The sequence below is a fragment of the Ambystoma mexicanum genome, chromosome 12 (genome assembly GCF_040938575.1).
Source record: "Ambystoma mexicanum isolate Mex_15411 chromosome 12, UKY_AmexF1_1, whole genome shotgun sequence".
NCBI lineage: Eukaryota > Metazoa > Chordata > Amphibia > Caudata > Ambystomatidae > Ambystoma > Ambystoma mexicanum.
This window is the reverse complement of record NC_090936.1, coordinates 872,906,214-873,845,116: the sequence shown is the minus strand read 5'-3', so window position 1 is coordinate 873,845,116 and position 938,903 is coordinate 872,906,214. Positions and strand designations below refer to the sequence as shown.

Here is a 938,903-nt window from a genome sequence, read left to right as displayed (position 1 = left end):
ATGTGCCACCATGGCTTGCATCCAACTGTTACTTCGGCTCACTTCTACATGCACTAATTGATTCACACAATGCAACCAGTATATGCTCATGGCTCTCATGGCCTGTTTTGCATGCCATCACCCAATGTATGCAGAGGGGTTGAGTGCATTGTGAGTGCCCATCCTCTGTCTCCATTCTCTGTGTTGCTCACAGCCAGGTGGAGTATGCATCATTCCCCCCCCCTTCAGCCAGGTGGAGTATGCATCATCCCCCCCCCCTTTCAGCCAGGTGGAGTATGCATCATTCCCCTGCCCCTTTCAGCCAGGTGGAGTATGCATCATCCCCCCCCCCTTTCAGCCAGGTGGAGTATGCATCATTTCCCCCCCCCTTTCAGCCAGGTGGAGTATGCATCATTCGCCTCCCCCCTTTCAGCCAGGTGGAGTATGCATCATTCCCCCCCCCTTTCAGCCAGGTGGAGTATGCATCATTCCCCCCCCTTTTCAGCCAGGTGGAGTATGCATCGGTACGTCATTCACCTGCCCACTTCCATGACATTGGACTCACCGAGTAGCCAGGATCTTGGGCCTGCATGTCGCTCCATGTAGCGTGGTATTGTGGAGTTCCTCAGGACCATAGAATCATGGGTTGATCCGGGGAATCGGGCACAACAATGTGTTATGATCTTGTTGGAGTCACAGACCATTTGCACGTTGATTGAGTGGAACTGTTTCCGATTGCGGTACGGTACCTCCATGGCACGTGGAACCACCAATTCCACATGGGTGCAGTCGATGGCACCAATGCAACCGGATATGCCGGCTAGTGCATGGAAACCCACTTTGGTGTTTGCAATGTCCTGGGCAGTCCGTGGTAATGAGATGTGGTCGTCTGTGTGCTTGAGGAGGGCATCGAGCACTTGGATGAGTTTTCGTGAGAATAATGGTTGTGAAATGCCATGCAAGTGCCCCACTGTGTGCTGGTAGGTGCCTGTGGCCAGGAAGTGGAGTACAGACACTACCTTCAGTAGGGGGGTGGCGGTTGGAGTTTCTATCATGCTGACGATGTCATTGTGTATCATGTCTACGATGGCGGTGATGGTGTCCTGGTCCAAACGGTACAGGGTGTGGATCTGCTCAGCAGTGAGGTTGAATGGATAGGCTCTGATGCGTGGGATTGGGGGCTGCCTGCGTGGTGGCACTGGCTGTGCTGGTGGGGCTTGCTGGGCCTGCCTTGCCCTCCTTCTCCTCCTGCGTCTCCTCTGTGCTGCCTGTTGTTGTTGTTGCTGTTGTAGCACATGCATTGCAAGAGGGTCCTCCGGCCGCAACATTGCTAGTCGTATTGGTATCATTGTGGAGTGTGACTGGGTGTGGGAAGGGGTGGGGGGTGCTCTTTTTGTACTTCCTGAGTCTGTATTGCCTTCACCTGTGCTGTTTCTGTGCACCTGTGGCAGCTGCATTCACTTTACATGGCCCTTTATGGTTGGTTCGCGATGGCGTAATTAGCACCATGGCGGTAAGGTACTTAACGGGCTGGGTGATGGCGTTAGGTGCATGTCCGCTTGGGTCGGCATTTGCGTACCTTTCCGCCATGGCGCTAAGTACGGTGTGGCCGGTCGCGTTTGCGCACCCTTAGCGCAGTTAGCTTTAGCGTTAACTACGATGCCGCTAATGGCATCGTAGTTAACGGTCACGGGTCATGATCGGACCTGGCGGAAAACGATGGCGGTAACCATTTACCTCCATCGTTTTTCACTTAGCGCCAGGGTCGTAATGAGGCCCAATGTGTGTTTTCTCAATCACATGCACTCATTGTGTGGGTGTGACTGAAATATGTTGATGTGCATACTTGCCATTTGGAATGTATCATGTGCTGGGGATGTCATTGTGGGGTGGATGAAATACCTGGTTGCGTGTTTGGACTGGGGTGGCGTGGAGTGTGATTTGGGTGGCCATGAGGGCCATGATTGTGGATCGTCATGAGGTGTTGGGGGGACATGAGTGGGGGCCTGCTGGCAGGTGCCTGTCACTGCTGGGTGGGTGAGGGTGCAGGGGGAAATGTGTCGGTGCTCACTTGTGCATGGTGAAATGTTGGCTGGCTGGGGGGCATGGCCAGGGGTGCAAGGTAGTCCCCTGTGCTGTGGACTGCCTGCAGGGCCTGGGGAGGAGGGAGAGGGCACACCAGGGTGGACACACACACTGCCAATTTGCGTTGGGGCACCCCAGGAATACACGTTCCCCTCCCCCACTAGCGAAAACGCGTGTGAGACTCCCCGCGCACCCCAGTAATATACATACCCCGCTCGCGCTAGGCCAATCACGTATAAAACTCCATGCGCACCCCCGAAATACAAGTACCCAGGCCAATCGAGTGTAAAACTCCACGCGCACCCCCGAAATACACGTAACCCACTCGCGCTAGGCCAATCGCGTGTAAAACACCATGCGCACCCCCGAAATACACGTACTCAGGCCAATCGCATGTAAAACTCCACGTGCACCCCCGAAATATACGTACCCAGTCCAATTGCATGTAAAACTCCACGCGCACCCCTGAAATACACGTACCCAGGCCAATCGCATGTAAAACTCCATGCGCACCCCCGAAATACACGCACCCAGCCCAATCGCGTGTAAAACTCCATGCGCACCCCCGAAATGCACGTAGCCAGGCCAATCGCGTGTAAAACTCCATGCGCACCCCCGAAATACACGTACCCAGGCAAATCGCGTATAAAACTCCATGCGCACCCCTGGAATTGCACATACCCAGGCCAATCGCGTGTAAAACTTCCCGCGCACCACACAAATTCGCGCAGCCTGCCCATCCACCCTCCCTATGCCCCACAGGCAGCCCATCCACCCTGGGCATGCCCCACAGGCAGCCCATCCATCCTGGGCATGCCCCGCAGGCAGCCCACTCTACATGGGGGACTTTTCCCACGTTTTACACGCGATTGGCCTGGGAACGTGTAATTCGGGGGTGCGCATGGAATTTTACACGCGATTGGCCTAGCGCGAGCGGGGTACGTGAATTTCGGGGGTGCGCAGGGAATTTTACACGCGATTGGCCTGGGTACGTGTTTTTCGGGGGTGTGCGTGGAGTTTTACACACGATTGGCCTAGCACGAGCGGGGTACGTGTATTCTGGGGCGTGCGCGGGGAGTTTGACACTCGATTGGCCTGGGTACGTGTATTCCGAGGTGTGCGCGGGGAGTTTTACACGCAATTTTGTGGTTGGGGGGCTGTATGCTGGACCACTGCCCTTTGCGCCATGTACTGGATTTGTACGATGTTTTTGGCACACAAGGTGGGGTTGGGGGCATAACTGGCACTGCTGCAGGGTCGCTGCGCCAGTCTGCGCCACGGCTGTTTTTGGATGCATGAATTCATGAATACGCTGTGCGCCTAAATGTGTTTTGGCGCAGGCGGCTGCCGCAGACTGCCGCACGCACCTATTGTGCGCCAGCCGCATGCGCCACTTGTGCACTGAATTCTATGAATTACCCCCCTTGTGTTTACAAGAGAGACAAGTGTGTGGGTAGGTTCGGCCGAAAGGTTCTGCATGAGAGATTTCTAAAGACTCGAGTCTTGGACAGCGACTTGTTGGCAAAGTCCTTGTTTTTGCTATTCAGCTACAGAGAGGAACTTCCTAAAACATACCTGATTTCCCTCACTGAAAGACACATTCCTCCTTCTACATCTTGCATCCCCTCACCACAATATCTTTGTGTCTATCAGCTGTTTCAATACCACTCTGAGAATTGTGCCTTATTTCATGCTTGTTAGCAATCTTCAGTCTGTAAACACAGATCACATACACACATAATACACAAGTAAATACTAATAATACCTTGTACACAGATTTGGCTTTAAACATAAATGTTATTTATGCAAATAGAATTTGGCATTTTCATTTTCCGCTATATTATTGCCAGTATTTTAGTGATTTTCAAAATATGTTAAATGTTTACAAATCAATACATTGGTTCAGTGCCGGTGTACCCTCTGATGCCTCTAGTGACGGGACCTTGCCCCACAACTGTTTATCTAGGTGGGAAATAAAACATCATCTCTCACTTTACAACAACCAATTTCTTCTCAATAATTGTGTTATTCATGCACCCTTGTCAGATGGGTCAAAGACTATCATTAAGCTGTAAGAATTAATGTTTACATTGTGAACTCTTGGGAGTTGGCACTTCAACTATTATATCACAAATATGGCTAACATTTCTAGTTACAACAAGGCAAAAACAAGACATATATATAAAGTAATTGACATGCCTACATGCCAGAATATCTATCTACACAGTGTTCACTGATCCAGCAAATACATATTTAACTAGGCAGCGTGTAAAGTTGTTCATGTAGGGATATTGCAATCAGCCCCACTTAAGGGGACATTCAGTGCCACTAAGTGCCCTGTGTGCCCGTTTAAGCGGTGGTGATTGCTATTCGCATGCTGGGGTTTATCGGGGTGAATAGGTGTGTCACCTTTTGAAAGGAGATGGACTCCGCGCATATTGTGCAAGCCCAATCTCCCATAAAAAAAGATGTCCAGGGCCATAGTAAATAGAAAAGTGGACGAGTCCCTTCCCTATTTCTAAGGTAGCCATGGACAGGAAGAGGCACTGTTACCAGAGCATAAAGCTCCAGCCCAGCAGATAGGGAAGTGGTTTGACTCAACACCCTTCGCGAATGCGAATGTCACAAATCCCTACATCAAGATGATCTATCCAATGAAGTTTCACAGAAGTGAGGGAGGACATTGTCATGTACATGTACATTGCTATCCGTACTGGATTTTTTCTCATTTTCTGTGGAGTTTATTTCAGAATCTTCTTGAAATGCTGGATTGACCTCCCCCCTCTTGTCCTTTACATCTGGATATGGTGTCATATATACATTTTCAAGTTTGTATTTCTGAAAAAAAATTCAAAAAGCAGTCAACACGTGAACGGTCAGAAAGCATTTGAATTACTACAATCAGACACTCAGAAGAGATACAACACATTTACATCTTATTATGTTTTTCATGATACTACATTCTAGACATTCTGTTGGCAAAGGTTTACAAACATGCCTTTCCTGTATATTTTGTTTTGATCTCGATGTCATAGGTGTTGAATGAGTTCACAGAGAACATATAAAAAATGAAGCCCCTAGGCAAACTGAGGACATCAAAACTGACATCATTGATGGCATCAAATATATCATCACTTGGGACATGTCAGATGCTATCACTGACAAATCATTTAGGACACCACCTATGACGTCCTCCATGACCTTTCTCGTAAGCGCCAGCCATGATGAGACCTTTTAGACTGCATTTGAAGAAAAAGTGTGCATTTTTGCACAGATGCTAAAAGATATCTTTCGTCAAGTTCCAATAACATTTTTAAGCAAGGTAAGTAATGATAGGATAACTACAGAACATTGGTATCGCACATAGAAATGCACAATCTCAGATGTATTATAGCAGGTTCAAGTTTTCCTACAAGGTGGAAAATGAATCTAAATCTGAATCTCGATTTGCATAATGGCAGGTTTTCAGAAATGAAAGGTCTTGGGTGCAGCAATGCATCATGGGAGATCTAACTAACATTTTGGGCACCGGGTGCACCCTGCTCTCTGCCAAATTTAAAATAACCTACTGGACAGATTTATGCCAAACCATCAAAGGATTTCCTTCAAGTGCTATGAGCCCAACTTATTTCTTATTTGGAAAGAATCCATCCAACAATTTGGGCTGTGCCTGTGAGCAAATTTGGACATGTTCCCTATACGAAAATCAATTCAAAAAGTGAAAAGCACATCCTATTTTTGACCCTTCATATCTTTTGGACCCTAACATAGATGTGAACAAAATGTTCCAGTTTTGGGGGCACTGGCCAGACATCTCTTTTAGAAAGTTCAAGAATTCTGTAAGGCTTTCACTGTGGAGTAACAAACACCAAGTCACTTTATCCTCACATCCATTTACTCAAATGAGTATGTATGGTTCATGGTTACAAACCTTTTAATGTTGTGTGTGGTTTGCAAAATGTTCAATAGGCATCATACCCACTGTATGTTATGTGTGTCAAGCACATAACCCTTTTATCACAGACATAATAGTCACATGTAAAGATTTGTGTTCATTCTTATGTTGCCAAAATGCTCTTTGATTGTATGCATTAACACAAAGGAACCCTCATAAATGCTACTTTCCCTCTCTTACTTTCTAATTGAGGTATTTCAAAAGAGTACAACAGGAATTTACTAGAATATCCATATTGGAATAATAACTGTGTAGCTGAAAATATTTCATATGACTATCCTAGATTTTGAAAATGTAGTTGGCTCAGAAAGACAAGTGTGATGTTTATATCATAAATGCAATCTAAAGTGGAAGTAATCATTAGAAATGAACATTGTTAAAATTTAAATGAGACAGTTTACAAAGTTAGAACAATTAAATAGTTTCTTATTTCTTGAATAGTTTATTACGCTGAGAATGCACACCATTTTGACTCACAAAATATCCTTTCTTCTTGGAAAGGGTCAGGCTCAGATTACATTCAATGCCCTGTTTCGTAAGTGAGCACCAATCAAATGCTTAATTTGGGGTGCTGACCATTGATTGGCTGGTAGGGCTCAAGAACTTGCACATTTGTCATAGTATGCCCAGATACTGATAGTAGTATAGAAAATAACAAATGCAGTTGTTGATCTTGCATCTTGGTCCTCTCATCCCTTACAAGGGCTGTCAGGACCCCAGGACACTTGCAGAGCCTATCCTTGTTCTCCTCAGGTCATCCGATTTGTACAATGTCCTCCAGGACACACATAATAATAATGCATGTATCTAAACACCAGGTGAGGCCCCACCTTGGGTGATGCCACTTTTCCTCTCATTCTACTTTTAACCATTTATTTTATTTATTTATTTATTCAGATTTATTTAAAGCGCACGTCAGCCCGGGGGCATCGTGGCGCTGTTACATGAGGACATACATAATCTGGTTACCGTGGAAGGAAGATGGTTACAAAGCAGTTTTCATTACAAGGCACATTTCGTAACAGACGTATGCGAGCTGGTGTGGGTGAAGGAAGGATGGAGTTAGTTGAATAGAGTGGTTTTGAGAGATTTGCGAAAGGAGTACAGAGAAGGTTCTGCTCTGAGTGAGTTAGGGAGGGCATTCCAGAGCTTAGGAGTTATGTGTGGGAAGCCTATGCCGCCGGCTTTGGCTCTTTTTACAGTGGGTACTCGGAGTTGGTTGGCGTGATGGCTTCTTCTGGGACGGATGGAAGAGTTCTTAGTTATAGTTTCAGATAGGTAGGGGGGTGCTGTGTGATTGATGCACTTGTGTGTGAGAGTGAGGATTTTAAAGTTGATTCTTTCCTCGACTGAAGCCAGTGGACAAGTCTTCTGGCCTGTGAAATATGGTCAGTTTTGGGGATGTGTAGTGCAGCGCGGAGGGCATTGTTTTGCACTATTTGGAGCCTGCTTAGGTTTTTAGACGATGTGCCTGCCAGGAGGGCGTTGCAGTAGTCCAATCTGGCTCCTATAGTAGCTCTAGCTATGGAGAGGCAGTTAGGCGTGGTGAGGTAAGGTTTGATGGCGTAAATGAGTTTGGTGGTCAGAGCAGACGCTGAGGCGATGGCGCTGGTTTGTCTAGTCATTGAGAGTGTGGCGTCAATGTAGACTCCTAAGGTCTTGACGGCAGAGGAGACAGGTATGCTAATACTGTCGATGATCATGTGAGAATAGTTGGGGCTGAGTTTGGTTAGTGTTTCGTTGGGGGCTAGGATGATGATTTCGGTTTTGTCTCCGTTTAGGCAGAGACCATTGATAGCCATCCAAGTTTGGATAGTCGAGTAGATTTTGAAGAGGGCTTCTGAGTCTAGGTCGTAGTCTCCGGAGAGGGGGAGGAGAACTTGCGTGTCATCTGCGTAGTTTGTGTACGCTATGTTGAGGGAGTCCAGTAAGTCAAAGAGGGGTTTGGTGAATAGGTTGTAAAGGGTTGGTGCAGTGCAGGACCCTTGTGGGACTCCACAATTTATAGTGGTGGGGGGGGCGCTGTCCTGGTCGGAGTACACTTTCATGGCCCTACCTTCAAGGAAGGATGTGATCCAGGTGGTAGCCTTGTGAGAGAAGTGTGCAGCATTGAAGAGGTGAGATGTGAGAATGCTGTGGTCGACCAGGTCAAATGCTGCAGAGAGGTCGAGCAGGAGGAGGAGAGCAGGTTTGCCTGTGTCCATTATTTTGGTAATTTGATTTTTTAAATCTAGAAGGGCAGTTTCAGTCCCATGGCCTTTGCGGAAGCCTGATTGTCTTTTGCCTAGGATGGTGTTGGTTTCCAGGTAGTGTTGGATTTGATTGTGTGCGGCTTTGTCTAGGATTTTTAGGAGAAAGGGGACGGTGGTGATGGGGCGATAGTTGTTAGGGGAGGAAGGATCGAGAGAGGGTTTTTTTAGGAGCGGGCGGACCCAGGCTTCTTTTAGGCATTGTGGTACAGTTCCAGATGCGAAGGAGGCATTGATGAAAGCTGTAATGATGGGGTTGAGGGATTCTGAGCACTCTTTGATTAATGAGGGTGGGCAGATATCCCCTTTGCAGGTGGAAGGTTTGATTTTTTTGAGGAGGTCCTTGACTTCCGTCTCTGAGACTTCTCTAAAAGCAAAAAGGGGTGTTTGTGAGAGAGAGTTGTTGGTGGAAGGTGTGGGCGAGCAAGTAGGGGTGTTGAGAGCTTTGCGTTGTGAGGCTATTTTGTCTTGGAGAGTTTTAACTTTGTTGAGGAGGGCAGCCTGGATGCCTGTGCACCAGGCTTCATCCTTGATGATTTCAACTGGGCCGGGGGCAGGTGTGGTGAGTTCTTTGAATATGGAGAATATTTCTCTTGATTTGGAGCTGGCATTTGTAATTCTCTGATTGTAGGATTCGGATTTGGCGTGGAAAATGGCTTTTTTGTAGGTCAAAGAGATCTCTTTAAAATCTTTAAGCGAGGATTGATTAGGCGCTGCTTGCCATCTGGATAGGGCTTTGCGTTTCTTGGTGCGAAGGTCAGATAGTTCTTCAGTGAACCAGGAGTTGCAGTGCATTGATTTTTTCCCATTTTTTTCTTCTAGAGGGGCAATGAGATCGATGGCTTGAGTGAGCGTGCTGGAGTAGATGTTGGCTAGAGAGGTAGGGTCATGGATGAAAGGAGGCTTGAGTTCAGGGATATCGAGGAGAGGGGCGAGGTTGGAAGCAGTGAGTTTTTTGGAGCTTCTTACTTTAGCGGGTGGGGCATGAGTTAAGGTTTTATGAGTGGGCGTGGTAGGAATGGAGAATTGAATGAGGTAATGGTCTGTCCATGGGAGGGCCGAGATGGAGGTAATTGCAGATGAGCAGTTGTGATCAGCTAGCCAGTCAATGGATCTGCCTTTGTTATGAGTGGGGGCAGTAATTTTGTGTTCGAACCCCATGTTTGATAGTTCTTTGGCTAAATTTGCGGCTGCTTTGTCCTTTGGGTCAGTTAAACCAAGGTTAATGTCCCCTAGAAGGATGCTTTTGGTGGTGCTTTTGAGGTTGTTGCCTATGTTTTGGATGAGTTGCTTTTGGTAGTCGAAGGGTGATCCTGGTGGTCTGTAGGTGATAAAGAAGTTTATGGTGCAGTTAGGTGAGAGGGCTAGTTTAGCAGTGAGGAGATCAGCGTTGTTGTCCCATTGTTGATTACACATTCTTATGGAGAGGGTGTCTTTAAAGATGAGGGCGACGCCGCCACCACCTTTGGAGTTTTTACGGTCCTGTCTGAGAATGGTATAGTTTTGAGGGAGAGCGAGGTGGATGGATGGACTGGAAGCTTCATGGAGCCAGGTTTCGGATATGGCAAGTAGGTCAAGATTGTGGGTGGTGATAAGGTCATTGATTTCAATGGCATGGGCATGGACAGAGCGTGCATTGATGAGAGCGCATCTTAAGTCTGGTCGTAGAGTGTGTGTGTTGGCGTTGGTGGTGTTGGGGGTGGGCGATGCGTATTTGGGTGAGTGAGGCTGGGGCGTGATAGATGCAGCATGATGGGTGCTAGGGTAGTGAGTGTGGTCAGAGAGGTAAGTCTGGGCGGCTGATGTATGGGTGCGAGAGCTGAGTCTGTTGTTCCTAAGGAGTGTGGAGTGAGGAGTGCTGCGGAGAGTTAGGAGGTGTTTGGTGCGTGTTCTTAGTCTACGGAGCCTGAGGTGGAGTGGGTGATGTCCGATCGGGTTGGTGTGGTGGTTGAGTGTAGAATGGAGTGCAGACGACGCTGTGCTGTGTATGAGGTCAGATGGTGGGGTAAGGCATGGGTGGGCATGCAGGTCTGGGTGCGCAAGCGGCATGCTGCAGATGGCCAGAAGGGAGAGGGATGTGAAGAAGATGGATAAAGAGGAAGGGAGGTTTGTAGGCGCTTTGGGGTGTGTGCCAAGGGGCTGCATTTGTAGATACAGTAGGTCAGGGCCGCTAGGGGCAGGCTCGAATCGAATGGCAGGGTATCACATCAAAATGGCTAGATTCGAATGGCAGAGTATCACATCAAAATGGCTAGATTCGAATGGCAGAGTATCACATCAAAATGGCTAGATTCGAATGGCAGAGTATCACATCAAAATGGCTAAATTCGAATGGCAGAGTATCACATCAAAATGGCTAGATTCGAATGGCAGAGTATCACATCAAAATGGCTAGATTCGAATGGCAGAGTATCACATCAAAATGGCTAAATTCGAATTTGTATGGGCACACTATGGAATGAAGGCTGATTTTTTTGAGATGGGGTAGGCATACACTTTTTTAGTGGCATAGACTGGGCAGAACAAAGAGTGGCTAGCAAAGGTACATATGCATTGAGTGCGTAGCTAATAGTAGGACTATGGCATTTTGGGCGGCACATATGAAAGTAACATGCATGTCTGGGGATAGTGCAAGGGGTAGATAAAGCCCGCAGGCTTACCTTATATGACAAAGGTCAAAGGACAGGGTGTCTCTGTGTTGCTCCTGCAGTGCGGGTTGCTGTGGGGGAGCTCCTGCTCTGACCCTGGTGCGTAACGGTGTGGGGTAGCAGTGCAGAGCATTAAGGGTGGGAGTAGTCAGTGTCCATAAAAATCAGCACCTCTTCACTCCTTCTTCAACCTATCTAAGCCTTTCATGTGGTTGTTCTGCTGTCAGCAAAAGCTAGGGTGCCTCCGTCAAACTTGCTCATGACAGCACAACTCTCACCCAGATAGAGAGAGAGATAAGAGATAGAGAGTGGGAGAGGGTGAGAGTAATAGAGGGAGAAAGATACATAAATGTGCGTGTGTGTATATGATAGAGCGGCGGTCACTGCACTATAGTTAAGTTGCATGTTGAGAACTGTAGGAAATCCCAACAATTATTTGCTAATAACTTTTGACACATGCAACGGTTTTGGTGGAAATTGTGCAGACACAATTGTATGCATGCCCCTCTTCCCAGACTAATACCTTTGGGAACGATCTGTTAAAAAATAAACAAGTTATTAAGAAAACACACTTTCAGCCTAGTCCCCATTCATTTCCCCGTAGACAAAAAAGGCACTTTTTTGATCCAGTGCATAGCCCAAACCGTTGAATGGAATTGGACCAGGTATGAAACAACTTGCGCGCAAAGAGTTGACTTGAGAAACTTGGGTTATGGTGTCCAGTACTATGGTGTCCAGTACTTTTTAAAATATTTGACATAGAAGGGGGTGCCTCTTTCTCCCAAAAAAATGGTTATGTCTGCCATAGTGCATTGCAGTAGACAGACCTTTCAGGACTGAAAATCTGCCATTTTCTGTCTGTTTAATGCGAGAGATAACTACGGAAGGCTATAGCTACTGGCTTGGTAATTTTGTAAAATATACATGGCTAGCGGCCTGGTAGTATTCTAAAATATACATGGCCAAAAGTTATGGCTAATGGCCTTGGTAATGTTGTAAAATATACAGTGGGCATGGCCAAAGGCCATGGCTAGTGGTCTGGTAATGTTGCAAAATATACAATGGGCATGGCTTGGTAGTGTTGTAAAATATACAGTTGGCATAGTCGAAGACCATGGCCACTGGCCATGGGTGAAGCCATGGCCAGTGGTGCGGAAAAATAACTATGGTATAACAAAACCCTTGAAATTCACGGAAAAAAAAAATTAGTTAAGTTTAGTTGTTGCCCAAATGTATCACAACAGACCCCTGAAATTCAGCTCACAAACTCTACCCCTCTCTTCTCTCTCTCTCTCCCCCTCTCTGTACTCCTTTGTCTTTCTAATGCTCTCCTGCACTCTCTCTTTGTACTATGTGTGTATATATATATATATTCAGTGCATTTGGGAAGTGAACGGCTTAACTCAGCGCATTCCCATTGATGTCCTCCATAATGCGTTATCCCCATAATGCCATTTTGTATGTCATTGTGAATCCCTTCTCGTATAATATGTATGTGCTCATGGGCTTTGCAACAGGAACACGCTGAATTAAGCTGGTCATGACTTCCCAAATGCACTGAATATATGTACACACATAGTACAAACAGAGAGTGCAGGAGAGCATCAGAAAGACAAAAGAGTGATTAAGCGATTTGAGCATCTCCCTTTTGATATAGAAACCCAATATCTGATTGGTTTAGATATATAGTCTCCCTATATTCCAACATCCCCCAACATGAAACTATTGAAACCATAGAAGAAATTCTGCTTACCCGTATCGACCAAGATCCTATACCTACTTCATTCATATTATGATGCATAGAGGTTTCCCTTAGTCTGAATTTTTCTGAATTTCAAGGCTGTTTTAATCAGCAAATAGAAGTAACAGCGATGAGGGCTACTATGGCCCCCGGTGTAGCCAATCTTTATGTAGAATTCTTCGAAAAAAAACACATTGATACCCAGCATCCATTTGACAACACCTTCTGTGTTGGGCACGTTATATCGATGATATAATTGTAGTTTGGAAGGGAACCCAAGAGCAAGCAGAGGAATTACTAACATGGCTAAACCAATGAAATCAGCACTTGTAATTTACCATGACAATAAAGAAAAAGGCTATTGATTTTCTTGACCTCACTAATTTCCACTAAGCGGGACATCTGTTGGTAAAACTGTACTACAAAAGCACAGATAAAAATGGCCTTCTCCATTACCATAGTCATCATGTGAGACATCTTAAAGATAACTTACCATACAGACAGTTTTTATGGCTGAAAAGAAACAGCAGTAGTAAAGAAGCCTATGAAACAGAAGCCACAATTCTTAAGAAGAAACTAATAGAGCGAGAAGATCCCAGACAACTTATAAAGAAAGCTGCTAAACGAGTATATAATAATAATCGAGAGGCACTCCTGGAAGACAAAATCAAGAAACCTCCAGAAGAAAGGATTGTATTGGTAAATAGCTTTACTAATCTTAGCCTGATGATTAATAATATTGTCAAAAAGCAATGGAAAATCTTTGACAAATCATCTACTAGGCTCCAATGTCCGCTGTTTGCCTATCAAAAACCCACCACTATAGGCAACAAAGTAAGTAGCAGCAAATTTAAAAGCTCAAAACCAGTAACAGAAAGTTTAACGAGATCATGGGGCCTGGGAGAAATAACAGGCCACTACCCCTGTGGACAATGTTTCGTGTGAAAGCTGACATCTCAATTACAACAGATTGACATAGGTTTGGATAAACCATGGAGAGAGAAACATTTTACTAATTACAATACAGATCATGTAATTTACATGATAATGTGTCCCTGCAAGCTCAAATATATAGGGAAGACCATCTGGAAAATCAAGACTCGGATTACTGAACATATAAATAGTATAAAAAACAAGACAATGCTTTCCCCAATGGTAAAATATTTCATAGAGAAAAATCATGGGCTTGAAGTATTCCAATGGACAGTTTTAATGGCTATTAAAGGCAATGACAGTGGATTTAAGCAGAAACTTATTTTGGAAAAGGAACAAAAACTCATTTTCCAAACACAGAGTGACAGGGAAGGCCTGAACGAGGTGATAGAGTGGTATAAGATGTAATATTTACAATAAAGTCATATTAATCATCTTTGGATATAGCTACAGTTTAGGCCTAAACACTCAGGAGTTCTCCTACATAGGGTATATATATAGTCATCATGGGGGTAAAGCTGCCCCCCAAGGATAGAATAACTTGACATACCGTACCCAGAGATACAGCTACTCCACCTGAAGCCTTGAGCCAATCCCAAAATTATCGCTGACCTAAATCAGCGTATTTCCTTCTTATATTAGATATATCACAATTAGTTTATAATATCTTACTAAATAATATATCGAGATAGTGATATAGTTTGCATTATTCAGATTTAAATAAATGTTCCTATAAAAGCCACAAAATACCAGAATCCTGTACAAGGCTAAACATAGGGTGCCGAAAGAGCACTACTAAAAATAAAGAAAGGACTTACCTAGGGAAGCCTTTTCAACCGCTCAAGATGGCAGACCACGCTGTTTACTTAAGAGAACGCCAGCGCGAGTGAAGATCAACTCAATCTGCTAATACAAGTAGCTTTTGCATACCAGACACGCGCAGGGTTGTCCATCGGTCAGACAGAGCAAGGTAAGATTTACATAAACACGGTGTTCCAAGCTTTGCGTTAAGCGCGTATTTGTCTCTAGATGCCGCATAAATAGATGAATACAGGTGGACTGGCTAGAAAACGAATTAAGCATTATTTTTTAATTAATAGGTACACGACACTGGAGTAATCAGAGTCTTGTGAAGACTGAAGAAATTAATATCGAAAATGGAGATGTATCCCAAACAGCAGAGACACTAAAGGAAGATTAAAACTACAGCATACTGAGTTTGATTCTATAAATAGAGGAAATATTTAAGAGGTTTCATAAAATATTGTTTGTTTAGTTTTAGAAATCTGAAAATATTACCATTAGATTTGATTCAGGTATTGGCACATCTCCACAGAGAGCCAGCAAATTACCAGTCACTGTATTAATCTTGGCTCCACTACAGATCGAATAGAGAAAGGTATGTTGTAAATGGTTTACATACTAGAGGTTCTAAACGGGAATCAAAGGAGGAGGGCCAGCTTTTTGGACATTTAAAGGTTGAGTTCTTTTTCACTTAAATGTTTAAGTCTGCATTATGGCATTATGCTAAATCTGACCTCAGATGAAAACTCCTACTTTTTTTAGGATACAATCTGCTAAAGACTCACTTCACACTCAAGTAGGTAAGTAATATGCTCATTTGAGTTTTACTACAATGAAAAGAAGTTGAAGGAATCAAGCAATTACAGCTTTCCCTTCTTTTTGTGTTTCTCTCAACAGTTACACCACACAGAGCGAAAAGGGAAACTTTCTTTTCTAAGAAAAATGCTTGTTTTAGTGTTACTACAACCAACGTGACTAACCTCCTGTTGAACAAGCAAAAGAGAACAGAAACATGTTTAGTTCTAAGTTCTAGTATATTGTTTGACTAGAAATAAGCAATAGACTCCATTACAGAGTGTGACAACTGAAAAATCACACATGCTTTGAAAGTTGTCATGAATTAACTGTGTTTATTAATTCAACACCATCCTCCTTTCCTGAGGACATTTTGTCACAAATAGGTTTGTGTTTTATTGTGTTTTACATTTATATCGACAACAGAATTTCTTTATGTTTGTCTTTTAGACTAATGAATTTTTGATAAATATGTTCTCCTGTGATTATCTAGAGACTAATTGTATTATTTGGTCTAACTGTTGATAGATTTGCTAACTACCTTTTGTAATATTTAAAGCTCTATTGTCCCAAAATAAGGTAGAGTGTCCACCATAAGTGGGCTGACTTTGGGTTTCCCCCTTTATATATGGAGCTGAGCTAAAATATTACTTGTTGGGCACTAAGGAAGAATTGGGATGAATGGGAAGGTATTGGGTAAAGAATTAATAAGCTGTAGGAACAAATATCAATATATGTATTATGTAGCTGGATAATTAGGCATGATTATGAGATTTGAACTTCTGGATAACTTAACGGTGCTACCCAATACCAAAGAGTATTGTTGGTTATGTCTTTTGTAGTTCTTTGTACCTTTTACTCCCCTGATTAAGCTTTTAGGTATCCATATTGTATACAACCTGTTTGTAGTCTGTATGCTCTCTGTTCTGTTGGGTTATTCAAGTATTTGTTAACATTTTACATTTCAATAAAAAAAGTCATAAAAAGTTTATGAGTTTAAATCCTAAAATGAAATGAGTCCCTCAAAGGAATGGAGCTCATTGGAAAGTTTTGCATCTCTTGAATAGTATGATTAGATTTGAGAAAAAAAGGGAGGTTTTCCCTGCATCCACTAATACACCTGCTAAAGTCAAATTGATAAATACAATTGATATAATCGGGTAAAGACATGGTTACAAACATTTGATCTAAAACCTATGCAAGACTTTTACCCATGTTGTGTTTATGCCTATCGATCTGGGGTTAACTTCTTGGTTAACTTCTTGGCAATATATGGTGGAAACTGCTCCTCTTGATTTGGTGCTCAAGATTACTGCTACAGATCCCCAAATTAATTCAGTTTCCTTCAAAGAGAATCATACACTGTGACATCTCCAATTCACATAGCCTGTCAATGACTCAAAAATGATTCATGTGCACTGGCCCAAAATATAAATGCTGGGGAACATTAATCTCTATAGATTAGGTGAGAGTTGAAAGAGGCCATGAAAGCTGGGAATGGCAAAATATGCTTACAAAACTAAAAATGAAACCAGGTATCGAGGAATATGTTAAAACAAGTTTGGAATCTATCCAACCCGTCTCTTTTTATAGTGTGTTACCATGTCATCTGAAACTGTATAGTTTCCTCTCAGGCAAGTCCAATCAACTTGGCTATAGGGAAGACTTTGTTTGCTGGAGATGCATACCGCGGGAACTATGGAACTGCAGGCACTCTATTGATTTAAAGTAGAAACCCTATGATACCTTTACATTGACATTGCAAAGTTGGGTAATTTAGAAATTCAGTTGTGGGGAGATTTTCTCAATGAAATGATTTTGTTTCAATTTTAGTGACACTGCGAAACGGGGATCTTAATATATTCAAAAGTGGAAAAGTGTTACTCTTTCCATTTTATTTTTAATGTGCAATAAGGTTTTTGTTTCACATATGGTCTTTTTGTGTTTTATTCATGAAGTATTAAAAGTTTCTATAAACTGTATAACACTATAATAAAAGAAATGAAATTAAAGCCCGAGTCAATACTGATCATTGCCCAAGGGTCTAAGGGGTCCCAAACTGAGGAAATTACAGATGAAAGAGGTCTGGTAGCATTAACAGGTGGTGGTTATCAGCAGCTCAGGCCGATAAGTAAGTTATTAAGGTGACTTAATTTAGAACCAATCCAGGCTATAGGTCAGTCTGCAGTTGGGCTAGAAATCAATGCCAGTCACAGATGCAGGGCAACACATAAGGCAGTCGCGGTCAGACATGAGGTAACAAAAAGACAGAGGCAACCTAATGATAGGGCTTGGCAGAAGCAGGTTGGGAGTCAAAGAGCCACAGTCAGAAGCAGGAGTTCAAGCCACAACAAGAAGTATTGCACAACGCTAGACTCAAACTGTATCACCCATCAGTGTCGTTGAGGAACCCTATACGTCTTCAGCATTAAATTCAGTTCCCAGTGCGGTGCAGTGTTCCTTGGGCTTTGAAGATGTTTGTTTGCCCATTCCTCAAAATCCAATTCTGTAACTCTGAAAAGGCCTTTAATGAGAGGCCAGTATGTTGAAAGTGCTTAATAAAAATCCTAATGTGATAGCACAGACAGAAATTATTATTTCATAAGCAATGCATAAGCAATGCATTGAGTAAGCTGAGGTTGCAAGTTAATTTAAATACACTGAAATTAGGGGATAGAGCATGGAAAAGGTTGTGGATTTCTCCTAGTGTATTCAAAGGGACTTCTTTAAGATGCTTAGCAAGGTGAACATTATTTAAATGAAGGAAAGACTTTATAAAACAAGCTGGCCTAAAAGGTGGGCTGGAATGGAGTGTGACTGTTAGTAGTTCCCTTCCTGGCATCCATGTTGGGCCCTGCTTCTGGAGGATAACTCAGAGGGGTAACAGGCCGAAAGAAGTTGTCAGGTCATTATGAAGAGGATGATGTTGGTCTCTACTGGGAGCTGCCAATGGGCATACCCAGTTATTGGAGCTCAGATGAAAGATGCACATGGTGGCCAAACAGGATTGTGTTGCAGGAGTAGGAGTTGGGCAAAGTGGGGAGGGGTTAAACACAGAGATGTATGTTAATCTCAGGGAGATCATCTTGGATTGGTGGTTGAACTGAGCTCAGAGACATATCGACATATATAATAGAAAACTAATGAGCGCCAAAACTAACAGTGCCTCAGTCTGAGGCTCTCTATGGGCTCTTCAGCCTGGCATAACTCCAGCCTACATGCTTGAAGGTTTCTTCTAGTTGGTGAGTCAGCCAAGTTGGTGCTATGTGAAATGCAGCAGCCATCTCTGCAAGGGGAGCTGAGAGTGTCAATTGAGTGGTACAGCAGCTTTTGGATGATTCATCTTGGGGGAATGATCAAGGAATGAGACTAAATAAAATAGTTCTTCTAATTACTGAGGAGAGCAGTAACATTTTATGGGGCACTAGTTTGAATGTCTTATTTACTATTCAGATCATTTATTCCTGCTATGTGAGTTTGATGGAGGTGGCCTTGAAGGGAGATCCGGAAATTCTTCCAGTTGTCACCCTCCTGAGGCATAGATGAAATGCTTGGACTAGGTACATGCTTGAACACGGACATAGAGTATTCGTGTTAGATGAAATGTGTCTTTGAAGGTTGTTGTTTGGACAGATTTGTTAGGTCATTCATATTAAGAAGTATGTGAATTCAGAAAAGTCGATGAGAGCAGCTTCACATTTATGAGATCATGGTTAGGATTATCTCAATTCATTTGTGAGGTGAAATGCTCCTTAGAAAGACGTTAGACTTTCATTTATCTTAAAAACGATTTTGCCGCAAATATAAGCATGCAAGACCACCATAACGACCCCACATTAGTCATTACCTTAAACTCAACCCCCACATAAATTTGGGGCAAAATTAATTGAAATAAATTCGATAAAATACAATTCAATGTATTCTCTCACTGCAAAACCTCCTTATCCCGAAACATAACCTGGGCTGGGTCCCTAATTACTGCTATTGGAAACTGACCTCCTGCAGCATGTGTCCGGGTGAAGGACCTGTGCCCAACCGGCCCTAAAAAAACGACATAAAATAAACAGTTACCCAAGACAACAATGTGCCTGGAACACTGTTATTAGGTCAGTGTAATTTAATGTGTCATCCAAACTGGATAGTTATTGAAAAGCATACTACAGGTTAAGCCTCCTGAAATACAATAATATAAAACAAGAACAGCCTGATTGAATGTGCCATTCAAACTGAATAGTTGTTAAGGAGCACTAGTACAGGTTAAACCTGTAAAAGTACACAGCCGACACGTGTTTCAACACAATTTGAGAGCGTGTCAAATAAAAAATTAGACCTTTCGGTGTTCACAAATATTGATCATCGGTACAAACCCAGGTGGGTCAGTGCATGCCTGCGTAAAGCATATGCATATTCTACCTTGTATTTCAGCAAGCTTAACCTGTGCTTATGCTTTTCAATAACTATATATATATATATATATATATATATATATATCAGTAAAATAACTTTGTTAAAGGGACATTATGGTTCAGTTGCACTAGTAAAATGGGATGTTATGTTTACAAGTGAAAACAAAAAAGCCCAGAAATGTTCCAGTTATGGTAAACTAAGGAACCATAACTTGCGCCACCACTGTGCACTATTAAGACTAACACCCAGGACATCAAAGATGACATCACAAATGCCATTGATGACATCACTGATGACACCACATATGTGGGCCACTTGTTTTTGTTCACTGGCATGTAACCATAACGTCCCTTTAACAAAGTTTTTCCCCTGAATTTGACAGGTTTTTATTAGTGCAACTTACCCATAACGTCCCTTTAACAAAGTTTTTTCCCTGAATTTCATAGGTTTTTACCAGTGCACCCTAGTTTGCTCCAACTTTCTTATATCATACTCACCCCCAATTTAGCAGCATTGCCAGTCGATCAGGAAAGTTTCAATTGAAAACTATCACATTCCCCACCCACTAGCAATATTTTTAACACTTCTATCAACTTTCTGCAACTGTTTACACCTTTTTTGAGGTTGAGGAAGAGACTACTGCAGTAGTCCAGTGTAGACAGGACCAGGGCTCTAGAGACGTTGAGCTTCTGGGGGAAGGTGAGGAAAGGCAGAATTGAATGTAAGGAGGTGAAGCTGAAAGTGTACTTTCTTGACAAGGTCCACGATGTAAGGAGTGAAGGTGAGGAAGGAGTCAAAGATGACCCCAAGGTATTTGGCTTCACAGGATGGTGAGGTTAGAGGGCCCAAGGAGGGCGGCCAGAGAGTGGGAGGGAAACAGGGCACAGGTGTCCGAATAAGAAGGATCTCCATTTTACTGGCACTGAGAAAGAGTTGATAGCCACACACAATGTCTTGATGGCAGTCAGACAATCAGGTACGAACGACAGGGAGGAGAAAGTAGTAGAGGGAAGCTTCAAGGAAAGCTGTGTGTCATCGGCATAACACTGGAAATGAGGAGAGAAGGAGGAGATCAGATGAGCCACAGGGATGAGATAAATATTGAAGAGCCACTACAATAGGCTAGAACCCTGGGGACTTTGATGATAGAGAGTGAGGTGGTGGAGGAGAAATGGGCCAGTTGCAGCTGGGAAGGGTGGTTAGTGAGGAAACAAGTCAGCCAGTCCAGTGCCCGGTCCATGATGCCGAAGTTATCATGTAGCCGTTTAATGAGGATAAAATGGTTGACCATGTAAAAGGCAGAGGAGAGATTGAGAAGCACTATCCTCAATTGTACTATGATCATAAATACCATGTACACTTCAATTATATCATTTCACCATATTACAAATACGATATACTCCCCCTACAGTACTTATAATAACTATACACATAGTACTATAGTGTATGTGGTCAATGACCAGATTCTTGGGGGCATGGCCACAACCAACACAATAGAATTCAACCATATAAGAAAGACTTCACAACATATTTCATGAGTTCACAAAAATATTTTCAGTGCATTTTGGATATACATAAGAAAAATCAGATTCCCGACATCAGTCAAATGCACTCCCTCTACTCAAAAAATAGTTACCCCATCCAACTTGATATATTAGTTGTCAAAAGATGCCATTCTGAAAGCATGTAAAAAAGCACATAATCCTTTATTGACATGCTGTCTAGTTTCTTCCATTTGAGGGCAACACAAGTTTGTGAGTCTCCATTTAAGAAAAAATAATTGTCACAGCTGGAAATAGTTGCATTATTTTTCTGAACATATCCTTCATGGCAAACTGCAAAGATCCTGCAGTCCCATAGCCCGACTGTTGCCTCCACAATGTACAAATAATAATATCTTGACGTTTAAAGTGAGCCATACTCTCACAGAATGGTAATAAAGTTGCCCAGTTTAAGCCACAATCTGCATACCACTAAGCTTCCACTTCAGCCAATCCAATAGTAGCAGAGATTCCACAAGATTCAGTATAACCCTGTAATGAATGGATCCAAGAATCTCCCACCATCCACACACTCTGCTTCTTCATAGCCATATCCATTGACATCGTCATTACACACAACAAAGAAAACACTTCCTAGCCTGTACTCCAGTGCACTTCAACTCCACCTCCATATCCACAAATCATGATTGGCAAGCCTCCCAATGTCCTCTTTCCATGCCAGACATTTTTAAAAGACCTGGAGTGGCACGTGCAAGTCCATGGACAACCACAATGTCCAAGGACACCGTCGTACAGGGAAGCCCTTCTACCAAGATTGGCCACAACCACCATTATACAATTAAACCATATAACAAACACGTAAAATACACCTTCAAATATCAAGACTCACCCTGAACTGCCCCACTTCCAAATCTTTTATTCACCTACACAAACAGCTCCGTATCAACTTTTTTCCACTCCCCCACGCTTTCCAGAACCTCTTTCGACCACAAAATGACCCCAAATATGTTCTAGACATTTTTGTCACTGCGTTGTCCATGGACAAAAGCCGTGGTCCGCAGATCCAATATGGTGACCGTTTATAAAAATATGACGCAGATCACGTTTTTGTACATCCAATCAGTGTGCGTCTTTGATGTCTCCGGACATCAACCCACCCAATGATTTGTCCAGAGATGTTTGCGGACTGCGAATCAGGAAGTGAGTCCGCGGACCGGATGCAGATATCACACTTTTTTTGTACCTACAATTTGGCAATTTTTTAAAAAACTACTGACGGATTTACACCAAATTTGCTAAAGCATAATTTCAGGACCAAACCATCGCTCCTCGCACACGTTTGGTGAAAATCCATCCAGCGCTTTGGGCTGTAGGCACGAGCAAAATTTATTTTCCATTGGGTCTATGAGGATTTCAAAAATGTATTTATTTTATTTTATTGTGCATTTGTAAGGCATTTGTACATCACAAAATTGTGTTTCAAGGTGCCCACAGGGCAAAGGCGAGGGAACAAGGGAGTAAAAGGCAAATAAATAACAATGATGCACAAAGACAGAGGTGGTCCTACTAGGCCTTGTGAACATTCAGAATGTGCAAGTGCAGCGAGAAGGAAGGGACAAGGAAAGGGGGGTGAGTGCTAGAGCTTCCACAGAGGGGGAAGTGCCAGAGAGCCAGTTGGAAGGCAACAGGTAAGTGCCTGGTAGATACCACTTGGTAAAGAGCCAATTGGTATGCCAATACAAAAAGTGCAGCCCTGTGAGACAGCACAGAACAATGTGAGCTCAAAAACAAGTGCAGGGGGAGGGCGGAGGCTGATGCATTGGACGAAAGGCTAGGACCCAGAAGGACACATAAGGGCCTAGGACACCAATATCAGCAACTGTGGGGTTTAGGATAGGAGGGAGAGGGGGAAGGAGGAGGAGAAGAGTAAAGTATTGAGGTGCTTGCGAAATTTGAAAAGATCCGGCTCAAGACAGAGAGGAAGGGGATGGCTGTTCCAGAGGAGGGAGCCAGCCGATGAAAGAGATTGGCCACCCACTCACTGCTTAGAGAAGCACTTGACACACAGAGAGTTGGAGCCAGAAGATTCTGAGAGATCTGGAGGGACAGTAGTTGGTGAGAGCAAGTTGTAGATAGCGTGGTCCCTGGCCACAGACAGCCTTATGGATGATGCAAAGGGATTTGAATTTGATCCTTGCAGCAACTGGGAGCCAGTGGAGAGATTTTAGGGCTGGTGAGATACAGGGCTTGAGGCCAAGGATAAATCTTGCAGCCCTATTCTGGATTAGCTGGAGGGGGCGTAGAGAGGAATAGGGTAGATTAAGGAAGAGGCAGTTGCAGTAGTCCAGCCTAGAGCGTACCAGAGCTCTAGAAACATTGAGCTTCTGGGGAAAAGTGAGGAAAGGCAGGGTACCTCTGAGGAGGTGGAGTTGGAAATGGGCTTTCTTGGCAAGGTCCAGGATGTGAGGAAGGAAAGGGAGAGACGAGTCGAAGATGATTCCAAGGTTTCTGGCTTCAAATGAAGGAGACGAAGGAGAGCACAAAGAGGGTGGCCAGAGTAAAGGGGGGAAAGAATAATATGGTGTCCCAATAGGAAGGATCTCAGTCTTGCTGGCATTGAGACAGAGGTCATTAGAGGCACACCAGGACTGGATTGCAGATAGGCAGTCATGAATGGAAGAGGAAGTAGGAAGAGCTCCAGAGGGAAGTTTGAAGAAGAGTTGGGTGCCGTTGCATAACAATGGAAGTGCAGGGAGAAAGTGGAGATAAGGTGAGCCTTCCGTGCAAGATAGATCTTAAAGAACCAGAGTGAAAGGTTAGAGCCCTGGGGAACACCACTAGAGGAGCTAGATGTGGGAAAGGAGAAAGAACCCAGGATAACCTGGGAGGGACGGTCAGTGAAAACAGAGTTCAGCTAGTCCTTTGCCCACTCCGAGATACCAAGGGCATCATGGAGCCATTTTATGAGGCTGGAGTGGTTGACCGCATCAAAAGTAGACGGGAAATCAAGTAGAATGAGAACAGCAGGTGAGTTAGAGTCAAGAGATGCAAGCAGTTCTTCACAGGTGCTCAGGAGAGCAGTTTCCATGCGTCTGGATGCTCAAAATCTAGATTGATGGTCATGTAGGCAACCAATCAGCTCACTGTGCTGGTTTAGTTGGGGTAAATGTTGGGAAACCCCAATAACGTTGACCGCCGGATGAAACCACATAAAACTACACAAAATCATTACAAGGGGGCCATATTCTTTTTTTTGCAAAGATTGGTGAGGATTCGTCTGGGGGGGGGCAAAGTTAGGTGCCACCCAAAAAGTGCTCTTTCTATGAGTTGAGCAGCTTAAACCATAACTACACACCCACTACTGCATGCAGGCCGTGTAATCAAGTTTTTATATAGCTTGTATGTCCTCTTCGCTGGCACCTCCTCAAAAAACCTATTGAAACTACAGATCATCCAGAATAATGCACTCTGAGCCGCCCCCAGCATTCCCAAAAGGGACCATACAAGTGCAGCGAGGCATAATGCCCACTGGCTCCCCATCAGTATGCATCCTTTTTAAAACGCTAGCCATAACTCACAAGTGCATCGCCAGCACAGCCCCCCCTTACCTCACCAACAAGGTAACTAAGACAAGCTTATCCAGACCCACCAGAACACCCTACTCCCATCATCTCATGCTGCCCAAAGTCAAACATGCCAAAGCAGGTGGGGCCAGCTTCCCATTTATTGCAGCCAGACATTGGAACTCCCGGCCACCTTTTCTCAGAGCAGAACCATCTCACTGTACATTCTGGAAATCTCTCAAAACGTGGTTGTTCACCTAAAACCATGAATATACATTCCCCTGTCCCACCCCTCCCCCCCTCTCCTGTTCCCATGTAACTATGTATAACCCATACCCAAACTTTTGCAAGCATTCTACTGTACTCTGTAAGCATTCAACTGTACTGTGTAACAGTGCCTTGATGCCCACGGGCTGTGGCGCGCCTTATAAATGAAAAAGAAAAATACAAATAAATCTACCGCTACAAACCCACATGAATCTAAGCACTGAAATAACAGTTTATATCATTGTCCCACTGTCGGGAACTCAATTTATCGTCCTCATAAGGATGAAAGGCTGAGTTGGCCCTCCTGTGATTCGACCCTGCATCAGCAAGCCGCACACATATGTCAGCACTCAGCTTGTTGTGCTATCTGACCGGCTACTATCCAGTTTGGATGACACATTAAATCACACTCATCTAATAACCTGGTTCCATGTGCATTGTTTTCCTGGTTAATTCTCACTTCTCCTCCCCAGGTAATCGCCACACTCACCAGAAATTGATGAAAGATCACAGCCAACAGCATCCTCCCGCTGCTCAGTCCCATCACAACCTTCCACGACTCTCACTCCTATGACACCTTGGCACTAGTCAACCTTTACAACCAAACCCTGCTAGCAGCCCTCGACAAGGTAGCGCCCATGACTCTTTGTAAAGCCAAACCTTGTGCACACCTCAATGCGTGGTACACACCTAACCCCAAGCCCTCTACAATTTGAAGAGAACAGCAGAATCAAATTGGAATACATTTCCAACATCATGGAATAAATGTGCCTTTGCTACAGCTTCGAATAACTACAAGCAGGCAATCCTGCACTCTAAAAGCACCACCTACAATGAGAGAATCTCAAATGCTAAATCAAAATCCAAAGAACTCTTCTCCATCCTGAGAGAACTTGAGTCCCCAGTTACACCTCAAGAAAGCTGCACTAAAGATGAGAGTTGGTGCACCTGCACCCAAAAAGCCCTGACTGACAAAAATCACCCTCCTGCAAACCAAAATTGAAGATACAAGAATGGGCCTTAAGCTAACCCAATTGGCTCCCAGCCCTATCTTCCACAAACTGGACAGACCCTTTGAAATGTTCTTCCGATCTCCAACCTGGATACCGGAAAAAAATCATCTCTAGTCATAAACCGTCATGATGCGATACATGCATTAAAGAATAATTAAAGAATTAAATTATTAATCTCTAATTAAAGAATGCGCACCTGAACTGACCCCATTCATCACTAGTCTAATTAAAAGATCTTTTGAAAGTGCCTTGGTCCCTACTAATCTCAAAGATGCCTGGGTCCTCCCATTATTAAAAAAAACAACGCTAGACCCCAACATGCCGACAAACTACAGACCGATCACGACAGTACCCTTTCTACTAAAAATACTGGACAGAGCGACCTACCTCTAGATTCAGGAATACCTTGAAAATAATCTCCTGGGTACCCGTCAATCCGGCTTCCGCCCTAGACACGGGACTGAAACTGTTCTACTCAACCTCAAAATAAAAATGGATGAGCTAAAAGATAACGGCAACCTAACGCTCCTTCTCCTCCTAGACTTCTCTGCAGGGTTAGACTTAGTCAATCACGATATACTTTGTGACCACCTTGCTGCAGCAGCACACTTCTCACCCAAAGGAATCCTCTGGATTAAATTCTTCCTCACAGACAGAACCATGAGAGTGTTCACACCGCTCTCAGCGGCAGCACCTGTCCCCGTCACATGTACCCCAAGGCTCCTGCGTCTCTCCGACTTTATATAACATATTTACAAAACTCGTATTCGACAGACTGGATGAGCTGGGTGTCACCTACATGAACAATGCAGATGACACCCAGATCCTCATACCTATCATGGGCGCCCATGACATAGATTCCGAATCTCTAAATAGAATTTACCAGACCATACAAGCTTGGACGACATCACATGGACTATGCCTCAATGATGACAAGACGGAACTCCTGCTCATAGGCACCAAACACCATCTCCACAAACTATGTAACTCCTTCAAATCATTCAAAATAGATGGTAACATCATTAAAGTTTCAAACGAAGTGAAAACCTTAGGCTTCTATCTCGACGCATACTTAACTCTGACACGACAAGTGAACGCCACTGCTTCTGAGGCTGCCTATATATCTAAGCTCATCACCGCCTGCATACCATTCTTATCTCCTGACAGCTGCATCACCCTAGCTAGAGCACTAATACTGTCTAGACTAGACTATAGCAATGCCCTCTAGTCACGCGCCATGAACCAAAATATTAACAAGCTCCAAGTGCTACAAAATAACGCTCCGAGAGCGGCATTAAACATTCCTAAGAAATCACATATTTCAGCAACTAGAAGAAACCATCACTGGCTCCCATCTCAGAGCGTATTAAATTCACAACACTTGCAATGACTCACAAAGGCATACACAAGGGAGCACCAAAATACTTCACAGACAAATTCACTCCTAACCAATCCTCAAGACTTACAAGCGCTGCATACACACATTGCCTTGCCATACCCAGGGTCAAGCGCCAGAAGACAGGCGGCTGCAGCTTCCCGGTGATAGCAGCCAACCAGTGGAATAACCTACCGGCATCACTCAGAGCTGTAAGCGCCTATTGGGCATTCCGCAAATGCCTCAAAACCTGGCTGTTCACCCTGGAACCTGATAGATAATACCCCCACCCTGTCCCACTCAGCTAACAGACCGATTGTTATAGTTTGACCTGTCTCTCTCACCTTGTATAGCTGTTTTTCTTGGCAACTATGTAACCCCTGCCACATGAATACATGTTATTACCCTGAGCTTTTCTGTATGATATTGACAATGCAATATCTGCCACTGGCAACGATGTAACCACGTGATGTACTGCATAGCATTGTACTGTACCGCAATACCACAACTATGTCAATTGCAACTCGCTCGGCGGGTTATTTCTCAAGAAATGCACCTACATGCCTTTGAGCTTTGAGCGATACATAAATAACAAAATAAATAAATACATAAATACATAATTGGTTATTTCAGTACGTTTTTACATTTGCATATGACCCATCTCTTACAGGGTGGGGGATTGACTTTCTATAGGTAATGCAATATGCGTAAGGGCTAAACCATAGATACATCCTCCTTATATTTCAGAGTTTCAGATGAGGATTCTGTAGAGTTTTTGGCAATCTAGACAATCTTCATGCATGTGAACACCTCAGCCAGGAGAAGAATATCACTTGTTTTGCAAATGTAAAACAAACTCTACCTTAGCTTCACCTACATTTCCAAATACAGGAATAAGAAATTAAACACTAAAAACACAGGGTCATCAAAGTGTTGCACTAGAATTTCTGTGGTTGGGAGCTGTGATGAATCTGATGGTGTCAACTTTCCTTTCCTGAGGTAGCCTCTCCTCAAGTGGCCAGGGGACACCAGCCACTACCTGATCCTGACCCAGGAATTTGCTATTTCAGGGAGGACCACATGTGTGGGAAGCGACCCTGTGGGGGGTTGAGCGATATTATTGGGTGAGGCATGCTATCCCCATTCCCTTTTAGGGACACACTTTCTGTACTTCAGGCCCTCATGGAATATTGTGGCAGTAACCCTCAATCTTCTCCAACACTCAGTCATCGATCTTTTAAACATCACATAGTTACATAAGTAACAAAGACTGACACAAGGAAGAGAGCAACCTGAATGAAGATTGCTTAGCTAGACCGAAGTTAGTGGTCTAGGTGATGGGGAAATACAATTGGCTCCAAATGGCTCCCTTCAGTAACACAGGTTTTCAAAGATAGGGCCGTGGAGAACTGCAGAGAGATCTGACTGGCTAGTGACTGTCGGGGAAGCCAAGCTGTTAGGTAGTCATGCGAGTGAAGAAGCAGCACAGAGAAAGAGGTAGGCAGTGTCTGGAACAAAGACACATTCTCGCAGGCAGGAGAGACGCTGAAGCGGGGCATGTGTCATATCCCACAGAAGGAGATGGTCATTGTGGCGCTGTTGGTCCCAATCACGGGTGGCGGCCATTGTTTCTCCCAAGATGGCGGCATCATCCAATTGCAGTATTCCAGCCTTGCAAGGGATGCTTGCAACTATGGCTCCACCCCCTCAGCAAGGATCCGGTTATCTTGCGGCAGGCACAACGCTCGAGTGCGTTGCTACTCTCCCCAGTCAGCGCTTCGTAAGTTCGCCCCTAGGCTTATACTCTTACTAAATTTCTCATTGCACCTTGCTAATACCTTCCACTGTTTCTGTCTTTTAGAAGCTTTCTTGTCGTACTCCAAGGGCAGAGATTCCGCCTCCTAACCTCGGTTTTCGAGTGTCAGAACGCCTCGAAACAGATCCTTTTCATTTCACCTGTAACCGCTTCCAATCGCACCGGTCTGAACACTTCACATACATTGATTCGATTCAGCCTTTACATCACAATCCGAATCTGCTGTCAGGTACCCTTCTCTCCTTCTCATTTGTTCCCATGGCATTTCAGAAAGGTCAGTCTGTTCTAAATTCAGGTCTTTCATGTTTCCCTTACATATCATATTAGATTCCCGAAGTTACATCACGATATCCACGAGTTCTCACTCTCTGTGTCTCACAGAAGGAATTCGTACACATGCAATCCTGAGACATTATAGGGCACAATCTCCTTTATAAAGGATAACTATTTGGCAACTGATATTCTGCTTCCACTCTGTCCTTCAGTGCAAACTTACCATTCTCTAATTTTTACTTTCGTTATTTTCTTTGTGGTATTTGCATTCAGTCACCTGGAACTGTGCCAGAGACTCGACCCAACCTGCTTAACAGAGAAGATGTCCAACAGCTGAGGCGGTCAGGGTTTTCTTCCCCAGAGGGTTTCCCTGGGGAGTTCATTCCTTCCTGGTGCAATCTATCACGGGATAGGAAGAGATTCCCCCGGGGGGGCTTCTCATATTCAACACATTCGAGCTACTGGATCAGGTCAGTGGGTGCATGTTTACAGGGAACCATTATTATTCCTGGAAATTTTAAATGCAAGAACAATATATTACAGTTAGCAACGCCCAAAGAATTATAATAAGGGATTTACCTTAGTTTCTTTTCTATATTTACATTCTGTTTCCAGGAATAATTATTTTTCCCCTTGCGCGCTCACTGAAATGGATCCGGCTCAACAACAGCAATTATTGGCGGCAGTTCAGTCGCTAACGGCCGAAGTCCAAGCACTTAAACAAGAGAATGCTGTATTACGGCAACACATGGGGAGGTCCCCTAGTTGTTCCGAACTTCCTCCTGGACCTTTACCAGGGGGACGTTTTGATGGAGACCCGTATAAGTTCAGAGAGTTTTTAGAATCTTGCACAGTGCAGTTTACGTTTAAGACTGCATTTTTTCACACTGATAGGGATAAGGTGGGACACATGATTGCTCACCTTACCGGTCCCGCTCTAGCCTGGGCTACCCCTTTAGTTACTTCAAACAATCCAATTCTGGATTCATATCCTGCCTTTGTTAATAGTCTTAAGACCATGTTCGGGAGGCAGGAGGTCACAGTGTCAGCTCAAGAACAACTATTGGATTTTCGTCAGGGTTCTTTGGATCTCTTGGTCTATATTACTCGCTTCAAACAATTGGCAGCAGGAACGTCCTGGGCTGATGACGCCTTGATTACGCTTTTTAGGCGGGGTTTAAATGAAGAACTAAAGGATGAGGTCTCTAGAGTTCCTCGGCCGCCTAATTTGGCTGAATTAATATCGATGGTTATGCAGATGGACTACAGAATTTTGGAAAGACGTCAGGAAAAGAGACGGCAAAAGAATTTTTGGTCTCAGCCTGACAATTCAATTGTCTCCCCCAAGGGAAACTTCTCTGACGAACCAATGCAGATAGGTGCAGCTCGTGGTCCTTTATCCGCTGAGGAGCGACTTCGACGTCGCACCTTAGGGTTATGCATGTACTGTGGTTCCAAGGAGCATTCTTTACAAAATTGTCCGATCATTCTCTCTCGGAAGCAGGGAAACGCTCGAACCCGACCATCAGGGGAGCCGCGGTTAGGGAATCAGTGAGCGGTTCCCCTTCTTCCTCCATTTCATCCCACATTACAGATGTCCCTGATACCCCTATGTTGGTTCTAAAGGTTACCTTTTCTTGTGATTCCTTGGGTTTAATTGAGGTTCCAGCATTGGTGGATAGTGGGGCAGCAGGTAATTTCATTGACGATATTTGGGCGGCCAAATTTAGAATTCCTCGTTGTTCCAAATCTATTGCCATTCCCGTTGAGTCAGTAGATGGGAGTCAGTTGGTCTCGGGTCCCATCAAGGAACAGACCGTTCCCTTACAGATGTCCGTTTCTACTCATAGGGAAGTCATCACATTAGACATTATCCGGACTGCCCATTATCCTGTGATATTGGGATTACCTTGGCTTAGGGTGCACAACCCCTACATTAATTGGTCAGCTGGAACATTTTTTCTGGGTTCTGTTCATTGTCAAGCCCATTGTTTTCATCGCGGTACTGGTGAACTACTTTCTGCCTCGTCTCACGGGGGTGAGGGATTGAGAACTACTGTGCTAAATCAGATTCAGGGGATTCCTGAGCCTTCTCACTCTTTCCATAAGGTATTTTCCAATACTGAATATGCTGAACTGCCACCTCATCGTAGGGATGATTGTGCCATCGAATTACTTCCGGTCCACCCTATCCCATTTGGTCGTTTGTATTTGCTATCCGCAAGAGAAAAGGAGGTTCTTAAGGAGTATCTTGACAAAAATGTGCACAATGGTCTCATTGCCGAATCCACCTCCCCTGCAGGGGCTTCCTTATTTTTCATTCCCAAAAAAGACTCTGCTGAACTTCGTCCTTGTGTTGACTTTCGCGGATTGAACAGGATTACGGTCCCTGATCGTTATCCCATGCCCCTAATCGCGGACATCCTTGAAGCCATTAAGGGTGCCAGGATTTTCACCAAGTTGGACTTGCGGGGAGCCTACCATCTCATCCGCATCAAATCGGGGGATGAATGGAAGACGGCTTTTAGGATGCCATTTGGACATTATGAGTATCGCGTAATGCCATTTGGATTGTCTAATGCACCTGCAGTCTTCCAGCGCTTTATGGACCATCTTTTCTCTGACATTCTGCTACATTCAGTTATTGTATATCTTGATGATATTTTGGTTTTTTCTACTACACCCGCTGAACACATTGGTCATGTTACAGCTGTGCTACAGCGCCTTCTAGACAATCATTTATTCTGTAAGCTGAACAAGTGTGAATTTCATCAAGACAGTGTGGCATATTTGGGATTCATTCTATCCACTCAGGGGGTCTCTATGGATCCCCGGAAGGTTTCTGCTATCCGAGACTGGACTTCTCCAAATTCTGTTAAGGATATCCAGCGATTCCTGGGGTTTGCCAACTTTTATCGGCGATTTATTCCTAGATTTTCTGAGATCATTTTGCCATTAACGGCTCTCCTCAAGAAAGGGGTTCCGTTTCATTGGTCCGTGCAAGCAGAAGAAGCTTTCACCTCCCTAAAGGACTGTTTCATGACAGGGCCTATTCTGCTCTCTCCTGATCAAGGAAAGAGATTTATTGTAGAGTCGGATGCCTCCCACTTCGCCCTTGGAGCTATCCTTCTTCAGGAAAATGAACAGGGAGTGGAGTGTCCCGTTGCGTATATGTCTAAAACCCTTTCTCCTTCGGAACTGAACTATACAGTCCTTGAGAAAGAATTGCTTGCCATCAAACGGGCTTTTGAGGAATGGCGACATTTGCTGCTAGGAGCCCAATTTGCGGTTGAGGTTCGGACAGACCATCACAATCTTCGAGCTCTTCACAATGCACAAACTCGGAATAGCAGACAAGCCCGTTGGGCTAATTTTTTTTCTCCGTATGAGATTGTGTTTACCTTCATTCCTGGCAAGAGTAATTTAAAGGCTGATGCTTTATCTAGGAAGGAATCTACTGAGTGGGCTCATTTCCGGGCCGAACCTTTATTTCCCAATGCTCGTTTTGTACATGTGATTTCTAGTTTTCTTCAGTCCGTAGCCAACGCTACGTTGGTTTTTCAACAGGAGAACCCTGACGTTTTTCGGGCACTGGGGCTCACTATCTCTCAGGGTTGTGGTTACCGGCATCGGAAACTGTTTTTGCCCTCGGCGGAACTCCAAAAGACTATTCTTACAATGTGTCACGACTCGCTTATGGCTGGTCATCGAGGAGTCAACAATACTACGGAGCTGGTCCGCCGTAACTTCTGGTGGCCTAATCTTGTGGAGGATGTGAAGCAATATGTGGCTGCCTGTACCGTCTGTTTACAATCTAATGCACCACGATGTTCCCCCTTGGGTCTGCTCACGAGAATGCCCGTTCCGGTTCGTCCATGGCAGATCATTTCCACGGACTTTGTAGTGGATCTTCCTAAGTCAGCGGGATGTACAACCATTATGGTCACTATTGACTACTTCACGAAGATGGCCCACTTCGTGGCTTTGCCTAAGGTACCTACCTCAGCGCAGATGGCGAGGATCTTTATTACGCATATTTTTTCTGTTCATGGCTTACCGGATACGATTGTTTCTGATAGGGGTCCCCAGTACACTTCTAGATATTGGCAGCAACTGTGCAGGATGCTTGGTGTTACCCGTGCTTTGAGCTCGGGATTTCATCCGCAAACGAATGGACAGACGGAATGATTGAATCAGACCCTTGAGGGTTATCTCAGGTGCTATGTTTCAGCGTCTCAGGACAATTGGACGGAGTTGTTGTCTTTGGCAGAATTTGCCTATAATAATGCACATCACGCATCATTGGGATCCAGTCCGTTTCACTGTTCCTATGGGTTCCATCCTACCTGCTTCCCTGTAGGGGTGTCGTCTGCATCTTCTTTTCCGGATGTCGTCTGTCTGCTGCAGGATATTCAACAGGGTCATCAGAAGGCTCTGACTTCTCTTCAGAACGCTCAGGAACGGATTAAGCGTTTTGCTGAACGCCGACGCTCTCCAGCTCCTGTTTTTGCATCCGGGGACAGGGTATGGTTGGCCTCTCGATTTCTTCCTCGGCACCTGGTGCCTTCCAAACTTTCTCCTAAGTACTTTGGTCCATTCCCTGTGCTTCAACGTTTGGGTGAGGCGGCCTATCGTCTACAACTTCCTCCTTCTTGGTCCAGTATTCACCCGGTTTTTCATGTTTCTCAACTTAAGCAGGATGTGGCGGATCGCTTTTCTCTTCATCTGGTTGCTCGTCCTCCTCCTGTTTTGACTCCTTTGGGGCCGGAGTTTGAGGTAGCCGGGATTTGCGATTCCCATTACCACCGGGGCCGTCTTCAGTACTTGGTGGATTGGCGTGGATATTCGCCGGCTGAACGGTCCTGGGAACCGGCTTCTGCCGTTCATGCTCCGCAGCTGGTTCGCCGGTTTCATCGCCGGTTTCATCGTTCTCATCCCGGCAAACCGGGTACGTCTGCTCTTTGGAGGGGGCATACTGTCATATCCCACAGAAGGAGATGGTCATTGTGGCGCCGTTGGTCCCAATCACGGGTGGCGGCCATTGTTTCTCCCAAGATGGCGGCGTCATCCGATTGCAGTATTCCAGCCTTGCAAGGGATGCTTGCAACTATGGCTCCACCCCCTCAGCAAGGATCCGGTTATCTTGCGGCAGGCACAACGCTCGAGTGCGTTGCTACTCTCCCCAGTCAGCGCTTCGTAAGTTCGCCCCTAGGCTTATACTCTTACTAAATTTCTCATTGCACCTTGCTAATACCTTCCACTGTTTCTGTCTTTTAGAAGCTTTCTTGTCGTACTCCAAGGGCAGAGATTCCGCCTCCTAACCTTGGTTTTCGAGTGTCAGAACGCCTCGAAACAGATCCTTTTCATTTCACCTGTAACCGCTTCCAATCGCACCGGTCTGAACACTTCACATACATTGATTCGATTCAGCCTTTACATCACAATCCGAATCTGCTGTCAGGTACCCTTCTCTCCTTCTCATTTGTTCCCATGGCATTTCAGAAAGGTCAGTCTGTTCTAAATTCAGGTCTTTCATGTTTCCCTTACATATCATATTAGATTCCCGAAGTTACATCACGATATCCACGAGTTCTCACTCTCTGTGTCTCACAGAAGGAATTCGTACACATGCAATCCTGAGACATTATAGGGCACAATCTCCTTTATAAAGGGTAACTATTTGGCAACTGATATTCTGCTTCCACTCTGTCCTTCAGTGCAAACTTACCATTCTCTAATTTTTACTTTCGTTATTTTCTTTGTGGTATTTGCATTCAGTCACCTGGAACTGTGCCAGAGACTCGACCCAACCTGCTTAACAGAGAAGACGTCCAACAGCTGAGGCGGTCAGGGTTTTCTTCCCCAGAGGGTTTCCCTGGGGAGTTCATTCCTTCCTGGTGCAATCTATCACGGGATAGGAAGAGATTCCCCCGGGGGGGCTTCTCATATTCAACACATTCGAGCTTTTGGATCAGGTCAGTGGGTGCATGTTTACAGGGAACCATTATTATTCCTGGAAATTTTAAATGCAAGAACAATATATTACAGCATGAGGCAAAGGAGCTTTAGATCGGCATGCAAAGTCAAAGCGGTGCACAGACCACCACCACTGCAAAAACACACTGCCCGAAGTGGGGAGAGAGAATGGAAGCTGAGAGGGACCCGGGCGGGGTTGGAGAAGCCAAGGAAGCTGTCCTAAAGCTGGTGAGACTACAATGTAAGGTCGGGCCCCGGGTGGGGCCTGGAGAAGGCATAATTCCCTCTATTTGGGGAGACACAAATGCACCAATAATAAGAGGAACTTGGGTAAAGCATATTTCCATCAAGGAACTATATGAGAGAACTTATGGGGAACTATATGAGAGAATGTGGCAGGAGAGTATACCAGGTGTTTTCTGAGTCAGAGAATCCCAAGGAAGAATCATGCCCTTAGGAATTTGAATTACATTGAATGTGGAAAAGACCCGGGGAAGGAAGACATTTCCCCTGGAGTGAATTGCAACACCAAGAGGAGGGGGTTATCCTCTTGGGATACAAAGAACTTTGTTAATTTTATTAGCTTTTGTTTTGGTGGAGAGAAATCTGGGGTGGGAGACATTCCTTGGAACTGTGAACATTATCCATTTGGAACTTTTGTTGGATTTATACCCTTTTGTTGAACTTGAACATTTGTGCATTTTCCAACCCAAATACAATACCCTTTACACCTCAAAGTGAGTTTTAGAAAGAGTGGGCTAGGATAGGATTTCAGACACAGGACATTTTGCTTTGTAAATCACAAACCAGGGCCTTAGTTTTTTGTTAAGGTAGGAAAATACCTCCTAGATTTGGGACAATTAGGCATTTTCCAACCCCTTTATTAAAAATAAATTGCTGAGCACTCCCTTCTAACTGTGAAACAAATGTATAATAAGAAAGGTACCGCAGACACATTCTCACAGGCAGGAAAGACGCTGAAGTGGGATGCAAAGAAAAGGAGCTTTGCGTTGGCAAGAGAAGCTGGAGCAGCGGGCAGACAGACACCAACTGCAAAAACACGCCGCCTGAAGTAGAGAGAGAGGGTGGAAGCTGAGAGAGACTTGAGCAGGGTTGGAGAAGCCAAGGAACCCATCCTAAAGCCAGTGAGACCACAGTGGAAGGTTGGGCCCCGGGAGGGAGCTGGAGAAAGCATTCCCAGTCCCTAATTGGAAAAGGAGGCAAATTCCCTACAGCTTACATCACAAACTACAAACTAAGTTTCATAAATCACTGGATCTGGGGAGACAAAAATACACCAATGATAAGAAGAAAAGCATATACCCTCAGATTTTGAAAGTGAATGAACATATGAGAAAACCTGGCAGGAGAGTATACCAGGTGTTTTGCAAGTCTGGGACCCGCACCCAAATTGCATCAAGTAACTATATGAGAGAACCTCGCAGGACAGTATACCAGATGTTTAGTAAGACAGAATCCCAAGGAAAATTCATGCACTTAGAATTTTGAATTACATTGAATGTGGAAAAGACCTGGCTAAGGGGGACAGTTCCCCTGCAGTGAATTGCAACACCACCATGGTTATTCTTTTAACTTTGTTTTGGTGGACAGGCATCATTCCCTGGAACTGTGAACATCATCCATCCATTTGGAACTTTTGCTAGATTTATAACTTTATGTTGAACTTGAACATTTGCACACTTTTCAAGCCAAAGACAATACCTTTAACACCTCACAGATACTTTTAGAATGAGAGGGCTATTATAGGATTTTTAGACACAAGACATTTTGCTTTGGAAACCTTGATCTAGGAGCGGCCCTTAGCTTTTGGTTGAGGTAGGGAAATACCTCTGAGATTTGGGACAGTGAGGCATTTTCCAACCTCTTTATTATTTAATACAAGTGTCTGCCAGCCACCATGAGTTCTCTGGATCCATGTCTCATTCCTGGTTCCTTGCAGAGCCAAATACATGCCATATTGAATAAACCTGCTGAGCACTCCCTTCAAAATGTGAAACAAATGTATTATAAGAAAGGGCACAAACCTGATCGTCTTTTGGCCTTACAATTGAAGGCCAATGGGAATCATAGTTTGTTCTAGGCATTATGTGCACCAAAGGTTCCTTGCTCATTAGAGAGAGGGATAAACATGGCAAATTCAGAGATTTGTTATCAATCCCTATGTAAGAAGTAAAGTTTAGCGAAGGGGAAGTTGATGGACTATCTAGAGATGGCAGGGCTCTGATATGTCACCAGGGAATACAATATAGAGGATTCCAATACTGGTTAAGAGATTGCTGAAAAATGTTTAAGGCCCAATACATTTGAAATCAATTCCATAATAATTCACTTTAGCCTCAATTGATAAAACATTATAATAACTTTAATTCCTTTCTGCATTCTGTTTCGTTTGCCAAATCAATGTCAAAGCCAACAATACCAGTCATTCTGAAATGAAATAAAGACGCCTAGGAAAATGACATTATAGACCCATTATTAACAATGACAAAAATAATTTCCAAAAAAATCAGACTTTCCAGGATAGAATGCATCCTCTCTACTTTAATTGGCACTGATGAAATCAGCATTGTGCAGGGACAACAAACCTCAGATAAGATTGGAAAGACTTTACACCATATCGCCAAAATGATTTTTAAAATATACTAGCGCAATAATGCTGGAGCTACCTAGATGACAAAAAGACATTTGACCAGGTCCTCAGTGGTACTTGAAGGGATTTCTGTATGCAGTTGGTTTAGATCACAATTGTACACCTTCGGTATTCACAGTCTATCAGATGATTTTATCATTATCTTCCCACTTTCAGAGAGGTAGGTGTCAGTGTAGTCCACTCTAATGGTTGTTCTTTGCATAAGCCACCAAGTTCCGTACAGTCATTGACTGGAACCAGAATTGCTCAGATACAATCAGGTGCTACCAAGAGAGAGCCCTGCCAAGAAGGTGGTTGGGATATGTAATTGATGTGCTCAAAACTGGTAAGCCAGAACCGATGACTCAAGGTCTAATTGCCAGTGCAACCCTGATCAACTGAGACAAGGGATTGGTGAAAAGAGCACTCACATTCAATCCTTTATTGAAGATCTGATACGGTACATCCCTTGATATTTCCCCAGCCAGGAATGTGTATAGGGTTTGTAGAAGGGAAGAGGGACCATGCACACAGATTAAAGATATGTTCATATATGATGAATCTAATTCTTTTATATTTTGGAACTCTCATTCTGGGATTATGAATGGGGGGCAGGATATACTATTTCCATGTATGATGCAAGGTGCTACCTAAAGAGATTAAGGTGTGGCAACGCTCCAGACGTTCCTGTCGTGCTATGATCAAGTCACAGGATTCTCCGACTTAACGCTAGGTCTTTGGTGAAGCACTCCCTTAAAGTGGCTAACCATATTGTTGACTGTGACGTAGACATCTGTGCCTTGACTGAATGGTGGCTTCATGATGCTGCTGGTCCCTCGATTCCGTAGTCTACCCCAACCAACTATACCATCCACTATGTGAATATGAATGTTAGAGGAGGTGGAGGGGTTTCATTCATTTTTAAAAATTGTTTAGACATCTGGGCATCAGATACAATTGGACTCAAGGGGTGTGAAACTCTGTGGCTCAAAGTAAAGACAGACCCTTCTTCGACAATTGACATTTTACTCCTCTCTCGTCACTCCATAGCCATGCCAGATTTTGTGCATGATTTTCAAAGCTTTATGCATTCCCAACTTAAAGACACTTCCAAATGTATAATTCTCTGCAATTTTAATCTTTGGAAAGGTGATAAATCAGACTCTGCTGCTTTAGAACTTGAAGGATACCTGTCTAAGGTGGGTTTTAAACAATTTAACAATTTAGTGATGAATCTACCCATGATCAAGGACACGCTCTTGATTGGGTGGTCTCCTGTAACGTCTCTATGACAAAACCAAACATTTCCCTGTTTCCCTGGTCAGACCACTTTTTTATCGAATTCACTACGATTTCAAATCCCCAATTACAAATAAGGTCATTAATCAAAGCGGCACAATCTCCAGGAATCTTAAGAGATTGAAACCTGATGAAATCAAGCAGATAATTACACCAACAAACGATCAAATATGACGGTTGTATTCAACTGAGGAGATGACTTACATTCTCCTGGGCTCATTGGATAAGGTAACCAATCTTCTGGCACCCGAAAAAATCAGGAAGGCTACTAACAAACCAACCAATGTAAGGTTTACTGAAGAACTCAAAATCCTTAGGGTACAAAAAAGGAACTATTTCTACCAGTGGAAATCTTCCCACAATGTGCATGACAAACATTGATATACAAAATCAGCTAAGATCTATAAAATAGCAACAATTACTGCCAAAAAATCATCTACAATGCTAGGATCGATAAAGCCCAACATGAATCTAAGAAGATTTTTAGAATTCTCAAAGAACTTGAAAAACCGAACATCATGCAGGAGGATAGTACCATTAGAGTTGTGAATTGGTATGTTGGAATCCAAAATGCCATGATAGAGAAGCTGGAAAAAATAAAATACACTATTGATAGAGAAAAATAGTTAGAAAAGAAAACGTTACCTCTTTCTGAATTAGGTCCTACAAAAAATGTCCAGACGGATGTATCCCGAAAGACCCCTATATTTAATTTCAGATGCATCTCAGAACCTGAGTACAGACTAATTCTGACCAAACTCAAACCTTCCCCATGCAAAAGTAGCACTTTTCCTGCCACAGCTATCAAAGCTTGCTCGGAATCCCTCATACGTTCATTAACAAGAACTATCAATGTATCTCTGAATGAAGGCTGTGTTCCTACTCGCTTGAAACAAGTATGGGTAACACTGCTACTAAAAAAACAAGGTCTTAATCCAGCAATTCCCACTAATTATAGACTTTTACTTTACTTTATTTCATTTATATTGCGCAACCATAAACCCATAGGTGTGAGGGTGCAGACAGGAGAAATAGTTCAAGCATATAGTTAGATCCGGAAGCATAAGGGAAGACTGAAGATCAAGTGCTGCTACTTGAAAAGGAAGGTTTTTAGGGCTTTCTTGAAGTTGGTTAGATCGACAGAATATCTCAACCGAACTGGTAGGGTGTTCCAGATAGCTGGTGCCGCAAAGGCGAAGGCAACCCATTGTGCTTTTTTGGTTTTGACTTTAGGCTGGTGAAGCAAGTTCTGATTGTTGGAGCGAACATTTATGCCATTGGATTTTATTCTTATGTATCTTTGAAGGTAAGTGGGCATAATACCCTTGAGACATTTAAAGGTAATGACCATGAGTCTAAAGGTAATACGCTCATATCCACGGGCAACCAGTGCAACGCGCAACGTGCCTCAGACACATGTGCTCTGTAGGCTAGACCCGAGATAACTCTGACTGCTCCATTCTGCACCACCTGCAGGCAACTAATGGTCTTTTTGCTTGCACCTGCTAGGGGGCTGCAGCAATAGTCCAGTTTAGATCCTATGATAGCTCGAGCAATAGACTCTGCATTAGGTTGAGAGATAAGTGGTCACATGTGGGATAGCAGTTTGATATAGTAGGTGGCCGAGGACACAGTACTAGCCACATAGGAATTCATGGTAAGCGATTGGTCCAGCACCACCCCTAGGAACTTTACTTTAGGAAGAGAGGGAATGAGAGCATCTCCCAGCTGAAAATGTTTATACGCTGGGTCTAGTTTAGACAAAATACTGTCAGAACCCACAACCATGAGTTCCGTCTTTCCTCGGTTTAAGGCAAGATTGTTCATCATCATCCAGTGTTCGATGATTGTGAATATACGATTTAGTTCTCTTTCATTCTGATTGTGTTGACCAGGGAGGGGGATGACACATTGCGTGTCATCTGCGTAATTAGAGAATAGAATGCCTTCCTGGGCAAGGTGGGCGAAAAAAGGGGTCATAAAAATATTATATATGCAAGGTGATAAACTGGCTCCTTGTGGCACGCCAAAATGTATCTTAATTGCAGGAGCCTTGGCATCATGAGCACATACTCTGCTAGATCTATTAGACAGAAAGGAGAGTAGCCAGTTAGTGGCGGACTGCGAGCAGTTGGCTACAGGCATAAGCCTTTCTGCCATTATGGCATGATCGACAAGGTCAAACGCTGCCGATTGGTCCACAGAGATGAGGCGGGAGACCTTCTGATTATCCATTCTTTGGAGCAGTTGTGACTTGAGATCCAGTAATGAGGTCTCGGTGCCGAAACCTTGTCTGAACCCTGACTGGAAAGGGCTGAGAATAGGGTGTGAGCTAAGGTGTTGTGCCAGCTGAGTATAGGCAACCCGATCTAGTATCTTTAGCAAGAACGGGGTATTAGTTATTGGCCTATAATTAGTGGGTACTCCTTGATCCAAATTGGTTTTTTTCAATAATGGAGTAACAAAGGCTTGTTTCAGGTCATCTGGAACTGTACAACTTCGAAGAGAAGCAGTAACAAACTTACATATCGCTTGTACCAAAGTAGGGGGGGCATGTTTTAATAATAGTAGAGGCACATGGATCACCTGTGCAATTAGTTGCTTTGAGTTTGTCGATAATGGAGGCAAGTTCCACCTCTGATATGGGAACAAAATCAAAGATTGGGATGTCTGGAACCCTAGTAAAGATGTTATTGGCCGAGTAGGTACCCTGAGTATCAAGTGCACTTTTTTTGGTAGCTATAGATTCTCGGATGCCATTAAGTTTATTGGTCATGGCATTCTGAATATTCAAGCACCAGTCATCATTTTTTATAATCGTCGATACTACAGGTTCTGGGACAGTCTCTTGTTCTTTCAGAATTTTAAATAATTCTTTACAGTTCGAGGTAGCCTGTAGAATTCTGGAGTCCAGATAAGATTTCTTAGCTTCAGTAATGGCTCTTTTGTAATTATGAGCGGATACTTTGTAGTTGGATAGTGTTGTAGGGGATTGATTAGTTTTCCAGATGTGGAATAACTTAAGGGAGGCAGCTTTCAAAGATTGAAGTTCAGGGGAAAACCAAGGATTGGTAGGTTTCCTTTCAGATGATATTTTTTTGACTTTCAAAGGTGCGAGAGAGTCCGCTACCATTTTGAGGTTAGAGCTAATTTTCTTAGAGAGCACAACGCTATCGTCTTTCCCAAGGATATGTAAAGTCTGAGAGATAAGAGTTTCTATTTTGTCCAGGGTAAGAGGTTTCGTGTTGCTATATGAAATCGCTTCCGAATGAGAAGGCTGGACTTTGGTGACGAAGGGTACATGGATCGAGAAATTCACAGCATTGTGATCCGAACATGGGCAAGGAGATACCAATACGTCGTAATGCGGGATGTTGATAGCAGCTACCCAGTCCAGGGTATGTCCTAGGTTGTGAGTAGGTGCTTGAACTATTTGAGAGAAGCCCAAATCTGTAAGAGATTGTGCAAGATCAAGTGCATTCTGGTCTTCGGGGTGACCCAGCCAATAATTAAAGTCTCCAAGTACTATAAACTGGGAATTGGGTTTCAGTAGTGACAGAAGGTAATTTGCAAGATCCGTACCAAATTTGCCTGTGCAAGACGGAGTCCGATAGACAAGAACAAGGTTCATTGTGGTTTTTGAGTTCATCCCTATTTTTAAGTGAAGGAAATCAGTTCCTTCCATAGAATAACCCTTAACTTTCCAGGCTGATAACGATTTCCTTCAAATGCAGGCTACCCCCCCCCTCCCCGTCTCTCTATCCTGTCTGATCATACAGTACCCCTCCAGGATGGCAAGCTGTAGTGCGGGTCCCGATGATGCGGTGCCCCAAGTTTCAGTTATAGCACAGACATCAAGGTTGTTATCCTCGATATATGTTGAAACTTCAAGGGCATGCTTAACCAGCGATCTTGTGTTAAGTAGCATACACTTCAGGGAGCCCAGGGGTGAGTGATGGTGTGAAACCCTCCTTTGTTGATATTAGTCTGAAAATCAGACTGTAAAGATGCAGTGAGAGCATCTGGATGCTGCTTAGCGGGGGATGCTGTAAGCGGGTTTCGTAACGGGGCATCATGGACACTATTGTGCTGACAGTTACCATTGAGGCATGATGAATCAAAGGTAATGGCATTTGGAGTGTGGGGGTGGGTTTCCATAGTTGGTATGGCAAAGACTTACCCCAAACGAGAACACCAACACGCCCGGCCACGGACCGGCACAGAGCGGCTTGTCTCTTTCGCGCCGGCGTGTTCGCGCTGAGTTTAGAAAGATAAAGGAGCAGAGAACTACAAGGACTGCTGGGAAGTGTAGTTGACTTCCCCAGTCAGTTTGTGCTCAATAGAGGCAAACTGCAAGGTGATGAGACAAACAGTAGGTAAACAAACACGGGCTAAATGAATTATGCTAGGCTGACGAAAATTGCAGAGCGGGTCTCTGGAGAAATTAAATGATTTAAATAAATTCAAATTTAGCATCTACTAAAATATACTTTTTGAACAAAGCAAGTAAATACAGGTTAAAAACAAATACGGCGAAGTGCAGGCAAATAAACAATCATGAATGCCCCATTTCTCCTAAAAATCCTGGATAAAATTGCATATGAACAAGTTTTTGCCCATCTTGAGAATAATATTATTCTTATTTATTTATTTATTTATTCATTCACATTTGTTGAGCGCACAGCCGACCGAATAAATATCAATCAAGCTTTCGTCTGGGCTATAGCACCGAATCTGCACTCCTGGATTTAAAATTTAATATGCTGAGAAGGATCAACGACGGACAGACTATGCTGCTAATGTCGCTGGATCTGTCCCCTGCTTTGGATTTAGTGGATCCCTCTCTTCTTCTCCAGAGACTTCAAGAAGTTGCTAATTTCAGTGATCAAGCGCGGACCTGGATGGAATCTTTTTTGGGAAAATGAAGCAGCACCAGTCCCTCTGAACTATGGGGTCCCGCAGGGGGCTTGTTTATCGCCTATCCTGTATAACATCTTTATGACCCCACTCTGCACACTACTAGAAAATAATCAGATCTGCTTCTCTAACTATGCAGACGACACTCAGTGCCTCATTACCCTGACAGGAGATTATCTACAATATGATTCATGACTGGATGTGAATGAATGTATTGGCACTTAACTGCAATAAAACAGAACTAATGATTATAGGTTCTAGCCATAGACTTAAAAAACGTAGCACAGCCTACCTACATTTCCCAATTGGAGATTGCATAATCAAGACCAAAGACAAAGGACCTCATTACACTAAAATACTGGCACCGCCTTGGAGGAAAGGGGAATTATCGCCCTATTCCAAGGTTGGTGGGGCGGTAATTACCCCTTCCCCCTTTGCCCTTCCCCATTCCCATTTTTGCCCCATAGGGCATAACGGGAATGGGGAAGGTGCTAATTACGGCACCGCAAATTGCGGTACTGTAATTAGCTCCCTGGTCCCTTTGCAGGTTGGTTTTTAACGCCTGCAAAAAGCAGGCGTTAAAGTCTCCAACCCGCAAAGGGACCTCGTAGTAAGGCGGTAAGGGTTAACGGTCACCGGTACCATTAACGGTCACCGTTAACCCTTACCGCCGTCCGTGTAATGAGGCCCAAAATAAAAACTTTGGTGGTCACTTTTGATCAATCACTCTCCATGAATGCCCAGGTAAGTAGTCTTGTATCCTCTTAGGCCTACTACATTAGACTACTGTACCACATTCGCGCCTACCTTTCCCCAAAAAGTTGTGAAACAGTGCCAAGAGCCATTATTGGATCCAAGATTGACTATAGTGGAAGTCTCTTGGTAGGCATTGGGAGGAAAGAATTATCTGGATTTCAAATGATACAGAATAGTACAGATAGGGCTATTCTTGGCCTCAAGAAATGTGATCATGTGTCTGATGCCAGGAGAAGTTTGCATTGGTTACCAATAGAAGCAATAATTGAATTTTGCCTACTTGCAATCACTTTTAAATGTTTTAGCTGGACAATTTCCTGCCTATTATGGCAGATAACTTTGAAAAAAAAAGCGAATAACCAGGAACTTGAGATCCAATGACTTAAAACTATTGGAAGTTCCAACTGCCAATTCAGTCATCGTCAATAGATGTGCCTTTTGGGTTGCTGCACCAAAGAGTTGGAATGCTAAGACCTTGGGCCTTAGAAGTTGCGGGTCACTTGAAATATTTAAAAAAACAACTTAAAACTCACCTATTTGGGTAGGATGCCCCAACTCTAATTGATACCCTAGGGCTGTTTTGCTTTTGTCTTGGTCATCTGTGTTTGGGACTCTAGTCCTTGGTGCCCGTATGCCTCCAGTCCCCCCCTGGTTGCACCAAAAATAAATAAATTAAAAAGTAAAACAAACAAGCTGTGAAATTCTGATTCTTTTTTTAAAGATCTAGCATCTCTTCAAAAAATTCCAGTAGTGTGCCATTTGTGTCAAGCTTCAGCAGGAACAATACGGCAGCACTCGATACAGTAAGAGAGTGAGAAAACGTGCCAAACAACGAGATCCACATAAAAATGTGGAGCTGTATTTGTGAGAGACTGATTATGGCCTCACTGAGAGAACAAAAACGGAGGTTAGACATAAAATATATACATTTTGTCCAATCCAAGATTGTATTGTTTAAACACAACATGGCTTAACAAATTCTATTGAGCAAAATTCAAGATCAGTACCTTCAAAAATAGACTTGCACAACGGCAGGTTATTAGTTGACATTCCTTTAACCTTGTTGCATTCCTGCAGACATCATCGTTTATCGGATTCCACTTGTGCGTCCAATATGGTGACACATGAACATGGTTGAGTAGCTTCATGTTGTAGGGCCTCAAGCTCCAGTCATTATATGTCAGCCGAATGGTGTTGCAGCGCCTCATCCTGCCACCAGACTCCGTCCCATCCCCCATATCATGGGCCTATGTCTGAAGCATGTTGGGTGCTCTTTTGGTTGCTGCTGTCAGGAGTCTTTACATTGCGAACGCTGGGTGGCCATAGGGGGGCCATAGGAAGAAGCAGGTTCCGTTTGGGTTCCACTTTCTAGTTGGGGGAGTGGCAGTGATGCTCCCCCACAAGCCCCCCACTTAGACCCCTCTCAAAATATCAACATAAAATAATAGGTATGCGGTATCTGGCGCCCTAATGACTACACTGTATGTTTCTGGTGACCTTGAATTTATGATGGTAATGTGAGGAATACCTGGTACCGAAAATGACATTTGATGGGCAAGTTCCAGTAGGAGAGCATTTTGGATAATATTGCTGATGAGAATCAAGGATGTCACACCAAAAGGCATGCAATGGAGCCCTTATCAGTTTTGCTGGATCACCAAACTATTTTGGTACCGCCCTTGCCAGGTCACCTATTAGAAAACGAATGACTCACATGATTAGAAGAGACAAGATGCTTATAGCCACACAGTGGTTACAATTCCTTCAAAGACTCCTGTTTTTTTTAGATTGTATACATTAGTTTGAATAGTAAGTTTATGCTCATTCGAATGTGCTTCATCTCCAAAGAACTGTGTACTTTAAGAAAACACATACTTGTGAAGTAACTTTACTGTATATATTGGCTATGGAGCAAATTACCTGCTCACCCCATCAAACCAATCGTTTACTCCTTATAGTTTGGAACACTACAATCTATCTGAGCCCATGTGCCCAGTGCACCTTCGAGTACTAAACACACTAGATAGGGGTTCTGGAGACCAAATAACTTAATTAGATGCAGACACTTGCATGGCCTGATGACACTAGATTAAATACCACTGTCCAGGCGTTTGGCTGTCTACAGGCGTGGATTTTGAAGTGTGGGCAGGGGAGAGGTGAGAAAAGGGTGCTGATAAGGTCTACATATTTTTTAGCTTTTTTGCGAGCATGCTTCCTGTGCTAAAAGGGATATTTACAAATGTAAGTGTAAATGTATTATTAGTCAAAGAAATGCGATTTTTCAGGCGAGGTTGGACTTTGTGTTAAATGTTATAAAAGATGAGGAGGGTTTAGGCAATGTGTGTTAGACATGGCTTTATTAACTACCGAGTAGTTGTATCTTAAATTTGGATTTTAACAAATCGTGAATACAAAAATCAAATGCACAGGGACGTCATTTCACCAAAATGCCAGGAGTAGCGGAAGTGACATCACACGACCCTTGACCACCTGATGACATCACAGGAAGTGATGTAATTTGACCCCACCCGAAGTGATATCACAGGAAGCGATGGGACACAACCTTTCACCCGTTGACAAAACAGGAAGTGGCATCACATGGCATTGTACACTACGAAAAAGATGGTTACGCTATCACTATAATGTGATTTACATTTCATACAAGAATGGATCGCCATATGTATCGTTAAGATCAGTGTGTATAAGCCCATATTACCAAAGTACTGTGAATGCAAGCAGACGTCCATGACCAAATGATAATGATGTGTTATTATATAGCACTTACGCTTAAGCGCTTTATATGGAAAAAATAAACACCCAATATCACCCAACCTGTGTTGGTACTCATTTATCGACCTCAGAAGGATGAAAGAGTTGAGGCATTTAAGAATAGTCTAAATCAGTGACTCATCCCCTGAAGTGTGCCTGAAATAAACCTTTTATGAGTCTAGCAATGAATGTGTCTTTCTGGAATTCTATATAGTACTTGGTATTCCTATTCTTTCTTATTTAGGGTCAGTGCTGAAAGTGTTAGACTTGTGGCACTCCTGTTCTTATTTTTCTTTTTTTTAACGGGCCTGAACAAGAAAGCCAGCCACTCCAGAACTAAAAGAGCCACATGGTGCTGGCCACAGCCCAGGAGCTTGCATTACAAAAAAAAAATAATAATAATAATAATTCTTTTTTTTTTTAGAGGTCGCAAGGGAGACCACAGAGGTCACAAGGGAGACCACAGAGGTCGCAATCGCGACCTCTGGCTACCCCTAAATGACGTCCCTGCAAATGCGTGCACTCAGCCATACCTGTGTGTTATCATTAGCATAAGATTGGTTTCAATCTGTCTAAAGAGAATTCCCTGTTTTAGGAGAGATTTGCAAGGCTTTCCGTTGCCAGCACTAAGAATCTAATAACCGGCCATGCAGCAAATATCGTTGCCAACAATGCATTTTGAATATTCCATTCTCTTATTTACTGCTGTGACTCAAGAGAGGGAATGAGAAACAATGCCTCGGCTTTGTTATCACAAAGTGTGGACGTTGTCCCGGTGGATACTTCCAAGAAACTGCAAGGAGAAAGCAATGCAGAATTGTGTTTTGCATACACAGAGGACAGGTCCAGTGACTCGGCTTCTTATTAATTTTTATTTATGTACTTACAAAGCGCCGAAAGCCTGCAGGCATCGGGCGCATCACATAAAACTGGGTTACTACAAACAAGACATGTACAACCTAAACTAAAAAGTGGTCTCTCTACTCATGGGGAGCCTCGTTTACTTGAAGATATGTGCTTTTAGGCTCCTTCTAAAGGCCATGTGATTGGGCCTGAGTCTCAGAGCGAGAGGTAGATTGTTCCATTCCCTAGCTGCCAGAACAGGGAAAGCCCTGCCCAGCCCTTTTGCTCGTCTATGTGGTAACATTGTGATCCTGCCCAGGGCCTCTGATCTCGAGGCTCGAGTAGGGTGATATTGGGGGTCCTTACGACCCTGGAGGTAGCCATGCCACTATTTGCGGCATGGCTACCCCCATTCCGGGAACCGGGTCCGGGTTCCTGGAATGGGGAAATACCAGGCCATTCTGACCTTGGGGGGCCTGGTGTTTCCCCATTCCAGGAACCCATCCCGATTCCCATTCGAGCCCCCATGGGGAGCATGCTAACAACGGGCCTGTTAATGACGGGCCTGTTGTTAGCATGCTGGTCTGGTGGCGGGACCCGCTAAGGACGCCTGGTAAAGCCAAGCGTCCTTAGCGGGTCCCATGAGGAGACCTCGCAATCCAGCGGTATGGGGTTAACGGGGCCGGCAGCTCTACCGGCCTCGTTAGCCCTCTACCACCGGATTCGTAATGACCCCCATTGTGTGATCTTTTTCTTTAAATATTCTGGTGCCGTACCAAAGACACACTTGTGTACCAAAGTCAAGGATTTAAAATGAATCCGGTCTTCAGTCTTTAGCCAGTGCAGTGCTATCCTATCCTTTTAGTTGTGTTCACTCTTGGACTTTCCTTTTATTATTCTAATGGCATTGTTCTCTATGACCTGGCATTCTTAGGAAGGCCAACCAAGGATGATACTTATGCCTTGAAGAGCACAACCATCCAGAGACTACCTTGAAAGCAGGGGTGAAGAACTTATAGAATGGGCCAAAGAAAAGAGGCACTGTTTCAACAAAAACATATTCTGCATTCACAACTGACAAGAGAGGTATAAAGAGCATGAATCGTGGCGCTACTAGCATGTCTCTATTACTCATGTGGGGTTGTTCTCATTCTTTGAAGAGGCCATACTTCCAATTACTTCTATACTACACATGTACATGTATACCAGGTATGCATCATTTCTGCATTCCGAAACATCATTCTTAATATTCTTCCACTTCTATTGGCTACGTTGCAGCACCTGATGTGTATATGCTGCATTATTCACCAGGTTAAAGTTGTATCATAACATATTCAATTATATAATCACGTGGTGGTGATAGTAGTGAGTGAAATTGCTCAATTTTGGAAAATTGGCAGATTGCAGGCAAAATTAGTCCGATCTGCCAATTTCGTCTGTGCAGTGGAATTACCGGTTTGTGGCCTTTTTCCATCCAAAATGTAGTTTTTCAAAATTTCATTTTTTTAGAAAAACAAAATGTCAGGCGTTTTAACCGCTTAAATTCAGTTTTTTCTTGAGATTTTAATTTTGTGGGAGTTTTGGAAATACAAAATAAATGCGCCCCAAAAAATGACAAAAACTGGTTGCCGAAAAGGTCGAAAACCGTTGAGCTGGCAGAACGGATTTGTTGGAGAATTTTGCCAATTCCATTTCACTTTGACAATTTCATCTACCCTTAATTACAAGTTCTTATTTAAAACCACAGAAGCATGCTTTCTTATCTTATAACAGTCAAAAGGTTTGCACCACCATTGTGAGTATCTATGCTTTTGTGTTGCAATGCACACGTCATGCAACATGTACAATCAAATACACTATGTGCACTGTTGATGGATCATGATTGACTCTAAAGGGGGCAGTTTCCTTTCAACAAAGAGCCTCATTAAAATAAAAGTGCATGTTGCACAGGCAGGACCGTCTATGCTTTTTATTAATGTTGTTTTAGGTTTAACCATGCTTGGGGTATATTGTCTCTGCGCAATTCCCATCCATGGAGTCATTAAAAAGGGCACCTAATGTAATGCATTTGATAAATTCAGTCGAAGAGTAGGATTCACAATTAAATGCAGGGAATAACATTGGGCTTGAATTTCTGGGCTTAATGAGAGACCTTATCTTTATTATGTTATTTGCGGGTACATTTCGTGAACCAAGTCAATGACTGTATTCCCGACTTTCTGGGAAGTGTTCTAAATGCCTCGGTAATAGTCAATAAAACTGAAAATACATATAATTAAAAGAACTACAGAAACAACAGTACTTCCTGCGAAGCTTGTAGTTGCTGAGCGGCTTTTATAATTAGGTGACTGCATAAGAATCACAGCCTTGCTTTTAATGGAAGCAAGCTTTTTGCTTCTGTAAAGGTGTCAAAGAAGGATGCTGGCACAAAGTTGCCCTGGTGGTTGGCAAAGACTTTTATTTGTAAGAAAAGACACCCTCACTATCCACTATCCCTATCTTCTAAGAGAGGTTTCCCTACCTCAAACTAATACTAACAATGGGCTGTCAGAATGTCCATTGAAATTAAGGTTCACCAGCCTGTGTCACAACCTACTTCTATCCCTTAAACTGCAACTAAAGAATAAGGCAAAATAAAAGTTCCTTCTCCAGGAGAATGACTCCCTTCTCCGGGTAGGTGGGTGGTATTTCCAGAAATGTTCCTTGGCAAAAATTACTCCCTTCCCCTGGCTTGCGGTTCCAATAGCCCTTTACAACAGTCAACTTTAGGAACCAGGAGAATGACTACCTTCTCCTCGTTGGCTCCCACACTTCAATATCTTTCACACAAAAAACAGGGGGAATGACTCCCTTCCCCTGCCGACTCTGGATCAAAAGTACTTTCAGTTTCTTCAGTTTTCAGAACCAGGAGAATTACTCCCTTCTACTCATTTCAATACAGTTCACACCAAAGCCAGGGGGATTGACTCCATTCTCCTGGCGTCTCTGGATCAAAAAGGGCTTTCAACTTGCTTATCTTTCAGAAACAAGAGAATGACTCCCTTCTCTTGGTATTTGCAAAGTACCAAGTCCATCTCTGTTCCTCAGTGGACTCTTCCCTGCCACTGTGATGAGGATGCTCTCCTTGGATGCTCAATATACTTATGTCGGGGTCCCAGACCATTTTCTGATGGCCAGTGGTCAGGAACCCAGACCCTTCTTTGGTGGTCAAGGGGTGTGTGGCTGCCCCTGCAACAAGGAAGTTCTCCTCTGGCACTTGTGCTTTCGTTCGGGTCTCTGGTGGTCAGTGAACCTACTGCTGCCACAGCATCCAGGAATTTCTCCTCTGATGCTTAATGTGCTTATGTTCGGGTCCTAGACCGTTATATGGTAGTCAGTGGACTGGTTGCTGCCACTGAGACGAGGAAGTTCTCCGATGCTCAATATGCATGTGTTCGGGTTCCCGCCCCTTCTCTGGTGGTCAGTGGGCTTGTTGCTGCCACTGTGATGAGGAAGTTCTCAGATGCTCAATGTGCCTTTCCCAGTAGTTTGACTGTTACTAATGGGTCAGCAGAGAGCCCCTCACACCTACCTCTCTCTCACCCCCATGCCTCCTCTGGATCTGTTGTACCTCTGTTACCTTTGTCAGGGTTGCAGTATGCCACTGGGGCTTCCTAAGACTGGGGTACATCTCTCCAACTCTCAGGCTTCTTCTTCCTGACTCGGGAGGAGCGCAGCAGCTCTGCGCTTTTCTGGACTGCTCAGCTTCCTCTTCCTTTCCTGCATTGCATTCAGGTCTGCTGCAGCTGAACCCATGGAGGACTCCCTCAGCACCTTGTCAGCATTCACCGCTAGTTATTCATTCCGGTCAGCCGACATGATTATAAACTCCGGTTCACACCTGCTGCCTCTCCCGGCTGTGCTTGACCAAGTCTTCAGTACTTCTTCCCTTCTTATAAAATGCTGCCATTCCCACCCGTTCAGATCGTAGAAGTCCTTTGTTGTTCTTGATGTATTGATCTTCATGCATCCTCTGGGCCACCTCGTGCTAGTACTAGTACAGTAAGTAATCTTCATGTCTTCTGTGCTCTTCTTCGTCCTGATACTTTCTGTTGTGCTTGTGTCTCCTACACTACATAAATACATGAACCTACTCTCCAGGAAGTTATTTGGCATGGGGGTGAGAGGGTTAGGTGAGGTTGGGTTGTGACATTGGCCAAAGGGGTATACCCAAGGGGATCGTTCTTATCCCCAGAGGGGGAGTCCCTCCCCATGAGGTCCTCCCAGATTATACTGCCCCATAAGGGGACTATTGGGTAGCAGCCACACCTCCCTAGCCTCATGGTAAAGGGCTCCACCCTGGGGAGGAGTGGTGATACCTTGCAAACTGTCACACTTCTCTGAAAAGATTGAACAATGATATTGAGCCGATAAGATGAACAGGTATTTTGGGCCAAAAGTCTAAACAGAATTTTGCTTCTACTAGATATTATGCTAATAAAGGGAGTGCACAGAAAAGTATACAAGGCTGGCTTCAGATGGCAGAGCAGGAGATTAGTTGTGAGTGGACCAGACAGGAGTTGGCAGATGAGGCAGACGGAAGGCTAGAAAGGGGAAGCACTGGCACCATTATCCTCTATGCAGAAGGGAGGGATCAAAGTCCCCCCTTTTTTCCTTGCTTGATTTTAAAGCCACTAAGTTGGATTTTTGGTTCTTTGGCCTCCAGTCTTCTCCAGTTCTCATCTCCCTAACCTCTATACATAGTGAGTATGAGAGGTTTTTTGCCAATCATTGATATCTCATTGAGAAAGGTATTGAGGTATTGAAACGGCAGGTGTTTCTAGGAAGACTGCATAGCAAGATTTGTGAGGCTGCCTAGCAAGACCTGGTGAGGCAGGTAGTTGTTTCTAAGGTGGCTCTATCTAGGAGAAGGTTGATAAGTCTTAGTCTTGAGCAGATATAGGGGCAATGGCAATGATTGCTGCATATTCATTACTGATGTTTTGCATTTTAAGTGTGTTTTGTGTCATGACAATAATGGTAGCAATGTTTCTTTATGGCCTATTTCTCATCAATAATAGATTTACATTATACATGAGGGTGTAAGAAGCATTAATTGAGTGTTCATTACTGAGAATTTTGTCAGAAGCATTTTAACATGCACCTTAAGAGTGGGGCATCTATTTGAAGTACTGTGTATTAATATGTTATACATGGTACATGTCTTTACCACACACACAAAAGGTACATGGACTGTTTGAGCAGTGGACTATCAATAACAATATATGTGACATTAGTGAACCAATCTTGTGCAGACGAATGAGAAGCAGCCACTAATTGCAGGGGGTTGATTGCCTGCTCTGTCTATTGATGCAGAGCGACCGGTGTATGCTTTTCGCTATCTCCATTCCTACCACAGCCCTGCTCGGGGAGGTCTCCCATTGGGACAGAGAAAATGCTCTTGAGATAGAGGTGATAAGAGTCATGTAACTTTTACTTCTGGTCACTTTAGTCCATTCCTTGCAATTTTAGCCATTTGCACTTCAAAGTGCAACAAAAAGTGTAAGCCTGTTTTCACCAGGCTTCACATTTTGTTTTGCACCTTTTCATGAAAAATGTGTAAATGCGTTCTGTAATTTTACTTGCAGGAGGCACATACAATTGATTCTTTTGGAATCATCCTGCTTTTAGCAGTTGCTAAACCAGATAGTTTCCATAGAAATCTACCACCAATATGAAATGTTATTCTGATGGAGAAACATTCATTTTTTGACAGGTATAGCAGGAAAGTCAGTAAAAACATTAATTCTGTAACCTGCCTCCACTCTGCCAAGACTTTGAAAATCCACCAGAATATTAAAACAGGCCTTAAACCTGGTATAAAACAATTATGAAAGTTTTTAGCAATTGTTTTAATCTTTGGGGAATTCAAAACTGATCTGATGCATACCAAAAGAACAATTAATAACGTTACTCAAATTGTTACTTAGTGTTAAGCTTTTGGACCAGCTTTTTTTTACAATGCACAAAAGCAAAATAATGCATTGTATTTACTGCTTACAGTGAATTGTGAAATGCTTACTTTGTCTTTTTTGAAGCATGAAAAGTCAAAAGAGAAGTCGTCCCTTTGAAGAAGGAATTTTCGATCTATATTTTGCTTGAGTCCTCCTGGAAATACAAAATAGTAAACAACAATTACTCAGAATACATTTCTAACGTGGTACACACTTACACAGATATACAATCCCACACCTGGATAGATGATTGTGAGGTGCAGCCAGTGACAATGTTTTAGATGTATAATGCCTTTCTAATGGACACCGTAATAAGAGTCTCTATAGCCAAAGATCTGGCATATCAATCAGCTTAAGCCCTGAAGTGGCACCAAAACCTATTTTTCATCAGTACCTTTAAAGGTATCACATTTCTATCAATTTATAATTTCTTCTCAGGTAACAAATTCTTCAGTTTGGGGCGAAAACCTACAGCTGCATTCAATTTTAACTTTCAGAAAGTAGATTGTTCTTTACAAAATGCATAAGAGACCGAGACAGTCATAATTAATAATGAGCAAACTAACTATCACAATATATTCAATTATAAATTTAAAAATACTCTTCAAAATATAATGTGTTCCAGATAGTCCTTTGTGGTTTACACACCGATCAAGAGTGCACCGAGCACGCAGCATCATAATGATCATGTTTTTCCGAGATTTGGTTAGAATAATTAAATCAAATAATCAGGCCAAAGATTATCTGGATGGCAATACAACCTGAGCAGCATTTGGTTTGTAAATAGATGAAAATGAGACTTCTAACACGAGGGTGGAGATTTGAATTTTGCAGTCCAAGATCAGAACACACAATGAGACGGAGTATTTGATCCACACAGATTAACCCCGCTGAGAAATAATGGGACAAGTTTATCCATGTGGAATCAAGTGAATTGTGCTGAGTTTAAGATTATTGTCACATTTAGAAATACTTCAGGCTCATCCTATGAGCCATTCTAGTGAGACTGAATTTATTGATATACAATTCAACAGTCCTTTGTGATCAAATGATGGGGCAGAGCAACAGTCTGTAGCTGTAACAGCCGAAACATGTGAACATGTTTTGAATATTTCGATACTAGTACACAGCAAGGGGGGTGGCCGCCTTCCAGCCAATGTGGAGGATCAGAACAGGGTATTTATCACATGGTAAAGACCCCATTCCGAGTCTCCTCAGAGTGGGAGGTCGTCATCTTTCCTCCCCATGAATCAGGTAAGTTTGCTCACTTGCACTGCCAAATTCCTGGAGGCATAGTGTGATGGTCCCAATATTTCAAAAGGGAGACTTGGAGGACCCGCACTGCTATAGGCCCATTTCCTTACTGGATAATTCCAGCAACATTTTCTCCAAATGAATAATGGTAAGAGTGGAGGAGTGGGAACAGTAGAATAATATTTGGAAAGTTTCTCAGGTAGGCTTTAGACGACTACAGTACGGTTGATCATTGTTGTATTCTGCATACACTATTTGAGAAATGTTGTAGGATTAGAGGAGGTAGAATCTTCACAGCATTTTTAGATCTTGAAAAGCCTCTTGACTCCATTATTAGAAATATCCTATGGTGCAAACCCCATGAAATAGGCATGCCAGGTGGCCTGCTGAAGCTAGTTTAAGGAGGTTATGTAGATACAGAGGCCTCTGTAACATATCTTAGGTCGGGGTCCATAACACATGTGTTTTCTACCAACAAGGGGGTTAAACAGGGCTGCCCGATAGCCCCCCTGTTGTTTAGTTTATTTATCTCTGATTTTGATGCCTCTGGGGCCACAGGAGATATGTATCCACCAATTTTAAACAAAATGCAATGCAGTGTACTCCTCTATGCAGCCGACGAGGCTATTATCTACCTAACACTAAAGGGGCACTAATGAGGTCTCAAATATGCTAATAATTATCTAGAGAAACATAGTCTGAAATTAAATAAGTCAAAGACTTCTTTTGGCAAGCCAGGTAAACCTTTTAGGTGGTCCCTAAATGGAAAAGCAGTTAAAGAGGTTAATTCCTATTTTTACTTCAAACTTCTTTTTTGTAGTAACGGATCTTGGGCTCGTCATATAAAACAGCTAACAGAGAGAGCCACACTTAGACTCAAGGGATTCTAGGCTTCTATTGTTTGTATTGAGGCTACAGACTGGATAAGTGCATAGAAGTGTATAAAGCCAACGTTTCCTCTATGATGTTCTTTGGCAGTGAAGTTTGGTGTATCAGAACTGGAAACAGTTGGAGACGGTCCAGAATATATTCTTACGCAAGATAAGAGGCCTTCTGCCAGGAATGCCAGGGAGCACCCTTGGGACCAAGTTGGGGTTGTTGAGTATGGAATCGACAGTGTATGTACATTATGTAGAGAATCAGATGCACATCTCATTTATAGAACCCACCCCCTCAACTATGTCATACTGCAAAAACAGCAAGAAAATACTGTGTTTGACACCTGGTATCATCTGAATACCACATCAAAGGTATGAGAGACATCATGCATTTAGACAACCTTACCAAATGTGACTCTGAACTGATGCAGTAGACGTGCACCTGCAGACACCACTGGACATAGAAGACCTAGAAGTAAAATCTGACAGATGAAATGTAATGCCACTGAGGAGAGAGGATACGTGATCGCAATTAACCTCATGAATGAATATCTAGAGAATAAAGATATGACTAAAGTTAAGAAGTAAAGATATATACGAATATGAAGAAGACCATATACACTTAGAAGATAAGTAACAAGAGATGTAGTATATGTATATACGCAGAATGCAAGGTAGATAAGATATTGTAGAAGCTTGCTAAAGTAGGAAATATAAGGCGAGTAAGGCAGTCATTTTGAGAAAATGGACATCGGCATCGTATAATGTTAAGCGAGAAGCCTTGAGAAAGGAAACCAAGGTTGAAGAGCTGACAGGCCGTGGAATATAGATTTGTGCAGAACAAAGGATATTTGCTTGGCTTAGAATCAAGGATGCCGTAGCAAGAAGCGACTGCAAGGCACGGAAGGAGTCAAAGAGGATAAGCTACATACAGAGGACATATTTCTCTTAGATTAAGTAAAGGAGTGAATAACTGTGAGTGCCAAGTATTGAACAATCCAAGATGCAGAATGCATATGCAAGACAGAGCAACCAAGTCTCCAGAGACTGAGGAGAGTAATAGCACCCAATATGATTGAATCAAATAGCACTAAATAGAAGGACACAATGGACAAAATCATGGTCTCCTCACATTTGGTACAAGACCAGAAGACAAGACCCATTCATGAAGCTCCAGATGGAGATAGCAGTGTACCTTCACTCCCTTTAAAGTTTTGTAGAATAGAACAGTCAGCAAGATCAACTACAGAGAAGAAGTCTTGTCTTAGGGCCTAACTGATGAGAGATGGTAGGCTAATTAGCTAACAAGCACAGTTGTCTCACATTATTCCTTTGCACCTGTGTTTCGGTGCTTACGTGCTGCTAACAAGCCGAATGTCCAAGGTCAGAAGAGAGTGCCAACCAATCATGAGGGCCTATGTGTAACGCTCACCTGATTCTCGCAGAGGCGCCGGTTTTGACTGGGCGACTACCGTATCTTCAAAGGTGATGTGTAGCACCCGGTTGGCTCTTTGGGCTGGACCTCTGTGCACTGTATGCCTGACGTGTAGCGTAAGATGTCTGCAGATAGAAAATATGGGGTTAATGAACTGGGGTTATTGGGGTGTCCCTATCTCTTTCCTCTTCTCCTCTCCTGTAGACCCCCAAAGGTTAACGCTCTCACCTTAGGTAAGTGAATGCCGAGCTCTCCATCTGCCTCGGGGCAGGGTGCTGTAACCAGTTTCGTCACTGGATAGGTAGCGCAGGCCTCTTGACTTCAGAGGACTGCCGTCCGTCGTTTACTGCACGAACGGTAAGTTTCGAGTCATTCAAATGTCTTTAAAGTCTTTAGTAATGATGTCTCTTGTTTTGCAGGGTTCCGGCGATGGCGGATGACGGGCTGAAGTGAGTTGAAGATGGAGCCCGTGTGATGAATAGAAGCGCCTGGAAGCACGTAAGTAAGCGCTTGTTGCCTGCTTCACTATGCGCTCTAACTGTCTTTTTATTTTGCAGGTACGAGTTCGGAGCGGCTGCAGGGTGCCGGGTGCCGGAATACCCACTGGATTAGATGTGGAAAGGAGTAATGGCACGTGAGTATTAAAGTTCCCCAATGTCTTTAAACGCACCTTGTTTTGTCTTTCAGATGCGGGATGCAGCGCCAAAGGCTTCCGGAGCGTGCGAAGAGTTGGTAAACTTGCCTTTCAGATGCCGGAATGCTAACCTGTTCTTTCTTGTCTTTATAGGTGTTGCTGAAGACTGGATTCAGGATGGTAAGCCTTTGCCTTTCAGATGCCGGAATGCTAACCTGTTCTTTCTTGTCTTTATAGGTGTTGCTGAAGACTGGATTCAGGATGGTAAGCCTTTTTCCTTAGGCCCAGGACCGGATGCAGAAGACACGATGAGCGTTCTGCTGCAGAGGTTGCAGAATAACGCAAAGCAAGATTCATCCACCGGGTGTGGTTTAAATAGCCTCCTGTAGTGCTTAGGTGTCGCCTTCCACAGCCACGCCTAAGTAAGAAAAGAGTTCCTGGTAAGAAAAGAGTTCCTGCCTTCCAGAAGAGTTCCAGTGTTCTGAATCTAGGGAGTGGCTCCAGCCCCACCCAACAGGAAAAGTAGTTCCAAACAGAAGAGGATCAGAGGCTCACCTGGCAGGCAAGTAAGCAGCATGGTCTGCTGAAGGTAAGTCCACCCAAGCATTATGAGCCCGGCGCTTCCAGCGCTGGGACTGGGCATATTTATGAGCCTGGTGCCACTGGCGCCAGGACTGGGTCCAAAAGGTCCCAATTGGGACTGGTTGGCACTCGGAACCTGGGTTATGGATCTGCTTCCAAGGGAGTTGGGAAAACCCTGACCTTTTGGAAGCAGAGATCATGACAGTACCCCCCCTCAAGGCCCCTCCCAAACCGGGCTTCTCCGGGGGTTTTGGCTTGTCAGGAAATGTTCGGTGAAATCTTTTGATTAGGCGAGGAGCGTGGACATATTCAGCAGGTTCCCAGGATCTCTCTTGGGGGCCGTAGCCTTTCCAGTCAATTAGGTAGAATAGTTTAGATTTGGAGATCTTGGAGTCCAGAATGCTTTTGACTTCAAACTCGAGTTCTCCATCCACTAGGATAGGTTTTGGAGATTTGGTTAGGCGGGTTTGAGGTTGCACGGGTTTTAATAGAGAGACGTGGAAGACCGGATGTATCTTCATGTGCGGGGGCAAGTCCAACTTGACCGCTACTGGGTTTACTATGGTAGTGATGGAATAGGGACCAAGGTATCTTGGGTTGAATGTGCGTGGCCCTTTTAGAGATAGATATTTGGTGGATAACCAGACTTGATCCCCTACTTGATAGTGAGGGGCTTCCTTCCGATGTTGATCTGCTCCTTTCTTGTATTGTTCTTTAGCCCTTTGAAGGTGAGAAACAGCTTCCTTAAGGGCTTGGGTGATTGTAGAATGCAGGTAGTCTACTGCTGGTGTTTCAAGATCTTGGAGGGGATCCAACTCCGAGGTTCAAGGGTGACTGCCGTACAAAAGAAAAAACGGGGTTTTCCCAGTTCCCGAATGGACAGAGTTATTGTAGGCATACTCGGCTATCCAAAGGATATCTTTCCAAGTTTTTTCAGTTTGTTGCAGCATGCAGCATAAATACTGTTCCAGAGTTTGATTGGTCCTCTCGGTTTGTCCGTCGGTCTGAGGGTGGTCGATAGTCTCACATCAATTTGAGCCGACCGACAGCAACTTCGCCAAAAATGAGAAATAAATTGACTACCTCGATCCGAAATTAGAACCGAAGGAAAACCGTGCAGTCGGACGATGTTTTCGAGAAATTCTCGGGCCAGAGTTGCTGCTGTTGGCAAGCCTTTGAGCGGAATGAAATGCGCCATCTTGGAGAATAAGTCCACGATTACTAGAATCGTATTGTATCCGGAGCATGGAGGTAGATCGGTGATGAAGTCCATAGAAAGCGTATGCCAAGGGCGAGGTGGGATGTCAATAGGGCGTAAGAGGCCTGCTGGTCTTTCCTTTTGACTCTTGTTTTGGGCGCATACTCCACAGGACATTATAAAGTCTCTGATATCTTTTTTCCAAGACGGCCACCAGAAGTAGCGTTTGATCTTTTCTGAGGTCTTGGCTATACCGGGATGACCTTCCATTAAAGAGTCGTGATAACAAGAGATTACTTTTTTCTGTAAATCTGTGCTGGGTAGGTATAATCGTTCTTGGAAATACAATAAGTTGTCCTTTACTGCAAAGTCCTTTCCCTGCAGATGCCAATTCTGTATGTCTGCTGGAGTTACAAGTTGCCTGGCTTTATCCTTAACTTCCTCTATGGATTCTGTGGCGATTACACCCAGAATTCTTTGTTCGGGAATGATTGGTACAGGTTTAGGGTTGACCAAGTGTTCTTCCACTCCCATCCGAGAAAGGGCATCGGCTTTACCGTTCTTTGTACCAGGTCGATAGGTAATTATGAAGTCAAACTCGGCAAAGAATAATGCCCAACGGAGTTGTCTAGAGGATTGGGCTTTTGCGATCTTCAAATATTGCAGGTTTCGGTGATCCGTAATCACAGTAACGGTGTGTCGGGCCCCCAGCAGATAATGCCGCCAAGCCTTAAAGGCAGACTTGATAGCCAGAAGTTCCTTGTCAGTAATCGTGTAATTGATTTCAGGAGGCGAGAATTTGCGGGACCAAAATGCCACGGGATGCAACTGATTGGTTACCGGGTCCTTTTGTGATAGAACTGCCCCCATGGCAAGGCTTGAAGCATCAGTTTCCACGATGTAGGGGAGTTCGGGGCGAGGGTGTTTTAAGATTGGTGCAGAGATAAATTTAGTCTTCAAATCCTGGAAAGCTTGTTCCGCCTCGGTAGACCATTCAAAACGTTTGTTTTTCTTTAACAAGGCAGTGATGGGCTGGACTATTCGAGAGAATTCGGGGATAAACCTGCGGTAAAAGTTAGCGAAGCCTAACATGCTTTGCACACCTTTTACGGAGGATGGTGATGGCCATTTGAGAACTGCATCGACCTTCTTTGAATCCATACGCACTCCGCCAGGTGATAATATGAATCCCAAGAATTCAACTTCAGTCACGTTGAAAACACATTTTTCCAACTTAGCGAAAAGTTTGTGTTGACGCAATCTTTCGAGGACCATTTTCACGTGTTTCCGATGTTCAGATTCCGATGAAGAATAAATGAGGATGTCGTCAATGTAAACAACAACACATACATCTATGAGCTCTCTGAGGACATCGTTCATAAAATATTGAAAGGCGGCCGGGGCATTGCAAAGTCCGAAGGGCATGACCTGATATTCAAATAGCCCATACTTGGTGCGGAAGGCCGTCTTCCATTCATCGCCCTCTTTTACTCGTACCAAGTGGTAAGCTCCTCTAAGATCCAGCTTTGTATATATGCATGCTTTTCTGACTTGGTCCAGGAGTTCAGGGATCAAAGGTAACGGATATCTATTCTTAACGGTGATCTGGTTCAGGGAGCGATAATCGATACAAGTTCTAAGGTCTCCTTCCTTTTTTGGAACGAAGAACAAAGCTGAAGAAGCAGGGGACTTGGAAGGACGAATAAACCCATTTGCCAGGTATTGATCCAGGTATTGTCGAAGGTGAAGGTTCTCAGGCTCGGTGAGGGCATAAATTCTACTACAAGGAGGAGTAGATCCAGCTATCAGGTCTATCTGGCAGTCATAAGACCTATGAGGAGGTAGAGAGTTAGCCTGATCCTTCCGGAAAACATCTTGGTATTCTAGGTATTCGGGAGGTAACTGGGGAGTCTCTGAAGAAATTGCGGCCAGTGCAACACCAGGTGGAGGGTGACAAGTAGAGACACATTCTGGAAACTGGACCGTTCTTGCTCGCCAATCGATCAGAGGATTGTGTTTCTCTAACCAAGGTATTCCTAGAATAATCTGAAACTGAGGGGCCTTGATCACATCGAACACGATCTTCTCATGGTGTCCATCTTGACTTACTAGCGTCACCTCTTGAGTGGTATGCGTTACTGGCCCGGAGGCTATCTCCGTACCATCCACCGTAGTAATGACGTCCTTTACAGCCTTGGGACAAAGAGTTAGATTCATCCTCAAAACCATTTCATGATCCACATAATTGCCGATGGCACCGCTGTCGACGTAAGCTTCAATTGCATGTAATCGATCGGGATTATCAGGGCTAATGAGGACCATAGGTATCACGAAATGCGAGGTCACGGAACTGGTTTTCACGCTCGGCAAGAGGACCTCTATTCTTGTCGAGCGAGGTCGTTTCCCTGCTCAGAGTTTGTAACTTTGGTAACTGCAGCTCCTACTGCCTTCTTGGCAGGTTTCACCGGACAGTCTCGAAGAAAGTGCCCTGAGTTTCCGCAATATAGGCATAATTGCAACTGTTTCCTCCTTTCCCGCTCCCTTTGTGTTAGAGGACCTTTCAGACCCCCTATTTGCATGGGTTCCCCGGAGTCTACTCCTTTGGAAGGAGTTGGCGGTTTGGAAAATACTCGAGCATCAAACTTGGAACGATCGGCCTTCCTGTTCTGCAGCCTGTGATCTATTTGAACGACCAAGTCTATATAATCCGAACAGTCTTGTGGGGGATTCACTACTTGGGCTAAAACGTCTTTGAGCTCTCCACGTAGACCTCTATAAAACAGCGTAATCCTTTTGTCCTCAGGCCATTGAGTTTCCACTATTAGTCTATTGAAAGATGCAATATAAGCCAAAAGGTCTTGATTACCCTGTTGCAACGAAAGAAGCTCATTGTCCAAGGCCTGCCCCTGTGAATGTCTTGCGAACAGTTTTTCCATACTAAGCTGAAAGGCTTGAAAATCATGGAGAACCGGATCATCTTGATTAACTAGAGGGATCGACCAGTCTGCTGCATTGCCACTAAGGTACGAAAGTACAAAAGCTACTTTTGCTTGATCAGTTGGAAAGGCTGCTGGCCGGCATAAGAAGTGCAACCGGCACTGATTGATAAATACTGCAAACCTCTTTGGGTCACCAGAAAATCGTTCGGGCGGAGCCAGAGGTACATTCCCAGGTAGGTTGATCTGCACTGGATTCATAGAGGATGTTGAAGGAAGATTTGCCCCTGATGCGGGTAACGGGGTCTGTCCGGCTTGTGACTGTAGCACTTGTCTAGCAAGATTGTCTGTTCTCTCCTTGGAAATAATTAGTTCCCTTCTTAGAGCATTCATTTCCTGACGAGCTGCATGCACTTCTGCCCTTAGTTCCCCAAGTAACCGGGCTAGGGGGTCAGTATCCGAGGTTTCCATAGCGCCTGGGCGAGAGTTTTGCGGTAGGCTTTGCGTTCTGTAACGCTCACCTGATTCTCGCAGAGGCGCCGGTCTTGACTGGGCGACTACCGTATCTTCAAAGGTGATGTGTAGCACCCGGTTGGCTCTTTGGGCTGGACCTCTGTGCACTGTATGCCTGACGTGTAGAGTAAGATGTCTGCAGATAGAAAATATGGGGTTAATGAACTGGGGTTATTGGGGTGTCCCTATCTCTTTCCTCCTCTCCTGTAGACCCCCAAAGGTTAACGCTCTCACCTTAGGTAAGTGAATGCCGAGCTCTCCATCTGCCTCGGGGCAGGGTGCTGTAACCAGTTTCTTCACTGGATAGGTAGCGCAGGCCTCTTGACTTCAGAGGACTGCTGTCCGTCGTTTACTGCACGAACGGTAAGTTTCGAGTCATTCAAATGTCTTTAAAGTCTTTAGTAATGATGTCTCTTGTTTTGCAGGGTTCCGGCGATGGCGGATGACGGGCTGAAGTGAGTTGAAGATGGAGCCCGTGTGATGAATAGAAGCGCCTGGAAGCACGTAAGTAAGCGCTTGTTGCCTGCTTCACTATGCGCTCTAACTGTCTTTTTATTTTGCAGGTACGAGTTCGGAGCGGCTGCAGGGTGCCGGAATACCCACTGGATTAGATGTGGAAAGGAGTAATGGCACGTGAGTATTAAAGTTCCCCAATGTCTTTAAACGCACCTTGTTTTGTCTTTCAGATGCGGGATGCAGCGCCGAAGGCCTCCGGAGCGTGCGAAGAGTTGGTAAACTTGCCTTTCAGATGCCGGAATGCTAACCTTTTCTTTCTTGTCTTTATGGGTGTTGCTGAAGACTGGATTCAGGATGGTAAGCCTTTGCCTTTCAGATGCCGGAATGCTAACCTGTTCTTTCTTGTCTTTATAGGTGTTGCTGAAGACTGGATTCAGGATGGTAAGCCTTTTTCCTTAGGCCCAGGACCGGATGCAGAAGACACGATGAGCGTTCTGCTGCAGAGGTTGCAGAATAACGCAAAGCAAGATTCATCCACCGGGTGTGGTTTAAATAGCCTCCTGTAGTGCTTAGGTGTCTCCTTTCACAGCCACGCCTAAGTAAGAAAAGAGTTCCTGGTAAGAAAAGAGTTCCTGCCTTCCAGAAGAGTTCCAGTGTTCTGAATCTAGGGAGTGGCTCCAGCCCCACCCAACAGGAAAAGTAGTTCCAAACAGAAGAGGATCAGAGGCTCAACTGGCAGGCAAGTAAGCAGCATGGTCTGCTGAAGGTAAGTCCACCCAAGCATTATGAGCCCGGTGCTTCCAGCGCTGGGACTGGGCATATTTATGAGCCTGGTGCCACTGGCGCCAGGACTGGGTCCAAAAGGTCCCAATTGGGACTGGTTGGCACTCGGAACCTGGGTTATGGATCTGCTTCCAAGGGAGTTGGGAAAACCCTGACCTTTTGGAAGCAGAGATCATGACACTATGTGATGGTGGCTATACATTGTTACAGAAGCCTATCCACTGCTGGTATTATATTATCATCTGTATTTTTTGTAGTGACAAGTTGCCTACTAGATAAGGGGCAGCCAATGATGATACTGTTAGAATTCGTCTATATTTGATCATATAGTGTAGCCGACACATTCGTCTATAAAATGTTCTCCTTTGGGTGATATAAAACACAACCAAAGGAGTCTATTATTGGGAAAAAGGAGACCAAACAAACACTGCAGCGGGTTGGAATGCCAGACGAGGACCCTCAATGAGAGGACCATCAGGAGCAGACCGTAACTGTGAAAGAACAGAACAGTTGTCAGAGGCGTGGGGTATGCAGACAAGATATGTGAGCAATTTGTAAAGAACTGACCTGTATGAGCATGGGAGAGGCCTCTGACCATACACTTCAGAACCTTCTGGTCTCCGAGAGTAGGGTTTTAGCTCTATAACAGAACATATAGATGGAATTAAGAATATGTTACCAACAAAGAACAATAGGAAGCCCGAATTCCCCAGAGAAAGTCTTACCGGCACCTGAGGATGCAATGCTGTGATGTCGATCAGGAGCTCCGATGTTGAATGAGTGTCCGGCAGTCTATTAGGATTCCCCACAATTCTGACGGGAAGACTGGTGACCTAAACCGACAAAATGAGGACACCTAATCCTAAAGTAGCACTAGTCTCTATTTCCAGTTGGCCGATAGGACGTGGATGCCTAGATGGTCCCAAGCAGGCAGTCTCTAAACCGTGTGGAGAAGCAAGAGGGAGTCCAGTAAAACGAGGTCGGTAACTTGCACGCAATCCTTAGACCAAACGTAGGCATAAATCCTGACAATGAGCAAATCCGAGTCAGCAACAAGGCGGACAGAGGTGGGTTGAAATAGGCAAACAAGCGGAGTCCGTGAAGTGAAAAGAGAGGTCAAAAATAGGAATGGCCACAGTACAATAGCTATCAGGCAAGGCAATTCCAAAAGGCAATCCAGGGACGAGGCAGAGGTCAGAAAATAGTAGAATTAAAACAAGACACAAGCGTAGCTATTGTGAAACTAATTCGAAGTGCAGCGGTCAAGTTGAAAGAGGCTTAAATGTCCAGAGTCACGTGATCCGGTCAGCGTGCCCCACATGACAGTGTGCGTGGAGGGGACGCCTGCGTTTCCAGTGTAACCACCAGTGTTCTAGCATTCGGGTTCTTCCTGTGACAAAAACTTGATGCGGAAAAGTTAAAGAACTGTGTCAGGATATTTCAAGGAGCTGTGATGGCTCAATACAGTATGTAGAGGTTGATTCTTGGTTCTTTCAGTTTCATTAGTTATTTTATTGCTATAGACTGACCCCTGATTCTTGACAGATACTAACATTCATATAGACTATAGGTATATAGGTTCCTTTAACTAATCCCTGCACCCGGTGGGTTTTCACTGTTTGCCATGTAGGATGATGTCATAGCTGGCATACATCGAGGTATAAACCCTTTTGTGTAATTGAAATGCGTTGAGAGTGTGTGAGCTACAATCTGTTTGTTCGCCATGTTTCCCTACTTTATTGAACGGATAATAAAGTAGTGTTTTGCAATATTCTTTGAGTTTGTCTGGCTATTTGGGCCTGAGATCATGTATTTAGTAATCCCATTCAGCACTTGGAATGCTCCAGGTGCTAGTGCACATTTTGGCAGCAGTGCGGATGGTTCAGATTCAGACTCTCTGATATTTTATCATCTTCCACCATTTGCCAGAAGATTGCGGAGTTTCCTGGGGAGAGCAGAGAAAACACATGTTTAAGACGATAACGTTGGCAGGTGCCTCTTTGAAGAAATTCCTGTCCGGTCCCCACTGGTGCCCTGCGGACTGAAGGCAAAGTGGTTGATTGGGGAAGAGTCGATATCGAAGGGCTCAAACTGAGCAATAGATGTAAGTAGAACATTGAAAGTGGTAAATAAGAAGGGAGGGATTGTATTGCATGTGTAAATATATATAGGGCGAAAAGTAACAAGATTTATTTAAGGAGAGATTGCCCCGATAGCTATTCTCAAGGAGATAGATCACACTCCAAGTGGGGTATTTTTAGGGATTCCTGAGGCAAGGCCGATATGAAGGATGCATTTCACACGCCAAAATGGGGCAAAAATGTAGGTGAGATACTTTTACTACAGACAGTAAGGAAGACGATCGTAGAATTTCTTGTGTACATTTTTGTTAGTGCAGTTGTAATAAAATAAATTGTAAACTGAAAATATAGAATAGGAATAATTTGACTGCTCATCAGACCGTAAAAACAAGTGATTGGCACCAATCATAGGAGGATAAAAGTTGAGAAATATATAGCAAAATAAGATGTCAATAATAAAACAGCAGGACAGTGAGAATCGATAGAACTATAATGAAGCAAAACACATTTTATTGTGTAGGCTTCAAAATTGTTTTTGGGAAATGGGACGCGATTGATGGTGTTTGCCCGAATCGATTATTATGATACAATTAATTAGAGTAATACCAGAATAAAAAGTCTGGTAAGTATCGACAATTAAAAACAACTTGTCATTATGGAGATCACCGCTCTTCTACACTTGTGCAAAACATTACAGAGGTACACACCTAAGTTTAGGAAATACTTGCTGAATGGGTAAGAGGCACGGCTGACAAAATGTTCATGCCTTGGTCTTGAGAGGGTTTCCTATCAAGAACAGTATTGCAACACATGACAACATGCTTACATGCTATGTACACAGGAAAGAAGTTAAACCTCTATTTGACATACTTGACCACTGGGCATTTCTTACACAAACTATGCGGACGGCACGCAAATCCTTATGCATTTAACAGGCAACCATGACACAGACACTCAATGACTCAATGACATTTATCTTATCATCCACGCTTGGATGGCCCAACACGGACTTTGCCTCAACAATGATAAGACTGAGCTCCTCCTTGTGGGTACCCAAGCCAGACTCAACAAACTTGACAACAAATTCAACACATTCACCATCGACAGCAACATCATCAAAATGTCTAAAAAGTCAAAACTCTTGGCATGTACATAGACTCCTCTATCTCGCTCGACAAACAAATCAGTGCTACCGCCTCTAATACTGCTTACACATGTAAGCTCATCAATGCATGCAGACCATTCCTGACAACAGCAAATTGCATCACCTTGGCGAGAGCACTAGTACTAACCAAACTTGACTATTCCAATGCCCTCTACCTAGGCACCTGTCAACTCAACTTAAAGAAATTATAAATCTTTCAAAACAATGCACTAAGAGCAGCCACCAACTTCCCCAGAAAACTACACATTTCAGAGCTGAGACGTAGTGTACACTGGCTCTCCATCAACCAAAGAATCAAACTCAAAACTCTCTCCCTTTCACACAAATTCACACACGATCAAGCACCAATCTACCTCTGTGACAAATTCAAACTCCAATCATCACTAAGACAAACAAGATCCTCCAACTCCAACCTCCTTAGCATACCAAAGTTTAAATTACAAAAGGCAGGGGGCAAAAGTTTCCCTGTCCTAGCTGCCAAAACCTGGAATGCACTACCCTCCAACTTCAGAACTGAGCACTCATTTCATAAATTCCGACATATGGCCAAATCCTGGCTCTGTCTGAACGAAAGCTAAGCTGTCTCTTAGCCTAACTTACAAACACTACAAGATATCTACCTGCACTGTATATACTTACTGCCTATTCTAGTTCTAGCCATGCCTGTGAATGATGTGATTTATTTCTTTTTTTTCACTGACTGTAATTTGCAAATTTGTATATGATGTGACATGTCATGCCTGTACGTGTAAATATAATTATGCTTGCTGTACCCAAGAAAGTGCCCAGTTGCCCCAGGGCTTGGTGCGCTATATAAATAAAATACAATACAATACAAAAAAGGTTAGCTATTTTAGAGCTGTATCAGAGCGAGAGAAGACCCACCTGAGAAGGAGTGGATGCTTAATCAGCATGAAGGGGAGGGGACAGCACCTTCGGCTCCTCTTTCTCCTTCTGAAGACAATAATACAAGCACTGAGAAACAGGGATTCTATCCTATAAAGGAGTTAAAAGCAGCAGCAGGATATATTAGTCCGATATATGCACCCCTCACTTATAGTAGTGAAGATAGTACAGAAGAAAGTTTAAAGGACTCAAATATATGTCCAGATGTAGTAAAAGTGAGGAGCGTAACAAGAGAAGGGATAGACTGATAGAGATAGAAGAGACCAAGATACAAAAAGGAGGGAAAGATAAAGCCAGTGAAGTGAAAATTGTACAGAATGATTTGATGGGAGGACAAATGTTACTTAAATTAGACAGAAAAGGTATCAACAAAGTTAAAGAAAGAGGGCTAAAGAGAGGAAATGGAAAGAAATGAAAATGAACCTGAAAGGGCATACAAAGATGATAAGGAAAAAGAGAGGAAATGAAAGGAAGAACAAGAAGGTATGAAGAGCAGGTAAAAGAGAAGGAGAGAAAGGATGGCGAAAAGAAGAAATATGAGGAAATAGAAACACAGAGATTGAAAGAAAGAAGGTTGCAGAGAAGGCGAGAGAAAGAAGATAAGAGGGCGACAAGAAGACAGGAGACAATAGAATCGTGGGATAAAACAGTAGCTTTATTTTAACATATTCTATGTCAGGGACTGCCCGAGCCAGTGCAAAGGCAGATGAAAAAACAGGCAGGGATGGAACCGAAGCCATGGACAGAAATTCTATTGACTATTGTACATCATTCATGATTGTTACAAGAGAAGAATAAGAAAAAAGATGAGAATAGGAAGCTTGAGGAAGCAAAGTTAGTCAAAATTTGCTGTACAAAGAGCAGTACTGACTAGCAGTGAAGGAGTGATTACACAAGAGTTACAGCCTACACAGCCAATCAATATAGGGTACTCAGTACATCAGGGTGGGTAAAATGTTTGGCAACGTGGTAGAGGTAATTGACCTAAAGGACAAGTAGGCAGATTTCAAAACCCTTAAGGGGGAGGAGGATTTAATGGAGGACAGGCGCAACAATGCTGGTATTGTGGGAAAATGGGACATATTGCCCGCACATGCAGAAGTAGAAGGGGAATGCAGCAGAACTGGCAAACTCCAAGAGGGGAGGTGGGCTATTTTCCACAGTATAGTACAGAACCACTTGAGTGTTATGCCCAAGGTCACAGGCAATATCAGACATGTGCGCTGCAAATGCAGCGAATGCAGCAGATTCTGCTGCAATCACAGCCGCCCAAAGGCAACCACAGCAAGCACCTGTGCAAACAGAAGAAGTACAGACACAGTAGATGACAATATCACAATGGAATACGAATACAGGAGCCCCACAAACACCTACACCCAGGATAGGGAATCTGACTGTGGTAGGAGGAAATCCTTTTACGGGTACAGGAATGAATATATATCCACAATAGGAAAGCTCACAGAGTGACCTGATGTGTTCAGTACTCTCAGTGACACTAGACCCCCAAGAGGAACCGAGGGTTAGGGTAATGATAGGAGGCAAGACATTTCTGTTTCTTGTAGACACAGGACTGACTTGTTCCTGTGTTCGCGAGAGAAAGTATCCAATGTCGGGCATCGCCATGAATGTGCAGGGATTCTCTGGGGCTATGAGGTTGGTTCCCTTTACTGATGAATTACCAATTTCAATAGGAGAACACAACTTATCTTTGCAACTCTTGTATTCCCGACAGACACCAGTTAACATATTGGGATGTGACTTGATGACAAAGCTTAACATGGCAATATCATTTACTGACAAGGGGATAATATGTTGCACTCTGGGGATACATCACATGAATGCCAGAGAATGCATATTAGCATTTACAGGCCAAAAAGCAATGCAAGGATTTCCTTTAGACTCAGAAGTATTTTTGTTTGGAGTAAATATTTTGTTGGCATTGCTTTCTGAAATACCTATAGAGGACACGGAAGGACAGGTTATTTCGATAGAATTGGAAGCAGCAGTAGTAAGAGAGGAAAGGGTGGTTGTTTATTGGACGGAAAATGAAGGAAGAGCGTGGAGAACAGCAATAGCTCTTGATGAAGGATATAGACTGACAGACTTGACAGACGAGGAGTTGCTCAGAGATGAGAATTCAGATGATGAATTAGTATTTTCTACAAGCCTTACATATTGGATTAAAGTTGAAAATAGGGAAATACCACAGAGAATGACATTGGTAAGAAAGAAACCACCATTTTTTCAGGAAGATTTAGAAAGAGTGGCAACCATTTTATAGACCAACAGCCCATATGATGTGGGTCTGTTGAGCGGAGCAGTTGCAGCCAAAATTAAGCTTAAGCCAGGAGCAATTTTACCATGAGAAAAACAGTACCCCATGTCCAGAGAAGCAGATGAAGGTATATTTGAAACCATTTCCACTTTAGTACTGCAGGGAATACTGGTAACATCAGACTCCACATGGAAGATGGCTGTGTACCCAGTACTTAAATTAATGTTTGTTTAAAATGTATATAGCGTGCCAGGTACCCAAAGGCTTAAGGGCACTGAGCACAAACTCAAGACAGACAGACAAAAAACAGGAACGTGATAAGATGAGAGAGCAGTATCATGGAAGGGCCAAGTCCAACAGATGAAATACAGAAATCTATGAGAAGAGAAGCGTTTTCAGCCCTGGGGGGGGGGTTGTGGAGATGTATTCAGGATCTATGCCCCCTAAACACTATTGTCAAAGCAGAGTTTCCTCTGGTTCCGATCCCAGCTATTAAAGAACGGCTTCTTTTCAATTCCCCTTCATGAAGACTCCCAAGATTTGACCTCCTTTTCGTATAGAAATCAGCAGTGGAAACATATAAGATTACCACAGGGGTACTGTGAGTCCCCATCGAACTTTAATTATCTTTAATTGGGTCCTTCAGATGGACATAGGCAACATACAACTTTAGAGTATGATAATTCATTACATAGATGACATACTAGTGTGTATTGAGACAGAAGAAAAATGCAGAAAAGATTCAGTCCAGTTAATGACAGTATTGGCAGAAAAAGGGTACAGCGTGGATAAAGAGAACTACAGCATTTCCAGGAAGCGATCCTGTACATAGGACAGCTAATCTCTCAAGAGGGGAGAAAGGTGACACCTGAGGGAGCAGAAGCGATCATGAAAACTCTAAGACCTATTACAGTGAGGGAAATGCAGCAATGTTTAAGCCTATGTAATTATTGTAGGGCCTGGGTTTTTGATTACAGTACATAAATTAGACCACGTTTAAAAGGACTTAAGGAAGCACAGATAGGTAAAGACGACATAACATGGACAAATGAAATGACAGAAGGATTTGAAGAGTTAAAAAGGATGATTTCTACAGCCCCTGTGTTAGGAATTCCAGACTATAAAGAGGAATTTTACTTATTCTAGCATTCAAATGGAGTGGTAATGACAACAGTCCTTACGCAGAAAGCAATATCAGGACATGGACACAAACCATTGGCTTATTACAGTGGTATTTTGGACCCAGTAATGAGAGGGCATTACCCCTGAGAACAAGTATTAGCTACTGCTGCTTTCGCAATTGAAAAAGCTGCAAGTATTACAATGGAGTGCTCAATGACGTTATACTTCGCGCATTACTTATTCGCCATTTACACAGAGTGTTCCGTTATGAGGTGATCATTTCAAACCCAGCAATCAAAATTGTTAAATGTAGAGTAGTGAATACAGCGACATCCATAGCAGAACCAGTAGAGAAGGAGGATTATGTACATGAATGTACAATGTATACTGAGTTCTATGACGATATTCCCCACATTAAAGAAAACGCTCTAGGAGGGGGCAAATTCTATTCATTGATGGTTCTTCGAAAACTGATCAAACAACAGGAGAAAGGCATAGGGTATCAGCAGTAGTTAAGTTAAAAAGGAATGATGAATTTGAAGTGATGACAAGTGCAAGATTGCCTTCACATTGTTCAGCACAGGCTGCAGAATCAGTGGTGCTTATCGCCTCACTTCAGAGATATGAGGAGGTGACAGTATACTCTGACTCCACCTATATGACATCAACCGTACATGCAGGGTTGTCACACTGGAAAAGGAGGGGCTTCCTCCATGCAGACAGCACACCAGTGTAACATTCGCCACTATTGGACAAGTTTACTGAGGTACTGAAGCTCCCATTGGCTATCACTGTGGTGAACTGCGCTGCTCATACTAAGAGGGCAGACATGATTTATCATGGTAACGAAGCTGCAGACATTGAAGCGAAAAAAGCAGCATATTTGACAAATATTTCAAATTCTGAAGTAGAAAGTGTTAAGCAAATGTCAGAACAATGTATGATGATGAAGGAAGGCTTTGGCTTTGATATGTTATCCATTGTACAGTTAATTGAGCTGCAAGGTCAAGCTCGGCAAGAAGAACAGGATTTATGGAAAAGACAGGGGTGTTCTTTATCCCCCACAGAGGCTATATGGAGGCAAGATAATGCTGGAAAGCCAGTTGCACCTCTAGCATTATTGAGACTTGCGCTGGATCAGCTTCACTTGCTTGTGCATATATCCAAAGAGAATCTTGCTGTCATGATTGCAGAAGACTGGTGTTCGCCAAATTTGTTAGAACACATTCCACGTTTATTGTGAACTGCATTGACTGTCAGAAATTCACAACAGGGCATACCTTGTGAACAGTAAAAGGCGCAATCCACCGCCCCAATGGTCCTTTTTAACATCTGTATATAAATTATGTGGATATGTTGCAAACATGCAATGGGTACAAATATATGTTACTAGTAGTGTGTCCTTTTTCCGATGGATTGAGGCAGGCCCATGCATGCACCCCGGTGCCACATGTGCTGCCAAATTTCTTGTATGTGAAGTATTTACTAGATGGGGCGATGGCAAAGTCCAGCGGTCTGATAATGGGCTGCATTTGTAAATGAGATGTTCAAACAGATAACTCTTCTATTAAGCATAAAGCATACATTTTAATCCACAGGCAAATGGTATTTGTGAGCTTTTAAATGGACTCCTTAAAGAGAGGATAGTCAAGATGAAGATGACTTTGAAGAAGGTATAGCTATATTGCCTACCCCCTTGACCTATTCACATTGAGAAATCAGCCTGGCTCAGCCTGACTCCTCATGAGTTGGTGACTGTACACTGCATGAGACTTCCCCTTGCTTCTCCCACTAGAATAGAAACTGATGCCCATAGTGTAGCAAACACATTAGGGAATGAGATGCATTTTTTGACAAATATGACTGCTAGTGTTTCTTTTATTTTCCAGAAAATCAAAAATTGAAGGGAAGGGTCAAGAAAGATTGAAGAAGACAGCAGCGAAACGATCAACTCTATAGAATTGTTAAGCCCACCTAGTTTGTATCTAGGGGACCAAGTGCGTGTGAAGAGTTTTGTTTGTACTTGGAATACACCCCATGTTCAGGGACTGTACATAGTAGAGGGGGTCACACCCACTGCCGTCAAGATCCAAGGAAGATGAGCTTGGCTGCATCTGAATGACATAAAGCCTTACAAATGAGAGACCCTTACCCCTCTGGCATCCGTTGACAGTGAAGCAAGAGAAGAAGTTCCGTGAATGCAGACTCGATCGGCTACCAAGAGACAGCCAGAACAGATAAAATAAAAACAATTCGAAGTTTCGATCATTCCCAAGTTTAAAGGGAAACAAATAACTTTGCAGTCTTCACAGAACTATTCCTGTTCGGTTAAAGAGACAATGGGCCTCATTACATGGAAGGCGGTAAGGGTTAACGGTCACCGATAATGGTACCGGTGACCGTTAACCCTTACCGCCTTACTATGAGGTCCCTTTGCGGGTTGGTACTTTAACCCCTGCTTTTTAGCAGGCGTTAAAAACCAACCCGCAAAGGGACCAGGGTGCTAATTACGGTACCGCAATTTGCGGTACTGTAATTAGCACCTTCCCCATTCCCATTATGCCCTATGGGGCAATAATGGGAATGGGGAAGGGCAATGGGGGAAGGGGGAATTACCGCCCCGCCAACCTTGGAATACCGGCACCGCCTTGGAGGAAAGGAGAATTACCGCCTACCGTGTAATGAGGCCCAATGTTTTGAAGACAGAAAAAGAAGAATGCACATAACACTTTATGCTGCATATAACGTTGCACATATTCTTGTATGCCGTTTTCACTTATATACTTTGTTCCTATCCAGCTCTAGTGAGACAAATTGTTGATATTGTCACCTTTTTTGTAAATCCTAAGACAGGCCCCATTATTCACAGGATCATCATTGAGATAATATTACAATTTCCATTATAAAAAGTGTGGTTGTTATAATGAATAAGAATTATATGTTGATTAAAAGAGAACGGGATCTTCCAATCCAAGAGATACACATTGCTAGCAAGAAGACCGATTAATGCACCAAATGCCGTATAGCGCAGTCATTCTTTTGCAATGTTTCTTGCAGCTACGTTTTGTATGATGTGTTCTCTTTACTTCCTTATTCTTATTTTTTTGTCAAATGATGTTTTACGATATAGATGGCGTATCAATGAAACATCTATTTCTATCCCTAATAAAAGTACTAGAGATATTTTCCCTGATATTTCCAAACAAATTAACCAATTTAAGAGGGATGCTGGAGAAGATTATCAGGATATAAATACATACCTTGATAATTTAGCCCATTTAAAAAATAACATCTGGTATCAGTACACGAGTAAGATGGGGAGAAGAATGTTAGATGAGAGCTGCTATGTATGTTCTCTCATCCCTTATGCCATGAGCACAGCCAGAACATTTTTAGCAAGAGTAATACCTATACATGATGCAAAGTGCCTCAGCCATCTAGCAGCATGCATGACAAGAGGACAATTTGAAGGGAAACGGGCAACCCTACAATGGATGTCAAAGAGAAGGTTCCCATATGAAGATGCTCACATAAAAACTCAGAAGATGATAAAAGGCCTCAATTGGAAGAGCAGAACACTCCTGTACTCATTTAGTGGTCTGACTGGACGAGAGATGAGGATTGTTGAACAAAATAGACTGGATTGTGCAGACACATGAGAAACACCAGGATTGGCAGGATTCTGGGTGAGGCTTCAGCTGTTGGCGTATGGACAAGTAGGCACCTGTACAGGATGGGAAGAATGAATGTTGGGATGCAGTCCACACTTATTGATGACTGCACCAGTAAAGATAGTACACATAGTAAATGATGGATGTCTTCAGGAATGGGCCAAGTATTTAAAGTTACTAACATGGGTTTGAAGATGAAGCTGGACCTGTATCTATACTACCAATGAAGAATACAACAAACTCTTTCAGAAAAAGTGGTCTAACCAAAGTTGGAGAAAATAAAGGCTGCAAGCAAATAATTAATGTGCCAGAAATGAGGAACTGCCAAGCTAATGGACCACTATTGGGCTTGGGGATCCAAAGCTTATATGAAGGTACTAAACATTGGGGAGGAATATGTTCTATAGTGATAATACATGTTCCTGCTTTGGTGATGCCCCAAAGTGATCTTCACATTGCTAACTTTCCAAAAATAGATGCACAACAAAGGAAGAAGAGGTCGCTCAACCTCACCCGACAGAAGAGAGAGAATATTTTACAGCAAAATCAATAGAAGCTTATCATGACCTTCCAGATGAGCACACATTGTTCAACAGGATAGCACTTATCAGTAATATTTACAGCTAAATTCATACCAGGGATTCAGATGGCAGTAAATGCCAAGTGGTTACAAATCATCAGATAGGAGCTGCTACTAAGAATTAATTCAATTATAAAAGGATTCAATGTGAATAAAGAAGAATTGAGGGCCATCCGGCTCATGACATCCAGAACAGGTATGTCCTGGACTTAATTACAGCAATGGAAGGAGGCATTTGTGCCAAGATCTGGCCTTCCTGCTGTACATACATACCTGCCCAGATTGGAGAAAATGGAAAACCCTGACAGTAGGAATAACTATGTTGTCAACCCTGCAAACGAAAATGATGGAAGAAGTAGATGAGACCAAAGATGAAGATTGGTTTTCATCTCTATTCAACCTGAATGGCAAATGCCTTCAAAATGTTTGGAGCAATACTAGTGTTAGTGTTGCTGGGATTCTGTCCTTTAAGAATAACCATAGGACAATGCAAGAAGGCAGCGAAGAAAGCCATTGGGATGAAGTTAATGATTGCTGTGAATGCTGTGGCTGACGAGCACACACAGACAGAAAACACCACCCATGAGCAACGGAAAGGAAGCACCATGGCACCCCCAGGAACAAAGTTTCAGTATCCTAAGGACCATAAGAACTCTGTGGGACACTGGGTGTTCTGTTCGCTGACTGGGGAATGCAGCTATATGACCTGGAGTGTGGATGAACACATAAAGAATGCAGATAACCTGAGGGGGTTGACAAAGACCTGAATTCAAAAGAAACCACTGAATTAAGAAAAGGTGAAGAAAATTGAGGAGGTGGTCGAGGACTCGACCAGAGGGGAGAAGGTAGGGAAGCAGGTGTACATGTCATTTATATTACCCAGCACCTCACCTCTGTCATACTGGAAAAACAACAAGAAAGCACTGTGTTTGACACCTAGTATCATCCCAATACCACATTGAAGGTATGAGAGACGTTTTGCATTTAAAACAAGCTTACTAAATGTACCCCTGAACTGATGCTGTAGACGTGCACCTGCTGACACCATTGGACATAGAAGAACTAAAAGTAAAATCCGACAGATGAAAAGTAATGTCACTGAGGAGAGAATATACACGAATGCACTAAACCTGATATATATGAATATCTAGACAATGAAGCTGTGACTAAGGTTCTGGAGTAAACATGTATGCGAGTATGAGGAAAACCATATACACTTAGAAGATAAGTAACAAGAGATGCAGTAGATGTCTATACACAGAAACTCAAGGTAGATATACAATGTAGAAGCTTCCTAATAAAGTATGAACTATAACATGAGTAAAGCAGCCATGTTGAGAAAATGGACGTCAGCATCGTATAATAGTAAGTGAGAAGCCTTGAGAAGGGAAACCAAGGCTGCAGAGCTGACAGGAGCTGTAATACATATTTGTGCAGAACAAAGGATATTTGCTTGGCTCAGAATCAAGAATGCAGCAGCAAGAAGCAACTGCAAGGCACAAAAGGAGTCAAAGAAGATAAGTCACATATGCAGGACATATTTCTCTTAGATTAAGTAAAGGAGTGAATAACTGTGAGTGCCAAGTATTGAACAATCAGAGATGCAGAAAGCATATGCAAGACAGAGCAACCAATTCTCCAGATGCAGAGGAGATGAATAGCACCCAATATAATTAAATCAAATAGCACTAAATAGAAAGACAGAATTGACAAAATCATAGTCTCCTTACACGTGGTACAAGACAAGAAGACAAGGCCTATTCATAAAGCTCCAGGTAAAGATAGCAGTGTAACTTCACTCCCTTTAAAGTTCTGGGGAAGAGAACAGTCAGCAAGGTCAACTACAGAGAAGAAGCCTTGGTTTAGGGCCTTACTGATGAGAAATAGTAGGCTAATTAGCTAAGGAGGGCAGTTGTCTGTTCTTCCCTTGCACCTAAGTTTCATTGCTTACGAACTGCTAACAAGCCGAATGTCCTAGGTTGGAAGAGAGTGCCAACCAATCAAGAGGGTCTATGTGATGGTGGACTATACATTGTTGCAGAAGTCTATCTGCTGCTGGTATTATGTTATTATCTATATGTTATGTTATTAGAGGTTGCTCAAGGCGTGCCTACCAGATAAGGGGCAGCCAATGATGATACTAATACTCAGATAGACCATTGGTATGTATGTTCCCTTAAACAATCCCTCCACCAGGTAGGTTTTTACTGTTTGCCACGTAGGATGATGTCATAGCCGACGTACATCGAGGTATAAAACCTTTTGTGTAAATTAAATTTGTTGAGAGTGTTTGAACTACAATCTGTTTGTTCACCAGGTTTCCCTACTTTATTGAACTGTAAATAAAGTAGTATGGTGCCATATTCTTTAAGTCTGTGGAGTTATTTGGGCCTGAGATCATGTATTTGGTAATCCCATTCGTCACATGGAATGCTCCAGGTGATACTACACAGTTATTTAATCTATTTCTCAAAAATACTCCTAAGTGGCCCAGTTAACCGCAGCATGAAAGTTGGGTTTATAGACATTTAATCCTCACCATGCAGTGAAAAATATAAGTGGTATAATACAGCGAATACATTCTGGAGCAGGCATTGTGAGGCCTTTTAAAATCTTGGCTCACTGACCCTTCTTAAATCAGCTATTACATATATTATGTGTGGTAACGCCAAGGAGCTAGATATGCACAATATACACTCTTTGCCCTCCTTGGCTACTTACGCTGAACTCTGTGATTTCCCTTTGCTAGTTGGGAACTTTTATCAAATCAGATCACCATCTAGTTGTAGGATTGTGCTGAGATACTTTTAAATTTACTTCCGCTTAACAAACACTTGACGTGGATAGCAGATTCATCTAAATGTACATGAGGACTCGGCCAAAATGAAGACCATAGGCACCTCTTGTTGCTCTGCCCACTCTATCAAGCACCTTCAAAGCTTTTGCTCCTACCTTTTTTTTGGTTTAATAAGCTGAAGACTTGTAAAGAAGCAATATGCTTTATGCTGAACCATGGGGATCTGACATTTATTAATAATCTTATTGAGTATGTAACTGTCGCACAATGCCGATAGTACATTAGGACTCTTGTATGAAGGTTTTAGCCTAGTTTTATTGTTTGGCCTATGTTTCATATGCTGTCTTGTAATGGTTCAAGAAAATGCACTTTTAAAAAAAAAACGTTTTTTCACTGTGGCATATTTGGTTGGTTTTTAACCATTGTGATTGGGGTGTGCTTTGGATTTTTAGACTGTGAGGGAGGTGTTTGGTTATTCATTGTATATTATGTATTTTATTTGTAAATGGAGAAATCCAAATAAAATGTATGATAATGAACGGGTGTTGAACTTTATAGGGGTTGGGGGAGATGTTTTGTGATTATTCCAAAGAGTTCTATTTCTATGCATCTACGTACTTGCATGTGTTTAACTGGTAATTGAATCAAATGCTGTTCTTTCTCTCCTAAGGGTGAATGTATATATCTGTTTTATAAGTGTTGGTGTGAAAATATTCGACTAGATGTTTAATCTGCTTTGTGTGTATTATAATGGCCTACCAAATAATTGTATGTTTATACTTACCTGTCTAACTGAAATTACTGGCATTGCTCTGTGTGGACTCATTGTAGCCCTAGATCACTCCCACACCTTTATTGTGACTAAGCCTTGATGCTCTGCTACCTCACCTTGATTAGGTGTTGCTAACCTACCAATGGTTTCCCTGTTCACCTTAATAGGGTGGCCTCCCAAAATCCTCCCCCAGGGCTAATTTTGGAAATCCATTTGAACACTCATATATCATCTCTACTGGATAATACATATACATTAATGCTAAAGAAAAACGTAAGGGCATTCCTATGTGTTTCTCTATATGAGTACAAAAATACACTATAGTGCAAATGTAAAAACGTTTTGGTTTAGTGATAACACTTTGTAGGTAAAATATTGATAACATCTAATGTTGAACACACACACAAGGTTAATAAGAATTGGATCTTAGATACTTTATTGGTAGACCCATGGCAATATTACTGTCCAATAGTAAGCCTGAGAAAAGCTCAATGTAGCGGATTCTCATGCATTAAGAATCAAAATCGAACTCTTTCGAGGGCCTTACACCAGGTACACCACTATTTTCTGCTGCAAACCCTGACAGAGCCCCAGGTGGGCATTTAGACTGCATTGGCTGGAGGTGAGACTATGCCATGCAGGGTATGATGAGAATCATCATAGTAGTAGGGAATACATGATATGGTGTACTCAGAAGTAGCATTATACGTCTAGCCTATCAGAATTCTGAGTGATTAGAGCATTGATGCATATAAAACTGAAGCACAGTCAAGTAACATCTGGAAAGGGGCAAATTAAAATGACGACCACGACATGAGCCATTGTGTGGGCTGAATTTATTGTTTAATTTTTTTACATAGTTTTTGCTTCTGTAACCATGCACCTGTGATGCATTTGGTGATGCCAATTGTGATGTTATCATCGATTAAGCCATTTGTGATATGTGCTTTCATGTGTGTGGGTATGCGCAGTGCATGGTGGGTGCACAAATTATGGGTGTGTCGCTTAGCAAAACAGGCACATTTCTATGTTTTTGGGGATTTTTTGCCGCAACTATAATGCCCCCTTTAGCAACGTTTTGTCAGAGATTTTCACAGGTTTTTATTAGGGCACCTTAAGCTTAATTTCCCTTTAAGGAAATGATGGCAATGAATTCCAACTGAAGGCACAGCACTGTCTGCAGGTTATTAAAGAGTCCTCTTTTAACATATATAAAATAACTCTAAAGTTCCATTGACAACCATATTTGTGCCATGCACATTTCCGTGTGTCACATTGAGCATTACATGCTGGGGTTGGATTTCCTGACAGAATTGAGGCATGAATTTCTGCAACTCCCCAAACCTCAGCGAGCCATCCACAATAGCCAGAGGTCATTATGCTCCTATACTGGTACTGTGGGTGGCCATTGACTGCGGCCATGACCAGCATCCTTATTCCCCGGGGGGTGGTCTTCAGCTATTTTGAAGGCACTTGCAAGCAAACAACAGACGATAGTGGTAGCTTTAACACCATAGCAACTCCCTGGTGGCCTCCAGCCATGTCCCAGACCATTTGAGTACTCGGCATGGCTGCAGGCCATGGCTCCGATGCCCACGTTATATCACTATTTTCTGCCTACTTTTGGCAAGAAACCACTACACAAATAAACACCAAATTTGCATAAGCACACTTTCATTACCAGGCCGTTGACCCTGTAATACATGTATTTGTTTATATATGTCCTTGAACTTTTGAGAAGTTCACAAACACCAAAGTCCTTGGATATTTGTCAAGTTTGCGAACACTAAACACTGTTTTTGGCCCTTTTCTAGATATATTCCACCCAATTCGCACCACCATGCACCTCCATAGAGGTAATGGTGTGTTTTGAACATAATTTGACATTCCTCACTTTCCCTAATTGACAAATCAGGTCCCTTCCTGGAAGTCTGCGAAATTCAATCAGGTTTCGGCCCTCCCCCCTCATAACTTTACTTATCCTTGCTGGAAACGCATGCAACTTTCCAAAATAACTAAAAGTCAGGTCCTTATTTATTGGGGGTATTTCTTATGTGCAGTTGCCAAATGGTGCCAAAATTGTAAGCTGGCCAAAAAGTGGTTTTCCTTTGGGGAGATCACCTTAACCATAAAAACAGGATCAGTATCGCCCATCAGTAATATATATGGATATATATATATATATCCAGTAAAAAAAACTTTGTTAAAGGGACATTATGGTTAAGTTGCGCTACTAAAAACCTATGAAATTCAATAAAAACAACTTTGCTAAAGGGATGTTAGGGTTCCAAGTAAAACCGAAAAACCCCTGAAATTCGCCAGTTATGGTAAATTAAACAACCATAACTCGTGCTACCACTGTGCACTGCTAAGACTAACACCCAATCGTTTTTCGATTATGGCAATGTTTTGTAATAGAGCACACGCCAGTGTGTGGAGTTCCACCCTTAATGATGATGTTCTTGTGTCTTTTGAACATTCTTCCATTGATTTAAGAGCTCCAGTGATTATTTCATGTATGGTTGTCTTCTGTCGAGGTGTGAGTGAGTGTGGGTGCCAGTGCGTGTGTTGGTTCTGCCCATGTTGTGGTACGTGTGTGTGGTAACCACTGTGGTAGCCTAGTGAGCTAGGGGTCCCATTTTAAGGTGGGTTGTGCCATTTTGGACGTTTTGGTGGTGTGACCACTGTGGTAGCCCGGCCAGTGCAGGGGGTACCACATTAGGAGGTTGTGTACCATGTTTGGCTGGGACTAGGGGTCCCGGGGTGTGTAGAGGTGTTGTGTATTTGGCAGGGACAAGGGGTCCCGGGGTGTGTAGAGTTGTGGTGTTTGGTAGGAACTAAGGGTCTTGTGTTGTTAGGTGTGGTGTCTAGGTTGCACCTTTATTGAGGGGTATTCTTTTTAGACCCTTTGGTAAGCGTGTGCGTTGTTTCACAGGGACTAGATTTGCATAGTAGTTTCAGATTTGTTTGTGGTCAGAGTTAAGTGTTGCCTGATTTAGGAGTTTTGGAACTGATGTTGTTAGTCATGCTTGTTGTTGCTCATTTGAGTTGGGTTAGTGCCCGGTGGTTGCTCTTTTGAGTTGGCTAGTGCCTGGGGGTAGCAGCCCTGGTGCCCTGGGGTGCAGACCAGGGCGGAAGGATGTAGGTGCACTGAAGGGCCGTGGTTGTTAGGGTGATATCTGCATTTGGGGATGCTGGGGTGTGGCAGGCCCTAGGCTTCAAGGGGCAGGTTGAAGCAGGTGGAGTGCTTGTTTTATTGTTTTGTTCCTCGAGTTGTAATTCCCGTTCAGTTGAAGGGAGGTGCAGCCCTTATTTCATGTCGGTGGGTTCCTCTTTTGTATGTTTATGGGTGGATAGCGGGTAGTTAAAGTGTTGTAGGTTGGGTCTGTGTTCCTTTTGAGTAGGAGGCATTGTGCAGGGTTACATTTCCACCTGTTTTCTTCTTCGGGTTTTATTAGTGGAAAGCTAGTTTTCTATGATGTCAGTGCGCTTCTGTACCTTTATGGTAGTGAAGAGTGTTTGTGCTCTGTTGTTGGCCTTGGTGTGTGAATGGGATTCATGTGGACATTTCCTGGGGTTGGGTCTCGTTTCATATGACCTTGGGTGTTGCTGGGGCAAGTACGTGGTGGCCACGCATATTTGCATCGGTTTTGTGTAGGATGGTATTTTGTGTGTAAGAATGACTAAGACTCTACCAATGTTGGTTCTTTCCTATTATTAAATGAAGGGAGGGAGAAGTGTTATCATAAGTGTCTTCCTTCCTGTGTCTTCCCTCTGTTCCATTTCCTTCCCTGAGTGGTGATGTCAGTCGAATGATGTGATGTCACTGTGCTTAGAGTGTTGTCATCTGAATGTGTGTTCCATGGGGGACAGTTGGAGATAGAGAGCTAACTGGCAAGGATGTGCCAGTGTTTCCTGCTGTACTACATAACTAATAAACCCATATAACTTACCTGCTGGCTCCGGTGTGTTGATGACAATACGACATTGTTACACACAGCTTAACAATAATATCCCTGACTTTATGTACATGTAACATAGAACATACTTAAACCCCGCTACTGAATTTGATGTCCTCGAACTCTTCCTATGTTCGTGGACAACAGCAGCACTACCCAAAAAGTCTGGGGGGTATCTTAAATTGTTATATCATAACATATGAACACTGCGCAAGTTCACAAACCAGCACACATACACATTATATGTAGTAATAAATAAGAAGTGTAACCCATATATGTCACACATCAACCATTCATTTAAATACAATATGTTCTAAAATGGAATATACCAAAAGAAGAAAGATAGGCTTCCAACATGATTACCTCACAGAAACTCCACAACTAGGAACAACAGCAGAGCTACAAACCAGTAAGAACACACCTTACCAGAAGCTAGTACGTGTACTTCATTTTACTCATATATTTCTAAAATTTCGGTATTAGATACAAAGGGATATCATTTTTTTTTCTCACAGAAATTTCTAGTACTCTGGAGTGGCTAGAGGAGAATTTCCCACGTGAGGAAATGTCTGAAGATAGTGAACCTAATGGTAGACACATTTCTATATAAACCAATTAATAAGTATTATTTTATATACATTTAACATATAACATTTTTTTTGTACAGACCATACAAACATTGAAAATAGTACACGAAAAGAATATTGGATAAGACTCTCCAGCGCATGGAATTAAAAATGAACATACTCATGGCAAATTTCAACAATTTGAAAAACATTGCGGAGGATCACTTGAAAGAAAAAACTAGATACCATTGTCCCACATGTACCTGTCCCCCCTCACCATATCCCAGTCAATTATCCCCAAACCCTCTCATGAACAAAAACGTTTTGATGAGACTTCCATCCCTTCTTCACCTCATATGAATCCTCTTGAAACCCCCAATTCTCCTGTGTTTGTCTCAGTTTCTGCTTCACCTTCTCTGTCATAAATTTAATATCCATATATAATAAAGTCAAATTATTATATTGTGTCCTAATTAATTTCTTTTTTTAAATCAGTTGAGGTGTCCACAGACAGCGCGGGTGTCCGGAATGTCCGTAAACAAACGAAGACGGGGGCATCCTAAGGACACTATACCTGTCCGTATTGTTCGCAGGCAAGTTGAAACTGTTCTAAGAACACACCTGGTGTTCGGGATGTCCGTAATTAATCAAAACGGAGGTGTCCTAAGGACACTATACCTGTCTGCATTGTTTGCAGGCAAGTTGAAACTATTCTAAGAACACAAGAGGTGTCCATGATGTCCGAAATTAATCAAAATGGAGGTGTCCTAAGGCCAATATAGCTGTCCGCATTGTTTGCAGGCAAGTTGAAACTGTTCTAAGAACACAAGAGGTGTCCGTGATGTCCGTAATTAATCAAAATGGAGGTGTCCTAAGGACACTATAGTTGTCCGCATTGTTCGCAGGCAAGTTGAAACTGTTCTAAGAACACACGAAATGTCCGGGATATCCACAATTAACCAAAATGGAGATGTTCTAAGAACATTATACCTGTCTGTAATATTCGCAAGCAAGTCCAAACTGTTCTAAGAACACGTTCGGTGTCCGGGATGTCTGAAATCAAACTAAAATGGCAGAGTCCTAAGGACACTATAACTGTCCATACTGTTCGTAGGCAAGTTGAAACTGTTCTAAGAACACAAGAGGTGTCTGGGATGTCCGCAATTAACCAAAATGGAGGTGTTCTGAGGAAACTATACCTGTCCGTGATGTTCGTTGGCAAGTTGAAACTGTTCTAAGAACACAAGAGGTGTCCGGGATGTCCGCAATTAATGAAAAGGGAGGTGTCCTAAGAACACTACACCTGTCTGTACTGTTCGCAGGCAAGTTGAAACTGAACACACTCGGTGTCCAGGATGTCCAATTAACCAAAATGTAGGTGTTCTAAGAACACTATACCTGTCCATACTGCCTAAACAACATCTACGCACATGCGCACCACACCCGTACGTTTTCCGAACATTGCGCCTGTCCGTAACTGTTCGCGTCGCTTGTGTTGCACTTTTAATTAATTTCAGGACCCGAACACTGTCCGTAGAACACCCACGCGCATGCGCAAAACAGTTCCCGTGCAGCTGATGTCCTGCGAACACCTCTTCTGTTCGCTGACATGTTCGCGGCACCAACATGTGACCGCACCCATGCTGAGCATGTGTCCTGAATTGCGGACACTGTCCGGGTCCCCGAACATTTTAAAAGTACTTTTTCGGGCAATCCACAGTATTTTATACTGAAAATGCACCATAGCACATGTCCCAGACAATAACCCTGACTTTCCACATATTTTTTAGAACTTTTTTGAGCCCTTTTGGGGTGTTCGTTCTGTCCGCGGACAGCGCGGCTGTCCTATAAAAGGCCACACCCCAGAGCTCATCCTCATCGTGTTTCTGGATACCTTACAGAACACAGTGCGTTTTGCTGCCAATTTTTGAAGATTTTCTTCTGAATCCTGATCGCATCCATGGCTCCTCTACTGCCACTTGGTGCTACATCTGCCTCAGCACCAGCCCCACCCCCTCCACCACCACCTCCCCAAGGGCCTGAAGAGGGGAACAGGCGTGAGGATGCAGAGGAGGATGAAGAGGATGAAGAGGATGATGCGGATGAGGTAGTGGAAGTGCCTACTACCAGCACTCGCCGTGATTCTTGGGCGTGGCGGTTATTTACCATTCATGGTAACGTATCCAAGGCGCGTGCGAACAAAGTCACCTGGAGGCCTGGTTCGTACAGCTTTGGTACGACTACTATGATGCGTCACCTAAAGTCATTCCACGGTAGGGCCGTTCGTAAGGTTGTACCTTGCAACAAGCGTAGTAGGTTGATTCCCTCTACTTCATCCTCTGTTTTCTGCTCCTCTCACCACAAGAGACACTCCTGTGGCAGAGCGCATCCCTCCAGCTGCCTCACAGGCCATTCACAATGCTGATGACCCTTACCTTTCGAGGGTCACAGTTTTGTGTATGTACTGCGATGCACTACTCTGCAGGGGAGAGAGACTTCAAAGTGCTTTTGAGACTCTGGTCTCAGAGCACGAGAAGACCTGATCACTACCTAAATAAGGCGCACCCTACATCTTCCTCTCCCCACTCGCCCTTTCTTATCCCTGTGGTTGGTGTCCCTCCCTTACCCTCCTTTCCCCTCCTCTCCTAGTGTGTCGTGTGTAAAAAAACAAAAAAAAAAGACAAAACAACAAAAAATAAAATAAAATGCTCTTTTCAGAGCCGCCTTTCACAGTCAAAAAATAGAAGTGGGAAATAAATTGAGCAGGCTACTGTTTCTTTTTAGAAATCCGCGGACAGTTCGCGAACATGAAAAGAAATTGGAGTGTTGTCCTATCAAAATTATTGCACTTTTATCTGGGAGGAAGTGGTGGCTCTGAAAAGAGCCTTTTGTGGTATTTTTTTGTATTTAAAAAACTTAAAAAAATCAACACCTACTGCAAAAAAGCTGGCTGTAATTTCACAAAAGGACACAATGCATCTTGTACATTTCTCAGAAAAATCTGATTACCAGCATAAGTAAGATGGACTCCATCTCTACCAAAAATGTTTGTGCTACGAAACATAATATTTTCATTGTGAAAAGAGGACATGCCAACATCTCTTAGAAAGGCACAAACAGCCTTATTGACATTACGCCTCGCTTTCTCCATTTGTGGACCAAATGAAGAAGAATGCAGCCACATTTGTCTTTGCGCAACACGAGAAAAAATTACTTGGGAATTTGGAAACCTATCCATGACCTTCCCAAGTCCTTCTTTCATCGCAATTGCAAAGAAATTCCTGACACATGTCCCAAGCTGGTCCCTCCACAATGAATTATAATTATGTCTGGATGATGCTCTGTCTGCAAACTAGCACAGAGAGGTAGCAAGTCTAGCCACTTCATTCCACGTACTCCATGCCAGTGCACTTCCACATGAGGGAATCCAAGAGCTACAGCTACTCCACAGCGTTGTGCATGCACCTCCAACCAATGTATCCATGAGTCTCCGAAAAATCCAGACAATCTGTTTTCTGAAACACACAGCCATAGCTAACTGTTCTTCTCTCAGGAAAAATACCTTCTGACAAACTGTCTTCTTACACAACACACCCATCAAACTTTACTGACAAATCAATTCCTCTGCTCATTCTCATTTGCATGCCTCTCCACCCCAAAATCCCCGTATGTAATTTGCGGTGTCCGCAGACTTCTGTTATGTCCGCGGACATATTGTAACCTAGACAGTCCTTCTACCATTTCCACTTCACTCTCTGTGCCATTCCCTCATTGGATACAGGTAAACAGTCACACAACCATCCACCAATCACATTCAAGACCGCTACATCTAACTGCATCATCAGAGTTCAGCACTTCAAATGTACTGTAGATTACTCTGAGTACAAGTTTCATATCATTGGAAAGCACCTACTACAAAAACTACTGCACAAGCCTCCAAGATTTCTACTTGCAGCTGCATGCATAGCCACATGCATGAATACAAACAACGGGTATGCATTTTTTCTGCCCAGTACAAATACAAATTGTATGAATGCATATAAACAGAGTAACTGTCACTTAATCTGTATAACCTATCCTAATAAACTTACCGTCATTTTTCCCATTTACAATAATCAACTGTCACTTCCAAACCTGTCTGCTATCTAAAACATGTTTACACACAGTCAGTATAAGGTGAAGCACCTTCAAACACTCACACAGATAAACACTAACATTGAAAAACTCCCAACTGCAATAAAACCACTACATGTACATCATATCCTTCTGATTTATTACCACACCTTCACAAATGCATACATTCTATGCTTTTCTATTAACTATCTGCCATTTACCTTATAAAAATTGCAAAAGAAGTATATCATTATTTCTTCTATCTCCTAACATCCAATAACACAGCCTTAAGAAACCTAGCATGTTTCATACCCCTTCTATTCAACTAACATAATGTAAATAAAATATGAAGGCTGCACATAGTCAAAGGAAACTACATACTATATATACACAAAATTACTAACTTCTTTCCTTTACAATTACAGTGAAGAGCACACTCCTGAAAAGCAGCAGAATCCGAAGTACAAACAACAACAAACAAACAAGAAACCTAATCTTTCCACACAAAATAGTAAGTACAATACTGCCATAATATGCTTACTGTTACTCAAACACACTGTGTGGTTGATTCATGGTATTTGTGCACCAAAAAAAAAAAAGATAAGAGCACCATTCTGTCCACAAATACCCATTTGTTAAACAGGAATTTGCAGGCAGAATGCTGCACAAATCCCTGTTTTTTCGGTGCACAAATGACATAACTCAGCTTCTAAAATGTTATTATTGCAGAACAAAGAACTGTTTTAATCCTGTACCATTAGATTTAGTATTTGTGCTTCTCCTCACCACTAGCTCACTTTCAACTGTCATCTGAACCCCAGTATAGTAACACACAAATAGAAGAATAGCCTCCACACACCATCACATACATCCCTACCATCATACTCAGACACTCACGCACACAGCACACAAGCATTTCAGAACTACCCAACCCATACCTTCTTTATTTTTTCAACAGACCCCAAAGAATGCCTACCAAAAAGCAAGTCTGTAGAAAACAACTTAGAAGTAGAGCAAATGAAAAAAGAAGTATCCAAAATAAGCATCCACCTATAGCAGAATGTGTACAAAAAGTTCAAACAAAACAGCTAATACAGTCATTTAGCAAAACTAAACATGTGTCAAGTACAGAAACTTTGCCTCCTCTATCAAAATCTAAAACAAACAGAAAACGATTATCAAGAATTCAGCTATCACAACTGCTAAAACTACTCCTATAATTCTTGATGTAATGGCAAGTAAAAATACCCCAAAAAATATTTTAGCAAAAATGTTCCGCCACAGAGTCCTTCAAAATCTTATGAAAACAGGAGAGAAATCATACACAATCCTTAAAACCTACCGTAGAAAATTAATATTAGAAGCCTTGATAGACAGTGTAATCCTACTCAAAAGAAAATTATTTATTTTAGTGTTAAAAAGAATGAAACCACTAACAAAACTAATTAGTAAATTACAGAAAAGACTTCTCAATAAACGGAATGTCAACAAAAATAATTTCTTAAATATCTGTGGAGGTGAATGGAGTCACACCACAAACACAGAACCATATTTTAATGAAGAAGCATACAAACAAAAGCAAACAAATATGATTGCTATACATAGCAGTGTATGAGTTTATGGAAAAATTAATAATACTATAATGGAACAAGAAATACTGCTTACAAAAATATCCCCTGAAAACTCAGAATACCTCTCCATTCGACTGGACGAAAATATCCAGTATACAAATGGTCATGCACATCAATGTGTAACATTCCCAAAAATCTTTCAAATCTTTACGCCAATTTCTCAATCAATATGTGAAAGGCAAAGACAAAATCAAAATGAAACTGCTGCAAAATATGGATACCTTTCCAGTACGTGAATACACAGGGCTACAAGGACATTAATTAGACTGCATTTCAGGACCAATTTGCAAACGCACCTTCCATCATATCAAAATGATATCAACTCATCAGCCAACTATAAGAAATCTAGTCTATAAACTGTACTATGCTAAAAGTCCTGCATTAGCACTAGCCAATTTAAATAACAATCTTCTACATGGTACAGCCAAAGAACTACTTGAAGAAATTGACCATATCCAGGAAAAATATTTTGGAAGTGAAAACCACTTACAAAACGCAATACCTTTACGACAAACTAGCAACAATTGTACACATGGCAACCTTCTACTACACACATACAAAATAAAAATACTAAAATTTAAAAGTACATCCGCTGAAATACCAAACCATGTGTGTGTGTGTTGCCGCAGAATTTTTTATAAAACTAACACAAAAACTATAGACATAACATACAAAATAGACGACAATGAAGATTCTAAATGGTTTGAATTAGCTCTCTACCTTATAGCAGAAAACAAATATGAAATAACTGACCATTTAATACTTTGCAGTTACTGCACTACAAAACGTGACAAGAACCAAACTCCTTCACGTGCTATCACAAATAATTTGGAATTATTTCTGCTACGAAAACCGCTGCAACAACTCAATTTATATGAGAGCATCATAATTCAAACAGAACACCCATTTCAAGCAATAATAAGTCTTCAAACAAAAACAGCAAAATTAACTCCCTCAGAATTGGTGAAAGGTATTTGTGGCAAAGTAGTTTATTTACCATTAAATCTGACAGAAAATGTACACACTCTAGGAGTGCAACGTCCAATCGAACAATCTTTAATTATCTTAGTAAATGGTGCACCAACAAAAGACAAAAAACTTTGGCAACAACTTGTCGACTTACATAAAGTTAGACAAGCCTTGCAATATTTAAAAGACAATAATGAGTACTACAAAGAAATAAATATTGAAGAAAACGTAAGTGGAACAACTGAAATAATTCAAGAGTCACGAGAAACTGGTCAATTTGAACTTCTGGATACCGATGCAGTATTAGACCATTCTACAATTCCTCTATTGCACTCTAAAGGCAGCATAGATGATGCACTAGAAATGTACCAAATGCAACAAACCAAAGGATCACCAATGAGCATATGGGAAAAAAGTATAGAAGCACGTGCTTTTCGTCTACTATTTCCTACTGGCAAAGGAGGAAGATGCGATGACAGACCCACTCAAATAACAGCATCAGAATACCGCTCATTACGAATGTATTCTGAAGATGCCAGATTTAGACAAAATGTGGAATACATATTCCACCTACTCTTTGATAGTGAACAAGCAACTCTATGTTACGGAGTTGCACACATATTGAAATCAGGAACACAGTTTCAAAATATGTCGTTTGCACAATTAATTCAAAAAGTGCAAGAAAAAGATGATGTTTTACAATCAAGTATTACAAATCTGTTTGCAAACATGCGTGGTACGAAAGAATACTGGTTCCGACATCACGGAGATATACGTTGTATGATCAAAAACCTTGGACCACCTATTTCGTTTATTACATTAAGTTGTGCAGAATATGCATGGGAAGATTCACATGATTTCCTACGCATATCAAACAAAAACAAAACAAACATAGATATACTAACACCTGGAGAACTTTGCTCTCTAGATCCTGTTAATGTTTCAAGATATTTCCATCATCGTTTCGTTGCTATGCTACACTTTGTTTGTAATAAAACTGCTCCTCCACTCGGAGAAAAGAATATCAAGCCAGAGGAGCACCACATATCTACATGCTTTTATGGATTAAAGAGGCTCCTAAATTTGGTCAGGACAGTGATGCCACTGTTTTGCAGTTCATCCAAAAATATGTCACTTGCGAAATCCCTTCACAAACGACAAATAGTGACCTTCATGTACAAATTGTACAATTTCAAAGACACAAATCTGGGCAATATTGTCTTCGCAAATACAAAAAGAAAGGGAAATACTACACCAAATGCTGGTTTGGTTTCCCTAGACCAGTTACAGAAACAGGTGAAGTAAACAACTTCATGTCTTCTGTTAGACATAACGTTAAAGGTAAATCGCCTAAGAACACATATTACATAAAAAGAACAGAAGAATCAAAATATATCAATGATTACAATGCAATCATTTCCCACTTATGGAATGCAAACATAGATGTGCAGTACATTGCAGACAATTCTACTGCAATTGCACGATATGTTACAGCATACTTAACAAAAGCAGAACAAACAGAGCTTCAAGACCTCTGGAATGACCTATCATCAGAGAAAACACTATCTCAGAAATTGTACAGCTTAGGCATAAAAATGCTCTCTCATAGAGAATGTGGCGCCTACGAAGCTGCAGATTGTTTAACCCATACTGCTTTGTATGGAAAATCTGAAAATATAGTATGCCTAAGTCGTGGACCTGCTAAATCTAGAAAAAGAGTTCACAAATCATATGACGACATAGAAACAATAGCCAAAAATGATCCAAACAGCCAAGACATTTTGAAAATACAATTTACTGGACACATACTACCCGAACAGGAGTACCACTTTGGAAAACATGTGTCTATACTACATAGCCCAAAACTTTGCATACAAAAATAATATAAAACCCGATGAAAGCAAAGGTAGATATACAGTGACAGATTGTGAAGGCAGCTTAGTAAAACTTACCAAACCAAGTTTAATTAATCATACCAAATTTTCATTAAAAACTCTTCAACAGAAATAACTATATCACATGTGCCTCCTACAACTTTTTAAACCATGGAGAAAAGAAGAAGAGTTACTAGAAAACTATGACTTCTACGAAGATGCTTTCAAAGCAAATGAAAGCACTATCACCGATGTGAACTTTATGCAGTACAAAACAATGTTGCAAAATGAACAGCAACATGAAGAAGAACTCTGACAGTAGTCAACCTTCTACAACAGGAAGCCAAGAACCACTGGGACAGCGACTAATAGCAAATGAGACAGAATTAGCTATGACAGAAGTAGAAAACACCATGTTTCAGTTTGAAGAAGATACAGAAGACTTAACTGCACTACAATCAAAACTAAACAAAGAGCAGCGCACCATTTTTGAAGAAGTAACAAAACAAATTGCACATGGTGTACAACATGAAAATAAAGAATGTACCTGCCAAAATTATAAACCTATACTGCTATACGTCAGTGGTGAAGCTGGTTCAGGTAAAACATTCTTAATCAAAACCATCAGCAATTTCCTTCAACAATTGACAAACAACAAACTGTCAACTGTTGTAACTGCCCCCACAGGTTTAGCTGCCCAAAACATAGGTGGTATCACTTTACACCGATTACTACTCCTTCCAGTAGACCACCAAAAAAATGTGATTATTACAAACTTTCTACAGAAGCTGCAATGGAACTATGCAGAGTTTTGAAACAAATGAAAATGCTACTAATAGATGAAGTGAGCATGGTCTCCAATCTAATGTTGGCTTTGATTCATCTCAGATTGCAAGAAGTACTTAAAACAAACTACAAAGAAGTCTTTGGACGAAAACACATTATTGTTTTTGGAGATCTTTTTCAATTGACACCAGTGAAAGGTGAACCTATTTTTAAAACCTCAGGACACAAACTCTGCCGTAAAACTATTGGCAGCATAGGAAATGTCAACCTTTGGCAACATTTCCAATACACAGAATTAACAGAGAACATGCGCTAATCTACAGACCTCACCTACGCCAACATTTTAAAAAGTATTAGAGTTGGTGTACTATCTCAAGAAGCACAAACAATATTAAAAACACGGCACATCCATGCACTTTATGGCGATAACTCATGTGCTACTGATGTTATGGAACAATTAGCACAAAGAAATCTATTATATGGTCTTAATGCCAACTCTTGCAAGTTGTTCCAAATTCAATGAAACAATGTTAAAAAAAGAAATGCAACCAATAATTGAAATTTGCTCCACAGACAAACTGGACGTACATTTTATTACACTACCTAAGTGTCAACAAGCCACAACAAGACTAAATACCTTAGAAAATCAATCTCAAACACAGCTGGCTTGGAAAAAATATCAAAATTATCCTTAAACTGTAGAGTAATGCTTAAACATAACCTGGACGTGGAGCAAGGACTAGTTAATGGAGCACTGGGTACAGTTGTTGGCTTTCAAACATACCCACGTGACAACAACATTCAGTTTGTCAATATACTCTTTGACAAACTTTCAGAAGTAAAAAGGATAGGGCGCTCAACAGCTCGATTCCTTCTCTTCCAAGACATGTATGTACGTAGAGAACAATTTTCTCTAACTCTTGCATATGCAGTCACCATTCATAAATCCCAAGGTCTTACCCTAGACAAAGCATTGATAGATATTGGTAACACAGTATTTAAAGAAGGCATGAGCTACATAGCACTATCACGCTTACGTACACTTGAAGGTTTATTTCTAATCAACTTTGATGCAAGTAAAGTCAACGCTGACATTCATTGCATTCTAGAATACAGTAGACTATGTTCACTATACAGCCCCAATCTAAAAGCATATCCTGTTCCACAAAAAATAAAACGTAAAAGAAAACTGATTCAAACAGACATGCAACAGAATCTGACTGCAAATCCTCCAAAGAGAGTAAAAGAAGCTAATACTTCATTATTCACAATAAGTAAAGAAGAACCTATTAGTCAAAGTAACTTAGGTACTTCTTCAGAAAGGCAACATACACTCCGAAAAAACGACTTGGACACAGAACTACCTGGTCCATTCAAATTTTCAAATGTAACTGGTGTAAGTTGTTACGTAAATGTAGTAATTAATATTCTATTTCAATTGCCACCAATTGTTGACAACATTTACTTACACAGTACAGACCAACTTTGTTTGCAAATGTTAGTCCTTCATAGAAAATGCAAAAAACAATCCTGACAACACATATAGTATTCATGGAATAAGACAAGAATTGGACTACTGTGCTGGAATGGTAAAATTCACTATAAACTCACAAGAAGATCCACAAGAATTTCTAATGTACTTACTACAAGTATTGGAAAACAAAAACATACCTCTAAATGAAATCTTCCAGATTTCATACATGTGGAACCATACCTGCACTCTCTGCAACAATGATACACAAGAAGAAATCCCTAACGAGCGCTTCGTGTATTTATCCATACCAAATTATGAATCCATTCCATTTCACCAACTTGTACAACATGCAAACCATGGCAGATTATGTACTAACTGCAATTCAGATAATCGCTTTACATAGTAAATACTTAATACTAATGCTTCTACGTTACAATGCAGATGGTGCCAAAAAGAACTGCAAGCTGACTGGATTCACACATGGGCAAGTATCACCTGGTAGAAAAACCTTCACAACAATAGGTATAATCTACCACGCAGGAGCCACAACCAATGCAGGTCACTACACTGCATATATAAAAAAGAAATGTGGATGGTTCGAATGTAATGATAGTACCATTATTCTAAAGCAGAGATTACCAGCAAAACTTCAATTAGAAAACTATAAACTGTTACAATATACCAACAGGTATCTTAATACCCCAAGATTCTATAACAACCAAACAGATAAATCAATACCACTAAATAAAAAAAAAAAAAATTCAGTTAGAATACGCCATCAGGTATCTACCTGCTTCAGAAATCTGCAACAAAAATGTGGATGGTTACTCTAAAGCAGAAATTACCAGCAAATCTTACAAACGCTTTTTAATTTTCTTAAAACCAAAATGTAATAACGAATCCGTACATCAACATTAAAAAAAAGTTCAATGAAAAAACTATAAACTGTTAGAATACACCAATAGGTATCTAACTAGCCCAAGATTGTATAACAACTAAAAATAGACAGTTGCAATACGCCATCAGGTATGTAATTGCTTCACAAATCTGCAACAATCCAACAGATAGAACATTAACCAGAAACAAGAAGTAAACACTGAAAGGAAACAAACAAATAGACTGTAGCAAAACAAAAAAGGGTTTTTTAATCCGACAAGGATTTTTTTTTCCACAGCCCAATGATTTAAAAAACAAACACAGAAACTGAGCAAAATGCACAGTACACTGGTTTGTAAACCAAATATGAGGGTAAAAAAAAAACTGAAATATCTATTATGAAATGTAATAGTTCTTTATAGAATACATACACTAACATGCTCTTTTCTTTTATCACAGAACTTGAAAAAGAATACTTCCTCCAGGTACCAAACTCATATGAAAAATGTATTGAATGTCAACAAATCATGCAGTAAGTATAATTGAAACCATTTGAAAGATAATCAAATCTATAGGTATGATCTATGCTGTGAGATGGTGCAGTGGTTGTGGCCAGGAGTATTGAGTATACAGCCTTCACCCATGCACCCTGCCACAACCACCACAACATATCTCACCCATAGTAGCTTATAACTTCAGTACTTATAACTTCAGTCTTCGGTACAGTCTGGCCACAACTCCAAAACATATCACACCCATACATCACACCCATGTTTGATTCTATGGGTGTGATCTATGGGTGTGATATGCTGCGGTGGTTGCCACCAGGGCCTAGAGTCTTGGGTGCATGGCCTTCGACCATGCACCCAAGACTCTAGGCCCTGGCAGAAACCATCGCAGCATATCACACCCATAGATCACACCCATAGAATCAAACATTTTTAAGTATGATCACACTCATAGAATCAAACATTTTTAACTAGGCCTCATGGCATTTTTAATGTCCGCGGACACCTTGGATGTCCTTAGAACAGTTTCTACTTGCCTGCGAACAATACGGACAAGTATAGTGTCCTCAGGACACCTCCATTTTCATTTATTTGAGGACATCCCGAACACCACGTGTGTTCTTAGAACAGTTTCAACTTGCCTACGAACAGTACAACATCCCGAACACCATGTGTGCTCTTAGAACAATTTCAACTTGCCTGCGAACAGTACGGACAGGTATTGTGTCCTTAGGACACCTCCATTTTGATTAATGGCAGACATCCCGAACACCAGGTGTGTTCTTAGAACAATTTCAACTTGCCTGCGAACAGGTATTTTGTCCTTAGAACACCTCAATTTTGATTAATAGTGGACATCCCGAACACCAGGTGTGTTCTTAGAACAGTTTCAACTCGCCTGCGATCAGTACGGACAGGTATAGTGTCCTCAGAACACCTCCATTTTCATTTATTTGCAGACATCCCGGACACCGCATGTGTTCTTAGAACAGTTTCAACTTGTCTACGAACAGTATGGACAGGTATAGTGTCCTCAGAACACCTCAATTTTCATTTATTTGCGGACATACCGGACACCGTGTGTGTTCTTAGAAAACTTTCAATTTGCCTGCGAACAATACAGACAAGTTAACTGTCCTTAGGAAACCCCTATTTTCATTTATTTGCAGACATCCCGGACATGATGCATGTTCTTAGAACACTTTCAACTTGCCTGCAAACAGTATGGACAGGTATAGTGTCCTTAGGAAATTCCCATATGGAACGACTACGGACATCAAGGACAGCGCTACTGTCCGCGGATACAACAAACACAACAGCGGTGCCTACCACCTAAATAGATACAATATTCGAACCATCTCTTACCCCCCCACCATCCCCAAACAGTCTTACAAAACAACACACTTGCCAAAATTGTATTTCCCCACTGTTTCACACCGCGCTGTCCGTTGACGTCCACAGACACAAAATGGCGGGCATTTCCAAAAATCTGACGCACTTCATGCTCTTCACCATCCAATTAGCAAACACGTTGCATGTCCGTGGACATGACGCAAGCCGATTAGCCAATCAGGACACTGTCTGCGGACCGAACAGGGAAGTGTGTCCATGGATCGGACATAGATATCACAAATTTTTGGTGACCTACTTTTTGGTCATTTTTTAAAAAAACTACTGGACGGATTTTCACCAAATTTACAAAAGCAGGCTTTCGAGATCGAGCTGCTGCTCCTGGTCCAAATTTAGTGAAAATCCATCCAGCGGTTTGGGCTGTAGGCATGAGCAAAGTTTTTTCCCCATTCAATCTATGGGAAAAAAGGCATTTTGGGACTCCCCCTATAACCTTGCTCCCCCCACCCGGACCAAACCTCACCAAACTTTCAGAGTGGGCTATATACTTTTTTTGCAAAGTTTGGTGAGGATTCGTCCAGGGGGAGCGAAGTTATAAGCCCCCCAAAAAGTGCTCTTCCAATGGAAACATATATATATACATATTCTGTAAAAAAAAACTTCAGTTAAGAGAGAGTTAAGATAAACCAACTTATAGCAGACAAAATCTATACAATTCAGCACATAATATGCATATTATATTAAATGAGCTCAAATCTAATACACTACATTATAGTACATAACATTAAGATATACCACAAATTATTAAAGCTTCTACTCTACAATAACATATAGCCCTACTACCATCATACCACTTTTCACATCAAACGACAAGTAACATTCCCAGTCTAAGGAAAAACAAGCACACATAGCATAGCAATATAAAAGCAAAACACAATACTCTGTTTACTCATGAGCACATTCATAGATCACTATCAATCAAAACATAGAGGGTGAGTTAAAGTTCCACCAGTGTTGGGTTTAATGTACTTCTAGTGCTAGTTTTGCTGTTTTCTTTCTTTCATGTTTAATGTGTTAAAAACGCCCCTTAAAACTTGTTTTCCACTGATTTCCTCTATTTTTAATTTGTGTGTTTCTTTGCTCATTCCAAATGTACTGTATGTCCGTGTTAATGGAAAGTGTTGCCTTTGGCTGTTGTGCTCCCGCATTGTGTTTTCATATGTTCATTCCACACGTGTTCATTCGGCGTTTCTCCTTATTGCATATTTCTCCATAGTATTTTGTGACTAGGGTGGGTGCATCTGTCTGTTGTGTGCTGTTTTTTGGGCAATTGTGTCTGTTTGCGTGGGTTCATCTCACCCGCATCTGTGAAAACGGACATATATGATTCAGGAGTGTATGTGGTCTTTTCATCCGTTCATTACGCTGTTTGGTGTTTAGCTCATTAACATCCAGCGAACTCTTTCGTGCATTTTTTTTACTCCGCATTTTGGTATTTTGTTCTATTGCTCATTGGTATCATTCCGAACTTACCGTGATACAGCCCTGTGGGTGAGTGAACAGTCTGGTGAACCCAGATATTAGTAACTGGATTTGCCCGTTCAGAAGTTGCACAGGAAGTGCACGTTTTGGGAGCCTCTCGATAACTTTGCAGCTACCCACCTTAACTGAAATTCATATAACTTTGCAAAAATATGCGGCGAGAGATTTTTTTTTTTTTAAGTTAGCGAAGATTTAGTGAATGGTGTTAAAGTTACAAGAGATTGTGACCCTGCAAAGTATTTATATATTATAAGGCATGAGATAGAACATCTGTATGGTACATTTAAACTTTCCCCAAAATGGTCTGGGCACACGGTTTAGTCTGGAGGGGGCACATTTATAGTCTGTCCCAAACAATAAGGAATTCTGACTCTGACTTGATGTGAACACTGGTTGAATCGATGTTCATCAAACTCAATTAGTAGTTTGCATCTCCCTCAATTGCAAAATACTCATTAGATTTGTAAATATACTTTAAAGACACCAGTCACTTTAAAGTATGTGTATATGATAGGGCCTTTGATAGAACATCTATATGGTAAATTGAAACTTACCTAAAATGTTCTGGCCACACGGTTTAGTCTAGAGGGACCAACTGTACAGTGTGCCCCAAAAACTAAGGAATTCTGACTGTGACTTGGAATGAACACAGTTGAATGGATGTTCACCAAACTCAATTAGTAGTTTGCATCTCCCCCAACTGTAAAACCTCACTAGATTTGTAAATAAAATCATTAACGTTTCGCACTATGAACATATTGGAAATTGTGATTGTTGGATGCCAGGCTAACGATTTTAAATGTGGCAGTAATCTTGGGTTTGGGAACTTGGGTCAGAGTTTGAGAGCATTGCACTGCACACACGTTTTAAAGGCGCAAGTCCTGAACTTGTGGAAGTCAAGAGCATGCCCCTTAGGGGTGAAATGTTCTCTTAACAGAAAGGAAAGGGTCATTTTGGGAGGCCCATTACATTGGCCCATATAGGCAGGTCAAAAAATAATAAGTAGAAGGCTTTGTGTCATTCCATCTAGGAGTGGCTGATATATATGAAGGAAGGTGGGGTTGGGTTCCCAAGTAATAATTCCCCTTTCAAATGACCATAGGGAATATTTGATGAAATGTTACCAGAGAAATTCTCAGAGATTTCTTTGCAACAGATCTTCGAATTAGCTGGGAGGTTCACTTCATTTAAATGGAATCCCACCAGACCACGACCACATGTCTATGATGAACTACTTTCAGGAAAACAAAGAGACCATAGGAGAAAAATGAGACTCTGTCCAAAATGTTATTGTGGCAATGATATGTCACATATTATCACAAAACTTAAACGAAAATATAAAAATTGGGTCATGGGTCACAAAACGTTCCTTTTTCAATAGGATTCTGAAAATATGCTCCAAGTCTTACATACACTAAGACCGCAACCTCTGGGACCTAATTCATTTTCAACAATTTCTGTAGCAATGTACACTGGCCAATCCTATTCCGGAACGTTTGTGGAAGCAACACTATGCACAAGTGTATTCATACCCAAAGTATGTATCACACCCTCATTTAAATTATACTGATATGCCCTGGCAACTGTCCTTTGTTCAAGAACATATCTGTATCTTAATTACTAAACCAAATAAATCATGAGCACCTAGACTGGAAGGTCTATCAAATATGGCCCAGAAGGGTGACCCGGAAATGTGGGTGTACATCTTATACAAACTATTCAGATTTATAGTTACCAACAGCTTGTTTTATCCACCTGGAAGAAGGCCATCATCTTCCCTAGCTTCAAGAAAGGGGACCACATTAATTTAACTAACTATCGCCCCATAGCATTGCTTGGCACATTGAGTAATATATTTGCATCACTTATTCTAGGGAAACTAGAAGTCTGGGTTAACATCTCTGGTAATTTTGACAAGAATCAATCAGGTTTTTGAAAAAGGTTGGGCACCTCTTTGAACAGCTTTATTGTTCATCTACTCCAGACTCAGGCTATAATGATGAAGAAGCCACTATACATGAGGCCAATAGATTTTTCCATAGTGTTTGAGAAGGTGAATTGAAAAGAAAATGGGAAAAACGGTCTACCTGGGATGTCCAACTTAGTTACTCAGCATTCTAATATCTATATATGAAAACACACAAATTCAAATTAGATTTCACAGGGAAGGCTCCATTATGGAACCTATTGCTACTCACTTAGGACTGGGCACCAGCCCTGTTTAACCTATATATGGGAAATGGCCCACATCCCTTAAAGCAGCTAATGCCTTTTCTCCTCACTTAGGAACAGTCTCGTTCTCTAGCTCATGCAGATTATTTTATTCTCTTAGATCAGACTTCAATAGGGTTACAGCGCTCAATTGATTTCCCTTACACCGTTTGCCTGGGAACTGGATTTAGAAATCAACTCCCTTAAAAACAAAAATCTTAATTACTTCTGGTAAAAGAACAGCTAATATAAGCAAGTTAAGTGGTAAGGATAAGTATGCTTGTCCTTTCAGCATATACTTGATTAAAGCTCAGCAGTTAAGGGGTTAAATGGTACCTCAACAGATTGATATTGGGGGTCATTAATAGTTGGACATATTTAAAACAAAATTATGCAACAAGATGGAACTGAAAGACATCGCCGGTCCGATAGCAGAGCGAGTAGAGTGCTCGCTTTGACATCTGTGCAGAGCCTGCTGATGCAGGTTTGAATCCCGGGAGGGCCAAACTCAGCCTTTCATCCTTCCAAGGTCGATAAATGAGCACCACACATAAGCAGTACTCAGATAACTGAGGGTTCGTAGCGCTATATAAATGCTAAATTGTTATGATGAGTTCATATGTAGCACAAATGAGAAGATTGAACCAGAAGTATGGGACATTTTCATTAATCCCATTTATCAAATTCTACAAGGCCATGGTCATCACTGCCTTGCTACACGGAGCAGAGATTAGCGATCCAGAATTTCAATGGTCGATGGTGGAGGGGAAACTATGGCGTTGTTTCTTTTATCTTTCAGCGAAACTTCCTATTGCTATATAAGATATTAACTCGGTCTTGCATCTATGCAGGCCATAGTGAAATGTAGGATTCTTTCCCTCTACATTAAAATTGTATTGGCAATTCCAAATTCCCTAATGTCAGATCTGTCTGAACACGTAAAACAGGGCATGTGTCCTGTTTTGAAACAGTGGACCCATTATTGTAAAGAACTGTTGGGCACTATAAATGCTGCTAAAGAGATTTTACTACAATACCCCCTTAAACTAAAAAATAAGTCAAAGCTCCGTGGGTGGGCAACTACTAGTGAAACACAACGTAAACAGTTCTTTGGGAGAACAAAACGTGAGTGAAGTCAAAACAAATGACTGTCAAGACATAACACATGGGGCAAGACAGTGATCTATCTGGCCCTCAGGAAGAACACCCAAGCCCTAACGGGGGTGCCTGTCCCTAGATGGCGGATGTTGCAATGCCTATCTAAGAGGGATAGGTAAAAGAAACTGTCTCTGACTATATACAATGTGTGAAAAGAGGTGAGTGCAATCATAAACTCAGCAGAGACAGCAGCCTGGCAGCAACCACCTGAAAGGTTTCACTGCGAGTTAAGTGATTAGATCTCGTAGAGAAAAGGCTAGAAGGCTAACATGTGGGGAGTAGTGCCATGGGACTTTCATCTGCTGTTTTATTCACCCTAATGGCTACTGCTTGGCACATGTCGGTGGTTGCTGAGAGTATAAGTAAGAAACAATTACAATGCCCAAAAACATGGGACAAGCTAAAAGGGTCACAGCATGTGAGTATAGTTGGCTGGAGTGTACCCCCTAGAGATATCGAGTGTATCTCGTAGGTTCTGGTGAAGCCACAACTAGTTAGGTCGACCGGTTTCGATGGTGCACTTTCAATTGGACCATCTTCTTCAGAACAAATAATTTTTCCAGCTGTAATCTAATACATCTTTTGGCATACCTCAGAGAGGGGAAGCATCGGTGGGCTGCTTTTTCACTGTAGGGAGACATAAACAAGATGGCAGGAAAGGCATCAGTAACTTAATGCTGCAACACCATGTTGGTTGACTAAAGACCAGCTGATAGTTGGTCATAGTCTTGTTTCAGAGCTTTGAATTCAATGGTCAAGGTGTGCATAAAAATATATGCAGGGGGAGACCGCTAGGGGGCGTGGAGCATGAAGGACCTGTGAGCTCGCGCTCCGTCAGCACCGCAGGGCCTACTGCACTTTTAGGATCCACGGCCGGGATTTCTAAGTGGCCCCTGAGGAGACCCAAGTCCTGGGACCAAGCCCCACCCGCTGAGCAGCCCAAGAAGCCAGCCTACCTCGGCGCAACCCCGGAGAGAGTCACTGTGAGGAGGAGAGACATAGCCCGCCTAGCTTGACCGTCGTTCAAGGCTGGGGAGACACTTTTGTGCCCTTTTCTGGCGGGCGCTCTGGAGGTCCACAGGAGCCGCCGGCGAGGCAAGAATCACCACCCCCGGCATATACCAAAATAGTGAGGTAGCCGGGCATTGGGGAAGGCACCCCCACTACCGTTGCCTGGAGGGGGACACCAGGCGCCAGCATCTAGCACCCAGGACCCCGCGACGTGGAGAGAAAAGTCGAGGCTGTCCCGGACCTACAGCGGCCCCCCTGGCCAGAGAAGATGGGCCCACCCTGCGCCGTTTCAGGCGCTCTTCGTCTGTCCCCTGCATGAGCGCCCGGGGCCCAGACCACAGAGAACCCAGAGAAAGCTGTCCTGGAGGGCCGCGTACGTTGGGAGACCCGCTCCAGCTGACCCCGGCCTTGCGGAGGGTCCCAACTCGACGCCAATACAAGGTGAGGAGCCGGAGGGGGGAAAGCGAGTTGTTGTCGTAGTGGTGGCTCGAGTCCCCCCCTCCCGCCCTCAACCCAACCGCTCAGCTTCACACGGTGCACGGACGGTGGGGCCCAATGGGGAGACGGCGAGGCGAGGGAGCGCGGAAGTGGAGGCGGCTGGGGAGAAGTACAATACCGGACGCCCAGGCTTTGGTGCCTCACCAGGGCCCTTGAAAAGAAAGCCACAGAATTCCCTTGGTGTCCCGGAGTTAACATAGCCTAAAGCCTCGACTTGAGCCTTTGGATCTATACCGGGGGAACCGACACAGAGACACCGCCTCCTGGGTGCCAATACAAGGTGAGGAGCCGGAGGGGGAAAAGCGAGTTGTTGTCGTAGTGGTGGCTCGAGTCCCCCCCTCCCGCCCTCAACCCAACCACTCAGCTTCACATGGTGCACGGACGGTGGCCCCCAATGGGGAGACGGCGAGGCGAGGGAGCGCGGAAGTGGAGGCGGCAGGGGAGAAGTACAATACCGGACGCCCAGGCTTTGGTGCCTCACCAGGGCCCTTGAAAAGAAAGCCCCGGCCCTGACCACAGAATTCCCTTGGTGTCCCAGAGTTAACACTGCCTAAAGCCTCGACCTGAGCCTTTGGATCTATACCGGGGGAACCGACACAGAGACACCGCCTCCTGGGTGCCAGGCCTGGCCTCGATCCTGGAGCAGACCCCACTCCCCGGAGCGATCAGCTCCCTGCAGCAGTTTTGCCGTCATCCCCCACCCCAGTCCAAGGTCCCCGGAGCCACTATGCCTGCCGTAGGGGACCCACCCCCAACCCCACTCACTAAGGACGACCTCAAAGATATCCTCCAAGAGATTAAGGCAATCCGCACAGATATACAAGCCTCCATTGTAGACCTCAAGGGCAGAGTGGAAACCCTGGAAGCCAAAATGGAGGGGATGGAAAACAATCATCTCCAGGCAGACCTCCTAGACATGAAGCATGAGGCCAGGCTGACAGACCTGGAAATGAGAGAGGAGGACATTATTCTCAAGATGGACGATTTAGAGAACAGGGAACGTCGAAACAACCTGCGCATTATGGGGGTGTCCCAGGAGAGAGGGGAAATACCTGCGGATGTGGGGAGAAAAGTCCAGGGCCTGGTTAATCAACTATTCGCACTGGAGGGGGCAAGGAGGTCTAGCTAGAAAGGGCGCACCGAGGTGGAGGAGGCGCCGGAGGTGGCCCAAGTTCCATCGTTGTGAGGTTTCTCCGCTACAGGGAGAAAATGGAAGTCTTGGAGAAGCCAAAAAGGCTGGGGAGTTTCGTCTTTGAAGGTGACACCATTAAGGTATACCAGGATCTATCTGCTCTAACGCTCACACGCAGGAGAGAATGCCGCCCACTCAAACAGTGGCTAACAAGCCAGGACATGAGATACAGATGGTCCTTCCTGTTCGCCCTATCCTTCGAACGAGCGGGGGTGGATTACAGAGTTATTAGTGGCAAGGAGGCTACACACGTCCTACAGGTGCTCAAGGGAGACCTTCCGTAGGAGCGAGTAGGAGCAGGAACACAGCCTACAACAGAAGCTGATAGGGGACCGGTGGGCCCTTGGTCGACGAAGAATAAAACAAAGGGCAGGAGAAAATTTAAAAAACCCAACACCCCTCCGCCGGAAGCGGGAGGTGACTGACGGAATGAGAACGAGTGGCTGGGATGTATCAGGACTCTAGCGACACAACTCTGGCCGGGGATATGAACTTCAACTAGGAGAACTGCAGTGCACAATCATGCTTTTGCCATGGTGGCTTGCCTGTTGGCAGGCGTCACAAATAGGTGGGGGCAGGGGGGAGGATGGGTTGGGGGAAGAAGGAATTCTCAGGCTCTCCTCAGATCCAGCGTTAATGGGGGACGGGGCAGCCCCCGCCGAATCAGGAAACTAATGAACACCATGCATAGGGGTAATGGCAGTCAGTGAAAGAAAGGGCCGGGTCGAGACGATCAGACTTGGTTCACTCAACATCAAAGGACTTAACTCCCCAACCAAGCACTCCCTCCTGGGGCGAGAAATGAAGAACGCAGGGGCAGATGTCCTCTTCATGCAGGAGACCAGATGGGTGAGGGGTGAGGAGAGGGCCATCCCTGGGTCACACGTGGGCCAAGTGTTCTGAGCGTCCAACACCACCAAGAAAGCCGGGGTCGGGATCCTGCTCCACAGGTACAAAAAACTAACTGAGGTTTCTCACTGGGAGAGGGAGGATGGGAGGGTTCTGGTAGTGTCCGGTAATCTCCACAATTCCAGGGTCTCCCTAGTATCCATATACTGCCCCAACGTAGGTCAGAAGGAATTTATGCAAGAGGTTATGGGAGAGGTGATGTCCAGGGTGGAAGGTCTCCTGATATTGGGTGGAGACCTCAACACGTGGGCTGACCAGGATTTAGACCATAGCTGGGCGGTTACTCGACCAGGTAGTACGTGCGGGGGGAGGTCAGGGATGGGGCCTCAGTGACCTGATGTGGGAAAAGGGGCTGGTGGACATCTGGAGGGAACGCCACCCGAGGGCAAAGGGGTTCACATTTTATTCAGCAGCCCACAGAACTAGGACAAGAATAGATTATCTCTTCACAGGCCACCAATTCATGAGTAGAATAGACGCGTGTGATATTCGTCCCGTCAGTTGGTCAGACCACGATATGGTCTGGTCAGACCTAAGCATCTCCGGTTTAAGGGCCAGGGAATCCCTGTGGAAGTGCAACGATTTTTTATTGAGGGATACTGTCTTTAGAGAAGAAATGTCATCAGCAATTAGAGAATTCTTCGAGCTAAATGGCACAGGCGAAGTGGCACAGGAAACTGTATGGGAGGCGGCAAAGGTAACCTGGAGGGGTAGGCTGATAAGTGAAGGCGCCTCCAAAAAAAGGGTACGGACCCTCTTAGCTCACAGGTTGAGGTCAGACATACTCGCTCTAGAAAGATCTCAGGGGAAGGGGGAAGGAGAGAAAGAGAGAGACCTAGCCTTGGCGAGAGTGAAGAGACAGGAACTCAGGGACCTAGAATTGGGCAAAATAGTAGCCAGACTCCAACACCTGCGTCAGAGGTACTACGAAAAAGGGGATAAGGCCGACGCCATGCTGGCGGCCAAACTCCGAGGCCAGAGAGCGGACAGGTGGGTCCAACGAATTGGTAATGATGCAGAGGAGGAGAGTACAGACCTGGAAGGCATAGCAGAGAAATTTGCTGGTTTCTATGAGACCCTATATGGGAGGGAGGAAGAAGTGGAGAGGGAGGCGCAGGAGGTATACCTTGAGGGGGTCTCTCTCCCGACTCTGGGAACGCTGGAGTCCGCAGCCCTCGATGCCCCCATAACAGAGAAGGAGGTGCTGAAAGCCATTTCGGGCCTGAAGGTGGGAAGGGCCCCGGGGGAGGATGGATTCACCGCAGGCTTCTATAAGACCTTCTCGGGCCTACTTGCAGGCTTCCTAGCGGGCCTATATTCGAACATAATGAAGATAGGGAAGGCACCCCCATCATTTGGTAAAGCACTGATCACTGTCATCCCGAAGGAAGGGGAGGACCCAGCGGACTGCCGCTCTTATAGACCCATCTCCCTCCTCAATGTGGATGCAAAGCTATTCACAAGGATTATAGCAACAAGGCTGGACGGCCATATGCCGAACCTGATCCATTCGGATCAGGTGGGGTTTATACAGGGGAGACAGGGGGCCGACACCCTGCGTAAAACTCTACACCTCATGCGGATTGCGGCTCCTATGCGTGAGAACCCAGTCTTAGTGTCCATCGACACCGAAAAGGCGTTTGACCGGGTCGACTGGGAGTTCCTACATGGGGTCTTAGAAAAGTTTGGCTTTGGTATAGGGATCAGACAGGCCATTAAGGCCCTATATGTGTCACCATCTGCCAGAGTCACAGTCAATGGTCGCCTATCACATACTTTTGGCCTCCAGAGAGGGACGAGGCAGGGTTGGCCCCTCTCTCCCCTTCTCTTCGCTATGACCATGGAGATCCTCGCAGAGTACCTCAGGGGTTCCCCCATGGTGAGGGGCATAGTGGTGGGAGACTGCACCTTTAAACTCGGCCTGTACGCAGACGACATCCTGCTACACCTGAGGGAACCCACGCGCTCAGTCCCGGCGGCCCTTCAGATAATCGACCAGTTTGGTCGTTTCTCGGGCTTCAAGGTTAATGTAGGCAAGTCGATGATCTTCCCATTTGCTTCAGACACCGATAGGTGCGTAGCGGAATTGCCCCCTCTGGGCCTCCAGGTCTGCGAGTGTGGGATGAAATACCTGGGGATTAACATTGTAAGACCCGATGAAGACCTGAGCCAGGCAAAGTATCCACCCCTCTTTGAGAAATTGTTCAGGGAAATGGAGGGTTGGGGGATGGAGCAAATCTCATGGATGGGCAGAATAAATGTGATAAAGATGAACCTGCTCCCTGGAGTGCTCTACCTCTTCCAGATGCTTCCACTGGAGGCCCCTGAGGCATACCTCGGGGAAGCCAGGAGGCGCATAGTGAAATTTATATGGCAAGGCCAGAAACCCAGAATAGGTTATGAGACCCTCACCCTTCCCAAAGAAAGAGGAGGTGTTGCACTCCCAGACCTCGATACATAGCCCAACTCAGAGTTCTTGCCCCCCACCTTAGAGAAGATCCTAACAAGCAGTGAGTCTACATTGAGGACTCCCTCGTAAGCCCAGTTACCGTAGGTGAATGGTTGTGGGTCCCTCTAAAAAAGCTCCCAAGAAGGATTAGGGACCACCCGATTATGGGAACGATGTGGAAGGCACTGGCAGGGAAGGGACACAAGGAAAGAGTCACAACATGGCCCTCCCCACTTAGTCACATATGGTCCACACCAGTTCTGGAAGAGATCCCAGGACACAAGCATTACCAGTCCTGGTTCGAAGCGGGGCTCTGTAGGGTTGGCCAACTGGTGAGGGTGGACTCCTTCATCAATATCCAGGAACTTGAGGAGGCTTTGGGTATCGGCAGACTTTCGCCACTCCTATACCTCAGACTTAAGGGAATCCTGATGAACCCAAAACTCAAGGAATGCATACAGAGGAAACTCACCCCGGTGGAAAAAATATTAGACTCCCACACGGAAATGAAGGGCCTCATCTCCCTCCTGTACACTGCACTTTTGATCCCCTGTGAGGGAACCACCAGGAACCTCAGGAGAAGATGGGAAAGGGACCTAGGCTGCACCATCGGGGATGGTCTATGGGGGAAAATCTGCACTAGGGCCTTCAAGATGTCGATTTCATGCCAATACAAGTCCCATGCTGTCAAGCTCCTCCACAGGTGGCAGTACGACCCGATCTCTCTTTCAAGGATGTTCCCAGATGTAGTCCCAATGTGTTGGCATGGATGTGGAGAGAAAGCTGACTACTGGCACATGTGGTGGACATGCCACAAGGTCCAGACCTACTGGTCAGAAGTGCTTAGTTGGGTTAGGGAGGTGGGGGGCGGGGACTACTGTTTGGATCCCATACTGGTGATTTTCGGCCTGCAACACAGAGATGAGCACTGGGAAAATCGACGTGACACACTCGCTATTGCTAGCAGCTAGAGCGGCTCGAGCCAGGACCTGGAAAAGACCTGCCCTTCCAACAAAGAGGGAGTGGGTGGCAGTGGCCAAGGACATCTACCTTATGAATAAACTAACGGCCGCAATACAGGCTCAAGTGCGCAGATCGAAACCGACTGGCTGCAATTCATGGAGGCGTTTGCCAACACGGAGGTCCAGCCCTGAGGGCAGCCGAGCTTCTCCACCCGGCCCGAAACTAATTCTTTTGTGTGGACCCCTTTGCATGGGAATCAGGGGAGGCGATTGTATATAGTTGGCCACGGGCCCGGCTGGTGCTGCCCGAAGAAAGGACTCTTAAAATGTGTTCACTGAGACCCGAGAATGGGGGGTGGGGGCGGGGTTGAAAGCATTAAGCCTTATGATTCTGTTATACTTTGAAGTTGTTACGGGCGTGCGTCCAATGAATACTATATGCATAAGCTTGCTTTTCTTTTTCTTAAAAACTAATAAAAACTGCATTTAAAAAAAATATATATATATGCAGGGCCATCAAGTATGTGGCGAGCGTGTACACTGTAACCCGTGGGGCGTGCAGGGGGGGTTAGGAAAAAGCAAATGAATGAGGCTAGTGTGAAAATTAAAATTGAAAGTGCCCAGTACCTAGTCACACAATGGGCCGCTGGAGGGCCAAATAACAAAATTGCTGCCCACTTGCAATACTAACTTCTGCGTACACAGTCCAGGCCAGATGCAACCTGCAACACATGACTAACATCAGCCCTAAGCAAAAACATTGGTGCCTGCCGATGCCCAGTCAGATGAGACCTAGGTTTATTTAAATTAGATTACAAGATTGCAGCCAGCATCAACTGATCAGCGCGACCGCTCATCTTGAAATAGAGGCATGCTAGCCTAACAGGTAAGTGCCTCAGCCAGATGACCAAGGATTAGCGATGCATCCCCCCTCTCCAGTGTCACTCCTCTGCTTCCATGTAGATCCGGCACAGGCCACTCTCGTATCGACATGGGTATTTTCCCTAGACTTTGTTCTGCATCTTCCAGATATCTGGACTCACTACTCAGCCTCATGATTTAACCCTGCGCTCGGCACCCACAACTATCCCTCATTAGTCACGCACTCGGGGTGATCAGCACACACCCAAGCTTCACTCATCCGCATACTGTAATGACACTACTGGCAGCAGTAGACCTTTACAAGAGCTTCCACTCTTAGCATAAACCCCCAACCCCACCAATCACCATCCACCCACCTTACCTTAAATCCCCGACCTGGGATCCACGGGAGCCACCAGGCCTTTTCACTCCTGTTTCTAAGCAGAGCATGACTACCCTAACAGCACAGCTCATTCCTGCCAATCCCGGCATGCTCATTCCGACTTCAGTGCGCTCACTCCTGCATTGACACACCGACACCATAAACACTGGTATCTACAATTCACAACCCCAGCCGGACCCCCAACTCAACATGTCACTGGCTCACAACTTATCCTGCCACTCTGCACCCGCTCGTCATGCTCTCCACATACCCACCTCACCCTCATTGTTTCTCGCTCATCACATTTTACCCTTGCCCAGCAGCGCAGCACACCATGACCTCTCGGACATCGACACTCACCACCTGCTACTCCACCCTGATTTCACACACATCTTCTATCCAGACAAAGGCCACCCACACACTATTGGGTATCCAATCCCTCTTAAATATACCCTTTAATATGCAGACTAGCCACACTGGGCCATGACAGAAATCATTTTCTGCTTCTCAAGATGCCCACTGCCATATGTAACAACCCACAACATATGCTTACTCTCCAGGTTCCTACACTAATAAACGCCCTATACACGAGTGCCCTATCTACTCTGATACTTTTCTCCTGCAATTACCACACAGTAAGGTCCACATTACAATTCTGACGACACCACTAGGGTCCCATTTACCTACTATTTGTGCCTAACCAATACTCTTCTCCACGCCTTTTTTCACCCCCCGGTTTCTCCCCCGTTTACTTCCTTGGTGCACACTTTCAATTGTTGTGAATGAAACATGCTCTGACAAACCCTGTATACAACTGTCTCAACACAAACTGTATACACCATACCGACCTAAGTGCATAACTTGTCACCGATATCTCCTGTCACCAACTAAAACTAAAAGGATATTGATTTGAAATAATCAACTTATATGTCATGCTTGCAAACGGTTTCTTCTCAAACACTACCATGATTTTTTTTCTTTTTGATTGTGTTATTTTGGTTAAGTAAACTTTTAACACACTTTTACAATTAATAAACATGGGATATACTACATAATAGTGAAAGACAAATAAAACCACGATTTAACATGATACATAGCTAAAAATCATTTTAGTGATAAACGAGCTATAATACAATTCATGGCTTAAAATGTCAACACAACCTAAAAAGCTATTATCAACAGCTATCATAATAAATCCTATTGTCATACCACTGCAGACACAAAGCCTATTTTTCTTAAAATCCTCCTCTGTTATATAAAACAATATTGGGCAATTCACAAGATTGTAAACAGCCCTATGTGCAATTATATCAATTCTTGGATTTTGGTCCATATTTGATAAGCTGCAACATTTAAAGTTGTTGACCGCCCTGGATATATAAAAGCCCATACATTATCAAAAGTAAGGTTCTCGAATTTAAACCTCAATCCACCATAAGCCTTTTTGTATATTTCCTCTAATTTCGGGCACAAAGTGAACAAATATATGGGGGTTTCAACCGCTAAATTACATATTCTACAAAATCTAAGCGCATACAGTGTCCTGTCCAGGCATCTGTGTGAGAAAGGGTAGGGAACAATTCCAATCATAAGTTAATTACAGGCCGTAATGACCCAATAATTGCCCATTCCTGTGCCCCAGAAATAAAATTATACCGGCGGCAGCCGTGCCTGTTATACCGGCACGGCTAACGTCGGTATTGTAATGAGGCCCATTTGCATTTCTATCCCATATCGCAGCTAACTTTTTTTTCCATCACCCCGATTGGGTCTTCGGGAGAAACCTGAAAACCAATCTCCTCAATGAATTGGTATGCACCTCCCACACACTCCCCTAAGGGGTTATTGACCAGATACTTTGATAACAGGCTATTGAAGTTGGCAAACAAGAGTCCTTATCATCCTTCTTGTCCAGCATTCGTAGGAAGAAAATTCCCATTCTTATTTTCAATTGGGTTTCAAAAGATATTAGTCCTAATTCACAATTCATCACCTCTGTTGGGGTATTTCCCGGCAACCCCAACGCTATTCTCTTAAGTTTCCCCTCCAATTTCTTAATGCCCATTCTTTCTTTATTCATAAAAATATCTCAAGGCCATAGGTCAAACAAGGTACAATTCAGGTTTTAGGTCATTTAACAAGAGCTTCAATTGAATATCCTGTCGTCTTTCTGATCAAATTAAGCATAGCTACAAATCTTAGCTTGACCTTTTGTCGAACAAAGTTTTTGAGGGCTTTTTTACTCATGGAGTTAGATATGTAGACCCCCCCCGATATATAGGAATACACAACTTCAATGATTTCATTGTCCATAGTCCATTTAAATTGCTTTCTTCCCTTTTTATTTGGAGAAATAGCCATACTTTTTGTTTTATTATAGTTAATGCTCAAATTGTTTATCTGGGAATACTCACATAGGCAATGCATCCTGCGTTGTAAACCAATTGCAGTGCGGTCAATCAGAAAAGCATCATCAGCATAGGCAAGCCAACTTACAAATTCATTTCTTATTTTCGGTGGAAAGGTATACTTCATATGCTGCTCCATGTCTGCAACATATAAATTGTATAATATCGGTGCCAATGGGCATCCCTGTTTTAACCCAAAATTAGTATTTATTTTACCGTTGAGTGTACCGTCCTGGTTTAATCGCACTTAAGTGACTGGGCCTCATAACAAGTGTTCATAACAAGGGTTGCCGCTGGACTTGCAATATTTACCGGTGCCTGGCTTGACGGAAACACCAGGGGATTACGACCCCGGCGTTCCAGGAAGTCAGGCGCCAGTAAATGTTAATCCCGTTCCCATTTGAGTGCTACAGGACGCAATGGGAATGGGGACCACGGAAGCACCAGCACTGTTAATAACAGTGCCGGTGCTTCTATGAAACTCTGTGGGTGGGTGCCGTTCCGCCCGCCAGGTCTGACCCCACAGAGTTGTACTGTGCTGTTCCGGTAACAACAGTGCCGGTGGGTTTACCGCTACCGTTGTTACCGGACCGGCACAGTTGTAATGAGGCCCACTGTGTCTGAATAAAGCTCTTGAATAAAATATAAGACAATCAGACTCAAGTTCCACTCCTGAAGTTTAGCCCACAATCTCTCCCTGTCTACAGTGTCAAAGGCACTCTTGTAATCTATAAAGCATATCTAAAGAACGTCATGTTCTCTCTTCTTGCTTTGATGCACAAGAAAAGCCAAAGACTAAAGGTTTGACAAGGAGCCAATCCCCTGTCCAAGCCTTGTTTGGAACACAGGTAATAGATTGTATTTTTTAATCCACATTTTCATTTCCAATAGTAGAATCTGGAAAAATATCTTCGAGCATGCATCTGCCATAACTAGAAGGCAATCATTTCTGGGATTATCTCTAGACCCTTTTTTAAACACCAGTATTACAATGGATGTTTTCCAGCTAATGGGCATGAGGACTGTGTTAATGACATTCTCGAAGAGATGAGATAGGATGGTGCCCCAATATTCAGGTTTATGTTTATATATTAAATTGGGTATTCCATCAGGGCCAGGGGCCCTGGGGGGCTTCAACTTTCTGATAATCACTTTGATTGTCTCTGTCTCAATGTCTAACATACCCCACCTCTCCTCTATTGCAGACTGTTTTAATAGCTTTAACGTCACTAGCTTTATAATATTGACCAATTATATATCTCACCCACTCTTTTTTCAGATATAGGGTTGACTTTAATTCCCACTCTTGAATCCATGATTATATGAGATTTATAAAAGTTCCAAAATGTATGACTGTCAGCATAGCACAGAGCCTCATACATAGTAAACTATTGTGTGGTGCTTGTCAACGATTTATGTCTTTTTAAGTACATGTTTATATTTGGTCTTCAATTGGGCTATTATTTTTTTTCCTCCTTCGTTTTAGCATCCACATCAGTTAATCTTTTCATTTTTCTCAGTGGTTGAACATGTTTTTCACCCTCTACAATTGGATCAAAACACTTTTTTTAAATGATCATTTTAAACAGTCAGGTTTTTGGATGACATTTTTTGCATTCTCAGATAACCATAGAACAGACAACACTTTTTCTTCAGCTATCTAAATGGGACAAAACAAATCAAAGAAAGCTATATAGCACCTGTATATTCTATTACCAGTCAGGTTCACCCTTACCTCACCCGCTGTCCTTTATTTCAGTGACAGCCGAGAAGCAATGTTGAATTTCTTTACCACATGATCGCTCACAGGAGTGGGAATGATCTGCAGTTTTCCAATAATTTGGCACAACGCAAACGGAAATAGAATATAATCAATCGATGACCTGTAATTCCTAGCACACCAAGTATAAGGTTAACCACCAAACTCCCAGCTACCAGGATACAACTGCAGTAAGCTGTTGGAGTTAATAAAGACATCCCATAGATTTGCCTTGCTTAGCAAGTTCTCATCAGCTAAAACAGGAGAAGCTTTCAGATCATTGAGGGCAAGTTCAAAGTTTTTGGAGACCTCCCATCCGTGAAATCTAGAGTAATTGAGGTCACCAAAAATTAAGAACAGTGCACCAGCATCACGTTTTAGACCAATCCTCCCAAATCTTATCTAGATTCGAAATAATTTGTAAAGAATTTACATTATTGGGAGGATTGTAGACATTGATGATAAGCACTTTTTGTATACGATCACCAATTAAACATCCTAGGATTCCCCCCAGCATGTGAGTGGAGGATGTGATAAATATATATTCTGAAAAGGACAGTTCTGATCTCCCCCCCTGGATATGACCCCCTGAGGGTCTGCCGGCTATACTGTGTCTAGCCTGTCGCTGGATAATTTGGTTGCCTTCCAACTTAAACTCAACCAACATGTCTCTTGTACGGCAAAAATATTGGCCTCTAACAGCAAGGCCATTCCCGCACTGTTAGATACAAAAGAATGAAATCATCTGGTATTCCAGGTAATACAGCTCAAAAAGCCCCCCCACCCCAGCAATACTTCAGTCAACAGTCTCACAAATGTCCCCTAGGTTACCATGAGGGTCCTGTCTATCCATACCAGGAATACTCTCTCTTAGGCCCTTGACAATAAACTATCTTATCAAGGTCCATATCTGTACCAGGCTTAGGGGTTTCCATATTCTTCATCTGTTCAGGTGCTTTGTGAGGCAGTTTCTGTTCAATTCTAGATGCCTCATATCCAAGCTCAGAAAAAATGTGGGGCATAGGATAGAATACATTATGTAACAATTGGGGAAACTAGATGGACAATTACGGGCTTTGTATAGAAGCAAAGGGATCCCTGATTTAAATCTTCTTAGACAACAATTTCGGGTTGTAAACTATACCCTTTATACTGATTATAGCTGCTTTGGTAGAGTGCTGCATCAGATTAGTATGAACAGAATCCTGGGTGGGCGACAAAGCCCATCTGTTGGCTGATGTCCCATTCTACAAGGTCCTACGGGTTGCCCTGTTCTTCAAACTGGGAAAAAGTAACCCCATTTATGGGAGGATTAATGTTATTATTCTTTTCATCATTTTATTCATTCAGGATTCAAGTCTACCTTGTTTAATCTCCTTGTTAGATACCACTGATGTAAGTTTTCATGACTTTCCGGTCTAATACCAGGATGGACCCAAATCAAAGCCTCACTCTCTTCCTCCATAGTTAGGTGGAAGCGAGAAGGTGTTTCAATACAGTTAAACTTCTCTGAGGACACAATTTCCAATGCTTGTTTCATATTTATTTTTTTATTTGTAACCATTTTTTTGGTGGGGATGTTTAGGTTTGGACTTTTATTGTACCTGTTCCTTTTTTTTACCATTAGCTATTGGTTCTACTTTTTTTTGTGTCAGATCTCTGTTTATGGGGCTCTGGGGATAAGGGCTGGTTAGGATAACTTCAATGTCATCATGAACCATCAATATGGAAACAACCGCATTAACTTCTCCAGACTGCAACAATATACAGGCTGTCGTGTGGTCGGAGAAGTTGGTCTGGGTCCCAATAGATTTGGGTTCGTAGTTGTTTAAGACCACCACTACCAATTTAGTCAGACCCACTTTCAAGAATTGCTGTTCTTTATATGTGGAATTACACATAGTAAATAATGCTTTTAGAATCTTCATGCTCTCTGGTTCTATCCTCAACTCCTCCGCCGATAACTCGGAGGAATACGAATCCTCCGGTCAAGATGAAGAGGCCAGACCCTCACTGCTAATCTCTCAAGATCAGGGGACTTTTCAAGATTTATAGCTTGCAGAGATTCCAAAGAAAATGGTAAATTCGCCACATCTAAGCAAGTTGTTTGTATCTCCCCAGCTCTAGGATTTTGTAAATTTCTCACCATATTCAGGAGAGAGTTGTTGTCAATCGGATCTACCTCTGATAAATCAATATCATTTACACCCCTGTTATCTGGGTAGACATCTACTTCCACACATGTGGTTAAGGCACCCTGTTTATTAATTGGCTTAAAGTATGCAGTAATCCTTTCTTGGGCCATAGCCGGCTCACCTCTTCCCATACCACTTCAATCATCCCTTGTGTCAAACCCTCAGAGGACATGCAAACCACATTTTACACCCTAGCAATAGGTTTTATTTTGCTATTCACAACACCATTCAATCGTTTACAAGCCAGTTTAGCAATTCTCCTCAATTGGTACCGCTCTTCAACTGCGACATGACAACACACTCCCTGCCCAAACCACATGGATTATATTCCAGGAAGTAATTAACAGCCTCCACACCCCCATGCACACCACGAACAGCAGAACAGCACTCACCGGTGCATTCATATGGTCACGCACCTAGGGGCTTATAATGAAGCACTTTAACTTGAGGGTGTGGCCAAAGTTCTGTGATTAAAAGACGACTTGTCCAATAACGAAGGCTACGTGGTTGGGTCCCAGCAGAACAGCAACAGTAGAACAGCACTCACTGGTGCACTCGATCCCAACAGGAGACAGCTCAGCTGCCCAAGCATCCCTCTGTGGCACAAACCCTGGTTGGAATCCCGTCACGGGGCCCAGAGACCGTTTTCCTTCGACAACGGCATCAAAGCTTCTGAAAGGACTACCATGTTTTGCGATTTATCACATATCACCAAATATTTTAACTTCTTATTTGTGACATATCTGACTGTTTTCATTATATACTTTTGGAAAATGCAGTAAATGTATACCCACCACAGCCTTGAAGAAGACCCCATGTTAGGTCAAAACATGTGTTGGCTGACCTGTACTAATAGAAGTTTGAACTATACCAATGAAATAATCATGTTTTAAAACCTAAAGGAGCCTCTAAGAATCTCTATATACATATTAAAGATTACCAAGAGAAATTCCACAATCGACCTAGCGCCACTGTAACACACTCAAACCCTACCCTTTCCATTTCCAAATGAGCATGGTCAGGCAGACAATATTCCTTATCATTGTTGCAATGGCTGATTTAGTGATTCCCACATCTGTTAAACTCAGGTTTATTCATGAAGCTGACTGATGTGTGGCAGAGTATAGTCTCTATTCTTCGGATTAAGATGTCTCCATATGTCTGAGAGACCCAACAAGTTTGCAAATTCTTCAAGGTTTTTCCTTTTTCTCTCATTGCTGTCTCTGGTATAACCAGTCTGCACTCAAAGTGAGTCAGGGCTCACATTAAAGTCCCTGGCCATTATGACATTTTTACAGTCATTGGAGATCAAGGCTTCCATGTGGTTCCGCACTGTGACCTCAGGCTTCAATCCAGGCTGCAGACATGTATCAGCTGTAGATCCTAGAACTATCAAACAATACAGAAACTACCGTGCGATTTGTAAGGTTCATTCTGAAAGAGCTGGAGAGCAACGCGTCAACATCTTACGTTTCTGAAGTGATCACAAATTCTTGCATCAAATGCCTCTAAAAACAAACATTGGCAATGCCAACAGTTTGGGACTTTGTGTGCCTAATACTTTTATACAAGCCCAAACGGTTGGCTTTGCCAATGCTTGTTTTTAGCAGGACTTCAGTGAAGGACATGGAGAGTGTTTATAAATCGAGTGGCTGAAGGCAGAACTAATTTAGGCATTTTTATTGCACCAGTAGCAGGTTTACAACTCCAATTATGCGATTAACTTACAAAAGGCTGCATGACAAAGCACTGGCAGGCACTTCGAGTGCAAAGTTTGGTGGTAAGGCTTGATTAAAGTGAGCTCAAAAAGTTCCCATGAGGAGGTTTTTTGGACAGGGCGGGGAAGGAACTGGTTCAGAATGGCCATAGTGATTAGCATGGCCATAGGCAGTTAACGGGTGGGCAAATAACAACACCTACAGGCTGTGGGTCTGATTCATGGAAAAGTGTGCAGAAATCCTGCATCGCTTGCGCGCCAAGAACATCACTGTGCGAGCCTGCACACAGAGGTTTTTCTGCACACTCTGCATATTTATTGAATTGTTCACAAAAAAGTAACTTTTTATGCAAATCATGGCCGGTAGGCCCCCCACATGCGCCCACGCAAATCAAAAACAGCCAGAAACAGCCACCTTTGCATGCTCCATGGGCACAAATACATGCACCCTCAAAACAGTGCGTGGGGTCCCCCACAAGGACCCCCGTAACTGTTACCGGCACCCCAAAAACATGCGTTCAATTTATCTTAACTCGGGTAAAACTCTGAAAATCTGCATGAAAACCGCCTTAAACACCTGCACCCGCTACACAGTATATGAGCCCGGCTGCGTGCACGCACCCCTAAATCCGACACCCGATCTTACCTCTGCTCAGTGATTCCTATGCGCCCATGTCTGTACGCCTGCCTTCGGGTGGCGGATAGCATAAGGGTTTTGCATGGCCATTTTCAAGTGGGGACTTTGCACAATAAGATCCCTGAATACTTATTGTTCTGCACAATAGTGGGAATGTGATGGACTGCCTGCGGACGTCCCTGGTAAAGCCCACCTTTTCGCATGTTCTTCCCCATTTTCGGGTTCCGCCCCCTTCCATGCATGGTCTTTCGCGCAAGTCACTTGGCCGCCTGCAGGGGCATGCTGAACCGATCTGAAATCCATACAAGTCCAAGGTAAATCCCACGCATCCGATTCCATAGATTGATGAATGGGCATAGATTGATTTAAAGGTAGCGTTTTTCAGTGCCACCTAATTGCCCCAAACAAAACAATTAAAATGGGTAAGGGCTACGGGTTAGCCTGATGTAAAATATATGCATGAGTCATCTGGAGGGGGGAGGAGGAGTGACGACGCAGTCTTGATTTAAGACATGGTGCATACCCAACAGAGAATTGTTCTAAGACTATACTGCCTCCTACATGTCTGTACAGGAGGAGGGAGGCTGCTGGAGGAGCAGATAACTGCTGGATGTGTCAGGAGGGAAATGTACTCTGTCTCAAATGATTATGGACTGCCCCATAATAAAGCCCTGGTGGGGAGAGCTGGGACAGAAAATGGCAGTGGTGATAAGTCAAGGGATAGAAGTCTTATAGAAGTCTTAAGAGCAATGGTGATATGTGTATGATGTTCCTACAGAATCTTTCTGGGAAATACCAGTTATTGGTTTCATGATCTTTGATGGTGGCTAAAAATTAATTCGGATATTTATATGTTGCCCTAGTATAGAACCATGGCTAGGCAACTTGAGGCATCTTTTGACATTTTTGAAAAAGTTGTTTATAAAATTAAGGAGCAAGAAGAACAATTTTCAGAAATCTGGGGTAGAGTTTTGGAGTTTTTAAGATGAATATATTGGTATGAGAAAGGCTCAGTGAGCTTTGGTTATCTGTTGTCATCCCCGAGTATATCTCTTAGCTATTTGTCTTGACCCACCCCCACTAGCGATTATAAGGCAGTAAGATTAGATGCCTCTTGGCAAACTCAGTGACTTTGAAATTAAAACATATCTACTTAGTTGATAGTGTATAGTGAGGAAACACAAACATATAAAACAAATACAAAAACCCTAGTCTCCCTGCCTTGTAGCAGCCTAGGCCAGTGACTGAATGAAAAAGACGGCGGTACGGGAAAATATGCCTCGGGTAATTTTGCACCCATAAACTGGATCTATTTAGCTCAGAGCTGCACAGGATCTTTTCACACAATATACTGGTCTGTGTGTTGTGAATCATACCTGGACTATGTCAAACCAAGAGCATCATTTCCACTTTTCTTTACACTGAGGCGTGATACCCTACCTCAGGGCATCCACACACTGAAATGGGGTCTTAGGCCTGCACATTCCTGCCCGTATTGTATTGGCACCAGTGACACCGAAACTCACTGTTTACTGCTTTACACTATCTATAAAAGGCTGTGCCTCTGAGCACAATATTTAAAAGCAAGGTGAGATGCAGCTAGAATCCACAATGCTAACTCGGCAGAAGCCACATATAAAAGAACGGAAAACGCAGCATTTGTCCACGCAGTGGCAACCTATCTATTCCGGGAATGGATCCTAAGAAATAAAACCAGTAATCCGGGTCACTAATGATTTTTTTTCCTTCAACATACATTTTAATAGAATTGTTTTTTTTAACAAATGATAGTTTATCATATTTGTTTTTAATCAAACTTGGAAACTTGTATTGCATTATCTTGTATGGTGAAATATCTTCTACACAATGCTGTTCTAACATTTCTGATCGATAATGTCCTATTCGCTTTTAACATGATTTTTACAATTGTTTATCTGATTGAATTTATTGTGAGACTACCACTTCTGCTCACTGGTATGGCTTATTGCCGAATAAAGTATAGTATGATGATGAAACAATACGGCGAGAAGAAGGGGAAATATAGGCAGCACAGGGCATCTCCAATACCACAAGGTGTCTGCTTCCCTGGATGCAGGCACAGAGGCCAGATGGGTGGGCTTAGGGCGTGGGTACCTGCAAGGACTGGGGCAGGAAAGTTCTAAGGATAGAATTTCGTACTTAGAAAAACAACATGGACGTTTCTTAGCTCTGTAAAGCAAGTGTGATTACCACATTGAGACATACACCTACCTGTTATGAGGCTGACGAGGACACCTACAATGATAACAATTAATGTTCCAAGTGTGCTTAAGTAAAGATATGACAAGGAATACCAATAGTCAGCAACAGCAGGCCTGAAAAAAAAAATGCATACATTACCAAGTGTTGAATAACATGCATGTGTGCAATATAGCATAACATATAGTAACCACCACACTGACCTCTTCTTTCAATTCAGATTCATTGTATTGTATTGCGCGGCTATTACAAAATACAACAAAAATATATACGAACTACATTGAAAACAACAATAAGTATTAGTGAATTACACACATGAATACTATTCCTAATAACAGGTCCTGAAGAGAGAGAGATGGGGATTACAGAAACATGCGAGAAGTCAGCATTTTACATTATCCTTGCTGCCCCACCTCCCAGGACACCTCCAATACATATCTAGGTGTTAACTGGATCAGCAATTAAAAGTGCTTTGGACTTGATTGACCATGGCCCACAGATAGATTTTGCAACTCTAAAACAACTTCCAGAAGCATTATCTTCTTTGCCCACATCAAAGCTTCCAGCACTTTCTTGAGGCCTGCCCCTTTAAGGGTATTGAAGCCAATGAGTCTGTAATATGGAGTAGGTAGGACAAACAAACAAAAACAGGATGATCTCCGGGGTTAGCTACTCATATATACAAAGTCACTCATCTGCCTCCAGTCCTATCCATCTTCCCACTAGGGTCCAAAGGGGCAAAAACTCCTGGTGGAACCCACAGAAGTTCTGCATGGTGTAAGGGGTCGTATGATCAATGTAGACTTGTCTACTACAAGGCCCAATAGTGGCAAAATGGGAGCACAGTTATGGATTAATAATGGCTCACTCCAGCACTCTATTTGCTCCACCTCCTGATCGTGCAAAAATAGTCTAGTCATTGCTTTTGCCCATTCCTCAGAAGCCATCAGTAGCCATGACAGGTTTGTGACCATGACTAGCCCCTTGACCTGGTTACCTACCCAAAGAGGCCACGGGGCATAGCTTGCGCCATGCCCCAGGAAGCTCCATCAAATGTGGCAGGTGGGCTGCTTTCTCTGAGAATGGACTTCGGCCACGTCCCAGGGATCTTCAGTAGATGTAGTAGGCCTAAATCTACCACATTAACACTGTGGTATCGTTCACCTACTCAAAGTAGTCACTAGGTATGCATTGGCCATGCTCAGTGGCAACACTACCCTGAGCACATCATTTGGTCTTGCTTAGGTGCCTTCAGTAGCCATGTAAGGTCTTCAGGCTACCCCACAGACCCTGTCACCCAAGCAAAGTGACCACAGGGCATAGGACAGCTCTGCAGGCAAGCATACATCTACCAAGTTCTTATTTGAACTTTTCCTTTTAGTTGTATTCTTTTTTTCTGTACATACAGAGCGATCCTGGTCGCCATCTACAAACCATTCTAAGTAGGTCTACTATTTATTTGACTGAATGCCTTTGAGGCCTGAGTCTGACCAGGCATAACTTCACAAATTGTAAATCTAATCTCCATTTTCACACTCATTTGTCACACAATGTGAGTCATGATCAAATAGAGGTCTGGTAAGGGAGGCATGTGATACAAGCACCAAGTGGACACAAGTGGCTTGGCTGTTTGGCTGGGCGGTATGCTTTGTTGCCTTTCTGCCCTTCTGCTGAGGTTTATAGACCGTCATCTGTAAGAGGAAGCCTGTGTGCTACATTTTCTGCTGAAACACAGACTTTCACGGACTTTCAATTGCTCTTGGACCACAACTCCCTTGCACCTTTGCGAGTATTGCCCGCCCCCTTTGAGCCCTGCAGCCTCTCCAAATAGCCGCCACTAGAGCACTTACGCGCGCACAAAGTGGATACAAGTGGCTTGGCTGTTTGGCTGGGCGGGTGTTTGGGGTGAGGGGGAACACCTGTTATAATTTCTTTTTTCATGTTTTGATTTTGAGTGGTTTATGAGCATTTTTACTATCAGGGGGATCTATATTGTGATATGAGGGGAAACAAAATGCCAGAAATTAGGAAGGAACATGGGGCGGACTTCTTCCATGTGGTCAGCACGCAAAGAGCTAGCCTGGCGTGGGCGGCGGCGCTTCCTCTCCCCGTGCCAAGCGCGGAGGAGGAGGAAATGCTGCAGTGTGCCCAGGACTGCTCTGTGGATTTGAAAAACATGGACACCAATATGGATCCCTCTCAACCTTTGTTTGGGGAAGAGTTGAGCAGTGGAGCCCCAAAAGAGGATCCAATAGTGGGGAACGGTAGGGTTCTTGAAGACCTGTGTACTGATACTCTGGCTATCTTCATCTCTGATGATATTTTTGAAGATCGGTCTATGACATTCAGTTGGGGTGTAGAAATAGAAATGAGTCTCCATTGGGAGTGGAGGCGACAACAATGCTGGGTATATTCAATAGAGCTAGTCCCTTTTGGGTTGGGTTGTGGGGTGGAAAGAATGGCCTATAACTGAAGGGAGGGCACCCGAGAAAGAGCTACCTCAGCTTCCAGGTCACCCAATTGAAGCTGTATGTAATGGGAGGACTCTCGTCCCTACATTTTCGGAGGTGGTTGTAAGGAAGGTGTCAAATGGTTTGGAGGTGTCAGCAAAGAGTAGGGGGAACCCCATGTCAAGTGCTGAATGTAACGGTGAAGTATTGCCCTGTCCTGCTGTCCCCCGAGCAATTCCAACATTAAAACAGCAAAAAACAGGCAGAGAAAAATAATAATAAATAAAAAAAAATGAGCTGAAAAATAAAACGTCCAGAAACTTTTTGAGGGATTTTGATTTTAAACATCAGATTGAAAATGATTTGGCTGATGCAAAAGCACACGTAGGTAAACATAAAGTGCCTTCTAATGGAAAAGTGGACCTAATGAATATTCCCAAAGACAAAGGGCCTCATTACACGGACAGCGGTAGGGGTTAACGGTCACTGTTAATGGTAACGGTGACCGTTAACCCTTACCGCCTTACTACGAGGTCCCTTTGCGGGTTGGAGAATTTAACTCCTGCTTTTTGCAGGCGTTGAAAACCAACCCGCAAAGGGACCAGGGAGCTAATTACGGTACCGCAATTTGCGGTGCCGTAATTAGCACCTTCCCCATTCCCATTATGCCCAATGGGGCAAAAATGGGAATGGGGAAGGGCAATGGGGGAAGGGGGAATTACCGCCCCACCAACCTTGGAATAGGGCGGTAATTCCCCTTTCCACCAAGGCGGTGCCGGTATTTTACCGGCTAACAGCACCTTGATCCACCGCCGTCTGTGTAATGAGGCCCAAACACTCTAATGAACAATCTACTCAGTGTGAATACCAAGAAGGGCTAGAAGGGATTTATGAAACGATGAAGAAAAAAAAGGACCCCCCCTTACAACCAATTGAACAGCCTTGAAAGTGGTTTAAGTGATATTTTTGATATTTTCGAAAATACTGCAAAAAACTCAGACAAGGGGCCTCATTATACGGCTGGCGCACCTGTAATGAAGGGGCCGGTATGGGACTGGCCCCCTTCATTACAGAGCACTGATTACCAGCTTCCCTTTGCGGGACCCAGATCAGATGCCTCGTAAAACCAGGTGTCCTTTCCGGGTCCCGCGAGGGGAAGAGGGAGGTAATAACGGGCCAGATGTACTCTGCCCGTTATTACCTCCTCCCCATTCCCATAGAGTCCTATGGGGGCTCAAATGGGGATGTAGATGGGTTCCTGCAAGGAGGAATTACCGGGTCCTCCTATGTCGATGTAACCCGGTAAGTCCCCATTGCAGGAACCCGTTAATGGAGCCCGGTACGGAGGCAGCCATGGAGCTAGTAGCTCCATGGCTACCTCCATACTCGTAATGAGGTCCAAGGAGTTTGAAGATACAGGTCGAATCAAACATGTTTCAGTCACTAGTAAGGCTAGAGATAAGGAGGACGGGGAAAACAATTACATGCCTCTGGAAGCTGGATCCTTTGGAAACCAAGGCAAAAGACTGGTTGTGCAGACAGTGAATATGAAATATTACTAATGTAATAGAGACAAATAATGGCAGAGGGTTGATGGGGATTAGGATGGCATCCAGTAAAGAATTGGAGGACAAAATTGACTTGGCTCTTGACGACCCTCAGAAAAGAGTGGAAGATCTGTTGAAGGTTGTCCAAAATACTATGACTGAAAACCAATTATTGAAAGAGAAGGAGAGGCCTGAGGGGTTAACAAATTATAAAAAGTAACAAAGAGGTGAGGTAGCAAATGATCCTAACCACAATTCTAACATCAGGGATTTTGAGAAGGGTGTGGATCTAAGGGAAAGAGGAGAAATAAGCTATGACCATGATCTCAGACCGGCCACCTTTCCGGATCAACCAGGTTTGATACTGTGCATCTCTTCAAAGTTGGGGGGTATCAACCTTTGAATAGACCTTACATTCTCTCCCTATTGGCAAAGATTCCTGAACTGTATCTAATCTCCTCTGCCAATATCCAATTGGTGGATTTTTTGCATAAAAACCTACTCGATTTTGTTAGGTTGGTGATCCCGTCCCCCTTGGTGAAATCAATGCTTTTGAAAGAGGCGGAAGCCCTTCAACGCATGGGATTTGACCTTTTTTCAATTTAAAGCTCAGACAGTTCCGTCACAAGCCTTTGATGGGGGGGGGCTTAGAGCGAATGGTTTTGTTTATGAAAAAAAGGAGGTTGAGGCACACACTAGATTGGATGATGGGTCAGATAAGCAGGATTGGAAATGGCTGGCCCTATCTCTACGGGATGCGATCAGCAATTTAAAACAGCTTGGGAAATCACTTTAGGAAGGAATCATAATTTGAAATTGCTTAGCTGGTATTCCAGAGGTTGTTACCATCTTTTTAGTAACGAGAAACTCATGAATTATCTGTCAACTTTTGATCTAATTCTCCTTCATGAAACGTGGTTGACTTCAAAGGTGAGCTGGGAGGGATTTGCAGTGGATGAATTATGTGCAGTAAGAGGTCTGAGGGGCAGACCCAAAGGGGGCCTGATTACGGCATCTAAAGACTCTCCTTTTGTAAAAAGAGGGGGTGGGAACAACGGGCAATCCTTTTTATTAACCACCTTTGGGGGGGTGCATTCCCTTTGTTGTTAATAAATGTTTACTGGAACGCGAATGAATTGTCCGATTTGCAGTTGGAAAATGAGTTAACAGGCTTGGGAAAAAAATTGATTCCTGGTACATTGAAAACAAAGGAGGTCAGATAATAATTGCAGGAGATTTAAATGCAGATTGTTCAGTGGACAGGTTGGTTGGTGATGATCTCTACCTCAATAGGGCCAACGCTTCCTCCAGGTGTTGTAACCAGAAGCTAAGGGGGGCATTATGGTTTATATTAGGGGACCTAAGGGGTCTTGAACTGATTCAAAATGAGCATTTTACCTGGAAGGCGAGGGGCTGCGCTTCCATAATTGATTATATCTTTTTGTCAGCCAGATTGTGCAATGCCCTTGTAAAATTTGAGGTAAAGGAGGTGTCAGAAAGTGATCATTGTATGCTAATGGTGGAGTTTCAGTCCAAGGTCCTGTAGAGGGACCATAAGGTGTACAATAAGGGACTCCTACTAAACACCTCAAAGAATCGGATAAAGTGGTCTCATAATTTAACTCATAAATTCACTGCTACCATGATACGTGAATATGATGAAACCCTGTTAAACCAGCGTTTGCATATGTTCTCAGTGAAACATTTTAATTCTACTATTGGTAATAGAATTCAGAAGCTGGAAGATCAGTCCTCTCGCAGGGGATGCTCAAGGTTAAGCCACAAACACTGTATGGACTATGAGGTCCATGAGAAAAAAGTGGTCTTACAAAGGGAGGTGAGAAGAATTCGATAATTGGGTGCCCTGGATCCCAATGCTATGGGTTTAATAAAAAAACTGAAACAGTCGTATAAGTATTAGCTGATTAACCATCACTGCATTACTGCACAACGGGACGGAGAAAAAATGCTAGGAGCAATGAAGGGTGTATCCACATCAAACTTTTGGCAATTGATAAACAACGTAGACTGTTTCCAGGTGGATTCAATCATAAACCCAATTCCCGAAGAGTTATAGTTCGGGCCACTTTTCTAACATATACAGTGCAAGTAAGCAGACATATCAGCAGTCTGGAGTGACAGATTCATCTTGGCTTATGTTATGCTCAGTTGAAGCAGTAAAAGGTTTGATAATCAAATCAAAGAACTCAGGTGCGCCAGGCTTAAACAATCTTACTAATAAAGTTCTGAAATCTAACCCCCTGTGCTGGGCAAGAATTTTATGCTTTTTCTTTAAAGACATGTGCTTAATGAAAACTATTCCTCAGTCATGGAGGGGTTCAATAGTTATTCCAGTTTTCAAAAAAGTTTCACGAATGTCACTGGCAAGTTATCGTCCTATAGCCATCGCTGATTCAGAATCCAAAATCTTTGCCTCTCTGGTGCTGGTAGATATACATAATTGGATTGATAACAATCAAATATTGAGTCCGAATCAAATTGGATTCAAAAGAAATTGTGGCACTGACTGTGGCGGTCTGGTCCTTAGATGTTTACAAAGCAAAGCCTTGGAAAAGGGAGCAAGTTCGACTTTTGTTGCATCGATAGACCTCAGTATGGCCTTTGATTTAGTTGATAGGCCCACCTTATGGAATAAATTAAAATCTTTAGGTATCCCGAAACATCTGTTGGAAATTGTGATCGCCCTATATACGGACACCAGGTTGGTGATAAGATTGGATTCTGAAGGTGGGCTATCCTCGCAGATGGAAACCAAACATGGTCTGCGTCAAGGCTGCATGCTGGCACCCACTTTTTAAATTCATATGTCAGTGGAGAGCAAGCAGTGTTCACCAATAAGGGTCTGGTTTCTCCCAAACTGAATGGTGCATGTATATCGTGGCTTGCATATGCAGACGACTTTCTTTTGTTAGACAATACTAAAGTGGGTCTGCAACGCCTCATAAAAGAGTTTGAACTATATATAAGTCAACTTCACCTAAAAATAAATGCTACAAAAACTATCATTATCTGTATGGGGAAATCTAACAGGAAGCAGGAGTCCTATACCTGGTTTTGCGAAGGGAAACGTATTAAGTCGCAAAAAGCCTTTAAGTATTTGGGGTACTGTTTTTCAGGTACCGGCTCGGCTCCTTTGATTAAAAACCAACTTAAGGCAAAAGCTGAAGTTGCTTTAAGGCAGATCAGACTGTTAGAGAGAAAATTTGGGAAATTTTCTATGAAACCGATTTTGGAGTATTACATGAAAAAAGTGGTACTGAGGCTAATTTATTGTTTGGAACTGTTTGCAACTGAATTTTCGGAATTTATGAAGGTCCTGGAAGGAATCATATGGAGGGGTATTTTGGTTTTTTTTACCCAAATGTATTCCAATCGAGATCATACGTTATGAATTCGGTTTGCAGTCTTTATCCTCTTTGGTAATTGGAAAGAGGCTCCTATTATGGGGAAAGTGTATGATGTCTGGGAACATCAATTTTTACACTCAAGCAGGAAGTGATTTAACCTGCCCAGCCATGATCAAATTAAATATGGAGGTTGGAAATATGTTGGAGGAGCTGAGTATCACAAGGAGTACTCTGCTGAACAAGCCTAACAAATGCAAACTAATCATACGTCGGATCGATTGGTCACTTACCATGAGTAAAGTGGTAGATTCTAAACTTTACAAGCAAGCACACTCCTTTTGGAAATTCTTTCCTAATATGGAAAAACTATTTGATGAAATACCCTTCCAGGTCAATGCATACCAACCAAATTTTTAATGTTAGAAATTTAACAGTGGACAGAAAATGGTGTAGATTCGGTAATCAGGTGAGGGTGGAAGAGACTTTATTCCACATCCTGCTAACTTGCCCGATGCTGGTAAATCAGAGAACCGAATACTTTGCAGAAAGGTTCTCCATCAGTGCATGTGTTGATCGTGAATATATTTGGTACAGAATGAGGCACGGATATTCTCCTATCCTGATTATATGTTTGGTTACATTCTTGAAATCTGTTTGTGAACTAAGTTAACATTGACGCTCTGGTGAACGGGTCTTGTGTTTCGGGAATGGGTTTTCCCACATGTATTTGTATTGGGATTTTAAGAAATGAAAATGTTATGATGTATTTCCTAGATTAAATATAAATGATTTTAGGTTTGCCTTTTTGTATTTATGAGTCCTTAGTTCTGATTTTATTGGTTATGTTTTGCTACGTTTGGTTTTGAGACAAATATGTTGTAAAACATTTGTTCTTTTGCTCTGTTTTGTAAAGGTTTATAACAAACCATAAACAAACAAAAAAAACAAGCAATTCTGAACTGCCCTGCAGGCACGCATACAGCTGCTCAGTTCTTATTGTATCCTTTTATTCTAGTTTTATTCTTTCTTTTCTTGGCATGATGCCTGGACTCCATTTGAAACCCACTGTTGTTTTCTCTTATGCTTTGGTTTATTTAAAGTCATAGAGGCTCCAGTTTGCCTGAGTTCAGCTTCCAACCCTGAGAAGTCTTTTCTCCATGTTCACTGTCAGGCACGTCATGTGATGTACGTCTCACCAGTCTGGAGTATTTCACTAGCCATTGCTTCCGTTTGTGCAGCAGACAGGTGCAGCATTTATGCCTCAGGTGCGCCAAAGCCAAGCCAAAGGCTAGCCAGTCAGTGAACCTCCACACCAGACAACTGTCCTTTGCCTTAAATCAGCAAAAAAGGTATATTTACACATTTGATTCCCCGGACACATGGACACATTATGGAAATTTGGCAGCCACCTTTCAGAGAGCACTCTCAAAACTCTATGGAGTTATGAGCTGCTTTCAGAAAGGTCTTCCTATTTTGTAACATATGTTCAGCCCATGCAGTAATTCATTACAGCATGCAAAAGGCTTCTACAAATAATATGTAATAATAGTATGATATGATATGATATTTTATTTATATCGTGCCCATACACCGGTGTCTCAGAGTGAGATGTATTTCTATTTGGATAACAGGGACAGGTGCTCCTACCCTAGTATTTCTCAGTACTCAACCAAAACAATCCGAATTAAAAGGTTGTGTATCCTAAAAGAAGCAATCATTGTGAATTAAGTAATATAGTTTTCAGTCTCTTTCTGAACGCCAGTATAGTAGGGATTTTCAAGATATGCAGAGGAAGATTATTCCATAGCTTAGTATCAGTAAATGTACTGGAGCTTCCAAAGACCTGGATCTTTGACACCTAGGCACCAGGAGCATGGGACTAAGTGGTCTGCTGAAGCAAAACCAATCAAACTGCAGGTTTATATGGGTGAGGGGCAGAAGTATTGCATTTGACTAGAAGATTAAATTCAGTTATCACGTGAATGAGGAGCCAATGGAGCGTTTTCATTGTCGGGGACGTATGAGCTTCTTTACTCCTATTTGTCACAACGCAAGCAGCAGAAATTTGAAGAATCTGAATATGCTATGTAGACTATTAAATGAATCCTGCATAAATACAGTTGCAGTCATCTAATTTCACCCCCAACGATAACCAGAGCCAAATTGGCACAATCAGCTTTAGAAATAATGAATGGAACTTGTTAGAGTATTAATTTGTGGGACCAAAATCAAAAAAGAATCAAGAATTATACCCAATGATTTCACCAGGTCCAAAACTGACAGTTGATAGTGGCTATGGCGGTGGTGGGCGGTGCCAGAAACGTCTAGGGTTGCATTGTGGTTAAAGACCCGAGCCCCTTGCTCATCAGAACAGGGCTGGAAGCGGGCTGTTTCTGTTGTTTGAGCTGAGAGTCTGTGAGTCCTTTTTCTGGACTCTCGATACTGGGTACTGCGCACCATGCCTCGTCGATGGTATTAACTGCTTGCGAGGCAAGGAGGGAGGACAGCTGGTAACAGAAATCTCAGAACTGGCAAATAGAGGTAGAGCTGGGAGAGAGTTATGCCAGCGAGCTGTGTGGAGAGCATGAGAGCGAGACCATGAGCCTCTTGAAGTCTCCTGACAGCAAGGTAACGGGTTGAGCCAGCTTTAGGACTCGCTTTTCTTTCTGCCTCTCTGCTTGTTCATCTAGATGAAGCCAGTGATTTGGGAACTTTAGCAGCCTGGGAATTCATAGAGAGTGGCTTTCCCATGCTGGCTGACCTGCTGGTCTTTTGTCGTTGATTCGTCTGGCACGTTTCTTTTGGCCACGTCTTGCCTTGTTATACCTTGTTATAACAGTAACTGCCTAACTGATGCCCCCCTAGTGCCACCTCTGGCCAAGTTGCTATTGTTTTGCCACTTTGAACCTGACCCTGAATATTTGAGGGTTGTAGGCTCATAGGCGCATACTCCATCACATTGTTTTTCCTGAGGATCCATTTCTGAGGTACGTTCTGGAATACTTAAGAACCCCTTATGGAGGAAGACATCTAGGCTCATATTGACACCTAAGGAACTTTCTGGGAAATCAGCCTGGAACAGTACGTGCTCCAACAGGCATTGAATGCCCACTAGAGAGGGGGGGGGCGAGACTGACTCTCGCTGCTCCCCAAGCTGTCGTGTGTCCCTCCATCTGGGCTTGGAACCTGCTACAAATAAATACTATACAACTTGTGCATATGGTCGCTAATAGATTCATTAAGGTTCTTAAAGGAGCTGTAAGGCGTCTATCATATGCTAATTGTAACTCCAATGTAATATCAATGGAATACTAATGTTTTATTGAGCATAGCTGCCTAAACTGATATTTGCATTTGGCTGTATTTAGATTCGTACCAAAGTTTTATTGTTTCAGTATATGCAAATAAATGGTATTTATTTTATTCTCGATGATTTGGAACTGCGAGTCATTGTATAAATGAAATGGTATTGAATCTAAGAATATATTGTTCTCTTCTAGTAGCATAATTGACTAGATACATTTTACATACCTGTTGGTACTGTTCCATTTCCCACTCAGGTTGACCATTTTAATACCAATATTTTTTATAGTATTTTTATTATCATTAATGTTAGCAAAATTGTTATTAGCATATGATATGATAGATTATTTATAACATGCTTAATACCCGGAGGTTTCGAAGCACGGACCCGGGGATCGAACCTGTGTTGCTCCGTTTGGTCTTGCTTCCAAGGCGAGCATGTTGCAGCTGAGCTATCCTCCCGAGACAAATAAATATATAAATAAGATGCTTGGTCTATATGGGAACAATTCAGCCTGAAGATGAACTACACATTAAGCGTTTAGCCAAAGGTAGATCGAACCTCGGGAAACAAAGTTGTTCCCGAGATGTACTTCTGATAAGTGACAATCATGAAGATGAGCTACACATTAAGCGTTTAGCCCAAGTGAATCGACTATACAGCAAGGATTAAATGACCCTGCCCTCCTCTAATGTCACCTATTTCTAGTTTTCTTTGGCTTACATTATTGCCAATTTCTGTTCTTCTCATCTGTCTGTCCCTCCTTCTTTTTCCCTTTTTCCTTTGTGTTTTTTGGCCAATATTTTATGATGAATTTTTTGAATAATATGTATTTAGGTTTGTTTTCCAATCATGTTTTAATCAAATTATGATTATGTAGCAACACACACTATTTGTATGTATGTTTATTAATGTTTTTTTTCTATTTGTTTACTAGACTGAATACAGAATGATTTAGAATTCTCGGTCCTTTGGTGTTTCCTTTCTCTTGTCAATAGGTTTGAATGCAATTTGTTTCAATAAAATATAAGAAATTTAATTGAACTTTGGGTAGATAGAGGTTTGACATAGAGAGGTTATCAAAATAAATTAACCCAGTCTAAATCCTCTGGCACAGCACAGCAAAAATCCTTACCTTGGGTCAGAACAATTCAGCCTGTGTCACAAATTGACAACTTAGTACACACCTAATCTAGTATCATAGTTTTTAGAAGGGCAAAGCAGTGGAGCAATGGTTAAACGTAAGGCAAAAGAAAGTCACGAGAGGGCCCTTGAGGAAAAAAAAGAAAAAAAGTAGACTGAAAGTGAAAGATAACAACCAATCACTTCTGGATACATATCTGAGAGAAATGACAGGGAAAACTGAAGAGGGACTATTGGTGGCTGCACGTGATCTAGAAGCTACAAAAACAGATACCATTATACTAGACCAACGCCTAACAAAAACAGATGCCAATACCATTGCCTCCCCCCTGCTTCTGGACGGGTGGTCCCTACAGTCTTGGAACTGTCTCTCCATTCTGCCAGTGTCTGGGCCCTCCCTCCATTGGCCCACTTCAGAGTGTCTCTCCCACTAAGCCATCTCAGTAGCAGCTGCCCCGTACAGCTCCTACAAACCCGACTGCTGCTTCCAGTAACACTGCCTCCATTTTATGAGCTCCTGAAGGCGGAACCTGATCCACCCAACCTTCTGTGTCCTCTCCAGCTTCTTGCAACAGCCCTCTGGACCTCTTGCCTCTGAGTTTCCCGGACTACTGCTTTGCGCCACAGCCCTCTGGTCTTCCTTTCCCTTAATACCCAAGACTGCTGTCCCTGTCCTACCCTACCTCCTAGTCTGCCACAACTCCTCTCACCATTCCCCTCCCTCCTTAGGGAGCCCTCCTACTCACAGACCACCGTCTCACCAATTTTGTTATGCGCTGTTCCTCCTCTCAAACCCGCTCCTCTCCTCCTCCCTCCCCTCTCTCCCCTGTCCTCTCCCCCCTCAAAACTCTCTGTTTTATCATCATGGCCATATCCTCTTTTAACCCCCACTCCTCCCAGCCTCCACACACCTCACTCCGACATCGCAACCTTATCTACCCACAAACCTCCTATAGTCCTAACACCTTTGAAGTTGCCCTCTGGAACACCAGATCGATCTGATGCAGATCAATCTGCAAACAAAATCACTGCTGTTCTCGACCTACGCCTTAATCTCCAATTTCTCTGTATTACTGAAACTTGGATCCCTCCCCACAACACTGCTGTTTCAGCATCCCTCACATTGTCTTCCTCTTCCTTCGCACATGCTCCTTGTCCCTCAGGCTGTGGAGGCGGCTTAGGCCTTCTTTTTCGTCCTCACTTTACTTCCTCTTCCTCTCCTACTTTTCTATCCACTCTTCCTTCCTTTGAATTCATGTATAAAAAATGTAATTCTCCCCATGCTATATAATTCCTCATCATTTATCGCCCCCTCGCCCTGTTGGCTCTTTATACGAGGACATTGACCATCTTCTCAGCCTCATTGCCCCAAGCCCCACCCCACTATTCATACTTGGCGACTTCAATCTCCATCTCTCCTCTACCTCTTCCTCCTCTCCTGTCTATCCTTGATTCTACCTTCTCACTCCTCTCCCTTCTCCTCCTACTCACAAATCTGTTTCTACCATTGACCTCATCTTTACCTCCTTCTTTGCTGCTTCTCCAATATCTTCTCTACCTACATATCTTTCTGACCACTCCTTACTCTCCTTTTCCCTCACCCCACTCCCCTCCCTCCACCTCCCCTCCTCCCTCCACCCACTGCTTCTGAAATGACCTATGTAACTTCAATCCTTCTCTCTTCCTCACTTCGTGCTCCTCTTCCCTCCCCCTTTCCCACTTCTCTTCTCTCTCTGCCACTGAAGCCTCTTCCACCTTAACTTCCTCCCTCTCCTCCACTCTTGATCTTCTCTACCTTCTCTTTTCCTTCCGCCCTTCTCGCTGACCTACTCAACCCTGGCTCTCATCTCACCTTTCCTCTATGCGCCACCTTCTTAGGTGCCTTGAATGATCCTGGCTTAAGCACCCTACCCCTTCCAACCAAGGGCATACTTCTACTATCACTCCCTCTACAACTTGTCTGAACTCTGCTAAGCGCATTTACTTCTCTGACCTTCAAACGTTAACTCGACTTCTCTCTCCACCTACCCTCGACCACTCCATCGCCTCTCCTCTCTCTGAACTTGCCACCTTCTTCTCTAACAAAGTTCTTATTCTCTGCCAAACTATCCTCGCTTCCCCTTCTTATTCTCCTCCTCCACCTCCCCCCCTCCCTTTTTCATATCCTCATTCACCCCATCTCTCAATCTGAAGTTGCCCTCCTCCTTTCTAAAACTCATCCTACTGCTTCTCCCTCTGACCCCATTCCTACCTCCTTCATTCCTAAAATTGACCCCTCCTCATACCCTATCTCACCTCCTTTTTTAACACCTGTTTATCCGCATCCTCCTTCCCCACTCCTTTCAAGCATGCTACCCTTATACCTAGTCTCAAAAAACTTTAAGCTAATCCCCATCTTGCATCCAACTATCGCCCCATATCTCTTCTTCCTTTCTAAACTTCTTGAGCGCATTGTCTATTCTCAACTCTCTACCTTCATCTCCAACCATTCTTTCCTCCCCTCCACCCATTCCAGCTTCCGCCCTCAGCACCCCACGGAAACCGCTCTCATCTCTGTCCACAACCCTCTCCTTTCTGCCTGCTACTCTAAGCATTCCTCTTTACTTATCCCCCTTGATCTCTCGGCTGCCTTTGATACTGTCAACCACCCTCTACACCTTAGCTCTCTCTGTTCTTTTGGCCTTAAAGACTCTGTACTTATTTGGTTCTCCTCCTATCTTTCTAACCGCTCCTTTTCAGTCTCCAGGGGTGGCCGCACCACCCCAACCTTTCCTCTCAACCATGGTGTTCCCCAAGGTACTGTCCTTGGCCCCTTTCTCTTCTCTCGCAACACTTCCTTCTTAGCTCCCATTATCTCCTCCTTTGGTGTCTCATGCCATTTCTATGCTGACGATACCCAACTCTTCCTCTCTTTCTCCTCCTTCTCTCCTGACATCCACCATAAGCTTTCCTCTTGCCTCTCTGCTATTAAATCTTGGATGTCATCTCACTTCCTTACTCTTAATGCTGACAAAACCGAAATCCTGTTCTTCCCTGCCAACACTCTTCCTCCTCCCTCCCCTCCTCCTTGTATTCTCTTCCCCCCTTCCCAACTCCCCTTCTCTCCCCACGCCCGCAACCTGGGTCTCCACATTGACCCCCACCAATCCCTCTCTCACCACATTTCTCTCACTGCCAGATCTTGCTGCTTCCACCTCCATAACATCCATAAAATTCACCCCTTCCTAACCTTTCACGCTACTAAACTCTTAGTCACCTCCCTTATATTCTCCAGACTCTTCTACTGCTCCACTCTTTTCTTTGAACTCCCCAACTCTCACCTCTCCCCCTCAAATCTATCTACCACTGTGCCATCCGCTCCCTCTGCCTTCTCTCACCTCACAACTCCATCTCCTCTTATCTCAACTCACTAGGTTGGCTCTCATTTCATTCACAGCTTAAATTTAATTTCCTCTGTCTAGTTTTCAAATCCCTCTATGGCCTGGCCCTCCATAGCTATCCTCCCTCCTCACTTTTTATGCTGCTTCTCGTTCACTCCGTTCTGCGGATCTCTTTCTTCTCTCTCCTCCTCCTCCACCCTGTGCCCCTTCCCGCTTCCGATCCTTCCAAGTTTTCACTCCTTTCTATTGGAACTGACTACCCCTTCCCGTCTGCTCTATTACCTCCTACTCCTTATTTTGCACTTCTCCAAAAACCTATCTCTTCCACTCACCCCCCTAGCATCCTTTTTCCTCTCTCACTATTGACTCTACCTCTTCCTACTCCTCCTACCTCCTCCACTCATCAATAAAGTAAATTGTTCCTTGTAGTGTTCTCTGGTTTAGATTAATTTGTCATGTATTGCTTGTTGTATTATGCTGGTTCCTCTTGCAAAGTGCTTTGGATTAAAGCGCTATATAAATAAATACAAATACAAATACTAAGTTGTGCCCCGTTAGGGAGTCTTCTATTACCTAATTAAAGGGTGAAACGCACACTGGAACCAAGATGCTGATCCTGTGAATTTTAATTCCTTCAAGTGCAATAATGAACTGACAGCAAACATAGCTAGTAATTTGAATCCCCAACCAATGACGATTGATGCCTTATATGCTAACCTTTCTCCACTATTAACCGCCCTTACTTGAAGTCTGGATAAAACACAAAACTCCAACACCCCAGCACTAACAGGGGAATAGAAAATCTAGCACTAGTTGCTCACCCTAATCCATTTCAAGAGTCAACCAGTTAGCAGAGATGTTAGAATAAATGATTTCACCAGCTATGGATTTTGTAACTTTTAAATAATCAAGTTTTAATTTCCTGCAGATAATGGGCAATATGATTAGGGATATAAAAAAAGACTTTTAGACATTAGTAACAAACATTTACTGACTGCCCAGCAAGATAAGGCACAACATTCTTCCACTGCATCGTTTAGGGATAACAACATACTAACTAACCCTAGCAAAGTAAAGGAGGGTGAGCTGCTAACTGTAAGGGCTGATATATGCACACAAGTGTCTCATACTGAAACCCTGAAAGATGATATGTGTATATATATATATATATATATATATATATATATATATATATATATATATATATATATATATATATATATATATATTCAATGAAAACATTTTGTTAAAGGGACGTTATGTTTAAGTTGCGCTACTAAAAACCTATGAAATTCAGTGAAAAACGTTATGGTTCCAAGTAAAACCGAAAAACCCTGAAATTCGCCAGTTATGGTAAGCTAAGCAACCATAACTCGCGCCACCACCGTGCACTGCTAAGACTAACACCCAGGACATCAACAATGACATCACAAATGGGGGGCGCTGTTGCGCACGAGAGAAAATGGCGTCTCTCGTGTGAGCTCCAGCTAGACCCAGGGCCGCAAAGCCAGAAAAGATTATTTGCAGGCACCGTTATCCACGATTTTTGCAGAGAACGGGTAACAATATCTTCAGACTCCCTACACGAAATTTCAGGCTGATCAGTGCAGAGATTCCAGAGACAGAAGCCCGGATGGTCCAGGGGTGGCCCGGGAGTCGGCGACTGGCGGGAGGAGAGAGGCAGCGGGTGCGGCGGCATCGGGCCGCTCGTGCCATCCATCCAGCGGGAGAGATCAGCGGCTGCCCCGGACATCATGGACCGCCTGCTGGCCCCCCTGCCGCCTTCTTCGCCTCGGAAGCCCGGACGGTTGATGGCCTGCTCTGAGATCGGACCACATTTGAAGAGGTAGGCCCTTCCTGCTCCCAACGTGTAAATCTGCTCACGCCGCACAACCAGCGAGCCACCCCACTATCCCCTGCGAGCTCGGGGATTGCGGGACAGGTGGTTAAAAACTCAGTTTATTAAGAGCTTGATGCGTCATTTATTTGCGGGACGCTTGAGGGCCTCCCTGTACCGCCTGCGCAGGCCTCGATCCCTGGAACTGTTGACCCTCTGAGCGCCGAAACTAGCGCTCCACTCGTCCATATATGACAGATCTGGAAGAAACGTCAGACCCTACTAATAAAGCTATGGCTGGGCACTGAATCCACTGCCGCGGACCCCGGCGAGAAGATATAGCGCAGAGCGAATTGTGGTGGAACTGCCACGGCCTTCCCATTGAGCACCTGGATAACCCACACCTCCCATTCCGGAGAAGATGCCCAAGAACTTTGGCTCGAAGAAAGGCAGAGGAACCATCGATAAATACACGACCGCGATGCAGAGGGAAACGGAGCCCGAGAAGGACCCGGAAACGCTGGTGCACGAGAAGCAGGCACCCCCAGCTACAATGATGGACCCCGAGGCCGTTTTTAGGCGATGCAACAGGGCTTCGCTATACTCATGGACAAGTTGGATGGGATCACGGCAAGTGTCGCCAATATTAAAACACAACTTGACAAGACAACCACTCGCATGACAGAGGCAGAATCTAGGATATCTGGCACTGAGGACACTTTAGAAGCCCTGAAAAGCACGGTATCCACAATGGCTATTGAACTTGGAACAGAGAAGTCCAAATGTGAAGATTTGGAGGCAAGATCCCGGAGAAACAACATCCGCATTATTGGCGTTCCGGAAGGGGCCATGAAAGGACCAATCGAGAAGGCAGTAGAAGACCTCCTCCGTACACTATTGGGTGATCCTGGATGGTCACCGATGTTCATAGTCGAGAGGGCGCACAGATCACTGTCCCCGAAGCCAAAACCCGGGGCATACCACAGACCCATCATAGCGCGCATGATAAATTAAAGGGATAGAGACTTGATCCTTAAAACCGCCAGAGAAAAACAGGAGCTCAAATGGGAGGCAAATGTTATCCGCATCTTTCCAGACTTTACCCTGGCAGTCCAACAGGAAAGGAAGCTATTTACAGGAGTCAAAAAAATGCTACATGAACGGCAAGTGCAATACGCAATGCTCTACCCCGCCAGGCTCAAAATCCAACACCAAAACAAGTCAAATTTTTTCACATTTCCCGAAGAAGCGGCTAACTTTATAGAAATGCATATTCCTCCAAAAATGGGACAGACCTAAAGTGTGGGCGATTTGAACAAGACTGAGGCCTAAATACTATCACCTCGTTCTTGAAGTGAAAAGGAACAGCAACGCCAGAGGCTTTAACCCTGGAGGCCCGCATCAGGGATGTAAAAGTAGAATGTACATGTTTAATTGCAATGGAAACACCGTCCCAAAAGTCGTTAGGATGTGCGAGAGCAACGTGCGTAAACCGGACACGATACCTATAAGTAAAGCTGGCTTGGGCACTGGAGACGCCGCAGCCCCCCCCCCTGTAGCACGTGCTTGAGATGTTGTTGGGTGGAGAGGGATGGATATAGAATGGCCGAGTTAAAGTTAGGGGAACTGTGAGGGTGGGGGAGGGCCTTACACGGGAGTTACGGGTTTGGTTATAAAAGAAAAAGCACACAGATATCAGACATGTCGACATCCCAACTCACAATGGCAGATTATAAGAGGTCACATGGCTGTGAACACCCCATTGACAATGGCTAACTTAGACAAAGGCAACATTAATATGCTTAGCTGGAATGTAAGGGGTCTGGGATCTAGGATTAAGAGGAGGAAGATCCTGGCCTACCTCAATAGGCATGCTGCCAGGGTAGTCTTCTTACAGGAAACGCACTCTGGACCGCGACAAGGAGGACAACTGATGCCAAGTTGGGGCTCACATCAGTATTTCACGACATACTCCAGCCGGGCGAGAGGGGTAGCAATTCGGATTCATAAAACGTTGTCTTTTGAATGTATTGATGTTGAGTGTGACCCGGGGGGGGAGATATGTCATGCTTCATGGCAATCTATATGATAAAGAATTTGTCTTTTTGAACTTGTATGGTCCGAATATTGACCAACCAGACTTCTATGCCTCAGTGTTTGAAAAATTGGCAAGATACCCAACAGCCCGGGTGATATGTGGTGGGGACTTCAACACAATATTGGATGTACATCTTGATCGCACATCTACGCAAATTAGAACACTGACTAAAGCAGCGCAAGCTATACACCTACATATGGCAAATCTGCAACTAAAAGACACCTGGAGAACATTGAATCCTATCAGTAGGGAATACACCTATTACTCCACAGTCCATGACATGCACTCCAGGATAGATTTATGGCTAATAGACGGAGACAGCATGGCATGGGTCACAGTCTCCCATATACACCCAAGAACGTACTCAGACCACTCACCGATACAACTGACACTAAGAATCCCTGGTCTGGTCAACACCAGACCACCTTGGAGATTCAAGCCTGCGGCCTTGAAAGACCTGGTTTATAACAACTCGATGAAACAATATATACAGGACTACTTCGATAACAATGAACACTCTGTCTCGACCCAGTCTATACTGTGGCAGGCGTTCAAAGTCTGCATCAGAGGTCACTCAATATCCGTGGAGGGTGGAATCCTCAAAGAAGACATTAGGAATAGGTTAATTAGACTAGAAACTCAAATATCGTCCCTGCAATCACAGTACGCATCCACCCCGTCACCCCTGCTCAGCTCTGAATTAAAGACCAAATTACCAAAAATACGAATACACCAAGACCGCAGATCAAGAGGTCAGATACTTTGATCGACCAGCTGAAGCCCGTAGATATGGGGAAGGAGAACGCCCAGGAAAATTATTAGCAAGTATAGTATGTATAGAGAATGGCCCCACAACCATACCCTGCATACAGATGCCTGATGGCACGATATCCACTGACCAGGACAAACTGAAGGAGACCTTCTATTCGTATTATAAAGACATACTCCCCGCAAAGTGCTGTAACAGATGCCGAGATAGAGAGCTACCTAGCCCAGATACCCACAACCCTTTTAGCGGATACCACTAGGGAATCACTGGAGGCACCCATCACCGTGCCCGAAATACTTGAAGCAATAAAAGTTCTCCCCAACGGGAAAGCGCCGGGCTCAGACGGGCTAGGTGCTGAGTTCTATAAAGAGTTCAGTAGTGAACTAGCTCCCAGGCTCCACGCTGTATGGATGGAGGCACTGGACACAGGAGAACTCCCCGAAACCACCAGGGAAGCTATAATTACACTCCTGCTGAAATCAGGGAAGCCCCCTGGGGACTGTGGGTCATACCGACCCCTATCCCTAATAAACACAGATGCCAAGATCCTGGCCAAAATAATAGCAACAAGGCTTACCCCACTGATGCCACATATGATACATGAGGATCAGGCTGGGTTTATATTGGGCAGATCTACGGCAACAAATATAAGGCGATGCCACCAAATCATTGCTACAATACCCCCAGAAAACCAAGGAATAGCGGTCTCCCTAGACATACGGAAAGCATTCGACACTGCCTCATGGCCATTCCTGTTCGGGGTGCTACGAAACTATGGATTTGGCCCAAACTTCATAAAGTGGATCCAAATTCTTTACACACGGCCATACGCTAAGATTAGAATGAATGCGTCTTTCACTGACATACTTGAACTACTGGGGGGGGCACCAGCAGGGCTGCCCACTCTCCCCGCTACTCTTCGCCCTAGTTATAGAACCCCTTGTGGACATACTCAGATCCCGTTATAACACATTCGGGATATGGCTTGAAGGTAAACTACATATTATAACGCTTTATGCGGATGATATTTTGTTATACCTGAAGAACCCAGACCGCACATTGGGCAAGGTGCTGGCTGCAGTGAAAGAGTTCGGCGAATATTCAGGTCTTCACCTAAATCCCAATAAGTCAGAGATATTCCCGCTCACAGATGCCACCACGCAGCCCCAAAACCTCCACGGTCTCATATGGAGCCCAGTTCACATTGTTTACCTAAGCGCTGCTGTCGCCAGATCCGCCTAACTGTCCCGAACACTGAACTACAGTTCACTGGCAGATGCACTTTGCACCAAAATAAAGCGCTGGAATGCCCTTCCTATATCAATGATGGGGAGGATAGCATTAATTAAAATGATCATTTTGCCTAAACTTTTCTATCTGTTCAGTACAGTACCAGTGTGGCCGGGTTGCGCACTATTCTCCAGAATCAATAGTGCATGCATGGCGTTTGTATGGGGAGGCCACTCGAGGCTGAGCTGGAGGGTGCTAACAGATACGTACCCCAGAGGCGGCCTAATGGCCCCCGACGTGGAATTGTAACTTGGCTGCGCAGGCGCAATATGCTGCCGACTGGGCTACATGCTTCCTCAACCCTGGCCCCCCACCCCCACCTGCGAGAAAACAGGAGGCGATACTGGCTCTACAGAAAATCACTAGGCCCACACCTAAACGATATAACACTATACACCCATCCAATGTCACAATCACTGCATGGGCCAAAATAACTGATATGTTTGGAGCCAGCAAGCTATACCACCTGAGCATGCCAATATGGGGCGACCCCCACACACCCTTCCCAGTAGATAGTGCAGTGGCAGTGCACTGGAGTGCCAGAGGCATCACACAATGGGGACAGTTGTTCCGGGATAAACACTTTTTGAAGTGGGATGAGATTAAAGACACGGTAGGAAACACAAACACACACAGACAGCAGTTCGATAAGGTTGCAGCAACCACACAACGGATTTACCCATCATTCCCGAATGAACCCGAAATAAACATGGGACTTGGTTACATATTCACGAGGGAGACTCAGAGGGTCACGGCCTCCACTCTCTTCAAAACTATAATGCAAACACGCCTGAAACCATCCCACGCTGCAAAGGCCGGTTGGGAGCGGGATCTGGACCAGCCGATAGAAGAACAAGATTGGTCCCAGATCTGTGCACTGACTAAGCTGATATCATGCAACTCTAGATTCAAATCGATTCACTATAAAATTATCCATAGAACCCACTACACGCCTATGAAACTCAAGCGTCTATACCCTGCTCTCTCTGGCAACTGCCCAAGATGTAACTCTGAAAAAGCTAACATATACCATATGCTGTGGGACTGTGTAGAACTGAGACAATATTGGGCTGGGGTCTGCGGAGCTCTAGATAAGATGGCGGACCAACCGGTCGAATGGACACTGCAGTTGTGTATATTAGGTGCGATTGGGAAAATGAACCCAACTTGGCGAAAAACTGCTCAATTTAAGTCTGCTGTTAGCAAAAAGGGTCATACTGATGAGGTGGAAAAATGCTCGGCCTCCAACAGTAGAGGACTGGAACAGTGACATGCTGTGGGCTAACAACACCGAAGAACTGAACATAGACTCAGTGATGGGCCCCTCTAAACCTAGGAATATATGGGCACGGTACAAGCAATACCTGGCGGATTCATCTGCCCTTGCTGACTTAAATGTAACGTAAAACCAGCCAATATATGTTATGTGCTCACCGAAATTGAATGTCGCAAATGTAACTGCTTAATCTGTGTGCAATGTTAAATAAAGTCGTTAAAAAAAAGATGACATCATAAATGTCATTGATGACATCACTGATGACATCACATGTCTGGCTCACTCTTTTTTCCTTTATTGATATATCTAGGCCAGTAACAGTCAGGAACTAAAAAATCACTACAGTATTTAACAGTATTTAATATTTTATTATTTAACATGGCAAGATTATTAATATTGCATCTCCATCATGTCTGCTGCACACTATGCCTATGTAACTACATATGTACCTTAGTATATTGATAATACAATGCTATTTGGTTTAGTGCATTACATAATGCACTACGTACCTCATATTTATAGGTTTTTATTGGTGCAACTTAACCATAACATCCCCTTAACAACGTTTTTACATTGAATGTCATAGGTTTTTATTAGTGCAACTTAACCATAATGTCTGCGAACATCTGACTTCATTGCAGACTTTCCGGAGAGTTCCACATGACCATATGCTGGTGCACGGCATGATGATGTGTCCGACTTATACTTCAAATATGTTCTTACAGTAATTCACCTAGGGTTCACTCAAATCATATGAAACATATACAAAGGGGAAAACACAGACTTGGAAGACAGCAATTCTTTCTATGTATGAAGATGATTAGTAAGTTTATCAACACTGTCTTATAGTTCTGCTGTTTTTTTTATTACTGTACTTTCCCTGGATATGCTCATATTTGTACACATTGCAATTACAGTACTTTCCTTAGGGTCTAGTCACAATATGTGATAGTTATGCATAGGGAAGTAGTAGCTTTGAAGCAGAGCAATCACTTCTGTGCATGAAGATAATCAGTTAGGTTATGAAGATTGTCGGGTAATACTGCTGTTTTTTTGTTTACTTCACTTTCCCTGTATATACTCTATTTGTATGTGTTGTTGTCTGTTCGTGTCTTGTGTGCAGTAATGCAATAATGTAGTAAGTGGCTTTCATTAGGTACTTATTAAATGTTTCACAGTATGTAAGACTCTAATAAGAAAGCATTTATAATTTTAGTATTTAACATGGCAAGATTATTAATATTGCATCTCCATCATGTCTGCTGCACACTATCCCTACTTTATTACATATGTACCTTAGTATATTGGAAAAAACTTCATAATACAATGCTATTTGGTTTAATGCATTACTTAATGCACTACGTACTTCATGATATTTATAGGTTTTTATTAGTGCAACTTAACCATAACGTCCCCTTAACAATGTTTTTACATTGAATTTCAGAGGTTTTTATTAGTGCAATTTAACCATAATGTCTATGAGCATCTGACTTCATTGCAAACTTTCCGGAGAGTTCCACATGACCATATGCTGGCGCACGGCATGATGATGTGTCCGAGAACCCGCACACATTTCACAAGAAGATCTGTGCTTCACGGTTCACGGACAGTTCGGAACTGCATTTTCTACTGATCTAGGAACTTTCAACTTCAAAATTTCCCTTGTACAGCTCCAACACCTATTCCTAGTCATCTATTAACAATCTAGTACACAGTACATACTTTTAGCAAAACTGCTATTTATCTTAAAATAGAATCAGCTAATTCCATCCCTCCTCCCCAAGAGACACCACCACTGCTGTAATCAAGAAGCATGAGAAACACTGCCCCCTACCTTAGAAATAACATATGCGCAACATTTTCCCCTGGCCACCTGCTCCTCCATATTAGTGTTTGGTGCCTCTTCCCTCATTTCCCTCCCCACCTTTCGTTCCAAGCTCTCCTGCCAAATAAAAATGCATCCAAAAACAAAATAAATGTTCCTTTAGGAACCACCTTTCACATTTAAAAAATAGAACTAAAAAAAAGGAATAGACTCATTCTACTTCATATGTCTCAGTAAAGTACATAGACTCAATAAGATTTTCCAACATTTCCATTTGCATTTTGTGTTATGCGAATGGGAATATTGTAGCGTTCATCCTCCGTTCCAGTGACTGGAACGGTGGATACCGGCCCAGCAGCTCAAGTTATCAACCCAAGCGAAGCGAGGTTGGATAACGAGGTCTCTGGACCGTTATCCCCCCCATTCCAGCCCCTGAAATGGGGGATGAAAGCCATTAGCAGGCTAGGTTCCCAAAGCAGGAACCCGGGGTACTAAAAAAGAGGATTTTTCTTCCTACACAGGCATCCCGGTGTAGGAAGGAAAATCCTTTTCCAAGATGGCCACCATGGAAAGGGAAGGCGGGGGTTCCATACAGGGCCCCTCTTCGCTTTCCATGACAGCATGCAGAAGGCAAAAAGAGAACCCTATGACCATATTACCACAAGCACATTTTTCTTCCCTTTCAAATCTATCCTAATTTCAAATAACTTTACCACAAAGCCAGTCCTAAGGGGGACAAGGCCACTTTAATCCTATATGTTGTCCCTTATGGTCATGGCCACAGGCTACCCCTCAGTCACTAAAGGTATACCGCTATTTTTTGTAGCTACATTATGACACTTGTCAAAAAATAAAACCCTGGCACATTTCCAAAACCATGCTTGTAGGTCCTTGCCAATGCTCCTTACGCAAGTTTGCTGGAAATGCACCCATGTTTTATTATTTTAAAAGTGTCAAATATATGCACATATAAGCGTCATATACCTAGCCCCCACTTGACAAAATCCATTCAGACTTTACAAAAACATTGATATCTAGATTTATAATCTTTTTGCAAACTTTTGTGCAGATTTGTCAAATGGCACCACATTTATAAGCCTTTGCAATATTTTGGGATCCCCCCTTTAATTTTGCTCCCTCTTGACAGAATCCCACCAAACTTTGCAAAAACATTTATATCTAGATCTATTATCAGTTTGCCAAATGAAGTGTAGATTTGTCAAATGGCACCTTATATATATATATATATATATATATATATATATATATATATATATATATATATATATATATATATATATATATATCACTGAAAAAACGGTGTCAAAGGGACATTATGGTTACAAGTAAAACAGAAAAACCCTTGAAATTCACCAATTACGGTAGTCTAAGCAACCAGAACTCTCGCTATCCGCTGTGCACTGCTAAGACTAACACCCAGGACATCAAAGATGAAATCACATATATGGGCCACTTCTTTTTGCTCACTGACTTATCTAGGCCATGTGGTTTTGTTCACTGATTGAGACAATTTACAGAATCAAAAGGTGGTACATATGTACACATTAACCTTGTTGTATTTTGTTAAGGCACTTTCCTTAGAATCTGGCCTCAGTTCATGTTACACATAAATGGGGAAATAACCAAGCCTCAAACACACAATTCATTTGTGTACTTGACGATAAAGTCTAATGTTGCTGACACTTTTTGGTGGTGTTGTTTCTTTCCTCCTTATTGAAGTTTCCCTGTATGTGCCTCAGATTTGCATTCATTGTAGGTCTTGATATGTAATGTTTGTACTAACACAAGTATGTAGTAAGTCTTCAATTATTAGCTATTAACTATATATTCAATTTTTATCATCACTCAAAACTCTGATAAGATACCATTCATTATTTTACTATCCAAAATTACCAGATAAAAAATATTGTACTTGTATAGTGCATGTTGCACCCATTGCCTATGTGTATGTATGACTGGGTTCCTCTATTAACAACAACACTCCAATATAATGTTTTGTTGAGATGAGTACATTGTCTAATACGTTAAGGTGTTCATGATAGGTCTCCTGATCACCCCTGACATCTTGTCACTAACAATATCAACACAACCCCTTTTAGAGACTTTTTATCAAAATGAATGTCAAATGTGATGTTATCTTTGATGTCCTGGGTGTTAGTCTTAGCAGTATTAGAGGTGGTGCGAGTTATGGAAGCTTAGCGTACCATTACTGGCGAACTCCAAGGGTTTTTCAGTTTTACTTGTAACCATAACGTCCCTTTAACAAAGTTTTTTCAGTTAATTTCATAGGTTTTTACTAGTGCATATTTAATCTGCTACAAGTTCCTCATATTATAATTCCCCCCTGCCCTATCTGGCCGATATGGAGTCAGTGGACAGTGCGGTAGTCTGCGGACATCGAACAGCATTCACAAGGCTCAGAATCATAGAGGAGATCAAAAACAAATTCTACCCATTAGCCAAAAAACAGATGTACATAAAATTATAACTAATGTTTACGACCCGCAAATATGCCTTTTTGTACAAACACTTACTTTAAAAAATACTAATTCTGTTTTTATTTAACACACAATGCAATGGAATGCACCAATCACAAACCATAACCATAACAAGCCAGGATTCATTCCAAGAGAGACAAATTAGAAAAAACTGCCAGGATTTCTTCAACACAACAAAAAAGTCACTGGTTTTGGGAGCTGACCTCAGCAGCAATTCAAACCCCAGTGCAGACTCCCTCCATGACTGCACATCCCACACTGGCTCCTGACATTATCCCTGAGCAATTAACCCCCAGGGATTTCTTGGGCCACTTTGAAAATATTTCCTTGCACAGATTCACCTTGATGGACAATATGGCTCATTTCTTAACTAAAAAGAAACTCTCTGGGTCCAGACATCCCTCAGCTAGCCCTAACCTTGAAGCACTAGTATCTGCTTCTGAGTGTTCCTTTGAAGACTGTGGCGAAGAGGCAGCTTTGTCTTCTGTTGAACCTTTTGATACTTTTGATACAGAGAATGCCCCATTGTCTGTTAATACCATCCTTGTAAAAATTAAGGCTCTGCTTATGCTGTGTGCCAATATTGTGGCTGAGCAGCGTGAGCAAAATGCCATTCTTCCCATGATTGTGGATGTCATTTTGGACAGCAGCCAATATTGTAAGTCACTGAATTATGCAATGGGGCAAGCCACCACCCAAACTACCAAACCCAAAGACCCACCTCAGACTGATAAATCCAGATTCATTACTGATGATGATATCTCAGTTAATAGCAACCTATCGGAAGGATCTTTGAACATTGCTGCGGCCACGGAAGAGGATGCCATCTGGGAATTATGCAAGGAACTGTCCATGATTGATAGTCCTCCGATTGTGCAAAGTAAAAGAAAAAGCAAGCGTCTAATCACCCGTAGGGTCAGTCTGGGTGTAAAGCGTGTGGCTTTTTCCAACAGTTTAGCCACCGATTTTGCTTCAAAACATACTACAAAAAAGGTGTCCTCATCCTCTTTTCGCCCCAAACATCTGGCAAAAAATCAGGGTGATGGCTGTCAAGACAAGTACTACTGCAGGGCCCGATTGATAAATGGGCTCACCCACTTCAGGAAACGCCAACTATTCTACAACCTTCTCAGCCTGTATCCATACGTTCCTCTAACACCATGGGCACTTCTCAAACAACTACTGTTGTTTTTTCTGGTGCATTAAACACTACTTCAGCTCATGCTGCCACCTGTCCCCACTTCCCCACACGCCAACTCAATGTTTCCTGTTGTGTGTGGAAAGTGCCAAATTTAAATTTCCTTGCAGGCAAACTTGAAAAATTTGAGGAAATTTCTCCTAGGAACGAAGGTCCCTTTCTCAATTTCTCTACTCTTCTGCCTATGTGGAAGGCTGTACCGCGTTACTCCGCTATATGCATTAGCGATTTAAGTTGAATAGAACTTCCCAAATAGGACTCAGTTGACGATTGGGAATTAATAGAATTTGTCTCTCCAGCGGTACTAGAACTATTTTGCACATGTACAGGCCTTTTGAAGTCTTTGGGCCTCCACCTCTTCACTTCCAACTGCAGAGCAGAGTATTGGCCGTTGTGCCCTGACCCTACTATCGATGGAATCAGCGGGCGGGCCACACACAATTATGGACAAGAGAGATGGGAAGTTGATCTCAACCCAAACCTTTCAAGAGCTGGTATTCGGGTCAGACTTGGTAATGGCCTCAAATTGATTAATCGGCAGAAATTGCTCAGTGGAAAATCCACTGAGCTTGGAGACGCCTATTTTATAGTGAATACTACTTCAGAGTTGGTGTTATAAATAGATCAAATTCGTGGTAGTAGTTATTCAGTCAATCAACAAGGAAAACGGATTGACATAAACACTGTACTTAAAGTTCAATCACTTTGTAATTTATTTTCCAGATTGTAGTGTTCAATCATTTAACCAGCAGAGGCCCTTGCCGATGCATTTCGACTATGTCCTTCTTCAGGGTGGGCTCTGCTCCGGTCTGGAGTGAGGCTCGCTTAGGTCTTGGAAAATCAAATTGATTAATCGCAACTGACCATCTTGCAACTTTGACTCCCTTAGTTGGATGTGCTGGAATACTCTATGGTTTAAATTGTTTCTATACGCTTTGGAACTTCAACACTTTAATTTGAGCAATGTGTTCTTGCTACAAGAGACTTGGTCAACGGAAGCCTTTAAAATTGATGGTTATAACATCTGATATTCCTAGGCAATTAGAGGAGACAAGGGTCGCTCGTGTGGTGGGTTGACCATTGGAGCACATGTTAAATACTCCCTATCGCCATTTAGTGCAAAAAACACTTCACCATTTGTTATGGCAGCAATTCTTCAGGAAAGCACTACAAAGACCTTAATTATTAATATCGATAATCCGCCTAGTGGAACAGACATAGTGGAGATTATATTTAACATCAAACAACTTCTTGTGAAATGGTATGAGCTTTATCCCAATAGTAAAATTGTCGCGGCAGGGGGCCTCAGCGCTCCCAAATTGGTATCAACCATGCCTGAATCATTGGACGAAATTGAGAGCCAGTGCAGCAAGGGAAATTATTATTTCACATCCATTATTGGTTCTGATTGCCTCAAGCTGTTTGAAGTTCACAATCTGCTTTATCTAAACAGCAAATCTGTTGATAGGTTTCCCCTAGGCATCCTTGGACCAACAGTACCAGCTTTTCATGCATTGATTATATCTTTGTGGATAGGGCTACCTGTGAAAGCAGTAGTTTGCTATCTGCAACATTCACACTTACACCCTCTGTATATATGAATACTTGTGTTTTTGTTAATTTGCAAAGAACCCGTGTTGTGTGGAGCAAGATACATCTGTCTAGATATAGTGATTTTGTACAACTTAATTATAATCCTTATTGGAATTGTTGTCTAGATAAAGATGGGATGTTTCCCATGTAATGCATATGCTGACTAATTTTCTGATCTTGAATAATCGAAGACCCGTTTCTTCACTCAACCATGCTAAGAAAGCTCATCATGAGCATTCCACTACAAAGAGAGCCAACACATGTACTTTGCTTGAGAAAAAAGGCCCTGCTTGCCCATCTCTCCACTAAGTGTAAGAATTGGCTGCGTGATCATAAATTCTCTATCACTAGTGCCGACTGGAAGTTTATTCTTCGACTACTAAGGAGTAACGGCAATAGAAGGTTTTGAGCTATGGCTAGAACATTTGTTAACAACAAGCACCAATTGGAACTCAATCCCATCAACAACTTGACATGGATAACAACCATTAAGAAACATATTTTGGAGAAAGCACTGCCATATATCGTCACTGCTGAATTTGATTCTGGTTTTAGTGTGCATGACATGGAAATGATTAATAAATCGCTTAATAGTTCCCATGCACCAGGTCGGGATATGCTGGCAAATGTTGTGTTCAAGGACAATATTCCTTTCTGGTCCTTTATACTGGAAGACTTGTTTGCTAAGATCCTGGAATCAGGAGGAAATCCACACTCATACCTGTTTTCAAGAAGGGTGATTGTGCTAATCCTTACAACTATAGGTTATTAGCTATGCTGGATATTAGCTAGAAGATGTTGTCTACCATTCTCTTAAAAATACTATCCAATTGGACTTTGTCACACAACCTGTTATCTCCATTCCAAACAGGATTTCGTGAAGGCCACAGTACACTACATTTAAGTGCACTCCATTCCATCATCTCGTCTTATCGGGGTACCACAGCTGGCAATCTTTATATTTGTTTTGTGGACTTCACAAAAACATTCAACTCTACATCCTGCCCTCTTCTGTGGTCGAAACTGGAAAAATGGGTTATAGATCAATCACTTTTATATTTACTGACCTCATTATAAACAACCACCTCCGTTGTGGTGCTTGTTAACCAGCTAGGTGAGCTTACTGAGGAAATTGTTACCAAATAGTGGGGTGAAACAAGGATGTGCCTTAGCCCCATTGCTTTGTAATCTGTACGTCTCTGATATGTGCTCCGTTATTGAATATACCCACAACTTTCCCCCTCGAATTGACAAAGTTCCTGTGGCCTGGATAGGGTACGCTAATGAAACGATATTGCTTGACAGAACCCCAATAGGCCTGCAGCGGTCACTGGATGCACCAGCCACTTATTCAGAGGCTAACTTCCTAAGAATTAACTGCTCAAAAACTAAAATTATGTTTTTTGGACAGAAATCCAGAAAGCAGAAATGTGGCTAATTCCTAGACGGATCCCTGTTTCAAATTGTTGATAACTGTGTATATCTGGACGTCTCGATTTGTAATACTCCAGCGCAGAGGTTTTATAGTGATTTTGTACAAGCTAAAATATGGAAAAAATGGTTTGTACTCATAAGAGAGGAAGCCACAACATTGATGGGTTATGATATGATATGATATTTTATTTGTATTGTGCTCATACACAAGTGTTTCAGAGCGCGACAAGGCAAGGGAGGGGAACACTGGAGAACACATCAACGATCTTACTAGGCCCAGTGACATTGACAACACGCAAGTGCCTGGGAAAAGGGAAAGGGGAGAAAGTGCATGGACGGGGGAAAGAGGTGAGTGCGGAGCAGAGGAGAAAAGATAAATAATAAATACAAATAAATAGATAATAGAGGCCATAAACAGTGGTAATGCAGCCAGCAAGTGACAAGTGCAGTGTTTACGGCATCAGACTGGGTAAGTCTAAATAAGTGCAGAAAAGGGCGGTGGTGGAGGACTGTATGGGTACAGATACAGCCTCCATTTCAAGGCATGGCCAGGTGGCAGTGCAGGAGGGTAGCAGGGTGATCAGATACCTGGGCCCAGGGGCAGAGGGTGGCCAGGTGCACATGCCAAGAGAGAGCAGATCAGCAGGGGAGAGGGGGAGCGTAGGCAGAAGCAAAGAGGAAGGTCTTGTGGTGCTTCCGGAACCGGAGATGGTTCTCCTCATGTTTTAGAGTGGCAGGGAGGCTATTCCAGAGGGAGGCCCCAGCCGAAGACAGAGATCTACATCCAGCTTGTTTCTTTGAAAAACGACTGACCTTGAGGGAGTTAGAGGTGGAGGAACGAAGAGCTTAGTGTTAGTATATCGGACAAGCATTCTACTCAGGATTTTATATGGCCACCTGAAATGTGGTGAGTGGACACATTTGAGGGCAAATTATTGAGCTCTATTCTTGGAGTTCCCCCCTCTGTTCCAGTAGAGGGTGTCCGCTGTGAGCTTGGGGTTCCCTCCATCCGCTCCCTATGGCTTGATCACCGTTGTAAGCTTTTCCTTGCTACTAGTATGTCTCCCAAAGCAGAGAACAACTGACTTAGCTATTTAGCCAGAACTTATTCACAGGCCTGCCCTAATCCCTTTTTAATTCAGCTTACAGCCACTGCCATAAGCCACCTTTTTAATATTGATTTAGTTCTAGAAGAACTAGTTTTAATGCCTAATTTATCAACTATTTTAAAGAAGAAAACTAGTGATTTTGATTTTATATCCAATATTTCTCATTTAAGTCATAAGGCAAATTATGCAATATTTAACACGCAAGGATTCCGTTGTGATCATCTTCCTACTTACTCAACGAAGATGTGCTCTCACTTTATTAGCAGATTTGTCATATATCTGCATTTTAATATTCTCCCATCCAGAGAACATACTGGCTGTTGGATTACACTAGCTCGCAAAGATAGGACTTGCCAACTTTGGGGTTCAGAGCTTGAATCGGCTCGCCATTTGCTCACATCATACCCCTTCTTAAGACCCTGCTACAGGAGGGCTTGTCACTGATACCAGCTCCATTGAAGGTGATCAATTTTGGAGCTTGATATACAGGGCTGAATCGATTGTCTTTACAGCAGCCACCTGCCATGTATGGAATGAAGTGCTACATTTTATCTCCTTTAATAAGGACGCCTAATGTTTACAAGTAGATATTCACACATTGTCACTTTTGACCATTTCCTTTTGTTATTCTCTGTAACTTATGTATTGATCACTTTTATGAAGTTAGGTTTTAGCATGAGTTTTTGTTTATTCGTACGTTTTTTGTATGAATAACTGTATATTTTGTAATGTCAATTCTCTTTTGTAAATCTTACTGTGCAAAAGGTTTGTATTAACTATATGCACGCAATACAAAATAAAAGAAATGTAACTGTACATTTCATATAATCTCCTCAGTGCAATTCTGCATACAGATTGAGAAACAGCAGGTACTTACAGAATGGGCCTTAGACAATGAACGAATAAACAGATCTCAAAGTTTTTGTACTTATTGGACAACAAATTATCACTATATTCTAAGTGTATTGTATCTATTTCTCTATTATTAGCTTTAATTACATAAACATGTGTTATACGACTCAAGCACTTTTATCCTCATAGAAATGGCAAGCGCACTTGAGTGGTTAGAGGAGAACTTCCCAAATGAAGAAATTAGCAACAATAACATCTCCAATGGTATACAATACATATTTTAATTAAACAAATAATCTATTTTGTACACACCTTACCAAAGTAATAATTTTAATTTGTATTACAGTACCTAGTTTTCATAAAGAAACCACACCCCCGTTTAATTATACAGAATCCCCAGAATCACAAACAGAAGCCCTATCCCCAACTGTAAATTAACAAATCATGAAAATTAGATGAACTAAGTTATGATTTTAAAGAACTTTTAGTGTATGTGAAAAATCATGTCATTAAACATATTCCCTATCACTGTCCTTCTTGCACCTGTCCCTCTTGACCCCAGCAAGCAACCCCATCAAATTCTGAACATTTTAATCAGTTACTTTGATGAAACCTCACTCCCTTCCTCCCCTCAGGATTATTGTACAAAAGTTCAAAATTCTCTCCCTTCCAATAAATGTTTTGTATACTTTTGTGGATATATATATTTTTTAAACTCCAATGAGTCTGCGGACACTACGACTGTCTGCGGCTTCCATACTCAAAATGGAGGTGCCCCCAGACAGGCTTGATGTCTGGTTTTGCATGACACACTTTTAATTAGTGCGCGGATACCGCACCTGTTCTACGGATGGCCATCAGGGCCTCGAGTGACTGCGGATGTCATAATGTGACCGCAGCCCTGCAGCATGACGGGGTGTCTGCGAAAGGCATTGTGACCGCAGACAGTTTTAAAGTGTTTTTTCAGCCAATCAAGGGACTTTCAAGCAGAAACTTTACCCTTGCACAGCTTCAAACCTATTTTTGATTGATCCGGCAACTTTTTACAACTTTTCAAGGCCTATTTTCGACTCAGTAATCCGCAGACAACACGACTGTCTGCGGACGGTTCCTCTTAAGGGACACACCCATTACTTATCCTCATTCTCAATCTGGCTATCGAGGAGAGAACACCTTTTTTGCTGCATTGCTGCTTTGCAAATCTGTGTAGACATCATGGCATCTGCTATGGCCACTTCTGCTCCCCATCCAGCCCCACCACCACCTCAACAACCTGGAGGGCCTGGACAGGAGAAGAGGTGCAGAGATACAGATGAGGATCAAGAGGAAGAAGAGAATGAGGTGGAGGAAATCCCTATCACCAGTACTCAGAGTGAGTCCTGGTGTGGCAACTTTTTACTACTGTTGGTAATGTCCCAAGAGCTTGTGCAAGCACGGTTTGAAGCACTGTACTCAGTCATGGGAAACCTGGCTTGTATTCCTACGGGGCAACATCAATGAGGCACCACACCAAATCTAATCACTGACTGCTCTGAGAAAGGCGATGCCCTCATCCGCTCCTGTTTCCACCAAGGATACTCCTTTGGGGCAGAGGATCCCAACGGCATCCTCACAGGCCATACAAAATGCTGTTGACCCTTACCTTTTGAGGGTCACAGTGTTGTACTGTAGGGGGAAGCAGTTTCGGATTCATTTAGAGGCTGTGGACACGGAACACGAGAAACACTGCCCACCACCTTAGATTTAAGGCCTGTCCAACATCTTCCTCTGTTCACCTGCCCCTTTGTCCCTGTGGTTGGTGCCCCTTCCTTCGCCTTTCATCCTGTACCGTGCCTCTACTGGAAATCAATCCATAAAAATTACAAAACCAAAAAAACACAAAAAAAGGCTCCTTTAGGAGCCACCTTTCACCATTAAAAAATAGAAGTCAGAAAAAAAGTCACAGGCCCCCGCGCAGCCTGCATAGTCCACCGACACTGCAGTGAATGCTTTCCACAAATATCTGATTACCCACATCAGTTAGATGGACTCCATCTCTTCGAGAAATGTTGGCAATGTCCAATGTAATGTTGTCATCATGAAAAAATGTCATGCCAGAATCTCGCAGAAAACCACACACAGCTTTATTGACATTGCACCTCACTTTTTCCATTCGCGGGCCAAATAAACCCGAGTGCATCCACATTTGTCTCTGAGCAACGCGCACACATTTGTTTTTCGAATTAGGGAACATTTCCTTCAACTTTCCCAATGTCTCCTTCATTTCAAATTGCAATGAAATTCCAGTCATGCACCACAAGCTGTTCCCTCCACAATGAACAATAATAATGTCCAGATGTTTCAATTCAACCATATTTTCACAAAATGGGAGCAACTCCATCCACTTCATGCATTGCACTCCATAGCAGAACACTTCCAATTCTGGGAATCCAAGATTTTTGGCTATTCCACAGTGCTCAGCATACAACTTCAAACAATGGACAAAAGAGTCCCCCAAAATCCACACACTCTGCCTTCTGTAATACATAGCCATGGACATTTTCATTCCTCCGACAACTCCTGCTATCAAAACTCCTGCTACCCTCTCTTCCTCTACTACACACCCACCCAGGAAACCTGATTGGCTGATTCTCCACGGGCACCAATTACTGTCCACGGTCTCTGCAGTCCCCTTTACATGCCGGGCAACCTTAAAAGAACCGGATGTGGCACGTGCCATCCGTGGACTACCGCGGTGTCCGCGAATGTTGCAGCCACTTAAAGGGGCCCTGGGGGTGGTAAATTAAATACAATTTATGTTATTTAATCTTCAGTGGTGGCTCTGAAATGAAACATTTGTTAAACAACACCTGTTTTTCCTTTGATTGCTTTTATGTACAGTAGCACTGTACGCTCTACAATTTTGTTACACAAACTTTTTCAATGCATTCCTAACATTGCAAAGGAAAATTGCATTTCTGACATCTGTGAAATGAACTTCATTTTGATGAAAAAAATTCACACCATCACACCTTATATTGTCACTCTCAAAAGATGACATTCCTGCAGCATATAAAAAAGTAAACACAGCTTTATTGACAAGCTGCCTTGATTCTTCCATGTGTGGACTGATAAGGTTTGTTGGACATCTCCATGTTTGCCTCTGATTTATTTCAGAAATATTTATCTTGGTAGCAGGAAACAGTTCCATTAGGCTTTTAAAGAAATCCTTCAGGGCAACCTGCAAATACACTGGAGTAACAAACCCCAAACTGTCCCCTACACAATGCACAATTACAATATCTGGACATTTAAAGTGAGCCATACTCTCACAGAATGAAAACAAGTTAACCCAGTTAAAGCCACAAATTACATGCCACACAACTTCCACTTCTGTTAATCAAATACTTCTAAAGATGTCGTGATTTTCAGCATACACCTTTAATGACTGAATTGAAGAGTAACCTAACATCGACACAATCTGCCTTCTCAAACACATAGCAATTTCCTGTTCTCTCCCAACTCCTGCAAACAAAACTCCTGCAACCCTCTCTTTCTGTACACCACACCCAGAAAACCTGATTGGCTAATCCCCACAGTCTCCTTTCCATGCCAGGCATTCTCAAAAGACCGGGATGTGGCATATACCATCTGCGGATTACAGAGGTGTCCACGAACCCCGTAACACAGGGGCAGCCCTTCTACCCTTTCCACTTTCATGTTCTCAACACTCCTTCATTGGCTGCTTTCAGAGAGTCACACATCGATCCACCAATCACATCCAAAACATCAACATCTAACCCTGTGATCTCAGTTTAACACTTCAGATGTACACTTGAACTCTCAGAGTATATATCTGTTGTTAATGAAAGGCATCTACATCAAAAATTACTGTTCAACTGCCCAAGATTTCTATTTCCAGATTCAACAAGACCTGCACGTAACAAAACATAGTACAGGTATGCCTATATTTAAACAAATATTTTCTTCAACTCTTTCACAAATACATATATATATGTATATATATGTAGAGGGTTCCTGCTACGTACCCTGTAATAAGCTTCTCAATAAGCATATTCTCTTTTTTAACCACTCTAGCAAATGCCATGCATTGCAGCATTTATCACCTGCTCACATGAAGCAGCAAACAATGAGAATGATCTGCATTTCAAAATGTTTCTATTTACACGCATTTTGATGAAAGTTAAAAAATGCATATGTGCATGTACAGTCACACTGTGTCATTTTTTTCATAAAGAAAGGAAAAGCAGATAAAATAGATCTGTAGACCATTTTAAAGTGGCACTTAGTGTCTGCTACTTTAATATGTCGGCAGAACATTCATACATCCCAACATCAACCATTCCAATCTATAGGTGCTTATTAATGGGGTAATTCATAGAATCCAGTGCACAAGTGGCGCACGCGGCTGGCGCACAGTGTGTGCGTGCGACAATCTGCGCCAGCCGCGTGCGCTAAAATTAATTTCCGCACACAGCATATTCATGGATTTCAACATCCAAAACCAGCCGTGGTGCAGAGTGGCACAGCGACCCTGCAGCAGCGCTAGTTATGCCCCCAACCCCTCCCCGTCCACCATGCACAGCGCAAAAATCCCGTACATGGCGCACAGGCCATTGGACCAGCATACAGCCCCCCAACGACGTAAACGTCTGCAAAACTCCCCGCGCAACCCTCCGAATACATGTACACCCCGGCGCAGGGAGTTTCACATGCGATTGGCCCTGTGCGAGTGGTGTAGGTGTATTACTGGGGTGCGCGGGGAGTTTCACACACGATTGGCCCTGTGCGAGCGGTGTACGTGTATTACTGGGGTTCGTGGGAAGTTTAACACGCGATTGGCCCTGTGCGAGCGGGGTACGTGTATATCGGGGGTGTGCGGGAAGTTTCACACGCGATTGGCCGTGTGCGAGCAGGGTATGTGTATTTCGGGGGTGCGCGGGAAGTTTCACACGCGATTGGCCCTGTGCGAGCGGGGTACGTGTATTACTGGGTTGCGCGGGGAGTTTCACATGTGATTGGCCCTGTGTGAGCGGTGTACGTGTATTACTGGGGTTCACAGGAAGTTTAACACACGATTTTGCTGTCGGAGCGGGGTACGTGTATTTCGGGGGTTCGCAGGGAAGTTTCACACGCTTTTGGCCCTGTGCGAGCGGGGTCCGTGTATTTCGGGGGTGCGTGGGAAGTTTCACATGCGATTGGCCCTGTGCGAGTGGGGTACATGTATTTCGGGGGTGCGTGGGAAGTTTCACACGCGATTGGCCCTGTGCGAGCGGGGTACGTGTATTACTTGGGTGCGCGGGAAGTTTCACACGCGATTGGCCCTGTGCGAGCGGTGTACGTGTATTACTGGGGTTTGCGGGAAGTTTAACACGTGATTTTGCTGTCATAGCGGGGTACATGTATTTTGGGGGTTCACAGGGGAGTTTCACATGTGATTGGCCCTGTGTGAGCGGTGTAGGTGTATTACTGGGGTTCGCAGGAAGTTTAACACACGATTTTGCTGTCGGAGCGGGGTACGTGTATTTCGGGGGTTCGCAGGGAAGTTTCACACGTGTTTGGCCCTGCGCGAGCGGGGTCCGTGTATTTCGGGGGTGCGCGGGAAGTTTAACATGCGATTAGCCCTGTGCGAGTGGGGTACATGTATTTCGGGGGTGCGTGGGAAGTTTCACACGCGATTGGCCCTGTGCTAGCGGGGTACGTGTATTACTGGGGTGCGCGGGAATTTTCACACGCGATTGGCCCTGTGCGAGCGGTGTACGTGTATTACTGGGGTTTGCGGGAAGTTTAACACGTGATTTTGCTGTCATAGCGGGGTACATGTATTTCGGGGGATCACAGGGAAGTTTCACACGCGATTGGCCCTGTGTGAGCGGGGTACATGTATTTCAGGGGTGCAAGGGAAGTTTCACACGCGATTGGCCCTGTGCGAGCGGGGTACGTGTATTACTGAGGGGCGCAGGGAGTTTCACACGTGAATTGGCAGTGTGGGTCCTCCCAGGTGTCCCCTCTACCTCCTCCACAGCCCCTGCAGGCCGCCCACACCACAGGGGACTACCCTGTACCCCTGGTCATGTCCCTCAGGCAGCCCATCCACCATGGGCATGCCCCCCAGCCAAGCCACATGTCACCTTGCAATATGATCACTAACTCATGCCCCCAAGCACCCCCATCCCCCAGCAGTGAGGGGCACCTTCCAGCAGGCCCCCACTCATGTCCCCCTGCACCCCCACCCCCCAGCAGTGAGGGTCACCTGCCAGTAGGCCCCCACTCATGTCCCACTCATGTCCCCCAGCACCCCGACCCCCCAGCAGTGAGGGGCACCTGCCAGCAGGCCCCCACTCATGTCCCCCAGCACCCCCACCCCCCAGCAGTGAGGGTCACCTGCCTCCACTCATGTCCACCTGCACCCCCAACCCCCAGCAGTTAGGGTCACCTGCCAGCAGGCCCCCACTCATGTCCCACTCATGTCCCCCTGCGCCCCCACCCCCCAGAAGTGAAGGTCACCTGCCAGCAGGCCCCCACTCATGTTCCACTGATGTCCCCCAGCACCCCCACTCCCCAGCAGTGAGGGGCACCTGCCAGCAGGCCCCCACTCATGTCCCACTCATGTTCCCCTGCACCCCCACCCCCCAGCAGTGAGGGTCACCTGCCAGCAGGCCCCCACTCATGTCCCACTCATGTCCCCCAGAACCCCACACCCAGCAGTGAGGGGCACCTGCCAGCTGGCCCCCACTCATGTCCCACTCATGTCCCCCAGCACCCCCACCCCCCAGCAGTGAGGGTCACCTACCAGCAGGCCCCCACACATGTGCCACTCATGTGCCCCAGCACCCCCACCCCCAGCAGTGAGGGGCACCTGCCAGCAGGCCCCCACTCATGTCCCCCTGCACCCCCAGCCCGCAGCAGTAAGGGTCACCTGCCAGCAGGCCCCCACTCATGCCCAACTCATGTCCCCCTGCACCCCCACCCCCCAGCAGTGAGGGTCACCTGCCAGCAGGCCCCCACTCATGTCCCACTCATGTTCCCCTGCACCCCCAACCCCCAGCAGTGAGGGGCACCTGCCAGCAGGCCCCCACTCATGTCCCCCTGCACCCCCAACCCCCAGCAGTGAGGGTCACCTGCCAGCAGGCCCCCACTCAAGTCCCACTCATGTCCCCCAGCACCCCCACCCCCCAGCAGTGAGGGGCACCTGCCAGCAGGCCCCCACTCATGTCCCCCTGCACCCCCAACCCCCAGCAGTGAGGGTCACCTGCCAGCAGGCCCCCACTCAAGTCCCACTCATGTCCCCCAGCACCCCCACCCCCCAGCAGTGAGGGGCACCTGCCAGCAGGCCCCCACTCATGTCCCCCTGCACCCCCAACCCCCAGCAGTGAGGGTCACCTGCCAGCAGGCCCCCACTCAAGTCCCACTCATGTCCCCCTGCACCCCCACCCCCAGCAGTGAGGGTCACCTGCCAGCGGGCGCACACTCAGGTCCCACTCATGTCCCCCAGCACCCCCACCCCCCAGCAGTGAGGAGCACCTGCCAGCAGGCCCCCACTCATGTCCCACTCATGACCCCCTGCACCCCCACCCCAACAGTGAGGGTCACCTGCCAGCAGGCCCCCACTCATGTCCCACTCATATCCCCCAGCACCCCCACCCCCCAGCAGTGAGGGGCACCTGCCAACAGGCCCCCACTCATGTGCCACTCATGTCCCCCAGCACCCCCACCCCACAGCAGTGAGGGGCACCTGCCAGCAGGCCCCCACTCATGTCCCCCCACCCACTCACCCACCCAGCAGTGACATGCCTATCTCATGACACAACCCAAAAGTCAACTATGTACATCAACACATGTCCGTCACACACACACACACACACACACACACACACACACACACACACACACACTGGTTGCCATTGATTGAGTAAACCCGCATGTTGACATGCATGAACCCAATGAGTGAATCCCACACATTGAAGTAAAACATCCAAATGTATTAATATAAAAATCAATGTAAAGAAATTAAAGCATAAAATAATGGCAAACATGAAATGAAATGCATGTCCAATTGAAAAATAATGAAATCCCGAATAAATCGCAAGTAATCCAAAAGAAAAATGGCCAAAACTCTCTGCCCAACAAACCAAATCCAAATGAAACGCAAAAAGGTAAATCCATTGAGCCATGGTGAAATGAAACTAAAAAGTCCAAATAAATCCAACGTCCAACTATGTACAATCCAATTTTCAAGGGTCCATGAGCCCAACGAAAAAAATGAAACCTATCTAATAACCTACTTAACAAAACAACTACATACAGAAGTGTGGGGCATAGTCCAAAAACCCCAAAAGAAAAAAAAGAAAAGGAAACCTAACACTATAAACTATTTACAATGGCGGCAGGCAAGTCCTGCGGCTCATTCAGTGATGTTTTTGGCCAGGGCATCATCGAACTCCATGTCTATTTGCTGGAGGCGGGCCTCTGTCCTGGCCCCCGAGGTCTCGCAGGGAGGCACTCATGGCCTGTTCGAACTCTGCCGGCCACAACGCCCGACGCATGGAGAACTCCGCCCTGACCATCGTGAGCCGCGCCTCTTCCACCCGCCGCCGCTCCGCACCTATACGCTGGCCCAACCGCAGCCACATGGAAGACACACCCATTCCAGGGTCCTCCTGCCTGCCCCCCTGATATCGATGTCCCCGAGCCATCATTGCTCCCACCTAGAGCCTGCTCCTGCTGCTGCTGCTGCTGTCCATGTGCCCTGTCCAATGATGCCTACACATCCTCCATCAGCTGGTCTTCAGTTGTGGTGTCCATCCCTGCTGGACCGCCGACTCCCGACTGTGGCAGGGATGGGATCTCCACTAAGCTGGCTGTGTTTGTCAGGCCAGGTGCACAGGGGGCCCTGGTGGAATCTGGGCCGGAAGACAGCAGGGAGAATGACTGGCACATAGTCTCCACAGAGGAGGAGAGGTCCGCCAGAGTGCGTGTCACATGTAGGAAGCCATCGACCAGGGCCCCTCCCAACAGTGCCACGTCACGATGCTGCTGTTCGTGATGGCGTGCGTTCTCCCCCCAGGAAGAACGCACACCATCACGAATGTCACGCATGCGCAACGCGACACCAATCAGGACGGAGCCATACGGTCATGGGACCCCTCGTCCGCAGGTAGTGGAGAGGCAGATGACATGGCACTCTCCCCTACCTGGGAACGGGCCTGGGATGGGGCATTCCTGCTGGTGCATGGTGGTGCAGTCACAGGGTCAAGGACAATGACATGCACAGGCCCCGCCGCGGTGACCTGTGCTGCCTCCTGACCCTGTCCCTGGACTGCACCACTTGCACCAGTGGTACTACCCCCACCAGGCCCCATGCGCGGCTCAGTAGCGGGCTCCTCCTCCTCTGTGGAGACCACCAACCTGGATGTCTCCACACCGTCTTCCGCCCGGTGGAGGCATCCCCGCCGCTTGGCTCCACAGCGCTGTCTCCGACCCTCTTCTTCACTCAACGCTGCGTAGAGGAAGACATAGAACACAAGCATCAGGGTAAAGTACAATATTCCCCTAGACAGGAAGCAATAACACATGAGTGGCACTGTCAAACGTCACTTCCATCCTGTCCCTCCACAACACATGGGTAGATGCACGCAACACACATGCAGAAACAGGCATGGCGCCTGCAGTCAACATCAGCATCCATGTACAAAGGCCTCTATTAACCAAAATGTTGCCTTCAAACTCACATGCATCATGGCTCACACTGATCCCATGCACACACATCACCGGAGGGTCATGCATCATGGCTTGTACACCACAGACACAGTGGATAGACACAGTGGATACAACGGTGACCGCACTGCATGAGTGAATCTACACATCATCACGGACATGTGTCATGCATCCATGGCATTTCAAAGTCACACACACACTTCTCAGACACGCACACATGTGCACCATACATGTACATGACAGCAGCACCCATCCCTCACACCCCCTCCATGTCCAAGAACAGAAACTGGCATGCTTTCATGTGTGCATTCCACATACAGCTTCCCATTTTGCATTGTAACACATGCACCAACCATGTGGTTCACACATTTCTGGTCTCACATGCATGAATATGATGTCCCTGCACACACACATCCATACATGGCCTATGTCACACATACAGGCAAGTATCAGACTACCAGCACACTGCAACATGCCCTGTCTCACACAGAAATGCTTGGCCACTTACCGCTCAACTCTAGACGGGTCTTCTTACGAAGGATCTGGGCGTGGAGCACTGGGCATACGCGTTCCAGGACCCTCATTTGAATGTCACTCATGCTGAACCGGCCCCCCTCCGCGAGGCGCCGGGCCTTGTAGAGGGTCCTGGACCTGAAGTCCTCCCAGCGCTTCTTGACGTGCTTGATGTTGCGGTTTGCCACCCCCTCCTCGTTGATGGCAACCACTGCGTTGTCCCATATCCTATCCCGTCCTTCCTTGTTGGTGCGTGATGTTCCGAAGAGGGCATCAAAATGCCCCAGGACATGCTCCACCAGGACAACAACTTCTTTCTCATTGAAGTTGGTGGCCCTTTGCCTCTCTGGCTGGGGGTCGCCAGTGGTCTCAGATGGTGTTTGCCATGACATGGCGGCCCCCAAGGCAGGCGTGGGTGGGCAACTGGGTCCTGGGGCTGGGCTGTGCAGCGATGGTATCCCAGTCGGGAGTCTTCTGTTCCAGCAGGGGTGGACACAGCAACTGGAACCCTGGCTGACGTGCAGGCACCAAATAGCAGGGCACTTGGGCAGCAGGCAGGCAGGCAGCAGCAGATGGCAGGTGGGAGCATGCTCGAGGCTCTGGGGGGCAGTAATTCGGCCTTCTGGACAGGAGCGTGGTCTTCCGTGTGTTGTTGCATGGCCAGCTTGATACAGAGTGATTTGGCATGTGAAAAAATTGCACGTCAGCGTGTAATTCGAGGAAAGGCCCTTAGCGCGTAAGTGCGTCTGTGATGTTACGCGCGCGGGTGTTTTCCTCGTAACGGGTGCATAGTGAATCAGCACGTGAAGACACAGCACTGCTAGGCAGAAACCTGTGCAGTTCCCTTAGGGACCACTGCAAAAGGCTTAAAACTACAGGTGTTGGCAGTAAACCCAATTGGTAGCAGTCTGTACCACCCAGATTTACCTGGTAGCAGTGGCTGAGCAGCCAGACTTTTCTCAAGAAGAGTTAGACAGTATGTAGAGTGTACACGATAGGTACCAAAATACAGTAGCACAAGCAAACACTGACCAGAGCTTTGGTAACAAAGTATATCATTATTTATTTAAAGAAACACTCTAGCAGTATTATTGTAAGCAAGTTCAAAACACAGTCACTATTAATATATATACATCCCTTATTCCTTATTAGACAAGTCTTAGTTAACACCACTTGTTTCCAGACAGAGGTGAGCGCTTAACTAAAGATGGCGCTCCAATAAGTTAAGAAAAAGGGAGGGAAAAGGCAGAAATTAGGAACAGCACACAACACAATACTTTAGAAGCACTCAGCAGGACAGGAAAGTCAAAGTCTACATGTGAGCAAAAAGTTCAGAGGCCAGGCTCCCTCTTGGAGAGAGTAGAACACTAATGCGCCCAAGATCACACAGTTTAAAAGGCTTGGAAAGTCTTGCAGAGAGTTTAAAAAGGAATCAGTTCAGCTCAGAAAAGTTCAGTTAGTCAGCCTAGGGCCAACCCAAGTGGTAAGATGAAGATTTACGAGACACCCCACACAGACCGTTGCGAGGGAGGCCAGGCGGACACAGTACCTTGCAAGTGGAGAGAATCCTCCAGCGGGGGCAGTTGTTCCTGGCAGTGGGTGCAAGTCACAGCGTCGTCCAAAGGAAGAGAAGATCTCGACGTGGAGGAAAGCTGAAGGTCGTTGCACTGCCAGGGAAGAAACCAGCCGCGGAGTTCTCCGGTTAAAAGGTACTACCCTTTTATTTGCGGTAGTGGTAAAACGTGGTATCCCGGTTGCCGGGGTGCTTGGCACAGTCAAGGCAGCCACGAGATGATCCGGGAAGGCAAAAAGGCGGGCAGACAGGGGCAGACTGGTTATCCCTACCAGTCAAAGGAAGAAGACTCTTCGGGATGAAGATCTCCTCTGTCGTTGGAAGAAGTGGTGAGTCGGTTCAGCAGGGCTCCAACGGTGGTGTCATCGTTCCAGGTTGGCTCAGCTTCTCCCTCTTCAGATTCTTTGATCCTGTGGCGACGTCTGAAGTCCCAGTCCCCAAAGCCCTGCTTTTATGCAGAAAACCCCCATTCTGCTCACCACTGGGCCAATCACACAAGAGTGCGACTTGAGTTGCCGAGGCAACTCAGTCCAGGGTGCCTAAACCCCCTCCCACACCCCCTGTGGTACCCCGACAGAGTGGCACCACTTTGGAGGGCTTCTGTGCAGAAGCCCACCAAAAGTGGAACAAAGGGCTCAACTTCTGTTTGGAGTCACAGAAGCGAACACAAACGCCATTTTGGAACTGAGTTCTGGCAAAAAATACCAACCAGTGAATTAATATTAATTAAATAAACCGGCGGTATGTTTGAGGCTATGTTAAAAAGTATTAGCCTCGAACAATGGGAAAATCTCATAGGAATATATTTGCGGTTGAATATAAAAAGTAGTATCCACTGCCACCAGCCAAAATTCGCTCAGGGGGAACTGGACAGTGCCCCCTCGAACAACAGACCCAGGGGCAATCGAATTGCCCCTACCAGTACACCCACAATATGATGGTGTGTACTGGTTCTGTTCACAATTTAGGACTAGTAAAGCCAATGGTGACTTTACCTGCCCTGGGAGACAGTAGTCAGTCCCAGGGTACGGAGTCTATGGTTGGGGGTCACTATGACACCCCTGTGTTACGGCACGGAGGGTGCTGTGTAACACACACACCAAAAACACAAGAAGCCCTATGGAGTAAAAGACCCCATAGCCCATAGAACACACTACAAAGTCAAATGATATCTCAAATCATGTCTAAGAGTGGGAGAAAAAGAGTCTCACTCTTAGCAGCAGAAAAAAATAAACCCCAAAAATCCAGCAAAGCTGCTGGGGGACTCAGTAGGTTTGGGAAATTAGCCTTAACAGAGAATTCTCCCTAACAAGCACATACGCAAATTCATTGGACCAAAGGCCCTTAGCGCGTAAGGGCGTCTGTGACATGACACGCAAGAGCGTTTCCCTCAACACAGGTGCATGTTAATTATACACGTGCAAAAACTGCACGTCCGAGGCGCGTACATGCGTAAGTGACGTTGTACGTGTGGGCCGGTTTAAAAGGTACGTGTAGGACGCCATTTTCTTGTACGTGCTTTTCGTGGAGAGCGAGTGGGTGAATTTTGTACTTCTTGTCAGTTCACACGCGATTACTTCACAGCGTTTCAAGTTCGTACTCCCTGTTACCTCTGACAGCGTTCTATTTTTTTGTTGGGCCTGTTTCCTCAAACAGCGTTCACTTCTTCTTTTTTCCTGTTTCCTCAGACAGCATACAATTCATCTTTTGGCGGGGGTGTGCGTGTCTTTTTCATGTTCTTTTTCCAGGCATACGGTGAGTCGTGCACGTATTTACCAACTGTGCATGCCCGTGTTCGCGTACCCCTTCAGAAGTCATTGTAGGCTGCGTGTATTACGCGTATGCTTATTTTTGTGTTTCTGGGTGCCACAGCGTAGTGCGGGTTCATTTTTCCACGCACGTGGTCTACGAGGGGTTGCGTGCACGTTCATTTTTGTTTTCGGGGTGCCTGTGCGTTGCGTGACCCGTCATCTTCCCCCAGGGGTCACAGACAGCCTTGCTAGAGCACTAGGGTACGAATTCCATCAAGTACCCTACCCCTTTCACCGCTAATTGCCCAGGACAATAGTTTACTGCTACTCCCATACGCACAACAACATCAGTGCCATGGTTGGGAGGCGACCAAGCCGTAAGGGAGGCAAAGGTGGCCGACCTTCAAAAGGTGGGCATGGTGGGCGCGGTAGGGGACGTGGCCAGGATTTGCAGGGTGCCCCTAGACCCCCATGTCTGGAGGACCAATCAGGGACACCCATGCCCCACCCCCCATGGTCGTGGGAAAAGTAGCTGACACCATCCCAGCTCAGCCCTTGTTGGACCGGCCCATTGTGGCACCTGAACCGGCACAGGATGACTCCCAGGCTGACTTCCAGGTCAGCAAGTCTAAGCCATGTGTGGCGGTGCAAGTTGTTGTCACCAGGCCACGAGGATCTGGGGCAGCAATGTCATATGCTGCCCCAAGTAGGCAGGGTGGGGAGGATGCAGGGGCAGCTGTAGCTCTATCCACCCCAGCTCTGAGTCTCCCAGCCGGGACAGTGTCGGTCTAGGTCCATCAAACCGACGTTGCCCCTGCCAACATCACCCTGCAGCCAATGCCTGCACCAAGACCTATGGTCATTGTGCCTTCGCACACTCCTAGTACACAGTCCACCGGCGCTTCTGCCCCTACTGACCAGAGCGGCATAAGCCAAACAGGATCCGCACCACATTTGAAAAAGAGGAAGAAGGGTGCTCTGGCACTACAGGCTGAGACCCCAGACACGGCTACACACTCCGGCACATCAAGGAAGCCTAGCTTTAATGACGCCAAACTTGATGCATTTGTGGCCTATGTGTCGGCACATAGCCGCGAAATGGTGGTGACTGCATGGTCACACCTGGTCAACGTAGGGCACACTGGCCGACCATCGCGGACCACATAAGTGCCCTTGGATTTGTGAGGCGCACAGCTGAGATTGCTACAAGCGGTGGAATGACCTGAAACGCAGAGCAAAGAACAAGATGGCCTCAAATCATGCCTCTGCTCTGGTAACTGGCGGTGGGTCTCCACCAGAGGACAACCAACTCACTGAACATGAGTCTGTTGCTGGAACCTTCATCACAGAGGAACAGATCCAAGGCGTGGGAGACCTACCTGATTACGACGCATTGTCCGGTGAGTGCCCATGCATGTGTGTGTAATCCATGTGTATGTTGTTTGGGTGACGGGTTCTGATTGCGTGCCAAGTGAGGGTGTGTACTCCTGAGTGGCATGGGTCACCCATGTGCTTCCTCCAATACATTCACGTGCCTTGGATTTGGGTATGACAGTATTCCTTTTGCCCACCGTAGCCAATTAGCCCCACATTACTGCAGTTGCCCTTGAACTGTAATCTTGCAACAACATTGTTCTGATTTTTTCAGTGTTCATTCAGGCTGATTGTTTCAATTCTCTCATTTTTGCAACACATTTTTCAGCACCAATGCCACATATGTGACATGCTTCTGTCATTGTTTCCACCCCACATTGGGCCACAATTGTTACCTGGTTATGTGAATGATTAGACAATTCAGGGTGATAGAGTATTGGCCTAATCACATTTATTTTTAGGGCCTGTTTGCATGTGGAACATGATAGTTGTTTCCTGTCATGTTAAAGTGACCAACCATTGATGTGTACATCTGCTTACAATCACTGTATTATTGTACACTGGATGCGTTGCAGTGTGTGGCACATGCATATTTTGCCACATTGTTTAGCATTTTTCATCTCATCATGTCCATCTCACATGGATGGGTGACAGTACTCATTCACTGACATATCACTGTAGTTGTCTAATTTACCATGGCTATGCTACATGCCATCTGTGTGCTGGCATGTGTCATGTATGTGTATTGGACATGCCACTCACAGGCTAATGTGTGATGCCAGTGCTACCCACCATGCAGCAAATGTGTTGCTTTTCCATCTTGTTATCCTCTGTGTCTGCCTTTTTGACTCCCCTTCCAACTCATGGACAGTGCATGCATGCCAGGGTTATAGTCATGTGGGACATGTGTAAACCATGTATAGGATCTCTGTCTTGTCAGGCCTATGTGTGTGCTATGGTGCTCATGCCTGTTACCATTTGTTGTATTTCATGTTTTTGCAGGTGATGACACACTTGATGCTGTTGAGGTTGAGGAGATGGTGCAGACCCAGGAGGAATCTCAGCCACGACCAGGCACCAGTGGAGGATGTGGTGTGGTGTTGGTTGAAAACCCTTTGTTACTGCAGACCATATTATCCAGGGGTGTCTCTGGGTGCACCAGGGGTGTCTCTGGGTGCACCTCCCCCGACCTCTATTCAGGTGCTGAGTCGGATGATGAGACTAATGTGCTGTCGCAGGTGAATGCTTCTGGCAGGGATTCTGTTCTTTCCAACCCACCTGCACCAGCGGTAGAACCCTCTATGGGGATGTCAGTGTTGGTAGGCCTGCCTTTGGCGGTTACGGATGCAGGGTCACACTCCACACCATCTGATCCTGTTCCTGGGCCAGCAAATCAGAGGGGGAATGTAGTCCTGCAGCCTCAGGCAGTGCCAGCACAGCAAGGTGCAGATCGCCTTGCCTAAAACAGGTATGGTGCCCGCCGACGCGGTGGCCGTGTGCCACCAGGCAATACTGTGTGGGAAAACTCCATGTACGGTATGGCAACCCAACAGGCAGCATCAGTTGAAATGATGGCTCAGGCAATGGATAGGCTGGCCACTTCCATTATCCCCCCTGAAAGGCAGATGGAGCAACAACAGCATGCAACAGACTCCATTTGCCAATCACACAGGGAAGACATGACGGGCGGCACTGGAGACTCTGTGCGAAACCATATCAATAGAGTCACGGGGCCACAGGGAAGCCTTCAGGGTAGAACTCCATAAACTCAGGGAGAGTCTGCTTGAACTTGAGGCTTCCCGAAATTTTAGGGCAGAACAGCAGCTGGAGCAGCTCACACGTTCGCTCTCAGCTGAGCTGCAGGCAACCCGTGAGGAAATCCGGGCATCATGCGGGGCCATGCGTGCAGAAATGCAGGCAACCCGTGAGGTGTTGCATGGGGATCTCCACACTATAATCCTCCAGAATCAGACCTTCCAGACCCGCATGCTTGCTGCCATGGAAGACCATACCAGGGCTTTGCGTGGGCTGCTTCCCATAGTGCCACCACCTCCTGATGCAGTATCAGAGGGTGAAGAGACCGACAGCAGTTCTCCCACAATGGCATAGCCGTGCAGTCCATGAGCCCATGGAGGTATTTTCTTTTTCGCAACATCCACGCAGGTGGGTGTTGGTGTGCATCCCGTCCTCGAACCTCCTGGGTGGCCTCCCCCCTGCCCCCCACATGGCCATTTTTGATATATTTTTTTTACAGTTTGTTGGCTTGTGTGGCTCCCGTGGGCATCCACTGTGTATTCCGGCTGGGCACATGCAGGCTTGTCCTGCTTGGGTTCCTGACACACACACCCCTCCTGCTTCCCGTTTCCATGGGCTTGCAAAAGCTATAACCAAGTGACAGTGACTTACACAGTGACATTGGGCTCCCATGAGCTGTGTGGGCAGTCTGTAGTCAATACTGTGTGTGCATCCCTAGTGGGTATTGTTGTTGTATTGAACACTGCATGGTGTATTGATATGTGCTTGTGCATCCATGTCTTCCTCCTTATTCGCAGGTACCTTCTTCATGTTTTCACAAGGCCGTCTCCTTTGCAGATGCAGTTTATGTTGTATGCAGTACACTGACACATTTGAGTGGCAGCAACACTATGCAGTTTGAAGGAGTCGAGGTGCTGGCTTATTCAGGTTGTATGACTACCACTACTTTGACTTTGTACTGTCATGTTTTTGCAATGTTTCATGCTGTGTTGCTGTATTGTGTCGCTGGTGAGTATTTGTTCATGTGTGCTGTTTGTTATTGATTACTGGGAGCATATTGTCTGTGGCCAGTTTCCATTTGGGACAGTGCACTTTGTGACACTTGTGTCAGGTGTTGTGTATTCCTATGTTTGCTTTCACATTGCATGACATGCCATCGTGTGTTGGGTGGCGGAGATGGGGAGGGGTTGGGTGACATGGCACTATTTTAATGTTGTATTTTGCTAGGGGGTGATCATTCATGCAGCATTGATGTATTGTCATGATGCTCGCTCCCAGGGAGCCGGTTCAAGACCTGCGTCCCCGAAAGCGGACATCCAGTCCCCAAGGAAGGACCCAGCAACCCCATATAGGGGCCCTTTGGACAGTGTCCTGGTGCCTATGGCACCAGGCTCATAAAAGACATCAGTCCTGGCGCCATAGGCGCCAGGCTCATTATGGAAGTGCTTGAGTGCACTTACCTGATGCAGACCATGCTGCGGATCCCGGCCTCCTTGTGGCCTGAAAGGAACTACTTTACCTGTGGGACTAATTTACCATCCGGGCTTGGTCGGGGAAGGATACATACCTGATTGGAGGAAGGATACATACCTGGAACTTTTTCCAAGGCTATTTAAACCCCACCCGAACAGCCACACGTGCTTCACGTTGTTCTGCATCTAGCAGCTGGACGCTTACCGTGTCTGCTCCTGCATCCTGACTTCTGCCACGCCTGCCAGCATCCTGGATCACCTGCAAAGGAAGAGAAGAAGAGAACAGAAGAAGGAAAAGTCCTTACCTGCTAAATCCGCATCCCAGAGACATCTCGCCGACAATCCTGAAAAGGAAGACTTTTATTTACAAGCTCATCGCATCGATCGCTGCAGCGCCGCATTCCACTCACCTTTACAGGGCGCCTCCATGTTCAGCAGCGATCATCCAGATTCGCAGTCACGCCCCAGCGCCTAGGGAGAAAAAGACCAGAACAAAAGGTGAGAGAGAGAAGGGAATAAGGAAAGCTAAACCTCCATGTTGAGAATTACCTGTTGATTCATTCCCTCTTCATTTCGGGTCCGCGCCGCATCCTGGCATTTCCGGACCCCGGCCCCTATGGGGAAAAAGAGACATCAGCGTTAATGAGCGTATGAAAAGACATTACCAAAAAACGCTCATTAAAGACTTACCTGATTTCTACAAGGATTTCACCTCTCATCTCGGGTTGGTGCCTGTTCCCCGGCATTCCGTACCCCGGCCCCTATGGGGAAAAAGACACTAGCATTAGTACATTAATGCATGGACACAAGGGGAATCTCTTATCAAAAAAACTTACCTGGAAGCCAAGCAAGTTTGGTTCTCACCAATCCGAAAATCCAGTGAAGTAACTGTATACCAACGCGCCCCTGCATCAGAAGCAGGATGGAGAGCTCGTCCTTCCAGACCCTAAGGTGATACGCTACGAGGAATCACAGAAGTGTTTCAACGAGGGTGAGAGGGGAAAGTGGGAGGCTGATTGCATTACCCCGCAGACAGTTAATCCCCTATTTTCGCCTACAGAAGGATACTTCTGTGAGCCAGACAAGCCAGATTTGGGGGCCCAGTCCAGTCCGTCTTCCGAACCCTGTGCATCACCTTAGAAGAGGTCACAGCAGCGCGAACCAGGCCAGCGCCTCCGTGGGAGTCAGGTGAGCGTTACATGTATGTCTTTTAGTGACACAGCATTGGTTGTCTTTCGGTAGGTAGGGATGCACACAATGTTACACTTCCAGATGACCAATCTCAGGCTGGTATGGTTGTGACAGTAGACTGTCATTTATGTCATCATCATTGATTGTCAGCTGGTATGTGTCAGGGCTGTGTGCACTCCACAGGGGTGTGATATTAGGTGAAGTAATTAGCCACCAGCTGCGTACGGGCTGCCTCACCACATGCCCTTTAACCGCCCATGCACAGCGGCCGTGCATGTGGTTGGGGATGTGGGGGCACCACCATGTCCACCAGCAGGCCCCGACGTGTTGCAACGTTGTGCAGGACACTTGCTGCCGCTATGATCCTGCACACTACTGGGGGAGAATATAGCAGCTGCCCATCAGAGCGGTCTAGGGAGCGAAAGCGTGACTTGAGCACTCTGAATGCACGTTTCACTATGCCCCGGGTTGCAATTTGGACTGTGTATTATCTTACCTCGGGTGGTGTGGTCGGGTTCTGAATTGGCGTCATCATGTGGGTGCTCAGAGGGTAGGCACTGTCCCCTGGGGAGGTGATGACGGGTATCATTAGTGGGTTTGTGACATTAATCAGTATCTGACATGCATGCATGTGCAGTGGCATTTATACTCACCAAGCAGCCATGTATCACCATGCCGCCCAGCTTCTATGTCCCGGTTTAGGGTTGACATTCTGTAATTGAAACTGTCATGGGTGGACCCTGGATAGTTGGCATATACTGAGGTGATGATTCCCTTAGCATCACATACTACCTGCACGCTGATGGAATGCCAGTGCTTGCGGTTTCTATAGATGTGCTCAGATGCCCTGGGGGGACGTAGAGCCGTATGGGTGCAATCAATGGCACCTAGCACTTTGGGGAAGTGTGCCACCATGTATAAATCCTGGACAGCAGCCTGCCTTTCTGGAGGTGTTCTGGGCAGGTATATGTGCCTGCGGACTGATGGGCGTGCAGTCATGATGGCCAACACCTGGTGTAGGCAGCGTGACTGCGTGGCCTGTGACCCCCCCCACTATGGCACTTGTCCGCTGAAATGATCCAGTGGCCAAGAAGTGCAGTACATTAAGCACCTTTTCCAGGGGGCTCAGTGCTTGGGAGCACAGGGTGAGTGATGTGAAGTCATCCTCCCACTCACTCACCAGGTCGAGTATTATGTGAGGTGGAAACCTGTACCTCCCATACACCTGGTCATCAGGCATCCCAAAAAGGCTGGTTCTGGGTGTAAAAATTCTGGCCCTGACTATCCTCCTCCTCCTTCTGCGGTATCCCATGACCACTGCTGTGAGGAACGGTATATTCATCGTAGCGTCTGAGCTTGTTTGTTGTTTGAGTGCACTTTTATGCTGCGCAGGTCCGTGTATGCCTGCTTCATGCTGGCGTACGTGTTCCGGATTAGCGCGTCTTTTTTGACGCACGTGTTAGCCCTGTTCAATTCCATGAATACGTGTTGTAGGTGCGCTTGTGGGTGTTCCGCGCATTTGCCTCCTGTACTTCCCCCGTTACGGCCACATTTTCATGTGTTGTTCCCCATTCCGCAAGTTGCGCCCCATGTTTCCGCCTACTTTTGTTGTGTGCACCGCGCTTTGTGCGCTTTCGCTGTGCGCTTAGCACACGCTGTTTGGTGAAGTGTGTGCCCGCGTGCGCCACTCAGGATTTCAGCGCAGGGTTTCTCTGCGATTTTCGCACTTGTGCTGCGATTCGCACGCTTTCGCACGCTTGCGTGGACATTTTCAGCGCACATTAATTCCATGAATCTGCCTGTAGGTCTTTATTTTTTTCTTTGCATTCTGAAACTTCCAATTTCACTTCTCCCATTATAAAACTCAAAATACAAGAGTGCAAGAAAAAAACACGACTGAACTTCATGATCCTAAACTGTGACATGTATATCAAATAAACATATAAAATGTTGTGCTCTTCAAATTATTTTTTAGAAGCCTTTTCAAGAAAGTAAAAAAATGCATATCTGCATTTATAGTGGCATTGAGTCACTCTTTCATAAAAGAAAGTATATGCAGATAAAATAGATTTGTACACCATTTTTAATTGGCACTCAGTGTGTGCTCTTTGATTGTACTAGTTAATGGTGTGCCAACAAAAGACAAAAAAACGAGTTTACTTAAACAAAGTTAGACAAGCTCTACAATATCTGAAAGAAAACAATAAATACTACAAAGATGTAAACATAGAGGAAAACTTAAGAGAAACCACGTACATAATTCAAGACTCACCAGAAACTGGCCAATTTTAATGTGTAGATCCTACGAGTGTAGCCAACATTTTAGACCAGTATACAATCCCCCCACTATACTCTAAAGACACAATTGACAATGCATTAGAAACATATCAAATACATCAATCCAAAGGATTCCCATTGAGCATGTGGAAAAAAGTAGAAGCCATTCTATTCCTCTACTCTTTCCTACAGGAAAAGGTGGAAGATATGATGAAAGGTCCACACACATTAGTGCATCAGAATATTGCTCTTTAAGAATGTATTCTGAAGGCCCCAGATTCAGACAAAATGTTGAATACAGTATCCAACTCCTCTTCAAAAGTCAACTAGCAACTCTATGTTATAGAGTTTCAAAAACATTAAAAAACAGGCTCTAAATTTTCAAACATTTCCGCTACCCAACTGCTTTAAAAGATAAAAGACGATTACGTTTTGCAGTCAAGTATCACAAATCTCTTAGCAAACATGCGTGATACAAAAGAATACTGGTTCCGAAATTACACAGATGTATGTTGAATGTTAAGGAACCTAGGCCCACCCACATGATATATTACTTTAAGTTGTGCTGAGTGCTCATGGGATGATGTGCATGATTTCTTACACACTGCAAACCAAATTAAAGTCGCAATAGATATAAAAACATAAAAACACTACGAGAACTCTGTTCTCTTGACCCTGTCAATGTATCAAGGTACTTTAACCATTGCTATGCTACTACACTTTATCTGCAATAAACTACCCCTCCCCTCAGAGAAGGGCAACACTTCTTTTGGAGTAAAGAATATCAATCCAGATGAGCACCACACATCCACATGCTTTTGTGGATAAAGGATGCCCCTAAATTTGACCATGATAGTGACGCCACTGTTTTACAGTTTATTGAATAATACTTTACCTGCAAAATACCTTGAGAAACCACAGATAGTGACCAATATACACAAATCTTATGCTTCCAAAAACATAGGTGTTGCAAATACTGGAGACGTAGATACAAAAACAAAGGCAAATACTATACCAAATGTAACTTTGGCTTCTCTAGACCAGTTTGCAAAAAAGGACAAGTAAATAACTTGATGTCTTCTGTTAGACACAGCATAAAAAGGCGAATTCCCTAAAAATACATACAACATTAAAAGGGACCAAGCATCCAAGTACATCAATGATTAGAGTGCAATCATTGCCCTCATGTGGAATGCAAACATAGAGATACAGTATACTGCAGACAATTCCACTGCAGTTGCAAGATATGCCACAGACTATCTCACCAAAGCTGAGAAAACAGAACTAAAAGACCTCTGACATGATGTATCATCTGACAAACCACTATCACAAAAATTGTACAGCTTCAGTATAAAAATACTCTCACATAAAGAATGCGCTTTCTACGAAGCTGCAGACCGTTTAATAGGTAGAACCTTATATGGCAAATCTGAACACATTGTCTGGCTGCACCTTGGTCCAGCTTCATGCCGAAAAAGAGTACTAAAATCCTACCAAGAGATAGAAACCATAGCCACAAATGATCCCACCAGCCAGGATATTTAAAAAACAATGTAATTGTCACATATCACCCAAACACAAGTACTGCTTTGGAAAACATGTGTCTGTGCGACATTGCCCAAAACTAAAACTTCAAAAACTATGTAACACCAAATGAGACAACTTGGAAATATTCATTCTCAAATTGTGAAGGTAGCCTAGTAAAACTCACCAAACCCAGTCTAATTAATAATATAGAGTTATCCTAAAACCTGTAGCTGTAGCTGTACAAACTATACACCTCTGCTCCTGTTTGTAAGTGGAGAAGCTGGTTCAGATAAGACATTCTTAATTAAAATAATTAACACATTTCTACAAAAAGTAACAAACAACAACCTGTGGCTGTAGTAAGAGCCCCTGCAGGTTTAGCTGCCTACAAAGTAGGAGGTGTAACCTTACACCAACTACTTCTCCTCCCTGTAGAACTCCAAAACAAATTAGAATACCACAAATTATCAGCAGAAGCTACTACTAAAGTATGCAGGATTCTAAAACAAATGAAAGGCTCCTGATAGATGACGTAGGCATGGTTTCCAACCTCATGTTGGCTTTAATTCACCTCAGAATGCAACAAGTCCTAAAAACTAACTACGAAAAACAGTTTGGAGGAAGACATGTTATTGTTTTCAGAGACCTCCTACAATTAACACCAGTGAACAGTCAACCTATTTTGAAAACATTAGGACACAAACAATGCTACAGACCTCATCTATGCTAACATTTTGAAAAGCATTAGAACTGGTCTGCTTACTAAAGATGCAAAATCAATCATAAATAGTAGACTAATCCATGAGCTATATGGATGAAACACATCTGCTCCTGATGTCATAGAACAATTAACTCACCAAAATATAAAACAAAAAAATGTCCTTAATGCCAACCTTTGCAAGCTATAGTCAATTCAATGAGACAATGGTAAAAAAAACAAATGCAACCCATACTACATATCAACTCCACAGACAAATTAGAAGTGCAGGGCATGACATTCCCTATGTGTCAACAAGCAACAGCACGACTAAATAGCTTAGAAAAATGTATCTCCAACACAGCTGGATTGGAAAGAATATTGACTTTGTGTGTAAACTCCAGAGTAATTCTAAAATGTAACCTTGACATAGAACAAGGTTTAGTCAATGGAGCCATTGGTACAGTTGTTGGCTTCCAAACATATCCACATCACAGCAACATTCAGTTTGTCAACATCCACTTTGATAAAACTTGCAGAAGTTAAAAGTATTGCCCGGACAATAGCATGTTTCCTTCTTTTCAAAGACATGTACGTACTGTGAGAAACCTGAGGGTATTCTCCAAAGTAGAGCTTGGGAGCCCTTTATTCTGGTGGCCAGGGACCGGCTGGCACTCTTAGATCCCAACAATGGGGGTGGACGAGTGAGTTTGAATCACCTTGATAGGAGCGCCCATGGTTGTGCTTGGGAAATATCCAAGGTGAGGCACAGTGTTTATGCCGAAGAAAGGGACCAACTCAACCTCCCTTCACTCAAAAAATCTCCCTTATTCCAATACTATGAACCCTCTGTATCTGAGAGATACTCTAGGAGCCCAGACCATGTTGCATTCAAAACCCACAACTCCCAGAATCCTTGTTTTCCTGCTTTCCGCTCAAATACTCCCCATCCTTTGTCTCCACGTCCTTCGGATTATTGTTTTCTGAACACCCAGTCTATTAGGACAAAACACTAGTGTTCCCACAATCCCCCTTGTTTATTTCAAGATGGTAAACCCAGTCATTCCCATCTGTCTCACGAATCCTATCAGTTTCACCCTTCTAGGTTTATCAAACCCCCTGGTACAAACACTAGAAATCCCTAAAATCCCTATAACACCTCTTCCCCTTCCTGTCACGCAGAATACTTGGAAACACTGCCCTCCCCCTTTCCCGACACAAACACTTTCGCACAACACAGAAGATAATGGACTAATACCAGAGCTGTTTACCCGCCATGTCCCAATACAAGGGTCGGGCAAAGTCAGGCAATTGACCAGAATCACACACACACACCTGACAGCCCTTTCCCGTCCCCACAGGGATAAAAGGTGGAGCATGAAAGCACAGCAAGAGCAAGGCAGATGGTACGATGTGAAAGCTAACTCAGCATGGCAGTTCAAGAGCCAGCATGTGTTGCAGAAGATGTGTATGGTACGCAAGACCCTGCTCTGCTGATAACCAAGCCATGGAAGGACACTGGTCCCGTTGGTACCAACCTTGACTCTAAGGATAAAGAAAGGCAAGCGGTTCATCACAACCGGTGAGTAGAGGGAGGACCTCGATAAGAAACCAAACTGTGTTGAATGAACGTAGCCAACGGCTAAATTGAACTTTAAAAGGCTTAAAGATACGATTGAGGTACAAGGGGGAAAACCAGCAACCACATGGTTGCTCAGCCAGGAAACTCTGGGAGATTACCCAATGGTAGAAACTACCGGAACCAGATGCCCTTGGAAAGAGGTGAAAAGAGGTCAAAGTGGTCACACAGGGGACTTGTAAAATACTTTGTGCCATTGAAAGTCTTTGACCTACAGATGATTGCAAAGCTAAGGGAAATGAATCCAGCTTGGTGAAATGAGCACTTGAACAGAGTGTTGCAGAAGAGTGAACATGGCCGAGGGATGCTAACAAGACAGGGAAAAGTCTAAAGTCCCATAGTGAACTGTTTTGCTAAAAGGTTGTCAAGAGTGAACCCGGCCGAGGGATGCTAACAAAAAGGGGCGAAGTCCAAAAGTCCCAAAATACAGTGAACTGTCTGTAAATGTTAGCAAGAGTGAACCCGGAAGAGGGAAGCCGACAATCAGGGACAAAGCCATTGGAAGACCAGGGGAAATTAATTGTCCGCCTTGTTAAGTGGATCTGAGCCGGTCGACAGAGATCCAGGGATGAAAGGTCATCACTCAAAGGTCATTGAGAAAGGAACTGTTCAATTGATTGGGTGAAAATGATACGTGAGGGGTTGGTGCCTGGAAAAGGGGGACATAGGCGTGAAGCCATCCCCTAACGTGAAATGCGGAAAATAACTTTTTGTTTGTTTATTGTGGAATACATCAGGCCCTCGAGGGCAAAAGGCATTTTAATGAAAAGACACTGTACCATCGAAGAACCTGATAGCTGGAACAGAACTGTAGGCTTGTGCTGAGAAAGCTTGAGCATGTACTGTAGTAGCTGGAACAGAAATATCAGCTCGTGCTGAGAAAGCTTGAGGATTTGCTGTGCTCCAATGTCCCACCTTGTCCTATACTGAAAACATGGGGAAGGGAGACCCCTAGCAATCACATCAGGACTTATCATTTGGAACACTTCTTTTCTTTATTGAAATCCTATCCCACACTCTTTCTATAATTAGTTGTAAGGGATTAGCAATAGGCTTTTCTTTAGTATAGGCCCTTTTATTTTGACACAATGCCACTAGGACTGCCTTATTTTTCATTTGATGGTCAACGCTTGCTCCCATCTTAGAGTTAGGTTTAGGTTAGGCGTTTTTCCACCCTGCATATGTTGTTCAATAAAAACCCTTAAAGTGTGATCACTTGTGTCTGTCTTTAATGTTGCCACCATGAGTTCCTTACAGTATGCAGAGAGCAATTTTCTCTATCGCTTGCATATGCTGTTACTATTTACAAATCAAAAGGTCTAACCCTAGGTCAAGCATTGATTGACATTGGCAGCACAGTCTTTGAAGAAGGAATGAGTTATGTAGCATGTTCACGTCTGCGTACACTCAATGGTTTCTTCCTAGTTAACTTTGATGCAAACAAGGTTAACGCTGACATTCCTTGCATCCTAGAACTCAACAGGCTATGGGCACTATACACCCACCACCTAGATATGTACCCTGTACTTTAAAAAAAGAAACCTTTAAAAATACAAGTAAAACAAACATAATCTATAACAGATCTCCCAATAATACCGCTAAAGAAACAATGACCAACTCCTTCTGCATCAAACAATACAACCACAAAACTGTCTAGTACAAAGACAACTGCACATCCATCAGAAAACAAAGACCCAAGTGTCTCTTCTCCAGAAAAATCTGCAGGCCCCTCAAACGGTCCACAAACCAAACTCTCTGGGCCATTTAAATTCAGCAACACAACTGGTGAAAATTGTTATGCTAATGTAACAATGAATCTTCACTTTCAATTGACACCAATTGTTTACAACATTTACTTAAACGGTTCGAACTAGTTGTGTTTGCAAATGCTTGTCCTTCATAGAAATGCAACAAATAATCCTGACAACACTTACAGTGTCTCAGGTATACTACTGTGCAGAAATGGTGAAATTTACCATAAACACACAGGGAGATCCACAAGAATTCCTAATGTACTTACTACAAGTACTGGAAACCAAAAACATCCCTATAAATTACATTTTCCTGATTTCATACAGGTGGAACCATACATGCACTCTCTGCAACCATGTTTCACAAGACCACATCCCTAATGAATGATTTGTATATCTATCCATACCAAATTCTGAATCCATTGCATTTCACAAGCTTCTGCAGAATGAAAATCATGGCATATTATGGCCTTTTTGCAATTCAGACAATCGTTCCAGCATACAAATAAACTCACATAGCCAATGTGTCATACTTATGCTTCTAAGGTACAATGCAGATGGTACCAAAAATAACTGTAAGCTTACAGGCTTCACACACAGCCATGTATCACTTGGAAGGAAAACCTTCGCAACAGTGGGTATAGTATACCACACTGGTGCCACAACTGCTTCAGAGCACTACACTGCATATGTCAAATAAAGAAGTGATTGGTTTGAATGTAACAGTATCTCCATTTCTCCAAAACGTTGGTTACCAGCAAATTTAACAAATGCCCACTTAATCTTCCTTCAAGCCAAATTTGGTCACTAAACACTCGCACAATTAACAGTGAGAATACACCAACAGGTATTTAACTACATCCACAATACTAAATAGTACGTTTCAAAGTCAATCTCGTTAGAATACGCCAACAGGTATCTAACTACTTGAAAAATACCCTTCATTCCAAAACACTTCAAATATGCCATCTAAATTCTTATACGACAAAACATCTTCTAACCTCTAATGTAGTTAGAATGCGCCAACATGTATCTTACTACTTCAAGCATTCCCTTAATCATAACATACTTCAAGCAAACATAATATCACACTTACAATCACATACTTGCAATCAGGTTTTTTTAATCCAATATGTAGTTTTTTTCCCAATGACCCAATGATTATTTCATGTCTATGCAACAGAAGTGTGTCCTACACTAATGTTGTACCAAATATAGTACTTAGAATGTCCGATTTATGAGAGTCTAATAAAAGTATATGTAAAATTGTATACAACTAGAGCTTTTAAACTATCCTGCTTAACATATTGTACTGTTCTTTGCAAAGAAAATAAACCAGCGATTCCAGCTTAATAACTCTATGAAACTACGTAACCATACCAAGTATAATCAAATGCATTTTCTATGATCACTATCCTCAATTGTACTACAATCATATGTGCTTTATATAGTTCAATTAGATAATTCCTGCATATTACAAACATTTTGTACTCCCACTACATTACCTACAATTATTATACACATATTGCTACTGTGGTCATTCTGGCCATATCACTACTACATTACCTATAATTACCACACACATATTAGTACTGTGGTGGTTGTGACCAGTGGCCAGATTCTGTGGGCAAAACATACAATAGACCATCAAATAATAAAACTCACCCTAAATCCTCCGCAATCAAAAAAAGATGTTTGTGGACACCAAAATAGACAGCGGACTCAGCAGGATTTCCAAACCTCTTTTTTTCACCCGTAAAAACAACTCCGTATTACATTCATTCCATTTCCCTATCATTTCTATGCCCTCTATTAGCCATCAAATAACCCCAAATATCTTTTTCAAGCTGTCCATTCATGGCGCTCTCCCTGACCTGCCGCAGTGACAGTGGACCGCTATGACAACTGTCCAACATTTTTCCACATAAAAAATAGCCCCTTTTCATCTTCTTTCCACTCTCCAACCCTTCCCAGCCCCTCTCTCCACCACCAAATAACCCAAAATGTGTTTTCCGGCACACTTTTCCCCCATCGCGCTGTCTGTGGACACTGGCAGATGTCTGTGAATCCAACATGGCGGGAGTTTCCAAAAATATGACGCACCTCACGCTTTTCACCATACAATCTGCAGGCATGTTCAAATGTCCATGGACATCATGCCACCCCCTGGGCCAATCGGAGGATGGCCTGTGGACCAAACAAGGAAGTGAGTCCACGGACCGAACCCAGATATCACAAATACATGTTGACCTACTTTTTGATCATTATTTAAAAAACTACTGGAGGGATTTAGACCGAAATTACAAAAGCATGCTTTCAGGACCAAGCCGCTGCGGCTGCCACAAATTTGGTGAAAACCCATCCAGCGGTTTAGGCTGTAGGTGTGAGCAAAACATTTTTTCCAATTTTTCCATTGCATCTATGGGAAAAACCACAACTTTTGGGACTGTAACTTTGCCCGCCCTTGCATGAAACCATAACAAACTTTGCACAATCAAGCTGACTGCGCCATATACATTGTTCTGCAAAGTTTTGTGAAGATTCCTACAGGAGGAGGGGCACAGTTATAAACAGCCCAAAAAGTGCTCTTCCTATGGGCTGAGCAACTTAACCATAACTACACAGCTGCTACCGCAGGCCGTGTAATATATGCTAGAACATTGAATGATATGGGAAGTTGTTGTGCTCTGCAGACATACATTTTATCCCCGGCAACAGCATTATTTTTGCTACAATAATTGATGTTCCTGTTGTTCCACAAGGCACAAAAGAATATACTTGTTCCCTGATTAATTATGCAGGTAATTGGATAAATAGCAGGGTGTGTGGGCCAGCAATAGACCCGTTCAAGATTTTAATGGCCAGAAGGATTGACCAAGTGGTTACCAGTAACAGATGTGAAATCTTGTCCACCCTAGATGAGGTCGAATGACTAACAGATAATACTCCTGTAGCCCCCTTAAATCTCTCAAAGACTATACAAAACGTCCAACTGATTATGTTACTATTCTCAATTGCTTTGCATGCATGGAATATTGCAGGTGCATGTTCCAGATTCTTGGATAGGGATGTGTTAGCCTTTTTAAAAAAAACAATGATTTGATTTTACTTCAGGACACATGGGTTTTTTCGAATATCGGGTACTATATGGCTTTACCTCTTTTTCTACTAATGCATCAAACAAAACTAGGGGGCATTGTTTTGTGAGCCTAATTATTCTTGTTTGGGTTTCTCTGAATTTTGTGATTAAGAATGTGGACACCATCCTGAATTTTGTCCAGATGTTACTTCTTACTACTTGCTCAGGTGAAAACCTGACGATTTTGGATTTCTATAACAGTCCCCAAAAATATTCACAGTCCACTTGTTTAGTAGCCTTCAAGTTATTCATGACTGAAACAGCACTAAAGGCGATGAAACCTAATAGTTTATTGATACCAGATTGTGATTTCAATGCCAAAATAAGGAATGACCGACCCTGCGATTAATTTGATGTAAATGAAGATATATCTTTGGGGATAATGGACCCTGTAATGCAGGACCCACAAACTTGAGCTAACGGTCAACAATTGTATACTTGGCTTATGCAGTGGGGATTATGCTCCATTAATGGGCATGTTCCCACTGATAATCCCAGCCAGCATACTTTTGTAAACCCTCAGCGTGCGACCACCATATATTACTTTTGCATCTCTGCGAATAAATGGAATATTATTGAGGAATTCAGGGTAGTAAAAGATTTTTGTAGTGATCGTTATCCTGTGTCCCTTAGTCTTAAAGGGCAATCAAAATGCGAAGCACACCTAGAGGAAGTAGAAATGAACACCAACTGTAAAAGAAGACAGAAATGGGGGAAAATTGATAAGACTCTGGGGCACCGAGATGTAATTGCATCAAATCTTATCCACTTTGGGGGAATTCTCAATGTAGAGTTAAACTTGAAGGCTATTATGTCTTCTAATACCAACACATAATGAATCGGAAGCAGCTGTTCTTACTGCTCAGTGCGGCTTGATTTTCTCTGTTCCTGTAACTTGGTGCGTCTAGTGAGTGTGCGTCTAGAGTGGCTGGTGAGCGACTGGTGAGGTCCTTTACTCCAGCCTCTATTGCCGGTGCCGACGCGTGCTTGGAGCTGCCGCGGTTCTTGGTGTCTGGGATCCGGCTTGTTGGCGTGCCGTGCCAGACCCTGTGCCCGTGACTCTGGCCCGTGGGCTATGGGAGGTGGTGAGCCAGGAAGAGGGCGGTGAGGGGGGACACTATCTGCGTGGTTGTGTGGTGTTGTGCCCCGGGAGTTTGACTCGCATGAACGAGTTGGGCTGGGGCTAGCGGTCCTCCTTCTTGGGTAGCACTTGGAAGAGAGGAGCTTCCTTGCATGGGTGAGGTGGGCTGTGGACGCCCCCCCCCCCATATAGTGAATTAGATCTGGGCGTATCATTATTTTTGACTCACTCGACCCCCCGACTGCTATGTTATAGTGGTGATTGTCTTGTGACCTAACGGAGTACAAGGGAAAGCGGGCTCCAATTGCAGGTATACACTCTGGCCAGCAGAGAAAAGGGTTTGATAGCTGTGTCTGGAGTTATTGGTGCCTGGAGATTTGCTGGGACGGAGTGGACCTAAGCGGGAGACTGCAGAGCTGCGACTCTTTGATCCCGCATTCCCAGCCTTTTCTCCCTTTTTTACCCCCCCTTTCAGAAATATATTGTACAGTGCCTCGGGAATTTAAAGTATATCCTGGTAGTAAAAGAGACTGCTTATCTTTCATTCGTGAGTCCCTCCAATCTTAAGAATTGATGAAGATCTGTGGAAAAATTGACGGGTAATAAACTGATGAGTAATAACCATCAGTAGAGAAAAATGCCGGAGGTGGTCAGTAGTGAATTTCAGTGTGTGCTCCACTGTAACTCACAGTGTAGGTGTGGTTGGATAGTTTCTCTCTGAACAAGCACGTTGCTTGGAAGATAATAAACGGAATACCAGCAATCCGCATAGAAGCTGAATGTCACCCCAATGAAAACCTGCGCAAAATAAATACAACTTGCGCAATAGGCAGACCAAGGGAGCTATTGAGAAGATGAGAAAGGGCGATGCCAACAATAAACATAAACAGCAATTACCTACGAGCAAAGGCGCTATTACAAATCTTTTTCCACGCAATGCTTCTCCTGAGCATATTCCGGATACTCTTGAAAAAGACAGAGGGTCCAATAAGAGTGTAAGTGTGGTACAAGACAATTCTTCAGTGTTAATGATTGATAATAACTCACTACTGGAGCTTTGCCGCTCGGTCCAAAGATCACTGATTCCGGTCTTAAACAGTTCGACTGTAGACAAGGAATTCAACACGTCATTGAAAACACCTCCTCCCCAGTGATTATTCCGGAGAGGCTGTCTATGTCTCCTGACTTGGTAAGACACTCAGAAACCATAGAAGGGGAATCCAATATGGGCTCCTTCTCAGATATGAATACCTTAGCTGAGATGCAATCCACTTTGGCTTCAGTGCAGTTTGCACTGAAAATCTTACTCAAACTTTGTGGCCGTATTTTGGAAAATACAATCAACTTGGTAGTACCAAACACAGTAGAGAAAGTAAGAAGCGAGGGCACTGAGAATAACTTGTCTGAAATCATTTGGATGATTAAAGATCCCTCTCCACCATTGGAAGTAGAGCCGAATATGACCACCAATACTGAGTTTTTTTTCTCATGTAAACAGTGGCGTTTGGCCAAAAGGGCGGTAAAAAAGAAAAAAACTAGCTGTAGCATCCAGTTTACCGGTGGAGGGTGATCCTGTGCTTAAAAACACGAAAAAAACACCAGGAAAAAAGCAGCACGGGCTATTAAGAGAAACTCTAAAAGAGAAGGACGCCTTACGAGCTGGCTTATTGCGGAGAAAGATAAAGATCTACCGGAGACAGAAGAAATTCCACCTGAATCTCCAATTATGCTAAATGATGAATCAGTAGAAAACATTTCATCCACCCCGAACAATTTAAGATTGATACCCTACGTTGAGACCACATTAAAGACAGGGCAGATGAATGAAGGGCAGAAGCCAGTCATGAGCAACAACCACATTTGTGTAATTAAGAATCTTTACCAAAAGAACGATCATGACTGGTTAACACGAACTGAATTTTTGATAAGGCTCCATTCTATTCCTCAATTAAGAGTCTTAACATCAGATGACTATGAATTTATTGAACCAGTAAATACCTTAAATACAAATGTTTTGGCAATTAATTGTAAATTCCTAGCTACTGCCAATTTGTTACGTACATACAAGGACAACCTATTGGAGGTTGACGTGGAAATTGATGTGGGCCCTGGAAAGGAAGACCTGAACAGCCCAAGGATCAAGCCTGAGATAACTCAGCTCCCTGCAAGTAATGAGGTTCAACTGGTAGATATTCAAAATATCTTAAAATGGTTGGTGGAATCTCTACCGGTGCTATAAAAAAAAGACTGATGGATCTCATTCCTTTCATGGAATACCAGGGGTTTCAGCCATTTGATTTCCCAGGAGGGATCATTACCTTTTATTAGTAGCTATACAATTTTTTTGTCTACAGGAGGTATGGCTGATTGACCCTATTGTGTTCAATGGTTACACAGTGTTCCAATCCCTTTCTAAAAAAGGGGGAAAAGAGTAGACTTTATGGGGGGCTTTTGGTGGGGATTCGGCATAATGTTGAATCACATTGCATTGAAACTAACACAGACGATTTTACGATTGTGGGTGAATTGGTCATACGTATTGAGCAGAAGGATGAAAAAATGTTACTGATAAGTGTGTATAAACCCCCAGGGGACGCTTTGTTCAAGCATCTCTTCATTATATTTTGCTTAATTGGACATACAAACAGGAAAATAAACTCATACTGATTGTTGGAGACTTTAATTGCTATATGTCTGGAGACGTGGATACCTTGAATAATCCTAATTTAAGACCTAAGAGTGTAATGTCCCTTAAGAAAATTGACCCCAAAGGACAGCATTGGTTGAGTTTTTTTGAACTGTGGGACATGGAGATGTTAAATGGCAGAACAATCAATGATTTCCCTGGTCAACCTACTTGGGAAAGGGACGGTGTAAAGAGTATATTGGATTACATGTTTGTATCACCTGATGTTGCTTGTAGGGTGAAGGATATGAAAATAGATTAAAACAACTGGAGCGATCATGCATCACTTGGGCTGACTCTGAATATTGATAACTTAAATCATATAGTTAAATCTATGGGGGACCTAAGGGCTAATCATGCAGCAACTAGGATCTCCTGGTCAGAAAAGAATATAGCCAAAGTGGTAGCCACTCAAGATCAGTATAGGGATACCAGCCGTTATCAGACTATGGGCCTCATTACGACCCAGGCGGACTTCGCGGTGCTAAATGCACCGCGAAGCATGGCGGAAAGCCGCCGATAGCGCCATGGGGGTTGGCGGATCTACCGCCCCATTCCGACCTCGGCGGAGCGGTAAATCCCCAATCCCCATTCTGCCCTTCCCCATTCCCATTTTCGCCCCATAGGGTATAATGGGAGTGGGGAAGGAGTTAATTACGCCACCGTAAAATACGGTGGCGTAATTAACAACGAGGTCCCGTAGCGCCATGGTTTTCTCCGGCTGGTAAAACCAGGCGGAGAAAACCTCCATGGCGCTACGGGAACTCGTAGTATGGCGGAGAGGTACGCCATGCACTACGCTGGCGTAACACCCTCTCCGCCAGGGTCCTAATGAGGCCCTATGTCTATTGATCATATCGAACACTGGATTTCTACACTTGCTCAAGAGCACACCAGAGTCGGTAAGGGTGGTGTGGTTGTTGGTCTTTGTAGGAAAAATCCATTTGACTATGAAGTCGGAGATGCTAAAAGGCTCCTTAGAGAAAATATTAGGAAGATAAGGAAAACATTGATGTCAATTAAATCCTTCCTTTCTGCTAGGAGAATACTAAAGGGTAGATTCCAGTCGTGGCTAAGACAAAGAAAGCATCTCAAGAAATTAAAGCAATGGCAAGATACGCTATGGTTACTATGCACCAAGAATTCTCAAAACATCTGGGCACTCTTGGGAGAAGTTAGAGGAAATAGGGTGAATTCAATCCTTAATCCTATTGGTGCACATATATGGGAACGTTTTTTGAAAGAGCAAAACTTACCTAATAACATCCAGATACTAGAGCCCATAAACAAGTTTCCATCTAGGCCCCCATTTATAGTAACAATCTCCACATTGATTGGGAAAATTAAGAATGTAAAGAATGTAAAATATCCCTGAAATTGGACCATCAAGGGAATATGACAGCACAAATCTAACAAAATAGAGGAGTCAAACAGGGGTGTGTTACGGCCCTGACTTTATATAATTTATTTACTTATGATTTACCGGTTGCAATTGAAAAGGCCTATAATTGCCCACCTAAAATTGATGACAAACATTGTGCAGTCCTTGCCTACGCAGATGACCTACTGATATTAGATCACACTCTGAGCAGTCTGCATAGATCAGCGGAAGCTTTAAGGCTATATGCTAGAATCAATAATACATTTAGAGAAAACTCAAGTGATGCTGTTTACGGCAAAAAAAGTAGCACGCACCAGCCTTACAGTTCAGGAATTAGAGATTCTATACACCCCTAACTATAAATATCTGGGAATCGAATTTGAAACCAAAAGGGATTACTCACAATGCAAGCAGATGAGGATGATTAGGGCAGCCCAAATTTCTGCTATGGCATATCATTTCACCATCTCGCATGGAGGTTTTACTGTTTGGGCTGCGCGACTATTGTATCAACAGGTTTTCTCACCAATAATGACCTATGGTGTTGAAGCCTTACAAACTATGAATCTTGATTGGTTACAGGTTGCGGAAGGCAAATATTGGAAGAAAATCTTTGGCCACCCGAACTGTATACCAATGGCCATCATTAGGCTTCAATTGGGCTTAATCTCCCTAAAATCTCATGTTCTCAGGAAAAGGGCTGAATGATATCGTATAATGTTGAGTAAAACTGGTAACCAATTAATGAAAACCTTTAGAAAAGAGATTATTAGACACCCTGGGCAAATACCCATAAAAGCTAAAACCGAGTCCTATCTGAAAGAAATTGGTTAAAACTTGAGATGGAGATTTTACTTCTAGATCAAAAAGGGCCTTACAAAAAAAAGCTGACATGGGAGATTGGTTTGAGAATTACGCTTATTTAGAAAAACTTAAGAAATACCACTTTATTACCTATATGTTATATACATATAAAAAGCCGCAATTTTACTTCAACGTATGCCTGGCTGTCAGAGTAAGACACTTCATCTTACTACTCAGGTTGAACCACCTCCCGGTGTTAGCCAATGTAGGCACAATAAAACAGATCCCCTAATCGGAACGCTATTGCCGGCTGTGCAAGAACCACGCAATAATTGAAAAAGGCAAACACGTTCTAATGAACTGTCCTAAACTACAAACAACCTATTTGACCCATTATAGTAAATATGTCCATAACTGCGAGTACATAGCTACTACAGCCTTTTGGCGTAGCACTATTAACTCAACAAACATCAAACTTTTTCTGGCAATGTACAATGTGTGGTTATCTATTGAGAGCCTATTGGAAATATCCATTTGAATTGATTTCCTTGAATGGGTAAAATTAATCCTTGGGTAGTAGGTTTTATATCTTTATTCTCACTGGAAAGTAATGAATAACAGCTATCTATCATCTGTCATTGGAAAATAAGATCATGCCTCTGCTTTGCTTTTCTTGAATATGAGTAAGTGATTAAGAGAAACTTGTATATGTTTTAAGTGTGATCTAATTTGGGTGAATAATTGTATAACTGCCTACCATATTGATAGGTGTTGTAAAATGTTGTACCTGTTAAAATTTTGTCTAATTATGATTTGGTTTCTTTTTTCACTTTTCACTTATTGTAAATAGTATGCTCTTATGTTTTCTGAAAATTGTTATTTATCGACTATAACACATTTATAATAAAAATAAATGATGTCTTCTAATAATGTAATCTTGGCATCAATTACTGGAATATTCCGAAAAGACACGAAATTGTGCAGAAACGAGGAGCAATGTGGCTGGTATAATGATGAATGTAGATTTGCCAAAGAGAATCTCCTCTCTGTTTTAAAAGATTTGGATTCTTCTAGACCTGTGTTTGTTAATGCAAGGGCAACATATAAGAAAGCTTCGAAAAGTCAGAAGGTAGAGTTAAATGGCTTGGGATGAATTGTTGGAAGCCTCAGCCAATAACAACTCGAGCACATTTTGTGATATGGTGGCAAATGGAGCAATCTATAAGCGCAAGTTAAAAAGCACTGAAACAAATGTAGAAGACAAGGAATGGATAGACCACTTCTCGGCACTTTACAGAGGTTCTGGGGAGGCAGAGCCCCCTGTACAACTACATAGTTGTTTAGATATTTCTTCAAAGGAAGTGAGGGAAGCCATTCTTAGTCAGGCCCATTACCACTCTCCTAGTCCCAATGGGATCCCTGCAGACCTTTTTCAAGGTTTGATTGAAGTCTGGGCACCTTTGCTCACTATTACATTTAACACTGTCTTGAAGGCAGGTTTAATTCCTGCCTCTTGGAATTTGCCAATTATCTACCCAATCTTCAAAAAGGGTAATAGAGCGAGCCTGTCAGCTTATAGGCCTATATCATTGCTTGATAATAACTTTAAGATATTCGAGAGATCATTGCAAACAAGAATTGAACTCTTCAGGTAATATTCTGGCTGACATACAGTCTCTTTATGTTAAAAAGGTGCCAATTTATGTGGCCTTCATTGACCTGAGCACAGCTTTTGACAAAGTTAACAGGGTTAAACTTTGGATGGTGCTCAGGTTCCCGGATTGCCCTCCTGATCTCACTAGTGCACTGATGGTGATACATTTCAACAATCAGGCCTGTGTCAGGTCAGGGCCACTGTACTCAGTATTTCCCTATAAATTCTGGAATTCGCCTGGGTTGTGTGTTAGCCCTATTATTATTTTCGGTTCCATGTGATTTCATCACCTGCTTTTACATCGCCAGGCTTCTAAGCGTGCACATTCCATCGAATGTGCTCATCGTTTTTTTGTTGTTGTTGGGGGGGTCCCACTCCAAACCCCCCACCCACACTTATTTTTTACTATTGCCCACAGGCCCAAACCCTTATTTGCCCTTTTTCCACCCCCCCCTAAAAAATTCGATGAGCAAATTCGATGTAATGTGCATGTTTAAAAGCCCAGCGATGTAAAAGCAGGCGATGAAAGGACGTAGTACCATTATTTTCACATTAGATGAATGGCTTACATAGTTCACTGGTGAAATTGAATACTGATTTTCTTAGGCTTGGGTCAATGGCCTTGCCCGTCTTGGCCTACACAGATTACATGGTCCTCATTGCACGTGCACCTAGGACCTTACAAACATTTATTAGACAAATGTATGTGCTTTATGAACACCCTGGATCTGAATGTTAACACACAAATCTGCTGAAACGGCTGGTTGCAGGGGCAAGAAAATAATCAAAATGTCTAGGATGATAAGGAAGGGGTTTATTATTCCTAGGGTTTGGGAATTTGATTACTTGGGGTTTCTCTTCCGGTGTTATGGGGGATAGCCAAATCAAGAAACAGACATCAAGAATGAAACAAAAGTTGGGGGGAGTCTGTCATTTTATGGCTATGTGTAAATGGCAACCCCTCAATACAATACTTAAAGTGTACTATATACAAGCAAAAGCAACAGTCAAATACAGGGCCTTGTTATGGGGTTTCGGTAACATCACCAAGCAACAAATAATGGACAATTACTTTTTTGAGAGGTTCCTGTGTCTCCCAAGAGGGGGTCAAACTATGCGAACTGCAATTAGAACCAGTCATGCACTGGTTACGGATCTGGACCAATCATAGGGCAGTACTGACACAGAATATCATCAAAGAACTATTAAAAAAGAATGGTGCACTTAGAATATCAGGGCTACAATACATAAAACATAGCCTAACGGAAACTAATGGCCAAGTACTTTTGCCCCACCTTCTATAATAGGCAAAAGAAATTGCAGAATCAGTATAAAACACGTTTAATCAAAAGTATGGATGCACGTGATTCAAGAGAGTTTTTAATCAATTGGAATTGTAGATATGCTGTCATTTGTACTTCAGATACTGTCCAGGATTATCTGCCATAGAGGCACAAAGGTTATGATAGATGACTAATTACGAGAGCATGATTTAATAGCTTGCCACTGAAAGCCATCACTGCAAAATGGAAAGACCAGCCAGATGATACTAGTTGTCCATTATGTAATCAGCCAATGAAAGACCTGCTACATATTGTATTATTTTGTCCTGCATACTTGCACACTAGAAAGAGAACAAATGTATTGATTTTAAGACAAATGAATTTTAACCAGTGTCATCCTGCCATATGGTACCTCCTTATGGCGAATTCACAGAGCGTAACTTGGGCCCTTTCGTTATATCTAAAACAGATGTTTAATTTAGGGAAGAACTACATTGCTGCAGAACGTATCTTTGAATTCTGGTGTATTGTTGTAAAGTTGATGTGTTTTATGCTGTATACTGTTTCATGGAAACAGTCATTCTGAAATTAACATATTTGGTGACGTGATGACTAGGAACAGTGCAGTTCAGCACAGAGAAAACTACAGACCTGGGTAATGCTAAGTACAAAGGAAGGAAGAATAAACATAATTCCAGTGTTTGCCTGATTGAGGCCTAGCCAGTTGGATGATATCCAACTTGAAATGATCTGAAAAGTGGATTGAATAAAAGCAGCTTTGTCCATATAGGATCCCGACAGTTGAAAAACAATCTGTGTGTCATACACATAATCTGAAAATGACACCCAGGTCAGCCAACAGACCATGTAGAGGCTTCACATATATGCTAAACACAAGGGTGAGATACATGAGCCATGTGGCACACCACATGTCAGGACCTCAGCTCCAGACATGTAGCTTTACTCTTGAAGATCTGTTAGAAAGAAATGAATGAAACGCTGGGAAGGCTTATCCCTTATATTTAAAAAATGCATGGCCTGGAGCAGTGTTATTTCATCTATTGCAGCCTATGCATCTACATTGGTATTACTCAATATCACTGTGCAGTAAACTACTGCTTGCTGATCTACCACCCCAAGCGTGTGAACCTGATTTGTTGAGCACTTGCCGGTTGTAGTAGCAGTCCGCTTAACGTGTAGAGGACCCAAACCAATTGGCATTCAAAAATCGTTTATAAAACTTCGAAACATAAGCACAAATGACAAGTATTAGGCCTAACTCATATTGGTGGCTATATGCTTGATTTGATTGTTTTCAAGAACAGCAGTGCTCTCAGAAGAGGGCAAAAGGGTCTCTGTTGAGACCCCTTTGCCAACAGAATGGACTGACTATTTGGCTGATCCAATCTAGTATTCCTATTATTCATCTACAAAAACAAACAGGCCCGATAAGGAATAAACAATGGAAAATATGTTTAAAAAACGTTGGTCCAGACCGACTAGGCAATTAACTTTCGTTGGAGCTACAGACAAACTATTCAGATTCTATTGAGGCCTGTTATAAACTTTACGCCAAATATACTGGCCACCTGGTATTGTACACACATTTCGAACTTCATTCTGAATAAATGGATGTTAAAAATAATCCGCAAATTTAACTCATGGAAAACCGAAATGTTGATCACTGACCGCTTTAAGGTACAGATTGGCTCACTCTGGATATCTGTTATTGGTGGCTGCATAGTTCCAGACAAACTGTGAAACATCTCAGAGTAATTGTGGACCAAACACTTTCCATGGCCCCTTTGATTGCTCAAGTGGTGAAGACTGGCATTTACCATATTGACATGCTCAGGATGATATTTGTATATTCAGATTATCCATCGAGAGTCCAGTTGGTGATTTCGCTGTATTGTCACACCTGGACTGTGCAATTCCAGATGCTAGAAGGTCAGAGGCTACAGAATGCTGTGCCCATAATGCTTACTGGCACTCCTTTTAGTGAATATATAACCTCAGTTATTAGAGCTCTCCATACAAAATGCTTCCTTTATAAGGTGCAATAAATGGGCAATCTTGCCTACCTCTGGCAGGGGCATCATTCTGTTCTGATGGCTTGATTAGATATCAGCCAACTAGACAGTTGCAATCATTTACTTATTCTAGAGACACTCAAAATTATAAACAATAAATCTGGTGGTCACTACTTTTAATTCCTACTTTATGGAGGAGCCAGCAACCAAGAACTTTGTTAACAATGTTACTTTTATCACAAATCTTGGTTGTTCTTATAAAGACTAGTGCTACTCTCACACAGTTCCTACTGCAGGAGACGCACTTGTCACTTGTGGCAAATGAGCACTCGAAAGAAATTGGCAACATAAGATAACATGTTCAATGGCTGTATTGCCCAGGAGAGAGCCTGTACCCATTCCCTAAGCCCTCATTGACACTGGTGAGTCTGTGGGCTAATAGTTACATCTGGAATCAGCCTGTGGGTCCCATTTGGATTTGTTTACCCGTACAGGTCTCAGGCGAGTCATAGGCATGGCCTGAGCCAACTGACTTGGCTCTGGCTGACCCACAGACACGGCAGTCCATGGGCTGGGTCCGTAACTGTGTAGAAAAAACAGCATTTTCCTTTATTGTTTTCGAGACATATTGCACCACTCTGTGATTCCTCCTGAACTTGCCTACGATTGTGGGGCAGCTTGGATGAATGCCACGTTTAATGATCATTGTAGCATGGGTTTAGCATGACTCCAGTAAATGTCTGCAAATAACAATGCAGCCATTCGGAACATGTTTCTGAACCCCAAACAATCAGATTGGTGGTTTGTCAACTAGCAAATCTGGCTGCTTCATAATAAAATGTGTGCACCCACTTCGGTTTAGCAAATGGCCCTGAAAATGAACCTGCTGGGACTCAGATAGTTCTGGGCAAACTCAGATATCAATAAAGGGTTTTTGGACAGTATTAGGCATATTTAAAACAAACCGCAAACAGGAATTTTGCTAGACTAGCAAATATATGCTTTTGACACAGGCCACCCAACTCCTTGAGAAATGTTGGCACAAACCAGTCAACCTGGGGATGCCACTGAGAGCAAATCTTGCCCTACTAGCTGTTCCGTTCTAGCATATTTTAAAGGTCATTAAAGGTCAATATTGGTTAGTAATTCTTAGGATCACTTCTGTCCCCCTTCTTAAATATCAGAATTACCACTGATCGCTTTCACAAAGTGTGCATAGGTCCCTGTGACTTTTTAATGGTAACAGGTGGATCAGGTGGAGTGAGAGGTATGCACGGTATAAGAACAGTATCCAAGTTCCATCGATTACAAGGGCCTCTTTGATTTGTCTTTGTAGACGTGTAATTGTCAACCGTGTTCCATTGTACAGTTCCTGTGATGGCATAAGATTGGATAGTAGCATAATTACAGCACCTACTTTCCTTTTTAGCTTGTGAGGAGGCATTCATCCTACAGCGTTTTGCCGCTGATTAACTGTTAATTGACACTGGAACCGCCTTGCCCTGTATGAAGAGAAGTGGAGATGGAAGGAAGTAACTTTCAAATGTTTGGGATAGTAGAAGGTGAAGGTGACCGTGTAAAACCGTGCTCATTCTGTTTGTTGAAATGGTAGCTCTTGTTGAAATGTGTGCACTTTGACATTTGGACAGCAGAGGGCAACCTAACACTAATAAATTGCTTCTGTATGTTGAAATGATAGATTTTGTTGAAGTGGGTGCCATTTGTCATTTGGACACCAGAGGGCAACATAACACTGAGACATTGCATCAGCTGAGTACGGAAACACACCTAAGCATTTTATATATATAGATGAGAAATTGAAGAGGAAATACACATTTTTGGAGGCCGCTTTAATGTTGCCCCTCCACCCCTTGTTACGCTCACCTGGTATTCACAGGGATGCCACCCAGCTGGGTTACTCGCTGGTATGCTTCTCAGCTTAGCCCTGATATGGTCTGCAGGGAAGGTTCTGCCTGAAAATACAGGAGGACTGTGTTCTAGACTGACCGACTGGGGTAAGTATCCTCCCTCCACCCCTGTATGCTTTCAGTCCCTCCCTAATTCTACCTTGTGGTAGAATTAGGCGTGCTCTCCGTCCTGCCTTCTTTGCAGGGGCGTGTTGTCTTTCATGGACGAGTGCGGTCCACTTACTTCACTGACGCCGGCACATTTGATATTGTTCAGGTAGGTCTTATTGCTGTTCTTTAGTTTTGTTGCTATCCTGCATACCTTTCTTTGTTTAAAATGTCTCTTTTTTCTCCCTTAGATATGCAGAGCTTCAGCATGGCGAACTGGCTTGGTTGAGTCCCGCTGGTAAATGATGGTGCATTAAGAGCGGTATGATGCGGTAAGTAAGCGCTATGCGCAGCGCTGCAAAGTCTTGCCTTTGCTAACCTGTGTTTTCCTTCCCTGTAGGTCGTGGTGTTCTTCAGCGCGAGTGGAATATCCGGAGTGGTGCCAGCCGAGAGGTGACCAGCCAGATAAGCATTTTGAGCAGTTCGTAATTTGTAAATGTCTCTACAGCTTTCTTTAATGTTGCCTCTATCTTCCTCTTTCAGGTCGTTCTGTCCGGGAGGCGTGCAGATTCGAGATAGCTGTTCTCAGTAGCTACAAGTGTTTAAAGATGAAGACTGCAGGTAAAATGCTACTGCTAATGATGTTCCTTTTGTCTCCTTGCAGGTTCTGCTTCTCCGAGGCTCGAGGGAATAGCTGGACACGGTGAGCGTCACGTTGCAAGCTGCAAAGTAACACGAAGCATGTTCTGCAGTCAGGGTGTGGTTTATATAGCCCAGGTAAAGTAGTATCAGGGAAAGTAGTTCCAGGCCTGCCACACCCAAAACACTAGACTGCATAGCTTGGTTCTTAGGGAACCAAGCTATGTGGATGCCTCCATGTTGGCTGACAATACAATAAAGTAGTTCCCAAGCACATTGTTGTTCATGGTGTATGAGCCTGGCGCCATATGCGCCAGGACTGGCCCCATGAGGGCTTTTGAAGAGGATGCCAGGCTCTAGAGGCCCGAGTCCTGACACCACCTAGCCAATGGGTTTGACAGAGGGGGTTTTGGGCGAGGGTCGTGACACCCCTTTGATGGAACTTCATGAAACCTTTAAAACATATTTAGAATTTGATGCATGTTTTATTTGGAAAAGCTGGTGTAGATTTGTCAAATGGGGTTAAAATGGTAAGCATTTGAATAAATGCTCTTCCTATGGTGAGTCCAATTTAACTCAACTTAACCATAATCAGAGAGACACTACTACTGGCTCTGCCATTGCCTTCCAGTTGGGGGGACCGGGTGATTTTCAAAGGACATCTCTTGAGGAAAGTGACCACTGGCAGAGCCCACTATGGGTAGGCTGAAGGATCTGCTGTATAGATGAAGATCATGGCTCTGGAAATATCCAATTGCCAGGCTTGGGGCAAATTCACCACTGGCCATGGTCAGGGAATATGGCCTTTGCCATATATTGATTCCCAGTGGATGAATCTCCTAAGTACCAGGGCAACTGGCCATGGCTGATGGCCAAAACCAAAGAACACTTTATGTGGCTTGGGGGTGTGTAGGGCAAAGGTCTAGCCTCCACATCAGGGGGCAAGGTGGTGACTGGTCCTGGCCATAGGCCATGGACTCTGGGCACTAAGGGTCAGTTTGGGGAGCCGTGAACACAGCCCAAGGTTATGCGTTGGTCAAAATGATCACTGGCTATACTCAAAGGCCATGGCCAGTGTACAATATGGGTGGGTTTGGCAGGCAGGGGTCATGGGGAACAGTAACTTCATGCATCAGGCAAAGCAATCAAAGTCAGTGTCCACTAAATGTGGCTTGCAGTGGGACAAGTCCACCACCAAGGAAATATCACCACTGGCAAAACCACAGACCATACTCAGAACACAATACAGATGGGCTCAAGGGGTCTGCAGCAGGGCCAAAGGCAAGTTTACAACTGGACCATTTTCAGTGCCTTTATGTCTTCACTTTACAACCGTCAATTTCTGGGATTTACAGTCAAAAGGAAGGAAGGGTTGCAATCATACATACTGTGCACTAGACTTTGACCAGAAGTGCAGCAGAGGCTTTGTATCAAAGGATCACATGACAATGTCATCACATAACTGAATTAGCAGAGTCCCACATTCGTGAAAATTGATCCCTACACTTGCTGTAGCCCAGGTAGAGATTGCTATCGTCTACTACTGATAGGGCTTTTGCTGAGCCCTGCCTGCTACGGGGTCGTGGTCCACGTTCCTCTTTTCTCCAATTCTGATATACTGCGAGCTATCAGTGCTTGAAATCGGCCTCCCCTGCGGATGCTATAACTCTGGCCCTCTTATTGCAAGTGTTGGGTGATATGACTGCTCACATTACCTCGGCTGTTACCCTCTCATCTGCTAAGGGTGTGATCCCGCCCTCACTTAAGCATACCCTTGTCATCCCTCTGCTTAGAGAACCATCCCTGGATCCCGAAGTGTTGGCCAATTACTGGCCCATTTCGCTCCTGCCATTTATGATGAAAGTTCTGGAATCTCTGGTCTCCCCCCTTTTGTCCAACTTTCTAGAGTCCTCCTGGTACTTTTTTGTGTTTCAATCTGGATTTTGGCCTGGGGAGAGGCACTGAATCTGTCCTGAACTCAGTGCTTGACGATCTGGTGCACCTGGTGGATCAGGCTGGTGTTGGAGCAGTCCTGCTATTAGATCTGTTGGCTACTTTCGACACAGTCGATTATTCCACCCTGGTCTCTCGTCTGTCCGTGGCCAGATTGTCTGACCAAGTTCTCGATTGGTTTTCAGCCTTTCTGCCAGACCGCACACAGTCAGTCTCTCTTCCTCACTTTCGCTCTGTGCCTGTCTCACTCGTATGTGGGGTTCCTTAAGGATCAGTGTTCTCCCCCATTTTGTTTAATATTTATATTAGATTTCTCCTTGTCCATCTTTAGTCACATGGGTTCTGCTATTAGTCATATGCGGATGATACCCAGATTCTGGTCCGACTGGACGTTACTCAATCTGAGACAGTTGCTCGGCTGAGGAAATGTCTTGAGAGTTAGGAGTATGGATGACATCCAATTGGCTAAAGCTTAATGGTAGTAAAACCGTGGTCCTGGTTGTAGAACCACTTCTCCCCATTTGTTTTGGGCCGCTGACATCTGGCCCTCTTCTCTTTGCCCTCTCCTCATGCCTGTCCTGTCGGTCAGAAATTTGAGGGTTAAAATCACTGCCTCCCTGGCCATGGATGAGCAGGCGGCAGCGGTCTGTAAGATTGGCCATTTTATGCTCAGTGTCCTGCGGAAGGTCCTTCCTTTCATTCCTACAGCCTGCCAAGCCCCGGTGGTCACTGCTCTGGTACTGAGTGTTCGGATTATTGTAACTCGCTCTACATGGCGCAGCCTCGCTACTTGATCAAGCAGCTACAACTACTTCAGAATGCAACTGCTCGATCCATCCTTCATCCTCCATTCGGAGCACACAGGTCTCCGCTGCTGAGGCAACTGCACTGGCTTCCTGTTGCAGCTCGGATCATGTTTAAGTCGTTGTGCATTGTACATGAGGCCTTTTATGGTATCAGAGCAGAGTATTTACAAGCTAAACTTGTGCAATATGTGCCCACTCACTCTCTCTGCTCCCAGTCGGCTTTTCTGGTAGTCATCCCTTGGTTTAGGCTGTCCCATTCAGGGAGGCGTGCCTTTTCTGTGGTGGCCGCCAATGCCTGGAACGATCTTCCTCTTGCTCTGTGGGGAACCGCTGACCACCTTGCTTTTCGGCGGCTACTAAAAACAATAGTATTCAAAAAGCGCACATTTATTAAAAACTCCTTTATGCTACAAGTGTTACGATGCCTTCGGGCGTACGTGCGCTCAATAATTTCTGTTAACATAACATAACATAGACCAAAGAGCATCAACACCTCCAGATGTGTTGCATCAATTTGAGTTCTAGACACCCAACTGCTGTCACTCAGGCAGTAATTCCAGACTGAGGGAGTCCCTGATAATTCTCCAAAAACAAGAATCCACTTTTAAAAATTAAGTAAGATAAACCCCAAACATAATTCCACATTATCCACATAGACTGTCCAGTGTAAAAACACAGGGAATAGAGGGTGGAGCCAAATAGAATATGAAAGACACAGTCCAGTCTTAAACATGGTGCCCTGTGTCTCCCATTTATATTGAGAATCAAGTGACATGTGAATTCCATAAAGCCCAATGCATTTTTTATTGAGAGGTGAGATTGAAAACAGAATGTAACTTTGGTGTGCTTAAAAGCAGACTGTTTTTGTAAATTTAAGCAGCACAAAACAGAATCCTTGGCTTATGCTGGCACAGAATAATGCAAGTCATAGTGCAGTTGACCCACTGTCGCCTGGTGTGATATCACACACATTTGCACCCACTGTGTGTCCAGTCATAATTGATATGTTTGAGAATAATCTAAATCATCCCATTCTCTGAAAATAGTGCAATGTGTTTAAGCCCTTGCAGCCCCTTATCTTTAAATGCATAAATAGGCTCATGTGTAATGTGACAGGGAAAGGATGTTCTATTATTGTACATTTTCCTGCGGGAGATTGCTTCTCCAGCCCAAACTTGTTAAACTGAAGGAAAACTCAATAGGAATAGATTGGAAGCAGTGCAACAGTGCATGTGCACTTACAATTTGCGCACACAGCTGCATTCAAAGTCACACACATAAATAGATTGAAAGTCGCACACACCTGTTCTTTGAAAACTGCACATACACACTCTGAGAAGATCCCACACTGATGTGTTCAGAGCGGTTTATAGTCATAATCTCGAATACAAATATGTCGAAAGTCATAATGTCGAAAAAATAAATTCGAAAACAAAAATGACGAATTTCTTTTTTTTGTTGATTTTTATTCGAAATGGGGGGGTTCCCCCCCAACCCCCCTTTTTTAATTTTTTTTTTATGTTTTACCCCTTTTTTTTACCACCGGAACCCCAAAAAAACATGTAAATTAAAAAAAAAACAATTCGACATTTTTGTTTTCGACATTATTGTTTCGACATTATTGTAATTCGACATTTTGTTTTCGAGATAATGACTGGACACCGTTCAGAGCTGTGTGCAAGAATATTTGAAAGTGTTATTCTTCAAATTCAAACCTGTGGGAGTCTAATGTATGCTGACCACTGTGTGCATTTTAATGAAATGCACATAATATATACATTCACTGCCTCACACTTGACAGGGGAGCCAAGTTGAATTTACATGTGTTGATAGATGTTATATGTTCAAGTATCTTTTCCCAGATACTGGAGAAAAACATACGTTTTGAAGAGGTTACAATATGTGGATACACTGCCAAACAGTGTCAATGTTATCATTGTGTTGCATATACAGAAGCAATATACATGTTTAGAATGTCTAGTATCTTTTAAAATATATATGTATATGTGAGTTGCTTCGAATGCCTGCATAAATACCAGTAGAGAGGTCCATACAGGCAGGGAAAATTGGAACTGCTAGTTGATTATTGATGTGTCCACAATTTTGTAATGATATTCTTGGTGCAAAGCCTGAGACAACTTTACTTGAAGTTTACTTTATACATTTCACAGATTTCGAGATGCGCACTATATGTTCTTCTTGACCAGAATTGTGGCGTAGTATTGTATATCAAGGGGCATTACATCTCTTATGTTGCCCTAACAAATTTATAAATAAACCTATCAATATGACACAAAATATTGACTTGCAATATCCTTTTTACGTATGGTAGGGGATGTTCTATTCCTTATAATACATGCTTACACCTTCATTCACCATCATCATATCTTCCATTTGCTGAAACATTCAATCAATTTAGAATCTGATAGAATCTTACCTCTTGTGTTAAACTCCAGCAATGGACAAAATAAATATACTACCATGAATTGGTCCTTATAAGCTATTTTAGAAGAAAGCAATAAGAAAAGTTAGTGGACTTTAATTGCTCCCTTGGCAGCTGGAATTCTCCCCTGTGCTGGCTGAATAACCAAGCATTGTGATGTCAAATGTCAACTGCGCAGGATATTACAGGCACCGCCCTGATATCATTTTCATATTACAGGTGAGTAGTGATGTTACTAATAGATTGTAGTAGAAAAACTGTGTGGGATCAAGTATCACCTACCGTGCATTACTCGGATATTGCAAGTCACCTTCTAAAAATACACTGACATAGATTCTGGCTCTGCTGTGCTGAATCTCAGCAGCACATTAAAGAAACATACTAACATAAATGTCTCCTATTTCATCAACTAATGCCTGCAACTTGACAAAGAGAATTAGTTGAACAGTAAAGAATCTGAAAAGTTAGTCATTATTTAAATTTTTTTTAAATTACAGTATTACAGTAGCAATTGAAAGTCTGGCAGCAAGTACTGTGACATCGTGCATCAACTGCAAAGTGTGATGAGCAGTGATGCAATTTTCCTATAACATATCTCTAGTACAATTATTGACATGGATTGTGTACGGCTATTGAAGTCTACCATTATAAATCTATTATAAAAGTAACTTTTCACTACAAAGAGGGGCGTCAATCTCCTCAAGTTTGCAAACACACTAAAGCGGTCCCTTCTTGTGATGTTCTAAGGGGTACAACTACTAACACTGTCAAATCAGATGTGTCCATTTAAGCAATCTTCGCAAGGTGTCCCCTGAGTATTGTTCACATGTTCACAAGAATGCAATAACATCATTTAACAGTGTGCTTGTAGAAATACCTTTCAGTGACTTCAGTTTGTATCAGAAGTGTAAATCCTGGCATTGCTGTAGTTGACGTCCAATTGTTATTTATTTCATAAATGCTCATGTTACATCCGGCGGTTGTGAGATTCAATGGCAAACGTCGTTCAGGCAGAGGGGGATACAACTGACCTCCGATTCCAGCCCACAGTGAAATGGAAAATCCAACAACAAGACCCACAATTGCACCCTGGAAAACAAACGGTAGTTAGACCTGAATTAAGGTGATGCTCGCATCACATGCTGCTTCCAAGGAATAGATTGCAGCGATCAGAAGAGAACTAAAGGAGGTAATTTATGACACAGAAGGCAGTGAGATGTGCAATACATTTCCAGTGAATGTTTAAAGAAGGGTGGTCTGCATGCAGGCATGGTCTGAGTTGATTGGCTATGCTTCCACTTTATCCTGGAGGCTGTCTGCCCCAAGCAGGCCCGGCTCCAGGAATTTTTATCTGGGTGGGCCGGGTTTATGACCAGGGGGGCCCACATTCCAATGGGTGTGGGTCTAGGAGTACCCTAAATAAAGTGCTGGCGTTGAAACAGATTTCCAACATCCGTGACCCAGCAAATAATGTATTTCCAAGTCTGGAAAAATGCATTTGCACCCCTCTATAAAAAACAGTACAGAGCAAAAAGAGCAGCAAGGAACATAGTGTTGCAACATCAAGCTACCTATCTCCCCTTCACATCTGCTCTTCCCTTGCTATTATATGCAATCCTCCTTCACCTTTCACCCCAAGTCACCTTCCTTCAGCTCCTCTAACCACCATTCCCATTTACCTCCACTCCCACCAGCCCCCAGCATGCCTTTCTCGGCCTGGCTGGGGAAAATCGAGGGTAATGCTCCTCCTCCCCCTCTGAAAGGGCAGAGCAGTGAGACCCCCAGTCTTTGTACCATCTCAGATGGTGTTCGCCCAACAATGCCTTTCTGAACATTGTGGCTACTCCCAGCAGGCCCAGGAGGAGGTGCTTGTGCTACCTCCATCTTGTTGTGAAAGATTGACCCTCCCCCCTCCAGAATACTGAAGCACGGAATAGGAGATATTGTTTCTTACAAAATTAAATTTTAAACATAACATCTTATATGTTGTTGCATTTTTGCAGCACATTTTAATTAAGTTGAGGGTGCGAGGGAGTGATGGCATGTAGGATAGAATGCTAGGGCTTGGAGAGCTGCATCAGGAGGCAGACGATGCAGGTTGAGGTGTTTACAGCCTCTTGGTATTGCTCCTGGTGGGGTGTGGCAGGGAGGAGACTGCCTTGCTCACCTGACATGCCCCTGTACATCATTGTCTGGCGCATACTATATAAATACTGTTTATAATATGCAATTTTCCATGATGACTTTTTGTTTGATGTGTTTACTTTGATTTGTTATTGAATTACACACTTTTGTTCAATAAATGTCGCCTGATATTTTCAAAGAAAGATGTGGAAGTGTGTTGTTGGTGGGTCCTAATGCCTGTGCTGCCCATCTATTAAACCTTTAGCAAGACTTTTTGGAATAGCTTATAATGCGAACTGAATCACTTCTAGGGCCACCTATTTTTAGCAGGCAAGGCATAGTAAAATTAAATAATTTGTCCAGGATCACACACTTTGGTTAAATGGTAAAGCCAGAATTTGAGCCTAGCATGAAATTTAGATTCTTAACCACACATCTTCCAAGCTCAGATTGGTACATATATGTGTTGAAGTTTGGTTTTGAATGCCTAAAATAATACTCCATTTGATACAGATTACTTAAAACATGCACAAGTCACTTGATAAATCTACCTGACAATGTATTCATCATTGTAGAAACGTGTTGATGAAAAGAGTAAGGGGGCATTTTATTTTGAATCTTAAATTGTACAGGAAGGGACCACTCCTGTTTCCAATTTTTTTCAAAAGGGACCATTCATTAATGTTCATGTTTCCACCAAGTACTGGAAAAGTAAAGAGTAAAACACAGGTGAAAATCGCCTTTGCTCTTCACCTTTCCACCATGTGTCTGGAAAAGTGTAAATCACTTCCACAATTAACGATTGTGGGAATCATCCACAATGAATTCCTTTGGAATCTGCCTGCTTTTGCCAGTTGTAAAAGTCAGGCAGATCCCATAGGAATCCATTGGTTTTCCGCCAACTTAAAAATACATGCTGGTGGAAAGCCAATCAGGTTTGGTAGGGGGGGCCTTGTTAACTCCCATCTTCTCTCCAACTTCGCCTGCCAAATCATACAAAATCCTGCAGCTCATAACAAGTGGTGATAAATACACCCACTCCGCTTGACTTGGAAAATGACCCCCTAAAATTGTAGCTTTATTTTCCCTATCCTGAATGGAAGCCTACACGCTGCAGCATAGAAATCAATGAGAACATACAAAACATCTCATACAGACACAATGAAATGCATGACAAGGTTGTTGTTTCACACAGCTTGTTCTTTGTCCCCTTAGTTTCTAATCACCCAACAATCACACTTAAATAGCTTGTTAAAACACTATATAATTTAAATAAAAAACGGCCACAGCAATGGCCAGTGCCTTTTACCTTTTGTCATCTCCAATCACTTCCTGTTGTAAATAATCTGCCTCTGATACAAGTTAAAAAGATAACACCTCACTGGGTGGGCCTGTGCACCCTTGGCTGTTTGTATTTGAGGGGAGAAGGGCAAAGCAGGGGGGCATGGGCATTGTCCAAATGTTAAATCCATAAATGTATTCTGTTTGAATGCAAACTCGTAAATTACTAAAACAGTATGAGGTTATGAAGTCAGTTTGAATCATGAAACATTTCTGCAGAGTAGACTAGGCTTCCACACAGACCAAGATACATTCTATTTAGGTCAGACCCCCACTGAAAAGTAATCATGTGAAGATCTGAAACTGGTCCATACTTGCCATGCTAGCCTTATCATTTTCAGGCAGGGTCTTGTTGGACCAACTCAGTGAGGCGCAGCTTGATTTCCTAGGTGTAGCAAGCAAGGCACCCGCATCTGGGCATATACACGTTCACTTAGGGAGACAAACTGAAGACAACATGTATTGGTGAAGCGAACAGCTTTGGGGTTTGATTAGGCATGGATAGGCATTTGCCAGGCACTGCCATAAGGGTATGTGGTGTGATGGAGTACGGAGATGGACAAGGTGGTATCATTTTGGCTATAGACTTGTATTCAAATAAGAAAAAGAACCTGTCTCTGCCTATTTGAAGAGGGGTTTTCCCTTCCTCAAACACAAAATAACTTGAATGCTTGTCAGGATGTAAGTCAAAAGAAACCATAATACTGTTCTTGTCTAAACCACCTACTCTATCCCCGTCACTAACAAATAAACCAAGAAGAAAAGGGTTCAGTGAACACACAGTCCACGTCCAGGCCAAATCACTGCTGAATTTTTCCTGCTTCAGCAGCAAGTCGGGTTTGCTCCGGCTCATGTAATTCCTTTCAGCTTCTTCTTCGGAGACCAACTGTATCTCAGCGCTTCGGGCAGAGTGGGTTTGAATTTCCCAGACCCTGCACTATGGACACCAGGGTCCCTTACTACTCTTCCTGCTCCTGAACACACTTAGTCCTTCCTTGGTCTTTACTTTATATTGCTGGGCCTGCCCCAGCGTAGCAGCAATGTTTGTCGTAAATGCCTTTGACGTTACCTTCAAGCCTAACAGTGGCCACCTCTTCTCGGTTCTTTGGTAATTTCTTCTACTGTTGTTCTGGATGTTTCTTTGGCTCTTCCTCGTCTCAGTCCCATCTGGCCTTACAGATGCAATAGTAGAGACTTAACAATAACAGTAGCTTCAGGTTGGGAGGAAGAAGGAGGTAATAGGGCCATGGCTGCAGGGAAAAAGGGTGGAGGGCGGCCTTTTACGGACGGGAGTCCTCATCCCCATGAGCGGAGTCTCCCCATATGAGGTCCTCCCACTTTGTGAGGCAATAGACTAGATGGGAAACCTAGTCACACAACCGCTCTCCGTTTGTACCCAGTCTGGGTAATTATATTCGAAAAAACAATTCCAAATAGTTTTAGTTTGGTTCTTCTTAATTTGAGAATTGTTCATAGAAAAATGAGTTCCAAGACTTTGTTTATGTAATATATATTCTTTTATCAAAAAAATCAAAAGAATGATCACTAATCAAATCTTAGTGAGGACGCAGCTGACATGTTGCATTATGCAAGTAGACTTAAAATGCCAATGCATTTCGGAGTATAAAGCTCCTTCATCAGGGCAAGTCTGTACTTTTAGGAAACAATAACATCAACAAAAATGCATACAATGTTTATAAAGCAAGAGATACATAATGATATGTAATGGTAGCATAATGATCATAAAGCGCATGGAAGAATAATGGTTACATACCCCAATGGAAGAATTCGAGTCAAGGTGTAATATGTAAAAACAGAAAAAATAAAGTAAATAGAAATCAGTGCAGATTCCCGTTTACAATCATTCAATTAATGTCATGAGCTCATAGGTGGAAGAAAATTACCTCGCTTAAAGAATGGAGTCTTTCCTGTTTTAACGCGCCTGACTCCATTCTTTAAGCGAGGTAATTTTCTTCCACCTATGAGCTCATGACATTAATTGAATGATTGTAAACGCGAATCTGCACTGATTTCTATTTACTTTATTTTTTCTGTTTTTACATATTACACCTTGACTCGAATTCTTCCATTGGGGTATGTAACCATTATTCTTCTATGCGCTTTATGATCATTATGCTACCATTACATATCATTATGTATCTCTTGCTTTATAAACATTGTATGCATTTTTGTTGATGTTATTGTTTCCTAAAAGTACAGACTTGCCCTGATGAAGGAGCTTTATACTCCGAAATGCATTGGCATTTTAAGTCTACTTGCATAATGCAACATGTCAGCTGCGTCCTCACTAAGATTTGATTAGTGATCATTCTTTTGATTTTTTTGATAACAGAATATATATTACATAAACAAAGTCTTGGAACTCATTTTTCTATGAACAATTCTCAAATTAAGAAGAACCAAACTAAAACTATTTGGAATTGTTTTTTCGAATATAATTACCCAGACTGGGTACAAACGGAGAGCGGTTGTGTGACTTGGTTTCCCATCTAGTCTATTGCCTCACTTGTTTTCTTGGGTCAGGGTGACTCCAGACCCTTCTCAGCCTGCTCCCGCAAGTGTTTAGATATTTCTTTGCTAAAATTTAAAATACAAATACGGACTGAAGACGACAAATAATAATATTTACCCTGTGGTGCCCACTTATTTCTCTTTTTCTCGTCCTCCCACTTTGTACCACCCCTAGAGGGACCAGTGGGTTCGGGCCTCACCTCCCTACCCTCATAGGGGAGGGCTACCCTCTGGGGAGATGTGATGAGAACCTGTGAATCATCACAAGTACTGCCTGGCCATAGGATGGGAAAAGCTGGAAAACGGCTAGTACCAGGGCATATAATGGCATTGCTTGGCAAATGCCGGTCTAATACCTATCTGCAAGCCAAAACTGTTGCCTTTGTGGTTGCCTGCTTTAGACAGGACTTCAGTGCAAGGAATAGAGGCATTGACAAAGATATTGCTTATAAAATCAACTGGCTGAAGACACACATTAATCGATTTTTATTACACCAGGAGCTCATTTACAGAGGCAATTAAGTAAATAAAACACTCAAAAGAATGCTTTGCCATAACAGTGCACGCCACTATACAGCAACATGTGTTGTGTTACTTTGTTATGGATCTTGCTCAACGAGTTCCAGAAAGGGTACGTTTTGGTGGCGAGGGGCAGGAAGTTGGTGGTAATGCCATAGGCATTAACATAGACCTGGCTAGTCATTGGGTGGGTAAGTGACCAAACTCACTCATAGGATGTGTGTTTCTCCAGACATTTTATCTCCATCCTATATGTGTTCCACTGCATGAGTTCTGGCTTGTACCTAGTAGGCAAATATCTCTGAATCAATTATAACCACTGGCATTGTTCTGGCCAGCCACCCATACCATTGTTTTCAAATCATCCTTGGCCATGTCACTAAGCCCAAACTGCTAGACCACAAGGCCTACACATGCATGTGGCTTGTGTTCCAGTGCAGAGGGGACATGGCCTAGCAATTGAGATTGGACTGCACCTTTTGTGGCAGCACCAAGAGTCATTTGCTAATGGCGTGTCCCCTTCTGTAATGGCACAGAAATACTACAGAATAATGGCATGGAATGTTGCGCAACGGTAGTGGTAATTTTGAATTCAAAGCCTTGCATCTATCACTATTTGATTTTACTACACTCTCCCCTCCTGAATTACATTTTTAATACTACCAACTTTATCTTTTCACTTATACTCAAGTAGTTAATGCAGCAGAATATATACTTTGAATGTAATTTGTAAGGGCCTCCAGTTAGATGATGCACCTTCCGCTAAAAGCAAGTGTCGGCAACTGACATGTCAAGCTTCCATGATAATTAAACAATATGAAAAATGTTCTCTAAGGCCAACCATTGCCTTTTATCAACAAAAGGCAGTGCCGGCCCTAATCTATGGTATGGAAAACGCATTTGGGTGTTCACACGACTTATGGAACACACTGGAAAACATCTTCTTGGTCAGGATCCTACAATTACCTAAAGGAACTTCGACTGTTTGCATACATTACGGATTGGGTCTCATCTCAATCCATGCAAGAGTATGCTGTAACTTACTAAACTTGTTCAGGAAAACGATAGTAACAACACCAGTATCTCAAGTAAAAATACTGCATAACCCTGGTAATGATAAAATGTACACCGTGTTATCAATGTGGAATGAGCAAATTCTTGAAGTCCTGAAAGAACATGACATTGCCTAAAAACCCCTTATTGACAACCGGGACTCGGCCAAGAAGAAGCCATGGAGATCTGACTGGCGCCAAACATGTTACTCAGGGCGAACATCAAGACTGAATAAGGTCTGCAGTGAAGCAAGAGCATATCGGGAGCTGCAAGCCTACTTTATCTCGATTTCCTGAGCAAAATCGAGATCTCTGTATATGCAGTTCAGGCTTAACATGTTGACAACCAAAGAACGCCTAAGCACATGGGCGCTTTATGCCGAACTGGACCCGACATGTCGCTTCTGCAATCTACACAAGGAGACACTGAAGCATCTAACGCTGTTTTGTCCAAAGTTTCGGAACCTGAGAACACAAATCTTGGGTCCAGTGATCAGTAGCCACCATACATTGAATGCTGACGACTGGTGGCAAGCCATGTTTGACGGGGCAGACAGAAATCTGATGTTTGCACTGGTTGTCTTCTTGCAGGCCTTTTAGGAATGTCTTGACGACCATTGAACAAGACTCTGAACTTAGTCACCAATGTGAGCGCCTGGTCGGAAACTGAACTGGAAGTTAATATGGTGTTAATTCTAACTGATGACACGAAGTGTCTGAGTGTAACAAGACTGATCTTGTTAGTTTTCTTTCACTTTTTAAAGTTTTGAATAATCCAAATAAAAAAAATAAAAAAATAATTTAAAAAAAGATGATGCACCTTCTGCAGAAATCTGTGTTCAGGCAACATCACCTGTCATTGATTGTTTGATATGGTTAACCATATTATTAAGCATGATGTGAAAAGATGCTATATACCCTCAAAAGAGAAACTTACTTTAAATTACAGAAACTGAAATTGTGATTTTAGTTTTGAGAAAATAGTAGGCAGCATGCTTGAATAAATGTGCTACCCCTCTTAAAGATGTGAATGGCCCTCCATCTCCCTGGTCATTTGTGCTTTCATGTTGTGGAGCATAAATCATTGTCTAGGGCAAACAAAATCCTGGCCGGGCCTCCTGCAGTTCAGCCTCTCAGAATGATGTCTCTGAAATTGGTGCAAGGCTCGGACTGGCCTATAGGGCAATAGGCCCATGGCTACACCAAAAACGCAAAATGCTTGCGTGGGGCAGTTTTTTTGGGTCAAAGTGGGCCCGTTTTTGGCCCAATGTGGGCCAGTTTGATGAGTTACTTCACTATGCGGTTAGTAGTTTTGACCAGTGTTGCTGAATAAATATTCTTTTAAATGCACAATTTGCATTACATTTTATCAACAAAAAAAAACCTTGGGTACTATTCAAAATAGTGTCACAAAAGGAATGAATTCCCATTTCCCACTGTGGGCCACTTTTTCATTGGTGCCCGAGACAATGTTATGCCCCAGTTCGACCCTGGTTGCTGCTGCATGTGTAGAGTGAAATCCACCCCTCAGGCCCATACTCCCTTGGGATTCCAGTGCTGTTTACCACCACTGGCATTGCCCCCTTTCTAGGGGGGGGCAAGGGGTGGCCTTGGGGGGGCCTGGCCCCCCTGCTAGAGCCGGGCCTGAGGTGCAAGGGGTAGTATTTGCTGCACAGTTGGTGTGGAGTGTTTCAAGTCTTCATTGTACCATTCGAGGCATGTCTGAAATCAGGAGTGCACCAGCCAGCAGTGACAGTGTCTGCTTTTGTACTACAGGGTGGTTAAAGTTATACTTAGGGGGCATCCCAGTGCAGTATACTGATTTCCTATTCTTCTAAGAATGCTCTCAGTTACATCAATGTGCCCTTTCCATTTACAAAATCATTTAAAGACGGGAGCAAAATAAATAGGTTGCTGCCAGAAGGTGTATTCCACTTTAACTGTTCAATTCTTTTGGTGTGTACTTTGGTGTTATTCTTCTGATACTCCTTGGGAACCGCAGGTGACAGTTGCTTATCCCACTTTTTGACATGAGACCCCAAAATGATTCACCCTTGCTCCTGTCTATTTTGTGAGGCGTGCATATTTTTAAATCAATGTTCTCCACCCTTGCGAGTTGTAGACGCCAGTATTTGTAAGAAGGGTACTCCCTTAATTTCCACACTTTTATACATTGAAATTGTGAGGTCATCATTAGGAGCATGATCAGCGGTTGAGTGATTTCCTGATTCTGTGGATAGACCTAAATAATGAACAGCTAAATGCTGGAATATTTTTGAAATGTGCTTGTTGAGTTTGATGCAATTGACATGAATCCACTTGCAAGTCTTCATTATTTGAACGAGTTTCCTCCCAAAGCACGGATCTTCATGCTACATCCATATTCATTGGCTCCTTGCAGGTGTATAATACAGATGGAGAACTATATGTATTATTTTTTTGGCATAGCAAGGGAACAGATATTTTTGTATGCATTCTGATGGTGTATATCAGATTGTAGTTTCAAAATGTGGAACTGATCTCTTAATCCCAATTTAAGATTAGTTTGTCCTTTGGACCTACTCTATTCTCAAGGGATATTTTGAGTGTAAATTAGGTTTGTTTCATTGTCACATGTTAGAATTCATATTTTTTTTCTGATCATCAATGACTCTTTGATCTTTTAATTTTACTCTGAAGAAAATGCGTCTCTGATGCTTAATGGAGGTAAATTGTGAAGAAATGAGGCAGTATAGTTTGAAATTCTTCCCAAATTATCCTCCAATAAATAGATCTCCTACTTCTGTTACCATGCAGTTCTCCTTGTGCTACTTTTACTTCGCCTCATTGTGGTGGGAAGACTCAGGTTTTGCCAAAGTACTGAGTGACTACCTAATGCTAGATATGAAACGATTTGAAGAGCCCAGCACGGATGTTTAATAAGTACTTCATTGGCTTGTGGTTTATTTTTCCTTACGTTTTTGTACTGCATATGAATCTAAAGTTAGATGTATCTGTGTAGTGATAATAACATTTCTGTACAGATGACTTTTTACAGTGATGGATTGCGACCTTGAGCAGATTAACATTTTTCATTGAACTCTCCAGGTGATACAACTTCCCTCCTGGTAGTGCCCACCCCCTTCAAGTTTGCAACACACCACTCTGTGCCAGGAGATCCTTAGGGTTTGCTGCTTCCAAATACTTCTATTGAATATAGATTGCATTTTCCCTGTGCATTTGTTGAGTGGTTATGCATATAGGACATGCTTGCGATAAAAATGAGTCCTTTTAGCCAACCACTCATTTTAATAAGGGCTATTAATCGCAGCACTGAATCTGGAAGGTTATTCCAAAAGATGCTTATTCCACCATTAATATTATGAGGGTGTTCCAAGATAAGTCTACCTGTGATGAATCGACTTTTGCTCTGCAGGAGTAAAAGGATGACTAGAGGCAAAAGTGCCCACTCAGACCTCAGTTCTACAAACTACGAGCCAACACAATCATAAAGATAAAACAGGGACAAGAGGTATGCCTCCTTTGCCTTCGGTGATAAAGTGGGCTGAGGAAAGGCTATGCTATCAAGAAAGGTGTGAAAGTGGTTCAGTAGCAATCCAAACTGGAAAGTATAACAGTCCTAAATAATGGAATTTCCAATGATGCAGAGGGTCTTGAACCCTGATCCTCGGAACAACCCGGGATCCAGTGGAGAGATTTTAGGACTGGAGAGATGCGGTCCCCGGGCTTGAGGTCAAAGGTCAGTCTTGCAGTGCTATTCTGGATTAGTTGAAGGGGGCAAAGGTAGGATGTAGGCAGATTGAGGAAGAGCCTGTTGCAGTAGTCCAGCCTAGAGAGGACCAGAACTCTGGAGACATTGAGTTTCTGGGGGAATGTGAGGAAAGGGAGAATGCCTCTAAGGAGGTGCAGTGGAAAGTGGGCCTTCTTGGCATGTGAGGAAAAAAGGAGAGAGAGGAGTCAAAGGTGAAACCAAGGTTTTTTGCCTCACAGGAGGGTGAGGGGAGTTGCACATGGAGGGTGCCCGGAGAGTAGGAGGTACGGAGGGAGCTGGGGTCCCAATGAGAAGGATATCAGTTTTACTGGCATTAAGGCATAGATCGTTAGCAGCACACAATGCCTGAATAGCAGTCGGACAGTCAGGAATGAGAGAGGAAGAATAGGAGGCAGTGGAGAGAAGCTTGAAGGAGAGATGCGTATCATCCGCATAACACTGGAAGTGAGAAGAGAAGGCAGAGATCAATTGGGCCAGATGTTGAAGAGCCACAGCGGCGGATATAGCCCTGAGAGACGCCCCAGGTGGAAAGTGTGATAGGGAGAGAAAATGGCCCCGTTCAACCTGGGATGGTCGGTCAGAGAGGAAGGAGGTCAACCAGTCCAGTGCCAGGTCCGTGATGCCAAGGGTAACATGGAGACGATATATAAGAGTATGAAAGGCAGAGGAAAGGTCAAGAAGAATGAGAACGGATGGGGAGTGGGAATCAAGATTGGAGAGCAAGTCTTCACAGGTGTTCAGGAGTGCAGTTTCCATGCCTCTGCATGTTCTGAAGCCAGACTGGTGACCGTGGGGACAACCAACAGATTCAGGGTGGTGGATCAGCTGGGAGAGGACCAGCTTCTCGAAGAGTTTACCCAGGAAGGGGATAATGGAGATAGGGCAATAGTTAGCCGGGCAGGAGGGGGTGGCAAAAGGCTTTTTGAGGAGAGGGTGTACAAAGGAGTGCTTGAGGTGTAGCAGGAAGGTGCCAGTGGCAAAGGACTGATTACAGAAATCAGTCAAGGCTGGAGCAAGGGATGCAGAGTTGTCCTTGATCGTTCCGGACGAACAAAAGAGCACCTGTTTGGAGGAGACTTTCGTAGAGAGGACTTGTCTAGAGATCTCATCCTGTGGTATCGCTGAGAAGAGTAGGAGAGAAGGGGACCAAGGGGGGCCTGAGAGCAGATGATGGCGCATGGGAGGAGTGTAGAGGAGAGTGAGGACAGGATTTCCTGAGGTTTAGGTATGAAGTGAGAGGCCTGTGCAGTGCAGAGGGCCAGGGATGGCAGACGAGAAGTAGAGACTGCAGTAGGATTGACGAGTTCCTTGCAGATTTTGAACAGTTCAGCTATGTTGTTAGTGGCCCCAGAGATGCAGGCTTGGATATAGACCTTCTTCTTTCAACGGATGGAGAGTCTGTATTGCCTTTGGAGCAGGCAGCAGGCCAGTCTCTCAGAGGATGTGCTCAAAGCCTGCCACTTCTGTTCAGCAACTCTGCACTTGCGTTTCAGAGAGGCTAGGTCGGAATCATACCAAGTGTTGTGCTTGGAGGCAGGCTTCAAGCGGATCCTCCTGACAGAGGGCCATGGGAGTTGCTAGGTCTGGAAAAGACCCAGGGCTACGCTGATGTCGGAACTGTTGGGACTGGGGGCTAGCTAGCCTTTTGGCTGTAGCTCCTGAGATTCTATCCGGGGCTACAACCAAAATATCAGGGGCTATAGCCCCCTTACCCCCCCCAGCAAAGCCCCTGCAGGGGGCAAGGATGTCCAGAGTTTTGGAGATAGAGAGGTGAAGGTTAGCAAGAGCTGTGCAAGTGTGAGAGTCAGTGACCGGAGTAGGAGGGGGAATGAAAGTGCCAGCAAAAGCAGCAACTGACACTCGCTTCATCGGTCAAATGACAGAAAAGAAGACTGGCAGTGCTGGCAGAGGCTTAGTTGGGGGACCCGAGAGTGCCAGGTGAAAGGACAGGAGAGCATGGTCAGACCAGGAGAGAGGTGTGGTGAGAGAGTTGTAGATGGGGATGTCTGCTGAGATGAGAGCATCCAAGGTGTGTCCGGATTAGTGCATTGGCCAGGAGGGAAGAATGGTGAGGGAAAGAGAGTCACAGAGGCTGCAGAAGAGTGCAGAGACCACAGCAGGAGAGGTAAGATGAATATGTCATGATCACTGCTTCCAAGGAGTCAGGACCAGCCCAACGTCCTTGGAAGCATGCCCCTAACCCTGATCCTAGGCACCAGCCGGTCCCCACAGGGACCTTTTGGACCCTGTCCTGGCGCCAGTGGCACCAGGCTCATCAGAAGCATCGGTCCCGGCACTGGAAGCGCCGGGCTCATCATTGGTGTGAAGGTGCTTGGGTGGACTTACCTGTGGCAGACCATGCTGCTTACTTACCAGACTCTTAGAAGTCCTCGGTGAACTGGGACTACTTTCTTACCTGGGTGGGGCAGCTCCACTCCCTGGATACAGCACTGGAACTCTTCTGGAAGCAGGAACTCTTTTCTTACCTAGGCGGGCCGTGGAAGGAGACGCCTCATCACTCCTAGGCTATTTAAACCACACCCGATTGATGAAATGTGCTTCGCGTTATTCTGCATCTGCAGCAGAACGCTCACCGAGTCTGTTCCAGCCTTTCTTCTTTGGATCCTGAACCTGCAAGAATTATACTTACCATTCCTGTACCCGATCAACATCAGCACCTGCAAAAGACCAGAAACAACAGGTTAGCAGAACGAACTTTAACACGCAGTGTTTACTTACCTGATCCATCGGCAGCGGCCGTGTCTCACGCTGCACCTTCGCCTGCAAAGATAAACAGCATTATCATACTTACTGGCACGCTGTGCATTCCGGCTTCTTCACGCTGCATCTTCACCTGCAAAGATAAACAGCATTATCATACTTACTGGCACGCTGTGCATTCCGGCTTCTTCACGCTGCATCTTCATCTGCAAAAATAAACAGCATTATTCTACTTACCGGCATGCTGTGCATTCCGGATTCTTCACGCTGCATCTTCACCTGCAAAGATAAACAGCAGTGTTACACTTACAGGCACGCGGCAAATTCCGGATTTCTTCATTCTGCATCGTCGCCTGCAAAGACAAGGAAAGAGACAGTAAGAGCGCTTGCCATACTTACGCAATTCCAGGCACTTCTCCGCCACGCATAAAAAGACTATAAAGAGTAAAGGTGTCCAGAAACTTACCGGTCGTGCAGACAACGACGGTACCCATCCTCTGAAGTCAAGAGGCCAACGTTTCACCAGTGAAGGAACTGGCAACGGCACCCTGCACTAGACGCAGATGGAGAGCCCAGCATTCACCTATCTAAGGTGAGCACGTTGACCTGGGAGGGGGGCTCAACAGTCAGGCTGAGAGGAGAGAGATAGGGACATTCACAACCCAGACCTTTAACCCCCATATTATTTCACCTGCAGAAACCTCACCCTTCGAGTCCGACACACAGTGCGGAGAGGTTCGACCCCAGAAGCCAACCGAATCCTGCACATCACGTTTCGTGTTACAGACACCTTCCTGCCAAGACCCGCGCCTCTGTGGGAATCAGGTGAGCGTTACAGAACGCGAAGCCCACCACAAACTCCTACCCAGGCGCAATCGAAACCTCAGATACTGATCAACTAGCCCAGTTGCTTGGGGAATTAAGAGCAGAAGTACATGCAGCTCGCCAGGAAACGAGCTCTCTAAGAAGAGAACTGATAATTTCTAAGGAGCGAACAGAGGACCTTGCTAGGCAGTTGTTACAAATGCAGGCAGGACAGACACCTTTGCCCGTTCCAGGAGGGAGTTATCCTTCTGCATCAGCTTCAAATCCAGTGCAAATCAATCTGCCTGGTAATGTGCCCTTGGCTCCGCCCGAACGCTTTGCTGGTGATCCAAAGAAATTCGCAGTGTTCATCAACCAGTGCCGCCTGCACTTCTTATGTCGACCAGCTGCATTCCCAACAGACCAGGCCAAGGTGGCTTTCGTGCTTTCTTATCTCAGTGGCAGCGCTGCAGATTGGTCGATCCCTTTAGGCACCCAGGATGATCCGGTTTTACACGATTTTCAAGCCTTCCAGTCCAGCATGGAGAAACTGTTCGCAAGACATGCACAAGGGCAGGCCTTGGACAATGAACTTCTCTCATTACGACAGGGTAACCAAGACCTCTTGACTTATATAGCCTCTTTCAATAGACTCATAGTGGAAACACAATGGCCCGAGGACAAGAGAATAACGCTTTTCTACAGAGGCCTGCGTGGAGAGCTCAAGGATGTGCTAGCGCAAGTTGTGAATCCTCCACAAGAATGTTCGGACTATATTGACTTAGTTGTCCAACTGGACCATAGACTACAGAACAGGAAGGCAGATCGTTCCAGATTTGATACCCGAGTGTTTTCTAAACCACAGACCTCGAATAAGGGAGCTGACACTGTGGAACCCATGCAAATAGGGGGCATGAGAGGACCTTTAACCCAGAAAGAGCGGGAAAGAAGAAGGCAGCTGCAATTATGCCTCTATTGCGGTAATTCAGGACACTTTCTTCGGGACTGTCCCGTGAAACCAGCTAAGAAGACTGTAGGAGCCGCGGATACCTGTACCACAAATTCTGAGCAGGGAAACGACCTCGCCCGACAAGAGTAGAGGTCCTCTTGCCGAGCGTTAAGATCTGTCCCGTGACCTCGCATTTCGTGATACCCATGGTCCTCATTAGTCCTGAACGTCCGGATCGTTTGCATGCAATTGAAGCTTACATTGACAGCGGAGCAATCGGTAACTATGTGGACCGTGAAATGGTATCAAGGATGAATCTACCCCTTGTCCCTAAGGCAGTAAAAGACGTCATCACTACTGTGGATGGCACGGAGATAGCCTCCGGACCAGTAACGCATGCCACCCGAGAAGTGACGTTGTTGAGTCACAATGGACACCGGGAGAGAATAGTGTTCGATGTAATCAAGGCCCCTCAGTTCCAGATCATTCTGGGAATCCCTTGGTTAGAGAAGCACAATCCTCAGATTGATTGGCGAGCAAAGACGGTTCAGTTTCCAGAGTGTTCTACCACTTGTTATCCTCGACCTGATGTTTCATTAGCGGCGATCTCTTCTGAGGAGATTCTCAAATTACCTCCCGAATACCAGGAGTTCCAAGACGTCTTCCAGAAGGATCAAGCTAACACTCTACCTCCTCATAGGTCTTACAACTGTCAAATAGATCTGATACCTGGAACAACTCCTCCTTGCAGCAGGATCTATGCCCTCACCGAGCCAGAGAACCTTCACCTCAGACAGTACCTGGACCAATACCTAGCTAACGGGTTTATCCGTCCTTCAAAATCTCCAGCTTCATCGGCTTTGTTCTTCGTTCCGAAAAAGGAAGGAGACCTTAGGACTTGCATAGATTACCGCGCCCTGAATCAGATCACTGTTAAAAACAGATACCCGTTACCTTTGATCCCTGAACTCCTGGACCAAGTCAAAGATGCATGTATATACACAAAGCTGGATCTCAGAGGAGCCTACCACTTGGTACGGATCAAAGAGGGCGATGAATGGAAAACGGCCTTTCGCACCAAGTACGGGTTATTCGAATATCAAGTGATGCCCTTTGGACTGTGTAATGCTCCTGCTGCTTTCCAATATTTTATGAACGATGTCCTTAGAGAGCTCATTGACGTGTGTGTAGTTGTCTACATTGACGACATCCTCGTATATTCATCATCTGAAGAAGAACATCAGAGACACGTTAAAAAGGTTCTCGAGAGATTGCGTCAACATAGTCTTTTTGCTAAGCTTGAGAAATGCGTTTTCAACGCAACGGAAGTCGAGTTCCTGGGATTCATATTGTCACCTAACGGAGTCCATATGGATTCAAAGAAAGTTGATGCAATTATCAAGTGGCCATCACCAACCTCTGTAAAAGGAGTTCAAAGCATGTTAGGATTCGCTAACTTTTACCGCAGATTCATTCCTGAATTTTCCCGGATAGTCCAGCCCATCACCGCTCTGTTGAAAAAGAACAAACGTTTTGAGTGGTCTTCTGAAGCGGAACAAGCTTTTCAAGACTTAAAAGCTAAATTCATTTCTGCACCTGTTTTAAAACATCCTCGCCCAGAACTTCCTTACATCATGGAAACGGATGCTTCTAGTCTTGCTATGGGAGCAGTGTTATCACAAAGAGATTCGGTCACCAACCAACTACATCCGGTTGCCTTTTGGTCCCGCAAGTTTTCGCCTCCTGAGATCAACTATTCAATTACTGACAAGGAACTTTTGGTCATCAGATCGGCCTTTAAAGCCTGGCGGCATTATCTTCTTGGAGCCAGACACACAGTCACCGTAATGACTGACCACCGCAATTTACAATATCTAAAGACAGCCAAAGCTCAGTCTTCCAGACAGCTTTGCTGGGCTCTGTTCCTAGCAGAATTTGACTTTATAATTACTTATCGACCAGGTAGTAAGAACGGAAAGGCGGATGCCCTCTCCCGGATGGGAGTAGATGAACATTTGATCAATCCAGATCCAATACCCATAATCCCAGAACAAAGGATTTTGGGTTTGGTCAGCACTCAATCTTTTGAAGACATCAAGACCACGGTGAAATCGCTCCTAAATCCGACCGATTTGCAGGACTGGCAATTAAAGGGAAAAGAATTCTCAGTAGATCAAGACCTACCATATTTCCGAGGACGATTGCACTTGCCCTGTGAGAAACTACAAAAACAAGTAATCTCCGGTTATCATGATTCTCTAATGGAGGGGCACCCTGGCATTACCAAAACCATGGAAAAGATTAAAAGACATTTCTGGTGGCCATCGTGGAAAAGGGATATTAGAGACTTTGTAATCTCCTGCGGTGTGTGTGCCCAGAATAAAAGTCAAAAGCAAAAACCAGCCGGCCTATTACAGCCACTTGACATTCCTCCCTGTCCATGGCATACCCTGTCCATGGATTTTATCACGGACTTACCTCCATGCTTGGGATATACTACCATCTTAGTAGTCGTGGATCTATTCTCGAAAATGGCTCACTTCATACCCTTGAAGGGTCTGCCTTCATCCTCAGTATTGGCCCGGGAATTCTTGGCAAACATCGTTCGCTTACACGGTTTTCCTTCGGTTTTAGTCTCCGATAGGGGAAGTCAATTCATCTCCCACTTCTGGCGCAGTTGCTGTCGTCTAGCCCAAGTTGATGTAAGACTTTCGACTAGTCACCATCCCCAAACTGACGGACAAACCGAAAGGACAAACCAGACATTAGAACAATATCTACGCTGCATGCTCCAACAAACAGAAAAACCCTGGAAGGACATTCTTTGGATCGCTGAATACGCTTACAACAATTCGACTCATTCTGGAACCGGGAAGACTCCTTTTTTCCTATTATATGGACACCATCCTAGAACCTCCAACCTGGATCCTCCCCAAGAAATTTAAGCACCTGCTGTGCATCACTTGCATTCGGAGATCACCTGTGCCTTTAAGGAAGCCACTGCCCATCTGCAAAGAGCTAAAGCTCAATTCAAAAAGGCAGCCGATCGGCACCGTAAAGAGGCCCCTCACTACGCTGTAGGAGATCAAGTCTGGTTATCCACTAAGCACCTGCCTTTAAAAGGACCCCGCACTTTCATCCCGAGATACCTTGGGCCCTACCTCATATCTGCCATAATTAATCCGGTGACTGCCAAATTGGAATTACCTACGCATATGAAAATACATCCAGTATTCCATGTCTCCTTATTAAAACCAGTACAACCAGAAACCCGACTGACTAAACTCCCAGAACCCGTTTTGGTAGACGGAGAACTCGAATTCGAAGTGAAGAACATCCTAGACTCCAAAATTTCCAGGTCTAAATTATACTATCTGGTTGATTGGAAAGGATATGGTCCCCAGGAAAGGTCTTGGGAACCCTCAGAACATGTCCACGCACCTCGTCTGGTCAAGAGATTCCATCTGAATCACCCCGACAAGCCAAAGCCCCCGGGAAAGACACACTTAGGAGGGGCCTTGAGGGGGGATACTGTCATGATCACTGCTTCCAAGGAGTCAGGACCAGCCCAACGTCCTTGGAAGCAGGCCCCTAACCCTGATCCTAGGCACCAGCCGGTCCCCACAGGGACCTTTTGGACCCTGTCCTGGCGCCGGTGGCACCAGGCTAATCAGAAGCATCGGTCCCGGCACTGGAAGCGCCGGGCTCATCATTGGTGTGAAGGTGCTTGGGTGGACTTACCTGTGGCAGACCATGCTGCTTACTTACCAGACTCTTAGAAGTCCTCGGTGAACTGGGACTACTTTCTTACCTGGGTGGGGCAGCTCCACTCCCTGGATACAGCACTGGAACTCTTCTGGAAGCAGGAACTCTTTTCTTACCTAGGCGGGGCCGTGGAAGGAGACGCCTCATCACTCCTAGGCTATTTAAACCACACCCGATTGATGAAATGTGCTTCGCGTTATTCTGCATCTGCAGCAGAACGCTCACCGAGTCTGTTCCAGCCTTTCTTCTTTGGATCCTGAACCTGCAAGAATTATACTCACCATTCCTGTACTCGATCAACATCAGCACCTGCAAAAGACCAGAAACAACAGGTTAGCAGAACGGACTTTAACACGCAGTGTTTACTTACCTGATCCATCGGCAGCGGCCGTGTCTCACGCTGCACCTTCGCCTGCAAAGATAAACAGCATTATCATACTTACTGGCACGCTGTGCATTCCGGCTTCTTCACGCTGCATCTTCACCTGCAAAGATAAACAGCATTATCATACTTACTGGCACGCTGTGCATTCCGGCTTCTTCACGCTGCATCTTCATCTGCAAAGATAAACAGCATTATTCTACTTACCGGCACGCTGTGCATTCCGGATTCTTCACGCTGCATCTTCACCTGCAAAGATAAACAGCAGTGTTACACTTACCGGCACGCGGCGAATTCCGGATTTCTTCATTCTGCATCGTCGCCTGCAAAGACAAGGAAAGAGACAGTAAGAGCGCTTGCCATACTTACGCAATTCCAGGCACTTCTCCGCCACGCATAAAAAGACTATAAAGAGTAAAGGTGTCCAGAAACTTACCGGTCGTGCAGACAACGACGGTACCCATCCTCTGAAGTCAAGAGGCTAACGTTTCACCAGTGAAGGAACTGGCAACGGCACCCTGCACTAGACGCAGATGGAGAGCCCAGCATTCACCTATCTAAGGTGAGCACGTTGACCTGGGAGGGGGGCTCAACAGTCAGGCTGAGAGGAGAGAGATAGGGACATTCACAACCCAGACCTTTAACCCCCATATTATTTCACCTGCAGAAACCTCACCCTTCGAGTCCGACACACAGTGCGGAGAGGTTTGACCCCAGAAGCCAACCGAATCCTGCACATCACGTTTCGTGTTACAGACACCTTCCTGCCAAGACCCGCGCCTCCGTGGGAATCAGGTGAGCGTTACAGAATATTCAAGTTTGCAAGGAAGAGAAGCTGGGAGGTGGAAGCCAGGAGAGAAGAGGAGAGGTCACACCACTCTGAAAGGTAGAAGGGGACCGGACCATGAGTCCTGTAGATGGTGGCAAGAGTCAGCGAGAGGATTGGAGAGGCACCAAGCCTGCATACGAGGCATTCGAAGGAAGAGAAAGTCTGAATGGGTATGATAGTAGCAGGAACCCATTCAGAGAAGTTTAGGGTCACTCCACCCTCAGACCAGTTAGACCTGGGCTTCGAGAGGATCTTGTAGCCGTCAGGGAGGAGTGTGTCAAAAAAAGTGACAGAGCTGGAAGTGAACCACGTCTCGGTGAGAGCGAGGACGTCAAGGTCAAGGTCTTCAAGGAGGTGGCAGATGTCAGAGGCGTGTTTTTTTTAATAACTTTATTTTTAACTGGCAATATACAAATAATGAATATACAAAGCAAGTATCACTTACATCTTTGGGTGTTTACGGCATGCATAAGTCAAATCAGGTTTAACTAGATCTCATTGCAGTACTTAAGCATTTCAGGAGAGAAGGGGGCGAGAGAAAGGGATAGTCATAATTAGCACTTCGGATATTCTAGGCAGTTCATTGTTCGTTTGCATCCTCTACATTTCGTAGGTATTCCCTGAGGGGGCCCAAATGTTTTTCGGTCTCGAGGTGGTTTGAATGCCTCGGATGTATGCTTCTTCGCTGTCCTGAACATTTATGAGGTCTTTGAGCCAGTTTCCGTGGGTGGGAGGGGTATTGGATTTCCAATTCCTTAGGATGTTCCGTTTGGCCACTGATCCTCCTATTGTGAATAGTCTGCGGGTCTTCGTGGAGTCCTTGCCTATGTCTCCCAATAAGTATTTCAGTGGCGTTGCTGGGATATGCATGTTCAGTATTTCGCTCATGGTTTCTGCTATCTCCTCCCAGTACCATCTGATAGGATGGCAATCCCAGTACATGTGGATTGAATTGGCAGCGACTGTGCCGAACTTGGGGCATGTGGCTTGTTTAGCGGGGTCGAAGTTGGCAACCTTGTGTGGAGTGATATGTAGGTGATTTTGGATGTATCAGTCTAAAATTGGCACATAGTGAAATGGATTTGGTGTATCTGTAGTAGTTTACCCACTGCTGGTCTCTGATTGTTGTGTTTAGTTCTTTCCCACTTGCTTTTCATCCCATTTTTGGATGGGGCATTGTATTGTACTACTCACTACAATGTGGATATGTTGCTGGTGAAGCCTTCTTCAGTTAGGATATCCGATAGGAATTTATGTGCTGGGGTGCGTTCGGGAGGAACGTACATTTTTTCATACATGCTGCTTTCATATGTTGATTATGTAGGATTGCGAATAGGCCTGGGCCCATTCTATTCTGGATTTCCGCAGCTGTAATGAATCGACCCTTGGGAAAAGATCTCCTATTTTGGCCTCGTTACTCGGGTCCCATCTTCTTTGTATGGTACTGACCATAGTGGGTTCAATTGTGGGGTAGTTCCATAGCGGTAGGTGTGGCCAATACGGAGTGTCACATCCTACTCTCTGAAGTATCCATGACCATGCTCGCGCTGTTGAAGATAGTGGATCCGCCAGCACTTTCTCCTCTGCGATCCTTGTGAATATCATGCACTTCACGTTAAGGGGAGATGCCGCAAACTCTTCTGCGCGTATATGTACGAACTCTTCTGCGGTATTATTCCAGTATTTGGCAAACTATACCTGTGCGGAGTAATAATATAGGAGGAAGTCAGGGGCAGCCAGTCTTCCGGTGTCGTAGCTTTCACATAGCTTCGCCCAACTCATTCGGGGGCTACCTCCACCCCAGACGAAACTGGACACTTTCTTGCGTAGTGTATCAAAAAATGTAGCCCCTGGCCATATTGGGATTCCACTGAACAGGTATAGTAGCTTCAGTATAATCACCATTTTGAGCAGGGAAATACGACCGTACAGGAAAAGCGGCAACTTTGCCCAAGCGTTGAGCTTGTATTCCACTTGTATCAGGAAAGGCACATAGTTGTTGGTGTATAGGGTTTGTTTATCTGTTGACATTATGGTGCCCAAATATCTTGCGCTGGTGGTAGACTAACGAAAGCCATCCATGAATGCGGATCTGTTTGTGGAGCTGGACAAGGGTATTATTTCCGATTTGGCCCGGTTTATCTTGTACCCTGAGTGTTTAGTGAAGACTTCAAAATCTTGCATGACTGGTGGAAGATTAGTGTCAGGATTTCTGAGGTACAGCATGGTGTCGTAAGCATAGAGTGAAATGAAATGGGGTGTCCCCATGATCCAAATGACCCTCCAGGAATGCCTGTATAGTAGGTATGTCGCCATTCCTTTAATTGTTAATGCAAAAATTAGAGGGGAAAGGGGACAGCCCTGTCTTGTGCCCCTTTGCAGCTCGAAGCTTGATGACAGCATTTTATTGGTCCTTACACTAGCAGTTGGCTTGCAATACAGCAGCTTTATAGAGCGGAGAAATTCTGGGCCAAACCCCATTTGTTGTAATAAGGCGTGCATGAACTTCCAGGAAATAGAATCAAACGCTTTTTTCGCATCTAGCGTTACCGCCACTGTCTTTGCTTGGGGGTTCATTTGGGAGACTATGGGGAAGAATCTCTGCAGATTTAGAACTGTAGATCGGCCAGGTATGAAGCCTGATTGGTCCAGGTGTACTAATTTGGACATATATGGGTTTAGTTTATTAGCTAAGGCTTTGGCATAGATTTTGGTGTCCAGGTTAATTAGGTCTAATGGTCTATAGGAACAGGGATCCTGTGGGAGTTTAAGAGGTTTCAGTAGGACCATAATGATGGCTTCTCTCATTGAGGCCGGCAGGATTCCTCTTTCCATGGATTCCTCCCACACCTCTACTAGTTTTGGGGCCAGTTCCTCTGTGAAGGCTTTGTAGAGGTCTGCAGGCATGCCATCCGACCCGGGTGCTCTACCTGCCCTGAGATCCTTGATTGTCTGTTTTACTTCCTCCAGACTCAGGGGGAGGTCGATGTTGGCTCGTTCATCTGGGTCTAGTGTAGGAAGAGGGAAGGAGTCAAGATATTGTTGCACCTCATCCATTGAGACTTGGTCCGCGTTTGTGTATAGTTTCATGTAGAACCTCTGGAATTCCTCGTTCACCCTCTGATGGTCCACATGTGTGGCACCGTCCTTGTCTGTTATGCTGGTGATTTGTCGGTCTCCGTATTCCGTTTTTATAAAATTGGCTAGCTTCCTTCCAGACTTATTTCTGGCTTTGGTAGGTTGTGTCATGTACCAAACCTCATGCTCTGCGAGGGTCGCAAAGTCAGCCAGGGCCTTGTGTAATGGAGCTAGTGTTCTAGGGCCTGGCAATTCTATGTATGCCGTCTCTGTTCTCTTAATGCATTCCTCCATGCGGTATAGCTGTTGTCATATTTCTTTCAGGGTGCCGTGAACTTTGGAGATCAGATGTCCCCTCAGTCATATCTTGAAGGCCCCCCAGACCGCGGAGCGTGAACTGACTGATTCTTGATTGCGTTCAAAGAAGTTTGTCACATCCAACCGTAGTTGTTCTAGTAACATGTCATCTTGCAGGATATCTGGGGGTATTCTCCACGTGTGCTGGGACTGTATTGGTGTTCCTATCTGGATCTCCAGAACGATCGGGGAATGGTCTGACAATGTCCGGGGCAGTATTGTGCATTCCCTCATGTCCGGAATGCAGACCGTGGAGCATAGCCAATAATCGATTCGGGAGCTCAATCCATGTACATGAAAATGGAATGTGTAGTCCCTAGTAAGGGGATGTACTTCTCTCCATACATCTGAGAATGGCAGCATGGTCATGGCCTGTTTGATAGTGCTGCTTTGGAGTCCGCACGCTGAGTTGTGGAGGTCCTATCTTGTGCGGGGCTGAGAATGGTATTGAGATTGCCTCCCCAAATCACCCTCGCTTCATCTGTCGGCATTATCAATGTAAATATTTGCAGGTAGAACTCCGGAGAGTCTATGTTAGGCCCATAAGTGTTAATGATAATTACAGTTTGCCCTTGTAACGTTCCCCATATTATTATGTATCGCCCTTCAGGGTCTACTTTGAACTTAGAGACCTGGAATACGGGTCCATGATGGATCATTGTCATCACCCCCCTTGACTGAGATGAGTAGTCCATGGCGAATATTTGAGAGCCCCAAGCGTGGCCAAACGATTCTGTTATCCGCTTAGTGGCATGCGTTTCCTGTATCAGTAGGATGTCGATTCTGTGCCTATTAGCGTAGGCCAGCACTTTTCTGGTTTTTATTGGATTGACCAAACCCCTTGCATTCCAAGAAAGAAGTCTGGTGCTTTTAGTTATTTTTTGTGATGCCATACAGTGCGTTCATCATGAGGAGACCTGTGCCTTTTATGGTGCGTTGTTTTCCCTTCCCAATACGATAATGCCAGATTGAATGCAGAATAACCACAACATTTAACTTTAAAACAACAAAAACTCTCCCAACTTGCCTCATACCCCTAATAGCTATGTACAAACACACAGATCCAGGTGGACCCAGTTTCATAAAGGCAGATGATCTGTGACCCTTCCCACGCTCCACCCTCACCATCCTCCCAATCGGGCGGTGTATCCCAATAAACTAGTTGCAACTTTGCCAAATGGGGCGGGGTGGCCCGTCACCCCCTCCGGAGTCGTAGCTTCAGTTAGTGATTAAGAATGGTGTACTGTTATTGCTTTTCAAACCTGTTTTGCGAGCCATTGTGCTTTCATTGGGGTTAATTCTGTGGGTCTTCAAGCTCAAGTTTCAATAGGTACCGGTGGGATATGCTGTTCAATGTATGACAAAGCCTCTTCAGGAGTTAGAAAGAATTGCGTTCTGCCCGCATGTTCAATCCGCTGTCTGGAGGGGAACAACATTGCATATACTATCTTTCTTTCTTGCAGTTTCTCCTTCACATGTTCAAAAGATCGGCGCGCTGCTTGGACCCCCGTTGAGAAATAGGGGTATATATGAATGTGATTAGAGTCATAGGACAGAGGGCCCGGCTCACGCGCCAGCCGTAGGATATGGTCGCGGTCTCAGTAGTTGAGAAGCCTTGCTATGATTGTTCGAGGCAGGGCACCAGGTTTGGGGGGGGAAAAGTGCCCTGTGTGCTCCCTCAATCAGAAATTGCTTTGAGAACTGTGCGTCCAGGAAGAGGAATTGTTCCATGGGAGTGTCGGTTTTACGTTCCACCACCCCAACCACCCTTATATAGTTCCATCTTGAACGGCATTCAAAGTCCTCGCATTTGTTTTGATTTAGTTTAACATCCTTTTGGATCTTTTCTATAGCTGTATTCTGTGAGACAACTGAGTCTTCCAGGGTGGATACTCTTTTCTCTGCGTCCGAGACCCTGGCATTAACTTTCCTAATATCCACCCATATGGAGGTTATATTGTCCCCAATATTATCCAACTTTGTGTTGATTGCCGCAAACCCTCTTTCCATGGCAGCAATATAGGGGGTCATACATTGATCTGAGGGCTCTGGTGTAGGGGTCCTGGATGGCAGCGTTGGAGCAGCCTCAGGGTCTTGTGTAGCGGCATTAGCGAATGCGTCCATAGGCCCTTTTTTCTTGTCTTTGTTCTTTGCACCTCCTGCCATGGCAGCTATAAAGGCACTGAGTCGCATCGCTGCGGGGCCGCGACCTATGACCGAAGACTTTGACTGTCAGCAGGCCCTGTCTTCAGATTGGGTGTGAGTTATGGGGATGGTGATTAGGGCGCGGACCGCCCTGTCTTGTGGCCACAGTATTCAGTAGAAGTACCCACTTTGGGCTAAATGTTAATGGAGTGTCTCAGTCAGCCTCTAGTGCCCCTCCCTCACAATTCAGGGAGTGTGCCTGGTGTGTAGTACACCACCTCTTAGGGTGTTAATTTTGGCCCCCGGGGGGAAAGTCAATGGGCCTGCCAGGAGAGGTTTCCAGTAATTGGCGTGTAGGCTGTTGCCCGCAAGGTCACGGGATGATGTCCAGTTGCGCGGGATCTTTTATTTTTTATTTTTATTACTGGGTAGATGGGGGCTGGAGCCCGCCGGTCCCGAGCCCCCACGGGATAAGGTAAGGTGAAAGGAGGGAAGGAGGGGGGTGGGGGGACGGCGGGGCTGAGACTCCCGGTGGCCAGCTAGCGTGCCCCGCACGTACCCCACAGAAGTCGGGCGGGCCGGTCTGCCGGCGCCTCACTCTGCTACGGAGGAGTGGGGCAGCCCATGCACTTCCGCAGCGCTCCTCTTGCCCCCGCTTCCACCCAGAGCGGTCCTCCACCACTCAGCCCCGAGATCCACTAGGAGCTGCAGCATCAGGTTGCTCGTCTCCCAGCGTGGCTCAGATCAAGGAGAGCCGATGAGCGCCAGCAGTGCGGGGGGCAGTCCTTAGGATCCCAGCCCTCTCCACCACAGACAGCACCAGCAGGGAGCCGGTCGCTTGGCCCCCATCCGCCGCAGGTTCATTATTGTATTCACAGCCGCCCAGCACAGCACCACCGCCTCCAGGCTGGTTTAGGCGCAAAGGATCTGGAAGTTGTCAGGGCCTCAGCGAGACAGACTCCGTTCTCCCATTGTGGTGCTCAGTTTTTGGTTGGGGAACCCCTATATGTGTTCCTGAGGGATTCCACCGTGCCTCGTTGTATTTGTTTGATGTGTCAGTTACACCGTTCAGCAGGATTTGCGAGATCAGGATATTTCTGCTACGGAGCCCTCGGGTCAGGCGGCCATCTTCTCTAGCGCACCACAGCGCCCCCTTGTCAGAGGCGTGTTTAACGTTAGAGCACGAGTTGATGGGACCCTTGTAGAAAGAACACAGAATATGCAAGATATCAAGAGGCAGCACTCTGGGTAATGAGACAGGGGTAGAAAAGGCTATACAAAACATAATGTTCAACAAGCAGTGGCAATGGAAACTGTTTGGGCTTTTGTGTAGGCATGGGGAAGACACTTTCATTGCACTGCCGTAGTGGTATTAAGTGGCTGTTGATGGTAGCATGATTATTATGGTGTGAATACCTGGACATCTAATGGCAGTGCCTGACAAATGTCTAATACTTATACAGAAGCCAGAACTGTTGGTTTTGCCCGTGCTTATTTTTAACAGGGCTTCAGTGATGTACATTCATAGTGCTTATAAATCAAGTGGCAGATGGTAGACCTGGTTAACATATGTAATACAGCAAAACAAAAGAGGTGACGGCTGGAAGGTTTAGAATTATTCTTAACCTCTGGTATTGCTTTAGGCAACCCTCAAGATGATTGTCCTTCGCCTGCTAAAACATTACAAAAGGGGAAAGACCATAAGCAAATCAGGCTTGGTCCCACCCCAAAAGGGGCAGGTCACCTGGAACTGCTAGTTCACATCCCTTCTGCACGAAACCAGAAGCATCCCCAAACATGGTTTGGCCATGTTTATTACACCAGTGGTGGGCTTACATCTCCAATTCAGTCATTAAGTCTCACAAGACTGCTTTGTAAAAACACTGGCAGGCACTTTGAGTGCAACGTTGGATGTTAAGGCTTTTTAAAATTCACAGGGAAAGTAATGACATTTTGGCACAGAAACGCGTACAAAATGTACCATTGATAACAGAGCAGAGGACCTTTATAATGGGGTGAGAGAATGTGACCTGAGGACCAGATGTTGCAGGGGAAGGTGAAACCGTAAACTTGGGAGGAGGAGAGCACAGAATGACAAAGAAACAGGATGGTGGAGTAAGTGCTAAATAATTAAGAATGGAGGGGTGACAGAAACGTGCAGTAGGGTTGTCCTTAGAGGCCGGCAAGAGATGAAAACTGGGTAATGCAGTAGCATAGAGTGCTGGGAAACAGGTTTTTTTAGAAAGAAGGAGTGCTTCGAGGTTGGACATAAATAGTGGGAGAGTTGGAGTAGTACGGAGAGGAAGATGAAAAGCATTGCAGACTAGGGGAGCGAGGAGAGAGTGGAAATGAGAGGAAGTACACAGGGTTCGAGTGGTTGCAAGGAGGTGAGCTGAGGATGATCGTAACGAGCGAGTAGAACAGTAGGCAGTGAGATGAAGGAAAGCATAGTTGGGAAGGCCATAAAGGAGACTGGCACAGTACTCAGATTTAGAAATGACTAAGGTGGAGATTAGCTGTTTCACAGAATTGAAAGAAAGAAGATGATTTATTTTGGATATTGAGGTGTTTGATTCTGGCTGCAATTGCAGTTTTGGAGATGAAGGACAAGAAGTTGTGTGATGGGTCGAAGATGACACCAAGGTTATGTGCAGAAGCAGAGTAAGGGAGGTAGTCGGGAGAGAAGAGAAGAAGAGGAAGAGAGGAAGAGATAGTTTGTTTGGTTGGAAAGTAGAGAACATCAGTGTTAGTAGAGATGAGCAAGAGCAAGTGAGACTCCATCCAATGTTTGATGTTGACAAAGAGACAGTTTGAAATTTTTGACAACAGGTCATCAGATACGGACTGGTAGGAGTAGAATATCTGAGTGTCATCAGTGAAAAGCTGATAGGAGAATCCATAAGAAGAGATCAGTGAGCCAGGACCTGAAGCATACAGAGTGAAGAGAAGTGGTACAAGGACCGACCATTGTGGAACTCTAACAGTAAAGGGGTGAGTTGGGAGGTAAGGCTGTATCAGGACACCTGAACGTGTCTGGGGGCAAGAAAACCAAAAAAGGTCCTTAACTCTGATGGCAAGGAGAGATAATGTAGAGAAAATGTCAGAATGGTGGACTGTATCAAAGCCAGCAGGGAGGCCAAGAAGAATAAGAATAGATGAAAAGTGTGCATGATGAGCAGAAGAGATGAAGTTGCTGACATTGAGGAGAGCTGTCTCGGTAGAATGCAGAGGTTGGAAGCCAGATTGAAGAATGTCCCAGAGGTTCTGAGTGTCAAGGAACTCAATGAGTCAATTGAATACTACACGCTCTAGGATTTTTGAATAGTGTTTGTTTGTTTATTTGTTTGTTTATTTATTTATAAAGCGCTCCAAGCCCGAAGGTATCTTTTGTGGTAGAAGAGAGACAGGGTGGAAGTTGGACTGATAATTAGGATCTAGATTAGGTTTCTCAAGGAGAGAGATGACAGTAGCTGTTTTACAGGATGAGAGAAAGATGGCAATGTCCAGAGAGGAGTTGAAGAGGAAAGCAAGATGTGTAGCAACACTAGGAGCTATGTGTTTCACAATGTGCAGTGACAGAGGGTTGGTGGGTTAGAAGTAGGGAAAAGGAAGACATAGTAGCGGGAGAGAATGGTAGAAAGGTGAGCAGGAGGAGGGATTAGCCAATAAGTAGCAACGGCATTGTGAATGGTAGGCATTTTAAAAGCAAAGTATAGAGCAAGATAATTTGCAGAAAAAGTAGAGGACATTGAGGTGGGTTTAGGAGGTGAGAAAATTGAGTTGAGAGACTTTTGGAGGAGCATAGGTTGGAGGATTGTGATGAAAGCAGAGATAAAAGTCATGTTTGGCAGAGTCAAGAGTAGATGAATAGTTGTGAAGAGCAGTAAGTTGGAGAGAGTTGGAGATCAGACAAGTGTCTTGACTTTTGCCCAGTGCAAAGCTTTTTCTGCATTGTTGTTTTCAGGGTGTGGATGAGAGGTGTAACCCAGAGCCGTGGCTGGGAGGATTGAAGGGTGACTGTAGTGAGAGGAGAATGGAGCATAAAGATCAGTGTTAAAGTTAAAAATGGAAAGGTGAGTTCAGCATAGCGGGAGAGAGAATCGTGTAGGTGAGAGAGGGAAACTTGCGCTTAGTAATAGTTGTAATATATGGAGAGAGTGAGGAAGAAGGGAAGTACATTACTATTTCGAAGACGAAAATGTTGAATTCTAAATGTTCGTATTCAAAATAATAACCCCACCGCTAAATTGCCTTTGTATACCCTGCTCCCCCAACCTTTTGGCAGCACACTTCGTTGTGTGCGTCCAAGTCCCTGCAGCACCAGTTCCCTTCACTTCCGTGGATGGGAACCAGCGCTGCAGGGTCCTTTTCTTTGTTTTTCTTTTCTTTCCCCAAAATATTTTTTTAGATGCAGGGGACACCCCCACCACCCCCGGTTCTATTACGGCAAACAAGGGTGCAGGGGACACCCCCACATCCCCCGCTTCCCTTGTTCGCTATAATGAAAACCGAATGGTTGAAATGTACAGCATGGTCGGCTGTACGTACTTTTGGTACAGCCGAAATCCGATCATTTCCACCATTTGTTTTTTGTTTAAAAGTATTTTCAAGCAATACCAGGAAGCAACCGAAGTGGAGATGGAGGCAAAGACAATAGAGTGAGAAGGAGCGGAGGAGATATTAGAGGCAGAGTTGAGAGGACATGAGAATAAGGTCAAGGGAGTTTCCATTTGAATGGGTGGGCAGAGAGGGGACAGAGGAGAGTGAGTGGTTAGGGTAGAAGAGAGTTAAAAGTCAGTGGATGGAGCAGCAGAGAGAGAGGTGAGATTGAAGTCACCAATGATAATGAGGTGGTGAGGTGGTGATCGCGAGGGAGAGAGACAATTAGTTGGAAGATGTGGTTGAAGAATGTAACTACTGCACCAGGTAGCCGGTAGAGAGAGACAATATGTATGCCATAGGGGGCAGTGATTGTAAAGATAGTGTATTCAAATGAGGGACAATTAGCAGGAGGTTTGGAGGTAGGAACAGAGGCAAACAGTCCTACACCATCGCCCCTGCAAGTGATGTGGGCAGAGTGAGTGAAGGTGTAGGCAGGTTCATGAACGTTGCAGAGTCAGGGGAGAGAATGAGGGTGGGAAATCCCAGTTTCAGTAAGGGTAATGAGGACAGGAGGTTTTACTGCAGATTCTGCATTCCAAAGAGCAATAGAAAGATTGTGAGATGTAGAGGCATAGCTAAATTGAGTCTGAGAAATAGAGAGGCACTGCGGGTAGATGCGAGAAGAGGAAGTATAATGGAAGTTGGGGTTGGAGTAGGTTTTGGGAATAGAGAGAGTAGTGGTGCAAGAAGAAAGGAGGCATTGAGGAGAACAGAGTATATGGATGGGAAAAGAGTTGCGGTGGTTCTGATCAGAGGAGAGTGAATTGAGACGTAGGAGGGAAAGGAAGAGGCAGCATGAGAAGTGCATGGTAAGGGTGAGGCTGAGAAGAAACAATAATGGGTACTTACAAACAAATAGCAGGACACAGCAAAGCAAAAACTTGCAGGCAAACAAGAAAAGAGGCTGGCCAATGGCTGTTTTCCACCCTTCACTGTTCCACCCTTAACTGGGACTCCCCTGGCTGCATGCCCCCAGTGAGTTCAGAAGGGATGACACACACTCTTGTCACCGGATTGCCTAGTATATCAGCGGTTGGTCTCTCTGTTTTTGTTCCTGATGTTGCTGGGATTAAGTGACTTCTTCATTGGCGTTCCCAGAGGAGCCTCTTGTGGCCTCCGGATGGAGATTGGGCTGATCCAAGATGGCTGCAGAAAGTGATGTCACTGATTCAAGATGGCTCCAGGAAGTGATGTTATCAATCCAAGACGGACAATATTTGAGCTTGAGCTTGCTTGATTAACGCAAGCTCAAACAGTTCCCATGAGGGGGTGTTTTGGGTGGGGAGGGGCTGGAACTGGGTCGGAATGGGCAAAGAGATTAGCATGGCCATGGGCAATCAATGGGTGGGCAAATAACCAAACAACACCTACAGGCTGTGTGTCACTCCTCTTATGCCATTTCTCTCTATCTGTACTGTAATGCAATAGTTTCAGCTTATAGGTGGCGCAATCACCACCTAATAGCCCATACTAAAAAGGATATGTTCTTGAGCTGCAGTCCGATTTTTTTGCTTCTTATTAGGACTACCAGGAACAGAATGAATGGCCTTATTTTATGAGGTCAGCAGGTTTCAGATTTACACCAGCAACTTCCCTGCAGACGCCAACAACCTGGCCCCTGTAGGGAGACAAGCAGTACTCACTGAAGCCTGAAACTAGAACATCAACCGAGTGCTATCACAAAGACTGTTAAAGTTGCTGCAGATCACAAAGCGGTGGGGCTCACAAGAGCTTTTGTACCTTTGCAATTCAGCGACGCATCCCGGGGGAAAATGCAGCTGCAGATTGGGCCCCAGAGTCAGGTGGAGCACATAGCAAATGGGGAAGATGGAGAGAAAAACTGTGAAGACTTGGGGACTGCAGAGTGTGTGGGCTGTTTGGGAAGGTCAAGAGGTATGAAGGTGAACTGAGAGACCAGAAGGAGTTAGAAAGGTTGAGCAGAGCGTAAAAGCGTTTGGGCAGCAGCTGGATAGGAGTGCATGTGTGTGAGAGAGTGGTAGCTAGTGGTAAGAATGCAGCTGCATTTGTTAGAGTGCATGTGGGAGAATGGCAGTGCAGGGAGGGGAGTGTAAGAAGTAGTAGAAGGCTACTGGGAGAGTGTAGAGGGTGAAGGAAGAGAGATGGGGGAGTGAGTGAAGGAGTGAAGGGTATAGTGGGGAAGATTAATAGTAGGAAGGCATTTTAGTAGGAGTATAAAGGTACTAAAGGTAAGTGGAAGAGGAGTGAGAGAAGGATGGAGGGAAGGAGGAAGAAAGATGTGAAAGGAGAAAGAGATAAAGGAAGGGTGGAGAAGGGAGTGAGTTAGTAGGAGCGGTGTGAAGAAGGTGGGAGAGCAGGAGGGGGAAAGACCAGAGGGGGTAGAAGGTGAGAGGAGAAGGGAGAGAAGGAGGGGGAAGAATGGAGGGAGTAGAAGCTGAGAGGAGAATGAGGAAGTGCAGGAGGGGAGGAAGCCTGGTGAGGGGATAGATGGAGAAAAGGAGAGTAGAGAATAGGGAGATGTAAAATCAGGGGGAAGTGAAAACAAAAGTGAAAGTGAGAGAATGAACGGGAGAATGTCTGAGGAAATACAGTCTCTGGTCATCTTTAAAGACCATTGTTTGGAGAACACTACAGTATGGTACCTCTTAGAAAGTCAGAGAGGGAGTAATATAGATAAGGCATTGGCCTTTAGGCCCTCTTATGGTGGAGTGGCTGCACTAGACAGCATGGGTTACCAATTTCTAGGGTTCAAACTGACCTTGGGTATCTGGGACGCCTGGGCAAGGGTGGATTGGCCAGGCAGAAGAACTCTTTCATCACCTTACCCGGCAGCCAAAACCACCACACAACACCAAACCAAGAGACTTGTTAATAAAGACCCATGAACCATCTATCGGATTTGTTATGTTATGTTATGTTATTTATTTGTAAGGCGCCAAAGCCCGAGGGCATCCAGGCACCATGAAGAAGGAAGGTGAGGCCCTATCTAGTTCAACCAGGTAGCTGGATCAGAACTTTATTAAAATAAAAAGGTCTTCAACTTTTTCCGGAAGATCAGAAGATTGGTTGTATTGCGTAGAAGCGCTGGAAGGTCATTCCAGGCCTGTGATTGTCTTAAGGCTATCTGCAACAGAGGATTACTGATCTTATTGAATCCTGCCAAAATACAGCTCCCTTATCCCCCAGTGGATTCTGGTTCTTAATTCTTCTCTGAATCTTTTATGAATGTCGAAGGGAAAGACATCTTGGTCGGATGCTTTGTGATTTTGATAAATTGCAATTACTTTATACAGTTCTAATCTGAGACCTAGTAGCTCAATAAGTGTTTCAGAGTTTCAACATTGCCCTTTTTAAAGCTGATCGCTATTTCTATAACTCCACCATCTCTGTTGTCTTCCTTGATGTTTGTCATTCCTTGCAGTTTTTTGAAGCAGGTATAGAGCCATTTGTAATCCTGATATAGAGAGCCAGTAGTTAGCTGCTTAATCTCTTTAATCCATTGATTTCTGCGAATGTAAATGATACATTCTTGACACTACATTCCCTGTGCTAATGAATTAAGATACACATTCTTAATGCACTTAGAATTACTTAAGCATTATGTACCAAGGGATGGGTGCCTTTCCTGAGAGGTAATGGTCCTGTGCCTAAGTTACAGGTGTGAATAAAGTGAGGGGCATATTGCAGACCCCAGCACCATTAACGGGTGATAAAGCCCTCATTTTAGGTGCATATAGCTATTCATACTATGGGACGACCGCTGTAGAGCAGTGTGGTCCCAGAGTACTACGACCTTACTATCTGGCTGGAGAGCAGGCGAGTGTTGAAAGGAGGTGACCAGTAAGGTAGAAACAGATGAGTGGAAGGTGGAGCCTGGAAAAAGGCAGCATTCTGAGAAACCACAGCGACATCAGGAAGAACATTCACAGAAGGAAGAATGATGCAAAAGGCAGAGAGGAGTTACAGCGGTGAAGAGCAGAAGAATGTGAAGCCACAAGGTGACGGGTGAGGTGTAGTGGAAGAAGACAGCAATCGGGGGAAAAGGCACATCGGACCACTAGTGACATTAGAAGAAGATGCAAGCCTTACCATCAAGTAAGGCCTTCATCATAATGAGGGGTCATCCTTTCCACCACCTGTAATAGGTGTGCTTAGCACTCTACAAAAATGCCTGCATCACTTAATGAGTTAGTTACTCTTGTCACCTGCTCTCTCCTTGCCTGCAGAGTTATTTAGCCTCATTGTATTGCTTAAACCCTTTTGCCTGCCACTTCAAATAATTTGAATTTGCTATATTTTCAAAGTGGGCCTTTATTTTCCTTACACTCTTCTTGATGAGTGGATTCATCATCACTTTCATCTCTTTATCTATGCTGATGTGTTCTGTCGCAAAATCCAACTATTTCCTTGCCAGGGTCCTGCTTATTTCAGTAATATTCTTCTAATTTTTTGATTGGGCACAACACAATATTTACAATAATTAAGACTTAGCACCTGAGAGAGCGGGAATTACTGGGCATTATGTACCTGGAAGTCTAACCTAACATTCCGAGCGAAGCAAAGACATTAAGGAGCCATTTGGGCACCTAATACCTAGAAATTCCCATCCCGCCAGGTGCAAAAGCGTTTATCACCGGTGGAGGTATGTGCATGTCAAAAAATTAAAAAAACAAAAAAGGCTCCTGCGCATTCCCACCGCAGTGGCAGCTATGGTAGTAAACGGGAGGACAGGTGTGTTATGCGATTACAAGCAGGAAGGAGACCATTGGAGGAGGACTTAACAGCCAACCCTCCTTGGCTGTGTCGAAACGTGGCAAGTGGAAACATGGAGCGGGAAAGAGCCGCTGATACACAGAGAAGGTGAGAGAGAATAGGGGGCCCACACACCAAGGCCCTCCTGATCAGCCGCGCTGGTTAGGGAGGAGGAATTCCAAGCAAATACAGGCTAATAGTGCCTGGGATTTCTGAGAAACATTCCTTTCAAATTGGCTGAGCCAAACAGAAGGTTTAATCCAGGGTGATATGCATTGAAAAGAGACAGTGCCACAAGATAACAAGGCTTTCCCATGAGTTGCTGAATACTTCGAACTCCTTGATGTTTCCTCTGATTTGTTCTTCAAATATAGGGTAATGTAGCAGGTTTCATTCTTGTATCCTTTTTATGACTTTTGTTTTAATCTGTGTGTGGAAAGTGGTGAGCTCTAGTCCATGATGTGTTAATTGATTAATTGTAGAGAGTCTAAATCCTTAGTAGATGCCAGTATTACATCAATTTTTTTAACTTAATCAGTGTCTGGGTCAGTAGTGTATTACAGATTTCCTGCACAGAAAGAGATACCACAATTTTGTCCAGGCATATCCTACAATCAGCCATGGACTGTCATTTAGGTGGTTGCCTTCAAGGTTATTGTTCACCCGTTTTATTGCCTATATGTATAGTGTAGTCTTTGTTTATATTAATCAGGTCTTGATTTGATGGCAACTGTATGCTGATCATGGTAAGTGCTTCCAAGTCATCTACTTTAGGTCTCTGCAATGATCTCAGTGTTATTGAGTCCTTATTAATGTTTTGGAGCTGTACTTTAAATTACAATCCTTTAGTGTTGGGTGAGTGTCTGATTTAAGAAATCCACTGAATATGGAGATAATTACTAACCCTCATGTTTGTGCCAAAATATAACTATCTCCCTGATCCAACCTTGCTTTTTTCTACCCTCTTGTCTTTACATTTTGTGAATTCCTTTGAGCAACTAGTACACATATGTAAATACCGTTTCTCTCCTTTATGACTTTAGTCAGTCGTTTACATTTCATATAGGTAGGATTGTTTTATTCCTATTCATCTAACCTTTAAAAGTGGTCTGTCTGTTTGCATCTCTTTTTCACCCTCTCCATTGGCCTTTTGTATGCTTTGGTCAATGAAATTATCCTTTAAGTTCTGACTTTATCTAAAATTAATGCTGTCTGCAGTTCCCTTTGAGGTACTAGACCACTTGCACTCTCTTGAAATCCTTAATAATGTACCTTTTAATTCTGAGCCTTGCATTAGACAACTTGGTGACTTACTGATCAGTCACAGGAAGTACTTAAAAAGATAAGACTTGAAAATGAGCAAGGGAGGTTTTACAGGCTTGTCATAACAGACATTGCTACATAGTAGCCTTAAAGCAGAAATACAACTGAGGGGGCACTGATTGCCATCGTTGTCCAATGCTCCACATATTGTCTATCACTTCAATTCAATCTGTAATAAAGGCATAACAAAAGGGCCCTTACCTGACCCTCGGAATCTGTGAGTAAATGCTTATTTTGATGGCGGTGTTGATGCAAGGAGATTAAAATGGATTAGTGACATGTCATTTTGTGTTTACCGATGCCAAACCATTTTTAAAGCAGCATGTTGTGTGAGCCGGAGGCCCAGCCTTGATGCTAAAAGCACAGTGCGATACAAACATGTTGATATCAAGTAAACATGAGTCGTAAGCATTAACTTATTGTATCATCTGGACTGAGTGCCAGAGATCGTGAGCCTGGTACATTACGATTAATTTTTATACGCAAAGCTGTTCATTGCTCTGTAGGCTTTTTCCATAGGACTCTGTGGAGGGATTGCCGATATTACTAGCACAGGTAATACCGGTGCAGGTAATACCAGTGGTTTTTTGCCATTAGGCTGCCTGAATTACTTCCAGATCTTGGCTAGAGGTCAATCAGGCCGCCCCATTGGCAAACGTGTACTCTGCCGGTCCGGAAACATGCCGATAAAGGAAATTACTGCCATGTTAATTTCAGACTGGCAGAGTTATAAAGAGGCCCAATGTTCCGATAAATACAAAACAAGAGATAACAATGCAAGCACAAGAACTACAAAATGCTGCCTGCTCTAGTTCAGACAGTAGTGATGATGTCTGCTGATATTTTTGTTGGAAAGATTCCAAGTGCTGGATGACTTGACCATCCTTGCTATTGCCTACACAAGACAGAGTCAGTTCAATGATATTTTTGTTTAGTAAGACTTCAAGTGCTGGACGAATATTGGCGGTTTTAGGTGTGCAACAGTGAATGCCCGAACAGAAAAAATAAGACTGGCTTCAATCCCCAGACACAGCACTTCGGGTGGCAGAGCTGGCAAGAATACGAGGGGCAGACATAGACAGCTGGAGCACTGTAGAGAGAACACAGCAGTGACTTTCCAGAATGGAGGGGCAACTCTCTCATTTTTCTTGAGCTGGATTTTAAAACCACTTAGCTGGTTTCTGGCTGTTTTGAGGCATTTTGAGTCCATAGAGGCCTCTGCCTGTTGAATTTTGAGCAGAACTTTGAAACTGATTGAGCTGCATGGGGAACACTTTTGTGTTTCTTCCCCAAGGCACATCAGCTCACCACCTAAAAAGCAGCCCCTGTTCCGGAGGGGCTACACGCTGACAGCATATGTCCCAATTGACAATTTAATGATTTTAAAAACATTTTCCCTTATCTTTTTTATTCCTTTCTGATGGTGACCTGATAAGGTGGTTTTTTGATAATTTGCGAATTTTTTGGTCATTATTTCCTGGATTGTGAAAACTGATTTAGGCATTTAATCGCATTCTGCTCCCATCTCTCTACATTCTACAGTTAATGAGTATGAGAGAACTGTTACCCTTTATAATTATCTCATTGAGAAAGGTATTAAGGTATTTGGGCAGGTGCTTCTATGAGATTGCCTATTATGGGTTGGTCAGGCAGATGCTTCTATGAAGATTGCCTAGCATTATTTGTGAGGTCGCCTTGCATGACCTGGTGAGGTAGATAGTTGATTTCTAAGATGACTATGGTTTCTTGGAGAAGGTTTATCAGTCTGAGTCTTGATTAGAGGTAGAGATGATGACAATGATTTCAGCTTTTTCATTAATGACTATTTTCATTGTTTATGTGTTGTGCATATTGACTATAACAATAGCAATGTTTCTTTATTTCATATTTCTCATAATTAAACAATGTATTTTTTACATGAAAGTGTAAGAAGCATTCATTGAGTGTTCATTATTGAGTGGGAAGTTCTTGAGCATGAAGTTAAAGAATGGGGCATTCATCTAAATGCATTGTATATTGATGTGTAATATAGGGTACATGTATTTTACTGGATGGTGTGAGCAGTGGACTATCAATACAAATATAATGTGACATTGCTAACGCTCTCCTTTGTTGGCAATTTAGAGCAGCCACCTACTGCAGGGTTGTTGCCTGCTCTCTTTACTCTTGCAGAGTGACAGGAACATGCTTTTCCCTACTCTGACCTCTACCACTACCCCTGCTTGGAGGGGAGGGTGGACTTGGACACTTCGCTGGGGTTCGAGGGAACACGCTGAAGGTAGGAGTGATACAAATGACGTCACTTTGGCACCCCTGGGTTGGCCAATGCTCAACCTCTCCTACACCCTAAAATATTCTGCCAAGGTAGCTACTCAAGATGGGCTACAGAGGTTTCTACAGGCATGGCGTTACAAATAATAATACAGAGAAGGGAGTAAAGCAAAGCTTAAAGCACTCTAGTGAAGAGCAGGGTGGCTTTTCAAGCAAGTTCTCTCAACAGCTCTCTAGGTAAGAGGCACTAACATACTCTAGTGAATAGCAGGGTGTCTAACTAATAGCTAAGAACACACTCATGTGAAGAGCAGGGTCTATTTTCAAATGAAATGGCTGACCCACATGTTGATGTCCCTATACCTGTGAACTGCCGCCGTGCAGTAACCGGGTGGTTACAGGAAGAAGGTGTTACTTCATTCTTTAACTCCAGCGTGTCGTTTCCTTTATAAACAGCTTGGAAGCATAACCAAGAGTGGCTATTTGGCAGAATCTCAAATCGAATAATTAAATAAAGAAAAAAGAAAAAGAAATATGGAAAGAAGTGTATTGGAAGAATACCATACACATTTCAGTTTGAAATTGGGTAAGTGAACAATTGGTGCTTAGAGTGACAATGCCTTCTAATTGTTTGAGAAATTACTCTCTTAGGCAAAATATTTTGCTATTTAATTCATTTAGTCATAAGCTATCAAATGGGTAATTAATATCCCGAAAATCAAGTGAGAGATGGAAGTCAGCAAAAGGGCTGATTTGACAAAGATATGACGATGCCTAAAGACAGGACACACAAAAAGGCTGTTTGTTATAGCAAAATGATGACCTGTTGTGCATAATTTTTGGCTAAAGAAAGTGGAAATAAACAATAGTGTACCCCTGATGAAAGTCCAGGCACATTGTTCTTAATTTGAGAGAGTGAAGGAGTGAAACATGTTGGGAGCGAATGCAGAAAGAGTGGTTGGTGACATTTAAAGTAGTATATGAATTTATAAGTTCTAAAGAACAGAAGCAGTGATAGCATAACATTGTAGCTAACATCTGCTTTAACACTATTGTTGCTGTTTTTCCAAAAATATATTTATGACAATATTTGTTTTTAGATTGTATTAATTGTGTATTATATAACAATGTATGAACACTTTATTTATGTTTATAAAAATAGTGTATGGAGATTTAATGACAACAACATTCACGTGGTCAGATGCAGTAAGAGCCTGAATCCAGATATTCACTTAACTACCTATTGGATCCGTGATACCTAACCTATGGAATACTAGTGTTTCTGTTCATATAAAACATAGGGGGATTATTCCCATAGGTTGTAAAACGTCCCTCTGGTCTCTTTTGCATACTAGCGGTGTTAGCAATGTCAACATCAGCTTCACAGGGGCAGTGCCTGCAGAATTGTCAGGGTAAACCATGTTCACATATATGAGGACCCCTGGCAACAAGCCAGGAGGTATGTTTAAGACCCTACACATTAGGAGGGATCTAGATCTAATACAGTACACACCCAAAGGGTATCCTGAAGTAGCCTTACAGAAGGTAGAAAACCAGAACTGGTTTCAAGGGGGCTTGACATACCCCACCACAAGGGCTAGATATGGTATTGTTGCTATGGAATGGTTAACCTTAGAACTCATCCTTAGTTTGCACCCAAATAAGGAGGCTAATGACCCATATACCAGGAGCACTATGACATTCTGGTAGACCTTTGACACTGTCCACGGTCAAGTTGTAGAATATAGAGCTTTGGGAGCTGCTCCAGCAGCACCCCGACCTGTACTAGCAGGGGAGGAAGGAGCCCCTCCATTCAAGACCCTCAAAGGCTTATTGGGCAGCTGCCCACAAGGCAAGAGCAAATCCGTAGATGGTATTCCACTAAACTGAGCCAGCTAGAGGCAGCCTATCCACAGGACACTCTCAGCAGAGGCAGAGGGTACTAGCAATTATAATTCCAACAGGTTGTAATCCACCTATGGAACACTGAGATAGTTGGGTTTCAGTGTATATTTGGTTGTACCTTCATTTAATTGGGACTTCTTCAATTACAGCACATACCTCCATTCTGAGAGAGATATTGAACTCCCCTGGAGCAGAAGCAGCAATGAGTTCAGGGCTGGCAATAGCTGGGGGCAAATATTCCATTATAAAAGGGGTACTCGTGCCCCTAATATAAGGTGAGACAGTAAGACTAGAAGTCTTTAGATGCCTAGCAGTATTGCCCTGTGACCAGGAAAGGAAACACCAGTTCGGTCACATTGCATAACAGTGACTTATAGGTCCCTCAGCAGAGACCACCTGGGTAGACCCCCTGGGGTAGGGCATAGGAAGGAGCTAGTTCAGAGTAAGCACTCTAAAAGATCACCACCTACTAACACCACTGGTACCAGGCAGGAACCAGACAAATAACTTCTCAGCTAGAGGCAGACAGGGAAGGATAAGGGCTTCCAATATGCCTCTTGCCAAATAAGAAAGGGAGACCTTTCATAGCAGAACACTATCTATAGAACGAGGTAGAACCAGTCCTTAGCATGAAGCTGGTTGGGATAGAAGACCCTATAAGGGCAAAAGTGGAGAAAAAGTACCAATAAGTTAAGGGACAGGGCACAGCATTGGCAGGGACAAACATACAGAAATGAAGACTATCCTTCTTCTCCTTCACAGAAGGAGAGGAAACAGGACTTGACACCCAAGGTAGAGCAGAAGCCCACCAAGAGGGAGGAGAAGAAAGGAGAAAGGAAGCAAACTGCAGTTTAGAGAATGGGAAGAGGCAAACACTGTAAACCAGATGAACAGGCTAATATCAGTGACTAAAGATCCAAATAAGCGGTTAGTGGTACAGTTGAACTCTGGTATGCAGGTTTCCATATTTAAAGAAGGACACAAGAAACGTTTCCCTCACCTTTCTATTGATCACACAGTAGAGGTTATCACTCCAACAGGAGAAGTGGTTGAGGACAATAATGTGTATATTGTTACAACTCACCTTGAAGGGGAACATCCAAAGGAAATAGAGGTACTATTCCGGTCTAATTTGCATATAACAGAAGACAGCCTTTTAGCAGAACATGATTCGCCCAGGCTATATGTTAGGGAAAGCCCTGGGGGGAGGAAGTGATTAAACCTGCATTTTCAGATGAAGTTGAGGAACATGTAGTCAACTCCTGTGCAGCCTCATGGGCTGTTTTAGGTTCAGCACAGTTGTAAAAGAACCATGTAGGACATGACATGGATTGCCCTCCTCATACAATGCCCATGGTTACAACATCAACGCCTCAGAGAAAATATCAAATCAAAGCACAGGCTATATCACATTTGAACATGATTGTGGATCATGTATTAGATCAATGGGTTCTGATACAACAGGCAAAGCCCTACAATACATCATTACTTTCAATATCCAAACAAGATGGCACATATAGACTAGGAATTGACTTTAGGATTTGAAATGCTACTACATGCACAGAGGTTGTAGAGAACATGCATAGTTCAGGCCTTCTGAGTACCATAAAAGATACAAATTTAAGACTGTATTGGATATGGGGAATGGATTATTTGCACAACTTTTGGATTCAGAGAGCTGTACATCCACAGCTATAACTTTTAGGGGAAATCAACTTTACTTCAATAGGCTCTCACAGGGGTACACTATCAGAAATATTGGGCTATTTAATTATAATCCCTCTTAGAAGTCATACAGACATGCTGAAAATATGTATATGACATATACTGTACAGATGATGACTTAGATGAACACTTAGAGAAGATGGACGTAATCATAAGAACACTAGCAGCTAAAGGCTACATGTTCAACTTTAAGAAGTCTAAGATAGCCCATAGAGACATTATATTTCTGTTGTTTTCATTATCTGAATAGGAAAGAGGACTTGCTCCACAATTTCTAGAGAAATGTGCACAGTTGCAGAGCCCAAATACACTTAATCAGTTGTAGGCCATACTTGGCCTTTTAAACTTTCGGTGATCATAGGTGGCAGACTATACAGCATTAGTGAAACTACTGTATGACTTGTTGAAGCATCCTGCAACAAGTCTACCAACAGATGACTCTCGCGGACAGGAACACATACAAGGATTTAGAGTTGATGCTATTTCCTGGTCCAAAATCTTTTACATATGTAGTATGTAATCATGGAGCGACAAAACCCATAGCATACCATTCACATTCCTACGCAATTCCTGAGCTAAAATGTGCTTCAGAAGAAAAGATTCTGGCTGCTGTACAAATGATAGTGCAGAACGAACGCACATTAGCGGCAAACACAATCATGCACATAAACACAGTTAGAGCAGTTAGAAGCAGCTGCACACTCTAGCATTATAAATGCAAAGGCACTAAATTCCAGATGGGTTCAGTGGGCTGCAACGCAGAACGCACTAGACATAAAATATCAATATAAACCAGAATTGCTACAAATGTATGGATTGGTTGCTACAACCAGAAGCAGAAGCAGCAGTACCAGACATCCCACTTTGGATGTTTGCAAATGTACAGTACTGTGATGGATGTGCTGTTCTAGCAGTTGGGACACACTGTAAGTATTCAGCTGCCTGCGCTGCTGTAAAGGAGTGATTCAACCATAACAATGGGCCTCATTACGACCCTGGCGGTAGAATGATAACAACGCTGGTAGTGCTGTTGGCCCCGTTATCACTCTACCGCCAGATTACGAGTTCTGCTTGTGGGGCCGCTCTTCACGCCTTGTCAGACCTGTCGTGCAGAGTGGCACCCACTAGCAGAACAGGATGGTGGCAATGGTCCCTTTACAAACGGGCCCGTTGTTACCATCCTCCCCATTCCCATTGAGCCCTATAGGGGCTTAAATGGGAATGGGGACATACCTGATGGGTCCCGCGAATGGGAATTACTGGGCCCTCAAAGGTTGGAATGGCCCTGTTATTCCCATTTTGCGGGACCCAGACCCAAGTTTGAGGGTAGCCGTGCCGGTAAAAACAGCATGGCTACCTCCAAACTCGTAATGAGGCCCAATGTGTTTGAACACCAGGATACCCAAACTAACCATTTGGGCAATACATCAGCACATACATCAGCTCATGTTGGTGAGTTAAAAGGCCTCCACCTTGCACTAAAACAAATTGACCCACATAAGCCTAGTCTAATTGTGTCTCATTCCGTCTCTGTTGTAAGAGGTTATAACTTTTCCCTTCAATTGTGGCAAGCCAACTCATTCAGAGATTCTAAAGGCAAGCCACTATTGTCAAAACAAATTTGGCAGAAATATGAGCACCAAGAAGGCTAGAGCTCTAATCTGGGTTATGCATACAAAAGAACATAGACATTATTCTTTGCACTTGCTGATCAGTCTGCACTAGAGAGGACTGTACACAAAGTGGTAGTACCATTAACACACTCAGCCACATACATAGATGAGGACATACAAGCATGTCTGGATGCAAACAGTCCTAACCCTCAAGGGTTCCCCTCTACTTTGCTGTAAAGGAGAATACAGTGATGGTCACTATACCTAGGTCAAAAGAGTAGGTCACAGTGTACTATTAAACAGGCAAGATATATTCAAATTAATCTCTGCAGCACATGCAAGTGTAGCCTCAACCCACTTTGGCATCTCAGCTACTATACACCTCTTGCAGGATAAATACTTACGAGTGGCCAAGGCTTAGTAAAGAGGTACGACAGTACATAGAAAATTGCCCCATATGTTTACAGACAACAGTGGACAATTCCCACAAAACACCAGTAAGCACACTAACAAGGGCAACAATCCCTTTTGAAGGCATTTTTACGGACCACATCAGTCCACTGACACCTTTCAACAAGCACACACATTTGTTAGTCGTGGTGGACTCGTGCACATGGTTCACTTGGCTAATTCTTCAAAAGAAAGCTTATTGTAAGGAGGCCAAACTGTTTGCGGTCCTTGGTAGTCATGGCAGCACCAAAATAACTCCAAGCTGAATATGGGCCAGTCTTTTTAGCCATGGTTTTAAGAGAGGCCTTGTCAAGCTAGGGCTGTACTCTGCATTTTTCTAACCCATTGTGCCATAGAGAGGGCTAATGGGATAATAAAGCATGCCTTGACTAAAAGCATCCTTCCTTCTGGCGGTAATTGGGTGAATCATGTACCTATAGTACAGTGCAGCATAAATAATCTACCTCGCCTTTCTCAATGTGAGGGTAAAACACCTTATGATTTGCTGTTTGTGCATGCTTGACTTACACAATTCTTGTAGTTCTCTCACCAGGCCAGATCAGCTGCTTCTCCTATATCTTCAAGTAGACTCCATCAATGATGAAAAAGCACCACTGCATCAAGACAAAGACAAATCACAGACTACCTTGAAATCTGGGGACGATGTCCTGGAGAGGATCAATGATATAGAAGCACTAGGACCACACTACCGACTTTCTGTGAAGGTATTGCAATTTATTGGCTCAAGACCCGTAGCCCTACCACCCCTGCACCCAAAGAAAGGTACTCAACAAGTGTCCGTCAAACACCTTAAGCCAGCTCCAAATGTTTATGCCCCTTTTCCCGAGGGAGGAGACTCTCTATGTTGAATAACCTGACAAGCAGGCAAGGATGGATGATAATGTAAAGTTAACAATAGCTCCAGAAACCTCAGAAGCCTCTGAAAATATGTCTATTTTTCCAGGAACGCATGAGCCAGAAACAAGGCTAGAAACAAAGCCAAGCACAAGGCCCATCTGAAGGATTTTTGACCATCCAAAGTGCACAGAAACCTGCAAACTGTTTGTTGGACCAGTGATCCTGTTTCACACTTTTCTGTGGATAAGCCCTATTGGCTTTTCTTGTCTTATTTACTTTGGGACAATTTTTTATCTCAATGGATATCCCAATGATCAGTCGACAGTTGAACATTTCAACTTTAAATGTAGCACATACAGGATTTCAAGATGGCGGCTGGTACAGTGTAGTCGCACCAGCCGTGCGCTCCGGTCCCTCGAGGAGAAATTTGTGCGCTCCACCACCCCGCCATGAATCGATTCTGCCGCAGGCCGGAGGAGAGCCCCTTGGCACGCCGGCGGGAGGAGACATTTGGAAGATTGCCGGGAAGAGGGCTAATTTGTGTGTGACGGGAGCCCTGGGCAGGCTCGGCCTGCGGGGTCGCCGAGGGACCCGCCTCTTGAGGAGAGGAGCCAGAGGAGAGGTGTCCGATGGGCGCTGCCGGCTGGGTGTTTCCTGGCTGGGGGTGCTCGAGCCGCGAGGCAGAGGGGAGCAGAAGCCAACAGTTAAAGCGCCGGTGAGCGGGAGGTGCTGTGGCTTCGGGCGGGCACCAACTGCTCCGGCTGGAGGAGGAGCGAGAGGAGGGACAGGCCGAGTCCCCGCTTGCAGGACGGGCTTGGCTGCCGGCTCCGGGACGAGGACGCACCCCCGATGCATCGCGGTGAGGCGGGTGCCCCCTGAGGGAAGCCTGAGGCCGGGCAAGCGGGTCCCCTGCCACCTGAGAGTGGTCTGCGCCGGAGAGAGCTGGGGGGGGCGACCTAGCCAACCCCCGGAGTATTGGAGGCCTAGGCGAGAGCAGCGACATAGGTGGCGGTGTGGCCCGGGTTCCCCCTTCTCGTTTTTTTTTTCTTTTTGTCGGAGGAGACGGCTGTATATGGGAGGACTGGTGTACCCCTCAAGGCTTTAACTATGGGGGCAGATTGAAGCTTTCCTCCAGCGCTAGGATTGGCAGCTGAGGATCACTCCTGACTGAGGGGCCCCTCACATTGTTGGTGTGGCTGGAGCTGGTGACTACCCCTTGCCTTACCCCCCTCAACTGTAGCTCCCCGGCGGCGCCACGCGGGTTGCGAACGTACGAAAAGGCCCAGGTGGGACAGGACTTGCGGGGGAGGCTGTCGGAGTCCCATTGGTTTCACTGAGAGGCAAGTGGACATCAAGAGGAGAAGAACTGAAGGGGAAAAAAGCGCTGGATCCCACTCCGTGAAGGACTGAGGGGGAAACAAGTGCCCGATCCCACTTGGGTGCCAAAAAGTGAAGAGATGGTGGCACGGAACAGAGGGAAAGGTGGCAGGTCATACAAGGACCTTCGGGACCCGCAGAGTACCCTCCGCGCCTTGTGGTCTGTGCAAGAGAGAAGTGAGGGCTCTGAGGGTAGCATCAAAGGGATTGAGGGGGCGGGAACCGCAGGTGAGGCGCAGGCTTTATCCCCGGTCAACAGGCAGGATTTGGTGGGTGAGATCCAGGCCCTCCACTCCAGCCTGGATAAAACATTCCCGGAGCAGTTCCAGCTCATGCGGGCAGACTTAAACGAAGCGCTGGGGGAAATCAAGCGAGACTTGAGGCAGCTAGGGGAAAGAATGGATCTTCTGGAAAGGGGGCTCCAGAAAGTGGAAAAGGACTCAATTGCTAATAGCGAAGCTATAGAGCGCTTGGACGTGGCTACCCGCAACCTAGAGGCACATATGGAGGACTTGGAGAACAGGTCCCGAAGGATTAACATACGGGTGAGGCTACTCCCGGAGTCGGTATTGGACAAGGACCTCAAACTAGAGATTCAGAGCCTCTTCCCAGAAGTACTGGGGGAGGCTGCCCCGAAGAAGCATTGAGCTGGACCGGGTCCACAGAGTGGGTGGGCTGTCCAGGGGGCCCTCCTCGAGACCGAGGGACGTCCTCGCGGCCTTCACCAGATATGCTCAGAAGGAGGCGGTCCTCCAGGCCGCGAGGAAAAAGGAGCCAATAGTGTTTAAAGGCCAACATGTAGCCTTGTATCAAGACCTGGCAAGTGTCACCTTGATAAAGAGGAGGCAGATGGCGCCAGTACTGAAGAAACTGAAAGAGCGCAGAGTGCACTACAAGTGGACTTTTCCATTTGGCCTTGCCTTTGACTGGGAGGGCCATCAGAAACGGATAACGTCTGTTCAGGAGGGGGCTGAGGTGTTGCAGATCGACCTGGAGGAGGGGTCCTCTGGCGGTGAGGGTTCGGGGGCAAGTAGAAGGTCAAGGCAGAGGGTGTGGGAATGGTCAATGGTGGGGGATAATAGGCGGAGGGGGACGCGAGGGAATGGTAGATCATCTAGGGAGGGAGAGAAGGTTCCCGGGTAGAGTGAGCAAGTACTGGCAAGGGGAGTGTCATATGTAATAACAAGATGGGCAAGGGGTGGTGGACCCGTAAAGGTGGCAGTTGAGCTCGGGGGCTGGGGGTGCAACAGATTGGGATCAGGAAGGGCAATGAGGCCCGACAGGGGAGAGGTGGAGGAGCAGGGGAAGCAGCTGCTCTGGGGAGTTGGTGAGTGGGATGGGAGGGGGGCGGGAGGGGGATATCACCCTAAGTTGGGGATTCAGGGTGGGAAAAGGGAGGGGGGAACCGGGTGCAGGTCGTAGCGCTCAGCGGGTAGGCTCGAATCTTAGGGGAGTAAGAAGCAGAGACAGGGAGCAAAGGGGTACTGGAGGCTCTCAAGTTACCGATGAGGGAAAGGACGGATGGGGCACAGGGTGGGACCCGGTGCGACTGGCAGGGCTTGAGCAGGCTGTGCGCTTGAGTCATTAACTCAGTATTCAAGTGGTTAACGCATAATGTTAGGGGCTTGAATTCCCCTCTCAAGCGTACGAAACTGGAACAGTTCACCAGGACTCAGAAACCAGATGTTTTGGCCATTCAGGAGACCCGCCTGCTGCAGAAATATCAGTATTGCCTGAGGTTGAGAGGCTACTCGCAAATACTATTTGCATCGGGTCCCACGAAGAAAGGGGGGGTGGCCTTAGCATTTGGAAGGGGAATGGACTTTTGTGTGCACGATACCCTCTGGGATAAGAATGGCAGGTTTATCATGGTGAGGGGCGAGTATATGGGCATGCCGTACACGATAGCTTCGGTGTACGGCCCAAATGTGGGCCAGGATCAATTTCTCTGGGAGACCTTAGGTACTTTACAGGGATTTGCTAGAGGGCAGGTGGTCCTGATGGGTGATCTCAACCTGGCTTGTGTTGGGTGTCCTGACCCACGTTTGAGCTATCATACTGCAACATTTGGTGCTGTGGGCTTAGAAAATCCAAGATGGCCAAAAAGCCCACAAGTGCGCCAGAATCCAGGAGAACCACGCAGTTTGTGCGCACACCAAAATGGTTACCTCACTTGCCACCCACCAGTGTAAAGAAAGATCTTTGTTAACAAAATCCATTGTCACTGATGTCAAAAAGTTGCTGAAATCGTGGCTCATTGGACCACTTTAAAGATTCAACCCTTTTGTGGGGTTCCACATAACCATCTTACTGTAAGAAGCCCCATCAAAACAATGTTAAGCAAGGATTTACTACCATGTAAGAACCATTCCTGTTTGGAATGCATTAATCCAAGAAAAATCCCCAAAATGGTTGCATTACCAGTACTCACCACTATCAGAAAGCCGGCGGTTTAAAACAACACCAGACTTTTTTTTTGTGTAAAACTGAATAAATGAACCCAAAACAGGCCAAAGAAAGACTTACAAGAGGTGGATCCAATGTAAAGTTATATTCTGAAGTGACTTGAAGGTTTATAACAAGACTGGCTGAGCTGTGGATTTCAGCAGTTTAAGTAAATTTGGACTGAAAGACACTAAAAATCTAAATGTTTAAAAGAAATGAGTGACCTACTTTTGAGTGTCACATAGGTTTCAATTGTTTAAATGTCATAGTTTTAAACTTAGAATCAGCATTCTAGCTGCATATGTAAAAATTGTCTTGACTTAAACTGGGTAACTAAAAGTGACATTAGCTGGGGCCTGGCTTAAGGAACTGAATTCTGCCCACCAGCTACCCCCGACAGGAGTTGAGACTTGCACAACAGCTGTGTTCCCAGGCCTAGCTGCCTTTTGCTGCTCCCACCAAAAGGGATCTGACACTTCTCTGATTGAATTACCTGGGCTCTGCAGGAAATTGAACAAAGCCCTGTCCTGACTCAGGCAAATGTTTTATTGGTGGGAGTCGTAAACGTGGCTTCTTCCTGGAAGGAAAGGGGAGGAGCACTGCATGTGAGAGCAAGCTGGCTTGGCAGAAACTGGGAGGGGGAGAAACTGGAGACAGAGGCTGAGCTTGAAGAAACTGGACAAACTGGTTTCTACACCATGTGACTTGGGAAACCACACCCCTGTAGCCAGAATATGGTTTTAGAAAAAGATGAATAACTCATAGTACGGACTTGTCATAATTATTTAAATGATACCATAATTCTTGTGATTTTTCTGCCCACATTTTAAGAGGTTTTTAGAACCGGTGGCATGATCTGGGGGCAAGCTAGAAGTTAAGAGGGTATTACTTAAAATGTATGCATGTTAAAAATCTGACACTTCATCAAGTAATGTCCATACTCCTTGCGCACATGTGTATAAATTTGGGGAAATGTCCGATATTACGAAACCAGTTAAAAAGTGCAAATGTTGCCATTTCTGAATGCAAGCTCCCAGGAAGAGCAGATTTGGACAGGGTATACCTCCTGTGATATGTGATGGGCGCATGTAATTTTAAACAAATGTGTACCTGTGCAAATATGTCTTTTAGGTCAAAATATAGATTGTGTGTAATTTGACAGGGGTGGGTTCTCTGTACCATAAACAGACCTCATCATGATGACACTTCATTTCATTCCCCCAATCAAGGGGAAGAGGATGAAGTGGCCAATGACAAGTGGAGAGGGGTAGGGCCTAGGAAGCTGGCCTTTCCACCCATTTTCAAAACACATAAAAGCAGACAGTCAGGACAGATAGGGACCTTCAATTCCATCTGCTGCGGGACGCTCTGCCGGGAAAATCCATACTTTACCTCCATCAACCTCCAGAGAGCCAACATAGAGACTTCAATCTATCCACCTTCAGAGACCAAGACTTTACTTCAGAATTTGTAGCAGAGAGGTCAACTACAAGCTAAATCCCTCTTTAGCAGGCCTCAAATCATTGCCATTATCACAGCCAGGCGAGCTGTTTGAATCCTTTGCAAGAACTCTTGCCATTTGCCAGAGAGCAGTGTTGTATCCAGAGAGAGACCAGCTGAACCGGAGACCGCTGTATCCAGACCCACAGACCTGATCAGAACCAGAGACCCAGACCAGACCAGCAGAGTAGAGCTGACCCAGACGCTGTGCGCAGAGACCGTCCGTGGCGAGTGAAGAAAACTTGACCAGATCCGTGGCAAGGCCCATTCTATTTCTAAATATATTGTGAGTACCTAGCAGAACTGTGCAGAACCAATCTCTTAGTTAAAATAATATAATTCAATCTATTTTAATATATCAATAAGGGTTTTCATTCAGTATTCTAGACTAGGCGATGACTTAGCTGTAGTGTTGCATTGAATACTCTTACACTTGGGATAGGAGGGGAGATAGTATGCAGCGGGGGAGGGGTTGCGGAGGAGCAGTGGCTTCCCCATTTAATGAAACGGTGGGAGGAAGCGGGCTTGCGGGATGTTTGGAGGGTGCTGAGGGGAGAAGAAGAGGGATTTACCTTTCTCTCAGAAGTTCATAGAACCCAGTCACGAATTGATTACGTTTGGGTGTCGGCAAGCCTGGTCGGAGGGGTGGAGTCAGTAAAGGTAGGCCCCATGGGGATCGCCGATTATAAGGTTGTCCAAATGAAACTCCAATTGGGGGGGCGTAGGCAGGGGGTGTGGAGTTGGAAATTCCCGGAGACGCTCCTGAGGGATCAGGTGATGAGGGAGGAGATCGATGGCAAGATTCAGGATTTCTTTAGGCGGAACAATAGCGTGGATACGAGCCTAGCGACTAGGTGGGATTCTTTCAAGGCGACATTGAGGGGGGAACTGATCGCCCTACAGGCGGAAAGAAACAGATTTTTTAGGGGATTAGAGGCACAGTTGGAAGGCGAACTTGGTGCCGCAAGAGCGCGCATGGAGGGGATCCCCACTAGAAAAGAATTCTAAGGACTAAAAAGGACGAGGCGGCTATGCTAAGTGTTAGACAAAAGTTTTATGCAAAGGCCAATAAGGCAGACTCACTCCTGGCACGTTTACTTAGGGGGAATAGGGAGCGGAATGGTTTTGTGGCCATGAAGGATAGGAGGGGGGGTAAGACTCACTCGGACGGAAGAGATTAAGGGGAGGCTGGCGTAGTTCTATGACGAACTGTACTCTTCACAAAATACTGCGCGGAGTCCGCAGAGGGGCTTTCTCGGGGCTCTTCCCCTTCCGCGACTATCCACGGAGGAGAGGAGCGAGTTAGGCAAAGCCATTACTGAAGACGAGGTCAGAGCTACTATAGCGGCCCTCCCTCGGGGGAAAGCTCCGGGCCCAGATGGCTACCCTGCATCGTTTTATAAAACCTACTCCCACTTTTTGGTTTCACACTTAACACAATTGTTCAACTCATTTGGGTCTAGCGGTGGGATAACCCTGTCAATGGAGGAGGCCAAAATAACACTCATACATAAGACAGGGAAAGACCCTGAGGAGTGTACATCATATCGGCCTATTGCCCTCATAAATACGGAGGCAAAAATATATACTAAAATATTGGCCAGCCGGCTGGAAAAGTACCTGCCTGTGCTGATACATCAAGATCAGGCTACTCTGGACAACCCATTCCAGTATGGACATGTCTTGGTGAAACCGGTGTGGCGCCTCGGCAACACACGGAACCCGGGTGGACATGTCTGAATATATGTGTAAACACTGCCACGATGTTTCTGACTCTGGTCAGTGTTGGAAATTTGTCATTTTTAAGGATTTTTTTGTGAGAGCCCGATAGATAACACTGCCCCTTTAAGCCAAGTCATGTGCATCAGACGCACCGAAACAACCTATTCGAATATAGACGCGACCTAGCGAAGCCACCGCTGCATTTCGAGCAACACACGCAACGCAGGTGGGCGGGGTCTCCCTGGGATATGCGTTTTAAACACTGCCAGTACGACCGGACTCTGACTTCCGGGATTGGCGGTAGTAGGAGGTGAATGCGGATCGCCTCGTGAAGGTGCAGTAATTCATGTCCCGACTAGGAGGTAAGGTAATCCCCAGCTGGCTGGGCCGTGGGAGGGCACTGAGGTGGACTGTCCCGTACCCCTCCCCCGACTGTGTGCCATGACCGCCGCATGGGCAGGCGGTTCCCGGAGGGCAGCAATCGGTTTGCTGCCCCCCTGGGAATTGCCTACCCAGCGGCGGCACCCACGGCCGGCGGGGGCTACGGGTGAGCAACTGGCTCTGCAGGCTAGCATGAGCCTATCCATTCAAGGAAGGGAGGAACACGGGACAGACTCAAACCAACCAATCGGTTTGTTGCCTGTCTCCTCCCTAGCTCTCCCCAGGCGTTGCTGACTGCCTCTCGCCCCTCTCTCTCTCTCCCCCCGTATTTCCTCTCTCTCTCTCCCCCCCAAATTTTTTTCCCCGCCACTCTCTGTTGCTCCACCGTTTCGCCATGTTCAATCGTTCCCCAACTCCTGTTGTTCTGTCCTTTCAGTTACTGTGGACGAACACAATAGAGACCCGGAGACGGGATGATGGGATTCGACTCCTAAGACAGGGGATACGCTCTTCACCACATGAAGATTGGTTCTTCATAGTAAATGAAGAGAGTAAGCGAAACACCCTCCAAACAAAAACAAGGAATATTCTTTTAAAGGTAAAGAGAACTGATTAGTGCATAGGTGTGCACAAGGAGAAATATTGGCATGTAGGGATACAATGGGGTTAACCCACTTTTGGGGAAACACAGTGAAGACTCATGGGGTGATGTGGGGGGTTGGAGGTCACAGGGGCGCCTCTTTAACATGGTGTCCTTATCTTGATTCTTACTTTTAAACTGCAGATGAAACTGGTCTTTGCCAAAAAACTTGGATGAGCATTGGCAGCTATAACACAATCTTACTGTGGAAATACACCACACGGAAGATAATAAGATTAATACATGGAACCCAAATGCCGCTTGGCTAACTTTAGCCATACCTTTAGCCGCGGGTAAGAGGATATTTTTGAAATAAGACACATGTACCTCTTTTTTAGCTGATGGGAAATTGAGACAATATGGGGGTCTTGGTGTAATCTTTTTGGAGAAATTTGTGAGTACACCATCTGGGTGTATGCAGACTGCCCAGTGGGGTGGGAGAGAGGTGTTAGCACGTTTAGTTAGCCATATCACCCTTCCAAACTATAGGAGACATTTATTTCTCTTAGGTTAAAATACAGGGCTTTATGACCTTGAACTGACCATGCCTTAAAGGATGGAGGGCATGGGTAAGACGTTTTTGGGTGTTGTGTGTTTTTTTTTTTTTTTTTTAAACATGAAGCATAGTTAGCCAGAAAAAATGCTGATAACATGAGAAATCTGTCTAGAGAGCTATTTTAACCAATGATGTTTGTGTGTTTTGTTTCTTTTTTATCTTATTGCTCTCTCGCTGTCTACCTTTTCATCTCTGGCCGAAACAACTTCCACAGAAACACAGACTGACCCATAGAAATGTGAATTTGTCTTTAATGGAAAGAAGTTATATATGGAACACTCTGGATGACACGCACTACATATCGAGCCGAACTTTGCTAATATGAATTGGTCTTTGACTGTTAAACAAGTATATGTATGTCCTGATGAGGTGCACCAGATAGGAAGATTTGTCTGTGCATTGTGGTGCCCGAAACTCGAGTAGACAACACCATAGCTCCCACTGCTCAGCATCTGGGTAGCCTTGAGTTTTCAAAAATATGGTCATTAATACAGGTTAAAAAAAAAAGGTTTTCTTTGAACTTTGGCCTTAAGAATTCAGTTGAAGAAATGATTTATCCGTTCAAATAGGTCTCTGTGAAATACAAAAAATTATTTTTGCCCTAGTAGATGGGTGTTCTATCTTTAGAATAGAGTTACTAGCATTGCGGTTTTTTGCACAGTACGTATGGTGGGTTGTATGAATGTGAATGGCAGTTGGTACGCAAGTAAGCATGGGTGAGATGTGATCACTGGTTTCGGTATGATATGTGTTTTTTCTAAATGTGAGATGTATATGGTCAATATTGACTGTTTTAAAATGTATGAATTGTTAATGTGTTATATGTGTTTTATTCTAACAAATGTGTTGGCTTTTAAACAAAATTGAATAAACGTAATAAATGAACTTTAAACACACACACCGTGAATCGTCTATAACACTTGCCCTCAAGTAGGGTTTCTCTCTTGGAAGGGATGTTTTTGGTAGCGCCTTTGAGGTGCACGGATCTTAGTTAACGGGGAGGTATCGCATTCAATTAGGCTTCGACGGGGAACAAAACAGGGGTGTCCACTGTCCCCTCTGCTTTTTGCTATATATTTAGAACCCCTGTTAATAGCTGCAAGGGAGACAGATAGGATTCAGGGCGTGCCTTTCGGGGGATACCAGCACAAGGTAGTGGCTTTTGCGGACGATATGCTTCTGATGTTGACGCACCCGAAGGAATCTGTTAGGACGTGCATAGAAATGTTGACCGAATTTGGGGGGGTGTCGGGGTTGCGGATTAATTGGCAGAAATCCAAACTGATGAACCTATCCCTTGGAGAGGATGATGCTAAAGCACTGAAGGCACTCTCCCCGTTCAAGTGGAGCCCGGGGGGTTACGATATTTGGGGGTCCCCTTCCCTTGGCGGCTGGTATAGCGCAAACTAACCCCCCACCCCGAATTAAAGGCTATCAAAAAGGATCTGAATAGGTGGAGCAATCTTAGGATTTCGTGGCTCGGGAGGGGGACGGTATTGAAAATGGTGATCCTTCCCCGCCTACTTTATCTGTTTCAGGCAATCCCTCTATCTGTCCCCGTGGGCTTCTTTAAGGAACTGGATCGGGTGGTCAAGCAGTTCGTTTGGGAGGGGAAGAGGCCACGTCTTTCTTGGCGTCTTCTCACGGCGTCCAGGGGACGCGGGGGTATAGGCCTGCCAGATTTTAGGAGATATCATGAGGCTGCGCTTCTCCGAATGATCAGGGAATGGTTTGCAGCGAGCCATGAAAAGCATTGGGTGAAGTATTATGGCTCCCCCGAAGGCTGAGGCCGCCTCATATATATCTGAGCGATATTACGAAGGGGATGGTAGACACACGGGACAGGGCAGTGGAGAGGCGAGGGATCTCATCTTTCCCGTCTCTGTTTACGCCGATCTTTAATAATGGGGACTTCACACCATGGCTGGAGAGAGGAGAGTTCCGGAGATGGGAGGAGGGAGGATGTAGGACCCTTAGAGATATGTTTGCTGCCCAGGGAGTGATGACATTTGAGGAATGTAAATTGCAATTTGGGGTAGGGGAGGGGGGAAAGGCTCAGATACTTCCAAATTAGACACTGAGTCATGTCAACGGAAGTCAGGAAGGCAGCAACACGCGACCTGACGCAGTTTGAGTGTTTTCTCCTAACCCATGATGGTTCCAGAGGTCTTATATCGGATGTATATAAACTGCTAGAGAGCACGACCCCGAAGGTTACTTGGCCGTATATGAAGAGGTGGGAGCATCAGGGGGGAGCGGAGATAAAATGGGGGGACTGGGAGGCACTGTGGAGGTTAATCCAAAAAGTTGCTAGGGCTTCTCAGCTACAGGAAGCTTGGTATAAGTACATCTTTGGCTGGCATTATACCCCTGCCCGGTTGAGTGCAATGTATCCAATGACCTCAAATGAGTGCTGGAGGGGATGTGGGGAGGTGGGCTCTGCTGCACATATATGGTGGGACTGCCCTCGTATTAGGCCTTTCTGGGATGATATGGCTCGTGCCCAATCTACAGCCTTGGGGTCGGGGGATGGTCAAGACCCTTGGGAGATTTTGTTGGGGAAGACTGTAAAAGAAGGGGAGGGTCGGAGTCGGAGAAACCGCAAGGCGAGAGTGGTTTTTACCCTCGCGGCGATGGGTCTTATCGCTCAAAACTGGAAGAGCCCAGTGATCCCCGTGGAGCAGGACTGGCTTAGGAAAATATGGGATATTGTCTCATTGGAATGGGCCGCGTACGCGGCTGAGGGGAAATTGGCAAGTTTTGCAGCCGATTGGGGTGAGACACTGGACTATTTGAAGGGGGACTTTAGGGAACAATGGTGCCCCCAAAGACTTAAGCTGCTGGACATACATTATTGAAGAGGGTGATAGGGGTCTTCGAACTATAGAGTCTAGTACGCTACAACAGGTGTTGGGGGGGAGGAGGGGGGAAAATGTTGCTGGTTCTTTTTTTTCTGTATTGAATTTGTTATGTTTTATATGCTGAAATTAATAAAGAGAAGTTAAAAAAAAAATGTAGCACATACACCAAACCCAGTACAGAAGAGGGAGGTGCGGGCATCTGTGGTGGGAGGAGTCTCAACACAAATAAGCAAATACCCTCTAGAGTTAGGGTATAACACCTACAGTGGGCCTAGTATGCAACTCCAGGTACATACACTATCGGTGATAGATGAATCTAGGCTAGTGACCCCTAAGATGCACATCACAGACACCTATAGTGACCTGTTGAGATCCAAGATAGAAGGTTTTGCTCAAGGAGCACTGTTAGATCTTGAAGATGATCTAGAAAATCTAGATGCAGTGACAGACCATGTATGTTTTATGAAATGACACCTTTCTTTTCTATAAGAGAAAGCCAGTGCAGTGGTTAGACATTACCCTCTGGGAACATTGTCCTGTTCCTTTCCTTTACTGAACTTGCCACCAAAGTTTAAGGTACAATATCCTTATGTTACAAAGTCCCAGGTAAAGGAGGAGTGGATAGTGCAAAATGGATATATATTCCCGCTCCACCTACAGGTGGGCAGTTTATGTGGTCTACACTCTCTGTGGTCTATGATCAAATATTCTATGCCACAATGACAGAGGAATCATGGCAAGACACAGTCCCTTTTAACACGCTGTGGAGGTGAATCTTGGCAAGTAAATAGAATGGGCACGCTAGATGTGGCATGTAGAAATCCACATTTGATGTTTTTCCTCAATCATACTAATTTTGCGGTAATGTATAGTTCAGACCGTTTATTCACGTATGCAAATTGGGAGGCCAAGGAGGGTGGCTTTTGGTGGACAACTAAACAGCTTAACAAAGCAATAAAGGAAAGTAAACTCTAGGTGATTTTAGCCCTTCACAAATAAACATAAAATGAACAAGCGTCTCCTACTCTGTGCCACATAACAAGCAACTGGCTCTGGGCAAGATTTTCCAGCAACTAGTGTGTTCTTGTACTTTTAGACGCCCAAAACTAAATTCTAAGTACAAAGCCTGTGCAATTATAGAGCCAATGATATCTAAATAGTCCTTGAAGCTGAATGTCATTTTACAGAGTAGATATTCTGACCCATGGAGAAGAGAGAGGCAAGAGTTTCCATTTCCCTCAGTCTGTTCCTGCCTGCGTCCTCCTTCACCCCTGCTTTAGATTCCCCAGTGATGCCGTTAGGCTCGCCCCATAGGCTATATAGCCCCATTATAACTTGGCAATTCTGGACATGAGATAACCATGGGATCTGACATCCCCCACCCGGAGAAATGATATGGATCAGGGCCTCCCGATACTTTATCAGTAATGGATTAACCCAGATCTGTAACCAATTAAAGACAGGTCTTAGACTAGCTTCATCTTCAATAGGGCTCAGATCACTTTCCACATGAAAAAGCACAGTTGGTACACTTTGTGATAAATGGAGAATGCTTTTCATAAATGTATTTTCTATTTTGGTTAAGGATCGTGTATTGGCGTAACCCCAGATGGCAGACACATACAAAGCAGGGGACTTGGCTTGCATCTTATAAAGCTCCAAAGCAGGTTTTGCATGACTATGGTAGAACTAGTTTTCTCCAGGGCAGTAGAAGCTATGAGTAACTGCATAGACCAGTTTGAGTTTCTTGCAAAATTAATGCCTAAGTAATTGTACCATGTTACTTGCTCAAGTACAGCATCACCCACTGTTAGCCACACAGGTTTGATTTTTGAATTCTTGGGACTGAAGACCATACATTTGGTCTTTGTCTCATTGATTTCAGGTCCTAACTCAGTGCACTTTTTAGCAAATCAGCACAAAGCTAATCTTAACCCAGAGGGGGTTGTTGACAAAAGAACAGCATTGTGCCTGAAGAAAAGAGCTGGATTTTTTTCAGCCCCAATCGAGGAGGGTCAGAACTACAAGTTGTTAACCCACCTCTAATAGAGTTGCTACAAACTCAAAACAAGAGGGTGTCTAACTCACAGTCTTGTTTTATGCCTCTGGCCACACCCAATGGTTTTTGACATCCCCAGCCAGACTCCAACACACTACTGCAGTGTTATTATAGTAAAGAAGTAGCATCAGAATCAACAGCTGATCGGGTGGGTACGTACTTGGCCCTCATCATCAACCACAGTTGCCCTCTAGGAACACTGTTGAAGGCAGTTTTTAAATAAAAAAAGACTGCATATAATTTGGTCTTAGATATTACTATATGCTTTTGAATAAACAGGTGCCGTCGAAACCATTGATCTAACATACTCATCCCTGATTGAAAGCCTGCTTGGAGATAACTGAGCCGTTCCCCTGAGTCAACTCAATCTCGCAAGTGTCTTAACGTTGCCTTTGCAAATGTTTTTCCAGAGGCATCGGGTAATGATATGCGATGGTAATTAGCTGTGTTCACCCCCCCTTTTGTAGATTGGAATCATCTCAGCTGTCTGACATGTCTGGGAATGGTGCTGGTAGCAAGGAATGTGTTAAATACTTTTACAAGAATTAGGGCCCAGATTGTAATTTCTTCTTTGAACAGGTCCACTAGGATCCTATCGGGCCAGTAGCCTTGCACTGTGCCTGTGTTCTAATGGCATCTTCCACCTCCTTCATTAAGAGCGTGAGACCATAATTCTGATCAAAACTCCCTGGCTGAGGGCCATCCTCTGTGATGTAGAGGGTCCCCTCACCAAGTCTCTCGCATCCGTGAGATATCCTGTAGAGGTCTTCGTAATGGTCGTGACACATGTCTGGCGTAATGCATGCCTGTGAATACTTGTCCCCATCAAGATCTTTTTCAGTAACCTGTTTCCAAAAACGAGCAGAGTCACTCTTCTCAAATGCCTCAAGCATGTGGTCCCATTTCGCCCTCATGTACTCATTCTTCTTAGCTTTGATTATGTGTCTATAATTGTTCCTCACAGTATGAGGTTGGGCCTATTTACCACTGCACTGACCTTTAAAAAGTCAAGGAGCACTGACTTAGCTGCCCTACAGTGAGTACAGTACCAATCATCCTTTTGACTGGCGTCCACCCTAATATTAGTTTTGGAGCTTGTAACCAAAGGCTCAAGATGCTTAAACAATTTGTCAAATCATATATTGTCAAATCATATAACATCATTGTCTGAACAATTGGTGCTACATATTAATTCAATAGAGCCTATTATGGAGTCATAAATAGATGGAATCTGATGATTTGGTACCATTGTAGTTCATTTGATAGAATGACAAGCGTGGTTGTTTATTATTATTATTATTATTATTATTATTATTATTATTATTATTATTATTATTATTATTATTATTATTATTATTATTATTATTTGTATTATTATTATTATTCGTAATAATAATAATAATATTATTATTGTATCTATTGAGCACAGACCTAGCTTCAAGAGGCAAATGAATGCTTTACAGACGTATACAACAATACAGGTACATAACATAGCGTTTTACAGAGTTATACAACAGTACAGATGCATAACGTAGCGTTTTTCAGAGGCCATTGACTGTGATATATGTGGCAAGATCATCATTTTCCTCTTCGATCATTTAAAGTTAGCAATATGGGTCTGTAGTCACTGTCATGTCAATCTAGGATCTGAAATCGAGCAACTTGATGCTTGTCACGGGCCATAATCAAGACACACAGGTCTCATGAAAGTCGGACGGGATGAAATAAGGGTGCCAGTAGCAACCTACCGGCACCCTTTCCGGACCACCAGACTACAAGAATGCCTGCAGGGGCTGGTGATCACAGCAGGCATGACCTTCCGGGAGGGGAATGGGGAATGGGGACTTACAGTTCCTGCCGCCTGACCCAGAGGGGGTTGTTGACAAAAGAACAGCATTGTGCCTGAAGAAAAGAGCTGGATTTTTTTCAGCCCCATTCGAGGAGGGTCAGAACTGCAAGTTGCTAACCCACCTCTAATAGAGTTGATACAAACTCCAAACTCAAAACAAGAGGGTGCCTAACTCACAGTCTTGTTTTATGCCTCTGGCCACATCCAATTGTTTTTTATACCCCCAGCCAGACTCCAACACACTACTGCAGTGTTATTATAGTAGAGTAGTAGCATCGGATTCAACAGCTGATCGGGTATGTGCTTGGCCCTCATCATCAACCACAGTTGCCCTCTAGGAACACTGTTGAAGGCAGTTTTCAAATGAACAAATACTGCATATAATTTGGTCTTAGATATTGCTATATGCTTTTGAATGATCAGGTGCCGTCAAAACCATTGATCTAACATACTCATCCCTGATTGAAAGCCTGCTTGGAGATAACTGAGCAGTTCCTCTGAGTCAACTCAATCTGGCAAGTGTCTTAACAGTGCCTTTGCAAATGTTTTTCCAGAGGCATTGGGTAATGATGTGGGATGGTAATTAGCCGTGTTCACCCCCCCCCTTTTGTAGATTGGAATAATCTCAGCTGTCTGACATGACCATGTCAATAATAATAATAATAATATTGTATATATTGAGCACGGACCTGGCTTCAAGAGGCAAAGGAATGCTTTACAAACATATTCAACAATACAGATACATAACAGAGCGTTTTAAAGAGTTATACAACAGTACAGATGCATAACAGAGCGTTTTTCCATTGACTGTGATATCTGTGGCAAGACCATCATTTTCCTCTTCGATCATTTAAAGTTAGCAATATGGGTCTGTGGTTACTGCCATGTCAATCTAGGATCTGAAATCGAGCAACTTGATGCTTGTCACGGGCCATAATCAAGACATATAGGCCTCATTACAAGTCAGGCGGGATCGAAATAAGGGTGCCAGTAGCAACCTTTCCGGACCACCAGACTACAAGAATGCCTGCAGGGGCTGATGATCTTAGCAGGCATGACCTGCCTGGAGCACCATCCCCTGGAGGCATGGTTTCCACTGTGCTGGTGATGGTGGTTTCCATGAAGCTGGTGCTTCCATGTTCCCATTCCCGTGGAGTCCTATGGGAATGGGGACTTACATTTCCTGCCGCCTGCCATCCCAGGCTGCTAGAACTTGTAATATCCTGGTGGCACCGGGATATTAGGTGGTGGAAACGGTGTTACAAGATCAGCGGCAACCTGCCGGTAGCACCAGCGGCTTACCGACGACCTTGTAATGAGGCCTGTAGTCAATTCTAGAGCTTCCATTAAGTCCTTGGAATGTGGCCTTGGCTGGCTGATCTGTTGGGAACCAACTGTTGCAAGCTCATAGCTCAGGATTATGCGGGGATCAACTATGTCAACTGCTTTACCGTGTGCTCTTAAAGGAAAACTACCTTCCATGTGTGGTATACCCCAAACCTCATCCTCATCGTCCCAGAGCTGGTCCAATTTCCTTAAAGGTTCCAATTGGACGGTAAATATGAACATATTACACATGGCTCAGGCATTCCAATAAATTGGAATCTTGGAGCCAATGAATGTCATGAAAGGCACAAGGGTTTAAGCATAGGGCCTTACACAGCTTGGGCTTCACAACACATTTAGCAAACCTATGCTATTTTCATAGGCAAAGCATGCAAACTAGTGGCAAAGCAAGGACCTTTGCATGAAGATGTTAGTGAATTAGACACATAGGCAAGTTCAGGTAATTAGTCAGCTATCCTAGATAGGATAGGTCACCTAGAAAAGGCATGGGCCAAAAGGGAGGCGAAAGAAGCTGAATTTAGCTGGACGAAAGCTGTCCTGTACATCCAAGTACAGGCTGTACTTCCTATCAAGATGAGCCATCTTGTAACAGGTAAAAACTTTATTGCATTGAAGCATGGAGTCAAGAAGCTGAGAGATGTGATAATGGTTATGTTGCATATCATCCAAGAGGACACACATATTACAGGTATTCCAGACTGCTCTACCATCATATGACTGGAGCAGCTGACAGAACTAAATCTATCAAGAAAAGCTAAGAGACAGGTCATTTCAGAGTCCACCTACACTTTTCTGAGTGTACTGAAGAAAAACTTCTATGGGATATCGGCGTGGGACAAAACCTCATAGTGACGGACTCTGCATGAGATCCTGAACATTCTCGTGCCAGCAGAAACACCTCTGTTGTGTGAAGAACTGCAGGCTTGGGGCAACATGCATCGAGTAGAGAAGCAATGTATACAAACACTCTATGAGGTACCCTGTACTCATGCCTGTGTGACTGATGAGGACTGTGAGGTACAACTGTATTCCCAGAGGAACGGTGTGGAAACACCCCATACAAGATGCCGGATATTCTCAAGATCAGCCTATGTGAGCAGAATTCAATTAACCAAGTGCATGCTGAGTGTAGTTCGAATGGAAACCTTCGGTAGAAAGCTCTACTACTACCTAATGGATCTTACATTGTGCACTTTAATGCTTCATGCTGTGGTGTGCCTGTGGGGATTGTCAGCTTTATCACAGTCTCAAAGGTGACAATGTGCTGCAACATCATTTTTCATGCCCCTGTGCAGACTGAGCTAGTGCTATTGAATTGGCCTGAAGTGAAGCTATCACCTCTGAAGTTCCCGCAACTATCATTGAGACTGGCACACCTCCTGGTTATGAAGATACACATCACTAGCACCCCAGAGACTTTCGTAGAAGCATCAAATAGAGCTATGCAGTTGGCCAAACACCTGCTTGAAAGAACACGATTGGCCAGAAGAGATTCAAGCCCTATTGGAAAGCTCTGATCCAGCAAATGGGAGCTCCATTCTAGTACCAAGGACAGCCCGGCTGACAAATTGCAATTGTAATGTTAATGGTTATTTATAACGCGCTTAATACCCAGAGGTTTCTAAGCACGGACCCGGAGATCGAACCTGTGTTGCGCCATGTCGTCTTGCTTCCAAGACAAGCGCATTGCCCCTGAGCAATCCTCCTGAGACAAAGACTTTCTTCTTTTGCAATCCAGTGAAGAGTGTTTTGGACCTTTTGGGAAAATTAGGCTCGGGGATCACCCCTGTGTTTTACATCCTCGCAGCTGGGTTCATACCGATCCTGATCATCTTTTTATTTCGTAGTGACAAGTAACAGAAAACTTATTCAATGCACCAAGGCAAGTTGTTTCCTGCCTGACAGAAGAGAACTGCATGGAGCTTTTCGTGAGACCCACCTCTGATTCATCAGCAACAGCCAGCAATTGAATATTGTCTGCTGACCAGTACCTGTTGCAGCTGGCTCTTCTATGTTTCAGTATTTAGTATATAGTGAAGATTCTGAGTGAACACATTTTGACCAAAGTGATGTGATTTTTACCACCCCTACTTCCAGATCCTTTGCTTCACACAGCGGGCAGTGTCCAAGACCCCCCCCATCAGGGGCGGTGGTAGGAGTAGTGGGTAGAGAAAATCATGTACTTGTCACTGTACAACGGTAATGAGAACAGACACCAACCCCTGCAGTAGTCGGCTGCTCTCAATTGCCAACACAGGAGAGGTTTACCAATGTCACTTTATATTGTTATTGAAAGTCCATTGCTATCACCATCCAGTAACCCTTGGCGTGTTTTAAAATAAATGTACCCTATATGACACATCGAAACACAATGCATTTAGATAGATTCCCCATTCTTTAAGTTCATACTGACATACTTCCCACTCAATAATGAACACTCCATGAAGGCTTCTTACACCCTCATTTAAAAAATACATCTTTTAATTATGAGAAATATGTGATAAAGAAACATTGCTATTGTTATAGTCAATATGCACAACACACTAAAAATGCAAGAAGTAATTGATGATAAAGCTGAAATCATTGTCATCGCCTGAACCTCTGATCAAGACTGGGGCTGATCAACCTTCTACAAGAAACCATAGTTACCTTACAAACCAACTACCTGCCACACCAGGTCATGCTAGGTGGCCTCATAGATCATGCTAGGCAATAGAAACATCTGCCTCAACAACCCATGATAGGCAATGTTATAGAAGCACCTGCCCAAATACCTCAATACCTTTCTCAATGTGATATTAATAAAGGGTAGAAGTTCTCTCATATTCACTAACTGTAGAAGGTAGAGAGATGAGAGCTGGATATGATTGCATGTCTGAATCAGTTTACAGAATACATGAAATAATGCCCCCAAAATTGACAAAGAAACCAAAAACCACCTTATCGGAGCACCATCAGAAAAACATCTAAAAGTAGGGAAAAATTCTTCAAAAATAATTAAATTGCCCATTGGGATATATGGTGCCAGTGTGTTGCTCATCCAGAACAGAGGCTGCTGCTTAGGTGGTGAGCTGATGTGCCTTGGGGAAGGACAACAACATTGTTCCCTTGTGGCTCAATCAATATCAAAGTTCTGCTGAAAAGTCAACAGGCGGAGTCCTCTAGGGACTCAAAATGCCTCAAACGAGCCATAATCCAGCTCAATGGCTTTAGAATCCAGCTCAGGAAAAATGAGGGAGTTTCCCCTCCCATCTGGAAAGTCCCTGTGCTCTCTCTTCAGTCTTCTAGCCATCTACGTCCGCCCCTCATCTTCTTGCCAGCTCTGCCGCCCAAACTGCTGTGTCTGGGGCTTGAAACTGGTCTTATTTATTCTAGTCGGGCTTTCACTGTTCTACACCTACATCTGCCAAAGTTTGTCCATCACTAGTTTAGTAAACAACAGTGAACTGAATCTGTCTTAGGTAAGAAATAGCAAAGACGGTCATGTCATCCAGCCCTAGGAATCGTAACAACAAAAATATCAGCAGACAGCATTGTTTCGGACTGAACTACAACAGGACAGTATTTTGTAGTTCTTCCACTTGCATTGTTAGCACTTGTTTACAATTTATTGGACAATTGGCTTTTGTACCAGAGAATGCCTATAGAGCAATGAAAAGCTTTGTGTATACAAATGAATTGCAATGTACCAGGCTCACCAGGCTCAAGGGTCTGGCACTTGGCCCAGACTATTGAAAAAAAGAAACTACAAAGAGCAGTGAACGGCTATGTTTATAGAAGAGGATTGTAATGTAACGGACTCAAGGACACTGGTGCTCAGCACGGATTACTGGAAAAAAACTCTAATGTACTGTACTTCAAATATAATAAGTTAATGCTCACAGTTCATGTTTGCTCAATATAAAAGTGTTTGTATCATACTGTGGGCCTCATTACGACCTTGGCGGAGAACCATGGTGCTATTAGCACCATGGTCCATGGCGCTAAGTTGCCAACTCCGCCATGGTGGTTGGCGGACTTACCGCCCCATTCCGACCTTGGCGGGGCCGTAAGTCCCCAATCCCCATTTACCCTTCCCCATTCCCATTTTTGCCCCATAGGGCATAATGGGAGTGGGGAAGGCGTTAATTACGCCACCGTAAATTACGGTGGCGTAATTAACAACAAGGTCCCTTAGCGCCATGGATTTTAACGCCTGCAAAAAGCAGGCGGTAAAATCACCATGGCGCTACGGGAACTCGTACTCAGGCGGTAAGGGTCGGCGAAGTTTACGCCGGCGTAAACCCCTTACCGCCTGGGTCGTAATGAGGGCCAGTGTGTTTAGCATCTAGGCTCGCACAATATGCAGCTTTAAACATGGCTTGAGATGTTTAGACACAAAGTTACATGCGCCCCCCCCCCCATGAGCCATAGAACAAGCCGTGGAGGAATAATAGGTATCATGGGAATATGAGTGAAGAGACAAAAGAGCATGTAAAACATGACATTAGTATGACTAGCCAAGAATTTAACAAGACATATATGTGGAGATAGGGTTAAAATAATAAAGTCATATTATGTATTTCAATATACTTTAAACAACTTCATAAATGTAACCATTTTCCACATAGGCAAGATTACTTACAGTTGGGTTTGTAAAAGGGAAAAGCATCCCTAAACAAAAGAGTCCAAGTAGTGGGCCACCCACCATGCCGAAAATCGATAGAGCAGCCTAGAGAGAAAATGCACATATTACATTTTAAATAAATATCATTTTGTTTGATAAAAGCTCTTAGGTACCCACAATGTTAATATTTGTGGCACAACAAATGCACCTTTTGTATCTTTTAAATACCAGTACTATTGACAAAGTACCAAGATTCCGACCTGAATACAATTCAAACTGGTTAGACCCTATTAACAGATGACATTCTGGATTTAAATAGTAAGAGATGACAAAAGCTCCCAAAAACCACCTCTTCTCCCAACCCCACTATATGCCTCCTCCGTGGCCATCCCATCCGAACCGCTAAGGCTCACAACCTGAACGTGAACATGATCATCAACAACTCATTATCCCCACTGCCACAGATGCAAGAGTTATGCTACTCAACATAGGCAAAAATGGTCCCACCTTCAGTTTCTACTCTACTAAAACCTTGATCGCCACACTTATCCTCAGCCAACTTGACTACTGTCTTCATGGGTCTTCCCCTCTAAAAAAGAAACTTGCAATTCTCACACTCTACAATTCGCAAATGTTCCTCTACCCATTCGCTTCATGGGGTATGTCTCCTCATGAAACACTGATCCATTTTCAAAGACCTCCTCCTTATAATAAAATCACTTAATACCCCTCGATCTGGAAAACTCTAGCACCATGTCCTCCCCACTTCACACCCTGCACTGCTAAATTATCCTCAATCTGTCAGTCCCATGTGAGAGAATGTCACTTTCCTGAGCTTTCTCATTATTGTGTTGCAAATGTAAGGTGGTTTATCTGCTGGAAAGTGTGCTCCGATAATCAGACACACTTTCCAAATATGCTCTGTTACTAAAAATGTATGAGTGAGCTGATTTAGGCCCCAGTGAGTGCCTAGTATTATCACTTTTTTTTTCGTATAGTGGTACATGTTTACTTCATCTACACAGTCTAAAGAACCAACAGCAGCCAAAATGTTAATTGATCGCTTTCAGATGTCTATTAGCACCTCAATCTATATTACTGCTAGAATACAGAGTTGGGTTAAGTATGCTATTAATAAAGTCTGTTAAGGCCTAATGTTTGACTAACTTCTTTTGTCTTTTGCAGGGCTCTCACTCATCTGGTGGCATTGTCCAAGTATCGTACCAATTGAATTAAGCAATATTCTGCCAAAGGAGCATATTGTGGTGTGCAGAGTAGGAACGCTACATAGACTTTTCCAATATAACTGTTTGAAAGTACCAAAACCTTGCCTACCATTAATTGGTTGAGCAGGTGAAAGGGATATCTGTTGAAGAAAATGATCTCTTCCTAGCTGATAAATTCATCTCGACCCATTAAACATTTTGGCAAGCCACAGTGAGCCTTTAACACCTCAAGGACATGTTGAGGGCTGGTTTCTAAAGTCAGGGCTGAGCCATAAGCATTTCAATAGGAACCTGCTAGAAGGGGATGAGTGGGCAAAAGAAAGCTAATTACTGACAGAGAGACTTTGTTCTATGGTAGACAGGACATGTACTGAGCTAAAGCAGTCAGATAGCGATGTTGAAGAAAACCTTCTTTTCACCTGGTTTAATTTCTCCCTTTATGCTTTGCGCTGGCCCAAATTCAAAGAGGGTGGACACTTTCTTTAAGAAGTCATCCCCATTGGATACTAGTAGAGGACTTGAACATGCACTCATCCTCTGTTAGATTCTACTATAGTGTAGTCGCCATCCATTCTTTAGATTTCTTTTTGGAGTTGTTGGCCTCTCAAAGTTCCCTTCCATAGGTTTTAAGCCATCGATCAGAGAAGGGAGAGAGCACCTGGCCTCAACGTCCCTAAGGCCAATTTCAAGCAACAGATGAAAAAACATTGAATCTTGCTTACATTATGGACCTTTGGGCCAGGACACATAAGTACCCAGAATGTAAACCGTGTTACTGTAGATGTCTTTTTATACGCCTATAGTGTAAGAAGGGGAGAAGAGGGCCACAGCCCTTTAAGGTTCTTGTTATATACACTCAAAAACCTTTTAAACTCAGAGGAATTTCCTCTGATGCCGCTATTGGTCACTATTTCATAACGAAGCATTCAAGACAGTTTTGAAACTCCAATTCACATCTGGATCACAGATTGAAGCATGATGCCTCACACACCTGACTGCTATGCACCTCTAACTCAGATACACCTACAGAGCCTGCTTGCCTAGAGAGTCAGTCGAGACATATTGTTAGTAGTCCTTGCCAATGCAACCTTTTACGACCTGCTTACCACACCAAGATGCCTGGCATGGATCTTCTAGTTCTGCTACACTGTCAAGCCTTCAAAGAATATTAAGTAGGAGAACTGAGTGGATTGAGTGAAGTGGAGTGGGTGGCCTTTCCCACCAGGCATTGCAAGTCACATGAGCCCTCTTGCAATTAGCTTGGACCCTAGAGACTGGTTAAGAACCCCTTCCCTCCCTTGCCAATTACATTTAAAAAGTAACCCTTTGTGTTTTTGCTTTTTATTATTTTCTTCTTCCATTTTTCTCTCCTGCAGTATAATTCCCAGAGTTACAGTCTATATAGGTGTAACATGCATTATCAAGTGTTTTCCTTACACAGATGGGTTATTGTTTTTGATTGTTATCTGTGCTTTGGTAAATTATACATGTTTGTATAATCATCCTTGGCCATTCCAGTCGGTTTCAAGAGCTATATAAGGAAAGGAGAAGGTGGGTACCACCTACTTTTTAAATGTTATTCTATTTTGGAATTAAGTCAAGGTGCAAGTCAGTTGCCACTATACACAAGTTGTGAAAATAACAATTGGGAGAACACAGAGGAGAACCTCCTCAGACCTGACTGCAAACTTCATAGCAATTCAAAATTGTGTATTTCTTTTATCCAGCAAGATCCAGACAGTAATTATTCAGAGACAGAAAAAAATGAGCCAATGCATTTCTGATCACCAGTACTTCTTCATGGCGAACTGCAAATAATGCACATAAATACGTTTCCAAGAGGGAGTAGATTTAGAAGTAGCTACGGTAACCAATGTGAGAAACACCTTCATAGTGGGTACAACAAGCACTTTTTTAGACAAAGAAGCAAGAAGAAAATAATCGGGAGCGGGAGCAGTCAGCGCATGACAACCGGGAGCACAAACAAGACAACAGAACAGACAAATATTGTAGTGAACTTGTCTTATAAGGAGTGATCTAACTTGCAGAACTGGCTTAAATTTGTGTCCACATATAGTACAAATCTGTTCCAAAATAAAATTGACTTGCATAGATGTGGACGTAATCTCAAGCTGAAGTTTCAGTAGCCTTGATGAGGATCAGGATAATAGTGATATCAGTAGAAATAGTTCCTTTGACATGTGTGAGGAGGAATATGTTGAATCTAAGCCCTATAGTACAACCGTACCATAAGTAACTATTACGACTATTGATATCTTTCACAAATTGGTCTAGAATGATTTGTCTAAATTATCAACTAGCCTTTATTCACTCATTATATTTGGGTGAGAGTAATACTATTTGCTGTGAGGACAAATGGGGTGCACTACTGATTTTGCAATCTATGCACTATGAACAAGATTGGATACACTACGCACTACGAACAAGAATGGATACATAGCGACATGGATACATACTCACATACTCTAAACCTGAGTGTGATCCTACATTAAGTATACAAAATAGTTTGAAAAACATGTTAGACATTGCACAGGATAACGGATGGATTAGTGAGAGGACAAGACAATTTTTGTATGTACAACATACCATGGCACCATCATTTTATCTTCTACTTAAAATACATAAGGATCAACTACATTCACCAGGCAGGCCTATCGTGGCTACCACAGAAGGCATTTGTTCTTGAAACCTTTGCTACAAAACACAGTGGCTTATATAAAAGACACTATGCATTTCCTGTTTTCTAGAATGCGAGAGGCAGCTTCTGGATGCTGGATATCAAGTGTATGAAGTAGACAATACATTAATGGACAAAGATTGCGAAAAAACAAAAGATCCAAAAGAATCAAAAACAAAGGAGAAAGAGCCACTGTCAAATAAAATAATTGATAAAAGCTCAAAACAGGAGCGCAAGACTAATGTCAAGTCAAAAGGCGATGAGAGTGATGCAGAAACACCATGCTCACCTGATGAGATAAGAAAGAAGAAAATCAAAATAACAGTGGAAAACCGTGGAAAGGCAGGTGCTGCGAGACCCAAAGACATAGAATTGAATGCAGGAGAAGTAGAGATGAAAAAGTGGACCTGGTTAGCAAAGTCACTAAACACTTCAAGGAAGAGCTAATGTCATAACGAGAGAGCAAATTTGGTGATAGCCTCGTGGGACACTAGAGGATTCTCACATCTTCTGAGCATTAAAAAAGGCCGACTTGATATGTTTACAAGAGACATGGGTTACTAATATGCCATGTGTGGACGGATTTGAAGTAGCAATAAATCCAGCCAAATAAACAAAAAAAAGGGCGGCCATTGTCGGGCCAACTGATTCTAATCATAAGAACATGCGGTCTAAGAATCAAATCAGCCCAAAATGTGTCACCCTTTCTTCAGGAGGTCTATTTAGAACAAGTGGAGCAATCAGAGAAGTATCCCCACCTATTGTACATATTAAATATATACTGGAACACAACACCAAAATCCAACCAGAAGCTTGAGGATGACATTATTGAAGCCATAGACTCCATTCTAGTAGACGACCCAAAGGCTTTATTATGTTGTGTGGAGACTTTAATATGAAATTAATCGAACTGGAGCAACGGAATACAATGAAGACCAGTAGTGAGAGATACAAAAACGAATGTTCGCTAGAAGAAATGTCACTCAGAAAGTTCTCAATGCTTAATGGAGCAATGAGAGGAGACATTCCGGCTAAGCCGACATGGGGAAGAGGAAATCAGCGGTCTGTATTAGACTACATTTTTGTTTCCGATAATCTACTGCAAGAAATAGTCTCCTTTAGAGTCATTAAAGATAACCAAAGTGAGCACAATATTATATTGATGGAATGGAAATGGAACAAAGTTGTGAAAAGGCAGCAACGGAGTTGTGATATCTCAGTGGAACCAGGGCGAAATAGATTAAGGCTAAAGAAAACTGATATCAAGGTGGTATCAGACCAACTGCAATGAGCCCAGGAAAAAGGCCTAACTGATGCTAGAAATTTATAAAACCAAAAAGAAGATCTCTTCAAGGAACCAAAATTATCTAAAACACAAGTACGACCCGGAGGTTGCGCAAAAGAAGAGAGAACTAAGGAAAACCTTAAGAGAAATTCTTGCGACTAAAGGTGCAATGATTCAAGGCTTGTCAAAAAAAGCAAAAAACCAACATAATAATTGGTGTAAACAACACAGATCAAAGATGGAACAAAGAGATGGCGAAACAATTTTGAAGGCGCTGAATCAAAGGAACTCCAGAGGCTTCTGGGCCATAATAAATGAAACAACTAACTCAGAAAAGGCCATAATAACCAACATGGTAACAGAAAACGACTGGGAATGCCACTACAAAAATCTATTCAAAAGAAGGAAAAGCACATGTACAATTGAGTTCCAACCAAAAGTACCATGGGAAATTGAAATAGATAGAGTGGACATTCGATCTTCAATTTTAAAGAGTAGTGTGTCTAGAGCCGCAGGACCCGACGGCCTGTCCAATGCTGATTTAAAAGAAAATATCGAAGAATGGTCAGAATTCTGTGATATTCTATTCCAGGCAATAATAAAAGAAGGAAGGATCCCCGCAACCTGGAAATCAGGGATCATTGTTCCGATATTCAAGAAAGGAATGTGATCTGACCCGGCTAATTATCGACCCATAGCCCTCCTCGACATAGTAGGAAAAGTGTTTGCAACCAAGCTCCTTAAACAACTAACAACATGGATCAACCAAGAAAAGATCTATGATGAGCGCCAGTCCGGGTTTGTTAAAGGAGTGGGTTGTAGCACGAATCTCCTAATACTAAATCTATTGAAAATCGATGCCATCCGAGCAGGTCAGAAAATCTACCTGGCATTCATTGATATGGCAAACGTGTTTGATGGAGTAAACAGAGAAATTCTGTGGTGCAAACTAAAGGAGAGGGGCTGCCACGAAAGTCTAATTGCTGCCATCAAAGAACTCTATTCCGACACCTATATTCAGGTACTGTTAGATAGCGAAGGAAATCTGTCAAAACCAATACCCACAGAGAGAGGTGTAAAACAGGGGTGCCCACTAGTGGCTACCCTGTTTAACTTCTACATCTCAGAAGTGGGAAACGCCCTGACAAACGTGACTTCATTCCCGCCGTGCATTAATGGATTCCAGTTGCACCACATTCTATACGCTGATGATATGGTGACCTTAGATCGTACACCAATCGGTTTACAGCGAAAACTGACAGCATTAAAGATCTATTCAGAAGATCTCGGGCTAGAGATAAATGCTGCTAAATCAGAAATCCTAGTCCTGGAGAATAAAACAGGAAGGAAATCACTTAAGTACAGAACAAGTTGGTTCGTGGGGAAGAAGAAACTGGAAAAAGTGCAATATACAGGATATCTGGGCACAATGATCAACTCCAGCTTAAACGACGAACCGATGGTGAAAAAAATCTTAAACAGCTGCAGACAACTAACCTCACAAGGAATCATAATGAAAAAGAAATTTGGGAAATTCACGTGTGTGCCAGTGAGAAAATGTTATCAAAATAAAATCACACCAATTCTAACCTACGGAGCGGAGAACATGTTTGGGTGCGACCACAAGATATGGTCCAGGTGCGAAGGATTTTTTTTGGAAGAAAATCCTTCAGATACCCCAAAGTACGCCGACTGCTTGTGTCCTTTACGAAGTAGGGATCTCCACCCTGAATGCAAGGATCACATGGAATAAATTACTGCTATTCAGAAAATCCCATGAAGAATTGAATTTGCCAACGTTTAAAATCTTGTTGGGAAACGAGATAGGAAAAAAATCAGCCTTAAGAGACTGGAAACACCGATGCAGAGATATTCTTAATCAACTGGGGATGGATGAGACAACACTATGGTACAATCCAGAGTTCGTGAAAAAGAAATTGTTAGATCTCGACTGGATTGAAATTGGTGAGAAAAGAGCAGCACAAAAATCCATGATAAACCAACCAAAAGAAGCAAAAAACGGAACACAATCCAGAAATATCTGGCTCTATCGTCGTGCAAATGCCTAAGAAGACACTACCTGAGGTTCCGCTTGAATATTATAGAAACAAAAGAAACTCAGAGGAACAGGCGTGTGATCCCAACGGGAAATGTACTGTGCAGATTCTGTGCAAAGGAAGAAGAAAATCTGAACCATCTCGTCCTAAACTGCACCGAATTAAATGTCCAACGTGAAAATTGCCTAGGGAAGGTGATGACAAGCTACCAGACGCTGAATGGGGAGGAATGGTGGAAGCAACTACACCTGACTGAAAGTAATTCAGTGTTGATTGTGCTGATGAGATTCTTGGAGTTATTACAGAATCAACTAGAAATGAGACCAGCAGGTGCCAAAGGAGAGTCAGACTCAGCCGCAAGTCAGGAGAGCAAACGCTTAGAAAAGGATGACAAGCAATAGCAAATGTAGAGACTAAGCAATACAGAACTCAATGCAATGACAATGTGTAAGGAATTAGATCAAATCAAAGTTATAGAGACGCAATAAGTAAAGATGATAAGTTTCTTTTTGTTTTTTCTAATGTATGATTTTTCAAAAGTTTGTATAAACTAAATGAAACAAAAAAAAGAATAGGTACATTACAACAAAGATGACATACTGTTTACGGTTGATTTTGGGATCTATACACCTCCATCCCACATGATTTTGGGATGAAGGATGAAGGCTGTAGAATGGCTATTACTACATAAAGATGAAATTGGTGCCTTTAAGGATTTTCTGTTATTGCTTTTGGAATTCATTTCCCACATAAAGATAGTTTCTTTTTACAAACATCAGAGACCTCCATTGGGGTTACTATGGTCCCTGTGTATGCAAATACATTCATGTTCAAATGCCAGTATGAACACATAATACATCATCCATTGTCGAGTAGATATGTGTGATTTAGGTTAAATATATTGATGATGCATTTGGAATGGCTCATGTAATACTCTTGATTACTTTTTAAGATACTTGATCATGATCAATGATCGTATGCAATTCACTGCAAGTATTGGCAATCCTAGTGTGACATTTCTGGAGGTGGAAATCATTCCTTCGGGAGATAATTTGACCACTGCTATATTTCATAAACCAATAGATAGGAATAGCCTTTTACACAGATTAAGTTTTCATCCACCAAGTACTCTACACAGTTTACTTTATAGCCAGGTGTTAAGAGTAAAAAGAATTGTAAGTGATGAAAATGTATGCACACTGGAGTTGGAGGAAACACTGAACAAATTCAAGGAAAGAGGTTATCCTGAGAATGTGTTAGTTAAGGCTAAAGAGCAGGTGACCAACATAACTATAGATCATCGAACATAACTAGAGATCATCTGTTACACCCAAAGACTGAATGACCAAAACCATATTTGGTGTATATGTCAAGGTATTAAGTGCAAAGTGCCAAAGTTAAACGTATTGTGAATAAGCATTGGAATATTTTGACCAGTAATGGAAGGAATGAAGGAGTATTTAGTGCTTTACCAACATTTGCTTATAAAAGAATTAGCAATATCAAGGACCTTATCATGAGCACTAGACAAAGAATAACACAGGGTCAGCAAATAATGAGGCGTGGCACTTTTCCAAGCCTGAGTTGTACCAACTGTAATTACCTTGTAAAATATGATAAAGTGTTCCATCCCAGGTCTGTGGATCACATTCAAGAAAGAGATTATGCTACATGTGATACACAAAATTTGGTATATTACATCAGATGTCCCTCTGGCATCTATTATAGTGGGCAAACCACCAGGAAGGCGAGGACCAAGTGTGATGAGCATATATCAAGTGCGAGAACTAATAACATGAATTCTGCTGTGGCTAGGCACTTCTGTGAATGCAGACACAACATAAGTAAAATGTTCAGAAATTACTTCTGCAGAGGAAGGCCTTCTGGACTGACAGGCTCTGTAGCACCAGGGTGGTGAATGAAGAGTGTGATATCAATTGCATTTTGGTTGTACTTGATACATAACAGGTGTGTTCCCTCTTATATCACTTTGGGATTAGACAGAAGGAATTAACTATTTTGCTAGGTTGAGTGAGGTCTAGTGCATTTTCACATGCATGGTTTGTTCAGATAACCTATATATAGATTATACATTCCTGTGATTTGGTGATTTACAAACAATGACCCCATTGTGTTTGGGGTGTTCGTTACCCTATACATCTGTTTTACTGCTTGGGCAATAATGAACTCTTTTTTCGCTGACAATTCGTAGAAGAACATCCATGTCTTCAAGTTTCAAGAACATTTGCTTACATGGTAGCTACATCTTATGGAATGTAATAGATAGTGATCTACCTGTATTAGGAATGTTCATTTAATATGTGCAAAATATTGCTATTCCAGTAATGAGACTTGGCAATTAGGTTGTAAAACATAATATATTTTGGTTGGCAAATTTTGTGAACCGCTTTCTAGATTTCATCGGTGATGTTTATATATCTACAAGTCTGGTTGTTTAATTATATATGAACAAATAGACACCATATGTACTTATATACAAGCTGTGACAAACAACACGTTTGCTTAATATATCAGAAAATGTAGCTCTAACTTCTATGAGTGATGCTCACATATTTGTAAGTGCGCGTGTATTACTTTGCTTTTTATGTACAGTCTTTTGAGAAATTATATGTGCTGCTCATACAGGCTGCTATTAGCTAGACTCCTTGGTATAGGAATCAATCAGAGAACTCCTTTTAGGAGTGTCACTGTTTACATTACACATCAGATGACGCTGTCATGCTTGGCGTGATTAGGTCTACATGTCTAGATATGAGAGCACAGAGTTCCATTTGTTATATATTTCTGTATGTAACCTTGACGAAAGATTGTTTGATCACCAATGGAATAGTACCTCACGGAAATTGAATTGTGCACATTAAAATACAGGGACGCCACGTTGTCAGACGCAATGATTTACCACGTGATTCTAGAAGATTTCAGGAATATATAGCTGAGAGATGCAATGCTGCGGTGTGTATTCCACAATTCATTCTCCTCGACTGCGCTATATGCTATTAAGGTATGGTGTAAGTTATTTTGATGTGATACTTGTCACGTTGACAGTTGTGTTCTGGGGCAGGTGGACGGGGCAGGAGGCAGGGAGGGAAGTGATGGTGGGAGGGAAGGGCCAGAGTAGTACGTGCTACAACAGGGAGTAATAAAGACGTATTTGCAAGAGCTCCCCAGCTCAGCTAATTATTGCTGCGAGGCACAGCGCCTAAACCCAATCTGGGTGTCCCTCATTGGAGACACCTTCTACACTGGTGATGAGGTAATGCACGGAGCATGAACGGACCCGGGCAGCAGCGGTGAGCTGTATCACGGCAGGGAGCGGCGGCCAAATATTTCGGCGAGGCCGCGGCAGTGTCTGCAGTGCCCCACCCAGCAGAGACAAAATTTTAAAAAAAGCACAACGAAGGTCAGGAGGGACCGGACCATGGCGGTGTGGAAACCTTGCAGGGCGGTGAGTTCAAGGAGGGGTGGGAGAGTTATGGGTTGGTGCTCGTGCCTCCTGGCAGCCATCCCCAGCCACACCTCTTCCCCTGAAGCCCTCAGGCAGCCACTGGGAATAGTCATGGTGCTTGTGCCTTATTAGGCAGCCGTGTGAAAGATTTGGCTACACTACAGTGAACTTAAAGAGCCAGCACGTATCATGGGACCATATCTGATCAAGAGGCTCCCAAGGCAGTAAACTAGAGAATGCAGACACAGGATGCCCCACAGGCCGCAGCTCCTTATAGACTCCCCGACTCGCTGGCTGTACAATTGTCAGGAGCTTTTGATGTGACTGACACGAGTAACATGGGGCCAAGATGGGCCAAATGGATTAGAGACTTTGACCTATGCATGGGGGCCACTGGGCCTGTTGATGAGGGAAGGAAAAAGTGTTTACTCAAACTGGTGGTGGACCCGCAACACAAGACATCATTGATGAAATGTCAGCGATGTCCATTGCATTGCCTGCTTATTTCACCCTGCACACCAATGTGGACTATGAACGCCACCTTTTTCATAGCACGAAGCAGGCAAAGGGTGAGACAATGGATGCCTATGTTATGCGCTTGTGGATCAAAATGAAGCACTGTGACTTCGCAAATTACTCAAATACAGAAGCAATGCATTCCAAAATCATCACAGGCTGTGAAATCCAGGCATTCAGATGCAAATTACTCCATAAGGCCTGCACCCTCAATGAAATTTTAACACTTGCAAGGGCAAAATTGGCAGTGGTCATGCAGGTCGAGAGTTTCAACACCACCATGCCTGCAGAGTCCATACGTAGACTACTTTATGACTGAAGGCAGGAAGAACCCTCATCCTATCAGTGTTGATATGAGTATCCCCACGAGGGAACCTGCCCAGCGATGGGACAGAGGTGGTCCGCATGAGGTGAGGAAGGACACTTCAAGTCTGTGTGTTGGTTAGTGAGAGACAGAGGGCGAAACTGAGGGAGGGAGTCCACACCTCGATATAGAGCAAGACCCCTGCTCACAGCATCACAAGCATTCGGTGCGACTGCTCAATCTCAGCAAAGACCCAAAGACCATGAACCAAAGCAGACAGAATCAGGAGATGACAAGTATAGGAGGGACAGGAAGGAGAGAAGAAGATATGCCACACACCCATGACCAGGGCGCAGATCAAGACGCCATGTGTGTTATCTAGTCGAACAGTCCCCCTCAGACACTGACATCAGTTCATCGGAAGGTGAACAGTGGAAGAAGGGCTACGTGTACGCATTGGGCAACTCAGCTGCGACGGAGCACAGCCCAACACTGTCAATGGGGCTAAGTGAAAGGCCAACAGAATTCTTAATAGAAACGGGTGCTACAGTAAATGTAATAAGTGAGCAGATTTACAAGGAACTACCGCAAGCCTTGAACCTTAGACAAGCAACAGTCGACATATACCCATATGGAGCAACATCTCCCCTAAAGTGTCTTGTACAATTTGAAGTCACATGCTGCTACAAGACGCAATTGAAGAGAATACTCATACACGTGCTCGCTACAGAGAGTGAAAGCAGCTGCATAATCAGCATCAGGACAGCCGTCGACATGGGACTAATACATGTGCTGTACATACTGATTGGGCACAAGTACATTGACCCTGTGCACATGATAAAGAACTACACCCGACCCTATTCAAAGGTATAGGAAAATTGCACATCCAACAGATTAAACTGCACATTGACAAAGACGTCCCACCTGTAGCGCAACACTATTGCGGCATATCAGTGAATATCCAACAGAAAGTGGAGGTAGAACTGCACAAGTTAATAGAACAGGACATAACAGAACCGGCAACGGGACCCATAACATGGGTTTTGCCCATTGTTTCTGTTCCCAAAAAGGGTTCAGATGCCATCCGCCTGTGTATAGATATGAGGAGACCCAACCAGACCCTTAGGAGGGAGAGACACGTGGCACTGCGTATCACGGACATGATACATCTGTTGAATGGGGCCAAAGTCTTCTCCAAACTGGATTTGCAAAAAGGATACCACCAACTAGTGTTGAGCCCAGAAAGTCGGAACATCACCACCTTTGTCACGCACCTTGGGCTCTACAGATATAAAAGGTTGAGCTTCAGCGTGTCCTCCACCGCTGAAATATTTCAGGAGGAGATTCATAATGTCATTAAACACATACCCAACTGTTTAGACTACAGTGATGACATTCTAGTGTTCGAGACTAATGTTGGGAAGCATGACGAGACTGTCCAGGGTGTGCATGGCCTTGGAGGCGGCCAATCTTACCCTCAACCAAGAAAAGTATGAATTCAGGAAGGGCCAGTTGAAATTCTTCAGCCACATATTCTCCAAAAATGGCATGACTCCAGATCCGGACAAGGTCACCGCACTCAATGAGACACCACCACCTACCAATTTCTCTGAACTGAGCTCGTTCCTGGGGCTCGCCAGTTACTGTACACAGTACATCAAAGACTTTGCCATGGTCAGTGAACCACTTTGGGCGCTGACTAAACAAAACGCTGTGTTCAACTGGTTAGAAGAATGTCAACAAGCCTTTGAAACTATTCAAGATAGAGTTGCTTGCGCTGAAAACATGTCGTACTTTGACGCCCATCGCAAAGCGGAATTGACAGTGGACACAAGCCCAGTCGGGCTGGGTATAATCCTTGCTCAAATTGACCCAGATGATCCCATTCGCACCCACATCATTGCCTACGCCAGCCGAAGCCTCTTGACTATGGAGGAGGCCTACTCACAGGCAGAGAGGGAAAGTCTCGCAGTGGTGTGGACGTGCAAACACTTCCATCTTTTGCTTCATGGCAAGCCTTTTAAAGTAGTGACCGACCATCAGGCTCTACTGTTCCTTTATGGCAACCCCCAGTCCAAAATGCTACCCCACATTGCCTGGCGGGGGCTCAGACTACATGACTATTCCTTTGAGAGAGTACACCGGCCGGGCAAGTAAGAGAACCCCACTGACTTCCTGTCCTGGCATCTAAGGAGTGGCAGGGCCCCTGATCCATCGGTAGTGGACCGCTATCTCCGGTATCTCATCCAGCAGGCGATACCAAAGGGCATTGAGCCAGCTCACCTCACCCAAGAAATGGAGGCAGACACGGCATGCTCGATAGTATGCGAGGGGCTCAGATCAGGACAATGGAGGACAGCCAAAGAGAGGTATCGCCTCGAGTCAGAGCACATACTGAAGGAGGTGGACAGGCTCCTGCAAGTGAAGGAGGAATTGGCTCTCTCTGATGACAACATATTGTTGAAAGGTCACAAAATGGTGATTCCGACATTTCTAAAAAGGAGAGTGGTGGAGCTTGCCCATGAAGGGCACTGAGGAGCCGTCTCCACAAAGCGCATGCTGCGCCAAAAAGTATGGTTTCCCCAACTGGATTCCTTGGTGGAGGAGTTCCTGAGAAAGTGTCTCTCATCACAACCATCCGGCATCCAGAACCACTACGTATGTCAGAGCTACCAGAAGGAGTATGGGATGCATTAGCTGCTGACTTTTTTGGAACGATCAAAAGGGGTAAATACGTGTTGGCCATCATGGACGAATACTCCAGATACCCGGAAGCTCAACTTGTGTCCTTGATCACGGCCCATCATATCATCCCTCTAATAGACTGCATCTTCACTGCATATGGCATTCCCAGAAAAGTGAAAACAGAAAATGGACCTCCTTTCACTGGCCAACCTTTGCATTGTTCAGTGAATATATGGGATTCCATCACCAGAAGGTCACGCCACTCTGGCCACAGTCGAATGGCATGATCGAATGCTTCATGGCCAACTTAAAAGGGCACTGCAAGTGGTCCAGCTCACGCGTCAGCCATATGAACAAGTGCTTCACCAATTGTTGAGAGACTACATGAGAACATCTCACAGCTCCACAGGGAAAAGTCAAGCAGACATAATGTTTGGGAGAGACGTGCGTACCAGACTACCGCAGCATGGCCCTCAAGAGGGTGAGCGGCTGGCTGATGCAGAGTTGAGAGAACAAGAGTGAGTGGCTAAACACCAAATGAACGAGTATGCAGATGTCCGAAGGAAAGCCAGAGATTCCCAGCTGGAGGTAGGAAAAGTGGTAACAGTGAAGCAACCACAGACAAATACACCTCTGTATTCAAAGATGAACCATTAATCATCACGGAAAAGAAGGGCTTGATGATAACGCCCAAGCGGACCATTGAGCTACCAACCGAAACTCCAGGCACTTCCAAAGGTTTCCCCTAACCAGCCCCAGGAGGTTAAGTGGAAGAGTAGAAATATCGGATTAATGTTTCTCAGACGGACCTCATCAAGGAGATTGAGAAGACACAGACGCTTCTGGTCTGGAAGATAGATGCGGATTAGAAGTTCTTGTTGGACCCCTGTTGGAAAACTGTTTAATTTGGGGGGGATGTCACATTGACAGTTGTGTTCTGGGGTAGGGGGGCAGGGTGGGAAGCGGGGAGGGCAGTGAAGGTGGGAGGGACGTGCCAGAGTAGTACGTGCTGGAACAGGGAGTAATAAAGACGTGTTTGCAAGAGCTCTCCAGCTCCATCTAATTATTGCTGCATGGCGCGCCAGCCCAACCTGGCTGTCCCTCATTGGGGACAACTTCTACAATACTGACCATGTTTTTTTTCACTTTGCGGGGTAACATTGGTGTTATCTTTCATTAATTGCAAGATTGAACAGAGGTTACTTTGCAGTTAGTGATGCTCCCTAGTAGAATTGCTTTTAGGTATGATTGATTAATCCATAAGCAAGGTACGTAGATAATTAGAATATCCACCACAAAATGTATTTACTAAGATGATTTTGGACATAATGTGAACATCCTTTATAACTTTGGCTTCAGTGACGTTTTTTCTTCTTTTCTTTAGATGCTATTCTAGACTACAGAGACAGGGTGAGAGTCTGTGTGTACTATTTATGCAGCAGACAGATAGGAAGTGTCTTGTGTGATAAGAATCTTGCCTGGAAATTGCTTTATTGTTGCCCTATTTCTTTTTGAAAACAGAATGCAGTCATTACTGGTAGTTATTGACTGCACTCTGAACATTCTAATGGGCTGAGAGGAGGTCAATAATGATCTCTATGTGCTAATAATTGGGATCTTCTTCCAAGCTGCGGCTTTCCCCTTTCCTATATCTCTCTTAAAGCGTTTGAATGGCAAGTCCCGTTTTGGAAATCCAACCTGTGCTAAAATACATTAACGGTGCCTACCTTTGCTTGGGCCCTTCCTGTGGAATGCTTTCTTGTCTGCATTTCATAGAACCATTGGTAGATGAAATGCATCCCTAAATCAAAATACCTAATTCATATAAACATTATTGATTTAATAATCAAACATAGTGTCATCACTACCAGAGAAAAAACATCATATTCATGTAACTCCTTCTTTCAGAACAGATCCACACAATGCATGCGTGGTGGTATGGCAGCTCTGCCTACGGCACAGGAAAACTAAACAACAAGACGTCACCACGCAATTACGATAAAGAGTTTGCCATTGGGGGTGTTCCGGCTGACATGGGGAAGAGCAGCACACAAAAGAGGGCCATGGTGATACAGTGATACAAAAGTGGACCATTCTTCCTCCTGGGAGGTCACCAGAGTGTCAACATTGGTAAGTGACTCCTAGACTGTCAACATTGGTAAGTGATGGCACATGAGGAACAGGGCGGTGGGAACCTGGGATAGAGGTCGGAAAGAGGAGGGACCCAAGCAAATGGCAAAGGGAAGGTGGGAGAGTAGCAGAGCTTACTTCCGGGTGGAGCATTCCGCAATGTCGCTCTTAACAATGCAACATTTGGACATAGCACCTAGATGCCTTTTCAAGGTGAGAGAGCGTTTTATAAGCACCTGTTGCCATCCTATACCATCCCATACCGCATAGATCAGAGTTTGCTTGCAGGCTCCAACACATGGTTTGGTTTAGCCCACCCTCATATACCCTATTTTCCTCCTTGGCTCTGCATTCCTAGATGACCCAGAATAAATCGTCAATGTGCACATTTTTACTATTTCTTTCCTGCTTTGAATTTGGGGTCTAATGGTGGAACTGCAAATAACAGAAACGTTAGCATCTGTATAGCTGTGACTAGCATTTCCTGTGCTTCCTGCACTCCTGCGTTCTTTCTTCTAACGTTCTAACACGTATCGGTTCTGTTGGTTCTGACGGCAGCTCCATGACAGCGACTTGGCTCGGAGGCCCCGGGATGATCTGTGAGATGCGCTTGTTCCCTCTGCAGCTGGCTGCTCGCTGCGGGCAGGTCTGCAAAACCCAGCAGAGAGAAGTTCCCGCTTTGGAGGAAGGGAGCATTGCTTGCTTGGAGAGTCCCCTTGGCCACGCGTTGTGCTGCAACACACGAGGAAAGCTGTCCTGGGCTGTGGGTGGTGAGTGCACACTGCACCACGCCATGGAGGACAGGACCTCCCAGGGCTTTCGTCAGTACTTAGGAGACTGTTTCAGATTGGTACAGTATTTGAGGTCTCTGTATATACACTGCATGGAGAGAGTGTGGCTGGGAATGTGCGTAACTGCCTCACTATTTGAGCCAAATTCAGTTTAATTAGAGGGGAGAGGAGACTGCAGGCTTAGTGCCTTTGACTGCTAGGAGTCTCTGGTTTTGTGATACGGGTGCTGATGCCCAACATTGATAATCTGAGAATTGTGGAGCCTAAAGGACGATTTTAGGGCCCCCGAGATGGATGACAGACTGCAAAATGAGAGTATGAGTGCCCCAAGCTCTCTTCATCCCACATCTAGGGCCTTCTTAAACAGGCAGCATTCCCCATCGGAAGATTATATTTTAACTGTGACTCTCAGCTCCTCTCCTGTGGGAGGACCCCTGGGTCTTACATACATGAACAATTTGGAGTATACCTTGTCGATCATCTCAATGAAAAGGACCATAACTGACTTTAAAAAAAAAAAAAATCCTGCAGTTTAGGGGAGGTGGACGCACCAATGTTTACTATCCCAGGATCCCCTCATCTTTAGGAGGTGGAGTTCTCTAGGGCTGAGAAACAAGTAGACGAAGGGGATGGAGGTGCCGTTTTAGAGGCCCCCTTAAGAAGTGCATCCCCACAGATAACCACATCATTCGTTATGGGTCCTCCCACACTGATTGAAGGCTCTTGCGAGAGAAATCAAAGAAACCCTCAAAATGGAAGTTCGGGTGGTGGCAACACAAGGAACACCTCTTAATCAACTCTAAAGGCGCTCAATTCTGTGATGAATTCCTTGTTAAATGTATTCAAATTACTAAAAAGTGAAGTGCAAACTCACTTGAGCATCCTGTTAGAACTGACCAAAGAAGTGGGCTGCTGCGGATCATCTTTGGTGGGTGTGAGAGGTGCATTTAACTCACTAATGTTGTATACTCTCAAGTGACCTCATCTAATAACGATCAATCTGCCTCTTTGAAAGCTCTAAATGAGAAATCTAGTAGGTTTCATTGCCAATTTGCCCAAATGTGGGGAGAAATCCAAGACATAAAGGAACTTATAATAAGGAAGGAGGAGGTCATAGAAGTAAATATTGTACATCCAGAAGAGGGTGTACCATCCTTGATTCTGAACGACACTCCACTCCCACAGTCTGTGTTGGAGGAATTTATAGGGTTGGCCCAGATAGTAGACAATCTAATTCCGGAAAGAAACATTGTGGAGCAGATAGGAGAAGGATCAAATAGCTCCACAATAGAGAGGGGTCCAACAGCCTCTACTAGCACTCCTACTGTATGCCCTCAACAAGAACGCTTAGACCAAAGGGAGCAAGAGCGCGAACAAAGACTTAAAAGGAAGAAAAGTAGAGGCAAGAAAAATAAAAATAAAAAATCAGTGTTAATGGCCGAAACGACATCTCAGATGCCTATGCCTCTTCTTAAAAATCAAAGACAAGGACAGATGAAAAAAGCTGGCAGAAAGAACTTTTCCAAAACACTGAATAGAATTTGTGACGAGACACAGACAGGAAAATCAAATTCTAGCCCGGGAATCAAGACCTTTAGCCAGCAAGTAGACATGACCAAGGAACGATTAACCGAACATGACTCAGGAAAGAAAACATGAAACCTCAATGATAAACCTCAGGTTGAGGTGGCAAAACCACAAGAAATTAGTGTGGGCTTGCAAACGACGATTCCTGCGAATTCTGGAGTTCAGCCTTTGTGCTTGGCCCCCATTTTATGTAGAGGTAGAAAGAGCAAGACAAACCTCCCTAATTACACATCCAAATAGAGAGGAGTACCCTGATGAACATAAACACGAGGCCAACTGTAATGAAAATGTCAGTAACGCCAGCTTTGGTCTCCCTGAATGAAATATCTACAGCAACTGCATCACAACGTCAGACTCTGAGATGGAGCAAATGGGTAGTTTGGAAATAAACCAGTCGGAAACATCAGTGATGGCCCCGCCAATAATAAAAGGGGCTGTGGTAGAGATGTACATGCTCAAGTCATTCGCATCGGCAAATGTTTGGCTGAAACAAACGAATGTAAACAAAGGAATTAGAGTTCTGAATCGTAGAGCAATTTTGTCACTTGTGAGGAAAATCGCAGATTTATTTTTGATATCGTCCAATGATATGGATTATATATGTTTCCCCCATAATGAAGTCACTCATATAGTAGAAATAGGTCCCAAGGCGAGGATGGGGGCCAATGCAATGTTTAATTGTGCATCCGTTGGGAATTGAGGTCACATCCTGTCTTTCTGAGCCTAGCTCAATGAGTGGTAGAGTGATTGACATAGAGAGACGTGATCACACTCAAAGGGAAGTCTGTAACAATAAGAGAGCAATGTGCGATAGCAATGGGAATCAAGGGAGGTATGAAACAAATCTCAAAGAAGAGGGTAAAGCGAGGATCTGGGCATTGCTACCTGATATTCTGACACAGGTTTTTAAAAAAATGAAATGTCACAGAAGATCTGCTTTAGTGAAGGACCAGATGAAGTTTATAAGTTTGAATACGAGGGGTTAGAGTTCCTTTAGGAGTAAAGGTATGAGCAAGATCATTTTTAACCATCATGAGTTGGTCCTTTTTCAGAAGATGTGGCTCCAGGGTAGCATGAAGTTGGATGGCTTCACGATTTTAGAACAATATACAAATAGTGGTCGACCATCAGGTGGGCTTCTAATAGCTATGCAAAATTCTCTAGTACTAGAATCAGGGTGTATTAGCTCCCATATACAAGGAACTTTGACAGTGAAAGTCTTTCTTAATCTGGGAAATAGGATCAAACCTCTTGTGGTAGTCAATTTATACTGGAATCCATGGCACTTCAGTTTGCCTTCTTAGAAGAACTCTGCTTGCTGCTTGCATGGGTGAATTATAGGTATGGTCAGGATAGTCTTTTATTGGCAGAAGACCAGAATTTGCACTGCTTTCAAACTATGAATATGATTAACAAGAACTCCACTGGAAGACACAATGGTGAAAGATGGATACAATTATTCTTAGAATGGAACCTGCAAATGGTTAATGGGAACGTAAAAGGAGATTTGATCCCGTCATCCACTTGGAAGAATGGGAATATAATGTCAGTCATTGACTATTTGATTGTTTCTTTGGATCTTTACAAGTCCTGTGAGACATTGGTAATTAAAGAGATAGGAACGAGTCACCATAATACTTTGCAGGCCTGTTTTTCATTCAAATCACAGAGGAGTTTGAAGAATCTATCTACAGCGCTTTCTGTAAACTTAAGAAAGAATCGAGTGCTATGATTCACTAGAGAAGGAGCGGATCTAAACATAAAGCTGGTGGGTAGGTTAAGCCCAGATTCGTGGAGCAGGGCAATAATAATTCCTATCTATAAGGAGGGCAATCAGGCTGATCCTGCCAACTATTGCCCGATTGCCCTTCTTGACGTAGAGAGTAAAACATTTTCGGGCATGGTTTTGAGGGAACTTGAAGAGTGGGCAGAGACGAATGGTATCCTCCCCAAGCACCAAACTGGGTTTCGAAAAGGACAGTGAAAGACATAGAGGGCAGGGGAGATATCTTCTCTGCGACCAACGGCTAGGAAGAGCCTTGGGTCAGTGTTTAGTACTCATTGGAGTTTTCCCAGCTGTGATGCGGGGGACCCTAGGTATAGGGGTTTGTATTGCCTATGTGTGAAAGGATCATAGCAACGACTGTGGAGATTGGGTGGGAAGGTCAGGTAAAGAGAAAGGTGGCATAGGATCTGTATTTGTAGGTAACAGCATTTGACCGCAGAGTTGAGGTGATGTGATAGGGTCAAGTCCACATCCGTAATGCATCTGAGATTGATTTACTGTGTTGGAGGTGGGCATAGGGAGACAAGGCAGGAGGTGGGTTGAGGGAAGAGTAATCCCACACAGCAAGAGTTTAGTTTTTCCTGGATTGAGTAGGAGGTGGTTGGCCATCATCCAGTGTTCAATCTCTGAGAGACAGGTTGTGATATTGGTGGGGAGGGCAGACACGGCTGTTTTGGATTTTGGAGATGAATTGAATGTTGTCTGCGAAATAGCTCAGGGGCAATTTGTTTGTCTTGGAAGCAAGACAACGCAGTGCAACACAGGTTTGAATCCTGATCCCACACTTAAAAACCACTCCTGGTATTAAGCATGCTATTAATGAACATTGTAATTGTTGCACGATAGACCGTGGGATCAAATGAGTGCAGTTAGCGGGCTCAGGTAGAGGTTAAAGAGGAGTGGAGATAGAACGGCACCCTGTGGCATTCCATGGGTAACTGGGTGGGGAGCCGAGGACAACAGGGGAATGTGTACTATTTGCGATCTGTTGGAGAGGAAGGAGGATATCAAATTTAGAGCAGTATCACTGATGCCGAGGGTGTGTAGTCTCCTGGTGAGGATGGTGTGGTTGATGGTGTCGAATGCTGCTGAGAGGTCGAGGAGAATAAGGGCGACACAATCTTCTGTGTCTGATTGTATTTTATGATCTCCAGGATGGAGACTCGGCAGGATTCAGTTCCTCGTAAAGGTCTGAAGCCAGATTGGGCGGAGTTGAAGATCTTGTTAGATTCTGAAAAGAGGAATAGTTGTGAGTATGCTGGTCAGTCAGCTAATTTAGCTACTGTGATGAATCTGATGATGTTATCACTCCTTTCCCAGAGGTAGCCTCTCCTCATGTGGACAGGGGATGGAAGCCGCTACCTGATCCTGACCCTCGGGTGGATATGTGAGGGAGGATCACATTAGGGGAGGCAACCCTCAGGGGATGGGGCCAGCATCATCAGATGAGACAAGGTATATCCCTTTCCCCTTTACAGATATCCCTTCTATTTCTCATGCCTTTATTGCATATTGTGATCATGCCTTCAACACCCCGTAAAGCCTGCTGACAGTGGCCCGCAATATTCTGTAACAAAAAGAACAATAAACACTGAGATGAGGAAGAGGAGACGAGTAATGCTGAATACTCAGCAGAAACAGAAGGATCAGTCTAGTGCTTGGAGGAAGCTGATTGGCTCCAAGCAATTCCCTTCCTTGAAGCGCTAGTTTAAAGATTGAACAGGTGAAAGTGACTGGAATATTCAACTGGCTAGTCACTGCCGGGGAAGCCAAGAAGTCAGGTCCATTGGCGAGTGGGGCGACGGCGAGAGAAGAAAGACTGCAGGAGCTGGTTCACCATGCTGGGATCACAGCAGGAAGAGAAGAGGACCCTTTCTGATGACTGTGGGAATTGTGAGCAGTACCAACACCGCCTAAACACAGAGAAGGGCTTGGCAGTGAAGCAGGAGCCGCGAAGGACATGGAAGCCGCTAGATGAAGCCGGTAAGACTGTGAAGTGGAGGCGGGACGCTTGTGTATGTTTGCCGCGCAAGGTCCGGAGAACGGCAAAGAAATCTGGTCAAACTTGAGAAAGGAAGCTGGGTCACCGGGCACTTCAGCAGCTCCATCAAGTACTGAAAAGTGCGAGTTACATGAGTCGGGTGAGACCGAGCAAGGAAGTTGTGTCACTGGATAGTTGGTAAAGAAAATGAATGAAAGTGGGTTTGAGGACCGGTAGTTTGATACAAGCAATACAGAATACTGGAACTGTGTGAATACAAAAAATACAAGAATAAAGAGAGAACCTGGAAGGGGAGTATACCAGGTGTCTGGCCATTTGGCAAAGGAAGTCAATGAAAGTTGGTCTGAAACCTGGAGTTTTGATAAAAAAGATTCAGAATATTGGAAGTGTTTGAATATAAGAAATACAGGAATAAAAAGAGACCCTGGTATACCTGGTGTCTTGCGAGTCTGGGACCTGCAGCCAAATTGTGTAAAGGAACTATATGAGAGAACCTGGCAAGAGAGTATACCAGGTGTTTTGCGTGTTTGGGACCCACAGTCTAGTTGTGGTACTTTGAAAAGAGAATCCAAAGGAAGAGCCATGCCCTTAGGATTTTGAATTACATTGATTGTGGAAAATACTTGGGGAAGGGAGTTATTTCCCCTGGAGTGGATTGCAAAACCAAAAGGAGGGGGTCATCTCTTGGGCTTTAAAGAACTTGGCCGTTCATTTAAACTTTTGTTTTGGTAGAGAGAAACCTGGGGAACTGAGCCATTTCCAGGAACTGTGAACATTATCCATTTGGAACTTCTGTAGGATTACACCTTTTTGTTGAACTAGAAAATGTGTGCACTTTTCAAGCCAAAGACAACACCCTTAACACCTTAGAGTTATTTTTAGAGAGGGCTAGGATAGGATTTTGGACACAAGATATTTTTACTCTGGATATCTTGACACAGGAGGTCCTTAGTTTTGGGTCGAGGTAGGCAAATACCTCCTAGATTAGGGACAGTGAGGCATTTTCCAACTCCTTTATTATTTGATAAAAGTCTATGACCAATACCATGAGTCCTATGTGTCTACGTCTCATTCGTGGGTCCCCACACTACAAACCGATTGTTTGAGATGGGTCTGTAGTTGGTCGGGACAAGAGGGTAGAGGAAAGTCTTTTTGAGGAGAGGCTTGATGTAGGAAGTCTTAAATTCTGCTTGGAAAGTACCAGAAGTGAGTGATGAGTTGACAATGGATCTTGCTAGTACCCCGTCACAGGTGGCTGTCAAGATTTCCTTTAGCTGTGAAGGGAGGCAGGGGTCCCCAAGTGGATCCTGAGGACTGGCTGAGTGATAGTAGCTTAAGGAATTCTGGGGGGAGAGTGGAGAAAATGTAGAGAAGAGTGGGAGGATGGAAGCCAGTTCTGATGTTGTCGGCAAGGTGGGAGAGGGGGAGTGATGACATTTTTGGGAGGACGGAATTGTGTCTCTCTTGGGCTGTGCTGTAGAATTGGTCTGACAGGCAGTCACAGAGAGAATGGGTGTGGCTGGGAGTGTCGGTGGTGCAGGCAGGGGCATTGAATTCATAGATGAGCTTGAAGAGTTCTCTCGATGGGTGCTGGGCTTTGAAGATTCTGTTCTAATAGTAGGATCTTGCCTTTGCATAGTTTCTGTGTGAGCTGGGAGGCATAGGCCATTCTTCTGGATGACAATCAGTTTGCATGCCATCTAAGCTCCATGATATGGTTCAAGGTTTTCAGTTTTTTGAGGGCTGGGGTGAACTATCTAGGTGAATGACCTTGTCTGTTGGAGAAAGATCTGATGGGGGGGTAAGAGCTGTGTGCTTCTGAAAGCCTGTGATCAAAGGTAGAGATGGTGATCTGACCGGAATGGAAGGGGATCGAGGACAAGGAGGCTAGTAGGGTCTCTGCCAGGTCAGGGGTCACTTTGATTTCCTTCCAGAGGCAGGATTGGGTTAGTGTCCTCAGAGCTGTCTGTGGGGTGGGTGGGTCCAAAGAGGAGAAGGTGAAGAGGATGGCAGAGCCATCAGTACAGACAAGCGGGCATGCTGGTAGTGTGGTGAGGAGGTCTGGTGAAGTGGATATTGCATCTAGGGTGTGACCAGCAGAGTGGGTTGGGCCTGAGACTAGCTGTGTTAGATGCAAGGTTTCGAGTAGAGATCGGGCCATTGGGATATGTGGCATGTCAAACCAGATGCTGAAATACCCTAATACTGTGAGGTGTAGTTGGGAAACCATGTTGACTGCTATGGAGTCGCTTAGGGATTCCACAAATCTTTTATTGTATCCCGGGGGTTGATAAATGAGTACGAAGCTGTGAGTATAAGAGGGTGAGAGCAGGAATTTTACCCAGAGAGATTTGCAGTCTTTGTTGCGAGGTGGGTAGTGAGGCATTGTGAAGGATGGCAATGTTGCCTGTCCTGCTGGCCCTGTTTTGCACAAAATGACCCAATGGTAAGGCTTCATGTGCCACTGGCCATAAGACTTGGGAGAAGCATGTCTCAGTGATGAAGAGGATGTCGGGGCGTTCTGACGAGTTTAGACCATATCTGTTGTGATGATTTTTTGTGACCGATTTGGAATTGATATGATATAATATGATATGGCATTAATTGATGAGAATGCAATTCAGATGGCAGTTTAGTTGTTTGATGGGGGCTTAGATTCAGGGTGGGTTCAGGGAGAGGAGGAGGTGGGCACAACGAAGGATGGGGTTGGCTCGGTGCAGAGATTTGATAGGGTGTTGGTTTATGCTGTGATGCCGGTTGTGACTGAGAGGTATGGCTAGAAAAACTGTCGGGCGGCTGGCTTGTCGTGTGTTGAGGGGAGCGTTAGAAGTGTTGCGTGGTCCAAGATGTGTGTGGGGAGGTGTCCATAAAGGGAGGCAGTTTGTTTCTGGTGGAGGGTGAGGAGACAGAGGCCATACATGTTATTGGTCGATGTATGATGATGGCTGGAATGGTGGAGGAGTTCTGGATTTTGCATGGTAGTGTGATTTCAAGGGATGAAAGTGTATGCAGGGGAGGGTGTAGATTAGTGTGCCAGGTGCTGGGGCCACGTGGGTTAATGGAGGTAGATTATGTAGTGTTGGAGTGGGAGATCGGAACAGAAGGTATCTGAGATGGGATTGGATTTCCAGTCGGGCCGGGGGAGTCATGTGACTGCCTCAAATTGGTGTGTGGGGAAGAATGCTTGGCGTGTGGGACTTGGTGGCTATTTGGCAGGTTAAGGAGTGATTTCACTGGGTTAGGGGGTGTAGGAAAGAAGGATAGGGTGTAGGTGTGAGAGTTGTTTGTATGTCTGGGTGGCAGGATGGGGGAGTTTTGCTCTCTAGGAATGGTGAAGGAGTCCATGTGTCTTTCCTTTAGGTATTTTGAGGGAGCTAAGGGGCATGTTGATAAGGGTTGGAGAGTCAGCCCAGCGCGGTGGATGCAAGGTTTGCACACATGATGCTTAGAGATGCAAAGCAGGGATCTAAATGGGGTGGTTGCTGAGCTGGTGGCCAAGTGACACTAGTGGGAGTGGAGATGGAGTTGTCAAATGTGAGATCGGCCAGGTGGAAGGGGCTTAGCTGGAAAGACAATGGGCCTCATTACGAGGTTGGAGGTTACTACCCCCAAACTCGGGTCAGGCACCGGGTCCAGCGAAAGGGGAATAACCGGGCCATTCTGACCTTTGCGCGCCCAGTAATTCCCCTTGCGCGGGACCCGGAGCCGGTACGTTCCCATTCCCATTTGAGCCCCCATAGGGCTCAATGGGAATGGGGAGGATGGTAGCAGCGGTACCGTTCAAAGCGGTACCAGTGCTACCATCCTGTTCTGCTTGAGGGTGCCGCTCTGCACATCTGGTCTGACCAGGCGTGCAGAGTGGCACCTGTGAGCTGAACTCGTAATGTGGTGGCATGTTAACAACGGCGCCGGTAGCACTACCGGCGCCGTTGTTGCCTTACCGCCACAGATGTAATGAGGCCCAATGTATGTGAGGGAGGGTGGATGGTTGAGGAGGTGGAAAGGGGAGGTATGGCTTGGAGGGAAGGGGGTGTAGGTTGTTGCTTGTCATGAGTGCTTGTCATGAGTGCTATGCTGGGAGGGGGGTGGCAACATGTAAGGATGGAAAACCTATAATTGGAGCACACTGGGAAGCAAAATGCAAGTGTGGCAAAATATAACTGTGGCTGGAATCAAAGTAGCAAACCTAAACTGGGAACACTCAGGAGGCAGAACGCAGGTGTAAAGAACGCAACAGTGGCGAGACATGGTAGCAAACCTACATTAGGAACATTCTAGGAAGTGAAATGGAAGTATGGCAAAATACAACAGTGGCGAGATTCTCAGTGGCAAACCTACGTTAAGGAACACTCTGGGAGGTGAAATTCAAGTGTGGGAAAATACTGCAGTGGCGAGACCCAGGTAACCTTACCTACAATTAGGAACACACGGGGAAATGAAATGAAAGCGTGACAAGTACAACAGTGACATGATTCATGGTAACACACCACATATTTGGAACACTCTGGGAAGCAAAATGTGAGTGTGGCAGAATGCAGCAGTGATGAGACCCAGGTAGCTAACCTACAATTTGGAACACTCTGGGAAGTGAAATGCAAGTCTGGCAATATATAACTGTGGCGAGATTCAAAGTAACAAACCTCAATTAGGAACATTTTGGAAAGCAAATTGCAAATGTTGCAAAATACAACAGTGGTGAGATTCAATGTCACATGGCCAAATTCTGAACACTTTGGGATGCAAAAATGCAAGTGTGGCAAGATATGTTATATTATGTTAATGCGATTCTTACTGCATCCTGCTGCCATTGGGGGTCATTCCGAGTTTGGAGGTAGCCATTAGCACCATGGCTGCCTCCAAACTCGGAGTGGTGTCGGAATGGGTAAGTCCCATTTCGAAAACCATTCCCCATTCCCATTTGAGCCCCCATAGGGCTCAATGGGAATGGGGAAGGAGCTAATCACGGGCCCGCAAAAAGCGGGCCCGTTATTAGCTCCATGGTCCCTTAACAGGTCCCGCTAAGAACGGCTGGTAAAACCAGCCAGACCTGGTGGGACCCGCTATGGGACCTCGTAATAGGGAGGAAGGGGGTTAACGGCACCGGCATCCTCACCGGTGCCGTTAACTCCCTACCGCCAGGGTCGTAATGACCCCCATTGTCATGGTTTCCATGCCCTCTGGTGGATCTGAAAAAGAAAGGGAGTTGGGAGGGTTTAGTTAGTGGGGCTGAGAGGGAAAAGCGCACGAGAGCTTTGATGTGCAGTTGGTAGCTTCAGTTCAGAAAAACCGGTCACTGTGTGCTAATTTGTTTTTAGTTGGTAGACATTGGGCCTCATTACGAGGCTGGCGGTAGCCGTGCCTGTAACAAAGGCACGGCTGCCACCGGACCTGTGATTTTACCAGCACCCGCAAATGGGCAATTACCGAGTGATGCCAAGTTTGGCGGACCCGGTAATTGCCCATTCGCGGGTGCCCGCAATAAAGGACTCCCCATCCCCATTTGGCCCCATAGGGCTGAATTGGAATGGGGAAGGTGGTAGCACCGGTACCGTTAATAACGGTACCAGTGCTACAGTCCTGTTCTGCTCGCAGGTGCCGGTACAGCCACCAGGTCAGACCTGGTGGCTTAAGGGCACCCGCAAGCAGAACTTGTAGTATGGTAGTATGGTAGCAACGGTGCCGGTAGCAATACTGGTGCCATTTTTGCCTTACCGTCATACTAGTAATGAGGCCCATTATGTGGTATTTGGTGCATGAGGGTGCATGGGGTTATTTGTGTGAGATTGGTTTAGTTTCCGGTTGGGTGTTGTGTGGTGTCTGTATTTTGCAGTGGTTTTTGTTTTCTCCGGTGCTGATTTGTTCAGTGTTTGAGGACGAGTATGCAGAGTATTAACAGGTTTTTTAGTACGGAACATTCTGGGAGGTAAAATGCAAATATTGGCAAAACACAAACAATGGCGACATAGCAGGCAGCAAACCCTACATTTGGGACACTGGGGAGCAAAATGCAAGTAGTGGCAAAGCACAAACAATGGCAAGATAACAGGCAGCAAAACTTACATTTGGGTTACTCAGGGGCAGCCACAAGTACAAATTAGGCGTCCCTTACCTGAGGGTAGCTGTGCTCCAGTGCTCCCACGTTTGTCTCCGAGAATAAAAGTGTCTAATGCACAGATGACGCTCCTCCAGTTTCATTTCATTGGCAACGAATAGGGATCTCCAGCAATTGAGCTGACAGGAAAATGCATGCTGGCGCAAATGCTGCAGCATATGTATGGCAAAGAGGAAGGAATGTGGAGGTTGTGTGCTGTCCCTACTCTCTTTTGTTATACAGATTCATTGTGGTTATTTATTTTGTTTTTATTTCAGATATTAGACTGTTGACTATCAGGTACAGCTCACATGTTTTATTTACTTTGGTAATTCGATGTTTTGGGCATATTGAGTAATGTTCCAACTTAAATAGGCAGTTGACCTTACACTATGTTTTTCCTTATTTTTTTGTTCCCTTTCTTCGCAATACATCTGCATGTTATATAAGGTATGGATCCTTTTGACGTTTGCTACTATTTAACATTTCAAACTAACTTACTATTCCCAATATTGATTACAATTGTAGTTTGATACCTAAGGTTACTGAGTCGAAAGTGGTTTAGGCTCTGAGGAATGAGCTAGACTCCGAAATGCATAGACATAAATAACCACAACCATATAGAGTGGACTAAGATGGGTTTATACGGATGGGTTCACCCACAACGCAGATGAATATATGAATGGAACGATTTTGCATATGCACACTTAAAAACAAAATAAATTGTGAATAAACAATTTATAAAAAGTTTGGATGAATCATTATTGAAATTGAAAAAGAAATTATAAACAAAGAAGCTCAGGCTACTGAGCAACAATGAGAGCATCGGTCTTTGCTGGATTGTTCATCCAGCTTTTTTCTCTTGACTGTCCCTACTCTCCGCCATGCAAATGATTGAAAATGGGGCATATGAAATTGGGGAACTGTTGCTCCTTTCCCCTCTTGAGCTGTCCCTTCTCCACCTTGTGCTGTCTCTCCTCCCTCACTGGCCCTGTCTCTCCTCCCTCTTGCACTGTTGCTCCTTCTCCCTTGCTCTGTCGCTCCCAGCCCCCTGCTCTGTAGCGCCATCCAACCATTGCACGGTCCCTCCCCCCTTGCTCCTTCCCAATTGCACCATCGCTCCTTGTCCCTTGATTTGTTGTTCCTTCCCCTTGCACTGTCATTACTTCCCTGTTGCGCTTATGCTCCTTCCCCAGGCATGGTTGCTCCTTCCCCCATTGCGTGGTCGCTCCTTCATGCCTTCCGCTGTCGCTCCTTCCTCCTTGCATTATCGCGCCTTCTCCCCTTGCTCTGTCACTCTCTCCTCCCTTGCTCTCTTCATCCTTCCGCCAGTGCTGTCGCTCCTTCCTCCCTTGTGCAGTCCCTCCTTCCCCCCTTGCACAACCCCACCTTCCCCTTGCAGTGTTGAACCTACCCCTTGTGCTGTAGCTCCTTTCCCCTTGCACCGTCGCTCCATATCCCTTACACTGTAGCTCCTTCCCCATGTGCTGTTGCTCCTCCCCCCTTGTGCTGTCGCTCCCTCCGCACTTGCTATGTCTCTCCTTACCCCTTCTTCTGTCCCTCCTTACCCCCGTGTGCTGTCGCTAATGCTGCAACATTTGTATGGTCGAGAGGAAGGAAGGTGGCGGAAAGGCTAGTTGCATTCCACCCCATCTCTCTGCCATATAAATGATTGAAAGTACCACTGACAACAAACTGCTGTCCTTGAAAGAAATCTTATTCTGGCTAATTTTGTAGATCCCTGTAAATTGGAAGCAGGGAGCCATTACATGTAAACATACAGGTAGGTGGCTTCCCACTGCCAAATTGTGCTCATTTGCACGGTGTAGAGGAAATGTGCAGGGCAAAAGGCTTCAGATATGTGTGTACACAGCCTTTTGCCCTGCTTTTGCACTCCACCGTGCAAAGTGAGTAAACGCTGCCTGCAATGGTTCTATGGCAGGCACAGTTTGCATTTACAATTAAACGCTGCCTGCCATGCGAGCATGACAGGCAACATTTAATTGTAATTGTAAACGCTGCCTGCCATGAGAGCATGGCAGGCAACGTTTATAATGAATCCCTATGGGGCCATCCTGCTTTATGCTGGTGCATAAAGCCTGCAGACATCAATGGGTTCTCCAGCATTTGCACTAGCATGAAAATGTATGCCAGTACAAATACCGTAGCATTTGTATGGCAGAGAGAAAGGGAGGTGATGGAAACGCAGATTGCGCATCATTCCTCCTCTTCGCCATGCAGACGATTGAAAAGGGGGCATAGCTTAAGCAAAATGCATTAAAGCTTTTACCCATGGCTTTAAGTCATGTTGCTTACTCTACGCATTGAAAACAATGAGCCCCATTGAGTTCAATGAAATTATACACACAATCAACAGATGTACACCAGACTTGCACCTTTCCCTCCGTGTGCTGTCACTTACAACCCCCTCATGTTATCCCTCCTCCCCCTTGTGCTGTTCCCCCTTCCCACTTGCACTGCCCCTCCTCCCCTTGTGCTGTTGCTACTTCACCCTTGAACTGTCACTCCTTACCCATGTGCTGTCACTACTTCCCCTTGCTCTGTCACTCTTTCCACCCTTGCTATGTCACTCCTTCCCCCTTGCCCTGTACCTCCTTTCCACCATTGTGCTGTCACTCCCATCCCCTTGCTATGTCACTCCCTCCCCTTTGCTCTGTCACTCCTTCCCCCCTGCACTGTCACTCCTCACCCCTTGTGCTGTTTCTCCTTCTCCCTTGTGCTGATGCTCATTCCTGCCACTGGTGTGGTCGCTCCTACTCCCTTGCTCTATTGCTCCCTGCCCTTTGCTCTGTCACTCCTTCCCCCTGGACTGTACCTCCTTCCCCATTGTGCAGTTGCTGCTTCCTCCCTTGCACTGTCACATCTGCCCCCTTGTGCTGTCACTCCTTCCCAGCCTTGCGCTGTCACTCCTACCCCTTTACTCAGTCACTGCCTCTCCCTTTCTCTGTCGCTTCCACCCCCATTTCTCTGTCACCCCAACTCCCCTTGCGTTGTCACTCCTTCTTCCTTGTGCAGTCACTCCTTCCTCCCTTGCACTGTCGCTCCTCCCCCTGCACTGTCACTCCTTCCCCCTTGTGCTGTCGCTCTTTCCCCCTTGTGCTGTTGCTCCTTTCCACTTGTGCTGTTGCTTGTTCCTGTCCCTTGTGCTGTTACTCCTTCCCCTTGTTGTGTCGCTTCTGCCCCCTGCTCTGTCACTCCTTCCCCCTGCACTGTCACTCCTTCCCCCTTGTGCAGTTGCTGCTTCCTCCCTTGCATTGTCAACTCTTCCCCCTTTTGCTGCCACTCCTTTCCACCCTTTCTCTGTCATCCCCACCCCCATTGCTCTGTCACTCCAACTCCCCTTGTTTTGTCACTCCTTCCCCCTTCACTGACACTCCTTCCCCTTGTGCTGTTGCTTCACCCTGCCTCTTGTTCTGTTACTCCTTCCCCCTTGCTCTGTCATTCCTACCCCTCTTGCACTGTCACTCCTTTCCCCTTGTGCTGTGACTTGCTCTTGCCCTTTGTGCTGTCACTCCTTCCCCCTTGCTCTGTCGCCTCCTCCCCCCTACTGTCACTCCTTCCCACTGCAGTGTTGCTCCTTCCCCTTGTGCAGTTGCTCCTTCCTCCCTTGCATTGTCACTCCTTCCCCTTTGTGCTGTCACTCCTTCCCACCCTCCACTGTTGTTCCTAACCCTTTTCTCAGTTGCTGCCTCCCCCTTCCTCTGTTGCTTCTCCCCCTGCACTGTCACTCCTTCCCCCTTGTGCTGTCACTTCTTCCCCCTTGTGCTATTACTCCTCCCCTTGTGCTGTCACTCCTTCCCCCTTGATCTGTCACTCCTACCCCTCTTGTTCTGTCACTCCTTCCCCCTTGTGCTTTTACTCCTTCCCCCTTGCACTATCTCTCCTTCCCCCTTGTGCTGTTGCTCCTTCCCCTTGACTGCCGCTCCTTCCCACTTCTGCTGTCACTCCTTCCCCCTTGCTCTGTTTCTCCTTCCCCCTTGCACTGTCCCTCCTTCCCACCATTGCATTGTCCCTCCTTCCACGATTGCACTGTCCCTCCTCCCCCTTACTCTGTTGCTCCCTCCCCCTCTTTCTTTCTCGCTCCTTCCACCTCTTGTGCTGTTGCTCCTTCCCCCTTGTTCTGTTGCTCCTTCCCACCGTTGGACTGTCAATTCTAGACACTTTGCATTGTCCACAAGGCTTTCTGGGGCCTGGGTCCAAAATACCTTCAGCTGACCCTCCGTAAATACCTTCCCTCCCAAGCTCTTCACTCCTCCAACTCTAACTCCCTCAGGGTTAGTCGTTTTTCAAAGAAACGAGCTGGGGTTAGCTATATGTCTTCGGCTGATCGTCCCTCTGGAACAGCCTCCCTGCCACTCTGAAACTTGAGGAGAACCATCTCCAGTCCAGGAAGCACCTAAAGATCTATCCCTTTGCTTCTGTCTTTGCTCCCCCTCTCCCCTGCTGATCTGTTCTGTCTCAGCATTGTGCACCTGGTTACCCTCAGACGTTCGGGCCCAGGTACCTGCTGAACCTGCCACCCACCCGCACTGCCTCCTGGCAATCCCTTGCACTGGGATCTGTATCTGTAACCCTACAGCCCTCCCCCTTTTCTGCACTTATCAGACACACCCTGTCTGTTGCCTTAAACCTACCACTTGCCACTTGCTGGCTGCACTACCACTGTTTGCTGCTTTTATTATTTATTTAATTTATTATTTATTTATTTGTATTCCTTTTGCTCAGCACTTTCCACTTCCCCCACCGCCCATGCACTTTCCCCTTTTCCCTCTCCCGTGCACTTGCACGTTCTGAGTGTCACTGGGCCTAGTAAGATCATTGTTTTGTTCTCCCCTGTTCCCCTCCCTTGCCTCGTCGCTTTCTGAAACACCTGGTTACCGGCGAATACAAATAAAATAACAATATCAATATCAATTCCCCCTTGTGCTGTCGCTCATTCCCACCCTTGCGCTGTCACTCCTTCCCCCTTGTGCTGTTGCTCTTTTTCACCACTGTGTTGTCGCTCCCACCCCTATTGCTCTGTCACTCCTACTCCCCTTGCGCCGTCGCTCCTTAACCCTTGTGAGGTCACTCCTTCCTTCCTTGCTCTTCTGCTCCTCCCCCTGCACTGTTACTCCTTCCCCTTGTTCCCCCTTGTGCTGTAGCTCCTCCCTGCCGCTTGTGCTGTCACTACTTCCCCCCTGCTCTGTCGCTCCTACCCCTCATGCACTGTTGCTCCTCCCCCTTGCACTGTCTCTCCTTCCCCATTGTGCTGCCATTCCTTCCCCTGTGCGCTGTCACTCCTTCCCTCTTGCTCTGATACTCCTTCTCCGATGCTCTGCTGCTCTTTTCCCATTGCACTGTCCCTCCTTCCCACCATTTCGCTGTCCCTACTTCCACCATTGCGCTATCCCTCCTCCTCCCTTGCTCTGCCACTCCTTCCCCCTTGCTCTGTCGCTCCCACCCTCTCTTTCTTTCTCGCTCCTTCCACCTTTTGCAATGTTGGTACTTCCCCCTTTCCATGTTGATCCTTCCCCCTTGTTATGTCACTCCTTCCCCCTTGCGCTGTTCCTCCTTTCCACCATTGGGCTGTTGCTCCTACCCCCTTGCTTGGTTTTTCCCTCCCCCTTACTGACTGCTCTTTCCCCCTTACTCTGTTGCTCCTTCCTCCCTTGCACAGTCACTCCTTCCCCCGTGCTGTCACTTCTTCCACTTGAGCTGTCACTCCTTCCCACCCTTTGCAATGTCACTCCTTCCCCCATGCTCTGTCGTTCCTATCCCTTTTGCACTGTTGCTCCTTACCCCTTGTGATGACCCCCTTTCTCTCTTGCCCTGTCTCTCCTTCCCCTTGTGCTCTCGCTTCTCTCCCTTGTGATCTCGCACTCCCCCTTGCACTGTCGCTCCAGCCCCCTTGCTCTGTCACTCCCTCCCCCTTACTCTGTGGCTCCCCCTTGTTCCATCACTCCTGCCTCCCTGTACTGTCACTCCTTCTTCCTTGTGCTGTTGCTTCTTCCACCTTACTCTGTTGCTCCTGCCCCATTGGGCTGTCCCTCCTTCCCACCATTGCGCAGCCCCTCCTTCCACCATTGTGATATCCCTCCTTCCACCTCTTGTGCTGTTACTCCTTCCTGCTTGCCATGTTGCTCCTTCCCCTTTGTTATGTCACTCTTTCCCCCTTGTGCTGTTCCTCCTTGCCACCATTGGGCTGTTGCTACTACCCCCTTGCTCTGTCTATACCCCCTTACTCAGTTGCTCTATCCCCCTTGCTCTGTCGCCCCTTCGTCCCCTGCACAGTCACTCCTTCCCCTGTGCGCTGTCACTTCTTCCTCTTGAGCTGTCGCTCCTCCCTGCCTTTCATGCTGTCACACCTTCCCCCTTGCTCTGTCGCTCCAACCCCTTGTGCTGTCACCCCTTTCTCCCTTTCCCTGTCACTCCTTCCCCCTTGTGCTCTCGTTCCTTCCCCCTTCTGCTGTTGCTCCAGCCCCCTTGCTCTGCCGCTTCAGCCCCCTGCACTGTCACTCCTTGTCCCTTGCGCTGTTGCTCCTTCCCCATTGCGCTGTTGCTCCTTTTCTGCCATTCCTTCCCTTGCTCTGTCGCTCCTACCCCCTTGCCCTTTCATTCATTCCCCATGCGCTGTCGTTCCTTCCCCTTGCGCTGTCGCTCCTTCCCCTTGTGCAGTCACTCCTTCACCCTTGCGCTGTCGATCCTTCTCCCCTTGTGTTGTTGATCCTTTCCTTTTGTGCTGTCGCTCATTCCCCCCTTGCGCTGTTGAACAGGGGTCTTTTTCTATGTCTAGTTTTTTTCCTATGTGACCAAACAATAACCTGCAGATATTTTGGGATTTCTGAAGTATTTAGTAGGTATCAATGGCCTATGCTTAATAATGTTTATTGACAATGTGTTTTGAGACAATCTCAAAATGTGCTGTCAAATCATCACAATTACTATAACTGACCCAACATAGCTACTACATAATTTTGAATAGCAGAAATATGGGCAAACTATTGTTTGCACAGATATTATAACATTAATGGGCTTGATAAAATGTCTTCCATCCATAAGAACGAACGCCTTTTTACTATGTCTATTGTTTTTTTCTAACTGTCCAAACACACAAATCAACCTAAGACCACAATGTTTCCAAGAATAGAAACACATATCGTGCAGTGTAAAAGAAGACACATCAATGTACCACAGAGCAGGAAAACAGCACATGCTCCTTTGCTGTCGTTCCTCCCCCTTGCTCTGTCGCTCCTACCCCCTTGCCCTTTCGTTCATTCCCCATGTGCTGTCGCTCCTGCCCCTTGTGCTGTCGATCCTTCTCCACTTGTGTTGTTGCTCTTTTCCTTTTGTGCTGTCGCTCATTCCTCCCTTGCGCTGTTGAACAGGGGTCTTTTTCTATGACTATTTTTTTTCCTATGTGACCAAACAATAACCTGCAGATATTTTGGGATTTCTGAAGTATTTAGTAGGTATCAATGGCCTATGCTTAATAAGGTGTATTGACAATGAGTTTTGAGACAATATCAAAATGTGCTGTCAAATCATCACAATTACTATAACTGACCCAACATAGCTACTACATAATTTTGAATAGCAGAAATATGGGCAAGCTATTGTTTGCACAGATATTATAACATTAATTGGCATGATAAAATCTCTTCAATCCATAAGTACGAACGTCTGTTTACTATGTCTATTGTTTTTTTTTCTAACTGTCCAAACACACAAATCAACCTAAGATCACAATGATTACAAGAATAGAAACACATATGCAGTGTAAAAGAAGACACATCAATGTACCACACAGCAGGAAAACAGCACATGCTTTAAAACTTATCATTGACTAATCCATTCCCAACGTAGGCAGATGCACTGTCCCTTACAAAAGGCCATCAGCTGTAACAGAGCTCTCGCAAGGAGGCACTAGTTTTGCATGAAAGAGTAGTACGAGGGCCCCTCTGTAATGTGTACTTTCATGATCTCCTGCAGCGAGCTAAGCTCACCTTAGCCAGGCATAAAAATGACTCATTGTATTCTCAAATGTCAGATGTATTTGCCATAAAATAATGTACTAAAAGGTTTTAAAACACCAACCTGAATCACACTCCCCATGTATGCTGCCACTGCAGACATTGCAATGCACACTGCACCATAAACCAGACCTGTACAGAAAACATTTTTTTAAATCACATGTTATTATAACATAAAGATGTAGGTTTGTTTTTGATACAATACATGTGCAATTATATTTTTTCAAAATCTGAAATGCGTAACTCATTTTTCCTTTTATATTCCAGGCATTGGCCTCATATCCCCCCATCATCCACTGAATGCAATGATTGATTACATAATGTCACAGACAAATTGTTCGCTTTTGTGATCAAAAAGGATACTAGGGCCTGAATTGGTCACAGTGTGTCAACTTTGACACACATGGCATCATTGTGACGATTCTCAAGTTTCTATTCAAATACTCAATGACAAAGCGACCTTTGGTAAGTCAGAAGCTCATTGGATGTCAACAAAGCAAAGTTCAATCCAAAGCATAAACAAGTGACATTGATATTTGAATAATTTCATAAAATAACCTGTGTCCTTAGCGTATGTGGCTTAACCTGAACATGTGATGTCTTTTATCGACTTCGATAAGGTGACTGATCACTATTGAAAAATCTCGTTTTAGGATAAGTTGCTGTGCCATTATAGGGGTAATTTGCGTTTAGCCTGCAGCTGTCCATTGAAACTACATACACTCCAAGTAAATGCAGCCTGCCATAGCTTCCTACCTGGTTATGAAACAGTCTGTTCTGGCATCCACCTGTGGTGTGAGCAAGCGACATGGCCTAATATGCACTACCACAAACCCATACATTGCAGTATTCTGCACTACCACGCCGTCGGATAATTGGTCGTGGTTAAATTTCTATGTTGATGCAACAGTTTGCAACGTCTCCATACAATATTATCTTAAAGCAGAAGTTATTAAAGAATACAGAGTTCAAATGTATATCAGGAGGTTTGATAACCTTGATATACACTCCGACGTGTGGGTCTCCACAAGTTATGATTTTTGAAACTTCTATCGATTTCCCCACAATGGTCTTCCACTTTTTTTTTAATGTATTGTCTCTATATCAAACAGCAATATTTTCTTTTGCACATTAATAACGTATTGATGTATTGATGTTTATCTCATATGTTGCTAGACATATGGATGATCATGTCTTTGAGTATTAAGACCTCTTCATTTCGAGCTCTCTTCATGCACGCCTTGAAAGTTATGTGGTTTACTTCAATGCATTGAATTCTTCTATGTGTAATATGTAATAAGCTGACAAGAGTTTCGCAGTTGAGCGCGCTTTATCAAGGCCTTTGCAAATTGTGACTAGAATGGTCATTCTGATTCTGCAATAGCAAAATCTACTGGCAATAGCATCATCGTTTAGTGATCAAATTAACATGGTGCCATGGTTACGCAACTGTATTTGTATTTCAAAGTCATAATAAATCTCAACATTAAGATTGTGATGAGTCGTTTGCACAAATGTCAAATGTTCAATTTGGCTTATTCATGTGATCACTGCCTGTTCTGCAGGCTAGTGACGCAGGGATGACAGCTGCCGATTTTGCATGGTACACTTTGCAACATTAAGTGGTGTAATAATCTAATCACATTGATCCTCATTACGAGTCCGGCGGTAATCCGCCAGTGCTACCGGTGGGTTGCCGCCGGACCGGTAACAACATTTCCACCGCCTGCGATCCCTGTGCCACCGGGACAAGTCCCGGGGACCCAGAATATCAGGCGTCAGAAAGAATATGGGACTCTAAGGGAATGGGGAGATGGAAGCACTGGTCAGACCCAGGAAGGCAGAGTTGTAGTGTGGCGATTCAGAATGGGTGCTGGTACGCTGCGACCCACACCCTTATTTCCAGACTGCCACACTTGTAATGAGGAACATTTTCAGCAAATGCTTTGCTTCTTTCGGATGCTGCATGACTGAGTTTGTTCAGGAGAGTGAGGCACAAAGGGAACAGGTCCTCACACCCTAGCGCTGTGAGTGCCATCTGGCTCTGTCCAAAGTACCATGACAATCCCTGCTCCCCTCAACCCAAGAGAGCCACATGCCAAATGGCAGGTTTGGAAAGATGGATTTTAAAAATACATTCTAGCAGCCTATGGTTCTACATTCACATTGGCAGGGGGACGCCTTGCTGTGTCTTTCTTTAAGCCATGTGGATTGGAGAGTGTACAAGCAAGCGTTTGTCTGAATCCCCCCTTAGAAATGGGAGAAAGGGAGGATGAATGCATTTGACAAAGGTTTAAGAAAATTGGATAGGGAGTACCTGCCCAAAGTGAACCCATTATAGAAAAGTACAGGGTTGGGGCTAAAGAGCAAAAGGTAGAATCAGCAAAAGATTATAGCTCACCTCATAGAGGCCTGCCATCAACTGCAATTTTGGAACCCAACATGATGAGCATAGTTTCTCTTGTGGTGCATCAGTCAAATTATCATAGAAAGACTTTGTTTCAAGAGTGATTTAACACTCAATAAGGCGATTGACCTTGCCAAGGAGATTGAGCACATCAGGAGATGCTTAAAACAGCTGTTGATGGAAAATGCAAAGGGTAAGGTGGAGGCGAAAGTCATAAAGGTGGCCTCTCACAGAGATAACATCTGGAATTACATTCTGTGTGACAACGTGAGGATGAGCAAAGCACCAGCTCAAGGGGAACGGAAGAGTGGGAAGGTAGCAGCAACAGAAGCAGGGAGGAGGGTAGAAGTCGGAAGTGCTTTTTAGGTGCACCAGTTTAATTCAGGCAATCTTTTGCCTTTAATGTCATATGTAGAGAACATGGGAGAAATTACCCATTGAGAAATTATGCAGAATTCTTCCTGGAAGGAAGGTACATAATGTAACTGATTCCACCCGGGATATGGTTCTATTTGTAAGTCAGGTTTGGCGTGAGCAACACGAAAATAAGCCTTTTACTGTAGTATGGGTCCGTGGTTTGGAGACATAAGTATTGATATGTAGTGGAGCTGAATTAACTCATCAATAAAGAGTGCTCTAGAAGGGATTTCAAGGAATGCATGCCAAGGGAGACATGCATAGTCACACATGAATATAGAGAAAAATCATATTGAAATGTTGCAGGATTTCTATACAACGTTTACATTTAAAAGAAGACTGGCAGGGAGAGGCTGATTGTTGTGCGCAAGTTATGAACAAGGGATACGACTATTCGGATGGCGTGAGCAGGGCAAGTTGGCATCGTATTAGATCCCAATATCATTTAACAAATCTTTGTGGTTTTGGATGGAAAGGAGAATCAGTGCTGGGCCCCACGAGACAGTGGTATCAAAGAACAATAATCTCTGGATGTTTTCTGGGAATATCACAACGATCTTTAGAATTAAAAAAAATAACTAGTCATGGGGCACCGGGTATATTAAACGACTTTAAGCAATCAATAACAAGGATAACAATGAATTTGTTAAGCTTTCTGAAGCCAAGGCAAGAAGCATTTTGGACTGGAATTCAGACTTCTTTGACCATACAGAACCTTCAAACAATATATCACATATACAATAACTCTGCATGTCTGAAATGCTCAGGAGTGGCAATATATCCTCCTCACAGGAACAGTGCTGCAATAGGGCAGTTTTAGGCATCTGCCTACACCAACAGCTGCTGAGGGCTATGTTTGAGTAGGTGTCATTTAGGCCCTGGAACCATCAATTCTGGATCTAATGTAAGGGCACGAGGGCCTCACACTGGCACAATGCTTTGGGAGGCATACACCCGTTCACTGGCCTTGCCTCATTAGTCTTCCACAAATCCTGAAAATGATGCCCATGTCACAAAAAGATATTACATTTGCAAACGTTCAAGATATTCCTACACATGTCAACCCTTTTCCACCCAAGAATTTCTCACAAACGCAGATAAATGTTTGTCATCTGACTCATCAACTATGGCGATGTAATTCTCACAGATCTACCTTCATTGGCCTTTAACCAGTGCTAAAGGAATTGCTGACTAACACTGACTCACCATGAAAGCGAGGGAAAAAAATTTGAAAAGCTTTCCTAAACTTTACATGTCATTGGGAGGGCATTTTGGCTGGTATAGGTATTGATTTCTGGATCAGTGTTTTAGGCAGGAAAAGACACAGGATACTGCTGGGCTAGATGTGGGAGAGGTAGAAAATTAAAACAGGCTTTAGTCGAAGGAGAAATTGAAAACCTAAAGTCGGCTTCAGTTGAGGGAGAGGCAGAACACTGAATTTGGATAGGAGACCTTTTCATGACTACTACTGACTACTAGTAGGGGAGGAGAGAGTCCTAGTGTGCACCTTGTATGACTTGCAAGCCCATGATATTTTTAATCAGTGATGAGGGAAGAGTACAAAATCAGTGAATTGTTTATCAGCAGGCAGGAAATTACATTAGGTAGGTGTAACTGAGTGTGCCATCTTTTTTGCATGCCAGAAAATGAGTTTAGATGCAGTTTCTTACTGTAAAAGTTGAGCTATTGTAGAAGGAAAGAGGATACGGTCTTTTGAATTTGATTGGTGCAGAGTGTCTGTAGTGATTACACGTAAGCATAGGGGGATGCAACAGAGTTCTGCTGGACAAGTTCTGACAGAACTAAATTCAGATCGCTTTGGCTGAGCTGCTGTGAGGTAGGCCAGTCTCACTTGGCACTTGCTTGAGAACTGCAGATTACTGCATGTTCTTGCTCTGCACTTCAAACTTCAAGATTACAAGGACGACCCTGGGCCCATTCCTCGGAGGAGGCGAGCGCGGGGAGGTCACGCGTGGGAGAGCTACAGATAGCTGGTAATTATCCAAGTGAATTGAGATTGTGTGGTATGGATGTCCTTATATAAATACCAGGCAGGGAGAATAGCAATAGGGAATCCCTGTGTTTAATTGCCACGTTATAATTAAGCAATAGAACCCGAGCGGCGAGGGCATTACCGACTCAGGTAATGCCCCAGGGCCCATAGGTGAGGACCCTAGTGAAGCGAGGGCCTTACCGAAGGCCCCGGAGCATTACCAGAGTCGCTAATGCCCCCACCGCGAGGGTTCTATTGCTATTACTATCCCGGCCCGCAAAATTTGCGTGACCGGGGTACTAAAATCAATTTTTTTCTGTCTTCGAAATGCTGCGGCGTTTCAACACTGCAGCGTTTTGGGACAGAAAAAAAATGACCAAGAAAATGGCCGCCGCCATGGAAAGGGAAAACGGAGTCCATTTTCCCTTTCCATGGTGGTCATCGGGAGCGGACGCGCTGGGAACACAAGTGTTCCCAGTGGGTCCGCTCCCGAAAAAGGATTAAAAAAAAGGTAAGTGGGGTTGGGAGGGCGGGAGTGGGATGGGGGAAAAAGAGGCGCAGAGCGGGGATGGCCCCGCTCCGAGTCTCCACACGGCTGGAGGCTTCCCTCGTCCCCCGCCGGGGATGCAGGATCAAGAAGGTAAGTTGGGGAGGGTGGGTGGGGGGGAGGGAAGGGAAGGGAAAAATACAAAAAAATAAAAAAGACTTACCCGAGTCCCCGGCGGGGAGCGAAGGCAGCCTCTCAGCCGCGGGAGGCGCGGGGAGGGCCCCGCTTCGAGCCTCTTCATTGGCTGAGAGGCTGCCACGCCCCCCGCTGGGGACAAAGGCTGTGGAATCCCGACGGATGGATTCCCGGCCGGGTAGGGACCTGGCGAGAGCCAATCAGAATGCTTGTTGCATTCTGATTGTCTCTCGCCGGGGTACTAATGTTGCAAAGTGAATGCCATGCTGTCGCTGTATTTTTCTTTTCTTCTTGTTACAGATGATGCAAAGTGAATTTCGTTCTGTTGCCGCATATTTTTTCTTCTGTTTATTTCAGAGAATAATGTAAAAAAAAAAGGGTAAGATGTTGTTTGGAGATGCAACTGTTTACAATACAAGTATAATATACACAAACCATGTTTTTGCTTTTGTCTTTTTATTTGGTGCATCTAGAATAATATTCCAGGAGAAGGGGAAGATTTTTAGGTAATACATCAGTGATGTTTCCATACAGGTGGAATAATATCACTAGCAATGAAAAATAGCTGTGTGCGTGTTTCCCCTCAGTGTGTGATTTCTGAGTGGAATATAATACAATAGATTTTGCTGGGCGTACATGAATCAGCAAAGAGGCCTATGGAACATAGATCACTAATGTATATAAATTAATGATAGTACCACAGGTTATTGAGAATGCTATATGTGAAATTGTGGTATTTCTGAATGTAGGTCCGAGGCCTCTATAGATCACACGAACAGCCTGAGAAAAAGAAGGATTCTGTATATTGGGGCCACAAATAAAATAAAAAAATTATGCTCACCAAAATACCACCAACGGTGTCCGGTCATTTGGTCGAAAATAAATGGTCGAATGACCATTTGATCGAATCAAAATGGTCGAAAAAAAAGGTCATATTTATTTATTTATATATATTTTTTAGTTTGGTTGCTTAAAAAATGTTTTTTAATAAAGAAAAAGAGGGGTTGGGGGGAACCCCCCCCCCATAAAATAAAAAATAAAAATAAAAAATTCGACCTTTTTTTTCGATCATTTTACATCGATCAAATGGTCATTCGACCATTTGGTTTTCGACCAAATGACTGATAGCCACCACCAACAATAATGTATACCATTAAATGATCCTGTATACTGTAATAAGGAATGGTCCCTGAAAGGAGATAAGGCCAAACCCAATCTAAATGCAAGGATTAGTCATTGCCAAATTACCATTATTTTTGGCGGTAAGAAAATACTGCCAGGCCCCAAATCTACACAAAATATCCTACAGTGCCAATTTGTTGTGATGGATGAGAAACCCATACTAGTTGACTAGATGTTTGAAGGGGCAAAACAGTAGTGGCATCTTATTGAAAACAAATACAGATATTCTAGTTGCCAACAAAACATCTAAGCATTGTTTGGAGACAGGAGACTACATTCAGTGGCTGTAAAAGGGTATATCATCTTATTTGTGGTGAGGCGACAGAATAGTAGTTGCAAATAATGATTCTTAGAATTGTTTAGAGCAGGTGAGTGCAGTAAGTGGTTGTACTGGGTATGCCAACTTGTTACTTACAAAGGAAAACATAAGATGCTAAGTTATGTGACAAGACAAAATAGTTGTGAAGAAAACATCTTAGAATTGTTTGGAGATTGGCGAGATGTTAGGGAGAATTCTCACTTATGGCTAATTTCCCTTACCGATAGAGTCCCCCAGCGGCTTTGCTGGATTTGAAGGGTTTATTCCTTTTTACCTGCTTAGAGTAAGACTCTTTTTCCCACTCTTAGGCATTGTTGCTATGTGTGTTCTAGGCTATTTGTGTGTTTAATGCCTATGGGATCTTTTCTCTCACACATAGGAACCATCTTTATGCACATGTGTTACACAGCACCCTCTGTGCAGTGACACAGGGGTGTCATAGCGACCCCCAAACATAGACTCCATACCATGAGACTGACTACTGTCTCCCAGGGCATGTAAAGTCCCCATTGACTTTACTAGTCAATTGTTATGAACTTAACCAGTACACCCCATCTTAATATGGAAGTACTGGAAAGGGTTAATAGTTTTTCCCCTATGTTCATTTTCGAGAGGGTACCTTAAAGTCCCCCTCTACAAAGTTTCTGGCTGGTGGCAGTGGTTACTACCTTTTACATTCGACCGCAAATATTTTCTTATGGGATTTTCCCATTGTTCGAGGCTAATACTTTTACTAACAGCCTCTAACATGCTGCCATTTATTTTATTATTAACTTTACTCCGGTAGGTTTTATTTGCCAGAACTTTGATAAAACTTCTTTCTCAAGTCTTACTCCATTTTCCCAACCCAGGTCGGGGATCCTTTGTTCACTCTTTTGGCAGGCTTCTGCTCAGAAGCCCTCCTTTCGGCGTCTCTGAGTCTGGGGTGGGCCTGTTGTTTTGGGAGGGGGAGTAGAACCCCTGGACAGAGTTGCCACAGCAACTCAGGTCGCACTCTAACCTGATAGGCTGGAGGGTCTCCCGCCAAGATGACCACTCCACTGTGTGAGTGACAGCTAGGCTGTATGAATGGGTCTCTTTCTGCAATAAAAGCAGGGTCCTGAGGACTGGAAGAGTAAGACGTCGCCACTGGAACTACGGAACCAAAGGGGAGAGAAGCCAGAGACATCTTCAGCATCTACACCACCGGTGAAGCCCTGCCGGATCGTCTCACCACTTTTCTTCCACACGACGAGAGGAGATCTTTAGCGAAAGAGCCTCCTTCCCTTGAGCTGGTGGGGTCAACCAGTTCACCAATCGCTTCCTCTGACCTGCCTTGGTCTAATAGACAGTGCCCAGCACTTGGAGACCGGATAGCAAGGCAGCTTTGAACCCGGACTGCGATTAAAAGGAGTGTACCTTTTAAACTTCGTTTGGCAGCACCGTGGCTGGTTTCATCCCTGGGTAGTGCAGCGACTCGAACCCTCCTCCACGACGAGAGCCTCTCTTCCTCTGTTGGACCCCTCAACCTGCAGGAACTACCAGGAACAACCGCCACCGCAGGAGCCATGTTTAAGGTACATTGTTCCGCCAGGCCGCCGTTTTCTCTGTGGTAGCCCTAAAGGTGTTTTAAATCCTTTAACTACTTGTGGGGTCGGCCGCCCACTCCCTTAACATTGTCTTTTGCCTCACATCGACCTCTTCAACTATTTTGTACTAAATACTTGACTGCAGCTAAAAGAACATTTTTGCTCCTAAACTCCTGGTCCTGTACCACTGACTCTGGCTCAGGCCTATTGACTCTGGCTGATTTGTTCGATCTGCTCTCACTAGATTAGTTTTCAATAAGAAATGTGTGGATGCACCTAAATCTTCTAAACCCCTCTTCCTTCCTACTGTTTCAACTTTGGAGTGCCATTTTGCTCAGTTTTCCTTCACTTATCTTTTGGCTTAAGTGTTACTGTGCATTACTTGTTCACAAAACTTCAGGGAAGTGTTGCTAGGGGGTGTCTGAAGGTATTTCGGTTTAACTTGTGCTTTCCCTCCCTTTCATTACATTGTTAGAGTGTCATTTGTAGTTGGTTTTCACTGTGCCATTTTGCTCAGTTTTCACTCTATCGCAAACGTGTCTATCATTGAATAAGGAGTTGTATATACTTTGCTTTTGACTAAACTTAACTTACTTTATTAACTGTGATCTATGTGTTGACTTAGAAGTGTATAAAATAAATATATATTCTCTTTTTAATACAAAACTTTGGTCAGTGTTTCCTTGCTCCATAGTACTGTACTACCTATTGTGTCAACCCCGAATACTGCTCCTCTCCCTCTTGAGATAAGTCTGACTGCTCAGCCACAGCTACCAACTAAATCTTTGTGGTACAGACTGATACCAAAGGGGATTTATTGCTCTCACCTGTAGTCCTAATCTGGGGTAGTGCTCTCTAAGGGAACTGCCCTGGATTCTGCCTAACACAAGACAAAGTAGTAGTGGTGAAGAAACATTAACAATGAATACTAATATGCTTTTGATTTACAACAAATGATGTAAGGAGCAGAAACACCGGTGTCCTTACCGGTGCCGGTAATCCCTTTGCGCCCAACTCAGAATGAGGCCCTAAGTGTAACATCTTTTTGTGGTGATGACCTAAAATAGCTGTTGGGAAGAACAAATCTTAGAATTATTTGATGTCCGCTAAGTACTTTCAGTGGTTGTAGTAAAGAAAATCAGAGTCAGCCAGAGTGGTTATGAGGCATAACTGCAGTTGAGAAGCAAACGATCATATAATTGTTTGAATAATTGTTTGATTGTAGAGGGGTACCTTCTGTTGGTATATTTGGTGTGCTAACTTGTGACTAATGAGATAGAAACTTAATGCAAAAATGTTTGACAAGGCAAAAATAGCGGTTGTAAAGAAAACATCTTAGAATTGTTGGGCAGCAAAAAAGAACATTGAGTGTCTCTGAGTTTATCATCGTTTTGTGGCAACCATACACAATAGTAGTTATGAAGAACAATTCTTAGAATTGTTTGATGGCAGGCAGTGGTTGTACTTGGTGTACTACTTTGTGATTTGTGAAAGAAATCTCTAGTTGCAAAACACGTATGAACAGACTAAAAAATAGTTGTCAAGAAACAATCTTAGAAATGTGTGAAGGCAGAAAAGCACATTCAATGGCTGTAACTAAGTATGCCATATTTTTGTGGAGACAATATAAAATAGCTTTTGTGAAGAAAAACTATTAAAATGGTCTGATGGGAGGTGGGCACATTCTGTGGTTGTACTAGTTGTATCAACTAGAAAATACGTTTTACCAAGATTTGTAATGAGACAAATAGTAGTTGCAAGATAATTGCCTTCTTCATCATCAGCAAGTACATTGTTCTTGTAACCTGCACTATCTAACCCACCTTCAGTGAACAATAACACTACTGATGACAGTGATAGGCTGAAGAAAAAGATCCTGTGGGATACACTACTCACTTCATTGGGAATTATCAATGTGGCTGGGTCTTCAAGAGCATACAGTTGAACTTCAGCAGCTCAGCTAGTGGATGCTTATTTACATGACATAGTTCACATGGGTAGTGATGACGACCCACTACAGGACTGGTTCCCTAAGCAGTCCATCTGACCAACAGCACTTGTGAGAGTTGCTTTAGAATTCCCAAGCAGCCCTCCTGATGGTCTTCAGTTGAAGCAGATCTTAAGCAATGCTGGGGCTATTGTATCTCTCCACAGCAAAATCCTTGTGGTGGTCTATGTTGACCAATTAACATTAATATAATAAGAAGTAGCACTGCATTGAAAAAGACTATAGTAAGACACCTAGCAGTAGCAGCACACCAGTTCCAAAGATATAGGGCCTCATTACACGGAATGCGGTAAACCATGGTGCTATTAGCACCATGGTTGCCGCCGGTACCATACCGGTACCACCATGGAGAAAAGGGGAATTACCACCCTATTCCAAGGTTGGCGGGGCAGTAATTCCCCCTTTCTCCATGGCCCTTTCCCATTCCCATTTTTGCCCCACAGGGCTCAATGGGAATGGGGAAGGGGCTAATTATGGTACCGCAAATTGCGGTACCGTAATTAGCACTAAGGTCCCTTTGCAGGTCCCAACTTTAATGGCTGGTCTACACCAGCCGTTAAGGTCGGGCCCCGCAAAGGGACCTCGTAGTAAGGTGGTAAGGGTTTACGGGTACCGGTGCCCTTACCGGTACCAGTAAACCCTTACCGCCTACCGTGTAATAAGGCACATAGGGCCTCATTAGGACCCAGGCGGTAAGGGGTTTATGGCGGCGTAAACAGCGCCGACCCTTACCGCCTGATTCCGAGGTCCCTTAGCGCCATGGAGGTTTTAACACCTGCTTTTAGCAGGTGTTAAAATCCATGGCGCTAAGGGACCTTCTTGTTAATTACGCCACCGTAATTTACGGTGGCGTAATTAACGCCTTCCCCACTCCCATTATGCCCTATGGGGCAAAAATGGGAATGGGGAAGGGTAAATGGGTTAATGGGGACTTACCGCCCCACTCACCTCGGAATGGGGCGGTAAGTCCGCCAACCACCATGGCGTAAACGTAGTTTATGCCTTGGTGGTAAAGGTACGTCCCAGGCGGTAACTTACCGCCTGGGTCGTAATGAGGCCCATAGACTTGTTGTTCGCTTCAAGTCACAAACCAGGAAGTGAGGCAGACTTGTTTAATGGGGCGTGTATGTGTGAAATGGATAGCGGTAGTGACTGACTGCTGGTGGTGAGGTGGCTGTTATATTATGATGAGATGATATTAGCTGGGTGCAACAACTGTTCTGTTCTTAAGTGCTTTTCTCACAACTTTAGAACCACAGTCGTTTAAGGGGAAGCCACATATCAATTCGGCAGATACAACCTTTAAGAGTATTCTGGGTCCTCCCTGCTATACTAGACAGGACGATATAACATTTTCCTCGAGATCTGTGTGTTTTGACAAGAAAAACATACAGAGTTAACTACAATTACCAGCGAAGTCCTGCAAACAAAAGCCTTTCAGTCGAAATGGGACATGAACTGGGTGGTGGTAGGTGAAAGATTGGATATGAACTGTGAGCAGACAACTGGATAAAATGTGAACAAAGGGAAGTATTTTCAGTGGGATGTCAGCATGTCCTCAGCGTCAGTGGGGGAGACAATCAAAGCAGACAAGAATGAGCTGCAAAACAGTTGGAGCTCCTTCCAAGATTAGGAGATTTATAGCTGATATGAATGAAAAGATGTTGTCTGTGTTTTTGAGGTAATTAGATAGTGAGTATCAGTGGGAGGGCTCGGGCAAAGAGGGAGAAGACATGTGCATGAGGGCACGCACAGGGTGGGTGAGTAAACGAAAGATTGAGACATAGGGGGCTGCTAGATAATAGGGTGCAAGGAGAGTGGTGAGTGGAAAAAATGTGAAACTCTTCACAAATTTGCATGTGTTTGAGTGCTGCTTCCTGCCAATTTCTTCATAGAGACGCTGTCTTCTTATCCCTTCCTTGCTCAATGAATGTAAGGATGTTCAGATGATGGTTATGCATGTGATCCTCCCGAGCATCAAGGACTGCACCGTCCTCTGCCGCCTCTTTGCTGGCCATCAGCTAGAATCGCAGGCAAAATGTGTCTGGATTTCAGAGCAGTGGCTCCCACCAGCTGCTCCCTTGTGGGCGAACAGCCAAAATTTCCACCATAGGTGCAAGAGAGCTAATCAAGCCAACACAGGCCTGACAGCTGTGGTTGGGTTTCTTTCCCACGTTCTTGTGCCCAATGTCATGCTGTGAAATGACCTAGCAGATGCTTCCTCTACACCACTGGTAGAGGCTAGCAAAGCGGTGGGAGTGGTGGGTACCACATGATTATTACATCTTTATATATGTCACCACAAAGGGCATCATTAGGACTCTGGCGGTATGGGTTAACAGCGGCGGTAGATCTGCTGGCGCCGTTAACCCCATACCGCCTCATTACAAGGTCCCCTCGTGGGGCCCGCTCTGGATGTCTGGTTTTACCGGACGTCCTTTGCAGGTCCCGCAAGCTGCCCAGCATGCTAACAACGGGCCTGTCCTTAACAGGCCCGTTGTTAGCATGCTCCCCATTCCCATTGAGCCCTATGGGGGCTCGAATGGGAAAGGGGATGTTCCGGGTACAGTTCCCTAGGTGGGGAAATACTGGGCCCTCCAAGGTCGGAATGGCCCGGTATTTCCCCATTCAGGGAACCCGGACCCGGACCCTAGTTTGGAGGCAGCCATAACTCGTAATGAGGCCCTAATGTGCATAAGCATTGAAGTTATACCCAATATATAACATTCAGTGTCCTTGCTGTGCAGCACTCCCTTATTGCAGCTCTCCCATACTCCTTCAAAATTATCTTACTGTGCCTTCCTCAAACTCAGGAGGGGCCCACGGTAGAAAATGCTGAGGCTTGATTGTCCCATCCTCTGGCCCCACTTGCTGCCTTTACAGCATGTGAGCCACCTGCAAATGCTTATTTAACCTCCTCCTTTCCCTTGTCTTGCTGTCACTCCTCATTCTTCTGACCCTCTTCCTCCAGCCCATATTTGCATCCTTGCTGTTCTCTGCCTCCCTGCATCTGCCTCATATACTACTTCCTGCACTTCCTTCTGCCAATCATTCACCTCCCTGTGTTCCGCTGCCCTGCATCCACCTTCTCCCCATGTTCCACCTGTTGTCCTGAATCCCTCTTCTGCTGTACCTCTTCCTCCTGCCCAACATCTACCTCCTCATATTTCCACTACAGTCAGCCATCGATTTTTGCCTCCTCCTGTTCCCTCTTCTGTCCTTCCATCTCCACCTTTTATTGCTGCCATCCACTGACTCTCTTGCCACCTTTTCCCACATCAATTGGGGGACCTCCCCCAACGACTGATCACTACTGTTTTGACCCTTCAACCTTTTCGCCTCCTCCTCTTGTACTCCTATCCATCACTTTGCCTCTATCCACCTTTATCATTATCCAAGGATTCCATCTATGTCCCATGGTGTGGTGTCAGCCTCAGTCTCAAATATCTGTGCATTTTTGACCACATTTACCCAACATCTGCCACCTCCTTCTCATCCTAAAATGATATGCTCCCAAAACTACACTCATGTCCCATTGCTTAATTCATTGTGAAAATTTTGGGTGAAACTAAGGGAAAACTTTTCACAAGATTTTGTACGAGGGGGTTCACAGTAGTTTTCTTATTTTTTCGGGGGTGGAGGAGTACAATTTAGGGAAAGGGATTAAAACCAAATGATCACAAAGGGTTGCATGTAGTGTTTTTACAAATGGATTCTTTTTTCTTATTCATTTTTTGGATGGGAGGAGCTAACTTAAAGGAAAGTGTTTCTGTGTTTCTTTGCTTTCTTTTTGGGGTTGGAGGATGGAAGAGAAAAGAAAGGGATTATAAAAACAAAAGTGTTTTTCTTTTTTCTCCTTGTGCTGGAAAGATGAAAGGGAAGTGAGAGGAACTAAATGCTTATTACATTTCAGCAGGACTAGTTTGAGATATATTTTCTTGAGTTCCGTGTAATACGGACAGATGAACACGAAGTGCACAATTTCTTCCCTGCCAGAGGTACAAACAAGACAAATCTCAGATTCAGCCACGCTCCATTTGGATAATAACGCATTTAAGTCAACAGTCCCAGGCAGTGTTTCATATACAGTGATCACACCAAAGGTGTAGTTATACTATCCAAATAATCTTCCTTGTCTAAGGCTGATATGCAAATTCTTACATCAAGATAGAAAACATTAAAATAAACAGGCATGAATATTATCACAATAAATAAGCCAAAACGTTAATAATGTATATCCAAAATTTAGTAATGTGATTATTTAGACCAAAGTTATTTCCATGATAAAAGGCCTCCCAAGTAGATTCTTTAAAATTGATAAGATCGGGTTTACCAAATGCTAAGGCAGTGAGACTTCAAGGGGAAGTCAAGCTCTTGCAATCTAATATCCGGTGTTTAAATGTTTCTATCACAAATGAGCCACAGAGCCTGCAATGACAATAATTTCTTGGTATATTGTAATGGCCCCCAATAGCTTCATGAGTGTCCACTAAATTAAACTTCACCCAAATGTAGATTCTAAGCGGCCAATTGCTAAGGAAAACATTAATAAACTGGGGTTGCCTTTTGCGTAAGGTTAATGCAAATAAATATTGACCACTGGCAGATTTAGTTCCAAGGTTCACCACTTTGTTTACATAGAAGAGGGATTTAGCGCTTATTTGTGATGTTATTATATACGCTTCCAGTTGCACAGTACAGTGGGAGTCACGGTTAGGCGCTTGCACCATTTGTTTATGTCCTGAATAAAGCGCGCCAATCAAAAGGATCGCCCACCCACTATTGGTGGATTCATTCCACGTGAAATCACATGTTGTAAAATGTTAAAGGTGGAATTATGTAGACACCTGTCTAGCTTGGAGGTACGTCATGTCAATCCCAAACTGAAGTGAAAGATACACTGAGGAGGTATGCCAAGGTAGTCTTAGCACATTTTTAAGGCAAGGACTATCCAGCTCTATGAGTTTCTTCAGGTGGGTCTGTGCCCAAACTTCGAAACCATACAATATTTTGGGAATTATTTTCATGGTGTAAATCATAATGTCAGATTGTAAACGATAGCCACCATTTTGTTAGATGAATAAATTAGCTCCACCAAGCTATTGTGTCACCACAGTGGACACGTTTTCAAGGTGTGGAGACCAATTAAGCTTATCATCAGTGGTAACGCCCAGGTAGTCATATGTTTGACGACCTCGAGGTTAGTATTGTCTTCTGGTTAATTGAAAATAACTTCTTTAAAACAATTTATAAGAACAGTGAACCGATAACATGAAAACAAATAGAACAAACAGAACAATTCACAATAAAAAATAAAAGTTGTGGAACTTGGTTAGCTCCCACTGACTTTGACCTGTGGTTTTAGCTGCGTTTAGAATGTGTACCTTTAATAGCGGTAAAACCTGCAGCGGTTGGCTACATAGCTTGAATTTCATTTCCATCGTCTGAATAATACACTTTTCAATGATAGCACAATCCAGCAGTTTACTAAAGCAAATATTGCTAACACTCATTAACTTGTTTCATTAAAAAAAGTAAGATAAGTATTTTTTCAGACTTACTAGTGCCTTTGGCAATCCACGATAGCTTTCTTTCGGTGAGGGAAGGGAGGCAAGGTTTGATGAGGTCTTCAACTGTTACAGCAGCTAAAGCATTGATGGTTGAAGACACAGTGCTAGAAGGAACAGAATCATATCAGTGGTATTTTATTTGCAAATATATTGCTGGTATGGGAATTTTAGTAATTTATTAAATATAATATGTCCTCCACAAAGATGTTTTAAATGTGCTTGACTGTACCAAAAATGCAGAAGACTCTTTTCAAAGTTGCTATAACTTTTCTTCAGCAGAGTTAGGGCATACATACAGGTTAAACTGTTTTTTAAATTAAAAAAGCAAACCCCTGTCAGTCCCTATAGTTAGTCTAATGCCTCTGATTGCAAACATTGCCATCTTCTCCTTATATTCATAAACGAATCACAACTCGCATAGAGCAGCAACCGGACAGCTAGATGCGTCCATACTGCATCTCATCGAAGAATAACAAAGAATATGTCTTACATAAAGTTGCTCATTGTTGTAGCTAATAATATAGTGGCCTCATGAACAACATCAGTGATATGGTTGGAAGCTGTACATCAGATGCAATGTGTGACGTATTACAGGGCTTGTGGTAGCGGCCCTTTAGTTATGGTTAAGTTGCTGAAGTCATAGAAAGAGCACTTTTTGTGTGACTCATAACTTTGCGCCCCGGACGAATCCTCACCAAACTTTGCAGAGAAAGTAAATGCCCCCCTCAAAATGATTTTGGAAGGTTTGGTACGGTTTCGTTTAGGGGGGCAACGTTATTGCTGAGGTCCCAGAATTTGTGGAAATCCTATCCTCATAGATGCAATGGAAGCATTTTTTTGCTCGCGCCTACAGCCCAAACCACTGGATGGATTTCACCTAATTTGGAAAAGGGTGGCAGCTTGCTCCCAAAAGCGTGATTGTATACATTTAGTGAAAATCTGTCCAGTAGTTTTAAAAAAATTGGCAAAAACTAGGTCCAAAAAAATGTGTGTTATCTGGTCCAGTCCATAGACTCACTTCCCGATTTGGGATCCACGCACACAGCTGGACCAATCAGGGGGCACCACGTGTCCACTGATTGGATGGTGAAAAAAGTGAGGTACATCATATTTTCAGAAACGGTCACCATGTTGGCTCCATGGACAGCTGCCGGGGTCCGCGGATAGTGCAGTGAGGAAAAAGTCTACAAAATTCATTTGGGGTTATTTGGTGGCCGAAAGAGGGACTGGAAAGGGTGGGGGAGTGGAATAAAGTTGACATGGAGCTTTTTTGGTGGTTGTGCCCACAGTAACATATGTATAGTAATGTATAGTAATTATAGGTACTATAGGGGGAGTATACAGCATTTGTAATATGGTGGAATGATACAATTGAAGTGGATATGGTATTAATGATTGTTGTACAATTGAGGATAGTGCTTATGGAATATGGATTTGTTTCTTTGTGACGATAACAAATAGGATTATACTTGGTAGTGTTACTTAGTTGCATAGAGTAATGAAGCTGGATTCTCTGGTTCCTTTGCTGTGAAAAAAACAGAGTATAATATGTTAAGCAGGATAGTGTAAAAGCTTTAATTGCATACAATTTTACATATGGATGTACTCATAAACAGTACATTCTATGTACTATGTTTGGTACAACATTAGTGTGTGCTACACTGTTGTTGTATTGCCATGAAATAATCATTGGGTAATTGGGAAAAAAAATCTATAGAGGATAAAAACAATATATTCTAATTGTGTGAGTGTAAGTGTGATATCATGTTTGTTTGAAGAGTGTTGTAATTAAGGGAATGGTTAAAGTAGTTAGATACTTGTTGGCATATTCTAACTATACTGGACTTAAGTTTTGCAGCAAGAATAACAGTGATGGATGGCATATATGAAGTGCATTGTAATGAAGGGTAATTTAGATGTAGTTAGATACCAGTTGGTGTATTCTAACTGTTTATTATTCTATATTTTAGTGAGTTAATTTGGGGTGATGGAATATTAAGTACGCATTTGTTATATTTGGTGGCAATGTTGGCGTATTCTAATTATATTGCATTTTATATAAAGTATTGTAGTAACAAGACCTGTGATTTGAAGTGTATTGCAAGGAAGCATATATTTGAAGTAGTTAGATACTTGTTGGTGTATGCTAGATATCTTTGCTTTTAAAAGTATTATTCTAGTATTATGGATGTAGTTCTATACCCGTTGTTGTATTCTAACTGTTTATTGTGCTACAGTTTAGTGACCAAATTTGGGTTGAAGGAATATTAAGTAGGCATTTGTTAGATTTTCTGGTAACCTATGTTTTAGAGTAACAGAAATATTGTTACATTCAAACCAATCACTTCATTCTTTTGACATATGCAGTACAGTGACCTGAAGTGGTTGTGGTGCCAGTGTGGTAGATTATGCCCACTGTTGTGAAGGTTTTATTGCCAACAGACACTTGGCCATGTGTAAAGATAGTAAGCTTACAGTTGTTTTTCATTCTATCTGCATTGTACCTTAGAAGCATTAGTATCACATATTGGCCATGTGTATTTATTTACATGCTCAAACAATTGTCTGAATTACAAAAAGGGCATAACATGCTATGATTTGCATTCTGCAGAAGCTGGTGAAATGGAATGGATTCAGAATTTGGTATCAATACATACACAAATCGTTCATTAGGGTGTGCTCTTGTGAAACATGGTTGCAGAGAGTGCATGTATTTTTCCATGTGTATGAAATCTAAAAGATTTCATTTATAGGGATGTTTCTGGTTTCCAATACTTGTAGTAAGTATATTATGAATTCCTGTGGATCTTCCTGTGTGTTTATGGTGAATCTGATCATTCCTGCAAAGTAGCCCAATTATTGCCTTATACCTTAGACACTAAGTACTGTCAGGATTATTTGCAGCATTTCTATGAAGGACAAGCATTTGCAAACACAACTTTTCTGAGCTGTTTAAGTAAATGTTGTGAACAATTGGTGGCAATTGGAAGAAAAGACTGATAGTCGCATTTGCATAACAATTTAATCAAGTTGTGCCTCTGCACCCTTTGATGAGCCTGAAGTTCCTTTTTGAGAAGAGACATTTCATTATTTGTCTTCTGATGGACGCGCAGTTGATTTTGTAATAGACAGTTTTGTGGTTGTATTATTTGATGGAGCAGCAGTTGTTGTTTGTTTCTTTAGCGGTATTGTTGGGAGATCTGTTATAGGTTCTGTTTGTATTAGTTTTCTTTTTCAAGGTTTTCTTTTTTGAGGTACAGGGTACATATCTAGATGGGGTGTACAGTGCACATAGCCTGTTGTATTCTAGGATGCAAGGAATGTTAGTGTTGACTTTGCATCAAAGTTAACTAGGAATAGACCATTGAGTGTATGCAGATGTGAAAATGCTACGTAACTCATACCTTCTTTAATGACTGTGCTGCCAATGTCAATCAATGCGTGATCTAGGTTAGACTTTGCGATTTTTGAATAGTGACAGCATATCCAAGTGATAGAGAGAATTGTTCTCTGCATACATACGTATCTTTGAAAAGAAGGACACATGCTATTATGCAGCCTATTTCTTTAACTTCTGCATTTTTGTCAAAGTGGATGTTGACAAACTCATTGTTGTTGTCATGTGGATATGTTTGGAAGCCAACAACTGTAGCAATTGCTCCATTGACTAAACCTTATTCTACGTCAAGGTTATGTTTTAGAACTACTCTGTAGTTTAGACACAGAGCTATTACTTTTTCTAATTGAGCTGTGTTGGAGATAGATTTTTCTAAGCTATTTAGTTGTGCTGTTGCTTGTTAACACATAGGGAGTGTCATGCTGTGCACTTCTAGTTTGTCTGTGGAGCTCATATGCAGTATGGGTACCATTTCAATTTTCAACACTGTATTGTTGAATTGACTACAGCTTGCACAGGTTGAAATTAAGGACATGCATTTTATATTTTGTTGAGTTAATTGTTCCATGACATCAGGAGCAGATGTTTTTTTCCCAAATAGCTCATGGATTACTCAAGTATTTAAGATGGATTTTGCATCTTTAGCAAGCAGGACAGTTGGAATGCTTTTTAAAATGTTAGCATAGGTGAGATCTGCAGACTGACGCATGTTTTGAGTTAGTTCTATGTATCGAAAATGTAGCCAGTGATTTACATTTCCAATGCTGCTGAGTATGTTACGGCATTGTTTTTGTCCTAATGGTTTAAAAACAGGTTGACATTTTTCTGGTGTTAACTGTAGTAGTTCTCTTTAAACAATAGCATGTATTCCTCCAAACAGTTCTCAACAGTTGGTTTTTAGGACTTCTTGCATTCTGAGATGTATTAAAGCCAACATGAAGTTGGAAACCATGCTTACTACATCTATCAGGAGAACTTTCATTTGTTTCAGAATTCTGCATCCTTCAGTAGCAGCTTCTGCTGATAATTTGTAGTATTCTAATTTGTTTTGATCTTCAACTGGGAGGAGCAGTAGTCGGTATAAAGTTACACCTCCTATGTTGTAGTCAGCTAAATATGTGAGAGCTGTTACAACAGATAAAAGGTTGTTGTTTGTTAAGTCTTGTAGAAATGTGCTAATTATTTGAATTAAGAATGTTTTACCAGAACCAGCTTCACCACTTACATAAAGGAGGAAACATTTATAATTTGTACAGATGCAAGTTTTAGTTTCATGTTTAAAACCATGTTCAGTTTCTTCAGTGACTTCTAGATAAATGGTGAGATGTTCATCATTTAGCTGTGATTTCAGCACTGAAACGTTGTCTTCAGATTGTTCAGATTGATACAATGGTGTTGTCTAGCTCAGTCATGGCTATTTCGGCTTCATTTAGAATGAGTGGTTTGCCAAGTGGTTCTTGGCTTCCTGTAAGAGAAGGTTGACTGCCCTTGAGAGTGTCTTTATCTAGTAGACGTTCAATGCATTCCTCTTGTTGGCGCTCATTGTCCAACATTTGTTTGTATTGTTTAAAATTGTAATTTGTTAATCTGCTTTCATAAGCATTGAATGCAGCTTCAAATGAGTTATGGTCACCTAATAATTCTTCTTCTTTTCTCCAAGGTTTGAAAAGTTGTAGTAGGGCATTGTAATGACGTTTTCTATTTTGCAGAGATTGAATTTATAACTTTATTTGATTCATTTGGCTGTGTTTGTAAGTTTTACTAGGCTTCCTTCACAAGTTGAGACTGAATATTTGCCAGTTGTCTCATCTGGTGTGACATTGTTTTTGCAGGAGTAGTTTTGGGCTATGTCGTACAAGCATGTGTTTTCCAAAGCAGCACTTCTGTTTGGGTAGATTTGCAATTCCAATGCTGCTGAGTGTGATGCAATTGTTTGTGTCATAATGTTTTGAAAATAGGTTGACAATTTACTGGTGTTAACTGTAGGACGTCTCCGAAAATAATAACCTGCTTTACTCTAAACAGTTATTTGTAGTAGGTTTTAGGACTTCTTGTATTCTGAGATGAATTAAAGCCAACATGAGGTTGGAAACCATTCTTACGTCATCTATCGGGAGAACTTTCATTTGTTTAAGAATTCTGCGTACTTCAGTAGCAGCTTCTGCTGATAATTTGTAGTATTCTAATTTGCTTTGGTCTTCTACTGGGAGGAGTAGTAGTCAGTGTAAAGTTACACCTCCTATGTTGTAGGCAGCGAAACCTGTGGGAGCTGTTACAACAGATGAAAGGTTGTTGTTTGTTAAGTCTTGTCGAAATGTGCTGATTATTTTAACTAAGAATGTTTTCAAAGAACCAGCTTCACCACTTACATACAGGAGTGGACATTTATAATTTTTACTGCTACAAGTTTTAGTTTCATTTTAAACCCATGTTCATTTTCTTCAGCGACTTCTAGATAATTGGTGAGTTGTTCATCATTTAGCTGTGATTTCAGCACTGACAAGTCTTCTTCAGATTGTTTAGATTGATACATGGTATTTTCTACCTCAGTCATGGCTATTTCTGCTTCATATAGAATGAGTGGCTCGTCAAGTGGTTCTTGGCTTCCTGTAAGAGAAGGTTGACTGCCCTCAAGAGTGTGCTTATCTAGTAGCCTCCAACGATCTCTGCCAGTGTCTCCAAAGATCTCTGCCTTAATGCCAGTGGAAATACTGTCCTCTATCTCCTCTTCCTCTCCCTCTTCCTCTCTCGGCCAATTTTGGCCATTGCTCTGTCTCCTTCTCCTTTCTCCTTTTTCTCTCTGACAACACCCGATGAGGTTTCTTGACAAGTCTGACCCATGAAAGTGTCATCCAAATAGGTGCTCCCTGCTCTTCCAGAACCATCCAGGACCATATTGACACCCTCGCTCCAGCCTTGGCCTATTTGTGTAATCACTCTTTCACCACTGGAACTTACTTTCCCCTCTTCCCTCCTTTGTTCACCCTCTCCTCAAGAAGCCATCTGCAGATCCTACTTGCCCGGCAAAGTATTGCCCAATCTCCATCACCCCCTTCCTGGGCAATCCCTTGGAAACGCTGGCCATCTCCCAGTTTACTCTCCACACTGAATCTGTTGGTTGTCTCTGTGACCATCAGCCTGGCTTCAGGGCTGCCAGAGGTGCAGAAAATGCTCTCCTGAACACCTGTGAAGATCTTCTCTCTAACCTTGATTTTAGCATTCCTTCTGTCCTCATTCTCCTTGAACTTTCCTCTGCTTTCAACATGGTGAACCACTCCATCCTGATCCATCGACTCTGTGAGAACCTGGGCATCACCAATTATGCAGAGGATAGGCTGACCTCCTTCCTTTTGGACTGCCCCATCCAGGTCCAACTTTGTCCCCTTCTCTCTGCTACCTCTCTCATTACCTGTGGCATTCCCAGGGCTCTATCCTATCGCCCTGGTTTTTCAACATCTACTTGTCCCCTTTGGCCCACCTGATTTCTACCTTCTCCTCTAACTTTTAGTGTTATGTGGATGACACTCAGCTTTCCTTCAGGCTCCCTTCAGCCTCCTCTCCTCCCTCGCTCATTCCTCACTGTCTATCCGTGATTCAGGATTGGTGCACCTCCAACGACCCCTGCCTTAATGCCAGTAAAACTGAGATAATTCTCATTGGGACCCCTGCTTTCCCTCTCTCACTCTGGCTGCCCGCCTTGGGCCCTCTTCCTTTGCCTTCCAGCGAGGCAAAAAACCTTGGTGTCATCTTTGACTCCACTTTCTCTTTCTCTCCTCACATCTCGGACATCACCAAGAAGTCCCACTACCAACTGCACTTCCTCAAAGGGACTCTTCCCTTTATCACTTTCCCGAAAAGCTCACTGTCTCCAGAGCCCTGATTCTCTCTTGGCTGGACTACTGCAACAGCCTCTTTCTCAATCTGCCTTCCTCTACTCTCTACCCTCTGCAACTAATCCAGACCAGGACTGTGAGACGTATCCTTGGCCTCAAGCCGAGGGACCATATCTCTCCAGCCTTGAAATTTCTCCACTGGCTCCCAATGCTGCAAGGATCAAGTTCAAGGCCCTGTACATTGTCCACAAGGCTTTCTGGGGCTGGGGCCTGCACTACATTCCGCACTCTCTTTCAAATACCTTCCTTCTCGAGCCCTTCTTTCAACTACCTCCAACTCTCTAAGGGTTAGATGCTTTTCCAGGTAGAGTGTGGGGGTAGATCTCTTTCCTCTGCAGGTGCCTAACTTTGTAATGCCCTCCCTCCCCCTCTCAAACTTGAGCCGGACCACATGAAGTTCTGGAAGCAGCTCAAGACTTTCCTCTTCTCCTCTGCTTCTCTCTTTTCCTCCCCTGCTGATTTACCCGATCTACCTGTATGCTGTACCAACTGGTTGCTTGGCTACCCTCAGAGTCTGACTGAGTACCATGCTCTTTCTTGATCAATCACCCTTGCAGTGCCGCTGGGCCTCCCATGCACTTAGGGCTGTAACCCTACAGTCCCTTGTTCTCCTTTCAGTACCCAAAGCCGTGCTGCCCTCGCTGCACTTACTCAGAGCATTGCTGGCCCATTTACTCCTCCCCTCTCCCTTGTACTTATCCCCGCCCTTTTCCCTTGCACTTCTCGTTCTTGTACTTGCATGATCTGAATGACACAAGCCTTAGTAAGCTTGTTTGTCTTGTCCTCCCTCTGTCTTCCCTCCTTTGTCTTGTCGTGCCTAGAAACACTTGTGTACAGGCGCGTTATATATGACTTATCATATCATATGTGTCAATCAAATTGTTTTTTAAAATGACCTGGCTGTTGGGATCATTTGTGGCTAATATTTCTATCTCTTGGTAGGATTTTAGTACTCTTTTTCGGGATGAAAGTTGACCAAGGTTTAGCCAGACAATCAGGCCGATTCATGGAATTAATGTGCGCCGATAAATCCGGCGCAGAGGTGCCAAAACGTGCGATTCGCAGTAAAAGTGCGAAAATCTCAGTGCAACTGCGAAAATCGCAGGGAAACCAGCGCACATCGATTCATGGAAGTCCGTGCGCGAGAAAAATATTGGATGTGCGCTGAAAAAGTGCGCGGCGCACGCCGGCGCACAGGTCATCCAACGGCGTGCGCCACGGCCGCTGCGAAATCACACATAGCGCGGCGCACATTACAAAAGTAGGCAGAACACGGGGGGTAACACTCGGAATGGGGAACAACGCGTGAAAATATGGGCATCACGGGGGAAGTACAGGAGTCAAGTGCACGGAACGCCCACACACTCGCCTACAACTCGCATTCATGGAATCGAATAGGGCAAACCAGCGCACGGTGAAAGATGCGCACAGGGCCAAACAAGTACGCCACAAGAAAGCAGGCGGTAGCGTCCCTGCGCCTGAAATAAATGTGCGCCAAAATGTGCGCTAACAAAAAGCACCCATATACAGGTATGATGAATGATCCATACTGTGGCCCTCTAGGACAAATGAGGTGCAAAGGGGTACCGACAAACACGGACACCCGCTGTGTGAAAAATAGCGTGTGCGTGTATTACGGGGTGCGCGGGAAGTTCCACACGCGATTGGCCTGGACACGTGTATTCCAGGGTGCGCGGGAAGTTCCACACGCGATTTCAGCAGGGTAGGTGTATTTCAGGGTGCGTGGGAAGTTTCACACGCGAATTTGCAGGGTACGTGTATTTCGGTGTGCGTGTGAAGTTCCACACGCAATTTCAGCAGGGTACGTGTACTCCGGGTGCGCGGGAAATTCCACACACGAATCCAGCAGCCTACGTGTATTTCGGGGGTGCTGGGGAGTCCCACTCGTGAATTGGCCATGTGGGTCCTTCCAGCTGTTCCCTCTACACCCTCCATGGCCCCTGCAGGCAGCCCACACCACAGGGGACTACCCTGCACCCCTGCACATGTCCCACAGGCAGCCCAACCACCATGGGCATGCCCCCCAGCCAACCCACATGTCACCTTGCACTACTGCCCACCAACGCATGTCTCCCAGCACCTCCACCCCCCAGCATCCAGGGGCACCCTCCACCAGGCCCCCACTCATGTCCCCCTGCACCCCCACACCCCGGCATCCAGGGGCACCCTCCACCAGACCCCCACTCCTGCCTCCCTGCACCCCCACCCCCAGCACTGTGGGGCACCCTCCACCAGGCCCCCACTCATGTCCAACTCATGTCCCCCTGCACCCTACCCCCCTGCATCCAGGGGCACACCCACCAGGCCACCACTCCTGTCTCCCTGCACCCCCAACCCCCTGCATCCAGGGCACCCTCCACCAGGCCCCCACTCCTGTCTCCCTGTACCCCCACCCCCCAGCATCCAGGGGCACCCTCCACCAGACCCCCACTCCTGTCGCCCTGCACCCCCACCCCCCAGCATCCAGGGGCACCCTCCACCAGGCCCCCACTCCTGCCTCCCTGCACCCCCACCCCCCAGCACTGTAGGGCACCCTCCACCAGGCCCCCACTCATGTCCAACTCATGTCCCCCTGCACCCCCACCCTCCTGCATCCAGGGGTACCCTCCACCAGGCCCCCACTCCTGTCTCCCTGCACCCCCATCCCCCAACACTGTAGGGCACCCTCCACCAGGCCCCCACTCCTGTCTCCCTGCACCCCCACCCCCTGCATCCAGGGGCACCCTCCATCAGGCCCCCACTCCTGTCTCCCTGCACCCTCACCCCCCTGCATCCAGGGGCACCCGCCACCAGGCCCCCACTCCTGTCTCCCTGCACCCCCACCCCCCTGCATCCAGGGGCACCCTCCACCAGGCCCCCACTCCTGCCTCCCTGCACCCCCACCCCCCAGCACTGTAGGGCACCCTCCACCAGGCCCCCACTCCTGTCTCCCTGCACCCCCACGCCCCTGCATCCAGGGGCACCCTCCACCAGGCCCCCACTCCTGTCTCCCTGCACCCCCACCCCCCAGCACTGTAGGGCACCCTCCACCAGGCACCCACTCCTGTCTCCCTGCACCCCCACCCCCCTGCATCCAGGGGCACCCTCCACCAGGTCCCCACTCATGTCCAACTCATGTCCCCTGCACCCCCACCCCCCAGCACTGTAGGGCACCCTCCACCAGGCCCTCACTCCTGTCTCCCTGCACCCCCACCCCAGCACTGTGGGGCACCCTCCACCAGGCCCTCACTCATGTCTACCACCCCCCCCACCCCCCAGCAGTGCGATTTGCCTGGGTATGTGTATTTCAGGGGTGCGCGGATAGTCTTACACGCGTTTTCATCAGGGTACGTGTATTATGGGTCCGCGTGAACTCCCACACGTGATATCAGCAGGGTACGTGTATTACGGGGTTCGCGGGAAGTTCCACACGCGATTGCCCTGGGTACATGTATTTCGGGGTGCGTGGGAAGTTTCACATGCAAATTTGCAGGGTACGTGTATTTCGGTGTGCGCATGAAGTTCCACACGCAATTTCAGCAGGGTACGTGTACTCCGGGTGCGCAGGAAATTCCACATGCGAATCCAGCAGCCTACGTGTATTTCGGGGGTGCCGGGGAGTCCCACACATGAATTGGCCGTGTGGGTCTTCCCAGCTGTTCCCTCTACACCCTCCACGGCCCCTGCAGGTGGCCCACACCACAGGGGACTACCCTGCACCCCTGCACATGTCCCGCAGGCAGCCCATCCACCATGGCCATGACCCCAGACAACCCACATGTCACCTTGCACTACTGCCCACCAACGCATGTGTCCCGGCACCCCCACCCCCCAGCATCCAGGGGCACCCTCCACCAGGCCCCCACTCATGTCCCCCTGCACCCCCACCCCCAGCATTCAGGGGCATCCTCCACCAGACCCCCACTCCTGTCTCCCTGCACCCCCACCCCCCAGCACTGTGGGGCACCCTCCACCAGGCCCCCACTCATGTACAACTCATGTCCCCCTGCACCCCCACCCCCCTGCATCCAGGGGCACCGTCCACCAGGCCCCCACTCCCGTCTCCCTGCACCCCCACCCCCCAGCATTGTAGAGCACCCTCCACCAGGCCCCCACTCCTGTCTACCTGCACCCCCACCCCCCTGCATCCAGGGGCACCCTCCACCAGACCCCCACTCCTGTCTCCCTGCACCCCCACCCTCCAGCATCCAGGGGCACCCTCCACCAGGCCCCCACTCATGTACAACTCATGTCCCCCTGCACCCCCACCCCCTGCATCCAGGGGCACCGTCCACCAGGCCCCCACTCCTGTCTCCCTGCAGCCCCACCCCCCAGCATTGTAGGGCACCCTCCACCAGGCCCCCACTCCTGTCTACCTGCACCCCCACCCCCCAGCATCCAGGGGAACCCTCCACCAGACCCCCACTCCTGTCTCCCTGCACCCCCACCCTCCAGCATCCAGGGGCACCCTCCACCAGGCCCCCACTCCTATCTCCCTGCACCCCACCCCCCAGAACTGTAGGGCACCCTCCACCAGGCCCCCACTCATGTCCAAGTCATGTCCCCCTGCACCCCCACCCCCCTGCATCCAGGGGCACCCTCCACCAGGCCCCCACTCCTGTCTCCCTGCACCCCCACCCCCCAGCACTGTAGGGCACCCTCCACCAGGCCCCCACTGCTGTCTCCCTGCACCCCCACCCCCCTGCATCCAGGAACACCCTCCACCAGGCCCCCACTCCTGTCTCCCTGCACCCCCACTCCCCTGCATCCAGGGGCATCCTCCACCAGGCCTCCACTCCTGTCTCCCTGCACCCCCCACCCCCCTGCATCCAGGGGCACCTTCCACCATGCCCCCACTCCTGTCTCCATGCACCCCCACCCCCCAGCACTGTAGGGCACCCTCCACCAGGCCCCCACTCCTGTCTCCCTGCACCCCCACCCCCCTGCATCCAGGGGCACCCTCCACCAGGCCCCCACTCCTGTCCCCCTGCACCCCCACCCCCCAGCACTTTAGGGCACCCTCCACCAGGCCCCCACTCCTGTCTCCCTGCACCCCCACCCCCCTGCATCCAGGGGCACCCTCCACCAGGCCCCCACTCATGTCCAACTCATGTCCCCCTGCACCCCCACCCCCTGCATCCAGGGGCACCCTCCACCAGGCCCCCACTCCTGTCTCCCTGCACCCCCACCCCCCAGCACTGTAGGGCACCCTCCACCAGGCCCCCACTCATGTCCCCCTGCACCCCCACCCCCCAGCATCCAGGGGCACCCTCCACCAAACCCCCACTCCTGTCTCCCACCCCCCCACCCCCCAGCAGTGCGATTTGCCTGGGTACGTGTATTTCAGGGGTGCGCGGGTAGTCTTACACGCGATTTCATCAGGGTACGTGTATTATGGGTCCGCGTGAACTTCCACACGCAATATCAGCCGGGTACGTGTATTACGGGGTTCGCGGGAAGTTCCACACGCGATTGCCCTGGGTACGTGTATATCGGGGTATGCGAGAAGTTTCACACGCAAATTTGTAGGGTACGTGTATTTCGGTGTGCGCGTGAAGTTCCACACGCGACTGGGCCTGTGAGAGTGGGGTACTTGTATTCCAGGGGTGGGCAGGAATATTTACTCGCGACTGGGCCTGGGAGAGCGTGTTACGGGTATTTCTGGGGTGGGCGGGAAGATATACACGGTCGCCTACAACGCGCCAAAAAAAAAGGTCCAATCCGGAAACACGTACGCCAGCATGAAGCAGGCGCATGTCCCGCGCAGCATAAAAGAGTGCGCAAACAACATACAAGCTCAGACGCCAGGATGAATATACCGTTCCTAGCAGCAGTGGCCGTGGGATACCGCAGGAGGAGGAGAAGGATAGTCAGGGCCAGAATCTTCACACCCAGAACCAGCCTATTTGGTATGCCTGATGACCAGGTGTATGGGAGGTACAGGTTCCCACCACACATAATACTCGACCTGGTCAGTGAGTGGGAGGATGACCTCACATCACCCACCCTGTGCTCCCAAGCACTCAGCCCCCTGGAGAAGGTCCTCAATGTACTGCACTTCTTGGCTACCAGATCATTTCAGCAGACAAGTGCCACAGTGGGGGGGGTGTCACAGGCCACGCAGTCACGGTGCCTACACCAGGTGTTGGCCATCATCACTGCACGCCCATCAGTCGGCAGGCACATATACCTGCCCAGAACACCTGCAGAAAGGCAGGCTGTCAGTCAGGATTTCTACAGGGTGGCACAATTCCCCAAAGTGCTAGGTGCCATTGCTTGCACCCATGTGGCTCTACGTCCCCCCAGGGCATCTGAGCACATCTATAGAAACCGCAAAGCACTGGCATTCCATCAACGTCCAGGTAGTATGTGATGCCAAGGGAATCATCACCTCAGTATATGCCAACTATCCAGGGTCCACCCACGACAGCTTTATTTACAGGATGTCAACCCTAAACCGGGACATGTAAGCTGGGCGGCATGGCGATGCATAGCTGCTTGGTGAGTATAAATGCCACAGCACACGCAAGCATGATAGATACAGAGTAATGTCACTACCCCACTAATGATCCCCATCACCACCTCCCCAGGGGACAGTGCCTACCCTCTGAGCATCCACATGATGACGCCAATTCGGAACCCCATCACGCCTCCCGAGGTAAGATACAACACAGCCCATATTGCAACACAGGGCATAGTGGAGCGCACATTCGGAGTGCTCAAGTCACGCTTTTGCTCCCTTGACCGTTCTGGCAGGCAGCTGTTATACCGTCCCCCAGTAGTGTGCAGGATCATAGTGGCAGCATGTGTCCTGCACAATGTTGCAACACGCCGGGGCCTGGCTGTGGACATGGTGGTGCCCCCACATCCCCAACCACATGCACGCCTGCTGCGCATGGGAGGGGAAAGGGCACGGGGTGAGGCAGCCCGTATGCAGCTGGAGGCTAATTACTTCACATAGAAATCACACCCCTGTGGAGTGCACACAGCCCTGGCACATACCATCTGACAATCAATGATGACTCAATCTGTCAATTATGATGAATTAAGGGGCGGTCAACTGTCAGAACCATAGCAGCCTGAGATTGTTCATCTGGAAGTGTCACAATGTGTGCATCCCTACTTACACAAACACCATCAATGCAGTGTCATCAAAAGACACACTTCTATGCAGCAAAAATGAATACCCACTTGCAAAATACAACATGAGAACAGTGCCATGTCACCCAACCCCTCCCCGGCACCGCCAAACAACACACTATGGCATGTCATGCTATGTGAGAGCAAACAAATTAATCCCCACAACATGACACAAGTGTCACAAACTGCAGTGTCCCTAATGGAAACTGGCCACACATGAAATGCTCACAGTAATGCAGGACCAACAGCACACATTACCAAATACTTACCAATAATACTAATCACCTACACAACCTCCAACCTATCATAAACATGACAGTAGGGACTTAAAAAATTGGTAGCCTCACTACCTGATAATGCCAGCACTTCGAACACTTCCAACTGTACAATGTTAGCGCCACGCAAAAGTGTAGGTGCAATGCTTACAACATGGACTCCATTTCCAAAGTAGACCGCCTTGTGAAGACATGACAAATGGACCTGCAAATTAGGAGGATGAGATGGATGCAGAGGCACAGATCAATACACCATGAAGTGTACAATACAACAACAATATGCACTAGGAATGTATACACAGTATTGACTACAGACTGCCCACACATCAAATGGGAGTCCAACGTCACCGTGTAAATCAATGTCACTTGGGCACACCCTTTGCAAGCCCATGGAAACGGGAAGCAGGAGGGGTGTGTGTCACACAAACCCAAGCATCTGACCCAAATTCAGGACAAGCCTGCATGTGCCCAGCCACAATACAGCGCATGCCCACGGGAGCCACACAAGGCAACACACTGTCCAAAAAATCAAAAATCAAAAATCAAAAATCAAAATTCAAAAATCAAAATTCAAAAATCAAAAATCAGAAATCAAAAATGGCCATGAATGGGCCAAGGGGGCGTGGGGGAGGCCACCCAGGAGGTCCGAGGACAGGGTGCACACCAAAACCCACCTGTGTGGATCTTGCGGCAAAAAAACACCTCCATGGGCTCATGGCCTGCACGGCTACCCGATTGTGAGAAATTCGCTGCTGTCGCTCTCCTCACCCTCTGCAGCTGCATCAGGAGGTGGTGGCACTATGGGAGGCAGCCCATGCAAAGCCCTAGTCTGGTCCTCCATGGCAGCAAGCATGCAGGTGTGAAAGGTCTGGTTCTGGAGGATAATCATGCGGAGGTCCCCATGCAACAACTCACGGGATGCCCGGACCTCCTCCCTAGTTGCCTGCATCTCAGCTGAGAGCGTACGTGTGAGCCGCTCCAGCTGCTGTTCTGTCTTTGTGTTAGTTGAAGCCTCAAGCTCAACAAGAGTTACCCTGAGCTGACGGAGTTCCACCCTCAGGGCTTCTCTGTGGCCATGGGACTCAATAGAAATGGCTTCCCGCAGAGTCTCCAGTGCCGCCCGCCTGTCCCTGTTGGACGCCAACATGTCCTCCCTATGTGACTGGCAAATGGAGTCTGTTGCCTGCTGTAGTTGTTCAATCAGCCTTTCTTGGGGGACAATGGAAGTGGCCACCCTATCCATGGCCTGAGCCATCATCTCAGATGGTGCTGCCTGTTGGTTTGCCATACCGTATATGGATTGCTCCCATGCGGTATTGCCAGGTGGCGTACGGCCACTGCGTCGGCGGGCACCACACCTGTCTGGGGCAAGGCGAACTGCGCCTTGCTGTGCCGGCACTGCCTGAGGCTGCAGGACTGCATTCCCCCTCTGATCTTCTGGCCCAGGAACAGGATCAGATGTTGCGGAGTGTGACCCTGCATCCGTAACCACCAAAGGCTGACCTACCAACACTGACATCCCCATTGAGGGTTCTACCCCTGGTGCAGGTGGGTTGGACAGTACAGAATCCCTCCCAGAAACACTTACCTGCGACGGCACATAGGTCTCATCATCCAAATCGACACCTGAATAGAGCTCGGGGGAGGTGCACCCAGAGACACCCCTTGAGATGATGGTCTGCAGCAAGTGTGGGTTCTCACCCACCACCACACCACGTCCCTCACTGGTGCCCGGTCGGGCCTGAGACCCCTCCTGGGTCTGCACCATCTCCACAACCCCAGCAGTATCAAGTGCGTCATCCCCTGCAAAGACATGAAAGAAAAGAAATGGGAACAGGCATTAGCACCATGGCACACAATTAGGGCTGAGAAGCAACAGAAACAGTACTTCATTGACACATGTCCCACATGACTATAACCCTCCCATGCATGCACCATCACTGCGTATGAAGGGGAGGCAAATGGCACACATTGATGACACCAAGATGGAAGACCAACACATTTGCTGCATGCTGGCTAGCAGTGCCATCACACATTGGCCTGTGATTGGCATGTCCAATACACATAAATGACACATGCCATCATACAGATGGCATGTACCATAGCCATGTCACACATGTGACAAAAGGACTGAGAAATGCCTAGTGAAAGTGGTGGAATGCAGACAATCAGCGTGAATGAACACAGAATAATATGCAACTATGTTGTGGCAAGATGACACTTCAAGGGCAACTGGCGTGAGGTTGGGCTGAATGTCTACTGTTGCCAGAAGGGATACTGCAATACCCAAATCCTGGTGCGCAGAATGTATTGGATGAAGCACATGGGTGACCCAAACCACTCAGGCACACACACCTTCACCTGGCACTCAATCAGAAGCCCTCACACACACACCATGCACATAGATGACACACACATGCATGTGCACTCACCGGACAATGCCTCGTAATCTGGCAGGTCTCCCACGCCTTGGATCTGTTCCTCCGTGACGTAGGTCCCAGCAACATACTCATGTGGAGTGAGTTCTATGTCCTCTGCTGGAGACCCTCCTCCAGTCACTAGAGTTGCGGCATGACTTGAGGCCAGCTTTTTCTTTGCCTTGCGCTTCAGGTCATTCCAGCGCTTGTAGCAATCATTAGCTGTGCGCCTCACAAATCCAAGGGCACTTATGAGGTCTGCAATGGTCTGCCAGTGTGCCTGATGTTGTGCAGGTGTGGTCTTGCATCCTGCAGTAATCACCATTTCGATGTCATGTGCGGACACATACTCAACAAGTGCATCAAGTTCAGCCTGATTGAAGCTAGGCTTCCTTGGTGGGCCGGACTGTGTAGCCGTGTCTGGGGCACCAGCCTGTACTGGACGAGCACTCTTCCTCTTCCGCTTGTAAAATGGTGGGGATCCTGAGTGTCCTACGCCGCTCTGGACACTAGGGGCAGGAGCCCCGGTGGACTGTGGACTAGGAGTGTGGGAATGAACACTTACCATGGGACTTGGTTCAGGCATTAGCTGAAGTGTGATGTAGTCAGGAGGAACGTCAGCAGGATGGACTGGGACCGACACTGTCCTGGCTGGGAGACTCAGAGCTGGGGTGGATGGAGCAGCAGCTGCCCCTGCAGCCTCCCCACCCTGCCTACTCGGGGCAGCAGATGACATAGCTGCCCCTGATCCACGTGGCCTGGTGACACCAACGTGCACCGCCACACATGGCCTAGACCTGCTGACCTGGAAGTCAGCCATGGAATCACCCTGTGCCAGGTCTGGTGCCACAATGGGCTGGTCCAACAAGGGCTGAGCAGGGATGGTGTCAGCCACGTTACCCTCAACCAGGGGGGGCATGGGTGTCCCTGACTGGTCACCCACACATGGGGGGCTAGGGGCACCCTGCAAGTCCCGGCCATGTCCCCTACCGTATCCACCACAGCCACCTCTTGTGGCTCGGCCACCTTTGCCACCCTTGCTGCGTGCTCGCCTCCCAACCATGGCACTGATGTTGTTGTGCGTATGGGAGTTTCAGTAAACTATTGTCCTGGGCAATTGGGGGTCAAAGGGGTAGGGTACTAGATGGAATTTGTACCCTAGTGTTCTAGCAAGGCTGTATGTGACCCTGGGGGAAGATGACGGGTCACGCAACGCACAGGCACCACAAAAAAGGGAGATAATGTGCACGCAACCCCTCCTAGACCACGTGCGTGGAAAAATAAACCTGCACTACGCTGTGGCACCCAGAAACACAAAAATGAACGTATGCGTGTCACACGCAGCCTAGACTGACCTCTGAAGGGGTAGGCAACACACGGGGCAGGCACAGATGTTAAATATGTGCGCCACTCACCGTCTGCCAGGAAAAATCGCGTGAAAAATACGCGCGTGTGCGCGTTGGCAACACCCCCGCCAAAAGAAGAATTGTACGCTGTCTGAGGAGACAGGACAACAGGAAAAGTGAACGCTGCTTGAGGAAACAGGCCCAGGAAAAAGACAAAAAGAGAAAAAGCTGTCAGAGGTAACAGGGAGTACGAACTTGGAACGCCGTGAAGTAAATCGCGTGTGAACCGACAAGAAGCACAGATTTCACCCACTCGCTCTCCACGAAAAGCACATACAAGAAAATGGCGTTCTACACGTACCTTTTAAACATGCCCACATGTCCAGCGTCACTTCCGCGTGTACGCACTAAGACCCTATCCTCCAATTACACGAGCTGAAACTCTGACGTGCAGTCATAGGGAAACGCCCGCGCACGCACGTCACAGATGCGCTTACGCGCTGAGGCCCTTTCCACCAATTGCATGCTATGACACTCTGACGTGCTTATTTTTTGTACACGCCATGGAAAATGCACGTGCGCGTAACGTCATAGACGCGCCTACACGCTGGGGGCCTTTGGGCCAATGAATTTGCGTACGTGTGCTGACGCGCTTACGCGCTAAGGCCCTTTCCTCGATTTACACACAGACGTGCTTGATTTTCACTTGCCAAATCACTCCTTATCAAGCTGGCCACGCGTACGCACACGGAAGACCACGCTCCTGCCCAGTAGGCCGAATTACTGCCCCCCAGAGCCCCGAGCACGCTCCCACCTGCCATCTGCTGCTGCCTGATTGCCTACTGCCCACGTGCCCTGCCATTTGCTGCCTGCACATCAGCCAGGGGTGCTGTTGCTGTGACCACCCCTGCTGGAACCGAAAGACTCCTGACTGGGATTCCATCGCTCCACAGACCAGCCCCAGGACCCAGTTGCCCACCCACTCCTGCCTCTGGGGTTGTCATGTCAGGGACTGCAACATCTGAGACCACTGGCAACCCCCAGCCAGAGAGGCAGAGGGCCACCAGCTTCACTGCCACCGAAGTTGGTGTCCTGGTGGAGCAAGTCGTGGGGCAGTATGATGCCCTCTTCAGAAGTTTGCGCGCCGACAAGGAAGGACGGACTCGGATCTGGACGGACATCGTGACTGCCATCAACGCGGAGGGGGTGGCAGTCCGACTATTCCATCATGTCAAGAAGCGCTGGGAGGACTTCAGGTCCAGGACCCTCAACAAGGCCCGGCGCCTCTTGAAGGCAGCGGATGCTAAGGGGCGCCGGGGACACTTGTCGGACGATCAGATGAGGGTTCTGGAACGCATATCCCCAGCGCTCCACGTCCAGGTCCTTGAGAGGCAGACCCGTCTGGAGTCGAGCGGTAAGTGTACATGCATCATGATTGTAAGCTGTGCGTGTGGTGGTGTGCCAGTAGTGTGCAGGTTGCACATGTGTTTTTATGGGGCCAAGTATGGGGGGATGTACAGGGCCGTGAGGCTAACACATGCGAGGGCTCTCATGTGTGAGACATGGATGGTGCTTGTATGTGTAGGCTTGCATGCCAAATGCAGATGTGTGTGCACACATGTTTGGATGAATGTGTATATAAGTAGGCATGTTCGTGATGTCACACCTGGATGTTGGTTTCAGCTGCATGTATCTGTACTGTGTACATGTGCATGTGTGTGTATTTGACAAGCGGGCAACAGTGATGCAACATGGATGCATGTGACAGCGGGATGTGGAAGCCTGATTGGCAGATGTGACATGGATGCCAATCTGAACACTGCAACAATTGGCAGAGGCGTACACATGCATGCAAGTGTGGTGGTGTGTGTGCATGTGTAGTGCACTCCCTGTGTTGCATGTGATGTCTGCCTCACCTTTGCCTGCTCATGCTGTTGTATGTGTATGGATGGTGCTGGCTGTTGCAATATGTGCATGGCTCATGTGTGCGAGTTTAAATGACATGTGTGTTGGCGAATGTGATGCCATGTCTGAGGTTTCCAAATGCCACTCATGTACAACTGTCATGTGTGTATGTGTCCATTGTACAGTGCCCTGATGCCTGTGTTTTATTTCTCCCTGTCTGCAGCGTCAATTGATGAAGAGGGCGGAGAAGGTGCTGTGGAGCACAGCGGCAGGGATTGCACCGCCAGCCGGAGACGCAAGGCCCGGCTCCCCTCCCAGGTTGTCATCTCGTCGGGGAGTGAGGAGTCCGGTGCCGCGTCCCAGGCCGCAGCTGCCTGGGGGAGGTCCAAGAGGCAGAGGTCGGAGTTGGACTCCTCAGCAGCAGAAGGGTCAGCTGGGACCCCACAGGGCACAACGGGGGAAGATGGCACGGAGTCATCCAGGTTGGTGGGGGGTTTGGTGGAGGAGGAGGCCATGCAAGCGACAGAGACGGGGTCTGGAGGTGGGGATTCCACTGGTGCTAGTGGTGCAGTGCAGGACCAGGGACAGGAGGCAGAACAGGCTGCCATAGAGGTGCCTGTGTCCAATCCTGTCCCTGATCCTGTCACTGCATCATCTTGCACCAGCAGGGATGCCTACGTCCAGACCCGTTTTCAGAAGCGGATGAGCTTACAACAACTGGCCTTCCTCTGCCTGTGGACGTGGCTATCCAGGTACGGGTTGAGCCTGTCCTGACTGGTGTGGCGTTGCGTCAAAGGGCCATGCGAGGTGACCTGCAGTCTTTTCATGAGGAGACTGCACGTCATCTCGAATGGCTTGTTGACCACGTCGGCCCACTGGGTCAGGTCACCCAGGCCGGATTCCTCCGTTTGGTGGAGCTTGTTCCGACCACCTCCTCAACTGAACACCCTATGCGCCAGTCGTCCTCCGTGCCATCTTTCCACCCATTTGTCACCTGGGTGACCTGTGGAGCTGCCTCTGACGGTGCGGCCAGGCTGGTGGAGGACACATCCCTGCCACAGTCGGGAGGCGGACGTCCAGCAGGGGTGGCCACATCAACAACTGCACCCCAGCCGGTGGAGGATGTGCAGGCAGCAGGAGCCAGGGCACAGGCACAGCAGCAGCAGCAACGAGGTGGGAGTCGGGGCCTTCGACATCGGAGGGGCAGGCATCGGCCGGAGGGCAGGAGGACCCAGGACGGGAAGTGTCTTCCGTGTGGCAGTGGTTGGGCCACGCCATAGATGCGGAGCAGCAGTGGCCGGAAGAGGCACGGCTCACGATGGTCAGGGTGGAGAACTCCATGCGGAGGGCCCTGAGGCGGGTCGAGTGCCTCGAGACAATCTGCAGGGAGTTGGAGGAGAACATGTCGTCGGCCCCGGGGCCCCTTGGGGCCATGGAGGAGGACCGCCTCCGGGACATTGAGCAGGAGTTTGATGATGCCCTAGCCCGGAACATCCAGAAGTTCTTTAGTGTTAAGTTTCCTTTCGATTTTGTTTTGTTTTGGGGCGCTTGGACAATGCCCCAACTTCTTGTATATAGTTCTTCATTAGGTAGTATTTTATTTTATAGGTTTCATTTAAAGGATTGGGCACATGGACCCTGGAGGTTCACCTTGTACATAGTTTGACAATGGATTTGGATTTTTGATTACTTTTTCACATGGATCAATAGTTTTTTTTATTTTGCAACATTGGATTTATTTTCTCAGACTGACACTTTGGAGACTTGCTTTTGAATTGCTTTCATTTGGATTTCATGCATCTTTTCATTTATTGGACATGCTGGATTTCATTTATTATTTCCATTTTCTTCTGTTCCATTTCATTGCCTTGCTTTTCTGTTTAATACATTATAATTTTGTACTTCAATGTGTGGTATTCTCTCTTTGCTTTCATGCATGTCACAATGTGTGTTCTATCATTCACATGCAGTCATTGTGTGGGTTTGACAGATATGTGTTGATGTGCAGACTAGCCATTTGGGATGCATCATGTGCTGGTGATTTCTTTGTCGTGTGGATGTCATACCTGGTGGTGTGTTCGGACTGGGGTGGCGTAGGCAATGTATTGAGTGGGCATGGGGGCCATGATTATGGATCGTCATGAGGTGTTGGGGGGACATGTATGGGTGCCTGCTGGCAGGTGCCCTGCACTGCTGGGGGGTGGGGGTGCAGGGGGACATGAGTGGGGGCCTGGTGGAGGGTGCCCCTGGATGCTGGGGGGTGGGGGTGCAGGGGGACATGAGTGGGGGCCTGGTGGAGGGTGCCCCTGGATGCTGGGGGGTGGGGGTGCTGGGAGACATGAGTGGGGGCCTGGTGGGCGGTGCCCCTGACTGCTGGGGTGTGGGGGTGCAGGGGGACATGAGTTGGACATGAGTGGGGGCCTGGTGGAGGGTGCCCCTGGATGCTGGGGGGTGGAGGGGGACATGAGTTGGACATGAGTGGGGGCCTGGTGGAGGGTGCCCCTGGATGCTGGGGGTTGGGGGTGCTGGGAGACATGAGTGGGGGCCTGGTGGAGGGTGCCCCTGACTGCTCTGGGTTGGGGGTGCTGGGAGACATGAGTGGGGGCCTGGTGGAGGGTGCCCCTGACTGCTGGGGTGTGGGGGTGCAGGGGGACATGAGTTGGACATGAGTGGGGGCCTGGTGGAGGGTGCCCCTGACTGCTGGGTGGTGGGGGTGCAGGGGGACATGAGTGGGGGCCTGGTGGACGGTGCCCCTGGATGCTGGGAGACATGTGTGGGGGCCTGGTGGAGGGTGCCCCTGGATGATGGGGGGTGGGGGTGCTGTGAAACATGTGTGGGGGCATGGTGGAGGGTGCCCTGCACTGCTGGGGTGTGGGTGTGCTGGGAGACATGAGTTGGACATGAGTGGGGGCCTGGTGGAGGGTGCCCCTGACTGCTGGGGGGTGGGAGACATGAGTGGGGGCCTGGTGGGGGGTGCCCCTGGATGCTGGGGGGTGGGGGTGCAGGGAGACATGAGTGGGGGCCTGGTGGAGGGTGCCCTGGATGCGGGGGGGGTGGGGGTGCTGGAGACATGAGTGGGGGCCTGGTGGAGGGTGCCCCTGGATGCTGGGGGGTGGGGATACAGGGGGACATGATTTGGACATGAGTGGGGCCTGGTGGATGGTGCCCCTGACTGCTGGGAGTTGGGGGTGCAGGGGGACATGAGTTGAACATGAGTGGGGGCCTGCTGGCAGGTGCCCCACAGTGCTGGGGGGTGGGGGTGCTGGGAGACATGCGTTGTTGATCAGTAGTGCAAGGTGACATGTGGCTTGGCTGGGGGGCATGCCCATGGTGGATGGGCTGACTGCGGGACATGAGCAGGGGTGCAGGGTAGTCCCCTGTGGTGTGGGCTGCCTGCAGGGGCCGTGGAGGGTGTAGAGGGAACACCAGGGAGGACCCACACAGCCAAATCACATATAGTACTCCCTGCGCACCCCTGAAAGACACGTACCCTGTTGAATTTGCGTGTGAAACTTCCCGTGCACCCCAGTAATACACATACCCCGCTCGCACAGGGCCAATCGCGTGTCAGACTTCCCGTGCACCCCAGTAATACACGTGTCCCGCTCACACAGGGCCAATCGCGTGTGAAACTTCCCGCGCACCCCAGTAATACACGTACCCCGCTCGCACAAGAGCCAATCGCATGTGAAACTTCCTGCGCACCCCAGTAATACACGTGCCCCGCTCGTACAGGGCCAATCGCTTGTGAAACTTCCCGCGCACCCGAGTAATACATGTACACAGCTGAAATCGCGTGTGAAACTTCCCGCGCACCCCAGTAATACACGTACCCCGCTCGCACAAGGGCCAATCGCATGTGAAACTTCCCGCGCACCCCAGTAATACACGTACCCCGCTCGCACAGGGCCAATCGCGTGTGAAACTTCCCGCACAGCCCAGTAATACACAGACCCCGCTTGGCGTTTGCTGTTTGGCAGCCCTGTAAACTGGTCCAGGGTTAGCGCAGACATTTGCAATGAATTGGGGATTTTGATGGATTTTCCTTGCGCGAGGGCGTAACTGGCGCTGCTGCAGGGTCGCTGCGCCACTCTGCGCCACGGCTGGTTTTGGGGGCTAAAATCCATGAATACGCTGTGCGATGAAATGGATTTTATCGCACGCGGCTGGCGCAGTGTATCGCACGGGGACACTGTGCGCCAGCCGCGTGCGCCACTTTTGTGTGAAATTCTATGAATTACCCTGAATGTGTTCAGATTTGTCATATAATGCTGTACCTGTTAAACTGTCTGCAGCTTTGTAGCACCTGCATTCTATATGGGAGAGCATTTTTATACCATAGCTGTACAATTTTTGTGACAGTGTTTTGTCAAATGATATGTCATGCCAGAGGTCTTTTAGCTCTTTTTTACCAGTTTTGGTGTGACATATCCTGCTACTACGGTGGAATTGTCTGCAATGTATTGAATGTCTATATTTCCAATAGAGGGCAATGGTTGCTTTGTAATCATTGATGTACTTGGATGCTTAGTCCTTTTTAATGTTGTATGCATTTTTAGGGGATTTGCTTTTTCATTGCATCTAACAGATAATATCAAGCTATTGTAACGCTCACCTGATTCCCGCAGAGGCGCCGGTCTTGACTGGGTGAATGCCCTATCTTCAAGGGTGATGTGTAACACACGGTTGGCTCTTTGGGCTGGACCTCTGTGCACTGTATGTCTGACTCGAAGAGTAAGATGTCTGCAGATAGAAAATATGGGATTAATGAACTGGGGTTATTGGGTGCCTCTCTCCTCTTCCCTTTCTCTTCTCCTGTAGAACCCCAAAGGTTAACACCCTCACCTTAGGTAAGTGAACGCCGAGCTCTCCATCTGCCTCGGGGCAGGGTACCGTAACCAGTTTCTTCACTGGATAAGGGTGCAGGCCTCTTGACCTCAGAGGACTGCTGTCCGTCGTTAACTGCACGAACGGTAAGTTCTGGGCACTTCAGATGTCTTAAAAGTCTTTTGTAATGATATCTCTTGTTTTGCAGGGTTCCGGCGATGGCGGATGGCGGGCTGATGAGAGTTGAGGATCGAACCCGCGTGAGGAATAGAAGCGCCTGGAAGCACGTAAGTAAGCGCTTGTAGCCTGCTTCATGATGCGCACTAACTGTCCCTTTTATCTTGCAGGTACAAGTTCGGAGCTTTAGAGAAGCTGAAGGGTGGAATACCCACTGGATTCGGCGTGGGAAGGAGTAATGGCACGTGAGTAATAAAGTTGCCCAATGTCTTTAAACACACCTTCTTTTGTCTTTCAGATGCGGGATGCAGCGCCGAAGGCCTCCGGAGCGTGCAAAGAGCTGGTAAGCTTTTGTCTTTCAGATGCCGGAATGCAGTGCGAAGACCTCCGGAGAATGCGAAGAGTAGGTAAGCCTTTGTCTTTCAGATGCCGGAATGCAGCGCGAGGCGTTGGTGACAGCCGATGGACCAGGTAAGAGATGCGCTGCCACTGAAGACCGTATTGCTAACCTGTTCTTTCTTTGTCTTTACAGGTGCTGCTGAAGACTGGATTCCAGGATGGTAAGCCTTTGTTCCCTTAGGTCCAGGATCAGAAGCAGAAGACACGATGAGCGTTCTGCTGCAGAGAATGCAGAATAACGCAAAGCAAGATTCATCCATCGGGTGTGGTTTAAATAGCCTCCTGTAGTGCTTAGGTGTCTCCTTCCACAGCCACGCCTAGGTAAGAAAAGAGTTCCTGCTTTCCAGAAGAGTTCCAGTGTTCTGAACCTAGGGAGTGGCTCCTGCCCCACCCAACAGGAAAAGTAGTCCCAAACAGAAGAGGATCAGGGGTTCAACTGGCAGGTAAGTAAGCAGCATGGTCTGCTGCAGGTAAGTACACCCAAGCATTATGAGCCCGGCGCTTCCAGCGCTGGGACTGGGCATCTTTATGAGCCTGGTGCCACTGGCGCCAGGACAGGGTCCAAAAGGTCCCAATTGGGACTGGCTGGCACTCGGAACCGGGGTTATGGGTCTGCTTCCAAGGGAGTCCTGATCTGTTGGAAGCAGAGACCATGACAGCTATTTACTTGTCCTTTTTTGCAAACTGGTCTAGGGAAGCCAAAGCAACATTTGGTATAGTGGTTACCTTTGTTTTTATATGTACGTCGGCAATATTTGCCACACATATGTTTTTGGAAGTGTAAGATTTGTGTACGTTGGTCACTGTGTGGTTTCTGAAGGGATGTCACAGGTATTTTTCATTGAACTGTAAAAAAGTGGCATCACTGTCATGGCCAAATTTGGGAGCAAATGTTATCCACAAAAGCATGTGGATGCATGGTGCTCCTCTAGATTGATGTTCTTTTCTCCAAAAGAAGTCTTGCACTTCTCTGAGCCGAGGGGTAGTTTTATTGCAGATGAAGTGCAGCATGTCAATGAAGCAATGGTGAAAATACCTTGTTACATTGACAGGGTCAGGAGAACAGAGATCTCCTGGTGTTTTTATATCTATTCCCTCTTTATTTTGGTATGTATTTGTATATCTATTCTCTCTTTATTTTGGTTTGCAGTGCATGAGAAGTCGTACAAGTCATCCCATGCATACTCTGCACTACTTAAAGTAACAAACCATGTGGGTGGGCCGAAGTTCCTTACCATACAATGTACATCAGCGTGACGTCGGAACCAGTATTATTTTGTACCACACATGTTTGCCAAGAGATTTGTGATACTTGACTGCAAAACATCATCTTTGTTTCTATCTTTTGGAGCAGTTGTGTAGTGGACATGTTTAAACAATTAGAGCCGGCTTTAAATGTGTGTACAACTCCATAACATAGAGCTGCTAGTTCACTTTCGAACAGCAGGTGGAAAATGCATTCTACATTTTGTCTGAATCTGGGGTCTTCAGAATACATTCAGAAATAGCGATTTTCTGATGCACTAATTTGTGTGAATCTTTAATCATATCTTCCTCCTTTTGCTGTAGGACAAAGTAGAGGAAAATAATGTGCTTCTACATTTTTTTTCTGAAATGCTCATTGGGTAACCTTTGACTTGACTATTTTTATATGTTTCTAATGCATCTTCAATGTTGTCTTTAAAGTGTACTGGGTGAATTGTATACTGGTCTAAAATGTTGGCTTCAGTAACAGGATCTACACATTCAAATTGGCCAGTTGCTGGTGAATCTTGAATTATTTGGGTGGTTTCCCTTAAGTTTTCCTCTATGTATCTTTTTATTATTCATTGTTTTCTTTCAGATATTGTAGGGCTTGTCTAACTTTGTTTAAGTCGACTAGTTGTTGGCAAATGTTTGCCTTTTGTTGATACACCATTAGCTAGTACAATCAAAGATTGATCTATTGGCCGTTGTACTCCTAGAGTTTCTACATTTTCTTTAAGATCTCATGGCAAATATACTACTTTGCCATGGATGCCTTTTAGTAGCTCAGATGGAGGCAATTTGTCTGTTTTCGGTTGAAGGCATATTAGAGCTTGAAATTGGTGTATTGTTTGGATCATTTGGAAGTGGGAATATTTCTAAGATATTAGAGACAGCACATGATGGTATTTGGTTATTGTCAAGCTTTGTATTGCACTAGGTGCAAACTAGTGAGAGGTCAGTTATGCTTTATTTATTTTCTGCTGTTAGATAAAAAGCTAATTGTTCATTGTCCTCTATTTTGTAGGCCATATCTAGTATTTGTGTGCTCTTTTTATAAAAAGTTCTGCGACAACAGACACATACTTGGTCTGGTATTTCAGCAGATGTGTTTTGCAACTTAGCTATTTCTTTTTTGTATGTGTTTGTTCAGAGGTTGATGTTTGTGAGGTTTTCACACATTGTTTCGGAGGTTACTGAATTTTTAAGTGGCACTTGGTGTGTGGAAGTCTAATATGTTGGAGGTACATGTATATTTGCCAACATGATCCATTCCAATATGTAGGTGCTTATCACATGTTGGTTTTTTACTTTGCATTCTAGGAGTGGTAGTTGCACTTTTTCCATAAGGAAACTGGGACTAGACGTTCCAGAATGCAGAGAAGAAACTAGGACTGGATAAGCACCTACAGATTGGAACGGGTCATGTTAGCAGGTATGCATGCACTGCCAAGATATTAAACTTCCACACACTAAGTGGCACTTAAACTGTTGTATAAATGTTTTGCATCAGATTCTTGTTTCTCTTACAAAAATGTTACACACAGTGCTGCTTTAAATGCATGTATGCATTTCGTAATGTTAATGAAAATGCTCCTAAAAAGAAATATTTTTAAACGCACAACATTTTCATCACACGTTCAAATCTTTCAGTCCAGTCCTGTTTTATATATTTGTTTGCATTCTGGGACTTCTAGTCCGAGTTGTTTAATGGGAGAAGTGGTATTATAGGTCACAGAATGCAGAGGAAAAAAAAACAAGATTTGATACGCACCTATAGATTGCAATTGGTCATGTTGGCCAGTATGCATGTACTGCCAACATATTAAAAGTAAACACACCAAGTGCCATATTAAAATGTTGTACTAAACTTTTCAACCTGCTTGTCCTTTCTTTTACAAAAAAGTTACACACAGTGCTGCTGTAAATGTGAATTTTCATTTTTTTACTTTCATGAAAATGCTCCTAAAAAGAAATATTTTTAAACGCACACCATTGTAAATGCAACTTGATATGAGAAGGTGCTGAATGCTACAATACATGACATTTGCTAAAGTGGTTACAAATATGCTTATTGAGAAGCTTATTACAGGGTAAGTGACAGTAACCCTGTATATATACATCTGTAAAAGAGCTGAAAAAATACTTTATATAAAATATAATCGTACCTATAGTATGTATTCTTACATGCAAATGTTGTTGAATCTGCAAGAAGAAATCTGTCAAGGTTTAACAGTAGTTTTTGATGCAGATGGCTGTGATTAACAGGAGATATCTACTCTCAGAGTTCAAGTGTACATATGAAGTGTTGAACAGAGATGATAGGGTTAGGTGTAGAGTTTTTGGATGTGATTGGTGGATGGATGTGTGACTGTTTCCACATTCAAAAATATTTTTTCTCAGACAGCTCAGAGACAAATGTGAATCCTTTCAAATGTATTGGGTCCACAAATTGAGAAAGCAAGACAATGAGGGAGTGTTATAAACATAAAAGTAAAAAGTGTAAAAGGGCTGCCCTGTGCTATGGGGTACACGGTTAATGCGGTAGTTCGCAGACACCGCACATGCCATCCAGGTCTTTTAAGGATGTCTGGCATGGAAAGGGGATGGCAGAGACCACAGACAGTCGTGGATGTCCACAGATACCTGGGGATCAGCCAATCAGGTTTCCTGGGTGTGGTGTACAGGAAGAAAGGGTAGCAGGAGTTTTGGTTGGTGAGTGCACTGAAGATGGCTTTGGCTATTCCTTTGAGGAAGCAGAGTATATGGATTCTGGGAAACTCTTGGATCCATTGGCTGAAGGTGTAGTCTAAGCATTGTGGATTGCCTGAGAATCTTGGATTAGATGAATTTCAAGTTTCATGGTATGGAGTTTGAGGAATGAAGTGGGCAGAATTTCTCCAGTTGTGTGAGAATATGGTTCACTTGAAGCATCCGGACATCATTGTAGTTCATTGTGGAGGCAACGGTTTCGGATATGTTACCAGAATTTCATTACCGTTTCAAAGCAGGATACATTTTGAAAGTTGATGGGACTGTTTCCACATTCAAAAATATTTTTTTCTCAGATAACTCAGAGGCAAATGTGGATCCTTTCAAATGTATTGTGTCCACAAATTGAGAAAGCAAGCGCAATGTGAACAAAGTTTTATGTGCTTTTTTGCGGGATATTTGGCATGACATCTTTTCATAATAAAAATATTACATTTAATATTGTGAACATTTTTCAAGGAAATGGAGTGCATCTGAATGATGTGGACAATCAGGTTTTTCTTGAAAATGTAAAAAATTAATTTAAGCAGTTTCTGTGAACACATAAAATATGGATTCAAGTATTTATTAGTAGTTGAAATAAACACAAAGGAAAACCAGAAAAAAATGCAAAAGTAAGAACAAATTATTAAGTTCAGTAGAACATTTGGTAGTTCAGTACATAAAACCACATAATTCCCAAAAATATATACAAGCCATAAATTGAAAAGAAAGGTTCTTTTAAGAGCCAGCATTTTTGAAAGAAAAACAAATAAAATGATTTTAACTCTCCCATCCTTCCACCCCATGCCTGGAATTTTCCAGATGTCCGCGGACTACCGCTTTGTCCGTTGACTATGCAGGCTGCAAGGGGTCCTGTGATTTCTTTTAGTTCTATTTTTTTACTGTAAAAGGTGGATCCTTTTTTGTGTTTTGTGATTTTGTATTTTTTTAGGGCTTTTTTTGTTTTTTTCTGGAGAAGCAAGGTAAGGTGGCTGCAGGGAAGGGGCACTAACCACAGAGATGGAGGGGTAGGTGGACAGGGGTATATGCTGGGTGGGCCCTATATTTAAGGTAGGTGGCAGTGTTTCTTGTGCTCCTTTACCATGCCCTCCAAAACACTTTGAAATTGCTCTCCCCTGCAGATCGGTGCTTCGCAGTAAAAACCTATTACTGTGACTGTTGAAAGGTAAGGGTCAACAGCATCCTGAATGCCTGTGTGGTGGCCCAGGGATCCTCTGCCCCAGAGGAGGATATTGTGTGGTGGCAGGAGTGGCTGAGGAAGATGGGGTAAAGGCTGTCAACCTGATTCTCCCTGAGAAAGGAACAGCTTTTCTCAGAGCACCCGAGTGGTTGGATCTGGTGTGGCGGTGCATGGAGGTGGTCTTGTAGGTCTTGGAACATAGGGTTCTTAAACATTTAGAAAGAATTGAACAGTCTGCACCTAAGAACATTTTTCACAACACCAGTACGGCTGAACACTTGGCAGTAAAGAATCTCTTGAATAACAAAGACATTATTATTCGCAAAGCAGACAAGGGCGGTGCAATAGTTTTATTGAACCGGGAAGATTATGTATGGGAGTGTAATCGACAACTGTTGGACACCACCTGCTACCAGCCTCTGGGAGAAGATCCTACATCTAGACTAATGAAGCACATTTCCAACAAAGTTGCGAAGGCCAGAGAGAGGAAGTGCATAACAGATAAAGAGGCAGACTTTGTGGTTAAAGAAAAACCCTTGATTCCACAGTTCTATGTGCTCCCTAAAATCCACAATTCATTAGTGAAGCCACCAGGGAGACCCATTGTATCCAGGGTTAATTCTGTGTTGGAACCTTTGTCTCACTTTGCAGATAGATTTCTCCAACCGTTGGTCAAGAAGATGGCCTCATACGTACAGGATACTACACAAATCATTCTTGAAGTAGAAGGGATGCCTTTCAATCCACAGACAGAGATACTCCTGAGCCTGGATGTGGTGGCCCTATATACGAACATACCACAACAGGCTTCAGTTGAGATGCTTGAAGAAAAACTTTTAAAGGATCACGTTGTTAAGAAGACTCCCATCTCTTTCATCCTATGGTGTGCCGAAATGTCCTTGACGGAAAATTACTTTCATTTCAATGGTACATTCTTTAAACAGATTCAGGGTATGGCCATGGGAGCCACGCTGGCACCGAGCGTGGCCAACCTGTACATGGAACTATTCGAAACCAACACAATATTGATTAACAGCAACCCTTTTTGTGACAGTTTAAGGGTTTGGCGTCGCTATATTGACAATATCTTCGTCATTTGGAATGGCACCACTGAACGACTGGAAGAGTTTCTGGCATGGATAAACAGACAAAACATGTTCCTGAAATTTACTTCTTCTCACAACAAGTGGTCTATTGATTTTCTAGACATCACAATCATGGTAGATGATACTACTAAAGAACTCTTTGTGAAACCCTTTAATAAACCAACAGACAAGAATTTGTTGCTTCACTACGACAGTTTCCATCCAAAGCACGTACGGGATAATTTACCCTTGGGACAATTCCTTAGGTTGAAGAGAAATAGCACCAAAAGGGATGACTTTAAGAAAGAGGCTGAAGCGATGCACATACGCTTCCTGAAGCGAGGCTACCCTAGTAAAATAGTCAACACCGCCCGAACAAGAGCTGATAACAACCACAGAGAAGCGCTCTTACAATATAAACAACATAGAGCGAAGAAAACAGGAATGAACCACCTAGTTTTTGTGAATACCTTTAGCCAGATGTCAAACACAATCAAAAAAATGATTGGGAAACACTGGCACATCTTGGAAAAAGGCCCAAATCCAATCACAAGACCAATCATAGCCTTCAAAAGGAGTAGAAATATGAAAGAACAAATAACCAGGAATGATGTGTCATTAAGACCGAAAACTACCCCAACATTAACACAACTGTGGGGCATGCAGGCGGTGACAGGACATTTTCCATGCGGTTCTTGCCAATGCTGTATATTCACACAAAAAAGTTCTTCTATAGACATTGGTCTTAAAACTCCCTGGGTGCAAAACACATTGACCAACTGTAATACCAATTGGGTAATTTACATCATATGGTGCCCTTGTAAGAAACTCTACATAGACAAAATGGAAAGAAAAGTGAAGACACGTATAGGAGAGCATCGGAGTTGTTTGAAGAATCGCACCAAAAACGCGCCTTTGGTAGACCACTGGATAGAGAATATCCATCAGGTACATGATCTATCATGGTCCGTCACTTACAAACTTAAACCCAGTAATGACATTAATCGGGAAAGAATTTCCCTCTCTAGAAAAGAGCAAGATTTTATTTTCTTAACCAAAAGCATGATAACTGGCCTGAATGAAAGACTAGATTGGGTAATATGAACTGCCGCTATACACTCTCTCTCTCTCTTTAATCAGGTCTGGAACAGGATATATGGGGAGTTGTGGAGTTGGCCTACTCCAGCTATACACACTATACTATGCCTGCTAATACGTTCAGTTCAGAATATATGTCTGGTAATGGAGCCCGCACTTACCTACGCATGCATCTATCCTTGCTCTCGAGACACGGGGTTGAACTGTGGAAGCCTGCTAGTGCCTCTTGAGGCACACACAATGGCCAGTTCACCATGACAACGTATACGAAGCGTTGGGTGGGTGTAATTCAATGCTCACGTGACAAAGAACAAGCACGGATTGCGCACCAGCTGATTGGCCTATAATGAGCCACCTGACCTGGTAAATAGGGAACTCCCGTCAGTCCCGCTCGATGTTGGAGGATGAATGAATGCAACTCGCTAGCGGCACGGCACAGGAAGCGTCACCCGACTCAAGTTTAACACAGAGCCAATCATTGGAGGTAAGCACACTTACTTTCTCCACGGGAGCAGTAACGGACTCACCCGCTAGTGTCGTTTTATTGCAACACATGGAAGTTAGGCTAATGAGGCATGCAGGAATGGGCTAATGACACTTTGCACTTCCTCCCTCCCTCGCTTCGGCTTGGAGACACGGCAGATTAGTCTACAGTGTTTCGGATGATTCGCTTAAGTTACAGGGAGTGCGCATAGAATCGGTGTAGGATAATCCTTGCTTAAATAGAACAGCGTATGAGGGCTCACACTTTGTCCTTGTAAGATGTGGAAACCGCATTGGGTAGATTCGGGGACATAACGTATGGTAGAAGAATTGAGGCAATTTATTTAAAGTGGGCAAAACGCAACCGCCCGATATTTATGTTCTCTTCCTCCCCCCTTTTTTTTTGTCACCTTGACCAGACCTTGCGACTGACGCAGGGCAAACAAGATTGACCGTCGGCTAAGCTTATTGTCGTGGATGTGCACCATTTAAAGGGACGCCGTGACGTGGAGATATATAACGACTTATCCGTGAAGTCCTTCATGTTTGTGGGGTAAGAGTTGTTAAAGGGGACATTGGTACCCTTACATAATAATAAAAAAAATAAATGTTCGGTATATCGAGCTCTTGAGGTTCGTGGTGAAATTATTGAATACAGCCTCTTACCCCTCCTCCTTTCCCTTTAGAGCCGTGACACGCTACCCACTAGCTGCTTGACACACCAGTGAGGACCCCTATTTTGGGGTACAAGTAGGACACAGCTACTGAACCTCATTGATTAACGTTCTCCATATGGATCAACTGTGGAGTCTTCAAACAGGACGTAAGTCCCTTCTGATAAGTAAATCCTTATGGTCCATCTTGACCTTTTTAATGTATAGATCTTCTGATTAGTGTGTTTAAGATGTTTCTGCTTCTAGATGGCACACTATACGATGGTATGACTGAGTCCATCATATTGGGCAGTACCCATGTCCCCTACCCCAATAGAAAGGGACAGGGGGAGTCAATTCTGTAGCGATGTGACTGACACACATTTCCGTAGACCTAGAGCCACCACAGTCTTGCTTGACATCCTGAATCCCGGATGTCCCCTATGCTTGAGTAGGTATGAGCAGCCCCCCAGAGATTCAATTTAGATTAACAACTGTCCCTCTTGTTATCGAATAGTATATTTTTTCCTCTCACGATAAAAGGGATTGACGAACGAGCTGTTGTGAATCAGCACTGCCTTTGTAACTTAGGTGAACAGAACATTGTCTGTTGAATTAAGCAAGCAAGTTATAAGCTTAATGTGTTTTCTGGAACCTTATTAACTGTGGTTTCAGTCTTTTCCAGTACTGTCTATACTTTAATTGACAATGCCTAGAAATTCGTATTCTAAGCTATATACCGCTCTTTTACAGGGGGAACCACGTGTTGATGCTTTTGTATGATGAATCAAACATAATCAGACTTTGGGAACCAAGTGAAACTGACACAGTGACAGTGTCCATCTGAATTTCTCTTTCTCAGAACATTTTATGAATTTCTGCGTTGATTATATTTTCCCACTTTTGATATTGCCCCTGAAGAATTTCCATGTAGTAAACCCGTAATAGGAAAGAAACATGTTGGGCTGGTTTTTATGCAATGTTGAAATTTAATTGTTGTATGAATGAATGAACAATGTTTTACAAATGAGGATGATTGGTATGAATGTCAGGAGTGGGTGGGTATTCTAATGAAGAACTAATTCTGGTTGTTTTTCATTATATAGATTTTGATTTGTTTTGAATCTTCTGTGTACTGGTCCAAGCTATGTAATCACACTGTCTTGGCCTTACACGATGTGGTTGTTCTCGAATGTTTTGTCGATAGCCTTTTAACTATATAACTTTTTTCCCTCTATTGATTAAATCCATGAGAGATGAATTAACTTTGTTATTGTAACAAACCAATATAATGCAAATGAGTTTGAAATAAAAATCCTTTTAAGAAAATATACAATACACAAAAAAAAAGTATTTGTTTGGGATTCTTTTCCATATGCTGTCCTTAAGTTGGATATGGGTTCATCACTTGAGATCAAGGGTTGGTTCAGGTACACCCTGTTGAAATAACGGTATACTTTTGGAGTCACTAGCTCTGTTGTTTGCTTGACAAGGGTTCCGCCCTTAATGTGAGGTTCTGCTGGTGACTTATCTTTTGCCTCAACCTCTTTGTGTTAGGATCTTGTAGGAGTACAAGCCAGATTTTCCACCACAGAGTATTACCCACCACTCAATGCATCACACCCTGCCTGCCTGAACCTTTGGTGCACCCCCAAAAGTGGGAAAAAAACATCACATCCAGGACTCACTTCAGGCACTGGTGGTAGGGACTTCCTCTACCTCATCTTGCTCTTCCTCTTTATCCTCTTCTGCATCCCAGTACCTGTTCCTCTGTCCAAGCCCTCCAGGTTGTTGTGGTGGTGGCCCCTGGGAAGGAGGAGGGATGGCCATAACAGATGCCATTGCTGAAAATGTAGCTGTTCTGCAAAGCAGGTGCTGTGAGCTGCTCTCTCCTGGATAGCCATATTGGGAATGACTGGAAGTAATGGGTGGATCCCTTCAGAGAAACCGTGGGCAGATTGTGCGACTGTCCATGGACTACTGAATCTAAAATAAAAGGCCTCTGAAAGTTGAAAAACTTGCAAGATCAATTAAGATTGGGTCTAGGAGCTCTGGAAGAGTAAAAACCTTAAACTTGAAACAACCTAGATTGCCATAAATGCAGTTTCTAACTGTCCGCAGTGACAGACACTGTTTGCGAACACATCATCATGCTGCACAGGTCACATGATGATGTTCGGCATCATCCGCGTCACTGACGGCCATCCACGGAATCCATTGGGCGGGAGACCAATGGGCACATGCTCATGAATGCCTGCAAAAAGGCATGCTGTCGGTGGACTAATTAAAAGTGTGGCATGTGATCGTGTACATGTCCAGACATGGCATGCTGTCCGCCGACACCCTCATTTTGTGCACAGACACGTATGGTCAGCAGATTATTAATTGGTGTTTAAAATAAATAAATCATTATGACAGAATAATATACAACATATTTATTGTATAAAAAAGATATGTATTTATGAAAGGGATGGGGTATCGGAATGGTAAACATAAATAGAATAATTCCGAATTTCTATAGGATGATCATGAGGGGAGGTAAGGAATGCAGTTTCATCAAAGCATTTTTCATTTAGACTTTTGGAATTTGATGGGGGTGATTGGTGAGTGTAAGCCAGAAAGGTACAAGAAGGACAGTGATAATGAATATTTCTAATAACATGATTTTTACATAACTTAAAAGATCCTTAAAGTCCTTATTAAGTTCATCCTATTTTGCAGACAAGATCATGATTTCATTATGTCCAGTTGGGGATAGAGATTGGGCCTCATTACGACTATGGAGGTAGCCATGCCGCTATGTGCGGCATGGCTACCCCCATACCGGGTACCGGGTCCGGGTTCCTGGAGTGTGGAAATACAGGGCCATTCCGAACTTGGAGGGCCCGGTAGTTCCCCATTCCAGGAACCCAGACCCGGTGCATCCCCATTCCCATTTGAGCCCCCATAGGGCTCAATGGGAAAGGGGAGGATGCTAACAATGGACCCGTTAATGACGGTCTTGTTAGCATCCTGGTCTGCTTGCGGCTTTACCAGGCGGGTCCCGCAAGCAGACCTCGTAATGAGGCAGTAGAGGGTTACCGGCGCCGGCAGCTCTACTGGCGCCGTTAACCCTCTTCAGCCTACCTCATAATGAGGCCCATTGTCTTTGTGATTCTTGGGATTCTCCATAATTAAATTGGGGTGTACTTTCTTCATGTAAAGTATGTGCTATAAGAAAATAAAAGAAGATATTATTATTTCAATGAGCTCGTATAAATTACATTATTTGTTTATATTTAAAGATGTATTGTTTACCATTAGAGATGTTTTCATCACTCATTTCTTCTTTTGGGAAGATTTCTTCACTCAAGTCTGTTTGCCATTTCTGGTCAAATAAAAAAAATAGTGCTTTCTGCTTATAAGAAATGTTTACATAATAAATGTTTTGGAATGAGTGCCTGGTGTATGTGAGTCGGTGTGAAGAGTTGCACTGAAGTGGTAATATGAGGTGTTTATGTTTATGGTTTATGTTTGGTGCATTCCATTATATTGTCTGCTACATGAACAAATTATTCGTATATTTTCGAATAATGATTTGTACAAACAGGGATATTTGGGCATAGTAAATATAAGTGATGTTGTTTTATGTATATGTGTTTGTTGGTTGAAGGGTACAAAATGTTCTGTTGTCCCGTGTGTTTTGGGGCTTTGTGAATGTGACATGCTGTCCACAGACTTTCGTACTGTCTGCGGACTCTAGAGCTTCTACGTTGGGGGTGAGTATAATATAAGGAACCTGTAGCAAATTAAAGGTGCACTGGTAAAAACCTATGAAATTAAGTGAAAAAACATTGTTAAAGGGACTTTATGGTTAAGTTGCACTAATAAGAACCTATGAAATTCAGTTAAAAAACGTTTTTAAAGAGACGTTATGGCCTAGTTGCACTAATAAAAACCTATGACATTCAGTGAAAATACTTTGTTAAAGGGATGGTATGGTTACAAGTAAAATTGAAATCCCCCAAAAATTAGCCAGTTAGGGTAAGCTAGTCAACCATAACACGCACCACCACAGTGCACTGCTAAGACTAACACCCAGGGCATCAAAGATAACATCACAAATATCATGGATGATCCAAAAAGATGTAGGAGTTGCACTGTACTGGTACTTGTTCACACTAAGGGCCTGATCACGACTTTGGTGGTAACCCTGGCGGTATTACCGCTGGCGGTATTAGCCCTACCGCCGAACTCCCCGGCGCTAATAGCGCCGGATCATGAGTTCGGCGGTAATGTTAATCCCCATTCCCCATTGAGCCCATTCGGTAATGCCCCATTCCCCATTGGGCTCAATGGGGAATTTTCGTGCTCTTACCGCCGGCGGATTTCCCGCCGACGGTAATAGCTTGAATTTTCGGTGGATTTCCCCCCAGCTCAGAGCTGGGGTAAAATACGCCGAAGTGCTGATTTGGCAGACCCTTAAATCCGGCGGTAATAGCGCTAACGCCAGATTTAAGGGTTACCGCCAAAGTCGTGATCAGGCCCTAAGATACAATATATATTATATTGCAGCAGTTAGTTAAGGTAAGACGGATTTACACAGGAAACCCAAAATAATTAAATGCTAATAACTTTTGACCCGTGTGACAGATTTGGCCAAAATTCTCAAGGCAATTAGATACGTCCAGGCACCCTAGACTGCACATATTGGGAAAGATTTGTTAAAAAAGAAAACAGTTACTAGGAAAACAAAAAAGTTAAACAGCCCTTTTCGGCCTACATTTTCACATAGACAAAAAAGGTCAATTTTTGCCAGACTGCACAGCCCAAACCACTGGACAGATCTGAACCAGGTTTAAGAGAACTTCGGGCATGAATTGTTGGCTCGCAATCCTTTTGTGGTTTGGAGTTATTCCATCCAGTACTTTTTTAAATATTTGATGGAGAAGGGGGTACCCTCTGCTCCAAAATAAATAGCTATATCTCAGGTAAATATGTCCCATGTTATAGCCTTTGGTATCGGAAAATGAAACACAGAAAGAAGGCTTTTGCAGGTCAAAAACATGCAAATGCTATCAGACCGCAGGTGGTGGGAGGTAAGAAGACACAAAGTGAAATTTGGGAGTTCTAGGGGGATAGGGACCAAGTTTGCAACACAGGGCTCAACAATATTTCCCATAACATCGGCTATAGCCACAAATAGCCAACATCGCAAAGCAAACTGTGTCACAGAAACACTGAGTGTTGTTGGGGAAATGGGAGGGAGCAGGGGAGGTGAGAAGGCCTTCAGGGGAGTGGGGGGAGCTGGCAGAGATGTGGGTGCATTTTATGAGAGCCTGAGGGGGCAAAAAAGCATTTGTTTCTGCCGTTTTTCCGAGACTCGTGGCTATAAAACCACACATACCAGTAGCTATCTGTAGTGCATACTAAAATAGGCATCCGGGACTCCCATCCAGGATTCCCATCAATGCAGTAACCAGGACCAACCCTGCTTGGCTTCAAAGCAAGGAAGGGGCCAGCCACCTCAGGCCACATTGCCTAATGAATTAGCACAAGTGACAAGACCACTTAGAGCAACATGGCTGAGGGGGCTAGCCCCTTCCTCGCTGTGAAGCTAAGCAAGGGTCAGTCCCGGGTTGAGAGAAAGTCCACAGTGTTTTTTCTTAGTTTTAAATATCTCATTAACACACTAAGAAAACACATGGCATCCGCATTATGTTTCTTTAAACCGTGCTGCTGTCAGTCCTTGAAAATATTGCACTCTAAAGGTCAAGCAGGCAAGAGGCCCACATGAAAAGAGCAGTTATCTCTAGGTAAGGAGCTGCTAAAGCATGGAGAATTTCAAATCCAGCTTGCAAGTGCGTGGCAAACTAGAATAACCTTTTGTTTAATATATTATAGGGTGGCATTGTTAGGGTGAGTTGAAAACACATAGGAACCGCTCAAAACTCGAACTTTTGATTCTAGTAACGGATTTGGCTGAAATTTCGAAAATGTGATTAAAAGTATGCTGGGCCCACAGACTGCAAAGTTATGTAAAGTTATTAAGTGTCAAAAAATACTTTGTTTTACAAAAGTGCATCCTACTTCCCATTAATTTTCCCATAGACAAAAAAGGAACATTTTTGCCAAAGCGCACAGCCCAAAATGCTGCACAAATTTGGACCTGGTCCGAAACAACTTGGGCACGAAGCATTGACTTGCGATCCATGCATGGTTTGAGGTTATTCCATGCCGTAGTTATTTTTCTCCAAAAGTTATAGTTATGTCTCCCATGGTGCATTGCAGGATCATGGATTTCAGAAATGAAACGACAGCCATCTTGTTTTTCTCTTGCGTCTATAGCTGAGGTTATGGGAAAATGAAACTCAGTAAAAAGCTATTTGCAGGTCGCAAAACATACAAATGCCATCAGGGTAGAGGTGGCGGGGTGGCTAGAGGGCACTGAGTGAAATTTGGCAGTTGGAGGGGGTACAGGGACTGAGTTTGCAACACAACGCTTTCCGTAGCCTCAGCAATAGCCGCAAACAGCCAACACCTCATAGCAAACTGCATCATAGAAGCAGCTTGTGTTGTGGGGGGAAGGGCAGGGGAGGTGAGGAGGTCATCTGGCGAGTGGGGGGAGCTGGCACAGATGAGGGGGCACTTGGTGAGGTGCAGGGGGGCAGGAAAGCCGAGGGTATGTGTAGTTTGGTGCCCGTGGCTATATAGTTTGGGGTGTCAGTGTTTTATATTTTTTTGAAAGTACTTTGTTTGGTTATAGTGACATAGGGGGTGAAAAATCCCTGAATGACCTGGTAAGTATTAGAGAGTCTTTTTTATTTTGGATGTGTGTTTTCAGACTTTTGAGCATGTGAGAGTTTGGAGAAAGGTAGAAGAAAACAGTGAAACTAAATTAATATAAAAAGAAGCAATTGTAGTCTAGTTTTAGATGTGCCATACAATGTATTTTAGGTTGTGTATTCTCACTTATGTTATTATGTTGTGTGGGTGTGCAATGTTTGCCAATCTAGTTTACTGTTATGCTATGGTTTCTTATTTTTCAGTTACTTTACATAAGCACATGAGTAGTGTTGTTCTGTATTGATCACTTAAGTTGGATTGTAGTATAAAACTTGAAGTCAGTCCCTTGTTAACTGACCTTTCATTACTGCGATTATGATAAAAGACAATGAACTGTAGTCGTGGTTATAATAAAAACTGTTTTTTGTTATTTTTTATTGTATTTGTCTATTTTTATATGATAAGTAGTCCCTAAAAGGACTGTTTTAGGTACACTAGGTGTAGAACATTAGCACATTAGTATTACTGTTTTGATGTTATGAAGGAACACAGCATTATCCTAGCTACGTAGAACTGCATGATATGATGTGGCATTTATAATGCGCCTGTACCCAAGTGATTCTAAGTGTGACAAGACAAGGAGGGGGAAACAAGGGAGGACAAAATAACAATCTTACTAGGCCTTGCATCATTCAGATCATGCAAGTGTGGGGAAGAGGGAAGGGGATAAGTGCCAGTGCGCAGGGGAATGGGGAAGTACAGTTAACTCACAAGTGCAGCCAGCGGGTAGCTCATAAGTGCAGAAAGAAGGGACTGTAGGGTTTCAGATACAGTAAAACACAACAAGAGGTTGAGGGAAATGAAATGCCCACTTCTAACTAACCCTTGTATATGTGCGTAACCTTTAGACACAAACAAAAAAGTGTTAGAGGGGCAACAAGATCTATTGTTACCAAGTGATTGCCAGGGAGAAACCAGTGAAGCACGAGTGAATATGCTTCTGGTACATTCAATTGTGAAGCAAGGCAAATTGTAGCAAAAAATAAACCATTTTATTAATTTACAAATAGCAGCAATCAATAGTCACAATGATAAAACGATTTAAGTAGATTTTGAAGTAAAAATACAAATGAGATAAAACCAACACAATGTAGTCATCAAAATGGAATAATTACTCAAAACTGGTGCAACAGTGAAAATGGATGACAGACAGCAATTTGGTTAAATTATGGGCTTCTAATCAACTGCCCTATAAAGTCAGCAGTGTCAAAAAGTGTCTTGTGCTGTGCAAATACGCAATTTAACTACATCCAACACTCCATTCATTCTCACCACCACTCATTCATCCACATGTTATCAACAAATACATCCAACATGTTTCTTTCCATATCATAAAGTCCAAAATTACAAGGAAATTCGCCAGGGACTATCTGGGGTAAATACTGTGGACTGTAGTAAGCATATGCAAAACAACAATACCATCGAGAGTTTATCCCATCTATTAGAGAAACAATCTAAATTACATATGGCAATACAGTAGTGCTTTGAAAACACCTCATACACCTAAAGAAGAATAGAAGATTGAGGGTGCGTCCAGAATGCGACAACTGGTAACACAGCGTATCACCTGCAATAGAAAAGACAATGGGGTCAGTGTCCATTTGTCTTTTAAAAATATGTCTAGAAATCAACAATATGTGCTCCCGGTCTGGTAAATCAGGCGGGACAATGCTAAAAGGGCAACCCAGTTGCCTATCGGGCATGCATTATTAGAGAGCAATGCAGAAGGAAAGGCAAAGCTGAACAAGAATTCTACACTTTGTATCGTCATTATTCACAACATCTCGTCTAATGGTTGTGGATTAAACTAGAATTCTGTGATGGGGTTGAAGGCGACATATGCTATTCAACTGTATGATTTAACTAGTGATTCCTACATATGCGCCCTAATGACTAGAGGAAAAAGTTTACCATAAGCCTTTTGACTGAAGATTCATGAGGGTATACTGGAGGATATTGGAAGGACAAATTACGGCCTTCATTCATACAGCAGGCCATCAAAAATGGAAGCAGTGTGCATGGGAAGGACCCACAAGTTGTGGAAAGAAGTATCTGTTGAAGAGCACATAGGGAAATCGGTTATAGAGCTACACAGGGCTTCCTTGTGAGGTTGATCCGTTTAAGGTGAAGTGGAAAAATACAAATCACGGCCGTCTTAAACAGCACATTCTGTTGACCTTGTTTCCGATATGAAAATCCTCTGTTCAAGGCTTCTATGGGCAGATTTTATGCACGGCTGCCTGGTGTGCTCATTGGGCGGCGACGGTGCTGTACACTGTCAATAGACGAATTACATTGTGCAGTGACTGTCAGCTCGATGTGCTGTACAGCTCAGCGTTACGGCGGGCTGTGAAGAAGAGGGAAAGAAATTCAGAAATATTGGCGGGCAAAGACCACGCCACAGGTCTTGTTCCTGTTAGCCGTTGCTGTTTCCTCAAGATTCACGAGCATGACAAGCATGCCGTCAAACAGACGAGGAGCTTACCCAAAGTGTATTCTCTGCCGTGCACAGACTGGATCCTGACATGTCTGGACCCGGAAGTGTGAGGTCATGTGCCCCGCATGCCGTCTGAAATACTAGCTTGTACGTCAACCGGTGTTGTTCTCCATTGGTTGGGGTGGTGCCAAGTTAAACTACTTAGACACACTCTCACCCTGACAGAACACTAGCCACTTCCACTCTGGATGAGGCAGGGGGCGATGTGTCCGCCATTGTTCCATTAGGGTTAAGGATCTCTTTGTATTACAACAAGAGGAAAGACCACCTATTACTAGGTGTGGCGGTGAGCATATGAGATCCAAATTATTTGTGATGCCACCCGCACAAGAAACACGCGGCAAGACAAACTTGCTCTGCATATTTAGTTATCAGTGTGGAGGGCTCAATTCGGTTACTGGGTGGTGGAGGGTGTGCACAAGTAGTTAACCCCTGTTCCATTTGCAAAACAACGGACATTGGTTGACCCAATGTGCGGTTGCCATGGAGGTTGACAGTTGTGTTGGGCAAACAGGTACATTCCTGTGCATTTACACGTGAAGCCAATTAATTTTTTGATTGAGGCCAGATACTGTGTTTTTGGTCAAGAAAATAATGTGTTCTTCTTTGTGCAATAATGTGTTTTTGTCTATATTTACATCCATACTTGGCAACAGCTTGTACAGAACTGTCCGCTTAAAATCGTCAGGTGTATGCATGTTTTCTACGCAATGGTCTACCATAGGGGCATTGCTGGTTCTATTTTTAAGACAGATCTTGTGTTCCCCAATTTTTAATTTGACTTTTCTGTCGGTTTTGCCGATGTAGACTTTTGGACACGTGCACCAGATTGCATAGATCACCATTGCTGAATTATAGTTGGTGTGCTTCTTAATTTGACTTTCAGATACAGACCCTTAAGTGCTGGGGAGCCCAGGGGCAGTGCAAGGGCAATTGGATGTGCAGGAGCATGGGCCCAAGTTCAGAGGGTGACCAGGTGACCAGTGCGCGGATCAGTCAGGTGCATCAGCAGGGGCGATGAAGAGAGAAAGCGGAAGCAAAAAGAAGGTCTTGAGTTGCTTCCGGAACCGGAGATGCTTCTGCTCAAGTTTGAGAGAGGCAGGGAGGCTGTTCCAGAGGGAGGCCGCAGCCGAGGAGATGGATCTGCACCCAACTCTCTGCTTGGAGAAGCATCTGACCCCCGGAGAGTTGGAGGTGGGTGAGCAGAGAGCTCGAGAAGGATGATGTTTTGGAAGAGAAAGTTGGAGGTGCCATGCCCCAGAAAGCCTTGTGGACAATGCAGAGGGTCTGGAAGTTGATCCGTGCAGCCACAGGGAGCCAGTGAAGAGATTGCAGAGCTGGAGAGGTACAATCCCTTGGCTTGAGGCCAAGGACAGGTCTTGCAGTCCTGTTCTGGATAAGTTGTAAAGGTCAAAAAGTAGAGGCAGGAAGCTTTAGAAAGAGGCTGTTGCAATAGTCCAGCCTAGTATATTGTTGTTCCCAATTCATAATTGGTTGAGGCCTGTCATGAATGCTGAAACTGCTTTATTAACATTTCTCTGGGATTTCTCAATGTTACCAATCTGGTGGTCCATCTCCATTGTTGCCTCTGAGTGAGATTGGGAAAGATAAAGATGGTGTGAGGAAATAGTTCCATTAGTTTTTCATGTCTTGTTTCATCATTAAAGTAAGGGACACGTCTTGTACATTCCCCAAATCATTGGGCCTCATTCCGAGTACGGCGCTAACCAATGGCGCTATTAACGCCTTGGTTGACGCCGTACCCGGAACGGCAGCGCCTTGGTGGATGGCGGAATCACCGCCCCATTCCAAGGTTGGCGGGGCGGTAATTCCCCATTCACCAAGGCTCTTCCCCATTCCCAAATGAGCCCCCATAGGGCTCAATGGGAATGGGGAAGATGCAAATAACGGTGACCGTTCATTACGGTCACCGTTATTGGCTTGGAGGCCCCTTTGCGCCCTCGACTTTAACACCTGCTCAAAGCAGGCGTTAAGGGCGAGGGCGCAGAGGGAACTCGGAGTATGGCGGTAAGGGATTACCGCCACCGGTCTCGTTACCGGTGGCCGCTATCCCTTACCGCCATACTCGGAATGAGGCCCATTGTCTCCACAATGAATTAGTATGATGTCTGGGTGCCCTGTACTTCTCAGACTTAACCTAGAACCAACACATTTCCCGCAATCCAAACTATTTAATTGTAAAATCTCTTAAACCTAGGTGCATGTTAATATTTAGTTTCCCACAAAAAGCCAGCAACCAAAACTGCCAACTGTCTCCAATCAGCCACACAGTTTTCAAACCAGCCATGATATCTGTAGTATTTCTCTGTTTCCAGGAAAATGATTGCTAGTTTGAATTTCTAGTTTGTATGAGAAGGGTATGTATGATGTGGCTGCGTTGTACTTTTTTAATTGGTCGATGGTGCTGTTGTTATAATATGCGGCTATCCAACAGCCGCCCAGCGTGCGGCATTGCTATTTGCGGGTAGATCCTCATATAGCCCCTCACACCCTCTGTTGTTGCTGCATCTAAATTCAGGCAAGTGACACCTCGTGTGTTTGTGGACATGTGGTAGCTGCAGCTATCCGAAATATAAGAGACTAAGGGAGTGGAGGAGGACTGTAAGGAGTGTAGGGGGTGCTGGTAGACATGTGGGAACAGTTTTTGGAGTTTGGTGGATTGGAAATGCATTTCTGAATTCACCGTTTTTGCGAACAGCCACGTTCATCGGCTAACATCTAGGAGGGGCTCTTGTATAGCCACGTCCATAAAAAAGTACATGCGTAGGTGCATCAAAACTATTCTGTGTTTCATTAATTGTGGCTGGAACCGTGGGTATATTTAAAGTTGCTGTAAATATACATTTTCAGTGTAATAATCATACTTTATGTGGATGATACAGTACAGAATGTTATTTGTGTGTGTTATTTCATGTACTTAGTTGTTCACTTATTTGATTTGAAGTTTCAAGGTCAACTTAGTTTGATTTGGGGCTTGTAGAAAAATGTACGTGTACCTGTGGCTACAAGTAAGCTTTGTAGCCGCGTTGAATATCTGCGGCTACGTTTTATGCTGAACAGTGTATGTGTTTTGGTGTTTCTAATTAGGTATTGTTAAAGTTGTTAATGTGTACTTCATTGTGATAGGTTGCAGTGAATATGTTGGCCGTTTCATTTGTTTTCTTTCAACATAGTCCTCTTTTAGTGGTTTTAATTTTGGAAAGTATGAAACTCCCCATTTTGTCTACCTTTCTCATTTTGACTGCAGAACTCACACTGTGCTGTTCATGCTACCTGTGATAAAAAAATAATTGGCATTAATCAGTTGTTGGTTACTGTTGTGTTGAAAGTTTGATTTGATAATATGTTGATAATGGGGCTCTGTGTTTTTTGTGTGTTTTTTTACTGTATCTGTTAACAATGAAGTGATGCTGTTGTATAAGTAGAAAACAGTTGGGAATAATTATTGAAAGTTGTTTGTTAGGAAAGAAATACAATTTTAGTGAGGTTTATGATATAAAATCATGAAGTATGCTTCTTATTTTCAAAATAAAAGATTTATCACAGAGCAGTAGAAATGTGATTTTATTTACAATGCTTTTTTAATCACTTATGGTGTGTGTTAAAGTGATTTTTGGGGTGATATAAAAATGTGTTTGTTTTAAAAAGATGTTTATTTTGTTGCTGGTGTGGATTGATATTTAGTGTTCCCATAGGTGTAGGTTTTGACTACTGTGAGGGCTTTAATAAAGACTTTGGGGCAGTTTCTGATGCAGGGATGCCCCCTTGGCTTTGGGCTTATTGCTATACAAACTCCTGTTATGTAAAACACTGTGGCCCTCATTACAACACTGGCAGTAACCCATGGCGCTATTAGCACCATGGTTGCTGCCGGTGTTGTAACAAGTCCGCCAATGTTCAATGGGGAATTACCACCCCATTCCAAGGTTGGCGGGGCGGTAATTCCCCATTGAACATTGGTCCTTCCGCATTCCCATTTTTGCCCCATAGGGCTCAATGGGACTGGGGAAGGCGGTAATGACGGTACCGCAAATTGCGGTACCGTAATTACCTCGAAGGTCCCTTTGCGGGTCCCTACTTTAAGGGCTGGTCCACACCGTTAATCCCTTAGCGCCAAGGTCGTAACGGCCCCCAATATGTGTTAAGGAATGCTATTTTAGTACACAAATTAGAGGTAGTAAAATGTTGGGGTGGTTTATTTGAAGTTTACAAGTGCAACTGTTTTGAATAGGAAATACTGTTTTTGTTTTAATGTTCTTGTTGCTGTACTGTTATTTGCTACAGAAATACTGGCAGCCGTCAATGGCAGTTTACTGGGCACACAGTCCCGGACAGTCCTGTGATGTCCACAAACATCTTAGATGTTCGGGGGCATCTATGCTTATTTGTGTATTACAGGGCTGGTGAAAAGCAGTTTTTGACTGGCTTACTACTTTGGCGCCACTCAATGAAACTGCATGAAATTCTGGAATTCCATTCGAGACCTGATTCTGAATGGTTATGCAAAGTGCGGTGCTGTTTTGTCAGGAGGAAACATAATTAGAGGGGGGGCCCCAAAATATTGTAAAGGCTTAGAAATGTGGTGCCAAATCTGCAGAAAAGTTTGGAAAAAGATTTTAGATCTCGATATAAACATTTTCGCAAAGTATGGTAGGATTTTGTCAAGGGGGCAAAATAAGAGGGTAGGTCTCAACATTTTTAGATGCTTATAGCTTTGTTGCCGTTTGATGAATGTCGACAAAGGTTTTCAGAAAGATTATAGACCCAACTTTGAATATTTGTGCAAAGTCTGAATTGATTTTGTCAAGTGGGGGCTAAGTTACATGATTATTGTATGAACATACATTGTGACACTTTTGAAAAAATAAAACATGGGTGGATTTCCAGCAAAGTCATGTAAGGAGCATGGGCAAGGACCTGAAAGCTTGGTTTTGCCAATGTGTCCGTGTTTTATTTCTTGACAAGTGTCATAATGTACGTACAAAAAATAGTGATATACCTTTGGTGACTCAGGGCAGTGGCCTGATTGTCCGGGTCATGGCATAAGGTCATGACCCGGACAATCTGGCTAATGGCCATGACCACAAGGGACAACCAATGGGGTTAAAGTGGTCATGTGCACCAGGGACCGGCTAGGTCATAAGTTTTTTGGAAATTGGGATAGCTTTGAATGGGAACAAAAAATGCGCTTGTGGGTACAGGTTGAAGTGCTGGATTGGATTGCAGCAAATATGCATGAGGAGGGTCAGCAAGAACTGAAAAGCATGGTTTTGCAACTATGTCCTGTGTTTCTTTTAAAAAGTATGAATGGTAAGTACACAACACCATGATGTAACTTTTTTCCCCAAACACTGATAGCACTGGAGCACTCTATTTGTAGAGTTATTAGAAATGGTAGAGAGGTTCAGAGAGGCAGCTTCATTTTTTGTGGCATTGTCTAGCTTTGTCTATGAACAGTGCGATTGCACGTTCGAATCTATTGACGCAGCCTTATCACGACATCTGTGCATACGACACAGTCCAATCAGCGGGCACCGAAGTTTGTAGGTGCGAATAACTACCACACACACAAAAATGAAGTTTACATTCATCATTGCTTTCTGTACTTGCTAATGAAAGGGTTTTCAGTAACTGCAAGCACTTTTGGCAATATAGCCCTTACATTTTTTTATTTTTTTTACTCCCTTTCCCCTAATACTACTTTTCTTTATTTTGTGATTTATTTAGTTTTCCTATTTTTAATTTTTTAATTTTTTGAGGCAGTGGCCCTCATTACAACACCGGCGCTAAACCATGGCGCTATTAGCACCATGGTTGGTGCCGGTGTTGTAACAGGTCCGCCATGGTTCAATGGGGAATTACCACCCCATTCCAAGGTTGGCGGGGCGGTAATTCCCCATTGAACCATGGCCCTTCCCCATTCCCATTTTCGCCACATAGGGCTCTATGGGAATGGGGAAGGCGCTAAGTACGTTACTGCAAATTGCGGTACCGTACTTAGCACCAAGGTCCCTTTGCGGGTCCCTACTTTAACGGCTGGTCTAGACCAGCCGTTCAGGTCTGGTCCCGCAAAGGGACCTCGTGGTAAGGTGCTAAGTGTTTAAAGGCGCTGCAGCCTTTTACGGCGCTGTTAAACACTTAGCGCCAGTGTCCTAATGAGGCCCATTGTCTTTTTTGTGTTGCTATTTAAATTGATTTACATATTCCTTCCCAATTGGACATTCCAAAATGTCTGACCATGAGAGTGCCAGCAGTGATGATGTTATCATTTGGGTTCCTAATTCATCGCCACCAAAGAAGGAGGCAACTGGGATGGAAACCACTGCTGACAGTCGGTGCTTCTTTAAAGTTAAATAACACTGTTCTAGAAAAGAGGCAGACAAAGGGCCTCATTACACGGAAGGCGGTGAGCCATGGCTCTATTAGCGCCATGGCTCATGCCGGTAAAATACCGCACAGCCTTGGCGGAAAGGGGATTTACCGCCCCATTCCAAGGTTGGAGGGGCGGTAAATCCCCCTTCCGCCATTGCCCTTCCCCATTCCCATTTCTGCCCCATAGGGCTCTATGGGAATGGGGAAGGCGCTAATTACGGCACCGCAATTTTGCGGTACCATAATTAGCTCAGAGGTCCCTTAGCGGGTTGGCGTTAAAGCACCAACACGCTAAGGGACCTCGTAGTAAGGCGGTAATGGTTAACGGTCACCGTTACCATTAACGGTGGCCGTTAACCATTACCGCCTTCCGTGTAATGAGGCCCAAAGTACTTTGCACATTCTGCAACAAAACACTACGCTTTGGGCCTTCCAATGTTCCATCTCAAAGCCTGGGAACATCTATTAAGATTAACGTTAATAATGACTATCATAAAGTGCACAGACATTATAGAAGAAAAATGCATGGGTTCCAATCTTTGCGTAGACGGAAATCAGCACCTCCTGCAGCACCTCCATTCACCAGTGCAACAATATTACAAACTGCAAATGAAGCTTCTACTTCAGCGGTGGCATCAACTGCACAGACTACTGTTTTACCAACTCCCAATCTTTCTGTGATGGCAGTTATCTGTAGATTTTGTCTTGAATTGGTAGTCAAAGGAGGTTCTACATTTGAGGAATGATAGAAGTTAATCGCTGTACCTGTAATTCTTAGTTTTTGTTTTAAGTGGCAGTTTTCCACACCTTTTTCTAAAATTAAAATAAAAAATATTTATATGTTGCTTTTAATTTTAGTTCCCTTTGTTAAATGTTTAATTCTTATGTGTTTTCCTCCCAACTTCCATTGCCCTCTTTCCGTCCCCCGAAAATCGCCCTTTTAAAGGGTCGCCTTTTAAGTTACAAAAACAGATAACATTGAACACAGACTGCACAAATATATTACAATATCTATTGTCATTTATTTTATGCAGTTTCAGTAATTGAAATCTCCCAATTGTTTGTTTGTTTCCACGGTTACACTCTTAACAGGGCGGTAGTTTAGCTGAGAATAAAAGCACTCCAGTCGTTGCTTGTGTTAGCTTTGCACGTAAAATCCTGCAATTCATTGGCTGATGCTGTAGCTGCACCTACCTTAACTCGGCACATTCCCATTGCAAAGCCAAGAGTACACATATATTAGAAGAGAAGGCATTCACAATGCCATAGAAAATTGCATTATGGGGATATAGTATTATAGGGTAGATCAACGGGAACACTCTGAGTTAAGCCAGTCCTGAGTTCCCCAATGCGTTGAATATCATGGGTTTTGTTGCTATACATTTCTTACCTTAACTGATCATTAATTTAAGTTTTTCCTTGAATATATATAGATATCCCTATAGTTAAGTTGATAGCTTTGATTCATAGGAAATCTGAAAACACTATTGCTAATAACTGTTGATTTACAGGACGGATATGGCTGATATTTTGCAAACAGACAGTTTGTCATGGCTTCCCCTAGACTGGAATTTTTGGGAAAGATTTGTTAAATAATGAAAATCTTATTAAGAAAGCAAAATAATACTGTTTTTGGCTTACTCCCATTCATTTTCCCATACAGAAAATGTCACAATTGCGTAAAGTCGGAGCACAAAAACTACTCGGTGGATTTGGACCAAAAAAGAAACAACTTGGGCATGAAGCATTGACTTAATTTCTGGGACAGGCTTGGAGTTATTTTGTCCACAAGTTTTTAAAATATTTGATGGGGAATGGGGTGCTCCCTGCACCCGAAAATATAGCTATATCTCCCGTGGTGCTTTAAAGCAGAGAGGCTTTTCAGAAATTAAATGTCATTTTTTAACGAGCATTTACGGTGGTAATACTGGGGTGTTGCAAAAACAAAAAGTGCTCAAAAGCTATTTTGAGGAGGAAAAATTATTAAATTGCATCAGGCTAGAGGTGGGGAGGGGAAAAGAGGATAACGTGCAATAGGAGAGTTGGGGCTGGTCTAGGGAGCCAGCTAGAGTTTGAAAGTTTTCAGATTATCACAGGAATACTGGGGGAATCTCGCAAGATTACTGTGGCTACAACGGAAGATGCACTCAGAAAAGGAAATGTGTCACACGAACCAAAGAGTGAAAGGGGGTGATGAGAGAGGGCCAGGGAGGGGAAAAGCAGCTGCGGGGTTTGGGGGGACCATGGAAAGAGGAGGAGAGCACCTGGTGAGTGCCTGTGAGGGCAGGGAAGAGTTTTTGATTTTTTAGCTTTTTCTCATTATCAGGGAAGTTCATTGCCGCTGTATGTTTAGTTAATTTCCAATCAAACTTTCAACACAACAGGGGACTAGTGGGGGAATCCTGCGGGAATCGGAAGAGAGTGGAAAAAAATAACATTTACACCTAATTCTCACAAAGGAACCTATTGATGCAACATGTACAATGGTCACGCCCGTAGGCTATGGCTAGTGGGCCCAAAGGAACGTATTGGTGCAAAACATACAGTGGCCACAGCCAAAGGCCATGGCTAAGGGGGTCCCAAAGAAACCTGTCGGTGCAACATGTACAGTGGGCACGGCATGGCTAGTGGGCCCCAAAGAAACCTATTAGTGCAATATGTATAGTGGCCTAGCATTGTTAATTGGTAAGTTCCCACAAAGCCCAACAGAATCCTGCATATTCCTAATTAAATACTACGTCATATATGGTATAAAGTTTCAAAATCACGTTATAGTCAAACTGATCATATGGATTTTGGAGGTATGTCTAATAGGTATATCACAATCAAATGCTAAATGCAGTGTTACACAATAGATGTTTCAAAGGCATTAATAATACTCCTAAAAATAGTGCTGCTCTACATACAAGAAGATTCTTCCCAAATTCTGACTGAAATTGAAGATTAGATATTGCTCATTCAAGCACCTCATATGGATTGGCAGCTGATGTAGCCTTTGAGCTTCTTTATCAAGCACCGCAATCGCCACACTATTGGAGCTCATCACCACATCAACTATCCACCAAAATAGTTTGTCATGTGTATTATTCTGCTCAATATAATGTTGGACCAATGGAGCCTCACTCTTTACACATGTAATTCTGGAATTATGCTCAGACATTCTTGTACGAACTTCTCAAGTGGTTTGGCCCACGTATATCAAATTGCAAGGGAATTTTACACATTTGATAGCTTTCCTAGTCGTGCAATTTGTTATAGTTCTTAGTTGCCAATCTTTAGTGTGAATTTTGAAATATAGTACTTTTCCAGTGAATCTGCATGCATTACATGTCCCACAAGTGTAGTGACCCACCACTGGACCTATGTTTCACATTCTACAACTACTTGATGTTGTAAAGTGTTTAGAGTATACTAGTTCATCTTTCAGATTTCTAGCTCTTTTGAGGGTGGACCTACGGACTTCCACTTATGGCATGTGTAACTGAACAAGAGGCTGTTGGGAAGAACTCCCAGGTATGCCAGAGAGATGCTGGAAGTCCGTGGACTGGAGAGCCCAACACCCTCCCCAGGATACACGGAGGACTCAGTCAACGGCAAGTTCAAACTGTGGTTTGTTGTTACAGACAAATCCTAAAGGGATCAGCACAGGAACAAGGACAATCCATGCACATCTCGCTCTTGCTCGGCTTGCAGGCCAGTTTTACCATCTGGTGGCATTAGTGCCACATCACAACTTGGGCCCTTCTCCAGAAAACCTATCAGGCCAAAGGATTGGGCATTGAGTATTTTACCACCTATAGTGGACATTTTAGATGTTATTCCACTGGCCCTCGCATGTCAGGTGGATGGCTAGGACCATCCCCAAGTCACTATGATATGATATGATATGATATGATATGACACAGGATTTATAACGCGCCTATACACAAGTGTTTCAAGGTGCGACGAGGCAAGGGAGAGGAAACAGAGGGAAGACTGAGACAACGATCTTACTAGGCCAGGTGCCATTGAGATCAGGCAAGGGCAGGGGAGGGTGGAGGGGAAAAGTGCAGGGGGAAAGGGGAGGGGGCAGTGCAGTATATAGGATAACAGTAAAATAAATAAAGAAAACTATAACAATATTGCAGTGTTGTGGATTTACCGTTGCTACCTACCCCAGGATACTAAGCTGTGGTTGGCTAGAGCTGATGTCCCCAGGCCTGGGATCTGCAAAGATTCTCAGCTCACTGTGTACCTTTTCATGGTAATGAGAACAAATATGTGTCTGCATTGTAACTTGTGTGTACCACCTTAGCTTATGAGAGTGCTCTCCTGATCGATGCAACACTTGTAACATATTGTTGCATACTTGTCATTGTCTGCATCTGGAAGCCTGGGGCCAGCTCTCCTTTTCCACCACTGATCGATGTCCATTGTCTGCTTCAGCCGTGTTACGTGTTCAGCTGCCACGAATTTGAGCTGTGCAGCTCTGAATTATGAGGATTTTATCACATTTACTACAGCTGGTTCCTTTGTTGTCTGGGGATTGGAATGACATCTGTATCTCTTGGCCTTGGCTGCGGGTCCTGTCCCACACGTCTTGCTCTCTGTCCAGCCTGAATCAGCTCAGCTCGTCTCTTGCTGAGAGGCCTGTGGCCTGCTGGAATTTCCCCAAACCATTGTAATGCGGTTTCTACAGTGTCCATGCAATACTACATTCTACATAGATTAGTCAAACTTGGTTCTGTCCGGTCCCATAGGAGCTCCTGCAGTTCCATAGGGCTATTTGCATGTAAGCATCTGCAAGCTCTGCTCAGGATCTCTTGCTCCTTGCGGTTTCTGCTTTGCTGCATTTGGCTGGTGACAAAAATAATAAAAGCATTGACACTCTGTATGTGTCTGTCCTCTAACTATAGAACTGTAAGCTTGTGTTATTCATGTATTCGAGTACATATTTGTGTCCCGAAGTGCGGATAGCAAATGTGCTTCATGTCTGACGCTGCTATGTTGTGGTGTCTCTAACAACGCCAACAACATGGCATCGTGGTGCTTAGTCCAGACTGTCAATAGAGGTGTCCTTGATCACGGCCGGTGGCTCTTCATCCACACAGGCATAGATCTGTATGTCCCTGGGCCCTGGGTCGGTATGGCTGGCTGAGAGGATACCTCTCGACAAACTTATCAATCATGGGTCCATTGGGAATCTGTCCAAAATAGAATGGGCGACTGTGCTGTTTTCTGGCCTTCTTCCGTGTCATGAATTTGGTAGGAGGCGAGGGGGTAGTAGCATTCCCCATCCCTCTTTAAGGCCAATATTTTTTCACCACTCATTTAATTACTGTAGTATGGGGTCAAAAGATGGAAACACACGTAAGTGCCTCCTTTTCTTGCAGCTTATCTTGGCCAGTCAGTAGCACTTCACAAGGAGTTTCGGGCTCTTTTTCTGGACTGAGAGATGAGCTTTGTAGAATAACACCTCTCTAGCAGGCAGTTCTAGCTGAGTTGCTTGATACTTAAAGTCTGTAATTAATGTGCAGCTTTTTCACAACCTTAAGAATTGTCCGTACGGAAGATTAGCATATAGATGTTGGGTGTGGAAACTCTTATAGGGTAAGAGTGTATTACGATCAGATGGTTTTCGATATATAGATCACCATATCAAACTCCTACCTTATACTCTAATCTCCAAAGCCAGAAAATATATTTTAGACTTGGAATATTCACTGGTGAAGTGGATATTACAATTACATGTTTTAATCCAATAACAGAAGTCTTTCAAAGAACTTTCATCGCTGTACCAAATCATTATGATGTCATCAATATACCTTTGCCACTCTTTAATCTGTTCTCTAAACCCATTAGTTTCAGCAAAGATGAATCTTTCTTCAAATGTGGCCAATTATAGGGTTGACAGGCTGGGGCAAATGATGTACTCATAGCGGTGCCTCTCGCATGGAGATAAAATGTATCCTTAAATTTAAAGTAATTTTTCTCCAAGCTCAAAGTGAAACCAAATTTCAAGGCCCTAGTGTGCATGATTTCCGAGATATTTGCACCACAATGCACTGCACCACGCCACGGTAAGGCGGAACAGCAAGAGTGTTATGATGTCTATCTATAGAACCTGTTCGGAGATTGGGTACTTTTGCTAGTACATAATAAAAACACACTATACCTGCCTGGTTCAATTATATGCCCCATTGTCCTTCCAAAACAGATAGCAACCACTACAGTCTCTAAATGATATAATTTGTTAAATGAACACTTTCCTAACTATTGCCAAAGGTACACACATTGGAAGTAAATGGATACAATCATTGCAAACTGTTGGATATAGCTGTATATTGAGATTTTAAAATACATTTCTGTGACCACGACAATACCAACAATGTCTGCAAATATTTATATTCATTTTCTAGCTTCCATATTTTTGCAGCACAGCTTTTATTATGATTTGGTGTGCAGCATATGATATTGAATTCAGGTGATATTTTTGCAAAGGCTCAACGGTTTGCTTCAGGATGAATTATCTGATAAAGGGAATCAGCTCTTGGCCTATGTTAGCGTGACCGACCGAAAATATTTATTTTCAAACTTAGTTGAAGGATTAGCAGCAAAACCTGGGAAATCATCCCCTTTGTGTACTTCTACAGCAATTTGGGATATTACAGAAGGGGCAACAATATGCACTAGTCCACCTGCAGTCATGGGCTGTGCCCGTTGTTGGGTAAGGAAGCCTGGGACATCTCGATCATGGCTGTTGAGCCAGGGACACATATTCATTCAGAATCATTTGAAATATTACACTTTTTATATTAATAACATTAAACAAACGTATGAATTCTTTTTGCACGTTACCTAACCATACCCATATCATGTTTTGAATTAAAATATTGGTAAATTACCTTAATGTCCCACTGTAAGCACAGGCAACAAACAGCCCAGGAACTCCTGGATATGTGTGCAAAATATCCATTACCAAATATGGCAGAAGCTGAAAAAGTAATTGTTTAGATTCAATTTACAAGCTATTTATAAAATTGACTCTTTTGTGAAACATAACATATTTGGATATATATATTTTTTTCCACACACTGTTCTTATGAAACAAAATTACCTGTCCAATTGTGTCCTACTGAATATTTAATGCTATTAGAGGGAGGTGGGCACAACTTCAATAGTTCAAATCTCTACAATGTATTTCCTTTATGTAATCACTGCCAGTCTTTGGACATATTTTGAGGAGCAAACTGGTTGGTAAGATGGCAGGACATCTGGAGAAAAAAATCTAAAATGTGCAAAAGAAACTGTGTGGAAACCACACAGTTAGCCAGTCGCTCTCACTTTGTTCCCCTAACGGGGTTACCAGTATCTCAGAAAAAGTTCAGACAACAGTAAGTCTCTCTTTAATGATTCATGGTCAACTCTGTTGTAAATGATAAGTAACTTCAGAAGAAACACTTCCAAAAACCTCCTTTTTAAAAAAAACAGAGAACTTTAATATAAGAATAGTAGTTGAGGCCAGCTGTTGTCTCAGAAATGGCTCATGTGCCAATGCATTTAGGAGAAAATCTCCTTCATCGGGGCGGATCCCTAGCATATACAGTCATGAATTCAATATACAAGGTATTAATATTATCAACAATTAATCAGAAGTAAACATGATCAAAGTGAATAGTTGAATGTTATCAAACACATAAAATACATACCCAAATGAATGCCCAGAAGAGTACATGTGGAGACAATATAGATAAGTGCAGATGTTGCAGGGTGTCAAACATACAGTAAAGTCACTACATTAGGAAGAAAGAAAGGTAGATCGAGGTACATAAATGCAAGAACTAAGGGTCAATCTCTGTTACAAAATTAGGTAGAGGTTACTGCCTGAGCCATGCAGACTCTCAACTGCTCGTAAGGTTTTGCAAGAGCTAGCCTTGGGGACAAATTCTTCATGATTCATTCCTTCATTAAAGGGGGCACTAAAATGTCCATAGGGCCTAGAGCAGTGGTGGACAAGCTGTGGCCCTCCAGATGATGTGGCCTCCACCTACCATCATTCACTGCCAGCATAGTCAGTGTAGAGGTTGAGAATCAGTCACTGGGAATCCAGCAGTTACTGCTCATGCAACAGGCTGTAGTAGTTAGGCTATGAGAGAAGCAGAGACTCACAAGTCAGAGGCCAGCATGGTTAGGAAGGTTCCATGTAATAACGACCCTGCAAAAATGTCGCCTGGCAAAAAAGCTGCAAAGAAATTGCTGTTTTTTCCAGGGACGTTATTACATTGAGAATACGGGGCACACCCCTGCAACCCAAAACCTTATTTTTTCAAGGGGATCGGGGGACACTCCTGTAACCCCTGCTCCCCCACTCCCCTTGACCCTATATATATGGTCAGCATATATAATGTCACCACAACCTTTTCCCGGTGACATTATGTATGGCGATCATATATATGAGGATAATATTACGTGATACCGTTAGGAGGCTTTGCCCAGCATTAGATGAGGTTTGGCATTAGGATGTTTTAGGCTTTGGTGTGTTTAGCATTCGGTTTTCGCGGCATCTTCTTTCCACAGGACTTTCAACAGCATGGATCGTGGGACATTGCTTTGTAAAACAAGAAGAAATTAGGGTAATGGAAGGTTGTTATAACAAAGGATTTGGCCTGAGCAACACCAGAGTAGTGTGGCACACTGACAGTAATAGGTGTTGGGCCAATCTAGACAGGTTCTTGCAGAAGGAGTTCACTTGACATCAGAAACTGCGTTCTAATAATCCACCTGGCGGACAATGACCTGATAACAGTGGGCAGAGGCACATTGCTCCAACCTTGCCAGTTTGCTATCATTAAGATCCTTCAGGCACATAATATGGTCCAAGATAATAAGCAGACCCGTTTTGATATTGATATTTTCTTTGTATTGCGCTCGTACACAAGTGTTTCAGAGAGCGACGAGGAAAGGGAGGGGATAAGGGAGAACAAAACAACGATCTTACTAGGCCCAGTGACATTGAGAACGCGCAAGTGCGTGGGAGAGGGAAAGGGGAAAGTGCATGTGAGGGGGAGAAGTGGAAAGTGCTTAGCAAAGGAATTCAAATAAATAAATACAAAGATAAATAATAAATAAATAATAAAAAGCAACAAACAGTGGTGGTGCAGCCAGCAAGTGGCAAGTGATAGGTTTAAGGCAACAGACAGGGTGTGTCTGATAAGTGGAGAAAAAAGGGGAGGCAGTGTGGTTGGGTCGCAGGGTGAACAGGTACCTTGGCCCGAAAGTCAGAGGGTAACCAGGTGCATGATGCCGAGACAGAACAGATCAGCAGAGGAGAGGAGGAGCGAAGGCAGAAGCAAAGAGGAAAGTCTTGAGGTGCTTCTGGAACCGGAGATGGATCTCCTCAAGTTTCAGAGTGGTGGGGTGGCTGTTCCAGAGCGAGGCCCAAGTCAGAAACAGAGATCTACTCCTAGCTCGTTTCTTTGAAAAATGACTGACCCAGACGGAGTTAGAGATGAAGGAGTGAAGAGCTCTGGAGGGAAGGTATTTACAGAGGGACAGCTGATGGTATTTTGGACTCAGGCCCTAGAAAGCCTTACGGACAATGCAAAGGGTCTTAAATGTAATCCCTGCAGCCACTGGGAGCCAGTGGAGAGATTTCAGGGCTGGAGAGATACGATCCCAGGGCTTACGGCAAAGGACAAGTCTTGCAGTCCTGTTCTGGATAAGTTGCAAAGGGCGGAGAGTAGAAGCAAGTAGATTTAAAAAGCGGCCGTTGAAATAATCCAACCAAGAGAGAACCACGGCTCGAGGGACGAGTGAGCTTTTGGGGGAAGGAGAGCAAAGGCAGAATACCTCCGAGGAGGTGCAGTAGGAAGTTTGACTTTTTAGAGACATCAGAAATGTGGGCATAGAAGGAAAGCATGGAGTCAAAATTTTACCCAGATGTTCTTAGCCTCACAGGTGGGGGTAGGAGGCGGGCCAAGGGAGGCCGGCCAGAGAGTGACAGCGAAGGAGTGTGAAGGTGTGCCAATGTGGAGGATCGCCGTCTTGCTGGCGTTCAGGCAGAGATTGTTGGTGACACACGAATTCTGAATGGCAAAAAGGCAATCAGAGATGAGAGAAGGAGAAGAGGTGGTCAAGGGAAGCCTGAAAATGAGCTGAGTGTCATCAGAACAAGACTGAAAATTGGAGCAGAAGATGGCAATACAGTGGGCGAGAGTTGCCAGGTATTGGTTGAAAAGCCAGGGTGAGAGATTAGATCCCTTTGGAAAACCGCAGATAGAAAGGGAGATAGATGAAAGGAAGTACCCAAGTTGGACCTGGGAGGGTCGATCAGAGATGAAAGAAGTCAGCCAGGCCAGAGCCTGATCAGTGATACCCATGTTGTCACGGACACGGTTGAGCAGGATGCTATGGTTGACTGTGTCGAAGGCAGAAGAGAGATCGAGTAGGATGAGGACAGAGGAGATGTTAGAGTCAAGGTTGGAGAGCAGATCTTCACAGATGTTCAGGAGAGCAGTTTCCATGCTTCTAGTAGCTCAAAAGTCAGACTGATGGTCGTGGAGACAACCAAAAGAATCAGAGTGAAGGTTGAGCTGCGAGATGGCCAGCTTTTCTAGGAGTTTGCCAAGAAAAGGAGTGATTGCGATTGGGCGATAGTTAGCCAGACAAGAAGGGTCAGCTGTGGGTTTCTTGAGAAGAGGATTCACAAGAGAGTGTTTCAGAGGGCAGGGGAAGGCTCCTGAGGTAAAGGAGAGGTTGCAGAAATCAGCTAAAGCAGGAGCAAGGGTGTCAATGTCGTCCTTGATGGTTTTGGAAGAACAGGAAAGAACCTGTTTTGACGAGACTTTCATAGATCAGATTTGTCTAGGGAAAAGAGAGAAGGACAAGAAAGAGGGTGGGTGGATGGCTGTAGGAGGGCCAGAGATCACCAAAGGAGAGGGTAGAAGGGGGGACGAGAGGGTGCATAGGATATCCTGGGTTTTTTAGATGAAGTGAGAGGCAAGGGACGTGCAAAGGTCCTGGGAGGCGACAGGAGAGGTAGAGATCAGCAGGGTTGGCCAGCTCTTTGCAGATTTGAAAGAGTTTGGCTGAGTTATTAGATGCTGCAGAGACACAGGCTTGGATGTGGGCTCTCTTCTTAGTGTGGACAGAGAGTCAGTTTTGCCTTTGGAGCAGGCGATAGGCCAGTTTGTCAGAGGATGAACAAGAAGCCCTCCATTTCCTCCCAGCCACCTTACACTTACGTGCAGGGTGGCAAGTGACTCTATTGATACAGCCAATGAATAAGTCAAGGAGGGAAAAAATAGCATTTTTGCATTAGTACAATGTTTGTCCTAGTCCAAGTCTTTTGCCCTGATGAAAAAGCCCTGATGAAAAAATGCATTGAAAAAAAGTTTTTTTGCACTAGGTCGGTTGTTGCACTAGTGCTAGCGTAAACTTTCTGTAAAACCAAAACATGTTACAATGCAGTGACATACAGCCAAAAATAGTTATTAGTATGAAATTTGCGGTCACACTTTTGAATACTTCTGATTTTTGGGAAATGTGAAGGAGACACTTATTTCGTGCATTAAAAACAGTACAGCCATATATATCCCTAGCAGCAGAGGTGTCGCTAGGTATCGGCTTGGGGGCCTTTAGCCCCAGGTCTTTTGGTTGTAGCCCCGGATGGAAGCACAGGGACTACAACCAAAAGGTTTGCTTGCTCTGGAGTCCTGACATTAGCATAGCCCTGGATCTTTCCAGACCTACCAGTGGTCGAAATGGGTGGGAGCGGTTGGGAGCGGTGCTCCTCTACTTCTTTTAAATATGTTTTACCGTATCTATACTTTTATTTTAAAAAGAAACCGTTCTGGAACGGTTTCCTTTTAAAATAAAAGTGCAGGAAGAAGTTGAAACTTGCACTTTCAGTGCACTGCACTGGACGTGCCTTTAAACAGCAGGTGCATGTGTTTTGGGGTTTGTATTGTGCATGGGAGGGGGCGCGGCGATGGGGTTTGTGGGGAGCGGTTCAGGCCAGTAGGGAACATAGTTCCACTACTTCTTTTCGTACACTCGACCACTGAGCAACACCCTTGGTAGCATGCAGTTGATTGCTGCGAGTGGAGCGGTTGGGGGCAGAGCTCCTCTACTTTTTTGAATGAAGTTTTACTGTTCCTAAAATTTTATTTTAAAAACAAACAATTCCCGAATGGTTTCGTTTTAAATAAAAATGTAGGAAGAACTTGAAGCTTGCACTTTAATGCACTGCCCGGAGCGCATTTGTTTAGGGGTTTGTATGGCATGTGGGAGGGGGTGTGGGGATGGGTTTGTACAGAGTGGGGGCAGGACAGTAGGGAACAACATTTCGACTATTTCTTTTCCTACACTACGACCACTGGTTATGGATAATCAGCACATTGCGTACATATGTGCATTACACGTTAAACGTCAGGATAGCGCAACTGTCACCCACCAGCCAAAGCGACGGCCCCCATAATCCTGGTTACTATATTACCAGGCATCTGTGTGAGTGAAAGCGACCCACAGCTCGCTAGCTCACACGCAACGCCTGAACAGTAATTCAATTCTACTGTGCCTATACAAGTACATTTCAAGTGCACACTTGCTGTCGAATACAGCCCAGGAGCCAGATTACAGAAACGCTGCATCAGTGCAAGAGCAAAGTTTGAACTGTATTAGCACTAGGTCAAAATTTGGCCTATTTTTATTAACACTGGGGCACATTAAAAAACCATGGCACCTCAACAAGTACAGTTTGGCATATTAAAAGCACCAGGGCAAAAAATGCCCTAGTGCAAAAAAGTTGCATTTTCACTACATTTTTGCACCAGCGCAAAGTTTGCCCTAGTGCTAATAAGGAATGGTATAAGCACTAGGGCAAACATTGCCTGATGCAAAAATGCATCAAAAATGGATCGTTTTAGCACTAGGGCAATTCTAAACCTGGTGCTTTTAATAAGCCAAACTGCACTTGTCGAGGTGCAATGGTTTTTTAATGTATGCCAATGTCTTAAAAATAGGGCAAACTTTGCCCTAGTGCTAATACTGTGCACACTTTGTACTTGCACCGGTGCAACGTTTCTGTAATCATGCCTGAGTAAGGATGGTAAACTATGGGCCTCAATACGAGCGTGCCGGTCCGGTAACAACGGTGCTGGTAAGCTTCCAGCACTGTTGTTACTGGGCCGGCAACCTCTGAGGTCTGCGAGCGGGTGCCTTTCCGCCCACCAGATCTGAGCTGGCGGGCGGTACGGCACCCAGTCGCAGACCTTGACAGATGCACCGGCACCATTCATGAACAGCGCCGGTGCATCCGTCGTCCCCATTCCCATTGTGTCCAATGGGACTCGAATGGGAATAGGGAGTACTATTTTCCGGGGCACGGCAATAGGGAATTACTGGGACCGCTGGGGGTGTATTGCCCCAGTAGGTCCCCATTGCTTGGCGCCGGAAAAAAAGGACTCCAGCGGGAGCTGTGCCAGTATTTACATGGGGGACATAGCAAATATGTGTTCTCAAATTTGCATACTCTGAGTTTAAGCAAAAATCTGAGTCTATGTTATGATTTTCTGAGCATATCTTGTATCATCTATACTATACCTGATCCGGAGCTGTCAATATCCCGGCTGTCCACGGGTCACATTCGCGATACACAGAGTATATGCACAATCCGCACAACACGGAGCAGACAAGAATTGCCCACAATCCCAAAAGATTTATGTAAAGAGCCCTAAGGACAAAGAACAATGTTTCATTGGAGCGCTTACAGTGCAGTGAATATCGCATTCAATCAATTAAAAAGATATTTAAGGCAGTAAATCATGATTAGTATCAGACATTAGCTCAGTGGTAGCTCTAACTTCAAGAGTGTGGGACTTTTGGTAAAAACCATGGGAAGAGTGGAAACTGCCCAATCTTTAATGACTGATACTCTGCTTTATTTTACCATATTCCCAACGCTGGGGCCTGATTTACAAAAACCTTTTGAATGGGACTTGCCCGTGTTAAAACATGCCTGTAAATCAGGCCCTAAATGTAGCATTCGACCCATGCATTTTACAAAATAAGCAAATGTCAGGGTTTCCACTTGTCATGCACCATAGTGATCACCCCTGATTTCAGGGGCATACAGAACCAGTAACAGCACTGTATGCCCCTGATCGTGGGGTGATTGCTTTTCTTATCCTCGTGCTACCTCTGGGGTGAAAATAGCTTAAAATAACAAAGATGGCCGCTGCCATGGGAAATCGGTGGCCAATTAAGGCAAGGAGGCACGTTGGACGGGCAGAAGAAGACCTCTGTGAGCAGGGAAGTTGATGGGGTGTGGTGGGCAGGGGAGGGCAAGCCTTGAGTAATGCAGTGGGCATCAGGGTGGGTTAAGGCAGAATGTGGGGAGGGAGGCACCAAGGAAAGAAACTGGTGGCACCCAGGTTCCCAGAAACCTGATTGGCTAAGTGCTGTTCGCCGGGTGTGAATTAAAAGTAATAATGTTTGTGTCTTATATATGAAAACAGGCACAGCACACTGTATTGCCCCTTTTTTCCTTTGCATTGAAGGCTGTAACAGAACCATTAAACAGCGCTTCTACATAACCATTCGTGCACAGTTGAAGTTCACTCTCTGGCAGCCTCACTCCACTCCTACATGCAGTCCCCGAAACCCCATCTAAATCAGGTCCTAGGGTGTGAAGTGTGTTTTTTAGTGCATTGCGCCATTTAAAATTGAGGAGTACTCAAAATCAGTGTGCCAGAGTCACAACGCACATACCAGTGAGCATGTGCAGTGCTGACTACTTCCATCTGGAAGCAGTCCTGTACCCTTGCTCTGAAGGTCACTGACTGACTGAGGTGTGCTGATTCGGCACACCTTCTGTAACAAGTGCTTAGGTCAGTCGCTTCTCTAAGCAACAAGTTGGTGGGAGATCTCTTTCCTCATTCGGGGCCTCACTCTGGAACAGCCTCCCTGCCTCCCTGAAACTTGAGGACAATCATCTCCGGTTCCGGAAGCACCTCAAACCTTTCTCTTTGCTTCTGCTTTTTCTCCTCCTCTCCCTTGCTGACTTCCTGGGTTAAACTGCACTGGTTACCTGCCCACCCTCTGAACTCGGTGCCCAGGACCCCTCCCCCGCCAGTCGCGCACCTGCACTGCCTTCCTGGCAACCTCCGCACCTGGGGACTGTTTTCTGTATCCCTACAGTCCCACTACCAGCACTTGACACCTGATGCCTGCATTTACCCCTGCACTTGCCACCTGCTGGCCTTACGTTTACTTATTGTTATTTCTTCTATATTCCAATGTATTACACTGTCCCCTCCCCAGGCACTTGCCCGATCTGAATGACACCTGGCCTAGTAGGATCATTGCCTGTCTTCCCTCTGTTCCCCCTCCCTTGCCTCGTTGCGCCTTGAAACAATAAATGCCATATCAAATCATATCATATCATAATGCCACACTTGGGTGCAACCTGGAAACACGGCCCCAAGAAAGACGTGTGTAGAGTGTGTTATGGGTTCCAAGGCCTGCAATAACATAGCTTAGTAACACCACATGCTCAGTGTAGTCCAATCCTATGACTGGAGAAGTGCAAGAAGTGCTTAAGGCCCAGGCCCTCATTTAGTGACACTGGGGCACAGCAAAAGTAGCACAGCCATTTGGAGCATCACTTCTACACCGCTCATCTATTGTGTCGGAGTGCAAAAGGGACACAGTGAGGGGTGTGTGTCTATTTTGCTGAGGTTTTATTTATTTATTGGACATTTGTATGGCGTCTATACACAAGTGTTTCTAGGCACCAGTTGCGCTTCCTTTCAACTCATGGTCCTATTCAGTTACTGCTGGGAGGACCACATTCCCTGTTCACCTGCACTGGTGCAGTCTTTGCTGATGCGATTGTGTTCTCTTCTCTGCCCTACTTTAATTGCCATGTCTTTCCATTGCTGCTCTCCCATCAGTACTGAACCACAATGAATACCTTAGAAGAGCAGTAATCGTGGTACAGTGATAATTCCCACCGGTGCGCATGCCCATAATACACAAGCATTTGTCAATAATGCTGTATGTATGTTGAACTATGAAAACCTGCATCACGAATCTAGCTGTCTCCATAGACACATTATACCCCTTGAATCTTTTCTTTTACTGCACACAGATTCTCTCAATAGATGTTAATCATTAATTGCAACATGTTTTTAATGTAATTGTTTAATTGTTAAATTCAAGCAACAAATTATTATATTTTCTTATCTATGAATGTTTCCCTTGATTTGCGATAAATAAATGTTAAAACGACATCACTTTCAATAGAAAGAAACCCTACGGACCTGTTCCTAAACCATTTCAGTGCATCTGGTGTGCAATGTGCGCACGAAGAAGCACAGGCAAGAAATATTTACACCCCTTTAACTAACAAATTCACGACCACCACTGCTTTTTGAGCGAACATGTGGTTGGCCATGTGCTATGTGTCAGCATCACATGCATAGCTCTCCAATTTGAAACTAGTTCAAAATGAAAGGGTGTACATGACAATGTTGAAAGTTACCATTTTGCTTGGCATCTGGTTTTGCAGGCAATGTATCTCTGGACCTGAGACTGGTTGACTCCATAGATGCTGGTCCAGGTGAAGGTCCCTCCAATAACAATTGACCAAAATGTGTGTCTTTGCAAAGGGTTAGGGTTGAAGCTGAATAAAAGATAAAAAGGCACAGTTTAATCTTGTGATTTGGTTAGTTATGTTTTGTGCAGTAATAAACACTTTCTGAAATCGTGAAATTCTTTTTCTGTGTACATTTTTGCAAATATGTTTTTGTAAGCGATTGTTCTAATTCCATAGCAGGCCAATGTTCTGCATAACGTGCAACCCTCAGATACTGGTACTATTCGATACATACCATAATAGAAGTTATTAATTTTGGATATTGTTTTACAATCCATACACCACTCCAGAGTATTTAAAATCTTCAATTATGCTACCAGCAAGTAAGGAAAGAATATTATACCAAATGTATTTTCGAGGCCAATTGCCCACTAAATTGGCAACGTTAAATCCTGTAGGACTTTGGATCTTCAAAGACCCTTAAGCATTCAAGTGTTTTTAGAAAGTATTTTATATATGATCAGGAAGCAGTTAATGAGCGCAGGATAAGTACCACTTCCACTGTTACAGGGAAGTCTATACTATAGTTTCAATTTCCGGCCACTTAATAGTTCGCCCTCAGTGGGCAAAAGGCTATCCAGCAGTGTGGCACTCTCCCTCTGGAGTATAGATAGCCCTGGTGCTGGCCCTCTGGAGCCAGGAGCTCCAGAGTAACAGTCTTCCATGAAAGGTGAAGGGCAGGGGAGTTGCTAGGTCTGGAAAAGACCCGGGGCTAAGCTGATGTCGGAACTGTTGGGACTGGGGGCTAGCTAGTCTTTTGGCTGTAGCTCCTGAGATTCTATCCGGGGCTACAACCAAAAGATCAGGGGCTATAGCCCCCCCTAGCAACGCCCCTGGCGAAGGGACAACGTCAGTTCTCAGCTATATTGACCTTTCAGGCAGGTATTCTTCCACTTCAAGCTTCTTAGAGCCTGTTGGGAAGGGGTCAGCCCCGCCCTACCCCCATAGGTACTTTAGAGTGAGGCGAGATGCATTCAAAGCACTATGATGGGCCAAGGGGGTAGGGGGGATGGTGAGAGGACCACCTCCCAATTTAAGAGGACCCTACTTCGATATAACCAAATACAGTCTATCCACATGGTATAGCATAAGGCATGCAAAGTATTGCTATTTTGCGTAGATATTAATAACCAGAGGGAAGGCCTGCTCTGTAAATGTGACATTACATGCATTAGGCCCAAATTGCGAGACAGGGGATATCTCCAGCCATTCCCAAGATCCCATGAGGATAGCCCACACCCCCAACCGCCACAACGCCTATTCATTGTTCTAACAGCATTGCAAAGATGTGTTTTTAATCAAGAGGAATGTGCCCTACAAGGCCGTGATCACAGACCAGCGCCTGGTGTGCATGTTATCTCACACTGGCCAAAGCATGACCTGGCCCATCCCCAGGCGACCAGGAGTTATAGCCCATGTAACTGACTATAACTTAAGACCTCTGAATTACATGGCACCAGGTGCCCTTTGACCACCAACCCCAAAGTAAAAAGTCCTGATATGTTCAAAGAGGACAGACAGAGCAAATCGTGAAGCAACAAACGTGTGATTTGTATTGCAAGGTGCTGGTAGGCATAAATTATATTTCAAAACAAGGGTGGAGACCTTGGAGAGGGATGGCACGGAGGGGAGCAAGTCAAACATGTGTGTGAAGGTTAGCGTGCCCCAGAACCTCCTTTGTGCCCCCCTAAGGCCTGCCAAGTGAACAGTATGAGTGATAAAAGGTTGTATGGTAGGAGTACAATTAATTTGTTTTCTGACCTTTGACATGAGAAGAATATGATCACTGCAGAACCCACGTTATGGAAGATGGACGATCAGGCTGGATCGGGCTGGAACCAATGGCCTGGCATCCCTTATGGGGCCAGATCCTGTATAGGCGCAGACCAACCAGCCGCACAGGATTTGACCCGATGTATTTTGTCATGTATGATGATGTTGTGCTATATAAGATTCTGCTTGTACTACTTTTCGGCAGAACGTTCTTTGCTGTTGCTGTCATCTGCATATGAGATTAAAATTTGTTATCCTTAAAAGATCGACTTGGGCCTTTCTCCCCTAGCGGGTTTTATTCTCTCTGGTGTGAGCGTTCAGGGACTTGCATTCAATTGGTGACCCCGATGTGATCCCAGCATCCCTGTATCTGCAGAGGCTTCCGGGTCGTCTCTCCAGAAAGAGCTGCGCCTGCTTACAGCGACTGGTCCCGAAACAACAGGTGTTCCGAGTGGTTTAGCAGGAGCTATTTTAGGAGAAATCCTCTCTGCTCTTTAAAGCAGGGCCTGGCTCAGAGGAGAGTGCAGGCCAGTGTTGCAACCCCCTGACCTAGGAGTTCGGGTGAGTATGCACATGTGAGTAGACTCTTGTAAGCGATAACATGTAGGGGACAGATCTACGGGGAAGTGTGAGCACGTGGAGTGCGAGGTTGTTGGCATGACATGGGCGAGGTTTGTGTTATTTTTCATTAGGGTTTGTACTGTAGAGAGATTATTTCGATAAGGCATTATAAGGTAAGGCAAAGATAAGGCAGGAGTCCCCCTCGGAAGGGGAAGGAAGATGGTACCACAATACAACATATTTTTTAAAGGAGGAATATAGGTATGGAACTAATGGTCTCATAATAGGCCTGGAATAAGTAGTATATCAGCTTGTTATTTTATTACATTATATTTATGTTTTATTGAATGAAGAACAGGCCTTAGAAGGGGCAGTAATTGTGTGTGTGAGGTGTGGTATTGGATGATTTCATGGAGTGGTGTATGTGTATAAGGTAGGGGGATAGAAAATGGTGGGGATTGATTTTCTATTTTGTTATAAGCAAACGGCAACGTGTGTGGTGCGTTAACAGGACTTTGCAGGGTTAATACGAGATAGATATCACTAGCATGGGGGTGGAACACCAATAGAACATATGTATAAGGCCCTGCCACTGTATTATGACAGGGTGGAGAAATATCATATGCAGTGGGTTGCGGAGACAGGGGGAGAGGAGATGCCCTGCTCATGGCCAGGGCAGGGCTCACACAACAAGAGCATCTTAGAACACATGTTCATATTTTTAGTAGCAAAATATAAGGGGAAGCAGCTACAGAAGAAAAAAAAATTCTAGATATCTGGCGTGTATTTGAAGACACAGACGATCAAGGGAGTGGAGTAGAGGTACAGAGACAGAAAGATGGGAAGCGCAGGAAGGGAGAAGAAGAGGGTGGGGTGCCAGTGGAGTGTGGGGAATTATATCCCTTGACAGTAAATCCCACAGAAGGTTACACCAATCCAAGCTATGTGCCTGTTGTGATAGGGACCCCTTCTGCTGTGGTAGGGTCCCTTTCAGCACCAGTAACACCAAATGTTACTGCTCCCCCACCTCTGTATACACACATGCCTGAAGTACTGGCATCAGTGGGTTGCAGGTCAAGGGAGCTTGAGGATAGGCTGACAGGATTGTTAACATAATTGAGAAGGATACAGGCATCCCCAAAGGCAGTAAGGGATATAGGAGCATTGAGAGAAGGGTTGGGAGACTGGAAATCAGCGGAAGTGCTGATTAGGATTCATACTGAAGGGATAAGACTTGCAAGTGTTTAGAAAGAAAGAAGCCCAGGTGGGTGGATAATCCTAGCAGAGGAGAATACAGTGATGGGAGAGAATGTGGAGGAAGAGGGCGATGATATGTTTAATGAGGGTCATAGTGAAGGAAAAGGAAGGGGTGAAGAGACAGTTGAGAATAACTCCCAAGTAGGAGGCTTGTGGGTGGGGGGAAGGTTGAGGAACAGGGCCGGCCGGATGGCATTGTTGAAGAGAAGAGGAATCACGAAGAAGGGTGTGGGAAGTAGGGCAAAGATGCAGATGCCCCTCATACATAAGAGGGCAGGGAAGACACAGTATGTGCCCTAGCCCCAGATGGATAAGAATAATTTAATTAAGGACCTCCCACAGCTCACAGCAAGGGCAAGCAACTGGACATATGAATTCGAAAAGCAAACAGCAGGGGTGCCCCTGGCAATAAGGGATTTTAAGAGCTCGATGGTTGCTATAATTGGGGACCAGGCTGGGGATTGATGCGTTAAAGCTGGAAGAAGTTAGAGCACAGGTATGGGGTGCACTACGGAGGGCCTATCCAGATACCCCTGATTTACAGTCCTTGATGCAGTATACTATGGATGATGATGAGGACCCAGCTATTTATTTTATTCTCAAAATGCAAGAGATGTGGAGAGCTGAAATTGGAGGACTGTGTGATCATTCAATGCCATTTTTCTATTTTATTGTAAAAAGGGGTTTGCCGAAGGAAGGGCAGAAGGCGTTGGATAAGATTGTGAATATTGAAGTGAACGGGTGGCCAGAAATACAGAGTATAATAGGGCATCATTGTAAAAGGATCAAGGAGCAGGAAAGGGAAGCAGTCCAAAGACGTCAGGGAGAAGAAGTGAAATTGGTGGAGAAAAAATTGGCAAAGGTTGCTGTCCAAGTGCCCGTATCGACGTCATTACAGGTGGAAGGGACAGAGAGCACCCAACAAAATGTGAGTGACACTATCGCAGCACTCTGGGCTGAAGGAGGAGAAGGACAGCGGTGCGGGAGCAACAGTATCCTGGCCCACAGTGGCAACAAGGAGGGCTGCAGCGAGGAAGAGGGGTATTTTGAGGGGCAAGAGGAGGAGATTGTGGACACGGGGGGGTTGGTTAGGACAATTCCAATGCTGGATTTGTTTGAGGTAGGGGCATTTTGCAAGGGAATGCAGGAGCAGGTCTGCAGTGGGGTTTAATTATGGGCTGCAGCAACAGGGCCAGGGGCCCCCAGGGCCTCAAGGATTAGAGTATTTGCAGCAGGGTCAAGGACATCAGAGTCAAGGGTATTCCCAGGGGCAATATCAAGCATATAACCAACAGCTTCAAGCATCTGACATGCAAGTGTGGCATCCGCCACAGTAGCAGAAGGGTGGTGCTGTCCCGGTGAACAGGGTACCAAGTGAGGCTACCACCCCCTTTGGAGGAGCAGCAGTAATAGGAGGCAAACCCTTCTTGTTTCCTGGAACAAACACATACCCTGACTAGTACAGCCCACAGAGAGCACTCACCTGTATGGTCTTGTCCACAACCGTCCACCCTGAAGAGGAAGCTTTGGTGGGGACGGAGATAGGAAATAAGCAGTTCATATTCATGGTGGACTCTGGCGCAACTAAATCATGTATCATGAAAGGACATTTTCCATTATCGTGAAAATATCTTGAAGCGCAGGGATTCTCTGGAGTATAGTATGGGAACCCTTACTATATTTAGAAAGTTCCCCTGTCAATCTACTGGGGAGGGACCTGCTCAGCAATTTAAACATGACTATATCCTTTACAGATCATGGTATAGTCTCCTCCACACCTGGCATGTGTGTTGTAAGGGTGATGTTAATAACACATACAATAACAAGGGAGGTGGTGGTCCACAGGATTCCCGTAGACCCGGACTAGTTTATTTATGGTGTTACCATGCTAGTGGAGGCAGTGCCCCAGATTGCCAAACAATGTTGGTGAGTGCCCACTGATTTTAGCTTTCATCCAGCAGTGTGACCTGAGGTAGTGGTAGGACCAATATTGTTGCTGGAACTGCAGGGTTTGTTGGTTTCAGACAAGAGGGTTGTCCTGGATGTGAGTGCCGCACAGTGCTCTGTGTAGATCCTACAGTACAGCTAAAGGAAGTGACAGATGATGAATTGTTTGAAAATAATGACAAAAATGGGGAAATAATCCTAGAGATCTGTATCCCCTGTGACATAATGCTACAGTATTGAAGAGTGCAGTGCCCCCTGATGGCAGTGGTAACTCTTCCCTTATTTGTTGACCAAGACTTATAACACGTGCCCTCATAGTTGTGGACTACAAATCCACATGGAGTAGGGTTACTGAAAGATGTGACCCACGTGTGTATAACAGTAAATCCAGGTTCAGTGCTGCCCAGGGTTAAGACAATATTGGAGGGCGTGTCTTTTTGGTTGCAGCTGCTAAGCTGTGGATAGCTTTGCCTTTATCTTTAAGGGCTACTGAGAACCACTTGATGAATCACTTGACATTTAGACTTCTAGTAAAAACCTTTCTATTCTAATTAACTTAGTTTGTCTTCAGCTTCTGTTAGTTTCTTAGCACCAAGATGCCATTGGTGAACGTGCGCTTTATATATTTGTTAACATAGGGTCTTCTAAAATCAGGTAGAGGAGCAGGGCTTCACCGGTCCCATCACTGGAGTCGAAGCTGGTCAGATGCAGGGGTCATCTTTGGGTTATCAGCAGGCTGCTCTTCTTCGTAGAAGTCTTGGTTCCAATGATGATCGGTCAAATAGCTGCAGGAGCCCTCCTTTCATCCAAGGGTCATGCTGGGAGTTACCTCAAGCCCACCAATGGTAAGGATCCAAAGCCCAGGGTTGTACAATCATTGACAACCACTGGTCATCACATCCGTCCAGCAACAGACTTTTCAGCTTTAGAGGATGTGGAGTGGGGCCAGACAGTCCCAACCCACTTCTCTGTCTCACACACAGAAGGCTCACCTGCCCACAAAAGCAGCAGCTTTCACCAGGAAAGGGGTTACTATCGATGGCCTTTCCTGACCTGAGAAGGCAGGAAGAAGGCAAAAGGACAAGATGGCCAAAGGGCAGATGAAAATCTCATGGCACAGCTATTTCAGGGTGCTAACCACCTTTAGTAGCTATTCGCGGTAAATGCAAAAGTGGACAATAAAAATAGCATAAAAATGGTAAAAGTCGCACAGCTGCCACAAGCTTGTCTTAGGCAAAGTAACCAAAAAGCCATAAGATAAAATGTTATAAGGATGCAAAGTATCCTCACTGCACTTCAGTGTAAGGTGATGTGTACAATGGTAAAACAACAAGAATTACAAACGAGAGAACTAGAAGCCTCATTACGATTTTTGGCAGTGTCGCTAAACACGGTGGTAATGCAGCATTTCCGCCACATTGCTGCACTGCCAAACTACGGGCTGGGAGGTAAGGTGGAGAACAAACCTCCAGCAGAATGCTGCATGCAATTCCCCTGCTTCACTGCCATAAAACGGCCAAATTGGCAGAATTACGGCCCATGGTAATTCTGCCAAACTCACCATGGAGTCCTATGAACTCTAATAAATGGGTATTAACACTGCCTATCACCACTTTTAATCCGGCGATAATTCCACCAGCCAAGTGGCAGTAGCGGTAAATCTGTTTTGTGGTATACTTGTAATAAGGCCCAAAGTCTCTCCAAAATGACAGTGTAAGGGACTAGTCAGTTTGCCCAAAAAGCATTAGCAAAATGGGCAAAGGAAGTAAAGCAGAAGGCTTTACTGAAGTCCAAAAATCAATATAGGGTTAAAAAAATAAGTCATACAACTGCAAGCCTCACATGAATATATGTGGGGAAAGGTGCAATAAGAACATCTTTCCTAACTTAAGAAATGGTCAGGTCCCTGGTAATGGAAACATATACCCATAATAAGACGCTCTAGTGAGGAAACCTCTGCATACTGTGAGAATATTTCTACTAGCTATTAGTGGTCAGAATGTCGGTGGGACGATTGTATCATCACATGCATGATACCAAGACCAACAGTGGGGTCGCTGATGAGCCAATTGTTAGACGCAGGACTTGAAACCTGTCAATCGGGTACTGCAGAGGCTGACTTTTGCAGTAGGAGGTCTTCATAATTCCCACCCATGGGGAAGTTTCTGTTTGAAGGCACTCTGCTTCGCATTCACCAGTCCAGGAGGTCAGACAGATATTGGTTGCCCTGAAATACACTCTGCTTAACAATCAGTAATCATTCATTTTCTCTCATGGATTAACTATTTCACAATTATGTCGTAGTTGCTGAAACCCATCATCATCATTCTCTGTTCTCAGTTATTGCACCTTTGGGCAGAGTTTACATGAGACCTGACCTTTCTGAGATCATTTTGTGGGTTAGAATCAGGGTTAGAAGACACTTAGAATCTGCCTTCCACTCCCATTAATATGCAACACCTGTGAATGCTCTTTCTCCATACCCTAATGCTCATAAATACCCTTAGGTGCCCTCTCCAACTTGCCCCTGCCCTCTCTTCTATGTTAGCTCTTTGCAGCACCCTGTGGGTAGTCTTAAGTGCTACTTCACCAATTAAAGGGATGGTCTAGTAAAAAAATGTATTTAAAAAATAGATAGGCAACATAAAAAAAAAAGAAAATACTAGCATTCTCCGTTTTAAAACTTCCTATGTAAAATTTTGAGCTATTCAAGCTCACAATTTGCAAAAGCAAGCACATGGGCGTATCCATTTTGTGAAATGGAGGCCCTCCTGTGCTGGCTTTTGCTTTTGCGGCACTAATGAAGGAAAAGCCAGCCAGCTGTGGTAAACAAAGGCTACCGCTGGGTGGCTTTCCCATCATTAGTGCTGTAGGCGGAGGACGGGGACCGGAGACCAGAGCAGGAAAGCTGCAGCTGAATCTCGGTAAGTGCTATTTTTTTTTTTTTTTTAAATAAGCACTAGCTGCAGTTTTTTTTTAAAGTTTTCCGGGCTGGAGGAGCCCGGAAAACTTAGAAATAAAACCGCAGCTTTAAGAACGTTGTATTTATGTTTGCGGTCGCTTTTGAAGCGACCGCAAACATAAATACAATGTTATTGTGTTGGAAAACGCTGCGGTTTTTCTTTCCAAGTTTCTCAGGCTCCTTCGGCTCTGAGGAGCCTGAGAAACTCGGAAAGAAAACCGCAGCGTTTTCCAACACAACCGCGTTGTTTCTGCCCGAATCTGCTTTACCATTTGGGGTTCTCGGGCTCCCCGGGGAGCCCGAGAGCCCCAAATGGGAAAGCAGATTCAGGCAGAAACAACGCGGCATTGCGGAAAACAACCGCGTTGTTTCTGCCTGAATCTGCTTTCCCATTTGGGGATCTCGGGCTCCCCACGGGGAGCCCGAGAGCCCCAAATGGGAAAGCAGATTCAGGCAGAAACAACGCGGCATTGCGGAAAACAACCGCATTGTTTCTGCCTGAATCTGCTTTCCCATTTGGGGCTCTCGGGCTCCCCACGGGGAGCCCGAGAGCCCCAAATGGGAAAGCAAATTTAGGCAGACAACGCAGCATTTAGCATGGAGCCGGAGGAGCCTGAGAAACTTGGAAAGAAAAACCGCAGCGTTTTCCAACACAATAACGTTGTATTTATGTTTGCGGTTGCTTCAAAAGCGACCGCAAACATAAATACGTTTTTAAAGCTGCGGTTTTATTTCTAAGTTTTCCGGGCTTCTCCAGCCCGGAAAACTTAGAAAAAAAAACGCAGCTAGTGCTTATTTAAAAAAAAAAAAAAAATAGCACTTACCGAGATTCAGCTGCAGCTTTCCAGCTCTGGTCTCCGGTTCCCGTCCTCCGCGTACAGCACTAATGAAGGGAAAGCCACCCAGCGGTAGCCTTTGTTTACTACAGCTGGCTGGCTTTTCCTTCATTAGTGCAGCAAAAGCAAAAGCCAGCACAGGAGGGCCTCCATTTCACAAAATGGATGCGCCCATGTGCTTGCTTTTGCGAATTTTGAGCTTGAATAGCTCAAAATTTTACATAGGAAGTTTTAAAACGGAGAATGCTAGTATTTTTTTTTCATGTTGCCTATCTATTTTTTAAATAAAAGCTTTTACTAGACCATCCCTTCAAGGTTGGTAATGCCTGCTTTTATACCCCTCTCTGCCAATCATGCCATTAAGCATCCTTCCTTCCATAGACCCTCAACCCACACAGCCTTGGGGAGTACAAAGATTTTAAAAAGTCCATGGAATAGTTTTCCTCATTCTTAACAGATATATATTATATGTCCGTTTTTTGTTATGTTAAACTATGTTTAATTCCTATATATGTCCAAATGTAATGTGCAGTTCACATTTTGCATTCACCGCTTTTTCCCAAATGTCCTGCTTTAGGCCTTTTCCCCGGCGATAAGGACAAAGCAGTTGCCTAGCTGTGGCGCTGTTGCCACTTCCTCTTCATCATCCCCACAACCAGAAGGAAACATCTCCACTCTGGGAGGGTGTCCAGCTCAGCGCAGGTGATCTGGGTTTATAGGTATGGTATGGTCCAACACTCATTAAGTGCAGACAGCCACCTCACATGGAGGCATCAAGGCGATAAAGAAATGGGCACAGAGTGACCCCACAAAATAGTAACAGAGACCCATTCCCCTACACCCTCACAGCCCTCATACTCATGGTGGAAACAGGAAGGTCTTTACTTTATGGCGAAAATCCAACAAGTTCTCAATCCCCCGTAATTCAATCTGGAGTGAGTTCCACAGGAGGGCAGCTTGAACGACAAACAAGCATACTCCCCATTTAACCCATCTAAATATGGGCACAACAAGAAGATTGGTGGAGTCTGAACTAAGACATCTCCCAGAGACATAGTGACAAAGTTATTACTGATAAAAGTAGCATTTTGATCAGGTAAAGCTCGATGCACCATGCACAGTGTCTTAAACTTTATTTGTTTCTCCACCAGGAGCTAATGAAGTGCTTGCAAGACCAGAGATATATGCGCTCTCTGTCCTGCTTTCACCAACATCCTTGATGCTGCATTTTGTATTCTCTGAAGTCTACATACAGCATTCTTAGATAGTCCAAGATATAATGTGTTACAAAAGTCAAGCCTACTAGATATAAAAGCTTTCATAACTTGGATTGTATGTGCAAAAGAAAAATAATCCAGCAGATGTTTCAAAGTCTGCAGATGAAAGAAGCAACTGCTGGAAACATTATAAATCTGAGTCTCCAATGAAAGAGAAAGAGGAGTCGACCACAATCCTAGATTCTTAATTTTCTGAAGAGGGGAGGGGGCCAGAACTGAGATATCCACATTGATGCTTCGCCAGCCCCAGAGCTACCCTGCCTGGGTCTAGTTAGGTGTGCCAAGTATATCAGGATTCCTGTCTTCTGGATGTAAACTTAAGCTTATTTTGATGCATCCAAGCGCTGACCTGTTCCAGACACAGTTTCACCCTATTTCCCAGAAGGTCATCATCCTTGCCAATTTGAAAAATCATCTGCTCATCATCGGCATAGATGTAGAAGCAGACCTGCAAACCTCATTATATGAGTCAAAGACCTCATATACAAATTGAAAAGCAGGGTGCTCAAGGACGATCCCTGTGGGACACCACGAGAAACTCATTTTATACCTGATTCAAAGGGGGGACATACCACCAGTTGTGATCTATCAGACAAAAACTAAGACAGCCAGAGAAGGCCTCTATCTCTCACCCTATAGCTGATTAGCCTGGGCAGGAGATTGTCATAGCCGACCGTATCAAAGGCTGCTGAGAGATCCAAAATAATTAGTATCCCAGTACCTCCATGGTCTACTGCCCATCTTAGATCAACCACTGCTGCAACCACTACAGTCTCTGTGCTGTAACCTGTTCTAAATCCTGCTTGTGTGTCATGCAACCATCTGCTCTGCAGCTAAGCATTCCATCATCTTGTTGACATATGGAAGTAATGAGATAGGCCTATAATTTGAGCAACAGGAACCTTCTTTAATGTAGATGGGACTACACCTGACCCTAAAGAACTATTGATATTCTGGCAAATCTCAAATACAATCATCTCCCTAAGAGCCTTTACAATTATTGCTAGGCAAAGATCATATGTTGATCCTGAAAGCTAACGTCTTGCCATCACCTCCAATCAGTGTTCATGACTGAGAGACAGATGTAAAAGGCTGACCAGCCACCGGTAACTCCAAGACCACAGACATGTGGTCCTGAAGCAGATCTTTCAAATCTAATTACTGAAATTCTTCTTGGATTTTGACAATTTTATCCAGGAATAAATCACTCAATTCCTCACAAAACTGCTGAGAGGGAGTCATGGCCTTTTTAATGGCCACTGGTTAACGCAGTTGACCCTGAACCTTGAAAATGCCCTTGGCTATGTTAGGGTTTGTAAATGTTCACTCTGAGTAGTAATTCCTCTTGGCCTTTCTAATTAGTTCTTTAAATGTAAGAAGAGCATGTTTATATTCTCCTTTTACCCTCTCATCCCGATTTTTCCAACAGGCCTTTCTGATGATTTAACTTTCTGTCTTCCATCATTTAGAGAGCTAATGAAGCACTCCTTCTTCTTGCCCTTGTCTATCTTCTTCTTCCAGGAACTCGGTTCCAGAGATTCTACTGCCTTAGTGAGTCTATCACAAAACTTCTCCAGCAAGGCACAAGGTCCACTGAGGTGACTACAGGATTTGAATGCTCAAACAAAGGCTTAAGATTGTCTACATCAATATTTTCCTATTTATGGAATTCATAGACCTTCGTCCTCTCTTGTTTGGGCACTGTGAAACATATTCTTGCATGATCGGACCATAAAATTGGCAAATAATATTGGCCCAAATTACGGGGTCCAGCGGTAAGCGTGTCAGTGATACCGGCGGGTTGCCGTCAGAGCCGGAATAAATTACTGGCGCCTGACTTCCAGGTCACAAGAGTGGATTAGAAACCTTGCAGTCCGGGAAGTCAGGCGCTGGTAATTTGCAAGTCCCCATTCCTAGAGAGTCCTATGGGACTCTCTGGGAATGGGGACCACGGAAGCAGCGGCACTGTTGTTAACAGTACCGGTTCTTCCGTGACTGAGTGCCTACCGTGGCCGATGTGCCTGGCAGGGTCATCCCTGTTGTTCTCAAATGAATGGGGCGATGCTTTCGGTAAATCTGTGTTCAGTGGGTCGTTTGGACAATGTATTTGTTTTTGGATGGATATGCAGATATTGGTTGCAGTTTCTGTTCTGAATTTTATGCTGTCCCAAAGGATTGTGTGCCTTCAATGGATGGTAGTGGTACAGGGCTGCCTGGTCTGGAAAGGTAAGCCTTTTGATTTGACTTCTATACATGGTTGGGTTCTCTGTCTATGACAAAGGTTGTGGACACAGGGGACCTCTGTAGAGAAGGGAGGAAGAAAAGTGAGCATACTCAACAGCACATTTATATACCAGTGGCCCTTAGAGAGATGTAGGCCGGTAATCCTGCCTAGTTATTGTAGTAATATCGAATGGGATTGTCAGTCTGTTTTAACTGGTGGGTTTGGAGTGCTGGAGGGGGAGTGGGAGAGGGATGGTGATAGTGTGCAAAAGAATGTGAGCGGGGGATAGCAAGCTCATGTGTATAACAATGAATGAAGGTGAGGTAGGCTCCTGATTTCCAGATAATGATCGAGAAATTCCAATAGGTAAATGAGTTAAACACTGGCTTATGAGATTTCCATTTAACCTCCAGGTCACAGATTTGTAGATCAGCAAGGCTAAATCAGTGCCATTTAATTAAATTAATTAATAATGGAATATTTTATTTGCAGTGCTTTGAAATAATAAAACCTGTGAGAGCAAAAGGCACAGCATTACTATGGCCTCTGTGGCATCAACATACCTTTAGAACAACAATTGAATGGATATTATGAACCTCTTTACAAATGGGATAATTCTTTCCATGTTGGAGGTCTTATCAGGGAGTTTTGCTATTCACTTCATGTGCCCTATATTGCCATTGCTTATCCCTGCTTGTGGTGTAGACCTGCTCTATGGATGATGGTATCTATTATATCAAACATTACCTGAGAAATGACACTGCATCCATTCCCTACCATGCATATAACAACCAACGAGTTGACAGGTTAAATCAATTTCCCTTAGCCGATTCACCAATGTGATTGCTTGTTCAAGTAACTTTAAAATATAATGTGGGTTGGAAAATAGACAGAGGATTCACCTATATATGGTGCACAATGAGGGCTTCTTTGCTATTAGAGCAATGCAGTATTGTATAGTCAGGCCAGATTAATAAGATGATTTTACTATAAATAGTGTAGGCAGGCTAATGATAGTGGCTGTCTAGAGGCCATGAGTACAGAGTAGATCCTAAGGATTGTTTTCCCAAAGCATTTCCATTAGATTTTTCTTCGGACATTGGACAGAAACCATAAGTATTAATATTGTATTCAATCATTCAACCAAAATGCAGTTCATTGGATCATTATAGGCTGACAGTATGCTTAAAAATGCTGAAGGTATTGTCATATTGAATTATTAGAATACAGAACTTACTCCCAAAAGTTTAATCTTCCGCCTTCATGTGCGTCTTCTATAATACGGTTGATTCCTCCTTGAACCACTACAGACCTTATGACAACAGCAGCAAATCCAGCTATTATGATTACTATCTGGAAAGCATCTGTCCACACTACAGCCTTTAAACCACCCTAAAAAACAGAATTTTTAAAATGAACATGTGTATCGATAAAGTATGCATTTGTGCCAGAAAAATAATTTTACAACCTTCTACACAGCACTGTGTACCTAGGATGTACATCGTATTACCTAAATACAAAGAAGCATATCTTATAAGAAAGCAGAAAAGAATAAAAAGTATTCAGAAGTCTCGAGAGGATAGCTCAGCGGCAACTTGCTCGCCTGGGAAGCAAGACAACACGGAGCAAAACAGGCCCGATCCCCGGGTCCGTGCTTAGAAACCTCTGGGTATTGATGCGTTATAAATAACCTATCATATCATATCATGATATAGCTGAAAAATATCTTCATTTTGGTGGCCGCACTATAACCCCTAAATGAGTCAAGTCCTGATGAAGGCCTGCAATCAAAGATGCATACTGGCTGAAAAACATGTCAACACCTATTCTTTATGATAGACACAGCTATGAATTGCAGTCCAGAATGGAGGCACAGTCCTAGATGCCAACATGATGCACATTTTAGAGAGCAATGAATTAAGTTAATTATGACGAAATCTTCATATATATATATACTACATGTTTTATCCACAAATCATAGATTTCATACATCAAAGTACGATTGCTTTCCCATCCACTGCACTGCATAAGAGCACAAACAAAGGCAATTATGTTTTCTCAGTGATGACTGTATAAAAAAACAAATGTTTTGTGTTATCTGAAACAAATGGAAGATGGTCACTGTTTGATTGTGGGATAAACTGAGTCCTTCATCAATTTAAAATATATGTCACATTTGAGACAGTTCATTTACTATTAATCACTGTTAATATGGTATTTATTTGTTATTTTTCACCCACACATCATTGCTATAATAACAAAAAAAGAACACCACACTTTGGATGTTAAATAGACTTTCATAACATACCACTGAACAATAAAAAGTGCAAACCGATCCAGTTATGACCACTGCACCCCAAAGATTAAGTCCGGTGACTGTAAAAAAGAGAACACATGAAGAGGGTAATTTGGTTTTTGCCTATTACATTTGGAAAATTGATCGTATTATTCATACAGAAATCTCAAATGTCAGGTAATTTAGGAGTTATTCAGAAAAACACACATAAAATTGAAGAAAATAAATCTTAACATCACACTAACATCGGTTTGCACAACACAAACTGACAAAATAATCCCAAACACTTTTGATACACGTATCTTCTAATCAGCAGGCCATGAAATTATATAGAAAAAAGTTAGCAGGCGCCCCTCTCTCGAAAGAACACGGCATGTTAAGCTGTTCAGTGGTTTTTAACTACTTTCAGAGTTCGCAGCCATCTGCTTTTTGCTCACTGTACCTTTCTCAGATGGGAAATATTCATTTGCATATCAGTTTTTGTCCCGCCCAAATGGGCAGTCCAGTACCGAACTGCTATGACAATTCCCCTCTGAACGAGAGTACCAACAGCAACACCATACACGTGTTTCAGCCTTGTTGGGCCTCAACAGTGCAACGTTTCCCACCATTTTTGCATCCATCACCATCCGCAAACGTCTGATGTCATCACAGACGTTCCGGACAATGCCACATGTCCATGCGCTCGCACGCAGCATGATGACGTATCTGTGAAGGTGTCTGCACTTTGCGATCAGGTCCACGCTTCAAGGACTGTTGGAACTACATTTTTTGACTGATCTAGGAACTTTCAAGCTCAAAATGTACCCTTGCACAGATCGTACACCTATACTTACTCATTATCCATTAACAATCTAGTACAAAGCACATAGTTGGAAGAATATTAGCAAAACTGCTATTTCTCTTAAAAATGGCATCAGCTATTGCCATCCCTCCTCCCCAAGAGCCACCACCACCAGCTGGAGGACCTACACAACACACAAAGCACAGTACTTCCAAAGACAATGAAGAGGACCAAGAAGTTGCGGTAGAGGAAGTGCCTACCTCTAGCACCCAGAGAGAATCATGGGTGTGGCAGTTCTTTACCACTTGTGGGAGTGTAGTGTACCAAAGACTAAAGCTACCAAAGTGAAATGCATTGAGTGCAACTTTGTACTCAGTAGCGGACTACCTGAACAGTACTCCTACGGGACCACCTCCATGCGCCGCCACACCAAATCCAACCACTGCAATGCTCCCAGAAAGGTTTTTCTTTTCTCAGCAAGTAGTAGCCTGTCTTCCTCCACATCTTCTTTCTCAACCAATACTGTAACCACACAGCCTACTTCTATGGGACACAAAATCCCAGCAGCTACCTTGCAAGCAATAAAAGAGGCTGTTGATCCATATCTTTAGAAGACAACAGTCCTCTGCATGTACTGCAACACACAACTCTGCAGGGGAAAGCAATTTCGATGTGCGTTCAAAGCTGTAATCAAGGAGCATAAGGAACACTGGCCACTACCTTAGAAGTAACACATTCGCAACATCTTCCCCTGTCCACCTGCCCCTCCATATTAGTGCTTGGTGCCTCTCCCCTCATGTCCCTCCACACCTTATGTTCTAACCTCTCCTGCAAATATATATTTTTTTTAAACAACAAAAGAAAGGTTCCTTTAGGAACCACCTTTTACAGTAAAAAAAATAGAACTTAAAAAAAATCTAATAGACTCCATCTACTTTAAATTTCTCAGTAAAGTACATAGGCGTAATTTGATTTTCTAACATTTCCATTAGCCTTTTGTGTTAATGCTAATGGGAATAATGTGACTTTCATGCCCCATTCCAGGGAACGGAACAGGGGATAAAAGCCTGGCAGCCCAAGTTATCGGTTCAAGCAAATTGTGTCTGTGTGCGCCCTGATGACTGCGGGCTTCGGCATGTTATAAATAAATAAATAAATAATGAGGGCTCTGGACCAATATCCTACATTGCAGCTCCTGTAATGGGGGATAAAGGTCATTAGCACCCCTTGTTCCCAAAGCGGGAACCCAGTGTGCTAAAAAATAGATTTTTCTTCCTACAGTGGGACAGAAAATCCCTTTCGAAGATGGCTACCATGGAAAGAGAAGGCGGGGCTCCGTACAGAGCCCCTCTTCCTTTTCCACAGCAGCCCGCATAACCCTATGACCATATTGCCACGAGCAAATTTTTTCCCTTTCAAACCTATCCTACCTTCGAATAACTTTACCACATAGCCGGTCCCAGTGGACATGGACACTTTAACGCCATTTTCTGTCCCTCACGGTCATGGCCAGTAGCCAGATTGTCCGTGTCATGACCTTATACCATGACCCGGACAATCTGGCCACTGCCCATGGCCACAGCTATGCCTCAGTCACCAAAGATATATCACTATTTCTTGTGCCTACATTATGACACTTGTCAAAAAATAAAACACAGGCACATTTGTAAAAATATGCTTTAATGTCCTTGCCAATGCTCCTTACACGAGTTTGCCTGAAATCCGTCCATGTTTTGTCAAAATGAATGTACATTCAATAGTCATATAAATTAGCCCCTGCCTGACAAAATCCATTCAGTCTTTACACAAACATTGAAGGTTGGGTCTGTAATCTTTCTCAAAACATTTGTCCACATTCCTCAAACAGCAACAAAGTGATAAACAATCTAAAAATGTTGAGACCCCCCCTCTAATTTTGCCCCCTCTAAAATCTTTTTGCAAACTTTTGTGTAGATTTGTCAAATAGCACAATATTTATAAGCCTTTACATTATTTTGGGACCCCCCCCTCTAATTTTGCCCCCTCTTGACAGAATCCCACCAAACATTGCAAAACCATTTATATCTAGATCCAAAATCGTTATAAGCCGGCCAAAAAGTGCTCTTTCTATGGGATAAGCAACTTAACCATAACTACTGCAGGCCCAGTAATATATAGTTATTACATGGAAGAGCACTTTTTGGGTGGCTTTTAACTTTGCTCTCCGTGGACGAATCCTCACCAACTTTGCAAAATAAGTATAAGGCCCCCTCTGAATTTCTTTTTGAAAGTTTGGTGAGGTTTCGTCAAAGGGGGGCAAAGTTGTATGGGGGTCCCAATTTCTTTTTTTATTTCCATAGACGTAATGGACATTTTTTTTGCTCATGTCTACAGCCCAAACCGCTGGACGGATTTTCCCCAAATTTGCAGCAGGAGCAGCGGCTTGGTCCCGAAAGCGTGCTTTTGTAAATTTGGTGATAATCTCTTTTTTTTTAAAACAGGAAAAATGTAGGTAAACAAAAAATAGTGATATCTGACTCTGTTGCGCAGTCCCATTTCACCATTCGCTCTGCGCACAGGACTCCGATTGGTCCGGCAGACCGCGTCATGTCCACGGACATACAACACGCCCTTTAATTGGCTAGATGGAAGCATGATGTGCGTCATATTTTTCTGAAACGCATGCCGTTTTCTATCCGTGGATATTTGCGGATACTGCGACACACACAGGCTGGAAAACATGTTTTGGGGCATCTGGTGTTGGGTAGAGGACTGGAAATTGATGGGGAGTGAAAGATGGTTCATATGATGTATTTGTTTAGGTGGAAGAAGACTGTGTTGTGTCCGTGGTGTCCGCGGACATCGCAGCAGTTCACTGGGTAGGTCCTCAGGTGAGCAGCTTATGTGGACACTGCAGGCAGGCTTTATTAGGGTAGGGGAGTGGAATGTAGATGATATGAGGGTGTTTGTAAAGGCTGTATTATGCTGTGGTGGTTGTGGCCAGGTACTAGACTCTTGGGTGCATGCCCAGAGGCCATGCCCTCAAGAGTCTGCCCACTGGTTGAAGTAGTGTAATAGTATGTGTAGAGAAGTGAACAGGGCTTCAGGCGGCTGTCGTACTGCACCCAAGAGTCTGCTGAATGGTTGCAAGTACTGCAATAGTATGTATACAGAAGTTGACAGGGCCTCAGGCAGCTACTTATGTGTGTCGGTTGTGGCCAGTGTGCAGATTGTTGGGTGCATGGCTGTATTATGCTGTGGTAATTGTGTCTAGCTACTAGATTCCATGCATCCAAGAGTCTGCCCACTAACTGCAAGTAGTGTAATTGTATGTGTACAGCAGTGGACAGGGTGTGTGGCAGCTGACTTTTTGGACTGTCTCGAGGGTTGTGGGCACTGAGCAGATTCTTGGGTGCATGGCTGTATTATGCTGTGTTAATGTGTGAGTCTTGGGTTCATGGTTGGAGGTCATGCACCCAAGAGTCTGCCCACTGGCTGCAAGAGTCTGCCCACTGGCTGCAAATAGTGTAATAGTATGTGTACAGAAGTGGATAGGGTGTTTGGCAGGTGGGTTACTGGACTGCCCCAAGATTCCTGGGTGTATGAGAGTCTGTGCAGTGGGTGCAAGTAGTTTAATAGTATATGAATGGGTAGGTCCTCAGGAGAGCAGGTTATCTGTTGACTGCAGGCAGGCTCATTAGGGTAAGGGAGTGGGATGTATATGATATCAGGATGTTTGCATAGGTTATATTATGCTGTGGTGGTTGTGGCAAGCTGCTGGACTCTTGGGTGCATAGAGGCCATGCACCCAAGAGTGTTCCCACTGGTTAAAGTACTGTAATAGTATGTGTAGAGAAGTGCACAGGGACTCAGGCGGCTTAGGGTAGGGGTGTGGAATGTAGATGATATGAGGATGTTTGAATAGGCTGTATTATGCTGTGGTGGTTGTGGCAAGCTCCTGGACTGTCAGAGTCTGCCCACTGGTTGATGTTCTGAGCTTTGTGGCCACTGGGCAGATTTTTGGGTGCATGGCGTATTATGCTACAGTGGTTGTGGCCAGGCCCTAGACTCTTGGGTGCATGGCAGGAGGCTGTAAACCGTAGGCCATACACTCAAGAGTCTAGGGCCTGGTCACAACCACCGCAGCATAATACGCCCATGCACTCAAGAATGTGACACTGGCATATGGATTGCAGAAATATGTGTATAGAAATGCATTTGCTGATTACAAAGGAGCATGACACCAATAATCATATACTCACTTTATATATTGTTGAGGCACTGTACACCTTTTTTTAACTCAGTGATAGAATGCTGTTGAAGTGAAGGGTTTCATTTTTGCTTATGGATTTTTAATTGTGTAGTAATGGGAAGTAATATTGCAATATTATGGTTGCAATTAGATACCAGTTGGTGTATTGTAACTGTTCACAGTTTCATAGTTTTGCAGGGTATGTCTTCAAGCACCTTCATTCTTGTTGGCATTTCGATTTTCTACTATTGTGAAGTGCCCTTGCAGTATTACGGGTGTAGTTACATGCAGTTGCGTATTTATTGCAGTGGTATGGGCATTGTGAGACAGCTGTTGCCTTATTCTAGTAGTTGGTCATTTCACAGGTCATTGAGGACAGTTTGTAGACCCTCATATTAAGTACTTTTCTTTTTAAGTACTATGGGTGAAACAATATTAGTGTGTCCTTTCCACAGTTGTTGTTTCTGTGACTATAATCACTGAGTCATTGGGGAAAAACGCTATAGCAGCGCAATTTATGTCCTCATGGGCCAGTTGCTGTATGCTAAATTGTTCCAGTTTCACAAGGCAGAAAGTTGTTTTTCGTTTGCGGTTACATATTTGTTGGTGGTTATTGGGCAGTAGGTTATGCTACTTTTGTAGATCAGTGAGTACGTAGGCATTTGCAAGATTTGCTGGTAACCTCTGCTTCACAGTAATGGAAGTATCATTGCATTCAAACCACCCACATTTCTTTTAAATGTATGCAGTATAGTGACCTGCAGTGGTTGTGGTGCTCGTGTGGTAGATTTTGCCTACTGTTGTGAAGGTTTTCTTGCCAAGTGATACTTGCTCGTGTGTAAAGCTAGTAAGCTTGCAGTTGTTTTTGGTACCATCGGCATTGTATAGTAAAAGCATTACTATTACGTATTGGCTGTGTGACTGTATCTGTAAGGTGGAACAATTTTCTGAATTGCAAGTAGTACATAATATGCCATTATTTGCATTTTGTACCAGCTGCTGAAATGGAATGGATTCACAGTTAGGTATAGATACGTAGACAAAGTGCTTGTTAGGGACTTGTTCTTGCGCCACATGGCTGCAGAGAGTGCATGTATGTTTCCACATGTATGAAATCTGGAAGATTTAATTTATAAGTATGGTTTAACGTTCCAGTACTTGCAGTAAGTACATTAGCAATTCTTGCAGATCTTCTTGTGTGTTTATAGTGAATCTCACCATTCCTGCACAGTAGTCAAATTCTTGTCTTATTCCTGAGACACTGTAAGTGTTGTCAGGATTGTATGTTGCATTTCTATGAAGGAGTAGCATTTGCAAACACAACTGGTCTGCGCCGTTTAAGTAAATGTTTTCAACAATTGGTGCTACATTTGCATAGCAATTTTCACCAGTTGTGTTGGAAAATTTGAATGGACCAGACAGTTCTGTGTCTGAGTCAATTGATGGAAGTCCATGTGCTTTCTTTGAAGAGGTACTTCTCTTTGTTTGTGCTGTTGGGTATGCATTTGTCTTTGCAGTACATCCTTCTGTGCTTGTGGTAATTGATGGAGTAGCAGCTGCTTTCAATTTCTTCGGTGATACTGTTGGGAGATCATATATAAGTTGTGTTTGCACTAGTTTTCTTTTGCAAAGTTTGCCTTTTTGATGAACATGGTACATTTTGAGAGGGTGTGTAGAGTGCACATAGTCTGTTGTACTCTATAATGCAAGGAATGTCAGCCTTGACTTTGCTTGCAATCGAAATTGACTAGAAATAGTTCTTCAAGTGTATGTAGGCGTGACAGTGCTATGTAATTCATGCTTTCTTTAAAGACTGTGCTGCCAATGTCAATCACTGCTTGATCTAGGGTTAGACCTTGCGATTTATGAATAGTAACTGCGTATGCAAGAGACAGAGAAAACTGTTCTTTGCGTACATACATGTCTTTGAAAAGAAGGAATATGGCTGTTGAGCAGCCTATCCTTTTAACTTCTCAAAGTTTGTCAAAGTGGATGTTGACAATCTGAATGCTGTTGTCACGTGGGTATGTCTGGAAGCCAACAACTGTACCAAGTGCTCCATTAGCTAAACCTTGCTCTACGCCAAGGTTACACTTTAGCATTACTCTACAGTTTAAACACAAGGTTAATGTTTTCTCCAAACCAGCTGTGTTGAAGATAGAGTTTGCAAAACTATTTAGTCATGATGTGGCTTGTTGACACATAGGTACTGTCATACCGTGCACGTCCCATTTGTCTGTGGAGTTAATTTGCATTTCTTTTTTCAACATTGTTGAATTGTGCACAGCTTGCAAGGGATGGCATTAAGGACATACATTTTACATTTTTGTGTGCTAATTGTTCCATGACATCAGTAGTCGATGTGCTATGCCTGCATAGCTCATGGTTGCATGTGCTATTTAAGATAGACGGTGCTTTCTTAGAAAGCACACCGACCCGAATGCTTTTCAAAATGTTAGCATAGGTGAGGTCTGCAGATTGACGCATGTTTTCAGTTAGTTCTCTGTATTGGAAATGTTGCTAGAGATTTACATTTCCTATGCTGCCAAGTGTGTTATGGCACAGTTTGTGTCCTAAGGTTTTCAAAATAGGCTCACCTTTCACTGTTGTTAATTGAAGATCTCCGAAAACAATAACCTGCTTTCCTCCAAAGAGTTATTCAAAGTCTGTTTTAAGGACTTCTTGTAATTTGAGGGGAATCAAAGCCAACATTAGGCTGGAGACCATGCTCATCTCATCAATTAGAAGCATTTTATTTGTTTTAAAACTCTGCGTAGCTCCACCGCAGATTCTGCTGAAAGTTTGTAGTAGTCTAATTTGTTTTGGTGTTCGACTGGAAGGAGTAGCAATCGGTGTAAAGTCACACCACCTATGTTGTTGGCAGCTAAACCTCTGGGGGTTGTTACAACAGCTGAACGCTTGTTGTTTGTCAATTGATGGAAGAACCTGCTGATGATTTTTATTAAGAATGTTTTGCCTGAACCAGCTTGACCCCTTACATACAGGAGTACAGGTTTATAGTTTTGACAGGTACAAGTTTTAGTTTCATGCTGCATGCCATGTTCAATTTCTTTAGTACTTCTCGGAGAATGCTTTGCTGTTCATCATGCAGTTATGATTTCAGTGGAGCAACAAAGTTTTCTTCAGATTCCTCATATTGACACATGGTGTTTTCTACTTCAGTCATGGCTAATTCTGCCTCATTAACTATGAGTGGCTATCCAGTTGGTTCTTTGCTTCCTGTAAGAGAAGGTTGACTGCTCTAAGGACAGTCTCCATTTAGTTGTGCTTGAAGTTCTTCTTCTTGTTGGTGTTCATTGTCCAAAATGTTTTTGCACGGTTTGAAGTTTATATCTGTTATAGTGCTTTCAGTTGCATTGGAAGCATCTTCATAGGAGGCATGGGTGTCCAATAAATCTTCTTCTTTTCTACATGGTTTAAAAAGTTGCAGTAGGGACATGTACTAAAGTTCTCCATGTTGAGGAGTTTTTAATGATTGCTTCATATGATTGATCAATTTATGTTTTGTAAGTTTAACCAGGCTGCCCTCACAACTTTTGACTATGTATTTACCTTTTTTCTCATATGGTTTAATACTATTTTTGTAAGAGTTCTGTGGTATAGACACATGGTTTCCAAAGCAGTACTCCTGTTTGGGTGGTATGTGTCTAATACATTGTTTTTTAAAATGTCCTGGCTGTTGGGATCATTTTTTTGGCTATTGTTTCTATGCCTTGGTACGATTTGAGAACTCTTTTTCTGGATGCCGCAGGACCAAGGCTAAAATTTCCCATACAAGGCTGGGCCGGTTAAATGGTCTGCGGTTTCGTAGCAGCCACATTCTCTATGCCAAAGCTGTTGAATTTTTTCTGGCCTTGTTTTGTCAGATATGTCATCCCAGAGGTCTTTTAGCTCTGTTTTGTCAGCTTTGGTTATGTAGGCTGTGACATATCGTGCAACTGCAGTGGAATTGTCTGCAATGTACTGCACATCTATGTTTGCATTCCACAGGAGGTCAATGATTGCATTGTAATCATTGATGTACTTTGATGTTTCAGTTCTTTTAATGCAGTATGTGTTCTGAGGCAATTTGCCTTTCACACGGTATCGAACAGAAGATATTAAGCTGTTTACTTGTTCTTTTGCTGAAACTGGCCTAGGGAAACCAAAGCAGCATTTGGTGTAGTATTTGCCTTTGTTTTTATATCTGCGCCGACAATACTTGCCACATTTCTGCCTTTGAAACCGCAAAATGTGTACATGTGGATCACTATGTACGCTTTCTGAAGGGATTTCGCAAGTGACATATTTGTGAATAATCTTCAAAACAGTGGCATCACTGTCCTGACCAAATTTAGGAGCATCTTTAATCCACAAAAGCATGTGGATGTGTGGTGCTCGGGAGGAATTGTTTCATTACAAATGAAGTGCAGAATGGCAATAAAGCGGTGATGGAAGTACCTTGACACATTTACAGGGTCAAGAGAGCAGAGTTCTCCTGGTGTTTTCATGTCTATCCCTGCTTTGTTTTCATTTGCTATACATAGGAAATTGTACAAGTCTTCCCATGCATACTCTACACAACTTAAAGTGACAAACCATGTGGGTGGGCCACGGTTGCGTAGCATACACCATACAACTGCATGACGTGGGAACCAGTATTCTTTCGTACCACGCATGTTTGCCACGATATTTGTAATACTTGACTGTAAACTTCATCTTTCTCTTGCACCTTTTGAAGTAGCTGCGTAGCAGACATGTTTAAAAAATTGTAACCTGTTTTCAATGTGTGTGCAACTCTGTAACATAGAGTTGCTAGTTCACTTTCAAAGAGGAGGTGGAATATATTCAACATTTTGTCTGAATCTGGGGTCTTCAGAATACATTCGTACAGAGCAGTATCCTGATGCTGTTATTTGTGTGCATCTTTTATCATATTGTACACCTTTTCCAGTAGGAAAAAGTAGAGGAAAGGCTTGTGCGTCTACATTTTTTTCCCATATGCTGATTGGAGATCCTTGGGCTTGCCACATTTGATATGTTTCTAGTGCCTCATCTATGGTGGCTTTGGAGTGCAGTGGTGAAGTGTATACTGGTCTAAAATATTGGAGGCTGTAATAGGATCTAGAAGTGCAAATTGGCCAGTTGATGAGGAATCCTGCATTATTTTGGTGGTTTCTCTCAGGTTTTCTTCAAAGTTTATTTCTTTGTAGTATTCATAGTTCTGTTTCAGATATTGTAGGGATTCTCTAATTTTGTCTAAGTCTACTAGTTGTTGCCAATTGTTTTGTCTTTTGTAGGTACACCTTTCACTAGGATAATCAAAGATTGATCTATTGGTCATTGCACTCCCAGAATGTCTCAGTTTTCCTTAAGATCTAATAGCAAATAAACTACTTTGCCATGAATGCCTTTCAGTAATTCAGAAGGAGGCAACTTGGCTGTTTTCGTTTGAAGGCGTATTATCACTTGAAATGGGGGGCACTGTTTGGATTACAATGCTCTCATACACATTAAGCTATTGGAGTGGTTTTGGTAGTGGGAATATTTGCAAGTTATTAGTGATAGCACGTGAAGGCATTCGGTTATTGTCAAGTTTTCCAGTGCAGTATGTGCAAAGTATTGAGGGGTTAGGAATTTCGTATTTGTTTTCTGCTATATGAAAGAGAGCTAATTGGAACCATTGGAATTCCTCATTGTCTTCTATTTTGTACATCATATCTACAGTTTTGATGCTCTTTGTATACAAATTTATGTGACAACACACACATACTTGGTTTGGTACTTCAGCAGATGTGCTTTTAAATGTTGCTATTTCTTTTTTGTACGTGTGTAATAGAAGGTTGGCATCTGCAAGGTTGTCGCTACTCTCTTCTAAAGTTACTGGATTTTGTAAGTGCTCTTCACTTCCAAAATGTTTGCTTTGTATGTGGTCTATTTATTCCAGCAGTTCTTTGGCTGTACCATGTAGGAGAATGTGATTGAAATGCTCCCTTGCTAAAGCAGGACTTTTTGCATAGACTCTGAACGAGATTTCATATAGTAGAAAGGTGTGTTGCTAACATTTTGATGTGGTTTAAGGTGCTTTTGCAAGCAGGCCCGGAAATGTAGGCTAATGAATGTCCTCCTAGTCCTGTGTATTTGCGCACTGGACAGGAGTCCATGGTTTGTAATATTGAATTTTTTTATTTGTCTTTGGCTTTCACATACTGATTGAGGAACTACCGAAAATATTTGAAGGATTGTTTTCGTACATTACATATTGAGTTACACAGCTATTTGTAGATAGGACGGATTGGTTTGGTGAAATGGAGTTGATTGTAAGTTTGTTGGGGATATTCTTGTAATCAACGTTTCTTCTGCCATAATGGTACTGTCTACCTTTTCATACCCTCGGCCACTGCTATGTATGGCAATAGGGTTTGTTTTCTCTTGTTTGTATGCCTCTTCATTGAAATATGGCTCTATGCTGGTTGTGTGAATCGACTCATCTGCACAGATGTTTGGAAATGTATCTATGTTGATATTGTGTATGTTGCGAAGTACATTTTGTAGTTTACCAATTCATTTTGTTAGTGGTTTCATTCTGTTTAAAATTAATATAAATAATTTCATTTTGAGGAGCATTGCAATGTCTGAGAGCTTCCAGGATCAGTTGTCTGCAGTACATTTTAAGTACAGTAAGTTTTAAGGGTTGAGCGTGATGTCTCCCCTGTTTTTATACGGTTCTGAAGGATTCTATGGTGGAACATTTTTTGTAAAATTAATTTTTTGGAATGCTTATTTGTGGTTATATTAACATTGGTAGATGTAGTATTAGCACTACTTGTAGTTGCATTCTTCTTAATACATTCAGTTTTAGTTTTTACATTTTGGAAGAGAAGTCACACTTTTTCCTGCTACCTGGTTCCGTTTTGCTCAGTGACTGTATTAGCTGTTTTGTTTGAAATGTTTGTACAATGTCTGCTAGAGGTGGATGGCCATTTTGCATGGTTTGTGTTTTATCTGCTCTATTTCTGCATTGTTTTCTATGGAGTTTCCTTTTGATAGGCATTGTCTTGTGTCTGTTGGAGAAAAAAGGAAAGTGTAGGTTTGGCAGTTGTGCAATGTATTTGTGTGTACTGTGCATGAGTGTCTGAATATGAGTGTAGGTATAAATAAAGTAGTGTGATTGTGCAAAGGGATATTACTTTTGGTTGGGAAGGTTGTACTGGTATGTGTGTGTGTTCCTGTGGGAAAGGTTTGCTTCAGTGTATATGAAGAAGTAAGGACATTACAATGTTTTATAAAACTAGTGGGTATTAACATACTGGTGTTCTGATGACAATAGAAACAGTGGACCTGGCAAGGTGCAATGAGTAAGGGTGAAGCGAGTGCTGTGGGGTTGGATAACATTGGGCCTCATTACGACCCAGGCGCTAATGGGTTAACGGCGCCGTTAACCTATTAGCGCCTAATTACGAGGTCCCTTTGCGGGACCTGACCTTAACGGCTGGTGTAGACCAGCCGTTAAAGTAGGGTGCCGCAAAGGGACCTTGGTGCTAAGTACGGTGCCGCAATTTGTGGCACCGTACTTAGCGCCTTCCCCATTCCCATTGAGCCCTATGGGGCAAAAATGGGAATGGGGAAGGGCCCATGGTGAATGGGGAATTACCGCCCCGCCAACCTTGGAATGGGGCGGTAATTCCGCTATTCACCATGGCGGACCCCGGCATGGACCATCGTGCAAATAGCACCATGGTTTAGCGCCGGGGTTGTAATGAGGCCCATTGTCTAGGCTACACTACAACAACACTGCACTGTCTGAGTAACAGGCAGAACACTACAACAGTACTGCAGTTACTTTGTTGGATGTGAAGAGTAGGTTTCTTGTGGGTTTTATCTTCCAGGAGAGACGTCACTGGCTTTAAGGAGGCGAATCTTCACTGCAATTGCAAAAGAAGGAAGTTAGTGGGCGTGTGTTTTAATGGTACAGAAATAGCAGTAGGAGAACACATTAATTTAGATTGTAGGAGGATTGCTGGCAGGAGGAGTTAGTGTGGGTGTGCAATTGTAGAGCACTGCATACGAGTGGGGACTTGGGAATATTAGCATTGGTGGTATGGGGGCCAGAGCTGCATTGATAACTGTGCCCTATGGGCTGCACTTTTGAAGTGTGTCAGCTGTTGTGACACTACTTGCTTTGGAAATGGATTAGTGTACGCCATAGTAGAGTCAGAAAAGGAGCAGAAAGATGTAGAGATTGGAAAGGAGAATGGTACTGTGTGTGGAATTTTGTTAACTTTCTCACACACAGATGCTTGCTACATGAGTGAAGAAATCCTTTTCAGTTGTTTCATTTATTTATCCAAATTTACAGATTGCACTGTTTCCAATCTAGACAGGCATTTCTTTGCTTTCCTCCCAATGGTGCATTTTGTCAATTGTGCAATGTATGTACTTGCCATGCTTTCCTAACATACATGCAGTTTCGCTTTTTTGCGTGCATCCTGGGCAATTCGCAAAGGATCTGTCACTTGAATGTGCTGCGAAAATGTTCCCCATGTGTTTTTCATAAAATAAAATCGCGGGTAGTGGTGCTGAAATTGAAATATGTGGTTTGCAGCTGTTATGCTAGTGGGCAGTACAAGAAAACTGTGAAAGATGAAAGTAAACAGTATTGCAAATAACTGTCAGTTGATGTGAGGAGATGGTACAAATGAGAGTATGATTATAGAGTAGGTTATGCAGGGCAAGTGGCAGGCACCCTGTTCACATGCAGGCAATCTATGTACTTGCTATGCTTTGGTAACAACATGCAGTTTTCATTTTCTGTGTGCATTACAAAAACAAATGCATACCAGTAGTTTGTGTAACGCTCACCTGGTTCCCACGGAGGCGCGGCGTCGAAGGCGCAGAACTCTGAAGATGGACAGGAAGGGCCCCTCTATTCTGGCTTCCCTGGCTCGTTGGATACCCTCCTGTGCGTGAAAAGGGAGTATTACCAACTGTGGAACAATGCTCAAGCCTCCCACTCCCTTCCAACCCTCCACGATACCTCCTCCACGATTCCCCGTGAAGCCTCACCTTAGGGTTTGGAAGGATGAGCTCTCCATCCTGCTTCTGATGCAGGGGCGCGTTGAAACCCAGTTACTTCACTGGATTGAGGATTGATGGGAGTTCAGGTAAGCTTGACTGTTCAGGTAAGGCGCTGTAAAAGTTCTGTTCAAAAGTTCAAGCTTAATAATAATGTTCGTTGTCTAATTGCAGCAAGCGCTAATGCTTATGTCTTTTTCCCCTTAGGGGCCGGGGTTCGGAGTGCCGGAGATATGGCGCCGACCCGAAGTGAAACAGTTCTGGATGAGCGCTCAGGTAATGTCTTTGTATTCGCTCATTCAATGTCTTTGTCTTTTTTCCCCAAAGGGGCCGGGGTCCGGAGATGCCAGGAAGCGGCAGGACCCGAAATGCAGTGGGAATAATCCAACAGGTAAGACTTAAAAGGAAACTGAGCTTTCCTTATTCCTTTTCTCCCTCTCACCTTTGTTCTTGTCTTTTTTCCTCTAGGCGCCGGGGCGTAGCTGAATCTGGAAGATCGCTGCTGAAGATGGAAGCGCCTTGCAAAGGTGAGTAAAATGCAGCGCTGCAGCGATCGAAACGAAATGCCTTTAAAATGATGTCTTCCTTTTCAGGGCCGTTGGAGAAATGACTCCGGGATGCAGATTTAGCAGGTAAGGGCTTTTCTTCTCCTATTATCTTCCTTTCTCCCCTTGCAGGTGTTCCAGGGTGCTGGCAGGCGTGGCTGAAGTCAGGATGCAGGAGCTGACACGGTGAGCGTCCAGCAGCTAGGTGCAGAACAACGAGAAGCATGTGTGGCTGTTCGGGTGGGGTTTAAATAGCCTTGGAAGAAGTTCCTGGTATGTATCCTTCCACCAATCAGGTATGTATCCTTCCCCGACCACACCCGGGTGGTGAAGTAGTCCTACAGGTTAAGTAGTCCCATTCAGTCCTCAAGAGGGCCTGGATGAAGCAGCAAGGTCTGCATCAGGTAAGTGTGCACCCAAGCACTTAAACACATATCCTCTTCTATGAGCCTGGCGCCTAAGGCGCCAGGACTGGGGTCCGCTATGAGCCTGGCGTCTAAGGCGCCAGGACTGAGTCCAAAGGGCCCCGACTTGGGCCCGCTGAGACTTCCCTGGGGAAAATGATGTCTGCCTCTGGGGTTGCTGGGCCCGGCCTGGCTCCTTAGAGGTAGGCATAATGACAGTACCCCCCCTCAAGGCCCCTCCCAAGGTCTTTTCCTCCGGGGGTTTTGGTTTGTGCGGGAATCTTCGATGGAATCTTTGAATTAATCGTGGTGCGTGAACATAGTTACTGGGTTCCCAAGATCTTTCCTGAGGTCCATATCCTTTCCAATCAACAAGATAGAAGAGTTTCGACTTAACTATCTTGGAATCTAAAATGTCTTTCACTTCGAATTCTAATTCTCCATCAATTTGGACAGGCCCTGGGGGCTCAGACAGTCTGGTTCCAGGTTGTACTGGTTTTAGAAGAGATGCGTGAAAAACGGGATGAATCCGCATGTTGGATGGTAAATTGAGTTTAAAGGCCACTGGGTTGATAATAGCTTTGATGGGGTAAGGCCCAATGAATCTGGGATTAAAAGTTCGCTGACCCTTGAGGGGTAGATGTTTAGTTGCTAGCCATACCTGATCTCCTACTTGGTAAGGAGGAGTTTTACTTCGGTGCAAATCAGCGTTTTCTTTATACTTTTTCTTGGCTTGCTGTAAGTGGGTTGTAGCTTCTTTGAAGGCTTGGGTTATTGTGGAATGTAGGTGATTTACTGCAGGCATCTCCAGGGTCAGAGGTGGATCTAGGTCAGAGGTCCGAGGATGGTGACCATACAGGGTATAAAAAGGAGTCTGTCCGGTTCCAGAATGCACTGAATTGTTGTATGCATATTCTGCAATCCAAAGGATGTCCTTCCAATTCAACTCGGATTGGTGTAACATGCACCGCAGATATTGCTCGAGAGTCTGATTGGTTCTCTCGGTTTGTCCGTCGGTCTGGGGGTGGTGGCTGGTGGATAACCGCACGTCTATTTGTGCTAGTTGGCAACATTTCTTCCAAAAGTGGGAGATAAATTGACTTCCACGGTCTGAGACTAATATGGAAGGGAAACCATGTAACCGCACTATATTTTCCATAAATTCCTTGGCCAGGGTGGAAGCTGACGGCAATCCTTTTAAAGGGATAAAATGGGCCATTTTGGAGAATAGATCCACTATTACGAGAATCATGTTGTTATAAAGTCCATTGACAAGGTGTCAATAACTCGTTATCAGTGGCTCCAACCACCTTCTTGGGTGGTTTAACTGGACAACTTTGAAGAAAGTGACCGGAAGTTCCGCAATACAGACAAAGTTGCATTTGTCGCCTTCTCACTCGTTCCTTCTGCGTTAATGGTCCTTTAACACTGCCAATTTGCATAGGTTCGGAAACGTCAGTACTCGGAGTTAACGTGGGTCTTGATAGGTACTCTGGTTTCATACTTGAGCCGATCTGCTTTTCTATTTTGAAGTCTGTGATCAAGTTGAACCACTAAGTCTATGTAGTCTGCGCAGGCCTGGGGTGGATCTACTATCTGAGCTATAACATCTTTAAGCTCTCCGCGCAGGCCTCGATGAAACAATGTGATCCTTTTATTTTCAGGCCATCCGGTTTCCACAACTAGTCTATTAAAGGTGGCGATATAGGACAAAAGATCCTGATTACCTTGTCGTAAGGATAGCAGTTCGTTGTCAAGGGCCTGTCCCTGCGAGTGTCGAGCGAACAATCTTTCCATGCTGGCCTGGAAGCCCTGGAAATCCCGGAGAATGGGATCATCCTGATTTACCAATGGAATAGACCAATCAGCAGCACAGCCACTGAGGTAAGATAGTAAAAAGGCTACTTTGGTCTGGTCGTTGGGGAAGGCCCCGGGCCTGCATAAAAAGTGTAAACGGCATTGGTTCATAAAAACGGCATATTTCTTGGGATCCCCCGCAAAACGTTCCGGCGGGGCCAAAGGCATGTGTCCAGGTAGATTGATTTGTACCGGGTTATTCGAACCCATTGTTGTAGAAATATCTCCGGAAACAGGTAAAGGAGTGTGCTCTGCCTGGCCCTGCAATAACCTTTTGGCCAGATCATCAGTTCTTTCCTTGGATAGGATTAGTTCCCTTCTGAGAGCATTAGTCTCCTGGCGGGCTGAGTGCACTTCTGCCCGTAATTCCCCTAAAAGATGGGCCAGCTGATCTGTCTCGGAAGTCTCCATAGCGCCCAGGTGGGAAATTGTGGTAAGGCTTTGCGTTCTGTAACGCTCACCTGGTTCCCACGGAGCGCGGCGTCGAAGGCGCAGAACTCTGAAGATGGACAGGAAGGGCCCCTCTATTCTGGCTTCCCTGGCTCGTTGGTTACCCTCCTGTGCGTGAAAGGGAGTATTACCAACTGTGGAACAATGCTCAAGCCTCCCACTCCCTTCCAACCCTCCACGATACCTCCTCCACGATTCCCCGTGAAGCCTCACCTTAGGGTTTGGAAGGATGAGCTCTCCATCCTGCTTCTGATGCAGGGGCGCGTTGAAACCCAGTTACTTCACTGGATTGAGGATTGATGGGAGTTCAGGTAAGCTTGACTGTTCAGGTAAGGCGCTGTAAAAGTTCTGTTCAAAAGTTCAAGCTTAATAATAATGTTCGTTGTCTAATTGCAGCAAGCGCTAATGCTTATGTCTTTTTCCCCTTAGGGGCCGGGGTTCGGAGTGCCGGAGATATGGCGCCGACCCGAAGTGAAACAGTTCTGGATGAGCGCTCAGGTAATGTCTTTGCATTCGCTCATTCAATGTCTTTGTCTTTTTTCCCCAAAGGGGCCGGGGTCCGGAGATGCCAGGAAGTGGCAGGACCCGAAATGCAGTGGGAATAATCCAACAGGTAAGACTTAAAAGGAAACTGAGCTTTCCTTATTCCTTTTCTCCCTCTCACCTTTGTTCTTGTCTTTTTTCCTCTAGGCGCCGGGGCGTAGCTGAATCCGGAAGATCGCTGCTGAAGATGGAAGCGCCTTGCAAAGGTGAGTAAAATGCAGCGCTGCAGCGATCGAAACGAAATGCCTTTAAAATGATGTCTTCCTTTTCAGGGCCGTTGGAGAAATGACTCCGGGATGCAGATTTAGCAGGTAAGGGCTTTTCTTCTCCTATTCTCTTCCTTTCTCCCCTTGCAGGTGTTCCAGGGTGCTGGCAGGCGTGGCTGAAGTCAGGATGCAGGAGCTGACACGGTGAGCGTCCAGCAGCTAGGTGCAGAACAACGAGAAGCATGTGTGGCTGTTCGGGTGGGGTTTAAATAGCCTTGGAAGAAGTTCCTGGTATGTATCCTTCCACCAATCAGGTATGTATCCTTCCCCGACCACACCCGGGTGGTGAAGTAGTCCTACAGGTTAAGTAGTCCCATTCAGGCCTCAAGAGGGCCTGGATGAAGCAGCAAGGTCTGCATCAGGTAAGTGTGCACCCAAGCACTTAAACACATATCCTCTTCTATGAGCCTGGCGCCTAAGGTGCCAGGACTGGGGTCCGCTATGAGCCTGGCGTCTAAGGCGCCAGGACTGAGTCCAAAAGGCCCCGACTTGGGCCCGCTGAGACTTCCCTGGGGAAAATGATGTCTGCCTCTGGGGTTGCTGGGCCCGGCCTGGCTCCTTAGAGGTAGGCATAATGACAGTACCCCCCCTCAAGGCCCCTCCCAAGGTCTTTTCCTCCGGGGGTTTTGGTTTGTGCGGGAATTTTCGATGGAATCTTTGAATTAATCGTGGTGCGTGAACATAGTTACTGGGTTCCCAAGATCTTTCCTGAGGTCCATATCCTTTCCAATCAACAAGATAGAAGAGTTTCGACTTAACTATCTTGGAATCTAAAATGTCTTTCACTTCGAATTCTAATTGTCCATCAATTTGGACAGGCCCTGGGGGCTCAGACAGTCTGGTTCCAGGTTGTACTGGTTTTAGAAGAGATGCGTGAAAAACGGGATGAATCCGCATGTTGGATGGTAAATTGAGTTTAAAGGCCACTGGGTTGATAATAGCTTTGATGGGGTAAGGCCCAATGAATCTGGGATTAAAAGTTCGCTGACCCTTGAGGGGTAGATGTTTAGTTGCTAGCCATACCTGATCTCCTACTTGGTAAGGAGGAGTTGTACTTGGGTGCAAATCAGCGTTTTCTTTATACTTTTTCTTGGCTTGCTGTAAGTGGGTTGTAGCTTCTTTGAAGGCTTGGGTTATTGTGGAATGTAGGTGATTTACTGCAGGCATCTCCAGGGTCAGAGGTGGATCTAGGTCAGAGGTCCGAGGATGGTGACCATACAGGGTATAAAAAGGAGTCTGTCCGGTTCCAGAATGCACTGAATTGTTGTATGCATATTCTGCAATCCAAAGGATGTCCTTCCAATTCAACTTGGATTGGTGTAACATGCACCGCAGATATTGCTCGAGAGTCTGATTGGTTCTCTCGGTTTGTCCGTCGGTCTGGGGGTGGTGGCTGGTGGATAACCGCACGTCTATTTGTGCTAGTTGGCAACATTTCTTCCAAAAGTGGGAGATAAATTGACTTCCACGGTCTGAGACTAATATGGAAGGGAAACCATGTAACCGCACTATATTTTCCATAAATTCCTTGGCCAAGGTGGAAGCTGACGGCAATCCTTTTAAAGGGATAAAATGGGCCATTTTGGAGAATAGATCCACTATTACGAGAATCATGTTGTAACCACCACAAGGAGGCAGGTCAGTTATAAAGTCCATTGACAAGGTGTCAATAACTCGTTATCAGTGGCTCCAACCACCTTCTTGGGTGGTTTAACTGGACAACTTTGAAGAAAGTGACCGGAAGTTCCGCAATACAGACAAAGTTGCATTTGTCGCCTTCTCACTCGTTCCTTCTGCGTTAATGGTCCTTTAACACTGCCAATTTGCATAGGTTCGGAAACGTCAGTACTCGGAGTTAACGTGGGTCTTGATAGGTACTCTGGTTTCATACTTGAGCCGATCTGCTTTTCTATTTTGAAGTCTGTGATCAAGTTAAACCACTAAGTCTATGTAGTCTGCGCAGGCCTGGGGTGGATCTACTATCTGAGCTATAACATCTTTAAGCTCTCCGTGCAGGCCTCGATGAAACAATGTGATCCTTTTATTTTCAGGCCATCCGGTTTCCACAACTAGTCTATTAAAGGTGGCGATATAGGACAAAAGATCCTGATTACCTTGTCGTAAGGATAGCAGTTCGTTGTCAAGGGCCTGTCCCTGCGAGTGTCGAGCGAACAATCTTTCCATGCTGGCCTGGAAGCCCTGGAAATCCCGGAGAATGGGATCATCCTGATTTACCAATGGAATAGACCAATCAGCAGCACAGCCACTGAGGTAAGATAGTACAAAGGCTACTTTGGTCTGGTCGTTGGGGAAGGCCCCGGGCCTGCATAAAAAGTGTAAACGGCATTGGTTTATAAAAACGGCATATTTCTTGGGATCCCCCGCAAAACGTTCCGGCGGGGCCAAAGGCATGTGTCCAGGTAGATTGATTTGTACCGGGTTATTCGAACCCATTGTTGTAGAAATATCTCCGGAAACAGGTAAAGGAGTGTGCTCTGCCTGGCCCTGCAATAACCTTTTGGCCAGATCATCAGTTCTTTCCTTGGATAGGATTAGTTCCCTTCTGAGAGCATTAGTCTCCTGGCGGGCTGAGTGCACTTCTGCCCGTAATTCCCCTAAAAGATGGGCCAGCTGATCTGTCTCGGAAGTCTCCATAGCGCCCAGGTGGGAAATTGTGGTAAGGCTTTGCGTTCTGTAACGCTCACCTGGTTCCCACGGAGCGCGGCGTCGAAGGCGCAGAACTCTGAAGATGGACAGGAAGGGCCCCTCTATTCTGGCTTCCCTGGCTCGTTGGTTACCCTCCTGTGCGTGAAAGGGAGTATTACCAACTGTGGAACAATGCTCAAGCCTCCCACTCCCTTCCAACCCTCCACGATACCTCCTCCACGATTCCCCGTGAAGCCTCACCTTAGGGTTTGGAAGGATGAGCTCTCCATCCTGCTTCTGATGCAGGGGCGCGTTGAAACCCAGTTACTTCACTGGATTGAGGATTGATGGGAGTTCAGGTAAGCTTGACTGTTCAGGTAAGGCGCTGTAAAAGTTCTGTTCAAAAGTTCAAGCTTAATAATAATGTTCGTTGTCTAATTGCAGCAAGCGCTAATGCTTATGTCTTTTTCCCCTTAGGGGCCGGGGTTCGGAGTGCCGGAGATATGGCGCCGACCCGAAGTGAAACAGTTCTGGATGAGCGCTCAGGTAATGTCTTTGCATTCGCTCATTCAATGTCTTTGTCTTTTTTCCCCAAAGGGGCCGGGGTCCGGAGATGCCAGGAAGCGGCAGGACCCGAAATGCAGTGGGAATAATCCAACAGGTAAGACTTAAAAGGAAACTGAGCTTTCCTTATTCCTTTTCTCCCTCTCACCTTTGTTCTTGTCTTTTTTCCTCTAGGCGCCGGGGCGTAGCTGAATCCGGAAGATCGCTGCTGAAGATGGAAGCGCCTTGCAAAGGTGAGTAAAATGCAGCGCTGCAGCGATCGAAACGAAATGCCTTTAAAATGATGTCTTCCTTTTCAGGGCCGTTGGAGAAATGACTCCGGGATGATGATTTAGCAGGTAAGGGCTTTTCTTCTCCTAAAAGATGTTATAGCTCAGATAGTAGATCCACCCCAGGCCTGCGCAGACTACATAGACTTAGTGGTTCAACTTGATCACAGACTTCAAAATAGAAAAGCAGATCGGCTCAAGTATGAAACCAGAGTACCTATCAAGACCCACGTTAACTCCAAGAGTACTGACGTTTCCGAACCTATGCAAATTGGCAGTGTTAAAGGACCATTAACGCAGAAGGAATGAGAGAGAAGGCGACAAATGCAACTTTGTCTGTATTGCGGAACTTCCGGTCACTTTCTTCAAAGTTGTCCAGTTAAACCACCCAAGAAGGTGGTTGGAGCCACTGATAACGAGTTATTGACACCTGGTTCGGGAAACGACCTAGCCCGACAAGCGTAGGGGTCCGCTTGCCGAGCTTGAAAACAAACTCTTTGACCTCGCATTTTGTCATGCCAATGGTGCTTGTGACCCAAAACAGCCTCAGCAGTTGCATGCTATAAAAGCATACATAGACAGTGGAGCTATTGGAAATTACATAGACCGTGAATTGGCTTCCAGGATTAAGCTTCCTCTCCGCCCGAAAGTAACCCAAGATGTAATTACTACAGTTGATGGAACCGAAATAGCCTCAGGGCCTGTAACGCATTCCACAGTTGAAATCACTCTGGTGGGTCAGGACGGACATCGGGAAGCAATCGTGTTTGATGTGATCAAGGCCCCACAATTTCAAGTACTTCTTGGAATCCCTTGGTTAGAAACACATAATCCGAGAATAGACTGTCGAGCAAAGAAGATAACTTTTCCGGATTGTGAACCAACCTGTTACCCAAGGAATCCAGCTATGGGTCTAGCCTCTGTAACTTCCACCCCTGTACAGCTACCATCTGAATACCAAGAATTCCAAGACGTTTTTCAGAAAGAGCAGGCTAACACCTTACCTCCCCATCGATCTTACGATTGCCAAATCGACTTGGTACCCAATGCACAACTACCTTGTAGTAGGATTTATGCTCTTACTGAACCTGAGAACCTGCATTTGCGCCAGTATTTGGATCAATACCTGGCCAATGGTTTCATTCGCCCATCAAAGTCACCAGTCTCTTCCGCTTTGTTCTTTGTACCTAAAAAGGAAGGAGACCTTAGGGCCTGTATTGACTACCGCGCCCTAAATCAGATAACGATTAAGAATCGTTACCCTTTGCCCCTGATACCTGAGCTTATCGACCAAGTAAAAGATGCTCGTGTGTACACCAAGCTAGATCTCCGAGGAGCTTACCACCTGGTACGTATAAAAGAGGGCGACGAGTGGAAGACTGCATTCCGCACCAAATTTGGGCTCTTCGAATATCAAGTAATGCCCTTCGGTTTGTGCAACGCACCTGCCGCCTTTCAGTACTTCATGAATGATGTTCTTCGGGAACTTATCGATGTTTGTGTCATCGTTTATATTGACGACATCCTGGTGTATTCCTCCTCAGAATCTGATCACAGAAACCATGTTAGAGCAGTTCTTGAGAAATTGCGCCAGCACAAATTATTTGCCAAGCTCGAAAAATGCGTTTTTCATACCACAGAAGTGGAGTTTCTCGGATTCATCCTGACACCTCAAGGAATCCGAATGGACTCGCGGAAAGTGGATGCCATTCTCAAATGGCCATCTCCTAGCTCTGTGAAGGGAGTGCAAAGCATGCTTGGCTTTGCCAATTTCTATCGAAGGTTCATCCCGGAATTTTCTCGAACTGTTCAACCCATCACAGCTCTCCTAAAGAAAAATAAATGCTTTGAATGGACTCTTGAGGCTGAACAAGCCTTTCAGGACCTGAAAACCAAATTCACCTCTGCACCTGTATTGAAGCACCCGCGCCCAGATCTCCCTTACAGCGTGGAAACCGATGCATCCAGTTCGGCCATGGGAGCTGTCCTGTCGCAAAGAGACCCAGAAACTAATCAACTACACCCTGTAGCCTTTTGGTACAGAAAATTCTCTCCACCTGAACTCAATTACGCAATTACCGACAAAGAACTACTAGCTATTAAATCAGCTTTCAAGGCTTGGCGTCACTATCTTCTCGGTGCAAGACACACCATCACCGTAATTACGGACCACAGAAATTTGCAGTATTTAAAGACGGCCAAAGCTCAATCTTCGCGACAACTCCGATGGGCTTTATTCTTTGCGGGATTTGATTTTGTAATTACCTATCACCCTGGCTGCAAGAATGGTAAGGCAGATGCCTTATCCCGGATAGGCATGGAAGAACCCAATTCGAGTTTAGAACCTGTGCCAATCATACCGGAACAAAGAATTCTGGGCTTGACTTCATTGCAAACCATTGAGGACATCCAAGCTCAAGTAAAACAGCTTTTTGACTCTTCTGCCTTACTGGAATGGAGTCAAAAGGGTCCTCACTACACCGTTAAGGATGATTTACCCTACTTCCAAGAGCGGCTATTTCTGCCAAGTAAAGAATTGCAGGAACTTGTCATTACCCGTCATCATGAATCATTAATGGAAGGACACCCCGGTATCGCGAAAACAGAAGAAAAGATCAAACGCCACTTCTGGTGGCCTTCTTGGAGAAAAGACATGAAGTCATTTGTGTTGTCTTGCGGAATCTGTGCCCAAAATAAGAGTCAAAAGAAAAGGCCAGCCGGCCTACTTCAACCTTTGGACATTCCACCAGCACCATGGCACACCTTGTCAATGGACTTTATAACTGACCTGCCTCCTTGTGGTGGTTACAACACGATTCTCGTAATAGTGGATCTATTCTCCAAAATGGCCCATTTTATCCCTTTAAAAGGATTGCCGTCAGCTTCCACCTTGGCCAAGGAATTTATGGAAAATATAGTGCGGTTACATGGTTTCCCTTCCATATTAGTCTCAGACCGTGGAAGTCAATTTATCTCCCACTTTTGGAAGAAATGTTGCCAACTAGCACAAATAGACGTGCGGTTATCCACCAGCCACCACCCCCAGACCGACGGACAAACCGAGAGAACCAATCAGACTCTCGAGCAATATCTGCGGTGCATGTTACACCAATCCGAGTTGAATTGGAAGGACATCCTTTGGATTGCAGAATATGCATACAACAATTCAGTGCATTCTGGAACCGGACAGACTCCTTTTTATACCCTGTATGGTCACCATCCTCGGACCTCTGACCTAGATCCACCTCTGACCCTGGAGATGCCTGCAGTAAATCACCTACATTCCAGAATAACCCAAGCCTTCAAAGAAGCTATAACCCACTTACAGCAAGCCAAGAAAAAGTATAAAGAAAACGCTGATTTGCACCGAAGTAAAACTCCTCCTTACCAAGTAGGAGATCAGGTATGGCTAGCAACTAAACATCTACCCCTCAAGGGTCAGCGAACTTTTAATCCCAGATTCATTGGGCCTTACCCCATCAAAGCTATTATCAACCCAGTGGCCTTTAAACTCGATTTACCATCCAACATGCGGATTCATCCCGTTTTTCACGCATCTCTTCTAAAACCAGTACAACCTGGAACCAGACTGTCTGAGCCCCCAGGCCCTGTCCAAATTGATGGAGAATTAGAATTCGAAGTGAAAGACATTTTAGATTCCAAGATAGTTAAGTCGAAACTCTTCTATCTTGTTGATTGGAAAGGATATGGACCTCAGGAAAGATCTTGGGAACCCAGTAACTATGTTCACGCACTAGTCTATTAAAGGTGGCAATATAGGACAAAAGATCCTGATTACCTTGTCGTAAGGATAGCAGTTCGTTGTCAAGGGCCTGTCCCTGCGAGTGTCGAGCAAACAATCTTTCCATGCTGGCCTGGAAGCCCTGGAAATCCCGGAGAATGGGATCATCCTGATTTACCAATAGAATAGACCAATCGGCAGCACAGCCACTGAGGTAAGATAGTACAAAGGCTACTTTGGTCTGGTCGTTGGGGAAGGCCCCGGGCCTGCATAAAAAGTGTAAACGGCATTGGTTCATAAAAACGGCATATTTCTTGGGATCCCCCGCAAAACGTTCCGGCGGGGCCAAAGGCATGTGTCCAGGTAGATTGATTTGTACCGGGTTATTCGAACCCATTGTTGTAGAAATATCTCCGGAAACAGGTAAAGGAGTGTGCTCTGCCTGGCCCTGCAATAACCTTTTGGCCAGATCATCAGTTCTTTCCTTGGATAGGATTAGTTCCCTTCTGAGAGCATTAGTCTCCTGGCGGGCTGAGTGCACTTCTGCCCGTAATTCCCCTAAAAGATGGGCCCGCTGATCTGTCTCGGAAGTCTCCATAGCGCCCAGGTGGGAAATTGTGGTAAGGCTTCGCGTTCTGTAACGCTCACCTGGTTCCCACGGAGGCGCGGCGTCGAAGGCGCAGAACTCTGAAGATGGACAGGAAGGGCCCCTCTATTCTGGCTTCCCTGGCTCGTTGGATACCCTTCTGTGCGTGAAAAGGGAGTATTACCAACTGTGGAACAATGCTCAAGCCTCCCATTCCCTTCCAACCCTCCACGATACCTCCTCCACAATTCCCCGTGAAGCCTCACCTTAGGGTTTGGAAGGATGAGCTCTCCATCCTGCTTCTGATGCAGGGGCGCGTTGAAACCCAGTTACTTCACTGGATTGAGGATTGATGGGAGTTCAGGTAAGCTTGACTGTTCAGGTAAGGCGCTGTAAAAGTTCTGTTCAAAAGTTCAAGCTTAATAATAATGTTCGTTGTCTAATTGCAGCAAGCGCTAATGCTTATGTCTTTTTCCCCTTAGGGGCCGGGGTTCGGAGTGCCGGAGATATGGCGCCGACCCGAAGTGAAACAGTTCTGGATGAGCGCTCAGGTAATGTCTTTGCATTCGCTCATTCAATGTCTTTGTCTTTTTTCCCCAAAGGGGCCGGGGTCCGGAGATGCCAGGAAGCGGCAGGACCCGAAATGCAGTGGGAATAATCCAACAGGTAAGACTTAAAAGGAAACTGAGCTTTCCTTATTCCTTTTCTCCCTCTCACCTTTGTTCTTGTCTTTTTTCCTCTAGGCGCCGGGGCGTAGCTGAATCCGGAAGATCGCTGCTGAAGATGGAAGCGCCTTGCAAAGGTGAGTAAAATGCAGCGCTGCAGCGATCGAAACGAAATGCCTTTAAAATGATGTCTTCCTTTTCAGGGCCGTTGGAGAAATGACTCCGGGATGCAGATTTAGCAGGTAAGGGCTTTTCTTCTCCTATTCTCTTCCTTTCTCCCCTTGCAGGTGTTCCAGGGTGCTGGCAGGCGTGGCTGAAGTCAGGATGCAGGAGCTGACACGGTGAGCGTCCAGCTGCTAGGTGCAGAACAACGCGAAGCATAGCCTTGGAAGAAGTTCCTGGTATGTATCCTTCCACCAATCAGGTATGTATCCTTCCCCGACCACACCCGGGTGGTGAAGTAGTCCTACAGGTTAAGTAGTCCCATTCAGGCCTCAAGAGGGCCTGGATGAAGCAGCAAGGTCTGCATCAGGTAAGTGTGCACCCAAGCACTTAAACACATATCCTCTTCTATGAGCCTGGCGCCTAAGGCGCCAGGACTGGGGTCCGCTATGAGCCTGGCACCTAAGGCGCCAGGACTGAGTCCAAAGGGCCCCGACTTGGGCCCGCTGAGACTTCCCTGGGGAAAATGATGTCTGCCTCTGGGGTTGCTGGGCCCGGCCTGGCTCCTTAGAGGTAGGCATCATGACAGTTTGTGTTGATGGATGTAGATGTGGATGAATCTGGAAGTAGAAATCTTAGAGAGTTTCACAGTACTTTTGGATGCAGGTGCTTGGGAATCATCGGAGACTTGTGCTGTCAGTGTTAAACAGTACATCTGCAGTGTTGTACTGAGTTGATAGAGTTAGATGTAGAGATCTTGGATGTGATTGGTGGATGGTTGTGGGACTGCTTACCAGTAGCCAATGAGAGAGGGCTGCAAAGTGTGAAGTGGAAATGGAAGAAGGGCTGCCCTTGTGTTACGGGATCCGCGAACACTGTGGTAGTTCGCAGATCACCCGTGCCGCATCCGGGGCTTCTCAGCATTGCTGCCATGGAAATGGGACTATGGGGATTAGCCAATCAGGTGTTAAGGGTGTGCTTTACAGGAAGGGAGGGTAACACTTTTTTTCATTGCTGTGCTGGTTGTGTAGTGAAGATGGTTGGAGTTAATGTATGGATAGCGGGAGATTCCTTTGTATGTGATCTGGAGAGATATGCAACGGCAAGAGGTGTTTCTGCAGATCTTGGTTTTCCAGGCCTGGAGGCTTTATGGTGCAGTGTGCCCGGTCACAATTTGCAGGCACTGCTTGCTCTTTGCAGAAACATGGCTAATTTTGGTAGCCTGATGTTTTGGTGGTGCAATGTGGAGGAGAGCATTTGGGCTACATCAGTGCTTCAAGTTTGCTTCCTGTATTGAAGTTGTTGGTGGAAGAACTAATGCTGCTTTTCTCTACTGCAAAGGTGTTTTTTTCTGAAATACTACCAAGAGCACAATGGAACAATCCCTGTGTCTTCAATCCCCTGCAAAATGTTAGAAGGCGCCTTGTTAATAGAGGCATGGGTATGGTTTTGCAACGTGCTTAGATGTCTGTTTTCTCCAATGACAACATTGACTCCCTTAGTGTGCACTATTTTACTGCAGACAGTGTTTTCATTGTCCATTCTTGGAAATGCTTGTTTTGTTCCGTAATCTAAGGGATGCTTTGCAGAGGTTGATGTAAGGCAGTAAGGAGGAAAAGAAGAGAACATAATCCCTCAAAAAATCAAAAACAAAAGGTGTTTGTTCAGTAGCACCTTAAAAAAAGAATCTCTACCCTGGGTTAAATGTCTCTCCCCACACCCTTGAATTGGCCGATGTATCAGCAAACCCTGCGGTAGATTGCAGATCGCACGTGGACTGTGGAGGCCAGGGGATTATCAATAAAGTTCACCTGGGTGTAGAGTGCAAGGAGAGAGTGTGGGAATGGCTCTGTTTGCTGAGAGGAGTGCAGATGGATCTGGCTATGACTCTGTGTTTCAGTAGGCAGAGTGTCTGGATTTTGGGGGACTCATGGATACATTGGTTGTAGGTGTATGCAGAGCACTGTGGAGTGGCTACACATCTTGGATTCCCTCATGTGGATGTGCACTGGTAGTGAGTGCATGGCATGAAGTGGCTGGATTTGCTTCCCCTTTGTGCCACTTAGGTGATGCAGCATCATCCAGACATTATTATAGTTCTTCATTGTGAATGTAACTGTTTAGGCCATGTTACTGGAATCTCTCTGGAGTTTGCGATGAAGGAGGCACTTGGGAAAGTCATGGACATGTTTCCAAACTCTCGAGTAATTTAATTTGCACATTGCCCAGAGACAGATGTGGCTGCTCTCTTCATCATTTTGTCTGCAAATGGAGAAAGCCAGGTGCAATGTCAAGAAGGCTATTTGAGCATTTTTGCGAGATGTTAGTATGTCTTCCTTCCACAATGAAAACATCACATTTCGTAGCAGATACATTTTCCGCAGAGATGGCATCCATCTTACTGATGCTGGCAATCATCTTTTTTTTGCAAAATCCAAAATGCTTTGCAGCCGTTCTTGCAAGCATAGCAAGCATGTGTGCAGTAGGTGTTTGGCCACTTCAAAACTTCCAAGAACAAAACAAAAATCAAAAAGGCTCTTTTCAGAGTCACCACTTTCTCCGGAAAAGAATGCAATGGTTTACATGCTGCCACACCCTGCATCCTTTGGAAGTCTGCAGACTACCACGCTGTCCGCAGACTTTGCAGATTGCACTGGTGCCTGCACCATTTCATTGGCATTTTTGTGAATTCTTTGGAATTTTTTAAACATGACACACAAGGGAAGGAAGAGTAGGGAGGGTAGGGAAGGGGTACCAACCACAGGGATAAGAAAGGACAGATGAGCAAGGAAGATGTTGGGTGCGCCTCATTGAGGTAGGGGGCACTTTCCTTCATGGTCCCAGACCGCAGCCTCGAAACCTCTCCGGAACTGCTCACCCCTGCAGATTACCACGTCTCAGTACACACACAAAACAGTGACCTTTGAAAGGTAAGGATCTACTGCGAAGCGTATGGCCTGTGAGGCTGTTTGAGGGATCCGCTGCCCCACAGGAGTGTCCCTTGTGGTGACATGAGTAGATTTTGAGGATGCTGCAGTGGAACTCAACCTACTACCTTGTTCGAAGGGGATGACCCGTCAAACTGCTGCTTTGTGGTTGGATCTCAGGTGGTCCCATAACTGTATAGCCCAGGTTTGATGTGACTAAATACCATGTGGCACTCATTGAAGCGAACCTTGGTTGTTCCAGCCTTAGTTTTACCACCAATGGTGGTAAAAAGCCTCCACACCCAAGACTCACATTGGCAGCTGGTAGTGGAGACTTCCACTACCTCATTCTCTTCTTCCTCTTGTTCCTCCTCTGCATAATCATGCCTGTTCCCCTCTCCAGGCCCTTGGGAAGGTGGCGGTGTGGGTGGGGGTGGTGCTGAAGCAGAGGCAGCAGATGCAACAGCAGTGGATGCCATTATGCAGGTAATGCAGGAATGCAGGAACAAGCAGCAATCTGGTGCAAGCAGAAATCTGGTGCAAACAACAATCTGGTGCAAGCAGCATCTGGTGAAACAGCTATCTGGCAATCTGGCATAGTGCTCTGTTCAGGAAATCCCAAAACAGAATGAGGAGCAGCACTGGTGTGTGGCCTTTTATAGGGGTGCTGGGAAGCGCTTTGAGGACAGTCCCGCACTCTGCCGACACTTTGGACTCAAAAAGTTCCAAAAAGTGTCCAGATCACCAGGGGCATGGTCTGGGACCTCTGCAAGGGTGAAGTTTCAGAGTAAAATCCCTTAGACTGCTCGAAAAAGCACTTTTTAGCTGTTCGGGGTTGAGGACCCTGTTCGTAAATAAGGGCCAACTCTCAGCATGGGTGCGGTCACATAGTGACATCGCAAACTTTCGCGAATGGGACGGCTGTCCGTAGGACACCTATTGCATGAGATCGGTTGTGTGCATGCATCTAGGTATTTTACAGACAGGGTTGGGGTCCCCGAACTAATTAAAAGTGTGACACACATGCAGCGGACAGTTCCAAACAGGCGCAGTGTTCGTAGGACCCAAGGGTTGCGATGCGCATGTGCCCAGGTGTCCGCCAGACATAGGTGGGCTCCCTGAACTAATTAAAGTACGTCACGACTTTGTGGACATGCCGGACAGGCCCGTTGTTAGTAGGACTAGGGGCGAGAGATGCACATGCCCCCAAGTTTCTGCCAGATAGGGCCGGGCTCCCCACACTAATTAAAAGTATGCCACAACTTTGAGGACATGCCGGACAGGCTCTTTGTCCGTAGGACACAGGGAATGTGATGCGCAAGCGCCCAGGAGTGGGGTTCCCAAACTAATTAAAGGTACATCACAGCTTTGCGGGCATGCAGACAGGCGTGGAGCCCTATGAACACCTCCATTTGAATTAATTGTGAACATTCCGGACAGTCCCGCGCTCATCAGACTCCTAACGGGGCTTTTAAAAAAGAAAACACACACAAACATACACAGCAACAGTATACACATAGAACTTTATTTACACACATAAATACATACAATTACGAAAGGGAAGGGGGCTAGCAGAAATGAAAACGTATGCAGGGGAATTGGGGTTTTCCACAGGTTGGTCATCAGGAGAGGAAGGGATTGAGGTCTCATCGTAATGTCTTTGCCGACAGGGAATTTGTGGGGATGGTTGGCTAGGACAGGGGGAAGGGTGCAGGCAGGACAGTGGTATTTAATATTGTCCACTATATGTCTCTGTACAAATTCTTTTAAGTCACCAAAACTGTTGATCAATTAATATTTTTTGCCTCCAGGCTCACTAGTTTATTTTGCACACTGTTAGTTTGGTTTTGTATGTGCCCATGCACTTGTGAAGGAGCTGCTGCTTCTGGGCCATTCCCTTCATTTCCTGTGTGTACTGTTAAACAAAAAAATATGTTTCAGGTACATGTGAAGCAATGTGTATTAATTCTCTTACTTTTCAAACTGCACTGTGTACCATTGGAGTTACTATCTTCACTCATTTCATCACAAGGGAAATTCTCCTGAGGCTACTCCAGGGTGCTTGCCGTTTCTGTTTTAGAAAAGAGAAATAATTTTTACTAGAATTGTACACAGACCAAACTGCACAGTTATAGGAAAAAATATAGTGCACTTACCACTTTGTAGTACGGTTCTGCTGTCACTACTTTGCAGTTGTCCCGCTGACAGTTGATTCTCAGGTAGATTGTGCATGTTAAAGATCAGAAAAATAGGAATGTTTAGCTAGAAGAAGACAATTATCGTAAAGAGCATGATAAGAAGAATAAGAATTGTAGTTACCCCAGTCTTGGATTTGATTTCAGCCAGTGCTGTTGAAGGCACCGGAGAATACGTTGCATGTCATGGAGATGAGAAGAAAGCCATGGCTGAGGAGGTTTGCGGGAAGGGTGAAAAGGAGAGGCAAGATAGAGAATGTGAAGTGAGGAAGAGAATGAAGAGGAAAGGAGACATTCAGCTTTGTCGGTCGACAGGGCGGCGAAGGAAGAGTGAGCAGAAAGAATAGAAATACAGAAAGAGATAAAGTGAGGGGTGTTTAAGTTACGCAATTCACGCCGTGAATAAGATGGAGAGGTAGAAGAAGGAGGAACAGTAGCTGGGGAGTTTGGAGAAATGTAACAGAAAGAAGAAAGTGATCAGAGAGATAGATCAGGAGTGACGTCAGGGAAGAGGTAGAGCGAGAACATGTGAGGATAAGCCAGAAATGTGTGAAGGGGGAGTGGAGAGGAGGGAAATGACTATGAGTCAAGAATTGCAAGAAAAGGAAGAGACACATGAGTAGAAGAAAGATGGAGATTAAAGTCTCCCAAAAGTATAAGGGGAATAGCTGAGGTAAATATAGAAGAAAGAAGAGTATTAATATCTTTGCAGAATGAGCCAATAAAGCCCAGAGGACAATAGATAAGCAGAAACGAAATTGGGAATGGCTTCAAGAAAACAATGTATGAGAATTTAAAGGAACAAAAAGAAGGAAGCTCAAAGGCCTCGCAGCCACTCTGCTGCAAGGCACCAAGGCTGATATATACAAAGGTTTTAAGGAATAGGGTGGGCATGCCCATGTCTCTGTCAAAGATTGTAAAATCTACTGGATGGATATACCCCAAACCAGTCAAGGGAATTAAGTCAATGCTTTGAACTCAAATCGTTTCTTATTTGGCCCAAAACGGTCAAGCATTTTTCCCGCAATGGCAGATCAAAAACTGCACTTTTTCTCTATGGGAAAATGAATGCAAGTAGGTTGAAAACAGTGCTTTTATGTTTTCCTAATAACTTTTTCTTTTTCTAACAAATTGTTCCCAAAGTGTCCAGTTTAGTGGGGCTCTTGACAAAGGTTTCCTTTGTAAAGTGTCATCCAATTCCATCCAACACCTCAAAGGTTATTAGCCTCGCTCAGCCTCTCTGCTGTAAAAAGCATCAAGGCTGATATAAAGGTTTTAAGGAGCAGGGGGGCACCTCCTCCTTCTCTGTTGAATATGTTAAAAACTACTGGCAGGAGGTTAAAACATGCACTTATTCTCTATGGGAAAATGAATGGGCTGAAAACTGTGAAATTGTGGTATTTTGTTTTCTTAATAACTTTTTCATTTTATAACATTTTGTTCATAAATTTGCAGTTTGGGTGTTGGTGTGGGGTCCTTAACAAACTTTATTTTTTTAATAGAATTTTGAGAGAAAATGGCTGCTTTTTCATTCATGAAATGCCTCTAAGCCTCTATGCTGCAAAGCACCATGGGAGATATATCAATTATTTGGGGAGTAGGGGTCACCCCATTCTCCGTCAAATATTTTTAAAAGTACTGGACGCAATACCTTCACACCACAAAAGGATTGTTAGTCAATGCTTCGTGCCCAAGTTGTTTTGGACCTGGTCCAATTCCGTCCAGTGATTTTCGCTGTGCGGTCAAGCAAACACTGACCTTTTATGTCTAGGGAAAAATTGATGGGGACTAGGCTGAACGTCCTTTTGTTGTTTTCTTAATAACTTTTTTATTTTTCAAAGAATCTTTCCCAGACGTTTCACTCTGGGCTGGGGGGGGGGGGTGTACATAATTGTCAATGTTTTAGCCAAATACATTGCATGAGTCAAAAGTTATTAGCAATTAATGTTTTTCATTTCCCACCTTAATATATATACGTCTCACCTTAATATATATACATATATTATATATATATATATATATATATATATATATATATATATATATATATATATATATATATATATTATAGGGTGGCCGTTGCCACGCTATATTTAAAGTAAAATGGAGTTACATAGGAAATCCAAAAAATAAATTGCTAAAAACTTTTGACTCGTGAGATGGATTTGGCTTAATTTTTTCAATTTTCCCATCAGACTGGAAAGGTTTGGAAAGATTTTTTGAAAAACAATAAAACCCAGTTTCAGGCTAGTCGCCATTCATTTTCTTATAGACAAAAAAGGTCAATTATGGCTGGACCGAACAGCCAAAACCACTCGACAGATTTGGGGCAGGTCCAAAACAATCTGGACACAGAGCGTTGACTTGCGATCCTTTTGTTATTTGGGGTTATTCCGTCCAGTACTTTTTAAAATATTTGACAGAGGAGGGGGTGCTCCTTTCTCCAAAATAAATAGCTATATCTCAAGTAAAGTGAGAATAATCCTTGTGTTTATAACAGCTAATATATTATTTTTTTCTCAACTGGAAGAGATAGCTGCGGTTATACCCCAGGTCACGGCCATGGGTATTGGAAAATGAAACACAGAAAAATGGCTTTTGCAGGACAAACAACGTGCAAATGATATAAGGCTAGATGGGGGGGGCATGCAAGAGGATACCAAGTGAAATTTGGGAGTTTTAGGGGGGTTAGGGACCAAGCTTGCAGCACGAGGCTCAAACGTTTTGTCATAACTTCAGCTATAACCTCGGGTATAGCCGCAAATCGCCGACATCTCAAAGCAAACTATGTCACAGAAACACTGTATGTTGTGGGGATAACGGGAGAGGGCAGGGGAGATGAGGAGGGCTTCAGGGGATTGGGGGGCACTTTGTGAGGGCATGGGGGAAAAACCCTTTTTTCAGGCAATTATTTCATAGATAAACTGGGTCGGTCCCGCTTGCTGCATGGATGGGAGACAGTCCACAGTCCCGGATGCTATGTGTTTTCTTAGTTTTAAATATCTCATAACACACTAAGAAAACACACAGCCTCTGCATTATGTTTTTTTGAAACCGTGCTACTGTCAGTCCTTGAAAGTCTTGCACTCTAAAGGTCAAGCTGTCATGAGGCCCACATGAAAAGAGCTGCTTTCTCTGGGTAAGTAGCTGCTAATATATGGATAATTGCAAATCTAGCTTGCACATGTGAGGCAAACTAGAATAACATTTTGTAATATATATTCAATGAAAAAACGTTGTTAAAGGGGTGTTATGGTTACTAGGAAAACTGAAAAACCTCAGAAATTCACCAGTTATGGTAAGCTAAGCAAACCATTAAATCGCACCACGAGGGTGCACTGCTAAGACTTACACAGAGGACATCAAAGATGACATCATAAATGGGCGGATAAAGAGGGCTCCTCCCCTGTTAGCCCTGGTAATGGGGGATGAAGGCCATTAGCACCCCAGGGTTGCCAAAGCGGTAACCCGGGGGGCTAACAAAAAGGATTTTTCTTCCTACAGAAGGATGCGTGTGGCGTCCAGCTGTAGGAAGGAAAATACTTTTCCAAAACGGCCACCATGGAAAAGGAAGGTGGGGCTCCGTACAGCGCACCTCTTCCCTATGACTATATTAAGCTTCCACACACCAACTGCCACGTAACAATATTTTAGAAATCTTTTCCATCTACATTTCCATTACTTATCCAAAGAAATTGTACATAATGCTCCTATAAATGCACATGTGCATTGCGCCGCGAAAGAAGTGCATAAATAGAAGGGGCAGTACGGATGGGAAAGTGCTCATGAGAACCCAGCAGAGAGATGCCAAGGTATGCCAAGGTGGGACGCCACTGGATAACTACTGGAGCAGACGAGTCCCAAGTGTGAGAAGCATCTTAATCATAACATCACTTTAACAAACTTTGTTCTGCCAATTTAATAGATTTGTATAAGTGAAAATGTCTCATGGTGCTACATCACTGTATAAAAGTTATTAATAATTCCTTTTTCACATATATGAAAGAACTATAAAGCTCCTTTAAGAAACATATTTTTTGCAACAAGGGGCTGTACGGATGGGCAAGTGATCATGAGAACCCAGGAGGGAAAGGCCAAGGTATGCCAAAGTGGGATGCCACTGGGTAACTATTGGAGCAGGCCCTGTACTATATATATATATATATATAAAAAATAGGGTTGCCAAAAGGTGAGTCGGACTCCCATAGGAACCCCTTAAAATTCTATTGTTAATAACTTTTGATTTCAGTAATGGATTTCACTGAAATTTCGAAAGTGATAAGGGACTCGTGCCCCCCTCCCCAGACTGAAGAGTTTCATAAAGATATATTAAAAAATAAGAAAGTTATTAAGAAGATACAAAAGAAGTTTTTTCCAGTTGTGGCCTACTTCCCATTCACTTTATCATAGAAAAATAAGGTAACTTTTTGTCAACGGACACAGCCCAGACCAATGGACGGATTTGGACCAGGTCCAAAACAACTTGGGCATGAAGTGCTAACTTGAGATCCATGTTTGGTTTGGGGTTATTCCGTGCAGTAGATATTTAAATATTTTACAGAGAGGAGGGTGCTCCCTTCTCAAAAATAGATAGCTATATCTTTGGGGTTTACCTGGGTGATTTTAGACATGAAACAGCCACCATCTTGTTTTTCTCTCGATGTGAGACATATTGGAGGTTATAGTCGAGGATATGGGAAAATGAAACACAGGAAAAAAGCCATTTGCAGGCTAGAGGTGGGGGGGTGGCTAGAGGGCACCAACTGAAACTTGGGATTTGGAGGAGGTCTAGGGACTGAGTTTGCAGCACAAAGCTTTCTGTAGCTTTGGGCATAGCCACAAATAGCCCACATCTCAAAGCAAACGGTCACAGAAACACCGTGTGTTGTGAGGGAAAAGCTAGGGGAGGCCATATGGGGAGTGGGAGGAGCTGGCATAGATGAAGGGGGCACTTGGTGAGGGGCAGGAAAGCATTTTTTGTTTCCAGCCGTTTTTCTGATATTTAGGACTTGCATTACCGAGGGTATGTGTAGCTCAGTACCCACGGCTACAGCTTTTTAAAAATATATTCTTACAGCTATAGTGATGTCAGGGGTAAAATAAATCACTGGTCTGACATGATTGCCATCCAGGAGTCCCATCCTCGCAGCAACCAGAACAGAGCCTGCTTAGCTTCAAAGTGAAGAAGAAGACATCCTTCTCAGGCTATGTTACCTGATAAATGAGCCCAACTTACAAGACCACTTAGAGAAATGGGCCAGCCCTGTCCTTGCTTAGAAGGTAAGAAGGGTCATTCCCGGTTACTGCATGGATGGTTGACTAATAGGGTGCCCAAATAAAAAGAAAAATGTAAACTGTGCTACTGTCAGTCCTTGAAACGTTTGCACTCAGAGACCATTCTTTGATGTGGAACTGTCGGCTTGTGCTGGGAAAGCTCGAGCGTGTGCTGTGGTCCGAGGTCCCACCTTGTCCCATTGTAAAAACCTGGGGAAGGGAGACCCCCTGGCCATCACATCCTGAATTATTATTTGAGAAAACTTCTTTCTTTATTGAAACTCTATCCCACACTCTCTGTAATTAGTTGTAAGTATTTTGGCAATAGTTTTCTTTTAGTATCAGCCCTTTTATTGGACACAAGGCCACTAGGACTGCCTTATTTTTCATTTGATGGTCGACGCTTGCTCCCATCTTAGATTTAGGTTTAGGTTAGGTTCTGTTCCACCCTGCATTCATTGTTCAATAAACACTCTTTTCCTGTGATCACTTGTGTCTGTCTTTACTGTTGCCACCATGAGTTTGTTACACTTCTAATATGCCAAACAGCATTACCCATACTTCAATTGTTTGAACAACATAGTTAACACACTTTTGTACACCACCCATAACACAACTTTATTAACTCTTTTTTGCCACAACTCCTCCTACCTTCATAAATAACAACCTCACTTATTGAAAGTACTTCACCATTACCACATATGCCCACTAACTTTCTTTTATAATTGCAGGAAAGAAGAAGAATGCCAAAGACAGCTACCAAAAAAGAACACTCTTCACATCCCACAAAGTAAGTACATCAATATAGCATTTATATTTTTCTAATTGTAAGAATGTACTTGCACTATATATAGCCTACAGTATTATTTTTGAATCAATACCATTTAATTCACTCTTACTCATTATATTGCAACATTCACACTCTTTCTATTCCCATCTAAATGCCACCATTACAACAGCAACTGTTTTCCTTAAAACATCATATTGTCCCGACTTATTCAATCACACCACCACTCCTTTACTCACTAACCCACACCCATCACACCTACACACTCTTACTCTTACAACCTTCCCATCTACACCTTTCATCCCACAGCACTCTCGTCATCTCTACAATCACACCCACACAGCCATCCACAATACATGCACATACATTACACAACTTTCAAAACCAAACTTTCTTTTTTCCCAACAGACAGAAAAGAATGACTACTAAAAAGCAACTCTGTAGAAAACAAAGAATAAATAGAGCAGATAAGAATAAAAGCAAGCCATATAGTCATCCACCTCTAACACAATGTATAGAAAACATTAAAACAAAACAGCTAGTAACCTCACTCAACAAAACTAAAACAGTGACAACTAAAAAAGTATGGCCCCTCTTCCAAAAACTAAAAGTAAAAAAAGATGTACAAACAAAAGCAGACCTATCAATGAAACTAACACTATATCTAGCAATGTTAACACAGCCACAGCAAAGCATTTCAAAAATTAATTTGACAAAAAAGTTCCGCCGTAGAGTTCTTCACAATCTTATGAAGACAGCTGAAAAGTCTTGGTCTACCCATAAAAACGACCTCAGATAAGTAATCCTCGAAGCTCTAATTGACAGCGCATTTCCACTAAAGAGAAAGTTGTTTATATAGATTTTAAACAGAATTAAACCACAAACTAAATCAATCAATACATTACAAAAAGTACTTCTAAACATGTGCAGTGCCAATTTAGATACCTTTTCAAACTTCTGTGAAGGTGAATGGGTTCAGACATACAGCACATAATCATATTTTAATGAAGAGGCTTATAAACAAGAACAAAACAACCCAATTGCCATAGACAGTAATGGCAGATGGTATGAAATGGTAGGAGACAGCATTGTGGCAAAAGAAACCCTTAAAGAAGAAACGTCCCCAACAAATATTCCTTTCACCCAAACAAACCGTCCAGTGTATAAATGGACATGCAGCTCAATGTGTAATACTGCCAACAATCCTTTATATCTTTACAACAATTACTAAATCACTATGTGAAACTAAAATACAAAACTAAAATGAAAACTTTTCAAACCATGGAATCTTGTCAAGTGTGCAGCCACACTGGACTTCAAGGGCATTCATTAACCTGCATTTCAGCAACTGCAAAAGCTCCTTCCACCACTTAAAAATGTTAGCAACACACTATTACGCTATACAAAATCTTGTGCATAGACTATACTATGCAACAAGTCCTGCTCTAGAACTGCAAAATTTAAATAACATTCTCCTACATGGAACAGCCAAGAACTCCTTAAAGAAATAGAGCACATCCAAAGTAAATCGTTTCTAACTGAAGTTGACTTAGAAAATTCAGTAACTTCAGAAAACATTAGCAGAAACCTCACAAACACAAACTTCCTAACTTTCGAAACACATCTGCTGAAATACCAGACCAAGTATCTGTCTGATTTTGCAGAACCTTTTATGAAAAAGAGCACAAAAATAGTAGATATGTCCTACAAAATAGAGGACAATGAGGAATCCCTATGGTTTCAATTAGCTTTATATCTAACAGCAGAAAATAAATACAAAATAACTAACCAGGTAAAAGTTTGCACATGCTGAAATACAAAGCTTAACAATAACCCAATGCCATCACGTGCTATCACTAATAACATTTAAATATTCCCCCTTCCAAAAGCTCTTCAACAACTTAACTTGCATGAGAGCATTACAATCCAATCACTACACCCAGTTCAAGCTATAATACACCTTTAACCTGAAAACAGCCAAATTGCTTCCATCTCAGTTACTAAAAGGCATCTGTGGCAAAGTTGTATATTTGCCATTGCATCTTAAAGAAAATGTAGAAACTCTAGGAGTAAAAACAGCCAAAAGATCAATCTTTGATTGTACTATTTAATGTACCAACAAATGACAAACAGAATTTGGCAACAACTAGTCGAAATAAACAAAGTCCTACAATATCTGAAAGAAAACAATGAATACTACAGAGATATAAACATGGAGGAACCACCCAAATAATTTAAAATTTACCAGCAGCTGGCCAATTTGAATGTGTGGATCCTGTTACTGCAGCCAGCATTTTAGAGCAGTATAGAATTCACCCACTATACTCCAAAGACACCATTGAAGATGCATTAGAAACATATCAAATGTGTCAAGCCAAACAAGCCCCAATGAGCATATGGGAAAAGTGTAGAAGCATTTTCGTTTCCTCTGTAGGAAAATGAGGAAGATATAATGAAAGATCCACACAAATTGGTGCATCAGAATATCACTCTTTATGAATGTATTCTGAAGAAACCAGAGTAAGACAAAATATATAATACATGTTCCATCTGCTGTTCGAAAGTGAACTAGGAACTCTATGTTATTGAGTTGCACACTATGAGAAACCTGAATGGGTCTCACTCGCTAGTCCCTAGGGATCTGCCATCCAGGTGGCCAGGACACGCCATAGCTATTGAATCCAGTTCCTGGGGGTGGACCAGTGAGGGAGGATCAGCTGGATGAAGGGTCTTCGGGGAGTGGATGTGGGACACCGAAGGGTGAGATGCAGTATCCTCTTCCTTTTGACACCTTTTCTCCATCCTGCCAAATAATATATGTAGAAACTCTACCCCCCTTTTCCTACACGAACACTTTCTCACACCGTGAGCGACATTGAACTAAGACCAAAGCCATTTACCTGACATGTCCCAACACAAGGGTCCGGCAGAGTCAGGCAATTGCCGACAACTACACACACCAGACTGCCCTTTCCCTTCCCATAGGGATAAAAGGCGGAGCATAAGAGCACACTCTGAGCAAGGCTGAACACATGAGGAAACAGATTTACCAGGACAGCAGTTCAAATGGGGGAGAAAGGTGGTCAGACCTGACAGGATGTCAAGGAGAGTGTTGCCTTTGCCCTTTTGAACACAGACCCACAAAGCCTCTGATGAAAGAAACATAAGACCGGGAATCACAGCTGACGAATGGTGTGACAGTGGTACATGGAAACCTCCTGCACTGATAACCAGGGTGGGGAGATGCAGTTGCCATTGTGGTACCGTCCTTGACTCCAGCGGCAAAAGAACACCAATGAGTTCAGCACAGCCAGTGAGTCGGAAGAACCTGATAGGGGACCTCACTGTGTGCAGCTCAAGGTTGCAGTGGCAACATTAAGAAGATAAATATACAGAGGGGTTTGTTGTGGACAGACTTGTTACCAGAGATAGAGGGGACCAGTGACATGTGGACACTCATCGGAAAGGCCTCTAGCTGGTACCCATCTCCTGACTAAAGAGAATGTGATAATACAAAATTATTGAAAAACAACAAGTACCAAGAAGCCATAGGGAAGGCCGATGTGAGGTGGCAAGGTCATACAAGGGTAAAGCTAACCCCCTTGTACAATCAAAAGTCCTTGATACATTGCTGAAGGTTGGATGATTGCGAAATGGTGACTCCGACTGAGAGAATTGTGAAATAGGCATTTGTGCCCGCCTGAGGGTAACACTATGCAAACTGTGTTTTTTGTAAAGCCCCCATTTGCCATAGGCAAACAGAGTGACCCGGCATGGTCAACGGGAATGGGGACTTACAAAATCTGCCACCTGACTTCCCGCTCCGCTGGGACTTGTAATCTCCTGGTAGCACTAGGAAGTCAGTTATCAGATTTGGTGGTATGTTATGGGGTTGGCGGCAACCCGCTGGTAGCACTGGCGGGTTACTGCCAACCTCATAATGATTCCCATAGTGACCTACATACACAAATCTTATGCTTCGAAAAACTGTAAGTGTGGCAAATATTGTTGACATATAAAAGCAAAGGTAAATACTATACTAAATGTTTTTTTGGCTTCCCTCGACCAGTTTGCAAAAAAGGACAAGTAAATAGCTTGATGTCTTCTGTTTGACACAGTGTAAAATGCAAATCCCCTAAAAACACATACAACATTAAAAGGGATGAAGCATCCAAGTACATCAATGATTACAATGCAATCATTGCCCTCTTGTCGAATGCAAACATAGATATACCATAGATTGCAGACAATTCCACTGCAGTTGCAAGATATGTCACAGCGTATCTCACCAAAGCGGGGAAAACAGAGCTAAAAGTGATCTGACAAAACACTGTCACAAAAATTGTACAGATCTGGTATAAAAATGCTCTCCCATAGAGAATGCAGGTGCTACAAAACTGCAGACAGTTTATCAGGTACAGCCTTATATGGAAAATCTGAACACATTATCTGGCTAAACATTGGTCCAGCTTATCCCGAAAAAGAGTACTAAATCCTACCAAGAGATAGAAACAATAGTCATATCTGATCCCAAAAGTCAGGACATTTAAAAAAAAACAATTGAATGGAAACATACTACCCAACGGAAGTACTCCATGGAAAACATGTGCCTGTACAACATAGCCCAAAACTACTCCTACAAAAACAATGTCACACCAACTTGTGAAGGAAACCTAGTGAAACTTACCAAACCCAGCCTAACTAATCATTTAAAGTTATCATTTAAATCACTAAAATCTCTGCTCCTTAATGTAAGTGGCAAAGCTGGCTCTGGTAAAATTTTCTTAATTAAAATAATCAGCACATTTCTACAAAAAGTATTGAACAACAACTTTTCTGCTGTTGTAACAGCCCCCACAGGTTTAGCTGCCTACAACATAGAAGGTGCAACTTTACACTGACTACTGCTCCTCCCAGTAGAACACCAAAACAAATTTGAATACTACAAATGATCAGCAGAGGCTGCAAGTGAAGTATGCAGAATTGTGAAATAAATGAAAGTGCTCCTGATAGATGAAGTAAGCATGGTTTCCAACCTCATGTTCAGTTTAATTCATCTCAGAATGCCAGAAGTCCTAAAAACTGACTATAAAGAACTGTTTAGAGGAAAACACATTATTGTTTTGGAGATCTCCTACAGTTAACAACAGTAAAAGCTCAACCTATTTTCAAAACATTAGGACACAAACAATGCTGTAACACACTCAGCAGCATTGGAAATGTAAATCTCTAGCAACATTTTCACTACAGAGAACTAATTCAAAACACGCATCAGTCTGCAGACCTGACCTATGCTAACATTTTAAAATGTATTAGAACTGGTCTGCTTACTAATTCTGCAAAATTGACATTAAATAGTAGACTAAACCATGAGCTATATGGACAAAACACATCTGCTCCTGATGTCATGGAACAATTAACTGAACAAAATATAAAATGCATGTCCTTAATGCCAACCCTTGCAAGCTGTAGTCAATTCAATGAGACAATGTTAAAAAAAGAAATGCAACACATACTGCATTTCAGCTCCACAGACAAACTAGAAGTGCACGGCATGACACTGCCTGTGTGTCAACAAGCAACAGCATGACTAAATAGCTTAGGAAAATGTATCGCCAACACAGCTGTATTAGAAAAAGTATTAACTCTGTGTCTAAACTGCAGAGTAATTCTAAAACGTAACCTAGACGTACAACAAGGTTTCTTCAATGGAGAAATTGGTAGAGAGTTTTGCTTCCAAACATAGCCACATGACAACAACATTCAGTTTGTCAACATCCACTCTGACAAACTTGCAGAAGTTAAAGAAATTGGCTGCACAGTAGCATGTTTCCTTCTTTTTGAAGACATGTACCTAGACAGAGAACAATTCTCTCTATCGCTTGCATATGCTGTCACTATACACAAATCGCAAGGTCTAACCGTAGATCATGCTTTGATTGACATTGGCAGCACAGCCTTCCAAGAAGGTATGAGTTACGAAGCACTTACACATCTGTGTTCACTAAATCATCTATTCCTAGTTAACTTTGATGTAAACAAGGTGAACCCTGACATTTCTTGCATCCTAGAACACAACAGGCTAAGTGCACTGTACACCCCAATCTAAATATGTACCCTGTCTAATAAATTTAGAATATGCCACAAGTATCTAACTACTTTAAAATTTCCTTTAATTTTAACACATTTCAAACAAACATACTATCACACTTACATTCACATAATTGTAATAGTTTTATGGATTATTTTTATTCCAATGACCCAATGATTACTTTATGTAAATACAACAACAGTGTAGCACACACTAATGTTATACCAAACACAGTACATTGAATGTACAGATTATGAGGGTCAAAAAAAGTAAATGTATATGTAAAATTGTATGATATGATATGTTATGATATGATAAAAGTCATTTATAACGTGCCTGTACACAAGTGTTTCTGCGTGCAACAAGACAAGGGAGGGAAGATAGAGGGAGGACAAGACACATGATCTTAATAGGCCTTGTGTAATGAAAGTGCAACAGCGCAAAGTGCAGGTGGAAGGGAAGGGGGAAGTGCCAGGGAGAGGGAAGGCAGAAGTGCAATCAGGGCAGAATAGCACTGTGTAAGTGCAGCCAGGGCAGCGCAGCTCTGGGTAAGTGCAAGGGGGTAGGGGACTGTAGAGGTTACAGTTACAGCCCTGTAATGCATTGAAGGCCTGGAGGCAGTGCAAGGGGGACTAATCATGGAGGATCCAGGTACCCAGTGAGACTCTGAGGGTATCCAGGCAACCAGTCGGTGCAGCTTACAGGTAGGTCAGTACGGTAGGGAGAGAGAGAAAGCAGAGGAGAAAAGGAAGGTCTTGAGCAGCTTCCGGAACTTCAGGTGGTCCGGCTCAAGTTTGAGAGGTCCAGGGAGGCCATTCCAGAGGGAGGCACCTGCAGTGAAGAGAGATATACCCCACACTTTCTACCAGGAGAAGCATCTGACCCTCAGATAGTTGGAGGTAGCTGAGCGAAGGGCTCAAGAAGGAAGGTATTTGGGAAGAGAGAGTTGGATGTAGTGGGTCTTGAACTTGATCCTTGCACCCACAGGGAGCCAGTTGAGAGATTTCATGGCTGGAGCGATATGGTCAATGGACTTGAGGCCAAGGATAAGGCTTGCAGTCCTGTTCTGGATTAGTTGCAGAGGGCGGAAGGTAGAGGAAGAAAGATTGAGAAAGAGACTGTTGCAGTAGTCCAGCTGAGAGAGAACCAGGGCTCTGGAGACAGTGACCTTCTGGGGGAAAGTGAGAAAATGAAGAATACCTCTGAGGAGGTGCGGTTGGAAGTGGGACTTCTTGGCAAGGTCCGTGATGTGAGGAGAGAAGGAGAGAGTGGAGTTGAAGATGACTCACAGGAAGACAAGGGAAACTGGCCAAAGGAGGGAAAGCAGGAGCAGGGGTCCCAATGATTAGGATCTCCATCTTACTGGCTTTGACGTAGGGATTGGTGGAGGTGCACCAATCCTGAATTGCGGATAGACAGTCAGGATTGAGCGAGAGTTGAGAGGAGGCTGAGGGGAGCTTGAAAGAGAGTGTCATCTGCATAACACTGAAGACTAAAGGAGAAGGTAGAGATCAGGTGGGCCAAAGGGGCCAAGTAGACATTTAAGAGCCAGGGTGAGATGGTAGAGCCCTGAGGAAGACCACATGTGGAGAGAGAGGTTGTGGAGAGAAAGGAGTCAAGTTGGACATGGGATGGTCGGTCCCACAGGAAGGAGGTCAACCACTTCAAGGCATGATCCATGATGCCCAGGCTCTTACAGAGTCGATTGATGAGGATGTCATGATTGACTGTGTCAAAGGCAGAGGAAAGGTCAAGGAGGGATGGGAGCAGAAGGAAGGCTGGAGTCAAGATTAGAGAGCAGATCTTCATGGGTGTTCAGGAGAGCAGTTTCCGTGCCTCTGGCTGCTCTGAAGCCATGCTGATGGTCATGGAGACACCCAACAGATTCAGTGTGGAGAGTAAGCTGGGAGATGGCCAGATTCTCAAGGAGTTTGCCCAGAAAAGCAGAGATAGTTTGCTGGGCAGATAGGATCAACAGAAGGCTTTTTGAGGAGGGGGTGCACAAGGGAGTGCTTGAGGAGAGAGTGGAAAGTTCCAGTGGCGAATGAGTGATTGCAGAAATTGGCCATGGCTGGAGTCAGGGTGTCGATGTGGTCCTTGATGGTTCTGGAGGAGCAGGGGAGCACCGGTTTGGATGACACTTGCATTGATCAGACTTGGCTAGAAACATTGTCAGGTGTTGTCAGTGGGAAGGAGGAGAAAGGAGGAGGAGAGGGAGAGGTGGCCAGAGGGGGGCTGAGAGGGGTGGAGGCAGAAGAGGAGGAGAGTGAGGACAGGTTGTCCTGAGTTTTAGTGGTGAAGTGAGAGGCTGGAGTCATAGAGAGCGGTTGGGAGGGAACTGGAGAGGTGGAAACTGCAGAGGATTGGCCAGCTCGTTGCAGATTTTAAAGAGTTCAGCTGTGTTGTTAGATGCCACAGAGACACAGGCTTGGATATGGACTCTCTTCTTGGACAGGACAGAGAGTCTGCATTGCCTTTGGATCAGGCAGCAGGCCAATTTGTCAGAGGATACGCCCAAAGCCCCCCACTTCCTCTCAGCCACTCTGCACTTGCGTTTCAGGGCAGTGAGGTTGGTGTCATACCAATAGTTGCACTTGGAGGTAGGCTTCAGATGGATTCTCATGACAGGGGCAAGGATAACCAGAGTGTTGGAGATAGAACGATATAGGTTAGATTGGGCTGTGCCAGAGTGTGAGTCAGCCACAGGAGTAGGAGGAGCAGAGAAAGTAGAGGCAAAGGCATCCACTGACACACGCTTTATGGGTCGAATGACCCAGAAGGTAGGTGGCAATGCTGGGATGGGCTTTGTCTACGGGACAGAGAGTTTCATGTGAGAGGAAAGCAGAAAGTGTTCAGTCCAAGAGAGAGGAGTGGTGAGTGTGTTAGGGAGGTGGAGGTCTGAGGAAATGAGAACTTCCAAGGTGTGTCCAGCAGAGTGTGTCGGACCAGAGGCTAGAATGGAGACCATGCCTCCAAGATTCTGGCCACTGACCACAATAGAATTAAACCATATAACAAGTATGTATAACACACCTACAAATAACAAAACTCACCCTAAACCCCCCTCGACGGAACTTGCACCCCATCATTTCACCTATAAAAATAGCTCCATATCATCTTTATTGCACTCCGCACCCTTTCCAGGCCTTCTTTCGGCCATTAAATAACCCCAAATGTGTTTGCCAAACTGTTTGTTGGCGACGTTAAAGAAAATATGACGCACCACACGCTTTTGAGAAGCCAATCAGTGGGCACTGGTGCAGTTATTTCCCCCTGATTGTGGCTGCTTTTTAGTGCACACGTAAAGGACAAATGTGGGTGGTCAGGTAATTTTTTTCAGAAGGTGGATGCAACCCCTTTGGATTTTTTGAAGTTGGCAAGCTTGCTTTAGTATTTGGCTGCCAGGATTTTACTCAGGTTGTCATGTTGCCAGTGCAGACGCTTACCCACAAGACCACAACCACTTGTTTCATATTGGGATTTCATTTTCCAGGGAATATTTCACTACAGATTGCTGGGTTTAAAATGTGAGCACCTTTTATGCTTTGCCTGCATACTTATTGGAACAGTTTTCAGGTGTTCATTACTTTTTTTTTTTAAGTACAATGCTATTTTGTCTTGTGCACTTTCTTCTAAGGGGAAGGTCAATTGAACTATATTTGTATATTTCACTTTAAGATATATGTTCACATAGTGTGTATTTTGTAATGGATGCAGCTTTTGATTTTCACTATGGGGGCAAAATATATTGGCATATGTTATTCTTACAGGTGGTCATTTTTCCCCTTTTCCGTGATGCTTAAATGGAGTTGGGGTTGTGCGATGTATCACAACAGTTACCAAGAGCCTGGCCATAAAACAAGGGGCTTGTAGCATGCTGCTCTGCCATAATGTGTGATTCTTGCCAAATAATGTAATCTCACTGCGCATTGCCTAAAAGATTGTGAGTTCTCAAAGCCTGCCATCTTTTATACATAACAAAACCGCAGTCAATACAGGTCAAAATCAGTCAGTGATTGATGAATGTCTTCGAGCAATGGTTGCATTAGGTTGGATTTCAAGGTTAACTGTTCAAACCTGGGTATATGTAATTCTTGCAGTCAGTCAGAAACAATAAAAGAATATTTGACCAGTGGTGCTGAAAAAAACCTATGGAATAACAAAGCACTTGAAATTCAATGAAATAACTTTAGTTAAGGATCAATTAAGGTAAGAAACTTATTGTATCAAAACCCATTAAATTCAACGTATTGGAAAACTTGGGACCAGCTTAACTCATCGCAATCTCGCTGCAAAGCCCAAGGAGACATATTTATTAAAAGGCCATGTCTAGTGGTCTGATAGTGTTCTAAAATATAGAGTGGGCACCGTGGAAGGCCATGGCTAGTGACCGTGTAGTGATTTAAAAAGTACAGTGAGGCCATGCCCATGGTCTGGTAGTGTTTTAAAATGGAAAGTGGGCACGGCCGAAGGCCATGGCCAGTAGTGTTGAAAAATCTATGTAATAACAAAACCCTTGAAATTTAATGAAGGAACTTAGGTTAATGATGAGTTAAGGTAAGAAATGTATTGCAACAAAACCCCTGAAATTCAATGGATTGGGGAACTCAGGACCACTTTAATTGGGTGCATTCCTGTCGCAAAGCCTAAGAGGACATCTCTTTTAGAAGAGAAGGGATTCACAATGAAATAGAAAATAGCATTATGGGGGATATACTATAGGAGGGGAGATCAAAGCAAACGCGTTGAGATAAGCCGGTCCTGGGTTCCCTAATGCGTGGAATTTCATGGGATTTTGTTTTGATGAGTTTCTTACCTTAACTGATCATTAACTCCAGTTTGTTCATTGAATATATATTACATGGACTGCAATAGTAGTCTTGTAGTTATCGTTAAGTTGATCAACCCACTGTGCTGCTTATAACTTTTCCCCCACTGGACGAATCCACACTAAACCACCTTGCAAAAGAAGTATATGGCTCCCTCAGATTGATTCTGCTAAATTCAGTGAGGTTTCGTGCAGGGGGGTGCTAAGCTGTAGGTGGGTCCCAAAATGTGTGGGTTTCCCATAGAGGCAATGAGAAAAAAATGTGCTCACGCATGCAGCCCAAACCGCTGGACGGATTTGCACCAAATTTGCGCACGGTTTGGTGGCTCGGTCCCAAAAGCATGCTTTTGTAGATTTGGTGTAAATCCAACCAGTATATTTTTTTAAATGGTCAAAAAGTAGGTACAAAAAAGAAATGTGTGATATATGGGTTCAGTCCACGGACTCACTTCCCTGTTGCTCCGTGGAGAGTCCTCTGATTGGTTCAGATGATGGCGTGATGTCCATGAACATCAGACGTGCCCGCTGATTGGGTGGTGAAGAACATGAGCTGCGTCATATTTTCAGAAATGTCCTCTATGTTGGATACGCACACAATGGTCGGTGTCCACGAATAGCTCAGCTGGGAAAAAGTCTGGAAAACACATTTTGGGTTCTTTGGTGGTAGAACGAGGGACTGGGAAGGATAGGGAAATGAAAAAAAGATGATATGGGGCTGTTTTTGTAGGTGGAAAAAGGTTGGGCAGGTTTCGTAGCAGTCCGCAGAAACTGCAGTAATTGGCAGACAGTGCCATGAATGGACGGCTTGGGAAACACGTTGATAGTTATTTTGTGGTTGAAAGAGGGTTTGGAAAAAGTAAGGGAGTGGAATAAAGATGGTATGGAGCTGTTTCTATCGCTTGAAAAAAGGGTTTGCAGATGCCACTTAGTCTGCAGTCAATTCCGGTGTCCGCAGACATCATTTTGATTGCAGGGGGTTTATGGTGATTTTTATTAGTTGAGTGTGTATGGTGCATATTTGTTATATGGTTAATTGTATGGTGGTGGTTGTGGCCAGTTGCCAGATTCTGAAGCGCATGTCCATAGGCCATGCCCCCAAGAACCTGTCCACTGGCCACATCCACCACAGTAGTGATATGTGTATAGTCATTATAGGTAATGTAGTAGAAGTATGGTCAGAAGCACCACCGTAGTAATATGTGTATAGTAATTCTAGGTAATGTAGTGAGAGCATAAAGTGTTTGTAATATGGTGGAATGATAAAATGTAACTGTATTTGGTACTTATGATTATGGTACTTATGAGTGTAGTACAATTGAGGACAGTGCTTATAGAATATGTATTTGATTATACTTGAAATGGTTACTTAGTTGCATAGTGTTATGAAGCTGGAATGTCTGGTTCATTTTATGTGGAAGAAAAACAGTATCATTTGTTAAGCAGGATAGTTTAAAATCTTTAATTGTATACAATTTTACATATACATTTACTTTTTTAGACCCTCATAAAATGTACATTCTAGGTTTGGTACAAAATTAGTGTATGACACACTGCTGTTGTATTGCCATTAAATTATCATTGGGTCATTGGGAAAATAAATCCATACTGGATTAAAAAACCTGATTACAATTATGTGAGTGTAAGTGTGATAGTATGTTTGTTTGAAGTATGTTGTTATTAAAGGAATGCTTAAAATAGTTAGATACCTGTTGGCATATTCTAACTACATTAGAGTTTAAAAGATGTTTTGTTGTATAAGAATTGTCATGGCGTATTTGAAGTGTTTTGCAATGGAGGGTATTCTTTAAGTAGCTAGAAACCGGTTGGCGTATTCTAACTAAATTGACTTTTAAAAGTACTATTGTAGTATTATGGATGTAGTTAGATACCTGTAGGCATTTTCTAACTATTATTTGTGGTACAGTTTAGTGACAAAATGTGGGTTCAAGGAATAATAATTAGGCATTAGTTTGATTTTCTGGTAACCTATGATTTGGAGTAACAGAGGTGTTGTTACATTCAAGCCAACCACTTATTTTTTTTGACATATGCAGTATAGTCTCCTGAAGTGGTTGTGGCACCAGTGTGGGATATTATACCTACTGTTGTGAAGGTTTTTTTTCCAAGAGATACTTGACTGTGTGTGAAGCCTATAAGTTTACAGTTATTTTTAGTACCATCTGCATTGTACCTTAGAAGCATTAGTATGACATATTGACTATGTGAGTTCATTTGTATGGTGGAACGATTGTCTGAATTGCAAAAAGGGCATACCATACCATGATTTGCATTCTGTAGAAGTTGGTGCGATGCAATGGATTCAGAATTTGGTATGGATACATATACAAATCGTTCAATAGGGATGTACTCTTGAGTGCATGTATGTTTTCACGTGTATGAAATCTGGAAGATTTCATTTATAGGGATGTTTTTGGTTTCCAGTACTTGTAGTGAGTATATTAGGAAATCTTGTGGCTCTTCCTGTGTGCTTATGGTACATTTTACTGTTCCTGCACATTAGTCCAATTCTTGCCTTATACCTGAGACACTGGTAGTGTTGTTAGGGTTATATGTGACATGTCTATGAAGGACGAGTTTTTGAAAACACAACTGGTCTGAGCTGTTTAAGTAAATGTTGTGAACAATTGGTGGAAATTGGTGAACAATAGGTGTTTTGATTGTTGTGTGTAGAGAAGATGGATGTGGCTATTGTTAAGAAACAGCTGACTGCATGGATATTGGGAGATTGTTTGATGAATAATTTGATAAAGGTACACTGTGTTGTGTGGCATCACTGGTTCTACTGGTTTGGAGGGAGTGGAGGTTTGGTGGTATACAGTGTTTGGGCTAAACTGGTTGAGCTTACTCTCATTTTGTAAGACTATGGCTCACTTGTTCATTGTGTAGGAAATAGTGTAGGCTACGTTACTCCACTATATTTGCAAGTTGCATTAAAAGATATGTTCCGAGGGTTAATGGAAGTATTTCCACATTATTTTTTCAGAAATGCATCCAAGGGAGGTATGGAGATTTCCTAATGTGTTTTGTACACAACTAGAAGAAGGTAGGCACCTTAAAAATAAAGGTGTATGTGCTTTTCTGATTGATGTAGGTATGGCATCTTTTGAAAATGAAAACATCAAGTTGGATGGTGCAAACAATTTTCAGAGTATTGGCGTTCATTTTAATGATTTTTTGCGAATCAGAGGTTTCTTGTAAATATTCAAAATGCACTGAGAAAGTTTATGTGAAAAGATGCACAGTACATATGAAAATGTTTGTAAGTAATAGTACGAAATAAAAATCAGAAAAACAAAAAAGAATTAAAAACTGAAACAAAATGGCTCTTTTAAGAGACACCATTGCACAAAAAATTGTTTAAATTAAGTGTAAACCTCCCCACCCCCTTCAATTGGACAATCTGTCTGTAGACACTGTGGTAGTACGTGGCAGCACGTGCCACATCCTTTGTGTCTGCATGTGTCTTTTGAGGATGCCTGGCATGGAAAGGGGACTGCAGAGACCGTGGACAGTCATGATGTCCGTGGACATCAGAGATGAGCCAATCAGGTTTCCTGGGTGTGGTGTACAGGAAGAGAGGGTAGCAGGAGTTTTGTTAGGAGGAGTTGTCAGAGCACTGCCAATGCTATGGTTATGGCTATGTGTTTGAGAAGACAGAGTGTGTGGTTTTGGGGGACTCTTGGGTCCATTGGTTGAAGGTCGATGCAGAGCAGTGTTGGTTGGTGGATACACTTGGATTCTAAAAATGTGAAGTTTTATGCTATGGAGTGCGAGGGATGAAGTGGGTGGACTTGCTCCCATTTTGTACAAATATGGTTAAATTGAAACATCCGGACATTATTATTCTTCACTGTGCAGGGAACAGTTTGGGTTTTGTGACTGGAATGTTATTGCAGTTTGCAATGAAGAAGACATTGGGAAAGTTGAAGGAAATGTTCCCACATCAAAAAAAAAAAAATTCTCTCATTGCTCAGAGACAGATGTGGATGCTTTTAACTTTATTTGTTCCCCAAATGGAAAAAGCGAGGTGCAATGTAAATAAAGGTATATGTGGTTTTCTGTGAGATGTTGGCATGACATCTTTGATAATGAGAACATTACATTTGATATTGCCAACAATTTCCAGAGAGTTGCAGTCCATCTAACTGATGTGGGTAATCAGAATTTTCTGGAAAACATTAAAACTGCTATGAAGCAGTTTTTGTGAAAGTTTGAAGAAATCATTAAGTTCAGTAAAATGTTTAGTTCAGTTTATAAAACCAAACATTTTTAAAAAAATACAAAAGCCAAAAACACAAAAAGGTTCTTTAAAAAGCACCTTTCTGAACACAAAACAATTAAAATAATTGTAATTCTCCGGCCCCACACCTGCAATTTTTTCTGATGTCCATGGACTACCACTTTTTTCTCACTTCTATTTTTTAACTGTGAAATGTGTCTCCTAAAGGAACCCTTTTTTATATTTTTTGGTTTGATATATTTTGGGGGCTTTTTTCATTTTGTTTTGCAGGAGAGGCAAGGTCAGGTGGGGAAGGGAAGGGAGGGAAGGGGCTCCAACCACAGAGATGGAGTGGCAGGTGGGCAGGGGAAGATGTTGGGCATGACTTAAATTGAAGGTAAAGGGCAGTATTTCTTGTGCTCCTTGACAATGGCCTCAAAAGCACTTCAAAACTGCTCCCCCCTGCAGAGCGGTGTGTTGCAGTACATGCAGAACAGCATGACCCTCTAAACGTAAGGATCTACTGCATCCCGTATGGCCTGTGAGGTGGCTGGTGGGATCCGATGCCCCAAAGGAGTACGCTGTGTGCTGGCAGGAGCAGTTGAGGAAGAATGGCACAGTAGACGATTGCCTGCTCCACTCTTAGAAAGGAACAGGCTTTCTCAGTGCAACCCAGTGGTTAGAATGGACATGGCGGCGCATTGATGTGGTCCTGAAGGAGTACTGGCAATGAGTGAAGCCATTGCTGCAAATAAATGTGGTCTGCAAAGCAGGTGTCACTCCAGATGATCTCTCCTGGATAGCCATAGTGAGAATGAAGAAACATAATGGGTGGGTCCCTTCAGAGGAACCGTCCGCGGAGAGCACATGCTAAAGTCTGTGGACACCCATAGAGTGGGAATTGCATGGCGCATGCGCTGGATCTCCATAGAACAGGCAGGTTGTCTGCAGACTAATTAAAAGAGTGTCATGCAAAACCAGACATGTGCAGACATCGTGCTACGTACTCATAATTGGTGTTTAAAAAAACAACAAAAATACATAACACACACCAATGTACAACATATATATATTTTAAAAATATATTTATTCATGAAAGGGATGGGGTATCAGAATGTGAAACTTAAATAGGAGAATTAGGAATTTCTGTACAATAATAATGAGGGGAGGAAGGGAGTGAGGTTTCACCAAAGTGTCTTTGATTCAAATTTTCAGAATTTGATGAGGATGATTGCTGGGGATAAGAAGTTCACTGATAGGGGACATTTGTAATGACATTATTTTTCACATATTGTAAACGTTATTTAAAATCATTACTTAATTAATCCATTTTTTTAATCAAGTTCATGATTTGATTATTTACAGCTAGGGATAGGGCTTCTCTTTGGGATTCTTGGGATTATTAAACTGGGATGTGGTTTCTCCATGAAAACTATGAACTGTAAGAAAAACAGATTATTATTTTGCTAAGGCCTGTAGAAATTAAAAAAAAAGTAACATTAAAATGTGTATTGTGTACCGTTAGATATGTTATCGTTACTCATTTCTTCTTTAGGGAAGTTCCCCTCTATCAACTCAGAAGTGCGTCTTATAACACATGTTTATATAATGAAAGCTAATAATAGAGAAATAAATACAATGCACTTACTATTTAGTGAAAATGTGTTCTCCAATAAGCATCTGGTGTTTGTCAATCTGTATGCAGAGTTCTATTGAGGAGATTATATGAAGTGTACAGTTATGGTTTCTGATTGGTGCATCCCATTGTAATATGTGCTAAATGAAAAAATAATCAGTATTTTTTGAAGTGTTTGTACAAAAAGGAATATTTCCGTGTCGTAAACATTAGTAATTGTTTTATGTACATGTTTTTGTTTATTGTTGGGTACACATTTTTTGGATCTCCCCTATGATTATGTGCTTTGTGAATGCCATCCGACATCCGCAGACTACCGCACTGTCCGCAGACTCCATATCTGCCACATTGGGGGTGAGTTTAATATAAGGAACTTGTAGCAGATTAAGGATGCACTAGTAAAAACCTATGAAATTCATGAAAAAACAGTGTTAAAGGGACATTATGGTGAAGTTGCACTGATAAAAACCTATGAAATTCAGTGAAGAAGTTTTGTTAGAGGGATGTTATGGTTACAAGTAAAACTGAAAAACCCCAGAAATTTGCTGGTTATGGTAATCTAAGCAACCTTAGCTCGTGCCACCACTGTGCACTGCTAAGATTAACACCCAGAACATCAAAGATGACATAACAAATGTCATTGATGACATCACTGATGACATCACATATTAAATTAATACAAGGGGTTGTGTTTATAAAGTAAGTAACAAGATGTCAAGGGTGATCGGGAGACCTATCATGAACTACTTAATGTATTAAAGAATGTACTCATCTAAACAAAACATGCTATTGAAGTGTTGTTGCTTATACAGTTTCCTAATCATACATACAATGACTGCAGCATGCACCATAGAAGTAGAATATTTTTAATCTGGTAATTTCGGATAGTAAAATACTGAATGCTACCGTACCAGAGTTTTGATTAATGTTAAAGATGGAATAAATAGCTAATAATTGAAGACTTAATACATACTTGTGTTAGTACAAACAATGCATATGAAGACTCACAATGCATGCAAATCAGAGGCACATACAGGGAAACTAAAGTAAGGAAGAAAGAAACAACATCACCAGAAAATGTCAATAACATTAAAGTTCATCATCATGTATATTATTATTATTATTATTATTATTATTATTATTATTATTATTATTAGTATTATTATTATTATTATTATTATTTTAATTATTATTAGGCATTACATTTCCATGGGTCTCAGAGTGCACAAAGTAACAAAAACAGAGAAAGAGATACCAAGGGAAGCTATCATGAAAACAAATGGAGGCAGTCAGAATTAATCTGCAGAATTAAAGATTTTTTTTATTTTTATTTTTTTTATTTGTAACATCTAGTTTTTTTACAAACTTTTATTACAATTCATACCAGTTCATAAGTCCCAATTTATCTTTACAATTACATTCTATGCTTTTCAGTTTAGGACCTTATCTAGAAAATGTATCACTGAGCAGGTTAAATGTACCGAGCTTCCACTCAGTATCCGGATCCACAGGTCTTCCATCGAGTCATTTGCAGGCTTGAATTCACTCAAGTGGATGGATCGCAGCTCATTTAAGGCCACACATTCAATTGTTAGGTGTTTTATTGTCTCTACGTGGATTTCACAATGCCGACAAGCTTCATCGATAGCTAGCTTTATTTTTCTCAGCACCAACATTTGGTTTGTTTTCAGTAGGTTCAGTCTAAGTCTGAGAAATCGATCTCTATGATATCGTGAGGGAAATTGGCATAGATATTTCAGCATATTGTCCACTTTATTCTTTTTCGGACCCAGGTCTAAAGTTGTCAGCATCTTTGCGTACCTATCCAAATTGTCTATCAATAGCCACTCTTTCAATTTAATTCTCGCAATTTGCGGGCGATTCAACAATGTATCCATTGAGATATTTGCATCTAACATGATGGCTTTCACTTTATCTGACCATCTCAAAAGCAAGCCTGTATGTTGATGTTTTCCCTCTGATCTTAATGTTTTAAAGGCTGGTTCACAATGCATTATCTCCATCTTGCGTAGCAATGATAAGGATTTCCAGAGTACTGTTCCATAGAGACTTTCCAGTGCCAGTTCGTGGCGTATGATCGTCATTGAGAGATATTTAGGCAGTCTCAGAACTTGCCGCCAGAATAAGCTTTCCAATTTGGTCCAGATCTTATGGTCCAAATTCCAGCCGGCTTCTGCTCCAAAAGTTATTGTAGGCACTACTTTTTGAAGGTAGAACATGCGGAGCGGTATTGCCGAAAACTTTCCATAAAAGGTGTGTAGTCTCGCTCCTTGTTGGGAGAGCATTCTGGTCCGATTGAACAGGTCTCAGACCCAGCTCCACTCCCGTATTGAGATGTTCGCCAATATTCCAAGATAGCGAATTTCTTTGACTTCTTCAATGACTTTATTGTCGATTCGCCATTTAAAGTTCTTATTTTTGGCGTTCCGATCACTGCCAAACTTCATGATTTTGGTTTTGTTCACATTGATTGATAGATCGTTTTCAATCATATAAGTTTCCAGTTTCGACAGCAGCCGTTGTAGGCCTATCTGAATTTTATCAAACAGTACTATGTCGTCAGCATAGATCACGTAATTTATATGATGTCCGTTGATTTTCGGGGGGAAACAATTCACATTTACTAGGGCCATGGGAATGTCAGCAATATAAAGCTTAAACAGAGTGGCAGCAAGTGGACAGCCCTGTTTCACCCCTCTGGTAGTAATGATTGATTTAGACAGGTCTCCACTTGCATTTAATCTTACTTTGATTGAAGTGTTGGAATGCAATGCCTTAATTGGTGACAGCAAAGAGTTTGGACAGTTTCTTTTTTCTAACTTCTCCCATAGTTTATTTCGACTTATTGAATCGAAAGCCTGTTGCAAATCGATAAAGGCCATGAATAACTGGGCCTTATTATTCAGTGCTTCTAGCTTCAATAGGTTCACCAAGGTTAATTTGTTCTCTATGCCCACGCCCTTTGTAAATCCTGTTTGTCTGATATCTGGTAGATCTATTTCCTTTTCCCATGAAGTTATCTTTATTTGAAAAAATGTCGCCAGCACTTTGCCGATAGTATCTAGGAGGGCAATCGGGCGGTAGTTGGCAGGATCGTCCCGACTGCCCTTCTTGTATATTGGTACTATTATTGCTTCAGTCCATGATCTCGGCATCTGCTTTCTGTCTGCTATCGCCACAAATAGCGTTCTGATGAAAGTTGACCACGCATATCTGTGTTCTTTTAACTGTGTATTGCTGATCCCATCCGGTCCAGCAGCTCTCGATGTCTTTAGTTTGTCTATAGCCATAAGAATATCTTCTTTGGACTCAATTATGTTCCAGGCTATACCAGTGGTGCCACTTTCAGCACGCTGTATCTTCTCCATTCCTGTAAAGACCTTTTGATAGTGCGTCACCCAGTCGTTTTCCGTCACTCCATTTATCATTAGGGCGTCCTGGTTTGCTGTTCCTTTATTCAGGATTCCCCAGATTTCTCTTGAGTTGTTATTTTTGATCAGTGCCAACATTTCTTCACCACGTTCTTGGTCTCTCAAATAGGAAAAGGATTTCAACCAATTCCGATATTGTTGTTTTCTCTGTTTTAAGACGCTCGTAGCATTCATTCCATACTCTTTTTTCAGTTTGATCAGGTCTTTCCTTAGCTGCTTTTTTTGGTTTTTCACGATGAAACTCCATTTATGCTTGTGCTCATTAAGACTTTGACAATTTCTCTTTGAAAAACCTGGTTTCAAACAAGGGAGCAGCGGTATATAGTCAAATGACTCAACATTGTCATGGTATGTTTCCTGGATTTCATTTGATATTTTAATGATTTGACGGTCATTTATACGTAGACGTTTCTCCCATGATTTACTTCTAGTACTTGACTATTGTTGCCAGATTGCTTTTTGCACATTAGCTTGCAGGACATTACTAATATTTAGTGGTCACTGTTTGTGGTTGATGAAATTTGTAAATTATTGATTGTTACAAAGACATTTCTCGATGTCCAGAAATAATCTAAGGTTTTTTTGTAGCCCATGTTTTCCCAGGTGAAATTTGGTGGTATATCGCCTTTCACATGGCCGTTTACCATCATACAATCGAGGGCTTCCAGATTTCCACGCCATTGCGATCTTCTTGCATTACCTTGGCATCCGACAATCGATTTGTCTTCTACAAGCTTCTTGTGTTAATCAAACCATGAGATGTTCAAATCTCCACACAAAATAGTTGCAATGTCCAAGCAAGTCCTCTGGTAGTTATCAATTATTTTCATTACAGCAGCTATGAATGCATCAGCAGAGATTTTTAGTGGGTTCCAGTACACGTTCAACAATAAAACATGTTTTTTATTATTGTGAGCGTTCGTGGTCTGAAGTAATGTTCCTTGGACATAACTGTTGGGGTTGATTTTTTCCATTATTTCCCAGTAAGTGCCTGATTTTATCATGGTGAGTAGACCCGAAAATGGCCGTCCCTTGTTGTTTTTTACGGCTGGGTTTAGCAGTGTCACATAGCCATCTTTAACCGGGGGCTCATGCATCCAGGTTTCTTGGAGACAAATTGCAAAATTGTCGGTTAGCTCGACCGGAAAGTCATCATATAAATGACTAAAGCCCTTCGTATTCCACGAAATCACAGTCACAGGCGCATCATTTTCATCTTTCGTGAGCTACTTCTTCGTTGACTTGACTCCAGCGCTCCCGTTCTTTAAGTTTAACAATGGTGCAGAATTAAACTGTCTCCGTAGGTCCTCACGTCGCTGATCCATGGATACTTTTACGCTTTTGGACTCCGGTGTCTCGAATGTGCTTTGTGTACTTGTTGGATCATAAGACGAGATCTCAAACCCCAAACATAGAAGATCTTGCTTCGCGGTTAATAGCATATTACGTACCGCTTGGGAATTAATGTGCAGTAATACAACATTCACTCGATCTTCCGATAAGTATTCGACAATGCGGATGTCATCTGACGTTATGGTCCGCAGCACTGGTACTGCATGCAGTAGGCACATAGTGTTAGCATGATTCAGATTGACATCTAGTTCATTTCTAAATATATTTTCAATCATTATTTTTTGAGACGCAACCTTAAAGGCACTGCGACGGGCTTCATGTGATTTAGAAGGAGAATGTCGACTCTGCGCTGTTGTGTGTTTTGGATTCAATACAGATCGGCAGTTATTTGATGGCTTGGAACTAGAATCTATATGTCTTTTTTTCCATTCGAATTGAGTTTTATAGGAGGCTCTTTCTTTCACCCATAACTCTCCATTTTTATCTTTATGGCAACTTGTCTTAATTAAGTGATGTTTCTCTTGTTGTATTCGGCTTAAAGAGTTAGAGCTACTTGTCGACGTATTCCCACCGTCCACCACAGATCCTCCAGAACAATCTTCAGCTTCACCATCAGAATATGTGGACATGTTACATAACTCTTCCATTAGAACCGCAGAGGAAGATGAACTCACGTCGGATTCAATTCTCCTCCGCTTTTTTGGATTTACAATCACTTTATTTGCAGGTGCTGCATTTTTCTCTTCGTGTCTATCTTTGTTATTTGTGTCCGGTTTGCCAAGTATTTTATTTTCATGTAGCTTAGCTTTTACAGGTGTGGTCAGGTTTCTTATAAATTGCTTTATATTACTTCTATGTTTTGTAGAAGTCTGTATGTTCTTTTGTTTCCAGCTTTTTCTTGGCGTTGCCATTTTTCTGTGAGATTAGTTTTTCTTTACTTGCCGTGATCTCAAGATTTTTAGCCGGACCACTGAATATGCCATATGATGCCTTTGCAGAAGAACACGAAGGAATCTCCAAACGCACCTCCGTGTCGTATTTGCCTCGCAGGCCTGGTTGCTGGAATCAGCCATCACGTCTTTGGTACCTATTGCAGATAGATGTTTTACGCTGGCCGTGATTTTGTTTGGTTCGTTATTAGTTCCATTTGTCTTTGACGTAGCTGTTGTTATTCCACTTTTTCCTGTTAGGTCAATAAGAACGTGTAAGTTAGGCTCATTGGCTGCTGTATTTTCGTCATTTGAGTTTCCTGCTACTGCTGTGTCCACTTCTATTTTGCATTGAATCCCTACATCTGTGCCACCGTGGGTGATGTTTGCAATAGAAGCTTGTTTCACCAGTAGTTGAGATTGCATTTGTTTTGTGTTGCCAGATATTCCATCTAGAAGCAGTTTGATTCCTTTATGTTCTAACAACATCTGCTCAAAGTGTCTGCTTGTATGTTCGGCAGATTGAATATTTTCAGCTTCTTGTCTTATTTGAAAAGCCACAAATTGCGTTTCAATTTTATTGATTTTGTCATCTAGTTGCCTCATTATAGCTCCATTATTTTGTGGAGATTCATTTAAGCTTTCATACAGCTTTATAAATGGTATCGAGGCTAGTGAAGTGGCAGCCAAAACATTGTTGTGAATCTGTATGGCAGCAGCAACTGACAAGTTCGATTTTAAGGCAGGGTCTTTACTTTGCGGGCTGCTGCTATTCTCCTTACTTGGTGAACTCAGGTCGCTCCTGTTATTCGCTGGGATGGTTTTCGTCCGTTGCTGCATGTGCTTATCTGACACTTGATCGCTCTGACTTTTCGATTTGGAGCTGGGATCATCCTTAGAGCAAAGGTTCTTTCCTTTACTTTTAAAGCACTCTGTTGTTACATTCGCCAGGTTTAAGCCCAGATTAGCAGTGTCGTTTTCCAGCTCGATAGATTTTTGGTTCGAGCCTGTCGCTTTACCACTGGTAGAGCGCTCGTGTTCGCCTTCTTTATTATGTCCCATGGCTGTTTCCATAGTAGTGATATCACTTGAGGTGCCTAAAGAAAAGCTTGCTGTTAATCTCTCCTTCATTTCCTCAAAGTCGGCTAGGAGTCTGTTGGTGAGACGTGCTTCTCTCGCTGCTAAATCGATCTCCTTCAAGGGTAAGTCATTGCAGGAACCCTGTTGTATTCCATTAATTAAGTTCCCTATTTCAGCTCGTGAAGAATTGTCACCACTGTTTAATCCGGATGAGGCATTGTTTTTACTGCTATTGCTATTACATGCAAGTGTTGACTTCATGTTTTGGTTGATGTTCTTAGGACCAATTGCAATTTTCTGTATAGGGGTGCTTTCCTTACATAAGTTCACATGCTGTTTAGCAGACACTGGGAAAGTAAATTTCAGCAAGCTTTGATCTAATGCTATATTCGGCACCTCAAGCGCAAGTAATTCATTATCGGTCACATCAAAAGGAGATTGGAATGCTTCCGCATTTATTTCGATCACTTCTGCAGCATCGTGCTCACAGTCGTTTACCCCATTATTCAGCCTAGCACTTGGTAAAATGCTGCCCCATGTATTCATAATATTTATACTATGCAGGTTCGTGGGATCCATACGATGTTCAACAACAACATTGTTCTTGCTAACCATTCCATTTTGCAAGGCTACAGTACGCGTGCTGACTGCCTGTGCAATTTCGTGGTTCGCTAGGTCACCTAGATATAGTTGTTGTGGTATGGAAAGTACTTCGTCATCAAGGTTCTCCATGGGTTTTACCTCAGTGTCTGCCACCGAAGCCTGAGCAGGCGCTGGGGCCTTTAGTGAGTTATCCGAGGTCGTCTCGAACACCGCAGACACCGGCTTGAGCTCTGCTTGAGTCCGAGTTTCTAGAGTGCTCGGTGCTGCTTTTGTTCGACTCTGAGACATCCCCTCTCGCACATCCAAAACTGTGTCCATAGTGCAATGGACCTTATGAGGAGCGGAAGTAACAGCGGGTGCCAGTCCACTCCCACTCCCACTTCTTTCTTCGCCCCCTTCATTTGTATCGTCGGGATGACGCGGCCTTAGAACACTCCCATTCTCGTTTCCACTTTCAACATCACTCCCCGCGACACTATCTACATATAAGTCCATATCTGCAGTGGTACCGGGGAGGGGTACTATTGAATTCTGGGCTTGTTTTAGCTTAAGCCGTGTCAATGGCCCATTGTCACCCATGAGTGCCTCTTACCTCTTGATTTCAGGCAAGCTCCGCTGCCCTCCGCCGCCTGCTGCGGACTGCTGCAGACTGGACTCTGCGCACGGACTCCGCGCGCACTCCGCGCTTTGCTGGTCTTTTAAGGTCAGTTGTGCATTTTTTTTTCCTTAAAGGCACATAGAATGCTCAAAATCACTGGAAACAAAGTTTGTGCACCGTAGCTGCAGCTCCTCTCTCCTTCTCACACTACTGCAGACTGGACTCTGCGCACGGACTCCGAAAATAGAGAAAGAGTTTTCCCTCAGCAATTTGAAGGTGTAGATAAGCTATTTTTAAAGATTAAGGTTTTAATAATCCTCTTAAACACTGTCAGTGATGATCTGATGGAAGATGACAAGGCGGTCCACTCCTGTGGTGCATGGAATTCAAAACTTGTGTCACTGAATGTTCTCAGGCAGAACCGAGGTTGATTCAAAAGAAGATTTTCAGTGGAGCACAACACCTTTCCTGGTTGTCTTAGCAAGAGCCTTTTAATGAGGTATTGAGGGGCCACCAATTTCGGGAATGTATAGGTGAGAGACAAAATATTGTGCTTGATTCTTTGTACAACTGGCAGTCAATGTAATTCTTTCCTAAATACTGATGTGGCCACGCCCGGAAAGTCCAAAAATTGCCCTAACAGCTCCATTCTGAGTAGACTTTAGGCCGTGGAGATTTGCTCGGGATGTACCAGTAAGTAAACTGTTGCAATGGTCTAATCGTGAGTTGACCAATGCAGTGGCCAGCAACAATCCATTCCTTATGGAGAGCTAAGGTCTAATCTGATGGAGTAGTTTACTCACATAGCCACATAATGATCGAATTTGTGAAACATGTTGTTTAGTCGTGGACCAAAGGCCATAATGAGGAGCTTGGTCTTCTCATTATTAAGTGCCAATGAATTGTGTGACATCCAAGACAGAATTTCAGTATAGACTCCATTCACTGCAGTAGCGTCATCCGAGTAGATTCCAGTCAGCTCAAATAAGAGTGTCATCTGCATAATTTGCATATAAGACACCCAGTCCATCTAGAAGATCAAATCAAATAATGGCTTGCTATAGATATTGAACAACACAGGGGACAGACAACAACCCTGTGATACTCCACATGTAAGGAAAATAGGGGGTACCTGAGCATTTTCAGCGGCCACTCTAGAGGTTCTAGGGCCCAGAAATTATGCAATCCATTGAGAGACTTTTTCTGAGCAAGTGGCAATCATTTTTAACCTCTCACGTAGCAAGTTATGATTAATAAGATCAAACGCTGCAGAGAGATCTAACATCATAAGTAATGCTGCATGGCCCTTCTTGTGTACTAATGAATTGTGTGTTTGAGGCCTGTTTATTGCCCCATATATGTGCACCATGAGCTGACACCAAACGAAAGGAAAGTACTTTATAACATAAAAGAAGGTTAATGTTTAGATATATAGCACCTTTTACATTTTCATAGTCTGACTGTCAGTGAAAAAAACTGCCTGACTCAGATATGTCAGTGAACAAAAACAAGTGGCCCTGATATGTGATGTCATCAGTGATGTCATCAATGACATGTGTGATGTCATCTTTAATGTCCTGGGTGTTAGTCTTAGCAGTGCACGGCGGTGGCGCAAGTAATTGTCGCTTAGCTCATCATAACTGGTGATACCTGCGGTAGCGGCCATTTAGTTATGGTTAAGTTGCTCAACTCATAGGAAAGGCACTTTTTGGGCGGTTTATAACTTCTCTCCCCCTTGACGAATCCTAACCAAACTTAGCAAAAAAAGTATATGGGCGGCTCTGAATCTCTTTATCAAGTTTGGTGAGGTTTCGTCAAGAGGGGGCAAAGTAATAGGGGGTGTCTCCAAACATTTTTTTTTTCTATTGACATAATGGAAAGAAAGTTTGCTCACGCCTACAACCCAAACCGCTGGACGGACTTTCACCAAATTTGTGCCAGGAGCGGCGGCTTAATCCTGAAAGTGTGCTTTTGTAGATTTGGTGTCAATCCGCCAGTAGTTTTTTTTAAAAATGACCAAAAGGTAGGTCCAAAAAGATTAGTGATATCTGGCTCCGCTTTGCGGACCCATTTCCCTGTTCGGTCTGCGGACAGGCATTCGATTGGCCCAGAGGGTACCGTGATGTCTGTGGACATCGGAGGCGCCCACTGATTGGATAGTGAAAAGCGCAAAGTGCGTCAGATTTTTGGAATCGCCCGCCATGTTGGATTCACAGACATGCACTGGTGTCCGCGGACATCGCAGTAGAAACATATAAAAAAACACAACATTGCACTTGTCAAACTTATCAAACAATCTCTGGGGAGGTGAGGGGTGATGAGGATAGGATGGGATATGGCCAGGATGAGGCCAAAAAATTGGTGTTTTTCATACACGAAGTCCACGAATAGTCCAGATGTTCGGGTACAGTCATTTGATATTCGCGAACACTTCAGATGTTCGGGGACATCTGTGCATATTTCCGAACTGCAGGGTTGGTGCAAATCAGTTCTTGGATGGCTTATAACTTTGGCACCACACAATAAAACTGCATGACATTTTGGAATTTTATTCTAGACTTGATTGTGAATGGTTTTGGAAAGTGTGGAGCTGTTTTGTCAAGAGCGAACACATTTAGAGGGGTCTCCCAAAATATTACAAAGGGTTATAAATGTGGTGCCATTTGACGAATCTGCAAAAATGTTTGCAAAACAATTTTAAATCTAGATATAAATGTTTTTGTAAAGTTTGGTGGGATTTTCTCAGGAGGGGGCTAATTAGAGGGGGGTCTCAACATTTTTAGATGGCTTTGTAACTTTGTTGCCATAGACGAATGTGGACAAACGTTTTCAGAAAGATTACAGACCCAACCTTCAACGTTTGTGTAAAGACTGAATGGATTTTGTCAAGTGGGGGCTAAGTTATATGACTATTGTATGTAAATGAATTTTGACCCTGCCATGGAAATGGAAGATGGGCTCTGTACAGAGCCCCGCCTTCTCTTTCCATAGTGGCAATCTTGAAAAAAGGATTTTCCTTACAACAGCGGGACACCACAGGTGTCCCTTTGTAGTAAGAAACATCTATTTTTTAGCAACACAGGTTCACGCTTTGGGAACCAGGGGTGCTAATGACCTTTATCTCTCATTGCAGGGGCAGCAATGGAGGATAATGGTCCGGAGCACTCGTTATTTATTTATTTATTTATAACGTGCCGAAGCCTGCAGGCATAAGGGTGCACACAGACACACTTTGCTTGGGCCAATAACTTGGGCTGCCAGGCTGTTATCCCCCATTCCGGTCCCTCCAATGGGGGATGAATATCACATTATTCCCATTAGCATAACACAAAATGCTAATGGAAATGTTGGAAAAATGTATTGAATCTATGTACTTTACTGAGAAATGTAAAGTAGATGGAGTCTATAAGATTTTTTTGTTCTATTTTTTAACTGTAAAAGGTGGATCCTAAAGGAACCTTTCTTTTGTTGTTTTAAAAAAAAATGCTTGCAGGAGAGGTTAGAACATAAGGTGAGGATGGAAATGAGGGAAGAGGCACCAAGCACTAATATGGAGGGTGGACAAGGGAAGATGTTGCACATGTGCTACTTCTAAGGTAGAGGGCAGTGTTTCTCATGCTCCTTGATTACAGCTTCAAACGCATGTCAAAATTGCTTCCCCCTGCAGAGTGGTGTGTTGCAGTAAATACAGGGGATTGTTGTCTTCCAAAGATATGGATCAACAGCCTCTTTTATTGCTTGCATGGTAGCTGGTGGGATGTTGTGTCCCACAGAAGTAGGCTATGTGGTTACAGTATTGGTTGAGGAAGATGATGTGGAGGAAGACAGCTTACTACTTACTGAGAAAGGAACAACCTTTCTGAGAGCATTGCGGTCATTGGATTTGGTGTGGCGGCGCATCGAGGTGGTCCCGTAGGGATACTGTCCAATTAGTCTGCGACTGAGTACAAAATTGCACTAAGTGCATTTTACTTTGGTAGCTTTAGCCTTTGGTACACTCCCAACAGTAGCAAAGAACTGGCACACCCATGATTCTTGTTGCTAGAAGTAGGCACTTCCTCTACCTCATCTTCTTGGTCCTCTTCATTGTCTTTGAAAGTACCATGCTTTTTTGTTGCAAAGGTCCTCCAGCTGCTGGTGGTGGTGGTGGCTCTTGGGGAGGAGGGATGGCAATAACTGATGGCATTTTTAAGATAAATAGCAGTTTTGATCAAATTCTTCCAAGTATGCACTGTGTACTAGATTGGTAATGGATAATGAGTACGAAATAGTGTAGGAGATGTGCAAGGGAAATTTTGAAGTTCAAAGTTCCTAGATCAGTAGAAAATGCAGTTCTGAACTGTCTTCGAAGCACGGATCCGATCACAAAGTGCAGATCCCTTCATGAACACATCACCATGCCACGTGCAAGCGTATGGTCACGTGGCACTGTCCAGAAGGTCTACAATGAAGTCAGACATTCCTGGACGTCTACGTATGCAAGATTATTTCAAAAAAGTTGCAAAAAGTGTATAGATGTGTTAAAAATGATGCTACAGGTGGGGAAATGGGTTTTAAGGTGAAACTTTGTAAATTGTACAAAAATTTTGCTTATTGGCTAGTATGATATTAGTAAGTTGTAGCGTAGGAAAATAGCATGCACTGGTAAAAATCCATGAAATTCACAGAAAACACGTTGTTAAAAGGACGTTATGGTTAAGTTGCACTAATAAAAACCTAATGAAATTCAGTGCACAGTGGTGGTGCGAGTAATGGTTGCTTAGCTTACCATAACTGCCGAATTTCTGAGGTTTTTCGATTTTACCTGTAACCATAACGTCCCTGTAGCAATGTTTTTCTATTGAATTTCATAGGTTTTTATTAGTGCAACTTAACCATAACGTCCCTTTAACAAAGTGTTTTCATTAAATATATATATGTATATTTATATTACAGGGTCAGTGATAGTGAACCTGTAGTTATGGTTAAGTTGGCTTTCCGATAGGAAGAGCAGTTTTTGGGCTGCTTATAACTTTGACACGTATAACGAATCTGCACAAATCTTTGTAAAAAGAAATATAGACTCTGATTCCTTCTTGGAAAGTTTGGTGCAATTTCATGAAAGGGGGCAAAGTTATAGGGGTGAGTCCCAAAACATTTGAAATCCGGATAGACATGAGTGTAAAAAATATTGCTTGTGGCTACAGCCCAAACCACTTGGTGGATTTGCATGAAACTTGCACGAGAAGCAGCGGCTTGGTCGCAAAAGCGTTGGTCCTAATGCCTGATGGCAGTGAACAATGAGGTAACATCAACTGTAACTAAATTATAATCAGAGTCCCATGGAATATTATGTAATCTCTGTAGGAGCTCACCAGCATCTTTAACATGAGAAGGGAGACTTGACAGAAAAGATAGTAGAAAGTGATCAATGAAACAATGAAACAAGAGGTCGGTTCTCTAAAATATTCAATAGTATTCACTATAGATTTTCCTGGAGGGCACTCTCTATTCGTGTGCACGTTAGGTAATAGATACAAACAAGGGATGGTGGGATGTTTAACATATAACTAAACAAATCTGTCTTTGTTACACGGTTGTGAGAGTTTAGTTTTCAATTTTTTATTATATGCCGCAGTTGGATCTTTCGTAAGCAAAGTATAACACTCGCGCTCTTTCAATTGCTTATTTGCTTCTAATAAATAATTATCCTTGCCCCAGAGAACAACGCTACCACCTTTGTCTGCTGGTTTAATCACCCAATCGTTATTTGTTTGCAGAGATCTAATAAAGGAGGTAATCTATATTATAGTGCAGCAGTTGCCGCTCTATAGTTAAGGTGAATGTTGAACACCATAGTAAATCCGACAAATGATTTGCTAATAACTTTTGACTCGTACAGCGGTTTTGGCTGATGATTTGCAGACAAAATTGTACACATGGGCCCAGACTCCAGATTGGACATTTTGGGAAAGATCTGTTAAAGAATAAAAAATGTATTAAGGTAACAAAAAAAAAACACTTTCGGCCTAGTCGCCTTTCATTTTCCCATAGACAAAACATGGCAAGGGAAAAGAGGACACCATATGAAATGGGGGAGTTGGGGGGATTGGGGGCTGGGGATTAAGTTAAGAGCTTGACCATTTTTGCATATTTAAGGCCATTTTCGATATGAAGGTTATTTTTGAAAGTGCAGCACGTGTAAAATAACTCCCAAATATTTCCAGAATATTCAGGGTTCTTTGTAGTTCATTTAAAAGCCTTTATTAAAAAGAGACAGTTAAAGGCCATGGCTAGTGGCTCGGTAGTGTTTTAAAATATACAGTGCGCACTGCTGAAGGTCGTGCTCACTGGGCAGTACGGAAGGCCCTGGCAAGTGGGCCCGAAAGACATGTATATGGCCACGGCCGAAGGCCATGGTTACCTAATGGGTACAAAAGAAACATATTGGGGAACATATACAGTGGCCATGGCTGAAGACCACGGCATATGGCCTGGTAGTGGTTTAAAATGTACAGTGGACACGGCCGCAGGCCCTGGCTAGTGGGCTCAAAAGACATATATAGTGGCCACGGCCGAAGGACGTGTCCTCCTAGTGCATCCAAAAGAAGTATATTGGGGTTACATGAATAGTGGAAACGGCCTTTTGGCTGTGACTGTGGGCCAAGGCTAAGGGCCCAGTAATATTCTAAAATGTACGGTGGCCAGGCCTAGTGGCCCGTACAAAAACTATGGTATAACAAAAGCCTTGAAATTCACTGAAATAACCTTAGTTAAGGTGCAGTTAGGTTGCACAGATTTAATGCAAAAAAAAAACCTTGAGATTCAGTGGATCTGGGAAGTCACGACCAGTTTAACTTGGCACCTTCCTGTTGCAAAGCCCATGAGCACATACATATTGTAAGAGAAGGTATTCGCAATGACAAGTTAAGTGGGTCATGACCTCACACATCCGCTGAATTTCAAGGGTTTGTTGTGTTAAATCTGACCAACTTAACTGCACCTTAACTAAGGGTTTTTCAGTGAAAATATATATATATTAAATATATATATATTAGTGCAGCAGATGCCGCACTATAGTTAACGTGTTTACCTAGTTTGATGGGGAACATGAACATTAAATTGCTGGTAACATTGGACTTGCAGGACGGATTTGGCTGATATTTTGCCAACAAAACATGTGTCTCAGGCCTCTCCTCCCACAGACTGGAGGTTTTGGGAAAGATTAGTTAAACAATTAAAAAGTTATTAAGAAGGCAAAACACGCAGCCTACTCCCATTCATTTTGCCATAGAGTGAAATGCAAACTGTATGCATAGTGCAGGACAAAATACACTGCTCGGAATTGGATCAAATGAGAAACAGCAAGGACACAAAGCATTGACTTGATTTCCGGGAAGATGTCTGCGGTTATTCCATCCAGTAGCTTTTAAAATATTTGATGGGAAAGAGGGTTCCACGTTCTCCCAAAAATATAGCTATTTTTTCCATGCAGCAGAGAGGCTGAGAAACTGAGAGGCTTTTCAGAAATGAAAGGGCTGCCATTTTTCCCCAAAATTCTATTGCTAATAACTTTTGACTTGCTGGATGGATTTGGATGACATTTTGCAAACAAAATGTTTGTGAAGGCCCTCCTCCCCCACACCCTGTTCAAACTGCTAATTTTGGAAACAATGGGCCTCATCACGAATTGGGCGTTAGCCCTTAAATGTTTAGATAATGCCGCTACCGTCGTATTTAAGGGTCAGCCCAATCTCGGCCTGGCAGCATTTACCTCCAGCTCTAAATTGGGGTTAAATTCACAGCAAAAATGCAGCTATTTGGCGTAATTACCACATGGTAATAGTGCCAGTGGTAATTGCACCAAAAATTCCCCATTGGGTCCAATAATGGGGACTGGGGAATTACAGTTACCGCCCAACCTGAGATCTGGCAGTAATACCGCCAGATGGTTGGGTGATAACGCAAATACAGTTGGGCGGTATCCCACTTGGGATACTGCCCAACTCGTGATGAGGCTAAATATGTTAGCATATGAAAATGTTATTGAGAAGGCATTGACTTAATTTGGGAAGGTAAATAATCAATCAAGTAGTCGGTTGATGTTTCATATTTGTCATACGCCACAAAAAATAAAGATTTCACACTGCTGTTTATTGGAGATCCAACTTAAAAAAAAACTTTTATTGAGTGGTAATTAGTATTTCAAAAGAGTGCCTTTTGTGAAAACAGGTGTTTCAGCAAAAACGCCTTTCTCAAATCAGGGCTAATGTCCAGAAAGTAAATAGATCAATTCTGATTAATTGTCAAAATAATTGATACAACACAACAACACAACAACACAACAATAGATCAGTGTGACCAACAGAACCCAACACATCAAAAGTGGTCAAAAAGAAAAAAAACAAATATGAACATAAAACACATACAGTGAATTGCATCATCATAATTTTGCCATTGAATATATAATTGGTATAGTCAAATTATGCATTCATATTGTCAAATCAAGGTTATGATTTGCGAAGGTTATGTAGTTTCATGTATTGTCTAATTCAATAAACCACAGATAAGAAGGAAGGGGCAAGGGGAGGGATGGTTATGGAGTGATTTGTCAGAGAATGCATACAAAATAGAGGGGGGGAAACAAAATAGAAAAATAAAAGAAAGACTGGTAAGCATAGGTAATGGATATTTGTATGCTCCAAAAATATGTAGATACACATATTCCTAGGCGGAAAACCCTCCTCTTACCTATAATCTGTATCAATTTTCATATTGCTTGAGTAGGAAGTGTGTCATGGGTTAAATCCCTCCTGATGAAAAGAATTATATTTAGAATTATCTGAAGTTACTGAGGGTGCGCAGTGACACAATTAGTTTACCTATCCCATTCTTGAAAAGCACCTAGTGCTCGTCTTTTTTCCCACAGGGCGAGTGCTCTTTTAAAAGCGCACATGCTTTACCTTATTCCCTTTTATTTCTAAATGATTAACCATCAATTCATAACGTGAGATTTCCACATTAACACTCACCATTCAAAAGTTACCTTCTAGAACATTGCCTAGTGCTCATCTGATTAAACATAAGGCGATCGCTTTATCAAAGCGTACGTGTTTTTCTTTTTTTGCTTTCATTTCTTAATGGTCATCGATTGATTAATAACGTGAAATTAATTCAATGTGTCGTTTCTTGGGTCTCTGAATTAGTATGCTCATCCTATGCCTAATCATTCTTTTTCTCCGTCTGTTTAAGGGCTTATCTGCAAAATCCATATTCTTAGCGTATGTTCGTTCGTGCTCGTGTTCGAACGCGGGCTGCAATCTAATACATTGGTTTGTTGTGTGTTGCCATGCAAACAGAAGTAGTCTTACTTCTGTTTCCATTTTGGTCGCCATATTTTGGGTTGCAAACACGACCTTAACAAATAGGAGAGCATGAAGCTTACTTAAGCATTGTTTGCAATCTACACAAGAGGTCTCATCTGCAATGTTAAGCCGTGCCCATATTAAAAAGCAAGTTTAATATCCGAACACTGATTTGTGATCTGATTATTGAAATGGAAGTACATTTTACACAATTTTACACAATCTGTGTGGTGCTTAACTTAGGTGACATATATACATTTATTTGTTAGCAAATTCAAGATGCCACAAATGACACAATGGCATAGGAAACAATACAAGTGTTTGATCTCCCTTGGCTCCAGGAGTTAACAGTTGTTACTAGGGTATTTTTTAGTGTGTATCTCCTCTAACACCGGGTACATTTGATGTCTACATTTACCTTCTATTTCACAGACAATTGGCCTATTCATTGGGACTGTAATTCTGAACAATGTTGTCAACATGGTGTGTTTCAGCCTCTCTTGAGCCATTGACTATGTGCTCCTTTTCTTAGTTTATAGGCCTTCATCAGGGCAATGTCTATTGACCATCTCTCACCAGTATATGCCTATGTTGTTGCACCTATAAACAAATGTGGAGATTTCCCAGTTATTTGAATTGCCTATACCGAGGAACTTTTAAGGGCTTTTTATTAGCCACTAAAAATGTTAATCCTAAAATCAAAATAATTGATGATTATATATCGACAGTTCCTTTACATGTGCAGCCCATTACGAGATGTGTAGGAATGGGGTTGGGACAGCTTGCAAGTCCTGTGCCATCATGCAGGACGGTGGATAGTTTGGCCTTAAAACGACCCTTTAAGAGCATTGAACAGCTTCAGGTAAGAACTGAGCTTAACAAAGAGATCGGGTGTGTAGATACAAAAACGGTTTTAACTGTTCACTCACACAAAAGACAAAAGCATCACGCCCTGGTACAGAACGATGTTACAAATGAACATGTTTTTTAAGTATGGGCAAGGTTTAAAGGGACATGCTTGAGCTACAAAATAAGAAAGTATGCACCTAGCGGTGGGATAAGGGGTGTTATGCTTTGAAACAGCATTGGTAAGGACTGTGCCGATGCAGCTGGTCTTCAAGATATATAAAACAACAGACGACTGCTATAGGTGAGTGACACACATGCGAGTTCAACAGAGCAATGACATAGGCCCAGCTGTCGCAATCATTGACGATGATGATGCCGTTACAAGTAACATCTTGATTGATAAAACACAGTCTACATTTTTAACTAATCAGCAAAGTGTAACATGTATTAGTTGTGAATTAGAAAATGATATAGGTGACTATAAAGATCAAATTATAGCAAATACTGTTGTCAATGCCCCGATGAACCCATCCAATAACACCACCAGACCCCAGGCCGATCATTAGCTGGCACATATAGGATCTATTTACCAGTATAAGCCTGATCTCCCTCTGTACGAACACATCAACCCATGGGAGGAGGAGGATATATTTGTGGGGGCTTGTGATAGGCCAACTAATGAGGGTGTGCAGTTTGATTATATAGATGCAGCGCTGGGTGCTCTGGGGCTAATGAGTTAGAATCCATTATTAATGTGTCCACTCAGGAGGTTTGTGAAATGGCTTACAATCTCTTCCAAATGACCCCTGAAACATTTGTCAATGACACAAATGCATGCACTAAAGACACAAGCACACATAATGATAACAATGTTAAAACTCAAAAGAATTGTGTCAGTGATTCAGATTATGTGTGTGATAACATCCATGCGTCCCCCACTGGCATTGAAGATAATGGTGCCTTCAATATCACAATGCTAACACTCAGAAAAATAGTGTTAATGTATCGGCGGCAATGTGTGATAATCACCAGGTAGGCCCAGCTAACATTCAAAATGGCATTAACACTAGTATCATCACTATAGATGGCAAAACCGATGTATGCGGGTATACAACCGTCACATGTGCAGGCTCCTGTATGGTGCGAAACCCCACACTTCGGAACAAAATAACAGAAAAAAACCTGTAGACACCCAATCTTAAAACAGAGCTATAAAACATGCTGGCTGTCATGAAAACTCTGAAGCCTTATTGTAAAAGTAAATTGGGGGTACAGGATATCAGGGGTTCTTTACAATATGCAGGCCAGGTAGTTTCTACATTAATAAAATGGCTGGATGATAGCACAACAGCCTTAACAGCGGGGTGTTGTGGAACATGTAAGCTTTGATTGAGAGATTGGTTATCCTAATAGCGCAACATGAAATGCTCAAAATGTGCAACACAGCATATCAGGAACTGCGGGGCCTGCTCAGTTTGAATACCTTAACACATCTTCTGCACCACTGATACCCACTGAAAATGATGGTATAGTGATATTTAGCCCTATTAGAGTTGCTACTCCACCAATACCCACTGAAGGGGTATCACAATCATCAGATATAACAGGGTCTAACGACAGCAAACAGTTTTGACTAGTAAATAGCTCACACTTGAAAGCTAATTGGGCCATTGCAAAACAGGCGCCTCTTTTAAACAGCCAGCGAACCGCTAGAGCATGCTCGCATTTAACCAGCGCCCGATGTAACAGGAGTGATACCACAGTTAAAGTTGACAACATAAACACTGCTACAGTTGGTACGTCTTTACACAATGGGGGTTGATACCCAGTTCAGAGGGCCTGTAAAGACACTGAATGATCCTTAAAATGGCGTATATCCAGAGCCCAGCAATGATTATTATTAAAAATCTTCAAAAATCCAGATTGGTTATATCCAGATGTGATTGTCCTAACATGCCACAACACCAAATACCAGAGTCTGATGCTCCTGTGTACTAGGAAAAGGTGCAGACATATCAATGGGTATATTAAACATTTGCAGTTGTAGAGTAATATCAGGATTTCCGATTTGTAAATTTGGATCAGCTACGATCCTTGGGACACGGGCTAGCTGTTATAACAGAAGCCGTAGAAACCTTGGCCAGGTGTATATTAGAAAATGGTGCACCCAAAATTTTTCCTACAGATACACATGGATGCTGATGGTTTAACCAGGCCCTCATTTACAAGGCTAGCCACACGCAATGTCTTCTGTGTCTTACAATTTCTAGAAAATCTGAGGCGGCTCATGCAGAGTAAGACCGTAATTATGTATTTTCCACCATTAAGAATCATTGCAGTAGTTGACAGTCCCAGCTCCTGTATTTACAAACCTTTGAACACACTAATTCACAGTTATATTATCAAATCTAAAAGCAGATGACTGTTAAATTTCAATCACGGGCCATTCAATCTGTTTCTGGCTTCTACTCTCATAGGTTTAATCAAACCATGGATTTGTACAGTTGCAGGTAGACATGACAAAGCATTGAAAGCCCATAGAGAGCTGGGTATTCTGTCAGACACACCTGCATGTTTTGGACAGTTGGCTCTCTTTGAGCGGAATTTTGCTAGAGCTACTGAACTTCAACAGAGGTGTATGGCAATACTTCCTGCTAATGTCTAAGACAGCAAAAAACATGCTGTATGTTTTACATTATGACAACCATTTCTATGGTGTAACAAATATACAAAACTTCCTACGAGCTAAAAACCTCTGTAAGCATTATAAACATATTTTCAACAACACAAATAAACACAGCTGTCATTATCATTGCGCCTGTGTTTTAGAGACAAGTGCAAAACGCTTAACAAGACACCTTCAAAATATCTGCAATGTCATAACTTTGCTAGGTCATGTGTTTGTCTAAACATTCACATTGTGAAATAGGCTGTGGGAGCTGTTGTGTGTGAGCCAAGTTTTGACTGTCCCATATGTGGGAAATTTACGCCCTAGAGTCATAAATGTGATGGGTTAATTTGCCGGGTATGCAAAGTGCCTGTTGTGAACATGACTGAGCACCTGTGTTGTATGACATCTGATAGACTTCAAAAGAAAAGCAAGGACTATATTGTATATGACATGGAAACTAGACAGGAAAATATAATGCACCAGACAAAGTCCATTTATGCCAGACCTCTAACAGGTGATAGTTGTTTGGAGTTCAAGGGTGATTCGGGTGATTTTGCTAGCACCTTTGTAAAAAACGAAATTCACAGGCTACATGTTTTAGCACATAACATACGACGGCTACTTTATACTCGAACAATTGGTGATGGAGCAACTTAGAGTGAAACTTTTCACAAAGGGTGCTAAATTCATGTAAATGCTTGTGCTAATGTAGAAAATATGTTTTATCGACTCTTCGACCTTCCGACCCATGGAAGTCAGTAAGTTACCAAAAGCTTTGAGTTTTCCCAGTTCAAAGGGATTCTTTTCACATCTTTTAAAAATGGCTGCTCATCAAAACTATGTAGGCCCAATCCCGGCCACCAACCAATATGGCCTACTGTACATAATGCCTAGCGAGAAAGACCAATTTATGACGTGGTATAAAGCAAATGAGCATTGTATATTTTACTTTTTCAAGGAGTTAAGGGCTTACTGTAAAGAGGATGTCAACATTTTAAGACAGGCTTGTAATTTGTTCAGGGACGTGATCATCCAAACAACCCATTGGGAAACCCCTCTACAGGGTGGCTTACACCTGTGATACGTTGATATTTTCAAAAGTGTCATGCTGGCTAGTTGCTCTATGCAGATCTAAAGACAATTGTACCTAAAGCCTAAAATTATCGTGCTGCTGCCCCAGGAATTATACCACAGGCATCAAAAACATTATTTAACAGCGGCTATTCAATGGCTCTTATGCATAGCAGAGATTGAAAACATCACTATGCAACACACCCTAAAAGATAAAAAGTGAGAAACAGTACAGTAAATACTGGCTGGACCGATGTGCTTTTAGTTCAGGGTGTGGTAATGGCCTATGAATTCAATGGTTGTTTTTTATCACAGGTGTCCTGAATGCTGCACAGCAGGGAGTTTCAACACTCTGACAAGTACTACTGATTAGCAGTTGTATAGGCGCACTCTATTGAATGAAATGTTCCTATGTAGTCAGGGAGTTTGCAGTTGTCAGTCTTTGGGAACATGAGTGGCACACAATGGTACAAAACAACCCAAAAGTGGGTACTGTTGTTAAAGAGAAGAAACTACCAGACCCCAGACAACCCTGAGATGCATTGTATGGAGGTCGTCTGAATGCTTTAAAGTTGCACAATTGCATCTCAGAGGGTGAGCAAATGCACTATTTAGATTTCACCAGTTTATACCCGGCTGTGAACAATGAAAAACCATATCCTTTAGGGCACACAGATATCATCTGTGACAATTTTGGAGATATAGACCTGTATTTTGTTTTTGATCAAGTTTGAGGTCTATGTGAGGTCTATCCATCCAGAGGCCTTTACTTACCTGTGTTGCCCTACAGATGTGGTGGCAAGCTAATGTTCCTGCTTTGTCGTACATGCGCCAAGACAAAACAGGCTGGGTATAAACACATGGATGAAGAGTGGGTGCTGAAAGACACTTCATGTACGATCGAGTTATAGACCACTTTAAAACATGGCTATCGATTTGGGCACATACACAAGATATGTCATTTTAAAACAATAACCCTATCCCTCGTTTGTGAGTACATTCAAATGTCCCACCAACAGAAACAGGAGGCCTGTGGGATTCCTTCGTAGAGTGCGGATAATGCCACTAAACAGGCTTACATTGATGATTATTACAAACATCAGGTCATGCGTCTGCATATGGAACACATCAAGGACAAGCCTGCTCACTATGTCTTAATTTGCTACGGGGTACGTTTTCACAAAGAGTTAATTTATCAAACATAGTCATTATCATCGAACCAGATGAGCTACATGCTTATTTATTCAATAATTCTCATGACTTGAGCTGCTGTGTGTTCATAGGTGATGAAAGAGCTTGTTTGTGCTGGCAATACACTGAGGAATATCCAGCAACTTCTGACAATACCAATATATTCATAGATGCCTTCACAACAGCTCAAGAGAGGGTTCTGTATAATGATACAGATAATGTACACCAATCGGGCTTCAGACCTAGACACTGTTAGGCCACCTACCTGGGGGGGGAGACGCTCCCGGTCCTGGAGGATCTATCCGAGGTTTCGGTTAGCAGGGAGAGGAGTCTCCCGGCACCCGATTCCTCGGATAGTATCCGTTGTGCGCATGCGCCACGGCCCGCGGAGTCCAACGGCTTGCGCTTCAAGCCTCGTTGTCACTCCGGGGTTTACGGGCTGCGCATGCGCAAGGCGGCCTGCGTTCCACGCCTCGGCTTCATGCCGAGGGATGTAAATAGCGGCTGTATCAGGTAACGAATCGCGTCTTAACGCGGTTTGTTCCTGACCAGCCGTAGCAGCGCCTACCTTCTGTTTTGCCTCCAGCCTGAGTTCCTGTTCTTGGTCCTTTTGCCTGCTCTCCTTCCTAGGTCCGGTCCACGTTGGCTCTCCCGAACCCTGCCCTCCTGGGGTTATCTGGGAGCCTTTTCTTGCTGCCTACCAGGAATCAGTCTCTCTTGCCTTTTGGACTCACCCTGCATTCTCACCCTGCATTCATTCTCTCCTTGGTTACTAAGACTTTCCTGTTACCATTGGCAAGCCAATCCTTATACCCTGGTCTCCTGCCTACTGGGATTCCGCTGGCTCTCTGTGGTACCTTGCCCCTTGAAGTTATCCCACCTATTGGTGGTCACCGCTCCAGAAGAATCGATGCACTTACCTGGTACCTTAGCCAGTGATTAGTCCCTCAGCCTGGCCTCTCCAGTACAGACGTCATCCAAGAGTCCCGCCTCGACAGGTGCTGTCCGCCCTAGGGACACACACCTTAACAGATTAAGACGCCTACCAATCTGTACTGTTCCAGGGATGGATGACATTGAGGAATTAAGAACTGAGATCCGAGCCTTACGAGCCGAGATGACGGTACTCCACCAAGAGAACGTGGCCTTACGGCAGATGGTTGCTCAAGGATCCGGAGCAAATATAACGCCAGAGTCTGTGATGGCACAGACCAGCCCGGTGAAATTTGATGGAGATCCCAGACGAGTAGCAGAGTTCTGCAACCATTGCCGGATTCATTTCTTGTGTCGCCCAACCCATTTCAGTCTGGACAAAGCCAAGATTGGATATATATTGGGTAACCTGGTTGGGAATGCGTTGGCTTGGGCTACGCCCCTGGTTGTAGCCAAGAGCCCGATTCTGGAGGATTTTTTAGCCTTCGAGAAGGCCTTTTTGGACGTCTTCCAGTCGCCAAACCTAGCAGCAACAGCACAGAACCAGTTAATGGACTTAAAACAAGGCACCAGTGATATCATTGCCTACATCAGTCGTTTCCGTCAGTTAGCCACAGACTCCCAGTGGCCAGAAGTCACCCAGAAAACCCTCTTTCGTAGAGGATTAAGGGAAGAGTTCAAAGACGAATTATTACATATCCCAGAACCTGAGACCTTACAGGCACTACAAGAACAAGTCCTGCGTATTGATCATAGATTGACGGAGAGGCGAAATGAGCGACGCAGATCTGACAAACCACTTCCTAGAATCCTGCCAGACATTCCCAAAGTCCAAGGCTCACAAGAACCAGCATCCGAACCCATGCAATTGGGAGCTCTGAGAGGACCCCTGTCAGAAGCTGAAAAGAAAAGAAGAAGAGATCTCCGGTTGTGCCTGTACTGTGGGGCCTCAGGGCATTACCTTTCCACGTGCCCACAACGTCCTCTCCGTAGGTCGGAAAACTAAACGGCCTGTCGTATGTAAGGAAGGCGACGACAGGCCCCTCTTCTTTGTTATCAGTCCTTCCAGAGAACGACCGGGAGAAACAACCCATGCAGCCAGTAGTCCTCATGGCCTTGAGGATCAATGTTACCTGGGCGAGAAATGACCCTGTAGAAGTCCTCGGGCTGCTGGATTGTGGGGCTTCCGGGAATTATATCGATGCTGACTTCGCTGCCAAGACCGGGATTGCCTTGTTACAGAAACGTTGCGCCTCCATGGTGGAGGTCATTGATGGCACTCCTCTGTCTTCTGGACCGGTCCATCAGCATACTGGGACACTACAACTTCAAATCGAGGAGCACCGGGAAACGATTTCTCTTGACGTCATCAAAACTCCTTTGTATCCAATCATCCTGGGTTTGCCTTGGTTGTTACATCACAACCCCAGTATTAACTGGGAGACCAGGACACTGGAATTCTGTTCAGTCCGTTGCAAGCAGGAATGCTTTGACCACTATCATCCGGCTCTGAAGGCCTCGTCTTCTACTCAGACCGAAGTAGGTAACAGGACTGGTCTCTACTCGGTCACTACGATACCAACTGAATACAGGGAATTCCACGAGGTATTCTCTGAACCCAAAGAGATTCCATTGCCTCCGCATAGGAGCTTCGATTGTTCGATAGAGCTCCTTCCTAACACAACGATACCACATGGCAAGGTCTACTCCTTAACTGTGCAAGAAAAGGAAGCTCTCCAGGAATATCTACAAGAATGCCTTCAAAAGGGATACATTATACCCTCCACATCTCCTGCGGGATTTCCTTTGTTCTTTGTTAAGAAGAAGGAGGGCACTCTTCGGCCATGCATTGACTATCGTCAATTAAACGACATCACTAAGAAAGACCGGTACCCGCTCCCTTTGATACGTACCATGATGGAGTCGTTACATGAAGCCCGGGTGTTCACGAAGCTGGACCTCAGAGGGGCCTATCATCTTGTGCGGATTCGAACCGGTGATGAGTGGAAAACCGCATTTAAGACCCCGATGGGTCATTACGAGTATCGCGTGATGCCATTTGGGTTGTGCAATGCCCCCTCCATATTTCAACGCTTTATGGATAACGTCTTTGCTGATTTGATCGGAGTATCAGTCTGGGTATATCTGGATGATATCCTTGTGTATTCCAAAGACCGCAAGGAACACTTAGTCCAAGTCCAAGAGGTTCTCAAGAGGCTACAGCTGAACCATCTGTACGTCAAGCCTGAAAAGTGTCTTTTTCATCAAGCTCAAGTGGAGTTCCTGGGCTATGTTATCAGTGCTACGGGAATACATATGGACCCTGCGAAAGTCCGTGCCATCCTAGAATGGAAACCTCCCAGAGACCGACGATCCTTGCAACGCTTCCTTGGGTTTATAAACTTTTATCGGCGATTCATCCCTTCATTTTCCAAATGGGCAGCCCCGCTCTGTAACTTGACCAGCAGTAACAGATCCTTTTTGTGGGAACCGGAGGCCGCTGCTTCCTTTCTGCGGTTAAAAGAAGCCTTTAGCACCTCCCCCATTCTTCAACATCCACGGGAGGATAGACCCTACATTGTTGAAGCAGATGCATCGGATTATGCTGTGGGAGCAGTTTTATTGCAATTGGATCCAGACGAAGAGATGGAGCTTCCCTTAGCTTACTATTCCAGAAAACTCACCGCCAGTGAGCGTAATTATCCCATCATCGAGAAGGAGCTCCTTGCCCTCAAGACTGCTTTCGAAGAGTGGCGCCACCATCTATTGGGAGGACGTTTCCCTGTAGAAGTGCGTACCGACCACCGCAACCTACAGTTCCTACGTTCATTACAATGTAGAACATCACGTCAGGCTCGATGAGCCTTCTTCTTTTCGCAATTTGATTTCCACATCACATACATACCCCACAACAAGAACGTCAGGGCTGACGCATTATCCCGCTCACTGGAGGATGACGTAGCACAAGAAAACAAGGGAGAGCTTGTGCTAGCCCCGAAACACTTTCTTCTGGCTCTTACACCCTATCTACAGAAAGTCGCTCAGGAGACTGCTGCGGACCCAAGATGTACAACTTTATTGAAGAACCCGGAAGTGTGCGAAAAGGACGGCTTCCTGCTCTTCCGAAATAGATTGTACGTACCCTCTGAAGAACTCCGTAGGGCCATATTACAAGGACTACATGATTCAAAAGTTGCAGGACATTGTGGGGTCCGCGCTACACAGGAGAAGATAGCTCGTCAATTCTGGTGGCCTGGCTGGGCTAAACAAATCAAGCAATATGTGGAGACCTGTCCAGTGTGTGCCCAGGTCAAGACACCTAGACAGAAACCTGTAGGCCTATTGCAACCCACTGAAATTCCTCCTCACCCCTGGCACACACTTGCCACAGACTTCATCGTGGACCTGCCAAGCTCCGAGGGTCAGACTTGCATCATGGTAGTGGTGGATTGCTTCACCAAGATGGCACATTTCGTTCCCTTTCTGAAAATACCCACAGCTACTCAGATGGCCCAGTCTTTCTTACAGAACATTTATCGTCTACATGGCTTGTCAGAGAAGATTATATCTGACCGGGGCTCTCAATTTGTATCCGCCTTTTGGGGTCAACTCTGTCACCATTTGAGTATACACAGGGCTCTCAGCTCTGGCCACCACCCACAGACCAACGGGCAGACGGAAAGAACCAATCAGACTCTGGAACAATACCTACGTTGTTTCACCAATGCTTCCCAATCCAATTGGGTGTCAAATCTAGCTTTGGCAGAGGTCGCCTATAACAACTCCATGCACTCAGCTACTGGGTTTAGCCCTTTTTATTGTTCTTCCGGCCTACACCCCAAACTCCTTCCACTCTCACCCGTACAACCCAGTTCAGTTCCCTCAGCTGATCAGCTGATAGCCAATATACAAGGTTGTCATAGCCAGGTTTTGAGTGCCTTGCATGTGGCTAAGGCGAGTATGAAAAAGGCCGCTGACAAGCATCGCAAACTTGGTCCGGTTTTTCATGTAGGAGACCTAGTATGGCTATCATCCAGAAATCTCCCGGCCCGAAACCTTCCGTTGAAATTAGCCCCTAGGTTCCATGGTCCTTTTCGTATCACTAAGCAAGTGTCACCGGTAGCTTTTAGACTGGCTTTACCAGCTTCATGGCGTGTTCACCCGGTCTTTCATGTGTCCCTGTTAAAACCCTATCATCCCGATTCCTTTGGTCGTTCCCACTCTCGGCCAGCAGCCGTCGATGTTCAGGGTACGCCAGAGTTTGAGGTCCAGGAGATTTGTGACTCCCGTTTCTATAGGGGTAAATTGCAATTTCTGGTGGACTGGAAGGGCTATCCCCCCTGTGACCGCACCTGGGAACCGATCATCAATGTTCATGCCCCTCGTCTTGTTCGGGAATTCTATCTCTCTCATCCTTGGAAACCCGGTTCTCCTGCCCTTTCTGTGGGGGGTTATGGTGTTAGGCCACCTACCTGGGGGGGGAGACGCTCCCGGTCCTGGAGGATCTATCCGAGGTTTCGGTTAGCAGGGAGAGGAGTCTCCCGGCACCCGATTCCTCGGATAGTATCCGTTGTGCGCATGCGCCACGGCCCGTGGAGTCCAACGGCTTGCGCTTCAAGCCTCGTTGTCACTCCGGGGTTTACGGGCTGCGCATGCGCAAGGCGGCCTGCGTTCCACGCCTCGGCTTCATGCCGAGGGATGTAAATAGCGGCTGTGTCAGGTAACGAATCGCGTCTTAACGCGGTTTGTTCCTGACCAGCCGTAGCAGCGCCTACCTTCTGTTTTGCCTCCAGCCTGAGTTCCTGTTCTTGGTCCTTTTGCCTGCTCTCCTTCCTGGGTCCGGTCCACGTTGGCTCTCCCGAACCCTGCCCTCCTGGGGTTATCTGGGAGCCTTTTCTTGCTGCCTACCAGGAATCAGTCTCTCTTGCCTTTTGGACTCACCCTGCATTCTCACCCTGCATTCATTCTCTCCTTGGTTACTAAGACTTTCCTGTTACCATTGGCAAGCCAATCCTTATACCCTGGTCTCCTGCCTACTGGGTTTCCGCTGGCTCTCTGTGGTACCTTGCCCCTTGAAGTTATCCCACCTATTGGTGGTCACCGCTCCAGAAGAATCGATGCACTTACCTGGTACCTTAGCCAGTGATTAGTCCCTCAGCCTGGCCTCTCCAGTACAGACGTCATCCAAGAGTCCCGCCTCGACAGGTGCTGTCCGCCCTAGGGACACACACCTTAACAGACACAGCATGGAAACAACAGTCCTAGACCTTAAAAACCAATTAGACACCATAATTGACAATGGAAACTTAGTCATACTACTTCTCCTAGACCTCTCTGCAGCATTTGATATAGTGAATCACAAAATACTGTGCCATCTCCTGGATAGCCTGGCCCAATGCTCACCTAAAGACATCGTCTGGATAAAATCCTTTCTCTCAGAGCACACTAAAAGAGTTTTTTCCAACCTCGCTAATGCCACCCCAGCCCCCGTTCTCTGCAGTGTACTCCAAGGATCATGCGTGTCACCAACGCTCTACAATATTTTTACCACGCCTCTATTTGCCCGCCTAGATGAACGCAGATTGTCCTATACAAACTATGCGGACGATACACAGATACTTCTCCATTTCTCTGGAGATTATGATACAGGTGCTTCCACTCTCAACAACATATACCAGATGATCCATGGGTCAACATGAAATTTGTCTAAATGATGAAAAAACAGAGCTTCTGGTCGGTACTCAAAAACTTGACCCCAAATTCAAACACTTCATAATAGACGGGAATACCATCACTGTCTCCAAAGAAGTCAAAATGCTAGGCGTGTATCTGGACTCCTCTTTAACCTTCTCCAGACAAGTCAACTCAACGATCTCATCAGCAGCCTACACTGCCAAGCTCATTTACACTAGCAGACCCTACTTAACAACCGACAGCTGCCTAAACTTAGCAAGAGCCCTCCTTCTGTCTAAACCTGACTACTGTAATATACTCTTGGCTGGCACAGCGACTAGCAGTATCATAAAACTTCAGATCACTCAAAATAACGCCTTATGGATGGCCCTAAGCATATCAAAAAGAGAGCATATCTCTGAAACTAGACATAAAATGCACTGACTACCGGTTCAGGACTGAAGCAAATTCAAAACAATGGCAATCACCCACAAATGCCTTTCTAATATAGCTCCCAAATATCTCACAAACTTGCTCATTCCAACCCATACCACCAAGCCCACACGCTCTGCCTCAGCCTTCCTTCATACAGTTCCAAAAATTCAAAAGAATCAAGGCCGGGGGACGCAGCTTCCCAGTTGTGTCAGCCAAAGGCTGGAACGCCCTACCTCTAGCCATTAGAACTGGCCCCTCCCACGCCTCATTCCGGAGAAAACTTAAGACCTGGCTCCTCACATCCAACCTGTAGTCCCCCTTCAGAGATAGTATACGCCAGACCCTGCCTTTATTTCTTTAGTATCATCACTATTTATTTATTTATTTATTTACATTTATAAAGCACGCAGCAGCCCTGAGGCATCATGGCGTTGTTACAGACAAAATCATTGCTGGTTACAGAGAAAAAACTTAGTTACATGACAGTGAGGCGAGATATACATACATGGTTAAATGGAAGTGGAGATGCATGCAGAGTAACAATAGGGGAGGTGGCAAGGGGGAAGGGAGGGGGGGTGTATGTTAGTTAAAGAGTTTGTTTTTGAGGCCTTTGGAAGAGTTACATTATTTGTTAATTAAGTAATGAAAGGGGGAATGTAAGGGAGGAAGGTTCTCCCAGGCCCCCTTCATTCCTGATGACGCACACGATATGCTGATTCCACGGTTGACAACGCACCTGTCATGATGCCTGCCCCCGGATATCAGGATCAAGTCCATCTGCGCAGGAAACAGGCATCCAACCACCCACTGGGATTCCCACCATCCCAGTTAGGAGCTATATGGGTGCGGTCCTGGGGCCGTAGGCGCCAGGCTCATATTGTCAAACTTACCTCATGCAGACAATGCTGCAAGGAACTTAAGCATAGGCTATAGTGAGGCCTGGAAGGGATTACTTTTCTTTAGGGACAATTTTTTGCTTGGGTGTGGTTTTGAGACTTCTTACCTGGGACTACTTTGAAGGCTATTTAAACCACGCCCGATGAACAGCACATGCTTCGCGTTATTCTGCCTTCTGCAGCGTAACGCTCACCGTGCCTGCAAGCCGAGCATCCTGTCTTCAGCAACGCCCGCCTCGACTCCGGACCACATACTAGAAAGAAGGGAAAGAAGAAGGAAAAGTTAGAACAAGGACATTACCTGTTGATCATCAGCAGTTCTCAGAGCTTGCCGCACCATCGAATAGAGAAAGAGACTTTAAATTCAAACACGTCGCTTCGCCAGCTGCAGCGCCGCGCCATACTCACCAGTCTTCACAGCATCTCCGTGACCCGGCGCAGCCTCCATTGCCTCGTCGCTGAAATCCTGGCATCTGAAAAGACAAGACAAATAACAAGGTGAGCCAATAGCCAACAAGGACAATCTTCTTTCACCGCAAGATGCTTACTTGAGTTCATCGCCCAAGGCATTCTTCTTCTGCACACCATTTCTTCTTATGCCGCACTTGTAGTGAGACAGAAGGAAGTCAGTTAAATACATTTGGGCCATTATTTTTCGCCGGACAGTTTGAGAAATACAGACTCATACCTAAGCACTTCTGCTTCCAATGAGGTGATCATCCCTCTGCTCAAGCTGCAAGAAAAAAGGGAGAAAAGAGGGGCAAGAGTGAATAACAGACACTTTGAACTCTAAAGAACTATATGCTACTTACCTCGGAGTCACCAGTTGTCTGGAACTCAACCAACGCCTTCAGACCAGTGAAGTAAATGGTTTTCTACGCGCCCTGCCCCCCCCACGCAGGATGGAGAGCTCATCTTTTCAAACAATAAGGTGAGACCAGTGAAAGGGAATACAGGAGGTGTTCAGTGGGGAACAATTGAGTGCATGTATCCTCTCGACCACGGGTGGCTAATTCCCTTTTTCCTACCTTTAGGAGATTATTCTTACTGGTCAAGCAGACGAAACTAGGAGGGCCAGTCCAGTCAGCCATCACCGCACTACGAGTCACGCTGGTGGAGTCCTTGGCAGTCCAGTTCCGTTCGACGCCCCTGTGGGGTCCAGGTGAGCGTAACAGAACGCAAAGCCTCTCTACAAACATCCACCCGGGCATCATGGAGACCTCTGAGACTGACCAATTAGCCCAACTACTAAGCAAACTTAGGGCAGTAGTGCATTCCGCCCGTCAAGAGACTAATGCTCTTAGGAGAGAACTGATTGTGTCCAAGGAACGTACAGATGACCTTGCCAGGCAAATACTTCAAGCCCAAGCTGGGCACACGCCTTTACCTGGACTCGGGGAGCTGCTGCTCCAGTTCCATCAAGCAACCCAGTACAGATAAACCTACCAGGAACATTTCCTTTAGCACCACCAGAACGCTTTTCAGGGGACCCAAAAAGGTTTGCTGTGTTTATGAACCAATCCCGCCTGCATTTTTTGTGTAGACCAGGAGACTTTCCGAATGACCAAGCAAAGGTGGCCTTTGTATTATCATATCTCAGCGGCAGTGCTGCCGATTGGTCTATCCCATTAGTCAATCAGGATGACCCCATTCTTCGGGATTTCCAAGGTTTTCAACTAAGCATGGAAAAACTATTTGCTCGACATTCCCAAGGCCAGGCCTTGGATAACGAGCTTTTGTCTTTACGGCAGGGTAACCAGGATTTGTTAACTTACATCGCAACTTTCAACAGATTGATAGTAGAAACCGGGTGGCCAGAGGTCTAACGAATTACATTATTTCATCGTGGTCTACGGGGTGAACTAAAAGAAGTTCTGGCACAAGTAGTGAACCCACCCCAAGATTGTGCAGAATACATAGATCTGGTGGTCCAGTTGGATCACAGACTTCAGAATCGTAAGGCGGATCGAGCCAGGTTCCAGAATCGTGTATTGGTAAGACCTAAAGACAATGTTATCCCCAAAGGAACTGATGAATCTGAACCTATGCAAATTGGAGGGGTTAAAGGACCTTTAACTCAAAAAGAAAGGGAAAGGAGGCAGCAGTTACAATTGTGTTTGTATTGTGGAACCTCGGGACACTTTTTACGGGCTTGCCCAGTGAAACCACCCAAAAAGATGGTCAGAGCTGCTGACAAAAGCAATATAGAGTCTGAGTCGGGAAACGACCATGCCTGACAAGCGTAGAGGTCCGCTTGCCAAGCATAAAGAAGGACACTCAGGCATCGCACCTAATTATGCCAATGGTCCTTATTGATTCCAGGCAACCATCTCGTTTGCACGGAGTGAAAGCATACATTGATAGCGGGGCTATAGGAAATTGCATGGACCACGAATTGGCTACAAGGATGAACCTACCTCTTTGCAAAAAGACCACAACTGATATCATTAGCACTGTCGATAGGACTGAAATTGCCTCCGGACCAGTGACTCATTCAACTTCAGAGATGACACTGTTGGGTCAAGATGGGCATCGAGAGAGCATTGTGTTTGACTTAATCAAGGCCCCCCAGTTCCAAATAATGCTGGGAATACCATGGTTGGAAAAACATAACCCTTGTATTGAATGGCGAGAAAAGAGAGTGACTTTCCCGGATTGTGCACACACTTGTTATCCAGTAAAAACCTTGGACAAACGCCTGGCCACAGTCGTGACCCGATGACTCAGTTACCTCAGGAATATCTAGAATTTCAGGATGTTTTTCAAAAAGACCAAGCAAACACGTTACCACCTCACAGATCATATGATTGTCAGATCGATCTCTCACCCGGTGCCCAAGTTCCATGCAGTAGGATCTACGCCCTCACAGAACCTGAAAACCTCCACCTACGGCAATATCTGGATCAATACCTTGCTAATGGGTTCATTTGTCCATCCAAGTCTCCATCAGCATCAGCGTTATTCTTCGTGCCAAAAAAGGAAGGTGACCTTAGGACTTGCATAGATTATCGCGCGTTAAACAAAATTACGGTAAAAAACTGATACCCGCTGCCCCTGATCCCAGAATTACTGGACCAAGTAAAAGAAGCCTGTATCTACACAAAGTTAGACCTTAGAGGGGCATATCATCTGGTATGAGTTAAGAAAGTCGATGAATGGAAGACTGCCTTTTGCACCAAGTACGGATTGTTCGAATACCAGGTGATGGCTTTCGGGCTGTGCTATGCACCGGCAGCCTTCCAGTATTTTATGAACGATGTCCTTTGTGAACTCATTGACGTCTGTGTTGTTGTATACATAGACGACATTTTAGTGTACTCCTCAGAATCAGACCATGTGAACCATGTGAAACATGTTCATGCTGTCCGTGAAAAACTACGTAAGCATCGGCTATATGCGAAATTGGAAAAGTGCGTCTTCCACTCTACTAAAGTAGAATTCCTTGTATTTATCCTGACCCCAAATGGAGTTCAAATGGATTCACGAAAGGTGGACGCTATCCTCAAGTGGCCTTCACCCACCTCAGTTAAAGGAGTACAAAGCATGCTCGGATTTGCTAATTTCTACCACAGATTTATTCCAGAATTCTCACATATTGTACACCCTATCTCAGCCCTTTTGCGAAAGAATAAACGCTTCCTATGGACCGAAGAAGCAGAAAGGGCCTTCCAGAATCTAAAACAAAATTCACTTCTGCTCCCATTTTAAGACATCCACGTCCTGAACTTCCATACGTGGTGGAAACTGACGCATCCAGCTCAGCCATGGGGGCCGTTCTTTCTCAGAAGGATCCTGAGACTGGCCAACTTCAACCAGTGGCATTCTGGTCAAGAAAATTATCAGCACCTGAACTAAACTATGCTGTTACCGACAAGGAGCTACTGGCCATCAAGTCAGTGTTTAAGGCTTGGCGGCATTATCTTCTCGGTGCTAGGCATACCATCACTGTAATCACCGATCACCGGAATTTGCGATACTTGAAGACAGCCAAGGCCTAATCATCACGTCAGTTTAGGCGGGCCTTATTCCTTGCGGAATTTGATTTCGTGATTACTTATCAACCAGGTTGTCAAAATGGCAAAGCTGATGCCCTGTCCTGTATCGGAATGGGAGAAGCATGTTCAAGCCCTGACCCAGTACTTATAATTTCGGAGAAAAGAATACTTGGTATATACACTCTGCAAACTCTAGTTGACGTCCATTTTAAAATCAAACAACTGTTTGACCCAGCAGAATTACGAGACAGGTTAAACAAGGGCCACCTTATACCTAGACTTTATTACTGACCTTCCCCCATGTAATGGATTTAACACCATTCTAGTTATAGTGGACCTATTTTCCAAGATGGCTCATTTCATCCCCTTGAAGGGGCTACCTTCAGCTTCAACCTTGGCTAAGGAATTTCTTGAAAATATTGTTCGAATACACAGATTCCCCTCAGTATTGGTTTCTGATCGAGGTAGCCAGTTTATTTCACAGTTTTGGAAAAAATGCTGTCAATTGGCCCAAATCGACGTGAGATTATCAACCAGCCACCATCCCCAGACCGATGGTCAGACGGAGAGAACCAATCAAACTCTTGGGCAATACCTACGTTGCATGTTACACCAAACTGAAGGCAATTGGAAGGAATTCTTGTGGATATCCGAATATGCATACAATAACTCTTTACATTCAGGAACTGGACAAAGCCCTTTTTATACCATATATGGGCGACATCCTCGGACCTCAGAACTCGACTCACCCCAACACTTAGAAATGCCCGCTGTAAACCATCTACACACCACTATTACATAAGCTTTTAAAAGAGCAGCTGAACATTTGAAACAAGCTAAGGAAAGATACAAGAAGACTGCAGATCAACACAGAAGCAAGTCTCCGCCATACCAGATAGGAGACCAAGTTTGGCTGGCTACAAAACACATACCTCTGAAAGGAACTCAGACCCCAGATATTTGGGACCTTACACTATTAAGGCCATTATCAATCCCGTGGCCTTTAAATTGGAGTTACCTTCAACTATGTGAATACACCCCGTCTTTCAAGTTTCATTTCTGAAACCAGTACAACCTGGAACAAGACTCACCAAGCCACCTGATCCCATCCTAATAGATGGGGAACCCGAAATTGAAGTAAAAAATATTTTGGATTCAAAAATAGTCAAATCAAAGCTCTTTTATCTAGTTGACTGGAAGGGTTATGGGCCACAGGAAAGGTCATGGGAATCGAGTGACTACATCCATGCACCAAGGTTGATAAGAAAATTCCATCAGAATTCCCCAGATAAACCCGGACCAACGAGAAGAACTACCTTAGGAGGGGCCTTGGGGGGGGAGTGCTGTCATGATGCCTGCCCCCGGATATCAGGACCAAGTCCATCTGCCCAGGAAACAGTCATCCAAGCACCCACTGGGATTCCCACCATCCCAGTTGGCGCCAGGCTCATTTTGTCAAACTTACCTCATGCAGACCATGCTGCAAGAAACTTAAGCATAGGCCATTGTGAGGCCTGGAAGGGATTACTTTTCTTTAAGGACTATTTTTTGCTTGGGTGTGGTATTGGGACTTCTTACCTAGGACTACTTTGAAGGCTATTTAAACCTCGCCCGATGAACAGCACACGCTTTGCGTTATTCTGCCTTCCGCAGCGTAACGCTCACCGTGCCTGCAAGCCAAGCATCCTGTCTTCAGCCACGCCCTCCTTGACTCCGGACCAGATCCTAGAAAGAAGGGAAAGAAGAAGGAAAAGTTAGAACAAGGACATTACCTGTTGATCACCAGCAGTTCTCAGAGCTGCCGCACCATCGAATAGAGAAAGAGACTTTAAATTCAAAAGCGTCGCTTCGCCAGCTGCAGCGCCGCGCCATACTCATCAGTCTTCACAGTATCTCGGCGACCCGGCGCAGCCTCCATTGCCTCGTCGCCAAAATCCTGGCATCTGAAAAGACAAGACAAATAACAAGGTGAGCCAATAGCCAACAAGGACAATCTTCTTTCACCGCAAGATACTTACTTGAGTTCATCGCCCGAGGCATTCTTCTTCTGCACACCATTTCTTCTTACGCCGCACCTGTAGGGAGACAGAAGGAAGTCAGTTAAATACATTTGGGCCATTATTTTTTGCCGGACAGTTTGGGAAATACAGACTCATACCTAAGCGCTTCTGCTTCCAATGAGGTGATCATCCCTCTGCTCAAGCTGCAAGAAAAAAGGGAGAAAAGAGGGGCAAGAGAGAGTGAATAACAGACACTTTGAACTCTAAAGAACTATATGCTACTTACCTCAGAGTCATCAGTTGTCTGGAACTCACCCAACTCCTTCAGACCAGTGAAGTAACTGGTTTTCTACACGCCCCTGCCCCCCCCCCACGCAGGATGGAGAGCTCATCTTTTCAAACAATAAGGTGAGACCAGTGAAAGGGAATACAGGAGGTGTTCAGTGGGGAACAATTGAGTGCGTGTATCCTCTCGACCACGGGTGGCTAATTCCCTTTTTCCTACCTTTAGGAGATTATTCTTACGGGTCAAGCAGATGAAACTAGGAGGGCCAGTCCAGTCAGCATCACTGCACTACGAGTCACGCTGGTGGAGTCGGTGGCAGTCCAGTTCCGTTCGACGCCCCTGTGGGGTCCAAGTGAGCGTAACAGCACCTCTGGCCAAGGTATGAGGTAGCTGTTGACTAATACATAAGTGTGATTGGCCACAGAGCCATGAGACTCAATTTTTTGTATGAACTATAGACTCCATTTTGTATGAACCACAGACTCCATTTTCTACTATGACCCACATACACACTGAATGCAAGTTTGCACATCTCCACTTCTCTCTCCACACACAGCCAGCCTGTCACCCCCATCTCCTCCACTCTGCCGTCTCCACGGCTGCTCTATTCTAACAGAAGCTTGGCAGTGAATTGTTGCAAGATAACACTGTATCTCTCTTCTTCCTCTGAGATCACAGCCCTGTGTGTGACCGGGCAAGAGCCTGGCCACAGGAACCCCAATCGTCTCCACAAACCTGCCTATGCTCTGACAAACCCAGCCCTGAATATTATGTACCTCAAGCCCCCTAACCTCATTTCCCTTTGATGTAGAAGTTACAAGACCCTGGTTCGTGTGCCACCCCAGTTTGCCCATGTGTATCTAATCCTGTGAGGCCATATATTTTTCCTGTACTAATAAAGAGTAAAACACCCATGTTGGATGTAAGAACCGAATGGTCAACGTATTCTGAAATACTGTGTTAGATAAGGCACCTGGACCCATGTACCTTCACTCTCCCTGTGGCCCAAGTCAAATGTTTATGTAATATCCACATATTATGTTGAATTTTATACATTATACTAAATCTTGTGTAGCTTAGTGTGAAGAGTTAGATAGCAAGAAATATGACTGCACAGACATCGCCTGACTCCACACACCTCCCTGATGAGGCCAGCTGACTCATGTGTCTCAAGAAGTTGCAAGTTCAGCGCTGACCAATCCTGGAGCAACACCATTATAAGATATGTAATGTCTTGTCTCTTCCAACCAATGAGCAGTACTTATTGTATCCCCTATAGCACACGTCATAAATTACGTGTTTTTGTAATGTGTACTTTCTGTATTTCTGGGCAGAGCGCTCTCAGAATAGCAGATTCCTCTGTGTGCCCCTTTTAACTTTATATAAAGGCTTATCTTTTACTCACTCGCAATTGGTTCTGGTCTCATTCCCTACTGGGGTGTGTCCATTGGTGTCTTATTATATTGTTATTTAATTATATGAGTGGGGAATGTCAGATTTCAGGGTCAACAAGTAGCATATTTTATGTCACATTTTATCTGTATAGGATATTTGCAAACATTCATGAGCCTCCTGCTGCGGATCATCAATTTTATGCCCATCGCACCATTTATAAAAGTATTGTTTTAAACATGTTTTCACCACTATGACTGTGAAGTCCCAAATGGCTGAGCTATCAGCCCAGTTCCCAAGGGTTGTGCCCGTATTATCTTTAACACTATTGTCCACATTAATTTGATTTGAGCAGCAAAAACAGTAAATATGGACAGTGGCTGCTACAGTTTGGCTCTCCTCATTGATGTCCATTTTATCAGCTAGGAGCTGTAGGGAATAAACAGATATGCATGGTTTTAACACTGGGTTAGGTATCACACCGGCTGGCATGACATCCGATATCTGCGATCCATGTCGTTCTGTATTCTCCATATGTTGAGAGGGTTGGGAACACTCTCCCCTACCTCAACTGCATCATTCTGCATGATAAAAGACTTGTATCCAGACTACATTTCAGCATGTTGCATGTCTAAACATGATATTACGGCCTCTACACCCCCGGACTGCTCCAGAACCACAGCATCAGCACCGTTAACCATTTGCAAATTAGCTATATCTTGGCTGCATTTGTCTGAGCATTCTGAATGTCTTCTTCAGCACACCACCCCAAAACAGTAGCGATGAGAGGCGGCTGACTGCCCACACAAAGTGTAGACATGTTCACACTGAGCTGTCCGCCTTCCAGGCCTGTGAGTTGCCCATTGCATCATGACTGTTTCATGTCCTCCTAAGACAGTAAGGTAAATAAATTATCATCACAATCTCTGTGCTGTCGGGGGCTGTTTCGTTCCCATCATAACTGGAGATGTTCATAATTACAGTTTCCCAGACACCACACTTGATAGCCCCATGAAGTCTGAAGAGCGCACGTGCTTTCGAGGCCTACAATAATAGCTATATATCTGTATTGTGAGACTCCACCACTAATAGCGTCATGTCCTTAGTGCCGCCTATAGACACATGACTATTTAGCACATAGACACAATCAAACAATAGTGCTGCTATAAAAGTTTTATTTATCTATCAACCCCATTCGGGTTCTTATCAAATGTATGTAAAATTCATATACAAAGTAGGTAATATGTTTTTGGGGATTCATCAAATGTATTGGTGTTCAATTAAATGTATAGGGGTTCTGGTAAATCTATATCAAATGTGTTATAGACTACAGAGCGGTTCTTATCAAATTTATATAAAATGTATATACCATTTATTGGTGGTCATTACATTCATAGGGGATCAACCAAATGTAAAGGGGTTTAAGGAGTGATGAAAGGGGTGGGGCTACCTGTCACTTGAAATGTTTGATGAAAGTTATTCCACTCTACTACTAATGTCACTGAGGATTCATAAAGAAGGATTATATGTATAGCCTTCCTAAAATAATTCCCATGAAAGCTTAACTAAAAAGTTCCTATTTCCCTGTCTTCAGTATAAAATGCATACAAGAATGTGGTGGATAAATGTACTCCATCTTGAAACAATGAACACTTGCCCACAAGATGTGTTTCCGCTAGGCACCATAAAATGAGAATGTGTTTTGCTTTACTAAGCTGCTGCACAGTGTGCTAGTTTGCTAAACTTTGTTCACTTCTTTTTGTACAGCTGAGTAACGATTGTAAATCCACAAGAATGAGCTTGCAGCTGCAGGATAACATATAGAAGGCCAGATGCGCTACAGTGAAAGTGAAACAGTTATTGCTTGTGTTTGAAGATAAGCGTTAAACCAAAAGATACTTCTGAAACACTTGTGTATGAGCACGATACAAATAAAATATTGTATCATATCATATCTTAAATATTCTAAGTCATAAGTTTGTATTCCTCGCCACTCTCCTAGGTTTCAATGTATTGGGAAGTGTATAAAAGATGAGATTTTAAGGTGAGGGCTACACAGATTGGATTTTGTCTATTGGAACATGTTCTATCGATGTACATTTCCATGTGATGTATTACTTTGCTTTGCTGCAATGAAAAGATTTACCAACCTATTTCATTCAACATTTGGATTTCGAATCTGGATTTTTCCGCTACACAACACATGGAATTGCCTCTTGGCATTTTAGCAATATGTGTTACTACAGCCCAACCCAATTATGGCATGCACACTATTGATAGGAGAAGATCAGAGAAGAAGCAAAGGCTGAGTATGCCATTTTGGGATTTTAACTAATAAAAAAAGGAACACTGCACATCTGTTTTAAAGTAATGCTGCTCATGTTTCCACATATGAAATGGTAGTCAAACCATATTTAACAAAAAGTGAACAGATGCACTTAAGTAACCTAGCACTGCATGGGTCTATCAATAGGGCAGTCTTAGCGAGAGAGGGAAAATAGTGGTGCGCAGCAACATTAATCCTTCATTTTGTTTCTGGGAAATACAAATCCATTAATAATTTGTGTGCAATTCGCAATGTATTATTAGCTGGATCCCATTTTGTATTTACATCTATTGAAATATCCAGGATTAAATATGCCACCCATTTCCGGGTTCAGATCCACCTGTTCTGTTATGCCGTAGGGATATTTCTTAAAAACGATCTATACTGCCAGTTGGCTTCTTGCTGTCAAAAAATGACATAGGTAACACCTTTATGGGGAAGTAGGTCCAAAGATTATGTTTACACAGGTATGCTTTGGGCTGTTTGCAACAAGAGAGGTAATCAGTTGTAGATTTTAGAGTGAGAGGGACATTGTTCCAAAGTTAGATGGTTTGAACAACAAATATATCTGCTACTTGTTTTTGTTAATGACGCAGGTTCAAAACAATAAACAGACTTTTAGGTTAGGCATTGACAATTCTTTCTCAGGAAAACAGGACCAATAAAGTAAAAAGGCTCTGCATGCTATGCAAGAGCTGCAAAACATTTATTTTAAGAATAGGTAACTTGTGTAGATCAGAGATGTCTTTAAAGACTGACTCTCAAAAACTAATGGCACTGACCATTGGGCAGCAACATTCTGTAATCTATGCAGAAGGTGGAACCAATAGACGGGAAGACGAAGATAGACTCCATTAGCATAATCAATTTGTCAGATTATCGGTGTTGCACTCCAAACAAGGAATATTGTTAATTGTTTAAAGCAAATAAAGCATGATCTTGTGATTTTTGCTACAGCTGAAATGTGTGGTTTAAGGGAAGGTTTTGAATCAATAATAACTCTGAGTTTACACATCTGATCAACTGGCAACAGGCATGGGTCTGGCACAGGTGACCAGATGCTGAGGGGTCCAACTATTGGAATCTCGCTTTTTGAGGCTGCCCATGTCAATTTGTTAGCCACCATCCAGCAATCAATGTCAGTCATACTGAGTGAGAAGTTGTTTAACTGGAGGAGGAAGGGGCAGGTCTATGCACAGTTTGAGTGTCATCGGTGTAATGTAAATATTGTATGAAGTATGAGTCCAGAATTTTCATCATTGGGAGAGTACATAGGTTATAAATCAGGGGAGGGAGGGCTGTGGAACACCACAAGAGATCATTCTGAAGTCAGAACAGAAATCTAGGACTGAAGTGGCCTGCCCCATGGTTCTAGAAATGGTTCTATACAATTCAATGCAGAACTGGTTGTCCTAATCCGATTTACTTATCTAGGAGGATGTCATGATCCATGGTATAGAGAAATACAATAAAACATTTTCTCCCAGACTTCCCAAATCTACCATGGTTTTGACCTTGTTTAGCATAGCAGGAATGACAGGTTCTGTTCTATCAAGTGGGCAGGAGCTGATTTATTTAAATCTCAGAATGTTCTTTAGTAAAACATACTCATTAAGTTGGACTAGGCAGATAGATAGATAGATAGATAGATAGATAGATAGATAGATAGATAGATAGATAGATAGATAGATAGATAGATTTATGGATGGATAGATAGACAGAGAATTGAACAGACAGACAGACAATTTGTCAGGTAATCCTTCTAGGTTCCCCTCTTACCTTGATTTAGTGCTAGTGCTGGAGCATAGATAACAATCCCAGTGTATACAATCTGAAAGAGAAATTCATGAAATAAATGCATTTCTATAAATGTCTCTACATAGGTACTATTTTTCTGATTCGTATATAAATTCACTTTCACCACTTCCTTTCACCAACCACAGGCTCTTCATGATCACATACATATAGTGTCTGGGACTTCATTCAGAGTTATACCTTTCTAAATTGGGTTGAGAGGCTTGTCCCTGCCCACCATACAAATAGAGCCCAGGACTCATTATAACCTGGAACAGGAAAAGGGGTAAAGTTTTATGTGGCAATTAAAAGACCTGGATGAGTCTTTGAAAAAGTGGGTTGCAGGCTCCGGCAAATGCCATTGCCCCCGTATATGTTTTGCTTTCTGTAATCTAACATTTTATTGAGGTGTTTGATATGTGACTACACTTGATTAAATATGTAAAACGATTATCTTATTACTCAAATTAGAAAATGTCTTGAATTAATAATAATCATTCTACCTAAATAATTATAGCTGTGAGTTAATTTGCAAACATCTTTATGGCTTACCTTAGTAGCTACCCATTCCCTCAATAATCACAAATGCAAACATTTGTTCCAGAAAATATTTGTCAAACATGGTGTATGCACAAAAAGACAATCAAAGAATATGATTGAGAATAGCAAATTAGCCTTAAGTGTTAGTTAAGGTAACCATTTTAAGACACAACAATATTTTCAGGTAAAAACATTTCTTCAAGTATTATTTCTTTTTACAGTGAATGTGTGAACTATCAGAATCCCTAAATGGAAGAACACCCTTTCCCTGTTTGTGGGGTGCCTATCCCTAGGTAGGAGGTGGTGGACCGCCTATCTAATAGGGAAAGAAAAAGGAGAGCTGTCCCTATATTTATAACGTGCGCTCCTCAGGTATGTTTCTTGGTGGACAAACAGATTATAATAAAATGGCTAAACCGTATATATTTTAATTCCGTAAACATTTAATGGAGGAACTGTTTCCTCATGGTACCTATGCCCCGTATTTCGTTTATTGACCTTCTAGAAAGTGTGTCGACAGTATTTATAGCGATGAAAGATTTGTTGGTTAGCCCAAAATCATCTAAAATCAAGTCCAAAACTATTTTTTTATTAGATCGTGAAGACAGTCTTCTGGCAATCCTCTATGGATTACACAAATTGTAATTCGGGATATGGGAAAGGTATTGATTGGCTGAAAAAGTGTCTTTACTTTTTCTTTTTCTCTTGGGGGCCAGATTGGCACCCTATTGTAGAAAGTTGTTTTATTTTATTCTCGCTAATCAATGATAAGTTTCCAAGTAACCCCAGTATGGTTATTGTTAGGATCAAAAATAATTGGTAAAAGGAAAAAAGCTGTTCTCCACTTCAGTGGTGTTGGTTATATTGTGTATTCCGTATCTTCTTCAGGGGTATCACCCATCCAGGTGGTTGACCGGTTTCAATGACTTTCTCTCATTCATCATCTTCATCAGGACCATTAATTTGCAACATCTGGTTTGATCGTCTTCTCCATAGGATATGGCGGGGATACCACATCCACATAGGGAGAATATTAGGACATATTTTGTCTTGGGTCCAATAGAGTTATATTCTGCTTATATATGCTGTTTTGCATGAGTACAAATAATTACTAGTTCTTTGGGATATATCCTTTTTCTATTTACATCGTGTTCTGTCGATGGTCCACGGACATCCCAACCCCCACCAAGGAACACTGACAGTTATATATATGCATATTTCAGTTACTTAAGTACAGATACCGCAACAAATTCATAATATGGTAGTGGAGTGTTATCTTAAACCCAGACGTCCATAGTTTATGTCTGGGTGGTGTTGTTTGAGGAGATCTTGGTCTCTGTTTGTTGTGAGAGATCCCGGATGTGTGGTCAGTGGCCGGATCCCCTAAGGAGAGGGATAGGAATTAGCCATTTGTGTTTTTTATGTTTATTGACATCTCATGCTTCATTGGCAATCACATGCTGTTTGCACCGGTCCCTACTACCCCTATGGCCAGCATGGTGGTGCCAGATGTGCTCCGCCCATATATTATTTTGAATTTTCACCCTAACGGTGCCAGATTTCAGGGCAATCCTCAATGTCGCTTTTATCTAGCTCTCAGGCGGGTCTTGCTTTTACTTGCCATACCCCCACCTTCTCATATTTGTTTTCTTGTTGTCTTGTGGATCGGTTCTAAGTTAAAGATGTGAACACTGTCCAAATACTTTTGCCCTGTGTGTGTGCAGGCATATTCTTATGTCTCACGGTGGGAGGTGAGCGTTAGGATGGAAGACGCTTTTTACTCCGTGCAAGACATGTGTACGAAGCTTTCCACTTCTTCTCCGTATGGATCATAAGGTTGCTTTGATGTCTGTGTTCATAACACGGGGCTTAATCTGGTTGCGTGTGTGACCAAGCACGTTGAATACTTATTGCATTGCAGTGACATGTCCGTTCAAGCGGGATTCTGTCACTTCGCTTAGTTTGCTGCTTTTCTAAGCGTGGCATTCTATGATTGCCGGTCACATATGTAATCGCGTGCGCTATGCGATTTTGATCTATTACAATATCTTTTGTAGTCAGATGTATTTCTGTCTTACCGTAAGTATGGGATTTCCGCACTCCAAGGCGCTGTGTGCTCAGTCGTGCTCTCGTGCTAGAAACAAAGCTTCTGACTACAACCATATGGTATATTGCCTAGTAGATGACACCAAAAATGACAGACCTCTAACAGGGGATCCAACACCACTACTCAGAGCCGTAATTGCACCTATCATGGAGGAAGCCCTCATTGAAGGGTACATTAATGAAAAAGAAGCATCTTTCCTTACACCAAACAGCACAAGGCCATCGGCATTCTACGCACTTCCAAAAGTGCATAAAGGCATCAGACCACCACCATGATGGTGTAACGCTCACCTGGTTCCCACGGAGGCGCGGCGTTGAAGGCGCAGAACTCTGAAGATGGACAGGAAGGGCCCCTCTATTCTGGCTTCCCTGGCTCGTTGGATACCCTCCTGTGCGTGAAAAGGGAGTATTACCAACTATGGAACAATGCTCAAGCCTCCCACTCCCTTCCAACCCTCCACGATACCTCCTCCACGATTCCCCGTGAAGCCTCACCTTAGGGTTTGGAAGGATGAGCTCTCCATCCTGCTTCTGATGCAGGGGCGCGTTGAAACCCAGTTACTTCACTGGATTGAGGATTGATGGGAGTTCAGGTAAGCTTGACTGTTCAGGTAAGGCGCTGTAAAAGTTCTGTTCAAAAGTTCAAGCTTAATAATAATGTTCATTGTCTAATTGCAGCAAGCGCTAATGCTTATGTCTTTTTCCCCTTAGGGGCCGGGGTTCGGAGTGCCGGAGATATGGCACCGACCCGAAGTGAAACAGTTCTGGATGAGCGCTCAGGTAATATCTTTGCATTCGCTCATTCAATGTCTTTGTCTTTTTTCCCCATAGGGGCCGGGGTCCGGAGATGCCAGGAAGCGGCAGGACCCGAAATGCAGTGGGAATAATCCAACAGGTAAGACTTAAAAGGAAACTGAGCTTTCCTTATTCCTTTTCTCCTCTCACCTTTGTTCTTGTCTTTTTTCCTCTAGGCGCCGGGGCGTAGCTGAATCCGGAAGATCGCTGCTGAAGATGGAAGCGCCTTGCAAAGGTGAGTAAAGTGCAGCGCTGCAGCGATCGAAACGAAATGCCTTTAAAATGATGTCTTCCTTTTCAGGGCCGTTGGAGAAATGACTCCGGGATGCAGATTTAGCAGGTAAGGGCTTTTCTTCTCCTATTCTCTTCCTTTCTCCCCTTGCAGGTGTTCCAGGGTGCTGGCAGGCGTGGCTGAAGTCAGGATGCAGGAGCTGACACGGTGAGCGTCCAGCTGCTAGGTGCAGAACAACGCGAAGCATGTGTGGCTGTTCGGGTGGGGTTTAAATAGCCTTGGAAGAAGTTCCTGGTATGTATCCTTCCACCAATCAGGTATGTATCCTTCCCTGACCACACCCGGGTGGTGAAGTAGTCCTACAGGTTAAGTAGTCCCATTCAGGCCTCAAGAGGGCCTGGATGAAGCAGCAAGGTCTGCATCAGGTAAGTGTGCACCCAAGCACTTAAACACATATCCTCTTCTATGAGCCTGGCGCCTAAGGCGCCAGGACTGGGGTCCGCTATGAACCTGGCGCCTAAGGCGCCAGGACTGAGTCCAAAGGGCCCCGACTTGGGCCCGCTGAGACTTCCCTGGGGAAAATGATGTCTGCCTCTGGGGTTGCTGGGCCCGGCCTGGCTCCTAAGAGGTAGGCATCATGACAGTACCCCCCCTCAAGGCCCCTCCCAAGGTCTTTTCCTCCGGGGGTTTTGGTTTGTGCGGGAATCTTCGATGGAATCTTTGAATTAATCGTGGTGCGTGAACATAGTTACTGGGTTCCCAAGATCTTTCCTGAGGTCCATATCCTTTCCAATCAACAAGATAGAAGAGTTTCGACTTAACTATCTTGGAATCTAAAATGTCTTTCACTTCGAATTCTAATTCTCCATCAATTTGGACAGGGCCTGGGGGCTCAGACAGTCTGGTTCCAGGTTGTACTGGTTTTAGAAGAGATGCGTGAAAAACGGGATGAATCCGCATGTTGGATGGTAAATCGAGTTTAAAGGCCACTGGGTTGATAATAGCTTTGATGGGGTAAGGCCCAATGAATCTGGGATTAAAAGTTCGCTGACCCTTGAGGGGTAGATGTTTAGTTGCTAGCCATACCTGATCTCCTACTTGGTAAGGAGGAGTTTTACTTCGGTGCAAATCAGCGTTTTCTTTATACTTTTTCTTGGCTTGCTGTAAGTGGGTTGTAGCTTCTTTGAAGGCTTGGGTTATTGTGGAATGTAGGTGATTTACTGCAGGCATCTCCAGGGTCAGAGGTGGATCTAGGTCAGAGGTCCGAGGATGGTGACCATACAGGGTATAAAAAGGAGTCTGTCCGGTTCCAGAATGCACTGAATTGTTGTATGCATATTCTGCAATCCAAAGGATGTCCTTCCAATTCAACTCGGATTGGTGTAACATGCACCGCAGATATTGCTCGAGAGTCTGATTGGTTCTCTCGGTTTGTCCGTCGGTCTGGGGGTGGTGGCTGGTGGATAACCGCACGTCTATTTGTGCTAGTTGGCAACATTTCTTCCAAAAGTGGGAGATAAATTGACTTCCACGGTCTGAGACTAATATGGAAGGGAAACCATGTAACCGCACTATATTTTCCATAAATTCCTTGGCCAAGGTGGAAGCTGACGGCAATCCTTTTAAAGGGATAAAATGGGCCATTTTGGAGAATAGATCCACTATTACGAGAATCGTGTTGTAACCACCACAAGGAGGCAGATCAGTTATAAAGTCCATTGACAAGGTGTGCCAAGGTGCTGGTGGAATGTCCAAAGGTTGAAGTAGGCCGGCTGGCCTTTTCTTTTGACTCTTATTTTGGGCACGGATTCCGCAAGACAACACAAATGACTTTATGTCTTTTCTCCAAGAAGGCCACCAGAAGTGGCGTTTGATCTTTTCTTCTGTTTTCGCGATACCGGGGTGTCCTTCCATTAATGATTCATGATGACGGGTAATGACAAGTTCCTGCAATTCTTTACTTGGCAGAAATAACTGCTCTTGGAAGTAGGGTAAATCACCCTTAACGGTGTAGTGAGGACCCTTTTGACTCCATTCCAGTAAGGCAGAAGAGTCAAAAAGCTGTTTTACTTGAGCTTGGATGTCCTCAATGGTTTGCAATGAAGTCAAGCCCAGAATTCTTTGTTCCGGTATGATTGGCACAGGTTCTAAACTCGAATTGGGTTCTTCCATGCCTATCCGGGATAAGGCATCTGCCTTACCATTCTTGCAGCCAGGGCGATAGGTAATTACAACATCAAATTCCGCAAAGAATAAAGCCCATCGGAGTTGTCGCGAAGATTGAGCTTTGGCCGTCTTTAAATACTGCAAATTTCTGTGGTCCGTAATTACGGTGATGGTGTGTCTTGCACCGAGAAGATAGTGACGCCAAGCCTTGAAAGCTGATTTAATAGCCAGTAGTTCTTTGTCGGTAATTGCGTAATTGAGTTCAGGTGGAGAGAATTTTCTGGACCAAAAGGCTACAGGGTGTAGTTGGTTAGTTTCTGGGTCTCTTTGCGACAGGACAGCTCCCATGGCCGAACTGGATGCATCGGTTTCCACGATGTAAGGGAGATCTGGGCGCGGGTGCTTCAATACAGGTGCAGAGGTGAATTTGGTCTTCAGGTCCTGAAAGTCTTGTTCAGCCTCAAGAGTCCATTCAAACCATTTGTTTTTCTTTAGGAGAGCTGTGATGGGTTGAACAGTTCGAGAAAATTCCGGGATGAACCTTCGATAGAAATTGGCAAAGCCAAGCATGCTTTGCACTCCCTTCACAGAGCTAGGAGATGGCCATTTGAGAATGGCGTCCACTTTCCGCGAGTCCATTCGGATTCCTTGAGGTGTCAGGATGAATCCGAGAAACTCCACTTCTGTGGTATGAAAAACGCATTTTTCGAGCTTGGCAAATAATTTGTGCTGGCGCAATTTCTCAAGAACTGCCCTAACATGGTTTCTGTGATCAGATTCTGAGGAGGAATACACCAGGATGTCGTCAATATAAACGATGACACAAACATCGATAAGTTCCCGAAGAACATCATTCATGAAGTACTGAAAGGTGGCAGGTGCGTTGCACAAACCGAAGGGCATTACTTGATATTCGAAGAGCCCAAATTTGGTGCGGAATGCAGTCTTCCACTCGTCGCCCTCTTTTATACGTACCAGGTGGTAAGCTCCTCGGAGATCTAGCTTGGTGTACACACGAGCATCTTTTACTTGGTCGATAAGCTCAGGTATCAGGGGCAAAGGGTAATGATTCTTAATCGTTATCTGATTTAGGGTGCGGTAGTCAATACAGGCCCTAAGGTCTCCTTCCTTTTTAGGTACGAAGAACAAAGCGGAAGAGACTGGTGACTTTGATGGGCGAATGAAACCATTGGCCAGGTATTGATCCAAATACTGGCGCAAATGCAGGTTCTCAGGTTCAGTAAGAGCATAAATCCTACTACAAGGTAGTTGTGCATTGGGTACCAAGTCGATTTGGCAATCGTAAGATCGATGGGGAGGTAAGGTGTTAGCCTGCTCTTTCTGAAAAACGTCTTGGAATTCTTGGTATTCAGATGGTAGCTGTACAGGGGTGGAAGTTACAGAGGCTAGACCCATAGCTGGATTCCTTGGGTAACAGGTTGGTTCACAATCAGGAAAAGTTATCTTCTTTGCTCGCCAGTCTATTCTCGGATTATGTGTTTCTAACCAAGGGATTCCAAGAAGTACTTGAAATTGTGGGGCCTTGATCACATCAAACACGATTGCTTCCCGATGTCCGTCCTGACCCACCAGAGTGATTTCAACTGTGGAATGCGTTACAGGCCCTGAGGCTATTTCGGTTCCATCAACTGTAGTAATTACATCTTGGGTTACTTTCGGGCGGAGAGGAAGCTTAATCCTGGAAGCCAATTCACGGTCTATGTAATTTCCAATAGCTCCACTGTCTATGTATGCTTTTATAGCATGCAACTGCTGAGGCTGTTTTGGGTTCACAAGCACCATTGGCATGACAAAATGCGAGGTCAAAGAGTTTGTTTTCAAGCTCGGCAAGCGGACCCCTACGCTTGTCGGGCTAGGTCGTTTCCCGAACCAGGTGTCAATAACTCGTTATCAGTGGCTCCAACCACCTTCTTGGGTGGTTTAACTGGACAACTTTGAAGAAAGTGACCGGAAGTTCCGCAATACAGACAAAGTTGCATTTGTCGCCTTCTCTCTCGTTCCTTCTGCGTTAATGGTCCTTTAACACTGCCAATTTGCATAGGTTCGGAAACGTCAGTACTCTTGGAGTTAACGTGGGTCTTGATAGGTACTCTGGTTTCATACTTGAGCCGATCTGCTTTTCTATTTTGAAGTCTGTGATCAAGTTGAACCACTAAGTCTATGTAGTCTGCGCAGGCCTGGGGTGGATCTACTATCTGAGCTATAACATCTTTAAGCTCTCCACGCAGGCCTCGATGAAACAATGTGATCCTTTTATTTTCAGGCCATCCGGTTTCCACAACTAGTCTATTAAAGGTGGCGATATAGGACAAAAGATCCTGATTACCTTGTCGTAAGGATAGCAGTTCGTTGTCAAGGGCCTGTCCCTGCGAGTGTCGAGCGAACAATCTTTCCATGCTGGCCTGGAAGCCCTGGAAATCCCGGAGAATGGGATCATCCTGATTTACCAATGGAATAGACCAATCGGCAGCACAGCCACTGAGGTAAGATAGTACAAAGGCTACTTTGGTCTGGTCGTTGGGGAAGGCCCCGGGCCTGCATAAAAAGTGTAAACGGCATTGGTTCATAAAAACGGCATATTTCTTGGGATCCCCCGCAAAACGTTCCGGCGGGGCCAAAGGCATGTGTCCAGGTAGATTGATTTGTACCGGGTTATTCGAACCCATTGTTGTAGAAATATCTCCGGAAACAGGTAAAGGAGTGTGCTCTGCCTGGCCCTGCAATAACCTTTTGGCCAGATCATCAGTTCTTTCCTTGGATAGGATTAGTTCCCTTCTGAGAGCATTAGTCTCCTGGCGGGCTGAGTGCACTTCTGCCCGTAATTCCCCTAAAAGATGGGCCAGCTGATCTGTCTCGGAAGTCTCCATAGCGCCCAGGTGGGAAATTGTGGTAAGGCTTCGCGTTCTGTAACGCTCACCTGGTTCCCACGGAGGCGCGGCGTCGAAGGTGCAGAACTCTGAAGATGGACAGGAAGGGCCCCTCTATTCTGGCTTCCCTGGCTCGTTGGATACCCTCCTGTGCGTGAAAAGGGAGTATTACCAACTGTGGAACAATGCTCAAGCCTCCCACTCCCTTCCAACCCTCCACGATACCTCCTCCACGATTCCCCGTGAAGCCTCACCTTAGGGTTTGGAAGGATGAGCTCTCCATCCTGCTTCTGATGCAGGGGCTCGTTGAAACCCAGTTACTTCACTGGATTGAGGATTGATGGGAGTTCAGGTAAGCTTGACTGTTCAGGTAAGGCGCTGTAAAAGTTCTGTTCAAAAGTTCAAGCTTAATAATAATGTTCGTTGTCTAATTGCAGCAAGCGCTAATGCTTATGTCTTTTTCCCCTTAGGGGCCGGGGTTCGGAGTGCCGGAGATATGGCACCGACCCGAAGTGAAACAGTTCTGGATGAGCGCTCAGGTAATGTCTTTGCATTCGCTCATTCAATGTCTTTGTCTTTTTTCCCCATAGGGGCCGGGGTCCGGAGATGCCAGGAAGCGGCAGGACCCGAAATGCAGTGGGAATAATCCAACAGGTAAGACTTAAAAGGAAACTGAGCTTTCCTTATTCCTTTTCTCCTCTCACCTTTGTTCTTGTCTTTTTTCCTCTAGGCGCCGGGGCGTAGCTGAATCCGGAAGATCGCTGCTGAAGATGGAAGCGCCTTGCAAAGGTGAGTAAAGTGCAGCGCTGCAGCGATCGAAACGAAATGCCTTTAAAATGATGTCTTCCTTTTCAGGGCCGTTGGAGAAATGACTCCGGGATGCAGATTTAGCAGGTAAGGGCTTTTCTTCTCCTATTCTCTTCCTTTCTCCCCTTGCAGGTGTTCCAGGGTGCTGGCAGGCGTGGCTGAAGTCAGGATGCAGGAGCTGACACGGTGAGCGTCCAGCTGCTAGGTGCAGAACAACGCGAAGCATGTGTGGCTGTTCGGGTGGGGTTTAAATAGCCTTGGAAGAAGTTCCTGGTATGTATCCTTCCACCAATCAGGTATGTATCCTTCCCCGACCACACCCGGGTGGTGAAGTAGTCCTACAGGTTAAGTAGTCCCATTCAGGCCTCAAGAGGGCCTGGATGAAGCAGCAAGGTCTGCATCAGGTAAGTGTGCACCCAAGCACTTAAACACATATCCTCTTCTATGAGCCTGGCGCCTAAGGCGCCAGGACTGGGGTCCGCTATGAACCTGGCGCCTAAGGCGCCAGGACTGAGTCCAAAGGGCCCCAACTTGGGCCCGCTGAGACTTCCCTGGGGAAAATGATGTCTGCCTCTGGGGTTGCTGGGCCCGGCCTGGCTCCTTAGAGGTAGGCATCATGACAGATGGCCAATAGTTTCTGGGATTAATTCAAGATTGGAACCCATGTCCCAATATGTAGACTGTTTTTTAAGGGACGAAATACTGAAAATGACATCTTATGTGAAGGACTCCACGGCCATCCTAAACCTACTCTCCACGTTACAATTTGACAGCAAGAACCAATGGCTTGTCACCATGGACATAGAGGCTTTATATACAAATATCCCACAAACCGAAACAGTAGAAATGGTTAGACGATGCCTGAACAATGACCAAAGCCTTTCCAATGGCCATGCTGGTTTCATCACGCACCTGGCAGAAATTGCCCTGACCAGAAATTACTTCTTATGCGAAGGCACTTTCTTCCAACAAGTTTCAGGAGCAGCAATGGGGGCCACATTTGCCCTGTGTCTGGTAAACCTCTATGTCGAGTACTTTAAAACAGAGCACATCTACGCCAGAACAAATCCATACCATGCACAATAATTAAATGGAAGAGATACATTGATGATGTGCTCCTTATCTCCTAAGGCTCAGCAGACAAACCTACCACATGGCTTAATAACTGTAACACGCATTTGAAACTCAGTATTGACAGTAGCAAAACAGAAACACATTTCCAGGACCTACATATCATGGTACAAGATGAAAGACTAAGCTACAAAATATATAAAAAAGACACAGACAGGCATTCCCTTTTACAGTAAAACAGCTACCATTCAAGGGCACTAAGAGACAACCATTCATTCAGCCAGTTTCTGCGGTATCGCAGGATGTGCACACTAACTCAGGATTATAACACACAAGCAGGAGCCCTCAAAAGACAACTAAGAACGAGGGGCTATCCAAAGAAAATCATCAATGACACCTACAGACGAGCGAAAAAAATACCCAGAGAAGTTACCCTAAAACAACATCCCAAGTCTGGAGACCGAGCAGCCATAACAGCAGTTCTGAGTTATTTTCCACTCTTTAACTCCCTGAAGAAAGAAATAAGGAAACTGTGGCCAATCCTGAATACAGGTGCATGCAACCTTGCCTGCCATCCTTTGCAATCAAAAGGAGACAGAGCATAAGAGACTGGTTGCTACATACTATGAAGGAAATTGACATGAAGACCCCAGAAGGGACTATCTGGGGGACAAACAGAGCCATGGGCCATACCCCATGAGGAGGATTTGCAATGTGTGCATAAACCACTTGAAGCACAAGCATCGACATAGGATTGAAAATCTCATGGGAAAAAAGAAATTTCATAAATTGTAAGAGCAAAGGAGTTGTCTATTTAATTACATTCCCTTGTGAGCTACGATACGTGGTCATGACAGTAAGAGTAATGAGGAAAAGACTTATCGAACATAAGTCCTGCATTAGAAAAAACAGACTCACAGCCCCTCTGGTGACCCATTTCCAAACCCATGGACATATCCAAGAGCAGTTCAAATGGACAATACTAGAAAAAATAAGACCACCACGAAGAGGAGGCAATTTTGCAGAACTATTGCTTAAACGTGAACAACATTGGATATGTTGACATAACACAGTCCAGAATGGCCTAAATCAAGAAATCCAGTGGCACGAACTAGCACTCATGAAATAAATGTGCAAAACCCACATTACATCTGCCACAACAAAACACATTGGGCCAGTCTCTGTGTTTACCAATACATACTAACTGAACTGGTGCCTAGTGACAACATTGTGATGTAAAGCAGACAGTAGCCCCTGATATGGGTTTAGATACACACCAGACCAATGTATTCAGCACCTATGCACAGCACATATTTTCTGAAGTGAGGACTGCAATACATAATTACAACAATTTGTGTGAAAATACCTAAGTTACAAATAAACCAATTTCTTCCCTAAATGTAATTTACCACTGGCAGATTGTGAATAACAAGCATCATACACAAAATATCTTCTTGTGATTGTTCGTGCTCATTCAAAGATGGCTGATGGAAAATATGCAATCAAAACAGAAGACAGCCTGCATAAATAGACATTACATCACCTAGCAACAGCTTTGCTGACGCACAACAGCGCAAATGAGTATGCAGCGCCTTGGAGTGCGGACTTCCCATACTTACAGTAAGACAGAAATGCATCTGACTACACAAGATATTGTAATAGATCAAAATCATTTAGTGCACCCGATTACATATGCGCCCGGCAATCATAGAATGTCACACTTAGAAAAGCAGCAAACTAGGCGAAATGACAGAATCCCCCTTAAATGGACATGTCACTGCAATTCAATAAGTATTCAATATGCGTGATAACACATGCGACCAGATTAAGCCCTGTGTTACGAACACAGACATTGAAGCAACCTTATGATCCAGATGGAGAAGAAGCGGAAAGCTTCGTACACACATCTAGCGCAGAGTGACACATCCTAACACTCACCTCCCACCGTGAGACATCAGAATATGCCTGCATACACACAGGGCAAAAGAATTAGGACAGTGTTCACATCTTTAGTTTAGAACCTATCCACAAGACAACAAGAAAACAAACACGAGAAGGCGGGGTTATGGCAAAAGCGAAACCCACCTGAGCGCTAGATAAAAGCGACATTGAGAATTGCCCTGAAATCTGGCACTGTTAGGATGAAAAGTTGAAATGAATATATGGGCGGAGCACATCTGGCACCACCATGCTGGCCACAGCGGTCGTAGGGACCACTACAAACAGCATGGCGACACATAGTGCCCCACCTGTAATTGCCAATGAAGCATGAGATGTCAATAAACATAAAAAATCACAAAAGGCTAATTCCAATCCCTCTGCTTAGGGGATCTGGCCACTGACCAACACATCGGGGATCTCACACAACAAACAGAGACCAGGATCTCATCAATCAACACCACCCAGACATAAACTATGGACGTCTGGGTTTAAGGTAACGCTCCACTACCATATTATGAATTTGTTGTGGTAGCTGTAATTAAGTAACTGCAATATGCATATACAACTGTCAATGTTCCTTGGTGGGTGTGCCCTCAACAGAAGACGATGTAAATGAAAAAAGCAGATATCCCAAAGAACTAGTAATTATTTGAACTCATGCAAAACAGCATACATAACAGCAATATAACTCAATTGGACACAAGCCAAAATATGTCCTAATATTCTCCTTTGGTGGTTGTGGTAATCACTGCCATATCATATAGAGAAGATGATCTAAACAGACGTTGCAAATTAACGGTCCGGATGAAGATGACGAACGAGAGAAAGTCATTGAAACCGGTCGACCACCTGGATGGGTGATACCCCTGAAGAAGATACGGGATACGCAATAGAACCAACACCTCTGAAGTGGAGAACAGCTTTTCTCCTTTTACCAATTACTTTTGATCCTAACAACTACTTTACAATTACTTTTGATCCTAAGTACTGGGGTTACTTGGAAACTTATGATTGATTGCCGAGAATAAAATAAAACAACTGTCAACAATAGGGTGCCAATCTGCCCCCAAGAGAAAAAGAAAAAGTAAAGACACTTTTTCGGCCAATCAATACCTTTCCCATACCCTGAATGAAAACTTGTGTAGTCCATAGAGGATTGCCTGAAGACTGTCTTCACAATCAAATGAAAAAATAGTTTTAGACTTGATTTTAGATGATTTTGGGATGACCAACAAATCTTTCATTAGATCTATATAAATACTGTTGACACACTTCCTGGAAGGTCAATAAACAAAATACGGGACATGTATCCTCTGCGGAAACAGTTCCATCATGAAATCTTTACAGAATGAAAATATGCACTGCTTAGCCATTTTATCTGTTGTCCACCAAGAAACATACTTGAGGATCGCACCTTGTAGATATAGGGACAGCTCTCCTTTTTCTTTCCCTATTAGATAGGCGGTCCACCACCTCCTACCTAGGGATAGGCACTCCACACACACAGGGAAAGGGTGTTCTTCCATTTAGGGATTCCGATAGTTCACACATTCACTGTAAAAAGAAATAATACTCGAAGTATGCACTGAGGGGACAGATGTGTGACACAAAATACCTCTGTGCTAAGAGGTTTAATTAACACTGAAGTTTTAATGAATTATTATTATTATTATTATTATTATTTTATATGGTATTTATTGTATGTGGGCTGAATTTCAGGAAGCAATAGAGCACTTTAGCAATCCTAATAGGCAGGACAAGGTGAGGAAAACAGAGATATAAGGCAGCTGCAGAGCTAACGATGGGGGAGGGGAGAGTGGGCAATTTGTCAGCAAGGGATCTACATGTAACCCGGGGAGGATAATGGAGGGTGGATTGGGAGTGGACCTAGGTGTTAGGGATGAGTCATTCCTTGGAGAGGAGGCTCTTGAGCTCCTACCTGAAATGTAGAAGCGATGGGGAAAGGTTTGTGCTGGTGGTGAGGAGGTTCTAGAGTCTGGGGTGTAGACAGACAAGGGCTGTCCCCTGGTTCTTTCCTTCATGCCACTGTAGATTTAATGTCTGCACATATCTGTACTTCTGGTGGATCATAGGCCCCCTAAGGTTCTGAGTTCCTCAGTGTGGTAGCTTGGAGACCTCAGGTCGACAGCCTTGTAGATGATGCAGCAGGATTTGAAGATGATACATGCTTGCAGGGTGGGAGGGCAAGTGCATTACGATGAGGATGTGGTTGAATTTGTGGAGTCATTTGATGAGTCATGGTGCAAAATGGAGGACACATGCACTGCCACCATCCAGGTGGGAGAGAGTCAAGATCTGAAGTTATATTCTGGGATGAAATGCTTGATTATCTGCAGGAGAGGAAGTCGGTACCAAGCCGTTTGTGTCTTTGCTATGTGCTGTTTGAAGGAGTGGTGTCTGTTGATGTCGAACCCAAAGGAATTGGAGAAGGTGTCCAGCTGAGAAGCCCTCAAGAATCATAGCAGAGAAACAGCTGTGGATGTTAGGTTGCTTGGTGTTGTTGGTCAGCAGTAGTGATTCAGTTTTGTTGGGGTAGAGCTTCAGGTAAGCACTGGATATCCAGGACTGGATTAATGTGAGGCATGCCTTGAGCCTGTGGATGTCTTTGATGGAGAATATCTTGAAGTAGAGCTGCATGTCATCTGTGTATTGGTGGTTGTGGAATGTGGTGTGGAGCTAGGAGGGATCTGAGTAGTTCTGTGTAAAGAATGAATATCATTGGGGAGTGTATGGACTCTTGCAGGACTCCACAAGTGATGTGTAGAGTTGGTGAGCTGGAGGAATATGTTTGGAAAAACTGGTGGCAGTTAGCAAGGTAGGATTTGAACTAACTGAGGATGATCTTGTTGATCCCTATGAAGTGATGAAAAACATTGGTGAGTGTCTGGTGGTCCTCTGTGTTGAATGCTGCTGAGAGGACAAATAGAACCAGGAGGCAAGTATAGCCATGCTCAACGGTTCTTAAGAGCATTGTCAATAAACTTGGTTGTAGGATTTTCTGTGCTGTATCTAGATAAGAAAGCAGGTTAGTAGGACTGTAGGAGGTTTTTGGCTACGATATGTTGGAGGAGTTGCGTGGCTATTGCTTTCTCAAGAATCTTACTTAGGAATGGAAGATGGTGATGGGGTTGTAGTTGTGGATGTAGTCACGATCCAGTGTTGGTTTCTTCAAAAGCAGGCAGATTTTCCCAGTCTTGAGGATTGAGGGGAAGGTTGCTTGAGTTATGGAAAAGTTGATGATTGTCAGGTAAGGGAGGAGCACTTCAGTTGGAAGGGTCTTGAGCACAGATGCAGGGAGGATGTTGTCAGCCTACAAAGTGGCCTTGAGGGATGCTAGGGTGGCAGTGAAGTCTTCTATACTAAGTGTCTTTAAAGTTGTCCAGGAAGTTGTGGTTTGTGAGATGGGATGTGTAGTGTGCTGTCAGCTGTGGCGTTGGTATCTATGCATTGGTGGATGATGCTGATCTTGTTGATGAAGAAAGAGTTTATGGCAGTGGATTTATTGATACAGTGTGGTATGTCTGGATTAGATAGAGGGTGATGCAATGCTTGATGGCTTTGAAAAGGGCTCTGCTTACATTGTTGGCCTTGGCTATACTGTTGTGGTAGTAGGTGGCCTTTGCAATGTTGATCAGTTGTCTGTTTGTAGCACAGAGCTTCTTGAGCAGTGTGAGATTGGATCCACTGCAGGATTTTCTCCAAGCCTTTCTTTTCTTGGAAAAAGAAAGCACTGAAAGGGTGTTCTGTCTTACCTAGAGAGGATTGGAGGAATTTGCCCATTCCTCTCTGAGCCCAACTGTACATCTATTGCATGAGCCAAACACTATGGGGGATTGATTACTGTAATGCTCTATTGATAGGACCTAATAAAAAATGGCTACAAAAAAAGTTACACAGAACAACGCCGTCCGCATCATCCAAACTAAATCTAGACATCAACATTTCTCTAGCAGTCGGCAATACCTACACAGGCTCCTGGTGCACGCACAGGTTCACTTCAAGACAGTGGTGCTCATTCACAGATGCTTACATAGGATGCTGCCATTCTAACTTAAAAAATGTTGCCCCTTAATTAGCCTAGACGAATTCTGCGCTCGACTGATCAAGTGCTGATTACCAATCCAAGCTTCAAGTGGACCAATGGACTGGGAAAATCCTTCCAGGTCCTTTCAGACAAGCTTTGGAACTCCCTCCCTCTGGCATTGAGACAAGAACAAAAAAACCTAATGTGGTTCCAACGAGAGTTAAAAAACCTTTTTCTTCAAGTAACTTTATCTGTGACCTGATTTAGACCCTCTGGTCCTTGTCCCGTCTTCTTTTGTCTTCTTGTGTTGATGTTCTGGCACCCTGATGCCTGCCGGCTTCTCGGCGCCATGTACAAATAAATACAAATAAATAAATTAATTTATTAAAGAAATGTACCATATTTGATCCATTGTAGGTTACTTAATTTTTAGAAAGTAGATAATGAGCACCTCAAAATATATGACAAATACATTTCCTTCAATAGGAATGGTACAAAATAATTTAAATCAGTATGAAAGTATACCAAGTCTGAATGGTAAGGATGTTTCTCTAGCTAAATGATTTGATTATAATAAGAGAAAAAATGCATGAGCATTAATGATAACAAATTATTGAACTTTTGTAATGATTTCTTTTGTAGCTTCCTTTAGAAGTTAGGTTGAAACATGTACAAAGGGCTCTTAAACATGGTAACCTTGCCCCCTTAGCATGTACCTAAATGTAATTTACAATTTAAAAACACTAACTGTTCCCGGTATAACAAACGCTGTTCCAGCATATCTTAAAGCTCATTATCAGTCGGTAATTCGTGGTGTCACTTCTGTCCCCCCTTCTTATGATGTGTCTTTGTAGATGCGTAATTGTCGACCTTGTTCCATTGCAAAATCCCAGTGATGGCATAAGATTGTGTAGTAGCATTATTACATCACCTATTTTCAGTTTTAGCTCGTGAGGAGGCATTTCATCCTACAGCGTTTGGCTCTGTAGAAACTGAAACATTGAGCCGGTAATTAACTGTTCATTGACACTGGAACCGCCACGCCCTCTGTGAAGAGAAGTGGGGGTGGAAAGAATGAACTTGAAATTATTCTGAATGTTTGTGATAGTGGAAGGTGAAGGGGGCTGCGTAGAACCTTGCTCATTCTGCTTGTTGAAATGATAGCTGTTCTTGAAGTGAGTACACCTTGTCATTTGGACACAGAGGGCAACCTAACACTGAAAAATTGCATTAGCTGAGTACGGAAACATACCTAAGCATTTTATTTATATAGATGTTGCTGGAAAAAGTAACAGAATGTATTATTTTTGTATGTAAAACTGGAAAAGCTGCAAAATGTAAAATAAGAAAAGGTGTTTTACTCATGTTTTACTTACCATTTCAATGATGAAAATTAGCGTCCCTATGAGGCGAACCCAGCGATTAAATCGAAGTTCTAAATACTGTAAAATAAAAAAGAGATAATGCTATAAAACGTCAGAGAATCTATAAAGGTTAATCATATTGAAAAATGCAAGAAGTAAAATTGAGAAATATTACTTATTGCTATAATGTATTTGCAACATTTTAAATGATGCTTTGATTACTGATTAAAAACCAGAAGCAAACCATGATGGAAATTCAGTAGAAATATTACATTTTAAATTATGTAAGCAAACAGCAACCAAAAGGTAAACAGAAAGTTTTTGAACTTGCTTATAATGGGGCCAATTAGTACACAAATAATGTTGTTCACATTTTATGACAATGATGAGTTATTGCTACATCTGGGCATAATGTACATCGATGACCACACTTTACAAAGGGATCATGTGTAAAATGCTACCTGAAAGTCCATGTAAATCACACCATATTCCATAAAAGGCCCTGTTCCCTCCATTGTTTGTAGTCTGGCATGGAGTAGCTTGCTCTGACGTAACTTTCTCCATGTTGGAGCAGAAACACATTTTTAGAAAAACATGTTTAAAATTACCATTCTTACTCCACATATGCCCCACATTTACGTGCACTTTTAATAACCTTTACGACCTACACCTTAATGATCAGTTGATGAATGTTCTAAGACAACTTTGACGCAATATCAATACAGGAAAGCTACCCTTCAGATAATAGGACCCTAGCACACCCCAGAAATGCTAATTTGTAAGGTCTTGTAGAAGGTTTGACCAGCCACAACTTATTCAACTGTACACAACTTACTTTAAAACACAAATTCCCCAATACCAAATGAATTCTTGCATGAATCAGTCATTTGTGGATTAGATTTAACTTACATATTTGTAAGTTACAACTTGTAAATCAGGTCCTTCTCACAACATGGTTGCAGAGATGCCCTTCAAACAATGTGTAAGCAAGGAGCCAGCCTGCACAGGTCATCAACTGTTTGCTCCAGAGGTGTCCCTACCTTTTGTGGAATATGTATGGCTACTGGTCTTGCAGGGACTAACATTTCCCGATGTTTTAAAATTGTGTTAATAACAGAAACATTTTCAGAAAAATAATAATACAAGATCCTTCATCAAATTTGCAAAAATCCCTATTTTTAATCATGTGCACAGCCACATCACTATGCGGACTTGAACATGCACAATGAAACTTGTTAGTATTTGGTCCATTATTCTTTTTCGGAATTGGATGTGTTCCTGGGCAAGTAGATAAAAGATAGTTTTGCAGTATTTCATACATGTTTTGCAATGATATTTTCATATATGAGTGAACGTGAACATTATATGCCTGCAGCAGGTGTGTTTTAATAACAATGAAGTGCATTTTCATTATGGCATAGCATAACATGCATGTGTAAAATGCATGACTAACACGTGTACCCATGTATATTACACCTTGCTATGTTTTCATTAATTTGATGGTGGAGAGAGGGCGCAGACAAGAATGTATGTTTCCGCCACCCCATCCTCTCCACCATAGAAATATACCAACGTTTGTGACACTGTGACGTTTTAATGCTGGTATAAATGCTATGAATTCCAATGTAATCTGACAGCTTTTACAACAGCAAAAGGCAGGTGGCTTCCATATCAATCCATTGTAAATGCTGCCTGCCATGTCTAAATGGCCGGTGTTGTTTACTCAATTTGCACTGCAGTGCAAAGGGGAAGTGTGAAAGAAATGATGCCAGCATTTTAGACCTCCTTCTTGAACTTTGCAGAGCCAATGACGAAAATGCCCTAAGGGGACGTGTTTGCATCTAAGTGCAGACATAAAAGTTCCACTCTGGGCCATTTACCAGGACCAAATGCATACTAGCACTTCCCAAATTGTCTCCAATATTTTGGAGACCAGTCCCTCGGAGGCAGTTCAACCGACAGCACGTTTGCACCATAATTATGGTGAAAAGCGCTATATAAATGACAAAATGAATTAATGAAATTTGGTTTGGTTTTAACTAATTAAACTGGAGAGAAGCTGTGATCAAACATCATTTGATTACAATTTTATTTTGCAAAAGCTGGTGAACCAAGAAGGGTTCAGTAAAGACTCTTTCTGAAAGATTTGCTTTCTTTTCCCAATATTTCCATTCCAGGAGACAGGGAGAACAGGAGGGGTGCCCTGGATTGGGGTCTCATTCAAGGTCCAGTTTGTTTGTCTTTTGTTGAGATTTAAAATTAAATTAAACACTTAAGGAATCGGGGGTGGTGCTGAACAGTCAGAGTTTCACTTTACCCTGCCTGCAGATTATACATGAGAAACAGGATGAAGATACTGCAGAGAATGTCATTGCCTTTTTCACTAATGTACATCAACCAGCTTTCAAGGGATGCAGGCTATCATTCCATCCACCCCACCTTTGGTGGTTGCCCCAACTCTAGATCCACTGCCTCAGCCACCTCTGGTGCCAACGGTTTGTCAACCCACCATGAGTGCTTGCAATCCTCTGACCCTGTTTTCGGGTGAGGCCACGATCCCTAGGTTTTCACAGATACCTATTGCTTCCTCTTTCGCTACATCCTTGAATGGAGGTGGCAAACACTATGGATGGGACAGTATCATTTTCCAAGTACCCTCTAGACAGGTACCTGGAGGGATGGGAGGTAACGCGGACAGTGACCATTTTGTAATAGTCCTTGATCGATGGACATCAGGTGACTTGAAAAATGTGACCAAAGACTTTCCTAACATCCAGGTGGGTAGCCTCAGCATTTTATTGAAGAGCTCCAAATGTTATAATCCTTCCTGGGCTTACAAGAATTAGTTGATGAGTATAATATTGCCTGCAAAGATAAGACAATGGTCTGCTGACAATACCAGGCCAGGAGATGCATTAGAACTGGCTCAGAATAGGATCTTAGCTTCCATCCATACGGTGTGCCCCATAAAGACAGATTGGGACAAGATACGTAATTGTTGGCAGAATAAGGGAGAATCCCCGGATGATTACTTAGACCTACTGAAGGTGGTGTTTTCACAGAATTCAGGCATCATGCAACATGATGGAACTGCCCAACAAGCAATAGCTACTTCTTTTGTTTCCGGTCTGCAACTCATGCTTTAGGCCCAGTTAAAAACAATGTGTGCAGGTTGAAAGAAAAAAACCTTTATTGGAACTGCCGAAGGTGTCCAGTCACTGTGTAGCATGCCAAGAATAGAGTAAAAGAATATTGAAATAAGCTCATGACACTACAGTTGCAGAACCAGTGGGGAAAAGAGCCATCATTGGGTATGGGATGACTTAGGTATGGTTTTGGAGGAAGAGGGGAAGAGGAGCACCCACAAGGAATCAACTGTGACAAATTGTGGAATATGTAGATCCTATGGCCTGTAGTTATTTTCAGCAGACAGGGCACTGGAAGAGTGGGTGTCCATACAGACCTTGGTGCAAAACTCCTCCACCCTTCTTGGACATTTCGATATTTTAGGGTTGGGGAACGTCCAACTCTAAAATACTGAAATGCGAAACCAAACACAACAGACAGAACCAAACAGAACAGACCCACCAAAAAGAAGAACACTAATGAGATATCTTGAGCGAAGAACTCATTATATACCCTTTGATACCCAAAAATCCAGTGTGGCTGTATATGCAATGTGAAGTTGCGAAGTCATTTCTTTTTTAGTTGATATAGGAGCCAATTAGTCACACATAAGGTCTGGTTTCAGGACAACCCTTTGTCCTCTGAAACAGTAAAGGCAATATGCATTTCCAACACTCCAGCTCCACATCCCGTTTCTGAACCTTTAACCATCACTCTAGGAAAGATCACTGAAACATGCTTTCCTTCTTAGCCCTTCAGCACTCATTAACCTGTTAGGGAGAGACTTGTTGTGGAAGTTAAACTTTGCAATTTATTGTACCATGGATGAAGTGTTACTGAATGTTACCAGTAGAAACAATGAGGAGGTACTAGCCACTGTGTATGTTCTCCAATTTTATCATGAGCAGGAACCAGATAACAGGTAATACACAGATTTGCAAGATTTGTTTAGTGCAGTTACCAAATCCCTGTGGTCACTGCACAATATTGAAGTAGGCTGTATTAGCAATACTTAACCCATTAAGATCATGTTAGACCAGTTTCAGATACTGCCACATATTCTCCAGTATCCTTTACAACCAGAAGCCAAAGGGGGATAGTTCCAGTGATAGCATCCCTGTTAAAACAAGGGAACGTAGTCCCTTCATCTAGCCCTAGCAATACTCTAATTCTCCGGGTCAAGAAGCCAGGAAGGAATACCTATAGATTTGTTCAAGATATAAGAGCTGTAAATGCATTAGTTACCTCTGCTTTCCCAGTGGTACCCAATCCAGCTAATAGTATGGCCTCATTACAAGTTGGGCAGTAAGTGGAAAAAGTGTGGGTATTGTAATTACTCCCACTTTTACCACGCTCTGTCAAATTAGTGGGTCCCAGAAAATAGGCTCTAATTCTGCCAGCCGAATTAGCCCTGGCCGAATTTCTACCAAAAATTAATGGAATTACCCCTGGCAGTAATTCTGCCAATGGAATTAATGCCATGAACAAAAATTGAAATTTGCATGACATTACAAGTGGAAATACCACCACAAATGGGGGGTAATTCCTCCAAACACAGGGTGCAGTTATCACCATCTAAAATGGGGAGATGAAAGCATCCAGGTGATGTAAATGAATCCACAGGCGCCAATAATTGGCACCAAAATGGCATTTAAGACACACCTCCTCCCTAAACACACTTCTAAGCAACATGCAAACGCAACCAGACATTCACTATGGCATCCACAGCCCACTACTGTTCATTGAGCTCAAGCAGCATGCAAGGCCACAGCGAGGAAGGATACAGGCACCACGCAAGCAGAGAAGGGTGTTGTGGAGGCCGTCCTTCCCGATGACACTGACTGATGAAAAATTAGTCAAACTGTATTGATTGGGCAGGCACACTATCGAAGACCCTAATTGAGGCAGATCTTCAGAGCACCATCATCTTCAGAACTGCCATCTCACCCCTGCTGCAATGGGTGCCCGTCCTCCACTTCTGTACCACATTTGCATCGCAAAACACTGTTCGGATGCTGCATGGCCTATCCTAGCTAACATTCTCCAAGTGCTGGAAAAAGTGTTGAATGTGCTCATGAGGAATGCCCATCACCACATCTCCCTGCCCACCACCCAGGCCCAGGTGCACAGTTCTACACCATTGCCCAGTTTCCCAATGTCATAGCAGCACTGCACTACAGACATGTGTCATTAGTGCCCACTCAGGCAGTGGAGCCGGTATATCGGAACCAGAAACAGTGTAATTCCATGAACATTCAGATGACATGTGATGCAGATCTCACAATTAGCCACTCAATCTGACAATGGAACCGAGGCACAGATAGAGCTATGAGGTATGAGAATGCATGTAAGCAAACTACAAGTTCCTTAATGCCCATTCTAAAATGCATGAAATGAGCAGTAGCCTTTACCCACTTCTGCCGGCCACAGACTGTAATCAGAAAACTCTATAGGCTGTCCTGGTAGGCATGAAAGCAGACACACAATTCCTTGCATCAATCAAGGCTCCTGTCAAGTCCAACAAGCCATTCCCAGTCAATGAACTGGGATAGACCAGTAAATGCCCTTGCCCCATTGCCATAGCATGAGCTCCATGGGGGATGCCCAAACAGACATAAACCCATGAACTATGATGCAGGACACACTGCACTCTTCTGTTTGTGCCCACTGAAAGCCACAGACCGCTCCCAGTAATGTATGGGGTATCACCCACAAACACACAGGAGCATTGGAGCACACAATGGCCACTATAACAATAGGAATAGTAAATAGCGCTTTGACAACCAAAAGTCATGCTCAACACTGTCCTTCCTACCTGTTGTAATTGACTCTTTTGGCTATCCACAGTTAGCATGGTTGATGACATCTGTGATGCATACTGGTACAACACCGGAGGAAGCATATAATGAGGCACACACGAGGACCAGAACATGCATTAAGAGCACATTTGGACTGCTGGAGGGAAGGTTCAGGTGCCTGCACCAGACAGGTGGGGCACTCATGTACAACCCAGTTAGAGTAGGAAAAATCATTGTCATATGTACAATGCTGCACAACATGTCCAAATGTTGGAATATTCCAATGCATCCTGATGAAGACAATGCACCCCTGGATTTAATGATAAAGAAGGTGCGTGTGAGAACAGGGAACATTGGGATAGACGTGAAGAAGTGAGAGAATTATGCATAGTTTCACAAAGCCCTAATTGACCACACTTTTGTATCTTTTACTGTACTGTGTTACCTTTCAGTTAATTCACATGTTTTACTGAAAGTAAGTGAAAACTGGAGCCACTGGGTGTAGTCCAAAGGGATGTATTTAATATGTAAACACCCTCACCCTAACAGCTTACCCTCCACACACCCTCGTCCCCAGCACTAAAACCTCACCACACACTCATCTTCAACACCTTACCCACACACTCATCCTCAGCACCTTACCCTCTCCAAACCCTTGTGATATGCAGTCAGTCACATGCAAGTGTCTATTTCTTCTTTCTCTTGCCACCTTTTTGAGTTGAAGTGGTGGGACAAGAATTGTGCTGCTGAGAGCACCTTGGTGGTGTGCTTGCCATGGATCCCTTTGTTGGAGTGACTGACACTGAACCAGCAGTTTCGATCCCCCCCGGATATGATGGAGAATGAGGGTTACATTCAGTGACACAGTCTCATTAGTGTGAGACACGTGCTCGGCCAACTCCCACAACCTTCGGCTCATCAGTGTGATGCTGGCTGTACCATCTGCTGAATGCCAACACAAATGGTACAGGGCAGTAGTCACCCTTCGGAAGCACCATGCACGTGCCTCGCATTGCCTTGCATTGTCCACTTGTTGTCATCTCTGTCCTCGCCTTCCCCAAAACCGGTACGTATTGATAATTTCAGTTTTTTCTGTACTATATGAAAATAACTGATGTGTATATATGCTCATTGCCCTTTGATCAGCCTTGACAAAGACAACTGTCGAAACACGTGTTGGCTGAAGGGCTCAAGTGTTTGATTGCACAGAAACAAATTAGAACATTAAAGAAAGATAAACAAAAGACAAAAAGGAAACAATTTACAGATCAACAAACATAATACAGAGGAAGTATAAAAGTTACTAAAATCGTCATTACTATACATTAGATAATAGATTCAAAATAGATTTGACATTTGAGAAGATAACTGAAGATTTAAAATAACTATATAACATCGATCTGTAAGTGATTTCAACCCGGCACTCCACCTAAGTCAATGCCTAGCGTGTGATGCACAGCTGGAACCCTTAATTATTTATTTATGTCTATAAATTCTTTTATTTCTGAATGATATACCCTTATATCATGCCCCTCTCTTTGAATACCCCCTCGGTCATACTGAACCAGGAAGCAGGCTGTTTTGCAAAGTTAAAAAGATTTATTTTAGGTATTTTCACTATACATATATATATATATATATATATATATATATATATATATATATAAAACACTATTTAATGGTTTATACAATGATCACCTTTGGGGTGATGTCACAATAAATCTCTTTAATCACACAGAGTATTGGTAGGAAAAAGAATGCAGCATAGAAATAATACTTTTGTGTGGGTTCAATCAAAATGCAAGTGATCACTCTTTCTCCCCGCACACTACTCAATCCCCCCAATATGCAGTACAAAGAGATGGAAGGAGAGAAAACAGGTTTCAGGAATACACACTCAACAAATACATTATCAATCCCAATTTCCCACTAGCAAACACAGAGAAAAACAGGAATGATTGCAACTTGTCAAAATGGTTTTGAATGTGGGTTTAAATGAATGGTGAAAACACTGAAATTGGATTTAATTCACTAAAATGGATTTAATACTAGTGGGAGCCACTTTGTATAGTTTCAGATAAACACTAGCAATGATTATTGAGTAAATAGCAAATTGAAAACTTAAGTCTGAGGTCGGATGCAAGGTACAGCTGTTTCACACATGATAGATTTGAGCCAAACGAAAAATTTGCGGCAAACTTTTCTGCGTGCGGTAAGCGCGATTGCGGAAAAACTACAAGGGGTTAGAATACGGTTTTGGATTCATTGCAAAGCTGAGGATGTTAGCTTCAATTTGCCACGTAAATTCATTTCTAGCATAAACGGTGAGGAAGTTATCAAGGTTTTTGTAGAGGTCGTTTTTTTTCAGAAAGAGTCAAAATTTGTAAAACAAGGTTGCGCTTTTTTAAAATTACAAACAAGTTTCTTATACTAGGGAAACTATGAAGCCACAAACTACACAACAGCACATCCACCAGTCCAGCGACGCCACTGGCTGGGTTTTGCCCGCCGAGATGCTTGCCTTTCTTCAGCAAATACATTAGCGCAAAGATGATTTTAACACTACTATTACCAAAGGACTATAGGGATGAGAGAAAGATTCAGGTAAGACCAAAGATTTTCTACAATGCACTTCTGAAGATATGAGAGAGTGGGTTTGGATAGGGATGACTTATGGATAATACATATGCTAGAGACAATCCTATGCTATGGATACTCACTACCACTGTTTGGAATGGACCCGTCAGGGATCTGGTCAAAGATTTCTGGACTGGAATTCTGCTAGCACACCGGACTGGACTCAAGGCGCTCTGGTTCTGCACTCAGCACAGCACTCTGGACACTGCACAGCGAAATTGGACTGGATCTGATGGGTTGGTTCTGGTTCGCTGCTATCTGGTCACAGCTCTGCTCTACTGGGTCAATTCCGCGATTGCGGAAAAACTACAAGGAGTTAGAATGCGGTTTTGTATTCTTTGGAAAGCTGAGGATGTTAGCTTCAATTTGCCACTTAAATCCATTTCTAGCATAAACTGTGAGGAAGTTATGAAGGTTTTTGTAGAGGTCGATTTTTTCAGAAAGAGTCAAAATTAGTAAAACAAGGTTGCGCTTTTTTAAAATTACAAACAAATTTCTTATGCTAGGGGAACTGTAAAGCCACAAACTACACACCAGCACAGCCACCAGTCCAGCGACGCCACTGGCTGGTTTTTGCCTGCCGAGACGCTTGCCTTTCTTCAGGAAATATATTAGCGCAAAGATAATTTTAACACTACTATTACCAAAGGACTGTAGGGATGAGAGAAAGATTTAGGTAAAACCAAATATTTTCTACAATGCACTTCTGAAGATATAAGAGAGAGGGTTTGGATAGGGATGGCTTATGGATAATACATATGCTAGAGACAATCCTATGCTATGGATACTCACTACCAGTGTTTGGAATGGACCCGTCAGGGATCTGGTCAAAGATTTCTGGACTGGAATTCTGCTAGCACACCAGACTGGACTCAAGGCGCTCTGGTTCTGCACTCAGCACGGCACTCTGGACACTGCACAGCAAAATTGGACTGGATATGACGGGTTGGTTCTGGTTCGCTGCTATCTGGTCGCAGCTCTGTTCTACTGGGTCAAATCTCTGGATTTGGCAAGAATTCTTAGCAAGAAAGCAGCACAGCTCAGCCAGGCTGTTCTTTTGTTTGTTTCCCTTGGAGGTCTGGGGTAAAATCTGGTTTCAGGATTTTAAAAGACCAAACTGAGAAGGGTTCAGCTTTGGAAATGGGCCTTTCTGCTTTCAAAGTTCTGGCGTCTGGAATATGGATTTCTCTTGCAAAGTGCTTCGCCAGCAATCAGATGGTGGGTGGATGTGTGTCTCTAGGTCCTAAGCTATCTCTATTTATGTATTTTCTAAAAGGGTGGGTAGGCTGAATTATACTAGGCACACCCTTAGGGATCCTATTTGTTAGGGTATTTCCTCTCCCCTGATTTGAGAAGAAAACATGGTGTCATGATGACACTGTCTTTATGGTCCAGGGAAAACCCTCCCCTTTGTTTCTGTACATGAAATCTATTTTTCATACAAGACATATTTACAATTTTACAAACTTTCTAACAACAGCATATTGATATCACAGATTTGGTGGAGCAAGTATTCATCCCAGGGCCGTCTCGGTGAGAGTTTGGGTTCAGATTTGGCAATTTTTTGCACTTTTAATCCGGTACCCAATGTCAGATTTGTCCACATTTTTACACATATGTGCGCATGATATCTGGATATAATCATGTGAAGTTTCATGTTTCTGGCATCACCACAATTGCTACAAAACCACAAATTCTGTAGTCTTGTCCCTGAACATAGCACAGTGTTCTGAGTAGTTTTACAACGTGACCAGAATTTTCATATTAACAATACTATTATTTTACACATTTTTATAATTTTGCACAGTCCTCTCTCAGTCCTTTTGAAAAATATACTTTCTTGTGCTTTAGGAATACACATAACTGTCTGTCCCGCCTCCAAAGTTTTGGTGGGTCAAGAGCAATCCCTGCCTCTTTCCCCTTTGGCAGGAGTTTCTGTTGACGGTTGCATTTGCATATCTTTTCAATCAAGGGAGTCTTTTGTCTCTCTCCAGAGCAGCAGAGCAAAATCTCCTCCCCTCTTCATCAACATCTGACTGGGAGTTCCTGTGGCAGAGAGCAGGAGGAAGGTGCCTTTTGTTTGGGGCACGCTGTGGAATTTGCTTTGAAGTTCTTTGGCTGGCATCAGAGGCTACTTTAAAATAAATTGTTACATTGTTCCTTGTTGAAATTAAAGTTACAATTTTTAAACCAGGCAAACAAATCTCTAATTCCAGTCTTTTTAAACATAGAAATTAAGTAGTTGCAACCTATATTGCTTTTGATAGCAAGTCACTTAATTTCAACCATTTGATTTTACTGTAAAAGTTTAAACATCCAGTGTAATTAAATGACAGCTTTCATACAGGCGGCCAGCGGTACTGCGCCCATATCTGACAGATTTTCCCAGGCAAGCACCTTTTTTAATGTGGATATTCTTGTGATGAAATCTGCTTCTCCTGACATTGTGTGGATTCTTTAAATAAAGTGACGGGTAACACCCAGCAAGGATGTTGGATATTTTCTGATGCTTTGAACCATTATTTTGTCATTTCAGCAACCAAGGAAAAATGGATTTCAGAGCACTTCTGGGTTTCTTGGCCGGCCATAAAGCACTGCCTTTCATGAAGTTTCCATTTGCACTCTGTGGGCAGCCCAATTTTTCTTTTTTTTTAATTTGATTTAGTGGCGCGCAACTTTTCAAATTAAAATACAAAAATACATACAATTACATTGATATCTTACATAACACAATGAATACAAACCAAAATAAAACACCAAAATAACCCATCTTAGTTTGTCTATGCTAAACTATTCTCTACCTTTTTCCTAAATACATATTCTCATTTACATTTCCTTTATACATGGTAAGATTATACTTAAAAATTGTACTAGAGCAATCTGGACCCTTGCACGTGTATTTGCAAACAACATTTGCCATATTTGATCACTCTCCAGATCTGTGTGAATCGAAAACACGTTATCAAAACATCTCGCCCGTACTTCATTCAAGGCTCTACAATCAACTACCAGATGTTGTAGTGTCTTCCTTTGTTGCGGAGACCGGCAATATCTACAGTAGTTTTGGTCACTTGTCAGCAGTTTTCATTTACAGAGGACCTCCCGCGTACTCCACAGATTGAATCTAAATCTTAAGTAATCAGAACGGACCTTCGGTGTCGGATATTTCAATAAAAATGGCGATGTAATACCATAACGCTTCATACCAAACAGCCAGATACTGAAATCTTTATATTGGGAACACCTTGATAAATTCCTGGACCAGTCAGCTTGATGTATTTTCACCTTTACTCTGATAGGATTTTGAGCTAACAAATCTAAACAGATATCAGCTTCGGCCAGGGTATTCAGGGCTTTGTTTCTCCATGTTTTTGGGAAGCCATTACTTGATTTAAGCAGCTTATAGCTTATTATTTCTAGGATGTTTCCACTCTTTGACCCTACCATGCATTTACAGAAAAAGGCGCACTGTCTCCACTGTGCCTGAGCATAAAGGGAGACCAAGCCAAGTTCATAGCGTAAGATCGCTATCGGAATGCTATTTGGAAGGACAACAGTCTGTTTCCAATATGTCGCTTCTAAGGCATCCCAATACTGCTGCTTCCCGAGATATCTTCCCTCTGCACCATATAAAAATGATTGGTATCACCTTCATCTTATAAAATAGTAAGTTATGTTTCAGGGAGAATTTTCCAAATTTATAAATCAAAATACGGGACTGGGAAATTAGTTGCTGCACTTTGTTCCGCGCTATTGCCTGAACATCACTCATAGTCTATCTGTTTTTAATAGTGACCCCAAGATATTTATATTTTGTGACATTTAATAACTTAGCATCATGCAGGACCCAAGAATAGATGGGACAATGCGGCGCTAGCAGTATAGCTCAAAGTTTGGGATTTCAAAATATATATATTTCCAGGTTATTAGCAACCACATAAACACCTAATCGGGACAGCATACGTTGGAGGCCCTGCGGAGTCTGTGAAAGCAGCACAAGGTCATCCGCATATAACAAATATGGGATTTTCTGCAGACCTATCTTTGGGGCATCGTTATTGCAGTTCATAAATTCATGGCCCAAGTCAATAATAAAAAAGTTAAATAAGAATGCCGCTAATGCACAGCCCTGCTTTAAGCCCCGTTTCGTTAAAATTTCCGGGGAAAGCTTACCATCAAGAGTAATCCGCACTCTCATAGATGTTTTAGTGTGAAACAAAATTATTAAGGCCATAAGCGACGGCTGGCACTCATGTGCTTTTAGTTTTTGATACAGCAATGATCTATCAACTGAGTCGAAGGCAGCACTAAAATCTATGAACGCCATATATAGTGACTGCCTTCGCTCCACCTGTTGGCTCTGTAACATCTTCAAGGTGATTATGTTAGGGATAGTTCCGAGGCCCTTTACAAAACCCGATTGCAGGGGATCGAGTAGGTTTTTAGACTTCACCCATAACTGTAACTTCTCCAAGATGAACCGACAATACAGTTTACAAGAGAAATCCAGTAACAAAATGGGTCTGTAACTACTCGGGGCTTACCTATCCCCCTTTTTATAAATTGGGATAGTTATTGCCTGGGTCCATGAACGTGGTAAGGTCTGGGTTACATTTATAAGCGAAATATTTTTAAACAGAATTGATGACCATAATTCCGGATGTTCTTTGAGGGTAAAATTAGATAACCCATCGGGGCCACTTGCTTTTGAATTACTAGAAGTCTTAATTAAATATAGAATATCCGCTAGCTCGAACTTCAAATGAAAGTCCAACGGATACCGCCAGCTCCCCTGGGTAGGAGTAGTCAAAGGTAAGGCGTACAGGGAAGTAAAATACGTCACCCAAGTGTGGGTAGTGACTGCACTGGCCTGTAGAGCCAATTGAGGAGCGACAACCACATGATTAATCACTGCCCACATTTTCGCTATGTTTTTGCTGGCAAGTATCTTTAATATATTTGCCCCATCCTCTTGGTACAAGGCCGAGCGATTTTGTTTGGACCAGTTCCTATAGGTGGTTCTTAATTTAGTAACTAGCTATTTTCGCAGGTGGGCAGGTTCAGGTTGGGCTCTTCTCAAATCTGCACGGAGACATGATTTGTTTACTTTTACCACTCTATTAAACACATGGGGATGTTGGGAAGGCAGCGAGGACTTACGTTTTTGCTGTTGAAATACTAGGAACACATCAGATTGGAGGTTTGCCACGTTCTCAGGCTGTATGTCAAAGTCTGGCAGCCCTAACCTTAGCAACCGTTCCAGCTGGCATACTTCTGCCTCCGACCATCAATGTTTGTCCCCCCCTGCATTCACCACACAACTCCTTTTCATCACTGCCCCACTAACAGGAACACACATTGAGCGGTCTGCCGACTTTGCTACAAGAATATTATGATCACTCGCATCACATTTCACAACCTCAAAGTTTGTCATTACGGGCCACAGATCTCCATTCACATAAATGTAATCTATAACTGAGTTAATTTCACCCTTTTTTCATGTCGAGGCTGGGGGGATATCAGATTAAAATGCCCCATTAAGAACCACCAGGCCCCTCGCTTTAACCAATGATGACCATCTTCGAAATATCCCTTTGTTGCGGTTACTTAACTCACTCAGGCAATTTAAATTCAAATCACCTGCCAGCACCAAACCCCTCACATTTGGTGTTACTGCTACCAGGTCAAGGATTGAATTTAGGTCATGAAAGAAGCACTCGTCTGACATGGCAATCGGATTCCAGTACACATTCACAATTGCGAAGACCATATCCCCTGCCATTACTTTAACCAGCAGCATATATTTATTAGGCATTGCCCACAGTTCAGAGGTCAAGCCTCTGCCCATTTTTACCGCTGTCAATAATCCTGAGATTGGGCGTCCAACCGCCGGTTTTAAGGCTGGGTTTAGGTACACATCGTGATTATCCCAAGTAGGGACTGTGGTCAACCAGGTCTCCTGCAAGAGCACTATATCGCTGCTGTTTAGCTCACTATGGTCATTATTTAGGAGATGAGTGAACCCCCTAGTGTTCGAACTTAATAGCGTTACAAGGTTCACTCTCTCCAATTCCTCACATTAGTTCTGAGCACTCAGGCAATCAAATGTGCTAGTAGGTTTCGTCCTCTGGGAATTCATCGCTCGAATATTTTCAGCAGTACAACCCTTCTGCCACTCCCTTGTGGGTTTAATCTATTTGAGTCCCTAGTTGAATTTGGCTCTGTGTAAAGCACAAAGCCCAACTTGTTGAGCTCCTCTTTAGCCTGCCAGATAACATTCTGGACTACTCGAGATTTTAACCAGATTCTTACGGAGTTTAGGTTGCCCTTCATTGTGAATTACACTAATACCATGTATGAGGACACAATATCTTCCAATAGAGGAATTTCAGAAAAAATGGCCATTACTGCACGTCTGTTAAAATCATATTGAGTGGAAGGCGGGCTCCTACAGGCTAGCACCAGTGAATATGCTGCATGCGCGCGCCTATGTAGCGATTTATGGACCTTCCCCTCCCTATGAGAGGTTTGGTCAGCCGCCGTCGAGACAACTCTTTGCTGATTTGGCGCTTGCATCTTATTTAAAGCACTCTCTATTAAAGCCATAATGGCCACAGACATATGTGCCAACTCACCAACATTTTCTTTTTGATTACTATGTTCATAATTTTGAGGTTTGGCCACTAGGGGTAACAATTGGGGCTGAGTGTGATTGTTCTTCAGTTCAAACCCCTCTCTCTGGCTTTAAAGCCATAGCATTCAAATTGCAGGATTCGCCACTTTGGACCTCCACTTATGTCTCTAACCTACTTCCACATACCCCTACTTTAGGGTCACTCATATCGGAGCAAGATGTCCTTTTGGAAGGAAAGGCATACGGGGCAGGGCCAACCCCTACCATATAGGCATCTACGGCTTTCCGTATTTCGGCCCTCTGCACCTCCAAATAAGCCTCTGCCGTTTTTGAGGCATTACTTAACTTTAAAGGATCCTCTTTTGTGGTAGCTTACACTGAATTTCCCACAATGCTATCATCGCTACAGTTTTGCTTTTTGATAACGCTTCCATTAGTTCCTCCAATGGAGGATACTCCATTGCATGGACAGGAACAAAGTTAAGGGACTCATTTCTTTTCTCCTGGGCCAACTGTTGGTATTTTTGCTTAATCGCCTGCGAAGCAGATGGGGCATTCCGCTTCGGGACAGATAGAACCTTAAAGAACTGTTTCACCGAAGCTTTGCCTATATTTTTTGGGATTGGTTGATTTTTAGGTAACTTTTTTCCATTTGGAATGCTCTTTTTATCGCTTTTTCCAACTAATGGAGGTCCTGATAACACTTTATTTGGACTTATCCCTTTACAATGCTCTACCACAGGTACGACTTAGGCCGTGTTTCGACAAAGGCCCTCCTGAGTCTGAGCTCCTGTCCCAACTTTATAAATGTTCTCATTAAAGCAGGGAACCACTGGTTTCACTACCGTATTTACCTTAACCACATGTGCGGTTTGTACCAGAGGTTTCTTCTTACTTGCGGCACCCTCTGTTTGGGTTGCCACAGAAGCCATGCACACTTTCCACTCTTCAGTCAAGGTTCTTTTGTCATACCCCCTAGTTATTTGGCGAGCACTCCACCCTTGCCAAGCCATAATTTTTTCCAAGCTTAAACCCTGAGCAGCTAACTTCTGTTCACAGGCCGTCAGGGATGTCACTATGCTTGACATCGATAGATTCATTGCATGTAGTGTAAGTGTAATTCCCAGCATGCCATCAGACTGCTGGATGATGACAGAAGTGTTTGTGCTATGGTTATTAGTTGCTAACTTTCTCGGGGAGGACACCTCAACAGATAGAGAAGAAGAATCACATATACTACTTTCCGAGAACATGATTGGGGAAGCAGACAGATTTTCTGGGAGCAAATTATTTGAAAACACAGAATCATTTGCATCAAGGTCAATATCCACCTGATCGACAACTTCCTTTACTTTCTCAGATGATACTGCCAGGGACTCTTTAGTTAACCCTGTGAGAGGCACAGAATCAAGCAACGCCATGTCTGAGATTGAACCGTCTGCTCTAGGACTCCTTATCGCAGGGTTTATTACAGAGTTAGGCACATTAGTGTTTTTACCATCATCCACACATCTTATTTCTGATGCCACATTTGTCATACATAACATTCCAATTTCATTTCGAACTGCCCAGATATTGCCAGATTGGGCACGGAATGAGGACAGAGACCCGTTACAAAATTTGTGAATGTCTACATTACCCAGCGGGGTTGACTTCAAACCACCTCGCCTAGGGATGGAGTTAACATGGAGCGCCGGGTTTGCTTCCATGTCACGTACCATTTTTCCACTCTTTAAAGGGCTATGTGCCGGCATTGCAGATTTCAGAGTTAAGCGAGTCATATTGAACTAATATGACTATATTAGGCAGCCCCACACAGAGAAATAAGCAGAGAAGGGTACATAGCCCGCCTTTACACCTCTGCAAAGAGACAAAGAGGCAAAGAGGCACTTCAAGGTACTTCAAACAGGTGCGCGTTTCCCTGACATAGGGGCGTAGCTAGCAGCACGGCAATTATTTTTCATGTCCACAAAGAGAGTTTGTATTAGAAAATCACAGCGAGGTGCCCAACCAGCCGTCCAGCCAAAGAGGCACTTCAAGGTACTTAACACTTGTGCGCGCCACGCACATATTTCAACCAGTGCGCCATCAGAGCGCCTTCCAGACCTTCCCCACCCTACCAACCTTCCAAGTGATCACACAGGACCACTTGTCTTTTCAATTTTGCCCCCCTGGGCAAAGGAGAGGGAGGAGAATCGAAGGAGGGAGGGGTGGGTGGGCAGGGGGCGGGGAGGGTGGGCAGGAAATCTTCCACACCAGTGAACCGCACCAGTGAGCCAGCCACCTAGCTACTGGTAATAATACTACCTCGGTAGGCAGCAGTCGCGGCAGGCGGCAGGCGACGGGCGGCAGCCGGAGAAGCCTGCAGCTTCACTCCACACTTCACCCAGCTATCAGCTCTCCCTCTCGCTGAGTAGCCTCCTCTCGCTGGGTAGCCTCCTCTCACAGCTTGCTCGTCTACAAGCACTGCTCCCCGTCGACCCACAGACACGCTCTCGGTCTCTCAGATTCTGGAGCCTCTCGTGTCTCTCGTGGATTTGAGGAGAGGACCCTCTCCCACAGTCGCAAAGTCAAGCCGCACCTCTACCGTACTATGCACCAACGCAACAGTGCTCGTAACAATGCTCGTACAGAATGGGGCCGCTTCCCACTTCACAATGGAATCCACGTCGCTCCTCCCAAAGTCCTCCCAACGTCCTGTGGGCAGCCCAATGACAGGTGTCAGCAGTGTGGTCTCCTGTTCCACCACTGACACACGCAAAATAGATTGGCAGCCAGCTTTCTGGTTTCACTGCGCAATTCTCAGAGGTTTAGCGCGCATAGGGCTTTTTGCGGCCATTTTGTTGGTTCCAGTGCCACCAGCACACAGTGATGTCGCAGGGCAGAGCCTAGTGGGTCAATGCATCCCATAAGCCGTCGCTCGCGATTTGGCTTTGACCGTCCGTCAAGGGAAGTAGCGAGATTGGGATGATCAGTTTCTTTTCTTTCTGGTCCAAATGTCAAAATTCATCAGTTTCTCCCATCAGTGGTGGATCGACTAGTTCTCCTCACTGATTCCAGATGAGAGTATTGAGCGATGCCCCGGGCCCCTTGGATCTTTCCTTCCGGTCCCTGGGTGGTCCTCCTTGGTTTTTAGTCTCCATGGTTTCCAATTCTAGGATGACATAGCAAAAGCATATTTGTAGACATTTCCTCACAACCATTTATGAACATTTAGACAAATCGGGATTTTTTTTTTCTATTGGCAGTTTATTACTTATACAGATGGAATCATTTTTTCTAGTTGGAATTCTAGGGAGCTGGAGTGACCCCCTCTGAGGTCTCAGAAGAATCCTCTAGTTGCTGCAGAGTGTGCCTAGGATGGCAACACTTCACTTGGTTGATATGGACCCACTTATCTTCCCCCTCTGCCAAACTGCCTTTGGGGATGCAGATTTTGTAGGTGACTGGCGAGATTTTGTCTACAATTTCAAAAGGACCCCTGCAGATAGGCAAAAATGTGCGCTGTTTGGCCTGGTTCCATTGGAAATTGTATAAGTAGGCCCGGTCTCCTACATGGCATTCTTTTCTAGTAGTCTTTAAGTCATAGTGGGTCTTCATGCTGTCTGCAGATCTCTCTAGATTTCTCTGAGCATAGGCAAAAGCATGTTGAAGGTGTTTTCTCAGATTTTCAATATACTCATGAGTTGTGGAGGCATTGATCAATGTCTGCTCTTGGGTTCTGTAGAGCAGATGCTGGGGAAGCAACTTCCTGCGCCCAGTCATCAGCTCAAACGGTGACATTTTAGTTGCAGAAGAAGGGGTAGATTTGATGGTCATCAGGACAAGGGGTAATCGAATATCCCTACTTGGCCCAGAATCTGCCACAAGCTTTTTTAATATGCTCACAATTATCTTGTTGTATCTCTCTATTGCACCACTAGAGGCTTTCCGTTAGGCAATGTGTAATTTACTTTTGACCCCAAGTATCTCCCACATCTTTGTCATTACTTCGCTAATGAAGTGGCTATCTCGGTCTGACTCGATCCTTTGGGGTAGTCCAAAATGCGAGAAGATGTGGTTGATCATCAGGGAAGCTGCTGTTTCTGCCTTGCAATTTGGGGCTGGGAGACATTCCACCCATTTAGTGAACAAGCATGTCACGGTCAACATGTACTTGTTCCCCCTAGAGGAGCGAATCACGGGCCCAATAAAATCGACTTGCAAATCTGACCAGGGCAGTGTCATCCTCCTCTTTTGGAGAGGCGCACAGTGTGTGAGGAATGTTGGCTGAAATTGTGCACACACAATACGCCCCTTCAAGTACTGGTCGAGGTCCTGCCCCATGTGTGGCCAGTATGCAACCTCTCTTAAGATTTTAAGTGTTGTATGAAACCCCCTATGACCGGCTGTGGCTGCATCATGGGCGTGACTTAACATCAGGCTTCGGAATGAGGTAGGGACCACCCACTGATCATGGCCAGCTAGGGATCTCCTTACGAACACACCGTCTTGGATTCAGAACATTTTTGGACATTTCATCAGCACTCTGAGGTCCTCTTTCCCAATGTAATCGGTATCCGTCAGGGGAAAGTTCTCAGGGTCCTCAATGTGTTGATAAAACTTACCAATTATTGGATCCCCTTTTTGAGCTGTAATCAAATCAGCATCTGGGGTCTCCTTACTCCATTGTGCAGTTGAGAGTTCATTGTGAGCATTTGTCTGGGACCTAGTGATAGCAGTGACCTGCATTTTCCCCAACAGGGACTCGTTCCCCTTGGATGGCTCCGGTTTTGGCCAGCTGATCAGCTAGGTCATTTCCAGTTTTGTCTGGTCCTTTTACTTTAGAATGGCCCTTGATCTTTTTCCAGTAGATGGTCATCCCATTCGAGGTGACGAGATCATCAATATTTTGGATTAACTTTACATCTTTCAATGGTTTATTATTAGCACATAACATGCCTATGGTTTTCCAGTTAACCAGGAGCTCCACGAACCCGTTCCATACGTAATCTGAATCAGTGATTATGACCAGTTTGTGGAGTTGGTGTTGGACAGCAGTGAGGATGGCTTGATGCAGAGCCATCAACTCTGCCACTTGACTACTTCGGGGACCAATCTTGTACCCAGCGGAGGGTTCTGGGGCGTCATTCACCCATACATTCCCTACACCAGCCACAAGTTCTTTTTCACCGTTGTCAACATGGTAGGAGCACCCATCCACATAGACAGTGGGCATTTCCTCACTCTGGTCTTCTTCAAAGACTTTGTGTGGGGAATTAAGGTATGCCTCCATTTTATCCTTAATTTTAAGACTTTCATCCTCGAGACAGTTTTCTCTGGCACAATCATGCAAGTCAGCCAGACCTCGCGCGAGGGGACTCTTCTTGTTTTGGCCATATCTGACATCCACAGGAAAGCCTTGCATTGACAGAATCCAGGAAGTAATCCGGGAATTACTCACATTTCCGGCCCGGATTCTGTCACTTTGGAGATATTGCAGAGGCTGGTATGGAGTCTACACTATGATGTGTTCCCCTGGATAAACGGATGGTAATTCTTCAATGCCCACACCGTTGCCAGGAGTGCCTTATCACAATCATTGAATTTTCCCTCCACAGAGGATAAAGTTTTACTCGCATAGGAGATTACTTTATTGACCTTGTCATGCTTTTGGTATAATACTGCAATCAAGCATGTATTTGAGAACCATGTCTCCATGAAGACCTCCTTGTTTTTGACAGGGTAAGCTAGGCAAGGCACTTGTGAGAGGCTTCTTTTGAGTTGTCTTACTCCCTTGGCTTGTTCTGGACCCCACTTCCACTTGACCCCCCCCTTCAAAAGATGGATCAGGGGTCTTGTGATCTCGGCGTCATCTTAAATGAACTTTCTGCTATAATTAGTCAGTCCAAGGAGGCTCCTTAGTTCCCGCAGAATTGTGGGGTCTTTTAATTTCTGGAGTGCTTCCACATTCTTTTCCTGGGGACAGAGACCCTGAGGAGTAATCTCATGCCCCAAGAAATTGACACGGGTTCTGCACCACTGTGCCTTTTGAAAGGAGAGTTTTGCTCCGGCAGCCCTCAACTGTGTCAGAACATAACAGATCTTGCTATGTGTTGCTCCACAGTTGAGCTTTTGATTAAAACATAATCTACATAGGCCAGGTTACCCCTTTCACCCAGATCGGGCGTGGCCTTATGTAGAAAAATGTTGAATTCATTGCCCGAGTTGATGTATCCGAAGGGAGTCAGGGTCCATGTGTACTGCTGCCCCCTGAAGGTGAAGGCCAGCTTGTATTGGTCTTCCCTACTGACAGGTACAGTCCAGTACCCATTGGTCAGGTCTATTGCAGTGAATACCTGTGACCCTTAGATCTGGGCCAGCCCTTGATCAATGTAGGGAAGAGGCCATCGGGAAGTATGGACCCGTTTGTTGAGCTCCCTAAGGTAGGAGCAGAGTCTCCACTGGCCGTTTGGCTTCAAAATCCCCAGCACCGGATTATTGAAGGTGCTGTGGATTGGACAGATTATCCCACGGGACTCAAGGTTCTTAATTATTTCAGTAAGGGACTCCATTGATGCGAGAGGCAAGCGATATTGCTTGACAAACACTGGAGTCATGCCAGGGTCCGTGGGAATTGTTGTTGTCTGGATGTCGGTGCGAGCACAGTCATATGAGTCCACTGCAAAGAGATCTTGAAAATCCAAGAAAACTTGTCTCAATTTTTGCCTTTGCTCCAGAGTCTCACAGGCATCAGCTAGGTTGACTCTCTCTTCAACCATCTGCCTGAAGCCTGGAAAGACCTCCGGTTTTGCTATCTCAGCGGCCTCCTCCAGCTGGGTGGAGAAGTCCCTGGTCAAAGTGCTGATTTGGACTGGTGGCTTCAGGTGGGAAAAGCAGCCCTCATGGACCTGGAAATTCACCTCATCCCTTCTGAAGTCACAGGTCACATCTTCCTTACCATAAGGGCAGGAAGTGCACACCAGGAAGTTCCCCCCATGCCGGGTAAAGATCCTGTCTGGTGTTGTGTTGTCATCACTATCACTGTAAAAACAGTCCTTGGGGATTGGTCCTAACAGTTCATTGCCTAAATCTATGGAAAAATGTCAGTCATCAACTGCCATTCCAATAATGGTGCCTGCGGCTAGAGTGATACTCTTTAAGTCGCTGTTATCCACCTCTATTGGAATGGTGTCATGTTCTATATTGACTAGTGGTGTTGGGTTTACCCCCAACCCTTGCTGTTGGAAGTAAGCATTCAGATGAACATAGGCGTCAGCGTTTTTCAATTTCTGTCCTCTTTTAACTTTCGCTTCCAGGGAGAATTGTCGGGTCCTTTCGGGGATGGTGACTACCTCTCCAATCTGAATTTCAACTGCATAAGGCAGCAGTTGAGCTGACCTAAATGCTTTCTCTGGGTCATCAAAGCCCATGGGATTATCCGCTAGTTGGGACCAAGCTTTGAAGTTTATTAGGTCCAAACTAATGGCAAAGCGATTGAGAATGTCACTGCCTAAGTAAAAGGCGGCAGTGACGTTTCGCACGACCCAACAATTATGGACTATGCTCTTGTTGCCTACAGAGATTTTGAGCATACACCTGCTTGGCAGGAGATGTTTGGAACTGGGTGTTTCCAGATCCATTTCCCATTTGTCTATCAGTTTAAATGTGCGAATGGCTGGATCTTTTGGGAGTTCGCGGAACATGGCCTCGCTGATGAAGCTCTTACCGTTGTTCGCACACACTCGGGCGAGAACAGAGTCCTTCCCTTCATTTAAATGAACAGGGATGAACAACTGCTCTCCAATTTTCTGAACATCAGCCAGGCTCTGAGCTGATTTCTCATCTTTCTGGACTAGAGGAGTGGGATTTTCTGATTGTGAAGTTGTAAAGAATTTCAGAGTGTTTCCTTCCAGTGTGGAATGCCACCTTAGACTGGAAGGAAGGTTGATTTTCAGAAATAGAGAGGACCCCCCATCACCAGTTTGTTGTACTACTATTATTATTGTCACGTCTGGGATTTGGTTGTATTGGAAGTGAAATTCTACTTGGTCAGATTTTTGTTCAACCATGTGGCATGTGCCATTTAAACTAACATGGTTGACACTCTGTTTCAATTTTATTGGTTGGCTAGTCTGGGTCCAGAGGACCTTCTTTACACAATCTATTAGGGGTGACAACCTTTGCAGAAGGTCATTCCCTAGTAAACAAGGGGTGCCCTCTTTAGTTACAACTATGACCGGGTGCGTCACCTTGTGTCGCCCGATTTTAATGTCCAAATCTGCAGTCCCCTCAATGGGAATTTACTTCCCGTTGAAGTTCTGAAGTTGTCCAGGAATAGGAGGGAGAGGAATTTGGTAATTCTCCCCCTTCCCGAATTCAGTTTATCAAAGGCCTTTTCGGACAGAAGGGTAGCTTAGGATCCAGTGTCCACCAGTGCCAAAATTGTACACTGCCCCTGTATTTGGACCGGGGCATAGAAACTTCACTCCATCTCCTAAAGGGGGCACAGATAATGTACATTTTTGGACAACTGGTGGGTTAATTCCTTGGTTTTGGACACTGATAGAGAGGTGATTTGGGCAGAATTCTGTTTGGAGTCTTGGGAATCTGAAACGAAAAGGTGGAAACTAGATATGGGAGAAGTTTTGGGTTCCCTGGTTCTTGTTCTGGGCTGCCCCCCCCTTTTTGGAGGCAATCATCAGAATGGGTTTGAACCAGGGGATTTTCATGTTGTTGGTTCTGGGGTTGGATGATGGGCGGCGCCAGCTCAGTCCCCACATCTACCCAGTTTGGATTTGGATCCTTTGGGACCCATTTTTCTTTGGGAGGAGTTCCCCCATCTCTGAAAGAGAAGATCCTTTCCCCAGGATCCTCTGAGGATCCCTCTCCTTCTAATTGGAAGATTTGTACCGCCTCCTCAAAATGGGTCTTTTTGGGCTCTTTATTTCCCCAATCCCCCCTCTGCTCCTTGGGTGGCAGACTTTCAGGGCAGGAGATTTTGGTTCCGGTTCCTGGGTTTCCAGGGGTTTTTTACAAGTGGGGAAGGAAGCTTCCTCCAAGGCTTTACACCTCCCTTAGCCTTGTGCCTCCACCCTGGAACGGGTGGGTTGTCAGGGTCCTTCCCCTGTCATTGCTCTGGAGCACCAGGTCCGAAGTTTGAGGCATTCTGCACCAGCATGCTCATCTGAGGGTTCTGTTGAGCCCTCAGCATGCAACCCAGATCCTGTGCCATGTTTTGACCTGGCGCTCTAGTTGTGATACCCGCTCAGGCTGATATGGGGTTCTCATTTCTCCCCTGGGCTGATCCCGGGAAGGGTAGCTATCCCTTCTCTGAAAATACCCCTGGTTCGGGAAAATGTGGGTACCCCTCCACCCTTGGCCTCCCCTCTCCCGGATTGGGTTGTCTGGGCTCTGGGAGTTGGGTAAAGAAGGATGGATGGTTCTGGGGTTGAAAGTTTTGCGGGTACCTGGAGAAGAAGTTCTGTCAAGGATTTGGGGAATTACTGCCCTCCTGGGAGAAGTGCGGAGGGAAGTTTCCTGGGTTAGCTGCTGTTTGGTTGGACCCCCCCCCCTTGGGCTGGAGGAGTCCACACATAACCCAGGATGGGTCTATTCCCCTTGTAGCGGGGGCTGATGTAGTCAGGGAAGTTAGGGGTCCCATTTGTGGGGTTGCCTCCCTGGCTCCCTGAATGTGATTGGCCCGAGGGCCTTCTGGGCTTGGGATTGCTCTGATTCTGTGCAGGCAGGTTTTTAGGCCCCCCATCTCCAAATCTAAAATGGAGGCAACCTTTACCTCTGCCACCTTAGCAGCAGCAGGGGTGTTGCTTGGTTTGGGGCTTTTTGGAGTATTTTTGTTTTCTATGGGCTTTTGCACCTCATACATTCGTGTGGCCTGTTCAATGACCCAGTCTAGTGATCTTTTCTCGTGAAAGTCTCTCACTAGCTGGGTCATGATGTACTTGGGGAGTGCGTGGAAGAAAGTATTCACAAACTCTTTGCTGTCAGTACGCACCCTCTGGTGGTCTGCGCAAAGGCACGCTTTAATTCCTGAACAAATTCTTGTGGGGCCTGATCTTCCCCACATTGCAAGTTGTAGGCTGCCTTGCGAGCCTCGTGAGGATTTCTGTGCAAAGAAAAATGTTTCAAGATCGCCCCCCTATAGGTGGACCACCTAGAATGATTTTGGTCCTCCAGCCCCGCAAAGAAGCTGGAGTACTCTGGAGAGAAGGTCCATTTCACATACTGAATACAGCTTTTGCTGTCCTTCAAATGGAAAGTTTCCATCATCTGTTCAAAGAGCTCTAGGTGCTCCCAAAAAGAATATTTTGCATTCTTATGATAGGGCGTTATGACGCTCCTTATCGCTTTCATTTGTTTTAGGGGATCCTTGAGCAAGGCCCTTTTTACCTTATTGGCCTTTTTGGTTCGGGTAACCCTGGTCCACTCCTCCTCTGACTCAGAGGTACTGCTCCCAGAGGTGCCCGTCTGGTCTTCTAGGCTCTCCCGGATTCTGCGAGTCTGGGAATGGCTTGCAGAATGTGGGGACCTGGTCTCCTGTGTCCTGGGGTGCTCAGAGGAGTCTTCTGATTCCTCCTTGCTCCCAGGATCTGATGAGTGCCCCCCCCCGTCCTAGCTGGGCAGTGGTTTTCAGGATGCCATTAGTGGGCCTACTCTCATGGAGTTCCCCACTAAATTTGACAGTACTTGGGAACCTATACCCAGATGCCCGCCCATCCATTCCTGGGAGGTGCTGGTCTATGAGCCCCATATTCCTCATTGGATTGAAGTCTGCCATCCTCGTGGCCCTTGGCTCATGTGCGCCAGTGGACATGGGGTTGGCAGAGTCCAGGGATTGGAAGAGATGAAGGCTTCTGGTACTAGGGTTCCTGAGGTTATGCTCAGGTGTTTCCCTTTCACAGCGGACCTCATCCCACTCAGCCCCTGCTCCCTGTTGCCATGCAAGAACCTGAGCTTTCTGTTCCTCTATCGAGGCCTTGCTAGTTTCTATCAATTGCTCTTGCATAGCTACCTGTCTGTGGAACCTGTCATTTTTCTCACAGAGAGCCTCATTGTCTCTCTGTGCTTTCTGTGTCATTTTAGAGTACTGGGCCAGTTTTTGCTGCAGGATTATTACCTCCTGAGTCCTCTCCATACTGGCTTGGTCCTTCCTTGCTAGAGCATCTTCCACCCCCCTGGTGTGCTCTAACAATTTTCCATGGTCTTTTTGGAGGTCACCCAGTCCCTGAAGGGCCAGGTGATTTTCTTCTATCTTCTCTTTTAAATAACAGACTTCCTGGCCTAAGGTGTCCCTTTCCTGAACAAGAGAATGCCTCTGTGCAGCCAGGTCATCCCTCTGTCTTTGGAGCGCACCAGCTTTCTGGCGCTCTTCATCAAATTCTGCCTGGGTGTCCAGGTCTTTGAGAATTAGTTTATTATTCTCTTCTTTTTCTTGGCCTATGCGGTTTGTCAGGGTGATGTCACGCTCACCTGGTCTCCATGGGGGCGTAGCACGTAGCCGTACGAATGATGTCTGCACTGGCATAGCTCTGGTGGTATGATGATGTCCTCTCCCCTGTTATCATCCCAGGAGGCGTTTGTCTGCAATGTTGAAACAAGATATTAGCTTTTGAGTGGGGGGCTGGATTGGTCCCGCCTCCTTCAACCTCCTGATGTCCAACTCCTCTTCAGGCTCACCTTTGAAATTTGTGAGGTTGGCTCTCCGTCCTACTTGACTTTCAGCACGGGCGCAGTAAGCTCAGTCTTTCCTCAGACACAGTTACTTCACTGGTCCAGAGTGGCTGTTGCTGTGTCTGGAATATCTGGATTAAGCAGGTAAATCTCTATGCCAATGGATGCTTGGTATAGGTGCTCAATGTCTTTATTTCCCAAGGTTTAAACGTGTTTTGTCTTTCTTGCAGGTGCGGATTCGTACGGAGGTTTGGGTGAAGATTTGACTCTCCTAGAATGCTGGGCAGGTTATCTCCAGGTGAGTATTAGCGCGGGTGAGTGGCGCTGGATAGCTGAATAATTGTTCGTTTTTGTTTTGTGCGCGACTAACCTGCTGTTTTCTGTTCTTTCTATGCAGGCGCAGCGCGGCCCCAGGATGATGGATGGAAGAACCGCTCTGACGTATTCCGGAGGAATGCAGATGAGTGGGTTAGTATTGGAGGCCTGTGCGGAAGCCCTCTTCCCAACAAGGACGGCGATCTGAAGATCAGCTGAAGGCGAGACCGATGGATGAGAATTGCAGGTAAGGCCTTTGTCGCTGTAATAACACCTGTTCTTCTCTCTTTCTTCTTTCAGGCACCGATGGATGGAAATCTCAGAACGGGCGTGGCTGTAGAAGCTCGAGGACAGAGCAGACACGGTGAGCGTTACGCTGCAGGAGTGCAGAATAACATGAAGCGCGTTCTGCCTGCAGGGTGTGGCTTAAATAGCCTTGCAAGTAGTTCCAGGCAAATAGTCCTTTTATCACACCCTGCCTTTCAGGTAAAGTAGTCCCTCGGTCACGCCCTGGATATGCAGAAAGGCTCAGCCTCATTAGCCTCAGTAAGTAGTCCATATGGTTCAAACCATCGTATGAGCCTGGTGCCAACGGCGCCAGGACTGAGTCCAGGATGTTCTGGGACGCTCCTTTGGGGCTTGATAAGCCCTATTGGGTGTCAATGAAAGGGGGGGGCATCAGTTCCAGGGGTTTTGGAGCACGCACCATGACAGCACTCCCCCCCAAGGCCCCCCTAATGACGCGTTCTCCCATTGTTCCCCATTTGTTCGGGTAATTATGATGAAACCTTTTCAGCAATCGTGGTGCATGAATATGATCACTAGGTTCCCACGATCTTTCATGTGGTCCATATCCTTTCCAGTCTATTAGATAAAATAGTTTTGATTTGATGATTTTTGAATCCAGGATGTCTTTAACTTCATATTCAGGTTCTCCGTCGACCATGATCGGTCTTGGTGGTTTCAGTACTCGGGTTCCTGGTTGCACTGGCTTCAAAAGTGAGACATGAAACATGGAATGAATCCTCAAGTGTGGAGGTAAATCGAGTTTCATAGCTACCAGATTAATGATGGCCTTAATGGTGTATGGATCTACATATCTGGGATTGAAGGTATGGGTTCCTTTCATTGGTATGTGCTTTGCCGCCAGCCAGACTTCATCTCCAACTTGATACTTTGGAGCTTCACTTCTATGCATGTCTGCCGACTTCTTGTATCTTTCTTTAGCTTGTCTCAGCTGATCAGTTGCTTGTTTGAAGGCTTGAGTAATAGTAGCGTGCAAACTTCTTACTGCAGGCATTTCCAAGAGTTGAGGCGGGTCAAGATTAGAGGTTCGTGGATGTAGCCCGTAGATGGTATAGAAAGGGCTCTGTCCAATGCTGGAGTGCAGAGAATTGTTGTAGGTGTATTCGGCTATCCATAAGATGTCCTTCCAAGTGCTTTCTGTTTGTTGTAACATACATCTGAGGTATTGTTCTAAAGTCTGGTTGGTCCTCTCAGTCTGACCGTCAGTCTGGGGATGGTGGCTGGTGGAGAGTCTTACGACGATTTGCGCTAGCTCGCAACAATTTTCCAAAAATGTGAGATAAATTGGCTGCCACGATCTGAAATCAGGATGGACGGGAATCCATGAATTCGGACTATTATTTCTAAGAATTCTTTAGCTAGGACTGAAGCTGAGGGTAACCCCTTTAGTGGGATGAAATGAGCCGTTTTAGAAAACAAGTCCACCACCACCAAAATTGTATTGAATCCATTACAAGGGGGAAGGTCAGTTATAAAGTCAAGAGATAGTGTATGCCAAGGTGTAGGTGGAATATCCAGTGGTTGCAGTTGACCTAGCGATTTCTTCTTTAGGGTCTTGTTTTGTGCACAAACTCCACAGGATCATACAAATTGCTTGATGTCCCTACGTGAAGTTGGCCACCAAAAGTGTCGCTTGATCTTAGCTTCGGTCTTCGCTATCCCCGGATGATCTTCCACCAGTGATTTGTGGTAGTTAGAGATGACCCTTTCCTGAAGCTTTCTACTGGGTAGGTAGCGACGTCACTGAAAATATGGTAAGTGGTTTGAGACTGAATGGTGTACACTTTTGGTAGACCAATCTCTCAAAGTGTCAGCATCCATGAGATGTGTGATTTCTTCGTGGATGTCATCTAAGGTTAGAGACGTTGTTATTCCTAAGATTTTTTCTCCGGGAATGATGGGCACTGGGTCTGGGTTGGTGGATTCCTCTCCTACGCCAATGCGAGATAGAGCAACTGCCTTGCCATTTCGACAACCAGGTCGGTAAGTAATCACAAAGTCGAATTCAGCAAATAATAATGCCCATCGGAGTTGGCGGGATGATTGAGCCTTTGCCACCTTCAAGTATTGTAGATTGCGGTTATCAGTGATTACTGTAATAGTATGTCTTGCTCCTAGAAGGTAATGCCGCCAAGCCTTGAAGGCCACCTTAATGGCCAGATGTTCCTTGTCTGTAATGGCATAATTCAATTCTGGTGCTGTGAATTTCCGTGACCAGAAGGCCACTGGGTGGAGTTGACCCGTTTCAGGATCTTTTTGCGAGAGGACCACTCCCATTGCCGAACTGGAAGCGGTGGTCTCAACCACCTAAGTTAGGTCTGGACGTGGGTGTTTCAGGATTGGGGCCGAGATGATTTTTTGGTTTTAAGCCCTGAAAGGCTTTCTCGGCCTCCTCTGACCATTGAAAACGTTTGTTCTTTCGCAGTAGAGAGGTGATGAGATGTACTAGCTATGAGAAGCCTGGAATTAAGTGGCGATAGAAGTTCGCAAATCCGAGCATACTCTGAACTCCTTTAATTGAGGTTGGAGAAGGCCAGTTGAGAATGGCGTCAACCTTCTGCGAATCCATGCGTACACCATGTGGGGTTAGGACAAACCCAAGGAACTCGACCTCCGTAACATGGAAGAAGCATTTTTCCAGTTTTGCAAATAGTCTGTGTTGTCGAAGTTTGTCCAGAACATCACAGACGTGTTTCACATGTTCCTGTTCAGACGAAGAATATACCAGAATGTCGTCTATGTATACTACGACACACACATCAATCAATTCTCGCAGGAAGTCATTCATGAAATACTGGAACGCCGCTGGGGCGTTACAAAGGCCAAAGGGCATCACTTGGTATTCGAATAGACCGTATTTGGTGCGGAAGGCGGTCTTCCATTCGTCCCCTTTCTTGATTCGTACCAGATGATATACCCCACGAAGATCAAGCTTGGTATAAATTCGGGCGTCTTTAACTTGGTCCAATAGTTCAGGAATTAGTCGCAAGGGGTAACGGTTTTTAACTGTGACTTGGTTCAATGCACGGTAATCGATGCAAGTCCTAAGGTCTCCTTCCTTTTTAGGCACGAAGAATAAGGGCGAGGCTGCCGGGGACTTAGATGGGCGGATAAAGCCGTTAGCCAGGTACTGGTCCAGATACTTTTTTAGATGCAGATTTTCAGGTTCCGTGAGTGCATAGATTCGCCCACATGGAATCTGTGCACCAGGTATAAAGTCGATCTGACAGTCGTACGATCTATGAGGAGGATGAGTATTAGCTTGATCCTTCTGGAAAACATCCTGATAGTCTTGGTATACCAGAGGTAGCGGATTAGTCAGACTCATGATTGTTGTCGCTTCCTTAACCAAAGCTTCCTTTGTTTGATAACAGTTACGAGCACATTTGACTGAGAATGTCAGCCTCTTAGCACGCCAGTCGATGCAAGGATTGTGTGATTCTAGCCATGGCATTCCCAGATATATTTGAAATTGTGGAGCCTTGATTAGATCGAACACAATGTCTTCCCGATGTCCGTCTTGGCACAAAAGTGTCATCTCTGTTGTTGAGTGCGTTACTGTACCCGAAGCAAACTCAGTTCCGTCGACAGTGGTGACTAAATCTGTTGTTGCCTTTTCGCATAGAGGAAGATTCATCCTTGTAGCCAATTCTTTAACCATATAATTTCAAATGGCTCCGCTATTGATATATGCTCTGACTGCATGCATTCGGGACAGCGGTTGAGGATTTATGAGGATCATTGGCAAAACTAGGTGCGAGGTCTGAGACTCCTTCTTTTCGCTCGACAAGTGGACCTCTACGCTTGTCGGGCGAGGAAGTTTTCCAACTCCAGCCCCGTTTCCACTTTGCCGGCAACCCCGACTGCCTTCTTGGGTGGTTTTACGAGACAGTCTCGGAGGAAATGGCAGCCTGAGCCGCAATACAAACACAGCTGTTGTTGTCTTCTTCTATCTCTTTCAGCCTTGGATAACAGTCCACATACTCCTTCAATCTGCTTAGGCTCGGCCAAGTCAGTGGTTTTGGATGCATTCTCCTTTGGGCACACAAAAAACCGAGTGTCCATTCTAGATCGATCTGCCTTACGGTTCTGTAGTCTATGATCAAGCTGAAACACCAAATCTATGTATTCCGCACAATCACTGGGAGGGTTGACCACTTGAGCTAAAACATCCTTTAACTCCCCTCTTAAAACACAGTAAAACACAGTTGTTCTTTTGTCGTCTGGCCAATCGGTTTCCACTATCAGTCTTTTAAAGGTTGCGATGTACGTTAACAGATCTTGGTTGCCTTGGCGTAGGGACAAGAGTTCATTATCCAATGCCTGACCCTGAGAGTGGTGGGCAAACAACTTCTCCATGTTCATTTGGAACCTCTGGAAGTCTTGCAAGATGGGATCGTCCCAATTGACTAGAGGTACCGACCAGTCCGCAGCACTGCCACTGAGATACGACAATACAAGGGCTACCTTATATTGGTCGTTTGGAAAGGCTCCTGGCCTACATAGGAAATGTAGTCGGCACTGGTTTATAAAGACTGCATACCTTTTTGGGTCTCCTGCAAAGCGTTCTGGAGGTGCCAAAGGTACAGCTCCTGGAAGGACTACTTGAACTGGATTGCTGGGTGTAGTTGGAACCGTTGACCCCAATCCTGGTAAATGTGTTTGCCTCACCTGGGATTGAAGCAATTGTCTAGCGAGCTCATCGGTACGATCTTTGGCCACGATCAATTCTCTCCTTAAAGCATTGGTCTCCTGCCGGGCCGAATGTACCTCGGCCCTGAGTTCCCCCAAAAGCTGGGCCAGTTGGTCTGTCTCAGCGGTTTCCATGACGCCCAGGTAGAGATTTTATAGAAGGCTTTGCGTTCTGTCACGCTTACCTGGTCTCCACGCGGACGTAGCACATAGCCGTGCGAATGATGTCTGCGCTGGTGTAGTTCTGGTGGTATGATTATGTCCTCTCCCCTGTTATCACCCCGGGAGGCGTTTGTTTGCATTGTTGAAACAAGATATTAGCTTTTGAGTGGGGGGCTGGATTGGTCCCGCCTCCTTCAACCTCCTGATGTCCAACTCCTCTTCAGGCTCACCTTTGAGTTTTGTGAGGTTGGCTCTCCGTCCTGCTTGACTTTCAGCAGGGGTGCAGTAAGCTCAGTCTTTCCCCGGATACAGTTACTTCACTGGTCCAGAGTGGCTGTTGCTCTGTCTGGAATATCTGGATTAAGCAGGTAAGTCTCAATGCCAATGGATGCTCGGTGTAGGTGCTCAATGTCTTTATTTCCCAAGGTTTAAACGTGTTTTGTCTTTCTTGCAGGTGCAGATTCGTACGGAGGTTTGGATGAAGATTTTACTCTCCTAGAATGCTGGGCAGGTTATCTCCAGGTGAGTATTAGTGCGGGTGAGTGGCGCTGGATGGCTGAATAATTGTTTGTTTTTGTTTTGTGTGCGACTAACCTGCAGTTTTCTGTTCTTTCTATGTAGGCGCGGCCCCAGGATGATGGATGGAAGAGCTGCTCCGACGTATTCCGGAGGAATGCAGATGCACGGGTGAGTATTGGAGGCCTGTGCGGATGCCCTCTTCCCAACAAGGACGGCGATCTGAAGATCAGCTGAAGGCGAGACCGATGGATGAGAATTGCAGGTAAGGCCTTTGTCGCTGTAATAACACCTGTTCTCCTCTCTTTCTTCTTTCAGGCACCGATGGATGGAAATCTCAAAACGGGCGTGGCTGTAGAAGCTCGAGGACAGAGCAGACACGGTGAGCGTTACGCTGCAGGAGTGCAGAATAACGTCAAGCGTGTTCTGCCTGCAGGGTGTGGCTTAAATACCATCAAACCATTTTATGAGGATGGCGCCAACGGTGCCAGGACTGAGTCCAGGAGGTTATTGGGTGTCAATGAATGGGGTGGGCCCATCAGTTCCAGGGGTTTGGAGCACGCACCATGACAGGTGACTACCTGCTCCGAGCATGCCCTGTTGAAATTTATTTGCTGTTCCAGCTTTGTCTGGCTCTGCAGTAGAGAGTCCAAACTTTCTTGGTACTCCTTCTGCAAGGCCAGCATTCTGGTATCCTGTTCTACCTTCTCCTGCTGCAGGATACCCATGTCTTCTTTTATTTTGGTTTCTGATTCCTGACTCCTCTGTAGCCTCTGTTCTACAGATCAGTTTGGGCTTTTTCTAATGCCTGCAGTTGCTTGTTTGCCAGATCTTGGAACTCTGCATATTTGTCATGTATTGCTCCAATATGGAGGTACAGATATGCCGCTATCTTGGCAATCTTGCTTTCCTCTTCCTTTACTTTAGGGGCCATATACAGTTCAATCAGGGCCACATGTAATGGATCCTGATCTTGCCATATGTCTAATCCTGTTGCAGTGGTCTGTTCTGTGATTGCCTGCAACAACACATTCTGATCCTGCTCTGTCCATTCACCCCATACAAATAATGTATGGATTAGGTATTCTTTAGCCATATTGATCTCTACCAAGGTCACCATTCTGGAAATATTGATTTCCTTTCTGACTTACAGGATTTTATTTTATTTTTGCAAAACAGACCAATTCCTTAGAGCGTTCTTATTGAGGGGTGCTTGTCACAGTGTACCACAGCGTGGTAGCCTAACAGGGATTATGTACCCCGTTAGTTAGCGCACTGTATTAGACTGTCACAAGTGGTATGTCTAATTCAGAAATATCGTGATGAGCCCCCAATCTTGTAAGTGATTTCAACCCGGCACTCCACCTAAGTCAATGCCTAGCATGTGATGCACAGCTGGAACCATTAATTATTTATTTATGTCTATAAGTTCTTTTATTTCTAAATGATATACCCTTATATCACGCCCCTCTCTTTGAATCCCCGCCGGTCACACTGAAAAAAGAAGCAGGCTGTTTTGCAAAGTTAAAAAGATTTATTTTAGGCATTTTCACAATATATATATATCACACTATTTAATGGTTTATACAATGATCACCTATTGGGTGATGTCACAATAAATCTCTTTAATCACACAGAGCATTGGTAGGAAAAAGAATGCAGCATAGAAATAATACTTTTGTGTGGGTTCAATCAAAATGCAAGTGATCACTCTTTCCCCCCGCACACTACTCAATCCCCCAAATATCCAGTACAAAGAGATGGAAGGAGAGAAAACAGGTTTCAGGAATACACACTCAACAAATACAGTATCAATCCCAATTTCCCCCCAGCATAAACAGAGAAAAACAGGAAGGATTGCAACTTGTCAAAATGGTTTTGAATGTGGCTTTAAATGAATGGTGAAAACACTGAAATTGGATTTAATTCCCTAAAATGGATTTAATACTAGTGGGAGCAAATTGAAAACTTAAGTCTGAGTTCGGATGCAAGGTACAGCTGTTTCACACGTGATCAATTTAAGCCAAAGGAAAAATTCACGGCAAACTTTTCCGCGCGCGGTAAGCACGATTGCGGAAAAACTACAAGGAGTTGGAATGCAGTTTTGGATTCATTGGAAGGCAGAGGATGTTAGCTTCAATTTGCCACTAAAATTGAGGAAGTTATGAAGGTTTTTGTAGAGGTCTTTTTTTCAGAAAGAGTCCAAATTTGTAAAACAAGGTTGCGCTTTTTTAAAATGACAAACAAGTTTCTTATACTAGGGGAACTATGAAGCCACAAACTACACGACAGCACAGCCACTAGTCCAGCAACGCCACTGGCTGGTTTTTGCCCGCCGAGACGCTTGCCTTTCTTCAGCAAATACATTAGCGCAAAGATGATTTTAACACTACTATTACCAAAGGACTATAGGGATGAAAGATTCAGGTAAGACCAAAGATTTTCTACAATGCACTTCTGAAGATATAAGAGAGTGGGTTTGGATAGGGATGACTTATGGATAATACATATGCTAGAGACAATCCTATAATATGGATACTCACTACCACTGTTTGGAATGGACCCGTCAGGGATCTGGTCAAAGATTTCTGGACTGGAATTCTGCTAGCACACCGGACTGGACTCAAGGCGCTCTGGTTCTGCACTCAGCACGGCACTCTGGACACTGCATGGCGAAATTGGACTGGATCTGAAGGGTTGGTTCTGGTTCACTGCTATCTGGTCACAGCTCTGCTCTACTGGGTCGGATCTCTGGATTTGGCAAGAATTCTTAGCAAGAAAGCAGCACAGCTCAGCCAGGCTGTTCTTTTGTTTGTTTCCTTTGGAGGTCTGGGGTAAAATCTGGTTTCAGGATTTGAAAAGGCCAAGCCGAGAAGGGTTCAGCTTTGGAAATGGGCCTTTCTGTTTTCAATGTTCTGGAGTCTGAAATATGGATTTCTCTTGCAAGGTGCTTCACCAGCAATCAGATGGTGTGTGGATGTGTGTCTCTAGGTCCTAAGCTATCTCTATTTATGTATTTTCTAAAAGGGTTGGTAGGCTGAATTATACTAGGCACACCCCTAGGGATCCTATTGATTAGGGTATTTCCTCTCCCCTGATTTGAAAAGAAAACATGGTGTCATGATGACGCTGTCTTTATGGTTCAGGGAAAAACCTCCCCTTTGTTTCTGCACATGAAATCTATTTTTCATACAAGACATATTCACAATGTTACAAACTTGCTAACAATAGCATATTGATATCACAGATTTGGTGGAGCAAGTATTCATGCCAGTGCCGTCTCGGTGAGAGCTTGGGCTCAGATTTGGCAATTTTTCACACTTTTGGTCCGGTACCCAATGTCAGATTTTTCCACATTTTTCCACATATGTGCGCATGACATCTGGGCATAATCATGTGAAGTTTCATGTTTCTGGCATCACCACAATTGCTACAAAACCACAAATTCTGTAGTCTTGTCCCTGAACATAGCACAGAGTTCTGAGTAGTTTTACAACGTGACCAGAATTTTCATATTAACAATACTATCATTTTACAAATGTTTACAATTATGCACAGTCCTCTGTCAGTCCTTTTCAAAAATATGCTTTCTTGTGCTTTAAGAATACACATAACTGTCTCTGGTGCCTCCAGAGTTTTGGTGGGTCAAGAGCAATCCCTGCCTCTTTCCCCTTTGGCAGGAGTTTCTGTTGACAGTTGCATCTGCATATCTTTTCAACCAAAGGAGTCTTTTGTCTCTCCCCAGAGCAGCAGAGCAAAATCTCCTCCCATCTTCATTAACATCTGACAGGCAGTTCCTGTGGCAGAGAGCAGGAGGAAGGTGCCTTTTGTTTGGGGCATGCTGTGGAATTTGCTTTGAAGTTCTTTGGCTGGCATCAGAGGTTACTTTAAAATAAATGGTTACATTGTTCCTTGTTGAAATTAAAATTACAATTTTTAAAGCAGGCAAACAAAACTCTAATTCCAGTCTTTCTAAACATAGAAATTAAGTAGTGGCAATCTATTTTGATTTTACTGTACAAGTTTAAGCTTCCAGTGTAATTAAATGACAGCTTTCATACAGGCGGCCAGAGGTACTGCGCCCATATCTGACAGATTTTCCCAGGCAAGCACCTTTTTTAATATGGATATTCTTGTGATGAAATCTGCTTCTCCTGACATTGTGTGCTTATGTGGATTCTTTAAATGAAGTGACGGGTAACACCCAGCAAGGATGTTGGATATTTTCCGATGCTTTGAACCATTATTTTGTAATTTCAGCAACCAAGGAAAAACGGATTTCAGAGCACTTCTGGGTTTCTTGGCCATAAAGCACTGCCTTTTATGAAGTTTCTATTTGCACTCTGTGGGCTGCCCTATGACAGGTTTCAGCAGTGTGGTCTCCTGTTCCACCACTGACACAGGCAAAGTAGATTGGCAGCCAACTTTCTGGTTTCACTGTGCAATTCTCAGAGGTTTAGGCTTTTTGTGGCCATTTTGTTGGTTCCGGTGCCACCAGCACACAGTGATGTCGCAGGGCAGAGCCTAGTGGGTCAATGCATCCCACAGATCCTAAGGTCTAATTTCAATGAGTACAAAAAATTAACAGTCACTATTTGCATTGACACATTAGAAGTACATAACAGAGTAGACCATCTTTCTGCAGTGATTAACATTCCCAAATGAGCGCAATGATGCACAAAATATTTTAAACATTCATAATCAATGAAGGACATAATGACAATATATGTTCTAGAGTTTCAGTCGTCTCTTTGTTTAAACAGAAGCGACAGATATTTGATCCCTCTGAGATTATTTTACGCCTCAGTAAAATCTCACGTGCGTGCCACAAATTGAGACGCATTCGTAATATGCCAGAGCGATTTTTGGAGATGGGAATTTAAGAAGATAAGGTTGCACAGATCTCACACTTTTGTGTTTCAATCTCTGGGCAATAGCATCCTTGTATTGTAAACATTCAGTTCTTGTGCTAATCCAATCAGTACGATAGATCAAAACCTTGGCTTTATCAGGATTGGAAACCAAGATTATTTCACCTATTCTGACTTTGGCTAGCACAACAATCCAGAAGAGTTTTTTTTCGATATTCACCCTTGACGTTAGTCATAGAACCTCTTGGCTCTGGCTGTTCAGCAAGCCATCTTTACAAATGAGGACGTGAATCACACTGTTAGTCCGACCTACTCACCCAATTTGTATCTATAGGCACTCCGCACAATTCCCTGCTCACTGTCCAATGTACCCATCATGGCAGAATATGTACTAAACAGAGACGAAGATAGGGTAGCCCTATTTGCAACCAGAGGCACTGATAGCAATGCCTTTCGTGACAGAAATACCACAACCGAGACTTTGAGACAAAAATGTATCTGATTAGAAAGATTATCTAAGAAAGGGAGGCGATGTTGAGCAGCCTTGTAAATTGCTGCCTAGCTCGTCAGCTCTGTGCAACACCAACGGCAATCTGATCGAGGTGGTGGTTTCACCAAACCTCTGACTTCGCAAAGAAGACCACATCAAATAGAGGTAGGGAGCATTGTTGTTCCAAATCCTGGGTGGATTGGAAACTACAGTGCGGCCCATGCTCACTCTGAGAGCTGCGGGCTGTGGTGAGTACCCGCCCGTGAGAACATTCTGGAATCCAGGGTCGGGCTGCAGTCTGCGCTTAGCTGCCCGCTCTAGCTAACATTGTGGCGCTGGCGCAAGTGGCGTCTGCGGCCACCCTCTCCTGCTGGGGTGCCCGGACCGTGGACAGCCCACAATGAAGATCTGGCAGCGGGGGGGCACCATGCCATTTTGGAGAATAGGTCTACCACGACCAGGATTGTATTAAACCCATCGCAGGGTGGCAGGTCGGTAATGAAGTCCATAGACAGTGTATGCCATGGTGCTGGTGGTTTTTTTAATGGATGCAACAACCCTGCGAGACTTAACTTCTGGGATTTGTTTTGAGCACAGACACCGCAAGTTGAAATGAACTGGGCAACATCTCGTCTCCAGGTAAGTCACCAATACGTTTTATGACTCTTGGCTCGAGTCTTTGCAATTCCAGGGTGTCCTTCCACCAATGACTCATGATAGTTTGCTATTCTTTTGGTCTGTGGTTCTTTGTCTTGGAAATATAGTCTTCCTTGAAAGTAGGGTAGATTATCTTTGATGGAGTACTGTTCCCCCTTACCCAACCATTCCTTTTGGGCTATCTGATCCATCTGATATTGGAGATCCGTCTTCAAGTCTTCCCAGCAGGCGGTTGTAGCAATCTGATTTGGAATCTGTTCTTCGGGAATAATGGGTAATGGCTTAGATAGAGTAAAGGCGTCCTTGTCCTCTCACATGCGTGATAGGGCATCTGCCTTTCCGTTACGCACTCCTGGTCTATAGGTTATTACAAAGTCATATTCGGCAAAGAAAAGAGCCCAGCGCAGTTGATGTGAGGATTGAGCCTTAGCTGTCTTCATAAATTTGTAGATTACGTTGGTCTGTGATAACCGTGACCGTGTTGTGTGTCTTGCCCTTAAAAGATAGTGGGCCTCATTACACGGTAGGCGGAGGACCAAGGTGCTATTAGCACCTTGGTCCATGCCGGTAAAATACCGGCACCTCCTTGGAGGAAAGGGGAATTACCGCCCTATTCCAATGTTGGCGGGGCGGTAATTCCCCTTTCCCCCATTGCCCTTCCCCATCCCCATTTTTGCCCCCTAGGGCTCTATGGGAATGGGAAAGGCGCTAATTACGGTGCTGCAAATTGCGGTACCGTAATTAGCACCCTGGTCCCTTTGCGGGTTGGTTTTTAATGCCTGCTAAACAGCAGGCGTTAAAGTACCAACCCGCAAAGGGACCTCGTAATAAGGCGGTAAGGGTTTACCGGTACCGGTGCCCTTACCGGTACCAGTAAACCCTTACCGCCGTCCGTGTAATGAGGCCCAGTGTCTCCAGGTTTTAAAGGCTCCCTTGATTGCTAGGAGCTCCTTGTCGGTGATTGCGTAATTCTTTTCTGGTGCAGAAAACTTACTGGAACAAAATGTTATGAGATGTAGCTGCCCTGTCCTCGGGTCCTCCTGCGATAATACTGCCCCCAGGGCAACACTGGAGGCTGTTATGCTCACCGGGTATCCACGGAGACACCACCCAGCCCTGGTTGGATTATTTGCACTCTCGAACCCTCTCCAGGGCCCTTGGTAAGGCCTCTGGTTAACGATGGGTCTGCAGTATAGGAGAGCTAGATTCAATACCAGATTGTCTTTATGTTTTCCCACCTCAGTTGGCCTCAACTCCTTCCTCCCACCTTGGGCCTTCTCCTCACCTTAATATCGTAAAAGGTGGATTCTCTGTCCTGCTCCTCGTGGCAGGGGCGCGTAGATGTGGGGGGCGAGCAGCGACCAAGTTACTTCACTGATACACCCCCCCCCTGTGGGAATCCAGGCCTGCTTCGACTCCGTCGGTTTGCTGCTTTTCAGTCTTTATATGCAGTTCTTATGTTCCGCTTAGTTCGAATAATAATGTCTTGCTTCTTTCCCTTTAGGTATGGAAAGGTATTTTGGTGTTGTCATGCAGTTTGAAGATGAGCATGCGCTGTTCCACCTTTTATATTGCTAACCTGTGTCTTTTCTCTTCTTGCAGGCTGTGATGTTCCTCGCCGAGCACCGTAATGTTCCAGCAATGATACTGACCAGGAGATGACTACCCAGGTAAGAATTGTGTGGCTTTCTTCATTCGGGAGGAAACGTGAGTAACCGCTTACTAATCCTGTCTTTCTTTCTCCTCTTTCCGGGTTATGGTATTCCAGGATGCATGCAGTGCCGGATGTTGGAGTTTGTACCTTCAGGTGAGTGGAACTGAAGTCAGCGATGGATTGAAGACAGGATACTGTTCCAGGTAAGTTTCATAGTGTTCTTTCTCTCTCTGCAGGTCCTTGGTTTCAGGTAAGCTGGCAACAAAGAACTGGACATGGTGAGCGTTACGCTACCCACAGCAGAATAACGCAAAGCATGTTCTGCTGTTTGGGTGCAGTTTAAATAGTCTCAAGTAAAGTAGTCCAGGTCATATAGTCCCAGGCCTGCCACACCCAAAGTAGTCCAGGTACAGTAGTGCCAGGCCTGCCACACCCAAAAGACTAGACCGCATGGCTCAGTTCCTTGTAACTGAGCTATGTGTGTGCCTCCATTTTGGCTGAACACCTCCAAGTTAAATAGTCCCAAGTAAATAGTCCCATTCTAATGTTGGTCTTCATGATGGTTATGAGCCTGGCGCCAAAGGCGCAAGGACTGACACCAAGAGAGTCTTGGATGAGGTTTTAAGGCCTTGGACCTGGCCCTAACTGGAAGGCTGGCTTGCCAGTGAGGGCCAGGGGCAAGGGTCATGACAGAGGCGTCTGTTTTGACCACGTAAGGCAGGTCAGGTCGGGGATGTCCAAGTATAGGTGCTGAGGTGAAGGCTTGTTTTAATTCCTGAAAGGCGTTCTCTGCTTCGGAGGATCAAAATAAGTTTTTATTCTTTCTTAGAAGAGAAGTGATTGGGTGGACAATCTGTGAAAATCTTGGAATGAACCGTCTGTAAAAATTAGCAAAACAGAGCACACTTTGCACCCCTTTTGTAGTTGTCGGGGATGGCCACTGAAGGATAGCCTCCACTTTGCATGTGTCCATATGATCTCCTTTTGGAGTAAGCATGAAGCCCAAAAACTCGACCTCAGTGACATGAAAGGTGCATTTTTCTAATTTAGCAAACAGCCGATGTTGACGAAGCTTCTCCAGAACTGCCCTTACATGGCCAAAATGATCTTCCTTGGACTGTAAATAAATCAGGATATTGTCGATGTAAACAAGGACGCAGACATCCAACAGTTTGTGGAGTACATTGTTCATGAAGAACTGGAATGCTGCCGTCACATTGCATAGCCCAAAGGGCATCACCTGATACTCGAAAAGTTCATATTTGGTTCGGAATGCTGTTTTCTATTCATCGCCCCTTTTAACTCTCACGAGGTGATAGGCTCCGCGTAGGTCTAATTTTGTGTAGATTCGAGCATTCTTCACCTGATCGAGTAGTTCGGGGATGAGTGGCAGAGGATATCTGTTCTTAACAGTGATTTGATTCAATGCCCTATAATCTATGCACGTTCTGAGGTCACCCTCCTTCTTGGGTACGAAGAAGAGAGCCGAGGAAGCAGGAGACTTGGATGGGCGGATGAATCCGTTAGCTAGGTACTGATCTAGGTAGGTTCTCAGATGTTGATTTTCTTGCTCCGTTAAAGCGCATATTCGACTGCACGGGATTTGTGCTCCAGGAACCAGGTCGATCTGGCAGTCATAAGGTCTACGTGGAGGCAGTGTGTTTGCTATTTCTTTTCAGAACACGTCTTGATAGTCCAGATACTCTGGGAGTAGGTCGCCCGAGAGCCCCAGGATCGTTTTTGCCTTAATGTTTGGGTTCTTCGGTTCCTTGTGGTAGCAGCTTTTGGCACATTCTTGAGGAAAGGTCAGCACTCGTGTTCGCCAGTCTATCCTGGGATTATGAGTTTCTAGCCACGGCATTCCTAAGATCATCTGGAACTGGGGGGCCTGATAAGATCAAAAAAATGTCTTCCAGATGACCGTCCTGGCATATCAGCACAACTTTGTCGGCATGTTGCGTCACTGGGCCGGATGTCAACTGAGAGCCATCCACTGCAGTGATGTTTTCCGATTGTAGCTTCTGCTGGAGAGAAAGGCCAATCCGTGCGGCTAGATTCTGATCAATATAATTCCCCACCGCCCCACCATCAATATACGCTTCCAAGGCGTGGACCTTTGATGGTTGCCGGTGATGGACCAGAAGTACCGGAATGACCAGGTGTGAGATCTGTACTACTTTCTTCATTTTGCTCGACAAGTGGACCCCTACGCTTGTCGGGCGTTGGAGTTTTCCGGGGATTGTTCTTTTTCTTCATTCCAATTGTCTGTTGCCCCTACGATTCTCTTGAGAGTTTTATTGGGCAATCTCAAAGGAAATGTCATGACTTACTGCAGTATAAACAGAGTTGTTTTTGCCTCCTTTTTTCTCTCGCAGCTTTGGAGATAGGGGCTCGTAATCCTCCAATCTGCATGGGTTTAGTGGGTTCATGAGTTCTGACTTGAGTGTCCCGGGGTCGCATATAAACTGACCTTCCTTCAGTTCTTGTGCGGTCCAACTTTCGGTCGTGTAACCTATGGTCCAATTGTACTGTCAGATTAATGTACTCTGCACAACCCTAAGGAGGGTTGACCACTTGGGCTAGTATGTCCTTTAGTTCCCCACGCAGTCCCCATTAGAATAGTGTGGTCCTCTTCTCTTCGGGCCAGTTGGTTTGTGCTATAAGACGATTAAAGGTGGCAATATACGTCAGCAGATCATGGTTTCCCTGTCTGAGGGAAAATAGTTGGTTATCCAGGGCTTGTCTTTGGGTGTGCCTAGCAAATAACTTTTGCAATTCCCGTTGGAAGTCTCCAAACTTGCGAAGTAGTGGATCATCCTGGTTTACTAATGGTATGGACCAATCCACTGCGCTGCCTCCTAAGTATGAAAACACAAAGGCAACCCTTGCACCATCATTAGGGAAGGCCTCAGGGTGACACAAAAAGTGAAGACGACACTGGTTCAGGAATATGGCGTATTTGTTGGGATCACCAGTGAAACATTCGGGTGGGACAAAAGACACAGCCCCCGGGTGTACCACTTGAACCGGTGGTGATGGCTGTGGCAGAGGGGTTGGTGCAATTCCGGGTAATGGAACCTCATCTGCTTGAGTCTGAAGCATCTGTCTCGCCAGATCATCATTTCGTTCTCGGGTGACAATAAGATCTCTTCTAAAGGCATTAGTCTCTTGTCTGGAGGCATGCACCTTGGCCCGTAGTTCCCCCAGCAATTGGGTCAACTGATCAGTTTCCGAGGTGTCCATAATGCCCAGGCAGAGGTTCAGAGAGGCTTCACGGTCTGTTACGCTCACCTGGTCTCTGCGGGGGTGTTGGGGCACAGTTGGAGCCCTCCCTGGACTGGACTCCTCTGGTTCAGACTTCACCCCCAGCTGCAATAGTGTGGACTGCTCTTGTTGCTGGCAGTACCCTGTTGTTTTGTAAGGCTGAGCTCTCCGTCCTGCTTCCTCTCAGCAGGGGCGCCGTTGTTGGACCAAGTTGCATCACTGGTCCGTGTGCGTGGTGGCTCAGTCCGGCTGTGACCAATCCACCTTGAAGGTAAGTTTTTGTAGCAGTGATTATTGTCTGTCCTTTTGTATTGACTTTTCCCCAATGATTATTGTCCATAATGTTGTGATGTCCTTTCTCTCCCCTATAGATGTGAAGATGGTCACGCAGAGTCGCAATGATGGAAGCAAGTTCAAACGGTGCCAGAAGGGATTTTGGAAGAACCCACTAGAAGGTAAGTGTGGTTTCTGGATGGTGTGCAAGATTAGCGTATTGCGCGGCCAACCTTGTGTGTTCTGTCTCCCTTGCAGGTTCAGCCTGACGGCGCTTGATTCTGAGCGGTTATCTGAGGGCCTGTCGGCTGCCCGATGGGTGGTTCTGTGAGGATGCTGAGCCGGGGGATGTCTCCCGTGCTGTTGGGCGTTTTGAAAACGTAAGGATGCGAGGCGCTGCAGGTGTCAGATTTGCAGAGACAGGTCAGGTAAGATGCGTGTGGAAGCTGCAGAATTGGAATCAGGTAAGCGGCACTTCGAGCAATGCCGTTGCTGAACTCAGGTAAGATGCGCGCTGTAGCTGCAGAGTTGGAGTTAGGTAAGCAGCGCTTCGAGCAATGGCGGGGCTGAACTCAAGTAAGATGCACGCTGTAGCTGCAGAGTGGAGATCAGGTTAGCTGCGCTTCGAGCGATGGCATGGCTGGACCCAGGTAGGTGCGCGCTGAATATGGAATTCCAGATACTGAAGAGAAGCGTGCAGAGCTGGAAACATGTGAGACGCTGTAGACGGCGGTAAGCATTACGCTGCCCACAGCAGACTAACGTGAAGCGTCAGCATGCGGGTGGGGCTGGCTTTATATAGCCTGGCCCCAGCCACTCCCCTTAAACCCTGCCTTGTGGCCCCACCTTACCACTCCCTCAGGCTTCTGCATGTGCTTCCAATGTTTTTGTATGGCTACGCCCTGCCTGGATGCATGTGCCTTAGGCACACTGTGTGCAGAGCACACTTTCAAATGAGCCTGGTGCCAGGACTGGGTCCATTTGGACTCTCTAGGGCATAAAGGTAATGGCCCTTGACCAGTGGCCATGACAGCTCCTGGAAAATAATTTTCCCTGTGGAATGATCCTGGCTGCAAAATTGAGGCTGCCTGCCAGTGATTGTAATTCTCTCGCTGTGCCCTTGTTCTTTGTGCTTAGCTCTTGGATTTTTTCTAACAACTCTATTACTTTGGTTTTTGGGATTCTGCATACGCCGTCTATTGTCTCTATCTCTATTCCTAAAAAGATAATGGGCCTCATTATAACAGTGGCGGCCACGGTATGAACGGTGCCGGTAAGGCACCAGCACCATTCATACCGGGCTGCCGCATTACGAGTTCTGCTTGCGGGTTCCTGACAGCCCGCCAGGTCTTACCTGGTGGGCTGTGCAGCGCCCGTGAGCAGAACTCGTGATTGCACCGTTATCAATGATGCCGGTGCAACCATGCTCCCCACCCCTATTCTGCCTTCTTGGGCAGAATGGGGATCGGGAGCCAGGCATTACCGCCTACCGCGAATGGGCAATTACCGGCCCACTCATCTCGTAATGGGCCGGTTATGGCCCAATCGCGGGAGGCGGTGCCAGTAGCAAGAATGGCAGTAGCCGTGCCTGCCATACAGACACAGCTACTGCCATGCTCGTAATGAAGCCCAATGTTTGTGGATGGCTTGGTTGTCTTCTCAGCTGCCAATGGGAGGCCCCATTGTGCAGCCATCCTTTCGAATTCCGCCAGTGCCCTATTGCATTCTTACGAATCTGTTGGGCTCATCACCATAAAATCGTCCAGGTAATGCACCACTCTGACCCCTGGTACTTGTTTCTGAAAAGCCCAGTGAAAAAAGGAGTTGAATTGTTCAAATAGTGCGCAGGACACTGCACAGCCCATGGGGAGGCCTCTGTCCACATAGAATTTCTTATTGAAAGTGAAACCTAGCCACTGCTGTCAACCTGGATGGACTGGTAGTAACCTGAATGCAGATTCAATGTCCAGTTTAGCAGTAAGGGCTTTCCTGCCTCAGTGCTATATTAATCTTAGAGCCTACTGGAACTCCAAGTAGGTAACTGCAGATTCAGTGTGTGGGATGGCGTCATTGAGGGAGTGGCCGCTGGGGTATGACAAGTGGTGTATTAGCCTCATCTCCCAGGTTCTTTTTTAGGTACCAAATCTAGTGGGGACACTAGGTAGTTTGGAAATGGCATTGTTTGCCAAGGTGCAATCCTACCCAGGTGCAATTCTTTCTCTATTTTTTCTCTTACTATGTTTGGATTGTCCCTAGCTGAGACCAGATTCCTTGGGATTTTCTGGGACCCTTTTCCCTTGAAAGGAATAATGAAACCCTCCTTAAACCCCAGCATGATTGCTGAACTGATGTCTTTGTCAGGATAATTCATTAATGCTTCGCTAATCTGGGTTGATGGGAGTTCTGCCTGCTTCCAACCCTGGCGAAAATTTTTCTTTAATGATCTTCTTTTTTGATATTGTTTTAGGTTAGTCTGGTGCAGCTGCTTGCAGGGTGTTCTGCGTTGCAATTGGTGCAGTTGGACTTATACCAGCACTCCTTCACCCATGAGCATTGATTTTTTCCATAATTCCTGCATGGTATAGTGGATTTTGGGGCTTGTTGAGCTTTGCTGTGCCCCCGGGTATTTGACATAGCCGCCCATGGCTGATTTTTCCAAAAGGGCTGCTCTCCCTTCCTATGTTCTTAATTTTCGGTATTTCTATTTACCCCTTGTGAGTTTTTATTTGTCTTACCGGTTGCCTGAGCAACCTCCTCCTCTAATGGAGGCTCAGCATTCAATATATATAGATCGTTCTGTACTTCATCCCATTCTATTGCTGGTCTTTCTGACATATTCCTTCTGAATCTTATGTCGTAGGCTAGCCAACCTTTCCCCTTGTGGGCGAGTTTTACCTCTCTGATTTTGTCTGCATATACCCATAGTTTTATTCCATCCCCCCGGGAATTTTTCCATGAAAATTATTGCTAAGATGGCAAATGATTTTGACCAGGTGTCCCAGTTCCGTTCTACCTGGGCATTCCTAGCTATGGCCTTGTCCTCGATCTTTTTGGGATCTCTGAAAGCATCCCTCCCTTTGCATGGAGCCTCGAAAAGCGAGAATATTTCAATTAATTATTTTACCCATATGGCCTCTTTCATATGTTCTGGCCCTGTTGGTGTGGCCACTGGTGCTGGTGGTTCTATGAGTGTTATGGGATCTATAATTATTGTGGGTTCCAAAGGTATGTTCTGACCTGGCGCCCTTCTGGCTCATTGGGAGCTTGTCTCTAATTTCCAAAATCATCTGTTTCATATTCTCACACAACATTGACAGTTTTTTGTTTTTTTTTACCTTTGCTAGGGCTTTCTCGTGCCTTGCTTTTCTTTACTGGGGGGGCTGTCTTCTTCCCCTGTTGACGGTGTCACCCCTTCCTTTGTTAGCCCGTATAAATGTTCTCTGACCCAGTCCCAACCATAATGCTCAGAGGCCTCAATTGCAGCTTGCAAATGTGGTGATTTTGGTTTTTTTGGCAATGTTTTGGGCTCCTGTGGTTTTCATTTGGGCGCCATGCTTCCTCCTGTTCAGAAAATACACAACCCTTGATTACCTAAAGGCGGTAATCTTGTGTTGTGCCCCGTTATTTGGGGTAATGTAAAAATCAGAAGTTGTTTAAATAACTGCCTGTCCCTTGTGATAGGTAACTACATGCACAGAAATTACAATTCTTTGTTGTTACCCGTACTAGGTAACTGCTGTGTTTTGACCCCAAAACCGTTGTTCTGTCTCTGCCCAGTGTGTTTTTGTAGGCTTGGTTAAAATTTCCCTTGTTACCGTGTGGTGCACTCTTATATCGTGCGCCTCTGTCCCAATCCTGTTTTCCAGTTAAATCTAAAACGAGATTATGTCTGAAATGCTTTAATTGTGGTTTGATTCGTGAGTTTGTGCATTAAAACATTTTTGCCTGTGTCGATTTCTCTTACAACTTTCCGTAGTAAAATAAAATGTGCTTCCTTTAGCATTCGCTTGCTAAAACACAAAATGCTCGTAAAATGTTAATATTTATAAAAGTTCGTCCCGCGTGTTCTGGTTTTTGCTTCCATTCGAGTTAGCATTTATCATACGAATGCTTTTAACAATATTTATATAATGTTCTCTCAGCGCATTCTGTTTTCCCTCGCTGCTCTGCAGTGGCTTGCTTCCAATTAACCTGGGAAGTGTAACTTTTCAGGCCTCTGGCATTCGTCTGGAGCCTTGTTACTGGGCAACCACAGCGCAGGGAGCTGACTTACTTGAAACTTGGAGTCATGAAGCCGCCGCTTGCGCCGGGTTCCCTTCGTCTGCATTCTTTTCCCCGGGGACGTATCTAGTCCGCTCATGCCTCTCGTGGTCCGCTTGCTCTGTGAAACCGCTTCCGACTTCTGGTAGTGCTGCTGTCTGGGCCTCGTCACTTCTCACGGCCGCCTGGGTTGCTTTTTTCCCCCGATGCCGCTGATCCCGCCGCACTGCAAGGTAATGTTTTTGAACAGGGCTATGTTCATAACGGATCACAGAAGGAAAGCAAAGATGCAGAGTACACAGTGAACTTTGCAACAGAGAGGAGGAAGACACTGAGTGGACAGCGTACTCCAAAGAAAAAGAGGAAGACGCTGAGTACACAGAAAACTCCCTGGATGTATGGGTCCCCGTCCAGGGTCCACAAACAGCTTGTGTTCGTCTGAGCTGAAAGCAGCTCATTATATAGGACCCAGGGGTAGCCCTGGTTCCTTGTAGTGCATCTGTGGGGGCTGTGAAGCCAGTCCCCAGGCCGGCATGCAGCCGACTGTCTGAGCCCCCGGGGGGCATTTCTTTGTTATTCCCCTGCCTGACCTTGATTCCCCGGGTGCTTAGCACCCATTTGTTATTGTGGAAGTGTGAGGTGCACTTTCACACCTCACCCTTCCTGTGCTTTGTAGCGCTGAGACTGCGTGTCTCCCAGTTGTTGGAGGAGGGGGAGCTGGGCCTTGGGGGAGGGCTGGTGCCCCCTCCTGGGGCCTGCTGCCATGGGGCAGCAGTTACCCGGCATCACTAAGGGCTGCTCTGCAGTGTTGCCCATAACCAGTTCTTCAAAGAAAAGATAATGTGCAAAGAAGACGTACATCGCCGTCGTGGGGTGAACACCCGAAATGTGCACAGGTTTTGGAAGCCAGCTTCACATTTATTAGGGGACGGTGTTGTGTTTTTTCCCCTGACCTGCAGTAGTGACTGCAATATGCTGCTATGGATTACAGGGGCTGGAGTGCGTCTTTGTTTTCTCTGGCCCAAGCCCTCAGTAATTAACTACTGTCAGCAGCAGACAACGGAGGGTCCTCTGAGGCGTGATGGGCGACCATTTCACGTGGGGAGTGAAACGCCCACCTGCTCTCAGACGCTGTTAGGCCCCTTCACACCACTGAGCACCCTACTTTGTCTGTTGCTGGCCGCAAATAATCTGGTTTTAAGTTTAATAAATTGCTTTACTTGGTAACTTAAATTAATGTAGTGTATTTGTTAAAGAGGTTGGAATACTGTGTTATCAAGACGAGCAGTGCATATCTTTTTTCTTTTAAAAAAAACCGCAATACCCCTTGCATACAATTCTGTAACCATGGTATGAATTCTGAAGATCCTGTGATGTTTTTTACTTTAAAAAATGTACACTCTTCATCTTGATCACACGGTATTCCAACTCCTCTGAAGAAGGATGCGCTACAATGGACTCAATTACAAAGTTAACAATTGTCTAACACTAAAAAACATCAGTTGATTTCTGTATGTTTAGCGTTTTGCGGGAATGCACTCACTACTATTTAGGGCACGCCCTCCATTTAGGCCAGGCCCCAGGTTAGAGCCCCTCCTCAGTTTCCCATGCCACTTAAAGCAATGGGGAAATGAACCGATTAAAAATATAAAGACATGAGGATTACCAGGCAGAGTTAAAGCAAAGAGAATATAATTTGTTATAGGCAAAGTATTTCGTAGAGTAGTAGTCACATGCAGAGAACATTTCCACTACAGCGGTACTAAAAGGTTCGACAAACACTCTTTGAAATTCCATTTGCCCAGGTGCATTCAACTAGCTTGTACTAGACCCACGTGGGACTACATTATATGGGGTTTGCCCATGTGACTGCTTAGGTACAGTCCACAGGATAAAAGAAGAAAATAGTACTTATCATAAGACACCAATAACCAGTTCCAAGATGCAACTGGACTCAACTGGAATGTTCTCCATAGGCGTTCATTGGAATCAAAAACCAACATGCCAGCAACTGGATCTAGTGGCAACCATTTGTAGATCCTCTGCTGTTTTTCTTTTTTTTTCAGCAAGAAGCTGCACAGACTGCCTTAGATGAATTGAAACCAACAGAGGCTTCGATTCTGCTCGTGCCTTATGGCTGCTTTATATTCATTATACTTACTTTGGTGAAATGTGAAAGTGACTCCAACATAGAGTCTGCCTCACTTTCGCCGATGCTGTCCTCGAACGAAGCATTATGTCAAACGTTTGTAGAATCTGTAGCAACCGTGGTGGGAGCAGGGTGCGAAAGAACAGCTGCCCTGCATCTACCAGCCAAACTCTGCCAGAAATGTTGTTAGCACCAGGATCTGCTACATGTGGCTCTCCAGATGTTTTGGACTACAACTCCAATCAGGCCTATTTATTGCATAGGATCAATACTGAGGGATCGTGGGCGTTGCAATGCTAAACATCTGGAGATCCGCAGTTTACAGACCATTGTTTAGGTGTGTGTAGCGTACACATATGGGACACAGATAGGTCCCAGATGTGTTAATGTGATGCAATGCAAGCCCTTAGGTTGACATACATTTGTCAGTTAGACCATGGGCCTCATTATAACTCAGGCGGTCTGGAAATAACGGTGGCGGTAAACCCGCCGCCACCGTTGTTTCCGGACCGCCTGATCCCGACTCCTGCAGGCGGGAGGTGATGTTCCCGCCAGGTCTGACCTGGCGGGTTTAACACTGCCCGCCTGCAGGCGGCCGAGGAAACACCGGCAGCATTACGAGATGCTGCCGGTGTTTCCATGATCCCCATTCCCATCGAGTCCCATAGGACTCAATGGGAATGGGGATTAACACCATTCCGCCTCCGTGATTCCCGGAAAACCGGGGTTGTAATGCCCCGGTAATTCCGGGAATCACGGAGGCGGAATGGTAATACGGGTCCGGCGGTAACCAGGTTACCGCCGGACTCGTAATGAGGCCCCATGTATACCAACCTATGCATGTGTTTACTTGGCATGTAATGTATGAGATAGATGTCTGTAGTATATGTGATCTATACGTGTTATGTATTAAATGTATGACTTTTATATAGAAGTATACTTAATGCCCTGTGAAATAGCAGATGCCAAAATCTCTTCATGCCAAGTACTATGGGAGTGTTACAGGTGTTTCGACTTAAATCAAGAACCGCCCACAGTTCCTCATCATTTCAGCCTCTGAGAGGTCTATTATGGCAACATTAAAATCTACTGTTAGAAAACTCTCTGAGTACTCACAAAGAACACCTTCTGTCCTCCCACTCCCCTACCCACAATCTTGCAGGCAGGCAGCACAATTGAGGCACGAGTGTTTGTTGGAGCAGAAGGGGCACCAGATGACCAAAATAAGGATCTCCCTCTTTGTTCATTTACTCCAGACAGATTGTGAACCTAAGTTGATGAATGAGGTCCTTTGATGAACACGAAATAGAAGCCTGTGCTGCTAAACAAGGACCAGTGTCAAGTGACTAGATAGAGGCCCTTTCTACAGCAGGAAGGCAGCTGAACATTGCACTTGTTCCAAGGACGCTGAAACATCTGCAATGGAGCCAAGTAAAACAAGGAATGTGATAAAGGTTTTGGGGGGTGAACAATGTGACCAGGGAAATCTTGTTAACATTGGTGCAAAGTAAACACGCAGAAACTAGACAAATGAGGAAAGAAAACAGAGCAAATTTACCCCTTAGATATGGAAGGTGGACCAGGCTTCATGATGGTTGCTCTCACACCTCAGCTGTTACTCTGAACACAGGCATGTCTTGTGAACAAGAGACATGTGTGATTGCCCTGTTTCTCACAGGTTAGGATCAGCAGTTTGCTCTGTATATTGTGCAACCTGAAGATGCTGTGAATAGGGACAGTGTGCCATGCATACGATGAATACACGAGCGTGACATATCAGAAATGCTTGTGACGTGAAACAGATGGGAAATCTGATTGGCACGCGCAATTCAGGTCTTGCATAGTGAATGTTATCTTTTATGCAGGTGGATGATTTACTTATTGCATTCATTGACAGCGCCCAAACCCCTAAGTATCACAGCGCTGATAGACTTAGAAAAGACAAACCAAACATGGTATACAAACATGGCAGTAAGTGAAGCAAAGAGTCAAGTAGGGCCCAGCGGGGGTACCCCAAAGTCAGCCAATGTTTTACTTAGATGTAGATACGCAGGCATATTTATTTCATTGGGTTCACATAGAAAAAAGATTGATAGAGGGGTGGGAGATCAGATGGAGAGCACCTGGGAAGTCAAGGTGCCTCATTACATGTTTGGTGGTATTCCAGCAGTAAATCCACTAAAATATCTCCAAACTCAATCACTATTACTGCCACTTGATCCTGTGAAGTTACCACGAGATTACAAATGGTGTCAATGTCCCTTTTTTGGGGGGATTTTTGGCAGATTTACCATCAGTGGAATTACTAAACAGAAAATCTGCTGATTTGTGGGAGTAAAGTGGAGGATTTTTGTCCCCTGCAATAAGCTGAAGGTTAATCTGCCAGTTTGCCTCCAAAAATGGCCCAATTTACGACACAGTAATTCCACCGGTGGTAAATCCACCCAAATTATTATTTGGTGTTGTATGAAAAGTGGCAGCAACAAAATTCTTCCCACACTGCCCAACCTGTAATGAAGCCCAAGGGACGGAACATATTTCCGCCACGATCTACTAGCAAGCAGTTAACGTCATGATCAGTGCTACAAAGTTACGGTTCAGAGATAGACGTACATGCTATTCTGGCATTGAGGTACTTCGCCTACGGCTCATTACTGTTTTGATAACATTTATAAGTGTGAAGCCAGTATAACGCAGTTTCATAATTAAGGAAACAATGCTGGGTCAGGACTAAGAGGTGAAAGCAAACGGTGCCACTCATCTCCCCCTTGGCCCCATCCCTCTGGGTAGCACTTCCTGAACAGCAGAGTTCTGAGAGAGTTTCCTAACTTAAGGTTCTCGGGTTCCACTCTGAGGACGGTGTTTCAGAGCTCTGATTCTTTTCGTTTGAAGGTTGTGGAGTTGAGTCTGTTGGCAGCATCAGAGCAAAAGAGTCTCAGAGGCGTGCGATTGTTGAAAAGAGTTCTCAGGTATTGAGGTAGTGAGCGTCCCACTGCTTTGCTTGTGGTGCAGAGGATTTGGAAGACAAGTAATAGTTACAGGGGGAGCCAGTTCATGGTTTTAAGAGCTTTGATAATATAGGCATATCTTTTCAATCCACAATGATATGTGTGCCTTCAATACTACATGTTTGTTGATTAAACACAGATCTTCTTCTCCTTTCCTTCTTTTACCCCTGCCATCTCACAAAACATCACCAACGGCCTCTCTGCTATCTGTCCCTCGATGGCACTACGGATGTTGCATGCTTTGCTTAACCCCCCCCCCCCCAAAACCGAAATGATGCATCTCCCTGCATCAAATGCGTATTCCACTATCGCATATCCCTTCCAGCTGACAGCCTCTTTCTTTCACCTCAGGCTCAAAACCTTGGGGTCCTTTTCTACAGCAAACAGAAACTTCCAGAGAGTTCGTAACTACAACTGCAACTACAACTGCAACAGCTGCCAAACATATCCTATTTTTACATCAGAAGTGAGCCACCACCTTAACACTAATGCCTCAAAACACGTATCTTCAGTCTTGTGCTATGTGAACTTGACTACTGTTCTAGACTTCTCATTGGCCTTCCCCTCTATTTCTCCTCTCCTCTTAATAACATGATGAATCTACCACCCCCACAATCTACAATCTACCTCGTACCTCCACCACCTCAGCTCACCACCATCATTCTAAGTGGCTATCTATGCCTAGTCCCACCCTCTTTAAATTCCAAATTGTTCTCTTCAAATCCATGCATAGTCTTGCCCAACCCCTCCGACACTTATTGCAATTCCATACTGTCTGCATTACATTGTGCTCTTCCTGCCTCCTTAACCTATCCATCCCATGTCTGCAATGTGCTACATCATTCTTCCGCTCCTTCTCCCTTCTTGCCCCTCTCCACTGGAACACAGTACCCACAGAACTCAAAGACGACATCTTCTCTGGAATGCCTGAAGTCCAAACTCAAGCTTCATCTTCAGTACCATCAAGGAGCATCCCCCACTCTTCTTAACCCACTACCCAATACCGAATACAACTCCATACTCCCTAACCCAACTGTAATTACACCACAATACATGGCAGCCTGCAATATCTGTATGAAAAGCCTGGAATTGATTTTCTTATTACAGGCTAGTTGTGACTTCACAAAAAATTACATCGCAACTGTTCTATATTATTGGTTATTACGCTTCAGTTGTGACTGCTGCTTCAGTCAGAACAGAGCAGAACTGCAGCTGTCACTACTGCAGCACTCAAAGCTGTGACAAGATTTTCAAATTCCGTGCTTGTAGAATAGTTTTCTGTGACACTTTATAGACAGTAATTGACGAGCAACTGGGTATGGTAGATTATTTAATGTGTGCACTTCTAGAGTTTAACATAGCAAGACTCTGCATGTTTTTACTTATTTTAAAGCACAAAATTAAAACGATTTTTTGATTAATTGTATGAATCGGCTGAAACTATTTTTCTGCAACACATTACATATAAGCTGCGTGTTCGTTTCTTTTTTTAAATTCAAACACTTTCTACATTACTTGTCTGGAACAGCACATGGAAGCTCTCTTGCAGTAGATAAAGCAATAGGCCAGGTAGTAAAGGAGATGATGCATGGCCATGTATTATAAGGAATAAAATACCCCCTACTGTACGTAAATGGATATTTGCAATTCACCTTGAAGTTCCATGACCTTATAAAAGAACCTCGTAAAGGAACCTTTGTCCTTGTTCCTCTATTTGGTCCCATAACTCCTCAGTGACTTCCAGTATCCTTATAACGTACAGCAGGGGATACTCTATCCCATATGTTACAGGCTAGTTGTGGCGTACAGCAGGGGATACTCTATCCCATATGTTACAGGCTAGTTGTGGCATCACTACTGGCCTCTAATAACAACATGGCATAACTGCTGCACTGTACCCAGTAAATACACTTCAGTTTTGGTGCCACAATGCATGCTGTTTGATCCAGTGCAGAGCACAAATCCAGTTGTCAATGCAGTACTTAGCTTTCTGTGACACTTTACAAGCATTGATTGATAAGGAACGGTGTATGGTAGTATGTTTATGTTGTGCATTGCTGTAGTTCAACACATGGGAGCACGAATCTATCTGCACATTATTATTTATTTTATAGCATAAAATGTGTTTAGAAGAAATGTATTAAACTGCTTAAACTGGTTTTCTGCAACACATTAGCAGCTGTATATTCGTTTTTTGTTTAAAATCCCAAACCGATTCTACACTGATTATATATATCAACAATTGGAGTATCTCTTAAATTAGATTATTCAAGAGGCCACGTATTAAAGGATATGACATTGTGTGGCCATGTATTATAATGAATACAATAACCCTTATGTTAATACAATGGATACTGTGCATCACCTCCGAGTTTTGTGACCTTCTATAAGAGCTCAGCCTTTGGCTTCATTCCTCTATTTGGTCACAAAAACTCCTCAGTGACTTTCAATAGTCTTATAATATATGGTAAGGGGTATTTTAGTCCATATATTATGTACATTTGTCAATATGTATTGTAAATCATGGCTATCACAAGAAATTATACTATTAAGTATATGTGTCAATATGTTATGTAAATCGAGGGGGGGTGCAGTTGAGCAGCCAAGATAAATAGCATCATAGCCTGAGTGCAACGCATAACGGCATGGATATCTTGTAAGCAGGCGGCAATATCCGTTGATAATACAAGCTGAGAATGTACGAAACTGCAGATAGGACGCTGGGGCAGGTTTGGTCTGCAACACAAGTCCCTATCTGCCTGAGCTGTGGCAGAGGCGGCCAACTGCAAGGAGCGGCTGCGCCCACGCGGAAACGAGGTCCTACGTAGCCCGGCCTGTCTCCTATCTAATGCCATTCTTAGCGTGTGGCCAGATCAAACCCGCAACTTACCCACAACCACCGTTCTGACAAAGCGACCTGACTCAGAGGGTCCCTGCCAGATCATATTCTCTCTCCTGTTCCCGGTCCTCAGCGTCTTGTATCGAGGCGGGCCCGCCCATCCCCCCAATGAGTCGCTCCACAGGGGCCCTGAAGTGAGGGTGCCAGACCGGCAGCAAGGGAAAGAGGTATCAGCTCCATGCCGGCAGACTGAGGTGAGGAGTGGCACCCCCCTGCCATACAAAGATTACCCCTGAGCAAATCCAATGACCCTAAACAGCCCCCCGGGGCACCGGCCCCTACAGGCTGCAACAACAGTGCAGTGGAGACCCTCTTGACAGTGGGCACCGTCTGCCTCCCCCCCATATAGGTAACTGGAGGGACTGCTCAAAGATGTGGGAGGATTTATGAGCTGACAATACTGGAAACAAACGGGTGGCATCCTACCACATATATTTAGTCACTTTACATACACATTTTCTGTAAAGTTTCAATCATTTGGCATGCTTAGTATATGAAGAGGTGTGTTTCTTAGCTAACTCTCATATCGAAAACGGTGAGCAAGCAGACTTTTAAAGGTAACACTTTAGCTTATTTATTTAGCCAGTGTTTAAAGGTGGAGGTTCAATACTGCATTGTATTTACATTGCAATTTCAGTATTGCACTAATATTCAAATAGTATAGAAGAGAACATAAACATAGTCAACAAATTTGCAGAAAAATAATCACAAACAAATATATACAAACACGTGCAAAACAGTTTCCAAGCCGTGAAAACATTAGTGGTTAGACTCAATGTACAGCATATAAAAGAAGTATCTTGAATTTTTCAAAGGGCAACCAACAGAGTGATACATAGACAGTCAAAATCAAAGGACCATTCTTTCTGGCATTGAATGTTTTGAAGTTGGCTGGTGGGAAAGGGATCCCCCCCCATATAACAGTGCAAAACATGAACACCCAGCAGTCAAAGGGGACTCCCCCAATGTGAAAGAAAGGACTATGCTCTCAGGGCTGGAAGACTGGTCCTAGACCTGCAGCACCCTTACAGGTAGAAATAACAACCCCCTGCCAAACGTGGGTACTGGGTCCTAGGTTCGAGACTGCAATCATGCAGTGGCAAGCTTCAGCAACCTGATAGCTGGAGACAGCAAAGCACTGATGCCCCTTGGATTCCCCTGGCACCCTATTGCATATACCAATACTAAAAGGAGGGAAGTCAGAATAAATACTCTGTGGTGGACCACTGAATTTGTAAGCTAACTGCCATTGGGACTCCCGGGACATGCCATAAAACATCTATTGCAGTGGAATTGCTCCCCCATTGCGAGAGTGGAGATCATACACCCCTCAGCCTAAGGACAGACCAGAGCCCCGTCTATACTGGGTGCATGACCCTCGGAACTAGATCCCTATAACTCACCATGACTAAAGCACTCCATACAGCAGAAAGACATCATCAACATAATGAGGAATATCAAACCCTCTAACTGTAAAGGTGATGCATGCCCAGCTACCCTCATCAAGGACCGCACTGAAGCACTAGCTCCTTTCCTTACAGCCTTTGTCAATGCCTCCTTTGCCACCGGAAAAGTCCCCGCCTCCCTCAAGGAAGCCTGGGTCCGCCCTCTATTAAAAAAAACAACCCTTGATCCCACCTCCCCCAATAACTATAGACCAATCACCACTGTCCCATTCCTCCTCAAAATACTGGACAAAGCAGCCTATCTGCAGGTTCAACATTTCATTGAAGTGAATAAACTCCTAGGTCTCCGACAGTCTGGCTTCCGCCCCAAACACGGGACTGAAACTGCGCTACTTGATTTGAAAAACCAGATGGACGATGCCAGAGACATGGGCAAACCAGCACTCCTTCTACTTCTCGACCTATCAGCAGCCTTCGACCTTGTAGATCATGACGTCCTATGCCCCCACCTCTCTGCCACCGCTAAATTCTCCCCTGAAGCCACAGCATGGATCACATCCTTCCTACAAGACAGAACCATGCAAGTATTCTCTGACTTAGCCTCCGCCTCACCCACCATCATCCTCTGTGGTGTGCCCCAAGGCTCCTGCCTCTCCCCCACTCTCTACAACATCTTCACACGACCCCTCTTCCTCATCCTCGACGCCATGCATATCTCCTACACCAACTACGCTGACGATACCCAGATCCTCCTCACCCTCACTGGCAACCATGACACTGACTCACTGACCCTCAACAACCTCTACAACACCATCCAAGCCTGGATGGCAGACAATGGACTATGCCTCAACTCCGACAAGACAGAACTCCTCCTGGTAGGTTCCCCCGACACGCTAAAAAAGCTAGACTCCCAATTCAGTCATTTCACCATCGACTCCATTAAAATACCTGTCTCAGACTCGGTCAAAACTCTTGGTGTCTACTTGGATTCCAACCTCTCCATGGACAGACAAGTCAACGCAATAGCCTCCTCAGCTGCGTACCACGCCAAACTAATCAACGCAGTCAGACCCTTCCTCTCCAAAGAGAATTGCACAAACATAGCCAGAGCAATCACCGGCTCTAGGCTAGATTATTGCAATGTACTCTTCCTAGGAACCTCCAACAAAAACCTAGAAAGGTTACAAATCGTACAGAACAATGCCCTCCACGCTGCCCAAGGTATTATGAAAAGAGAACACATCTCTGAGGCCAGAAAATTAGCCCACTGGCTACCAATAAGGGAAAGAATCATCTTCAAAGCTCTGACACTGACCCACAAGTGCATCCACCTCACTGCCCCTGTCTACCTCTCACAAAGAATCCACCCTGTATCCTCCGCAAGTCCAACCAGGTCACCATATACCAACATGCCCTGTGTACCACTTATAAAAAGAGCCAGAGCTGGAGGTTCCAGCTTCCCTTATCTCGCACCATCACACTGGAATGCCTTACCTCCCACAATCCGAGACGAGCCCTCCCTCACTGCCTTTCGGAAAGCTATGAAAACCACCCTCTTCACATAAGGTCTTTGCAGCACCATGTGTGCCAATCAACTGTCCGTAATGTAATAACCTAAGATGCATGAGCTGTAATGACTAATATGTTTGTAGTAAGCATAATGTGCCAACTACTGCTACCAATCCTGTACCCCCTGTAACTAAGTTCCTGCAAGTAACAGTGCCACAATGTCCCTGGGCTGTCTGCGCGCTATATAAATATAAATAAATAAATAAAGGATCAGGCAGGGGGAAAGAATCTGGTGCTATGGATACATTTTCAAGATCCACTGTCAGGGGTGAGCAGGGGCAATCATGCCAGGCCCAGATGGACCCGGCCCTTCTGTCCCCTATACCCTCATCCTCGATGGATCTGGCAAGCATGATGGAAGGAATGGCGAAAGGATTTACCGCTGTGCATGAGAAACTTGATGATATAACAGCAAATGTGGTGTCCATGCACTCCCAATTGGCTCATGAGAGGGCTTGGATCACTGAGGTAGAGGCCAGAATAGGGGCATGAGCTTCAACATACTGTGACTAATCTCACAAGAGACATGAAATATGTCAAAAACAACTGCGATGATCTAGAACAGTGCTCTCGTAGGAATAACATCTGAATTGTCGGGGTCACAGAGGACACCCAAACCAGAAACATGGAACTGTTTGTTGAAAACCTGCTCAAAGACCTTCTGCGACACTCAGAACTTCCCCCTTCTTTGCTGAGGAGTCAGCCCACCACGCTCTGTCCCTCAGGCCCAAACCAGAGGACTTCCCCTGGCCCATCATCGCAAACGTATTGAGTTATCAGGACAGGGATCATCTGCTGCTAATGGCCCCTGGGAAGAAAGAACTGAGACTAGGATCCCAAACCATCCGTATGTTCCCAGACTTCTCCATCCCGGTGCAGCATTATTGTTAACAGTTTATCGGAGTAAAGAAAATGCTCTGTGAGCATAGCATTCAATACGCTATGCTGTTCCCGGCACGACTGAAGCTCCAGTTTCAGGGCAAACTCAATTTTTTCACAGTCCCGAATGAAGCTGTGAAGTTTATTGAAGCGCAGATCCATATTAACAATCCTATTGTGGACCCTGCTGAAGAGAATATACCCGACTGATAGATCTTTTAACCCAGTATAATGATCGATGAACCCAGCTTTAATGCGAGTTGATAGTAGTACAAATTGTGTATATCCACCGCCTCATTACTCTCTAAATACGGATGTGACATCCCAAGTAAAAAGTTAAGTGCCATGCGGCAACAGCGAACCCCATTGAAGTTCCTTTGTGTGAATTGAGGGAAATATGCCCCCTTGGACCAGGTTGGAATGGGTGGGCAGTTAGGGGGAGCTGAGGGGGGGCGGTACACTGCAGGGTTGGGGTGGCAGTAGGGGACCCTGGTGCTATGAAGTAACCCTCGGAGGGGTTGTGCGCCAGTTGCGCAGTTCAAGGGAATTGTTAGGAGGAAACTGTTAAAATATTGGCAATTGAGTGCTCAGAGGTCTTGGTTCAATGTTGCAAAGCAGGCTGGACTACTAGTATACACAGTGTACAATATGAGATAATACATATGTTATGGCACAACAGCAGAAAATACTAAGTTGGAATATCCGTGTCCTGGGGAATTTTACTAAAATATGCAAGGTGATGTCCTATGTACAGAGACATAGGGCAAATGTTCTACTCCTGCAGGAAACCCATGCTAAAGAAGCGATATGCCGCAATATAGCCACGACATGGGGGAAAACAGGTACTTCACCTCCAACTCCTCACAGTCCAGAGGAGTCATGATACTCATACACAAGACCATAACATTTTTGAAAAATGAAAGTACACATTGATCCCAAGGGGAGGTATGTGGTGGTTCACTGTATTCTGGAAGGAACCGAACTGGTGATTGCAAATACATATTGTCCTAACATTGACTCCCCTGAGTTTTTTTTACCTTGTCGGAGGGTTCATGTCTGGGTACTGCAGAATACCCCTGATATGGGGGGAGATCCTAGATTGGGCATTCGACAGGACAAATGCAGCACCTAAACCCCAACCCAGAGCTGCCCGCCGAATAAAGTCCCTTATCCAATCACTTGCTTTGAGCAACGCATGGCGCACAGCCCACCCTCAGACGAGGGAATACACCTTTTACTGCTCAGTGCACGATATGTCCTCCCGGATTGATATGTTCCTGATATACAGCTTACTAATGGGGAAATTACTTGACGTTGACATTAGAACTCACACACTGTCGGATCACTCCCCAGTAACATTATCACTGATGCTGGGTACCCGGAACACAGGTTGTACTTGGAGGTTTAAGTCGGCTGCTTAAAAGATATAGGGGTTCATTACGAGTTTGGAGGCAGCCATGGTGCTTTTAGCACCATGGCTGCCTCCAAACCCGTGTCTGGGTCCGAGTAGACAGAATGGGGATTTACCGGGTCATTCCGACCTTGGAGGACCCGGTAGGTCCCCATTCTGAATAACATTCCCCATTTCCATTTGAGCCCCCATAGGGCTCAATGGGAATGGGGAAGGAGCTAATAACGGGCCCGCAAATAGCTGGCCCGTTATTAGCTCCATGGTCCCTTAACGGGTCCCGCTAAGAACAGCTGGTCAGACCAGCCATTTCTGGTGGGACCCGCTAAGGGACCTTGGACTGTGGCGGTTGGGGGTTAACGGCACCGGCATCCTTACCGGTGCTGTTAACCCCCTACCGCCATACTCGGAATGACCCCCATAGTGTTCCGAGCGGATATCAAGGCCGACATTGAGACCTTTTTTGCCTGTAACGGGGCTGACTCCACCTCCCAGAGCATTAGCTGGCAAGCCTTTAAGGTCTATATTAGGGGTATGGCGATATCAAGGGAGGCTGGAGCTCTTAAACTTATAAGGAGAGACCTAGAGAAATCGGAAACTGCTCTTAAAAGACTTGAAACAGAATTTTCCTGTTTCCCGGATCCCCAGGTGCGCGGTTACCAATACTAACAGAACTGCTGTGAGGGAAGTCCGTTACTTTCCATGCCCACAGGTGGCCAGGAGAAACGGAGAAGGAGACAGACCAGGGAGAACACTGGCGAGACTGGTTCAGACACAGATAACAGTGAATGGACAGATACAAAGGTGGTTGGGATATTCTGTGACTTTTACCATACCTTATACACCACAGAACAACCACGTGGGAAGCAGGCCACACACTCACTGTTGGAGAACATCCCGTTATCTCGCCTTAATGCCCAAACCAGGGAAAAACTCGAGAGACTCATTACACTTGAAGAAATCATGGCCATCATTGCCAACTTACCTAAAGGGGCGATCCAGGCACGGATGGCCTCACATTAGAGTTATGTCAGGAATATGAGACAGTAGTAGTCCCCAATCTCCTTTTGGTATGGGAGCAGTCTCTTTGTAATTCGCTGCTGATGGAGTCACTTCGGGAAGCTCTGATCACGATACTCCTAAATCCAGACAAGCCTAGCAATGAATGTGGCTCCTATAGGTCTCTATCCCTCATGAACTGCAACACCAAAATCTATGCTATGGTCCTCACCAACCGCTTTCTCCTGCCAATGCCACACCTGGTCCATACCGATCAAGCTGGGTTCATCCCCGGAAGATCCACAGCGCTAAACGTTATATGGCTGTTTGATAATATGGCAGAATAGATGCTGGGGCTAAGGCTGTGGCGGTGACCATCGATGCCCAAAAAGCCTTTGATATGGTATTGTGGGAATATTTGCTAGTGACACTAGAAAATATGGGGGTAGGTCCGTCCATGTTATGGTAAATCAAATTACTTTATACACAACCTTTGGTCAGAGTACCAGTTAACTCTTGCACATCTGAGCAGTTCCAACTGGGATGAGGCATCTGATAGGGCTGCCCCCTGTCCCCAATCCTTTTTGCTCTTGCCATTGAGCCCATGGCGGATTTCATCAGAAAGCAACATGGCCAACGTTGGGTCCGACTGGCTGGCCCCCTGAAATAATCTCCCTATATGCTGACAATGTGATGTTATATGTCAGGGACCATCACATCAACCTGGTACCCATCCTTCAGGACATTAAACAAATTGGGGAATTCTCTCGTTTCACAAAACATTTTCCAAATTTTAAAATAATCACACTCACAGACAGTACCCATGATTGCCGAGGTGCCTTCCCTCTTCGATGGTCTCCCAACCACATTAAATACCTAGGGGTGATGGTATCCAGAACAAATACCTCCTTGCTTCATGACAATTATGATGCAATCATGTTTTATGTGGAAAACAAACTTAATAAATGGAAATCCCTCCCTCTCTCTGCCATTGACAAACTCTTTCTGATTAAAATGACACTACTACCCAAAATGTTGTACTTGTTTATTAATGTCCCAATATGGCCGGGGAAATCCTACTTCACCAAGATACATGGACTCCTTGCACAATTCTTGTGGCACTCCGGAGCAGTCCAGAAGAAATGGACAGAGATGACTTTCCCATACGAGAAGGGAGGGTTCCCAGCCCTACACTTGGAACTATATTGGATAGCTGCCCAAGCTCAATTTGCCACATTTTGGTATGTGTTGGAGCAGCCCCCACCACAAGTCAAGTTAGAAAAGCTAGTAGCAGGATGTTCTGCTGTTAAGACATTACTACTGGACCGAAACTACAAAGACGACTGCCCATACGACCCAGTCGGCTCCACGTTGAGAGCGTGCCAGACAATATTCACCCTTACAGGAGCTGATATGCCATATTATCGTTGGCTCCCATTGTGGAAGTTCCCCAAACCAGGACCAACATGGGACAGAGCAGTGCAAGCGGGATGGGAGGGGATGGGTAATAGAGCACTGGCAGACGTATTCCCTGATGGGAAATGCATTACACCTGCCACATGGAGGCCTGGGCATGGGGCTTCTGGAGGGGAGCAGCTCCAATACTACAGGATCCGTTCAGCAGTGACACCCAGATGGCCAGGATACCCCTGCAAACCCCCTGAGATGCCTGTGCTGGCATACATAGCCAACCCTGGGGACGGCAGACACATCCTCTCTATCCTTTATAAAATGGTACTGGACAAAATGGTAACCCTATCTTCAGAAGCACATATTCGTTGGTCGGAAGAAATGGGTATGGATCTCACTGACGCCCAGTGGCTATATTTGTGCACCAACACCAGGAAGGTATCCCTAAAATGTAGGTTTAAGTTCATGCAATTTAAAATACTTAATAGACTATATAATACGCCTGCCAGATTAACTAAAATGTTCCAATCGATGGAGCATGACTGCCCCAGGTGCCAACATACACCAGCTGACCACATTCACATGTTCTGTGATTGTTGCCATTTAAGAGATTTTTGGGACAAAATCTTAGATGCCTTATCCAGGGTGGTGAGCTCCCCGCTAAAACAGAATCCACTTGGAGCACTGTTTGGTATATGGTCAAATATTCAGTGCAAAAGACACTTAGCATTTGTAAATATGGGTTGCATGATGGCCAAGAGAACCATCCTTCTGAAATGGAAAGATAAGAACCACCCAAAAGAGATGGAATGGATGCTGGCACTGCCTGGGCTCAAGAAAACAAGGACCACTACGTGAGCACATTAACCCCCACATCTAGACCCTTGGCTAAAGAAGCAACCACAGATTAGTAGGAGAATGGACTGTAATGTATAACAGATGCAATAATGTTGATGCTATTTAACACAAAGACTATGGGCCTCATTACACAGTAGGCGATACAGGATTACCGGCACCGGTAAGGGCACCAGTGCCGGTAGTCCCTTACCGCCCTACTACGAGGTCCCTTAGCGGGTCCCTCCCCTAATGCCTGGTTCTACCAGGCAGTATGGAAGGGACCCGCTAAGGGACTTCAGAGCTAATAACGGTACTGCAAATTGTGGTACCGTTATTAGCTCCTTCCCCATTCCCATTGAGCCCTATGGAGGCTCAAATGGGAATGGGGAATGGTTCCCGGAATGGGGACTTACCGGTCCCGCAAAGGTCGGAATGACCTGGTAAGTCCCAATTCCGGGAACACGGACCCGGAATTCGGTAAGGGGGTAGCCATGGCGCTAACAGCGCCATGGCTACCGCCTGCCGTGTAATGAGGCCCTATGTCTAGTACACTGTTTGGTGAAACTATGATTATCTATTTATAAACTACATGTGTATGATTCCATAAGCTCTCTGATGTACTCTCCAAATTGCCAATAAATGAAAGGTTTAAAAAAATATATGTTATGTAAATCAATGGTTATCACTAGACCTTTATCATGTGCTTGAACTTTGTCTGTACACTGTACGTGTCCAAGGTTTTTCTGAACACCACTACCTTTCACTCATATACCAATTGCACACTGTTGTTTCATTGAAGTAAATTGCATTGTGTTCATTTACTTTGCTGAAATTACCTTGCGGCGATAAAAAGGCCATATATGTTGAGTGGTGGAGGGTGTGAGTAGTGTGATAGTTGGAGAAGTGGGTAGAGGAGGAATGAGGGGATCCCCCATTAAAAGAACAACAAATAAAAATTCCACAGTGTAATTTCAGTGGAGTAAATTATCATGAGGTAATTCATTTATTAGAACCCCTCCATTCACCCATCTTCATATATCCCCATATCATATTGGAAAGGCACAAAACCCTGGTGCTTCCTCTGACTGACACTGACATCAAAACAATGATAAAATGAGGCAATACTTGTGGTATGTACTGCTGTAGGTGCATGATATATGCACAGAAGAAAATGCACATTGTGAACTGGAAAATCTCATATCTGCTATTGTCAAATATATACCTTGTGAAGTACTATATGTATGCTATATTCTGAAATGTAAGAACTGATTTTAAAATAAACGTTTTGCATATTGAAACTCTTGCTACAGTAATGTTTATATTACACTGTGAGAGTACTTGCACCTTGAATACTGAATCCTATATGAAATGATATGATTGGTTATTTATAACGTGCTTAATACCCAGAAGTTTCTAAGCGCGGACCCAGGAACAAACCTGTGTTGCTCCGTGTAGTCTTGCTTCCAAGGCGAGCATGTTGCCCCTGAGCTATTCTCCAGAGATACACAACAAAACAAATCAAATATATTTAATTAATCAAGCAACAACAAAATAGTGTACTTGGGCAGATGCATATCCAGGTAACACCTACTGCCACTGCTATGCAAGTACCAACTCCTGCCCCTACTCCGTACCATTACCATACAGGTGAGAAATTATACGAGCTGAGGCAGCCTTACCGCCTCATGAATCTAGGGGTGAGCGATGAGAGAAGCTAAAGCAGATTCTAAGAAGAAATATTTCAAATAGTCAATGTACATGCGTCTGCCACAAAGAATTTGTTAGGTTGTGCAACACCACTAGGGATTACAGTTCTATCTAGTAGGAAGCACAATTAGTGTGCTGTATATACTATAGAAGGAAGAGGGTTTCCAGGATACCAAAAGAGGGAATCACTACACTCATAGGGCAGATTGAATCATAGGCAGAATAGATGCAGAATACACTGGCAGGGAAAAAAATGTATGGCAGATGCACAAGATGATGTGACATGAACAGATGAATATAGGCATCTAATATGGAGAGGACAACCACAGAAGTACAGTCATTTTCTTAGCACAAAGGCCACAGCAGGGCTAAGAGTAGCAAGGCCTCAGCCAAAGATGCTGAATTCACAAAACACATTAATGTTAGAAGCTTGAATCTGCCCAGACAGTAGTTTGTAGCAAGTGCCAAAGTCAGATGTATGGAAGGGAGTAATGGATGAGCAGAGCGCAGAGACAAGCTAATAGTTCCCAGGACGAGAAGCACAGGCTCCCAAGCAAATTCATTTACAATAAGAGCACAGCAGCCATTAATGTCCAGGTGCATGAGATCAGTATTCCAAAATACTTATTTGTGGATAGGTGAAGTGTGCCTCAAGGGGCCGCCAAGAGTACAACATGCATGTTAGAAGTAGCTGCAAATTCTGTAAATGTGACAACATGTATTCTCCAACATGGTCCCCTAACAGGTAATCAAGACACGAAGAACACTGGCTATTCATTACAAGCCAAGTATAGATAAGACACCTGCTGAAACACCCTAGCACAAGCACACACACACGATGATACACAAGGCCAAATACAAAGGAACTGATAGGCCACATGGCCTGGGAATGATGAGTACTTTTATTTGGCAATTAGTGCAGACCATGGACTTCTCTCTCCTGCTACCCTATGTGTCTCTCATATTTTGACATCTCATCAAAGTGCCCAAGGTTGGTGAATAATGTGCCAACTAATAAAAATCCTACTTGCCATACGACCTACGATGATTATTGCCAGCCAATGAGTGGTGAATATAATAATGTAGTGAAAATATTATTTGTGATGGCCTGGGCTCAGGAGGAGCAGCAATGCAGGAAGCTAGATTGATGTCATCTAGCTAATCAGTCGCTCTCAGACTGTACCTATTGGGGATAATGTGGGCTATTAATGCATGTATGTAAAGTAGATTCCCAAAAAGTGGAGAATATTAAAGGTGATCCATTCATTCAAAATTAGAGACCATGGTCATTATTGTGATCATAAATCAACTCTGTGATGATTTATTCTCAGGTCAGAGGCCAGCACTCGCTTAAGTATGTGTAGGGCTCAGTTGCAAATGCATTTCTGAGTCTAACTACTCCTTCTTCAGGGAGAAACCCTACTTGTAATAGCAGTTCACAATACAATGTTTGGCAAATTCAATAATGCAGCAAAGTCAAAGTTATATATACAGGTAATAACAATGTAAATGATATATAATTACATACCACGTATCCTTGTTCCACAAGGTTACGTGAAAGAAAATAGACAGAAACAAATCATGTAGTGTAATGTTTAAACAGTGCTATCCTCTCAATGTAATAGAAGATGTGTGGTAGATGTACCTTGCTATTGTAGTCTCAGTGTGTAACTTATTGTTGGCCAGTCTGTGTATTAACTGTTGCACTGTAAGAAATAAATAAATGGCTTGTTGCTGAAATACTGACAAAGTCATGTATGCTAAACAGGGTCAGAAAATGGGAAGCATTGACGGCTTACCTGTGTGTTTCTTTTAGCTTCAACGGCGTCCAGTTGTCACAACAACGTAGCAACGGTTGGGCTTGTAAATATGGGTCCTGTGGGCATTACATGGGGCGGTATTGGCCCACTGTCTTAGGGCTTATTGCCACATTATAGCCCATAGAATGCTCAAAGAGTGTTCACATTAGACAATCTGCAGGCTATATGGCAGCATAGCCTGCACACATGTGTTGGAATAGTCCAGAGATTGTTGAGATGACTGCATTTGAAGGCTGTCTGCAGCAGAGAAAGTACCTGCAGTTAAAAACTCCCTGTGACCATCCAGGTATATTTATGTGCTAATACATACTCTCAAGAGCCGGTTCCATGTGTTAATATCCTCGCAAAAATATTGCCATACAAAAATATCGCCATATTTTTATGGTGATATTAAGGCATGGGACCTGCGGGGGACACCCCCGCAACCACTCCATTATTTTTAAAGGAGCGGGGGACACCCCTGTATCCCCTGCTCCCAAAAACCCCAAAACGTATCCCCCCAAGAGCCATGTGCATATTAATAGATTTACAAACATCCAGCCCCGGCCTGTACCAGGTCTTATGGGACTGTAAACCTTGGCAAATGCCCTAGCTGTGCTTTGGTCTTTAAGTCAGTGACAGGGCCAGTAAAGCCTGCTGCAGCCCGCGGACCAGGCTGTTAAAGCTTAATTAGAACCCTGTGCATGTTTTCTAGCCAATAAGGGTGTTCAGAACGGAGGCTGCATTCACTGGTATATGCCCACAATCTGAGTAGCCAGATGGCTGTGCGCCCTGCCCCTCTCTGCCTCTCCAATGTGAACAAAGAGAGTCTAGAGTCAACTGGACAATCATCCCACTGATGTGATGCCTGTGGTCTGCAATGTTATGACTGTGCTTACTTGCAGCAATGGAATGCCTGAAGTATGACTCAACTAATATTGTAGCCTGGTCACAGTCTAGCACCTGGATTTGCCTGCACCAAAAGGTGCCTGTTTCATTAACTAGTGATGAACTTGAAAAGCTGAAGTTACCCTTGGCATGCATATGAGCGAAATATTGTGCAGTTATCCAAATTAGTTCACACCCACCTAAAAAGTTATAAAGCGTCAGGATTGTTTTGAGACATACTTCAACTACAAGGCATTTGCATGAGAATATGCCTCATTCAAATCTGACTCTTCCTTTCTCCCAGGGATGTCATTTGGTGGTTTCCAGAGGAGCAGCTGCTACCCCTGGCTCCCCCTCTGCTACTCCTAGAGCTGTCTTTGCGACCCTAGGGCCACTGGACAAAGAAGCAGTGCCAAGAGCAGATATCTGTCTTGCAACTAAAATAGGCGGTTGTAAATGAGGCTAAATGTGCCACAGCTTTGTTCACCTGGAATCAAGATCTGATTAGCTGGAGAAATAACAGGAATGCAGGAAAAACCATAAATCCGCCATCACTAACAGGTTGGCAGTCCATTAGTGAAGAATGTCTGAAAGGTTGGGATCAGAGGCGGGGCTGTCTCTGCAGATCACACCCAGTACGGTAGCAACAGGAAGGGAATGGGTGCTAGGTCTAGCTAGCTGGAAATGGGTAAGAGCAGTCTGCAGTACTAAGTGACAGCACAGCAGGAACGCAAATATCATCAATGTTTCTCGTCTGCTTTGCACATCCAGTGAGCCACCGGGCATGTGATGAGAGGGGTGTGCCCTAGTGGTTTCTGCCACCAATCCTGCCTGGGCACTGTGTGAACTGGACCAGATCTGCCAGACCTGCATCACAGCCACACTGTAGAAAGACGCAAGGTGAGATAATTAATTTAAATGAAGTTGCCCTCCGCCTTTGAAGTAAACCATCTGTTTCTCCCTCAAGCAAAACAACTATATATTTGGAAGGATAGCTCAAAGGCAAAGCACTTGCTTTAGGAACAAGAGGATGGAGATCAGCATTGGTTCAGTTTGTGTTCCAGTGCTTAGAAGCTAGAGGAGTCGGGCATTAAGCAAGGTATAATTGACCAAAGAAAATGATAAAATGGGCCTTTTCTAGGGATGATGTCATGGAGCTGCTGCTGTTTACATTTCAAAATAAAAAAAACTGCCATTACTGTGACCTGCAACACACCATCCCCCTCTATCACCTATCTAACAAAGAAAACAGGGTTACTTTCCAAATAGGCAAAACAGAAAGGTTATGACTGGAAGGTTTCAAATTATTCATAACCACTGGCAAAGCTCTGGCTTTCAGGTGTGTGCTTTAGACCCAATGTTATGGAGGCTGGTACTGGAGTCTTAAGATGTTGTACTACTAACTTACAGATGTTGGGAGAGCGTGTTTCAGACATAATGTGTTGTAAGAGAGTTGAAATGCGAAATGCATTGAATGCAGATATAAGATGTTTGAGGTGGTAATTCAGACTCACACTGTTGGGGTGTTGAAGGCTGGTACTGGAGACTTAAGTTGCTATTTTGCCTGAGGTTGATGATGCTGGAGAATGCTGGAGACTTAAGATGCTGGAGGGTGGCACTGTGTTAACATGAAGGTGTTGGAGTAAGGCATTGGAGGTGTAAGGTGTTGGAGGGCAGAGTGGGTGCCAGACATTTAAAGCTGTTGATGGAGAGCCCATAGCAATTCGCAGTGGATGATGGGGTGCCTGTGGCGAAAAAGGTTGAGGGATATTAAGGCTCTGGGTGACTAACAGGAGTGTGATGATGTGCAATGGTTCAAAGGGTATCAGGTAATATTATCCCCACCAATAATATCGCCATATATATGGTCGTATGGTAAGGCCATAGGCGATATTATTAGTGGGGATCATTTATGGGGTTATTGGGACTGGAGGTTGCAGGGGTGTCCCCCGCAGGTACCATGGCTTAATATTGCCGCAATAAATATGCCATTATTTTTGTATGGCAATATTTTTGCGGGGAGACTAACACATGGAACCGTTCAAAGTACACTCTTGACAAGAAAATCCCTGTGCATATTGTCCAAGTGTAAAAGCATGAAGTGGTACAGCCTCTGTGGGGTGTATTGACCCACATTTGCTCTGCCATGTGGCATCCCTGTGTCCTGATGGTGCCAGAATTATCAAATGGCCGCAAAACCCTTGTGCGTGGCAAAACCTATGGAAATCGTGCTTTGCAACACAAAAAGATGGTTGGCCAATACGCCATGCATGTTGTCAGTGGTGGAACAGAGATCTCACTCCTGAAACATGTCACTGGGCTGCCCAACAAGTGAAAATGGAGCACAGAGGGAAAATCAGTGCTTTGCTGAAAGAAATTAAAAATCTTGCTTTTAAATTATTTTTCTTGGTTGCTGAAACTGCAGAATGCCGGTGCAAAACACCCTCAAACATACAATATTCTTGCTGGGTGCTACAATTCACTTAGTTCAAGAAATCATTGTGATATTATCATGTCCTGGACAGCTGAATTTGTCATAAAAACATCCACAGCAAGAGTTGGAATCTGTCAAAATTTGGGCGCAGTACCTTCAGCCGCCTGAATTACAGCTGTCAGGAGCCTGCATGATAGAATTTAAACTTGTACAACTGAAATCAAATGGTTGAAAACTAAGTGACCTGTTTTTGAGAGTAACCTAGGTTGTAACTGTTTAATCCCATGGTTTAGAATCTGAAATAAGTGTTATAGCTGCTTGTTTTGAAATTACAAGTGTGTTTTAAACCAAGAAAAAAATGCAACATTTGAATTTAAGCTTGACTAAAAGCAGCCAAACCAGTATAACAACTTCCCCCACAGAGGCCAGGCCACTCCCTTCTGCTTCCCTCCACCAGTAAATCACACCTAAGTGATGATTACAGGGTGGGGGGAAGAATTTGGTCTGCCAGCGGAAGAAGGCAATGGACTTCCTCCAGCTCAAGGAGATGCTAATTATGAAGGGTCGTAAATGGCCTCTGCCAGGAGGAACTGGGAGGAGACTGCTTCTGAGCTGCAAAGAGGCAGGAGGAGGCAGAGACAAACAACCATTTGTTGATTCACAAGGACAAAAAGCAAATTTTTAAAAGACTGATAATTTACTGTTTAAAATTGTGAAAAATATGTAAACAACAGATTTGTGAATCTAATTTTTGGCGGCATGTTTTAAGAGGCGCCAGAACTCTGGGATATGTTCAGGGAAGAAACGGCAGAAAGTATGGTTTTACACCAAATGTATTTATGCCAAAAGCATGAAACTTCATACACTTATGCCTATATTCAATGCGCAAATTTGTGGAAATTTGCTCCGAAATTGGACAATGTGTTTCGGACAAAAAGGGCAAAATTCTGTAAAAAGCAGACACAAGATCTTACAGCGACGGGGTTTGGAGGAGTATCTGCTACACAAAATATGTAAACTGTATATATGATTGTTATAGAGATTGCACACATGGAAATATGTATTGTACCAAAAGTAGATTTTGTGATCACGAGGCGGGGGGTTCTTCTCCTCCTATCCAGGGAGAGAGAAGACCCTGACCAATCCCTAGCAAGGAGGCGTGCTTAGGATGATCCAGCACACACACCCCTTGATCATAAGCATAAATAGAGACAGCCCAGCACTGAAAGGGCACACAGATTCACCCACTAACCGATTGTTGGCGGAGCACCCTGAAGCAGAACCTTCCATCTTCCTTGCTCCTGCCTCCAGAACTTGGCAAGCAGAAAGGCCCAATATGTAGCTGAACCATTTTCAGCTAGGCCTTAGAATTCCAAAACAGGGGGAACAAAACAAACAGCCGGACTGTGCTGTACTGCTGCCTACTAAAAGAATTATCATTAGAACCAAAAGATCCAATCCAGTTGTGCCGTGCTGGGACCAGAGAGCTGTGACCAGAGCCATTGCAGACCCGATCCAGTCCTGTGCCATGCTGAGAACAGACCCAGTCCAGTCCGGTGTGCCCAGCTGTCTATCCCAGAACCAGGTTCCCTTCCCTGACCAGAAATCTTGACGGACCAGAATTCCTGACAGTTCCGTTTGAAACACATATAGTGAGTATCTATAGATAAAATGTGTCACCTGCCTATGTACCTTGCTTAGTCAATCCCTATCTTAAACATATCCTCTCTTTCTTTCCGAGCCAGTATTGTTAGAGCTATCTTTGTGTAGACTTTTCTCTCATATGTATTCCTAAACCCTAACTTCCTATTGATTGATTAAAAAATGTAATTTCCAAACCAAACAGAAAGTAGGGTACCACACCTGAACTGTTATGAGCGGCCGTGAATGACCTTCCTGTGTGGCATTATACTTTTTGGTAGTCTTTAACCTAGTGTAAGAAATCCTTTTTGTCATTTTAAAACTGCATTCCTGTTTACATTCTTGCGCCTAACTGAAAAAAAAACGACCTCCACTAAAACATCCATAACAGCCTCATTTTTGTGCTAGAAACAAAATGTCAACCTCAGCTTTACATAGAACCTAAAACCACATTCCAAATCCATATAGTTCTCCCGTAATCGTGATTACCGTGCACTGAAAAGTTTGCCGCAAATTTTCCTTTAGGGAATTTCTAACACGTGTAAAACAGCTTTTGATTGCTTCCGACCTCAATTTTAAGATTTCACATTGCTTCTTATTATCAAATCATTGCTATTGTTTATGTGCAACTATCCAAAGTGGCTCCTTTAAGAATGTAAACAATTTCAGCAATTTAAGCCATATTTAGTGTTTTACCCAATCCATTCTCTGATAAATTTAAAAACCATTTTGACAGCTTGCCAATCAATTCAGTTTTTCTCTTGTGTTTGCTGGGGGGAATTGGGATTGATATTTTGTTTGAATTTTGCCATTCCTGAAACCTGTTCTCTCGTCCTATCTCTTTAAATTGTCTATTGGGGGGTTGAGGTCTGTGCAGGGGGAAATAGTAACCACACTGCTAATCTAATCTGAACACACACACAAAAGTATTATTTCTGTGCTGAATTGTTTTGCTCACTATTGCTCTTTGTGCATTAAAGAGATTGCCTAGTGTTACATCACCCCATTGGTGATTATTGTGTACCCAGAAACATAGTGTGAATAAAATTATGAATACATAAATAAATATTTTAACTTTGCAAACCAGCCTGATTCCTGGTTCAGTGTGACCGGGGGGGTTCCAAGAGAGGGGCGTGATATGAGTAGTACATCGTTCAGAATAAAAGAACTTTTAGACACAAATAAATAAGGGTTTCAGTTGTGCATTACACGCTAGGCATTGACTTAGGTGAAGTGCCGGATTGAAATCACTTACAGATTGGGGGCTCGTCCGGGATCCTGAATTAGACATACCGCTTGTGACAGTCTAATACAGCGTGCTACCTGACGGGGTACATACACCTTGTCAGGCTACCACACTGTGCTACACTGTAAAAATACCCTTAAATAGAAACACTCAACAGAGTTTGGCCTGTTTTGCAACGCTAAAAGGAACCCTGATATAAGTCAGAAGGTAATTAAAATTTCCGGAATGGCAACCCCAGTGGAAATTAATATGGCAAAAGGACACCTACTGCACAAACTGTTTGTCAGGGTTGAATGGACAGAGCAGGATCAGAATGTTTGGCTGCAGGAAATCAAACAACAAGCAACTGCCACAGGATTAGATATATGCATAACCAGGGTCCATTACACATGGCAGTTAGTGAACTATATATGGCTCCAAGGGTAACAAAAAGAGCAATGTAAAATTGTCAAAATAGCGGCGTACCTGTACCTCCACATTGGAGAAATACAGGAAAAATATGCCGAAAACCTAGATCTGGCAAAGAGGCAAGTACAGTCCTAGAAAAAAAAACTGATTTGGACTCTCCAGAGCAAAGGCTACAAAAGAGCCAAGAATCAGAGAGTGAAACCAGACAGTACCTGACCAAAGTAAAGAAATATCTGCATCTCCTGCAGCAAGAGAGGGTACAGCAGGATACCAAAGTATTGACACTGCAAAAAGAGTGTCAGGAAAGATTGGATTCTCTATTATGGAGCCAATAAAAGCTCGAGCAGCAATTGAACTATAATAGAGTCTGTGCAGAGCAGATAGTCACCCTGCAAAACCGCCTAGAATCCTTAAAAGAGGAAAATAATAAATTAATTCTCAAAGACCTTGAATCCCAAACAGAATTTGATGAAGAGCGCCAGAAAGCTGGTGCATTCAAAAAACAAAGGGATGACCTGGCTGCACAGAGGGGCACTCTAATTCAAGAAAGGGACACCTTAGGCCAGGAAGTCAGTTATTTAAAAACCAAGATGGAAGAAAATCACCTGGGCCTTCAGGGACTGGGTGAACTAAAAATGAAATATGAAAAGCTGTTAGAGCACACCAGGAGGGTGGAAGATGCTCTAGCAAATAATGACCAGGCCAGTAAGGACAGGATTTAGGAGGTGACCCTCCTGCAGCAAAAATTGGCCCAATACTCCAAAGTTAGGCAGGAAGCACAGAGAGACAATGAGGCTCTCTGTGAGAAAAATGGCAAGCTCCATAGACAGGTAGCCATGCAGGAACAATTAATAGAGACCAGTAAGGCCTTAATAGAAGAACAAAAGGTTCAGATTCTTGCAGGCCAACAGGAGTAGGGGCTGAGAGAGATGAGGTCAGATGGGAGAGGGAGACCCCTGAACATAACCTCAGGAGCCCTGGCACCAGAGACTTTAATCTATTCCATTCCATGGCCTCTAGCACCCCCATGTCCACTGACTCACATGAGCCAAGGGCCATGGGGATGGTAGACTTCAACCCAATGAGGAATATGGGGCTAATAGGTCAGCGCCTCCCAGAAATGGATGGGCGGACATTTGTGTATGGGTTCCCAAGTGCTAGGGCCATCTACTCTGATCAGGGAAACTCCATGGAGGGGAGGATCAGAGAAATGGATCCTCAGAAATATAATTTACCCAGAGATCAGACGGTAAAATTTGGTGGGGAATTCCATGAGAGTAGGCCCACTAAGAGCATACTGAAAACCTCTTCCCAGCTAGGACAGTAGGGGGGCACTCAGCCAATCCTGGGAGCAAGGAAGAGTCAGCACAGGTCCTAAGAAACTAGGCCCCCACATTCTGCCAGCCATTCCCTAGCTCGCAGAATCCGGGCGAGCCTAGAAGACCAGACAGCCACCTCTGGTAGCAGTGCCTCTGAGTCAGAGGATGAGTGGACCAGGGTGACCCGAACTAAAAAGCCAACAAAGTCAAGAGGGCTTTGCTCAAGGATCCCCTGAAACAAATAAAAGCCATTAGGAGCGTCATTATGACCTACCACAAGAATGCAACATATTGGGTTTGGGAGCATCTTGAGTTATTTGAACAGATGATGGAAACTTTCCATCTGAAGGACAGCCAAAGCTGTATTCAGTTTGTGAAATGGACATTTTCTCCAGAGTACTCCAGCTTCTATGCTGGGCTGGAGGATCAGAACCATTCCAGATGGTCCACCTATAGGGTGGCCATCCTGAAACATTTTTCCATTCATAGGAACCCTCAAGAGGCTCCCAAGGCAGCCTACAATTTACAATGTGGGGAAAACCAGGCCCCACAAGAATTTGTTCAGGAATTAAAACGTGCCTTTGCGCAGACCACTATAAAGGTGTGCACTGACAGTAAAGAATTCGTAAACACCTTCTTTCATGCTCTCCCTAAGTATATTATGACCCAGCTAGTGAGGGACTTTCATGAGAAGAGATCACTGGACTGGGTCATTGAACAAGCAATGCGCATCTATGAGGTGCAGAAGCCGTTGGAAAATAAAAATAGTAGCAAAAGCCCCAAAACAACCAACACCCCTGCAACTGCTAAGGTGGCAGAGGGGAAGGTTGCCCCCATTTTAGATCTGGGGATGGGGGGGCCTAAAAACCTTCCTGCACAGAATCCAAACAACCCCAAACCCAGAAGGCCCCCGGGCCAATCCCAAACCGAGAGCCAGGGAGGAACCCTCACAAATGGGAACCCTAACTCCCCTGACTTTATCAGCCCACGCCACAATGGAAATAGACCCATCCTGGGTTATGTGTGGACTCCTCCGGCCCAAGGGGGGGTATCCAACCAGACAGCAGGAAACCCAGGGAACTTCCCTCCTTAAAACTTCCCCCAGGAGGGCAGTAATCCCCCAAATGCCGGACCAAATTTCTTTCCTAGGTACCCGGATAATTTCAACCCCCAAAACAACCCATCCTTCTTTCCCCACTTTCCTGAGCCCAGACAGCCCAATCCGGGAGAGGGAAGGCCAAGGGTGGAGGGGTACCCAAACTTTCCAAACCTGGGGTATTTTGGGAGAAGGGATAGTTACCCTTCCCGGGACCAACCCTTGGTAGATCTGAGGACCCTCTACCAGCCAGAACGAGTGTCCCAACTAGAACGTCAGGTCCAGAACATGGCACAGGATCTGGGTCACATGCTGAGGGCTCAACAGAACCCTCAGATGAGCATGGCGGCCCAGAACTCCTCGAATCTAGGGTCTGGTGCTCCAGAACAATGACGGGGTAAGAACCCCGACAACCCACCAGTTCCCAGGGAGGAGGCACAAGGGGAAGGGGGTGTAAAGCCTTGGAGGAAGCTTCCTTCCCCACTTGTGAAAAGCCCCTGGAAACCCAGGAACTGGAACCAAAATCTCCTGCCCCCGAAAGTCTGCAACCCAAGGAGCAGAGGGCAGGTAGGAGAAATAAAGACCCTAAAAAGACCCATTTTGAGGAGGAGGTACAGATCTTCCAGTTTGAAGGAGAGGGGTCCTCAGAGGATTCTGGGGAAAGGACTTTCTCCTTCAGGGATGGGGGAACTCTTCCCAAAGAAAAATGGGTCCCAAAGGATCCAAATCCAAACTGGGTAGATGTGGGGACCGAGTTAAAACCGCCCATCATCACTACCCAGCATGACCAACATGAAACTCCCCTGGTTCAAACCCATCCTGGTGACTGCCTCCAAAAAGGGGGGGCGGGGGTAGCCCGGAATCAGAACCTGGGGAACCCAGAACTTCTTTCGAAAAGGGCCTTTGAGCAACTGAATTCGGGAAGGGGGGAGAAATACAAATTACTCTAACCCCTCTTCCTGGACAACTTCAGAACTTCGACGGGAAGTAAATTCCTGTCGCGGGGACTGCAGATTTGGACATTAAAATTGGGCAACACAAGGTGAAGCACCCGGTCATAGTTGTGACTCCAGTGGGCATACCATGTTTACTAGGGAATGACATCCTGCGTAGGTTGTCTCCCCTCATCGATTGTGTGAACAAGGTCCTCTGGACCCAGACTAACCGACCAATAAAAATTTCTTCCTAGCTGGCAGGGTCCTTTTGAAATTGTAGACGGAATCTCACCAGTCTCCTTCAAAATCTGTATCCCCAAAGGCAGTTTGGCAGAAGGGGAAGACAAGGGGGTCCACATCAACCAGCTGAAGTGTTGCCATCCTAGGCATACTCTGCTGCAAATAGAGGAGCCATCCAGAAACCCAGAGGGGGACATTCCGGATCCCTAGAAAATTCCAATTGTAAAACCATTCCACCTGTTAAAATCAGTAGTAATTACAGGCGGGAAAGATTGTCAATTGTAGGTCAAATGGATGCATCTGCCCCACTACATGAATAGTGGTGGGGAAATGTCCATAACTCTGCTCTGTTCTGTCTCATAGTACTGAAACCATGGATTGTAAGCACCAAGGAGGACCACTCGGGGACTGGGAGGAAAGACCCAAGGGGCCCGGAGTATCGCTCCATACTCCCATCTGGAACTGGTGAAGAGAACCTGTGGATCCAGCACTGAGGGGAGAAGCAGACAAATTGTTCCACTTGGACCAAAAAGAAAGAATGAGCATCCCAATCTCCCGACTTCCCCTTGACGGGCGGTCAAACTTAAGTTGGCAGGGGGGGCTCTGTGGGATGTATTGACCCACTTTTGCTCTGCCATGCGGCATCCCTGTTTCCAGATGGCGCCAGAATTATCAAATGGCTGCAAAACCCTTGTTCGCGCCAAAGCCTATAGAAATCGTGCTTTGCAACACAAAAAGATGGCTGCCCAATCCTCCATGCATGTTGTCAGTGGTGGAACAGACATCTCACTCATGAAATATTTCACTGGGCTGCCCAACAAGTGAAAATGGAGCACAGAGTGAAAAGCAGTGCTTTGCTGAAATAAATTCAAAATCTTGCTTTTAAATCCTTTTTCTTGGTTGCTGAAACTGCAGAATGCCAGTGCGAAACACCCACAAAAATCCAATATTCTTGCTGGGTGCTACAATTCACTTAGTTCAAGAAATCATTGTGATATTACAATGTCCTGGAAAGCTGAATTTGTCATAAAAACATCCACAGCAAGAGTTGTCTGCCTGTGAAATCTGTCAAAATTTGGGTGCAGTTCCCTCAGCCACCTGAATTACAGCTGTCAGGAGCCTGCATGATAGAATTTAAACTTGTACAACTGAAATCAAATGGTTGACAACTAAGTGACCTGTTATTGAGAGAAACCTAGGTTGAAACTGTTTAATCACATGGTTTAGAATTTGAAATACGTTTTATAGCTGCTTGTTTTGAAATTACAAGTGTTTTAAACCAAGAAAAAAATACAACAGAATGACATTTGAATTTAAGCTTGACTAAAAGCAGCCAAACCAGTATAATAACTTCCCCCACAGACCCCAGGCCTCTCCCTTCTGCTTCCCTCCACCAAGAAATCACACCTAAGTGATGATTACAGGGTGAGGGGAAGAATTTGGTCTGCCAGGGGAAGAAGACAATGGACTTCCTCCAGCTCAAGGAGATGCTAATTATGAAGGGTCGTAAATGGCCTCCGCCAGGAGGAACTGGGAGGAGACAAAATGTCAACCTCAGCTTTACATAGAACCTCAAACCGCATTCCAAATCCATATAGTTCTCCCGTAATCGTGATTACCGTGCACTGAAAAGTTTGCTGCAAATTTTCATTTAGGGAATTTCTGACACGTGCAAAACAGCTTTTGATTGCTCCAACCTCAATTTTAAGATTTCACATTGCTTCTTAGTATCAAATCATTGCTAGTGTTTATGTGTAACTATCCAAAGTGGCTCCCATAAGAATTTAAACAATTTCAGCAATTTTAGCCATATTTAGTGTTTTACAATTTTAAAACCATTTTGACAGCTTGCCAATCAATTCCGTTTTTCTCTTGTGTTTGCTGGGGGGAATTGGGATTGATATTTTGTTTGAATTTTGCCATTCCTGAAACCTGTTTTCTCCTCCTATCTCTTTACATTGTCTATTGGGGGGTTGAGGGGTGTGCAGGGGGAAATAGTAACCACACTGCTAATCTGATCTGAACACACACACAAAAGTATTATTTCTGTGCTGAATTGTTTTGCTCACTATTGCTCCTTGTGCATTAAAGAGATTGCTTAGTGTCACATCACCCCATTGGTGATTATTGTGTACCCATAAACATAGTGTGATTAAAATTGTGAGTACATAAATAAATATGTTAACTTTGCAAACCAGCTTGATTCCTGGTTCAGTGTGACCGTGGGGGTCCCAAGAGAGCGGCTTGATATGAGTGGTACATCGTTCAGAATGAAAGAACTTTTAGACACAAATAAATAAGGGTTTCAGTTGTGCATTACACACTAGGCATTGACTTAGGTGATGTGCCGGATTGAAATCACTTACACCTATGATAGTCTTCTGGTTGGACATGTGTTGGTCAGTTGCTGCACTTGGCAGGCACTGGATGTCTGCGCTTTGGGGTTTAGGCCTCTTTGAGATGCTCGGTTTACAGTTTAGCCGCAGTGATGTACAATAGTCCAGGTGGTTGTGTTGGACATCTGTTTACAATCACAGCAATTTGGTAATATGGGCCTATACACACTGATATAATTGCTAAATATGGTGATCCATTCTTGTATTAAATGTATATCATATTACAATTATATCGTAACCATATTTTTATTAGTGTACTGAGGAACAATGCTATGTGATGCCACTTCCTGCGTTGTCAAAAGGTGAAAGGTTGTGTGCTATCACTTCCTGTGATGTCACTTGGGGCGGGGCCAAATGGTATCACTTCCTGTGATGCCATCAGAGGGCAAGGGACGTGTAATGTCACGTCCGCTACCCCTGGCATTTTGGTGAAACGACATCCCTGCTTTCTCCCTGCAATTATTAGGCAACAATGCCGAGTCCCCCTGAGATATGACACACTTTCTGGGGCAACAAGTGACATGGGGCCACAGGATTTGACTTTGGGCACTTCTTAGTACAAAGAGAGTGGCATTTATTTAAAGTGCAGTAGGAAGGTACTGGGAGCAAATAGAGTAGCAAAGTGTCGATCCTGGAGCAGTTCCAGTAGCAATGAGAGGGATTTGAGGCAAGGCAGGGGGTAATGGGACCATTTCTGGGGGCAATGAGAGTAACATGGGACAACTCAGGGGCAGTAACACTCGACATGGAACAGCTGTATGGATAATAAAGGTTGCATGGTAGGATTCAGGGAGAAAGTCAGATGCGGGATGAAAGTACATGGGACCAAGACACCATGCTCAACTGCGGCAACGTAGTCACGGCACTGTTGAGGCAGACAATAGTATTACAAAAATGTGATGTAAGTGCTTCTCCAGTAAAACACATTCACCTGCCAGCATGATGGGCAACGCTGGCCTGGTGTGTTAGGCCGGCATTACAATATTCTAGGAGAAATGCAGATGCTTGTATAATAATGTGTTTACGTTGACGTTTTAGTAACCATGCACGTGGTAGCAACACACTTGTACTTAGTCCGGGTTCTGTTTTAAGGTCTGCCAGTTCTGATGCTATTTTGTTAACAATGTTTTTTAATGATAAATTGCCTGTAATGTCTACGTCCATCTGATTTCCAAATGGCATATTTGCTATTGTGCTAGGCGCACACTGTGTTAGGGGCTGTTTCATTTATTCGGCCCACACGTATCTGTTTCTAATGAGCGCACAATGTTCGGATTGCCACAAACATGACTTGCTGCACTGACATGCTCCTGCTTACTTGACTTTTGCTCACCTGGGATCTCAAGTATTTGAATACGCCGTGTGCTCCTCTACAAAACTGCCTGTACATTCAATGGCTTTTTGAAATCTAATTTCGCCCCCAAAATATAGCTGTAAAATGCACCATTTGGGATCAGTGAACTCCCTGCCCCAGACCTGCGTGCGCGGGTTCACTCTTGCTCTCTGTGGTAGCTCACTGTCTCGTGTCAGTTTGGGGAAATACGTCTGCCCCAGCACTTTCCGAATTCACCAATGCCCCTGAGATGAACACTCGCTGCTTGGATGCGCTGGTGACTTGCAACCGCGGAGGCGAGAGACTGCAGGTCATCCTCCGGAGCTCGGTGCATTTGGGCAGCAAACACCCCTCTCACTGCTGCACATGCACGCAGGGGACCTCCGTGAAATGCTCAATGCTCTCCATTCCTGGTGGCAGCTCTTGTACAAGAAAACAATTTATTTATTTGCATGTTTAAAGCCACACAGCCAGGGGCATCGAGGCGCTGTTACAGGAATATCTATTTTCGTTGCGTATTTATAATGCGCTTAATACCCAGAGATTTCTAAGTGTGGACCTGGGGATGGAAACTGTGTTGCTTCGTGTCCAAGAAGAACACGTTGCCGCTGAGCTATCCACCCGGGAGACATCTAATAACGAGTGGAAAAAACGTGTGTATTTCATACCAATGTACCTGTTTTCATTACTGAGTTATGTACATGCCTCAAGGCACGTGGATTTAAAAACGTACTGTCTTTTCCACATGCAGTTAGAATATTGCTTTATTGAAGTGACCATCTGACGACATAAGGCGGCACACAACGCACGCCTTGATTTACCTCATTCATTTCTAAGGACATTATGACACGTTCACTCGATCCCCCACACCTCATAGGAAAGTCTGCTAACCATTGCCAGGTCTGAAACGCGTTGTGCCAGGGCGAGGCCTCTGACTGATTAAGGGCATCATAGTGCCTCTGGACCCAAGGAGAACTGTACTAACGTGAGAGGCGTCCTCTTATGTCTTTTGTTATTTTGTACAACATCACTGATGCTATTCTTTTAAAGTGATGAGGGTCTTGACACGTGGTGCTTGTGATGGTGAATCACGTAATGCGTCAGGGCTGCTGTGTAGCAGTAACTCTAATATTTTCCGATTGTGAAATACACTGAGTTGAAATACAGTTTAATCAAACAAATCGCTCGCAGGTTCTCGAGTAGTTACAGAAATGACAGGGCGCCAAGTAGCTAACGTGTGGAACCAAAAAGCCTTTGTTACAGCATAACAATTATTGTGCAAGGTACACATGAATACTGGTGGGAAACTTCCACATGGTGATTACGACACACGTGATTACGACACACAGGGATCATATCTTTAAAGCCAGGCATAGGAAACTCCTTGGGAGTTGACGGTTATCCTGAAAATAATCATAACCTTCGCACTGAAAAGGAGCCACCACCCACAATTACAAAATGCCGGCAGCAGAGCTGAGTCACCGTGGCCGAGGCTCAATGTGGCTACATACGATGCTTGTGGTAACCTGTCACCCGGTGCTGGGCTCCGTGATCAAGGGCAATCTGACAGTAACATGCTCTTTACAAGGGTTCATCATTCTGAAGCCAAAACTAACCTAAAGGTATGCAATCTCCATAGGGCGCCCACATGAGAACTGTCACAGAGCAGTCCATGGATAAATGGGGGTAGCTAGGTGGGCTGTGCCAACCGTGTAAAATGTGTCTCCATGATATTAGTACGAGGTGAGAGACAATCAGATTGTAACAATCGATCTGATTGGCGCCCGCCGGGTTGCTACCGCCACGACAAAGACTTACCTGCTCTTGTTCTGCACGCTACATCACTGGAAGTTCTGTCCCTTTCTCATACTGTCCACCATGGAAAGGGTGGAGGTACTACATCTAATCCCTTCGCTCCTTTCCATCGCCGCCGTTTTCATTGTTGACTTTTTTAAACATCTTTTTCACGGCCACCATGGAAAGGGAGTAGGTACCTGTTGTCCCTTCTCCCCGATCAATGGCAGCCATTTTCTTTTTTTTTCTGGAGTTGCGTAATGGTTTCCTCACCTTGTACACTGTGCCAGGGTACTAATAGCAATAAAGCAAGAGGAGAGGGGGGGGCATTACTTGTCTCGTAATGCCCCAGGGCTTATATTAAAGACCTCGCATCACTTGGGCTTCTGACTGATGCTTGGGGCATTACCAGGCCGATAATGCCCTCCTCCTCGGGTTCTATTGCTTTATTACGATATGCTACAGATCAAAAAAGGGATTTGACGAACAGGAGCTAAAAGCGGCTCCTTAGCATTATCCAGTAAGCAAAATCTACCTCTATGGCACGAGCCCACGGGAGTCACATATCCAACACCCACATGAAATACCACTATAACCTTTTGTCTATTATTTATGACTCAGTATGATTTAAATGTGTTCTACATATGTTCCTATACTTCTCTATATGCCTTCCCAAACACAATGAGTTAATGTCTACAGGTAGGTTTGTATGCTAGCAGATGGCCTGGGAAGCTAAAAGTAGCTACTGGTATTTGTTGATGACAAGCTAACTAGGATTGCTTAGGCTGCAAGCAGAAGCTAAATAGCTTCCAGCTTCTGGCAATTTGGAACCACGGATAAACAACACACAGATGGCCTAATTTACAAATGGAAAGTCCCATTCAAAAACCTTTTGCAAATCAGGCCCAAATCAGGGGTGTTGCTAGGTCTGGAAAAGATCCAGGGCTATGCTAATGTTGGGACTGTCGGGACTGGGGGCTAGCTAGCCTTTGGGTTACGGACCCTGAGCTTCTATCTGTGCCTTCAATCAAAAGACCCAGGGCTATAGCCTCTCTCCCCCTCCCCTAGCGACGCCTCTGCCCAGAATGTCTCAATTGGTAAGCAAGAGCAGAGGAAAGCGCGAACGAGGGAAAATGAAATTGTGGGCACAGAGAGAAGCCAGCCATGTTTTGGTGGTAATGATGGGCTTTACGAATACCACCTCACAGCCTGAGATTATGAAAGCCACATTTTCTGCAGAGAGGACGGTCACGACTGGGGGAGTGTGGGTTCTCATGGCATACAATTTGACAACTGCTAGTGCATTTGAATAAAAATGAATTTTACATGCGAAAAAGATAAAAATGCATGAATTCAAAGCCTAATCATACTGCCATGAATGCCCCTAAAAGATAAAAACTTGAAAACTGAATGAATTAAAAAACATGCTTTTGTGAAGGGGGTTTGATAAACGTCCTGCATAACGCTTTCTATTTTAGCAAAGACACCCGTCACAGAACATGTATAGTGGGATATTGTGTCCAGGTGTTAAAGGAGAAACGATTACCAAGATCATTCAAGATGTTCAAACAGGCACTGGATATGCCACAGATGCTAGCGCTAAGCAGCCGCAGCTGTAGTTTCACATGGTAGGGCTGTTATTGCGAGATAGACAACGTGACTGACAAGTACCGGATAACGGTGTCTCTTCCTTTGCCAGAACCTTGGACGTGGAGCCCAGGAGCACTACCAGCTCTGTGCTTAGGCATACCAACATCGGATTGTTTAAAGGAGATCAAATATGTATTTATTTATTGTTCATTTATACAGCGCCAACTCTGAGACCAATCGCCTGGTAGCGCGCCCAGAGGAATGAGTGGAAGGGGCAGGGCGAATTGGATCATTCTCAGCCTTGGTACATTCCAGAACATATATGTATATATTTACACTGGAAAATGTATGTTGTATGTTTGTGAAGTCTGCCTTAAACAGACAAAAGATTTGGCTCCCCCGAATTTATGGAAGTAATAAATTAAAGTGTACTTGTTTGCTTGTTTAGTTATTCCCAGTACCTGTGCTTTTCAGCAGGTTTTCGGCAGAAACAACTCAAAGGGAAGCCCTAAAAAGGATACTTGGGCACAAAATCGTGTGCCATACACACCATCTTTCAAAGTACAAAATCATACTGTTCTATCACACTGGGCCTCATTTTGAGTATGCCGGTCTGGTATCAACGGTGCAGGTAAGCTACCGGCACTCTTGTTACCGGACCAGCACACTCCGAGTTCTGCGGGTGGGTGCTGTCTTGCCCCTGGTTTTGGGGAATTACCGGGACCACCAGGGCTGTAATGCCCCGGTAATTTCCCATTGCCAGGCGCTGGAAAAAACATGACTCTGTTTTTACCGGCACGCGCATACACACACACCCCACCAGGTTGTTTGATAATTAATTATTAAAAATTAATATTCTATTGTTTTTGGTATTCATAAACTGCAAACCTTGCTAGAAGAGCCACAGAGTGCTCTACAAACTGGAAGGGGGGCGGGGGGTGGGCAAGGAAGGGAAAGAGTCACAGATTGCGCACAAGTGTGTAGGGGGGCATGGTAGTAATCCCAGGGGACGAGCATCATGGTCAGTCTTCGCTAGCAGCCAGAGTGCCACAACAGTGCTGTTCAGTGGTCATGATGCAAGCCCTTCTTCTTGAGCAGGTGTGTTTTGAGCTCCTTTCTGTATTATACAATCGAAGTTTCTAGCTGCACAGAAACTCATCACATTTGATTCAAATACAGTAGTTGCACAGAGTACTCTTACCTCATATGTACTAGTGATACCCAATCTGTAAAAGACAGGCAGGAATATCTCGGAACTAATGATGACCACAAGCGTGAATGAAAAGGCAAAGACGGCATACATGGCCCCATAGCGATACACTTCGGCAGGCGTGCCCAGGATCGTCACTGCAGACATGAAGCTGGCGGTGAGAGACAGGGCCACCGGAACGGCCGTCATACTCCTTCCCCCCATCAGGAAATCCGTCGTCGTTTTTTGGCCTCCTTGGGCAAAAGCATAATATAAGCCAATGGTGGCGGAGATAACCAGCATAGCTGCCAAAACCACATAGTCCCAGACGGAGAAGGAACCGATGACTCCCGTGGTGGCCATTGCACTCGAGTTTGGAAGGCGCGACCCGCAAGAAAAAGTTGAGATAATTCAAGGCACTCGTTCTTATCTCCACTGTTGTAACTTCTTTTGTGGGATTTGCGGGATCACGTTGAATAGGGCATCAGCCGCGAGACAGGCATTGAGGGAAGCGTGCACCAGTCCTGCGGCAGGGCTGAACCCTAGCAAGTTGGTTCAGAGGCGTTCCGTGTCAGGTGTGATTTTCTCTCAGCACCCTTCAGTACACCGCCCCAAGCCATCACTCTTTCCCAACCGTTTACACAACGGCAGTGGCGGCAGTGCAAACAGCGGCTTGAAAAACCGCACACAAGGAAGTTTAAAAGAAAAGACTAAACAAAAGCCCCCCCGCCCCCTTCCAACTCATGAATCAGCTTCTTGTTTTGCCACATCCAGGCCAATGTGTTCACCAGGGTGTATATTTTGGCATAAATATGATAGATACAGTGGCATGATTGGGATGGCAGTATTAAACATGAGGATGACGCAATACATATTAATACATATTTAAAAAAGCAGACATAACAAGCACACAACATGATTGATGCGGTATCTCTCACATCTAGAATTTTAGAGGGGTCATTTTCAACAATGGGATATATATATATATATCTCCTCTGAATGGTTCCACGTGACTCCCAATAGAATACAAGAGCAAAGCCTGATTTGTGTATGATGTCACTCAGCGCCCCATGTTGGAATGCATCTGGCGCTTTATATATTTGTGCATGTGCAGATTAATGTTATATTTGCCCAGTGGTGGACTGGCCTACAGGGAACTCTGGAGATTTCCCGGTGGGCTTCTGCACCTTGGGCCACTTTTGAGTGGGTGAACTAAAGAATTAGTTGCTATGGGTCCACTTTGAAAAAACATTTGAGTGGCACTTTCGGTTCCCAGTACAGCCCTATATATGCCTCCCCCCACTGTCTCCCCTTTTCACCCTCTCATCTGTTCCCATGGATCAGCACTGCAGGTGTGATGTGTAGACACCACAGTTGGAGATCCCACTCCCACCCCCCTTACTTCGCTAACACCACAGAAATACCTGGCTGCTTACCACTTTCCATTAACTCCGTCATATTCGCCCTCTCTGCACACAAACACTATACCTATGTCCTGCCATCCTCCCCTACCAGCCTGTTTGTGCCCCACTCACACAAAGAAGCAGACCAGTACTTTGCGTCCTGCCACCAGGGACGTCATTTGGAGGACGCCAGGGGTCTCCAGAAGTCACAGCTGCAACCCACGTGGTCTCCTTTGCTACCCCTGTGGTCTCCCTTTTCTTCCCCTAAAAAAATAAAATAAAACATGTTTTAATGGAAGCTCCTGGGCTATGTGACCAGTACCATTTGGCTGTTTGTTTCTGGAGTGGCTGGCTGTCTTGTTCAGACCTAAAAAAAAACACTTTGCGCAGTGACCCTAAATAAGAAAGAATAGGAATAACAAATAATGTGTCTTTCTGTAGTTCAATACAATAATTGCTAGACTCATTAAAGTTTATTTAATTGTTATCTCAGACACACTTCAGGGGCGAGCCACTGATTTAGTCTATTCTTAAGCACCTCAAATTTGCAATGCAGTCAACAACTTCCAAAAAGTATTTAGAGTAGAATAAATATCAATTTCGGACTGTTTTGCTTTTTGCATGTTGCAGTTATAGCATGGTTTTTATCTACCAGTGTCTCTGTTACGATCATCACATTCCATCTCAGTGTCCTCGGTCACTTGACAAAACCTTTGTGCCTAATAGCTTGTGTACAGTGTAGAAATGCTTGACCATGGCACATGAAGTGGCCCTTGATTTCAAGGTGCCACAATTAATGCTTTGTTGTAATGTGTCTATCCTTCCTATCTACCTGGCATGCTCTTCAGAATGTTTGTTTGCATGTTTGAGGTAACGAGTGCCCAGAGTACAGGATCCAGTGGCAGGGCGCTGCTTTTCCTGCACTACTCTAAATTCTTTACTACACAGTTATGAACCCTCCCAATGGTATGTATTTTGCCAACCTCTGAAGCCTGAAAAGTAGATCCATGCAGGCTTGACATGTGGCCTACTTTGCACTTACCTGTAGACAAACAGGCCTGCTGTTAAATCTCAGTTACCAGTTTAATGGTATCCACTGCAGAGTGTCATTTGCTTTCTGACTTTGAGAACATTCAGACATGTAATTGCTCATTGTTCTATAGCCGGTAAGATATCGAGAGCTGGTAAGGTAGCTCAGTGGGTTGAGCACTGCAATGTGTGTGCGATCTGCAAGTTGCAGGTTTAAATCTCGGCAGGGCCAACTCAGCCTTTCATCCTTCTGAGGTTGATAAATGAGGACCAACACAGGTTGGGTAATATTGTATGTATATTTGTTCTATATAAAGTGCTTAAGCGTAAGTGCTATATAATAACACATCATAATCATTTGGCCTTGGACGTCTGCTTGCATTCACAGTCATATGGGCCCATACACACTGATATTAACAATACATATGGTAATCCATTGTTGTATGAAACGTGCATCACATTACACTGATATCATAACCATATGTTTCGTAGTGTTCTTAGGAACAATGCAATGTGTTGCCACTTCATGTTGTGTCAAGGGGTGAAAGGTTGTGTTCCATCACTTCCTGTGATGTCACTTCAGGATTGTGGGGCTAAATAGCCCTAAAAGCCATAATTAAAGGCTAGAGTCAGTATGAGGGCTCCCCAAGATGAAAGGCCTGCCTTGAATTAACATGAAAATAAGGCCCTGAACTTCCAAAGCGAAAAGGAGTGAAATTAAGCATCAAAACATGTAGATGCATAAAACGTGAATTACCTTACATAAGCGAAAGACATGAGACAAAATTAGCAAAAAGTCTTGGAGAGCTGAAGCCATATTGTCAGAAAGAGCAGTGCCCAGAATGTTAAATGAAAAAGGCAAGATGGTGTGCAAGCCTGCTCAGCAGAATGGAGCCTTTTACTGTGACAGAAACCAGTGTATGTAAAATCAGTTTTTCCCTTTCAGTTAAGAAATATGCTCCTCAAATGTGTGCAAGAGTTATAATAAATGAACTGGAGTTCTCTCCATCAGGAGCCCATCACAGAGGAAACCATAATTCACAGAATCTACAAGGAGATGTGAATTGCAGCAGAATGAAGGCTTCACGGCTGAAACTTCACAAAGTGACATTGCAATTGTGCCTTTAAGATGAACACTTTAAGCATTCAGATGTACAGCTAAAGTCTTAAAATACATAATTATGTTGCCCTTCTTTAACCACTTTGTGTAGGGAACTACTTTTGCAAGGGTTGACATTTTGAAATTGTGTGCATTTACAAGGGTTAGTTAAAAGTAAAATGCTTTCAGCAGAGGCAGGCACAAATCTTGGTTTCTGGTTTAGTTTCTCTGTTGTGGGTCTGGAAGTCTGGTTCCCCTTCAAACATGAGGCCATTCTGTTAAAAATACAAACCAAAGGCTGGTAGAGATTATTTTTGTGATGGGGGCGAGATAAAGTATTGCCCTTCTCCCCAGCTTTTATGACTCAAACCACTTAGGCTGCAATAAAACTGGCCATAGCTGGCTATTAGCCGTTGAAGCCCTTGGCTATTCTAAGCACAGGAACCCCTCCTGACTGTAACAGATTTTACGACACGGCACACTCCAAACTGGGACTCTTTCCACTGGCAAGGGAAGTGGCGCACAATAAAAACGCTTTAATTTATTTATTTTGGATTCTGCTTTGAGAAGGCACCCAACCCGTCCCACACCCCCCCTTGACAAACACGCTGTGTCACAATGGACCATGAACCAGACAGGTGTCTAATAATGACATTTTTTTTTAAAATTCAAATGCAAAATCAAAAAATCAAACAAATCAAGTTTAGGGCAGCAATCACCAGTCGGGTGATACTATACAGCAAAATGTTATAATACAATTAATGTAACTTTCTGACATTTGACACATACGTTTTAAATGGATATGGATGAAAAGTCACTTTTTGTCATACTTATAGATGGCACAACAGTTAGGCACTCCACCTGCAATACTCCCCCTAACCTCTGCCGACTAAATTCTGTGTGGGTGGAAAGGAGTGGCAATGAGTCAACAATAAGAGGGAAAAATCAGATTTTAAATCCAACCTACCACCACAGAATGGGAGGCCAAAACAAAAATGAAACCCTTGAAAAAGGAGCAAAATGACACTCAGAGTTCACTGGATAATTAGAGGTCAGTTTACATGTGCAGTAGAAACGATAGGACAGGAATTTGTGTGGCTGTACTAAACAGGCAAGGAAGCTTGCAAACTACTGGACAAGGTACTAAGCAACATGAATACAGATGAGAAAATCGACTTTGGGAAGGAAAGCAATGCAGCAAAAATCACACGTGGCTGTCAAGATGCGACCCTGGAAGCTATGGGCAAGATGGAGGGTCAGCAGTAGATCGCCTTCAACCCCTCGTTAACGGACTAGATGCCCGTGGTCCAGCCTTACAGATTGTAGCCACGCCCTCTGCTCGTAGCGTTGCAACTTTTCAGTTACCGACGCTCGAGCTGTATCCCACTGGTTCGTGAGATTTTGTTCCTGTTCCTCATTTGTTTCTGCCCGTCCTCCCTCTTTGTTTTCTTTTTGCCCTTCGTGGATCCCTTCTGCCCTTTGTTTCTCTTGTGCCCTGACCCCCCAGCCGGCTCTCTTTTTGTCCACTTTCGTTTTCAGAGCCGACCTGCGATTCCTCCTTCTGGCGTGTCCCTTCTGGGTGGATACATTGTATCCTAGGCTTTCTCTGTCGGCTCCTTTCAACAGGCAGTTCGGGTACTGCATTTCTCTCCATTGGGTGCTTACTGATTTTCCTTAGTTCCCATTCTAATTCTAGTTTTTCTTTTTTGTTATTTTTTTTCATGCTAGATCTCTCTCTCACTCTTTCTCTCTCTCTTCCTTTCTTTCTCTCTTGCTCTCTCCTCTCTCCTTCCCCCTCTTTTTCCCTTGTCTTTCCAGCAGCCCTTCTCCTTTACACAGGCTTATTTCTCTGTGTCCTTAGCGCATCAACCCAGTACCTCTGAACTCCTTTTTTTTTCTCAACTGTTCCCTTTTTACCTCCCAGTCCTTGAGTCCTGCACTTCTCCTACGAACCCCGCTCCGGACCAGAGCTCTACATTTACCTCCCGGTCCTTGAGTCCCGCACTTCTCCTACGAACCCCGCTCCAGACCAGAGCTCTACATTGGTTCTACCGCCTCTACTTACCTCCTTACTAATTGCCAGCGGTACGGCGTCCTACAAGGCAGTGGAACAGGATTTTTTCTGCCTAATTCGGCTTTTTCCCTGTTAGGGGGCTGGCTCCTCTGGATACCCCTTTGGCTGTGTTCCTTTGCGGTCAGGGTGGCTTCTTGGGGTGCCCGTCCCTACCTACACGAAAAGAAAAGAGAGAGGAGAACTAAGAAGAAAGAAGAAGAGGACGACTCTAAAAGGACAAGAAGAAAGAAGAGGGTTGATCCTACAGGCAGAGCTTCAGAGACTTCAGGCGAGGAGAGTTGGTGGGAGGAGTCCTCTGAAGCTGACAATGGCAGAATTGCAATTTCTTATTTTTCACAGATTTTAAACAAACAAACAGCTAAGGAAATGAGCTAAACAGTCAAAATCAGAAATCAGTTTTTTCTGATGGGGTACAAAGGCACATAACAGATAGGATACTAAAGTGAAAGAATGGCTCCTGATGGGGTGAACGTATGGGTTTCATTATGGGTCTGAAAATCGGATTTGATAATAAAAGCAATCACACGAGAAAAAATCGGTTTCATTAACAAAATAATTTGTTCTGCTGAGACTGTATTTTAGTGACTAGATTATTAAAGAAAGACACTGCACGCAAGGAGGTTCATTTACAATTTTAACCAATTTGCGCTGCATTCATCATAATGGGGAATTACTTAAATTATTTAAAAAATGGCACTAAGGACTCACACAAAGGACTGAAAAGATATTAAAATAATTACACTAACAGATATATACTACACTGATTCTTCTAAGGCCCGGATAAACAGAGGAGGCTGACAATTTGGGAAATTACTAGGGTTCTTATGGAATTTCTATAGGATTTGGACAGAATGCAAGGTAAAACAGCTGTGTATGCAGCTTTTTGGTACTGGGGAGGGTGATACTTACAAAATGCACTTGAGTTGGGTAATTTGGACAGTTTAGGCAAGAATCTGTTCACTGGGCAGCGGCTGGGCTCTCCTTTATGGGAACAGCTGGGCAAAAGGGGTCTAGTCTCTGCGGACAGACAGCGGGAAACCTCACCCAACCTGGACACGGAAAGGATTGACAGATTGATAGCTCTTTCTCAATTCTGTGGATGGTGGTGCATGGCCGTTCTTAGTCGGTGGAGTGATTTGCTGGTTAATTCCGATAACGAATGAGACTCCTCCATGCTAACTAGTTACGCGACCCCCAGCGAATCACGAGTGATGAAGGACAACTTAACTGAGAAATTAGAAGTTTAGAAAAAGAAAGAATACACTCTTTCTTGCCCTTTTTGCTCTTCCATCTTTACCTTCTTTACACTAAATGTTTGTTCTCACACTTTTTCTTGTTCCAAATCTATTTTCTGCTGTAATATTATATATGTACTCAAGTGTGATTTTGAAATATTTTGCCCAGAATATGTTTTTTCTTATTCCAATGTACGTAGCCTTAAATATGGTGTTAATTTCTCTCTCTTTTCTCTAAGCAAATTTCGTCCCCCTAATAAACAAAAGTTTGACTTTTATGTATAATGGAATAAAATGGCGCTGTTTATTATAAAAATCACTTGATGGCTTACAGAATCGTGATTTGGCCCACATCAGAACCCCAGTGAAATGACCATAACACTGTAAGAAAAAGAATCATTTTGGAGATTTATTGAACCTTTTTGGTCATCATGGTGGAACTGTTGTTTTATTGTCAGTTGGGCAAAGGGTCTGGTTGCTGGATTCTCCCAAAGGGGATCAGCGGCCTTTCCTCTTTTCTCCCTGGAATAGTGGGTCTGCCTGAACCTAGATGGATGGTTCTGGCTGGATCTGGTGGACCAGCTATCTCTGGACCTGGTTCTGGAGTCTTGGAATCTTGCAGGGTGGATTTTTGAATGTTGAATCTCCCTATGCCTCCCTCTTATATAGGCAGAAAGACATCAGAGAATTTTTACAAGGTGTGCGGAAGTAATCTGGACATTCCTCTTGAGCAGGATAGGTCAGGCTATGGATGTCCCCTCCTTCCTGCGAACGGATTGGTTCCAGGGAAGTGACATCAATTTAAGTGTGTGCGTTTTATGACTTGCTTTTTTTCCCACAGTTACTTTTACCAAAATAAGTTATGGAACAAAACCCTTATATTTACAATCGTCACCATCGTAAAAACTAGATAGGCAGATACCATATTTCACAAGGAATATGCTGCTTCGAATGCCAAATTTGTTTGATGTTGCCTCATCCTTGGGCACAATTTAGCTGTTTATAAGAAAAATATAATATCTACAATTCTGCAAATGGCTACGCAAATGCACATTAGCATTTGACATATTTTCCTCAAGTTTCGTGTCTCCACCAATTATGATTCACACCGAAATACATTTTGTCTGCCATTTCATTTCACCACATGATAGGAAGACACACATAATCTAATTTTGCTTGTTCAAAAATCACATAAAATGCTGGCATAATAAACACATTACTACTTATTCAGATTACTGAAATAAATGTCTAAATGTAAAAGGTCTTTAAATCAAATGGGCTGGATTAGTCCCCAAATGTGGGCAGTCTTTCCAAGCCCCCAGCCAAAATGTCCTCCGTTGGTCAGCTTGCAAAGGGGTTGGCATGACTCCCCCTTTGAAGTCCTCCAGTTTGAAGGTAGAGGAACGCACACTTCTGAGGCAAACACAGGGCTTGACTCTTCCTTTGTCCTTGGGAGCATTTCTGCCAGGCAGTTTGAGGGAGCCTGTAATTATGACACTTGTCAAGTCCATAAGAACAGGGCCCCTGCCCTAGCAGTGTTAGTTCACGGGGAGGTGTGAAATTGGCCTTTAAACCAAACTGGTATGACAGGAATGCCTCAGCCTCAGCCGGGCTGTTGAAGTTCGTTTTGGAGGGAAAAATACAGAGCACAATATACATATGTCTTTGCAGCTCCTCTGTAATGTAAAATTGTGTTTCTGTGCGAGCTACAGTATTATTTCCTATTTCGTTTTTAAAATGTCATTTCACTGTTTTGCAAAAGCAGGCTTGCACAGGTTCATTTTTTTTCTCTCATGTTAATTTCACAAGATGCGGTTTATTTGCATTAATTGTCTGAAAGGCTTTTAAAGATCAGGTCAATTTCTGGACACAGAGAGATGCTGAAAATAGGTTCTTTGTAACTGACACAAGGCAAGGGAGAGCATCTTTTCTTTGAAGAGCTTCTTTGCCTGTGTTTATTTCCAAAAGTACATTCAAACCGTGTTTCAGTAGAAATCCGAATTCTTTGCCTTTCAAGTGATTTCCCAGTACATCAGCTGCTCTGGGAATGTTTTTGCCTCACTTCTTGCTACTCAGCAGAAATAAAACATACCAGAAGGGGTTTCCTTGAAGGGCACAGCTTTGTGAAAAATGAAATCAAGAGTAAATTGCAAAGCCTTTTTGGGTGTCATGTGTGCAGCTTTAGTATTCAGCATGACAGAACAGAAAAATGTGATGCCGCTTGATTTAGATGAAAGAAGCAAATGCAGCCATTGTTTGTAGTGGCAGTGTTTAAAGCATAAAGAACATAGAGAAATCCCAAGCAAGCTACTTTTTGATGTACACACCGGAGGTGACGGAACTAGGTCTCAATCCACACAGACTTGTGGTACCATCTATCTTTTAGCAAATATAAAGAGATGGAAGGCTCAGGTTTTTACCAAAACTATAGGTCATATATTTATTATTCTATAGTAAATCATAAAACAGACCATTAGGTCACATTTGCAAATCTCAACAACATAAAACAAAATTATTAAAAAGACAATTATTGTACAATTTTGATCCTTGCGTTCATTCCTAAAGTGCATTATATAATAAATGATGTTAGTAACACATGGGTGACTTTAGAATGGACCATTTGTGTTTGTTTTGATACAGAGAGACAGAGAGAATCCTTGACTGATCCCTTGATTGTCCCAGCAGTGATGCTCTGATGCCCCCCCTGATGTACATCAAGCTCTCTCCTGTAAGTGTAGACACACCCAGCCATATATTAAATAAACCCTATCCTCTTCAGCATTGCCATAGAGATACCCCCAAGGAAAAATCAGGGATGTCATTTGGGGGTTGCCAGAGGTCGCAACTGCGACCTCTGTGGTCATCCTTGCGACCTCTAGAAAAAAAAACGTTTTTTTTTTTTAATGTAAGCTCATGGGCTGTGGCCAGCACCATGTGGCTCTTTAGTTCTGGCGTGGCTGGCTTTCTTGTTAAAGCCCATTAAAGAAAAGAAGAAAAAGAAGAAAAGAGTGACACAAGTCTAACACTTTCAGCACTGACCCTAAATAAGAAAGATTGGGAATACCAAATAATGTGTCTTTCTGGAATTCTATACAATAATTGCTAGACTCATTAAAGGTTTATTTCAGGCACACTTCAGGGGGTGAGTCACTGATTTAGTCTGTTCTTAAACACCTCAACTCAGCCTTTAATCCTTCTGAGGTTTATAAATGAGTACCAACCCAGGTTGGTTGATATTGGGTGTATATTTTTTTTATATAAAGCGCTTAAGCGTAAGTGCTATATAATAACACATCATTATCATTTGGTCGTGGACGTCTACTTGCATTCACAGTAATTTGGTAATATGGGCCTATATAAACTGATCTTAACGATACATATGGCGATCCATTCTTGTATGAAATGTACATCACATTATAGCAATATCATAACCATATTTTTTGTAGTGTACAATGCTATGTGATAGCACTTCCTGTTTTGTCAACGGGTGAAAGGTCGCGTTCCATCGCATCCCATGATATCACTTCGGGTGGGGTCAAATTACATCACTTCCTGTGATGTCACCTGGGGTCTAGAGTCGTGTGATGTCACTTCAGCTACCCCTGGCATTTTGGTGAAATGACGTCCCTGGGAAAAATACCCTATCTTTTTTGTTTTTGCAATTCATTCATTTTCCTATTGAAAAATCCATTACTTGTCTGCGCATTGTAGTAATTTTCCCATTGAAAAATCCTTTGTCTGTGCTTTTCAGTCATTTCCCATTGAAGAATCTCCAGTGGCTTGTGTAGATCCATAGTATATTTTCTCAGTAAATCTATTAATTTCCACATTTATTTCACAGGATTGGGATAGTTGGAATTCGAAACCAATTATCTCAGGACATTGTGAGTCGTTATAGTTATGAAGTGTTCCCCAAAGAATTAATTTCATTGTGAGCTGAAAAACAAATTTGGCTGTGTGTTAAATTGTGTCCTACAAAACGAATTTCTATCTGCATCTATATTTTCCCCTGGCTCTGCCATCCTAATCTAAAAATGGATTTTCCTATTGTAATCTATTCCTTTTACCAGAGCCTACCTGTTATTTGAATCTGTCATTTAAACCCAAACCGATTTTCCTATTGTGAGCTATCCTATTGCCTAGAGCCTACCTGTTATTTGCCTTTATCATTTTAACTAAAACCTGATTTTCCTATTGTGAGTTCCCTATTGCCTAGAGCTTGCCTGTAATTTGCAGCCTTAATAAAACCGAATTTCTTCTGCATTTTCCTTTGCATGGATATTGAGATAATCTTTTAAAAAACATTTTTCCTAGTCTGTTCCTCTTCCTCTACTGTGTTGTGAAAACCAATTTCCAATTGCATTCCCTTTCCATTTGCCCTTGTGTTGCATATTCTAAAATCGAGTTTCTTCTTATGTGCTGGCTAGTATGTTCTAAAGTCCTACTGGTCTTTTATGTATTAGCAGCACAAAGTCCCTTTTGTGCTGTCCCATAGCAGTTGTCCTAACTAATAAAAAAAACTATTTTTCCTGGTGCAGAAAAACTAATTGTCCCAATCATTGCTGGTCACCAGAGTGTTTCTAAAAGCCCTACTCAAAATCTGTTTTTTAACCTTGGGTTCCCATTCCTTGCCACTGCCTTGCATTCAAAGCTGAGAAGCCTAGTGGAAGTCTATGGGGGGTGAGGGTTGCTGGCACTCAAGAATGGTTTGTGTGTGCATGCACTTTCCTGTGGGTTGCATTCATTTTCATGGTGTTTTGAATTGTTTTGTTGGTAGTGGTGAGAGAAGTTAAAAGTAAATGCTTGTGCTATACATGTTTGTGTTGTCTCAGTGTGCTGCTTGACCAAAAAGGACTCTGAAATTTGTGTTGCCACACCTTGGTGGAGGTTGTAACTGTTTATTCAATTTTTTCCATTAAATCATCAATAAATAAAATATTCATTGATAACGCACCTGCCTAGTTCCTAGTCTACTGTGTCACAGGGTGTTTGTGGAGGTTGGGTGCGACACGGGTAGGAGGCCTCCTTAATAACAGAATCTAGATTGTAAAAATAAAAATGGGTTTTATTGTGCACCACATTCATTGTAGGAGAAAGAGATCCCTGAATTGCTTGTGCTATATATCATGACAAATTCGGGGGCTCGTAGTCCGGGATTGAGGAGGTATTTTCACCCGTGACAGTGTAGCACAGCAGCCTAGGCCATTGAAGGTATTGTTACATTTAGTGGATAAAAAGCTGGTTACATTGTGAAGGTGCCAGCTAAACTTGGACCCTGGGTGTCAGGGCTGTGTGTCTAAATAAAAGATTGTGAGCATAAACTAGGCAGTAGCAGGGTTGAGATTGAGCCCTGGCATAGAGAATCTGTCAGGTGCAGAACACATTTCACAATGAGCATCCTCAAAATTAACATGGATGTGAAGCACCTTCTATCCAAATTGCTCATTAAAGGGGAATGGGCAGGACAGGAACACAAAGCCTTGCAATCTAGAATGATGCAACAAGTGACCTCTATAAATATGGATGTATGGCAGGACAATGGCCTGTTCCATCAAGCCCTGACAGATTTGTACTTGATGCAGACCACCATAGATGAGCAAACTAAAATGGTCCAGCCCACTGCATATATCTACTTCCACATGATGATCATGAAAAAAAGATACCAGCAGAGTGTAGCCTCTGTGAAAAATCAATCGGAGCTTTTGGATCAAGCACAGAGAGTTAATGCAAGCAGAGGAGAAAGTGCTACAGAGGCAAAATTCTGTTTTCCAATTAGGAGACATCATTCAGCAGCTAAAGAATGAGCTGGCAGCACAGCAACAAATTAATTCAGAGTGAGAGTCCCAATTTTCTGCACTGAAAGAGGAGTGCCAAGAAGGGGTTGAGAACCTAAAAGAGAGCCAACTAAAATTGAGTCAACAAGTGACATAAAAAAGAGCCTGCTTAGAGGACATGTATGCTTTTCAAAATCAGATTAAGCAATTGAAAGAGGAGAATAACCAGTTGATTATTAAGGAGGTCCATTCCCAAGCGCAATTTGACCAGGAGCGCTGGAAGTTGAGCACTATGAAACAGCAGAGAGAACACCTCCATGAACAGAATAGCACTCTGTATCAAGAAAAAGATGCCCTATGCCAGGAAGTGTGCCAGTTAAAGACCGACCTGAAGAAAAGTGAGTCATGTTTTGCACAGAGTGAGGAGATTAGTCTCCTGCAAAAAAAGTGGCCTGAGTATTCCCACATAATGCAAGATTCACAGAATGAAAATGAGGCCCTCTGTGAGGAGAACAAGGGACTCCATGGCCAAGTAGTGGCACAAAGTAAGGTCATAGAAGCTAAGCGAGCCCTGGTAGAAGAGTACACAGCTCAGGCCTCTGCATACTACAAAGAAAAAGGGGCTGAGAAAGATTAATGAGATAGATTAGAGAAGGAAGAGGCTAGATTTAACCATGCATTGAGGAACCCCGAACAGTTAGGGTATGGAAGGGAAACCCCTCTACCAGGGGCCTCAAGCCAACTCACCACCGTATATGCGCAAGGCACTGCTAACTTCATGCCTATTAGGCGTAGCATGACTGACCGGAAGGCCAGCCCCATTACATATTGGACGTGCATCGTTGCTTAGGTTTAAAAATATTTTGGCTAACACATCTGACCAGTAGGACTCCTATGATAAGAAGATCAGAGAGTTAGACTGGCAGAGACACAGGTTACAAAGGGACCATCTGGTCCACTTTTCAGATAAAGAAGAATCTGAGTTCAGGCCTCAAAAGAAGAGCATCTTGAAAACCTCCACCCATTCAGGGAGGTGGGAGGATTTCTTCACCACACCCGGAAGAAGGTAGGAGCAAGATGAGTACTCCTCTGTTCGAAAAAAGGGAGCCCAAGGTAAGTGACCCAGAGAGCCCACAATACAGCAAGGGAGAAGAGACTAGACCCCGTCATTCTGGGAGAGACTCCCAGTCTCAAAGTATCAGGGACCACTTAGAAGACAGGGACTAGACCACAAATAGTAGCAGATCTCATTCTAATGGCGAATGGACTCAGGTGCACCAGAAAAAGAAGACTGCCAAATAAAAGAGAACTCTTGTAAAAGACCCCATTCGACAAATAAAAGCCATCAGAAACTTCATGACTCTTTACCACAAAAATGACAAGTACTCAGTCTGGGAGCATCTGGAGATGTATGACCAGATGATGATGTCAATTGGCATAATAAATGACCATAATTCCATGGAGTATGTCAAGTGGACATTCTCCCTGGAATACTCCAGCTTCTTTGCTGGGCTGGAGGATCAAAATCATTCACGATGGGCTACCTACAAGGCAGCAATCTTGAAACACCTCAACGGCACAGGAACCCCTAGGAGGCATGCAAGGCAGCCTACAACCTGCACTGCGGAGAGGATCAGGCACCGAGAGAGTTTATGCAAGAATTGAAGCAGGTATTTTCTCAGACCTCTAGACTGGTGCACACAAATAGTAGGGAGTTTATCAATACTTATTTTCATGTCCTCCCTAAGTACATCATGACACAACTGGTTAGGCACTTCCACAATTAAAGGACCCTGGATTGGGTAATAGAACAGGCTACCTGGATCTATGAAGTCCAAAAACCAGCGGAAAACAAACATTCTCCCAAAAACCCCAAACCATCTAACACCCTCGCTGCTACCAAGGTGGACCTAGAAATAGGGGGCCTAAAATACTCCTCCCTCTAATAAACCAAATGAGAGGCAGAGAAGACCCTCTGACCAGTCCCAAGTGGGTGGTAGCCAGGCAGCGTATCCCACAAATGCGTCACCTGACCCTGCCACCTACATTTGCCCAAGGTACAAGGGGAACAGACCCATCTTGGGGTATGTATGGACTCCCCCGGCCCAAGGGGGGGAATCCAATCAGGAAAGTACGGCCCCAGGAAACTTTCCTCCAACCTACCCACAAAACTTCCCTCAAGAAGGCAGTAATCTTGCACCCTCGAGTTTAAGTTTCTTCTCCAGTTACCCTCCAAACCCCAACCTTCAGAACAATCCTCCTCTCTCTCCCTGCTTTCAGGATTCTAGATCCACAAATCAGAGAGAAGGGAGACCAAAGATGGAGGGCTACCAGGGAAACCCTCAATACCCAAGCTACTCCGGGAGAAAGGATAGCTGCCCTTCCCGAGAGCAACAAAGGTATGAGCCTAGACCACCAAACCAACCAGAGTGGATGTTGCAACTGGAGCACCAGGTCTAAAGTCTGACCCAAGACCGGAGTCGCATGTTGAAGGCTCAGCAGGGCCCTCAAATGAACATGGCTGCCCATAAAAACTCAAACCCAGGGTCTGGTACCCCAGAGCAATGACATGGAGAAAACCCTGATAACCAACCATGTTGCAGAGGAAGAGGCGCGGGGGGAAGCGAGATGCAAAGCCTTAGAGGAAACTTCCTTTCTCACCTGTGAAAAGCCCCTAAAAATCTCTAAACCTGAAGCCAAATCTCCAACCCCCAAAACGCTGCAACCTAGGGTAAGTAGGAGAAACCAAAGGATAAAGAAACCCCATTTTGTGTAAGAAGTCTGTGTCCTCCAGTTTGAAGGCGAAGAATCCCTGGAGGATTCAGGGAAGAAAGTCTTCTCTTTCAAGGATGGGGCGATCCATCCCAAAGAAAAATCGGTCCCAAATGACCCTAACTTAGACTGGGTAAGTATGGGGACTGGCCCAGAACCACCAATTCCTGAACCCCAGCCATGACACCCCGATGACTCTGAAAACAATGAGAGATCCTCCCCCCAACCGGTTCAAGTCATTGTCTCCAGGAAAAGAGGGGCAGCACAGAATCACTGGAAAAAGTGAATTCCCAAAACTCACAGATATCAGGGTGCCAAATGTTCTTTACAGATTCCCGGATTCTGACACAGAAAATTGCAAGATCACACAGTGTCGGAGTTCAAAATAAAGAAATGTACTGCCCAGCTGGCCCAAAATGCACATTTCCTTTGCCCCTTGAGGAGAGATAAGGCCGATTTTATGCCTCCATCAAGGTACAAGGCCAGTGTGCATTTTCATCGCTGGTGGATACAGGATCCCAACCCACCCTTCTATCCAAAAAGGCATTTGATAAAATCAATTCAGGAAGGGGTACAGTCACCAAATTCCCCTCAAACCTCTTCCTGGACAACTCCAGAACTTTGGTGGAAATTACATTTCCGTCGAAGGGACTGCGGATCTCGAGATCAAAATTGGGCGACATAGGGTGAAACACCCGGTCATAGTCATCACTCCAGACAGCGCACCTTGTCTCCTAGCGAATAACCTCCTTTGGAGGTTGTCACCCCTAATAGACTGTGTGAACATGGTCCTCTGGACCCAGACTAACTGCCCAATAAAACTCAAACAGAGCACGAACTATGTGAGTCTAAATGGCACATGCAACATGGTTGAGCAGCGGTCTGACAAAATGGAATTCCACTTTAGGAACAATCAGGTCCCTGACATCACTGTAATCTCTGTAGGAGATCAAACTGCTGATGGGAACCCTTCTCCATTTTTGAAAATCAACCCTCCTCCCAGTTTCAAGTAGCATTCCACACTGGAAGGAAATACCCTTAAATTTTATAACGATTCACAATTTGAAGAAAACCCAAATCCTATGATAAAAGGTGATGAAAAACCAGCTGAAAGTTTGGCTGATATTCAGAAAAAGGGTGAACAGATGTTCCTCCCCATTCAGGTAAATACGGGAGGGTGAGGCCTGTTCTCACCAGAGTATGCCTGAATAATGGAAAAAGCTTCATTAGGAAAGCGTTATTCAGAACTCCCAAAAAATCAGACCATTCCCACATTTAAGCTGATTGATAAGTGGGAAATGGTCCTAGAGACTCTCAATTCCAAACATCTCCTGCCTAGCAGGTGCATGCTAGAAATTTCCATTGGTGATAAAAGCATAGTGTCATGCGCTGTCTGCGCACTCCTTCCTGGCAGGTATGGAGCAGATGGAAGCTCCTCCGCCATTGAAACGTTCCATTAGGTGCCTTTACTTCCGGATTCTACGGTCTAGTATTTCCCTCCTTTGTTTTCTTTCTGGTACTTAGCCATGCCCCCCTGTTCTGTACGGTGCGTTGCAACCCTTTGCTTTCTGCTCCGGGTACTGTCGCTCTACTGTCCCCCCTTTGCCTTTTGCCAGCGAGATTTCTCTGTGTTTCTGCCAACTTTCCCCTTCCTTCTTGCCCTTCCTGTTGCTTCTTCTTTCCCGCTGATTTCTGTCTGCCGTTCGCCCACCGCTTTGTATTCGCAATCGCGGTGTGAGTGGCACTGCCCTTTTCTTCCTCTCTCTCTCTCTCTCTCTCTCTCTCTCTCTCTCTCTCTCTCTCTCTCTCTCTCTCTCTCTTTCTCTCTCTATCTCTCTCTCTCCACTCCCTCGCTTTCTCTCTCGTGAATTCCATATTCTTTCCGTCTCCCTTCTTCTTACCGCTGTCCTGGGATTCCTCTGTAGTTCTTGTTTTCCCCCTTACCTCAAGTCTTTTACTCTTTTGCTCTCCTGGTGGCGGAGTCTTGTTGAGCTTCCGCTCTGCTCTCTGGAGTCTGCTGCTTACGGTGGATAATCCTCCTGCTCCACGTCTCAGAGTAGCTTTCACCCGATTCTGGGAAGCCTTCCATCGCCTGTTCTGCTTGCCTGATGAACATACCGAATCTTCAGAAGGAGCAAGACATCTTTCCTTTGTACTGGCCAATCAACACTCAGAGAGGTTTTTTTAGCACTGCTTTTTTCCTCTCTACCAGCGGTTCCCAGAATGGGGTCCCCTGTTACCGGTTACCCGGTCTTCTTAGGGTCCCAGGGTGGCTTCTTTCCGGGGACGACCATTCCTCTTCTTAAAAATACGGACTCCCAAGAAGAAGGAAAGAAGAAAGAAATCTTCCACAGAAGACTCAGGTGAGGAGGAGGGGGGTTTTGAAGAGCGAGAGGGTCCAGCAGTTCACACATAGATCATAATTGTTGGGTTGTGAGAGATGTCCACTCTGCCTTCTACTTAGGCAGTGACATTCTCTATCGATTCGCAATTAATTTGGACCTAATAAATTACAAAGTCTGGTCCCAGCTGGGGATAACCCCATGCGCTTTGACAATCCTTTAAAAGCAATTTTGGTCAGCTCAATTGCTGCTGCATGCAGTTGATGTTGAAACTAGAAACGAGGTCACCATCCCAAGACTGGTCCAACAATTCACCATTCCCCTAAAATTGAAGCGAGGACAGAACCTCCAAAACTAAGACACTTATGTAAATTTAAATTATCACCTCCAACAGCAGTGTTTGTATTTGAACCCGACACCACTCGTTGACCCAGAACACAACACCATTTGAATATTGGTGGATAACGGCGACCCTAGGAGTATCACTCTGGGCGCAGACAACTTCATTGGAATGGCGGTTAATGCCCAACATTTCTCTATTGACTTAGGGAATGAGATCATGGGACAGATTCCCAATGACTGCTACGATTGTGATGATGACTTACCTCCAGAAAAGATTTTCAACCGGCAAGGGGGGAATTTCTTGGTGTACTCTTCCTGCCCTTAAGGGGGGAGGGCGAGAGGTGACCTGTGACATAAGGAAGGATGAGGTGGTATTTCAGGTCAACAGTGACTGCCTCTCCTACTTGAAACCTCCTGTCCAGACCAACACCATAATAAGAGATCTCTCTACGGAACTGGAGGATACAGCAGAAATTGCAAAACCTGAGGTTTTTCCAGGCTTCAGGCAGATGGTTGAGGAACAAATCAACCTTGCTGATGCCGGTGAGACCGAGGAGCAAAAGCAGAAGCTGAAACAGGTGTTTCAGGATTTCAAGAAATCTTTGCCATGGACTCGTATGACTGTGGCCGCACCGAGATACATTCTACATCCATGCCCATGGACCCTGGGATGGCTCCCGTATTCATGAAGCAATATTGGTTGCCTCTCGCGTCTGTGTAGTCACTAACAGAGATCATAAAGAACGTGGGATAATTCATCCAGTCCACAGTACCTTTAATAACCTGGTACTGGGGCTACTAAAACCCAATGGCCAATAGAGACTTTGCGCAGACCTCAGGGGTACATATATCCCGATGGCCTCTTCCCTACATTGAGCAAACAGAGAAGAGAGTGGGCACCACTGATTGGGAGTCTTTTCCAATCTTGTAATCAATGTTAAAGTAGAAGTATGCAAATTGTAGTTCAGCAGGAGCTGGCTGTGACAAGTCTGGAGACACCCTGACTTAAAAAGTCTGATGATTTTTAAATAGTAATTTATCAGAAGAAGAACAAAGCTGTCACTAATATCTTCTTAGTGAGGGAGCAGTTCCGCAACTCATATGTAATACAGACTAAAGCCAATACATTTCGGAAATAATTCCTTCTTCAGGCAAGTCTAATCAATTGCACATAAACAACATAATGCACCAATGTCAGCATAACAATTGCATATATTTGTGAAAATAATAACGATGTCAACATACCAGTCAGTAGAGTTTCCAAAAGGATTAAACAAGAAATAAAATAGAAAGAAACAATAAGTAAATTGTATTGTAGATAACAAAAACAAAAAAATATGTGAGAAACTGTGGTTACCTTGATAACGTTGCACAGATGAGAACGTTCGTTGTCAATGCCCACAGCAGCATGGGTCGCAACGATGAGCCGTGTATACAGCGGCTATATTGTTAAACACAATCCTGTTTGTGAATGGAATCTAATGAAGGGAAAGGTCCAGTGTGAGTGAGACAGCGTAACAAACAGGGATTTCCAAAACGGTAGTTTGCAAATATTGCAATTGCGTCTCGTACCTCTGGGCACACGGAGCGTGTGAAAGATCCTGCGTGCAGTTGGCGGGCTGAATCTCAGACTGCCGTGTTAGGCGGTTGCCAGGGCTACGGCTCATTTATATTGCACGTGACCGACTCGCACCATTGATTGGCCGATGAGTGTAAGGCAGGTGCAAGCCTGCATAGTTAAAAGAAGTGTATAATTTACGGACAACCAGTATAATGTTCTGTATGAGAAATGTATTTAGCCCAAACTAAAGAAAATCACTGAAGATAATACATGGAAATGGAAAAAATACTCGAGTGTTGAAGGGACCACAATGGGGTCCGTTGTAAACAGAAAGAAAACAACTGGACACATCAAGTTACATAAAAGGCAACAAACAATTAGTGAAGCAAAAAACATGTAGATTGACCTGAAACTCGTTTGTGGCACTCCTATTTGGGGATAATTCAACTCTAGCTAGTGCATTAATTTGCATCAGAAAAGATGATAGTACACTACAGGCGGCGCCTTGGGTCCCAGACCAGGGTCCGGGACTTGCAGTGAGATTGTTGTTGAGGTAACACAGGATCCAAGATGGTACAAAATATGGAAAACATGTTAGTCAATTGCAATGGAAACAGAGCAGAGTCGACAACAAACTTCACGCTTGAAGTGCATTTACAGGACAATGGGATGAACAAAGATGTCGTGATGTTTCAAATCAGATTCAAACGTAACAGTGGTAATTAATCTCTTCATTCAAACCATTCAGGACCAGATTACAGAGTTTATCGATCCAAAACGTTTCCCTTCGGTTTAGGCGCAAGCCTAGATCTTCGTGAGGGTTATTTCTGGTTAAGACCTCCAACATCAGAAACTTAATCTGTGAAAGGTTGTGGTTATTTGAACCCAATGTCGGGCCACAGCTGAGTTCGGGTTGGAGTTCCGGATGCAGGACCGATGTTCATTCTACCGTATCTTAGCAGCTCTGGTGGTTTGGCCCACATAATATTTTCCAAAGGGGCATTTAATACCATATATGATGTTGGTGCAGTTGCAAGTGCCAAATGTCTTAAGAAAAATCTTCTTGCCTGTTTGTGGATGGAAAATAACATTCCCTTTTACTACTGAGTTGCATTTGATGCAGTGTAAACAGGGGAATGTGCCAGTACAGTGTGTGATACATTTTTTGGAGGGTAATCTTGTCTGTACTAGTTCATCCCTGAGGTTCTTACTTCTCTGGAAAGCAAACACTGGTGGTTTGTTGAACAGATCTTGTACTCTCGTGTCATTTTTAAAAATACTCCAATGTTTTCCGATTGTCTTCTTGATTTTGTTGCTTTGGATGGAGAATTTCAACACGTACACAGGTGATTTCAACTCTCTGACTGGTTTCTTTGAAGCAGATAGTAAAGTATCCCAATCTAGGCTGTTGACTTTTTGAACTGCCGAGTCCAATTCTTCTTGGCGGTAGCCTCATTGAAGGAATTTTTCTTTCATTACAAGTTGTTGTGCAATGCAGTCTTCAGGATCACTAACGATCCTCTTAACTCGTAGAAGTTGGCTAAACGGAAGATTCCTGAGTAAACTCGGTTGATGGATGCTCAGGCGGTGGAACAGGTTGTTGCGATCGGTAGGTTTCCGGAATAAGGTGGTACTGTAACTGTTGTCTTCCATTGCTATTTGTATATTGAGAAAAGTGATCTTGTCAGGTGATGACTCTCTGGTAAACTGCACTCGTGGGTCAATGCTGTTGATATACTCAAAAAAATCATCAAATCGTTGCTCTGTGCCTGTCCAAACACCGAAAATATCATCTATATATCGAGTCCACATGTGAATGTCTTTCTTCCATTCTTGTTTGGTCAATATATGATCCATCTCGAATTTGAACATAAAACAATTGGCGTATGTAGGTGCCATGGTGGCACCCATAGAGGTACCTGAGGTTTGTAAGAAAAACTGGTTGCAATATTGGGAGTTTTCAGAAAGAAACTGTAACAGTGTCAGAATTAATTATTTTTGGGCACGCACATCTGCTGATTGGAGTAGCAACCATTCAACAGCTTCAATTCCGAGGTTGTGTGGTATAGAGGTGTATAGACTCTTAACATCTATGGTAAACATCAGTCGGTTATGTTGAGGGATGGTGGAGTGAAGTTTCTGAAGAAAATGAGTTGTGTCTCTGGTGTAGGTTGGAGTTTTCTGTATAAGTGGTTGAACAAAGAAATCAATGTAAATGCCAAGTGGCTGGTTAATACTGTCCATCCCTGCGACTATGGGTCTGCCAGGGGGTTTTGTGGAATCCTTGTGGATCTTAGGAAGTGTATAGAAATTGGAAATTCTTGGGTGATCATTTAGCAGAAACTTGCGTGTCTGTTCATTTATCCATTCGAGTTCTAACGCCTTATCAAGCAAGATGACCAAGTTGTTTTTGATGGAGATGGTTGGATCATGGTCTAAGATGGCATATGTGGTATTATCTTGAAGTTGTCTCTGACAATCTGAATCATATTCCACAGTGTTGAGAATCACAAGGGCACCACCTTTATCAGCGTGTTTCGGCCTTCCCCAAAGGATTGAGTCTGACCGAGGAAGTCACATTACGAGTGAGGTGATAACAAAGATGTGGGAGATACTTGGGGTAAAGAGAAAGCTCCACATTGCCTAACACCCAGCCTCTAATGGGGGAGTTGAGAGGTACAATAAAATGATTGTGGGCATCTAAAAGACATTTGTGTTGGACTCTGGGCCTAGCTGAGACATCCGACTACCACTTGTCCTAATGGCCATCAGGTCTACACCATATTCTGTGACCAAAATGTCTCCATTCGAGCTAATGACTGGATGAAAACATTGTGGTACCTCAGAAACTGCTCTACAGAACGTAGGAGCAGACCCTGATCAATGCATCAATGACACATGAATATATTGAGAATTTGAGAAAAACCTCAGCATTCTTTTGCGTATGCTCAATGGATTCTGGAAAATTCAGCAGAGGGGATGAAAACCCACTACGATTTAAAACCACTAAGAAAGAATATCAAGTAGGAGACAGGGTCTACTTGTACAATTTTTAAAGGAACCAGACCAAGGAGCGGAAGTTCCTTCTCTCCTGGCGTGGTGCCTTTGAAATTATAAATAGAATCTCACCTGTCGCCTATAAAATCTGCATCGCTAAAGGAGAACCAGATAGAAGAGAAATGGGCTCACATCAATCAGCTGAAGAGCGTTCATCCAAGCCAGAAATTCCGACTGACTGAAAAACCAAGTGAGGGTAGAGCCCAGGAATCCTCCGAAGGGTAAAGGTAAGGAAATGGAACCTGGATGAAGAAAATCATACGGTTAAAGGGAGTAGAACAATTATTCTTATTCTGAGAAGAGGTCGAAGGATTGAAATGTAAGGAAATAAAATGTGTGTTTGCAATGCATATCTTGCATGTGCCTCCCATGCTTGTTGTTGTTAATTTCACGTCCCTACCTAGGAAAATGATATTGTATGAAATACTTTATCCCTCTGTTCTTCTTGGCAGAAAAAGTAACTCCTTGCCTCTACAGGCCGGAAGGGAGCCGCCGAAAGGGAAGAGGCCCAGGACCCACGGCCTAATGGAAAAATAAAAATCTGAAGAGAGTGGGGGCAGAGCAGTGCACCACTCCATCAGGACCAGGAATAGAGCAGACACTCTCTAAAGGAGAGTCCTGGAACAAACCCGGGAGCAGGCGCCCTCTAAAGGAAATTTACTGGGGTGAACCCAGGCCATCGTGAAATGGATACCCCACTCTCTCCTAGCTCATCTCTCGGTATCAACCTGTCAAAGAGTCAAGAGGGGGGATTTTGTGGGGAGAAATAGCCCTGAATGCTATAATTAAAGGCCGGAGTCAGTATTAGGGCTCCCTGAAATGAAAGGCCTGCCTTGAATTAACATGAAAATAAGGCCCTGCACTCCCAAAGTGAAAAGGAGTCAAATTAAGCATCAAAACATGGAGATGCATACAAATGTTAATTGCCGTACATAAGGGGAAGACATGCAACACAATTGGCAAAAAGTCTTGGAGAGCTGAAGCCAAATTGTCAGAAACAGCAGTGCCCAGAATGTTAAATGAAAATTCCAAGGTGGTTTGCAAGCCTGCACAGCAGAATGGAGCCTTTTACTGTGACAGAAACAAGCGTATGTAAAATCTGTTATTCCCTTTCAGATAAGTGATATGCTCCTCAAAATGTGTGCAAGAGTTGTAATAAATGAAATGGAGTTATGTCCATCAGGAGCCCATCACAGAGGAAATCATAATGCACAGAATCTACAAGGATATGTGAATTGCAGCAGAATTAAGGCTTCAGGGCTGAAACTTCACAAAGTGACATTGCAATTGTACCTTTAAGATTAACACTTTAGGCATTCAGATGTACAGCTAAAGGCTATAAATATATAATTATGTTGCCCTTCTTTAACCACTGGGTGCAGGTAACTACTTTTGCAAGGGTTTACATGTTATAATTGTGTGGATTTCCAAGGGTTAGTTAACAATAAAATGCTTTCAGCAGAGGCAAGCCCAAATATTGTTTTCTGGTTTCGTTTCTCTGCTGTTGGTCCTCAAATGTGAAACTAGAGTTCAAATCTCGTTGTCATGGGAATGGAAGTCTGGTTCCCCTTCAAACAGGAGGCCATTCTGTTACAAATACAAACCCAAGGCTGGTAGAGATCATTTTTTGGTGGGGGTGCGATAAAGAATTGCTCTGCTCCCCATCTTTTATGACTCAAACCACTTAGGCTGCAATAAAACTGGCCGTAGCTGGCTATTAGCCCTTGGAGCCCTGGGCTAATCTAACCACAGGAACTCCTCGTGATGTCACAGCCAGTAAATGATCCATCCCAATGGTGGGGGCCAGGGTTAAGGAGTGGTGTCACCCCCATTGTACAAAATGGGAGATATGCTGTTTATGGCATAACTTTGGCAACATTGATCACACACTATTCATGTTCAGATTTCTAAAAAAGTTGTCAGCGAGCCACTTCTGGTGAACCAAAAACGATTTTGGTGACACCAACATACCAAAAGTTATGAAGAAAAAAGTAATGTGGCACCATATTTTTCGTTAATATAGTTCAGGAGTAAATGAGAAAAAATGGTATCTTCACACCAGTGTGTCTCACAGACACCTGACAAAGTTTATGTGATTCACCGAAAAATATAGTATAAAAAAATGCTTTCATATATGTCCAAATATGAAGAGAAAGGGCATTTGTCATACAGTGTGATTTCCATGTGCAAAAACCAGAACCAGCCCCCTCTCCAAGTTAGATGATAGATGGGTCTCCTCCCCTGGTTTCCCAAAACAGTCAGACATTCTCTCGACCTATCGGCCCATAGATGGGGGAACCTCTGAACACTCCCCAATCCATTCTGCAAGAACTATGACACCTTAGTGATGTCACTTGCCTTATAAATTATGTCACTCCACCTCAAATAAGGGATCTCCCTACTAAATCTTGAGGTGTGCAGCTAACGAAATCTGGAACCTTCCTAACAGAGTGAGGCCTAAATCTTGGAGTGGAGCCAGGAGCTGTAGTAGCTGGACCCTTTTGGAAGACAGAGAGAATCCTTGACTGACCCCTTGATTGTCCCAGCAGTGATGCTCTGATGCTCCACTGATGTCCATCAAGCCCTCTCCTGTAAGTATTGACACCCCCATCCATAGATTAAATAAGCCCTATCCTCTTCAGCATTGGAACAGAGATACCCCCAAAGCAAAATCCCTTATCTTATTTGTTTGTGCAATTCAGTCATTTTCCCATTGAAAAATCCTTAATTTGCCTGTGGATTTCAGTCATTTCCCATTGAAGAATCTCTAGTGGCATTTGTAGATCCTTAGTATATTTTTCTCAGTAAATTAATTAATTTCCACATTTATTTCACGGGATAGTTGGAATCGAACCCAATTATCTCTTCCCAGGGCATTGTGAGTCGTTATAGTTATGAAGTGTTCCCCAAAGAATTCATTTCATTTTGAGCTGAAAAACAAATTTATCTGTGTGTTAAATTGTGTCCTACAAACAAATTTCTATCTGCATCTGTATTTTCTCCTGGCTCTACCATCCTAACTTAGAAACCGATGTCCCTATTGTAAGCTATTCCTTTTACCAGAGCCGACCTGTTATTTGCATCTGTCATTTAGCACCAAACCGATTTTCCTACGTGAGCTATCCCTTTGCCTAGAGCCTACCTGTTATTTGCCTCTGTCATTTTATATAAAACCCGATTTTCCTATTGTGAGTTCCCTATTGGCTAGAGCTTGCCTGTCATTTGCAGCCTTAGTAAAAACGTATGTCATTTGCATTTTCCTTTGCATTGCAATTAAGCTTAACCTTTTTAAAAACTTTTTTTTTTTTTTTTGTAACATTAGTTTATTACAACAGAAAGAAAAACTTTTTGTTACATTTGTGCCTCATGTCCTCAAGGCCTTTACTAGCTAAAATCACTAATTATATTTCAAGTGTTTAACTTAGTGCGTCCATAAAGTTTATTATTGCGCAGGTTAACTGAGTATTAAAACCTGCGATCAGGTAGCACCACCAGGAATCCATGTTTCCTGACGAGGGAGCAAAACGATCTAAATGCAGACTACGCTGCGCTGTAATGGCATCACAATCCAATATTAGATGTCTCACCGATTCTTGGCCAAATTTGCAGAATCTACATTTTGCCGTCTGCACCAATGGATCATTTCTCAGGAGCTGTAACTCCCTAGTTTTATATAAATTAAGTCTCATCCGCAGGAACATGTTACGATGGTATTGTGATGGGAATTTCTCCAAGTATTTTGGAATTGCATCAAGTTTATTTAGCGCAGTTCCAAGGTCCAAGGAAGTTGTCAGTTTATTCTGGCGTTCTTCATTTCTTAGCCAATTATGGTGACGAATTTTTTTCTTCGCAATTTGGGGGCGAAGTATTACAGTCTCTACAGAAACTCCAGCATCTTCTAATACAAGAAGTAGTTTTTTCTCCCACTCCTTTAGTAACAATGCAGATGAATGTTCAGAAACAGAGTGTAGTATTTCATAAGGTTTTACTACCGTCTCCATCCGCATTTTCCTAAACATGGAGATTGATTTCCACAGAACAGTTCCATATAGGGCCTCAATACATAGCTCATATCGTATTGCCACAATTGATGAGCTATTTGGTAGTCTCAACACTTTACGCCAAAAGCTACCTTCGAGCTTGTCCCATAAATCTTTTGGAAGATTCCAACATGTTTCACTCCCAAAAGTTATTGCGGGAACTACTTTTTGAAGGTAAAATGATAAAGCCGGTTTTAGAGTAAATTTACCGTAAGCTGCATGCAATTTTGCCGCTTGTAATGCAAACATTTTCATCCGGGTCACCAAGTCTTGGCTCCACTCCCATTCTCGAATTGAGTTGTTAAACAGAACACCTAAGTATCTTATACTGTCAGTTATCACAAGAGGTTCGTTATTTATCTTCCATTCGAAGTTACCTGGCTTCTTTGATTAACTTTGACCCACCTCGATGATTTTTGATTTTTTGATATTAATTCGTAGGTCATTTTGTATGCAATACTGCTGAAATTCATTTAGCAGGCGCTGCAGTCCAATAAGAGTAGAGTCCATAAACACAATATCGTCGGCATAAACAGCCCAACTCAGTTCATGACCATTCACCAACGGAGGAAATACTCTTAGTTCACTTAATGTTAGAGGTAGATCAGAAATGAAGAGCTTAAATAGCTGGGCTGCCAAAGGGCAACCCTGTTTGACTCCTCGTTTTGTCAATATCTCATCAGATAAGTCACCTTGCGCGTTTAGCCGGACTCTAATTGATGTGTTAGAATGTAGCGCAATCAGAGGGGCCAGCAGCTCACTTGGACATTTCCAAGCACAAAGTTCTTTCCACAGCAGGTTGCGATTTATACTGTCGAAAGCCTGGCTCAGATCTATAAAGGCGATGTATAGTTTCCTCTTATGCCTCAATGCGTCTAGTTTTAGGCAATTCAGGAGCATCAAGTTAAGCTCAACCCCCACACCTCTCGTGAATCCGGTTTGACGTCCATCAACAGCTGCTACTTCTTCGGCCCAGTGAGCAAGACGTTTCTGAAGAAAGGACCCAAATACTTTCCCGATTGTATCCAAAAGGGCAATCGGGCGATAGTTGTTAGGATCGTCCCGATTGCCCTTTTTGAATATCGGAACAACCACCGCCTTGGACCAAGAATCAGGCAGTACTCTTTCCAGAGCAATTCTTTCGAATAGGATACTCATCAGATTTGCCCATATAGAGCTGTGGTTTTTTAGCATCATGTTTGAAATACCATCGGGGCCGACTGCTCTGGAAGAGTTTAACTTCTGAATTGCCTGTTTAATATCTTCCTCTAAGTCTGCCACATTCCATCTTACATCAGGGAGTACTGGTTGGGGGACCTTAATACAGTTGCAATCATCAAATATGGTAGTAAAATGCGCCACCCAGCTTGCTCCACTTACACCATTTGACATTGCATAGGTATGTTTAATCCCACCGGTGTTTATTATCTCCCAAATGTGTCGACTATCTTTTTGCAAAATAAGTTTCAACATCTGTTCCGCTTGGGCTTGGACTCGACTCAGATTGAAAGATTTCATCCAGTTTCGGTAACGCTGTTTTCTTTTTTGAATTAGTATGTTATTACAGGAGTTAGGATCCCTTCTTAAGAGCCTGATGTCGTACCGAAGATTTTGCTTCTCTCGTTTTATAATTGGGTTAAAAGTATGTTTTGCTTCGACATCATGCCCTTTTCGTTTGTTGGGCCTTGTTTTGTATTGATGTAATAACAATGTATAATTTATCCTTGCCGTTGTGTCGGTCGCGTTAGCAAAATGGGATTTTATCTTGGCCAGCTTTGGTACATTCAGACGTAGCCTGTTGGCTCCATTGTTTATGGTAATCCTCTCCGGGTATTTTATCGAGGTTGTTTGTTGAACTTTCAGCCATTTCAGCATTAGTGCGTCATGGTCGCTTTTTTCTGTCTCGGTGACTTTGAGAGTGATTATTTGGTCCAAAAAATTCCTAGATACCCAGATATAATCGAGCGTCTTCATGGAATCTCCTCTCTTCCAGGTAAATCCTGGGGGGATGTCGCCACGAGTGTAGCCATTCAGCATAGAGCAGTCTCTAAGGGCAAGTTCCTTTGCCCATCTTTCACCCCGAACCTGCAAATGTTCGATGCTCCTTGATGTAGTTGTTATGTTTTTTGTCAGAGGTTTATTTACCCAAGAATAGTTGAAATCCCCACATATAATAATTGCAGGATCAATATATGAGAGTAAACATTCGTCGATTGCAGACATAACCTCAGAAATGAATCTAGCTTGTGATATCATTGCTGGATTCCAATAGATGTTCACTACCAGAATCACCTTGCCCCTGGAATTTAAGGACCTGGAATTTTGAATTGTCGTAACTTGTGCGAACATGTTTGGATTTTTAGTTGACAGAATCTTCCAGTCCTCACTGTTATTTATCATGGTTATCAACCCAGAGAAAGGGCGGCCAAACAAGTTCTTTCCTGCCGGATTAAGAAGAACAGTATATCCATCGCACACTGGGCATTCGCGTAGCCATGTTTCTTGTAAACATATAATTGAGGTTTTATCTGCTAATTGCCATTGACCTTCAAAAAGGTGGGAAAAGCCTTGTGCATTCCATGACATTAATTGATTATTAATGTCCAATCCCTCCACGCTAAGCTACTGTCCAGTTTGATTTGCGTGACTTTGGCACGGTGATCGCTTTATCCTCATGTGGTCCCACAGTTCTTTTCTTCTTTTTTCCTTCTGTGTTTGTTCCATAGCAGAATAGGGAAAACTTGCTACGTCCTGAGCATCAGCACATATAATTTCGAAGCCGAAGAACAGTAAGTCGGCAGCAGCATCCTTTACGGCTTCCTTTAACGTGCTTGAATTAAGATGCAGGTTTACCCAGTCCAGATGGTCTTCAGACATATACTCAACGACCGCTATGTCGTCTGATTTGATAGCTCGGAGAGTAGGAATGCAGTGTAGAAGTGTTAATATGTTCCGACGATTCAAATTTACTTCTTTTTGTTCTAACAGAACATTTTTAATTTGTATTTTCCAGATACCTCTCACAAATGGAGCATTCGACTCTGTGTTTTTCAGATTAGAATTTCTGCCAAGTTTTTCGATTTGTGCTCTTGTTAATTTCGGATTTAATTTGCCGCACATGTCATTTTGTTGGTCACGGACAGCTGGCAATTTACTGCTCTGCTCTTCTGTTTCCATGCCTATTGGCAAAGGCAGAGGCACCTTTTTATTGTTATTGCTTGCTTGCCCACTTACTTGTGGTGGAATGACCATTCGAAGGCTTGGTCTAGACTGAATCTCTTTAGCCTTACTCGAGTCACCCGATAATTCTTCCACCGTAGGGGCAGCCACTTCTTTTTCTTCGTCATCGTCAATTGAGTAGGTTGAAAAATCACATAAGTCAATAGATGACTCAGATGTTTCGTCGTCATTACACCCTGAACAGTCTCTTGTTCTTTTCAAGCACCGTTTAGGCACTCTCGTTGATTCAATTTCTTTTATAGCATTATCAGGCTCCTTTAGTTGTTTCGCCTGACGTTGAAACATAGACAGGCGTGGCGGTGTTGATAAATTCCGTATGAATTTTTTGCTGCCCGTTTTTCGCGCACGTTTGGCCACTTGCCTCTGGGTAGAGCGCGTCTGTAGGTTTTTTACCCCTCTCTTTTTATCCATGGGTTGGTTTTTGCTCACTTTCTCTGCTGTTGTAGATTTATTGAAGATCCCAAATGATAGTATTTCAGATAAGTTTCCTGGGACTGCTCTTTCCACGTCAGTCCCTGATAACCGTTCCCCTTGTACTAGTATTAAGAGGGCCTTTGCAGCACCACCTGACTTGTCAGAAGCTTGACAAATCGGGCAGGACCAGACGAATTCCTTAACCTTTACGCCAAACTGCATCCAGTAAAAGTGCACAGACAACCAGTCTGATGTCTTAGTCTCTCCGAAGTGACCCGCTAAAGGAATTTGGTGAGCCAAATCCAAAAGGAACTTTCTGTGACACTGGGCAATCATCAACCTTCTGGTGCCCTCGCCCGCAGAATCTTTTGGCTCATTGTACAGGAGTCCATCCTCCCAGTACACTTTGAACAGTCCAATGGCTTCACACTTAGCCTGCCTCTCTGCATTTTTCTGCAGACCCTCCAGAGTGGGACACTCTTTCTGGGCTGTGAAGAAGTCAGTCTGATCTGGGCCCACAGCCGATGCAAACTCATCCAGCTTAGGCAGGCCATTCAGATCTGCGCCCACCTGGTGCTCCACCTCAGTTTCTTGCGCTGCGCCAGGCAACTCGGAAGTCACTGAGTCCTCTGCTACCAAAGTAGGGTCCTCAGTGGCTACTGGCCCCTCTCCCGCAGGAGTAGGCGACTCAGCAGTCTGTAGAACTGGACTAAGGGCTACTGGCCATGCTGGTCCTTCCACAAGCCCACTGGAAGCACTTCAGGCCCTAAGGCTCTCAGAGTGTTAAATCTGGTGATCTCTTTGGCCCTTGATCGAGTAGCCGCTGCGACTATCTCGGGATCAAGTAGATCGTTACCCAACAAACAGGGACATTGATGGAGTCTTTCACTGCTACACGGTGCTGGGTTGTTTCACCTCACCAGCTAAACTCTACTATCGCCAAGGGGCACTTGCTCTTTCAGTCAAATCCACTGATTCTACAATCAGGCCCATCAATATACTGTCCTGGCAGTATCCACTGCAGGGCGAAAACAGTGAGGCTAGCCGTGGTGTCTCGGACCACAGGAGTTTTGTGTCCATTGATATATGCATGTTCTAAATAGAGTTGTGCATTATTGGGAACTGGGATCTCTTCTGGAGACCCAGTAGCGTTCCCACTCAGTGTAGCCAATCCGCATTCAGCCACTCCTTGGCCTAGTGGGAAGTCCTTCTCTAAGAGGCCCACAATAATGATTGCCTCTTCCACAGGTCCAACATTCACTATAGCTTGCTTGAGTAAGCCCTTGCAAGCAGGATCCCCTTTCCTATGGCCCAGCTCCTTACACATGAAACAACCTTTGGGTGTTGAGAACACAGGTGTCCCAGTGTAAGGGGTGCCTGCACTCTTCTTTTCGGTGTGCACGGCTGTACTAGAGTTTTGGGATTTCCCTTCATTCTTTTGGGGATCTGACTTTGAATAGGATTTGGTTGGACCTTTGTCCTTCCCATTCATGTTTACTTTTTTGTCCGCCGATTCCTCTTCCAGTTTGGGTGTGCTCGCCTGAAACTCTTTCTGGACTTAAGTAGTCACAAACCTGTCGGCAGCCTTTGAAAGCACCCTAGGGCCTGTGATAGTCTTGTCCACAAGATGCTGGTGTAGCTCAACCTCACCATTTTTCAATACATATTCACACGCAATAAAATTGTACATCCTTTTAAATGTGTCAACTTTGTTACCAGTCACCCTCCCACTCCGATATTTCCACGTCAAGTGTGTGAACGCTTTGAATGTTTCCCCACTTTTCTTTCTGAGCTCTCTGAAGCTCTTGAGATACTGTTCTGGTTTTTTTTCCAGAACTTCATGAGGAGGGCTGCCTTCATGCTTTCATAAATAGGCCTTTCCTCAGGAGTTAACTGAAGAATTGCATCAGTCCCTGGTGTCAGTAAGCGACTCATCAGGGCTGCACCCCACAGTACCTCATTCACCTCCTGTAGCTAGAAAGCCAGCTTGAGCACTTCAAAGCAGTCAAAAATAGCCTTCCCCACTTCATAAAACTGCACTAAGTCTTTGGGGATGTCCCTCTGGGGCTTATTATGGGCACTCTGTTTTAGCACTACTAATGTTTTCGCTAGAGGTGGATCTGTTGGCCTCCTTCTTCTCTTCAAGCACAAGCTTGTGTAGCTCTATTGCGGCCCTGCCCTGCACTATGGTGTCCTTGTCCCACTGTTTCTGTTCCTCTAGCACTAGTCTCCTCTCCTTGAGCGGGAACATTCTAACCGCTATCTCATTAACAGCCGGAACAATTACTGGGCCACTTAGAGACTCTGCTGAGGCCTGGGACCTATGGGATGCCACGCTAGCCCATGTCCTCACTGACACTTCCGGGTGTTGAGACACCACACTTGCCCCCCGGCGGGATGATTGGCGAGAAACACTGCTCATGCAGTAGTCGGCATCCTTTTCCCCCTCCGGAAGGTCTTGTTCGTTTGAGTACATGGGGCCTAGTCCATCCCCTGGGTTCTTCTCTCAAGCCGCCGCTCGCTTCTTCCCAACCTTGGAGGCTGTTCAGCAACTCAGGTTTATTAACCTTAGTGTTGTGGGAAGTCCACTCTCTTGACATAAGACACGCAGGACATCCTGGTTCATGCCTTTTACATTCTCCATGTCAAGATCCATGACTATTATTAATACCTAGCAGTGACTAAATGTTTCCTGCAACAATAATTTTATCATTGGGTGACTAAGCTGTGCGCAAGGCTCCAACTGATCTGACCGCTTGCCACCAATTTGACGAATCAACATCCGGGGCACTAGTAGTTTAGGCATGGGTATTGGTTTCTAAACCATCAATCAGACCCACACCTCTAGCACACCAGAAGGGTTCCGAACAGATTGAAAACACCAGTAAATTAGAAACCTCCTTGTCCAATTTTGGTAACGTGGACGGAACAGCAGGCTTATCTCCGTAAAGTCGTGGATCATTGGTTAGTTCCAACACAGCACAAATACAATTATTACCCAATGATAAAAGGGACTGTACAGTCAAGGTTGCATAAACATATCTACTTTATTATTATTAAAATAGACAGTTCTAGTAGCACGCTACAAAATACAACCCACCATGTAAAGGAACACAGAGGACAGTTCCACGAAGGAAAGGGAGGCACTCTGGGTACTGACAGGAGGGTAGTCGGTAAAGCAATCAGTCTTAACTGTTCAAGGTTATTCGGTTTTAGCACCAAGGGAGCAAGGAGTCGTAAATGTCACTAGGCACCTTCGGAGAAGGACCAGGAGGACATAACCGCAATGTACCTGGTGCTTGAGATGATTTTGATGCTCAACAGTGTCAATTTGGTTCCAGGACACTCTGCAGCTCTGGTGACAGAGTTCATGATGGGGGACAGCTGCGGGTATCAGCGGGAAGGCAGTTAGGCAAGTAAGGCTGGACGGATGGCTGCAGGCTGGCCTACACGGCAGCTAAAGGTCAAGAATCATTGTCTCTGTGCTGGTTGGTGGATCTGGCGCCCCAGATAGCTTTAAGGACTTGAGCCTGACAACAGTCAGTGGTACAGCTGGTCAGGGTTCGAGGGCTCAACTGCCTCTAAAATGTCCTTAAAAGATGGATGCTGGTTAATGCTTGTTGTGGCATTCCTCCTACCTTCTTCGCTGGGCTCCTGTCATCCTTTAAGGCGGACGTACCAAAGCTGGGGAGAGTGTTTGCAGGCAATGACCTTGCCCTTTGGTCAGAGGCTCTCTGGCACTCCTCACCTAGGATGCTTGCTGGCAGAACCTAGCAGGTCACGCTGGGTGCTTGCTGGGTACTGGTTCTATAGCTGCTGAATGGGTCGTCTGAAGTTGGTAACTCCCTTTGTTCCCTGGGAGATGTTTAGGGGAGGGATTTTGCTTCCCTCTTGGAAATCCTGGCCTTCCTTCACTGACGGAAGCTGTAAGGCAGAATGTACCTTCAGCCAGGGGTCCAAATTAGTCCTTCTTCTTAGTTCTTTCAAAGCTGTCGGATGATCTGCCAAAAGAGGGGCTCAACCCTCTTTTAAAGCCAAATGCGCCCCAGTGATTGGTGCAGGCTAAGCCTACCTTAATGAACCAATCCTGGGTCCCCACCAACAATCTTCTGTTATGTGTGAGGTCATAACCAGAGTGCATTGTAACAGGAAAGGTAAAGGGGTGACAACATGTACTACTAAGTCCCACCCATCTCCTTGTCTGTTGTGGATCAAAGTGTCTCTCTGGTTAAATGAGCTCTCGGCGGCTCCTGATCAAAGCGCAGGTCTCCCTTGAAGTTGTGGTGAGAATAGACTTTCTGTCTCCATGAAATCACATACTTGTACCTTCCTGAATGGGGTCCCCCTGCGGGGATGACCACTGTAAACAGTTCTCCCAGACATGACATTCACTGCCCTTCATACTAAGGGGTGGGAGCTGACTTCAAGTTGACACATTTGCATATTGGTGTTGGGTTTCCTGGCCCTTTTATCAGTCCTGTGACCAGACATCACGCAGGCCTGCTTCCATTAACTCTTATCAGTATGTGCTGCCACCAGCAGGCAGACAAAGGATAGGGCGGATCTATTTGATTAGGCTGGCCATGGCAGGGGGAAGGTGTTGCCCTCCTCCTCTTGCTGCTTTCATATACTCCTGGCTGTCACATTCCAACTGAACATGACAGGAGGTCTGCACCTCTAGGTTGTGTCCTCCCAGAATACATGTGACTATGTGTTTGTTGTGCGGTGAGCATAGGAAAATGTGTGCTGATTATCCCCACACATTTTTTTCGAGGTTGATCTCCCATTAGTCAATTTCTTAAAAATATCAGAAAACCCAGGCAAGTGCACACCCACCATGCAGATTGTCGAATTCCTCCCAGTGGCTCCCAGTCTGTAAATGGCCAAACACAAAATGTGATCATGGTGCTTGACAGTGTGGGTGCTGTGGCTTTATGAAAGTGCCAAGCATACAGTTCCCATAATGCCAATGGGCCACGCCTTATTAGTCCAGGCCGAAGGTTGGGCCTTCTCTGATTCTCTAGGATCTACAGCGACCTGAGGGAGGCGGAGAAAATGGCTTATTCTCCTGCAGTGATTTACATATTCCATTGCTGTGAGCTCACAGTAGGCGGATACAGCATTTTCAAAGCAGTTATCTGTTAATGTCTTCCTGTAGAAGTTAGACAAACCATATAGAATTGTAGACGGGTAAATATTAACTTGAGGGATGTTCCACCAGGAGGTTTTGAGTAACATCAGCTAGACACTGATAGTAAAGTTCGAGGTGCCTTTGATATCACTTGGAAACCCAAGTTAGAGTATATTCACTGAGCAGTGACGTAACCCATTTTTTAATTGTGTATTTGCATGCCTCTCTGTCAGGCATCTCCTTCACACCCCCATGCTGGCCCAATTGCGTCACAATTGGGGGGTGGGGGGTGAAGAGGAGAGCCATGAGGGAACGATAACCAATATGAAAAATATCGTGCTTCCCTCAACCCTAACCCATCCCCCTTAAGTGTTTCTCTTTCCTTCCTGACCACCAAAAAATGAACAAAGATATCTGGAGCCCTGCCACCCTCCTCCCAACTCATTTGTGTAGTTCCCTCTGGGATCCCAGCACCATAGGAAAACTACACTTGGGTGCCCTGTCAACCCCATCGACTCCTTCATGTGGCTTCCCTATTCAGCTCCCATTCACCTCAGTGGCACTGCTTTGGAACCCTGGGTCCTGTTCCCTGCTGCCACAGGGAAGTACCATGCTGAGCAGCTGCTACCCGTCCTCAAATGCCTGCTGCAGAGCTCTGAGCAGACGTTTGAAGAGCAGGCTCTGCCTCCTCTGAAGGGGCCTGGAAGGGATGTCATTTCACCAAAATGCAAGGGGTAGAGGAAGTGACATCACATGACCCTTGACTTCCTGAGGACATCACAGGAACCTATGTCATTTGATTCCATGCCCAAGTGTCATCACAGGACATGATGTATTTGACCCCAACCTACTATTTGGTCAATATTTGATCTGAATGGATGCGTGGTGCTGATGGGCCGAGATTCCAACGAAGATGCCTCAAGGCGCTAAGACCTCCATTAAAGCAGATGGTAGGCCTCGGGGGAGCAGCCATGGTGTACACTATTTCCAGAACCTAGGTTCTCTAAAACTGGCTAAAAAGTGAACTTTGCATTGCAAACTCATGACCAATGGGGTGCTATGAGTTATGAGCTGTGGCCTACTGCAACTATCAAGTAGCAGTCACTGCCAGCACATACTGGGCATCATAGAACACTACTGCCAGAGAGGGCAGTCTCAGACTGGACTAGAACGCAATATGACAATGCCTGAAGTAAAGCTAGTAGTTTAGACCAGTGTTACTGAACGAATATTTCTTATAATGCATTATTTGCAACGCGTTTGTGCCAAAACACTCCTCTTTGGATACTATTCAAACAGTCTGTCACCTAACGAATTCATTGCCTCTTGGGGCCACATTTTCCATTGGTGTCCGACACAATTTGGTGCCCCAATCTGACCCTGAATGAGGGAGCCGGTTCTACACAGGATACACTACAAACCCAACTAGTGCGACGACACGGAGCCAAGCCAACTAGGATCAGATGGGTTCAATATCGAGCTGACCAACACCCCAACATTCGCGCTCATTACAGTAACTGTATTCCAGGAACAAAATAAAAACTCAAAACATGACTATTATAACAGCTACATCCCAACTCCAACCCTCCGCCCCAGTTAATACCTTGCCCCCACATGAGCCTTTTGATTAGAGTGGCCAGACGAATCCAGGTCACTGGTGCGCCACTTTTTCACCCATGGACCAACTTCTACAAACTGCTGGCCTCGCCTGCTTAAGCATAAGACCAGTTTTCCCCAATGTATATATTACCAAAGACTACATATCAGACAAGGCACCGATCTGCGAAAAGAAAGCCACGACTCTAAAAGTAAGGTACAGTTGACAGTCATCAGCTCACCCTATCATTAAGGTATCACCCACTGCCCGCACCCAGTAGGGAGTCTAAATACTTAAACTCCACCCACACCCCGGATGTCAACTCTCTTGCACCCTTCATGGCACCCAGGGCCGGTCTTTGTGTCAGGCAGCTCAGGCGGCTGCCTGATGTCAGTCAGACTCTAGGGGCGCTGCATCAGCAGCCTGCAACATTCATTTTTAATAATGTTATTATACGAATTGCGAAACGAAACAAACGTGTATTCTAGCAGTGCTAGTGCTAGAATACACGATAGAACACTGCTTTAGGCTGCAGCCACGGCCCTCAGGCAGGACAGGGAAATGGAAATTAGCAACATTTGTTGCTCTATTACTTTCCCCCCTGACCCTGGGCCCCGGGTGGTGCTGGCGCACTCAGTAGGATTGATTGGGGGCTGGCGTTGTCGTGTCGCCCCGACGTTAAGGAAAGCGAGTGGGTGTGCAGCATCAGGTAAGTGTATCGTCTCCTGTCCTGGGTGCAGGGTGCTCCCTCACGTTTCCTGCCCTCTGTGCAGGGTGCTGTTCCCTCATGGCTCCTGCCCCCTGTGCCCTGGTCTGCCCCTTCCCAGTCTCAGCAAGGCGCCCGTGCAATTATATTTGAGAGGCCGAGTACATCATTATGTTAAAATCGTAGGCTGAAATAACACAGTATTGCACTTGGTTTTCTGCTACAGCGAGCGAAAAAGCCTCCCTTTATTTGGTTGTGGCAGCCAGGCCTGGAATCGGATCTCGCCATGCTCGCTTGGGTGGTGCATGGCAGCCCATCAGCATTGGCATAATGGGGGGCCTTGCAGCCCCGGTAGTGCTAGTGGCCCCCAAGTCCTGTTAGTGGCCCCCAAGTCCTGTGTGCTCTCAGAGGGGGAGCACACCTATAGCTGCAGCATGGGGCACTCCTTTGTGCTGGACTTTGACGGCTCCATGCTACCTTTGGTTGGTAACCTGGGGCTCATTTGGTTGGCAGCCTGGGGCTCATTTGTTATATTCCCGACAATATATTCCCGACAACACCATGCCTCTGCGTCCCTTGCATAATATTCAAACCCCTTCCACAACACACACGCTCCATGCATAACAACGGAATTACTTCCAAATGTCCTGCACTTCTTGTTCTTTCCCTGAAAACCTGTGCAGCACCCACACAACCCCTCCCCCTCCCCCTCAGCCGTACCCTCAGCAACCGCTGGAATTATCTAATTGTAATGCCAAAACGCTCATTGGGTTACAGTCCACTCTATTCCCCCCTCACTCATCTTTGCCAAGACACTGCCTCTCCCACACTGTCCAGGCAGGGAGTGCAGTAGAGGAGTGGGCGCATGAGCCCACTGAGTTTGCTTTCACCACACTCTGTGCGTCTGCCTTATGGAGAGGTTTGCGCATAGACCTCCCACTGACAGTAAACCCCAGAGCTAAGACCTAATGAGACAGTTAACTGTCAGTCATAGATAACAAGCCCGAGTTATGCCACCAGCTCAACGTTTCCGGATATTGCTGAAGTGCAGACCGTTGATTGCAAGTGGTGCTCACTCGAGCTTTGATCCTGGCCTTCAGGGCAGACCTTCACCCAGAAAATGCAGGGGATCGGGCTGGTTGTGTAGCCATGTGGAAATGTCCAATGGCATTTCCTGGGAATCCGGTGCAATGGACTAAACATCAACAAATCGCAGATTCAGTTTCGGAACCAATAGCATATGTATTATAAGCAATATCTGAGTTTATTATACAAGTTATTTTAATACAGGTCTTAAATCACTGAAAGTACAGTGGGTTAACTAGATTTTTCAGGTTGGCTTTAACTTGCATTCTGGGACTTATAGTTTACCATTTAGGAAGTGAAAATTAAAGCCACAATCTTCCCAGGTATGCAACTTCATATCAGTATTTTAAAGGTTTGGTCATTATTTTCTTATTATTTGTCTTGACAAGTACAAAAATCACATGATAAATTAACCTGACAATATATACACATTATAGAAACGGGTCAAGCAAAAGAATGTGAATAAACATTTATTTTCCCCATCCTGGACGCCAGGTTTTTCTGTGCAAACCAAGATAATTTTGTGGTGTGCAATATATGAATGGACACTATTATTAATATCTAATAATTGTAGTCTCAGGAGGAGAGCTAAGGGGCAATGTGCTCGGCTTGGAAGCAAGAAGACGCGGAGCAACACAGGTTCGATCCCGGGTCTGCACTTAGAAACCTCTCGGTGTTAAGCGCATTATAAATAACCAATTATAACACCTCGATGGTTTGGGCATACTCCTTTAATTGCATCTGTGAGGTTTAATGATATTTCAAGTGTGTGGTTTAAGTACACCGGCGACATGCACAAAATGGATCTGCATGCTATAGGAATTATCCCATGATATCACCTCCTGTAATGTCCTCTCCCATTGCCTTGAACGCTATCATTTCCAAATTTAGCTTCAGGCTTGATCATTCAATATTACTACCATTGACAGCAAAACCTGGCGAGGATGCCCAGCTGTCTCTAGCTAGAGTCAGACCCCCAAACACAGAAAACTGTTAAAAAAAACTACTTAAAAAAATGAATTAATCATCTATCCCCAAAGTTAAACATTGTGCAACTCTGCCCACTAGGCTCTGCCTCCATGCCCTGCCCACTCAGGGCCCTCTGTCATTGTTGCCCATAAGGCTCTTTGCCTTAAATCTGCCACTGGTGCAGGGTGCTGTTCCCTCACGTCTCAGTCTGCCCCAGCCCTTTCGAATTTGCAGAGGCACTGAATGACACCCGACCAGAAGAGTCATGGCGTATGTGGTAGGATCGATAGCTCAGCTCAGTAAATCGCTTGCAACCTGCAGTCACAGGCACCCGCCTGACGTGCACCTGGCTTCACTCTAGCATTTCAGGTTCCAGAGGTGTGACTGACTCTGCATCAGCTCAGCTGGCCCTTGAGGTCCCAGCATGAGCCCTTTCTTGGGTGCAGGGTGCTCCCTCTCGTCTCCTGTCTTGGGTACAGGGTGCCGCCTTGTGTCTCCTTTCTTGGGTGCAGGGTGTTCTGTGACTCCTGTCTTGGGTGCAGGGTGCTCTCTCACTCGTCCTGTCCCCAAGGGCAGGGTTCTTGCACTCTGTACCCTAAGAGAGACGGACTGGCCTACAGGTAAGTCTGGCTATTTGCCGCGGACAGTGGGTGGGGGTGGTCTGTGAACCAATGGCCGTTTTTCTGAGGGCATGCAGAATGTGCTGCATTGCTGTGTTCAGCACAATCAAGGAGCAATTTCGCTTTCAAAAAAAGGAATCCAGGGCCTCTTTTGGTTCTTAGTCCACTCCTGTGTACCCAGCACAGAGAGCCCGATGCATGATTCCAGCCCTGCCTCCATACCGAGTTTTCTCTCAATTCCTCGTGGAAATCTCTGCCTATCAGTCTCACTTTAGCAGAAGGGAGAGGGCGATCGTGGGCTGTAACCATGGAAAGGTGGTGCGGGGTGAAAGTAAAACGAGCTGAAATAGGCAAAAGATGAGGGCAGTCAGGGAGGTTGGGGGCCAGCAGGTATTAGATCAAGGGGGCTTTCTCAAACACACTGAGAAGGTAAGTCTACCTAAAGAAATATTCAACGAGCAGCTGGGAGTAAAAGGGAAAAGCCCAAATTGTTTATAAAATAAAGGAGATTGGGTGTGGGGATTGGTTGCCAGGTGTGTGTGTGTGTGTGTGCTGGCCATGCCCCGAGCCCCAGCGTTTTGGTAAGGAATCAGTGACCCGGTGTAAGTGAGGACATCACTGCCATGAGCTCCCATCGGAGTCGATGACGCTATTGGGCGACACAGAAGCCAAAGATTTATAAAGCTCAAGTGGTGCAAATTCTAGGCGTGTAGACTGGACGCCATCTTTTAAGTCTTTGCCGGACTTACCATGGTCCAAAATTAGAAATCTAAATATGGTCCACTAATGCCCACCTGGTGAGGGAAATAATGGGGTACTAGCCAGTCCATTTACTAAGCGGTCAGGAGTGGGGCGTGGAGGGGGGCGTCAACAATGCTTCCTGCCTGGGGTGCAATCTAGTGTAAGACCGGCCCTGATGGCACCCACTGTAGTGCTTTTGAGTTGCAGAGTGGAAGCCATCTACTGGACTGAAGGCGCAAGCATAGGTCACAGGGGTCTGCAACCTGTGCCTCTCCAGTTGTTTTTGATTACAGCTACCATCAGTCTACGCCAACAGAGTCAATGGTGAAGGATCATGGGAGCTGTAGTCCTGCTATAGGACCATTAACTTTCGAAAGCACACTGGCCCATTCTTAAGCTACAACTTTTGGGGCCCCGAAAGCTCATGCACCACTACATCAAACCGAGGACAGAACGTGTTATGATTTCCACATCCCGAAATATGAAATACCTCGGAATAGCTGTACCCCAACTTGTGTACGCTAAAGTGATTAAAGTAGCTAAACCATGTATCTGCAGAGGGCACAGGCGTACCCTGCACCCATAGGACACAAAGGAGAAAACAAATACATAAGCTCAACCCTGTAACAGAAGGGAAAAGCCAAAGAGGCTGGAATGGATGATTGCATTCCCGCCACGACCCCTCATACAGATGGAGCAAATGAGTGGGAAAGCACCCTTACCTCTGCAGCTGGCAAAACATTTTGTATTCTGAATCCTGCTCCCCTGGCACAATCGTGTAACCGACTGTCGTACTTAAATGTGGCCCTTTGAGATTAAAAGGAAAGCCATTTGCACAAGTTCAGACGCTAGGGTTCGTTTACACTATTAGATGCCTAAGGAGGAGACAGATGAAGAGAGATAGCGGGAACCCATGCAGAGCAGTCCTAATTCCGGGTATATGCTGCAGATCCAGCCTGGCTCTATCAGTGTAGGTCTCCAGCTTTTCCCTATGGGAGCACCTCCTTCATATTCCCTCTTACTGTAAAGGCCTAGGGACCCCAGGAGAGCAGTCCTTATTCCAGGTATATGTTGCAGATCCAGCCTGGCTCTATCAGTGCAGGTCTCCAGCTTTACCCTATGGAAGCACCTCCTTCATATACCCTCTCACTGTACAAGCCTAGGGACCCTGGGAGAGCAGTCCTTATTCCAGGTATATTCTGCAGATCCAGCCTGGCTCTCTCAGTGTAGGTCTCCAGCTTTACCCCATGGAAGCACCTCCTTCATATACCCTCTCACTGTACAAGCCTATTGACCCCAGGAGAGCAGTCCTTATTCCGGGTATATGCTGCAGATCCACCCCGGCTCTATCGGTGTAGGTCTCCAGCTTTATCCTATGAGAGCACCACCTTCATATACCCTCTCACTGTACAGGTCCAGGGACCCCAGGAAAGCAGTCCTAATTCTGGGTATATGCAGCAGATCCAGCTTGGTTCTATTAGACTAGGTCTCCAGCTTTACCCTATGGAGTCACCACCTACATATACCCTCTCACTGTACAGGCACAGGGACCCCAGGAGAGCAGTCCTAATTCTGGGTATATGCAGCAGATCCAGCTTGGTTCTATTAGACTAGGTCTCCAGCTTTACCCTATGGAGTCACCACCTACATATACCCTCTCACTGTACAGGCCCAGGGACCCCAGGAGAGCAGTCCTAATTCTGGGTATATGCAGGCAGCAGATCCAACTTGCTCTATCAGAGTACGTCTATCAGATGAGACTCTTCCAAGGTCCTCCTTGATCATCTGATCAGTACCCTCTCCTGCCCACGACCGGAGCCCTGCTTGTATGTTATATTGTCTGAAGGGTGGCCGTTTGGGCATTCCAGTGGAGGTGGCGAGTCCATACTCTGGCATATGACATGGTTAGAGGGATCAAGGTTTCCAAATCCACTACCAGAGGGATGTATGTTACTCTGGCTGGGGAGATAGGGCCACGGCTAGGGCAGGATCCCCGCCACATGAGCTGCCAGTCTGGGTAACTTCCTTCCCTTGATGCAGGATACAGGATGAGGCAAGGCTGAGGCAGAACTATCTTTACTCAAGCAACCTTCTAGAACACGAGGTAGTAGAGGACCTGGATGCTCAAGAGATGGGCAAATAGCCCTGAGGTCTCCAGAGCACCCAACGCCATCACAACCCGCCGAATAGAGGAATTTGCTAAGCCCTTTTCACCTCTGATTGCGAATACTTCACTTCCTATTGAAATTCAATGGTTTGAAGTAATTCCCCATCCAAAAGGCACTGCACTCTCATAAAAACGTACACATTCAATCCCAATCTTACATGAGAATGCCTTCATGCCCACCCAACTACCCCACCTATAGAACAGGGCACTCCAGGGATGGCGTTAATGCCTTTCAAATGAAAGGGGCCTGAGGGGGCCCCCAGAAACTCCTTCCTGGATGCCAGTCAGCAGTATTATGATACGGCAATAGATTTCTTTCTACATTAGTTTCATTCTGGGCCTTTAAAGGAGTGCTTTGCAGCGCTCGCTTGACAAGTTTCATTAGAAAATTAAGCTTATAACACAAGCAATGCAAAGCACACATTTAAAGCAAGGAAAAACGCCAAGGCGTTAATTGCCGCCGATTAGCAGGAGATGACCAGCCTGCAGGGAGATGAAACACTAAATGCCCACTTAAAAGCTATTCATTCTTCTTTGCCAGCAAGGAGCTGATGTGGATGAACCGGTGTCAAAAGACAACAAGTTGATAATCAGTGGGCATTTAGTGTTTCAGCTCCCTGCTGGTTGGCCGTCTCCTCTCCTTATAATTGGCCGCTATTAACCCCCGGCTGTATTTGTCTCCATTACAATGATTGCACCCCATGGCTGTCCCATGCTGTTTTCTGCTCTGAGCAATGGGGCCCCTCAATCATCATGTTGAAATTGGCCCCTGCATTTCTTCAGCCAGGCCTGGGGCCTTCTTCAGGGATAAGGGTCTGAGGTCCGAGCATATAGCCTTCCGATCCCTGAAGCACACGCACCTATATTTTAATGGGTGACCATGATTATTTGAGGTGTTTCATCATTTTGCACTGCCTCAAAACGATCAAAAGCAAACAAAGGGATTTAGGTTACACTACATAAAACAGCAGAAGATATAAACACACATGTATTGCTTTGCATTGCTTTCTAAAGTGAATTTATTCGTTTTACAAGCTTCTGTTAAGACCCTCCATGACCCCTCCGTCCCCCACTTACCAGGTAGTATTCAACACATCGGTTTCTCACTCTCCTTAACTAGAGTGCAACCCAAGAATGCCGGGTTCTGCATTTGGGAGTTCCCTGGATTATTTCGTATTTACGATCCAAGAGTAAACCAATGGGTCAAAAATACATACTAAAAGGATGAACCAAACATCATGCAAGGTGGCACAGCCTTTCATCTGAGGCTGAGCCAGTTTACTTAGCCTTTCATCGATGCCAGGTTGATAAAACAAGTGCTGCTGATTTGGATAATATAAAATACCACGGGAATGCCACGGCAAGTGATTTATGAAAATAAGTTATTGTTATATCAGTGGGGGTTGTGCTCTAATTGTTTATTGGTTGCTGTGCGGATCCTCCAGAACTGAACTTTAATCACTGTTTCCTCACATGAAGAAAGTGTGGGATCCTTGGAAAACCATGTCTTTTCCTTGTGCTTCTTTCTCTTCAAGGCCATCAGGTTGGGAGAGTTTAAAAAGGATGTTCTCTCTGGTATGAACATCTGTTGCGGTGCTTCTATGGAGGGCAGGGGGCTGTAGGTGCTCCCAGTTTTCTGTGGCATAGGTAAGCCCTACGAAACAATGCATTCATCATCTTTACCATCATCATCATCATCATCATACCGAGTGAAATCCTCTCATGTATCACCTGACCAGGCACTTGACCAATACTGGCAGTTATTTGAACCTCCCTGGGCCAGTCGGCGGGTGGCCCACAAACTAACCCCAACAGAGAACCTGGACATAAGGCACCAAAAGAGAACCGCATCGGGGCACTCCTGTCACTTGTCTCCAACTGTTACAGGGAGATTTTCCGGGTGCTCTGAATTATCTGTGACACAGATTAGTCTTGGGTTAACCACACAGAGACAGGGTGCGTGCAAACAACAGCAGGCGAGAGCATGCGTAAACCAGTGTACTTCTTTGGAGGTGCGTGGTGATGAAAATGGCACCGTCCCGCTCTTATGTCAACGTTACAAACTTCTATAGCAAAACATGGATATTAGAGTTGATCTTTCCTTGCTCGCCCATGCGGTTCTTTTGTGATTTGTTCACATTACAACATGTTTCACAAAAGCTTGGCTATGCTGGTCAGGTCTAACATGGCGACATATTTCTTCTGACGACGAATAAGTAATAAGAAGTGTTTCTTTCTGTTGAATTTCACTTTTGGTCGTGTCCCCTTGGGTAGTGGTTAAGCCAAGTGAAAACCACATGTAAAATGGTTAAGGCAAAAAAAAAGAGTCCCAGTTTTGAGACTGCGCCCAATTTTTAAAACATAATTTATTAGTTAAATGCCCTAAGGGCAAAACCGGGACTCTTCTTTTTTGCCTTAACCACATTACAACATGACCCCTAAAAAGAAAGATGACGCCATCTCTAACACGTTGGGGATGAAAGAAATATAACATCATCCATATAAAATTGTGTCATACAGTGGTGCAGGTATTGGGTTAAAAACTGCTACAATGCTGACTCAACGAGTCGTTAATTGCAAAATGGAAACTGCGTCATTGAGCTGCGGCTTGCTCATTTGCTGCAGGACTGTCATCCATGTGCCTACGTTCCAGAATTCCCAGTTGCTTAAAAACATCAATGCAAAAACATAGCTTACAGGTCACGGAATCTGAAGCAGTGCCCTCTAACTCACACGGCCTAGGGAATCACCCCCTGAGACGCACTAAGCAAAGGGGAATGGGTTGCAGTGCCCTTTGAGTGCGCTGACATGCTGTGTGATCGATGTGAAGTAGGACAGGGACAGGAGGAGAGCTTCCCATGAAGCAAGTCCACTGGTGTAGATAAATGGCCACAGTAATTTTAACCGCGAAAAGGAAGCTAGCATCTAGCTCTTCAATCGAGGGAGGAAAGCATGGCAACAGACCACCACCCACCTCACCCCTCTCCACTTACCTTGAGGCACAGGGTGCAGCTGCTCAGCTAGATGCAAAACACACATGTTGTCTGCTGCTCAGAGTCAGTGGCAACGACAGACGACAACATGGAGTGTGTTTGGCTTACTGTAACCGTGCCCCCCAGAATTCTCCGATTGGAGAAAATGCTGGGTTTGCAAACCAAATGACAGGGGTCGGTCTTGCAACCCCTGGTAACCCCTGAATGATGTCCCTGGGGCTCGGGCATGTTATTGAAAGATTAAAAGACTTTCAAGGCTTAATACCACATAATAAAAATACGACAGTCACAAGTACTAAGTTACATCTGGCTCTCAACACCCTGCAATGTGTGCAAGCAGACACCATGAGATGAGAGATTGCTGGACATTTGAAAAACATGAGTATTTATAATTTTTTCTCACAATCCGGAACACATCGTCCAACCCCTCTTCGTGTAACACATTTACCTAGGGTACATAGCCTTTCCACATAATACATGTTCAAACATTCTTGAATAGCTGGTTGTTTTCTGTTAAACACTTCATTGTTTTTCAAACATTGGACACAAAGGTAACAGTCCTTATTTCGTTTACTTATATTTGTCTACCATTTGTTCTTAAGTTTAAAGTCAGCTTAGTTTCAAGGAGCGAAAACAAAGATTTCTGCAAAAGCACATGTTCAGCTATTCATCATTCTGTTTTGCTATTTGAATGGGGAAGACACTGTTTGTACAGATGGCATCTAAATTACTGATTAGTTTGGCTCTTGTTTAGCTCCAAGGTTTCCTTAGTGCAGGACAAACAATCCACCTTAGCAGCTTCAGCATGCTTACCTACGTTGACACAGTACAAAGTTCATTTTGCTCTGCTGGAGCCGAAAACACAAATTCTAACATGGGATAGAAAGCAGGAGTTAATCAAAATGGTGGATAACTTAAAATGGTGGCATAGTCAGCCTATTTCAGGTTCATTCAAATGTGATTTACAGTGCGATGCGAATGTGCCCTTAACTCCTTTATAGCGATGACCTGCATTACCAAGGCATTAGTAATCTTTCCGGCCATATTTGTCTTAGGCAGGGGCGTAGGAGACCCATACAATCAGGGGGGTTGGAGGGGACAGGAGACACCTTGGGACTTTTTTATTATTTTATTTATTGTTTTTTAGTCAAAGAACTTGCAACAACAAAAAAAGAATCTTTTGGATCTTGCGCTATCAAGCAGTAACATGGAACTTTGCCCTACCAGTGTTACTTCTTAGCTGTCTGCTGAGGGTGAATGGCTTGATTGCCCTGTAAACTCCTGGTGTAATAACATTGTCTTCACCAGTTGTGCTTTGAGCCACTTGATTTATATCTGTCCTTTGTCCTGAAGTACTTTAAAAACAAGCATTGACAAACTGTGTCTATGTGATATATAGGCATATAATGCTCTTTTCACATGCGCAGAAAGTAACACGTTTTCCTCTGGCTTTTGCAATCCTATGGCCAGTTAGTGCCATTATGGAAAATGCTGATCCCATTGCTATGCAAAAAGCCAACACATTTGGCTTTGGCAATGCTTGTCATGTTCTACTTTCTACATTACCATTACAGGCTCTTGCTGAGGTTTTACAGGATTTCACTCAGAAATACCAGGAACAGTGGGATCAATGATGAAGGATTGTATGCAGTGACATCACATAACACGAGAGGAGCACGGATCTATGTTGTTAATGCAGTCACAGACGGTGTGCCTTCCACCCATCCATGCCACGCAGCAACCTCCAGAGCACCTCCAGCACGCTCCTCCAGTAACCACAGTGCACGCCTCTTCTACCCAATGGTGCAGCTTTGCAGTGGCAGTGTTGGTCTGTGCAACCTGTTGTGTAGCTCCTGCCAATGCTCCCATGTTTCCTAAATAATCAGTGCTCACTCTCATCATGCCACATGCCAACAACACATCGGAATCAGGCAAACATCAAACATCATATCGGTTCTTCTGTAACAAAGGTAGATGAAAGAAATGTGTTGGGCTTTATTCGCAATACAGTATGGCACAAGCATTTGATATGCATCAGGATTATTGTAGGTGACGGACGTATGGTACATATCCCAGTCTGTCTCCTGGGGAGTACACAGGTCTATGTGTATGTCCTGCAGTGAGCAAAGGAAAATATGTGCAATTAGCCCAACACATTTGTTTTCCAGAGGTTGATCTACCATCATTCAATTTGATATATAATTTCAAAAAAGCCAGGCAAGCGCACACCCACCCTACGGATGGTCGAAATCCTTACAGTGCCACAGAAAAAGCCTTGCTTTTGGGGCGGGACACAAAGGCGTTTTGCTGTCTCCTTCTGCTGGGGTTAGAAACCCAGGGGGTGGCTGAATTGAAAGCTTAGGGTCTCATTGGTCGCTGCATGTGGGTTTTGGGGTCACTCATGAAATATGTGCACTCATAGTGGTGATCGGTGGAAACTTCCAAAGGACCCACGTGCACGGTGGACTAGCTCTGAGAATACATTTAAGTCAGTGCTTCAATAGCTCCGGGTATCATTCCATCCTTTATACTTTCTCTGTGCCATTATAGAAAGAGACCCACCAAATGCAAATCAGTCTTGCACCGCTAGGCGAGAAAAGGTTTTAAAAAGAACAACAAAATATCAATCTAATGCGTCAGAAAAGTGAAAAGCACATCAATGTAATAAGAAGCAGCGAGACAAAACACGTGTTTAAAAACAACATTCACAAATCTGTTCACAGCTCCACTTGCTCCTAAAATATGGCCACTTAGAAAACAAACCTTTCACCTGGATGCGCTCTCCCTCACAGGGCAGCTTTCTGGCCTCAGAGCCACTCTACAAGATCTGTGCCCGAGGGCTAAAGCTTCTGCGAGCAAGACTTAAAGATGACCTCAAGAGAATGCAGTTGCACTGTTCGGGTTAGGCCTACTAGGCAGACGCCATAAAGTGTGACATTCCTCTACTGGCGGCACTTTGACAGGGTGCATAGGAACGGTTAGAGAGGCCACCCCCAGGTAGGATATGGGTTGGCCTCCAGTGTTTCTTCTCCGAAGTGGGTGTTCAGGGAAGTCTTGGTGCTATATAAACTTAAATAGATATATAGTATGAACAAGTTTAACTTTTTAGCTAAGATGTAGACAACTGTGAGATCCAATGAGAAACAAATAGTTCTTGGACCATAGTCCCAAAAGTTACTAAAATGGGGTTTTCTGGTCACGTTGGCAAAATGGTTCTAGAAAGGGCTCTTGTGTTAGCCTCTTGGCGCTGCAGGGGGTCTCTGTGGTCAAGGCACCCTTATTTCGGGTCAGACTGGTTGCACAAAGGTTACTAGGCGGCTGAGGCGTTGCCATTTCTCCCACCCTTAGAGTGGCATAGGAGATCTGTGTAGCTGGTACATGGTGGTCAGGCTGCAGGCCTTCCATGAAACCAGAGTGTGAGTGTTGGCATGAGTTTGTTCCTTTGTATGTTACTTGAACTGAAGCCAATGGCAGATGGAGGTGTGGCTTTCGTTCTGGCGCGAATTCCTTGTGCCAGCGTCGTTCGCATGAGTCTCTACATGTGGACGCTACATGGCAGAGATGTGTCCATGGCACATGGTGCAGTAGCAGGAGGCCTGTCTTCAGGTTGGCTTGACCCCCACTGGGCCTTCCGGGCTCTTTAAATCCCAGCAGAGGAGGCATGAAGGTTACAGAATGGGTTCAACAGATTCTAATCTGTGTAACAGGGATTTAGATTTCAATAATGAGGATAATGCAAAAACCACATTTTTCAACATCACTTGGATTGCTGCCATTTAAATTCCTACAAACCACCATTTTGCAAGGGTTGATGGTCAGATAAGAAGCACCAAATGGAATCAGTGAACATCGGAGGTGAACCTTAACCTCGTCAGACACTTGTTCTGCCACCTGGTGTAGACTGTACTGTGTTGTTGGGTGGGTGAATTAATTTAAGCGCTAGATGTGTTTCCCAACATTTTCTAGAAAGAGCCCATTGGTGAACAGTGAACAGGATTGTTGCTTTTGTATTGGTTCTTTTTAGTTTGATCTTTTTACATGTACGCCTGTCCCTAATCTATTGTGAAGTCACAACTTGGTATCATGCTGCCTAGCCCAATCACAGCCAACCACGAAGGAGTAACGCCCAGCCTCATCCCTCAGGGATCTTCTCAACGCTAATCTGCAGTCAGAATCAGATCCTAGACAGTGGATCTGGTTGGTGACATTTTGGGAATCTGGAACTGAAATGTTACTCTGCTCACACCTACATACCCAGTTACCCAATCTCAGGAGCGCAGCGAAGCGACACGGGAGCTGAAGGCACTTTGCAGACAGAGGAAGTCTCTGACTGGAATGAGTCACGGGCACGCTCGCAGAGGCTGGGGAAGCAGTCTTCTAGTCTCACTGACACCGGCATCACGTCCGAATCTCAGGAAGCCTAACAGCACGTGTGGCTGCCTGCTGGTTTCTGAAGATGAGGAGGAGGCTAGCAAGCTGTGTAGCAGTGCACTGCGCACTCCAGCCCAGCCTGGGCAGGCACGTGCCATATTCCCTGGGGTTGGGGGAGGATGTTACACCCTTCCGACGTTGGTCCTTTTTGCAAAGGAGGAGATTGTGTGGATCGATACAACGAGATGCATTAAAGATGGCCGTGGATCTCGACTATGCGAGTAGCAGCAGTCTAGTTTCTTCACGCTTTCCACGGACGCTATCAGCGGGTCACGTGAATCCATTAAAGGACCATAGACTCTCACCCCGAAGCGTCGCTACTGTGTTGTGTGGCGCTCTGTAAGTTCGTATCTAGGGCATTGCCTTATTCTGCTGAATTGTTCGTGTTTATTCTGTTCTCATTTTCCTTTCTCTCTAATTCCCTTCTTAGAAATCCTCTGCAACGTACTCTTTCCACTGCCCTTCCAATCCGACCATCTCTTCCGGATCACATCATATCCTCTGCTCCTTACCCATCATTCAAGCGATCTGCAAATATTGGGTAGCCCGTCCTCCTAGAGAGAGTGAGTCCCCCTTCTATATATCGGATTACTAACTTCCTTTCCCTTTCCGCTACTAATTCCCTTTCGTCTTCTAGGGATCTCCCGATTCTTCTTGTCCAAGACTACGGACCTATATTTGTACCGAGTGGGATCCGCAAGCTTGTTCAAAGCCAAACCCCTTTAGGAGTCATCAGTAAGAGCAAACCAATTTCCTTACTTCTTCTGCATCCAGTCTTACCTCCTTTTTGTTACTTAACTGTCTTTTCTTACTCTGTAGAATTTGCACCCCAGTCTTCCTGTGATTCTCCATCTGAAGGAGTTCCATCCATTTGAGAAGGGTTTCCCTGGGGTTCGTGCTTCTCCCTCGCTGGCCGTTCTTTTCAGGTGAGGGTGGGGCAGGATCCTCCGGGAGGTCCTTGCATTCTGCAATTGCTGTTCTCATGTCTGCTGTCGGACCAGGTTAGTGCTTATCACTTGAAATTCGTTATCTTTAGTTTTCAGAGCTACCAGTTGTTATCAATAACAGTTATAATAGAGGAGGGGAACACATGAGCAAGAGTTGTTGTCAACTCTTGCTCCTGGACCTGCGTCGTTCTCCTCCCCCTCCCCCACAGTATTGTTATATGTGAATCCTCATTGCCAGGCCCATGGGAATTGAATCCACGGCCCAGGCTGCACCTGCTGCGTGCAATCTTCAGACAGAGTCTGAAGTTTGCACAAATCAGTGTACATTGATGGCACACACAGGACACATAAACTGGGGGGGTCAAGGCCATTGTATCCCCCCACTTAAAATTGTGGGGGGATTTGTCCCCCACACGCTTATGTCATACGCCCATGGTCTTAGGTTCTAGTTTACCAACCGCTTGTGCACAACTTCCCCCTATCATAGAACAAATGACAGGACAACACTGTATGCAACAGCAGCAAAACAGTACAATGCCAAGGATCACCATTCGAACTGCAAAGATTTTCCAGCCCCAAGCTTGTAACAAGTCCCAGAACCATGTGCCAATATCCCAGTTCCCTCTGGAACATGTACAAAAGTACTTAAGGTATGCAATTTCTTAATTGCCTTAAATATGGTGGGGGAGGAATCGGGTACAAAAACACAACACACAGATCCCACCATTTTGCACACCCCACCATGCTCAGCTAGAATGAGGTCTAGCACCATCCTATTTTGAAGAGATACTAATCTAATAGCCTTTTGCTCTAGTGGCATGTTGTATAAGATGTCAGTGGTTTCATTGATGGTTTTTTCTAAAACCCTCGGCAATTTTCTAATATCCTGGGAGTTTTTTATCTGTCCCAAAATGGCACAAGGATTTAGCAACATCACCCAGAATCTGTGAGGGAGTGTCACTATACTCATCCCGCCTGGGCCGAGTTCTAGAAACTTCAGCAGTGGTGGCAACATATACGCCTGGTAATAGTATACCTAAATAAAAAGTACCCTCCCAATCTCTTGGCAACCAAAGATATGCCTCATTACCACAAACAAAGTAAACAGGATCTCCTACATATAGAGGTCTATCTTCCCTAGTTAGAGCAGCAACGTTTGTACATTCCTCAAATGTACCCATTGGTTGGGAACCCTCTCTTCGTATGCAAAATAGAACAGAGTTTGGACTATGGTTAACAGTATAGGAAGGTGGCATGGTATACAGGCGTTAAAAACCAACCCGCAAAGGGACCCAGGGAGCTAATTACGGTACCACAATTTGCGGTACCATAATTAGCGCCTTCCCCATTCCCATTATGCCCTATGGGGCAAAAATGGGAATGGGGAAGGGCAATGGTGGAAGGGGGAATTACCGCCCCCCCCAACCTTGGAATGGGGCGGTAATTCCCCTTTCCACCAAGGCGGTGCCGGTATTTTACCGGCATGAACCATGGCGCTAATAGCGCCATGGTTCTCCGCCATCCGTGTAATCAGGCCCAAAGATTGTGGAATGGAAGTTTGTTGGGGCGAAATTGTTAAGTACACTCCATCTGGAGAACAGTAAATCACAGCATTCAATTGCTTTAATAAATTCAATCCCAACAAATTTTCACCACAATTTGTCATCAATAGAAATGGACAAGAATCAGTGAATGGTCCCAGTGAAATTGGTACCGACAGAGAGACCGGACTTACCACTGGCGTACCAGAGAACCCTACAGAAATGTTGCCCTGCCCTGACAGTGGAATATCTGGAACCCTTGAATGATCAATAGAACACTTCTGTGCTCCTGTATCTATCAAAAAGATATGCTCCATATTCTATACCTTCATTTCAATGTAGGACCCTTTCTGATTGACGGGAATAGGTATCAGTTCCAGACCCTTCTTTGGGCTGTCCTAACAGAACATTATATCGTCAGATCCAAAATCCTCAGAAAATTAGACATTCGAAGAATTATCAAAAATATTCCCAAAGTAACACTCTGTTGCTGATTATCTTGTGATGGTGTCTGTTGATTCTGTGCAAACGGACTTCTACCAGGAGCCCCTATCCCAGGACGGCCTCTGCATCATCTACCCATGGCAGCATATGTGCTGTTTGATCTCTGCTGAAGGATCAGGCATTGTGTCCGCCAATGACCCTCCTGTCTACAATATATGTACAGGACCCAGTTGTGCGCCACCCTGTGGTGTAAACAGACCTCTAAACTGTGTATTCCCAACTCTGGCTCGTCTAGGTATTTGGTGAAATAACACTCTAGTTTTCAGATCTCCCTTCTTCTTTTCCACCTTCTCCTTCTCTGTATTAACCCAGTACTGAGCCATGTGTAACACTTCAGATTGTGATTTCGCTTGCCATGCACTCTCAGAAGTCATAATTTGTGATTGGATTTCAGGCAATAATCCACGCACAAATTTATCAATGAACAATCTCTTTCCTAGCTCTGTACTTAAGTCTTTACCACTAAAATCCGAAAATACTTGCTCAAATCTGTTAAAATACTCAGTTGCACCCTCTGACTTCAATTGCATGCAACTCGTAAGCTTATGCCATATGATTCTTTTTTCAGGAACCAGAGTTTTCAATTTAGTCACTATTCTATCTGGCAACATCAGTATCAACTGTGGCGGTTTCTCACCGGCATTCCGTTCCCCATCTATTCGTAGTAAGGCATCCCATGTATCAGCCATCCCTGCCTGATCGTCTACAGTTCTAAACTGCTTCCACAAATCACCAGAAGGATCACGGGAAACAACAAATCTATATCACCCAGCGTGAAAACTGACGAATGCAAGACAGATTCAACTTCTTTAAAAAATCCTGTTGGATTCTTCCTAATATCTGGAATTGATTGCCTAATGGTATTCACTTCTTGTCTATAAAACGGGACATGGACAAACTGTGAAAAATAATGTGCTTCAATAGTGGTGGCAGGTGTTCCTGCAGCATTAGCTGGAATCTCTACTTTTGGAACAAATGTCGGAGGAACCTCCCTCATCAGCAATTGTAAAGTAGGCAAATCTGAGTGTCTATTAAGCAACAAGACTAAATCAAGTGGCAAAGCAGTCAAAGCAGCATCAGGCCGAAAATGCTCTTTTATAAATAACCATCAAATCTGCAGGACAACATTCCTTTCACTTCATAAATTCATCTTGTAGATACTCTACCATCACCTGTAACACTTTCCTTTGCATTATGTATACTGACTAAATGTGTCATGCACTTCAATGGGAGAAATTGAAACATCCGAAATCCATCTAAGAGCGTCTCTTGTGCAAATGTGCATTTCTTCACTCATTGGTTTCAATGGAGGAAGAAATTGCTTCTGCACATCTGAAGCTTGCCATTCATTACCATCCATTTCATCTTCCTGTAATCAATTTAGCTCCCTTTTAAACTCAAGTACCTTCTCTACATGCTCATATACTTTCTCTGCAGTGTCCCTTGAGCGGGCAAGGACATTCAAATCCCTCAACCCCTGTGGGACATTCATGTCTGCTGTTAAATCACTATATATATCAACGAAATACGTTCCCAATCCTTTCTATCAAAATATTCTGTTCAGGAATACCCCCTTGGTCTGGAATCACAACTAAAACAGATGATTCATCACCCTCTTCTATGTACTTTTTAGTCCATGTATACAGTTCTATCTTTCTGCCTTTAGATACTGTGCCATGAGTCACTATTCTTGGATCAGCTCCCGCACCTTCAACCACTAAAGGTGGAGCAGAACCACCTGGCAAAGAGTCAATAGATAGCAGAGGCAATACCGCTGGTGGTGCAGACAGAGCTATGGGGACGGCAACTGTTAGCAAGGGCGGAGATGCAGGAGTGGGAACAACAACGGGAGGAAGAGGAACAACAAATGGGAAGAGGAGGAACAACAACGGGAGGAGGCACATGAGGGGGTGATGCAGTTGAAACAGTTCTACGTTCATTCAATAATTTATTAAGTAACTCATCTGATGTATGAAAATCCTGAGAGGGATATATCTTTTGCACATCTAGTTGAAAAGCCCTATTCATACTTCTAATGGATTCTGTCTGTACCTGCTGATCATGCAACAATGCTTTTTCAGCATTCGTCATTTGTCTGCGTGCATGATTTTCTCTACTTTTGAGTTGCTGCATAGCTTCCTTCTTCAATTCAATCTCTAACTGCATCAAATGCTGCAGGCCTAGCCTTTTTTCTCAACAATACAGATTCTAAATGCTCTAGGCAGGCAATTTCAAAATGACCATAGACTGGCCACTGTCGTTCGGAAACATGTCTAGTCTGTCTGTGCCAAATTTCAATAAATACTATAATTCCTAGGCCATACTTACAATACATAAAATAATCTGGTGACTCATCGGGCGGCGCCGGTTGGCCTTGTTTCAAAGATTGTCTCTCTCTGCGGACTAATACCCTGAAACAGGATGACAATTTCCCAGGCATATCAAATCACTGTCTTTACCTGGTGTCGTTTGTATTTGCAAAAACAAAACTGTAACCAATATCAGGATTTTTAAGAATCGGGGGCACGACTCATCTGATTTTAAATTTTAAAGGGGTCCGACCGGATTACAAATCGTCGTGGCTGGCGTTTTTTCGCAAAACAGGCCTCGATACGGGAACCTTTATTGTGATGTCCTACTAAACACTGCTCACGTCCAGGGATTGGGCGTGCAGTACTGCGGAGGAATCGTGTCTCACGTTGCAGGGGCCCCGTCACTCTCCGATCCCGGTCCGGCAGCCTCGTCTTCGTCTAGCGATGTGACATCAATCCTGAGGGTCTGTAGTCAGGCGCCATCTGAAAGATTAAAAGAATATCGAGGCTTAATACCATATAATAGAAATACACCAGTCACGAGTACTAAGGTACAAGTACACTTTATTTTAGCAGAACAGCTGTCTGGCTCTCAACACCCCGCAATGTGTGCAAGCAGACACTGTGAGATGAGAGAGTGCTGGTCATTTCAAAAACATGAGTATTTATACATTTTTCTCAAAATCCCAGACACATCGTCCAGCCCCTCTTCGCGTAACACATTTACCTCATTTACCTAGGGTACATGGCCTTTCCACATAACTAATACATGTTAAAACATTCTTGAATTGCTGGTTGTTTTCAGTTAAACACTTCATATGTTTTTCAAACATTGGACACAAAGGTAACCATCCTTATTTCGTTTACTTATATTTGTCTACCATTTGTTCTTAAGTTTAAAGTCAGCTTAGTTTCAAGGAGCGAAAACAAAGATTTCTGCAAAAGCACATGATCAGCTATTCATCATTCTGTTTTGCTATTTGAACGGGGAAGACACTGTTGGTACAGATGGCATCTAAATTACTGATTAGCACGGCTCTTGTTTAGCTCCAAGGTTTCCTTAGTGCAGGACAAACAATCAACCTTAGCAGCTTCAGCATGCTTATCTACGTTGACACAGTACAAAGTTCATTTTGCTCTGCTGGAGCCGAAAACACAAATTCTAACATGGGACAGAAAGCAGGAGTTAATCAAAATGTCGATAACTTAAAATGGCGGCGTAGTCAGCCTATTTCAGGTTAATCCAAATGCGATTTACAGTGTGATGCGAATGTGCTTAGGACAATGTTTACTATCAGACGGTATTTGTATTTATTTGTATTTGTTTATTTATAACGCGCAGACCATCAGACCCGGGGGCATCAGGGCGCAATTTGTACAAAGTTACAGAAATTCATATATACAGACATAAAAATTACATTACAAGAATTATTAACAGGGTTTCTCTCTACAAATATTACAGTGGTTTCAGTGCTGCTAAGGCTTAGCAGTGGATATCCCATAGGATGTAGGAAAAAATAGTAACGAAGGTCAGAGGGTCAGTGTAAGTAAGACAAGGGTGCTACATGTCTTAAAGCTGGTCGAAGAGCCAAAATTTGGTTATGGCTTTGAATGTGTTCAATGAGTCTTCAGCTCTGATTGTAGCGGGGAGGGAGTTCCATAGCTTAGAGGCTAGGACAGGGAAGCTCCAGCCCTCTGCTTTTTGCAGTTTAAACCTAGGGATCGATAGACAGTGGGCCTGGGCAGTTCTTAGTGGTCGGGAGGTCGAGTGGCGCGACTGCTGACTGCAGAGATAGATAGGGGCCTTGTTAGCCAAGCATTTGTGTGTAAGGGCGAGTGTTTTTAGTGAAATTCTCTGCTTGACAGGTAGCCACTTTAGGTTGGTTCTAGATTCTGAAATGTGGTGGTTGCAGAAGATGTTTAGGGCAGCATGAATGGCATTGTTCTGAGTTGTTTGGAGTTTATTCAGGTTCTCTTGGCTGGTGCCTAAGTAAAGATCACTACAATAATCAATTTTAGCCATAATGAGGGTTCTAGCTAGTGTGACACTGTTAGGGGTGGTGAGGAACGGTCTGCAAACTGCAATAAGTTTGCAGGTGTATGCAGAAGCAGATCTGACTGCATTTATTTGTCGGGATAAAGATAGGGTGGCGTCAAGGTAAAAACCTAACGTTTTAGTATCTTTCGAGACTCGTATGTTGTTACCGTCTATGGTGAATGACTGATAGGACGGCTCTAGTTTGCTCAGGCGTTGTGCAGTGCCCAGGATCAGGAGCTCAGTCTTCTCGTCATTTAGACATAACTGGTGTTGGGCCATCCAAGCTTGGATGACCAGGTAGACGTCGTTAAGAGCCTTGGTGTCAGCTAGATAATCACCTGTGATGGGAATGAGTATCTGGGTGTCGTCCGCATAGTTAGTGTAGGAGACACCCAGATAGTCAAGCACATCAAAGAGAGGTTTCGTGAAAATGTTATAGAGTGTAGGTGACACGCAAGATCCCTGAGTTACGCCGCAGTGAATTGGGGAAGGGTTCGCAGCTGCGGATGGGGCAAAGACCCTCATGGATCTATTGCTCAAAAAGGATTTGATCCAGGCCGCAGAAGAGGACGAGAAGTTGGCCGCATAGTGTAAAATATACTTTTACACTATATTCTTCTGCAATAAAGCCATGGCAATGACAATGTTAGAATCCTACATTTCTGTTCTGAGAATGTTGATTCATGTTGTTTTTTTAAATGACATTGATTTTATGTGTAATGTCTAAATATATGTGACTGATGTATTAATGGTTTAAATGAACTTATATGTACATGTATAACTTATTATATGTGAAAAGTCATATTTTTCTATTTTTGACTGTAGCACATTATAAATAAAGCAAAAATAATAATATAAATTCCTGCATTTTGAATGACAACTTATTGATTAATAAACACAGTATCTATTTGCTACAATACAGATGGGTCACATTTTTCTTTCAGAAATGTAAATGTGTTTTGCATTCTACATTAAAACGTACTCCACCATGGCACGGGCCAACTTGAGACTAGAGATCTGCATCCTGAGGGAGAAGAGATACCTATAGATGTACAAATATCATTACAGATGTGCACTTTATGACCCCTCCCAAAAGGCCACCCCAGGCTTGACAGCTCCACATCTCTTATCATTACCTCCCTACTAGTCTTGTAGATCTCATGAATTTCCTTAAACTCCACAAATAAAGTAACAGCTAAAGACATTATGACAATAATAGTAATGCGTTTAGTTGGTTCACATTTAGTTGGTGTTTTTATGTGCATGGTCCGCACTCTATATTCCTACCAGAAACTATAATGTGGAGCTGCATTTCACTGGAAAAAGCTTTGCAAATGCTTGTTCTGCACATAATATTTGCAAACCATTTTGCATGAGCTAACATTTAGTAGTAACCCTGCTGAATTGCCACGTGTTGGCAAGTCCATTGGCGGAAACCTTAACACATCGTTTTTTATCATTTGCAGGGCTTCAGACCCATGTTAGTCTACAATGGCTTGAAAGGAAAAGGTGGGGGCCATGCTTTTGACTTCAGCTAGTTGTCGATTTGCGCGGTTGCACAACTCTGCAAACATATTTTTTGTTGGAAACATTGACAATAACTCTCTTGAAGTAAACACTTATCTACTGCTCCTCCATATTCCATCTTTCCACATATCATCATGCATGGAAGAATATTGGGGCAAACCTTCGATAGATTTTCCAAAGGTTTTTCAAGCAGAGTGGCAGACGGGAGGGGAAATACGTTTCTGCCTCATACTTCTGATTCCACCTGCAAAACCTCTGTGTTATGCCAGCATGAGATTTTCATGTTGACATAAAAATAGTGGATTCCTTTGAAATCCGCCAGCAGTTTGAACCTCCAACAATGCTAAAAACAGGTGGATTCCATATAATTTGCTATGGCATTTGTTTATTTTACAGAACGGAGAGTAAAATGGAAAGGCAAATTCATGTTTTTACCCTTCCCTTTTCCACTCCGTTTTGTAAATGTGGAAACTTGCATGGAGATGACCCAAAAGCACGTTATTGCTAACGTTGGTGGGCCCCCTGCATGCAAATACAATTTTATTTTACAAAATGAATCCCTCATAATCCATATCTTTGGGGCCCAAGAGAGAGCATTAACTGGTTAGTGAATCATTAGTTTTACACCTGCGTAAACTTGTTATGCAGGCGTAAAACAAAAACGCAGTGACAAGAAGGAGGAGAAATGCACAGCAGCGATCTTACCTCCACTATGTGCCCCACCTCTGTGGAGAAGTAAACCAAGGCGCAAAAGCATTATGCCTTAATTTTACACACTGATTTACCACGCCTACACATTTAAAATGAGTGTGTTCATGCTCATAGCAGCACTAGGAAAAGTATGAGTATGAGCACACAGCATCTACAGTAAATAATTAAAATAATATTCATATTGCACATACTATGAACTGAGTTATAACTAGCTGCTTTAATTAAGCAGTATGCCCCAAGCGGCAGGGGCATTACCAACTCAGGTAATGCCCCGGGGCACATAGTTATAGGCCAGAGCAAAGCAAGGGCCTTAATGAAGGCCCTGGGGGAATTACCTGAGTCGGTAATGCCCTCGCCGCAAAGGGCATATAGCTATTAGTACCCCGGCCCGCAATATCTGCGTGACCGGGGCACTAAAAGCATTTTTTTTGTCTCGAAACGTGGCAGCGTTTCGGGACAGAAAAAAAAAAAACGACCAAGAAAATGGCCCGCCGGGAAAGGGAATATAAAACATCCATGCAAGACATAGGCAATTCTTATGGTAGATGCCTACTAGGGCCAGCATCAGAGCCAGTCAAATTTTTCAAAATGAAATGGCCTCCCTTCTGTTGGGGGCTTGGCATGTGACTCTGGCAAAAAAGCTTAACAGCTTTTCCTAAGTGATCATTAAAGGCTTCAGCTCCCTGCTGCCTGTTGTTCTTTGTTCTTTTGTGCATAGAGCAATAAACATGTCCTTGATTATCTGCATGCCTGACACCCCTCCATTGCTCTATTTGGGATTTTGACACATCCTTAAGACTGGAGCTGATGCGGTCAGCATGCATGTATGATTGAATCAAGGAAGCTTCATTCTTATCGTTTTATTGCTCTAGTAGATTTGGAATCCAGTAAGAAACAGGTAAACATATTGTGCAATATAAGGAAAAAAACAGATAATTACGCAAATTTCTTCCCATTTCCTCTAATATATTGCGTTATCAGATTGGAGCAGTAAGTATAGAAACCGTTCCTGAAAGAAGACCGAAGAAGGTAAGTGCGGTTGGCAAAGAGGGGAAAAAAAAGCACCTGGTTCCCCAGTGGGGGTCGATAGACACCTCCAGCCGTGTGGAGGCACGGAGCGGGGATGGCCCCACTCCGATTCTCCACATGGCTGGAGGCTGCCATAGTCCCCCACTGGGGACAAAGGAGCAAGAAGGTAAGTGGAGTGGGGCGGGCAGGGAGGAGGGAGGAAAGGGGAAGGCAAGGCCTTACCTGAGTCCCGGTTGGGGAGTGAAGGCAGCCTCTCAGCCGTGGGGAGGCTCGGAGCGGGGATGGCCTCGCTTCGAGCCTCCTCATTGGCTGATGGGCTGCCACGCCCCCCGCCGGGGTCAATGTCAGTAGAATCCCGACCGAGGGATTCCCGGCCGGGCAATGCCTCGGTGAGGGCCAATCAGAATGTCTCTTTCATTCTGATTGCGCCCTCGCCGGGTACTAATAAGAGTTTTTGCTATTACCCAACTTATTAGTCGCATTGTGTTGACCTTTTGAAGAAAGAGAGTATGGGGCTCATTTTCATTAGTAGTGTTACATGAATGAATGGCGTGAATGAAAAGCATGTCAGGCAGCGCTTACCTTTATTTGTATACGCTGCCTGTCATGCTGGGATGGCAAACAGCATTCACAAGTAATTATTAAACGTTGCCTGACATGCTTGCCCGAGTGTTATATGAACAATTCCCTAAACCATTTTGTGCATACAGTCAAACAGTTTAATTTTATTAGTTTAAAGCCAGATGTCCCATGACCCTAAAATGACAAAGTCAGACAGACATATAATAAAATCCTTGCTGCAAAGCAAACTAGCACAGAGCCTCCCCTCTTTAGACTGTCATTAAAATATATTATTGGTTGCATTGAAAATCGAACATCTAAGGTTTGTGTGAATACATTATTGTTCCCCCATTTATAAGTGTCCTACCGGCAACCGTTTCACAGATGACTCAGCACCAATAGTGAAATAACATATGATAAACACAGCAAGGGCAGTGTATTTGTTAGGAAATATTTTTCTTGTTGTTGCTTTCCCTCATTAGATATCAATGGGACACCCTACGTTTTGCTATTGTGTTGAACCTTACCTGACATTTGGAGGTAAGGGAGGCATTTTTGCTCCACTTACCTTGCTAAACTCATTTGGTTTAGGGGCACTGATCGGTTCCTATGGCTATCAGTGCATGTTCATTTTTCTTACACACATCGCCTTATGTGAAGTGCTGTGTCCCTGTGACTTTGTTTTTGGTAACTTTGTTGTACTTACATGATGTGTCCAGGATGTGCTGGTGGCATTGGATACTTTGGTGATGTTCTCTTTTTTATTGTCTCGTGCACTTTTGCATTTTACAGCTTAATGCTAATTGGAGTACCATTGGCCTCATTCCGGGTTTGGTGAGATAAAAAAGCGTATTTGACGGAACTAACATCGCTTTTACTGCACCGCCAAATACAAGCAATACAAAATTGTCAGTAATTCCTCCAGTGATAAAACAGCCTAGGGATTTAGCACTGATGTAATTACTGCCAAAAACTAATTGTAATTCCTCCAGTGCTAATTCCACCATTTTACAAGGTGACATACTGCCCAAATGATTAAAAAAAAACAGGCAGTAATACCTCCAATATATCAGTGCAGCAAGGGAGGTAAATACATGCAGTGGATGAAAATGGGCCAATGATGTATCCAATTGCATCCCAAATAGTATTTAAGGCCATCATCCTTCACAAAACCCACTTTTAAGCAACATGAAGCCCCTAGCATGTGTGGATTAGTGGTTCCATGATTTGTTGTTATACTTTGAGGCGCGGGGACATGCACTGCAGCAGCTGCCAAATATACCAGCCCCGCAAACACAGAGGAGACGTGTGAGGAGGAGGCCCACATACCTCATGTCAGACACTCCCCCTGGGCAATGACTGATGAACCGATAATTACACTACATTGGGTGAACAGCGACACAAAAGCAGAACTGCTCGGCTCCAAGCAGGTCGACATCCAGAGTGGGGTCAGAACCAGAAGTGCCATCCCACCCCTGCTGAAGCTGGTGGCTGTCCCGAGCTTCCTAGCACTGATCACCTTTCAGTACACCATTCGAATGCTACATGGCATGTCCCAGCCAACCTTCTCAAAGGAGCTGGTACAGGTATATGATGCACTATGGCAACATGTGCCAAATCACATAACAATGCCCACCATTCCGAACCCAGCGTTCGCCACCAACGCGCGTTTCTATGCAGGAGCCCTCTTACCTAATGGGATTGCTGCACTGACTGCATGCATATGTGGCTTTGGTCTCACCACAAGCACAGCATCAAATCTACCGCTACATGAAGCAGCACCATTCGATGACTATGCAAATGACATGTGATGCCGAACCAACAGTAAGCCAATGATGTCCCCATTTCCCGGGGTTCCACTCATCATTCCATGGTTCTGCAGAATAGCACCCTGCCAGGATACCCTGGGCACATCGTACATGGAAATTGGCTAAGTAGAAAGACTGACAATACAATGCACATGTAGATCGAAGAATGAGAAGGGGAAACTTGAGGAGGGGCACAGCAGTACTGCCATCCATGTCATGAATGGCCAAACAGTTGTCAGTATTTGATGCATGTGAGTCAAAGAATGCAGACCTGCATTGGGTAGGGTTTCTCCATACTCCAGAGTGAGTAGGTCATCAGCAATATTGTGATTGGCCTGCAGAATCTTCCTTGAATCTCTTTTCACATCTGGAGTTCAAGACTCTCTCATCTACAGCTCACTGTGGCCTTATTTTAAAAACTATTATTGATTAATATTTAACCATTATTAATAGATCCTATTGTGGTTTATCAATTTTTTAACAGTTTTTGCTTATGGAAATCGTGTGCTACTGGGCCACCAGCTCAATAATGATGGACTCCATAAACTATTTTAAAAACTGCACCCTTTACTCAAATACCTGTATTAGAATCGTGATATGGTCAAATGGAGAATGTACCCAGTGTATGCCCAGAGAAAGGGGATCAGAGCCCAGTTGCATGCTTGCTTCTAAATCTATATATAGCGGTACTTCCAGTGATTTCTCAAAATGTATTGTTTTTTGCCAAAATATGTTTCTTTCTACACTATATTACAATTTGCTGATGAAAGGGTCCAGAACGTCCAAACCTCATTGGGCTACAAGGAGTAAGGGATGCACTCTAAACCTACAGTATAAAGAACTACTTTATTATCAATCGATCCAAAACTAAAATGATGCCTTTTAGCAACTATAGAATTTGTAAGTATATTTGTTTGGTTACAAAGAAAAATGAGAAATAGTTGAATCCTACCTTTAGTTTGGCTTGTGTCTAATGACATATTAAGTCAAAGCAGAGGGTAGGGTAAAATCTTGCTCTGGGGTGTTATGCCGATTTATGGGAAATGTATGGAACTTTGTAATGCTCCTTTGATAAATATCTATGAGATCAATCTAGCGCCTGTGATTCTATGATGACTCCAAGATACCTACTGAAATGCCATCAATATTTTATGAGGGAATTTAGACTTTGTCAGAATGTACTGCATAGAGAGTGGCTTGATTTAATAAACATTCAGAAGACCTTGGTCGACCTTGCCTTCTAATGTGGATTACCATCTTACATTATCCCACCGAAGAGTGAGAGGTAGTTTGAAAACTTCTTCCGCAGACTTCAAAGTTGCAATACTTACAGCACCCATTGTATTCTCCAGATCCCTTTATCCCACATTCGCTCACGGCCCTTTACGTGACAATGGAGATGTCGAACAATACAAATGATTGAGAATCCAGCAGTTCAGTGCTTGAGTTCATTGGACTGGTGGTTTCGTGTGAACAAACAAAAGATAAGCCAGTACCCGACAAAGTCTTGAAACAAATAAAACAAATTGTGTAGGCATAAGAAAAGCACTTGCCAGGCACTGCCAGAGTGGTATCAACTTGCTATTGATGGTAGCAGGTGCAAAATGGTGCGAGGACCTGGTCATCTAATAGCAGTGCATGGCAAATGCTTAATACTTATACACAAGCTACAACTGTTGCCAATGCTTATTATTTACAAGACTTCAGTGAAGGAAACACACGTGTGCTTATAAATCGAGTGACTGAAAGTAGGCCTGGTAAGACATTTTTTTTACATAAGTAGAGAGTTCTCAACTCCAATTAAATCATTAACTCTCAGAAGACTGCTTTGAAGAAACACAGGCAGGCAATTCAAGTGCAAAGTTTGATGATAAGGCTTGAATAAAGTGAGCTCACAGAGTTCCAATGATGCAGTGTTTTTGGCGGGGAGAGGCAAGAATCAGTGGCAATGGTCTTGGAGATTAGCATGGCCATGGGGCAGTCAATGGGTGGGCAAATAGCCAAACAACACCTACAGACTCCGTGTCCCTCCTCATATGTCATTCCTCGCTCTCTGTGCTGTAATGGATTCTTTCCAGCTTATAGGTGTTGCAAGCGACATCTAATAGCCCAAACGAAATATGAGTACTACATTAATGACAGTATTTACGGTAAAAATAAATACTGAACTGGCATCTCACCCTTTTTCTCTCGCATCCAACTCACATGTTAAATGCAATGTTTAATGAACACATTTAAAATAACATTGGCGGAGAAGATCGGAACCATCAACCCAGTTGATTAAGAAGTCACCCAGCTGATGAGGCATTATCCCAGTTGATGAAGTGACCACCAGGTTCGAACCCAGGTCCAAATCTATTACAGGTAAACCAAGTCGGTCCTCAACCCTACAGCTACTGAGTTTACTTAGAGCAATGGGTGTCTAAATTCCCATCTGCTGGAAAGGATACTTAGGTCACATTCCTCGCTCCATTTGCAGATCGTTTGTGGCCAGGCCCAGTTGAATGCCATTCACCTAGTAGTGAAATGATGAGCAGTGTCGTGGAAGGCTGTGTCCCGTGTGTATCAAAGATTAATGGGGACCAAAATATTGGTGAAATGTGTCTGTGAGACAGATGATTTGGCCGATAAAAAAAGAGCGTTTTGTACAAAGGTCAGGCTCAAGTAATCTATTAGCATGATTCACAGACTCTCTGAATGCTTTCTGATGTGTAATAGAGAGAATCGAAAACAGCCATACAAGACATAGGCAATTCTCATGGTGGATGCCTAATAGGGCCAGCATCAGGGCCGTTCAACCTTTTCAAATGAAATGGCCTCTCTACCGTCGGGGTGTGGCATGTGACTCTGGCAAAAAAGCTTAAGAGCTTTTCCTAAGTGGTCATTAAAGGCTTCTCCTCCCTGCTGCCTGTCGTTCTTTGTTCTTTTGTGCATAGGGCAATAAACAAGTCCATTGATTATCTGAATGCCACACACCCCTCCTTTGCTCTATTTGGGATGTTGCCACACAGTTAAGACTGGAGCTGATGCGGTCAGCATGCATGTATTATTAATCAAGGAAGCTACATTCTTATCATTTTATTGCTCTAGTAGATTTGAAATCCAGTAAGAAACAGGTAAACATATTGTGCAATATAAGGAAAAAAACAGATCCTTGCGCAAGGTTTCTTCCCATTCCCTCTAATATATTGCGTTAACAGTTGGAGCAGTAAGAATAGAAACCTGCGCCGTATGAGACTGCTTGTGCCCCCAAAAACATATGCACTATTGGGTCACTCGCCTTTTGCTATTAATATCCTTAAACTACCCTCGATCAGTGCATTGTTTTGGTAACATGTGCCATGTTCCCAAGCAGGATATGGACCCCAGACAGACATCATTTAATAATAGGACAGTGCATCTTCAGCCGGCACTGATGTCTTCCCCCTCTTGAGACTTCTTACAACATTTTACCTCCTTTTGTTAAAACAGTGCCCTTAACTTTCCATGCAAATTCTTTCTCTGCCGGGACATCGATGATGTCCTATGGGACTTGGGACGTATATTCGGGATGAATGTACATGTCCTAGTAGTAGGAAAAGGTTAAACAATAGCATTAGTTACAACGATGAAAAAGAACAGCTCCAGTGTTTGCTTTATTACATTCTGTTTTTTCCCACGTTAGCAGGTGACTGAAGATGTGTTGGTGCTTGTTTGTACCCTTTTTAAAATGAAGTTTATGGAAGGTGGGGCTTGTGTGCAACTGGGAATCCAGGCTGGGGCACCTGTCGGGGGGGGCTTCGTTATAATAGAGAGATAAAGGAATGCAGGAAGGAGTTTATAGCTGCAGATTATCATGGGATAGGTTTATTGACTTCTGCACAGATTAAAGAAAGGTATTCAGTGGGGAGCAGAAACACAAAGGGACCGATTAATGGAATTATTTGCGTGGGAAAACGGGAATTTGCATGCCATACTCCATGCAAAACCTTGTTAATTGATTCATGGAATTGACTGCGCAGCACTTTTTCATAACTTGCATGGAGTTCATGCAGGCTCGGCATGTCTCTGCGAGCGGTCGAGTGCCTTGCACGAGACACCACGCAAAGCCTGGGCGAGGGCTGTGAAGAGGGCGTAGTAGGTGGCAGAACTCAAAAAATGAGTAAGAACAAGTGAAAACTGGGTGTTACGAGGGACGGGCTGCAGGCAGTCCATGGAAATGCCCACAAATGTGCACAACAATGCATATTCATGGATCTGACCGTGCAACCTCTCGCCTGCAAAATGTCCACGCCAATCCCTCCATCTCTCCACCACCCAAAGGCAAGCGTAAGTATACTTAAACATAGAAATCACAGCGCGTATGGGTTTGCATGTCGGATTTAGGGGTGCATGTATGCAGTGTTGTGTGGAGCAGGACCAGTTTACGGGGGTTCGCATGCTGATCTTTTGAGTTTTACCAGAGTTACGATACATCATACGCATGTTGTCGAGGTGCCTGTTATGGGGTACCCGTCGCAGCATCCCCAAGATGCAGGCCTGCTTGCAGAGGACACCACACACTGCAGGGTAAGTGTATTCGCACCCATGGGACCATGCAAAGGTAGCTGCTTTGGCTGTTTTTGCTTTGTGTGGGGGCTTTACTTTGTGCAGAAAATTCCATGAATACGTGGGGCAAGCATTTTTTTATTATGCGCGTAGGCTTGCGCAGTGTCGCTCTCAGTGTGCAGCCCTTTTGAGACTAATGTGCTCTTTTCCATGAATCGGCCCCTACATGTCCAGTGAGAAGCTATTACACTCTTTATGTCAGCAAGGTGAATTTTGATGAATAATCAATATAATTCAGGCCCACCACCACAACTACAACAATCCTCTACATCCACGGTTTCTTTTTTGGACGAGCGAGAGGAAGTGAATCAGTGGGACTCAGAAGAGTGCAGAACTCGGAGCAATCATCCCTATTAGTTAACTTGTCTGGATTTAGTCCCAGCACCGTTGAGAAGGCAGTTTTGAATCATGGACTAGGTTTTGTTCCAACTACACATTATGACAAATTTCAGATGAGAATAGAGATTGAACAATTACTTCGTAAGATTTACCTGAAACAGTTTTTTACGGATAAAGAGTTTGAGATAACTGTGAATGAAAGTGGGCTAAAGACAAAATCCAATTCCGACCCCCCTGTAGCGAGCTATACCCCTGAGGCCATAGTATTTGCTAAAACAGTGTGGCATGATCTCCACAACTTAGAGAAAGAGGATATTCCTTCCAAATTTCAAAATTTAAGTAATGTTGAAAAAAGAGCAATTACGTCATTGGACAAAAATCAGAGCATTATCATACGCAAGGCAGATAAAGGAGGGGCAGTGGTCATCCAGCATAGGGTGACCTATATTGCTGAATGCAAACGACAGCTTGGTGACAGTTCTTACTACCGCAGGCTAATGGATGACCCAACTGAAAGACTATCCCGTCTTATCAAAGATAAAGTGGAGAAGGCACTCGGGAGAGAATGGATCTGCAAACAGGAATATGAATATCTCATTGTGCCTAGACCGTCGGTTCCGAAGTTCTACATGTTGCCTAAAATTCATAAATCATTGCACAATCCTCCGTGTTGCCCCATAGTTTGTGGGACAGGGTCACTGTTAGAACCACTTGCAAAATTTGCAGACAAATTCCTTAAACCGTTTGTCTTAAAAATGTTTTCATACTTACAAGACACCACAGAGGTAATAAATTGCATTGAGCATATGACTTTCGATCCGGAAATCCATTTGTTAGTCAGCTTAGATGTAGTTGCATTATATACTTGTCTACCTCAACAAGACACACTGGAGGTGCTCGAGAATGTATTACTTGCCAAGAGAAATTCAGGTGTGACAACCAATAGTTTCATCTTGTGGTGTGCCGAAATGGCTCTCACGGAAAATTATTTTATGTTCAACAATGAATTATACCATCAGATTCATGGTACAGTCATGGGTTCTCCCGTGGCACCAACGGCAGCAAATCTCTATGTAGAGAATTTTGAAATACAACACATTTACCAAACCACTAACCCATATTTCTCGAAAATCGCCTTATGATGTAGATTTATTGATGATATTTTGATAATATGGGAAGGTACGGTGGGTTCTTTTCTAGAGTTTTTTGAATGGATCAACCAATTGAACCGGCATTTAAAGTTTACCTGCACCCACAGTCCAGAGAAAATAGATTTTCTGGATATAACTATCTGGGTCAACAAAGCACAGAAAATACTGCAAGTGAAACCATTTCACAAGAAGACAGACAAGAATGCGTTTTTGAGTTTCAATAGCTTTCACCCTAGACATACACAAGAAAATGTACCTTTCAGCCATTTTATTCGGTTAAAAAGGAATAGTACTCTGAATTCCACCTTTCATGAGGAAGCTGAACAACTGAAAATGAAATTGGTTAGCAGGGACTATCCCAAGAAGATTGTTAAAAGAGCATACAAAAGATCAATTAATAATCACTGTGAGGCATTACTGGAATACCAACCTAAAAATCAAGATAAGAACAACATTGTGTTTGTGAGCACTTCTAATGAAAGAACTAATGAAGTTATCAAAATCATCAAAAACAACTGGCACATACTGACAGGGGGCGAGAGCCCTTTGGAAAGCCCATTATGTGCTTACAAGAGAGCATCCAATTTGAAAGAACTGTTAACGAAAAATGATATTTCCCAAAAATCGAACGAACAAATCAGCATCACACAATCGTGGGGTTTACCCTCATTAACAGGACATGCCCCGTGTAGCAAATGTGTGAACTGTAAATATACCTGCAGAACAAGAGAGGTGGATTTGGGACTTCCTAAGTTGTGGCAACAAACCAAGTTTACGAATTGTAATTCAACACATGTAATATATGCTGTATGGTGTCCATGCCAGAAAATGTATATTGGCATGACCGAACGGAAAGTGACCACGAGGATAGGAGAACACAGGAGTTGCAATCACAACCTAAATACACTTGCCCCGATGGTAAGTCATTTCTCAATGATGGGTCATGATGTAGAAGAATTGAAATGGACAGTCCTGTGGCAGTTACAAAGAACAAGCAACTCTGATGCTGACGTGAGGAAATTGCAGTATAAGGAACAATGGCTGATTTTCTTAACTGATTCAGCTACTAAAGGATTTAACGAATTTGACTTTTGGAAACACTGACCGGGCGTCCACCGTTCTCATGACACTGAGACATATGGTACTATTTACAACTCATGCCGATATAAATACTGGGGAGAAAAAACAGGTATGTCCGAGTTGGGCAGTTCCATTCACATGCATAGGTAGTTAAATTGCAGTAAGCTTCAATGAGGCACTGGTTTTGGAGTTGGAAGTGACGTACGTACAAGCGGAACACTGTTACTATGCCTAGCTGGGGATCCCTAGTAATTGAGGGTTGCAATTATAATCCACGTGCCATTTTATTGTTAGCTCTAGTAGCTAGTTGCATAAGAAGCTAGAAAATCAGCAAGTTGAGATAGCGAGCCATTGCATGAGTAATCATAGAAGGTAGTGATTTGCATCATATTGAATGCCAGATGATTACCGCCACTCGGCGTGTATTGGAGCCGACGTTACGCTTCGGAGGACTAATGAGAGTCGTGTGATCACAGGGCACGAAGGAGTTAACGCTCCATGAAATGCGATAAACACGTGACATTGTACACGTGACAGTAGAAGTGACAGTAGAAGTGCTCACGTGACGTGACACACGTGACCCAAATAGCGTTCACGTGATGTGTCTATACGGATGTATATGACACTCCGAGAACACCGGCAGGGTGAGCCACAGTCCTGCAGGAGAGGGACAGGATCGAGTCAGACTGCTGAGCGGGTAAGTCATTCGTAGTCCAGTGGGTGGAAAGATGGTCATGAGGTGACTAAGGACGAGATTTGATAAGCCCGTGTAGGACTAATGGTGGGTCTACTTGTTTACTTTGTAGCAGCAGCAATCTCCGTTGCCACGAGCAAGAGACGGCGCAGTGGAAGCGTCATTTTCACTAAAGAGAAGTCACACCACCTGAATATTGATTGAAAGAAAGTCGGTTTTAGCGACACAAGATTGTGAATCCAAGAGAATGAGATCCCCCTAGAAAGGAGGTAACGGTCATGTCCATTGTTGGAATGCTAGTTATATAACTAAATACAATACAGTACGCCCAGTTTGGAGGGGTGGAGACGTTATATAGATACACATTGGTGTTTACCAATGGAGATTGACAACTAGTGACAGAAACCAATATGCATACATTGATAGTGTAACCAGTCGCTGTTCACATATTCGGTAGTGACTGAATTTGATTGTTTTAACTAATAGATTAGGAACTAGGTGTAGGCAGGACAACTAGTACACGAGGACTGTGATGGTATTAAGACGTTGTCCATTTTTAGATTGCACACCGTTTGAGTTGTCTGTCTGTTTTGTGTCTTTCAGGAATTGAGTAGTCTAGCACAGTGGTTGAGACTCTCCCCTAAACTAACCGTTGTTAAGTGACTTTGTGGAAGAGTGACACGGTAAGCCTTAGTTCAGTAAACTTAGGTACGGACTAGGTAGTACAACAGTGAAATGTTTATTACTGACTGTTGTTTCTTGTTATCTTTCCCTTATTTTGTTTCCCCAGGTCAAGAATCATGTGGCGCAGTGTCAATTGTAGTAGTTGTACATCACTTAGAGCAAAGTGTTGAATATTGTTGAACCTACCATAGAGGAAGAGAGATGGTATAAGGGTATAGATGGTCCCCCTGATGAAGTTCTTAAGTATTGTGTGAAACTTAATTATGGTGAACGAAAGATGTTGGGCAATTAAAGGTATTGTGATTCAGTGACAATACACTAATAACATGGAGAATTGAGTTGGAACTCACCCCAGGGTAGCATTGAATGGGGTAGAAATGTATTAAGCAGATTTTATACTGTACATATGGTATCCTTTAGTAAAAGGGAACCAGTGATCTATCGACCATTTTTGTCTTTCGAGACAGAGTGATCTCTTTTTGTACATGATTTAGCTTTGTATAGGCAGGATGTCACAGGGTTGAGCACAACACAGGTTGTTTTATATATGGTAAATTGTTTTTTAGGATATTGTTCGTAGAAGGTTATATTATGAATTGTGATTTATATGAAATAAATTTGTGAAATATAATTTTTCCGTGGTGACTTAGTATTTAGGTGATAAAAAATACTAGGCAGTGTTGACCTGGGGAAGACGTGAAGGGGTAACAGGTGGATGTGGTTTGATCTTTTTGTCGTAGGATTGTCCTGAATTTGTTCTTAGGAGCCTGGTCAGCACGTCGGTAAAACGGCTCTACGTCTCTGTGTGTATTGTGCGTGTGAATATTGAGTTAAAACTGGTGTAAAAAGGCAACGGGGTGACAAGAACATTGCTGGATTCTGCAAGGCAGAAGGCAGGTGACGGCCTAAGGAAAAAGGCAACCTGTAACTGCATTTTGCAAAACCCACATTTAAAGTATTTAATTAAAGAAGTAATTCGCTTTTTTCTTTAATTAACAAATGTATATGATTTGTTAAACCTTTACAAAAGAATAACACTTAAAAATAAAATTACATGTCCATTAGAAAAACAAACAGAACATATATATACCTAGTTTCAATACCATTAAAGTACTTATTCCTATTTACAAAAAATCGTTTTGGTTTCAATATGGTAAAAACATTATTCACATTACATTAAAAGACCATCGTACAATAGACAGATCCTAAACCAATATATTTATATACAAATAAAATAAGGTAAGAAAATAATTAGTTCCCGCCTATAGTAATTCTGCTACATCCCAAACACATAGCAACTTCCGTAGTCTTTGCATATTTAATGAATAGGGTTAAAAATCCAACTTTCTCATACATGACTTATTAGAAAGGGCAAACTTACAAAATTCATTCCAGTTTACACTAATTTTTATAAACAACAGGACTCTAAGTTTCAGAGCCATGGAATCCCCATGTAACATGAACACCCAGATCAAATCTCTTGGAACTGAGTATCACTGACAAATGAACCAAAGTATTCCAGTCTAACGGTCAGTAGAAAAGGGCACACCAATAATAAATGGAATAAGGGTTCTATCTCTTCCATGGTATGATAAAATCTACACAAGGTATTTATATCTCTCAATTGCCTCCTTGTAAGTAATATATCCTTCGTTCTGACAGCATTAAAGCAAAACTGCATTATGTCATTCCTCACCCCTCGACTGGGATATTTCTTTAGATAATGTTCAATGTCTGGATATCATTTTTGGGGCGAAACCACTTGAGAATACAATTTGAAGTATCCAGCTTCCTTTTTATTTAGATACCAATCATTTTCTATAATTAGGTTTTTTACCTTCCTGGGATTGTCCAAAAGAGTTTTCATAGAAGCTCCCAAGTTGTAGAGAATAGATACTTCTTCTAAGTGTAAATCTTTTACAAACCCTTCCATCAAGTTCTCCCCCAAAAGACTATACAGACTCCCCTTAGAGCTAGTTTCACATTTTCTCCAAAGAGCCAGTTTTCTCCATTGCATTATGCTGGCCATTGATTGTAAGCCTATTTCATACCTGATTACTTGCATAGGAACGCATTTTGGCAAATGGAAAAAGACTGCTCTCCAAACCAAGCCCTCGACTACTTTGAATTCAGGGAGTATCCATGAAGGAAAGAATTCCAGACCATAACATATTCTGTGCAAGTCTCTCATTCTGTAGAAGTCCCTACAATGAGTCATGCAAAATTTACCAAAATTCCAATTAATCTGCTTAATTTGTCTGGCCATGGCCACTGCTTTCGTTTTGAGATAATAACGGTAGAAAGTCTTCGAATGATTTGCTAAAATGGGGTACCCAGGACACTGCATATGATTCATTTTTAAATCAAGCTCGCTCATAGATTTGCCAAAGCATTAATCAGTCTCTGTAACCATATCGGCGTGCAATCAATCAACACAAAATCAGCAGCGTATGCTGCCAAAATAATTTTTAAAGAACCAATTTTTTCGGTGATGCAAATGTGATCTGATCTAAAGCTTTCCCTGCATCAGCAACATACAAATTAAATGATGAAGGGGCACCCGTATGCACTCTTGCTGTAGACCATTGTGTGTTGAAAGTCTGTCTGACATCCTCCCATCTGAGTTCAATCTCACGTTCATCTTTGAATTTCTGTGCAGATGAATAGAAATGCTATACAGTCCCTTTGGAATTCCATAATCTACTAATTTATTTATTTATTTTAATTCTTGTAATGCGCCACACGCCCGTGGGCCTGAGGGCGCACAGAAAACAAAGACAAGACAAACTACAGGAAACAGTTATACCAAGAGCACAGAGGTGAAGACTTGTTACAGTTTATTCAGGACTAAGATTAAAAAGATGTGTTTTAATGGATTTTTTGAATGAAGAAAGATTGTTGATGAGTCAAATGGAAGCAGGGAGAGAATTCCAGATATTAGGTGCCTGAACGTCAAAACTAGTGCCGCCAAAACTCACCAGTATAGCTCTAGCTTGAAGGAGTGTGGGTGCCAGGGATCACCGAATGTTTCTGGTGGGAATATTAAGCTTGGCACGATCAGATAAGTATTCAGGACTTGATTGAGATAAACATTTTAGGTAAATGTTAGGATTTTATGTGAAATTCTCTGCTTTACCGGAAGCCAATGTAAGGCCTGGATATCGAAATGTGTGTTCGACAAGAGAGACCAAAGGTTGCTCGAACTGCGTTGTTCTGAGTGACTTGCATAGTCTTGTTTCCATAGTAAGGCTCTATTGACCATGTCAAAAGCCATGGACATGTCCATAGATGCCACATAAATGGCAGGTACATCCGACTGCCACGCCCATCTCTGACGCCAGCTAAGCAAAAGACCCCCACAATCTCTGTCAACATTTCTTCGAAAACCCATTTGTCTATATTCCAGAATCTCATTTGAGACACAGCAGAGCTCGAGGTGCTCCAATAATATGGACGTGAAGATTTTAGACTTCACATCCATTAAGGCAATTGGGCTATAATTTAATGGAGACAGGCGGGAGCCTTTTTTAAAGGTGAGGATCACATATGATATTTGCCACGAATTAGGAGCACTCTTCTTACACACCATATCAGAATATAGTATGTGAGGAAGCTTGGCCCATAGCTCTACATTTTGTTTTAAAGTAACATGTGTCAAGTTATTAGCACCCCCCTGCCTTGGAAGACTTAGATTTAGTAATAATCCTAGCAATGTTCTTTATGGATACATCCGGATTCCACTCAGATCCGGCCACTTCCAGTTCCTCTACTGAACTAGCACAGAGCTTCTAAATGTTCTCAAAATGGAGTATCCAATCTTTTTTGGTGATAGGATTAGTAAGAAACTGATGTTGTTTCACCTCCGTTTGGTTCAACAATTCCCAAAAAGTATGCGTATTATTGTCTCTAAGAGAAGCCATCATGTGTTCGCCATCCTTTTGATAGAGGGAAGCACGATAGAACTTAAGCCAGTTCTTATAGGCTTGTTTGAACTTCTTAACCTGCTCCCTACCTCCGTCACATACACCCCCTATTTTCTAGATCTTTCGTACTGTTTTCAAAAGTACTGCTTTTCGATCTTTCACAACAGGGTCAAAAACATGTGTGCAACTTAATTGTGTTATACGATTCTTATTCGTAACTGGATAAAGTGTGGACAAATAGTTCTCCACATGTCCAGAGAAATTCAGCAATGAATAATTCTCTGCTTTCTCTTCCAGGGTTGTGAAATTGAAATCGTGCATCATAATATTGTTTAATTTCTTGGGTTTTTCCACAGACCATTTTAATCTATTGCCTTTAACATTGACTCCTATGTTCTTCCACATTATATCTGACTCAGGGGCATTTAAGTGCCAGTTCAATTGAATGCATAACATTGTATGACCACTCAACTCTGAATGCCTTACCTCAAAATTCTGTATTGTTACAAACAATTGCTGGGAGAGAAAGACGTAATCTATAATTGAGTTAAAGCCCCTTGCGTAGCAAATTGGGTTATCATTAACTACCAATTCCAGCCCCCAACCCTCTGCAAAATTGGGCCACAATGATCTGTGTATATTTTTCCTTATATACTTTGACATGATCATCAGATCCATAAGTAAAAGCTCCTTTAGGTTGTTATATGCCTCCTTACAATTAACATTGAGGCTGCCTGCCAAAATGATTATGCCCCCCAGTGAATTTATAAGCCAATCTTCAACCAATATGTTTAAATTACCAAGGGCAATACTTAAAGCATTATCTGATTTATCCGCAGGATTCCAGGATACATTTATAAGTACATTCACAGATCCTGGGCCCTTGGGTGTGTGAAGAGCAATAAGTAGAAATCCGTCCAATATCCTCCACGCACTCTTTTTGATTAAGGGTAGCCCCTGCTTAAATGCAAAGGCCAGGCCGCCCATTGGTCTTCCCCTCTCCCTCTGCCTTGCACGCAAACAAGTTAACTCATATCCATCTAAGATGAGATTTCCAGTTGCCCATGTCTTCTGTAAGAAGATCACATCAAAAAACTTCAGATCCTCACCCAAAATAGATGGAAGTGGCCTCTCACATTCCATGATATAAACTAAACAACCTTAGATTTCTAAAGTGGCTGACTCAAAGTCTGCAGCTGCACAATAGAATATTTCAATGCTAGTGTCAGTCAGCACCAATTAGGACCCTATAAAGCTGAATCTTCCTGTTCCAAACATGCCCTATTTCCTGTCCCTCATTTCCTCTTTCTCTAGCCCTTGGTATGGGTACTTTATTCCCATCCTTTGCCAGTTTATTAGCCTCTTTAAATATGGTTACTTCATACCCAAACATCTGAAGACTACTCCACTCAATAAGTAGAGTAGATCTAACCAACGGAGAAGGTATTACCAATCTAACATAATCGTATCTCAGGGGATTGATACAATCAACTAATTTAATATCCACAGATGCGATCAGCCTGAGTTCCGGAAAGTCCTCAAAAAGAGCAAAATACATGATCTATTCAAGGATTGCGGCCCCCCTTCATCGAACAAATAGTTCAAAACCAAACTTGGATTGTCGGGGAAGGCTGAATCACTTAACCTTAAGTGATGATCCCTCTTCCCCCTTTCCTCCTCGGGCTGCATATATCCTGGACCCTTTCCCAGAATTTCTTTCTGCTGATAGTCCCAATCTTTCTCATATAAATTGCCTGTAGGGCCATCACATTGGTCCACCAGTCCTCCTGCAAAAGTACCCATCAATTCCCTTTTACCTGGGACAACCCTCCCGCAATTCACTGAGTCTACAGTCTTCCTTTCGTGGGTCAGAACGATGTTTACCAGGATTCTGACCTCTTCTTCAGACATCGGTTTAGTTTTTGCCCCTGTGTCAAACTCTAAGCCAGGTCCCCCCTTGAGTGAAGCCCCCTCACACCCCCTGACCAGTGTTGCCAATACCATTAGGGTCCTTCTTCGTAGCTCCCATCTTTGGGTGTCTCATGTTAGGATCCTCTGTATTACAAAAATTAAGAGGATCCCGGGGCTGTTTGAAGATCTCATATGTTTGTTTCACTCCTTCCCTATTATTTGCACACTTCATAATCCCCTTCCCAGGATTTATCTTTTGTTTGAGGACATCTGAAAATCTATTTTTACCCTCTTCATACTGGGAGAGTCCTCTCGTCAGATGAATTGTGGGGTGTTCTATATGTCTGTGAATATCCACCTCCCTGCCCTCCTTCCCCAGCGAGATCCTTGAGGCCCTTAGGTCTGCGACCAACTTTCTTTTAATTTTATTTCTTTTTTCCTTTTTTCTTTGAATTCTTCATTACTACATTAACAAAGGGCTTGTGGACCTCTTGCCGCCCTACATTGGAGTCCTCCCCCTTGAGAGGAGAGATAGAGTTCTCTTCTGGGGGTGAGAGCCACCCACTACCCACCTCATACCCTTTCCAGGCGATATCCGTCAGACCTGCATTCAACTGAATGGCACTAATCTCATTTTCCAAACCCTCTTTCACAGTGACCGTGCAGTTAGAGGAATAGACATTCATCGACTGTAACAAATCTCTCAAAAGACTTGTTTGTAATTTAAATTCCCTCATAACATCCCCCTTCATTTCCCCAATGATCTCTAATAACGGGGAGAAGTCAATAAGTTTACTTGCATTAACGCCGCTTTGAACCCCCCTCAGTTTCCATGTGTTGGGATAGTCCAAGTAAGGTTATTTCCCCTGAGAGAAATATGGGAGGTGTGTCTAAGAAGGATCATTCCAAAATACCCCCATTGGAACTATTTGGGATAACCACAAAGGTCCAGGGTTCTTTGGAACCTTCAAAAGCACTAATTCGTTGTCTTCCACGTTGAGTGACTGAGAATGATCCGGACCTTGCTGATTCTGTGTAACCAGTAGAGATGTATCAGGGCTTATGTTAGTCCAACACTCCTCTCCTTACGCTCTTTTTGAGGAGAAGGAGGTAGGGGCACCGCCATTGCCCTAGATAGATATCTCTTCTATGAGTAAATACCAATGGCACCACGAGAATGTCTTCTCGAATACATGCTTTTTTCCCTCATTGTGGAACTAGAAAACAGTTTATTACAAGCTGCATAGGAGAATCAATCAGCTTTTTAGGCTATTTCTAGGAGTAGCCACACCAGATTACCCAACTATACCCCAGTGGGTCAAAACAAAACAATTCATTCCTTAGGCTTTCAACGTGTGATGATTCTGTTGCGTAAGGTGTCAATTCCTCGTATATAAGAAATCAAAGCTCTACGGTATGTATAGAGTCGCACAACAATATGCTAAAAACGAAAAAATCACCACATAGATAACAATATTTTTCAATGGGGAGTACCTTTAAAGAGGGAACACCAGGGTTTACACCTTCCACTATACAGGTTAACCCCACAAGATAACTGAACAGAACCTTCTAGATCCCGGTTCCCCTTTCCCCACCCCCAGCAAACAGCACTTGAAGTGCACTCCGGGATGCACGCACACAGTTGCGCACGGCCCAGACTTATGTGCTGTGCAAAGATTGAAGGAGGAGAGTGGGCGGGGCTTCAACAGTCTTTGCTTCACTTCTTTCCTTGTTGTAAAAATATCCCGCTATATGCGAGGATGAGTCCAGGAGAATCAGCATTCCCCACCAGGCAGTCAAGGCAGCAAACGGCACTCGCAGTGCACTCCAGGATACGCACAAAGTAGTTTGCTTTGGGTTAAGAATGAGGCTCGAGCCTCATTTCAACTCCAAAACCTAAAAGGAAATGGCGCCGCCCCTGCAATTTGTGATCCTCTTATTTCCAAATATGTTTTTTTCCACACCTCCAGGCAGTGGTCGAAGTGAGCAGGAGTGGTCGGGAGTGGTGCTCCTATACTTTTTTAAATGACCTTTTACAGCTCCTATACTTTTATTTTTTTTAAAACCGTTCCGGAATGTTTTTGTTTTAAAATAAAGGTGTAGGAAGAAGTTGAAACCTTCACTTTCAGTGCACTGCACTGAACGTTCCCTTAAACAGCAGGTGCAAGTGTTTGGTGGGGGTGTATTGTGTGTGGGAGGGGTTGTGGCAATGGGGTTTGTGGGGAGCAGGGGCAGGCCAGCAGGGAACATAGTTCCACTACTTCTTTCCGTACACTTCGACCACTGCCTCCAGGCGCAAAGAAGTTTCATCCCAGCAGATGTCTCAAGGAAATGTCAGCAGTGCCAGCAGACATTTCTGGGATAGTGCTGCGATTTCAAGTTTTCTTTTTTTAACAAAATACTGGCCGGGGAGTTATAACAAGTACCATATTTCAGGATCATTTCCCACATCCCTATCTCCCATCTCTATCTCGTTAAACAGGCTCCTAGGTTTACACAACAGATATCATTTTTCATGTGGAAGTGTCTGGTGTGGTTCATAAGAGCCAAGCTTGACCAGTAAAACAGTCGCTAGCAGACTCAGCAGAAAAAAAGCTCTTGTCGTGTATTTATCTGTTCTCACGTGCTTCAATCTTTTAGACATCTGGAGAAAAAAAAACAGTTAGCAACTCGGCGCGTGCAACGCTTTCTTTTATTATTTAAAGTTCACTGCAGCAGTGTCTGACTACACAGTTTTCTTGTACCTGGCACGACTGCAGCTGCATGGCAGCGCGAGCGCCTTGGAAAGTCTTTTGGGAATTGTCACTCTTTGATGGATGGGCTTTTTAACGTGTTGGATAATATGGAAGTTGCAGCGGCCTTCCATGCGCGCGCAAACGTTGTCTTTTTCGGAGATACGACTTTGAGCATTTTAAACGTTAGAGGGCTAGGCGGCTTCATCTAGCCAAACAAAGGGTTACTTATCAGAGAGTTGATGCGTAGGGTGTGTTGAACAGCGTGAGAAGAATGGCTCGATTCAACGAAACAAAAACCGTGGCAGTCACTTCGAGTGCAAAGTCTGATGGTAAGAGGGTGACATCGGTGCAGAGACAGGGGGAGTTGGGAGCGAGAAAAAGGAAGAGAGAGGGTGACAGAGGTTCAGAGATCGGCGACACCCTTCGCTTCTGGGTTGCTGTGGGCGTCGGTCAGCGGGCGTTCTCGTCGCTGTTGCGTGTCGATGCACGGCGCTCGTCTCCGGGGACCTGCCTCTCAGAATCCCACCTTCGTCGCCATTGTCCTATCCCCGGCCTAGGGATAAGCGCGCATGCAGGTCGCGGCAATAACAAGGCTGACACGGAGAGACGCTATTCAACTTCCTTCTTTATTCGTGCCTCAACTGTAACTAACTTGCCCCCCCGCCCCTCCCACGTCACTTCCCCTCTTTTCCCGCCCCGGGTCCCTCCCGCCCCCGTCGTCCAGGATACGTCAACATGACAGTTGTGAGAGCAAGGGAGAGAAAGAGGGACAGAGGTGCAGAGATTGGGGAGTAGTGAGAGAGCAAGGAAGAGAAAGAGAGTGGGTGACAGAGGGGCAGATTTTGGGGGAGTTGGGAGAGAGAGAAAACAAGAGAGAGTGAGAAAAGAAGGAGGAGAGGGGTGCAGAGTCAGAGTTTGAGGGAGTGAAATGGAGAGAGGATTAGAGGTGCAGAGATTGGGGGAGTTGGGAGAGGGAGAAAGGGAGAGCGGGTGACGGGTGCACAGATTGGGGGAGTTGAGAGCGCAAGCACGTGAAAGGGAACGCGATTCAAGTGTGGAGATTAGAGGAGTTGGACCAGAGAGAAAGGAAGACGTAGAGGATGACAGTGGTGTAGTATATTACCATTGTGATAGAAGCTGCCTGATCTCTGTGGGACATGCCTGATCACATCATGGTATGTAGAATCAGAACACTATGAACTCAGGTCTCATCAGAGTTCTAGAAGAGAGGACGGCAATTGAACTATAACTGTCCAGCTCTCGTTGCTACAAGCAGCCTCCCTCCTCTTTCTTTCCGTGTAACGTACTTGCATGATTAAATATACTTACAATTATAACTGCCTTCCGCTGTCTCATATATTACTCCTGTTGCGGTCCACTTCAAGTGGCAGAGATTGGGGGATTTGAGAGACAGAAAGGAAGAGAGAGGATGACAGAGGTGCAGCGATTAGGGGAGTTGAGAGAGAGGGAGAGAGGGAGAGTGACAGAGATGCAGAGTTTGTGGGGGTTGGGACAGAGAGAAAAAGGAGAGGCACAGGTACAGAGATTGGGGAGGTCCAATAGAGCAAGGAAGAGAGAGAGGGTAGCAGAGGTGCAGAGATTGTGGGAGTTGGGAGAGAGAAAGGGAGCGTGTGAAAGAAGTGTAGAGATTGGCGGAGTTTGGCGTGAGGGAAGGGAAGAGGGAGAGGGTGTGAGGTGTAGAGACTGATAGAGTCTTTTGCTAGAGTCAGTAGCTGAGGAGAACGTGGGAAAGATAGCATCGAGTGACAGAGATGGGGTTGGACACTGTGACAGACAGCGACAGACACATATTGTGTGAAAGTGTTCTGGTGAACAGAATTAAAGCTTTTGTTATGAGTTGAAACAATGCTCAGTCTGAGCCCCAGAAGACACTAACATGCCAGATATCATCAGGGACAAGTGAATGTATCAAGAGTAAACACATATCACCCAAGGACCTGTATCTGCCACCAGTAAGGACTGGCTTATGAACATGTTGTTTAAAACATGGGCTGTCGTTGTTGGGATCAAATGAAACATGTTCAGAGGGGAAAGGAAGGCGAGTTGGTGTAAGACAGTAATCAGCGGAATACTAGTTTACTTTTGGCAGAATCCTGTAACTGGGGAGCCAAGTGCGTTCTCCTTGTCCCTAAACAGATAATGAGTGCTGAGTGCCCTCCCTGTACTTGACACAGCACACTGAGCCTAATCACACATAAATGAGGAGGCGGAGTGGGGGTCAGGCACCCTTTGTGTCCAGAGCACAAATGGTCATCCCAGAGGCTCCTGTCTCAGGTGGAAACCCATGTCAGTGCTAATGGAAACATCATGTTGTGGCAAAAGGGTTCACAAATGACCGACACCTTTTGTGCTAAGACATCACAACTAAGTATCGCATCAACCTCAGAAATCAGCGAAAGATTAACGTTGTTGAGGTTTTTGCAACTAATAGTGGTAGTAAGATTTCATTAAAGCGATCAAGCTCAAAGAGTTACCTTGAGGAGGAGTTTTGGGGTGAGGAGAGGCAGGAATGGGTGGGAACGGCAATAGGGATTAGCATGGGCAGGCAATGGGTGGGCTCATACTTAAACAACACCTACAGACTGTGTGTCTCTCCACATATGTCATTCCTATGTGTCATGCTCTAGGGTCCCTGGGCTAGCACTAACGAAGGACAGCCTGGACCTCTGCAATACATTGCCAAAGAGGAACCATGGGTAAGCAGTGCCACAAAGCCTACATTTGACAGGGAGGAACATCAGGTAACTGCCAGAGGCTGAGGATGACAGTCCAGTACATATCCAGGTTAGGCTTGTCAAGTTCACTTTGCAGTCTACTCAAGTCCCCTGCACACACCTGCAAGGATATATTGGGGTCACAGCAGTCAAACATGCCGTCCCTGTCGAGACATGCAACCTGTTGATTAGTATTTGAAAGGCACTCCAAGATTTTCTGTATTCATCTTGTGTCATTGCAGAAACATATAAAGACTATACTTTTACATCAACTCTGTGGCTATTCCATTATTCTGAAGTAATACAGTGTTGCCTTGTACTTGTAACATCCATTCTCCTTTCCTGTGAGTTGAGTTTGACTGCCCGACCACAGCTGCAAGAGAAAGCTTGTGGGATGCTTCCAATGGCCTAGATTAGTATGTGCTCCCATGCTCTGAGCACAGAGCAATGAGAAATCATCTTAACATTCGGACAATTGAGAGACGTTTTAACACCAATACTTGTATACATCATCTACTAACAGTGGAGGCTCTGCTGAATTTTGTTGAAGGACTCTGACACAGGACACACATCTTGGCGAGGTTTGCTCAACTGACATTTAATAGCAGGCCTGCAGAGGGAACACATGATCTCCATCACCCAGTGCAACATGTGTTATGGGCTTCAAATACACTGCAACCAATGACTTTGGCAAAAGAAATGACTTCATTAAGGAAGTTTGCACACCTTTAAATTAACACAATGATCGTTTATGTGAAAGCAATCGAGCTCCAGACTCTTCCGGGTGACCTCCTGCATCTCTTGAAGATACAGGCGCAGAAATGCACCCACTTCCCAATTAAACTTGCAAAGCCTTATAAACATTCTGTTTGAAGTCGGATGAACTTGCGCCAGGCTAGGAATTGGCAGAATGTGCGCCTTCAGATAAACATAAACTGAGGCTGCATTTATGACGCGTATGGGCAAAATCTCACTTCTATGTGCCAAAGTGGATCTCCATCTTGTCAGTAAGCATATATGCAATTCAAAATGGAGTCTCCCTAACTATCGATGCTAGTCCATAGCATATAACGCCTAATCTTAAATAAGTACATGAGTTTTCTTTTTCATTTTACACCTACAGTATGTTGCCAGGCACTCAAGGGTTAATGAGTGCGGCCCCCGCTGTTGGGAAGGCGGAGTTATTGCAGCGGGGAGCGGGAGGAAAGAAAGGGGGAGATCTGGGTAAGGCGCGAGAGCGCCAGTTCCTGTTTGACATCGGTTGAATAAAGAGTTGTTTGTTTCCACTCCGTGTGCGCGTCCTCCTTATTGGCCCTTCCAAGCGGGCAACACAGTACAACTTACATTACATCCTCATTTCATCCAGCTGTATTTTTCTTTCACAAGGTTTAATCGGATCGACGAGATGACAGGGAATCCATTACTGCACATCCCATAACTTTGTTTTTTTTCTTTTACCCCATTTTACTGCAAATATATGTGTGGGAGACCCCGCACACCCCTCTCCCCACATCGCCCCCCCCATAATTATGAACCTAACCCCACCAGCATCTATATTTTCGATGAAATGCAATGAAATAAATCCCACATTATGGGATTCGCAGTCTTTGGATTCGATGTTTTGTACCAATACCACTTAATCAAGAGAGTGTACCAACATTTGGTGGAAATGATTAATGGCACATTCTCAGTAGTCTTGAATGTCCTGCTACACCCTAAGAGCTTTGGCCACCCACAGGCAAGACAATACCTCTTTAGGAACTAAAAGCAGAAGCACACTATGAGCATGCGCAAAGGATTGATCTAAGGCTCCACGGTCCTGTGTAATAATAACACCTTCCTCAGTACAATGTCAACTTGTAAAACAAGCCCATCACCCTCTCAAGGCTCATTCCCCACATGTGCTCTCTCTCTTTTCTCACTTGCACTCCCCTACCTTCCTACACTACCTACGGTGTCTCCCAATGATAGAAGTGAGATGCAGGTGACGATGGGTGAAGTTAGGAGGAAAATAGAACATTTCAGTCAATGCGTGTAGATTGTACCTTTTCTGCAACACATCTATCCATCTGCTGACATGCATTGTCTGCCAACAATGTACAGGTGATTCTACCCCCGTGCCATGGCTCCTCAATCCTATCAAGGACCCCCAGAATGCACATAAGGCAAACTATATTGAGGCCCACGTCAGGACCTGTGGCACTTTCAAACGGGCACTTGGGCTCCTGGTGGGCAGCTTCCACTCTTTGTAGAGGACAGCAGATGCCATGTAGTACATCCTCAAAGAGTTTGAAAGATCCCCACCTTGAGCTACATGCTTCAAAACATGGTTAGGCCCAGTTTGGAGAAAGGTGAGCCTGACAATGACCAAGATGAGGAGGAACACCATCAACAACTGGAGCACGCACCTGGTCGCGATGGCGGAGCCACCAACCAGGAGACGATTACAAATGACTATTTAGGGCAAGAATTACATTAATGTGCTGCACTTGTCCCCTAACATTTTGTTTTGTGTGATGGAATACAAGTACCATTTATTTCCTAGATCAATCTCACCATGAAATTGTTTTTGTTACTATCTAGTATCTAAAGGATTCTATTATCCATAACCTCACTAACACAAGATAGATCACTCTCCCTGTCCACTCCACTATTTTGTGCAAAAGGGAGACTGAACAATACTGATGGGACCTCTAACCAACTCAAGAATGGACCACTGCAATAGTTCCTTAGGTAACAACCCCAAAAAGCTTCTCTCTCTCTCTCTCTCTCTCTCTCTCTCTCTCTCTCTCTCACTCACGCTCTCTCTCTCTTTCTCTCTCTCTCTCATTTCCAAGTGGGACAAAATGCTACAGCAAGACACATTTGTGGTGCCTGCAAAAGAGACCATGTATTACACCCCAGGACAACTCTTAACTGGCTGCTGGTCAATGCCAAAAATGGATTCAAAATCAGGAAGTGGCATTCTCCAGGTGCTCCAGGAAAATAAAGGCAAATGCCTGCCTTGTTTTTTCCATGGCCTCCTACATTATTCATATCTGTGTGGCATTGGTGGTAGCCAGCTGGGTGAGTGCCCTGTAGATGTCCTGGATTCTGCTCTCAGCCTTTCTCTCCATCTTGTGTGCCGGCTGACAACCTCTCTCATGGCCTGGACAACAATGTGCAAACCACCGCCTACTGCCTTGCCATGCTATCCTGAACACTCAGCTATGCCTGCATTACCTGCAGCTTTCACTTGAGGTTCTAAATGCCCTCTTAGGAGGTGAGGAGCATGTCTGCAGGAGCAACATTCTGGCCAACATCTTCGCAGAGCTCCTCTGCTATATCAGGGTTGGATGAGACTTTCAGATAATCATGTGCTTGGGTGTCTAGATGATGGTCGCTGGTTGATTGCTCCCTCATCCTCGTGCCACTCTGGGATGCATGGGGGTGAAGCATGGGCCCCTTGTAATGACTTCCCTGAATGCAATAGTGCAAGAACATCATCACCCACATTCAACATTGGTTGGATGCATACTGATCCAGGAGGAGGTTGATTGGTTGCCTGATGACCACTAACTGCTGCCTTAGTAGTGTTCTACATATGTCGCCAACTGTTCTTGGAGGTTTGGGGAAATTATGTAAACCCTGGTGTGTTGCACAGAACCACTACCGGGATCTGTGTTGGACCTCATGGTTACAGGTACACTCAGCCCTTCATCCTTCCAAGCTTATGAAATGATAATAGTTTTTTATAATAATACGCTTAATACCGGAGAGGTTTCTAAGAGCAGACCTGTGTTTCTCTGCGTTGTTTTGCTTCCAAGACAAGCACGTTGCCACTGAGCTATACTAACCGTGTCAAATGACAAGGTGTGTCATTGAGTTGGGTTACAATATACACCTGTTGTTTGTCCATGGGATTAAGTGAATGTTAAACTCCAAAAATCACCTTATGTTATGTGACTACTGTTACATAAGTGGTGGTGACAGAGGGGGTGGTAGTGAAAGTTCAGGCAATGGAGATTACAGTTGCCTCCATCCTGGGAGTCTTTGTCCTCCTCCTCCAAATTGTGGTGGCGTGAACAGGGTTAGGTAAGATTTTCATTTCAGTGTACATCTTCCTGACCTGTGTCAACCCTAGGACTTTTTGCTGGACTTTATGATTATTTCTCCCTTATTCCTAGGTGAGTGGGAATCTTTTTCCCCTCTCATCTAGTCTTTTACTCTTTTTATGGGTGATCTTTTTATGTCTCTCCATAATATGTGTTTGGATTTGTAGTTCCCTGTAACATTTGGCCTTAGGCTGGGTTGCCCCTTTAACCTTCTCTTTTTAATTTCTATTAAGAAAGTTAAGAGTTGTTAAGAATTAATAATTTCTATTAACACTTGGGTGAACTACTGTTCCCAAGACGTAAAGTGGGATTTTCATCCCCTTTGCAGTTTATATAGTGAACCAGCACACCCAACCTTCTGTGGAGTGCTGGGGGATGCAATGTATCCCCTTGCTTACTTACCTGGTCACCTTGTTGTTACAATTACAAGGTAACTTGAGTGGCTGGTGGCAGTTTAACTACTTTTATGACTTTTAGCAATTATTACTCACAGGCGGTCACATCAGCCTCGATACTGCACGGGGGTGGCTCTATTCTGCTAGAATAGTGGGTTCCTTCTTTTTTCGTCATTTCTCATTTGCTTTTTGTTTCTGGGGTCTTCTTCTGTCCTTCTATGCAGGAAAACCTCAGCTGAAGTTTTGTCTTCAGCGGGAATCCTTTGTATTCCCCACTGAGGCTCCAGGGTGCCTGAGAAGGCAGGAAGCGAGGAAGGAGTCCAAAACTCTGCAGCCGTTTGTCGTTCACCTTGAATGAAATGAATATGTTCCTACTGAGTGGGGGAGTGGGGTGGCTGTCCCGATTGGACAGCCAAACTGTTCCTTTCTGTAAACTGCAGAGAGTTTGCAGAAGTTGTACTGTAGTTCATGATAAATACTCTGATCCTGAAAGCTGCTGACAAGTCAACCACTGGAACCAATTGGTAAATGATGAAATGATGGCTGCAGCCAATTCCAGTGACCAGATATCCTCCTGTTTAACCAGAGCCTGAAGTAACCCTTCCTTCCAAGTGACCTGGGGGTCACAAATGCAATGACTCCTACCCACAGTCTGGTGTGATTCACTAGTCTTGAGAATACATGCAAGACAAACCATTCCTTGACATGCTGCACCCTTGCTGGGCTGCAAACCACCAAATACCCAAGGGCCTTGAGCCAGTGTGCGGTGCATGGTCTTCCCAAGTCTGAATCCTGCTGAAACTTCGGTAGACTCCTGCTGGACCTCCAGAGACATGATTCAAATCCCTGAAATCCCCTCACCAGAGTGCAGGACCAAGAGAGTGAACAGAATCTGACAAGTGATATTCCCTTCTTCATCCGGCTCCTGTAAAAAGGCACCAAATCCACAGAGCTACGAGAATCCAATAGGAATCCTTTGCTGGAAGCCTCTGCTGGTGACTTCTAATGCTGGTTCCCATCCAGTGGCCATTTCCTCAGACTCTAGACCAAGAATCCAGGGACTGTGTCCTATGCTGCTGCATCCTGAAGCCATCCACCCAGAAGCTCTTCTTTCTCCTAAGGTACTGTGTTGGCTTGGGTAATACTTACCTTAAGTCTTGTGTGAATCCTTTGAGGCTCAGTGGATGACTCGTGTGGTTGGGAGTTTGCCCATACCATTCGCCCAGATCTAATGCTGGAACACATATAGGGAGCCTTCTGTGGACCGAGGATAGCACAGGGGCAATGTACTGGTCTTGGAAACAAGACCACACAGAGCAACAGAGGTTTGAATTCCAGATCGGGCTTAGAAACCAAACTCAGGTAAGGTATTAGGCGTGTTATAAAATACAATTACCTACATAAATAAATTAAATTAATAAGTCCCTGAACACTTTTAACTAACTCTAAAGCTAATACTAACTTGTTGAAGAAGATATCCTCTGGAACTCTGACTTTCCTGCATCTGAACCCTATCCTGACCTGCCTACAGCTGGCTCCTAGATCACTAGGGTCCCTCTTCTGTCTCTGAGAAAACTCAGGCTACAGACTAGGGAAGGATTACAAAAGATAATGCTTCTGTCTTGAAAACTATAATAAGTGTAAAAGGATTTACTTGTAAATGAGTTAGTGTTGTAACTGTATCTCTGACATAGAATAAGTTACAAAGAGTTTACAAAAGTTATTACTCACGTTTAAGCTGCTGGTGGCACCTTTAAAGAGTATATAAGTTGCTTTACTTACTTTGAATAGTCTTCCATGCTTCTTAAAAGTAATTATGTTGGTACTGATTTATTATTCTTAACTGATCAGGGTAAAATCTTACCAGTAGGTTTATAACTGGTTGTCATTCTTAAAAGTGTACCATTGGGTTTTGCTTTCCCTGATCTGCTTAGTGCATTTCTAAAACAGTCTTGGAGTTAATACTTGTCTTGGAATTGTTTGTGGCCCCGTTGAAAAGTATATAGGTCCTTACTTCTTGAGCTGCTGATTGCTTTTCTTAAAAGTCTGCTAGAATTGTTGTTTAACTTAGACTTGCATAATACACTTCTGAAAAATATCATTGCTCCAACTTTCTGGATTAGTAATAGTGTAAATGTTATGTATCAATAGGTTCTACTGTCTTTAAATAGCTGCTAAACTTGTAACACTGGGTTGTGCTTTCCATGAATTGCCTTAGGGCACTTCTAAAATAGTTCATTGTGTTTATACTTATCCTTGAGCAGCTTTAGGCCTCTAGGTAGTATACAAATTAAGTTACTCCCTCTGGACTGTGTTCTAAAAAGTCACATTGGTGTGGAACTGTATCCATTCTGGAAAAGAAGAACGTTACATATGTTGCATGATGCACTTTTAACAGTGTTGGTCTTATGGAGAGATTCTATAACTGAATAACACTGTATGTTCTGACCAATCAGGTCTTCTGACCTTGAATTACATATGATATTCTAAAAGTCTAACTACTCTGGTTTTACTCCCCAAGAATAGCTTAATGCCATTCTGAATGTGTTTTAGGTTTGAATCACCTTGACCGCTTATTGTAATCTAAATAAGGTTATACTTTGGTTTGTATACCATACGCATTGAGTTGGTTTTTGTAATTGTGTTTATATGATATGTGATAGTACTAACCTTTCCAAGTATTAATCTTGGCCTCTATGTATTTAAGTAAACCCTTTATTTTTACAATACATAGGGGATCATAACGAGTATGGAGGTAGCCATGGTGCTATTAGTGCCATGGCTGCCCCCATACCGCATACCGGGTCTGTTGCTGGGAGCGAACGGAGCCGCAGGGTGCTGAAGTTTGCTACGAATAAAACGTTTCTTTAACCACTGTTGGTGTTCGTGTAATTACCACACTGGCAACAAGGAAACAAACTCCAGCAGAGAACCACGTGTGCAGAGAGAGGACTGGCAAAGTTTTCCTGTCTGGACCCCTGCAGTGTGCAGCACGCTCAGCCAGTGCTTGTTTCCTGGACTGCCTCCCCAGATGAGGCGAAGGGGGCAGGGGAACGAAGGATCTGCACCACCAGAAGAAGAGGAAGGTGGGTGAGCACAGCAGACATTAAACCCTGCTCCACTCCATCTAAACCGCCATCGCTGTAGAAGTCAGCAGCTAGGCAAGGGCGCACAGAGCTTTTGAACAGTCTCCGTTTCCGCATGCCGCTGCTGTACTGCCTTTACGCTGAAGAGGCTAGGGGCCGGGGCAAGCGATATAGGAAGGAAGGCCATCCTTATATAATAGTGGCAAGTGGCGAAGGAAGGCATCGCGTGAAAGAGAGAGGTTGCCAAGGCAACGGCAACGCATTGTGACACACACAACTGCCACACGATCAGAGCAAGCCGTGTCCAAGAGGGAGGGATAGAGGGTAAGGAGGTGTCTTCACTAATTCCTTCTGACATATGTCCGTATGCGTATGGCCGCGTACCCATAAAGGTATTGGGGTGTGAGTGGGCCAAAATTGAATTCAAGGGACATACAGTAGAAGGGAGACACTGTCCTGGGTTTGGACTAGCAGGCGGCTTTAGAGCTAGAGATATGTTCCAAGAAACCTATTCCTGTGTTGTGTGTAGAGGATGATCGAGGGATACAAACCAAGGGGGTCATAACTGCAGGGTACCTCAAGGAGGCTTTCCCCACCATATTTACAGAAAAGTTGGGGAAACTCAAGGGATTTTCACACAAAATTGTCCTGAAGAGAGGTGCTGTGCCCAAAGTACATAAAGTAAGAAGGGTGCCTGTGGCGGCTAGAGACGGATTGAGGAGTTAACTCACAAAACTCAAGGAAGCTGGCATAATAGAGGCGATTGAGTATTCTGAACAGTTATCACCAGTAGTTTTGGTGCGCAAGCCAAATGGCAGTTTGAGAATGTACGTAGATCTGAAAGAACTCAACGCAAATATATGGGTTGACCGTCATTGGTTACCTAATATCAATGAACTTCTGGCGTCATTGGTGACAGCTACATGTTTCTCCTCATTTGATATATCTTCTGCATACCACCAAATTGATTTGCACAAAGACTCACAGGCCCTGACGTCCTTTGTAACACCTTTTGGGGCATATTGCCTTTGCCGTATGCCTTTTGTTTTGCCGTTGGCATCGGCTGTGTTCCAAAGGCTTATGCAAACCTCATTTAGTGGCATCCCTTGTATTGAATATTTTTAGTATGATATATTGGTGTGGGAAAAAGATCGCAAGGAACATGATGTCAGGGTGATGGAAGTGATTACAGTTTTGAAGAAAAATGGGTTGACAGTGAAATGGGCAAAGTGTCATGTGGGTGTACCGAGTGTGACATACCTGGGTCACATGTTGGACGAGAAGGGTATAAGTCCCAAGGAGGACTTGGTGAGGGTGATGAGAGGAACACTTGCTCCTGTGAAAAAGGAACAGCTAAGGTCTTTCCTTTTGATGACCGAATATTATGTATGGTTCATTCCCTTGTATGCTGAAAAAACTGTGACTATGAGGGTTTTGCTAAAGAAAAGTGCCCGATTTAAGTGGACAGAGAGTGGCCAGAAAGAGTTTGTGGAGTTAAAAAACGATGTGGATCATGCCCCGTCTCTGGGGTCGTTCAATCCCAGGAATAGAAAAGTGCTTACTGTTGATGCCAGCGATGGGGGTTTGGGTGAAGATTTGGATCAGTGGAAGAACGGGGTGTGCCGCCGCATAGCCTTTGCTTCAAGTGTGTTGAGAGATGCAGAGAGGTGTTACGCCGTTATAGAGAGGGAGACTTTGGCTGCAGTGTGGACATCAAAACATTTTAGAACATTTCTATGAGGCATTCCTTATGTGGTTCGTAAAGACCACAAGTCTCTCATGTATGTGCTGATGATGAGGGGCATGTCTTCAATCTCTCCTAGGATTGCCAAGTGGATGGCTGATTTGCAAGAGTTTAATTTCAGAGTCAAATACATTCCTGGAACAAAGAATGCTGTGGCTGACTGTCGCATTTGCCTAGTCCAGTAAGTGTATGTAAGGAGTTCCAGGAGGAGTTGGAAGAACGTACACAAGTAGCCAGCATGTTTCCCGCGATAGATAAGGGTGAATGGGATAGGGGGTGTGCTGTCGAACCCATTTTGACAACAATAAGAGAAAGCCTTGGGGGCAGTGTGTCCGCGTACAGTGATAAGGTGTCAGGAAGGGGCTATGAGCATGTGTGACGCAAATTGTCAGAAGGTCCGTGGGGTGTTGCGAGTGGTGAGAGGTTAATTTCCCCCTTGCAGTTTGAGAACCAGGTTGGTAAATTTGGCCCATGAGGGTCATTTGGGGAGGTCATTAACAAAGAGGAGGCTGAGGGATTCATACTGGTGGCCGTGGATGGATGATGAGGGGGAGTTAGCGGTGAAGGAATGCACAGCGTGTGCTACGAGTGATAAAAGCAAATTACTGAGAGCGCAGCCGGTTTATCCGGCGGAAGTCCCCGAGGAGGTGTGGTCTACATTGGCAGTTGACATTATGGGTCCCATGGATGTGCTAGGCAGCGATTTGAGGTTCATTGTGGTGTTGGTAGACTATACCTCGAGTTGGGTGCAGTCCGCGGCATTGGAAACGTTAATGGCCGGGAAGATCGTGTCGTTTCTTAGCACTGTTTTTGACCGGGAAGGTGTGCCGGCCAGTATTGTTATGGATAATAGGGTGCAGTTTGTTGCTGGTTGCATGCAGGAGTTCATGAGGAATCTCGGCCTACAGCACCACAAGACTGCGTCATATAATCCATCTGCAAATGGTTTAGTGGAAAGAATTAACCGTTTCATCAAATGGGCCATTCAGTTAGCAGTGGCTAATGGTTTGTGCTGGACTGAAGTTTTTTCTGAAGCATTGACAGCATAGAGCCACACAGCATTAATGGCTACTGGTTGTTGTCCTTTTGAACTTATGAGGAAACCTGCTCCTAAGCTGAGGATTGCAGCTTTGGGCAGTAGCGTGCGTTGGGAATTGGACATGGTAGATGTTTTGGAAAGGGTGCCGTTACGTCAGGAAGAGGCAAGGGTTCAACCAGGGAGGAGACCTCTCAGTGTGGCAGTGGGTGATTGCGTGCAGGTGAGAAATCCCCGGTTTGTACCTAAAGGGGCCAGTGCATATATGGATCCCCGCATGGTGGTGAAGGTCAGTACAGGGTACGGGGTACTGGATGATGGTTCCAGGTGAAGTAATAGGAGAGTGGTAGTGGTTAGATCATGCCTGATGAGGATGGATGTTTTACTTTTGACGTGCCATGTCCCAATGGGGGAAGGTCAAGAGGTAGTAACGTGGGAGAGAGCAACAGGGATGTGGAACTAAGAAGGAGGCCTGTTCAGCCAGGGTGCATGCCTCAGGTCCAAGTGTTCGGCCCAACAGGAGTATGGGGTCTGAGCAAGAAGTGGTTTTGGCCAAGGACTCTGCGGGCCAAGCTTGCGCCACACAAATTAAGTTGCCACCTGTCAAGATCAAGGATTATGTGCAGTGGAGTCATGTGAGGAGTGTGGCAGTGAATAAGTGAAGTTTGACTGGAGCCTGCAGTTGCATGTTACACCTAGCAGGTCTGTAAATAGTTTTGTGTGTTCCTCTGAGTTGTTGTGTTTGCATTGTTGTTAGTTCTGTTGTATATAATAGGTGCAGAAATGTTATAATAGAACATTGGACCTGTTATCTTCTGTGCAAGGTTCCAGATTCTGAGTCAGTTGCAGGGAGCGGACGTAGCCGCAGGGTGCTGGAGTTTGCTACGAATAAAACGTTTATTTAACCACTGTTGATGTTTGTGTACTTACCACAACATCCCATCCTGCAGCTGACAAAGCTAGACAGCAGGATGCATTTAGATAACACAATAAACATGACAGACTATAAAGAGAGTTGGAAGTAAGATGGTAGAGTCCCTTTTCTTCCAAGAGGCAGCACAAAACATACTTTTAGGTCAAACAGTACAGGGGTAGAGAGATTGAGCAAAAATGTATTAGATTAGAGAGGTTAACAAAAAAGGAAATAAGCAAGTTCTGGGGGAAAAGCACACTAGAAAAATACCTAAAACATGATAGGATGTGTGTATTTCCAAATGTTGGAGATGATGAACATAACAGTAAATGGTAGGAACCAGTTCTACCATTTTGCTTAAGATGCTCATGGGACATGCTGTTAAAGTACTAGGAAGGATAAGCAAACAAATATCATCACTTAAACAGGAAATAGAGAGAGTTGACATGCCAGAACCAAAGAGGAAGACTTATGAGATTCAGAACAGAATAATTACTCCATTTCAAGATGAGGTTAAACTGAAAAAGACTAGAACGTTTTTAAGAGATGAAAAATATTATAGGGGAGGTAGAGTGTACACATTTCATAATAGGTATGATCAGAAAATGCAACCCACAAATAAAACTCCACCCACCACCCCAGTAAGTTCAGATGCTGAAAGTAATGATGAAAGCACTGAAGAAAATTCATTTAATATTAATCTTATCAATCAGACCTCAACCAGTCAAATAAGAACACATTTTTTAGAAGTGATCAAGCGTTTATAGATGCGCCAATTAATCAGAAAGTAGAAATTATGCCAGGAAAAGGGTAACCTTTTCAGATCCCCCGTACAAAGAAGATGGCACTCAAACAACCACACAAGAGGTAAGAGAGCAAAGGGAAAGGACAAATGCAAAAGAAAAATAATGCAACATCATGACCAATACCATGAATCTGAACCGTTAGATGGAGTAGATGGTCAAATAGAGGGACTTAATTATCACCTATCAGACTATAGCCTAAACCAATTTGAAAGATCGATATTGAACAAGGGTACAACATACTCACCTTTAGAACCCACCAACACAACAGATACATATATAGATATTTATAAATGTACCAGAAACTCAAATTGAAAACATGCTTTTGTCATATCCCGGTTCCGTCATTATTCCTTTCTTCGCCATTGGAGGTGGAATTGTGCTTTCATTTTGAGTCCCTCCAACATGGTGCCCAATGCACCATGCCTCCGTCTAGTTCTGGCAGGGGAGGAGGATGTTCACATGAGCATGACAGCCTTAGCAGCAAGGAAACGCTTGGTTTATATGCGGGAGAGACCGGAAAGATGGCGCGTGGCCACTGTGTTTTCAACGCTCATAAGTTTGCATATTCTGGCTGTCCTTCTTTTACTTATTGTTTCTATCCCTTCCAAACTTTTTGTGTTCTGCTGTTTTTCAACCTTCATGCAGGATACCTTTGCCCACACTTACCTTCAGAGTGCCCTCTGCTTCGGTACTCAAGTCCGGACCTCCCGACATCCAGGTATCATATCAGCTGTCTTGAACAGACTCTCCCCAGTTCATATGTGAAAGAGCCTCACTACGCTTGCTCTCTCTATAGTTGTCTCACCCTGCACCACATAACAACCTAAAATCCCGATGAGACTGCTGCTGCCAGAGAAACCATCTTTGCGGAATGGAAGAACAGGGTTTTCTCCCTCTTAAGGGGTTTCCTGAGGTCTCTGTTCTTTCTCTCCTTGCCTTAGCGATTGACAGGTATTTCGGAGATGTTCTTAATAACTACGTTGTCCTGCTGAACCATCTCAGGTTAGTCCATTGTGCATGTTTTTGTTGCCTATCACTATACTATTGACAGTTTTCACAACAAGGACTTTCAGAACAAGGGAGAAAAGTTCTCCAATTACCATGTCCCATAATTATGAAAGAGTTATAGCAAATTAAATAGCTATTTTCTGTAGAGAAAGGAGACAACATTGAAGATGTTCCACTACTCATCCATTTGAACATAGATTGGGACATACCCTGCCCCAGCAATCTTAAAAGAAAATCCAAGTTTGTTCCTCCAAGTTCAGAGAACAACCTAATCAACATGTCTGTGCCTTAGTAACTAAGGTCCTTGAACAATGCCAAACTAACCAGAAGAATACGTACGTTCATGGTAATTTAAAGCATGGTGAGAGAAAAGCTTTGAGAAATCTCACAGAAAATAAGTCTATCATAATAAAGAAAGCAGACAAAGGCGGGAACATAGTGGTGTTGAAAAGGAAGAACTATATTGAGGCTGCGTTTACCCACTGAAACAGTCCAGGCTACTATGCAAGACTCCCGTCAGACCCATTAAAAACAATTATGAAAGAAGATAAACTCACTAACAAGTGGATCACAGAACACATTTCCAATATATTGATATGCAATTAAGAGAAGATGTGTACAAACCGGAATCATATACAAGAGGCTCAATGGACATTTTGCACATACTGAATTCAGTTGAGTGGCAAGATGATTACAGTCTGGTAACCTGCTTTATACACATTTATCAGACACGATTTAGCCTTAGAGACCATCAAATTGTGGTTAGGAGATATCACATTACCATTTTTGTGAAATGTTAATTGCCATGTTACAGTTCATTCTCTTTAACAACAACTTTATCTTCAATGGACAATACTACACTCTGCTATTTGGAGTTTCTATGAAAGCTAAATATGCCACAACATTAGCCAATGTCTTCATGGGCCACTTTGAAACCACATATGCATTAGCAACAAGCAAAGCAGGAATGGAGAACATATTTCTCTTATAGAGCAGATATATAGATGATATTTCTGTCATATGGGGCCTCATTACACAGTATGCGGTAACCATGGCGCTCCAAGCGCCATGGTTGCCGCCAGTATTTTACCGTGTCCACCTTGGTGGATGGCGGAATTATCGCCCTACTCCAAGGTGAGCGGGGGAGGTAATTCCCCATTCACCAAGGCACTTCACCATTCCCATTTTTGCCCCTATAGGGCTCAATGGGAATGGGGAAGAAGCTAATTACGGTACCGCAAATTGCGGTACTGTAATTAGCACCAAGGTCCCTTTGCGGATCCGTTCCTTAACGGCTGGTAAAACCAGCCGTTGAGGTCGGGTCCCGCAAAGGGACCTCGTAGTAAGGCGGTAAGTGTTTACCGGTACTGGTGCCCTTACCGGTACCGGTAAACCCTTACCGCATTCTGTGTAATGAGGCCCATGGAAATGGAGCAATACTGAACTTGCACAGTTCACAGCCAAATTGAATCACAATCCTTTCCAAATTGAGATGACATGCACACACAGCAAGGCAATCATAATATTTCCTGATCTAGAAATTGGTATGATTGACAAAATTGTCACCAATACCTATCGGAAAAGCACAGAGGTCAACTCCATCCTTCATGCCACCAGAGGACACAAACCCAGTGTCATAACCAATATCCAGAAGGGAGACATGTTGAGAGCAAGGGCCAATTGCAGAACCCCAGAAGATTTTGGAGGTCATGCATTTTACACAAAGATACAAGAATAGGTGTTACAGAGAAAAAGATATGAGCGAATGGCCTTTTGGATAGCATGCATGCAAAGGATGGGATTCAGAATAACTCTGACACCAAATAATTGAACCAACCTTCTGGCTAATGACAGAGGATACTCGATCGTCTGAAACTCTGGAGACAAACTAGTTTGGATCTTGAACCATCCACAGTGCTACCACGTGAGCGTAGGGCACTTTGGATAGCACGCATTCAATGGATGGGATGCACAATAACTATGACACCTCAGGAAGATGGCAAAGTTTGCTGTTTTATTAACAATTATCGAAAACAGGAAGTTAGAACAGACATTAACAGACATTCGCTCGAGCTCTCGTACATTTCACATAATAGCACATTTATATACTAATAATGTGTCATACGTGACATCATACTATGTGGCAAATGAGAAAAACCTACAAAGGGTTGTGATAGGCTCAAGGAGATCATCTAAGTATACTTTTTATAAGGGGAGGGATTATGAGTGGATCTCTACGTTCAGGTGGGCAAGTCATCTTCAACACTAATAAGTACACGATATATCATTGGCTCTCAAACTATACGGTCCTTTGTTATATGGCCCTCTACAATTGGTTGGAAGGCTTGTGCCATGTCTGGTACAATTTGTTCACTTAACAGCACATAAGATCATTCCCAGGGGCCAGGAGCTGGACTGGACTTTACCTCCCCACCCAATTAGTCCAACCTCTCTCATCACCTTGCAAAGTATTCTGGTCCTTCATTTGAAATCAACTGCCCTATGTATAACACCTCCTCTTGGCAGTATTGTAACTTCTCCTCGTCTACCTTGTATCCCTTGTCTGCTAGAATAGTCATCAACTGAATAGAATCTTGTCTGCACACATCTTCCATGGTGCTACAAATTAAAATGTCATTGACGTACTGTATCACTGCACTCTTAAAATCAATGTTGCCTAAATCCACCTGTAGGACTCTGTTAAAGATCGATGGGGACTCAGAGTACCCTTGAGGCAAACAAGTATGTTTCAGTCGAGTTTGACAGAATGTAAAGGAAGTCAAGTCTTATGAGTCTTTGTGCAACGGGATCGAGAAAAATGCATTTTTCAAATCGATCACCATGAAATATTGAGCTTCCACTGATATACTACATAGTATCGTCACCGGATTAGGAACTAAAGGAAACTCTGCCTCTACGATCTGGTTAATCGGTCACATATCTTGTATAAATCTCCATGACCCTCCCTTAGATTTTTGGATCGGATACACTGCAGTATTACACAACGATTCTGAAGGCATCAGAATTCCTTGTTTCATCAGTGCTAAATAGTGTGAAATATACCTTAATTCTCTTCTGGAGACATGGGGTACTGTCTTGCGCAAGGTAAAATTGCTCCTGGCTTCAGCTTTATTTTAACTTCCCCTATTCTCTTTAATAAACCTATGTCATAAGGGGCTGTCGTCTAAAGGACACTTGGCACCTTCTCCAAGTTTTCCTGAAAATGTGCTGGACGCTGCCGCATTATCGCCATTCGCTATGAAACTTTCCTTTTCTCTATTGTTATCCAGTATTTGATGCTCATAAAGAACACCACTTCTTCGTCTGTTTGGTCTTCCCTGAACATGTCGTCATCAGTGATGACAGTCAATCTATACCCCTCCTTGAGAGCTATTACTGTTCTCCATGGTCTACCCTTATCATCTACTCCTTCAAGCATTGCCATTTCCTTTTGTAGTATGGCTGCTTCTTCTTCTATAGGGATAGTCTGTCTCTCTCTTCATCTATAGGTATTCGCGGTCTAAACAGAAACTCATCAGGCATCCTCACAATGTTTCCCACTAAGCCAGGTCGCCATGTCCGTACAACGCTCACCCCATATAGAAACATCTCTGGATCTACTGGAACACCTCGCAGAGCCACTTGCCCTGTGAACGTGAGTATAATTTCACCCACGTTTAAATAGTGTATTCCTGGTGTGGAACACACTACTCCTTGATCAGTAAATGAAATCTGCATGTTTAGTTTTGTCATTAAATCTCTTCCCAAAATGTTAACCGGTGTCTGCTGTGAATATAACAATGGAACAGACATATCACAATCTCCTATAGAGACTGGTAATTCAACAGCAAAAGGAACACGACTTGTAGCTCCAGAGAACCCTTGAGCATCCATGGCAATTCCCGACATTTGATATTTTCCCTCTCATATATATGAATGAGTAGCCGCAGTGTCTACTAGAAAAGAAAAAGATTTGTCTCTGTGGGTCTGTTGTTACAGATAGAACTGAACACATCAAGTCACCATGTGAGCTGTCCTATTGTGGGTACAGGCTCAACCCCATCCCTGTGATGGGATTTCCTCCTACCACATTCACACCTCCTATTCTGGGTGTCAGCACCTGTACTGTGTTTACATACTGCTGTGTCTGCATGGGGGCTTGTTGTGACTGCCCTTGTGGAGGATTCATTTGCACTTGCTCTTGCTGCTGTACCTGCTGTACTCGCATTGCTTGTGTCTGATACACTGTCTGATCTTGGGCAGACCCTTCCTTAGTTTGTGTGCTATATGATGGATGATAAGCTGTCCCCCTCTTGAAAATTGGCCATTCTGTACAATTCCCTTGGGTCCCACATACACGTGCAAAGTGCCCTGTCATCCCACAAGTCCAACATGCTGGGGGTGCTTGCCTGACAAGTACCCCTCAGTTAAACCCTCCCTGGGTACTCTTATTCTCACTCTGTGCATTCTGAAACCCACCTTGACTGTTTTGGAAGCCTCCTCTTCCTCTGTAGCCCATACCTCTGCCTCATGGCACAAACCAGTATCCACCTTGGTCCTTCGGCGCTGATTATTCACCTGCAATGTGCCCATTGCTTCTTCTCCACTCGTCAATAACACCCCTTCTATTGCAAATTTTGACAATTCTTTCTAAACTAATTTGGCATCCTCGATTTCCCTAGTCTCATTTTTCTCTTGCAATAGCCGACAGTGATACACTATCGTCAACTGTATCTCAACCCATGGCTTCGCTTCCATCCCCACTTGGTTCTTCATCTGTCTTTGCACTGGCTCAGGTAAACCCTGCCATAAAATGTGGTAAAATAATGCCATTGTCTTTTCCCACAGCTCGCGAGTTTCAAGTTGCCATTTTTCCTGAATATCCTGAATCTAAGCAATAGGGTCTTCATTTTCCTTCAACTTACATGTCATAATTGCACAAACATCTGATGTAGAAGGATACTATACCCTGAGAGCCCTCCACACATCTGCTCCACAATTATTAAACTGCTCTCCATCATGCGCTGTGTTTTGTGCTGTCACACTTCAATACCCTCTCTCCTCCATATGTCATCAGTCCTTTGCCCAAGAATAGCTGCCAGGAGCCATTTTATGTCCCCTATGGCCAGCATGTTTCCTCCTGTAATTTTGTCTAACCCGTATATCCATTTCCCAGCAACGGAAGTCAAACTCGGGAGCTTACACTTTAAATTATCCTTGTCCATCTGCGGCCATGGAATATACTGTGGTCTTGCTCCCCCTTTTTCCAATAAGGGAAACTGCATAAACCTCAACCCACAGTCAGCTCACATTGTTAGTCTATCCATGGCAGGGACAAGTGTCCCTGTCCATCTCCTTGCTGGTAGTGACCGTAATCTGCTCACATATGGCAGCGATTCACCTTCTTACTATACAATCATCCTCGCGGATGCTCTGGGTATGGTATGAGATCTCGCGTCCTATCCTTCAATTGTTCCAGATCCGACCACCTTACTTCTTTGTCTAATTGCAGGCTTCCTTCAGGGGCACACGCGCTCCCTCCTCCTATCTCGAGGATGGAGTCTCTTTCCTCGTCTGACATGTCTTGTCCCCAACTAGTTTGACTATCATCCCCTTCACCTTTGTCTAGGTTCAGTCTGCTTAAGGACAATACTCTATGTTTGTGACTGAATGGAATTCCTTCTTCACTTTGTGACTGCAATGCTAAAGATTGATCCCTCCTCCCTCGCCTTCCACAGTTGCTACCTTCCTTTAATTCTTGATAGGCCTTATCGATCCCTTCTCTGATGCTTCCTGCATCAAAGTTTTCTGCTTCCAATACTACTCTAGATGCTCCTAGCATTACTTACTTTATCGGAAGGAACTCTTTTGTTGTACCCCATCGTATTTCCGGGCTTGGCCCTACTTATTCCTTATGAATATGACTGGCATCAAGACCACGCTCTCTCCTTCCTCGTAATATTTCTTCATCTAGTTCTCTTCATTTTCTCACCCCTTTGTTCTTCCCTCCTTACTCCTTCCCTTCTTTCCTTTTCTTCCATTCATCTCTGTATTCTTTTGTCCCTTAATTTTGGCACTTCCTCCTCTTCTCTCTCCCTCTCTCTTTTGTCCTGTCTTACATCGCTCTCTGTCTATTGCCATACTTTCTTTGCTCTTCTGCCCTTTCCTCTAATGCATCCCACACCGTGGCCACAGTGGTCAAAGCGGTCCTGCCTGCTGCTGCGCTTCTGTGTTCTAGGGGCTGTGGTACTGACGGCGAAGACCCAAGGCCCGAGATTCAACCCTCGACCTGAAACCAGAGGGTGCTGGACGAGCTGGCCATAGCGATAGTGGTGGCAGTGGCCGTGGCAGAAAAGACCGGCAAGGGAGTTGTGGATGCCTGAAGTTTGAGAATGTCTCCCAAAATCTTAGCAAGCACCTGCTCCGGTACGTGTGGTGGTGAGTGCAATTCGCACCTCGCAGTGCTGTCTAGAACAGGAGTTGCTATAATTGAGCCTACCTGGGGGGGGCATAGAATAGTGTCTGCTCGCTGACCCCAGAAGCAGCCTCTCTCTTTCTGCAGAGCTGGTAGCTGTGTGGAGTGCCCTCTCGACTTTCACCTTAGGTGCCCTGTGAGCGGTTGGGGGTGGGCTTCATGGCACAATGGCATTCCAGCAGTTCCTGAGTAGCCTGGTGTATTCGCCTGGACAGTACCCTGAGTTTTTGTGTGAGGAATGAAGGATGAGCTGCAGGCAATAAAGATAAAGATAAGGCCAGCATCTCAGGGGTGGTCTGTGAGCCATGAGGAGGAGACTAGAGCCAGACCACAGCCCATGAGACTCCTGCGCTGTTTTTGCTGGCCAAGCCCCACCTTAAAGAAAACAGAGGCCGTGACCCAGAGCTGCTGTGAGCCGCAAGCTCAGTGAGCGATACTCTGTCGTTGCGGCTCCTTCTTACCCCCTCCAATACTCAGCCACAATTCCATCATGATAAGGGGTCCGTGCTCTGGAAGGGACCGGGTCCATTCCAGGGAAGGTTCTTGGCCATGTTCTGCTGTAACGCCTGGGAAGGGCTACGCTTGTGCTGAAGGTGCCACTGGTTCGCTCTGGAGTGGTAGGTTTGTTTTCACCTCTTCCTTAAAAACGGCCTGGGCTACTGCCGTGAACTGTGAATTGTGTTTTCACAATCTACGTTGGCAAGCTACTTGGACATATTTAAATTATCCCTAATTTCCTGGTGCTAAAGTCATCAGCCTTTAGGTTTTGGACTGTCGGTTTTAATCACTTTTACGGAAGGGAAAGAGGAGAGGGAGTCGGACTATGGATGTTCCCTTAGCCAGTCGGGTGTGCCTCTAATCTTCTCTAATTTTCCTTCAACAGGTCTTCCTCATGACTTGCAGCAACTTCTTTTATAGTGTTTTTAGGGCATTATTGATCTTTTTATATATTGTCAAAATTAGATGTATTATATGCTTACCCTATAGGGTTTTATATGAGTGTTTATATGGGAATTAATATGAGTGTTCTACATTGTATTTAACATAATCTAACTGTTTAGCAAATGCCTTTCTAAAATGGTGAAAAGAAAGGCGGAGAGTGGGGGTTAACTATCCCCCATAGCAAGCCACAGTCTGAGAATGAAACAGCTTGGGGAAATAAATCTTGCCTCTAATAGTACACCAACTCTAAAGACAGAACAAACTAACCAGTTTGATGCCCTCGCCGTACTGGATGAAAACCTAGTAGGAGAGACTCTAGCCACTCCGAATGGAGATGGTGTTGCAGGGGGGCCATAGAAGATAGTGCCTCACTGTAAAAGAGGCAAACAACCTAGGGTGTACTCTGGGGCAAACAGAACTTGAGGAGGGACAATAAGGGGTCGGCCACCAATCTTCGTGAAGTGGGCACCCAGACAGGTCCCAGTGAGCTGGGCCTAGGCTTTACTTATTTGGAAGAGCGTAAAGTAACTCGCTCGGTTGAACAGAACTTGGTATCATTAAAGGAGGTGATTGTTAACACCATTGGCAATTATATGAGAGACCTATTCTGTGAGCTAAAATAACTTAAGGGGCTGATTGCTTGCTTTCCCAGCAAGGGTGAGGGCTCACCCATGGCTGTGAAGGAGAAGGGGGAAACCCCATTAAGAAATGGGCCAAAGCGTTGTGGGGCAAAGGTAGTGGAGAGCGCTAATAGTAGGGGGAACATGGGAGGAATTGGGGAAAGGGACACAGGGAGGAATAAAGGAACCCTAGGTGGTCTCCAGTTGGTTGGATGGGGAGAGGTGGTGGTCACCAGGGGCTGCCTCTGGGAAATAGGGGCACTTGGTGATCTCGGGTGCATGAGACCCAGGGCCAGCTGCGAGAGCCCTCTAATCCATTTGTGCTGGATAGGCTCATTCATATGGAACAATTTGGCTTCGGTGCTCCTCTTTCACATTCAAATGTATGCTCCCTTTGTGGTAAGGGGAACCAGTGATAGCTGGGAGGTGCAATGGGGAACGTGCTAGGACCCCATTGGTCTACCTGACCAATGTACCACAGTTGGCAAGAGGTGCTTTTGAAGATAATGAGGCTCTCAGGAACAAGTGTTTATATTGGTTTAGGGAAACCAGGGTGTGCCTAGTGGTAATTGGGAAGGATTTTATAAAGTGTGTTAGAGGGGCCAATCCCGAATTCTTGTTTAGACTACATCGAGATTCAACTGAGTTCTTGGGAATTAGTGGAGGGTATCTTAAGTATTGATCTACGTGTAGTTCCGCCCAGGGGAGTAAAGATTCTGTTACGTTCACAGCAATACTTTGAGCTTAACTATGGAAATAGACAAGAACAGCAGGAGCTTTTGATTTAGGGGAACCATAATATGGAAGTTGGGGCAGTAAGGGGAAGAGCCTTCCATGTAGCTGAAAATGGTGCAAGTAAGCCCTCAGATTTGGAACAGGTAGACTGACTGGATGGGGCGGCGGGAAGGAGGGAGCGACTGGTAGTCCCTTAAAAATGTTATTGTGGAAATGATTCTCCACAGACCCGTCTTGGTGTGATTTTGTTAAAAACCATCAGGTTTTATTTTTTCAGGAAAATTAGGCTTTGGAACATATAGATTTCTAGGGTTATGCAAATAACATGATTTCTGCTACCAAAGGCCCTAGAAAAAGACAGGTGAGGGGTCTGCAGATTTGGTATGTTGTAAAATTGGATTGGAAGGTGGTCCATATTGAAAGTGGTACTCCAGGCCTTCAATTACAAGAGATGATTATAGAAACCGGTGAGCGTTTCTTGCTCTCCAAAATATACAATGGCCAAGTGTGGGTACAGGGCTGGCGACTTTATTGAAGATGCATGAACTGAGTAACTCAAATATTCCCCTGATCTCTCGAAGCCAGTATACCTTGATGGCAGGGGATATGAACCTGCAGTTGGATCCATTGGATACTATTCGGGATCTCTGGGAAGATCAGGATGCCGCATGGTCTACCCCTCCCCCCCTGCTGCCTGCCCCTATTAAGAGAGTCCACTAAGTAGCAGTATAGTATTCATGTATCAATGCAAATGTAAACCTTAGAGCTTGCAAAGAAAGGCTGGTAGGTGATCAGCCAGCAGGAACAACATTTAAGGGCCCAAATGGGTCATCCCAAATTGATTATGTTTTCATTACATGAAGTAGCTGGGCTTGAATGAGGGACCTGGCTGTTGTTGACAGGTCTGAAAGTGACCATAACCCTTTGTCCTCCGACTCCTGTATAGGGACTGGTGATTCCCAGGGGGGAACAGGGTTTGAGGGCTAACCAAAACATTGGTATAGAGGGTCACACAATAAAAACGCTAAAGTGGTTGAAATGGACTGTGAAGGATGCAAAGTCTGAGGTATATGCGACAATTGTGGAGAATTTGGGGAATATCTGTAACCTCAATGCCTCCGATAGTATAGTACCATAATTGCAGAATTGGAGGCTACGAATAGGCACCTAGCACCATTTTTGACTTCACCAATTACTATAACTAAGCATAGGACAGTGGAAACAATCCTTGGCATGATGATGAGTGCTCTAGGGAAAAAAGGGACAGTTTTACACGTAAGATCTGAAAGGCCACTAGACAAATGTGTATTACATCAACTAAGAGTTAAATATAAATCACTATTAACTGAGAAAAAGAGAGCTCATGCAAAATCATCCTGGGAATCACTACATAAGGCCATGGAGGAAAGGGATATGACAGTTTTGGAAAATGGTTACCCCACAAGAGCTGGATGGTGTTAATTCCCTGCATTGTTGCGTGCCGGGAGCTTTCTGGATGAGCTGCTTCTCTGATCTATATGCTGCCCCAGAGAGGGTGGCCTGGTTGGTTGATACGGTTGACCCAGCCACAAATTCTTTGGCTGGGGTACTAGTTATTTCCAATGAGGAGGTGTAAGAGGCATTGGTTTTACAGAAACTAGGAAAAGCTGCCGGGCCTGACTTGATAACATCAGACTTCTACAGGGATGAACCGACCCTCCGGATCATGATTCTGATGAGAGTTTATAACGCTATTATCCAGGCTGGGGGAAGTCCTTAGAACCTGGAGGGAGACAATAATAGTAAGACCGGCCTGAGAACTATCGCCCTCTATGCTCATTGGATTGAGTTGGGAAGACTTTTGGTAAAGTACTCCAAGTTAAGTTACAAAGTTAGGTGGATGACACTGGGATCATAAGCGATGCTCAGGCTGGGTTCCGGTCCAGCAGGGAAACAGTGGATCACTGTTTTCTGTTGTTTCTACTAGTACAAAAATATACTACACACTCAAAATGAAACTATGGGCCTCATTACGAGGTGGGCGGAATGGGTTTAACGGCACCGGTAATGGTGCCGGCGCCGTGAATCCCATTCGGCCCTATTACGAGGTTCCCTTGCGGGACCCGCTATGGACGTCTGGTTTTACCAGACGTACATAGCGGGTCCCGCAAGGGGACCAGGGAGCTAACAACGGGCCCGTTATTAGCTCCCTCCCCATTCCCATTGAGCCCTATGGGGCTCGAAGGGGAATCGGGAAGGACCGGGTCCAGGTTCCCTGAAGGAGGAAATACCAGGCCTTCCAAAGTCTGAATGGTCCAGTATTTCCCCATTCAGGGAACCCGGACACAATTTTGGAGGCTGCCATGCCCTTATTAAGGGCATGGCTACCTCCAAAGTCGTAATGAGGCCCAATATGTTTTATTCCTAGACCTCAAAACAGCCATTGATTCAGTGCCAAGAGACTCCTTGTGGCAGCTTTTAGAGGGAAAGAACACTCCAATATGTTTAGTAGAAGCAGTTAACGTATTACATAAGAAGACCCAAGCATTAGTTTGGTTTGGGTTAGGTGGGGAACAAACTAAAACCTTTGATGTGAAAAAAGGGGTCCGCCAAGGTTGAGTCCTGGCCCCACTCTTTTTCTCACTTTATATCCAGGAAATAGTGGATGCATTAGAGGAGGGTACCTTGGACGCGCCCAGTATCGCATCTAAGAAATGGCCCACCTTATTTTATGCCGATGATGGAGCAATCCTTGCCATGTCGTCAAAGGGGCTGACATTTTCCCTAAGCATTTTTGGGGGGAAATACAAGGAGCTCAGCTTAGAATTAAATGTTAGTAAAACTAAAGTTATGGTTTTCAAACCACCATTTGCTAAGCCTTGTAAGGTGAAAATGGAGGGTGAAGGTCTCGTATTGGAGCAACTTAAGTATTTTGATTATTTCGGGATTAGGTTTAATGAAGTGGGGGCTGAACCGATGAACTCCTAAAAGCTAAGGTTAAATTGGGGAAATATAGCAGGGGAATTTACTCCTTTTCTGGAGCCACGGTAGTTGGGCAATTTCACGAGGTATTTCGCTTTTTGATACACTGTCCTTGCCAGCAGCTCTCTATGGAGCCGAGATTTGGGGCTATACAAATACAAAAGCACTCAACGCAATTGAGAATGCTTTCTTAAAGAAATTGCTGCTACTTCCAAAAAATGCCACGACTTCATAAATCCATTTGGAGCTCCAAACGTGGCCTGTAGCCGAGCAGATTGCCATAAAACCAGTACTCTAGTGGGTAAGACTTTGGTCTTCTCTGAGTTTGGCCCCATACAGAGATGCATTGAAGAACTTTTTGCAACTGGAAGGAGCAAAGCATTGTGGCTGGGTGTTCCATGTGAAAAAATTCTTATGTTGGCTGAATGCTAAACCTTTCTGGGACAACCCTTAGGAGTGCCGTTTAACATCAAAAGTGGACCTTAAAGCAACCGCAAGGGCAAAGCATTGGATAACCTTGAGAGAATGGCCCAGAATTCTTATGACATAATATGATGGGAACATGTAAACCTTTTCTGCATGCTATTCACCCCCCATATGAACGTTCACTATGTGCACATTTCAAACTGTGGATCTTGCATCCCGCATGGTATACCCGCACATGGCCAGTTTTGAATTCTAGTGTATGCCCCCTCTGTAAATTAGCAGATGAAACTCTGACCCATTTTATGTTGATTTGCCCAGCCTTACTTGAGTTGCGATGCAGGTACTTAAGAAATACTTGAGAAGCCATGTAGTATTTAACTTGTACAGTGGAAGGGAAGGTTATGTTTGCCTCTGCCAGATATGTGTATCGTACATGGCTGTTAAGAAGAAGGCTGATGGGTAATGTGTGATTACGATCTCCAAAAGTACTGTGAGGTTCGGGAGCTTCCTCTACTCACAGAGGGTAAATTCATACCGAAGAAGTTTATTGTGATCTGTCTTACTTGAAGTATCATTTGTGTTTTAAAAAGTGCTGAAAAAATTGTTTTTTTACTCATGTGTCAATAAGGGTTTTGAATTGTGTGTATAACTCTAATGGATTTGTATTAGCATCAATTGTAAACATCTATTTTCTTTTTTATGTGTGAGGAATTGTGTTAAAGGTCAAATCCGAATAAAGCTTAAAAATTAAATGAAATCCAGACTTAGTGCAAAGATAGACAGTACTTGAGTCGTTAGATGTGTTCGATGCATTTGAGCTTCAGGTAAAGCTGTGTGTCATCTGCATATTGGTGTATCTTAATGTCAGTGTGGGCGAGAAGTTACCCGAGAGGTTCCATGTTGTGGGTGAAGATAACAGGGGGCAGGATTTAGCCTTGTGGAACTCCACAGGTTTCTGTTGCAGGCCATCCAAATGAGATGATCTCTATTCGACAGGTATGAGGTGGACAACTGCAGAACTGTTCAGGTGACGCACTTGAACATGGCAAGGATGTTGAGGAGAGCCTGACGGTCAACGTTATTCAAATTAGCAGAGAGGTTGAGGAGGGTGGCCATTTTGTCCAGGATGTTGCATGTGACTTTGATACCTTGGATGAAGAGGGTGTTTATGATGCCTCATGGTTGGAAACTGGAATTGCAGTTCTGTGGGAGGCTGTGTTCTGTGATCCTTTCATGCAGCTGGATGCTGATGGAATTTTTGATTACTGTGGAAGGGTATATGCGTGAATGGGAAAAGGTTGGTCTAGTTGTTTGGGTCCAGTGTGGGTTTATTCAGTAAGAGAAAGATGAATTAACAATTCACCTCCAAACTGATGACGTGTTCTTCAGCTGGTATAGGAAACACACGTTTTCAAGTTCAATATCACATTACCGACGCTAACACCCCTGATCTCCAACCCCATTCTGACAAGGGTGTTGAACCTCCCTTAAAGTGTAATCAAGTTGATGACTGATCGTTCACATATAAGCGGGTGTTTAGCCATTGAGAGTTTCAGAAGCGGGGAGGTTGTGCCATCTATCAATCAATTCTTGCTATAATGTTGCAGACTGGAGTTGGAAATACAAAGTCCTGAAAATAGGTACAGTACCTTTTGGATCCAAATGACAAGACCTCTCTTCCTGTGATGTCATATGGGTTCAAATGGTAAAAGATGTCACTTGCACTACCCCAATGATCATTTTGCCCAAAAGAACCCACTTGATAATCTTGAATTTTCAGTGCACACATTCAATAGCCAGCATTTCTTTATAGTTTGCCATTTCCCGCCTGCACACGTGAATATTGCAGAGAATGCTTAGGGTAGCATTTTTCCAGAGGTAACCACAGTGGAGTCCCCTCTGCACGTCTGTTCGAAGTTGCATGTCGCATGACCTTGCCCTGTCAGTTTTGTAGCCTCCGTTGCATGAAGAATATCGTTGTTTCTGTTCCCACAATCACACAAGATTTGGTCTTGCCCCTCATGTGTAATGTGCCTGCTGTTTATGCTGTTTATGTGAAAGAATTTTTAGTGTAAATGTTTATTTTTTTATTTGAGTGTTCTTTCTGTGTGTCTACTAGATACTTTAAATGCACCTATCTGCAATGGCCCATTTTCTCACTTTCTCTGCCCACTTGCCCTTTCATTGATGGTATTGGTGTTCTTATGATGCACCGCATCAGCATAAGGACTTGGAGCTACCTGTTTCATTACAATGCATAACAACAGTAACTATTTGTATACATTGCTTGATTCTGCCATTTGGTGCGCAGCCATAATGAGAAGTAGCAAATGCCCCTGTTAAGCAACTGAACACCACTCAATCCATTATCTTTCAATGAATGAAATGCTGAGTTTCCCTTTTCAGGATTTGCACGTGACTGCACCAAGATCTCAGGGGCAAGCACCCAGCTCACTGAGAAACTGACTGTAGTGATTTAGGTTTCCATGTTGTCTTTTTGCAGAATGAGTAGAATGCTGAGTGAATGACATGGAATCTTGCTGGTGAGAATGTTGTGGTATGATTGAGAGTTCTGAGTGAGAGAGTTGGTGAGATGTAGCCTACCTGGGAGGATGCCGGTGCATGTTTGTCTGAAGCTCTGATGAACTTGACATAAGAAACATAAAAGATGTACTGGAAACTCATTAAAGGAATAACTGGAACATCAAGAGATGTCAGAGTCATCATTCGAGAACCCAAGCTTTATTTTGGCGACGAGGATGCTTGCTGTGCTGGGGGATAGCACTGAGGATGGCACATGCACCGCCCCCCAACCCAAGAAGAAGACCCTCCCAGGCAGGGCAAGCGCTTATTGGCTTTAGGCGCAGTAGGGCCCAGCACTGGGGCCACTGGCGCAGGATGTAGTGATCCGAGCCATGCAAGTGCCATCTGGGTTGGCCAGTGTAACTGGAACTTGGACAGGTTAAACTCAGAGGGCCAAGAGACTGGCAGAGCAACAGTGGCAGGGCTGAGGGCCCATTGACTATCTTGAAGGGGTTTGGGAACCCAGAGCTGCGACATGGAGGGCTGGAAGCCCATGGCAGTAGCAAGTGAAGAGGCTTGAAGTCTGAGCTACGCCTGGGAAACTGGGAAGCCATGTTGCGCAGTTGAGGGGCTTGGAGCCCATGGCAGCAGCAATAGGGGAGGATTGGAGCCTGAGCGGAGCCTGGGGATTGAAGAATCCGGAGATCATGTTGTGCAGCTGAGGGGCTTGGAGCCCAGGGCAGCATCAATAGGAGAGGCTTGGAGCCTACGCTGCGCCTGGGGATTGAAGAATCCGGAGGTCATGCTGTGCAATTGAGGGGTTGGAGCCCAAGACAGCAGCATTGGGAGAGGCTTTGAGCCTGAGCTGCGCCTAGGAGTGACTAGGAGCCCACTGCTCTCTGGCAGAGGGGCCAGGTGCCCACTATGAGAACTGTATTTCTACGAGGGTCATAAGTGACTTTGTGCAGTTTAGAGCCCATATGCTGTACAGAGCAGGGTCCTGGGGGCCATTACAGCACCTAGAGGGGTTTGCAGCCACAAGATCTGAAGATGAGGGTCCTGGGGGCCACTGCAGAGTCTGGAGGGGCTTGGAGCCCAAATGCTGTGATGAGAAGCCTAGAGCCCATTGCGGTGCAGCAGAGGGGCATTTTGCCCATTAAGAGAGCGCCAAGGAGCTCGTTAATAGGCTGGTGGTTTATGGATTTACTTTTGTTTTGATTATATGTGGTGTTTTACATAGTATGCAGCAGAGTTTAGTTTAACATGTTAGGTTTTAATTGTCACGTGAGGCCTGTGATATTTTGACACCATAATTGCAACATGAGCATTTATTTGAGTGAATGTACACTGAATGGGAGTGTGTGGTGTCGTTGCCTTTATTTAGAGACGCATATTTGATGTGAGCAATGTCAGCTTGATGAAGCAGTTGTGTTTCACGCATGTTCTTTCCGCAGATGGACTTTTCAAAGCAATAGGCAAAGTGGACTGAGATAGCTATAGTACATGGCACGGGAAATGTGATAAATGGAACTAAGAAGTTTAGTTAGTAAATTTAGCAGAAATTGTATTACTTTTAAAGCACTGTTTTGTTGTTGCAGTGTGGGGATCTGCATGTGTAAGTCTTTGTGGTGTGCTAGAGATTTGGCATTTTGGTGATTTTGTGCTTGTGTGCTTGATGGAATGGTGTATGGTGTGTTCAATGGTGTTGTTCTTCACAGCAGTTGAGTTAGTTTGTTGGACTCAGAGAACACAGGTGACGGATAAGGGGTGGCAATATTGCACTGTTCGTACTGTTTGGATGTTGTTTCACTCGGACGTTTGGAACATCCAACTTGGCTCTGTTTAAGGTTGGGAGCACAGCATAGTGTTGTGTGTTGGTTCTGGCTGTGAAGATTGATGTGGGTGGCAGTACAAATATTGTGCGTTTGTTTTGGTGAATGAGATACATTTATTTATGTGAGGTGTGTAATGATGCTTCCTCTTAGTAGTGTTGGTCTACATGGTGGATCATTAGGACAAAGGTGACGAATTGGGGTGGCGACATAGGCACTTTTGGGTACACTGTGGTTGTGTGTCGTTTCTCTCGGGTGTTCAGAATGCACAGCCTTGTTCTTTGGTGTGTGTGGTGCACAGATTGGAATTGTGTGTGTGGTGTGGCTATCAGGTTAGTACTGGTTATAGTTTTTGTGTGGTAGAGGAGGAGAGAGGTTAGAGAGATACCTGAGCTGTTGAAGATTGATTGCTAGTGGTACAATTTTTATTTGTAGGTGTCCTTCCTTTACTGCGTAGAAAAGGGGAGGGGCATCGTTAGTATTGTGTTATGGTACCATTGGACCTGGTGACGCGTTCAGGTTGTACGGGTGTGGTGATAGTTCATGTGGTTGAGATGCATGCGCATGTGTTGGAGTCTGTGTGTGTACTGTGTGTTGTGAGTGTGACCGGTTTTGGTAGGCATTATTGTTGTTGTGTAAGGAAGGGAGATATGTAGTGATTTAGGTTTCCATGTTGTCTTTGCAGAAGGAGTAGAATGCTGAGTGAGTGACATGGAATCTTGCTGGTGAGAATGCTGTTGTACGGTAGAGCGTTCTGAGTGAGAGAGTTGGTGAGATGTAGCCTACCTGGGAGGATGCCGGTGCATGTTTGCCTGAAGCTCTGATGAACTTGACATAAGAAACATAAAAGATGTACTGGAAACTCATTAAAGGAATAACTGAACATCAAGAGATGTCAGAATCATCATTCGAGAACCCAAGCTTTACACTGACCAATTAACTAATCAATGTATATACAGAAAGCAATGTTTTGGAAATGAGACAATAGTTAATGAAACCTACTTGAAATCATTTAATAGGTATGAATATAACCTCACTAAACCGCACAAGCTGAGTAACACATTATATAAAGTAGGGAAATTGAATTGGCCCAAATAAGGGGAGCAAGGGATATGTGTCAGAATAACACAAAACATTGAAGGTGCAGAATCATTATAAATAAGCAGCACGTGGGGTGCAACACAATAATCTTGTGACACAATTAGGATGTAGGACTCCCGGGCAATATGTACCAGAGTAGCCATACATCCTAACATCTGTCAGGATGCCATGACCCCCGCCAGGTGCACCTTCTTTCCTCCCACTGCTGTCCACATTCCTTTCTATTCTCGCCTCTTCCTGCCACTGCTCTTTTCCTCTCTCCTGCTGGCCTCCAATCTCCTGACCCAACTCCTTTTACATGGCAGTTTCCTCCTTCGTTCCCACATTATTCCATAGGCCATCAACATGGAAAAGGCACTGTCGTCCAAGGCCGCCACAGCCTTTACAGAGTGTTTTTCTCCCAACGCACGGCAGCATTGCGCTCGGTATGAAGGTCGGGTGCAAAGAGCCTTATTGCACAAAGCTGCTGGGCAATACGTGCTCTTAATATCCCCCAGCCCAGCCCTCCTCATGTGCCCTGGCTCCTCTTCGGCCTATAAGTCCGGTTTCCCGGGTCATAAGATCCTGAATTGAGTTGAGATGATAGGTTATTTATAACGCGCTTAATACCGAGAGGCTTCTAAGGGAGGACACGGGGATCGAACCTGTGGTGCTCCATTTCATGTTGCTTCCAAGGCGAGCACGTTGCCCCTGAGCTATCCTCCCGAAACAGCTCGCAGCTCACAATTTTTCACAGCTGCACAGTACTGCTTGAACCAATAATATACTTTTGTGAAGGGTAGCTGGTTAAGGCAGAGAAGGGCTTGGCTGCAGCTAGAAAACCTCTGCACTGTATTGTACATTTTAGATGTCGGGAATTACCTTACTATAGAAATACTGAGGTAGCTTGAAGGTATAATTGATGGTAGCTTGAAATACAGTGGTTTGCTGCTTACGAAACCGGTTCACGCACAATAGACAATTGCTTAAGAGCTTTGAAAAGGGGTGAAGAAATACATCATTACAAAAGATTGTTCTTTCCGATTTTAATCCCAAGAAACTGGAACATAGTTATGTTAATTGTGCTATGCTTTTGAGCTTAAGATGGGTGTGTACACCTTTCAAAGCACGGTCTCGGTTACACAATACACCCAGGGACGCCAACAACTGATGTAAACACTAATCTAAATGTGAGGCAAAGGAATGCTAAATTAAACACTTTGGAAATGTTGTGTTACATGTCCTCTGAGCCTCATAGTACAAACATGTCATGCATTGGTGAGTCACATGTTGATATATAGGTATATGCTCCCAAACGTACCCACCAAACGTACACAGATGTGCCTTCTTTTCAAGAGAAAAGGTGCTGGCCAGGATTGTGGGTAATTGCAACATCTTCCAGGACCACCCTATAGAGCTCTGTATTAATAAGGGAATGTTAGCAGGGTAGGTGGGTGTCTTCACCTACAGCATATGTTAAATAATGGCATGAAAAACGTGGATACTCAATGGCCAAAGGGGTATGTATACAAAACGTGCAAGTCTTTTGCATGCTAAAATACAAAAATAAAAGTTGTGTTTCCTGGTAATTGCATGCATAGACTCTGAAAGCATATGTCGGCAAATGTATTCAGGAAATGCTCATCAACTCGGAATGAGATGTCAGATGCACTCCTGGGTGGTATCTCAGCGCCTTGAAACAGTTTTTTCTCTGGTGATTAGTTGCACTTAATAAGTAATGTCACCACTAGTACTTGTTACATCATTGGGGGTTGGACCTCTTACAGCAGGCTTTTTTTTGCCGACTCTTCAGTGACAATTTGCCTTTATACGGAAGATGTCTCCCAGCCCTACCTTGATTCTTTTTGGATTTTCAAAAAGAATTCACTGTACATCTTTTGGGAATACCAACAGAGGTCTATACCTCTGTTGGTGCCGCTCAGATGTTGTTACCACATCCACTCCAAAGTCCTCCAATGGCGAGGTGAAAATATAAGGCATCCAAGGTACAGGAGAGCTCTGTCCCCTAAACATCGCTAGGAAACAGTGGGGAGTGACTACTGTTTGGACTAAGATCTGCCCCTCTGCCAGCTGCACTGGAACTAGGCTTCGGACTGGAGGTGGAGGGTCCCCTCTAGGTGCCAGCCAAACTCCCTGGAGTGACAGAGCAGAACAAAAGGACTCATTTTGTCCCTTAGATTGGGACTTGCAACAACCAAAAATCCCAGGAGCAGCTGGTACCATGTTTGCGCAACTTTAAACCGCATTTAACTGCATTTGATGCCCTTCAAGCCGACGGGACCCGCAGTGCTGCTTTCGGCACTCTTCACATCTTCAAAGTGCCCACCAGCAAATCCCCGAATTGGTCTGTTGCCAGCTCACACTAGTAGCTCTCTTCACCTGTCTCGGCTCGAATACTGGCTCACCAGTGTGGAAGCCTCCAACTCACTGTATCTTCGAGCATCACATTGAGGCAACAGGCCCTCATCTCAACACTCAAACATGTTCTCAAGCAGCTGGAAGCCATTGGGGCTGATTTATGGAATTTTTGCGCCGAAAAATTGGGATTTGTGCGCCATTCTGACCGCAAATCCCCATTTGTTAAACAGGGATTTGCGGGCAGAATGGCGCACAAAACTCTGTTATTCGGCGCAAATAATTCCATGAATCAGCCCCATTGTGACTAGTGCCAACTCAACCTATCAGTAATATCGTTTCACACTGACTGGACTGCTAACTCAACCCATTTAGACCCTTTGAATTGCATTGCCTCACATTGAACGCCAACTTTAACCACACAGACCTCCGATTAAAAAACAACTCATCACTCGATCAGTGTGACTCGACACTTCTCAAATACAGTTTAACAACAAGGAAAGGACCAGGAAGCCCAGTTTGATGCTGTTGAACCACCTAGGACAAAGAACAAGCTACGGTTGAGGCCCTGTCCCCCAGGTACACTTTAGGGACCATAGTGATTTATACGCCTTTTTTTAATCCTTATGGTGAAAAATATACCTTTTAAACAGTGACATTGCTGCAATTGCTTGCCTGCTCACTCCTTCTCAAATACCCAGACTGCTATTTTATAGCATTTCTACATGTCATGTGTTCTCATACAGGGGTGAGTTTTTAACTGTGCTTTCTAGTTAGTTATTTCCACTTTTGAGCATTTAATTAAAGTACACATATATATGTGTAAACATTCAGCAGGCACAAAACCCTCAAGCTCACTTTGGAAAGAAAGCCATTGGGCCTCATTACGTGTCCGGCGGTAACCCTGCCGGTGCTACTGACGGGTTGCCAACGGACCCATAATAATTTAGCGGCACCTGACTTCCCGGTCCCACCGGGCTATTACAAGTCCAGTGGTCGGGAAATCAGGCGCTGGTACATTTGTCCATTCCCATGGGGCCATGGGAGCACTGGCACCATTAGCAACTGTCCCAGTGCCCCTGTGACAAGTCTGCCTAATGTGGCCGCTGCGCCCGGCATGGTCAGAACTGTCGGGCACAACAGCCCCGGCAGGCAGACTTGTAGTGAGCTTACCAGCAACCTTGTTTCCAGACCGGCAAACATGTAATGAGGCCCATAATCTACATAACATATGCAGATGATACAGTCATTATCGACAGGACAGCAGTGGGCTTACAGCACTCTCTCAATACCCTTGAGGTATGTGCGAAAACCAATGGGTTGTGTGTCAATACCAATAAAACGAAAATGATGATCATCATCAAAAAGGCTTATGATGGTACTACCTTTAGCTGGTATCTGGGTGACACTCGCCTGGAACAAGCTAATATACATAAATACTTGGGTATATATATATTAAGGCCATTCCTTCATTGATTTATCTTGCTGACATCATACCCCCCTACCAAAGCATGGAAGAAGTGGCTTGCTCTTAAGAAGTCATTAATACATGTGGCTGGCGGTCTATAGATGCCAAGCTTATCACCTACAAAACATCCGTCATTCCTGGCATCATGTTTGCCCTATCACTACCCGAGAAGGCGGTGACAGGCTGCCAAAAATAGAGCCAAAAATACTTTGCTCCTTGCTTGGTCTGCCTGGGTCTGTGCCAGTAGAAGCGATCAGATTCGAGCTGTTGTTTCTTTTGTGATGAATTTTATCTTGACTTTTAATTCTGTATGATTTGTAGTAGTGTAAAAGGTTGTATTCATATAACCATATGCACTTAAATGAATAAATTAAGAACATAAATATATATATCTTTATAGAACCTTGACCGCACATTCTTACATTTGGAGTGTTGTACTATTGCTTTTTAGTTTGTTACTGTGATCAGTTCACACCCCTTCTGAGAGTATAGCTTACCACGGTACCACAAAAGGTGAAGGCGGATTACCCATCCGACTGCGTCCGTTTTGCCTTTTCGACTGGGATCATTGCTGTTTTAATAGTAATGTGAGGTGAGTACATGGTTTAGTCACTATTCATCCCTGTACTCATGCATGGCAGTGGTCATTTCATCACTGCAGACTTGTCAAGAACGTTTGTGGCAGACATTTCTGTGACATGTTTGAAGTTTCTGGTCTGCGGAAGCCAGTGGCCAGAGAAAACCTTTTCATACTTGGACCATCTTGGCAATCCATTGGGGGGGGCAAGTGCTTTGATTGAATTAGTAGCGAGGTTTACACCAAGGGGATTAGCACATGAAAAGACTGGGCAGAATTCTTGTATCGAGATAGGAAGCCTTAGTAGCCAATAAGGATAAAGTCTCATGCAGAATTATACGTGTACATGCATGCAGGAAGCAAGCCACAGAGAAATATTTAGCCAAGAGCATTGACACACATACATCAACACAACCCTTTAAAGTATGAAAGGCACAACTTAGCCAAATGCAGTCCTGCTCTTGGTCATACAAAGCCATGATATGGCCCTATCAGACAACTCAATGTCCAACAGTGGTGTTTCCAGAGGTTTCTAGGATGAGGAGTAGATGGGAGCCATTCTGGTAAGAAAGGCGCATGGGACAAGACACAACACTACCTTGGAAGTTTGATATGTTTTCTTTTCCTCCCATTGATCCCTGTCAAACCTCATTCCTGACTTTTCCATTGTTATAATAGAGGCTCTTTGAACTTCAAATCGTGTTTCAAGTTGCCTGTTGATCTGTTGTCCTGTGATATAAAATCGGTTTTCCTTTTTGGGGCATAGCTTTACAAATGACCCAAATTACCTACTGCACATTGATTTGCTCCTTTCCCTTAAAGGGTTTTACCCACTGCTAATACTAAATGTAATATTCTGCCCTTCATTGGCATCACAGTTTTCTCATTTACTCAGTGCTAATGGTAATATATGTATTTTGTATTGCTTTGCAAAGAGTGTGAGCAATTGATATGACCACCAGGCACTTGATGTCTCCCCTCATTGCTTCCTTCAGCATTAGCAACCCAACGGCTGGTGAACCATGCCAGGCGAATGGGCACTCCTCATGGCAAATACAGTGTCACCCTAGGGAAAAGATGCTACCCAAGGGAGCTAACGGCAATGGTTTTAAAAATAAAATACAATTTGTATTTATTTTTAACACACACACACAACGATGTACACTTTTAATCATCACAAACAATACCATTAGACAATTAACAACTTCCTTCCACTACTCCCAACTCCCAACCTAGGCCTACTCTATACATCCAATCATGGTCACTGTTTTGTCAGTGCCACTTCATCTGTGGCTACAGATTCGCTTACAAGGATCTCCGCTACATTCTGAGTATCATGTAAAGAGGTAGCCAAATCAGCTATAAGGTGTTTCCACATGTCAACTCCTCTCACTCCTAGTTCCTCCTCTCTGCTGGATGCTTCCGACCACGCCATGTTTTCCACATTGGCCCATTTTAACAAATTTGTCCACCATACTTGCACTGCTGCTCTCGTCAGTGCTATCCACCCCATCACTATTCTCCATTTCGCCAGGATATATGCTAAATCCTTGATCTTACTAGCATCTTTAGCCCGCTTGGGTCTCGGAAAGCATCCAAGTAGGCAGGCCTTCGGAGAGCCCACATCTGACGTGATCCCAGCATTCGCCAGCAGCTACGCCACCTCCCTCCAGTATTTACTTATTTCCACGCATGCCCAAAACATATGCACCAAGTTAGCATTTCTCTCCCCACATTTCGGGCACACCTGGTTACCTGCTTGATTAAACCTGGCTATTTTGTGCGGAGTCAAATATGCCCCATATGTAAATCTGCTGGAATCTTGCGTTTCGCGACATCTTCTTATGATATATTTTCACTTTGTCCAATTCCCCATCTGACAGTGGTATTCCCAGGTCCACCTCCCAATTCTCCCTGACTTGATCTATTTCCCCACCTACTGTGGACATCAACAACTCATACATACGTGAAACTTCATGTCCCCCTTTCGATACATCATAAAAGGAATCGATCACCCTATTCGGCTGCATGTGCGTGTTGGCATCTCAGTTCCAAGCTTTTCAGAAGCCTCGCGTGTGTGATATACTGTCCTCTTTGTATCCCGGTATCCACCACTAGCTCTTCGAATCTCTGGGGTTTTCCTTCTTTAAGCAGATCTCCCACTGTGGTTACTCCCATGGGTTCCCAGCTCTTCCGTATGTTTTTCCTGGTCTGCTCATCTGTCTCTGCAAGTGCTGCCAGCGGCACATGCGGGTAATACGGTGCTGCAGAGACTAGCAGCAGCAGTGCCCCACACCAGATGTTGCAGACCAGGCGCAGCAGGAGATGCCCACTGGTTTTGCATAAATCAGGTAACCATATCACTTCCTTCAAGAACAACGGTCTGCCCGCCGTTTTCAACAGCCTCAATTCAGTAGTCGGTTCGTCCGACAGCCAACTGGCCACGTATTGCAACTGACTGGCTATAAAGTACACTTCAAAGTTGGGCAATTTAATACCCCCTCGTTCATATGAGTTCTGGAGCTTCCACAACGCCACCCTGTCTCTTGATTTGTGCCAGATAAAGCTCCGGTATACACTGTGTAATTTACCAAAAACCCTTTTTGCGATCGCAAAAGGGACATTGGCGAAATAATGCAAAAGTCTTGGCAGCACCACCGTCCCATCATGGTTAATGGCAACCTCCGCCAGAATGCTATACTCTTCTCTATACCTTCCACCGCTTTCTCTGTGTTGTGTTTATGTTCCACTAATGGCAATGGTTCTACTGTATTTGTTGCATTTGACTTGCGTTTGGCCCAGGCCGCATGCAAGGTTTTTATTGTGGCATTTTCCTGCTAAAGATGCTAGGTAGTCTAGGAGTGTCCACCAGGCGAGCAGGAGTAGGATATTACAGGTAAAAAAAGGACCACCCAAAGGGTGTGGTGTTCCAATCCCAGGTCCCAAATTAGAACTGTAAGCCAACCCTGGGGAGGGCCTGTAAACTAATCCTTATCCCATATACCAAAGGAAACACAACTGAGCTCATTTAAAAGTGAGAGGTTAGAAGGTGGGGTCAAAGTCCTGTAAAAAGCATCACATGGGCAGAAGGTTCTCGGACTTAAGAACCAGATATGGAGGTCAACAGAAGGATCTGGAGGATTTGGAGCTGAACAAGAACAGGCCAAACAAGACTGGAGGAGAGCCCCTGCAGCTGGGGGAGAGCAAGATGGGGGATGGGGATGGGGAAAGACAGATCTCGTGGGAATGGGGTAAGAAAGGTGCAGATGCGCGGAAGGAGAATGGCCCTGGGGCCTAGGAGCAGACAGATAATGAAGGCTGGGAGGAGAAAGACTTAGAGGGCGGAGAGAACTACCCAGACAGCTAGAATAAGAAAGATCCAGGGGGTTGAGTGGAGAAAGCCCTTGATTGCTCTAAAGAAAAAGATACAGTAGGCTTGAAGGAGTGGTGGACAAGAAAAGAGTGGGAGACAATGACAAAGATGTGGAGTTGGTAAAAGAGTTGTTGAATGAGGCGGAGGAGTTGAGAAAACACCTTAAGGAGAAGGAGGTAGTAGTAGCGGGAACTGAAGAGAAGAAGGTGGTGGACCCCAACACACCAAGGGATGCACTAGGAGTGGTGGAGATATGAGCTTGCAGCAAAGAATCCAAGAGGGGCAGGAGAAGACCAGAACAAAGAGGGGAAGAGGACGATAAGGCGAAGAACCCAGTAGGAGCAATACTTGGAATGATATGTCAAAGACAAGAGAGAGAGAGAGGCTGAAGTATGTGGGTGAAAAACTATGACCCGGAGCGTAAGGGCGATAGCAAGAGGCCTAGAGAGTACCTTGACAAGAGCTTACGATGGCTTCAAGTCTCCCAACGGCTATAGTGTATGGTTGAAAAGCAACTCCATAGTGATACCAAATATCAAATAAGGAACTGGCTTTAGACAGAACTGAGACTCCTTTTTACCCTCCTGTATGGAAAACCAGTGTGAACAGATTCTTATAAGACTTAAGTAGAAGGAATCCCTTGAAGCTGAAACTGTAATCATATGAGTTATTGTGTTGACCTGCTGGGAATGATACAGCTGCAGAATTATGGAGAACCAGGGAACTTTTGATTTAGAAACCCTTTAATTTCATTGACATCCCCTTTCTTTTTAAGTTGTCCTTGAATCACCATCGTGACAACTTTGCTTTAGTTAGGAGCCTCCCTGTTTATTTTCTTGGCTCTAAATTGTACACTGCACTAATAAAGCTTTTGTTAATCACGTCCTTGTCAATAAATGTCAACCACCTGACATAGCCCACGTTTAAAACCACCACAAGATGGTATGGCGTGAAGCCTGCTCCTGCATGAATATCAAGGCAACAGCTAGCCGGGAACCTTTGTTTCATCCTCAGCTTCACAAATAAAATACAAAACCAGCATTGGCAGCCCATCAGGTCGAGGCAAAATCGAAATGTCTATGAACAAATACCCTGTTGGCGGACAACTTGAAGTCATAACTGGAAAGATGCTTGGTTCGACTTATTGAAAATCTTGGTTTCTGAGAACTAATAGCATACATGGCACGCATTGGTAAGATCCCAAGATGCCACTATTTCTCCAGCATTACAATCCTCTAAGTGTATTACAGGTTGCAACACAGCGCCTCCCTCAAAAGCATTTTACTGGGCAAAAACCAGGAACATAGGGGATATAAATGGGGCAAAAAGTGTGTCAATCTTGATAAGTAAAGGACTTGGTGGTTGAGTTGACAAGCTTTAGAATGTGGATTGCTGTGTGGGCACCTGTAACCTGTGGCGTGCATGTCAGTTATCAATTGTGGGCTTCTTTGACATATTATGCAAATGCATTCGCCTGGGAGCTTGACACTTGATTGAGACATGATTGAGGCATACCCGCAGGAAGAATTCAGTATAGCTCTGCAGAGTGAGTGTCTGATTTATTGGGAGGACAAAAAAGCAGTGTACTTTTAAGTTCTTAACTTGGCTGTAGCAAGTATTCAGTCAAAATGTGTTTTCAAAGGATAGTGAGAGACAAAAGGGTTTATTTATCAACTACAAATGTGCAGTGGTTCACTTTCCTTAAAAGTAATCAACACGTAACACCCCCCACCCCCACCCTCCAAATGCCATGAAACCCTTATCTACTGACCAGAGTTACAGACATAATGATACAGGTGGCGATAATGACTGGGACACACACACTGTCCTTGTTACTTATTTGTAATGTTTTTATTTATTAACGAGTTTTTAATCACCAAAGTGATTTTTACAAGATAGACGTAAAATCAAATAAAAAACGAGCGAAGAAATCAAAACTTAGAGCAGAGGAGAAGTAAAAGGCAAGACAAAAAGAAGAGAAGAATTTGGTAGGTTTCAACGCAATAAAACAGAAATTAAAAAGAATAACAGCAGCACCCTTCGAAAGGTTTATGGGGACTCTAAAATGTCTGCCATGGACTCTGTTACTTTGACTTTAAAGATTAGATCCAAAATTCTGTTAGCTGCTATCGCCCATGAAGGTCTGAGGCCCCCTATTAATCGTTCCCACCAGAGAGCTTCGACTGTCAAGTAGGCTTTCTCTAAATGGTGGAGCAAGTAGGGAGTTCTGTATGTAGATGTGCCCGGACATGATAGAAGAAGGTGCCAGAGTGAATTGACGGTTTGCTTAGAGTTACAGAAGCGGCAGCTGTTAGTCGCGGAGCGGCGTCTTATATGCAGGATCTCATTTGTTGACAATAAGTTCAGCCTGGCGCGGAGAAGTGTTGATCGTATTTTTCTGTTTGGGTGCTTTATAAGAAATGGTTGGACTTCATTCAGTTTTATGGCCGTTGAGGGGAGATGCTGGGTCGATTTATAAGCAGCTGCCTTCTCTAACGTATTTATCCAAATGTAATTATTGGCCCCTTGCAAATTTGTTTTATTTCCAAATGAACACCTTAAAGACAGACCGTGTTTTCCATGCTGTATTTATGTTACCAGTAATATACATTGTTGTATGTTTTCACATGGCTGTGACACCATAAAGACTCAGCAATCAGAGCAGAATAACGTTTTTTGAACAAATGTAACTGTGGATAAGATTCATCACACAGTTCCCAAATCCTTTGTGCTCTCTAACATTTTCAACCAGGGTCCTGACCACTTAGAAAATAGAACTTAACAAAAGATATTTGCACTTGTGTTTAATCACAACTAAAAGAAGAAGTCTCTTTAAAATAACAAAGTCTCTGATTTCCATACAGTCTCTGGATTTAACTCAGTCTCTGGGTTTCATTCTCCTCAGTACATGGATCCCTTCCCTTGACATATTGTCGATTCTCTGTCACTCACAGTGTGGGGGTTTGAGTTTCCCCGCTTTTCTTTCTTGTGTCCTTAGTATGTAGATCCAGGTCCTCTGCTTCTTGTCCTCAATTCCCGAGTGATCCCTTCACCTGGGCATAGAGCTTTACATGTGTCACACGCTAGGGCGCAATCACGCAGAAATTGGGGCATGATAACACCAGGCTGAGACCCAGTTATTCCACCAGGAAGTAGGCCAACTGGACATACCAACAGGCTGGATAAAGATGGAGTGGTATGGGGCAGACACCAAAATCTCCACCTCTAGCCTGGACAGATAAAACTATCTGGAGCTGGAGTTGGGTTTCTCTCTGCTCCTCCCTGCCTCGGGTTTCTGGCTGTAGTCCCTAACACTGCTTCCTCAGATACCTCCTTGATGAATTACAATAGTCTTGCTCTCAAGGGAATCTGTTCTTCACTTTCTTCTCTCCTCTAGTCTTCTCCTTCTTTTCCTCCTCAACGCTTTACCACATGCTTGTAATTCCACCCCTTCCCAATTTAATTCTTTCTGACTAATAGTGTGCCTTTTCCTTCTCCTCACTTCTTCCAGACTCTCCTCAACTTTTTTCCTCTCTGTTTATTTTTCCTCCTCCACCATCCTCACCCTATTCCTGTGCATCTTTTACGCCAATGCTTTTCACCTCCTTTTACTTGAATTTACCTCCACCTACTTAGTGTATTCCAACTATCACCTCAGAGTATCCCTCTAGCCACCTAGCCAACACTTCCTCCTCTTCTTCTCCCCTAGCTCCTCCTCCTTTCAATGCCATTTGACTGCTGTTCCTGGTTGCTACTGTGTCTGCCTTATTTATCTCTCTGCTTCTATTTATCACATCCTCCTTATTTCCTGCCTCACTTCTCCTCTCCCTTCTGTGGCCATCTCTCTCCAGCCTCTGCCTTCCTTCTCCACAACTTTCTTCTCTGCTCACCACCAACCCTCTCCAGCCCTTTACCTCCCTACCCACACACCCACACCACTCTCGGACTAGCTCTAATTGAATTCTTATTTTAAGTGATTTTAGTGTGCAAGGGCTGCAAAATTGCTGTGAACCTGCAAAAGTACCTATTAGGCAAAATAATTGACACATGAGCTAAAGTCCTTGTGTAGCCAGGCTAATACGCTTAACTACAATTCCCAGGACACTTTGTAGTCCTTAAGCTATTTCTTACCCAATGGGCGTGACAGTTTCTACGTGGAACTCTGATCCGATAACAGTAATTTAAGTTGGGTTGGTAGCTAGGGCTGTTGATAATGTCTATTGACAGTATGTGTTATTTGTACACGTGAGATTTACTGCTCGCAATGAAGGATACTAATCAGGGTTTTATCTCTTTACGCACTTTAAATAAAACCTGAAAGATGAAGATTGCATGGGCATTCCCGACCAATGCCGCTTCCACTGTAACCGCAGCAGATGAGTGCTTTAAGTTAGCACTCATCAATGCTAGGTCTGCTGTAAAGAATGCTGTTTCTTTGCACGACTTCATTCTAATGAATAACATCGATATAATGATAATTACAGACACATGGTTCACAGAGACATGACAATCACATTTTCACATGCTGACACCACTTAACTATTTTAATAAATGGTTAAATATAGAGGAAATAAGGGGAGGTGGAGTGGCTATTATCTATAGAGATAATATACATTTACAGAGTACCGATACCCTAAAGTAGGATGATATCTCACAGGTGTTAGCATATTCCTTCCAATTCTCACCGAATGAGTCCTTCAGACTTATTGTATGCTACAAACCTCCGGGCCCTGTTACTACGTTCCTTAATGCCATGGATACTTATTTGTAGGTGGAGGTAAGCAACCAGCCAAACATTGCGATTGTTGGGGATCTCAATGTCTGGTGTAATGAGCCAGAAAATGTGGATTGCTCACATCTTAGTAGCATTCTGGACTCACATAATCTCAGTTTTCTCTCGAAACAATTCACTCATGTAAATAGGCATTGTTTGGATCCCATAATATCTAGAGGTTTTAGGCTAAATAATGTGGCTATCAAGCAAGCTAGCTGTCTGACCACTTTAAGGTTCATTCTAATTGGTTATTGACGCCTACTGTACATAGAAGTATAACACCCCCTATTATGGACTACCAATGACAAACGAAAATTGTGGATAGAATTTCAGACGTCAATTTGATGCTACATATCCCAGAACACTATGCTATGTAAGAAGGTGAGGCAGACTATATGCGCCTGATGCAACACTTACAAGCAAACTGTGATTTCCTTGCACCTATAAAAAAAGTAAAAAAAACGACCAGGAGAGGGAACCAATGGTTTAGTGAGATTGGAAAAAAACATCAAAGAAATTATCGGAAGGCCGAAAAGTGATGGTGTTTGACTCAGTCCAGTGAACATTGCATAATAGCCAAATTAGCACTAAAATGCTATAAAGAGACGATCAGACAGCCAAAGGCACTAAGCCTACAAAATCACATTAATTTTTCCAAAAACAGACCGAAATAACTATTTAAGGTCATTGGAAAGTAAATGAATCATGAATGCATCGACACTAGCCTGCATTCAAGTATGAAGATGGCCAATGATTTTGATAACTTTTTTTTGATAAGGTGGAACAGATCAGAGTAAATATTGATAGTCAATCCACTGGCGAATTAGAACCCATCACGAGGAGGTGAGAATATCCCCAAATACAGAGTTTAATTTCACTCCAGTGGATAAAGAGAACATCAAAAACCTAATTGATGCACTAAAAACCAAAAATCATAGCTATGATCCTATCCGGGCATACCTAGCACAAAATCATGCAGAAGTCTTGAGCGGGCCAATGCAAAGATTTGTTAATGCATCACTGGCTCAGGGATGTGTGCCACAGGATTTAAAGAAATCATACTTGACACCGCTATTAAAAAAAACTAGTTTGGATCCCCATGTATTGGCTAATTACTTCCCTATTGCTGGGCTGCTGTGGTCTACTAAGATTCTAGAAAAGGTTGTGACAATGCAACTCCGAAAACATCTGGAAGATAACAATATTCTTGATACATTCCAGCCCAGATTTAGGCCGGGACATGGAACAGAGACGCCACTGACCGAAGTAAGGGATGTCATACTTGAGAATGTAGATAGTGGCAATGTTAGCATGCTTATTATGTTGCCCTGTCGGCAGAGTTCAACACGGTTGATCCGAAAATTCTGAATGCTAGATTGAGTGAAGTAGCACATGTCTCCAACGAGGCACGTAGATGCTTTGACTCTTTTATGAGTGACCGTAAGCAGTAAGTGAAGATGGGCTCCTTCCTATCGGAAATGCTGACTATTGTCTGCAGAGCTTCAGCGCGCCTCTCTATCGCTGGTTCTCTTCAATCTTTATATTCGCCCTCTCCTAATAATATTGGCACAATTTAATCTGCAGTATCATTCCTCTGCGGATGATACGCAGATTTATGTGAGCCTAAAACAACCATTGGAGGCAGTAGAGAACATCCTAAAATGCCAGTGTGCTACATAACAAGGAGGGCACGGGCATCCATGCATGTACATTTGGGAGAGTACATCCGGTGAGTGCTGTTGCTGCATCCTGCCACATTTCTCTGACCGGCACCTCCATGTGTGTTTCATACGTACATTGCTTCTGGACTAAGATAGTCTTTCAACTCCAGTGGATTTGTGACCGCGGTATGCCTTAATGCTTATCAAGTAACATCTTGGTTTTCACTCTGTGTGTGTATACATTTAATTTTCTAGCAATTTTTTTCTAGTGTGCAAGCCACGCCCACATTACCCAATGTGCTACATAACAGGAGGGCGAGCGCATCCGTGCGCGCGCATTTGGGAGAGTGCATCCGGCGAGTGCTGCTCCTTCCTCCTGCCACATTGCTCTGACCGGCACCTCCTTGTGTGCTTCATACCTACACTGCTTCTGGACTAAGATAATCTTTCAACTCCATTGGATTTGTGACAGCGGTATGCCTTAATGCTTAACAAGTAACATCTTGGACTTCACACTGTGAGTGTATACATCTAATTTCCCATTCATTTGTTTCTAGTGTGCAAGCCACGCCCACATTACCCAGTGTGCTACATAACCAGGACAGCACGCGCATTCATGCGCGCGTATTCGGAAGAGTGCATCTGGTGAGTGCTGTTGCAGTCTCCTGCCTCATTGCCCTGACCGGCACCTCCTTGTGTGCTTCATACCTAAAATGCTTCTGGACTAAGAAAGTCTTTTAACTCCAGTGGATTTGTGACCGCGGTATGCCTTAATGCTTAACAAGTAACATCTTGGACTTCACACTGTGTGTGTATACATCTAATTTTCTATCTGTTTGTTTCTAGTGGGCAAGCCACGCCCACATTACACAGTGTGCTACATAACCAGGAGGGCATGCGCATCCACATGAGTGCATTCGTGAGAGTGCATCCCGGAAATTGCTGTTCCTGCCTCCTGCCACATTGCTCTGACCGTAACCTCCTCATGTGCTTCATACCTACATTGATTCTGGACTAAGAAAATATTTCAACTTCAGTGGATTTGTGACTGTGGTATGCCTTAATGCTTATCAAGTAACAACTTGGACTTCATACTGTGAGTGTATACATCTCATTTTCTATGTATTTGTTTCTAGTGTGGAAGCCACGCCCACATTACCCAGTGTTCTACATAACCAGGAGGGCATGCGCAACTATGCACGTGCATTTGGAAGAGTGCATCCGGTGAGTGCTATTTCTGCCTCCTGCCACATAGCTATGACCGGCACCGCTTTGTGTGCTTCATACGTAAAATGCTTCTGGACTAAGAAAGTCTTTAACACCGGTGAATATGTGACTGCAGTACGCCTTAATGCTTATCAAGTGGCATCTTGGACTTCACACTGTGTGTGTATACATCTCATTTTCTATCTGTTTGTTTCTAGTGTGCAAGACACGCCCACATTACCTAGTGTGCTACATAACCAGGAAGACACGCGCATCCACACGCACACATTTGGGAGAGTGCATCTTGTGAGTGCTGTTCTTGCCTCTTGCCACATTGCTCTGACCGGCACCTCCTCGTGTGCTTCAAACCTACATTGCTTCTGGACTAAGATAATCTTTCAACTCCATTGGATTTGTGACAGCGGTATGCCTTAATGCTTATCAAGTATCATATTGGACTTTACACTGTGTGTGTATACATCTCATTTTCTATCTCTTTGTTTCGAGGGTGCAAGGCATGCCCACATTACCCAGTGTGCTACATAACCAGGATGGCATGTGCATCCACGTGCGTGCATTCGGGAGAGTGCATCTGGTGAGTGCTTTTCCTGCCTTCTGCCACATTGCTCTGACCGGCACCTCCTCCTGTGCTTCATATCTACATTGCGCCTGGACTAAGATAATCTTTCAACTCCATTGGATTTGTGACAGAGGTATGCCTTAATGCTTATCAAGTAACATCTTGGACTTCACACTGTGTGTGCATACATCTAATTTTCTATCCATTGGTTTCTAGTGTGCAAACCACGCCCACATTACCCAGTGTGCTACATAACCAGGAGGGCGTGCGCATCCGCATGCGCGTATTCGTGAGAGTGCATCGGGCAAGTGCTGTTCCTGCCTCCTGCCACATTGCTCTGACCGTCACTTCCTTGTGTGCTCCATACCTACATTGTTTCTGGACAAAGAAAATCTTTCAACTCCAGTGGATTTGTGACCGTGGTATGCCTTAATGCTTATCAATGAACATCTTGGACTTCACACTGTGAGTGTATACATCTCATTTTCTATCACTTTGTTTCGAGGGTGTAAGCCATGCCCACATTACCCAGTGTGCTACGTAGCCAGGATGGCACGCGCATCCACGTGCGCGCATTCGGGAGAGTGCATCTGGTGAGTGCTGTTCCTGCCTTCTGCCACATTGCTCTGACCGGCACATCCTTGTGTGCTTCATACCTACATTGCGTCTGGACTAAGATAGTCTTTCAACTCCATTGGATTTGTTACCGCGGTATGCCTTAATGCTTATCAAGTAACATCTTGAACTTCAACTGTGGGTGTATACATCTCATTTTCTATCCGTTGGTTTCTAATGTGCAAGCCACACCCACATTACCCAGTGTGCTACATAACCAGGAAGGCACGGGCATCCACGCATGTGCATTCAGGATAGTGCATCCAGTGAGTGCTATTTCTGCCTCCTGCCACATTGCTCTGACCGGCACCTCCTTCTGTGCTTCATACCTAAAATGCTTCCGGAATAAAATAGTATTTTAACTCCAGTGGATTTGTGACCGCGGTAAGTCTTAATGCTTATCAAGTAAGATCTTGGGCTTCATGCTGGGTGTCTATACATCTTATTTCCTATCCATTTGTTTCTAGTGTGCAAGCCACGCCCACATTACCCGGTGTGCTACATAACCAGGACGGCACGCGCATCCACGTGCGCGCATTCAGGAGAGTGCATCTGGTGAGTGCTGTTCCTGCCTTCTGCCACATTGCTCTGACCGGCAACTCCTCGTGTGCTTTATACCTACATTGCGTCTGGACTAAGATAGTCTTTCAACACCAGTGGATTTGTGACCGCGGTATGCCTTAATGCTTATCAAGTAACATCTTGGACTTCACAATGGGTGTGTATACATCTCATTTTCTATCTGTTTGTTTCTAGTGGGCAAGCCATGCCCACATTACCCAGTGTGCTACATAACCAGGAGGACAAGCGCATCCACGCGCATGAATTCTGGAGAGTGCATCTGGTGAGTGCTGTTCCTGCCTCTTGCCACATTGCTCTGACCTCTGACCGGCACCTCCTCGTGTGTTTAATACCTACATTGCTTCTGGACTAAGACCATCTTTCAACTCCATTAGGTTTGTGACAGCGGTATGCCTTGATGCTTATCAAATAACATCTTGGACTTCACACTGTGTGTGTATAAATCTAATTTTCTATCTGTTTGTTTCTAGTGTGCAAGCCACGCCCACATTACCCAGTGTGCAACATAACCAGGATGGCACACGCAACCGCATACATGCAACATAACCAGGATGGCACAGCGAGTAGAGCGCCCGCTTTGACACCCTTGCAGAGCCTGTTAACGCAGGTTCGAATCCCGGCGGGGCCAAACTCAGCCTTTCATCCTTCCGAGGTCGATAAATGAGCACCACACACCGTGGGTAATAATAAGCAGCGCTCAGATACCTGAGGGTTTGTAGCGCTATATAAAAGCCTAATTATTATTATTATTATTATTATTATTATTATTCGTGAGAGTGCATCCGGCAAGTGCTGTTCCTGCCTCCTGTCACATTGCTCTGACCGGCACCTCCTTGTGTGCTTCATACCTACATTGCTTCTGGACTAAGATAATCTTTCAATTCCAGTGGATTTGTGACCGTGTATGCCTTAATGCTTATCAAGTAACATCTTGGACTTCACACTGTGTGTGTATACATCTCATTTTCTATCCGTTGGTTTCTAGTGTGTAAGCCACGCCCACATTACCCAGTGTGCTACATAACAAGGAGGGCTGGGGCATTCAAGCACGTGCTTTCGGGAGAGTGCATTCGATGAGTGCTGTTGCTGCCTCCTGCCACATTGCTCTGACTGGCAACTCCTTGTGTGCTTCATACCTATATTGCTTCTAGACTAAGATAGTCTTTCAACTCCAGTGGATTTGTGACCGCGGTATGCCTTAATGCTTATCAAGTAATATCTTGGACTTCACACTGTGTGTGTATACATCTAATTTTCTGTTTGTTTTTAGTGGGCAAGCCACACCCACATTATCCAGTGTGCTACATAACCAGGAGGGTGTGTGCATCCACACATGCGCATTCGTGAGACTGCATCCGACAAGTGCTGTTCCTGCCTCCTGCCACATTGCTCTGACCATCACCTCCTCGTATGCTTCATACCTACATTGCTTCTGGACTAAGATACTCTTTCAACTCCAGTGGATTTGTGACTGTGGTATGCCTTAATGCTTATCAAGTAACAACTTGGACTTCATACTGTGTGTGTGTACATGTCATTTTCTATCCATTTGTTTCAAGTGTGCAAGCCACGTCCCCATTACCCAGTGTGCTAGATAACCAGAGGGGCATGCGCATCTATGCCTGTGCATTCAAGAGAGTGCATCCGGTGAGTGCTATTTCTGCCTCCTGCCACATTGCTCTGACCGGCACTTCCTTGTGTGCTTCATACCAACATTGCTTCTGGATTAAGATAATCTTTCAACTACATTGGATTTGTGACAGTGGTATGCCTTAATTCTTATCAAGTAACATCTTGGACTTCACACTAGTGTGTATACATCTAATTTTCTATTCGTTTGTTTCTAGTGTGCAAGCCACGCCCACATTACCCAGTGTGCTACATAACCAGGTGGGCACGGGCATCCACGCGTGTGCATTCAGGAGAGTGCATCTGGTGGGTGCTCTTCTGGCCTCCTGCCACATTGCTCTGACCGGCACTTCCTTGTGTGCTTCATACCTAGATTGCTTGTGGACCAAGATAGTCTTTCAACTCCAGTGGATTTGTGACCACGATATGCCTAAATCCTTTTCAAGTAATATCTTGGACTTCACACTGTGTGTGTATATACATCTAATTTTCTATCTGTTCGTTTCAAGTGTGCAAACCACTCCCAAATTACACAGTGTTTTACATGACCAGGAGGGTACGTGCATCTATGCGCAAGCATTCGGGAGAGTGCATCCGGTGAGTGCGCTTCCTGCCTCCTGCCACATTGCTCTGACCGGCACCTCCTCGTGTGGTTTATACCTACATTGCATCTGGAATAACATAATCTTTCAACTCCAGTGGATTTGTGACAGCGAAATGCCTTAATGCTTATCAAGTAACATCTTGGACTTCACACTGTGTGTGTATACATCTAATTTTCTATCGGTTTGTTTCTAGTGTGCAAGCCACGCCCACATTACACAATGTGCTACATAACAGGAGGACGAGCGCATCCACGTGCATGCATTGGGGAGAGTGAATCCGGCGAGTGCTGTTCCTTCCTCCTGCCACATTGCTCTGACTGGCACCTCCTTGTGTGCTTCATACCTACTTTGCTTCTGGACTAAGATAATGTTTCAACTACCGTGGATTTGTGACCATGGAATGCCTTAATACTTATCAAGTAACATCTTGGACTTCACACTGTGTGTGTATACATCTCATTTTCTATCCGTTTGCTTCTAGTATGCAAGCCATGCCCACATTACCCAGTGTGTTACATAACAGTAGGGCGCGTGCACCCACGTTCACAAGTTTTCGAGAGAGTACATCCGGCGAGTGCTGTTCCTGCCTCCTCCTCCTACCACATTGCTCTGACCGGCACCTACTTGTGTGCTTCATACCTACATTGCTTCTGGACTAAAATAATCTTTCAATTCCAGTGGATGTGTGACCATTGTATGCCTTAATGCTTATCAAGTAACATCTTGGACTTCACACTGCATGTGTATACATCTGATTTTCTATCCATCTGTTTCTAATGTGCAAGCCATGCCCACATTACCCAGTGTGCTACATATTAGGAGGGCATTCGCATCCATGTGTGTGCATTCCGGAGAGTGCCTCACGGCAAGTGCTGTTCCGCTGTTCAGCAGCTCAGCGGCTCAGCGGTGCTATGTCTCCTTTTACTTGCCACAGCATTCTTCCTTGTATCTTCCTGACACCGTGTGGTGCTGTTGTTATTTCTTAACTGCACCAAATTAATGGTGGCGTACACCATAACGAGTAATATGCCCTCAAAAGCAGTTACTACATTTGGTTGTATGAACCCCTTAGCGCTCCCAGGAAGAGATACCTTAAAGGATGTTAACGAGAGCCAGCTTCCTTTGTCAACCAAACAACCTAAATCCACAGAAACAGACTTCCGATACATTTATCGTGCAAGAAAGGATGGTCCTGCGCTTACAACAGCTGAGGAAGCATTAACAGTGATCCTGTCGGCTTCTTTACCAGCCTGCCCTGCAGGCACTCATAGTGGCTCTGGAGTAAGTCCACCAATCATCCTGGAAGAGTACCACCAACTATCTGATACTGACCTTCCAGCATGCTGTACACATATAACATCTGATACCGACCATGAGATCTATGCTACGCCGGATGCTGTTATACAGACTTGTTCAAAAGATCACTGCATACCGATCATTCATACAGCCGATTCCTCTCAGATTCCCATGTTATACTCACAGGCCATCCAGACGGCCTCATTGATGCATGCCCCCGTCCATTAAACCCTTCTTTCTTGTCTTGACCACAGGCTCTTCTAAAATTAATCCTAATTTTGATCCCATTTTTCAATCCCAGATCCTGTTGTCGAACACTATATCTGAAACACAACTGAGTCCTACTATCACTAAATCTGCCTTTAATCTATCCAACACTCCCATTTTATACCCACACAAAGGGAACCAAGAAATAGCTAATACTTCCTTTTAATCTACTTTTTCAGCAGCATTTTTTGCCAAACCAACACCGAGACTGTCATTTGGCATCACTTATCCACCAAATTTGCTATATGAATCCAGTCAGACTGCCATTAACACAAGCATGTATAGTCTAATTAAATTGCATGAAGCCATGGATAAGAAAATTGATCATCACAATACCTTCCTGTCCCTATTGTCAACCAAAATTGATTGGATAGCTGTGGAAATTACTAGTTGTCCATCCTATCTAAGGACGACTGGGCACATTGAGCGCATCTCAATACCCAGGGTTCAGAGTGACAGTACACCAATTTCGCTGATCGTTGTTGAGTAGGAGCCACTAGAGGGGTGAGAGTCAGGAAGTTATTCAAATTTCTCCCCAGCATTCATGTAAAATATTCAATTATGCTCAATTAATCCGTACTGGTACGGAGCTTCAACCAATCATAGTTGATCAAGAAGCCATAGAAGAAGTAGAACATCCTCCAGTGTTTGATTTATTCCACCCAATACCATGTAAGGAGAGAACTAAGAAACGCAATTTCATCTTGCAATCCAGAATACTTTGTTTAGACTAAATACATGATTCTGTGTGAGGAGCAACCTGTAAGGGAAAAGTTAGGGAGCTTCTGATCTTATCATTTACAACCCAGTCCAATAATGTTCAATAACCTTCTGCTTTCTTTTAAAAGGTCTACCACCCCAAAGTACCTGAGATGCTACAGGACTGTTCTCCTGTATGAATTTCACCAGGATGAATCTGGGACCCCTGGACTATTCCTTAGGCTATAAAATGCTATTCCTCGTCACAGTACCTTTGGTGCTTTGGCAGGCGAAATGGCAGAGTTTCTCGGTTTCTCTTGACGATCCCCTCCGAGGATGGACCCCCTTTGGAAGAAGGAGCCACTGGGATTTGAGACCAAGAAGAAAAGTGTAACCAAAGTCTTTCTGAAGTGCAAAAGTTTTTGCTCTTCGTGGTGCTCTCCTTTGGTCGACGATTTCTCTGACTACAGAAGTCCTGTGAAGATGAAACTTGCAGTGGGCTCCTTAAAGGCTTGGTAGATGAGAGTAGGGCCCCTGGAATACTTTGATTACTTCTGGCGGCGAGAGTTGCAGAGGTCACTTTTGGTGTCAGGTTTCAGAATATCGTTTTCCAACTTTCGGTTCTTCGGTACTCCAGCCGCAGCATGGACCTCTGGACGATTTCTGGTGGCCTACACTCAACCACTGGAGTGGGCCAAAGACTCTTACCAAGTATGCTCCCTAGAGACATCTTTGTTAGCTTCTGGTGGCAGGAAACCCACCAGCGGACCTTCGACTGCACCCAGAGACTTTTGATTCTGGCGGGAAAAATTATGGTGAGAATGTCCTTTGAAATGTTCTTAGGCAGTTTGGAACTTTCGCAGCTTCAGGTGTCTAGCAGCACTATGCCAAGGTACCCCCTCTTCTGGGTGGTAGAGAGCAACAGCTTCAAGCGGTCACGAAACATACCTCCAGACCCTGGGTGACACTAATGAAATTCTTTGACTCGAGTTGTCTGGGCACTCATCTTCAGGACTCACAAAGAGCCACTTCTCCAGATGGCAGGCACAAAGGACTGGATACCAGGGCACTTCAGATGAAGAAAAGCAGTTTGCACGATGGTCCATCGTTGCTCGGGGAGAGTGCTCCTTCGCAGGTCCTCTCTGGATCGGTCCTTCGGAGACACGACACCTTTCCGGATTACAGTGACGTAATCAAAGGGAGAGGTTGTGGAGATTTATAAAGGACCTTTGCCCCCTAAACAATATAGTCAAAGCTGAGTTTCCTATAGTTCCAAATCCCACAACAATACTGTGTAACATTCCACCTCAGGCTAAATATTTCACAGTTACAGTTTAAAAAAATTCATTATTTTCAATTCCCCTTCATGAAGACTCACAAGATTTGACTTCCTTTTCATATAGAAATGCACGACTGAAATAAAACTAGTTTGCACCAGGGGTAAAGTTAGTCCTCTTCGATTTTTAACAGAGTCCTCCAGATGGACCTGGGTAATGTCCAACTTGAAAGTACAATACTCCAGGACGTGGATGACATGTTTGTGTGCTCTGAGACAGAAGAAAGATGCAGAGAAGACTCAGTTAAACTCATGACTATACTTCCAGAGAAAAGATACAAGGTAGACCAAGAGAAGTTACAATACTGTCAGGAAGAGGTCTCGTACATAGAACAGTTGATCTCTCATGAAGGGAGAAAAGTGACACCTGAAAAAGCAGAAGCAATCATGAAAACCATAGCACCTAAAACAGTGAGGGAAATACAACTGTGTCTAGGCTTATGTTACTATTGCAGGGCCTGGGTTTTTGATTACAGCACATATATTCGACCACTTTTAGGGCTTAAAGGCGCACAGGTGGACAATAGCACAATAACATGGACAGATGAGATAACTAAATGATTTGAAGAATTATAAAAGGCAATCAGTACAGCCCTTGTGTTGAGATCCCAGATTATAATGAAGAATTGTATTTATTTTCCGATTCAAATGGAGAAGGTATGACAGCGGTTCTCACACAGAAGACAGCATTAGGACATGAACATAAGCTGTTGGCTTTTTACAGTGGGATTTTAGATCCAGTTATGAAGGGACACTATCCCTGTGAGCTATCTTTAGCTGCTGCTGCATTCGCAATTGAAAATGCTTCAAGCATAACAATGGGTGTCCAATAACATTATTTGTAGAACATGCATTATTTGCAATTTTAGAGAAACCCAAAAGTATATTGACTACGCAAAGAGCATCAGGGTATGAGGTGATTATTTCAACCCTGCGATTACATTTTTAGAGTTATGACAGTGAATCTAGCAACATTTATAACAGAACCAGTAGGAGAGGATGATTATGTACATGATTGCACAATGTATACTGAATGTTATAATGATATTCCCCAGGCTACAGAAAATGCCCTTAGGAGGGGGGAAGTTGCTTTTATTGATGAGTCATCAAGAATTGACCAGACAACTTGGGAAAGGCATACTGGAGCAGCGATAGTAAAGCTGAATTGAGAAGGTGAATTTGAGGTAGTGAGAAGTATTTGATTGTCTTCAAATTATTCAGCACATGCTGCGGAATTAGTGGTTCTCTTCAAAGCGCTGCAAAGATTTTAGGATGAGGAAGTGACGTGTACTCTGACTCTGCCTATGTGACATCAACTGTGCAAGCAGGTTTGTCACATTGGAAAATGAGGGGCTTCCCTTGTGCAGACGGCACTCCACTGGAACATGCAGCCCTATTTGATAGGATTATAGAAGCATTATGTCTCCCATTGACCCTACCAGGCATAAAATGCACAGCACATTCCAAAAGAACAGATTTAATCTCCTGCGGAAATGAAGCAGAAGATTCAGAGGCCAAAAAATCAGCCTATTATCCACCCATATCTAGTTTTGAAGTAGAGCATGTTAAACAGATGACAGGGCGATGCATGTTATCAAAAGAGAGCTTTAACATGCTGCCTATTGTCCATTTAATTGAGATACAAGGTCGAACCCCACAAGAAGAACAAGATTTATGGAGAAAGCGCAGGTGTTCTTTATCCACACTGAGGCAATTTGTAGACAGGATAGCACTGGAAAGGCAGTTATGAGTCTAGCATTATTGAGAGTAGCGCTGGAGCTGCTTCACTACCCAGCACACACGGCTTGAGAGAGTCTTGCTGCTACAATTGCAGAAGAATGGTTCTCACCCAATCTGTTAGAACATGTGTCACAATTCATTGTAAATTGCATTGTGTGCCAGAAATATACTGCAGGGCACATTTTGCGAACAGTAAGAGGAGCAATTCCGAGATCCAATGGTCCATTTCAGCATCTGCATATAGATTACGTGGATATGTTGCAGGCATGCAACGGCTACAGATAGATATTGGTCATAGTATGTCCTCTTAGGTATTAAGCGCCCGTTTTCTTCCGCTTATCACCCACAGGTGAATGGTGTCTGTTAAAGATTAAGTGGGCTATTAAAGAAAAGAATAGCAAAGCTCAAAATTAACTTAAAAAAGGCATGGCTACATTGGCTACTCCTTGCCCTATATGCCTTGAGAAATCAGCTTGGTTTAGACCACTATCTAACTCCTCGTGAGTCGATGACTGGACATTGCATGAGAACCCCACTTGCTCCTCCAACTAGGGTAAGAACTGATGCCCACAGTGTAGGGAAGGCATTAGGTGATGAGATACACAATTACCTAACAACAATGATGCAAGTATTTCTTTCATGTCTCAACAGGTCTAAAACAGAAGGAAGTGGTCAAAAAGAAGCGACAAAGACAATCAACCCAATTATTTAGAGGATTTACTGCAGCCACCTGTTTTGTATCCAGGAGACCATGTGATAGTATGGAAATGTGTGCATACCTGGAGCACACCTCGTTTTAATGGTCCTTACTAGGTGGAGGAAGTTAGTCCCATCAGAGTAAAGTTAAAAGGGCGGTGAGCTTGGCTGAATTTACATGATATCAAGCCATGCAAAGAGAAGCACCAACCTCTCCTGCAGCTTCCCGCAGTAAAGCAAGAGAAGTAGTTCCACACATGCTGACTCGTTCGATGACCAAGAAGCAAGAACAAGAAGAATGATGAGCACATGGAATCACCTTAAACAATGGATGAATCTTTTCAAATTTGACAAGGAATAAATAGACTTGCATTTATCCTGGGAGTTAGGCAGAATTATATGCAGTACCCTTTGGGAACACCACACACAATTAAGACTACAAGTGACAGTACAAATTCACCTTTGGTACAAGCCTGTACTACATAGTAAAAGTGGTAGCGATGGCTGAGCAGCCAGATTTATCTCGAGAGCAAGTGACCAGTATCAATAGTTACACAAAGGACAGCAATTACTATGATTCAAACAAACACTGACTCAAGGTTTCTGAGTAAAAGAATATACATGTATTTACACATCAGTTGTAAAACATTTCACTAAAGTAAAGCAGTTGAAAAATCACACTCTTAATATACCACACCACTCCCAATAGATTCTGGACAAGTTAAGCTCCATATGAAGTGCGAGCAAAATGGCACTCCAATAATTTAAAAGGGGAGGGAAAGACAAAGTTAGACAAAAATTGAATAGCACCAACAGGTAAGTAAGCAGGGCAATCTAGAAAAAGGAACTACAGTGAGGGAATCAAATCAAAAGGGCTTAGGACCAAAGTCAATAGTACAAAAGTCTTTTGCTCAAGATCACATAGTTCAGGGTAGTTTGCAGTTAAGTCATTGCCAAGTGTTCAGAACGAAGTTAGTGAGCAGAAAAGTTAGTTCAATGAATATAGAAGGACAAGCCCCCGGATTGGCGAAAAGTTTCATACACTTTCACTGCGGCCTCTAATGAAATGAATAACTGGATTTGAACAGTAAATTAAAATGGAGAAGCAGCTGTAGCTGAGGCAGACGTTCCTGGCAGGTCCTGCAGGCTCACGATTCCTGAAGTGACGGTCGGACTGACACAAAGTAGGAAGACTGGAGGGTCCTGCACTGCCCAGGGAAGAAACCAGCAGTAGAGCAGAGCAATGAATAAAAGGTGCGCTCCTTAAAACCCAAGCAGGGTCCGACCTTCCTGGCTATCCGGTTCACTGTAGCTCTGTACAGCGAATTTGACCAGAGGAGTGAGACCTGGCTTGCAGTTTGGGTGAACTGGTTGGTCCCACCAGCTCAGGGGAAGAAGATATCTGGTAGATCTTCTCTGTCGTTGGAGTCTGACAATTCGGACCTGCAGCAGGGCTTCACCGGGTGGTTCAGTCATCCCCATGGGTTCTCTTCTGTCAGCTCCTCTTCGGTTCTCTCATTCCAGTGGCAACACTGCCTTTCCAGCCCCAGAGACCTGCTTTTTATGCAGTTTTCCTTCATTCACACAGCCTGTCTATCAATCACACAGCAGGGTGGCTGTCCTGGCGGGACAGTCTCCTAGCCAATCAAACAGGAGTGCGACTTGGGTTACCAAGGGAACCCATGGCAGGGGTCCTAAAACCCCTCCCTCACATCCTGCCTGCCCAGACTTTCAGGCACCTAAGGAGGGCTTCTGTGCAGAAGCCCGTGAAAGGACAGCGAACAAAGGAACCAAACCTGGTTTGGCGCGCAGAGAAAAACATGAGAAATACTTCTATAAAAAGAAATGATGAATAAACCCAGCCGGAACCAAATTAAAACAAATATGGTCCAGCGGATCTAAGTTTGAGGCTACCAAGATAGCCTAAAACAATACCACGGTTATTTAAGATAACGGCAGTAGGAAAAATAGGGTAGTAACCACTGCCACCAGCCAAGTCTTAATGAAAAGGGAACGAAACAATGCTCCAAGAGAAACAGACAAAAAGGGATAAGTATTAACCCTTTGCAGTACTCTATGTAAGATAGTTTGTACTGGCTCTCTGGATTTAAAGAGACTAATAAAGTCAGTGGCAACTTTACATGTTCTGGGAGACAGTAGTTAGTCCCAGAAAATGGAGTCTGAGTTGGGAAGTCTAAAAGATAACCCTGTGTCACTGCACTGAAGGTGCTGTGTAACACACAGTAAAAAGATGATGCCTATGGAGTAGGTGAGGCTCCATAGTCTATGAACACAAAAAATCTAAAACACACACAGCAAAACACATGAAAGAGTGGAAAGCTCACACTCTTACCAGGTAAAAAAAATGAATCCTAGAAATCCAGCAAAGCTGCTGAGGGACTCAGTAGCTAAGGGAAATTAGTCATACTGGAGAATTCTCCCTAACAGGACTTTTCTTCTTTTATTGAAAGGGGAAAGGAACACTGGGACAGAAGAACCAAAGCCAGAGGAAAAGAAGTGCATTTCATCTTTCATGATACCTATTTTAGACATTATACACACACTCTTGTATGGGTTCTTTTCCTACATATTGCAGTCTTACCCAGCTCTAATAAGGGGGTAAGCGAATATCGTGACATTTCTCAGTAATCCTAAGAATAATCATATCATTTTTATTGACTAATGAGTGTGTACGTTTCTATTTCTCTTGTTCCTATTTAAGTGTTTTGTGTATGTTTATTTCTTGTGAAAAGTCATTTTGAACTAAAACACAATAAAAAAATAATAATAATTTTTAGAATAAAAGTGGCAATTATCCTACAGTTTCTGATAAATGTGTAATCCAAAAGGAGATACCAGATTTGCATATTAAAGTAAATACAAAATGCAGAGGTTTCACAATTTCAGAAATTCACTAACATCCAGAAAGTTAATATATTTTCATAGAGTAATAATTGTGATATCATTGTGCATTATGATTTGTATTTCTTGTGTATTATGATGATGTTTAGCTATATCAAACATAACAATACAGATATGGATGATGCTAATGAAACAACTACTATTGTTCCTATTAGAGGCACAAGCAGCTTTTTCTGTAATATAACTAAAAATCTATGATCTTGAAATAAAAGGGATGTTGAGGAGAACCATGAAAAAATAAATACACATCTTGACAATTAGGCATATTTAAAGAATAATCTATGGTATCAGCACATTAAAAAGGTGGGGAGAAGATTGTCAGATGAAAGCTGTTATGTGTGCTCCCTTATACCTTATGCTTAGGGAATGTCAAAGATATTCATAGCAATAGAAGTATCAGTGAAAAAGGCACATTGCCTGATGCACCTTGCACTTTGCCTGAGAAGAGGACAATTCCAAGGCAACACAGTATCCATAGTATGGGTGAATAAAAAGACATCTCGAAGAGAAGACAATGAAGTACAAGATATAATGTCAAGAGAAAACCAGGAGACAAAGCATTGAATAATAAAATATGAACAGCCTGGAACAAATCGAGCAGGAATCATGATAGAAGAAAATAAGATGCTCTTAGGTGAAGACAAGACTGGGAAGAAAAGATAAGAATGCTGGGAAAGAGGCCAGCTACAGATTAAAGGAACAGTGCTCACTCCTGAAGGATGGGTTGATTAATTGGTTGTGTGTACAATATTAGCATTAACAGGACAATGGGAAGAAGTTGTGATGAAAACAGAGAAATAATTCAAAGACCAATGACCTAAGACTGCAGGATTGTTAACATGGGTCGATGATGAGGCGGGACCCTTGCAAATACTACCCCTGAAGAATGTGTCCTTATGTTTTAGAAATAATGGCACAATCAATGGATGTTTTTGACATCCCAGTCATGAAGGAAGGAACAGCAGTCCTGATGGACCACTATTGGGCCTGTGGAGCAAGAGCATACATGAAATTGCCACCAAAATAGGGAGAAGTGTGTTCATTAGTACTGATAAGTATGCCAGCCTTGGTAGTACCACAAAGTGACTTGCAGATAACACATTTTTCAAAGATGGATGCACACCTGGGGAAGATAAGATCGTTCAGCAGACACTGACAAAACAGAGGGAATTACTTCTCAGCAAAATTAGTAGAAGCATATCATGATATTCTAGATGAGCATAACCTGCTCAGCAGAACAGCAGTGATATTTACAGCTGTCTTCATGCCAGGAATGCAGACTGCGTTGAATGCCAAGTAGTTGCAGATCACCAGATAGAAGCTGCTGCATACGATCAATACAAAAATAAAAGGATTGACTGCAATCAGAGAAGAAATCAGGGCAATCAGGTTTATGGCCCTCCATCCAGAACAGGTATTTCCTGGACTTAATCACAGCAATGGAAGGTGGTGTGTCTGCCAAGATTGGGCCTTCTTGCTGTACATTTACACCTGCTCATGATGAAGCCAATGGGACTCTGACAGAAGCAATAACGATGTTGTCAATCCTGAACATGGAGATGGTGGGTGAAGTAGATGAGACTGAGGAGAATGATTGGTTTACCGCTCTGTTTTCGTGGGTTGCACTATTAGGATTAGGATTTCTCTATATTTAGATTACAATGTTTATGTCTCAATACTGTTGCTTGTGGTCCCCAATTTGGTAAGTGTACATGTATGCATGTTTTATCTTTCTCCATTTATGTTCATATAATGTTCTAGATGTACCTTTTTCTTTGGTTCATACTGCAGCTAAGTGGGCTATGATGTCAGCAGCTTCTAGGGTGGAATGTTATGTCACGAAGGGTAGTTCTGGAATGGTACACTGTCAGTTGAAGATTGGCTGTCAGAGGTTGAGCCTGCTGTCACGTTAGCTCTATCTTAAATAAACTATTTAAGCTTTTGTGGTGTTGGCTCCATTTCTTAACATGCACCCTGGCTGATGAGTACCTTTAAGCTACTTGGAGCAATCTTAGTGTTTGCATTGCTAGTGTTTGTCTTATAATGATCCTCTTGGAACAATGCCAGAAGACAGCCAAGAAAGCCATTGGAATGAAAATAATGATTGATATAGATACTGAAACTGGAAAGCAAATGTAGAATGAAGCTAGTACCCATGAGCATATAAAGAAAAGTACTCTTGCACCTTCAGGCCTCCAGAAACAAAGTTCTATTACCACAAGGATCATCCAAAATATGTAGGATGCTGGATATTCTGTCCACCATCTGGTGATTGCTGTCACATGACCTGGAGTGTGTGTGAACATATAACGAATGCAGCTCACCTGAGTGGGTGATAAAGATATGGATCCCAAAGAAACAGCAGTTTGAAGAAAAAATAAAGGAGGCTGAAGAAGAGTCTTTGATTGAAGACTGGACCAGAGGGCAGAATGTAGAGGAGCAAATTAATGCTTTTTCACTACTTCCCATCCCTCACCACAGACATATTGGAACAGCAGATGAAGGGCTATGGCTGGGACCCCATGTGTAATCCCACTACTGCATTAAGTGTATAAGAAACATTATGCACTCAGACCGCCATATAGAATGTACCCTTGAACTAAAAGTGTGTAAAGGATGTCAGCACACACCTATGGACATCATGGAGCAATAAGTGAAATCTGAAGAGTGCAGGGTGATGTCATAAAGTAGTTATATGAACCTATGCTGAAACAATATGAAAATACTTAAGAGTGACGATGTAACTGAAGCACCAAGAGAAATATGTACCTAAAGCTAAAGTAATCATGGACATAAAGACAAATGAAGTAACTTACTGATTAATAACTGTAAATATGCAGTAACTCAAGATCGATGAGAAATATAGAACCTTGCTATAGAGTAATATATAATGTGGCAAGGACAGCCATGATAGGAAAATGGACGCTGGCTCATGCCGAATTCAACCAAGCTACCTCAGAGACAGACCAAGACTATAGAATTAGGAGATGCTGGCTAGGATCAAGGATACTATTTTAAGGAATAATTGAAAGGTACAATGGGAGTTATATGGATAAGACCTCAATGTGAGACATTCCTCTTAGATTAAGGAAGAAGAGAACGTCTGCAACAGCCAAAGAATTGAACAATTAAAAGTGTATGCAGTCTATGTAAGGAAGAGTGAGCAAGTCTCTAGATGCCAAGAGGAGTAACAGCACCCTGCATAATGGAATAAAATAGCAATAAATAAGAGGGTGAAATGGACAAATTTGTGGTCCCTTCACATGTGACTCAGAAGTCGAAGACAATTACTATTCATTAGAGCCTCAGATGAAGATACTGTTGTTCTCACACTCCCTCAAATGTTCCAGGTCACTGAGCAGGCTACAAGGTCAACTACAGATGGAAGACATTGGCTTATGGCTGACCGATGAGGGATGTTGAATTAATTGGGAGAACAGAGAGTAATCTGATGCAATTCCAAGCACCTAGGTTTTGTTTCACGTATGTGCTCCTAGAGAGCTGAAAGTCTGAGGTTAGGAGAGAATGCCAACCAATCAGAGGGTCTAAGGGGAAACCTAACATTCAATATTGCATAGGCCAATCATCTGCTATTTTGTCTGCTATAATCAGTACTATACGTATTTAGAGATAGTTCAAGGTGTGTGCTACAGATAAGTGGCAGTCAATGATGTATTCATTCTTATATGCTCTACACGTATCTATGTTCCCCTAACCAATCCCTTCCTTTGATAGGTTTTCTGATTTGCCACGTAGGATGATGTTACAGATGACGCATATTGGGATATAAGACCTCTACGTAATCAAGTTAGTATGTGAGTGTGCATGCATCAGTCCGATGACTGTCAGTTCTCCCTGCTTTATCATATGAGAATAAAGTAATACTTTGCCATATTCCTTGAGTTTGTATGGTTATCTGGTTTGAGATCTTTATTTGTAATTACATCTAGAACAAGAGACTCTTCAAGGTGTTAGAACACAATCTCATTACTTATGCCAAAATAAAGTTTTGAGAACCTGTCCCAGTGAGTACAACTGAGTCAGAGGATAATAATGGCTATTAACAATGCTAAGAGACAAATCAGGTCTCCATGTGTGCTATGTAAATTGCTCTTATTATTATGTGTTCCCATGCACCAGTTTAAATTCTTTGTAAATAAACTTATTTGTCCCCAAACATCAGCGTGCCATTTTCTGGAATTGACAATCATTTGCAAAAAAAAAACAGCTTTACGGTATTAGTAAATAAACGTTTTGTCCATGAATAGCAGTTTGTCATTTCCATTAGGTACTCTCATTTACTGCGGCCCCAAATTCACAGAGACTGTCTCACAGTAGCGGGTGCACCACTAATACGACAGGACGCCATTATGCCTCACAGTCCCCTGTGCCCAGGTCCACCTAATATATGCACAGGTTTAACCATTACACTTTTAGGTACCAAGCCTACATACTTTCACTGCCTCGGGTGATCATGTACTGCCTCATATTTCAGGAAGAGCTGTATATGACTAGGTTCAGTGCAGTCCTTTGGGTTATTCATTTTGGAGGATAGCTCAGGGGCAATGTGCTAACCTTAGAAGCAAAATGACACAGAGCAACACAGGTTCAATCTCCGGGTGCGTGCTTAGAAACCTCTGGGTATTAAACGTGTTATAAATAACCTATCATATCATAAGGTTTAAATACCTTCTCTTGGGTAAACTACTGTTCCCAAGAGTAGTAAAGTGAAATTGACTTTACTTACCTGTTTTTCCTATGTGGGTCCACTACAACCCATCTTATATGGAAGTACTGGGGGGTTACTTCGTAGCCCCATTTCCTACCTACTCATGTGACATTTTTTATGTTACCCTCACTACATTTAATGGCTGGTGGCAGTGGTTTAATTTTTCAACCATTGTGCGTTTTTACCGCAGGCTGAATCCTCAGCTGCAGTATTGCACCCATGGGTGCCCATTTTTTCAAAATAGCCCTGTTCTTCTTTTTTCATAATTTCTTGCTTGTGAGGTCTTTCTTGGGTTTTACTCTGAGCGCCAAACCACGTTTAACCCTTTTGTACATTTTATCTTTGGCGGGCTTCAATGCTGAAACCCACCTATGGCTCCATTGTGTCTGGCATGGCCGGAAGTGAGGGAGGTGCCCGAAAGCCCCTGTCCTTAGTATCCTTGGTTACCTGAATGCACCCAGTGCTGATTGGCTGACTGGCTATCCTTGGAGGACAGCCACCCTACTTTGTGAGTGGCAGCTATGCTGTGCATAAATGGGAGAAACCTGCATAAAAAAGCGAGGTCTCTTGAACAGAAATCAGAGTCGACCACTAGAAGAAACATCCGATGAAAGAAACTGGAAGAGAAGTTTGCTGTAACCTCCTGGACCGTGGATCTGCCCGATGAAGCCCTTCTGCAATGCTGAAGCTCCAATTTCGCATCGACTAGAGAAGCCCAGAACGGACAACTTCTTCCCTTCAGTCGGTGGGACCAACTGACCCCAAGACGGACTTTGCCGGAACCCCTCTCCCTGCTGGCTGTACTTCCCTGCTACTGCTGGAACCGAGTGCCAGGGGTTAGGAGCACCAGACACAAGTGCATTGTCTTTAAACTGGACCCGAGCTCCAGGAAGATCCTGAGGACCCTCCCGAAGCAGGACGACCAAAGCCCGAGCCACCTCAACTGAGTGCTGGACCCCAGAAGCAAGGGGCGCCCATAAGGCGTCCAAGAACTGCAGTGGTGCTATTGACTGGTAGCTGAAACCGTGAAGTGCCGCTGAATTGGAAAGAACCCGTAGCTGCCGCCGTCCTTCGAACTGCAGTGCAGGAGTCCTCCAGATGTCCTCTCTCTTATCTCCATGACTGAGGCCCAGGAACCCAGGATCTGCAAGACTGCAACCAGAACAGAAGCCAGCTGGATCCTCTTCTGTCTTGACTAAAGGGGTACTTACCTTTTTGGTCTGTAGATTGTTTGTTCTCACTGGAGACTTACAGTAGCTGCTTTTTCTGCAGAGTTGCGTGCAGCTTTGCCCTTCACAAGCCTAACAGCTTGTGGCCCAGCAGTGATTCTTTTCCTACAAACTCTCTTAAAACAGTGTGCAAGACTTTTGTGCTATCTGAAGAAGTGTCTCAGCTCCATAGACATTGTGCAAAGTGTCTTTGGCTGTCCTGGCTCCCTGCAGACTCGTCTGACCCATTAACTTTGGTTTTAACTGTCGCTCATAGGTGGTACATATGTTTAACTTGTATTGCTGGGAAAGGCTTAACCTAGACTTCATTGGGGGATTGGAAAATATTCCCATGATCTGAGAAACTGCTATCATGTATCCTTCCCTAACCCTTTCCTTTCCACAACTTCAGTATTGCATTAAGTGTATAAAGTGATATATCAATGTCCACAGTGTCCTAGTAAATGAAGTCACCTCAGGGTGTAGGAAGCTTGTGGGTGTGACATCCCACTAGGGTATCAACTTGCTTAACTTAAATCTGAGGAAGTGATGTGAAGTGTATTTTTTATTGTTGCATATTGCCCTTTCTAAAAAAGGCTTCTTTAAAACTGACTGTTAAATAAATAAATATGTTTTTACTAGAAAAACTTGAGTATAAGTGTTATTTGAATACTTGTAATTGTGTCATGGCTAGGTATTCAGTACACCCCGTACATTCCCATAAGCCTGGTTTTGTCAGCAGAAACCCATCTGGTATTTCAAATTACAAACACGGCGCACGAAAGGTATTGCCATTTCATAGACGTACTGTACAATTTAGGGGTTGTCGGAGGAGGTTTTTTCCCGGGAACTGGAGGTTGACATGGAAGCTCAGTACTCTGTTGCCAAGGGGGAGCATTCAATGTCCAGCACTTCCACAGCAGGGTCATGTGATCACTCCTACTTAGTAGCGCCTCTCCTAACGATCTTTGCTTCTGATTAGCGTTTTGGCTTTTGCTTTTGAAGTTACGTATTACCTTGTCTCCTGTCCTCCCTTGCCCTGATTATTGGATTGTCATTGTGCCTTGTCTTGGTTTCCTTTCTGCCTTTATTTACTTCTGTTCCCACCATGAACTGATATTCAAGCTATGACTCAGACTGTTACCTGGATTGCTTCTGTCTTTTCCACGGCTACGTTTCGACACCTGCACGGCATCGACTCAAACCGCACTTCTGATTGCTTCTGTCTTTTCCACAGCTATGTTTCTACATCGGCACGGCATCGTCTCGAACCGCAGATTGGACTGCTTCTGTCATTTCCATGGCTACGCTTCTAAACCTGCACAGCATCGACTCGGACCGCACATTGGATTGCTTCTGCTTCTTCCATGGTTATGTCTCTGGAGCTGCACAGCAAGGCGCCTTATTGTTGCCTGAACATTTGAACTGCTAGCTCCCTCATCGACATCAGGCATTTTTTTGGGAATTCACACACGGACTAAAGACATCCTTGTATGTGTGTGTTTTAGGCATCCGCGTTTTGTCGGGGCAGCCTTTTTGAGACTCTTAAGGCGTACGCGTGTCATTGGGAATCGCCTTGTCGGGATTGTGCTATTTTTCACGAACTTCACGTCAAACTATGGACTTCCTTAACAGCAAAAAACCCTCTTGGTAAGGCTAACTCTTGTACTTCTGCATACTTACTTTTGCTATTGTTCTTGTTAGTAAATCCTCTTTCGTATTTTGTTACAGAGTAGTCTCAGTGACTGTGTACTTAGCAGATGTAAGGAAGTATTGGGATTAACAGATATCAGTGGACAGTTTAGTGGGTTTCAACTTAGTCCTTGTTTGAGCCTATGGTTATCAATTACACTAACCTGAAGTATTTCCTTTGCAGCCATCAAAACGTCTCAGAGGTATTCCATCTTCCGATTAATTGATCCTCTTCATGTTATTATTTACATTCAGAGGGTTACATTAGTAGGAAGAATATTCTTCTTCACTACGAGGTCAAGTTTTGGAAGGAGATTTCTGACAAAATCAGAAGCCTTACAAAATGGACCCTAATGAGATGTTGGCTAGCATATTGCAACTGGTGGCAGACCTCCATTCTGACATGCCCTCTGCTCATGCTGCTACTCAGCAACAGATAGTTGCTTTACAAAATGCAGTGCAGATCCCCGCTGCACAGCCAGTCCCTAGCACTTTGGCCACCGGACCACCCCAAGTTGATGCAGGCCCCATAAATTTTGCATCCCAATTTCCACTGGCATCTCCAGAGAGGTTCCATGGGGATCCTAAAGATTATAGGACTTTTCTGAATCAATGTCGCCTACACTTCTTGTGTCGACCAGGCTCTTTCCCTTATTCTACTACTAAAGCTGCATTCCTATTGTCCCATCTTGGAGGAACAGCAGCAGCTTGGGCCAACCCTCTACTTGAAGGGGGTAGTCCTTTATTGTTTGACTGCGACGCCCTAATTGAGGCTATGAGTAAAGTATTTGATACCCGTTATAAAATTCAAGCTATGGAACTTGACTTATTGAACATACACCAGGGCGACTTATCCTTATTAGCTTATTTGGCTAAATTTAATCAGTTGACTGCTGAAATCCAGTGGCCTGATGATAAGAAGGCCTCTCTCTTCTATAAGGGATTGTCCGATTCATTGAAAGATACCCTGGCTATGGTTCCTGTTGTCCCAAGCACATTTCCAGAATTGTTGGACCTAGTCTTGCAGATAAACGCCCGGAAGGCTGCCAGAAAGGGAGAGAAGAGAGGATCTCCTCTTACCTCTTCTCTAATACCTGCGCCAGCATTGGGAACCCCGGAACCCATGCAGGTGGGGGCACCCACACGGGGTCCTTTGTCTCCAGAGGAGTGTGAACACAGAAAAAAGAACAATCTGTGCTTCTATTGTGGTTCCCAGGAACATTTATTGAAAGCTTGTCCAAAGAAACCCACTAAGAAGTCGGGAAATTTGAAAGCTCGGCAATAAGAGGAGTCCAATTGCCAGGCTACGCTTCTCCCATGGACTCACAGATGGCCTTACCATTCACAGTTGATGTGGCCTTTCTTCTTCCTACTGGAGGTTCCATCTCAGCCATGGCAGTATTAGACTCTGGGGCCACTGGGAACTACATTGATGCCAGGTATGCTAAAGAACTGTCACTATCCATCATTCAAAAGAAGGAACCCGTGCTGGGTAATGCTGTTGATGGCACCACTCTAGTATCAGGTTTAGTAACCGAAAAGACAATAGACCTGCTCATGGAGTCTAGGCAAGGGCACACTGAGACAATCTCTTTCGATCTCATTTCAGCCCCTCACTTTAGACTCATCCTCGGAATTCCATGGCTCAAGTTACACAATCCAGTTATTGACTGGCGTGCTGGTAACATTGAGTTTTTGTCCGAATATTGTGAAGGGAATTGTGGTATTGTTTTGAATCAGACCAACAATCCTTGTCATCCACTATTGGATTCAGCACCCACTATTGGGGCAGTAATTGCGGGTATTCTGCCCAAGGAGTATTCTGAGTATTATGATGTCTTTGACAAAGGGGGAAGTGAGGTTCTTCCTGCTCATCACCCGTTCGATTGTCCCATTGGCCTCATTCCTGGAGCCAAGATTCCGTCTGGTAGGATTTATTCTCTTACCCAGAAAGAAGATGGCATTCTTAAGGAATACATTGACAAGGCCTTAGCATCTGGGTTTTTTCGCCCATCAAGATCTCCAGCGGCCTCTCCATAATTTTTTGTCCCTAAAAAAGAAGGGGATCTTCGTCCATGTATCGATTATAGGGCTCTTAATGCTGTTACTACACATAACCAATATCCCATACCTCTTGTTTCAGTTTTGCCTGACCAATTAGGGTCTTCTGTTATATTCACAAAACTCGATTTAAGAGGAGCCTATAATCTGATTAGGATTCGTGATGGTGATGAATGGAAAACTGCCTTCAAGACTAAATATGGTTTGTTTGAATATTTAGTAATGCCATTCGGTTTATGTAATGCACCTGCTACGTTTCAGTTTTTTATAAACAATGTTTTTCATGATATGATGGATCAATTTTTGGTTGTCTTTTTGGATGACATATTGATTTACTCTCCTTCCTATGAATCACATGTGCAGCATGTTTCCCAGGTTTTACAAAGGTTACGAGAAAACAAACTCTTTTCTAAATTAGAAAAGTGTGTCTTTCATACCAGCGAAGTAGAATTTCTTGGATATGATATTGCAAGAAAAGGTGTAGCAATGAGTCAGTCCAAGGTTAAGGCAGTTTTAGACTGGCCCATACCCAATTCTTTGAAGTCCCTCCAGTCATTTCTGGGTTTTGTGAACTTTTACAGAGGATTCATTAAAGACTTCTCCGCCATTGTTGCCCCATTGACTGCCCTCACGAGTAACAAAAGAAGCTTTCAATGGGACGAAGAGGCTATTCAGGCGTTTACCACACTGAAAATCGCTTTCACCTCAGCTCCTGTTCTTCAACACCCAAATCCCTCTCTTCCATTTATTGTGGAAGCTGATGCTTTGAATGTCGCTCTTGGAGCAATTTTGTCACAGGAATGTCCAGAGGGTAGTGGTCTGCACCCGGTTGCTTTTCATTCTAGGAAACTGACCCCGTATGAAAAGAATTATACAATCACAGAAAAGGAACTGTTAGCAGTTAGGGACGCTTTTAAAACATGGCATCATCATTTATTAGGTACCGTTCTTCCGGTCCAAGTAATCACAGATCACAGGAACTTGCTGGCGTTACAATCAGTAAAGTGCACCACAGCACGTCACACCCGATGGCATGAATTCTTTTCAATGTTTAATTTCACTATCACCTACCGGCCAGGTCCCCTTCGCACTAAAGCAGATGCATTATCACGGATACATGGGACTTCACCACCCAAAGACATAGGGGGTCCGCTTTAGTTACCTCATCAGGTGATTTGCAGCTGTACTTTGCAGCCCACTTTAAGATCAACCTTGCAAAACTGGGTAGCCAGGAATCCATAAGAGATTGACCAGTTAAGTTTGGAAGTCATACACTCTCTGCCTTATGCGCATGGCTTGCTCTATATACCGGATGGTGCATCACGTCACAAAGCTATGCAGTGGTGCCACGACTCCAGGATAGCGGCACATCCTGGTGTTAAGAAGACTCAGGACCTTCTACATTGCTGGTGTTGGTGGTCCTCCATGCAAAAGGACGTCACTGACTTTATTGCAGCTTGCCCCATTTGTGCACAATGCAAACAAACTCCTGCTAAGCCAGTCGGGTTACTTCAGTCTATGCCAATACCAGATCAACCCTGGGATATGATTTCTATGGATTTTGTTGTGGAATTGCCATTAGTTTCTGGTTATGACACCATTTGGGTGGTCATTGACAATCTGACCAAAGTAGCCCCATTTGTCCCCTGTCAGGGCTTACCTTCTGCTCCCGTTCTGGTGGATTTGTTCTCCAAACACGTGTTTCGTTTTTTTTGTCTCCCCTCTATTATTATTACTAACAGGGGGTCGCAATTTACATCGCGATTCTGGAGATCTCTTGCATCTTCGTTTGGTATCGATGATAGGTACTCTAGTTCATATCACCCTCAGACTGATGGGCAGACTGAACGCTTAAATGCAACCATGGAACAATATTTGAGGTGTCTGACCCATCAGTATCAAGAAACCTGGCTTTCAGTTCTTTGTATGGCAGTATTTGCCTATAACAACTCCCTTCATTCATCTACCAAAGTTTCTCTATTCTTTGCCCATTACGGACGGCATCCTAAGTCCTTGCCAATTTCCCCGGTATTACCGGCTAGGAGTCCGGCTGTGGCCTCTTGTCTCTCTCGTTTGATGTCCATCCAGAAAGGGGTTAGATCACATCTGGAGCAGGCTCAAGAACGTGGCAAGCATTATGCTGACGCTAATCGCTCTGCTGCCCCTGCTTACAGTGTGGGCATGAAGGTGTGGTTGTCCACTAAGAACCTGCACATTCTTGGTCAGAAAGCTTTGTTGCCTAGATATATCGGTTCCTATGAGATTTCCACCGTAATCAACCTGGTGGCAGTACGTTTGCTTCTTCCCGTGAAATGGAGAGTGCATCCGGTCTTCCACATGTCATGCTCAAACCTTTCCATCCTGACACTAGAATGTCTACTCGACCTCTTCCTGTTCAGATTCAAGGAGAGCAAGAGTTTGAAGTACAAGGTATTTTGGACACTAAGGTCTCACGGGGGTACAAATGTATCTGGTGGATTGGAAAGGGTATGGTCCCGAGGATCGTACGTGGGAGACTGCTGTTAACATACATGCCCCTCGATTGATAGCTGGTTTCTGGGCCTCTTGGAAGGGGAGTCCATCTTTGGGAGAGGGTACTGTCATGGCTAAGTATTCAGTACACCCTGTAGGTTCACATAAGCCTGGTTTTGTCAGCAGAAACCCACCTGATATTTCAAATTACAAACACAGCGCATGAAAGGTATTGCCATTTCATAGATGTACTGTACAATTTAGGGGTTGTCGGAGGAGGTTTTTTCCCAGGAACTGGAGGTTGCCATGGATGCTCAGTACTCTGTTGCAAAGGGGGAGAATTCAACGTTCAGCACGTCCACAGCAGGGTCATGTGATCACTCCTACGTAGTACCGCCTCTCCTAACGCTCTTTGCTTCTGATTAGCGTTTTGGCTTTCGCTTTTGAAGTTACGTATTACCTTGTCTCCTATCCTCCCATGCCCTGATTCTTGGATTACCCTTGTCATTGCACCTTGTCTTAGTTTCCTTTCTGCCTTTATTAACTTCTGTTCCCCCCATGAACTGATATTCAAGCTACGGCTCTGACTGTTACCTGGATTGCTTCTGTCTTTTCCACGGCTACGTTTCTACACCTGCCTGGCATCGACTCGGCTAGCACTTCGGATTGCTTCTGTCTTTTCCATGGCTACATTTTTACACTGGCACTGCATCGACTCGGACCGCACATCGGACTGCTTCTGTCATTTCCATGGCTACACTTCTACACCTGCACGGCATCGACTCGGACCGCACATTGGATTGCTTCTGTTTCTTCCATGGTTGCATCTCTGTAGCTGCACAGCAAGGCGCCTTATTGTTGCCTGAACATTTGAACTGCTAGCTCCCTCATCGACATCAGGCGTTTTACTTGGAATTCACACACAGACTAGAGACTTCCTTGTAAGTGTGTGTCTTAGGCGTCCGCGTTTCGTCGGGGCATCCTTTTTGAGACTCTTAAGGCGTACGCGTGTCGTCGGGAATAGCCTTGTTGGGATTGTGCTATTTTTCACAAACTTCACGCCAAACTATAGACTTCCTTAACAGCAAAAAAACCTCTTGGTAAGACTAAGGGCCTCATCACAAGTTTGGCGGCAACCCTTAAATGTGGCGGTAGCGCTATTACCGCTGCATTTAAGGGTCTGCCAGATCATGGCTTTGGCGTATTTCCCCCCAGCTCTGAGCTGGGGGGAAATCCGCAGCAAATTTGCCAATTTTCAGCGTGATTACCACCGGCGGGAAATCCGCCGGCAGTAATAGCGTGAATTTTCCCCATTGGGCCCAATGGGGAATGAGGAATTCCCGAATGGGCCCAATGGGGAATGGGCACTAACAGTTCCGCCAAACCCGTGATACAGCGCTAATAGCACCATGGGGTTTGGCGGTAGGGGTATTAGCGCCGGCGCTAATAGAGCCGGCAGTACCGCCCAACTTGTGATGAGGCCCTAACTCTTTTACTTCTGCATACTTACTTTTGCTATTGTTCTTGTTAGTAAATCCTCTCTCGTCTTTTGTTACAGAGTAGTCTCAGTGACTGTGTACTTAGCAGATGTAAGGAAGTATTGGGCTTAACAGATAACAGTGCACAGTTTGTGGGTTTCGACTAAGTCCTTGTTTGAGCCTATGGATATCAATTACTCTAACCTGAAGTATTTTCTTTGCAGCCATCAAAACGTCTCGGGGGTATTCCATCTTTCGATTAATTGATCCTTCTGCATGTTATTATTTACATTTAGAGAGTTACATTAGTAAGAAGAATATTCTTCTTCACTACGAGGTCAAATTTTGGAAGGAGATTTCTGACAAATTGTGAATCTCAGTGTTACATCTCTACAGCTCACATGTACCCCTCTTGAGATAAGTCTGGCTGCTCAGTCACTCTACCAACTTGTGTAGTACAGACCTATACCAATAGGTGGGTTACCTATTACAAAGAAGACAAGGCTGGTGTAGTCTCCCACAGGGTTACTACATACAGTCTTGCCTAACACTTGTGGCAGGCGGTGAGGATTTGTGTAGAGTTGTTACATTGAGTATTTTACTATGTTTGTATTCAACTAAACCTCCACAAGGTTAAGCTCCATCAGAAAAGTAAAGGAATTGTAACATGCCAAATATGGATAACTTCAATGAGGCAGCCCTAGTTATTCTGACAGTAGATCAACCGAAAGATATGTGCAAAGCTAGGGGGTCTGCCTCTTAAAGAAAAGAAAGGTGAATTGATTGCAAGGTTGTTGAATCACCAAAGTTTGGGTAGTAGGCATGTAACACCTACTATCCCAAATAATATGGAAAATGATGAGGATGACATTTCAGAGTCTAGCTCTATTCTGCCAGAGGAGCAAAAAGGGGTAAAGGAAGCTTTGCTCTTCACAAGCCTAACAGCTTGTGGCCCAACAATGATTATTTTTCTACAAACTCTCTTAAAACGTTGTGCAAAACTTCTGTGCTATCTGAAGAAGTGCCTCAGCTCCCTAAACATTGTGCAAAGTGACTTTGACTGTCCTGGCTCCCTGCAGACTCTTCTGACCCATTGACTTTGGTTTTAACCGTCCCTCATAGGTTGTACGTAAGTTTAACTTGTATTGCTGGGAAAGGTCTAACCTAGACTTCATTGGGGGATTGGAAAATATTCACATGATCTGAGAACCTGTTAACCTTTTCCTTCCCTAACCTTTTCCCCTTTCCACAACCTCAGTATTGCATTAAGTGTAAAAAGTGATATATCAATGTCCACAGTGTCCTGGTAATTGAAGTCACCTCAGGATGTAGGAAGTGTGTGTGTGACATCCCAAAACGGTATCAACTTGCTTAACTTAAATCTGAGGAAGCGTTGTGAAGTGTATTTTTTATTGTTGTATATTGCACTTTCTAAAGAAGGCGTATTTAAAACTGACCGTTAAATAAATAAATAATCATTTTACTAGAAAACCTTGACTGTAAGTGTTGTTAGAAGACTTGTAATTGTGAATCGTGGTGTTACATCTCTACAGCTCACATTTACCCTTCTTGAGATAGGTCTGGCTGCTCAGTCACTCTACCAACTTGTGTAGTATAGACCATACCAATAGGTGGGTTACCTATTACCAAGAGGACAAGGCTGGTGTAGTCTCCCACATGGTTACTACATACAGTTTTGCCTATCAGTGTGGATGTAGACGTTCATTGAAAAGGGCTGATAGAGCCTGCTTGCCCTCATTCTCTTATAGCTTCAGTTGTTTTCTAGTCATTTAACAAAGATACCTTAATGTGGGCGGAGTCGTTTGACTAAACATACTAAAGCAAAGTGTTTTGAAGTGAGCATCAGTGGTGTGAAGCATGGTTCTTGGGGTGTGGGGTTGTGGGCGTTGCTATTTATAGTTGTGAATGAGAAGGATACTAGTATGCAGGATTTTACTAGTTGCTTGAAAGCATACATATTTTAGTAGAGCCCAGTTGGCCAAAGGGAACCCATAGCTTTCAAAGAATGGCAACACATGGCAGTGTTCAAATATGACCCCCATGTGATCCCGTTTACACTGCCAGTGCTGGCATGGTCTCATATTGCAAGAGTGATCTACAATCATTAGTCTAGTTTCATACATCTTTCCTCAGTTCCAGCACTGTTGGTCAACCAATGCTTTTTCTGTAAAGTGATGAGCTGAAAACAGCATTTTCTTGTGGTCAGTTTATACCACATATTTTTACCATGCAGACTTGCCCAGCAGATGGTGACTTTATTCTTTGGTTTGCACAACTCATTGGATTAGCTCACGTGAGGCCAGTACTGCTGGCTCCTCAACAGTGACTCTACCACCATCTTTGTTGTATTTCTGTTTTTACCCCCACCACCTGCTATGCAGGTAGCTGTCTGCCCTAGAGGGTGTTAATGCACGGTTGGTGCCCCTTCTCACTATACACCAGAAGTCTTTTCTTAATTGTTAACTCATCAGTGTTTCAATTGTGCGTCCATCGCTCTGTGGGAAAGACTGAAATTGAACATGTCCTCAGGTCAGCTAGCATAGGTCATCCAATATTCTTTTACACCAAGTTTATTTTGGGAAGCCATCCACAGGAAGAGTATTCACGATTGGTTAGCTGAGTCCATCTACACATAGTTTTGTTTTTATAAAGACTTCTCCAGCAGGTAGACACTTTAATTTATGGTCTACTCAGCTAAGGAAATGTTCTTGCAATGCATTGTGGGACTGGGAGTCCTGGAATCGGTAGAGTAGGGTCACCATTCTCCATTAGTCTGTTAATTGTATATCGATTTGAATACCTTCCATCTGCTCTCCAGTGCCCTGGTTATCCTGTAAGGTCGTAATCCATTTTCAGTTCTCCTCACCCACCATTTACTGTGTTGTGGGACAAATGCTTTGTAGGGTGACGAAAATTGAATGTCATGCTCTCTGTAAACAAAACCGTTCACCAGACTACAATGGAGTGCATGAATTTTTTCTTTTTTCATGTGTTGAAAGTATTCTGTGGGTGTTCTCTGATTTTGTTGGCCAATCGTGCATAGGCTCAGATGTCGCTAGCCACTGCCAATGTCGACATACAAACAGTAAAGGAGTCAGTGCTTTCATTTCTCTGCCAAAAGCATTATGTGAAGTGTAATCCTAAATAAATTGCATGTTCTTTCAATTTGTTCTGCTAACAGAAGCGTACATTTCAACCAAGCAGTGTGTGTGTTCGAAATAGAAAAGTATACTTTGTAATGGACCATATGAATATTGGTTGTTTGTTTATTTTTTTAAAGTTGCCCATCATAGGCCATTTCAGGCGATTTTAGTTCACATTTAAGAAGCCGTTTAAGAAGAGGTTCGGTCATCAGCTTGCATGGCTGCTCCCTTTTTCGAGTTGATTGCTAATATCAAGGCAGTGTTCATGAAGCACGTGCAAGGATTTGCACGGTTCAGTCCAGATGCCTGCTCTGCAGAACAGTAGATAGAGGACATATTGGGCGTGGCCGAAATCGTGTGAATTGGTATTGCATCCAGCAGCATACAATGGAGTGAGTGAAGAGGTTCTGGTAATTTGCCGTTTGGCTTAACAGCGATGGAGGCTGCTCTTAGAGACAAAGGTTTCCTATCGCGCAGGGGGCGCATCCATAGTGGGATGACAAATAATGCAAACATTGATTACAGTACTGTACATGGTTCTATGTTAATTCAACAAAAAAAACGACTTCCTGCTAATTTGCTTCATGGTAAGTGCTTCGAATTTTTACTTTGTATATGTTTTAATAGTTTTTTTTAATTGGGGGTCCCCTATACATCCCCTCCCCTTCACTACCATCCCGCCCCTAAACCCCTCCCTGTGGCCCTTTTTCCTCTTAACCCACAACTACATACAATTAATTCAAAGAAATTTGAAGTAATTACCCCACAGTAAATTACTGCGAAGTAATGTACTTAGTGGAAACTACCCGATACCACTGTACACACCCTTGACATTTGTTGCTAATGGGCAGGTAAAATCCCAGAGTTGATTGCAGGCATCAGATTATATTTGGTGGTTTTAAGTGAGTGTGGCATCTTTTCGGAACAATGAGGGAGGAGAGAATCCCAGTGACCCACTACCTGAATTTTGAACATGTTACGTTAATGCCAAGATTGTTTCCTGAACTCCAAGGATACCTTTTGACTGCAACAAGCCATTAAAAGTTGTGCAAGTGAAAGCAGCAACAAAATAACAAATTAAGGTGTTAGCTTTTTTTTACAGAAGACCCATGAATTGCTATCACCTCATTTTCTTGAATCCTCACTGCCAAAGCATCTGTATAAAGATGAAAGACCAGGGGGTGTAAATGATTATCCCTGCCTGGTCCTCCTTAAGTATACACACGGCCAGAAAGGTACTCATTTACCCAAGCTCCAGCAGCAAGTTGTGGTGATGTTAAAGCATTACATTAATCATCTCCGCTGCCCACTGAAGTCATTCTAACAGGGATAGAATGCCAGAAATGAAAGCTTCAAGGAAATGTTATAATGAGGATGCGGAAGTATTCACCTACATCCCAGGGACATGCAAGAACTAAGTAATATCATTTCCCTTATAGAGGAGCCAGTCATGCCTTTGCTAGTTGGACTTCATGTCAGTGCTTCCATGCAGGTGGATGGAGGAGCGAAGCCAAAAGTCACCTATATATTGGACATGCAGCTAACGCTTTGACTGTAAATATCACAAACAGGCGGTGGGAAGGATCACCGGACAGAGGACCATGATCAGAGTGCCATGGGCCAACAGAGGATCACCATGTCTACAGATCTCACACCAGATGCCAAGAAAGAGGGCAGCCCTCCATTCTGAGACAAAAGGGAGTCTACAATCAAAGACCGTAGTTGCGGACAGGAGGTCACAATCGGCAGCAGTGGAGAGATGGGGCACTGGGTCTAGGAGACCCCAGGCAGTGTCATCAGAGGCAGTGTCACAGCATAAAGCCATGTAGGAGGCACAACTTCCACCGGGAGACAAAGTAGCCACCAGCCACTTGAGCCAATCTGCACAGCATGGGAGACCAGGAGGTGGAGCCATAATGGCCCTCAATTTCAATAAACTACACAAAGGTCTACAAAGGTCTACAACAAGGAGATCACCATTTTAGAGTTGCAAAACTAGACCGAAAGGTAGGCCTATGCAAATGAGAGTCATTGCCACACAACACATGAGGAAGGCAGAGATGAGAAAAGAAAAGGCAGCTGAGGATCAAAAGCTTCGGAGGAGGGTGCCAGGAGACTGACAGGGCAGACTGAAGCAAAAGAAGCAATGGCTTGGCCACCTGGGCAATACATTAAATACCAAATGGAGAGAGCCTTGGAGCCCTGTGACACATACAGCTGGGGCTGAAACTGAGGAAGGAGCTGATAATATGAACTTATTTTCTTAGACCCTGATCATGCTACCGTTGGAAAGACTTCAGCTCCAGGGAGACCACGAATAGCGAGACCAAACAATTGCATGGACCATGAAAAAGAACATGGTAGTCGAACTCCATCCAAGCGCACAGTACGCATATTTTACACCACGTCTGGGTACACAGGCCACAGGCACGGCCACCCATCCATGCACCCTAGAATGCTGCTATGGCTATGCTAATCTGGTCTAGCATTTCACATAGCCATCCACACTGAAACCCCTGGCGTGCCTCAACACCTCTGCCATTGGTATACAGCGACAACCTATGAAAGAAAATTCGGTCTAGCTGGGCACACATCAAATCTTCAGCACTATCACCTTATCCCGACCACCAACAGCACCCATCCATTTGCCTGACCTTTCAGTTGCTTACTGGAGCCTAGCCAGCACACCTAAGTCCTAAAATGGCAAAATGCACACATGCATTTCTAATTTAAACTCTTAGAACCTCGTATACATGGACTGGGGTCACCAAGGGCGTTCGTACCACAAAGCGCATTGAGGCCATACAAATGGGGAAAGGCCGTTATATAAATGACCAGTACAATACAATCCAATACCAAGGTGAGAAAGGCAAACTATCTCTTTTGACTCAGAAGTGCACTGTGTCTCTTATAAACCCTTGTAGTGGAAGGGCACTATATCCACTGTATTAAGAAAGATGGAGGGTTAGAAAGAGTGGGAGGAGCAGAGGTGCATGGGATCCCTTTGAGAAGAGAATGAAGGACCCCCTCAACAAATCAACTTAGGGCACAAATCCCCAGATCAGAAAGTCATGTGCATGGCACCACCCTTCTGCTGTGGATAAAAGTAGCACATATTGTGCTCTACACCTGTGGAGAAGAATTAACTGGGAATTATATCCCAGAGACTGGAAGCTAAGATGTGGCTGGGCATTATATCCCAGAGACTGTAAGCCAAGATGTGGCAGGCACTATATTCCTTAGGCTGTAAGCCAAGATCTTGCTCGGCACTATATCCATGAGACTGTAAGCCAAGGTGTGGCTGGGCACTATATCACTGAGACTGTAAACCAAGATGTGGCTGTGCACTAGATCCTTGAGACTGTAAACCAAGATGTGGCTGGGCACCATATCCATGAGACTGTAAGCCAAGATGCGTCTGTGTTGGGCACTATATCCCAGAGACTGTAAGCCAAGATGTGGCAGGCACTAAATTCCTTAGGCTGTAAGCCAAGATTTTGCTGGGCACTATATCCCTGAGACTATAAGCCAAGGTGTGGCTGGGCACTATATCACTAAGACTGTAAACCAAGATGTGGCTGTGCACTAGATCCTTGAGACTGTAAGCCAAGATGTGGCTGGGCACCATATCCATGAGACTGTAAGCCAAGATGTGGCTGTGTTGGGCACTATATCCCTGAGACTGTAAGCCAAGATGTGGCTGTTAGGGTGAATTCTCGACAATGGCTAATTTCTCTTACCTACTGAGTCCCTCAGCAGCTTTGCTGGATTTCTAGGATTTATTTTTTTTACACCTGGTTAGAATGTGTAAGAGGATTCAATTCAACACTACAGCTAAGTCAATGCCTAGTCTGGGATACTGAATGGAAACCCTTATTAATATATCTTTATGTCCAGTTCATGCGTTCTGGATGACTACCCCTATATAACACCCCTCTCTTTGAATCCCCCTGACCCCACTGAGCCAAGAAGTAGTTCTGTTTTGCAAGTTAAAAGGTTTATTTGATAAATTAAACAATAGATATATATATCACACTTTATAATAATTTAATAATTGAATATCACACTGAATCTGAGCAGTAATCAATAATGGATAGTCTGGCACTAGCACACTTCTTTATAATCAATGATGAGTGGTTATAGGATGGATAAGATAGCAACAATACTTTATGATTTCAAATGGATGCAAGGTGGAATGAAAATGCAGTACAGAAAATACTCAACATGCGTTTAACAAAACAATGTAATCACTTTTCTCTGGCAATCCCCTCCCCCCTTTATGCAATGCAAGGAAATGGAAGGAAAGCACACAGTTCTCAGAAATGCAATCAACTGTAATTCAGTTCACCCCAGCAAGCTTAGACTACAGAAGTTGGAAACACAGGCCCAAAATGCTTTTATATGTGCTGGCAATGAAGTGAAAAATACGCTAAAATGCTTTTAATTCCCTCTAGAGGTTCAGGGTGAGTGGTATCAAGTTAATATTAGTCCAGGCTCACTTTAGCAAGGATCTAGGAGTAACTAGCAGGTTAAACGAATTTTTGGCAACTGAAAGCAAGAAAACTGCTGTTTTCACACGTTGAGAAATTTGCAAATCGCGGTAAAATTCACGCGTGCGTTTTTCGCGATTGCGGCAAAAGTATGGGGGGTAGGAATGCGGTTCTAGGTTCGTAGGAAAGCCACGATTCCCAGCTTTCAGAGGAAAGTTACTGCAAGTCTTTAGCACAAACGGTCACGGAGATATGAGCGATATGGTAAAGGTTGTTTTTCAGATTTGAAATTTTAAAGTTCAAAAAGACAAGTGACAGCTAGCAACTAGAAATGACAGGTGACAGCTTTGCAAATGACAGGTGACAGTTGGGAGGCAGTTCTACTTAGATTAAAATAGATTGGATTAGATTATTTTAACTAAGAGATTGGTTCTGCACAGTCTGCTAGGTACTCACAATATATTTCTGAAATAAATGGGCCTCGCCACTGATCTGGTCAGGTTTTAGACTGGACTCTGGTCTGGTCTCTGCACTTCACAGTGATCTGGGTCAGCTCTCTCTCTCTCTGGATTCTGGAGATTGATGGATTTGAAGTCTGGATCTTTCTGCACAGCTTTCTCTAGAGATTTATGGAGGTAAAGTATGGATTTTCCCGGCAGAGCGTCCCGCAGCAAATGGATTTGAAGGTCCCTATCTGTCCTGTCTGTCTGCTTTTATGTGTTTTGAAAATGGGTGTGTGTGCAGCATCACTAGGCTCTACCCCTCTCCACTTGTCATTGGCCACTTCCTCCTCTTCCCCTTGATTGGGGGAATGAAATGAAGTGTCATCATGATGAGGTCTGTTTATGGTACAGAGAACCCACCCCTGTCAAATTACACACAATCTATATTTTGACCCAAGAGACATATTTGCACAGGTACACATTTGTTTAAAATTACATGCACCCATCACATATCACAGGAGGTATACCCTGTCCAAATCTGCTCTTCCTGGGAGCTTGCATTCAGAAATGGCAACATTTGCACTTTTTAACTGGTTTCGTAATATCGGACATTACCCCAAATTTATACACATGTGCGCAAGGAGTATGGACATTACTTGATGAAGTGTCAGATTTTTAACATGCATACATTTTCAGTAATACCCTCTTAACTGCTAGTTTGCCCCCAGATCATGCCACCGGTTCTAAAAACCTCTTAAAATGTGGGCAGAAAAATCACAAGAATTATGGTATCATTTAAATAATTTTCACAAGTCCGCTCTATGAGTTATTCATCTTTTTCTAAAACCATATTCTGGCTACAGGGGTGTGGTTTCCCCCCAGCACAAGGTTGAATTTCTGGTTTTTCCAGTTCTGCCAAGCCAGCTTGCTCTCACAGGCAGTGCTCCTCCCCTTTACTTCCAGGAGGAAGCCACTTTTTACGGCCCCCATAATAAAACATTTGCCTGAGTCAGGACAGGGCTTTGTTCAATTTCCTGCAGAGCCCAGGTAATTCAATCAGGGAAGTGTCATATCCCTTTTGGTGGGAGCAGCAAAAGGCAGATAGGCCTGGGAACACAGCTGTTGTGCAAGTCTCAACTCCTGTCGGGGGTAGCTGGTGGGCAGAATTCAGTTCCTTAAGCCAGGCCACAGCTAATGTCACTTTTGTTCCCCAGTTTAAGTCAAGACAATGTTTACATATGCAGCTAGAATGCTGATTCTAAGTTTAAAACTATGACATTAAAACAATTGCAACCTATGTGACACTCAAAAGTAGGTCACTCATTTCTTTTAAACATTTAGATTTTTGGTAGTTTTAAATCCAGTTTCAGTTATGCTGCTGCAGACCTGCAGAGCTCAGCCAGTCTTGTTAGGAACATTCAAGTCACTTCAGAATATAACTTTACACTGGATCCACCTCTCAGTAAGTCTTTCTTTGGCTTGACTTGGGTTCATTTATTCAGTTTTAAACAAAATCTGGTGGTTTTAAAACACCGGCTTTCTGATAGTGGTGAGTACTGGTACTGCACCCCTTTTTGGGATTTAAGAAAATGAATTCCCCACAATTCTAGGTTGCTTTTGGCAATCAGCATTGCCATTCCCAATGGTTTCAGACTACTGTGTGGGTAGTCCAATGGTGGTTTTAGGCAGTGCCCTTCTGTGCCCATAACATCGGCAAAAATGAGTGGCAGCCTATTCTTCATGCATTTCCCTGTGCATTTTCTGGGAAGCTCTGGCCATCATGATGTTTTCCATGTCAGTACTGCACAGTTTTTGAGGTAGGGCTCGGATGTATGGGTAAAAACATCCCACAAGCCCCCCTCTTGCGATGGCCATTCTGTTTCACTGATGGGACTCGCAAGACCTGGGATGTTTCCTCATCTTCTTCCAATAGATGGCACAGTTCAGCATCTTTTCCTCCTTCCGGTCGGATCGATCGGTTCTCCTCGCCGGTCCTGATGGGAGTATTGGGCGGTATGCTGGGCCCCTTGCGTCTCTGCTCCCGGTCTCCGGATCGTCCTCCTTGGCCAGCCTGCAGGTTTTCCTTCTCCTAGGACGACAAAGGAAGAGCGGCAATACCTATTCATAGACATTTTTCCCCCCACCATTGATATAGTGGGGTGGCATATAAATTTATAGTCAAAACATATGAACATGCACATTTCTTTTTGCATTCAAAAACGAAAACACCCACATTGAGAAACTCAGAATTTGATAGGCGATATGTAGGATATTTTTTAACTTAGAACTGAATTAATCTGAGACAGTATCCTCTAGGATTCCAGAGGATTCCTCCAGTTGTTGCAGAGTGTGCCTGGGATGGCAACACTTCAACTGGTTTATGTGGACCCACTTGTCTTCCCCCTCTGCCAAACCGCCTTTGGGGATGCGGATCTTGTAGGCCACAGGGGAGATTTTGTCTATAATCTCAAAGGGTCCCTTCCATGTAGGCAAAAATTTTCGCTGTTTGGCCTGGTTCCTTTGGAAATTGTATAGATAGACCCGGTCCCCCACCTGATATTCCTTCCTGGAAGTTTTCAGGTCATAGTGGGTCTTCATACTCTCAGCTGATCTTTCTAGATTCCGCTGAGCATAAGCAAAAGCATGTTGAAGGTGTTTCCTTAAATTCTCCACATACTCGTGAGTTGTGGAGGCATTTATTAGTGTCTGCTCTTGGGTCCTGTAGAGCAAATGCTGAGGAAGCACCATCTTGCGCCCAGTCATCGACTCAAATGGTGACATTTTGGTTGCAGATGAAGGGGTAGATCTGATGGCCATTAGGACCAGAGGTAATCGGATATCCCAGCTTGGCCCAGAATCTGCCACAAACTTCTTTAATATGCTCACAATGGTTCGGTTATATCTCTCTATTGCCCCAGAAGAAGCTGGCCTGTAAGCAATATGTAACTTCCTTTTGACCCCCAGTATCTCCCACATCTTTGTCATTACTTCACTGGTGAAGTGGCTACCCCTGTCTGACTCAATCCTTTGAGGTAGACCAAAACGGGAAAAGATGTGGTTAATCATCAGGGCAGCTGCGGTTTCTGCCTTGCAATTTGGGGCTGGGAGACATTCCACCCACTTGGTAAACAAGCATGTCACAGTCAACATGTACTTATTCCCCCTAGCAGAGCGAATCACGGGGCCTACAAAGTCGATTTATAAATCTGACCATGGCAGTGTCATCCCCCTCTTTTGGAGAGGCGCACGGTGCGTGAGGGATGATGGCTGAAATTGTGCACACACAAGACACCCCTTCAAGTATTTGTCGAGGTCCTGCCCCATGTGTGGCCAGTATGCAACCTCTCTTAAGATTTCCAGTGTTGTGTGAAACCCCCTATGACCGGCGGTGGCCGCATCATGGGCGTGACTTAACATCAGGCTTTGGAATGAGGTAGGAACCACCCACTGATCGTGGCCAGCTTTGGATTTCCTTCCCATCAAACCGTCTTGGATTCGGAACATTTTTGGACATTTCATCAACACTCTTAGGTCCTCTTTCCCAATGTAATCGGTATCCGTCAGGGGAAAGTTCTCAGGGTCCTCAAGGTGCCGGTAAAATTTACCAATTATTGGATCCCCCTTCTGAGCGGTAATCAAATCAGCATCAGGGGTCTCCTTACTCCATTGTGCAATTGAAAGGTCGTTGTGAGCATTTGTCTGGGACCTAGTGATAGCAGTGACCTGGATTTCCCCCAACAGGGACTCAATCTCAATTAGATCCCCTTGGATGGCCCCGGTTTTGGCCAGCTGATCAGCTAAGTCATTTCCAGTTTTGTCTGGTCCCTCTACTTTGGAATGACCCTTGATCTTTTTCCAATAGATGGTCATCTCATTCGAGGTGACCAGATCATCAATGTTTTGGATCAACTTCCCATGTTGTTATTAGCACATAACATGCCTCTGGTTTTCCAATTAACTAGGTGCTCCACGAACCCGTTCCGTACATAATCTGAATCTGTGATTATGACCAGTTCGCGGAGTTGATGCTGGACAGCAGTGAGGATGGCCTGATGCACAGCCATCAATTCTGCCACCTGACTACTTCGGGGACCAATTTTGTATCCAGCGGAGGGTTCTGGGGACTCATTCACCCATGCATTCCCTACGCCGGCCACCAGTTCTTTCTCCCCGTCGTTGTCAACATGGTACGAGCATCCATCCACATAGACAGTGGGCATTCCCTCACACTTGTCCTCTTCAAAGACTTTGTGGGGGGAATTAAGGTATGCCTCCATGTTGTCCTTTATTTTTAGACTTTCGTCCTCGAGACAGTTTTCTCTGGCACAATCATGTAAGTCAGCCAGACCTTGCGCGAGGGGACTCTTCTTGTTTTGGCCATATCTGACCTCCACAGGAAAGCCTTGCATTGACAGAATCCAGGAAGTAATTCAGGAATTACTCACATTCCCGGCTCGGATTCTGTCACTTTGGAGATATTGCAGAGGCTGGTGTGGAGTCTCCACTATGATGTGTTCCCCCTGGATAAACGGGCGGTAATTCTTCAATGCCCACACCGTTGCCAGGAGTGCCTTCTCACAATCGTTGAATTTTTCCTCCACAGAGGATAAAGTTTTGCTCGCATAGGAGATTACTTTATTGACCTTGTCATGCTTTTGGTATAATACTGCTGTCAAGCACGTATTAGAGAACCCCGTCTCCAGGAAGAACTCCTTGTTTCTGACAGGGTAAGCCAGGCAAGGTGCTTGTGAGAGGCTTCTTTTGAGTTGTTCTACTGCCTCGGCTTGTTCTGGACCCCATTCCCACTTGACCCCCCCCTTCAGGAGATGAATCAGGGGTCTGGTGATCTCTGCGTAGCCCTCAATGAACTTTCTGCTGTAATTAGTCAGTCCAAGGAGGCTCCTTAGTTCCCGCAGAGTTGTGGGGTCTTTCAGTTTCTGAAGTGCTTCCACTTTCTTTTCCTGGGGACAGAGACCCTGAGGAGTAATCTCATGCCCCAAGAAATTAACACGGGTTCGACACCACTGTGCTTTCTGAAAGGAAAGTTTTGCTCCGGCGGCCCTCAACTGGGTCAGAACATAACGGATCTTCGCTATGTGTTCCTTGACAGATGAACTTTTGATGAGGACATCATCTACATAAGCCAGGTTACCCCTCGCACCCAGGTCGGGCATGGCCTTATGTAGGAAAATGTTGAACTCATTACCGGAGTTAAGGTATCCGAAGGGAGTCCGGGTCCATGTATACTGCTGGCCCCCAAAGGTAAAAGCCAGTTTGTATTGGTCCTCCCTGCTGACAGGCACAGTCCAGTATCCATTGGTCAGGTCTATTGCAGTGAATACCTGTGACCCCTGGATCTGGGCCAGCCCTTGGTCAATGTAGGGCAGAGGCCATCGGGAAGTATGGACCCGTTTGTTGAGCTCCCTGAGGTCGGCGCAGAGTCTCCACTGGCCGTTTGGCTTTAATATTCCCAGCACCGGATTTTTGAAGGTGCTGTGGACTGGACGGATTATTCCCCGGGACTCAAGGTTCTTAATTATTTCAGTAAGGGACTCCATTGATGCGAGAGGCAAGCGATATTGCTTCACAAACACAGGAGTCATGCCAGGGTCCGTGGGGATTGTTGTTGTGTGGATGTCGGTGCGACCACAGTCATATGAGTCTACCGCAAAGAGATCTTGGAAATCCAAGAAAACTTGTTTCAACTTTTGCTTTTGTTCCAGAGTCACACAGGCATCAGCTAGGTTGACTCTCTCTTCCACCATCTGCCTGAAGCCTGGAAAGACTTCTGGTTTGGCTATCTCAGCGGCCTCCTCCAGCTGGGTGGAGAAGTCCCTGGTCAGAGTGCTGATTTGGACTGGAGGCTTCAGGTGGGAAAGGCAGCCCTCATGGACCTGGAAAATCACCTAATCCCTTCTGAAGTCACAAGTCACATCTTCCTTACCATAAGGGCAAGAAGTGTACACCAGGAAGTTCCCCCCATGCCGGGTAAAAATCCTGTCTGGTGTTGTGTCGTCATCACTGTTACTGTCAAAGCAGTCCTTGGGGATTGGCCCTAACAGTTCATTACCTAAATCGATAGAAAAATGTCGGTCATCAACCGCCATTCCAATAATGGTGCCTGCGGCTAGAGTAATACTCTTTAAGTCGCTGTTATCCACCTCTATTAGAATGGTGTCATGTTCTATGTTGACTAATGGTGTTGGGTTTACCCCCAACCCTTGCTGTTGGAGAGAAGCGTTTAGATGTATGTAAGCATCAGGGTTTTGCAAATATTGTCCTCTTTTAACTTTCACTTCCAGGGAGAATTGTCGGGTCCTTTCTGGGATGGTGACTTCCTCTTTGATCTGAATTTCAACTGCATAAGGTAGCAATTGAGCTGACCTAAATGCTTTTTCTGGATCATCAAAGCCCATGGGATTATGCGCTAATCGGGACCAAGCTTTGAAGTTTATTAGTTCCAAACTAATGGCAAAGCGATTGAGAATGTCACTGCCTAAGTAAAAGGCGGCCGTGACGTCTCGCACGACCCAACAATTGTGGACTATGCTCTTGTTGCCAATGGAGATTTTGCGCATACACCTGCTTGGCAGGAGATGTTTGGAATTAGGTGCTTCCAGGTCCATTTCCCTATTTTCTATCAGTTTGAATGTGGGAATGGCTGGATCTTTTGGGAGTTGGCGGAACATGGCTTCGCTGATGAAGCTCTTACCATTGTTCACACACACTCGAGCGAGAACAGAGTCCTTCTCATCATTTAACTGAACAGGGATGAACAACTGCTCTCCAATTTGCTGAATATCAGCCAGGCTCTGAGCTGATTTCACATCTTTCTGGACAATTTGCTGAATATCAGTCAGGCTCTGAGCTGATTTCACATCTTTCTGGACTATAGGAGTGGGAGTTTCTGATTGTGGATTAGTATAGAATCTCAGAGTGTTTCCTTCCAGCGTGGAGTACCACTTTAGACTGGAAGGAAGGTTGATTTTCAGAAATAGAGAGGACCCTCCATCACCAGTCTGTTGTCCTACTGCTATTACTGTCACGTCTGGAATTTGGCTATTCTGGAAGTGGAATTCTACTTGGTCAGATTTTTGTTCAACCATGTGGCATGTGCCGTTTAAACTAACATGGTTGACACTCTGTTTTAATTTTATGGGTCGGCTAGTCTGGGTCCAGAGGACCTTGTTTACGCAATCTATTAGGGTGACAACCTCCTCAGGAGGTCATTCCCCAGTAAACAAGGGGTGCCCTCTGGAGTCACAACTATGACCGGGTGTTTCAACTTGTGTCGCCCAATTTTAATGTCCAAGTCTGCAGTCCCATCAACGGGAATTTCCTTCCCGTCAAAGTTCTGGAGTTGTCCAGGAAGTGAGGTGAGAGGAATTTGGTAATTCCCTCCCCTTCCTGCGTTCAGTTCATCAAAGGCCCTTCTGGACAGAAGAGTAGCTTGAGATCCCGTGTCCACCAGCGCTGAAATCGTACCCTGCCCCTGTACTTGTACCGGGGCATAATATCTTCCCTCCTTCTCCTCAAGGGGGCACAGATAATGCACATTTTTGGACAACTGGTGGGCTAACTTTCTAGTTTTCGACATCGCTAGCGAAGAGATTTGGGCAGAATTCTGTGGAGAGCCTTGGGAATCTGAAAGAAAAAGTTGACAACTGGAGATCAGAGCCATTGTGGGTTCCCCTGGCTCCGGTTCTGGGCCGCCCCCCCCTTTTTGGAGGCCGCCATCAGGATGGGTTTGAACCAGGGGATTTTGGTATTGTGGGTTCTGGGATGAGATGGTGGGCGGCGGTAGCTCCGTCTCCACATCTCCCCAGTCTGGATTGGAATCCCTTGGGGCCCATTTTTCTTTGGGAGGAGTTCCCCCCTCTCTGAAGGAGAAGATCCTTTTCCCAGGATCCTCTGAGGATCCCTCTCTCTCAAATTGGAAGATCTGTACCTCCTCCTCAAACTGAGTCTGTTTGGGTCTTTTGTTTCTCCTACCCCCCCTCTGCTCCTTAGGAGGCAGACTTTCAGGGGCAAGAGATTTTGTTTCCGGTTTCTGGGTTTCCAGGGGCTGTTTACAAGTGAGGAAGGAAGCTTCCTCCAAGGCTTTACACCCCCCTTCCCTTTGTGCCTCCTCCCTGGGAACCGGTGAGTTATCGGGGTGCTGCCCCCGTCATTGTTCTGGAGCACAAGGTCCAGAGTTGGGTGCGTTCTGTGCCGGCATGCCGATCTGAGGGTTCTGCTGAGCCCTCAGTATGTGACCCAGATCCCGCGCCATGTTTTGAACCTGGCGCTCTAACTGGGAAACCCGCTCAGGCTGATACGGGGCCCTGTTTTCTCCCCTGGGCTGATCCCGGGAAGGGTACCTATCACTTCTTTGGTAGTACCCCTGGTTGGGAAGATTTGGATACCCCTCCACCCTTGGCCTCCCCTCTCCCAGATTCGGTTGTCTGGGCTCAGGGAATTGGGAAAAGAAGGATGGATGATTTTGGGGTTGGAAGTTGGGTGGATACCTGGGGAAGAAGTTCTGCCCAGGGTTTGGTGAGTTTCTGCCCGCCTGTGAGAAGTTGGGAGGGAAGTTCTCTGGGTTAGGTGCTTGGCTGGATCCCCCCCCTTGGGCTGGAGGAGTCCACACATAACCCAGGATGGGTCTGTTTCCCTTGTAGCGGGGGCTTACATAGTCAGGAGAGCGAGGGACCCCATTTGTGGGACTGCCTCCCTGGCTCCCTGTCTGTGACTGGCCCGAGGACCTTCTGGGCCTAGCATTATTAGGTGCAGGTAGGTTTTTAGGCCCCCCTATCTCCAAATCCAAAACGGGGGTGACCTTTACCTCTGCCACCTTGGCAGCAGCAGGGGTGCTGTTGGTTTTGGGATTTTTCTGGGTATTGCTATGACCCAGTCTAAAGATCTTTTCTCGTGAAAATCCCTCACGAGCTGGGTCATTATGTATTTGGGCAAGGCATGGAAAAACGTATTAATAAATTCTCTGCTGTCTGTGCGCACCCTTCTGGTGGTCTGCGCAAAGGCCCGTTTCAGTTCTTGCACGAATTCTTGTGGGGCCTGATCCTCCCCACATTGCAAATTGTAGGCTGCCTTGCGAGCCTCTTGAGGATTTCGGTGCACAGAGAAATGTTTCAAGATGGCCGCCTTATAGGTGGACCATCTTAAATGATTTTGGTCCTCCAGCCCCGCAAAGAAACTGGAGTATTCTGGGGAGAATGTCCATTTGACGTACTGGATGCAGCTACTGCTGTCCTTCAAATGGAAAGTCTCCATCATTTGCTCATAGAGCTCCAAGTGTTCCCAAACAGAGTACTTGGTGTTCTTATGATAAGGCGTGATGACACTCCTGATTGCCTTAATCTGCTTCAATGGGTCCTTAAGCAAGGCCCTTTTTGCCTTATTGGCCTTTTTGGTCCGGGTAACCCTGGTCCATTCATCCTCTGACTCAGAGGCACTGCTCCCAGAGGTTCCTGTCTGATCTTCCAGGTTTTCCCGGATTCTGCGAGCCTGGGAATGGCAGAATGTGGGGACCTGGTCTCCTGTGTCCTGTACCGTTCAGAGGAGTCTTCAGATTCCTCTTTGCTGCCAGGATTTGATGGGTACCCCCCCACTGACCTAACTGGGCAGAGGTTTTCAGGATGCCCTTAATGGGCCTACTCTCCTGGGGTTCCCCACTAAATTGCACTGTGCTTGGGTGCCCATACCCGGATGCCCGCCCCTCCATTCCTGGGTGGTACTGGCCTATGAGCCCCATGCTTCTGGCTGGATAGTAATCTGCCATCCCTGTGGCCCTGTGCTCATGTGTGCCAGGGGACATGGGGTGGCAGAGTCCAGGGACTGAGAGAAATAAAGGCCTCTGTTACTAGGGCTCCTGGGGTTATGCTCAGGAGTTTCTCTTTCCCAGCGAACCTCATCTCTATCCGCCCCTGCTCCCTGTTGCAATGCAAGAGCCTGCGCCTTCAGTTCCTCAGTTAAGGCCTTACTAGACTCTATCAGTCTCTCCTGCATCGCTACCTGTTGTTGGAGCCTATCATTGTGCTGGCAGAGAGCCTCATTCTCTCTCTGCGTTTCCTGATTGGTCCTGGAGCACTGGGCCAGTCTTTGCTGCAGGAGGGTTACCTCCTGAGCTGTGTCCCTATTGGCCTGCTCCTTTCTTGCCAGAGCATCCTCCACCTTCCTGGTGTGCTCTAACAAGTTCTGGTGTTCTTTTTGGAGGTCACCCAGTCCCTGGAGGGCCAGGTGATTTTCTTCCATTTTCCTTTTTAAGTGGCAGACTTCCTGGCCTAAGGTATCCCTTTCCTGACTAAGAGCCTGCATCTGTGCCGCCAGGTCATCCCTTTGCCTTTGGAAGGCACCCGCTTTCTGGCGCTCCTGGTCAAACTCTGCCTGGGTATCCAGGTCTTTCAAAATCAGTTTATTGCTCTCTGCCTTCTCCCTATCTAGGTGGCTTTGCAGGGTGACTACCTGCTCAGCACATGCCCTATTGAAGTCTAACTGTTGCTCCAGCTTTTTCTGGCTCTGCAGTAGGGAGTCCAAACCTTCTTGGTACTCCTTCTGCAAGGCCAGAAATCTGGTATCCTGGTCAGCCTTTTCCTGTTGCAGGATGTCCATATCCCTCTTTATTTTAATGATGTGCTGTCTACTCTCATTTTCTGACTCCTGGCTCCCCTGCAGCCTCTGCTCAGAAGAGACCAGGTCAGATTGGACCTTCTCTAACGCCATCTGTCGCTTATTCGCCAGATCTTGGCTTTCAGTACATTTATCCTGCATGTCTCCCATATATAGGTACAGGTATGCCGCTATCCTAACCATCTTGTCTTGTTCATCCTTAGCTTTGGGAGCCATGTATAGTTCACTCAGGGCCAGATGTAGGGGACCCTGATCTCCCCATATATCTGACCCTGTTTCAGTGACCTGTTGCGTGATGGCCTGCAACCAGACCATGCGGTCCTGGTGAGTCCACTCACCTCTCACAAATAACTTATGTAAGAAGTGCTCTCTGGCTATTTTCATGTCTACTAAGGTCGTCATTCTAGTGATTGGTCTCTGTCCTGACTTACAGAAATTAGTATTTTATTTTTGCAAAACAGACCTTTTCCTTAGAGCGTTCCTTTGAGGAGTGCTTTACAGCGTAACACAGCGTGGTGATCCGACCGGATATGTGTATCTGGTCAGCTGGCGCGGTGTATTAATCTGCACAAGTGATAGATCTAACCCAAACGTCCCGGACGAGCCCCCAATTTGTAAGAGGATTCAATTCAACACTACAGCTAAGTCAATGCCTAGTCTGGGATACTGAATGGAAACCCTTATTAATATATCTTTATGTCCAGTTCATGCGTTCTGGATGACTACCCCTATATAACACCCCTCTCTTTGAATCTGCCTGACCCCACTGAGCCAAGAAGTAGTTCTGTTTTGCAAGTTAAAAGGTTTATTTGATAATTTAAACAATAGATATATATATCACACTTTATAATAATTTAATAATTGAATATCACACTGAATCTGAGCAGTAATCAATAATGGATAGTCTGGCACTAGCACACTTCTTTATAATCAATGATGAGTGGTTATAGGATGGATAAGATAGCAACAATACTTTATGGTTTCAAATGGATGCAAGGTGGAATGAAAATGCAGTACAGAAAATACTCAATATGCGTTCAACAAAACAATGTAATCACTTTTCTCTGGCAATCCCCTCCCCCCTTTATGCAATGCAAGGAAATGGAAGGAAAGCACACAGTTCTCAGAAATGCAATCAACTGTAATTCAGTTCACCCCAGCAAGCTTAGACTACAGAAGTTGGAAACACAGGCCCAAAATGCTTTTATATGTGCTGGCAATGAAGTGAAAAATACGCTAAAATGCTTTTAATTCCCTCTAGAGGTTCAGGGTGAGTGGTATCAAGTTAATATTAGTCCAGGCTCACTTTAGCAAGGATCTAGGAGTATCTAGCAGGTTAAACGAATTTTTGGCAACTGAAAGCAAGAAAACTGCTGTTTTCACACGTTGAGAAATTTGCAAATCGCGGTAAAATTCGCGCGTGCGTTTTTCGCGATTGCGGCAAAAGTATCGGGGGTCACGGAGATATGAGCGATATGGTAAAGGTCGTTTTTCAGATTTGAAATTTTAAAGTTCAAAAAGACAAGTGACAGCTAGCAACTAGAAATGACAGGTGACAGCTTTGCAAATGACAGGTGACAGTTGGGAGGCAGTTCTACTTAGATTAAAATAGATTGGATTAGATTATTTTAACTAAGAGATTGGTTCTGCACAGTCTGCTAGGTACTCACAATATATTTCTGAAATAAATGGGCCTCGCCACGGATCTGGTCAGGTTTTAGACTGGACTCTGGTCTGGTCTCTGCACTTCACAGTGATCTGGGTCAGCTCTCTCTCTCTCTCTGGATTCTGGAGATTGATGGATTTGAAGTCTGGATCTTTCTGCACAGCTTTCTCTAGAGATTGATGGAGGTAAAGTATGGATTTTCCCGGCAGAGCGTCCCGCAGCAAATGGATTTGAAGGTCCCTATCTGTCCTGTCTGTCTGCTTTTATGTGTTTTGAAAATGGGTGTGTGTGCAGCATCACTAGGCTCTACCCCTCTCCACTTGTCATTGGCCACTTCCTCCTCTTCCCCTTGATTGGGGGAATGAAATGAAGTGTCATCATGATGAGGTCTGTTTATGGTACAGAGAACCCACCCCTGTCAAATTACACACAATCTATATTTTGACCCAAAAGACATATTTGCACAGGTACACATTTGTTTAAAATTACATGCACCCATCACATATCACAGGAGGTATACCCTGTCCAAATCTGCTCTTCCTGGGAGCTTGCATTCAGAAATGGCAACATTTGCACTTTTTAACTGGTTTCGTAATATCGGACATTACCCCAAATTTATACACATGTGCGCAAGGAGTATGGACATTACTTGATGAAGTGTCAGATTTTTAACATGCATACATTTTCAGTAATACCCTCTTAACTGCTAGTTTGCCCCCAGATCATGCCACAGGTTCTAAAAACCTCTTAAAATGTGGGCAGAAAACTCACAAGAATTATGGTATCATTTAAATAATTTTCACAAGTCCGCTCTATGAGTTATTCATCTTTTTCTAAAACCATATTCTGGCTACAGGGGTGTGGTTTCCCCCCAGCACAAGGTTGAATTTCTGGCTTTTCCAGTTCTGCCAAGCCAGCTTGCTCTCACAGGCAGTGCTCCTCCCCTTTACTTCCAGGAGGAAGCCACTTTTTACGGCCCCCATAATAAAACATTTGCCTGAGTCAGGACAGGGCTTTGTTCAATTTCCTGCAGAGCCCAGGTAATTCAATCAGGGAAGTGTCATATCCCTTTTGGTGGGAGCAGCAAAAGGCAGATAGGCCTGGGAACACAGCTGTTGTGCAAGACTCAACTCCTGTCGGGGGTAGCTGGTGGGCAGAATTCAGTTCCTTAAGCCAGGCCCCAGCTAATGTCACTTTTGTTCCCCAGTTTAAGTCAAGACAATGTTTACATATGCACCTAGAATGCTGATTCTAAGTTTAAAACTATGACATTAAAACAATTGCAACCTATGTGACACTCAAAAGTAGGTCACTCATTTCTTTTAAACATTTAGATTTTTGGTAGTTTTAAATCCAGTTTCAGTTATGCTGCTGCAGACCTGCAGAGCTCAGCCAGTCTTGTTAGGAACATTCAAGTCACTTCAGAATATAACTTTACACTGGATCCACCTCTCAGTAAGTCTTTCTTTGGCTTGCCTTGGGTTCATTTATTCAGTTTTAAACAAAATCTGGTGGTTTTAAAACGCTGGCTTTCTGATAGTGGTGAGTACTGGTACTGCACCCCTTTTTGGGATTCAAGAAAATGAATTCCCCACAATTCTAGGTTGCTTTTGGCAATCAGCATTGCCATTCCCAATGGTTTCAGACTACTGTGTGGGTAGTCCAATGGTGGTTTTAGGCAGTGCCCTTCTGTGCCCATAACATCGTCAAAAATGAGTGGCAGCCTATTATTCATGCATTTCCCTGTGCATTTTCTGGGAAGCTCTGGCCATCATGATGTTTTCCATGTCAGTACTGCACAGTTTTTGAGGTAGGGCTCGGATGTATGGGTAAAAACATCCCACAAATGTGAGCCTTTTTCCCACTCTTACATGTGTTTTGCTGTGTGTGTTTAACATGTTTTGTGTTCATCGCCTGTGGAGCCTCACCTACTCCCCAGGCATCTCTTTTACTGTGTGTTTCACGGCACCTTCAGTGCAGTGACACAGGGTTGTCTTTTAGACTTTCCAACTCAGATTCCATTTTCTGGGACTGACTACTGTCTCCCAGAAACGTATAAAGTTGCCATTAACTTTATTAGCCTCTGTAAAACCACAGACCCAGTACACCCTATCCTACATAGAGTACAGGAAAGGGTTACTAGTTATCCCTTTTTGTCTGTTTCTCTTGGAGCATTGTTTCGCTCCCTTTTCATCAAGACTTGGCTGGTGGCAGTGGTAACTTCCCTATTTTTCCTACCGTGGTTATCTTAAATAACCTTGGTATTGTTTTAGGCTATCTTGGTAGCCTCGAACTTAAACCTGCTAGATGATATATGTTTCATTTCGGTTCCGGCTGGGTTTATTCACAATTTCTTTTTGTAAAAGCCTTTCTCGTGTTTTACTCCATGCGCCAAACCAGGTTTGATTCCTTTGTTGACTGTCTTTTTGCTGGCTTCTATGCAGAAGCCCTCCTTAGGCACCTGTATGTCTGGGGGGGGGGGGATGTGAGGGAGGGGTTTAGCACTCCCTGCACAGGGTCTCCTTGGAGATCCATGTCACACTCTGAAATGATTGGCTGTGGTGACTGTCCCGGCGGGACAGCCACCCTGCTGTGTGATTGACAGCCAGGCTGTCTAAATGGGGGGAAACTGCATAAAAAGCAGGTCTCTGCGCCTGGAAAGTCAGAGTCGCACTGGAATGAAAGAACCAACGAGGAGCTGACAGAAGAGGACCCCTACAATGACTGAACTGCCCGGTGAAGCCCTGCTGCACGTCCGAATCTTCAAGCCCCAATGACAGAGGAGATCTACCAGGAATCTTCTTCCCTTGAGCTGATGGGACCAACCAGTTCGCCCAAACTGCAAGCCAAGACTCCTTCCTCTGGTCGAATTTGCTCTGCCAAGCTACAGTGAATCAGATAGCCAGGAAGGTCGGACCCTGCTTGGGTTTTAAGGAGCACACCTTTTATTTGTTGCTTTGTTCTGCTGCTGGTTTCTTCCCTGGGCAGTGCAGGACCCTCCAGTCTTCCTACTTCATGTCAGTCTGACAGGTGCTTCAGGAACCATGAGCCTGGAGGTCCTGCCAGGAACGTCCACCTCAGTTACAGCTTCTTCTCCATTTAAAGGTACTGTTCAAATCCGGTTGTTCGTTTCGTCCAGCCGCAGTGAAAGTGTGTGAAATCTTTCTCCAATCCGAGGGCTTGTCCTTCTCTACTCTTTGAACTAACTTTTCTGCTAAACAACTTCATCTGGAATTCCTGGCAAAGACTTAACCACAATCTACCCTGAACTGTGTGATCTTGAGCAAAAGACATTTGTCTTATTGACTTTGGCCCTAAGCCTTTGATTCCCTCACTTTAGTTCCTCTTTCTAGATTGCCCTGCTTACTTACCTGTTGGTGCTGCTCAATTTCTGCCTAACTTTGTCTTTCCATCCCTTTTAAATTGCCAGAGTGCCATCTTGCTCACACTTCATTTATGAGCTTAACTTGTCTGGAATCTATTGGGAGTGGTGTGGTGTATTAAGCGTGTGATTTTCTAAACTGCTTTACTTTAGTGAGATGTTATACAACTGATGTGTAAATAAATGTATATTCTTTTACTCAGGAACCTTGAGTCAGTGTTTATTTGAATCATAGTAATTACTGTCCTTTGTGTAACTATTGATACTAGTCACTTGCTCTCAAGATAAGTCTGGCTGCTCAGCCATCGCTACCACTTTTACTATGTAGTACAGGCTTGTACCAAAGGTGAATTTGTACTGTCACTTGTAGTCTTAATTGTGTGTGGTGTTCCCAAAAGGTACTGCATATAATTCTGCCTAACACTGGTGTACAGCGGTGAGGATCAAGTACAGTAATTACACTTAGAGTGCTGCTTTTACCTTGGATCAACTAACCACAAGGCTAACATCACTATAAAGCATTATTAATCATGTCTGATATGGAAAGCTACATTCAGGAGACCCTCCATAGTTACACTGTGGATTATTTTAAAAATCTGTGTAGAGAAAGGAATCTCTCTGCCAAAGTCAAAAAATCTGAATTGATTGAAAAGTTGTTAAAGAATCAAAGTCTGGGGAGTGGGTCTGAAACACTGACTCTCCAGCAAATGTGGAAAATAATGAGGATGATAATGTGTCTATTATTGATGAGTTAGAGGAAGTAAATGTGTCTCCTAATGTAGGCCTCAGTGCTCCATATCTGCTCAGCAACCTCACCCTTTGTCCATTGGGATCCCATCAGGTCCTACACTCAATGCTGAATTCATTGCTCTAGAAAAGATGAGGCTTGAATTGGAATTCAAACGTTTAAATGCTCAAACTGAACAAAACACCAATAACTTAAACTCAGAGAAATGGAGTTGAATCATGAACTAGAAATGAAAAGGTTATCTCTTGAAAATGCTTCTCTCGCAGAGTCTTCTAGGTCTTCCATTCCTAAGAGACCCCATATGCCTAAAGAAATTGTGGGTATGTATGAGGTTAAGCTTGCAATGTTTGAATATAACCATGGGATTCAAGGTTTTACAGGGAATCAGTTGGTTCCCTGGCTCTTCTCTAGGCTACCCACTGTTGCATCTGATGTTGTGATGGAGATGGGGGAGGTGGATAGGATGGATTATGAGTGTGTGAAGCTAGCTTTAATAGCTAGATTTGGGAAGACCTCTTCCCAGTACCTTAAGAGGTTTAGGTCCCTCAAAAAGCATGATGGTATCCCTTGGGCTACCTGGGTATGTGAATGTTGGAAAAACTTAGATGGTTGGGTTAAGGGTTACAGAGTGAACACGTATGAAGGTAGAGAAATCTTGTTATGTTGGAGTCAATTTATGATGCCTGCTCCCCTAAGCTCAGACACCACTTGGCTGATTCTAAGGAAATAGATTCAAAGAAATTAGCTGACTTGTGGGTTGCCAACAGGGCTACTCACAAGGATTCTGGGGCAACTCAGAAGAAGGATGAGGGAAAGCAGCCAAAGAAAGATAACAAGGAGAATTCTACTACCTCCAATACAAAAGAGGGTCACAAACAGCAACATACGGGTAAACCACAAGGGAAACCAAATCAGGCTAGTGTACCATCTGGACCCAAACCAGATGGAGGTCAGAACAAACCCCCATTCATCAAGACATTTGGGAAATGTTATGTTTGTAGGTAAACTGACCATGTGAAAGGTGATCCCAGATGTAAGGGCAAACCTTCAGGGATCCACACTGTCTCCTTAGCCTTCTCCCCAGAGGAAGAAGAGCCTATGGCAAGTGAAAACTTTCACCTACTGGCTGATGAACCCTTGAGAGTTTCAGCTAGTGTTTCTTTAGTGTCCCTGGGCTTGTGGGAACAACAGAATTTAGATGTCTATAATTCAATCCCAGATAATACTAAAGAGTATTATAAAGATAGTGTTCTTGTGAATGGCCAGGAGGCTCCTGCCATCAGAGACACTGGAGCCAGAATAACTGTGGTGGATGAATCATTTTTCAAGGTGGAGGATGTTGCTAAGGCACCCAACCTCCTCACCAAGTTAGCTGGAGGCCCTGTGCAAATGCTTCCCAGTTAGCAGCTCTCATCCAGTGTAATGATATGACTGTCGAAATACCTGTTAGTGTGCAGAGTGAAGTGCCTGGGAGAGTCATGTTGGGTAATGACCTGAAAATTCTTGGAGTTGTGTCAAGCACCCCCAGGCCTCCCAGTAAAGGGAGACAGGAGCTCAATAGACCTGCAAGAAAGAGGACATTAAGAAGCTCTCAAGAGGAGTTGATAGAGGAAACTATCACTCCCAATCCACAGGAGTTGCTCACTGCTATTTCTAGAAAGAAAGAGGCAAATAGGACACCCAAGACCTCAAGGAAAAAGTCAGACAGCACCCCTGTGCTACCCACAAGGACATCCCCAAGATTGTCCAAGGTCACACCTGTGACTCGTCCACCTGCTGAGGCAGAGTGTGAGGTACAACCATGTGTGGTTGATCCAGTTTCTGAGGAGTCAGATTTGGAGGAAGACACTGTTTTGGTTGGAGATCTTGACCCCGTTAACCATCCTGCACTGAAGACTTTACTGGCAGAAGGTGGACCCAACAGGGCAGACTTCAGCAGAGGACAAAGAGAGTGCCCCACTCTCGAAGGTCTTCGATAACAGGATGCTAACCAACTTGATGGGCAAGAAGTTGGAAAGCATAGGTTAAACTGGGAAGATGGCCTCTTCTACAGTGAACCGACTGAGTCTATCCCTGGGGACTGCAAAAGAATTGTAGTGCCCCTTGCCAACAGACTCCAGTTCCTACAGTTGGCCCATGAGATACCTTTGGCTGGTCATTTAAGTTTCAGAAAGACCAAGATAAGTATCTCTCTCTACTTCTACTGGCCTAAAATGGGTTCAGAAATTGACAAATTCTGTAGAAGCTGTCACACTTGCCAAACCTCTGGCAAGAGTGGGGCCAAGAATGTGGCACCCCTGGTGCCTCTCCCAGTAGTGGGAGTTCCTTTTGAGAGGGTGGGCATCAACATTGTTGGTCCCCTTGACCCTCCCACCTCTTCAGGGAACATGTTTATTCTGGTTGTAGTAGACCATGCTACCACCATACCTATGAGAACTGTTACGGCTCAGGCTGTGGCTAAGGCTCTACTTGGTATTTTTACCAGAGTAGGGTTTCCTAAGGAAGTGATATCCGACAAGGGATACAATTTTATGTCCCACTACATGCAACCGATGTGGAAAACTGTGGTGTCACTTACAAGTTCTCTACAGCCTACCATCCACAGACAAATGGACTGGTAGAGAGGTTTAATCATACTATGAAGAGCGTGATAGGTGCTTTAGAGGAACCCATTAAAAGAAAGTGGGACCTTCTACTGCCATGCCTTCTCTTTGCTTATAGAGAGGTCCCTCAGGAGGGAGTTGGATACAGTCCCTTTGAACTTCTCTGTGGCCATCCAGTCAGAGGTCCATTGGCCCTGATTAAGGAGGGGTTGGAGAGTGCTCCTTTCCCCAAGCCAGTCAGAGTGACTGACTATGTGATAGGTCTCTGGAGTAGAATGTCACACATGATGGCAGAAGCTAGTGATAACTTAAAAGCAGGTCAGACTCTGGTCAAACATTGGCATGACCAGAAGGCCAGCATGGTTGAGTTTACTCAAGACCAGCTTGTATTAGTTATGGTGCCAACAAGGCAGAGGGCCTTGCAGGACAAATGGATAGGACCCTTCAAGTTTGTGGTCAAACTTGGAGAGATTGAACTATTTGGTGGACTTAGGCAGACCTAAGGAGGGTCCCACAGTCTTCCACACCAACCTTTTGAAGGCATATGTCTCGAGACCAGAAGTGGGAGCTTTGCTTCTAGCTTCAGATCAAGAGGAGGAGGAGAGTGAACCTCTACCTGACCTCCCCAGAGGCCAACCTTTGGATGAGAAAATAGAAGGAGTCAATCTCTCTTCTCAGCTGACATCTGAACAAAAGGAGGAGTGCAAAGCTCAGTTAAATCTGTATGCCTCCCTGTTTTCACTTTCACCGGGCTTGACCCCTTGGGGCCAGCATGCTATTCTCATTGGTGACTGTCTACCTGTAAAAAGCAGGGGTTACAAAATGTCAGAACATGTGAGATCCCACATCAAAGGAGAGGTCAGCAAGATGCTTGATCTCTGGGTTATAGAGCCCTCTACAAGTCCATGGTCTAGTCCAGTTGTTCTACTACCAAAGGCAGGATCCAAGGAGTTAAGATTCTGTGTGGACTATACAGCTCTAAATGCAGTCACTAAGACTGATGCCCATCCTTTGCCAAGGACAGATGAACTGGCGGATAGACTTGGTTCAGCCAAGTACCTCAGTACATTTGATCTGACGTCAGGCTATTGGCAAATAGCCCTGACAGACCATGACAAGGGGAAAATTGCATTCTCAACCCCAGCAGGGCTCTACCAGTTTGAGGTCATGCCTTTTGGACTAAAGCATGCCCCTGCTACACTCCAAAAGATGGTCAATCAAGTTCAGAATGGGATGGAGGACATCTGCATGGCATACTTGGATGACATTGCAGTGTTCAGCCCTACATGGAATGAACATATTGATCACTTAGGATATGTTTTGCAGGCTCTTGAGCAGGCCCATCTGACCATAAAGGCAAGCAAATGTCAAATTAGTCAGAGCAAAGTGGTCTACCTTGGTCATGAGGTAGGAGGAGGTGAAATAAGGCCATTGCCTAGCAAAGTACAAGCTGTACAAAACTGGGCCAACCCTTCTACTCAAACCCAAGTGAGAGATTTTCTAGGTCTCACTGGGTACTACAGGAATTTCATAGAGAACTATGCGACCATAGCTTCTCCCTTGAATGTGATCTCCACTCCAAAATTCCTTGAAAATGTTAGTGGAATGAGAAGTGCACTGAAGCCTTTGAAAACCTGAAGAAAGCCCTTTGTCAAGCTCCATTCCTAAGAGCTCCTGATTATCACCAACCCTTCATTGTGCAGACAGATGCCTCCAATACAGGTATAGGTGCAGTCCTTAGTCAACTGGATGAGAAAGGTAGGGAGCACCCCATTTGCTTCATCAGTAGAAATCTGAAGGAACCAAAAACAAGGTGGGCAACCATAGAGCGTGAATGTTTTGCCATTGTGTAGTCTTTGAAGAAGTTTAGACCGTACTTGTATGGATCTACTTTTGTGATTCAAACTGACCACCAACCCTTGAGATGGTTAATGCAAATGAAAGGGGAGAACCCAAAACTTCTGAGATGGTCAATCTGCCAGCAAGGGTTTGATTTCACCATTGAGCACAGAGCAGAATGTCACCACTAAAATGCTGATGGTCTCTCTAGGATGTTTTTAACCGACTAGAGGTAGAGATTCATCCAGAAGTGGATTAAATCCTCCTGTCCCTTAGTCTGGGGGGTGAGTGTTAGGGAGAATTCTCCACAATGGCTAATTTTCCTTACCTACTGAGTCCCTCAGGAGCTTTGCTGGATTTCTAGGATTTATTTTTTTCACCTGATAAGAGTGTGAGCCTGTTTTCCCATTCTTACATGTGTTTTGCTGTGTGTGTTTAAATATTTTTGTGTTCATAGACTGTGGAGCCTCACCCACTCCCCACGCATTATCTTTTTACTGTGTGTTACACAGCACCTTCAGGGTAACACAGGGTTGTCTTTTAGACTTCCCAACTCAGACTCCATTTTCTGGGACTGACTACTGTCTCCCAGACACATATAAAGTTGCCATTAACTTTATTAGCCTCTGTAAAACCACAGACCAAGTACACCCTATCTTACATAGTGTACTGGAAAGGGTTACTAGTTATCCCTTTTTGTCTGTTTTTCTTGGAGCATTCTTTTGCTCCCTTTTCATCAAGACTTGGCTGGTGGCAGTGATAACTACCCTATTTTACCTACTGTGGTTATCTTAAATAACCTTGGTATTGTTTTAGGCTACCTTGGTAGCCTCAAACTTAAACCCGCTAGACCATATATGTTTTATTTCAGTTCCGGCTGGGTTTATTCACCATTTTTTTTTGTAAAAGTATTTCTCGTGTTTTACTCCGCGCGCCAAACCAGGTTTGATTTCTTTGTTCACTGTCTTTTTGGAGGCTTCTATGCAGAAGCCCTCCTTAGGCACCTGTATATCTGGGGGGGGGACAGGATGTGAGGGAGGGGTTTAGGACTCCCTGCACAGGGTCTCCTTGGAGCCCCATGTCACACTCTGAAATGATTGGCTGTGGTGACTGTCCCGGTGGGACAGCCACCCTGCTGTGTGATTGAGAGCCAGGCTGTGTGAATGGGGAAAAACTGCATAAAAAGCAGGTCTCTGGCTCTGGAAAGGCAGAGTCGCCACTGGAACGAAAGAACCGATGAGGAGCTGACAGAAGAGGACCCCTACAACGACTGAACCGCCCGGTGAAGCCCTCCTGCAGGTCCGAATCTTCAAGCCCCAACGACAGAGGAGATCTACCAGCAATCTTCTTCCCTTGAGATGGTGGGACCAACCAGTTCGCCCAAACTGCAAGCCAGGACTCCTTCCTCTGGTCGAATTTGCTGTGCCGAGCTACAGTGAACCGGATAGCCAAGAAGGTCGGACCCTGCTTGAGTTTTAAGGAGCGCACCTTTTATTTGTTGCTTTGCTCTGCTGCTGGTTTCTTCCCTGGGCAGTGCAGGACCCTCCAGTCTTCCTACTTGGTGTCAGTCCAACAGTCGCTTCGGGAACCGTGAGCCTGCAGGACCTGCCAGGAACGTCCGCCTCAGCTTCAGCTTCTTCTCCATTTAAAAGTACTGTTCAAATCCGGTTGTTCGTTTCGTCCAGCCAAGGTGAAAGTGTCTGAAATCTTTCTCCAATCCGAGGGCTTGTCCTTCTCTACTCTTTGAACTAACTTTTCTGCCGACCAACTTCGTCTGGAACTCTTGACAAAGACTTAACCGCAAACTACCCTGTACTGTGTGATCTTGAGCAAAAGACTTTTGTCCTATTGACTTTGGCCCTAAGCCTTTTAGGTTTGATTCCCACACTGTAATTCCTCTTTCTAGATTGCCCTGCTTACTTACCTGTTGGTGCTGCTCAATTTCTGCCTAACTTTGTCTTTCCCTCCCTTTTAAATTGCTAGAGTGCCATTTTGCTCACACTTCATTTATGAGCTTAACTTGTCTGGAATCTATTGTGAGTGGTGTGGTGTATTAAGAGTGTGATTTTCTAAACTGCTTTACTTTAGTGAGATGTTATATAACTGATGTGTAAATAAATGTATATTCTTTTACTCAGAAACCTTGAGTCAGTGTTTGTTTGAATCATAGTAATTAGTGTCATTTGTGTACTTACTGATACTGCTCACTTGCTCTTGAGATAAGTCTGGCTGCTCAGCCATCGCTACCACTTTTACTGTGTAGTACAGGCTTGCACCAAAAGTGAATTTGTACTGTCACTTGTAATTGTGTGTGGTGTTAATTCTGCCTAACAGTGGCTGGGCACTATATCACTGAGACTGTAAGCCAAGATATGGCTGTGCACTGCATCCCTTAGACTTAGTTCCATTTTGGAGTATTTGGGCCAGACCAGTATCCCCACAATAGGAAAACAGCCAGCACTTAATTGTTGATTACAACTTAGTGTTCAGCTCATCATGTAATGTGGTTTGTACATCTGCCGCAAAGAACTATATGAAGTTTGACTCAGTCTCTAAATGCCCCCCTCGATTCCCAACTCTTGTTACTAGGACCTAGGGATATTGCATGGGGACCACCAGAATACTCTTTAGCATTTAAAAGAAGCGTACCTTTTTAAATTATTTTAAAATGTTAGATCATGGTTTTTTTGCATTTTACTCTATATGTACCCTGTAAATCCCCCCTTCCTATGCATTAGACACTAGCTAGCGTGCATTCAGAGCACACCATTGCACACCAGGTCCCCACTACACGGGAGGCGGCTGAGAGTATTGTTGCAGCCCAGGGCTCAGGGCCCCGGGCGCTGCATTGCTGTGTGGTACATCATGTTCATCATGAGTGGCTTGGGACTTTCGGCACGCTTGATGTATTGGTGCATCAGGGTAAATTTGGTGTTTTGAAGAATCAGGTTCAGCTGGGCTTGTGTATGGAATGTGATTTGAGAAGTGTTTAATGTATCATTTTGCCTTTCTTTAGGTGCAGGTTGAGGAATCATTCTCCTGATCCAGAATGGCTGTTGCTCAGCGGCCCTATGTCTGTTGTATAGCTTGGTAGAGTATTGAAACACCTAGTGACAAGATGGAGGCATGCCTCCATGGCTGCTGACAGACTTCTCACCCCTTGGTGTCTTCTTTCTTGGTCTCTGATTCTCAGGATGGCTCATGTGCATGGTCCTGGCTGGCAAGTAGATGTATTCCTTGGTATTTTGCCCCAAGAATGTTCTCAGTCTAGGAAACACTCTGCCTTCTTTTGGTGTTCGCACAGATTTGGCAGAGTGGCTTTGGGTAGGATGTGACAGAATCTTTAGACCAAGAACCAAATTCCAATGTGCAAAGTTCAAAATACCCTATGTCTGAGGTGAGCTCGTGCTTGGGGGGCTATCCTCTGGACATGATGTGCCGGTTGTGTCAAAGAGGAAGGCCTGTATTAACCCTGGCTATCGTGTGTGTATGGATACCCATGTGTGAGGGAAGCCTGCATGAATGCCAATGCTGTACTGGCAACCATATGTTGCATTATGTTACATGTTGCATTGTCCCTCTCAATACTGTTCATGTACCGGTTTGAAAGGGCTGATTCCCCTTCCTTTGCCAATGCAATACATTTACCCACATGTGAGGGAAGCTTGAACTGGGCCTATTCATACTGCACACTCCATGCCTGGGCGGTACATCTACCCGAATGTGCGAGAAGCTTGCACGAGCTCTGCCCATGCGCCACAGCTTTCAGGGAAAGCCTTCCCTCACCTTGACAGTGCTATGCATGCTTCCGTTTATGAGCACAGGTTGCCGTGGCCATGTCTTTTCTGTACCTTTTCTTATGAGTGGAGCTTGCACTATGACTGTCCATGTTCTCCTTGCACTTCTTTCTGAGGGAACCTTGCACTAAATGGGTCCATGATGTCTGTAGTGTGATGTGCTTGCACTTGCCCTGAGGGAAAAGGTAGGTTCCACAAGATCAGTGGAACTAAAGCTCTGTGCACGCTTTTGTAGCAAAAACAATGCTAAGTAAATTCAAATACAAATCAAAATACAAGATTTAATGATGTCAAAGTAAAATGAAATACAGGCACACCATTGCCCATATTCATCATCTTAAAACAAGTTTGTTTACCCAGAAGAGGAGGCAATCTTAACAGACTACTACTTCAACGTGAAAGCTTTTGGATTGACCGTCTCGACTTAATGTTCCCCAAAGGGATGAACATGGAGTGGAATTAAAGTTGTTTTCTTTAAGGCACCTACCCTTTTTCTCTTGACAAACTGATCTTGTAGCCCAAGATCAGCATCTGTGGCAACTAAACAATACTGAAACAATCTCTGACATTTAATTATGCTTACCTCGAAATTATTGACGTATGTGTGGCCCTCTACACTGTTAATTGCTTACACTTGCCCTGCCCATGCTGTACCATGAATGTCATTTAGTAAGTAAGCTTACAGTGCCATGCCTATGCTGTGCCTATTTGTTAGAATAAAACTTGCAGTAGCTATTGCCATGATGCCCTTGCTTGAGAGGAAATGTTTGGCAGGGCCTGCCCATGCTGCATTTGTTTGAGAGGTACGCTTATAATGACCGTGCCTGTGGCGCTGCCCGTAATGACGGGCCTACGCGGCGGCGTGACGTTGCACGCCGCCGCCCCGAATATAAATAAAGGGGCGTTCCCGGCCGCGGGAAGAGCGACCGGGAAACCCGAACCGAAAGGCTGTGTCTGTGTGTGTCCTTTCGGGTGGGGGCTTGCGGGCATGCTGTGGGGGCTCAGGACCGCCCCCCAACAGTGGCGACGAGCGAGTGCGGATGCCCGGGCCCGGCGGTGACGGCTTCCGAATTCTTTTTTGCATGAACGGAACACCTTGATGCTCCGTCTTACGCCGTGGCTGCGGCTCGTACACGTGGCTGGCGGCCATTTTGTCTGGTAGGCCGCAGATGTTCTCCGAGCTCCGGTTTGGAGGGGGAATTGAATCCGGGCCAAATTTTTGGAAATTCTGCTTGCAGGCAGCATGATCTGCACACCCATGGTTGGATTGTGGATTTTCATGTAGTTTTGGTGCTACTACGTCGTGTGAAAGCCAGGAGAAGGGTTAACATGGCTGGACCTGCTTAGCCTACTCCATGCTTATGGCTTAATTTTTGGAACACCTATACACTGGTGGGTGGCATTGGAATGAGACAGCATCTTTCTTCGTCCCCTTCATCATCAAGTGGCTGTGGTGTCTTCTTCGTCCTCTTCATCATCGGAGAAGGCTGTGATTGAGAGACATTCATACCAGCACGCCTTATTCCTGGTCCTTGGAGCTGGTGGCCGTTCCAGGTGAGCTGTGAGGCTCGTAGTGTGTATCTGGTATTGGATTTAACTGTTATAGACACTCACACTGTGGATGGTGAAGGGTGGCTGAGTTGCAGCCTCCAGGACAACTGGTGGGGGTGCCTGTGCGCTCAGACCTATGGTTGACTCTGAAGATTCGGATGACAGGGCCGTGGCTGCACCGCTTCCACAACAGGCTGGGCAGCCTCCAGTAATTCCAATGCAACAGCCAGTACCGGCTCCACAGTTGCCCCTGCAAGGACCTCCAGCAGCGCTGCCAGCTGCCTAACCTGGACCCCCCATCATGGCTCAGGCAAGAGCACCTGCGGCCCACGCCGCTTTGCAGCCCATTCCGGAATTTGATGCATCAGGGCCACCTTCGAGCATGGGCCCCCGGTGGAGGAGATGGATGAGTCGCCTTGATATGTATTTCAGGGCCTCACAGGTGACGGACGATGACAGCAGAGTGGCCACCATGCTGTACTCCGCAGGGCCTGCAGTCCAGGAAATATTTGAATCCCTCACACCTGCCAATGCCTCCTATGATGTGGCCAAGGCGGCACTCCTTGCACATTTCCTCCCCCTTGCCAATGTGGACTATGAGAGATTTGTTATGCTGTCGGCCAAACAGAAGGATGATGAGACGCTGGACACCTTCTATGGTCGTTTGCGCCGCCTCTCCCTAGGATGTGCGTGGACGGACGCGGAAGACATGATGCGCACAATGTTAATCCAGGCATGCTCCTCCGGCAAACTCAGGAGGCAGGTCCTGAGAGAGCCAGGCATCACTCTGCCCCGCATACTGGAGCTCGGCCGTTGCCATGAGGTGGCGGAGGCTCGGGCCAATAAGATGGAGGCAGGATCCCGGTCAGTGAGGTCAGAGGAGGTGTGCGTCGTGTGGCGAGGTGGCAGAGGCATGAGACTTCCTGGTGGAGGACCCCCTGACAGGGCAGGCAGAGCCGGGGAATCGTGCCAGAAATGCGGGTACGACCTTCCTCACACGACAGAGTGTCAGGCGGTGGGAAAGACCTGTGGCAGGTGTGGACTGGCCGATCACTTTTCAAGGGTATGCCGGGCAGCCCTGCCGGTGATGGTGCCGAGAGGCCAGGCACGGATGTGGAATCCGCACCAGAACCCGCAGCCGAATGTGGCCCAGGTAGATCAGGGCAAAGTGGATCCCCAGGCAGAGGGTGCCGAGGAGGAGGAGGAGAACATCTTTTTCGTCTCGAGCGTGGAAATCCTGAAAAGAAAGAGTCGGAGGCAGCCCAGATGTGTGGTAGAGGTCAACCACTCCCCAGTCCCGGTGCTCGTGGATACGGGGGCCTCAGTCAATGTAATGGCCAGAGGACATTATGACACGCTTGAACCCCTCCCAGGTCTGGTCACACCGAAAGCTCGCATATTTGCGTTTGGAGGGCTGGAACCGATACCACTAGATGGTGCCTTTATAGCCAGTGTTGAACATGACGGCTCACAGATCAAGGCTCGCTTCTATGTAACTCCTGTGAGTGACAACACCCTGCTCAGCTGTGCAGCTGCCGAGGCCCTGGGGATTGTCAGTTTCGCCTATTCAGTCTACATGGAAGACATTAATGATCTCCTAGACAAGTATGCAACACTCTTCAGTGGGATCGGAAAGATGACCGGTGAACCGGTTCGGCTTCACATTGATGAGTCAGTACAACCTATTGCCCTGAAACACCGCAGGGTACCGTTTCATCTAAGGGAGCAGGTGGACAAAGAGCTGGACAGTTTAGTAAACCTGGACATCATCGAAAAGGTGGAAGGCCCGACCCCCTGGGTGTCTCCGATCGTGGTGGCCAGAAAACCTAAGCAACCTGATTCTGTCCGCATCTGTGTGGACATGAGACTCCCTAACAAGGCAATAAAGAGGGAGCGACATCTCACACCCACGATCGACGACATAATTGCTGAAGTACAAGGGGCTCGGTTCTTTTCGAAACTGGACCTCCGTGCAGGTTACCACCAGGTCGTTCTCCACCTTGAATCCAGGTACATAACAACGTTTACCACCCACCGTGGATTGTACCGATATAAGAGGTTGAGTTTTGGAGTGTCATCTGACGCAGAGGTGTTCCAGAACATCATTAGGGGTGCCCTAGCAGATCTCGAGGGCGTCCTCAACATCAGCGATGACATTCTGGTGTTTGCAAAAACGGAGGTGGCCCATATGAGGAGGCTGGGAAAGACTCTGGAACGGCTCCAGTCACTGGCCCTTACCCTTCATAAGGAAAAATGCGAGTTCATGCGCACCTCCATTGAATTCTTCGGCTTTGTGTTCAAGGAGGGAGGGGTGTCGCCCCACCCAAGAAAGGTCCAGGACATCAAATCGGCACAACCTCCCGAATCGGTGTCTGATGTGAGGAGCTTCCTGGGGATAGTGACCTACTGTGGGCGTTTCATCCAAAACCTCTCCTCAAGATCGGAACCACTCCGGGCGTTGACGAAGAAGGAGTCAACGTGGCACTGGGGCCCACTTGAGCAGGCCGCTTTCGAGGACATTAAGGCTGCCCTCACGACGGAAGACACCATGGCATTCTTCGACCCCGCCCTGGATTCAGAGATCGTTGTTGATGCAAGCCCATTTGGCCTGGGGGCCGTGCTAACTCAAGTGGATCGCAACGGGAGAGTTCGCCCCGTGGCATACGCCAGCAAGGCACTCTCGGAGACTGACCAGAGGTACTCCCAGATCGAGCGGGAGGCACTCGCAGTGCTGTGGGGCTGCAGACATTTTCGACTCTATGTTTTGGGTCGTCCGGTGACAGTGGTAACCGATCACAAACCGTTGCTTCCAATCCTGGTCGGGTCATCGTCAAAACCCCCGGCCAGGATCGAGAGGTGGATGCTCGCCGTCCTTGAGTACTCCGTTACCTTGGTATACAGGCCTGGGGCCAACAATGCAGCGGACTACCTCTCCCGTCACCCGGGGGTGTGCGGGGGAGAGGGGCATGATATCTGTGAAGATAGATAGAAGAGGCTGACAGCCATGTACGGATGGTGGTGGAGGCGGCCACACCAAACGCGATGCCACTGGCGGAGCTGGAGGCGGCGGCGGCCCAAGACGAATGTTTTCAAATATTGAGGCACTCGATGCAACACAGCTCCTGGAAGTCCATCCTCGAGGCTGTGGCCGGGCGAACACAAGAGGCCAGAACAACACTTGAACAGCTGTGGAAAGTGAAGGACGAGTTGTTGTTTTCAGAGTCGGGCCTGCTGCTCCGGGGTGACCGGATTGTCGTCCCACTTTCAAAAGTGAAGGAGGTCATCACTTTGGCCCACCACGGACATCAAGGCGCAGCCAAGACCAAGGCGCGGCTCCGGTTGAAGGTCTGGTTTCCTGAACTAGAGAAGAGGGTTGATGACTTTGTAGCGGCATGCGTGTGGTGTCAGGCAGCCTCTCCTCTGCAACGGGAGCCGGCGATAGAAGCGATGCCCCGAGGCACACGGCCTTGGGAGGTCGTCCACGCAGACTTTGGCTCGACGTTGGTGGGCACCCACTTCCTGGTAATTGTTGATGAGCATTCTAGATATCCAGAGGTGGAGTTCGTCGAATCCGTGGCGTTTGAGCATGTGGTGGTGGCGGTGGAGAAGATCTTTGCAGCCCACGGGTTTCCCCACACTCTGTGCTCAGAAAATGGGGCTCCTTTCCAAAGTGAGCGGTTCTCCGAGCTCATGGAGAGCTGCGGGGTGCAGCACAGGAAGGTGTCACCGCTGTGGCCCGAGCCAATGGCGATGCGGAGAGACTCATGCGGACTCTTAACAAGACATTCCGAATCGCTCAGGGACAGGGTCAGCCCCTCCAATGGGCCCTGTATCAATTCCTGCGGGTGTATCGCACCACCCCGCATGCCTCCACTGGAGTGGCTCCCGCAGAAGCGCTATTCAAGAGATGCCCCCGGGGCCTGCTACCCAAGGTCGGGGAGAAGGAGCGTGGAGTGATTGATAACCAGCGGGTTGAAGCGGAAAGGCGAGTGAGAATTGACCAAGAAAACCTGCGAAGGGGTCTCCTGCCTCAACGGCTTGAGCCGGGAGACGAAGTTTTCATCCGTAACCGACACCCCCATGGGAAACTCTCACTCCCCTATGAACCCGAGCCATTGGATGTTGTGGAGGTCAAGGGATCCATGGTGACGGCCTCGGATGGGCGATCTGCCGTCACCCGGAATGTGAGCTTCTTCAAGAAGCTGGGTGATCCACAGACTGAAACTCCACCTGAACCTGACCCACCAGAGGACCCCAATGATGGAGATCTCCGTGAGGATGTCCCAGACTCCCCAATCCGGGGAGCCGCGGCTGAGGGATGTCACGGGCCGGAGGTAGGCAGGAGGTACCCCCAGAGGGCTGGGCGAGGGAAACCTGCTTACCTCAGCGAGTATGTTCTTGGACAATTAGCTAGTAAACTGTGATGAAGGGATCCGGGTGGTTGACAATAAAGGGGTGTTGGGTGTGCAGTGGTATTTGTAGTGTAGGTGTGTGTTAAAAGTTATTACAGTTAAAATTGCAGCTGTTGTGGTTCCTCCCGAAAAAGGAGGAGTGTGGTGCTGCCCGTAATGACGGGCCTACGCGGCGGCGTGACGTTGCACGCCGCCGCCCCGAATATAAATAAAGGGGCGTTCCCGGCCGCGGGAAGAGCGACCGGGAAGCCCGAACCGAAAGGCTGTGTCTGTGTGTGTCCTTTTGGGTGGGGGCTTGCGGGCACGCTGTGGGGGCACAGGACCGCCCCCCAACAGTGCCCATGCTGTACCTTTTCGATTTGTGTGGGGTGCCAGCGCTGGCCGTGCCCATGAAGCACCTTATGGTGAGGGAAGCTAGTCCCACTCCCACCCGTGCTGTACCTGTATTATTTGCAAGGGAATTATACGGTGGCCGAGCACCTTTCCTATTTGTTCAGAAGATTATGATGACCATCACCCTGTACCTTTTGTAACTTTTGCGTTTGTGAGGGAATCCTATACTGTAGCTGTTCATGATGTGAGTGTGTGTCTGCACATTCGTGCATGTGTGCTCACGTGTGCAGGTGTGTGTGTGTGTGTGTCACTTTTGGTAAAAGAGGAGGTGGGGCATATTTGGAGCCACCAAGTCCAATAGAGAGGGTTAAATAAGGTTGTGGAGGTGGCAAAATTGCCATTTGCCTCGAGTAGCAAATATCCTTGCATCGGCCATGCCAGCAAGAGTTCCCTTTTCTCAGCGAATCTGCGTCATCCGGTTCTTTGGATCATGACTCTGAGTCCTATTCAATGGATGCAACTGATCGGTTTCAGTCATGGCTGTTATTTATTTAGTCTGACATTGCGAATGGTCGATAGACTTGTCTTAGAGTTCAACTGTCTCCCAGTGGCTTGCAACATGAACTTATGGAGAGGTCTGCTGGAGAACCCATTACATGCATGGTGGTTAATGGTAAATAGTGGTATTTTGAATGCCTCCTATTTTTTAAATAGAATCCAGTCAGAGGTTGAGCAAACACTGCTTGTTCTTATTGCCTCCGTCTGCAGTAATGAGGCCCCAAGTGTAATGAAGATAGCAGGCAATGAGCCACTCAAATATTGGCCAGAGTAGAGCCAGGGAGAGCGCATAACAGCCGGACTCCCAGTAAATAAAAAAGGTGTAGGGCAGTTTTGGCCCGACTGCTGGACTGGACTGGGTCGACAACAAACATATTCTTGCTGATAGCCAACAGGGGTACTGGGTACGAATGAACAGGCTTAACATTTGTATTTCATCCCACCTAATGCCATCTATTTACAAAAGGAGGCCATCTATATGGATTGTATGGACATGAGCAATGCATTGGACTAACTTAACAGCGCAAAATGATGGCATGTGCCTGCTGGGTTCATGCCCTGTGGCCCATAGTCCAGAATCCTTAGGCCAAGCCATAAAATACCTGCCCTCGGGATTTCAAGCAGAGAATTTGCCTTCATGGCAGTCGACCTACATGTTATAGAGCTGTGCCTAGCAGGGGCGTAGGAGACCCATGCAATCTGGGGGGACAGGGGACACCTTGGGACTTTGCTTTTTGTATTTATTTATTGTGTTTTAGTCAAAGAACTCGACTTTTCCCAAAATTAAAATAGCAGTACGTATTAAATCACATATATCATCACTGTATAAAACAAGAGAAAAGAAGAAAAGAAAACAGAAGAAAATTAAGAAAAAGAAAAGCAGTTCAGAGTTCAACATCCTTCAATTTGGCGTCTCACTTCAGAAGGCTTAGTTCACGTAAAAATGTTACCACTTTCCAGGTCAAAAGGCTTTCATGGCCTGAGCATAGCTTGTCCCAAAAAGATTGGGTGTCCACCCACCATTCCTGGCTTGTCCTGTGTTCTGGTCTTTCCTGCACCCCACTCTCCCCTGCACACACTGGTCACCCCATGCTGCAAACCATCCCTATCTTTCATCTGCACTCCGTTCTTTCTCCCATTTCTCCCCTCCCTTGCTCCTCTCTTTTTCTGTCCTCTGCACCCTTTCTACCCTTTTTTGCACTTTGCAGTCCCACTGTCTGACGGAACTGGGGAGAGCACGCTAAACCCTTGGTCCTACAGTTACAACAGGCTTTGCGTGTCTTCTCTTTCTAACACCTAGAGATTTCCAGCCTGACTTGGCCATAGCTTTCAGTGGAATGGTAGCCTTATGGCGCAGTTAGATTGTCAGGCTACTGGCGATGTCTTCTTGATGGGGAGGGCCTTAATTATGATGTAGAACATTGTGTAGAGAAGGTGAGTTGGGAGTGAAAGCCTGTGAAAAACGTCCAGTGTGGCGGCACTGTGAGTGTGATTGTATTGAGAAGAGTGTGTGTTTACGCATGCTGCAACATAAAGTCCTCTTAAAGGTGGTAGAGAGGAGCAGAGAGCAATGTGTTGCCTTATTCTATGGGCGAGATGATGAGAGTCTTGCTGTCAGGATCTCCTTGGGTCTTGCGCAGAGGTAGCACAAACTCCTACCTCCCTGTAAGGTCTTGCCACCTGCACTTTAATTATAAACAGGGAACTGTCCGCAACCTGCCCAGGAAAGAGAGTTAGGGTTCACTGGATTGCTATTGCTGAAAGAATTGAGGCATAGGAATGTGAAACGGGACAGGAAAGCACCAATATGAAGCGTCTGCAGAATACGAGTCATCCAAATGTGCTATGCAAGCAATACCCCTGATTAGGCCTTTTGTGATTCAATATACCTGCATAGTGGGCTAGAAGCTGAGAAGGGCTGCACTGTTGCAAAAGTAATTGACTTAATGGACATGTATGAAAAACAGAGATTAGATTAAAGTTCACCTGAGTCACCAAGCGACTCACCAAGCAGAAGTTGGTGTAGAAAGGTAAAAGACTACTGTTGCCCATCAATGCTGACACTTATCTGACCACAGAGGGTGAAATAATACCCCACTCATGAGAGAGAAGGCACGGGTGGTTGCTGCTCATACTGGCCAGGTCACGGTCACTGTCTCTCTTGTTAGTATTAGCACTATAGTACTACTGATTGTTGCTGGACATAAGTGTAACACTTAAACTGCACAGCATTTCCTTTATTTTATCACATTTGCGCGTTATCCATGTACGTAAGTGGAAATTCCAGGCTGAATGCACCGCTTTATTGATAACTTTTGAGTTACTTAAAATGTGTCCCAAAAAGACTAATTGTAGTACCATGATATCTGTTGGGACACAAATGTGTGGTTCAAGAATATTTTTTGAAATATATTTGATGTATCAGACACATTGCATGAATGTAAGTAACTTAAAAGTTATCAACAAAGTGGTGCTTTCAACCAGAAATTTCTATTTACCTCCTTAACTTTATGTGATCACTGCGCATTTTTTACTGTGCATCACCAAAATGCAGACGTTTTTGTTTTACCCCATTTCACTGCATATATATGCGGAGGAGACCCTGTGCAGCCTTCCCGCCCATAACGGCTCACATTTATTATTAACTTTAACCCCCCCTTATATATATGCAGTGAAATGGGGCTGTGGAAATTCAACATTTTGGGGTGTGCAGTGATGGGGTGATACCCCTTATGACACACAGTTTGAGTGCAATGATCTGGTTTAACATGTGTACAGCCTATTTTTGGGACCTCAGCTTAAAATTACAATATTTGCTAGTATTTATTTTTGAGTTTGTGAGGTTAATACTTGTTGGGTGCACATTATTAGGTTGATATAGTTGGATTGGGGAGAAAGATGTTTTTCCCTGGGGGCGGTGCAGGGGTAGGAGGGTTGGGGTGGTGTTGTGAAGAAGCTTGTATGCCCATGTCTCCATGGATAGATGTAACAGTGGTGGCTGTGCGTCTGGGGGCAAAGACACTGCCCCCTTGTAAAGAGATGTAAGTTTGGATTCAAATTCAAAACTCACAACGTTCCTAGCAAGAAGCGCAGCACTGCTACAACCAGGGACAGTCAGGGACATGCAGCTAGCAAGATGGAGCTGATTGCATTGCAATGCTTGTGGGGTAGTGTAGTTGCAGGGCCTGCGTAAAAACATGTTTGTTTTTCTGAACAGTGGCTAAAAGGCAAGACAAAGATAGCACAGGTTTGTTCTTTGGAGTCCGGAAGGGTATAAGAGGTCTGGAATGGCTGCCCCTCAACATTTGTGCAAACAGCATGGCCGCAGACTGACAGTGGTTTTGGGCCTGTGTACCGACTCATACTTGCCAAACCTACTGATTTAGGCAGTAGGCGGGCAACTGCTTTTTAAGCAGTCCTACTGCCTACAGATTTGGGTGACAGATCCTACTGCTTTTTATAGTGGCAGGTAGTTTATGTGACTCTAAGGCAATTAATCTGTGTGTGCGGTGGGTGGATAAGTGATAACTTTGAGTGATGGTCTCAGATCAATCCACTGACCTGACAGCTACATGACTCTGCCATGCACTCTTGCAGGGACAGACCTTAGGTGAACCACCAGTGAAGGCAAGTGGCAGAGCATACCACCATCACACAGCATCTGCCTATCAGACTGAGGAGGGTATCAGTGTCCATGTTGTTCAGTGTTCCACCTCCACAGCAGTAATACATATGTACTACCCAGGCTGATGCTACAGAGGAGTGGCACACCCTGCCTACCAGCTCTGTATGATTACCTTCTGTGAAGGTGGGTAATTACATTTAGTGTTAACTTACTATTCAAAATTATACATTGTAAACATTTCAACATCTCTCCATGTTGTGCTGTTTGATGGGTTGTGCAGTTTAGAATGCTCCAGTGGTGCCAACAATGTATGGTTTGTAATTTCCTGTGATGTCATTGTTATGCTAAGTATTATTTTTGAAACTTGAAAAAGTCTACATCTTAGACTTTTTGGTCACAGAATGTTGGCAAGTATGCCGCCTGCCCACGGGGGGCATGCAAGGCTTCATGGGGTGGGCCCACACTGATGAGGCACTAGCAGCTCCTTCAACTTCAACGTGCCACGCGTGTTAACTGTAGAAATATCATATATGACGTACGCTTGTTTGTTCGTTCCCTCTAATTAAATTCTCCTCCCCCAACACCCGATGCCGGCCCGGCCTGCACTGCACCTCCCAAGGTGTCAGAGGGGGCACTTCACAGCTGTGCACGATCTTTTGCTTAGACCCACGGTGTGTGAACGAGCAGCGCAGGTTTGTGTGGTGAGAAACCGTGTCGCCCAAACCCCCCCTGTCCCTCCACTTGGCGCCATCAGCAGTTTATGCAGCTTTAAAGGTGTCCCAGCGTGTAAACTACACTCAGACTGAGTACAGCTAATAGGACCTCTCTAGATTGGGCAGAACACCACGGGAAGCAGAGCAACAGATTGACCCTACAGATACCACCTGAGCAAATTATTCATCGCCCCCCTGTTCTTTGCCTCCTTTGGTCCCCATCGGAGTTTCGCATCTTGAAACAGAAAAGGCGGCCATGTGAGATGCTACCGAGTCATTGGAAAAGGAATCACTAACTGCGGTGAGGTCCTGACCTGGTAAATGGTACCAAAACGTCTCCATTAAATGGTGACAACATTTTTCGGCACACTTCTTGCCCCACAACTACAATCTAGTGGCAATTCAGCTCATTCACAGAAGTTTGGAATTTGAAATTTGCAAGATATGACATGTTAATTCTCGAAGAAAAGAATTCCACACACACCGATTAGAATTATTGTCTAAAATTGTTTTTCAATAATTATATGTCCTGATGAGGTGCACTGGTTGGAATTTGTACAACCACCCAGTTGCCCGAAACTTGAGTAGACACAACCGTAGATCCTACTCCACCCGGAGTTGGGTCTGACTTGGGTTCACCTAGAAAACAGTGTGGCAATCAGTATATATTCAAAGAAATCTTGATAACATAAACCCCTTTGAAGAAAATATATGTTGATGCACTTTAGTAGATGATAAACAATGTCGAGTATTTAAAAATCTATGATATGGATTAGATGTTCTTGTTGTAGAACAGACAAATAGACAGATATTGTGGTCATTGCACAAGTACACATTTTTTTTGGTATGAATGGGGATGAAAGGATATGAGATGAATGGTGTGTGATGTGAGATCACTGGTCGGTGCAGTGTGTTTCTTTTTCTCTTTTTGGAGTCGGTTTTTAATAATTGCTAGTGAATGTTTCTTATCTTTTGTACCTATTTTTATGAAGATGATAATTGGTTTATGAACAAACTTTAAAAAATAAATTCAACAAATAAATTGTTATTGTTCTAAATTCACATCCTTTAAATAATTTCCGCAGCGGAAGGGATCGTGTGGCGCTTAATTGCGCAATTTATATTATACTTTTACAATTGCACTTTTTTGTATGGGCTTTAAAGGTGCCAGACAGGAAAGTGTTACAATTTATCGCGTGCAAATTAATTAACAAGTGGGACAAATTAAGGGGCTTGCTGGCTTTTCCTGAATTCTAAACATTGACTAAACAGGCAGTGTTGCATCGCTGTGGCACCCCTGCACAAAAACACACCTGCCTGGGGCTAATTTTGACTTGACTTACCTTACTTAGTAGGCTGAGTAAGTGTGAGGTCCCTCCTCAGGACTCCAGTCCAGGAGGTGGAGTCGACGGAGTCACACTTCTCTCACGCTGTAAGTAGTCAGGAGCATGCGGTCGCTGCCTGGCTATTGGCTTCCGAAGCTGAGGCTGTGCACTCGCAGGGGCACGTGCAGTATGCTGGCCTGGGCACGTGAAGCTCCAAATGCGCAGGCGGCAGGTGTGAGGGGAGGTAGAGGGGGAACACATGAGCGAGCTGCACAGCAGGCAGCAGAGTTAAGAATCTTGTTTGTTTACCAATGCCCGGGCTGCGGCGCTGCTGCTGGCTGTCTGAACTGGCGTAACACAAAATGTGGGGCCCCCTTGCAAGCCATGCTGAAGGGGCCCCCCATCTCGGCAACAAATTACGGGTCATGCCACACTCTGGGCCGGCCTAGATTATCACGTTTGCACAATATGCACAAACGTGTTGCTGAAGGGCTTACTGAGATAAGGTTAAACAAATACACTGCACCAAACAATGTGATTTCAAGTGTACAATTGTACATTATTTAGTGTTTCGAGACTTGGCTCTTCTTCTGAGCCTGAGGCATATAAAATATAATCCATTACAGGTATTCATAACAAAATTAGATAATTGGTTAGAATCCCATATATGAAATCCACAATAGGCAACAAAAACCAAGGTTGCAACAAAGCATGACATAACATATTTTCAAAACAACCATTATCATATTGCATATGTAAAGGCAGAGAAATATCCCATGTTTAAATAAGGCATCATTTAAGTGAAAAAAAAGTAAACATACCAATATTCTAGTACAAGTGTGGGATGTCCAAGAGAGGAGAAACAAAAATAAAAAACATATATGAGTCACATAGAATGGTAAACATATGACTGTGGCCAACATTGCGGCGCATCTCACTGCCACTGTAAATAAGACAGAAAATGTTTATATATTTACCAATTCCACTTGTCTACAATGTTCAAGTCACTAAAATATAATTGTGAATTCCATTAGCCTCTATTTAGTCTCATCTAAATTTCCTTCAAACCATCATATGCATCAATCCATTAAAAGCATATGTCATTCACCATAAGCTTACCAATTAAATTGAGCTACATGGAATAGATATAGAAATATAGAAATACATGGAATTCATGGTCCGAATTTCTGGGCATTTTTGCCTTTTTTCTCCTTGTGCTGCTGAAGGGGTATGTCGCACACTGTACTAGGAGAAATATATAAATATGTGTTTTAATGCAATATACAGCAGACTTTCTGAGAAAAATTGGCTAAAAAGTCAGATTGTTTGCCATTGGTTTGTAGGGTAATGCCACGTTGAAAACATGTCCCACTGGCTGCACAATGTAGACCAGTGTAGACACATAATAACATTACAGTAAAGCATGCCAGGCCACATTTAGACATTCCTAGACTGGTTGTACCAAAATGCCAGTGCAGTAACACTCATCAAGAAGAGAGCACACATTCAAGCCTGTGTCTCTGCGGCCTCTAAAAATACGGCCAAACTCTTTAAAATCTGCAAGGAACTGGTCAATCCTGTTGCAGTCTCCGCCCCTCCTGTTCCCTCCCAGGCCTTCTGTATGGTTTTGGCCGCTTAAGTCTCTGCTAAAACCCAGGACATGCTGTCCTCTATCTCCTCTTCCTCTCCCTCTTTCTCTCTCTGTCCCCCTTTGGCCCTCTCTACCTCTCCTACACCGTTCTCCTCTTTCTCTCTGACAACACCTGACAAAGTTTCTAGACAAGTCCGATCTATGAAAGTGTTGTCCAAACAGGTGCTCCCCTGCTCCTCTAGATCCATCAAGGACCATATTGACACCCTCGCTCCAGCCTTGGACGATTTCTGAAATCACTCTTTCACCACTGGAACGTTCCCCTCTCCCATTAAGCACTCCCTTATGCACCCACTCCTCAAGTAGCTGTCTTCCGATCCTACCTGCCCGGAAAACTATTGCCCAATCTCCATCACCCCTTTCCTGCGCAAACTCTTGGAAAAGCTGGCCATCTCCCAGCTTACTCTCCACACTGAATCTGTTGGTTGTCTCCATGACCATCAGTCTGGCTTTAGAGCTGCCGGAGGCACAGAAACTGCTCTACTGAACACCCGTGAAGATCTGCTCTCTAACCCTGATTCCAGCATTCCTTCTGTCATAATCCTCCTTGATCTTTCCTCTACTTTTGACACAGTCAAACATGCCATCCTGATCAATCAACTACGTGAGAACCTGAGCATCACGGATCAGGCCCTGGAGTGGCCGACCTCCTTCCTTATGGACTGTCCCTCCAGGTCAAATTTGGTCCTTTTCTATCTGCCACCTCTCTCACTACCTGTGGCGTTCCCCAGGGCTCTATCCTCTCACCCAGGGTTTTCAACCTCTACTTGGCCCCATTGGCCCACCTGATCGCTATCTTCTCCTCTAACTTTAAGTGTTATGCAGATGGCACTCAGCTTTCCTTCAGGATCCTCTCCTCTCTCGCTCATTCCTGACTGTCTATCCGCGATTCAGGATTGGTGTGCCTCCAGCGATCTCTGCCTTAATGACAGTAAGATGGAGATCATTCTCATTGGCACCCCTGCCCCTGCTTTCCCTCTCTCACTCTGGCTGCCCACCTTGGGCCCTCTTCCTTCACCTTCCTTTGAGGCAAAAAACATCTCTCTTTCTCTCCTCACATCTCGGACATCGCCAATAAGTCCCACTACCAGCTGCTTCTCCTCAAAGGGAATCTTCCCTTTCTCACTTTCCCCCAGAAGCTCACTGTCTCCAAAGCTCTGTTTCACTCTAGGCTGAACTACTGCAACAACCTCTTTCTCAATCTGCCTTCCTCTACTCTCCGCAAATAATCCAGAACAGGACTTAGGGACTTATCCTTAGCCTCAAACTGAGGGATTGTATCTTTCCAGCCCTGAAATCTCTTCACTGGATCCCGGTGGCTGCAAGGATCAAGTTCAAGACCCTTTGCATTGTCCACAAGGCTTTCTAGGGCCGGGGGCCCACACTACCTCCAATGCTCTCTTCCAAAATACCTTCCTTCTGGAGCCCTTCCCCCCAGATGCCTCCAGCTCTCTATGGGTTAGACGCTTCTCCGAGCAGAGAGTGGGGGGTAGATCTCTCTCCTTTGCAGGTGCCTCTCTCTGGAATGGCCTCCCTGCCCCTCTCAAACCTGAGCGGACAACATGAAGTTCCGGAAGCAGCTCAAAACTTTCCTCTTCTCCTCTGCTTTCTCTCTCTCCCTCCCCTGCTGACCTACCCGTCTGCTGTACCGACTGGTTGTTTGGCTACCCTCAGAGTCTCACCTAGGCTCTTTCTTGATCAGTCACTCTTGCACTGCCTCCAGGCCTACCACGCACAAAGGGGCTGTAATTGTAACCGTACAGTCCCTTGTTCCCCTTGCAATAACCAGAGCCGCGCTGCCCTGGCTGCACCCACTCAGAGCATTACTGGCCTCTTTTCCCCTCCCTTCTTCCTTGCACTCCCCCTCCAATTTCTCGTTCTTGCACTTGCACTATCTGAATGACACAAGGCCTAGTAAGATTATTTGTCTTGTTCTCCCTCTATCTTCCCCCCTTGTCTTGTCATACTTTAAAACGATTGTGTACAGGCCTGTTATAAATTACTTATTTCCAGTGGTAGAAGTGAGCGGGAGCAGTCGGGAGCGGTGCTCCTATACTTTTTAAATTTACCTTACACAGCTCCTATACTTTTATTTTAAAATGAAACTGTTCCGGAATGGTTTTGATTTAAAATAAAAGTGTAGTAAGAAGTTGAAACCTTCACTTTCAATGCACTGCACTGAACGTTCCCTTAAACAGCAAGCACAAGTGTTTGGGGGGGTGTATTGTGTGTGGGAGGGGTTGTGGCAATGGGGTTTGTGTGGAGCAGGGACAGGCAAGCAGGGAACATAGTTCCACTACTTCTTTTCGTACACTTCGACCACTGCTTATATCATATCATATTTTATTACAGATGTCCAGAAAAATATACATTGCCACAGTAAGAAATGGCTAGACTGGAAGCACCCAAATGCCAGTCTAGCTAGGTAATTACACTTAGCAGGTCTGCTTTATCAGAAATGCGCAGTTAAAAAAAGTCATACCAAACTGAGCAATGACTAAACTGGCTGCACCAAAATGCCTCTCTAGGCACTAATAGCACATATCATGCCTGCTTAGCTTGGACATGGACAACCATTATGATTTATCGCACAATCCCGACCCCCACACATCCCCTCTCTCTCCCACCTCCTACCCCATCCTCCAAAATCAGCTAATTGGCCCAGAATGACCTTCATGTCCCTCTTCCTTGTCCCAAAGCTTACGTATGAGGCTCCTTGCCTCATAGGCAAGTATTGGGATGAGGAAGAATGGGACTAAGAGTAATGAAGATTACCAGTAGCTAAGTCAGGCATTACCTCCATGTACCTCTACCTCGTCCCAGTACTTGTGTATGAGGCAGAGTGCCTCATGCACAAGTACTGCCTCATACACAAGTACAGGGAGGAGGAAGAATAGGGCTAGGAGTAATGACAATTACCAATAAGTAATCAAGGCATTAAATACAAGTAGTGGCGTAACACCATTGAGTTGACTGGGCTTCAGCACCCCCTCTGAAATTATGGGCTATGTTCATTCAACCTAGCTGACATTCAGAGCAGTTGCCCGACAGAACAGGACACAGATGTTAAACGGCACCTGGGTTTCGCTGTTAACAAGAACCCAGCAATTACTAACGTAAAGCATATTACTGTTAGTACCTGCGTTCAAATACCACATATTTAGGCAATTGAAATCGTGATTTGGGTTTAGTACTTGCATGTCAGGGCAGTGATTGGAAGGGTAGAGAGGGGACAGGAGACCGCTCATTCTCACAGCAGTCCATAAATGGATGCTTTCAGACTTAAAGCAGAGAGTTAACTGCATGTAACATTGAAGCTGCACTAGAATAGTCTCATTAAAATGCATAAAGAAGTTAGATGCCCCCACACAAATAAGTTTGCCTCTTCCCCACCGCCCGTGAAGATAGTGCCTCGCACCACATTTGAAAGATTAGCCTCCCTGAAATGTAGGTTTTGTTGCACCCCTGAGCAGAAGCACACACACCATTCACCATATACACACACCCACACTCAGCCATCCATACATTTAAGTGTGCACCCTTTCACCATGCAGGCACACCCAAGCAGGCACCCGTAGATTTAAGTGTGCACCCTTTCACCATAGGGCCACACCAACCCAGGCACCCACCCATACATTTAAGTGTGCACCATTTCACCATACACTCACACAGGCAGCCACATACACGTATAAGTGTACACTTTAAGTGTACACCCTTTCGTAATTCACCCAGACACGCACACGTTATGGGGTTGAGAGAGCCCTATTACTTCAAAAAAATATTGTTTCTTTTTGAAGTCACTCTGACTTCATAAAGACATTATTTCCATTAAGGACCGATCCATAACGGAAATAATTTCTTTATGAAGGCAGAGTGCCTTCAAAAATAAACTATTTCTTTTTGAAGTCATAGTGCTCCCCCACCCCATGACATGGAGGCCTCCAGCCTGGGGTCTTCCATGTCATGGTTGGGGAGAGCCCTTGGACTTCAAAAAGAAAGTTTATTTTTGTAGTCACTTTGTCTTCATAAAGAAATTACTTCTGTTACAGAAATATTTCTTTATGAATGCAGAGTGACTACAAAAAATCATTAAAAAAAATATGTTTTTTTTTCTCCAAGGGGGGCATCTCCCAGAACATCTGCTAGCGGGGCCCCCCGCACTGTGGGGGTTGCGGGGGCCCCTGTTACGCCAGTATCTGAACTGCGTGCAAACTTCAGAGTCTGAAGTTTGCACGCATCACTGCACAGGGACACGCTGCAGACACACAAACCGGTGCAGCAGAGAGACACACAAACTGGGGGAAACTGGGGGGGATAAATGCCATTGTATCCTGCCCACTTAAAATTGTGGGGGGATTTGTCCCCCCTATCCTCTCGATGTCCTACGCACATGGCACTGCCTAGGGTGACATTGAGCAGAGCTCCTCAGTAGCACTGCCCAGCACAGATGGCGAGGTGCAATTTACATGTGATGTACTGGTGTTGCCAGAAATTAACCCCAGTTCTGGGAAGGCAAACTGCCAGACTGCCACAGCGCAGAGACTTAGCCAGGCTTGTCTAACAGGTGGGGCCGGAAGCTAATGTAGTTGGGCACACCACAGGGACATTAACATCTGTAAATGCCCTCACACCACTGCTGAGTGCGTATTTACAGATTTTGGGTGGGCCTTGCCCGCTCAGGCCCTACCCTCGCTACGCCTCTGCCACAGTGCATTGAATGAGGCTTGAGTGATGCAAAGAGACCAAACGTGTTTGCAATCCTCCTCCAATTTCTTGCACTGTTGCCTTGGCATGCTCCATTTGTACGATCTCCCCCTTCCACAATTGTGGAGTAAATCCCACACAAAAATCACTGGCGTAAAAGGGGCCCCCACAGCCCCCATGGCACGGGGGGTACCACAACCACATGTCCTGGGAGGGGGCCCCACTTGAAGTAAAACAAAATGGAAAGAACATTGTTTTCATTTCTTTTTTTTATATATTTCCTTTTGAATTCACTCTGCATCTAAAATAACTTATTTCTGTAACAGAAATAATTTCTTTATGAAGGCAGAGTGAATACAAAAAGAAACTTTATTTTTGATGTCCGGTGGCTACCCCCACCCCATGACATGAAGACCCTGGGCTGGAGGCCTCCATGTCATGGGTTGGGGGGAGCCCTATGACTTCAAAAATAAATAGTTTATTTTTGAAGTCACTCTGCCTTCATAAAGAAATTATTTCCGTTATGGCTCAGTCCTTAACGGAAATAATTTCTTTATGAAGTCAGAGTGACTTCAAAAAGAAACTATTTATTTTTGAAGTATTATGGCTCCACTCAACTCCATGACGTGTGTGTGTGTGAGTGTATGGTGAAAGAGTGCACACAAATGTATGGGTCTTACCACACAAGGGATACATACTCAAAAGCATACAGGGGACAAATGAGTAACACGATCAACACACATTGGGGAGTCCCCCAGATGAACCATTCAAGAACAAATTTGATGGCCCAGTCTTAACTCTTACTGGGTACCACTCCGTAGGTTATTTGCATCGCCTCACAGAATGTAATACACAGTGCACCGTATTTTTCATTTAGTATAAAAAAGGTTATAATTTTATTTCATAGGCCATTGGTTCTACGTTTGACCTCATAAAACAAACCACATACAGACATATATCAATGTGGAAGATGTATATATACATCTACTATCATTTTCATGGTTTATTCATAAAAGCCAGAGGTGACACAGCAAAAATTCTCTGATACGGAGGAGACCGGGCACACATACTGTCTTCCTGGCCCTATCTGGCTAACTAGTCACAGATATACTCCATAGAGCAGTGTCACCTAATTCCAGTTCTAAAATTGATTAGACATGGCGAAGTGAATTACGCCTGACCGAAAAAACACACATCCCAGGTCTACGTCCATTGTGGCGTTGCTGAGCCATGTAGCATAACTCGATGACATGGAGAAATGCACAGGACGTTTCGGCAGGGTATCAATTCTGCTGCCTTCGTCAGGACCCCAAGGGAAATGGAGTTCTATGGATATGATAAATAATTGTATTACTGAGACACATAAAAACGTATTAAAAACCCAGCAGCCCAAATGATACAGCCACTGGAAAGGTAATATGTAGAAACGTGAGAAAAAAAAGGATATCCTCCACCAACAAAAACACCAAACTACTGTGTATAAGTGGAACCCCACACCTAACAAAGGTGGTAACATCAGTATAAAAACAGCCTCCACCTGAACATATCATTCACTATACCCTTCCCCGTCACCGGGCAAAAAGGGGACAGTGAAAAAATGAACGTTCAACGAAGAACGTGAAAAGGGGAAATAAGAAGCACTAATATAGGTTCTCACTGGAGGGGGGTAATTCATATTTGATATTATTTTCATTTTCATTTGTATTTTTGTTCCCACACGTGTAGGCTTGGAGGTTCTCTCTTTCTTCTTCTTGACGCTTCCGTGGCATCGAAAAATCTCTTGCGGGGACCATTTCATCCCTTCAAGTGAGTATAGGGCCCTTTTTAGCCCTTTATGTACTCAGCTTTGGGCACTGCAGGTCTTTTAGTCTTGGGTCCGGTGCTTAGGGGCACTTGGCATGCAGGTATGTGGACACAGCATCACCCCACACAGCCATTTGGGGGTTGTATATTAGGTCTTCTTGTTTCCCCTTTTCACGTTCTTCGTTGAACGTTCATTTTCTCACTGTCCCCTTTTCGCCCGGTGACGGGGAAGGGTATACTGAATGATATGTTCAGGTGGAGGCTGTTTTTATACTGATGTTACCACCTTTGTTAGGTGTGGGCTTCCACTTATACACAGTAGTTTGGTGTTTTTGTTGGTGGAGGATATCCTTTTTTTTTCCTCACGTTTCTACATATTACCTTTCCAGTGGCGGTATCCTTTGGGCTGCTGGGTTTTTAATACGTTTTTATGTGTCTCAGTAATACAATTATTTATCACATCCACAGAACTCCATTTCCCTTGGGGTCCTGACGAAGGCAGCAGAATTGATACCCTGCCGAAACGTCCTGTGCATTTCTCTGTGTCATCGAGTTATGCTACATGGCTCAGCAATGCCACAATGGACGTAGACCTGGGATGTGTGTTTTTTCGGTCAGGCGTAAGTCACTTCGCCATGTCTAATCAATTTTAGAACTGGAATTAGGTGACAATGCTCTATGGAGTATATCTGTGACTAGTTAGCCAGATAGGGCCAGGAAGACAGTATGTGATCCCGGTCTCCTCCGTATCAGAGAATTTTTGCTGTGTCATCTCTGGCTTTTATGAATAAACCATGAAAATGCTAGTAGATGTATATATACATCTTCCACATTGATATATGTCTGTATGTAGTTTGTTTTATGTTGTCAAACGTAGGACCAATGGCCTATGAAATAAAATTATAACCTTTTTTATACTAAATGAAAAATACGGTGCACTGTGTATTACATTCTGTGAGGCGATGCAAATAACCTACGGAGTGGGACCCAGTAAGAGTTAAGACTGGGTCATCAAATTTGTTCTTGAATGGTTCATCTGGGGGTCACAAATGTATGGGTGGCTGGGTCTGCATTTGTGCGTGTACGGTGAAAGGATGCACACTTAAATGTATGGGTGGCTGCCTGCGTGTGCCTGTAAGATGAAAGGGTGCACACTTAAATGTATGGGTGAGTGCCTGGGTGTGTGTGCCTGTATGATGAAAGGGTGCACACTCAAATGTACGGGTGGATGCCTGGGTGTGCCTGTATTGTGAAAAGGTGCACACTTAAATGTATGGGTGGCTGCTGGGTGTGCCTATATGGTGGAAGAGTGCACACTTAAATGTATGGATGGCTGGGTGTGCGTGCACATTTATGGTGAATGGTGTGTATGCTTGTGTTCAGGGGCGCAACAATACCTACATTTCAGGGGGGTTAACAATTCAAATGTTGGGAGAGGCTCTAACTTCACGTGTGGTGGGAGAGGAGCAAACTTATTTGTGTGGGGGCATCAAACTTCTTTACACATTTTAACGAGACTATTCTAGCGCAGCTTCAATGTTACAAACAGTTAACTCTCTCCTTTAAGTCTGAAAGCACCCACGTATAGACTGCTGTGAGAATGACTGGTCTTCTGTCCCCTTCAAACCCTTCCAATCACTCCCCTGGCATGCAAGTACTAAACCCACATCACAGTTTCATTTGTCTAAAAAAATGTGCCATTTTAATCCAGGTACTAACAGTGAAATGCTGTACATTAGTAATGCTGGGCCGGGCACTTGTTAACAGCGAAATGCAGGTGCCGTTTAACATCTGTGTCCTTTTCTGTCCGGGAACTGCTCTGTAGGTCAGCTAGGTCAAGGCAACATAGCCCACAATTTCAGTGGGGGAGTGCTGAAGCTCAATCAGCTCAATGGTGTTGCACCACTACTTGTGTTTAATGCCTTGATTACTTATTGGTAATCTTCATTACTCTTAGCCCTATTCTTCGTCATGCCAGTACTTGTGTATGAGTCAGTACTTGTGTATCAGGCACTATGCCGCATACACAAGTACTAGGATGAGGTAGAGGTACATGAAGGTAATGCCTGATTTAGCTACCTCTAATCTTCATTGCTCCTAGTCCCACTCTATCTCATCTCAGTACTTAGCTACGAGGCAAGGAGCCTCATACGTAAGCACTGGGACGAGGAAGAGGGAGTGGGGGTAATTCTGGGCCAATCAGCTGATTTTGGAGGTTGGGGTATGGGATGAGGGAGAGGGAATGTGTGGGTGGGGCGGTATTGTGCAATAAATTATAATGGTCGTCCATGTCCATGATAACCAGGCATGATATGTGATATTAGTGGCTAGAGAGGCATTTTGGTGCAGCCAGTCTAGTCATTCCTCAGTTTGGTATGACTTTTTTTAACTGGGCATTTCTGATAAAGCAGTCCTGCTAAGTGTAATTACCTGGCTAGACTGGCATTTGGGTTCTGCCAGTCTAGCCGTTTCTTACTGCAGCATTGTATATTTTTCTGGGCATCTGTGATAAACTTATACGATATATGATAAGTCATATATAACGCGCCTGTACACAAGTGTTTTTAGGCGTGATAAGACAAGGGAAGGAAAACAGAGAGGACAAGACAAATTATCTTACTAGGCCTTGTGTCATTCAGATCAAGTGCGAGAACGAGAAGTGCAAGGGGAAAGGGAGGGGGGAAGTGCAAGGGAGAGGGGAGGGGAAAACAGGGCAGCAATGCTCTAAGTAAGTGGAGCGAGGGCACCTCAGCTCTCAGTAGTGCAAGGAGAACAAGGGACTGTGGGGTTACAGTTACAGCCCCTAACTGCATGGTAGGCCCAGAGGCAGTGCACATGTGACTGATCAAGAAAGAGCCTGGACTCAGTGAGACTGAGGCTAGCCAAGCAACCAGTTGGTACAGCAGACAGGTAAGCCAGGTAGGTCAGCAGGGGAGGGAGAGAGAGAAAGCAGAGGATAAGAAGAACGTTTTGAGCTGCTCCAGAACTTCAGGTGGTCCGGCTCAAGTTTGGGAGGGGTAGGGAGGCAATCCAGAGGAAAGCACCTGTACAGGAGAGAGATCTACCTCCCACTCTCTGCCTGGCGAAGCATCTAACCCTTAGGGCTCGAGAAGGAAGGTATTTTGGAAGAGAGCATTCGATGTAATGCGGATCCCAACCCCAGAAAGCCTAGTGGACAATGCAAAGGGTATTGAAATTGATCCCTGCAGCCACCGGGAGCCAGTGGAGAGATTTCATGGCTGGAGAGATACAGTCCCTGGGCTTGAGGCCAAGGATAAGTCTTGCAGTCCTGTTCTGGATTAGTTGCAGAGGGCGGAGAGTAGAGGAAGGCAGATTGAGAAAGTAGCTGTTGCAGCAGTCCAGTTTAGAGAGAACTAGGACTCTGGAGAGAGTGAGCTTCTGCGGGAAAGTGAGAAAGGGAAGAGTCCCTTTGAGGAGGGGCAGCTGGTAGTGGGCCTTCTTGGCGACGTACGAGATGTGAGGAGAGAAAGAGAGAGTGGAGTTGAAGATGACACCAGGAATGAGCGAGAGGAGAAGAGGCTGATGGGTGCCTGAAGGAAAGCTGAGTGTCATCTGCATAACACTGAAAGTTAGAGGAGAAGGTAGAGATCAGGTGGGCCAAAAGGGCCAAGTCGTGGGCCAAAGGGGCCAAGTAGAGGTTCAAAAACCAGGGTGAAAGGATAGAGCCCTGGAGAAAGCCACATGTAGAGGGAGGTGGTGGAGAGAAAAGGACCAAGTTGTACCTGGGTGGGTTGGTCCAAGAGGAAGGAGGTCAGCCACTCTAGGACCTGATCCATGATGCCCAGTTTCTCACAGAGTCGATTGATCAGGATGGCGTGGGTGACCGTGTTGAAAGCAGAGGAAAGTTCAAGTAGATGAGGACAGAAGGTATGCTGGAATCAAGGTTAGAGATCAGATCTTCACAGGTGCTCAGGAGAGCAGTTTCCATCCCACTGGCAGCTCTTAAACCAGACTGATGGTCATGGAGACAACCAACAGATTCAGTGTGGAGAGTAAGCTGGGAGATGTCCAGCTTTTCCAAGAGTTTGGGAGAGGGGAAAGATCCAGTGGCAAAAGAATGATTACAGAAATCGCCAAAGCTGGAGAAAGGGTGTCAATATGGTCCTAGATGGTTCTGGAGGAGCGGAGGCGAGCACCTGTTTAGACGACACTTCCATAGATGGCACTTGTCTAAAAACCTTGTCAGGTGTTAGAGAGAAAGAGGAGAAAGGGGGAGGAGAGAAAGGAGGAGGAGAGGGAGGGATGGCCAAAGGGGGACTGAGAGAGGAAGAGGGAGAGGAAGAGGAGATAGTGGACAGCATGTCCTGAGTTTTAGCAGAGAAGCGAGAGGCCAAAGCTGTGCAGAGGGTCTGTTGAGGGAACAGGAGAGGTAGAGACTGCAACAGGATTGGCCAGTTCCTTGCAGATTTTAGAGTTTGGCCGTGTTGTTAGAGGCCGCAGAGACTCAGGCTTGAATGTGTGCTCTCTTCTTGATGAGTGTTATTGCTTCGACTGGCATTTTGGTGCAATCAGTCTAGGTATGTCTAAATGTGGCCTGGCATGCTTTACTGTAATGTTATTACGTGTCTACACTGGTCTACATTGTGCAGCCAGCTGGACATGTGTTCATCGTGGCATGGCATTTTTTATTTTTATAGCAAAGCATTAATGTTCCTGTGCACTGTTGGTGACTTGCATGTATTGGATCGGTGTTACCCTACAAAATAATAGCAAACACTGTGGCTCTTTAGCCAATTATTCTCAGGAAGTGTGCTGTATATTGCATTAAAATACATATTTATATCTTTCTCCTAGTGCAGTGTGCGGCATACCCCTTCAGCAGCATGTTTTTGTGTATTGCACAAGCGTGGTAATCTAGGCAGGCCCAGAGTGTGGCACGACCCGTGTTTTGTAGCTGAGTTTGGGGGGCCCCCTCAGCATAGCTCGCAGGGGGGCCCCAGATCTTGTGTTACGCCACTGACGATAATCTACATATTTGGTTGGAGAAATGTAAAGGAACACAGGTCCACTTCAAGGCAAGCCTGCCTATTTCTTGGAAACATTGCTCCTGCTACTGTTTGGAGTAAACAGATCAGAAGCCTGCAGCCAAGCACAGTAAAAGGTGAAGTGTTCACCTACTTGCTACAACCCCACCATCAGCATCTTTCCCCTGCCTCCTTTAAGGCCTCTGTAGCCCTCTCAAAGTGACCTGGGGGTGGGCAGAGCCTACACAGATGCCTTACGGGAATTCGGGACGAGCATGCATGTCCTTAGCAGTTGTGTCATGAAGCGTCACAATGGTGCATGACGCTTAATTTCTCTTTCAGACCAGCCTTCCAAACTCTCCAGTGGGCCATACAATCAACTCTCCGTCCCGTCCAACACTGAGACAGCGTGCACCGTTCACACTCTGTGACTCTTTTGGCCGAGTGACCCCCTCACTTCAGTAAACATTGACAGCTTCCAAACTTGCTCAAGTTAGAGTGCTTTGAAATTGACATTAATCAATGGGCCGTCCCACCCGGGGTAGTCTTTCATGTGGTTTTACAAGGCTTTTTAATTCTCAGATTTCCCATTTGCTTGTTGGAGGATCAAATATTGCCTTCACACTTGACCATGTTCCCAGTTCCTCCCACAGCCCTTCTACTTTTAAGAGAATTATTCAACTCCCAGTGTTTGCTTGCCCTGCTTAATAACAGAGGCTCGCTTAATGATTAATGGGCAGTCCACGTCCCTCAGCAAGCCCAGCAAAGGATGGACAGGAACCAAAACCAAAAGCGTAAAGAACAAAGCCGGCAGCCTTCAGGAACCCACATCTGCAGAGAGCTGGGCTTGATTCAACCTCTCCACAGCTACTGACACTGAAGGAAGGTTGACAGGAATTACCAGGCAAGTAAAATATACTTGAATGTTAAAACACATTTCTACTTCAATTGCTCGTGCTTCAATGGGGAGGTGGTCTTTTATGTTCAGCATGGCCAGAAAAACACCACGTTGCAATACTTTACAAAATCCCGATTTGTGAAGTGCTTGTAGAGAATGCCATGACTGTTGGGGATCTGTTTGACAGTTTCCTACAGAGCAAGTAAGTGAAACATACCATCGTCATTGAGCAAGGATATTTTGCGATAAAGCTATCTTTTGTAAACGATTGGAATAAAATTGTTTTGACATTACATTGAATTTAAACCCTTGTTTCAATCATTGTATTCACCTGTTCATAAATGGTATAAAATATACATGTGCAGACATTTCTGAGAGACTTGTTGCATGGTTTCAAAGTCCTGGTTATGTGTTTTGGGTGGTGTGTGCGTAATGAAGTTGCGCAATACATTGTTAGTTTTATGCAAACAGGTGCTTTTCAATTAACCTGATATGACCGGACTTCAGGTTTTTTTCTCATGATAAAATACAAAACGATCTCTCCCTTTTTAAACGTAAAACGTACCCTGCACCGTTTTAAATAATGTAAAAATAGTGGGTATTGAAAACCAACATGTGTTTTCCACATGGAATATTTCAGTGGGAAATAAAAACATGGATATTATTGAAAAATAAGTGTCAGGTATATAAGATTTCAGTTTCACTATATTATATGCGTGTACATAGAAGTGCATTGTTGAATTTGCATAGGAAGCCAGCCATTATTATGACCTCCCTGGCCTTGGCGTGGGACAGCCCTAGGGTTCTTCTTGGTCCCCTCTCTTCTTCAATGCACACATACTCTGGCAAGCGGAGAAAACAGTGCCGTCAGTCTGGAGTTCCAGAGGTGCAGCAAAGATACCAAGCTGGTTGTAAGAACCAGGCAAATTTGAGCAGAAAGAGACAGGCAAGCGTCTATCCCACTTCGACTCTTGTCTGGGAAGGAAATCTGCAATCCTCGTCCTTGATCACCCTCACTTTTTTCTCCCTTTCACTTAACTAGCCGTTTGAATTGGGTTCCACTCCACCCCCCCCCTTCAGATCTATCTAGAATGTATGAATCCTTTTTCGCCACATACTCGCTTCGCAAACACCAATTAACCAACTTGTAAAAACCTATAGTTGTCTGCCTAAATTGGCACGAAATATCACATGTTACATCTCTACTTCCCCAGAGTTACTCTACTCAGAGCCAGCCTTCTCTTAAGGCTTGTTTATGCAAACTCATCACATTGGCCAGACACACCTCATTACAACCCCGGCGATAGCCGTGCCGGTAAAAATGGCAGGCTACCGCCGGATCTGTGTTTTTTTCCGGCACCTGGCTTTAGGGAATCACCAGGGCATTACAACCCTGGCGGTCCGTGAAGCCCGACAATGTTACTCCCCATTCCCATTTGAGTCCAATAGGACTCTATGGGAATGGGGAGGACAGAAGCACTGACATTGTGCACTGTGCCGGTGCTTCCATCAAAGCCTGCTGGCGGGTGCCGTTCCGCCCGTCAGGGTCAGACCTGGTGGGCGAAACGGCACCCGCCAGCAGACTTGTAGTTTGCCGGTCCAGAAACAACAGAGCCGGTAAGCCTACTGGCACCATTGATTCCGGACCAGCAATTTGTATTGAAGCCCACTGTCTTCCATGGAAAAACTTAAGGCTGTTTGCAATAAAGTCTTTAATGATAAATAACCTAAAATCCACTTGATCATACCTGTTTGTTCTGCGGGACCGCCACTCACTCCCCATCTTATCCCACATCAAATTCCAAACCTCCACATCACCCAGGAAGTGATTCACAACCAGTGACCAACATATTTATTTAATACTTTATTTAATACCGTTGATATATATCATGATTTATTAGGCGGTCACTCTCAACTCAGGGAGTTCCCCCCCCAAGCAAGGCGGCACGCATGCAATGCGCTTATACAGTTTCAACATTAGTGAGGCCTCCAACCTATCTCGCACCACCCCAGCAAATACCCTCTCTACCACCAGTGAGCTAGTAACCAGGCCAGTGTATAGTAAGAATATATATTTATTTAAGGTTTGACAAAGAACCATAAAAAACAAACAAAACATCAGCCACCAACGCTGTTGCACAACACAATATCACAAGTTCATATGACTTGCACCAATTGACTGACTTGTATTTCTAATGACCGTACAGATACTACAACCTACAGGTAAAATGTAGAGACTTTACATCAAAACACACACAGAGGATTTCTTGCAAATTAACAATTATGAAATTTGAAACAACCCCCAGTGATTGCTTGGGTTATCACAAAGCTCTTCTCCCCCAGCAACCCCCACTTCCAGGTATCAGGTATATATGACACCTTAATTTGAAGGCAAGGTAGAGGGAGTGGGAATAATATAGCAACATCGTTTTGGCGTTTTATTAAAAAGGCAGGGATTGAAAAATAGACACAATGAAAAAAATCATTTTGGACTTTTTATTTTCATTCTGAGATTTTTATTTGCATAAAATGCAGGGCCTTGGGAAAATTGTTTTGGGGTGCAAGTAAATAAATGGGAAATTTCGTTTTGCGCACTCTACATTCACTTGAATGGCAGCGTTTTAGGGTTACTTATTTTGGGATTATGGACACTCCCCTTCTCTACAGAAGACAGGGGTTTCAGAAAGATAGAGTCACTATAGTACTTTATTGTCTATACCGGATCTAATATGTTAGTTTCACTGATTTATCTTCAATTCAATGCGCTATGGATCTGCACAGCTTCACCCCTGCCCACAATTTAATGGAAAGGATTAAGCCAGACAGTCCCCAACACAATTACATTTAAATGGCCAGGGTGATTTTCTATAGCGGAATTCATTTGAGTTAGATTTAATAACATTTGCCAAGGGTCCTCCAGTTCCACCCCCCTTCCTGCTATGCGAGATGGAGATTAAGGCTGTCAGATTCCCCCACACTTTTGTTGGCATTTGGATTAATCTACTTACATGGGAGATCTTGGTTATGGGGCATTCAGGGAAACAGCATGGTTCCTCTGAGGATAGCACAGTTCTGGTCAAAGGCTTCAGTCAAGGGTAGTCCCCAGCACCCAGACTTCCTCTGGCTCGTCAAATTCCAGGTCCAGCTAGCTTCTAGATTTCCCTGGTCTCCATCTCCCATTAAATGTTTAAGGCCTTGGTAGCTCCCTGGCTCTCTGCTAGTTGTTCCTTGCAAGAGTCCCGAAGTAGACTACCTCCGGCAATAGAGTGGGGAAGTCAAGGGAAATATCAAAAGTCCAAAGAAAGGTCCCAAGAGTCAAACATTCAAAGAAAGATCCCTCTTAGATTGAAAACTGATTTCTTATAGGGCTGGCGACACTCAATTATTATCATAATTCCCATGCTACAGATTGACCAGCTCTCTTCCGCCCCCTCCCCCAATACACCCACTGCCTGTTCATTGGGAAAGGAGTTGGGAGGTGTGGATGATGGAGGCTGAGGAAGGAGAAAGATTCATCAACCCAAAATGACACATGGGTTTAACTTTTAGTGTTCCTAAAAATCTAACAACATGGCAGCTACCCTAATATTTCAGATAACTGCAGACAGATATATATATATTTGAGCTCTATATTTTATGGCGAGTCAGAAAATACGAATCATATCTCGGCACGCCCTTCCTGGGGCGAGCTACTATTTTTATTGATTTACTCCTGAGTCGAGATAGTCACAACTCTGACCCTCCATGATTCAAACATTACTTCTTTAACCTATCACCACACCAAATGTCCATTCCCTCGGAATTATGAGAAGGACGGAATCATAATCGTCTACATAACTGAAATTGTATACATCACACATGATTCACATTTACATGATACCCACAGGCTTCTTATCCCCTTGAATGTGAGCCTGGAATGAGCTCGCTGGGACAAACGGTTCTCTTTTTATTCAGGAAAAAGTAGTCCAATGTTAATCAATGGCAGTGCTTCACATTTGGCCCTCAGTTTCATATAGCCCCCACCAATTCCTAAGTTTCATTTCGCCATTGTCACCTGACACGGGCACCCGCTTATCAGCGATTCTGTTTCATGCACAATGTTTGATCATCCATTGGTGACTCTGAAGCCATTTCTTGAGGTCGAGTCAGCCCTGAAAAGGCAATTTCTGTTGGCCACTAATGCACAGTTAATGGGGCGACCTGACCTTAGAGGTCATTTCTGCTGGCTGTGTTATCTACAACTCACACAATTGTGATCTAATTCTCTGTTATTTCTTTGTATTTCTAACTGAACCAGGCCTGCTTTTCCTGGGGGTCCCAGCCCAGGTCTTCAATTCAAATTTTCAAAGGCACAAATCTTTCAGTTCAGTCCGGAAAACACCAGCTGCATCCATACTTCAGAAAATACAGCTTTAAATCGACAAGATGTGCTTACATGTAATATTTAATATTACACCTGGGCATTTTCTTTTTTCATACAGTCTTTCTTTACATACGGTTTGGACAAATACAAGTTCACTGCAGGCATTATTCACACATATGCCACAGTTACATAGAAAATCCAACAGGTGGGCCTTTCCATTTGAATGTGAAAGTAAGTGTCTTTCTCTGAAATATGTCACTTGGCTTCACTTTTTAAATATAAGGCACAATTCCTTCTTGGTATTTTTCACATGGCTATCATTTCAATGTATATGTTCCCATGTGTACTGCTGCAGTTTTGAATCTGTCAAAAAGGTGCCTTTTTTCCCAGTTTACATGAAGTCAGCATCTGCAGCACCACGTGTGATGCAGATGCTGCATTGTGCATATCCCATTCATTGGGCATATCCATCAGTGTTAAGCTCTCAGGTAGATTCCCCTTTCCATTTTAGTGGAATTGACTAGTCCATGTCTTTCCATTTCACTAGGCCTTACGTCGGAAATCACTGTTTTGTACTGGCTTTTATATTTCAATGGAACTCCACATTAGCCAACTTCACTCTCACAATATGGGCCTAGCATGGCCTCTCCATCTCTCTCACTCTGGCTGTCTTTCGACCCCACATACAGTGCAAACCTGCCCAAAGGCATATGGAGCGCTGCACAATATGTTACAATATAATGGGGAAAACAATATAAGCAATGAAAAGAAAAAAACAATGATGCAAACGCTATAGCCTCAAATCATACAGAATAGCAGGATAACTACGCCTAATCGAGAAAGCTTACTTGTACAAAAGAAACATTTTCAACTCTTAGTGTATAGCAAGCAGAGATGGGGCAAGGAATAAATGTATATGGGGGCATTCTAAATAAGAAGACACTTGGAAGGGTATGCCTTTCTGACATAAGGCTTTTCTAGGCGGCCAAGAGATTTATCTTGCAGGCTCCCAAAAAGCTGAAGTTCCCTGCGAGATAAGAGTATTCCGGAAGACGCAAAGTCTTAAAGGATGTCCTATAGAGTTTGAAATTAATACGAGAATCCAGTGGGACCCTGTGGAGAGAAGCGAGAAAAATTTCCAGGCACCCTCTACAGGAGGGCTTGTGCAATGGAATGATGACCTGAGAAGTCTAAGTGTACATTGTGAAACACCAAATATGAATGAGAACAAGAGCAAGAATATGGAACAGAAGAGACCAGCAGGAATAAATGGTTTTAACTGACAAAGAAAAGAGGTCTGAAAAAAGGACTGTCTGAGCTTTCTTTGACACCTGCGCAGCTCAGTCATAGTTAACGTACTGTCTGGACCAAGGGTCGGCAAACTTTGGCACTCCAGGTATTTTGGACTAGAACTCCCATCATTCCATAGCCATCATAATTAAAACATCTGGAGAGCCAAAGGTTGCAGTCCCCTGGTAAAAGTAGCCAAGGGAGCGAGCTGATGAAACTAACGAGGGAGAAATCCAATCTCTGCTCAGAATGGGTAATCAAGACTGCATCTCACCATTGGACTGGCCAGAAGAGCATAAGAAAAAATCAATCTTGACAGCAATAAATTTTGTTTTGCACCCAACATCCAAGGACTTATCTTAGATCGGAGGTTCCTTAGGCATGAGACATTGGGCCTCATTACGAGGTTACCTGCAAACCACTGTTTTACTGATACCTCCGCCTGATATCCCAGGATATCACATGCAGCCACGGTACAGTAAATTCCCATTCCCATGGAGTCCCAATGGACTCCATGAGAATGGGAACCCTGAAGCACTGGCACCAGGATATCACATGCAACAGCGGTACAGAAAGTTCCCATTCCCATGGAGACCTATAGGATACCATGGAAATGGGAACGCTGAAGCACCGGCACCTTTAAAAACGGTGCCGGTGCTTTAGTGAAAAGCCTGCCGGTAGAGGCCTGAACTCCTGGAAGGTTAGGCCTGCCGGGAGATCTGTGGCCCCCTACCGGCAGACTCAAAGTGAGCCAGTCCGGAAAAGGTGCTGGTAACTTTTTGCCAGCACCTTTATTCCGGACCGGTTCACTTATAATGAGGGCTATTGTGCTTAGATGTCACCCTGAAAGAAAATTGGGTATCATCAGTAATCTGATGAATGCTGGCCTGATGAATAGACCTCAGATTCACCACTGGCTCCATTATAAAAATGAACAAAAGGGGGACCCGCTGTAAACCTGAGGAATGCCACAAGGCACTAGCCGAGGAGGGGGAGTGAAAAGAATCTATAGATTGATTGAGAACTGCCAGAAAGGAAAGAACAACCCCAATCCAAAACTCACCCCTTAAACCCTTTCTTGCAGGCAGAAAAGCAAGGAATTGTCCTCTCTATCAAATGCTGCTAAGAAGCCGAGGGGCACATGTAAGCAGGAACCACCATTATCAGCAGCTCTCAAAATGCCATCCATAATGTGGAGGGAAGCCATTTCGGTACTGTGTTAAGACATAGGGTCATTACGAGGTTGGAGGTAAGGGATTACCGGCACCCGTAAGGACACCGGTGTTGGTAATCCCTTACCACCCTATTCCGAGGTCCCTTAGCAGGTCCCTTCCTTAACACCTGATTCTACCAGGCGTTATGGAAGGGACCCATTAAGGGACTTCACAGCTAATAACGGTACCGCAAACTGCGGTACCGTTATTAGTTCCATCCCCATGCTATGGGGGCTCGAATGGGAATGGGGAATGGTTCCCGGAATGGGCACTTACCGGGTCCTCCAAGGTTAGAATGACCCGGTAAGTCCCTATTTCGGGAACCCGGACCCGGAATGCGGTAAGGGGGTAGCCATGGTGCTAATAGCACCATGGATACCTCCAACCTCGTAATGAACCCCATAATCTTGAATGATAAGAGCTGAGGATTTCATACTGCTTGACAGGTGCCAGCAATTTAAATGAGACTGCCTTTTCTAAAATGTTCTAGGGGGAGTGCAATGTCATTATTAGGAGATAAGTGCTTAAAACGCCAGACTCTAAGGAGACTTTCTTCAACAACGATGAAATGAGTCACACATTTAATTGATCTGGAAAAGTACTGTGAAGAAAAGATAGATTTGAAATCTGAAAGAAATACCTAAAGCATTAGGTGAAAGGCGGTTTTATGAATTCTGAGGGAATTACATAGTCTGCATAGGTAGTGACTTCAGAGATACTAGAATAGTTCAAAGTGCACATATTGAGATAGGAGGAAACACATCCCAAACAGGAACATTTCTTGGATAGAAAAGAGGGGTTGATATGGATTGAGATTTATTGATAAGTGCATTCTGTACTCAGAGGGTTTTTTTTGACAAAGAAGGAATTAATAAATGTGCATTTCCCTAGGGAAGGAATAACTGGAGAAGACGTCAGAGTAAGACAGTGGAATACAGTTTCGAAGTCAATTTTAGGTCAAATGGAGGCAGAAGTGATTTTGGAAGCATGATAAGTGGATTTGTATTTCACAACGAATGCCTTACTTTGAAGGTGAGCAGAGCAAACTCTGAAAGGTCTGATTTTTTCAGGTAAATATGCCACCTATCTCAAGGTTACACAATTACATTCATTGTGTAATTTGCATTCAACTGAAAGGGATCATGGGACAGAGCTAGTTTTTGTTTAGTATCTTTCGGAGTAATGCATGCAGTATGGTGCTCTAGTGAGGCGACTATGTCCTGCTAATGACTCAGGACAACAGTAACATTATCTTCATTAGAAATAGAGACGAGTGGAAACCGTGGGAGTGTTGTGTTACTTTGAGGAAAAATGTTTTGAGTAAGAGAGGCACAGCTCCACCTCACTGATGAGGCCCAACAAGGCTGAAATGCTGTTGGTAGTCTTGTTCAAAGGAGGTTTGCCTGGCATTTCAGTGCTGGGCTGCCCTTGTGGGCAGGACAAAGACTGATATGCAAATGGATATTCCTCCTTTGTGAAAAGTAAAGTGAGCTAAAAGCAATGGCTGTGGACTCTCAAAGTGGGACAAAACCACAAAACATTTTATCGTGCCATGGTCTTTCTAGAGAGGGGCACCTGCTACCTTTTTTGTATTTTTGTAAGTAACTTGGGGTTGGTCGCAGTAAGTTACCTGGGGGAACCCAGACATGGACCCCTTGCTCACTGTGCTCAGAGAGGCACAGCTCCACCTCCCTGATGAGGCCCAACAAGGGTGAAACACGTCTATGGGGTTGCTGTTGGTACTCTTGTTCAAATGAGGTTTTCCTGGCATTTCAGTGCTGGACTGCCCTTGTGGGCAGGACAAAGAGTGATATGTAAATGTATATTCCTCCTTTGTGAAAAGTAAAGTGAGCTAAAAGCAATGGCTGCAGACTCTCAAAGTGGGACAAAACCACAGAACAGGTTATCATGCCATGTTCTTTCTAGACAGTGGCGTCTGACACCTTGTTTGTATAAGAGTACTAACAGGTTTTCTGTGGGTTGGGTTGACCTATTTCAAAAGTGAATGTTAACTTAAACCTGCATGGAATTACAAATGAACTTAAAAATCTATTGAGAATGATAATTCAGGGACTACTAAAAAGGGGAAGAAATTAAAACTTGTAAAATATCACTGGATATGCGTAAGGAATTCAATGCATTGTGGCAGATATAAAGTAGATCACAAATTATTAAAATCTCTGAACATCTTAGAGAAAGTAGTAGTATTATGAATATTGAAATATTCTATTGCAACATTACTTCATGGTCCATAGAAAATCAGAAATATTGTTTAAGAATTCATTAGACATTTATGGTGGTTGATATATTCGATGAAAGACAGTATGGATCTTAGCTGTGTAAGACATTGAAATAGACAGCACTTCAAACGAGGATGAGGGGACAATTGATATGATTGTGAACCCTTGTGGTCCTTTTAATCGAGGTAACACATCGTACGATGGAGGGGATGCAGAATAACTCTTACACCAAATGATAAGACTGACTCAGAAAGTTTGCAAAATGTCTCATCAGACTGTTTTATTTTCAATTGTCTAAAACAGGGACTTACAACGGACATCCACGGACGTTGCACAAACTTGCTCAGTGAATTTTATAAAAAATACTTCTTTCATAACAAAAACACGTCATACATGACGTCATGCTATGTGGCAAACTAAGATAACCTATGTGAGATTGTGGTTAGCTTAAGGGGAACATCTAAGTATACTTTCTATATGGAATTGGATTGTGATTGGGTCTCTACAGTCAGGCGGACAGCTTATGCCCACCCCTAGTGTAAGTCATCTTCAACAGTTATTAAGTACACAGTACATCATTGGCTCTCAAACAAAGGCCATTCGTTATACGGCCTTCTACAATTGGTTGGCACGCTTGTACCCTTCTGGAATATTTGACTCACTAGCAGCACGTAAGCTGGTACCCCTGGTGTCAGCGGGTGGACTTGACCATGTCTCCCCACCCAATTAGCCCGTCATCCATCATCACTCATGCTATCTGCCATTCAGATTGTCTATGAACTTGGCCTTGCAAAGTATCATTGCTCCTGAGAATAGAAGGGAGTATAGGCACGCTCTTATCGTAGCTCAGGTCGGCCCCTCTACTCCTATTTTCATCCTCATCCTACGTGACTGGAGACCATGTACCAGTCTGTTTTATAGAATTTAATTGTCTTGAATTAATAAACTTGGCATTCATAGTGTTCTTTTCCTTGCATCTTAACAAGGGTTGATTGAACTTCTCACGTTCACTGTACTTCAGTCTTTGACACCAGGTCAGACAGCCTTTCTTAGTCTCCCTTCAAGCTTCATCCTATTTCTCTGCTGTGACACACACATACCTATTAATCCTTCTTTCTCCGTGAGTTTGAGCTTACTAAAATTGTGACATTGAATATCCAGATTCTATATATATTGGCAGCACTGCCTGCAGTCTACTTACTACATATAGCCATCCTCATGATTACTTACTCTGCATCTGTACAGTTAGAAAAAGGCTTGCATTTTCTGCAGTACTCTTCACACGTGCAATCTTCATTCCGCATATGAAAGCCTTCTTGAGTCTTTACTTTGTCATCAGATTCTATAGGGACCAATCATTTTCTTCTTCGACCTCTCTTCTCAGTGCATCACGCTTGCTTCTTATGACGTCACCAATCCTCTCTTTCATTCATCTTCATATTTCTTTAGGGATCTCCTCCAAAAGATGGTGATCTCTACAGGAATACATCAGATAGGGTTTTCTCAACGGATACCTTGTCTCAAAGACTCTTCGTGGTATAGGCATGCTTACTGACGTTGAGCATGTTGCAATTTCCGGTTTCCAACATATGGGCAAAATGGTGGTGGGTCTTCCTGCAGAGGCATTCAGCTGCTCCTCTACACTTGCACAAGTAACAGTACATTTAGAAAGAACAGCAAGCCCTCCTCCTTGTGTGTTTCTTATATCACTATGTCGTGGGGAGATCGTAAAAACGTCCTATTACCAACAGTGCATCTTACATCACCTGACTCTACTCTGCTTGCATTTCACTGGTATATTTAATCTCCATCAAATCTGCATTTATGAAAAATACATTTGGTCCCTAAGGCCCTGTAATTGTACCTATGCAGTTATATTAGGTCTGAACTTTATTTTAAAAAATTGATCTGCACATAAGGCCCTGTAATATTGCTGCTATATTAAGCTGCATACAACCTGCAATTTAAATAATGTTATCTGCCCCCAAAGGCCCTGTATTATCGTCTGTTGATCTCTATTGCATCTGACCAGCATTTACTGGAGGTGTATATAATCTGCATCTGACCAGCATTTACTGGGTGTCTATCTTATCTGCATCTGATCAGCATTTACTGGGGTGTATATATTCTGCATCTGACCAGCATTTACTGGGGTTGTATCTAATTTGCACCTGACCAGCATTTGCTGGGGGTGCATCTAATCTGCATCTGACCAGCATTTACTGGGGGTGTACCTAATCTTCAGCTGATCAGCATTTTGTAGGGGTGCATATAATCTGCACCTGATCTGCATTTGAAAAATCAATCTGAGCATTAAGGCCCTGTTTTTTCTCTGCTCGCCCCCCTACATCCCCACACACTTTACTCAAGCTATCTCAGGAATAGCTAACAACCATTTGTTCAAATGAACAATAACCACCATAATACCCTCAACTGTAATGATTACAATGATATACAGATGAAACAAGTACAGCAAAGAATTCAGCACTAACCTGGAAAGTAGAATTCTGTGACGAAGGGAAGATCCTCCTGGTTGCCCTGCACCTTCCCGCTAAGAATAGCAGGGACGGGGCAGGGATTCCAGGGAAAACCTCTGGAAAAGAAAACCCTGTTTGGTCTCTGCTGTAGCTGTGTAGAGGTTTCTAACTTCCTTCTTTACAATGCCATGTGAAGTCCTTGACCCAAACTGCTGGCGCAACGTAGTCTGCCCTGGTCTGAATGCTGAAAAAGAAGGAGCTAGGTTAATCAGTGTACTGCCTTTTACTAATCTCCTCTGAGCAAACCTCTTACCCTGTGGTGTGGATTCCTGCTCTGGGATACACAGGAGGAGGGAATTGACTTGAGCTGATTCTGTATGATAAGTAAGCAAAAGGAAGGAATTGTGAGAGTGGTAGAGCGAGGAAGGAGGTATGGGGTACGATCATGTTGGATTCAAGACATACTCGTTGCCGTGGTTCGAGCGGAGCAGATAGCTGCAAAAGGCGATTGACTGCGGAAGAACAGTCACCGTACTGCAGCAGGGCTCGGTATGTGCTGTGAATCAATACGGAATGCGGCTGGCCAGCTGCAAAGAAGAATAACAGGAGCCTTGAAATGGCGACTGGTACGCATGTTGGTTACCTAGGGAACGTAATGCTAAACCTACCCAGAAGTGTGAGATCCAAATAATCGGCTAGCAAGGAAGATTGCTGGTGTGCCTGCAAGAGCAGGATCTAGAGAGGATTAATGAGACCAATAATCAGAATGGTAGACAAGGAAAGATACAAGGTGCAGATAAGGTTTAAGAGACAGAAAGACGAACTCACGGAGTGTATGCTCGGAGAAGCTACGCAATAAGCTGCAGGAGACGGCTCTGTTTGAGTCCTCGCAGATCCACGGGTGGAGTCACAAATGTCAGTTGCACAAGAGACACTGGAGCTGGTTTCACACTTCGGGGCGCCATGATAGGAGAACCTCTGGAAGAAGCCGAAACACACTTCCAGCATTGCCATACCGACCACTGACGCCTATACCGCATGACATTAAGAACTGTAATTAAATAAACTTCCCACTGCAAATTAACAATAAAAATGGACGTGAAATAATTCTAAAACGTAATGCCTCCATAATAATCCAGACACTCTTTTAACTGACTGCTATTATAACACAGAGTGGTGCACTCACATTCTCAATTTTACTAATCACCTACATCTCTGGCAGATTAGCATAAAACCCTTTTCAATTAATTTGCTGAAACCCCTAATAATGCAGGTCTACAATGTGACACAACATCCTGCCACACAAAAAAGACAAACTTACCATTAACACATCTAATAATGGAACAATTATGTTCCTAGCTAAACAAATTAGCTTAGTTAGTTGCACTTGATGAAAGCCTATATATGAATACTCCAGCACATTAGTAACCTCTAATTGACAGGTAACCTTCAAAGCACCTTACCCTTAACAATCTCAGGAAATTAATCAATGCCAACAACCTAGGAAAGCCCCCAGCACACTGCTCCTAAGAGGAATGTACATCAGGAAAGAAAGGTTACTATGAGCCGACCGCCCCAAAATTCCAAAGTAGCCTTACATACTATACCAAACCCTAATCCAGTAATAGCCTCAATGCCCACACACCCATAATATCTCCCCAACCCAAGCAATCAGAAATCACATCTCTAAAAATAGGCAAAGTTACCAGTAGATCAGCCATCAAAAATACAAACGATGTCTGCCAATGCAGAGAAGAGATTCATCTGGACCTATTAGGAATAACAGAGACATGATTCACTGAAAATGACCAAATAGTAATTGACTTCATAATAATAGCTGGCTATAAAATAATTGCTTCAAATAGAACTAATAAAGGAGGAGGAGTTGCCCTTGCCTGCCCAGAAAGACTAAGGGCACACCTCCCTCTCACAATTTGAAAACATTAATGTGCAAATGCTACATCAACAATAACAATGCCATGCCAGTTATTTTGTTGTACTGTTCTATTCTATTCTATTCTATTCTATTCTATTCTATTCTATTCTAATACATTTGTATTAGGTGCCAACTCGCCCGCAGGCCTCGGGGGCTCACAGACAATGCAACACAAAACATAGAGAGGGGGAGTATGGCAGGACGATTGCATCAAGGTGCCAACCCCTCCTTTTTCAGCAATGGTTAATGACTCTGACTAGTATACATGCCATCTCAAACAAAATCCTTGTAATTGCGGAAATTATGCTTTGACTCAAATCCGAATTCCAAACTATTTTCTCACACCATGAATAATTTGTTTTTCAGACCCTGGATTTACAAGCCTACACACGAAAATGGGTATTCCCCTAACATCACCTACTCATTTTGTCCTTAAAGGACAACTGAACAAAGTTGACCAACTAAATGTTGAAGAACATTGCACACCTGCCTCATACTAGAATAAGTGACATAGAATTCACGAAACACTAGACATTATTGCACCAAAAAAGAAACTAAATTTAACCTCAATCAACAACCCATTTTTTCAATGACAAACCGGCCTCCATTAAAAGGAAAGGATGCAATCTAGAACATGCATAGAGGAAATCAAGGTCACCTAATGACAAACTGCATGTAAAATTCACAATAGAGGACCATTGCATAAAAGAAAAGAAATATACTACCAAAATTGTTTCTCTACAGTATAGCGTAAAACTAAAGAGGTGGTCAAAATGTACAAGAAACTAACGGAACCCACAACAAACTAGTAATCAACCCAATCCTCAGTGAAACTGGCCAACTCTCTTGCTAGGCACCGTCAGGATAGAATTGCCAAAATGTAAGCTATCATTAATCACCAGAAACAACAGAAGGAGCAGCCACCATAAATCAGGGCCATCCTCCAACATGTATGGTGTTCAACTACATTACAACTGAAGGGCTTATTAATATAATTAGGGAACTGAACGCCTCAGCTGAACAATCTAACCCATGCCAACCCACCCTGATAAAGGAAACATAGGTAACCTGCTGAACCAGTGATCGAATTTATTAGCACATCAATAACATCATATAGTATCCCTACATCACTAATGGCTGTCACCATATTACCCTTGATGAAAAAAATGTGAGTACATATAAAGAGACATCTGAGACCTGAGAATCATAGCTAACATTTATTTAATTAATTAAATCCTGGAAAAGATAATCATCTTTGGTCTCCACAAAGAAGAGAATCTCATACTTCATGAAAACCAATAAGGTTTTTGCTCAAGCAAGTGTATGGAAACAAGTCTCCTTTTCCTGAAAAGGGTAATTCTCAAAGCACATGGCAACAATATACCAATACCTTAGTTCTACTCGACCTATCACTGCCTACAAGACAGTCATCCAGCAGACACTAATGAAAAGAGTAAACCTTCAGATAGGAATAGATGGTGTTGCCTTCCAGTGGATCACAAACTACCTTGACGATTCCACCCTGATGGTTAAAATGGGAGAATTCAACTCAACAGTTTATCTCTTAAAGTGCAGGGGTCCCAGAGGGTGCCATCTAATCCCCATGGCTATTTAATGTGTGTATTAAACCCGTAGCAAACATAATCAAAGACTTCTTAAAAACTTTCCAATTATATGCATATTATTCTCAGTTACCATTGAACCTGGAACCTGGTAACATCAATCAGCATATAACTTCAAAGTATCATGGATTTGATCAGAGATAATAATCTCTGCCTTACCACCTCTAAAATAGAGGTTATTTTATTTAGGATCCGAACCCCGGCAACACTATCTTTCAAATGGCCATCTGTCATGGTTCAGCACGCACCCAGTCAGACCAGGTAGAGAATCTAGCTATCATTTTGTACACCAAACTCTCACTATGACCACAAAAATATGATAGCTCAGAAATCTCACTTTTTCCTCCACATTCTTAGGGACATTGTCCCCTAATTGGAAATGAGAAATAAAAGTTGAGGTTACCAGAGTCTTTGTCCCCTCCCAAGTAGACTATTGTAAAACTCTCTATCTAGTATTAAACAAAAATCAACTAATAGATAGATTCTTCCTATCAGGACACCTGTTCCCCATGTCCCTCCTGCACTCTGGCCGCCTTCTATTGGCTCACCTCCCTCCCCTTCCACTGAAGCCAGAAACCTTGGGGTCATCTTTGACTCCTCACTCGCCTTTACTCCTGACAACTTGCACCTTCCCAAGAAGGCCCACTTTTAACTTTACCTCCTTAGAGGCATTCTCCCTTTCCTCACCGTCCCCCTGCAGGTCAATGTCTCTAGAGCTCTGGTCCTCTACAGGTTGGATTAATGTAACAACCTCTTCCTCAACCTGCATCTTTATTCCCTCCATTCTCTTCAACTAATCCAAAACAGGGCTGCAAGACTTATCCTTGGACTCAAGCAGAGGGACCGTATATCTCCAGCCCTTAAATCTCTACACTGGATCCTGGTTGCTGCAAGGAACAAATCCAAGACCCTTTGCATCAGCCACGAGGCTGTCTGGTACCTGGGACCACACTACCAGCAGCTTTCTCTTACTAAATACTCCCTTTCCAGATCCCTTCGATCTTCTCGCTCCAACTCTCTAATGGTCAAATGCTTCTCCAAGCAATGAGCTAGGGGCAGATCCCTCTCCTCAGCTGGCTCCCTCCTATGACACATTCTCCCTCTCTCTCTCCATCTGGAACCGGACCATCTCAAGTTCTGCAAACAGCTCACAGCCTTTTTCTTCTCCTCCTTCCCCCTCCCACTTCCATCCTAACCATCCTCCTTGTCACAGAGATTGACGCCCTGATATCTCATGAGTCCAATAGGATCCTGACTCCCTGCCCAATCGCCAAAAGCGACCCCTGCTGCACTGCCCTATGTGCCCACACCCGCATGTCGGGTGGTTTGCCTTAGGCCCGCACTTACCTGCTGGGCGGTAGACCTCCCCCTTCGCCTGGAATGTCTCCGAACAATCACTCACCTGTTGCCTTCCAACAGGCACCTCTGGCACCTCCTCCCTCCCGGGCCACCCTAATAGCACTTACCTCCAGACCCCTTTTCTTTCTCTTCACTGCACTTGCACGCTCTGAATGTCACAAGGTCTAGTAGGACCATTGTTTGTTTCTTTTTATTCATTGTCAATTTTCAAAATTTATCTGCTCCCTTTTCCCTTCCTGCTTTGATACACTGTTCTTGCTGTATAAGCACCTTATACATATCCAATAAATAAAATAAATAAACCCACTGCAACTTATCAAAACAGAGCAGTTAGACTTATTTTGGCCCACAAGCCCTGGGGCCATATGTAAACCGGCCTGAAAAACCTCATCTGGCCACCTGTTGGAAAGATAAAAAACACACAAAATCACCCGAACTACTTTAAAAATGACCCATAACATTGCTCCTAAATGACTGAACTCTTACATACAAATATATGTGCATACAAGACCATTAAGATCATCACTGGTTAACAACATGGGAGCCCTCCTAGCCACACACAACATCCACATCCACCAATACGCAGACGACACACAGCTATACCTCAAGATCAACTCCATCAAGGACATCCTTAGGCTCAAAACCTGCCTCTCGCTGGTCCAATTTTGGATGTCCAGTGCATACTTAAAGCTCAACTCCCCCAAGACCGAATTCCTACTCCTCACCAACAACAGCAAACACCCAGACATAGAGGCCTGGCTATCAACCATGAACTCTGAGGGCTTCACACCAGAGCTTACCTCCTGCACCAAGTTCTGCATCGACAAACACCTCTCCTTCAAGACACACATAGCTAGAAAAACTGACAGCTTGGTATCAGCTCACCCTCCTGTGGAAAGGCAAGCCTTTCCTCCCTCGGGACAGCTTTAGATCAACTGTTCAAGCACTGGTCCTATCCCACCTGGATGCGGGCATTGCACTCCTCGAAGGCCTTCCAACGTCCTCCCTTGTGCCCCTGCGAAGCATCGTACACGTGGCCGCACTCCTCATCAAGGGTCTACGCAGATATGGCCACATCACTCCTGCCCCCATCAACCTTCACTGGCTTCCACTGCACGCAGTCACCTTCAAGTCTTGCTGCATCATCTATAAGCAGTCGCCCTCAAGTCAATCAGCTACTTCACAGAGAAACTAAGCATCTCCGGCGGACTGCGCACCACCAAAAGCCAGGAGATATGCAGACTTGAAATCTGCTTCTACAAAAAAGAAAGTACCAGAAAACAAGCATTCTCTGCCTACACCCAAAGACTTCAGAACCTCCCCCGGTCAGCATCAGACTCTCCCCCACACTCCTACAACTCAGAAAAGAACTCAAGACCATCCTCTTCAAGGAATCTCTCCTCATCAACACCTAGGCCATCACGTCACCCCTCGCACGACCTGACTCGCTAGGTGGCACCCCCCCAGTCCTCCCCACCACCCGGTACAGTTGTACCCCTCCTCTGTGCCCCTCTGTATCCTACCCCCTGCTGTATATCTGTTCTGTTATTACTTCTGAAAAGCACTCTGCTATGCATCTGGACTGTTATATACCTCTGTAAAGCGCTCCGTTATGTATATGTATTGTTGTATACCTCTCTAAAGCACTCAGTTGCTTCTTTAAGTTAGGCCCACACTCAATAAATATAATAATAATAATAATAATAATAATAATAATAATAATAATAATAATAATAATAATAATAAGTAACTACACCCAGGTTCAAAAAACTGAAACACACAGAGGGTGATTCCTTGCAGCATTAGGTCCGGAATTCAGAAACATGCTCCCTACAGCCCTGAATACAAAATCTACCCTCAAGAGGTTAAAAAAGAAAGTGAAAATCTGGCTCCATGAACAGATGTTCTAAATCAGATATGCCCACATGCATTAAACAAATACGCTTCCCTCTCTGAAATGACTCCCATAAACGAGTCTCTCACACGTATACCTTTTTACTAGCACTTCCACCCCATGGCCATATTTAGCCATTACCTGATAAGCTTGAATTTGCCTGTCTTGACCCTGCAAAGGTTACCTGACTTGTTCCTACCTCAACTTGTATGTTTGTTGTAATATGGTAAACCCGCAAGCACCATAACTTCTGTAACCAATGGTGCCTTGGCAAAAGCATCAACCATGCAATGCAACCTAACTGTTAGCTCAGATCTCTGATACTGACTGTAACTAAGCAGAGTACCTGGGTGTGTAACCCCAACCCCTGCGTTCTATGCCTTGTATATGTGTCACAAATGTGTAGTGTATCCAGTACTCTGTGTTGTTATTCACAGGCCCTTTGAAGTGGCACCCCTGCGAGGAAGCGTATTATGATGGGGGTCATTACAACCCAGGCGCTAATTGCGCCAACATTACCACCATGGTGTAAACTACGTTTACACCATGGTGGATGGCGGATTTACCGCCCCATTCCAAGGTGAGTGGGACGGTAAATCCCGATTTCCCATTTTCCCTTCCCCATTCCCATTTTGGCCCCATAGGGCATAATGGGAGTGGGGAAGGCGCTAATTACGCCACCGTAAATTACGGTGGCGTAATTAGCATCATGGCAGGTTAGCGCCATGGATTTTAACGGCTGCTAAGAACAGCCGTTAAAATCAGAATAGGTGTTAAGGGTTAACGACGGCGTTAACCCTTAACGCCTGGGTCGTAATGACAAATGTTCTAAAGCATGCTTGGCTAGCTCACTGTGCTTTATTGCTTTAAGTCCTAAACTGAGCTTCAGACCAGGCAGCACAAAAGATGTGGGCCCTTGCATACTCCAAACATCAATGTAAGTCTGTCTCCACGCACCTCCATGGATGATGGGAGCACATTTTACATTAGAAGGTCTTTAAGAATGTTAATAAAACACATTTCTGTTCCTCTTCGAGGGGCAGAAATGTAAGTGGGACAGCACCAGTTCATACCTCTGCTGTTCCAATTTAAAAAGAAATCATGGCAAGATCAGAAATTACCCTGTCATGAAATGCACATACTGCTGTGTTCCAAACAGGTGCAGGGGAATGTATTTGCTTACTGCATATTTTTTAGCGCAACCCATTTTCTAATATGAGATACACTGAGAAATGTACAGCAATGCCCCTTGAATTGTTCACATGTGCAAAGGGAGTAAAAGAAGGCTTTTCAATGTGTACATCACTTACAAATGCTCTTTTAGAATAGGGTGCAACTTTTTTGGTGCAAATGATGAGATGCACTGATGATTTGCACCAAAAAAGGATTAGAGAATTGCCACCAGCACTCACCAAGTGCATGTCATGTTCATTGTAATTTCCATGACTCTCAACAGGAAAGTCAGAAAGAACATGAAAAGCAAAAATAACAAATGAAATGCTTTAAGCCATTCTTAATCTGGTTTTCTGATTTAGCTTCGGGCCTGAGGAGCAGGAACTGTTATTTATTTATGTATTTATTTATTTGTAATGCGCCGGTACCTCGCGAGTATCGGGGCGCAGAAACAAGGACACGAAAGACAGAACGTATATGTGACGGGACAATTCAACTAGAGATATCTCAAGATCAGTGAGTCATAGGTGGCGTTATCACTCGAAGAGGTAAGTTTTTACTAGCTTACGAAAGCGCAAGTAGTTGGGTTCTTTCCTTATGTTGACTGGCATATTATTCCAGATACCTGCTGTGATAACAGGAAAGGATTTACCCAGGCCCAGCTTGCGTTTGTGTGGCGCTAGTGTGATCCTATTTTGATCCATAGATTTTAGGGTGCGGTTAGGAGCATAAGACCGTATTTTGGATTTCAGGTGGCCAGGGGCTTTCCCATGGATGCATCTATGAGCTATTGTAAGAGCCTTGAAGTGGGTTATGCTTTCCACTTTAAGCCAGTGTAGCTCCTTCCTAGAGTTGCTGATGTGGTCAGATTTTGATTTGCCTTTGATTAGCCTAACTGCATTATTTTGGATGATCTGATACGCCTATAGGCTTTTTTTGTTAGCTCCTACCATTACTGTGTTCCCGTAGTCTAATCGGGATAGGATGGTTGCTCTGGCCACTGTGGCACAGTTGTTCTTTGAAAGATAGGGTCTAATGGCTTTAAGGAGTCGCAGATAGTAATTGCATGTTTTTTTATGTACTGAGTCTGAGCTTCAGCTCCTAGGGATGCTCAAATTGATATATAAATATGAAGTAAACCTACCGATGAGGATAATACTTTGGGGGTAATTTTCCAGTCCCCCTCAGTACAAACAAAGGTGTTTCTGGTGTAGGAGCGTTTTGCCTAGTGTAACATGTCTTTATGGCTCAATGACATTTTCATGCTTTTGGCTGGCACGAGGGGAGTTTGGGGGGGATGTAATGGGATTACCGTTTTCGCCTCGCTTTCCCAATCCGCCTGCCAAAATGTTATGTTTTTCCACCAGCATGTGATTTCTGTATGCCAAGACCATCCTGGGACTTCTCCAAGAGTGGGTGGACTCATCTGGTGTAATTAATTCCCTCCAGGTGGGTTTCCAACAGGGGATGGGCACTGTCAGCAATGCTTACGACTTTATCTACTTGTTAAGAAATATAAAAACGTAAATCTGCAAGCTGTATGTGGTTTTTGCTAACCTGAGGACAGCATTTGATTCAGTTCCCTGTAACAACTTATGGCAGGCTCTGCAAGCCTATAATATTCCCCCAGGCTTACTGTCAATCATCAAGTCCTTGTATTTCAACAGCAGTGCTTCTGTTAGATGGGGAATGAGTGGAAAAAACAAAGAGATGTTTGAGATCCAATGCGGGGGCAGGCAGGGCTGCGTGCAGGCCCCCCTCCTTTTATGCATTTATATAAACAGCTTCATTGAGGTGCTGGTGGCTAGCGGCATGGACCCCCCCCAGGATTGGCAACCTGTTTTCCGGCTCTCTTTTTTGAGAATGATGCAGTTTTACTGTCAACCTCTCCAATGGAAATAAAACCCATGTGTCAGCATTAGTCAAGACCTGTGAAAAACCTAGGGGGTCATTCCGAGGTTGGTGCTAAGGGAACAACGATGCCCGTAAAGGAATACCGGCATCAATTACCGCTACGGGCCATTCTGACCAGCCTGACCGCTATTAGCGGCATCGTAAAGTACGGTGCCGTTAATAGCGGTCTGGGCAAGCGCACGCAACCCACCATGCTGGCAATATCAGCATGCCGTAAACTGGAGTAGATCACAAGTGAAACGGATATGAAACCCTAACTGCCACAGGTGCACACAATCAGCACAGGTGGAGGCAATGGAGTCTGGGTCAGTACAAAAGGAGCACACCCCCTCCCACACCAAGATGATTCCAATAGTAGTAGCATTACCGGAGCTGGAGGACATGCTTACATTGCCACAACATCAACAACAACAACAGCAGCCGGCACTACAGAGGAGACGCAGGAGGAGAAGGAGGGTGAGACAGGCCCAGCATGCCCCACCAGTGCAGCCACCATTACCACACAGGCAGCCCCCAATCCCTCGCATCAGAGCCAGTCCTTTCAACTTAACCCCTGAGCAGATCCACACCCTGTACTGTCTGGACCGGGACACCATCGCCACCATAGTGGACCTTATACACGACGACATAGTGAGCCTCATTGAAATACGCACCGCCATCCCCCCTCTACTGAAGGTAGTGTCTGTGCTCCAATTACTTGCCACAGGCATATACCAGCACACAGTGGGGCACATGCATGGCATATCACAACCCTTATTTTCTCGCAATCTGAACCAAGTGCTGGATGCCCTCCTCAAGCACACAAGGGACTACATATCTCTACCACAGACTCCCCAGGAGATATTTGATACAAAATTCACCTTCCATGCACTGGCAGGCATGCCAAATTGTGTAGGTGCCCTCGACTGCACCCACGTGGAGTTGGCGGTCCCGCATGCCATGGAGGTGGTGTACCACAACCGCAAGCAATACCACTCGATCAATCTGCAGATCGTATGCGACGCCAGCAAGATCATCACACATTGTTGTGCCCAATATCTATCATGACTCTATGGTCCTCCGGAACTCCACGCTACCATGCTTCATGGAGCGACATGCTGGACGACGTGCCTGGCTGCTTGGTAAGTTGCATGACCAGCACATGGCATTGAAATAGGGGGAGGGATGCACACACCACCCTGGTGTAATTGGTGTGGTGACTGTACGATGAGCACATCATCGAACACTGTGCCCCAAAGCATCAAAAACAGTACATGACACCCAAATCCCATAGGAATGAAGTACGGTTGACACCTATCACTACATGACCAACAGGAAACCACCCCACATCCCACAACATGTACACCACTCATCTGCGGCCCTCACCCTCCGTAGCGCCATCGTGCACCATGCAGTGCATATGCGCTATGTTGCTGTCTCCAGCATATCACCACTCAGGACAAGCATCCTTGTGAGTGCATCAAACTGAACCAACTAGGGTATCCACTGTCTGTCACAGGGCCGGAACACCCACAGGAGTGCTGCATGTCACCATGGGAATGATCAGCGCTGATTGCCCAATATTACACAGACTACTGCCAATGCACCCTCTAAGTAAATCTCACGGAACACAACACATCACAATTCTATCACGAACACAGCTGCATGCATACACAATGCATGTGCAACAAGACGTCAGTGCACACCATGTACCTTCTTGAAGATGCAGCCCACACCATAGTCCATGCCACAGGACACATTGAGGGGCTGGAGATGGCGTAAATACATCCATGAACATGTGCATGTGGGCAACGATAAACTGAAGCCATGTGTGACTAGTGCAGCTGTCTATCATGGATTGACTAACATTTACCTTGTATTGCCTCTCATGCAGGTAATAGTGGCTATCCCTTGAAGCAGTGGCTCCTCACCCCTGTCCAAAACCCACAGAACAGGCACGACGAGGACTACAATCGTTCCCATACCCATACCCGTGTGGTCATCGAGCAGACCTTTGGCCTGTTGAGGGCACGATTTCGCTGCCTCAGCCGGTCGGGTGGGGCACTCCTCTACAGGCATGAGAAGGTGGCCAAGATCATCATGGCATGTGTCATGCTGCACAACATGTGCATCCGCCGGAAAGTGCCCCTGCCCCCTGACATAGAACTGCTACCACCTGCTGATGATGAAGGGGAAGAAGATGTGGGTGGAAATCATTGTGGTGCCGATGCACAGGAGGGACGTGCTGTGCGCCAGTCAGAGATTGCACAATATTTCTGACACACATGGCAGCAGAGGGTGACGTGATGGTTGGACAGAGGGCACTGGCTGTGGGGGTGCATGTACACTATGCACTGTAAATGAATAAATGACACATGCGCAATGAAGAATGTCCACTCAGCTCTTGTTTTCTACACAACGGGTGTATTAACTATAACAATGTAATTGTAAGTGCAAAATCCCTCCACCACCCTCACCGCCTCCTCCCCCCACAACTCCCCCACACACCCTCAACTCCCTCCCCTTGCTCCTCCCCCACAACTCCCCCACAAAGAGAGGGACAGCATGAGTGATGTTTTGATAGGCATCATACATACATTAGGACCATTGCTCATCCACACAATTGGGGGTAATAGGCATTTGTGTTTGGATGAGCACGTTCTTTGATACATGGGTGGTTAATGCAGGCATACGTCGGCGTCACTCATGTTGCCCAGGAGTAGTGCTATCTGACATGCTTAGTATTTTGGCCATGCACGCTGTGTGTCTCGTGGCATTTCCAACTTTGTGTGGTATATGTCATGCATGATATTGCCTTGCACCAGGCATCTGCATGTGTCTGTAATGCTTCAGACTACTTTGGTGGAAGTGTGCGTGTGTGGGCGACCATGGCTTGACTCTTTGAACTATACACAAAAAGTTGGATGAACTCATCCAACTAAGTCTGGCGCTCTCAATGTGAGCTCTTGTGGAGCTCTTTCGTTTATTTAGATACATATACACGTGCACCTCTGAATGAAGGTTTATATCCAACTCTGAGTTCATGTACACCTGAAGGTTGATGTCAAAAGTACATTTTGCGAAAAACAGATCTAGTCTCAAAAATAGTTCCTGAGTCATTAGTTTTGAAACTGATAGGTATTTAACAGGCAAGAAACAGACTTGTTTAATTTTTGTATGGTTGTTTTAATGCCAATGCATTTCGGAGCGAATCTCCTTCTTCAGGGCGTTAACCACACTGCTATATTCAACTTATTATTCAACAGTCGAAATCAGTTATCATAAAAATAAACAAATCCAAAGGTTTCAACAAAGGATACATTCGTCCCATATGAGGGAAATCACAAAAAAAATACAGTTTCAAAAAGAAAGTTCAGACATTACATCAAACCATGTGTGTCAAATGTCACAGTCCGCCATTTTGAAGATAATAATTCAATGTATGATGAATAAGTTAAAATATACATACCCAATGGAGGTAATTCCCAATAGACAGAAGGTTTGAGGTTATGAGGGGAAAATAACAACATGGCATCATCGTTAGGTGAATGTTCCTAAATGGTTGTGCTAATGAATTAACAAATTTACGGTGCTGTGCATGTCTGAGATACACTCAAGTTACCTTTGCAATATCCTAAGGTGCCTGACACCATTGTGGGGTAGAGAACCCTCTGCATTCAACGGTTCAATCGTCTGTAATCTAGACAAAAATAACGTAACCTTAATGAATTACTTTCCATTATTATACAAGGCTCGTGTGTGCTCATGTTTTTCTTTAAGCATAAATCCGGGGCTTACCCGTTAGAGTGTGCACTTATGTGTCCTCTCGCTCTGCGGCCGTTCCTGCTGCGCTATGGTTCTGCAACGTGAAGTTAATTACAACAATCCCGCGTCGCATAGCGAAACACTGAACGAGCTTGTATCCAAGTTCCTATGACAACCCCGTTGAGCGTGCGCTATCACGTGGCCGGTTGCCTGCGTAGCGACGCTTTGCGTCCCGCGTCCCCATGGAAACGGGGAGACGGGACGGACGGGGTGTCAGATTGAGTAGAATCACATTAGTTCTTGCTCTGTTGCTCCTGATCGCTAATCTTTTCCATTCAATAAGGCATTGTACATTATTACAATGTGTATGCTTGAAACTGTGATCTATGGGGAAATAGTGATCGAGCTCATGTGCGAGTTTCTATGGCAACCCAATATTGCATATGCCATCGCTTGGCACGAGGCCTGCGTAGCAACGCCTCGCGTCCCGGGTCCCCATGGAAACGGGGAGACGGGATGATCGGGGTGTACATGTGGAGGGAGTTACGTGAGTTGGTGGTGATCGCTTGTTTTTATTAATATATCATCGAGTGTAAATCTAGAAATGTGTTAGGGAATGCTGTAACCCATATTAACATAATTTAATTCGCGTTCATAGTGCATTCATCACACTGGGTATCAATCTCATCATAATCTATATACATGAAAGGTAAAAAAAAAAGCAGTAAATAATCAATACATTATACACATGGAGTAATAACTTCTTTGTAAGTCCTGTGTAATGGTAGATACCTCTTTCTTTACATCAGTACTTCGCTTGCTGATTACATTACTTTCAATAAAACCAATCCTCAGAAAATGTACCCATGTTGGTATTACCCTCATAACCTTGAGATCACAAGCACGCTTATAAAAAGCACACCCAGTTTATCTCTTCATTCATTCCTCGCGGGGTTAGGCACCCCAAATTCTCAATCCAATAACACTCCATCCTGTCAAGTCTGGTCTGTATGTTCTCATGAGGATCATTACTTTGAACTACTTCCAACACCATAAATCAAATTTGGGTTAAATTATGTCTCTCTTTAATCCAATGTCTTGCGACTGCCGAGTTTGAGTTCTTATTCCGTATACATGAGCGATGCTCATTCCAGCGAAGCTTTGCTTTTCTCTGAGACTGACCCACATAGAATTGTCCACAGGGACACTTGATGCCGTAAATAATGTTTATTGAGTCACAGGTGGCAAATGATTTCAGCATGATTTTTCTCCCAGTGTGGGGATGGTTGATGGTCGATCCTTTCAGCACATAACTGCAGTTGCTGCAGTGAAGACATGGAAAAGTTCCAACGCGTTTAGTGTCTGGTTGTTTCTTACGTTGTCTCGTTTGTACTAAACTGTCTCGGAAATTTTTGCTACGTTGATAGGCAAATGTTGGTGGTTCTTTAAACAGAGCCTCTGTTTTTTGGTCACAAGATAATACTTGCCAGTGCTTCTTAATAATTGATTTGATACGGGTGCTTTGTGTTGAAAATCTGGTGACAAATACCAATGGTGTTTCCGTTTTCACTTTTCTCGTGGCTGTTAGCAGTTCGTTTCTGGTCTTTTGGTTCACCTTATGTTTAGCTTCTGCTATTTCTTCTTGTCTGTATCCACGTTTCGAAAACTTCTCACCCATCTCATGAAGTTCTTTGTCATAATCCCTAGGATCACTAATGATGCATTTCACTCTAAGCATCTGGCTGTATGCAGGTTTTTTATTAAACTTGGTTCATGAAAACTTAGTCTGTGTAGTAAATTGTTGCAATCTGTTGTTTTGGTATATATGTTAGTCTTGTATTCATGTTCCATAGATTGTACATTTACATCAAGAAAATGGATGTTGTTCCTGGAATGTTCATGAGTGAACTTTTTTCATTAATTGTGTTCAGGTATATAAAAAATTCCATCAGGTCTGTCTCTGTGCCCGTCCAAATGCCGAATATGTCATCTATAAATCGAACCCAAATGGCCAATTGTGGTTTCCATCTCTGATGACTTAGTATATGATCGGACTCAAATTTGTGCATGAATGTGTTAGCATATGAGGGGGCCATCATGGCTCCCATCGCAGTTCCTGTTATCTGCATGTAAAACTGATTTCTGTATTTGAAGTAAGAATTTGTCGAAATGAAGCGTAATAAGATGATGATAAATTCCTTATTTGCTTCTGTCATGTGGAATAGATGTGTATAAGTTCTTGACGTCAACAGTGAACAAGATCTGTGACGGTGAATGTCGTACTGTAGCCAGTAACTGAAGAAAATGCGTAGTATCTTTAATATACGTCTAATCTACGTAGTTTTCTGGATGAGGGGTTGTAGGAAGTAGTCGATGTACCTTGCAAGTTGTTGTAATACACTGTTTACCCCGGATACTATTGGTCTTCCGGGAGGATTAGTGAGATCTGTGGGTATCTTTGGTAGCATGTATAGAGTTGGAATACGTGGATTCCTATTCAACAGAAACTCATATGTATGGTGATTTATCCATGCGTTCTCCTCAGCTTCATCTAGTAGGGTCTCTAGATTTTGTTTGATTCTTATTGTCGGATCACTGTTCAATTGTTTGTATGTGACAGTGTCTGCAAGCTGTCGTTTGCATTCTTTGTCATAATTTTCAGTATCCAATATGACCAATGCTCCCCCTTTGTCTGCAGGTCTAATTATTATTGAAGCATCGCCGTAAAGATTTTTCAATAATCAGAAATCATGAGGTTTTAAATTCTTGTGTTTTGTGCTCTTGAAATTAATCTTCTTCAGATCCTTCAGGACCTGTTTTTCGAAAACTTCCACAGCTGGTATATTGATTTGTGGTATAAATTTACTTTTCGGTTTGAATTCTTTGTAAGGGGATTCTCCTTGTGTAGTCTGCGGTATTTCTGTTTCATTGAAAAACGCTTTCAGTTTCATTTTCCTGATGAGTTTATATAGTTCTACTTTGGTTTCAAATAATGAGGTGTCAAATGTGGGGACAAAACTCAATCCTTTCTGAAGTGTCTCTGTTTCAGTTGTGGTAAGGACTCTGGACGATAGATTAATCACTAGGTTCTCTTCTGTTGTAGGCGTGTCTGTGGTCCTCCTCGTCCTCTTTCTCTTACCCCTGCGGGTTCTTTTCCTCTTCCTAAAAAACCACTGGCTGATGGCCCCGGTCTTGTTTCCGATGGTTCTGTATTTATTGTTGGTAGACTTCCTTCTGTCGGCTGAGTGTCACTTGTCTCTGAATCTGAGCTAGTTGGAGTGTTCGAATTATTTTGTGTTGGTCTTCTCCCTGTTGGAGCGTATTTATCCATCCAAGAATACCCTTTGTCGTTCACATAGTCATAAGTGTCCCGTTTGAATTTCCTAATCTTTTTATTTTCAAGCTCAGTTCTGTACTCCGTCAATTTCAAGTTCATGTCTACTAATATTTACTCTATTTCTTCCTTCTTCAATTTGCATGAGCTGGAAAGTTCTTTCTCGATCTCCTTAATTTCTACATTAATTGTGTGAAGATTTACAGTGAGTTCCTGAATAGTTAACAAAATTAAATCCAGCGAGCATCTATTTAGTATTGCCTCCCATTTCTTGACTCTTTGAACTGACATATTGGTTGACTTTCATCAGAATTGGCATAGCAATGTTTACTTTGGACACGCACCTCCATCGCCCGATGTTGTGGCGACACACTCCATCTCGCCAACACCTTCAATGTCTTCCATCCCTATCATGCTGGTGCAGATGTCCTCCCATGGTGTGAGTTTGATCGGGGAACTGGGACCTACTCCTGTTTCCATGGCCTGGCTGCTGTTTACAGAGAGGATGTTTCGTACCCTTAGTCACAGGTCATCCCAGCGCTTGCGACAGTCTTTAATTGTGCGTGGTGTGTTCCCCACAGCACTGACCTTCTGGGCAACAAGTGCCCAGATCTCTTTATTCTTTAGCACTGGCTGTCTCTTCATGTTGTTAGAGAACACAATGGCAGCATGCTCCTGCAGTGTGTCCACCAGCATCTGCAGCTCATCCTCATTAACCCGTTCTTTCCGCAGGCGCACAGCTCCCTTCTTCAGGGTCTTAGGCATAGTGGTGTTAGAGGTGGATGTTTTGCAAAAATCAACAGAGTCCCAGGGGTCCTGTGTGGTGAGGATGGCAATGGATTGTGTTTTTAAAGATGGGCGCCGTGCTCCTTCCCGTTCCTGTGCGATGACGCTACTTCCGGTTCCGCTTATTAGCGGTGACCGTAAATAGCGGTGCTGCTAATAACAGTCACCGCTATTTACGGTCACCGCTAATGCCACTTTGAACTATGTCAGTAGTGTTAGCTGCGCTATGCTTGATGCCGCTAAGGGCATTTTGGGTGCCTTTAATGGCATGGCGCAAAATACCTTACCGGCATGGCATAAAGCTCATGCCCGCAAAGTCATAATAGTCCTCTATTACCGGACTGGTGACAGCATGGACACGCTATTTATGCCATGCCGGTAAGGAATGTTACTTACCTCCAACCTCAGAATTATCCGCCAGGTCTACAAATTAACAACAGTAAGAGTAAGTGTTACGCTCACCTGGACCCCACAGGGGTGTCGATCAGGCCCAGACAGCTGCGGTCTCCTTCAACGTGATGCGTAGTGCAGAGATGACTGTCTGGACTGGCCCGCCTAGTCTTGTCTGCTGGACCCGAAGAAGTATTTTCCTGCAAGTGGGGACAGGGATTAACCACCTGTGGGTTTTAGTGATGGCCTCCCAACTGTTCTCGCTCTCCCCCACTAATCACCTCCGATATCGCCTTAGTAACCTCACATTATGTTTGTAAAAGATAAGCTCTCCATCCTGCGTGTCTTGCAGGGGCGCGTAGATACCAGTTACTTCACTGGTTTGAAGGCATTGGGAGAGTTCCGGTAAGTATTGACTCTGAAGTCCCTGGCGGGATTGGTAAGTATCAAGTTCAAAGAGTTCAATGTGCCTGATGTTCACTTTTATCCCCTTCCTTCCTTAAGTTGCAACTGAGTTCATGAGAAGAAGGTCTCGTAGCTGCTGCTGGCGTTCAGGTAAGAGTCTTTGTTACCCAACGCTGTCCGGTAACTATTGCATGCGTTAACGTGTTGTTTTTTCTCCCTCTTTACAGAGGCGGCATATGATGGTAAGAGGTTGTATTTGTTGATTCCCTTGGCGCACCTTGTTTTTTCTTGTGTCCCCTAGGTCCCGGATTACGGCGAAGAAATGATGGAGACAGTGCCGGATCGAAAGATGCTGTGAGAACTGGTGAGTATGGCGCCGTGCTGGAGCTGGCGAAGCGACGCGTGCAGATCTGATGTACTTTCCTGGTCCGGAGATGAAATGTTTCCGGAATTAGGTGAGGAATTTGAAATAAGTTTGTTTTCTAACCTTGTCCTTTTCTTCTTCTTTATTCTAGGAGCTCCGGATTCGAGGCGGGCGTGGCAGAAGACTGGATGCTGGCTGCAGACACGTGGGCGTGGTAGAAGACTGGATGCTGGCTGCAGGCACGGTGAGCGTCACGCTGCTGGATGCAGAATAATGCGAAGCATGTGCTGCTGTTCGGGTATGGTTTAAATAGCCTCCAAAGTAGTTCCAGGTAAGAAGTTCCCTAGAGCTACACCCAAGTAAAAAATAGTCCCTGTAACAAAATAGTCCCATCCAGGCCTCATGTAGGCTTGGACTCTTTTGTATCATGGTCTGCATCAGGTAAGTAAAGTCTATGAGCCTGGCGCCTATGGCGCCAGGACTGATTTCTATGATGAGCCTGGCACCTAAGGCGCCAGGACTGAACCCAGACAGCCCCTAGCCGGGGCTGCTGAGGTTTAAACAAATGTCTGGATGCCTGCTCCCGGAGCTGAGGGCCTTGGTCCTGATGCCTGGGGGTAGGCATCATGACAGTAAGGGCCTCATTTTGAGTTTGGAGGTAGCCATGCCCTTAATGCCCTCCAAACTCGGGTCCGGGTCTGGGTCCATGGTCCCTGAATGGGGAAATACCAGGCCATTCCGACTTTGGAGGGCCCGGTATTTCCCCATTAAGGGAACCCGGATCATCCCCATTCCCATTTGAGCCCCCAAAGGGCTCAATGGGAATGGGGAGGGAGCTAACAACGGGCCCGCTGTTAGCTCCCTGTTCCCCTCGCGGAACCCGCAAACGACGTCTGGTCTGATCAGACGTCCAGAGTGGGTCCCGCAAGGGGACCTTGTAATAGGACGGTATGGGGTTAACGGCTCCGACATAGTAGATTTCATAGTTTAATAGGTGTTGTATATTTATGTGGTCACACACAAGAATTTAGAGATTTTTATTAATGATTATTTGTATTTTGCATTTTGTATTTTGTATTTTGATGCTTTTATGGTCCAAGCCGAAATAAGTTTTTAAAGAAGAAGAATGTTTTTCCGCCAGCATGTGATTTTTATCAAATGAAAAAAACATTGAATTTCATTGGAATCCCTTGTAAGGTCCTCTGTCAAAGTAGCACTCACATCCAGTGTAGTGGTTTACAGCCCACAGACAGCAGTTTTATTATGTCTGTGGGTCAGAGGGATATTGACCATCTTAAACCTCTCCTATGGCAATCATTGTGGCCTAGTGAGGTCACAAAAAAGATGGAGCTCTTAGCTAAGCTGTTGACTGAAGCAGAGCAATGGTCGCAGGTAGTGGTCCTCTTCTCTTCTGGTCTGCCTGATGACCAGATGGCTAGTCAGCATGTTGAGGTGGTCAGGAAGTGTCCCCATCATTACGAAGGGTTCTTGTTGCATGCACCACATTGATGACTGGAGGTGCGGCCAACTGAGCGTGATGTTGCATTTTCATATGTATTGAGTGTAGTTAATTGTGGATGAGATATGTTACTTTTAGTGTTACTTTTTGTTTGGAACTGATTCATATTAGCTTGCACGCGTGCAAAAAGATAACGCATTAAATCCACCTGCATTAAATCCACCAAATGTAAAACATACATGCACATTAATATAAATACATGAGGAATTCATGAATCTCAATATAAGTGGTCTTTCTCAATGAATCAAAACATTGCGAATGGGCTCTCTTCCAAAATGCTTTCTTGACTTTTAAACTAACCTTGCCATGTTTTCAGAAGACAGCTGAATGAGCAACTTCAACCTTGACAGTCAGCAGCTGCAGAAATAGCCTTGAGTGTTTATGGTTCCATAAGTCTCGGTAGATAGATGTAATCTGCTTCTGCTTGAGAGCGTGACCAAAGGAGTTTCATTATTTATTTTGGTCAGTAGTAAAATGCGGTGTAAGCTAGTATCTAAATCTATTTAGGAGATTCAATTGTGCGACAAAGTGGAAATCTTTGTAGATTGGAAAGTGTCAATGGAACGGTGCCCTGAGAAATGAGATAGCAACATGAACAAAGAGAAATCATTCATACAGCCTCCTCATATCGTGGGGTTTGTCCGTGCGAGCCGTGTGCAAATCAAGAGTTAGGGTTTAAACTGCTTAGGCCAGTTATTGCTAATAATGGATTATGTTTTCAATACCAATGCTTAAATATGTGTTTTTCATCATAACCTCCTACGGATGAATTGTAAGAAGAGGTGTGTTATGAATATAATCTGAAGATAATTATGGAGATAAACCTGGTCAATGAAAACTTAGGAGTTGGGAAAAGATGGGATTTCTTTGAAGAGGGTTGTATCCAATCCTGTTTGCAGGTGGATTGCAATAAAGTATTGTGGGATTGTTTTAACTGTTTCAAAAATGTATACAAGATGTGAACTGATGTGGTTTGTTGAAACCTGGGTTGGTTTGGTCTGCAACACCATATAACTGTTCCCCAGAACATTTTACAATAAACTTGCTTTATGTACAACCGAGTACTCACTTCTTAAGTGGTGGGCCTGTTTGGGTAAAGGCGATTGAAGGCGCATTCACACATTTGGCAAGCCAGGTTAGGAGCCCAGTCATTCTGATACATTGGAGGTCTTCTGTCCACACCTCTCAGCTGCACCTCATGAGGGGACCAGTCTTCCGTGCACAGTGAAAAAGAGGTCTGTGGATGCCATATTGGTTAAAGGTCCATCTGCTCCCCAGAGACTTGGTGCCATGGCCTAACTGTGCTGGATGACTTGACAAAACACCACATCGCAGCACCTCAGGTTCACGTGAGTACACATTTGGGGGTGTAAAGCAAGGGGGAAAGAGGGCTTAAAAAGGGTTTGTTTCTTTGGTTTAAGGGTTTTTGGTAAGGGTAGACTTGGAGTGTGAGTGTGAAATTAGTTGAGGTTCCGGTGATTGAAAAGTGGATGTTTTTGATGGAGTGGTTGAACTCTTCTGTGTTGTAAGCCCCCTCTATATATTATTTACCTAGTCTGTTATTTTAGAGGTGTGAGGGGTTATCTTACCCTGCACGCCCACTCTGATACCCTTTAGTTTGCTTGTCTGGTTAGCTGGATCCCCAGCCTGAAGGTCGGGTGGTATCTTAGGGTAGGTCCAACTGTAGATACCTTTCTGAAGTGGGCCTTGACATTCTTCTATATTTGCGGTGTGGGTGGAGTCCGTCACCTTGATTTTCTTGTTTAGTCGAAGTAGTGAAGGGAAACTTCCTGTAGTCAGGGAACAGTGGTTTTGTAGGAGAGAAAATTGTACTAGTGATGAAGAGAGCGAGAGCAGCGGTACTTTAGTGGAAAACGTTGCACCCCTCCTATGCTCGAGAGGTGGGGGTATCTCAGAGATATTGGCCAGCTCAGTCTTTTTTGGTTAAGATACTGTCTACTGTGTATGAGTGAGAAGTAGAATTGTAGTCAATAGTGAAGTGAGGTAATTGCCTGTTAGGTGAGTACGGTGAATGAGTGTGAAGTATGACTAAGGAATTGGGTAAGGGTAAAAATTGAGTTCTTAGGTGAACATTATTTATGCCTTAGGTTTGGCTTGGTATTGGATTTTTTGTGAAAATATTTTTTGATAACTTGGAGTATGGAGACTCTGTTCAATTATTTGTGCCATGTGTTGCCTGGCTATAAGGCGAACAGTTGAAAATATCATAGACAATGCTTGCGGTAGTGTAAGGGGAAAATTACAAACTCTTGGACCTTTGAGGGAACCTATGACAATGGATATTGGAGAACCTGCATACCTTTTTAACTACAAAGCACATGGGCTTGAAGTTAGAGAAGTGGTTAAACATCTCTGAATTATGGAAGATGTGTGAAAAAGGCAGGAAGGACCATAATGTTGAAATTGTCAGGGGACGGCCGTAAAATGAGGGTGCAGGAATTTCTTCTGCACCAACCCCATATGGGTGCTATCTTTTATCGTCCACAGAGGTGTACACAGACCCTGAGTTCATACCACCATTTTTCCCAGCGGCTACTCCAGTGGTTGAATGACAGACACAGGTAACGCCTCCATTAGTTACAATTTCTAAGAACTGGAGTTTTGAGGAAAATGGAAGGATAACTCCTTCAATGGTTAGGGCTAGAGAGAGGTTCAAATCAGAAGCAGGAAGGGGACAGCTCCCTGACTGCTAGGTTGGCAGCTAAATTAAGGGTGGAGGAGCAAGAAAGAATGAGCAGAGGAAGGATTGAAAATGAGAGTGAAAGAAGAGGCTAGGCCTATTACTGCTAGGATAGAAGATAGACTGTGAAGAGTGATAGATGCACAAGAATGGGAAAAAATGAAGGAAGCGCTAAGGCTAGCGCAGGAAGAGGTAGTGCTGCTATGGCGGCAAGGAGAGAGAGGAGTGAGAAAGCAGGTAAGGGATGTAGAAGAAGGAAGGTGGAGACATGGGCAGGTTCCTGTTAGATTGGACAACTCGGTTATCAGATTGGTTGAGGTGGATATGGTGAACTGAGATGCTGCAGCAGGTACATGGGCAGAGCAGGGAGGGCAGGAGACAGCACCCTATGGCAGTGCTGATTATGCTTCTATGCCTGTAGAAGGGTCAGAGGATATAGTAGATGGAGTAGACAATGACGAAGGAGAGGAATGGGATGTCTAGCAAGGAGAAGAGGGTATAGTCACCCTACCTCCCGCTCCAGTAGCTGTGATAGAAAGCACAGCATGGAGCCATAGGACATGCAGGGTAGTCACATGGTTGTAGTAAGTGGTAGGGGAGAGATGTGGAAAACCCCAGGAAAAACAGGGGTAACTCAGTTTCCCTTGTTCCAGAAGGGTCTGGGAAGGGTGTATTATGTCCCATGGTCACACATGGACCAGAGAAACTTGATGAAGACACTCCCTTTGCTCACTGCAGGGGTGGGGAAGTGGATTTATGCATTGGAGAAGCACACTGTTGGTGTCATATTAGCCATAGGGGACATGAAGATCTTACTCACGGCACTAATGGGGGAGCGGTCAGATGAGCTGTGGAAAAGATTGGGGTATCCGGGAGTTCAGTTGGATACAAATACCCATGCTGGAGCAGCTTTTAATATTCTTAGGGCACAGGAATGGGGTGACTTTCAGATTCCATATCCCGATACGAAAAATATCAATTAAATTATTGCTAAAACAATGAAATTGGATGATGATCCTACCACACACATCCATTTAATTCAGGAGATGTGGAGGGCAGAAATGGGAGAAGCATGGAACAAGAATGTGGAAATTACTGTACCTCATTCTGAATAAGGGACTTCCTAAAGAAGTCCAGCACAATTTAGATAAATTGGTAGGGATGGAGGCGAAGAGTTGGCCGGAAATTCAGTCAGACATAGTGCATTTTTGCAAGAGAAGACAGGAAAAAGAGTAGGAGCATGTAGAGCAGGCACAAAAAGCAGAGGCTAAGCTTGTTCAAAAGAAATTGGTGAAGATTTGTCTAGAAGGGGCAGTAATCACAAATTCTATGGAGGGACAGCAGGGGCAATCGACGACAACAGGGACACAGTGAACCGGGTATGACACAGGGGTGGATGGGAGGATATATCCCCGGGCCTAGGCTGATGAGAGGGTTTCCGAGGGACATGGGAGGATTCCAATGCAGAAGTGGGTCATTTGGCGGGTTCCCGGTTTAATGGGCCAACAAGAAATTATTATGGAGGATTTTATGGCATTCAGTGTTGGTTGTGTGGAAGGCTGGGTCACGGGATTGTCATGAACGGCCACAGTACTTTAACATGGGAGCACACCAGATGCAGGTCCCGACCTTGCCATATGCCCCAGGCTCTGTGCAATTGCAGCAGGCACAGGTTGAACAGAACTGAGCGACTGTGGCTGCACAGACCTTCGGGAACCCACCGACCATGCCAGCAAAAGCATTGTTGCAGACATCGGATAAGAATCCTTTACCCCAAGGAACAGTCGTGCACTACCCTGGAGCAAGTATTTTTGAGGGAAATCTTTTTTCTCTCCCAGGAGCTAATATGTACCAGGAATAGGACAGCACACAGGGGTCTCTGATGTGTCCAGTCCTGTCCTTTACCACCGATGCGGAAGAGTAAACAACCCCGGATAGGTGTGCAGGTAGGTGACCAAATGTTTTCCTTCATGGTCGACACAGGGACGACCAAGTCTTGTATCAAGGAAGATTAGTTCCTTTCAAGGTCGGTAAACCTGGGAAAATTTGGTCCAATTGGCACTTGTCACTGCTTCTGCGTTTTTCCTTTGCCCTTCCCAACATGGTTTCCATTTGTTCCATTCAGCGGTCTATGCTTTTGGATACTGCCTGTCCTGTTGGTTTCACTTCCGGTGAACGCTTTCTAATGCCCCTGCAGGGAAATGCTTCTTCACGTCTAAACGTTAGGATTAGATCCTAGCTCAGCGCGCCCCCTCCTCATTTTGAAAATTGCTATCTCTTGTGATCACTCGCCTTACCTCATAATTCCCTGGTAGCTGCCCTTCAACGCTCCTTGTTTTTTCCTGCCTGGTTCTCTGTTTCCTTGTCCTTCTGTGTTCATTCTTCCCCTGTGTCTCCCTGCCAGTCCTACAAGCAGTCCTTTCCATGTTTCCTACGCCTTCTAATTTTTGGAATTCTCAGGCCTGTCTCTCCGCATCCTTGGACTACTTGTACCATCAAGCTCAGATGAACTTCGGATTTTCTCTGGATACTTTTGTACCAGTTTTTTCATTGCCACTGCATCTACAAGACCACCTTTTTCCTGAAACTGTTGACAGTTTGAGACGCCAACTTAATACATCTAAGATGGAACAAATGCAGGAGGTAATAATGGGCATGCAGGAACTCAACTCCGAAGTGCAAAATATTAAAGCAGAAAATGCTGCACTTCGCCAATTGGTATTGACTCGAGATTACCTGGCCCAAGAAGTGCCTTCATTAGCTACAGTGATTGACAAATATGATGGTGCCCCAAGCATACTTGAATAATACAGTTTACATTTAAGCCTCTTTTCTATGCTATGGATCGGGCTAAGGTGGGGTTTCTGATTTCCCATTTGACTGGTAATGCATTTACCTGGGCCACACCACTGGCCTCCTTATCCAACCCTTTATTGGATTACTATGTCAGATTTGTTACTGCTTTCAAGGCTATGTCTGATCACCCGGATATAGTTTTTTTCCATTTTGGGGAAATTACTAGATTACCAACAAGGAACCCAGGATATGCTCACCTATGTGGCAAAGTTCATACAATTGGCTAAGCAAGCCGATTGGTCTCAGGAAGCATGTTTTACACTGTTTCGAAGAGGCCTACTTGAAGATGTCAAGGACGAACTGGAAAGAATTCCACAACCTCCTTATTTTCAAGCCCTAATCGATATGGCCTTACAAATTGATTTTCCTTCCCAGAAAAGAAAGTTAGAAAGAAGAAAGACATGAGGATTGCTACCTAGATTTCCCCCTTCATCTTCACCTGTTTCTCCCACAGTACCACCGGGTGCAACGAGTTCCACCGATATCGAACCTATGCAACTAGGAAATCTTCGTGGTCCACTCTCTACGGAAGAATGGAACAGATAGTTGGAAAAAGGCCTATGTCTTTATTGTCCCTCACCAAACCATTTGGTCTGAAATTGCACTGTTGCTCCACCTCGTAGGTCAGGAAACGTGAGCTCTGGATCCTAAATGGTGCAGGAAGCATGAGGATCATACCAGCTCCAATGTCCAAGCAATTCAAACCCTGAACAGAACCTCACTTGTGATACTAAAAATCTCCACCCTTTTGTCCAATTCTGAGCCCATCTAAGCCTTGGCTTTAGTAGACTGTGGAGCCATGGTGCTCTATATGGACGATGAAGGGGCACAAGCACATAACAGACCAAGAAAAATGAAGTCCACAATACAGAGCGTGGAAGGAATCGATGGGGAATCTTTTGTCCTCTGGTCCCATTACTGAAGAAACCAAACACATCAGTATGCTGATTGATCATCATTCAGAAGACCTACACTTTTATATTATCAAAGCTGCTCATTAACCTGTGGTTTTGGGAATACATTGGCTACACTGCCATAACCCCTATATAAATTGGACAGCCGGGACGCTTTTCCTTGGGTCAGTATTTTGTACCACACATTGGGCCTCATCACGAGTTTGGCAGTAACCCTTAAATCCGACAGTAGCGCTGTTGCTGCCGGATTTAAGGGTCCACCAAATCAGGGCTTTGGCGGATTTCTCCCCAGTTCTGAGCTGGGGGGAAATCCGCCGAAGATTCGCGCTCATACCGCCGGCGCGAAATCCGCCGGCGGTATGAGTGCAAAATTTCCCCATTGAGCCCAATGGGGAATGGGGCATTCCCGAATGGGCTCAATGGGGAATGGGGATTTCCAAATCCACCAAACCCGTGATCGGGCGCTAATAGCGCCGGTGGGTTTGGCGGTAGGGCAGATAGCGCCAGCGCTATTAGCGCCGGCGTTACCGCCCAACTCGTGATGAGGCCCATTGTCTGAGAACCAGGTGTGAGATCCTGGTACATACCACTGAGTCTAATGAACATCAGAACCAGAAACCCTTAGCTGCTGTTCAACAAATGCCTGTAAAATATGCAGAGTTCATCCATGTTTTTTCCTCCTCCCAAGAAAACGATCTTCCTCCACATCAACAAGAAAAATGTGCAATAGAAACGATTCCAGATGCCATTATACCATTTGGAAACATGTTTATCCTGTCTGCTTCAGAGAAGATCGCCCTCTGGGAATATTTAGACTTAAATAAATAAAATGGCCTTATACAACCATCAAAATCTCCAGCAGGCGCATCTTTATTCTTTGTGCCAAAGAAAGACACCTCCAAGCCTCAAATATGTCTAGATTACTGCGGATTAAACTTGGTTACGATAAAGGACAAGTATCCCTTACCCCTTATCACTGATATTTTAGAAATACTACAGTGGGCGGTCATTTTTTCCAAACGTGACCTTAGAGGGGCCTATCACTTGGTCAGAATACGAGCTGGGGATGAATGGAAGACGGCATTAAGGACTTCATTCGGGCATTTTTAATGTCTAGTGATGCCATTTGGGTTAATGAACACCTCAGCCGTTGTTCTCCAACGATTCATGGATCGAGTATTTTTGGACATTCTTTTTCATTTCGTCATCGTATACCTAGATGGCATACTGGTATTCTCTTCTCATAAGATTGATAACCCTAAACATGCAAAAACAGTGTTGACTATACTTGGGCAACATAAATTTCTGGCTAAACCCGAAAAGTGCCAATTTAATCTGTCTGAGATACAGTGTCTTGGTTACATCATGGGTTCTTCCAGTATTTGCAAGGACCCCCAAAAGGTGCTAACCTTTGCTGATTGGCCACAACCAACCACAGCAAAGCACATATAACAATTCCTTGGAATGGCCAACTTTTACAGAAAATGAATTCCTGTTTTTTCTGAATTGATGCTGCTTATCACTCATTTCCTAAAGAAAGGTGCACTGTTTATTTGGACCTCGACACAAGAATAAGCATTCCAATGTTTAAAGGTTTTGTTCACCTTAGCGCTCATTCTTTCGCATCCTGATACCACAAAACCTTTTATCATTGAAACAGACACTTCTGAAGCAGCCTTGGGGGCAGTATTAAAGCAACAACACAATGATGGTCTTGAACATCACCTGGCATACCTATCTGGGACTCTAAACCCTAGCGAAAGGAATTATACCATCCTTGAAAAAGAACTCTTAGCCATCCGTCAGGCATTCTTGGAATGGCGTCATCTGCTGCAAGGTGCTCTGTTTCCTTTAACAATTAGAACTGATCACTGAAACCTACGTGTGCTCCAATCCTTGGAATGCCGGAACAGCAGAAAGGCCAGATGGGCATATTTCTTTGCGAAATACCAGTTCATCATCACATATATTCCTGGAACACTAAATTGTTTTGCAGATGCTCCCACCAGTAGACCAAATTATTGTAGACCTTTGGAGACTACACCTTCTAAACCTTTTCAGGACAAAGTCTTTCTCTGCTATACGGATCAATTCTTGCAGGTAGTTTAAAACCAAACCAGTACATTGACGGACCAGCATCTAACATTAAATAACCAAGTTCGAAGCCTCACTAAGAAAAACAAATTCCTGTTTAGGAATAACGCCCTGTACCTACCCACTAAAGAAATACAGGAAATGGCCTTACACTTTGGCCATGATTCACCACCGGGGGGACAAAGAGGAATAAGAACCACAATTGCCACTCTTCGACTGTACTTTTGGTGGCCCAGAATGACAGATGATATAAAGCTCTATGTAACCACAAGCCAAGTGTATGTACAAAACAAACCCTTCCATGAAAAACCAGTGTGCCTCTTACATCAACCTGTCCTCCCTGACAGACCCAGGAAAACTATTGCCACTAATTGTATTGTGGACCTCCCTACGTCCAGGGGATGTACCACCATAATGGTTGCAGTGGATCTCTTCACAAGGATGGCACATTTTCCTTCCTTAACCAAACTGCCCTCTGCAACACAGATGGCAACGGTTTTTGTAACCGATTTTGTTTGATTACACAGACTTCTGTTTACGATTATCTCAGACAGGGGGACCTGATATGGGTCTAATTTCTGGACACAACTTTGCAAAAAACTGGGAATCCAGAGGGCTATGACCTTACGTTACCACCCTCTGACTAATGGAGTCATCGAGAGACTAAACAAAACCCTTGAACACTATCTTCAATGTTTTTCTTTGCAGGTAAATGACGACTGGCGATTACTGTTGCCCATAGCAGAATTTATATATAACAATTCGGTACATTCTTCTCTTAAAACCTCTCCCTTTCACTGTTTGTTTTCATCCAGCAGTATTCCCTTCCAAAGATCTATGGGCATCCACTGTCCCTACTCTGGATCAATGGATCAGTGACCTCCGCACAATTCATAAGGCTACCAACGCACATCTAGAAGACGCCCCACAAGCCATAACATTCTTTGCTGACAGAAAACTGAAACCGGGACCTTAATATGCTATTGGTGATTAGTTATAGCATTCCTCAAAGTATCTACCCAAATACCTCTGTCACGCCAAGTTCTGAATACGCTTTTATGGACCCTTCTCCAACCAAAAGGTTATCAATCTGGTGTCTTACCGATTATCTTTCTGGTTACCTGGAAGACAATCCACCCAGTATTTCATACAACATTGCTAAAAACCTTCAGACCTTCCAGCTCTCCTCTAAACCCTGCTCCCCATCCTACTATTTCCACAGATCATCAACTAGAATATGAGGTATCTAGAATCTGTGATTCAGAATATCAATGGGGCGCTTGTATTATCTGGTTGAGTGGAAGGGGTATCCTCCCAGTGAGTGGACATGGGAACCTCTAAGAAACATCAATGCTCCTGTACTCCTGCGACGATTGTATCGTTTACACCCAGGCAAGCCAGGAGGAGTGGGTTATCGGAGTGGGCATACTGTCAATATCGGTAAACCCTGGACACTTTGGTCCAATTGGCACTTGTCATCGCATCTGCATTTTTCCTTTGCCTTGCCAACATGATTTCCATTTGTTTCATTCAGTGGTCTAGTCTTTTGCATACTGCCTGTCCTGTTGGTTCCACTTCCGGGGAACGCTCTCTAATGCCTGTGCAGGGAAACACTTCTTTGCGTCTCAATGTTAGGATTAGATCCTAGCTCAGCGCACCCCCTCCTCATTTTGCAAATTTCTATTCCTTGTGATTGCTAGCCTTTCCTCGTAATTTCCTGGTTGCCGCCATTCAGCGCTTCTTGTTTTTTCCTGCCTGGTTTTCTGTTTCCTTGTCCTTCTGTGTTCGTTCTTCCACTGTGTCTCCCTGCCAGTCCTACAAGCAGTCCTTTCCGTGGTTGCCTACGCATTCTCATTTTTGGAATTCTCCATCCTGTCTCTCCGCATCCTTGGACTACTTTTACCATCAAGCTCAGACGAACTTCACATTTTTTCCAGATATGTTTGTACCAGTTATTGTATCTCCCCTGCATCTACAAGATCTCAGGTTTTTTACCTTGTCCAGAGGGTTTTTCCTGAACCTATTGGCGGTTGTGTTATACAAGATTGTAGGCAGTACCCTTTGGGTGCACTACAACAACCATGACCTCCTGGCAATAGGAGCCCTTTGGTATAGGTCTGTACTACACAGGTTGGTAGCATGTTGAGCAGCCAGGCTTATCTCAAGAGGGGTCAATGTGAGCTGTAGGGGAGTTACACAGAGATTCACAGTGACAAGTATTCAAATAAACTCAAGGTTTCTTGATTAAACAATTATTAATTTATTTAACAGTAAGTTTGAGTAATAGTAACACACACGTACTAACATACAAATACACTCCAAAATACACACTCTGGGTGTCCTTAAATCAGTAAACACCCATTTGGGGTGGCACACAGACACTTCCTACACCCTCAGGTGACTTCAATAGCTAGGACACTGTGGACATTAATATATCACTGTTGCATTTAGGGCAATACTTAGGAGTATGTCAAAGAAACAGATTGTTAGAATAAAACAAGAAATCTCACAAACATTCTGAAGCAGGTAAGTACTTTTGGTAACCCCGAATGCAAAGCAAGTTAACCCGTTCCTGGAAGGAGGGCTACACACAGATTCAGAGGGAAGAAGAGTTATTCAGGGAGGCAGGCAAGGCCAAAGTCAATTGGACAAAAGTCAAGGTGACTGAAGCAATTATTGCAGGTAGGTAAAAGTCTTACACAATGTTTCTTTGAAGAAAAGAAGAAATCAAAGTAGGGCCACAAGCTGTTTAGGCTTGTGAAGTATAGAAGCTGTTGTCAACTCTACAGAAGCAACCAAGGCAAGTCTCCACTGAGAACAAGTGATGTTACATAACAAGAGGTAAGTTCTCTTAGACTTTACAGTACCTTTGATTAGAAGAAAAGGGCTTTGGCTGGCTTCTGTTCCTGTGCAGCTCTGCAGATCCTGTGTTCCTGGACCTCAGTCGTGGGGACAAGAGGGAGGATGTCTGGAGGACTCCTGCACTGCAATGGGATAGTCGGCGGCAGAAAAGGATCAACTTCTATTCTGTGGCACTTGGCGGTTTCATCTCCTTGTGTCTAAGCAAATAACAACACTGTAGATTCTTGGCTGTCAATATGGGCTTTCCTTGCATCTGGGGTCCAACACTCTGTTGAGGTAGCTCAGGCTCAATCAGTTCTGCTTCCTGGGAGTCCGGAGGATCTTCCTGGAGCTCTTGGCCAACTTAAATGCAACGCACACAAACTGGTCTTCCTCTCCCTGGCTCTACGGTTTCCAGCAGCGACTGTAGTGGAAATTCAACCAGCTTCGTAAGGATGTCCAGGTGGCTTACTTTGGAGTTGATTGGTCCCACCAACTCAAGGGGAGAAGTCGTCCTTACAGGGCTTCTCTAGTCGAGGTGAATTTGGAGCTTCAGCACAGCAGCAGGGCTTCACCGGGCAAACCAACGGTCTAGGAGATGCAGCAGGAGTCTCTTCCAAGTTCTTCTTCGGATTCCTTTATCCAGTGGTTGACTCAATCACAAAGGAGTGTATTCCGGTCTCCTAGGAGACTAAGCACAGGGAGTTTCGGGCACCTGCCTCGCTTCCTGCTCCTGCCAGACACCCCGGAGCCAGAGGCGGGCTTCACTCGTGAATCCCGCCAAAGACAAAACTAACGAAGGGACCAAACCTGGTTTGGCACGCAGAGTAAATCTCAAGAAGGACCTTTCCACAAAGAAATTGCAAAAAAAACAAGACCGGGGCCATTTTGACAAAAATGGCACCCTTGGGTGCTTTACTGCCGCTGCGAACGCAGCCTGTGGTAAAAGCACACCACGGTAGTTAAACGTAAACCACTGCCACCAGCCATTCGTCGAGGAAAAGGTAACATATAATTGTTACATGAGGAGCTAGATAAACGGGGACACTAAGTAACCCCTCCAGCACCTTATTGTAAGATAGTGTGTGCTGGGTCTAGAAAGTTACTAATGTAAGTAAAGTCAATTTCACTTTACTGCTCTTGGAAACAGTAGTTCATCCAAGAGAAGGTATTTAAACCTTTGGGAAATCTGAAAGACTTCCCTGTGTCACTGCACTGAGGGTGCTGTGAGACAAAATGTAAAAGAGGATGCCTATGGAGTTTGTCAGACTCCACAATCAAAAAGAAACACAGGGTTCAAATCACATTTAAAATACATGAGAGAGTGGGAAAAAGGGTCTCACTCTCTCCAGGTTAAAAATGTAAGTCCTCAAAATCCAACAAAGTTGCTGCGGGTCTCTAAGGTAGAGAGGAATTAGCACATTTCTGAGAATTCTCCTTAATAGGTTTCTTCCAAGGTTACCCTGCCAGTGTTTTTATTACGCAGGCAGGGTGGCTTTGGGTGAGACTAGCCCCTATCTGCAGGATTCCAAGTCCAAGAGAAGATTCAAAAAGACCCTGCCTCCAGTTCCATCTCCACAGCAAAAATCAAAGGTGAGCCCATCTATTGATAAAACTGACAGTTCCCCTTGTCAGGAAAAACAATGGACAATCTGAGGCTATCCTGTCGGTTCCTTATGCTGAAGATCTTCGTATCAAGGTGGGTAATCAAAATGTTTCAGCCCCTTTGTTGTATTGCATGGACACCCCAGCAAATCTTTTGGGAAGGGACATCCTGAGCAAGTTGCGAATGTCGATTACCTTTACAGAGGAATCAATTCCATGTTCACATCCACCATCTTTGAGTTACTGGAAGCACAGTTAGAGTGAACCACCCCACATAGTACATAAAATCATCAACAACGCAAGCACACACCAAGACACCAGGTAGTCTTACAGCTACGGCCACCTACGACTCTGGATCCCTTATGGACACTGTCGAACCAGTGCGCACAACCACCACTCACCCAACACCACAAAACACACTAACACCAAAACAAACATTAGCACACGTCAGAAGCACTGAGTCTTACCCATACAGTTACAACACAGGGGTCTTCCTCACCAACTCCCACATGCAAAACAACACTCACAGATGCCTGTTCCTCCTGGTTCTGAACCTATCCTCACTAACCTCCCCACTCCCCTTTTCTTCCAGAGCCATGCAAGCACATGGAGACTGCCCATGGGTGTTAGCAGTGTGCAGTATAAATCAAATTGACATAACATAACATATTGTGCGATTAGGGGTTGTTCCCGTGTAAGCAGCATTGTTTCTTCATGTGGTGATGGTTGTGTCGAGTTGGGTCCTGGGGATAAGGAATCAGGTATGGCGATTGAGTTTTTGTTTCGTCCTGATCTGCCACAGGAAGTAACGTCAGACACCATTGTTATATTTCTCTTAGAGGCCATAGTAATCAAGCAAAACAGGGTGGTTCTCTCGAGCACAAATGAGGAAGACAGAGAGTGTCACACGGTTCTGTGCATCAATCCAACCTTATCGCTAAGGGACGTGTCTGACGAGCAACGGTTCAAAGACACTGAAGACACAGGAGAGATGGTCTTTGAAACTGAGGTGCTTTGCCAGATAGCAATAGAGCAAATGGAATTATCACAGATCATGCTCAGAGTTAAAAATATATTGCTATTTTGGAAGTAGGATTTGGGAAAAGTGCCAGACCATTTGTGGCCCAGCAATCCTCATGATGTGAGGCTGCTAATTAGTGGTGAAGCAGGTAGGGTAAAATTGAAACCTCGTGCGATATTACCACGGGTGAAGCAGTACCCCATTTCTAAGGAAGTGGATGAAGGGATTTATGAAACCATTATGGCATTGTTAAAGCAAGGCATAAAGCAACCTTCTGTGCCCCCATGCAATACAGCTTTCTGTCCTGTGAAGAAGGTGAAGAGGTCCAGTTGGAGGATGGTCCAGGATTTGCACCCCCTCAATAATATTTTTGAGGTGGAATTTCCAGTGGTACCGAATCCTGCCACAATTCTCTATAACATCCCTAGTGGTCAACCCAATTCACAGTAATCGCTTTAAACAGTGAATTTTTCTCTGTTCCCTTACACCTTGATTCTCAGTACCTCACTGCATTTACGTATCATTGTCAGAGATTACAGTACACAAGGTTTCCCCACGGTTACTGTGAATCTCTGAGTGTATTTAACAGGGTGGTTCAGATGGATTTGGGTAATTTACATGTGTCCAGTACCGTAATTCAGTACGTGGACAATCTATAATTCTGAAGCACTTAAGAGAAGCAGTGTTGAGGAAACTCAATAACGCTCCTCACCCTCATCGCCGTGAAGGGGTACAAAGTTTGCAAAGAATATCTCCCACAGGAACTAAGGTAATGCTAGAAAGAGCCACTACAGTTCAAAATACGCCTCAGCCAGTCACAGTGAAATAAATGCATCCGTTTTTGGGACGTTGTAACTATTCTAGATCCTGGTTCTTTGATTACTCTAGTCATGTAAGGCCCTTACTGCAGGGACTAAACGAAGCACAGAAGGTGAAAGGTCTGATAGAGTCGCCTGGGGAAATGGGGACATTGCGATCAGCAATGCTCCGGTCCTTGCGACCCCAAATTACAAGAAGCCTTTCTTTCTGTTTTCCTATTCAAATGAGCAAGTGATGACAGTAGTCCTGACCCGGCAAACATCGCTAGGCCACAAACCTTTAGCATATTACAACAGACTCATAGACCCAGTGATGCAGGGACATTTCTCTTGTGAGCAAGCTCTAGCGGCAGATGCTTTTGCAATTCAAAAGTCTTCAACAATTACTATGGTTTGCCGAGTGATATTGTACGTAGAGCATGCAGTCTTTGTGATTCTAGAAAAGACTAAATCCACATTGACGACTCAGAAAGTATCAGGGTATCAGGTCATTTTATCAAATGCATCAATTCATCCTGTGTGATGTCACCTAGTAAATCCTGTGACATTTGTAGCAGAGCCAGTGCAGCCTGAGGAAATTGTACACGAGTGTGCCACATATGAGGTAGAAGAGGAAGAGAGGGTGAATGTGAAAGAGAATGCCCTGGAGGTGGGGTGAGGTGATTTCTGTTGATGGTTCTTCGATCATCAACCAGGGGACAGGTGACAGACATACGGGTGCAGCTGTCATGGGTCTTGTGGATGGGGAGTACTGTGTCAGACTGAAGAGACAGTTGCACGAGCAGCAGATTTGGAGGTGCTAGAAATGTGTAAGGGGAAGGCAGTTACTGTTTATTCAGACTCCGCATACGTCACCTCCACTGTCCATTCTGGGTTGTCAAGATGGCAGAGAAGAGGGTTTAGGAGGTCTGATGGGTCCCCTGTCCAGCATGCTGCGCTCCTATCCCGGCTAATTGAAGTGTTAACCTTACCAGCAGAGATAGGTCTAGTAATGTGCGCTGCACATACTAACCACACTAATTCAATAGCTCTCGGAACTGATGCCACAGACAAGCTGGCAAAAGAAGCAGCATATTTTCTATTCACAGATTCCCAGAAAATGGAAACTGTGTCCCAACAGGTACAGTTCAGCCCGGTACACCGCAGTGCTGGTGCTCCAGATAATCAAAATGCAAGTGAAAGCCCTAGAGAACAACGGGCACTCTGGAAAAAGATAGGATGTGTTCTCTAACCCAAAGATTTGCTTTGGAGACAAGAAGGGACGGGTGTCATGCCTGCCAGATCCTCTCTTGCTCATGCTCAGCACCCTGCACGTACAGCCCAGAGATCAGCCAGACCGTTTTATACTCGGTGGCGACTCTGGGGGAAGTTTTCTGGCAAACGCCTTCATTCCCGCTAATCCCTGTAAGACTTCTATCGCGCTTTTCTCTGCTGCCTACCTTCTGCCTTTTCCGAACAGACATTCCATACCGTGCATACCGCTTACCAATTATTCCACAGGTATGCACGAGTGTCACATGATGGTACGTCATCGCGCTACTCACGCTCCCTCATCAGCTGACTCGCGCTACTCTCGCGCCCTCATCAGCTGAATGGTACTTAAACGGAAGCCTCCCGCGATACGGTGCTTCTGATCGTTGTTCTTTTGTCAGCGTTACGGAGCTCGGTATTCTACCACGCTTCCCAGCAGTTTGCAGACTGCTCTTCCTCTTGCTGTCAGCCGGACCCATGCTGCAATCTACTGCAGGAACTCCAGCTAACCCAAAGCCGCGGTCCTCTGGCTCCTTGCAGCAACTCATAGCGGCTCAGCTGGTTATTCTATTCTCCACGTCCAGGGTACCGGATCCTCTCCGTTCCTCCTTCATCTTCTCCAGTTATCCTGTCTCCACAAGGGGGTGAATATAGGTGAGAACTGAGTCCCGTGTTACTCTGCAATCAGTTCCTATCCCAGCCTCAACCTCCCTTAAAAGGGCCCTGCCAGTCCCTGCCTATCCTGGACCTTCTTGTTCTAGGAATTCCTTAGACTTATTTCCAACCGGATATCCATCCATTTCAGCCTTCATTGCTTCAAGGATATTGCACTGAACTTATGGACGCTATCCGGTGTGCACCAACCCGTCACTAGTGCGGCCCTCGTTCCGTTCGGGTTAGTCACCTTACTAACTTCCCTTTTCCTTTCGTTGGTTTTTGTTTTCGGATTTGGAATTCCTAGATTACAGTCCTCAGTCCATTTAGCTGCAGGTTAGTGTATTTCTAATCGGTTTATGGTCAAAACCTCGAATAAATAAATCTCGAAAAAATACATCTCGAAAAAAAAGGCCGAAAAAAAAAATTAGAATTTTTTGATGACGTTTTTTATTCGAAATGGGGGTGGTTCCCCCCCACCCTCCCTTTTTTTATTTCTTTATTTTTTTTACCATTTCTTTTTAATCCCGGACCCCAAAATAAATATATAATTTTAAAAAAACATCGACCTTTTGTTCGGTCTTTTTTTTTCGACCTTATTGAGTTTTTATGGTCTGATAACCTCATAGATAGTAGATATAGGGGGTAATTCATAGAATTTCGCGCACAAGTGGTGCACGCGGCTGGCACACAGTGTGTGCGTGCGAATGTCTGCGCCAGCCGCGTGCGCTAAAATCGATTTCCGCGTGCAGTGTATTCATGGATTTTAGCCTCCAAAAGCAGCCGTGGCGCAGAGTGGCGCAGCGACCCTGCAGCAGCGCCAGTTACGCCCCCAAGAATGCCCTTGCGCAAAATCCCCAATCCAGCGCAAAGGGCTGCACTAACCCTGGGCCACTTTACAGGGCTGCCAAAAAGCAAACGGCAAGCGAGGAACGTGTATTACAGGGGTTCGCGTGAAGTTTCACATGTGAAAGGGCCTAGCGAGTGGTGTACGTGTATAACTGGGGTTCGTGGGAAGTTTCACACGCGATTGGAGCGGGGTACGTGTATTACGGGGGTTCGCGGGAAGTCTCACACACTTTTGGATCCAGGCACGTGTATTTCGGGGGTGCGTGGGAAGTTTCACATGCGAAAGGGCCTGTGCAGGTGGGGTACGTGTATAACTGGGGTTCACAGGAAGTTTCACACATGATTGGAGCAGGGTACGTGTATTACGGGGGTTCGCAGGAAGTTTCACACGAGAAAGGGCCTGTACGAGTGGGGTACATGTATAACTGGGGTTCGCGGGAAGTTTCACATGCGATTGGAGCAGGGTACGTGTATTACGGGGGTTCGCAGGAAGTCTCACACGCAATTGGATCCGGGTACGTGTATAACTGGGGTTCGCAGGAAGTTTCACACGTGATAGGCCCTGTGCGAGCGGGGTACGTGTATTACTGGGGTTCGCAGGAAGTTTCACACACGATTTCAGCAGGGTACATGTATTACGGGGGTTCGTGGGAAGTTTCACACGCAATAGGCCCTGTGCGAGCGGGGTGCGTATATTACTGAGGTTCACGGGAAGTTTCACACGCGATAGGCCCTGTGCGAGCGGGGTACGTGTATTACTGGGGTTCGCGGGAAGTTTCACACGCGATAGGCCCTGTGCGAGTGGGGTCCGTGTGTCTCTGGGGTTCGCGGGAAGTCTCACACGCGATTTCAGCAGGGTACATGTATTTCGGGGGTGCGCGGGTAGTCCTACACGTGAATTGGCAGTGTGGGTCCTCCCAGGTGTTCCCTCTACACCCTCCACGGCCCCTGCAGGCATCCCACACCACAGGGGACTACCCTGCACCCCTGGTCATGTCCCGCAGGCAGCCCATCCACCATGGGCACGCCCCCAGCCAAGCCACATGTCAGCTTGCACTATTGATCACCAACGCATGTCCCCCTGCACCCCCACCCCCCAGCAGTTCAGGGCACCTGCCAGCAGGCCCCCCCTCATGTCCCCCTGCACCCCCACCACCCAGCAGTGCAGGGCACCTGCCAGTAGGCCCCCACTCATGTCCCCCTGCACCTCCACCCCCCAGCAGTGCAGGGCACCTGCCAGCAGGCCCCCACTCATGTCCCCCTGCAACCCCACCCCCCAGCAGTGCAGGGCACCTGCCAGTAGGCCCCCACTCATGTCCCCTTGCACCCCCACCCTGTAGCAGCACCAGTTACGCCCCCAAGAATGCCCTTGCGCAAGGAAAAGCCATCAAAATCCCCAATCCAGCGCAAAGGGCTGCACTAACCCTGGACCAGTTTACAGGGCTGCCAAAAAGCAAACGGCAAGCGAGGAACGTGTATTACAGGGGTTCGCGTGAAGTTTCACATGTGAAAGGGCCTGTGTGAGTGGTGTACGTGTATAACTGGGGTTCGTGGGAAGTTTCACACGCGATTGGAGCAGGGTACGTGTATTACGGGGGTTCGCGGGAAGTCTCACACGCTATTGGATCCAGGTATGTGTATTTCGGGGGTGCGCGGGAAGTTTCACACGCGAAAGGGCCTGTGCGAGTGGGGTACATGCATAACTGGGGTTCGCGGGAAGTTTCACATGCGATTGGAGCAGGGTACGTGTATTACGGGGGTTCGCAGGAAGTCTCACACGCAATTGGATCCGGGTACGTGTATTTCGGGGGTGCGCGGGAAGTTTCACATGCGAAAGGGCCTGTGCGAGTGGGGTACGTGTATAACTGGGGTTCGCAGGAAGTTTCACACGTGATAGGCCCTTTGCGAGCGAGGTACGTTTATTACTGGGGTTCGCAGGAAGTTTCACACACGATTTCAGCAGGGTACATGTATTACGGGGGTTCGTGGGAAGTTTCACACGCGATAGGCCCTTTGCGAGCGGGGTACGTATATTACTGGGGTTCGCGGGAGGTTCCACGCGCGATAGGCCCTGTGCGAGCGGGGTACGTGTATTACTGGGGTTCGCGGGAAGTTTCACACGCGTTTTCAGCAGGGTACGTGTATTTCGGGGGTGCGTGGGAAGTTTCACATGCGAAAGGGCCTGTGCGAGTGGGGTACGTGTATAACTGGGGTTCGCAGGAAGTTTCACACGTGATAGGCCCTTTGCGAGCGGGGTACGTTTATTACTGGGGTTCGCAGGAAGTTTCACACACGATTTCAGCAGGGTACATGTATTACGGGGGTTCGTGGGAAGTTTCACACGCGATAGGCCCTGTGCGAGCGGGGTACGTATATTACTGGGGTTCGCGGGAGGTTCCACGCGCGATAGGCCCTGTGCGAGTGGGGTCCGTGTATAACTGGGGTTCGCAGGAAGTCTCACACGCGATTACAGCAGGGTACATGTATTTCAGGGGTGCGCGGGTAGTCCTACACGTGAATTGGCAGTGTGGGTCCTCCCAGGTGTTCCCTCTACACCCTCCACGGCCCCTGCAGGCAGCCCGCACCACAGGGGACTACCCTGCACCCCTGGTCATGTCCCGCAGGCAGCCCATCCACCATGGGCACGCCCCCAGCCAAGCCACATGTCAGCTTGCACTACTGATTACCCACTCATGTCCCTTTGCACCCCCACCCCCCAGCAGTCAGGGGCACATGCCAGCAGGCCCCCACTCATGTCCCTTTGCACCCACACCCCCCAGCAGTCAGGGGCACCTGCCAGCAGGCCCCCACTCATGTCCCACTCATGTCCCCCTGCACCCCCACCCCCAGCAGTGCAGGGCACCTGCCAGCAGGCCCCCACTCATGTCCCACTCATGTCCCCCTGCACCCCCACCCCCCAGCAGTGCAGGGCACCTGCCAGCAGGCCCCCACTCATGTCCCCCTGGACCCCCACCCCCCAGCAGTCAGGGGCACCTGCCAGCAGGCCCCCACTCATGTCCCCCTACACGAAATAAAGATGCACAGTCATGGCCCACTTCTACACCACAAAATACCACATCACGCCACCCCATTCTTGAGACGCAATGATTTCCCAATCCACTCCAAACTGACATGCCTATCTCAAGACACAAACCAAAACTCAACTATGTACATCAACACATGTCCATCACACACATACCCTGGTTGCATTGCCTGTGTAAAACCACAATTTCACATGCATCAACCCAATGAGCAAATCCCACATATGGAACTAAATTATGAAAATGTATTATGTACATAAATAAATAAATGAAATGAAAGCATACCAAAATATCAAACATGAAATGAAAAGCATGTGAAAAAGATGAAAGAATGAAAATGATAAGCAATGCAAAAAAATTTGAAAGAAAACCAGTCCAAACTCTCCCTCCACCAACGCAAATCCAAAAAAAGGTTAAAAAAAAGATATCCATTGTTTCATGTTCATAATGATAAATAAAAATGCAAAATCAATCCATAGTCCAACTATTTACAATACAATGTCCTGAAAAAAAAACCCATTACTCCATGTCCATAATGAAAAAAAAAATCCAAATGAATCCATGATGTAACTATATACAATCCATTGTCCAAAATAAAAATCCATTAATCCATGTGCAAAAATCCCAAAAATAAATCAATCCATTGTCCAACGATGTAAAGGGTCCATGAGCCCAACTAAACAAATGAAACCTACCTAAGAAACTACCTAAAAATATAACTATATACAAATGTGTGTGGCATTGTCCATTGACCACAAATAAAAGGAAAACGAAAAGGAAAGCTAACTCTAAAAACTATTTTACAATGGCAGCGGGCTAGTCCGACGGCTCACTTTTGGATGTCCTGGGCCAGGACATCATTAAACTCCTGCTCAATGTCCTGGAGGCGGTCCTCTTCCATGGCCCTGAGGGTTCGCAGGCACGACGACATGTTCTCCTCCAACTCCCTGCGAATTGCCTCGAGGCACTCGGCCCGCCTCAGGGCCCTTCGCATGGAGTTCTCCGCCCTGACCATCGTGAGCCGTGTCTCTTCTGCCCGTTGCCGCTCCGCATCTATAGCATGGCCTAACCGCTGCCACACGGAAGACACTTCCAGTCCTGGGTCCTCCTGTCCTCTGGCCGATGCCTGCCCCTCCGATGACGAAGGCCCCGAGCCATGATGGCTCCCACCTTGTTGCTGCTGCTGCTGTGCCTCTGCCTGTGCCCTGGCTCTTGCTGCATGCACATCCTCCTCCGGCTGGGGTGCAGTTGTTGATGTGGCCACCCCTGCTGGACGTCCGACTCCCAACTGTGGCAGGGATGTGTCCTCCACCAGCCTGGCCGCAGGGTCAGAGGCAGCTCCACAGGGTACCCAGGTGATACATGGGTGGGAAGATGGCATGGAGTACGACTGGCGCATAGGGGGTTCAGTTGAGGAGGGGGTCCGAACAAGGTCCAGCAAACGGAGGAATCCGGCCCTGGTGAGCTGTCCCGGTAGGTCAACACGGTCAACGAGCCATTCGAGATGACGTGCAGTCTCCTCATGAAAAGACTGCAGGTCACCTCACATGGCCCGTTGACGCAACGCCACCCCACCCAGGACAGGCTCAACCCGGTCCCGGATAGCCACGTCCGCATGGAGAGGAAGGCCAGTTGTTGTAAGCGGATCCCCTCCCTGAAAACGGGTCTGGACGTAGGCATCCCTGCTGGTGCGGGATGATGCAGTCACAGGATCGGGGACAGGATTACACACAGGCACCTCCGTGGTGGCCTGTGCTGCCTCCTGTCCCTGCCCCTGCACTGCACCACTAGCACCAGTGGAATCCCCACTTCCAGACCCCATGTCTGTCCCTTGCACGGCCTCCTCCTCCACCAAACCCCCCACCAACCTGGATGACTCCGCGCCATCTTCCTCCGTCGGACCCTGTGGGGTCTCAGCTGCCCCTTCTGCTGCCGAGGAGTCCAACTCAGAACACTGCCTCTTGGACCTTCCCTCGGCAGCTGCGGCCTGGGACGCGGCACCGGACTCCTCACTCCCCCACAAGATGACAACTTGGGAGGGGAGCCGGGCCTTGCGTCTCCGGCTGGCGGGATGATCCCTGCCGCTGTGCTCCACAGCACCCTCTCTGCCCTCTTCTTCAGTTGATGCTGCAGACAAGGAGAGATAAAACACAGGCATCAGGGCACTGTACAATTGACTGATACACACATGACAGTTGCACATGAGTGGCATTGTTTAACCATAAACACGGCATCACACTCCACGAAACGCATGTCATTTTAACTCAAACACATGAACATTTCAACAGCAATATTGCACCAGGCAGCACCATCCATACACATACAACAGCATGAACAGCCAAAGGTGAGCCTGACATCACATGAAACACAAGGAGTGAACTAGACATGCACACACGCCACCACACTTACATGCATGTCTACATCTACTCCAACTGTTGCAGTGATGAGATCGACATGCATGTCACATTTGCCATTCATCCTTCTACATATCAGTGTCACGTGCATCCATGTTGCATCACAGTTGCACACTTGTCAGATACACATACATGCACATGTATACAGTGCAGATACATGCATTATGAACCACCATCCATGCCACAACCATGCCAATGTACATACCCAGAAATTCAAACATGTGTGCTCCCACACCTGCATTTGCCCAGCATGCTTACCAACATACTCACACAACTGAGAGCGATCACATGTGGCAACCTCACGCCCATGTTCATACACATCCCTACATGGCCCTACATAAACACATGTGCAACCTGCACACTACTGGCACACCACGACACGCACAGCGTACTATCAACATGCATGTACACTTACTGCTCGACTCCAGACGGGTCTGCCTCTCAAGGATCTGGACGTAGAGCGCTAGGCATATGCGTTCCAGGACCCTCATTTGATGGTTCGACAGCTGGCCCCGGCGCCCCTTGGCATCCGCTGCCTTAGCGAGGCGCCGGGCCTTGTTGAGTGTCCTGGACCTGAAGTCATCCCAGTGCTTCTTGACATGATGTAAGTCACGGACTGCCACCCCCTCCGCTTTGATGGCAGTCACGATGTCCATCCAGATCCTGGTCCGTCCTTCATTGTCGGCGCGCAAACTTCCAAAGAGGGCATCATACTGCCCCAGGACTTGCTCCACCAGGACACCAACTTTGGTGGCAGTGAAGCTGGTGGCCCTCTGCCTCTCTGGCTGGGGGTTGCCAGTGCTGCCAGATGGTGTTGTGCTGGACATGGCAACCCCAGAGGCAGGAGTGAGTGGGCAACTGGGTCCTGGGGCTGGGCTGTGGAGCGATGGAATCCCAGTCGGGAGTCTTCGGTTCCAGCTGGGGTGGTCACAGCAACTACACCCTTGGCTGACGTGCAGGCAGCAAATGGCAGGGCACGTGGGCAGCAGGCAGTCAGGCAGCAGCAGATGGCAGGTGGGAGCGTGCTCGGGGCTCCGGGGGGCAGTAATTTGGCCTTCTGGGCAGGAGCGTGGTCTTCCGTGTGTTTTCGTGTGGCCAGCTTGATACGGAGTGATTTGGCACGTCATAAAATTACACGTCAGCGTGTAATTCGAGGAAAGGGCCATAGCGCGTAAGCACGTCAGCACACGCACGTGATTTCATTGGACCAAAGGCCCTTAGCGCATAAGTGCATAAGTTACATTATGCGCGCAGGTGTTTCCCTCATAGCACGTGATGACAGATCACACGTGGAAAAACTGCACGTCCGAGTGTCATCGCCGTAGCACGTAAGCACGTAAGTTACATTACGTGCACTGGCATTTCCCTCATAGCACGTGATGACAGAGCACACGTGGAAAAACTGCACGTCCGAGTGTCACCGCGTGTAATTGGAGGAAAGGGCCTGCATACACACGTATCTGACGTGTACGTGTGGGCCGGTTTAAAAGCTATGTGTAGGACGCCATTTCCTTGTACGTGCTTTTCGTGGCGAGCGAGTGGGTGAAATCTGTACTTCTTGTCGGTTCACACGCGATTACTTCACAGTGTTTCTAGTTCGTACTCCCTATTACCTCTGACAGGACTTTTCTGATTTTTTGTTGGGCCTGTTTCCTCAAACAGAGTTCACTTCTCCTTTTGTCCTTTCTCCTCAGACAGCGTACAATTCTTCTTTTGGCGGGGGTGTTGCCAACACGCACACACGCATATTTTTCACGTTCTTTTTCCAGGCAGACGGTGAGTTCTGAACGTACTTAGCAACTGTGCTTGCCCCGTGTGTCGCGTTCCCTTCAGAGGTCATTGTAGGCTGCGTGTATTATGCGTACGCTTATTTTTGTGTTTCTGGTTGCCACAGCGTAGTGCGGGTTCATTTTTTCACGCACATGGTCTACGAGTGGTTGCGTGCATGTTAATTTTTGATTTTGGGCTGCCTGTGCGTTGCGTGACCCGTCATCTTCCCCCAGGGGTCACAGACAGCCTTGTTAGAGCACTAGGGTACGAATTCCATCTGGTATCCTACCCCTTTGACCCCCAATTACCCAGGACAATAGTTTACTGCAACTCCCATACGCACAACAACATCAGTGCCATGGTTGGGAGGCGACCAAGCGGTAAGTGAGGCAAAGGTGGCCGACCTTCAAAAGGTTGGCGTGGTGGGCGCGGTAGGAGACGTGGCCGGGATTTGCTGGGTGCCCCTATACCCCCATGTGTCGAAGAACAATCAGGGACACCCATGCCCCCCACCCCATGGTTGAGGGAAACGTGGCTGACACCATCCCAGCTAAGCCCCTGTTGGACCAGCCCATTGTGGCACCTGACCTGGCACAGGATGACTCCCAGGCTGACTTCCAGGTCAGCAAGTCTAGGTCACGTGTGGCGGTGCAAGTTGTTGTCACCAAGCCACGTGGATCTGGGGCAGCTATGTCATCTGCTGCTCCAAGTATGCAGGGTGGGGAGGCTGCAGGGGCAGCTGCAGCTCCATCCGCCCCAGCTCTGACTATCCCAGCCAGGACAGTGTCGGTCCAGGTCCATCAAACTGACGTTCCCCCTGCCAACATTACCCTGCAACCAATGCCTGCATCAAGACCTATGGTCATTGTGCATTCCCACACTCCTACCTCCCAGTACACCGCTGATTCTGCCCCTACTGACCAGAGCGGCGTAAGCCACTCTGGCTCCGCTCCACCTTTAAAGAAGAGGGAGAAGGGTGCTCTGGCACGACAGGCTGAGACCCCAGACACGGCTACACACTCTGGCACGTCAAGGAAGCCTTGCTTTAATGACGCGCAACTTGATGCACTTGTGTCCTACATGTCGGCACATAGCCGTGAAATGTTGGTGACTGCAGGGTGCAAGACCACACCTGGTCAACGTAGGGCACACTGGCAGACCATCGTGGACCGAATAAGTGCCCTTGGATTTGTGAGGCGCACAGCTGATGATTGCTACAAGCGGTGGAATGACCTGAAACGCAGAGCAAAGAACAAGCTGGCCTCAAATCATGCCGCTACTCTGGTGACTGGCGGTGGGTCTCCACAAGAGGACAACAAACTCACTGAACATGAGTCTGTTGCTTGGGCCTTCGTCACAGAGCAACAGATCCAAGGTGTGGGAGAACTACCTGATTATGATGCATTGTCCGGTGAGTGCCCATGCATGTGTGTGTAATGTGTATGTTGTTTGGGTGACGGGTTCTGATTGAGTGCCAGGTGAGGGTGTGTGTGCCTGGGTGGTATGGGTGACCCATGTGCTTCATCCAAAAAATTCAGTGGCCTTCGATTTGAGTGTGACAGTATCCCTTCTGCCCACAGTATTAATTTAGCGCAACATTACGGCAGTTGCCCTTGAAGTGGCATCTTGCAACAACATTGTTTGTATTTTTCAGTGTTCGTTCAGGCTGATTGTTTCAATACTCCCACTTTTGCTATGCATTCGTCAGCCCTATTGTCACATTTGTGACATGCTTCTGTCATTGATGAACCCCACATTGGCCCACATGTGTTACCTTGTTAGGTGAATGATTTGACCATTCAGGCTGATTGAGTATTGGCCTGATCACATACATTTTTGGGGCCTGTTTGAATGTGGAACATGATAGTTGTTTCCTGTCATGTTGAAGTGCACAACCATTGATGTGTACATCGGCCTGCAATCACTGTATTTTTGTACACTGGATGTGTTGCAGTGTGTGGCACATGCGTATTTTGTCACACTATGTAGCATTTTTCATCTCATCATGTCCATCTCACTGCTATTGAGGTTGAGGAGATGGTGCAGACCCAGGAGCAATCTCAGGCACGACCGGGCACCAGTGGGGGACATGGTGTGGTGGTGGGTGAGAACCCAATCTTGCTGCAGACCATTCTGTCCAGGGGTGTCTCTGGGTGCACCTCCCCAGACCTCTATTCAGGTGCTGATTCGGATGATGAGACCTATGTGACGTCTCAGGTAAGTGTTTCTGGCAGGGATTCTGTACTGTCCAACCCACCTGCACCAGGGGTAGAACCCTCTATGGGGATGTCAGTGTTGGTAAATCCGCCTTTGGCGGATACGGATGCAGGGTCACACTCCACAACATCTGATCTTGTTCCTGGGCCAGCAGATCAGAGGGGGAATGCAGTCCTGCAGCCTCAGGCAGTGCCGGCACAGCAAGGTGCAAATCGCCTTGCCCGAAACAGGTGTGGTGCCCGCCGACGCAGTGGCCGTACGCCACCAGGCAATACCGTATGGGAACAATCCATGTACAGTATGGCAACCCAACAGGCAGCATCAGTTGAGATGATGCCTCAAGCAATGGAGAGGGTGGCCACTTCCATTGTCCCCCCTGAAAGGCAGATGGAGCAACTAAAGCAGGCAACAGACTCCATTTGCCAATCACACAGAGAGGACATGTTGGCGTCCAACAGGGACAGACGGGCAGCACTGGAGACTGTACGCCAATCGATATCAATAGAGTCCCAGGGCCACAGGGAAGCCCTGAGGGTAGAACTCCATCACCTCAGGGAGACTCTTATTGACCTTGAGGCTTCCACTAACTTGAGGACAGAACAGCAGCTGGAGCGGCTCACACGTTTGCTCTCAGCTGAGATGCAGGCAACTCGGCAGGAGATCCGGCTATCACGTCAGGTGCTGCATGGGGATCTCCGCACTATAATCCTCCAGAATGAGACCTTCCACACCCGCATGCTTGCTGCCATGGAGGACCATACCAGGGCTTTGCGTGGGCTGCCACCCATAGCACCACCACGTCCTGATGCAGCAGCAGAGGGTGATGAGAGCGACAGCAGCAGTTCTCCCACATTGGCATAGCCGTGCAGGCCATGAGCCCATGGAGGTGTTTTTTTTCCCAACATCCACACAGGTGGCCTCCCCCCCCCCGGCCCCCACATGGCCATTTTTGATTTTTTTTTTACAGTGTGTTGCCTTGTGTGGCTCCTGTGGGCATCCACTATATTCCGGCTGGGCACATGCAGGCTTGTCCTGAGTTTGGGTTAGATGCTTGGGTTTGTGAGACACACACCCCTCCTGCTTCCCGTTTCCATGGGCTTGCAAAGGGTGTGCCCAAGTGACAGTGACTTACACAGTGACGTTGGACTCCCATGAGCTGTGTGGGCAGTCTGTAGTCAATATTGTGTAGACATCCCTAGTGGATATTGTTGTTGTATTGTACACTGCATGGTGTATTGATATGTGCTTGTGCATCCATGTCTTCCTCCTAATTTGCAGGTTCATTCCTCATGTCTTCACAAGGCCGTCTACTTTTGAGATGGAGTTCATGTTGTAAGCAGTGCACTTACACATTTGCGTGGCAGCAACACTGTACAGTTGGAAGGGGTCGATGTGCTGGCATAATCAGGTTGTAAGACTCCCACTACTTTAACTTAGTACTGTCATTTTCTTGCTATGTTTGAGGTTGTGTAGCTGCATTGTATTGTTGGTAAGTATTTGGTCATGTGTGTTGTTAGTTCTACATTACTGGGAGCATATTGTGTGTGGCCAGTTTCCATTAGGGACACTGTACTTTGTGACACTTGTGTCAGGTTTTGGGGATTGCTTTGTTTGCTCTCACATAGCATAACATGCCATGGTGTGTTGGGTGGCGGTGCTGGGGAGGGGTTGGGTGACATGGCACTGTTGTCATGTTGTATTTTGCAAGGGGGTAATGAATTTAGCAGCATAGAAGTGTGTCTTTTGATGACACAGCATTGGTGGTGTTTGTGTAGGTAGGGATGCACACAATGTAACACTTCCAGGTGACCAATCTCAGGCTGGTATGGTTGTGACAGTGGACTGTCCCTTATGTCATCAGCATTGACTGTCAGATGGTATGTGCCAGGGCTGTGTGCACTCCACAGGGGTGTGATTTTAGGTGAAGTAATTAGCCACCAGCTGCTTACGGGCTGCCTCAACCCGTGCACTTTCCCCTCCCATGCGCAGCGGGCGTGCATGTGGTTGGGGATGTGGGGGCACCAGCGTGTTGCAATGTTGTGCAGGACACATGCTGCCACTATGATCCTGCACACTACTGGGGGAGCGTATAACAGCTGCCCGCCAGAACGGTCAAGGGAGCGAAAGCGTGACTTGAGCACTCCGAATGTGCTCTTCACTATGCCCCGGGTTGCAATGTGGGCTGTGTTGTATCTTACCTCGGGTGGCGTGGTGGGGTTCCGAATTGGCGTCATCATGTGGGTGCTCAGAGGGTAGGCACTGTCCCCTGGGGAGGTGGTGATGGGTATCATTAGTGGGGTTGTGACATTACTCAGTATCTGACATGCATGCATGTGCCCTGGCATTTATACTCACCGAGCAGCCATGTATCGCCATGCCGCCCAGCTTCTAGGTCCCGGTTTAGGTTTGACATTCTGTAAATAAAACTGTCTTCGGTGGACCCTGGATCGTTGGCATATACTGAGGTGATGATTCCCTTGGCATCACATACTACCTGGACGTTGATGGAAGGCCAGTGCTTGCGGTTTCTATAGATGAGCTCTGATGCCCTTGGGGACGTAGAGCCACATGGGTGCAATCAATGGCACCTAGGACTTTGGGGAATTGTGCCACCCGTAGAAATCCACAAGCATCCCCAAACATGTTTCGCCCTTGTTGGGGCTCATCAGTGAGGAGTAGCTCTCCTCACTGATGAGCCCCAACAAGGGCGAACCTGTCCCGCTCATCAGTGAGGAGGATCTTATCTGCTAGTGCTAACCATTTCAGGTTCTCTGGTGCATACCCTGACTTCCACCCATCAAGATCACTTTACATCCAGAAAATAATATCACATGAATGAACCTTCTTACTGTTCGGTCCTCATGCCATTCCTCATTCTTGAGATACAGAAACCCTGGCAGCGGGGTCGCAGGGACAGTACAGCCTTGAACTCTAGACAGGTGATGCAGAACAAGACCCCAGAAAGGTTGTATATCTGGGCAGGTCCAAAAGATGTGGCCAGCGGAGACAACCATCCCACATTGCTTCCAGCAGGTGGGAGACTGGTCTAAGCCCATAGCATAACATTTGGAGGGTGTGTAGTGAACCATATGTATGATCTTGTACTGAATCTCCCTGGGCTTCGGACTGCAGGACATGTATTTTATGGCATATAAAGCATCATATAAGTCCTCAGCACCAAGCGGTGTAAACCTCCGCTAATGGCATGTGTCTTACAAGGTTGTTTGGCACACATAAGACATAAAAAGTCTGGAGTTTAGGAAAGCTGTCTACATCCGACCGAAATTCCACCTAGCTTCGTAATTGTTCCCTAACCCTAGCCTCCTCACTGATGTGCCAAGCTATTACAGATTGTATAGAGAGATACGTTAACCGGTCCAGGGCAGTGAGACAAAAAATAAACGAAAAAGAAAAAGGAAAGGACCCTGCAGCACCGGTTCCCGATCACGGTAGTAAAAGGGAACCAGCGTCGCAGGGACACAGTGCTTCAAGGTGAAAGGTAAGTAGGGGGTGGGGGTGTGTTGGGGGTGTGGGTGGTGGTGGGGGTGTGGGCAGGGGTTAGTTTTTGGGGTTGTTTTACAACGAATGTCCGCATGAGAAATGTACAAACATTTATGTATATCGTACATTTCTCATGCGGTCATTTCCATCGTGGACCTTTCCCCCACGGTAAGACAACCCCAATCAGTCAGGCTCGAATTTCCCAGATGTTTGATGCTGTCAGTGTGTACATGCAGTGCCGTTGCATTAACACAGGGCCTACAATTGGGAGGGTCTTAATCCGTCTAGGCGGCATCGCCAATATTTCATCTGGGGTAAGCGGCCTCAATAACTGTAATTCAATGGTCCACCAGCAGGTTGTATCCAAGACATAGAGCCATCATTTAGCCCAAGAGACCTGTGCCGCCAGGTAATAGGTGTGCCAGGACGGGAGATCAAGTCTACCGCTTAGAAGCCTGAAGGATGGTTTTGTTTAAGCGTGCTTTTTTGTCCCTCCAAATAAATGTCAAACCCGTCACAAAGGGGGCATGACAGGGGCATAGAGATCATAGTAGCTAAGTATATGAGCTTGGACAAAGAGTTCTTTTTATTGTGTTAATTCACCCAGTGAGTGATAGTGGTATGGGTTGCCACCTTTCAAGGCCTTCTTTTATTTTATGCAGTAATGGTGGTAGTTCAAGTCGCTCAGGTCAGAGAGGCATGTGCTGATGTAAATCCCCAGGTATTTAATATGTTGGTCTTGCAATCTAAAGGGTGCCACGCCACCAGGGTCCCATGTGATATCCGTGCGTAGAGGGAGGACCTCTGGCTTGTCCAAGTTTGTGCAGTATCCCGCAACTGGTCCATACTCCATTAGGATTATTATTTGAATGCGGGGTAGGGATCGGGCGCAGTTGCTGATGAAGAGCAAGATATTGTGTTCATAGAGAGAGACTCTATGTTCCTTTCCCCCTTTCGTGATCCCCGTCCATTCCATATCCAAGCATAATTCCATGGCCAAGGGCTCAATTGCTAGTGCACACAGTAGCGGTGACAGGGGGCAGCCCTGCCTCACGCCAGTATGCAGTGGTAACGGTTCAGAAGTGTGGCCATTGGTGGCCACAGTGGCATGGGGAGCATTGTAGAGTAGTTGAATCAGCCACAGGAACAGCCCAGAGAAGCCACAGCACTGGAGAAAGATGAACATATAGTCCCACCGCACTCTGTAGAAGGCTTTCTCAGCGTCCAACAACAGGACCACATCCTGCGTATCCGTCGAGCCTTCGAGGAAGTGTAGCAGCCTTCACAAGTTGTCTGAGGAGTGACGATGCAATATGAAACCAATTTGGTCTTGGTGTATCAGCCTAGGCCTAAGCCTCTGAAGACTCTTTGGCAGATATCTCGCCAATACTTTTGCATCCACATTAATCAGGGATATTGGTCTATATGCGCCGCAATGCGTCGGGTCATGTCCCTTCATATGAATTACCACAATACTTGCTGTGAGCAAAATCTCCTGGAGTTGGCCTATGTAAGCCGCCTCCCAGAACATCTGTCCTAGTTTTAGGGCAACAATGTTCCTCAAGTGTTTATAAATGTCAATCGGTAGGCCATCTGGGTGAATGCTTTACCCGTAGTCAAGCCCCTAATAGCGCTCAGTACTTCCTCATCGGACAGTGGCGTGTTCACCGTGTCTAGATCATCACAGAACACTGTCAGGAGGGTTAGCAGGTGCAGGTACTCCTGCACAACCCCTAGGTCACAGGGAGGGTGTGTGACATTTAGGCCTTCATAGTATTCAGTGAATCTCAGATTAATGGTTCTATCGCCGTTCAGAAGATTACCTGTTGCATCCTGTATGGTCTCTATAAACTGTGCACGTTGTTTGCCACACAGCACGAGTGGCATCAGTCAGAGTGGGTGATTGCCTTCAGAATAAAGGGTGTGGCCCCATTTACTGAATGCCTTCTTGGCTCTCAGCGTGGAGGTCCGTGCCAGCTCAGCTCTGGTGCGGAGTATCCAAGCATAGATTGTCAGATCCCGAAGCAGTTTGTGTTTGCATTCATCTACCGATAGTGTTTCAGTGAGCATTGCTTCCTGCTCTTTCCAGGTGCGTATTTTAAATGCCCACCTTGAAATGCACTGTCCCCTCAGCTATGACTTGAATGCATCCCAACAACGTAGCACAGATTATTCGTCAGAGAGGCTGTCCCGCCAGAATCCCTCAGCATCCTCAGTCACATGTTGCGCAAAGTGAGGGTGAGTAAGTGTTGTCAGATTGAGGTGCCAGCTTGGAGTGAGCTGTAGCTCAGCAGTCAATGTAAGCTGTTGAAGAATGGGTGCAAGGTCGTGTGGTTGGCAAAATAGTAAATTTCATGACCATGTGGAGGATATTATAAGGAAGGAGACAGTAGTTTAGCCGGGAGTAACTCCTGTGGTGGTGCGAGAAGAATGTGTAGTTCCACTCCCCCTGTGTACGTAGTGCCAAGCATCAATCAGTCAGAGTTCATCCATTAGTGAGCAAAGCATTCATGCCTTTTTTTCAGTGGTGGTGGTGTTATTATGTTATCCTAACATTGTCTATCCTGTGCCGGATGAAGCGTGATGTTAAGGTTGCTGCCAACTAGTGTAAAGTGTCCCAAGAAAAGGGCACATATGGCCAGCGTGTACGTAAAGAAGCCTGGGGTGTCTGTTGTCAGGGCATAAATATTTAAAATGGTAATCTGCTGGTGGTAGACAGTACCGAGCAGCAGAACAAATCAGCCCTCCTTATCTGATTTGGTGTCCAAGATCATGAGCGGCACATGTTTATGCACTAGAATAGACACGCCCTGTTTCCCATGAAATGGGAAACAAGCCGCTGCTCCAACCCACCCCCTACCCAATTTAGCTGATTCAGTTGTATTTAGGTGTGTTTCCTGTAAAAATAAGACATCCCCATTTAACTCCCTGATATAATTGAGAAGTCAGCACCGCTTTATGGGGTGACTGAGCCCTTGAATGTTAAGGGTAATGCAGGTAAGTGTCACCATTCTTCACACACCATAATCCAGCACATAGATGGACTGTAGGTCAATAAGAGGACATGGATATAGGGTACAGAGCATCCCAGACAAGGCGGTAGAGCAGAGTGGCACAGTACAACATACGGATTAGCATTTATGGGGTACAGAAATATCACAACGCACCAATACCTCTCCCAACTGGCTAACAGTAGGCAGGAAACAGTAAATTCCAGCTGGCATTCATTCCGAGAGGTTAGACTGATCTATGATGAATGCACAGTTCTTAAACAATGTAGCAAACAGTCCCCAAAAAGCAACAACCAACTCCCAAATAGCCCTAGTGGGCAACAGCTGAACATTACAACATTGGGGCCTACAAACATGGATCCAATATAACTGGAGAAAAGCCAGTACCATGGGTATCGGTTCAGACCAAAGTGGTCCATTTTGAGCCCATGGCAGCCATTCCATCCCATGCAGATGTCCAGTGGGGGGTGCATGATGGGTCACGGGCCACATCATGGTCACAGATATTGATGATCACACATTGGTGTGTTTATGGAGACAAAGTGATATGCTTGTGGTCAGAAACAAAACTAAGTGAAGGTATAACCCCCACGCGCTGCCTAGCATGGACTGCATCTGGCCGTGCCCCATCCGGCATCGGCCACAAAGATCATTAGTGTTCTCTTCGGCTGCCAAAGTAAATCTTCTTTGGGCCTAGGGCCGGCCGATCATGAAGTTAGGCTCAAAAGAATCATTGTAGCCCGCTCCCAAGGAAAATCATAGAGTCGGGCATTCCTCTTTCCCACATGCCCGCTCCAGCCCCCTCTGTGGCCAGCTGCCCCTCCTCCAGTGGTTTTGCATGGCTTTCTCCCTCAGAGGCAGCGGAGCAGATCTTTAAGGAAATTCCAGGCTTCCTTTGGGTCATCAAACAAATATCATTGACCTTGTAGCTGAATGTTCCATGTTGCAGGAAACCTGAGGTAGTGGTGATGGTCAGAGTTCTTCAGACCGTCAAAAAAATGGTGTTGAAGATCTTACTACGCTTCGAGACTTCCACAGAATAGTCATTAAAGACCCAGATGACTGCTGTGCCCATTTCATGAGGTAAAAACACTAGGATTTTACCTCGACTCCACCCTATCTCTAATAAAACAGGTAAACTCTCTTGCATCCTCCACTACTTGCACAGGCAAACTTATCAGGGACTGCCGCCCATTGCCTATCTGAGGCAAGCTGTAGCACCCTATCCAATGCGTTAATATCATCGAAACTGGACTATTACAACACCCTATATCTAGGAGCCAACAAGCATATTCTCAACAAACTATAAACACTTCAAAATAATGCCCTGAGAACTGCCTTGAATCTAACCGACAGAGAACACATCTCCAAGCTTAGAAGAGACCACCACTGGTTAAAGATAAGTGACAGGATCTGACTTAAAACCGTATCACTTACCTACAAATACCTCAATAATGCAGCCCCCCTTACCTTACAGAGAGAATGATCAGAAAAACCTTGACTCGCCCATCCAGAGCAGCCAACTCCCACTGTCTAGAAATACCCAGATTCAAACTAACCAAATCGGGAGGAGGCAGCTTCCCAGTGAATGCTAGTGAGAATGGGATGGTAATGCGCTTAGCACCATTCAAGTGATGATAATGAAAACAAGATAAAGTATAAGTAGATTTAACTGAATCGTGAACAGCCGACACGTGTTTCGACATGCAGGTCGTCTTCAAGGCAAGAAGAATTATGGTCAAAGGATAATCTGTACAATCCTAATGGATGGCCTGGTATGTTGACACAGCAAAAGCACTGCAATCGTCTGGTAGTTGCCGAAATGGCTGATTCATATATATAGCTCGTACAATCGAGCAACGCTGCAAGGTAAGGGTAGTAAGGGTAAATCCCAGCTAGGCTCGAATCCCCCTCATAATCATAATAGCTTCCCAGTGAAAGCTGCACAATACTGGAATGCACTGCCACTGTCCCTCAGACTTGACCAATCCTACTATAGCTTCAGATGCTTCAGATGCAACACCTTAAACTGGCTGCGATCCAATGATCCGTTGGACACCATGCAATACAAACCGATGTACCCGTCTACAACATTTGTAATCTTCTGTACTACTTTATATGAATATATATATAACGTCTGTACCACGCTTCACTGTAGTTTACTTGTAACTATACTGTGTACACTGTACTGATTTCTATGTCGTAACTAAGCCTAAAGTTTTCCTATCTGCTGCGCCCAGTTACCCAAGGGTTTGGTGTGCATTACCAAATAAACAAACAAACAAACAAACATTTGTATAGTGCCCACAGCTCAAGAAGACTTCAAGATGGTCATCTTGTGTTGGAAGTTGAGAAGATGGTCTGTGATGATCTGGGGTCTTTCACATGCTTGTGATTTGGGAATGGGTGCCCGATGAGCATGCTCAATGGTAAGGGTCTGCGCTTCTGTGAGGTGCAGCTTGTCCCTAAATAAATCTTAGGGGATATGTTCAATGTATGTACCTTCTATGCTCTCCGGAAGGCCAACCAAGTGCAGGTTATTATGGCACAACCTGTTTTCTAAGTCCTCAACTTTTGCGCCCGGACATTGTACTTCTTTGATGAGAGCATTGACGTCTGTCACGTAGTTTTGTGGTTGTCTTCAGGTGCACTGATTCGGCACATCATTGTCCATGGTCTGTTCGGCTTGGAGGTCAAAAGGGCTCTTAATATCTTTCAACTCTTTCATAATATCCTACACCATGCCATGCTTCTCCTCTGTGCGCTGCCCAATATTCGTTAATTACAGCCAAGATGGCCTGTAGCTGTGTCGGGACATCCATTGTTTCCCTCTGTCTCATGAACCACCTTGAAAGAGGTAGTTTATTGGTGTGGGTATCCATCGCCTCAGTATCCGACACAGTGGAGGGTTGCAACATAACCCACAGGGCTCCCTCCGATTCCCTGTTATAGTGAACAGTCAGAGGGGAGGCATCTCTAGACCAAGGGGCGGGTGTCCAGGGGCATTGACTTCCAGCCTCTGATATGCAGTACACAGAGGCACAGCGTGGGCTGCACTGCAAGACAAGAACAGGAAAGGCTGGCTCACCAGAGAAGCAGGCCTTAAGGAAATTCCATGCAGAGGCTTTTAATTCAGCTGGGAATCCGGGGGCACCTTCGCCTCATCTCCATCCATGCTCAGGGTCCCTATAATTGTGCAGACCCCAGAAGGCCACAGGGAGCCTCTTCACCCCTCCAATAGTGAGGCTGGTGATATGAACCACAGTAGCAGAAAGGGTTGCCCAGGGTGCAGAACACTGTGAGAGCCAGAGACTCTGTGCAGGCAGTAGTTTTAGGTGCTCAGATGTATAGTGACATCTCCCAATGCTCAGCAATGTGGATGATATATGGAGCATGGGCAGTGCTTCCAGGCATATATTCTACTATCACCGGCCAGATTCATTACAGGGAACATCATTCAAGGGATGTGCCTTATCAGATGCAAAGGGCATAAATGTATTGCAGGCATCACTCCGTGGAGCATTGAGCCAACATATATTACGTTTGTAAAAGCTTTATGTTTCCTTTAAGTTATAAATAGAAATCATGGGCCTCATTACGAGTCCGAGGTAGCCGTGCCGGAACAAATGACAGGCTGCTGCCGGACCCGGAATTAATTACCACCTCCGTGATTTCCGGAATCACCGGGGCATTACAACCCCAGTGACCCAGTAATTCCGCAGGTGTAATTCCATTAGTCCCCATTCCCATGGAGTCGCATAGGACTCAATGGGGATGGGGACAATGGAAACACTGGCTCCGTAATTAACGGTGCTGGTGTTTCCATTTCGGTCTGCAGGTGGGTGGCGTTACTCCCGCCAGGTCAGACCTGCTGGGAGTGACACCACCCGCCTGCAGAACTTGTAGTCTGCCGGTCAGGAGACAACGGTGGCAGCGGTTTTACCACCACTGTTGTTTCCAGAACGGCAGGCTTGTAAGGAGGCCCATGGTTAGTTTTGTGAATACTATCACTGCTCTGTGTGTGTTTTCCTGTGTGTGTGCGTGTGTGTGTGTTCCTTTACTCGTATTTTGTGGCATGTAGTCTTCCTTTCCCAAATCATTCTCAGAGGTACATGTCCCAGAATGCAATGGTACTGTCACAGGGCTGAGGGAGACAAGTGAAGCATTTTAACCTTTGCATGGTCCTTATAGTAAAAAACATATTTACTAGAACACACAAAAAAGAAGACATCGCTAAACATAGACAGAGAAGAAGAAAACGAGCATTGGCAAACTAAAAACGTTTATGTAAAGGCCCCACCTCCTTGCCATTCCCACAACAAACTTCATGAAAGAAATATGCTATCTTACAAATAAACTCATCTGCAAGCACAATGGTTTTACGCAAAATAGATAGATCCACTCAAATGTATTGTTACATTACATTAAGCAGCTCAAAGTTGTAATTCACACAACAAAAATAATTTAAAAAAACACACTAAATAGAAACATTATGACTCTGCGGACACCAGCAAGGAACACAAAAACCACTTTAGGGAGTGACCTATCATTCCAAATAGGCACCCATGAGGATACTGGTACCATTCATTAAGATGCAATTTCCAAATGTAGGGCAGAGTCCACGCACAGAGCTGCTATTTTGTGTGGAATAGGAGCATTGTCTTTAATCACACTGTATTATACTGTATTAAGACTAAAGTGACTCTTCAATGCAACATTCATACCGCTCTGCTCAACTAACACAGTATCACTAGCGCCTAGAAAGTGGCAGAAATTGTAACAATTTTTATAATAATGCACTCTTTCCACATCACAGAGCAGATGGTGATTGCTAGGTGTATCAAATGAATTGGAGAGGGGTATGAGAGAAACAGTTGGTAAAGCAAAGGATGAAATGTGAGGGAGGAAATAAGGGATGTAACTCACAAACTAACACACATTAAAATCAAAATATTCTTGTACCCTTTACCTTTTAAACTGAAATCTCTCAAAATGACAGCACAGTTGTCTCAGCAGTTATCCTACAGTCTATGCCTGGCAGTCTCTTAGTATCTCTCTTTTCAAGACTAAGATAACTCTAAGTAGTAGTTCATTATGTCTGAACTGTATAGGATCACTGAGTATAGAATCAAGCAGCATCTAGAATCACTGAGACTAAAATACCAACCGCTGCAACAAAACCTATCCGCATCAGACCAAAGGGTGTTTTCTACAAACATGCCAAATAATGTGTGTCAAATCAGTCATAGGTTTGTGCATGCTCAACAGAAGTTATTACCTTTAATTCCAACACTATAAATCTTCTTGGAGGACCAATACACTTGAAACCTTTTCACAACAGTGAAGGGGAATGTGACCTTATAATGTGGACATTATTAATGCTCTTCTCTCCATTGTGTGCAATTGAGCAAAGATGGTGTGGTACGGTAGTTTTCCGGCATTTCCGGTCGGGGGATGCAAATTGCTGTAGAAGGGACTTTAATTTTAATCTGAGGCAGCAGCGTTATACACTACTGCTGTTCTGCTTCCATTGGACATCTTTTTGTTTTAATGTTTAACATTTCATGATAACAGATCCTTTAAGTGTTAGCAGATTTTATAGCCTCAATTTTCATTTCCGCACATTCACGCGCCAAGGGGGTTACTTTTCTTATGGTATGTTTCTGTGTGTAATGTTTGCATTCAGCTTTGTGATGCTCTGACAGAATCGACCCATTTCACTGAATAATTACTTCAGAGCAATGTTAGCAAATATCCATATGACTATATGAAAGTCAAGAAGTAGCTGTATAGAATATAGAAAGGTTTACTAATCAGTAAAATAATAAAATAAAGTGTCCGTGGCTGTCAGAAAAACAATTAGTCACATGCTTACAAACAAGAGAAGCATTTAGATGTTTCTAGAATTTTAATTGATTTTTTTACTTTCTCTGAGACTTAACTGGCTGCTAACATAGGCTTTATCTATGGGCACGGCAGGTCATGGCTTCAAATCAATTATTATTCAGTTGAGAAATAATTTGGCTGAAGAGCTGTAGAAAGTGAACCAGCCTATTAGCAATGGGAGTACTCGTTCGAGGGAAATCAAAACCTACTACATATTGGGCCTCATTTAGAGTGCAGCAGCTGGAAAGGCAGACCACCTCTGATGGCTAGAAAGGCAGTCAAACTCTGATCCATGCAACCAGCGTCACACCAAGACACTGCCATATAATGACATGTATGCCTGAGTGAAGGAAAGGCAATGTGTTCTGTTATAAGATATGTTTTGTTTAATGTATGGCTACTTGCATTAGGCGGCAGCACTGGTTTGATGCACCTTAACTTTACAGTCCCAGCCCACAATTCTGGGCAAGAAACAGGTGGTTTGATCAAAATTCAACTTTAAATTAATTAAAGGTGAAATAAAGGCAAAGGTGATCCCTAGCTTTATGCAGGTAAGGCCCAACAATATTACACAGTCACAGGCAGCTTCTCCACAAAAACGAAATTGACATGCCTACATTTAACTCCCTATTTCTCACACACAAGCATTCATTTCCATAATCAATTCTGTATACATATTGAAATCTGAATATCAAAAGCAACACAATTGTAACTCTGCTACTTACCTGCTATTGGGTTTAAAATTAACGCATAGCAATCAAGACGGAAGATGGATCAAAACAGTAATTTGATTCTTAAAAACATTTCACTTTCTTTAATATGTGAGCATCTTTAAACACACATACAATTACCTTGTATATAATACATAGGACTTTTGATTTCCTTGATATAACTAACAAATGCTTTTTTCAGGAAACTGCTGCATGCCTCCCTCCTTTCCCATGTGCATATGGTGCTGAGGTGTGCACTTTGAAATATGCTTACAATAACTTGCATTACAATTCTGCAGGTTTTTGGTTTAGGGAAGCTGTCTGACTAATTCATAATTTACAGAATTTCAGTTGACCCACCCCACTTGGGAGAATGGTTTTCAGATGTTATTAAACAGATATCAGTGGCCCTTCTTTTTCACTTCGCAGATCAAGTCCCACTGGTGCAAGATTCTTTTTCTGTACTGTGATTTCAAGAGTGAGAGGTTGCATGCAATGTACATCTGCATCATTTTCTAGGTGATAGAAATGACACAATTAAATTGATCTCATTTTCAAATTTAGTTTAAGCAGCTACGGCCTTCACAGAAAACACTTTATCAAACTCATCCTCTTTCGGCCATAGCATGAGGCCCTCAAATCATGATCTAATGATGACTATATTCATAACAGGGCTTAGGGAACTTTTTAAATATCACTTATTAATTGCTACACTTTCAGTGCTGGGAAGTGTCCCTTGTTTTACACAGCAAACACCAAGAGAAAGCATTTTTGTATTTATTTAAATGTAATCTCTTTCAGCCTTAAATACAATGAAATCTGGATGTAACTCACACTAGTGAACTGCACAATACTGTTCTCTCACTGGGCCTTCAGGTTGTGAAAGTCACAGTGCATTTTACCACTATTATACTAAGGTATTGTATTTGGAAGAAATGCCCCCAGTGGAATCACCAACCCAATCCTCCTTGCACCTTAGGCACTAATCAGAGCTATAATTCTAGGGGATGTATCAAATTAGATCTGGGGAGTTTTAATACTCAGATTTTTCTTTCTAGGCAAGGAGCCAGCAGAAAACCTCTCTTACTGGAAATCTCCAAGTCATCAGCCCCTCCTGGTCACTTCTTCTCTTTTTCAGGAAAGTTAATCTGCCTCCAGGATAAGTGGGTTCAGAATCTCTCATGAAGAAGGCCTAATTCTTCAGATGGTATCCAGATTCAGCACACATCTATTGGAGACATATGTTCTTCTTTCCAGAAGCTTTCCTCTGTGCTCACATTATTTTAAAGTGTTTTTTAAAGTGTTCAAAATGTCAATTTTTATGACATAATTATGTCACATTCTCTGATTGCTCCAATCCTTCCATTGGCCTGCCTCAAAGTTAGACATTCCTATTGAATACACATCTTCAATGTTCCTTAGTTGTTTATATTTCTATATTTGTGATCAGAAAACAGGTGTGGGCCAAAACTACTCTTAATACTTTCGACAACAAATTAATGTGTGTTCCTTAATTCATAGTAGTAACATGCAAACTCAGTGAAACTGGGATTAATATAATCCTTCAGTGTTGACACATGTCTAGATATGCAACTTGACCGTTAGTCATATTGCTTCATAAAGTTATGATTTCTTTTCATTTTAATAATTTCTGATTGACATAAGAAAGTGAATTTGATGTCAAATTAAGGAGGAGTCTCTTATCTTTGAAGTACTCTCATTCCCATTTGTCTAGGCCTTATTGTTCCATAATTATAAATAACATCCACTTTTGCATGTGGGAACAAAAGTAAATAACATGTAACGTTTAAACAATGGAAAATACATGCTCTCTATTTTGGATTGGGGGGCCACATGAATTATATGTACAAAGCTCTTTGTATAGGCTTAATTAATAATCGGTCTGCCATTTTTGATAGGTCCCATTGTCGTGCTCATATAAGTCCAAGCAGATGGCAGATTTTTTATGAGCGAGCATGGTCAAAAGGTGCCAGATAATGGATACATTTTCTTTTGAAGTTGGCCATAAAATAGACCATCTGGCCACTGGATAATCTCCATTGCGAATCTTCACTTTCTAATGCATCTATGCCTCGTTTTTCAAGGATTTCTTTCAAAATGTCTTGCAAAGGTGGCAGACAGATAACTTTCAGTTGAAACCTGGGTCAACTTGAAATCTGCACAATATAGAAGTGACATGAACATAAGTGGTATTCAAACCAAAAGAACCATTTTTTCTTCTTTTATAATGTCATAATTTTAAACATTTGATATTGCTTTGCACGATTTGAATGAAATGCATTGCAGGATACAATGCATGTATCAATAAGCTGTGCTCAATTTAGATACAAATAGTAGGTTTGTTAAGAGTGAATACAATGGTTTATGCATTGTTTGAGATAATTATTTCTATAGTGCAGGCTGGGTTTACATCCTTGCTGATTCAAATTGCACACTTGGGCCTTGGTATTTTTGGATGTGCAGTTCCATTGTGGGAGATACAGTTTTCTGTGAATACAGATTCCATTTAAAGTTATCCTAACTTAGGGCCTCATCACGAGTTGGGCGGTATCCCGACTTGGATACCGCCCAGCTTTATTTGCGTTAGCGCCCATCTGTCCAGCCGGATCACGGGTTGGGTGCTAACCATTACTCCCCATTCCCCATTGGGTCCATTACTGCCCATTAATTGTGCTGAAAATTGGCATTTTTCCAGTGTGTTTACACCCGGCTACTCCCAGTTTACCCTCCTCTCCCCTACTGAACTCCTGGTTGAAGCTGTACTGGTCACCTGGCCACCCTCTGATCTCAAGCCCAGGTCCCCTGCCCCACCAGTCACACACCTGCACTGCCACGGTGGCAGCCCCCGCACCTGGGGACTGTTTTCTGCACCCCTACAGTTCCCTACCAGCACTTGACACCCGATGTCTGCACTTACCCCTGCACTTGCCACCAGCTGGCCCTACTTCTCGTATTGTTTTATTTATTTTATTACCCCATCTACTGCACTGTCCCTACCCCCTCCCACTCCACACTTTTCCTCTTCACCCTTCCCCTGCACTTGCGCAATCTAATGACACCTGGCCTAGTAGGATTGCTGTCTCTGTTTTCCTTTGTTTCCCCTCCCTTGCCGCATCGCGCCTTGAAACACTTGTGTATAGGCGCATCATAAATGACATATCATATCATATCAAATAATAAAGGCTGGCTATACATAGTGAATAGATTCCGGCGATGCGCCACGGTATATATATCTATAAGAAATTTGGATGTTCCACATCGTGTTTTAGCAAACTGGGACCCCATGAGCAGGAAAGCTGTGAGCAGGAAAGCTGAAAGTGTGGCGCAGTTAATAAACGTAGCTGACACGCAAGAAAGAATTCAAGAGATGGGCCATGCCCAGCCAAGGTACAGCAAAAGGACAATGAGTGCCAAGTTTTCTTCATTTTAAGAAACATTAAATACAGAGAAGAACCTCAAAATGTGGTCTCCAGTCACGTGGTCTAGATGGAAATAGACTTGGACTGAGTCGAGAAGATGAGCCGATGATCACACTCCCTTTTTATTCCCAGGAGTTGTGAGGCTTGCAAGGCCATGTTCAAAGGCTAATTGAATGACACAAAGTAAGAGTGATGATAGATGTTGGGCTAATTGGGTGGGGAGGTATGGACAAGCCCAACCCACCAACACCTGGGGTACCAGCTTGTGTGCTTCTAGCAAGTGGAATATTTCAGAAGGGGACAAGCGTGCCAACCAATTATAGAGGGCCACGTATCAAAGAGCCCTATAGTTTGAGAACCAATAAATCATTGTGTATTTTATGACGATGCAGATGACTTGCACTAGAGGAGGGCTTAGTTGCCCACCTGACAATAGAGGTCCTATCACAACCCCATAGAAAGTATATGTAGATGTTTTCCGTTATCCAACTACAATCCAGTATAAGTTTGACAGTTTGCCACCTAGTGTGACCTCAGTGATGACTAAGTTTTATTATAAAAGCTTGTTTTTTATGTAAATCGTTGAGGCGTTGCCATGAGACGTCCGGTTATATCCGTTGAACTCCATGTTTTAGAGAATTATTAATAAAACAGCGTTCCTTTTGCCAACTTCCTGAGTCGATCTTTGTTATTGATGTTTGAGTAACTTCTGCGTCCCCATCCATCCTATAAGAGTGCACCCTTGTTTTAGGGGGCCCATATGGGTTAATCTTCTTTCTACAACCTTAACTGATCTAAGCTTGCAAATGCAGAGGTTTTGATTCATTCTCCATTTTTGGCTAAGAATACTCGGATCACCATCTCCTTTCTTTCATTCGGGTGCACATTTACACCCTTTCTTTGATCTCCCTTCTCCCTTTCCCCACTTTCATCCAGGTGGCTGGAAGTGATATGGAATAGTTCATCTAGAGGGGCTGGTTCAGTATCACATAACACAAGTTTAAATTTTACATATTTCCTTATGCTTCCTATTTCCTTCTCTAATCTCTACACAATGTTACAAACATAATTTAATTATCGGCTATTTTCAACATCCCACAACCATTTGTCCTTTCGGTTAAACATCTTACTCAACTTTTCAATTTGCTTTCTACTTAGTGAGAGGTCATCTCAGGAGGAATGGATTCCTCAATCTGATTTAGAATGGTTCGGAGATGACAGATTTTCAACTGGTTGACGTGGACCCAACGTTGCTTGTCAATTCCACTTTTTGTATTTTTATTCAGTAGGTAACGGGGAGATCTTATTCAGTAGGTAACGGGGAGATTTTATTTATAATGTCAAAAGCCTCAGGCCAGCTTCAAAGAAATGTGCGCTCTTTATATTGTTTCCTTTTAAAATTCTAGAGGTAAACTCCTGCACCTACCTTATACTCCTTTTTGGATGTCCGCAGATCATAGTAGGTCTTTTTACTTTGCAGATTCTTTACATATATATGAATGGTAGAGGTGTTGATCAGCATCTGCTCTTGTTTTCGATAAAACAGATGTTCAGGCAAGACCATTTTTCTAACGGTCATGAGCAATGTTCCCTCCAATTAATTTCTCTGTATGTGGAAATTGGATGTTTGTGTGCACACTTTTCAGTTATGCTTATACAAGAGACATGCAGTGAGCCATCATGTTTGGAGCAATCTACCATTCATCTGCATGTCTTTTTTAGTGATTTGTAAAGGATCACCTCTCGTTTTATACATCAAGATTAGGAATCTGAAGGCAATTCTCAACGGGCAGGCTTATAAAATGCTTGTTAGAGTTCCATTAAGAGAGCTGTGCATTTGTTTGCCTAGTAATTTTTTCACGCTTAGTGGCATCTTCGTACAATAATCATATATGATGTTCTGGGAAAAAAGCAGCAGGCAAATCTTAGAAGTCTTGTTAGTGCCTTCTAATAAGTGGTTTGCCACATTGCAACCTAAACTGAGCACTCAGTGATGTGACCAGAGTTGAACGTGCAGGCCCAGATTCCAACCGGGGCTGGTGTAGCTCATCCTTTATCCTTTATCTCTCCAAAGTTACATTGACTACCATTAAATGAGGTTAACAATAAAACTTGTTTATAGAAAGTGCAAAATAGATTTCAAGATCAGTTGTAGAAAATGAAACATGAAAAATATGATATTGATTAAATAAAATATTTGGTCTCTTATGGGGAAATTTGCGTACAGTTAAACACATTTCTATAGGTGGGGCTATTTGAAGGATAGTAGTATTGTGCTTTATTTCATAGGTATACAAGTGTGCAATGAGTACATTTTGGGTGCAGAAAGTTTGTAATTGATGCACTTACCTCAAATGTGTAGATAAAAAAATTGGATCTGGTCATGACAGATGGTTCAGCTCACTCTCGAAATTGAGTAATCAAAGACAGAGAGGAAGAGCACTCCAACAAATAGTGTTTAACTGAGTATATTTATTTGATGTTGAACAACAAGTTAAACACAAAATAGTTTAGATTAATATGAAATTGTTCTAGAGTGATTTGTCTTAGTACATTAGATTTTAAAAGAGTCATCTTAGACTTATGTTATATCTCAATAATTTCCCACAAGAGTATTTAGATCCCCTCATATACACCTAGGATAACTAAGCTGTTGTGTCTTGTATTTCCTATGCTTCCCTCTGTGTTGGTTAGCCTGTAGCTGTGATTTGAGAATGAGTGCTGGAAGGCGTGCGTAGTATAGAGGATTCCCTCCAAGAGGTTCCAGGAGTTACAGTTGGAAGGGCAATCTGGGTGGTGGGGACTGGTGGATTTTCTCCTTCCCCTTTACTTGTAATCTGTGTACACAAGACCTGAATAAAGGAACCTGCCTGTACCTACCTGAGTCACAGACTTTCTATTATTACGCTGGCGACGAGTGGTCCTTGAGGGGGCCTGGAAACAGATTTACCATGCAAAGAGCTCTGGATGGGGACAGCCAGATGGGAAGACCCACCGCCCCAGGAAGTTAGACCCACCACCCAGAGATGACATCAAGATAAAGGTAAAAAGCTGTAAGCATGCCAAGGCGCTATTAAATAAACAGACCCTGGGCTTTACAGTAAGTACTGGAATGCATGCATAGTATGGAAGGATCCCTTCAAAAGGTTCCAGGAGTTACAGTTGGAAGAGCTATCTGGGTGGTGGGGACCAGTGGGTCTTCTCCTTCCCCTTTACTTGTAATCTGTGTACACAAGACCTGAATAAATGAACTTGCTTCTACCCACCTGAGTTCCAGACTTTCAATTACTAATTAAGCCCAACAGAACAAACCCAAACTATTTTTAGAGGCTATGGTTCAAGACATGCTATATAATATTAAAAGAGAGTGCACTCCCTTTTTCAGTTATAAGAGAGTATTGGAACTTACTCCAACTAACAACACACTTGGTGCAGTAGAAAATATGCCAACTGTCCCGAAAATGGGCTCCTTTTTGGGATCTCAGATCAATGTACTGTGAGGAGGAGAAAGAAAGGGTGAAATGGGTGTGATGTGCATTATTTACTGTAGATCAGCAGGGTCTGTACTGTAAACTCAGCTCTTACAGACCTGCCCTGCAGGACTTGCACCTTACTCTGAGCAGAGACTTCTTGAGCTAGTAATGCTGGACATTAATGTCATCAGACAGGCCTCACAAATGTTATGTAGTCTGTAATGTCACTTTTCCCCTCTATCTGAGGGTGTTGGCATACAGGATAAGGGGCATTGGATAAACCAAGGAAGAGTGGATGAGGGAACGCCAAATTGCTCTGAGGTAGTAATGTAACAAGGGACAGATGTGGCTACCTGCTATACTTTACTTATTGTACAAGAGTCTGGCACATAGTTTTTGGGATCTGTATACATTGAAACAACACAATGCCAAAAACAATGTGAGATTGCAGTGCTTGTTTCTGTTACGAGGTGGCGCTTTCATTCACATAAACACCGAGCCCTCTGTAACAGTAAAAAGGTCTCAAACATGGCACAGTAATTGTTCAACTCGGATTTCAATGTATAGGCAAGGCTTGCTCGAATATTTCAAACTGTTGTGACAGACCTTAAAAAGGTTTCTCACTTAGACATTGTAACTTTGGTAAAGCAAAGGGTTTTAAAAGTAAAGGAAGGTATTGCTATTGTTTGAAGAGTGCGTTCTTTGTATTCGGGTTTTGATTTGAATTTAAGATTGTCGTGTACTGCAAATACATTTTGCCCCTTCTGTTTGTTTACTACAACTTTTTTTTTAAATGTATGCAATTTCTAAATCTTGCTTGCGAAATATTGCACTTGTCTAAGACGTTTTTTTCCACCGAAAATGTTTCTTATTCCCACAAACGATTTCACAGCCTCCCAATGTCTTGGATTAAAAGGCAGACCTGACAATGAATTATGGACCACCGATCACATATAGTTAGTTAAGAGGCACCAATCCTGCGTCCAAAGAGCTTGCAAATCATCATAATGTACACTCACTGCCTATATAGAGAAAAGACATCACGTTAATAGTTTACAGTTTAAAACAAGCATTGGCAAAACCAATGGTTTTGGTGTTTACTGCTGTTCTTTGCATTTTGAATTTCTAGTTACCAGGGTGGAAGGAGGAGAGTGCAAAGTTTTATAAAAGGGTGTGATGAGGGGTAAGGGTGTGCAAGAGAATGAGAAGGAGAATAGAGCAAGAGTGGAGGCAATTGAGAGAGGGTGCCATCAATGATGAGCAGGAGGAAATGTGAACAAGAAAGGATGAGAGTGAGAGGGTATGAAATGAAGAGAGAGTGTGAGAGAAAGGTTGACAGGGTAGAGAGTGGGGTTGGGGTAGGTGGCTTGTAGAGAGAGAGATGGGTGGGGATAGAGAACTTGAGGATAGTTGGGTAGGGTATAGAGAGTGGGGGTAGGGTGGTTGGGAGTAGAGAGAGGAGAGGAGGGTGGGTGGGTGTAGAGAGAGTAGGGGAGTGTGGATGGGGTAGATAGAGTGAAGGCAGGGTGGATGGGCTTGGGTACAGAGATTGGGGCTAGGCTGGGTGGGTTTGGGTAGAGAGAGTGGGGGTATTGTGGGTGGGTTTGGAAAGTGAGAGTGGGGATAAAGTGGGTGGGGGTAGAGAGATTGGGGTAGGGAATGTGGGGGTGGGGGGTGAGGGTAGGATGTGTGGGGTAGAGAGAGTGGGGTTAGGGTGGGCATAGAACGAGTGGGGGTAGTGTTGGTGTAGGGGTAGAGAGAGCATGAGGGTAGGCCAGGTGGGGGTAGAGAGAGTGAAGGTAGAGTGAGTGGTTGGAGACAGAGAGAGTGCAGGTAGGGTGTGTGGGGGTAGAGAGAGTGGTGGTGCGGTGAGTGGGTTGGGGTAGAGAGAGTGGTAGTAAGGTCCATGGGTGGGGGTAGAGAGAGTGGTGGTAGGGTGGGTGGGTAGGGGTAGAGAGAGTGGTGGTAGGGTGGGTGGAGAGAATGGCAGTAGGATGGGGGAGTGGTGGTATGGTGGGTGGGAATAGAGAGAGAAGTGGTAGTGTGTGTGGGTGGGAGTGGAGCAAGTGTTGGTAGTTAGAGAGAGTGGTGGTAGGGTGGGTGGAGGCAGAGAGAGTGGTGGTTGGGTGGGTGTAGAGAGTGTGGTGGTAGGCTGGGTGGGTAGGGGAAGAGAAAGTGGTGATAGGTAGGTGGGGCAAAAAGAGTGGTGGTAGGGTGGGTAGCTGGGGTAGAGAGAGTGGTGATATGATATATATATGATATGTCATTTATAACGCCCCTGTACACAAGTCTTTCTAGGTGTGATGTGGAGCAAGCACAACAACTATTTGCCAAGACCAAAAAAAGAGCAGTGAAAGCATTACGCACATAAAGGTGAGTTGGAAAAAGTCTTTGTGAATGCAGATATCATTGCACAGGATATCTGCATATTCAGACCTTTGCAATATTACCCGAACATTCTGAGAAGTGTTGCCACATCTGCACTTGTACTGTAAATACATGACGGTTGAAGAAGAAGCATTAAGATGTCAACAACCAAATAATTTAAAACCAAGCATTGGCAAATCCAACAATTTCGGCTTTGGGATAGGCTATTGGTAGGAACTGATATAATTGTACTACCAGCAATAAGATCGCAGAAGTTGTAAAATGGAACATTTACCAGGGCATATGATGTAAGTACCTGGCAAATGCGTATCCAATACTTCAAATCAAAACCGTTGACTTTGTTGTTGCTTGTTTTTAAAATGATTTTGGTACATGGAAGAGATATGATTCAAGTTCTTCTTCCTGAAGAACTTTTTGGAAAACGCATATGCCCCTATCTTAGGAAAATGCTAATATACTAGTTGGAATGGTCTTTTATTTCTTGATTGAAGAACGCCCTCCTCTTGTTGGAAGACACACTGATGTTCATACTTTCCTGAGAGATCCTAGGAACCTAGTGGCAATCAACCAATTGCTACACGACATAATAGAGCAAGTACATTTATTTTCTGAGAGAACACAGAGACCATCCTGAATGAGGCTTTTCAGAGAAGACATTCAGAACTTACTGTCCTTGGTCGTCTATTATTTACTGGAAACACATCCTCATTTTGTTTGGCGAAAGGACGACTCCTTTGTGTTCATCAGGAATCCTGTTAATCGTCCTGCAATCAGCCAGCTGCTTGTGGAGCTTGTGGAGCAGATCCAGCTACTACCAGAGTATTTTATGATGTTGCCTGATTAAAGTTTGTTTTTTTCTTCCTTAAGTGCCAGGGATGAGCTATCTCATCCTTTACATTACGTTTGTGTTGCCAAAGACGAGATAGCTCGTCCTTTTTGGCACAAAACTGAAATCCAACCCCCAGGCTATAAGAAGAGGAAGTTCCTCCTCACGGGCCGGGGGTTGGATTTCTTTCAGTTTCTTGTTGGCTTGCGTAATGCACGCTGACATGAAACTAAAAGTAATTTACACTGCGGCAGCCATTTTAAGCTGCCGCAGTGAAAATGAAAGGTGAGTCGCCACCTTTCTCCCCCTCGATCTGCAGCACTATTGTGCCGTTCAGATCGAGGGAGGCGTCGTTGGAAAGGGGAGACCCTCCCCTTTCCAACAACACCTTTTTTTAAGCACTGCTGGGCAAAGATCGGGCGCAGAGCGCTCGATCCGCGCCCATTAATGCCACTAGAACACCAGGGATCTGTTTGTGAGGTGGGGGGTGAAGGGGCTGCTTACTATGTAAGCAGCCCTCTCCCCCAGGCCACCAAAGCATAGGGCCACATGTATTAGCCCCCCTGGGGGCAGATGGGTGATTATCTTCCCCAAGGAAAGTGACAAAAAAAAATGTTCGTAAAAGATTTGTGTGGGTTTGGGGGGGCACTAGACCACCAGGATTTTTTTTCACAATGAAGGGGGGTGGCCCTCTCCTCCCCACCCTAAGTGGATGGGGCGCACCTCATGTATCTCTCCCTGTGGAAAGATTCCTGCCCCTAGGAAGGGGTACATAAGATGCCCCCCATCCATTTGGGGTGGGGGAGAGGCCACTGGAAATATTGGCAGAGACCCCACCTAACCCCCAAGCCTGGGGAAGTATGTTTCTCACCCCTTGGGGACAAAACAAAGACAAACATCTGACAAAAAAGATGATTTGGGGGGGTTGGGGGAGGGACACTAAACCACCAGTGATCATATATAATGAAAAGGGGGGTGGCCCTCTCCCCCCACCCCAAGTGGATGGGGAGGCACCTCAGGTAGCCCTCCCTGGAGGCTGATGTCTAGTAAGGGGTACATGAGATGCCCCCCATCCATTTGGGGTGTGGGGAGAGGGCCACCAGAAATCTTGCCACAGGCCCCCCCAAGCCTGGGGAAGTATGTTTTCCCCACCCTAGGGGCAGATGGGCACATGTGTTTTTACTGGGGGGTGAGGGTCAGTAGACACCCAGGAAGGGCTTGAAAGGGGGGCTGTGATCAGACCCCCTACTACCACTGGCGCTCTGGCTGGGTTGCGTTACAGCTTCTCCCCTCCCAGAAAGCACGGTGACCCTTCCAAGGCTCCGTGAGACTGCTGCTTCACTTGGGTATTGGTCAATCCACATGGGAGACAGCCACACAAGACCAGGGACATTACCCCCGACAAATCCTGGAGCTCTGGCTCGTCTACATTATAGAATAACCCCCCGGGAAAGGTTGTGGACACTGCCGGGGCTACCTGGGACCGCTGCTGGGCTTGGGAAAGGTCAAACCACAAGGGAGACAACCACCCAAGGCTAGGGACATCACCCCGCCCATCCTGGAGTGCTGGATGGGCTGCTTTACAGAATTTCCATCAGGGGAGGGAAGGGGACCCTTGCCGGGGCTCTCTGGAGCTGCTACTGTGCTTGGGGACAGTACACCCACATGGTAAACGGATGTCCAAGGCCAGCGACAACACCGCCACCCCACCCGTCCTGGAGTTCTGGCTGGGGTGTGTTACAGCTTTTCCCTTTGGAGAGGAACTGGCACACTGCCCGGACTCCCTGGTGGGGAAAAGCCCACCGTGATCTTCGTTGATCCGTACAGCACTGGTCCCTTTAATTTCATATAGGGTTCTTCTCAAGTCCTTCTCTGTCTCTTCCTCTTTGGCCGGGATCCCGAAAATTCGATGATTATTGCATCTTTCGTGATTTTCGAGGTCGTCCATTTTGAGCATAAGCTCCTCCTCTCTCTTCTCCGCCTCCAAGAGACGCATGTCCATCTGGGTCTCCAAAGTGTCCAGGAAGGATTGGTTATGCTCTACCTCCTCCAGTTTTTCTTCCATTTTATCAATCCTTAGGGTAATTTTGTTGAACCTACCCCAATGTCACCTCTCATGCTCCTGATCTCCTCCATTAGTGCCGCCACGTCTTTTTTGGTGGCCACAGATTCCTCCTCCACACGGTGTCCCTTGTGGTTATTCCCCCTCGGCTTGTTATTGGGATATATTCAAAATTGGCCAATCTCATTCTTGAGTCCATGTACTACCTCTCTTTCAGACCTGTGTCCTTGAGGATGGGTGGTTGCCCCTTGGTCTTATATTGGTGCTTCTCCCTTCTTGTACAAAGGGGGCTTTCCAATTTTCTGCAGTCAGGCCGCTACCTCATCCATGTTCTTGGGTGACCTCCCATGCTTGTGCCCCTACTTTCGATTCTTAGTGTGTGTCCTGAGGAGGGCAGCACTTGGTCCACACTATAACCTGTCTTGGCTGGGAGGCAGGCACAACCCTGGAAAGGCAGCCAACACCTCCCCACTCCCTCTGTCTTCCTCAGGTGATAGTGACGGTGGTCCTACCTCCCTTCTCCAGGGGCCAGCCAGTACCCCTGATGGCACTGTCTTGATGGGATCGTTACTAATGGGTGGGCTCCTTTTGTACCTTTTATTTTCTCTGGCGATCTGCGCCACAGTGGGTTGTGTCAAGTCTGGTCGAGACAGGGAGGGCGGGGTCCATCAGCTACTGTCCTGGTCCCCTACTTGGTGACTCGGGGGTTCTCCCTTGGGCTGGTATGCTTCTAGCCCCTGCAGTAGATCTTCAGGCTCCCGGGTCTCCAGGCCCCTGTGTGAGATTTGCCTGGGACTCATTGGTGTGCTCTTGCTGGTGGGTCATTGCTCACTGCGCTGAAGACTCCCCAAGGTCTCACTATCTCTGTGGGGTCCCACAGGGGGGGCCCACAGGGATTGACTAAGAGTCTATGCTGGGCCTGCTCTGTGCACTGTGCTGCGTGGGGGCCCAGCCCCCCTTCTGATCGTGGGGTTTCCTTCCTGGTTCATTTCCAGCGAGGGTGGGGCTGGTGTCACAAGGTGCCCCCCTGGGTCCACACCGCAAGCTGCAGGCTTTGCAGTCTCTGATCTTTGAAACAGCCCTTTTATCATAAGTCTTATAGCTCCAGAATTATGAAAAATATTCCATTTTGCATGTAGGATCAAAGGTAAATAACATGTGCTGTTTAAACTAAGGGAAATACATGATTGAACATTCCTGTATTTCAACTTGGGAGCCTTATGCTCAGCACAAGAGTTGTATGTATACAGCTCTTTATGAGGCATTAATTAATGATTGATCAGACATTTTTTACAGGCCCCATCGTCCTGCTTGCATTAGTCCCACCAATTGGCTGATTTTTATGAGGGCGCAGAGTCAAAAGGCGCCAGTTAATGGATGAATTTGCTTTTAATGTCATCCATCCCCACTGTAAATCTTCTACTTCTAATACATGTATACCTTGTTTTTCAAGGATTTCTTTCAAAGGTCATGGCCACATTGGTCTCAGTTGAAACATGGGACAGCTTGAAGACAGTACAATATAGACGACACATGAATACAAGTATTATTCAAACCAATACAACCATAATAGTTTCCTTTGTTTATACTTGTATAATTTTTACATTTGACATTACTTCACATCATTTGAATGAAATGTATTGCAGGATACAATGCACGCTTCAATAAGCTGTGCTCAATTTAGAAACAAATAGTAGGTAAGCTGAGAAAATCATAGGTGAATACATTAGCTTTACGCATTGTTTGACATAAATATTTGTACAGTTTTTCCTTGCTGATTCAGATTGCACACTTGTGTAGTTCCATTGCGACACAGTTCTCCATGAATATAGATTCCACTTAAATGTATTCTAACGTAGACTTTTGGGGTGAACTGTACTCAAGGCACCATATTGTTCCTGGGTTGGTTTAATTTGTGTCACTATCTGCATGTGTCGAGTGCAATCTCTCAGGTGTGCAGGTGATTACCTGCATTCCGCAGGTGCACCCTCTTTGTGGTAGTAAGAGGCAAAAATGATAAATAAAATGGATTTTTCTGGCTCCTTTCTCACTTAAACTTGAAACAACATCAATTTGTCTTTTATTCTCCCCACACTGAGCCATCTGCCTCACACTTGAAAAAAGCAGCGCCGTTTTAACTTTTTGGCATCAGTTTGCTTTAGGGAAACAGTCTTAGGTTCAATTTACGGTGACAATAGGCCAGCAGACACATGTATGCCGGCAGACTTGCCAAAGCCATTGCACCCAGCATTCTTGAACCACTTCTGGTGATGTACTATATACAGGCAGAAGTGACACTGGACATCTTCTGGCATCAGACTATATGGAAAAGTGACATCAGACCACTTTGGGTGTCTGACTATACAATGGCAGAAGTGACGATGGATCTCTTCTGTATGTTGGTGGAAAACATGTCCTAACAGACAGAAGTCCTCATGCCAGATAATCCACCTGCATCAGGGCAATACCAAGCAGGCAACGAGATTGCCAGCAAGGAGATAGGTTTGCAGGAGGCCAAAGCACACAGCTCCAGCCTGAAATCATGGCAGGTGCCCATGCCCTCTGCTTCACAGACAGAGGCATTTAAGTAATTTTGGGGCCAGGGCACAGAAACTTTTGAGGCCTCCTGTGGATCCAAAGAAATTACAAGATCCACAATCTCTGGTCAACCTCCAGTTCATTGCAATAGCAACCCCAGTTTGATATTCTGTCGGAGCACGGTCCAGTCCAGCGCAGAAGCAGCAAGAACTCCTTCCTCCCCTTGGTGGTCTTCTTGCCTGGATTATATAACCGCAGGCCACCGTGACCCCCACGGGGAAAGAGGGTTAGGGTCCTCGGATTGGATAGGTTGGGGGAAGTGGGTAAACTGGGTTGAGGGTTAGGGAGTGTTTGTGGATAGGAAAAGGGTTCAAGGGGTAGGCATGCTCCTTGGCTCTGTTCTCGATGAGACTGTTGTCAGTATTCCCATGAGGGTTTCCCACATCAGAAACGTAATGTCTACAAGTGCTGACACTGCGGTAAGTAACCTAGACAAGACGTGCGTTACAATTCATAAACATAAAATGAAAAGCACTTAGTTCTGGCCTTCCAGCCCATGCTCCGGCGGCCGGCTGTGCAGTCTGTGAGGACAGCTGGTGTTCCGTTATCAGTAGTTCCTGATAAAAAAGGACACTGTTAGTGTGATTCTCCTATGAGCTTTAGGTGGTAGATTACAAGGTACTAACTGCCCACAACAGGCGAGCGAACTGCAGCATGCATCAGAGTTAGTATATGCAGATTCCCATATGCGGTCCCGAACTCGCGGCCGTCAAACTAGTCGACCGGAGCCTTCCCAAAGTTAGTTAGCATGGTAAGTATGCTCCGCTACGTTAGAAAAGCAACTGCCACTTATCTTAAGCAACGTGGGGCCAGAAAGCGTTGTTCTGGCAGTGAGGACAGGCCCCACGTGTGATTTCTGCTGGAGCTCCATAGGATGCGTCCTCTCGGGTGAATTCTCGAGCGTGAACAAGCGTTCGGGGCTTGCGCATGCGCGGTAGCCTTCTCGCGCATGCGCAGTGGTGTCGGCGTCGGCTTGGACGTCTCCCGAAGTGTTCGCAGGCCCCGTGTGCCTGATTTCCTCTTAGATAGAGTCCAGGCTTGCTGGGGGTGTAGTTTTCAGCCCTAGGGCTGCTGGGACATGTCATTTTTTAGGGCTTTTTCTCCTGGAAGGAGCCCTGCTGCCACACCAAGTACATGTACAGAAAGGGCAGAGGTGACACCTACTCATTAACCCTTCCCCAACTGTGCTAGCAACCATTTTACATTTAGATCTGCGTTTGACCCCCCTTGGCTTTATGACATATTCTGCCCTGAAGCAATACAAATATGTATAGATACCCTACGAGTGTCCATACTCTCTTCAGACTTGCTGGAATCAGAACAATCAACAATCAACAAGCAACATTTGAGGGACAAATGTTTCAGTCCACGACGAGAGTACTTGTGATCAAGCAGAAGTACAGCATAGGTACAGCACACATTTTAGCAAGCTGTTCTACTTTGAGGATTTTTGGCACCAACAATGATCTAAAGAAATGACTGCCGATTTCCTCTTCTTATCCAAAATCTGAGCTGGAAGCAAGTCCAAGCTCACCAATGGTAATCTGCACAATTCATACAGCCAGTAGTTATCCAATCAGAGACCACTACTAGTTTGACATTTGCCCCACACTTAGACTTTCTGGTACCATAGATGTGGAGTGGGACTAGACAGTCCCACCGCCTTCCTGGGCCTCACACACACAAAGGCAGGACTAGCCTGCAGAAGCAGCAGCTTTTCCAGGCAAATACATGACCTTATAAGGAATTTCCTGACCTGGCAAGGCAGGAAGCTGGCCAAGCAACAATATGGCCTAAGAGCAAGTGAAGAATCTTGTGGCACAGTCATTTTGGGGCACTAGCAGTGTTTAGTAGCCATATGCGATAAACATGAATGTGCACACTCAAAATAATGCAAACATTGTACAAATGTATCTGCTGCACCCATCTTGTCTTTAGGCACATATAAAAGTAACCAAAATTCGAAAGTTTAAAAAGCTAGGATGATATAAATGTATCCCCAGAATTAAAGAGAAACAAAGTGTCCATTACTGCTAGTGTGATGGAATGATTTGCTTCCCCATAGCAATGAGCAACGGCAAGGGAAGTGAAGGTGAAGGATTTACTTCACTTCAAAAAGTCAGCACATGATAAAAACAGAGCAAAATGAATGGGGTTCCTATGGCAGGAAAGTTCAAAAAGAGAGATTGTTCCTCACACAGCCCAATCTGAAATTTCTGTACTTGTCCACATTGTTTCCAAGTTCCTATCATAGAGCAAGGTACAATTATTTGTGAATGTTTCACTTTCATGAACTAAAATAATGCCAGTCTGTTTTAAGAACTGGCTTTGAAAATACACAAATCACATAATAACCCAACATGACAACATTTACAACAAAACTTTATAGAAGCATTTTATGCAGAAGGACAGTGATTCTAGCTTCATTTTCACTATCACAAAGGCAAGTATACAAACAAAACAATATTAATGAATGAGAGTTTAAAAGGTTTCATCTGGAATTTTTTATTCCATTTTAGAGTTTTAAACATGCCCAATATACAGAATTGAGGACTGTTATTTATTATGTGCAGAGGTACTTTAAAATTGTAAAAGAGAACAGACAGAGTTTTGCCAAATGAACCAACCTAAAAATATGCTCACCAAAGGCCTGTAACATTTGGTTGGCTCTCTTCTGTCTAGAACCCCTCCCACTCAAATGGTCTACATGAAAAGAAACAACAGGCAGTAGGCTAATCAATGTCACCAGTAAGCAAGAAGGGGCAAACCTTTTTATGGAACCCAGCCCAGTACTATACATTGACATGCGGAACATCTTAGTATGTGTTATTTCAGTTTTGCTAAACGAAAAAATAGCCACTGACTGCTTTCAATCAGGCAGCCATGTGATCCCCCTTCCCAAGCTGGGTGCCCAGACAAGTGTCCCTTTTGCCCCCTCCTATAAAGGTGTCTAAGTTTACAGATGCAGAACTCAATGTGGTAGTCGAAAATATGATGACTGCGGAGGCAGGGTTCCTAGTATCAGATGCCTATACAACCAGTGGCCATGAGAAGAGGAAGATGTGGCCACCATTGTAGCAGCTGTTATACATTGTCCACCATTCTAGGTGACAAGGAATATTTGCACAGTGCTATAATGATCTGAAACATGCAAAGCACAAGCAGATTTTAAAGACCCAAGAGGCAAAGGACAGCATTGGTAAAGGGGGACTAGACACCATTATTTGGACAGTGTGGGAGCAGAAGGTTCCTCTCATTATTGCACTGAAGAGTGTGATAGGCTTGGCAGAGGTACATGGTACAGGTGAATGCGACACATGCAGTTGACAAGCCCATGACAACCGTAGGCAAAGCAAAGGTGGGAGTACACTGACACACTCAGCAATGACCATGCACAGAGGCCAAATAACACACACATACAACTGATATTGACCCCTGCAGCTGTACTACAGCGGACATGCACATACACAGACACAACAGGAGCGAAGTCAGGCACATGCACGCACACACACACACACACACATGCATCTCCAGACACATGACACAAGATGTAACCACATATGACAAAACACAGCAAGCTGCATCCCCATACCATTTCTAGCAAGTGGTGTTGAGGCACACAGTGTAGCTCCCATGCAAATACCACACAATTCATGGTGACTCAGTCTCCCTCTTTGTCCTGGATGGCAGCACCTGACAGGAATCACCTGGGATAGCGGCTGCACCAAAGCAAGGCAGACACCTTGGCCAGAAGGCAGCCATGAAAACAGCTGCTGTAGACAACACTGTTTGTGACACAAACACAACCCAGTAAGCTGTAAGTGCCTATGGTGGGGTGACATGTCAGACCGAGGCCAGGATCCAAGGGAAGCTCACAGCAGGTATAAGGGAGCACTGAAAGTTGCACACGCCAGCAACTAATTCCTGAAAGCCAGGAGGCTGATCAGCGTGCCACACATGTGCATGCAGATGAGTACTTGCCAAATCAGACTCCATCAGAAAATCAGGTGCTCGACCAGGAGCGAGACTGTCCAACTCCACATGTGAAACCACCATACTCCCTGACCCCAATAATAACTGCTGAACCCATATGCATGCATTAGTATTGGCCGAACCCCAAACCCTCTCCCGTAATGATAGGCTCACAACTTGTGTCAAGTGTTGGCAATAAAAGGCTGTAGGATTTTATTGTACAGATATGAGTTATGGAAAATACACAATATCACATATCATGATGGTATCATACTTTGGGCACCGTGTCCTGTTGTTACCCCCTCTGACCCGTGCCGCCACACACAGGCAGGTTGACGGCTGACCGTGTTCCCCCAAAAGTATGCCCTAGAGACAGCCCCTGTGAGCAAGTGTTGCACTGATTTCCCGAAAGAAATGCTCCATGCCCTGGTTAGACAAATGGGTGCCGTCATGGAGAAAGAGGTCTGGGTTGCCTAGTGTAATGGCTGGGTGTTTTATGAAACCCAGTACTCTTGTCATACAGAATCTCTCTATCCTCCTGTTCAATTTTCTTCTGGATATGTTTATAGATTTGTAGCAGTTGGCCCCTAGCCATTTCTTTCTTGGTAAGATGGCTGAGAAGTATATTTCAGTACCCCTCCAGTTGAGCGAAATGCCTGCTAGGGAGGAGCAGATTTCTTCGCATAGGATGCGTCTAGCCGGGTTGACTAAGTCGTTGCCCCCTAGATGAATGATCAGGAATTCTGGGGGTTCCCTGTATGCCACCAATTCTGCTAGTGTTTCGTGGACGTCGGCCCACCGTAGGCCTCTCTATCCCCACCATGAAGTAATGGTGTTTCTGAAAGGTGGCCCTTCTTTGGTCTCTTCTGCCCATCTGCCTGTCCTGAAAACGAATGAGTGGCCAACTATCCATGCTGATCGGAGTGTGGTCCTCGATTCGCCTGTTGTTTCTGTGGTGGTGGGAGGGAGGGAAAAGAAAGAAAATTTGAGGGAGGATGGCTATATCAGTTGTGGTCTGATATATCTTTTATAACAGTCTGACTTCCATCCCACTATGTTTTTTAGTTGTTGCTGTGCTAAGCCTCCCCGCCATGCTGCAGTGGCGGCACCTATCCTGAAGGAATGGGTGCCGAACTGTTTGGGATCCCACCCTGCTTTGCTGATTGCTTTTATTAGCACTCCTTTAAATTGGTAGCGGCTTAGGGCCGATGCATCCCTGTGGATTAAAAAAATCCCCCCCACTTTGGGTCGTTGTGCGTAATAGAGGTTGGTGATGCAAACCGGACAGTTTGTTGCTTCATCAATGCAACAAATGTTGATGGTTCTTTTTGCACCCGTTTTTGACTGTTGCATTTCTATGTTAACACTCTCCTGTCTCACCCTGACTTCCATGACACCCAGGCCGTTTGTAGCCTTGGTGCTGGAAGCGATGAGTTCTCCTACCCGGAAAGCCCCAAAGTAGGCTAGGAAAAAGGCTGTTTTAAATAACATTATCTCGTATGGGTGCCAACATATGGATTCCAACTGGCTTTCTATCTGCACCAGTTTGCTGAAATCAAGAGGTCGGCGGGTGTCCACTTGGGCACCCTCTATTTTGCCCCATCACTTGATTGCATAAGAGATGTGGGCGTTCTGGGTGGGGTCTTAATCGCCCCATATTTTTGTAAAATACGAAATTGCCACCAGGTGTCTTTTAGCCCAATCTGTTTTGAAACCTTGTTCCCGAGCCCATTTTAAAAATACTTCTACATCTTTAATCGTTATTAATTCTATGTGGTTTACACCTGTGGACTTAAATACTGTTTGCAAACACTTACTGTACTGTGTTGCAGTAGTGCTTGCACTGCCCTCTCTGCCATCTCCGTTAGGAAGCCTGTGAGGTTGTTGGCACCTGTTGGTGATGTGCCTGATTCTTGTTGGGCATCTCGGCCTGGGCTCTCTGGCACTGGCGTTGATGCCAATGTGTTGTTGGCACCCGTTTTAGAGGTGCCTGGTTTTCGTTGGGCATCCCGGCCTGTGCTCTCTGGCGTTGGCGTTGATGCCGTTATTCTTGTCTTCCCATTATTGCCCAGCATTCTGCTGGTATTGGCGTCATCTGTTCTTGGGCGTGCGGCGCTAGCTCTCGGAATCTTGTCCACTGGAAGCGAGATAAGGCATCAGCAATGTTATTATCTGCCCCTGAAATGTGCTTCGCTTTGACTACAACGTTTTCTTGTAGTGTGACTGTTGTAATGGCTCGTAATACTTTCAGTACTAAAGGGCATTTCGTAGACCTTCTGTTTATGGAGCCCACTACAGCCATGTTATCGCACCAGATCAAAAGTTCCGTATTCGCTAGTCGCCTGCCCCAGATGTGTAATGTTTGCCAGATGGGAAATATTTCTAGTAGGGTGATGTTTCTTGTCCACCCTGCTGCTTGCCATGAATTGGGCCAGTGTCCTGCCACCCATTCGGAGTCTAGTATGGCTCCAAACCCCTTGCTCCCGGCTGCGTCAGTGTATAGGACCCTGTTTGACCAGGTATTTAAAGGCGTTCACCAAAGTAAAGACCCGTTGAAATCTCTGAGGAATTTTCCCCATGTTTCCAGGTCTTGTTTCACCTCTCTGCCTAGCCGGATATGCAAGTGTGGTTTGGTGAGTGATTTGATTTAGAACTCTAGGCTTCTGGAAAATATCCTCCCTTGGGGTATTATTCTGGATGCGAAATTGAGGCTGCTTGCTAAGGATTGTATTTCCTTTACTGTCCCCTTTTCTTTCGTTATCATGTTTTGTATTTAAGACAGGAGTTCTGATATTTATATTTTGGAGATTCTGCAGAGCCCCTTTGCTGTGTCTATTTCGATGCCCAGGAAAATTATGTTTGTGTCTGGTTTGGTGGTTTTTTCCCTCGCTAGGGGAATTCCCCACTGTGCGGCCATGTGCTCAAGTTTTGCTAAAGCCCTGCCGTATTCCCCGGAGTTTGGTGGCCCTATGACCATGAAATCGTCTTGGTAATGCACTATTATTGTCCCTGGTCTCTGCTTTAGGAAAGCCCATTGGAAAAAGGAACTGAATTGCTCAAATAGTGCACAGGATACTGTGCACCCCATGGGGAGGCATCTATCTACATAGAATTTGTTGTTAAAAGTGAAACCTAGCCACTGCTGTGACTCTGGGTGGACTGCAAAAGTCTGAAAGCCGATTTGATGTCTAGCTTGGCCATCAAGGCGTTTCTGCCGCACTCTTGTATGAGCCTTACCGCCTCTTGGAAATGTGTGTAAGATACAGCGGATTCTGTGTGTGGGATGCCGTCGTTTAAAGACTGGCCTTTAGGGTAGGAGAGATGATGGATTAGCCTCATTTTCCCGGGTTCTTTTTTTGGGGACCATGCCTAGTGGAGATATTAAATAGTTCTTTAAAGGCATGCCGTCCCAGGGACCTGCTACCCTGCCTAGTTGCAGTTCTTTCTTGATTTTGGTTTCTACTATCTGGGGGTTGTCCCTGGCTTACTTCAGGTTCATCGGGATGGTGTGTGACCCAGAGCCCTTAAATGGGATGGAAAAACCTTTGGTGAAACCCTGCCATAGTATCCTGCTGGTTTCCTTGTCTGGGTAGTTGTTTAGGGCGTCCCTAAAGTTGCCCGGGTTGATGGCTGTTCGTCCTGATTCTAAAATTGGGATATCATTCTTTCTTTGCTGGTAGTCTGGTGCAGTTGCTTGCTGCATGGTCGCCGTTGCAGTTTGTGCAGGCGTGTTTGTACCAGCATTCTTTGCCCCATGTACACTGGTTTTTCCCAAACTTTCTGCATGGGATGTTGGATTTGGCAGCCTGCTGTTTGTTCTGTCTGTGGGCATTATTTTTAGCCACCCAAGGCTGGTTCCTCCGAAAGGGCTGCTCCCCTTTTTTGGATTTATCATTGTCATGGGATTTGCTTCCTTGCAAATTTTTGCTATTTTTGGAAGAAGAACGCATTGTATCTTCTTCCTGGGGAGGTTCGGCATTGAGGGTGTATAAATCGTTCTGGACTTCTTCCCACTCAATGGCCGGCCTTTCTGACATGCTCCTCCTAATTCTGATGTTGTATGCTAGCCATGTCTTCCCCCTCTGGGTTACTTTTACTTCCCTTATTTTATCAATGTATGCCCAGATCTTCCTACCATCCATGGGGAATTTTTCTTCATATATTGTTGCTAAAATGGCAAAGGCTTGTAACCAGTTGTCCCAGTTTTGTTCGACCTGGGCGTTTCTGGCAATAGCTTTTTCTTCTATCTTTTTGGGGTCTCTGAAAGCGTCTTTCCCTTTGCGTTGGGCTTCTATTAGGGAAAAGATTTCTATAAATTCCTTGGCCCACATGGCTTCTTAGATTGTGGTATCAGTGTTCCATGCCAGGCATCTTTTGTATCTATTTAATATCTCTCGTTGGAAAGATTTCATTTTTTGCTCTTACTGTGCATTACAGATTGTTACAATGTCAGTTGTATTGCTGCCGGGTTCCCTGTCACGCCCGCGTTGTCTGCGCTGGGGGTTGCCCATGCTTTTAGAGCACCTACTGAATCTGTTGCTGGAGTTGTGGAGGCTGTTGTATTTATAGCTGTGGGTGCTACTGGCAACTGCTGTACTTGTTGTGGCGGGATTGCTATAGGTAGTGTTACGGGTGGTTTGACAACCGTTATTGTAGGTTCTACTGCGATGGTAGGGTTTGAGGCCCCAGGTTCCCTTGTCGGCGGTGTCTGTTTCCCCCTTATTTCTACCATTAGTTGCTTATAATTCCGTTACATTCTCGCATAGTTTTGACAATTTTTTGTTACCTTTTTTGGCGCCTTCAGATACTTTTCTCCTTTTTAATGGTGCAGAAACCTCATCTTGACTGGGTGGGCTGGTAATTCCTTCCCTGGGTAGGCCGTACATGTTTACTTTAACCCATGCCCATCCGTAGTGCTCTGCCGCTTCAATGGCTGCTAACAATTGTGGTGATTTGGGCTTTTGCACCGGTGTTGAGTGTGCCCGTGCTTTCCGTTTGGGCCCCATGATCTTTTATGCCTGTAAGTTGTTGAATCGTCCGCCGTCCGCGCTGGGCTGCTCGGGTGCCTCTGTCTCCTTCGTTCGCACTGGCTAGGGATGATTCTTCAGCACGCGTCTTTGTTTGTTTTGTTTTGGACATGCTCGCCGCTCGCTTTTCTTCTATGCCGAGATGTTGAAATTGACGCCGTCCGCGCTGGCTGTTTGGTTGCCTCCTCTTCCTTCGTTAAGGCTGCAATGCAATTGCTTGAACAGTACAATGTTCACGAAAGAAAAAAGACGCTGCGAACTTCAAGGTTTGCTAAAGAAGCAAGAAGATTTGGAAGACACTGAGTAAAGAGTGAACCTCCTGCTTGCTTGGGTCCCCGTTCAGGGGCCACAAACAGATTGTGTTTACTCTGAGCATGCTGCTCATATTTATAGGACCCAGGGTGGCCCTCGGTCTTTGTTGTGTATGTGGTGGGGGCTGCTGTTGTCGCAGCCCCCGGCCGGATAGCCGACTGTCTGGCCCCCTGGTGGGAGAAGATCTGCCTGACGGTTGTTTTCCTTATGGTGCTTAGCACCTTGCTGTTTGGAGGAAGGGTGAGATGACTGTTCGCACCTTACCCTTCCGTGGCTTTGTGCTGCCGAGACTGCGTGTCTCCGTAGCTGGGGGGAGGAGAGGGGCAGGCACAGAGAAGGTTGGGCTGCCCTTCTCCCAGCTGCCGATGGTAACAGCAGTTACCCTGCCTCGCTTGTGGGATGCCCATGCAGCATTGCCCAGATGTAGCCTACCACACAGCCACCAATATGCACCCTGCAGCACATAGCAGCCCCAACGTGGTAATTGACCAGAGGTCCCTGTTAGTAGAGGACCAACTTGAGCTCTCATCATGTGAGAGGTCAAGTCAGCAAGAGGCAATCAAATGTCAGCCACAGCTTCAGGAGAACATTCTGAATCTTCTTGAGGTGCAGAATTAGCTGCTCAATATGCAGAATGAGATCCATGAATCAATGAAGGAGTCTCTTGACCATCACACTACAGCACTCATTGAGCAATTGAGTGAGACCAAAAGGCAGTTTGCGGAAGGGAGTAGGAAAATGTGACCTCAGCTAACAGGGGGACGGGGGAGGCACACAAGCTGTGTCTGCCATGGGAGTCCCGCAGCGGGAATTACATTCTGGCTTGGTACAGTGTCTGGAGGCTACACATCGTGCACAGGACAGGTTAGACACAGTGCTGGACTGGAAGAACCAATCCATGCACCAAGTCTTTCTCCAAGTATAGCAGGAACAGTCCTAATCATTTACATTTGCCTAGCCTCACATCTTGGGTGAGCTTACCACTATACACTAGGAGCTGCACCACACCCACATCCCCAGCCGCTAACACATCTAAGGCACAGCAACCACATGCATGGAAGAGGTGGCGCATCTGAGTATTGAATCCTGTTCACCTGTTCACCAGTACGGTAGTCCTCACTATGAGTTGTAAGGAACTCATGGTGGCAACAGTAAAGGCAGACACAAGTGATCACAGTTCAAGGGTGTTTATTAAGCTGTATGCAGGTTGGAAAAATCTAAACCTAAATCTAAGATGGGAGCAAGCGTAGACCATCAAATTAAAATAAGGCAGTCCTTATGGTGTTGTGTCAAATATTAGGCCTATACTAAGAAATCTATTGCCAAACCTTACAACTAATACAAAAAGTGTGTGTGGTTGTTTTCAAGAAAAGAAAGAAGTGTTCACATATAATATGTCAGGATAAGCGCGAAAAGGGCGCGTGACATCCCAGCTGACTGTTTGGCATTTGCGTTTGGCATTTGCTGCAGGAGCACAGCTTGTGTTTTGATTCCCCTGCTTTTCCTCTGTGGCGAGTCGTGAGCCGTGAGGAAAGCGGGAAGAAGAAGCAAGGCCACGCCCCCGTGAGGCCATGCCCACACAAGGAAGTGGAGCTGGAAAGGAGCTCCCAGCCGCCCTTACAGCGATCAGCCCGAACGCGAAAAGGGCGAGTGACATCCCAGCTGACTGTTTGGCTGTTTTCTGGCTTGCTGGTCTTGTCAGACAAGAAAAAACCAACCTCATCATAGAATATAGACATTCCTGGACCGTAGAGGAGCTGCACGATGCGAGAAAATGGGCCGCCTGATTAGCGAACCTACTGACTCAGGGGGCGAGGCGGCAGTGAAAACGAGGATGCAGGTAAGACAAAGGCTAGCTTCCCATCCTGCCCTCTTGGTGCCTGCATTACCCTCCAGACCCCCGTAAAGTAAACTCCTGCTCCCTCTAAAACAGTCACGGTTACCATTTACTAAAGAGAGACTCCTCAAGGAGATGCTAGAGGATGTCCAAACTCAACCCCAATCCCAAGAGTCAATCAACATACTCACTCTACCTGGACCACCTGAGAAGGACCAGGTATCGAAAGAGTGTGATGAACTTGGGAACATAGAAGACAGAATTAATAAGAACATGGAAGCCACCACAATGGGCTATGATGAGCAACCACCCATACAGCCCATGTCTTTGGAGGGAACCTCTAGGGAACTGGACACTGGTAACACACCTAAAGCACCACCAAGCAATTTGATACCCCCAAGGAAGCCAGAGGGGCCCCCGCTGACACCACAGCGGTGGGTCACTGACACGGAACAGGAGGAATGTAAGAACATGGCTGAGATGCCTAAAATAACTCTCCTAGATACGACAGACTTGCCATGCAAGGAAATACTGAATACAAGCTGGAGAGGGGAGGAAGCACAGAATCCTGAGACTATCAGACCTGTACAACAGGATCATGCTTCCCCCATACCCATCATGAGACCAGACGTATTAGAGCCGCTAATAAACCTATTGGATACTAACAACGCCACGCCTACTACAACTCCAGTAGCTGTGACACAAGTAGGAGAAAACTCCTCACCTCAGATACTTAAATCTAACCTTGAGGTGGTTTCTCACAGGGAGAAAATGACTGGTAGCTCATTTGAAGAATCTAGAGTTAATCTTGAATTAAATCCCAGTGAAAAAACTCACACTACTAACCTTCATACAAGCCCTCGGAAAACATCAGATGCAGCTATCCTATCAACTCCCACTCTGAAAGAAACTAAACATCAGAAGAGTAAGCACTCTAGAAAGGACACCTTTGAAGCATATGAAAGGCGAACAGGAGAAATTAGTGAATCAGAGTTAATGACCTGGCAGGACGCGGCCTTCTGGGGAGATATGGATATTTCACGTCAAGCCTCGGTCCTAATCAAATCCAAAATGCCAAGAAACTCCCGGGCGGCGGAGATATACTGGAGCACAGGGAGGGAAAATCACTCAGGGACTAGGACAGGCTCTCTAAATTTCACGGTCCCAAATGAAGGGAAGTTAAAGAGGAAGAAAAATGCAATAACTCTGCCTTGGCACAGAAACTTGATCAGGATATAGCAAACCTACCTGGGAAAATTACCACAGAAAAAAGGAAAAGTTTGTCCTTTATTAAAGAAAAAATAGTTGCGCTTGATGTAGAAGACCATGAGGAATGGGAAACTCAGAACCAATATGGACAAAAGGAACATGATACTGGGTTCCCTATGAATAAAGGCACAAACAAGACAAATAAGGAGGTAAATCAGGGACAAAAAAACAAATTGGAAGCATGGATGGATGAATATTCCCTTGGAAAAATAAGAGAGATGTGCAATAAGGGGAGAACGGATGACCTTGTGCACATGCAGAATGTGGTAACGGTGGCAGCAAACACTACGATGGCCCCTTTTCTCAAGCTGTACGAGAACATCAACGAAACCTTGCAAACGGTTTATTCGGTAAACTCTACAACGAAGGATCAGATAACTGAAATCGGAGGAGTGTTAAAAAGATTAGAGCTGAGAATGGACAAAGAAGCAGATTAATCAAATAAGTGGCAAGACCGTCTAAGTGATTTAGCACGCCGTGATGCCAACGATAAACAACTTTTGATGGAGGCGATCCTAGAAGATCACAAGTGGATTTGTACCAATTACCAACGAGACACCCGCAATTGCCCTCACATCGAGGCATCTCGAGAAGATAGAGGGGAACAGGAAGAAACAAAAGTCCCAACTCCGGTTATAGTAGGAAAAAAATGATGAAACAAGATAAAGGGGGACCCATGAGACTAGCAAGGGGTCCCAATAAAATCAAAGCAAAACAAGATGGCAAAGAAAATCCAGCTAATGATCGCGCTCAAAAGGGTATGCTCAAAAAGTGCAAGGACGAAAGAGATAAATCAAGCTATGCAATTTTTCGTGAAGTACAAAATGAGACTAAGATTGGAAAATAAACTACCTCAAAGGGACCATCCAAAGAGCCTCAAGAAACCCTGCAAAAAAAGCCAAAAAAATCAAAGTATCAAACGGAAGGAATGTGGCTCAAGATCCTTCCTAAGAAATATAAAAATTCTGGCTAGGGAAGAACAAAACCAGCCAGCAAAGAAGCCAAGGCTGGAAATGAAGATCTGCAATTCATCTAGTAAAAACAAAATTTCTAAAAACCCAGTCTCAGCTGAAACCGAAATTAAAGAGGACTCAGATGAATGCTTGAGCGACTTAATTGAACTGATAGATGAAAATAATGAGGACGAACAATGGCAAAATATTAGTAAGTCAGACTGGCAAGCGATTGACAATCAGACCCATCAATATGAAACAGAAAAAAAGACTAAAGGAGATGAAAAACGAAAACAGCCGGAGAGGAGAGAAAAAAAGACGGATGATCGAAGGCACCAGGAGCCCAGGAAACGATCCCGTAGCAGGGAAATGAAAAATGAAACAGAACGCAAAAGACCCATATTTTGGAAATCCCTAGAAGATAGGACAGAAAAAGAGATTCCAATCAGTAGGTCCAGCAGGAAGAAGAACCCTGCGAAATAAGACAAGCCAGCAAAATAACGAGACAAAGGAGAGGACAGAAGGAAATAAGAGGGACTACGCGGATGAAAAAAAAGGCACGCATAGTCCCCATAAGCTCAAACTGGAGAGAGTAGCAAAAGACTCAAAAAAGATCATCCTCAATAGAAAAAATCTGATGACTATCATAACACAACTTACATCACTTAGAAAGATCTCAGCGGACGACATCTTAATAGTCGAATTTCCAGACCAAAAGAGGCCAGATGTGATAATAATCCATCTACGATCACAAAGATCATGTTAAGATCCAAGGGTAAGTTGGCAGACGCAGGCTTCAGATTAACAGAGGTGGAAGGAGATGAAATAAGCCACAGAAAGGAAAATCAGAATCGCTCATCACATGAAACTTACAAATCAAGAGCGGAATAGTGGTTTGTAGAACCCCCAAGAGACCATGAAAAAAATCCAGTCAGAGAGCACAATAAAATCAGGCACAGTGAAAGGAATGGGGAAGAAAGGATTGTACATGAAATTAAAGGGAGAGAAGCCCAGAAAAACATACTGGCGAGGGTAATCCCGCTGAGGAAAGACTACAACCGGACAGAACAAGATGTGCTGAAAGAAAGGCTGACGGACTCACAGAGACCGAGAGGGGGAGACAGAAACATACTGGATGAAAAAAGACCGAGAGATGGATTCAGGTCCCTCGTTGGTAGCAGAACGGCAACATTGAAATTTATGGTGGATAACTCCAACTCAAAAACCTTAATGCAAGGCAGTGGAAGCCAACGACTAAAACAAGTAGCCCACAAACTAAAACCGGAAAAAAAGAGGCAATAGGCCAACACCGAGGTAGTGAGGGGGAAACCCTTAATGGCCTCATGGAACACAAGGGGCTGTAATCACCTTTACCGGGGAGACAGTGGGCCTCATTCCGAGTATGGCGGTAAGGGATAGCGGCCACCGCTAACGAGAGCGGTGGCGGTAATCCCTTACCGCCATACTCCGAGTTCCCTTAGCGCCATGGTGCTTTTAACACCTGCTTTTAGCAGGCGTTAAATACCATGGCGCTAAGGGACCTTGATGTTAATTACGCCACCGTAATTTACGGTGGCGTAATTGACGCCTTCCCTACTCCCATTATGCCCTATGGGGCAAGAATGGGAATGGGGAAGGGTAAATGGGGATTGGGGAATTACCGCCCCGCCAACCTTGGAATGGGGCGGTAATTCCGCCAACCACCAAGGCGCTGCCGGTCCGGGTACGGCGTCAACCAAGGCGTTAATAGCGCCATTGGTTAGCGCCGTACTCGGAATGAGGCCCAGTGCCTTTCTGGGGAAATATGAAATAATCTGCCTCCAGGAATCTTGGATTAGATCGATTCCCTTATATGAGGGCTATGAGGTTTACATGAACCCGGCAAAGAAAGGACAACTGGGCAGACCCTGTGCCAGTCTCCTGACGTTTGTAAAAGGTGAATGCGACCTCCAAGTACTGAGTCACTGCACTCCGAACCCGTATGTCCAGATCTTAAAGATCAAGAAAAGGTTTAAATCTCAGGACATCAGTCTCCTTTTAATCAACACCTACTGGAGCCAAACTGACTGTGATACCAAAATATATCTGTCAGATATAATGGAAGCAATAGACGAATCCATGATCGAAGGAAAAAATCAATCAATTATTATATGCGGAGACCTGAACGTAAAGCTGCTTGACAAGACTGGAAAACTAAAATCAAATCAGCAGCTGGAAGGAAACGAAAAACGATGGTCGGATGAAATGGAAATTCGAGAGATGAAAATCTTAAATGGGCAGACAAAGGAGACCTTGAAGGAACAACCACATGTTCAAATTATTTAAGTAGCGCGGTCCTCGACTACTGCTTTGTTTCAGGAAACAATCAAAAGTGGATAAACACATATACTGTGAAAAAGCAAAAATCTAGTGATCACGCTCTATTAGAGCTGGAATTCAATTGGGAATCTGGTGGTTTAACAAATCAGGCACTCCCGGTACTATATGTTTCGTGGGGATGAAACCGGCTTAGAACAAAAACTCAGGCAATTGCTAAAGTAACGGATGTGTTCAATAACCAGGTAAAAAGAAGCCCAGGAGAAGTAGATTACAAATGGTTATTAAAGGAATACATGGTACAATGTGATGGAAACAAAAATCAATCCATCATTAGGAAACATGTGTATAATGCTGATCTTGTGATCAGAAGAAAGATCCATCGTGCAGAATTAAGAGCATAAGAAAAAGCTCAATGGCCAACAAAGAACATCTAATACAAAAGTGCAACAATCTTATAAAAACTGGCTAATCTCATCGAAGGCCTGGAGAGCTCAATGTGATGCAGAGAAGATGCTAGCTGCAATTCAAACGGCAAATGCGCATAGCCTGTGGGAGATCATTAATAAAGGCGATGATTTCCAACCGGCCCTAACCATCTCCCAGATCTCAGAAGACCTATGGGTTAAGCATTATTCTACCCTGTTCAAGCAAACTTCAACTACAGAAACGATCATAAACTCAGGGCGAAAAACACCATGGCTCATAGAATGTGATCTTGACGATATTCTGGGGAGAATTTATTTATTTATTTGTATAGCGCAAACCAGGCCCGGAGGCTACCGGGTGCATATCTTGAGAGCAATGGTTACATAGGTTGCAAACAGTGATTATATTTCGAACAATAAATATAGCATAGAAATAGGCATAGGTAAGTAGTACAACGATACATAGTTTGTCGAATAGTACATCCATACATAAGTTATTGCATCACGTTTTCAGAATGTAGCTTGGGCACTGGAAGTGACTAGCCAACATTTGGCTCTATGTTTGAAAAGGTTGAAGGAGGGGAGGTTTCTAATAGTCAAGTGGACAGCGTTCCACAATTTGGCTGCCAGGACTGGGAAGCTGGATCCACCAGCTGTTTGGAGCTTGTATATAGGTATCAGTAGGCTCTGGTTCAGGGTAGATCTAAGTGAGCGAACTGGGTGTACATCGTGAATCATGAGGAGAGATAGGTGGGGGCCAGGTTATTCATGCATTTGTAGGTTAGGGCAAGCGATTTTAGTGAGATCGTTTGGGTGACTGAAAACCAATGAAGGTTCTTCCTGGTATCCAAAATGTGTGCAGATCTGGGGATGTTGAGGGCTGCCCTGATGGCGTTATTTTGTATGATCTGGAGCTTGTCTAGGTTACCCTGATTAGTGCCCTGGCACAATGCATTGCAGTAGTCCAGTTTGGACATGACCAGGGTCCTAGCAAGGGTAGTACAGTTGTGCGTGGAGAGAAAAGGGCGACATGCTGTGATCAGCTTGCAGGTTTAGGCGGCGGCGGCCGCAACTGCATTTGTTTGTCTGTGAAGGGAGAGGGTGGAATCGAGGTAGATTCCAAACGTTTTGGTATCTTTGGAGACTTTTATTAGATTCCCATCGATGTTAAAGGAACTGAACATAGGGTTCAGCTTGTTTAGTCTTTGCTGAGTACCTAGGATGAGGAGCTCTGTCTTGTCATCATTGAGACAGAGCTCATGTTGGGCCATCCATGTTTGAATGACATGGTAAACGTCATTTAGGGCTTTTGAGTCTACTGTGTAATCATCCGTGATGGGGATGAGTATCTGGGTGTCATCAGCATAATTTGTGTAGGTGACACCCAGATAGTCGAGCACATCAAATAAGGGTTTAGTAAATACATTATAGGGGGTAGGGGATACACACGATCCTTGGGGAATCTGCAAGGGACTGGTGCAGGGTCAGCTGCGGTGGTGGGTGAGAATACCCTCATCTGTCTGTTATCCAGGAAGGATTGAATCCAGTTTGTGGCCATGTCGGAGAAGTGAGCTGCAGTTTTCAGGTGGTGACAGAGGATTTGGTGATTAACCAGATCAAAAGCAGCAGATAAGTCTAATAGTAGTAACAGGGCTAGTTTACCTTTGTCTTTGAGATCCTCAATTTGGGTTTTGAGATCGAGGAGGGCTGTCTCCATACCGTGCTTCGGTCTGAAGCCGGATTGTCTCGTGCCTAGTAGGTTGTTTGATTCCAGAAAGTTCTGTATCTGAAGATAGGCTGCTCTATCTAAGATTTTTAGCAGAAATGGGACCGTTGTGATGAGCCTGTAATTGGTTGGAACCTCCGGGTCTAAGGTGGGTTTTTTTAGGAGAGGAATAACCCAAGCATCCTTCAGGTTATTAGGGACCACTCCCGATTGAAAGGAGGCGTTGATAAAAGTGGTGATAAAAGGAGCGAGGTCATGAGCCGACTCCTTAATGATCGGGGCTGGACAAGCATCCCCTTGGCAGTTGGAAGGTTTTAAGTTGCAGATGATTTTTTCAACCTCCAGAACGGTGAGCGGTGAGAAGCTGGACGGCACGGGGGAGTCAGGGGTAGTTATTTTAGGTGGCCTGGTATTGCTGAATATAGGGGTGTGGAGGGTATTTTGTTTGGCGTTGATTTTGGATTGCAAGGTGGATATTTTGTTAAGAAGGGCATTTTGTATATTGTTGCACCAGGTGCTGTCCTTGGTGCACGTATCCGGGGCAGGTGAGGGAGATTCTAACTCTTTGAGGATTTTGAATAATTCTCTAGTGTTCGATTCTGCCTGGGATATTCGTGAATTGTAAGTCTCCTTTTTGGCTTGTAATATGGCCTCCTTGTAATTAAGAGAGGTGATTAGAAGGGAGGCTTTATTAGCTGCGCTGGGGTGACTTTTCCAGAGGGCTTCGGCCTTGCGCTTTTCTTTGCGCAGAGCGTTGAGCTGCGGGGTGAACCAAGAGTTCAGGTGGGACTGTTGTTTGGCTTTGCGGATCTTTAGTGGAGCTATGCTCTCAATGGCATTGGTCATGAGGCGGTTATAAGTGTCTACTAAGACAGTAGGGTCCTTATCCTTGTGCTGTGCAGCAAGAGTGTTCAAGCAAGGGAGGATAAGAGGAAGCAGTTTCTCTCTGGTGATATCTTTTTTATTTCTGGTAGGTATAGCGGGGGCTATGGTAGGTGTGGGCTGGGGGTTGGTGGCTGGCAGGAGGAAGGTAATAACATGATGGTCGGACCAGGCGCAGGCATCGTTAGAAATGACATTGGTGTTACAGTTAAGGTCGGCTAGCCAGTCGAGTGTTCTACCTTTGATGTGTGTAGGATCACGAATGCACTGCTGGAAGCCTAGGTTGGAAAGGGTGGTGTCTACTTCACCGGCCATGTGGTCCTTGGGATCTGAGTGGCCTAGGTTGAGGTCGCCTAGTAGCAGTATCTGAGAGTTGGGCTTAGTGTTAGTCGACAGGGTTGATGCAACATCATCAATGAATGAGCCCAGTGGGCCTGGAGGTCTGTATATAAAGTGGAGTGTTGCTGTGTTGGTAGGAGAGAGCGATAGTTTCACTGAGAGAGATTCTGCAGAACTAAGTTGTGTGTGGGGAGCAGCTTTCATAACGATTTTGTCGCTGTGTATGAAAGCGACTCCTCCTCCTTTCGACAAGTTGGAATGGCGGTCGTTTCTAATAATGGTATAACCCTTGGGTAGGGATAGAGTGAGGAGTGGGCCAGAGGCGTCATGTAACCAGGTTTCGGTAATAGCTAGAAAGTCAAGGTTCTGGACAGTGATGAGGTCTGCGATGTCAAGGGCGTGAGCCGTGAGGGATCTTGCATTGATAAGGGCTCCCTTTAGTGCTGAGATGGGTGAGGTGGAGAGTGGAGGACTAGGCGTTGCGGTTGAGTTGGGCAGTGGAAGGGCAAAGCGATTGCGCAGAATACAAGGTGGTCTGGGCAGTCTAGTTCTAAGTCTGCTATTCCTTTGTTGTAGAGTACATGGGATGTTTGGAGTGGGTTTGGTAGCAAAGTGCTTGAGCCAAAGGGCTGGGTCATTGAGGTAGGAGTTCGATGGAGGGTCGGGATGGTAGCACATGGTTGAAGGGAGAATATGGAAGGTTTTAGTGTTGCTTGCACGGTAGCTGGCAGCAGTGCAAGCTGATAGTCCTAAAAGGACTGTGAATATAAGGTCAATGCTGACACAAGTTCTTAGCTGCATGTCGCAGCTTGTATTTCTCTAGGGACTGGGAATGTAATTAAACGGGCTCAGGACAAACGGTATAAGGAGTTAAGGTGGCGCGACTAGGCAGCCAACAGCAGTATAACTCAGGTCAATAGGCACAGTACAAGGATGTCTAGATTCGGAATGGCACAATTAGGCAGCCAACAGCAGTGCAAATCAGGTCAATAGGCACAGTACAGGGACATCTAGATTCGAAATGACACAATTAGGCAACCAACAGCAGTGCAAATCAGGTCAATAGGCACGGTACAGGGACATCTGGATTCAAATTGGCACAATTAGGCAGCCAATAGCAGTGCAGATCAGGTCAATAGGCACAGTACAGGGACATCTAGATTCGAAATGGCACAATTAGGCAACCAACAGCAATGCAAATCAGGTCAATAGGCACAGTACAGGGACATCTAGATTCAAAATGGCACAATTAGGCAACCAACAGCAGTGCAAATCAGGTCAATAGTGTCATGATCTCTGCTTCCAAAAGGCCAGGACTTACCCAACTCCCTTGGAAGCAGACCCATAACCCAGGTTCCGAGTGCCAGCCAGTCCAAATTGGGACTTTTGGACCCTGTCCTGGCGCCAGTGGCGCCAGGCTCATAAATATGCCCAGTCCCAGCGCTGCAAGCGCCGGGCTCATAATGCTTGGGTGGACTTACCTGCAGCAGACCATGCTGCTTACTTACCTGCCAGTTGAACCCCTGATCCTCTTCTGTTTGGGACTACTTTTCCTGTTGGGTGGGGCAGGAGCTACTCCCTAGGTTCAGAACACTGGAACTCTTCTGGAAAGCAGGAACTCTTTTCTTACCTAGGCGTGGCTGTGGAAGGAGACACCTAAGCACTACAGGAGGCTATTTAAACCACACCCGATGATGAATCTTGCTTTGCGTTATTCTGCATCCTCTGCAGCAGAACGCTCATCGTGTCTTCTGCATCTGATCCTGGGCCTAAAGGAAAAAGGCTTACCATCCTGAATCCAGTCTTCAGCAACATCTATAAAGACAAGAAAGAACAGGTTAGCACTACGGTCTTCAGTGACAGCGCATCTCTTACCTGGTCCATCAGCTGTCATCAACGCCTCGCGCAGCATTCCTGCATCTGAAAGACAAAGGCTTACCTACTCTTCACGCGCTCCGGAGGTCATCGCACTGCATTCCGGCATCTGAAAGACAAAAGCTTACCAACTCTTCGCACGCTCCGGAGGCCTTCGGCGCTACATCCCGCATCTGTAAGACAAAAGAAGGTGCGTTTAAAGACATTTGGTAACGTTAAATACTCACGTGCCATTACTCCATCCACGCCGAACTCAGTGGGCATTCCGGCATCCTTCAGCAGCTCCGAACTGGTACCTGCAAAATAAAAGGACAGTTAGTGCGCATCGTGAAGCAAGCAACAAGCGCTTACTTACGCGCTTCCAGGCGCTTCTATTCCGCATACGGGTCCATCCTCAACTCACTTCAGCCAGTCAACCGCCATCGCCGGAACCCTGCAAAATAAGAGACAGCATTACAAAAGACTTTTAAAGACATTTGAAATACTCGGAACTCACCGTTCGTGAAGTAAACGACGGACAGCAGTCCTCTGAAGTCAAGAGGCCTGCGCTACCTATCCAGTGAAGAAACTGGTTACAGCACCCTGCCCCGAGGCAGATGGAGAGCTCGGCGTTCACTTACCTAAGGTGAGAGCGTTAACCTTTGGGGTTCTACAGGAGAGGAGAAAAGGAAAGAGATAGGGACACCCCAATAACCCCAGTTCATTAATCCCATATTTTCTATCTGCAGACATCTTACTCTTCGAGTCAGGCATACAGTGCACAGAGGTCCAGCCCAAAGAGCCAACCGGGTGCTACACATCACTTTTGAAGATACGGTAGTCGCCCAGTCAAGACCGGCGCCTCTGCGAGAATCAGGTGAGCGTTACAAATAGGCACAGTACAGGGACATCTAGATTCGAAATGGCACAATTAGGCAACCAACAGCAGTGCAAATCAGTTCACTAGGCACAGTATAAGGCAGCTAGGTTTGAAATGGTGCAAATTAGGCAACCAACAGCAGTGCAAAACAGTTCACTAGGCACAGTATAAGGCAGCTAGGTTTGAAATGGTGCAAATTAGGCAACCAACAGCAGTGCAAAACAGTTCACTAGGCACAGTATAAGGCATCTAGATATGAAATGGCATTGGACAGGCTTTACAGAATATACTTGTAACTCATGGGGGATGTAATGAGAAGCCTGAAGGAGAGGGGCAAGTAAGAGATGCACAGCGTGCAGCAGTGGGTATAGAACATGTGGTCCATAATAGTTATAGCTGCGAGTGAATGGCAAGGGCGTCCAGCGTAGGTGAGTCGGGTGGTGAGATCTGAAGTAACCGAGTGGCGTGGCACGTTGTGGGCATGGACAGCACACGTGTGTACAGCCGTGCGGGATGGTGGCGTTAATTGGACAAGAGCGAGAGAGATGCGCTGTGAGTTAGGCAGTTGTAGTCAGCAAATGGGGATATGCGTGTTGCAGTGCCGGCTTACCTGGAGCAGAACGGGCAGAGTTCCTGGCCCTTGGCTCCTACGGCTCCGGACAGGCTCGAGACAGGTGTAGCCTTTGTGCTACAGCCTTCGTGTGAGGCCGGCTCTCGCCTGCCGGCTCTCATTGGCTGGTAAGGCTGGGGCTGGGGCCAATCAGTGGCCGGAATGGTGCAGCAGAGGAAAGTCAGGAAGCTGCTGGTCCAACGTTGATCATGATGGCCATCTTAGAGGGGGGTTCGCCTCGTGGGGAGCAATGGCGGTCGGCTGCCTGATGCCTGGTAGGGTGCAGCAGGTGGGCTGTTGGGGTGATGCCACGTTAGGCAATGCGATGCGCATTAAAGCACGGCTGATCCGCAATAAGAAAACGAGAAAAATGCTAATTCTCGGAAGCGGCAAAAGCGGCGTGCATAGGCGCCATTAGGCTTACCTAGCTGCTGGTGGGTGCATGGCCTCTTGGCAGCACTGAATAAAGAGGTTAAGCACTTCAAGGGCGGCCAGACCGGATAGCATATCAAATCAAATGCTAAAAGAAAACGGGGAAGCATGGGCCATCTTTATCCTGCAACTCTTCAATCAAATAAAGAAGACAAGAACTATTCCATTGTCATGGAAAGAAGCACTGATTGTCCCAATATACAAAAACGGAGACAGCGGAGACCAAAGGAACTATAGACCTATATCTCTTCTGGACTCCATAGGGAAAATATTCTCCTCCATTCACTGAAGGGACTAAAAAATTAGGCCATAAGGGAGGGCCTCTTGTAAAAACGGCAAACAGCTTTCGTATGTGGAGTCGGCAAGTCTTTGAATTTATTCATTTTGAATTTACTAAAGCTCCGGGCCCTTGAAACAAAAACAACTGTGTACCTGGGATTTATTGACCTAGACCAAGTCTTCGATGGAGTCAGTAGAGAGCTTCTCTGGGAAAAAGTGAAGAAATGGAATTGTCCAGTCGATCTTATGGAAGCCATTCAAAAACTATACACCGACACCTCGAACCAAATTATAACCACGAAAGGAGGCGCCACCACAGAAAAGATCCCAACATTCAAAAGAGTAAAACAAGGTTGTCCGCTGGCACCCTTCCTGTTAATTTTATACCTGGCGGATATGATTGAGTCGCAGAGCAAGATCAGAGCCTTTCCTCCCACAATTGAAGGGGAGGAGCTCCCCTGGATCGTATCTGTGGACGACATGGTCTTCATTGAGCAGACAGCAATAGGACTTCAGCGATTTATCAAGGAGTTTAAGAGCTACCTTGATAGAAACCAAATGAAGATCAACATAAAGAAGTCAGTCATCTTAATAATGAAGGCCACAAAGGTGGGGTTTTGTTTTGTACCAACCAAGAACTTTTCTGTGCGCCTGGTTAGTGTTTACAGTTCAAGATGGTGTTGCAGTTGGTGTGGGGCAGAAAGGGGCTTCTGACCCCCACCCCTTGAGAAAACTGTTAAAGAAAAATGCTCCACACTAAGGAACTGCGCCACAGTGGTATTGATAATTCACAAAATCTTTTAATAGTTATGGTGCCCTTTTGGATAACACGTGTTTCGACACACTAGTGTCTTTCTCAAATCAGGGCTGATAACAGAACTGCAAATAGTTCATGAAGTACACATTTCCAAACATCATAGTGAAAGGTAGAACAAATATCAAAGCAGTTCATGAGATCAAATGAGCAAATTAAAGTGTAATCACAGAAAAATACAGAGGGGGGACGGGGAGGAAGTTGAAGGTAAGTGGAAAAAGAACAGATAGTCGAAAATAAAAAATGGAAAAATTAAGGTACCAAAAAGATAAAAACAAACCATTAGTAGACACTCTTAATTGGGTCTTTAAGTCTTATAAACACAATGTCATGTATCCTTTAAATAAGTGGTATGGAATTATGTTCATAGAGGCCTTCTTAATAATGAAGTCAGCATGAGGACACCAATAAAAAAAAAGGAACTTCATATGGTCAATTGAAAACCAAAAGCTGGACATTGTAGACTCAATAGTCTACCTAGGAACAAGAATTAATAAAAATGTAAATGAACTAAGTCAATATACTCTAATTAGAGAAACATTTAAAAACTCACAAATCAAGGGTGAGCTCTCCAATGCAGATATGGGGCCTACTCCATGTTACCAATATTAACCTTTTTCAAGCAGACAGTGGTGGCGGTGGTGTCTGCTAAACCTGCGATGGGAAACTAGGGACATAGTTGAAGCCTACTTCTGGAGGAAAATCCTAAGACACCCTCATTACCTGTCCATCTCAACAATAAGATATGAACTCAGGCTCCAGTCAATGAGGTCGACAGTCCTGTGGAAAACAATTTCTTTCTATAGGAAATGTATTCTGGACCCACCCCCTGCCCCATTAGAGATTCTAGCAAAAACAACGGGGAGGAACCAAGATCCAAACCTGCAGAACAGAAAACGAAATGACAGGAGATTCTATTGTACTGTAACATCAAAGGAGAGATATTACGAGCAAATCCCAACAAAGCAAAGAGAATAATGCGAGAGCATGATTGGGATGAAACCAGCATGCTAAAACTGCCGAACAATCTATGTCACAATATTATCTGGAAGCGGAAGGCAGTCAATGAATGACCCACCTCCATACTTGAGTAAATTTCCCTCTTCCCGGCTCAGGAACCTGTTGATACGATGCAGGTTGAATATTCTTCCAACTAAAGAAGTACAACTTCAAAGAAAACAGATCACACAGTCTGAAGCTGGATGTAGACATTGTGGAAATACCGACATAATAGAAACAACTAGGCATCTGTTATTATCTTGCCCAAAGCTCTCTGCTCAAAGGAGCAAATACTTGGGAAACTATGCTTGCTTAATTAACCCAAGCACCGAGGAGGCATATTGGGAAAGGCTGTTAACAGTGGAAAAAACTGGAAGAACACTTGATGCACTCAAATTTATTGAACAAATCCTATGGCTGAACAGTGAGTAAAGTGTAACTATCTTGCCCAAACTAATCCTAAAGGATCAGGGTAAAAGAGGACAATTTAATCACGCCCATCAACTTGATGCAGGGGACTTAATTGTTGATGGGCGTAAATCTTCTTTGAGACTGGAAACTATGTTAAAGGTTTAAAAAAAATGTTTTCACCAATAAAACATATAAAAATAAAAAAATAATAATAATATGTCAGGATGCATTGGCTTGGATCTCCCTTCCCCACGTTTTGAGCACGGGGTAAGATAGAATCTTAGAGCACAGCACACACTTGAGCTTTCCCAGCATGAGCCGACAGTTCCACTTGCAGCTATCAGGACCGTCTATGGCCAAGTCTCGTTTCTCTTGAAAGTCTCTTGCCTTTGAGGGCCTGATGTATACAATAACAAAACAAAAGTTCCTTCAACAAATTGAAAGTTAATTTCCTGATTTTCCTTTGGGTGAGGACTTTTCACCCCTGGGTCACCCTCTTCCGGGCATTGACCCCTCTTTACTTTCAGCTTCCCTCCTCGGTGTTCACTATGGCTTTTCCTTTACTCACAAATCTTAATGTCTTTTAAAACAGTTCCAGTGGACATCCCTCTGTCGGGTTCACTTTTGTCAACACACTGGGCCTCATTATGGGTCTGGCGGTAACCCTGGTCTGACCTGCTGGGTTTGAGGGTATCCGCCCGCAGAGTTGTAGAGTGCCGGTCCAGAAAGAATGCTGGCAGTAAGCTTACCAGCAGCATTGTATCCGGACCGGCAAACTTAGAATGAGGCCCACTGTTTCTTGGGACTTTAGACTTTGTCCCCTTCTTGTCAGCATCCCTCTTTTCTGGGTTCACACTTGCCAACTTCACCTTCACATTCACTTTCAATGTTTATGGGATTCACTTCCCTTGCTTTCTCATGTGATGGGATTCACTTCCCTTGCTTTCTTTAAAGTTTGTAGGTCAAAGGCTTTCGACTGTATGGGGATTTTGCTTAACCTCTTGTATGACCACTTTGAACTATCTTGGTGGCTCCCCTGCAGCCTTCTGGCTTCTGTAGTTTTTCTCAGATGGGGATCAACCAGAGTTTCTCGGCACAGCACTCATTTGGTGCCGGTCCCCTTCTGCAGCTGGTCTCCTTTTTACAATTTTACAGTTCTTTGAGCTTTTCTCACTTTGCCACTTTCATTCACCACAGCCTGGTTCTTATCTGCTCTCCCCTCGACTCACCAGCTGTGATGAACTGCTTGGCTTTCCTCTTTACTGTAATCAAGGCTGGTGCGGTAGTCTTGCTTGCTCTGGTTTATCAGCGTCGATACACTCCGTGTACCGTTGACATCTGCTGCACACATTTGGCTATTGTCCTCGGTCTCACGTTTCTTTCAGTGGAGGGTTCGCAGGGTTTTGTCAAAAAGGGCAAGGTTGCGTCCCTCCTCATCAGCCTCTCCATATTTGCCGGCTTTCTCCTCCTCTTGAACTGCTGGGTCTGCATAGCTGTCTCGTTGTGCGGTCTGCCTTGCTCATACTGTGCTCTCTTGCTCCACGTTTTTTCCCTGTGGGGAAGGGA

At 44.6% G+C, this 938,903-nt stretch overlaps 1 protein-coding gene across 1 annotated transcript; it reads right to left on the bottom strand.

Moving 5' to 3' along the window:
• Positions 1-3,841: 3,841 nt before the first annotated feature.
• Positions 3,842-609,982, bottom strand: LOC138514086 (sodium-coupled monocarboxylate transporter 1-like). Its single transcript, XM_069629351.1, has 15 exons — positions 609,371-609,982; positions 522,467-522,532; positions 504,485-504,536; positions 406,874-406,941; positions 405,803-405,957; positions 391,615-391,755; positions 388,674-388,803; positions 381,977-382,065; positions 325,074-325,186; positions 309,001-309,068; positions 272,298-272,384; positions 205,906-206,117; positions 122,895-122,998; positions 54,677-54,762; positions 3,842-4,902 (listed from the first exon to the last, which is right to left on the bottom strand). The coding sequence occupies exons 1-15, from the start codon at positions 609,719-609,721 to the stop codon at positions 4,702-4,704; spliced, it is 1,923 nt and encodes a 640-aa protein (XP_069485452.1). The 5' UTR covers positions 609,722-609,982; the 3' UTR covers positions 3,842-4,701.
• Positions 609,983-938,903: the final 328,921 nt, after the last annotated feature.

What these genes read in the sequence shown, in the direction of transcription:
- LOC138514086 (XM_069629351.1), bottom strand. Translation starts at nt 609,721, where the DNA reads ATGGCCACCACGGGAGTCATCGGTTCCTTCTCCGTCTGGGACTATGTG. An exon ending in AGCACTAGCACTAAATCAAG is followed by an intron (nt 406,942 to 504,484) that starts GTAAGAGGGGAA and finishes TCTTTTTTACAG; the next exon opens with TCACCGGACTTAATCTTTGG. An exon ending in GCTTACAGTGGGACATTAAG is followed by an intron (nt 325,187 to 381,976) that starts GTAATTTACCAA and finishes TGTTCCTTCTAG; the next exon opens with CACTGTGTCTTCAACCATCA.